Here is a 1142342-nt window from a genome sequence, read left to right as displayed (position 1 = left end):
TGGTTGGCAACAGAAAAGCTCAGAGTGGCATAAACGGGGAGAGTTTACGCTGCAGTGTGTGAAGGAGGAAAAAGACACGAAAGGAGCTAATGAAGCAGAAATATCCAGAGAGATTAGAGGACACGGGATGTGAGAATATTCCAAACATTCTTTTTTTCACTGTATTATTTGGAATTCTGGGACTTCCTGGCCTGAAATTCTCAGATAATTCAATTCAAGTTAATTTATAAAGTGCCAAATCACGACAAGAGTCATCTCAAGGCATTTCACACAGTAAACATTCCAATACAGGTCAGTTCATTAAGCCAATCAGAAAAAAATTTCCTATATAAGGAACCCAAGCAAGCATTTAGCGACAGTGGAGAGGAAAACTCCCTTTTAATAGGAATAAACCTCCAGAGGATCCTGGCTCAGTATAAGCAGCCATCCACTATGACTCACTGGGGATCGAGAAGACAGAGCACACACACACACACACACACACACACACACACACACACACACACACACACACACACACACACACACACACACACACACACACACCACATATGCTAAGTATGGTTACATTGTGATTTCTTAGTAAATATTCTATTTAGTGAGAGATAAACTTTACGTATTTATCCTAGTGAATCTATAATTAAATGGGTAAACTAGCAGTAGCACATTCAATGTCAAAGAAAGTAAAATGTTATTATCAGGAGAGGGAGAATGTTTAACAGTGTTCAAGCCGATGGCCCCCTCCATGAGGCCACCACAGCTCAGCAGAACACCATTGTAGCTTCTTCTGGGGAGACAAACACTTAGAGAAAAACTAAAGTTAACAGCTGAAATAGCAGGAAATAAAGCAGTTAAAGAGCAGATTGTAGAAGAAAGTAGTCGAGTGTGGAAAGTGGTCAGTATGTCCTCCAGCAGTCTAAGCCTATAGCAGCATAACTACAGAGATAACTCTGGATAACCTAGCCTTTTAGATAGAGGCATGTTGGAGGCAGGGCAAGGAAGAGTTGTCCTTACCGACTGTACACTCCACCTCCCTCCACATAATCATTGAAAATGAATGAATTTGGGAAACTTGTGAAAGCCTCTTGGCTGTGATGTGAAACCTTCTTCCTCGCAATCGCAGACAGAAGTTTAAAAGACACGTGTTTGGGATTATCACACGACCGCCTGACTGAAAGTAAAGAGCTGCAGTGGTTGCATAAATATCAAAGCAGAACTGTGATAATTTCATTGTAATTGCTATAATTAGACAACCCTTGTTTTGGTAGATTGATCTATGTGTTTGTTGTTTAGAACTCTTTGTTGTGGCGTGCTGGCGGTAAATTACCCAGAAATCACCTGCCAGACCAACACGAGGGCCGAAACATGGAGTTCTTGGGGTTTCTTTACTGATCCTAGAAGGAAAATGTCTTGATTCCTCTTTCAAAAATTGCCAAGTTTGTTGTTCACTTTCTTTCAAAGAAACCCCCAAAACATCCCACTATTTAAAATTCAAACCCAGACCTTCATTTACTGTTGGTGGATAAGTATAAACATCGTTCATGAGGACCTTTTCCAGAGACGACGGTCCTAGTCCAACAATCTTCCTCTAGTGTTGCTCGAAATATGAGGAAATTCACAAATTCGAGGGATGAATGTTCCCTCAAAAAGCCACAGAGAAGAGTTTTGAATCAGAGTTTTGAGTCCTTAGGGAAACCTCGGCCTTGCTCCTGTGAATCAAGAAGTGCAAGAGACCGGAGAGCGCGTTGAAAGTTTTCAGATTTTAAAACAAAAGGGCAACAGTGAACATAGACGGTTAGTAACGGGAACATTTTCACATATGTTCAATTAATTCAATTCAATTCAATTCAATTTTATTTATATAGCGCCTTAAGCGACAAGAGTCATCTCAAGGCACTTCACATAATAAACATTCCAATTCAGGTCAGTTCATTAAGCCAATCAAAAAAAAATGTTTCCTATAAAAGGAACCCAGCAAATTGCATCAAGTCAATGACTAGTGTCAATGTCTTTACAGAAATCCTCATACTAAGCAAGCATTTAGCAACAGTGGAGAGGAAAACTCCCTTTTAACAGGAAGAAACCTCCAGAGGATCCTGGCTCACTATAAGCAGCCATCCACCACGACTCACTGGGGATCGAGAAGACAGAGCAGACACACACACACACACACACACACACACACACACACACACACACACACACACACACACACACCAACCTGTGTGTCAATGGTTACATTGTGATTTCTTAGTAAATATTCTATTTGGTGAGAGATAAACTTTATTGTATTTATCCTAGTGGATCTATAATTAAACGGGTAAACTAGGTGTAGCACACCCAGCGTCAAGGAAAGCAAAAAGTTATTATCAGGAGAGGGAGAATGTGTAAGTGATTAGCAGCAGTATGCTAGACGATGGCCCCCTCCATGAGGCCACCACAGCTCAGCAGAACATCATTGTAGCTTCTTCTGGGGAGAAAAACACTTAGAGAAAAACTAAAGTTAACAGCTGAAATTGCAGAAAATAATACAGTTAAAGAGCAGATTGTGGAAGAAGTAGTAGAGTGTGAAAAGTGGTCAGTGTATCCTCCAGCAGTCTAAGCCTATAGCAGGATAACTACAGAGATAACTCTGGATAACCTAGCCTTTTTAGATGGAGGCATGTTGGAGGCAGGGCAAGGGAGAGCCGTCTTTTCCGACTGTACACTCCACCTCCCTCTTCTTCCCCACTTGTCCAGATCTAGGCTAACATCACCTTTTAACCATAGGCCCTATCAAATAAAAATGTTTTAAGCCTAGTCTTAAAAGTAGACAAGGTGTCTGACTCATGGGCTAAAGCTGGGAGCTGGTTCCACAGGAGAGGAACCTGATAACTAAAAGATCTGCCTCCCATCCTAATTTTAGATATTCTGGGAACCACCAGTAAACCTGCAGTCTGAGAGTGAATTGCTCGATCAGGAGCGTATGGAATAATCAGATCACTGATGTATGATGGAGCTTGATTATTAAGAGCTTTAGATGTGAGAAGGAGGATCTTAAAATCTATTCTGAATTTAACAAGTAGCCAATGTAGGGAAGCTAAGACAGGAGAGATATGATCTCTCTTTTTAATTCTCATCAGAACTCTAGCTGCAGCATTTTGGACAAGCTGAAAACTTTTAACTACATTCTGTGGGACTTCCTGAGAATAATGAATTACAGTAATCCAGTCTTGATGTAATAAATGCATGAACTAATTTTTCAGCATCACTCCTGGAAAGGATGCTTCTAATCTTAGCATTATTCCGAAGGTGGAAAAAGGAAATCCTACAAACCTGTTTAACCTGGGATTTGAATGGCATGTCCAGGTCGAAGATAACACCAAGGTTCCTTACTTTGTTCTCGGAGATTAATGTAATGCCATTCAGGTCAGGTGATTGACTAAGCAACTTCCTTTTCCGGATTTCTGGTCCAAAGATGAGAACTTCTGTCTTGTCTTGATTTAAAATCAAAAAGTTGAGTTATCCAATTTTTTATGTCCTAAAGACAAGCCTGTAATCTACCTAACCGATTAGGTTCATCAGGGTTAATGGATAAATATAATTTAATATCGTCAGCATAACAGTGGAAGTTTATCCCATGCTGTCTAATGATTTTACCAATTGGGAGCATATATAAAGTAAAAAGAATTGGTCCAAGCACTGAACCCTGTGGTACTCCACAAAAAACCCTGGAGTATGAAGAAGATTTCTCATGTACATTTACAAAATTAAATCTATCAGACAGGTAGGATTTAAACCAGCCTAGCGCTGTTCCTTTGATCCCTACAACATGTTCAAGTCTTTCTAAAAGAACATTGTGATCTACTGTGTCAAAGGCAGCACTGAGATCTAACAAGACTAGAACAGACACAAGATTCTTATCCGAGGCCATGAAAATATCATTTGTAACTCTCACTAATGCAGTTTCAGTGCTGTGATACTCTCTAAAACCAGACTGAAATTCCTCAAACAGATCATTAGCGTTTAAATGCTTACATACTTGGATGGCCACTATTTTCTCCAGGACTTTGGATAAAAATGGAAGGTTAGATATTGGTCTATAATTCAATGGGTCATCTGGATCCAGAGAAGGCTTCTTAAGTGAAGGCTTGATTACAGCAACCTTAAAATCCTGTGGTACATATCCATTTACTAAGGATAGATTGATTATATCTAGAATGGGGGCAGTAACCAAAGGAAATGTATCTTTAAATAATTTGGTTGGGATTGGATCTAAAATGCCAGTTGAAGGTTTAGATGAAGCTAATATTTTTGATAACTCTGAAAGCTCAACTGGATCAAAACGGTTCAAGCACAGATGAGGTTCTACAGTTACCTCTGATGCTGCCTCACTTACTGAGGAAGAAGAAATCGCATTAGGGAGGATGCTAAAGATTTTGTTTCTAATAGAATTAATTTTTCTTGTAAAAATCCCATAAAGTCATAGCTGCTGAGGGCTAAGGGAATAGATGGTTCAGAGCTATGATTCTGTGTAAGTATGGCAACTGTACTGAAAAGAAATTTAGGATTATGCTTATTCTCCTCAAACGCTGAAAAATAAGCAGTACCAGTTTGTCGAAGCTTATTTTTATAAAGCACAAAACTATTTTTCCAGGATAGAGCGCCATGTTCTCTCCAATTTTCTAGAGTTTTGTTTTAGAGCTTGTAAATGAGAATTAAACCAGGGAGCCAACTTCCTGTCCCTAATTACCTTATTTTTAAAGGGGCAACATCATCTAATGCCACATGTAAAGAGGAAGTAACATTATGAACCAAGGCATCAATTTGTGAGGGGCTAGAAATGAAAATGTTGCCCTCTGCTATGTTCCTCTGAGATGCTGAGGACAGTAAAGATGGAACAGTTGATTTAAAAGATGCAACAGCGTTGTCAGAGACCGGCTATAGTGAAATTTACTTTCATGTCTCATGAACTCAGTTATAAAAAATTCAAAGGTTATCAGAAAGTGGTCCGAGTAGACTGGATTATGTGGAAAGATCGTTATTTCCTCACACTACATTGAGGCTATCATTTTCAATGTCCACATGAATGTTAAAATCCCCCACTACAATGACCTTACCAGTATTTAGCACCAAATCAGATAAAAAATCAGAGATCTGATCCAAAAACTCAGAGTATGGGCCTGGTGGACGATATAAAACTACAAACAAGAGTGGTTTTACAGTTTTGCAATCTGGATTAAGAAAACTAAGTATAGGATGTTCAAACGAACTGTAGTTATTAATTGGTAAGGGATTGATTAATAAGTCCGAATGAAAAATGGTTGCTACTCCTCCTCCTCGCCCTGTACTTTGAGCAATATGATGATTGAAATAATTAGAAGGAGTCGACTCGTTTAAACTAACATAGTCCTCTTGCTGCAGCCAGGATTCTGAGAGAGAGAGAAAAGAAATCTGATCATCACAAATTAAGTCATTAACTAACAAAGTCTTAGAAAAAATAGATCTAATGTTCAATAACCCACATTTACTTTTTCCAATTTTCTGCTCAGGTGAATTTGTTCTAATATTTATGAGATTTCCATGAATTGCTTTATTAAGCCTGATATTTAATCTGGGTGATTTTGGCCGTGGGCAGGACACTGTCTCTATGGGGTAGTGGGTGGGTAACGGTACAGAAGCTGCAGAGGGGTGTGTTAAACTACGACTCTGCTTCCTGGTCTGGACTCTGGGTTGTCATGGAGGACTAATAAAACTGGCCATGTTCCTAGAAAGAAGAGCTGCTCCATCCAAAGAGGGGTGGATGCCGTCTCTTCGCATCAGACCAGGTTTTCCCCAAAAAGTTTTCCAATTGTCAATGTAGCCCACGTTGTTTTCAGGACACCACCTAGACAACCAGCGGTTGAAGGACAGCATGCGGCTAAACATGTCGTCACTGGTCCGATCAGGCAAGGGGCCAGAGAAATTACGGAGTCCGACATTGTTTTGGCAAACTCACACCGAAGCAACATTAATTTTAGTGACCTCCGATTGGCTTAACCGGGTGTCGTAACCCCCAGAATGAATAACAGTCTTACTGTATTTACGCTTATCCTTAGCCAGCAGTTTCAGGTAAGATTTAATGTTGCCCGCTCTGGCCCCAGGTAAACATTTAACTATGGTTGCTGGAGTCTCTAATGCCACGTTTCTGACTATGGAGCTGCCACTGATCAGAGTCGGCTTGTCAGTGGGTGTGTCACTGAGTGGGGAAAAACTGTTAGAAATTAGACGGGTTGGGTTCCATGCTTCCTGCGTACTGTCACCCAGCCGGCCTGAGGTCCCGGCTGCTCGGGTTCTGCTAGAGGATTGTTACGGGGTGGTTCTGAGCTAGTTAACCCCGCACTAGCTAAGTAGCTACGCATGTTTACAGGATTTTCAACAGCGCGGAGCAGGGCCTCCAATTCCGACACCCTCGCCTCCAAAGCTACAAAAATGCTACATTTATTACACGTATCATTATCACTAAAGGAGGCAGAGGAGTAACTAAACATCTGACACAGAGAACAAGAGATAGGAGACGGAGAAGCAGAGACAGAAGTAGCCATAGCCGTGCTGAGGCTAAGCTAACTGGACGAGCAAACTGTTCAGCACCAAATAAACTCCGTGCAAACTCAAATGGCTCCCTAAAAGCTAGGTGGAACAACAGAAAATGAGTGTTTTAGCATGCTTATGTGCTACAATAACTCAGAGATATCCTAGTACAGAGAAAATAAATCAGTTTTAGCAAGCCACAAACACCAAACAGCTAGTGCAACACTGAAAACAGGAAACAGGAAACTCCTTACCGCCAGGGTTGTACCAACACAGACGGGTTGTTGCGGGTGCACCATTTGCCCCATAGCTGTACTTTTTATTAGGGGCACATAAAGGTTGGGGGTTATAGAACTAAAAGGTGGAAAATCTGATAAATATAAAAGTTTGTTCATCTGAAGTAAAATGTGTATGTGATCGTGGAGAACATCTTTTATAATGGATCTGCGAGTGGAGGCGGGTTTGGATGCTACGTGGTCCCCTAAATTTTCTCTCTCACCAGCTGTTGATACTGAACAAAACACCAGCTAGTGCTAAATGGTCGGCTGGTAAAGAGTCCAATTAAAGCTGTAGTAGTGAATCTACATAACAAGCTAGGGTTTGAACACAAACACGGTCATGAAACACTCACCCCTCCCCTCGGGTATCTTCCCTGCTTGAATGATAAACTTGCAACGCCAGAAGAAATGAGATAGTGCTAAACACCAGTTGTGGTTTTCTTTGTCCAAACATCTTTTGTTGTCCGTGACTTCAAATTATATTTTTCTTTTTGGGACTCTGGTAATTTCTTCTAAATTAGAAGTGGTAGCAGCCTGCTGTTTCTCCTTCTCTGATATTATTGAGCGGAGAACCTCACACCAGTGGTGTTCTGGTGCTAAAAACGTGAGTGTGTAATCAGTGGAGGACCCAGGGAAGTGTGGAAGTACGGTGGTTTGCCGAGACAGACAACCAGATGGTCCAATAGTAGCTTTTGGTCCGAAACGTGTTATTGGTGGAGGTTTTTAGACAAATGTAAGAGAACTATTTAATTATTTAATTTAATTTAATTTATTTTTACCTCCACAACATATTTATAGCTATACTACACGGATGTTTTTTAGAGGCATGAATAAAGGTTTTATCAATCAATCAATCAATCAATCAATCAAAGCTTTATTTATAAAGCGCCTTCCGCAACCCTGTCAGGAAGCCCAAAGCGCTGAACATGGTACAAGCCAAGAATTTGTTTTGCAGATTTTCTACAGCAGCTTTAAAGGACATTTTAATCTGCAAACCCAATAACTTCCCATAATCTGGAGTTTATGTCTGTCTGTTTTCCTAAAACTTCGATTCACTCATTCATAGTAGTTGGTTTTAAAACCCATCAAACTCCATGTCCTGCTTGGAGCATGTGGATGAAAAATGAAAGTAAGAACCAGTCTGTCTGCATCCATGGCAGATCTGTCTTTCTGTTTAGTCATTAATAAAGACAGTTTTTATGATCTGTTTATGACTGAAGGGGTCTGGATCTGTAGCTTTAAATCAACGAGGAGAGGTTTGAGTGCACATGAGCCCAATAATGTACAAATTAGGGATATAACTTAAAGTTAGGGCTCAAAGCGCTGGATGTTCAAGCATTAACACACATCTGAAAGGACATGTCTTTACATAGAGTGTCGGACTAATGTCCTCAAATCCACTTCCTCTGTAAAGATCATCTGTGGGACAGAGAAACTAATGACTCATGATCAGAAGAATTAAATAAAAGTATGCGAACTTCTCTGGCAAGTTTGGCTCTTTCAGTCCTCTATCTGCTTTTTATTTGAGTCTGTGCAAAAATATTCATGTTCAACTTGGTTTTATTTCCCGTAATTCCCGTCTTCGTGTCTCTCTCTCTCAAACCTCTGGCTCAAAGCTGATCGCCCTGCTGCAGAGCACACACACACACACACACACACACACACACACACATACACATGCACCAACATGTACACGATCTGTGTTCACTGGCCTCCGTTCAGGTTTCAGGATGTCCTCAACAGCTCAAACTGGCAACCACAGCTGATACCAACATAGATTAAAAAAAATTGTAAATAAAATAAAGACAGAATCTGGAGCCAAGACTAAAAGTTGGAGCAAAGATGAGATGGAGAGATGATTAGAAAATGATGAGGAGGTTGAGTGCTAAAGACAAAAGACAGACATTTGGAGACAAAAAGGATGGCAAGAGCTAAAAGACAGAAAAACAGATGCAGATAGAGAACAGGAAGACGAATCCACATGGTAACAGCAGGAATACATTGTAAGACAAGAAGACCCCTCCTGTTTTGTGAATATGATGAACAAATGAACAGAAATGTTGATGATGAGAGAAAACTGTCATGACTTAGTCACTCCAGGCGTTTTGTCTCCCACATATATGACCCTAATATCTTCCCTTTGACAGGAAACCAACAATTAAAGGCAAAATGAGTTTACAACCAAACCCCTAGTCAGTTTGTGCAGTAGTGATATGGGTCTGAAAGCCCCGCCTCCTCACCATGGTAACAATCAGGGAGTTATTATTATTATTATTTTTATTTATTTATTTTTGCTTGAAGTAATCAATTTCAGCTCAACACATTGGGTAAATTAGAAACTATAAAAGCAGCAGCAAAGGAAGAACAGACTCACCGACAAACCAAATTTGACTTATTATTGAAAATGATTGGTCACTGAGTTTCTCTTGCAGGCTGAACATGAAAATAGTCTCCTACACCTATCTCCTGCATTAGCTTCTAAGAGAAAACAGATGGGGAAACTCTAGGATTAGAAAAGCCTGACAGATCTACGTCACACTGTCGCTTCATGTTCATGGACTCACCCATCTTGACTCGCAACGGGGAAAGCTGTTATGGGTTTAGCGTGCAGGAAACAGCGGGGAACGTCTTGATTCGTTGAAGCTAACCGTTAGCATTACCGAACATGGCAGAACTTCTTCAGGTTAATGTCGGGATGAAAATCCACGTAGCAGAGCAAATGGAGTCAGCTGTAGAGTCATGTTGCTGTTAGCCAGTCAGAGGTGAAATGTCCCAATAGCAAGAATTAATTTTCCAAATCTTGTCGTCTGAAGCTACTTTCTCCTCCAGTGAACTCCTACGTCCTCACACATGCGCACCGGAGCTTTTTTTTCCGTAGATCACAACTTATAAGGCCTTCACTCCTACTAGAAATCACTGCAATTTTTTTATGTGAGTAAAGTTCACCTTGAATTAAAAATAACTAAAACCAGTGTTGCACACATTGGTCCCATTACCGTTTAGAACTTGATGAAATCCACGTCTACAGCTCTCAGACTCCGATTTAATAATTCTGCTCTTGAGCTGAAGTGTGAAACACACTAAGCACTTGAATCCAGAAAGGTTTGAACTCAGTGACAGATATTCTGTCAGGTTTTGCTGAAAGCTGCATTTTGCTGTGATTTTACCATGAAGTCCAATGTTCTAGTTGGTGCCCACGGTGGTGCTCTCATATTTCACGATTTTAATTATTTTTCTCGTGAAGTCGTGGCATCCTTTTCTCCTTGTCTTTTGGCTCCTGTCAGGAGTGTTAACAGAGTCCCGCCTTGGCGAGTTCTGGCTCACGTTTGCCTGTGTGAGTCCAGGCAGATTGGCCTGACCAAGTCAAACACCTTTGGTGAAGAAAACAGAAGTTCTACTGCCGGGCTCCGTCGGGTCTGGAGCAGCGGGGAGGGTCAGAAACTTGACTTTTGAGCTTGTTCAGACCACAGGATGGTTTGGGTGACCACCAGGCCAACTCTCTGGTGGTCCAGCTGGATATGGAGGACTTCAGTTTGTCCTAGAGGGATCAGGCTGACAAGATTTTCTCCCAGAATGGCTCTTCTTTCAGATGTGGAAACCATTTAGATACCACAGAAAGGGCAAGTGGTGATTTTATATCTGCATCAGAGACTATTCTTGAAAGGTGTTGTGGGAAAAGTTTTTTTAAGAGTTGGAAACTGTTGTTTAAACTTCTTTATATCATATGAAGCTTTATTGGCAAGGCAACTTTATGTTTATAGCAGATTTCATACACAGAGGAAATTCAGTGTGCTTTCCATTAGTGAGAATAGCAAGAATATTCAAATCAACGTGACAGAAAACACAATTTAAAAATGAAAGACTCAAAGTTAAAGTTAAAAGGTGAGTAAGACAGAGCAGAAGGTGCAGCATAAGAACATGTATCCAAAAGCTGATGAAAACATGGGGGTTTTAATTTAGCCACCGGTTCTTTTCATAGCTTCTCTGGTTAGAAGGTTGTGGAGGTTGGTGACAGGAAGATTTCTTCTCGGCCTTTATTGGTGATGTGGTCCTGTTAGTTTCATCAAACCGTGGCAATGAGCTCTTGCTGAGAAGGTTCACGTACTCCGTGACTGGTTTTAGGCCTGTACAGTATACCGATTTGTACGGAAAGCTAGTGTGGATTTATGTTACGATATGAAGTTTTCACAAACAGGTGCATAGCCACGGCCGGAACGTTCAGGGTGGGAAAGCATTTCAGTGGGGACAAAAGTAGAGTAAACTTTTAGCATGCTAACCACTTGTGGAGGTAGATGTGTGGAAAACACACAGAATGACGTGTGTCTATCACACTAAAGATATGCGTTTTTAACGTGCTTAGTTTACGTGTTCTCTACCTGCCACTTTTGGCTAAGGCCAGACAAGCCTCGGTTTGTTCACCTCACCATACCACCCAGCCCTAGATGTTATTAAGACCTGCACCTCCAAACCTGTGGTTATGGTTATGGAAACCGATGGATTATTAATTCAGTAAGGTCAGAGGTACCTTAAGTAAGGACGTTTAAGTATCTTGTTCACCAGTGAGAGACGCTTATGAGGACGCTGGAGTGCTCTGCTGAGTTTTAGGCTGGAGGTCAGAGATTTGGGTAAGAATTGAAAAAACAAGATCCTGTTTGGACATCCAGGAGAGACTCATAGTAGAGCTGCTGCTCCTTTATGTTGAGAAGAGCAGCAGCTGTGGCGGTTTGGTGTTTGGTCAGGATAACTCCTGGATGACTTTCAGGGGAGGTGTTTAAGGCACATCTTTTAAAGAGGAGTCCCTGGGGCCGACCCAGGACCTGCTGGAGGGATTATACCTCCAGGCTGGCCTGAGCTGGTGGATGTTGTTGGGCCTGCTGCCCCTGTGACCAGGACCCAGATACTTCACCAGGACTTTGGAATTTCATGACAGGGATCTCCTAAACGAGAACACCAGAGGTTATGAGCCCTGAGTACAGAGCCCAAAGCTTGTCAGTCAGTCATTGTTCTGATCGGAGATCAGTCTAATGTGGTGGTTTCATGGGTCTTCAGAGGATAGAGGAGCTTTTCTGATGAAGCTGAAGTGTGTTGAGGAGATCCCAGACCTACATCTCGCTAAGGCTTGTTTCTTTTTTCTTTTCCATCTCTTGTCCTCCATCTTTGTCTAACTCTTCACTTTTCTCTGGTGTCTTCTGGCCTTTGGTTGACTCGTCTCTTCATTAAATCTGTTTAGAAACCGGTCGGCGTCTCACTAATCTCCCAGGGCCTCGGTTTAAACTGCAGACAAACAAACACACAGAGACACACACAAGAGCACATCGGTGAGACGTCCCTAACATTCAGCTCCGGAGCGTGTTTATTGCCTCCGTGACCTTTTGCACTACAACGTAACAGCCGAATTAAAAATCACACTCAAACATTAAAGCTGGGAGTCTGTTTTGTGTTTACTTTCATGATTTCAGCTCTATTTAATTGAGGACGGACTGTGTGCTGCTCAGAAAGCTGGTGTGTAAACACCGATAATGAGGTGGAACCCCACGGGGTTGCAGAATGGATACATCACACTTTCTTACTTTGTTTTCATCCATTCGTCTTCCAAGCCTCTTTTTCAGCATTTTTCACCAAAACAAACTCTTTCATGCATCCACAACAAGGACAGTCTTCCCTTCCTTGGTCCGTCTGTCCATCCATCAGTCCATCCGCTCTGTCTCTCCTGGTTACAACAGAATGTTCTGAATGTGTTCTGAAATCAAAGATTCCTCTGTGTTTGCCAGTGTGTGCATCTGTTTCATGTTCAGCCTCTCAGCATGTGCTCGCGTCCCTGCAGCGACCCGAGACTTGGCCTCGTCGATCTCCAGCACTTTGTCCCAGATTGCAGGACCGTCTTCAGATCCAGAAATGGTGAAGACTTCTTTTTTTTGTATTCAGCTGAAATTGAAGAGAGTGCTTGTATTTGACAACTTTTGGAGTAAATCTGCTCTCCTGAATTCAAAGCTGTTTAAGCCCATAATACTCTTTTTTGCTCTTAGCACAAAGACAATTTTGGTCGTGTTTTTTACTTCTGTTGCTCCTCCTAATCTGCTCATTCTGCTGCTCTCTTTATCCGTTTACAGTTTTTTCTTCTCATTTGCAATCTTCGCTGCCTATGACTTTGAATGTCAGTTGAGAGCGGTTGAGAGTCAGTCTCATGCAGACTGACCAATGAAGAGAGGGTCTCAAGTTAAGACCCTCTCCTCATTGGTCAGTCCACACGAGGTGGGTCAAAGGTTACCCTGAGCAGGTTACGTGACATCAGGCATTCAAGTTTTGAGTATATTTACTGCATATTACAGTAAAATATTCTGTATGTGACCATATTATGGTGATCCTTGGGTCGTGATGATGGGGCCCTTTAATATTGTTACCCAGGGTACAACTAAGTGTTAATCTGGCCCTGCCAACATGTTATATTTCAACCCATTTTCTGAAGTGCAGCATTATGTTAAATGCACTGGGGTTTACCCTATTACATTTAAATTTCATGGTTAAACAGTACATGTTAAAATCTAAGCTCAGCTCGGCAGTGACCTAAAATACATAAATATAATTTCACTTACTGAAAAAAAAAATGAAGTGGAGACTCCTTGGATGCTCTATTAGTGCAATTAATGCCACAGCAAGTCATTTTGTCCAACAATTGCACAAATAATATCCAAAAAAGAATACACAAACGCTACAACTAATGGTCTAAGTTGAGAGACTGAAAATGACTGAACAGTTTCCAAGCCAGACCGAGGCTCTACTGAGGCTTTTCCCAAGAGCTAGCTCTGTGGTCACGTGGGTCTGATGCTCATTAATTATACAGAATTTTAGGCTTTTAATACACTTAAACAGAAGAGTGAGGAACCCCCCCCCCCCCCCCCCCCCCCCCCCCCGAGTTGTCATGAGTGTAAACTAGATCATTTAAACAAAAAACATGTTTTGGTACCAGGCTGTAAACATGTTTATTTCTGCTGTGAAATTGGTATTTTTAACATGGGAGTCAATGAGGATTTGCTCGCTTCTGACACCAGCCCCTAGTGGATGAAAGTGGCACTGCAATATATTTCATTTCTGCGTTTGCTTCAATTTTTGACCCGCATTGTGGGGGCTTGGTAGCAACAGCTGTCCTGTACTTGTTACACTTTAGTCACAAAGTGTCTTAATCAAATCTCAGTGTATTCACAACATAGTCTCTTATTTACATTTTGGTTGCGAACCTTTCCCAAAGCCGTGTCAGAATGCTCATTTTAAGACCATGGTCTCAGATTTACAGGAGCTGATTCTCATCCCAGCTGTTTCCCACTCGGCTGCAAACCGCTCCAGCAAAAGCTGGAGATCACTGTCCGATGAAGTCAACAGGACCACATCATCTGCAAAAAGCAGAGACCTGACCCTCAGGCCACAAAAACAGATCCCTTCAACGCCTTGGCTGCACCTAGAAATCCTGTCCATATAGGTTATGCACAGAATTGGTGACAAAGAGCAGCCTTGGTGGAGTTCAACTCTCACCGGAAATGAGCTCGACTTACTGCCGGCAATGCGGACCAAGCTCTGACACCGGTCATTCAGGGCCCCAATAGCTCGTATCAGAGGGCCTGGTACCCCAAACTCCCAGAGTAAACCCCCCCCCCCCCCCCCCCCCTCCCGAGGGAAGCGGCCTTCTCCAAATCCACAAAATACATTGGTTGGGCGAACTCCCACGCACCCTCCAAGATCTCCCTAAGCGTGTTGAGCTGGTCCAGTGTTCCACGGCCAGGATGAAAACCACATTGTTCCTTTCAGATTTTGAGTATTTGAGTTTTACTTTTTACATCTAAAGAAGGGAGGAGGAAGTCCAGATGGCTGTTTTAAGCTTTAGACCCTAAAGCAGGGGTGTCAAACTCAAATTTACACTGGGCCAAAAAGAAAAACTGCGATGAAGTTGCGGTCCAAACTAAATATTTTTTTAAAAGTGATGGCAAATGTGCACAATTTCCTTTATCTGCAGATATGAACAGTTGAACCTTTTCATTTGGAAACAAACTTACTTTTGCAGTAACACTGAATGTGGAATAACCAAATTACACACGAGCAAGTCGATTTTAAATAAAGCGCACATCAGTGGTATTCGTTACTTATGTCTCAATTTTGTTTAAATATTTAATTCTTTAAAATCTGCATATATTCAGCATTTCTTCTTATCTCTTATTTTTTGAATCTTTTAACTGTTTCTATTTTAGGTTTTCTTGTTTATTCTTTATTTTTACTCTCCTTTGTTGCTCCTGTAATGAATGTTATTGCTGCTGTGACACCAAGCTTTCCCCATTGAGGGTCAATAAAGGGATTTTCTATTTTATTTCTATTCTTCTATCTGTAATCTGTCCTGTTTTAAAGTAGGTTTATTTATTTTCACAGGCCAACAACATGAATAAAAATGATTAATTCTCTTAAATGAAAATGCAATATCTCCCCTATTGACTTTCATGCTTCGGAGCAGAAAAGATTAATAGACCCAAAACAATTCAATCCCCGTATTCTCCACTCTGATTTCCTGTGATGCTCACTTGTTCCAGCCAGACCTCCATCTGTGGGGTTGGGCTCTGAGCTGAGGAAGGAGTTCATCAGTGAGAAACAGTTGCTCACACTGGTTTTGTGCTGCTGGATATGGAGAGCATCTGGACCATGCAGTTGTGTCAGGGAGGGGGATAAAGCTACAGCAGCCACAGAGTCATACTGACTTGAGTGTGTCGCTAAACTGGAGTTAAATCATCTCGGTCTGGAAGTCGGTCGGTGCACTTTCTATGTCAACAGCAAACAGATTACTGAGCTGCTAAAATCCATTTCTGGGATTCAAAGTCGATTAATTGCTGAGTAAACTCCACGCTGAGTAAGAGGAGTCTTTTCAGTTTGTCCGAGGCAGAGGAGATACCACTGCATACGCTGATGCTAGTAGCATGGACGCTAATGACTGTAAAGACATACCGGTTTTTCTCCTTGAAGCATCAACGTGTTCCATCTTTGTTGAAACACCTTCCTTCTGCATCAGTCTTTCTCTTCCTGGACATTTTGGGATGATGTGTGGACAGTTATTTTCACTTGTTACATTAATTAAACACGGAAGTGGATGCGACCTAGTGGCGAGTCACTGCACTGGGAACACAATCGCCATGCATTATGGGAAACGTAGTTTATAGTCAATGTGCACTTTGAAGCGGCATAGACTTATTTGTAATGAGTTAATTTACATGTTATTTAATGAGCCATAAGACCATAAGTATCTGTGGGTACCGTTTAACCAGAAGATTGGAACTTTTTATTGCAGGGATTAGGTAACCACTTCGTATTAATTCAGAGACAACAGAAGAGAGAGTCAAGTTTTAATAGTTTAAAGATTTATTACTAAACAAATTAAGACGCTTGAATCTCTTGCAGGCCACATAAAGTGATGGTGCGGGCCACATCTGGCCCGCGGGCCTTGTGTCTGACACATGTGGCCTAAAGGGTCAATACAGTTTCCCTGGATAAACTCTAACTCACCCAATGTTGCACAGGCAAAAAATGAAGGGAACCACTCAGAAAAACGTTTTTAACAGCTCTGACCTACATCGATATCAAACTGGAACAGGTTGGATTGCATCGTGATAATCGACTCTTGAGAACCAGAATCAAATCCGTTTTTCACATTTGAATGGAAACCCAGAACAAAAGCAACACAAGAGTGTTGCTTTTGTTCTGTTGTCCAGAAGGTTCAGGAAAAGTGGATCATTTACAGCATGTGATTGCTCATTATCTCCTCATTTCTCCTACTGAGAGAAATCTGCAGATCTTTGTAAAGAAAGTAATATTCCAGATTTTATTTCCTTAAAGTCGGAGTCAGTGCTCAAGTAATTAAAATTTTTATATTAACTTGTGCTTCATGAAACCATCAATTTTTCTCAATTTAGATAAAAACTCCTCTCCAAATAATTGTGGCAAATTAATTGACGAGTCACAGAAACAAAATGAAAACACCAAAAGTTAGAAGTAGCTAAAGCTATGCCATGTGGTGCATTATATCCCTGTAGGTATGCTTCAAAAATACATTTTATTTAAAGGAATGTATCAGACAAATTTAAGACGTGAGCAAGAGACGCTAAAAAATGGTAATAAAAGTGAAAGATTATATTTTTGGTGTGAAAGAAAAGCCCTGAGGTTTGAGTTCTTGTCATCACCTTCTGAGAGGTTTGGACCTCTAAAATCCACCCACACTCACCCGGGATTTGGAAAACTGCTTGGTAAGTGCCAAAGTCTCTGGAAGTCAAAGAGATTGAAGGTGCAGAAAGCAAAAGAGGGAAAAGGCTCAAGAAAGGCAAAACACCAGAGATTAATGACTATAAACCTGTGAATTAGAAATGATAAATAAAATAGATGTATTCTTAATCAAAACATGCAGTCGACATAGCAGTTTACACCTGCAGAATGTGCTATTCTTCTCTAAACCTCTGAGGTGGATTAACTACCTTTAGGACAAACAGAAATCTACCATTAGACACATAGTGAGGAGAAATCTTTAGACTGAAATTAACTCCAAAGGAAGATCCCTCAAACTGAAAAGCCTCTCCCAAAATACATGTGTCAGAAGAACCTGTCAAGACGGTCTTCAACTCCCACCTCCGGCAGAGCTTTGACCGCATCCCGAGAGCAGTGGGGGCCATTGACTCTGAGTGGGCCTTGTTCCACTCTGCGATTGTTGAGGCGGCTGTTGCTAGCTGTGGTCGCAAGGTGGCCGGTGCCAGTCATGGTGGCAACCCCCGTACCCGCTGGTGGACACCAGAAGTTCGGGGAGCCATCAGGCTGAAGAAGGAGTCCTACAGGTCGTGGCTGGTCTGTGGGTCTCCGGAGGCAGCAGACAGGTACCGGATAGCCAAGCGGGGTGCAGCAGTGGCAGTTGCCGAGGCAAAATCTCGGGCATGGGAGGAGTTTGGTGAGGCCATGGAGAAAGACTATCGATCGGCTCCAAAGAGGTTCTGGCAAACTGTCCGGCGCCTCAGGAGAGGGAGGCAGCAATTCGCTCATACTGTTTACAGTGGGGATGGGGAGCTGCTGACGTCAAGTTGGGCTATAGTCGGACGGTGGAAGGAATACTTTGAGGAGCTCCTCAGTCCCACCTACACACATTCCGAGGAGGAACCAGAGCCGGGAGACCTGGGGATGGACTGTCCAATCTCTGGGGCAGAAGTTGCTGAGGTAGTCAAACAACTACACAGTGGCGGAACCCTGGGGGCAGATGAGGTTCGTCCTGGGTATCTCAAGGCTATGGATGTTGTAGGGCTGTCGTGGTTGACACGTCTCTGCAACATTGCGTGGTCATCGGGGGCAGTTCCTGTGGAGTGGCAGATCAGGGTGGTGGTCCCCATCTTTAAGAAGGGTGACCTGAGGGTGTGTTCCAACTATAGGGGGATCACACTCCTCAGCCTCCCTGGAAAGGTCTACTCCAAGGTACTGGAGAGGAGGGTCTGAGCGATAGTTGAATCTCAGATTGAGGAGGAGCAATGTGGTTTTCATCCTGGCCGTGGAATTGTGGACCAGCTCTATACCTTGCATGGGTGATGGAGGGGGCATGGGAGTTTGCCCAACCAATCCACATGTGTTTTGTGGATTTGGAGAAGGCTTATGACCGTGTCCCCAGGGGCACCCTGTGCGGGACGCTCCAGGAGTATAGGGTGGGTGGCTTTCTGCTAAGGGACATTCAGTCCCTTTACCAGAGGAGCGCGAGTTTGGTCCGCATAGCCGGTAGTAAGTCGGACCTGTTCCCGGTGAGGGTTGGACTCCGCCAGGGCTGCCCTTTGTCACCGGTTCTGTTCATCACCTTTATGGACCGAATTTCTAGGTGCAGCCGTGGTGTGGAGTGTGTCGAGTTTGTTGGCAGGAGAATCTCGTCTCTGCTTTTTGCGGATGATGTGGTCCTCCTAGCTTCATCCAGCTCTGACATTCAGCTCTTGCTGGGTAGGTTCGCGGCCGAGTGTGAAGCGGCTGGGATGAGGATCAGCACCTCCAAATCTGAGACCATGGTTCTCGACCGGAAAAGGGTGGCTTGCCAAGTCCGGGTTGGGGGAGAGGTCCTACCTCAAGTGGAGGAGTCTAAGTATCTCGGGGTCTTGTTCACGAGTGAGGGTAGGAGGGATCGGGAGATTGAAAGGCGGATTGGTTCAGCATCTGCCGTGATGCGGACACTGAGCCGATCTGTTGTGGTGAAGAGGGAGCTGAGCCATAAAGCCAGGCTCTCAATTTACCGTCGATATACGTCCCAATCCTCACCTATGGTCATGAGCTTTGGGTAATGACTGAAAGAACGAGATCGCAGATACAAGCAGCCGAAATGAGTTTCCTCTGTAGAGTGTCCAGGCTCAACCTTAGAGATAGGGTGAGGAGCTCGGACGTTCGGGAGGGACTCGGAGTAGAACTGCTGCTTCTCCGGATCAAAAGGAGTCAGCTGAGGTGGTTTGGGCATCTCGTCAGGATGCCTCCTGGACGCCTCCCTGGGGAGGTGTTTCGGGCATGTCCTGCCATCAGGAGGCCCCCGGGTCGACCCAGGACACTTTGGAGAGGTTACATCTCCAATCTGGTCTGGGGACACCTTGGGGTGCTGCGGGAGGAGCTGGTGGAGGTGGCCGGGGAGAGGACGGTCTGGAGCTCCCTAGTTGGTATGCTGCCCCCGCGACCCGGACCCGGATAAGCGGAGGAAGACGACGACGACGACGACATAGAGTACAAAAGGTAAAAATACAAAAGCCAGGGTCAACAATGTTGGCATTTTGCTCATTTATCTATATAATGCATGATGCTTTTGCTAATGCAAAAAAGACCAATAAGAGCAAAAACCTGGTCATGAAATGGAAGGATTCCAACTAAACTTCAAGAAAATGTAAAATCACCAGATTTGACCAAAAATCACCAGATGTGAACTAAAATCACCAGATGTGACCTGGAAACACCAGGTGTGACATGCATTTCTAAATTTGTCTGAGCGCTATCTCTTTAAAAGGCGTTGTACCTTCCTAAAAATCTGGTACCCGACCCTATACGTCTCTGCCGTCTGTTGGAAGATCAAAGCACCACTGTCATAGTTTGTTCATTTTCATTTTATCTGTCTTGGTAAAAAAAATACACGATGAAGCAAACTGATCGTCTTAGAATTAGCCAATTAATTGTTAGCTTAGAAGAAGACCAATTTTCAGACTTTAATTTTAGGCGCCAGGCTTTAAAAGTCAGAGTTATGGATTCTACTGATTCAATTTTTCTTTTTCTGTAGTTTTTAGGTAAACAGCACTTGCTAATCTAATTTTTATGTGTAAAATAAAAAATGATGGGGTCACCCTTAAACCAAACAAGCTCTTGGATAGATGGTAATGTTCTGGACATAAGGGCGTAGATTTGTGTTTGGATCAAATGTTTTTTTTTAACTCCATGTCTTCCGAGGGAAGAAGTATGAAGTTCTCAGAACCCTGCCGGTTCAGGTTGTGAGTTCTACCTGAGAACGATCACTTTTGTGTTTGTTTAAAGGAAATTAAACAAAAAAAAAAAAACAAGTCTTACTCGGGGTGAAGGCAGAAAAAGTTCTTGTGTTGATTTAATTCTGAGAAACTACAGACACGACCCAAAAGCCCCTTTAACATAATTTCTGCTCCTGGTATTTATGAAGGTGAGTTGCTAATCAGGTGTAATGAGTGTGAGTGAAGTGTGTCGTTTTGGGAGGTCCGGTTTATTTAACTCTGTAACAGGAAGTGCCTGTGGGTAACCCTAAATCGGTACCAGGCTTTCAGATCCTCCTCTCTGCCATCTTAGCCCGAGTTTACACGGGAACTCGCCCGAACAGCTGAACAGGATCTGGTTCACCGGTCAGGGAGCACCACACTGCTTCAGTTAATGGGCTTTGAGATGTTTACGAAGAGGAACCTCCCTGAAAGAAGTGAAATATGACTTTGCTTGACTTTAGGTTTACATGAACATCAGGTTGCATTAGAATATGATCTATTCCTGTCTTTGTTTTCACTCTGTCCACTTAGTCTTCTCCACTGTTCCGGTAAAGAGTAACTATATACGCTCTTCTTCACTCGTGCATATATAGGTTTTATGTTTTAGTGCTGTAAGAGGAGCTGCAGTGATTATTATCAACTAGTTCACACAGAAGTCTCAGAGGGAAGGTGAGAAAGTTAATAAAACAACTATTCAAGGAGACCTTTGGATTTCAACACCAGACAGAGAACAAAATGATAATTTATAAAGCTTCTATGAAAAAAAAATACCCCAACTACATGGTAGAGCAGTTGGTAGCACTGTTGCCTCAGAGCAGGAAGGTTGCAGGTTCAAATCCCAGCATCTGCCTTTTTGCATCGAGTAAGCAGGTTCTCGACATACATGTGTGGATTTTCTCCGGTCATTCAGGTTTTCTCCAGGTTTTTCCCACATTGACATCACATACGTAGATGAGACATGGACTTGGGCTGCCTGTTATGGCTTGCGTAACAGCGGGTCGCCATCGTAGATGGGTCTCCATTCGCCCCCAGTGCATTTATGTCTACTGAGGAAGGTGTTTAAGGAAACTAAAAAACAAGTTTTATTATGCTTTTTTGTAAAATCCGACACATGGCCCAGCAACAGCCTCAAAGCACCACTGCTCTAGATCAGCATGGAGGAATGGGCCAAATTACCAGCAAAAACCTTGTGAAGACTTACAGAAAACTTTTGATCTATCATTGCCAACAAAAGAGTATATAACAAAGTATTGAGATGGAATTCTTTATTGACCCAAAACTTATTTTCCACCTTAATTTGCAAAAACATTATTAAAAATCAGAAAGTCATTTTTCTGGATTGTTTTTTCTTATTTTGCCTATCATAGTTGAGGTTTAATTATGAAATAAATTACAGGCCATCCTTTTACTCAACTCAGCTCAATCTTTATTTGTATTGCGCTTTACAGGCACGAAAGTAACACCGATGTGTTGTACAGAAAATAAAATAAACTAAAACAATAGAACTACAAACGGGTTAAGAACAATGAGATTCTAATGGATGCAAGATGGAAAGAAAAAGTCATACAGAAACATTTTTAGCCTACCTTTAAAAACTTACACAGAAGTGGAAGCCCTTACACAGAAAAGTAGCTTATTCCAGAGCTTTGGACCTCCCACAGAGAAAGTCCTGTCTCATCTTGTCTTCAAGGGTGTGCTAGGCACAGAGAGGAGAAGATGCTCTGTATGAAGTCCCCGTACACAGCTGTAACAGAGTATGCAAGTAAGATGGAGCCAACCAATGCAATGATTTAAAAACCAGTAAAATGAACTTAAAACTAATTCTGAAATCAACAGGCAGTCAATTCAGTTGAGCAAAGACCAGAGTAACATGATCAAACTTTTTTTTACCCACTAGGCAGCTGGTTTTTGCACAAGTTGCACCCTTGCTAATGTGCCCCAGCTCACGCCAAATAGGACGAAGTTGCAATAGTCAATGCAGGCTGCAATAAAAGCATGAACTTCTGACTCTAGATCTTGTCATGTCAGCAACGGTTTCACATGGGTCAAACATCGTAAATGATAAAAAGAGGAAACAACTTCATTTACACGTGCATCAAAACCCAATACATTATCAAACTTCACTCCAAGGTTTACAACCAATGCTTTTATCTGGGAGTTAAAAGGTCCACAGTCATGTGAAGCAGCGTAAATACAGCCATTTGGTCCAAATAGGATTGCCTCCATCTTATCATCATTGAGGCCCAAAAGATTTCCCAGCATCCACCTCTTAACCTCAGACAAACAATCTACAAGATTGTCAATTGAAGAATCATTTTCTGAATCCATGGGTAGATAAAGTGGACAGTCATCAGCAAAAAAGTGAAAGCTAATGCCAAACCTACAAAAATGTTCCCCAGAGGAAGAATGTAAATCAAAAACAGTAAAGGTCCGAGCACAGAACCCTGCGGGACACCCCAGGGAAGATGGGAGGAGGCAGGTGTGATACCCCATCCTAACACTAACTGTTCTATTGGCTAGGTAAGATCTGAACCACTCCAAAGACAAGCTAGAGATCCCCATGTTTTGCCTTAGGCAGTTGAGCAACACATCATGATCCACTGTGTCAAATGCAGCAGTAAAATAGAGCTAAATGAGCAAGACCAAATCAGAAGCAAGCAAAACGTCATTTGAGACTCACAACTGCTGTCTCGGTACAATGCAATGCTTTGAAGCCAGACTGGAAAGTTTTCAGCAGATCATTTTCATTCAGGAAGAACAATAATTATTCACAGACATATATTTCCTGTATCCATCCATTTCCAGCCACTTATCCAGGGTCAGGTTGCAGGTGCAGCAGCCTAAGCAGGGAGGCCCAGACTTCCCTCTCCCCAGCCACATGGGCCAGCTCCTCCAGGGGAATTCCAAGGCATTCCCTGGCCAGCCAAGTCATAGTCCCTCCAGCATGTCCTGTGTCCTTTCTTTAGGTCTTCTCCTGGTTGGATGTGCCTGGAAAACCTCACCAGGGAGGCATCCAGAAGGCATCCCAACTAGATGCCCGAGCCACCTCAACTGGTTAGGTGTTAGAAGGTAGATCAACCAGTAAATCGAGATATTTCCCTTCTGGCTCAGTTCTCTCATCAACACCACACGCCCACATCACTGCAGACATTGCACTAATCCGCCTGTCAATCTTGCACTCCAGCTTTCACTCACTTGTGAACAAGACCCCGATATTCCTAAACTCCTTCACTTTGGGCAAGACCTTGTCCCTGACCCGGAGAAGGTGTCCTACCCTTTTCCGACTCAAGACCATGGTCTCGGATTTAGAGGAGCTGATTCTCATCCCAGCTGCTTCACACTCAGCTGTGAACCGGTCTAGTGAGAGCCGGAGATTGATGAAGCCAACAGGACCACATCATCAACAAAAGCCAGCAGGACCACATCATCTACAAAAGCCAGCAGGACCACATCATCTACAAAAAGCAGAGATTCAATCCTTAGGCCACCAAAACAGATCCCCTCAACACGTTGGCAGTGCCTAGAAATCCTGTCCATACAAGATATGAACAGAATCGGTGACAGCCCTGGGAAGTGCAGCCCTGGCTGGAGTACAGCTTTCACTGGAAATGAGCCTGCCTTACTGCCGTCAATGCGGACCAAGCTCTGGCACGGGTCATACAGGGACCTACCAGACCATATCAGAGGGCCTGGTACCCCATACTCCCGAAGTAGTCCCCACAGGGCCCCCCGAGGGACGCAATTGCCTTTTCCAAGTCCACAAAACACATGTAGATTGACTGGGTAAACTCCCACGCACCGTCCAGGAGCCCTCTAGGGGTATAGAGCTGGACTGGTCCAGAACACAACCTTATAGCATCCAGAGCCTTAAGGAACTCTGGCCGGATCTCATCCACCTTTGGAGCCTTGCCACTGAGGAGCGTTTTTACTCAGAAGAGGAAGCTTGGAAATAGGTCTGTAGTTAGCTGGAAAGGAAGCATCAAATCCAGGTTTTTTCAAGAGAGGCTGAATAACTGCCTTTTTTAGCTCATCAGGGACAAAAACCCTGGAGCTTGCACAATTAGTGGCAGAATAAATACTTTTTGCCCCACTCTTTTTCTAGAAATAGACATATCTACATATATGTTTATTGCTTAAACTTATATACATTTGTTTTTTGTACATTGTGTTTATATTTAAATGCCACGGATGCTTTTTGTTGTTCATTTTATTTATTCGTAAAGTCGCAAGTAGCAAACATTTTGTCATAATTGATGCTTCAATAAAATACAAATTTCTTTCATCCACATCAAGATCCCACATATCAAAATAAAGTGGACAGGTTGTGGTGAGGTGTAATTTCATCTCTCTTTCACTTTCTCTCTCCACTTCTCTCTGGATACGGGACGTTATCGGTCCTCAAAACAAAAAGCCTCTAATCAGGATTCTTCTCCATTTGCCAGGACAAGTCTGGTGTAAATCATCCCAGAAATTCTTGTGTGTCTCCTGTTCATCATTTGAATGCATCTCGTCTGTTTTTGATTTCGTTTTGACCAGAAGAAAATCAACTTGCCATGGAATAGTCAGTTCTTAAGGAAGCAGCTTTGCACAAAATGAAGCAAATATCTGTTGCCACCTAATAGCTCCCCTTGTCACTTCTCCAGGCTCTGGTTAGAAAATCATATTTATTTGTGGGAAAAGCTCAAATAACTGAATAGTTTGAAGCACATCCAGTAGATTATGGAAGCTTGAGTCATTTCTAGAGTCGCTGGTCAGCATTTTCAGAGGGAGAAGTACTGAGAAAAGGGCTTAACTCTCCATTGTGTTGCTAAAAGCCAGTCGTTTGTGAATTCTGTCCATAAATAGTCATGACAAAAACAAACAAACAAGGTTTTATTGGCAAATCACACATTCAGTTTTGGCTAAGAAACTTAGAGATCAGATTTTTTAAAAAGTAGATTCCACAAAAAAACAGACATAGGTCCTGATCAGATTTACATGATCAGAGCTAATTCACGAGGATCTAAGATCAAAGTGGATTTACTTAATTAAAGAATCAGTTTATTAGGCCCGAGCAGCGAAAGCGCTGCGAAGGCCTCTTGTTTTTGCTCTGTTTATTATTTATTATTCTTAGCCCGCTTTGAACGGCTTTTTGGGGACCTTAACATACCCCAAAACTCACAATATTTTGCACACTTGTCAGGCCTGGTGAAAAATTTGATATTTTAAAGGTCCCAAAAAAATCGCTAAGAAAATGGCTGAACAGCGCCCCCTAGAAAATGAAAAAAAAAAACCCTCTCCATAAAGCTTAGTTTATCATACAGTTATGAAATTTGGTACACTTATAGTATTTAACAGTCCGCACAGAAAAGTCTCCTACAAGCATGGTCAATATCAAACAGGAAGTCGGCCATTTTGGGTTGAAATGGCGATTTTTTGCCGTTTTGGCCGTTTTTAGGGTGTGTTTCTGATTGGATTGCTCGATCATTTTTTGCACGATCATCTCAAAAAATGTGTAAAATTGCTCAGAAGAGATGGACGAACAAAATGAGACAATAAAATTGACTTTTCGTAAATACTGAAGGGGCGGGGCCAGGCCTCGAAGTTTGACTACTCACCAAAAAATTTTAAATTGCTATAACTTCATAACTGAATGGAATAGAGTTACCAAACTTTCTGTGGTCATTCAACATCACCTCACAAAGTAAATTCAATGGTCGCATGATAACATCACACAAGCCCCGCCCCCTCAGGACCAAAAAGGTTAAGTTTTACTGTGAAAGGTCCCAAATTGCCCCATTTCAGTAAATCACCACAAATTTGTAGCTGGTAACTCAAGACAAGTGGGGGTTGCTTGGCGTCACATTATGGGAGTTTTTTGCAGAGGGCGGGGCTGTGGCGGCGCGGCGAAGTCAGGCGTACCGCCGTGGCCTTACGTTTGCCTCCCATTTCGTCATTTCTAAAGATATCATCACGAAGCTTCTTGTGAGTGATCCTAGTCTGGCCCCCCAAAAGATCTGATGTGAACATCCGGTGGGCGTGGCCTATTTTCTGAAATAGCGCCCCCTAGGACCATTAAAACTGTCAGCCCCAAGCCATGCTTTGACTGAGGATTACGAAATTTGGTACACTAATGTGGTGTCTCAGGACCTACAAAAAAGTCTCTTGGACCCAAGTGCAAAGTCGTACAGGAAGTCGGCCATTTTGGTCCAAGTACGCGATTTAGTGGTTTTCGCACACGTTGTTTGGAGAGTGATGCTCCGTCGCCCTTTTCATCAATCTCCTTCAAACTTCTGTTATTTACTCTTAAGACATAGGGGAAAAAATTCAACCGTCGGATTTTTCAAAAGTTGAAAGGTGTGGGCGTGGCTAAGCCTCAAACTTTGACCTGTCGCCACACCACTCTTTTTTTCACAGCTTCCTACTGGACTCCTTTTACCCAATCACCAGGATTCTTTGGAAAACTGTAGTAGACAACTTGAGGTTACTTGGCCTCCAGTACTGGCAGGTTTCGAAAAAAGGCGGGGCTTTGGGAGCATGGCGAAAATTGCCATCACGCCATGGAAATACATTTGCCTCCCATTTCTTCAGTTATCGTGAGATCGCTACCAAACCTCTGGTGAGTGATCCTAGTCTGACCCCCAAGAGAAATAGACAGATGAAGTTTGTGGGCGTGGCCTATTCTCTTAAATAGTTCCCCCTAGGACCATTTAAACTAATAGCCCCAAGCCATGCTTTGACTGAGGATTACGAAATTTGGTACACTAATGTGGTGTCTCAGGACCTACAAAAAAGTCTCTTGGAGCCAAGTGCAAAGTCGCACAGGAAGTCGGCCATTTTGGTCCAAGTACGCGATTTAGTGGTTTTCGCAAACAATGTTTGGAGAGTGATGCTCCATCGCCCTTTTCACCAATCGCCTTCAAACTTGTGCTATATACTCTTAAGACATAGGGGAAAAAATTCAACCGTCGGATTTTTCAAAAGTTGAAAGGTGTGGGCGTGGCTAAGCCTCAAACATTGACCTTTAACCATTACATTACTTGTCTTAATAACTCCCACGTCCATGATCAGATCTATATCAAACTTTGTCTGTGTGATCACTGACCACATCTCAAGACAACGTCATTGTGGACAGCTGACATCACCTAAGCCCCCCCCCCCCGACACCAGGAAGTTTATTGTTTTATGGTGAAATTCCCATATTTGCCCCCTCTAATTTAGTCAACATGACACTAAGGTCATGCACTGTCTTCATGATGGTGTAATGACGATTCAGATCTGATAGCTTTCCATATAGGGAGGCGCTTACATGCCATGGCGAATTCTGGCCTGACGCCGTGACCTTACGTTTGATCGTAACTTCCACAAAAAGCCTCCCATCTGCACCAGACTGAACATGGCAATCAACAATCATGACCTTTAGCCAATGAGACACAAACGGTTGGTGAAATTTGTATAATGTTACCACAGCGCCCTCTACACACCATTAAAACTGTAATAACTCCCACAGACGAGGTCGTAACTGCACCAAACTTGCTTTGTGCCATCACACAAAGGCACCCAACACAATCCTGTGGTAATTGGTTGATATCGCTTTAGCTCCACGCCCTGACAGATATTAGGCCCTGAATAACACATGCATGATGCAATTCACACCAAACTGCACACAAATGACTGTTATCAACCTACAAACTTCTTCATAGAATATTTCCTACATTTGGGACAGCGCCCCCTAGATACAAAAAACCTTTGTAACTTCTGCAAAAAAGCTCCAAACTATATCAAACTTTGTGGGAGTCATCACACAACTGCAATCAACACATGTATGTGCTCACTTGTTCAATTCACTTTAACTCCGCCCACGTACAGCTTCTTGTCTCTAGATGACCCATGCAACATTTGATTGATGCCAAATTAACAGAAAACCATCTTTGATGGCCAAAGATGACCTCTATGGCATTTACTTGTAAATGGTCACAACGCCCCCTAGATGGGTTCAAACTTTATTAACTTCTAAAGTCAAAGTCAGAATGGCATTATACTTGGCTTGTGACATCACGTGACTGCACCAAACACATTGATGTGGTTGTTGGTTCAAATCCCTGTAGCTCCGCCCCTTTCAGCTCACTGGCTTTAGATAACACATACAACGTCCGATTGATGCCAAAATAACAGAAAACCATCTTTGTAAACCAAGGCTGACCTCAATGGGATTTTTCTGTAGTTGGTCACAGCGCCCCCTAGTTAACTGTAACCTTCAATAACTTTAAAAAACATGGTCAGAATAGCATTAAAGTTGATCACTGTCATCACACCACCAGTGTGGTAAAGATACAGTATGCCCTAGTGGTGAGACGTGTAATTGAATGGTGGGCTCAGAGGGGATGCAGAGTCAGGGTGAGGTGCGGACGAGGTAACCATTAGCAGTTTCTGGTGTCGGGGTGGTGGACGTTTCTGTTCCGGGGACGTGCCCTGGTTCCCCGGACTGCCGGCCAGGCCAGAGCGGCGCGGAGCTGCGAGGGCCGAACGACGCTGCTTGCAGCTTTAATTTTATTTGTTTTTACATTTCATATCTTATTTCTTGTAGATAACTCTTTAAACAGCCACAGTTTAGAGAAACTGGTTAGTTCTGGCCTAATTGATAAGCTAAAGGCTAATCAGAGCTGTTAGCTAGACTGAACAGGGCTAAAGCTATTACCCTTTTTCTTCAACTGTAATATTTTATTCTGAGGCATGTTTTGTTTTAAATGCTTTAAAAATGTATAATGCATTGAAGAAAAAGATGATCATTTATCCATTTTGATCAGAATCATATACTAATTAAATGGCCTGTTTTTGATATGGTGCCTTCTAGAGTTCTGGAACTGCCCAAGGCACTTTACAACACAGTCATTCACCCATTCACACCCTGGTGGTGGTGATGAGCTACGATGTAACCACAGCTGCCCTGGGGTGCACTGACAGAGGTGCGCCGGCCCCTTTGACCACCACCAGCAGGCATGGGGGTTAAGTGTCTTGCCCAAGGACACAATGACAGCGGGGCTCAAACAGCCTGAGCGGGGCTCGAACCTGCAACCTTCCAATTACAGGGCGAACACTTAACTCCTGTGCCACCGTTGTCTCAGCTTTTTTTTTTACTTAATTTTGTTAGGGCTCAGGTCTTTGAAGGTTAGGTTTCATGGAGTCTCACTGGAGAAATCTCTATTCCATAAAGATGTGATTTGCTGTAAATCTGATGTGATATTTTATTTAGTCCGAATTTCAAGGGTATTAGCCACAGCAAAAAGCCGCAACTGCTAGCTGCGGTATTTCTGGTGCATCATGGGGCATTTCATGCCAATACTCCAGCTGAGTATACTACGACATTTTAAAGTTGAGTGTTTGAGGCAAAAAACATCCGCCTTTGGCTTGACTTCAGTCAGGATACCTGCTAGCTAATAGATATAGTATATTTAAGGGGCTTCTACATCTGATTAAAGTCTGGTTTTCTAAACTAAGGGGGATCGAAAAAGCAAGTAAAGTAGGCTATTGTTTATGTAACCAGTGTAAACTGTCCTTCATTGACTGGTTACGCCAGTTAGCTTATCAAGCATCTGAGTTGTATTCTGCTTGAAAAAAGGACTCGGACCACAGTCAGCTGGCTGTTTTTATTACCAGTTCCAGTGAAAATGAAAACTGTTTTCTAACATGCAGCTTTTCCACACACACAAGTCAGCAGTCCCCTTTTCTTAGACAGTGAATCGGCAATGTACAGCGCTGATGTCATCATAGAGCGCTTTCTTTAAGTGACAGTAGCGAGACTGAAATTAAAGACCGAGTCACACCCTGAGTGGAGACTAACTTCGTCCACACTTCCTGTTCGAAAAATGCATCTAAAAGAGAGTGGCACTGAGGCAGTGACTCACAGCACCCCCTCATTGTTGGAGCACATCCTGTTGCTGAACCTAGACCTGACCAACTGCAGCTACCCCAGATCATAGCACTGCCCCCACAGGCTTGTACAGTAGGCAGTAGGCATGATGGGTGCATCACTTCATCTACCTCTCTTCTTACCCTGACGCACCATCACTCTGGAACAGGGTCCACCAGGACTCATCAGACTGTTTTTTTATAATGCGTTGGACAGTTCTTAGCCTGATTTTAGTTGTTTCTACAATCTCCTTTGAATTTTTCTCTGCTTGATGCATGCCAATGATCAACTCTTACCAGATAAGAGTACTTTGTCAAAATTCTTGCCTGGAGAAAACCAGAGTTAGTAAAATACCTGGACCGTTTCAGGTCAGTTAAAGTTTAAATGTGAACAGCAGCGGAAGGAACTACAGAAGCTTCTGGACTGATCCGCGTGTTCATGGCAGCTGCCACTTTCTCTGTGTGATGTATGGTCACCGTGATGCATTCAGGAGCCCATAGGAATGAGTACGTCTCTGACTGTCGGTCAAAGTTAAGATGGTCAGGTTGATGACATGATTACAGACTACTGGGTGAACACACACTATTCCTGTTCTATCCTGTAAAAATAAATCTTGACTGAACACACGCCTACGTTTTCTCGCTGATGCACTCAAATGCACACACACACACACACACACACACACACACACACACACACACACACACACACTGAGCGGGGAGTGATAAATTTGTGGTTTTCTATGAATAGCAAGCCGGATAGCAGAGCTGACCAAAGGCATGCAGCTTCCTTGGCACTGACCGAACAGAAACCGTGTTTTCCTTGAGCTCAGTGATGCAGACTTTGGCCAAAAGTCACCTCGGACAAACGGAGTGCAGCAGCCACGTGTTGGAGTGTGTGTGCGTGTGTGTGTGTGTGCAAGGCTCAACGAATGTGTGCTTTTGTGTTCAGCATTTGTCAGATTTTTCTTGTGAGTGTTTATGTTGCAGGAACAGCAGCCGGGAGCAGGTCCTGTAGAGTTCATGAACAAAGACATCATCATTATAATCATGTTGTTTGTCCGCGTTCCTCTGCGGGTGTGTGGGTGCACTTACGCTTTCATGGGATTGGCTGGCATCCGAGTGTTGTCCTTGAACTCCGTGATATAGAAAATGGCCAAAATTCACTCTTTCAAGTAAACCATGTTAAAGAAGTGTGTTTGATCTAATTCAAGTTGGTGTGTTCAGGTGTTTAGAAGAGGATGTGACAGTGAAAAAGTAAATTTTGGAAGTATTTGTGTTACAAAACTAAACCAATATAGAAAAAAATGACAGAGTGATGTCATAGTGTAACAGAATTGAGTCATCAAGAAGAACACCATTGAGACGCACGCGCCAAAAGAAAAACTCTTTCATTCACATCAAAAGTGGCTTGTTTCTCACTGCAGGTGTGGTTAAAGTCAACAGATTTGACACTTTTGCAGCTTTTACCCAAAAGCAATAAACATTATAGGGAGAAAATTTTAGATTTACAAACACTCCTTAGGAAACAGTGTAATTTTCAGCATATATGTGTGTCCTTAATGAAATGAAACTGTTAAAAAAAGACTTTTTTTTTTTTTACATTGTTACTGAATAACAACAATGGGTGTGCTTCCATTACCGTAACTCCGGAGTAATTCCTGGGAGAGGGAAGTAGACCAGGAGATAGGATGTCCCAGTCTTCTTAGCTGTTGTGTCTCTGTTCAAATTCAGCCGCTTCAGATCTTTGCACAGACGTCAGCACATTGCGACCGCTTTTGAAGGAAGTGGTGTCATTGAGCAGTGTCAAAAAGCACTCAAAGTAACATTAATATCATTTATTCTATCAAAGTATCATACGGCAATCCACTCAGAGGACGAGGGTGTGAATGTGTGTGTGTGTGTGTGTGTGTGTGTGTGTGTGTGTGTGTGTGTGTGTGTGTGTGTGTGTGTGTGTGTGTGTGTGTGTGTGTGTGTGTGTGTGTGTGAATGGGTGAATGACTGAATAATAAAGCCAATACGACACAAAACAAATTTCAAACTCAATCTCAAAAATCAGTCAAAGTTTAAAGGGTTATTTTGCTACTTTTTCATATTTTTAAATCATTTTCTTGAATTCTTATGTGCTAAAATTACCCTTTATAGCATTAGTGAAATGTCACTCAGACCCCCACTGCCCCTTCTGGCCAGAGTAACGCACTTGCAACTTCAGAGTGGCGGTCGGGTCTGACTTAGAAAAAATTGAGCTGACATACCTGGCGCTGCAGTCTGTGACCATGCTAGCTGAAATGAAGAGTATTTTGCCCCTTTTATGTATTGTTGTTTTGATGAATGTGTTGTTTTAAATTGCAATGATTTAGATTAATTGAGTATTCATTGTTATGACTCATTGTGGAGAATTATGCAGTGAAAAGCCTGATTATCTTTTAGTATATGATAACAGGATAAAAGCTGCATTTGGTCAAATAAGCGGTTCAAAGGTTCAAAGTTATCAATTGTAGTGTTGCATTAACCAGAATCTGCCTGACTGGAGCCTCTGGATTGGTCCAAGTCATGCTGAGACGACCTGGAACTGTTTTTGCTTCCTCCTTGGCAACTGCTCCTCAGCCTGCCAACGTCAGCTCCATCAAACATCCTCCAGCTTCATAGTTTTTATCAGCTCTGATAAATTTGAGCTTATTAGCTTTGGTTTAGCCATACGGAAGTCATTTGGAATGAATTAATTCCGGTTGTAGTCGTTTTCTAAATGCGCATAGCTGGTTCTGGATGTTATTTCAGCTTGCTGTGGCCTAACTTGTCCTGACCCCGATCGACTGGTGACAAATTGGATCTGGTCGGGCTCTGACCTCCGTACTAAAGGGATAATAAAGAATTATGGTTACACTTGGCATTTCTCTCTGTGCTGTTTTTAAGATTTGACTTTATATAATCACAGCGCTGTGCATTCAGACGTGACTAGAGAGCAGTTGTATGGCTCCTGCCAAGACTATTACGGCATAAATCTTAATCCACTCTGAAGAAGAATCTGGGTAGGAGCTGCACATGCCAAAAATGTTCACTGTGTTTTTGATATTTTTTGTTAAACATCTCCTAATACAATACACACAGCAGATGACAAAAATAGCTAAAAAATCTGGAGTAATCTATATAAAACTTGTTTTAAGACTTGACCTTTAGTTTGGTATTTCACTAAACATCTCACAGTTAGGAGACTACATTGCTCTCTCAGTGCTATGTGTGTATTGTAGTAGAGAATCAAAGATGTAAAACACAAGCATTAGGCGTACCACTGTTTGGTTTCCACTGTTTATGAAGCTAACCAGGGGCTTGGAGGACCAAGCTGTTGCAGTGGACTCTAGTTGGAATGAATGCCTTTTAAGTCCTTCTCTGGAAAAAAAAGCTCACATGCTCCTGTTTAAGGATGGAGACGTCAGCTGGAGGAGAAAGTATCAGATGGCAGGATATGTTTGATTTGGAGTCTTACTTTCTGATATTTGGACATCTCGCCTCTGACTGGCTAACCACAACACAACTACAACTACCTCTGTTCATCCTGCAACTTTGATGTTTTATCTTCACAAATAACACAAGCCTGGAGGAGTTCTGCCATGTGGGGAAGTTGCTAATGCTAACAGTTAGCTTCTACTAGATGTTCTCTTCTGTTTCCTGGACGCTAAACCAACAACATCCTTCCTCGTCGTGAGTCAAGATGGGTGAGTCCATGAATGTTAAGTGACAGTGTGATGTAGATTTGTCAGGATTTGTCAGAAGCTAATCCAGGAGGTAGGTGTAGGAGACTATTTTCATCTTCAGCCTGCATGTAATACTCAGTTTCATTTTCAAAAATAATTATTAATGTTTTCTCAGTGAAGGACCTCTTTAATAATGTTCACTGATATGTAAAATACATACAAATAGCATGTAGATCCTGTGGTTTATCGTGATTGCACTTGTAGGGGGTAAATATAGTTGCTTTTAAGCTTAATATATTACCTGTATTTATGACCAAAAAGCTGTGATATTCTATATAAATATAGAATATCATCCTGCTTGGTCTTTGTATGTTTAATCAGAAGAATCTAGGATTCTTTGCTTTTTCCAGGGATCAAACACACTTCGTATTATTTCAAGAAGAGTGTCAAGTTTATAAAAAGTAAGAATTTATTTTCCAAACAATTCAAAACATGAAAAGTTAACTAAGACTACTGTGATGGATGGATCTAGGTGGATGGGATGTGATGTATGGTGACTATGTGTGAATGTGAGGTTATCAGAACCTTTGTATCTAGAAGAACTGAGTTCTGGGTGTAATAAAAGAGAGTTTGGTTTGCATTAACTAGGAAGTTGATTCTTTTCAAAACCACATCAGACACGATTCATGCTGTGTCTACCTCACCCTTTTGGAAGACCCTCTTCGCGGATCCGGAGTTCAGGAAGGTCGGATGACCTCTGGGCACCGAGGTTCAGTAGATAAACCGCGGCACCGACTGTCCAGTCCAGAGATGTTTCCCGAGTCACAACAGATAGATGGAATCGTTTGCGTCTAGAAGGACTCTTAGGGAGTCGGAACTGTATCAGCTTTGTTCTGCAGGAACCGTTTGCTGTGTCAGCTTCAGTGTGTAGCAGGGTTTTTGACAGCTTGTCAAAAATGCTCTGGGTTAAAGAGGTTTCGCTCCGGATGGCCGTTCCGTAGCTTTCTCTAGAACTGACTCACGGTGAAGTGAGCTCTGTTTTAATATTCTCATGTTATGGTTAACTTGTCCAATCGGAACATGCCATGTTGAGGGGTGTTAACAAGCAAACCTCAGAACATCACGCCTTCTTTCAGATACCGGATGCTCTGATTTGTGGGTAAGAAAATATCTATGTGTCATGACGTTTAACTTGACTTTAATTTATCTCTAATGAACCTTGTGTCTCAGTGTAGATGATGATTGCCTTGTCATATCAAACCTTACTGATCATCATATATAAATCTTTCAATGTAATAATAACATTCATTTCAAACTTCAGTAATTCAAGCACAGATTAATCAACTTTATTAGTTCAAGCACGGATTAATCAACTTTATTAATTTAAGCACAGATTAATCAAGACATTATTATTATTCATATAACATTTCATTCAATGATATTGTTCATTCACTATTATAACAGTTCCGTCCTTTCTTCTGTGCAGGACGGCCTAGATAAGCAGACAGGCTTGGCACAGAAGGACCTTGAGAAGGGAACATGATGTTGACAATCTGAGTGTAAACACAGTGTCAAATTTTTTCCTGCAACTTGGAAGATTAAGAGACGCACAGAGGCAGATTCAGGTCTGTAGATGACCTGGTGGCATGTAGGTCAATATGTAGGTGAGAACTGACCAATCCTGGACATTACACACTCTAAGGTAATCTAAATCAGTGGTTCCCAACCGGAGATTCATGAACCCCAAGGGGTCCTCCACAAGATTGCAGGGGTCCCCACAACTTTGTATGTGCTGAGGTTGAGGTTACCAAGTCTATATTTGTAAAAATTTCATTAATAAAATCCAAATAACACACCGAATAGTATAATAAAACTCTGTATAAAAGTTAAAACCCTGTATGTCTCTGAAATTTGTGATTTATTATTTTATGTTTATTATTATTGTGTGCATGCAGGTAGGGGGTTTGGTTTAGGGGATCCTGGCTCGCCTTGGACACAGGAAAGGGGGTCCTCATGTTAGTAAACACTCATCTAAATCTTGAGTTCAAAGTTCTAAAAATGATCTGAAACACTGATTCGGGATGTAGTAAGGCAGGAAACTGATGTAGAGGAAACTTTAGAGCAGCATTCAGAAGGAAAGCTGATGAAGAATGTCTTTGACAAGACTTGATTATAGTTGGCTCCTTCTGGTTTGATGTTATGATTCTCAACGGGGAAAAAAAGGTGGATTGGTCTATTCAGATTGAGACATTTGCCTCAAGCGGAGGAGTTCAATCAGCAGTAACAGTAGGATGGATCAAGAGTTGGAACAATGGCTAGGAACTGTTGTGGTAAATAAACTGATCTGAAAAAGGTGGACATCTATTGGTCCAACCCTCAAAGACGGAGATAAAAATCTGATGAAATGAATGAGGTCCCAGATAAAAGTGGCTAAAATGGAGCTAGGATTGGGACAGTATTCAGTGTAACTTGTACCAAGTTTTGTAATTTGGAACATGTTTCATGACATGTAACTTTGGTTTTCTAGCTTGTAACTTTAGTTTTCTAACTTGTAATTCTCTATTTGTACTTGTAGTTCTTGTTTTGTAACAGGAAATTTTTATTTTGTACATGTATTTTTTATTTTGTAAAATCAAACTTTTATTTTGTACATTTACTCATTTCGTAACATCAAACATTCATTCAGAAACATGAAACATTCAGTTTTTACCTAGCAGACTTCCAAAGTAAAAAAATCAAGGTTCAAGTTTGAAATCAAAACTCTCAAAACACACATTTCATTCAACAGGTACAAACCTCAAATCTACAGTTTTACGAATCTTTTTGTCTCGATTCTAGCGTCAGTGGGAGGAACTTGGGTGGAACCAATGAGAGCATGAGTCTTAGCTACCAATCATGTTTCTCGAATTCCTGTCCAATCATTGGGAGAGGAGGGCAGGGTTCTGTCAGAGCTGTAGAGAGAGTTACGACACTCCAATAGACTCCTATGGAATGAATGGAATGCGGGAGTCACGTGGTTTATGTAGCTTCAAATAGATCCAAACAGCCCCCGCTGCTGCATTGACCGTAGTTCATTTTTGGTGTTTCGGAAGGATTTTCTCCGGTACGTTGATAAAATGTCATCATTTTGTTGCATTGTGAAGCGTTAGCTAACCGCTTCGTACCAAAATAAGCCAATGATGATATTTTGTGTTGCCAGTTTTAGCTAGATAACCTTTAATGAGCTAATTGTGTGCAGCTTGTTGGTTGTGAGCAGGAGGACGAGCTGTAGACGGGTTTATTTCAGTTTGTTTGATTCTACGTTTTAAAAATATTCCCCACAGTTTGAAATAGGTTATAAACTTTTTACATTATTAGTTTTATTTGGGATTTCTTTGTACAATACGTTGCTGGTTGCTGTATCTACATGAACATGCATCAGAAATGGAAGCACAAATGGAGAGACCAATAATAAAGAAAAATGTGATTGTGAAGACAAGTAATTATTTAATATTTTTCAGTTAATAACACTGACTGCAACAAACTGCTGAAGCTTGAGACAAACAGGATAACGAACGTAAGAAGATGTGTCGTTCTGTTTTGTTTTGTGTACTCAAGTAATAAGAATAGAATTAAGATAATTCAAGAACAGTAGTCAAACACAATAACTTTTAAAAATTAGACATTTTCCATAAAACTGCTCATTTCCACTTGCTTTATATAGCATTTGCAATTTTGTTATTAAGTAAGGAATGACAAGAAATAAGAATTTATAACATAACTATCAATAAATAAATGTCAAAGAATAACTAAAACAAAGATCTTATGTAACCATTAAAGGTTAAACTGTGTTGTGTGTCCATCTTCATGTTTTCATAGTGGCTGAGCGGAGAGCTGACCAGGAACAACGGTGGTGGCAAAACCCAGTTGGGTCTGTGATGGAGTGATGCACGCCTGGAGTGATTGCCATCTCATCCACAGTAAGCACACACCCTCTTTCCATCTCTGTCAGATTTTTAACCTTCAAACTGAGCATGTCACACACCTCTCCTAACACACCTGGTTCCAGCTTTATGGGCTGCATTTGTCTGTGCAGGGTTCTAACATCAGGCAGAGGGATACTCATGTCCTGAAGAAACCTGCAGCCTGTTGAACCCACTGAAAAACCAAGTTGTACGGCCTTTTTTTTATTTGTTTGTTTACTCCATTTAATGTCTCTTGTGTTTTTCATGCCTTTTTGACTTTCTATTTCCTCCTTTAGGTTTTCCAGCTGGGTTTCCTGGTTGCATAGCCTGTTCCTTTCTCCTCCTGGCCCTGACGCCGGCTCCTCATGGCTTCCTGGGATGTCCCTCTCTCCTGATACCATCTCATGTCCCCTCTCACTTTCCCTCATCTCATTTGCCTCACTGCTGCTGCTTTCCTCATTCTCTGAAAGTTTGTATTCATTTTTTCACAGTTAACACATTTTTTTTATCTGCTATGATGAACCATACAGTTTTATTGAAAATTTCTTTTTAATTAGTTATTATTAGTTAGGCTATAGAAGCCAGAACTGGGTTGTAGATGCATGTACTGTCTTCACATAAAAATATAAAGTAATGATTGTAAAATGTATTCTACTGAACATAACAGATCATCATTCAAAGTATAAACAGCTACATATTTTCTTCAAGGTAAGCTGGAGCAGAATTCTAGCTTTCAATAAACACTTTAAAATGGATGTTACAACTCGAGTTTAGGGCTTCTTGTTGGACTTAAAGTTATTAAGTATGCTTATATTAGAGCAGTGTGTTGCATTACTACATCAAATTTATTTCTATAACATATTATAGTAATGTATGTGGTTTAAATGTGTTCTACAATGTGTTAGGACTGTCATGTTCCTGTAATGTAGAACAGTCACGGGTGTTTGTCTTCCTACAAATGCTCGGAAAAATATAAATAGGCTACTTTGTGAAGGAGTTAGGACATAATATATAATACTATTCAATAATTACCAGGAATCACCAGGGGAAATGTGATTATATTAAATTTTTGTGATTTGTCCCACCATACGCCGTTCAAACTGACTTACGGCGCTGTGGGATGTTTGGAACTGAGAGCTCCATGAACCACGTGACCGTGAGTCGGCGAGTTCAAAGAGTGTCGTAACTCTCTTTACAGCTCTGACAGAACCCTGCCCTCCTCTCCCAATGATTGGACAGGAATTCGAGAAACATGATTGGTAGCTAAGACTCGTGCTCTCATTGGTTCCAACCAAGTTCCTCCCACTGACGCTAGAATCGAGACAAAAAGATCTGTAACACTGTAGATTTGAGGTTTGTACCTGTAGAATGAAATGTGTGTTTTGAGAGTTTTGATTTCAAACTTGTACATTCATTCTTTATATTGGAAGTCTGCTAGGTAAAAACCGAAAGTTTCATGTTTCTGAATGAATGTGTGATGTTACAAAATGAGTAGTAAATGTACAAAATAAAAGTTTGATTTACAAAATAAAAAATACATGCACAAAATGAAATTTCTTGTTACAAAACAAGAACTACAAGTACAAATAGAGAATTACAAGTTAGAAAACTAAAGTTACAAGTTAGGAAACCAAAGTTACGTGTAATGAAACATGTTCCAAGTTACAAAACTTGGTACAAGTTACATTGAATATTGTCCCAATCCTAGCTCCATAGGCTAAAGTCAGCGGCTTCTTGTAAGGTGGTTGGGATCATCCTCACGGATGAGATGAGGATCATCATATCACCCTTCCTCTTCACCCTTTACACATCTGACTTCAGGTACAAGTCTCAGTCTTGCCACCTGGAGAAATTCTCTGATGACTCTGCCATCGTGGGCTGTATCAGGGATGGTCAGGAGGTGGAGTACAGGAGTGTGGTGGACAGCTTTGTTGAGTGGTGTGAGCGAAACCACCTACAACTTAACATTACAAAGACTAAGGAACTGATTATGGACTTTAGGAAGCAGGCCCCACCTCCTACTCCTGTCACCATCAGAGGGGCTGACGTTGAGATCGTTGAGGACTACCGGTACCTGGGTGTACACTTGGACTGTAAACTGGACTGGACTAAGAACACCAATGCTATCTTCAAAAAAGGGCAGAGGCGGCTTTTTCTTCTGAGGCGGCTCAAGTCCTTCAATGTTGGGAGGAAATTGCTGACAATGTCCTATCACTCGGTGTTGGAGAGCGTTGTGTTCTTTGCAGCTGTGTGCTGGGGCAGTGGGGCTGATGCCAACCAGCTGAACATGCTGATTAGAAGGGCTGGGTCTCTCCTGGGTGTTAGACTGGAGAACCTGGAGGAGGTGTCTGAGAGGCGAATGCTAAAAAAGCTTCTCTCTATCATGAACAACCCCTCCCACCCCATGCACGCCCACATGATGGACCACCGAAGCACACGCAGCAAAAGACTCATTGCCCCGAAATGCAGAACTGACCGCCACAGGAAATCCTTCGTACCGGTGGCAATAGGACTGTTTAACTCTTCCTCACCCTGTAGGTGATTCTCCAAATACTATTACCTAGGTTACTCTGTACTCTCACCGACTGTGCAATATTACCCAAGAGTTCTGATTGTAAATATGTTTTTATCCCCCCATCATATCATATGCTGCTACGAACCCACGTTCTATTACACAATACTTTAATACTTATGTGAATCGCCTGCACCGACGGCTTGATTACTTATTCACAAGGATGCAGTCATGTATTTAATTATTGAGATATGCGATTGTTTGTTTTGCACTATCCTACATGGTACTACTGTATATCTTTTTTTTAATGTATATATTCTATATCATATTTCTATTTCACCTGTTCCTTTGTCTCTCCGACTGCTTTGAGCATGTACATGACACAAGAATTTCCCTCGGGATAAATAAAGTTGTTCTTATCTTATCTTATCTTATCTTATCTTATCTTATCTTATCATCATCATCGTCGTCATCTGTTTGGAGCTTGGAGTGGAGCCACTGCTCCTTCTCATCAAAATAGTGAACTGAAGTGGTTTAGGACACTTGCTGTTGTGATTAAATATTCTCTCTGGTCAACGAATGGTTCTGGATCCTCCATGAAGATCTGGAGAGGGCTGCATCTTGGTTTCCTTCTTCAATTCTGTTAGCCAACCTTGAATAAGTGGATGATGATGGATGGTGTTGATGAAGCAATCTTCAGCCTGACCACTAGATTAGGTTACATTCCACCCCTTTATAAAGGAAATTGTTGCCAATTAATAGCAAACTGGAAAGGTTTGCAATCTTCCCCCTTCATCTTTATTTGTTTCAGTGAAGTTCTGCCATTTCTCAGTTTTTTTTTTATTTAACTGGTTTTTCAAAAGGGACAGTGTGGTTCCCCTCAAAAATATGCATCATTTAGTCACATACCACAGTATATATGTATATACATGATCACACACTGTCTCTTTATTAGTCTGTCCAGTTCAGTAGCTGGTTTCTGCTAGAAGTGTAATTATCTGTGTTAATACGCTTTCTCTCCATCCCACAGGTTGGAGTACATGTGTACTTTCACCTTCAGCTGTACTTTAGTTTTTGATTCAGTAGAAAACCACACAAACATAAAATATGTTTAGTTTTGCAGCAAATGTCCAGAGCAGGAGGTCATAGTTTAGTGTTAACCCCAGCTACAGCAGAACAGGTGTGTCTACAACTGTAATGTGAGGTGTCCGTATGATGAGAAGGTCCTACAGTCACGCCGAGTCTCTAATAACCGAACACTTACTTACGAGTCCTGACCCTTCAGCGTCCTCTTTATGCAGATGGACAAATCATTAGAGCAAGGTTTTCATTTCTCTGTTCCAGCCTGCCAATACTTCACTTTCAACCGAAGCCAGTGGTATAAACTTTCAAACGTACCAAAGGAAAGGCATGTTAAATTTGTATTTGTCAATAGAACAAATAATAAGTCACATTGCAGTAAAACCAGAGGGTGACAAATCATTACGGTGACATTAATTTGTGCTTCTTGGTCGTGTGTTACTCAAACTGCAGCTTGGCTTCTGTCTAAAAGGGACAAATCTCCAGACATGAGGACACATCTTCATATCTGTATTTTATAGCCGTTCTCATTCCTGCCAAAAGTTTTCATCTCAACTTGAACCAGCGTCCCGCTGCGTCTGCTGGATTCTCCCCAGCAGCATGGTTTCCATCGCAGGGCCAAACCAGTCTAACCAAAGCTTAGCTTAGCATTTATCACAAGCTGCTTCCGACGTTTCAGGGATTCTCTTTGCTTCTGTCTCGCCAAAACAAACATGTTTGCCAGTTGGAGATGAACTTTCAAGGACTGATGATAGAAAAGATGCTTCGTGGTCTCTTTTCTGCCAGCGCAGCACATTTCTGCTGCTGTATTTGATCAGGATAGTGTTTTTGTTGTGAACTTTTATGTGCAAATAAAAACACGGCATTGCAGTTTTACATTCGTCAGCAGCAAGAATGGAGGATGCTGCATTTGGGCCAGTGTGGTCTTTGCCTCCATTTTTAAAGCAGAGTTTAAAAGAGGACAGCTATTGTGAGGAAAGACTCACTGGAGCTAGCAGATTAATATGTCTTCCATATCTAAGTAACAGGTCCTGCTATTCCACCTCCTTTTCTTTATTATCACCTTTTTCTTCTCCATGTTTTGTCTGAATGTCCAAAAATAAGATCCTAAAGCCATGTCTCAGAATCAGAATCAGAAGTTTTCATTGCCATATGTGTGACAAGTCCCAACATTAGGAAATTGCTGCGGTATTTTGGTGCAGAAGGTAAGATAGAAAAAAAATTAATTAAGGGATAAGCAAATATAAGAACTAATGAAACACTCATGATAAAATTATTAATGTAAAAAGTGGCAATAATTAGAGAAGCAGCTATCTACTCCGTGTAGGTACTAATCTGAGTATTTGTTGAATGGTTCAAGCACAGCATCGGGTCACGTGACTGGGACCAATCAACTTGAGTGGGCTGCCCTAGGATTTTCATTCAAAAGTCCAACTGCTGAGGGGAAGAAACTGTTTTTGTGGCGAGAGGTTCTGGTCCGAATGGATCTGAGCCTTCTGCCAGATCCATTGAATCAGATCAGTGAAACTCAAGATGCAACATTCTTGATATTCTAGATGGATCCTCGTCAGGGCTTCAAGCTCGTCCATCTTTTCCTTGACAAATCGCATGTTTCTCGTCATGACTGACACTGCTCTACGACCACATCTCATCTTCTTTAGACAAAAATCACAGAGCTTCTGGAACCAGCAGTCAACATGTTAGGTGCTTTTCTAGAACTGGTTCAACTAAAGCTAGCTTCTGGCAGGCAAAGTGTGCTAAATGTTTTTCTCCCACGTGCAACAGTTGGCAATGAAGCTGATGTTTGAGCAACCTGACCGAGTTTAAAGCATAATAAATCTCTAATGCCCAAGTTCAGTGAGGATTTTTCTGCCTCATCTGAACGCATTCCAGATATTTTTGTTAATTCTCTTCCGCCTCTTGGAGGGCACGCACTTATTCTTTGTCCTCCCTTATCTTCCCAAGGCTCTTTGTTCGGTCTGCCTGTCTCCACAGTGCTTCTCTGCCTTGCTTCTGAAATCTGGAAGTTATTAAAATATGAAGAAGTGGAATGTAATATGCCATTCCTAGCTTTGCCTGGAGGACAGAGAAGATGTATGGATTTTTGCATTGTTGACATCCGGATTTTTGCTGTCTGGCGTGGGCGGTTATCTGGTACAACAGAAATGTAAGGAGCTTTCGGGGGCAATTGGAATGCTTCCTGGGTTCAGGGATGGAGTTTACCGTGCTGTAAACACAGACTCACGCAACTGTTTACCTGAAGCTTCCTCTGGAAGTTGTTATATTACTGCTTGTTGTATGTTTACCTTACTTAGCTTGCAAAATAGCGTTACTGTACTGTAAACAAGAAATTTCTCTCATTGTTTACCGTCATTCACAGAATCATGACAAACGCGGTCTTTTTCATAAAAATATCACAACACTGTATATTTCTGCTAATAATTATACTACAGCTCTGTATGTTTGAGTAATATTACCTATTTAAAATAAACTGTGCTTAATAAACGTGTTACTATACTGTAAACAAGAGCGAAACTGCTGCAACACGCTGCAGTAGGAATAATAATAATAATAATAGCCTTTATTGTCATTGTACAGGATACAACGAAATTGGAGTGCCACTCCCTTGGTGCACAATACAATAATACTTCTAAATATAGAAGGTCCCCTAAAACAAAACAATAGTAAGTACAATATATACCGAATAGCACAATATATACAGAATAGCAGCTACAATATCATGTAAAAAAATGGCATTAGAATAGCAGCATAGTAGTTGACGGTAGGGATAGGTACCGAATTCGGTACTTTTTAAAGAGCAAGTCAACCCCTACCAGAGTCTAACTCCACTCCCACTTCATGTTTGAAAAATGCAACAAATGCTGTTGCCTGGCAGACCGAGAGGGCGGAGCTGCTAACAAATACACACACACACACACACAGACTCACAACAGCATTGTGACATCATACTGTACCAGTTTACATCATAGCATACCTCTTAGCCAATAGCGGTGGCAGATTTAAATTAAAATACAGTGCAGAGTTTTTACCTGACAACGGCACAACACTGCCAGTTTTTGGCAGAATATTTAAATTTTAACTAAGATGCACTGAAGTGCCAAATTATTGACGACACGTGTCTGCAGCACGATTAGACACTCGTATATTTAGTTTATCAGCAAAAAAAAGTTTATTTGGGGGTGACTTGCTCTTTAAGGTACCGACCGAATTCCATAGTACCGACCGAGCACAGATTCACGTCATTTCAAACGGTGCCTTGTTTCGGTACCCGTCCTTCATAACGAGAACTTGCCTAGACAGCTGCGCATGCGCAAGAGCGTTTTGTCGTCGGTCGCTGTGAGCCAGTTGTAAACAGAGCAGCATGGTAGAAAGAACGCAGGCAAAAGCTGGGTCCACTTCACTAAATGTGATGGGTAACTGGGTCATGATAAAACCAGCGACAACTATCTAAGTGAGACATCCTCATCTTAATCTGCTCTGGTAGGTAAATATAATTAGCTTGATATGTTAGCTTCCGTTTCGCTAATGGTGCATTCGCTTTCTCCTCGGAACTCCGAATTCCCGACTAGATGAACGCGCTCTAAAGTTTGGCTTCACTTTACTAAATGCGACGGGTGATTGGGTCAAGATGAAACCAGTGACAACGATCTAAGTGTGAGGCATCATCGTTTTAATCTGCTCCAGCAGCTAAATAAACTGTTTAAGATAATGTTAGCTTGTTATGTTAGCTTCCATTGCTACCATTGTTATCAGCTAATGGTGCGTTCGCTTTCTCCTCGGAAATTCTAACTTCCCAGTAGGAACAATCAAATGAAAAAGACGGCAAAATGAATGAAGATGCACAGTAAATTTAGTTCACAGTAAAGATGTTTGCTTCAGTTTAATTATCAGTTTATAAAATACAAACAGTTGAATGTTATTTATCGTGATATATATCAAATATTGTTATATATTGAGAAAAATATATATTTAATCATAAAAGACAATTAAAATAATAAACACTCAAAAGTATCGAAAATTGGTACCGTTAAGTACCGGTATCGATTCATAGGTACCGGGAATTAGTACCGGATCGATTCAAATGTCAAAGGTACCCATCCCTAGTTGACGGTGACCTTGACAAGTCGCTAAGCAGTTTTAATTGTTTTTATGCTTATTCACTATAGAGATCGCCCTGGGAAAGAAGCTATCCCTGAATCTGTTTGACCTGGTTTTATGTGACCTGTACCGTCGACCTGATGGTAATAGTTGAAAGACGTGATTGCTGGGGTGAGATTGGTCCTTGATGATATTGCTCGCTCTGCTGAGGTACCGAGAGTTTGCAATGACCTCCAGGCTAGACAGAGAGCATCCAGTGATCTTCTGGGCTGTGTTGATGACCCTCTGCAGTACTTTCCTGTCTGCAGCAGAGCACCCAGCGTACAATGCTGTTATGCAGTACGTTATGATGCTTTCTAAGGTGGCTCTGTAGAAAGTCACCAGCAGCCTCTCCTCCAGGTTGTTCCTCCTGAGCACTCTCAGAAAGTGGAGACGCTGCTGGGCCTTTTTACCACTGCCGTGGTATTTGCTGTCCAGGAGAGATCGTCAGAGATCTGCACGCCCAGAAACCTCATGGAGTGCACCCTCTCCATACAGTTCCCATGAATGTACAGTGGGGCCGGGTCTGCTCTGCCCTTCCTGAAGTCGAAGATAATTTCTTTAGTTTTCGTGGTGTTCAGTTGGAGGTTATTTACTGAACACCACTCCGTCAGTCTGTTGACCTCATCTCTGTAGTCTGTCTCATTGGCCTCAATTTTTTAGCTGCATTGTGGGGGCTGGGTCTGAACTCAGAAGTTGACTCAGAATATTTGACGAAGCACGGATAGCCAGAACACCAGCAAGGCGTGGAACCATTGTTTGGCTTCTTGAGGACGTTTAGACCAGCAGAATTGTAAGGCAGGTGGAAATTTATCTCTGCCTGTCCCAAAACAAATCATCTTATCAGAACCAGGTAACCTTGAGTTTTCAGTCTGAGGCTGAAGAGGATATTCCCCACAGTGTCACGCTGAGCAGGAGGTTAGGACCCAAAAACTCAGAACACACGAGACAGGAGCAGATGTAATATAAGTAAATCCTTTATTTAAAGGAGGAGGCTTGATCCAGCGGTCCAAAAACAAAACAGAAGCTCACAACTGAGCACAGACTCGGGCAAAACTCAGGAGGGAACAGAACAACGTAGACACAACGATGGACCGACAAACACTGAAGGACAAGACAGGGTTTATGAACACAGAGGGAGGTGATCAGAGGAACAGGTGAAAGGTGTGAGGAGTGAGAGCTGGAGGGAAGGCAGGTGCATACAATAACCTAAATGAGAGGAAAGAAACAAGCAGGATGGCAGATAAACCTTAACCCGTTGATGCATAACGGTCACTACAGTGGACAGGTACTCAAAATTGTTATTTATTTGTTTTTGCTATTAAGCACAGCTGTTGAAGACTTTATTGCATTTGAGCCCCTCCATTTGGATTTCAGTAAGCCAAGCCAACATATTTCATGTTCAGAATGCACGCTGTCCACCAAGGTGGACATGTAATAAATTATTTGTAAATTATAAAATTTTACAAAAAATATTTGTTGAAATTTGTTTCATTCACACCTAAAGATGAATGAAAAAAATTGTTAAAAAAATCATGGTTGAAGATTTCATAATTCATGCATCAAAGGGTTAACCTATAAAACACGGATAAAGCTAAATCTAAAGACTGAGGGCAAAAATAAACAACTAATAACCAGATGGATGAGGAGGACTAAAATAAGATTGACTAGGAATTATCAGGGAGTGATTAGGAGGACACCTGAGGGAAGTCTAAAGCGGGCTGAGGATAATAATGGGACACAAGAGGAGAACCTGGAGTGAGAACAGGAGCAGGCTGGGGACAGAGGGACACAGGACATGACCCACAGAGAGAATATCTCTCTGAACGGAAGTGATCGAACACACCGATGCTGTGGCTCTCTCTGAAGCGAGGCGTTCTCCCAGCAGCTGCGTCTTTGTTCACATACTTGCTGCTACACGACATGGCACTGCATGTAATACTGGAATGTTTCACCAGGGGGCGCACTAGAGACCTCAAACGAGATAGAGAGCTGGGTTTGTGGGTAGTCACTCATTCATTTTCTTAACTCCACCTACTGGTTACTCGTATGTTGCAGCGTTCGGACGCATCAACTGCATCACGTTAATTTCGGGGGACGCCCACAAACAACGCTTCAAATCAACGCAAAGTAACATATACAGCCATTTTAAACAGGCATTTGTGTCGTTAAACAGCAAGTATATCACGGCCCTAACACATCACTGATGTTCATTCACATCAGAGGAAGATATGTGCCTGTTGGCTAGGCACAGCTACGTTGTGAGGAAGGACATCGAGGCACAACAGACATGGAAGCAGAGTTGTAGCGTGTCAGTAAAGCCCCCTTCAGACAGGCCATGAAAAACGGAAATGTTCCGGACTCTGTCCGTAAGACCTATGTGTCTGAATACAAACATCCGGATAACGTGTTCCGGAATTTAACCGGACGAAGCCCCTAGTAACAGGTCCGGACTTGTTACGGACAAGGTGGCTGCTTCAGACTGGTGAGGTAGAGTTCCGGACAAGGGGGAGGGGGAGGAGTAGGGGACCGGGGGACGCTGTGCGCACCTAGATAGCTCGCTCCTGTAGCATGCGGCGAACCACGGCAGCTCGCCTCCTACGGTACCGCCTAGACGCGCGACAGAGCTCTTCACACCGCTTCAGTGATTCCTTTAACCTTTGAGCTTCATCATCCAGGTCTCTTATGCGTCTTCGTGTGCACAGAATTATGCTTAAGCGCCTCATGATTTTTATCTTGAGAGGCGCTATAGAAATTATATTTTCTTCTTCTTAACATAAGTCCGATTCTACCCCACCCCCACCCCCCGCCGCCGTCAGACATCTGGAACTTTTCCCTGCTGTGTGAACGCAGCCGAAAGGACAAGTTCCGGTACGAAAGTGTGTCTGAAAACACAGTTCCGGTTAAAAACCGGATTGAATTGTCCGCAAATGTTCCAGAATGTCAATCTGAAAAGGGTTTAAGACACGCAGAAGATTCAGCACTGTGTAAAATACTGACTATCACTTTGAACTGGTAACTCCAAGCCTTGAAAATGGAAGGGGTTGGAGTGAAGATCAAAGATGATTGGAGCTTGTGATAACGTCTGAACATTAGTGAGTGAGCACTGATCAACTGAGTAGCTAGCCCTTGCTGTGTGCGGTTTTTTATATGATCGGGGTACGAGTGGTGTGGAGCGTATTCGCAATCGAAGCACAGCTTTGTTACAAAGTATGTCTAGACGATCCTACATGTAGCCAAATTCTGTTCTCGTGAGGCTCATCAACCTTTCCTACAGTTGTCTCACTTATCAGAAACTCGGTTAAGGAGACACCTGCCAGTACTCTGATTGGTTACCCAGGAAATTTGTGATTTTCATTTTTTTCAAACATGTTCGACATTCCAGGGACGTGAGACTGAAGCCCCGTGACTTACCCAGAAAGTGCTTCTTAAATGTTGATCACAACTTGATGCCGTCAGTCAGCGGACTTGTTGCTCCTGTTTTTAGAGTTTCTTTTTTGTGCATTATTCCCATCTGTCCGCACATCTTGGGTCAGTCTGATCCTCCAGAATTAGACACCTCAGTGAAATTGCAACATGGAGATTAAACATTTAAAAACACCCAGTTTGATTTAAGCATTAGCTGTGGTGTCACATATATTTAGCGATGTAATTGGCTGTTTTATTTCCATTCTTAAGACCCATCTTCACTCGTTTCATGATGTTTGGGACATGGTTCGGTAGTCCTTCCGGTCCGGAGTTGCCTGGTTTGACCGCAGCAGGATGAATGACACTATTACACTTTTAAACGACTGTGTGGAAGGAAGGGCAGCCAAAAGTCAGATGTCTTTGTTTACTTTGCGTTTATACAGTGACTCGTCACTTTGCCTCGCAGCCAGCCCATCGCAGACCTGTAATCTGCAGCCAATCTCACACACACACACACACACACACACACACACACACACACACACACACACACACACACACACACACACACACACACACATTAAGTGCGTAACACTCCAAGTCTACAGTCACATAAACAGTGGCAGCAAAAGGTCACAGAAGTCACACACACACACGTAGACGTACGTGTGGTTTAACCTCAGATTCACCTCGTTTCCATCTCATAATACACATGACACGGTAGCATTTGTGCTGCTATGGCGACAAGAGAAACTTGCCAGGATGTTTAGCTGGGCTTAGAGGACAGAGTGAGGTTTACAGGTTTGACTTTGACGGCGTGTCTGGTGAAACACACAGAACGCGTTTAACAATAAACACATCCTGGAGAAAAACTAAGCAGCTGAAGGAACGAGTCTGGCCAACAGGTTTTCAACATCCAACAAAAACCTCAAATACTAAACAAAGGAGAACATGGAGCTTTGTGCCTTTGAAGTTCAAGATGAATGCCTGAAGCTCCTAAATGTACTGATTTACATCAACAAACTTTCTTTTTTTTTTTCAACTTGTCCAATTGTGGGAGAGAGCATGGAAAACGATGAATGTGGGATTAAATATGTGAAATACGAACACCTTTCTCAAAGTCATTATCAAGAGTGTTTTCAACTATGGGAAAGTAAATAAATTTACATAATTTAAAACAAAAGTCGCCAAATGGGATACTTTGCTACTTTTTCTTGTGAAAGGCCACTCAGCCTCTATCGCCCCGTGTGGCCAGATTATCGCACCTGCAACTTCAGACTGGGCCGCTCCGTTTGGACTTACTTGGCATTGTAGTCTGCTTCCAGCACGTTTCCTGCACGTTTTAGATCATGAACACAGCTGATTTGTTTAATTTAGTGATGAATCACTCCTGTAGAAACTAATAAAGGCTGAGGAGAAATTTCAGCTGTTAGATTAAGGTGTTAAAGAGGTTTTGTTCTCTGTTCTACAAATGGACACTAGAGGGTGCTAAAATCAAGCCAAAACTGCCTAGTTTCCATTTAAAAGTGTATGATTTCAATGCAGAGGTGGAAAGTAACGAATTGTATTTACTCACATTACTGTAATTGAGTAGCTTTTTTGTATATTTATACTTTTTAAGTTGTTTTTAAAATCTGTACTTTTACTTGAGTACGTTTTTAAAAATGAATTGTAATTCGCTACATTTTAAATCATATCCGTTACTGAGTAAAAATAAAATTGTAGGCTTAATAAATTAAAAATATTACGTGTAGCAGCGTCGGAGCACCGCATCTAAACCGTGGGGGGTGTGGGTGTACATTTTAGATAATGAGGGCAAACAGCCATTTTTACCGCAGTTTTGCTCAAAAACATCAGTTCAGTCCCTGTGATCCACTCACTGTTTACCTCCTCTCTCCCTCCTCTCCTGTGGGTTGGAACCCGCACCTTCACGCACCGGTGTGACGTCATCAGAATTCTGCTCGGTTCGGTAACCAGACTCGGTTCCGTGTTTGAAATGTGTTTCCCTGTCGCTCCGCACGGAAGCGGCAAAATAACGTTTAGCGCAGCAGACAGAAGCCGCGATCAGACAGAGATGCGCCGAGCTGCGGGGAGGGGATAAGGGTGGAAAACATCGGTCTCCCGAGAGCTCCACAAGCCGATAGTTGGAGCCCAGCTCCACCAACATGTTATATTTCAACCCATTTTCTAAAGTGCAGCATTATGTTAAATGCACTGGGGTTTACCCTATTACATTTAAATTTCACCGTTAAACACTACATGTTAAAATATAAGCTAAGCTCGGCAGTGACCTAAAATACATAAATATAATTTTACTTACCGAAAAAAATGAAGTGGAGACTACTTGGACGCTCTATTAGTGCAATTAATGCCACAGCAAGTCATTTTGTCCAACAATTGCACAAAAAATATCCAAAAAGAATACACACACACAGAGACTCAAAATGTTGGAACAGTTTCCAAGCCAGACCGAGGCTCTACTGAGACCTTTCCACGGAGCTAGCTCTGCGGTCACGTGGGTCGGATGCTCATTAATTATACAGAATTTTAGGCTTTTAATACACTTAAACAGAAGAGTGAGAAAAAAATTCACCCCCTCAGAGTTGTCATGAGTGTAAACTAGATCATTTAAACAAAAAGCATGTTTTGGTACCAGGCTGTAAACATGTTTATTTCTGCTGTGAAATTGGTATTTTTAACATGGGAGTCAATGAGGATTTGCTTGCTTCTGGTACCAGCCCCCAGAGGATGAGGGTGGAACTGCAATTTTTGGTACTTCCGGGTTGGCCTCAATTTTTGAGCCGCACTGTAGGGGCTTGGTCTGAACTCAGAAGTTGCTCCTTGATGCCACAGATATGTGATGATTTAGCTCGTTTCTTTATTTTACTCCAGAATAAGAGATTAAATTATTGCAAAAGCAGTTCAGTGTAGTTAAATTAGTCATTCAAAAGATTCTAACATGCTGCAGTGTGTGTGTGTGTGTGTGTGTGTGTGTGTGTGTGTGTGTGTGTGTGTGTGTGTGTGTGTGTGTGTGTGTGTGTGTGTGTGTGTGTGTGTGTGTGTGTGTGTGTGTGTTACACATATAGGATTGCATGAGACAGCATGGTTTCATCAAAACCATGCATCTTATTTCTTGGCTGAAGTAATGGCTCAGGAAAATAACGTATATTTCATATATAATAATAAATAATTGATCTTATATTGGACCTATCTTTGGTCTGGGAGGTGTAACTTATCATGATACTAGCCTTTTAAAACATGTTAAAGTTTAACAAGAGGAGATAAATGCATGAATTTAAAGTTCATGTTTGGAGACCAACCTTCACAGTTTGGAGGCCCACGCTGGTGAGGAGACACCATTAGTTCTAGTAACACCTGGGCTCCCAAGGCCTGTTCTGACAGGATGGACGTTACGGGACCCTTAAGGATTTCAGCTGGATGATTGGAGGATTATTTAGGAGGATTGGAATGAACAAACTGATTTCAGTGGTGAAGGGTTAAAGGTATTGGATCGGCATTAAAATTGTAGAAATGCAAAATAACAACACTTTACATCTATTTAAACATGTACTGGGTTCAGTTTTTTATTTTGTTAGGGACTTTTGTCATAAATCATTACAGAAAATCCAAATCCTCTCCTCTAGACAGTGAAGATCTGTGTTTCGCATACGTCACTCCAGCACGTAATACAAGGTAGCTGCTGATGCTAGTATTGTGAATCACTGTTATTTGTTTACTTTCATGCTCCTAATTATTACGTAAAATTAAGTTTACAGCTGCAGCAAAAGGTCTGAGTCACGTGTCTGTGTCCTACACGCATTTTTAAATAACAGGTCTGATCTAAAATAATAACCTACATAGAGATGGGTACCTGTGACATTTGAATCGATCCAGTACTAATTCCCGGTACCTAGGAATCGACACCGGTACTTAACGGCACCAATTTTAGATACTTTTGAGTGTTTAATATTTTAATTCTCATTTATAATTAAATATATTTTTCTCAATTTATAACCATATTTGATAAATATCACGATAAATAACATACAACTGTTTGTATTTTAACATCGTCCTTGTAGTTTTATAAGCTGACAATTAAACTGAAGCAAACATCTTTACTGTGAACTAAATTTACTGTGTATCTTCATTCCTTTTGCCGTCTTTTTTCAATTGATTTTTCCATGGGAAGTTAGAATTTCCGAGGAGAAAGCGAACGCACCATTAGCTGATAACAGTGGTGGCAATGGAAGCTAATATATCAAGCTAACATTATCTTAAACAGTTTACCTGCTGGAGCAGATAAAAACAATGATGCCTCACACTTAGATCGTTGTCGCTGGTTTCATCTTCTCCCAATCACCCGTCGCATTTAGTAAAGTGAAGCCAAACTTTAGAGCATGTTCATGTTCTTCTAGTTGGAAATTCGTAGTTCCTAGTAGAAACCGAACGCACCATTAGCGGAACGGAAGCTAACAAATCAAGCTAACGTTATCTTAAACATTTTATTTACCTACCGGAGCAGATTAAGATGAGGATGTCTCACTTAGATCGTTGTCGCTGGTTTCATCATCACCCAGTTACCCATCACATTTAATGAAGTGGACTCAAGCGTTAGCGTGCGTTCTTTCTACCATGCTGCTCTGTTTACAACTCGCTTGCAGCGACCGACGACATTACGCTCTTGTGCATGCGCAGCTGTCTTGGCAAGTTCTCGTTATGAAGGACGGGTACCGAAATGAGGCACCGTTTCAAATGACGTGAATCGGTGCTCAGTCGGTACTATGGAATTTGGTCGGTACCTTAAAAAGTACCGAATTCTGTACCCATCGCTAAACCTAAATCTATAAATCCATCTAGAACTGCATCGCTACTTCTGGACTCTAGACGGGTCCCGTTAGCATGACTGCAGCAACACTGCTAACCGTGTTCGCTCCAGTAAGGAAAGAACAAGTCCTTTGGGAAAGCTACGACACACACACACACACACACACACACACACACACACACACACACACACACAGAGATATAATCTAAAAGATGAACTCTATATTTCAACATTAGAACCTCCATGACATCCTGGATTAGTGAAAACAACGAGTTGAGCTAAGGTTACTGAGTTTCTTGAGTTACTCCAGCATCAGGAAGATTTATTCTGGTAAATTGTCGGTTAAATATTTTCCAGAGCTATGTCAATAAATACACACAGCGGTAAAACTGTAGATTACTGAACTATATTGGGACACATGATGGAGCTAAGACCAGCTGAAAACTCATCAGCTTAAAGCTCCCAGTGGAGCACAGAAATGAAATATTTAAGAAAAGTAAACAAACTGTACCAATTTTAGTTCTGAAGATTAACAGAATCCTATATGTCCAAATCAGGTCACAGGTACAGTCTAAAACATGTCTGCATCTCTGGTAGTTATGTCCAGCTGGCGGGGTCAGTTGAACTTCTCCAGTAATCCAATATCCGTTCTCGTCGCCGTATCCCAGAGAAAAAAACTAATCTGACCGACTAGTAGAGGCTTCAGAAGCTACATCTGATTGATGGCACATTGTTCTCTGCTATAACGCTAACGCAGAAACACCGGAGTCAGGCATTGTTTACTGCAGTTGTTTCAGCAGAGCTCCATGTGAAACGTCACCAGCTGCCCAGGGCTTAGACCAGAAGTTAGTTTCTGTGTTTCCCGCGCCGGTCACAAACATCAGATTTTCTTACAATTCCAGCCGTCAAAATCCAAAAACCTTTTTCATCTAAGGTTTTAATACACATTTACACATGCTGTTCAAATGAATTTTGCCTCTGGCCGATATCTTTAAATGAGTGAGTGAACCCACTACCAAGGATGAACTCTGCTAACTTTAAAAATCAGCTGCTCTAAATAAGCATGAAGGTCAGAGAGGAGCTCTAGGATGGACATGGATAAAGGAACTGTAATGTAGAGGTAAAGTAGGGCAGGGCCGACGTTAACAGCTGTCATACGGTCCATCTGAAATGTCTGACTTTCATTTAACTTGTTATGTGACAGGTTAGAGCACAGTCTCATGTTAGAGTTTTGCCATGAGAACATTGAGATACCTCACATACTGATGGCATCTAAAAATTAACTTTTTTTTTTCAAAATAAAGAATAATTTTAATCACAATTGAAACGTACAATCCTAGAAAAACCTCGTCCAATCAATGTGCACGTCCTGTTCTGACTGATTGGAAAGAAATCCTTCCATCAAACTGTGTGTGTGTCCATGTGTGTGCGTGCACACACGAGCGTGTTGTGAACTGGTGTTGTGGTTTTGCACTGATGTAACCATCTTTACGCTGACAAAAGTGTAACTAAGTAACTTTTACTTTGAGTACATTTTATTTACGATACTTTTTACTTTTACTTGAGTAAAAATTTAGGCAAGTACTTTTACTTGTACTTCAGTAAAAAATCATCATAGTACTGGTACTCGTATTTAAGTAGGAAATTTTAGTACTCTTTCCACCTCTGGTTAAATGAAGTAAGAATGACATCCTGTGGCCACATGTTGGTATGGCAGTCCATTTTTGGAAGAAACAAATGACTCTCTCACTCCTGTTCTATGAGATTCATGGCTGTTGCCAGTTTAGTCTAATTTATACTTTTCCATCTGCTTCGGTGCTGAGACATAAAACGTCATTATACGTCAGCACAAGGGCTCTCCGACACGCTCACAGAGAGTGACGGAGACTTGCTCAACTTTTAAAATTTCCATCTAAAGTGATGGAGACTGCAAGCTTGTGATTGGTCAGGACGTTGCTTCCTTTAAGTTTGTCAACAGCATCTTCATTGCCCCATCAAAAAGTATAAAAGGATATTAAGCTGCAGATGAGGAACAGATTGAAGAAAGCATTGCAAAAAAAGCCCGAAAATATGTTTATTCACCCGTGACTGAAGGAGTACAACACAAACATTTTATTCATGGACAGAAATTAAGGGAAACGTTTAGAGCACGGTTTAGAGATGGCGAACGCATGAAGAGGTGGAGGAAGCTGAAAGGCTGAACTGAAAAAAAATGTAATGATTATTTCTGATAATAATCACTGACTCTGACTTTTTCATACAACCTGAACATGAAAATAGTCTCCTGCACCTATCTCCTGCATCAGCTTCTGATTGAAAATAGACAGTGAAACTCTAGGATTAGAAAATTCTGACAGATCTACGTCACTCTGCCACTTAACATTCATGGACTCACCCACTGACTCATGACAGGGAAGGCTGTTGTTGGTTTAGCATCCATGAAACAGCAGAGAATGTCTCAGTTAGTAGAAGCTAACCATTAGCATTAGCAACTCCACAACATGGCAGAATTCCTTCATTTGTTTAGATAAAACATCAACGTTGCAACGCAAACAGAGTCAATGGTAAAGTCACGTTGCAGTTAGCCAATCAGAGGCCAGATGTTCAAATACCAGGATATAAGACTCTTGCCGTGTTCAGCTCAACTTTGATGTGGATCAATTCTAGTTCCTGAAACAGGTGCACCAGGGTAGGACCTCCAAGGCCTTTATCCATACTTGACACCACTGCAAATGTATGATTGTATGAGTTCTTCAGTTTCCCCATTTCTGTTATTTCCTTTCTACCAATGCTGTTTTATTATATTATATTTTTAATCTATTCACTGTTTGTCTTCCTTTTACCCTCTTTCTTCTAGTTTTTTGAACCTTGAACTTCTCTCCTCATTCTGCCTCTTTCCCCCCATGCCTCTGCTTTTTTCCACAATCCCTGACCATCAGAAGCGCAGACAGACCACAGTCATCATTAGTGATATTCATGGAAATCCATCTCAGAAAAATAACTTTTATAGAGTTCCCAACGTTCCATCCTGGCAAATCATAAATTATCCTTGAGTTTTCTTCTCCTGGAATGCTTTCAGTCAACACGTTGTTTCCTGACAGGGAACACGATGGAGTGAACAGATTTTTCTTTTTTCCAAAGCAGGTTGAGGATTAGGTGTTTTGTGGTCCTTCTGTTAGAGGAGCAGTTTTGGTGCAACGGGTCAGTGTGTCACTTACTCAAGATTTGGAAAAATTGATGCGGTTACTTTGTGGATTGTTAAGTAAGCAAAGGAATGTTGAGGAATGGTTAAAAACAAACACATAAACCTACTTTCTGCTTGTGCAGCACGAGTCAACAGCTGTTGTGTAACTGACCAAAGTCATTATGTGTCTGTAAGAAAGAATACCTAAAAACCAAACTAAAATAACATGAACATCTCCCTCCACTAATAAACGAATAATTGCTTCACTTTCTTACAACATCAACTCATTCGCTGCCAGCCATTTCCTGATCAGTAAAGCCCTTCGCTGCCAGCGTTCCTCACCGTTTTTACTGTTTTTTTAAGAGTCACAGAACATTGCGCGCTAGGACGATGGTGACGTCAAAACAACCAAAACAAAGCAGAGACTCACCTCTTACATCAGGAAGAATCTGCGCGTTTCGAGCTTTATCCGTTCTTTCATAATCCGTTGTTGAGTTGTGATCGGCAGACGCTTTTTCGGTTTGCGCCTCACTTTTTTACAGCAGCGGCCCAAAACGATCTCCTAACACATGGATTTTCTGCTTCCTCATCATGTGATGTGTGACGTACACAGATGAAGATCGGCTTCAGAGCTGAGATGTTTGTTCTCATGGTGCCGGGGCTCGTTCCGATGCCCACACAGTAAAAAAAATGCTAATGACGACTTTAGTCATCATTGGCAGTGAACGGTTGGATTCAAAATGACGACTTTAGCCGTCAATGGGAATGAATGAGTTAAACAAGGTCACTTACTCTATGGTGTGGTTTGTGGACACAGTGTTTGAGGTTTTCGAACAGAGTACAAGCTTGCTTTTAAGCCTAGATTAGACTTCGTTAGCAAGTTTTCTCTCACATGCACTCTAATTGATAAAGATGTTTTCCTTTTATACTTCTTTGTTGTTGTGTCGGTGTTGTGAAGAACAGCAGACCATGTAACGCTTTTCTGAGGTATCCTGCCATCAATGCAGTCTCCAATTATGTTTTTGCATTTCAGAAATGTTTTAACTAGGGGTGGGACTCAATAAAAAATTAATCTAATTAATTAGAGGCTTTGTAATTAATTAATCTTAATTAATCACATTTTAATCGTTCAGGAAAATGTGCCCTCAAAGCAATTTTTTAATTAAGAATAACGAGGCAGAGAATCAATCATTAGAAATGGTTATTATTACTGTAAACTAAAGCTTTTTAACTTCTAACAAAATGCATTTAAACTTTTCAAATGTCACTTTGGGATATTTAACAAAACCTAAATCAACTAAAATGTATAACTGCAAATAGCATGGTGGTGCAGTGGTTAGCACTGTTGCCTCGCAGCACGAAGGTCACAGGTTCAAAACTCGGCTGCGGCCTTTCTGCGTGGAGTTGCGTGTTCTCCCCATGCATGCGTGGGTTTCCTCCGGGTACTCCGGTTTCCCCCACAGATCACAACATGCCCTATAGGTTATAAATTGTAAGTTGCTTTGGATAAAAGTGTCTGCTAAATAAATAAACACAAACATAAATAGAAAACACCTGCAAAGTGTTCCTGAGCCTTTATATTGTCTCTCAGTCTAGTTGAATTACTGAAATAAAGTGACTTTGCACCAGACTAATGTTTCCAGTTTCACTTGTTTGTATAACTGGGTGTTTTTATTAGCATTTCTATTTCTCATAATTTAGTAAAAACATACATATTAAAAAAAACCTTAAAAATGACAGTAGAACAGGCACAAATATGATCTAGGACTTAAATGTATTAACTTTTGACACCAGAGCAGGTGTGACATATTCTGAGAATGATCAGGAACACTAACTGGTTCCAGCTGGATGACTGGAGGATGATGGGAAGATAAAAGGTCATGACGAGGACTTAATGTTCTGACGCCTGAGCGATGAACAGGTGAGCGGACCTTTCTTACACAGGAAGTTCCTCTGTCACGTCAAGAAGGGGATGGCTGCAGACCCGCAGATTCACACCTGCAGCAGTGAATCTGGTGTGAGTTAAACAAGGTCACTTACTCAATGCCTCTCTATGGAAAGTCCATTTGTTTCAGTAATTCAACTAGACTGAGAGACAATATAAAGGCTCAGAAATTCAAATAGACTGAGAGACAATGTAAAGGCTCAGGAACACTTTGCAGGTGTTTTCTATTGGCAATTATACATTTTAGTTGATTTGGGTTTTGTTAAATATCACACAGTGACATTTGAAAACTCCTGTAATGTCCATCCATGAAAAATAAGTCTGCTGCATATCTTTGAACTCCTTCAGTCTCAGTTCTACTGCCATTCATATTGTCAGACTTTTTCCAGAGAGACGTTCTCCTATCCGTTCCATGTCTGCAGTTAGATATGTTCAGCTCTTGTCAGTGCGCCCCAGGGCAGCTGTGGCTACATCATAGCTCATCACCATCAGTTTGTGGATGTGTGTGTGAATGGATGAATTTATATTTATATTTTACACTGTAGTGTAAAACGCTTTGGAGTCCTTACTCTGAGAGGTGCTATACAAGTGCGGGTCTTTCTATCATTTATCATCTCCAGTCTGATCACAACTTTCTCGTTCCTCACTGGCCCTGATGCGCTTAAACATCCACCCCTTTAGCTCCCGATCAGCTGATGACCGCTTCAACGCACCTCGCTGCTTATTGATAGCAACGCATGCGATGCTTAGACAGCATCAGTCCAAGCAAGGCAATTTGTTCAAATTATTCTGTTAAAGTAGCCGTTGGCTAAGCACTGTGCATTGTTGTGTGCGGCAGTGATATTCGGTCTACGAGGAAATCATGCAATGACAAAGGCTCCGCCTTGCTTTAAATGCAAGTTGTGATTAAATGCATGAATTATTTTTTATGCGTCTTTTTTTTTCTAAATAATTAATCATAATTAATGCGTTAAAGTCCCACCCCCAGTTTTAACACATTTGTCCCTCATTCTCCTCCACCTCTTCATTCAGTCACAACCTCCAAACCCATGTTTCCTGTAATTTCCATCCATTAAAAATAAGTCTGCTGCTTATCTTTGAACTCCTTCAGTCTCAGTTCTACTGCCATTTATATCGTCAGACTTTTTCCAGTGAGACGTTCTCCTATCCGCTCCATGTCTGCAGTTAGATATGTTCAGATCTTGTATTATTTTTTTCAGGGTTGAGCTGTTGACAAAGTTAAAGGAAGCAACGTCCTAACCAATCACAGCCTTGTGGTCTCTGTCGCTTTGGACAGATATTGAGAAAATGTACTCTACTCCCTCCAGCCTTGTGACGCTATTGGAAAGCCCTTGCAAAAACGGATAATGAAGTTGCGTGTCTCCACACCTCCTCAGATGAAGAAGTATAAACTTCTGATCACAACATGCCCTATAGGTTATAAATTGTAAGTCACTTTGGATAAAAGCGTCTGCCAAAGAAATAAAAACATAAACATAAACTAGGCTTTGGTGTGCACATTTTTGAAGCTTGATTGGTGCAGAGCTGTTGGGTAAGCACCTATCAGTGATGGAACTGATGGGAATACCAACATAACACCAGTACGCAATGGAGCTTTGTGGCACAAAAAATTGTATGCATGCGTACTTGTTATGTGCACCACTTTTTTCAGACAAACAATGCAACTTCACTGGAGGTTTTAACGCTGTATTCAGATTTTAAGTTCTGCTCTTTCTACACTATGATTTCATTGAGACCACCATTAGACTCCAGCCTGCTACATAACTGTGGCGACTGAATATTAGTCAGATTTGGGACACTTTTGCCGGAGCCTTACTTTGTCATTGGTATGAAATAATGAATGGCCCATACAAAGACTAATACACAAGGTCATTGCTTCTCTGACTCATCGTTTCTTCCTCTCATGCTGTTTTACCTGTTTTTGGCAATCATAGAACTTTTGGTTCTGACACACATTCAGAACAAGCACAGAGGATTTTCTGTTTTCTGAAGCTACTTTTTCACAATTTAATTATTCACTGACCTAAACAGTTATTAATGTATTAATTCAGCAAAGAATTGGAGAAAAAAATCTAAAGTTTGAAATGATAAATCTAGTATTCTATTAAAGTATCAATGGAGGACTAACAGTGCATTGGTTGTGCCAGCATAGATAAACTACAGCATTATTTCCCAAATATAGATGCTCTGATGTCATGGACTCACACATTACCACTGTCAATCCATGCCTAACAGAAAATTCACCCACAACCGCAAAATTCAGAAACATAAACATATACAAGACGAACATTGTTTAAACCATCGCATTCTTGATTCGCTGTCAGAGCTTCCAGTGGTGAGCACACAGGGACTTCGGTCAGAACTCATTCTAGACACGTGTTTGCATGTGTGCAATTTGTTCTAAAACTGTGTATTTGAGGTATAAACCACTAGATTTCCAGAAGACTACATCATTTGTGTCTCAGAAGCAGATCCACTGTGAAAATGTCAATTGAAATAATCAGAGTAGGGGCATCCATCAAAGAACGGATATGTACTCCCTTTTTTAAATATCTAAGAATGTTTCCTTTTAAAGACGACAACATTAGACCAATTGAGCATTGTGTTAAGGAGAGAAGTATAAAAGCAGCATAAAACCCCATAAATAACTAGTATCCAAACAACTAGCATGTTGTAGCATGTAAAGAAATGTGTTTGACCAATGGCTGAATTTATGAACAATTTGCACATTATAAAAATATGTCAGAGCATGGCAGTCTTTGTTAATGCATTAATATCCAGAATGACTAAACCCCAAAATATTTTTTTTCTTTGCTTATAAACTGTATAATTGAGCCTTTACAAATACAATCTTTCTGTTTCTGTGCATTTTTTGACTTGTTTGTGTAAACTTGATTAAATCTAGGATCTGGGTCTAAAAACGTCTTAGTGCTGCCCCCTGTGGCAGAAGTGTGGCTACTGCATTTTAAACTTGTGATTGACTAGGGCTGGTACAATTTCACGTCATCGGTACAGTCTCCTCCCACTCCCCCTCCCTCCCAGGCTGGAAACTTCCCACACTTGGCCATGCCACTCTGTGCCTCCTGGCAACGCCCACTTTCATAGCATTTTTCAAATCTTGACTAGGGGAGGAGTTACATTTTATGATGGTGTGCAGTCCCTCTTTAAAATATTAGAATAAGTAAACCAACAAAATTCCAAAGACAGTCCCCCAAACCTCCTTACCCCCAAATTCCACTACCTCCACTCCGCTCCGCTCCGGCACGAACTCCGCAGCAAAATCGGTCCCGTTGTAGTCAATCAGAGCTATTCCACTACTGCGGCCATGCTGCGACAGTGCGGCGCAGTGCGCCGCCCTCTGTTCCGGCGTCCGGCAAAAATAGATTCGATCCTATTTTTGCCGGACGCCGGAGCACCTCCGCAGTCAATGGACAGGAACCGCAACCGCCCAACAGGAAAGGGAGCAAGCACAGCTTCCATTATTTCACAATAAATCGATAAACAAAAAGTGTTTTTTGTTTCATATGCACAGGTTTAACAATTTTTAACATTTATCAATGGCGGCTGAACTTTAAATGCGCAAAAATAAGCCATGAATACAGTTTCTACTATCAAAGTAGTCGCTCTTTGTTGATCCAAACACTGCTGATCCCTCAACACAAACGATGGGCAGATTAAACAGTTCATGCCGATGCTTCTCCCACACAACGGGTGTTTGGATCTAACTTCCGCGTTTATTGCTCAGACTGTATCGCAAGATCTCGAAAATCCCGCACATGCTTGTTTGCGCACCTCAGGTCTCCGCACCGGAGCGGAGCCGTTGTAGAGCGGGTACCAGTAAAAATTGAGTTCGGGAGCGAGCGGCTGCGGAAGGCGGGGCGGAGCGGAGGTAGTGGAATTTGGGGGTTAGGGGACACGTGACCGAAACCCAGAAAAGCCTTTGCAGCCGAAGTCACCTTGCGGGCCTCATCGGACTTGTTAGAAGCCACATGCTTCACCCTCCACAATGCCTCTACCAGAAATGCTAAAAACTTCCTTTTATCCTTCACAGCCACCACTCCCACCCCCTCATTCGCACCACCAGTTGACAGAGACCCAGCACAAGGCCCTGAAGCACCACCAGCCCGAACCCCAACACAACTCACTGCCTCAGCGTAAGATACCTGAAGCCTGCCGCACACGAGAGCAATCTGCCAAGCAAACGGCCTCGAATGACAGATTGCTCATCAGATACCTCGCCGTGTGCTCCTGATTTTCACATAGTTTTCAAGCCTCACGAGACGCTGAGATGAATATCTGACCAGTTGGATATTTTCTGCCTCACGGGGGGTAAAAACTTGCCGTGTCCGCACTACTAAGCTGCTGGCTGAGCTGAAATATTCTAGTGGCCAATCAACGCACATTCTCCGCTCACATGACCCCAAGATGTATGCAGCCCCCTGCCCTGTTTGCATGTCAGAAAAATAAACAAAACGGCATATTCCGGATCGATGGGCCCACTGTTTCCATTACCCTCTCGAAGGAGCTAGGCGGCGGTACTGTCGGAAGGATTCTGGGTCTTCCAGGTTTATCTCTTGGAGCAGATTGGCATAAACTCCTTGCCTGGCCCTTCTTTCCAGCCACCGTACAAATACTTTCCTAACCTTGACATGCCGGTGGCGGTGACGCTTCATCAACAAAAAAAGTAGAGGTATTTTCTCGGTTTCCAGCTCTGTCTCAGTTTTGTTTATTTTCTGACAGGGGGCTGCCATCTTGGGGTCATGTGAGCGGTCATGTGTTTGATTTAACAAGTTAATCATTGTTTACACTCATACACATTACAATAAGATACATCTCGTCTCGTCTTCCTCCGCTTATCCGGGTCCGGGTCGCGGGGGCAGCATCCCAACTAGGGAGCTCCAGGCCGTCCTCTCCCCGGCCTTGGCCACCAGCTCCTCCGGCAGGACCCCAAGGCGTTCCCGGACCAGATTGGAGATGTAACTTCTCCAACGTGTCCTGGGTCGACCCGGGGGCCTTCTGCCGGCAGGACATGCCCGAAACACCTCCCCAGGGAGGCGTCCAGGAGGCATCCTGACCAGATGCCCAAACCACCTCAACTGGCTCCTTTCGATCCGGAGGAGCAGCGGTTCTACTCCGAGTCCCTCCCGAATGTCCGAGCTCCTCACCCTATCTCTAAGGCTGAGCCCGGCCACCCTACGGAGGAAACTCATTTCGGCCGCTTGTATCCGCGATCTCGTTCTTTCGGTCATTACCCAAAGCTCATGACCATAGGTGAGGATTGGGACGTAGATCGACCGGTAAATCGAGAGCCTGGCTTTCTGGCTCAGCTCCCTCTTCCCCACGACAGATCGGCTCAGCGTCCGCATCACTGCAGATGCCGAACCAATCCGCCTGTCGATCTCCCGATCCCTCCTACCCTCACTCGTGAACAAGACCCCGAGATACTTAAACTCCTCCACTTGAGGTAGGACCTCTCCCCCGACCCGGAGGTGGCAAGCCACCCTTTTCCGGTCGAGAACCATGGTCTCAGATTTGGAGGTGCTGATCCTCATCCCAGCCGCTTCACATTCGGCCGCGAACCTACCCAGCAAGAGCTGAAGGTCAGAGCTGGATGAAGCTAGGAGGACCACATCATCCGCAAAAAGCAGAGACGAGATTCTCCTGCCACCAAACTCGACACACTCCACACCACGGCTGCGTCTAGAAATTCTGTCCATAAAAGTGATGAACAGAACCGGTGACAAAGGGCAGCCCTGGCGGAGTCCAACCCTCACTGGGAACAGGTCCGACTTACTACCGGCTATGCGGACCAAACTCACGCTCCTCTGGTAAAGGGACTGAATGGCCCTTAACAGAAAGCCACCCACCCCATACTCCTGGAGCGTCCCCCACAGGGTGCCCCTGGGGACACGGTCATAAGCCTTCTCCAAATCCACAAAGCACATGTGGATTGGTTGGGCAAACTCCCATGCCCCCTCCATCACCCTTGCAAGGGTATAGAGCTGGTCCACAGTTCCACGGCCAGGACGAAAACCACATTGCTCCTCCTCTATCTGAGATTCAACTATCGATCGGACCCTCCTCTCCAGTACCCTGGAGTAGACCTTTCCAGGGAGGCTGAGGAGTGTGATCCCCCTATAGTTGGAACACACCCTCAGGTCACCCTTCTTAAAGATGGGGACCACCACCCCGGTCTGCCACTCCCTAGGAACTGCCCCCGATGACCACGCAATGTTGTAGAGACGTGTCAACCATGACAGCCCTACAACATCCATAGCCTTGAGATACCCAGGACGAACCTCATCCGCCCCCGGGGCTCCGCCGCTGTGTAGTTGTTTGACTACCTCAGCAGCTTCTGCCCCCGAGATCGGACAGTCCATCCCCAGGCCTCCCAGCTCTGGTTCCTCCTCGGAATGCGCATTGGTGGGATTGAGGAGCTCCTCAAAGTATTCCTTCCACCGTCCGACTATAGCCTCAGTTGACGTCAGCAGCTCCCCATCCCCACTGTAAACAGTGTGAGCGAGTTGCTGCCTTCCTCTCCTGAGGCGCCGGACAGTTTGCCAGAACCTCTTTGGAGCCGATCGATAGTCTTTCTCCATGGCCTCACCAAACTCCTCCCACGCCCGAGATTTTGCCTCGGCAACTGCCACTGCTGCACCCCGCTTGGCTATCCGGTACCTGTCTGCTGCCTCCGGAGACCCACAGACCAGCCACGCCCTGTAGGCCTCCTTCTTCAGCCTGACGGCTCCCCGAACCTCTGGTGTCCACCAGCGGGTACGGGGGTTGCCACCACGACTGGCACCGGCCACCTTACGGCCACAGCTAGCAACAGCCGCCTCGACAATCGCAGAGTGGAACAAGGCCCACTCGGACTCAATGTCCCCCACTGCTCTCGGGACGTGGTCAAAGCTCTGCCGGAGGTGGGAGTTGAAGACCGTCTTGACAGGTTCTTCTGCCAGGCGTTCCCAGCAGACCCTCACTATGCGTTTGGGTCTGCCAGGTCTACGCGGCATGTTCCCTTGCCATCTGATCCAACTCACCACCAGGTGGTGATCAGTTGACAGCTCCGCCCCTCTCTTCACTCGGGTGTCCAAAACATACGGTCGCAGGTCAGATGATACGACTACAAAATCTATCATCGACCTGTGACCTAGGCTGCCCTGGTACCAAGTGTACCGGTGGGCATCCTTATGTTCGAACATGGTGTTCGTTATGGCCAAACTGCGGCTTGCACAGAAGTCCAATAACAAAACACCGCTCGAGTTCTGATCAGGTGGGCCGTTCCTCCCAATCACACCCCTCCAGGTCAAGCTGTCATTGCCCACGTGAGCATTGAAGTCCCCCAGCAGGACAATGGAGTCCCCTGATGGAGTACTATCTAGCACTCGTCCCAGGGACTCCAAAAAGGGTGGGTACTCTGAACTGATATTTGGCCCATAAGCACAAACAACAGTCAGGACCCGTTCCCCGACCCGAAGGCGCAAGGAAGCTACCCTCTTGTCCCCCGGGGTAAACCCCAACACACAGGCAGAGAGTCTCGGGGCTAACAAAAAGCCAACCCCAGCCCTCCGCCTCTCACCCGGAGCAACTCCAGCAAAGTAGAGTGTCCAACCCCTCTCCAGGTCTCGGGTTCCAGAGCCAATGCAATGTGTCGAGGTGAGTCCGACTATATCAAGCCGGTACCGCTCAACCTCTGCCACAAGCTCCGGCTCCTTCCCCGCCAGCGAGGTGACGTTCCATGTCCCAAAAACTAGTTTCCTTGTCCGGGGATTGGACCGCCAAGGCTCCCGCCTTGGTCTGCCACCCGATCCACACTGCACCGGACCCTTCATGTTCCTCCTGCGGGTGGTGGGTCCACAGTTGGACGAGCCCATGTATCCGGTTCGGGCTGGGCCCGGCCGGGCCCCATGGGCGAAAGCCCGGCCACCAGGCGCTCGCTCACGGGCCCCAACCCCAGGCCTGGCTCCAGGGTGGGACCCCGGTAATAACAATAAGATACATGTTAAAGTTAAAAACATTTTTGTATCTGAAGGAAGGCGTGGCTTTCTGAGGGATGTTGGTAAATACTCAGAGACGTGTCAAATTCTGATTTGCCAAACTTGGCCAGAAATCATAACAAGTTTAAAAAAACAAGAATTTCCAACTGAGCCCTGATTCGGCCAAATCGGGATAGAAGCCTCTTTTGAAACCATCTCCTTTGACCTAAAGTCAAAACCTTTCTGCGACGCTGCAAGTGATTACAGACACAACAGCTCTTTTCAGAGCTACTTCAGCTCTCAGACATCCACCTTGGACACCTAATCTGCAGACCCCAAGTTGCATCTCATGGCCGGGGAAGCTGAACTCAGAGGAAGCTACGAATCTCTGAGTATCGTGGTTTCGACGTCTGTTGACCTCACCACTCTGACCGCAACCCTCCGGACCACCGGGAGCGACTCATACCAGGGTATCGTAAGCCTGCATACTGGTGTCTGATGAGGTTTATAAATAAACAACTCTGCTGTTTAAAACAAACAACAAATTCTTTTACACCCAGATTTCACAATTTCTCTCAGACACAAAGATTGGTTGCTACAGCCTCTAGCTTCCATCACAGCACATCACATCCTCCACACCACGTCTCATTATTCATATCTTGTCTTGTATCATTAGTTTAGGAAAAATAATTTAATAAATTTTATAAACTATATACTTGACTCTATCTGAATTAATACGAAGTGTGTTTATGGTCCCTGAATAAGCAAAGAACCCTAGGATCTTCTGATTAAACATTCAAAGATCAATCAGATTGATATTTCATATTTGTATGGAATATCACATCTTACTGGTCATAATTAATATGTATTAATTGCTACACATAAATCAGTTGCATTATGTACAGTGCCTGGACTCTCCTAATTTCAGGTTTGGTCAGGACGAAGAGTGAAAGTAAAGGAAGAAGGGAGAGAGTAAGACAGCTCAGATTATGAGCGATACTGCTAATTCTGTTGAAGGAAATTTACTGTTTAATGTGAGAAAGCTGGTGAAAATGATGTGTAAATATGTAAGAATGCAAGTAGACATACATAGTTAAGCAAATCTAAAACACTAATGTAAAGTATATATATATATATATATATATATATATATATATGTATACCGTAAATCCTCGAATACAGGCCGGTATTCAATTAAAGGCCGGGTCTCCAATTTTGGCCGGTATCGGAGTCGGCGGAGGTGAATAATGGCCCGTCTCTTATTGTGGCCGGGTGGAATGTGGTACCAAGCAAGTACGGGGGCGATCGTTCATGTCGGTTCATTTCCTTTAATGTTTTCTGTCTTTTATTTGCGCCTGATGTGTTTCGCTGCTGTGGAGCGGGGCACATCACCTTGTCCTCCGGCGCACTGATCACTGATGCGGCCGCCAAGCAGGGAGCACTCCGCTGTTTTTGCGGTCGGTAGATCTGCCTCCTAAGCACGGCCACAGTAACAAACAGGTGTTGCCAAATTATTTAACACGCGATCGTTCATGTCAGTTCATTTCCTTTAATGTTTTCTGTCTTTTATTTGCGCCTGATACGTTTCGCTGTGGAGCGGGGCGCATCAACTTGTCATCCGGTGACGCACCGATCACTGATGCGGCCGGCAAGCAGCGAGCACTCCGCTGTTTTAGCAGTCGGTAGATCTTTTAGAACTGCAGTTCAAAGGTAACTCATAAGGTGAATAAATATGAACCCAGGTAGCAGTTTTTCTTTAGGATTGAGAGGAGATGCAGGAAGATAATAAACAGGCAGGACAGAAAAATAGTCAAATAAAAACAAGTTAGGTTTTGTACCTGGTGGTTGCAACAAACAGACACCACTGAAGGTAATCAGAAGTGAGGAACAGAAAATGAAATAATTATTTTGATGTTTAGAGCAGCAGGAACTCCGAGAGGCTGCAGGCGCATCAGTGAGTTTGCGGCCGCTGCGCGGGGGGAGGGGGGAGAGGGCTGAAGCAGAAACTACCGTTGTTAAAAGAAATGTGTTTAACTTTGAAAATGTGGGCGCAATTTTAATTGTCAAAAACTCCAGCGAACCATTAGTTCATTTTGCTCAAATAGAAATAGAGGCCTGCCTCTAATACTGGCCCTCCTTCCAATAAAGGCCCGGAGCTTGATGAGCTTGAGTCAAATACAGGCCCGGGCCTGTATTAGAGGATTCACGGTATACATATATATATATATTTTTTTTCTCCCTTTGCATTTGGGAGGGCAGAGCCCCAGCGTCCCCTGTGGATGAGCCGCCAGGGCGCCCAACGTGACATATTTTCATGGGGCCCAAAATCTCTGGCAGCCCCCTGCACACAACCTCTATAAGACGCTTGATGATTCCCACCACAATTACAACAGCGGAGTGGAAAATCTCAAAGCTTGCCCTCATATTTGCCCCCCACACTGCCGACACCTCACCCCCACCGCACACAGGCACCAACCACATGACCAAAGCCCTGGAGCCTAAAGCATCTCAAAGGAGGCTCTTCTTAGGCCCTGAACGGGAAAGTCCAGCTAGCTGTAGTGTATTTTTGAAATTGTAATTCTGTTCATTTTTTCTGTTTTTTAACATTACTGGAATAACATTTTTCAAATGTGCTGACCTTTTCTTGGTCATGGGATTTTTGTCAATGATTTAGGGGTAATTTCCTGGATTTTATGATCTTTTGTGGGCCTATAGCTACTCTTTCATAGGCTGAGATGTGTTCCTTGGCCATTGTAGCAGCCAGGGCTTTTTATGATGCTTACATGGATTAACATTGTCCTTGGTCACCTTCAACAAACGCATTGGATTAACGAACCCCCTAACTGAGCCCAGCAGACCCATTTCTGTCCTCTCATGTCTTCACCTAATGTAGGTACCATTTTAAGTGCCTCCATGTTTAAACACACCATATAAACATCTATCCTTTCTGTGTGAATGAAGCACAACACACTCATAAACAACAAGTATATGGAGTATACACACCGGTAGTACGTGTGCATTAGCACAATGCTCAGACGCTTAGCAATGAAAAATTATACTCAACACTTCAAACAGGAAAGAAGGATGTAGTGAAGGGAGTAGAAGGGGATTTTCAGTAGCTTAATCATTCATCTGAAAACAGGCTGGTTTCACACCCTTTTCTTGGTCTGCCAGGAACTCAAAGTGATGAGAGGCGTGGGTTTTTGTATCACTTTCATTTGTAAAATTAGTATGTTACACAAACTAAAAGGTAATATTTTATGTTTACTTTCCTCTTCTTTCGAATACGAGGAAGCAGATTTGAGTCAGTGGCATACATGAGAATGCAGATGTGGCTCAGACAGCTGTATAAATGAGGCTGAGGTGTGTCATAGTGCACTGTAGGTTCACTCTGCAGCTGTGGTAAATGTGCCATGTAGGCCAGAGGTTAAGACAACTGTAGGTACCTTACAAAGAAAGGTAAGGGAGCACAAGGAAACAGGTTATTCTAAAACACGATTCTGTGGTGACCTGTCAATGACTGGTGCGTGTAAACAAGACGCGTAAGCTGGGGCTAAACACAGTAGACCTCCATCCATTTTCCTCCACCAATCCAAAGTGGAGGACACTGGGACACTGCCCAGCTCCTGAAGGTATTCTCAGGCCCCAGAGGATATTCTGCAATACTCGATGCAATTTGTTGGGTTCCTTATATAGGAAACTTTTTACTGATTGGCTTAATGAACTGACCTGTGTTGGAATGTTTACTGTGAGAATTGCCTTGAGAGGACTCTTGTCGTGATTTGGCGCTTTATAAATAAACTTGAATTGAACTGTATATAATCTGGGCGTCCTGTTGGTGGGACTTGAGTGGAAAACCTCCAAAAAGAGGCGAGCTGGTGCTGGTGGTGGTCGGAGGGACCGGTGGCACCTGTGTGCAGCAGACTCGCCTCTGCCAGTGTGCCCTAGGGAAGCTGTGGCTACAATGTAGCTCATCACCATCAGCGTGTGAATGTATGTGTGAATGGGTGAATGACTGGTTGTATTGTAAAGCGCCTTGAGGGGATCCAGGACTCTAGGAGGCGCTATATCACATACAGGCCATTTACAATGTAACTGGAGGCATTCTAATCTGATTTTATTTATTTATTTGATCAATCGAGAAGAGCCAGTTGAGGTGGCTCAGGCATCTGATTAGGATGCCTCCCTGGTCAGCTGTGGCTATGATGTAGCCCATCACCATCAGTATGTGAATGAGCAAATGAGGGTTGTAGAACCTTTAGAGTGTTAAATAAATACAGACTAGGGATACAACGATACCACTTTTTTCCAAACCGATACGATGCCAGTACTTGGATTTGAGTAATCGCCGATACCAATTACCGATACTTCTACCACACAAAAAAAAATGCAATGAATTGGGATACAGGTTTTATTTTCTTCTCTATTTTCAACAGGAAAAGACTGTGAGGTAGATAAAAAGTAAAATATATGAATAGAAATCGTCACGTAACTGAAGTATTCGGTGAACAGAAATGACAAGTTTTAGTGAACCCACTTTCAAGCAACTTCATTGGTATCGGTTCCTGGTATCGGTTAACTTTTACCGATACCGATACTGGAATCGGTATCGGCATCCCTAATACAGACCATCTACCATTTACTTGAAAAAAGACACAAAGTTACTTGAACTACTCTCACTGACCTCACATCTCATGAAGCCCTGGATAGATTTTAAATGATAAATGAATGAATATTTCTGATGCAGTCTGCCTACGGGCCATAGGATTCCCTCCTCAATCCGACCCAATGATCTGGGGCACCGGTGGCTCTGAGGTTAGGAATTCACCCTGTAACCCTCACAAATGTGAAATTATTATCATCTGTTGCATTCCCAGCCCGCTAAATGTCAAAGTGGTGTTGGTCCAGTCTCTCCTACCATGGCCTCATTATTGCAGAGTTTTGGCTTTCTAACAGGCAGCAGTGGGTGATCCTCATGGGTGGATGGAGAAATCAATTTGTAAGTGAGTCTGTTTGAATAAGGACTATTTCTGTCTCGATCTGCTCCCATTTACCACAATCAAAATCTTTCCTTACCCCAAACTGCACCACAATTGCCCCGTGCAGATACCCTAGAAAGTGCAAACACACTGAGTGAAGGAGAATGTTTGTTATTGTATATAGAGTTGTGTTATCTATCAGGTATTGTTTGAGCCTTCTATTAATATTCTGAATTATTTCCTGCCTCACCCGCCAGCTCAGGCTGAGAAGCCACCCAAGTCGATTTCTAGTAAAGTAAAAAGCAACAGACTTTAAAAAATTTATGGAAGACTCCCTGACACATATATCACTGAAAGAGTGTGTGTTCTGAGTGTGTGCATTAAGAGAGTGTCTGTGTGTGCACTGAGCATCACTGACCCTGAAAAGTGCAGAACTATAAATGTAAAACAGCCTTTACTATTTCCTTTTTCACAAAGCTCTCTGTTCATTTCTCCACCTGCAGTTTTCTCTTCTTTTTGACTTCATTGAATCTATTTTAATTCATCTTTTGGTTTTCCTTTTCATTTCATTCCAATCAGTTTGTTGTACTTGAGTTAACAAATAAGATCATTAAATCACAAACTCTTACATTGTATGAAAATAGAATAGGAAGAAGAAAAACCTTGTAAAGGCCCATTTGTAAATGGTCAATGGCCTGTATTTGATAAAGCGCCTTCTGGAGTCCTAGAACCCCGCAAGGCAAGAAATTCAGATGTGCAAAAATCTCTCAAACATGCAGGACAGCGGCTGTAAAGAACCAGAGTTGGACACCACTGGAATCCTTTTATTTTAAGGCTCCAATGTACAGAAAAATTCAAATAAAGCTAATTTATTTAATGTTTGCATGTGAAACTTTGCATTTTGTGTTAATAATAAGAAAATATTAATAATAAATGTAGCCCTTTGAAGGTTTTCCTTTAAAAAAAACATTTAGGATCATTAAAAAGAAAATGTTCTAAATTCTGTTTTTTTTTTTTTTTATTCTGATCTGTGAATGGTAGGTGGTGGTGTTGACCTAGACTGTAGGCCTTTCTGTGTTTTGGATGGTAAGTGTGTAATGTAACGTGCAGCACAGCGTGCCTGCTGTTAGCTTATGTGGCAGTTTGTTTAAGTGTGGAGTCCGGGCCTGCTTCTGTTCAGAGCTCTGAGGTCATCTAGAGACCGAACGGAGATGCGAGTTTCAGATACACACCAGCCACCAGCACCACAGATCCAAAACACATGTGGGAGGAACTGAGAGAGTGATAACAAAGGACAAACTGGGGGCCAAATTTTAGAAGTTACCTACAAACAAAAAGAGGTTATAAGAGCAGCATGTCCTCAGATATGTTTAATCTCATCCATCGCAAATCTGGATTTAATGGAGATTTGAGCTGTTTTGGTATGTGGATGCTTTGGATTTGGCTGTTGACTCTTTGGGTCTGAGTGAAACTGTTGGAGCGAGTTCTTAAAACAAAACTGTCACTGAAGGAGTGGTGGAAATACACCACCAGTCATTGAGCTGGATATTCTTTCAGAATGCTCTTTCCCCAAAAATATTCTATTGTTGAAAGAAGTTGTTTGAATTTTTCATTTAAAAAAAACCAAAATATATTTCCCCCAATATATTTCTGGAATTAATGTGTTCTCCCCATGGATGCATTGGCTTTCTCTGGATAGTCCAGCTTCTTCCCACAGGCCAAAACCATGCATGTTAGGATGATTGGAGACTCTTAATTGTCCCTGACTGAGTGTGTGACTTTTAAGTCTCTGTGTGTCCCTATGATGGTCTGAAAGCCTGTTCAAGGTGCCCCCCGCCTCTCGCCTGATAACAACTGGAGATAGGCAATAGATTGATAGTCAGATAATGGATAGATGGAACAGAGGTTAAAAATTACAAAAATAAAATGGCACAAAACTGAAGTTGTGTTTAACAAAAACTTATGCTCAAACATAAGTAAATGAGATGAAACCTCCGTTAAGCCCCTGTGTCGCAAACACGGAAGTCTTTCATAAAGCCCCTCTCTCCCGAATACAGACGTCTTTCCTTTACTTATGTTTGTAGTACAACGAAGGTATTAGCATAACTTCTGGCTGACCAAAACTTCCATTTCATACTATTTTATTTTAGTATTGTTTCACATTCTTTTTGTCATTATTTCCGTTGCAAGTTTTGTCATTGTTTTAGGGGTTTTGTAGTTGGGTTGTAGCTTTTGTATTTTATAGAACCTTCTGGGCCACTGAAGGTTATACTCATTAAAACATAACAAATATTCTCAAATTATTCTTTAACTAACCTTCTACAAAACTCAGCACTTTATCACAAACTATCTTTTGTCCCGTGCGGACTTATATGGCACCATTTTTCCTTCTCGGGTTTGTTGGATTGTTCATAATGTTTGCATGCCGTACTTATTGTCCTGCGTGTTTGCCGTAGTGGCTACCGAAGGTGGGAGGGGTTACGTTGTTCCGACGAGCGGCAAATAAAGAAAATGGTGGTTCATGAAGCGGACTAAGAAGACTTATTTTATAAGTTTGAAAACAGAACATTACATGGTGTCAGAGTAAATCGAACCAAACGCCCACTGTCAGCGAGAAAAATGGATTCGTCGGGAGTTCCTGCACCACGAATGGACTGGGATTCAGCTAATCTTCCCGATGCCTGACGGAGGTTCATACAACATGTGAAGCTAATGTTTAGCGGCCCGCTAAGCGGCACGTCCGAGGAGACCCAGTGCAGCTATCTCCTTCTGTGGGTAGGAGAACGAGGCAGGGACATTTACAACACATGGCAGCTATCTGAGGAGGAAGCTAAAAAGCTGACCACCTACCTCGACAGGTTTGAACAGTACCTCATGCCTAAAACGAGCACCATTTTTGCCAGATACAAGTTTAACGAAAGACTCCAAGGTGAAAGGGAGTCATTTGAACACTTTGTGATGGAGTTAAAGTTACTCGTCAAGCAGTGCGGCTATGTGAACAGTGATGAAATGGTCCGAGACAGGATTGTCTTTGCAACCAGTTTCCCACAAGTCAGAGAAAAACTGCTGAGCCAAGGGTCAGATTTAACCCTAGAAAAAGCCACGCTCGTATGAGATCGCACAAACCCAATTGAAAGCCATGGTCGACCCACACACAAACCTGCAGGGAGCAGCGCCTGCGCATGCAGTATCCACTAAGCGCCAGAGTGCGCAGCAGAAACATAGGAGGCCACCTCATCACAATAACATGGGAAAAGTGTGTGGAAGATGTGCACGAGCACACAGTCAGAAGGAGGAGTGCCCTGCAAAAGGGAGGAGGTGCAAAAAGTGCAATAAAATGAACCACTTTGCCAAAGCATGCCGTTCAGAAGCACCAAACCACCGCAACCCGGTGTGTTCTATCAACCCTGACACTCCAAGCGAGGAAGCAGAGCTATTCATAGATTCCATAACAAAGTGCAATGAAGGGGAGGCTGATGAACAGGAGAAAAACGGCATAATCATCAAAGTCAAAGAACCCACAGAATGGGTAAACGACTGGTGGTCGCAGAGAAACGTAATGGGAATCTCAGAGTGTGCCTTGATCCTCACGAGTTAAACAAAGCCATCAAAATACCCCATTACCCGCTTCCAACACTGGATGACATCACACCAAAGCTGGCAGGAGCACAGTACTTTAGTGTCATGGATGCTCGCTCCGGCTATTGGGCCATCCAGTTAACCACCAAGTCATCGCTCCTCACCACATTCAACACGATCTTTGGCAGGTACCGCTTTCTGCGCCTTCCTTTTGGGATAATATCAGCACAGGACATTTTCCAAAGGAAAATCGATGAGACATATGAAGGGCTCAATGGGGTGGTAGCCATCGTGGATGACATCCTCGTGTTTGGCAGGACAAAGGAGGAACACGACGACAACCTCCGTGCCATGCTCGAGCGCACAAGGGAGCGAGGAGTGCGTCTCAATCCAGAGAAATGTGTCATAGGAGCCACAGAGGTGAGTTACTTTGGACACAAACTCACCCGCGAGGGCATCCAGCCAGACCCAAAGAAACTGCAGGCCATAAAAGACATGCCACCTCCTTAGAACAAGAACGCGCTCGAGACAATTCTTGGAATGGCTAATTACTTGTCCAGATTTGCACCACGGCTATCTGAGGTAAATGCACCACTGCGTCAGCTGCTCAAGCAAGATTCGGAGTTCATATGGGATCAGAATCACGACAGAGTCTTCCAGCAAATGAAAGGCCTCATAACCAGAGAACCAGGCCCCATACTGGCATACTACGACACGACCAAGGAGATATGGCTACAGGTAGATGCATCGAAGTATGTTTTGGGAGCTGTGTTGATGCAGGACGGACATCCAATAGCATATGCTTCAAAGACACTGACCCCAACAGAGATTAACTACGCACAAATTGAAAAAGAGCTCTTTGCGGTGTTGTTTGGATGCAAGCGTTTCCACACCTACATATACGGCAGAAGAGTCCACGTCGAGTCAGACCACAAGCCTTTGGAGCACATACTGAAGAAGCCGATCTCTGTAGCCCCTGCTCGGTTGCAGCGCATGCTGTTACAGCTGCAGAGATACGACATAAAGATCGTGCACCGGCCCGGAAAAGACATACCTGTGGCCGACACACTGTCCAGGAAACCATTGCTCGACCAAGACAGCACGCTGAGCGAAGGCATGGAAGATCAGATCCACTCAGTGATAAACAGCCTCCCAGTAAGTGACAAAAAGCTCTCAGAGATACAGGCTGCAACAAGATGCGACCCGCAGCTCACCCTGCTGAGGCAAACCATGCAGGATGGTTGGCCTGAGGACAGAAAAAAATGCCCCAAAACCCTGTTGGACTTCTGGAATTTCTGAGATGAAATTTCGCACTTCCATGGCATCATCTTTAAAGGTGACAAAATCATAGTTCCCACAGCCCTAAGAAACAATATGCTGGAGCGAATCCACACTGGGCACATGGGGATTGAGAGGAGTAAGCAGAGAGCGAGGGACGCCCTCTTCTGGCCAGGCATGGGCAGAGATATAACTGCCACGGTGGAAAACTGTTCCATATGTCAGGAGCGGTGCGCAGCGAATCCCAAAGAACCTCTCATTCCACACCAGATTCCTGAGAGACCATGGCAGGTCGTGGCCTCAGATCTCTTCACATGGCGTGGACGGGACTACTTAGTAGTTGTGGACTATTACAGCCGCTACTTCGAGGTGAAAGGCTATTCACTACCACCGCAGGGTCCGTCATCAAAAAGCTCAAGGCCATATTCGCCAGGCATGGCATACCAGAGAAGTTTGTCTCGGATAATGGACCACAGTATAGCTGTCGAGAGTTCAAGGATTTTACAGTCACATAGGTCTTTGTCCACACGACCTCAAGCCCTTTGTACCCACAAAGCAACGGCCTTGCTGAAAGAACAGTTCAAACGGCCAAATCAGTTCTGGATAAAGCTCATGCACAGGGAGTTGATCCATACATGTCTATGTTGGAGCAAAGGAGCACGCCAGTCGACGGCTTCAGATCACCTGCGCAGCTCCTCATGAGTCGACGTCTGCGTTCAGTGATTCCCATCACGGGACACCAGTTGTCACCTCGCATCATAAGCCAGACGGCCGTGCAAAAAACACGGATGGAAAGGCAAGAGCGTCAGAGGCACTAATACAATCGCAGCGCCACACCACTACCGAGGCTGCAGCAGGGTGACCACATTTGTTTTCAGCACGAGTCTGGAAACTGGAAACTGGCTGTCATCATCCAACCTACAGAGACCGCCCGCTCTTTCCTGATCCGCACTGGCGAAGGACAGACTATACGGCGTAACCGACGGCACCTGAGAGGCACCAAAGCGGCACCTCCAGCACCAACATCTGATCTGGTAACCCAGCCAGATAGTGCAGCTCAACAACAAGCAGAGCCCCTGTCGCCATCCAGAGACACTACAACACCAACCAGGGACACTAGCTCTGCCCTGACCACCAGATCAGGACGAGTGGTCAAACCAAGGGTCATTCTTGACCTGTGATTGTAAAGGGTGTAGGCGGATCGCTGCCCTGAGAAAAAAAAAAAACATGTCAAGTGGATGTACCAATGTATGCATATCCTGTGTTGCATTGTTATTGTTCATTTTATGTCACAGTAACTTGACATATTACCGTGTTGAGCAGACTGTTCCGTGTTTTCATGTTCAAGATGTTCCATTTCTAAATGCATACTAGCCATGTCACTGGCGGACTTAAAAAAAAGGGAGATATTGGATTGTTCATAATGTTTGCATGCCGTACTTATTGTCCTGCGTGTTTGCCGTAGTTGCTACCTGAGGTGGGAGGGGTTACGTTGTTCCGACGAGCGGCAAATAAAGAAAATGGTGGTTCATGAAGCGGACTAAGAAGACTTATTTTATAAGTTTGAAAACAGAACATTACAGGGTTGGTGATCCTCATAATTTATAATTTCGTAAACACTGGTGGTCACTTTTAGTACTGTATATATATATATATATATATATATATATATATATATATATATATATATATATATATATATATATATATATATATATATACGATATATATATATATATATATATATTGTTATATATATTGATATATATATATATTATATATATTATTATATATATATATATATTATATATATATATTGATATATATATATATATATATATATATATATATATATATATATACATTGTTGCTCTGCCACAATATACATATATATTTATATATGTATATATTTATGTATATATATATATATACATATATATATGTATGTATATATATATTTATATATGTATATATATATATATATATATACATATATAGATATATATATATATATATATATATATATATATATATATATATATATATATATATATACATATATATATATGTATATATATATATGTATATATATATATGTATATATATATATATATATATATATATATACATATATATATATATATATATATATATATATATATATATATATATATATATATGCATATATATATTTTTATATATATATAGCTTTTCTTTCCTACAATTCAGCTTGTAACCTGTTTATTTTGAGTATTTATTAAAGCACACAATATCAAACTTGAACACAGTATATTTTATAAAAAGCTCTGTTAATTCTAATAAATCTGACATCAAGTTATTTATACACAGAGAAGACAAATTTGAAGATTATTCCCAAATTTCAGTATCTATGCTTACACATTTTCTTCTTCTTAAATCATGTTTTTCCATGGTTTCATGCTGCTTTTGAGGCACTTATATTGAATGCTTGTAATTTTGTGGAAGAATCTGTCATGGAAAGCATCGAAGTGGAAGTTTAAACAAAAAACAGGTTGTATTAAATATCAGCTGTTAGGAGGCATCAACCCAAAAATATCAGCGTCTGCCTTCAAAATGCCCCGGGAGATCTGCCGTAACAGGCACCGTAACTGAGCTGTATCTGTTTCCAGTATTAGCCATGTCAGAGGTCAGAGGAAATCCTCAGCCAGATGCTGTGGTTTGAACAAGGTTACATCCTGGAATCAAATACTGTGATGCTTGCTGTGGTGGAGCTCAGATTTACATTGAGGGGAAAAAAGTATTTTGTCCTGAAACCAGGTCGCCATTTCCACCAACAAATTTAAACATTTTTTCCTCCTACAAATAGTCAGTCAGATGCTTGAAAATGTTTTCTCTGCTTTCTGACTAACGCTCAAATTTTTCAGGCATGTATAGGAAGCCTACTTTTGGACCATGGGTCCCCAACTGCACAAAAAATAAGGCCGAAAGGCAAAGCAGTTTAGAAAATAGCATTGTAGCACTTCAGTGCATCTTAGTTAAAATGTAAATATTCTGCCTAAAACCGTCAGTGTTGTGCCGTTGTCAGGTAAAAACTCTGCACTGTATTTTGATTTAAATCTGCCACCGCTATTGGCTAAGAGGTATGCTATGATGTAAACTGGTACATTATGATGTCACAATGCTGTCGTGAGCCTGTGTGTGTGTGTGTATTTGTTAGCGGCTCCGCCTTCTCGGTCTGCCAGGCAACAGCATTTGTTGCATTTTTCAAACATGAAGTGGGAGTGGAGTTAGACTCTGGTAGGGGGTGACTTGCTCTTTAAGCTAGCTTGCATTAACTGTTAGAACAGGAAATAGACCCTTCAAAATAATAGCATTTCATTCAAACAGGAAGTTGATTAAAATGGATTATAAATAAAGGCAAGTTGTGCCAAATTAAAATACAAGCAAATAAAGATGTCATTTTAGGGTTAGTTACAAGCATTATTAGCGCTGTTCACTTCTTTTGATTTTTTTCTTTGTTCTTGGGACCCATGAGCCCGTTTCGGTACCAGATCGGCTCGGGGTCCTGTGTCTGCCAATTACGTCACAGTAGATGATTGGCTGAACATAAGACTGACGGAAGTTACAATACTACATTTGTAAAAGTTACCTTGGCACGTTGACAATGAAGATTTTGATTGGACAGAACAAATTTACAGTTACAGTCTTGGCAGTTGTAGTCATATAGTCCAAAAATCAACACTTTTCGAAGAAAATATATTTAAATTTCCAAAAGAAATGTAAAATAAAAGCAAAGATATTAACTGATAAACAGTGACCCTCAAAAGCTCTTGATTTTGATGAAATGGGGCAAAATAAAATATAAGAACTTTATTGAAAAACCAGCAAGCGAATAAATGGATGTATTTACATAACAACTAAGGAAATATACATACAAATTCCACATTTATACAAACACATATGGCTTCACATATGAGAACTGTTGTCTTTTTAAGCAGTCTGATGTTGGTTTTATGTAGTTTCACATCCTTTTACAAAACAAAGAGATTATGGTGTTTTATTAAGAATTTACATTTAGAAAGAAAACATTTAGGTGGTAACAAACAAGAATTTATTAACAAAACTGCTGATGTCTTTCCAAAACTTATGAGTGAAAGCCGAGTGGATTGGCCATAATGTGACGTCATCAGCAGGCGCAGGACCCCGAGCCGATCTGGCAGCCCGAGCAGATCTGTTACCGACACCGGTCCCTGGAAGAATGAAAAAATTAATGCAAGTCAATGGGAATAAAACAGCTATTTTCTAATCCGCTTTGCCTTAGACCCTGAATCAAACATATGTTGTACTTCAGTTTAAATGAAGAAAAAAAATTGTGAGTTTTGACCACGTCTGTCATGTAATTTGAGATTTATTAGGTAGTAAAAATTTGTAATTAAAATGATTACAAATCTGACATCGGCACGTTGCATATATGGAGTCACCACAGAACGTAATCTCCCCATGTGTAGCTGCTAATGGCCTGATTTATGGTGGTGCTGTCCTCCAGAAAGAAGCAGGATAAACTTACAGCCATTTTCCCTCTGGCTCCATGTCTGGTTTGATGACGTCACTTTCGTGAAGCTCATTTATAGTCCTGGACTTATTTGCACACAAAACCTAAAATAATATTTCCCCCATTTGAAAGTAAGCACTTTCTTTGTATCAAAATGTGTCTTGAAAATTCACGGACACCACATGTGAAATCCATGGCAAATAACAAACGGAATGAGAAAAAAGCGTTTTTAGCCCCATTGACCTGCATTCATTTTTTGTTCTTCTGGGCACCCATGGTCTGGAAGTAGATGGGCGTGACTTTGTCTCCCTATAGGAACAAAAAACAAAGAACAGAATTTTTTTTTTAATGAGACAAGAACTCCTAGCACATGAGTGTTTATTTGGATCAGACTGTTTGCCAGAAAACTGTAGAGTAATAGTAGCTGTTGCAGCCAAGGGAGCGGTATATGTTCAAATCAGGTAAAGAAATAAGAAAGGAAACAGCTTCCCAACTATTTCATTAGTAAAACACAGGACTATGAGACTACTTACTGCTGAGATAAGATTTTACAACTGATTGCTGATAGTAATTTCCTCCTTCGTGCTTCCATTGGTCATTAAAACAACATTGTTGCTCTGCGATAAAAATGATCCTGATCTGCTCTTCTACCACAATAAGCTTAAACTCAAGGTGAACTGTTCACAGCTATTACCCTAATTAGTTTATCTTCCAGTTCAGTACAGAAACTTTACTTCTAGACCTCCGTAAAAACCTCACTCACAGGTGAAATATAGAACAGATTATGAATGGAATCAATTTCTCCAAATTTGTTCTTGCTGCTTGGAAGGACTTCAGAAAGTAACAATAAAAAGCACAAGAAGAAGAAGAGAAGTTGGCTTCTTCTGGTGGCATCACGGCAAAGCCTGGAAGTAAAACTAAGAGAGTCTTGGAGGCGAAGCAAAGAGCTAAAACCAAAATGAACATCCAAGCAGCCTACACTTGTTTGAGGGAGCTAAAGGAGGTTACAAAATCATGGACTGATGCTGACCTGGCTTTGTTGCTATTGGACTTGTAAGTAATAATAGTTTTTCAATAAATCAATCAATCATCAATCAATCAATCAATCAATCAATCAATCAAATTTTGTAAAGCACTTTCCACTGCCTGCAGAAGCCCAAGACACTGAACATGGCATAACAGTAAAAAAATATATATATACAATAAAAAAGCATAAAAGAGGCATACAAAAGTGATTAAAACGATAAAGCAGATACACAAAAAAAATCTAAAAACTATAATTCATAATGCCAAACAATAAAAATGTGTCTTCAAGTGACTCTTGAAAACCTGTAGAGAAGGTGACTGACAGCAAGAGGCTGCTGATTCCAGAATACAGAAGCCAAGACAGAAAAAGCCCAATCACCCCTTGTCCTCTAACGAGATCAGCAGCTCCTGTTCAGCCAAGAGTAGGGAGTGTGAAGGGGTATGCCTTTGTAGCAACTCAGCCAAGTATGGTGGGGCACTACCATGGCGAGACCGGAGACATACAAGAGGATTTTAAAGTTGACCTGGTTACCTACAGGAATTAAGTGTAGTGAAACCAGCACAGCCACAGGAGAAAACAAATCTGGCAGTCATCTGCGCACAGATGAAACTTAACACCATGTTTATGAAGGATCATTCCCAATGAGAGTAAATTAAGAGCAAAGAGGAGTGAGCCCAGGACTGAACCCTGTGGTACCCCCCACTGCAGGACTTCTCAAGAGGACGCAGTGTTGCCTACCATAACACAAAACCTCCTTCCCTTGAGATATGACCGCAACCATTCAAGAGCCAACCCCAGAATAACCCACTCATCGTTCTAGGTGATCCAACAGAATGTCATAGTCAACCGTATCAAAGCTGCTGTTTAGTCCAATAACAGCAGTACCACAGCTGCACCCTGATCCATAGCTACAAAAAATAATTCATCACCATCCAACCGATCTATCGGCCCCGATCTCTGTTTTTTTTTTCAAGATCGGTGATCATCCAAAAGCTGCAGTCGGTGCACCCCTAATAATTATTATTCTCATGTTGTGCTGTTTATGTGTATGAAGGACTTACTTGTCCATAAAAAATGTCACCAACCATCAGTTGGTACATCCTCAAATGGTTGTGCACGCTCTGTGGTTGACATCTCTACATAAGCAGACCTTTAATGTCTTAACCCTCTCGGACTCAAAATAAGTTTTGTTAAAAGGATGAACAACTAAGACCTTCAGGGGTACTTCCGAGTTAAAAAATGCTCATGAAATATGCATGTGGAGTAACCAGGTAGGTAGGTTTTAACTGTTGCAAATCTGCAACACCTGCCTTCAGAGGGTTCCCATCTTCCTGTTCTATAGAATTTAATTTAAATTTTAACCAGATAAGAGCGACCCAGTAAATTTTTGTTTGATTGTTTTCCAGTCATTTTTGTGTCTAGGTTTCTGAGCACAAGAAATAAGCAACGACTAATCAAACAACTCCTCAGCAGCCAGCACACTTTCTCCCAAGGTCTGAAATGTTTAGTCCAATAATGTGGAGCTGTTGACGCCATCTAACTGAAAGATGGATGTGTGCGGTGGAGGTTTCTCCCTTCTCCGTTCCTCCATGTTCAGCTCCCCTAACTAAGATCTGTCAGAGCAAAGCCTCTCAGAGTTACAGATGTGGATTAGATTCCAGGTATTAGTCCCACATTACACCTGAGGGAGTACATTGGGCTTGAATTGGGTTAAATCTCACAGCATAATACATCAACATTAGCCACCACGAAGCCCAGAAATCTGCACGGTTCAAACAAAAGAGGACTTGATTTGATCACTGGCTCCAAGACAAGGAGGCTGGGAAACCGCCAACATTTGTGATTAACCGAGTCAATAAAACTTATTGTTGAATAAATCACTGCTACGCTTAAATAGCTGAAATGTTTTACATCAAATACTTCAACATGAAACTTGCTCATCCATTTTAATTTTAATCATCCAGTTGCTTTATATTTCAAAATATGTCTACTCTGTATCTTTAATAGTAATCTGTCCATATTTTCTATTTTTAGGTATTCAGTTCAGTCAAATGTTCAAATATTTAGGTTCAGTTTTACTCCCAGTTGTTGCACTTGATGTATTAATGCTTTTTTTTGACCATGTTAATAATAAATGTATCTAAAAGTCTGTTCAGATTGCCCATACAAAGGTTAACAGTCTGTGTGTGTGTGTGCGCGTGTGTGTGTGTGTGTGTGTGTGTGTGTGTGTGTGTGTGTGTGTGTGTGTGTGTGTGTGTGTGTGTGTGTGTGTGTGTGTGTGTGTGTGTGTGAAACATGATATCTGATGGGATTGATAAGCTAATGGCCAGTCACATCAGGGCTAAAACTGCCATAAATACTGTATGGTTGTTTACTTGTTTTACGATTCTTTGCAGCTTCAATGCTTGCTAGCTGTAACCTTTCCAGTCAAAATGTATTAATATTCTTAATGTCCCAAGGCTGTAAAAATGTATAAAGTGTTGTGTGCAAAAAGATAAATTGAAATATGAGATGGCAGCAATCCACATGGATCTAGGCCTCCGTTAGCTGTTAGCTAGTCAATACTGTTGGGTGTAAACACCACTTCTCCAAACTGAGGCCATTCAATGAGATATCTACAACTAATGGTGTAAAAACATTTTCAAGAAACTTACGTGAAAAAGTTTATTGATTGTCAGGTTACTTAGGCTCCGCCCACATTCATCTGCATATTTTTGTTTTAAGATGATGTATTTTCTACCCTTTTTTTAAAAGAAAATCTATTTGGGAAAAATGTTAAACACTAAATGTAGACATAAAATAGCGTTATAAAAGCATTTTATGCTCATTGTTATTTTTTCAATAGAATTAAAAACAATAGAAACATTTTTAGCAGTTTTTTTACATGTCTCGTTTAATCCTGCTACCTTTGTACTTTTATCCCTGTCTTGTTTTTCTCTGAAATGGTTATAAAATAAGACACTAGCGGAGCAGAACACATCCTTCCTCTTTTTATATGATGTAAATGTGGATGATCTTGCCCCCTAGTGGTACAATGGGATAATTAAGCATTTTTGTCCTAATTATGAAGATATTTCATTAAAAAATGTCAAAAGGAATATCTGTGGTGTGAAGGATCTGTTTGTGAAGATTGTTACTGATCAGTATTTTCTTTTAAAACTCAGAAAACAAATCGAATCTTCTTCAGAGACTGGTGGAGGATGAACCCGCTGACTGACGTTGACGTGTTTTGTGTTGGTGCTAACTGCTGTTGCCCTGTTTTATGATTTACATTATCGTCAAAGTGTCACTAAATCTGGCAACGCTAGCGTCTACACACAACTGTTAATGAAGGGAGAGTGTGTGAGCTCTGTTTCCTGCATGCACACCTTCTATAGGATGACATCAGCTTGTTTTGGATGCTGTTGTGTCTGTAAACCTGGTGATTGTTGCTAAGCTCATCTGCTTCGTCTGTCGGTCCGTCCATGTGAAAGAAGCGTGTGTTTGTCAAATTCTGCAGATGCATCTGGGCTTGCTTCACTTATTGTTTTGTGATGGATGGACAATAACGTCTTTGTGATATTGCCCCCATTTAGAATGATCAAGTGTAGTTTCAGATTTCTGATCATTAAGGGATGTTGAAGTTAAAATCTCATTTCCTAAGTTTATTAGCTATCAACTAAGATGATTTGGGCCATTGAAAAGAAAAGAAAAATACTCTTTTCTCGGAAGTCAAAAAGTCAGAATTCTGAGACAAAAAATTCTGATTATTTTTCCTTTTTCTTTTCAGTGGCCTTAATTCTCTTCCGTAGTTAGCTCTAAACTGTAATTGAGTATGAGCAGATGTTGCGTTTAGCGCTGCGCTAGTTTGAAACAGCCACAGCGTATTTTTAATTGTTGAAGAGAGAGGTATAACTGTTTCATTAAGCCACTTGCACATTGACAGTAATATTCTTTTCCAGCTGCAGTTCGAATGTAGCAAAAATCTGAAATTCCTGTATATATTCCCTATGGAGAAGGAACAAGGCTAACAGTGGTGTGTGTTTATGTCATTGTCTGAGTTTAATTTCTTTCAGCAGCAGCATCTGCACTAAGACTGCCTCTACATTTATCTCACGTAGAGCAGAAAGTTCAATGCGATCACCTGTTAAGCCTCCTTTCCACCACATGTGAAAGCATCGTGAAACGGCCGCAAAACCTACTTCACAGCAATTAGCCACCGTTATCGGTTTACTTTCCACTGGCAGGAAAGTGTAGCGCTTTGGGTGTGTACCAGAAGTGAAGGGACAACAACATTACATTTCAAGTCCTTTTTTTGTGCTACACTTCCAAAACACGTCTAACCCCGCAGTTTAGATCAGGACAGACAGGAAGTCAAACACAAAAACAATGTAAAATATCCATAAATTTCAAAATAAAAGTTATGTGCAGATGAACGCGCGTCATTTCTTGTGAAACGCCCATAGCCAATGTAAACAGAACAGGAAGCAAACCTTTTTGGATACATGCAGCTCTCGTTCTTCTTGCTTGTTATTGTGTGAACTTCTGAAATCACACCTGGTGTTACAAGTCGACGTGATTTTGTGACCTCATAGGATCAGCTGTGTGGAAGGCTTTCGCTCTTGTTTTGCATCAGTAACGCTCCCGGTTGGAAGGAAGCTATTTTGTTACACTCTGCTTTCACATTTGGTGGAAAGAAGGCTTTGAGAGGAGAGCTGCACCAAAATTCATGAGTTATTGAATTATCAGCTGACAGTGATCATTCACCAAATGTATGTGATTAGAGACACTTTCTGATTGGTTGGGTATTTTCCCAGGTGGGACATTGGATTGTGAAGGGTATGAGCCTGTTATGGCAGCACAGAGGGTTAGGATAATAGGGATAAAAGGGTTTTTGGTCTAAATGTTGAGTTATTTTAGTATTTTAGGCCTGTTCTAAAGAGAAAAGGCAAAACTCCATTTTCCAGTCAAAAATTACATGATAGTCATTATTTATGATCATTTTCACATTTTTTATTTTTCTCTCAAATGAGTTCAAACTAGACAGCTTTTTAGTTGAACCATTTAGCTCTACATTTCCTAGTTAACTTTTATGCATCATTCAAACTTGACAGCAGTAAAATATTTTTGTTTTGTGCTTAATTGCACAAAATATGCACACTTTGTTGAAATTATTTCTTATTTTTTTTTGCACCCATCTTCATTTTTATGCATGCATGGTTTTAGGCTATCAAAACCTTGTTGTGTTGATTTAGAAAAAATAAAGGCGAAGACCTCCGGTGCCGCGTATATTCTGCATCTTTTGAGCAGCATTTGTGCTTTGGGGATGTGGGTTGTCTTTGCTAAATATTGTAGCCGAGTGTCAGTGTGATAAAACATCTCTTAGCAGAGCTGTGAGACTTATAGCACATAGTCAACAACCCTAATCCATCTGGTGCACGCACATGCACACACACACATACGCACATGCTTCACTTTATCCCATTTTTACTCACGTTTTGCACAAACGGTGGCACAAATGTCTTCACACATAGGTCCAAGCTCAGATACACACACTGCTGGATCGTTGTCACTTAACAAGTTGTATTATGCAGAATGCATTTCCAAAATTTAAATACTCACATGTGCACATACTCCTACTTGCAGACCACAGAATTATAATTTGAAAAATACAAAACCAGAAAAATCTTCTCTGCAAGGGATTGCTTTTTTTCCCCTCTTGTTTAATCTCCTTTGTTTCATTTCCCCTTTTCCTGGCTGGATTTATTTTTCCTGCACTTGTAATTACAGTTTTTCTCAATTGCTAAAGCACAATTCCTGAAACCTTACTCCCTTTACTTAAAACATTAAACACAAAACCTCAGCTTCAAGCACGACTTACAAGACCTCTCATTCCTCTTGCAAAATCAACTTTTCGCCTCATAATAGTTTTAGCGGTGCTCAAAATCAAACACCACTCTCAAATCATAAACAAATTACTCAAAATTACATACACCATCAAGCAGTCAGTAAACAATACACCAACAAATAGAAAGCACAATGTTCAGGGCCATACAATTTGTTTATTGTATCAGATACAGCCTGCAGTCCATTGTGCTGCAGTGTTCAATGATAGTGAAAAAAAATACATGAAGTGAAAAACATCAAAGGACTAAACATGTTATCAGTGGGCCTCTTCTTGTCTGTGGGCTGGGTCAGGCCACAGCACTTCATCGACATCATATGCAATATTTTCCCTCCTGAGGCTCAAATTGGGTTGCACTCCAAGGCCCTGTCCACACGTAGCCGGGGATCTGCCAAAACGTGGATATTTTTCTACGTTTTGGCCTGTCATCCACACGAAAAGGGAGTTTTTTCACACGAAAATGGATCTTTTTAAAAACTCCGGCCAAAGTGAAGATCTGCGTTTTCTCCGTTTTGGGTGTCTGCGTGTGGACAGACAAAACCTGAGTTTTAAGATCCGCAACGTCACTTTCCGCGACAAAAAATGCTGACATCACGTGTGCGACCTGTGTTTACACTAGCCGACATCATGGAAGCCCTCAGAGCCCAATAATACTGCGCTCTGTCACTACCCGATCCATCAATTGTCCAAGCGCTTTCTGCTTGTTTGTTTTTGCAAGCGGAATTACTGCTCCTTGCGGAAGACCACAGACGAAGGACGAGGTTAAGAACGGGGGAAGTACTGCCGCCTACAGGTCTGGCATGTCCTTAACAACGTATTTATCCGGGTACGTGTGGACAGAGTTTGTTTTTAAAACGCGGTGGTGTGGATGCGAGTTTTTGGAGGGGCGGATATTCGTTTTTAAAAAACCCCGGCTACGTGTGGACTAGGCCCAAGTCCTGCTTCCCTCATTGTCAGCCCATGGACAACAACATGGTCTATGATTGTTGCTCAAATTTCATTGGCTATTTCCACTCTTTGTCTTGCTCTTCCTTTTCATCCTCCTCTTTCTCTTTCTTGCCCTCCTACTCATCCCCTACCTCACATACGCACCCGTCCTCGTCCTTACACATGAATTCTTCTATCCATTGTCACACTTTCTCATTCCCACCTTCAACCACCTGTTTGCTCTCTGAACTCGCTTATATTGGTTGTCACATCATTTGAAACAAGTGAAATCTATTTTGACTGATTGTGACATGTGACAATGACATTTGTGCTCTTGTTATGGGTAAATGTGTGCCACTTGTGTTTACCGTTATGGATGACATTTACATTAGAGTGCAGAATGTGTTTTAAGAATGAGAATGTGTTTAGAGTAGGGGTGCTCCGATTGATCGGCCACAGATAATTATCAGCCGATTTTCCTGCAAAAGTGTGTGATCTGTGATCGCCGATCACTGCCTTTCATTTCCGATCTGGCACTGGCGCTTACTCTTCCCGGCCGGTAGTTCACCCTTCCACTTCTCCCCGCTTAGTGCGCATGCGCGTGGCGGCAAACCCGCAAAGACAAACATGTCTGCCGTGTGGAGCTACTTTACGGTGTGCGAGAGTGATATTAAGTTTGCCTCTTGCAACACTTGCAACGAAAACATACCCCGCGGAGGAAGCACTTCAAAAAAATTCAACACAACCAATTTGATCCGACATTTAAAGACTAAACACTTGGCGGAGCATGGTGAGTTTTTGAGGCTCACCGCAGACAATGAAAAGAAGCCTGCTAATGCTAATGCAGCCACAGTCAGATGGCAGCTAACGCAGCCGACGCTTGGAAACACTCGCCCATATGAGCATGACAGTCAAAAGGCTAAGCAAATTACCCGTAAAATCATTGAGTTTATTGGTCTAGATGACCAGCCTTTTTCAGTTGTGGAAGACGCCGGATTCCGCCGACTATTAACCCACTTGGAACCTCACTACATGCTACGGGGACGTAAATATTTCTCCGACGTAGCCCTTCCAGAGCTCCACCAGACAGTGTATTCTTTCATCGAGGGACTCCTTAAAGAAAGTGTCTCATCCTCTGTGAGTTTCACAAGTGACATTTGGAGCTCAGATGTCAGTCCTGTGTCAATGCTGAGCTTAACAGCTCACTGGATGTATCTGAATGTATCCTTGGTTACTTAATTTGATTTAGGCGGTGATGTGAGATATTGACTTTTTTTGCACTATTTGTAGCCTAAAGAGAGCCTTAATGTTTTCAATTTCTTATAAATTGTTACTGATATTACATAATTTGAAGTAAAGTAAAACCATGTTTTTTCTGAATTAATATGTAACACATGCATTAGAACTCACCATAGCTAAATGAACAATTTACAGCCAATCTATGTAATTGGTATCGGTAATCGGCTGATCGGCCATGATCGGCCTCTTGGCTGATCGGTATCGGTGATCGGCAGATTAAAACCTGATCGAAGCATCCCTAGTTTAGAGTTTAGCTAAACCGTGTCAAATGGTTTAAGGTTTTGACAACAGGCTCAACAGTTAGCTTAATGAGTTCAAGCAACTGACAACTTTCTTCAGTCAATGGATTTTAGTGTTTTAGCAATTGAGAAAAACTGTAAAAACACCTGAATCAACTTCTCTCCCCGACTTTTCTCTCCTCTGCATCTACTAAATCATATTGTCACAACAAGGAAACGGTCCGTACTCGTTCTGTTACAAAGCAAAAAACTCTGCTTAGCATCAGCTTTTCATTTCGAAACGATGATGAGAAAGTCTGCAATTCTGTCCTCAGTCTTGGGCCTGTTTTGCGTAGCGGGTTTCGAGGCAGCTTCAGGTTCCACTCTTGGCTTTCAGCGTCATGGAGGTGGTTGTGTTCATACTGCAGCACTCATTTCAAACCAGTTTGGAGGCCGAACCCAAATTGGTCACAGTCTAGAGTAAAGACCAGTGATTTTGGATTGTTGCAAATGTAAACTCTTTACTAAACTGATAAAAGACAACTGCTAATCCTTTACGAATGGTGGGAGTTTGCAATGTTTGTTTGATTTTTTTGTTCATCTTGCATCAATTATCAGTAAATGTGATTTAAGATTTGAGCAGAAGAATAGAAGTTAACCACACTGGGCCAACGCATATCTAACAGCAAATCAGAGTTGAGCTGATAGCTTCACACAGCCAAGCCAGTCAGAGTCAATGCTCGACGACGCTCTGAACAAAGCTACAGAATACAGATGTTGCCAAAACTTGTCAGCAAAGAACGCAGAAACAAATCTCTATTATTCTGTTCAGAAAAGAACCAGAAAATGGAAGTGAAGCTAGTGGATAGTCTGAGTCAAGCTTTGAAAGTCAAAGACAAGCCAATGGCTATGCAGTCAAGCTAATTGACGGTCTTAGAGCCGGAACATAGTTGATTTTTAACTTCGTGTTGGTGCAAGCAGCAGGTTGTGTCTTTGTTCACACACCTGCTGCTGCGTGGCACAGTAGAGAACTCAGGCCGGATGGTTTGTGTACAACCAAAACAAACATGACATCAATAGACGAGATCAGTAACTGGTTGTTGTTGAGATCACGGCAGAAAAAAACGATGGCAGCGGTATCGTCGATGGTGTGAAAGACCTCTACACCAGAGACGGAATCACCGTGGTGAGTGTGTCCCGCTCGTTTTATCAACTCCACCTACTGGTTACTCGTATATTGCAGTGTTCGGATGTGTCGCTTAAATTTTGGGGTACGCGAACCAACGACGCTACAAATCAACGGAAGATACACAAGGCAGCCATTTTAAACATACTTGTGCATCGTTAAACAGCTAAGTATTCCGGCACTCAGTCAAAACTTATATCTAGTCTGAGTCAAGCTAAATGGCTACGCAGAGTTCAGTTTGTGGCTAGAGAGAGCAAATGATTAGAGTCACCGATTTCTCCACGAGTCACATGTTGCTCATGATAGTTTAATTAAATGATGACTTTGTAAAACTTGATGGTGCTGTTGCATAGAAGTAAACCCAAGCTCCTGAGATGGTTTTAGACATCCACAACAATTAAAGCTGGTGCAGATTCTCCTTAATCATGGATTCCCCTGCTTTAAAAATGTGTGTAGTGTTCATATATCTGCTGACTCGTATCTGGTAAACTGTTATACAAGTGTGTGTATTGTGTTATTTAGCATCTGGTAACCTTTGGCTGTCTTTCTGAGTCATGCTGGGGAATCCAAGTCACCGAAGGCAGAGATGGAAAGTGTGTTATAGATCACAAATGCAACAACTTGTTTACTTCTGAGTTTCCATTAAAGGTTGACATCTCAGGTCTGTAACAAAAGGTTCTCTCAGGACGCACACACACAAACACACACACACACACACACACTGGACTGGGGAACTGTTTCTGCCATGTGTTAGTGCTCAGTATGCTCTGACTCCCAGAGAGTTTTATCCAGGCAGTGACAAATGAGTTTTTGATTGAATTCATCAACAATATGTTGTTGGGATGAAATGATGGGTGGGTGGGGTCACGGTATATTCTTGGGTACTGAACATGAAAAGGTATGGAATCATAATGAGAGTAGAAGGTCCTGCCAAAGATGAAGAAACTAAAGCTGGAAGACAAAGCCTCTGTGTCTTCCACTGTGTTTTGATCATGCTGATTTACGATCCTACCGTGACTTGCTGGTGTCTTTATCCTCTAAATAAATCACGGCTGTTGAATCTGCAATCATGGAATCAAGCCAAGGATCAAGTCTCTGACCTCAGTGTGACTCTGCACTGTTCCTGTGTCTTCGTGCAGCATTTAGTTTCCAAACATTTGCGAGGAATTGAAAGCTCCTGTTTTCACTGTACCGTGATGAACCAACGTCCAGCTGTGTTTGGCAGAAGTGAAGATTGCTTCATGACTTCAAGATTACTCCAGTAGTTGTGTCTTAAAACAGAAATTATAGTTGGTCATGAATAGAATGTCTTCATATCTGAAGGGAAATGAGTTGGGAATGTGTAGGTGGTTGCAAAGCGTATGGAAGGGACAAGGTGTAGAAGATAAATCAAGTAGATTTAAGCCCAGCCAAAGCACTTTGAATCTCATTAAGTGGTTTGGGTGTTTGGTCACCATGCAAGGTTTTCTGGGCACATCCCACTGGAAGGATACCCAGAACCTGCTGGAGGGATCAGGTGAATATTCTGGCCTGAGAAATCAGTTTTTTATGCAGGCTGAACATGAAAACTTCTACACCTATCTCCTTCATCAGTTCTGATAGAAAATATATGGATTTAAAAAGCCTGACAGTGTGACATCAAACTGTCATTTAGCATTCGTGGACTCACTCATTTTGACTGGTGACAGTGATGATTGTTGTTGGTTTAACGTCCAGGAAACAGCAGAAGACATCTTGGCTAGTAGAAGCTAACCGATCCACCACACGGCAGAACTCCTTTAGGCTTGTGTTGTATGTAGAGATAAAACATCGTACAACATTGTTATAAAGCAAACAGAATCAGTGGTAGAGTCACAACAAGTGTTACACACTTTTAAAAACCAGACTCTGTCATTAGAGTCCTTGGAGTCCTGGTCCACATGCAAAATGTTATTATTCCATTGTTCCAGATGTGGATTTAAAAGCTTTGTGCTTTGCACTTTTCTCTTTAAATTGTGAATTCCAGTTTCCTTTCATTTGAACCTACTAGGAATCCAACAGCAAGATAGGAAATACATTAATTAACAGCCTTTAATTTAATTACGACAATTTGCCCACTTGTCTACATGAGGGGTGCGGGACTTACAGCCTTTACTACAGCCAGCCACTGGGGGCAGTTGTTTTCTTTTGGTTCCAGTTTTTCTCAGTGTTGTTTTGTTAAGAATTAAGTTACAGTGACTTACTGAAGCGGAATTGAAAATGTTCTATCATTACCTGCATCAGTTTACTATATAAATGTACAAAACCAATTGAAAAGGAGGGGGTTCTTAAAATGTGACTGTAGACTTGCTCAATATTTGTATATAAATGGCCTGTATTTGATTTAGCGCCTTCTAGAGTCCTGGAACCCCCTAAGGCACATTACAACACAACCAGTCATTCACCCATTCACACACACATTCACACACTGGTGCTGATGAGCTAGATTGTAGATACAGCTGCCCTGCAGCGCACTAACAGAGGCGAACCTGCCATACACAGGCGCAACCGGTCCCTCCGACCACCACCAGTAGGTAAGGTGGGTTAAGTGTCTTGCCCAAGGACACAACGACAGCAACTCGAACCTGCAACCTTCCGATTACAGGGCGAGCACCTCTGTGCCACCGTCACACATATTGGCTTGACTCATCAAATGCTCTGTTGTAAATGTATGTATGTATGTATGTATATATATATATATATATATATATATATATATATATATATATATATATTTCTGTAATATATATATATATATATATATATATATATATATATATATATATATATATATTTCTGTGAGCTATCTAAGTTTTAGAACATTATTTTAAAATGTCTGACAGTCAAACCTGAAAAGCACAGTGGGGTCTTTGTTTTCTTCATGAATTCTTCTCATTTAAGCAGAAAAGCTTCTGTGTTTATATCCTTCCACCTCTACATGTTTCTACATATAGACATATTGGTGATCTGCTTTCTTTCCAGTGTGAAACCAGGTTTAATGTGCCACTTAACATATGATTTTAGCAGTTTCATCACCTGCTTTACACAAATAAATAGGCTTGAAGAGGTAGTTCAAAATAAAACCAACGCTATAATGGAAACCTCCAAATTGACTTGCTGGCTTGAATTCTTGCTTTCATCCCAACATGAAAGCACAGAAACAGAGGCCTGGCACTTCTGGGAGGTAGCTAAAGACATATTTTACTGATCTTCGAGACTTTTCCAAATCCACTTACAATTTATCTTGCAGCAGAGCATTTGATGAGCCAAGCCCAGTTTGACCACAAATGGATTTCCATTTGGTTTCTTAACAAAGCATTGAGGAAAATGTCGAGCGTGTCTATCCCAGTTAGGGCTTTTCACCACAGAAATTCTGACTACTCAGGATGGTTGAGCAACTAATATGGAGTTAAAGATTTTTAATAATAAAAGCAGTGGGTTCTAATTTCTTCTAACGTACTTGATTTTGTTTTAAGATTAAATTAAGATATTCATTTAGTGTTTAGCCAGTGTTTTATGAAAAGTCTAATCAACTGTAGTGCTCATTAATGTGTTAGAGGTTTTTTTTTTGTGTGAGGGGGGGCTTATTGCTAACTAGCTTGAAATGTGCTAGCATCAGTCCTTTTAATCTGTCTCTGCTGTATAAACAACTGCCTCATAATGTTTTCAAAAGTAAATTTGATTTAATCAAATCAATATATTGTAATGTTATCAAGGTTTGAACAGATTAGCTTAAAACATGCTTTGTTTGGTTGTTTACAAGCTAACGGTCTTTGCTATGGTGTCCCCACAATTATCTCGTAGTTAAGGATGAAACATTAGCAGAAGACTACGAGTGCATCCCTACTTTACATAATTGATAAATAAGAGGCTAACTGGTTTAACAACTCTGCTACCATTTTATTTATCAGTTTTTAAACTGACATAACTTCCTTTCAAAAGCTTTCACAATAAAAGCTCTGGGAAAGTGCTTAACTTAATAAAAAAATTTAAGCTTGTTGCACAACATGAATTTATACAGACTAAATACTGGGTGCATCATGTTTTCTTTATGCAGACTAAAATCAGTACAATATAAATTTCAATTCAATTCGGTTTTTTCTATTGTCGTCTCAAGGCACTTCAGAAAGTAAACAATTAAATACATTTCAGGTCATCAGGCCAATACGTAAAAAGCTTCCTATATGCGGAACCCAGCAGACTGCACCGAGTCACTGACTAGTGTCAGTGTCTTTTCAGCAATCCTCATACTATTGCCAGAGGAAATGATACACCAGTCGTTGTTTTAGGTCTAAAACTCTTTTGTTGTCCATGACTTCAAATGGTGTTTTTCTTTTTGGGACTCTAGTAATTTGTCCTAAAGTTGAAGTGGTAGCAGCCGGCTGTTTCTCCTTCTCTGATAACGAAGAACCTCTCACACCAGTGGTGTTCCGTTGCTAATTACATGAGTGTGTAATCCGTAGAAGACCCAGAGAACCACATTATGAATTTTTTCCTTTTTTATTTTCACAATATATTAATATACTATGCTGAACCATTGGTAAGTGGCATGAAAACAAAAGTTTTACACTAAATTGTTAAGCAGAATTGCCATTGCAGCTTTAACAATGACTGATTTGGTTCTGACTGATGGTCTGGACTTTCTATTTTTTCTTTACTTTTCTTTCTGTTCTTTTTTCTTTCATTCCTTTGGATTTACTCAGTGGATTTCAGAGTAAAATATCATTGCCAACCAAGTTCTGTTAATATTTCTATAACAGCTGCATTGTTTTCAGTCGAGGGAAAATAAGCTAACCTCACTTTTTTAAAACACACATATAAAGAATGAAACCTCTTGAGTTGGCCGGTAGCTGGTTTCAGCATATCAGCTGTGTTTCAGCTCATCTTCTGAGTCTCCACATTAGGTCACATCATTCACAGGGATGCTCAATGGTTCAGAGGAAACTGGAACCAGGCCACTGGATCTGCTCGGATACAAGTTGGCGCCTGTTAAAAGCTGAATGTCTGAAAGCACCTTGAGAGTGAAGAATCATGCTGGCGTTCTGTCTGTGGAACATTGGCGCTCCTCTTTGGAGTAAATTGGAGTCAATAATACTCCGAGACATTTTAGGACTGAAAATGTGTGCGTGCGCACAGAGGAATATATCAGAATTGTTTTCTCAGTATAAGCTAATAGAGTAATTCACCTCTGGCATCTTAAACAGTAAGATTCCCTAAAAGTCTGGCAGTTAAGAAGCTGCACTAACACTGTGTTGTGGTTATTAGCCAACAAATAATTTGTAAGCTTTACTTACGCTTTGGATTCATCAATAAAATTTGTAAATATGGAAATATTTACCGATTGGTTATGTAGCGGGGGAGGTCATTGGCGTGTTTTCGGGTGTTATGTTAGGGTTCTATTACTAGGGATGTGGTGGTTCTTGACAGGCTATTGTTTTATGTTCTGATGGTGGTGTTTTCGGTTGGTGTTAATTTTTCACCGTGAGTAGCAGTTCCATTTCGAGGAATGGGACCGCGGTTCTGTTTGGCTGTTCAGTAAAGAAGTCCATTGTAACTGCTAGTTCCAGCGCCCTTGCTTTGATGAATCTTTGCCTAGAGAACTGAAATTATTTTTTGTCAGTTTGAGAATCAGACTATAATCATAGATCCAGGCATTCTAGTGAGGAATGTGATCTAGTCTTCATTAGCATCTGCGGACATGGATTAAAGACTTTGACTAATTGCTCACAAACACCAGTTCTTGTTTTCCACACCATCTCGGACCTGATGCCCAGCACAGGGGCGGATTTAGGACTGAAGAAGATCCGGGGCTTAACACACACGCGCGCGCACACACGCGCGCGCGCACGCGCACACACACGCATGCGCGCACACACGTGACACGCACTAGTCAACATCATATATATTTGTCTTGTACCACATAATGTTTAATCTGAAGCTACATATTCAGCATATTCAGGGCAGAGTATTGTTCCTGTTAGTGTTTAGTGTGAGATGATAGTGAATATTCCCTTTCTTTCTCCAACAACTTTACCTGATAGTAAGCTAACTTTAGGCAAACCAGCAGCACAACAAATATTTTCAAATAAGACTCACAAACCTGAGTCAACACCAGTCTCATCAGAGCTGGGGTTCTGTCGTTGTACTTTTGGTCTAAAAAAACATCCTTATATCCATCTTCACTCATGCGTTTCAGAGACTGCAGAAGCCAGCTGCTGAAGGGCTTCTCTTCAGTCTCAGGTAAACTGTATACTGACTAAGTAGCCTAGTGGTAGAGTGTCTGCCCTGAGATCGGGAGATCAGGGGTTCGACTCCTGGTCGGGTCATACCAAAGATTTTGAGAAAAATGGGACCCAATGCCTCCCTGCTTGACACTCAGCATTGGATTGGGGTTGGATTGGGGGGTTAAACCACCAAATAGTTCCCGAGCGCGGCGTGTCTGCAACTCAGGGGATGGGTCAAAATCGGAGAATAAATTTCACCACAAGCACTGCACACACCTGTGTGTGACGACTAAATGGGACTTTACAAACTACTGCCAGCTGCGCCCTCTCTGTGTGACTTTGGTACTGCATGTTACTTCCGCGATTTAGATCCGGGGCTTATCATGAAAGATCCGGGGCTTCAGCCCAAGTAGCCGGGCCTAACGCCGCCCCTGGCCCAGCATAGGGGCACCTCAGGGGTGTGTGCTTAGCCCAACCATATTTTTCTTTTAATTCCATAATTGCACACGATAACTGGGTGTCCATCTGCTACTCAGGATGGGAGACGAAGATGTGGATCAGGTGACCAGCTTCTAGGTAACTTCATCAGCAATAAGCTAAACTAGTTCATTTTAACTTATTGTAAAAGAAAGTAAGTCAACACTAGAGATTTGGTGCTCAGTGTCACCATATTGACTTGATACAGATCACAGAAATGTCCCCCAATCCAATTATATATATTGGATTGGTACTTTCTGATTGTATAACTGTATTAGTGGTGTCTTTAAAAGCTACTTTAATGATTAATTTAGACATCTGCTTCAAATTGTACATTTTACTGACTGTTGCCCAAACCAGTAGACCATCAGTAACACATGAAAATATTTCTTTTATTTCTCAAACATCAGAATACATTTAAAATCCAAAGAACAGAACACCAGAGACTTATTTCCGAGCATGCCTTTACATTTTGTTCAGTCTTTAATTGCGACCCTCATTACTGTGGAAAGTTCTGAGATCTCAAAGACATGGAGACTCTTTGAAAGGGACCACAGTCATGTTTGTCTCTGCTTGGGGACAGAGGAGCAAAGTGGAATGTGCATTGTTTTCAAACCAGCTGCTTCCCACAAATATCTCCCCTCAGGGTGGTGGGAGTGGATGGATTGTATGGGCAGTTTGTGTGTGTGTGTGTGTGTGTGTGTGTGTGTGTGTGTGTGTGTGTGTGTGTGTGTGTGTGTGTGTGTGTGTGTGTGTGTGTGTGTGTGTGTGTGTGTGTGTGTGTGTGTGTGCTGTATGCAGTGTTGGGAGTAACGCAGTACAAAAGTAATTAATTACTGTAATGCATTGATTTTTGCTGTAATGTGGTAATGTAAGGCATTACAGGGAAAAAATGGTAATATTTACTTGGTACAATTGTCAGTAATGCGGTAATTACAATGCATTTTTAAATCCAGAATCAAGATGTGAGTTTCCTAAAAATTCAAATTGTGGGAAGTCTGAAAAAAGATCCAGTATCCACATATATGACGTCATTTATGGACTCAGCTTTGCGGGCATTCTATGAGCAGAGAGGACGCAGCGCTAATGGCTCAAATACTCCAGCTGCGTCCTGCGCGCGGCCGCTACAAAATCGCTCCACCAAAACAAAGTAATTCGTTTGCGATCGTTTACATCAGCCCATATTCTCTGGTACTTCACGTTTCTTTTCAGCTGAGTTCATAATCTGTGCCCTGGTGATTTCAACTCGTTGCTGCTGCAGCGCAGCGCATATTAAGCTTTTTTTTTTTTTTTTTTTTTTGGTATGCGTTCGGTAGATCCCCTTGGCTGATTAGTTAGAAAGTAGGAAATCTAGGAAACAGTTTTTCTGGAAGACGGAGAAAACCTGCAGCATGCAGGAAGGTTAGAGAGAGAAAAGGCAGGAAATTATTCAAATAAAATCAACAAAACAAAACTAAGTGCTTGAAAAGAAAAAAAAAATAGGTAGATTTGTCCCCAATACACATTTTTACCAGTGAAAAGCAATAATATATAAGCATTTAATATTTATACATGTGATAGAATCAGATCACCCCAGAAGTCAGTCCCACATCCAGGGCCGTATCAAGGCATTTGGGGACCAAGGCAAATACAGGCTTGGAGCCCCCACCACCTCACTCCCTGCTCAGTTAATATAAGATGGCAGCGTGCTGAGAGTACAGATTGTTGTTGCTTTTATTTAGTAAACAATCATTTTAAAGCACTGTTATTATATCTGACTGTTTTTAACAGCAATCCTAGCTCAGACACCACATCACTTTCCACATATATGTCATGAGCTCACTGAGATTCATATTGAAGTTGTTATGGTGAAAGTAACTTAGAGTAACGCAAAAGTAGTGTAATACCTTACATTTTAAAATCAGTAATATTGTAATGTAATGAATACTTTAAAATGAGGGTAACTAACAAGTAATAAATAATGCATTACAGTTTTGAAGTAACTTGCCCAACACTGGCTGTATGTGGTTAGACTTGGAGGATTCCTTAAATGTGGTCACATTTGTTTTCCATCCACGGAAATGGAAGAGAAGCAGGAACTGAGATCCCCGATGAGCTGATTAAAGTTTTTGTCTTCTTACATTTTGTCTTTGACTTTTTCTCATCTTCTTCCAAAAATTGGTCTGTTCATCTCTTTTCACAAATTCTCCCCTTTGCTCCGTTGACTACACATAACTTTGCGCTTTTTTTGCATCTTTTCATCAATACTGAGTCAAATATTCACCTAATGAACCATTCAGAAATACCGTTAGCTTTTATTTACACATCTTGCAGCTTTGTACTAAACACAGTTAGTTTTCAGATGTTTATCTTTTTGTTCATCTGCACTAAAATGTGTTAAATAATCTAAAGTAGTAATAACCAAATACCTAGGTTTTATTTTGTTAGTCTAAATTGCAGCGATACAGCTCTGGATCATGGCTGGAGACGGGGTTATTGCCCTCCAGCTTGTGTGGATGTGCAGTTACCCGGATGTAAACAATAACAACATCCTGACCATTGGCCCAATCGCAGCGCTCTGTCGGTTCAAACCCCCTATAGAAAGCTGTGATTGGCCAGCCAGAGGCTGCGGAGGTTCCAGTGGAGCATTCTTAAACCAAATGTTGCAAAGTAAGAATTTGGTCTAGTACACTAGGCTACCCATCTACCACCTGATCATTTAGAACTAAAAATGTGTCCCGATGTGTATTCTACCTTCATGGGATTAAAATCCTGCCTTGAATCTTGTGCGGCTCTCAATCAAAGCACTGTTAACAATCAAAAAGTCCCTTCTTTATCTGACAGTGGTTATGAGAAACTGGGAGTTATATGTACAGCAGGAGGCCATTACATACAACAGTTGGGCTTCTTTTGTTTAGTCTCTTGATCATCCAAACTTGGTATTAGGGGAGGTGAGAGAGAACATGAAAATATAGTTGTTATAGAAAAGCTGCTGATCTATTGCAGATGTGCAATCAATATTACAAGAACTAATTACTTTTTTAACCCTAACTTATTTTGCTTCTCTGAGTTTGATTAAAAATGTTATTCTTTAATTTTCGTTTGTCTTACCATCAGAACATCCACTCGACGATCCTTTACCCCAAAGGTTAGACTTGTTGTCTTTGATGAAGCACATAAATAGATGTTACTGTTCTCATTTATGCATTTGCACAAATACTGTGAACCCCCACCCCCACCCCCCCAAGTTTGAGATACAGAATGTGGTTTAGGGTTGGGGTTATAACCGGGTCAGGATAAAAGCTGCATTTTGTCACAAGTGGGTTCCCACAATTATAGAAAGACAAGAGTATCTGCATGTCATTTAGCCGTTTTCCAACATCTGAAGCACCCTCCAGTCCTCTCCAGTCTGCTTTGGCACCAGATGATCATCAGCAGGGGTCTGGGACCCAAACCAGTTTTTAAATTAAAAATCATTGTACCCCATGAGTAGCCAAGCCAACAATGTGACAACAATAATATTTTACCCCATCGCTTTCTTCTCCAACCAAAGATCAGAGATTTCTAAAGACGGGGAGGGACTTACTGACAGCAGAGACAATAATTTATGAGATTTTAAAGGTCAGCTGGGACTCGCTGAAGCTCGGATGGCATTGTTAAAAGGAAAACCTCTGGAGAATCTGGTGCAGGCTTTATTTTTGTGCCGTTATTTATTTGTTTTATTTACTTTGACAAGTTCTTGTTTACAGTCTTTTTTCTGTCGATGCTGCTGCTCAAAAACTAACATTTTGCAGGCATTGTGTGGTTTCAGTTTAAAAATTGCAAAGAAAAATGTGTCTCCAACAAACTTGGCCTTAAAGGGAAAAACGCTAAGTTAGAGAGTGAGAAGAATCTGTTAGACATCTTCAGAAATGTGAATTTAGGCTTTGATTTGGTGAATAACATTTGGGATAAAACTGAACTTTGGAAGTGTGGTTGACAATTTTCCAGATCAGGGATTCCTGTCCTGCCTGCTGGAATTGCCAAGTGAAAAAACTCCAAATTCAGCACCCTGGACAGCGGTTGTGGTATCAAATAAATATTCAGCAGAAATAAAGAAGCATAATAACAATTTCAAACCAGGTAAAAAATTCTGTATTCTTAAAAACATTAAGAGAAATGATTGTGGTAGTACCATTTTGGTCTGTGTACAGTAACTATTGTTCAGTTGGGAAAACAGGTGAACAAAAAGAAAACCAGGAAAACTACGACAAAAATGGAATTGGTATATTTCTTTCTTAGTGTGTTTGAACTCAGACGACTCTAGCACCGAACTTTTAAACTATCCAATTCATTCTAATTGAGTTGATTACATTTATATGTTATTTCTCCAGTTTACCACATGTCCATGTCAGGGCACTCTAAACACATAAATTGTTTGAATTTAAATACAAGGATAAACATTTAATTCATTGGAATACAATACAGTCCAATTAAGATTAACCCAATTGAAAATTACTATTCAAACTCAGTATTATGCTTTAATTTACTAATGTTTTAATTATATTCAATTCAATTCAGTTTCTTCATTTTCTTTTATCAAGTTATTAGAAAGTCATGTTGGTTCATTTTACATTTCTACTCCAGGAATTTATTATCCAATTTAATCCAATTAAAATTCCTACCAAATGAAGCTAATTAGCATACGATCCAACACTGACACATTTGGAATCAAATCCTGCACACAACATCATCTCAAACAAATATATTAAGATGAACTAAAATCAACTGTTTGTTTAAATTGTTTATTACTTAGTTGATTGTTTGTCTCATTCAATAGAGATGAGTAATTTCAATTCATTATGTGCCTTTATCAAAATCAATCCATTGTTCAAATGTCTTTAGCGGATTTGAATGATTGGATTGAAATGTTTCCAGTCCGTACATTCACACTCAGAATTTTCCAATTCAATCCAATTTAAATAGCAATGCAGTACTGACTGATTTTGATTCAAACCCGGTTATGTCAAATTAAGAATGATTCATTCCAATTTTGCTCTGTTTACATATTAACTTTTTTAGTCAAATAAATTCACCAGTTAACTGAAAATTTCAGCTTCAGTTCAATATCAGATATGTAGAACGATTAAATCAATTCAGTATTCAGTAAAACAGACTGAAGCCAGTTCATTCACATTCAATGTATTTCAATTCAAGCTAATACAACTGTATGGACATTTAAATCCAATTTAATCCAGACTAAGGCAATGTGTTCCTGTTCAATTTGGTTTATTTTTTTGGTGCTATTTCAATTCAAAAATTCTTTCTGAGCACCTAAAATTATAATGTGTTTTAAATTGTTGTATCCTGTGAAACACTTTGATTTTTATATCTTGACAGATGCTACATAGATAAAGTTTTACTTTCTCATTCAGATTACTTAACTTTGATATTAAAGGGACTTTAAGGAGTTTTGAATTTTATGCTCGCGATTGCCCCCTCAGGCCAAAAGCGTAACGGCAGCTTCAATAGTAGGCTCGTGCACAAGGCGCGCATGCTGTACGTGCACACTCCTTAACGAAATAACAGCTGAGACAGTCCTGTGTGTGTGTGTGTGTGTGTGTGTGTGTGTGTGTGTGTGTGTGTGTGTGTGTGTGTGTGTGTGTGTGTGTGTGTGTGTGTGTGTGTGTGTGTGTGTGTGGCCCAGAGGACAGGAGAACGCGCAGCTAATTAATTAAATAATTTGGTTCTGTACCTTTCTCTTCAGCACAGCCAACAAAGGTTTACGATGGGTCAGTCCTCCTGCATGCTCAGATCATTCCCTTCCCTTGCTTGAAAAATTGTTCCAAAATGAAAGTTGAACCCACATCTTTTTTATCTGTGAATTGAATGCCGTTTGGCGAGTCTCAAATAAAAATTTGGGCATCTTACTGTAAAAAAATATACAATTAATGTAAAAAATAAACTCTAAATAAACTATGTTCACACCCAGAATCAAACCCAGGACTTCTGCACAAGAGTCCGACGTTTTACTAGGCGAAATAAAGCGCCAGTGACGTCCTTTGTATCTGTAACATTTATATCCATGATGACAGCTGAAACAACGTTCGAAGAACGGTTCGGAGGGCTATACCTGAGCGTGAACGCGCATGAAGCAGCCTGCTCGACCCGAGCATCTCTTTTTCTGTGATTTTACAGAAAAACAGGCAATCACAGTAAAAATGCCAGGGCTCATTCTACAGGACCAGGGCATTGCAGGAGAATGTATGAAGAAGAAATTTATTATTTCTATACATGTTTTGGCTGTCAAACTTCCATAATGTCCCTTTAAAAGACCAATTCAGTCCAATTCAGATGAGTTATGTTTAGGTTACACTCCAGCCCATTCAACAACCTTAAGTTACATTCAGTATATACCAATTAAACTCAAAACTTGTTTGATAAATTTATTCAGTAAATTCAAGTTATCCCAATTCAGATTATGTTTAGGATTTTTGAACAATCTAAAAGAAACTGTTTTCAAATTCAGTTTCACACGGTCCAATTAAATCCAGTCATCACCCAAATCACGCATTTCAGATGTGTTTGAGTTATAGTACAGATTATTAAAGGCTGGCACATCCCAGTTCAGTCCAGTTCAGTCAGATCGAGTAAACTGTGGTGTGATGGAGGCGTTTGGATCTGCAGATGGGTTTTGTTTATAGAACATTGGTTTTGGTTTGGTCGCTCAAACGTTTCCTAATCCTAACCAGGTGATTATTGTGCTTTTGTTGTAAATAAGTCTAATCTGAGTAACGTGAGTCAGAACTGAACTGTCCTACCCCAAACCACGCTGAGACATGGCCCATTTGCTCCCAATTCTTAAAAGGACAACATGGGATCTTTTTGTCTTTCTCGTCCTAATAAACAACAGTCCCGCTCTTCGTGTTTTCTTCTTGCTTCTGAGCATTTGTCTGTCTTTCTTCCCCTCTTTACATCTTTATCCCCCCCACTCACTGTTCGTCTCTTTTCCATAATAATTAACTCCCCTCCAGCTCGACTTAAAACCCTGTGGTTGGAAATCAGCATTCCGAAGATGGAGGGAAGCTGAGGAAGAAGGAGGGAGCTGGACGGAGCGAGGTGGGGGGGCAGGGATTGAAAGAAGCCATTGTTCCTTTGTTAAAGCAGATAACAGCCCAATAACTAGAGGGCAAGTGCAGTCAAAATAGTCCATGAGAGTTCGTGATGGCTCCCATAAAGAAAGTGAGTTTTCCCTCGACAGTTGAGATGTTCCTGGGCTGATAGCTGCTGGGGCCGACACACAAACCTGATGTGTTTTATTTTTAATTTTCTAGTCGCCGTTTGGTTTGTTTTCTCTCTCATGTGTTCTTTTGCCAGCCCTTCTCTAGCTTCTTCTCATAGCTCTGAATAGGTTTGTTTTTAACTCTCTTGGCTGTGATTTTATTTAAATTTTTCATAAAATCACTGAGTCCAAAAGCTCTATTGAAACTGTTATTGCTATATTTTCTTTTGAGCAGTAATGCAAACTTACACTGATCAGCCCCGCTCTCGCCTCCCCACAGATGTTGGCGTTCTTCCAGTAAATAGATATTATGGCCCATCTTGCACTGATCAATCAGCTTTATTGATTAAACATCCTGTTGTTCTGGTTCAGGTTACAGTACAAAATGCAGCAAAGCCTGTTGTTTGTAAAATGATCCCGTTTCTTCTAATGGGGTGGACAAAGCAACTCTATTGACCTTCAAACTATAATGTAATATTAATAAAATACCTATTTTTTTCCCCTTTTAACTCATTAACTGTTTTGTTTCAATAATTTACCAAAACCCAAATGACTGTTAAAACTGAGTACACGAGGGGGGATGGACAAACGACAACTCCGACTTTCCACCAGACACACCTGCAGCCGAGGTAAAAGGAAGAGAAAATAAAGATCTTTTTGGGGCACATGCTGCCGTCTTTCTGTTACAGCTTGAGCAATTCTGTGGTGATTACGTGACTTCACGGGTCCAGCCACATGGAACACGGCTGATTCGCATCAGAAACGCTCTGGTTGAGAAGGGACGCACCGCTTACGCATCCAGTGGAAAACCCGGGTAAACAGATTTATGGGAATCTGAAGTCTCACAGCAGGATGTGGTTTTCAGAAGTTCCTCAGAAAATATAAAGTGGTTCTCCTATTTCAGATTATCTGGCATGTGGAAGAATTCCAGGTAACAGCAAGTGGGGTGACTGGAATCAGGGATGAGATCAGGACTTCTGAGGAAGACCAAACCAACATGAGATGGTGAGAAACTGATTAGGATCAGGTTTTTATTTTGTTTTCGGTTCTAAAATAAAACTGTGCGTCAATTTGGTGAAAACGTGTCCAATCCTTAGAAACATAGATCCAGTTGTTTTCTATGTTTCCAACAGCACGGGATCAGAAATGGAAAAGATCTGACCTCGTTGGTCTTTGAGATCAATAATGACATCTCCAAACCTCTGAACCTGATATTTCCTCCAATAGCACCTTCATTAATAATTAATCACCAGCTGTTAGTAAATGAACCATGTCAGATTTTTTCATAGGAACTACTTTTGTCATTAAAAATCCTCCCTGGTTTAATTTGGTACTTTTCTTTTAACCGCTGGTTGTTTGGATCCCGACTCCCGGCGGCGGTGGAAACATCATGCAGTTTGAGAGTTCGATGGCGACGGCGTTCTTTCATAACATCGGTATGTTGATTTAAAGGAAGAGCTGCATATTTTTTCTTATTCGTACCAAATGAGCAGCGGCCTTTCATGTCGGCTCACGTCTGTTTCGTATGAGAGCAGAGGAAGGTCTTGGATCCACTTCACAGACAAGCGTAGCATATATGTTTTTATGTTTGTTGTTGGAGCTACCGTTCAGTGTGTGTGTGTGTGTGTGTGTGTGTGTGTGTGTGTGCGTGCGTGCGTGCGTGCGTGCGTGTGTGTGTGTGTGTGTGTGTGTGCCTACCGATACCTGCATCTTTCTTTGACATAATTAGGATCTGATTTCAGAGCTGGGATCAGGAGCTTGTTTATGCGTTCTGTGACGATCGGTCCTCTCAAGTATGTAAATCCCAGCTGAAGTGTTTGTGTCTGTGCTTGTTCTGTGAACTTTGTGTGACTCCTGCACCTGCTGAGCCTCAAACGCATCACGCGGGTTCACCTGGAGTTCATGAACCGGCCTTTAACAACACACCTGTGCTAATCCCCTGTAAAACAGTTGATTTTATCTTCCCGTCAGCCCTCTGTCATATTTCATGTTTCCTTCCGCTCAGCAAATCTTGCTTTTCTTTTATGTCTTCCTCCTTGGCTTCTCATAATCTTCTTGTTTACTTTCACAGTCACATTCTGAAACCGTTTCCCCGCCGTTGTTTCTCCATGACTCACGTGTCGTCCTCTGTTTAAATAAAAATGAAATAAAGAAAGCAGTTATGAGTAGATGGAAGCTAGGTGAAAGTAAAGCTAATAGATTTGTATGATCATGTTTGTCAGAATGATCTGGGGATTTCCTAAGGTCAAAGGTCAGAGATTTTTGCTGATATCTCTTATAAAAGTAGAGTTTCAGATGCAGACAGACTCTTGGGTACTCCTGTGTTCCTGTTTCTTTACCCCATAAAGCAGACATGTCCAAAGTGTGGCCTGGGGGCCATTTGTGGCCCTCGGAGTGGTTTAGGTCGGCCCTTAGTTACATTTCAACATAGTGAATTTTTTCTTTTCTAGTATTTTCATGTTCATTTTTACTAATTTGAAGCCTATTTTTTGAACACTACAAATAAAAACTGTCATAACATTTATTCTCATTGTTTCAGATCAAATAAATGTATATTTATTAGGCCTATGAAAACTTTTACCTGGAATTTGATCTTCTTCCTTAAACATATTGGCCAGAGGCAAAATTCCTTTGAATGACATGTGTAAAGTATTAAAACCTCAGATGAAAAAGGTTTTAGGATTTTAATGGCTGGAATTTTAAGAAAATCTGACATTTTTGACCCCAAAAAAACTTTAACAGTTTGGACCTGTTTTAAAGTGGGTTTCTTTAGACGTCTTATGAACAATTAATATCTGTTGCAGATGGCTCTCTTAACAAACGCAGCTCAGATATATTTAGACTGAGGCACTAACGGCTAGTTTAAATGGTCAGTTACAAGATCTCTAATGTCACAGGGCTTCATGGGAACACTTTTTTACAAGCCTTAACAATAGAGTTAACTTGGTGTTGCACACTTATTGGTACTCTAGTTATTTGCAGTGAGAACTAGTAATGGAGTCAGCTATGATTAGTGCTCCAAGTTCAAGGTAGCTTAGTACTAACTAATGTGTAAAACAACACTGTCAGCAGTGAAAGAAGAAAAGAAAACAATGTGTTTTTATAACGTCCCTCAAGATAAAAATCATGAAACACTTCACAAGAGCAAAACGTAAAAAAATTATTTTAAAAATTATTGAAATATGAGAGAAAAAATATTAAAATGAGAAAAAAATATATATATGATTAAAAAAGAGATGAAAGGGAAAGAGAAAGTGAATAAGAAAGGGGGAAATCAGTGGATCCCGGGAAAGACGGAATGGATAATAAAAAGCAGAATAAGGAGAGAGGGTGATGAAGGTCACACAAAAACCAGCCTGAACAAGTGAGTTTTCAGCTGCTTTTTAAAGGAGACCACTGAGTCCACTGATCTCAGGCTCAGGGGGAGAGAGTTCCAGAGTCTGGGGGCCACAGCAGCAAATGATCTGTCACCTTTGGTCTTTAGCCTGGTGCTGCACAACCAGTAGGCTTTGATCACTGGACCTCAGGGACCTGCTGGGGGTGTAGGGACTAAGAAGATCACCAATGTAAGATGGTGCTTGTCCATGTAAGGCCCTATAGACCAGAACCAGGATCTTGAATTGAACCTTGAAGTTGACTGGCAGCCAGTGAAGCTGGAGGAGAGACAAGAGAAAAGCGAGTTGCAGTATAGTCTAAGCCCGTGAATATGGTGACTATTCTACAAAGGAGTTTTCTTAGCTAACTAGTTATTTTCCTGTTTGATTTCACTAAGTGTTTGCACAAGCTAGACCATGTTCATATGCTCACCCGATGTACAGTATGGTACATATAATCATCAAAATATAGGCTTGTGCTAAATGTTGAGCTGCAGATTTTGCCTGAAATGTGTACCAGAAGTGAAACTAAACAGCAGCAGGATTTCAGTTTGAGTGTTTTTAGCCAAACTGACTCTGAGGAGTGATGGATCAGCAGACAAACACCAGGTGCGGCATCCTCTCCTGGGAATTTCCAAACATGACAGGACTAAAGCTAAAAGTTATCATTGTGATGATGGAAAGAAGTCTGATTACAGTTTGTTTATTTTTTTGCTGATTACGTATCGTCTGTACAAGTGTGGAACGGTGGCGTGTCTGTCGTAGTGCCATCTTTAAATGTTTGTTTTGGAGTCGGTACGCCCCGGGCTGCTGCAGGAATCTGTGCTGTCAGTCGGAGCTGTTGGCTCGGTGCTTGACAGGTCGTCTTGCAGGGAAATTCTCATGGAAATTACACACCTCGTACATACCAGAACATCTGCCAGTTTACCATCAGTCAGCCTAGATTGCCTGGAAATGTTTATACAGGAGCGAGTACGTACAAGCGTGTTCAAATGGTAAAAGTGACTTTTTGTATGGTATAATTGAACCCTGATTTTTCAGCATCAATGCAAAGAAAATGAGAATTCTGTCATTGTGTCTGCGCACCCTGAATCCTCTACTCAGTCCTATTCAGATTTATAATGTCAATATTTATTGAAACCTGAGAGTGGCGCTTCCTCCTCTTGGTGCCAACAGATTCTGTTGTCTCCAGCCTCAAACACGCCGGTTTGAAGCTTCAAACACGCCGCTTAGCTTCTTTCACTGGAAAAGGATATTTGCACTGACAAGGAAACTGGATGACTGGCTAAATGACATTTTCTTCACGTGTAATACTTCATAAAAATGCACAAGCAGTTTTGCCTCAGGCTACAGGTGAAACTGGTGATACTTCTTCAAAGATTCTCCTCCACGGCGGTGTGAAGCACATAAATGTGCCTTTCAAAAGATACAAACTGTCTGCTAGGTCAGACAAAGTGCATACTTGTTGGAATAGTCAACAGAAAAAATTATCATTTAGATCAAGTTATGTGTCTGGATTGACATTAAAGCAATCAAACCTTCTGATTAGGAGGCTGTAGAGGTTCTATCACCATGAGCCTTTGGTTTTTATCACCTAGCTTTAATTTATTTACCCCTAATCTCTCATTACAGTCATTTTATGAGTACAAGTAGATCTTAGATTTTTATTTGGGTAATTCTGTTGAAGCTAAAATATAGATTGATCAGACCAGACCTCAAGTTAGGAGACTGTAATACATGTTATAGAAGTCCTCTTTGACTACCAGTGACTTCAAAATGTAAATGAAAGAGCAGCCATGCATCCATTTTTGACATGCACTTAGTCGAGGTTGGAGAATAGATGGAGAAGTAAAGATTTTGTAGCATTCCGAGGCATTTCCAGGCCAAAGAGTTGTGGGTCTGAATTGGGGTCTCCACCCAGTGGGATATGCATGGAAAATCTCTGAAGGATAAAACCCCTTTCTACTTATTCCTGGGATCTTTCTCTTTTAGTCAAGAACCAAATCTTTTGACAAAAGGTGTGGGCTGAAACATAAATGGACAGCTCATCCAAGACACCAAAATGTACTCTCTCAAAGCTGGTATAGGATCTACTAACAAGCTAGGTTTTGAACGCCAACACAGTCACAGAACACTCACTCCTCCCCTCAGGTATCTTCCCTGGATCCAACAGAATCGGAAATCGACGTTGCCAGAGGAAACGAGATTGCGCTAAATACCAGTCGCTGTTTTCTACATCCAAATGTCTTTTGTTGTCCATGACTTCAAATTGTACTTTTTAGGGGACCTGGTAGTTTGTCCTAAAGTTGAAGTGGTACCAGCAAACTGTTTCTCCTTCTCTGATGTTGTAGAGCGGAGAACCTCTCACACCAGTAATGTTATGTTGCTAAATACGTGAGTGTGTAATGAGTAGAGGACCCAGGCGGCGGTTCAGTGAGACCAACAACCGGATGATCCAATAGTTGCTTTCAGTCCAAAATAAATTATTGGCTGAGGATTTTAGACAAATGTGAGTGAACTATACTTTATTAATTATTTTCCAGTTTTTTTTTTATCTCCACATATATTTTTAGCTATTCTATGTTGAAATGTTGTTCATAGGTATGAAAATTTGTTAAGTTTTCCAAATTTGCCATTGTGGCTTCAAAGCACAAGCAAAGCTTCTTCTGGTTCAGACACATGGTCTCAGACTGGAAGGAGCTAACTCGAGTCCTCCCCAGTACCTTCAGTCATGACATGAGTAAAGCCACATCATCTGCAAAAAGTTAGTGCTGAGGCCCCTAGGTTCCCAAAACAGATGCCCTACTCTCTATGACCATGACTTGAGATCCTTTCTTTAACTACCACAACATCTTGGACAAGGGACAGTCCTGTCAACGTCTCAGGGTTGTACCTGGTCTGAGCTGGATATCCTACTAAACAAAGACATGTTTTAACGGTTAGAACTGTCATCCACACAAAAGGGAAGGTAAACAGCATCTAAAAGTATTCTTTCAAAAACTCCAACCAAAGGAAATATTTGTGAATTTGCCATTTTCAGCATTTGCTTGAGGATGTAAATAACTTTATTTTTAGGTCCGTAATGTCTCTGCCCATGACAAAAATGCTCTGACATCATATGTGTGACCTGTATTTACAGTTGCTTACTTGTATTTTACAAAGTCAATAACTGTTATAGAAGACCACTGGAAAAGGACAACATAGGGGCAGTTATTGCCTACCACCTACTGTATTCTAAGGCCCTGTCCACACGTAGCCAGGGATCTGCCAAAACGTAGATATTTTTCTACGTTTTGGCCTGTCATCCACACGAAAACGGAGTTTTTTCACACAAAAACGGATCTTTTTTAAAACTCCGGCCAAAGTGAAGATCTGCGTTTTCTCCATTTTGGGTGTCTGCGTGTGGACGGACAAAACCGGAGTTTTAAGGTCCGCAACGTCACTTTCCGCGACAAAAAATGCTGACATCACGTGTGCGACCTGTGTTTACACTAGCCGGCATCATAGAAGCCCTCAGAGCTGCGCTCTGTCACTACCCGATCCATCAATTGTCCAAGCGCTTTCTGCTTGTTTGTTTTTGCAAGCGGAATTACTGCTCCTTGCGGAAGACCACAGACGAAGGACAAGGTTAAGAACGGGGAAGTACTGCCGCCTACAGGTCTGGCATGTCCTTAACAACGTATTTATCTGGGTACGTGTGGACAGAGTTTGTTTTTTAAAACGCGGTGGTGTGGATGCAAGTTTTTGGAGGGGCGGATATTCGTTTTTAAAAAACCCCGGCTATGTGTGGACTAGGCCTAAGCAATGTCTTTCTGCAAGGACACCAAAGATTTGGGGAACTACTGCCAGCTAAACGTTTGACATGCCTATAAATGCTAAAAACAAGTTTTTTTCCTACATGGCATGTACAAATCCATGTATTTGTACATAGATTTAGTCTGATCAGATTTTGAATCCTTTTACTTTTCTGCCTTTATTGTAATAAAGTGCTGTTGTCTCATGGACCTGTGATCATGCTCTTGAAGTAAATTCCAATGGACTGCCAAGATGCTGGTTTTTCTCAGAAGATAATTGGGTTGTAAAAACATTGAGAAGCTAATATTAAGGCTAATTGAGGCCAAAAGGTTATACATGGGAATTGTTTTATAAAATAGAAAATAGCCTGGACTTCTATAGTACCTTATCAAGTACAAGGACTCTAAAGCGCGTTATAGGACACAGTCTTTAACCCCTGCACACACATTCACACACTGATTATAGCCACAGCTACCCTGGGGCAGACTTACAGAAGGGAGGCTGCCATTCACAGGTGCCACCGGTCCCTCAGACCACCACCACCAGGCAAGAATGATAAAGTGTTATGCCCATAGACCCAACAACTGAGATGGATGAAGCTAGGGATTGATCTGGCAAACTACTGCTTACGCAATGAACACCCAACTCTTAGCAACCTAAGTGACTCTCGCCCTAGTGCACAGTGCACATAGCTCCTAAACTTCAAGGAAAATAACTTCCAGGTTCAGCAGAAAGGAAAAAGCTATCATTTAACCCTCCCCGGGTGTGACCCCGCGAGGAAAGTGTACCATTGAGCAGGGTTGATGGTTTATCCCTTGGGTCCATGTGGCAGGGGTGAGGAGTGAGCACCACCTCACCCCTGCCACGTGGACCTCAAGGGATAAACCATTAACCCTGCTCAATGGTCAACTTTCCTCACGGGGTCACCCATAAAGACAGTGGGAGGGTTAAATATCATTAATAAAAAAAATAGAAATACTTTGAGTATGAAAGGGTTAATGTTGTGAAAAAAGGTCAGAGAGTTATTGATCATAGAACACCCCCACCCTTGCTTTGTGGTTCCCATCTTATAATTTCCACTCACCACAATCGTTGGGACACAGCAATCCCAGATCCCTTGATGTGGCTCAATGTTGGAGTACTTACTGTGGCAAACGGTCTCTCCTGGCAGCTAAACTACAAACAAACAGACCTAAACGTGTTCCTGCCATGAACTGTCTGAGTCCGGATCAGGCCCAGATGTCTGCTTTCTGCTGGTCTGTCTTCTTCTGTTATATCACCCAGCATATCAAAGGGTTCTTAACATCAGAGTCACAGGTAACACCTCTTTTTGACTCCATTGAATTTTGTTCCACTAAGGCTGGAAAATCACTCATTGGTAGGTGTATACATGAAGCTTGGTAGCTGTTATTTATGGCTCTAGGACAGAAAACTGAAATGTTGCTCCAAAAATCTGCTAGACCTAATTTTCCAGTCTGGGGATCACAGCTTAGATGACCACTAGCACCACTGTGGACTTTCCATAACTTGTGTTTCCCCTTTCAGTTATTTGTATTTATCAAACCTCTTTTGTTCCTAACTCTTTGGGATCGCCGTATCTACTGCTGCGTCCTTTAGATTTTCAACCACAGCGTCCTGATGGTTAAACAACACCTATTTGTCAGTTTGAGTCTTGAAGTCATTTAGGATGTTATGCCTGTCGGTCTCCATCATCATCAGAGGTGTCTCCTGTTTTCATTTAGGACTTTAAACTCATACTTCTTGTATTGTGGTAGTGTACAGAATCCAAATTGTTTCATTCAGTTCAGCAATGAAAATACATCTCTTTTAGCCTGGGACGTAATTTTGGGGGGGGACGGGTGGGACATGTCCCCCCCACTTTTTCAAAAGGCAGTTTTGGTCCCCTGCACTTTTTTCCGTCCAAAAACAATATTACGCTCCATTAAATGGATTTGGTTGAGCACTAGGACCGAAACGGAAACCGGTTTCCTATTAGACCCGCCCAAAAGCTAATCTATTGGCTCTGCTGATACTTACTAACGTATTATTGGCTGTTGCTGCTGTCACTCATGTTGTAAACAGTCAGAACGTGCTCACGTTGTTTTGCTAGTTTGGAGCCGCTAGGGAACACCGGTACTGAGTCACATCGTCAACTAGACGCTGTGTAATATCAGCTCAGCTCAACTGCTACAATTACATAACATTTGAATAAGTGTTCATTTGTGAGTTTTTGGTAGTTAGGCACAGCCAGGAGGCAGCATGTCAAGAAAACGAAAAGTGGATATAAGAGACTTCTTTCAAAGTCAAAACGTAAGTTGGAACATGTGACACCCCTGCATTAAGCTCAGACTCACCTCCTCCTTCACAAACATACTCAAAACTAACTTTTACAAACTCATCTCCTCCACATAACTGACTCCTCAGACACAATTTATTCGTATTATTATAATTATTTTTTTATTTTTATTACTAGTAGTAGTAGAAGTGTAACTTCAAAACTTTTATCATTTAACTTTATTGTAAACTTATCTATTGCAATGCATATTTTCACATTAAAAAGCTCTGAAAAATAAACAGTATCATCATCGTCAACAGATTTTTTTAAGCTTAATGTCAAAGATGTACACTTTTCATTAGATTTATCTTATTTTTTCCATTTATTTTTTGTGTGTTGAAATGCAACAACTGTTTAAACACTTTTAAGGGAAAAAACATTTAATATGTTTTCATACACTCAAATGTTAGGGTGATGATCATGTGTAAAACATTAGTTCAGCATATCCTCTAACACAGCAAATGAACAAACGGCCAGATCTCAGGAGGACCGTTTATGTATAAATAATTTTTATACTTTTGACTAGGCCTGGGAAAGTAACAAATTTTGCTGGACGATATTTTGTCCAACAAATTGTTGATGATAAACGATATCATTGTCAACATTATCTAGACCAAAATAACCACTAATATAATGTTAATATATCATAATAATGCAAGTACACCCTTTAAAATGCAACAAATAAACCTTCATTTAACATTGAAATGTCCAGAACCAGAACTTCTAAATGAATAAAAATCACAAACAAAAATTCAATAAAAAAGGAATCTCACTCCCTGTTAGAAAATGTTGCACCAAAAACAATAAAAAAGACCCAAAACAATAAACACAATGGCCTATCCATTGTCAACAGCCAAAACTGCACTTCAATAATGATAATAAATAAAAATAATAATAGTTGTACATTTTTAACTTTGATATATATATATATATATATATATATATATATATATATATATATATATATTGAGGATGGAAAAATTATTGAGATGGGCACGTGACGTGTCAAGGGGTCTTTACATAACACCCCCCACCCCAAATCCGCACAAGCCTGCTGTGTCCCCCCCACTTCTGAAATCAAAATTTCGTCCCTGCTTTTAGCGCCCAAACTGTTTTTATTTGATACAGTTTTATTCATTAAACTATAAATTCACCAAAGTTTATGTTCAATCCTGGTCCTTTAGCCACTATCCTGCATGTTATAGATGTTTGCTCCTCCTCTTCAAGTGTGCTTTCACTCCTGCACATTTTTCATTTAGGTCAAACTCTGGCCCCATTTCCCCTGGTAAAGTTTGGCTGAGCAGGTATGAACACAGTATTCATACTAGGTTTCAGAACATTTCCAGAACATACCAAAATCGTATGAAGACCATCTCCTCTTGATATGGTTCCTTGGTTCCAAACAAAATCAAAGGCTGTTTGTTTAGTGTGAACCCAATTCACCAATGGAGTGTGTACACAGCATACCAAAACAGGGGAGTTAACGGTTAAGCGAGTATTAACCTTGCTCAATAACCGGTTAAACAAATTTTGGAAAACATGCATCCCTAATTATTTTTAATAAACTGTACTGTATCATCAATGTCTCTATATTGCTATCTTAATTATAAATTTGGTTATTGTGTGCAAATTTACCATAGGGAACCTAAGTCACGCCCATCTACTTCTAGACCGAGGGTCCCCGGAAGAACAAAAAAATGAATGCAAGTCAATGGGGCTGAAAACTCTATTTTCTAATTCTGCCTATTATGTGCCATGGATCTCACATATGATGTCCGTAAATTTTAAATACGCATTTTGATACCAAGAACGCGCTTATTTTTGATGGGGTGGGTGTATGTTTGTGTGAAAATAAGTCCAGCAAGACAAATGCGCTTCACAAAAGTGATGAACCAGACACGGAGAAAAATAAAGGGAAAATGGCTGTAAGTTTAGCAAACATAAAATCCATCCTTTAGGAGAAGAAAAGCACCATAGATCTGGCCATGTCATAAGTAGAAACTGCACTAGAGGAGAAGAGATTCGGTGGTTAACATCATATTTGCGCCGTGCCAATATCTAATTTGTAGTCATGTTAATTACGAACGTTTACAAGCTGATAAATCTCAAAGTACAGGACAGGCATGGTCGAAACACCCATCATTAGTTTTCATTTAAATTGCAGTACAACATTTATGCAATCCAGGGCCCCATTGACTTGCATTCATTTTTTTGTTCTTCCAGGGACCCATGAGCCAACCAGAAAAGGAGGAGACTTAGGCTCCCTATAGTCAGTAATGCTAACCAACTGGACATTTGTGTTACTAGTGTTTATATTGTGTAGCAATACATTTGTTAATTATGACCAATAAGATGTGATATTCTATATAAATATGAAATATCAATCTGATTGATCTTTGAATGTTTAATCAGAAGATTCTCGGGTTCTTTGCTTATTCAGGGACCATAAACACACTTCGTATTAATTCCGACAGTCAAGTATATAGTTTATAAAATGAATTTAAGTATTTATCCTAAACTAATAATTTATACATGACAAGATATGAACAATTAGATGTGGTGTGGTGGATGTGAGGTGTTGTGATGGAAGCTAGATGTTGTAGCAACCGTTCTTTGTATCTGAGAGAAATTGTGAAATCTGGGTGTAAAAGAATTTGTTGTTTGGTTCTAAACTACAGAGTTGTTTATTAAAAACAGCATCAGACACAATCTATTGGGCCAAGTCTATGCACCATTGGTGTGGAGGTTCTCGTTCGATCCGGGGGGTCTTGCAGGTCTCTGCCGGTGGAGTAAACCTCTGATTTCAGGAACCTGTAGCCAGTCCCAATAGGACCCGTCCAGTCTGAGATCCCTTGAGGTGAAGGCAGGAAGTTGGAATGCTTGTTTGCGTCTAAGGCTGATGCTTGCTTGGCTCTTGGAAGAGCCGGCTGTCTGGTATCAGCTGCAGCGTTGCAGAGAGGCTTTGACAGGAGGACAAAGGAGATTGTTTCAAATGAGGCTTCTTTCCCGATTTGGCTGAATCGGGAGTTAGCTGGAAACTGAATTGATCGGGAAGTAATTCTTGTTTTATTAAACCACTTTGTTATGATTTCTGGCCAAGTTTGGCCAATCAGAATTTGACACGTTTCTGAGTATTTACCAACATCCCTCAGAAAGCCACGCCTTCCTCAGATACAAAGATGTTTTTAACACTGTGAATGAGAATGTCTTGAAACTCTTATGTGAGGTGCATGTTAACTTTAATGAGTATCTCATTGTAATGTGTATGTGTGTAAACAATAATTAACTTGTCAAATCAAACACATAGTGATTTGTGATATAAATGGATCACTGTAAGAACAATATTCATTTCAAAGCCATCAGTGATTTAAGCACAGATTATTCAAACATTTCATTTAAACATCTTGTTCATTCATCACATACGATTATTGTAAGCTTATCAGTTGTAAAATCATGGAGTCTTCACTTATTCAGAGTGAAGAATGTTGACGTCTGGCTTTCACGCAGAGAGTGTAGGACCTTGAGGAAAATGTTTATGTCTCCAGATGAGGAACAAAAAGTGAGCAAAGGGTTTTTTTGGGAGTCCAGGTGGTGTTGCTATGAAAGGTGCATGAAAGTTTATGTTGTGTCAATTGGATGGTGAAAAATAGACCCTTTTTGGAGATTACAACTGTTTATTGTAACTTTTAATACACTGAAATAACTTAGTTTCATCATTTCCTGTTGGAGATAATACAGTAACACCATTGTAAAAACAAATTTTAAATAATGTATTTTTTTATTGTTATTTCACATGCTTGATGCTTGTATTGCTTTATTTATGATAGCTGTTTAAAAGCTGTATAGCTAAAATGGAAATGCTTGGTGGTTTGTAAAATAAAATACAAAATCAGATTTTTGTTTCTTTATAGTTTATTACAGGAGTACACGACAGTCTTGGTAGCAAAAAGAAAAGGAAAACCTAGCTCAAGACATTCATATTTGAACTAAATTAACTTTTTTTTCCCCTGTAAAAGAATAACAAATATGTACAGAATGATTTCAGACAGATTCAGAAACCAACAGGTGAGAAGGAGCGGAGGTGTAGTCACATGGCACTTAAAAAATAAACTTATCTGGCAAGTGCTTTATGTTTTTCATAATTAATGTAAAATAAAATGCAATGATAAGTACAAATAACAAAAATAATTACAGTAATCAAGTCAACAATATCAACATTTTAAACAATGTTTACAATATAAATTGAAATCCACAATTCTAAATACACCCAATATTTACCAAAGATGTTCTCGTGTAGGCTAAAAACTCTAACTCTGTAACAGGATAAAAAATAGCATTTCAAATATCTTATAACAATATTAATCATACAATAACATTAATATTAGGTTATTAGTTGATGTAAATAGCTAATTTTCTTTAATATTCTGCTTAAGAATAATATACAAATTAATACAAACAATAACCCATTAATGCTCTTTCTGCTTTAAAAATGCAAAAACTTACACAATAAATCTCACTCAATACAAACTATTGCAATCTAGAACTCTCATTTTGTAAATGTATACAAGAGAAGCAGCAAAAAAGTTAATATTTTTGTATTTTTTCTTTTATGAAAAACAAAACAAAAAGTCAGTGGTGTGGTTGGTAGAATAGAATAAACGCAACGGCAAAGTCCATCTGGAACGCAACAGGATCGTCCAATCAGGAAAGCTCAATGAGAGGTTTCCGCCTTTTCCCTGAAACCTGATTGGTCCATTGCTTATACATGTTAGAGTCTAGAACTTTGTCGGTTGGATTCTAGAATGATTCATTGGAAAGTTTTGGAATTCCGTTGTGGAAAGTTTTTTTTTTCTGTCCGGAGTTGAGTTCTGCACCGGAAGCATCAAATCTTCGTAAGCTCACAAAGTGGAATTGGGCTTGCTTAGCAGTCGTGTTGTTGATTGGAGGAGCAGTAGGAATGTGTGATGCCAACGTTTTCACGAGCTCCCACTCAGCAGCTCTCCAAGGAGTTTTGAAAAAAAATATTAATAGAAATACACAAATAAAGACAAACAGAAAGTCAAGGCAACACTTAAGCAGCATGTACGTAGGTCACTTCCTCTTTACTTTCATCGTAGTCTCCGGTGATTTTCACCTGCACCACTTCATGAGAACAAGTTCACCGTTAGCCGAGAGTATAATCTCAAAGCAAGATGGTATTGTTTATAACTCCGATATTTAAAAAGAGGTTACAATGCAGAGTCCAATTAGCCTACACAGAAAATGTCTTCCAAAAGTTAAATACATTAGCTGATGAAAGATATGTAAAATAGTCAATTCACCTCTAAAATATAGCAGTGAATAACAGATTTTATTTTACAATCAGAAACGTGAAAAAGCAGAGGCGTGCTCATTTTTAAGAACAACATGGTTGCACCTGAGTTTACTATCGATAGGACTAGGCTTCGTGATGCATGGGGAACATTCAAGTTAATGCATACAGGCAACATGTGGACGTGGAAAAAAAGAACAGAAGTGTACACTTTTGTTCAAGATGGAAATTCTTTCTGATAAGGACAAAAGATTAGAAATCTTATTCCTGAAAGTATAGATATTAAGAATATTAAGGCCACCTAGCTCACTCCCTCATTTGATTTCAACTTTCAACTAAACTCGGAACAGTCTCGTGTTTTGTCCCGATCCCAACCAAGGAGCTTAATTTTCCTGGTCGAAGCCAGCGGTACTGTGACTACAAGGGAAACGAAAAGAACCAAATCAAATAAATATTTAATGATGTCCCGAACTTTGTGTCCTATTATTCCTCCCCTGTCAGCTTATGAAGAACTTGTTACATTTATAAAGTGAACATTTAGAAATGTTGACTATAAGCAACAATTAACCCATTCACACCCATTAAGCCCAACAACTCCCTCTTTGTTTTGCATTGATTTTTCTCCCTGACAGGCAACATCACTTTAAGTGTTTATGACACAGCTTGATAAAACACATGCCTATGCCTCAGTTTGCCATCTATGGTGCTATAACAATTCACTTGCATGTCAGCTACTAATTTAAATTTAAGAGTAAATCTTCTGAATTATGATTTAACCTAAAATCACGAGTTAAATTTTGATTCGAAACTACAAGGGAACCAGGAGCGTCTTCATTTGTCATATATCCACTTCAAATAAGCTAAAAGACAAATAAAATATTTTACTGACATTGATTAAAAACAAGAAAAATGTTAGAAAAACAAAATATTTTTCATCCTATACCCTGTTTCATTTTTCTCACCCTTACTTCTCCACCCTTCATTTAACCAAAAGTCTCTTGTGCACTACTTTTGTTAAAATTATATTAGATAGCTTTTTGTATATATTTTGTATATTTATTCAGAAAATACACAGACAAAAGAAAAATTAAGATTTTTTTGGCAGTTTGTTCAGTTTTTAAAGGAAAGTCCCGATCATCAGGTCTAACAAGCGACAAAGATGTTTTAGTCTGAAAGGAAGCTCCAATTTGGCAGAACAAAGGTGAAGAAGAAAAAAAATCACTCTGAAATTAATTTTGCCTTCCATTAGTCTTCTCCGTGAAGATTTCCATTGTTGATCTTCTCTCCCCTCCACTGCTCCTGATCACCACCTTTTCTCAAACTGTTGCTCCCAGCAGCTCGTCTGACTTGGTCATGATTTCATTCTGATTGGAGTCCAAGCCATAGAACTTGACCTTTAACCCATCGACAGGGTGAACCACGGGAACCGTGGTCACACGTGGGAACTGCCGAGTGGCCAGCTCAAAGCGACTGGTGCTGGCCAACTCGATAGCCAGTAGGCGAAGGAAAAGGGTAGCGAGCTGCTTTCCCAAACAGGATCTGACTCCACCACCAAAGGGCAGGTAGTGGAAGCGGCCCTCTTTGTCTTCACTTCGCTCTTGACTGAAGCGGTCGGGATCGAAAGCTTCCACATCTTTGAAGACAGCAGCTGTGTCATGAGTGTCCCGAATGCTGTACATCACACTCCAACCCTTTGGAATCTGGACTCCCTGGAAACAAAAAAAGACAATAAAACTGTTTGAAAAGTGTGATAATATCTTGTTTTATATTTACTGTAATGAAGTATAAACTAAAGATTGTACATGTTTATGATGGTTCAGCGTGGCTGGTAGTATAAACAGATAGACAAGAATGTCATCAGCAAAACAAAAGATCACAATTTTACTATTCTTAAAAGTTGATCCCAACGAAGGTGTAATGAGAAGAGAAAGGGGCCTCAGGTTTAATTGAGGTATCCCATAAAAAAGCAGGTTACAGAAAACTTTCTAAAAGAACCAAGAGTTATAATAGCTTAATCACGAAAAGTGAAAGAACTCTAGAAGAACATGAGACTCACATCTAATTCGAAGGTCTGCACTGCTGTTCTGTAGGCCCCTGAGACGGGTGTATAGAGTCTCAGCACCTCCTTGATGACACAATCCAGGTACTTCAGGCTGACGATCGTGTCCAGCCTCAGTTCTCCTTCCGGGCAGAGGCAGCCATTGTGAAGAAGTCCCCTAGCTCTGAGCTCCTCTCTGAGGCGCTCTAGAACCTGAGGGTAGCGAAGGAGCGCCATGATCAACGAGGTGCTTGCGCTGGCAGTAGTGGCAAAGGCAGCAAAGATCAGCTCAATGGTTGATTCCTGTGGTGAAAGGAAAAAGAAAGTTGGTGCTTTAATCCATTATTTTTTTCTATTCTTGTAATTATTTTGCAATTTTATTGGAAAATCTGACCCTCAGGTTGGTAACTCAGTGAACCTATCATGCTGAGTTGGGAGTTTCTAAACTACAAAGGATTTGAATTTGGAAAGTAACGTTCAACAAGCAGTGCTCACAAGTTGGTTTTATTTTAGTTTGTGGTCAAACCATCTGTTATTTCAGCCTCCAGTGAAATTATTACTTGGCATATGAATAAAAGGCTAGAAATTTTAAATAAAGATGGTTTTATTATGTGTTAAAGGGTTAACATACCCTACCATAACGACAATTACCATTTCAACAGCGGTGCAGAATTTATGGTTGTGGAAAACTGATTTTCTCACCCAGCATGTTGGAGATGTCAGCTGCTCTTTGATTTGTTGTTTTGAAAATGCAAAACCATTTTTGTTAGTTGGGTTTGAAGCCAACCCAAGCAACATCAACCATGGAACTTACTCTGGCTCCAAATCCACCACCCTGCACTTCAAGCTAGTCCGTAGGTGCATAATGACGTATTAAAAGCTAATACATAATAAAAATGTTGTTGCTATTTATTAAAAAGTAGAGTGTTTGAAAGTCTGAGTCTGTTATCCAATAACAACACTTAACGGTGCCATGCTGGTCCGTAAGTCTGTGGAATAAATAACACAGACTGGGCAGCGTGCCTTGCATTGTAAACCTCTCAGCTCCCATCATCTACGTCTGTGCTTCACCCAACGTGTGTGTGTGTGTGTGTGTGTGTGTGTGTGTGTGTGTGTGTGTGTGTGTGTGTGTGTTTTATATGTGTCAAAGACGTGAAAGGGAAAGCCTGGGCCTCTATGACAGGGCCTCCCCAGTTCAGTTTTGTGTGTGTGTTTAAGTGTGTGTGTACAGGAGGCCTCATTCAGACCCCTAGCAGGGGCAGTGTTGACTTATTTTTGGCCCTGGACTTCACCCAGAAACCACAAGGAGCAAGAGAGAGGCCGAGCCGAGTTTCCAGAGAATTCCTCAAATAGGTAAACAGAGGGCGTGCCTGTTCTTGAATGTGTGTTTTTTTAAGTATCTGCCTGCAGACATCAAATTAGCATCCTTCTAATTTTACAGAACGGTTTGTTTCACGACAGGATAACTTTTTATCTTAACACACATGGAGTTTTGTTTATTTGCAAACCTCTGTCTGTCTGAGTGAATTCTATGGCCTCCAAAGTATGCATTGCACACCCTACTCTCTGGGTGGTTTTTTGTGAGGAGGTGTGTTACCTTAAGCTCTTGCATGGTGAGCTCAGTGCCGTTCTCTTTGGCGCTCTCCATCAGGACGTCTAGAGCGTCACTGTAATCCTTCCCCTGAGAGCACAGCGGCTTCTCCCGGATGGCCTTTTCGATGCTCTTCTGGAGGATGTCCCGAGCACGGATTCCCTGAGAACACAGAAGCATGTTAACCATCCAACAAGCCAACTTCACAGGCTATCCCTTCACATTGGTGTGTGTGAATAAATCACGAGTCAATGGTCCTTTTGCTCATATGAGCCTCACTAAAAACAAAATGATCCTACCTTCCTAAAGCCGCTGAAAGGCAGGTCTATGGGCAGGCTGAAGAGGTTGTTAACAAAGTCCTGGAACGTTGAGAACATGTGCCTCATTTCCTCCTCAGATATCCTGAAACCCAGCAGGACCCTCAAAGCCATGATGAATGACAACCTTTGGCTCTCGCTGTGGAACAAACACATCACGTATCCCAAATCAGAAAAGACATGTCTTTGCAGACGATCTATTGGTTTACAGGCTAATTGCAGAATTGGGTGTTGCAAGACTTTTATTAATTTAAGTCAAGCGTCCAATCCTGGTCAATTATGCATTTTTTAAGGTTTCTCTTAAAAACACCTGATTTTAATCACTGCAGAGCCTGATGACCTGCGGAACAGGTAATTCAACAAGTCACTCAGGCGTGTTGAAGCAGGAAAATGACTAAAACATGCTGCACAGTGGTCCTTGAGGACCAGGATTGGACCTGACTGATTTTGGTAAAGGATCTGAATACGAAGACCACTGATGGAACAGCAGATGTACCTGTAGACATTAATGGGCTCTGGGTTGGAGCTCCACACTCGGAGGCTCTCTTGGATGACCTGCTGGATTTTAGGGAGGTACGACTCCAAGGCTTCGTGACTGAACACTTTAGCAAACACCTGCAGAGAGAGCATAAGAGGAACTCTTAGTTGTTTGCTATAATCTATGTGTAGACAGAACGAACCGATGATCATAAATCCTGACTGACAGGTCAGAGACAAGTTTCCTCCTAAGTCGCGTTTACAGTTATCACCACCTAAAAATGAAAGTGACAAACGTGAATAACTGGAGGGGGAAGATAGTGCAAAGTCCTTTAGTCTTCATTTTTAGAATGCCGTTTTCTTATTTATTTCTTCATTCTCTCACTCCCTTACATGTCGCAGGTTTTTCCCTGCAGTCAGCAGAATGACAGAAGAGAGGAGGGGGCACATTTCAGCTCTTTCACGGCTTTTTCATCAGTATGAACCCGTCCCCGGTCGTCAGTGCTGTTTGAACAAACAACATCCATCAGATTTAACCTCCTAAACTGCTCTTAAAACAGCGCTGGGCATTATTTAGACGTCGAGGAAAAACAAATATGGTCTTTGTAATAATCCTAAAGCTTATCTGTATCTAGCTCTCGGAGCACAGAGAACAGAACATGAAGGTGCTGCTTGTTTGGCCAAATTTAAAATCCCAAAACAGTGAAGTTCTTTCTCCAATCAGATGGTTCGAGGCCCACAGATTTTCCATCACGGGGGCTGATTGAACCAGAAATGGCAGGAAGGCACAGCAGCTCATTCTGGAACCCAGTTGGGCGACTTCTACACATGGTTTACATTTTCTGCTCAATGAAACGAGACTGGAACGTCTGAACAAGCAAATTTTTATATTGGCCCTTCTGTGTAATGATTAGTGGCCAGTGGAGCCCATCAGCTCCCTCTGAGAGGATCACATTCGATTTGGGTTCAGTCATAAGTCACACATTTTTTTTTGTACATTTTTAGTTACTACGGCAACTGTTTCACACAATTCCATTCGTTTTTCTGGCTGTCTTGTCTGAGAGTGAGTACAGGGTTTGTTTGGACCTCTGTGGGAGGCGTTTCCCATATTCATACACAGTAAAGGAGTGGTTTTTTTTACAGTGACAAGGTGGTTCTGGTTTCCATGTTGAGTCTTTATGGAAGTTGAGAGGGAAGAAAGGAGCTCCCATCGGAATTTGATCCCAGATCAGTGAGGGAACGTGTGGTTTTGAGGTCAATTCTTCACCCACCAAACCATCAGTTGGGCACTCATCCTCTTATTTTTTTGTCTTCCTCCTTTTTCTCTCATTTTCTTTCTTCTCTGTTGCCCTTTAATTTCCTCTTTCATTCCCCCAATGGCTTTGTCCCTTCTCCTCCTCAGGATGAATGAACAACAGCGCCGAGTGAACGAGTGAATTATGGCAGCACCATATGGATGGATGTATACATCCTGAGTGTGTGTTAAGGAGTGGTTTAGAACAGATCACAGAGCAAACTAAAACGTTAGCAGAGCTACATTTCCTCTCTCGGCTGCATCCTGGGCGGCTGGTCTCAGATCAGTTTACATGTCTTCAACCACAAACATATCTCACACACTGTCTGACCCCAGAGGAGCCAAAACGCTGGCTGTTGTTTAGTTCATCTACAAGTCACCAACTCTGTGTTGTTATGCACATTTTACATTCCACATGACCCACGGCATCAGTTTGGTGTCGTCTCCTGGTTGCAGCATAATGGTCTGATCCTACAGGAGCATGCATGGGAATGGGTTTAATTTATTTAACCATCAAACTTGGGCCTAATTTGGTGGATTCAACTAATTAAAGAGGTATTTTCTAGAACCACAGTTTTTTAATTATTATTTTAGGTTTAGAAAGTGTGTGACATCATCAGACTTTAAGGATTCTGTGGTAAAAATCTTGACATTTAAACTGCGGTTGCACGAAAAATCATACAAAATGTGAAAGCACCAGTTCAGCCATAGAAAGTCCAACTGTCTGAGGCTTGTTTAAACTTCCATTGATGTTTCTACTGTGAAGTCTACCTGAGCTATGGAGCTTTAAACGGAAGGGGTTCTACTTAGACCGCAACCCCATAGGCTTGTATGGAGATTCTGTAAAAGCCATGTGTATTTGTGCTAGTTGAGCTGCATGCTTTAGCATGTTTTTTGGTGTAGTTTATCACAATATATCATTATAATAAACAGCTAAAATACACCATCATGGAATAGAATGGGTATAATAAAAAGAAACTTAAAGGGTTAGAAAAGCTCTATAGCATTTTGGTACTTTTAACAAAACTATTCCAATCATAGGCGAAACTAAAGAAGAAGAAAGAAGAAAAATATATCATTTCTATAGCGCCTCTCAAGATAAAAATCACGAGGCGCTTCACAAAAACAAAAAATGTAAAAATACAAAAAAGAATTTAGAAAATTGTTAAAAATATAATATAAATGAGCAAAAAATAGACAATTGTGATTAAAAAATTGTTAAGAAAGAGAGAGAGAGAATGGGAAAGAGAGAAACCAGTGGATCCTGAGGAAGGTGGAATAGGTGGGGAGAGCAGAATAAAGAGAGAGAGGTGAAGAAGGTCATACAAAGGCCAGCTTGAACAAGTGAGTCTTCAGCTGCTTTTTAAAGGAGACCACTGATCTCAGGCTCAGGGGGAGAGAGTTCCAGAGTCTGGGGGCCACAGCAGCAAATGATTTGTCACCTTTGGTCTTTAGCCTGGTGTGCTGCACAACCAGTAGGCTTTGGTCACTGGACCTCAGGGACCTGCTGGGGGTGTGGGGACTAAGAAGATAACCAATGTAAGCTGGTGCTTATCCATGTAAGGCCCTATAGACCAGAACCAGGATCTTGAAATGAACCCTGAAGTTGACTGGCAGCCAATGAAGCTGGAGGAGAAGCGGGGTGATGTGGGTGTGTTTGGAGGACTTGGTCAGAAGCCGAAAGGTCACACCAAGATTCCTGATGGAGGGTTTTGTGTGAGAAGCAAGCTGACTAAGAGAGTCTCTGACTTTGGGAACCAGCTTGTCTGGGGCACAGATGAGGATCTCAGTCTTATCTTCATTCAGCTGTAGAAAGCTCCCAGCCATGCAGGTTTTGATAGTCTTAGCAGGTGTGTAACAGCTGCAGCTTAGACATCTCATGGGGCTTAAAGGAGATGTACAGTTGGATGTCATCTGCATAAAGATGGTAGGAGATTCCTTTGAAGGAGCTTAGGATGCGCTGAAGAGGAAGCAGATAGAGGAGGACGCGCAGAGGCCCCAGCACAAAACCTTGTGGGACACCATGGGTAAGGGAGGTGGTGGAGGACCGAAACTTGGATGGGGCCACAGAGAAGAAACGCTCAGCCAGATAAGAGGAGAACCACTCCAGAGCAGATCCTGAAAGGCCTACCCAGTCTCTCAGCTTCTCCAGTAGCAGGTGATGGTCAACAGTGTCAAAGGCTCCAGTCAGGTCCAGCAGGACCCGAACAGAACAGTCCCCTGCATCACTGTGAGTCAGAAGGTCATTAGAGACCCTAAGAAGAGCTGTTTCAGTAGAATGAGCTCTACGAATACCTAACTGGAAGCTATCATAGATGTTATGTTCATCAAGAGCAGCTGTGAGTTGTTTAGCCACAACCTTTTCCAAGATCTTGGAGATGAACAGAAGTTTAGAGATGGGTCTGAAGCTGCTATGGAGAGAGGGGTCAAGACTCGGTTTTTTAAGAAGCGGGTGGATTACAGCATTCTTAAAATAAGCAGGGACCTGACCAGAAACCAGAGAAGCATTAATTATAGAGAGCACGCTGGGACCGATGGACTGAAAAGCACTTTTAAACAAAGATGAGGGTAAGATGTCGAGGGGGCATGCAGAGGTCTTCATAGAGTTAACTAGTTTGGTTAACTCAGGCAAAGAAACAGGAGCAAAGCTATCTAGGATGATGGACCTGTTGGAGTCGGGAGAGGCAGCGATAAGGCTGAAGGAGAGATGCTAGATCTAACCTTATTGACTTTGTCGACAAAGAAAGAGAAAGTTCTCAGTCTGCAACAGAGTGGATGGAGGCTGTAGGAGACACACACAAATGCACAAAACATAATAAACATCAACATGTCTTCAGAGGATTAGTCACAATTTCTCTATTTCACTGAACACTTTACCTGATCCGACACACACAAACACACACACGGGTCACCGAATAGCAAGGTCATGCTACTGTACGACCTGTAAGTGAGTCAGTGTGTTGCAGGCTGAAAGGTAACTACAGGTCATACGCTTCCAGACACACATACACACACACACACACACACACACACACACACAGCACCTCACTGCACAACCTAGCCGCCAATCAGTTTTTATGCAGTGTCACTACGATGTGTTATAGGTTCCACTGTGTGTGTGTGTGTGTGTGTGTGTGTGTGTGTGTGTGTGTGTGTGTGTGTGTGTGTGTGTGTGTGTGTGTGTGTGTGTGTGTGTGGTGAGGGGGATTGTTCACTAAAACAGTCATTTTGCAGCACCACAAAAACGTGACTGTCTTCTGTAGCCTGCAGCGCAAAGACACAGATTTCACGAAACACACACACACAGTTGTCCTAATAACCTCCATATGTCTTAAATTATGTGAAAGTGCTGCGAGCTGCTGGTTCCACAGACATGTAAAGACTCCTTTATTCTTTTCTCTGCCCTTGCTGCTCCCACCTCTTCCCGTCTCTGCCTGCCTCTCTATCCATCCATCCATCCATCCTCCTTTTAAAAATACCCTTTCTTTTCTTTCAAACCACCTCTACTGTGGGACTTTCCGTGCATCTGTCGTCAGGCTGAATCACAGATTGCTTTGTTGTTGAGGGTCAGCCAGGTGAACCTCACAAGTCTCCCTTTTTAAGTGTTTGATGTTTAATTTAAGCCAACTCTTTCTTATTTTTCAGCTTTATTTATTTGTGTAAATACATAACATCACAAAAATCTGTTTTATTTTTCTACATGAAATTGTTTGTACAAACCAAGATGAGATCAGTTAAAAATGGCAGTGCCCTCTACTGGTTATTAGAAGAATCACACCAATTTAATCCAGCTCAGATTCAACTCCTGCCATGTGGGGCAAAATTAGTTGTAATTGTAAATTAGCTGTAAATTAACCATTTATTTCGTTTTTCTTCAGGGGCAGTCTTGGTCGCAAGAGGGGGAAATATAGTGGAAAGAAAAAAGAGGTGGGAAGGAGGCAGTTTAAGAGAAGAAAAAATTGGGAAGTGATGGTGGGAGAAAAGAAATTGGCGAGCATTGTTCCACCAAAGAGAGACTTTTCCACTGTGATTCTGGTGGAGAGCTTTCTGACCTTTAAGGCATCAGGCTCCATGTTTGGAAGCAAGAGCAAAAATAAACTCAGATCATTCATCATTTTAAAACAAAAATATCAACTAAAGTGTTTTTTCCAAATTAACTTTGTGATTTTTAAGGAATAAAAAAGTTCAGCTGATTGAGTAAAATATTTCACAGTTGGTTCAAATAGAAGCAACTCTTAAAAAGGCTAATGGAAACCAGACTAACGTCTAACACTTGAGTTAAAGTAAATTGGTTTCTGTTCATATTGTCATTGCTAAAACTTCAAAAAAGTATTACAACATCAATATGGACTCAAACTAATTGCTCCCTGGAGCCTTCAGAAAACCTAATGCCATCTAGTTTTTTATAACACAGATGACACCAAACCAAAAACTTCCTCAAAGTAAACAGCTGCAGTAAAGCTCATCAACAAATATGTTTCAGGTTTGTGTGTCTGCAGCTGAATTGTTTGTTTTCAGGTGGTACTGAGTCCTGACTGCTTGGCTCAGGTTGCTCTGTAGTGGAAAAGCCAGTCTTCAGGTCTTCCTTAGGAGAGTTAGTTTCCCAGCTCAACACTGGAAACTGGCTGGCTCTGTTGATCCACTAAAGGCTAAGATTATTTTTCCGAACTAAAACCACAAGGACAGCAGACGTATCCACACTCTGGTCCAGTGGGTCAAACAGTAAGCCAGTTTCATTCTTTCTCTCCATCTTCTTACTTCAGCCTGTTGACTTAGTTTTATAATCCAGAAAACAGGAAGTGCCTCTGCTATGCCAACACACTCATGCTTTCTTACCTACATAACTGATGAAAACTACATTGCTGCCCGCTCATATCGAGCTTAAGCCTATTGTTTAAAAAAATCTGGAAACATTTTCATTAAGGAGTAAACCTAATAGTCTCTGAGTCAAGCTAAAAGCTACTGGTTCAAGCCAACAGCTACTGGGTCAAGCTAAAAGCTACTGGGTCAAGCTAACTGAGTTCTAACAGCTACAGGGTAAAGCTAACAGCTACAGGGTAAAGCTAACAGCTACAGGGTCAAGCTAACAGCTACAGGGTCAAGCTAACAACTACAGGGTCAAGCTAGCAGCTACTGGGTCAAGCTAACAGCTACTGAGTCATTCTAAAAGCTACTGGGTCAAGCTAACAGCTACTGGGTCAAGCTATCAGCTACTGGGTCAAGCTAACAGCTACTAGGTCAAGGGCTATGTCCAAATTCAAAATCTTCTCCAAATGTAGCCTAAAAATGCATCCTCCTTTTCCCTGTATTTCAAGGACAGGTGTGGTGTATCCTTAGATGCTCCCCATATTCCAGGATTCATTGCAAGTTTATTTATTTATTTATTTATTGCAATGATGGCGGATGAAGTGGGAGGGGATTGCAGTATTAAACATAAGCATATTAATATCTGGTGTTGAAAAATAGGAGTTTAAAGCAGTTGTGCTGTTGGGCTTTTTTCATTTTCATAGTTTTTATAGATCTGTGTCAAAAATAGTACGGAAAATACTCATAAGCCAGCATATATGGCAGGTCCCATAGTTCTTCAAATATTGCCGCTACTTTTCATTTGAACTTCTGTTTAGAGCTAGATCGCCCAAATTCACAATACTCACTTCTGTTGATGGAGGACTCAATATACATGGGACAGATAGGCCTAGGATGCTACCCCTGAAGTTGGACCGTATATTTATGTTGATGAGTTGGACACAGCCAAGGTAAGAGCTAACAAGTCAAGCTAGCTAACCGTTCCTGAGATTCAAGCTAACAAGGCCAAAATGGAGGAGGATGCCCATATTTGGGAGTGTCTTTGAGGACTCCCAAGATGTAGGAAATGGTAGCAATTTTCACCCTGAGCTTCCACCCCAAGGACAAAAAGGCAACAGCCGTACTACAAGTTCTGTGTTGCTTTGCTAGCTGTAAACTGTCATCACCCAAAAAAAATCGTCAATGTGTAAATGTGCAGAGGGTATTGAACTAAGTAGTGTCAATACTTCCTTGAAAATGTTGATGTTTATAATGCACTTGTTCTTGCGGGTTTTGTGACGTAATGGTACATTTGACAGTAACGGTACCATACTGCAGCTCCAGGGGGTAACATTAGGCTTGAACTCGTTAAAATCAGTTTAACTTTGCAGTCTTATGTCTAGAAAATTAGCAGGTGTAGTGTTTGTGAAGCATTTCTACCAGGGACGGAGTTCCACAGTTTTTTCCTTCAAGTGCAACTAAAGAACATGTTATTAATAAACAACACAAATATCCTTTCTTAATTGATACCTCAGCTTTTTACGTGTGTGTGTGTGTGTGTGTGTGTGTGTGTGTGTGTGTGTGTGTGTGTGTGTGTGTTTCTTTGTCTGACCCCCACAAAAAGCCTCTCTTTGTGCCATATCGGAGGCAGCCTTCCTAATCAGGGGTCATTACATGAGGTTAGTGTGGGCGTCTCCAGGGAGAGCAGAGAGGATCAGAGCTCAGATTAGACCCAGCCGACCTCTCACCGTCCCCGGGCACCACGTCAGCGAAACCTGACCCCACCTCCCAAGCCTTTACCCCCACCCTAAATGAGAGTAAATTAGACTGATTTACAGGCAAACTCAGCTGACTCTCTTTTCTTTTTCTTTCTTTCCTTTTTTTTTACCGTTCCAATCGTTCGTGTGTTTTATCAGTTGTGTGCTTGTGAATCAGGTGGGTTTGTGAGGGAGGAAGGTATGTGGCCCCAGGGGCAATAAGAAGGAGGGGTAAGTGGCTGATTACCTGTAATAGCCCCTCACACAGACAGAGAGGAAGCGAGACAGAGGAGGTAAAAAGGAGAAACAGATAATCGAGGGTAGTCTCCTGATGTGGATGAGTGGATTGATGGAAGCGTCATTCTCATGCTCCAGTGGCCAAAATGCTGCTGATAAGACCAAATTCATGAGGTAGTTTTACACCGCTCTGCTCTGTTTTGGCCTGGGCGGACTTTGACTCCGGTGTCTTTAACAAATCAGGGCCTGCTTCTTGTTTCAGAGCTTTAATATGAGCAATAAGTTCATGTGCTGTTTTACTTTGTTGAACTTTTCAGCATTTCAGAGGTTGTATTCACTTATTACAAAGCTCCTGGGCATATATATATATATTATATATTTTATATATATATTATATATTTTATATATATATATATATACATATTTTATATATTTTATATATATATATATATATATATATATATATATTATATATATATATATATATATATATATATATATATATACATACACGTATATATATGTATCCATATATATGTGTGTATGTATGTATATGTATGTATGTATGTGTGTATATATATATATATATATATATATATATATATATATATATACACGTATATATATGTATACATATATATATATATATATATATGTATACATATATATATATATATATATATGTATACATATATATATATATATATATATATATGTATACATATATATATATATATATATATATGTATACATATATATATATATATATATATGTATACATATATATATATATATATATGTATACATATATACACGTATATATATGTATGTATGTATATATATGTATATGTATACGTATATATATGTACACGTATATATATATACACGTGTATATATATATATATATATATATACGTGTATATATGTACACGTATATATATATACACGTGTATATATATATATATATATACACGTGTATATATATATATATATATATATACGTGTATATATATATATATATATGTACGTGTATATATATATATATATATATATACGTGTATATATATATATATATATGTACGTGTATATATATATATATATATATATATATATATATATATATATATATATATATATACGTGTATATATATATGTGTATATATATATATATAATGTATATTAGTGTCCTAGAAATTTTTTTCTGGAAATCTGACTGTTGAATTCTCCTGAATTATTTTGGGTTTGGATAGAAATTGTGACTGTTTGATGACTCCTTAATCTAATTGCACCATATGACACCTCAGCTGTATGAATACCAGAAAACTCCTTCAGAATAAAACAACTCCGTAAGAATGTGAGAGTGTAGATGTCCAGTGTCTGTTTGAGTCCCCAAACTCTGACCTTTCTCTTCTTGCGATGGATGTCTCCGATGCTGTTGGCCAGAGAGTTGGGTCCCAGCAGGGTGGAGGTGCTCTGAGGCCAGTCCACTGTCACCAGCGTGTGCTCGCCCATCAGAACCTTACGAATGTTCTCGGCACCCGTGACCCGAACCAGAGGGCGGCCCAGGAGGTGGGTCTTGAACACGTTGCCATACTTTTGTCTCCGTGATGCGTGGAAACTCGAACCCTGGATGACGAGGAAAAGGGGAAATGCTTGTTTTAGTCTTTTTATTCAACTTTACACCTTTTCTTGTTCGTGTGTTATGTTTCTAACCTCATCACACCTCCACCCTGATTATAATAAACAAGCACAAATGAATGAGACATTTTCACCAGCTTTGATCTTGGGTTTTACCATTGGAGGCCCAAACCGACAGGTTCTGATTTCTTTAATCCGCAGAGAAAAAGTCAACCTGCCCTCTGAAGGCTGGAGGTAGCAGCTGTTTCAGGAGCTCTCGTTCAAAAGGTTAATCCAATAAAAACTGATTTAAGTTGCCTTCAAGACATCAACCCATGAATAATAGTTGAGGTTAAAGGTTCTAAAAACATTCTCAGCTCCTGCTTTCAGAACAGAAAATCACATTTCTCAACCAGGCCACGGATAAACGTGTCAAATCTTTTATTTTTTCACCTCATTTATGGTTGTTTTATGTTTGTTAGCTTTAAACAGTTTCATTTTCCTAAACTGGTTATTGATTTAGAGGCAGCCTGGGAGGCTAGACTCATAGCTGATGGTTGTGAGGGCCAACTTTAGTATCGGACAGGAGCAGAAGTGTAATCAGAATTTCCTTCTAGCTTTTAATCACAATAACCCAAATCCCTGATAAATCCAGATAATAAAAATATTTCATATAGCTTTTTGAAGCTATTTTCAGCGGTCTAGTCTAAATCTGTACAGACCTGGACTCAGTTATGGATCTGACCTGAGTGCAGCTCCGACCCCGACCTCTGAAACACCTCGGGTCATGGCAGAGCGAGACGGAGCCGACCCAAGAACTGTAAATGGGCTGTTTTAGAGAAACGTGTGTACACATTAGCCTGAGGGCAATTTACTGTGTTACACACACACACACACACACACACACACACACACACACACACACACACACACACACACACACACACACACACACAGAGCGTAGCTGACGTTAACATGTAAGGATTCACACATACTGTTAAAAAACACGGGCATGTTCAGGTCCACATACACACATGACAGATTCATAACGTCCACTGAAAAAACATGCTTAGCAAACAAATACACGGAGGCCCGACTGCAAATTGCCGTGACAACACTAACTGGTATGACCCCAGTTTGCTCGCAGGGAAAAGGATTTGTATGACTGACTCACTCACTCACTCACTCACTCACTCACTCACACACACACACAGGGGGGGGGGGGGGGTGTTATATATTTCAACACATACATGTGAAAAAAGCAGAACCCAGAGATGCTGTTAGACAACACAACTCCATCCGAGTTTCTTTTTGGTCATTTTAAAAATAAATAACCAAACTCTCCACAGGCTTCTGCAGCCTTCACGCTATATGATCATTCATGGCCAAAGCCCAGTTTTGGTTGATTGTTTCCTTGTTGAAACGTGGCTCTGGCAGCAGCTTTTTATTTGTCTTCACTCACAGCTTTATGCTGCACAACCTTCAGGTTTACGGTGTATTTTGTAGCTCAGAATCCTGCAGTGAAGCCCTGCGACTTTCAATAAAATCAGAATAAAATTCCGCTTCAGTTTCCAGTGACTGTTAAAGTAAAGAGGTGTTTAAAATCTGCACTGGCTACCTGCTCAGAGACCGCCACGTTCTGGCTGAAATTATGGGTTAAATACAGAAAATAACTTACGACTAAACTTTAAACCCATAAATCCCTTGTTTTATGAAATTAAAGACAGATTAAATTAATTTACAAAAAGTATTTCCTGCACTGGAGTGTATATGTAACAGTAGAGTTGTAGGAAATATTCAGATCAATGCATTCTTGTTATTCATGTACTGTGTAAGAAAATATACAAGCTATCAGAAGTTGTAAATTATTTCTATCATTGATTACGTGCATGATCATGTTTGCAAGTGAAGGGTGATGTTAAAAAACAAACTGAATAGGACCGAGTTCTTAGCCTTGGGGCACTCCACATGTAATACCCACTTTGTTAGAGTTAAAGCAACTAGAGGACAAACAAAAAGCTAAATATCTACTACGATGTTGAAATTCAATCTCCAAAAAAAGTCATACCATACTTTTCCGACAATGTAACACTTCCATTTGTTGGTCTTTGTCTCATAAATAGACATATTTTTAAAAAGTTTCATTCTGTTACAGCTTGTAATACTAGCATGTCCTCTACTTTGTGTCATCTAATAAAAAACATCTGAATTCACTAAATCTAGAAGCTTTCCAGTTTGTTTGTAGTCCTTTTATTAAAATGGTGTTGTTTGTCGGGGTGTGTATCAGCAAAAAGCTGGAGATACAATAAATATCACAATACAGGGGAGCCGATACGATATAGTGAGATGGTAAAGTCTGATGATGTTTTAAGAATGAATTTAACTGGAAGTCTCAGACTTCCAAGACACATCCAGTGTTATCACGAGATCTTTGTTGCATCAGAACGAAGGCAGCAAAAACTGCTGCCACCTAGCTGTAATAGTTTGAATTGCACCAGTAAATGGTGGCAAAGTCGTTGGGTTTAGCTTGTCTTCCAGGGGCTAAAGCCAGATTTCTGTTATGCTTTTATTTTGATATTTCTGATGTTGTGCATCATACAGCTTTTGAACAACGCATCAGACGTGTCTGTGGTTGTAATACTGTTAGCTGCTTTTCTTATCAATGTCTCTTGTATCTTAATTAATAGGAAAAACACTTATAACAACTCAAAAAGGACAGGTTTTTCAAAGCATACACCTTTTCTTGTTTCTCTGAAGTTCTTCATGTTGCAGGAACATAATGCAAGAGATGAGTTGTGCCAACTCAAACTCTTCATGGCTAATCAACCATGGATTTATATCAGAATGCTATCAAGCTAAAAATGTTGGGTTTTTTTCAGTTGGTGACTCCAAATATATTTGGGTTTAATTCTTGGTCCTTTTCTCACCTCCATGTGACGTTCCTCACATCTCTCTCTGCTAAATGGAGCCCAGATGCCCAGGTTTCCCTGCAGCCCCGTCGGCCGTTTCATGTTGCTTTGAAAACTCTGATCGCCAGACCTGCTTTTATAGATGAAGAATGCTGCTAATTAGCATTCTGGCCCAGACACCCCACCCCCACCCCCCACCACTTGTACTCGCGCTTAAGCTCCTTCAGATGTTAAGACCTCTTTGTGAGGTGTTGACAAAATGTTATTTTCACCGCGTGTTTATGCCGGCTTTTTCAATAAAACAGTCTTGGAGCTGCGCTGGCTTCTGGTTCATGTCAAAAATCAGCCGTCTGATTGTCGTTGCAGAGAATCCTTCTGTATGAGAGGACTCGCAGGTTCAGTTAGACCCTGGTTGCCTGCTGACTGACGGTTTCGTCTGGATTCCTGCACCCTTGCTGATTTCAGTTTTGACTTTTCTGTGTTGATCTCAAACTGTTGACCTGAGTTGTTTTCACAGCTCCTGTACACTTCCTCTTTTTACTGTGGCATGCACACACACACATTAACACAGACACACACCAGGTTGTCGACAGGCCTCTGGAGCCCTCTGGGTACGTGTGTGTGTGTGTGTGTGTGTGTGTGTGTGTGTGTGTGTGTGTGTGTGTGTGTGTGTGTGTGTGTGTGTGTGTGTGTGTGTGTGTGTGTGTGTGTGTGTGTGTGTGTGTGTGTGTGTGTGTGTGTGTGTGTGTTAGAGCAGAGTTGTTTTCCTGGCTACAGTTTGCTGCCACATGGATATAGAGTGGTTTACTATGTCTGCCTGGCAGAACTACACACATATACACACATGCAGATTCAAAGGGAGTTCCTCAGGCAGTCAGACAAGGCTCCCTTTCACACCCTATGATACAACATCAGATGGGAGTGATTGTGCACTACTTAGGTGTGTGTGTGTGTGTGTGTGTGTGTGTGCGTGTGTGTGTGTGTGTGTGTGTGTGTGTGTGTGTTACTTGTCTTTCCATTCCTCTGTTTTCACACACACATTTCAGACTGAGAGTTGCATTCTGTCATATTCTCTGCAGGAAAATGGAAAGAAATTGGCCTACGACCACTAAAGAAAATGGGTTACACTCAAGTGATCTGTGAGCCAGGGGTGTGGTCTGGATGACATTTAACTTATAGGTGAGACACACACACACACACACACACACACACACACACACACACACACACACACACACACACACACACACACACACACACACACACACACACACACACACACCCCTCAAATGGAAAGTTGTGATGTAATGACGCCACACTTCTCCTGCAAGAGAACACGTATGTAACCACATTCGGGCTTGCGAACACACACAGCCGTCTGAGCTGCAGACGTTGCCACAGTGACCAGGGGCGTCTCTGCTTCACACTGATTGCGCAGGAGCCCTCGCTGTAAATACTCGCTACGTTTTTCACTAGAACACCCCCAGAAACCAAAGTCACCACCGTGACATTACGGCTGCTTCAACCACTGAGGTCAGGCCTGGAAACCAGAGAGGTTTCTCCTAATGATGGCGGGCAAAAAGTTTTACAGCTCCTTTTTTTTTAAGGGCATGTTGCTTGGCAACCAAGAGAGGTACAAGCTGGATGGAGGATTTTCCAGCACAAGTTAGCAGTTTGAATTGAATCCCTTCTGTCTGTTGATGAAATTGATTTATTTGTTTATTTATTTATTCCCAGCCTAAGTAGCAGTTTACTGGATTACTTATAAAATAAATTTAATTTTCCCACAAAAATAATTAAATATGCTCAAACTTGTCTGAAGAAATGTTGGTAGAATTTCACAATAAGGTCCCTTCCTTAACATTACTTAGTGCATTATTAAGCAGTAATTAGCTATTAAATAACAACTGCTTAATATTAATGTCAGTATTAAGTAATGCATTACTAAGTAGACCCCCCGGCTTTTATCATAATAGTTAACTATATTGTGATGTTAATAAAGGGATTTTTTGTTTATTAATGTTTAATACTGCACTAAGTAACATTAATTAAAGGGCCCTTATTGTGTTACTGACATGTTTTACACAAAACTTTACACTTCTAAACTTTTTAGGTTATTTTGCTCATCGATATGTCCAAATTTAAGTTACTTCACCACTGAGATACCCAACATGTATTTCTTTACTCACAAAATAATTCTGTAAAACACCCATCATTGGTGCGATTTCCCAAATTTTAGACTAAATAGAAGAATTTTCAACTATTTTAAATCTTCCTTCCAATTATTTTACTTTTTTTATTATTATTTGAAACAAGAACGCAACTAAACAAAACTAAATCTTCCCCAAAACTTAGTTTTCAGCCTTTTCAGTTCTCCTTCTTTAACCAACACGTAGTTGTATTAATACTTCAATAAGAAACCAAAAAATCTAATTTTGTCTTTCCAAAATGAAACACTTTCCATCCATCTCCTTAGAGCTTCGCATTTTACTTAAAGTACGAATCAACCCGGCGCCAGTGGACTCAAACTGCACCCCGAGGCACATTTAAAACCAAGGTTTGAATAAGTTTAAAATCCGTTTTTTTTGGGGGGGGGGGGGGGGGGGGGGGGTCTTGGTTTTTTTTACTCAGAGTTAAATATTTTCTACACTTACTGCGGGAGAAGGAAAAGCGTTGGTGTGTAAGTGTTCCTGCAACCTGGACAAGGTCCTTCCTGTAACCTGCAACTCCACAGAGTCTCTTTTATATTCTTTTGAAGGCAGATTTATCAAATATTTTACAAGAACCTCAATAAAAGAAGGAGAAATGAAAGAGTTTCCATTGGAACAATAATCTCTTCGTTCCAATATTTGGACTCATGTAAATCCACAAAAAGTTTCTGACAGAAAATGCAATCAAATATCAGTTTTGCTCTTGATCCTGCACACATACAGTCCCAGCACAGCAAGCCAACCCGCCGGCCGGGCTAAAAATACCCCCGTCTGTTCTGTTGGGGTTGGCCCGTGGGCGAACCTGGGCCGGCGCTTATAAATGTCGTCTTTGTAGCTCAGTGGAAATGTCCAACAAATGACTCTTTTATTAGGGCAAGACAAAAAACACAGCTAATTATGTTTACACAGATCAAACCACACACACACACAGTGGCTGGATGGATGAGTGTGTGTGTAGAAATCAGTCAAAAAATCTGAATTATTAAAGTAAAATGTAAGATGTTAAAGAAGATTTTTCTGTAAAAGACCCTGTTTAATAAAACAAGTCAAAGCAAGCTTCCTACTTTAGTCCACCATGTTGTTTTTATGTTGCTGAAATAGTGATACTAAACATCATTCTGATCTAACAATTAAAAGGTCTTAATCGACGTGAATCTATAAGAAATTTGACCTTTACATCAACTTTAAACCTCTTTTGATTCTACTATCGCTGTTTTCTTCTTCTGATTGGCTGCTGTTTGTCGCCTGGTTGGAGCTGCACTTATCTGATTAGTTGAACGAGTGACGCTTGTTTAAAAACATGCAGGTCAGAGCCAATCACAGGAGAGCAGAAATGGGACTTAAAGTTTAATCCCATCCATAAACTAAAAGGACCAACTAGACCTTTGCTGTTTACTGTCACCGGTTAGACAGTGAAGATGAATACATGAGGAGAAATCAGGATTTCAGCTTGGTTTATTGGGGTATTTTTATCTAAATGGCCACTTTTATGTAGGCCACCAAATAAATTGCACGAAAAGTGAAAAACTAATACAGGGAAAAATGTTGGTGGCATCATTTAGTTTTAGGATTTTCATAAAATATCTTTACTTTTACTCGCCAGATAATGAAGTGTTTCATTACAAACGATTACAACATTCGTTACAATGATTTCTTCTGCAACAGGAAATCTGAACTGTTTTTAAATTTGTTTCAGAAGAATCTCTTCATCTCAAACCCAAACATTTACCTCCAACCAGAATTAAGTAAGCGGCCCTGTTTTTTAATAGATTTGTTCGTGACTCCAAAAATGGGCAAAGAAACAGTTTATTAATTGAGGGCAAAGATAAGTAGGATCTAAGCACTAAAAAAAGATATTCTTACACAACTATTCTAGTCAGGGTAAATGAAAATCCACCTACTTGCAGAAACTTTTAAATGTGTGAAAATCTATTAATTGTAGGCTTCAGAGGACAAAAGTTACGTAAGCTAATGAACAAACTAGAGCTATAATGTTTGTTAGATTTGGTAATCACAAGCTTGGTGGTTTCATGTCTAACTTTTATCCTGACACATTTAAAACACTCTGTGGTCGTTGGAAAAGCATGCATTATATGTAGAATATTAATCAATGAATAAAGGGTTGATTTTCCCGGAAAATGTTTGGTGGGGCGATAAAAACACTCGGTTACAATGCTGCATACACTTAAAATTGGTCTAAATAATTTACCGTCTACAAGGCAAAGGAATCCACGTTTCTAAGTAAAAATAAAATGTTCTTAATTGTGATTTTGTGATGCGATTTAACACGATTCATCTCATTCTCTGTTTGTTTTACCAATCTTTTGATGAATAAAATTTATTCTAAAGTGTAGAAAAAGTAGATATGTAAACTGGTTCATTTTCTGCCAAGGATGTTTGTTTCGGAGCAGGTGAGTCGCCTCCTCCTCGTGAGGAATAAATCTTGACTAAGAATCGGTAAGAAACAGAAACTCAACGTACATCAGGAGGAAAAAAATCCTTCAAAATCCAAGATTTCTGCTCACAGGACCAGACTGACAGGTAGATCCCGACACACAAAGGTGGTGCCAGCGATCTCCATGGTTACATCGAAAATAAAGGTTAAAAATGAAAAGTGGAGGAGAACAAGGGAGAGGAAACGAGGTCAAAGGCTGCAAGGGAATTCCTTCTCTCTTTTCAGCTGTCAATCATTCAGCTGGTGCCAGAGATACCGAGGATCTAGTGTGAGGGCTTTTATGTGATTGTACGTTTGAATGGCGAGATAGCTCCTCAACTTGACAATGAACCCCGTCCCTTTGCGGTCACGCCACCACATCAGGGGGAGGACCGAGGGAGGAGGAGAAAAAATGAGATGGGAGAAAGCAAAGAGGGAAGGAAACTGAGGATAGAAAAGGAGAAGGGAGGGGGAGAAGGAGGGTAAAGAGAAGTTGTGAAGGAGCAAAGAGCCAGAAACGAAGGCAGAGAAAGTGAGCGCAGAGCGTGGCGGAGGAGGCGGAGAGATGGAATGGGTGCTTGCTTCAAAAAGGATGGATTAAGGATAAAAAAGGCTTCGAATGGTTCAGCCAGAAATCATGGAGAACAGAGGAGGGGGAGAGGAGAGACATGGAGGGGGGGAGCAGGCTGGCCCCTGACCCAGGGACATTATAGAAAGGGAGATTATGGTTGTTCTGAACTCTCTAAGCAGTAACCCCAGGACCTCAGCTAATACCCTGACACACACACACACAAACACACCAACGTACCCCCTCTACACATACAAACACACAACCTGAAGCTCAAAGTCATAATCTGCTTTTTAGTTTTATTCTAACCAAAGAAAATCTGCAGGGTCTGTCTGATTTCACTTTTCTAAAGATAGTTTCAACAAACCCAGTCAGAGATCATTTAAGTCACACCCAATGGTTTCAGGTTCGCTGTGACCATTAGGAACGCCTCCTAAATCATTTACCAAAGGACTTTCAAAATATACAACCCAGATTTGTATCAATAATGCAACAATTCTTCACTGTGATGAAATCCTCATCAGAAGGTGGCACCAAAAATAAAAACCAGGGACAGGAGGAGATCAAAACCAAGTCTTATTTTATGAAGCTATTGTACAAAATGTTCATTTTCATTTAGTTTAGATCATTTTGTCAGACCAGAAAGACCAAAAGAATAAAATTACGTCTCATTCCTGGTGAAATGTAATTTCTTCTAAGTGGCCGCTTAAACTGGCAAATGTATCACTACTGACTGGAACAGAAAGTAAAGACCTTACCCCGAAAAAATCTAGCATTATTGCACATTATAATGGCTTATTACTCATTACAAGAATTCATATCGCCCACCACCTTTCACGCCAAAGATTGAAGCCAAGATCATTGTATACTGAGAACGCTTTTGCTAAATATTTGTGAAACTGTTCTTGTTGTAGCCCTTTTTGTGTTTGCTAATGTTGTGGCAGCCATCTTGAACGTTAGTGACTCAAAGTAACACAGTGGTAGACATTTAAACTTTCTCTTGCGTTATTTTTTGATACATGGACTTTTGCAGTTTTGGGGGCTCGTCCGGGATTTGAGCTTTGCACCGAAGAACAACGAACCAGATCTCGTCCTAATGCCTCTTTCTCTTTGATTTATTAGCAATTGAATGATAAATTTAAATGATGAAATCTTTGCCAAACAAACGGGTGAAATCATGAAGTGTAGCAAAAATTCCACCAAACTGTTTTGGATCTGTTCGTGTGTCGCACGATGGTTTTTTCAACAAAAAGATAGACTGACACCTGCTTTATCCGTTAAGCTTTTCCACACAAAGTTTGTAACCAATAAAACATTTTCTTTCACACACACATACAGACTCACTGAGGAGAGGAGATTAACACTAGGCTCTATACTCGACCCAGGACAAGAGTGTTGAAGGAGGGAGCAGTGCGTCTCGGGGTGAAGGAAGGGGCAGGGAGAGCGCTGCCAGCACCTCCTGCTAATCTTCAAGAGGAAGAGGAGGTAAAGAGAATGCATGGAAGGAGATGAGAAAATAATAGTACTTTTTTTTTTTTAGAAATTCAAATAGTGTGATTGTTTATTACTTTCATTCATTTTTTTCTTTTGGGGATAAGGCTTACGTACATATAAGATTAACGAAAAAGATGAACGTAGAAAACTGATGGGTTAAAATTGGCAAAAGAGAGGAAGTGAAAGTAGAAAAATCATAAAAATGGCTTCTAGGGAAACTTTGAAGGTATTTTGTAATCTGACTGTAATTAAGATATTCTATTGAACAATGAAAAGATTTATTAAAGTCAAAGCTATTGTGACAAGCATAGGACAAAAGAGAACACAAAATGGGATTTAAAATGATAGAATATGAAGTTTAACATTCAAAACCCCATTTTTTTAATGTGTTGAAAAGAAACTGTTAATAAATGGTGATTAGTTTGATGATTACCGAATTCTGCGAAGACGATTCCTCTGATGTTTTTAGGATAAGTGAGCCAAAGATGTCTCTCTACAAGAAAACTCCGGCTCTCACTCTGAAACCAGGACCACTTCAGCATCATCATACTCTGCACCATGCACGCTTAAATGACTCAAACTCTTTCCATTCCTGGGTTGTGTGTTTGAGTGTGTGTAACCGCAGCTATGCAGCACACACTGGACCGGACCGCATTAGTAGCCACCGGGCCTCACAATCACCTCTCAGTTTGACCCACTTAAAGGAAATATCCTGGTAATAATGACTAAATAAAATTAAAAGATAAGCGACTGATGGAGTCCTGCATCATCTCCATTTTATTGTTTGAGTTTATTGCCAAGTATTCAGGTTTATTTTTAAATTCTGATTCTGATCATTCAACTAAGCTTTTAAAACCCAAAATCTGATGTTTGACACTTTATAGCTTCTGGTTGATTCACACGGCAGATGTCTTTTTACGTTTTCATAACGATTTATCGTCAACATTCTGACATTTATTTTTTTTAGATAAGTTTCATGAACAGTGTTTGAATCTTAACGCGGTGTAAAGTTATGAATGTGCAGAAATTTTGCTTAAAAACTCTTAAAATTGTAAATTTGCCATTTGACATTCCATACATTCATTGGATTTTTAGTTTTTACTTTGCATTTATTAAAGGGACTGCAAACCTTAACTGTCCTGTTCAATAACTGTCTTCTTTGTATCCAACGGGTATGAAATGTAAAATATATAAAATTCCAAAAAGCCTGAGCTCATGTTTTAGCCTTTCTGAGAACATGAGCAATCAGAAATTATGCCATTAGAATTGGTGAAAATAAAAATGCAGTGTGAACTTAAAAGATCTAATACATTTTGAGATTCTGGGGGATTTTTTAAAACAAAGTCAAAAGTGTTATGTTTAAATATTAAAGAATCCCATTCAGACCAAATCTTTTAATGCACATCATGGGGTTCAAGTGTAAATCTATATTCAGTGACTTTATGCCTATACACATGCTGGTTTATGTACAGAACTCTATGCAATTTTTTGCACTGTGTGTGTCCTCGCTCAGCTCTCGTCGCTTGGCACCGTCCACTCAGAAAGCTCCAACTCTTAATGAGAGCAGACAGATCCTTGGCAGAGCCACCACAACACTGTTTCTAACTGCAAGATCACTTTAAAATGGGTCCGTCTCTGAAGACGTCGTGGTGTATGTGTAGGTAAAATTATACTGTACGTATATATAGGCACACATTTACACACTTGGTGTTTACGTTGAGGATCTGGATGAGGTGCAACGGGACCAGAGCCGAGAGAACAAAAGAGGATGTGAGCTGAGAAAAGAAAATAATCTCGCTCCACTCCATTTGTGTCTAAAGAAACCTGACGCCCCGTTACCTCGGGACATATTCCTACAACTGCCACTTGGAAATAAACAAACACTGCGCAGTAATTCTTCATAGCAAGTTTCTGCTCGGCGTTTAAATACACAGCGGAGCTATTCTGGTTTTCTGTCACTCCATTAAGTCTTATTTTTGGCAGAAAAAGTCTTAAAAACTCAAACGCATTTAGCAGCTAACTAGTGAAAATGCAGTGCAAGAACAAGATGGTGAAGATAAATCAAAGTAAAACAGGCAATATTAGACTCATATTTTTAAGATTCAAAAAGGCGTAACTAGCTGAAATGTGTAAAAGCTGTTTTAATTGTTGTTCTGCTGCCCTCAAGTGGCTAAAACCAACAACAAAAAGCATACAAGTAAACATAAGAGATTTTAGAATGTATCTCTTTAGTATTTTCTGTGTATCTCTTTAGTATTTTCTGTGTATCTCTTTAGTATTTTCTATGTATCTTGTAAAATCGAAACACTTTATTGTGACACATTTTCAAAACATTACACAACCTTTAATCTCAGCATGAATTGTTATTCAAATGTCCAAACAGTCTGATGTTCTCATTATGGAAGCGTATAAACTAAAGTGGGGATTTGGCGCCCCTGGTGGAGAGACACAGAACAACAGCATCTGGCTGTGGAATCAAAAACAGCTGACGTCTTCTTGCAGTTGAAGATACTTTTTGCCACTTTCAGAATGCCTTTCTGTCGTAAAGTTAGCAATCAAATTTGTCATTTGTCAGAGTTTGCTTTCTTGAGATCTTCTGGCAGTTACATCCAACAGAACTGAGGAGCAAACCACGCCTTAAAAAGACCAACCTCCTACTTTCACAAACCTTTACACTGCTGTCACATTAGATGATGGTGTAAATACCTAAATGTAGCACTTCCTGTGCATGCAACTGGGTCCCGCCCAGCAGGAATTTTGTTTGTCTTCTTTTTTGTGTGTAAAACTGATGGAGATCTAAAGTCTTATTGATTCACTTAAAACTTCTGAGAGATTTGGGAGATTTTAGCAGTTTTTTGACAGCACTACTTTGCTCTGATCTTTGAGCTGTACGGAGCCCTGTTGGAGATAAACTCTGTTTCTTCTAACAAAGGCTGTTCGGACAGTTAGATCCTGAATATTTATGACTTATACACAGAACTCTAATTAAACCCACATTCTTTATTCTGAGATGAGTTTTACTGTATTTTGTCCAGAACCTTTGTGTTATAAAGTGGTGGACTGGTCTCTCTGCTCAGTTCCAGACTTAGTTTGGTTTGTTGAACCACAACAATAAACATCAGATGTGACCAAGAGCTTTATGCACAAAGGAAAGTGTTGATCCTGTGTGATTATTTGTTATGATTGAGGAAAGTTGCAGCTGTTTGTAAACACAAGTTCTGATTTGATGCTAAACTCTCAGAGGTTTGGATCCAGATCTCCACAGAGGAAGGACCATCCTGAGATCAGTCTCTCTCTCTCGTCCTCCTGTCTCTCTCGTCCTCCTGTCTCTCTCTCTCTCTCTCTCTCTCTCTCTCTCTCTCTCTCTCTCTCTCTCTCTCTCTCTCGTCCTCCTGTCTCTCTCTCTCTCTCTCTCTCTCTCTCTCTCTCTCTCTCTCTCTCTCTCTCTCTCTCTCTCTCTCGTCCTCCTGTCTCTCTCTCTCTCTCTCTCTCTCTCTCTCTCTCTCTCTCTCTCTCGTCCTCCTGTCTCTGTGAGACATGTCTCTCACAGACTTCTGGATAGTGCCTGGGAGCAGCATCCATTTGGTCCTCATAAAGCCAGACAGTCTGACAGACACGCGCCCCCTCCTCCCACCCTCCTCGCGCCGTAAACTTGGCCGAGCGCCTCGCCTGGATTCCGGGAACCCGTCCCTCTCTCTTTCGGTGTCAGATGGAACCGAGAGGAACACCGCGAGTTCAAGCCCCGCGCGCCTCCCGTTGAACGTCCTCCCGCCTGAGCGTGCTTGGGGAAGCTTTATTTCTCTTTTGTAAATTAATTTTATAGATTATAAATAACTTTTCTCGTGACCGGAGGCGGTGCGCTTTAAAAATGTCTGGATTATTTAAACGTTTCTGCACAGCTTCAGTCCGTCAGTCAGGATCAGGATCAGGACCAGGATTCGTTCTGGCAACAAGCAGTAAAGTTTGGCGATGGCAGCTAAAGACTTTAACCCTAACGCATCAGCGGCGCCCTCCATCACCAGCTCTGATGGGATCGATGCACTTATCAGCCTGACTGCAGGTCGACCCCTCAGAGAGGTCTGGGGGGTAGACTCGGGTGATGAGTAGAGAAACCGATCACCTGATACCTGAAGATTTCAAATCAATCAACTCAAAACATGAAGTGAAACTCTGCGTGGCGCGCAGATACCATCATCAGAGGATGGAGCCGACGCATCTGAGATAAGACCGCTCATGTGATGCTGACCTGACGCAACAGAACAGTCAAAATTTGAATAAAATCAGTCATTTTAAAGAGACAAGAGATAAAAAAGTTTCTGTTAATCAAACTCAGATAAACTGTTCACAACCTCTGACCGCGCGGCGACCCAGAGAGCCCAGGGCAAGTTTCAGGTTTCTGAGTAAAACTTGGTTAAAGTTTTAGAATAATGTGGACTCTTACCTGCAGGAGCCAGTGGCAGGTCTCTCCAATGAAGGGGAAGCCCATGGATCCTTTGGGCATGGGCAGTTTGCAGTTCTTGTCCCGGGTGGCGGTCCATCTGAGCTGCCACAGCTGCTGGGAGACAGCGAGCAGCAGCGCCATGGACACCAGGCAGGCGGCCAGCGTGGCCAGAGCCGACACCAGGTCAAAGCTGTCGAACAGCATGGTGAGCCCTCTGGAAGTCTTCAGAAAACCTTGAAACGAAATCTGGATAGCAGTTTTCCTCTTTTATAGATAAAAAAACTCTGTGCGTAAAAAGCGCAGCGCCTCTTTACGCGTTCCAACGCGCTCTGGATGTGATAAAGAATGAATGAACAGTGATTCTCTTCACTCAGATGTAAACAGGCAGAAAAAGGTGCTTCTGCGTCTCCAAGAAGCGAGTCAGAGCGGAAGAGAAGCTACAGGTGTAGAGCTGAAGCCTCACTAATTTTTTCAACATCTGGAATCGCACCTGACTGAGCACGGTCCTGATGCGGGAACGCTCATTTTCACTATTTCTTTGTGGGTACCTGGTTTAAAAATAAACTTTGTTTTGAAAGTTTGGGGCTAAAAAGTCGGAATGTGACTCATTCCTGTCAGAATCTGAACACGTGGAGCAAAAATCAAGCCGAGCGAGCCCAGAAAAGTTTGTTAAACTTCTCGAGGGATGGAAAGATTTGGTTTTGGTGGGAAACTTCCAATAATCGAGTCTGTGTCAACTCCCCAAAAAGTAAAAAATGTTTTTAAAAAGTTTAAAAGTCGTCTTTAAGAGTGTCTCTGGGTCACCAAAACCGGGTCAAGCAGCAGAACCGGGTCAGGCACCGGGTATGGAGGAGTTCTTGGATCCGTGAAGCTGCAGTGATGCTCAGAAGATGCTCCGTCCTCCTGCTGCTGCTCTGACTTTCTGTCGTTCTCTCTCTCTCTCTTTCTCTCTCTCTCCCTCTCTCTCTCTCTCTCTTCTCTCTCTCTCTCTCTCTCACTCTCTCTCTCTCTCTCTCTCTCTCTCTCTCTCTCTTCACCCTCAGTGTGTGTGCGTGCGAATTCGTGTGCAAACTGTGCGTGTGCGTCCAGCCAGAGGCACCAATGAGTGTTTATATAGTGCGGAGGCAACTGGAAGGCGAATAGGCGGCCAAGGGCTCCCGTCGCCCCCCTCGCTTTCCTCCTCTACCTCTGCTCCACCTCCTTCAGCTCCCGTAGTCCCCCGTCCAGCCTTCTCCCAGAAGAAGGGGTGGTGTAAAGTGAGTAGAAGCACCGTAAGGAGAGGAGGTTGGGAGCGTGCTGGACCTGGCGGTGCGCCAGCAGTGCTGCTGAGTCCGTGCGGGACGTGCGCGCACCACCTGCGCACAGAACCAGCGCTGCGCACACAGTGGAGTCCACATAATCTGGGTTTATAGGACTAGAATCCGCAGGTGAATGAAAATTGGTGACTGATTCTAGTGCAAAAAATCGAAGTAAGCGCGTTAAAAGCTGCGCGTGGCGCAGATGCGCCTTTACGCACGAAGGCTGGAGCGCGTCTGCTGTTTTCTGCTTTTCCGCTGGATTGAAAGTCCGCTCCTTTGGGACACAGCTACTCGATTGTTTTTTTTTTTTTTTTTTTTTTTTTTTTGTTGTTGTTGTTTGTTTACTGGAGACGTTTTCTGCTCCTTCGTAGACTTCTTCCTCTTTTTATTTCCCTTTCTCTGAATAAATTCTCCAGAATAAAACTGATTTGGTCCGTATGTTGCAGAAACAGCTGACTCATGCCTCCCATTCCTCCAGCTGCTACAGTCCCCATTAATACTTCAACGCACTTGAAATCATAAAATCACTTCCGTTTCTGTTTTAGTCATAAAGAAACGTATTTTCCTCCCTTTAATCAAACATTTTCTTCATTAATTTTTTTTATTTGTCATCCCAAAATCATCCTAAACGTTGTTTTCAAATTTCCTCTCTTCCATCAGGTCTTTCCCCCCTCTCCGTTCCAGCTCCTTCGCGCTAACTCATCTCAGGCAACAGCTCAATGCCACCGCCTAGCGGACACAAATCACACAGCAGGCTCAACTTTAAACCACATTTAAACAACTGTTTTATTCCAGCGTAGATCAGATCTAACCTTCACAAAAAAAGCTGTTTAAAATACGTATTTTACTATTTTAACCACCAAAATACACATTTTGCCAAACACTGAAACATTGTGTTTTAGGAGATAAGTCTGTTCAATAAAATGCTCTTTTTCAGCATTTGATCAAATATACAGACCCATTTTGTATTATGATAAATAAAAGCAGCTTTAATGACTAGAATTTATTGACATTTGGTTTTAACATTTTTTAACAAACCAGAATTAAAACAAAAACAAGCATTTTCTTCTCAATGACGTTCTTCAGGCTGAATTAGACAAATTTATAATACATTTTCTCTGTTTTTGTGATAACAATTGACACAGGAAAGTTGTTTACATAACTTGCATAATTTTGTTCTTGTTGCTTTAATCATCAACAGAATTCATAAACAGCGTTTGCAGCTCAGTGTTTTCCATTTGTTTCTTGAAATATGTTGCATTAATAAAAAAAACTATTATATATTACATGATGTAATTTCTGATTTTTTGTTTTGTTTTAATATCACCAGCTGATGTTTATAAGTCCTGCTTGAAGCTATGTTTGCAGTTACACTTTTAATTTCATTTATATAAAAGTATCACAGGACATTTATCTGGTATCTGTAGATTTTGCCTAGAAATAAAACACTTTGTCCTGATTACTCTAATTTTCAGATGAATTTATAAACACTGTTATAAACACCGAAACATCAGCAGTTCTTTTCATATCCCTGCTGGTGTTTATAAACCCCACTGAAACAGTGTACAGAGCTCAGTGTTTTAATAAGTATGTTGTAAACAGTGTTTTGTGTGTTTATTTGAATAGCAAAGAAATCCATCACTTTGTCCTTATGACTGATTTTCAACAGAATTGATGAAAATGTACAACTTCATTTATAAAAATCGTTATGATCTTTAATCAGCTGAATTTATAAATCTTTCTATAAGCTGCGTTTATTAATTACAGCTCTTTTAACGCTAATGAATGGCTGGGAGTTCCAGTGAGCATTTTAAGCTGTTCGCCAACACTGACTGCTGTTTATAAAGCTGAGTAGTGATGTAAAAGAAGCATCAGTGATCCAAAACAAACTGTCCCGCAGATCTGCCATTCTCTACAGAATCTAAATTATTTGACTTAGCTTGTGAATAAATTAAAATCCATGAGTTCAAATCTATTATGATTTGTCACATATCTGCTGTTTTCAGAGGAACTGATGGTAGGAGGGTAGAGGAAGAGAGAAGGTCTGATTTTTAACCTCTGATTAAAGTCCTCTACACACACACACACATTGGTGACCTCTGCTTCTCCACAGGGGGGTCGTGACCTCTTGTGTAATGTTTCAGATATTTCAGGTCAGGAACGGGAGATCTGCTGCTGCTTAGTCCGTTAACACTGTTATGTGTGTGAGTCGGGTCAGCACCAGTTTGGGTTTTATTATATAAGCACAGACGGCCTATCTTTACATTCCACATCTATGTCCATTTAAGCTTTTAACACCTCACACACACTCGCGTAGCTCAGCCGGACCAATTGGAGACCATGAGCGTCGTGAATGATGATGTGTTGGTGGGTGAACACATTTTCAATTTCCTCTGACCCTGGAACGACCTTTCACAGCTGAAGTGTTTAGTTTAGACTTTAGAGGGCTTAGGGAACACAGGAAGTGAAATGTAGGGGCACACACACACACACACACACATACTTGTATTTAAATGCCTGTGTGAACCTCCGTTGACTTCCATTAATTTTTGTGACTCCAGCGTGCATAACCCTAACCTAAACTAATCTAAACTAAACACCAATTCACACCATACTTCTAAAACCAAGTATTAGGGTGCTTAGCACTGTGTGGGCCAGCAAAATGTCCCCACAATGTGGAAATGTCCATATGTTACAGGCTAAAGTCAAAATGTATCCACTTAAACTAATAAAGACACACACACACTTGAGGTCAGCAGGATCAGATGTGGTCTTTTCATCTTTTTACAACAGAAACATAAAATCTTAACATCCATGAGTCTAAATCTGACACCCGGAGTGTAATCTGAGTTTTAGGGTAACAACGTTACGTAAACTGAGCATACGTCTATCCATCAATAATCAAACTTCAACATTTTTAAAACATTTTTATTTTCTAAATAAATGCAGCAGAAGCAACATGAAGTTTCGTGTCTCACCAAGCTAGCCTCATCTCCGAAGTACAAGAACAACCTGAATGTTGCTTCTGTAGTATCCGAGTAACCTAAAGGTCTGCACATTTAGTATTTATACAGATCATTTCCTGCTCAGTATTTCTGATTAGAATGAACATCGTCGTAACGGAGGGACATCAAACTAAGACCAAAAAGAAGACAAACACCTGATGGTTCTAAATTTTCCTGAGACTGCCCCCAAGTGGCTACAACATGCAACGATGCACGGACATGAACTGTGGATGCATCGTTGTCAAACTGATGCAGAAGCATTTTGATACAAACACACACTAATACACACTAATGACTCACCCTACTGCAAACCAATCACTAATGGCCGACAAGACGTGACTATCACCCACTGCCTCCAGACAATATCCACGAGATCTTTTGAGGTATATTTTAGTGATAAATCTGTTCTAGCGCTTTAAAACAGCCCCACTTTGATTCTGGCTGGACTGATATGCTATGGCTAGGATTGCTGTTGTTTTAAAATCTTAAAGGGCTTCATAGTAATCCATGTAAACACAAGTTTTTTAACTTGAACACAATTAATTTAGCTATTCCAGGAGACAGGAAGTGCAGGCTGAACTGGAGGTGCTAAAGCTAGCTGCTGTCCCTGTGGTTAGAATTAACCACAAATAAACAGACGGCTAAGAAAACTCAGCTTCTAGCCATCTGCTTTTATTCTGTTATTTCTGGAAATTCACACATGAGGTTAAGTGTCACATGAATGTTTGACCACTTGAATAATTCCCACATATCAGAATTTTTAAGCAATTTAAACAAAGCTCGTTAAAAGTTCTCCGATCTTTAAATATCAATTCTAATCAAAAGTGATTCACGTATAATGTTCAGCTTTATTAATAACAGTTCTTCATTGAAAACGGCCTAAAAGGATCCGGCTTGAGGGCAAAAAGCTTTATAGCGGTACAAAAAAACCTATTACAGCTTCCACGTGTTAGTCTAAATGCTTCAACTATCAAACCACTCTGACTGATTCTGTGGGTGAATAAAACCATAGATATGATGATTAAACCAGCTCTAATGAAGCTAAATTATTTTTATAGTGGTGGTAATCCAAACATGTATTTTATTTGGTTATTTTAATAAAGTTAGTTTTGAACCTTATTTTCTCACATTCTGAAATCCTGAATAACCTCTAATAAAATAAAAGCAGCAGGACAGCTGCAGAGCCAGAATAAGAAGTGGAATAAAAACTGAGGACAAAAAAACAAAAAAAACAAGCGGAAAGTCACCGTGACTAACAAACGGCTGCAGCAGATGTGACTGATGGTTCTTTTTACTGGGAGATGGAAGGATTGTGTGCAGGTTTGGGATCCTTTAATGAGCATAAAATCAAGTCATTTATAAATGCCTGTAATGATTTATACCAAATATGTGTTTAAAAAATCCTCAGAATAATGAGGCTCAGAGATATTTTAGCGAACTAAAAAGTTCACACAAAGTTTTCATTCTGGTTTTTATTATCACCATTAATGACATTTATTCCTCAATAAATGTCATTTATTCGGTTATTTTCTTCCTGTGATGTGATGCAGATTGAAGTAAGATAAAGATGGAACACAAGACCTGTTTTTGGGCTTAAATTCAGTGAGAAGAAAACAGTCGGTGGTGTGTTTCATGTCCTCGGGGTACGGGTCAGTGACTAAATGTGGTTAAACAGTTCAAGATTTCATGCAGATCTCTTGAACTAATTAAGAACAAAGTAGCTGTCTCCCCCTCGCCACAATTTCTGGATCGGGACCTGTGGGAAGACTTCGGAATCAAACTAGGATGTGGGTTTGCATTTTGCGCCTAAAGGTTAGTGTGTGACAATTTAGTTAGAGCATCAGTTCATCAGCCTTCAGCTCTTTTTAAATATATAAAATACAGGAATGTTGTTTGTCTCATTCCCCTTCTTTCTCTGGAGGAGCTTGTGTGAAACTAAATAATTGTAAATAATCTTCATACACGTGTTTCTCAATGTTGTGGTTTAATGGTAAATGGCCTGTATTTGATATAGTGCCTGCTAGAGTTCTTGAAACCCCCCAAGGCGCTTTACAACACAATCAGTCATTCACCCATTCACACACACATTCACACACTGGTGGTGATGAGCTACGATGTAGCCACAGCTGCCCTGGGGCGCACTGACAGAGGCGAGGCTGTCGAGCACTGGAGCCACCGGTCCCTCCGACCACCACCAGCAGGCAACGTGGGTTAAGTGTCTTGCCCAAGGACACAACGACAGCGACAGACTGAGCGGGGCTCGAACCTGCAACCTTCCGATTACGGGGCGAGCACTTAACTCCTGTGCCACCGTTAGAGTTGTAGCATCATAACAAGATCACATTTTTCTTCATTTGTATGCATTTTTTCTATTGAACAAACCAATTCCATTAGAAAATAATGTTTAAATTAAGTTTTTATGGGTAGTTTCTTTAATGTGTTTGAATTGTGAAAAGTGAGTGTAAGGCTCTGTCCACACGTAGCCGGGGATCTGCCAAAACGTAGATATTTTTCTACGTTTTGGCCTGTCATCCACACGAAAACGGAGTTTTTTCACACGAAAACGGATCTTTTTTAAATTTCCGGCCAAAGTGAAGATCTGCGTTTTCTCCGTTTTGGGTGTCTGCGTGTGGACAGACAAACCCGGAGTTTTAAGGTCCGCAACGTCACTTTCCGCGACAAAAAAATGCTGACATCACGTGTGCGACCTGTGTTTACACTAGCCGACAGCATGGATGCCCTCAGAGCTGCGCTCGCTTTATCAATTGTCCAAGCGCTTTTTGCTTGTTTGTTTTTGCAAGCGGAATTACTGCTCCTTGCGGAAGACCACAGACGAAGGACGAGGTTAAGAACGGGGGAAGTACTGCCGCCTACAGGTCTGGCATGACCATAACAACGTATTTATCCGGGTACGTGTGGACAGAGTTTTTTTAAAAACGAGGTGGTGTGAATGCAGGTTTTTGGAGGGGCGGATATTCGTTTAAAAAAAAACGGCTACGTGTGGATTAGGCCTAAAGCAAATCCCATAAACAATAACGTAAGTTGGGACGAACAATCTTCTGTTTCAAAAATACATCGAAAAAGCTTCTTGTCTACCCACGGATTTCCACTGGATGTGTTTTACCCGCAAGCTCCTTCCCACTGGAAGCGTTTCAGATGTGAAACAACAGCAAAAATGTTCCATGCAACTCAACTGGTCTCATGAGGCCAAAAAGACAGAAGATTTGCAAGAAAAAAAAATAGTCTTGAAGTGTAAAAAGCACATCCCTACGCTTCTGAGATGTGGCTACATTTACTGCGTACTACGTTTCGTGGACGATATGTTATGCTTACGCTTCTGGCCCACAGGGAGCCTAAGTCACGCCTATCTACTTCTGGACCACAGGTCCCCGGAAGAATGAAACAATGAATGTAAGTCAATGGGGCTATTTTCTAATTCCGCTTGTTATGTGCCATGGATTTCATATATGATGTTCGTTTTCTTTTAAAGACACATTCTGATGCCAAGAAAGCTCTTATTTTCAAACGGGGCAAAGGATATTTTAGGTTTTGTGTGAAAATACATCCAGGACTACAAATGAGCATCACCAAATTTACACCATTGAACCAGACACGAAGAAAAATGGCTGTATCCTTCATCCAGGAGGAAAGAACCACCATAAACATGACCAAGTGGTAAGTAGCAGCTATGCTAGAGCAGAGGAGGTTCTGTGGTGATGTCATATTTGTGACCAACTCCTGATTTGTAGTCATAGGAATTATGAATTTTTACAAGCTGATTAATCTCAAAGTACGTGACAGGCGTGGTTGAAACACACATTGTTACTTTCATTGAAATTGAATGACATCATATGTGTGATCCAGGGCGTAAGGCAAAGCAGATTAGAAATGAACTCTTTGAGCCCAATTCACTTGCAATTTTTCCGTTCTTCCCGGGATCAATGAGCCGACCGGAAAGGGAGGAGACTTAGGCCCTGTAACAAAATTGTCGCATGTGCGATGAAAAAAACTCACTGTGCGATAAACTATTTTTAGATGCACTGGTGCGACATCATTTCAAGTGACTTTTCCCCCTTTATTGAACAAGGTAAATTGCTTGTTATTGTGTATGGAGGATGCTTTTTACTGGAGCACAATGTGCTAATCAAGGAGCTGTGGAGGAAAACAGGCTGTGTCTCAATTCAGGGTCTGCATCCTTTGTCGGCCGGTTACGTCACAGCGCCGCGACTAGGCCTGTCCCATTCTGGCGTGTGTGAACGGGTTTATGAACAGCACTCTCTCACAGCTCCAGGTCTCCACGGTGCTAAAGCCTTAGCTAAAACATCCTCTTAACCATACATTTTATAAAAAGTAGACCACAAAAATGTGACTACCATACACAGTAGTGATTGGCGTGGTGTCTACTCTTCTATGTCTATGCCGTTGAGGAAAGACCTCTGTAACGAACAAATCGACAGTAATTTGAATCAAAGAAAATGTTCTTTTCAAAATTTCACTGACAAAAATATCTGAAGATATTTCTGAATCAGCTTTATTGTCAAGTACGTGAGTGAGAGTCACGCTACCAGGAATCTTTTTTGGTGGTTGTTTTTGTGTTTGAATTATATGAACTGGTGTTTTTAAGTAATTATAAGCACTACTTTTGGATTTTAGAGATTGTAACACATTTTTTATGCTGGTACAACTTTTTGTTCTGTGCTACAAAACCTGCGACCTTTATAGCACCAGTGCTATAAGCTAAAAATGCTAACCTACAGCCCTGTGAAACAAAAATTTTTCTGCACCTTTCTTTCTCATGTAAACTGTATCCTGGTGCAGAAAATGCTTTCAAAAATAAAGCTATGTTTGTAAACCAAGTTCAACAACAACCTTTTGGTTCAGGAAACAGACTTGCTCTATTAACTGCAATAGAAAAAAACATATTTCTCCAAATTTCTTCTTCTTTCTCTGTTTTTATTGAATATTTAGTAAATTAGTTAATTAACTTGTCAGAAGCACTTCAGCTGTAACAATAGAATTTTTTATGCACAAAATATCTAATTATAACTAAACACATGAACTCGATATATTAACATGCTGAAGATGAGCTAAAGTTAACTGTGGGGAAAAATGTCTATGGCATTTATCAGTCAAGCTTGCTTTGACGTGAACACTTTTTAAATACAGACTCGTCCAAATTTCTGTGGGCGGGACAAACACATGTGCCCAATCTTTGGTTATTTACCATCTGTAATTTTCATTAGTCAAAAAATGCCAAATTACTGAGAGTTTTAGTTTATATAGTTTTCAGTTGTTACTGTTGTTCATGCTGTCGCCACCTAGTGGTTTAATTAACTATTGTTTGTTTATGGTTATGTTTATGTATTTAGCAGACGCTTTTGTCCAAAGTGACTTACAAGTGATAATCGGCATGTTGCCCTTGAGGCTAACAACAACAATAACAACAAAAACTTGACATCAATCATAGAGAGGAGGGAACCAGGAGTGGACGGTAGAGAGGGGGGACGGGTGCAGGGAGGATGCTAGTTTAGAAGATGCTCTCTGAAGAGCAGGGTCTTAAGGAGTTTCTTGAAAATTGAAAAGGAAGCCCCTGTTCTGGTAGTGCTTAGAAGGTCATTCCACATTTGTCGAACAATGCATGAGAAGAGTCTGGATTGTCCTGAGCATGGTGTAGGCACTGCTAGCCAACGATCCTGTGATGACCGGAGCGGCCGGGCAGAGACGTAAGCCTTTGCAAGAGGATTCAGGTAGATGGGAGCCGTATCATCTCGGACTTTGTATGCTAGTGTTAGCAATTTGAATTTGATGCATGCTGCTAGCGGTAGCCAGTGGAGCTCAATGAACAGAGGGGTGACGTGTGCTCGTTTTGGCTGATTGAAGACCAGACGTGCCGCTGCATTCTGGACCATTTGAAGAGGTCTCACAGTACAGCCTGGAAGACCAGTTAGAAGGGCATTGCGGTAATCGAGGCGGAAGATGACAGTAGATTGCACTAGGAGCTGGGTGGCATGTTGTGTTAGGTATGGTCTGATCTTTCGTATGTTATACAGCGCAAAGCAGCATGAACGAGCAACAGAGGCAACATGATCTTTAAAGTTCAGGTGTTCATCAATCACAACACCCAGATTTCGAACTGCCTTTGAAGGAGCCAGAGATAGGAAGTCATTTTGGATTGAGATATTGTGCTGTATGGATGGTTTTGCTGGGATGACAAGTAGTTCAGTTTTAGAGAGGTTGAGTTGGAGATGGTGGGATTTCATCCATTTTGATATGTCAGAGAGACAGTTTGATATTCGTGCAGAGACGGTGTGCTCATCCGGTGGAAATGACAGATAGAGCTGGGTGTCGTCTGCATAGCAGTGGTAGGAGAAGCCATGTGATTGAATGATCTCACCCAGTGAGGTGGTGTATATGGCAAAGAGAAGAGGTCCTAGTACAGAGCCCTGGGGGACTCCTGTGGCAAGATGGTGCACGGTAGAGGATTGTCCAAGCCAAGATACACTGAATGATTGCCCTGTGAGGTATGATTCAAACCAGGCATGTGCCTTCTCTGTGATGCCCATGCTAGAGAGTGTGGACAAAAGGAAGCCATGGTTGACAGTGTAGTATAGCCAGAGCTACAACGCTAACTTTAGTTAAATATTTCTATGTTTACCAGCAGTGTGAAAAATATGTTCTTATTTTGGTTTTATTCCCTCCTAACGATTATAAGGTTTTAGTTTTGTTTGCTTGGTGAAAACTCTTCTTCTCGGGACTTTGTGACTGTAAATCTTTAGATCTGCTGTTTGATGTGCACCCTGTTGGAGTTCACAGGCACTTTGAGTGGGATCAAAGTAATTCCTCCATGACAGAATCCAATATTTAGTCATTTTCTTCTCTAAGAATGAAAAATCTCCCCAAAGCTATTAGTTTTGCAGCCATTTGAGCCAACAAATTAAGTTTATTTTCCTTTTTCTTTTGTGATTTAAGATTACGAGACAATTAAGACAAAAACTCTCAATTCCATTCAGATTTAATGCAGCCTTTGTTGAAGTTGTCATTATTTATGAGCACTGGCTCCGTCTGATTTGAGTCAAAATTCTTTTCTTTGTAAAAAAAAAACAAAAAAAAAACAAAGTCTTTGACCTCATTTGCCACAAAAAAACTTCTGAGGAAAACTGTACGGCTACTGGTGGGATGAACGATGGTTTAAATTAGGAGAAGATCCCACCATAGACAGACCTAATCCAATTAGTCACACAAAGTGGTGGAAAGCTGATGATGCAACAAAATTGAAGGATTAAATAAGTTATTTTGACAAATGTTCGTCAGTTTAAAAAGCAGACAGGAAGAAAGACAAAATAATGGATGAATGACAAGAACAAATGGGGTATTTGGAGGAAAGTGAAGCTGTGGGCGAGGCGACGTCGTCAGCAAGAAAAAGACACTATCCAAATTTCATAGATGAATAAGATGTCTTGTTTTTCTTCTAAATAGTGATTTAATCCCTCCACCAATTCTCTGTATTTCGTTTATTTGGCATTGCTCTTTTGATGCTTCTTTCACTAAACGTTTTCTTTTTTCTAGCCAGTTCACGTTTAATCTACTAATGTTTAATATTTGTGGCAATATTGAAAACTAGAGTAAACGTAACTAGTAATACCTCTGCTGATACAACTTAAAAACGCATTCTCTAGTACAAATGTTCAAAAACTACAGATTTTGGTGTCTGCCTGTCGGCTGGAAATACAAATATTTTCAGAAAGGATGACGTGTCAACCAGTTGTTTTTATATTATTATTTCTTTTTCTTGGATATATTTAATTTAAACCCACAAAGGGATTAGATGGAAAAATACACACTGAAAAATAATTTTTAACCCATTATTAGGAGGCTTTACTGTAAACTGGCTTTTCTTTATCTGTATTTTGATATGTGGGTAACTTGTATGCTTTCACCACATAGTGGTGCAATGAGAGTATTTTTAGTTTTTGTTACTTTAATGTGGCCTGAGAGTATATGTAAGTGAGTATAAGAAAATAAAGTAATTTAATAAAGGAAGGTAGATGTAGTGTCAACACGTGACTCCCCAATCCCAAAATCATGATGGCTAGCCTCTGCTTCTCTGTTCCGTCGTTGTGTTTGAGAGTCGGTTTTTGGTAACGTTGATTAAAAATGCACCTGAATGATACTTTCAGAGTGTTTTTATTCAATAAATAAGTTAAGGTTGGAATTAGTAAAATATGTCAGGATTTTCCAGAGTGTTAGTGATATCTACTTTTTTGGTACCACCGCTCAATAACATTTAAAAAATAATGTTTCCACTTCTTTGTGACAGGATTTTATCACTCTTCCTTCTTGTCACAGGTTAGAAATTATTTCAGATTCATTTGGAAAGTTTTGCTCGTTTGTGGATTTAAAAACAGACATTTTTGGCTATAAATATTCCTTCCTTTGTGGCAAGGAGCAGCACGGGCCTCCTGTGAAGGCTTTGACAGAACTCATGACCACAGACTGGTTTAGCTCCAAGCGGCTCATCATCCCCGCTGCTCCTCACTGACACGTCTGTAAAACATCTCTCCATCCTTGACGTGTCAGATCTCCAGCTGACATTCACACCGCCCGGTGCCAACGAGACCAAATGCACATCACTAAACTATTAGCTTGCACTGCAGGAGAGGAGCTCTGTGTGTGTGTGTGTGTGTGTGTGTGTGTGTGTGTGTACAACCAGTTTCTCACAACTGTCATGAGTTACACATGTATGTAAGACGCCATATTCTGCTCTGACACACTGTTGTTAATCAGGGTTTTATCGCTAACACATGTACACCAGTTGGCCATGATGACACACCGCCTTCAGCTAGAAAACGTGGTTCATTAGGTCAGAGAGAGAGAGAGAGAGAGAGAGAGAGACAGAGAGTGAGAGAGAGAGAGAGAGAGAGAGAGAGAGAGAGAGAGAGAGAGAGAGAGAGAGAGAGAGAGAGAGAGAGAGAGAGAGAGAGAGAGAGAGAGAGAGAGAGAGAGAGAGAGAGAGAGAGAGAGAGAGAGAGAGAGAGAGAGAGAGAGAGAGAGAGAGAGAGAGAGAGAGAGAGAGAGAGAGAGAGAGAGAGAGAGAGAGAGAGAGAGAGAGAGAGAGAGAGAGAGAGAGAGAGAGAGAGAGAGAGAAGTGTTTGTGTGTGTTTGGCTCGTTAGTGAGGAGTGTGGATGAGGCTTTATGGTTGTCTGACTCTAACTCACACAGCTCTATATGGATAAATGCATCTGGACACAATAACCCCCCCCCCCCCATGCGTATTTGTGTTTTCCCGTATTTAGTAACTCACCCCAGACCCCCCTCTCCCCCCTCTTTTATGCTTATTTGCTGAATTTCATCATCTTCAGTGGCAACATTTAAACTGAATCTTTGAATTAGAGCACAGATGTACCGTTGCTGTAACATGGGAGGTTGCTCGAGACTAACAAAAATGTGTTTGAAGCAAAAACATGAAGTCAGTTTAGTGGTGAATTTAGTCTCCAGGGCGGCATAGATTAGAATTTGTTTCTTTGAACGAGCAACTTTGGTTTCAAGCCAGCCGTGACGTTTGCGTCGGAGAAGGCGAACTAACCCATCTGGGACGCAATGAGACCGCCGTTTGATTCTCTGAGCGTCACGCAAAAAATAAAATGTTCTGTTTAGTGCACAAGAAAACCGAACTGGATTAAAATTTCTGATGACGACTCCAAAAAAATATTTTTTGTTGGTTTCTCAACTGCTTGAATAAACAACGAAATAAAAAGCTAAAGATGCAGTTTACTTTGAACGTAATTACATGGCTTTTGAGGAAAGGAATTTATAAGTGCAATGTGTTTCCCTTCTGCTAAAAATAAGAACCGGGTTAGAAAGCTCCACCCCCTTCAGAGCTCAGTAACTCATTATAGAAATTCATAGTTTAAAGGGAGACTAGGCAGTTTTGGCTTGCTTTTAGCACCCCCTAGTGTCGGTTTGTACAGCTGCAATGTCTCCCAGCCTTCCTTAGTGTCTACAGAAGTTACTCATCACTAAATTACACAAATCAGATGTGTTCATGATCTAAAACATGCAGGAAACGTGCTGAAAGCAGACTGCGGCACCGGGTATGTCAGCTCTATTTTTTTCCAAGTCCCAACTCTGAAGTTGCACAGGGGGCGATATGGGCTGGGTGGTCCTTTATCAGCACTGTAAAGGGTCATTTTAGCACATTCAGGATCAAGAAAATTACTAAAAAAAAACAACAACAAAAAAGTTGCAAACCAGCACACAGAAGGTTGGACTTCCTTCAACCAAATAGGCACTTTGATTTATTTTATGGTTTTTATACAATCCCCATTTAAGTTGTAGAACTACATTTTTTTCCCATTAGATTATTTAACTAACAGCTGATGATGATGCTACCTTTTGAATCAAAGCCAGGTTAAAACCTCCTCACCCAACTAGTAAACATCCTGGGTCCACACCACTTTATTTTCAGTAAAATAAATCCAATGAACACATTCATAGTAGGGCTGGGCAATTAATAAAAAATGTATCGTTATCTAAATTTCTGACTCTTATCGAGATAATTTTCCCATGTCAATAAATTTGATGGTTAAAAATATGAAAAGATGTGTGTAGGTTGGCAGCATTCGTGTCCCTTTAAGAAGCTGTGACTTCTTGAGCCACGTAAAAATGTGACTCAATGCGATACATGTGACCGCCCCACCTAGTGGACAACCTTTGTTTCTGCTCATACTTCTAGTTATTGTCCATTTATCGTTATCAAGGTTAAATCCTCAATATATCGTGTTATTGATTTTGGGCCATATCACCAGCCCTAATTCATAGGCATGCCAATCCTGTAGGTGGCAGTAGTTGTCAGCGGCTTTTCCAAAAGTGGAATAACTAGGTGGTGGGGAATAACCATCTTTACTGTCATCCTGCACCCTTGGTCTTCTAGAGTAATTATTGAGCTTATAAAAACAAGCAAATGTACCACATATGACACATGTGATTGCTTTACAGCCAGACAGGAAACAGGAAAATAAAATTATGTTTAGTGAATGTTTGTCAGTAAATGTGCCGTCAGGTGTGTGGTTACCATGGTTACTTTAACAAGACAAAGGAGGTCATCACGGTGACCCTGGTGAGCCACAGGCATTGGCTATAGTGAGCTCACTGACACCTCCTTCGGTTACCATGGTAACAGTAATGAGCCACTGGCAGCAGCTTTAACTTTAACTTCAATCCACATTGTAATTTCAGGAAGTAGCTGCGTTCAGGTCACTACCAAACTTCTTATCATTTTATTAGCTTTTTCTGTTTAAAATCTGCAGATGCATCTTAACACAAAACAATGTTTTCTAAAAGAAGAACACAAACTTTATCGAGGTCCGGTGCCTGTAGTTGAAGTGGTTTGTTTTTCTCAAGGATGAGAGATTTTAATCACAACAAAACAACCACAGAATCAGCGTAAACAGTGGAAAAAAGTAATGAGTTCATGTGTTTTGACCAATGAGTCAGAGAGCACAAACACACATTACCCTTCGTTTACCACAATAGCCAGTCAGAACAAATAAAAACTCAGGTTCCTCTGTTCTCCAGAGCTGCTCGTTTCCCAGAAGTCACAATAATTCGTTAGTCAGTTTCCAGTGTTCAACGAATACCTCCGAGACCTCTGTATCACACCAGATCTAAAGCAATAATCACAGAAAAGCTAAAAGACACGTTCATGTTTTTGTATCCACTTGGAACTGAGTGAGTGTGAGTGTGTGTGTGTGTGAGTGTGTGCTATTGCTGGCTGGACTACATGTGTGTGTCCAACTTATACACACATGATTGTACTTCTGTCTTTGTCAGACCTCTCTCTGACTTCATGCGTGTAAATCTTTGTCTCACAGTAACCACCAGCCAGGATCTCCTTCCGAACACACACACACACACACAAACACACACACACACACACACACACACTGGTCAGGCTGCAGATATTTTGGAGGAATATTAGTAAAATACGATTTAGATGAAAAGATGAAAGAGCTGGAAGGAAAATGAAACAAAGTTAGTCTCCTTAAACCTCGGGAATCCAGAGAGAGAAGAATTGGCAGCCTGATCCCCCTGGAGCTCAGAGAGCATTTCCAGTTTTTAATCCACTCATAAATATAAATAACACATCAGCATTTAGCTTTCCCAACCTGGGAAATCATTTCTCAGCTTGATAATTAATTATAACAAGTTTAAAAATAACCAATGCTGTATTCAAAAAATGAAATATAACCATAAAGAGTTTTTAAAACAAGTAACCTTGATAACTAATATCTTGTAGTCTTTACAACTAAAACTACAATGTTAACTCTCACTGTTGATTTGCCTACTTAAAATGAAGTTGATCATTAAGATGTCAGTTTTACTCGGCACCTTCGAACAACTACAGGAACTTCATCACAATTTTGTGAGGCAGTCTATTATCACATGTAAGATTTACTAAAAGTATTTTTTGATGGAATAATAAGCTGGACTAGACTGGTTAAGGGATCACCAGGATCTAATGCAGATTTTGAGGTAGTGGGTGGTTTAAAGTAGTGACTCCCAAAACTGTCATTAGGATGAAGAGTAAAGCTGAGGTTGGTTATAAAACTAGGACTGGAGCGCATAAAACTAAAGAAAGTATGGAAAATCCAATGTACCGTAAATCCTCTAATACAGGCCCGGGCCTGTATTTGACTCAAGCTCATCAAGCTCCAGGCCTTTATTGGAAGGAGGGCCAGTATTAGAGGCAGGCCTCTATTTCTATTTGAGCAAAATGAACTAATGGTTCGCTGGAGTTTTTGACAATTAAAATTGCGCCCACATTTTCAAAGTTAAACACATTTCTTTTAACAACGGTAGTTTCTGCTTCAGCCCTCTCCCCCCTCCCCCTGCGCAGCAGCCGCAAACTCACTGATGCTCCTGCAGCCTCTCGGAGTTCCTGCTGCTCTAAACATTAAAATAATTATTTCATTTTCTGTTCCTCACTTCTGATGACCTTCAGTGGTGTCTGTTTGTTGCAACCACCAGGTACAAAAACTAACTTGTTTTTATTTGACTATTTTTCTGTCCTGCCTGTTTATTATCTTCCTGCATCTCCTCTCAATCCTAAAGAGAAACTGCTACCTGGGTTCAATATATTCACCTCATGAGTTACCTTTGAACTGCAGTTCTAAAAGATCTACCGACCGCAAAAACAGCGGAGTGCTCGCTGCTTGCCGGCCGCATCGGTGATCGGTGCACCCCGCTCCACAGCGAAACGCATCAGGCGCAAATAAAAGACAGAAAACATCAAAGGAAATGAACCGACATGAACAATCATGTGTTAAATAATTTGGCAACACCTGATTGTTACTGTGGCCGTGCTCAGGAGGCAGATTACCGACCGCAAAAACAGCGGAGTGCTTGCTGCTCGCCGGCCGGATCGGTGATCGGTGCGTCACCGGATGACAAGTTGATGCGCCCCGCTCCACAGCGAAACGCATCAGGCGCAAATAAAAGACAGAAAACATCAAAGGAAATGAACCGACATGAACGATCGCGTGTTAAATAATTTGGCAACACCTGATTGTTACTGTGGCCGTGCTCAGGAGGCAGATTACCAACCGCAAAAACAGCGGAGTGCTTGCTGCTTGCCGGCCGCATCGGTGATCAGTGCGTCAGAGGACAAGGTGATGTGCCCCGCTCCACAACAGCGAAACACATCAGGCGCAAATAAAAGACAGAAAACATTAAAGGAAATGAACTGACATGAACGATCGCCCCCATACTTGCTTGTTACCACATTCCACCCGGCCACAATAAGAGACCGGCCATTATTCACATCCGCCAACTCCGATACCGGCCAAAATTGGAGACCCGACCTTTAATTGAATACCGGCCTGTATTAGAGGATTTACGGTATACAAAACTTTGTTTATTTAATTTATTTGTAAAGCAGCTTTTTACCACCAATCAAGGTGCTGCACAATAAAAAAGAAACAAAGCAAAATAATTCAAACAAAAGGACAATATTTTTCAGAAATGTCCAGAGTCAGTACAGCAAGAAAGAAGAGAAATCCCAGAAACCCGTGGTCTGAATCAACCTGATGACAGAGCGCAAAAATGCAGAATTAACTTAGCAGTGAAGCAGACCTCAGGTGGTAGAAGCTCGGCCCCCCTGACATTTCCTTCTTGTTCTCGGCACCACCAATAGGTCTTGCCCTGATGATCGGAGGTTTCTGGCTGGAGTGTATTTAGACCCCGTTGAAGAGATCTATGAGATCTTAGGTGTGTTCTTGCTGTGTCTTTGTAAATCCATGCTTTCGTTCTTTTTCAAACACAGAAACAGTTTTGTTTACCTGTTTGTAGCTACGGTTTCGCCGACAGCTGCCGGCTTCTTCAGGCTGACGCTGATGGTGGCGCGTCACTTCCTTCTCCGTTTATCTGCGGGCAGCAGAGGACGTTGTCGCCCTCTACTGCCCGCTCTCCCCTCTCCGACGATGCAGTCCCATGCGTGGTCCAGCGTGTAAACTCCGTCGTCCCTGTTCATGGTCCCACATCCACGTCTCCTTATCTCGATTGCTTCCTTGATCCATCTTTTGTATTTTTGTTGTTCAGTGGTTATGATCCGTGTGCTGTCCCAGTCCATTATATGGTTTTCTCTTAAGCAATGTTCTGTTACGACTGACTTTTTTATTGTACTTTCTGCTTCTTCTTTTGCTGTTCTTGTGTGTTTACGATTTGCCTCTTTCTCGCACTCCTTTCTGTGTCCTATTGTCCGTGTATTGAGTTGGCGTCCGGTTTCTCCTATGTATGTTTTATTGCATATTTTGCATGGGATTTCGTAGATGACTCCACATTTTTGTCCAGCTGATATTTTGTCTTTTGGGTGTACTAATCTGTTTCTAACTGTTGTGTATGGCTTTGTTGGTGTGTTTATGTTGTGTTTTTTTCATTGTTGCTCTTATTTTTTCCGTTATGCCTCTGATGTATGGTAGGGTTATCACTGGTTTTGGTTCTTGTCTTTCTGGGTTTCTGGTTCTTTTTTTGGGTTGTTCTTTGCTTTCTGTTTTTGTTTGATGTTTTCCTTTGTTTATTGCCCATGTCGGGTATGCGCAGGTCTTTAAAGCGTATTGTATGTGTTTGTCCTCTTGTTTACGGTCTCTCTCTTCTGTTATTATGTTTGCTCGGTGATATAATGTTCTGATTACTGACATTTTGTGTATGGTGGGGTGTTCTGATGTCCATAATAAATATTGGTCTGTGTGTGTTGGTTTCCTGTATGTGTTTATGTTTAGGGTCCCGTCGGTCTGCCTGGTGATTTTCATGTCCATAAATGCTATGCTGCCTTCTGTTTCTAACTCATAAGTGAATTTTATGTTGCCCGTGTCGTCAATATTGTTTAAGTGTTGTGTTAGTGTTTCTGTTTGACCTTTTGGTATGATTTCCAGTATGTCGTCTACGTAGCGTTTCCATAGTTTTATTTTGCAGTTTGGGGGGGCAGTGGCTATGGCTTTTTGTTCCAGGTCTTCCATAAAAAACTCGCACAGGGTGGCTGATAACGGGTTACCCATGGCCGTAACAGACCATTGCTTAAGAGAAAACCATATAATGGACTGGGACAGCACACGGATCATAACCACTGAACAACAAAAATACAAAAGATGGATCAAGGAAGCAATCGAGATAAGGAGACATGGATGTGGGACCATGAACAGGGACGACGGAGTTTACACGCTGGACCACGCATGGGACTGCATCGTCGGAGAGGGGAGAGCGGGCAGTAGAGGGCGACAACGTCCTCTGCTGCCCGCAGATAAACGGAGAAGGAAGTGACGCGCCACCATCAGCGTCAGCCTGAAGAAGCCGGCAGCTGTCGGCGAAACTGTAGCTACAAACAGGTAAACAAAACTGTTTCTGTGTTTAAAAAAGAACGAAAGCATGGATCTATGAGATGCCGTACCCGACAGAGACCTGTACTGGATAGGGAGTCATTTCAAGGAGGCCAGCACCGGGGTTATGTGATCCCATTTCTTGATGCCACAAACCAACCTGACTGCGGCATTCAGTGGTTGGATGTAAAATATTGCAGTAATGCGCTGTAATGGTCAGAATATTCAAAGTAGTTCAAATGAAGACAACTGGACTTCTTTGGTTTCTTGAAGACATTTAAATTCTCATGCAAGCAGCTTTGTCAATTCTAACAGGAATGTGGGTGAGTCAAGCTTATAAGCTGTAGCTGCCTATTGTTTAACGAGCAGAAACTACTTATGAATGCCCCTCCTCCCTACCCTCGGTGGAGTAATTTATGTTGTTTGGTCCTATTGTGTGGGAATTGTTTAGTTTACTAAATGCAGGAAGGTGTGACCTAGACTGAAACTGTTTGGGAATTAGATTCAGAGCTGCCTTATATATTGTTTTATTTCATAAGTTTTGATTTGTGTTTTATTTGTACGAAGGTGAATTAGAATTTTTATGGCTTTTTAGGTAGAAATGCTTTGACTCTGCAGCACCTTGGTCAGCTGACATGCTGCTTTTAAACGTGCTATACAAATAAAATTAGAATTGGATTGGTGCTGGAAAGGTGAAACCTGGCTTAAATCTGTGGAGTCTCCAGCGAAGGTGTTAGCTTGACTCTTGTTGCTAACTTCCTACCTTTCCATAGCTGTAGTTCCACTAGATATTCCTGGGAGGAGGAGGCTGAGACCTCCCCCTCTAGTTAAAGTTGTTTTTTCACGTTTGACATAGATAGCTTCTTTTACTCCTCTCTCAAACCATCTATCTTCTCTGTCCAGAATGTGACTTCCTCATCATCAAAGGTGTGTCCCTTGTCCTTCAGGTGTAGGTGGACTGCAAAGTCTTGACCTGAAGAGGTGGCTCTCCTGTGTTGTGCTATGCTCTTGTGTAATTGTTGTTTAGTTTCCCCGATGTAAAGATCTGAACAGTCCTCACCACATTGGACTGCATAAATGGCGCCACTGAGCTTCTGTTTGGGTGTTTTGTCTTTTGGATGGACCAGTTTCACTTTAGGACAGAACTATAAATTCCTCTTTGGTATTCAGAAATGTTTTAATTTACATAGTATTTTGAAAGTTCATCGTCATCTTCTTCTCAGAGACTCACTCTCGACTCCAGGGCAGATAAAACACATCTAGAGTATAACAGAGTAGAGTGAAAGCCATCTGGTCACCACATGTCGTTGGGTTTCATGAGACTCGTCACAACAAAAGAGCTTTCATAGATCCTCTTCTTTTATCAGATGGAGGAGAAACCAAACACCACGAGTTGATCCCACCCGGTTTGTGTCCGTTAGTGTTGTACGTGTGGAGCAGGTAAATCAAGGATGAGATAACCTTATTAGATAAAATCCAAATGAAAAATCCAACAAACAAGGACAGAACACTGGAATAAATACAGTAATAAATGAAAGAGACATCCAGTTAGTTCCAGTTAATGCATGGGGAAAGTCACACACACACACACACACACATTTATGTTTCTTTAACCTTTGACCTCTTGAAGCTCATCAGTAACCAGAAGTGTGTGTGCTGTCTCATCTGTCTTCATTAGACTAGAATGTGTGTGTTTGCTGCTGTGACATCAGCTGATCTCACACACACTGTCGTGCACGGGGCTTCCTCACTGACCCTCTCCATTTTGTGTTTATTTTTATTTTTTATGTTACACTGAAATGCTTTCTGGCACCAGTTATACTTAGTGATGAATTGTTTAATGTCCGTAGTTTTTTTTTCTTCTCCCTCAAATAGTGAAGTGTTTGTTGGGCTTTAGTAGTGGACAGTAAATAATCCTAGCTTGGAGGACCAATAGCAAACACCCATGTGAGTAGAAGAGCCTCTGCTCAGGGCGCCCCTCATGGAAACTCTTTAAAAGCTATGAGAGTGTTACACAGACAACGTTCTAACCAGAAGTGAAGATGTGTCATAGTGTATGTAAGTGGGTTTTCTCCCACCAAACAAAAACTGACATTAAGTAAATTCCCTGCCTTGCTACATCCAAAATGGGATTTGGATAAACGAGTCGGCTTAAAAAACAATAATATAAACCGGTATTGGCTTAAATCTGTGGAGTCTCCAGCGTAGGTGTTAGCTTGACTCTTGCTGTTAACTTCCTACTTTTTCCATAGCTGTAGTTCCACTAGATATTCCTGGGAGGAGGAGGGCGACTGAAAACGAGGCCGTCTCAGTCTCCTCAGCTCCATACAAATTCAGCCTAATCAGGACTTTGCTAAGATGTCATCTCATTGTGATGGTTTCAACAGTGATCAGTGCCAAACGGATCGACAACAGAGAAGCACCGAGTTACAACCAATCAGCATCAGGTAAATGGCCAGCATTTGATATAGCGCCTTCTAGGGTCCTGGAACCTCCCCAAGGCGCTTTACAGCACAATCAGTCATTCACCCATTCACACCCTGGTAGTGATGAGCTATAGCCACAGCTGCCCTGGGGCACACTGACGGAGGCTGTCGTACGAAGGCAAGGTGGGTAAAGCATCTTGCCCAATGACACAACAGCAACAGACTTAGCAGGGCTCAAACCTGCAACCTTCCGATTACAGGGCGAGCACTTAACACCTGTGCCACCGTCACCCCTCAACCATGAGTCTCGCCCAGCAGATGTACTGGAGTTTTCCCAGTACGTACGTCTGTTCCTGAGGTGGTCCTCTCAGGCCGACCCACTGAAATTTGACGGTCCAGTAGAATAGCTGGAATGGGCCAATTTCCATGTTTTGGACGGTGCATGAAATCATTGACTTTGGAAAATAAATACATCTCAGCTATGCTATCTCATACTTTTTAGTATACTTCTGTGGTGAAACAAACAGTAAGAAAATAATACATGAAAAATCAATAGTTACATTATTTTCATTCAGAAACACATTTGAGTGTGTGATTGGATCCCAAGGTGCATCCACAAAGCAAGACGTGTATAAAAATAGGTGCTGAATCAGCCACATCATCTCTGTTAGGTTTGGTTCTTATGTTTTAATCACCTGCTTATCTGTGTTTGAAGGAAGGAAGGCTAACAACCTGCTGATATGGAAATGAGACCCATATCCGGAAGTGACAGAGGTGCTGCAGTTTTGCTGCTGACTGCAGGTACTCAGAAGCTTACACCCTTTGCGTATTCTCTCTGGTGCGTTCATGGGGGGCCACAAAGAGGGGTCCCGCAGGCCGCCTATTGAGGACCACTGATCTAGAGCAACACATCTCTAGAAGAATATCTGACTTTTCGTGCTGTGTATTTGTCACCCTCTTTATATTAGTAAGTAGACCCGAAACAGACCCTTGGGGTACCCCAAAAACACATCACTAGAATCTGACATCATTTGGTTTGTACAGACAATAAAACATATGTTAGAAAGGTAAGATCTAGAAGAATTCCAGAGATCCTAAAGACCATTGATGCCTGGAGTTTTGTTCTGCTCAAGGTGTTTTTTTTTTACATTCGCAGACAATAATAATAATACATCAAACTTATATAGTGCTTGTTTAGGACTTGTTTATGAAAGATGCTTTCATTCACTCTCACATTCACACACTGCTAGTAATGGTAAGCTACTTTGTATCCACAGCTGCCCTGGGGCAGTCTGACAGAGGCGAGGCAGCCATTTGGCGCCGTCGGCCCCTCTGACCACCACCAACACAGGCAAGTGTCATGCCCAAGGACACAACAGCAGAATACCCCTGGCGGGAGCTGGAATCCAACCCATAACTGATCATGAGGCAACCCGCTCTACCTCCCGAGCTACTGCTGCCCCATTTTTTAATGTATTTTTCATGTTCTTGACCTTGGTGGGAACTTGTTAATTTGGTGGTTTGACAGAAACACTTCTGTTGTGGATTTAGTTGACTCAGAACATTCTACGGACAGTAAAAAGTTGAAATATTTCCTAATCTGACAACCAACCACTGACCCAAACAAAAAGTTGCTAGAACTAAAACTAGGAACCAGAATGTTCTTTATCAGCAACTCTGAGGTAGTTTTAAAGAAGTTCAGAAGGGATGAAACTTTCAAAAGAAACAAGGAGATTGGAAGCTTCTAGCAGTTGCGTGTTTGGATTTCTATCCTTGTAATAAACACTCCAATTTGTTCCTCCATTACATACAAACTTGGAAAGAAACTAGTCTAGTTTACAGTCAGGTGGTGAATCTGGTCACTATGGTGCTCTTTTGATTAAGTTTGGGCAGTGATTTCCACAGAGTACGATCTTGTATACAACATGCAATTGTTCTTTTTGAGAAGTCTATTCATTATTACTTGGTAGTGCCATCTTGCTAGGTGTGATGTGTGATAAGAGTTTCAGCAATAATTCTAGGAAAGATGTACAACCCTAACCATACAAGTTACAAAATGTCTCTCGTGTTATGTTACAAAAAGGTAAATTAGGATACAAACCCACCACATGAGTAATTTTATCCAAAGAACTTCATTAACAGGTTTTGTATTGACCATAGTTTATTGTATTGTGTTTAAAGAGGTATAACATGTCCTGAGTTTGACTAAACAGTTTTTCATGTAAACATAACCTGATTGTTTCTATCTGAAGAAGTCTGAGACAATTGGGGGTTCGTCCGGGATCATCTTGCTCTGGTGCATGTTTAGATTTTATTTTTTTATTATTAAAATAAATCCAGATGGTTGTTGTATCACAATGGCAGGATAACCCTCTAACGTTGAGAGGATCTGAACCACATTAGAACTGAAAAGAAGTGTCAAGAAACCAAACATTTAACAGTTTTTCCTTTTATTCCGTGTTCATCTGTTGGTATTTGCCATTTTATTAGTATTTTCAATAATTAGTGGTTTGATGCAAAAGTATGATGCAATCATTTCTGATTTACAAAAAAATTAATCAACAACAAAAAAAAAAACTAGCAGCAACATCTGCAGAGAAAGGACTATGGACACCAACAGGATGTCACTGCAGCTACATCAGTCAGATACTAGAAGTGATTTAGTGGTATAGTTTGCAGATTGGAACTGTTAAGTCCTAATTATCGACCAGAAAAATATTTCTTTCAACTGCACACAAAATTATGTTAATTCTCATTAAATATAAGCTAAATGAATCCATATAAAACTGTTCATAATTGCCTCTGGAACCCACTAGTGAGCATTATTTAGTTTGAACAATCACTAAACTGTGTGCAGAGTCCAAACTCTACAATGTTGCTGCTTTGTTGACTGAAAAAATAAAATAAAATACAGCAGAGGCACATTCAATAACAACGGCCCTATTCCCTTTCCAACATGTAGAAAAACTAATCTATGGATGGTTGAAACAAAAACACACGCTGCAGGTTTGAATCCCTTTAAGAAGCAGTTTCCCTCAAACACATTGACGTGCTTTCTAATGTTGCTATTGCACCCAGATTCAAGACACAGAAGGAAAAAGACCTTTTATTGGTGTGAAAGTAAATAAGTGTTGTGCTTTAATGATTTTAATATGTAAGCAGAGCGCGCGCACACACACACACACACACACACACACACACACACAAAGAGCTTGGCGTTATGGAAGACATAGGACTGTGTGCCTGGCATTAGTACAATAGTTTCTATACAAACTAGTCTCTTTCCAATCAGGCAGGCAAACAATAGGCTGTACGTTATAGAGCAGTTGCCAGGTTGGAGCATTATCCCCCTTTTAAGACCCATACGCCAACATAACCCCCTCCATTCAGATCAAGTTTTACTACAAGGGTGGGAAAAAGCAACATCCCCACCCCAAAAGATACACCTCCAGACAGTCCGTGCTACCTGGTGAAAGGTTGTGACACCTGTTCAAGTATTTGCAGGTTGTATAATGAATAGTTCTGATGGTGAAATGGGCTTTTTATAAAACCCTTGCCTGTAAATCGTCCACTGAAAAGTTGCTTACATAATGAAAATGCTTTAAAACTGTTAGCTAAAATTTTATGAACAATTCATTCCAAAGTACAGTTAATTTTGTTTTGATTGATCTGAAATTTGTGATTCTGAAAGTAAAAATGTCCACATTATAGATCTGCTACTACTAGTGTTAGCTAGCTCTAGCAACGTTGGGATCACAGACCATGAAAAATGGGACATCGTTATTTTGTAGGGACATGTTCAGTAACAAAATATCCAATTTATGTTAGACTGGGTGCTGTATGAAGCTATTTGAACAGAAACAGATAAATCTAGACCAGAGTAATGAGCTTGTGGCTAGCCACATTGGGGCTAATTACTAATGTTTTCTTTTTACGTTAAATAAAAATCCTCCAATGTCAAAGCTATCGTAGCATTTAATGCTAACAAAATTCTTTGAACTCTAGATCCAGTCAAAACTCATCTGTGTTTCTGCACACCGAGGTTGTTCATTTCGTTTGTTACAGAATTTAAAAACACCCCACTTCAATAAATCTAAACAATCCCTCTGGGAAGGAGATGCGTCCTCATGAATATGGAATATTGCAGTAACACTCGGTTCATTTCTTACAGATCTCTGCTTGCTTGAGAACATTTCAGTGCTTTTTCCTAAATAAGTCAAACCAAAAACAAAAAAAGACAAAAATAGATCAACCTCTCTGATGTACATTTAACATATTCTACTGTTGTGCCACAGAAGTGGAAGACGAATCACAACAATCTGCTTAAGCAACCAGTTCAAAATAATATCAATGTTTGTGTTTTTGGCCATTTTCAACCAGGTTTGGCCAAAAACTTTATGATACAAGAAATATATTTAATCAAGATGATTTCTTGGATGGCGAGCAAACATGTGAAAAACAATCATTCTAATTATGTCTTCATGTCTTGCTCTTCATAAGAACATCGAAGATGAACGTTAAGACCAAGAGTGAAGCTGGTGTTATTCTTTTTTCATTCCCATCTACCGAACCCGGAAGCAACCTTTAGGACTGGCCGACTGAGACCCAGAACAGCAGGATTTATGCTAGCAAACATCACAAGGGTCTGATTTGGCATCTGGCGGGATGTTAGATGAGTCAGACGTTCAGCAGATACAACAAAGATGATTTTAGGAGTCGTGATACTTGTTATGCTTTAAAAGAAACCAGTCATGTAGCAAACACCAAGCTCTTCAACCTGGCTTAAAGGTGTTTCAGCTGACTGAGCTTTTAACCAATCGTGTCTCACTTTAGGCTTGATGCTGAGCGATGAGGTTGCGTAGCTGTTTGATGACGGTGTCGATGAGTTTCTGGCGGTCTCTGTCGGTCTTCTTGAACTGGGCGAAAACATTGTTCTTCCTACTTGTTTCCTTCATCCTGTAAAATGAAGGAGAGCGGCTTGAAACTAGAGTTTCTACTCAACTCAAAAGTTCAACCCATAACCATCTCACCCGACTCTGGACCATCTGCTCTGACGTTATCACCAAAACATCTGACTGAGCTGTCTCTCTGATGCACTCATTCCTGATCCCATCCTCCACGGTCGCTCCCAAAGAGAACCTCAACATCATGAGCTCTACAACCTCCAGTTCTGCCTCCTATCTTGTCTTCACGGGCACCATCGCTGAAATTTCCCTTTGAGCTATTTGAAAGCAACCTGAGGAGTTCCTCATGCTGTCCTGGTCCCCTGGATGTTGGTAGGTCTACCAGGGAAAACAACAACAACCTACTGCTAGCTAGCTAGCTACAGTCACCATCACTAATTCACAAAGATCTACACTCAATGTCAGGACATTTGTGTTTGGTTGGTCATCTTTTTGCTTTTATTGCTGTAAAGCCTGATTACTGACCTTCACTATAACTAGTGAGGATCAACCACTGTGGAACCACCTGAACACCTAAGTCATCTGAATGTTGTGCTCCAAGTGCTCTAGGTGTATGACTAACACCTCTATGTGTTAGATGTGACCAACAGCACCATGCTGGTTGAGGTATGGGCTCCCACTCTACAGTAACTGGTGACCAGCGATAGAAGAAGCCAAGCTGTTGTGGCTGTGTGTGGATCTTGAACATGCTATTGAGGCCCCCGATGATGTCAAAACCTCCAATTTGCGCTGTTGTCTGTACTGTTGGAGAGTCAACCAACTAAAAAATCCATCTACACCAGTGGCAGCTCCAGAAATTTTTTTCTGCAGGTGCTATGAAGGAGCTAGTCGTTTTATTGAGGGTGCCATGAAGGAAGTGGTCATGTGTACCTATTGTTCTCTAAAACACCTTCAACACTAGCAGATACACATGCGTGCACAAAACCTCAACAACACCTGAGACAATCATTAATAAACATCATAAACATATGAACAATCGCTGACTTTTCCATGAAATCATAAACACATACAGCCACACAGAAAAACATCTATAGTGTTGCAAGATTAGCTAACGTCCGTGTTAGCATTTCCAGCGGCAAAACCCTCGACTGCTGCGGCCGTTGAGGGTTGACTCTCCTCATCCAGATCCGTAGGTTTTTGTGGGTCTGAGATCACTTCCAAAGATTCATTTGTTTCTGACTGAACCCGTGGAAATTTGGGCAACAAAAACCGATCCATTTTACCACTAGCTCTACCTTTCACTCGTTCGCAGGTGGAAAATGAGGTCAAGGTTAACATCCACTTCCTGTTTTGGTTTAAGTTTTTACTATCTATATGATAATTTACTGGTTATTTTTGTTGTGTATGTTAAATATTATCACATCCACACGTAAAATTAAAATTAAATTGTAAAAAAAAAATCTAATATTTACTTGGGGGTGCTATGGGGGTGCAATGACTAATCCAGGGGTAGCTATAGCGCCCCCCTGGCGCCACCACTGATCTACACCAACATGATTTGCTACCAACAGACAACTGATGGACTCTTATTTCTGTCCTTGGTTTAGATTTGTTGTGTTGAAAATCCCATCCTATAGCATCATCTGGAACCCATGTCTGCTCCAAGGGGGAAAAAACAACAACCAATACTAGGTTAGCTAATTATCCTTTGGCTATAAAACCTTCAGTACAAAGATCAGTTTAAACATCGTTTGTCCTTTAACTCGTTCACTGCCATTGACGACTAAAGTCGTCATTTTAGATCCAACCGTTCACTGCCAATGACGACTTTAGTCGTCATTTGCATTTTTTTACTGTTTGAGCATCGGAACGAGCCCCCGCGCTGAGAGAACAAACATCTCAGCCCTGAAGCCGATCTTCATCCGCATACGTCACAGATCACATGAGCAACCCATCAATGTGTTTGGAGATCGTTTTGGGCCGTTCCTGTAAAAAAAAGTGAGGCACGAACCGGAGAAGCGTCTGCCGATCACAATTCAACAACGGATTATGAAAGAACGGATAACGCTCGAAACACACAGATTCTTCCTGATGTAAGAGGTGAGTCTCCGCTTTGTTTTGGTTGTTTTGGCATCGACATCATGCTAGCGCGCAACGTTCTGTGACTCTTAAAAAACAGTAAAAACAGTGAGAAATGCTGGCAGCGAATGCCGTTAGCGATCAGGAAACGGCTGGCAGTGAATGAGTTAATAAACCTAAACAAATTCTCACACCACTCTGGACCTACAGGAGGTCAGACCAGTCCAGTAGGATGCTTCCTCCAGTGCGTGTGTTATCTGCGTGAAGGATCTCAAAGGAAGTACATCCACAAACTCTGATTGAATGTCGTTTTCATGCAGGTTGTGATTAGCATCATTATTTTCCTATCAGCTCAGGCTTCCTGGTGCAGACACGGATGTGGGTGTTGCAGCGATAAACATCATCACACGGAGTTTATTTTCAGGATCTGTTGTCAGATTTCACACCTAAACAAACGTGTTAGCAGCGGTTAGTCGGCTACACATGCCTGCATCAAACAGCCCACTCAGACCATACTCACGGCTTTAATAACCTGTCCAAACACGATGGGAGACACCAACAAGAGGGTCAACAGGGAGAAGAAGAGGGATAATGTTCTTAAAGACAAGCAGCTGGAAGTCATTTCTACAGCTTTTATACATGATGGAGATGACTCACTCATCCTAAAGGGAAAGTTTCACCTTTTCTATGCTTGACTTCACATATTAAGGAATCTAAAGGCCTAGAGGGGAAAAAGGGTTCTGAGCTTTGGATTTTCCACCGTTAAGGCATCTTGAACTCCTGCTGCAACTACAAATTCTCCAGAGAATGCATCAAGATATTAAAATCTGACCATCATCATTTTAATTATTTTCAAACCCAAAACAATCAAACTGTTTGAAAGACCAACCGTCCAATAAATATATCTTCTCTACAGTTTAATGTGTTGATGCAAGATGCTTTAAGCTTGGAGAGAAAGCTTGCTGAATGGCCCGAGTTCAGAGAAACAGTTTATACCTGACAGGACTGAGGAGCTAACGGCTAGCGCAATTGCAACCCAAAGCAAACTGTTGCTGCTGTCTGAAAACAAACTCTGGTCTACAAATAGAAACCTTTACTCTATTTCAGTGAATATTTTAAAAATGCCATTAATGGATGCTTATTAAATGATAGCGACATTCAGCTAACAATGCTAATGTTTATGCTGGTTAGGAAACAGAATGCAGGACTGTGGTAATAAATAGGGTTTGTGTGAAATTCAACAAACTAGAACCGTCTAAAGATGGCCGCAATACACTAGTGTTGAATGTTTTCTGACTAGCTGTTAGCCTATCAGTCCTGAAGGACATACACATTCTCCAAACAGAGGCTGTTCAGGAAGCCATCTACAACAAATACACACTTAGAATTGCAAAAATGTTCCATCTACATGTTCCCTAATGATGATTAAATAGTTATTCTACCCGTTTTATTGGTAAATGAAACAAAAGCAGCACCAAATGTAGTTTCAGCTGTAAGAGCGTGGTCTAAACAGGACTACTCACTTCTCCAGAAGGGCCAGGGCCGTGTGTGGGTTCACTCTCAGGTATCTGCAGGTAGATTTGCCGTAGTCAGCCAGGTAGGTCGACCAATCCCACTGAGTGAAAAGATCCAGTAACTAAAACAAAAACATGGAGAGGGAGAGAGAGAGAGAAGGTGGCGAATGAGCTGAGGGGTAAGAACGTTGACGCTAAAATGTTACGAGTGGGTCAGCGGTTCTGAGACAACGTTCCTTAAACCCTTCACCAAAAGAGCTCAGATCAAATACACTGTGTGCCTACGTACTAAAAAAGGAAACTCGTGACATCTGAGGCATTGGGACATGCGTGTTATAATCCTGCAGACGAACTGAAGTGCATCTCAGCTTTCCAAAAGGATAAAAATTGTGACATAATGCAGTAATGTTACAGTTACCTAGAGAACCCAGTGATACTGTTGGTTCTGTTTCTGCAATAATGTCTCTTCATTGAAACTGTTGTTTTTTAATGGACTTCACACACATTTGGACAGTGCTAGGACCAATCAGAGCAACGATCAACGTGACGTATTCGAGATGTAAGCGAGTCAGCCGGGGAGTCCGCCATACACCATTGAAGAAGAAGCAGCAGCAAATACATCCTTCTACTAAGTAAAGGACTTAAGGACCTCTTATCTGCTCATGTCTCAAGTCTAAATAGTCAAAAGTTGATGCCAAATCTGTTTCAAACAAGTATCGTTCCTGAGCCGGCGCCGTCTTTGTTTGTCTCGGTTTCTAGGCTTTCTCTAGATTTTAATTCTTTAAAATCTTTCTGTAGAATATCATTTTAACAGATCTGAACTAAACCTTACATCTGTGGTGCAACACTTTTATTTTTTTAAATAAATGATAAATCAGTTGGCCCTAGAGTCTGCTCTAAGACTTTCTAGTAACAAGAAACAAATAAACGAGGTAGTTTCATCTTTCCTAGAAAGGCTGAGCTCTATAATGCTGTCTCAACTAGAGGTTGTTGTTTACTGACTGATATTCACATAAAGAATGAAATCAGAGTTCAAATACAGAAATTGCCTGAGAAAAGAGGTGCCATCTTCCTTTAAATGACCCACAAATCAAAGTGTTGCATAAGCCGCCGCTGCCCTGCTGAACTCCACGTAAAACAGCCCAACACATGCAGAAACAGGCCCCAGCAGGCTAACCCGTAAGCCATCTCTGTCTGTGTGAGAGCAGGGAGCCCCAGTGAACTCTGGGTAACACCAAACACACACACACACACACACACCCAGAGAGAGAAACCATATGTGAGCCAGGGATGAGAGAAGACGGGGAGGGGGAGGAGGAGGAGGGATGAAGAGCAAAACCACATGTGGGGAAGACGCAGAGAAAATGAGAGGGTGGAGATGGAAACGGAGCGGAGGAGAGCGATAAGAAAGAGAGAGAGGGATAGACGAGTGATGGAGGAGGGATAGAGTTGGAAGAAAGTACACGTGGATTCTGAACAAATCAGAAGAGTTTGGTCTGCTGAAGGTTTCTTTAGAAACAAAACCCGAAGCAGCTCCATGTATGTGAGCTCTACCCTAACCCTAGCTAAAGATGCTAGTGCTACATTTGGTCCAGCAGAAAGAACAACTCCATCTACTTAGTGGTAAAGTGGTATATATATATCTATTTTTTTTCCTCTCAAATAATTGTTTGGTTTCACTAAAGTAGCAATGACAAAATGAAAACAACATCACATTATTAATATTATTATTAGTTAAATTATTGATAATGTTTTGTTATGAAAATAAAATCTTGTTCAACGATTAACTGACATTCTTGTTAGAGTTTTACAGGCTGAACGCTCAAATAGCCGCTGAAAGAAAACAGACCGGGAAATGCCCGGGTCAGAAAAACATTCACTTCTACGTTACAGAGAAGGTTAGCATCCATGGCCCCGCCTACCTTGGCTAACGACTGGAGAGCAGAATTGTGTCTCAGCTAGTAAAAGCTCACTGTTAGCATTAGCAACTCCACAACATGGAACTCCTTCAGACTTGTTACTTGTGGAGATAAAACATTAATGTTGTATTTTCAAATAAAGAAACAGCAAACAACGGCCGTTGGCCAATCAGAGGCAAGAAATGCGCATATGATGAATATTAATGAGTACATCATTTTCTACCCCTCACTCCTTCGGCTAACATCTACTTCCTGAAACAAGAGTGCCAGAGACTTTTTCCTGCAGAAAATGACTCTCAAAGTATTCATTCATACAAGAGACCACAGCAATTAATGTAGGCATTTGGCCCCAGGCTCTTATTGTGAAGGGGTTTTAACACAAGTTTAGTCTCAGATTGGTAAGACAGACCAAAGCGCTTCCTACTTTAGGTGTTCCGTCATAGTCACATAGGTGTTTAACCCACTGACAGTAGAAAACATTCACGACACTTGAGCTACAACAAAAACTTCCTTCTTAAAGCAGACAGAAGATTTTCTTCTTGGAAAATTCTACAAGAAAATCTCTCTGTGGTCTCTGAAAGGACCACAGCAGTTCAGCAGCGTTCTCAAAGACTAATGGCCGACATATATGAGAAGGTTTTGGTGGACAATAGCTGCACTCGGAACACAGAAATTATTCAAGTTTATCTTCTGGTTCCTTCATTTTTATGACCGCAGTAAATCTAAGACAGGAGGTCATGGCTACTGGAGCTACTCCTGCAAACAGGAAGTGTCCTGAATGTTTTCTACTTTCAGTAAATAGTTCAGTCATCCTCCACGGAGAAGACGAATGCTTCCCTTGTACTTCCTCCAGCTTTCCTCCCTTCCCTCCTCCCTCGGGTTCTTTTACTGCTGGGTTTCCCTCTCTTTGTCCTCAAGTTCACCCTCGCGTGGCCGAGGTTTGACCCGCTAATCCTCTTGTATAAACAAGTACAAATGGGCGTGTGCGCTCAGAAACAGGTACATACTAGGTTACGCCAAGAAAGAAACACGTTAATTAGATCCAGAGACTTGAGATGCGTGCGCGTCAGCAGCAGCACGCCGTCTCAGTTCATCACAGCGGTTAACTTGTGGGCGTTCAGGTCCACAACAAGATGGTTTTTATTGTTATAAATCAACAGAATCACATTAAAAACAAAAGTGAACTTTGAACTGAACAGATTTAGCTACTAAAGTATTTAAAGCTCCTTTGGCAGAGAGGCATTTAAGCTTTTTTTAAGACTTTATAAGCTTGGCAAACATTTTGTTTGGACGTTTCTAACATTTTTTGGCATTCAGCTGAAATATGTTGGCCAAGATTCCAGACTCAAGAGTTTTCCTGAAACTGATCCTGTTTCTTAATGCTATGATTAGAGCTGATGTTGAACTATCAATCTTCATCTGTGCCTTTATCTGGATTAACTTTCAAATCCCAGGTATGGGAAACATCCCACATGATGATGCTGCTTCCACCGTGTTTGATAACAGACTTTATGTAACTGTCTTATCCAGCTTCAATTAGTCCAAGAGTCAGTAAAAACAGGAGCTTGCTGGGCTGTTGGAGACATTTACTCCAGGTACACCAGGTTCCAATTCACTTCTATGCAAATCAATTCAATCCAAATCATTGCATTTAATTCAAACAATGTCAACATCTGATTAAATTCCAATTATATAAATCCATGTCAATCAGTTTCCATTCAATTCAACAGGACTACTTTAGGCCAAACCCAATTTTGTCGTAATCATTCCATTTCAGGTCAATCAAAATCAACCTATTACAGCTCTATACATATGATTCCAACCCAGTCCATTCCAATTGACCAAGATCCAGTTCAATCCAATTTGATCAAATTCAGACTGAAGTCCAACTACAAACATCTATTTTAGTCTTACACTGCATTCCATTTCAACTGCATACGGTCAGATTCAATGATTGGGTCAGCAGTAGCTCAACAGGCTGAGCAGGTTGTCCAGTAATCTGAAGGTTGCAGGTTCAGTCCCGGCTCCGGACAGAGAATGCTGGTGTTGTGTCCTTGGGCAAGACACTTAACCCACCTTGCGTGCTGGTGGTGGTCGGAGGGACCGGTGGCGCCTGTGCTCTGCAGCCTCCTCTGTCAGTGTGCCCCAGGGCAGCTGTGGCTACATCGTAGCTCATCCCCACCAGTGTGTGAATGAATGAATGATGCACTGTAGTGTAAAGTGCTTTGGAGTCCTTACTCTGAGCGGCGCTATACAAGTGCAGGTCATTATCATCATCATCATGAAAACTCAGAGTCCATTGAAATTAGGGATGTTCCGATCACATTTTTTGCTCCCTGTCCGATTCAGTCATGTGATCTCTTGAAGATTTCTCTTCTCATCCGAGGAGCGTTGTCAATTCCGACTGGAATTTGGGAGAGTCAAGCTTATAAGCTGTAGCTGTCTATTGTTGTTTAACAAGTTGAAACTACTGTGGGTACCGCCTCTCCATCCCCTGATGAGTTGTTGGCCTCTGCTGAGAGGGAGTCGTGAAGATTAGCCCCCCCTCGCAGCATACTCGGCTAGCTAGAACCTACTGCCCCCCCCAGAATTCAAGACAAACCTATCTTTGGGAGCGAGTTTGGCTCGAGATGGAGGTCGCATCACATTCACACAAATACTATACATATTACTTAGATTAGCCATTTTTATATTTTGCTTGTTTTTACGTTACTGTATTTTTGCACAACTCTGTTGCTGTGAAGCTCGCACACAAGAATTTCACTCGCATGTACTGTACCAGTGTACCTGCACATGTGACGTGACAATAAAAGTGATTTGATTTGATAAATGGAGTGTCGCGCTAGAACTGTACAAAGACTGGTGTTGTTTAAAAGAACTAACCCCCTAAAGCCAATTTAACCGATCACATACAGTCCAATTCTGTCTAATTCCAACTGATTTCAGTTCAGTTATCAGTAAAGTTCCAGGTAGTAAAAAGATGAGGGTGGGCCACGGAAACTAAAAGAAAGAGTTGGGATGGAAACAGTAAACTTATATCTTTTGCTTTAGAATTTAAAAAGAGAGATAAAGAGATGAGGGAGTGACGGGAGGAGGTGAAAGATCACAACTAGCGAGGACGAGATGAAAAAAGGAACGCGTGGGCTTTCCAAAAAGACTGAAATAAAAAAACAGCCACATGCAATCCAGCAGGTCCTGCTGGAAACACACACACACACACACCTGACCCTGGATTCACCCGAGGCGTACACACACACACTGGCAGTAATCGTCAGGTCTCTTTCTTTACCTCTCGCTGAACTTTTCTCTCTGTCGCGCTCCCCCCTCTCACCTCGCTGTGACCTCCCCCGTGCTATCGCTCCCGTCTACACACACACACACACACACACACACATTATTGCTTCCTCTTATTCTTCCAGGGGGGACGAGCACAAAAACAAAGTGATGTGTTACCCTCGCATTTCTTGTTTTCTCTCTCTCCTCTTCTGCCCCCTCCAACTTTAACACCTCCATCTTTTCTGTCTCTTCTCCCTCTACCCCCCCCCCCCCCCCGCACGTTCCAGATTATTTCTGAGTCGTGACATCGTTTACCCTCAATTATTCTCACTTGTCCTCCTCTTTATTTCTGTCATCCATCCTTTACCTACTGATCCAAACAACCTCTCTCCGGCCTTTTTCCTACTCACCTTTTCCAAATTCCCTATTTTTCATCTTTCTTCCCATCTATTTGCTCCAGCCCATCTTCACCTTCACCTCCTCAGAGCACTTTTTGCCCTCCTGCTCCTCCTCCTCTCTCGGAGTTGTTAATGGTTATTCCAGCTGTAAGGTGGATTTATTTGTTTGGGACCGTTGGGGAATTGCCATGTTCCCATTCCTAATAGCCAAGCATCAGTGTTACCAAGAATGCATCACGTTTACACGTTACAAACGCAAACTATCCTTTAGGTTATGCAACAACTCCACCTTAAAGGAGAGAAATTAGCAGCCGAGAACTGTAATGTAAACATTCTTCATCCTCTCCTATTCCTAATCCGGTCCCTCCTCTATCTGTTCCAACTTTCAGCACTCCTGAAGCATCAATCTCCTGCTAGCTTTGACGGACAGGAGGTCGGAGGTCACTAAAAGCAGGGATCATGAGCAGCAGCCAGTTTGGCACCCGTCCATCTCGACTGTCCTCCATCTAAGACTCATTAATCATCCGTTCATTCACTCATCCACCGGATCCTCTCTGCTTTCATCTGAGACGAACACTTTATGAACTAAAGGCACGAATCCTACAGGAGAATGATGAAACGTTTCAGGTGAATCATACAAATGTGCACCGGAAGACATGAGATGCTGACAAGCATCAAACCGAAACAAGTCTGCTCACATTTCAACTTTCTGGTGGAATCGCCACAACGTTGACGCCAAGTAAATACCAATGCAGACGCTGAAATCACACAATATTCCAACTGAATCTGTTCCTGAGAGTGAAACTTAACGATGGCCCCCGTCGGGGTTCCTGCTGTTCTTTGTTGGTCCGAGTTCAAAGGTCACCAAAAACTGAAAGTGGTTTAAAAGTCTGTCTGTCATCAGCCATCATTCCAAACTCTATCACTAAATCCTCACTTCAGAGGTCAGAGGTCACCATCAGCACACACAGACCACCTGTCATCCAGGTCTTTGTGTCTGACAGACGTCTGCTCAAGACCAAAGAAGAAGACGAGAGTCTGATTGGGGAGGGAAATGAAGACGAGGCATCTTAACACGGATCCACCTCTGTGGACATGTCTGTCCTCCAGTCAGGAATTCTCCTGATTAAGAGAAGTGGTTTTAACTTTTTCCTGAAACGCAACAGCAGCTGTCACTCATGCTCCCGACAAACAAACGATCTGTATCTTTGTTCCTCTGTGCAATCTCATCTCTACGTTCCACTCCTTACCGTGTTTTAAGGACACAAGACTAAACAACCGAAAACCCATCATCATGGTAGCCTGTTCCTAATGGAACACGTGAATAGAAAACACATTTTTGTGATGTTGTTGGTCAACTTCCCAGATTTTAGAGTTATTTTAAGTAATCGACCATTGGCCCATCCAGTGTTATCAACCTCATCAGTGACTCAGAACCGTCTGCTAGGGCCGAATTTGACTCAGAAGAGTTATGAAACCTAACGCTGCACATTTGAATCTAGTTGAAGTCTTGGCTCAGATAGATCAGAGCTGTCTACTATACTTACCTGAACGTCTCTTTTCACTGACCCAACATGCGCTTGTTAACAAGATCATTAAAGATCAGAGCAGGGGCCTCATTCCAAAACATTTGTAGAAAAAAAATCATAAATTCCTTCCTATTTACGAAGATCTGAATGTTCATACGAACGGTCAAAATCCTGATTTATGAAACACGCGGTGGCCTCTCATACGCACGTTCCTCCGCACTCGTCCAGTGATTAATCCCACCTGTGCGTACCCAGGTGCTAATGTCCGTTCTCAGTCATTTACACACAGAAACATCCTCAATTAACCATATTTGGTCACGCTACGTCCTGAGCAAGTCAGGGTATTCCCTGCGTTATACCCGGATAAAAAATAAAACTGCTGTGAGATCGAGACACTGGCTGCTGAAGTGCAAATGAGTCAAACAAGTTGCAACGGTTATGATGCGGTCGGGACAGAGGAGAGGTTCCCTTCAGGAAAAGATAAAAACTTTAATCTGATGCATCGTAGAGTGACGAGCTGTCGTTTACATTTTTACATTTGAGGAGACGTTCTGGTTAAGAATTAATTAATTTTTTTTGGAAATGTCTGAGAGTGCAGCCTCTTCTGAGCCGTCATTCAGTCTGGTTACCTTGACAAACCACGTGTGATCGGGGCGCAGAGGAGGTTCTGGGGGGGTGGGGTCTAGTAGTGGTAATGTAAAATAGAACATGGACTGGAATCGGGTTTGCACGGTTTAGTCTGTTGCTCCACAACGGGTCCCAAATTACAGCATCGCTCCAGACGGATTTTCTGTTGGTGCGCTCACGGAAACACGTTTGCTCCAGAGAGCACGCTCTGACAAATCCTTAATATTAATAATAAGAAAAGATCTTTTATCTCAAGAAAAAGTGCAAAGTGAAAGACAAAAATATAATTTAATAAAATTAAATTTAAATAATAATATCCAACCATCCATCCATTTTCTTCCTCTTATCCTGAGTCGGATCGCGGGGGCAACAGCGTAAGTCGAGAGGCCCAGACTTCCCTCCCCCCAGCCACTTGGGCCAGCTCCTCCGGGGGAATCCCAAGGCGTTCCCTGGCCAGGGAGAGACAAAGTCCTTCCAGTGTGTCCTGGGTCTCCCTTTAGGACTCCTCCCAGTTGGACGTGACTGGAAAACCTCACCAGGGAGGCGTCCAGGAGGCATCCTAATCAGATGCCCGAGCCACCTCAACTGGCTCCTCTCGATGTAGAGGAGCAGCGGATCTACTCTGAGCTTGTGACCATAGGTGAAGGTAAGAACGTAGAACGAATGGTAAATCGAGAGCTTCGCCTTCTGGCTGAGCGCTCTATTTACCACAACTGACCGGTACAACGCCCACATCACCGCAGATAAAATCACCAATTCACCTATCAATCTCACGCTCCAGCGATACTTAAACTCCTCCACTTGAGGCAGGACCTCACCCCTGACCCAGAGAAGGCACTCCACCCTTTTCTGAATCAAGACAATGTCATATTCACGTGCGGTGTTGTAGCATCAATTATGTAACTCGGCTGTTTTTCCCACCGAAATAAGTATTTATTGGGTAAATATTTGTGGATGAGGAAAGTGTGTGGATGTCTGAGACCTTCGGTGTTGCGGTTCCCCGTTATACCACTAGATGCTGTTCCGACACATGGTCTGAAGTATTCTTATATTTAGGAACATTTCCACGCACAGGTACAAAAGGATGAGTACCACACAATGAGTAAATTAGTTCCTACGCACGATACGCGCACAGATCTGTTCGTAAGTACGGTTGATAAACAGTGTTGGGCAAGTTACTTCAAAACTGTAATGCATTATTTATTACTTGTTACCCTCATTTTAAAGTAATTCATTACGTTACAATATTACTGATTTTAAAATGTAAGGCATTACACTACTTTTGCATTACTCTAAGTTACTTTCACCAATACAACTTCAATATGAATCTGGTAACCTGACGCTCAGTGAGCTCATGACATATATGTGGAAGGTGATGTGGTGTCTGAGCTAGGATTGCTGTTAAAAACAGTCAGATATAATAACAGTGCTTTAAAATGATTGTTTACTAAATAAAAGCAACAACAATCTGTACTCTCAACACGCTGCCATCTTATATTAACTGAGCAGGGAGTGAGGTGGTGGGGGCTGCAAGCCTATATTTGCCTTGGTCCCCAAATGCCTTGATACGGCCCTGGATGCGGGACTGACTTCTGGGATGATCTGATTCTATCACATGTATAAATATTAAATGCTTATATATTATTGCTTTTCACTGGTAAAAATGTGTATTGGGGATAAATCTACCTACATTTTTCTTTTCAAGCACTTTTTTTGTTTTCTTGATTTTATTTGAATAATTTCCTGCCCTTTCTCTCTCTAACCTTCCTGTATGCTGCATGTTTTCTCCGTCTTCCAGAAAAAACTGTTTCCTAGACTTCCTACTTTCTATCAGCCAAAGGAATCTTCACATGCGCGGCGCTCCAGCAGTAATGAGTTGAAATCACCGGGGTACAGATTATGAACTCAGCTGAGGCAAAGCACGTCAGAAAAGCACAAAATACCAGAGAATATGCGCTGAAATGAACGATCGCAAGTGAATTATTTTGTTTTAGTGGAGCGATTTTGTGAATGTTGCAGCGGCCGCATGCAGGACGCAGCTGGAGTAGTTGAGCCGTTGACTGTTGTAAACGCACAATGAAATTTTCGTGGCGGATAAGATGCGGCTGGCTTGACCGCGGCTCACAAATGACGGCTCACTTGACCGCGGTCCGTTACCGCGTACCGCTGCGTCCTCTCTGCCCACAAAGCTGAGTCCATAAATGACGTAATATATGCAGATACTGGATCTTTCTTCGGGTTTCCCGCAGTTTGAATTTTTAAGGAACACATCTTGATTCTGGGTTTAAAAATGCATTGTAATTACCACGTTACTCACAATTGTACCGAGTAAATATTACCATTTTCTTTCCCTGTAATGCCTTACATTACCACATTACAGCAAAAAGCAATGCATTACAGTAATTGATTACTTTTGTACCGCATTACTCCCAACACTGTTGATAAATGAGGCCCCTGGTCTTTAGGCACCTCGAATGTGGTGAAGTTGTACAGCTGGAATGAAATTAAACGGGTTGCTGTTTGGAGATTACTTGGTAATAAAGATTTAGTGTTATCCCACTAGAATCATGGCTCTTTTCCACTAGCGCTTACTCAGCACAGCTCGACTCCACTCTGATTACAACTGAGAAACGACTCTAGAGGACGGGCTAATAGCAGAATGACCCCAAGAGTTTGTAACGTAGCGTGAGGTTACCCGTGCGTGAGACTGTATTTCAGAGAAAAGGAAACCTGGAAAAGACTGCGGAGACGAGGTGAAACTCTGGACTAACCGAAGTCTCTACCCCCCACCACCACATCAGTGACCGATAGGGTTGTCACGGTAACCGGTATAGCGGTAAACCCCGGTAAAAAAGTTGACAATAAAAATAACCGTCCAGTTTTTAAAAAACTAAATTATCTCGGTGGGTTTACCGTGGCCGCGGTTTCGGCGCGGTGACCCTTACCAGCCACCGTCGCTTCAGCTGAAGTTCCCGCGGCGCGCACACGCACTTTTTAGTTTGCAACGGCACCAAAACTTTGAAGCTGAAATAATGGCTGAAGGAGGAGACGGCAGCGCCCAGGACATCCATCAGCCCTCAAAGAAGACTAAATTGGAAGTATGGGCATATTTTGGATTTCTGAAAAATGCTGAGGGACAGTTAATAGAAGACTGCTATCCCGTTTGCAGAACGTGCAGGAAACAAGTGTCTGCAAAAGGCAGCAACACTTCGAATCTAATGGCACATCTGAGTGGCCATCACCCACGTCTCTACAGCCAGTGCAAGGTAAGTTAACATTAGCATTTTAGCTTAAATGCATGACGTGAGGACTTTTGGTTGAGGGAGAATGCAACGAGTCACTATATACTGCAGCCGCAGCGTCCTCTGCCAGCATTTAAACCGTGTCACGGACACCCTGTTGCTGGATGAAGCGTCTTATTTGTTGATGATGAAGAGAAATATACAATTAGTTCCTTGTCATTGATTTCTTTACTTATTCAATGCCATTTATACTTGAACATTTGGATTTGATTACATAGTGTAGTAGTTATTTTAGTAATTTGTTTAAAGTGGCTATTTATTTTAAATACATATTTTTTTAAGGTTGACTTGTACAGTGCTCAAGTCAAGTGTGGACTGGAGTTTTAGATTTTCATTTTGATAATGAAGAAAACAAGTATATGAGAAAACAAGTGGTGTTTCTTTGATTTGTTTACATATTGTTTATGTTTTGAATGTTTGGATTTGTATAATTTAAACCTGCACTGACTACTGTAACATGTTCCAGAAAAAGAAGCTATTTGTTCCTTTACTTGTGAAAAGTTGCACTTTTGCTAAGGCTTTGTGTTATTTTAGGTTTAATAAACACTGTTAAACCTTTTCTAAACTATTTCAGTTTGTGTAGAACAGAACTATCAATGCTTTCTGAACATATGCAACACCGTTTAAAAAATACCGCGATAATACCGAAAACCGTGATAATTTTGGTCACAATAACCGTGAGGTTAAATTTTCATACCGTGACAACCCTAGTGACCGACAATGTGTTTTCAGCCCAGCTCGGTACGTTTGGAACCAAAACGTCACCTGTTGCTAGTGCAAATGCCTTGGAGTAGGTGCCACTGGAGTACCTTCAGAAGATATTTAACCTTTTCAAACCTGATGTAACACGATTCTTTCAAATCTAAAGGACATCTTAAGACTTAATGGGTCAATGAAGGACAGAGAAGGCCAGTGTTTGACTTTAAATCCAAGATTTCACAATGACATTTGGGTGGGAGTGATCATTTTTATGATCGCTCTGATTTGTCATATTGGTCCACTGGTTTAGAAAACATAAAATAATGTCATCAAAAATAACCATTGATAATAAAACAGACATTCATTTGTTCACTATAGAAAATATTTTGTGTAATTTTTGCTCATCTTTTATAATTTTAAGTCATAATTGAAGAAAAATGAAACATATCAAACTAATCCGTGTTTTTCAGATATAAACATGATTTATGATACGTGACATTTTAAAGGAACATATCTCTGCTGCCTCCAATGGTGGGACCACTCAAACATAAAAAGTTTATTTTTTAATTCTAACACAATAAATAAAAGTTGCTGTTAAACACAATTTTTCTGAATAAAAATGTCCCCAGAGCTCCCAGAGTCTTGTTCAGGTTTTTCTTCTGTCCGAGTCACAATCCAAGTCATTTTAATAAAAAGGGAGAAGCCAATCAGAGGCTGTAGCCAGAGAATGAGCAGCAGCATGTCCGGTCTCATCAGAAGCAGAATCTGACCGACACTCTGCAGGAAAAGGCTTTACACTTAACCCCAAAAGCAGAGAGGTCAGGGGTCGTGCTGAGAGGTTATCTGGTGACACTCCAGTAGCTACTGGTGCTCCGTCTCTCAGGGATTCTCCTCCAAATCAAACAACCAAGCCTGTTTTTCTGTTTTCTCATCTCCTGTTTCACGTCACAGTTGTTTATACGCTCCCATCATCAGCGTATGAGAAACCCAACATGGAGCTGAACAAGATCGTAGCATCATGAGCTATGAATGGAAGCCTGGTTGTTTATCTCTCTGCAGCGGGGAACTCATTTCAAACTCCAAGCGGAGGGCCAAGAGCTAAATGAAAACCAAAAGCGAGTACCTTTGTACATCTGCCGGCTGCCTGATTTCCAGCGCCGCAGTGTGCCGCTGCCAGCGACCACAACACAGAGCGACCTTCTGCGCTCAAACGGAGCTTTATTAATCCACCGAGAGTCGACATGTGCGCGCAGCTACATCACAGACTAGTCCCACAGAGCGAATTATCCTACAAAGAGAGGTCAGAGGTCAACTACAGAACAGCCGCACTGCTGGCTCCGTGTCAAACTATGAATGTCATTTAAACCGTTAAATTATAAACATTTTTTTCAAAGTTTTTTTATTTATTTTTTTAGGAAATGTGGAACAAACAGAAGTAGGCAAATTGATTAAATGTATTTCTATTGACAGATTCATTCTCTACCTTGGTCGGAGGAAAAAGCAGCAGTGACATAGAAGTCGTGTACCAGAACGGATCAGTTTCTAAACCCTAAAGAGGACTTTTTAATCTCTTATAAACAAGTCACATTTACTCTCAACAAACATGTTCATGAAGTTCTTTGCACAAAATCCCTCTCTCATAAGGCAATTTCAGCTGTTTTATTCTGGACAGTTTCAGGACCTTCCAGAATGAGTCGTTTCAGGACTCTGTTACTTTAAGAAAACAAGCTGAAGCTTGTTCTCTGGCCTGGCAAGCCAGACTAAATAAATGTATTATTTAGTCTGGCCACGCTCCATTGACGGCTCTCGGTTGTGGGGCGGGTTCTACCGTTGTCTTTCAAATGATCTCCGCATTCCACTGGACAATGAATGTGACATACTCACTGCAACAGCTATCGGTAAATGAGGCGGTCTAAATACATCTATCTGGTCCTGATTCTAATGAAGCCCAAGTTCTAATAGTCCAAAATTGATCAGACGAGACAACCCGCTGAATTTAAGCATATTACTAAGCGGAGGAAAAGAAACTGATGTAAAAGTCGTTTCCAACGAGCTGTCGCCATCTTGTTTCACTCTGTTGCATCATCCCACCCACCAGGCATATAGAGTGCCCTGATTGGCCCACAAAGCGGATAAAGCTCTGTGATTTGTTCACTAAGCAGATAGAGCATGATTGGCCCACCATTATGGACCAATCACAGCTCTTTATGTGTTTGAAACCCCTCTAGAGAGCTGTGATTGGCCAGCCAGAATGCTGTTAGGGGCTGCAGAGGTTCCAGTGGAGCGTTCCTAGACCAAACTTTGCAAAGCAAGAATTTGGTCTAGTTCACTAGGCTAGGCCACACCCACTCATCCCCTTATTTGCAGCTATGAGCAGGTGCTTGGAGCCTCCCCTCTGTGAGGCGCTCAGAGTAGAGCTGTAGCTCTTCCAGTGTCAACGTGTGTGTGTGTGTGTGTGTGTGTGTGTGTGTGTGTGTGTGTGTGTGTGTGTGTGTGTGTGTGTGTGTAATATGAAGACTAGCTGTTAGCTCATCAATGCCCTTGTCAATTGTGTTTTATATCAGGGTGGGCTTGAGCTCCCGCACCTTGAGAATAAACATCACACTGCCAAAGTTCACTTTCACCCATGTGTGTCCCACTTCACGTGATCATAAAGCAGAGAATCTGACCGTTTAGGGACGCCGCTATGCCTAAAGCGAGGAGCTAACCAGAAAAGCAGATGTGAAAGAACAGGAAAATCTAGAAACATGCCGATTCTTCCTGGTAGTTTTGGTGTTTACATGATCATAGAGCATAATATTCGGTGACTTTTCCCAAAAACTGTAAAAATGCTCAAAAACACTGGCAGTCAGGGGCTTTCTGCTCAGGTAACAGCTGGCAGTGAATTAGTTAGTCACCACAGAGTGCTTTAAAAAGCATCTATTTACTTAAGTTTCACCTCCTCATGCCGCGGATCACCATCACAGTTTTCCACCCAGCTGATCAGACATAAATAGTAGAGTCATAGTTCTGATTGACTGAGACCAACATTATTCGTCTGGTTGCCTGCACCCTTACAGTCATATTAAAGGTACATAAAGGAGGATTTTTTGAAGTAAACGAATAAGATCATTTGTTGTTACTATCAAAATACCGGTGAATGATTACAAAACAACGAAAAACATTCACAAAGCTAATATATCGCTTTTATAATTCCTCTAATGCACAAAATATCGGTATGAACAAGTTCTTGACTGGAAAACAAACAATTATCTGATGCAAAAGTCCACTTTGCATTATTTAACTTTTATATTTTAAATATGTTTATCTTTCTATCTGTATTTTATAAAAACTACTTTATTACCAGGTCTTAAACCATCTGCTGATACTGTCCATCATCATCATCTTCTTCTTTCTGATCTAAAGCAGCAACAGGTTACTTCTGATACCTGTTCAAAAGTGACAAGTTGAAATGCAGTGATGGGAGGGGGGGGGGGGGGGGGGGGGGGGCAACAAGAGCTTCAGTGGTTCAACCAGGGGTCTCTGTTGTCAATTAGACGCTGCGCAGACGGAGAGTGACGCAGCGAGGGATAGAAGGCACAAAAAGAGTGATTGTGGAAATATTACGGAGAAACGGAGAGGAGGGAGAGAAGGAGGTCAGGCGGAGGGTAACTAGATGTTACGGAGGAAGAAGAACGAGTGGGACGATAAACGAGTGCAGGCTGAAGTCAAAGGGGCCTGCTGGGAGCTGCTCCGATAAAGCAAATAAAGACAGAATACTCCAAAACAAACAGGGCTGGAAGATCAGCAGCTTTTAGAACAACTCTCGGCTCCATTTAGACTCGGCTCAGCTTTCTGAGTTACTCTGGCTCCGAGGCGAAGTCCTGGACGAGGCTTCAGCTCGGGTTCACACACTTTTCAGATTTCCACTCATCCACTCGGTGAATAAACAGAAGCTTTTGCATAAATTTGCAACCCCCCCAAAAAACTGTTTTATTTAAAATTTATCCTGAAAATCCTAATTGTTCAAGATAGTTGAACTTCCCGACACGTCTGCGGCTCCACACAGCATTTACCGGCTGTGAAGAGTCTACGGCACTTCGCACCGTCGCACAGTGGCTCTCACACTCCCGAGACCCCAAACAGGAAGTGCTTTAAAGGTGAGAGTTCTTTGAAGGCTGGACCTGGCTGGTTTGACCATGAGATGACCGCACACAGGAAGGGGTGTAGAAGCAGGTCGTATCGGGGAGAGTGATGGGAGAGCTGGGGCCTGATAACGCAGAACAATAACCCGACCCGGTCAACGCAGGAATGCTTCAACACACCGGTCTTGATTTTATGGAACTGGAAGGTAAAACGAACATCTACGATGATTTTAGGAGCTCACACTCTTCAGGAATGTTATGAAGAACTTGTGTTTGTGGTTTGGGAGCAGTGGCACACACACACACTGACCCAATTCCTGACCGCTACTTGACCACCAGTCGGAAGTGAAGGACAGGTCCCCTCCCGGCGACCAATCAGGTCGCTGCTGCTGTGACCACCAGCTGACCCGATGTCACACCGATAAGACCGGCCACAGACAGGACAGGAAGTTGACACCAAAGCAGACACACACACACACACACACACACACACCCACAACCACACACACACGCACTCACCCGTGCTACCTCTCCCACTCAAGCTCTAAATCTCTGACCATTTAGGCACGGGTTCTGTTGCTGTGTTATCTGGAACACCACGAGTGTTTTATTACTCCCAGAATGTGTTTGTGTTTTCAGCTTTTTATATGAGAGGAAGAATAACACGTCTTAAGAGCAGAAAGCCTTTGTAGACTGTGTGTGTGTGTGTGTGTGTGTGCGACAAATGACCAGAGCCACAGTAAAATGTCTGATCGTCTATGCTGTTTGTGTGATTTTGCAGCCATTTGCTTCATCCACAAGATTCGCTGGTTTGTTTGTTTGATTTATAAACTCCGTTTTAAATCACAGCGAGTATTTACGAATGTTCTTTACTGATCTGATTGTGTTTGTTCAACCTGGAGAGAGCAGCAGTTGCACTTCTACCATCCAAGTAGCACCTGTTGGTGTTTACATAGGTACAAATGTTTATAAACAGAGTTTTAACAGTGTTTATGATTTAAACTGAAAACAGGAAAGCAAGAAAACATCGATGGACTGACATTTTGCGACATTTCATGTTATGATACTGAACTGATATTTAAAAGCGTGTATTTTATGTGGTGCAGTTTACAGTTTTCATTAAGACGGAACAATGAGATCCTGTGATAACACTGCATGTGTCTTAAAACAGTCGAACCTGAGTTCTCCAGTCTTATTTAGTCTTAAAAATAGCAAATATCACCAGGCTTTAAATGTGGCGACATATCGCATCATCTCTCCGATATTGTGATAAATATATCACCAGATTTTTACCAGTACAGTGATCCCTCGCTACTTCGCGGTTCGTTTATCGCGGATTCATGACTTCGCGGATTTTGTCTTTGGAGCCTTATTCAAGGGAAATTTGCCGATTCGCGGTATTCGTCTATGCGAAATATCAAGAAATTCCTGTTTTTTTCCATCAATTTCATCATAAAATGCACTTTTTGTAATAAAACTATACAAAAACCAAGTAAAATTTTTTTCTTGAGTTTTACCCACAAAAATAGAATGTGATAGATGATGAATCAGCTTCCAAGTTTTGTAATGTCGCCTGTGATCGGTGTTTTGACCTTTTCTCCGACCCCCAACAGCTTCCCTGTTCTCGGAGCCTCTGGCATCTTCTCGCGGCCCTCGTTCACTGTGTCTCGCGCTCTCTTACGTACCTGTTAAATAAATACTGTACTGCACTGTAAATATGGTGTCCCTACTTCGCGGATTTTCACCTATCGCGGCCAGGTCTGGAACGCATCTACCGCGATAAACGAGGGATCACCTGTACACACCCCTTAAGACCATATCGATGACAGCAGAGCTACGCAGTCCTCTGACCTGAACAATTAAAAACACACCAGAGGGAGATGGAAGACAGACGTGTTATTCCTACAAGTTGGCTCCTTTTTGAGATGCTAAAATAAGTAAAGTGAACACTGTGGGTGGCCAATGTGGCTGAATTATGTAAAAAGCTGAAGACAACCATCGATCAACCTCTTTACTTACAAATACATTAAAATAAAACAAAGTTTTGGACAAAATAAATGAAGAGTTTGTGCATTTTTCCCATTTATATTGTGTGTCTTATGAACTACGATCTGATCCCTCTCTGGAGAGGTCCCGTGGCACCTCCCCGTTGGTCTACATGATGTTTTTAGTGGTTTCAGTCAGCAGGATTCATCTGGATGCCCAGTAGAAAAATCAGAGTTTAATGATGTTTTGTTTTGTTTGTGCATCCCTCCCTTCCCGCTCTCGCAATAGATCGGCGGGCGAGCATTTAGATGTCCGTCTGCTGCTCATCGTCCTTTCGCCCTCTTTCTTCTCCGCTCTTTCACCCCTCTCCACTCCTCCATTCACCCCCCCCCTTCTGTGACCGGTCACATGGATGAAGGGAAGTGTCAGCCTCCCGAGGAGACGGAGGCCGAGGGAGACCCGGACCACCCTGTACGGTCGTTTTTGACTCGCCGTATCACTTTCACCTGACTGCACTCTTTCATGTGCGATCCCTCGCTCTTCGCTCTGCTCCGTCCACATTTTCACACATTCATGTCTGGTTTTGTGTGCCTGCGAGCTCAGGATCTGGCAGCAGCTCTTTAGCTCTTTTTCATTACCATCCCATCCTGTCATCTTCCATTAGATCCATTCATCTGACCCACTCTCAGAGACTCTCTCCCCGTTTGTCGTCATCTTTCTGTCCCTCCATTCATCTCCTCCTCTTTCTCCATCTGCCCGAGTCTGGTGAAGAGTTAAAAGGTCAAAGGTGAACCTGCTGCTGTACAGTTATATCTCTGGTTGTGTCAGCTGTCCAGCAGTTGACCCGCCACACACAAACACACACTCTTACCAACACACACTGCAGCTGTCCCAGCATGACCAGTCCTCAGAAATGTGATGGCAGCACTTTTTCCATCCCTCTACGTTTCTCTGACCTCCTCTATCTCTTCCTGTCCTCGTTTTCACCTCTACAACTCCAGCATCTTTCTAGTCCTCGACTTTTGTTCCACCATCACGTGCAAAGAAACCTCTAGCTCAGAGGGCTGTCAGTCCAAAGAACGACTGAGCATCAGAAGACAAATATACAATAAATAAATAAGTCGACGTTCATTTTATCTCACATTCAGCGTATAACCAATCGTTGCTGTGCTGTGTCATTGTGAGATACCATCAAATTATTATACCGTGGTTATTTTTGGGTAAAGTTAAAGGATGAAACAGAAGTTCGCAGCTTTTAGATGTTTAAAGTGGGACGAGGATCTAGGGGATCTATTTTGACCCGTTTGTGGGGTTTTCCTACATCATCAGTGGTAAAGCCCTGCACTGAAGCTCGGGTCGGCCCGGCCCTCAGGCCTGTGGACTGTGTAATTACCTCGGACACGGGCCGGGCTCCTTTATTTTTAATCAAATTCATTAAAAAAATTTGAAACACTTAAACCAGGGGTCGGCAACCTGTTCCCATCAAAGAGCCATTATTACCCGTTTCCCACAGCAAAGGAAACACTGGGAGCCACAGCAGCCACGGCGTTGTGGGCGGGGCCTACCCTCAGACAGCAGAGCGCTGCTCACAACAGGTGACAGCAGCCGGTACCGGTCGCTCGTGTACGTCAAAGTTATTTTTCATAAGATGATAATCAATAAAACGATTTATATAACATGAATCCAGAAGTTGTAGTCCGTCTCTGCCGACAACATTTTGATATTTTTCACCCTGTTGGTGGTTTTACTAAGCAGATGCCCCTTTTGTCCTACGTTTCTTTTTAAAACATGTTTAGACTGTTCAGAATACAAATCCAGGCTCTGTCACGTTTGATTGTTGTAATTAAACTTTGTAGGTGGGGAAGGTCAGAAAAGGCTCAGATCATTTTGTTTTTCCCTCGTTTACAGTGACGGAGATACCGGCGCAGTGCGCCTGGCTCTGGTGTTAATACATCCCTTTATGCAATATAAAAACCTCCATCTCTTCATGTCTAAAATAACAGCACAAGTCGTAGCTCTGGTGCCACGCCCGCCTGACGTCTCTCTACAGGCACAGAGCACTGGGATTGGCTTGAACTAAAATGGTTCAGGCCATTGGTAGACCTGCTGAGGCTACAATGGAGCGTGGCTAGATCAACGCTACAGTTTGTGTAGATTTCTAGGCCACCACGTCATATTAGCTTTCATGCTAAACTGTTAAACGGTGACAATGGTGCTTTACATTCAGAATTATAGCAAAAAGGAGCCAACAACAGATCAAAAATATAAAACGGAACCCTCATGAACAAGCATTATGAGTTTGATTTCTGGAGGTGTGGCTTTGGGGGGGGGGGGGGGGGGGGGCAGAAGAAATGCTGTGCATTTTCAAAAAGTAGCTTGATTGAAAAAAATTTTATAGAAAAAACAATAAACCACCGAAAAAGGAACGTCAACAAGTAAACCCGCCTGGCAACAGAAGTGAAAATCCATCCATCCTCATTTCAGGAAGCAGAACTTTAGGAGCAGATATTGATGACTCAGGCTGCTGAAGTGGGGCTTGACTCTATCTGATTTTGAGGGAAGATTTCCTGGAGGTGTGGATCACGTTTTCCATGGGAGTGAAGGGAAGTGAGGAGCATTTAGCATCGCGAGCACTTGAGTTAGGAACAATGAGATGACAAACAAACCACCCTGGAATCAAGTGACTGCTTCCTCTTACAGTCAAGTATGACATCCATCGGCACAAGTTGTTTTGCTGTTTTGAATTATTTTAACTGCTTATAACTGGTTTGTCCAGGAAGATGAAACAAAAAAACACCAATTTATTCTAGGTTCTCAGATGTGGTACTTTTAAATGCTCCAATCTTTATTGTTCCATCAGTAATAAATATTTGGTGGCTTTCAGAGGAGAAAGCACCAATCTCTTAGTCACACTCAGCGGAGTTAGTAAAACAGTAAACAGGCTAATCTAAAGCACCGTGAAGTTTTCCATAGATCCTCTCCTTCTCATCTTTCATCCCCCTCTGCCCTCTGTTAGTCTGGGTTACAAGGAGGTGAGATGGAGGTTTCCTCTCCCGCTGGACCTTATCTCATCCCTTACCCCGTCTTTTACCTCTAACACACACAGACGGGTGCGTGCGTGTGTGTGTGTGTGTGTGTGTGAGATCCTGTCACAGGATAATCGCTACTGACTACGCTGTTCAATCCACTCTCACACATGCAGTGGAGTCAGGATGAGGGGAGCAGTTGTCATGCTGTGACATGTTGCTCTTGGAGCTGGGGAGGGAAGCCTCGTGAGGTAACGGCTGGGACACGCACAGAAAACCGTCAGACGGCACAGAGAGAGCACATTCGTCTGTCGGGAGTGTGTTTAAAGAGGAAAATGACACTGAAATCCAGCAAGTGAATACAAGAAAATGAAAAAGCATTATGATTAATAGAAAGGAAATATATTAGGTGCAATGAAAAATGTTAAAGAAATGGAGAAGTTCAAAAAAGGGCAAGCATGGTAAAGAGTTTAATGAAAGTGGAGAAAAAGAGTGGCAATAAGAAAAGTGAGTCAGATTTAGAGAATAAGGAGGAGAAGGGTACAGTAATGAAATGTAGGGATAAGGAGAGATGGGAAACCAAAAACAAACAACTCAACTGGATATACAGTTCAGGCCAAAAGTTTGCACACACCTTCTAATTCAATGTGTTGTCTTTATTTTCAACACATTTTTTATTCATTGGTAGATTCTCACTGAAGGCATCAAAACTATGAATGAACACATGTGGAGTTTTGTACTTCACCAAAAAAGGTGAAATAACTGAAAACATGTTTTATATTCTATTTTCTTCACCCTTTGCTCTCATTACTGCTTTACACACACTTGGCATTCTCTCGGTGACCTTCAAAAGGTAGTCACCTGAAATGGTTTTCCAACAGTCTAGAAGGAGTTCCCAGAGACGTTCAGCACTTACTGGCCCCTTTGTAAATGGCCATGGTCATGAAAATAAAGAAAACACATTGAATGAGAAGGTGTGTCCAAACTGTTGGCCTGTACTGTACGTAACTAAAATAGAACAAAAAACCTTTTTATATAGTACCTTGAGACCTTCCTTGAACCAACATCTTACCATGGTGGAGGATTCAGAGTGACCTAATAATCCTGGAAGATATGTTTCCAAGATAAAATTAGTTCTAGGATAAAGCCTGAGTCATGCTTCTCCATCAGCTCCAAAAGGGACACGCACGCACGGACGGACGGAGATGTTTTGCTCTCATACTTCTCCGTCTCCGGGGGAGTGTAGCAAAGCAATTCCCCGCCAGGACAACAGAGGGCGTAGCGCTGTTCTGTGGTATCCTGTCATGTATCGGTCCAAGATGGTGTGTTTATATTGTGTTTTTTGTATATAAGAGACTTTTAACACGGACATATTTGTCTCTCATTCTCCTCCATCTCTTCATGCGCTCGCCACCTCTAAACCCACGTTTCCTGTCATTTCCGTCCACACAATCGGATAAAGCTATGGGAAGAGCATTGGAACCAAAAAAACACTAAAGACAGAAAAAGCCGAGCAGAGAAGAATGGATGGAATCTGACCGTCTGTGGTCAACCAGGAGAATAAAACAGGGCCAATCAGCGACTGAGGACTCAGACAAGTGTGATGAAACTGGAAGGACGTATGACTGGAGAAGGGCTGAGTGGAGCTCTATTGGTGCAGGCGTTTAGTTGGGTGGATGCCACACCACATAACCCCACACTAGGGCCAGCCAGGATGTTTGAAGAAACCACAGCCTTGTGAATGATCTAAATATAGACAGACTGATACGATCTGTGGAAAGGCAGCAGGTCGAGGATCCAAATGCCAACATGATCAGCCAGATTATTTAGTAATCACAGAGAATAGGAGAACCCTGCTGACAGCTCCGATAAGCCCTTTTATACATGACCTGAAATAGTTTGTCATAAACGTTTAAATTGCAGTTGAGTGATGTTTTAAGAGCCAGGAAACAGTTCAAATAATTCAGGATCAAATATCACTCATTTAAGTATTTCAGATGAAAACTTGGGTTTTGACCTTGAGCTAACCCAATCGGCAAAATTCAAGAATACCAGTAGAGTACTATTGCACTTTTTATCCTTTACTGTGACTTAAAAAATAACTAACTCAAACATATTTTGGTTTTATACTCTTCTTCAGGCCAAACGTGTACTGTGGTATGTCATATTGGTCTCAAACAATGGTCTAAAAATATTCAAGGGATTCATTCAAAAAGTTCAAAACACATGTGGAAAAAATTTACGAATCCTTTGGAATTACCAGGATTTCCTCAACGATTACCAAAGAAATGTGAACTGATCATCAAATAGACATTCAAACTCACTGAAGAATTTACGATGGAGAAATATACCTCATGGACAACAATTTCTATAAAAGCCGTTATCTGTTGAAACTACAAAAAAATTATAATAATAATAAAAGAAAAAGATTTAAAGGTGAAATCTAAAACCAAAACGGGCCATTTAAAGGAGATAGAACATAATGTTAAAGTTCCATTAATTCATCACACACTGGTGAAATTCATCTCCACATCCGACCCATCGCCATGGCACGGTGAGGTGCAGCGGTGGCCGCGCTCAGCAACTATTTGGCGATTTAACCCCCCAATCCAGCCCCTTAAAGCCGAGTGTCACGCAGGGAGGCATTGGGTCCCATTGTTAAAGTCTTTGGTATGACCCGACCAGGATTTGAACCCTGATCTCCCAGTCCCAGGGTAGACACTCTACCACAAGGCCACCGAGAAGGTACATCCCAGCAGGTCTGATAAGAACTCAACTCACCGTGGTGTAAACATGTCAGAGTAAAACTTTTGGAAGCATTCAGCACTGACACTTCACTTCCACATTGAAGCAAGGCAGAGGGATGATTATGGTATGGAACTACTGTCTGATCATGTAATGAAGGAAAACCTATTGTGGCCTGGGGGTCATTTGTGTCCTTGAAATAATTTTATGTAGCCCCTAATTCCATTTTCAAAGTGATTGTTTCTCTAACGAGTTTTTGTTGTAGAGTGATACTTTAACATTTTCATGTTCAGATTTTTACTAGTATGTCTAATTTGGAACTATATCAATGAGTATAGATGAAAAAAACATTGTTATAACATCATTTGTGCATTTTTTTAAACAAAGAAAATAATTTTTTTGTGGCCCAGTTGGACTATTAACTTGACAATTTTGGTCCTAGTCTTGAAAAGTTTGCACGCCCCTGGCTCACCTGAGCCTGAGGCTCTGCTGAAGAATGTTTATGGCCAAATTGCTTTGATAGCAACCTTCATCTTCAATGTTGGGTCTGCGGTTTCATCTGAAAGATCATGTTGCCGTTTCATTGGCTAAGAGCAACATGACACTACCACTGCCTCTGTTTGCTCTGCAACGCCGACGTTTTATCTCCACATATAACAAAAGCCTGGAGGATTTTTGCTGTGTGGTGAAGTTGCTAATGCAACGGTTAGCTTCTGCTAGCAGAGACATTCTCTGCTGTTTCCTGGACCCATTGTGAGTCAAGGTGGGTGAGTCTATGAATGTTAGGTGACAGTTTGACGATGATCCGTCAGGATTTTAACCATCAATTTTTCATGTTCCTGCATGAAAACCTCAGAGTGACCGATTGTAATAAAAAATAATAATTTATCAGTTATTTCTTTGTAGGCTTTAATCATGTAGCCAGAATTTAAGTTAGATGGTTTTACAAGCAACAACAATGGTAAATGACCCGTATTTATATAGTCTTACAACCATTATCCCAGCAGTTTGCCACCCATTCATGCACAATTACCACAGTATTTAAAAATATTAAAAAACTCTGACTTTTTAAATTAGCTGTGGCAAAGTGTCAAATGTATTTTATCATAAATCTGGTTTTTTAAACTTTTTCTAATTCGGTAAATGTATTTTGTTAATTGTTTGTGACGATTGTGTAAAGTCACATAATAGCATGTATGATTTATATATAAAGAACAAAGGAACTGTGGTATTTTTTTATTACGTTTTTTGCCAACTGAGAATTAAAAGTTAAAATCGACTATTTCATAAAGACAGAATCGTAACAATTAGAATACTTGACTAAAATGTTGCATTTAATGGAGATGTTCTTCTAAACGCATCTGCAACCAAAGTTCATTTAACTTAAATCACCGTCCCAATTTAAAACTCCAGGCTTCATTTATTTTATAACTATTTTGTAGAGTTCTGTGCATGTCCATCTATGTGTGTGTGTGTGTGTGTGTGCGTGCGTGCGTGCGTGTTCTTGGGGGAACTAGCATCCCGGGCCTGTCCCAGGACCCCAGAACCTCCTGGAGCACCGGGACCTGAGCAAACAACAAAACGGGCCCGTCAGCATGATTTATCGACCATTCAGCAGCTCACCGACATATGAAAGTTAGCCACAAATGTGAAAAATTCAGCAGCAAACGATTAAAGATGCGCTCCAGCAGATGTGTACACACACACACACACACACACACACACAGGAGTTTAGGTGTGAAAGAGCTCACGGAGGAGAGGAATGTGCCTCTTTTGATACAAGAATGGTCCAAAAAAAACAATAGAAGAAAGAAATAGAGGAAAAAGAAGTAAAAGAGCTGAATAACTCCTAAAGGAGTCAAGAGGAGGGGGAAGGATGGAGAAGGAGGAAGATGTTGGAGGAGAAGGAGTCGAGGAGGAGGAAGAGGGGCAGGAAGTAAACATCGATGCTGGATGAATGCAATTTTTCCTTTTCTTCTTCTCCCCATCTTTGCCCCTTCCTTCTCCTCCTCCGAGCGAGAGAACAAGAGGCACTGCATCATCCCGACAGGCGGAGAAAGAGAAAAGAAGGAGAGAGAAAGAGGGATTGTGACGGAGGGATAAAGGGCTATCCGTCTCTGTCTGTCACCTCATTCATCGTCCCCTGCTCCGTCCTGCCGGCCCATCCGTCATCTGCTGTCACACACAAAAACACACACACACTTTCCAGGACAACACACACATCAAAGACACTCAGGCAGACACACAAACGTCAGCTCGCTCTCCACCCTGATTCACACGTTCACAACGGCGATGCACAAACATTTGCGCCGACTTTCACAGCAACGACCACAAAACGGGGGCGGGGGGCTGTTCAGGGGGCCAAACGGCCTCACAGACTCCGGGGTCGGACTCTCCGGCCCGATTCACACATTCAGCGCCGATGACAGCAGAACCAGCCCTCCCAAAGATCGCCCGCTACAGCTCTTCATGCACGTATGCACCCGCTGGAAACGTCCAAAAACAACATTTAAATAAATAAATAAATAAGTGAAACACACACACACACACACACTTGCACAGGCACACACTCTGCTCAACATCCCAGATTCTCAGACTGGCGGTCCAATTCTTACTGGTTCTGTCCCAGTTTTTCTTTTTCCTCCTGAGGACACAAACGGGACAGGAACCGAACAGCTTCCAGCTCACTGCCGTTCCCCAGGGTCCAAGCTGACCCGGAGAAAACCCGACTTAGAGGTTCTGACCCGGCGGTGGGGTAAACTTTTCTTCCTCCCGAACACCCAAAACCTCCCAGCAACACAAACCAATTCAAATTATAACGAATTTATGACGATCTTGTTGATTTGTTTGGTGTGATCTGAAATCAGACTAAAGCAAACGAAAACGTTCCTTAAAAATATCTATCTGATTTGATTGTAAAATCAAAGCTGCATAAAGACTTAAAAACGGCTTTAATGAAAATCACGTAGAACATAAAGGAGCCAGAGCAGAAAAGTTCATCAACATTACGAGTTTAGTTTCAGTACAAACATTTACGTTACAAGTTGTTGCAAATAGTGGAAAGTAGAAAACGTGGTTTTGGTCACAGAAACCAACTAAAGCACCAACAACGGAGAGATGCGCCTGTTTATTTCTACCATCACCATAAAGAGCTCTAAAATCTAAGTCCATCTTCACCGTTTCCATGGAAACTTCTGGTGATTCTGATCAAACACATGAAAAAACCGATCATTAGTAACAGCCAGCTCTGATAGAGGAACACTCAGAGTGTTTTAACTTTATTTCCATCAACTTCCTGTTTTAACCTTTTTACTCAGCAGTCTCTTTAAAGCAGCTGAAAACTAATGACTGAGTCGTTATTTACCTCCTCCAGAAAATTAAAGACATTTAAAGGTTCTTAAAAGTTTGCCTTTAATTTAATTTTATATTTTATATTGATTCTCCAGAATCTGTTCATTTATTTACATGTTTGATAAGAACCTTGTAAACCTAAACATTTACACTGGTACTTTATTCCGACTATAATTTTATATAAAAATGACTAATTATACTAATAATTATTATTATTTTTAATGAAGTTATTTTGAAAAATCAGAAAATAATTATTTTGAAATAAAAAAAAACCAAACAAACAAGTTAATGTGGCTTCATGCTTTATTTCTTCTTTATATGAAATATAATTTTTTTTTTAATGACGTAATTTCCTAAACTTTTCCGGAACACGGAGTCAAAATCCTGAGTTTAGGACTCAGCAGCAGGAATCCACACATGAATTCTGGATAAGAGAAATTTTCCTGCTTCAGGTCTGCTTTTGTTTTTAACTTTCCCCAGAAATCTTTGTCCATTGGGAAAAATTTCACAATAAATATTTTAACCTCCGAAGACCCCATGTTCACCTATGTCGACGCTGACTGCACTATAATAATTTATTCTCTTCAACATTTTTTTATTATTTAAAGACACTTGATATAGATGTTAAGTTAAAAACTGTTTTTTCTTCTGCAAGTTCGCAAAATTTTTTATTTCTAGACACACACACACACACACACACACATATACATAAATACATATAAACACACATACATATATTTTTTTCTCTCACATTTAAAAGAGTCGACATATTAAAAAAATTCTAATACTAATTAAAAAAATTTACACCAAATATAAATTTGGGTCCATTTGAGTGGAAAAAATCTGAAAATTTTGCAACATCTGTAAAGTTTTATTTTTATAAGAGAAACGTTTAGAGAGAATTCATACATGTTTAATTAAATACACGTTAAAAATACGAAGAATAAAAAACAAATGACGAAAGAAGATGAAGGCTAGGGGGTGTCTTATGGGGGAAGGATGAAAAGGATTTTATGGAGGGGGGGGGCAGAAAAAAGATGCGGAGAAGAAGAAGAAGAAGAGAAAGCACAGAAAGAGCAAACTAAGGAGAGAGGACAACGAGGGACACAAAGACCTACTTGTCTCAAGTCACTGAAGGCCAGAAGCAACGTGTCACCCTGGAAGCCTGCGACCGGGCTGGCTCTGGCAAAACCTGTGGGAAAATACAAACCCACCCCCCCACCCGTCCTCCCCCGGAGAGAGGGAAGAGGGGAGGAGGAGGAGGGGAAAAAAAGAGGGTGAAAAACGGAATAACAAAAGACCTGGTCGGATTCGCTTTGCATCGGGACAGATTGGCAGACAAATGACAGCTGGGTGGGGTGGGGGTGTTAGAGTCATGTGTCCACGTCGGCCCGTGAGCTTCTCGGTGAAAGGTGCCGTGCGAGGACGTGACGAAGAAGAGGTTCTGAGGCGGATGTTTGTGGGATGGATGATTCGTGTTGCGTCGGACGCTTTTGTCCCGACGGGACTTTGTTTTTACCTCCAAGAACAGCTGAGGACAGTTTTGGATTTTGAACCCGGGGGCGACGCCTTGGGGTCGTGCGGAGTGTAAGCCGGGGTCTTGGCGTCGGCCGGGCCCCGTAAACAAGCTGAGTGAGGGAACGGGAGAAAAGAGGAGTGGTGTGGAGATGGAGGACAAGTGTGTAGCTAATCTCTTTCACCTCAGGACACAAACAATCAGAAACACACCGTAGCACTCGTTACACGCCTGCCATCTCCGCTGACCCTGACACACACCAACAGCTCGTGAACTTTGGAGCACCGGCTAAATTAACCTTTTATGACCTTAATACATTTTTATCCTTTTCACCCGTTTCTCCAAACTGTTCAAAGATAAAACAGGTAGTCATTGTTGCTGTTAGAAACTCCTGAGAGTCTGGATTATATCTGGATTAAATCTGGTAATGATCACAGAGAGACTGTGGTTCCAAAGGTGTTGCAGAGTCACACCTTAAACCCGAAGCATCTGCAAAGCTTAGAACAGAAAGAAAACCTTTAGGTTGACTGACCCCAATTTAATTCAAGAAAGACAGAGTGTGTTTCTGCCTGGACCGTTTAAGACGTTACACACCCTGAGCCTGATCACAATACGCTAAAGATGAGTTAGCTTGATAATAGCCTCTACTTTTGTTCTGTTAGCATGACGTTAAACCACATTTATACCGTAGAGACATGTTAACACTACTAAGTCCTGTTAGAAGGGCTGCACAATATAAAAAAAACTGTGATATGCGATAACAGTGATTAATATTGCAATGACGATATTACTTGCGATAAATAAAAACGTAACTCTGGAAAAAAATGATCAAAAACACAGAAATACAAAAAACATCAAAAATGTGAAAAGCAAAAGATGTGAGGAAAAGGAAAAAGAAAATGTACAAAAAAGGCAATCAGTGGATCCCGGGAAAAGCAGAATCAGCAGAAAGAGCAGAACAAAGCTAACTCAGGTGTTTGCTAACCATCAAAATTAAGTGTCGGAGGCGAGCATCTAACCTATGAGAACCCACCCAGTTGGCCAAATGGGTTAAGAGCTCTATCTGATTTGTTAAAAAAACATAATGCTTCTGTTTGTTTGACAGAATGCATTATGTGTGGCAAACATTTGAGCTGACCACTCATTGCGATATTTATCTGTTCTTTGCGATATGCACATTGCACATGCTATCGCGATAACTATATATCGATATATTTGCGATACATTGTGCAGCCCTACCTGTTAGCATGACTTTGAACTCCATTTACACTGTAGAACTATGTTAAAATTACTAGCATATGTTAGCATCATGACAATGATGCTAATATGCGTTTCTATAAATAGCAACCCATTCATTTACTGTGGTTCTGAATAATGCTGATTATTTACATGTTATGTTGCCAATTATAATTAAGTGTGACTAATTGTGATGTAGCAGCTATGCTACATTAGGATTATTACATTATGATACCTAGCTATGCTACACTAATGCAAAATTATGCTAACTAACTAAAAATGTAATTAACCTAAATGTTTTATTTTTATAATTAGAAAAACATTAAAAATTAAATAAATGTATGTAGGCAAAAATATGTACAATGAGCTTTCAGTGTAAAAACAAACTTGATATTTTTGCCGTATCACACACATCTGCTTTCTTTCCATGTCAGTCGTTTTTAATCTTCCTTTAATACCGTTTTCTCTTAAACTCCAGCGAGAAATCCCATTGCTTCTTTCTCCTTTTCTTATCCCTTCTTTTGGTCCTCCACTTGCTCTCAGCCTTTAGAATTCGTAAATTATCTGATTATTTTAATCTCTAATCCACTCCTCATTTCCTCCTGCTTTCACATTTAGAATTAATTTCCACTGAAGACTTCCTGTCAGCCATTTATCTTTGTTCAGTTACCTGTGAACTGTTCTGCTTTTCGTTTGATTTAATTCACACCATCATTTAATCCTATTGTCCCGTAGTCCTGCGGCCTCTTTCATCTCCTCTAGCCTTTTACTTCAGACTTCTTATTTAACTCCTTTAGAGAAGGGTCCCTTCTGACTATCATTCTGGATTCTGATTTGATGCTTTTACATTTTCTCATCCCTGTTTATTAAGTTTTCCCACTGAAATCAGATTTGTCATTGCTTCCTCTAAACAAGAAGTCCTTGCTGTCAATAGTTTAGCCCTTTCACCTGTTTGGGATTATATGTTCATGTTTTCTATGCTCTAACCTTTTTCACATCCTTTACTCCCTCTACTTTCCCATGCCGTCTGCCTTCTACTGTATCTCCACCCAGACTTCCTCACCAGTTTGCTCCTAACAAAGCAGCTCTGCAGCCTCCTAAATCTCTCTGCACGCATGTCACTGCGCATCAAGTCACAAACCCGCAGACACGCAGTGTGACCCGCTGGCTGACTCTAAGAACCTTGATCATGTAAAAACCCGGCCTACGACGCCTCGCTCTCTTTCATGTCCCCAGTGCCTTTATCTGTAGAAGTCTGCGTCTCAAAAGTCTGTCGAAACACGGAGAGAGAGAGGGAAGGTTGGAGGAGGATGGGATGAGGAGGAGGGTAGAATGATGAAGGAAAGGTAGGGAAGAAGAGGCGGAGCAGACTGGTGGTAAATGACAAAGATGCTTATTTATCCGGCTGTTCCACAGCGCCCCCTGTGCTCTCAAATGATAACTGCAAAGACGCCGCCTCTCGATTTGTGTGTGTGTGTGTAACTGTGTGCATTTTTAAAGGCAGGAAAGGATTAGACAGGAATGCAAGTAACACTACAACCCTGTGGAGAACTTCATCTAAAATTTTACAGAAAGTTCTAGATGAATTAACAGATTGGGTTAGAGACACATTTTCCAATATTAATACGACAGAAATAAGAAATGCATTTTCATGCTCATATTAGGCCCCTTTCAGACATTATATGCAACATTAACGGCTTCATTAGATAGACATCCACATAATTACAGTAGCATTTATGCTTTTCATAATTATTCTTAAAGAACCTGTAAAGATTTCAAATGGAAACACCAGATTTCTGTTTACTGATAATTAGACCATCTTCTAAATGAAAATATTGAATTATATTGGTGTGCCAAGTCTCAGATTCAACGTTTAAAGTTAGTTTTTAATATGGAGGCCGTTTAACTATGCAGAGCCAAAATGTACCACAATAACACAAATGAACAAATATGTTCTATATTGTCCATAATTTACATAAAAAATAAAAGATTATTATATTCAGATGTGTAAAGCTTACTTTTTTTTTCATTTTAAACATAAAAAGTATTTAAAAGTCTGACTTTTCAATATTTTAGTTTCTTGCATTAAAACAAGCCTCAATATGTGATTGATTGCTCTGCAGAGTAAGTCAACACCAATATATCCCAGAACAATGATTAATGCCCAGCTACACGTGTGTGTGTGTGTGTGTGTGTGTGTGTGTGTGTGTGTGTGTGTGTGTGTGTGTGTGTGTGTGTGTGTGTGTGTGTGTGTGTGTGTGTACTCCTGCAGCTCCTTCATAAAGAGAATATCCACTTCAGACCAAAGCAAACGCTATGATGAGTGTCAGCTACATCCACTGACTTTCATAGAGCTCTGAAGCACAAAACTAAAAAAAAAAAAAAACTAAACAATGAAGTAATTTTTCCATTTCATTGTCAGATGATCTTTTAACAAGTTTGACTCTTCGAACTTTGCCTTGAATCAGTTAAAGCTTTCAGAATATTTAGTTTGATATTTAATAAAAACAGTTGAATGGTCTGAATTACAAGTAACCTCAGGTATTCACAAACCAGTAACACTTTTATACAAAGTGAAGACTGAAGTGAGACGCGGACACTCACTCTCACACTCCTTGACGTCGACCTGGAGCTGGTGCAGCGCCCCGATGGAGATCTGTCGGACCTCCGGGTCAAGCAGCAACTGCATCAGGGAAGTGGAGATGTGCTTACAGGCCGACATGCAGGCAGTCTGTGCCACCTTACCCTGAAACAACACACACACACACACACACAGATGAGGCATGTCCTGGTAGAGTTGATACTCTAGATTTTAAAACCAAAACAATCAGAGTGGTAAAAAAGATCATATATTTGTTAAAAGCCAACATTTTAAAAGTTCCATGGAGTTATTTGCTGTGAAGCTTTTACACTTCAGAAGTCTGAGAAGAGAACCAAGCGACTAATAATTATTGTTAATTTTATGCTTTATTTAGTAATTATTTAATTTCTCACTCGACCAACTGGTATTTTTAGGAATTTAACAAATAATGTTGGATTACCTTAAAAAATTCAAACAAGATCAATTTGATAGAAAGTTGTCACCTATTTTCTCTGACATTATTTCACCTTTAGATTTAAACAGTGAATTGAATTAGAATTAATAGGAATAATTCAAGTAATTACATTAAGATCCAAATGATTAAATGGATAATCGGAATAATTTAAAACATTCAATTATGCATTATCTTATTTTCACTTCTTCCAATTGAAAACTATTGCGGTGAATTGGAATTTTAAATGACTTGAACTGGGACCTGAAATCCGTTACGGCCCAACTTTTGGTGACCTGTGTGTGTGTGTGTGTCTGTGTGTGTGTGTGTGTGTGTGTGTTCGTGTGTGTTCATATCACATTGATCAGTACCATTGGTTGTGACTTACAATACATATTTTTTACGTTGAAATGCTTCTAAAAGACTTTAGAGACTTCTTCAAATTTAGCTAAACACATTGTAGAGTAAGAGGATTTGCTTTTGTTCACCTTGATGTTTTTTTTTTTACTGAATTGGTTTGAAAACAACAAGCTTGAACTGGATGTTTTGGGAATTGAATTGGAATGCCAAAAATTTGATTAAATTGGATTTATGGGAATCAGTTAAATTCAGTAAAGAATATTCAGTAGGAACATTTGCAGACTGATTAGGATTTTATTTTACTGAATAATAGCCAGTGTTGGGAGTAACGCGGTACAAAAGTAGTTAGTTACTGTAATGCTTTGATTTTTGCTGTAATGTGGTAATGTAAGGCATTACAGGGGAAGAAAAAGGTAATATTTACTCGGTACAATTGTCAGTAACGCGTTAATTACAATGCATTTTAAACCCAGAATCAAGATGTGGGTTTCCTAAAAATTCTAATTGCGGGAAGCCTGACAAAAGATCCAGTATCCACATATATGACGTCATTTATGGACTCAGCTTTGCAGGCATTCTATGAGCAGAGAGGACGCAGCAGTGATGGCTCAAACACTCCAGCTGCGTCCTGCGCACGGCCGCTGTTATATTCACAAAATCGCTCCACCAAAACAAAGTAATTCGTTTGCGATCGTTTATATCAGCCCATATTCTCTGGTACTTCATGTACTTTTCAGCTGAATTCATAATCTGTGCCCCGGTGATTTCAACTCATTGCTGCTGGAGCGCAGCGCATACTAAGCTTTTTTTATTTTTTGTGTTCGGTAGATCCCTTTGGTAGCCTGGCAAGCCAGACTAAATAAATGTATTATTTAAACTTTGCAAAGCAAGAATTTGGTCTAGTTCACTAGGCTATCCCTTTGGCTGATTAGTTAGAAAGTAGGAAATCTAGGAAACAGTTTTTCTGGAAGACGGAGAAAACATCCAGCATGCAGGAAGGTTAGAGAGAGAAAGGGCAGGAAATTATTCAAATAAAATCAAGAAAACAAAACAAAGGTCTTGAAAAGAAAAAAAGTAGGTAGATTTATTCCCAATAGACATTTTTACCAGTGAAAAGCAATAATATATAAGCATTTATTATTTATACATGCGATAGAATCAGATCACCCCAGAAGTCAGTCCCACATCCAGGGCCGTATCAAGGCATTTGGGGACCAAGGCTTGGAGCCCCCACCACCTCACTCCCTGCTCAGTTAACATAAGATGGCAGCGTGCTGAGAGTACAGATTGTTGTTGCTTTTATTTAGTAAACAATCATTTTAAAGCACTGTTATTATATCTGACTGTTTTTAACAGCAATCCTAGCTCAGACACCACATCACTTTCCACATATATGTCATGAGCTCACTGAGCGTCAGATTACCAGATTCATATGGAAGTTGTTTTGGTGAAAGTAACTTAAAGTAATGCAAAAGTAGTGTGATACCATACATTTTAAAATCAGTAATATGGTAATGTAATGAATTACTTTTAAATGAGGGTAACAAGTAATAAATAATGCATTACAGTTTTGAAGTAACTTGCCCAAAATTGATAATAATCCGGTTTAAACAAGATTTAGACTGAATAAATTGGCCTGAATTGCAGATTTTTTTATTTCGAATCTGATAGCCTATATTAAAATGAATCCAATGTAATAGATTAGAATACAACTTCTTCACTTATTTTAAAAACTAACAATGTTTGTAGTGAATTTGTATGTTAGTTTTATTTTTATATAAAGGACTTGAAAATTAGGGCAAAACAACATTTACTTCATTGAAATTGAGTTAATTTAAATACTGTAAGTGATTTTTGGTTTTCGATTTGGGTTTGTTTTCCATTTTTTCTAAAATTGTAAAATTTATACAGCAATGATTCTAACATCACCAAAAAGTTGCACACGTGTAAATTCAACCAAATATGAAATAATGAATTTAGTATCAGAATGCAAAAAGAAAACATTAATAAAACATCCTGCATTTAGTCAGAATGATGAAGCACGATGACAAGAATAACATCAGTGAATGAGGAAGTACCGACGTTACATTAATACAGAAAACCAAACATGTGCTGGTGTCTGAGCAGAGACGAGTGTGTAATCTCAGCGATTAGCCACGGCCCCCATCGTGACCTTTGTGTCTGCGTTCAAACACCATGAAAAAAGAAGATCAAAGACAAAAGAACAGAGGTTCTATTAAAAACTGGGAGCAGAACATTTAAAGGAAAAGGGTCTCTGCAACAAGATAAACTGTTTTATTTTCTTGTATTCATTAAAAAACGATTTCCATTACAATTCATTTCCTTTGTTGACAAATACAGATTTGACAAGATGTGCTGAGAGCAAAAAATAACCTCCAACAATCACAGGAGCGAGGAGAGAAAAGCCTCATTACACAAATGAATCCTGACGAGACTTTGATTTGTCTGGCTGGCAGACACACACACACACAAACACACACACACATCCAGGTGATTAATGCAACACAAAGATCAGGCCTCTCATTCCAGCTGTGTGCGTTTAATTGCTTTCATTAATCACACTTACACACACCCACACACACAAAGTATCTTAGAAAGAGAACTACAAAAAATAATTTTTTCTTATAAATGTATCCTACCCCTGCTAAGGGACATTACCTTAGACTTCTTATTCCAGTACTTTGTGTAGTCATGGGTGGGAGACACATTAAAACTGTAGGAAGACAATTATTAAAGGCTTCCATTACCCACTGCTACGTGTGTACTGCCAATGTACTGCAAACTAGGGATGACCCGACCCGATCATGTGATCGGAAATCAGGTCCAATCACATGATTTTCAGGAAATCAGAATCGGTGGGGAAAATCTGATTTAACCAAATAAAACAACAAACATTACTTTTTAAATTCATCCCGAGAGAGATTTTCGAACTGAATAATAATGGCTTACTTTTACATTCAACAAGTTCCTCTACATCAGTATTCTTTGTTTCACAGACAACAACATCGTAAAGTCCCACAATTTAAGGTAGTTTGGGGATTCATGCACCATAACATGTAGCAGTTAGCTAACACGGAGCATAGTTGTCACCTCAAGAGAGGGAAAATGTCTGTAATCTGGATGTGTTTTTAAATGAACAGCAAAAGGGAGTGTAATAAACACGTTATGTGTGCAAACTGGGCATTTAAAGAGGTGGAAAAGGATAATGCTGCATTCAACACTGATGCGCCACCTTAAAAAAACTGACCCTGCCAAGTTTGCTGCAGCAATTCAGCAAACCCAGCCGCCACCAAAAGATACATTTAAGAAACAAATAAATATTCTACGGACAGCCAAAATGCCAACATAGCAGCATATTTACGGCACTAGATGAGCGTCTGTGTTTGCAAACGTCGGGTTCTGCAGTCTCCTATGATCTGCTTTCTCTTCCTACCTTTACAAACACAGCAACTGCCAGACTCCTCCTCCATTTAATTCTACACAGAGAACTAGTCTGGTTACTCACAGGCATAGAGGCACATGAGGGGTGGGACTAGCCAGCTCAAAAAAAAAACAATCAGAAAAAAGGCAGAAATGCTGACTGTACCGCGCGACGCTGTAGTTTGTTAGCTGTAGTCAAAAATGGCGTCTGGCGACGGTGCAAACATCTTACTTTAGAAATTTAGGCTTTTAGCGATTCTACTTGTTGTGGTTTTAAAGACATGTCCACGTCATTTAGAACCAAGGAAAGAGCCACAGGAAACTCTGCTTCAGACGGTGTCGCAGTGTGTGGCGTACGTTACTCAGCACTGATTGGCTCGGTTAGAATTCTCAGGGGGTGGGGTTATTTTAATAGGAGAGTTCCCGGCTGGGAGCCTTGGGTCGTTTATAAGTGGTCAGACCGTAGCTGTAATGCGGCACAATCGAATCATTTTCACAAAAGATTACACAACGGCAACATAAAGGGGTATGGGGGCATTCTACCCTTTTCCGATTCAAGACCATAGTCTCGGATTTAGAGGAGCTGATTCTCATGCCAGCTGCTTCACACTCAGCTGCAAACCGCTCCATTGACAGCTGGAAAGTTGTCTCATGAAGCCAACAGGGCCGCATCATCCGCAAAAAGCAAAGACCCGATCCTTAGGCCACCAAAACAGATCCTATCATTACCTGCGCCTAGAAATCCTGTCTATAAAAGTTATAAACAGAATCGCGATAAAGGGATGCCTTGGCGGCGTCCAACTCTCACTCGAAACAAGCTCGACTTACTGCTAGTAATACAGACTCTGACACTGCCCATACAGGGACCTAACAGCCCGTATCAAAGGGCCTGGTTCTTCATACTCCCGGAGTATTTTTTCTTCCTATTTTAATGCTTTTCAAGAATTGGATTAGGACTCCATATTGGCAAACACTTAATATCAAATTACTTTGATTGGGAGCAAAAAAATGTGATTGGAACCTTGCCAAAGTCACCCCTGAATTAACACAAACACCAACAATATTAAGCAGCAGATACAAGAGGAAAAAGGAAAGCAATCAAAAGGATGTAGGAAAAAAAGCCATAAAAGAATGAATGATTGCAAGAGAACAATTTCGGAACATAAGAATTCAGAGAGAACTGGGAAAACAAAGAAAAAAGTTAATAATTTACTAATTAGAAAAGATTTAGTGGGGGAAATGTGGAAAGGAAATGTATGCAGATGAAATGAATGAAAAAAAAGTGGGGTCAAAAGGAATCATGAGAAACAATAAATGAAAGATGCTAATTATGTCAAAAAAAGAAGAAAACAGAAACAAAAACAGCATTTATTGATGTTTCTTATTCCTAAGTCTCCTTCTCTCCACCCTCCCTCCTTCCTTCCACCAAATAGATGTTCATCAAAGCTCATTAAAAACTACTTAGCTCCTAACGACTGAACAAACAGATTAAGCAGAAGGAAAGCAGACAAGGTATGAAAAGGTGAGGGGAAGGATGGGGACGAGATCGGTTGGGTCAGGAACAGAGGCAACATGAAGGTATCAGTGTGGGATGAAGGGGAAAAGGCAGGGGAACGAATAAGGAGATGAAAGCAGATCTATGGTTCTGGTGGAATATAGTTTTAATTCAGGACAATGGGAGCAACGATGATTTTGGTTTAATAGTAAACATAATCAACCAAAGTTAGGCTGCTTTTGGTCAAAGTTTGGAAATTGTAATATTTCACCACCACTCTGTGTAACTGTAGAATCTGGGATAAGCTCAACGTTTGGAAAATAGAAGTCCTTTTTGTGTTTTAACAGATTTTCAATTATCCTTTTCCTTACTAGGTAGTTAGAAAAGCAATAATGATTTGATACTTTGCCAGGTGAATTTAACTCAGTACCTCGCACAAACTCCACTATATCAATTGTCATTTTAGTTGGGCAGAAATTTCTCTTATTTATAGAAGATTTAAAGTTATTCACCTGAAATCAACTTTTTGTTTCTGTCCTGAATTTTACAGAAACATTTGACCGACAATGAACACCTTTGATGATGGAAGTTTCCTCTGCTTTCTGTACCATCAGATCTTAGAAAACCATCAGTACCACAAAGATACTTTGAAAGCTGAAGGAAGATGAAACCACATCTTATGTGGGGTATTTTAAGAGTATCAAGCCCGGTACCAAGGGCCTTTCCCCGAACAATGCTGGCGAGAGCTTGATTGTAATAGACAGACTCCCCACAGTTGTCCATCGTTACAAATCTGCTCATTACTTTTATGGTTAGAATTTCAAAGTGCAACCAGAAAGTAAAGGGAGTTTGGATTACAAGGCAGCTTTTTTGCAAATGATGATGCTGATTTGCTTCTATGACCTTGAACCTCTACAGTTGAGTGTGAAGAAGTTGGGATGAAGTTTGAGGCCATGCTCATCTCAGCAGAAACGTCTGAATTGCCACAACCACTTTGTAAATAAGCTAGGGTCCCAAATAGGGTTGTCACGGTATGAAAATTTAACCTCACGGTTATTGTGACCAAAATTATCACGGTTTTCGGTATTATCGCGGTATTTTTTAAACGGTGTTGCATATGTTCAGAAAGCATTGATAGTCCTGTTCTACACAAACTGAAATAGTTTTGAAAAGGTTTAACAGTGTTTATTAAACCTAAAATAACACAAGCCTTAGCAAAAGTAAAGGATCAAATAGCTTATTTTTCTGGAACATGTTACAGTAGTCAGTGCAGGTTTAAATTATACAAATCCAAACATTCGAAACATTAACAATATGTAAACAAATCAAAGAAACACCACTTGTTTTCTCATATACTTGTTTTCTTCATTATCAAAATGAAAATCTAAAACTCCAGTCCACACTTGACTTGAGCACTGTACAAGTCAACCTTAAAAAATATGTATTTAAAATAAACAGCCACTTTAAACAAATTACTAAAATAACTACTAGACTATGTAATCAAATCCAAATGTTCAAGTATAAATGGCATTGAATAAGTAAACAAATCAATGACAAGGAACTAATTGTATATTTTTCTTCATCATCAACAAATAAGATGCTTCATCCAGCAACAGGGTGTCCGTGACACGGTTTAAATGCTGGCAGAGGACGCTGCGGCTGCAGTCTATAGTGACTCGTTGCATTCTCCCTCAACCAAAAGTCCTCACATCATGCATTTAAGCTAAAATGCTAATGTTAACTTACCTTGCACTGGCTGTGGAGACGTGGGTGATGGTCACGCAGATGTGCCATTAGATTCGAAGTGTTGCTGCCTTTTGCAGACACTTGTTTCCTGCACGTTCTGCAAACGGGATAGCAGTCTTCTATTAACTGTCCCTCAGCATTTTTCAGAAATCCAAAATATGCCCATACTTCCGATTTAGTCTTCTTTGAGGGCTGATGATGTCCTGGGCGCTGCCGTCTCCTCCTTCAGCCATTATTTCAGCTTCAAAGTTTTGGTGCCGTTGCAAACTAAAAAGTGCGTGTGCGCGCCGCGGGAACTTCAGCTGAAGCGACGGTGGCTGGTAAGGGTCACCGCGCCGAAACCGCGGCCACGGTAAACCCACTGAGATAATTTAGTTTTTTAAAAACTGGACGGTTATTTTTATTGTCAACTTTTTTACCGGGGTTTACCGCTATACCGGTTACCGTGACAACCCTAGTCCCAAATAGAGTCCACAAGCATCTTGGGGTCTTTAGGATTGTGGCAGAACTGAACAGATTTGGGGTACGCCAGTCTCCAAATTACAAATGGCTGAGATTACTTTTCTCCAAAAAGTGAAAGAAGTGTTCACCCTCAAGTTTTTATTTTTATTTTTTTTTTGTAGATTTCGGACACGTTCCCCACTTCTCTGCATCTAATGAGGCCAGCTGAATGGTGTAAGCATCTGATCAATGGCCTTCTGGATGCTTTTCTAGGAAGATTTTCTGAACACATTCCACTGAAAGGATGTCTTGGAGCAAACCCAGAATTTGTTGAAGAAATTATTTCTTTAAAATAGCCCCAAGGTCCCTTCTAAGGGGTTAGCTAGTTCAGGGAAGTCCATGGATCTCTCCTCAGATATGAAAGAGAAGCACGTACAGTGCAAAATCTGTACAGTGAAAATCTCCTTTCACGGGAGCACATCTGCGATGCACGAGCACCTTAAAAAGGAAACACGTCATGGCGAAGAAGAAGAGTCGCCTTTGTGAGCTAATTACCTCTCGTTAGCCGCTAACATCAACAGAGTTACTTGTGTTCATAGGTGTAGCAAATACCTTTAGAACACAGATGTATGTCATGTATTTGCTCTAATGTTACAAAGGCTGATGAGTAATTTTATCTCGCTATGTTACAGTGTTAAAAGAAAACTCTTCCTCTTCAATGGAACAAAGCAAAAAATGACTATTTTAGCTGGATACATTTGTAAGCGTCGTCGTCGTCGTCTTCCTCCGCTTATCCGGGTCCGGGTCGCGGGGGCAGCATCCCAACTAGGGAGCTCCAGGCCGTCCTCTCCCCGGCCTTGTCCACCAGCTCCTCCGGCAGGACCCCAAGGCGTTCCCGGACCAGATTGGAGATGTAACCTCTCCAACGTGTCCTGGGTCGACCCGGGGGCCTTCTGCCGGTAGGACATGCCCGAAACACCTCCCCGGGGAGGCGTCCAGGAGGCATCCTGACCAGATGCCCAAACCACCTCAACTGGCTCCTTTCGATCCGGAGGAGCAGCGGTTCTACTCCGAGTCCCTCCCGAATGTCCGAGCTCCTCACCCTATCTCTAAGGCTGAGCCCGGCCACCCTACGGAGGAAACTCATTTCGGCCGCTTGTATCCGCGATCTCGTTCTTTCGGTCATTACCCAAAGCTCATGACCATAGGTGAGGATTGGGACGTAGATCGACCGGTAAATCGAGAGCCTGGCTTTCTGGCTCAGCTCCCTCTTCCCCACGACAGATCGGCACATTTGTAAGCACAAGTCATTTTTGTTTTTAGGTGCCTACCTCCATTTGACCATGTAGCATTTGTAGTAACAGGTTACAAAGTTAACTAAAAGTTGTTTAATAAGCCATCATCTTGTTTTTACTATTAGTTGGCACATAACTGATCATACTTCAAACTAGAAGCTAATAATGGGTATATTAGAGCATCCTGGTGCAATAAGCTATACTTTTATGCACGACACGATTAGTCGGCTAATCGTCACCAAAACAGACGTTTAGTCAACTATTAAAATAGTCATTTGCATCAACCTTAGTTCCAAGTATTCCAAGCTGGGCCAAAAATGCAACGTCAGAGACTGTCGTTCACCACATGCTCCAGAGCGTTCCACCTTGCTGCCCATATCCTTTTATGGGTATATTCTTGTCAGAGTCAGACAAAAAGCCACTGACTGAGAAGATTTCTACCACGTCTTCCATCGTAATCTGCAGTCTGTCCCACTATGATGGGCCCCACCCACTAGAGGCGTTTCTGTGTTGTAGAAAACCACCTGAACCATGCAGATTCGAGTCGATTCTGAGTGATGTAGTGAAAAGGGGCCATATGTGATGGCTGCACATCAAGGGTGTACATGTAGTAAAAAATAGTATGTGTTCCTGTTGTTGGATAGATTTATCCATTCATGACCACACACACCGCTCCAGCAAGGTTCTGATTCAATAAACGTATGAGAATTTCTACCCCTTAAATCTTCTGTATAACTTCATGTTTTAAGTAAATTTAATCAAAAACTCCAAAGAATAACCTTTCCAGTGACAATTTTGAGGGAGAACCTAAAACCTCATATGTTAAACTCCTTAGCATAGTATAATCAGATGAAACTCTACTTAAAGAACGTGTTTCTCATTGTGGTGAAGTTGAATTTAACTCCAGCCTGCTAATGATGAAAACAGGTGGAGTCACCAATAGAACTGTACATTTTATTTCCATAACTCACTGTTTCACAACTCCTGGAAGGGATTGGACATGGTGTATAAAATGCACTCTGCCCATCCAGGAACTTGTCAGTCACAAGGACAGCCAGTAAGGGCAGCCAAAAGTCAAGAGGTTGGATCATGACAAAAAAAATGATATCGGTGTGACACCTGATTTCAGTGCTTATTAAACTGAATCTGCATCAAGGGAGAAGGTTCTGGATGAGCACTGGATGAACACCAACTTACATCTGATTCATCCATGAAAATTACTCAGGATGAGTCTGTTCCTTTGTGTCAGACTTTGATTTACATGGGAAACAAGAAACTGACCATTAGAAGGAAAATTGAAGATATATATTAGTGTCACTCAATAATCCCCATCAAATAAAAAGTCTGGACTTTTGGCTATGGGTTATCTGTGTGTAACCAAGACAGAAAAAAAGAAGCTTTACTTTAGTGGCCTAAAAGGAGGATTTGATTTGGCAGAAACAGCAGGTTATTCTCTTGTTTCTCTCTCTTCAGACTTCATTTAGAACATTTTTATTATAGTTTTGTTAAGAGTTTCATAATTCAAATACATACGAAATAAAACACTAGACCTGCTCAGTGGTCCAGAGCCAAACACAATAACGTGTGATTGTTTGCTAAAAAATGTGTATAAACCAATGGGCCGACCCCTGGATGAACACCTACAACTTCTGGAGTCCACCCAACTCAAGACGGCTACCAAAGTGAAAGGATGTCAGCGAACACTAAAACAGCCATAACCTGGGTAAGTTTAAAGCTCCAGTAGCTGAAACTCAACTCCATTACAGTCACCAGGAGCTAATTGGCTGCGTAAGATCTCCAAGTCAAACATTGGAGCTCACCTTGTTTTATTGTAAGTGTTTTATTTTTTCTTTTATCAATCCACTGTAAAGTTTATGAAAACTCTCGGAACTTTTAACTGCTTGTAGATCTACAACTGTTAACCTTTGGGGTAGACCCAATTCAAGATGGCTGTCACAGCCAGATGAACCAATTAGCTACAACTCTATTGACTTCACTGATATTGTGTGAATAACCAGTATTCAGAGTCATTGTCTTTAGCTTAAAACGTTGGTATTAACTGTTGAAGTCAACCCTTTTTTTCTGTTAACCAAATTATCTCATAGTAATCACCATTGAGTGCACTCCTAAAACTGAATCAAATTAGATGTTGGTTCAATAGAAAATGGCCATCACAGTGAACTTTAAGGTTAGTTGACAGAACAGCCGAAACACATTCTCAACAGATCACAAAAGGGCATGGGTGGTTCTTGTTCCTTTAAGGAATGTAAGGAAATTAAAGTAACTGTGTTTAAACAACTGAAATTACTGTTGGGTTCCTGTATTAAACATTAAACATGAACACCTAATCAAACATGCACCACTCTGAATTCATCTCCCATGCTTGTTGAGGAACTCATGTGCATTTAGGTTCAACACTGAGGGGTTAAATGAGTCAGTGAGGTCACACCATCTCTGCATAAACCCAAGTACTTACCGGTAAGATGGCGTGCTCTACAGGTGATCCCTACAGCAAGAAACAAGGCATTAACCGCACCGAAAAACATCTAAACTCGTATGTTATTCATGAGACAGACATTTTGAAGGCAGTGGCTCAGTGGAAATATAGCTCTGTCAGCTTTTTCCAGCTGAGTTTAGCATTGTAAATGGGCTCTTTCTGCCACTTGGAGCAGTATGATGAAGCGTCATCGACACACAAAGAGAGCTGATCAAGTATCTCCTAAGCCTGAAACTTGGCTTGTGGGTCCAAAATTCCCGTTCCAATTCCAACATGATCGCTTTCACTCCCGAGGCCTTTTCCCACAGTCCTCGTTCCATTTCCATAATTTGAGTCCAACTTGTTTATGAGCGCTTTCTTCCAACTCTTAGGATTATTAGCTCTTGAAGAAACTTTCTGCTTCAGTGAGAACCGAGACGACGTACGTTTACACTTTCTGAAGTTGCTAAGGAAGTCCTATCCTACTGAGTTTCCGCAGTAGCGTCTGAAGTTGCTGAAACAGCCACACATACACAAAAAGAGCCAAACTGTTGCAGGAATGTTGCCCTGTCATCTCAGTGTAAATCACTGTTGGTTTGTGTTGGTTTCCACTGATCTCAGTGTGCAAGATTTTACTTTTATCAGCCACTAGAAGATAAAACCAGCACTTACACTCCAGAGTCATCATTGGGAACACCTGACGGGATGCTTTTTAAAACACAAATTTCTAATTAGCCAATCACATTAGAGTAACTCCCAAGTAATGCCTCTAAGACCCAGTGAAGACAACCTGATGAAGAAGCATTTACAAGAATTTGAAGGTGGCATGTTGTAAGGTAGGCTCTAGGAACCCATCTCTGTTGGCTACTTCAAGCAAAAACCACATTAACTGGATATTGGAGCATGAGCTCTAACAGCCTCCACAGTCACCAGATCTGAGTCCAGTACTGAACCTTTGGGATGTGGTGGAACGGGAGGTTCTTATCATGGATATAGCTGATGCTGTCATGTCAGTAAGGACCAGAATGCTTCAAGAAAGGTTCCAACGTCTTGATCACTTTAAATGAAAAATTCAAGAAAGAAGGGCGTCCAACCAGTACTGGCAAAGTTTACCCAATAAATTGGCCAGTGAGTGTTTTTCTACTTTCTTTTCATCCTAAATTAATTGTTTTTGATTAGATCTGAAACAAGTGTTTGATAACACAGCTGAAGCCATTAATGTACTGGACTACAGGGACCCTAAGTGATCCAGACTGAAATGAACACTCAGCTAAACTCGGACATTTTTGCAACTTTCAACCCAACTCCATTTTTTTTGCTGTGCACATTTTCTCAAGTTCATGGTCATTAGTTTAGATGAACAGTTTTCGGAATCAGAACGAAACAAAAAACCTTCATCTCTGACTTCATCAACACTTTTAATTTGATATCCACTGAGTAATGGAGAGTTTGCAGATCCCCCAACAATCATTGTGAAAAAGTCTCTCTCCCCCTGAGATCAGTGGACTCAGTGGTCTCTTTTAATAGACAACTGCAAACTTACCTGTTCTATCTGACTTTTGCATGATCTTCATCACAACCCTCTTCCTATTCTGCTTTCTACCAAACCTGCCTTTCCCAGGATCCACTGATTACCTCTTTCTTAATCATTTTCTCTTCCCCTTTCCTTACATTTTTTTAAAGAACTTTTTTATTTTTCTCATTTTCGTGATATATTTTTATAATTAAAAATTATATTTTTTTATTGTGAAGTTTTGAGTTGCGAGTTTTATCTTGAGAGGTGCTACATAAAAGATACTTTTCTGTCTTTTCTTTCTACTGGCCGATTCCGATTGCCAAAGCCATTTTGGGTGTATACACACTTTCAAAAGCTTAAAAAAACAGTTCATTCAAAGTTTAAAGCACCTGTAATAATGCTCTTGATAATCATCAGTAGAATTACATTGAACAGCTAAAAAGAAGTTTAAAAAAACAGAAATTACATGTAACAAGGTTTGTTTACAGAAGATTAATTAGTTGCTTGTATGTTCAGTTTCAGCTAACCTTGTTATTTGAAGATCTATAAAGATCTATGCTAGGATCTGAGATCTGTGTGGCTGACTTCAGCAGTTTCTAGTTTATTTCTGTGTAATTTGACTCTTTTTCTACCAGCAGCCTTTTTTCCAGCAGGTCATACCACCCAACATTGTAGATCCATAGCATCTGATCTACTTAAGAGGCCTCACGTTGCGTTTGAGACGGTGTTAAGGCGTGTGTGATGGGGTCATGTCCGGGGCTCATGGGGGTGAAGGAAAAGCTGCTTAGAAGGGCTATAAAACACTTAGTTCAACCACCAAATGTGTGTGGCCTTGTGGCCTTGTGACCTGCCTTGTAATCATCTTAAAGCAAAACTGTGTGTGTATTTGTCAGAGGTTACATGAACCTTTTTATGAGTAAAAATTAAGCAGAAACAGGCTGAGAACTGATAAGTTTTTAGACTTTCAACAAACCATCCCGAAATGTGAATGAATAGCTTGTACAAATAAATCCAGCAGTTTATCATTGTTAATTAAAACGTTTGTCTCCATTATAGGGTTGTGTCCTTTCTGAAGATGCAGCAGGATGTTTTTCTGAAGTATTTTTTGCCACACTGTTTAAAATGGTCTTCACAAACAATTGGTAACCAATACATTAAAATTTTTGTCAAAAAAGGAGTCATTTTAACTGCCTCGCAAAAGTCCAATCCTGGAAAGACCTCATCAAATCATTGAGACTGTTGATTTAATGATTTAATTCAGATCCATCCTTTCAAGTGATCCTTTGGCTGATCCTTCCCTCTCTCCTTACACCCCTTTATGTGCACTAACCACATCTTCTGGGCTTGGAGCAGCCAAACAGGAAGTGAAGCCAGAGCTAGGCTAGCTATATTAGCTACCATACTAAAGCATTGTACAATTAAGTAGCCTGAGCGGAAGTAGCAATGTGGACTTCCTGTGTTATAACCTCAGCCTTCACCACTGGAACTCTGATCAAGGTCCCAGTGGCTTCTCACTCTTAAGCTTTCTTTGGGGTCAGATTCTGGAGATCTGTTTCCTTTTATCTTTTTTCTTACTTAACACAGTGAAGTAACTGGATGTTGCTTTACCTTCGGCTGTCATGTTTCGGCCGGAACTTCCGCCTTCGTCAGAGCCACCAAGTTCCGGCAGAAACATGTCAGCCGAAGGTAAAGAAACATCTAATTACTTCACCGTGTTCAATAAGAAATAATAAGATAATAATGAATCAACACTCAGAACAAATATGTTTCCACTAGGGGAGTTCTGGGAAATGTCTGGGAGGGGAAATACTGACTGGGACAAATGATGGGTCGGTCCTCTTTGCTGCTTTGCCTACATACAAATTCAACCCTAGAACTTTGCTAAGACGTCAGCATATTTCGACTGCCTCTGCAGTGAGTGATGTCACTGATCAGCGTCAAAAAGCATCAAAGGATATTAGTAACATTAATTTATTTGTTGTTGAAAATGTGATTTAACCAAGTTAGCGGACCGGGTGAGCTGCTGTGTGACGTAAAATGTTGCGCTCAATGACCAGAAGAAGTGCTGTTTATTATGTTGCTCTGTGAGACAACAAAGCCTCATGGATTACAGCGTTGAGGGGAATTTCACTGTATTTTTTAGTGTTGGGAGTTTAGCAATGGCATTTTAAATACATCATAAACGCTGTTGAACATCCCTCTAATTTTACAAATGATGTTTGTTTTGGCTAAATCTGCTGATGTCATTTCCCACTGAGTTAAAATCAATCAGAGTGAGTTATCCAAAAGTCTCAGGTACTCCACTGGTCTCTGAAAAGTGCACAGAAAATATCCTTTCAACCAGTCCGCTGGAGACATGTGCATGCTGGGAAATTCCAGTAAAATTACCCTAGCTCTTGAGGTCGCTCTTTTCTGTCTGAAACTCTTCTGCTGCTGCCGCTCCTGGTGTTTTCTCCTCTCTTAAAGGAAAAACTGTGTCACTGTTGCATAATAATTTCAACTAAGAAGGAAAATAGCTTCACCAGTGAGTGTCTGGAACAACTATTATTCAACAATAAAAAGTTCACTCACGTTTTTATGGGATAGAAAATTAGTAATCCAAACATGAGGAGAAATACCGCAGTCATCTCCTGAAGTCTGCTGAAATCGGAGGTATTTTATCCAGAGAGCTGCTGCATGTTCTTAAGTTGCTTAAAGAGAAATGGTGAAATAATTAATAGGATTGGCTTATTTTCCTGTCCACCCGGACACGAGCTGTGTGAATGTTGCTCTTCAGCATCCTGGCTGAGCGTTAAGGTTCTTACAGTCGGAGCTTTAGTGTCCATATCCTGATCCAGAGTCCAATCTGGTTCTGCTGACCTGACCGGCTCACCTTTTAATGAGCTTAGCAGGTCTCTTATTAACGGCCTGACCCGTAACCAGCTGATACTAACGAACTAAAGCTGATTGTCCCTACCTCTGATGCATCATGCTGACATGGTGAAGCACTTTCAACCCCAACAGTTCCAGGAACCTTGATGGACCTCTCAGAACAGTTTGTTTATTGGTTTGTTTTCTTTAGAACAAACACAGTGGTGACAGTTGGGGGTCTGGTCCAAAAATACAAAACTAAATGTGGACCACTTACACTTTGTTCCACTCCCAGGTAGGGACTTAAAACAAACCGCTGCCTACAAATGTTGAACTATGAACAAACTGTCCATCATTTCTAGACATGATAAGAGTCTCTACCTCATGTACCGACTTATTTTAATTGGATTGCTTTGGTTTTAATTTTGTAAACAGCGCTGCCACCTTTTGGCTGTTTTAGATAGTGCTAGTTTCATCATTAAGTTAGATTTTCTACATTTTTTGTTCAAGTTAACCCTGAAACCCTGCTGCAATAAAAAATCTATGAAAGTTTAAAGTTTATCTGGAGTTATGATGATTTTTAAATAATTTTAATTAATATAAAAGCAAACATTAAAATCTAATTTGAAAATTTGCAAAGAAAACATGATGGGACCTGCCATAAGCAGCTTCATTTATCATAGACTAAAGCAGCTGAAGTGTGGAGAGTCTTAGCCAATCAGAGAGCTGCATTTTCCCGCCTTATGGGCAGCAACCGGTTGATAAAGGCTGTGCCATCAGGACAAGCGAAACACGATCACTCTGCCAAAGCTACAAGGGCTATCTCGACTAATTCAAATCCATGAGCGACTGGAGGCTTAGGCCCTGTCCACACGTAGCCGGGGATCTGCCAAAACGTAGATATTTTTCTACGTTTTGGCCTGTCATCCACACGAAAACGGAGTTTTTTCACACGAAAACGGATCTGTTTAAAAACTCCGGCCAAAGTGAGGATCTGCGTTTTCTCCATTTTGGGTGCCTGCGTGTGGACGGACAAAGCCGGAGTTTTAAGGTTCGCAACGTCACTTTACGCGACAAAAAAATGCTGACATCACGTGTGCGACCTGTGTTTACACTAGCCGACAGCATGGATGCCCTCAGAGCTGCGCTCGCTTTATCAATTGTCCAAGCGCTTTTTGCTTGTTTGTTTTTGCAAGCGGAATTACTGCTCCTTGCGGAAGACCACAGACGAAGGACGAGGTTAAGAACGGGGGAAGTACTGCCGCCTACAGGTCTGGCATGTCCTTAACAACGTATTTATCTGGGTACGCGTGGACAGTTTTTTTTTAAAACGAGGTGGTGTGGATGCAAGTTTTTGGAGGGGCGGATATTCGTTTTTTTTATAACCCCGGCTACGTGTGGACTAGGCCTTAGATAGTCATGTGGGTATGTTTCTGTGGGTCTGCAGTGATTTTTCTGGGAGTTATGAGGATGTAATCCAAGTCGTGTTTGACGGCAAACATCTAATACCGATTTAATGAGGAGGCAGAACAAACTGAAACAAATGGCTCAAACAAATACTTGCTGTGCAAAAGCAATAACAAGCTTTGCACTGTAAGGCTTTGGGGAGTAGGGTGGGCGATATGGAAAAAAAATCATCACGATTTTTTTTTTTCAATTTTGACAATTCAGACATTTGGGAAGTTATTTACTCATAAAATACATAAATCTAAAACCACACCTAAGATTTCAGAATCCTAAACATTTCTTTCCAATATCTGTCTATCCATCTATCCATTTATCCATCCACCCATCTATCTATCTAATCACAGTTGAGAACTAGAGAAGCATGTCTCAAATGTCCCACAGGCACTTATAGTCAATTATATATTTATATATTTATCCATCCATCCATCCATTTTCATCCGCTTATCCGGAGTCGGGTCGCGGGGGCAGAAGCCTAAGTCGAGAGGCCCAGACTTGATAAATGATAAATGATAAATGACCCGCACTTGTATCGCGCCTCTCAGAATAAGGACTCCAAAGCGCTTTACAATACAGTGTATCATTCATCCATTCACACACATTCACAAACTGATGGTGATGAGTTACGATGTAGCCACAGCTGCCCTGGTCCTGTAGAATGAGCCCTGGCATTTTTACTGTGATTGCCTGTTTTTCTGTAAAATCACAGAAAAAGAGAGCTGCTCGGGTCGAGCAGGCTGCTTCATGCGAGTTCACGCTCAGGCATAGCCCGTAGCATTTGCTATCAGTAGCTTTAGCAGCAGAGAGAGAGGTAGTGCCAACTCAGTGACTGTTGCTGTTCCTAATGCCTAGTGATGAACCTAGCTACATTTCTGAGGACCCTTAGCTACTACCTGTAGAACTGTCTTCTAGATGTTTCCTGCAAATTAGCAACAAAATAGCCATTTTCGCTTCGAACCGTTCTTTGGTTTGACGCTGTTTTAGGTGTCATCAAGGATATAAATGTTACAGATAATATAAATGTTACTGGAGTGTAGCTCACCTTGTAAGATGTCTGACTCTCATGCAGAAGACCTGGGTTCAATTCTGGGTGTGAACATAGTTCATTTAGAGTTTCTTTTTACATTAATGATAATTTTTTTACAGTAAGATGCCCAAATTTTTATTTGAGACTTGCCGAACGGCATTGAATTCACAGATAAAAAAGATGTGGGTTCAACTTTCATTTTGGAACAATGTTTCAAGCAAGGGAAGGGAATGATCTGAGCATGCAGGAGGACTGACCCATCTTAAACCTTTGTCGGCTGTGCTGAAGAGAAAGGTACAGAACCAAATCATTTAATTAGCTGCGCGTTCTCCTGTCCTCTGTCCTCTGGGCCACACACACACACACACACACACACACACACACACACACACACACACACACACACACACACAAGGGACTATCTCAGCTGTTATTTTCGTTGAGTGTGCACGTACAGCATGCGCGCCTCGTGCACGAGCCTACTATTGAAGCTGCTGTTACGCTTTTGGCCTGAGGGGGCAATCGCGAGGATAAAAATTCAAAAGTCCGTAAAGTCCCTTTAAAAACTTTGTTCATATTTGAAACTTTGTTCACATTTGATATTTAATGAATGTCTTTGGTGTACTTTGAACTCATGCTCTGTCATATTATGCTAACGTGGCTGTGCGGTGCTCTTCCTATAGCACATTGGCTGTGCCCATAGCAGTCAACAGCTATGCTCATAGCTCATTGGCTGTGCCTGTAGCCACAGTGGCTGTGGCCGTAGCAGTGTGGGTTTGGGGTCAAGGTTAGGGAGCAGGCTAGCGGCTAATGCTAGCGGTTAGCTGCTATAATCAATTATGGTGTGCTGCTTTAAAGATTCATAATCATTTATGTCTGCATCTTAACTCGTTGATTATTTTATTTTTTCCCTCAGCTCTACCAAGCACCCCAGCTAAACCAACCAACACTCTGCCTTAAACTTGCTCTGATTGGTTTATTGGTGTATCTGTCATGCTGACAGAAGCAGACTAGAAAATAGGGTGACTCCATTGACAAAAATGTGTGCCCGTAGACACGTCCAGAAATAATGGCACAGGTGAACGCAAATAGACTGTTCTATGATCTCAGAGCTTTGGTAGATCGTCACCACTTTATAATCCTTAACAATCTTATATCGTCAGATCGCATGGCCCTAATGGGGAGCAGAGCTCCTTGTCTCTGGAGTTCTCTCCCTTCATACATCTGTAGCGCTGACTCGCTCTCCACCTTAAATCTAGACTCAAAACCCACCTCTATCGGACTGCCTATTGCTAGTGACTCCTTTTCCAACCGTACTGATTGTACTAGTTTATAAATTTCTGTGTTTTTTGCTGTTTAACTTGGTTTCTTTGTTGCTTGTTTTATTGCTGTAAAGAGGACTTGTGTTTCCTGTTTATAAATTGATATTATTATTATTATTATTATTATTATTATTATTATTATTATTGATGAACATGGGATATGGTGTATGGTCATCTGGTGTTGTTGGGAGTGAAATGACCAGGACTCAGATGCTGTTCAGTCTCATTTACCAACATTTTTGGCAAAATTATATTAGCATATCTTCTCTTTTGGCATAAGTTCTGTTTTGTTTTATGGTGTTAAATTTGAGTATTTCTTTTAGTCCCATTTGAGTAGTCGACGTATTGTTGTATTAGCATTGTTTTAGCCTTTTGGGCCACGTAGATACTGTATATGTGTGAGAATAAAAAAAAAAGTGAGGTAAAGAACTGTAGTTTTATTTCTTCAGTCTTGACATATACTGGATTTCTCTTAAGTCCTTTTAATGTTTCATTTTATATGAAACCCATCAAATTATTAAAATTTCAAAGATGTTGTTTGTGTTGATGTCCAGTAGGTAGACTTTCTTTTTGCTTCAGAAAAGATGACTGAATCAAATGTTTTTCATGTGGATTTCCAAAGATGTTTATTTACTTTTAATGACTCATTTTGTATCAATTCTCTAAATACTTCTGTGCATGGTGTGTGTGTGTGTGTGTGTGTGTGTGTGTGTGTGTGTGTGTGTGTACACAATTATGTAAAGAAACGAAACGCGGATAATGAAGACAAAACCAAAACACCTCCCAGTGGCTGGCTGCAGTAAAAGTTCTAAGCCCCACCCCGTGTGTGTGTGTGCGCGTGTGCGTGTGTGCGTGCGTGCGCGTGCGTGCGTGCGTGTGTGTGTGTGTGTGTGTGTGTGTACGTGCGTGTGTACTAACAGGTAGGTTGGTGAAGACGCTGAAGGTGCTCCTCAGGAAGGTGATCAGATCAACCAGGTAGTCACTGGCCGCCATGTTCCCGCTGCCCTGAGCCGTTGATGTCCAGTCGTAGTCGGCCAGCTGCAGGAACTGGTCAATCTTGGCGTTCAGACTGGTGTAGATCTCTGCCTCTGCTGCGTGACGAGCATCCTGTTAGAGGACGGAGACCAAGATACAAAACAAAGACATACACATTCTGATGTTAAATGAAAACTGAAACATAACTATTATAATAGGAAAAAATGTAAGTTTGTAAAAAAAAAAAAATAATCAAACCATAAAGGATGGTTTGATTGCTTTGTAAAGACCATTAAACGAGACAAGTGTCCGCACCTTAAAGGTGGAGGTCCCGTACAGTTTGGTGGCGTTTGCAGTGTCAGGAGGAACATTGGTGATGTTTGATATAAACCCCTCCAGGAAGTGACAGCTCTGCTCCAGGTGGGTGGTGTTAATGATCACCTGCACCAACTGAAAACACAAAACAGGGTTTAAAGATGATTGTTCACAGGATCTAAAAACGAGTCCAACTTTCATTAGCTCTTTTGTTTGTTAACAGCAATTATTTACAGTGAAACCCGGTGAAAACCCAATATTATTGATAAGCTGGTGTAAAAAAAAACAAACACATCTGTTTCCATGATGAACAACCAAAGCCTGTTTAGTTGTGTGGCCAATTTTGAGGCCCGAGTCTTGTTTAAACATCTGAACTCATTCATTGTGTTTTTACGCATCAATGAACCATTTAAAACTAAACATGTTTAAAAAGTTAACAGTTCAACACAGCGGGAACGGTGTGAATCAACAAATGTCAACACCTAAAAACTATTTCTGAGGAGAATTTATTTTGTTTGACTAAAAAACTATTCTCCATTGCTTCACTTGGAGGGGGCGGGGCTTAGAATTTTTACTGCAGCCAGTCACTTGAGCAGGGGTCCTCGAAAGCCGCTATCCACCATGTTTTAGTGTTTCCCTGCTCCACTACACTTGATTTACCTAGGTCTGCAGAAGCCTGCATGTGTGCACGCCCACACACACACACGCACACACACACACACACACACACACACACACACACCTCTGCCAGGCCGACATTCTTCTTCTTGATGGCGTACTGCAGACAGTGGCTGAGGGTTCTGGTCAACAGCAGGTTTGTCGACTTGCGAATCATGTCGTCTATCTCTGTGGAACTGAGGAGACGCAGAAACACAGACGTGAACACAAAGGGAATCAAAAATCTGCAGCTTAGTGTCATTAAGCCAGAACACAGTTAAAGGCAATGTGAGACTTTAGATTCAGCTTATGAAAGTCTAACAAGACCTCACGTGACCTGATAAGTGATTTTCTGTTGATAACTGACCATTAGAATGATTGTTCGGCTTTACTGGCTTTCCATACATTAGCTGAAAAACAAATCATTGTTGATGGCTCAGACACCTTGAACAGAATCAAATTCAAGCAGCTTTAAGGTGAGTTAAGGGTGTCCAGCACCTTGGATTGGTGATGATTGACACACACGTGAACAGTGCAGTTCTGTTTAAAAAAATAAAACTTTTTCATGACCTCTGTTATATTTTTCAAGCACTTGCTAAACCTTGAAAATTCCAAATTACAATTCCAGCCTTCTCCATGATTTTCTAAACAACCCTGCATTACTTCAATAGCCACTAAATAACCAGTTCTGGGCAGCCAGCTAGACAAAAACTCCCAAACGAGTTCTAATTAGAGATCGTCTCGTGCCAGAAGAGTCAGAGCCGTTTAGCAGAATGACTGACGCGCTGTCGGATTTGTCTGGGTTGAAATGAGGCTGATCTTTGGTGGAGAAACTCAAACTCCTGCTCACTGTTGGGAGCCTGGTAACGTTTTTCATGGCAGCCCGTTTCTCTGGCAGAGCATCACCTCCTGTTTAATAACAGGCTCCTGGAAGCACAAGGCTGCTCTGGCTCTGCTCCATCTCCCAAGAGGGACAAATGGTTACACGCGCATTCACGCGCACGCAATCACATGCATGCACGCACGCACGCGCACACACACACACACACACACACCAAACAGGCAGAGAGGTCTAGAAAAACACAGATGATCAGCAGAAATGAGAGGGATCATTCTCTCCTGCTGCAAGACGATGACCAGTCTGTGTTTGTGTGTTTTTCCTGTCTCTGATTCCAAAACCCTGAGGGTTTCACACAAGCACACACACACACACACATATGTACACAGACCAATGCACACACACATTCCACCTAAATCAGTAAATTGTCTGAGCCTGGAATTCAACCCGTACACACACACTTTGCGTCGCCTCTGGGAGAGCAACAGCTGGAATTTCAAACTCATTTTGGGTCCAAATACGGCAGAGGAATCCTAAAAACGTTCCGACTACTCCGGGGAAAAATTCCTGAAGCAGCAGAAGTGCAGAGTGGACAGAAATGATGTGTGTGTGCGCAGAGAGTCAACGCACGCTGGTGAACTCTTGGGAGTACAAACATAGACAAACCGCTGAGTTCAGATTGGATTTCATTGAGTTTTGCTGCCATCAGTCATGATAAACAGACAGACGGTGCTGTCGGGACCGCCGGCATCAACGTGTTTACATCACCTTGAGAAGAGGACAAGAGACGCAGGAACTTTATTTTAAATAACAGAAACCTTATCAAGAACAACAAAAAGTTGTCCATCAGACTCATCCTCAACTTGACTATTACGGTGTTCCCCAAGGCTCTGCACTGGGTCCAGTACTGTTCTACTCATATTTCTAATGCTACTTAGCTTCTGCTTGGCAATGTTTTTAAATATCAGGAGTGTTTTTGAATTTTTCCATTTCAAGTATAGATTTTTTACTGCATTTAGAACTTTTTTCTCACATTTTTTTTCCCCAATGAGACAACAACAAACATTTTGAATTTCATTTGAATGAGATTTCTTTCCACATATCCACTCAGATCAACAACATCCATATTAACCTTTGATAAGTGCATAATTAAATTAATAATACTATTATATGAGCATTATTGCCCCAAGCAGTCAACCTACAGACAACAGTGACAAAGCAGGTGTCCCTAACCTGGTGCCCCCAGGAACCCTATGATCTGGGCCTTCCACTGAATGTGTGACCTGATAAACACATTTTTACTGCAACCTCAGTGAGGCATCCCTTCCTATCAGGAGCATTCAAGGCACCTGGTCAAACAAGATCACGGAATTGCAAAATCAAGTAATTTAGCCACGATAACCAGCATGGAGAAAAAAACGGCGGCGTGTATAGAGGTCTGTGGTTTATTTTCTGTTTTTCTTTGCCGAGGGAATGCCACAAGTAATGATGTATATTTTTTACAGTTCAACAAAAGGAAATAAGCAGGATTTTAAAAGTTGCCGGATGCTTTACACAGCTCCTGTATTTGATTCCCTGCCTGGCCCAATATGAACAGCTGTGCTCAAAGTGTTCTGGAAGTGTAGCGCTTAAAAAAAATAGACCCATGACGTAAATTTAGCCAAGCACTGTGGAACTAAACTTATGGGACCTGTCTAAGACCACCAGTGGCAACTAAACCAGCAGACGTCGACCAACAGCAGCCATGTTCTGTGAATTCAACTTCACAGCCGTTACGTGATGCTAACGCACCTGGTGGAAAGAAGGTGTGAGGTGCCCTCAAGCCTGTTCTAAAGCACAACAATAGCACAACTCTTCACTTAGCATTTTTATGCTGCCTTTTTTTTCTCAATCATATTTGTATTCATGTACATTTGAAAATGACAATATTTTCCTAAGTATTCCTAAGTACATAAAATTATTAGAACTCTGAATCTCAGGACACCCACTGGTCCAGACATGATAGAACCCTATTTTTTTTTAAATGGCTAAAGCTGTTTTTAACGGTTTTTAATGAGGTCCAACAAACACTTCTGCAGTTAAAATTGGTCATCAGTGCTGACAAGACTAGACCAATGTTGTTATCAAACTATAAAAAAAGAGACTTGTAAGTATGCCCTCAGTAACCACTCTCGAGGGAAATATCAGAGGTGGTCCACTCATACAAATACCTTGGTATCTGGCCTGATGACTCCCTCTCCTTCAAGCCCCATATAGATAATCTTGTGAAGAAACAAACTCAGACTGGGTTTCCTTTTTCGAAATAAACTGTTTATCTTTTGAGGCAAAAAACCTATACATATATATATATATATATATATATATATATATATATATATATATATATATATATATATATATATCGTTACTGCAACATTTCTGTCTATTCTGGTTCATGGAGACCTTTTGTATATGAATTCCTCAGCACAGTGTCTTGGTAAGATTGATGTGGTTTATCATACCTCGCTGTAGACCACTGACCCATCATTGTGAATTGTATTATCGAGTGAAATGGCCTTTGTCCACCAGGAGGTTGGGACATTGGTACACTGTCATTTATGAGGCCGTGCTTGGATTACTACCCAGCTACATCTGTAACTTAATCTCACAGGAAAGTGTAACTTCTCACAGTCTGCGTGTAATGATCAGTTGTTACTTTGTGTTCCATTCGCTCGTGCCGAACTGGGCAAAAGGGCTTTCGTTCCTCTGCTCCTTCTGCATAGAACAGGCTGCAGGAAAACTGGAAACTAACAGAGTTCATCTCCTTGACTACATTCAGACATAAAGGTGTCCATATGTGCTCTGGGCACCAGCATACCTTAGGCCGCAGCTCGATGATAGACTTTGTTGTTGTTTCATCTGACCTGCGGCCACATGTCTTGGACACTCGGGTGAAGAGAGGGGCAGAGCTGTCAACTGACCACTACCTGGTGGTGAGTTGGCTCAGATGGTGGGGGAGGATAAGGATCAGACCAGGCAACCCCCGAACCCGCTGGTGGACACCGCGGTTAGGGATGCTGTCAAGTTGAAGAAAGAGTCCTATCAGGTATTTTTGACCTGTGGGACTCCAGAGGCAGCTGACGGGTACCGGCAGTCCAAGCGGAACGCGGCTCGGGTGGTCGCCAGGGCAAAAACCTGGGCATGGGAGGAGTTTAGTGAAACCATGAAGCAAGACTTCCGTACGGCTTCGAGGAGATTCTGGTCAGCCATCCGGCGCCTCAGGGGGAAAGCAGTGCACTATCAACACTATCCATAGTGGGGACGGTGTGCTGCTAACCTCTACTCAGAGGACGTTGTGGATCGGTGGGCAGAATACTTTGAAGACCTCCTCAATCCCACCGACACGTCTACCAGTGAGGAAGCAGAGTCTGGGGACTTTGAGTTGGCCTCTCAAATCTCTGGTGCTGAGGTCACTGAGGTGGTTAAAAAGCTCCTCTGTGGCAAGGCTCCAGGGGTGGATGAGATCCGCCCCAAGTTCCTTAAGGCTCTGGATGTTGTAGGGCTGTTTTGGCTGACGTGGCTCTGCAATATTGCGTGGACATCGGGGGCAGTCCCACTGGACTGGCAAACTGGGGTGGAGGTTCCCTAATTTAAAAAGGGGGACCGCAGGGTGTGTTCCAACTACAGGGGGATCACACTCCTGAGCCTTCCTGGTAAGGTCTATTCAGGGGTTCTGGAGAGGAGGGTCCGTCGGATTGTTGAACCTCAGATTCAGGAGGAGCAATGCGGTTTTCGTCCTGGCCGTGGAACACTGGACCAGCTCTATACCCTTAGGGGGATCCTGGAGGGTGCATGGGAATTTGCCCAACCAGTCTAAATGTGTTTTGTGGATTTGGAGAAGGCGTTCGACCGCGTCCCTCAGGGGGCCCTGTGGGGGGTACTCCGGGAGTATGGGGTGCCAGGCCCTCTGATACGTGCTGTTAGGTCCCTGTATGACCGGTGTCGGAGCTTGGTCTGCATTGCCGGCAGTAAGTCTGACTCGTTCCCAGTGAGAGTTGGACTCCGCCAAGGCTGCCCTTTGTCACCGATTCTTTTCATAACCTTTATGGGCATGATTTCTAGGTGCAGCCAAGGTGTGGAAAGAATCATTTTTGGTGGCCTGAGGATCAGGTCTCTGCTTTTTGCAGATGGTGTGGTCCTGTTGGCTTCATCAGAACGTGATCTTCAGCTTTTGCTAGAGCGGTTCGCAGCCGAGTGTAAAGCAGCTGGGATGGCAATCAGCTCCTCTAAATCTGAGACCATGGTCTTGATTCGGAAAAGGGTAGATTGCGTGCTCCGGGTCAGGGATGAGGTCCTGCCTAGAGTGGAGGAGTTTAACCCTTTAAGCGCCAAAGTCGCAGAATTGCGACAAGCAGCAATGTTGGATTTAATAAGCCACAGCAGCAGAAATGAGCCCTCATACAGTTAATACGTTACGCTGCGGGATGGCAGACACCTGTAACTTCAATCCAAGCAGCATTTGTGGGTGTGTTACTATTCAAACTTTTGGAGTATTTAGAGCTTGAACCCTGCCCACCAATCGCAGATTCGCGGGGCTTGTCAGAGCAGTCAGATCGAGTGAGAGCAAGCGAGTGGTAGAGGAAAAAAAACAATGCAGAGAGGAATGTTCAGTGCTGATGAAGCTCTTCGTCTAGTACTGGCAGATTCGGATTCGGAGGAAGAATATTTCCTTTCCGAGGATGATCTGCAGTCTTCTAGTGAGACAGAAAGTGTGGCTTCCGCGTGCAGCAACAGGGAGTCTGTCAGCGACGACGCGGTTACACAAGCAGCCCACCCAGCCCTTACCTTGTCCGATGTTCCACGTCACCGTGTCCGGGGTCGGGGGAAGAGACATGGCGTGGGGGCTCGAGCAGCTCGTACCGGGTCTGATCCTTCACTCCACCGTGCCGGTGGGGGGGGGGCTTGATCGGGCCAGTGAAAACTCCTCTGGTGATCGATTCAGCCCCGGGGGTGTAATCCGCGGGAATTGGAGTCGGAGGGGGAGAAACCGTGGGGTCAGGGAAAGACAGGTGGCGGGGGGGCCTCGAGCAGCTCGTACCGGGTCTGATCCTTCGCTCCACCCTGCCGGGGGGTATCGAAATTGAAAGGGGTCAACCAGGTCATGACAGACTGTTCCAGGTGCGCCTCATTATTGAGATGATAATTCCACGCTTTTCATCCATCTATGGTCCGCAGAAAGTACTGTCCTTGGATGACATGACCATCGTATTCAAGGGAAGGTCTACCTTGAGGCTGTACAACCCCAAAAAACCAGACAAACATGGCTACAAAGCATTTAGAGTATTATTTTGTTTATAATTGTTAAAGGGTTAAGTATCTCGGGGTCTTGTTCACCATTAAGGGAAAACTGGAGTGTGAGATCGATAGGCAGATTGGTGCTGCATCTGCAGTGGTGCAGGCGTTGTACCAGTCTGTCGTCGTGAAGAGAGCTGAGTCGGAAGGCAAAGCTCTCGATTTACCGGTCGATCTACGTTCCTACCCTCACCCTATGGTCATGAGCTTTGGGTCGTGACCGAAAGAACGAGATCGTGGATACAAGCGGCCAAAATGAGTTTTCTCCGAAGAGTGGCTGGGCTCTCCCTTAGAGATAGGGTGAGAAGCACGGTCATCCAGGAGGGGCTCGGAGTAGACCAGCTGCTCCTCCACATCGAGAGGAGCCAGTTGAGGTGGCTCGGGCATCTGGTCAGGATGCCTCCTGGACGCCTCCCTGGTGAGGTTTTCTGGGTACAACCAACTGGGAGGAGGCCTAAAGGTAGACCCAGGACACATTGGAGGGACTATGTCTCTCACCTGGCCAGGGAACGCCTTGGGATTCCCCCGGAGGAGCTAGCCCAAGTGGCTGGGGAGAGGGAAGTCTGGGCCTCTCGACTTGGGCTACTGCCCCCGCGACCCGACTCCGGATAAGCGGATGAAAATGGATGGATGGATGGATGGATGGATGGACTACATTTAAAATCGGACTGAGAACCCTTGAGACAGATTCCCTGTGTTGTAACTCCCTTCTGTAATTTTGTACATAGCATGTCTGTGTAACTGAAGAATTTGTAACTTTTGCTGCGTCTTGGCCAGGACTTCCTTGAAAATGAGGTTTTTAATCTCAATGGGACCTTCTTGATTAAATAAAGAAAAAATAAAATAAAATAGTGATGCAGCAACATGAAATTTTTGGGCCGATACTAATATCCGATATTCATATCACTGTTATGTCCGATAAGCGATATTTGCCGATACGATACACTGACATTAATGCTTCTAAAATAAGCAATTTTGTATAAAATGAAAATTATTAAAGCTGAATTTACATTATTATGTACACACACCACACACATTTACACTTACATTCACTGTCACATGACTAAACAATTACACATCACCCCCCTCACCCTCTGAAACAGGCAAACAAATGGAGACAAGATGGAAAAAAATATCGGTTGTTAACTTCGGCCCGGTTTTATTTATCGGACCGATACCGATATGTTAAAAAATGACTAACAACGGCCGATACCGATATTAATACCGATATATTGTCCATCCCGAAAATAAAATATTAGTAAAAGATTTATTCAAGTCCAAAAGCAAGTGTTGTGTGAACGACACAACTTTGTGTATCAAACTAGAAGTCCTTCATATGTCTCAAACCTGTGAGGTGGCTCTCTAGCGTTTAATTTGGTGACTTATGTAATGACATCTTCTGTAAAGAAAACCGCTTTGAAAACTTTACAATGGAGCCTGCTGAGCTTCCACACTCACTGCAGAACGTGGAGGTGTCTGCCATCAAGTCTTAGGCTTATATTCCTTTATCCACTGGTGCTCCTTTAGCTCCTTCTCCAGTCTGAGTATCCTGGGCCGTATCAGAAACACCCTGCTTCACATTCTCAGCTCTACACTTTCTCACCAACCGTCCTCCGCCACCGGCCATCCTCCACTCACTTCCACTTTGCTATTTTTCCTAAATCATTCTGAATAAGTAAAATAAAAGCAACCCTTTTGGCATCATGCGGGGCTCATTTTCCTCTCAGATGCAAGATGTTTATGAGACTTACATGTCACCACCTCATCACCGGTTACTCCCTCCCTCAAAGCGTAGAACCTACAGAAGCAAAGCCTCATTCAGGCCCCTGTACACAACTAGCTTAAACGTTTTACTTGGGTTGAAGCAGCCTGGATCTACGTAGTATCTGCATTTAAAATGACTAAATATTTTTGCATAATCTCAGAACAAACCAAAAACAATGAGTTATTTTCCAACTATCAATATTTAAACTTAAGCTCTTAATAATCCTTCAAACATCTGCTTTATAGCTTGAACCAAAATGGCCGACTCGTTACCTATGAAGCCAATGCAAACTGTACAATCAAGAGTTAAAAAAGTGACCAGAAACATAAAAGTTTGTATCCAAGCAGAGGGTGAGGTCAGAGGTCAAGGGTATCAATGACTGTAACCAGGCTCCATCGTCCCGCCTGCTTCCGTTCTCAAGCATCAGCGTGTTTGAAGTGGGCAGGAAGGCACGTTGTCACGGTAACCAGATAGTAAAGTGAACAGGACTATAGAAATCAGCCATGATCAAAGAGACAGAGTCATTACTCTGATTGAGAGGAGAAATTGATGCCGTTGGCTCAGAAAACACCTGCCAGAAGCTTTAGAGATAGGTTTTTGCACAGATGTCCACTCATGTTTTTAACTTTTGAGTCTTAAGGAGTTTATTGGCTGACTTATTCGAGAACAGAACTGTTTTAAGCTCACTGTGGCAGCTTTTGTTCTTCCAGACCAACAGATCCTCTCGACACATCCTAAAAATGCACAAACACAATATCATGTGTCAGTTGTTCTGACGTTTTAATTCCTTTTCATGAGACGCTATAAAAGTTTCCCAATCACTCCTCCTGCCTCCGTCTCCATTTCCTCCATCCACCACAGATCAATACTACCTGTAAAACTCCTAACCATTCCACAAAATCACACAATAACACACACACACCACAAATCCCGGCACAGATACATACAGGAAACCAGGGCACCAAACACTCCAACACACCCAGAGAAACTCTAACTGCCGTAGAGAATGTTAGTATGAGATGGAATGTTTCTAAAGGGTGCCAGAAAGAGTCATATCCAGATCTAAGGTCATAAAATATCAATACATTGATTACTATGGAAATAATAAAGACCACAAAAATCCAAAGAAATGTTAAAGTTACTGCGAGTGGCTCATTAACATTAGCATGGTAACCACACACCTGGGTCCCTCTCTCCCAAACAGCAAACATAAGAGACGGACAAAAACCCAACAGAACTTCACCATGAAATGTCTCGATTATGAGCTGGTTTTTAAATCAAATAAAGTTCAAACAAGCAAAAATAATTCCTACAATAAGACACACACTAGGTGAAAGGGGGTTGTATACATTTTGAAGTTCAAGCATTGTGGCCTACTTAAAGAGACAAACCGTAGTTTTTACCTTTAGTCTCTGGAAATATCCATCAAAACGTCAAAAATGAATAAAATGATGTCCAGTTGTTAAAAAATATTGGCGACTTCTTACCATATAACCATAGAAATCAGGTCTAAATTACATAAGGTGCGGGTCTAGCCTCTTTGGGGACGCCATGTTTCCTGCTGGCCAGCTTGGGGCCCTGTGCCTGTCGATGACGTCACACCAGATCACTGGCTGAACGTACAACTTTTGGAAGTAACGTTACCTCGTTCAAAAACATTTAGGCAGTAGGAAACAAATTTGATAACAAAACTGCTAAACTTTCTAAAACATACATAAAAGAACGGATTTGAAAAAGAGATGCAATATGTTTTGGCCAAGCGGTATTGCCGTAGTATGTCATCGGCAAGCGCAACCCCAAAAGCAGATCAGGAAAGTACAGCGCCTGAAAACTAAAATTGGCATTGCATTCTTTTATGGAATTACAATCAAAGTCTGAGGAGTCACGCCAAGGCTGCATTCTTTCTGCTCCACTGGTAACATTTACTGGAATGTTTTTTAACTAGCGACAGTCAGGAAGATGTGGTGTCAAAGTATCCTGAAATGTATGTGTGTACTGCCCTCTAGTGGCTGGAAACTCCACATTGCAACTTAAACGTTAGCCATCTTCAACGGGTCAGTTTTGTCATAAATCTCAACTTTCCTTCAACTTTAACTGTGTGAAAAACAAACAGCTAAACACAAGTTACTTTACGTAAAGTCTGACTTTCTGGGACGAGTTTAAACCTTAAAGAGCAAGTAACGTCTAAATTAACTTTTTTTTGCAGATGAACTGTATAAATGAGTGTCTAATAGTGTTTTAAATGTGTGTATTCATTATTTTAGCATTTTGGTGCATTTTCTTTAAAAATTAAAAATTCTGCCTAAATACCACAGTATAGCTCCACCTTCAGCTTAAAACATAGAATTTGACTCATTTTGAATAAATTTTAGCCAATGGCTAAAGAGTAAGATACTACGTAAACCAGTAGAGTACTACGTAGCAGCTCTGTGTCAAAGTTATAAAGCAACGAGCGTCTCGGCCACGCCTTGTGGCGAGTTGGAAGTTGGATTTGCAAGCGAGTGTAGGAGACTAGCCGTAATTCAGCATTAGCATATAGCATTAGCATATCCTAGTCTTTAGCGTAGCCTTTAGTGTTATACATACTTATTTAGTGTTAGCTTGGCTGTTGGATATTGTAGTTTAGTTACTGTTTGGCTGTTAGTGTTATTAGGAAAGTAGTTCGGGTTTAGTGCTCCATATCGTGTTAGCATGGTGAGAAGGTGTAGTGCAGTGGGTTCGGTGGCTCTGTCGGGTTGCACTCCTTTCCACTGGACTTAGAAATTAGGCGCCAGTGGTTGCGCGCAATCGGTGTCTGGAAAACATTCAGCTCCCTGCCTGGTGCTGTAGTTTGCAACCAGCATTTTACCTGCGATTCTGCACAGGGAGGCTGTGCCCACCGTGGCTCTTCCGCGATTTAGATGCAGCCCACCGACTCTGCTCCCCCACCATGACGGGCTACAGTCTGAGGTGAGTAAGCTAAATAAACGTTTTAACATCTTCTAAAGACAATTTCCTACCTAAATGCAAAGTTTGAGAGACGTGGTTCACTCCATTTAGCTGATATCAGCCTGCACTGCCTTCGGGCAGATTTGTCAAGTTCACAAAATGTGGAACGGGATGTAAGGTTAGAATCAGCGGCGAATCGGAACATATCTCGAAGCCATGGCCGACAAAACGGTCCACATGACTGTCAGGCTCAGAGAAAATTCGGGTTGTTTTTGTGTCAGTCGGTAATTCTGCAACAGTGGCTCTAACTAACGCAGCACTAGTTGACAGACAGCATTACAGTGTGAAATCCAGCACAGCGTGACCCGGTTCTGTGAGGAATTCTGTTCAGGAGGTCGCATTTCAGGCTCTCCACATCATATGTGACTGACTTTTACGTTATAATAACGATCACACACTAGGAATGTTATAAAGCGCCTATATGGGACAGTTTCTTTTATTATCTGACTTTATAAACATCAGTGTGCTTCTATTTTTTTTTTTTCAGGCTAAATCTACCCAAGACATTGGCTGTCAGACTGATTTAGTAATCTGTAAGAATGCACTTGTCCAGGCTGACGTGAAGCCTTACCCGTAGCAAAGGTGAATTATTTTTAACAATCTTCTATGTAAACATTTTATTACCTTCTAGTTTTAATTTGTTTTACAGCTTATTGTTACACGTGATTTTATGCTCTTTTAAACGTTTATAAATGTGCTGCTTCTTTGTTTTTTATAGAGCTCCCAGCCTCAGTGTGTCTTGTGACACAGGGACCATGACAGAAATTCATCTTCCAGAAGGTCCCAGAGCAGCGTCCACACCCCTGAAAAGACCAAGATGTGAGGTGTCTGCTGTTGATTCCAGCTTCCACCTCAGTGACAGTGCAAGCTCAGAGAACTGTTCAAGGTAAAAAAAAATTAATATGATGCTTGTGTTTGTGTGGGAGAACCAGAGATAATCTTTTATAAAACAAGCTAAAATGAAAACAGCTGGAACTGGTGTTTTACTGTGTTGATCCTGTTGGCTCAGCCCTCCACCAGCCAGAATAGACAAAAATTAATAATGAATGAGGACATTTAGTAAGTAAGTTGTTATTGAAATATCCAAATAAATGTTGAACAATAAATCAATAAGGAAAACTTTGAATAAATTAATTAAATGTGGAAATACACTTGAACAAACAAGGAAATAAGACTGAATAAGGCACTGAATGTTTCAGTCCGAAGGGTCAAAGTTCCTTAGAGGATTCATTTTCTAACTACAAGATTTTACACTTCAAATGAACACTGATGATAAACCAAAGTACTACTGTATTTAATACATGAACTCACCACACAACATATGACACTTTGGTGTTAAATTGGACTATTAACTTGATAAAAAAAAATGGTTAGTTTGCTACATTTTTGTTGTAATTCATCAACAATCGTTACATCAGAGGAGTCTTATGTGAATGTTTGTCACTAACCGAAGGATTGGCCACTTTAAAAATGAATAAAGGTCTTTCATTATTAAGAAGGCTGAAGGTAAAGACCTGTATGAATGCAGACTATACCTGAGATGCAGATCCTCAGAATATTTCAGACAAGCATAGATGAACTCCTTCAGCTGGCAATAGGCTTTAGGTACAAACTCAGAGAAAGGAAGCTTCTTTGGAAGGGGGAGCTAGAGGAGACAGGAAACAGCGGTTTACAGCAGGAGCTGAAGTTTCTAGTGCAACATCTAAGGTGCTGTCTTAATTTGTTGTCTTTGGTGTCTTTTATATTCTCATTGGGACCTCTGGTGCTCTACCTTTTCCAGTTCGGGGTCTTGCAGGGGAAACTGGGACGTGTAGAGTCGGTACTCCTGCTCTGTGGAGACTGGGATGGGGCTGAAGTTGTCCTGGTCCAGGATCTGCCTGAAGAGAACCGACACAAACCACAGGTGAGACGATGGAGCCGGCTCCATTCTCCTCCTCCTCAGAACAAACAATCATGTCCCACTGGAGGTGGGTCTGGTGCTCCGGGTTTTCTTACCAGACCCCTGTCGACACCCAGCCCCAGCCCCCAGCCCCCCCGGCGCTCCAGAGTTCGGACGTTCCAGCGTTCCATGGAGAGGCCGTGAACCGGAGAGGGTTTTCTCCCCAACAATACAACACAACATTCCTGTGGCTTCCCAAGTGTGTGTGTGTGAGGAAGGAGAAAAGCCATGTGCGTGCGTGCGTGCGTGTGTGTGCGTGTGCGTGTGTGTGCGTGTGTGTGTGTGTGTGTCCGTTCCCACTGCTCTGAGTCCCTCTGGTGTCACAGGACAAACAATGGCATGTTATGCCCAAACACACATTCACCGGGGCTCTTAAGGGTCCGACCCACCCTGAGAGGCAGAAAATGTTCCGGAAGCCGTTTTAAAACACTTCCTCCCTCCAGCAGCTCGTAAAACTTCAATGGAGGCTGAGGGTGTTTCCTACCAACACACTCCGCTGTGTGAGAACGCGTTTACGAGTCCTGAAGGTGCCGGTTGACCGTGTGACCTCACGACCCCGGCGGGTGGGTCAGTACAGTGGAGCGGGCTCTTTGGGGTCACTACCTGAAGGTGATGTTCCATCTCTTCAGCAGGATCTCTCCATACTGCTCCCTCATCTCCAGCAGCATGTCGAACAGCTGAGACACGGGGAAGCCATAGCCCTGCAGAGGACGACCAGCAAACAACAACAAACCTTTACTGAAACATTTCTGAGGACTATCACTAATCACACAGATTCTGCCACGTGCCACCAGCTGTCACCAGATCTTTCAACACAAACAGGTGTAACATAATGTTTTAGCCAGATTACCACTACGCTGTGTTCCCAACAGTTATCCACTCATGAATAACTGATGAAGATCAACCAGAATCCAAAACCCAACACATCAGAACAACATTAAATAAGACATTGGGATCGGTGTCTCAAATATGGAATAACTCTATGAGAAGCCGGAGAGCTGGAGAACTCAAACGGGTGCAGATAACAGAAGCTAACGTTTCGACACCGTATTATGTCTGAACTTTACTTCTTGTTTCACGTTTACACGGTGAGACTAAAGGACAATCTACAGCCGAAGGACTAATATTTGTGGACTTACAAGTTTGTTTCACTAGCCAACACAATCAAACTGTTTAATGATCCATTTGATTGCGGATGATGCACATTTTAACTCTAAAGCCTGATTTATGCTTCTCCGTCTGCGTCAGTGCGGAGACGCGCAGCGCCATTATCCGTCCTTGCGTAGGGCTCCAGCAGGCACGCAAGTACGTACGGAGTCGAGCCCACTTTTTTAAACATCCGTCGAATGAAACGGATTACGCAAGCTTGTGATTGGTCAGGACGCCGCTGTTTACAGCACCGCCATTGCAAAGAGAGCCGAGTTTAACTAGAGGCAGACACGGAGAAGCTTGAAGAAAACCTCGCGAAAAAACTCTAAATATATGAACGTTTGATTCTCCGTGACTGGAGGAGTGAAAAGATGCGCAGCACGCGTTTTATTTGTGGACGGAAATGACAGGAAACGTGGGTTTTGAGGTGGGGAGCGCATGAAGCGGTGGGAGAATGAGAGACAAATATGTCCGTGTTAAAAGTCTCCGTACACAAAAAAACACAATATAAACACACTATCTTGGACCGATGCATGACAGGATACCACAGAACAGCGCTACGCCCTCTGTGGTCCTGCCGGGCAATTGCTTTGCAACACTCTCCAGGAGACGGAGAAGTAAAAGAGCAAAACGCTTCCGTCAATGCGTGCGTGTCTGTCCCTTGCGGAGCTGACGGAGAAGCATAAACCAGGCTTTAAACCTACAACATTTGTAGAAGAGCTTTAAGTAAATTACATTTTAGTGTTTCGTCTGTAATTTGTGTTCCTTTGGCTAACAGGAGAAGAAAAACCTGGACCTGAGGAACATTACAGACCTAAAACAGCCCAAAAATTAGACTCTCCGAAGCCAATAAAAACATGAATTCATGGATTCTGCTACTCCTCATCACTTCACATGAATGACTTGTGGGCATCAGACCACCCATTCTTCAGTTCTCATTGTTCCATGTGCCTCGTTTGTCTGGAGTCCGTCTACCATCCGGTCTGTACACACATCCCTCTCCATCTCTTTATCTCCTCATCCATCACACTCAGTCCATCCAGCACTGTTCTTATGCACAGTGGAGCATAAACACAGATGATCAACTTCTGTTTCTAAACGGTCCAGTTAAGAAGAAAATCCTTGTGGAAACTGGCTGCTGCTGACGCTGAAAACAGCAAAACAGGCTTAGAGAGAGATTCACGGTTCTCCAGAAGCCCGATACCCAACCAGGAGTACGACAGCAAGGGTCCTTGTTAGGGATGAACCAAACATACCTGCAGTGTGTCCGCAAACAGGACAATGAGGTTCTTCAGATCCAGCACCAAGTCAGGGTCATCACAGTATGACTGCAAAGAATTTAAATAGTAAATCAAACAAATGTGGTGTTTAGTTGTTTTATGAACACAGACACTCCCAAACGTTACCCCAAGGGTTAGGGTTGGTCCTTCCCTCTGATGCATCTCTGACGTAACAAGTGATGTTAATGTTACAAAAGCTGTTTGAAATAAGTAAATAATGCCCTGATCTTTGCTGTGTGGCTGTCCTGCTCTGTCTGGACCAGTACTTGGAGATAAGATGGCGTTAAGTGGATTGGGCGAACAGTAAAATGGGACAGGACCTTGGTCGTTACTTAGTTTGTCTTTTATTCTCTTACAGAGTGTGTCCTCAGAGCAGCGATGATTTTGGACAGCGCCAACTCCCAAAGCTCCTCCACATAGGCTCTGTTGACCAAACCCTGTGTGGTGTGAAGGACGTGGTCCTCAACAACAAAGAAGCTGGAAGGAGGGGCAAAGACACCAAGAGATTAATGAAAGAACATCTTTTTTTATTTGATAAAGAGTTCAAAAGGAGATGATAAAGTTTCATGTTTATCCTCCAAACAACAATATGGATGACGAGACAAGCTTTTTTTCTTGGATTAAGACCCCAAAGATACAAATTCTAATTAATCAAAAGAAAAAAAATTCTCTGAACTCAAACAAGTGAGCAGCTTTGTGCTCCCGTCCCTGAGGGCCTTTATCCAGCACGGTTCAGTTGTTTTCCCTGATTCAGCACACCCGATTTTAATCAGGAGGTGATTAACAGGCTGCTGCAGAGCCCGATGAGCTGATGAACAGGTGAATCAAGTGTGTTGGGAGTAGGGAAACAACTAAAACATGCTGGATGCCGGCTCTCGGGCATGGGAGCCGGAAAAGCTTCTGCCGATCACAATTCAACACCGGATTATGAAAGAACGGATAACGCTCAAAACGCGCGGATTAGTCTACTCTTTGTTTTGTCGTTGACATCATAATAGAGCGCAACGTTCTGTGACTCTTAAAAAACAGTGAAAACGCTGATAAACGCTGGCAGCGAAGGGCTTTACTGATCAGGAAATGGCTGGCAGCGAGTGAGTTAATGTACTTTGTGTAAATACGAAGAGCCTTTCCATAAACCTGTGTGTGTGTGCGTGTGTGTGTGTGTGTGCGTGCGTGTGTCCTTGTAGCCAAGTATATCGAACCAGCAGACAGAAAACCAAGAACAAGTCAATATTCTCCACACACCCTCCAATCACTCATCACCATCAACAGGATATTAGACCCAACGTGTGTGTGTGTGTGTGTGCGCGCGTTTGTAATACACTGAAAAAAAAGATGGCGTGATGGGTAAGCATAAATGTGAAAAGTAGAAACGGGAAGGAGAAAAAAGGGTGGAGCAAACAGTTGGAAAGGAAAATAACCAAATTCTCTAAAACCACTCAGGAGAAAGTTTAATGAAGTGTCGCTAAAAGTTTGCTAAATTCCTTGGAATCGAGTTGCAGATAATTCCATAAAAACCTGCCATGAATGGATGGTTGGATGGATGAAGAGAAGGGTAAAAGTATTAAAACCAAGGATGGCCCATTAAAATCCCTCCATCCTAACACCTCTCTAATGTTTTTATTTAAAACATCCTGAAGCCCTGAGGCTTGTCGTGTTGCTACGACACATTCGGTCTCCACATTAGTTACATTTTATTTCATCTGAATCTAACGAAGAAAAACAAGAAATACTTTAAAAAGGAGAGAACTAACAAAGGCTGGACTTACCCGATGATCTGATTGAAGTACCGCCTGTACCCCTCAAGGGTTTCATGCTAGAAAGACAAAAACACATATATACATATGTATATATATATATACACATACACACACACATACCTACACATTCATATCCATAAGCATACTTTATAAGTATAAAAAAGCATAATAAAAGAATGGTAAATGAATCTGCAGGTTCTTTAATGGAAAAGGTCGAAACACTCCTCACTAGATATAAATACGTAAAGCTGTTATTTAAAAAAGCAAATATTTATCATCAAAACTACTAAAATCTAGAACGGATGTTTAATCCAGATTTCTTTTAAGAATCCCAAAGCTTTACATGATATCAGAAATAAGATAATCCTTCTGGTTATTTTTTTTAGTTCATGTTAATGAGTGTGTGTGTGAGTCAGGCAGAAGGTGTGTGTGTGTGCGTGCGTGCGTATTCAGGTTAGTCGTGTGCAGACAATCAGAGGCAGTGTGGGGTCATACCATGTTAGAGTGGGGCTGCAGAACCAGGCGAGCCTGTTTCCTCCTCTGCTTTCTGTAGTAGTTCTCAAACACGTCACGCAAACCCTAAAACACAAACTCACGTTAACCAAGGAACTACTTCCTGTTAGGAACACCGGATAGAAGACAACAATTCCTTAATAAAGAACACGTGTGTGTAGGGTTAACTTTGACCAACTATGTGGAATTATTAGATTTCATGAATACACAGAAGTGCAGCACTGATTAAAGCTGAGCACACTTTACAGAAAAGCAACATTATTTAACCTTCAAAATTAAAGGCAAATAAAACAAAATTACTAGTTATTTCAAATGTGAATCTATGTTTCTTGCTCAGACCCATAAACATGGTTGAAATTTTGACTAAAGCAGGTCTAAAGTATTACTTGTTTTGCTTTTAAGCCATAAAAAGCTGTGTTAAGAGTTTTCCAACTCTTATTACGCTAAATATTTTAAGGCAGACAATCATCAGTTAATCATCTGCAAGTGAAGTCGTGGAGGATGGCTGCTTATACTGAGCCAGGATCCTCTGGAGGTTTCTTCCTGTTAAAAGGGAGTTTTCCTCTCCACTGTCGCTGCATGCTTGCTTAGTATGAGGATTGCTGTATAGTCACTGACACTAGTCAGTGACTTGATGCAATTTGCTGGGTTCCTTATATAGGAAACATTATTTCTGATTGGCTTAATGAACTGTGAATTGGAATGTTTATTATGTGAAGTGCCTTGAGACGACTCTTGTCGTGATTTGGCGCTATATAAATAAACTTGAATTGAATTGAATTGAAATAATCTTATAAACAACAATTTAAAAAGATGCAGGTAATGTGCATTTAGCTTCAATCCCTTTGAGTCAAAACAGGTCAGCATGATTTCTGAAAGCACGCGTATGTGTGTGAGAGTTTTATGATTACATAGGACCATAGTTTTGCTGTTACACACACACACACACACACACACACACACACACACACACACACACACACACACACACACACACACACACACACACACACACACACACACACACACACACACACACGATCTTTCTAAGCTCGACCTCTTCATATCTATTTATTCCATGACTCATAAGCTCTTTATCTCTGACCGCTACGTTTGTTGTGGGAGAGTGTGTGTGAGGCCTCAGAGTTGGACCTGATGTTACCGCTGAGCTCAGAGATAAGCAACTAAAACCATCCTGATAACATGAAGTCCTCCCTGTGGCATGCAAGCATGACTGCTTAGTGACTACTACCCGTTATCACTGTGACAGAAACTTTCTTTTAAGAACTATTTTTACATGATTACAAGTGAAGTGGTATGTTTTACAATCTATTCACTTTAGTGTGATGACGTCCATCATTAACCCTTGAACTGTCTTCTAAACTCCAAACTATTTGCAAAAAAACAAAAAAAAAACCTACTGGAGATTATTGTTGTATTTATTTGTAGCTATTTTTGTTGTCTTTAATCTACAACTTTCTTCTAAACAAGAAGTAAAACAACATTTTAACTCATCAGATATTCTACAGATAACACCGTAGAGACATCAGGCCGTTCTGGCAAAGAAATATCAATTACATTTTAGCCAAGGCTCCATTTTTGCACACCAGAATATCAGGCATGTACACCACCAATCCCAGGTTGTGACGGCGCCCAGAAAAAAACTCATCCTGGGGGGGGGTACTGAAACGGTCACGGACAGAACTCGCTTCACTCACATTGTTTCACATGAGAGGGACTTTGTGCAAAAAACTTGACGCACGTGCTTGCATAAACAGAACAATTATAGCTCTTTAAAATGTGTAATATACATCCCCTTTAAAAAGATAAGAGACCTACAGTAATGTTTTCCACTTCTGGCTGCTGAACTATGAAACATGTGGTTTAAACCTGCACCTCAAGTCTAAATCTAGATAACTTTTTGAGCCCTGCTTATGTTGTTGTTGCTCTTTAATTCCCAGTTTGGCCCTCGGCTGAGCAACATGCACTCAGTATGGGAGTGGCTTCAAACGGGCGTGAGCTCTTCATCTTGTAGTGCTCAACTCCCAGAGAAGAAACTGTGACAATGAGTAAGAGTGACATGCACGATGCCACACAAACACAGCAGGCCTAACCTAGAGAAGATCACCACACACACTGCTTCAGATCCGTGTTTACTTCCATCAGAACTCGGCCCGCATTGCTCAACATGCGGTGCATGAGCGAACGTAAACAAAAGGGTGTGTTGTTCAGCCCTGATGCTGCTCAGTGACAAGTGGAAAAACATCAATGTCATGCATGAAGATGACGAGGGTGAAGGAGCAGCCTGGTGGCCGTTGGTGATCTTCCATCAACAGCAGCAAATTCTAGAACATTCTGCTCTCCTGGCCCAAACCGAACTGCTTTCTCGCGCTCGTTTCTCTCCAAACACAAGTGTGGATTCGACTCCAGAAAGTCCGACAACAGGAGGATAAATGGAGGCAGCGATGGAACCAACGAGCACATAAAACATCAGAGAGGGAGAAGCTGACCTCAGAGGTAACCAGTTCAAACCTTTCAACGCCTCCCTGAAGCTGAACACACTCCTTTCCCTTCTCTGGCTCTTTTTCTTTCCAACCCCCCACAGCAGCGACACCCCCTTCTCTAATCTCCATCCTTCTCTGTTGTGTTTTCTCCTTCATTTTCCTGTTTTTGCCCTTTTGTCCTCTCCGTGACCTCGCCTTCTTTCCTCCCCTTCTGATCCCTCCTTATCGCTCTTCAGCTGATCCACTCTCTGCTACTACACATCCACCAGCCTAACACCCCGACCCACACTTTCTCATCGTTCATATGTTTTCCACATTTCTTTTACCACTTTACATTAACATCCTCCATAATTCATTTAACTTTTCAGACTTATCTTTCCCTCTTTGAATCTAAAGCTCAAAGAAGAAATCCTTTATATTCATAGATAAGGGTGCAACAATACCACTTTTTTCCAAACCGATACCATACCGATACTTGGATCCAACTACTTACCGATTACCGATACTTCTACCAGACGAAAAAATGCAATGAATTGGAATACAGGTTTTATTTTCTTCTCTGCTTTCAACAGGAAAAGACTGAGGTAGATAAAAGATAAAATATATTAAAATAAATTATCACTAAGCTAAAATATTAGATGAACAGAAATTACTAGTTAACTGCTTTGGTATCTGTTCCTGGTATCGGTTCACTTTTTACCGATACTGGCATCCCTATTCATAGTATTTATTATTTTAGCCTCTCCCTCTTCTGATACATGTTGATCACAATAAGACTAAAGAAGCTCTTTAGTTTGTTTCATTAATAAATAATCTAATGTTTCAAGAGGGTGATAGTGGTGTACCACAAGGCTTTGTTCTCAGTCTCGGGATGTATTTATGCCACTTTATTAAGCACCCCCTGCTCAGCTGCTTGTTAACCCACATATCTGATCACCTGGCAACAACTTGAGGCATTTATTCATCCATTAGTGGTGAAGATATCTAGTTAAATTTTAAAATGAGCATCAAAATCAAGAATAAGCAAGGTTTCAGTCTTAGAAGGTAATATTTGTTGATGTGTTGGAATTTTCACTCCAAAACCTCTGAAAGGGTCCTGCTGACGCAGACTTCAACAGTAACCCAAACCACTGGTTCCGACCAAGAGCAAGCAGAACAGCACCTCTGAAGGTACCACTCACACAGGATTACCAAAACGGAACCAGAAGAGACCGGAAAAACCTTTCCTCGTCTGATGAATCTTGAGTTTCAGCTGCAACATTCAGATGGTGAGGTCAGAACTTGGTGTCACCAACATGAAAGCATGGATCCATCCTGCCGTGTACCGATAATTCAGCATGTGGAGATGGTGTGATGTTATGGGGGAGATGTTCCTGACCCACATTGGGCCTATTAGCAGAGTGCTTTTAAAAAAATCCTTAATAAAAGCAGATGAGGCACTACCTTGACAACATTTTAAGCTTAAGAGACTCAGTTTTGGACTTATTACATTCATCATGTTGCTCATCTTGGCCAACTGCCACAGACATGAATACACCCAGAGTATCTGCTGGAAGATTAAACCTCTTTAAGGCCCGTCTATGTTTGCCTCCTCCATCACCTGGCCTTCTTACCCTTTCTCTAACCTCAGTTTTACCTTTTCACTCCTTCCATCTCTCTCCTGCCTGTTGGCTTTCTCTTTCCTGTCAAAGTTCATGCACTTCCTGTTGCCCTGCCAGGGAGCCCCCCCTTCAGACACACACTCATGCTGAACAGAAACACCCGACCCTGTGGCTGTGTTGGCCCGGTCACAACCCCTGCAGGCCTGCACACACACAAACACACACACAGACCCCAAAGTGTGCAGCTGACCCAGTCAACACCTCCACCCGCGTCGCTTTCGCTCAGACTGAGATGAGACACGCAGCCTGGTTGGAGCAAAGCCAGGCTCGAGCCTGAGGCCTCATCGAACACCGTCGCTGGCCTTTCAGCTCATAAACCTCCTGCTGTTTACCCATAGAGTCCAATAATACAGCTGCAAATCACCACGAAGGCCTCTGATTGGATAAAGACACTCCAGAGGATGACCATACGAGTTATCTCGTTTTAAACTTACAGGATTTGGCAACAAAATATTACAAATATGGTAATAAACCAACACTTGATTTAAGATGTCCTGCATTTTCGTAGATTATTTATCAAACAAAGTTTAACTAAATGTTTCTAAAACAGGAAGGTGTGGTTACAGTGATGTAACTGGACTTCTTTTGTAGGGAGGAAACGGGGAGGTTAAAGAGGACAGACTCACCAGGACGGTGTAGATATGCAGACAGCGGTAAACAGGGGAAAAGTCCACCAGCTCCTGAGCTCCTGGTACCTGCACAGAGAAACAATATCCATCTATCCAATGTCTGAACCCGCTTTGTCCATGTAGGGTCACGGGGGGGCTGGTGCCTATCTCCAGTGGTCAGTGGGCAATCAGGCGGGGTACACCCTGGACAGAGAGCCAGTCTATCGCAGGGCAACACAGACACACAAAGGACAATCACATGCACACACACACACTCCCACCTAAGGACAATTTAGACAGACCAATCAACCTAACAGTCATGTTTTTGGACTGTGGGAGGAAGCCGAAGTACCCGGAGAGAACCCACGCATGCACAGGGAGAACATGCAAACTCCATGCAGAAAGACCCCAGGCCAGGAAGCGAACCCAGGACCTTCTCGCTGCAAGGCAACAGCTCTAACCACTGCGCCACTGCGCAGCCGAGAAACAATATTGCAAGAAAATATCAATACAGTGAACAATATTTCATGTTATAGTACTGAACAGACTTTTCAAAGTAGAGTATCGATTTTTTTATTGAGAGTTTACATTCAAACATGTACTGTTTCTTTAGTGTGATGCAATTCCAACTCTGACTGCTAGGTGGCAGCAATAAACCCAGCCCAAGATCTCACCATGGCCCTGGATGTGTCTGGAAACATCTGACCTGAGTTTTCCGATAAAATACTGCCTGAAAAAACTTGCTAATATCGTTAGGTCTTAGTATTGCAATACATAGTGTCATTTCCCCTGTACTTCGATAGGGTTAGGGTAGGGTTAGATTCACGCCAATAGGGAGCCTAAGTCATACCCATCTACTTCGGGACCATGGGTCCCCCCAGAAGAGCGAAAAAATGAATGTAAGTCAACAGATCTAAAAACGCTATTTTCTAATTCAGCTTGTTATGTGCCATGGATTTCATATGATGTCCGTGAATTTTAAAGATGCATTATGATACCAAGAATGTTCTTATTTTCTAATGGGGGAAACTTTATTTTAGGTTGTGTGTGAAAATAAGTGCAGGACTACAAATGTGCATAACTACAGCGACATCACTAAACCAGACGTGGAAAAAAACTGAGAAAATGGCTGCAAGTTTAGCAAACTTAAAACCCTTCCTTCAGGAGGAAAGACCCACCATAAATCTGGCCACGTGGTACGTAGCAGCTAAGCTAGGGGAGAGGAGATCCTGTGGTGACGTCATTTATGCAACATCCTGACGTTTGATTTGTAGTCATGCTAATTATGAACTTTTACAAGCTGATAAACCTCAAGTACACACATCGTTACTTTTCATTTAAATTGCAGTACAACATATGTGTGATCCAGGGTCTAGACCAGGGTTTGCCTTAGGGCAAAGCGGATTAGAAAACGGCTCTTTTAGCCCCATGGACGTGTAAAAGTCCTTTCATTCTTCCAGGAACCCATGAGCAGACCGGAAAGGGAGACGACTTGGGCTCCCTATACACACCTCTAGTTAAAAGTACTATAAAACCACCCAGTTGTTTTCAATATTAACGATTACGGTTTAAATTTGTGTATTTAAACACGTGAGTCTCACTCATTTCTACTGAGGGTAGGTGTGTGGGTTAAAACAACACTAAAGAGTTTTTAACGCCTTAATCTAATGCTTTCAGACTGATTTCAGTGGTTCTTTAGCCAAACACTTAACCAACTTCACTTGGGACAGCACTCCGTAGCCCTCCGCTGGCCAGAAACTGCACAAAACGACTTTGGTGGTCCGGGTAAGAACACCTGCGTTACGGCTTTACTGTGTCGGTAGCTGTAAAGGCTAATAGTTAGCTTTTTCCATTCACTGACTCAATAAAAAGCACAAGAAGAGGGAATCTTGGTGGATTGGATTAATATTTAATAAAACAGAAATTTGATTACCATTTGGCTCCATTACTCAGACGGGTGTAAGAGCTTCTTAAAGTTTCTGTCCTCTTCTTATAAATTCCAATAATAACCTGGTTTAGAGTTTCTTTTTACCACTTCATTAAGAAAAAGATCACGAGGAATTTCATGTATTTATTTAGGTATTTTCTGATCACGGTGAGTCAACAAAGGAGAACTGTCATCTCCTCCCTCATTAAAACATTTTAAAGAACAATTACTTAAAACAATGTCATAAATATAAAAGCTCCTGTAATCTAAAGTTTGCTCCAAAGTGTAAAAAACTCCATTAAAAACTAAATTGTAGGAATGGAAAGGCAGTGGCGTGTTAAAAAGGATAAAAATGAAAAGAAGAATAAAAGAAAAACAAGAAAATAAATGGATTTGATGCCAGGAAAGAAAGAAAAAAAGCGTGGCAGTGACGGAAAATTCAAAGAAGAAGAAAGACACGGGGTGACACGAGGCGGCGGAACGCTGATGGTTGGCATTTCTGGCAGGCGCCAACATGGTCGTAACCCTGCAGAACGCGAGGTCAGGCCTTTGTTCTGACCAAGGTCAGCTGAAGACGGCGGTTGAGTCAAGTTTTACAGGACATCAATAAGCCAGAGGGACGAGAGCGGTGAGCGGCAGCTCGGGTTGACGAGTTCACCTCCATTCTCCTTAACCTCTTTGTGCTTCGGCTCTTCCTCGAGTGGCAACAACAAAAGAATCCTGGGAGGGATGACTCGCAGAGTTCAGGCCCCAAATATGCTCCGTCCATTTAGGAATCATTAACGTCCTCACTCCAGTAATCCCGTTTGAGTGCTGATCATTCGTCAAGGATTGTTTTTGTTTACATTCAAATACTAGAAATACAAAACTGTGGGTTTAAAGTTTACAATCAGTGCAGCAGCAACCTACGAGAGTCATTAATGAAATAAAGGTTTTTCTCCTATTTTTACCCCAGCGCTGCTCCACTGACCAGCTGTAGGTGGTGATTTAAGCTACAGACATCTGAACACCTTCCGTCTGTTTCCACACGTCGAGCTGCTCTTATAATGTAAAGATCGAAGGAAAGTCGATCATTAATAAATAAAAACATCTGGGAAGCCGAATCAGAGATCAGACATGGGTAATGTCAACCGTGAGTGTGTGTGCGCGCATGCGTGTGTGTGTGATGGCCTCACATCATCCTCCTCTTCATCCTCCACATCCAGAATCCCAGAGTTCTGTTTGAACATGGGGATGCCCCCCTGCCTGCCGCTCTCCGCTCCCACCGCGGCCGCCATCTTCCTGCCGCGTCGGCCAATCAGAGCTCGTGGCTGCATGGTGACGGAGCTGTCCAGTGAGCGCTGGAGCTGGGCCTGAACAGAAACACGCATCAGCGGGTCACAAAGGTCAAATCTTGCTGATGGAGGAGCTTCATATTTTTGCCTCGAGGAGGGGCCCCTCCTCCTCCTGGCTGACCTGCATTGTTTGTGTCTATTCCAGTTATTTCCTACATTTCCCAGAACCCTTTTCAAGTTACCCAGAGGAAGAGGTGGGAGCCGTTGGCTCTACTTCAGAGAGTCTGAGGCTCTGACACCAAAACCAGATGTTACCTGATAACAATGATGCACCGTCTGCACTCAGACCACTGGAGCTGAACAACATCTGCTCAGCTTCAACGCCCTGGATTCAAAAACCAGCACCAGCTTTCAGACAACAACCGCGTCCCTCAGAGGTTCTTTGAGGAAACCTGTTTTGAGGACATGTTGTTGCTGCCACACCTACACTAAACATCAGAGCAACAAGAGGACAGGAAAGAACCCAGAAGGAGCAGGAAGGATAAGGGGTCAAAAGGCAACCGATTCAAATTACATCCAAGACTGAGGACCAAAAAACAGTTAATATGATCTCTAATATCTACGTGAAACCTTTTAAAATGTGCCTGATTGGTCTTCCCGACTAGTGTGGTGCTCGTGGAACGTTTCAAGTCTACTGTAAGAGCAGTGGGGGGGTGATCTTGTTGCCATGGCGATGCAGTTTGAGCCTATGTAGGGGAACACTGACCTTTGATCGTTAGACACAAAAGTGGAAGAAAATGTGAATATTTCAGCTAGCATCACGCGAAAATGAACGTCAAAACTAGGAATATTTACTTTGTTTTCATTTTATTGTCACCTTAGGCACACCTCAGCTGTCAGATTGTCCTCTCGTCTCCGGTGAGCTTTAGTTTAGAGTAACACCACAAGAGAGACCCTGGGAGCCAGAAGCTTTATAAACTTTTCAGTACATTTTTTAAACCCCCTTTGAGATTGTAATCATCAATAATCTTTAAACAACCATAAGTAAGAAGCCAATGGCAGCCAAATGTTTAAATCTTCATTTTAAAGACTAGAAATGGTAAAATGGTTAAGGAGAAACAAATATATGACCCTCTTAATTTTTAATTATAATCAACTCAGAGACGCAGTTTAAGGAGATGTAGGATACAGCAGTTCTACCTAAATAATCTTATGCATTAAAAATGCTCTAAAAATTAAACAACATTAAATTATACACGATATATTTTATTTGAAAATATAGCTTTAATTTTACATGTATTTATTTGAATATTATACTAAATGTTTCTATTCATTTACAAGTTCAGGTTCAGTTCAGTTCACTTTATTTCAAACATACATTCACCAACATTTCATAAAATCATTCCACGCAATTGTTTGAAAAGGAGTAGGGAGAAGTGTATACTTATTTAGCCCCACCCCCTCAGGTTTACATCCTCATCATCAAAATTTAAACAACAAAACATTTACAATGCCTTCAAAAAAAACACAAAAAAAAAATAACAATAATAATAAATAAATAAAATTCTCATGTTCAACTAGAACTATATTTAGATTTTCTAATTTGTAGAATAGATTAAACATCAGTTTGCATGCTGTCCTGGGTTAATTGCATTTTCTTCATTCTTATACTTATTTAACATTTCTTTTTTGAGTTTTATTTTAAACTGGTTTACATTACTACTGTCCTTTATTTCTTCTGTTAACTCATTCCAGAATTTAACGCCCGCTATTGAAATAGACATCCTTTTCAATGTTGTTCTTACTCTTTGTACTTTTAAATTCCAGAAAAACAGAAAATGATAAAAACAGATATGGTTGAAGCAGGAGGATACACATGAGTCAACACCATAAGTTCCTCTGATTTTACTACATCTACATTTCTATTTTAAACAACTGACAGTTTTCATGTTTGAATAAAAAAAAACAAGTTTTGAAAACACAAAATGAATATTCCAGCTTTAGGAGAGTTTTATGTTCCTCCTGCTGCGGACGATTCTAGAAACGTGTTTGGTGTGACTACCCTCTTTAATCCTGGACTCCAGTGATTCAACACAAACCATCAACAAACCGTTTTGGAAATAAATAATTACTCAAAGATCCTTCAGAGCTCAACGGTGATTTCTAATTATAAATAGGACGATAAGACAAAGCTTTGTTTTTTGGATCTACAGTGAAGACCTTAACAGGAAATGATACATTGGACTTCCTCTAAGCTGCTGCTGTACCAGAATATCTAAAAATACAAATAAAACAGGAAGTGATGGTTGGAGAATGTCTCCAAAACAAAGTAAAAACAGAATCTTGTCCAGAGTCATTCAAACCTTAGAATACCATGTTATTTTGAAGCGTTTTGTTTTTTTAGAAAGGTGTTTTGAAGTGGATTCCCACGGCAGGTCTACATCCCCTTATTTCTGTGGGAAAACCTTCTAATGGAGGGGAAGCCCAACGAGCATCTTTCCATCCACACCCACATCGGACTCTGCTTCTTTTGAAAAATCGACACGGAGGCTTCCTTCGCTCGTCGGCGCCAGCGCACTGCCAACAACGTGCCGTGAAATCGGCCACGTGGGACGTTGAAGAAATGCGTCAGGGAGTCCAAGAATCTCGATTTGACGGCGATAATGAGAAAAACTGTTGTGCGTGCGAGGCTGGATAGGCAGAAACCCGGAAGAACACACTCTGAGAACACAATGCCATCTTTGATCTGATGCCCACTCACACCATTAGAAGGTAAATGAGTCATCTCAGACAATAAGTGCAAAGAAATCTGTGGAAATTCTTATCCTCCTGCTATGAAGGTCAAAGGAACGAGGGCAGAAATGTTCAACGCTGCGACCTCTCTTTAGACAGAAATCGATATAAAAGGTGTTTTATCGGTTTTTCTAACCTAAAAACTCAAAACTTTGATTGAACCAAAAGGAGAATTAATGAAAAACTTCAGAAAAGTGGTAACGACGTCAGACGCAACAGCAACCATGAAAGGACCCTAGAGAGATGAGAGCAGTTGCCACAGAAAGCATCTCTCTGGAGGTCCAGTCAGAAAACGTCACCGTCTACGTCAAGAAGATCCACTCGGCCATTTCACTTAGCTCCTGCATTCTTCTGCAGGTGTGTGAAAGAAGCACGCACTCACCCGACCCCTCATTCAACCCAAATGCACAAAACCTGGTTCTGCTGCTTCGAGAACCCTTTTCTTTGGGGAAGGCATTCGCTGAGGTCTTGAAACACAAGTGCAGGAATGTGCGTCATCTGTTGCGCAAAAGAGAAGAAACAATACCGTGGCAGAAGCGCCGAGATGGGAGGAGGTGAGAGGATGGATACGGAGACACAGCAGGACTTTAAAAAAATAAGTTAATACTTAACTGAACATCTAACCCAACACTGGGGGGGTTGGACCCCCTCAGAAACTAAGTCTTGGTGGATAAATCAAGCAGAAAAAAAACAAATTGACACCAACAGTTCTGATATGCTGCGCTGCCCTCTTATGAGCTACAGCAGGTTTTGACACCCAGGTTTAGAGATGAGGAACACTCGTGTGATCATCTCTGCTGATCGACCGCTCAATGGCTATTGTTGAGGACAACAAGGACCTTCAACTTGATGTTTTTGATCCACACCTAAAAAAAACTTGGATACCACTGAGCTAAACTTTACATTCACAAGACATCCGATTGTGTCAAGAAACGTATAACGATTGTTTTGTAAAAGCTTTTATGCCCTGCCCTCCTAGTGTAAATGAATGGGACAATGGTCCCAATCCGGGTTCATTCAAGGTTGATGACATCACAGCAAAGTGGCGAGGCTGTCCAAATTTGAACAATATTCAAAATGTGTTCAAATTAGTCATTTTCTCACATTTAAAGGATGGGTCTGGTGTATCGTTACTGGCAAAAGCTAGCCAAGAGTGGTCCACACGGGAGATTTCGGTTTTTGTATTTACGAGGCAGGGTTCATTTTAAATGTTAATATATGAATATCCGTTTAATTATCTGTTGTTATCACAGAGTAGGCCAGGCTTCCGGCCCCATCACCAGACTCATAAGACCCTGGTTCCAACATGGTGGTGTACCTGTACACAAGGTAACGTGGCTTTGCTTTTGTAGACTAGATGGAGATGTCCATGAGGACGAATGTAGATCTTCTCATGTGCTTTCTGCTTAAAACTAGTCCTTGATGTTCTGCATGAACATGTCCCATTTGTTTGACCTCGCCTTCGAACCCTGAGAACATCTTAAAGGTTACCAAAACCCTGGCTAAAGAGGGTCAACCAGATGGATCTGATACAGGCCCAAATGATGCTGGTTTGGGATCAGCTGGGAGGAAAATCCCTACAGATCACGGGGTGATGGACCTCCTCCAGACAGGGAGGATGCAGGGACAGCAACGAGCTGTGGAGCGGACCCACAACAACCCATAACCGTCCGGTTTCATTCCCCTTCTGATGGTTCAATACACCGACCCAGCATGAGCCCTCCACCACACACACACACACACACACACACGCGCGCACGCACGCACACACGCACGTGTGTGAGCTCTGTAACTAGATACAGGTAATCAATCTTCTTCCACTTCACAGGCCCAGCAATCTGTTTCCCATTAGTGTGTGTGTGTGTGTGTGTGTGTGTGTGTGTGTGTGTGTGTGTGTGTGTGTGTGTGTGTGTGTGTGTGTGTGTGTGTGTGTGTGTGTGTGTGTGTGTGTGTGTGTGTGTGTGTGTGTGTGTGTGTGTGTGTGTGTGTGTGTGAACAAACTTTGGACTCGTCCTTTGCCGAACGCACAAGAACGAAGAAAGCGGAGGGGCGAGAAACTGAAAGTAAATGAAATGGAGAGAGCAGAAAAAGAGAAAGTGACAGAATCTAGGAAAGGTGAAAATGCAACGCGACATAAGAAACGGTAAGGGGACCTGACAGGGACATTAGAACATGTTTATTGTTCTCGTGTTCCTTCCTCTCTGATGCATCTTTGTAGTGTTTTTACCCGTCCTGCTGCTCATTCCTTGGGGACCCTACTCTGGGTACTTTGATGACAAAGATCCAAGAAACCCCGTCTGAGACGGTTGGTTATGAAAAAGTAGGAACACAGAACAAAGGGTTGTAGTCAAACAAAAAGAGAACATTTTCACAAATCGTCTACCTGCACAAATTCAGCTGGCCGACACGGCCGGTCAGGGGTATTCGATTCCAGGCCTGGAGGGCCGGTATCCAGCAGGTTTTTGTTTTACTTCTGCTTCAACACACCTGATTTCTATCAGCAGGTGATTAACAGGTTTCTGCAGAGCCTGATGAGCTGCAGCACAGGAGATGTAACCACTGAATCAGGTGTGTTGGAGCAGAGAAACCACTAAAACAGGCTGGATACCGGCCCCTCCAGGCCCAGGACTGAGAACCACTCCTGTAGGTAAACGCTACATATATTTATGTTAATCCAGACCAAAATTACATGTTTGAGTTAACGAAAAGTCAAAGACACGCAGACAGGGTGCTGCCATCTTGGGGTCATGTGAGCGGAGAACACACTTTGATTGGCCAGCAGCTCACGTAGTGCGCACATTGCAAGTCCCCCCCGTGAGGCAGAAAATACCAAACCGGTCAGATATTCACCTCAGCCTCTCGTGAGGCGGAAAACTCTGAAAATCAGGCGCACACAGCGAGGCGTCTGCTGAGCAAACGGTCATTCGAGGCCGTTGGCTCAGGTTGCTCTCGTGTACGGCAGGCTCTAACCAAGCTTGCCTGCTGGTTAGGGTTGGGGCGCTGGTGGTCGGAGGGACTGGCGGCGTCAGAGCTGGGCAGCCTCGCCTCTGTCAGTGCGCCCCCCAGAGCAGCTGTGGCTGCATCATAGCTCATCATCACCAGTGTGTGCATGTGTGTGTGAATGGGTGGAATCCTAGAAGGTGCTATACAAATACATTTACCATTTACATCACAGACAACAATGGGGTTGGACTAAAACTTGAGGAAAACTGGCATTTTCTCTAATTTATTTTACTATTTAGAACTCGTTTTCATCCGTACGGATTTCTCTTCAAGTGTATTATAGTTCTGTTTCATTTTTAGGCTAATCCAACCTAATTTAACTTTTGGTTTTTATCCTTAAATCTACTTTGTGTGCATGTTATTGTGCGGTCACGTTGATTTTAATTTTCATGCTCTTCTCGCTAATGGAAAGCACAGTGAACTGCCTCTGTGTATGAAATGTGTCGTATAAATAAAGCTGCCTCATCTTGCCTGGTCATTTTCCATCGTATTATTGTTCTCTGCATCGATCGGTAGCTGCATACTCCTGCATAACTTACTTGGGTTTACTGGGCGCTATGAATTTTGGTGCTATGATAGTCGTCTTCCGCTTTTTAAAATACTTTGAAGCTAACTGTGCCTAAATCTGTCAGCCAAACAACTTTGGACCTTTGTGTTGATTCAGCTTTATCGTAAAAAAAAAATGTATTCTAGTTTTAACTCTACTCTGATCTGGTGGGTACTTTGTGTTTAAAAACTCCTGACACTTCTCCATCCTCCTGAATGTTTGTACCTAAACGCTCCTCGTTTCCCCTCGCCTCCTCCCACTAGGCCTCTGTGACGTTCTTCTCCTCCTCATCCACTCCATCTTCAGTTCTTCCTCCTCTTCCATGGGCATGTGGCAGCAGACAATAGCCCCATTGTAACCCGCGCGCTCTCCTCCGTCTCTCTTATTTCTCCACATCTATTTGTTTTCACATCCTCGGTTAAGGGAGTCGTAACGGCGGCTGGATACAGAGAGTTGGAGCTAATTTGGAACAGAGCACACCACAGAGACTCACTGTCTGAGAGGCAAATGAAGAGGCAGAAAAAAGGGAAAGACGCAGAAAGGGGGGGGGGGGGAATTTAGATGGGGGGCACAGAAAAGTAAAAGAGGACAAGTTTCCCTCATTTTCATTTATACACACACACACACACACACACACACACACAAAAGTACTCGAGTGCTCGGAGACCAACATCTGATACAACAACCTAATTCTGGCATCAGTATCAGCTCTGAGGTTCCCTTAATCTCACTGGTAATTAGTGGTTGAGCACGATAGCGGTTAGCTTCCTCACCGGCTGCAAGTGGATCTCTACGGCGGCCATTGGCCCACCAACCAAAGGGCGGATGCTAGAGGGCTTTGTGCTGCGTACGGGGTCCGTTTGGATACCAGTTCTGTGTTTAAGAACCCAGAACCAAGAATAAAACAGATGTGTTTTCAGGTGTTGGGTTCCCTCAGCTGGTGTCTCAGAGAGGATACAGACGGTGCCAGGATGACCTTTAATACCAGCCGGGAGTCAGAAACAGGTCTATTAGGAGAAACTGATCCTTTAGCGACATCTAGAGGAGGGGCAGGAAGAAGCCTTAAAAATGCGTCCACCTCTTGGTGACACCAACTGGTTTAGTTATCGGCTCACTGACGCTCGTGTGTTCGTGGTGTCGTCTACCTGTTTCATGGCCGTCTCTCCGATCTTGTCCGAGTGTTTGCGGATGCTCTCCAGGAAGTCTCTCAGCTGCGTCATGGCCGTGTCTCTGATCTGAGTCCTCAGCTTGGGGATGTTTTCCGCCATGATGGAACAGAACCGGTACTGACCCGCTTTCGGAAGACAGCTGTGCTCTAGCTGCTCCAACGTTCGCAACGCCGGGTAGTACCTACAAAACACACACACACACCTTAGTCTCAACCTAATGAAGACGCTGTGAATCAGACCCGTGTTCATCTAAAACAACTGAAGAGTGATTTTTAACGGAAATCAAAAACAGGGAAAATGAAACATCACAAAGAAATAAAACACTTCTGGCAAGACCATGCCCTTAAACATCTCACACTCACTCAGCCGTCTGACCTCTTCCTGCTCCCTGTGAGAAGGGCAGCCGCAGGACGGGAGGAAGGTAAACACAAACAGGTCTGTGGCGCCATCTTGTGGCTGAAAGCTCATACAAAATTAAAGAACAGGAATCTGAATTTTCTCCAAAAATGTAAAGCTGCTATAGAAAATTTGGAAAATAAATGATCTTAATGATATATTAAATTATCTGGAGAGGAGGGTCCGTCAGATTGTTGAACCTCAGATTCAGGAGGAACAATGTGGTTTTCTTCCTGGCCGTGGAACACCTGACCAGCTCTATGCCCTTAGGGGGATCCTGGACGGTGTGTGGGAGTTTGCCCAACCAACATGTGTTGTGTGGATTTGGAGAAGGCGTTCCACTGCACCCCTTGAGGGGCCCTGTGGGGGGGTTACTCCGAGAGTACGGTGTACCAGGCCCTCTGATACGGGCTGTTAGGTCCCTGTATGACCGGTGTCAGAGCTTGGTCTGCATTGCCGGCAGTAATTCAGGCTCGTTTCCAGTGAGAGTTGGACTCCGCCAAGGCTGCCCCTTGTCACCGATTCGGTTCACACCTTTTATGGACAGGATAGGTGCAGCTAAGGTGTTGAGGGGATCCGTCTTGGTGGCTTTAGGATCAGGTCTCTCTGCTTTTTGCAGGGCAACTTAGACCATCCAGTTGTCGGTCTCTCCAAACCACTGCACTTCCTGAGTCCTCCATCCTTTACAGTATTTAGCAACAGAACACCGCCGGTGTGAGAGGTTCTCTGCTCAGTAATATTAGAGAAGGAGAAACAGTCGGCTGCTACCACTTCAACTTTAGGACAAACTACCAGAGTCCCAAAAAGAAAAACACCATCTGAAGTTACGGACAACAAAAGACGTGTGGATGTAGAAAACAGCAACTGGTGTTTAGCGCCATCTCGGTTTCCGGCAGAAGCATCTCAGGGAAAATACCCGAGGGGAGGGGAGAATTTTCCATGAAAGCGTTTCCGTTCAAAGCCTAGCTCGTTCTGTAGCGTCACTAAAGCAGCTTTGATGTTTGAGTAAATTAATCACATATAAACATGTTTCCATGTTGTCTTATCGTAAAATTTGTTTGATTTAACAGAAAAACAAATACACAGCAGATCCCTCAAACCTACCATCTGTGTTCATTAAATCTCTATGAAGAAAATGAAAGCTGGAAGAAAAATTAAACAAGTCTTTCTGCTTCTCTGAAGACTGTCTTAACACCACCTCTCTCCAGATGGATCGGGGTGAAAGCTGGGATAGCAGGGAGGTGCTTTTGAAACATAGGAAATGATTAAAGGTCTTTATCACAATGAGAAACAGTCATACGGTGTGATTCAAAAAGAAAGAAAGGCAGAGTTGATTCGCATTTGTCAAGCTAAATGCAGCATTTATACAACTCAGTTGTCTCTAAGAATGTTTCAGTGCTACAGATCTGAAGCTGGTGATTAAAGTCGAGTCACAGTAAGAACCTTTAAATGTTTGGAATACCTTAAAAAATGCACGAGTCGTAGAAAGATGGAGTACGAGTAAATATCGGCATCGGCAGTTATTTAAAATCAGATAATGCAACCTGAATCTGAGCCTTTCTAGCTAATAGAATCAGCAGAAACACAAGAAACATAGACCAAATAATCCTACGCTCTTACTTCCATGTCACATTCATGATTTCTGTGTGGAAAATTAGCACTTCTGATTCTCATTGATATTTTCTCCTCTTATTATGGATCAAAGTAAAATAAAAAAAATTTTAAATACTCATATTGACCCAACATTAGTGAAGATAAAAACGTACCTCTTAGCCCTCATCTGCTCCTGCAGTCTGCTGTACATCTCCAGCACTGACAGAGCCAAACAGAGACCAAACACAGGATCAGTAAATGAAAATTAAATCATGGGAACAAGATCTGTGTGACGATTAATGTGGTGCAAATATTAGTTTACTCCTGGTGTCATACACAAATGAGTTTCCAACAGACAATCTGCATCTCCAATCATCTCAGGCCCAGCCTAAGGGGATACGTAGACATCTGAATGTTCCTTTAGTTTTATTTTTGACTAGACGAGTGTAGTTTGGGACTGGCAGCTACATTAGAGCCTCTGATCTGAGGCGTTTAGGGTCTACGCCATCTCAGTGACCTTGACCTTTGGTGTTTTAAGTTACCTGGCAGACAGTGGGTCAGCTTGTCGATGGTGGTGGCGATGTTTCTCTGCTGGACTCGACACTGTTGCAGCTCCTCCATTGAACTGGTGAGCTGTGGGGGCGGGGAAACCAGGTGAGCTGAACTGGTTTTACAGTAAGATCATTTATGAACCTATAAACGTACCTCCTTGCCATCTTCCTGGAGACGCTTGTTGGTTTCTGTTACCTGACTCTAGAGAATAAACACAAATTAAACCCGTCCTCTCTAGTTTCCAGATTTTCTCAGAGTCTAAGAGTCTCACCTTCAGTTTCTGGGCCTCTCCTCGTACTTTGAGCAGCTCTGTGATGGAATCCACGAACCCCTGGAAGTGATGGTTACACATCTTCTCAATGTCCCTGTCATGGTTTCTGATGCGAGCGTCCAGCTTCTCCATGAAGAGCCCATGTTCCTGACCGTCGTACACTGACCTGAACAGAGCGGAGAAAAAGGATCAGCTTCTTTTGCTTCATTGATGTTTGGAGTTTTCTTCCAACACTTGTTGACGTCACATCAAATCCAACAGAAACCTTTGCCCCTTGTCGACCAACAGTCATTTCTTGGTCTGTTTCCATAAATGTATGGAATCCGTCTGAATGACAGGTGTCCTTTGAGCCTTTTTTATACAGGGCCCTATTATATTTGGGGCTTGTCCGGGATTATAGCCACTCTTCACAAAGCCAGAGTCTCTAAGATCATGTGACGGTGAGTTTATTAGTTTGGAGTCTCTAGTCATTATGCGGCTGCAAAACTAAAGACAATTGCACACAAAGGACAATTTTGTACAAACAGCATGTTCATAACCTTTCACTGTGTCACTAAATAAATAAGAAATACAAATTCTGCAAACACAACAAAGGTCCACTAGGGGGCATTGTTGGGCTGTTTTATTTGTCCTTATACAAACCCACTGCTTGAAGGTGTTTCTTTTAAAAATAAAATGACAGATTATTTTCCATTTCACTGCCTTGCCTAAAGTCACATTAGCAGAAAAAGAGTGAAATGTCCAAAACTTTACTGAACAGCTTTGGGGGTTTGGAAACAACCAAAAAGAACTAATGAACATTCTGACATTTCATAGAACTGAAAGTGAACTAAAACCCACCAACTGTCATATTTATTGAATATACATGCAAAAACCCTAATATCCCGGGACTTTAAGCTAAATCTGAAATTTCACAGGAAATAAACAGATGGTTGAATACATAACCAGTTCTATGCAAATAATTAAAGTTTAAAATACTGGCAGCTATACTTGGTGTTTCTTACATCACGACCTTGTCGCAAAGAAACAGATCCAAAATGTGCCTTATATTGTTTTTAATGAGCTTTATTTTTGAGTTAACAGAGCACTTTTGTGGGGTAGCTTCAACAATCAAGTAGTAACAATTCTTCACTTTTGGACTTAAGTACAACAGCAAATATAAAAAATGTCTAATATAAAAACAAAGAGCACCTTAACTTAAAATAACTGGCAGCGGTCTATTTTGCCTTGCCTCCCAAAATGCCTTGATACGGCCCTGGGCATGGGACTGAGTTTTAAAGGTGATCTGAATTGTATCAAATATTTAAATATTACATGCTGATAAATAATTGCTTTATAAAAAGGTAAAAACTTGTAGTGGGATAAATCTACCTACATTTACAACAACTACAATTAATTACTTTGTTTTGTTTTCTTGGTTTTTATTTCCTATTTTCCTGTCCTGTCTGTCTCTGATCTGTTGGCATCTCATCTCGGTTCTCCAGAAAAAACTGCTGCCTGACTTCCTACTTTCTCACCTCATGAGTTACTTTTTAAAGAATACCAAGAATGCAGTTAATCAGTAATCTAAAACTGATCTTTGAGCCTCTTTAAAGCATATAAAGTTTTGTTAGAGCTTAAAATGTCCCAGGAGCCCTGAGAAAAGGCCCACAAAATCATGTAAAACATGCACAGTAAGGTTCATTATAAAAAGGCCTGATTTCCCCAGCTACTTCATCAGTGAGTGAGTGAGTGAGAGAGAGAGAGAGAGAGAGTGAGAGAGAGAGAGAGAGAGAGAGAGAGAGAGTGAGAGAGAGAGAGAGTGAGAGAGAGAGAGTGAGAGAGTGAGAGAGAGAGAGAGAGAGAGAGAGAGAGAGAGAGAGAGAGAGAGTGGGGGGGGGGGGGTTTGAAGAGAGACACGTACTGTGTTTTCCAGAGTATAAGTCGCACCAGCCTGGCCCGCAGCAGCTCGCCACGGGCTCCAGCAGGTGATGGCGGGGCAGAGGAGCTTATTCCTGGTCCAGAGCCAGTCCACAGCAGTGCGGTATACATAATTTGGTATATAAGTCGCTCCGGAGTACCAACCTTTAAGGTTGGTTTATGCTTGACGCGTCCGCGAGGTCCGCACGGTTCCGCGCGGAAAAGTTGCGTCATTTTGCGTCATTTTAACAACCACGCCCCTCCACCGCGTCTTCGCACGGCCCAAGATTTCCGCAACGCGCACCTCGGAAAATTTCTAACCACGCGGACGGTCGGACGCGGAAAAACATGGCGGACCGGCACGGCAGAGGTTCGTAAATACAGACATTTGTATGATTCAGCTCTCAGAGATCACCGTGATCAACATGTTGTTAATAATTCTTGGAGAGAAATAGCTCGCACTGTCGGAAAAGACGAGAACGCTGTTAAAAATGCTGAAATACCATGTTGTAAACAGTGATTTCTACTTCTACTATGGTGTAGTGTTGGATGCATGCTGTAGAGCTCCATGCTGCCCCGTTCAGGTGGGAGAATATTGGCTCACCGCAGAGACGAGCTGCATGAACCATAAACGCTGCGAGTTGTGAAGCGCGTTCCAGCCGCGAGCCGCATCACCGCGCGGAAAGTGAATGCGTCAAGCATAAACCAAGCTTAAGTCGCAGGACCAGCCAGACTATGGAAAAAAAAAGTGCGACTTATAGTCCGGAAAATACGGTACTTAAAATTTGTCTTAAGTCCGTTTTGACAGCTTTACATATTGTATATGAGAGCAGTCCTTTGTTTTCATGTCTGATCTTATTTTATCTTGTTTGTTTTTATCTCATCTGTTGTTCTTTGGTGTAATGCTAACTATGTGTCTGTTGCTGCTGCCTCTTAGTCAGATTGTCGTCGTAAATGACAGAGTTCTCAATCGACTCATCTGAATAACTTCAAGTTAAATACATTTTTAAAAAATGGAATTCGGACCAGGAAGTAACGCCCGAAAGTAACGCCCGATTTCGATCAAGTCTGAAACCACGTGATCAGGACCGATTTCCAATAATAAGCCACCCTAGTTTTAAATAACAAAAGGTGTGCTTTACAATCAACTACAGTAAAATGCATGGTGGGTTGAAACTCAGGAAAACATGTTTTTACCATATTTGAAATTGTTCATTCTCTGAGTTTTATGACTCAGTCTTAACTCTCCATCCTACCCACAATTTGGGGACCCATCTATGTTTAGTCAGCAGTAGGATTTGTGTTGGTTCCCACTTCAAATCTCATTAATTAAAAAATAACAAATTGTAGGCAAAATTTAGACACAAACTGAGGACAATATTTTCCTGATATACAGGGTTTATTTAGTTGTCTGAAAATGCAACACGCTTTAAAAAATACCGCGATAATACTGAAAACCGTGATAATTTTGGTCACAATAACCGTGAGGTTAAATTTTCACACCATGACAACCCTGATCATTAGTTTAGGAAAATAGAAATAAATTATTTTTTATAAACTATAAACTTGACTCTGAATTAATATGAAGTATGTGTTCCCTGAATAAGTCAAAGAAACTAAAGTCTTCTGATTAAACATTCAAAGACCAATCAAAGATTGATATTTCTTATTTATACGGAATATAAAATAGAATAGAATTAGAATAGAATTCAACTTTATTGTCATTGCACATGTACAGGTACAGGGCAACGAAATGCAGTTTGCATCCATCCAGAAGTGCTTTAGCCGTGATATAGATGTATTACAATATATATTAGCAATAATATAGATGTGTAAGTATATTACAGAAATGGATCTATTACATATGTTATAATGTACAATATCACATCTTATTGATCATTTAATACAGATGTTGTCAATCTTTAATGCTACACCAGTGAGTCTCAGAACCTCACAATGAAACGATCACTGTCGTTTTAATGTTGGTACTGAGCATTTGTCACATATTGAGAAATTATTAAGGTCTAATGATTTTCACTAGGAGGATAATTCAGCTGGATATTAAAAACTGATTTTAGTGTCAAACAGTCACAGAATATTTAGAGTTGAATGTCAAAACACAAACGTCCACATTTGCCTTTAACTAGTTTAGAGTAGAGAGTATTCTGTTCAAACAATATCCATGTGTTAACTCAAATTGCAAGAACATTTGTTGGCCCGAACAAAGAGGAAGTAAGCTAGCATTAGCCTAACTAATACAATGAACATAATGGAATTTGAAATAAATTAACTTTTCAGATGAGAAGTTAAACCTCTGACATTTTTGAACCTACAGGTTTGTCTGAACAGCAGCTAATTACCAGAGCAGCTCACAGGATGTAGTCTGGGTCATCTGCAGGGAAATGTTTGTCTCCCGAGGGAGTTAGCAGAGCCATCAGTCATATTTCATCAGTCAAGGAGGAATTCAACAGCGAGCCTTGACCTGCTCACTGCAGCTGCAAATAAATCTACAGGGACCTCATCAGGCTGAACAGCAGGACTCGTTTTATTTAAAGCTATAATTTACCTAATAACTGAAATATTAGGATGACAAGTGCAGAAGACAACCCTGGTCTGAGTTACACAAAATCTCCTGGCCGAGTTACTTAGGTGTGTGTGTGTTTTATTTATTTAATATATACACATATATATGTATATGAGAAGCTCGGTCATCCACGTCGAGAGGAACCAGTTGAGGTGGCATCTAGTTAGGATGCCTGGTGAGGTTTTCCAGGCACGTTCAACCAGGTAAAAGACCTTAAGGAAGACCCAAGACATGTTGGAGGGACTGTTTTCAGCTGGACAGAAAACGCCTTGGGATTCCCTCGGAGGAGCTGGCCCAAGCAGCTGGGGAGAGGGAGGGCCCCGGACAAGCGGAAAAAATGAAAGGATGGATGGAGTTCTCTGCTATATTTAGAACAGCCAATGACTGCACAGGTCTTCCCAGCCTTCCTAGACGTGTTCACTAAAGATGCATCGTCCACTTCTTGCTGCTAATTTTCCAAAGCTTGTTTCTCACACAGCGCCTACGGCTGCCTGACTAGGAAGTGTCACTGCAGCAATGCTGATGGAACAACCTCTGGTTATTTTGCCAAAATGGTGTATATTAACAAGAATCAGTGTTCTCCCTGCATTATTCTACAGAGACGAGACACGTGGACGTTTTACTGAGCTTCCTGGTTGTTTTCCACAAAAACACTGATTTGTAGGTAATAAAAAACAACTTTTTATATTCCCAAAAAAAATTTATGGAAAAGATCAAACTGTCTCTAATGGAACATTATGTTTCAAAGGTAGCTTTGAGGCTGATGGTTGCCTTCAGCCTTCTATACTGACTACATTTAGCAAAAGACTTCCAAATATAAACGGTCCAACAACATGTAAAGTGTGTGTGAGGGTTAAAAAAACTGACACTGGTTCCTGAAAATCACTCAGGGCATGTGTGAGCAACAAGTGTGTGTGTCGCTCACTGAACAGTTCACACACACTCACAGAAGAATGTGTTAGCTTGACGCGAGGCACAAAGTTGTCAGGTTGTGTTAGAAGCTGGGTCCATAGAGGGCTGATACAGACACACTCCCATTATTGACCTAGAACTGGTTTAATGGGTCTCACATTGAATAAATGACTCAAAGTGGGTGACCCTAAATAAACTCATTTCTATCTGAACTGAACAGAGATGTTCTGATTTTGGTGTTTAAAGAAATTAAACTTAATTTTTAAGATGGGTCAGTCCTCCGGCATGCTCAGATCATTCCCTTCCCTTGCTTGAAAAATTGTTCCAAAATGAAAGTTGAACCCACATATTTTTTATCTGTGAATTCAAAGCCGTTCAGCGAGTCTCAAATAAAAATTTGGGCATCTTACTGTAAAAAAATATACCACTAATGTAAAAAAGAAACTCTAAATAAACTATGTTCACACCTAGAATCGAAACCGGGTCTTCTGCATGGGAGTCAGACATCTTACAAGGTGAGCTACACTCTAGTAACATTCACAGTTTCTGTAACTTTTACATCCATTGATGACACCTGAAACAACGTCAAACCAAAGAATGGTTTGAAGTGAAAATGGCTATGTTGTTGCTAATTGGCAGGAAATATCTAGAAGAAAGTTCTACAGAAAGTAGCTAAGGGTCCTCAGAAATGTAGCTAGGTTCATCACTAGGCGTTAGGAACAGCGACAAAGTCGCTGAGTTGGCACTACCTCACTCTCTGCTGCTAAAGCTACTGATAGCAAATGCTACGGGCTATGCCCAGGGTATCTGCAGGTTTATGGGAGCCAAATTTAAGACTTTTTAAGACCTTTTTTAAGGCCACTTAGACCAAATTTAAGCTACTTTTAAAATTAAATTTAAGCTAATATTTCCAGCTATTGCCTGGAACCGGTGCTAACCACGTCGCGAATGTAGGATTAGCCATCCAGTTACCATTAAACTTGCCCTTCCCCATGGCACAAGCTCCCACTAGCTTAACCAGCTAATGTGCGCATCTAAAAATAGCCCCCTTTCACAACCAACTGCATGTGTACGGTTCCGCTTACGCCAATATCATACACAAAAAATGCTGAAGACTAACTAGAAATTCAGGAAAACAAAAGGATCTTGTTTATTGGGTCTTTGGTAATTTAAGACCTTTGGAAACTGTATTTAAGGATTATTTGTCATTTTTAAGGATTTTAAGGCCTTAAATTTGGAGAAGCTAATTTAAGACTTTTTAAGACTTTTTAAGGACCCGCGGATACCCTGTATGCCTGAGCGTGAACGCGCATGAAGCAGCCTGCTCGACCCGAGCATCTCTCTTTTTCTGTGATTTTACAGAAAAACAGGCAATCACAGTAAAAATGCCAGGGCTCATTCTACAGGACCAGGGCATTGCAGGAGAATGTATGAAGAAGACATTTATTATTTCTATTCATGTTTTGGCTGTCAAACTTCCATAATGTCCCTTTAAATAGGGAGTTTTACATATGGGCGGACAGTATGATGTATGACTGCACATCGCAATAGAGGTAAATGTTTTACCATCATAAATCAAACTGAGTCGTTTCTCAATTCATCTTCATTTCAATCTGAATTCGTCACCATCTCCTGTTTTCCTTTCAAAATTTCTTAGTATCTGGCTTAGGAACTTAAATTAAGAATACTCAGAGTTTTTCCTGGTTCAAATTGAGGCAGAGGTGGTACCATCCTGACCATGCGCCAGCACATGCATACTCTGTGCATTCAAATGCCTCACTTTTTTAAAGTCCAAATAATTTTTCCTTAAGTGCTCTAATCTAAGCTTCTGTTGATTAGTAGAATATTCCATTTGACGTTTCACATGAAAAAAACTGGTTTGCTGCTAAAAAGTATTAAATAAAACAACAAAATGATCAGGCTGAAATAAAAGACTTATTATAAAAGGCTCAATAATATGCATTAGAGTGGTGTTTAGTTCCCATTTTTCCATTTGAAATTTATAGTTTAAAATAGTTTTAATAATTTGACCTACATTTCAGTAACATTTTAGGTTTGTATTAATAACACTCACCTTAGTCCAAATAACACATAAATATATCCAGTAAAATATAATGCATTTAACAAGCATTTGTATTGGAAATGGTAATAACATTTCATTTCTGCTGCTAAAAATATAATGGTGGTGGCATGTCTATCATGTACGGGTTGGCAATAATCCAGTTAAAATTATGTTCAAAGATAGAAGCGTTTGTGAATTATATACTACAATGGCTTCCCGTACTTCCTGCTCCTGTGTGTGGAGCTGCAATTTGACTCGTATCTGCATTGATTCTGATCCATAGCGCTGCAGGATGCAGAATAAACAGGATGGTGGGGACTTTTCATCCACTTGTAGCGTTTAGTCTTTCTTAGTTTTACGATCACCATATATTTTTATGTGCGCCACTTGATTGTGAGACTGCTACCCGTTAGCTTTAGCGTTATCCAATTTGATCTGCGTGTAGCTGCACTTTTGATCCCAAACTTTGGACCGGTTCTGCCTTTGTGCCTTTGCTGGTTCCTTTATTTTCCTCCACTGCATCCAGATGACCACACTGTGCGCCAGTAAAAAGCATTTTTCTTAAACGTAGCTTACTTTTGTTCAATAAAATTCTGGGGAAAATAGTAATTCAAAGATGTTGCACCAGTGCTATGTTTGAAAATACAGACACGCACAGACAGTTTCTTTCGTTGCACTGTACAGCCCTGCTCTGATATGGAAGAGCCTGGGGAAAATCAGGACGTCAATAGCACCAACCATAGATATTGTGAAAACAGAAGACGGGAGTTGCCGGACTCTGAGGGCGTGGTGATTGGATGCCGGCTGGTCCTTGTTATGGGTAATGAGGCCGGAGAGAACAAAAGGGTGGCAGATCTACCAAGGTGGTGTGTGTGGTCGACCCGTCATTGTGGCACCAGATTCTGGGGGGTGGGGTCATTCGCAGTCGTTTAGGACTGCCGGCGACGAAGATAGTTGAGCAGGTGGTCAGTGTTCCAGAGATTGGAGGGATGGCTTGACGCCTTCTTTAGGTAGCGAGGGCTGGGAATAGTTGGGTGCCAAGACCACACCGACATCTGCCGCCGCAGACTCTGGACGCCGGACCTAAGTTGTGGATTTACCCGCCGTCCTCGCAAGCTGAGACCCAGGGCGTTGGACGGTGTCAGAAGCTCAGACCCCGGGGAGGGGGGTCGCATCAACTGGGACAGCTAAGTACTGCTGCTTGTTTTTATTTATACTGATCAGCTGGCTTTTAGTGTGAAGGACTAGTGTTTTATTGTTGATTGTGATTGTTTTATTATTGCCGGTGTGAATAAAGGCTCTTTTTGGATAAGTTGTTGCCTACTGGTGCTGTTTTCGGGTTCTGGCTAGAGGGCAAGATATTCTGCCCGTGCTCCCACATTACAATATGTACCAACTAGCGAGAAAAGCCATTTTTGATCTTTTTCTGCAGCGGTTTTAGCGCTTTTCAGTGCACCGCTGCTGATACAGCACCCCTGTAGTGGCGCAACGCTGCAACTGCAGTTAAAATAACATCCATATAGCTGGGGGCAGAGTGAAATCAGGCTGGGTCGGCACAAAGTTAGCTGGATGCGGCCGCCACGCAAATTTGAACGCAGGAAAACCCTGTCAAAGTAACTCTTCCCTGAGCTACTGCTAATGCTAGCGTGAGCTACTGTTAACCAGTGGCAGGTGGTGAATTTTTTATTGTGTGGGGCGCATTTATGCTGTCTAGAGATGTTAGACGCGCTAACCATATATCACCACTAGGGGATGCAAAATTACCATTCTTATCATGGAATCCACATTTCTTGCCCCAACAATGATGCTAAATAAAAAGCCTGAAAAAAAGCTAAATACACAGAAAAACACACCAACAATACAGCATCTTCCTATGCACAGAAGCAGCTGTTTAAATTACAGCTCAAGACTCTCCTCTTTACACCTAGATAAATACCATTACTCTTAACAGCAAAACACAAGGAACTCAGCACCAAAACAAACAAAGCCAATTTCATTAGAGGCTGACCGATATGGGTTTTTTAAGGCCCATGCAGATACAGATATTTACTTGTAATTAGGGCTGCAACAAACGATTATTTGGATAATCGATTAATCGGATGGGGTCTCGACACGATTAATCGATTAATCGGATTACATAGGGACATTTTTAAAAACTGCTAGGGAAACGTTATTTTTCTCCTTCCTTCACTTTATTAAACACAACATTATTAGAAAACAGTTCAATAGCAGAAAAACAACATGCCATCACCTAAATTGTCTTATAAGGTGTATAGACAGAGACCCTAAGCTACACCTATCTGTGACCTAAAATGCTTGGTCCAAGTTAAACAGCTTAAAGAGCAAGTCAACCCCTACCAGAGTCTAACTCCACTCCCGCTTCATGTTTGAAAAATGCAACAAATGCTGTTGCCTGGCCCTGGCAGACCGAGAGGGCGGAGCCGCTAACAAATACACACACACACTCAGGCTCACGACAGCATTGTGACATCATAATGTACCAGTTTACATCATAGCATACTTCTTAGCCAATAGCGGTGGCAGATTTAAATTAAAATGCAGTGCAGAGTTTTTACCTGACAACGGCACAACACTGCCAGTTTGAGGCAGAATATTTAAATTTTAACTAAGATGCACTGAAGTGCCAAATTATTGACGACACGTGTCTGCAGCACGATTAGACACTCGTTTATTTAGTTTATCAACAAAAAAAAGTTTATTTGGGGGTGACTTGCTCTTTAAGGGCAATTCTCATCTGTTTTGTTTGATCTCATCTGTAGACATTTATTATAATTGGGGATGTCAAACAACTAATTTTTAAATGTAATTAAACATAGGCTGTGAATTAATCAAAATTAATCACTATTTCCAAAAATGACTGAAACAATACCAAATAAAACAAAAATAAATGAATGCCACCCTCCTTGCGATGATGCCCTGGGCAACTGCCGTCAAGTCACATCAAGAAATGCTGCTGATCATTCCAATGATCCCAAATAGACTCACATTAGGCCACATGAAAGCAACTGAACCCAAAATTATATTAACCAGTATATAACTGCACTCTCTCACACAACATGCCTGCAGCAGCAGTTAGGACTCCTCTCCCTTTTAAAAGCGTTTTCGCTTCTGAGGACATTGTGGTTGTAAAACCACATGTTAGTAGTCTGGCCCCGGTGTGATCAACCAGTTTCTGCGGGAATGTGACGGCGGAACCGGTTCGCAGAGGCGCGAGTCCCCCCCCGCCTATCTAATAGTGTTGCGCTTACAATTTTATAGACTTTTTTTAACGAGCTTAGCGCATGTCTAGCCTGTGTAATAATCCAGGGCTTGGGTGAATCACTTTTGAAAAGTTTTTAACTTACCCGGACACCGAGCTCTCTCCTTCCTCGCTGATGATTCTGACATGCTTGCGTTTAAGACGCTGCATCATCACCGTAGTATCCCCGTGCCATGCTAAGTCTGACCTACAAACGTTGCATGTCTTCGCCTGATTTAACTGAAAATGCTCCCAAACTTTAGAAGTTTTTACTTTTTTGGGGTCTCGCTGCTTCTGCCATGTTCCTCTTACAAACACCTGCCGGCTCTCCACCGGTCTGCGCGCAACGGCGGGCGGGAGGGGAGGGGGCTTTTGGAAGAGTTGCGCAACACAACAAATCGATGACGCAATTCGTTGCCAACGCTTTTAGTAATCGATTTTCATCGAATTTATCGATTCGTTGTTGCAGCCCTACTTGTAATGTCCACTAATGGTCAGTTTTAACCTACATGCCACTGGTCATCTGCAGACATAAGTTCCATCCTCCAAGGTGGATTTTACACTATCTTCCTACAAGCCCAGAAGGATACTGCAACCTTGTTGACATTTCAGAAGGAACATGATGTCAGCCTGTGTTCCTAAACAAAGTCTTCTTTGATAACATCGCAGGAGCGCCCACTCTCTGAATAAAGTGAACATTTTCAGCTCATATGAGTCAATTAATCATGAAATGAAATTAACAGATGTTATATGGATAACAATGTTTTGATTAATCTGTGCTTAAACTACTGAAAGTTTGAAATGAAATGAATTATTACATTGAATGATTTATATATGTGGTAATCAGTACAGTTTGATATGACAAGGCAATCATCACCTGCACTCAGACACAAGGACAAATTAAAGTTGAGTTAAACTCATGACACATAGATATTTCTTTACCCCAAATCAGAGCATCCGTAACTGAAAGAAGGCGTGATGTTCTGAGATTCTTGGTAATAGAACGCTACGGAACAGCCGTCCGGAGCAAAACCTCTTTAACTCAGCATTTTTGACAAGCTGTCAAAACCCTGCTAAAAGCTACTGACACAGCAAACGGTTCCTGCAGAACAAAGCTGACATTGTTCCGACTCCCTAAGAGTGCTTCTAGACGCAATGGTTCCATACAGCTGTTGTGACCCGGAAACATCCCTGGACTGGAGAGCCGGTGCTGCGGTTATTCTACAAACCTCGGTGCCCAGAGGTCATCCGACCTCCCTGACCTTCGCATCCACGAAGAGGGTCTTCCAAAGGGTGAGGTAGACACAGCACGATCGCGTCTGATGTGGCTTTGATAAGAATCAACTTCATAGCTTAACGCAAACCAAATTCTTTCCATTTTACACCCAGGACTCAAGTCTTCTAGACACAAAGGTTCTGATAGCCTCACATTAGGGCTGGGCGATATGACGATTTTAGACCGTTTCACGATCTACACATCTGACGGTCTGTCATTTTTGAGAGACCTTTTTATCACGATTCACAGCTGTGCTGTTGAATTTCTGCCTCTGAATGAAAAGGGAACTTACCCCAGGCGAATGACACGCCTTTGTTTGACCCTTAACCAATCAGAGTGAGTCACGGTAATATATTAGTGCCCCGCTTGTTTTCACCTGTGTGTGAACAAACATGGCTTCGGCCGAGGCTGAGAGCGACAGCGAGGTTTTCGTTCCGAAGAGGAACGCCTCGTCCATTATATGGAACTGGTTTGGTTTTTCACCAGATGACAAAGAGCAGCGAAACGTCATTTACAAGGAGAGCGTCAAGGCAAGTGATGGCAACACCACAAACTTGTTTAATCACTTGAAAAGAAGGCATCCCAAACAATACAATGAGAGCCAGCTGGCAGCTAAAGCTAAAAAGCCTGCGGCTACAGCGGCTAGTGCTTCTTCCAGGCAGCAAACGCTAACAAACACACACAAAACTCACTCCCTACGACAGAGGCAGCAGACGATGGAACAGTGTGACAGATGCAGTGACGTACCACTTGGTTAAAGATTTGTGTCCCGTACGAACAGTAGGAGTGGGATTTAAGAAAATGATAAAAACATTGGATCCGCGCTACGAATTTTCCAGCCGCAAGCATTTTTCGAACACCGCCATTCCACGCATGTACGCTGAATGCAAAGTGAGAGTTGCAGAAAATATTCAGAATGCGCAGTTTTTTGCTACCACAAGCGATCTCTGGTCCAGCCGCACATCAGAGCCGTATTTGAGCTTAACTATCCACTACATGAGCAACTGGGAGCTACATAGTATTTTGAACAAGTTAATGTTTGCACAATACGTTTGCAATTGACATGTTTGCACTTTAAATATGTTTACGATTTTAATTTATGTTAAGTTACTTGAAAAATGAGAAAAACTGATTTTTGTAATTGTTTCTCTCAGGGCTTTTATCATCTCTGGTGTGAGTTTAAAATATAAGTGTGTTAGCACTGTGTTGATTATCCCTAATATGTTTATTTATTCAATGTTTCTCTTTAATACGCAATTGAAGTTATGCTATTCATGGATAAAAAATCGAGATTAAATCGAAATCGTGATAAAATATTGGAAAAATCGTGATATTCTATTTTTGCCATATCGCCCAGCCCTACCTCACATTAACATATAGTCACCATATATCACATTCCATCCACCTAGATTCATCCATCACAGTAATATTAGTTAACTTGTCACGTTTTAATTGTTTGGAAAATAAATTCTTACTTTTTATAAACTTGACTCGCTTCCTGAATTAATACGAAGTGTTTACAATCCCTGAATAAACAAAGAATCCTAGAATCTTCTGATTAAACATCCAAAGACCAAGCAGGGTGATATTCTATATTTATATAGAGTATCACAGCTTATTGGTCATAAGGTAATATATTAAGCTTAAAAACACTACATTTACCACTCTACATACTAAAGAATTATATATACACACACACACTCACCTAAAGGATTATTAGGAACACCATACTAATATGGTGTTTGACCCCCTTTCGCCTTCAGCTCTGCCTTATTTCTACGTGGCATTGATTCAACAAGGTGCTGAAAGCATTCTTTAGAAATGTTGGCCCATATTGATAGGATAGCATCTTGCAGTTGATGGAGATTTGTGGGATGCACATCAAGGGCACGAAGCTCCCGTTCCACCGCATCCCAAAGATGCTCTATCGGGTTGAAATCTGGTGACTGTGGGCCGTTGTAGTACAGTGAACTCATTGTCATGTTCAAGAAACCAACTTGATTGGAGCTTTATGACATGGTGCATTATCCTGCTTGAAGTAGCCATCAGAGGATGGGTACATGGTGGTCATGAAGGAATATCGTCAGAAACAATGTCCAGGTAGCCCGTGGCATTTAAACGATGCCGTGCCAAGAAAACATCTCCCACACCATTACACCACCACCACCAGCCTGCACAGTGGTAACAAGACATGATGGATCCATGTTCTCATTCTGCTTACGCCAAATTCTGACTACAATTTGAATGTCTCAACAGAAATCCAGACTCATCAGACCAGGCAACACTTTTCCAGTCTTCAACTGTCCAATTTTGGTGAGCTTGTGCAAACTGTAGTCTCTTTTTCCTATTTGTAGTGGAGAGGAGTGGTACCCGATGGAGTCTTCTGCTGTTGTAACCCATCCACCTCTAGGTTGTGCCTGTTGTGGCTTCACAAATGCTTTGCTGCATTCCTCGGTTGTAAAGAGTGGTTATTTCAGTCAAAGTTGCTCTTCTATCAGCTTGAATCAGTCGGCCCATTCTCCTCTGACCTCAAGCATCAACAAGGGATTTTTGCCCACAGGACTGCCACATACTGGATGTTTTTCCCTTTTTACACCATTCTTTGTAAACCCTAGAAATGGTTGTGCGTGAAAATCCCAGTAACTGAGCAGATTGTGAAATACCCAGACCGGCCCGTCTGGCACCAACAACCATGTCACACTAAAAAAAGCTTAAATCTCCTTTCTTTCCCATTCTGACAATCAGTTTGGAGTTCAGGAGATTGTCTTGACCAGGAAAACACACTCCTAAATGCATTGAAGCAACTGCCATGTGATTGGTTGATTAGATAATTGTATTAAGGAGAAGTTGAACAGGCGTTCCTAATAATCATTTAGGTTAGTGTATATACATGTTTTACCAGCAAACTGATTGTGAAAGACAACTGAACACTCACTGAGTGCAACATTAATTAAATAAGTCAATAAATCTCTTAATATTTAATGAACTTCAAATGTAAAACAAACTTAAAACCTTTTAAAAAACGGTGTGTAGGGGTCCTACAGGTCCTTTCTTCAGTCTAGTAGTGGTGGCAGTTGGCCACACAGGTGCTTCATTTTTATTTGTTTTAATTGGAGCTCTCGATTTACCGGTCGATCTACGTTCCTACCCTCACCTATGGTCGTGAGCTTTGGGTAGTGACCGAAAGAACGAGATCACGGATACAAGCGGCCAAAATGAGTTTTCCCTGAAGAGTGGCTGGGCTCTCCCTTAGAGATAGGGTGAGAAGCTCGGTCATTCGGGAGGGGCTCGGAGTAGACCCGCTGCTCTTCCACATCGAGAGGAGCCAGCTGAGGTGGCTCAGGCATCTGGTCAGGATGCCTTCTGGACGCCTCCCTGGTGAGGTTTTCCGGGCACGTCCAACCGGGAGGAGGCCTAAAGGGAGACCCAGGACACGGTGGAGGGACTATGTCTCTCACCTGGCCAGGTAACATCTTGGGATTCCCCCGGAGGAGCTAGCCCAAGTGGCTGGGGAGAGGGAGGTCTGGGCCTCTCGACTTAGGCTACTGCCCCCGCGACCCGACTCCGGATAAGCAGATGAAAATGGATGGATGGATATTTTAAACGGCTTTTTCAAAAAAAAATTGGACCGATGACCGATATAGAAAATTTTAATAAATTTCATGAAGTCAAAAGCATAAATTCAGTCTTACCTTTGCTGGTTTATGGTCATAATAATCCTTGTTGTTGAAAAAACAAAACACTTGCTTAATGTAATCCAACGTCCCAACATCACACTGAGATGATTCTTGACTATCTTGTGCTTTTTTTTTATTTTTATTTTTATTTTTTACTGCTTGGGTGTTTACAAGTCTCTGAAGCTACATCCCATCATTTTCCAGTTTTTCATAATTAAAAAAAAACCTTCACATGGTGTACTCAGCTGCACTAAAACAAAGAACGGTGAAAAAAAGAGAATGGTGAACTGTGGGGATCTTCTGGTTCCGGGTGAACATCCTATTTTAGCTGAGATTCCACCTGTCAGTGTTAGCAGTGTTTTTACCATCCTTTCTACACCGTCATGTCATAAACACAGTGAAATAAGCTTTGGATCATGTGAGTAGTGGCTATTTGTCCATAAAACTTAAAAAATAATCAAATACCGGTACTTTCAAATGGCCACTGGGCTACATCGAGGGTTAGGCTTTACGCACGGGTAAAAAAAAAAAGGTTTCAAATAAAGCAATGTCCATGCCAAAATTGTGTTTGGTGGTGGTTTATTCACTCAAGCAGCAAGGGCACAAATTTTTCCGTCAACTCTGTCTGTGTGTGTGTGGTAAAAAACCATGTTCCCTCACAACCCTTGCTGCTCCACCCACCTTGACCTAATTATACCAATAATCACCCACACCTGACCAATAAACAATAAACTAATTAGCCAAACTAATAAATAAAAAGCATAATGCAAAACAAACCACAAAATAAAGAAAATAAACTAGGCTATAACTTAAGCCTACATAATACAAAGAACCTATGAAACTCCAAAAATACACAAACTAAACACCCCACTTAGACCAATAGTAGACAGCATAGGTACACCAACATACAACATGGCAAAAGAAATCAGCTAAATCATCAGCCTATTATTAGGTAACACAGATCAACACTGCAAAAATAGAATAGAACTGGCAAAAAAAAAAACTAAAGGAGATTACAATAGAAGACGACATACCCATCTCACATGACGTCACATCCATGTTCACAAAAACACCAACCCAAAAAACCATAGACATAGTAGTTAACAGAATCAGACAAGACAAGACTTTACACAAAAGAACAAACCTCACAGCAGATGACATAGCACAACTGATAGGACTGGTAGCTAACGCCACATACTTCACACATACAATGACACAATATTGACCCTTTGCACCAACGTCACTTAATCACGTGGGTCCACCATGGTGGACGCCGGCAAAAGCATGTAAACAGTGAGCGACACGAGTACTAAACAAAGGGAAAAGCAGAGCCTGAAATTGTTTTTGCGATCAAAACAAAACTCCTCCAGCATTCCTTCAACTAGCTCATGCCCAGTTCAGTTATCAGAAGAAGTAGCGCTTCTAGCTCATAAAGAGTATGTTAACTAGCTTACCAACGTTGGCTTACGTTCTCTCTGCAGCTGTTCACCGATGTAAACATGTTGCTGACTTTGCCTAAATTCACCCCTCTGGATTTCTAACATTATGTTATAAACAGCATTTCACTTAACACCAAAGCTGAATTTAAAGTCCGGATCCCTACCAGCTTCTGTTGCTGGTGGTGTTACCGGGTTCAGCTGCTGCTCTCACACCGGAATGAGAAGATGTCTGAACGCCGACGCTCACATAAATAAATAACTTAATTTTAGCACATGTAATCATACATCTGAGCTTTGCTTTAATATTGTTAATAAATTATCTTGCTTTACACTACAGTGGACAGCGCGCATCCTCCGTGGTGAAATACCCATCCATCAGGATTATCAATAACTAGTATAAACACATTTACCCTTGTCCCTATCTTCCTCGTGAAATAAATGAACGTTAATCTTACCCGGTAAAAACATGTTCGCTGCAAATCTTAGGCCTGCTAGTCCGCTTGATTGATTGATCGCTTGCAGTTCATCTCTGTTCTCAGTCTCCATCAAAGTTATTAAAAAGAAAAAAAGAGTTGAGTTTACATCCTTGTCTCTTAGTGCAGCCAACCATGCAGCAAGCTAAAACCATTTTACTGTCAAATTGTCATGAACTCCTCCTCTTAACCTCCTCTGCGGGCCGGGCTGGCGCTGCACTCCAGTTCCCAGCATGCCTGTCACCGACGCTTCCCGGTGACGTCATCCCGCTGAGCCTATTTAAGGACCTGTCACAGCGGAGCCGGCACTCAGTCATCATCTAACGATAGACGCCAAGCCATTCTAAGACCTAAGACACTAACTCTACAAACCATACGGGAAGAGAACTTCCCACGCTGCCACATATCAGTCTCCATCCACCACTCTCTCCGCGCCTGGGTCTCATAACCACTCCAGCTCAGCCCACCGAACCTGACAGGATGACTGAGTCCCGAGTAGACCCAGCGGAGATCGCACAGCTGCGAGCTGAGGTAGCGCAGCTGCTCAGCCGAGTAGAACGCCAGGAGGCGGACAACGCCCAACTCCGTGTGGAGAACAATCAGCTGCGTGCTGTTACTGATCGCCTCGCATCCAAACTCGATTCCGTCACCGAACTGGTAGTCCAACTCTCCTCAGCCCTCCAACGACAGTCATCTGCCACTCCTAACGTGGTGGAGCCGTATCTAAGTCTCCCAGAGAAATGGGATGGGATTAAAGGATCCCCGGAGAGCATGTTGGCCATTCTGTCAATGACTTTTGAGTGTCAGCCGGCACGCTACCCGACTTCCTGCTCTCGCGTGGCTCTGTTAACCTCCCTGCTGACTGGGCGAGCCGGTGAATGGGCGGCTGCTCTGTACCATCAGAAGTCCCCAGTCTGCAACGACTATGAAGCCTTCGTGAAAGAACTGAAGAAGGCATTCGTTCATCCCAGCAGCGAGGTCGCAGATGAGACACGCCTGCTCCAGCTTCGACAAGGCTCTCAGACCGTGGCCGAATTCACCTCACGCTTCCGGACCACCGCTGCCCGTCTAACCTGGGGTGATGCCGCGGTGAAGGCTGTGTACTTGGAGGGATTGTCACCCCGCATCCGTGAGGGCATGATTGGTCACGAGGCTCCAACCACCCTGGACCAGGCGGTGGACCTGGCTCTCCAGCTGGACCGCTGCCTCCTCACCAGACCAGGAGTGAGGGCGGTTCCCGTACAATCCCGAACTTTCCCCCGCCGTCAGGAGAACCAACCCATGGAGGAACCCATGCAACTGGGTCATTTGCCCCCCGAGGAACGGGCGCGCCGTTTTCAGGAGGGACGATGCGCCTATTGTGGGGCTCTGGGTCATCCCCGTGCAACATGCCCCATACGCCCGGGAAACGGTCCCTCCGGGTCGGTGTAGGAGCTGCCTCACTCGGAGTTTCCACTCATGCAGCTCCTCATCACACCACCCTCTCGGTCTCCTTCCAGCTGAGCCAAGGACCGGTCCCCCTGGTGGCCCTCCTCGACACCGGAGCTGCAGAAAGCTTTATCGATCAGGGGTTGGTCAACCGGCTCAAGATTCCACTCACCCTCCTCGATCATCCCGTTCCCGTCACCTCAGTGGACGGGCGCCCTCTCATGCCATATCCGATCACGCACCGAACCCAGAACCTCCGGATGACCATCGGAGAACACGTAGAGACCCTTCATTTCTTGGTCATTCACGCCCCTACGACTCCTCTCATTCTGGGTCATTCCTGGTTCCGCCTCCACGACCCTCACATCTCCTGGTCCACCAGTAAAGTCATGGCATGGGGTGTTAACTGTCGCCTTCATCATCCGTCTCCAGGATCACAGCCTAGGGAGACACCACCCAAGGATGTGGATTTAACACTCCTTCCAGGATCACAGCCTAGGGAGACACCACCCAAGGACGTGGATTTAACACTCCTTCCACCCCAATACCACGATCTGGCTCGGGTCTTTGCAAAAGAGCCTACCACCAAGCTGCCTCCTCATCGCCCCTACGATCTGGAGATCAGGCTTCAGCCTGGAACCACCCCGCCTCGGGGTCGGCTGTTCTCGCTCTCCCCGGCAGAGACCCAGGCGATGGACGCTTACATCAATGAGGCTCTCCAGAAGGGGTTTATCCGACATTCCACGTCTCCTGGGGCGGCAGGGTTCTTCTTTGTGAAGAAGAAGGAAGGTGACCTCCGGCCCTGTATAGACTATCGTGGATTGAATAAAATCACCATCAGGGACCGCCATCCTCTTCCCTTAATGAGCACGGCTCTGGACGCCACTGCCCAAGCCACACTGTTTACCAAGCTGGACCTCCGCAGTGCATACAACCTCATCCGCATAAAGGAAGGAGAGGAGTGGAAAACCGCTTTCATTACACCCACTGGACATTATGAGTACCTGGTCATGCCCTTCGGCCTCTGCAACAGCCCTGCCGTTTTCCAGCGTTTCATCACTGATGTCCTCCGTGACATGCTGGGTCGTTGGGTTTTTGTTTATTTGGACGACATCCTCATCTACTCCCGCACGGCCGAGGAACACACCCAGCATGTTCGAGCCGTTCTGTCACACCTCCTGGAGCACGACTTATTCTGTAAACTGGAGAAGTGTGCTTTTCACCAGGAGTCCACCTCGTTTCTGGGATTCATCATCTCCTCCCAGGGCCTGCGCATGGACCCACAGAAGGTTCAGGCGGTCGCGCAGTGGCCACTACCCAAGACCCTGAAGCAGTTGCAGAGTTTCCTGGGGTTCTGCAACTTCTACCGCCGGTTTATCCGCAACTTCAGCGCCCTGGCGTCACCATTAACTTCCCTGACGAAAACAACCAATCAGCCTTGCCCTTTCCGCCTCTCCCCGGAGGCTGTTGCTGCCTTCCATGAGCTGGTCCGCCGCTTTGTAAGCGAGCCCATCCTCCTCCACCCGGACCTAACCCGGCCTTTCGTTGTGGAGGTGGACGCCTCTGAGACGGGCGCGGGAGCCGTACTGTCACAACGTGGCCAGGACTCCAAACTCCATCCCTGCGCATTCTTTTCCCGGAAGTTCTCTCCTACCCAGCAGAACTATGGGGTCGGGGACCGGGAATTGTTGGCGATAAAGTGGGCCCTGGAGGAGTGGCGACAGTGGCTCCTGGGTACCCCCACTCCTTTTCTAATCTGGACTGATCATCAGAACCTCATCCATATTCAGACCGCTCGCCAACTCAACCCTCGTCAGGCCCGGTGGGCCCTCTTTTTCGAACCTTATAACTTTCACATCGCCTACCGCCCCGGCTCAAAGAACCTCAAGGCGGACGCCCTGTCCCGTCAACACACCCAGGATCCAAGGCCTCCTGAACCGAGGTCCATCCTCCCGACCGAACGGTTCTTGGCCGCCCTGCAATGTCCCCTGGAAGCCTCCATCCGGGCGGCTCTCCCGGCGGACCCGGCGCCCCCAGAGACGCCTCCTAACCGCCTTTACGTTCCGGCCGTGTGTCGACAGGAGGCCTTGAGGTGGGGGCATAGTTCACGGCTCGCGGGACACCAAGGCCAGGCTCGTACCTTCCAGTTCCTCCGCCGGGCCCTGTGGTGGCCCTCTATGAGAAAGGACGTGCGTGAATACACCGCTGCATGTGACACTTGCGCCCGGTCTAAGTCCACCACCCAACCTGGAGCCGGGGAATTGCAACCGCTCCCTGTGCCTAAAAGGCCGTGGTCGCACATAGGTGTGGACTTTGTCACGGGGCTTCCCGTTGCCGACCACCTGGACACCATCCTCACCATCACCGACCGCTTTTCGAAGGCTGTGCATTTAGTGGCTATGGCAGGGCTCCCCACGGCTAAGAAGACGGCGGAGCTCCTCCTCGATCATGTGGTGAGGCTCCACGGATTCCCCCAGGACGTGGTGTCTGACAGAGGGCCTCAGTTCATCTCACGTTTCTGGAAGGCTTTCTGTCGGTTGGTGGGCGCTTCTGCCAGTCTGTCGTCAGGCTATCATCCCCAGACTAATGGTCAGACGGAGAGAGCAAACCAGCAGCTTGGGCGTTACTTACGCTGCTTCGCCTCGTCTCAACCGTCCACCTGGCCTCGTTACCTCCTATGGGCGGAGCTCTCTCACAACCTCCAGACGTCCTCCGCCACGGGTCTATCGCCCTTCGAGACCTGCTACGGATACCAGCCCCCTCTTTTTGACCATCAGGTGCCGGAGGTGGAGGTTCCGGCGGCTCAGGATATGGTCCGCCGCTGCCATCTCGCTTGGATCAGGGCTCGCGCCGCCATCACCCGGGCTAGTACGGAATACTCCCGACAACACTGCCGCCGCCACCGGCCCGGCCCTGTGTTCCAGCCTGGTGACCGGGTTTGGCTCTCTACCGCAAACCTCCGGTTTCCGGCTGGTTCCAGGAAGCTGTCGCCTCGCTTTTTGGGGCCCTTCCCAGTCCGAGATGTCCTCGGTCCGGTCGCTTACCGGCTGCGCCTCCCTTCCACTCTTAAGGTGCACCCGGTATTCCACGTCTCACAGCTCAAGCCGGTGGTGTCTTCTCCTCTCCATCCGCCTCCGGCCCGGGTGCCGACGCCCCGAGATGTCGATGGGGACCCCGTCTACACCGTCCGCAAGATTCTGGACGCCCGCCGCCGGGGCCGTGGATGGCAGTATTTGGTGGACTGGCAGGGTTACGGTCCGGAGGAACGTAGCTGGGAGCCTGCCCGCTCGTTTCTGGATCCTTCCCTGTTGGCTGATTTCTGGTCTCGTCGCCCTGGGCCTTCTGGAGCCGTCCCTCGCGGGGGGGGTCCTGTCATGAACTCCTCCTCTTAACCTCCTCTGCGGGCCGGGCTGGCGCTGCACTCCAGTTCCCAGCATGCCTGTCACCGACGCTTCCCGGTGACGTCATCCCGCTGAGCCTATTTAAGGACCTGTCACAGCGGAGCCGGCACTCAGTCATCATCTAACGATAGACGCCAAGCCATTCTAAGACCTAAGACACTAACTCTACAAACCATACGGGAAGAGAACTTCCCACGCTGCCACATATCAGTCTCCATCCACCACTCTCTCCGCGCCTGGGTCTCATAACCACTCCAGCTCAGCCCACTGAACCTGACACAAATCAACTAAATAAAAGCAATAAAAGGCTACAAACTGGCTTGTTTTGACTACCTTCACTGGAGTTTCTACGGGTGTAAACGGTCTTTTTGCCGTCCATCATGGCGAAGGTGGTGGTCACATGAGTGGCGTGACGTCACGTGCAAAGGGTCAAAACAAACAACTGGAAGACTTCTCCATGGGCAACCCGTTATCAGCCACCCTGTGCGAGTTTTTCATGGAAGACCTAGAACAAAAAGCCATAGCCACTGCCCCCAAAGTGCTTGAAAAGAAAAAAAGTAGGTAGATTTATCCCCAATAGACATTTTTACCAGTGAAAAGCAATAATATATAAGCATTTAATATTTATACATGTGATAGAATCAGATCACCCCAGAAGTCAGTACCACATCCAGGGCCGTATCAAGACATTTGAGGACCAAGACAAATATAGGCTTGGAGCTAGGGCTGCAACAAACGATTATTTGGATAATCGATGAATCGGATGGGGTCTCGACACGATTAATCGATTAATCGGATTACATGGGGAAATTTTTAAAATCTGCTAGGGAAACGTTATTTCTCTCCTTCCTTCACTTTATTTAACACAACATTATTAGAAAACAGTTCAATAGCAGAAAAACAACATGCCATCACCTAAATTGTCTTATAAGGTGTATAGACAGAGACCCTAAGCTACATCTATCTGTGACCTAAAATGCTTGGTCCAAGTTAAACAGCTTAAGGGCAATTCTCATCTGTTTTGTTTGATCTCATCTGTAGACATTTATTATAACTGGGGATGTCAAACAACTAATTTTTAAATGTAATTAAACATAGGCTTTGAATTAATCAAAATTGATCACTATTTCCAAAAATGACTGAAAAAATAAGTTGTCACACACTCCATGGAAACTTTCAGAGAATCCACAAATAGTGGCTTTCAAATGGTTTTGTTACTTTCTGCAAGTTTAGAAAAGAAGCAGATGAGACAGCATGTCTGATAATTTAGTTTTTCATCTGATAATATTAGAACATGTTAGTAATGCCTGAGGGGCTTTTATAAACACTGTATAACTAACACTACTGGAGAGGGTATGAATTACACAGAGGCTTCTGAGGAGCCCAGTTATGGGGGGGGGGGGGGGGGCATTTTGCCTTGGCCCCCAAAATGTCTTGAAACGGCCCTGGGTGTGTGACTGAGAGTTGAAGGTGACCTGAATTGTATCAAATTTATAAATATTACATGTGTGTAACTTATTGTTTTATAGGAAAAAAAGAAGTAGTGGAGATAAATCTACCTACATTTTACTTTTCAACACTTTGTTTTGTTTTCTTGTTTTTATTGAACTATTTTCCTGTCCTGTCTGTCTCTCATCTTCCTGCATCTCCTCTTAATTCTCCAGAAAATCTGTTACCTGGATTCTTACTTTTTCACCTCATCAGTTACTTCTGAGCAGATCAAAGGGATCTCCTGACCACAAAGCGCAGAGCGCGCTTTCGATGCTGCGTGAGGTGAAATCACTGCAGCACAGGTGATGAGCTCCGCAGTAGCAGAGCGCTGCAGGCACAAATAAGACAGAAAATAGAGAACATGTGCAGACATGAACGATCGTGTACTAATTATGGTTTTTTGGTTGCGCCACTTTGAGAATGGACCGTGCGCTGGAAGCAGCTGCCTGGATCGCTGCGCAACAATGCGCTGTGCCGCTCTCTGCTCAAAAGAGTCCAAAAATGATATAATATAGAAAACTTTTTTCCGGTTCCCCTGGATGTGTAGGATATACAGCTCCCCCATAATTCGATCCCTGCTCCTGGATGAAAAGCCGGACATTTTCATCAATACAAGAACCCGCAGTCCGGACGCGCCGGACAGAGAGTGAAAAGTGGACACGTCCGGGGAAAACGGAACGTACGGTCACCATAGTCCTCATAAAGCTGGAAATTATACAGTATTTTGCTCGTGCCCTGGGCAATTGCCCAGTTAATCCGGCCTTGGGCGGAACCGGTTCGCAGCAGCGCGAGTCCCGCCGCTCATCTAATAAGCGTCGCGCTCACGACTTTAGACTCTTTTTTTTAGGAGCTTAGGGCATGTCTAGCCTGTGTAATAATCCGGGACTTGGATGAATCACTTTTGAAAAGTTTTTAATTTACCCGGACACAGAGTTCTCTCCTTCCTCGCTGATGATCCCGACATGCTTGCGTTTAAGACGCTGCATCATCCCGTGCCATGCCAAGTCTGACCTAAACGTTGCAGGTAACGAATGTCTTCGCCTGATTTAACTGAAAATGCTCCCAAACTTAAAAAGCTTTTACTTTTTTGACTCTCGCTGCTTCTGCTATGTTCCTCTTCCAAACACCTGCCGGCTCTCCCTCGCGCTGATCTGTCTGCGCGCAACGGCGGGCGGGAAGGGGGGACGCTTTTGGAAGAGTTGTGCGACACAACGAATCGATGACGCAATTCGTTGCCAACGCTTTTAGTAATCGATTTTCATCGAATTTATCGATTCGTTGTTGCAGCCCTACTTGGAGCCCCCACCACCTCACTCCCTGCTCAGTTAATTTAAGATGGCAGCGTGCTGAGAGTACAGATTGTTGTTGCTTTTATTTAATAAACAATCATTTTAAAGCACTGTTATTATATCTGACTGTTTTTAACAGCAATCCTAGCTCAGACACCACATCACTTTCCACATATATGTCATGAGCTCACTGAGCGCAGATTACCAGATTCATATGGAAGTTGTTTTGGTGAAAGTAACTTAAAGTAATGCAAAAGTAGTGTAATGCCTTACATTTTAAAATCAGTAATATGGTAATGTAATGAATTACTTTAAAATGAGGACAAGTAATAAATAATGCATTAAAGTTTTGAAGTAACTTGCCCAACATGTTGTGTGTTGACTTATGTACGGCCCGCCGTGTGTGTGTGCGTGCGTGTGTGTGTGAACCATGTTTAGTAGGAAGGGCATGACTCTGCATGTCATCATTTAGTGTTTATAGGTCAAAAAAGGTCCCCATTAGACGTGCTGTCACTTCTTAGGATGACCAGAAAATAGCCGCCACATGGGGGTGGTTAAAGAGAGAAACAAACATCTGCAAAAACACAAACACACCTTCGATTAGCCTTCAATAGCCCAGTCCCTCCGCTGCATTTCCTTTTCCATCCACGGCCCGTTTCCTCTTAGAGACAATAGCAAAGACCAAGAGCAGTCTCTCGGTAAATTTCCATTTCTGAGATGGATTTCTAAATAAAGCCGACTCACACGTATCTAATTTTAAAAATGGCACGCTGCTGTGGTGTAAAGTGTTCGTGTGCCAAGCCTTACCATGAAGGGCTGAGCAGAAACAGGGCTGCGACCAAATGCAGAAGAAATAACGCTGCATCAATTACAGGCTTCTGCTAAAAGCCACCAGTTACAACCAGCAGCTAATGTCACGTCTTCGGTTTGAAAAAGAGACAGAAGGAAACCCTCTCGTTCACAAAGAGAACTCTCTGAGTCTAAACAAGCAGGGATTGTAAAGGCAGCTGCATTTGAGGCTCCCTGATTTAGCGTATAGATTTGTCGTTACTAACATAACGAGAAATACTAAATTGTGTTGAAATCCGCTTCAAAATGCTGACCCGAGTCATAAACCCGGGAGACATATGAGTGAAAAAGCACTGAGCTAATTTTAACAGCCTCGTTCCCCAACAGGAGCAGAATGACAATTGGTTAGCAAAGGAAGCTAATGCTAGCCAAAGCGATTAAAATACCTGTGGATGTGTTACTAAAGTTTAGTGACAAAGCCTGTAGGACAGTGGTGAATTAAAGACATTAAGTCAGTCCAGTCGGTCAGTAGCTTCTGTTTAAGGTTTTTAACACCAGGTTCTGAGATGTGTTCCACCCAGCTTTGATGTTTGCTAAAGTTAGCCGGCTAGCTGTCCGATAATGGACGCATCTATGTTAAAGTTTTGAGAGAGCTCTGGAAGAGGAGTGACGCCAACGGCTAGACTGTCTCCCCGCTGCTGGAAGGGGACATCCTCCGGGGTGTTACTTACCGGAGGGTCGGTCCGATACAGTTGGTCTCGGTGCTCTCGATTTCCCGCAGTATGCGTTCGTGTTCGGCGGCTGTCTCTACAATCGCCATCCTGCATGTTGCTCAGAACGGTTCCGAGCAGCGACGAGCAGAGCGACGGGGAGGAGGAAGGGCAGGGTTGGTTCGATATTTTCACTGAGCAGCCCGAAGGAGCGGAGTTTATGTCAAATTAAAATATTATGAATAATCAGTTCAGTGTTAATCTTCTGAATAGTAAGGGACTTTAAAATCTACAAACATTGCAAATAAAAATAAATTACTTAAGATTAACTAGTTACTGATGAGTAGATTATCCCGAGCGGTTTTCTGGTTTTAAACCCAACTAACTCATTAACATGCGCCACAGATCCTAATAATGAGAATACTGTATTTGTTATAATTAATATAACTAGAAATAAACAGTTGACTAGTTTTGGACCATATCTATAATATTTGGCTCAATATTTCATGGGTTAAGTGGACACTTTTTGTCTTCTTTGACCCAGCTCTCACCCTGGATTCTCATGTCAGTTCTCTTGTTCTGCTCTTCCTTCTTCCATCTCAGGAACATTGCTAGGCTGAGTCCCATTCTGTCCCGCTCTGAACTTGAGACAGTTCTCCACACCTTCATCTCCTCACGCTTAGACTACTGTAACTCTCTTTTCACGTGTCTGAGCAGAACCTCCCTGAACCGTGGTTCAGAATGCCTGTGCTCGGCTTCTGACCAAGTCCTCCAAACACACCCACATCATCCCGCTTCTCCTCCAGCTTCACTGGCTGGCAGTCAACTTCAGGGTTCATTTCAAGATCCTGGTTCTGGCCTTACACGGACAAGCACCATCTTCCATTGGTGAACTTCTTAGTCCCTACACCCCCAGCAGGTCCCTGAGGTCCAGTGATCAAAGCCTACTGGCTGTGCAGCACCAGGCTAAAGACCAAAGGTGACAGATCATCTGCTGCTGTGGCCCCCAGACTCTGGACCTCTCTCCCCCTGAGCCTGAGATCAGTGGACTCCTTTAAAAAGCAGCTGAAGACTCACTTGTTCAGGCTGACCTTCTCTCTCTTTATTCTGCTCTCCCCACCTATTCTACCTTCCTCAGGATCCACTGATTTCCCTCTTTCCTATTCACTCTCTCTCTTTCTTAACATTTTTTATCACAATTGTCTATTTTTTGTTCATTTAAATATATTTTAACAACTTTCTAAATTCTTTTTTATATTTTTACATTTTTTGTTTTTGTGAAGCGCCTCGTGATTTTTACCTTGAGAGGCGCTATTGAAATATTTTCTTCTTCTTCTTCTTCTTCTTCTTCTTTATTTACAATCAAGAGTGTATAAACTCATAAACTGGTATTTTGGTATTCTCCCCCTAATCTTTTGATTTGTTCAGAATCAGGATTTTTTTAACCAACAACTGTTTAATTTCAGCCGAGGATAGACGATTTTTTTGACAGCTAACTTCAGCTAATGTTAAAACGATTATTTTGGGTCTATTAATGTAAACAATGTGAAGATGCTCTTGGAGATAAAGTGACTTTATTCTCATGTTTTCACACTCAAACCGGAAACTATTGGATGAAGAAACAAGAACTTCCTTTATATGTTTATCAAAATAAAACTCAAGCTGGATAAATGACTATTTCTCTCAGCTTCACAAAACACTTTTTTGTATTTAACGGCATAATCAATGTTGTAGATTTAAATGGCTCGGCCCGACTCAAACGAAAACACATTCCTATTAAAAAAAGATGCAAAGAAAGGCTTTAATTTATTAGGTATTCTTGTGAATATAACATCCGGTTTACGTCTGCGTAACCTTCGCTAGTTTAACGCAGCTACGTCACCTGCAGTCTGACGGAAACAGGAGCAAGAAAAGTTCAAATGGAGGTAGAAAAACTAACTGTATGGTCTTTTTACACAAAAAGGAAAAATGCACCAAGCGTTACACTTATTTTATAGTAAATATGTGATTGTTTGGAGAATGATATACGTGTTTGGCTGCTCGGGTAAGCTAGCAATCTTTAGTAAATTCAGAAGGATCAGAGTCCATGATGCACTGATAACAAGCTTCATCAACTACTGGGAATTTAAAATTAAACACGTAGAGCTTTGATGTTCATTTTGGCTGATTTTAGTTCATTAGCGTGTTCTGTTGTTTAAGTCCTGCAGAATTCAGGTGTCTGGACAAACTACTGTAGTACATTACATCTGATGGTATTGTGTTGCCATGTCCCAGCCTAAGAGGAAGCTGATCAACTCAGTGGAGAGCTGTGTGGACGAGGCTCTCTGTGGCCTTGTCAGGGCCTCTGGGGGCCTCTCTCTGCTAAGGGGCCACAGAGTGGTGCTCCGCTCTGATCTGGACAACCTGAAGGGAAAAGTGGCCCTGCTGTCTGGAGGGGGGTCAGGACACGAGCCTGCACACGGGGGTAGGACCTCCATGTAGCAGAACTAAATCCTAGCTGGACCATTTCAGCGCTCTGTGTTGGTGATTTGACCCCACGTTCGTCTCTTCAGGTTACATCGGAGCAGGTATGTTGTCTGCAGCTGTGGCCGGAGGAGTGTTTGCCTCGCCGCCTCCTACCAGCATCCTGGCCGCCATTCTGGCCTTACACAAAGCAGGTAATCCAAACAAGAGCAGCTTTACGTTCAAATAAAACAAAATGGCTAACACATGCTCATTCGCAGGAGCCTCTGGGGTCCTTCTGATTGTGAAGAACTACACAGGCGACCGCCTGAACTTTGGCTTGGCTGCTGAGCAGGCCCGTAACCAGGGGGTGGCTGTTGACATGGTGATAGTTGCTGAGGACTGCGCCTTCGACCAGCCCAGTAAGGCTGGCAGACGAGGCTTGTGCGGTACCGTCTTCATACACAAGGTTTGTGATTAAAAAAACATCTTGTGCTACATCAAGAAGAACTTTTAGAGTTTAAGTTTCGAGAACTTTATCTTTTCTCAGTTTTATTTTAATCTTTTTGCCTTCATCCATCCGGATGCAGCTAGCAGGAGCTCTTGCAGAAGAAGGCTGCCCTTTGGACCAGATTGTTTCCAAGGTGACAGAGGTTCTGAAGGGGATTGGTGAGTATTTTTAGTTCGTGTCCACCTTAAAAGCAATAAGTTACACACTACTTCCTCCTACGGGTTGAAATCAGAATTACATCTGTCGTAAACAATCCTGTAGCTAGCGCTAACAACGAGCTAAAGCTAATGCGGGCCAATCAGCCGAAATGAGTTTTCTCTGCAAGGTGGCTGGGCTCTCCCTTAGAGAGAGGGTGAGAAGCTCGGTTGTCCGGGAGGGGCTCGGAGTAGACCTGCTGCCCCTCCACATCGAGAGGAACTAGTAGAGGTGGCTCGAGCATCTGGTTAGGATGCCTCCTGGATGCCTGGTTTTCCAGGTATGTCCAACCGGGAGGAGGCCTAAAGGAAGACCCAGGACACGCTGGAGGGACTGTGTATCTCAGCTGGCCAGGGAACGCCTTAGTATTCCCCCAGAAGAGCTGGCCCAAGTGGCTGGGGAGAGGGAAGTCTGGGCCTCCCTGCTTAGTCTACTGCCCTCACGACCTGACCTCGGATAAGCGGCCGAAAATGTATGGACGGATGGACTAATCACCACTTTTGTTGACGATTAGCCGACTAATCGTGTCGTGCATAAAAGTATAGCTTATTGCACCAGGATGCTCTAATATACCCATTATTAGCTTCTAGTTTGAAGTATGATCAGTTATGTGCCAACTAATAGTAAAAACAAGATGATGGCTTATTAAACAACTTTTAGTTAACTTTGTAACCTGTTACTACAAATGCTACATGGTCAAACGGAGGTAGGCACCTAAACCAAAAATGACTTGTGCTTACAAATGTATCCAGCTATAATAGTCATTTTGGCTTTGTTCCATTGAAGAGGAAGAGTGCTTCTTTTAACACTGTAACATAGCGGGATAAAATTACTCAGCATGTCACATTAGAGCAAATACGTGACATACATCTGTGTAATAAAGGTAATAAAGTCACCACCACTACTGTTGTTGCTACACCTGTTGCCAGTCCCCACATGCCAAAGACGGTGGCAAGAAACGGGGTCAAAAGGTGGGCCACAGAGATAGGATTGGACCCACACTGAAACACTGAACTTGCTTATGCGAGTAAAATCAGCCAGAAGACAGGAGCCCAGCTGCACAACAAGCATCCAAGCTGAGGGTCACAGAAGGGTCGTAGGGACAAGAGGACAGAACTGGGCAAAAGGTCAGGAGGACCCAACCTCTGGCAGGAAAGAAGGGACTGGAACAGAGTGAAAGAGCTCATCAGAACGGAAGACATTCATGAAGAATGCTGGGATTCGGAGGAGACTGAGGATTTGCTGCAAAGATGATGCCTGATAACTTGTGTTAAGCTGAAGAATCTTCATGAAGGATCCTGCATGTAGCAAAAATGATAACAAATGTCTTGTGTTGAGCTAAAAAGTGTGTAACTGGTAAATGATCCCATGACCTTACTATCATAAGATAATGATATATGTAACTAGAAGACTTTTTACCTTGTCTAAAGCTGACCCAAGAAGGGTATAAAAGGAGCAGCTCTGAGCAGAGCTGAGAGAACAGCTGGGGCAGACGACAGAGAGAGACAGAGCAGATTTGGAGAGGTCATCCTCCGTCCTCTGGACGGGGGACGGAGGATGACAGGTCAGTTTTTGGAGAGAAGGACACAGTGTTTTGGGGCAGTCGACAGACACGGCAGACCTTGAAGACCAAGTTGGTGTAAGCCAACTCATTATTCTTAATTAATCATTAGGACTAATTTCTCCTTGGGGGAAGTCGTTAGTTTTATATTTACTCATTTTTGTATTTTTTAATCTTGTAATAAATTTTTTGAAAAGAGGTTCACATTCCTGATTCTTTTAGGTTCTTTTTAAAGCTTAAAGGTGGGAGCCCTGGCCATAAGGGAGAGGTAAGCACATTAATTATAGGTTCCTGAATTATCAGGATTTACTTTACGGTTTGTGACAGATTAATACAAAGAAACCTTAAGATAAAGAAGTTTGTCTTCTCCTCTCCCGCGAGTAACGAGATGTCTTAAGGATGATAAAACCAAAACATTAGTAGGTTATTTTTGGCTCTGATTGCAAGTGTGAAAAAGTCTTTGCCAGTGCTGGGAGGTTGGATTAATTAGATAAATTGATAAATCTATGTTAGCCTGATCAACTAACAAGAATCATTTTATAGTTACCAACCGCCCACATAAGCTGACAGGGACGCAATTAATCCTAATAACCCAAATAATTGCCAGCGAAGGACGGCTACCCGCTGGGCTTCGTCCCTAGTATCTGAAACCACCAGATAACGGGATTAATTAAAAAGGAAGTGTGCTCTCACAAAGAAACAAGTTTTGCATATCATTTTACCTTAAAATAGAAGACTGATTCTAATTAGAAAGTCCAAAACCAGGGTCTAATACAATAAAACTCACCGACATCCCCACGTACCCTGAGATTAGTAGCACAGTCTTATAAGTTCTAACGGAACTGGGTTTTAACGGAACCGACAAATGGGACGTGCTCGCGACACACCTATGAACACAAGTAACTCTGTTGATGTTAGCGGCTAACGAGAGGTAATTAGCTCACAGAGGCGACTCTTCGTTCTCCGTCATGACGCGTTTCCTTTTAAGGTGCTCGTGCATCACAGATGTGCTCCCGTGAAAGGAGAGTTTCACTTTGCAGATTTTGCACTGTACGTGCTTCTCGTGTGCCTATGTAAAATCTCAAACGTTTGAGCTAAGTTGCCGACTCGCCATGATGTCGTCTTTCTTCGGATTCCAAGTCCTGAGTGGATGGCCGCTACGGCGCATGTGCCTCGAGCTGAAAGGCAGAAAGCAGCCGCTGCAGCAGGCAGGATTAAAAAATGCTCCTAGAATAAACGACATCGACTATTGTATTTATTGCCTACTATTTTGTTTGTCAACGTTGTCATGACGAATCGACTAATCGTGGCTGCACTTCTTTGCTTCACCTCCAAAGACGTTACTCTCTCATGTTCACTTGCAGAGTCCACCAAGATGCCAACAGAAAAGCAAAGTTATTCTTCTTTTGCTTTCGTTGATGGTTTGTGAACTAAAATCCAACTGCTAGCCCTTATATTAGCTACAAGCACAGTAATCATGTCACCATAAAGCAGGTAGAGACCTCCTACTCGTGCTCCTACATGAACCACAGCACTGTTGCATGCAGTTTCTGGCAGGCAGACAGCCACTGAGTGCTGTCCTGTGTTGCTCAAGTTTATGTCTCAAGAATCACTAAACCAGTTTGAAAGCAACAAGTGTTAAAACTCTTTATTGTTGGTTTAAATACTTGCCATAACCTTCTTCCGGCTCTTGGAGAGTACAGACGCTTTTTTCTCCTCTCCCTCCTTGCTCTTCCCAAGGCTCTTTGTGTCCTGTCTGCCTGTGCACTGCACTTCTCTGCAGTTTTTTGGGAAACTGGAAATTATTAGAAATGGATCTGGTCAGTTGGTCTTTCAACGCGATTGACGAAATCTTTTCAATGATGAGAACGGGAGAAGGGGCTCCTGGATGCCCCTCTGGGACAGAGCCAGCTGGGTATATCATGGACTCCTGGAAACAGTGGAACCTGATCTGCCTGTCTCAACTGTCTGTAGAGGATTCTGAAGACGTCTGGATATTTGTCGTTTTGTTGTCGGGATTTCTGCTGTTTGGCCTGAGCGGTTACCTGATATACCGGAAGATTAACGAGCTTTCGAGGAATATTGGCTTAACCCTGGAGCTCAGGGATGGGATGCATCGTGCTGTAAACTCACAGACTCAGATCATTGTCAAGATGAGTCGTAAGCTTGGAACTTTGGCTGAGATTCAGGCTCTAGCACAGAAGGTTGATGTCATCAAGGAGAGAGTTGACGGATCAGCACGGTTTGGAATAGATTGATAATGCCATTATTGGATCTAGAGGGGTTGATGACCGACAGAACTCTAAGGCAGAGAGGAAATTATCTCTGTCTGTCCCAAAACAATCCTTATCTGAATCTGGTGCCCTTGAGGCTGAAGTGAAAACTCCCCTCAGAAGAAATGTGGAAAGCTGCTGTCGCTATGGAAACTCTATCTCCTATCCCAGCCTGGGCGGGACTGTGACCAGTGATGGCCGTGGAACCGTCTCTAGGAGTCAATGTGCTCTCCAACCTCAATAATCTCCCTCCCCTGTCCAAACAGAGGTGGTGAGCATTGCTCTTGCGGCTGCGCACTCTGAAGTGAGGAGAGTCCCAACCCTACCCCCCCACCTAGTGGACACTTATGTTGTGTATCGTCTCAAGTCTGTGTGCATATCTGTCAGGTGTTTTTGTTGCATAGCAAAGCTACCCTCTCTGTCGGGGGTAACTCGGAAGTGCCTTTTTTTCCCTCCCCCCGACTCTATCCTCATATAAACCCTCTTGATCTACAACGGTAGCGCAACTCGTGTTGCGAATGACCACAGTCACCAGTTCTTGTCATGTGTCTATGTATGTATGTCTGATCTTGGAATTGTTTGTACTGAAACAATTGCCCCTCGGGGATGATTAAAGTTCTTTTGAATTGAATAAGATCTATGTATGGACTCCTGTGTTGCAGGTACTCTGGGGGTAAGCTTGTCTCCATGCAGCGTTCCCGGCTGCCTGCCTTCGTTCGACCTGCCGCCAGGAGACATGGAGCTGGGACTGGGTGAGGAGGTGGGGGGGAGGAGGGTCTCATACAATTTCAAGTGCTTTTCAAATTTATACCAGAAAAATATAAACAAATAATTGGAAAACTATAATTAGTTCTTTATTTTTTGATTAATACAAATTTTGAATAATATGAAGTTTAAATGTGTGAATCAAAATGGAGATAAAAAGAAACACAAAAACAGCTCCATCTAGTGGCTTTGGTCAGTTAATAAAGAAAACCCTAATTAGAGGTTTGGTTAATTAGCAAAATATCTCTAAATTAATCATCAGATTTTCATTTACAACTGATTACCTTTTGTAGTCAATCCAACGTCATCTGGCTGCTAGAGGTAATTATCATTAGCAAACTGGAACATGGCTGAAGTTTATTTTATTTTTTCTAACCTTTATTTAACCAGATGAATCGATTGAGAACTCTTTCTCGTTTCAACGACGATCCGACCAAGAGGCGGCAACAACAGACACATCGTTAGCTTCACACCAACGAACAGCAGGGAGATCAGATAAAAGCTTATACTGATTCCTCGTGGTAGTCGTTGCATCCTTCACAAATGCAGAGCACATCAGATATTTACAGATTAGACCAAATTAGCTACAGCTTCATTTCTAAACATAAACCAGTGCTGATAAATTACCTTCCTCCTAACTGGAGGCTTTTAATGTAGGGAGACCTGTCCTGAGCACTGATCCGTGTTTTCCATCCTTTAGGAATCCACGGTGAACCAGGAATCCAGAGATCAAAGGTGATTCAACAAGCAACCAATAAGAGCCTAAATGAGTTCTCCACATATCTAGATCACTCTGTTCTTGTGTTGTTTGTTACCCAGGTGGCATCTGCTGATGAGGTGGTGAAGACCATGCTAGATCATATGACCAACCCAGATAGCCAATCACATCTGCCTCTAAGTTCAGGTCCAGCATCTGAGCTCTAGAAGGGAATTATTTTAAATGTTTGAGCTCGTTAGGATCTAGTTTTTGTCTGCTCCATGTAGGCGACGCCGTTGTTTTGTGTGTGAACAACCTCGGAGCTCTGTCGTGTCTGGAGATGGCCGTGGTCACCAGAGCAGCCCTCAACTGCCTGGGTGAGCAGAGAGTGTGTTGTTTGTGTGTTTTCACACAAGTTCTGATTGTTTAGTTTGTTATTTTTGCTGTCCTGTTCTGGTTCTGACTGTTGGATGATGACAGAAAAACTCTGAAAAGCTGGAGGCCTTATTAGATATTTTAGTAAAGTTTAAATAGACATGACTGACCGGTGGTTCTGTGGTTTCAGAGAGCCGGGGCGTGGTGGTTGTCAGGGTGATGTCCGGAGCATTTATGACGTCACTGGAGATGGCAGGAGTGTCGCTCACCCTGATGAAAATCAACCCAGAAGTACTGAGACTGTTTGGTAGGCTTTCAAGCACAAAGACCTACCTCTAGTAGACGCCTACCTAAAAAACCATGGTTTTGTTTGTATAATCCATTTAAATGCAAAATTACAATTACTACAATGTTATCATGTCATTGTTTCTGAAAATCTTTATATTTCCAGACATGATGCTGCCATGATGCTTTTTTTTGTATCTTTTCCTTGGAAAATACTTTTGTAAAATCTCTTGTTTAGCTCTTAAATCTTAACACAACATAAAAGTTCTGTCTTTAAAACTACCTTTATTATAGTGAGCAGGGCCTTAAACTCATGTTTTTCGGTGTATCATTTAAGTGTGGAATATTTAAATCCCAGTTTAGGATAATTTAACTTCTTTGGTTAATATGAGTTTTGTGAATGGCAGGGGGACCAAGGACTCACCCCTGTGGAACACCACCACTCGACTGTTACATGAACAATGACAGCAAAAGCTCAATTTTTAAAACTACCTTTATTATTGTGAACAGCGCCTTAGACTCGTGTTTTAGGTGTAGACGATTTCAGACCTAGCTTAGAATAATTCTAATTTGAGCTAATATCTGCTTTTGCAATAAAATGGGGACCAAGGACTCACTCCTGAGGTGCACCGTGACTCAGCTGTTATTTGAAGAAGTTCAGTTTGACAGGAACTGCTGTTAGAAATTGAGAACAGAGTGCTTGAATCAGACACAGGATTCTAAATAACACAGGGAAAATGTTGGGTCTGAGATATTTCCAAAACAAATTGATGTATTTTGTGTCAACAAAGCTCAAACCAAAAGTTCTCCTATCTCATCCAGATGCTACAACTAGCGCCCCCGCCTGGCCCAGTCTCAGCAGTGTTTGTGTGAGCGGCCGCAGCTACATCATAGACTCTCCTTTTCTCACCACGCGGCCGCAGGACGACACACACGGCGAAGGTCAGTTTCTTTAGTCTCGTAAAGATGGGACCTCACAGTTAGATGCCACCTGGGTAACAAACAGCACAAGAACAGAGCGATGTGTTGCTTTTATGTAGTAAAGTATTTCCAGAAGCTCGTCTAATTAAGCTTTTTCTGTTAGGATGTTTTTACAAACGAGCACCTGGCTGCATCAGTCAAAATCGTAAACGCTAGTTTTTGTTTCCGTCAGGACCTTGGAGTCCTATGATGCGTAACGCTTTGGAAAAGATCTGTTCCACTTTGCTGGACAAGCAGGAGGAACTAAACTCCCTGGATCGAGCCGCCGGGGACGGAGACTGTGGGAACACTCACGCTCAAGCTGCCAGAGGTAGGAAACGCCGTCAGTAGTGGGCGGGGCTTAAAGGCAGGATTAAAGATGCCCCTAAACAGACTTGTGTAACATTTTATTGAAGCCATTCAGAACTGGCTCCAGGATCATGTGGTCCCTGGTTGCCCGGGGCAACTCCTGTCTGTCCTTGCTGGGTTGGTGCAGGAGAAGATGGGCGGGTCTTCTGGAGCGGTGAGACCAATCAGACGGTGTTTGACAGCTGAAGTTGCACGCTGACACTCCTCTCTGCTGTCTCTTAAGTTGTACAGTTTGTTCCTCACGGCAGCAGCTGGTCATGTGACCGAGGGGCGGAGCGATGCTGCTTCCTGGGCTAGAGCGCTGCATGCTGGGACACAAGCCATGAGAAGGTGCACATATCAGAAGCTAGCTATAAGAATATTCATGTTCTAAATGTGTTTGACATCTTTAGGTGCTTTAAATAAGGGCCTGTTTGTAACTACAGAATAAACGGCAATATTTAGAATGATTTTCACCTGTGAGCTTTGGTTCTTCCTCTGTATTCAGACATTATTCAGTCAAAGGTAGAACATTGGGTTGTAGCTACTCCTCGTGTTGTACAATTAAATTTATTCAGTCTGTAGTACGATGGGCTGCTGCTGCTGCTTGGACAAGATGAACAGGCAGAAAAAAGAAACAAATAACCCCAAAAAAGGGAGATTAAGAGAGAAAACAGGGTCATGTGTTGAATAACAAATGTCTTCCAGGTATGGAGGAGCTGATCCTGGAGACAGAACCATGGTGAGAAACATTAATCTTCATTTTAGCGTGTTACCTTTTACTGCTAGTCCTCACCTTGAGTTTCCCCCTTCCTCTGTAGCTGGATGCTTTGTGTCCTGCAGCAGACGAGCTGATGAAGCTCACCACAACTCCACCCAGTGGAACGATGGCTGTACTGCAGGCTGCTGTTCAGGTGCAGAAATGACACACATTAGCACATCTGCATGTTAATCACCGTGGCATCATCCTAAAACCTCCTTATCGTCCCTTAGAAAGCAACATCAGGTGCAGAAGCGACCCGTGACCTCACAGCAAGGGCCGGGCGAGCCAGCTACATCGCCGCTGACCGGGTTACCCTCCCTGACCCTGGCGCCGTGGCCGTTGCTGCCATCTTGAGAGCTGTCATGGAGACTCTTGAGGAGCAGAAATAAAACAAATGAACTGGAAATTAGCAGAGATTTGTCCACGAGGACAGTCTTCTATAATAATAATCTAACACGGGTCTTTGGGAGTGTGAACTTAATGCATTTTGATCTCATTTCTGAGGCAAAGAGAGAAATTGTATAGAAATGTTTTCTAAATGATAACAAAATGTAAATAAATTCTAGTTTAATATCATTCATAATGTTGTCTAATGACTTATGTGATTGCACTTGTAAAATAAAAACATAAATCATTGTGTGATGTTTCATTGAGACACTTTCCCACAGTAACATGCTGTTATACTTTATGAGATGAGATCAAAGGTCAAAAGCTACATTTTCTCATATTAAATGATTTCGTTTGTAACATCTTACCTGTTTATTTTCCCTGTTACCTCTTTTCTTCCTTTTAACTTTCATTTCTTGGTGTGTTTCTCAGCCTCCAGCCCTACATCTACTTCCTGACACTCAGTGTTTCTTGCATGCTTTCAACACTCCCACACACACACACAACCTGCCGTGTAACAGTCATCTGCTTTCAGTATGATCAACTCTGCTGCACAAAGACACGACAAAGGTAATTGCCTCTTGTGTTGTATTGTGTGATGTGTTGTAATAAGAACCCAGAACCCACTGGAAACATCAAAATAAACCAAAGAAGTTGTTTTTGCACTAATATATTTGTTACTGCAGAAATTATGTGTTTATAAATTAGTTTAAAAAATTTGCAGCATTTACAACTGTAGTTTAAAAAATCATCTCAAATTGAATCATGCATAATCAGTGTAATTACCTTATGCATGGTTGCTACTGCTACAAAAAGCAATATGGTCCATTTATTGATGTTGGTGTTTGAATGAAATAGGGAAAAATGGTCTTTCTATTAACAGCTAAAATTGGACTTTTGGGAAATGAAAATGGATGTAATAACATGCAATCCAAACATTAGTTGATAGACTTATAACAGCAAATAATTTAATTTGTGAAACATGTTTAAAAAGTTTAAATAACAAGCACGTGCTAAGTAAACAGTTTAGTGTTGCAGGAATATATTAACCTAACAGCGCTGGGTTAATAGTCATGTCAGCAGATGAAGAAACTGCCACATACAGGATATTAAACATCTGAACACCAGTCTCAGCATTTCTGATCAAATCAGACATTTTACCGGAACAACGCTTGTTTGTGAGCAAACGCTGAGCTGGCTTTACTCAGCTATTTGGTCTGAAGGTGTTTAAACAAATTATAGAAATTATCTACTTAAATTCAGGGTAACAATTTACAATAAGGGTCCCTTTATTAATGTTACTTAGTGCATTATTAAGCATAAATAAACAAAGGGTACATTTATTAATGTTACTGTTACTGTACACTATTGAATGTCCTAAGGTCAGGGGAGGTGTCTGCTTGGTAATGCATAATGAGGTTAAGCAGTTAATAGTTTATTTAATAGTTTATTACTGCTTGTTGAGCTCCTGTAGCCTCCTGTGTCTCGTCTTCCTTGATTGAACTCACTCGCCTTTCATTACCTTATTCACGTTTCCCTGACTATCCTCATGTATTGAAACCCTCTGTTTGTGCTGGCCTGTCAGATCTTGTCTTCCCGTCATGTCACCTGCCATTATTCTAATAAATCAGTTTTTCTTACCGGCAGCCTGTGCCTGCATTTGGGCTCTAACAATAACTTCACAAACTTGACATTAACAATGCACTAGGAACGTTAATAAACGTTATAAATTGTTACCATTAACTCTACGTAAAAACCAACATCAAGTTAGCTCAATGTAGCTAGCTAGCATGTTTAGCTAACACCCAGGTACAATTTACATTTCATGTTTGAAAATCACTGAGTGGATTTTGTTTTCCTCAATAAAAAGATTAAATTAACCGTTCTCAGTGCGTTGTTACCTACAGCTACAGGCGTCCTTGTCTAAATGAGATACTAGGATTTTTTTAGATGGAAAGATTGTTCTTGTCCAAATAAGTGAGTTGAGCTGAATTATGTTGCACATTTTGAGAGTTTGTTGGGCTAATTTAGCATTAGTTTGTTAATGATAAATTAATTCATTATTTTGATTAGAGTTCCTGGTTTAGTATCGTATTCTAAGCGAACTGTTCCTTGGCTAATGCTTGTCTGCTGATAGCTTGCACATCATCGTTCTCACAGCAGGTGCAAGCATTCAGATGATTCTATGATTTTACGAGTTTCACGTGTTAATCGTCCCCTGCACCAAACACCAAAGACAAATCCTCATGAGTGCAACTGACATGGTAACGATTGTGATTCCGATTCTTCTGATTCCTTAAAGATAAAGAAGATATGGGTTTTCAGGTCAGATTTTCTGAATATTTTCATCAGCAACTTCCTCCGGTTTTAATGTAAAAATGAAAATGATATAAAAGCGCTGGATGCTTTTCTTTAGGAGCAGCAAAGGGTATGTGTTACCACTACAGGAAGAAGTAATGGAGTAAGAAACAGTTTGGGCCTGTACTCTCTAGTGTAGATTGGAGACTTTAAGGTACATTTATGTTTCTAAGTTGTAAAAAGTAGACATATGTACTAATTATTCTATATCTCAATGTACTATGTCAGGTAACTGTATGTCTGTGGGCAAAAAACAAACAAACTGTAAATTCTGGTAATCTTGAAAGAAACAAGCAATGAAAAACAATTGTTCATTTTGTTTATTAATTGTGTACATGCATACTGACACATTTAGCAGGGCAGAGGTATATTTGTGTACAAGTAATTTAGATGTAGGACCAGCAGAGGTTACACTGTTGAGCTCAAACAATGAAAAGGATCCAAACAGTACCCACAGCTTAGGACAATGTATTTGAAGCTTGTGCACCCCTAAAGGTTTTCCTGTGAGAGTACATCTAATCAGTAATCTTTAGCAAGTACAAACCCACAACAAAGAACTGCTGCAGAGACAAAATTCAGCATTCTAGAAAAGCAACGGAGGCCTCACAAACTCTCCGAGGGACGCTAATGGCTCCAGCATTTTGGGCATGCTTGATCTAAGGCTCCTTCCTGCATAAAAATCATTCACTTTGTAAAAAAATACAATAAATATAAACCAAGTGCAGCCAATCAGTGGTAAGATTAAAGAGTGTCGTCTGCAGAGAGGTGAGTTTCGAGTTTGGTCTTTCCATCTCGTGCATGAGCAGCTGACTGGTGCAGCTGGTAGTCACTGGTGTGGTCACTGTGTTTACTTTGTGGTTAGGGAATCCCAAAGCAGTTTTAAACCCCTGAAACCCAGACATTAGTCAGTATCCGGCCCCATACACACTACGACCCATGATGATCCTAGCCATCATGTTGTTTACTCTCACAGTTGTTCACAGGAAATGGGGAAACGTCTGCTTTCATGGTTTTATTCACACACCTGTTAACTAGAAAAACAACCCAACTGCAGGCCCTAGTTGTCATGGTGACGACATAACGGCAATGCCAGGATGCTGATCTGACATTTTTATGTTGCTGTGCTGAAACCCAAACATGACAGCCTCCCATGTTAGCAGGAAACTAGAGTCATCTCTGTTAAACTGGAACAAAAGCCGAAGCCTTCATGTGTTTCAGATGCAGTTTGCCTGCAGCCATGTTGTCTGTAACTGGAGATCAGATGGAGCAGGTGAGTGTGATCAAGTCCAGCCGCTAAAACCACAACACACTGTAAACACAATGTCTTCATGACTAGATGGTTTCTAATTCAAATTCAAATTCAAAGATACTTTATTAATCCCAGAGTGAAATTAGAGTTTCAGTACACACAATTCTGAGATCAGACATACATACATAGGCATAGACACATGACAAGAATTGGTGACTGTGGTCATTCGCAGCCCGAGTCGCGCAAGAGTTACCCTCCACAGAAGGGCAGCTTTGCTATGCAAAAAAACACCTCAGACAGAAATGCTCACAGACTTCTGACATTACACAACATAAGTGTCCACTAGGTGGGGAGGTAGGGTTGGGGACTCTCCTCACTTCAGTGCATGCAGCTGCGATAAGCAGCGCTTGTCACCTCTGCTTGGACAGCGGAAGAAGGTATTTGGGTTAGAGAGCACAGTGACTCCTGGAAACGATTCAAGGGCCTTCACCAGTCGCAGTCCCGCCCAGGCTGGGATAGGGAGACAGAGTTACCATGGCGATGGCAGCATTCCACATTTCTTCTGAGGGGGAGTAATCACTTCAGCCTCACAAGCTCAAGGGCACCAGATTCAGATAAGAACTTGTTTTGGGGCCAGACAGAGATAATTTCCTCTCTGTCTTAAAGTTCTGTTGATCTCCAATCCCTCTGAATCCAATAATGGCGTAAATTAATCTATCCCAATCCGTGCTGATCCATCAGCTCTATCCTTGATGACATCGACCTTCTGTGCCAGAGTCTGAATCTCAATCAAAGTTCCAAGCTTACGACTCATCTCGACAATTATATGAGTTTGTGCGTTCACAGCGTGGTGTAATCCATCTCTGGGCTCCGGGATTGAGCCAATATTCCTCGCCAGCGCATTAATTTTCCAGTAAGCCAGGTAACTGCTCAGGCCAAAAAGCAGGAAACCTGACACCAACACCATGAATATCCAGACGTCTTCAGAATCCTCTACAGACAGTTGAGAGAGGCAGATCAGGTTCCACTGTTTCCAGGAGTCCATGATATACCCAGCTGACTCTGTCCCAGAGGGGCATCTGGGAGCCCCTTCTCCCGTTCTCATCATTGAAAAAATTTTGTCAATCATGTTGAGAGACCAACTGACCAGGTCCATTTTAATTATTTCCAGTTTCCAGAAAAAATGCAGAAGCGCCGTACACCCAAAGACAGACAAAGAGCCTTGGGATAAGATAGGGAGGAGAGGAGGAAAAAAGCGTCTGAACTCTCCAAGAGCCAGAAGAAGACATTAAGCAGTTTATCATCGCCACATTTCAGCTCCCAGAAGATTAATTTTCACTAAATCTAGTGAACTAGAACAAATTCTTGCTTTACAAAGTTTATTCATTCAATTTAGTCTGGCTTGCCAGGCTAAGACACTTTAGGTCTGACTTAAAATGCCTTGAAACATTTCACTGACAAGAAAATAAACTAAAATGACCTCTTACAGCTTCTTCTTAATTAATATGTTTTCATTTCTGCTGCTTCAACTGGATTTGTAAAACGCATTTTTGCTCAAACCACAGGTGGATCTGTCTCCAGGCCTGAATATGAGAACATAGTGGGTGTAAAACAGCAGAAAGGTACTCTCTCTCTCTCGCTCTATCTCTCTCTCTCTCACACACACACACACACACACACACACACACACACACACACACACACACACACACACACAGTTTCTGAATGATTGTTTTTGTCACAAATGTTAATATAATCTCAAGAGTATAGCAGTGAAATAACAGGAAAGTCTATTGAAGAGGTGACGGTCTGTGTGTGCGTGCATGCGTGTGTGTGTGTGTGTGTATGTGTGTGTGTGTGTGTGCATGCATGCGTGTGTGAACTTTTTATCCATTTTTGACTGTTTTTATTCATTTTAATAGCTTGAGTGAGGAACTAGAGGAATTTTATCATTCCCTTTTAAAGCATTTTCAGTATTTATTTATTTGTTTATTTATTCATTTCTCATCCACAGAGCATAGAAAATTTTGTTGTATTAATTGCAATGACAATAAAAGGTTAATTGAATTGAATTGTGTGTGCATGTGTGTGTGCGTGTGTGTGTGTGTGTGGGCAGGCTAGCAGAAGCAAGAGCGAGGGAGACAATGTAGATGTGCAGGTAGCAGCTGAAAATGGGGAAAGCCCACGCTGTTGGTTGAGTTTAATTATTCAAGACAAATTTATACAGAATGGAAATGTGATTATTGCTGATATGGAACTAAAAATGTTCTTTTTTGTTACCTTTGTTCTTAAAGTGTTCGCTCATGAAAGAAAGAGAGAAAGAAAAATAGTTTGTTTGCACTAGCCTTCTCTGTACTAATGAATGTTCCTCTGTAAGTCTTTTAGTTTGTTCTTTACAAACTTTACCTTTGTCTGATGTTCTTTAGCTTTTTCTGCAACCCTCGCAAATAACTCCGACTTGTATTTTATTATCAGTCCTGAACTTTATCCAACTTCTTTGTAATCAGTCTGTGGGAAAGTCTGACTGATGTGACCAGCCGTGGTTTAGAAGATGCTTTTTAACCCTCTCAATACATTTTGATAAAAGGACGAACAACTAAGTCCTTCAGGGGTACTTCCGAGTTAAAAAATGCTCATGTGTTACAACCCGTCTAGGAGGGCCAGGCTGTAACATCAAAATGGTTCCATCTTCCACCAATTCCAAACCACCACACCAGAATTCCAAGTACAATAATTTATTACAATAATATAACTTATCCACAAAATCAAGGTGATGAACTAAGGACGAGGGAGGATTAATAACTCAGGGTGAACCAATGCCCAAAACAATAAACAAAACACCTCTAACTTCAGGATGACAACTGACCTACAAACTTAAAGGAAATAAATGACAACCAAACTTACCTCCCTGACTATCCAAAACAGGAGAAAACAGGAATGCAAAGAAAAAAAGGCGGTTCACCCCTACAGAATCCTCGAACGGCAGGTACTAGTCACAAAAGGCACAAGGGCATCACACAAACACAGAGCATCAAAATGGTGGCTGATTGGAATGAGTGGAGGATGAAGAACACAGCTGCATCTCATCAGGCTCCTTTTAACAGCTTTGTCCCAGCTGATCTTCCAGTCAAAACGTCCCCTGGCCATCATCCACCAATCCTAGGAGGGCACCTGCACACTGAAAACAACACTAGAAATGCAAAGAGTATAAAAATAAAAGAAATAACATTCCTTATGACCGGGGTCATAACACCCCCACAACTAAGAATGAAACAAACATTGATGGTTTCATAAAATAAAATGCCTACACAGCTCTTGACAATGCATCAGCTATTATGTTGTCCTTACCCCTCTTGTATAGGATCTGCAGGTTGAAATCCTGTAGCAACAAGGACCATCGCATCAGACGCTGGTTAGAGTTTTGCATCTGTTTCAGAAACACCAATGGGTTGTGATCTGTGTACACCCATACTGGATCCACACTAGAGCCGACGTACACTTCGAAATGTTGCAACGACAACAATAAAGCAAGAGCTTCCTTTTCAATAGTGCTATAATGTGCTTGGTGCTTGTTAAACTTTCTTGAATAATAGCAGATTGGATGGTCCACTCCGTAACTATCCGTCTGCAGAAGAACAGCACCGACTCCACACTTACTGGCATCCACCTCTAGCTTAAAAGGATGCTCAAAGTTTGGCGCAGCCAACACTGGTGCGCTACACAGCAAAGCTTTAGCAGACTCAAACGCTGTTTGACAGCTAGAGGACCAAACAAATGATCTTGAGGGACTAAGTAGATCTGTTAATGGGCTGACTACTTCAGAAAAGTTTTTACAAAATCCACGATAAAATCCACACATACCCAGGAATCTACGCAGCTCTCGCCTGGTCTGTGGGGCTGGAAAATCAATGATCGCCTGGATCTTTGCAGCTATCGGGCGAACATGACCTTGTCCGACATGTTTACCCAGGTAGGTGATTGTAGCTTTACCAAAATCACATTTGGCAAGATTTATGGTGAGGGAAGCATCTCGGAAGCGGAGAAATACTTCAGACAGAGTTTTCAGATGTTCCGACCACGTAGTAGAATAAATCACTACATCATCTAAATATGCTTCACAGTGTTCTATTCCGGTCAACACTTTTTGCATCAGGCGCTGAAATGTAGCTGGTGCATTCCGTAATCCAAAAGGCATAACTTTGTACTGAAGGAAATGGTCAGGAGTTACAAAGGAGGCGATTTCAGAAGCGCGGGGTGTCATAGGGACTTGCCAATACCCTTTCAATAAGTCTAGCTTGGTAACAAACTTTGCAGGACCTACACGGTCGATACAGTCTTCCATTCGAGGAAGTGGAAAACAGTCAGGTTTTGTGACTGCGTTTACCTTTCGATAGTCTGTGCAAAATCGGAAAGTTCCATCCGGTTTAGGAACCAATACACAAGGTGAGCTCCATGCACTGGTGCTGGACTCTGCAAGTCCATGTTCAATCAGATAGTCCACCTCTTGTTGCATCAATCTACGCTTTACAGGGTTAACTCTATAAGCATGTTGTTTTATCGGCTTTTCATTTTGCAAGATGATGTCATGTGGCAAAACAGAGGTCTGGCTATGATGATCAGAAAAGATCAACAGGTTTGCTTCGATTAGAGCAACAATATCAGCACGTTGAGGTTGCGATAAGTGAGCCAAGAAGGAGTCTAAATCCTTCAAAACCGCAGAGTTACCCAACCGAGCCATCGGAACACATCCATTCTTGTCCGTTAGACCATCTTCTGAAAGAAGGTAAGAAGCAGAAGCACACACAGATACTGGAGTGGTAGGACTCACAGCAGTACTATCGTCTTGGGTTACATAGCGTTTTAGCATATTAACGTGACAAACGCGCAATTTCTTTCTACGATCAGGGGTTTTTATCACATAACCAGTGTCATTTAGTTTTCTGTCCACCACATATGGACCAGAAAATCGCGCCTGCAAACAAGATCCACTTAAGGGGAGCAAAACTAACACTTTGTCACCTGGGGCAAAACTACGAAGCAACGTTTTTTTATCATAACGTGCTTTCATTTTAGACTGCGAATTTGCTAGATTGTCTTGGGCCGCCTGACATGCAGAAAAAAGACGTTCACGGAACTTACACACATAATCTAGCACGTTTGTCTCAGTGGGAGGAGACTCTAGCCATTTTTCCTTCAACAACCGGAGGGGGCCTCGCACGGTATGACCAAAAACCAGGTCAGCTGGACTGAAACCTAGGGACTCTTGAACGGTTTCACGGATAGCAAACAACAAAGGAAGACCTTCATCCCAACATTTTCCTGAGTCAAGACAATATTTGCGCAACATACTTTTTAAAGTTTGATGAAAACGTTCCAGTGCGCCTTGGGATTCAGGATGGTAGGGACTGGATGTCTGATGTTGGATCTGTAATACCTTTAAAACTTGAGCAAACACCTTTGACATAAAGTTAGACCCTTGGTCAGTTTGCACAACCTTTGGTAAGCCATAGGTCGAAAAGAAGGTTGTTAGGGCTTTTATTACCGGTTTAGCCTTCAAGGTTCGTAAGGGAAAGGCCTCAGGAAAACGCGTAGCAGCACACATCACAGTCAAAACATATTGATGACCCGACTTGGATTTTGGCAATGGGCCCACACAGTCTAATATTATCCTTTCGAATGGTTCACAGAGCACTGGAATAGGATGCAGAGGTGCTGGAGGGATAGGTTTATTCGGTTTTCCCACTGTTTGGCAGGTGTGACATGACCGGCAGTGTTTTACCACATCTGACTTAAGACCGGGCCAAAAGAAATTACGCAAGACCCGATAGTAAGTTTTTTTCACTCCAAGGTGTCCAGCTGGAATAGCATTATGTGCTAAATCCAGGATTTGTGGTCTATATTCCACCGGTACAACCACCTGTTCTATTTGTTGCAAATCACTTGCATCTGGGGACCATGATCTTAGTAGTACTCCATCTCTAACAAAATAAGACACTTGGCTGTCAGGCACTTTCTTTTCTGTAACAGAAGAAAAACAGTTTGTCAACGAAGGATCATTTTGTTGTGACTGGACCAATGTCTCTCTATTTATATTCAAACTCATGCTCATTTCAGCAGGAATCATGTCTGAGACTTCATTGTTTTTATCTTTTTGCGCCCGACTTGTATCACTCACGTTAACATCAACAGAAGAAGTCACAGACTCATCAGCAGAAGAAGCCATAAAAGAATCAGACAAATTTATCACATCATCCATTTTACGTGCCTGAGCACGGGTAACTGCACATGCAGAAAAAACCTCAGAAAAGGGGGAATCCGGTTCAACAAACGCGGACGAAAACGGTGCATCGACGACTTCTGGTGGAGGAAAAACCTTCCCACCAATCATTCCCCAGTATGAGAGAAATCCCTTCGAATGGTAGCCGTGGACGCACAGCGACTTTAACATGTCCCGACACCAGCGGCGACGACAGGTGCACCATATGCAAAGGAGCCCTGATTACACTCATTTTAATCCCCCACACCAGGATGTCAGAGCCACAGGATGAATGTTCAGACAGGGGCAACACTGAATCCAACAAAAAGGAGTGGCACGCACCTGTATCTCTCAGTATGGTGATTGGCACCGAATCTTGTCTATCACCCATTAACGAAACATATCCTTTTGAAACAAACGGCCCAAATTTGGGATCAATCACAGACTCGCTTTGTTGCTGGGCGGAATACTCACTAGGCTGAGGAACGGGCTTAATTAACCCGACACCGTCAGGTGACTTTTCTCGTCTTTCTTCCTTCTGTTTAAGAACGGGACACACCGCAATCAGGTGGCCCGGCTCGCGGCAATAAAAACATTCCCGTCTGTCAGATGAGGCAGCAACAGGCCTGTTTCTATTCAGTGGTTTGGGTGATTTTATTTTCCGTTCCTGAAAATTGTCCCGAAACGAATTCTGCGAAGAAAACACAGTTTTGTGAGTTAGTACGAATTCGTCAGCCAAAAGAGCAGCATTTGTTAATGTGGATACTTTCTGTTCATTTAAATAGACTACAACACGTTCAGGCAAGCATTTCTTAAACTCTTCCAATAAAACTAATGTTCTCATTTCCTCCATAGTTTTAACTTTACATGATTGACACCACTTGTCAAACAGAACACCCTTTTCACGCGCAAACTCGACATATGTCTGGTGAGTGGTTTTGCTGAGTTTTCTAAATTTCTGTCGATACGCTTCAGGGACTAGCTCATATGCTTGTAAAACAGTCTTTTTCAGAATTTCATAATCCAAACTTTGTTCAATAGACAAGCTGGAACAAACCTCCTGCGCTTTACCCACAAGTTTACACTGAAGTAACAGGGACCAGAACTCGCTAGGCCAACGTAAAGCAGCAGCTATACGTTCAAAAGCACTGAAGTAGGAATCCACCTCAGTTTCACGAAAGGGAGGAACTAAAGCAATGTGTTTGCTGATGTCAAACCCAGAAGCAGAAGCGGCATCACGGCTGGGAAACGTGGCGTTGGTTGCTGGCAGACCCTTCTTTTCTTCCATCTCCAAGGCTTTGAGTCGAAGATGCATCGCGTGTACCTCCAGCTCCCTGCTTCGAACATCCAGCTCCTTTTGTCGGATCTCAGCCTCCTTGATGCGGAGAGTGATATGCAGATCCTCAGAGGATGACCCATGAATCGTTCTGGGTTCGTCAGCCATGGCAGGCACAGCAGGTGCCTCAGCCCGCACCGGGGCAGCCACTGCAGGCACTTTAGCAGGTCCACCAGTCTTTGCCGCGGCCACACCCTTTCCAGGCGCAGCAGCCTCCTCCACGTTCCTGTCGGCCAACAAGCCCCTCTCCACCAGCCGGTCACACAACGCTGCCTTTATGTCCACCTTGCGAGCATCGTATGGCACCTCAACATCATAATAACTGGCAACAATGAGCAGGTCGGCCTTGGTGCAACTGTCCAACTGGGCCCAAGAAGGAGACTCCACAAAATGATCAATGGAAAAATCCATAAGCACAGAAACACACACACACACTTCCCCCCCCACACAAAACAAAACCACCAACCAGACACAAAACGGCAACCAAAACGCCAGAAAAAAAAAAAAGGACGAGCCCCCAATTAATGTTACAACCCGTCTAGGAGGGCCAGGCTGTAACATCAAAATGGTTCCATCTTCCACCAATTCCAAACCACCACACCAGAATTCCAAGTTCAATAATTTATTACAATAATATAACTTATCCACAAAATCAAAGTGATGAACTAAGGACGAGGGAGGATTAATAACTCAGGGTGAACCAATGCCCAAAACAATAAACAAAACACCTCTAACTTCAGGATGACAACTGACCTACAAACTTAAAGGAAATAAATGACAACCAAACTTACCTCCCTGACTATCCAAAACAGGAGAAAACAGGAATGCAAAGAAAAAAAGGCGGTTCACCCCTACAGAATCCTCGAACGGCAGGTACTAGTCACAAAAGGCACAAGGGCATCACACAAACACAGAGCATCAAAATGGTGGCTGATTGGAATGAGTGGAGGATGAAGAACACAGCTGCATCTCATCAGGCTCCTTTTAACAGCTTTGTCCCAGCTGATCTTCCAGTCAAAACGTCCCCTGGCCATCATCCACCAATCCTAGGAGGGCACCTGCACACTGAAAACAACACTAGAAATGCAAAGAGTATAAAAATAAAAGAAATAACATTCCTTATGACCGGGGTCATAACACATGAAATACGTACGTGGAGTAACCAGGTAGGTAGGTTTTAACTGTTGCAAATCTGCAACGCCTGCCCCCAGAGGGTTGACACGTTTGGGTTCCAGGTCATGTAACTGATGTGACTAGAGAAGCTGTCGCTCATCACCTGAAAGCCTAGTTTAGGGTTAGGGTGACACACACGTGTAGGCAGTGTTGAACGCTGTATGGTTGATCCATCCATATCTGTTTCAAATCAACATTCTAACTAAAACCCTTTATTTGAATTCAAAAGCAAAGAGATGTCTCCCTAAAATGTAAATCAAGAGGAAGTAAAAAACCAAAACTTCTAGACACTTCTAGTCCTACTCCTAGTCACCAGATCTACATAGGCTCCAACTTCACCACCAAGACTTTGTGGTCTCCATACGAGCTGATCAGCTCCGTGGAGTCTGGTTTGATGAGAATGAACTAAAGGCACAACCATTCAGTTCAAACCAATACATGACAGTAAATAAGATAATCAGTCTTTTTGTTGTGTGAAGAATACACTTCTAGTGCCGCTCCTGTGTCAGGGTGGTGCTGGCATTTTCTAAAAGTACCACAGCACGTGCAGATTTTAATAGATCTTTTACGAATTTTTCATCATGGCATTTTTCCTTTCTTGTGTTTGCTTTCTTCAGGTCAACTCCCTCCGCCGCTGCCTCCTCGCCATCTGAGAAAACCTCGACCTTCTTCTCTTCCCCTTGATCTCATTCATTCCACTCAGCCTTCACACGCCCCTCTCTCACTCTCACCGCCTGTTCCTCCCAGACGTGAGTGTTTCTTTGACCTTTGACCTCTCAGACAGAGATGGACTTTTTTAACCCCCTTTTTGTCTCATCAGTTGACTTATTAGGAGACGTAATTCGCTCTAATGTCAACGTTAATGTTGTCTCCCTCGATGTTGGGAAACTAGTTGACATCAGCCAAGGTTAGAACACACACACAAACACACACACACACACGCACGCGCACACACACACACACACACACACACACACACACACACACACACACACACACACACACACACACACACACGCACATACACACACACACACACACACACACACACACGCACACACACACCTGCCTTTCTTTGGTTTACCTGATTTCTGGTTGTCTTGCTTTAGAAGAAGGTCTACCGAACTTCCAGAGCCCAGTGATTTGTGAGAAATGTAGTGCAGCGTTGTCATGTCTGAGTTCTGTACATGAAAAAGTAAGTGGAGACAGCTTCTGTAGTTTTGTACCAGTGAAATGAATGTTCACTTTTCCAAAACACCCTCGTCTTTTGCAGGTGTGGGTTTGTGAGTTCTGTGGATGCAAAACAGGTGTAGATGAAGGCGTCTCCAGACTGTGCATTGGTCAGCGTGCAGGCGTGTACAGCGACGACCTTTACTTGCCAAAATTAAGCGACAACGATTACCAGAACTTGGAGGACACGCTGGTCGTCTTCTGTGTGGACATTTCTGGTAGCATGTGTGTCACAACGGAAGTGAGTGGGCAGGAGTGAACTGAGATTGAGCCTGCACTTGCAGTTTGACCTTGTCTAGCGCTTTTCATTCATTAGCTGCTGCTTAACTTTCATAAACCGAACGAAAACTTTAAAAGCAACAACCTATAACTAAATTAAATGCACAGTAGAAAATTTCATTTATTCAGAGTATGAAATGTGCTGTGTAATTAAAGCTGCCTTGCCTATAATTTAAAGCCATATTTACCTTGTTGTTGACTAAAAGCAGCTTGGGGTGTCAAATGTAGCACACCAAAACGTCCCCAACATGCTTTCCTAATAAGTAATGTTGTAAAAGCCAAACAGTTTGTTCTTGGAAAGGCTATGATACATGTCATAAGCTTAGACACACATTACACTACTTTAATACATCCCAACCCACTTCAATGTAAATGTTGATCCTGGTAATGCTAACCACAGAACAAATTAGCCTTTTGCTAGCTTGCCCCAGCCACTGCTTATACTAGCTCAAGCAACTGTTAATGCAGAGCCACAGCTAATGATTGCTCGAGCTACTCCTAATGCTAACTTGAACCACTGCTAATGCTATCTACTGCTAAAGTTACCCCGAGTAACTTCTAATGTTAGCTCGGGCTATGGCTAATGCTAGCCTGAGCAACTGCAAATGTTCTTGTTGAACAAGAGAAAACATCAATAGGAAATTTAGAGCACACGTGAAACATTCCAGCATGTACTGGGAATATTTAGGCTTTAAAAGTGTCCTCCCAACATCGGCAGGCAGGACACTCACTTCCTGATTCGTTCCATTTAAGGGATTTATAATAGGATTGTGTTTCAGGGCTCCTGAGCCATTTTGAGCCCCAACAAAATTTAAATTGTTATGTAAAGGATCAAAGAACAGTTTCCAATTGTAAACACAAAACCATGTTCAGGGACAATTTTAAGATTTGCATTTTTTAAGTCTGGACAAAATGTCTCAGAATAGGTGATAAAATCTGCTGTTGAGGCTTTATATCAGATAATAACACAGTGAGCCAGGCGTGCATGAGAAACCGTCGGTTAAAGCTAAGCTACAAATCTGAAAGCCATGATAAAGGTTTAATCTAAAACGACTGATACAATCACATTCTTTAGCTGTTTAATACTTCGTTCGGTTAGAGCAGGCTTTTGCCTTGAACAGTTAGACTAATTAAAACATTACAAGTTATGTAACATGTTTGCAATACGAAATTCCACAAACTGAAATTTTATTTTTGTTCTAATCACTATAAATTATAGCTAAAGCTCTTTCCTGGCCACATGTCTCTATGTAGTTGTCCCCGCACCACAACAAGGTCCCAGTTTCATGTGTTTTATCTCTTCAGGTCACACCCGAGAGCGGAGCTTCTGTCCACATATCCAGGTTAGAGGTGAGGTGCTGCTCGGTTCTGATTGGAAATACCAGAACTAAAGTTCGTGAGATGTTTAGATGATTGTTCTGTTCCTACAGGGTGTCCAGGATGCTCTTCAGAAAACACTCACCTCCATGCTGCAGCATACCCCCCACAGGAGGGTGGCCCTCGTCACCTTTAATGATGAGGTAAGGCAATCATTTTAAAGTCATTTTACCTATTTTATAAACATATGATGTATGATGAAGTGACCTCTTGCTCAAATTATAGGGAGTGAAGAAGTTTAAATACTAATGAAATGCTGGTTTATTAGCCTGCCAGCGTTCATCTAACTGTAGACATGTTTCCAGTGTCAGAGCCAAAAGCGTCCACAGTATTATTCAAAGTTTTATTCTGTCAATTTTCAGCTATTTCAACTTTTCACAGAGATATCAAGATTTCAATACATGTTTAATCATAAACAGACAACGAAATGAGATTATTCCTTCATTGTTTGGGTGTTTCCACATTCATTACACACAAATGGTAATGCTGCATTTTCTATGGAACCAGTTTGGGTTAAGCTTTTAACCAGTGGGTCAGAGGTAGAGCATGTTAAAGTCCTTGCTCCCTGTTGTAGAGCTGGATTTAACTGAAAAATAACAACAACACAAAGCAATCTAAACAACCTTTCATAAATATGCAAAAACAATTTTAACACAACATTAGACATCTTTACAGTGCATTATTATTATTACCCTAATATTGAGCTTATTTAAATTGGTTTTATTGTTGCCCTATGTTACTTAAAACACCTATTCCTAGTAGCTACCGGTCAGATGGCTAACCTGCTCAGCTATGATGCTCTGAGCAACAGCTCTTTATTTAAATCTACTGTCAGAACAGTAAAGTTTGTATATTAATTCATGTTTTTGATTGAAACATTAAAAATGAAATCTGTTATTGCTTTTCCTTTCCCCTGCTGCACAGGTTGTGATATACGGTGATGGTACTCGTACTCCTCTGACCCTCAGGGACTGGGCGCTGCTGGACTACGATCACATCTGGCAACAAGCGACGGCTTACAGGATCCCTCACTGCATCGCTGAGACACACCACCATCTGATCCAGAGAGTCAAAGAGTACGGCTTTCCCTGCGGCGCTCTGTGCTGCTTTTATTTATGTCATCCTAGTATTTTGTTCCTCTTATACTTTGTTAAAATAAGAGAAATCTGGCCCTTCCAGGCTCATGGAACACGGAGCTACAGCTCTCGGCTCGGCGGCGTTAGCCGCTGTTGCTATGGCGTCCAGGTACCCCGGGTCAAAGGTGAGAGAGGACTTTAGAGCAACAGTCCAACATCTTAATAGATGTGTTAGGTTCTGTCTTTCTAAGATTTGTATGACAAAATCAATGCTTTTTGCTACTGTGAAGTTGCTAGGCAACCAGCAGGAAATCAAACCTCAAAATGAGAACCAGTGGATTTGAGATGGCAGCTTGGAGTTGTTTTTTTTCACTCAGTGTCAATAAGTTTGTTATGTTTGACAGGCAACTTCTTATTTATCTCTGCCAAATAAACTTCTAACTGTTATAACCTTATTATAAACGTATTATAACCTTATTATAACTGCATTTATGTTTTATAATCAGCTCAAAGTTTGTGGAGAGTTGAGATCCAGCTGACCCTTTGTCACAACCCGTACACAGTCAGACTTAACGATCAGTGGCTGTGTGTGTCGTAGGTCGTGTTGTGCACTGATGGCAGAGCCAACATCGGACTGGGTGACTTGGAGCAGCCCCCCCACCCCTCCTCACCTGCTCAGACTCCATTCTTCTACAGGCAGCTGGCTCTGCAGGCCGTGGAGAAAGGGTGACGACACGCGTTCAGCTTTATGATCAATGAAAAACTCAAACAATGATGACTAAGCGATTCTTTTTCAGGGTCATAATATCAGTGATGACTTTTAAAGGGACAGATTGTTGCTTGGCGGACATCGGGAGGCTGGCTGATGCCACTGGAGGAAGGGTAGGATTTATGTAGAGTTCAGCTTTCTCGTTGTTGTCGATTAGCATAAAAACATAAACATGACACAGAAATGAATTATTCAATAGAAACAGGGAGAACATCTGTACAGATTTATAAAACTTAGTTTCATTCCTTCCCTGCTCAGGTGAACATCGTCAGCCTGGGTACCATGGCGACAGAGATCCAGTCCATCTCTGTGGACAATGTCCTAGCAACAAGCGTCAAGGCTACGCTGCTAGCTCCTGATGGAGTGTGAGTGATGACTCTCAAATATGTTTTATCGAGAACGTTGAATCTTTACATAACATCAGTAAAACAAACCATTCTGACCACCAGAAGGTAAAGTGGTCGTGTATTCTATTTATCTAATCATTTTCATATGATTAAACTTTATTGGTGTCATCCACCATTACTTTTTATTGTCTAATAATTGTTTTTAACGCACGGTTTTAAACGTGGGTTTCCTTTGCAGGTATTTTCCATATGAAACTGAAAGCAACAAGCTGGTGAGAGAAATAGGAAACGTAACAAGAGGCCTGGAGATCACCTTCCAGTTCGCCGTGAAGCCAGATGTTATAGAAGGTGAGTTTAATATATCCTGTTTTTTGGAACTTGATCTCATCGCTGGAGTCAAACAGAAATTATTTTGTCAATAAAACAAATGCCTGCTGACTACGGCCCAGTTCACACGGCAGGATTAAAAAAGTGTTGGATAATTTTCAAAACATGAGGCAGGGGTGGAAGATGAAATAAAATCCTTTATTTTAGGGATAATCCAAAAGGCAGGGAGCCAAAAACCAAAAATCCAAAATGACTAAGTCAGAAATCCAAAACACACTAGAAGCTAGAAACACTAGAAGCACAGGAAACACTGGAGAGCAATCGAGACGAGTATGACAGAAACAATGGACCGACAAATACACAGAGACACAGACAGGGTTATATACACTGGGGAGGATGAGAGGGAGATGAACTGCAGGTGTGTCAGGAGAGAGAGACCAGGTGAACTCAATTACTAATCAGTGAGGGAACAAACATGACCTAAGAATAAAACCTAAAGACAAAAAGAGCAGGAAACATAACTAATAATCTAAGGGGGGGGGGGGAGAAAAACCACAAACACCTGTGGAAAAAAACACACTAAAGAGTCTAATAACACGAACAGCTGTAACTAAAGATAAATTACCTAAGAGAAAAAAACTAAAGACCTGAAGGGCAGAAAACATAACTAATATTCTAAGGGGGGAAGCTGAAACTAGAGGAAAACACTACAGAAAGAAAAACTACAGGGGCGTGACTAAAAGGGGGCCAAGGGAGCACAGGACCTGGGAGGGGGATGCCTGAGGAGGGAAACCTAAAGGGCTGAAGATCTGGGGGCAAATGGGGAACACCAGGAGACACGAGAGGAAGATGCAGACAAGGACACATGAGGGCGCTAGGAGACACAAAAGGAGAACCTAGAGAGGGATGGAGAACATAAGGAGACACATGAGGGGAGACGTATACTCAGACCATGACACCAGTGTGATATTGTGTTAAGGCAACCCAATACGTTTAAGTTTTGACTGGAGCAGTGCTGATGTCCTTCTGAACAGACAGAGCACTCTTAACACACCACACACGGCAGAAGTACCTGATAAGATAATCTTTAGAACCGTGATGGTAATCAGGCCCATCATTAAGACTGTTTAGGTTATCTTTTCGTGTGAACGTGTCTTAATTGGAGACGCTACTGAACAAATGTTTCAGTTTTCCTCCAGAAGAACACACTTCCATTTCAACTGCAGCTGAACTTCAAGACCAGAGATCAGCAAAGAGTCACTCGTGTCCTCACTGAACAGCGACCTGTGACTACCACCAGGTGAAGAGATTTTGTTGGTGACACTAGGCGTGTTAGTGGCGAGCGTCTCACCACTATGGCTCCTGTTAAACCTCAGCTACTGACTCTGTGTTCACACTGACCCTAACCATCTGTTCTTTTTGTCTGTCCTGGGCAAAGTCGTATTCTTGTGGGAAAACTCAACATAGCGGTGCTTGATGTTCACTGTGCTCAGCTCTGTGCCAGTTTAACCATGGAAGGTCGAGTACAGGAAGCACAGAATCAACTGCAGGCACAACAAGACCTGCTGAAACAAGTCAGGTACAAGTCCCTGAAACTTTTCATTAAGCTTACTGCACATTTACATGCACATGCAGCTCATTCTAAACACAAGACCGAGTGGCCCATAATGTTAGCAAACACATCGTCTAAAGTCTGGTACACTCTGCTTTATCGACTGTCTCAAAGCTTCATGTCCCACTATGAGGACTCTGGAGAGGTGGACACTGTAAGGACCTAGATTTCAGTGTACCAAACTGCATGACATCCTGCTTTAGCAAGACACACCAACGCAACATGCACACATCATAGCCTACAGATACCCAAGACAATGATGAAAATAGATCAAGTGCCACAGTTAACACTTCTTTTGTTAGACTCGGAACCGAACTCCAAAAGGAAGGTCAACATTTTCCTGCGTTTGGCCTTGACCCTTTCTGATGTTGCTAATGCTACTCTCACAATGTGCTCTCGTCGCTGCCTGGGTGTATTTTCATTGGTCGACTGCAGACTGGAGTCATAGGTTTGCTGGCACTGCTTGAAGAATTAGTTAGTTTATTTTTGTTTATTTCCAGTTTGACTGTTCTTAGTGAAAGTAAACAGTTCCTGCTGGAATAGCCTTTGTCTTGATCATTCTGGGGAATGCTGAAGAACCATAGCAAGCATCAGATATGTTCTTTAGATAGTTCTGATACACCGACCCAAAATGCCCAAAGGATTGTGCTTCTGTTGCTAGTAAAATTCTAGCTTTTGCATCTCAGTATCATTCACAGTCTTTATTCAAATTGTTATTTGTGCTTCAATCTTTCGCTGTCAAACAAACAGCCTTCAGCTGTTGTTGCAATACCAAATCGTCTGATTCACAAAAAGCTGTGCTGTTTGAAGCTTGTGTGTGTGTGTGTGTGTGTGTGTGTGTGTGTGTGTGTGTGTGTGTGTGTGCTGATTGGTGTCTGTGTCTTTCTGTGATCCAGTAAACTAAGGCCTATTCAAAAGCAAGAGAACATCTATGGAAACTGGATGGAAACCATGACGACCATCTGTGATGACATCACAACAGGCTCTCAGGTAAGTGGGTGTTTAATTCATTACAGAAATCAGTTATTAAAGCCATTTCAGTTTCCAACAACCTAACAGTTTGAAATTATATTGTCTTTGATTTTATTTAGGCGTTAACACATTTACCCTCTCCTCAGTAAATTTGCATCTAAGGGTAAATTTCCTGTCCTGTTATGGAAGAAATGTATAATTAGAAGAATTGTTGATGTCTTTTTAACCCCAGATCAAACAGCTCCAGATGTTTGAGAACATGGGGAAAATGTGGAAAAGATTTATTTCAAACTTGTCAGAATACTAAAAGTGTCTTGTTTTGTGTCATTGTTTAAATTTTAGGTACCAAAGACCTTAAAAAATCCAAACTGTTGTAATCTAATTGTGAGCATTTAAGAAAAACAAAAAAACTAATCAAATATTATGATTTATTATACTATATTATATTATATTATATTATATTATATTATATTACATTATATTACATTATATTATATTATATTATATTATATTATATTATATTATATTATATTATATTATATGACATTATATTATTTTGTATTATATTATGTTATATTACATTATATTACATTATATTATATTATATGACATTGGGGCGACGGTGGCACAGGAGTTAAGCGCTCGCCCCGTAATCGGAAGGTTGCAGGTTCGAGCCCCGCTCAGTCTGTCGCTGTCGTTGTGTCCTTGGGCAAGACACTTAACCCACGTTGCCTGCTGGTGGTGGTCAGAGGGACCGGTGGCGCCAGTGCTCGACAGCCTCACCTCTGTCATTGCGCCCCAGGGCAGCCGTGGCTACATCATAGCTCATCACCACCAGTGTGTGAATGTGTGTGTGAATGGGTGAATGACTGATTGTGTTGTAAAGCACCTTGGGGGGTTCCAGGACTCTAGAAGGCACTATATCAAATACAGGCCATTTACATTATATTACATTATATTATATTATATTACATTATATTATACTACATTATATTATATTATATTACATTATATTATACTACATTATATTATATTACATTATATTATGTTTTATTATATTATATTACATTATAGTATATTTTATTATATTATATTACATTATATTATATTTTATTACATTATATTATACTACATTATATTATATTACATTACATTATATTTTATTATATTATATTACATTATATTATATTATATTACATTATATTATATTTTATTACATTATATTATACTACATTATATTATATTACATTACATTATATTTTATTATATTATATTATGTTATATTATATTTTATTATATTATATTATATTATATTACATTATATTATATTTTATTATATTATATTACATTATATTATATTTTATTATATTATATTCCATTATATTATTATGTTATATTATATTATATTATATTTTGTTCATGTATTTGGCAGACGCTTTTATCCAAAGCGACTTGCAATTTATAACCTATAGGGCATGTTGTGATCTGTGGGGGAAACCGGAGTACCCGGAGGAAACCCATGCATGCATGGGGAGAACACGCAACTCCACGCAGAAAGGCCGCAGCCGAGCCGAGTTTCAAACCTGCAACCTTCGTGCTGCGAGGCAACAGTGCTAACCACTGCGCCACAATGCAGCCCACATTATATTATATTCTGGTATTATATATCTGATGTACATAATCAAGTCCAGCTGATACTTTTGTCTTAACCTTGAAGTATTTCAGTAACTTGATTTTATTTTAGAGGTTCTGATTGAGTTCTGATTTACAAAATGTCATTTTGACCTGAGGATGATTACTGGTGTGTGTGTGTGTGTGTGTGTGTGTGTGTGTGTGTGTGTGTGTGTGTGTGTGTGTGTGTGTGTGTGTGTGTGTGTGTGTGTGTGTGTGTGTGTGTGTGTGGTTTGATTACATGTTACAATGGCATGCCATATACAGTTCATCTGTTGTTGCGGTTTAATAAGTTCTGACATCAACAGCACCACCTTGTGGTATTTTATGGTCAGTTTTTCATTTGTATCTTAAAAGTTAAAAGTATGTGATGTTGCTGTTTACTGTTGAAAAACTGAAAATGTTCACATTCACATCTCCTTGTCTTCCAGCATGTTCTGTCCGACGAAGCGGCCGAGGTGGTCTACCTCATGAGGAGAGCCAGCAGCATCAGCAACAAGTATGCAAAGGTTCAGAAGAAGAACTTGAGACAGAAAAAGGCTTTGGGGGAAATGTGAGCTGAAGATCCACATCTTTTTTTTCTTTTCTTTTGTGCTTCAGATTTGTGGTGTAAGTGAGATTTGAAATAGAAAATGTATCATTGAGATGATTGTAACTAACCTCCCACCAAGAACACCAAATAAAACCTCTTTTTTCTGAGTTCTGTCTCTGTGATCGACTTGCAATAAATTCAATAAATGCTCATCTTTGACTTTCAGTAAGTGAGCAGCTACCGGTGTGTGTTAAAACATACCTTGAATACAAAGTTTAGTTGAACAGTGCACCCCAGGGCAGCTGTGGCTACAACGTAGCTCATCATCACCAGCGAGTGAATGTGAGTGTGAAGTGCTGAATGACTGGATGTGTTGTAAAGCACCTTGGGGGGTTGTAGAACCCTAGAAGGGGCTATATCAAACTCAGTCCATTTACCATTTAAGAGAATCTCTTTCTTGTGACAAAGTTCAACATTTTTCATTACTAATGCGACAAAGTGATACGTTTTAGTTGTAGGCGCTTCTAATAAACGTGTAATGCCAGCGTTCCCTCATGCTGGATGTCAGTAATAGTGCAGAGCCAGATGTGGGCTGTAGTTTACCACGATGGCTCACAGGCTGAGCTCCAGGTGTTGAAGTAATCTTTGCCAGGGCGTGCACTAACTCCCGTGCAGTGCATGGACATTGTTGCTCACCCACAAGAACAATCTTCTTCCTCTTATTTGTCCATTTCTTTATTATTCTGTCAAAGTTAAAGCAGCTTGAGCAAAAGCATGATGCACGATTCTGCTGATGACTCATGCTGCTGTTCAGCCATTTCTACGGCTCTTTTTGGCGCAGATGAATGGAAGTGGATGGGAACACCTCACAACCTTCCAGACTTTGGCAGCTGTGTGTAACAAATGCATCAGTTGTCACGTTCTGTGTCCCCTTGGTCCCCAGCTCCCTCCCGTTCTTCCTCAGGTTTCGGCTTGCCGTACAGGTTCTCCTCTTGTGTCTTCTGGTGTTCCCCAGCTCCCTCTAGGCTTCCCTCATGTTTTCCTCCTGGTCACTCCCTTGTATTTTCCATTGTTGGCATTACAGTGATCCCTCGCTACTTCGCGGTTCGTTTATCGCGGATTCACGACTTCGTGGGTTTTTTCTTTGGAGCCTTATTCAAGGGAAATTTGCCGATTCGCGTTATTTTTCACCGATTCGCGTTAGTTTTCTATGCGAAATATCAAGAAATTCCTGTTTTTTAATCAATTTCATCATAAAATGCACTTTTTGTAATAAAACTATAAAAAAACCAAGTAAAAGTTTTTTTTCTTGAGTTTTACCCACAAAAAGAGAATATGATCATACGATAATTCAATATAGTACTGTACTGTAAATATGGTGTCCCTACTTTGCGGATTTTCACCTATCGCGGCCAGGTCTGGAACACATCTACCGCGATAAACGAGGGGTCACTGTAGTCCTCCTCACCCCTCTAGTTATTAGTTTTTTATCTCTGCCCTCAGTTTCTAGGTGTAGTTATTTAGTGTTTCATAGGTTATGTTTATCTTCCTCTCTGCTTGGTTTTCCCCTTTCCATTTAGTTAATTGATTTCACCTGTCCTCCCTCCACACCTCACTCCTGTCACCTGTTTCCCTGATTGCTTCCCTCTGTGTGTTTAAAAGCCCTGTCTTGTCTCTCAGTGGTTGTTGGTTCGTTGTCGTATGTCTGCGTTGTTCGGTCCCCTCTTGAGTTTCCCGAGTTTGTGCTCATGTGTGAGCCTTTGTTTGTTTTTGAGTTTTCAGTTATAGTCTTGTGCCGTGGATTTTTGCACATCCTCCTTATTAAAGGAATTATTTTCTTTAAAACCTCTCCTGCCTCGAGTCGTTCTGGGGATTTCTGCATATTGGCTCCAACCTCCTACACTAAACGTGACATCAGTCAGATAATAAGTTACATGACTGTTTTTCACTTAAAGAAGGGAAACTCATTAGGTGTTATGTTTTAAATCATTCCATGTGTGACTTACCTCCAGGATTCATGTGCAGGCAGCGCCGATTCCTTCCAGCCTTGTTCAAGCGTCCCTTGCGTCGATAGTTGGCTTGCGTCCCATCACTTCAATGCCAGCTTCTAAAACACACCACATGGTTATTTCATGTTAAATAAAAACAAAAGCAGCATTTTCATGATTGCACAAATAACTCACACGTTTCCCGTGGGTTCCTCCGAGCCAGGCTGAGGCCCGAGCGACCCTTATGATCATCCTCTGGATCGCTACATGCTCAGTGAGGCTGTGCACAGAGGCAAGGTGTGCACCTCTTCTCAGACACGACCTCTGTCATTTAGATGAAGCAGAATCAGTAAAAATAATGTGTTTATTAGAAGCATGAATCAGGATGGTAGTTCATCTCAGTGTTTCCCCACGTCAGCCTGAACGCACATGGAGGAAACAGCGAGCCTTGGACCAAGTCCAGCTGGGAGGACAGGCAGCTACAACATAGAACACCTGAGGAACTTTACGTTTAGTTTCTTCCTTTTACACGCCTCACTGGTGGGAAAGGAGCTGCGGCGTCATTTCATTTGGGTCAAAGTTACACGGATGTGGCTCCAGAGCCGCGGGTTTCAGACCCCAGCTCTGAGAGAAGCCTCAGGTCCAAACCAGAACGTGTTTTCTGATCAGCGTGCTCCAGCAGATGGTTCAGGTGGATCCTGACACACACAGGTCTGACATCATGTACCTTACTTTGCTTTGTTTGATGCTACCTTGCCAACACTTGCTTACACGACCAAACAGTTTGGGCCTTTCTTATCTTATCTGTCGGCTCTCATTTCTGCTGTCCTACCTGTTACCTGAGGTGAGACGCGACAGCTTCACAAGCATCAGACATGATGTCATTCAGCTGCTACTGTGCTGTTGGCTTGGCCCCGTTGATGCATTGCAGAGGCTATTCATCATTTATTTGTGAATATTAACCCGTTCTCCATGTCTAAAGAGGTTGAATTATTCAGGCATGTATGCTGCTTTCGTTTAATCACCCAGCTCTAGTTCCAGGTGGAGCTGGGGTGTGTCACCGAGGAGACTCAGGCCCTGTCCACACGTAGCCGGGGATCTGCCAAAACGTAGATATTTTTTCTACATTTTGGCCTGTCATCCACACGAAAACAGAGTTTTTTCACATGAAAACGGATCTTTTTAAAAACTCCGGCCAAAGTGAAGATCTGCGTTTTCTCCGTTTTGGGTGTCTGCGTGTGGACGGACAAAACCGGAGTTTTAAGGTCTGCAACGTCGCTTTCCGCAACTAAAAATGCTGACATCACGTGTGCGACCTGTGTTTACACTATCCGGCATCATGGATGCCCTCAGAGCTGCGCTCGCTTTATCAATTGTCCAAGCGCTTTTTGCTTGTTTGTTTTTGCAAGCGGAATTACTGCTCCTTGCGGAAGACCACAGAAGAAGGACGAGGTTAAGAACGGGGGAAGTACTGCCGCCTACAGGTCTGGCATGTCCTTAACAACGTATTTATCCGGGTACATGTGGACAGTTTTCTTTTAAAACGAGGTGGCATGGATGCAAGTTTTTGGAGGGGCGGATATTCGTTTTTAAAAAACCCCGGCTACGTGTGGACTAGGCTTCAGATAAGCAACATGAGAAGCTGAAACTCACCATCAGCGCTCCGCAGAACGATCAAAAACCAGAAGGGTCAGAGACTTGGTGGTGGAGATGAAGCTCCACCCCCTCAGAAGTGGTCAGAGGGAACCGGCAGCAAGGGCCAGGTTTCTCTTGGGTCAGTGTTTAATTAAGGAGGCACATAAAGGTGCAACATGTATGCATGTGTGTCAAAGATAGTGTACAGGCACCTGACCCTTGGACGTGCTTCCACATGTGCTCCCCATCACCAAAGTGGTAAAACGTGTTGATGGTCACAAACACGCTCTGTTAGTCCTGCAGGAGAACCATCACCACCACAAGGCCTAGTCCCCCAGTTCCTTCCATGTCCTTCCCCTCTCTGTGTTTCCTTCTGCTTCAGGTCTTTAGCTTTAACTCCCCTTCTGCCGCTCTATTCCGTTGTTGGAGCTTTTCCTAGTGTGAGTCAGTTTTCTCTAGTTAATCTCTTATAATATAATATACTATATATAGATAGACATAAATAGTACCGTAGTTTTTGTGTCTAAAACTACGGTGCGGCACAACGGGGCGCGTCTCTCTTCAGTGTGTCCCAGGCTTCACACCACTCCAACTTCCTGTTTGAAACCGCAACAAGTGCTGTTGCCTGGTAGACCGAGAGGGTGGAGCCGCTAACAAAAACACACACAGGCTCACAACGACGTTGTGACAAGTGAGTATCTACCTGTTTTTGTATTAGTAGTTGTACAGCTAAAGTTCATGCATGACATCACTAAACAAAACACAACTTACATAAAAACCTTCGGTTTTACCTAAATTGTTAAACATTGAGAGTGATTCTGACATATTTTAGTTAAAACTTTAACATGTTGAACTTTTAATGACGTATTTCTCTTTCCTCCCATCAAACCCATGGGTGTTTATGATTTCAGCAGACTCCAGTTCAGTGCTGATCGTTTTATTAAAGCTTCATGCGAGAAAAAAAAAGCATCTTAGTTGCAAAAGCATTAAAGTGTAGATTAAAAAGGAGGTTTATCATAACACACACATTCAGTGTGTGAAATATTCTGCTCATTAGGATGCGAAGTTACGTATCAGCTGTAAAAAGCACATTCACACTCCCAGAGTTGTCGTGTTGATGACAGATGTCGTGACTCAGCCGTATGTGCGACGCTTTTTGGCGCACACAAATGGAAGTGTATGGGAACACTGCAGATCATTCCAGATGTTGGCAGCTGTGTGCAACACAAACAGTCAGAAAAAATAAAGTTTGCTTTTCACTGAAGTTTAAAGAAAAAGCCCATTTGTATAACTTAACCCATGCAGGTATGAGTTTTAAAATGACTCACATCCAAAATTCATGTGCAGACAGTGCTGATTCCCTCCAACGTTGTTAAACACTCCATCGTATCGATAGTTGAAGCTTGTTCCATCACTCCACAGCCAGGTTCCCTCCTAAAACGTGCCACATGGTTGGTTAGTGTGCAAATGATAACAAATCCTAAATGACTGGATGAATAACTCACACGCTGGCAGTCCGATCCTCCGAGCCAGGCAGGGAAATTAGCGTGTGCGACGTTTGCTATCATCCTCTGGATGGCCAGGTGCTCAGAGTAGCTGTGCACCGATGCAAGGTTGGCTTTCATGCTCAGGCAGAATTTCTACAGAGGAGATGGAGCAGAATGAGTCAAAACTAAACAAACGTGTTTTTATTAGCTGCATGAATCTGGACAGCGGTTCACCTCGGCGCTGGTCCAGGTCAGCCTTGCTGGTACATACAGGAAGCAGCGGCTCCCGTACGGAGTCCAGCCATGATGGCACGAAAGACCTGAGGCAGAATCAGAAATTACTTTTACAATAACAAAACTATCATTTCTTATTGTTAACCGAAGTATGAGAAGTTGCTTAAGTTAATTTGATTATTTGACCAAGTTACAAGAAGCTTTGCTTTTGTGTTCCAGAACTTGGTGATGTGGAAAAACTTGCTGTAGTTTCACATTTCATTGAGATTTGAAGACACGAGAGGGTTATTTTATACTTAACATGTCATCAAACATCATATCAGTGCTTTGGATGAATGAAAGAGGTTTATTTTAAACTAAAATCTTAAAGCGTAACATGAGAATAGAACAAAAATAGAGACATTTTTCTGCTGGTGTCAAATAAATAAACATAAAAGGAGTTTTGATATGATCAAAACATCTCTGCTTGTTTTAAATGTCGCTTGTTTTAGGAATAAGTAATAAAAAATAAATATAAAATGATAAAACGGATTATTGATCATTACAGTTGGTGTGCTCCAGTGGGTGCCACTGGTTTAGGTGGTAAAACAGACAGGTTGGACTTCAATGTTATTAGCTTTTTCTTCTGTCTTTTCTTCTTTCTTACATGCTTACCAAGAAGAAAATATTACGAAGCACAAGTCTCTATTGCTTTACCACTCAGCTCTAGTTCCTGGTAGAGCTGGAGCGTGTCGCTGGAGACCGGGATGTCTGAGATGCCCGCCTGCATCTGGAGCCTCCGTGACTTGTCATCATAACAGGGTCGTAAAACAGATGTTTATAACCGAAGCTAAGACTCACCATCAGCGCTCCCCAGAACAAGCAGGGCAGAAATAAGAAAGGTCAGAGACTTCATGGTGGAGATGATGAAGATCAGCAAACTCAAGGGATGTAGAAAGTGTGTGTTGCCTATAAAGCTGAAGAAAGGGGAACATGTATAAGATGTTTTTGTAGCATCATCAGTGGTTTTGATCTAAAAAGGAAGTCCAGCGTCCATGCCTTTGGTGCTAGCTATCTTATCTACTGTGAAAACCCTCATAAGGGGGTTTATGCTGTTTACTCCACATCATTAGGTCATATTTATCATCAGTCACATGTTTACTTCATTACACTCATCCATTATCATGTTTGTTTGGTTAGAGAGCCTTCTCCTCATGCATGTGAAGGCTGATGGACCCTGCATAACTCAGTGGTCCAAAGGAATTAATGAATTACCATAAACACACCTTGCTTTAAATTCAGATGTGTGTTTCATAAGACAGATGATGCCGCGGGGCGTCAGATACCGACGCTCTTGCACAGCGCGTCGCCTCCCGATGCGTAGGGGCTCCCTATGCATCGGAAACAAACGCTTGGTCACACCGTGTCCTTTTTTGACACTTAGGGTGTGAGAATGTGTTGGTGTGGAGGACTTGGTCAGAAGCTGAGCACAGGCATTTTGAACCACCTGTAGATGGTTCAGGAAAGTTTTGCTCAGACAAGTGAAAAGAGAGTTGCAGAAGTCTAGGCGACATCTTGTGGGGCTTAAAGGAGATGTACAGTTGGATGTCATCTGCATAAAGATGGTAGGAGACTCCTTTAAAGGAGCCCAGGATGTGCTGAAGAGGAAGCAGAACGTGGAGGAAGAGTAGAGGCCCCAGCACAGAACCTTGTGGGACACCATGGGTAAGGGATGTGGTGGAGGACCGAAACTTGGAGACGACCACAGAGAAGTAACACTCAGACAGATAGGAGGAGAACCACTCCAGAGCAGTTCCTGATAGGCCTACTCAGTCTCTCAGCTTCTCCAGTAGCAGGTGATGGTCAACAGTGTCAGAGGCTCCAGTCAGGTCCAGCAGGACCAGAACAGAACAGTCCCCTGCATCACTGTGAGTCAGAAGGTCATTAGAGACCCTAAGAAGAGCTGTTTCAGTAGAATGACCTCTACGAAAACCTGACTGGAAGCTATCATAGATGTTATGTTCATCAAGAGCAGCTGTGAGTTGTTTAGCCACAACCTTTTCCAAGATCTTGGAGACGAACGGAAGTTTAGAGATGGGTCTGAAACTGCTATGGAGAGAGGGGTCGAGACTCGGTTTTTTAAGAAGCGGGTGGATTACAGCGTTCTTAAAGTAAGCAGGGACCTGACCAGAGACCAGAGAAGCATTAGTTATAGAGAGCACGCTGGGACCGATGGACTGAAAAGCACTTTTAAACAACGATATGGAGGAGGCATGCAGAGGTCTTCATGGAGTTAATTAGCTCAGGCAAAGAAACAGGAGCAAAGCTATCTAGGATTACGGGCTGGGTTGGACTCGGGAGAGGCAGCGATAAGGCTGAGGGAGAAATGCTAGATCTAACCTTATTGACTTTGTCCACTTCTCACAGTCTGCAACAGAGTGGATGGAGGCTGTAGGAGTGGCAGGAGAGACGATGCTGCTGATGGTGTTAAACAGCACCTTGGGGTTCCCTTTGCTCTGGGACACCAGGTTGGAGAAATAGGCAACCCTCGCGTCTCTGACTGCAGAGTTAAAGGAGGTTGGAAGATCCTTTAGATGCAGCAGATGGACGTGGAGCAGGTTTTCTTCCACAAGCGCTCAATTTTTCTGCATTGGTGGCTACGAATGCTGTCCCTCTCTAGGATTGACTCTTTTAGAGGGTTCGGGGTCAGCCAGATGAAAGGGGAAAGACTTTGAATGCCTAGAAAGAGGAAGGAAAAGGAACATTTAGAAGGTTTTTTGTGGCATCATTTGTGGTTTTGATGTGAAAAGGAAGTCCAGCGCTCATATTTCACAATTTATCTTATCTACAATAAAAACATTTTAATGGTGTAAAATTTCTGCAATGAAAAAATAAATAAATAAAAATACCATGCAGACACGAAGTTCTGAAGTTTAGTAAAGAGGAACAGAAACAATCAACCTGGTCTGAAGTTAGAATTGATGCACCGAGAAAGTTTGAGTTTTTGGTCATTTTTGAATAATTTGTCATATTTTATAGTGGTGCAGTAGGTAGCACGTTTACCTCACATTGAGAAGAGTGCAGGCTTGAATCCCAGCAGCAGTCTTTCTGAGAGGAGTCAGTATGTTCTCCTCATGCATGTGTGGGTTTTCTCTGGGTTTCCTCCCACAGACTAAAAACATGCATGTTAGGATTATCAGAGACTCCTTACTGTCCCTAGGCATGAGACTGTGGCTGATTGTTTCCTAACTCATTAGTCTCCTTTAAAATGTGTTTTGAAAGAATAATGCTGAAGGCAGTGGTCAGCACTAAATGCACAGTGATTTATTATCTTGTGATGTTCAGCAAAACAATGTTGATTTGGGTTCTATTTTTACGAAACATGGATGTTCTTTTCATCTATATGCAGACGACACCCAGGTTTATATTCCCATTAAACGTGGCCTACCCAATTCTTTAGATCCTCTTCTAAACTGCCTCGACGAGGTTAAAACCTGGATGCCTGCAAATTTTTTACATTTTAATAATAACAAGACTGAGGTCATGCTTTTTAGTCCTAGTGTGTCCAGTGGGCCATGTTCTGCTGACCTTGGTCCACTAGCCCTATTTTTGAAACCTGTAGTGACCAGTCTGGGAGTCCGGCTTGACAGTGATCTGCTTCTGGAAAAGCAAATCAGTGCCGTCACCAAAGCTAGTTTTTATCTTTTAAGGAGGATCCACCCACCAGTTTCTCCTGGAGGTGCCGAGAACAAAGAGGAAGCTCGGGGTGATAGAGCTTTCTCAGTAGCAGCTCCAAGGTTGTGGAATGCACTCCCAATTCAGATTAGGATGGTTTCGTCACTGTTGGGTTTTAAATCACTTTTGAAGACTCATCTGTTCTCAGTTGCTTTTAATTCAGTTTGAGAATGCATCTGTTTTTAGTGGCTTTTATGTCAGTTTGATATGTTTGTTTTTATCATGTTTTTACTTTGTGATGAACTTTTTATCTTATTTTCAGAATTTTTAGGGAACTTCTGTTTTTTTTGGCTTATTAAGCACTTTGGTCAGCTTTTATGCTGTTGAAAAGTGCTTTATAAATAAAGATGACTTGACTATATTTCCTCATCAGGTTGACGCAGTGATAGCTTTCTCTAGTTGTATTGTTGTGTGTCCCTTGTTGTTTGTTTTTCTCTTTCTACAGGTCTAGAAGCAGACTCTTGTTCATCATTGATTGCTAATTTTTGTGGAACGCAAAATCACATTACAACTAAAATACGACAGCAAACACTCTCCAGTGTGGATGTTTTACGGCCCCAAAGCGCTCTGCATGCGCAGAAGAATACATGAAGTCACAGCAGCGCTAAGTGTGAAGTCAGAACCAGGAGAGACTTCACCGCCAGAGTTCATTCACACTTTCAGGATCGCTGTGGGCTAGCATTTCTACATGTACCTTTGTTATTATTTTTTTTCTTTCTATTATTCTCTTAAAGTGCTGCTGTAACAGCTGAGCTTCCTCACTGTGGGATCAATAAAGTCTATTCTATTCTGATCAGTGGTGTTGTACGACACCAGTCGTACCGCTCCATTGTCCTACGGACCTATCTGATGGGGGCCCATAACTGGTGCAGTCTGGTTCAGTTGTATGACCCATTTTTAAAATAGAAACAGAGAAAATAGCATCCCAAACGTGATCTTCAGAGGCTCCGGAATAAACTGGTTCTGTCGTAGCCTAATGCCAGACACGTAGGCACAGGAATGTTTATCAGTTAGCAGCAGTTGGGTAACAGTTTCTTCTGTGAAACAATGTGGAAGTGACAGAGTGGAATGTAGAAGAGAAATAGCCCTGCTGGTGTGGCTGATGTGCAGATAGTTGCATATTTACAGTTAAATGTTCTGTGAATCTGTGAGGAAAGCAGCTAAAAATGCATCAAAGCTAAAAGGTGAATGAGTTCATTTCTGTTTCACAGGCCTCACTCATGAAGCTGGCTTATGCACAAAACGAGGTCTGACTCTAACATAAGTCATTTCCTAATAAACTTTGAGATTAATAAACAAACACTTGATGGGAAAATGTGCATAACCCTAACCCTAAGCAAACTGACCCTAGTGTAAGCATTTAGGAGACGGGAGACTGACAGCCAGCATGCAGACATGGAGAATTTAAACCACATTTACAGACTTGTGGACCCTTAAGCATATGTGCATACACCCCGCGTGCATGTGCACGCTGGCACATATGCATGCAGATGCATGCATGCACACGCACGCACGTGCATGCTCACACACACACACACACACACACACACACACACACACACACACACACACACACACACACACACACACACACACACACACAAACCAACAGTAAGCACCTAGCCCAGTCTCTGAACTGTGAATAAGAAGGAGAACTTGAAAGAAAATATGCTGATTTTAGGAGTTATATCACGCTACATCCATACTTACATCCTAAAATTCCTTATTGGTGCTTTAATTGCCGGACATGCCACCGCATTACGTGTAAACTATCAGGGCTTCTATTACTCATGTGCCAACAGAGCACTGGCACACCTGCAGTTGGACTCTCGAGTTTCCTGCTGCAGGAATTAGATGACAGGCATATTTGTTTAATTTGATGAAGAAGCACAACATTTCCTGCCTAAAACCCCTTTGGGTTTAAATAAGTGTCACACTTAGATCTGGAACAGAGTAATAGGCTTTACTCACTCCACCTGAACCCTCAACCCACTGTGGGTGAAACATATCTAGGCACAAGAGAAAGGCATAGCAGTGTTCACACCCATCAGCAACTACACTTTCTCCACAAACTCAGTTTGTCTGGCGTCTCCAGAGTTGACCATTTTCTTCAGTGCAACAACTGAGACCAATGTGAGACAGCATTGCATGTTGGTTCGGTAATTTCACTGTGAAGTCTAAGGCTCGGATTTTAAATTTGATTAAGATAGCTGGGAAAATGGTGGTTTCAAACACTCCCTTAACACAAGAGATGTTTGAGCAGACCATCCTCAGACAGGCAGCTAGTTTGACAGATCCCTCCCATGTTTTACCCTCTGAGTACGTTACTAAACTCACAACGAAGTTGTGAGTCTGCCTCTGCTAACACAACCGTGTACCGGTACAAACATTTATTTCTCCCACTATCAGTTAAATTCATTCATGCACAAAAACACAAGATGAACATGTCTGGTAGAACATGCTGTGGCCTTTAGGCGCTGATAATTACATTCACATTCATTACTACACAGTCTGACCTGGGTGTGAGTGTGACTCTAACGTGGACTTCCACAACATCATTAAAATGATTATTGCAATCTGCCTCTTTGACTCCATCTGACCAAATTTTAAAGTTTAATTTTCTTTTTTGTGTCAGCCTTGATCCACGGCTCCACACTGTCAGAGCGTTCACCGCTGCAGTAACGCTGTGCCACTGGAAGGCAATAAGAGAGTTTCCTGTGCTGCTCCATCAATCACAAGCACCTCGATTTCAGTCTCAGTGAAATAGCTTTTTCGAGTCCTCTCTGTTACCATGGTTACTCAAGAAATAATGAAGATCAGCCAGCTTATTTATATGCGGACTATTCACAAGGTAGTTTTTATTGACCATTTATGGCAGAAAGAAGGTGTATAGGAGGCAGGGTGTGATCCAGAAACACCTGAACACATTTCTGGGAACAGTGTGGTTTATAAAGCAGGAAATACATGTAGATGTGTGTTTGCAGTATTTTCTATCTCAGAAAAAGACTTAGTGTAAGTAAAATTGTTTTGCTGAGCTTAATAAATGCTGTTGCAATGATTTTACCCAAAGTTCTACAAACGAGACCCCAGAATATTTATGAGTCTTAGATTATTTTAAATGTTTGGGGTCCAAAATGTTACAAAAGCATGAATGGTTTTTTTGTCTACGAGCTGATTGGTTTAGTGCAGAAAAGTAGAAAAATCAGCTCATAAATCCCCAAAATGTACAAGTCTTGACTCAGTGTTATTAAACTAGTTAGTTTATTGCATTAATTAAACACATTGTCAACAAGGTTCATACAACAGGCTGTTTTCTTTAGTGAACTGAAGACTACTGACAAATCAGGTCAAGGTTCATGACAATATTAATGCTTACAGTATTTTGGTACACCATGTCTGACAGTTGGCTTATCTTGCTGTGAAAACATGATATCATCAGCTGACAGGAATGCCAGTCCTGAGAAATGTCATTGGTCCACATGCGGTGAAACAAAAACAACAAATGAAAGCACATAAACAGACAAAGAGCACATAAAAGGAAGTCAAATAAAACAGACGATCGTCAGCATAGAAGGAAACAATCCGTCAGGTGTGGTAACCATTGAGAGTCCTGGTAATAGCAGATAAGGTGCTATAAAACAACAACTAACTAATCATTGTCAGAACACTTTGACTTGGTCACGCAAAGCTAATTGTTAATGTTACACTGTAAGTAAGTACATTTTATTCATATAGCACTCACCACACACAGAGAATCACAAAGAATCACACATGGTTCAAAAACAAAACAAAACAAAACAAATCATAAAGTCATTAAATCATAATGGTTGTGACAGTGCGAGCGTTCTGCCACTGTATCCCGATTGATCATGTGCCCTGGCTACTTGGCCAAGGGGATGTCCCTTTGGCTGACTGGTTAGCGCGCATTCTGGAGATCGAATCCCACCCGGGCACTCATTTCTCCACCTTGCCACATAAATTAAAATCAAAACAGCCAAGTCATACAATTATAAAATACCATAAAACAGATGAAAGATGATTACAAATTTGAGTTAAAAATAAGAAAACAAAAGATTTATGTAAAAGCAGCTTTAAATGAATGGGTCATTAGCTGTTTTTTTTTTAAGTTTCCAAACTGTCAGTGCTACATAAGGATAAAGGAAGATCATTCCAAAGTCAGGGTGCAACAGTCTGGAAGGAGCGATCACCTCGACTTTTATGTCTGGTCTTCGGAACTTCTAGAAGGTTCCGTGTGTGGACCTGAGGGCTCGGGTTGGAGCATAAGGCTTTAACAGTTCAGTAATATAGGGAGGAGCTTGACCATGTAGAGCATTGAAAGTTACAGTCAGGATTCTAAAATTAACTCTAAAGTTAACGGGTAACCAGTGCAGAGACATTAGAATAGGGGAGACCAGGGATAGTTGTAACACTCTCCGTTTAACTGGTCAGAAGCAAACTACGTTGCTGTCATCAGTACCGTTTATGCCCACTTGCAAACTGACTACTCTTGTGAAACCACATGTCTCTAAGTTGAAAACTAAACTAATTTCAGGTGAGAAAGTAAAAATTTTCAACACAAATATTTTTTGCATTGTGTCCATTGTGGTATAGATACAATTGTTTGACTGACATAAGCTCAAGCAGCAGTTTCTCTTCTTTTATTTGATATCTAGCACAATTTGATATTAAGTTAAATGCTAAAGTTGGTTAGCTTTTTAATGGTAACCTGGCATGGGTTGGGTTGTAACAGATCTGAAACTGTGCCACAGCCTACCCCCTACCATGTTGTCATTTTACACTGGTCTCAGTTTTACATCATGTCTAGGACCCATAATCAGCCAGGGGTGTGAGTTAGGGTTAACCCTTACCCTAACCCTGTCCCTGCAGAAGAAAAAAATGAATCAAAAGGCCTAAGCCTGATGACACAATTGATGACTCGATGATGACTGATGACAAAACATGACTCGTAAAACATGACTCGTCAGACAATGATGAAAATGTCTGCATTCTGTGCTTGGAGCACTTTGATAACTCACGGCCAAGGGAAGAGTGGATCAGACGTCAGCATTGTACATTTTGGACTCATGAAGCCCATGAATCAAAGTGTTTTTGTACATTTACTAGGGTGGATCTTTTTAGCATAATAATTGAACTGCTACATCCATCTCCAAGCAGTCTTACAACTCACCCCAGCACTCACCCCTTACAGGAGCAGTACAGCTGAATGTCATCTGCATATAAGTGATTAGAGACATTATGAAAATAATTAATTATCTGTCCAAGAGGGTGTACGTACAGTAGAAACAACAGTGGACCCAAAACAGAGCCTTGGGGTACCTCACATAAGATGGGTAGAATCTGACATGATTTGGTTTATACAGACACTGTAACTTCTGTTAGAAAGGTACGATCTAAACCAGTCTAGAACAGTTCCAGCACTGTGAATTCCCTGTGTCTGCAGACATCACGGTGTCACTGGAAACTTTAAGCCAAGCTGTTTCTGTTGAATGCTTTTTACGAAAACCAGATTGGAATTTGCCAAAACTGTTGTCTACTTCCAGAAAAGTAATAGTTGATCTGCAACAACTGTTTTCAATATTTTAGAGATAAAGGGTAATTTAGAAATGGGTCTGTAATTTTTAGGCTGAGATGAGTCCAAACTTGGCTTTTTAAGGATGTGTTCAATAACTGCATGTTTAAAAACAGATGGTACAGAGCCAGATTGTAGAGATACATTAATAAAATCTACAATGCATGGGGCCAATTTGGTCAAACATCTTAATGAACACGGTGGTAGGGATAATATCAAGAGTGCATGAGGTTGGTTTTGCGTGTCTCTGAATGAGGTAAATGTCCTGGGCATTTACAGAAGTAAAGAAGGACCATCATTGGGATGGAGGTGGTTGGATGGGAGAACAGGGCTATATTGTATTTGTCTGCAAATTGGCAAAATATCTCAAAAACTACTAGATAAATTGTAATAAAACTTGAATCATTGGACGTTCAACTACAACTGAATCTGTTTTGACCATTCAACATGGCCTCTGAATCTAAAGAACCTTAGTCAATTCACAAAAGGCTAAAACTCATTCAATTTTACTGGTATAATAATTTTGAGTCATAGAACCTAAAAGTAATTCAATACGGTCTTGTGATAATGTGTAGGATTGCACATATGTTATAATGTACAGTTTTGGTATATTATGTAGTATTAAGAAGCATTTTGGAACATTGCCATAGAAACGTTAGCGATATTTGCTCTTTAATTACTTTAGATTTCCAAGCAGTAGACTGCTGCTGTTCTGAGGAACCTTTCAGTCAAAAATCTGGATTAAACCAGGTGATACGATGATCAAGTCGCACTTGTATGATTTTCTACCTAATCTCTGAGAGCGCGTCATTTTTACTGGTAATCATCATCGCGATATAATTAACAGTATTAGTGGAAGTGATGGCTCATTAATTCTTGGTTCCATGAAAGGTTTTGTCCTGTCTGAAGCAACATTCATTCCAAGAACAAATGTTCTAAAATTTAAGTGGAAGACCAGTCCTGCCACATTTACCTGATAAAATGGGGACATAGGTGAGTGGGTGTGGCTTGGGAATATGAAATCACCTCCTTTGCTCTTATAAACAGGTGCACATGTGTAAGACAGAGACACCTGCTACCCGAGACTGAGCAGTCTAAACCCAACCAAACAGAGGAGTTTTTGAAGCTCTTTGTACATTTTTGGACCTTTTGCTACATTCAGGTATCAAAGCTTTTACACTTTAATATATTTATCTAAACAAGCTGATGCTTTTGAGTTATATCATTGTTTTTTAAATGTGTTTAACCAACATTTTAACTATGAAATACAACGTGGCTTTCAAGTTATAGACCAGAGTTTTGCAGGTGTAAATTGGTACTTGTGGAGACATGTTTGGTCTATTTTAGGATGGTAGCTGGAACTTTCAATCCTCAAAAACATCTTTAATCTTTCACAGACGCATACAAATGTTTCTTTTTTCTCCTAACTGTAAATTTTGATGAACTGTCTTAACTAAGCACTAAAAGATAAGAAAGATGACTCGTTATCCCCACTGAATCAAATGTAAATCATCGTATTGGATACACGTTTTAGGCTGCCCCTGGTCAAACTTCTGGGTCGGGGCGGTATCAACTAGTGTCCGTGTACGAAAAATAGCCCTTTCACTGTTTATTGTTGAATTAAATTCAAATGAGTTTATTTATAAAGGCTAAATCACAACAAGATTTGTCTCAAGTCACTTTACAAAGTAAACATTCTAACTGAACCTAATTATTATCAGTGCATCAAGTCCAAGTCATTACGCCGATTAGTTATGCTAATTCCTTCCTAAGAAAACCCAGCAGGTTGCATCGAGTCGCTGACTTGTTGTGTCAAGAGTCTTTACAGCAATCCCCATACTAGGCAAACATGTAGCGACAGTGGAGAGGAAAACTCCTCTTTAACATGACTGCACTGATATATGATGGTAGCAGAGAAGTGCCCGTCTCGGGGTTTGCGGGATTGAATGCAACTCAGTCTGTCAGTCGTGTCCTTGGGCGAGACACTTAACCCATTTTGTGTGCTGGTGGTGTCTGTGTTCAGCAGCCCCACCTCTGTGAGTGTGTCCCAGGGCAGCTGTAACCTCGCTGTAGCTCATCACCACCAGTGTGTGAATGTGTGTGTGTACATGAATGGATAATTGGATGTGTTGTGAAGCACCTTTTTTTGGGGGGGTGGGGGGTGGGGGTGGGGGTGAGGGGGGTCTTTCCGTGATTCTCAGCGTGATGGACCTGTTTAATGTGATGATGTGTCATTAACAGTTGCAGCAGAATTATTCTGATGCCAGGTCAAAGCCACACTCTGATATAACTCTCCAGTTCCTTCAGTGGGAGGGTTTTAATCCCACCACTGCCACCACAGCTTGTTGGTTTTTACTAATCAATTTAAAAGAAATATCACTCGCTCTGAGCAGAAACGTGTGTGAGTGTGTGTTCACTGCACCTCAGTGACTACTAGAGACTTTTGCACCAAGGTGTTAAATGTTATTTAGTTTACTCTGCCTTTGCTGATGATGTCATTGATCCTTGTTGCCATGGATTTTTGCTATAATCTAGAAACATGATAATTAAATCCTCTCAAAGGACAAATGAATGCATTATTGAAGGTATTTCACTGTCATGCCTAATATAGTTCTGCTTTTGTTGTTGAACACTTTGAATCGTAATTTTGTTAGACATGTTTGAGCTGCATCAGCGGTTTTGAAACACAGTCGGTGGTAGTGAGCAGCACTAAGAGAAGGTCCAATCAGGGGCGCGTCAAGGGAGTGGCCTGGGGTAGCACATGCCACCCTTGGAATCTGATTGGCCACCCCAGGTGCCACCACACTAATTTAATTTTAAATAGGCTTTTCATTGTCCACAAAAGGCTTGGGGGTGAAACAAAAAAAGCATAACCATTGGTGCCACCCATGCACAAAGCTGGGCCTCATCTGGGCCACCCCATTTTAAAAGATCTGGACACGCCACTGGGTCCAATCTCACGAGTCATTACTTCTGACCGCTTCTGACCTGGAAATGACTCTGTCTGTGGATGGGAGGGTACCTACCATACATTTGATGTTTATAGAGACAGGAATGTTTATTATTATTGCACACACAGCGACACATGGTTAGGACCATTATGAATATGAGTTTGGTCAGGTTCGTGGAGATTTCTTCTTATGTCCTGAGAACAATACCTGGATAAGCAACCGTAGTGTGTGCTAGGATTGAGACGTATGTAGCTGTGATTCAAAGCTGCCAACTTCACACGCTCTCACACCACACCTCTAATCTGTCACGCTGAAAAAGCAAGAACCTCCCCGCCATCGGACGCCATAGGGATGCCACACGAGAGCACCCCCTCATCTCACGCATGGAATAATGCAAAAGTTGACAGCCCTGGAGCTTTGAGCATGAATGACTCTTTTACATCTGTGTACATGTGGTTACCTGTAAATAATACGTGACTCCTCGGGTCAGAATCTGGTCTCGCTTCATTCCTGCCGTGTTTGGATCATCCTAATCTGATGGGTTTTTACTGACAAAGGAAAGTAAATGTGCCATAACTTCACCCTGCTCTTGGTTCAACTTCTGTCGCGGTCACACTTCGTCTCCTTTAAACAAGCGAAACGCCACCTCGTCATGGCAACAGGAGTTTGAGCTTATAGCATTACAAAAGAGGCGCTTTTGGGAAAACTCTTGATTACATTTAAAAAGGTGGAAACTGATATAAACGCCAGTGCTTGTAAAACTTAACGTGAAGATGCTCAATAGACTCAAACACAATAACAGACCTAAAGACCATGAATCCATTAGTACATGTTTAGTGTCCTCAGTAAAATGGGATGTTCTATCCCTTATGGTCCATACACCACCACCTCGACCTGCTAGAAGATGACTTCCCCAAAACTATTTCCTGTAAAATATCGGGAAAAGAATTACAAACAAATGTTTCAATTGGTTTTCTGTTAGTTGACTAAACACCGGGTAAAGTTATAACTTCCACTCTTCCCCATAATGTCCAAACTAAGACGGTTTTATAAACTACACCAAAACACACTTAAATCATCATCCAACTGACCCTTACTTTGTTTCCAGGATGGCGTTGAATGGCAGTTATCTCTCTCAAGAGCAGTTCCAATGTTCCATATGCCTGGACGTTTTCACAAATCCTTCCTCCACGCCGTGTGGCCACAGCTTCTGCATGGCCTGCATCACCAGATACTGGGATGGATCTACAGTATGTGGCTGTTCCTGTTCCCTTCAGTCATTTCTCCCTTCTGCAGCAGCTTAAAACCTCATCCCCTTTGTAATTCTCTCTCTTTCCACCATGGTCTCTAGGTTTACCAGTGTCCTCTGTGCAAGAAAACCTTCCAGAACAGACCAGACCTCCAGATAAACAGGACTCTACGGGAAATCACGGATCAGTTCAAATTCATAACTGATTTAGATGTGAAAGGGAAGAAGAAAGGGGCGAAAGGAGCGGAGGGGAGCAGATCGAGTGAATTATTCCACAAGCTGAAGAAAAAGTTGCCAAAAGCTGCTCCAAAGGAAATCTTTAACATAAGCAGTGGGGCTCTTTATCAGGGTAAGTCGGCACAATCAATCCACTTTTAAATAAAGCAAAAACAATAAAGTTCATGGGGATCATTAAAGGGGCCACAAGTGACAGTGGAAGTCTGCATTTAATGCCAAATGTTAATGAAAATGATGATGATCCAAATGCAGAAAAGGCTTTTGTTGCTGGCAACTAATGTGAACGTTACACGGGTCAGATATTCTAGAGGAACACTCTTAAATATTTTAGACGTGACGTTCTGGAAGAGCCAAAACACAGGTGACAGAGATAAAACTAAAACCACTCGTAATTATTAGGAAAAACAAGGGGTATCAGTTAATTAAGCTTCACTTTCCACTTCTTCGATTAGCTACATAAAAGTAAGAGAGACAGCACTGCTATACAAGCAGAGAAGAGCTGCTACGGAAGACTGGATGACCAAGAAGGAGTGCACAAAACAATGTGTTTATTTTTGGAGTGTCGATGCTTGGAAATAGGTCTTTGTGGAAAAAAAAATCCATGAGTGCTGCACCAAAACGTGTGTGTGTGTGTGTGTGTGTGGGGGGGGGGGGGGGGGGGAGTTATATTTTTGATGTACATAGTTTGCTTTGCACTGATACACACCTCTCAGATGTGAGTTTGTCTTTTGTTGAGGCTATTGTTTTTCACCTAGAGCTGGAATCAAAACTGAAACAAACTTGATTAGTCATAACTTTTGACACCAGCTGTATGTAAATGACGGAGAAGACACAAATGTCTTTTGTTCTCTGCATTCAGTCCTGGTTGTTCTGGGATGTCTCGCAGCTATCTGTCAGTGAAGGATGCAAACAACCACAATGTGTGAACACACTAATGGGAACCCGTGGGTTTACGCTCCCAGTGATATATGACAGTTATGTAACCCAGAAAACATGAACAATCTATGGGTGCATTAGGAGAGTGTCATGTTTAAGGTTGCCATACTCAACATTAACAGTAAAAACCTAACTAGCATTAGAATCATTGTTCTCTAGTCTCCAGACTACTTCTTTTGTCTATTTTTGCAGCCTTTTCTGCTCCAGGGGAGTCCAACTTTCCACCAGGCATAGCCACGATGGATTCATCGGTACCACTCCTCACTGCTGAAGGAAGTCCGAACAACACCTCCGCACATCCACCGTCTGTTTATCCCAGAACCCACCCCAACGGCCGCAGGAGGTTCACTGTCAGTGGTGCAGCAATCAGCCACAATTACCCTTTGTGTGACGTCCACCAGAGAGGAATAATAGTGTGTATTTTTAATATTCACATGCAGCAGCTCTGTGTGCTCTCTGGTTACGGTGTAACATGTAGCAATAATAAAGATAATGTCAAATTAAACACTTTATCTTTGCTTTCAGATGTACTGCAGGTCTGACCAAATGTGTATCTGTCCTGAATGTGAGATCGAGGACCACAACGATCACGACACAGTGACCGTGGAGACCGAATGGATGGAAACCAAGGTTGGAAAAATCCAAGAAAATGAACAGACATTGATTATATTGATGTTTGTAAAGAGAGTTTTTATTTTATAAGCTTAACAAGAGTTGCAGGTTCAGTCTGTTGCAGCTGTTGTGTCTTCAGGCACTTAACCCACCTTGCCTTGTGGTTGTAGTCGTAGGACCCGGTGTGTACAGCAGCCCTGCCTCTGTCAGTGTGGCCCAGGGCTGCTGTGGCTATGGCACATCACCACCGGTGTGTGTCTGGGTGAATGATGGTTGTGGTATAGATGGTGCTGTATAAATACAGGCCATTTACCATTTTAATATGAGTGAAATACACGCGATTTGTGTCGGCCCGAGCTGGGCAAGCAGCCCATCGGGATGGTGCCAGAGTGCCAGATAGGCCAGTCCACCCCTGCCCCCCGATGTAAACAGAGCAAAAATATTATATTTGTCATTCATTCCAGTCTCTGACACAATAGTGTCAAGTATCATTAATTTGTTAATAAGAAATGTTCCTGCTTTCTGTATCAGTGCTTCAAGTATTTTAAATGTAGACGGTCCTTGTGTGTGTAGACTGGTAGAAAGTGCTTTGAAAACTGTAAAAACTTTGTTTGTAGACGCAGCTCAGAAAGTCAGAGGAAGAGATCCAAGAGATGATCAGCCAGAGACGGAGGAAGATTGAAGAGATCAAGACATCTTTGAGTGAAGTAGAGGTAACACACACACACACACACACACACACACACACGAGTCTTCACCCTGGGACTGGGAGATCAGGCTTCAAATCCCGGTTGGGTCATACCAAAGACTACAAAAATGGGACCCAATGCCTTCCTGCTTGACACTCTAAGGGGTTGGATCGGGGGTTTAAACCACCAAATAGTTCCTGGGCGCACACACACTGCTGCAGCTCACCACTCCCCATGGAGATGGGTCAGATACAGAGGTGTAATTCCACCAGCGTGTGATGATGAATAATGGGACTTCACTGTTGCTCAGTTGATAGTGGAGCCGTCTGCATGTAGTTTCCATGTTCTCCCTGTTTATCTGTGGATTCTTTCAGGGCTTCCTCCCATAGTTAGAAAATACCCCCCCCCCCGACCCTGCAAGGATAAACGGGTGCTGATTATGGATGGAATATTTAATTTGTGTATCTTCCCCTAGTTTTAACAAGTTGACTTGGCCATTACATGATTTGTAAAAACCTTTGATGATATTTATCACAATGTGTAAAATGTAGAGGTTGAATAACACCAAAGCAACATCTAGTGTGTGGAGGCTGTAGCTGCATCAGCAGAAGAAGGTTTCCAGCCGTCGGGGTGCCAGGTTCTCTGCAGATATGTGGAATGTTTTATTTGGGTCCATCTATAGGCTTCACATGAACTCACTCTGGTTTTAGATCTTCTATGGTTGCTCCTTATCTGAGAAGGATCACAAAATAAATATTTGATTATTTTAAAATTAAAATATAAGCTTTTAAAGGAAATGCTGTATCTTCATTCTGCACACCTCTAAATGGCCCGTGGAGGTATTTTTATAGCTTTTCATTAAACTGCTTCATATTCAACCTTTACATTTTTTCCCCATTTTCTCCTTCGACTGACTTTCAATTACACTGAATCTGATTCGGTTCCGCAGATGCATACTTTCCTCTTATTTAGAGGTTGCAAACATCTCACAGATTCATGTGCATCTATGGAAAGATTTTTTAAACTAACTTGTTGACGGCAGTAAAGATCTAAATCCCAATGACCTCTGTAGAGGGCGGCAGAGAGGGAGATGGCAGGCAGCGTGTGCCTCTTATCGAAGTTGGCCTCTGCCATCGAACGCTGTCAGGCGGAGCTGATGGAGGTGATGGAGATGGGCCGCAGGGCCGCAGAGAACCAGGCCGAGTCCATGATCCGGCAGCTGGAGAGAGAGATCGAAGAACTCCTGAAGAGAGAAAACGCTCTGACCGAACTGTCCAAATCAGACGACCATGTCCACTGTGTCACGGTTGGTCCGAGTTAAAAGTTTAATCTTTCAAGACCCAAATGAGATTTCTGGAGAACGTATATTTATTTCTTCATACTTTCCCCCTCAGACTTTCTCTGGCCTCTCCAGACCTCCAGCTACCAAAGACTGGTCTGGAGTGTCCCTGAACTCTGATCTGAGAACAGCGGCGGTCTACAGATCTTTGTTAGCCACAGTGGAAAAGTTCCAGGAAGAACTGAAGACAGCTATGGAAACTGGTAGGTGGTGTGCAAAACACAGACCAGACTGAAATGCTAAATAATTTTAGTCAAAATGATCTTTCTTAAGATATTTGGGTCAATCTGGGGTCTTGATTGGCACCAAAATACTGCCCTCTAGTGGTGAGAATGACCATTTAGACCTGAGTTGTTTTGTGTTGGGTGTAAATTTTCTATTTCCCCCAAACTATTTCATATCAGTATGCCCTTATAGACAAGAAACAGCACAGTTTTTAAAACATTTGATGTATTTTTAGAAAATAAACAGAATATGTTTAGTAATATGCCACCCACGGCCTTTTCTTCCAGTATTATTAGAAAACGCCATAACAAAATTAGTGTTAAAGTGTATTACTGTAAATAAATGTAAAATATTAAAATTTTAATTCCCATCTTCCTACATAAAGGACACACATTGATTATATAGGGAACATTGGGTTAAAAACAGCATTAAAGCCATTTAACTTCATACTGATGGCATTAAATGATGCTTAGTGAGGGTTTTATCACACCGAGCTTTTTAAGTACTGGTAAGAAACGCAGGTTTCAGCTGCTGATGTTTCTGTTCAGGTTTTCCTGTCCCAGTTCCTGAAACCAGTCTTGCACGAACACACCACAGTGAGTGTTTCTTATGGATAATGTCTCAGATTCAGTAATTCACAAAAACAAAACAAGTATTAGTTATGATAACCATACTAATTTATTTTTGACTGCAGGAGGAAGGAAGATTCAGGAATATGCACGTATGTTACATTTGTGGACTAACCTAATGTCTTTGTGAAAACTTTACCTTTCTCAGATTCTGCAAAGTTTCTTGAGCTTTTCACTTATTTATCTTTGGTTCTGAGAGTTTTTAGTTCTTAAACGCTAAAGTAATTATTTTTCTTGGTTTGGATTCAGATCTGTTTCTCTATTACACAAAAACAAAATAATACATTCTTAAAATAATACAGTTTCTCTTGATTCTTTCATTTGTCAAAACATTTATTTCCTGTTGCACTTTCCAATAAAAATTCTTTAAATTTAAAGACCAAGTTCACTGAAACTGTTTATTTGTTCTTTTGTATTATGATCTCTGTGTTTAACATGGAGGCTAAACGTGGACTTAGCCAATCCCCGTTATCCTTCTGCTACAAAAATAGAAGAAGAAACTCTAGGATTGGAAAAGCCTGACAGATCTACATCACACTGTCACTTAACATTCTTGGACTCACCCATCTTGACTCACGACAGGAAAGACTGCTGTTGGTTTAGCGTCCAGGAAACAGCAGAGAATGTCTCGGCTAGCAGCAGCTAACTGTTAGCATTAGCAACGACAGAACTCCTCCAGACTTGTGTTATTTGTGGAGATAAAACATCGATGTTGCAGAGCAAATGGAAGCAGTGGTAGAGTTGTATTGCTCTTGTCCAATCAGAGGTTAGATGTCCAAATATCAGGAAATAAAGTCCAAAACCTGCTGTTTCTGCTCCCCTCTTAGAGGTTATCTAACACAGAGGTCGACTGAAAAAGGCTTTAACTAGAGATTACTGCAAATGTGTTGAAAAACATCAAGTGAACTTGGTCTTTAACTACCTAATCTGCTCTTATGAGTGTTATTATTCCTTATAGTGGACGTCACCCTGGACTTCAATACCGCCCACCCCAGACTGGTGCTGTCAGAAGACTTAAAAATTGTGAGACCCCTCTAAAAAACTTCTTCCTGTGTTCTTTTTTTAAAATCCCAAAGTGTAATAGGTGGTGCTGATGAGATGTTTCTCTCTCCAGGTTTGGTGTGGAGAGCGACACCATCATGTCCCAGACAACGCAGAGAGGTTTGACAGAGTTGTGTGTGTCCTGGGGAGGGAGGCCATCACTTCTGGGAAACATTATTGGGAGGTAAGAAAAAAAAAACACTCACTTTAAAAACCTACAATTCTGGCAGCAACCATTCCTCAAAGGACCAAAATGTTTCATTTATGTAGATTTTTGTTTCCTTCCAACCTTTTTCTTCGTTTCCATCTTTGATTGTCGTGTTTCCTACGAACAGGTGGAAGTAAACGGGAAGACTGACTGGGATCTGGGAGTGGCCAGGCAGTCAGTCAACAGGAAAGGGAAGATTGATTACACTCCAGACAACGGCTTCTGGTTCCTCAGTTTAAGGGACAGGTGGGATTTGTTAAAGGCAGATTACACCACTCATCAATTTAATGGCTAATGGCTAGGCCAACTAAGTATAAGCCCCAAACAGTTTTTTTGATTCCAAATTGTTGTATTCCGTTTTTCTCCATTTCCTACCCAGGAATAAATACGCCTTCCGCACTGAGACGTACACAGACGTCCAAATGAACCTCCGACCTCATAAAATTGGAATATTTGTGGATTATGAGAAAGGAGAGGTAAATAATTTGTTACATTTTTAACATATTTGTTTTATTTATTTATTTTTACTGAGCGTGGATAGTAATTATGTGTATTTTGCTCTGCAGGTATCTTTTTATAATGTCGAGGCCAAAACCCACATCTACACCTTCCATGACGTTTTCACTGAAAACATCTACCCCTTCTTCAGTCCTTGCACTAATAAATCAGGAAAGAATGACATGCCACTGATTATCACACCAGTGCACTTGACCGACAGGAGTGTGGGGGTGTTTAACTGAAACAGAGAGGCAATGTAGCAGGTGTGGTCACTTACATGGTGTCGAAAGTGTGGGGAAATGAACCCTTTATTAATGTTACTTAGTACACTATTGAGCATTAATAAGTTATTACATGAAGTATTAACAACTGCTTACTATTAATGTAAATACAAAGTAATGTATTACAATGCATGATGGGTAATATGTACACATATGTAAAAGTTAGGTCACTAAGTAGTAAAAACCAATACCCATATTTTCTGGAATTCAATATTAAGGCCAATATCGGCCGATTATATTGGTAAACCGATAATATCGGACACACAGTTAACAATTTTGTGAATGTTAATAAACGGACCCTTACTGTAAAGTGTTAAGAAAATATATATAGTATCGGTACATATTGGTTAACACAACAGCTGCAGCATTAAAGAAGCAAGAGCTTTCCTTCTTTCAGGTATATTTTTTTAGAAATCTGTAAAAGTGAAACTTTTATCCTGTTCTGTGACATAATGTAGGAAATACATCAAATTTGATTGCTAAGACCGTCCCCCCTCCCATAGAGCCCATGCAAGTTGAATTGCGCATCACTCAGCATTAGCCAATAGCATTAGACATCTGCTCACATACAGATATCAGCCACAGAGTGTGCACACATTTGTGGACATACCACGACAAATGCAGGGTTGGGGACATTTCTTATAGACAAGCAAGTCTTTAAAAAAATGTGTTTTAGCGCTGTGGTCCAATCAGAGCTCATGAATCAGGGACGTTGTTTCCAGCCTTAACAGCAGTTAATACAAACATAAAAACAACTTTTAGTTTGGCTTTGATAAAAGACATTCATCATTTAGATGATGGTGTTAATTTGTTAACAACACTGTAGAACTGAATATGATGAAGCATAACAAAGTTCTCCAACAAGTTTTATTTTGAAGGTACAAACCAGCTGAGAAGAAACTTCACCTGCTGTTTCCTCCGTTCTTTGTGCCATAAAGGAACCACGTGTATAAACCGGGGTTCAAACTGAGCCGTGTAGCTGTGAATTATAGATTTTGGATTGCCTTCATACTTTTGTTTGTTCTTATATCTTTTTGTTTAATGGAGGATTTTTGTATTTAAATGTACATCTTGGGTCATAAAAAGCGTTATTGACAGAAAAATGAAGTTTCCCAGGAACCTGTATTTTAACTGAGTCTGAGGGTGATTTAAATAAACTTATTAATGAATCTTTCATTTAGTTGTTCACACTTCTAAGGTCAGGAATAAACTATAAGGTCTAAAAGGGATTTGATTTGAGAGAATTCTTGTGATTTGGAATTAATCAATTTTTCTGTTCTTCAATTTAGAAAATTTATATTTCAGAAATATTTTGTCTCAGTAGAATATTTCATCTGCTTATAAGTCATAAAGTCAACAGAAAATACAAATTAGATGTGACTTTAAAAATATTTTCATTTAATAAAATTCCCCTAGGGAATTAATTATACGTACCAAACTATCCATGAACCTATTTGAACTGGATTTAAAAAAACTTGGAGTGTTTTTAGTAAGAGTTCATTGTTTTAAGATGAATTGTTTTGATTTTTTCCATTTATCACACAAACAGTTTCTTATGGTTTTAATGTTAACTAACCTCTGGTTTGCTTGTAATATTTATATTAGAGGAAATCATTAACTCTAACTATGTTTACCAGAAGGAACTGGAACATTATTGTGGACAAATATTATCTGTATGTGTTAAAATAATCTGACAACAAATTTGTGATAATCTCATAACAGCTAAATATTAAAATGTTTCCTCTATTCTGTGTTTGTCTTTTATGTCATTAATCAAAAAGGCACATAAAAGTTTTAGAGCATCAATTAATTATCCTAAAATTAACTAATTTCATTAGAAAATACATATTTTCAGAAAAGGAACTTGAGCCTTTTGACCTGCAGCAATGGACTGTGGGTAATACCCTTCCCACACTGATGCATGAACATGAACTTGAAATGGTTATCCATGTCTTTATCTCCTCCCGTCTAGATGACTGTAACACACTCTTCACATGTTTTACAGTAACAAAAAGCCCTTGACCGCCTTCAGTTGGTCCAGAACTCTGCAGCGAGGCTCCTAACTGGAGCAAACAAAAGAGCACACATCACTCCTATTCTAACGTCTCTGCACTGGTTACCCGTTAACTTTAGAGTTCATTTTAGAATCCTGACTATAACTTTCAATGCTCTACATGGTCAAGCTCCTCCCTATATTACTGAACTGTTAAAGCCTTATGCTCCAACCCGAGCCCTCAGGTCCACACACCAGAACCTTCTAGAACAGGGGTGTCAAACTCAAACTCACAAAGGGCCAAAATGAAACTCTGGGACGGAGTCGAGGGTTCATACTTAATATTTTTTGAAAAAGTGACGGCAAATTTGCACATTTTCTTTATCAACATACATGCAATTTTGAACCTTTAAATTTGGAAACAAACATATTTCTGCATTAACACTGAATGTGGAATAACCAAATTACACACGAGCAAGTCAGTTTTAAATAAAATGCATCAGTGGTATTCATTACTTGTGGTGTATTCAGTATTTTTAAAATCTATTCAGGATTTATGTTTTCTTGTTGTTTATTCATTTTTCTTATTTTTATTCTCCTTTTTTTCTCCTGTAATACGTGTCATCGCTGCTGTGACAGCTTTCCCCACTGAGGAACAATAAAGGGATTTTCTATTCTATTCATCTATCTGCAGCCTTTCCACTTCCTGTTTACTGTAGGTTAAATCTTTTCTCACGTGCCAACAACAAAATAAAAATATCATTTTATCTTAAATGAAAATGCAACATCTCACCTGTTAACTTTCATGGTTTGGAGCAGAAAAAGAGCATAAAACCAACATATTTAAAGCTCAGTTTGCTCCACTGGTTTACTGTGATGCTCACCTGTTCCAGCCAGATACCTGCATCATGGGGTTGATCTGAGGAGGAGACTCCTGTTGTTTTGTTCATCTTCATCATAATAATGACAACATTAGATGACAACAGGTGCTCACATAGGTTTGTGCTGATGAACATGTCTGAGCAGCTTGACCACGTTGTTGTGTGTCGGGGAGGAAACACAACGACAGCAGCCAGAGTCGTGCTGGTTTGAGCGTGTCGCTGCTCGCTGGAGTTATATCAGCTCTCTGGACGTTAGTTGGAAAACTTTCTCTTTCAGTCGTGAACACATTACTGAGCAGTTAAAATCTCCGTTTCTGGGCTTCAATGTCAGAAAATAGCTGAGTGAACTCGGCACTGAGTGAGAGGAGTGTAAATTGTCCGAGACAGCTGAGCTGCAGACACCGGCAGCAGACGCTGGAAAAAACACAAAGGAGGGGGCGCGTCGGCTCCGCGCTAACGCCGCAAAACATCATGGGAGTTGAAGTCTTTGCGGTAAAATCGGCCAGCCGGCCAGTTTTAATATATTTTTGATATTTATCTCGCGGGCCACATAAAAATGCTCTGCGGGCCTTGACCCTGACATATGTGCTCTAGAGGTTCCAAAGACCAGATATAAAAGTCGAGGTGATCGCTCCTTCCAGACTGTTGCACCCTGACTTTGGAATGATCTTCCTTTATCCTTATGTAGTATTGACAGCCTGGACCCTTTTATTTAAAACTGCTTTGCCTAAATCTTTTGTTTACTTTTTTTTACCTCAAGTTTGTAATCTTTCATAGATTTATGATTTTTTTTAAAGTTTATGACTGTTTTTTCTGATGTGAATCTATTTGTTTTGAGATCATTATGATTTTATGACTTTTTGTTTTGATCTATGTGAAGCACTTTGTGATTCTATGTCTGTGATAAGTGCTATATAAATAAAATTTACTTACTTACTAATAGGTGACAAAGGGCAGCCTTGGCAGAATCCAACTGACACTGGGAATGAGCCCGACTTATTGCCGGCAATGTGGACAAATCTCTGCCACCGGTCATACAGGGACCCATATCAGAGGGCCTGGTACCCCATTCTCCTGAAGTACCCTCCACAGGGCCCCCTGTGGAACATGGTCGAACGTCTTCTCCAAATCCACTAAACACATGTAGATAGGTTGGGCAAACTACCACACACCATTCAGGACCCAACCCCCCCCCCCCCCCCCCCCCCAAGAAAATAGGGCTGGTCCAGTGCTCCACGAGCAGGACGAAAACCACATTGCTCCTCCTGAATCAGAGGTTCGACAATCCAACGAACCCTCCTCTCCAGAACCCCTGAATAGACCTTACCAGGGAGGCTCAGAAGTGTGATCCCCCTGTAGTTGGAACACACCCTACGGTCCCACTCTCGGCTAGCATCCGTCACACACTGCACCCGACTCCTTTGGCACCTCCCACGAGTGGTGAGCCCATGGAAAGGGGGATCCACGTTTCCTCTTCGGGTTATGCCCAGCTGGGCTCCATGGGTGAAAGCCTGGCCACCGTGCACTCGCCAATGTGCCCGAACTCCAGAGGAAAACAGTGATGACCTGCATACGGGCGAGGGAACACTGTTTGCATATATATTTTTCCTCATAAGGGGTCTTTGGGCTGCTCTTTGTCTGATCCCTCACCTAGGACCTGATTGCCATGGGTGACCCTACCAGAGGCATAAAGCCTCAGACAACTTAGGTCCTAGGATCATTGGGACACTCAAACCCCTCTACCACAGTAAGCTGGCAGCCCAAGGAGGACCACATTTAATGTGTGAATATACTGATGAATAAATCATTAATAAATTCAACAAGTAGACTCATGTGGTGTATTCAATATCTGAAATAAAGCATTATTTCAAGAATAAACAATTATATTGATTCATTCATCACTGTGATGCAGTCAGGCATTATTAAAACACTTAAGATAAAACATTTAGTTTAATTTAATTGTTCTTAAACTGTTAAGTAAAGAACTATTTTATATCTTTATTAAAAGGGGCTTAGATAAAAGTCTCGTCTCCTGTAGAGGTGCCTTGTGTCTTGTGATAAGGACACTGGACAAGTTAAGAGATATTATCGCCACCTCCTGGTGCCAGGTCGACAAATGATGTGTCTTGGCAGAAAGTTAACCGTTGGCACATTCGATAAATACATGGCCTCGGCCACGTTACAACAGATTTCATCACCTTCAGCTTACGACAGGTAACAGATGCGTGCTCAGATTGGTCCCTTGCATCAACCTGTGACATGGTATTATGTTACAAATTCACCTTTAAACCCACAACTGCACTCATGGAGTATATGTGGCTTAGAACGTGAGAGCAGGTGTGAAAGTCTAGGTGTTAAAGTTCTAGAAACAGCTGAGATCAAAGAAGATGAAAACAAATGTGTGGAAGGAGCCTTTAACTGATGCTGAATCAGAAGCGGTCATGTGAAGCTGCTTAAATGAAGCAGTCAAAGAAAAGGTTTGTGTGGCAGGATCATTTCCTCTGATGAAGCAGACGGTGGTGTCAGTGAACTCCAACACTTTCTCATCTGGTCTGTTCAGAGAACACAGCTGTTACTGTCACCACAGCACATCTGCTCCATTCAACACATCTGGATCAGTTCTGTGCAGATATGAGCAGACAGTGATAGTTGATGAGACTGTCAGCTGTTGTTTTGTTGTGTTGATGCAGGCTTGGAAGTTGTTTGACAGCAAACACGATAACAAAGAGGAACAAACACACACGTCCCATTGAGACTGATGATTTCTGTTCCTGTTTATTGGTGTCAGTGAAAAACTCCACTTTGATTCTTTTCAGCACCGGCGTTCCAGAAAGGATGAAGACAACATTCCCATCAGATATTCAGTTAACAGAAAATGGATGAAAAAAAGGTCTTGAGTTGGACTTATTTACATATTCAGATTACATGTTCTGATTTTTCTACATGTTTTTTGTTTAAGTTTTAATTTTAATTATTGATCATTTAAAGTATTTCTCTGGAGATAAAAACATAGAATCAGCAAATGTTGCTCAAAAATACAAAAAAGAGGAAAAATAAATTATTTGACAGAATAATTATTCATGTTTTCATTTATCATGCTTTATGCTTTTATTATAATTATTCATGTTTTCATTTATCATGTTTTATGCTTAATGATTTTACCATTTGATGCTTAAACAGTTGCTGTATTGTTAAGTTCCCTCATGAGACTTTAAGGGTATTACAATCTGACCTAATGTGACCCAAAGATGACCCGAATAGATCTGCTGATCTGTCAATTGCTGACTCGTGCAACTGCTTGCTACTCATCGTGTGATTAGACACTGAAAGTTCTTTGTGAAATAATGAAAGCTCTTTGTTTGAAACTTTTAACAATTAAAGACTGAGAGCTGTGTTTTCTCCCCTCCCTTTTGTAACGTGATGAAGGAGCTGTTCCAACCAAGATTATTTCATCTTTTCCACAGTCCCTTTGACGCAGTGCCAGAGTGCATGAAACAGCCTCAAGGTCATGCATTCACTTCTAAACTGTTTACATTCCAGCGATGAAGACAGAAGATGCTTTCTTTTCTTATATTAAAAAACCAAAGAACTATATTTTCAATAAAAGCTAATCAAATCAACTGTTAGTCAATAAAAACCATGTGACCGATCTGTGAAATCACAATGTTATGATTTAATATGTTTTAATAAGTGAATGACTTATTCTAGCCACTAGACACGCTGATACATTAAGGTAAGTAATCACACGACACATTCCTGTTGCAAACCCAATCAGAACCTTCATGTCTGAAGCGTGGCTGAGTCTCTGTGGTGTTTATTTAATCTGTCAGCTGTGATTCGTCCAGAATCATAAACATCAAGATTAATAAAACAGCACAACGCCATTTTAAGATCAGTATTCAGCCAGATCTCGAGATCCCCTGAAGTTCACCGCATGCTAAGTGAAGTATGGACCGGCCATCTATACTCCCCTTTTTAAGCTAGAACCGCCAAGCTGGGAAATCCTGTCGTTGTTATCAACAAAACAACGGTTCCTTCAGAATAAAAGCTGAATCCGCTGACCCAAAGGGGGGGGGGGGGGGGGGGGTTCCTTTTGACGCTGTGAAACACCTGTTGCTTTTTTACCTGGAGACTATCCAACGACTGGTTTGCCGTGCTGTCGACGCAGTTTCATCGGCTCCAGTACCAGAGGAGGGTCCATGGACCTGGGAGCCTGATCTGTACGGGAGTCTCACTGAAGGGTATGTAGAGTGACATAAATGGCATCTCATGTGTTTATGACCACGGTTCAAACGTTGATCAGTTAGGAGCAAAACATTATCTCCCACTCAGACTCGCTTCTCCAAAACGAAGGTTCTGAACTGACATCGCACCAACACACACTTCGCCTCACATTCCATTCCACGAGCATTCATCATTAGAGAGTTAGTTCTGTTAAACTGTTTAAAATCATTAAGATAATACATTTTCTTAAACGTTTGAAGTCTCTCTCTCCTCTCGTCTCTCAGTTCATGCAAAGTAGAGCTGAGGAAAATAATCAAATAATCGATGCATCGGGATGCGGACATAAACGATTCTGCATCGTAGAAGAGTACGCCATAATCGATTATAGTGGAATGTAGTTTTGTTGTTTTAACGGCGGCACCAGCGCTGCATCCAAATCTGTCAGAGTGAGCGTCCTCCACATTTACCTCCGCCTTAATGTGGTACTGCAGGGCTGAGCGCTAGAGTTGTCACCGAGACCGAACCGGAACCGAATCAGCCCGACCGGTTCTGTTGGATTTGGGCCGTGAATTATGTTAATTGAGCGGGTTGTTGTGCGGCGCGCTCTGCTCGCTCGATCAGCAACCGAGACAGAGAGAGACACTGTCTGCTCACACAAGAGAGACGATCGGAGGACGCTCCTCCAAACCGATGCTCCAAACACGCGTTATTATTTTCATAATTTAAATATTTCTCCTGGAAGCGCTCAGTCAGACTGCTTGTTGTAATGTAGGGAGATCCGGTCTTGGGGAGGGGGCGGGGTCAATGATGGCGGCTGCAGCGTGATCGTCTGTCTCTTTTATTTAGGGACACGGAGAAGTTAAAAGGAGAGAGAAATAGAAGAAAGAAGTTCTTGTTCCACTTTATTCTTTAGTTTCATGATGATAAACTGATGTTAAATTCAGCTTAAAGAGAAACTGGGAGGAAGCTTTGGTTCATTTTAAGTTACAGGAGGTCTCGTTTCCTATCTGCTCCTCCAGAGACAGCATGGACATGAGGGTTACATGGTGAGGGTCACACAGGACAGGTTAGTGGAAAGGTTTGTAGTTAGCTGGTTAGTGAAATAGATCCATCAGCTGGGTAATTTAATCCTAATCCAGCCCACAGCCTTCTGGTGTTATTATCAGAAAGAATAAAACACACATCTTAAATATTATTGGAAGTGTAGAATTAGTTTTATGTTTTATTATTTTCTGCATCAAACAGAACTTGATTCATTCTCCAACATTTCAGAAATGAACCACTGGGTTCAAATGAAATTAAGTCAAACATTTCATTTGGTGTTATTTCTGACACCCTTCAACTGCGGCATAAATATTTGACTCTAGAGCTGCTCAGAGACATTTAACACTCATATATGAACCCATTATGTATTTTATTATTACATTATGTGTCCTGTAGGTTTTCAGTACTTTTTTAGATTTTGTGAGTTTTTGCAAAGCGTGTTTTCTCAGCCTGAGGCGTGGTGCTGAACGAGGAAACAGATGTTTTACTTTGTTAAATCTTCTTAAATGTTTAAAATGTTTTGTCCTAACCTGTTGTGAATGGAGAGATTTTGAGGGATGGCAGGTTGTGTCAATTACGTTTTAGATAAAAAAAAGCAATTATCTGACATCTTCTATTTATCGATGAAAACAAATCAATATGAAATAATCGTGATGCATCGGGATATCGAATCGAATTGAATCGTTGACCCAATAATCGTAATCGAATCGAATCGGGAGACAAGTGAAGATTCACACCTCTAATGCAAAGTGTTTATTTAATTTCCCTGTAATAAAAAGAACCAATCTTCTGATTTAAATATCCCAGTGTCCAGAGATGGGGTCCATACTAGATATGGACCTTTAATATCTATGGTCATTAATTTAATTTGAAACTTTTTAACCCTTACACTTTAGATCAGCTCTTCAGGCATGTTACTAGGGAAGCTCCCAGCTTGTAATAAATAGAGGTGCTCAGATTCCAAAGGCCAGGATGGTTTGGAGGAACTGTCAGCTCAGTGGAGACTGAGTTGGTGTGGCCTTATTCCATTCTCGAGCTTAAAACAGAATTCTGACTTTTGTGTCTCTTTCCTTGTGTTGTGTTGTTATATGGTGTCTTAAGTGCATAAACCTGACATAATTCATCATCATGATCCCGTCAGAGTCTCTTTCTACACAAACTGCTGCTTCCACCTCTGAGGATCATCAGGACTCAGCTCATCTTCTCTCCAGGTCAAAGGTCACCAAAATTACTCCCACCTGTAGAGAGAGGAGAGGAGGTGACTTCATGTTTCCAGACTCTCTCCATCAGCTGTCGGTCAGTGATGCAGCACATCCTCCATCAGCAGCAGCTTCCTTTCAGCTCTCATGTTAACGTGTTGGAGTGAAGCTCACACACCTGCAGAGACTTTTAGCATCAAGCGTGTTTCCTCTGCAGGTGTGACTCCAGTCCACAGTGGAAACATTTTGCATTCTATGATGTCCCTGAAGACATCTGGATCAGACTAATGACAGAAAGACAGCTGGACAGATGTGCTGAGTTGACCAGCAGATGTTCTGCTCTGTAGAAAGACCACATGGCTCCAAAATGGAAGCCTGCTTTCTGAAATCAGAGCCAGTGATTTACAGGCTGCAGTCAGACTGATCTCAGAGCTGTGACAAAGATCAAAGTGATCAGCTGTTTCCTGTTGAAATGAGAGAACAAACAGTATGAGATCAGATCTGATGGAGACACTGATGAATGAGGACCACTGTCTCTATACATGTTGAAGGCTGTCAGCTGGAATCCAGCTTCATCTCCTGGAGACATGAACACAACAACACTCGTCTTCACATCAACACAACAAGCTTCTGGCTCGATTCATCAAGCCTGTCACCATTCTCCTCTCACAGCTGGGCTGAGGAAAGCAGCCACTGGGAAGCTGCAGCTTTACTGGAAACACTGGATCTTTGCTTTGATCCTAACTGGGTTTAGTCCAGTCCTTCTGACAGCAGCCTGGACTCACTCCACCCAGATACTGACCTCAGAGTCTGCAGGTTGTAGTCTGGACTCTCCACTAGATCCAACAGCTGTTTAACATCTGGAGCCTTCAGGATGTTCAAGCTCAGGTCCAGTTCTGTCAGATGGGACGGGTGGGACTCCAGAGCTGAGACCAGGAAAGAAAAGCTGATCTCTGACAAGCTGCAGCTGCTCAACCTGAATAAAGAATAAAACCAGTAAACTGAAGCCAACAGGATGCAGGTTAAAACAGAAACATGAACTAAATAATTTAAAAGGAATACATTATGTTTATCATGTCAAAAGCACAAAAACGATAAAATTATGTTTAACATTTTTCTAAGTTAAAAATGATTTAAAGGATTTAACAAGCAGAAACTGAAACCTATTTTTGTTCTAAAATGGTGTAACGTCCAGCAATGGTCAGTTTTAGGTACAGTTTGACCATTCAACATCTGGTCAAAAAGGAGACACGAGACTGCATGTGTTCCCTTTAAATCAACCTGCCTTCATCCCATCAGCTGGAGCTCAGAGCCTCTCTGCAGCTCTGAACACAAGATAACGAATTGTCAACAATAATGTTCTCTCCTCAAGGTTCAAGCTTCCCTTATCGTCCTACAGGACTCTTCATGCCTCCAAATAAGTGAACACTCGCAGCTCGGATTAGTTGCTAAATCAAAGAATGATTTCTTAAATTAAATATGAACTTCTAAAACTTATAAGTTAAATAATCATTAAATAAACATTTGTTTTTTGCTACTTATAATAATTATAATATACAGTGGGGCAAAAAGGTATTTAGTCAGCCACCGATTGTGCAAGTTCTCCCACTTAAAATGATGACAGAGGTCAGTAATTTACATCATAGGTACACTTCAACTGTGAGAGACAGAATGTGAAAAAAAAATCCATGAATTCACATGGCAGGATTTTTAAAGAATTTATTTGTAAATCAGGGTGGAAAATAAGTATTTGGTCACTTCAAACAAGGAAAATCTCTGGCTCTGGCAGTGATGTCAACGCTGCATACACATCCTTCATGAAAATACTGTTGAAGTCATATAATGATAACTGCAAATTAATCAAATCTACAGGTAAAAGGGAAAATCAACCTTGGATGACTAAGGGATTAAAGAATGCGTGTGCAAAAAAGAATACTTTATATAGGAGTTTTTTTTAAATTGCAAACAAGGGAAGCAGAAGATAGATATAAAAATAGTAAAATAAATTGGTAACAATAATTAGGAAGCAAAAAAAAAAGATTATTATGGTAATCTATTGAATCAGAATAAAAATAAGACAAAAGCTACTTGGGGAATAATAAACAGTGTGACTAAGAGAGAGAAAACAAAATCCAGTATTCCAAATCACTTTGTCAAGGACAAAAAAGATATTTATGATGATTAAGAAATCACTGATGAGTTTAATGATTTTTTTGTAAATGTAGGTAGGAGTTTGACGGAGAACAAACCAGTAATAGAAGATAAATTGACCACAGTGATTAGTTCTGTCAATAGTATTGTCCTTGACAAAGTAGATAAAGAAGACATACGAAACATTATAAAAACTGTGGAAACAAACGATCAACCGATTATCAGGACCTGGACATGATAACTGTTAAAACCTTCATAGAATCTGTCATTGAACCATTCACTTACATTTGTAATCTATCACTTTCTACTGGAAATTTTCCTGACACAATGAAAACAGCGAAAGTCATTCCTTTGTACAAGAGTGGTGATAAACATAGTTTCAATAATTACAGGCCGGTGTCACTGCTTCCATAGTTTTCTAAATATTGGAAAAAGTATTTGTATCAAGGTTGGATAGATTCATCGAAAAAATACTATTTTAAACAATGAACAATATGGGTTTAGAACTAAACATTCCACAGCAATGGCAATAATGGAATTAATGGATAAAATATCAACAGTAATTGACAATAAAAATGACTTTATTAGTGTTTTCATTGATTTGAAAAAAGCTTTTGACGTCATTGATCACTCAAGGTTACTTCGAAAATTAAATCACTTTGGAATAAGAGGTGTGGCTCATCAATGGCTTAAAACTTATTTAGAAAAAAGGAAACAGTTTGTTCAGATAAAGGACCATAAATCAAAACTATGTGAAATTAGTTGTGGAGTGCCACAAGGGTCAGTCCTCGGACCAAAACTGTTCATTTTGTTCATTAACGACTTGGTAAATGTATCTAAGACACTCTGTACCATTCTATTTGCAGATGATACTACACTGTTTTACTCAGGATCAAATATTGAGGAGGTGGCTAAAGTGATAAATGATGAACTGATTAAAATTAAAAACTGGTTTGATATCAATAGATTGACACTGAATCTTAATAAAACAAATTTTATACTGTTTAATGATAGAAAGAACAGTGATGTGTCATTGGAAATAGATGGGATTGCAATTCAAAGAGTAAAATAAACTACATTTCTTGGAGTTCTTATTGATGAAGACTTGTCATGGAAATCCCATATTAGTTACATAAAAGGTAAAATTGTCAAATCCTTAGGAGTATTACATAGAGTCAAGTTTTTACTGACTAATTCTGGTTTGTTGGCATTGTACAATTCACTGATTGTTCCATACTTGACTTATTGTGTAGAAATCTGGGGAGCAACATACAAAAACTATACACAACCCTTATTTATTTTACAGAAAAGAGCTCTGAGAATCATCAATTATAGTGGCTGTAGAGATCCATCGAACCCATTGTTTATTAAAAATAAATTACTGAAATTTCATGATTTAAAAGACTGGAAAATCATACAAACCATGTATAAAGCCAATTTAGGTACTCTGCCAACAAACATTCAGGAGAAATTTGAAAAGAGAACTAGTAATTACATGCTGAAAGAAACTGATGTGTTTACAAAACCCAGATTTAGAACTAAAATGAAGGAGTGGAATATATCTGTAAATGGTGTTAAATTATGGAATAACCTTAAAAGGGAAATTAAAAAGCTGTCATTTAATATATTCAAAAAATGTACCAAATTGAAATAATTATGAAAATGTTAATTAAATCAATGATCATGATCGCACTGGAATGTAGAACAGGAAAAAGTTTTAAATGAATCTGTATGTGTGTCTGACAAATGATAATTATATATAAACTGATTATTTCTACTGGAAAAGGGGGCAGAAATTAATAGACATTTTTCTTCATTCTGCTCCTTTTCGTTCAAATTAGATTTTTTGTTATGTATTTCTTATTGTTTATGTTTTATTGTTTTTATTTTGAATGAAGTAAACGAAAAAAATATATATATAAACCTATGACACATAAATAGCCTTTACCCCAGATCAGAGCCTCCGGATCAAAGAAGGCGTGCTTCTGATGTTGTCTTGGTAATATTCCTCAAACTTGTCAACCTCTGGTTGGCTACACAAATCATAACATGAGAACATTAAAACTGGATCACTCTGGTGATTCATCAGTTCTAGAGAAAGCTTCAGACCGGCCATCTGAAGCAAAACCCTCTTTAACCATCAAAGCTTTTGACACGTCGTCAAAATCTTTTTGCACCTGCTAAGCTGATACAGCAAACGGTTCCTGCAGAACAAGCTGATATTCTTCCGGCTCCTTAAGAGTCCCAGGCGCGCGGTTCCATCCATCTGTCGTGACTCGAGATATCTCTGGACTGGAGAAGTTGGTGCTGTGGTCAATCTACTGGACCTGGGTGCCAGAGGTCATCCGACCTCTCTGACCTTCGGATCCACCAAGAGGGTCTCCGAAAACGGGTGAAGTAGACACACAGACAGCGTCTGATGCCTTTTGATAATAATCAACTTCATAGCTGAACGCAAACCAAATTCTTTTACATCCAGAACTCGGCTCTCCTAGATACGGAAGTTCTGATAACATCGCATTCACACATAGGTTTCATACATCACATCTAGTTCCATCCATCACAGTAAATGTTAGTTAACCTGTCATGTTTTAATTGTTGGTAAAATAAATTCTTACTTTTATAAACCTGACTCTTTTCTGAATCAAAACGAAGTGTGTACAATCCCTTAATAAACAAAGAATCCTAGAATCTTCTGATTAAACACAATAAGGACCAAGCAGGTTGATATTCTATATTTAGATAGAGTATCACAGCTTATTGGTCACAAGTAAAGGTAATATATATATATTGAGCTCTTAAAGCACTCAATTTACCAAACCCTACAATGGTCTCATTTAAACTTTTGAAACAACCAAAAAGTTTTTCGGTTTAAATTAAAGTTTCAAACTGAGCTAATTTCTTTTCTCTGAAGAATGAGTGAATGATTTTAGTTTGTTAAACACAGAAAAACCTCCAACAGCTGCAGAGAACTGACCTCAGAACCTTCAGTCTACAGTCTGGACTCTCCAAGAAACCACAGAGCTCCTTCACTCCAGAATCAGACAGGATGTTATTGCTCAGGTCCAGTTCTGTCAGATGGGACGGGTTTGACTTCAGAGCTGAGGCCAGAGAAGAACAGCTGATCTCAGACAAGCCGCAGAACTCCAACCTGAATAAAGAATAAAAGCAGTGAGCTGAAGCCAACAGGATGCAGGTTAAAACAGAAACATGAACTAAATAATTTAAAAGGAATAAATTATGTTTATCGGGTCAAAAGTACAAAAACGATCAAATTATGTTTAACATTTTTCTAAGTTAAAAATGATTTAAAGGATTTAACGAGCAGAAACTGAAACCTATGTTTGTTCTAAAACGGTGTAACGTCCAGCAATGGTCAGTTTTAGGTACAGTTTGACCATTCAACATCTGGTCAAAAAGGAGACACGAGACTGCATGTGTTCCCTTTAAATCAGCCTGCCTTCATCCCATCAGCTGGAGCTCAGAGCCTCTCTGCAGCTCTGAACACATGATAACGAATTGTCAACAATGATGTTCTCTCCTCAAGGTTCAAGCTTCCCTTATCGTCCTACAGGACTCTTCATGCCTCCAAATAAGGAACACTCGCAGCTCGGATTAGTTGCTAAATCAAAGAATGATTTCTTAAATTAAATATGAACTTCTAAAACTTATAAGTTAAATAATCATTAAATAAACATTTGTTTATTGCTACTTATAATAATTATAATATAATGAAATGCTTTCATTAATCTGTGCTCAATGGTCGAAGGTTGAAATGAATGTTATGTTATGATTACATTGAAAGATTGATATATGTTCCAGCATGTTAATATGACAGGGTCATCACCATTTGCACTCACACAAGAACAAGTAAGGTAAAGTTAAACCCATGACACATAAACAGCCTTTACCCCAGATCAGAGCCTCCAGATCAAAGAAGGCGTGCTTCTGAAGAAGAAGAAAGTATCATTTCTACAGCGCCTCTCAAGATAAAAATCATGAGGGGCTTTACAAAAACAAAAAATGTATAAATATAAAAAAGCATTTAGAAATTTTTTAAAAATATATTTAAAATGAGCAAACATAGGCAATTGTGATTTTAAAAAAATGTTAAGAAAGAGAGAGTGAATAGGAAAGAGGGAAATCAGTGGATCCTGAGGAAGGTGGAATAGGTGGGGAGAGCAGAATAAAGAGAGAGTGGTGAAGAAGGTCATACAAAAGCCAGCTTGAACAAGTGAGTCTTCAGCTGCTTTTTAAAGGAGACCACTGAGTCCACTGATCTCAGGCTCAGGGGGAGAGAGTTCCAGAGTCTGGGGGCCACAGCAGCAAATGATCTGTCACCTTTGGTCTTTAGCCTGGTGCTGCACAACCAGTAGGCTTTGATCACTGGACCTCAGGGACCTGCTGGGGGTGTAGGGACTAAGAAGATCACCAATGTAAGATGGTGCTTGTCCATGTAAGGCCCTGTAGACCAGAACCAGGATCTTGAAATGAACCCTGAAGTTGACTGGCAGCCAATGAAGCTGGAGGAGAAGCGGGGTGGTGTTGCCTTGGTAATATTCCTCAAACTTGTCAACCTCTGGTTGGCTACACAAATCATAACATGAGAACATTAAAACTGGATCACTCTGGTGATTCATCAGTTCTAGAGAAAGCTTCAGACCGGCCAGCTGAAGCAAAACCCTCTTTAACCATCAAAGCTTTTGACACGTCGTCAAAATCTTTTTGCATCTGCTAAGCTGATACAGCAAACGGTTCCTGCAGAACAAGCTGATATTGTTACGGCTCCTTAAGAGTCCCAGATGCGCGGTTCCATCCATCTGTCGTGACATCTCTGGACTGGAGAAGTCGGTGCTGTGGTCAATCTACTGGACCTGGGTGCCAGAGGTCATCCGACCCCTCTGACCTTCGGATCCACCAAGAGGGTCTCCGAAAACGGGTGAAGTAGACACACAGACAGCGTCTGATGCCTTTTGATAATAATCAACTTCATAGCTGAACGCAAACCAAATTCTTTTACATCCAGAACTCAGCTCTCCTAGATACGGAAGTTCTGATAACATCGCATTCACACATAGGTTTCATACATCACATCTAGTTCCATCCATCACAGTAAATGTTAGTTAACCTGTCATGTTTTAATTGTTGGTAAAATAAATTATTACTTTTATAAACCTGACTCTTTTCTGAATCAAAACGAAGTGTGTACAATCCCTTAATGAGCAAAGAATCCTAGAATCTTCTGATTAAAACACAATAAGGACCAAGCAGGTTGATATTCTATATTTAGATAGAGTATCACAGCTTATTGGTCATAAGTAGAGGTAATATATATATTGAGCTCTTAATTCACATAATTTACCAAACCCTACAATGCTCTCATTTAAACTTTTGAAACAACCAAAAAGTTTTTAGGTTTAAATTAAAGTTTCAAACTGAGCTAATTTCTTTTCTCTTAAGAATGAGTGAATGATTTTAGTTTGTTAAACACAGAAAAACCTCCAACAGCTGCAGAGAACTGACCTCAGAACCTTCAGTCTACAGTCTGGACTCTCCAGGAAACCAAAGAGCTCCATCTCTCCACAATCAGAAAGGATGCCCCCAGCCAGGTCCAGTTCTGTCAGATGGGACGGGTTGAACTTCAGAGCTGAGGCCAGAGAAGAACAGCTGATCTCTGACAAGCTGCAGAACTTCAACCTGAATAAAGAATAAAAGCAGTGAGCTGAAGCCAACAGGATGCAGGTTAAAACAGAAACATGAACTAAATGAAACTTTAAAACTCTTCTGAATGTTCGTTCTGTGTTTTGGTTCATAATCATGTGCGGGGCAGCAGAGGGCAACATCGTCCTCTGCTGCCCGCACATAAACGGAAGTGACGCCACGAACAGCTGGCGGCTCTGACAAAGGCGGATGTTCCGGCCGAAACGTGCCAGCCAAAGGTAAAAAAAAACATCAAATTACCACACTGTATTAAATAAGAAAAAAGAAGATGATGAATCAAATTTTATTCCAGACACCGAAGATAAAATAATAAATAATATAAACAAAGACAATAAAAGTATAAAATGTGTAAAACAAATCAAACACATTCCCATCACAAAGCATAAAGGCAGTTGTTCCAGTGTTTAAAGAGCAAGTAACGTCTAAATTAACTTTTTTTGCCGATGAACTGTATAAATGAGTGTCTAATAGTGTTTTAAATGTGTGTATTCATTATTTTAGCATTTAGGTGCATTTTCTTTAAAAATTAAAAATTCTGCCTAAATACCACAGTGTAGCGCAACCTTCAGCTTAAAAGATAGAGTTTGAGTCATTTTGAATAAATTTTAGCCAATGGCTAAAGAGAAAGATACTACGTAAACCAGTAGAGTACTACGTAGCAGCTCTGTGTCAAAGTTATAAAGCATCGAGAGTCTCGGCCACGCCTTGTGGCAAGTTGGGAGTTGGATTTGCAAGCGAGTGTAGGACGGTTAGCGGTAGTTCAGCATTAGCGTATAGCATTAGCATATCCTAATCTTTAGCATAGCTTTTAGTGTTATACATACTTATTTAGTGTTAGCTTGGCTGTTGGATATTGTAGTTTAGTTAGTGTTTAGCTGTTAGCATTATTAGGAAAGTAGTTCAGGTTTAGTGTTCCATATCGTGTTAGTATGGTGAGAAGGTGTAGTGTAGTGGGTTCGGTGACTCTGTGGGGTTTCACTCCTTTCCACTGGACTTAGAAATTAGGTGCCAGTGATTGCATGCAATCGGTGTACTGGAAAACAGTCAGCTCCCGCCTGGTGCTGTAGTTTGCAACCAGCATTTTACCCGCGATTCCTTCGGCAACATGATGGAGTTTGAACTGGGTTGTTCTGCACGTCTCCGTTTGAAGAGGGAGGCCGTGCCCACCGCGGCTTTTCCACAATTTAGATGCAGCGTACCGACTCTGCTCCCCCACCATGGCGGGTTCCAGTCTGAGGTGAGTAAGCTAAATAAAAATTTTAACATCTTCTAAAGACAATTCCCTACCTAAAGGCAAAGTTTGAGAGACGTGGTTCACTTCATTTAGCTAATATCAGTCTGCACCAAGCCCCCACAATGCGGCTCAAAAATTGAGGCCAACCCGGAAGTACCAAAAACTGTAGTTCCACCCTCATCCGCTGGGGGCTGGTGTCAGAAGCGAGCAAATCCTCATTGACTCCCATGTTAAAATGACCAATTTCACAGCAGAAATAAACATGTTTACAGCCTGGTACCAAAACATGTTTTTGGTTTAAATGATCTAGTTTACACTCATGACAACTCTGAGCGGGGTGAATTTTTTCTCATTCTTCTGTTTAAGTGTATTAAAAGCCTAAAATTCTGTATAATTAATGAGCATCAGACCCATGTGACCACAGAGCTAGCTCCGTGGAAAGGCCTCAGTAGAGCCTCGGTCTGGCTTGGAAACTGTTCTGGGATTTTGAGTCTGTGTTTGTGTATACTTTTTTGGATATTTTTTGTGCAATTGTTGGACAAAATGACTTGCTGTGGCATTAATTGCACTAATAGAGCGTCCAAGGAGTCTCCACTTCATTTTTTTCGGTAAGTAAAATTATATTTATGTATTTTAGGTCACTGCCGAGCTGAGCTTAGATTTTAACATGTACTGTTTAACCATGAAATTTAAATGTCATAGGGTAAAACCCAGTGCATTTAACATTATGCTGCACTTTAGAAAATGGGTTGAAATATAACATGTTGGTGGAGCTGGGTTCCGTCTATCGGCTTGTGGAGCTCTCGGGAGACTGATGTTTTCCACCCGTTCTCGCCTCCCCGCAGCTCGGCGCATCTCTGTCTGATCGCCGCTTCTGTCTGCTGCGCGGGCTGCCGGCTTGTGGAGCTCTGGAATGGAAACCTTTCCACCCAGTTCTCTCCAGCGGCAGCTCTGCGCATCTCAGACCGCAGCGGTGCTTGTCTGCTGTGTGGCTGCTGGCTTGTGGAGGTCTCGGGAGACCTGTGTTCCACCTGGTTTTACCCAGCGGTCAGCCCGGCGTATCTCTGACTCAGAAGCTCTGGTGTTGTGCACAGTTAACTCCGGTTGTAGCTAGGTTAGTCCTTTAGACAAACCTTTTTGTTTAACTACCTTGGTGGGATTTTTGCCCCCTTTTTGAGTTCCATTCCCTTTTTAAATAAAGGAGATTTATTTTAGGATTTAGTGTAACGAGCTGACTGGCGGATCCGTAAAAACACCCAACACAGAATGACAGTTAAACGAGTTTATTTAAAGGAGAGAGGCAGAGGCAATGTCAGGAGGCAGGAGGTCGTTACCGGGAGATCTGAAGCAGGGAATAATCCACAAGGGAGATCCAGGAAGCGAAGTCGGGGACGGAGCAGAGTCGGAGCCAGAGGATCAGAAAGGCAGCGGTGCAGACAAGGTAATCCAAGAATCGGAGTCGGAGACGGAGCAGAGTCGGAGCCAACAGGATAATCCAATAATCAAGGTCAGGAACGGAACAGAGTCGGGATCAGGAGACAAGGTAAGAGAATGCTGGAGAATCTACTAGGAGAACGTTCGATAATCTGGCAATGGCTGGGTGGCTGAGTGGATCTTAAATAGCAGGAGGAGCAGGTGTGGTGAATAAGGTTGATGACGGAACAGGTGGAGTGAATGGAGCTGATGAGGTGCAGCAGTGGTTGCTGTGGTAACAGGTCTTTGGCAGGAACAGGATCATGACAGTACCCCCCCCTCAAGGACCGGCACCAGCCGGTCCACCCGGCTGGTCAGGATGGGTCCGGTGGAAGTCGCGGATAAGGGAACCATCGAGGATGTCCCTGGCGGGAACCCAGGAACGCTCCTCAGGACCAAACCCCTCCCAATCCACCAGGTACTGAAGTCCCCGACCCCAGCGCCTGGATCGTAGGAGCCGCCGCACATCCCAAACCGGCCCACCCCCCACCAGCCGGGCGGGCGGAGGGGGCCCGGAGGCGGGCACAAGTGCCGAGGAGACGACGGGCTTGATCCTGGAGACGTGAAAGGTGGGATGGATGCGAAGGGGTCTGGGGAGATGGAGGCGGACCGCAGCAGGGTTAATGACCTTAGACACAGGGAAGGGACCAATGAACCGAGGCGCCAGCTTGCGGCACTCCACCCTGAGGGGAACATCCTTAGTGGACAACCACACCCTTTGCCCAAGACTGTAGGTAGGAGCAGGAATGCGACGACGGTTAGCAGAGCGGGAGTAGACTGCAGAGGAGTGGACGAGGTTCCTGCGGGCCATCCTCCAAGCCCGATGACACCGGAGAGCGGCCGCCTGGGCCGAAGGAACCCGGGACACATGGTCCTGCAGGGAGAACACAGGAGGCTGAAAACCATAGACGGCATAGAACGGAGACACACCTGTGGAACTTGACGGCAGGGAGTTAAGGGCATGCTCCACCCAAGGCAGGTTACGGGACCAGGAGGTTGCATCGTCCTCACAAAGTGCCCGGAGTCTGGTCTCCACCTCCTGGTTGATCCTCTCCGATTGTCCATCGGTCTGGGGGTGAAAACCGGATGAGAGGCTCACTTGAATGCCCAGACGAGCACAGAACTCCCTCCAAAAGCCAGAGACGAACTGAGGACCACGATCAGAGACAATGTCCAGGGGTAATCCATGAAGGCGAAACACCTCTCTCGCCATGATGTCAGCCATGTCTTTGGCCGAGGGGAGTTTCCTAAGAGGAACCAGATGGGACATTTTCGAGAAACGGTCTACGATGGTGAGAATTACCTTGAAACCATCAGAAGGAGGAAGACCCGTGATGAAATCCATGCTGATGTGAGACCAGGGACGGCGGGGAATGGACAATGGTCGTAATAATCCAGCCGGGGGTTGTCGAGAGGTCTTGGCTTTGGCACAGGTAGGACAGGCTGAAACAAACTCTTTAACATCTCTAGACAGGGTAGGCCACCAGAAATTATTGCGTACAAGGACCATCGTTTTGGAGATGCCAGGATGGCAATAGAGACGGGAGCTGTGGCAGAAGGTGAGTACCTGGGAACGGAGGGCATCCGGAACGAACAGGCGATCGGGAGGACACTGGGGAGGCACAGGATACTGCTGGTGCGCCTGTCGGAGTAGATTCTCCAGCCCCAATCTGGATGCTCCAAGCAATATCCTTTGTGGGAGAATCAGAGTGTCGGGGTCGTAGTCCTGGTTGGTTATTGTGGGTTCCATAGATCTGGACAGGGCATCGGGTTTTGTGTTCTTTTCTCCTGGGCGATAAGACAGAGTGAAGTTGAAACGACTGAAAAATATCGCCCACCTGGCTTGTCGAGCATTGAGTCTTTTAGCTGTTTTGATGTACTCCAGGTTCCGATGATCGGTCCACACAATGAATGGTGTAACAGCCCCCTCCAGCCAATGCCGCCATTCCTCCAGAGCGAGTTTGATGGCCAAAAGTTCCCGATCCCCGACATCATAATTGCGCTCTGTGGATGAAAGAGTCTTGGAGAAAAATGCACATGGATGTACTTTATCATCCCTGGACCTCTGACTGAGGACAGCCCCAACTCCAAAGGCAGAGGCATCGACTTCCACAATAAACTGTCTTGTGGTATCGGGTAAATGCAGGACTGGTGCGGACGTAAACATGTCTTTGAGCTTTTGAAATGAATCCTGGGCTGACTTGTTCCATAGAAAACTGACCTTGTTGGAAGTGAGGGCATGCAGGGGTGCAGCGATCTTACTGTAACCTTTGATGAATCTTCGATAGAAGTTGGCGAATCCTAGGAACCGTTGGAGCTGTTTGCGGGTTGTGGGAATGGGCCAGTTGATGACGGCAGAAGTTTTGGCAGGATCCATGACGATCTGATCGGGAGAGATAGTGAAACCGAGAAAAGAGACAGTGGTACAATGGAATTCACACTTTTCAGCCTTGACAAACAGGTTATTCTGGAGGAGGCGGAGAAGTACAGCATGTACATGTTTCTGGTGGGTCTCTGGATCAGGAGAAAAAACCAAAACATCATCGAGATAGACGAACACATAGCTGCCCACCATGTCTCTAAGAACATCGTTGACGAGGGCCTGAAAAACAGCAGGTGCATTAGTTAGTCCAAATGGCATCACCAGATACTCATAATGTCCCGTGGGGGTGTTAAAAGCAGTCTTCCATTCATCTCCTTCACGTACACGAACCAAGTGGTAGGCATTGCGTAGATCTAGTTTAGTGAATATTCGGGCTCTGTGAAGAGAGTCAAAAGCAGTGTTTATGAGTGGTAAGGGGTAACGATTCTTTATGGTTATGTCATTCAGGGCACGATAGTCAATACAAGGTCTGAGGGAACCATCTTTCTTTTTCACAAAGAAAAACCCAGCTCCGGCTGGGGAGGAGGATGGTCGGATAAGTCCTGCCTGAAGTGATTCCTGAATATATTTGGTCATGGCCGTTTGTTCGGGAATAGAGAGGGAAAACAAACGGCCCCTAGGAGGAAAGGTACCAGGTAATAAGTCAATAGCACAGTCATATGGGCGGTGAGGTGGAAGAGAGGTGGCACGATGTTTGTTGAAAACCTCTTTCAGATCATGGTACGCCTTGGGTACCTTCGAAAGGTCAGGGTAGATGTCCTGGGAATCCTGCATAGACTGAGTAGACGGTGAGGCATAGCTTAAACAGTTATGATGGCAGTGAGCAGACCATTGAAGAATCTTTCCTTTGCACCAGTCAATTTGTGGGTTGTGTTTTTGTAACCAGGTGTTGCCCAAAATGATGGGAAGACTAGGGGACTTAATAACCAGGAATTTTAGAGTCTCTGTGTGGTTACCTTCAATCCTCATGTTTATAGGTTTCGTCTCCTGGGTAGCATGATACATAGTATGACCATCAATAGCCAGAATATCCTGAGTCCCCGACACGGGTTGAAGCTCCAATCCCAAAGTCTTGGCCGTGTTATAATCCATGAACTCTGTGTCAGCGCCAGAATCAATGAATACTGGTAGCTTAGTTTCCTGATTTGCGTAGGAAAATACGGCAATGATTTGAGGTCTGGACGAGGACTTCGGATTGATGTGACCCAGTAGACGCCTCTGGATATCTACTGGGCCTGTCCTTTTAACGGGCAGGTCCGAATTATGTGCCCCGGGTTGCCGCAATACAGACATAGATTAAGATTCCTCCTTCTGGTCTTCTCTTCGGGTGATAATTGTGACCTGCCCAGTTGCATGGGTTCCTCAGTCCGGATGGGAGTAGAAGCACAACCAGTCTTAGATAATTCACCTGAGAATGACTGACGAGCAGGACGGTAAGGGGCTGGTGCAGGCTGATTAATATTCCGGGTTGTTCTGTCTCTCCTGTATTCCAATAGTCGAAGATCAATCCTAGTAGCGAGGTTCTCCAGTTCTACCAAGGTCTTAGGGAATTCCCGGGTGACCATCTCGTCTTTGATTCTGTCAGAAAGACCTTGGTAAAACATGTCCATTAAAGCGGGCTCATTCCAGTCACTGGTGGCGGAAATCGCATGGAAGTCAATGATGTAATCCGTGACTCTTCTGTTATCCTGTTTTAATGTCATGAGTTTGCGGGTGGCTTCACGACCAGGTAATAGTGGATCAAAAATCCTTATAAGTTCATGAGCAAAATCATGGTAATTGTAACAGATTCCAGAGTTCCTTGCCCATTCTCCAGTTCCCCAAACACGGGCTTGGCCTGACAATAAGGAAATGACGTATGCCACTCGTGATCGCTCCGTGGGGAACGAGGAAGGCTGCAGCTCAAACTGGATCTCACATTGTGTAAGGAATGCGCGGCAGTTCTTTGAGTCACCTCGGAATACTTCAGGCGGAACCAGACGTGGCTCATGAATAGGAGAACTTCGGGGCAGGAGGGTGGAGTCTGGCGTTAAACCGGAAGCAGCTGGCTGCGATATCTGCTGGTTAGCTCGTAGCAAGTTTAGCATTTCCTCCGTCTTGTTTTCCAGTTTGTTTATTGCCGTCTCCACACTAACACGCCACTCTGATGTTGGGTTCGGATCCATTGTGGCCAGATTATTCTGTAACGAGCTGACTGGCGGATCCGTAAAAACACCCAACACAGAATGACAGTTAAACGAGTTTATTTAAAGGAGAGAGGCAGAGGCAATGTCAGGAGGCAGGAGGTCGTTACCGGGAGATCTGAAGCAGGGAATAATCCACAAGGGAGATCCAGGAAGCGAAGTCGGGGACGGAGCAGAGTCGGAGCCAGAGGATCAGAAAGGCAGCGGTGCAGACAAGGTAATCCAAGAATCGGAGTCGGAGACGGAGCAGAGTCGGAGCCAACAGGATAATCCAATAATCAAGGTCAGGAACGGAACAGAGTCGGGATCAGGAGACAAGGTAAGAGAATGCTGGAGAATCTACTAGGAGAACGTTCGATAATCTGGCAATGGCTGGGTGGCTGAGTGGATCTTAAATAGCAGGAGGAGCAGGTGTGGTGAATAAGGTTGATGACGGAACAGGTGGAGTGAATGGAGCTGATGAGGTGCAACAGTGGTTGCTGTGGTAACAGGTCTTTGGCAGGAACAGGATCATGACATTTAGAGTGGTTGGTCCTTTGGACATTTTCAGTTATTCATTTAAACTTAGTTTGGATAACTTCTAGGAAAGGGTTTTTTGGTCCTTCTTTTGGTTCTTTTTTTTTGGTAATAAATTCTTTGAAAATACAAGGACACTTTCAGTTTGGTTTTGCTTGGTCAAGCCTTTTTTCTCCCCAACAAGGGTCACTTTTTGTTATACTGGTCCATTTTATGTTTATTCCCCTCACCTTCCTAGCTGAGCCCACAGAGGGGTGTAACATACACGTTGCAGGTAACGAATGTCTTTGCCTAATTTAACTGAAAATGCTCCCAAACTTAAGAAGTTTTACTTGTTGGGGTCTCGCTGCTTCTGCCATGTTCCTCTTCCAAACACCTGCTGGCTCTCCCTCGCGCTGATCTGACTTGCTCCGGTCTGTGCGCAACGGCGGGCAGGAAGGGGGGTGGGGGGGCTTTTGGAAGAGTTGTGCGACACAACGAATCGATGACGCAATTCGTTGCCAATGCTTTTAGTAATCGATTTTCATCGAATTTATCGATTCGTTGTTGCAGCCCTACTCTGCTGAGAACTGCTCAAGGCCACACGCTTTGTTTAATGACTTTTTCTCAGTAGCAAGACGGACTTCATCAGCTCAGACAATCAGGCCACAATTGTAGTGAATATTGAACCTTTCACTATTGACACAGTTAAACATCCTGCAATAGTGTTTCCTCCATATTTCAGCTACATTCTATCTCCAGACACCCCATCAATAGTTGCTGCTAGCAGAGACCTACTGAACTAAACCATTTAAATACAATTCATCTATTTTATTAAGTCAGAAACACAAAAACATGATGAACTGATGTTTAATATTTTATTCAGTAAAAGTTATTTAAAGGTTCAAACAGAAACTTGTTTTTGTTCTAAAATGTTTATTTAAACTTTTGGAAAAATTAGAAAGTTATAAAAAAAAATTAACGTTTGACATGAACAAAATATTTATAAATGATTTAATTCTGAAGAATGAGTGAATGATTTTAGTTTGTTAAACACAGAAAAACCTCCAACAGCTGCAGAGAACTGACCTCAGAACCTCCAGTCTACAGTCTGGACTCTCCAGGAAACCACAGAGCTCCTTCACTCCAGAATCAAACAGGATGGTCTCACTCAGGTCCAGTTCTGTCAGATGGGACGGGTTGGACTTCAGAGCTGAGACCAGAGAAGAACAGCTGATCTCTGACAAGTTGCCTTCCGTCAACCTGAATAAAGAATAAAAGCAGTGAGCTGAAGCCAACAGGATGCAGATTAAAACAGAAACATGAACTAAATAATTTAAACTAAATTAATAATTTTATTTTTCTGTTATTAATCAGAAATGACAACACTCCCTTTATGATAGCATTAAACCAAATGAAACAAATCCTCTGAAAATGAGCCACAGCCTGCTTTTAATCCCAGATAAACTAAAGTCGTCACATCCTTGTTCACAAAAACACCAACCCAAAAAACCATAGACATAGTAGTTAACAGAATCAGACAGGACAAGACTTTACACAAAAGAACAAACCTCACAGCAGATGACATGGCACAACTGATGGGATAAAATAAGAGCAACAATGAAAAACACAACATAAACACACCAACAAAACCATACACAACAGTTAGAAACAGACTAGTGCACCCAAAAGACAAGCTGGACATAAAAGTGGAGTCGTTTACGAAATCCCATGCAAACTCTGCAATAAAACATAGATAGGAGAAACCGGACGCCAACTCAACACATGAACAATAGAACATAGAAAGGAGTGTGAGAAAGAAACAAGTCGAAAACACACAAGAGCAGCAAAACATGAAGCAGAAAGTACAATGAAGAAGTCAACAGTAACAGATCACTGCACAAGAGAAAACCATGTAATGGACTGGGACAACACAAGGATCATAAACAGCGAACAACAGAAATACAAAAGATGGATAAAAGAAGCTATCGAGATAAGGAGACGTGGATGTGGGACCATGAACACAGACGATGGAGTTTACTATTTTGGATCGCGCATGGGACTGCATCATCGGAGAGGGGAGAGCGGGCAGCAGAGGGCGACAACGTCGTCTGCTGCCCGCGGATAAACGAGTAGGAAGTGACGCCACCATCAGCGTCAGCTCTGAGGAAGTTTTGCAGTCGGCAAACGAAACGTACGTCAGCAAGGTAAAGAAAAACCTTTCCTGTGTTATAAAAAGAACCAAAAATGGAATTAGAAACTAAACACAGTAAAAACACACCAAAGATATTCTAATGACTATTTAGACCAGAGATCACTAATAGATGGACCTGGGTCCGGATCTGGACCAAAATGCTGTCTGGTGTGGACCCGAGCCTAATGCCAAAATAAAGTTCGCCTAATTTTATAACCGCTTCTGGCCGGTGCAGCTATTGCATTCTTTACGGTAGTATTCTAGCATCCATGAAAACCCACAGGTCAATTGTACGCGAGTTTAGCCAGGCCACGTGACACCAACAAGCCAATAAACACGTTGCATTCCTGCCAGAAAATACAGTCGATACGTAGCAAAAATAAACGTTTCAGACGGAGAGAAGGAGAGCAGCAAAGAGCAGAAATTCGAACAGAGAAAACGAGAGATTCAGGCAGAAAGCGGTGGAAAGGAGGAGACATTCAGTCAAAGAACAGGGGAGCGGCGACAAGGAGAGATCCAGGCGGGTGAGACGGAGAGAAGTAGAAAAAGCAGAAATGGCAGCCTCTAAAAAACGGGAAGTGGACAGCGAAAATAGAGCATTTAATCCAGAATGGACAGTCATTTCTCTTTGTTCTTCCCACTGGTGGCACAAAACCCGTTTGTCTCATATGTTCAGAAACAGTGGCACTTATTAAAAGTGGCAATGTGAAACACCATTATGAGACAAAACACAAATGTTTTGAAGAAACATATCCCCTCAGATCAGAAGTAAGATCAGAGAAAATACGTAGTCTCAAAGCCCAATATGAACAGTCCACCAGAATCCTGAGCCACACATTCACTGCTCAGCAACAAGCCCATTAGAGTTCCCTCAGAGTTTCTTGGATTTTGGGTCAGCACAAAAAGTCATTTACTGATGGAGACGTTGTCAAAGAGTGTATGACAGCAGTTGCTGAAACACTGTTTGAAGGAAAAGAAAAACAAGAAGTTTGTGAAAAAATAAAGCAAATCCCCATATCAGCATCACCGGCTACAAAGAAAAGTGAAATAATGACTCAGGATGTTGTAGCCCAGCTAGATGAAGCCATAAAGAGGGCACCATGTGTAGGTTTGGCTGTGGATGAGTCCACTGACGTGTGTGATAATGCTCAGCTGTTGGTTTATGTGAGGCTTTATTACACAGAGCAGAAAGCATTCTATGAAGACCTGCTGGGTATTACTCCTCTTCAGACCAGCACAACAGGAGAGGACATCTACATGGCCATTATGGAGATGTTGGCAAAGAGAGGAATTGAGCCTTCAAAAGTGATTTCAATAACTACAGATGGAGCCCCTGCTATGATAGGGAGAGAAGAGGGAGCTGTAACAAGAATGAAGAAAGACAACCCTGACCTCTTAACGTACCATTGCATTATTCATCAATCTGTCCTCTGTGCCTCCCTGTCAGATGAGCATGCTGAGGTGATGACTTCAGTGATGAAAATGATCAACTTTCTTAGAGCGTCCTCTTCCTACCAGCATCGCATGCTTAGAGATTTCCACAAAGAAGTTGATGCCAATGCTGATGATCTTCTGCTGCACAACAATGTGAGACGGCTCAGCAAAGGCAGAGTTTTAGCACGCTTTTGGGCCATTAGGAGGGAAGGAGCATCTTTTTTGGCAGAGCTAAAACGTCATAAGGCAACACAGTTTTCTACATTTCTAGAAAATGAGAAGCAGATGGGCAATGTCGCCTTTTTGGTTGATATAACTTCACATCTAAACGAGCTGAACTTGAGGCTACAGGGCAAGGACAATTCCATTTGTGAACTAATGACAGCTGTCCGTGCCTTTCAGAGAAAACTTGAAATGTTCAAGGAGGACTTGCAGGAAGACTGTGTCTACCTCCCAGCAGTGCAGGAACAGCTTCAGGGACAGCGAGATGTCTCTTCGTTTGTTGACTTCATTGATAAGCTTATTGCTAACTTCAGTAATCGTTTTGATAGCTTCAGCATTGGCCAGCAGCTCACCATGTTCATTCAGAACCCATTCCTCATCACAGATGTCAGGAGCTTCTCAAAGGAAGCCACACAGCATTTTAAATGGGTCAATGCCAGGGATCTTCAGATGGAGTCAGTTGACCTCCAAGCAAACTTGGCCATGAAAGAACTGTCTGCCAGGACTGACCCTTCCTCATTCTGGCTCCAAATGTTTCCTGAGACAGCTTTCTCAAGTCTAAAGAAAGTAGCCCTGCAGGGGCAGCGTTAGGCCCGGCTACTTGGGCTGAAGACCCGGATATTTCATGGAAAGCCCCGGATCTAAATCGTGGAAGTAACATGCAGTACCAAAGTACAACAGAGAGGGAGCAGCTGGCAGTAGTTTGTATACAGCCTGCCTGAGCCTCCACCACTGAAGAAGAAGCCCTTCAGCAGCCGGCTTCTTCTACACTCTCTACCTGAAACGCATGAGAGAAGATGGACATAAGGACGTTTTTTAGACCAAAAGTACAACGACAGAACCCCAGCTTTGATGAGACTGGTGTTGACTCAGGTTTGTGAGTCTTATTTGAAAATATTTGTGTTGCTGCTGGTTTGCCTAAAGTTAGCTTACTATCAGGTAAAGTGGTTGGAGAAAGAACAGGAATACGTATTTACTATCGTCTCACACTAAACACTAACAGGAACAATGCTCTGCCCTGAAAATGCTTAATATGTAGCTTCAGATTAAAAATTATGTGGTACAAGACAAATATATATGATGTTGACAAGTGCATGTCACGTGTGTGTGTGTGTGTGTGTGTGTGTGTGTGTGTGCGCGCGCGCGCATTTTATACAGGTCGGATGCTACCCAGTACATCAGTCTCATCCTGTCATCCTCCAAGATGTGACATTTTAGGTGTGTTAATCCACAGGTGTAATGTTTTATATGATAGGTATCATGACAAAACTTTGCTTGGTTGTACAAATGGTGAGGTGATGTCACCTAATCAGTTAATGTGATTGTGAGGCCTGAGGACTTTGTTTTTGTTACAGATAAGTCAGCTAAATGTAGAGAAGAGCCACAAGGGACAGCAGATAGATTTTCGAGTACAGACTTAGGGACAAAAGAAAGTGGCCCCAAGCAGGTGTGCCTTCCCCAGTATCCCCTCAGCCTATTTGGTAAACAGAAAAGAGCTTTCAATAAGAGCTGGTTCGAGCAGTTTAAATGGCTGGAGTACTCTGAAGCCACCAACTCTACATTTTGCTTTCCATGTCGTCACTTTGGAAGGCAAAACATCCGTATCTATAAAGATGCTCTCCTTAGTTTTTCTGGTTTTTCAAACTGGAAAAGGGCTTTGGACTCCTTTTGTGAGCATGAGAAAAGTGACTTCCATAAGTCAAGCATGACATGTTGGCAAAGCTTTAAAAGCACAGGGACTCATGGGGATGTTATTGAGCAGCTGAATACTGCAAGCGCAGAATAAATATCAGAGAGGCGCCAATACCTTCAGCGCATTGTGAGTGTGATCACATTTCTAGGGAAGCATTTCGCGGGCATGATGAGCAGGAGACTAGCAATAATCAAGGCAACTTCCTGGAATGCATGAAACTCCTGAAAAATTTTGACCCATTTCTCAAAAAATATTCACCTCCTAAAAATGCCACCTACCTATCACATCCATCACAAAATGAAATTATTTCAAGCAATGCACAAGAAATAACTGAAAATATCACAAAACAAATTAGATCCTCCACAATGTACGCTGTGATGGCAGATGAAGCTAGAGATCACCATACAGAGCAGCTAGCAGTATGTGTTCACTTTGTCACAATGGAAGGTTCCCCAAGAGAGGCTTTTCTTGGACTACACAAGCTAGAAAAATTTGATGCAAAATCTACTGCAGATGGAATAGAGGCAGTGCTGCAGTCTCACAACCTAGGGGATCTCAAGTGTGTTGCACAAACCTATGATGGAGCATCAGTGATGAGTGGAGCAGTAGGGGGTGTACAGGCCTACTTCAAAGAACGACACCCTGAAGCAGTGTATGTACACTGTTACGCACATGAGCTTAACCTAGTCCTGTGCCACACATGCAAAGCTATACCTGAAGCTGCTGCATTCTTTGACTTGCTTGAAAACATATACACATGTTTCAGCAACTCACTCATTAACCACAACAAGTTCATTGAAACCCAGAAACAACTTGGATTACAGCCATCTGAACTTGTGCAACTCTCCAGGTGAGGTCTGTAAAAGCTGTCATGAACAACCTTCCTGCCATTCTTGCATGTCTCAGGACCATGAAGACTGCCACAGCCCAAGGGATCTTGTCAAATCTCTGTAAACCAAAGACAATCTACATGTTAGTGATGTTTGCCAAACTCCTTATGATAACTGAAGGTTTCCATCGATAGCTGCAGGGGGAAAGTGTGGGTATGAGCAGAGCATTGCTGTACAAAACAGCAATCATTGAAACTTTGACAGATTTCCGCACAAGCAGTAGTGTTGAAGATCTTTTTAAAAGTGCCATGACCATATGTGAGGAAAATCACATCTAGCTCCTAGTTGGTCCCAGGAAAAAATATAAAATAATGGATGATTTCGTGGTGGAGTCAGCCTGTGGGGCAACCTCTATTCTGACCACCCCAGATGAGTTTAGAAGACAACTTTTTTATCCATGCTTGGACAGAATGATACAGGAGCTCACTCATCGGTTTTCAGATTTGGGAGAAGAACTTATGTCAGGTATTCAAGCCTGCAATCCAACTACATCAACCTTTCTTTCTGAAGAGGCTCTCAAAGGTCTTGCAAACCATTATGGAATTAAGCTGATGCAAGAAGAACTCCTGGTGGCAAAACATGTCGTCAAGAAATGGCTGGAGAAAGAGAGAGATAAAACAACCCCAGACACAGCTACAGAAGAAAATCAAAGACTGGACATAGCCACTGTGTTCAGGATTCTTGACAGAGAAATGTTTCCCACCTTGAAAGCCGTCCTCCAAGTTGCCCTCACAATCCCCATAAGCAGCTGCAACTGTGAACGCTCTTTCAGTGTTTTACGCCGTCTCCACACATGGTTGAGAAGCACCATGGACCAAGAAAGACTGAATGACCTTTCCATTATGTAAATTGAAAAGGAAACTCTGGACGTCATAAACCCTGACCAAATTATTGACAGATTTGCTAAACTAAAGCCACGTCGCCACAGCCTTATTTTGCTACCATTACAAAAAGAAGAAGGGGAAAAAGATGGTGATGGAGAGATGTGGGGCCACTGAAGTTGAAAAAGAGTGCAATAAAGTGATTTTCATGCAGCAATAAAAAAACAGTCTGTACTTTATGAAAAAAGTGAAATACATTTGTATACATTTACTTAAATTTTGCATATGTTCTTTTCTGATTTGGAATAAGTTATCTACTGAATAAAACTTGTTTGTTGAAGTAAAAGCTGTTTTCTTTTTTGAATTATGAATCAAATCAATAAATGAGGTAACTGGAAATTGGTCAGCAAACTTGTGCAGAAAGCAAAGAGACATTATTTGAAATTGGATAAAGAACTAAGTAGGAAAAGACAGCAAGGATGCCAGCAAGGATCACTAGAACTTAAGTTGCATATTTTTTTGTGAAGCTTGAGGAAATCTTGTAAAGCTAGCTTGTTCTATATTTGTTGCTTTTAGTGGATGTGAGGTGTATTCACTGGACCTGTGATCTGAGGTGACTTCAATCAGCACCACTGAAGAAGAAGCCCTTCAGCAGCCGGCTTCTTCTACAGTCTCTGTCTGAAACACACGTGTGAAGATGGACATAAGGACGTTTTTTAGACAAAAGGTACCGCGACAGAACCCCAGCTTTGATGATACTGGTGTGTTGACTCAGGTTTGTGAGTCTTATTTGAAAATATTTGTGATTTGTAATATATATGATATTGACTAATGCGTGTCACGTGTGTGTGCGCGCGCACGCTCGCGCGCGTTAAGCCCGGATCTTCTTCAGTCCTAAATCCGCCCCTGTAGCCCTGTACATTCTGACCATGTTTGGTTCCACCACAACTGTGAGGCAGCGTTCTCCACAATGAACATTATGAAAAACAAATATCGTTCTAGGCTCACCAATGAGCATCTCCACACATGCATGAGGATGGCTCTGTCTCCATTCAAGCCCAGGTTCTAAATGTTGGCAGGACAAGCAAGAGATCACTTCTCTCACTAAGTAGAAATGTGGAAAACATTAACCTAAATATATGTTCAGTTATTACATGTGTGCAGAGTCACATTTTTTAAAATCGTTTTAAGACTTTTTAGCCCACACGTGGAAAAAATGTAAAAATTAAGCTTTTTGGACATTTATTGTATTCTAAAGTTAGTAGTTTGTGAAGATTCAGTTGCCATGTCTTATTTTCTTGTTGACAGTTTTTTCTGCTTTTGTTTAGTAAATGAGAGAACATTCCAAATAAGAAATCATTTACATGTTCAACACTTTAAGTGACAATAAATGTCTGAAGTATTTGAATTACACTGAAGTATTTCTGATTTGATATGCAAATTGATAATGCAGATGTTGATAAAGCTGCTAGGATACTTAAATACATATCACACTATTGTAGGTCAGACATTATGATATTTCGGACCTTGGGCAAAAAAAATTATTTCTGACTGGACTTTTTTAAATAGTATTTGTGTACCCCTGATTTAGATGATTAATCTAACGACTAGTTTTCTGTTGCACGATTAATAAAAACCAGAAAATCTCAAATAAATACCCCAAAAATGTAATAAACTGGTCCCGTTAGAGAATAAACACTACAGGCCTTCCATTTTGTATAACATTGCTTTTATTGTGTTGCGGTGGGTTGTGTTCTGGTGACATGTGGAGCTTCAGAGTGCCGGCTGCTGAGCCTGAGAGGTGGTTGGAGACGGAGTTTCTTTCTCCATGCTGCTTGTTTTTGTCACTCTTGTGTATGTGGCGAGTGGTGTTACGACCCTTCCTGGAGAGTTTGGCTCGTGTGCATAAAGGAAGGGACAATAACAGAAGATTTAAAAGTTAAAACGATGATCAGGTTTATTTACAAAGATACTTCAATCTTTCCACCCACAGGTTGGGAATACTAACAAACAAAACTAATACGGGCTGTGAGGAATTAAAACAAAAGTACAAATAACTAGTGTTAAAGACGTCCCACTGGGCAAACACTACTGGGTTCTAGATCAAAATAAGGATCTCAAAAGGTACAAACTCTAAACTGGGTGGTCAAACCAGACTCAAGGTGATATTTTAAACTAAATCAAAAGCCCACAGCGCTCTAAATGCATCCAAAAGGGAGATCTACACCACACAAAAGACCAACTCTAGACCAAAACGTTAAAGTTTATGCAAACACAAGCTTTGGTAGCTTTACCAACGTTAAGCTCAAGTTACCACGTAGAAATAAACCAAAAAGACCCAGCACACTAACCAGCGCAGAAGAGAGACAGCTACCACAAAAACAGCTCTCCTGATGTCTGAAAGAAGATTCCTTATGATATGAAGGGGCTATTCCAGGTGATTTTCTACATCTGCCATAGAGACGAGGCAGCGCCTTTGACCCCGGAGGTTGATGTCTGTTGCCGGGAGATGAACGCGGGCGAAACAAGAAGAGAATCTGGTAGCGGAATCTTACATAAAATTATTGGATCACTAAATAAAAAAGCTTGAAAAACTATAACTATTTGCACTACCTACAATTTATCTGGATGTGTGTAACATTTCTATAGCGCACCCCCTGGCATGTATTGTTCTGTGTTCAGTTTTGTATGCGACTTGTATGTATACTTATTATCTTTTTCAATAAGGTTTTGAAAAAAGAAAAAAGAAAATCTGGTTCCGGGTCTTCGGTATTTGGCGGAGATGTTAGTGAAGGCGGAAAAGAGAGGAAAAGCAGACAGAATCCTTTATTTACAAACCCCTGGGAACACAACAAGTGGGTGTGGTACGCCGACAACCGGATCTTACGTTGTAGAATTTTTAGAATCAAGTCGCTGACGTCATCGACGCTACGCTACACTACGCTACAGCCAGGGTCCGAAATTAACACTCGCCACTCGCCAAATGCGAGTAAATTGCTCCATTTGGCGAGTAAATTTTTGAGCTCTACCTGCCACCTGGCGAGTAAATGTTTACACCAAATTAGTTATGTTTATCAGTCATCTTCCACGGATTTCTGATACTCCTCCCGCCTGCATGCAGCGTACACAAACGTACGCGAAACGTGAACGCCGCATCCAACGTCATTTCCACCTATCCCATTCAATCAGTTTATCAAGTTAGCCGTTAGCTTCGTGTTAAAACTAGCGGTGAAATGTGGCGGTTTTTAACTGGAGTCAGCCAGCCTTCCAAAAGAAAACTCGTCGAACTGGAAGAAAAACCACCAGGACCAGTGGCAACCAGAAGATTTTGTGAAAAGTGGCGAACTGGAGACGGCGGAGTCATGAGACAATGGCTACATTATGATGGCCACGTAGCGTTGCTGCCTTTCACAGACAACTGGCCCTCGGCATTCTTCAAATATCCAAAAAAAAATGCCCGTACTTCCGACTTTGTCTTCTTTGAGGGATAATAAATGTCCCAAGTGCTGCCGTCTCCTCCTGCCATTATTTCATCTTTAGCTTAAAGAAAGTTTTGGTCGTAAACAACAAAGTGCGCATGTGCCGCCGGCAACTTCCAACAGATGATACGGTGGCTGGTAAGGGTCACAGCGCCTACATCGCAGCCACAGTAATCCACCGAGATATTTTTTTTAAACAAGACTGTTATTATTATTGCCAACCTTTTTTTTACTGGGGTTTACTGCTACACCGGTTACCGTGACAACCCTAGCCCTGACACACTTTCAGATATTCTCATGGTGCAGCTGTGTTCTCCAGAGACCAAGGACTAGGACCCAAATGAGGCTGTAATGCTTTGGCACAAAGACGGTGTCAGAAGCAGGAGGCCAGACCTTCATGGACAGAGAAAACAAAGAGTCTGACTAGATTTCAATGAAAGAGTTCATAAAAACATCTCTAAAAATAAATAAATAAATAGTAAAAATGACAAAAGAGTTGTTTTCCTTATTAATTGATGTTTTAATTATTTTGTCACTCTGTTTGGAATCAACATAATATAGAATTACATGCTTTAGGTAGATCTAAATCATTTAGAATTTTGGCCGGTAAAAAAATATGCTTGGCCGGTAGATTTTCATCATCTATCGGCCAACTTGGCCGGTGAGTAAAAAATTTAATTTCGGACCCTGGCTACAGCTCTACTGAGGATATTGGCCGTGTTCGAGATGAGCCAGTTCTGCACAGATTAGATCACCGGTGATCAGCGCGCAGTGCATGCCGGTTAGATTTGTGTCCGACTTGACGCCGATTGCTCTGACGTCATGCCTACGTAGGCAACGATAACCTCGTGAGATCAAGGCGGCCGCAGATTTTGGAGCAAGGCGCTGCAGTTGCTCTCCACTGGCTGTAAAACCTAGGGCATGACGGGAGGCGCCTGGCTCTCACCTGATCTAAGTTCTGATTGGTTCATATTTTGAGCAAAACATCCAGTGATAGAACACAAAATGTTAGTTGGTCACATGTATTCTGTAAATCATGTTACGTTGATGATGACAACTATATAGGCCATAAAGAGAAATGTGATTGTGTTCTTTTGTCACGTTTCCTATTAAAACCCTACAGCTGCTAACCTTTACTTATTATTACAGTCATATCTTCACATGCACATGTCTACAATATATGATATCCACAAGCATGTGTGTCAGTTGCTAACAAGCACCAGAATTAAAATGTAAAATTAAACAAGTGTGAACGCTAACGTGATATCTTCAGCCATCGTCACCTGCGAGCGACACATGTAGGGAAATCTGTCCGACTTAAACGCCGGCTTTCAGCCACTCCCCCTGCTGCGTCCGTCTGCTCTCGTCTCTTTTCCAGGCGAGGCGCTGCTCAGCTCGAACACGGCCATTGTTGAATGCTGGCATCAGGTCACATGATCTCAATATTTGACACCCCCAACGTGTCCAGAAACTAAGGTTAAACACAGAAAACCTCCAACAGCTGCAGTGAACTGACCTCAGAACCTCCAGTCTACAGTTTGGACTCTCCAGTCCAGAACTCAGAATCTTCATTCCAGAATCAGACAGGATGTTCACACTCAGGTCCAGTTCTGTCAGATGGGATGGGTTGGACTTCAGAGCTGAGGACACAACTTCAAGGTGAGTCTCTGGGAGTCCAGAAAGAACACCAGATCTGTGATGAGAGAAAAGTTCAAGTCAGTTGTAATAAAATCAGAGAATCTGTCTGATAAACATCCTGAAATCAGATGATGACTAAACAGTGATGTCATCATCTCATGAACATCTGCTCTTCGCATCTGTGCTTCATCTGGTCCATCTGACTGTCTGACATGAGCCCGTGAATCTGTTCAGTCTCTTTCACACCTGCAGACTTTTAATGAGAATCTTAGTTTAGCGTTAATCTGCAGATGAAGGAGGGAACATGGCGTTCCATTTCTGCTTCCATCATGTCCACAGTCTGTCAGCAGGATCTGATCCAGAGTCAGGATCAACACGTCTGCTGTAGGAAAACATTTGGACTCTTTTCTAGTTTCCATCTGAGCTCAGAACCTTTAGACTGAGTTCAGCTCAGTGAACAGGTCCAGTTGGAAAGATGATCTCTTTGCTTCCAGTTCCTGTCAGCTCCAACTGTTCAGGTGCACACGCAGGAACATGCTGCTGATGTCCAGCTTTCAAGGTTCACAACATCAGAGATTTAGCAGGACTGGGATTCAGAGCTCTGATGTGGAACAGTGAGGTGTGTGTGGACACACTTCACCAGAAAGCAGTGATGGATTTGTTGTTTGTTCTTGAAAAAGGAACCAAATAAACCAAGTCCACCCTCAACAAAGCTCTGATGCAGAAGGAGGCAGCAGAGAGTGTTGATCTGTCCACAATCAGACTCTAAACCTTCTGATTCACTTTGACGTCTTTTTCATTCACTAAAGTGATTTTTCTGTTTAAACTGCGCAGCTCTAATAACTACTACTGACTGATGATGCTCATCAACACATCTGGACTCACCTGAACTTTCTGCAGTTTCTCACAGCTGGAATCAGTCTCAGTCGTGCCCATTCTGGTGATGTTCTGTACTTCTGCAGGTCCAACTCATCCAGAACCTCCTCTGACATCAGCAGCATGTAGGCCAGAGCTGAACACTGGATCTCTGAGAGTTCCTCTGATCTGTTCTCTGACTTCAGGAACTTTTGGACCTGCTGATAAACTGAGAGGTCCTTCATCTCCATCAGACAGTGGAAGATGTTGATGCTTCTGTCTGGAGAGACTTTATCACTGTTCATCTCCTTCAGGTTGTTGATGGTTCTCTGGATGGTTCCTGGACTGATCTGTGTCTGACCCAGCAGACCTCCTAAGAGTCTCTGGTTGGACTCCACAGAGAGGCCATGAAGGAAGCGGACAAACAGGTCCAGGTGGCCATTTTTACTGCTGAGGGATTTCGCCATGACTCTCTTTAAGATGTCCTCCAGAGATGAGTCTTTGGAGTCCTCCTCAGGTGAGACTTCATAGTGTCCCAGGAACTTCTTCATCACCTCCATGTTCCTGCTGGTGAAACAGTGGAACATGTAGACTGCAGCCAGAAACTCCTGAACGCTCAGATGAACAAAGCAGTAGACTGGTTTCTGGAACATCACACACTCTCTTCTGAAGATCTCTGTACAAACTCCTGAGTACACCGAGGCCTCTGAGACATCCAGACCACACTGCTCCAGGTCTTCTTGGTAGAACATGATGTTTCCTTCCTCCAGATGTTCAAACGCCAGCCTCCCCAGCTTCAGAAGAAGCTCCCTGTCAGCCTCCATCAGCTCCTGTGGACTGGTCTCAGGTCCTTCATGGTACTTGTTCTTCTTCCTCTTGGTCTGAACCAGCAGGAAGTGAGAGTACATGTCAGTCATGGTCTTGGGCAGCTCTCCTCTCTGCTCTGTAGTCAACATGTTCTCCAGAACTGTAGCAGTGATCCAGCAGAAGACTGGGATTCCACACATGATGTGGAGGCTCCTGGAGGTCTTGATGTGGGAGATGATTCTGCTGGACAGCTCTTCATCACTGAACCTCCTCCTGAAGTAGTCCTCCTTCTGGGCGTCAGTGAAGCCTCGTACTTCTGTTACCCTGTGGACACATGAAGGAGGGATCTGACTGGCTGCTGCAGGTCTGGAAGTGATCCAGACCAGAGCCGAGGGAAGCAGGTTCCCCTTGATGAGGCTTGTCAGCAGCACCTGGACTGATGACCTCTGTGTGACCTCAGAAACCAGCTGACTGCTGCTGAAGTCCAGTGAAAGTCTGCTTTCATCCAGACCATCAAAGATGAAGAGAAGTTTCCAGACAGCCAGCTTCTCTGCTGGGATCTTCTGGAATGTTGGATAGAAAACACGGAGCAGCGTGAGAAGACTGTGCTGCTCATCTCTGATCAAGTTCAGCTCCCTGAAGGAAAGCAGAAGCACCACATGGACATCCTGGTTCTCCAAGCCCTCGGCCCAGTCCAGAGTGAACTTCAGCACTGAGAAGGTTTTTCCAGCTCCAGCGACACCGTTGGTCAGAACCACTCTGATGGCTCCATGTTGCTCAGGTAAGGCTTTAAAGATGTCCTGGCACCTGATTGGAGCACCATGGAGCCTCTTGGTCTTGGAAGCGGTCTCCAGCTGTCTCACCTCATGTTGGGTAAGAACCTCTTCACTCTGCCCCTCTGTGATGTAGAGCTCAGTGTAGATCCTGTTCAGGAGGGTTCTACTTCCTGGTTCATCACTTCCTTCAGTCACACGTTCACATCTGCTCCTCAGACTGAGCCGATGTTCTTCTAGAACCTCCTGCAGACCAACATCTGCTGAGAAATGTGACACAGAGCAGATCTGAATGCTGCAGCAGAACCTCCAACATTTTATTGGTAGTTCAATCTGAATCATCTTCATAAAGATCAGGGGTCTCATTTATCAAACATTGTGTAGAATCCTTACTAAAACCGTACTTAAGCTCAGCAAAAATAATGTACCTACGCCAAGTAGGTTTGTGATCTATCAAACATGGAGTACGCACAGCTGCACGCAATCTCCGCTTCATAAATCAGAGACTAACGAGAAAGTTTCTCAGCTGCTTTTTAGTCACATCCCGCCTTCACCACGCCCACTTACTGCCATAAATAGTCAATGCAAAGTGCCTTGTGGACCTCATGCATTTACATAAGCCGGCTGTTGCAGCGCTCCGCCAACGACATGGCGACCGTAGATCAAGGCAGATCAAGGCAGATCAAGGCAGATCAAGGCAGCGCTATTCCACAAACAGAAATTGAGGTACCTGTGGGTGAGGTGGAGAAATGAAAGGAAGTGCTTTTGAAAAACAAATAAGAGAAAATCCACGGAGTGACACAGCGTTGCTGAAGCCGTCAATGTTGTGAGTTCTTTAGAGAGATCTGTGGCGGATATTAAAAAAATGGTCCGATCGAGATTCGAATCCCCAGACTCCCGGGTGAAAGGCGCTAACCAGTCAGCCAAACAGGGATGTCATCTGGCAAAGTAGCCAGGCCGCATGATCAATCGGGTCACGGTGACAGGACGCTCACACTGTCAGTCTGTCACAGATGCATGACATTCTGTCTACTTCTGCCCCCCTGCTGATATTCAGCATTCTGTATTCTGCGCTTCAGGCTCTGTGTGTGTGTGTGTGTGTGTGTGTGTGTGTGTGTGTGCGTGCGTGTGTGTGTGTGTGTGTGGGGGGGGGGGGGGGGCTTGTTCTGTGTGTGTATGAAGCAGTACAAGTGATAATGCTGCAGGATTTCATAATTGTATCCTTCTCAGCAGCAGCACTGCAGGTGCTCTCCATGTCCAAAATGTGTGTAAGCAAGGTCCTTAGTCAACTTAAAGTTGTGCACATTTTTCCGCTAAGTTTTCTTTCATAAATCCCAAAGTTTGCGTGGAAAGTTGCTTACGCAGTTTTCTGACCCCGTTTTGTGCGTAAGCAAGCTTGATAAATGAGGCCCCTGAAATCTTCATTCTGAACCAAACACCGTGTTTTAAACCAACAGGTAACCAGGAACGTCTCACCTGGTCCTGAGCTGCTCTGATTGGCTGTCTGCAGTCCACTTCTGGTTCTGGATCTTTTCCCACACTGGGGACAGGAGGAGAGTCCTGATGGAGCAGACTGGTCCCGGTATGAGGTGGTGCACTGTCTGCAGAACCAGTGTCCACAGCTGGTAGAGACTGGATCCTTCAGGACGTCCTGACACAAAGAACAGCAGGACAGCTGGTCCTCCTCACCAACAGCACTCCTCTTCCTCCCTCTGTGAAGACATTTTGTCATCATGACTGAGAACCAACTGGACTCTTTCTGATGTTCTGGAAGCTTCTTGTTGGCAGCAAACAGCCTGTATAGAGCTCCAGATTTAGGACTTCAGACATGAAATGTTAAATGTGTTCAAACTTTTAGACAAACTTTCATCCTGCTGTGATTCTGGAGAATCGTTTTCAGACTAAACAATAAAATCTCTCATTTAATCACAACTGAACAAACTGACAGAAAGTCAGAGTAAAGACTGTTTCTGATGTTCTGATAAGAGCTGCATTTCCACCTGGTCAACTTTGTTTTTCTTACTTTGTGTCTGAAGGTCCAGATTCACTGAATTCTGGAGGTTTTCTCATGGACCAGTCACTCTTCATAGACAGACAGCTGGGTTCTGGAGGTTCTGCTCTCCATCTGTGGTTCTGACCTCTGAAACACAAACATGTTGTAACTCAGATCACATCAATCCGTGAGAAAATCTCTGATGAAACCATTTCAGATGAAAATCAGTAAATTCTCCACACTGGATCTTTAATGTTTGTAACATCCTCTCAGATGATCAGAAATCTAAACTCCATCATCTTCAGCCGCTGCATGTTTGATGTACAAAGAAGGAACAAAGTAAATCTGCTGGTTTCTGGAAAAAGTTCCTGACATCATAATTCACCTTCAGAGACTCTTGTGTTAAATACTGAAAACAAGTCACATGCTTTTATTTTGTAGGATCACATTCCCAGCATCATGTCCTCCATGGCTCTTCGAAGACATTGTGTCTGTAGAAAGTCTCGTGCTGCTCAGAAACATCTCTGGGAGTTTGACTCGTGACTTTTTATTACATTTAACATCCAACGGATCTCCAACCAGGAGAATTCAGGACTTTTTCAGCCACGTTTCTTCCTCAGAGATGAAGGTTCAGAACTGTCCTTCCAGCTTTTAATCAGCTGCTTTGAACAGTTTTTCCAACAATCTCTGAACTGGTTTTGTTTTCTTGATGCAGATGGATAACTGGACCCTTCTGAACCAGAGGAACTGATCAGAAACAACCACAGGATGTGTCTTCATCATGATGGAGGAGAAGCTGCTGACTGCATGACTTTGGGCTCTAATTGGGCTAATTTAGCCTTTATTTAACCTGGAGGGTCTGACTGGGACAGAACATTTCTTCTTCCAGGACGTCCTGGTCCAGATGGAGGAGTAAACACAAACCAGAACCAGCAGCCATCTTGATGCAATAATTACAGAAGTGGTTCTTCATCCCTGCAGGACCTTTTCCACCTGGAGACTCTCGTCTTCCATTTGGAGACATAACATGAAAAACCCACTTTTTTATCCATTAACACAGTGTGTTTCACATTTTAAGTGTCTAAAGCCCCCTTCAGACAGGCCATGAAAAACCTAAATGTTCCGGACTCTGTCCGTAAGACCTTTGTGTCTGAATACAAACATCCGAATAACGTGTTCCGGACTTTAACTGGACGAAGCCCCTAGTAACAGGTCCGGACTTGTTACGGACAAGGTGGCTGCTTCAGACTGGTGAGGTAGAGTTCCGGACAAGGAGGAGGAGGAGAGGACCGGGGGACGCTGTGCGCACCTAGATAACTCGCTCCTGTAGCATGCGGCGGCGAACCACGGCAGCTCGCCTCCTACGGTACCGCCTTGACACGCGACAGAGCGCTTCACACTGCTTCAGTGATTCCTTTAACCATTGAGCTTCATCATCCAGGTCTCTTAAGCGTCTTCGTGTGCGCAGAATTATGCTTAAGCGCCTCTTGATTTTTATCTTGAGAGGCGCTATAGAAATGATATTTTCTTCTTCTTCTTAACATGAGTCCGATTCCCCCCCCCCCCGCCGTCAGACATCTGGAACTTCTCCCTGCTGTGTGAACGCAGCCGACAGGACAAGTTCCGGTACAAAAGTGGTGTGTCTGAAAACACAGTTCCGGTTAAAAACCGGATTGAATTGTCCACAGATGTTCCAGAATGTCTATCTGAAAAGGGCTTAAATGAGCAAAAAGGCTTATATTATTCACTGGAGTTGCTATTTAGATATTTAATAATTAAGTTTTGGGCATATTTGTCCACCCGTTCAGTTTTTCAAATGATCTATTACGTAAAAAATTTATTTCGTCAGGATAACTACCAAATATGGTTATGGCCCTCGGCTAAACACAGAGCCAATCCGCCATTTTTTCTTCTCGCTAAGATTTTTTGTAGTCCTATTGGAAAAATGCAGAATGTTGGGTTATTTTAGCCACACAGCTCAAAACTGTTCCTCGTTTTACCAGAAATCCTGTTTTTCTGTCTGAGGAGTCAAATGAATCAGTTAGAAACACTTTTCTTACTTTGTGTCTGAAGGTCCAGATTCACTGAATTCTGGAGGTTTTCTCATGGACCAGTCACTCTTCATAGACAGACAGCTGGGTTCTGGAGGTTCTGCTCTCCATCTGTGGTTCTGACCTCTGAAACACAAACATGTTGTAACTCAGATCACATCAATCTGTGAGAAAATCTCTGATGAAACCATTTCAGATGAACATCAGTAAATTCTCCACACTGGATCTTTAATGTTTGTAACATCCTCTCAGATGATCAGAAATCTAAACTCCATCATCTTCAGCCGCTGCATGTTTGATGTAAAAAGAAGGAACAAAGTAAATCTGCCGGTTTCTGGAAAAAGTTCCTGACATCATAATTCACCTTCAGAGACTCTTGTGTTAAATACTGAAAAAAAGTCGCATGCTTTTATTTTGTAGGATCACATTCCCAGCATCATGTCCTCCACGTCTCTTCGAAGACATTGTGTCTGTAGAAAGTCTCGTGCTGCTCAGAAACATCTCTGGGAGTTTGACTCGTGACTTTTTATTACATTTAACATCCAACGGATCTCCAACCAGGAGAATTCGGGACTTTTTCAGCCACGTTTCTTCCTCAGAGATGAAGGTTCAGAACTGTCCTTCCAGCTTTTAATCAGCTGCTTTGAACAGTTTTTCCAACAATCTCTGAACTGGTTTTGTTTTCTTGATGCAGATGGATAACTGGACCCTTCTGAACCAGAGGAACTGATCAGAAACAACCACAGGATGTGTCTTCATCATGATGGAGGAGAAGCTGCTGACTGCATGACTTTGGGCTCTAATTGGGCTAATTTAGCCTTTATTTAACATGGAGGGTCTGACTGGGACAGAACATTTCTTCTTCCAGGACGTCCTGGTCCAGATGGAGGAGTAAACACAAACCAGAACCAGCAGCCATCTTGATGCAATAATTACAGAAGTGGTTCTTCATCCCTGCAGGACCTTTTCCACCTGGAGACTCTCGTCTTCTATTTGGAGACATAACATGAAAAACCCACTTTTTTATCCATTAACACAGTGTGTTTCACATTTTAAGTGTCTAAAGCCCCCTTCAGACAGGCCATGAAAAACCTAAATGTTCCGGACTCTGTCCGTAAGACCTTTGTGTCTGAATACAAACATCCGGATAACGTGTTCCGGACTTTAACCGGACGAAGCCCCTAGTAACAGGTCCAGACTTGTTACGGACAAGGTGGCTGCTTCAGACTGGTGAGGTAGAGTTCCGGACAAGGAGGAGGAGGAGAGGACCGGGGGACGCTGTGCGCACCTAGATAACTCGCTCCTGTAGCATGCGGCGGCGAACCACGGCAGCTCGCCTCCTACGGTACCGCCTTGACACGCGACAGAGCGCTTCACACTGCTTCAGTGATTCCTTTAACCATTGAGCTTCATCATCCAGGTCTCTTATGCGTCTTCGTGTGCGCAGAATTATGCTTAAGCGCCTCTTGATTTTTATCTTGAGAGGCGCTATAGAAATGATATTTTCTTCTTCTTCTTAACATGAGTCCGATTCCCCCCCCCCCCCCCCCCCCCCCCGCCGTCAGACATCTGGAACTTTTCCCTGCTGTGTGAACGCAGCCGAAAGGACAAGTTCCGGTACAAAAGTGGTGTCAAGTCAAGTCAAGTTTATTTATATAGCGCCAAATCACGACAAGAGTCGTCTCAAGGCACTTCACATAATAAACATTCCAATTCACAGTTCATTAAGCCAATCAGAAATAATGTTTCCTATATAAGGAACCCAGCAAATTGCATCAAGTCACTGACTAGTGTCAGTGACTATACAGCAATCCTCATACTAAGCAAGCATGCAGCGACAGTGGAGAGGAAAACTCCCTTTTAACAGGAAGAAACCTCCAGAGAATCCTGGCTCAGTATAAGCAGCCATCCTCCACGACTCACTGGGGATCGAGAAGACAGAGCAGGCAGACACACACACACACACACACACACACACACACACACACACACACACACACACACACACACACACACACACACACACACACACACACACACACACACACACACACACACAAACACACACACACAAAGACAAGTAATGTGTCTATAGTTATATTGCGATGTCTTAGTAAATACTGTATTTGGTGAAAGATAAACTTTATTGTATTTATCCTAGTGGATCTATAATTAAACGGATAGACTAGTATTAGCACATCAAAAGTCAATGAAAACAAAAAGTTATTATCAGGAGAGAGAGAATGTATTAGTGGTTAGCAGCAGTGTGCTAGTCGATGGCCCCCTCCATGAGGCCACCACAGCTCAGCAGAACGTCATTGTAGCTTCTTCTGGGGAGAAAAACACTTGCAGAGAAAATAAAGTTAACAGCTGAAATTGCACAAAATAGTACAGTTAAAGAGCAGACTGTAGAAGAAAGCAGTAGAGTGTGAAAAGTGGTCAGTGTTAGGCCTGTAGCGACGCTTCGATGACGTCGAGGATTCGATTCTAAAAAAACGTCGACGTCAAATCCGGAAGTCGACGCACCACGTGACCAAAACCGAGCAGCGCGGAGAACAAAACTCCGTTCATCTGATGGACTCAGACTCAGCAGCAATGTCTCAGGTACCCCGGCGCCCTACCTCAAAGGTGTGGGAATATTTTAAACGGAGCACAAAACGTAAAAGTGCCATTATTTGCTGTCTTTGCACCACGGAATTGGCTTATCACACCAGCACAACGTCCATGTGGGAGCATCTGAAGCGGAGGCATCCCATTGTTACCCGTGACTCCCGCGAACAGAAGTAAGTAACATTATATCATATGTTTGCTAACTTGATTGCATGTTTGTGTAACATGTGCGTGAGCTCTGCGCACTTCGGTAGGGCGTTTGGTTTGGCTAAACAATAAACATGGCTGTGTCGCATGCTCCCGAAGATCAGAGCCACAGACAGAAGTGGCAAAGGAAGAGGACACAACGGGAGGGGCCACATGGAGAGCAAAGATAAGCGGAGCCCAGCGGAGCCTGCTGATGCGAGTGAAATCGAGGCAGGTGAAGACAGGAAGGGAGCCAACTGAAGACAGCACCACAGGATGTGAAGCCCCTTTGAAGACAGCTCGAGCTTTAGAAGGATCTGAAACCATCCTACAAATGATAAATGATTACTTTGTTTTACTATCTTGTGACGCAGATGACTAAAGATTACATTGTTTAGTTGTCTTAAAGTTAAATCATATATACGTCACTCTGAAAAAGTGCTTGTAACATGAAAATGCTATACAATGGAAAATGCTTTGCTTAGCAGTTTTTAGAACATATATAAGAACAAGTTAGAAGTAGAAGGAGGAGAGCACGCACGTATGTATGCATGCACGTACGCACGCAGCGCGAGGTCACGGCAGACGAGAGACGGAGAGTCTACAGTAGCTTTTTCCTCTTAGATAGTTAGACGCAGCATACTCATAAGAGGATATTTAATCTTGGATTTACCCTTTTATATCTTTTGAATTTTGGAATAAACTTTTTTGAAAAAGGATTCTCATTCATTGGATTTTAAGGGACAATTTAATCTCCTTGAGTGGGAGCTCCGGCCCTGGCCTAACAGGAGTGGAGGTAAGCCACCCTATTGCTTGTACCTGCTTCACAGGACTTGTTTTTCAGGGTGTGACAGATTAATAAAAGATACCTTAGGCTAAAGGGATTTTCATCTCCCCCTCTCTCTTGAGTATCGGGACATGCCTAAGGGTGATAAGCCATGATAGTTCGTTGGTTCAAACAGGCTCTTTTTGCACCAAAAAAGTCTTTGTTAAGCGTGGGAAGGAACCATTTCAAAGGGTGGATTAATTAGATTAATTGATAAATCTATGTTAGCCTGATCAACTAACTAGTAATCATTTTCTAGTTACCACCGCCCACTTAGCTAACGAAGACGCAAATTAACCCTGATAGGACCCAAATAATAGTCAGTAAGATTGGCCAACTCTGAACTACCGCCTTAGTATCCAAAACCACTGGATAACAGGACTTAAAGGGGAGTGAATTAATACAGGAGAACAAGTACGGCAATTCCATTCCAACCTTTAAAATAGGAACAAGTTTTAATTGAGAAAGTCTATCCCAGGGTCTGATACAATAATACTCACCTACGGCCTCAACCTCCCTGAGAAAGCAGCGTAACTCGAGGATCTAACGGAACCTCTTAAAGGGCACGCTCGCATCATGGCGCCCAACGTGGGGCACTGGTGAAGGTCAAATATTGGATACCGGACTAATCGAAATAAGACTGGTTTCTAGGCTGATAAAGGCTCGTGCACCAAGGACCTTGTATGCTTATAACTTTGGAGTAAGTGAAAAACCGCACCAATCTCTCGAAAAGGAAAGAGATAGGGAGAACGGAGGATTAACTGAAAGAAAAAGTAGAAAGAAACAACGGCATTCCGACGCGAGAAAAGCCAAGGTTAAACTAGGAAGAAAAAAATAAAAATAAAAATAACAAATAATAAAAAATAAGAACGTAAAAAATAAATAAACAAAAATAAAATAAAATAAAAATAAAGAATAATAAAAAACCTTTTAACCAGTCATGGCAGATAGATCTTTAACAATAAAGCCGGAGAATATTCTCCCTAATGTGAGATTCGTAACCGGAGAAATAACCACATATCAAGGTGGATCGCAGGGCATTTTAGCAGTGTCCTGTAACCGGAACTTTCAAAATGCAGGAGGAACAGCTCGGGCGGCAGCAGAGCGCTGTCCAAATGCTGAAGCCCAAGTAAGAAATGCTCATGTTTTTCCGTTGGTCGGGGATTTAGTGCTCATGGGAGAACAACGTAACGACCCCTCTTTCAGCCAAGTGGCATGGTGCTGTTGGGAGAATCCAGCAAGCCTCACTAGGGAAGAACAATATGAGATCCTTCTGGGTCTACTGGAGCAACTCCCAGCCGGACCGGAACTGAGACTGGCATGCGCGTTCATCCTCATCAAGTTATAAGATAACTTCTCATAAAAATACTTGATTGAAAGCCATGGCTGGATTAAAACCTAGTACTGGAATGGATTGCTCGAACCTGGTTAATTCCGGCCTGATCATGGTGTCAAGAGGAGGGTCTGTCGCATCCTGTAAGGTGGCCATGTTTCCTAGTTTCACAACTTCCCCAACTGGTTACCGATACGCTCAGTGGAGGGGTTGGATTCCGGGAACATGTATTATGTGTGGAAACCATTGCTCCTTAATTAGGTGGTCGGGGCTCCGGGAGGAGAAGCCGTGCTACCTGGAAAGGGGCGCTGACTTGCATCTGGAGGCATTGGAACTTTCTGCCCCAATTAAGATTTGTTTTTGCAGAAGCTGCTTGAGACATGAGCCTGGCATCCGCTCATGGCAGGTGTGTGAGTGCACACATGGAGGCGAAAGCAAAGAAGGTTGCTGCTTTATAAGACATGGCATTTTGACTACCTGCTTACCAATATGCGAGCCCAGCCTGTTCTATGTGGGAGAGCTGCTCAGGGACCCTAGCCAGGTGAAAACAGTTAGGGACTTGTGGGTGGAAGCTTACCCATTCATCATCAAGCATAAGACTAGAGAAAGGGGACTGGAGACGATTCAGGCTCAGTCCCGCTTCAAGTCTATTAAGAGTTTGATCTCGGGACAGCAGTTTGGGACCCTGGCTAATGCATGGGAAGCAGGTACACAACTGGGGTTGAGCCGAGAATATAAAGATGAGAGGTGGGGCACCTATCTGGCAGGTGCACTTGACTGGCACACAGGTTTGTCCATGCAGGAGCCTAGAGGAATGTGTAAACGGGTGACCTCATGTCTGGTTGAGCTAAAGAGCCTTGGACCAGAGGCAGAGCGTGCTTTCATGCCTTATCAGCTGACATTGATAGAGGCGATAGACCCATCTGGTCACATTTGCGGCTCAGCTGTTAACATTGCCACCACCCGAAAAGGAGCAGATTATTGGCCGAAGACTTACGGGACGGCGTATACTAGGATATCACGTAGGCGGGTCCCAGGTCTGACACGGGTTAATTAGAGTAGGGCACTTTCACTTCCTGCTGATTTTTATGCTTCTGTTTTGCAGATGTTCTCTTCTCAGGAGCATAAAGGGGATAGCAGCAGGAAGCGGAAGGTTGTCAGGTATGCATCAGCTCCGGCTGGAGTTGATCCCGAAGACACACAGAGAAATGTAAATAATCCAAAAGGAAAGAATTGGATGAAAGACTGGACCAGATGGGCCTCCTTCATCCTATTTGAACTAAGCATCATAATATTGTGTATAACAATAGTGTATGGAGTACATGTATATCTTAGAACATATCATGTGTCCTCGGTAGCCTATAACATAACTCATGGGCAACCGCAACAATTAAGAGGACGTTGGAACATGTCCAAAATAAGGCTGCGATGGCCTAAGGAAGACTTTAATGAGAATATAACCACCTGCATGATAGCAGAACAGATTGGATTCAAGATTTGCAGTGTAACAGGGAACAGAACCGGCTGCCTGCGCTTGTCCTGTGAGGAAGATCATTAGGGATGGGTACCTTTGACATTTGAATCGATCCGGTACTAATTCCCGGTACCTACGAGTCGATACCGGTACTTAACGGTACCAATTTTCGATACTTTTGAGTGTTTATTATTTTAATTCTCTTTTATAATTAAATATATATTTTTCTCAATATATAACCATATTTGATAAATATCACGATAAATAACATACAAGTTTGTATTTTAACATCGCCCTTGTAGTTTTATAAGCTGATAATTAAACTGAAGCAAACATCTTTACTGTGAACTAAATTTACTGTGTATCTTCATTCCTTTTGCCGTCTCTTTCATTTGATTTTTCCTACTGGGAAGTTAGAATTTCCGAGGAGAAAGCGAACACACCATTAGCTGATAACAACGGTGGCAATGGAAGCTAACAAATCAAGCTAACGTTATCTTTAACAGTTTATTTAGCTGCTGGAGCAGATTAAAACGATGATGCCTCAAACTTAGATCGTTGTCACTGGTTTTACATTCACCCAATCACCCGTCGCATTTAGTAAAGTAAAGCCAAACTTTAGAGCGCGTTCATGTTCTTCTAGTCGGAAAGCCGGAGTTCCGAGGAGAAAGCGAACGCACCATTAGCGAAACGGAAGCTAACAAATCAAGGTAACGTTATCTTAAACATTTTATTTACCTACTGGAGCAGATTAAGATGAGGATGTCTCACTTAGATCGTTGTCTGTCGCTAGTTTCATCACCCAGTTACCCATCACATTTAGTGAAGTGGACCCAAGCTTTAGCGTGCGTTCTTTCTACCATGCTTGCTCTGTTTACAACGGGCTCGCAGGGACCGGCGACATAACGCTCTTGCGCATGCGCAACTGTCTTGGCAGTACCGAAACGAGGCACCGTTTGAAGTGACGTGAATCGGTGTTCGGTCGGTACTTTGGAATTCGGTCGGTACCTTAAAAAGTACCGAATTCGGTACTCATCCCTAAAGATCATGCAGGGGACTCGGTTGTGGCTACACCCTCTGTGACCGCGCCTTCTGCAACAGAACAGGAAGTTGGAAATGACCCGATGAACAATGAGACCCACCCATGGGCAGAGTATATGTCCATCATGCTGGATCAGACAGGATCAACAGAGCCTAATCAGTCCTGTCAGGTAGTATTAAGAAAGAAGAAAATCTTGGATCAAACTTCAGGTGAAGTAGAGCTGTGGGTGTACAAATACTGTCTTAAAGATGATTTAGACAAAGGACACAACTTCACTACATATAAAGTAATAAAAATAGAAAAATGGTGGCCGCATAGAAATGAATATGGGTGCTTCCAAACCAGGGACAGCAGCCTTAGTTCCTGGCAAACAGGAAACGTTACGCACTGGTATCAAAGGATGTCGAAGGGGAGGGAGAAACGGGACAATTGTCCTACCCCCCCTCCTAATACTACACTGAAATATGATTCTTTATCTGTAGTAGAGGAAAGTCACATGTGGCAGAATGTAAAAGATAATGTGATTAAATGGTTATTAAGAGTGCCCCCTACAGTAACTGGTCCCATGGAAGAGGCAGAGGAAGGTGAAGAAACTGTTCCTCTCTTTGTGGAACCCGGGGGGAGAAACAAGAGGTCTGCCTCACAGGATCTAGCTCGACTTTTACGAAAAGGTCACAGTGAGTACGCGAATTACACAGGATATCAAAATTATGTAATTTCCATTAATAGTACATACAAGTGCTGGCCAGTAAATTAGAATATCATCAAAAGGTTGAAAATATTTCAGTAATTCCATTCAAAACGTGAAACTTGTACATTATATTCATGCAATGCACACAGACCAATGTATTTCCAATGTTCATTACATTTAAATTTGATATTCATAAGTGACAACTAATGAAAACTCCAAATTTGGTATCTCAAAAAATTAGAATATTCTGAAAAGGCTGAATATAGAAGACACCTGCTGCCACTCTAATCAGCTGATTTACTCAAAACACCTGCAAAGGCCTTTAAAAGGTCCCTCAGTCTTGTTTTGAAGGCACCACAATCATGGGGAAGACTTCTGACTTAACAGCTGTCCAAAAGACAATCATTGACACCTTGCACAAGGAGGGCAAGACACAAAAGGTGATTGCTAAAGAAGCTGGCTGTTCGCAGAGCTCTGTGTCCAAGCACATTAACAGACAGGCGAAGGGACGGAAAAAATGTGGTAGAAAAAAGTGTACAAGCTCTAGGGATAACCGCACCCTGCAGAGAATTGTGACGACAAACCCATTCAAAAATGTGGGGGAGATCCACAAAGAGTGGACTGCAGCTGGAGTCAGCGCTTCAAGAACCACCACGAGGAGACTCATGAAAGACATGGGATTCAGGTGTCGCATTCCGTGTGTCAAGCCACTCTTGAACAAGAAACAGCGCAAGAAGCGTCTCGCCTGGGCCAAGGACAAAAAGGACTGGACTGATGCTGAGTGGTCCAAAGTTATGTTTTCTGATGAAAGCAAGTTCTGCATTTCCTTTGGAAATCAAGGACCCAGAGTCTGGAGGAAGAGCGGAGAAGCACAGAATCCACGTTGCATGAGGTCCAGTGTAAAGTTTCCACCGTCAGTGATGGTGTGGGGTGCCATGTCATCTGCCGGTGTTGGCCCACTCTGTTTCCTGAGGTCCAGGGTCAATGCAGCCGTCTACCAGGAAGTTTTAGAGCACTTCATGCTTCCTGCTGCTGACCAACTTTATGGGGATGCAGACTTCACCTTTCAACAGGACTTGGCACCTGCACACAGTGCCAAAACCACCAGCACCTGGTTCAAGGACCATGGTATCCCTGTCCTTGATTGGCCAGCAAACTCGCCTGACCTTAACCCCATAGAAAATCTATGGGGTATTGTGAAGCGGAGGATGCAATACGCTAGACCCAACAATGCAGAGGAGCTGAAGACGACTATCAGAGCAACCTGGGCTCTCATAACACCTGAGCAGTGCCACAGACTGATCGAGTCCATGCCACGCCGCATTACTGCAGTTATTGAGGCAAAAGGAGCCCCGACTAAGTATTGAGTGCTATACATGCACATTCTTTTCATGTTCATTCTTTTCAGTTGGCCAACATTAGAGAAACAAACATTTTTTCATTGGCCTTTAGAATATTCTAATTTTCTGAGATACCAGATTTGATGTTTTCATTGGTTGTCACCTATAAATATCAAAATTAAACGTAATGAACATTGGAAATACATTGGTCTGTGTGCATTGCATGAATATAATGTACAAGTTTCACGTTTTGAATGGAATTACTGAAATATTTTCAACCTTTTGATGATATTCTAATTTACTGGCCAGCACTTGTATTTTAATTGGACCTTTTTCAGCCTTCACAATGAAGTGAGCCTTCAGCCACAGGGCTGGGAGCTGCATAAGGTAATACACACTCTTTATACTGAATGGATATATCAGGTTCCTAATTTCAAACATCCAGGCGTAGTGCAATGGATGAAGAAGAATCAATCTGATCCCACTAATTTAGACACAGGGTTCCATGCATGGAACGAAGAAACCAGGAGGTGTTTAACTAAAAGGGCTAACGATAGTTCTTTATGGCAAGGTGGAGAACCACTTAGACTAAGATTAACGGGGACATATTATCAGAAAGGGACAGCCACTCCTGATGATAAAATCGAGGCTGATTCCATATTCGAAGCAGTAAACGAAATGATTAGACCAAGCCACAAGAAAGATTTTTATCACAGTCCGACCTGGGCAAGAAATTACACATTAATGCTTGAAGGATGTCAGGCTGAAGTCTGTAACAACACTAAGGGGTTAACTAGAAGGATGTGTATTTTTTGGTATTCACAATTATATGGATTAACGGTAGGGGGTTTGCGTCCTGACACATTAGGAGATCGGGAATTTTTTAAGCCAAGACCCCCTTATTTAAATATAGCTACTTTAGGAACTGGAGAATTATGCTATAAAGTCTTACGTGGATATATGCAAAGAAATATACCAGAAGATTATAGGTATTATAGAAAAGGTATGTATGAGACGTATCCTATGACGTACTGGTATGGGGAGGGATATAATAAGCAAACATATGATTATTATCCCCAGGACACAAGGATTGAAGCAGAGACCTTTGAAAGAAAATTAATAGGAACAAAGACGCTAGTGTTGGAAGATGGACAGCTCAGAGTTAAGACGAATTGGTTTACAGTAGATAAGACAAATACGTGGGAAAAGAATAATACGAAAACGGGAAATGGCCTTTTAGATCGCATAATGATTATGGGTGATAAGGTTGGAGACTTGGTGCCGCCTGGGTTTACGACCCCTGGAACAACTAAGTGGGGCGCTTTTAGTTTAGTGAACTTTAATTACTTTAACGGATTAGGAATAGATCATCATGTGTGCTTTAATGAGCCCAGAATAGGGAAGAATCCTCAACCTGAAAGATATACAATTGACCCTGACACGCCCAAAGAATTTCCTAATTTCAGGGATTATTCAAACTGGGACCTACGGAGCGGATATTGCTCTCCATTCAGACGATCTCTTGACCAACAGGAAGCGGAGTGGTTTGACTACTTTGCATATGGGATTAACGGCACGCTAAGAGGAGTAAGCTTGATTGTACGAGGAGTTGGTGAAATATTATCTGACAGTGTGGTACAGGTCTCAAATAATGTTATACAAGGAACAAGTCATTCGATTGAGACGGTCGTAAGAGGGGTACGTGATAATATAATTGCTCCAGTCTGGGACGCATTGTTTTGGCCTCTCTGCGCACTTGGGTTAATGGTAGGAATGATAGTTTTATTGATAGGCATGATTTTGGCCTGCAAGCATGAGAAGTGGCAGCTGAGAGGGAGGAAGCTACTTAGAGATAAGGGACCTGGTCAGCAGGAGAATGACAGACCAGCAGGAAAGGCAGGAAGTAATGACATCATTCCTTCTTCAGTGGGTTCTATTTAATACAGGGGGTGCAGCACTGACAGCTCCAGCCTGGTCCTGACCTGTCAGTTTGAACAGCTACTCTGGTAAGCAGCAAGGATGAGCCAGCAGTTTCAGTCAGAGCAAAAACCGATTGTAGTGGCTGGATATGAGGTATGTTACATCCTTAAGATTACCTTTATGCTTTTCTTTTTACTGTTCGCTCAGATTAGAGACATCAATGTTAGAAAATTATTAATATACGCAAGCATCTTTGCATTTATGAATGTGACCAGATGGTTGAATAATGATTTTATTACTAGTGCAAGCTTGTTACCATGGTTGTACAGTGATGAAATGCCAACAAGTTTAGTAATAGGAGGAGTGATTATTTGTTTGCTTACGGCAACGGGGGAAAGCTTAGCGTGGTGTATGAAAGCTCACCTGACTATTATTGCAGCCTGTACAGATTTTTTTATCATAATCACGGGCCTTTGTGCAGTGATGACGTTGTTTTACAGTTCACAGGCTGAGTGGGGAAGATATAAGTCTATGGTTATGCTGGTTGCTCTTGTGGGCATCAGTGTGGAAATACTCTCTTGGTTGTGCCAGGAAGGTGCACTAATTCTGTGGGGCGTAATTATGTTTATTCTAGGTGGACCCGGACATGCAGCGCATTTTAAAGGGACTAATCCCAGCTGCAGATGCACCAGTGCCTATGTCCAGGGATACCGTGACTTATGTGTGCACGGTGAAACTCAGGGGACGAGAGATGGGCCCGCTGAAAACGATCGCTCTTCAATGTGAGCATTCTGCAATGTTTGAACAATGCATGTGTTGCAGGCTTGTTGCGGAATCTCGGACCGCATGGAAACGGAACTCCCAGGGTCGTTTGTTGAGGAAACAGAAGTACTAATCCTAACTTCACCTGATATTCAAGAGCTTTTCAGGGAGAGCCACGAGGAGATGCTGACAACGGTGTGTCCAGTCGCCGTGGCTGAAGATGAAGCGGATTTGAACAAAGATTGCCAAACGAAGGAGGCTGTATTAGCAATAGGAACAGCTTCGACTCAAGATCCTAACCCTAATAATGTGTACATAATCCCTATGATTACTTGTGATCAAGCGCAAGAAGAAACGTCCTCCCCTGTTCAGCGGACCTCAAGAGGAGAGCTGAAGTGGAAGATCAAGTTTGAAAGAGGATGTTATTACATGGGCCAGAGCAAGCCCTTAGATTGCTATCAATTCATGAATATGTTGTCTGTGAAGAATGGATGGTTTGATCCTGAGATCAAAGTCTCTTATGGGACAGCTCCTCTGTTAGAAATGAGAAGTAATCCCCTGGTGTTTAGCAAAAGTTTTCCACCAGGATTGCTGGGGAAGCTCCCGTCTGGGGAACATCAGGTCACGGACCTGTCGCTGTTTTACCTTGGAGAAGAGGTTCCAGGTGAGAGGAAGAAGTTTCGTGGTTATATTACTACCAGAAAAGGTACCCTGTGCATGCCGATTTCTGACGATGGCATAATGATGAGGAGAAGAATCGATGTGGAGGCTACGGTTCAAGCTCTGCGTTTCCAGCCAGATCCGGATAAAATGGATACCAAGTTCCTGAAGGCTTGTGTGTTCGCATTAAAACATTATGGTCCCCTACCACGATTTAACTCGCAAAGAGGATGTCGCATGCTCCCGAAGATCAGAGCCACAGACAGAAGTGGCAAAGGAAGAGGACACAACGGGAGGGGCCACATGGAGAGCAAAGATAAGCGGAGCCCAGCGGAGCCTGCTGATGCGAGTGAAATCGAGGCAGGTGAAGACAGGAAGGGAGCCAACTGAAGACAGCACCACAGGATGTGAAGCCCCTTTGAAGACAGCTCGAGCTTTAGAAGGATCTGAAACCGTCCTACAAATGATAAATGATTACTTTGTTTTACTATCTTGTGACGCAGATGACTAAAGATTACATTGTTTAGTTGTCTTAAAGTTAAATCATATATACGTCACTCTGAAAAAGTGCTTGTAACATGAAAATGCTATACAATGGAAAATGCTTTGCTTAGCAGTTTTTAGAACATATATAAGAACAAGTTAGAAGTAGAAGGAGGAGAGCACGCACGTATGTATGCATGCACGTACGCACGCAGCGCGAGGTCACGGCAGACGAGAGACGGAGAGTCTACAGTAGCTTTTTCCTCTTAGATAGTTAGACGCAGCATACTCATAAGAGGATATTTAATCTTGGATTTACCCTTTTATATCTTTTGAATTTTGGAATAAACTTTTTTGAAAAAGGATTCTCATTCATTGGATTTTAAGGGACAATTTAATCTCCTTGAGTGGGAGCTCCGGCCCTGGCCTAACAGGAGTGGAGGTAAGCCACCTTATTGCTTGTACCTGCTTCACAGGACTTGTTTTTCAGGGTGTGACAGATTAATAAAAGATACCTTAGGCTAAAGGGAGTTTCATCTCCCCCTCTCTCTTGAGTATCGGGACATGCCTAAGGGTGATAAGCCATGATAGTTCGTTGGTTCAAACAGGCTCTTTTTGCACCAAAGAAGTCTTTGTTAAGCGTGGGAAGGAACCATTTCAAAGGGTGGATTAATTAGATTAATTGATAAATCTATGTTAGCCTGATCAACTAACTAGTAATCATTTTCTAGTTACCACCGCCCACTTAGCTAACGAAGACGCAAATTAACCCTGATAGGACCCAAATAATAGTCAGTAAGATTGGCCAACTCTGAACTACCGCCTTAGTATCCAAAACCACTGGATAACAGGATTTAAAGGGGAGTGAATTAATACAGGAGAACAAGTACGGCAATTCCATTCCAACCTTTAAAATAGGAACAAGTTTTAATTGAGAAAGTCTATCCCAGGGTCTGATACAATAATACTCACCTACGGCCTCAACCTCCCTGAGAAAGCAGCGTAACTCGAGGATCTAACGGAACCTCTTAAAGGGCACGCTCGCATCAGCTGTATTTAGCTAACGTTAATTAGCGATAGCATATAATGCTGTGTTCAATGACAAAATGTATTGTTGTACAAAACATGACTTAACATTACAAAATTAGCCACACCAGCATTCTCAAATGACTTAATCGTGGCATAGCACTGCAATAAGGCTAAGAGCAGATTTAAGATGCCATACTTTCATAGCTGTTGTTCTGATATGCTCCAAATGTGTTCTAATTTGCATTCTGCAAAGCCTATACTTGTGTGTAGCTTATGTTGTGGTTTTTATTTATTTTTTATTTGGCAACAAGGGCGGGCGGCAAAGTAATGACTTTATTGCAACAGGGAAACATGTTTCTAACTGTGCATTTGACTATAAACGTTTTTAATCTTTGAATTGATTTTGTGTTTTCCAGAGCAAAGCAAAGAACCTTGTCGTCTTATCTTGGGCAAGAGATGCAATGCACACCTCAGAGGGCAGCTGAGCTGAATAAAAGGATCTTGAAAGTAAGTAATAAATATTAGCTAACTGTTGCTTGCTTTCAGCATCTTTTAGGAGGAAACTGCTAACTATGTAAAAAAAAAATTCACCCTCATTTAGATAAAAACAGATGACAAATAGGACAAAATAGGGTCCAGTGTCTATAATCTCCAGCGTTTGCTTTTGTTGGCTTCTTTTTTCTTCATGTCCTTGTGAGATTTGTCTAGTAATTAACTGTTAAATGCTATGTTGTTTCTATATTTATATTTTCCTTATCTTACAGTTGATTGTTAAAGACATGAGGCCTTTGTCTCTTGTTGAGGGTGACGCCTTCATCGATATGGTCGAATATGCCTGTCCCGGCTTCAAATGTCCATCCAGGTGGTGGTTCACAAACCAGTTGGAAAAGACATATGAAGATACTCTGGAGAATTTAAAGAAGAACATAAAGAAGAGGTCCTCAAAAGTCACACTCACCACTGATGCCTGGACAAGCATTGCCACTGAGGCCTACCTTGGCGTGACCTGCCATTACATCGACGACAACTGGGAGATGGTCTCATTTGTCCTGTGTACAAAGCCCCTCGAAGAGCGACACACAGCAGACAACATCGCTCTCTGGATCGAAGAGGTTGCTGAGAAGTTTGATTTCTCTCTTCGCAATGATGTCCAGGCAATAGTCCACGACAATGCAGCTAATGTTGTGAAAGCCCTACGGATCTTTGAGGAGAGGCATGGTGTATCTTCCCTTCGGTGTGCTGGCCATACAACACAGCTGATAGTCAACCAGGCTCTGAAACACCCCCAGATCAGCAGGGCACTTGGGGCAGCAAGGGAGCTTGTCAGCTACTTTCACAATAGCAATTTTGCCCTCCTTAAACTAAAGGCCAAACAAGAGCAGATGGGCACTCCTCAACACAAATTAATACAGGATGTAGCTGTGCGATGGAATAGTTCCTTTTATATGATTACACGCCTCCTTGAGCAGCGCTGGCCTGTAACTGCAACCCTTTCAGACCCAGAGGTCACAAAGGCATCAAAACGTTACCTTGATATGAAAGCTGAACAGTGGAGCCTCTTGGAGGAATTACAGCAAGCACTTGAGCCATTTGAGCAAGCCACTGTCTTCCTTAGTGGAGAGGCATACGTCACAGGATCTGTCCTGCCGCCTCTGGTGAAAGGTCTACAGAAGTCCACAGAGAAAACATTTGATTGTGCTCCCATTGCCACCTTCCAAACAACAGTCGCTGCAGAGATTGCTTCAAGGTCAGTGCAATTATTCCGGTCTTGAAATCTAGTTTTAAACTAACTAAATGTATTTTAAATTAAGCTTTCCCAGTTTGCGTCTTAATGTTTTCCTCATAGGTATATATCATAGAGCTGTTGCTTCTACTAGTCTTTCCCTCCAAGCACTTTGAATTTATGTAAGTGTAAAAATCATATCAATTATGTTTCAGATGGAAGAATCAGACTTCATATGATGAAAATGAGAATAATGTGAGCATCTTCGCGGCAGCCCTTGATCCACGATTCCGAAAGCTGAAATTTCTTTCCACTGATGATGTCCTGAAGGTAAAAATCAAACTTCAGAGCCTTGCACTTGAAGCCAGACCAGTTCTAGTGAAGGAAGAACCTGAAGCTGATGTCTCCCACCAGCAGCATGATGCCATGCTGAAGCCAAAGTCCGTCCTACACTCACTGCTTGGCTCAGATGAGGAGGAGCTGGAAGATGACGAATCAGGCCGGGAACAGAGAGAAGACGCTGTCAGGAATGAGTTGCTTGTGTACTTTGGGGAGAAACCCATTCCAAAGGACCGAAACCCACTCCAGTGGTGGAAGGAAAATGAAGTGAGATTCCCCACCCTGGCTGTTGTGGCAAAGTCTTATCTGGGCGCCCCTGCAACATCCACAGCGTCTGAACGTTTGTTTTCAGCAGCAGGGACAGTTGTCAACAAAAAAAGAGCTAGTCTCACCAAAGAGCATGTGGACATGCTCACATTCCTCCACAGCAATTCAGAGTAGGCAGTGCAGAGGAGTAGTACAGTGTGGAGATGTGGGAGGGGAAAAAAATAAAAATATAGACAGTTTTAAACTGCATACACTAACAGAATAACGGTTCAGTTTCATTTTGCAATAACTGGGACACACTGAGGAATGAGTGCTGTGCACTGCACAGTGTTTTGTTTTGCACTGCATTTTTAAAACTATACAACAATTTTTTCTGTTCAGGCTGTAAAACTGGGTGCTCTTCCTTTAGAGACTGTTAAACAGTTTTTTTGTGTTAAACACTCAGGGATGTTCATGCTGTGACCTGCACAGTGTTCTGTTTTGCACTAAAACTACTGCTTTTATTTTGTTTTAAGCAAAAGATGTTTGACTTTGGAAAATTGTTGTGTAATAAAGCCATTTATACAATTTTGGGGGTATTTCTTTAAAATATTTTGGTTTTAATCAATTGTACAGCAAAAAAAAACAATCATAAGATTAATCATTTAATTAGTCATTAGAATAGTCGACTATTCGATAAAATAATCGCCAGAATAATCGTTTTGAAAATAATCGTTTACCTACAGCCCTAGTCAGTGTGTCCTCCAGCAGTCTAAGCCTATAGCAGCATAACTACAGAGTTAACTCTGGATAACCTATCCTATTTAGATGTAGGCATGTTGGAGGCAGGGCAAGGGAGAGCCGTCTTTACCGACTGTACACTCCAACTCCCTGTAATCCCCCACTTGTCCAGATTTAGGCTAACATCAGATTTTAACTATAAGCCCTATCACATAAAAATGTTTTAAGCCTTTTCTTAAAAGTAGACAAAGTGTCTGCCTCACGGACTAAAGCTGGGAGCTGGTTCCACAGGAGAGGAGCCTGATAACTAAAAGATCTGCCTCCCATCCTAAGTTTAGATATTCTTGGAACCACCAGTAGACCTGCAGTCTGAGAGCGAAGTGCTCGGTTAGGAACATATGGAACAATCAGATTACTGATGCATGATGGACCTTGATTATTAAGAGCTTTATATGTGAGAAGAAGGATCTTAAAATCTATTCTGAATTTAACAGGTAGCCAATGTAGGGAAGCTAAGACAGGAGAGATATGATCTCTCTTTTTAATTCTCATCAGAACTCTGTTTCTGAAAACACAGTTCCGGTTAAAAACCGGATTGAATTGTCCACAGATGTTCCAGAATGTCTATCTGACAAGGGCTTAAATGAGCAAAAAGGCTTATATTATTCACTGGAGTTGCTATTTAGATATTTAATAATTAAGTTTTGGGCTTATTTGTCCACCCGTTCAGTTTTTCAAATGATCTATTACGTAAAAAATTTATTTCGTCAGGATAACTACCAAATATGGTTATGGCCCTCGGCTAAACACAGAGCCAATCCGCCATTTTTTCTTCTCGCTAAGATTTTTTGTAGTCCTATTGGAAAAATGCAGAATGTTGGGTTATTTTAGCCACACACAGCTCAAAACTGTTCCTCGTTTTACCAGAAATCCTGTTTTTCTGTCTGAGGAGTCAAATGAATCAGTTAGAAACACTTTTCTTACTTTGTGTCTGAAGGTCCAGATTCACTGAATTCTGGAGGTTTTCTCATGGACCAGTCACTCTTCATAGACAGACAGCTGGGTTCTGGAGGTTCTGCTCTCCATCTGTGGTTCTGACCTCTGAAACACAAACATGTTGTAACTCAGATCACATCAATCCGTGAGAAAATCTCTGATGAAACCATTTCAGATGAACATCAGTAAATTCTCCACACTGGATCTTTAATGTTTGTAACATCCTCTCAGATGATCAGAAATCTAAACTCCATCATCTTCAGCCGCTGCATGTTTGATGTACAAAGAAGGAACAAAGTAAATCTGCCGGTTTCTGGAAAAAGTTCCTGACATCATAATTCACCTTCAGAGACTCTGTGTTAAATACTGAAAAAAAGTCGCATGCTTTTATTTTGTAGGATCACATTCCCAGCATCATGTCCTCCACGTCTCTTCGAAGACATTGTGTCTGTAGAAAGTCTCGTGCTGCTCAGAATCATCTCTGGGAGTTTGACTCGTGACTTTTTATTACATTTAACATCCAACGGATCTCCAAACAGGAGAATTCGGGACTTTTTCAGCCACGTTTCTTCCTCAGAGATGAAGGTTCAGAACTGTCCTTCCAGCTTTTAATCAGCTGCTTTGAACAGTTTTCCCAACAATCTCTGAACTGGTTTTGTTTTCTTGATGCAGATGGATAACTGGACCCTTCTGAACCAGAGGAACTGATCAGAAACAACCACAGGATGTGTCTTCATCATGATGGAGGAGAAGCTGCTGACTGCATGACTTTGGGCTCTAATTGGGCTAATTTAGCCTTTATTTAACCTGGAGGGTCTGACTGGGACAGAACATTTCTTCTTCCAGGACGTCCTGGTCCAGATGGAGGAGTAAACACAAACCAGAACCAGCAGCCATCTTGATGCAATAATTACAGAAGTGGTTCTTCATCCCTGCAGGACCTTTTCCACCTGGAGACTCTCGTCTTCCATTTGGAGACATAACATGAAAAACCCACTTTTTTATCCATTAACACAGTGTGTTTCACATTTTAAGTGTCTAAAGCCCCCTTCAGACAGGCCATGAAAAACCTAAATGTTCCGGGCTCTGTCCGTAAGACCTTTGTGTCTGAATACAAACATCCGGATAACGTGTTCCGGAATTTAACCGGACGAAGCCCCTAGTAACAGGTCCAGACTTGTTACGGACAAGGTGGCTGCTTCAGACTGGTGAGGTAGAGTTCCGGAAAAGGAGGAGGAGGAGAGGACCGGGGGACGCTGTGCGCACCTAGATAACTCGCTCCTGTAGCATGCGGCGGCGAACCACGGCAGCTCGCCTCCTACGGTACCGCCTTGACACGCGACAGAGCGCTTCACACTGCTTCAGTGATTCCTTTAACCATTGAGCTTCATCATCCAGGTCTCTTATGCGTCTTCGTGTGCGCAGAATTATGCTTAAGCGCCTCTTGATTTTTATCTTGAGAGGCGCTATAGAAATGATATTTTCTTCTTCTTCTTAACATGAGTCCGATCCCCCCCCCCGCCGTCAGACATCTGGAACTTCTCCCTGCTGTGTGAACGCAGCCGACAGGACAAGTTCCGGTACAAAAGTGGTGTGTCTGAAAACACAGTTCCGGTTAAAAACCGGATTGAATTGTCCACAGATGTTCCAGAATGTCTATCTGAAAAGGGCTTAAATGAGCAAAAAAGGCTTATATTATTCACTGGAGTTGCTATTTAGATATTTAATAATTAAGTTTTGGGCATATTTGTCCACCCGTTCAGTTTTTCAAATGATCTATTATGTAAAAAATTTATTTCGTCAGGATAACTACCAAATATGGTTATGGCCCTCGGCTAAACACAGAGCCAATCCGCCATTTTTTCTTCTCGCTAAGATTTTTTGTAGTCCTATTGGAAAAATGCAGAATGTTGGGTTATTTTAGCCACACAGCTCAAAACTGTTCCTCGTTTTACCAGAAATCCTGTTTTTCTGTCTGAGGAGTCAAATGAATCAGTTAGAAACACTTTTCTTACTTTGTGTCTGAAGGTCCAGATTCACTGAATTCTGGAGGTTTTCTCATGGACCAGTCACTCTTCATAGACAGACAGCTGGGTTCTGGAGGTTCTGCTCTCCATCTGTGGTTCTGACCTCTGAAACACAAACATGTTGTAACTCAGATCACATCAATCCGTGAGAAAATCTCTGATGAAACCATTTCAGATGAACATCAGTAAATTCTCCACACTGGATCTTTAATGTTTGTAACATCCTCTCAGATGATCAGAAATCTAAACTCCATCATCTTCAGCCGCTGCATGTTTGATGTACAAAGAAGGAACAAAGTAAATCTGCCGGTTTCTGGAAAAAGTTCCTGACATCATAATTCACCTTCAGAGACTCTGTGTTAAATACTGAAAACAAGTCGCATGCTTTTATTTTGTAGGATCACATTCCCAGCATCATGTCCTCCACGTCTCTTTGAAGACATTGTGACTGTAGAAAGTCTTGTGCTGCTCAGAAACATCTCTGGGAGTTTGACTCGTGACTTTTTATTACATTTAACATCCAACGGATCTCCAACCAGGAGAATTCGGGACTTTTTCAGCCACGTTTCTTCCTCAGAGATGAAGGTTCAGAACTGTCCTTCCAGCTTTTAATCAGCTGCTTTGAACAGTTTTTCCAACAATCTCTGAACTGGTTTTGTTTTCTTGATGCAGATGGATAACTGGACCCTTCTGAACCAGAGGAACTGATCAGAAACAACCACAGGATGTGTCTTCATCATGATGGAGGAGAAGCTGCTGACTGCATGACTTTGAGCTCTGATTGGAGTAATTTAGCCTTTATTTAACCTGGAGGGTCTGACTGGGACAGAACATTTCTTCTTCCAGGACGTCCTGGTCCAGATGGAGGAGTAAACACAAACCAGAACCAGCAGCCATCTTGATGCAATAATTACAGAAGTGGTTCTTCATCCCTGCAGGACCTTTTCCACCTGGAGACTCTCGTCTTCCATTTGGAGACATAACATGAAAAACCCACTTTTTTATCCATTAACACAGTGTGTTTCACATTTTAAGTGTCTAAAGCCCCCTTCAGACAGGCCATGAAAAACCTAAATGTTCCGGGCTCTGTCCGTAAGACCTTTGTGTCTGAATACAAACATCCGGATAACGTGTTCCGGAATTTAACCGGACGAAGCCCCTAGTAACAGGTCCAGACTTGTTACGGACAAGGTGGCTGCTTCAGACTGGTGAGGTAGAGTTCCGGAAAAGGAGGAGGAGGAGAGGACCGGGGGACGCTGTGCGCACCTAGATAACTCGCTCCTGTAGCATGCGGCGGCGAACCACGGCAGCTCGCCTCCTACGGTACCGCCTTGACACGCGACAGAGCGCTTCACACTGCTTCAGTGATTCCTTTAACCATTGAGCTTCATCATCCAGGTCTCTTATGCGTCTTCGTGTGCGCAGAATTATGCTTAAGCGCCTCTTGATTTTTATCTTGAGAGGCGCTATAGAAATGATATTTTCTTCTTCTTCTTAACATGAGTCCGATCCCCCCCCCCGCCGTCAGACATCTGGAACTTCTCCCTGCTGTGTGAACGCAGCCGACAGGACAAGTTCCGGTACAAAAGTGGTGTGTCTGAAAACACAGTTCCGGTTAAAAACCGGATTGAATTGTCCACAGATGTTCCAGAATGTCTATCTGAAAAGGGCTTAAATGAGCAAAAAAGGCTTATATTATTCACTGGAGTTGCTATTTAGATATTTAATAATTAAGTTTTGGGCATATTTGTCCACCCGTTCAGTTTTTCAAATGATCTATTATGTAAAAAATTTATTTCGTCAGGATAACTACCAAATATGGTTATGGCCCTCGGCTAAACACAGAGCCAATCCGCCATTTTTTCTTCTCGCTAAGATTTTTTGTAGTCCTATTGGAAAAATGCAGAATGTCGGTTTATTTTAGCCACACAGCTCAAAACTGTTCCTCGTTTTACCAGAAATCCTGTTTTTCTGTCTGAGGAGTCAAATGAATCAGTTAGAAACACTTTTCTTACTTTGTGTCTGAAGGTCCAGATTCACTGAATTCTGGAGGTTTTCTCATGGACCAGTCACTCTTCATAGACAGACAGCTGGGTTCTGGAGGTTCTGCTCTCCATCTGTGGTTCTGACCTCTGAAACACAAACATGTTGTAACTCAGATCACATCAATCCGTGAGAAAATCTCTGATGAAACCATTTCAGATGAACATCAGTAAATTCTCCACACTGGATCTTTAATGTTTGTAACATCCTCTCAGATGATCAGAAATCTAAACTCCATCATCTTCAGCCGCTGCATGTTTGATGTACAAAGAAGGAACAAAGTAAATCTGCTGGTTTCTGGAAAAAGTTCCTGACATCATAATTCACCTTCAGAGACTCTGTGTTAAATACTGAAAACAAGTTGCATGCTTTTATTTTGTAGGATCACATTCCCAGCATCATGTCCTCCATGGCTCTTTGAAGACATTGTCTGTAGAAAGTCTCGTGCTGCTCAGAAACATCTCTGGGAGTTTGACTCGTGACTTTTTATTACATTTAACATCCAACGGATCTCCAACCAGGAGAATTCGGGACTTTTTCAGCCACGTTTCTTCCTCAGAGATGAAGGTTCAGAACTGTCCTTCCAGCTTTTAATCAGCTGCTTTCAACAGTTTTTCCAACAATCTCTGAACTGGTTTTGTTTTCTTGATGCAGATGGATAACTGGACCCTTCTGAACCAGAGGAACTGATCAGAAACAACCACAGGATGTGTCTTCATCATGATGGAGGAGAAGCTGCTGACTGCATGACTTTGAGCTCTGATTGGGTTAATTTAGCCTTTATTTAACCTGGAGGGTCTGACTGGGACAGAACATTTCTTCTTCCAGGACGTCCTGGTCCAGATGGAGGAGTAAACACAAACCAGAACCAGCAGCCATCTTGATGCAATAATTAAAGAAGTGGTTCTTCATCCCTGCAGGACCTTTTCCACCTGGAGACTCTCGTCTTCCATTTGCTTTAAAATACGCCTGCTTGTTCCCTTTATTGTGGCCGCTCATTGAAACACAATGGAGTCCATGCATGGCTTCACCATAAAGCTGCTGAGACGTTAGGGTTAGGGTTCTCATGCCAGAAATGCCACTGATCACAACCAGAGTCATCATCACAATATTTAAGAATAAAATCGCTGTGTGCTGTGCTGAAGATACAAAGCAGCTAGTAGTCAACATGGAGCTTCTGTCAGCTCTGTGAGTGATGCAGGTGCATGTGTGAGACAGATTGTCAGGAACGTTCTCCACTAACATACTCATGGCTAAAAATATCCACCTGGAGAAGAAGAAGAAGATGAAGGCCTGCAGCAGGACATCAGAATCAGCTGGAACAGCACTTAATAAATGGTAGAGACACTGTCTGCTTATTCTGCTGACTATGAGCTGCTCTCAACACCCACAGCAAACCAGTGGACCTTACTTAAAAATAATGACCTTTCTGAAACTGTTAGAGGCGTTTACAGAGAAGCTGAGCACAGCCACACCCTCCACTGCTGTTGTGGTCTCAAGTGTCACTGTTCTATAGAAACTGAGGCTGACTTTTCGCCCAGCAACACATCCTATTAAGTGAATATAAAGCTAAATAAGGTTGGTCTAGATTCCTAGGCTAGCTGACTCGGAGATAAAACCATGAAGAAGAACATCCTAGCAGCTGTTGACAAACACTCTGGCGCCATGGAAGATGAACCCGTTTGCATGTTCTACACGGCTGGACCCACGATACAAAGGCAGGTGAGACTCAGTACATCTGGAGTTTAATAAATGAAGAGAAAATTAAACATTTTGTAAGTTGTTTGCTCTTTGTGTCAGACATCATACCATACCATACCATCTTTATTTATAAAGCACATTTAAAAACGGCATGGCAGCCAACCAAAGTGCTGTACAGAATAACAAGTAAAAACACAATATAAAACAATACACAGACAACAATAAAATGCACAACAAGGCAGATAATCACAGTCAATAAAAAGACACATAATAAAATAATAAAAGTCAGGGATTTAAAAATGCCTGGTCGTAAAAGTGAGCCTTCAGCAGCGATTTGAACCGGAGGAGGGATGGTGCCAGCCTCACCGAAAGAGGAAGTGCATTCCATGGTGTCGGAGCAGCATAGACAAAAGCACGCTGCCCCCGCATTTTGTATTTCATTAATGGAACACGAAGCAGCAGGCAATCAGCAGACCTCAACGCCCGGTTTGGCACATACCTAGTAACAAGATCCGACAGGTAATTCGGTGCCAGACCGTTTAGGGCCTTAAAAACAAAAGTCAGGATTTTAAACTTGACCCTAAAGTTTACGGGTAGCCAGTGGAGCCGCGCCAGTACAGGTGTGATATGTTCTCTCCTAGGAGTGTTTGTTAAAAACCTGGCTGCCGCGTTCTGTACGACCTGAAGCCTGTTAAGAGCGGAGGCAGGTAAACCAATTAAAATGGAATTTGCATAATCCAGTCGAGAGATGATAAAAGCATGGATTACTGATTCCAGGTGTGCTCGTTTCAGGATCGGTTTTAAGCGGACTAGTCTGCGCAGCTGATAAAAACACGATCTGACCACTGCGTTAATCTGAGGGCCCATGGAAAACTGTGTATCCATTTTCACCCCAAGGTTGGTAACACACTGCTTGAGGTCAAACGGGAGAGTGGCCAAATCAGAAGATACGTGTGTGGTTTTGTTAGGGGTTTTGTTTGTTAGAATCATTTAGCTTAAGGAAATTATTGGCAAGCCAAACCCTCACTTCAGCCAAACATTGGTCCAGAAGAGAGAGGGAGTCTGGTTTGTTCAAAGCCAGGTAGATCTGGCAATCATCTGCATAAATATGATAGCCCAGGCCATATTTCCTCAGGATGAAACCCAGGGGGAGGATGTAAATTGAAAACAGGAGAGGCCCAAGCACAGATCCCTGTGGGACTCCACATGGAAGTGGAAGGAATGTTGAGGAACAATTTCCCAACTGAACCTTGAAAACTCTGTTTGACAGATATGAGCAGAACCACTGAAGTGAGGTACCCCTAAGCCCTACCCATGACTCAAGTCTATCCAGCAAAATATCGTGGTCAACGGAATCAAATGCTGCAGAAAGATCTAATAGTAAGAGCAAAACAGGCGACCCAGAGTCAGAAGCCACCAGGATGTCATTGGTCACGCGAAGAAGGGCTGATTCGGTACTGTGAAGTGGCCTAAACCCAGACTGGAACACGTCATCCAGAGAAAAGCTATTCATGTGTGCTGTAATCTGTGAATAGACAATCTTTTCAAGGACCTTAGACAAAAACGGTAATTTGGAGATTGGCCGAAAGTTTGCAAGGTTTGAGCCGTCTAAACCAGGTTTTTTTTTTTAAATTGGTTGCACAACCGCCTTTTTAAAAGAAGTAGGAAACACCCCAGTGGCCAAGCTAGAGTTAAAAATGTCTAAGATGGTGGGGCCCAAAATAGGGATGATCTCACCCACCATCCTCGGGGGGAGAGGGTCCTCGGGAGAACCTGCTGGTTTCATATTTCCAATCAGATCTGACAATTCACTAAGAGATATGGAAGTAAAATTACAGAATGAGGGAGGTGCTGGTGGTACATCAGGACAGCCAGATCCTGGTTGCACAAGACTATCCCTAATGTCCCGGACTTTGTTAAGAAAGAAGGTCTGGAGCTCAGCACACAATGACACAGAGGGATCAACACTACCAGGTTCAGTTATTGACAAGATGGAGTTGACAGTGCTATAAAGTTTATGCTGATCACCCTGATGCTGAGAGATTATGCATGCAAAGTATTTGTTCCTGGCTGATCTAACACTTCTCTGATGCAGGTCAAGGGCATCCATCAGAAGCTGCTGTGAGGTTAGTAGCTTGTCCTTTTCCCACCTTCTTTCCAGCGCCCTACAACGCCGCCTGAGGCTGCGTGTTTCATTGTTCAGCCAAGGATCAGAGGTGGTTCTCTTCCATTTTAGTTTAAGGGGAGTGACTGAGTCCAGGGCAACAGAACAAGTCAAATTAAAAGAATTTAAAAGCCCATCCACATCCGTGGTGATCCCAGATAAGGATTGGATAATTCAACCTCCAGGATGGACAGTAGTGAGGCAGTTGTGGAGGGAGAGATGTGCCTTGAGTAGCGAGAAGCCTGCCTTCTCACCAAAGGCAACATGGCAGAGATGTTAAAAACAACTGAAAAATTATCTGAAAAACCGACAGGATGAACAACCAAGTCCTGCACCTTCAGTCCAAATGATAAAACTAAATCCAGTGTGTGAGAGTGCTCATGAGTAGGAACATTGACCAATTGCTGGAGGCCAAATGAAACCAGAACATCTGAGAAATCTCTCACCAGAGGATTCGACAGACAACAAACGTGAATATTAAAATCATCAAGGATAATACCTTGGTCGTACCTGGGGAGATATTCAGCTAAAAGGTCAGAAAAGTCCGTAATAAAAGCAGAGTTATATTTTGGTGGTCGGTAACACAGAATAAAAAGAATTGGAGGGGAGAGACTGAGTTCAAAAACAGAGACCTCGAAGCTGGTGGGGGGTGATGAGCCCAGGAGGCGCTTGGGGGGAGGGAGGATGAGTACATAGTCAATAGGCCCCCATCTCGACCCGACAATCTGGGCTCATTCACAACAGAACAATTTGACGGACAAAGTTCAGCAAGTGTTGCTGACTCACCCGGTGGGACCCACGTCTCCGTCATGCAGAACAAAGTTAATCCATTATCGATAAAAAAAAAATCCTTTAAAAGCACTGTTTTATTCCCCAGCGAACAAACATTTAGTAGAGCAATCCTGAGGAAAGACGAGGAAGTTGAGGACAAACAAGGGCGAGGACGCTCTTCGCTGGACCTCACAGGATAGGTTAGATCAGGGGTGTCAAATTTGCGGCCCGCGGGCCGGATCCGGCCCACAAGCGGGTTAAATCCGGCCCGCGAGATGGTTGTGAAAACTTTATTTTCATACTTTACAATGTAGAGTGAAAATAAACTTATCTTTGTGAGCAAGTTTTCTCTGTAACGAGTATAAATAAAACAAAGCTGGGCTCAAGGCTCACACAAGAACTTGAATCACATCCTAAAGTTGGCTGCCACTCAGGATGTGACTTCTGATATTGATGTGCTGGTGAAAGCTAAAAGATGTTAAGTAAAATGAGTCAAATATACTTTAAGTGCTTCATGGAACTGATCTTGCCATGTGATCTGTAAGCTCTTTGAATCACTAAGGAATTTTAATTTATTTATTGATTTTTTTTCAAATTTTCAAGTACACTTCAGGTGTTGTACTTGTACTACTTTGGATACACTGTCCTCAGGCTCCAGCCTGGTTTCATATTGATTGTAATAAAACAAAGAAAACAATCTGAAGTTTTTGTTTTTAATTTACCGGTCCGGCCCACTTGGGACTAGATTTCCCTCAATGTGGCCCCTGAGATAAAATGAGTTTGACACCCCTGGGTTAGATTCATCCAGTTCACCCCGCCAATACGACGCCTCCGGTTGGATCCCCAGCTGACAGGATCGCTGTCGTGCCTGTGGAGAATCTGGATGTTGTGTTCCGATGAATCATCAGGGAACCAGGACCAAACCCCAGAAGAAACGTTGCCACTGGACCGGCACATCCAGGAAGCTCGGAGCTGGACATGAGCGCCACTACGCCTGCCGCGTCTCCGCCGCTTCCACCGCGGCCCCACCAGGCCGCAGGCGGAGGAGAGGAGGAAGGGCGGAACTCCGTCAAACAGGCTCATGACTTTAATAGAACTTTGAACAGACAAAAACGAACACAACAAATACACGAACAACTCATGTTTGAGTACAGATAATAAAGATAACTGCACATGTTGCCTTTTTTTATTTGAGGAAATATTTGACGAGTCAGACTGAATTTGATATTTATGTTTCCAGATCTTTCACCAGTTCGGATTCTGCCAAGCACGGGAAAGATGCTCTAGCTAAGGACCTGGAGGAAGACTTGAGGACCATAGCTGATGGAACCTTCAAGGGTTTGGATCCACCAGGGTTTCATCCTCCTAACTGCACCGACTGAACAAGATAATGTTTTGTTATTTTTACATTTGACAAACTGTGTGAACCTATTGGTTCATTTAAAATAACCGTACTAGTGCAGAGGTATAAAATAAATGTTTATTCAGATTATTTGTGTTTGTATGGTTTTAAAAATAGGAAAGAGTTTTCCCTGCTCAGAGGGATGATCCAGTCTTTTCTACAGTGAGAAATATTCAGCACTGTTTTCTATATCTGTATCAGACGGACATGGACCAGTCCTAAACCTCAGGTATCTGTATCGGTACTGAGAGTGAAAAACAGTGGATGGTGCATCTCTGGCTAAGATGTTTGAGAACCAGTGTTCTGTTATCACTAAAGTAGTAAAATGTCCATTCTCGTCAGTTCATCATTCACTGTGTGTTTACAGCACCCTCTGGTGGTTGCTTTAAGTAATGCACCATAGAAACTGCTTTATTTTGAACAAACTTTATTGAGCAGAAGTTGCACTCAGTCAAAAAGCAAGAAAAAAAATGCATTGGCCTGCAGTTCATGGTGTCCTTTTGGAGATAGTTGCTGTTTACATCTTCTGTTTATGGTTGCATCGCTGGTATGTACTAATTGTGTAGGTTTGTAACTTTGTTTCCGTGTAAAAATGTTGCCTACTAATGCAATATTTGACAGTAAAATAAGTTCTTTTGTGATGTTAATTACCCGACATTTGTGAGGTCATCTGAGATGCCATTCTTAGGAGTTTACACATTTAGACCTATTTCACATGTTACACAGCAGCAATGTGGTACATGAACACATATTATGCGGCACCAATGCAAATTATGATTGTATTGTTTGTCTTTGTAGTCTCTGCAGCTTTTCTGATGTTGTGCAGCCGTAGCCTATTCAGAAGTGTTAATTCAACTCCTAGGCAGGTAAATTCAACACTTCCAACGTGTCTGTATTGGTCCACTCTAGAATGAGGTAAAACACTTCTGAAAATGTTGATTAGTTTACACTGGCAGAGTTGAAACAACACTCTCAACAGGTAAAATGTAACACTCATTGGTGTCAAATTATCTCAACACCAGTGTGTAGAGTTCAAAATTAACACCATCAGTGTGTTTTATTAATACTGATTAAGGTTCATTTTATATTAACGCAACACGTTCTCACACCCGAAGCGGCTAAAACTGACGATGGGTGACCAAGCGTTTGTTTCCGACGCGACGGGAGCCCCAATGAATCGGAAGGCAACGCGCTTCACCAGAGTGTCGGTTTCCGAAGCCCGAGGAAAAACGCACATTCCACCGACATTTAACCTCTAACCTTCTGCTATCTAACCTTTCCCTCACCCACATCCTAACCTCAACATAGTTTCCCGTTCTAAACTACTTGTTATCTGCGTTTGAGATGGACGATAGAACTAGAAACAAGGTTTTGCATGTGCAAGTGGGTTAAGGTCAGGATGGGGGTGAGGGCAGGGGCGCAGATAAAATTTTCATACTGGGAGGGACAACGTTCAAATGTACCCTTCCCCAAACACAAACGCACACACACACGCATGCACGTACACATACACAAACTGTTGCAAGAGCCTTAATTAGAGCTCAGTCAGTTTGTGTACCGTAATTTCCAGACTATAGAGCGCACCTCAATATAAGCCGCACCAACAAAAATAAAGGTTTTCTACACACACACGTCGCACTCGAATACAAGCCGCAGCGCAGGAGCCACATGCAGGTCTCCAGCGCACAGCACATGAATGGCCATAACACAAGATTATTAGACAGAAACGCTACACGGAGGTTTTTCGTTGTTGTTTTAATTCAACAAAACAAATTTTAAACACGGGTGAATGTGCCTGCAAATTTAGAAAAGACAACAGCACTGATAGCATTCAAATCAAATCAAATCAAATCAACTTTATTTATAGAGCGCTTTCACATGGCCAGAATGAACAAACAAAGCGCTGTACATCAATAAAATGCCACACAATAGGACAGAGATATGACCATTAAAATACATTAATAAATCCATTAAAATACACTAAAAAATCCCTGTAAAATACCGTAATAAATCCTATAAAAATACATATACATATTTCTGGATGGTTTTAAAATAAAAACAGAACTGACACATTATTCTACAATTTTCTTCCGGCGCTCACAGGGAGCAGCGCTTCTGCCTTTTCCTCCCTTATCTGTTTTTTCCCAAGGGTCTTTTTGTCCCGTCTGCCTACAGAGCGCTTCTCTGCATTTCCTCTGCAATCACCTTTTATTTTTCAACATGGACTTAATTAATTGGTCATTCAACGCGATTGATAAGATTTTTTCTACAATGAGGACGGAGGAGGGGGCTTGCGCTTGTCCTCAGGGGACACATGCAGCGGGATATATGTTCGATTCCTGGAAGAAGTGGAATGTCATCTGTCTCTCTCAGCTGTCCATTGAGGACGTCGAAGATATGTGGATATTTGGCCTGATGATCGTTGGATTTCTTCTGATTGGAGTGGGAGGATATCTGGCTTTCCGTAAAATTGGGATGACGGGAGCAATTGGAGGGCGACCCGCAACCATGGACGGCACCGTCCGTGTGGATACCTCACAGACTGGGATGTTGCTCGAGGTGAATCACAAGCTGGACAATGTCTTAGCTGCGTTACCGGTGTTAGCGCGCAGAATTGATAACATCTCGGAAAGGGTCACCGGACGGTGTGGAGATGTTTAATCACTGAATTGGCTTCACTGGAGGACTTGAATGATCAATACAGACTTTAAGGCAGAGAGGAAAAATGATCTCTGTCTGACCCAAACAAAGTTCTTTTATCGAATCTGACGCCATAAGCAGCCTTGGAGTTGCATGCAAAACCCCCACGATGGAAGCAATGCAGACAAATGCTGTGAATCTCTATCCACCCACCCCCCCGCCTTGAGATTGTGGTCTCTACCGAAGTCATTAAGCTAAGGACTCACTGCTCTCTGTGCTTCCCCATGACCTCCCTCCCACCTGCGGAGCCAGCTGGTTGAGCGCCACACAGGCAGCCCCCGCTGAGGAAACCAGGATCCCAGCCCCTCCCCCCTACCTACCGGGTCTCATGTTGTTAACTGTGACGTTTGTTGCTTACATGTCGGGTGTTTTTTTGCATTGGAGTGCTACACCCTGCTGGTGTAACCCTGTTAATGCCTTTTTTCTCCCTCCCTGAACTTTCCTCATGTATTCCCTTACTTATCTACAAAGGAGCGCCGTCATGGCTGCTCCCATGGTCTGCCTGTATCTGTCCTGTCTATATGTGTGTGTGTGTAACCTTGGTCAGGTTGTACTATGGAGTCAAGTTCCTACGCTCTGAAAGGAGCGCTGGAAATAAAATTCATTCTGATTCTGATTACCGGTAATTTGCATGCATGTTTAGAAGAATAGAACAGCGCTGATACAGCATTAATAAGCCCTGGATGATTAGAAAATAAAAACTGCACACAAAACATGCCTGGTTAGTAAATACAACACACTTGCCTACCAGAAAAAGTCATTCACTCTCATCTTCCTCTTACACACTAAAGCCATTAAAGTCCTCTTCTTCAGTGTCGGAGTTGAACAGCCTCAGAAGAGGTTCGTCACATACCTTATCTGTGGCGATGTCAGTGTCGCTGTCCGTGTTGCTGTCATCATCCTCGGGTGAAGCTGGCTTGAATGAGTTCTTCCCGCTGCCGTCTCCAGCGCCGAACCATGGATTCATTCGTGCCAAGCTAACGTGCAGCAGCACTGTTTCCCTCCTTCACTGCCAGATCGATGGCCTTCAACTTAAATGCGGCATCATATGAACTCATACGTGTAGTTACCATGATGAAGGGGTATTGACTTGAAAAAAATTCTTCGTCGTGCCGGCTGCTTGCATGTGCTAAATTAAAATGAGCACTTTCTTCGATTTCCACTTTTGACTTCCACCTGTTTCACTTTCTGCTAAAGCGCCCCCTGGCAGGTGAAGGAAAACCTTCAGTAAAGCTGCAGCTCATTATAAGCCACATGGTTCAAAGCGTGGGAAAAAAGTAGCGGCTTAGTCCGGAAAATACGGTAATTTCATCCAATGGTTTACGAAAAAACTAACACTATTATATGCGTGTCTGAAGCCATTGTGCAATGGAACGCAGGCAACAAAGCTCTGCCTGATCAACACTATCCAATTCAGTTATTTTTTTATTCTCCCAATCGATTACTTACCAAAACCTCATGCTTTATGCAAAACATTAAATGATTTTCAGCATACCAATCTTTACAGAAAACACAAAAGCCCTAAAAAACTGCACATGAAATATATTTAAAAAAACAAAATTCACTTATCACTTAGAGCAGTAGTTACCAAACCTTTCAGCCTGACCAACAGATGTTCCTTCATATTTTTACGTTATTTAGAAATTTTCATTATATTTGGAAAGTTTTAATTTATATGTAAATATATAAAGCTCATTTAAAATTTTACTTTTTTAAATGATTACGTGGCACTCTTTGACTTCCCTATGTAACGCATCGGCATCTGCCCCTTTTTTACGGCTTTTTTTCACATTGTCACTACTTCTATCATGTTAGTGTTTTTTTTGTTTTTACCATAATTTCTACATCTATCACGTCCCAGAGAAGGTTAAACCAACATCAAACCCAACGTTTGGAGCTTGTAAGCTCCACACACTCTCGTGCAGCACCAGTTGTCTGATGCTGCAGCAGCATCAATCTTCCCGGCTGGATGAGTGAATTTCTTCATCAGAGTCAATAATCTGCTTCATAATCAGAGTCAGTCATGACCAGACAAAGTGATCAGTCAACAAAGACCAGACCTGCCGGCAACTATACGATTTATCTAATATTTGCGCTCTTCATGTTGCGCGCATCTCCTCCTCTCCCTGACTGGGAGCCTCTCGGCGGGAGGCGTTTTTCAAGCTCCAAAAACTCCCAAACTTTGCTCTTCCTGAAAGTTACACACCTCCACTATCTTCTGGTGTAAAGTAGTAACTTCATGAAGGATCATAGTTGTAGATGAGACTTGTTAAATTCAGCAAGGAGGCTTTGGCGCTTATAATGAGTAAGTCCCAACACTGACAACAATGTACTGAAACTATAACCAACATGCATAAACAGATCGGTCCTGCCTTGTTAGGTATATTTTAGGGCTGCACAATATATCGAAAAATTATCATCATCGCGATAACAGGACGTGCGATAGGCCCATCGCAAAGCACATCAAAAATGGCGATAAATGTTTGGTTCAAACATTTCCATCCATGTCATACATCACCTTTTTGTAAACCAGCTCTGTTTTTTATGCTGAACTATTATTTGACCAATCAAATGTAGCCCTTCTGATTTGCAGCCAATTAGATGGGTCCGTTCACGTAATACGCCCGCCCCCTACGTAGACCCTTAGGATGGAAAGCAACACCCGAACTGAGTTAGCGGCGCCGTTCCCTTGTTCGTCATGCTGGCTCAGAGCAACGAACACACTTTGTGCTGATGTTTCTGGAACCAGTGCTGCTTTCAAACGTGAACGCGAGTCCGCTTGGTGTCGTTAAGCAGCTGATAATAACCGGGCTGACTCCGACACGTGCCGGTGAACCAACCCACCTACCTCCATGTCGCTAGTGTTCCACCGGGTGGTGGCTCCGGTTAGCTTCCAGCTAAAAGGCTACAGCACTCTCCTCCCAGTCCCACCCTGCTAAAGAGGGCCTGGAAAAGTTCCCCCACACATCAAAGTGATTTTTCATTTATGAGCTTTTATAACCTTGTTAATCAGGATAGTTGATTTGCTGCTGCACATAAACTGTCAGTCAGAAGCTCTGCTAGCCGGTTATCTTAGAGGAGCTAGTTCAATTTGTTAGCTTGTTATCAGAATCATAGTTGCAGTTTCATCATCTGAGCTGCTTTTTAAGATCTAGGTAAACTTGTTAAATTTGGGGTTAAAACCAAACGTTTTCACATATTTTCCATGTAGTTTTTTTGCCAGTTCCTCTTCTGAAAGGTAGACAATTGTTTTTCTCTTTCCCTCAGAAAATCTTAATAGTCTCCTAGTTTGGCCCGGCACAGATCACTTCCCAATTGCAGCAACAGCCTTATATCATAACAACATAAGTGGAGAAAATGCTCAGTAGCAATGAGAGAATTTGCTGTTGCATTTAAGTGATGTTAACTATTATTTAACGTTTAAACTTATTTTCTGACTTTATTTATTCAAAAACCCTGGTAAGGGATGTTTTTCTGTTTTTGGAGCATCAGAAAAACTTTTATGGTGGAGGTGATGTTTTAAAGTCACTGAGAAACTGCATGCAAGCAGTTTATTGTTTTGCTGCTGATACAGTAGCAGGTGCAGCTGCATATTTTTGCTATAAAAATGTTATGTTGTAATGGAATTCATGCATTACTTTTGTTTGCTTTGAACCCAAAGACGTCACACGCCAGACGACATCAACACTTTAGTATTTGTTCAATTATCGCGAGTAATATCGATATCGCAATATTAAGCACTGTTATCGAATATCGCAGGGTTTCCTAATATCGTGCATCCCTAGTATATTTTAACCAAAAGAACGCACACCAGAGAAGATTGGTTGATTTTATGAGCTGCAGCGGAGAGCCGAAAGCATGATCAGAACATTGCCTTCCAACTCTGCCTTCCGCTCCCACTCCAGCACTTTTAGTTAGAGAGAGAAAATGAGGACAAAGACCTATTCATCATAGCCTACGCTAACCAATAACATTGCTTCTGAGCTAGAACTGACCAATAACAACGTAACTTCTACCTAAGGCGGGACCGACAAAGAGGAAGTCTCAAGTTAGCTGAAGGCCAAAAACTGATGACTCATTCAGCCTGTTGCCAGGCAGACTTTTTCTACCAATCCCCACAGCGTACCAGAGGTTGACTGAAAGGAAAAAAACAGTCCTGACTAACATTTGATTACTTAAAAAGGAACATTAAAAGAGTAATACATTAATACATTAAAAATCCCTGACACGCCTACTTACACTGTTGGTCTTTTTTAAATACCCAGTAATTGTTGCTTGCCTTTTCGCTTCATCCTGCATCCTAGCAGCAACTACTCTGGAGTTGGTGTTTGTTTACGTCATGCTGCATTCAATGTAATTGGAAAAAGAAGCTTCAAGTGCTTAACCTCCGATTTTGTTTTCTTTCTGGCCTTAAAGGAGCGTGGGGCAAGTAAATAGGATTCATGTTCATTCTTGTGAAGCTTATGGGTGATGAAGCATTTTAAACTAAAAAGAATGATGAAACCAGTTTATCATTCCATTTTCTTAAACAGACTGTGCTTCAAAATGCAAAACATTTCTGACCGAATTTCCCGCTCTGTTTTACAGATGTGACGTTAATTGACGCTTCAAGCGCGTTCTCGACAAGGTTCAAACCCGGAAAAACATTTAGAAGCTTGCTAGGTGGCGGTAATGCGTCTTTCACTACTAGCCACTTTAAAACCTCAAACAGAAGCAGTGTTGGGAGCGTTACTTAAAAAAAGTAATTAGTTATAGTTACTGATTACTTTGTCAAAAAAGTAACTCAGTTACTAACTGAGTTACAAGATCATAAAAGTAACTAATTACCAACAAAAGTAACTACTTAGTTACTTTTTTCATTAAAGAATGCAAGAATTACTACAATAGTAAAATATAAATGACTAATGACTGGAACATAATAAAATGTATGTCCAAATGTTTTTATAAACCTGAATAATTTAAACAAATAAGCACTTAACAGGAGGAACTACTAATAGGAACATTACACTAATCTAGACTATTAAAAGGTCACTGTGTGATATTTAACAAAAACCCAATCAGCTAAAATTTAAAATTGCAAATAGAAACACCTGTAAAGGTTCCTGAGCCTTTAAATGGTATCTCAGTCTAGTTAAATTACAGAAATAAATGTAATTTTGCACAGCATTCTAATTTTTCCAGCTTCACATAATTGTGTGTTTTTAGCAGCATTTCTGTTGCTGCTAATCTAGAAACGGTTAAATAAATAAATAAATAAAATCCTTTAAAATGACACTAGAAGAGGCACAAGCCTGATGGAGGACTTACATTTACTAACTTGGGTCAGACCCAACCACAGAAGAGCTGAAGCTGGGTGGTAAACACACACAGTGTCTGAGACAGATGCATCAGTGTTACAGCGGGGCTAAAGACATGATCAGTAACAGGTTACAGCTGTATGATCTAGGAAGGTAGAAGATCAGGACGTCTGAGCGGTGAACAGGTGAGCGGACCTTCGGGACGTCCCGCTGTCACGCCAAGAAGGGCACGGCTGCAGATCCACAGATTCGCTGCTTCAGCAACAAATCTGCGGGGGGTCTGCAGCCGTAGATATTCATCACGTCTTCCTCGTTCTTCACGGGCCGTGATGCTCTTAAACATCTACCTCTTTAGCTCCTGATCAGCTGATGACCGCTTCAACACACCGCGCTGCTTAACGCACGCATTTTCTTATCAGTAACATGAACAACGTTGTGATAAAAGAAGACGTAATTAATTAGTTTGCTCGTTACAGAAAGAAATATTTCTTATTAACGCGGTTATTTTAAACGGAGTTATTCCCGTTGTGTCTACAGCATGCAGCGACTGAGACCGTGAGGGTCTCCGCCCACCCGGCCAATCATCATCGTGTTTGTAAGTGCGTTACCGACACCTCTCTCTCCCTGGCTGCAGCTGAAGTGTGGCGGTCAGAAAGCCTCACGCTGCTGCTCAACGTTCGACAAGCACATAGTAACGCACAACGTTCCGTCCCCAGTAACGGCGTTGCAACGGCGGGAAAAGTAATTAATTAGATTATTCCGTTACCTATAAAAGAACGCCGTTAGAAACGCCGTTATACTTAAACGGCGTTACTCCCAACACTGAACAGAAGTGGAAGAACCCTGGAAATGGATTCTACAACTAGCAAAAGACCAAGCGCAACTCAAAGCCCACTAAAGAGTGGCACAAAGAAGAAGGTTTTATCAGCAGCATCTTTAGAGTCAAAAAGAAAATATGATAAAAGTCGGCCAGGGACCCGAATATGTATTGGGTACGCTCTGGAAGAATGAGGCTGGTTCAACTCAATTTGGGCCTGAAAAAGGATGCGGACATGGCACATTTTCTAGTGACCAGGTAAGTGTTGTATTACCTGGTCTCCTTATGTCTGCTGTAGGTTTCAGTAACGAGTAGGTAAACATATCAGAGCTGTATCTCCACAATTTAAGAAAAGAAAATCTATGGATTTAGATAATACTTATTTAGGTAATCTAACAAATCTTTGTGCAAATGAACAAAAAACAAGAAACTTATCAAAGCTAACGGTGTTTAGCATATGGCTTCCTGATCAGTTTGAAAAAGCTAAAAGCAACTAAGGAGTAATCGGATCACTTCTACGTTTTGTGGACGACACACCGCTTGTGTTTGGAGATAAATGGGAGCTCCGTTTATTCTGACGAGAAAAGTAAACAGAGCTTGATTTGATTATATGACGTCACCGAGTCGGACAGAGCTAGCGTGCGGTAGCATTTTAGCTGTGATCACGCTTCAGTTTCTATGTGCCACAGAAGATAACGGACATTTTCCAAACCAAAGTTGAGTCTTTAGAATTATGCTATATTTGATCTACTGTCCAACCTCTAAGCAGGACTGTTACTTCAGTAGATAATGTTATTCTTGGGGTTTGTGTAACAGAACCCCATCGGAATATCTTTTCCTAACGTTATTGCTGTGCTACAAAAGAGTAGATAATGAGTCAGCCATAACTACATGTTTTACTAAAAGTAAAGTTGTGCAGAAGTTTGTGTTTATTTTTCTAAATTTGTCCTGTTGAATGTAGGTCAGAATGAAATATGTTTGTGAAAATTATAAATAAATTTTTTTATAACTGACCTGCATTTTCATATTACTAGTTGTGCCACAGGTAAAAAAAAGCTTAGCCATTATTGATCTATGTAAACAGAGGGTGTGGAGTCCCAACCAACTTGTTGACATTTTTGTTTAAAAATGTGTTTTCCAGCTACCGGAAGAAGCAGGCTCCTGAAACTGCAATTCAGGGAGGTAATGTGAAGTCAACCTCGACACCCAGTAAGCGAACAGCAGCTAAAATGTCGCATAGATTATCTCCAATTGAACCTGTGTCTGAGGGGTTAGTATCTTTTCTGTAAAACAAATATTCACGTTTTTGTGCTATGATATTTCATACATTAAATTACACCTTGTATATCCACACTTGGTTCAGAACTAACATCACACCACCAAACACTGCTGACATTAACTTTACAGGGAAGATTGTCTAATGGCTGGTGTTGAGGCCTTAGCTGATGATCTAGATTTGGATCCTTTTGAAGAAAGGTAAATTTGTTCATGAGAAGTCTTGCCATATATGCAGGAAATTACTGCTGTACTGTGTGCAAAAAAGATTAAAAAAAACACAATAGATAAGCAAATATAGGTCATTATATTTATTTATTTATTTTGTGAAGTGTCAATTCAAGGCAGATTGTTGTTATTTGCAGAAAGAATTAATGACAGATGTATTAGGCTCCACATTTATCTCTTTAGAATCAGTACCATTTCAGGTAAGTTCCAGTATTTATCTTTACGTACAACAAATATTATTGTGTTGTCTGTAGTTTCAAATCCATGGATCTAGCTACGGATGCAGTCCAAATTGATGAGGACCAAGCAAACAACTTACTCAACAGTGTGTGAGTTGTAGGGTTGTCACGGTAACCGGTATAGCGGTAAACCCCGGTAAAAAAGTTGACAATAAAAATAACCGGCCAGTTTTTAAAAAACTAAATCATCTCGGTGGGTTTACCGTGGCCGCGGTTTCGGCGCGGTGACCCTTACCAGCCACCGTCGCTTCAGCTGAAGTTCCCGCGGCGCGCACACGCACTTTTTAGTTTGCAACGGCACCAAAACTTTGAAGCTGAAATAATGGCCGAAGGAGGAGACGGCAGCGCCCAGGACATCCATCAGCCCTCAAAGAAGACTAAATCGGAAGTATGGGCATATTTTGGATTTCTGAAAACGCTGAGGGACAGTTAATAGAAGACGGCTATCCCGTTTGCAGAACGTGCAGGAAACAAGTGTCTGCAGAAGGCAGCAACACTTCGAATCTAACGGCACATCTGCGTGACCATCACCCACGTCTCTACAGCCAGTGCAAGGTAAGTTAACATTAGCGTTTTAGCTTAAACGCATGACGTGAGGACTTTTGGCTGAGGGAGAATGCAACGAGTCACTATATACTGCAGCCGCAGCGTCCTCTGCCAGCATTTAAACCGTGTCACGGACACCCTGTTGAAGGATGAAGCATCTTATTTGTTGATGATGAAGAGAAATATACGATTAGTTCCTTGTCATTGATTTGTTTACTTATTCAATCAGGGTATCTGCAGGTTTAAGGGAGCCAAATTTAAGACTTTTTAAGACCTTTTTTAAGGCCACTTTGACCAAATTTAAGCTTGTTGTCGTCTTCCTCCACTTATCCGGGTCCGGGTCACGGGGGCAGCATACCAACTAGGGAGCACCAGACCGTCCTCTCCCCGGCCACCTCCACCAGTTCCTCCGGCAGGACCCCAAGGCGTTCCTGCACCAGATTGGAGATGTAACCTCTCCAACGTGTCCTGGGTCGACCCGGGGGCCTCCTGCCAGCAGTACATGCCCGAAACACCTCCCCAGGGAGGCGTCCAGGAGGCATCCTGACCAGATGCCCAAACCACCTCAACTGACTCCTTTCGATCCAGATCCAAATTTAAGCTATTTTTTCAATTAAATTTAAGCTATAATTTCCAGCTATTGCCTGGAACCGGTGCTAACCACGTCGCGAACGTGGGATTAACCATCCATTTACCATTAAACTTGCACTTCTCCATGGCGCAAGCTCCCACTAGCTTAACCAGCTAATCTGCTCATCTAAAAATAGTCCCCTTTCACAACCAACTGAATGTGTACGGTTCCGCTTACGCCAGCATCGTACACAAAAAATGCTGAAGACTAACTAGAAATTCACGAAAATGTCATAGAAATAAAATAATCTAGTTTATTGGGTCTTTGGTAATTTAAGACCTTTGGAAACTATATTTAAGGATTATTTGTCATTTTTAAGGATTTTCAAGGCCTTAAATTTGGAAAAGTAAATTTAAGACTTTTTAAGGACCGGCGGATACCCTGTCAATGCCATTTATACTTGAACATTTGGATTTGATTACATAGTGTAGTAGTTATTTTAGTAATTTGTTTAAAGTGGCTATTTATTTTAAATACATATTTTTTAAGGTTGACTTGTACAGTGCTCAAGTCAAGTGTGGACTGGAGTTTTAGATTTTCATTTTGATAATGAAGAAAACAAGTATATGAGAAAACAAGTGGTGTTTCTTTGATTTGTTTACATATTGTTTATGTTTTGAATGTTTGGATTTGTATAATTTAAACCTGCACTGACTACTGTAACATGTTCCAGAAAAAGAAGCTATTTGTTCCTTTACTTGTGAAAAGTTGAACTTTTGCTAAGGCTTTGTGTTATTTTAGGTTTAATAAACAATATTAAACCTTTTCAAAACTATTTCAGTTTGTGTAGAACAGGACTATCAATGCTTTCTGAACATATGCAACACCGTTTAAAAAATACCGCGATAATACCGAAAACCGTGATAATTTTGGTCACAATAACCGTGAGGTTAAATTTTCATACCGTGACAACCCTAGTGAGTTGCAATGTCTTCTTATCTACACTCTTTTTTAAACTCCAAAGTCTTAAAACAATATATTAATTCTACTTTTATTTATTGTTTTCATAACAGAATAGAACTGTTATGAAAACTTTGTCAGGCTGACGAAGTTTGCAGCCGCAAACAAAACGTTGCAGGTAAATAAAACCCTTCTATGTTTTAAAAAGAACTAAAAGATGGAATTGTTGTTTTATCCTTGTTCACAGGCTGGGATTCTAAAGGGAAATTCCATCCTACTTGTGTGGCTGAAGGACATCGTCAACCAATTTTGGTACATTTGCCAGAAAGCACAACATCGTGATATGTTTAATGCAAGTATTGTAACATCTTTTGGACAACAAGACAACAATGCACATTGACATAATTACCTTTCTTTACCATACCATACCACTTTATTTATATAGCGCTTTCAACACGGCATTACAACCATACAAAGCGCTGCACAAAAAACAAGCAAGAAAACACAAGTTAAAATAGTCAGGTAAATGGAAAATGGAAAAAGGAGCAAAGAAATAAAACAACAGACTATTAACAGTAAAAGCAAATAAAACCAGAATATAAAAACACAAAATTAAAATTGAAATGTCTAGGAGGGACAATGGATGAGCTAAGGAGTTATGGAATTAGGAATCGAATGCGTAAGTGAAGTAGAGGGTCTTCAGACGAGATTTAAAGACGCCGATAGAGGAAGCTTGCCTAACCTGCAGTGGTAATGAGTTCCATAACTTTGGGGCACAGACTGAAAAAGCCCTTTCCCCACGAGTCTTCAAACGTGCCTTAGGGACAGTTAAGAGGAGTTGATCTTCAGACCTAAGAGCTCGAGGAGGGTGGTAGTAATGAAGGAGATCACACAGATAGGGAGGAGCTTGACCGTTTAAGGATTTGAACGTGAGAAGTAAAATTTTATAATTGATCCTGAATTTAACGGGCAACCAGTGAAGCGTTTTAAGAATAGGTGAGATGTGGTGTCTTCTTTCAGCTCCAGTCAAGAACCTTGCTGCAGAATTCTGAACAAGCTGAAGCCTAGACAAAGCCGCCTCACTGATACCGTACAAACAGGAGTTTGAATAATCCAACCGAGAAGTGATGAATGCGTGTATCACAGATTGTAGAAGACGAACACTCAGGATGGACTTTAATTTTGAAATACGTCTAAGATGGTAAAAGCAGGACCTGACCGTGCTATTGACCTGAGCATCCATCTTCAGAGCAGAATCTATTCTTATTCCAAGGTTGGAAACAACAGAAGTGACATTAGGCGACAGATAGTTGAGGTCTGGTTGCTGAGCTGCTCTAACACTAGTTGGACTAAAAATGATTAACTCTGTTTTGGAGTCGTTAAGATGTAGGAAGTTGTCAGCCAACCATTGCTTAACTTCGTGAAGACAATCGAACAGAGGTTTAGTGGAGTCTTGGGGTTTCAGTGAAAAATAAATTTGACAATCATCTGCATATAGATGGTAAGACACTGCATGCTGTTTGAGAACAGCTCCCAAGGGCAGAATATAAATACAGAACAGCAACGGGCCGAGGATGGAACCTTGAGGAACCCCCCAGGGAAGGGAGAGTGTTTCGGATGAATAATCAACCAGCATGACCCTAAGGGACCTGTCATGGAAGTAAGACCTAAACCAGTCCAGGGCCGAACCTGAGATGCCAGCCCAAGTCCGTAGTGTAGAGATCAAGATGTTGTGATCAACCGTATCGAAGGCTGCAGATAGATCCAGAAGCACCATAACCACATGGAACCCCGAATCTAATGCCAGAAAGATGTCATTAAGCACCCGAACAAGAGCAGTTTCAGTGCCGTGCTGTTTTCTGAACCCAGACTGAAACATGTCCATTACCTGATGGTCATTAAGATGTACAAGTAACTGTTCGTACACTACTTTCTCAAGTACTTTAGATAAAAATGGTAACTTAGAGATTGGACGGAGATTAGAGAATTTGGCAGGATCCAGACCAGGTTTTTTCAGGATTGGCTGCACAACAGCATGTTTACAGTCATGAGGAACCACAGCCGAGGTCAAGCTACCATTAACAATATCCAGCACATATTGCCCAATCAACAGAAATACCTCCTTCAGGAGACGAGGTGGAACAACATCATCTGGAGAGCCCGATAGCTTCATGATAGCAATAGCTTTTTCCAGACAAGACAGAGAAATGGGTTGAAAACTATGAAATAAACCATGAGTGGGAATGACAGTAACAGGAACATTGGAAGTAGGAGGAATCTGAGCTCTGATTTTATCAACCTTATCTAAAAAAAACTGAAGGATTTGGTTGCACAAGCCAGCAGAAACAGAGGAAAATAGTGTTTTAACAGGTGAGAGCATTCTTTTCATAATAGTGCCAGCTCTCGTGTTTCTGTTGGTGAGCGCTTCTGTCACATGTAAAGTTTTCAAATAAAACTTATTTTTTCTGTTAGGACATGTGGGTGGGTGTGCTTCACCATGTCACAGGGAAGCATGAATGGACCCGTGGCAAATGTGACCATGGACCACTTGATGCAACGACCAGTGATAAAGAGCTCATGGTGCCATGATCTCCACCACACGAGGCTCTTCAAAGAATCATGTTCAACAGACGCTGGTTGAAGGATGTCACCAAGTATCTGACCTTTAGGTATATTAATAACATTTTCATAAGCAAAAAAGCTAAAGTGTCAATATCAAAACTGACAATTTACATAAAGAAATGACAATTGTGGGTGAAAAGGCAATCAAAAGTGTGATTCCTAATAATATATAAAGTTGTAGCTTCTGTTTTTTTTTTACAGGTCAACTTCAGAACTGGAGAGTTTCCAGAATTACATTCTCATGTATGCTGGAAAAAGGTAATTTGATTTAGAAGTGATTTGTACATAATTTGTTATAATTACTAACTGAAATTACTACATTTTCCAGGTTATGAATGACAAATAGAAATATCTAGCATGTGTTATGTCCTAGCAATATTAGTCCCTTGAAAATTATGTGGTTCAATTTTTATAAATCTTGTCCCCCCTCTCCATGCAAAACACAGGCTTGCCTTCTCTCCTCCTGTCTACGAAGCCAGGTGCCTTCTTGCTGCGTTGGATTACAACCACCACAACCACCGACTAGATTATACAACCCGGAAAAATGAGAAGTCGTAAGTCTAATAGTTTTGTTTATCTTCAAGGCAACTGAATATGATCTGTGCTTCAAAATAAGTTGTTGGATTTGTTACTGTAAAATATTTGTGTCGTTGAATGAAAATGTAGTAAGGTGGACCTTCAGTAAATCCTGTAATGCTTTTCTTTAGATACAAGCGGCTCTACAGCAAAAAGTCACAAAATTACCGCGTACAAGTGGTCAAGGTTGCCAAAGACTACAGCTACATCCCTGAACTTCAGCGTTGCATCCTCATAAAACGTATGGATGGAGGGGCGCTCCCAAGAATGGCAAAACGCAACCCCGGTGACCCAAGAAATCTTGGGAATTTAGCTGGAGTTGTCGCACCCCCCACGGCAGAACTGGTCCAGACACAAATTCGCAGAGGACAGATGTGTCATTCAACAAAATCCCACATTTCTTGTCAGCTCAATTCTAATTATGTTTATTGTTGTACTGGTTAAAATAAATAAATAAACCTCAGCATAAAATATTCAATCTCACAAGCCATCTGCTGCACCTTTTTGCAGTTTTGGATGTATCACCAATTATAATACACCAGTAATTGTCTTCTTTTTTCCTATTTGACATAGTTTGGGTAGATGTATTTTTACCTTTCATGTTTCAGTCAGATCACTTACACCTTCGTCAGAGTCGCCAGCTGTTCGAGACGTCGCTTCCATTTATATGCAGGCAGCAGATGGCGACATTGTCCCTCTGCTGCCTGCATATAAATGGAAAAAAACATCTATCCAAACTGTGTTACATAAGAAAAAAGAAGACAATTATGAGTCACAAAGTAAGAATATACAGAAGAACACCAGTAATTAATTTATAAGTCTGGAACTATTTGTAATGTTCACACTACCTGCACAACACATCACTTTTCTGTTGTGCCAAGGTCAAGTTGAAAATGACAATTACCAAATTGGATGGAGCCTTGCTATATGATCTAATGCTACTGTTCTCTTTCCATAAAGGCCCCAGCTACGTGAAGCATCAAAAGACAGGAATGACTTCTTTCATGCACACAGATTTATTAGAAATTAAGAAAAAATACTATGTACAAATGCAAATAACAGAACTTTTTTGTACATAAATAAAATAAATATATAGCACAAACTGTTTGTTTATTTTTGGGTGGAAATACTGTCTTCAGCTAAAGTTATTTTGAGGTATTGTGCTGTTTTGGAACTACTGTAGTTGTAGATAAACGTTTTGGATTTTCAGTCTGCCACCCTAAATGGTGCTTCTTTTGTAGCCAGCGTAATTCCCAAATGGATCAGGGAATTTTTCCCGTATACGTAGAACACAGCAGCTTGGAATTGGTCTCCGACTTCCTCTTCCCAGACGCCCACATGGTGCCAGACAGCAAACTGACGATATGCAGCAAAACGAAACTCTCGGTTGTCTGTGCCCACATCTTGGTTGTCCTCTAAGGCGAAGATGTCATTCCAGGTCATCATCACTAGATGCAATGTGCCTTCATCCAAGCAGTATAGCTCCAGGTGAGCACTTCTGCTTAGACAGAGCTCCAGAACCTGCCTACAGCACAGATTTTCAATCTGTGTAGGCATGCGTCGGCAGTTCTGGCAAGTGCACCACGCAGGCTGCCCTTGATCAGGAAGATGGTGTCCTGGCGTCTCTTGCCGAAACTCCAGGATATCCAGCATCACCCCTGGAAGACGGTTCACCACTCTCTCGAGAATATAATCTCTCTCCTCCTGGCTCAGGTGTTGTAAAGCTGTCTAGAAATTAAAGAGCATATGTTTACATGACTAGATTCATATCTCCAGTGAGTGATGTTTTTGATTTTGGCATCTCTCTATTTTTTTTTTTTTTTTTTTTTTTTTTTACACATATGGCTACAACCAACCTACATCACAGCTATACTGGCAGCTCTCAGCTGTGCAAGCCGGTCTCGGTCCTCTTCTCTGAAAGCTGTTCGCTGCCTACCCCGGCGTCCTGGTCCTCTTGAAGGAGCTCTGGATCTCAACCTGCTGCCCTCACCCCTTGAGCGTGTCCTTCCCCGACCCTCCGAGCGACCTTTTCCTCTCCCCTCCATTACTGCCCTTTCCTTTACCCCCTGGTCTCAGACTTTCCCACGACACATCAAAGTCTGTGGCAGGCTCAGGCACATACTCCTTATCTGAACTGTCTTCCATCACTCCTTCCAATGTGAATTCCTGAAAATCAATGACAGTAATGATAAAAATGACTGCATTACCCTGTAGGACTTCTTGATATTATGATTTTATTTTGATACATTTTTTGAACTAAACATTGATATTTATGTTCTCATTTACATTGTTGTGATGCCTGTCCTGTAATGAAATTGGTTTCACAAATGATGTCAGTGACTTGAAATTGGATGTTCTTACATGATGTATAAACAATAACATTAGCTTGTTAGTAAGCTTAGTGCAAAATAATAACTGTAATTTGCCTAAAAACATCAGAAATCACCTGCAGCCACAAAGCCTTATGCTGATAAAGTAGCATCATGTTACTGTCTTGCTCGCCAGTCACAAAACTGGCTTATGAATATTTCATAGGAAGGAGCACTTGCTTTACATCACGAGTGTCATGGCTAAATTAAACTGCTAATGTTGTTATGGAATTTTACAAATATTAGACTAAAGTAACAATGTTACTTACTTCATCGCTCGACATGGTGCCTTGTTCGAGCCGCGCTCTGGCCGTACATCATTGAAACTTTTTTTTTCTAGTGAAGAAGAGTTTGTGCGCGCTCTCGTGCCGGGCTGCAGTTACTCACAGCGCCGAGTGCATCGCTAATGAGTTTCGTTTCTTCATCCTGCCCCATGCTCCTTTAATGCGGGGGACGGATCGGGGTTGATCTGAGTCTGGGGGGACAGATCACCCCGTACCCCATCCTATCTGCATGCCTGGGTGAGGGGAAGGTAAAATTGCAAGAGGGTAAAGGTCACAATTGAGTGAAATCTCCCATTTTACCGCGGGCGTCGAAAAGCGACGCTCTGGCCCAGCGCATCGCCTCCAGACATTTTGGGAGCCCCAACACATCTGAAACAAACGCTTGGTCACCCCGTGTCAGTTTTAGCCGCTTCGGGTGTGAGAATGTGTTCAATCACTTTGCACAGAAATCTGGATTATTAAAAAGTACTCTGAGTTCATTAATAAAATCCCATTTTCACTTTCAACAACATAGAAACCTTTTTGAGTTTAAAAAGAAAATCAGTGAGGACTTCCGGTTATGGTTGCCATGTGAGAGGACGGGCGCACCACGGCTCCGCCACGAATTCTTCTTTAAAGCATTGAGAATAGCTCCACTCAGACAAGAATAACAGAGGTTGAAGTTCTTTAAGATGCCAACAACACGTAAGACAGACCCAGCGGTTAAAGGAGACATAACATGAAAAACCCACTTTTTTATCCATTAACACAGTGTGTTTCACATTTTAAGTGTCTAAGTGAGCAAAAAGGCTTATATTATTCACTGGAGTTGCTATTTAGATATTTAATAATTAGGTTTTGGGCATATTTGTCCACCCGTTCAGTTTTTCAAATTATCTATTACGTCAGTAATTTATTTAGTCAGATAACTACCAAATATGGTCATGGCCCTGGCTAAACACAGAGCCAATCCGCCATTTTTTCTTCTCGCTAAGATTTTTTGTAGTCCTATTGGAAAAATGCAGAATGTCTGGTTATTTTAGCCACACACAGCTCAAAACTGTTCCTCGTTTTAAGGATGGGTGGTGTGGCAGTATTTAAAACCCAGAAGCTGATGACACTACTGAAAAAAAAAAGAAAAGAAAAAAGTAGCATGTTTCTGTGTGTGTGTGTGTGTGTGTGTGCGCGCGTTCGTGTCTCCCAGGCTAGTGACTAAGTACTGAGGGCTTCATCTATCTAGAAGGAGTCATTTCCTTCTGAGTGTGGCAGCAACGGGACACAGCAGCAGGGCGGTAAGCTTCATATAACTCTAAAATGTCGACAAACTTTACTTTAGATTTACGGGCATTAGCAGCACTAAAGCGTTAGCATCCGACTTGCTATCGCTAGCACAGTATGCTAGTAAAGTTAGCACCCAGATTGAGAGAGCACCACATGGAATAGACGCTTTCTTGTCAAGCTCCGTGAAACCCTCGTTAAATTTGCTTTGAAAATTGCACTTGCATCACCTAAGCATCGCCATGGGCAAGCCTAAAGCCAAGGGGAAACCTGCTATTCCTGACTCTCCTGTTGAGGAAGACAATAGAACAACTCTGTCGGCTGAAGAAGGAGATGACGCTAACAAGCTAGCCGAGCTAACCTCAGAGGCTACTACCGGCATCAACCAGCGCCCTAACTCACAACCCACGCTCGCTAACGTTCTGGCTGCCATCACCAGGCTGGAGTCAGACTTAACAGCAAGATTTGATGGATTGGACGCAACACTACACCTCATTCAAACCTCCCTCACCGACCACACCACACGTTTTACCGACCTAGAGGGAGCGGCAACAGACCATGAAGTCCGAATCACAGACCTGGAGCTACGTTACAAGGAAATATTGGATTCCAATACGGCCATGAAGCGGAAGCTACTTGACCTTGAAAATCGTGCAAGGCGCTCAAACATTAAAATTACGGGCTTACCAGAGAATGCCGAGAAGGGAAATCCAAGTCACTTCATAGCTGATCTCCTGCCAAAGCTTCTCGGCCCCGACAGCTTCCCCGGCGGCCTCAAGGTAGACCGAGCACACCGGATAGGTACACAATCCTCCTCTGTACGCCCGCGTGCAATGATTGCCAAAATCCATCATCTCCCAGCGAAAGAGAAAATACTCAGCCTTGCCCGTCGGCAATCCCCCCTGCTATTCAACGGAGCCCGGATTAGCATTTTCCCAGACTTTTCTCCTGAAGTCTCTGAGCAACGCCGGGCCTTTGACGACGTGAAAAAGAAACTGAGGGAGGCGGGTATAAAACATGGCATCCTCTTCCCTGCGCGACTGATCCTCACGTTGGGGACTGAGCAGAAAATATTTATGAAACCTGCCGAGGCTGAAGAATTCATAGACAAGTTCGTCACATCCACTGCTGCTGCACACCACACTTGAGCCACCCGCGGAGCGGCGCGACTCACTGCCGCTTTCAGTTACCCGGCACAGGATCAGCTGACTGTCTGCGGTTTCCCCACATGAAATAAATATTGTTGTTCTCTGCCCAACTTAATTTATCTGCAAGCTGTGAGACATGAGGGTGAACGGGCCACTCGGAAAACTCACCGTCAAGGTATTTGTATGTTATGGTTACTTTATGTAGTCACAACGCCAGTTCAACTGGACTTTTCCATGTAGCAGTACGTTTCCCAATGTTTATGAGGGTGTTTATGCTCTGCTCCGTTCGGGGGAGCAGACAAGGGGAGGGGGGAAGGGAAGGGTTATTATTATTTTGTTGTTGTTTTTCATTATTCTTTCGTTCTTTTTTTCTGATAAGGCATTCAGTACCAGCGGCTTCATTATCGCGGATGGGTCATATTAGTTTGGTAATGACTTTACATGGCTATTGATACTGCTCCGTCTTCGCCACAAGGGGGCATTCTAACCATGCTGAGCTGGAATGTTAGAGGTTTGAGAACCAACCTGAAGAGAGGCAAAGTTTTTTCTCACCTGAAGTCTTTAGCTGGGGACATTATTTTTTTTTACAGGAAACACATATTAAACATACTGAACAATGGAGGCTAAAATGTAACTGGATCTCTCAGATTTATCAGTCAACATTTTCTTCTAAAGCCAGAGGGGTAGCTATATTAATACGGCGAAATATCTCATTCCAACACATTTCTACAATCTCTGACCCTAATGGTCGCTATATTATTGTAACAGGTCATATTTTTACGCGACATGTAACTTTTGTTAATATATATGTGCCCAACTTTGATGATCCCGGATTTTTTAGAAAAGTTTTTAATCTCATCCCGGAGCCCTCCACCACTTATTTAATAGTAGCTGGGGACTTCAATGCTGTACTGGATTGCTTTACTGACAGACTTTCTTCACGCCCAACTGTTCCTTCCAAATCCACCCTTACCATAAACAGTCTGGTTAACTCTATGAACCTCGTGGATATCTGGAGGCTTCAACACCCCACTGGCAGAGACTACTCCTTCTTCTCCCATGTACATAAATCATATACAAGAATCGATTATTTTTTAACAGATGCTAAATTGACTTCAGAGGTAACTGATACCAAATACCACAACATTTTAATTTCCGACCATTGCCCCGTCGAAGTTAAAATCGGCATAGGCGGGACCAAACCTGTTTTCGACTGGCGGTTCAACCCATTACTACTTAAGGATGAGCATTTTCGCCAATATATGGATAATCTTATAATGGACTATCTGTCTCAGAACGACACAGGCGACGTCACAGATTCCACCCTTTGGGAAGCTTTTAAAGCTGTCGCACGGGGCCATATTTTAGCCTACGAAGCTAAGCTGAAGAGAGAGGAGCAGAGAGAAATGTCAGAAATTAATACTCAATTATCAATCCTTGAGAGTGATTACCAACAGTCTCCTTTACCCTCTAAATTAAATGAAATCTTGAAACTTAAATTTAGATACAATACTATCCTGTCTAAACGAACGAGCACTATGCTATTCAAAATCAGACAAAAAGCCTTCGAACTGGCTGACAAACCAGACAAGCTCTTAGCTCGTCAGCTCAGAAACAATCAGGCTAAACGAGCAATTCATAAAATTAAGACAAACACAGGCATAGTCACCACTAACCCAGCAGATATTAACAAATGCTTCCAACAATTTTATCAAGACCTTTATTCATCATGTAACGTGAGGAAATATGGGTTTTCTGTCACAATGGTGGTGTTGGACGCAGCTGGGTCATAGCTGGGTCGCTGAGAACTTTCACCCACAGATTAAGACCTGAACGCCAGCGAGTCTGGGAGGAAACCATAACATCTGCCACCTGCAGTCTACCAGAAGATGTGTTTACATGAGTTGTACCCAGACCAAGTCAAAACATAAAGTTTAAACTTCTTTTTCTTGATTTTAATGTTAAAATAACCATTATCATTTTGCTCATTATAAATGTGTTTAATCAAATGAATGACTATTATGCTTTGGGGTAATTATAATGGATTAATGAATCCACACTTAAGTAGATAATGTTGAATGTGTGGTACTGACCTTCACACTCAAGCACACAAACATTCACACACACCCACACACATCTGCCCACAGTAAACTCCAGACACATTTGATGACGCACATGTTTTGCTTTGAGAAGAGAGGTTTTTGGTAAGTTTTCAGTTTTATGATTCAGTTCGTGTTGGACAACGAGAGAGAACAAACCTGAAAACCAAAGGGGGGCAGAGCCTGTTGGCTCGTTCTTCCCCCCTTTCACGCTGTTTGTGCCAAGCCAGGCAGAATAGCTGAATCGCGACTTCTAACGAAGACTCATTACCGAGTCTTTTGATTTCTGAGTGAATTAACTTAAGAAAGCGCATCGATAAAACGCTCTACCATCCACGTGTACCGAGGGCAACTCTGGACCGGTTCCGTTCGACACCTACGTCTCCTGTCAGCCGCCGGTGTCATCTGGATGAACCACAACATCCTCCACGGCCCGGATCCGAAAGAGGGTCCACAAGAGTTCGGTGAGACAGAGCACGGTGTTTAGCGTTTGATGCAGTTCTCTGATAAGACCTAAGTTTATCCAAACCATCACTTCACTCAGACACCTGTTCTTCCTGAAGCAAAATCAGACTCACACACGCACTCATGTCACAACATTCTCAATCTTCATAAATTCACCAGAAGGTCTATTTGAGCAAGAACAGCATATAAACTGTTAAAAGATTGTCCCACAAAGTTGCCAATGTGATTGTTATTTCCTGTTTGTCAATTTTCAAAATCATTAGTTTAATTTGAAGAATTAAAAATTTAATCCTTCAAACTTGTTTCCTCATTGAACTGAAACACAGACACTCAGATATTATCGGCAGTTTATGGATGAAAACAACCTTTGAGTCTTCTGAACAATATAAAATTTGGTTATTGATTTATTAAAATTAATATTCCGAATTAATACGTAGCATGGTTTCTCTTTCATAAAAGAGCATAAATCCATAACGCTACAATCAAAAACTACAGCAGATACGATACAAATTTCTGACTTCCTTCACACCCTCAACCTACCTAAACTGAGCGCTACGGCTCAAGCAGACCTAAATGTAAACATCACTCAGGAGGAAGTTGCAGAGGCAATACGCTCCTTCCCCAGTGGAAAAGCAGCCGGCCCAGATGGCTTTAATATAGAGTTTTACAAAACATATTCAGATAAAATCACCCCTTTTATGCTACGGATGTTCAATCACTCTATCACTACTGGGCGGCTTCCTGAAACTTTGTATCTAGCTAACATTTCCCTTATACTGAAAAAAGGTAAGGATGAATTGGACCCTGCCTCATACCGCCCTATTGCTCTTCTTAACTCGGACTTTAAGGTGTTCACCAAAATTCTTGCTAACAGACTAAATAAACATATATCGACTATAATCCATCATGACCAAACTGGATTTATCCCAGATAGATTCTCTTTCTTTAACGTTAGGCGGCTGATAAATATAATGTACACCAAATATGATAATAAATCTAAAGCCTCTATTTTAGCTCTTGATGCAAACAAGGCTTTCGACCAGGTCGAGTGGAAATACCTTCTGGCGACAATTAAGGAGTTTGGCTTGGGTGAAAATTTTGCCTCCTGGGTTGAAATGCTGTATGCCTGCCCGAGAGCCTCAGTAATAACCAACTATGATAAATCAGCCACTTTTTTATTGCAGCGCTCCTGCCGCCAGGGCTGCCCACTGAGCCCTCTGCTTTTTGCATTAGCAAATGAACCCCTTGCCACTAGTATAAGGAATCACTCTTCCATAGCTCCGCTAATATTAGGCAGACTAGATCATCATATCTCGCTCTATGCGGACGATATAATACTTTTTCTCTCCCAGCCGGAAGAATCTATCCCTCCGTTGCTTGAGCTTATTAAAAAGTTTGGTGAACTATCTGGTTATACTGTGAACTGGGATAAAAGTGAATTTCTGTCCTTAAAAAGCAACCTGAACCCACATTTTCTCAACAGCTTGCCCTTCCATATTGTTACAGACAAAATCCGATACCTAGGCCTGACTATTCCTAAAGATCCAAAGTTGATTTATAAACTGAACTATTTAAATTTATTAGAAAAACTTAAATCTAGTATTGAAACCTGGAGGTTGCTACCCTTATCTATGATTGGGCGAGTTAATGCCATCAAAATGATGGCTCTTCCTAAGTTCCTCTATCTTTACCAAAATCTACCAATATTCCTAACGAAAACGTTCTTTAAGCTCCTAAACTCTATAATTTTCCTGTTTATTTGGGGATATAAACCACACCGCATTTCTAGAAAGCACATCTTCAAACCTAAATCCGCGGGAGGTCTTAACCTGCCTAACTTTCAGCATTACTATTGGGTGGCAAACTACAGAGCCTTGATGTACTGGCAAGATGCATACCCAGGTAATATTACGGATTCCACTCCTGCATGGCTTGCGATCGAACAGGACCTTCCGACGGGCTCTCTCCCTGCTCTTCTGTTTTCAACCAATATACCTCCAATGGCCGTCACTGGCTTCGGTTTTGTAGTGGCCAGCTCCTTAAGAATTTGGCGACAAATAAAAAAAATATACAATTTGCCAGAATTTTCAGTTTATACTCCTATCTGTCACAACCCGTCCTTCCCCCCATCTCTGTATGATAACACTTTTGCAATCTGGAAAAATAAAGGCCTTATCACTCTAGCGGACCTTTATATTGATAAAGTATTTGCAACCTTTCCCCAACTAAAGGGAAAATTTACACTCCCATCTTCACATTTCTTTCGTTTTCTCCAGATTAGAGATTATACACGCAAACACATAACAGATTTTGAAATATTCCCTGCCAGTACAGATTTGTATGCACTTATGAATCAGGCTCCGGACTCTAAGAAACTTGTCACTCGTTTTGTTAATATTTTTGCGGCCTGTGAGCCTGTCTCTACACACCATCTTAAGGAAGCCTGGGAGGAGGACTTGGGTGTCACATTTAGTGCAGAGGACTGGGATGTCTGTCTTCCGGCCATCCACAGCTGCTCAATAAATTCCAGACTTCAGCTTATCCAATTTAAAGTAATCCATAGACTACACTACTCATGCACTAAGCTGCACTTATTTTACCCTTCTGCGTCTCCAACATGCCCCAAATGTAAAGCAGCCGACGGTACTCTTGGTCACCTCTTCTGGACTTGTCCCAAACTAAGAAAATACTGGTTAGACATTTTTAACTGCCTTTCTGTAATATATAACTGTGATATTGCTCCAGACCCTTACATTGCCATACTAGGCGGGACTCGACATCTCACTAAGCTAACCCAGTCTCAACAAAAAGCTATACAACATAGCATGGTTATTGCCAAAAGAAATATTTTAACAATGTGGAAAAATGAAAGTGTACCTTCCTTTGCGACCTGGTTGACGGAGATTGTAAGCCTGCTGCAACTTGAGAGGATCCGTCATGATGTTTGCCTAACTTCTGCTATTTTTAATCAAATGTGGCAGCCTTTCATTTCTTATCTGTCAAATCTGTAGCCTTGTGAGTGATCAGCAACTTGACTGGTGTTATTCAATTCATTCCGCCCAGATGTGTTGTACTGACTAGTACTGATAGTCCTACTGACAATGCAAATATTTTGCATGTTGTATTTCTTTGTTGCTGCTGTTTTTTTTTATTTTATTTATTTATTTATTTATTTATTTCTGTTTTTTTTTCTTCTTCTTCTTTTTCTCCTTTGTTTTGTTTCAAAGGGTTTTTGTAGTTTGCATTCTAGGCTTAACTGTCATTATTAGTACTTTCATTGTTGACATTCATATCAACTGTACAATTCACATTATTTGTAAAATTGCAAATACATAAATAAAATATTTAAAAAAAAAAAAGTTAGCACCCAGATTAATGTGGATTTGGCCGATTTTCGTGGAATAAAACGTCATCTGGGATTTCTGATCAACGCCTTTTTTACACAAGATGATAACCTTCCACTGATTGTAAAAGCAGAGAGCCTGTGTGTTATTCTACGTGAGTATGATGCAATCTTAGCATCCAGTAAATAAAGTCCCATATCAGCTAAAATGCAGAGTGACAAAGTCATTAAAGTGCGTCAACACAGCGGATTTAATAGTTTTAAAGAACAATCTCTGAGTGAAGTGAGGTTAGTTTTTTGTCTCACTGCAGATATAAAAACTTAACTCTGCATCAGTCAGACGCAGCAAAGCTCACCGTCTGTATGAGCCGAGCGTGAGCATCGGAAAGCTGATCAAATCAGCTGTAAAATAATTAAAACAAAAGTAAAAATGCTCCTTTGCTTTTTAGAGTCCACATCCAGAAGGCTGGAGCCGTGTTTCACTGACAGGCTGTCAGACTAACGCCCTGATGAGCTCAGCTGGGACAAACTGGTCTGATGTTTAGGTAAGTGAAGATCTGCTTCTCCAAGACCTTGAAATGCTAGTAAAAAATAATTTAGCCAGCTTGCTAATGTTACTTTTCTTCTCCTCTAAGGAACACAGAACGTTCAGATGTTGGAGCTTCACGTCACCTACTGCGGAAGGTGTCCCACCCAACTCCATTTCTAGATGAGGTAGAGAAGATCTGCATCTCACCAACCCTCTGGTCTCAGTATTCAGACAACGGAGGTCTCCCACTGTTATCCAGGACCAGTTTGAAGCCCACTTACTGCCCTTCCCTCATTACGAAACATCAGTTCCTATCCTGAGGACAACAGAAGACGGCAGGAGGACAGGAACTCTGAGACTTAGAAACCACCAGTACCTGGACACAAAGCACCTGTGTGCACAACGCCTGTTTAACTACTAAAGCCTGTTTATTATATTGTTCTACTTATTTGGTGGTAGAGCGGATTGCCCCATGATCGGAGGGTCATGGGTTCGATTCCAACTCCCGCCAGGGGTATCCTGCTGTTCTGTCCTTGGGCAAGACACTTCACCCAACTTGCCTGTGTTAGTGGTGGTCAGAGGGGCCGACGGCGCCAAATGGCAGCCTCGCCTCTGTCAGACCTCCCCAGGGCGGCTGTGGCTACAAGTAGCTTACCATCACTAGCAGTGTGTGAATGTGAGAGTGTGTGAAAGCGTCTTTGGTAGGGGTGCTCCGATTGATCGGCCACAGATAATTATCGGCCGATTTTCCTGCAAAAGTGTGTGATCTGTGATCGCCGATCACTGCCTTTCATTTCCGATCTGGCGCTTACTCTTCCCGGCCGGTAGTTCACCCTTCCGCTTCTCCCCACTTAGTGCGCATGCGCGTGGCGGCAAACCCGCAAAGACAAACATGTCTGCCGTGTGGAGCTACTTTACGGTGTGCGAGAGTGATATTAAGTTTGCGTCTTGCAACACTTGCAATGAAAACATACCCCGCGGAGGAAGCACTTCAAAAAACTTCAACACAACGAATTTGATCCGACATTTAAAGACTAAACACTTGGCGGAGCATGGTGAGTTTTTGAGGCTCACCGCAGACAATGAAAAGAAGCCTGCTAATGCAGCCACAGTCAGACGGCAGCTAACGCAGCCGACGCTTGGAAACACTCGCCCATATGAGCGTGACAGTCAAAAGGCTAAGCAAATTACCCGTAAAATAATCGAGTTTATTGGACTAGACGACCAGCCTTTTTCAGTTGTGGAAGACGCCGGATTCCGCCAACTACTAACCCACTTGGAACCTCGCTACATGCTACCGGGACGTAAATATTTCGCCGACGTAGCCCTTCCAGAGCTCCACCAGACGGTGTATTCTTTCATCGAGGGACTCCTTAAAGAAAGCGTCTCATCCTCTGTGAGTTTCACAAGTGACATTTGGAGCTCAGATGTCAGTCCTGTGTCAATGCTGAGCTTAACAGCTCACTGGATAGATGCAGACTTTCAACTTCAAAGAGCTGTTCTGCATGCCCAGGAGTTTTCCGGTTCCCATACTGCGCTAGCTTTAGCAGCTGCATTTGAACAAATGTTTCAAACATGGCATATTCCAAAAGATAGGGTACATGTGATACTAAGAGACAATGCCAGAAACATGACGAAAGCTATGGCAGATGCTGGGTTACCAAGTTTGGGGTGTATGGCACACACCCTGCAGCTGGCCATCCATGATGCTGTGCTGTCACAGCGCAGCATAAGTGACAGTATTGCCAAAGGGAGACGCATTGTGGGACACTTCAGGCACTCTCCATTAGCATATGCAAGACTTCAGAGTGTACAAAAACAACTGGGACAGCCCACCAAAAGACTGCAGCAAGATGTCAGCACGAGGTGGAACAGCACCTATTATATGCTCCGCAGCCTCTTGGAGCAAAAACGAGCTTTGGGCGTTTATGCTGCTGACTTTGAGCTACCTGCTACCTTTACATCTTCCCAGTGGGACCTGATTGAAAGCACAACACTACTCCTGGAACCCTTTGAAGAGCTGACTAAAGAAATATGCTCATCAACTGCATCTGCTGCTGATGTCATACCCTCTGTGCTGGTTTTAAAGCGCCTACTTGCCAAAGATGCTGCAGCAGATCATGGTGTGAAGACAACTAAGGCCACATTGCTGGAAGCTGTCTCCAAAAGATTTGCTGATATCGAAAAGGAACCTCTCTACAGTTTGGCCACCATCATAGACCCAAGGTGAGAAAATTATAAAATAAATAACGCTGAAATGTAAGCATTTACTTATCCATAGTTAATTATTTTGTTTTCAAGTTGCCAGAAACTACAAGTTTAATAAGAAATGGATGTGATGTCCCCCCACCCCTATTCTAGGTACAAAGACAAATTCTACTCTGAAGACGCAGTCAAGATCGAGACACACAGACAGCTTCTTCGTCTGATTACAAAGGCCTCTCAGAGGGACCCAAACCAAGAAGCTGAAGCCAGCAACACAGGACCACCAGCAGAGAAAGTGCCACGACCAGGATCCTTTTCTTCCATGTTCGGTGAAATCCTGGCAGAAGAAACCCCACGGCAGGCTCACACTGACACTCCAGCAGGACCAGCATCATCAGAGATGATTGTCTATCTCTCAGAGCCACCCATCCCTCGGAGTGCATCACCTTTGGCATTCTGGAAAACTAATAAGGAGAGATTTCCAGACCTTGCTAAAGTAGCTCGAGCCTACCTGTCTGCACCCTGCACAAGTGTAGAGAGTGAGCGATTATTCAGTGCTGCATCCAACATTGTAGATGAACACAGGAATAGACTCATGACTGAAAAAGCAGAGATGCTCCTCTTTATTAAAAAGAATCTTCCCATGATGCTTCTCAACAAGTCAAACACGTCATAAATATTTAGCGTACACATATGCTGTTTAACACGTTTCCCTGTTTAAAGCAGTTGCACTTTAAGTTGTGCTAGTTTTCTGTTTCAGGGTCTTTAGGACCATATGTATGTTGTTCGAGTGACAAATGGGCTATTTTATTTACCTTGTGAAACAGTCATATTTATTTTATACTTTATAAGAAAGTGACAAATGTGCTATTTTTTTTTACCGGTACCTTGAGAAACAGAGTCATATTTATTTTATACGTTATAAGAATGGTAAGCACTTTCATTTTTGGTATAACAATAAACAGAGTTTGATAATTCATGGCCTCAGGTATTTTTGATTTTGTAAGTTATAGTTAATAGGAATGCATGCTCCATTTGAATCTGAATGTATCCTTAGTTACTTAATTTGATTTAGGCGGTGATGTGAGATATTGACTTTTTTTGCACTATTTGTAGCCTAAAGAGAGCCTTAATGTTTTCAATTTCTTATAAATTGTTACTGATATTACATAATTTGACGTGAAGTAAAACCATGTTTTTTCTGAATTAATATGTAACACATGCATTAGAACTCACCATAGCTAAATGAACAATTTACAGCCAGTCTATGTAATTGGTATCGGTAATCGGCTGATCGGCCATGATCGGCCTCTTGGCTGATCGGTATCGGTGATCGGCAGATTAAAACCTGATCGGAGCATCCCTAGTCTTTGGGTGTCTAGAAAAGCGCTTTATAAGTTCAATGCATTATTATTATTATTATTTGCTGTGAGGTTAATACTTAGAAAATTTGTATATAAATGTAAACAATTAAAAAAATCACTGATTGTATGTTTTCTTTTAGATGTAATGGTCCAAACTCAGCCTTGTAGACATTTATTGCATCCTGTAGGTAAATACACAGAACAGGCTCAGGTCCAGGATGACCCAGCATGCTCTTCTTCCATTCTGGCTGTTAGGGATTGTATCAATAACTCAATGCCTACTGATGTTTTCACCTAACGGTATTTATTTAGAATGCAGGTAAGATTTAACTATATTTGTTAGCAAAGCAGACTGATCTTGGGAATTTCACTGCAGCACTGATGTCCACCTCTGTGTACACATTAGAGAGAATTACCACGTTACAGCAAAACACACATTTAATAAAGATATAGGCTACACATTGCAGACAAAAACAAAGTTGTAAGCATTAGAATTATAATGATCACATTAAAGAACATTTGGAGAAATGTAATTTATTTGTCACTAGAATCTCAAATCTTTAAATTAAAATGTAACTGCTTTTTATCCATTTTCAGCCATTAAGACACCCAATATAAAATAAGGCTACTTATAAAATTATATATATATATATATATATATATATATATATATATATATATCTTAATAAAATATATTCTTTTAATGGTGTTTTAATGAGCTGTATCATTTTTTAAAACCTTTTTTATAGAAATAAATAAGCAAGCAGCATTCCTTGTGTGTGTGTGTGTGTGCGCGCGCATGCCTGCTCGCTTGACCCTCCGTCGGCCGTGACGTGTGTGTGTGTGTGTGTGTGTATGTGTGTGTGTGTGTGTGACTACAGACAAATGCATGAGAGAGTTAGCAGCCTTGAAACAGCTTGATGAACAACTCTCCCCACATGTTTTAAAAATGCTAATATAATGTTTCTGCTATGCTAAATCTGCTATGCTAAATAACGATTTCTCTATAGAACTACAAAGTCCGACTGGGGGAGGAGAGTACAGATCTGCACTATGGAAAGTGGCGGGGTTTACAGTTCCTCCTCCAGATTTAAAGAGACAGTACCCAAAAATGGCTCGTTCTCAAGACTCTCCTGAGAACAGGGGTAGATGAGGGTCTGTAGAGCAACAATAATGAGGAAATCAGACCAAAGAACTGCAGTTCGACTGTATTTAGACCCCAACTGAAGGATTTAGATGTAAAAAGGAATAACTTCAAAGCATGTTATGTCTCCTTTAAGTCAGCAACCAAACAGCCTAAACTGACGGACCTCCAGATTAGCAGCGACACACCGAAAGCTAAGGTGTGCTAAAAAGGCAGAGAGGAAATGGAGGACACCAAGTAATTAAAAGAAACACTACAGCTGAGCTGAGGCGCGCCTCGACTAGGGCGCGTCTGATCTGAACTGAGGAGCGGCGAGCAGTGGCCGAATTTCATGAGCGATTCGCTTCTCGGCGCGTCGCGGCCGGTGTGTCCCCGGAGTTAAACGCCGGCTTTCAGCCACTCCCCCTGCTGCTTCCGTCTGCTCTCGCCAGTTTTCCAGGCGAGGCGCTGCTCAACTCGAACACGGCCTGCGCCTCCCGTCTTCTTTAAACAGCCAAGAATCATTCCACCTACGCACACGCTTCTCTTCTAACCTTCGGATCCACCAAGAGGGTCTCCGAAAACGGGTGAAGTAGACACACAGATAGCGTCTGATGCCTTTTGATAATAATCAACTTCATAGCTGAACGCAAACCAAATTCTTTTACATCCAGAACTCAGCTCTCCTAGATACGGAAGTTCTGATAACATCGCATTCACACATAGGTTTCATACATCACATCTAGTTCCATCCATCACAGTAAATGTTAGTGAACCTGTCATGTTTTAATTGTTGGTAAAATAAATTCTTACTTTTATAAACCTGACTCTTTTCTGAATCAAAACGAAGTGTGTACAATCCCTTAATAAACAAAGAATCCTAGAATCTTCTGATTAAAACACAATACGGACCAAGCAGGTTGATATTCTATATTTAGATAAGAGTATCACAGCTTATTGGTCCTAAGTAGAGGTAATATATATATATTGAGCTCTTAAAGCACATAATTTACCAAACCCTACAATGGTCTCATTTAAACTTTTGAAACAACCAAAAAGTTTTTAGGTTTAAATTAAAGTTTCAAACTGAGCTAATTTCGTTTCTCTTAAGAATGAGTGAATGGTTTTAGTTTGTTAAACACAGAAAAACCTCCAACAGCTGCAGAGAACTGACCTCAGAACCTTCAGTCTACAGTCTGGACTCTCCAGGAAACCACAGAGCTCCTTCATTCCAGAATCAGACACGATGTTCCAGCTCAAGTCCAGTTCTGTCAGATGGGACGGGTTGGACTTCAGAGCTGAGGCCAGAGAAGAACAGCTGATCTCTGACAAGCCGCAGCCCCCCAACCTGAATAAAGAATAAAAGCAGTGAGCTGAAGCCAACAGGATGCAGGTTAAAACAGAAACATGAACTAAATGAAACTTTAAAACTCTTCTGAATGTTTGTTCTGTGTTTTGGTTCATAATTATGTGCGGGCAGCAGAGGGCAACATCGTCCTCTGCTGCCCGCACATAAACGGAAGTGACGCCACGAACAGCTGGCGGCTCTGACAAAGGCGGATGTTCTGGCAGAAACGTGCCAGCCAAAGGTAAACAAACATCAAATTACCACATTGTATTAAATAAGAAAAAAGAAGATGATGAATCAAACTTTATTCCAGATAAAAATGTGTCCATATCACGAGACACCGAAGATAAAATAATAAATAATATAAACAAAGACAATAAAAGTATAAAATGTGCAAAACAAATCAAACACATTCCCATCACAAAGCATAACGGCAGTTGTTCCAGTGTTTAAAGAGCAAGTAACGTCTAAATTATCTTTTTTTTGCTGATGAACTGTATAAATGAGTGTCTAATAGTGTTTTAAATGTGTGTATTCATTATTTTAGCATTTTGGTGCATTTTCTTTAAAATTTAAAATTCTGCCTAAATACCACAGTATAGCGCCACCTTCAGCTTAAAAGATAGAGTTTGAGTCATTTTGAATACACTTTAGCCAATGGCTAAAGAGTAAGATACTACGTAAACCAGTAGAGTACTACGTAGCAGCTCTGTGTCAAAGTTATAGAGCATTGAGAGTCTTGGCCACGCCTTGTGGCAAGTTGGGAGTTGGATTTGCAAGCGAGTGTAGGACGGTTAGCGGTAGTTCAGCATTAGCATATAGCGTTAGCATAGCCGAATCTTTAGCATAGCTTTTAGTGTTATACATACTTATTTAGTGTTAGCTTGGCTGTTGGAAATTGTAGTTTAGTTAGTGTTTAACTGTTAGCGTTATTAGGAAAGTAGTTCAGGTTTAGTGTTCCATATCGTGTTAGTATGGTGAGAAGGTGTAGTGTAGTGGGTTCGGTGGCTCTGTGGGGTTTCACTCCTTTCCACTGGACTTAGAAATTAGGTGCCAGTGATTGCATGCAATCGGTGTACTGGAAAACAGTCAGCTCCTGCCTTGTGCTGTAGTTTGCAACCAGCATTTTACCCGCGATTCCTTCGCCAACATGAAGGAATTTGAACTGGGTTGTTCTGCACGCCTCCGTTTGAAGAGGGAGGCCGTGCCCACCGCGGCTCTTCCACAATTTAGATGCAGCGTATCGACTCTGCTCCCCCACCATGGTGGGCTCCAGTCTAAGGTGAGTAAGCTAAATAAAAATTTTAACATCTTCTAAAGACAATTCCCTACCTAAATGCAAAGTTTGAGGGACGTGGTTCACTTCATTTAGCTAATATCAGTCTGCACCAAGCCCCCACAATGCGGCTCAAAAATCGAGGCCAACCCGGAAGTACCAAAAATTGCAGTTCTACCCTCATCCGCTGGGGGCTGGTGTCAGAAGCGAGCAAATCCTCAATGACTCCCATGTTAAAATTACCAATTTCACAGCAGAAATAAACATGTTTACAGCCTGGTACCAAAACATGTTTTTGGTTTAAATGATCTAGTTTACACTCATGACAACTCTGAGGGGGTGAATTTTTTCCTCACTCTTCTGTTTAAGTGTATTAAAAGCCTAAAATTCTGTATAATTAATGAGCATCCGACCCACGTGACCACAGAGCTAGCTCCGTGGAAAGGCCTCAGTAGAGCCTCGGCCTGGCTTGGAAACTGTTCCGGAATTTTGAGTCTCTGTGTGTGTGTATTCTTTTTTGGATATTTTTTGTGCAGTTGTTGGACAAAATGACTTGCTGTGGCATTAATTGCACTAATAGAGCGTCCAAGGAGTCTCCACTTCATTTTTTTCGGTAAGTAAAATTATATTTATGTATTTTAGGTCACTGCCGAGCTGAGCTTAGATTTTAACATGTACTGTTTAACCATGAAATTTAAATGTAATAGGGTAAACCCCAGTGCATTTAACATAATGCTGCACTTTAGAAAATGGGTTGAAATATAACATGTTGGTGGAGCTGGGTTCCGACTATCGGCTTGTGGAGCTCTCGGGAGACCTCTGTTTTCCACCCGTTCTTGCCTCCCCGCAGCTCGGCGCATCTCTGTCTGATTGCGGCTTCTGTCTGCTGCGCGGGCTGCCGGCTTGTGGAGGTTTCGGGAGACCTCTGTGTTCCACCCGGTTTTACCCAGCAGTCAGCCCGGCGTATCTCTGACTCAGAAGCTCTGGTGGTTTGCACAGTTAACTCCGGTTGTAGCTAGGTTGCTACATCCGTTGGCTTAGCTCCCACCTCCGCATTAGCTTTGGGTTAGCTTCAGGTTAGCTTGTAGCTAGTTTGACCGGGTGTCATCAGTTGATCCCAGCCTTACAGCCCCACCCTCAGCTCCACCTCTCTTCCCTTTTGTGGAATTGTCTGGGCTTGACGGAACCTGTGACACGGTCAAAATGGCGGTGGTGGCCACCTCCCATTTGGCCTCAAAAACGTGTTATTGGAGCCTATGGAAATTAATTGTCCAGTATTTATATGTCGATGGTCTGCACTGCCTTTGGGCTGATTTGTTAAGTTCACAAAATGTGGAACGGCATGGTTAGAATCAACAGCGAATCGGAACATATCGAAGCCCTGGCCGACGAAACGGTCCACATGACTATTACTGTCAGGCTCGGAGAAAATTCGGGTTGTTTTTGTGTCAGTCGGTAATTCTGCAACAGTGGCTCTAACGCAGCACTAGTTGACAGACAGCATTACAGCGTGAAATCCAGCTTTACACCACAGCGTGACCCGGTTCTGTAAGGAATTCTGTGCAGGAGGTAACATTTCTGGCTCTCTTCACATCATATGTGACTGACGTTTACGTTATAATAACGATCACACACTAGGAATGTTATAAAGCACCTATATAGGACAGTTTCTTTTGTATATTATCTATGACTTTATAAACTCCAATAACAATGTGCTTCTATTTTTCTCAGGCTAAATCTACCCAAGACATGGGCTGTCAGACTGATTTAGTAGTCTGCAAGAATGCACTAGTCCAGGCTGACGTGAAGCGTTACCGGCGTAGCAAAGGTGTATTTTTAATAATCGTCTATGTAAACATTTTATTATCACCTTCTAGTTTTAATTTGTTTTACAGATTATTGTTACACGTGACTTTATGCTCTTTTAAACATTTATAAATGTGCTGCTTCTTTGTTTTTTACATAGCCACCCAGTTTAGAGCTCCCAGCCTCAGTGTGTCTTGTGACACGGGGACCATGACGGAAATTCATCTTCCAGAAAGTACCAGAGCAGCGTCCACACCCCTGAAAAGACCAAGATGTGAGGTGTCTGCTGTTGATTCCAGCTTCCACCTCAGTGACAGTGCAAGCTCAGTGAACTGCTCAAGGTAAAAAAATTAAAACATTTCAGAATTTTTAAGATATTAACAATTAAATAAGTATGTATTCCATCATGACTACATGAAGGAGGCTACTGATTCTGCCCCAGTGACACTTGGTGGTGACGTGTGAGCTGATTCACCTGGTAAATAACTTTTACATTAAATATTTTGTTCTTTGCTATCAAAAGTAAATTAACTAATAACCTGCATTATTGCAGGACACTCAGCAAAATATGGACTCTACACCATGAGGCAGGCACACGTTAATAACTCTATAAGAGCACATAAGGTGAGCAACACCACATATTATTAGGCCCGAGCAGCGAAAGCGCTGCGAAGGCCTCTTGTTTTTGCTCTGTTTATTAGGCCCGAGCAGCAAAAGCGCTGCGAAGGCCTCTTGTTTTTGCTCTGATTATTAGGCCCGAGCAGCGAAAGCGCTGCGAAGGCCTCTTGTTTTTGTTCTGTTTATTAGGCCCGAGCAGCAAAGCGCTGCGAAGGCCTCTTGTTTTTGCTCTGTTTATTAGGCCCGAGCAGCGAAAGCGCTGCGAAGGCCTCTTGTATTTGCTCTGTTTATTCTTTTTTATTTATTATTCTTAGCCCGCTTTGAACGGCTTTTTGGGGACCTTAACATACCCCAAAACTCACAATATTTTGCACACATGTCAGGCCTGGTGAAAAATTTGATATTTTAAAGGTCCCAAAAAAATCGCAAAGAAAATGGCTGAACAGCGCCCCCTACAAAGTGAAAAAAAACCCTCTCCATAAAGCTTAGTTTATCGTACAGTTATGAAATTTGGTACACTTGTAGTACTCAACAGTCCGCACAGAAAAGTCTCTTGCAAGCATGGTCAATATCAAACAGGAAGTCGGCCATTTTGGGTTGAAATGGCGATTTTTTGCCGTTTTTGCCGTTTTTAGGGTCCGTTTCTGATTGGATTGCTCGATCATTTTTCGCACGATCGTCTCAAAAGTGGTGTAAATTTGCTCAGAAGAGATGGGCGAACAAAATGAGACAAGGATTCTGAGTTTTCGTATATGTTGAAGGGGCAGGGCCAGGCCTCGAAGTTTGACTACTCGCCAAAAAAATTTAAATTGCTATAACTTCATAATTGAATAAAATAGAGTTACCACACTTTCTGTGGTCATTCGTCATCCACCCACAAAGTAATTTGAATGGTCGATTTATGACATCACACAAGCCCCGCCCCCTCAGGACCAAAAAGGTCAAGTTTTACTGTGAAAGGTCCCAAATTGCCCCATTTAACTTAATCACCACAACTTTGTAGCTGGTAGTTTAAGACAAGTGGGGGATGCTTGGCGTCACTTTATGGGAGTTTTCGGCAGAAGGCGGGGCTGCGGCGGCGCGGCAAAGTCAGGCGTACCGCCGTGTCCTTACGTTTGCCTCCCATTTCGTCATTTCTAAAGATATCATCACGAAACTTCTTGTGAATGATCCTAGTCCGACCCCCAAAAGGATCTGATGGGAACATCCGGTGGGCGTGGCCTAATGTCTGAAATAGCGCCCCCTAGGACCATTAAAACTGTCAGCCCCAAGCCATGCTTTGACTGAGGATTACGAAATTTGGTACACTAATGTAGTGTCTCAGGATCTACAAAAAAGTCTCTTGGACCCAAGTGCAAAGTCGCACAGGAAGTCGGCCATTTTGGTCCAAGTACGCGATTTAGTGGTTTTCGCACACGTTGTTTGGAGAGTGATGCTCCGTCGCCCTTTTCACCAATCGCCTTCAAACTTCTGCTATATACTCTAAAGACATAGGGTAAAAAATTCAACCGTCGGATTTTTCAAAAGTTGAAAGGTGTGGGCGTGGCTAAGCCTCAAACTTTAACCTGTCGCCACACCACTCTTTTTTTCACAGCTCCCTACTGGACTCCTTTTACCCAATCACCAGGAATCTCTGGCAAATAGCAGTAGACAACTTGAGGTCACTTGGTCTCCAGTACTGGCAGGTTTCGAAAAAAGGCGGGGCTTTGGGAGCATGGCGAAAATCGCCATCACGCCATGGAAATACGTTTGCCTCTCATTTCTTCAGTTATCGTGATATCGCTACGGAACTTCTGGTGAGTGATCCTAGTCTGACCCCCAAGAGACATTGACAGCAGAAATATGTGGGCGTGGCTTATTTTCTGAAATAGCGCCCCCTAGGACCATTTAAACGAATAGCCCCAAGCCACGCTTTCACCGAGGACTACGAAATTTGGTACACTAATGTGGTGTTTCAGGACCTACAAAAAAGTCTCTTGGAGCAAGGCGCAAAGTCGCACAGGAAGTCGGCCATTTTGGTCCAAGCACGCGATTTAGTGGTTTTCGTACACGTTGTTTGGAGAGTGATGCTCCGTCGCCCTTTTCACCAATCCCCTTCAAACTTCTGCTATATATTCTTAAGACATAGGGGGAAAAATTCAACCGTCGGATTTTTCAAAAGTTGAAAGGTGTGGGCGTGGCTAAGCCTCAAACTTTGACCTGGCGCCACGCCACTCTTTTTTTCACAGCTCCCTACTGGACTCCTTTTACCCAATCAGCAGGAATCTCTGTTAAATAGCAGTTGACAAGTTGAGGTTACTTGGCGTCCAGTACTGGCAGGTTTCAAAAAAAGGCGGGGCTTTGGGAGCATGGCGAAAATTGCCATCACGCCATGGAAATACGTTTGCCTCTCATTTCTTCAGTTATCGTGATATCGCTACGGAACTTCTGGTGAGTGATCCTAGTCTGACCCCCAAGAGAAATAGACAGCTGAAATTTGTGGGCGTGGCCTATTTTCTTAAATAGCGCCCCCTAGAGCCATTAAAACTGTCAGCCCCAAGCCATGCTTTGACTGAGGATTACGAAATTTGGTACACTAATGTGGTGTCTCAGGAACTACAAAAAAGTCTCTTGGAGCCAAGTGCAAAGTTGCACAGGAAGTCGGCCATTTTGGTCCAAATACTCGATTTAGTGGTTTTCGCACACATTGTTTGGACAGCGATGCTCCATCGTCCTTTGCACCAATCTCCTTCAAACTTCTGCTATATACTCTTAAGACATAGAGGGAAAAATTCAACCGTCGGATTTTTCAAAAGTTGAAAGGTGTGGGCGTGGCTAAGCATCAAACTTTAACCTTTCGCCATTACATTACATGACTTAATAACTCCCAAGTGCATGATCAGATCTATTTCAAACTTTGTCTGTGTGATCACTGACCACATCTCAAGACAACGACAATGTGGACAGCTGACATCACCTAAGCCCCGCCCCCTGACAACAGGAAGTCTATTGTTTTATGGTGAAATGCCCATATTTGTCCCCTCTAATTTAGTGAACATGACACTAAGGTCATACACTGTCTTCATGATGTTGTAATGACCATTCAGATCTGATAGCTTTCCAGAAAGGGAGGGGCTTTGATGCCATGGTGAATGCTGGTGTGACGCCATGACCTTACATTTGTCTGTAACTTCTAGAAACGGCCTCCGATTTGCCCGGGACTGAACATGGCAATGAACAATCATGCCCTTTAGCCAATGAGGCACAAACTGTTGGTGAATGTTATATAATGTTACCAAAGCTGACCTCAATGGGACTTTTCTGTAGTTGGTCACAGCGCCCCTTAGATAACGTTATCCTTCGATAACTTTAAAAGACATGGTCAGAATAGCATTAAAGGTGGTCACTGTCATCACACCACCAGTGTGGTAAAGATAGAGGATTCCCTAGTGGTGAGACGTAAAATATAATGGTGGGCTCAAAGGGGATGCTGAGTCAGTGTGAGGTGCGGACAAGGTGGCCGTTAGCAGTTTCTGGTGTCGGGGTGGTCGACGTTTCTGTTTCGCAAATGTAGCCTGGTGCCCCGGGCTGCCGGCCAGGCCGGAGCGGCGCGGAGCTGCGAGGGCCGAACGACGCTGCTTGCAGCTTTAATTAGGCCCGAGCAGCGAAAGCGCTGCGAAGGCCTCTTGTTTTTGCTCCGATTATTATTAGGCCCGAGCAGCGAAAGCGCTGCGAAGGCCTCTTGTTTTTGCTCTGATTATTATTAGGCCCGAGCAGCGAAAGCGCTGCGAAGGCCTCTTGTTTTTGCTCTGATTATTATTATTTTTTGTTATTCCGTGCCCCCTTTGAACAGCTTTTTGGGGACCTTAACATACCCCAAAACTCACAATATTTTGCACACTTGTCAGGCCTGGTGAAAAATTTGATATTTTAAAGGTCCCAAAAAAATCGCAAAGAAAATGGCTGAACAGCGCCCCCTACAAAGTGAAAAAAACCCCTCTCCATAAAGCTTAGTTTATCGTACAGTTATGAAATTTGGTACACTTGTAGTACTCAACAGTCCGCACAGAAAAGTCTCTTGCAACCATGGTCAATATCAAACAGGAAGTCGGCCATTTTGGGTTGAAATGGCGATTTTTTGCCGTTTTTGCCGTTTTTAGGGTCCGTTTCTGATTGGATTGCTCGAACATTTTTCGCACGATCGTCTCAAAAATTGTGTAAAATTGCTCAGAAGGGATGGGCGAACAAAATGAGATAAGGATTCTGAGTTTTCGTATATGTTGAAGGGGCGGAGCCAGGCCTCGAAGTTTGACTACTCGCCAAAAATATTTAAATTGCTATAACTTCATAACTGAATGGAATAGAGTTACCAAACTTTCTGTGGTCATTCGTCATCCCCCCACAAAGTAAATTGAATGGTCGGATGATGACATCACACAAGCCCCGCCCCCTCAGGACCAAAAAGATCAAGTTTTACTGTGAAAGGTCCCAAATTGCCCCATTTCACTTAATCACCACAAATTTGTAGCTGGTAACTCAAGACAAGTGGGGGTTGCTTGGCGTCACTTTATGGGAGTTTTCGGCAGAGGGCGGGGCTGTGGCGGCGCGGCGAATTCAGGCGTACCGCCTTGGCCTTACGTTTGCCTCCCATTTCGTCATTTCCAAAGATATCGTCACGAAACTTCTTGTGAGTGATCCTAGTCCGGCCCCCCAAAAGATCTGATGTGAACATCCGGTGGGCGTGGCCTATTTTCTGAAATAGCGCCCCCTAGGACCATTAAAACTGTCAGCCCCAAGCCATGCTTTGACTGAGGATTACGAAATTTGGTACACTAATGTGGTGTCTCAGGACCTACAAAAAAGTCTCTTGGACCCAAGTGCAAAGTCGCACAGGAAGTCGGCCATTTTGGTCCAAGTACGCGATTTACTGGTTTTCGCACACCTTGTTTGGAGAGTGATGCTCCGTCGCCCTTTTCACCAATCTCCTTGAAACGTCTGCTATATACTCTTAAGACAAAGAGGAAAAAATTCAACCGTCGGATTTTTCAAAAGTTTAACGGTGTGGGCGTGGCTAAGCCTCAAACTTTGACCTGTCGCCACGCCACTCATTTTTTCACAGCTCCCTACTGGACTCCTTTTACCCAATCAGCAGGAATCTCTGGCAAACAGCAGTAGACAACTTGAGGTCACTTGGTATCCAGTACTGGCAGGTTTCAAAAAAAGGCGGGGCTTCAGGAGCATGGCGAAAATCGCCATCACGCCATGGAAGTATGTTTGCCTCTCATTTCTTCAGTTATCGTGATATTGCTACGAAACTTCTGGTGCGTGATCCTAGTCTGACCCCCAAGCGACATAGATATCTGAATTTAGTGGGCGTGGCCTATTTTCTTAAATAGCGCCCCCTAGGACCATTTAAACTAATAGCCCCAAGCTATGCTTTGACTGAGGATTACGAAATTTGGTACACTAATGTGGTGTCTCAGGACCTACAAAAAAGTCTCTTGGAGCCAAGCGCAAAGTCGCACAGGAAGTCGGCCATTTTGGTCCAAGTGCGCGATTTAGTGGTTTTCGCACACGTTGTTTGGAGAGTGATGCTCCGTCGCCCTTTTCACCAATCTCCTTCAAACTTCTGCTATATACTCTTAAGACATAGGGGAAAAAATTCAACCGTCGGATTTTTCAAAAGTTGAAAGATGTGGGCGTGGCTAAGCCTCAAACTTTGACCTGTCGCCACGCCACTCTTTTTTTCACAGCTCCCTACTGGACTCCTTTTACCCAAACACCAGGATTCTGTGGCAAACAGCAGTAGACAAGTTGAGGTTACTTTGTCTCCAGTACTGGCAGGTTTTGAAAAAAGGCGGGGCTTTGGGAGCATGGCGAAAATCGCCATCACGCCATGGAAATACGTTTGCCTCTCATTTCTTAAGTTATCGAGATATCACCTCGAAATTTGTTGTGAGTGATCCTAGTCTGACCCCCAATAGAAATGGACAGCAAAAATTTGTGGGCGTGGCCATTTTTCTGAAATAGCGCCCCCTAGGACCATTAAAACTGTCAGCCCCTAGCCATTCTTTGACTGAGGATTACGAAATTTGGTACACTAATGAGGTGTCTCCGGACCTACAAAAAAGTCTCTTGGAGCCAAGTGCAAAGTCGCACAGGAAGTCGGCCATTTTGGTCCAAGTACGCGATTTAGTTGTTTTGGCACACGTTGTTTGGAGAGTGATGCTCCGTTGCCCTTTTCACCAATCGCCTTCAAACTTCTGCTATTTACTCTTAAGACATAGGAGAAAAAATTCAACCGTCGGATTTTTCAAAAGTTGAAAGGTGTGGGCGTGGCTAAGTCTCAAACTTTGACCTTTCGCCATTACTTTACTTGACTTAATAACTCCCATGTGCATGATCAGATCTTTTTCGAACTTTGTCTGTGTGATCATTGACCATATCTTTAAACAATGACAATGTGGACAGCTGACATCACCTAAGCCCCGCCCCCTGAATACAGGAAGTCTATTGTTTTATGCTGAAATGCCCATATTTGTCCCCTCTAATTTAGTCAACATGACACTAAGGTCATGCACGGTCTTCATGATGCTGTAATGACCATTCAGATCTGATAGCTTTCCAGATAGGGAGGGGCTTTGATGCCATGGCGAATTCTGGCGTAACGCCGTAACCTTACAATTCAATTTAATGGTGAGCTCAGAGGGGATGCTGAGTCAGGGTGAGGTGCGGACGAGGAGGCCATTTGCGGTTTCTGGTGTCGGGGTGGTTGACGTTTCTGTTCTGCCAGACGTGCCCTGGTGCCCCGGGCTGCCGGCCAGGCCGGAGCGGCGCGGAGCTGCGAGGGCCGAACGACGCTGCTTGCAGCTTTAATTAGGCCCGAGCAGCGAAAGCGCTGCGAAGGCCTCTTGTTTTTGCTCTGATTATTATTATTTTTTGTTATTCCGTGCCCCCTTTGAACGGCTTTTTGGGGACCTTAACATACCCCAAAACTCACAATATTTTGCAAACTTCTCAGGCCTGGTGAAAAATTTGATATTTTAAAGGTCCCAAAAAAATCGCAAAGAAAATGGCTGAACAGCGCCCCCTACAAAGTGAAAAAAAACCCTCTCCATAAAGCTTAGTTTATCGTACAGTTATGAAATTTGGTACACTTGTAGAACTCAACAGTCCGCACAGAAAAGTCTCTTGCAAGCATGGTCAATATCAAACAGGAAGTCGGCCATTTTGGGTTGAAATGGCGATTTTTAGCCGTTTTTGCCGTTTTTAGGGTCCGTTTCTGATTGGATTGCTCGATCATTTTTCGCACGATCGTCTCAAAACTTGTGTAAAATTGCTCAGAAGGAATGGGCGAACAAAATGAGACAAGGATTCTGAGTTTTCGTATATGTTGAAGGGGCGGGGCCAGGCCTCGAAGTTTGACTACTCGCCAAAAAATTTAAAATTGCTATAACTTAATAACTGAAAGGAATAGAATTACCAAACTTTCTGTGGTCATTCGTCATCCAGCCACAAAGTAAATTGAATGGTCGGATGATGACATCACACAAGCCCCGCCCCCTCAGGACCAAAAAGGTCAAGTTTTACTGTGAAAGGTCCCAAATTGCCCCATTTCACTTAATCACCACAAACTTGTAGCTGGTAACTCAAGACAAGTGGAGGTTGCTTGGCGTCACTTTATGGGAGTTTTCGGCAGAAGGCGGGGCTGTGGCGGCGCGGCGAAGTCAGGCGTACCGCCATGGCCTTACGTTTGCCTTCCATTTCGTCATTTCTAAAGATATCGTCACGAAACTTGTTGTGAGTGATCCTAGTCCGGCCCCTCAAAAGATCTGATGTGAACATCCGGTGGGCGTGGCCTATTTTCTGAAATAGGGCCCCCTAGGACCATTAAAACTGTCAGCCCCAAGCCATGCTTTGACTGAGGAGTACGAAATTTGGTACACTAATGTGGTGTCTCAGGACCTACAAAAAAGTCTCTTGGAGCCAAGTGCAAAGTTGCACAGGAAGTCGGCCATTTTGGTCCAAGTACGCAATTTAGTGGTTTTCGCACACGTTGTTTGGAGAGTGATGCTCCGTCGCCATTTTCACCAATCTGCTTCAAACTTCTGCCATCTGCTCTTAAGACATAGAGGAAAAAATTCAACCGTCGGATTTTTCAAAAGTTGAAAGGTGTGGGCGTGGCTAAGCCTCAAACTTTGACCTGTCGCCGCACCACTCTTTTTTTCACAGCTCCCTACTGGACTCCTTTTACCCAATCAGCAGGAGTCTCTGGCAAATAGCAGTAGACAACTTGAGGTCACTTGGTATCCAGTACTGGAAGGTTTCAAAAAAAGGCAGGGCTTTGGGAGCATGGCGAAAATCGCCATCACGCCATGGAAATACGTTTGCCTCTCATTTCTTCATTTATCGTGATATCGTTACGAAACTTCTGGTGAGTGATCCTAGTCTGACCACAAAGAGACATAGACAGCTGAAATATGTGGGCGTCGCCTAATTTCTGAAATAGCGCCCCCTAGGACCATTTAAACTAATAGCCCCAAGCCATGCTTTGACTGAGGATTACGAAATTTGGTAGACTAATGTGGTGTCCCAGGACCTACAAAAAAGTCTCTTGGAGCCAATCACAAAATTGCACAGGAAGTCGGCCATTTTGGTCCAAGTACGCGATTTAGTGGTTTTCGCACACGTTGTTTGGAGAGTGATGCTCCGTCGCCCTTTTCACCAATCGCCTTCAAACTTCTGCTGTATACTCTTAAGGCATAGGGGAAAAAATTCAACCGTCGGATTTTTCAAAAGTTGAAAGGTGTGGGCGTGGCTAAGCCTCAAACTTTGACCTGTCGCCGCGCCACTCTTTTTTTCACAGCTCCCTACTGGACTCCTTTTACCCAATCGGCAGGAGTCTCTGGCAAATAGCAGTAGACAACTTGAGGTCACTTGGTATCCAGTACTGGAAGGTTTCAAAAAAAGGCGGGGCTTTGGGAGCATGTCGAAAATCGCCATCACGCCATGGAAATACGTTTGCCTCTCATTTCTTCATTTATCGTGATATTGTTACGAAACTTCTGGTGAGTGATCCTAGTCTGACCCCAAAGAGACATAGACACCTGAAATATGTGGGCGTGGCCTAATTTCTGAAATAGCGCCCCCTAGGACCATTTAATTTATTAGCCCCAAGCCATGCTTTCACTGAGGATTACGAAATTTGGTACACTAATGTGGTGTCCCAGGACCTACAAAAAAGTCTCTTGGAGCCAAGCACAAAATTGCACAGGAAGTCGGCCATTTTGGTCCAAGTACGCGATTTAGTGGTTTTCGCACACGTTGTTTGGAGAGTGATGCTCCTTCGCCCTTTTTACCAATCGCCTTCAAACTTCTGCTATATACTCTTAAGGCATAGGGGAAAAAAGTCAACCGTCGGATTTTTCAAAAGTTGAAAGGTGTAGGCGTGGCTAAGCCTCAAACTTTGACCTTTCGCCATTACTTGACTTAATAACTCCCATGTGCATGATCAGATCTTTTTCGAACTTTGTCTGTGTGATCATTGACCATATCTGTAAACAATGACAATGTGGACAGCTGACATCATCTAAGCCCCGCCCCCTGACTAAAGGAAGTTATTATTTTATGCTGAAATGCCCATATTTGTCCCCTCTAATTTAGTCAACATGACACCTAGGTCATGCACTGTCTTCATGATGCTGTAATGGCCATTCAAATCTGATAGCTTTCCAGAAAGGGAGGGGCTTTAATGCCATGGCGAATTCTGGCGTAACGCCGTAACCTTACAATTCAATTTAATGGTGAGCTCAGAGGGGATGCTTAGTCAGGGTGAGGTGCGGACTAGGAGGCCATTTGCTGTTTCCGGTGACGGGATGATTGACGTTTCTGTTCTGCCAGACATGCCCTGGTGCCCCGGGCTGCCGGCCAGGCCGGAGCGGCGCGGAGCTGCGAGGGCCGAACGACGCTGCTTGCAGCTTTAATTATTTTTTGTTATTCCGTGCCCCCTTTGAACAGCTTTTTGGGGACCTTAACATACCCCAAAACTCACAATATTTTGCACACTTGTCAGGCCTGGTGAAAAATTTGATATTTTAAAGGTCCCAAAAAAATCGCAAAGAAAATGGCTGAACAGCGCCCCCTACAAAGTGAAAAAAACCCCTCTCCATAAAGCTTAGTTTATCGTACAGTTATGAAATTTGGTACACTTGTAGTACTCAACAGTCCGCACAGAAAAGTCTCTTGCAACCATGGTCAATATCAAACAGGAAGTCGGCCATTTTGGGTTGAAATGGCGATTTTTTGCCGTTTTTGCCGTTTTTAGGGTCCGTTTCTGATTGGATTGCTCGATCATTTTTCGCACGATCGTCTCAAAAATTGTGTAAAATTGCTCAGAAGCGATGGGCGAACAAAATGAGATAAGGATTCTGAGTTTTCGTATATGTTGAAGGGGCGGAGCCAGGCCTCGAAGTTTGACTACTCGCCAAAAATATTTAAATTGCTATAACTTCATAACTGAATGGAATAGAGTTACCAAACTTTCTGTGGTCATTCGTCATCCACCCACAAAGTAAATTGAAAGGTCGGATGATGACATCACACAAGCCCCGCCCCCTCAGGACCAAAAAGATCAAGTTTTACTGTGAAAGGTCCCAAATTGCCCCATTTCACTTAATCACCACAAATTTGTAGCTGGTAACTCAAGACAAGTGGGGGTTGCTTGGCGTCACTTTATGGGAGTTTTCGGCAGAGGGCGGGGCTGTGGTGGCGCGGCGAATTCAGGCGTACCGCCTTGGCCTTACGTTTGCCTCCCATTTCGTCATTTCCAAAGATATCGTCACGAAACTTCTTGTGAGTGATCCTAGTCCGGCCCCCCAAAAGATCTGATGTGAACATCTGGTGGGCGTGGCCTATTTTCTGAAATAGCGCCCCCTAGGACCATTAAAACTATTAGCCCCAAGCCATGCTTTGACTGAGGATTACGAAATTTGGTACACTAATGTGGTGTCTCAGGACCTACAAAAAAGTCTCTTGGAGTCAAGTTCAAAGTCGCACAGGAAGTCGGCCATTTTGGATCAAGTACGCGATTTAGTGGTTTTCGCACACGTTGTTTGGAGAGTGATGCTCCGTCGCCCTTTTCACCAATCTCCTTCAAACTTCTGCTATATACCCTTAAGACATAGGGGAAAAAATTCAACCGTCGGATTTTTCAAAAGTTGAAAGGTGTGGGCGTGGCTAAGCCTCAAACTTTGACCTGTCGCCACGCTACTCTTTTTTTCACAGCTCCCTACTGGACTCCTTTTACCCAATCACCAGGATTCTGTGGCAAACAGCAGTAGACAAGTTGAGGTTACTTGGTCTCCAGTACTGGCAGGTTTTGAAAAAAGGCGGGGCTTTGGGACCATGGCGAAAATCGCCATCACGCCATGGAAATACGTTTGTCTCTCATTTCTTCAGTTATCGTGATATTGCTACGAAACTTCTGGTGAGTGATCCTAGTCTGAGCTCCAAGAGAAATAGACAGCTGAATTTTGTGGGCGTGGCCTATGTTTTGAAATAGCGCCCCCTAGGACCATTTAAACTATTAGCCCCAAGCCATGCTTTGACTGAGGATTACGAAATTTGGTACACTAATGTGGTGTCTCAGGACCTACAAAAAAGTCTCTTGGAGTCAAGTTCAAAGTCGCACAGGAAGTCGGCCATTTTGGATCAAGTACGCGATTTAGTGGTTTTCGCACACGTTGTTTGGAGAGTGATGCTCCGTCGCCCTTTTCACCAATCTCCTTCAAACTTCTGCTATATACCCTTAAGACATAGGGGAAAAAATTTAACCGTCGGATTTTTCAAAAGTTGAAAGGTGTGGGCGTGGCTAAGCCTCAAACTTTGACCTGTCGCCACGCTACTCTTTTTTTCACAGCTCCCTACTGGACTCCTTTTACCCAATCACCAGGATTCTGTGGCAAACAGCAGTAGACAAGTTGAGGTTACTTGGTCTCCAGTACTGGCAGGTTTTGAAAAAAGGCGGGGCTTTGGGACCATGGCGAAAATCGCCATCACGCCATGGAAATACGTTTGTCTCATTTCTTCAGTTATCGTGATATTGCTACGAAACTTCTGGTGAGTGATCCTAGTCTGAGCTCCAAGAGAAATAGACAGCTGAAGTTTGTGGGCGTGGCCTATATTCTTAAATAGCGCCCCCTAGAGCCATTAAAACTTTCAGCCCCAAGCCATGCTTTGACTGAGGATTACGAAATTTGGTACACTAATGTGGGGTCTCAGGACCTACAAAAAAGTCTCTTGGAGCCAAGCGTAAAGTCGCACAGGAAGTCGGCCATTTTGGTGCAAGTACGTGATTTAGTGGTTTTCGCACACATTGTTTGGAGAGTGATGCTCCGTCGCCCTTTTCACCAATCACCTTCAAACTTCTGCAATACACTCTTAAGACATAGGGGAAAAAATTCAACCGTCGGATTTTTCAAAAGTTGAAAGGTGTGGGCGTGGCTAAGCCTCAAACGTTGACCTTTCGCCATTACTTTACTTGACTTAATAACTCCCATGTGCATGATCAGATCTTTTTCGAACTTTGTCTGTGTGATCATTGACCATATCTGTAAACAATGACAATGTGGACAGCTGACATCACCTAAGCCCCGCCCCCTGACTACAGGAATTTATTTTTTATGCTGAAATGCCCATATTTGTCCCCTCTAATTTAGTCAACATGACCCTAAGGTCATGCACTGTCTTCATGATGCTGTAATGACCATTCAGATCTGATAGCTTTCCAGAAAGGGAGGGGCTTTGATGCCATGGCGAATTCTGGCGTAACGCCGTAATCTTAATATTCAATTTAATGGTGAGCTCAGAGGGGATGCTGAGTCAGGGTGAGGTGCAGACTAGGAGGCCATTCGCGGTTTCTGGTGTCGGGGTGGTTGACGTTTCTGTTCTGTCAGACGTGCACTGGTGCGACGGCAGACCGGAGCGGCGCGGAGCTGCGAGGGCCGAACGACGCTGCTTGCAGCTTTAATTCTTTCTTTTTTTGTTATTCCGTGCCCCCTTTGAATGGCTTTTTGGGGACCTTAACATACCCCAAAACTCACAATATTTTGCAAACTTGTCAGGCCTGGTGAAAAATTTGATATTTTAAAGGTCCCAAAAAAATCGCAAAGAAAATGGCTGAACAGCGCCCCCTACAATGTGAAAAAAAACCCCTCTCCATAAAGCTTAGTTTATCGTACAGTTATGAAATTTGGTACACTTGTAGTACTCAACAGTCCGCACAGAAAAGTCTCTTGCAAGCATGGTCAATATCAAACAGGAAGTCGGCCATTTTGGGTTGAAATGGCGATTTTTAGCCATTTTTGCAGTTTTTAGGGTCCGTTTCTGATTGGATTGCTCGATCATTTTTCGCACGATCGTCTCAAAAATTGTGTAAAAATGCTCAGAAGGGATGGGCAAACAAAATGAGATGAGGATTCTGAGTTTTCGTATATGTTGAAGGGGCGGGGCCAGGCCTTGAAGTTTGACTACTCGCCAATTTTTTTTAAATTGCTATAACTTCATAACTGAATAGAATAAAGTTACCAAACTTTCTGTGGTCATTCATCATCCACCCACAAAGTAATATGAATGGTTGGATGATGACATCACACAAGCCCCGCCCGCTCAGGACCAAAAAGGTCAAGTTTTACTGTGAAAGGTCCCAAATTGCCCCATTTCACTTAATCACCACAAATTTGTAGCTGGTAACTCAAGACAAGTGGGGGTTGCTTGGCGTCACTTTATGGGAGTTTTCGGCAGAGGGCGGGGCTGTGGCGGCGCGGCGAAGTCAGACGTACCGCCGTGGCCTTACGTTTGCCTCCCATTTCGTCATTTCTAAAGATATCGTCACGAAACTTTTTGTGAGTAATCCTAGTCTGGCCCCTCAAACAATCTGATGTCAACATCCGGTGGGCGTGGCCTATTTTCTGAAATAGCGCCCCCTAGGACCATTAAAACTGTCAGCCCCAAGCCATGCTTTGACTGAGGATTACGCAATTTGGTACACTAATGTGGTGTCTCAGGACCTACAAAAAAGTCTCTTGGAGCCTAGTGCAAAGTCGCACAGGAAGTCGGCCATTTTGGTCCAAGTACGCGATTTAGTGGTTTTCGCACACGTTGTTTGGAGAGTGATGCTCCGTCGCCCTTTTCACCATTCTCCTTCAAACTTCTGCTATGTACTCGTAAGACATAGGGAAAAAAATTCAACCGTCGGATTTTTCAAAAGTTGAAAGGTGTGGGCGTGGCTAAGCCTCAAACTTTGACCTGCCGCCACGCCACTCTTTTTTTCACAGCTCCCTACTGGACTCCTTTTACCCAATCACCAGGATTCTGTGGGAAACAGCAGTAGACAACTTGAGGTTACTTGGTCTCCAGTACTGGCAGGTTTTGAAAAAAGGCGGGGCTTTGGGAGCATGGCGAAAATCGCCATCACGCCATGGAAATACGTTTGCCTCTCATTTCTTCAGTTATCGTGATATCGCTCCGACACTTCTGGTGAGTGATCCTAGTCTGACCCCCAAGACAAATAGACAGCTGAAGTTTGTGGGCGTGGCCTATTCTCTTAAATAGCGCCCCCTAGGACCATTTAAACTAATAGCCCCAAGCCAAGCTTTGACTGAGGATTGCGAAATTTGGTACACTAATGTGGTGTCTCAGGACCTACAAAAAAGTCTCTTGGAGCCAAGTGCAAAGTCGCACAGGAAGTCGGCCATTTTGGTCCAAGTACGCGATTTAGTGGTTTTCGCACACGTTGTTTGGAGAGTGATGCTCCGTCGCCCTTTTCACCAATCTCCTTCAAACTTCTGCTATATACTCTTAAGACATAGGGGAAAAAATTCAACCGTCGGATTTTTCAAAAGTTGAAAGGTGTGGGCGTGGCTAAGCCTCAAACTTTGACCTGTCGCCACGCCACTCTTTTTTTCACAGCTCCCTACTGGACTCCTTTTACCCAATCACCAGGATTCTGTGGGAAACAGCAGTAGACAACTTGAGGTTACTTAGTCTCCAGTACTGGCAGGTTTTGAAAAAAGGCGGGGCTTTGGGAGCATGGCGAAAATCGCCATCACGCCATGGAAATACGTTTGCCTCTCATTTCTTCAGTTATCGTGATATCGCTACGAAACTTCTGGTGAGTGATCCTAGTCTGACCCCCAAGAGAAATAGACAGCTGAAGTTTGTGGGCGTGGCCTATTCTCTTAAATAGCGCCCCCTAGGACCATTTAAACTAATAGCCCCAAGCCATGCTTTGACTGAGGATTACGAAATTTGGTACACTAATGTGGTGTCTCAGGACCTACAAAAAAGTCTCTTGGAGCCAAGGACAAAGTCGCACAGGAAGTCGGCCATTTTGGTCCAAGTACGCGATTTAGTGGTTTTCGCACACGTTGTTTGGAGAGTGATGCTCCGTCGCCCTTTTCACCAATTACTTTCAAACTTCTGCTGTATACTCTTACGACGTAGGGGAAAAAATTCAACCGTCGGATTTTTCAAAAGTTGAAAGGTGTGGGCGTGGCTAAGCCTCAAACTTTGACCTTTCGCCATTACTTTACTTGACTTAATAACTCCCATGTGCATGATCAGATCTTTTTCAAACTTTGTCTGTGTGATCATTGACCATATCTGTAAAAAATGACAATGTGGACAGCTGACATCACCTAAGCCCCGCCCCCTGACTACAGGAAGTCTATTTTTTATGCTGAAATACCCATATTTGTCCCCTCTAATTTAGTGAACATGACACTAAGGTCATACACTGTCTTCATGATGTTGTAATGACCATTCAGATCTGATAGCTTTCCAGAAAGGGAGGGGCTTTTATGCCATGGCGAATTCTGGCGTAACGCCGTAACCTTACAATTCAATTTAATGGTGAGCTCAGAGGGGATGCTGAGTCAGGGTGAGGTGCGGACTAGGAGGCCATTTGCGGATTCTGGCGTCGGGGTGGTTGACGATTCTGTTCTGCCAGACGTGCCCTGGTGCCCCGGGCTGCTGGCCAGGCCGGAGCGGCGCAGAGCTGCGAGGGCCGAACGACGCTGCTTGCAGCTTTAATTATTATTTATTATTCCGGTGCCCCTTTGAACGGCTTTTTGGGGACCTTATCATACCCCAAAACTCACAATATTTTGCATACTTGTCAGGCCTGGTGAAAAATTTCATATTTTAAAGGTCCCAAAAAAATCGCAAAGAAAATGGCTGAACAGCGCCCCCTAGAAAGTGAAAAAAAACCCTCTCCATAAAGCTTAGTTTATCGTACAGTTATGAAATTTGGTACACTTGTAGTACTCAACAGTCCGCACAGAAAAGTCTCTTGCAAGCATGGTCAATATCAAACAGGAAGTCGGCCATTTTGGGTTGAAATGGCGATTTTTAGCCGTTTTTGCCGTTTTTAGGGTCCGTTTCTGAGTGGATTGCTCGATCATTTTTCGCACTATCGTCTCAAAAATTGTGTAAAATTGCTCAGAAGGGATGGACAAAAAAAATGAGACGAGGATTCTGAGTTTTCGTATATGTTGAAGGGGAGGGGCCAGGCCTCAAAGTTTGACTACTCGCCAAAAATATTTAAATTGCTATAACTTCATAACTGAATGGAATAGAGTTACCAAACTTTCTGTGCTGATTTGACAACGACCCACAAAGTAAAATGAATGGTCGGATGATGACATCACACAAGCCCCGCCCCCTCAGAACCAAAAAGATCAAGTTTTACTGTGAAAGGTCCCAAATTGCCCCATTTCAGTTAATCACCACAAATTTGTAGCTGGTAACTCAAGACAAGTGGGGGTTGCTTGGCGTCACTTTATGGGAGTTTTCGGCAGAGGGCGGGGCTGTGGCGGCGCGGCGAAGTCAGGCGTACCGCCGTGGCCTTACGTTTGCCTCCCATTTCGTCATTTCTAAATATATCGTCACGAAACTTCTTGTGAGTGATCCTAGTCCGGCCCCCCAAAAGATCTGATATGAACATGCGGTGGGCGTGGCCTATTTTCTGAAATAGCGCCCCCTAGGACCATTAAAACTGCCAGCCCAGAGCCATGCTTTGACTGAGGATTACGAAATTTGGTACACTAATGTGGTGTCTAAGGACCTACAAAAAAGTCTCTTGGAGCCAAGTGCAAAGTCGCACAGGAAGTCAGCCATTTTGGTCTAAGTACGCTATTTAGTGGTTTTCACACACGTTGTTTGGAGAGTGATGCTCCGTCGCCCTTTTCACCAATCGCCTTCAAACTTCTGCTATATACTCTTAAGACATAGAGGAAAAACTTCAACCGTCGGATTTCAAATAAGTATAAAGGTGTGGGCGTGGCTAAGCCTCAAACTTTAACCTTTCGCCACGCCACTCTTATTTTCACAGCTCCCTAATGGACCTATTTTACCCAATCACCAGGAATCTCTGGTAAATAGCAGCAGACAAGTTGAGGTCACTTGGTGTCCAGTACTGGAAGGTTTTGAGAAAAGGCGGGGCTTTGGGAGCATGGCGAAATTCGCCATCACGTCATGGAAATACGTTTGCCTCTCATTTCTTCATTTATCGTGATATCACCTCGAAATTTGTTGTAAGTGATCCTAGTCTGACCCCCAATAGAAATGGATGGCTGAAGTTTATGGGCGTGGCCTATTTTCTGAAATAGCGCCCCCTAGGTCCATTAAAACTGTCAGCCCCAAGCCATGCTTTGACTGAGGATTACGAAATTTGGTACACTAATGTGGTGTCTCAGGATCTACAAAAAAGTCTCTTGGAGCCAAGTGCAAAGGTGCACAGGAAGTCAGCCATTTTGGTCCAAGTGCGCGATTTAGTGGTTTTCACACACGTTGTTTGGAGAGTGATGCTCCGTCGCCCTTTTCACCAATCGCCTTCAATCTTCTGCTATATACTCTTAAGACAAAGAGAAAAAGATTCAACCGTCGGATTTTAAATAAGTTTAAAGGTGTGGGCGTGGCTAAGCCTCAAACTTTGACCTTTCGCCACGCCACTCTTTTTTTCACAGCTCCCTATTGGACTCCTTTTACCCAATCACCAGGAATCTCTGGTAAATAGCAGCAGACAAGTTGAGGTCACTTGGTCTCCAGTACTGGAAGGTTTTGAAAAAAGGCGGGGCTTTGGGAGCATGGCGAAATTCAACATCACGCCATGGATATACGTTTGCCTCTCATTTCTTCATTTATCGTGATATCACCTCAAAATTTGTTGTGAGTGATCCTAGTCTGACCCCCAATAGAAATGGTCAGTTTAAGTTTGTGGGCGTGGCCTATTTTCTGAATTAGCGCCCCCTAGGACCATTAAAACTGTCAGCCCCAAGCCATGCTTTGACTGAGGATTACGAAATTTGGTCCACTAATGTGGTGTCTCAGGACCTACAAAAAAGTCTCTCGGAGCCAAGTGCAAAGTCGCACAGGAAGTCGGCCATTTTGGTCCAAGTACTCGATTTAGTGGTTTTCGCACACGTTGTTTGGAGAGTGATGCTCCATCGCCCTTTTCACCAATCACCTTCAAACTTCTGCTATATCCTCTTAAGACATAGAGGAAAAAATTCAACCGTCGGATTTTAAATAAGTATAAAGGTGTGGGCGTGGCTAAGCCTCAAACTTTGACCTTTCGCCACGCCACTCTTTTTTTTCACAGCTCCCTATTTGACTCCTTTTACCCAATCACCTGGAATCTCTGGTAAATATTAGCTGACAAGTTGAGGTCACTTGGTCTACAGTACTGGCAGGTTTTGAAAAAAGGCGGGGCTTTGGGAGCATGGCGAAATTCGCCATCACGCCATGGCAATACGTTTGCCTCTCATTTCTTCAATTATCGTGACATCGCCACAAAATGTCTGGTGAGTGATCCTAGTCTGACCCCCAATAGAAATGGGCATCTGAGATTTGTGGGCGTGGCCTATATTCTGAAATAGCGCCCCCTAGGACCATTAAAACTGTCAGCCCCAAGACAAGGTTTGACTGAGGATTACGAAAATTGGTACACTCATGTAGGGTCTCTGGACCTACAAAAAAGTCTCTTGGAGCCAAGCGCAATTTCGCACAGGAGGTCGGCCATTTTGGTCCAAGTACTCGATTTAGTGGTTTACGCACACGTTGTTTGGACATTGATGGCCCGTTGCCCTTTACACCGATCACCTTCAAACTTATGCTATGTACTTTTAAGTCAAAGGGGAAAAAATTCAACCGTCGGATTTTAAATAAGTATAAAGGTGTGGGCTTGGCTAAGCCTCAAACTTTGACCTTTCGCCATGACATTACTTGACTTAATAACTCCCATGTGCATGATCAGATCTAATTCAAACTTTGTCTGTGTGATCACTGACCACATCTCAAGACAACGACAATGTGGACAGCTGACATCACCTAAGCCCCGCCCCCTGACAACAGGAAGTCTATTGTTTTATGGTGAAATGCCCATATTTGTCCCCTCTAATTTAGTGAAAATGACACTCAGGTCATACAGTGTCTTCATGATGTTTTAAAGACCATTCAGATCTGATAGCTTTCCAGAAAGGGAGGGGCTTTGATGCCATGGTGAATGCTGGCGTGACGCCATGACCTTACATTTGACTGTAACTTCCACAAACGGCCTCCGATTTGCCCGAAACTGAATATGGCAATGAACAATCATGCCCTTTAGCCAATGAGGCACAAACGGTTGGTGAATGTTATATAATGTCACCAAAGCTGACCTCAATGGGACTTTTCTGTAGTTGGTCACAGCGCCACCTAGATAACGTTATCCTTCGATAACTTTAAAAAACATGGTCAGAATAGCATTAAAGTTGGTCACTGTCATCACACCACCAGTGTGGTAAAGATAGAGGATTCCCTAGTGGTGAGACATAAAATATAATGGTGGGCTCAAAGGGGATGCTGAGTCAGGGTGAGTTGCGGACAAGGTGGCCGTTAGCAGTTTCTGGTGTTGGGGTGGTCGACGTTTGTGTTCTGCGGACGTGCCCTGGTGCCCCGGGCTGCCGGCCAGGCCGGAGCGGCGCGGAGCTGCGAGGGCCGAACGACGCTGCTTGCAGCTTTAATTAGGCCCAAGCAGCGAAAGCGCTGCGAAGGCCTCTTGTTTTTGCTCTGATTATTCTTTTTTTGTTATTCCGTGCCCCCTTTGAACGGCTTTTTGGGGACCTTAACATACCCCAAAACTCACAATATTTTGCAAACTTGTCAGGCCTGGTGAAAAATTTGATATTTTAAAGGTTCCAAAAAAATCGCAAAGAAAATGGCTGAACAGCGCCCCCTAGAAAGTGAAAAAAAACCCTCTCCATAAAGCTTAGTTTATCATACAGTTATGAAATTTGGTACACTTGTAGTACTCAACAGTCCGCACAGAAAAGTCTCTTGCAAGCATGGTCAATATTAAACAGGAAGTCGGCCATTTTGGGTTGAAATGGCGATTTTTAGCCGTTTTTGCCGTTTTTAGGGTCCGTTTCTGATTGGATTGCTCGATCATTTTTCGCACGATCATCTCAAAAATTGTGTAAAATTGCTCAGAAGGGATGGGCGAACAAAATGAGACAAAGATTCTGACTTTTCGTACATGTTGAAGGGGCGGGGCCAGGCCTCGAAGTTTGACTACTCGCCAAAAAATTTTAAATTGCTATAACTTCATAACAGAAAGGAATAGAATTACCAAACTTTCTGTGGTCATTCGTCATCCAGCCACAAAGTAAACTGAATGGTCGGATGATGACATCACACAAGCCCCGCCCCCTCAGGACCAAAAAGGTCAAGTTTTACTGTGAAAGGTCCCAAATTGCCCCATTTCACTTAATCACCACAAACTTGTAGCTGTTAACTCAAGACAAGTGGAGGTTGCTTGGCGTCACTTTATGGGAGTTTTCGGCAGAAGGTGGGGCTGTGGCGGCGCGGCGAAGTCAGGCGTACCGCCATGGCCTTACGTTTGCCTTCCATTTCGTCATTTCTAAAGATATCGTCACGAAACTTGTTGTGAGTGATCCTAGTCCGGCCCCTCAAAAGATCTGATGTGAACATCCGGTGGGCGTGGCCTATTTTCTGAAATAGCGCCCCCTAGGACCATTAAAACTGTCAGCCCCAAGCCATGCTTTGACTGAGGAGTACGAAATTTGGTACACTAATGTGGTGTCTCAGGACCTACAAAAAAGTCTCTTGGAGCCAAGTGCAAAGTTGCACAGGAAGTCGGCCATTTTGGTCCAAGTACGCAATTTAGTGGTTTTCGCACACGTTGTTTGGAGAGTGATGCTCCGTCGCCATTTTCACCAATCTCCTTCAAACTTCTGCCATCTGCTCTTAAGACATAGAGGAAAAAATTCAACCGTCGGATTTTTCAAAAGTTGAAAGGTGTGGGCGTGGCTAAGCCTCAAACTTTGACCTGTCGCCGCGCCACTCTTTTTTTCACAGCTCCCTACTGGACTCCTTTTACCCAATCAGCAGGAGTCTCTGGCAAATAGCAGTAGACAACTTGAGGTCACTTGGTCTCCAGTACTGGAAGGTTTCAAAAAAAGGCAGGGCTTTGGGAGCATGGCGAAAATCGCCATCACGCCATGGAAATACGTTTGCCTCTCATTTCTTCATTTATCGTGATATCATTACGAAACTTCTGGTGAGTGATCCTAGTCTGACCCCAAAGAGACATAGACAGCCGAAATATGTGGGCGTGGCCTAATTTCTGAAATAGCGCCCCCTAGGACCATTTAAACTAATAGCCCCAAGCCATGCTTTGACTGAGGATTACGAAATTTGGTACACTAATGTGGTGTCCCAGGGCCTACAAAAAAGTCTCTTGGAGCCAAGCACAAAATTGCACAGGAAGTCGGCCATTTTGGTCCAAGTACACGATTTAGTGGTTTTCGCACACGTTGTTTGGAGAGTGATGCTCCGTCGCCCTTTTCACCAATCGCCTTCAAACTTCTGCTATATACTCTTAAGGCATAGGGGAAAAAATTCAACCGTCGGATTTTTCAAAAGTTGAAAGGTGTGGGCGTGGCTAAGCCTCAAACTTTGACCTGTCGCCGCGCCACTCTTTTTTTCACAGCTCCCTACTGGACTCCTTTTACCCAATCAGCAGGAGTCTCTGGCAAATAGCAGTAGACAACTTGAGGTCACTTGGTATCCAGTACTGGAAGGTTTCAAAAAAAGGCGGGGCTTTGGGAGCATGGCGAAAATCGCCATCACGCCATGGAAATACGTTTGCCTCTCATTTCTTCATTTATCGTGATATCGTTACGAAACTTCTGGTGAGTGATCCTAGTCTGACCCCAAAGAGACATAGACAGCTGAAATATGTGGGCGTGGCCTAATTTCTGAAATAGCGCCCCCTAGGACCATTTAAACTAATAGCCCCAAGCCATGCTTTCACTGAGGATTACGAAATTTGGTACACTAATGTGGTGTCCCAGGACCTACAAAAAAGTCTCTTGGAGCCAAGCACAAAATTGCACAGGAAGTCGGCCATTTTGGTCCAAGTACGCGATTTAGTGGTTTTCGCACACGTTGTTTGGAGAGTGATGCTCCGTCGCCCTTTTCACCAATCGCCTTCAAACTTCTGCTATATACTCTTAAGGCATAGGGGAAAAAATTCAACCGTCGGATTTTTCAAAAGTTGAAAGGTGTGGGCGTGGCTAAGCCTCAAACTTTGACCTTTCGCCATTACTTGACTTAATAACTCCAATGTGCATGATCAGATCTTTTTCGAACTTTGTCTGTGTGATCATTGACCATATCTGTAAACAATGACAATGTGGACAGCTGACATCATCTAAGCCCCGCCCCCTGACTAAAGGAAGTTATTATTTTATGCTGAAATGCCCATATTTGTCCCCTCTAATTTAGTCAACATGACACCTAGGTCATGCACTGTCTTCATGATGCTGTAATGGCCATTCAAATCTGATAGCTTTCCAGAAAGGGAGGGGCTTTGATGCCATGGCGAATTCTTGCGTATGCCGTAACCTTACAATTCAATTTAATGGTGAGCTCAGAGGGGATGCTTAGTCAGGGTGAGGTGCGGACTAGGAGGCCATTTGCTGTTTCCGGTGACGGGATGATTGACGTTTCTGTTCTGCCAGACATGCCCTGGTGCCCCGGGCTGCCGGCCAGGCCGGAGCGGCGCGGAGCTGCGAGGGCCGAACGACGCTGCTTGCAGCTTTAATTAGGCCCGAGCAGCGAAAGCGCTGCGAAGGCCTCTTGTTTTTGCTCTGATTATTCTTTTTTTGTTATTCCGTGCCCCCTTTGAACGGCTTTTTGGGGACCTTAACATACCCCAAAACTCACAATATTTTGCAAACTTGTCAGGCCTAGTGAAAATTTTGATATTTTAAAGGTCCCAAAAAAATCTCAAAGAAAATGGCTGAACAGCGCCCCCTACAAAGTGAAAAAAACCCCTCTCCATAAAGCTTAGTTTATTGTACAGTTATGAAATTTGGTACACTTGTAGTACTCACCAGTCCGCACAGAAAAGTCTCTTGCAAGCATGGTCAATATCAAACAGGAAGTCGGCCATTTTGGGTTGAAATGGCGATTTTTAGCCGTTTTTGCCGTTTTTAGGGTCCGTTTCTGATTGGATTGCTCGATCATTTTTCGCACGATCGTCTCAAAACTTGTGTAAAATTGCTCAGAAGGAATGGGCGAACAAAATGAGACAAGGATTCTGAGTTTTCGTATATGTTGAAGGGGCGGGGCCAGGCCTCGAAGTTTGACTACTCGCCAAAAAATTTTAAATTGCTATAACTTCATAACTGAAAGGAATAGAATTACCAAACTTTCTGTGGTCATTCGTCATCCAGCCACAAAGTAAATTGAATGGTCGGATGATGACATCACACAAGCCCCGCCCCCTCAGGACCAAAAAGGTCAAGTTTTACTGTGAAAGGTCCCAAATTGCCCCATTTCACTTAATCACCACAAACTTGTAGCTGTTAACTCAAGACAAGTGGAGGTTGCTTGGCGTCACTTTATGGGAGTTTTCGGCAGAAGGTGGGGCTGTGGCGGCGCGGCGAAGTCAGGCGTACCGCCATGGCCTTACGTTTGCCTTCCATTTCGTCATTTCTAAAGATATCGTCACGAAACTTGTTGTGAGTGATCCTAGTCCGGCCCCTCAAAAGATCTGATGTGAACATCCGGTGGGCGTGGCCTATTTTCTGAAATAGCGCCCCCTAGGACCATTAAAACTGTCAGCCCCAAGCCATGCTTTGACTGAGGAGTACGAAATTTGGTACACTAATGTGGTGTCTCAGGACCTACAAAAAAGTCTCTTGGAGCCAAGTGCAAAGTTGCACAGGAAGTCGGCCATTTTGGTCCAAGTACGCAATTTAGTGGTTTTCGCACACGTTGTTTGGAGAGTGATGCTCCGTCGCCATTTTCACCAATCTCCTTCAAACTTCTGCCATCTGCTCTTAAGACATAGAGGAAAAAATTCAACCGTCGGATTTTTCAAAAGTTGAAAGGTGTGGGCGTGGCTAAGCCTCAAACTTTGACCTGTCGCCGCGCCACTCTTTTTTTCACAGCTCCCTACTGGACTCCTTTTACCCAATCAGCAGGAGTCTCTGGCAAATAGCAGTAGACAACTTGAGGTCACTTGGTCTCCAGTACTGGAAGGTTTCAAAAAAAGGCAGGGCTTTGGGAGCATGGCGAAAATCGCCATCACGCCATGGAAATACGTTTGCCTCTCATTTCTTCATTTATCGTGATATCATTACGAAACTTCTGGTGAGTGATCCTAGTCTGACCCCAAAGAGACATAGACAGCTGAAATATGTGGGCGTGGCCTAATTTCTGAAATAGCGCCCCCTAGGACCATTTAAACTAATAGCCCCAAGCCATGCTTTGACTGAGGATTACGAAATTTGGTACACTAATGTGGTGTCCCAGGGCCTACAAAAAAGTCTCTTGGAGCCAAGCACAAAATTGCACAGGAAGTCGGCCATTTTGGTCCAAGTACGCGATTTAGTGGTTTTCGCACACGTTGTTTGGAGAGTGATGCTCCGTCGCCCTTTTCACCAATCGCCTTCAAACTTCTGCTATATACTCTTAAGGCATAGGGGAAAAAATTCAACCGTCGGATTTTTCAAAAGTTGAAAGGTGTGGGCGTGGCTAAGCCTCAAACTTTGACCTGTCGCCGCGCCACTCTTTTTTTCACAGCTCCCTACTGGACTCCTTTTACCCAATCAGCAGGAGTCTCTGGCAAATAGCAGTAGACAACTTGAGGTCACTTGGTATCCAGTACTGGAAGGTTTCAAAAAAAGGCGGGGCTTTGGGAGCATGGCGAAAATCGCCATCACGCCATGGAAATACGTTTGCCTCTCATTTCTTCATTTATCGTGATATCGTTACGAAACTTCTGGTGAGTGATCCTAGTCTGACCCCAAAGAGACATAGACAGCTGAAATATGTGGGCGTGGCCTAATTTCTGAAATAGCGCCCCCTAGGACCATTTAAACTAATAGCCCCAAGCCATGCTTTCACTGAGGATTACGAAATTTGGTACACTAATGTGGTGTCCCAGGACCTACAACAAAGTCTCTTGGAGCCAAGCACAAAATTGCACAGGAAGTCGGCCATTTTGGTCCAAGTACGCGATTTAGTGGTTTTCGCACACGTTGTTTGGAGAGTGATGCTCCGTCGCCCTTTTCACCAATCGCCTTCAAACTTCTGCTATATACTCTTAAGGCATAGGGGAAAAAATTCAACCGTCGGATTTTTCAAAAGTTGAAAGGTGTGGGCGTGGCTAAGCCTCAAACTTTGACCTTTCGCCATTACTTGACTTAATAACTCCCATGTGCATGATCAGATCTTTTTCAAACTTTGTCTGTGTGATCATTGACCATATCTGTAAACAATGACAATGTGGACAGCTGACATCATCTAAGCCCCGCCCAATGAATAAAGGAAGTTATTATTTTATGCTGAAATGCCCATATTTGTCCCCTCTAATTTAGTCAACATGACACCTAGGTCATGCACTGTCTTCATGATGCTGTAATGGCCATTCAAATCTGATAGCTTTCCAGAAAGGGAGGGGCTTTGATGCCATGGCGAATTCTTGCGTATGCCGTAACCTTACAATTCAATTTAATGGTGAGCTCAGAGGGGATGCTTAGTCAGGGTGAGGTGCGGACTAGGAGGCCATTTGCTGTTTCCGGTGACGGGATGATTGACGTTTCTGTTCTGCCAGACATGCCCTGGTGCCCCGGGCTGCCGGCCAGGCCGGAGCGGCGCGGAGCTGCGAGGGCCGAACGACGCTGCTTGCAGCTTTAATTAGGCCCGAGCAGTGAAGCTGCGAAGGCCTATTGTATCTGCTCCGTTTATTCTTTCTTTCTTTCTTTCTTTTTTCTTCCGCGTCTTTGAATGGCCTTTAGGGGGTCTTAGCATATCCAAAAAGTCACCAAATTCTGGCTCAATATAGAAAGTGCGTGAAATTTACGTATTTCACTGGCGATGTGAAAGTTCGTAAAAAAGTGGCTGAACAGCGCCCCCTAGAAAGTGAAAAATACCCCTCTCCATAAAGCTTAGTTTATCGTACGGTTATGAAAATTGGTATACTTGTAGTACTCAACAGTCCGCACAGAAAAGTCTCTTGCAAGCATGGTCAATATCAAACAGGAAGTCGGCCATTTTGGGTTGAAATGGCGATTTTTTGCCGTTTTGGCCGTTTTTAGGGTCCGTTTCTGATTGGATTGCTCGATCATTTTTCGCACGATATTCTCAAAAATTGTGTAAAATTGCTCAGAAGAGATGGAGGATCAAATTGAGACAATAAAATTGACTTTTCGTAATTACTGAAGGGGCGGGGCCAGGCCTCGAAGTTCGAGCACTCGCCAAGAAAATTCAAATTGCTATAATTTCATAAATGAAAGAATTACAGTTAAAGTAACATTCTATGGACAATCGTCATTGCCCCCCGAAGACAAATGAATGGTCGATTGATGATGTCACATAAGCCCCGCCCCCTCAGGACTTAAAAGGTCAAGTTTTACTGGGAAATTTTCCAAAATTCGCCCTTTCAAATAATCATCCCAAATTTGTAGCAGGTAACTGAAGACAAGGTGGGGTTTATTGGCGTCACTTTATGGGAGTTTTCTGCAGAAGGCGGGGCAGTGGCGGCACGGCGAAAACAGGTGTACGGACGTGGCCTTACGTTTGCCTCCCATTTCGTCATTTCTAGAGATATCGCCACGACACTTCTTGGGAGTGATCCTAGTCCAGCCCCCAAAAGAATCTGATGTGAACATCCGGTGGGCGTGGCCTATATTCTGAAATAGCGCCCCCTACGACCATTAAAACGGTCAGCCCCAAGCCATGCTTTGACTGAGGAGTACGAAATTTGGTGCACTAATGTGGTGTCTCAGGACCTACAAAAAAGTCTCTTGGAGCCAAGTGCGAAGTCACACAGGAAGTCGGCCATTTTGGTCCAAGTGCGCAATTTAGTGGTTTTCGCACACGTTGTTTGGAGAGTGATGCTCCATCGCCCTTTTCACCAATCGCCTTCAAACTTCTGCTATATACTCTTAAGACATAGAAGAAAAAATTCAACCGTCGGATTTTAAATAAGTATAAAGGTGTGGGCGTGGCTAAGCCTCAAACTTTGACCTTTCGCCAGGCCACTCTTTTTTTCACAGCTCCCTATTTGACTCCTTTTACCCAATCACCAGGAATCTCTGGTAAATAGCAGCAGACAAGTTGAGGTCACTTGGTCTCCAGTACTGGAACGTTTTGAAAAAAGGCGGGGCTTTGGGAGCATGGCGAAATTCGCCATCACGCCATGAAAATATGTTTGCCTCTCATTTCTTCATTTATTGTGATATCACCTCGAAATTTGTTGTGAGTGATCCTAGTCTGACCCCCAATAGACATGGTCAGCTTAAGTTTGTGGGCGTGGCCTATTTTCTGAATTAGCGCCCCCTAGGACCATTAAAACTGTCAGCCCCAAGCCATGCTTTGACTGAGGATTACAAAATTTGGTACACCAAGGTGGTGTCTCAGGAACTACAAAAATGTCTCTTGGAGCCAAGTGCAAAGTCGCACAGGAAGTCAGCCATTTTGGTCCAAGTGCGCGATTTAGTGGTTTTCACACACGTTGTTTGGAGAGTGATGCTCCGTCGCCCTTTTCACCAATCGCCTTGTAACTTCTGCTATATACTCTTAAGATATAGTGGAAAAAATTCAACTGTCGGATTTTAAATAAGTATAAAGGTGTGGGCGTGGCTAAGCCTCAAACTTTGACCTTTCGCCATTACATTACTTGACTTATTAACTCCCATGTGCACGATCAGATCTATATCAAACTTTGTATGTGTGATCACTGACCACATCTCAAGGCAACGTCATTGTGGACAGCTGACATCACCTAAGCCCCGCCCCCTGACAACAGGAAGTCTATTGTTTTATGGTGAAATGCCCATATTTGTCCCCTCTAATTTAGTCAACATGACAATAAGGTCATGCACTGTCTTCATGATGTTGTAATTACCATTCAGATCTGATAGATTTCCAGATAGGGAGGGGCTTTGATGCCATGGCGAATTCTGGCATGACCCCGTGACCTTACAATTCAATTTAATGGTGAGCTCAGAGGGGATGCTGAGTCAGGGTGAGGTGCGGACTAGGAGGCCATTTGCGGTTTCTGGTGTTGGGGTGGTTGACGTTTCTGTTCTGCCAGACGTGCCCTGGTGCCGCTGGTTGTCGGCCAGGAAGGAGCGGCACGCAGCTGGGTTTGGAGAGCGTCGGGGATGGAGCGGAGGGGGTGCGGATGGAGGACGAGCAGCTTCACTGCGAGGGCCGAACGACGCTGCTTGCAGCTTTAATTAGGCCCGAGCAGCGAAAGCGCTGCGAAGGCCTCTTGTTTTTGCTCTGTTTATTATTATTTTTTTTATTTATTATTCCGGTGCCGCTTTGAATGGCTTTTTGGGGACCTTAACATACCCCAAAACTCACAATATTTTGCATACTTGTCAGGCCTGGTGAAAAATTTGATATTTTAAAGGTCCCAAAAAAATCGCAAAGAAATTGGCTGAACAGCGCCCCCTAGAAAATGAAAAAAAACCCTCTCCATAAAGCTTAGTTTATCGTACCGTTATGAAATTTGGTACACTTATAGTACTCAATAGTCCGCACAGAAAAGTCTCTTGCAAGCATGGTCAATATCAAACAGGAAGTCGGCCATTTTGGGTTGAAATGGCGATTTTTTGCCGTTTTGGCCGTTTTTAGGGTCCGTTTCTGATTGGATTGCTCGATCATTTTTTGCACGATCATCTCAAAAATTCTGTAAAATTGCTCAGAAGAGATGGGCGAACAAAATGAGACAATAAAATTGACTTTTCGTAAATACTGAAGGGGCGGGGCCAGGCCTCGAAGTTTGACTACTCGCCAAAAATTTTTAAATTGCTATAACTTCATAACTGAATGGAATAGAGTTACCAAACTTTCTGTGGTCATTCGTCATCACCTCACAAAGTAAATTGAATGGTCGCATGATGACATCACACAAGCCCCGCCCCCTCAAGACCAAAAAGGTTAAGTTTTACTGTGAAAGGTCCCAAATTGCCCCATTTCACTAAATCACCACAAATTTGTAGCTGGTAACTCAAGACAAGTGGGGGTTGCTTGGTGTCACATTATGTGAGTTTTCGGCAGAGGGCGGGGCTGTGGCGGCGCGGCGAAGTCAGGCGTACCGCCGTGGCCTTACGTTTGCCTCCCATTTCGTCATTTCTAAAGATATCATCACGAAACTTCTTGTGAGTGATCCTAGTCTGGCCCCCCAAAAGATCTGATGTGAACATCCGGTGGGCGTGGCCTATTTTCTGAAATAGCGCCCCCTAGGACCATTAAAACTGTCAGCCCCAAGCCATGCTTTGACTGAAGATTACGAAATTTGGTACACTAATGTGGTGTCTCAGGACCTACAAAAAAGTCTCTTGGACCCAAGTGCAAAGTCGCACAGGAAGTCGGCCATTTTGGTCCAAGTACGCGATTTACTGGTTTTCGCACACCTTGTTTGGAGAGTGATGCTCCGTCGCCCTTTTCACCAATCTCCTTGAAACGTCTGCTATATACTCTTAAGACAAAGAGGAAAAAATTCAACCGTCGGATTTTTCAAAAGTTTAACGGTGTGGGCGTGGCTAAGCCTCAAACTTTGACCTGTCGCCACGCCACTCATTTTTTCACAGCTCCCTACTGGACTCCTTTTACCCAATCAGCAGGAATCTCTGGCAAACAGCAGTAGACAACTTGAGGTCACTTGGTATCCAGTACTGGCAGGTTTCAAAAAAAGGCGGGGCTTCAGGAGCATGGCGAAAATCGCCATCACGCCATGGAAGTATGTTTGCCTCTCATTTCTTCAGTTATCGTGATATTGCTACGAAACTTCTGGTGCGTGATCCTAGTCTGACCCCCAAGCGACATAGATATCTGAATTTAGTGGGCGTGGCCTATTTTCTTAAATAGCGCCCCCTAGGACCATTTAAACTAATAGCCCCAAGCTATGCTTTGACTGAGGATTACGAAATTTGGTACACTAATGTGGTGTCTCAGGACCTACAAAAAAGTCTCTTGGAGCCAAGCGGAAAGTCGCACAGGAAGTCGGCCATTTTGGTCCAAGTGCGCGATTTAGTGGTTTTCGCACACGTTGTTTGGAGAGTGATGCTCCGTCGCCCTTTTCACCAATCTCCTTCAAACTTCTGCTATATACTCTTAAGACATAGGGGAAAAAATTCAACCGTCGGATTTTTCAAAAGTTGAAAGATGTGGGCGTGGCTAAGCCTCAAACTTTGACCTGTCGCCACGCCACTCTTTTTTTCACAGCTCCCTACTGGACTCCTTTTACCCAAACACCAGGATTCTGTGGCAAACAGCAGTAGACAAGTTGAGGTTACTTTGTCTCCAGTACTGGCAGGTTTTGAAAAAAGGCGGGGCTTTGGGAGCATGGCGAAAATCGCCATCACGCCATGGAAATACGTTTGCCTCTCATTTCTTAAGTTATCGAGATATCACCTCGAAATTTGTTGTGAGTGATCCTAGTCTGACCCCCAATAGAAATGGACAGCTAAAATTTGTGGGCGTGGCCATTTTTCTGAAATAGCGCCCCCTAGGACCATTAAAACTGTCAGCCCCTAGCCATGCTTTGACTGAGGATTACGAAATTTGGTACACTAATGTGGTGTCTCAGGACCTACAAAAAAGTCTCTTGGAGCCAAGAACAAAGTCGCACAGGAAGTCGGCCATTTTGATCCAAGTACTCGAATTAGTGGTTTTCGCACACGTTGTTTGGAGAGTGATGCTCCGTCGCCCTTTTCACCAATCGCCTTCAAACTTCTGCCATGTACTCTTAAGACGTAGGGGGAAAAATTCAACCGTCGGATTTTTCAAAAGTTGAAAGGTGTGGGCGTGGCTAAGCCTCAAACTTTGACCTTTCGCCACGCCACTCTTTTTTTCCACAGCTTCCTATTGGACTCCTTTTACCCAATCACCCATAATCTCTGGCAAATAGCAGTAGACAACTTGAGGTCACTTGGTATCCAGTACTGGCAGGTTTCGAGTAAAGGCGGGGCTTTGGCAGCATGGCGAAAATCGCCATCACGCCATGGAAATACGTTTGCCTCTCATTTCTTCAGTTATTGTGATAGCGCTACGAAACTTCTTGTAAGTGATCCTAGCCTGAGCCCCAAGAGATATCCATAGCTGAAGTTTGTGGGCGTGGCCTATTGTCTTAAATAGCGCCTATAGGACCATTTAAACTATCAGCCCCAAGCCATGCTTTGACTGAGGATTACGAAATTTGGTACACTAATGTGGTGTCTCAGGACCTACAAAAAAGTCTCTTGGAGCCAAGCACAACATTGCACAGGAAGTCGGCCATTTTGTTCCAAGTACGCGATTTAGTGGTTTTCGCACACGTTGTTTGGAGAGTGATGCTCCGTCGCCCTTTTCACCAATCGCCTTCAAACTTCTGCTATATACTCTTAAGACATAGGGGAAAAAATTCAACCGTCAGATTTTTCAAAAGTTGAAAGATGTGGGCGTGGCTAAGCCTCAAACTTTGACCTTTCGCCATTACTTTACTTGACTTAATAACTCCCATGTGCATGATCAGATCTTTTTCGAACTTTGTCTGTGTGATCATTGACCATATCTGTAAACAATGACAATGTGGACAGCTGACATCACCTAAGCCCCGCCCCCTGACTACAGGAAGCCTATTGTTTTATGGTGAACTAGCCATATTTGTCCCCTCTAATTTAGTCAACATGAAACAAAGGTCATGCACTGTCTTCATGATGCTGTATTGACCATTCAGATCTGATAGCTTTCCAGAAAGGGAGGGGCTTTGATGCCATGGCGAATTCTGGCGTAACGCCGTAATCTTAATATTCAATTTAATGGTGAGCTCAGAGGGGATGCTGAGTCAGGGTGAGGTGCGGACTAGGAGGCCATTCGCGGTTTCTGGTGTCGGGGTGGTTGACGTTTCTGTTCTGTCAGACGTGCACTGGTGCCCCGGGCTGCCGTCCAGACCGGAGCGGCGCGGAGCTGCGAGGGCCGAACGACGCTGCTTGCAGCTTTAATTATTTTTTATTATTCTTAGCCCGCTTTGAACGGCTTTTTGGGGACCTTAACATACCCCAAAACTCACAATATTTTGCACACTTGTCAAGCCTGGTGAAAAATTTGGTATTTTAAAGGTCCCAAAAAAATCGCAATCAAAATGGCTGAACAGCGCCCCCTAGAAAATGAAAAAAAACCCTCTCCATAAAGCTTAATTTATCGTACAGTTATGAAATTTGGTACACTTATAGTACTCAACAGTCCGCACAGAAAAGTCTCTTGCAAGCATGGTCAATATCAAACAGGAAGTCGGCCATTTTGGGTTGAAATGGCGATTTTTTGCCGTTTTGGCCGTTTTTAGGGTCCGTTTCTGATTGGATTGCTCGATCATTTTTTTCACGATCATCTCAAAAATTGTGTAAAGTTGCTCAGAAGAGATGGGCGAACAAAATGAGACAATAAAATTGACTTTTCGTAAATACTGAAGGGGCGGGGCCTGGCCTCGAAGTTTGACTACTCGCCAAAAATTTTTAAATTGCTATAACTTCATAAATGAATGTAACAGAGTTACCAAACTTTCTGTGGTCATTCGTCATCACCTCACAAAGTAAATTGAATGGTCGCATGATGACATCACACAAACCCCACCCCCTCAGGACCAAATAGGTCAAGTTTTACTGTGAAAGGTCCCAAATTGCCCCATTTCACTTAATCACCACAAATTTGTAGCTGGTAACTCAAGACAAGTGGGGGTTGCTTGGCATCACTTTATGGGAGTTTTCGGCTGAAGGCGGGGCTGTGGCGGCGCGGCAAAGTCAGGCGTACCGTCATGGCCTTACGTTTGCCTCCCATTTCGTCATTTCTAAAGATATCGTCACGAAACTTCTTGTGAGTGATCCTAGTCCGGCCCTTCAAAAGATCTGATGTGAACATCTGGTGGGCGTGGCCTATTTTCTGAAATAGCGCCCCCTAGGAACATTAAAACTGTCAGCCCCAAGCCATGCTTTGACTGAGGATTACGAAATTTAGGACACTAATGTGGTCTCTCAGGACCTACAAAAAAGTCCCTTGGAGCCAAGTGCAAAGTCGCACAGGAAGTCGGCCATTTTGGTCCAAGTGCGCGATTTAGTGGTTTTCACACACGTTGTTTGGAGAGTGATGCTCCGTCGCCCTTTTCACCAATCGCCTTCAAACTTCTCCTATATGCTCTTAAGACATAGAGGAAAAAATTCAACCGTCGGATTTTAAATAAGTATAAAGGTGTGGGCGTGGCTAAGTCTGAAACTTTGACCTTTCACCACAACACTCTTTTTTTCACAGCTCCCTATTGGACTCCTTTTACCCAATCACCAGGAATCTCTGGTAAATAGCAGCAGACAAGTTGAGGTCACTTGGTCTCCAGTACTGGAAGGTTTTGAAAAAAGGCGGGGCTTTGGGAGCATGGCGAAATTCGCCATCACGCCATGGAAATACGTTTGCCTCTCATTTCTTCATTTATCGTGATATCACTTCGAAATTTGTTGTGGGTGATCCTAGTCTGACCCCCAATAGAAATGGTCAGCTTAAGTTTGTGGGCGTGGCCTATTTTCTGAATTAGCGCCCCCTAGGTCCATTAAAACTGTCAGCCCCAAGCCATGCTTTGACTGAGGATTACGAAATTTGGTACACCCATGTGGTGTCTCAGGACCTACAAAAAAGTCTCTTGGAGCCAAGTGAAAAGTCGCACAGGAAGTCGGCCATTTTGGTCCAAGTACTCGATTTAGTGGTTTTCGCACACGTTGTTTGGAGAGTGATGCTCCATCGCCCTTTTCACCAATCGCCTTGTAACTTCTGCTAGATACTCTTAAGATATAGTGGAAAAAATTCAACCGTCGGATTTTAAATAAGTATAAAGGTGTGGGCGTGGCTAAGCCTCAAACTTTGACCTTTCGCCATTACATTATTGACTTAATAACTCCCATGTGCACGATCAGAACTATATCACACTTTGTCTGTGTGATCACTGACCACCTCTCAAGGCAACGTCATTGTGGACAGCTGACATCACCTAAGCCCCGCCCCCTGATAATAGGAAGTCTATTGTTTTATGGGGAAATGCCCATATTTATCCCCTCTAATTTAGTCAACATGATACTAAGGACATGCCCTGTCTTCATGATGTTGTTATGACCATTCAGATCTGATAGCTTTCCAGATAGGGAGGGGCTTTGATGCCATGGCGAATTCTGGCATGACGCCATGACCTTACAATTCAATTTAATGGTGAGCTCAAAGGGGATGCTGAGTCAGGGTGAGGTGCGGACGAGGTGACCATTAGCGGTTTCTGGTGTCGGGGTGGTCGACGTTTCTGTTCCGCAGACGTGCCCTGCTGCCCCGGGCTGCCGGCCAGGCCGGAGCGGCGCGGAGCTGCGAGGGCCGAACGACGCTGCTTGCAGCTTTAATTATTATTTTTCTTTATTTATTATTCCGGTGCCGCTTTGAACAGCTTTTTGGGGACCTTAACATACCCCAAAACTCACAATATTTTGCAATCTTGTCAGGCCTGGTGAAAAATTTGATATTTTAAAGGTCCCAAAAAAATCGCAAAGAAAATGGCTGAACAGCGCCCCCTAGAAAGTGAAAAAAAACCCTCTCCATAAAGCTTAGTTTATCGTACAGTTATGAAAGTTGGTACACTTGTAGTACTCAACAGTCCGCACAGAAAAGTCTCTTGCAAGCATGGTCAATATCAAACAGGAAGTCGGCCATTTTGGGTTGAAATGGCGATTTTTTGCCGTTTTGGCCGTTTTTAGGGTCCGTTTCTGATTGGATTGCTCAATCATTTTTTGCACGATCGTCTCAAAAATTATGTAAAATTGCTCAGAAGAGATGGGCGAACAAAATGAGACAATAAAATTGACTTTTCGTAAATATTAAAGGGGCGGGGCCAGGCCTCGAAGTTTGACTACTCGCCAAAAAAATTTAAATTCCCCTAACTTTATAAATGAATGGAATAGAGTTACCAAACTTTCTGTGGTCATTCGGCATCCACCCACAAAGTAAACTGAATGGTCGTATGATGACATCACACAAGTCCCGCCCCCTCAGGCCCAAAAAGGTCAAGTTTTACTGTGAAAGGTCCCAAATTGCCCCATTTCACTTAATCACCACAAATTTGTAGCTGTTAACTCAAGACAAGTGGGGGTTGCTTGGCGTCACTTTATGGGAGTTTTCGGCTGAGGGCGAGGCTGTGGCGGCGCGGCGAAGTCAGGCGTGCCGCCGTGGCCTTACGTTTGCCTCCCATTTCGTCATTTCTAAAGATATCGTCACAAAACGTCTTGTGAGTGATCCTAGTCTGGCCCCCCAAAAGATCTGATGTGAATATCCGGTGGGCGTGGCCTATTTTCTGAAATAGTGCCCCCTAGGACCATTAAAACTGTCAGCCCCAAGCCATGCTTTGACTGAGGACTAGGAAATTTGGTACACTAATGTGGTGTCTCAGGACCTACAAAAAAGTCTCTTGGAGCTAAGTGCAAAGTTGCACAGGAAGTCGGCCATTTTGGTCCAAGTGCGCGATTTAGTGGTTTTCACACACGTTGTTTGGAGAGTGATGCTCCGTCGCCCTTTTCACCAATCGCCTTCAGACGTCTGCTATATACTCTTAAGACATAGAGGAAAAAATTCAACCGTCGGATTTTAAATAAGTATAAAGGTGTGGGCGTGGCTAAACCTCAAACTTTGACGTTTTGCCACGCCACTCTTTTTTTCACAGCTCCCTATTGGACTCCTTTTACCCAATCACCAGGAATCTCGGGTAAATAGCAGCAGACAAGTTGAGGTCACTTGGTCTCCAGTACTGGAAGGTTTTGAAAAAAGGCGGAGCTTTGGGAGCATGGCGAAATTCGCCATCACGCCATGGAAATACGTTTGCCTCTCATTTCTTCATTTATCGTGATATCACCTCGAAATTTGTTGTGAGTGATCCTAGTCTGACCCCCAATAGAAATGTTCAGCTTAAATTTGTGGGCGTGGCCTATTTTCTGAATTAGCGCCCCCTAGGACCATTAAAACTGTCAGCCCCAAGCCATGCTTTGACTGAGGTTTACGAAATTTGGTACTCTAATGTGGAGTCTCAGGACCTACAAAAAAGTCTCTTGGAGCCAAGTGCAAAGTCGCACAGGAAGTCGGCCATTTTGGTCCAAGTGCGCGATTTAGTGGTTTTCACACACGTTGTTTGGAGAGTGATGCTCCGTCGCCCTTTTCACCAATCGCCTTCAGACGTCTGCTATATACTCTTAAGACATAGAGGAAAAAATTTCACCGTCGGATTTTAAATAAGTATAAAGGTGTGGGCGTGGCTAAGCCTCAAACTTTGACCTTTTGCCACGCCACTCTTTTTTTCACAGCTCCCTATTGGACTCCTTTTACCCAATCACCAGGAATCTCTGGTAAATAGCAGCAGACAAGTTGAGGTCACTTGATCTCCAGTACTGGCAGGTTTTGAAAAAAGGCGGGGCTTTGGGAGCATGGCGAAATTCGCCATCACGCCATGGAAATACGTTTGCCTCTCATTTCTTCAATTATCGTGATATCACCTCGAAATTTGTTGTGAGTGATCCTAGTCTGACCCCCAATAGAAATGGTCAGCTTAAGTTTGTGGGCGTGGCCTATTTTCTGAATTAGCGCCCCCTAGAACCATTAAAACTGTCAGCCCCAAGCCATGCTTTGACTGAGGATTACGAAATTTGGTACACTACTGTGGTGTCTCAGGACCTACAAAAAAGTCTATTGGAGCCAAGTGCAAAGTCGCACAGGAAGTCTTCCATTTTGGTCCAAGTACTCGATTTAGTGGTTTTCGCACAAGTTGTTTGGAGAGTGATGCTCCATCGCCCTTTTCACCAATCACCTTCAAACTTCTGCTATATACTCTTAAGACAAAGAGGAAAAAATTCAACTGTCGGATTTTAAATAAGTATAAAGGTGTGGGCGTGGCTGAGCCTCAAACTTTAACCTGTCGCCATTACATTACTTGACTTAATAACTCCCATGTGCACGATCAGATCTATACCAAACTTTGTCTGTGTGATCACTGACCACATCTGAAGACATTGACAATGTTGACAGCTGACATCCCCTAAGTCCCGCCCACTACTACAGGAAGTCTATTGTTTTATGGTGAAATGCCCATATTTGTCATGATCTGAAAGCTTTCCAGTGCCCCTAGATAAGTTTAACCTACAATAACTTCAAAAAACGTGGTCAGAAAAGCATTACAGTTGGTCTGTGTCATCACACCACCAGAGTCGTAAAGGTAGAGTACGCCCTAGTTGTGAGACTTGTAATATAATGGTGGGATAAGAGGTGATGCTGAGTCAGGGTGAGTTGCGGATGAGGTGATCGTTTGCGGTTTCTGGTGTCGGGGTGGTCGACGTTTCTGTTCCGCGGACGTGCCCTGGTGCCCCGGGCTGCCGGCCAGGCCGGAGCGGCGCGGAGCTGCGAGGGCCGAACGACGCTGCTTGCAGCTTTAATTAGGCCCGAGCAGCGAAAGCGCTGCGAAGGCCTCTTGTTTTTGCTCTGTTTATTAGGCCCGAGCAGCGAAAGCGCTGCGAAGGCCTCTTGTTTTTGCTCTGTTTATTAGGCCCGAGCAGCGAAGCGCTGCGAAGGCCTATTGTATCTGCTCCGTTTCTTTTTCTTTCTTTTTTTTTTTTCTTTTTTTTTCTTCCGCGTCTTTGGATGGCCTTTAGGGGGTCTTAGCATATCCAAAAACTCACAAAATTCTGGCCCAATATAGAAAGTGCGTGAAATTTACGTATTTCACTGGCAACGTGAAAGTTGGTAAAAAAATGTTTCGACAGCGCCCCCTGGAAAATTTAAAATACCCCTCCGCTTTGACCTTTTTTCATAGTAGAGTGATGAAATTTGGTACACTTGTAGAACTCAACAATACGCACAGAAAAGCCTCTTGCACCCATGGTCAATATCAAACAGGAAGTCGGCCATTTTGGACTGAAGTGGCCATTTTGACCCCGTTTTGGCCATTTCTAGGGTCTATATTTGGTTGAACAGTTTGGTCATTTTTCGCACGATTGTCTCAAAAATAGTGTGCGATCGAAGAGAAGCGATGGACGAATCAAATGAGCAAATAAAATTGACTTTTCGTAAATACTGAAGGGGCGGGGCCAGGCCTCAAAGTTCGAGCACTCGCCAAAAAAATTCAAACTGCTTTAATTTCATAAATGAAAGTATTACAGCTAAAGTAATTTTCTATGGACAATCGTCATCGCCCCCCGAAGACAAATGAATGGTCGATTGATGATGTCACATAAGCCCCGCCCCCTCAGGCCTTAAAAGGTCAAGTTTTACTGGGAAATTTTCCAAAATTCGCCCTTTCAAATAATCAGCCCAAATTTGTAGCAGGTAACTGAAGACAAGTTGGGGTTGCTTGGCGTCACTTTATGGGAGTTTTCTGCAGAAGGTGGGGCTGTGGTGGCGCTGCGAAGTCAGGCGTACCGACGTGGCCTTACGTTTGCCTCCCATTTCGTCAATTCTAGAGATATCGCCACAAAACCTCTTGGGAGTGATCCTAGTTCAGCCCCCCACAAAATGTGATGTGAACATCCGGTGGGCGTGGCCTATTTTCTGAAATAGCGCCCCCTAGGACCATTAAAACTGTCAGCCCCAAGTCATGCTTTGACTGAGGATTATGAAATTTGGCACACTAATGTGGTGTCTCAGGACCTACAAAAAAGTCTCTTGGAGCCAAGTGCAAAGTCGCACAGGAAGTCGGCCATTTTGGTCCAAGTACTCGATTTAGTGGTTTTCGCACACGTTGTTTGGAGAGTGATGCTCCATCGCCCTTTTCACCAATCGCCTTCAAACTTCTGCTATAGACTCTTAAGACATAAAGGAAAAAATTCAACCGTCGGATTTTAAATAAGTATAAAGGTGTGGGCGTGGCTAAGCCTCAAACTTTAACCTGTCACCACGCCACTCTTTTTTTCACAGCTACCTATTGGACTCCTTTTACCCAATCGCCAGCAATCTCTGGCGAATAGCAGCAGACAAGTTGAGGTCACTTAGTCTCTAGTACTGGCAGGTTTTGAAAAAAGGCGGGGCTTTGGGAGCATGGCAAAATTCACCATCACGCCATGGCAATACGTTTGCCTCTCATTTCTTCAATTATCGTGCCATCGCCACAAAATGTCTGGTGAGTTATCCTAGTCTGACCCCAAATAGATTTGGACAGCTGTAGTTTGTGGGCGTGGCCTATTTTCTGAAATGGCGCCCCCTAGGACCATTAAAACTGTCAGCCCCTAGCCATGCTTTGACTGAGGAGTACGAAATCTGGTACACTAATGTGGTGTCTCCGGACCTACAAAAAAGTCTCTTGGAGCCAAGTGCAAAGTCGCACAGGAAGTCGGCCATTTTGGTCCAAGTACTCGATTTAGTGGTTTTCGCACACATTGTTTGGAGAGTGAAACACCATTGCCCTTTTCACCAATCACCTTCAAACTTCTGCTATAGACTCTTAAGACAAAGGGGAAAAAATTCAACCTACGGATTTTAAATAAGTATAAAGGTGTGGGCGTGGCTAAGCCTCAAACTTTGACCTGTCGCCACGCCACTCTTTTTTTCACAGCTCCCTATTGGACTCCTTTTAACCAATCACCAGCAATCACTGGCAAATAGCAGCAGACAAGTTGAGGTCACTTGGTCTATAGTACTGGCAGGTTTTGAATAAAGGCGGGGCTTTGGGAGCATGGCGAAATTCGCCATCACGCCATGGAAATACGTTTGTCTCTCATTTCTTCAATCATTGTGACATCGCCACACAATTTCTGATGAGTGATCCTACTCTGACCCCTAATAGAATTGGACAGCTGAAGTTTGTGGGCGTGGCCTATTTTCTGAAACAGCGCCCCCTAGGACCATTAAAACTGTCAGCCCCAAGCCATGCTTTGACTGAGGATCACGAAATTTGGCACACTAATGTAGTGTCTCAGGACCTACAAAAAAGTCTCGTGGAGCCAAGCGCAATGTCGCACAGGAGGTCGGCCATTTTGGTCCAAGTACTCGATTTAGTGGTTTTCGCACACGTTATTAGGAGAATGATGTCTCGTCGCCCTTTCCACCGATCACCTTCAAACTCCTGCTATATACTCTTAAGACATAGAGGAAAACTTCAACCGTCGGATTTTAAATAAGTATAAAGGTGTGGGCGTGGCTAAGCCTCAAACTTTGACCAGTCGCCATTACGTTACTTGACTCAATAACTCCCATGTGCATGATCAGATCGATTTCAAACTTTGTCCGTGTGATCACTGACCACATCTGAAGACAGTGACAATGTGGACAGCTGGCATCACCTAAGCCCCGCCCCCTGACTACAGGAAGTCTACTGTTTTATGGTGAAATGCCCATATTTGTCCCCTCTAATTTAGTCAACATGACACTAAGGTCATGCACTGTCTTCATGATGTTGTAATGACTATTCAGATCTGATAGCTTTTCAGAAAGGGAGGAGCTTTGATGCCATGGCGATTTCTGGCGTGACGCTGTGACCTTACGTTTGACTGTAACTTCCACAAACAGCCTCCGATTTGCCAGAGACTGAACATCACATCACCAGTGTGGTAAAGATAGAGTATCTCCTAGTGGTGAGACGTGTAATGCTGGGCTCAGAGGGGATGCTGAATCAGGGTTAGGTGTGGACGAGGAGGCCGTTCACGGTTTCTGGTGTCGGGGTGGTTGACTTTCTGTTCTGCCCGACGTGCCCTGGTGCCCCCGGCTGCCGGCCAGGATGGAGATGCGCGGAGCCGGGTTTGGAGAGCGTCGGGGATGGAGCGGAGGGGGTGCGGAAGGAGGGCGAGCAGCTTCGCTGCGAGGGCCGAACGACGCTGCTTGCAGCTTTAATTAGGCCCGAGCAGCGAAAGCGCTGCGAAGGCCTCTTGTTTTTGCTCCGTTTATTATTATTTTTTTTATTTATTATTCCGGTGCCGCTTTGAATGGCTTTTTGGGGATCTTAACATACCCCAAAACTCACAATATTTTGCACACTTGTCAGGCCTGGTGAAAAATTTGATATTTTAAAGGTCCCAAAAAAATCGCAAAGAAAATGGCTGAACAGCGCCCCCTAGAAAATGAAAAAAAAAACCTCTCCATAAAGCTTAGTTTATCGTACCGTTATGAAATTTGGTACACTTATAGTACTCAATAGTCCGCACAGAAAAGTCTCTTGCAAGCATGGTCAATATCAAACAGGAAGTCGGCCATTTTGGGTTGAAATGGCGATTTTTTGCAGTTTTGGCCGTTTTTAGGGTCCGTTTCTGATTGGATTGCTCGATCATTTTTTGCACGATCATCTCAAAAATTGTGTAAAATTGCTCAGAAGAGATGGGCGAACAAAATGAGACAATAAAATTGACTTTTCGTAAATACTGAAGGGGCGGGGCCAGGCCTCGAAGTTTGACTACTCGCCAAAAATTTTTAAATTGCTATAACTTCATAACTGAATGGAATAGAGTTACCAAACTTTCTGTGGTCATTCGTCATCACCTCACAAAGTAAATTGAATGGTCGCATGATGACATCACACAAGCCCCGCCCCCTCAGGACCAAAAAGGTTAAGTTTTACTGTGAAAGGTCCCAAATTGCCCCATTTCACTAAATCACCACAAATTTGTAGCTGGTAACTCAAGACAAGTGGGGGTTGCTTGGCGTCACATTATGTGAGTTTTCGGCAGAGGGCGGGGCTGTGGCGGCGCGGCGAAGTCAGGCGTACCGCCGTGGCCTTACGTTTGCCTCCCATTTCGTCATTTCTAAAGATATCATCACGAAACTTCTTGTGAGTGATCCTAGTCTGGCCCCCCAAAAGATCTGATGTGAACATCTGGTGGGCGTGGCCTATTTTCTGAAATAGCGCCCCCTAGGACCATTAAAACTGTCAGCCCCAAGCCATGCTTTGACTGAGGATTACAAAATTTGGTACACTAATGTGGTGTCTCAGGACCTACACAAAAGTCTCTTGGACCCAAGTGCAAAGTCGCACAGGAAGTCGGCCATTTTGGTCCAAGTACGCGATTTACTGGTTTTCGCACACCTTGTTTGGAGAGTGATGCTCCGTCGCCCTTTTCACCAATCTCCTTGAAACGTCTGCTATATACTCTTAAGACAAAGAGGAAAAAATTCAACCGTCGGATTTTTCAAAAGTTTAACGGTGTGGGCGTGGCTAAGCCTCAAACTTTGACCTGTCGCCACGCCACTCATTTTTTCACAGCTCCCTACTGGACTCCTTTTACCCAATCAGCAGGAATCTCTGGCAAACAGCAGTAGACAACTTGAGGTCACTTGGTCTCCAGTACTGGCAGGTTTCAAAAAAAGGCGGGGCTTCAGGAGCATGGCGAAAATCGCCATCACGCCATGGAAGTATGTTTGCCTCTCATTTCTTCAGTTATCGTGATATCGCTACGAAACTTCTGGTGCGTGATCCTAGTCTGACCCCCAAGCGACATAGACATCTGAAATTTGTGGGCGTGGCCTATTTTCTTAAATAGCGCCCCCTAGGACCATTTAAACTAATAGCCCCAAGCTATGCTTTGACTGAGGATTACGAAATTTGGTACACTAATGTGGTGTCTCAGGACCTACAAAAAAGTCTCTTGGAGCCAAGCGCAAAGTCGCACAGGAAGTCGGCCATTTTGGTCCAAGTACGCAATTTAGTGGTTTTCGCACACGTTGTTTGGAGAGTGATGCTCCGTTGCTCTTTTCACCAATCACTTTCACACTTCTGCTATATACTCTTAAGACGAAGGGGAAAAAATTCAACCGTCGGATTTTTCAAAAGTTGAAAGGTGTGGGCGTGGCTAAGCCTCAAACTTTGACCTTTCGCCACGCCACTCTTTTTTTCACATCTCCCTATTGGACTCCTTTTACCCAATCAATAGGAATCTCTGGCAAATAGCAGTAGACAAGTTGAGGTCACTTGGTATCCAGTACAGTTAGGTTTCGAAAAAAGGCGGGGCTTTGGGAGCATGGCGAAAATCGCCATCACGCCAAGGAAATACGTTTGCCTCTCATTTCTTCAGTTTTCGTGATATCGCTACAAAACTTCTGGTGAGTGATCCTAGTCTGAGCCCCAAGAGAAATAGACAGCTGAAGTTTGTGGGCGTGGCCTATTTTCTTAAATAGCGCCCCCTAGAGCCATTAAAACTGTCAGCCCCAAGCCATGCTTTGACTGAGGATTACGAAATTTGGTACACTAATGTGGTGTCTCAGGACCTACAAAAAAGTCTCTTGGAGCCAAGAACAAAGTCGCACAGGAAGTCGGCCATTTTGGTCCAAGTACTCGAATTAGTGGTTTTCGCACACGTTGTTTGGAGAGTGATGCTCCGTCGCCCTTTTCACCAATCGCCTTCAAACTTCTGCCATGTACTCTTAAGACGTAGGGGAAAAAATTCAACCGTCGGATTTTTCAAAAGTTGAAAGGTGTGGGCGTGGCTAAGCCTCAAACTTTGACCTTTCGCCACGCCACTCTTTTTTTCCACAGCTTCCTATTGGAGTCCTTTTACCCAATCACCCATAATCTCTGGCAAATAGCAGTAGACAACTTGAGGTCACTTGGTATCCAGTACTGGCAGGTTTCGAGTAAAGGCGGGGCTTTGGCAGCATGGCGAAAATCGCCATCACGCCATGGAAATACGTTTGCCTCTCATTTCTTCAGTTATTGTGATAGCGCTACGAAACTTCTTGTAAGTGATCCTAGCCTGAGCCCCAAGAGATATCCATAGCTGAAGTTTGTGGGCGTGGCCTATTGTCTTAAATAGCGCCTCTAGGACCATTTAAACTATCAGCCCCAAGCCATGCTTTGACTGAGGATTACGAAATTTGGTACACTAATGTGGTGTCTCAGGACCTACAAAAAAGTCTCTTGGAGCCAAGCACAACATTGCACAGGAAGTCGGCCATTTTGGTCCAAGTACGCGATTTAGTGGTTTTCGCACACGTTGTTTGGAGAGTGATGCTCCGTCGCCCTTTTCACCAATCGCCTTCAAACTTCTGCTATATACTCTTAAGACATAGGGGAAAAAATTCAACCGTCGGATTTTTCAAAAGTTGAAAGATGTGGGCGTGGCTAAGCCTCAAACTTTGACCTTTCGCCATTACTTTACTTGACTTAATAACTCCCATGTGCATGATCAGATCTTTTTCGAACTTTGTCTGTGTGATCATTGACCATATCTGTAAACAATGACAATGTGGACAGCTGACATCACCTAAGCCCCGCCCCCTGACTACAGGAAGCCTATTGTTTTATGGTGAACTGCCCATATTTGTCCCCTCTAATTTAGTCAACATGAAACAAAGGTCATGCACTGTCTTCATGATGCTGTATTGACCATTCAGATCTGATAGCTTTCCAGAAAGGGAGGGGCTTTGATGCCATGGCGAATTCTGGCGTAACGCCGTAATCTTAATATTCAATTTAATGGTGAGCTCAGAGGGGATGCTGAGTCAGGGTGAGGTGCGGACTAGGAGGCCATTCGCGGTTTCTGGTGTCGGGGTGGTTGACGTTTCTGTTCTGTCAGACGTGCACTGGTGCCCCGGGCTGCCGTCCAGACCGGAGCGGCGCGGAGCTGCGAGGGCCGAACGACGCTGCTTGCAGCTTTAATTAGGCCCGAGCAGCGAAAGCGCTGCGAAGGCCTCTTGTTTTTGCTCTGTTTATTATTATTTTTTAGGCCCGAGCAGCGAAAGCGCTGCGAAGGCCTCTTGTTTTTGCTCTGTTTATTATTTTTAGGCCCGAGCAGCGAAAGCGCTGCGAAGGCCTCTTGTTTTTGCTCTGATTATTAGGCCCGAGCAGCGAAAGCGCTGCGAAGGCCTCTTGTTTTTGCTCTGATTATTATTATTTTTTGTTATTCCGTGCCCCCTTTGAACAGCTTTTTGGGGACCTTAACATACCCCAAAACTCACAATATTTTGCACACTTGTCAGGCCTGGTGAAAAATTTGATATTTTAAAGGTCCCAAAAAAATCGCAAAGAAAATGGCTGAACAGCGCCCCCTACAAAGTGAAAAAAAACCCTCTCCATAAAGCTTAGTTTATCGTACAGTTATGAAATTTGGTACACTTTTAGTACTCAACAGTCCGCACAGAAAAGTCTCTTGCAACCATGGTCAATATCAAACAGGAAGTCGGCCATTTTGGGTTGAAATGGCGATTTTTTGCCCTTTTTGCCGTTTTTAGGGTCCGTTTCTGATTGGATTGCTCGATCATTTTTCGCACGATCGTCTCAAAAATTGTGTAAAATTGCTCAGAAGGGATGGGCGAACAAAATGAGATAAGGATTCTGAGTTTTCGTATATGTTGAAGGGGCGGAGCCAGGCCTCGAAGTTTGACTACTCGCCAAAAATATTTAAATTGCTATAACTTCATAACTGAATGGAATAGAGTTACCAAACTTTCTGTGGTCATTCGTCATCCACCCACAAAGTAAATTGAATGGTCGGATGATGACATCACACAAGCCCCGCCCCCTCAGGACCAAAAAGATCAAGTTTTACTGTGAAAGGTCCCAAATTGCCCCATTTCACTTAATCACCACAAATTTGTAGCTGGTAACTCAAGACAAGTGGGGGTTGCTTGGCGTCACTTTATGGGAGTTTTCGGCAGAGGGCGGGGCTGTGGCGGCGCGGCGAATTCAGGCGTACCGCCTTGGCCTTACGTTTGCCTCCCATTTCGTCATTTCCAAAGATATCGTCACGAAACTTCTTGTGAGTGATCCTAGTCCGGCCCCCCAAAAGATCTGATGTGAACATCTGGTGGGCGTGGCCTATTTTCTGAAATAGCGCCCCCTAGGACCATTAAAACTGTCAGCCCCAAGCCATGCTTTGACTGAGTATTACGAAATTTGGTACACTAATGTGGTGTCTCAGGACCTACAAAAAAGTCTCTTGAAGCCAAGTGCAAAGTCGCACAGGAAGTCAGCCATTTTGGTCCAAGTGCACGATTTAGTGGTTTTCACACACGTTGTTTGGAGAGTGATACTCCGTCGCCCTTTTCACCAATCACTTTCAAACTTCTGCTATATAGTCTTAAGACATAGAGGAAAAAATTCAACCGTCGGATTTTAAATAAGTATAAAGGTGTGGGCGTGGCTAAGCCTCAAACTTTGACCTTTCGCCACGCCACTCTTTTTTTCACAGCTCCTTATTGGACTCCTTTTACCCAATCACCAGGAATCTCTGGTAAATAGCAGCAGGCAAGTTGAGGTCACTTGGTCTCCAGTACTGGAAGGTTTTGCAAAAAGGCGGGGCTTTGGGAGCATGGCGAAATTCGCCATCACGCCATGGAAATACGTTTGCCTCTCATTTCTTCATTTATCGTGATATCACCTCGACCATTGTTGTGAGTGATCCTAGTCTGACCCCCAATAGAAAAGGTCAGCTTAAGTTTGTGGGCGTGGCCTATTTTCTGTATTAGCGCCCCCTAGGACCATTAAAACTGTCAGCCCCAAGCCATGCTTTGACTGAGGATTACGAAATTTGGTAGACTAATGTGGTGTCTCAGGACCTACAAAAAAGTCTCTTGGAGCCAAGTGCAAAGTCGCACAGGAAGTCGGCCATTTTGGTCCAAGTGTGCGATTTAGTGGTTTTCACACACGTTGTTTGGAAAGTGATGCTCCGTCGCCCTTTTCACCAATCTCCTTCAAACTTGTGCTATATACTCTTAAGACATAGGGGAAAAAATTCAACCGTCGGATTTTAAATAAGTATAAAGGTGTGGGCGTGGCTAAGCCTCAAACTTTGACCTTTCGCCACGCCACTCTTTTTTTCACAGCTCCCTATTGGACTCGTTTTACCCAATCACCAGGAATCTCTGGTAAATAGCAGCAGACAAGTTGAGGTCACTTGGTCTCCAGTACTGTAAGGTTTTGAAAAAAGGCGGGGCTTTGGGAGCATGGCGAAATTCGCCATCACGCCATGGAAATACGTTTGCCTCTCATTTCTTCATTTATCATGATATCACCTCGAAATTTGTCGTGAGTGATCCTAGTCTCACCCCCAATAGGAATGGTCAGCTTAAGTTTGTGGGCGTGGCCTACTTTCTGAAATAGCGCCCCCTAGGACCATTAAAACTGTCAGCCCCAAGCCATGCTTTTACTGAGGATTACGAAATTTGGTACACTAATGTGGTGTCTCAAGACCTACAAAAAAGTCTCCTGGAACCACGTGCAAAGTTGCACAGGAAGTCAGCCATTTTGGTCCAAGTACGCGATTTAGTGGTTTTCGCACACGTTGTTTGGAGAGTGATGCTCCATCTCCCTTTTCACCAATCACCTTCAAGCTTCTGCTATACACTCTTAAGACATAGAAGAAAAATTCAACCGTCAGATTTTAAATAAGTAGAAAGGTGTGGGCGTGGCTAAGCCTCAAACTTTAACCTGTCGCCATAACATTACTTGACCTGATAACTCCCATGTACACGATCAGATCTATATCAAACTTTGTCTGTGTGATCACTGACCACATCTGAAGACAATGACAATGTGGACAGCTGACATCCCCTAAGTCCCGCCCCCTACTACAGGAAGTCTATTGTTTTATGGTGAAATGCCCATGTTTGTCATGATCTGAAAGCTTTCCAGAGCCCCTAGATAAGTTTAACCTACAATAACTTCAAAAAACGTGGTCAGAAAAGCATTACAGTTGGTCTGTGTCATCACACCACCAGAGTCGTAAAGGTAGAGTATGCCCTAGTTGTGGCACGTGTAATATAATGGCGGGATAAGAGGTGATGCTGAGTCAGGGTGAGGTGCGGATGAGGTGATCGTTTGCGGTTTCTGGTGTCGGGGTGGCTGACGTTTCTGTTCCGCAGATGTGCCCTGGTGCCCCGGGCTGCCGGCTAGGCCGGAGCGGCGCGGAGCTGCGAGGGCCGAACGACGCTGCTTGCAGCTTTAATTAGGCCCGAGCAGCGAAAGCGCTGCGAAGGCCTCTTGTTTTTGCTCTGATTATTATTAGGCCCGAGCAGCGAAAGCGCTGCGAAGGCCTCTTGTTTTTGCTCTGATTATTATTATTTTTTGTTATTCCGTGCCCCCTTTGAACAGCTTTTTGGGGACCTTAACATACCCCAAAACTCACAATATTTTGCACACTTGTCAGGCCTGGTGAAAAATTTGATATTTTAAAGGTCCCAAAAAAATCGCAAAGAAAATGGCTGAACAGCGCCCCCTACAAAGTGAAAAAAAACCCTCTCCATAAAGCTTAGTTTATCGTACAGTTATGAAATTTGGTACACTTGTAGTACTCAACAGTCCGCACAGAAAAGTCTCTTGCAACCATGGTCAATATCAAACAGGAAGTCGGCCATTTTGGGTTGAAATGGCGATTTTTTGCCGTTTTTGCCGTTTTTAGGGTCCGTTTCTGATTGGATTGCTCGATCATTTTTCGCACGATCGTCTCAAAAATTGTGTAAAATTGCTCAGAAGGGATGGGCGAACAAAATGAGATAAGGATTCTGAGTTTTCGTATATGTTGAAGGGGCGGAGCCAGGCCTCGAAGTTTGACTACTCGCCAAAAATATTTAAATTGCTATAACTTCATAACTGAATGGAATAGAGTTACCAAACTTTCTGTGGTCATTCGTCATCCACCCACAAAGTAAATTGAAAGGTCGGATGATGACATCACACAAGCCCCGCCCCCTCAGGACCAAAAAGATCAAGTTTTACTGTGAAAGGTCCCAAATTGCCCCATTTCACTTAATCACCACAAATTTGTAGCTGGTAACTCAAGACAAGTGGGGGTTGCTTGGCGTCACTTTATGGGAGTTTTCGGCAGAGGGCGGGGCTGTGGCGGCGCGGCGAATTCAGGCGTACCGCCTTGGCCTTACGTTTGCCTCCCATTTCGTCATTTCCAAAGATATCGTCACGAAACTTCTTGTGAGTGATCCTAGTCCGGCCCCCCAAAAGATCTGATGTGAACATCTGGTGGGCGTGGCCTATTTTCTGAAATAGCGCCCCCTAGGACCATTAAAACTGTCAGCCCCAAGCCATGCTTTGACTGAGGATTACGAAATTTGGTACACTAATGTGGTGTCTCAGGACCTACAAAAAAGTCTCTTGAAGCCAAGTGCAAAGTCGCACAGGAAGTCGGCCATTTTGGTCCAAGTGCGCGATTTAGTGGTTTTCACACACGTTGTTTGGAGAGTGATACTCCGTCGCCCTTTTCACCAATCACTTTCAAACTTCTGCTATATAGTCTTAAGACATAGAGGAAAAAATTCAACCGTCGGATTTTAAATAAGTATAAAGGTGTGGGCGTGGCTAAGCCTCAAACTTTGACCTTTCGCCACGCCACTCTTTTTTTCACAGCTCCTTATTGGACTCCTTTTACCCAATCACCAGGAATCTCTGGTAAATAGCAGCAGGCAAGTTGAGGTCACTTGGTCTCCAGTACTGGAAGGTTTTGCAAAAAGGCGGGGCTTTGGGAGCATGGCGAAATTCGCCATCACGCCATGGAAATACGTTTGCCTCTCATTTCTTCATTTATCGTGATATCACCTCGACCATTGTTGTGAGTGATCCTAGTCTGACCCCCAATAGAAAAGGTCAGCTTAAGTTTGTGGGCGTGGCCTATTTTCTGTATTAGCGCCCCCTAGGACCATTAAAACTGTCAGCCCCAAGCCATGCTTTGACTGAGGATTACGAAATTTGGTACACTAATGTGGTGTCTCAGGACCTACAAAAAAGTCTCTTGGAGCCAAGTGCAAAGTCGCACAGGAAGTCGGCCATTTTGGTCCAAGTGCGCGATTTAGTGGTTTTCACACACGTTGTTTGGAGAGTGATGCTCCGTCGCCCTTTTCACCAATCGCCTTCGAGCTTCTGCTATATACTCTTAAGACATAGAGGAAAAAATTCAACCGTCGGATTTTAAATAAGTATAAAGGTGTGGGCGTGGCTAAGCCTCAAACTTTGACCTTTCGCCACGCCACTCTTTTTTTCACAGCTCCCTATTGGACTCCTTTTACCCAATCACCTGGAATCTCTGGTAAATAGCAGCTGACAAGTTGAGGTCACTTGGTCTACAGTACTGGCAGGTTTTGAAAAAAGGCGGGGCTTTGGGAGCATGGCGAAATTCGCCATCACGCCATGGCAATACGTTTGCCTCTCATTTCTTCAATTATCGTGACATCGCCACAAAATGTCTGGTGAGTGATCCTAGTCTGACCCCCAATAGAAATGGGCATCTGAGATTTGTGGGCGTGGCCTATATTCTGAAATAGCGCCCCCTAGGACCATTAAAACTGTCAGCCCCAAGACAAGGTTTGACTGAGGATTACGAAATTTGGTACACTCATGTAGGGTCTCTGGCCCTACAAAAAAGTCTCTTGGAGCCAAGCGCAATTTCGCACAGGAGGTCGGCCATTTTGGTCCAAGTACTCGATTTAGTGGTTTTCGCACACGTTGTTTGGACATTGATGGCCCGTTGCCCTTTACACCGATCACCTTCAAACTTATGCTATGTACTTTTAAGTCAAAGGGGAAAAAATTCAACCGTCGGATTTTAAATAAGTATAAAGGTGTGGGCGTGGCTAAGCCTCAAACTTTGACCTTTCGCCATGACATTACTTGACTTAATAACTCCCATGTGCATGATCAGATCTAATTCAAACTTTGTCTGTGTGATCACTGACCACATCTCAAGACAACGACAATGTGGACAGCTGACATCACCTAAGCCCCGCCCCCTGACAACAGGAAGTCTATTGTTTTATGGTGAAATGCCCATATTTGTCCCCTCTAATTTAATGAAAATGACACTCAGGTCATACAGTGTCTTCATGATGTTTTAAAGACCATTCAGATCTGATAGCTTTCCAGAATGGGAGGGGCTTTGATGCCATGGTGAATGCTGGCGTGACGCCATGACCTTACATTTGACTGTAACTTCCACAAACGGCCTCCGATTTGCCCGAAACTGAATATGGCAATGAACAATCATGCCCTTTAGCCAATGAGGCACAAACGGTTGGTGAATGTTATATAATGTCACCAAAGCTGACCTCAATGGGACTTTTCTGTAGTTGGTCACAGCGCCACCTAGATAACGTTATCCTTCGATAACTTTAAAAAACATGGTCAGAATAGCATTAAAGTTGGTCACTGTCATCACACCACCAGTGTGGTAAAGATAGAGGATTCCCTAGTGGTGAGACATAAAATATAATGGTGGGCTCAAAGGGGATGCTGAGTCAGGGTGAGTTGCGGACAAGGTGGCCGTTAGCAGTTTCTGGTGTTGGGGTGGTCGACGTTTGTGTTCTGCGGACGTGCCCTGGTGCCCCGGGCTGCCGGCCAGGCCGGAGCGGCGCGGAGCTGCGAGGGCCGAACGACGCTGCTTGCAGCTTTAATTATTTTTTGTTATTCCGTGCCCCCTTTGAACAGCTTTTTGGGGACCTTAACATACCCCAAAACTCACAATATTTTGCACACTTGTCAGGCCTGGTGAAAAATTTGATATTTTAAAGGTCCCAAAAAAATCGCAAAGAAAATGGCTGAACAGCGCCCCCTACAAAGTGAAAAAAAAACCTCTCCATAAAGCTTAGTTTATCGTACAGTTATGAAATTTGGTACACTTGTAGTACTCAACAGTCCGCACAGAAAAGTCTCTTGCAACCATGGTCAATATCAAACAGGAAGTCGGCCATTTTGGGTTGAAATGGCGATTTTTTGCCGTTTTTGCCGTTTTTAGGGTCCGTCTCTGATTGGATTGCTCGATCATTTTTCGCACGATCGTCTCAAAAATTGTGTAAAATTGCTCAGAAGGGATGGGCGAACAAAATGAGATAAGGATTCTGAGTTTTCGTATATGTTGAAGGGGCGGAGCCAGGCCTCAAAGTTTGACTACTCGCCAAAAAAATTTAAATTGCTATAACTTCATAATTGAATGGAATAGCGTTACCAAACTTTCTGTGGTCATTTGTCATCGACCCACAAAGTAAATTGAATGGTCGGTTGATGACATCACACAAGCCCCGCCCCCTCAGGACCAAAAAGGTCAAGTTTTACTGTGAAAGGTCCCAAATTGCCCCATTTCACTTAATCACCACAAATTTGGAGCTGGTAACTCAAGGCAAGTGGGGGTTGCTTGGCGTCACTTTATGGGAGTTTTCGGCAGAGGGCGGGGCTGTGGCGGCGCGGCGAAGTAAGGCGTACCGCCGTGGCCTTACGTTTGCCTCCCATTTCTTTATTTCTAAAGATGTCGTCACGAAACTTCTTGTGAGTGATCCTAGTCTGGCCCCCCAAAAAATCTGACGTGAACATCCGGTGGGCGTGGCCAATTTTCTGAAATAGCGCCCCCTAGGACCATTAAAACTGTCAGCCCCAAGCCATGCTTTGACTGAGGATTACGAAATTTGGTACACTAATGTGGTGTCTCAGGACCTACAAAAAAGTCTCTTGGAGCCAAGTGCAAAGTCGCACAGGAAGTCGGCCATTTTGGTCCAAGTGCGCGATTTAGTTGTTTTCGCACACGTTGTTTGGAGAGTGATGCTCCGTCGCCCTTTTCACCAATCTCCTTCAAACTTCTGCTATATACTCTTAAGACATAGGGGAAAAAATTCAACCGTCGGATTTTTCAAAAGTTGAAAGGTGTGGGCGTGGCTAAGCCTCAAACTTTGAACTGTCGCCACGCCACTCTTTTTTTCACAGCTCCCTACTGGACTCCTTTTACCCAAACACCAGGATTCTGTGGCAAACAGCAGTAGACAACTTGAGGTTACTTGGTCTCCAGTACTGGCAGGTTTTGAAAAAAGGCGGGGCTTTGGGAGCATGGCGAAAATCACCATCACGCCATGGAAATACGTTTGCCTCTCATTCCTTAAGTTATCGAGATATCACCTCGAAATTTGTTGTGAGTGATTCTAGTCTGACCCCCAATAGAAATGGACAGCTAAAATTTGTGGGCGTGGCCAATTTTCTGAAATAGCGCCCTCTAGGACCATTAAAACTGCCAGCCCCTAGCCATGCTTTGACTGAGGATTACGAAATTTGGTAAACTAATGTGGAGTCTCAGGACCTACAAAAAAGTCTCTTGGAGCCAAGTCCAAAGTCGCACAGGAAGTCGGCCATTTTGGTACAAGTACGCGATTTAGTTGTTTTGGTACACGTTTGGAGAGTGATGCTCCGTTGCTTTTTTCACCAATCGCTTTCACACTTCTGCTATATACTCTTAAGACGTAGGGGAAAAAATTCAACCGTCGGATTTTTCAAAAGTTGAAAGGTGTGGGCGTGGCTAAGCCTCAAACTTTGACCTGTCGCCACGCCACTCTTTTTTTCACAGCTCCCTACTGGACTCCTTTTACCCAATCAGCAGGAATCTCTGGCAAATAGCAGTAGACAACGTGAGGTCACTTGGTCTCCAGTACTGGCAGGTTTCAAAAAAAGGCGGGGCTTTGGGAGCATGGCGAAAATCGCCATCACGCCATGGAAATACGTTTGCCTCTCATTTCTTCAGTTATCGTGATATCACTACGAAACTTCTGGTGAGTGATCCTAGTCTTACCCCAAGAGAAATAGACAGCTGAAGTTTGTGGGCGTGGCCTATTTCCTTAAATAGCGCCCCCTAGGACCTTTTAAACTAATAGCCCCAAGCCATGCTTTGACTGAGGATTACGAAATTTGGTACACTAATGTGTTGTCTCAGGAAAAAAAGTCTCTTGGAGCCAAGTGCAAAATCGTACAGGAAGTCGGCCATTTTGGTCCAAGTACTCAATTTAGTGGTTTTCGCAGACATTGTTTGGAGTATTATGCCCCATCGTCCTTTTCACCAATTGCCTTCAAACTCCTGCTATATCCTCTTAAGACTAAGGGGAAAAAATTCAACCGTCGGATTTTTCAAAAGTTGAAAGGTGTGGGCGTGGCTAACCCTCAAACTTTGACCTTTCGCCATTACATTTCTTGGCTTAATAACTCCCATGTGCATGATCTAATCTATATCAAACTTTGTCTGTGTGATCACTGACCACATCTGAAGACAATGCCAATGTGGACAGCTGACATCCCCTAAGTCCCGCCCTCTACTACAGGAAGTCTATTGTTTTATGGTGAAATGCCCATATTTGTCATGATCTGAAAGCTTTCCAGCGGCCCTAGATAAGTTTAACCTACAATAACTTCAAACAACGTGGTCAGAAAAGCATTACAGTTGGTCTGTGTCATCAGATCCACGAGAGTCGTAAAGGTAGAGTATGCCCTAGTTGTGAGACGTGTAATATAATGGTGTCCTCAGAGGGGATGCTGAGTCAGGGTGAGGTGCGGACGAGGTGATCGTTTGCGGTTTCTGGTGTCGGGGTGGTCGACGTTTCTGTTCCGTGGACGTGCCCTAGTGCCCCGGGCTGCCGGCCAGGCCGGAGCGGCGCGGAGCTGCGAGGGCCGAACGACGCTGCTTGCAGCTTTAATTAGGCCCGAGCAGCGAAAGCGCTGCGAAGGCCTCTTGTTTTTGCTCTGATTATTATTATTTTTTGTTATTCCGTGCCCCCTTTGAACAGCTTTTTGGGGACCTTAACATACCCCAAAACTCACAATATTTTGCACACTTGTCAGGCCTGGTGAAAAATTTGATATTTTAAAGGTCCCAAAAAAATCGCAAAGAAAATGGCTGAACAGCGCCCCCTACAAAGTGAAAAAAACCCTTCTCCATAAAGCTTGGTTTATCGTACAGTTATGAAATTTGGTACACTTGTAGTACTCAACAGTCCGCACAGAAAAGTCTCTTGCAACCATGGTCAATATCAAACAGGAAGTCGGCCATTTTGGGTTGAAATGGCGATTTTTTGCCGTTTTTGCCGTTTTTAGGGTCCGTTTCTGATTGGATTGCTCGATCATTTTTCGCACGATCGTCTCAAAAATTGTGTAAAATTGCTCAGAAGGGATGGGCGAACAAAATGAGATAAGGATTCTGAGTTTTCGTATATGTTGAAGGGGCGGAGCCAGGCCTCGAAGTTTGACTACTCGCCAAAAATATTTAAATTGCTATAACTTCATAACTGAATGGAATAGAGTTACCAAACTTTCTGTGGTCATTCGTCATCCACCCACAAAGTAAATTGAATGGTCGGATGATGACATCACACAAGCCCCGCCCCCTCAGGACCAAAAAGATCAAGTTTTACTGTGAAAGGTCCCAAATTGCCCCATTTCACTTAATCACCACAAATTTGTAGCTGGTAACTCAAGACAAGTGGGGGTTGCTTGGCGTCACTTTATGGGAGTTTTCGGCAGAGGGCGGGGCTGTGGCGGCGCGGCGAATTCAGGCGTACCGCCTTGGCCTTACGTTTGCCTCCCATTTCGTCATTTCCAAAGATATCGTCACGAAACTTCTTGTGAGTGATCCTAGTCCGGCCCCCCAAAAGATCTGATGTGAACATCTGGTGGGCGTGGCCTATTTTCTGAAATAGCGCCCCCTAGGACCATTAAAACTGTCAGCCCCAAGCCATGCTTTGACTGAGGATTACGAAATTTGGTACACTAATGTGGTGTCTCAGGACCTACAAAAAAGTCTCTTGAAGCCAAGTGCAAAGTCGCACAGGAAGTCGGCCATTTTGGTCCAAGTGCGCGATTTAGTGGTTTTCACACACGTTGTTTGGAGAGTGATACTCCGTCGCCCTTTTCACCAATCACTTTCAAACTTCTGCTATATAGTCTTAAGACATAGAGGAAAAAATTCAACCGTCGGATTTTAAATAAGTATAAAGGTGTGGGCGTGGCTAAGCCTCAAACTTTGACCTTTCGCCACGCCACTCTTTTTTTCACAGCTCCTTATTGGACTCCTTTTACCCAATCACCAGGAATCTCTGGTAAATAGCAGCAGGCAAGTTGAGGTCACTTGGTCTCCAGTACTGGAAGGTTTTGCAAAAAGGCGGGGCTTTGGGAGCATGGCGAAATTCGCCATCACGCCATGGAAATACGTTTGCCTCTCATTTCTTCATTTATCGTGATATCACCTCGACCATTGTTGTGAGTGATCCTAGTCTGACCCCCAATAGAAAAGGTCAGCTTAAGTTTGTGGGCGTGGCCTATTTTCTGTATTAGCGCCCCCTAGGACCATTAAAACTGTCAGCCCCAAGCCATGCTTTGACTGAGGATTACGAAATTTGGTACACTAATGTGGTGTCTCAGGACCTACAAAAAAGTCTCTTGGAGCCAAGTGCAAAGTCGCACAGGAAGTCGGCCATTTTGGTCCAAGTGCGCGATTTAGTGGTTTTCACACACGTTGTTTGGAGAGTGATGCTCCGTCGCCCTTTTCACCAATCGCCTTCGAGCTTCTGCTATATACTCTTACGACATAGAGGAAAAAATTCAACCGTCGGATTTTAAATAAGTATAAAGGTGTGGGCGTGGCTAAGCCTCAAACTTTGACCTTTCGCCACGCCACTCTTTTTTTCACAGCTCCCTATTGGACTCCTTTTACCCAATCACCTGGAATCTCTGGTAAATAGCAGCTGACAAGTTGAGGTCACTTGGTCTACAGTACTGGCAGGTTTTGAAAAAAGGCGGGGCTTTGGGAGCATGGCGAAATTCGCCATCACGCCATGGCAATACGTTTGCCTCTCATTTCTTCAATTATCGTGACATCGCCACAAAATGTCTGGTGAGTGATCCTAGTCTGACCCCCAATAGAAATGGGCATCTGAGATTTGTGGGCGTGGCCTATATTCTGAAATAGCGCCCCCTAGGACCATTAAAACTGTCAGCCCAAAGACAAGGTTTGACTGAGGATTACGAAAATTGGTACACTCATGTAGGGTCTCTGGCCCTACAAAAAAGTCTCTTGGAGCCAAGCGCAATTTCGCACAGGAGGTCGGCCATTTTGGTCCAAGTACTCGATTTAGTGGTTTTCGCACACGTTGTTTGGACATTGATGGCCCGTTGCCCTTTACACCGATCACCTTCAAACTTATGCTATGTACTTTTAAGTCAAAGGGGAAAAAATTCAACCGTCGGATTTTAAATAAGTATAAAGGTGTGGGCGTGGCTAAGCCTCAAACTTTGACCTTTCGCCATGACATTACTTGACTTAATAACTCCCATGTGCATGATCAGATCTAATTCAAACTTTGTCTGTGTGATCACTGACCACATCTCAAGACAACGACAATGTGGACAGCTGACATCACCTAAGCCCCGCCCCCTGACAACAGGAAGTCTATTGTTTTATGGTGAAATGCCCATATTTGTCCCCTCTAATTTAATGAAAATGACACTCAGGTCATACAGTGTCTTCATGATGTTTTAAAGACCATTCAGATCTGATAGCTTTCCAGAAAGGGAGGGGCTTTGATGCCATGGTGAATGCTGGCGTGACGCCATGACCTTACATTTGACTGTAACTTCCACAAACGGCCTCCGATTTGCCCGAAACTGAATATGGCAATGAACAATCATGCCCTTTAGCCAATGAGGCACAAACGGTTGGTGAATGTTATATAATGTCACCAAAGCTGACCTCAATGGGACTTTTCTGTAGTTGGTCACAGCGCCACCTAGATAACGTTATCCTTCGATAACTTTAAAAAACATGGTCAGAATAGCATTAAAGTTGGTCACTGTCATCACACCACCAGTGTGGTAAAGATAGAGGATTCCCTAGTGGTGAGACATAAAATATAATGGTGGGCTCAAAGGGGATGCTGAGTCAGGGTGAGTTGCGGACAAGGTGGCCGTTAGCAGTTTCTGGTGTTGGGGTGGTCGACGTTTGTGTTCTGCGGACGTGCCCTGGTGCCCCGGGCTGCCGGCCAGGCCGGAGCGGCGCGGAGCTGCGAGGGCCGAACGACGCTGCTTGCAGCTTTAATTAGGCCCGAGCAGCGAAAGCGCTGCGAAGGCCTCTTGTTTTTGCTCTGATTATTTTTTGTTATTCCGTGCCCCCTTTGAACAGCTTTTTGGGGACCTTAACATACCCCAAAACTCACAATATTTTGCAAACTTGTCAGGCCTGGTGAAAAATTTGATATTTTAAAGGTCACAAAAAAATCGCAAAGAAAATGGCTGAACAGCGCCCCCTAGAAAGTGAAAAAAACCCCTCTCCATAAAGCTTAGTTTATCGTACAGTTATGAAATTTGGTACACTTGTAGTACTCAACAGTCCGCAAAGAAAAGTCTCTTGCAAGCATGGTCAATATCAAACAGGAAGTCGGCCATTTTGGGTTGAAATGGCGATTTTTAGCCGTTTTTGCCGTTTTTAGGGTCAGTTTCTGATTGGATTGCTCGATCATTTTTCGCACGATCAACTCAAAAATTGTGTAAAATTGCTCAGAAGGGATGGGCGAACAAAATGAGACAAGGATTCTGACTTTTCGTATATGTTGAAGGGGCGGGGCAAGGCCTCGAAGTTTGACTACTCGCCAAAAAAATTTAAATTGCTATAACTTCATAACTGAATGGAGTAGAGTTACCAAACTTTCTGTGGTCATTTGTCATCCACCCACAAAGTAAGTTGAATAGTCGGATGATGACATCACACAAGCCCCGCCCCCTCAGGACCAAAAAGGTCAAGTTTTACTGTGAAAGTTCCCAAATGGCCCCATTTCACTCAATCACCACAAATTTGTAGCTGGTAACTCAAGACAAGTGGGGGTTGCTTTGTGTCACTTCATGGGAGTTTTCGGCAGAGGGCGGGGCTGTGGCGGCGCGGCGAAGTCAGGCGTACTGCCGTGGCCTTACGTTTGCCTCCCATTTCGTCACTTCTAAAGATATCGCCACGAAACTTCTTGTGAGTGATCCTAGTCCTCCCCCACATAATATCTGATGTGAACATCCGGTGGGCGTGGCCTATTTTCTGAAATAGCGCCCCCTAGGACCATTAAAACTGTCAGCCCCAAGCCATGCTTTGACTGAGGATTACGAAATTTGGTACACTAATGCGGTGTCTCAGGACCTACAAAAAAGTCTCTTGGAGCCAAGTGCAAAGTCGCACAGGAAGTCGGCCATTTTGGTCCAAGTGCGCGATTTAGTGGTTTTCGCACACGTTGTTTGGAGAGTGATGCTCCGTCGCCCTTTTCACCAATCTCCTTCAAACTTCTGCTATATACTCTTAAGACATAGGGGGAAAAATTCAACCGTCGGATTTTTCAAAAGTTGAAAGATGTGGGCGTGGCTAAGCCTCAAACTTTGACCTGTCGCCACGCCACTCTTTTTTTCACAGCTCCCTACTGGACTCCTTTTACCCAAACACCAGGATTCTGTGGCAAACAGCAGTAGACAAGTTGAGGTTACATTGTCTCCAGTACTGGCAGGTTTTGAAAAAAGGTGGGGCTTTGGGAGCATGGCGAAAATCGCCATCACGCCATGGAAATACGTTTGCCTCTCATTTCTTAAGTTATCGAGATATCACCTCGAAATTTGTTGTGAGTGATCCTAGTCTGACCCCCAATAGAAATGGACAGCTAAAATTTGTGGGCGTGGCCAATTTTCTGAAATAGCGCCCCCTAGGACCATTAAAACTGTCAGCCCCAAGCCATGCTTTGACTGAGGATTACGAAATTTGGTACACTAATGTGGTGTCTCAGGACCTACAAAAAAGTCTCTTGGAGCCAAGCGCAAAGTCGCACAGGAAGTCGGCCATTTTGGTCCAAGTGCGCGATTTAGTGGTTTTCGCACACGTTGTTTGGAGAGTGATGCTCCGTCGCCCTTTTCACCAATCTCCTTCAAACTTCTGCTATATACTCTTAAGACATAGGGGAAAAAATTCAACCGTCGGATTTTTCAAAAGTTGAAAGATGTGGGCGTGGCTAAGCCTCAAACTTTGACCTGTCGCCACGCCACTCTTTTTTTCACAGCTCCCTACTGGACTCCTTTTACCCAAACACCAGGATTCTGTGGCAAACAGCAGTAGACAAGTTGAGGTTACTTTGTCTCCAGTACTGGCAGGTTTTGAAAAAAGGCGGGGCTTTGGGAGCATGGCGAAAATCGCCATCACGCCATGGAAATACGTTTGCCTCTCATTTCTTAAGTTATCGAGATATCACCTCGAAATTTGTTGTGAGTGATCCTAGTCTGACCCCCAATAGAAATGGACAGCTAAAATTTGTGGGCGTGGCCATTTTTCTGAAATAGCGCCCCCTAGGACCATTAAAACTGTCAGCCCCTAGCCATTCTTTGACTGAGGATTACGAAATTTGGTACACTAATGAGGTGTCTCCGGACCTACAAAAAAGTCTCTTGGAGCCAAGTGCAAAGTCGCACAGGAAGTCGGGCATTTTGGTCCAAGTACGCGATTTAGTGGTTTTCGCACATGTTGTTTGGAGAGTGATGCTCCGTCGCCCTTTTCACCAATCGCCTTCAAACTTCTGCTATATACTCTTAAGACATAGGGGAAAAAATTCAACCGTCGGATTTTTCAAAAGTTGAAAGATGTGGGCGTGGCTAAGCCTCAAACTTTGACCTTTCGCCATTACTTTACTTGACTTAATAACTCCCATGTGCATGATCAGATCTTTTTCGAACTTTGTCTGTGTGATCATTGACCATATCTGTAAACAATGACAATGTGGACAGCTGACATCACCTAAGCCCCGCCCCCTGACTACAGGAAGCCTATTGTTTTATGGTGAACTGCCCATATTTGTCCCCTCTAATTTAGTCAACATGAAACAAAGGTCATGCACTGTCTTCATGATGCTGTATTGACCATTCAGATCTGATAGCTTTCCAGAAAGGGAGGGGCTTTGATGCCATGGCGAATTCTGGTGTAACGCCGTAATCTTAATATTCAATTTAATGGTGAGCTCAGAGGGGATGCTGAGTCAGGGTGAGGTGCGGACTAGGAGGCCATTCGCGGTTTCTGGTGTCGGGGTGGTTGACGTTTCTGTTCTGTCAGACGTGCACTGGTGCCCCGGGCTGCCGTCCAGACCGGAGCGGCGCGGAGCTGCGAGGGCCGAACGACGCTGCTTGCAGCTTTAATTAGGCCCGAGCAGCGAAAGCGCTGCGAAGGCCTCTTGTTTTTGCTCTGATTATTATTATTTTTTGTTATTCCGTGCCCCCTTTGAACAGCTTTTTGGGGACCTTAACATACCCCAAAACTCACAATATTTTGCACACTTGTCAGGCCTGGTGAAAAATTTGATATTTTAAAGGTCCCAAAAAAATCGCAAAGAAAATGGCTGAACAGCGCCCCCTACAATGTGAAAAAAACCCCTCTCCATAAAGCTTAGTTTATCGTACAGTTATGAAATTTGGTACACTTGTAGTACTCAACAGTCCGCACAGAAAAGTCTCTTGCAACCATGGTCAATATCAAACAGGAAGTCGGCCATTTTGGGTTGAAATGGCGATTTTTTGCCGTTTTTGCCGTTTTTAGGGTCCGTTTCTGATTGGATTGCTCGATCATTTTTCGCACGATCGTCTCAAAAATTGTGTAAAATTGCTCAGAAGGGATGGGCGAACAAAATGAGATAAGGATTCTGAGTTTTCGTATATGTTGAAGGGGCGGAGCCAGGCCTCGAAGTTTGACTACTCGCCAAAAATATTTAAATTGCTATAACTTCATAACTGAATGGAATAGAGTTACCAAACTTTCTGTGGTCATTCGTCATCCACCCACAAAGTAAATTGAATGGTCGGATGATGACATCACACAAGCCCCGCCCCCTCAGGACCAAAAAGATCAAGTTTTACTGTGAAAGGTCCCAAATTGCCCCATTTCACTTAATCACCACAACTTTGTAGCTGGTAACTCAAGACAAGTGGGGGTTGCTTGGCGTCACTTTATGGGAGTTTTCGGCAGAGGGCGGGGCTGTGGCGGCGCGGCGAATTCAGGCGTACCGCCTTGGCCTTACGTTTGCCTCCCATTTCGTCATTTCCAAAGATATCGTCACGAAACTTCTTGTGAGTGATCCTAGTCCGGCCCCCCAAAAGATCTGATGTGAACATCTGGTGGGCGTGGCCTATTTTCTGAAATAGCGCCCCCTAGGACCATTAAAACTGTCAGCCCCAAGCCATGTTTTGACTGAGGATTACGAAATTTGGTACACTAATGTGGTGTCTCAGGACCTACAAAAAAGTCTCTTGAAGCCAAGTGCAAAGTCGCACAGGAAGTCGGCCATTTTGGTCCAAGTGCGCGATTTAGTGGTTTTCACACACGTTGTTTGGAGAGTGATACTCCGTCGCCCTTTTCACCAATCACTTTCAAACTTCTGCTATATAGTCTTAAGACATAGAGGAAAAAATTCAACCGTCGGATTTTAAATAAGTATAAAGGTGTGGGCGTGGCTAAGCCTCAAACTTTGACCTTTCGCCACGCCACTCTTTTTTTCACAGCTCCTTATTGGACTCCTTTTACCCAATCACCAGGAATCTCTGGTAAATAGCAGCAGGCAAGTTGAGGTCACTTGGTCTCCAGTACTGGAAGGTTTTGCAAAAAGGCGGGGCTTTGGGAGCATGGCGAAATTCGCCATCACGCCATGGAAATACGTTTGCCTCTCATTTCTTCATTTATCGTGATATCACCTCGACCATTGTTGTGAGTGATCCTAGTCTGACCCCCAATAGAAAAGGTCAGCTTAAGTTTGTGGGTGTGGCCTATTTTCTGTATTAGCGCCCCCTAGGACCATTAAAACTGTCAGCCCCAAGCCATGCTTTGACTGAGGATTACGAAATTTGGTACACTAATGTGGTGTCTCAGGACCTACAAAAAAGTCTCTTGGAGCCAAGTGCAAAGTCGCACAGGAAGTCGGCCATTTTGGTCCAAGTGCGCGATTTAGTGGTTTTCACACACGTTGTTTGGAGAGTGATGCTCCGTCGCCCTTTTCACCAATCGCCTTCGAGCTTCTGCTATATACTCTTAAGACATAGAGGAAAAAATTCAACCGTCGGATTTTAAATAAGTATAAAGGTGTGGGCGTGGCTAAGCCTCAAACTTTGACCTTTCGCCACGCGACTCTTTTTTTCACAGCTCCCTATTGGACTCCTTTTACCCAATCACCTGGAATCTCTGGTAAATAGCAGCTGACAAGTTGAGGTCACTTGGTCTACAGTACTGGCAGGTTTTGAAAAAAGGTGGGGCTTTGGGAGCATGGCGAAATTCGCCATCACGCCATGGCAATACGTTTGCCTCTCATTTCTTCAATTATCGTGACATCGCCACAAAATGTCTGGTGAGTGATCCTAGTCTGACCCCCAATAGAAATGGGCATCTGAGATTTGTGGGCGTGGCCTATATTCTGAAATAGCGCCCCCTAGGACCATTAAAACTGTCAGCCCCAAGACAAGGTTTGACTGAGGATTACGAAAATTGGTACACTCATGTAGGGTCTCTGGCCCTACAAAAAAGTCTCTTGGAGCCAAGCGCAATTTCGCACAGGAGGTCGGCCATTTTGGTCCAAGTACTCGATTTAGTGGTTTTCGCACACGTTGTTTGGACATTGATGGCCCGTTGCCCTTTACACCGATCACCTTCAAACTTATGCTATGTACTTTTAAGTCAAAGGGGAAAAAATTCAACCGTCGGATTTTAAATAAGTATAAAGGTGTGGGCGTGGCTAAGCCTCAAACTTTGACCTTTCGCCATGACATTACTTGACTTAATAACTCCCATGTGCATGATCAGATCTAATTCAAACTTTGTCTGTGTGATCACTGACCACATCTCAAGACAACGACAATGTGGACAGCTGACATCACCTAAGCCCCGCCCCCTGACAACAGGAAGTCTATTGTTTTATGGTGAAATGCCCATATTTGTCCCCTCTAATTTAATGAAAATGACACTCAGGTCATACAGTGTCTTCATGATGTTTTAAAGACCATTCAGATCTGATAGCTTTTCAGAAAGGGAGGGGCTTTGATGCCATGGTGAATGCTGGCGTGACGCCATGACCTTACATTTGACTGTAACTTCCACAAACGGCCTCCGATTTGCCCGAAACTGAATATGGCAATGAACAATCATGCCCTTTAGCCAATGAGGCACAAACGGTTGGTGAATGTTATATAATGTCACCAAAGCTGACCTCAATGGGACTTTTCTGTAGTTGGTCACAGCGCCACCTAGATAACGTTATCCTTCGATAACTTTAAAAAACATGGTCAGAATAGCATTAAAGTTGGTCACTGTCATCACACCACCAGTGTGGTAAAGATAGAGGATTCCCTAGTGGTGAGACATAAAATATAATGGTGGGCTCAAAGGGGATGCTGAGTCAGGGTGAGTTGCGGACAAGGTGGCCGTTAGCAGTTTCTGGTGTTGGGGTGGTCGACGTTTGTGTTCTGCGGACGTGCCCTGGTGCCCCGGGCTGCCGGCCAGGCCGGAGCGGCGCGGAGCTGCGAGGGCCGAACGACGCTGCTTGCAGCTTTAATTATTATTATTATTTATTATTCCGTGCGCGAAATGAATGGCTTTTTGGGGACCTTAACATACCCCAAAACTCACAATATTTTGCACAATTGTCAGGCCTGGTGAAAATTTTGATATTTTAAAGGTCCCAAAAAAATCGCAAAGAAAATGGCTGAACAGCGCCCCCTACAAAGTGAAAAAAAACCCTCTCCATAAAGCTTAGTTTATCGTACAGTTATGAAATTTGGTACACTTGTAGTACTCAACAGTCCGCACAGAAAAGTCTCTTGCAAGCATGGTCAATATCAAACAGGAAGTCGGCCATTTTGGGATGAAATGGCGATTTTTGGCCATTTTTGCCGTTTTTAGGGTCAGTCTCTGATTGGATTGCTCGATCAATTTTCGCAAGATCGTCTCAAAAATGGTATAAAATTGCTCAGAAGAAATGGCCGAACAAAATGAGACAAGGATTCTGAGTTTTCGTATATGCTGAAGGGGCGGGGCCAGGCCTCGAAGTTTGACTACTCGCCAAAAAAATTATAACTGCTATAACTTCATAATTGAATGGAATAGAGTTACCAAACTTTCTGTGGTCATTTGTCATCCTCCCACAAAGTAAAATGAATGGTCGGATGATGACATCACACAAGCCCCGCCCCCTCAGGACCAAAAAGGTCAAGTTTTACTATGAAAGGTCCCAAATGGCCCCATTTCACTCAATCCCCACAAATTTGTAACTGTTAACTCAAGACAAGTGGGGGTTGCTTGGCGTCACTTTATGGGAGTTTTCGACAGAGGGCGGGGCTGTGGCGGCGCGGCGAAGTCAGGCGTACCGCCGTGGCCTTACGTTTGCCTCCCATTTCGTCATTTCTAAAAATATCGTCACGAAACTTCTTGTGAGTGATCCTAGTCCGGCCCCTCAAAAGAACTGATGTGAACATCCGGTGGGCGTGGCCTATTTTCTGAAATAGCGCCCCCTAGGACCATTAAAACTGTCAGCCCCAAGCCATGCTTTGACTGAGGATTACGAAATTTGGTACACTAATGTGGTGTCTCAGGACCTACAAAAAAGTCTCTTGGACCCAAGTGCAAAGTCGTACAGGAAGTCGGCCATTTTGGTCCAAGTACGCGATTTAGTGGTTTTCGCACACGTTGTTTGGAGAGTGATGCTCCGTCGTCCTTTTCACCAATCTCCTTCAAACTTCTGCCATATGCTCTTAAGTCATCGGGGAAAAAATTCAACCGTCGGATTTTTCAAAAGTTGAAAGGTGTGGGCGTGGCTAAGCCTCAAACTTTGACCTTTCGCCACGCCACTCTTTTTTTCACAGCTTCCTATTGGACTCCTTTTACCCAATCACCAATAATCTCTGGCAAATAGCAGTAGACAACTTGAGGTCACTTGGTATCCAGTACTGGCAGGTTTCGAGTAAAGGCGGGGCTTTGGCAGCATGGCGAAAATCACCATCACGCCATGGAAATACGTTTGCCTCTCATTTCTTCAGTTATTGTGATAGCGCTACGAAACTTCTTGTAAGTGATCCTTGTCTGACCCCCAAGAGACAAACATAGCTGAAATTTGTGGGCGTGGCCTATTTTCTTAAATAGCGCCCCCTAGGACCATTTAAACTAATAGCCCCAAGCCATGCTTTGACTGAAGATTACGAAATTTGGTACACTAATGTGGGGTCTCAGGACCTACAAAAAAGTCTCTTGGAGCCAAGCGTAAAGTCGCACAGGAAGTCAGCCATTTTGGTCCAAGTACGCGATTTAGTGGTTTTCGCACACGTTGTTTGGAGAGTGATGCTCCGTCGCCCTTTTCACCAATCACTTTCAAACTTCTACTATATACTCTTAAGACGTAGGGGAAAAAATTCAACCGTCGCATTTTTCAAAAGTTGAAAGGTGTGGGCGTGGCTAAGTCTCAAACTTTGACCTTTCGCCATTACTTTACTTGACTTAATAACTCCCATGTGCAAGATCAGATCTTTTTCAAACTTTGTCTGTGTGATCATTGACCATATCTGTAAAAAATGACAATGTGGACAGCTGACATCACCTAAGCCCCGCCCCCTGACCACAGGAAGTCTATTTTTTTATGCTGAAATGCCCATATTTGTCCCCTCTAATTTAGTCAACCAGACACCAAGGTCATGCACTGTCTTCATGATGCTGTATTGACCATTCAGATCTGATAGCTTTCCAGAAAGGGAAGGGCTTTGATGCCATGGCGAATTCTGGCGTAACGCCGCACCCTTACAATTCAATTTAATGGTGAGCTCAGAGGGGATGCTGAGTAAGGGTGAGGTGCGGACTAGGAGGCCATTTGCGGTTTCTAGTGTCGGGGCGGTTGACGTTTCTGTTCTGCCAGACGTGCCCTGGTGCCCCGGGCTGTCGGCCAGGCCGGAGCGGCGCGGAGCTGCGAGGGCCGAACGACGCTGCTTGCAGCTTTAATTAGGCCCGAGCAGCGAAAGCGCTGCGAAGGCCTCTTGTTTTTGCTCTGATTATTCTTTTTTTGTTATTCCGTGCCCCCTTTGAACGGCTTTTTGGGGACCTTAACATACCCCAAAACTCACAATATTTTGCAAACTTGTCAGGCCTGGTGAAAAATTTGATATTTTAAAGGTTCCAAAAAAATCGCAAAGAAAATGGCTGAACAGCGCCCCCTAGAAAGTGAAAAAAAACCCTCTCCATAAAGCTTAGTTTATCATACAGTTATGAAATTTGGTACACTTGTAGTACTCAACAGTCCGCACAGAAAAGTCTTGCAAGCATGGTCAATATCAAACAGGAAGTCGGCCATTTTGTGTTGAAATGGCGATTTTTAGCCGTTTTTGCCGTTTTTAGGGTCCGTTTCTGATTGGATTGCTCGATCATTTTTCGCACGATCATCTCAAAAATTGTGTAAAATTGCTCAGAAGGGATGGGCGAACAAAATGAGACAAAGATTCTGACTTTTCGTACATGTTGAAGGGGCGGGGCCAGGCCTCGAAGTTTGACTACTCGCCAAAAAATTTTAAATTGCTATAACTTCATAACTGAAAGGAATAGAATTACCAAACTTTCTGTGGTCATTCGTCATCCAGCCACAAAGTAAATTGAATGGTCGGATGATGACATCACACAAGCCCCGCCCCCTCAGGACCAAAAAGGTCAAGTTTTACTGTGAAAGGTCCCAAATTGCCCCATTTCACTTAATCACCACAAACTTGTAGCTGTTAACTCAAGACAAGTTGAGGTTGCTTGGCGTCACTTTATGGGAGTTTTCGGCAGAAGGTGGGGCTGTGGCGGCGCGGCGAAGTCAGGCGTACCGCCATGGCCTTACGTTTGCCTTCCATTTCGTCATTTCTAAAGATATCGTCACGAAACTTGTTGTGAGTGATCCTAGTCCGGCCCCTCAAAAGATCTGATGTGAACATCCGGTGGGCGTGGCCTATTTTCTGAAATAGCGCCCCCTAGGACCATTAAAACTGTCAGCCCCAAGCCATGCTTTGACTGAGGAGTACGAAATTTGGTACACTAATGTGGTGTCTCAGGACCTACAAAAAAGTCTCTTGGAGCCAAGTGCAAAGTTGCACAGGAAGTCGGCCATTTTGGTCCAAGTACGCAATTTAGTGGTTTTCGCACACGTTGTTTGGAGAGTGATGCTCCGTCGCCATTTTCACCAATCTCCTTCAAACTTCTGCCATCTGCTCTTAAGACATAGAGGAAAAAATTCAACCGTCGGATTTTTCAAAAGTTGAAAGGTGTGGGCGTGGCTAAGCCTCAAACTTTGACCTGTCGCCGCGCCACTCTTTTTTTCACAGCTCCCTACTGGACTCCTTTTACCCAATCAGCAGGAGTCTCTGGCAAATAGCAGTAGACAACTTGAGGTCACTTGGTCTCCAGTACTGGAAGGTTTCAAAAAAAGGCAGGGCTTTGGGAGCATGGCGAAAATCGCCATCACGCCATGGAAATACGTTTGCCTCTCATTTCTTCATTTATCGTGATATCATTACGAAACTTCTGGTGAGTGATCCTAGTCTGACCCCAAAGAGACATAGACAGCTGAAATATGTGGGCGTGGCCTAATTTCTGAAATAGCGCCCCCTAGGACCATTTAAACTAATAGCCCCAAGCCATGCTTTGACTGAGGATTACGAAATTTGGTACACTAATGTGGTGTCCCAGGGCCTACAAAAAAGTCTCTTGGAGCCAAGCACAAAATTGCACAGGAAGTCGGCCATTTTGGTCCAAGTACGCGATTTAGTGGTTTTCGCACACGTTGTTTGGAGAGTGATGCTCCGTCGCCCTTTTCACCATTCGCCTTCAAACTTCTGCTATATACTCTTAAGGCATAGGGGAAAAAATTCAACCGTCGGATTTTTCAAAAGTTGAAAGGTGTGGGCGTGGCTAAGCCTCAAACTTTGACCTGTCGCCGCGCCACTCTTTTTTTCACAGCTCCCTACTGGACTCCTTTTACCCAATCAGCAGGAGTCTCTGGCAAATAGCAGTAGACAACTTGAGGTCACTTGGTATCCAGTACTGGAAGGTTTCAAAAAAAGGCGGGGCTTTGGGAGCATGGCGAAAATCGCCATCACGCCATGGAAATACGTTTGCCTCTCATTTCTTCATTTATCGTGATATCGTTACGAAACTTCTGGTGAGTGATCCTAGTCTGACCCCAAAGAGACATAGACAGCTGAAATATGTGGGCGTGGCCTAATTTCTGAAATAGCGCCCCCTAGGACCATTTAAACTAATAGCCCCAAGCCATGCTTTCACTGAGGATTACGAAATTTGGTACACTAATGTGGTGTCCCAGGACCTACAAAAAAGTCTCTTGGAGCCAAGCACAAAATTGCACAGGAAGTCGGCCATTTTGGTCCAAGTACGCGATTTAGTGGTTTTCGCACACGTTGTTTGGAGAGTGATGCTCCGTCGCCCTTTTCACCAATCGCCTTCAAACTTCTGCTATATACTCTTAAGGCATAGGGGAAAAAATTCAACCGTCGGATTTTTCAAAAGTTGAAAGGTGTGGGCGTGGCTAAGCCTCAAACTTTGACCTTTCGCCATTACTTGACTTAATAACTCCCATGTGCATGATCAGATCTTTTTCGAACTTTGTCTGTGTGATCATTGACCATATCTGTAAACAATGACAATGTGGACAGCTGACATCATCTAAGCCCCGCCCCCTGACTAAAGGAAGTTATTATTTTATGCTGAAATGCCCATATTTGTCCCCTCTAATTTAGTCAACATGACACCTAGGTCATGCACTGTCTTCATGATGCTGTAATGGCCATTCAAATCTGATAGCTTTCCAGAAAGGGAGGGGCTTTGATGCCATGGCGAATTCTGGTGTAACGCCGTAACCTTACAATTCAATTTAATGGTGAGCTCAGAGGGGATGCTTAGTCAGGGTGAGGTGCGGACTAGGAGGCCATTTGCTGTTTCCGGTGACGGGATGATTGACGTTTCTGTTCTGCCAGACATGCCCTGGTGCCCCGGGCTGCCGGCCAGGCCGGAGCGGCGCGGAGCTGCGAGGGCCGAACGACGCTGCTTGCAGCTTTAATTAGGCCCGAGCAGCGAAAGCGCTGCGAAGGCCTCTTGTTTTTGCTCTGATTATTATTATTTTTTGTTATTCCGTGCCCCCTTTGAACAGCTTTTTGGGGACCTTAACATACCCCAAAACTCACAATATTTTGCACACTTGTCAGGCCTGGTGAAAAATTTGATATTTTAAAGGTCCCAAAAAAATCGCAAAGAAAATGGCTGAACAGCGCCCCCTACAAAGTGAAAAAAACCCCTCTCCATAAAGCTTAGTTTATCGTACAGTTATGAAATTTGGTACACTTGTAGTACTCAACAGTCCGCACAGAAAAGTCTCTTGCAACCATGGTCAATATCAAACAGGAAGTCGGCCATTTTGGGTTGAAATGGCGATTTTTTGCCGTTTTTGCCGTTTTTAGGGTCCGTTTCTGATTGGATTGCTCGATCATTTTTCGCACGATCGTCTCAAAAATTGTGTAAAATTGCTCAGAAGGGATGGGCGAACAAAATGAGATAAGGATTCTGAGTTTTCGTATATGTTGAAGGGGCGGAGCCAGGCCTCGAAGTTTGACTACTCGCCAAAAATATTTAAATTGCTATAACTTCATAACTGAATGGAATAGAGTTACCAAACTTTCTGTGGTCATTCGTCATCCACCCACAAAGTAAATTGAAAGGTCGGATGATGACATCACACAAGCCCCGCCCCCTCAGGACCAAAAAGATCAAGTTTTACTGTGAAAGGTCCCAAATTGCCCCATTTCACTTAATCACCACAAATTTGTAGCTGGTAACTCAAGACAAGTGGGGGTTGCTTGGCGTCACTTTATGGGAGTTTTCGGCAGAGGGCGGGGCTGTGGCGGCGCGGCGAATTCAGGCGTACCGCCTTGGCCTTACGTTTGCCTCCCATTTCGTCATTTCCAAAGATATCGTCACGAAACTTCTTGTGAGTGATCCTAGTCCGGCCCCCCAAAAGATCTGATGTGAACATCTGGTGGGCGTGGCCTATTTTCTGAAATAGCGCCCCCTAGGACCATTAAAACTGTCAGCCCCAAGCCATGCTTTGACTGAGGATTACGAAATTTGGTACACTAATGTGGTGTCTCAGGACCTACAAAAAAGTCTCTTGAAGCCAAGTGCAAAGTCGCACAGGAAGTCGGCCATTTTGGTCCAAGTGCGCGATTTAGTGGTTTTCACACACGTTGTTTGGAGAGTGATACTCCGTCGCCCTTTTCACCAATCACTTTCAAACTTCTGCTATATAGTCTTAAGACATAGAGGAAAAAATTCAACCGTCGGATTTTAAATAAGTATAAAGGTGTGGGCGTGGCTAAGCCTCAAACTTTGACCTTTCGCCACGCCACTCTTTTTTTCACAGCTCCTTATTGGACTCCTTTTACCCAATCACCAGGAATCTCTGGTAAATAGCAGCAGGCAAGTTGAGGTCACTTGGTCTCCAGTACTGGAAGGTTTTGCAAAAAGGCGGGGCTTTGGGAGCATGGCGAAATTCGCCATCACGCCATGGAAATACGTTTGCCTCTCATTTCTTCATTTATCGTGATATCACCTCGACCATTGTTGTGAGTGATCCTAGTCTGACCCCCAATAGAAAAGGTCAGCTTAAGTTTGTGGGCGTGGCCTATTTTCTGTATTAGCGCCCCCTAGGACCATTAAAACTGTCAGCCCCAAGCCATGCTTTGACTGAGGATTACGAAATTTGGTACACTAATGTGGTGTCTCAGGACCTACAAAAAAGTCTCTTGGAGCCAAGTGCAAAGTCGCACAGGAAGTCGGCCATTTTGGTCCAAGTGCGCGATTTAGTGGTTTTCACACACGTTGTTTGGAGAGTGATGCTCCGTCGCCCTTTTCACCAATCGCCTTCGAGCTTCTGCTATATACTCTTAAGACATAGAGGAAAAAATTCAACCGTCGGATTTTAAATAAGTATAAAGGTGTGGGCGTGGCTAAGCCTCAAACTTTGACCTTTCGCCACGCCACTCTTTTTTTCACAGCTCCCTATTGGACTCCTTTTACCCAATCACCTGGAATCTCTGGTAAATAGCAGCTGACAAGTTGAGGTCACTTGGTCTACAGTACTGGCAGGTTTTGAAAAAAGGCGGGGCTTTGGGAGCATGGCGAAATTCGCCATCACGCCATGGCAATACGTTTGCCTCTCATTTCTTCAATTATCGTGACATCGCCACAAAATGTCTGGTGAGTGATCCTAGTCTGACCCCCAATAGAAATGGGGATCTGAGATTTGTGGGCGTGGCCTATATTCTGAAATAGCGCCCCCTAGGACCATTAAAACTGTCAGCCCCAAGACAAGGTTTGACTGAGGATTACGAAAATTGGTACACTCATGTAGGGTCTCTGGCCCTACAAAAAAGTCTCTTGGAGCCAAGCGCAATTTCGCACAGGAGGTCGGCCATTTTGGTCCAAGTACTCGATTTAGTGGTTTTCGCACACGTTGTTTGGACATTGATGGCCCGTTGCCCTTTACACCGATCACCTTCAAACTTATGCTATGTACTTTTAAGTCAAAGGGGAAAAAATTCAACCGTCGGATTTTAAATAAGTATAAAGGTGTGGGCGTGGCTAAGCCTCAAACTTTGACCTTTCGCCATGACATTACTTGACTTAATAACGCCCATGTGCATGATCAGATCTAATTCAAACTTTGTCTGTGTGATCACTGACCACATCTCAAGACAACGACAATGTGGACAGCTGACATCACCTAAGCCCCGCCCCCTGACAACAGGAAGTCTATTGTTTTATGGTGAAATGCCCATATTTGTCCCCTCTAATTTAATGAAAATGACACTCAGGTCATACAGTGTCTTCATGATGTTTTAAAGACCATTCAGATCTGATAGCTTTCCAGAAAGGGAGGGGCTTTGATGCCATGGTGAATGCTGGCGTGACGCCATGACCTTACATTTGACTGTAACTTCCACAAACGGCCTCCGATTTGCCCGAAACTGAATATGGCAATGAACAATCATGCCCTTTAGCCAATGAGGCACAAACGGTTGGTGAATGTTATATAATGTCACCAAAGCTGACCTCAATGGGACTTTTCTGTAGTTGGTCACAGCGCCACCTAGATAACGTTATCCTTCGATAACTTTAAAAAACATGGTCAGAATAGCATTAAAGTTGGTCACTGTCATCACACCACCAGTGTGGTAAAGATAGAGGATTCCCTAGTGGTGAGACATAAAATATAATGGTGGGCTCAAAGGGGATGCTGAGTCAGGGTGAGTTGCGGACAAGGTGGCCGTTAGCAGTTTCTGGTGTTGGGGTGGTCGACGTTTGTGTTCTGCGGACGTGCCCTGGTGCCCCGGGCTGCCGGCCAGGCCGGAGCGGCGCGGAGCTGCGAGGGCCGAACGACGCTGCTTGCAGCTTTAATTCTTTATTATTATTTTTTGTTATTCTCGTGCCCCTTTGAACGGCTTTTTGGGGACCTTAGCATACCCCAAAACTCACAATATTTTGCAAACTTGTCAGGCCTGGTGAAAAATTTGATATTTTAAAGGTCCCAAAAAAATCGCACAGAAAATGACTGAACAGCGCCCCCTAGAAAGTGAAAAAAAACCCTCTCCATAAAGCTTAGTTTATCGTACAGTTATGAAATTTGGTACACTTGTAGTACTCAATAGTCCGCACAGAAAAGTCTCTTGCAAGCATGGTCAATATCAAACAGGAAGTCGGCCATTTTGGGTTGAAATGGCGATTTTTTGCCGTTTTTGCCGTTTTTAGGGTCCGTTTCTGATTGGATTGCTCGATCATTTTTCGCACGATCGTCTCAAAAATTGTGTAAAATTGCTAAGAAGGGATGGGCGAACAAAATGAGTTGAGAATTCTGAGTTTTCGTATATGTTGAAGGGGCGGGGCCAGGCCTCGAAGTTTGACTACTCGCCAAAAATATTTAAATTGCTATAACTTCATAACTGAATGGAATAGAGTTACCAAACTTTCTGTGGTCATTCGTCATCCACCCACAAAGTAAATTGAATGGTCGGATGATGACATCACACAAGCCCCGCCCCCTCAGGACAAAAAAGATCAAGTTTTACTGTGAAAGGTCCCAAATTGCCCCATTTCACTTAATCACCACAAATTTGTAGCTGGTAACTCAAGACAAGTGGGGGTTGCTTGGCGTCACTTTATGGGAGTTTTCGGCAGAGGGCGGGGCTGTGGCGGCGCGGCGAATTCAGGCGTACCGCCGTGGCCTTACGTTTGCCTCCCATTTCGTCATTTCCAAAGATATCGTCACGAAACTTCTTGTGAGTGATCCTAGTCCGGCCCCCCAAAAGATCTGATGTGAACATCTGGTGGGCGTGGCCTATTTTCTGAAATAGCGCCCCCTAGGACCATTAAAACTGTCAGCCCCAAGCCATGCTTCTACTGAGGATTACGAAATTTGGTACACTAATGTGGTGTCTCAGGACCTACAAAAAAGTCTCTTGGAGCCAAGTGCAAAGTCGCACAGGAAGTCGGCCATTTTGGTCCAAGTGCGCGATTTAGTGGTTTTCACACACGTTGTTTGGAGAGTGATACTCCGTCGCCCTTTTCACCAATCACTTTCAAACTTCTGCTATATAGTCTTAAGACATAGAGGAAAAAATTCAACCGTCGGATTTTAAATAAGTATAAAGGTGTGGGCGTGGCTAAGCCTCAAACTTTGACCTTTCGCCACGCCACTCTTTTTTTCACAGCTCCTTATTGGACTCCTTTTACCCAATCACCAGGAATCTCTGGTAAATAGCAGCAGGCAAGTTGAGGTCACTTGGTCTCCAGTACTGGAAGGTTTTGAAAAAAGGCGGGGCTTTGGGAGCATGGCGAAATTCGCCATCACGCCATGGAAATACGTTTGCCTCTCATTTCTTCATTTATCGTGATATCACCTCGACCATTGTTGTGAGTGATCCTAGTCTGACCCCCAATAGAAAAGGTCAGCTTAAGTTTGTGGGCGTGGCCTATTTTCTTAAATAGCGCCCCCTAGGACCATTAAAACTGTCAGCCCCAAGCCATGCTTTGACTGAGGATTACGAAATTTGGTACACTAATGTGGTGTCTCAGGACCTACAAAAAAGTCTCTTGGAGCCAAGTGCAAAGTCGCACAGGAAGTCAGCCATTTTGGTCCAAGTACTCGATTTAGTGGTTTTCACACACGTTGTTTGGAGAGTGATGCTCCGTCGCCCTTTTCACCAATCGCCTTCGAGCTTCTGCTATATACTCTTAAGACATAGAGGAAAAAATTCAACCGTCGGATTTTAAATAAGTGTAAAGGTGTGGGCGTGGCTAAGCCTCAAACTTTGACCTTTCGCCACGCCACTCTTTTTTTCACAGCTCTCTATTGGACTCCTTTTACCCAATCACCTGGAATCTCTGGTAAATAGCAGCTGACAAGTTGAGGTCACTTGGTCTACAGTACTGGCAGGTTTTGAAAAAAGGCGGGGCTTTGGGAGCATGGCGAAATTCGCCATCACGCCATGGCAATACGTTTGCCTCTCATTTCTTCAATTATCGTGACATCGCCACAAAATGTCTGGTGAGTGATCCTAGTCTGACCCCCAATAGAAATGGGCATCTGAGATTTGTGGGCGTGGCCTATATTCTGAAATAGCGCCCCCTAGGACCATTAAAACTGTCAGCCCCAAGACAAGGTTTGACTGAGGATTACGAAAATTGGTACACTCATGTAGGGTCTCTGGCCCTACAAAAAAGTCTCTTGGAGCCAAGCGCAATTTCGCACAGGAGGTCGGCCATTTTGGTCCAAGTACTCGATTTAGTGGTTTTCGCACACGTTGTTTGGACATTGATGGCCCGTTGCCCTTTACACCGATCACCTTCAAACTTATGCTATGTACTTTTAAGTCAAAGGGGAAAAAATTCAACAGTCGGATTTTAAATAAGTATAAAGGTGTGGGCGTGGCTAAGCCTCAAACTTTGACCTTTCGCCATGACATTACTTGACTTAATAACTCCCATGTGCATGATCAGATCTAATTCAAACTTTGTCTGTGTGATCACTGACCACATCTCAAGACAACGACAATGTGGACAGCTGACATCACCTAAGCCCCGCCCCCTGACAACAGGAAGTCTATTGTTTTATGGTGAAATGCCCATATTTGTCCCCTCTAATTTAATGAAAATGACACTCAGGTCATACAGTGTCTTCATGATGTTTTAAAGACCATTCAGATCTGATAGCTTTCCAGAAAGGGAGGGGCTTTGATGCCATGGTGAATGCTGGCGTGACGCCATGACCTTACATTTGACTGTAACTTCCACAAACGGCCTCCGATTTGCCGGAAACTGAATATGGCAATGAACAATCATGCCCTTTAGCCAATGAGGCACAAACGGTTGGTGAATGTTATATAATGTCACCAAAGCTGACCTCAATGGGACTTTTCTGTAGTTGGTCACAGCGCCACCTAGATAACGTTATCCTTCGATAACTTTAAAAAACATGGTCAGAATAGCATTAAAGTTGGTCACTGTCATCACACCACCAGTGTGGTAAAGATAGAGGATTCCCTAGTGGTGAGACATAAAATATAATGGTGGGCTCGAAGGGGATGCTGAGTCAGGGTGAGTTGCGGACAAGGTGGCCGTTAGCAGTTTCTGGTGTTGGGGTGGTCGACGTTTGTGTTCTGCGGACGTGCCCTGGTGCCCCGGGCTGCCGGCCAGGCCGGAGCGGCGCGGAGCTGCGAGGGCCGAACGACGCTGCTTGCAGCTTTAATTAGGCCCGAGCAGTGAAGCTGCGAAGGCCTATTGTATCTGCTCCGTTTATTAGGCCCGAGCAGCGAAAGCGCTGCGAAGGCCTCTTGTTTTTGCTCTGTTTATTAGGCCCGAGCAGCGAAAGCGCTGCGAAGGCCTCTTGTTTTTGCTCTGTTTATTATTTTTTTTATTTATTATTCCGGTGCCGCTTTGAATGGCTTTTTGGGGACCTTAACATACCCCAAAACTCACAATATTTTGCATACTTGTCAGGCCTGGTGAAAAATTTGATATTTTAAAGGTCCCAAAAAAATCGCAAAGAAATTGGCTGAACAGCGCCCCCTAGAAAATGAAAAAAAACCCTCTCCATAAAGCTTAGTTTATCGTACCGTTATGAAATTTGGTACACTTATAGTACTCAATAGTCCGCACAGAAAAGTCTCTTGCAAGCATGGTCAATATCAAACAGGAAGTCGGCCATTTTGGGTTGAAATGGCGATTTTTTGCCGTTTTGGCCGTTTTTAGGGTCCGTTTCTGATTGGATTGCTCGATCATTTTTTGCACGATCATCTCAAAAATTCTGTAAAATTGCTCAGAAGAGATGGGCGAACAAAATGAGACAATAAAATTGACTTTTCGTAAATACTGAAGGGGCGGGGCCAGGCCTCGAAGTTTGACTACTCGCCAAAAATTTTTAAATTGCTATAACTTCATAACTGAATGGAATAGAGTTACCAAACTTTCTGTGGTCATTCGTCATCACCTCACAAAGTAAATTGAATGGTCGCATGATGACATCACACAAGCCCCGCCCCCTCAGGACCAAAAAGGTTAAGTTTTACTGTGAAAGGTCCCAAATTGCCCCATTTCACTAAATCACCACAAATTTGTAGCTGGTAACTCAAGACAAGTGGGGGTTGCTTGGTGTCACATTATGTGAGTTTTCGGCAGAGGGCGGGGCTGTGGCGGCGCGGCGAAGTCAGGCGTACCGCCGTGGCCTTACGTTTGCCTCCCATTTCGTCATTTCTAAAGATATCATCACGAAACTTCTTGTGAGTGATCCTAGTCTGGCCCCCCAAAAGATCTGATGTGAACATCTGGTGGGCGTGGCCTATTTTCTGAAATAGCGCCCCCTAGGACCATTAAAACTGTCAGCCCCAAGCCATGCTTTGACTGAAGATTACGAAATTTGGTACACTAATGTGGTGTCTCAGGACCTACAAAAAAGTCTCTTGGACCCAAGTGCAAAGTCGCACAGGAAGTCGGCCATTTTGGTCCAAGTACGCGATTTACTGGTTTTCGCACACCTTGTTTGGAGAGTGATGCTCCGTCACCCTTTTCACCAATCTCCTTGAAACGTCTGCTATATACTCTTAAGACAAAGAGGAAAAAATTCAACCGTCGGATTTTTCAAAAGTTTAACGGTGTGGGCGTGGCTAAGCCTCAAACTTTGACCTGTCGCCACGCCACTCATTTTTTCACAGCTCCCTACTGGACTCCTTTTACCCAATCAGCAGGAATCTCTGGCAAACAGCAGTAGACAACTTGAGGTCACTTGGTATCCAGTACTGGCAGGTTTCAAAAAAAGGCGGGGCTTCAGGAGCATGGCGAAAATCGCCATCACGCCATGGAAGTATGTTTGCCTCTCATTTCTTCAGTTATCGTGATATTGCTACGAAACTTCTGGTGCGTGATCCTAGTCTGACCCCCAAGCGACATAGATATCTGAATTTAGTGGGCGTGGCCTATTTTCTTAAATAGCGCCCCCTAGGACCATTTAAACTAATAGCCCCAAGCTATGCTTTGACTGAGGATTACGAAATTTGGTACACTAATGTGGTGTCTCAGGACCTACAAAAAAGTCTCTTGGAGCCAAGCGCAAAGTCGCACAGGAAGTCGGCCATTTTGGGTCCAAGTGCGCGATTTAGTGGTTTTCGCACACGTTGTTTGGAGAGTGATGCTCCGTCGCCCTTTTCACCAATCTCCTTCAAACTTCTGCTATATACTCTTAAGACATAGGGGAAAAAATTCAACCGTCGGATTTTTCAAAAGTTGAAAGATGTGGGCGTGGCTAAGCCTCAAACTTTGACCTGTCGCCACGCCACTCTTTTTTTCACAGCTCCCTACTGGACTCCTTTTACCCAAACACCAGGATTCTGTGGCAAACAGCAGTAGACAAGTTGAGGTTACTTTGTCTCCAGTACTGGCAGGTTTTGAAAAAAGGCGGGGCTTTGGGAGCATGGCGAAAATCGCCATCACGCCATGGAAATACGTTTGCCTCTCATTTCTTAAGTTATCGAGATATCACCTCGAAATTTGTTGTGAGTGATCCTAGTCTGACCCCCAATAGAAATGGACAGCTAAAATTTGTGGGCGTGGCCATTTTTCTGAAATAGCGCCCCCTAGGACCATTAAAACTGTCAGCCCCTAGCCATTCTTTGACTGAGGATTACGAAATTTGGTACACTAATGAGGTGTCTCCGGACCTACAAAAAAGTCTCTTGGAGCCAAGTGCAAAGTCGCACAGGAAGTCGGGCATTTTGGTCCAAGTACGCGATTTAGTTGTTTTGGCACACGTTGTTTGGAGAGTGATGCTCCGTTGCCCTTTTCACCAATCGCCTTCAAACTTCTGCTATTTACTCTTAAGACATAGGAGAAAAAATTCAACCGTCGGATTTTTCAAAAGTTGAAAGGTGTGGGCGTGGCTAAGTCTCAAACTTTGACCTTTCGCCATTACTTTACTTGACTTAATAACTCCCATGTGCATGATCAGATCTTTTTCGAACTTTGTCTGTGTGATCATTGACCATATCTTTAAACAATGACAATGTGGACAGCTGACATCACCTAAGCCCCGCCCCCTGAATACAGGAAGTCTATTGTTTTATGCTGAAATGCCCATATTTGTCCCCTCTAATTTAGTCAACATGACACTAAGGTCATGCACGGTCTTCATGATGCTGTAATGACCATTCAGATCTGATAGCTTTCCAGATAGGGAGGGGCTTTGATGCCATGGCGAATTCTGGCGTAACGCCGTAACCTTACAATTCAATTTAATGGTGAGCTCAGAGGGGATGCTGAGTCAGGGTGAGGTGCGGACGAGGAGGCCATTTGCGGTTTCTGGTGTCGGGGTGGTTGACGTTTCTGTTCTGCCAGACGTGCCCTGGTGCCCCGGGCTGCCGGCCAGGCCGGAGCGGCGCGGAGCTGCGAGGGCCGAACGACGCTGCTTGCAGCTTTAATTAGGCCCGAGCAGCGAAAGCGCTGCGAAGGCCTCTTGTTTTTGCTCTGTTTATTAGGCCCGAGCAGTGAAGCTGCGAAGGCCTATTGTATCTGCTCCGTTTCTTCTTATTATTAGGCCCGAGCAGTGAAGCTGCGAAGGCCTATTGTATCTGCTCCGTTTATTATTTTTTATTTTTTTTTTTTTTTCTTTTTTTTTCTTCCGCGTCTTTGGATGGCCTTTAGGGGGTCTTAGCATATCCAAAAAGTCACCAAATTCTGGCCCAATATAGAAAGTGCGTGAAATTTACGTATTTCACTGGCAACGTGAAAGTTGGTAAAAAAATGTTTCAACAGCGCCCCCTGGAAAATTAAAAATACCCCTCCGCTTTGACCTTTTTTCATAGTAGAGTGATGAAATTTGGTACACTTGTAGAACTCAACAATACGCACAGAAAAGCCTCTTGCACCCATGGTCAATATCAAACAGGAAGTCGGCCATTTTGGACTAAAGTGGCCATTTTGACCCCGTTTTGGCCATTTCTAGGGTCTATATTTGGTTTAACAGTTTGGTCATTTTTCGCACGATCGTCTCAAAAATAGTGTGCGATCGAACAGAAGCGATGGACGATTAAAATGAGACAATAAAATTGACTTTTCGTAAATACTGAAGGGGCGGGACCAGGCCTCAAAGTTCGAGCACTCGCCAAAAAAATTCAAATTGCTATAGATTCATAAATGAAAGAAGTACAGTTAAAGAAATGTTCTAAGGACAATCGTCGTCGACCTCCGAAGACAAATGAATGGTCGATTGATGATGTCACATAAGCCCCGCCCCCTCAGGACTTAAAAGGTCAAGATTTACTGGGAAATTTTCCAAAATTCGCCCTTTCCAATAACCACCCCAAATTTGTAGCGGGTAACTGAAGACAAGTTGGGGTTGCTTGGCGTCACTTTATGGGAGTTTTCTCCAGAAGGCGGGGCTGTGGCGGCGCGGCGAAGTCAGGCGTACCGCTTAGGCCTTACGTTTGCCTCCCATTTCGTCATTTCTAGAGATATCGCCACAAAACCTCTTGGGAGTGATCCTAGTTCAGCCCCCCACAAAATGTGATGTGAACATCCGGTGGGCGTGGCCTATTTTCTGAAATAGCGCCCCCTAGGACCATTAAAACTGTCAGCCCCAAGTCATGCTTTGACTGAGGATTATGAAATTTGGCACACTAATGTGGTGTCTCAGGACCTACAAAAAAGTCTCTTGGAGCCAAGTGCAAAGTCGCACAGGAAGTCGGCCATTTTGGTCCAAGTACTCGATTTAGTGGTTTTCGCACACGTTGTTTGGAGAGTGATGCTCCATCGCCCTTTTCACCAATCGCCTTCAAACTTCTGCTATAGACTCTTAAGACATAAAGGAAAAAATTCAACCGTCGGATTTTAAATAAGTATAAAGGTGTGGGCGTGGCTAAGCCTCAAACTTTGACCTGTCACCACGCCACTCTTTTTTTCACAGCTACCTATTGGACTCCTTTTACCCAATCGCCAGCAATCTCTGGCGAATAGCAGCTGACAAGTTGAGGTCACTTAGTCTCCAGTACTGGCAGGTTTTGAAAAAAGGCGGGGCTTTGGGAGCATGGCAAAATTCACCATCACGCCATGGCAATACGTTTGCCTCTCATTTCTTCAATTATCGTGCCATCACCACAAAATGTCTGGTGAGTGATCCTAGTCTGACCCCCAATAGATTTGGACAGCTGTAGTTTGTGGGCGTGGCCTATTTTCTGAAATGGCGCCCTCTAGGACCATTAAAACTGTCAGCCCCTAGCCATGCTTTGACTGAGGAGTACGAAATCTGGTACACTAATGTGGTGTCTCCGGTCCTACAAAAAAGTCTCTTGGAGCCAAGTGCAAAGTCGCACAGGAAGTCGGCCATTTTGGTCCAAGTAGTCGATTTAGTGGTTTTCGCACACGTTGTTTGGAGAGTGTTACACCATTGCCCTTTTCACCAATCACCTTCAAACTTCTGCTATAGACTCTTAAGACAAAGGGGAAAAAATTCAACCTACGGATTTTAAATAAGTATAAAGGTGTGGGCGTGGCTAAGCCTCAAACTTTGACCTGTCGCCACGCCACTCTTTTTTTCACAGCTCCCTATTGGACTCCTTTTAACCAATCACCAGCAATCACTGGCAAATAGCAGCAGACAAGTTGAGGTCACTTGGTCTATAGTACTGGCAGCTTTCGAATAAAGGCGGGGCTTTGGGAGCATGGCGAAATTCGCCATCACGCCATGGAAATACGTTTGTCTCTCATTTCTTCAATCATTGTGACATCGCCACACAATTTCTGATGAGTGATCCTACTCTGACCCCTAATAGAATTGGACAGCTGAAGTTTGTGGGCGTGGCCTATTTTCTGAAATAGCGCCCCCTAGGACCATTAAAACTGTCAGCCCCAAGCCGTGCTTTGACTGAGGATCACGAAATTTGGCACACTAATGTAGTGTCTCAGGACCTACAAAAACGTCTCTTGGAGCCAAGCGCAATGTCGCACAGGAGGTCGGCCATTTTGGTCCAAGTACTCGATTTAGTGGTTTTCGCACACGTTATTAGGAGAATGATGTCTCGTCGCCCTTTCCACCGATCACCTTCAAACTCTTGCTATATACTCTTAAGACATAGAGGAAAAGATTCAACCGTCGGATTTTAAATAAGTATAAAGGTGTGGGCGTGGCTAAGCCTCAAACTTTGACCAGTCGCCATTACGTTACTTGACTCAATAACTCCCTTGTGCATGATCAGATCAATTTCAAACTTTGTCCGTGTGATCACTGACCACATCTGAAGACAGTGACAATGTGGACAGCTGGCATCACCTAAGCCCCGCCCCCTGACTACAGGAAGTCTTCTGTTTTATGGTGAAATGCCCATATTTGTCCCCTCTAATTTAGTCAACATGACACTAAGGTCATGCACTGTCTTCATGATGTTCTAATGACTATTCAGATCTGATAGCTTTTCAGAAAGGGAGGAGCTTTGATGCCATGGCGATTTCTGGCGTGACGCTGTGACCTTACGTTTGACTGTAACTTCCACAAACAGCCTCCGATTTGCCAGAGACTGAACATCACATCACCAGTGTGGTAAAGATAGAGTATCTCCTAGTGGTGAGACGTGTAATGCTGGGCTCAGAGGGGATGCTGAATCAGGGTGAGGTGTGGACGAGGAGGCCGTTCACGGTTTCTGGTGTCGGGGTGGTTGACTTTCTGTTCCGCCAGACGTGCCCTGGTGCCCCCGGCTGCCGTCCAGGACGGAGAAGCGCGGAGCTGGGTTTGGAGAGCGTCGGGGATGGAGCGGAGGGGGTGCGGAAGGAGGGCGAGCAGCTTCGCTGCGAGGGCCGAACGACGCTGCTTGCAGCTTTAATTATTATTCTTTTTTCTTCCGCGTCTTTGGGTGGCCTTTAGGGGGTCTTAGCATATCCAAAAAGTCACCAAATTCTGGCTCAATATAGAAAGTGCGTGAAATTTACGTATTTCACTGGCGATGTGAAAGTTCATAAAAAAGTGGCTCGACAGTGCCCCCTAGAAAGTGAAAAATACCCCTCTCCATAAAGCTTAGTTTATCGTACAGTTATGAAATTTGGTATACTGATAATACTCAACAGTCCGCACAGAAAAGCCTCTTGCAACCATGGTCAATATAAAACAGGAAGTCGGCCATTTTGGGTTGAAATGAGGATTTTTAGCCGTTTTGGCCAATTCTAGGGTCTATATTTGGTTGAACAGTTTGGTCATTTTTCGCACCATCGTCTCAAAAATAGTGCGAGATCGAACAGAAGCGATGGACGATTCAAATGAGACAATAAAATTGACTTTTCGTAAATACTGAAGGGGCGGGGCCAGGCCTCAAAGTTCGAGCACTCGCCAAAAAAATTCAAATTGCTATAATTTCACAAATGAAAGAATTACAGTTAAAACAATTTCTAAGGACAATTGCCATCGCCCCCCGAAGACAAATGAATGGTCGATAGATGATGTCACACAAGCCCCGCCCCCTCAGGACTTAAAAGGTCAAGTTTTACTGGGAAATTTTCCAAAATTCGCCCTTTCAAATAATCACCCCAAATTTGTAGCAGGTAACTGAAGACAAGTTGGGGTTGCTTGGCGTCACTTTATGGGAGTTTTCTGCAGAAGTCGGGGCTGTGGCGGCGCGGCGAAGTCAGGCGTACCGCTTAGGCCTTACGTTTGCCTCCCATTTCGTCATTTCTAAAGATATCGCCACAAAACTTCTTGGGAGTGATCCTAGTCCTGCCCCCCAAAAAATGTGATGTGAAAATCCTGTGGGCGTGGCCTATTTTCTGAAATAGCGCCCTCTAGGACCATTAAAACTGTCAGCCCCAAGCCAGGCTTTGACTGAGGATTACGAAATTTGGTACACTAATGTGGTGTCTCAGGACCTACAAAAAAGTCTCTTGGAGCCAAGCACCAAGTCGCACAGGAAGTCGGCCATTTTGGTCCAAGTACTCGATTTAGTGGTTTTCGCACACGTTGTTTGGAGAGTGTTGCACCATCGCCCTTTTCACCAATCACCTTCAAACATCTGCTATACACTCTTAAGACATAGATGAAAAAATTCAACCGTCGGATTTTAAATAAGTATAAAGGTGTGGGCGTGGCTAAGCCTCAAACTTTGACCTGTCGCCACGCCACTCTTTTTTTCACAGCTCCCTATTGGACTCCTTTTAACCAATCACCAGCAATCACTGGCAAATAGCAGCAGACAAGTTGAGGTCACTTGGTTTATAGTACTGGCAGGTTTCGAATAAAGGCGGGGCTTTGGGAGCATGGCGAAATTCACCATCACGCCATGGAAATACGTTTGTCTCTCATTTCTTCAATCATTGTTACATCACCACACAATTTCTGATGAGTGATCTTACTCTGACCCCTAATAGAATTGGACAGCTGAAGTTTGTGGGCGTGGCCTATTTTCTGAAATAGCGCCCCCTAGGACCATTAAAACTATCAGCCCCAAGCCATGCTTTGACTGAGGATCACGAAATTTGGCACACTAATGTAGTGTCTCAGGACCTACAAAAAAGTCTCTTGGAGCCAAGTCCAATGTCGCACAGGAGGTCGGCCATTTTGGTCCAAGTACTCGATTTAGTGGTTTTCCCACACGTTATTAGGAGAATGATGTCTCGTCGTCCTTTCCACCGATCACCTTCAAACTCCTGCTATATACTCTTAAGACATAGAGGAAAAAATTCAACCGTCGGATTTTAAATAAGTATAAAGGTGTGGGCGTGGCTAAGCCTCAAACTTTGACCAGTCGCCATTACGTTACTTGACTTAATAACTCCCATGTGCATGATCAGATCAATTTCAAACTTTGTCTGTGTGATCACTGACCACATCTGAAGACAGTGACAATGTGGACAGCTGACATCACCTAAGCCCCGCCCCCTGACTACAGGAAGTCTACTGTTTTATGGTGAAATGCCCATATTTGTCCCCTCTAATTTAGTCAACATGACACTAAGGTCATGCACTGTCTTCATGATGTTGTAATGACCATTCAGATCTGATAGCTTTTCAGAAAGGGAGGGGCTTTGATGCCATGGCGATTTCTGGCGTGAAGCTGTGACCTTACGTTTGACTGTAACTTCCACAAACGGCCTCCGATTTGCCCGAGACTGAACATCACATCACCAGTGTGGTAAAGATAGAGTATCTCCTAGTGGTGAGACGTGTAATGGTGGGCTCAGAGGGGATGCTGAGTCAGGGTGAGGTGTGGACGAGGAGGCCATTCACGGTTTCTGGTGTCGGGGTGGTTGACTGTCTGTTCTGCCAGACGTGCCCTGGTGCTCCCGGCTGCCGGCCAGGATGGAGAAGCGCAGAGCTGGGTTTGGAGAGCGTCGGGGATGGAGCGGAGGGGGTGCGGAAGGAGGGCGAGCTGCTTCGCTGCGAGGGCCGAACGACGCTGCTTGCAGCTTTAATTATTATTTTTATTTATTATTCCGGTGCCGCTTTGAATGGCTTTTTGGGGACCTTAACATACCCCAAAACTCACAATATTTTGCATACTTGTCAGGCCTGGTGAAAAATTTGATATTTTAAAGGTCCCAAAAAAATCGCAAAGAAATTGGCTGAACAGCGCCCCCTAGAAAATGAAAAAAAACCCTCTCCATAAAGCTTAGTTTATCGTACCGTTATGAAATTTGGTACACTTATAGTACTCAATAGTCCGCACAGAAAAGTCTCTTGCAAGCATGGTCAATATCAAACAGGAAGTCGGCCATTTTGGGTTGAAATGGCGATTTTTTGCCGTTTTGGCCGTTTTTAGGGTCCGTTTCTGATTGGATTGCTCGATCATTTTTTGCACGATCATCTCAAAAATTCTGTAAAATTGCTCAGAAGAGATGGGCGAACAAAATGAGACAATAAAATTGACTTTTCGTAAATACTGAAGGGGCGGGGCCAGGCCTCGAAGTTTGACTACTCGCCAAAAATTTTTAAATTGCTATAACTTCATAACTGAATGGAATAGAGTTACCAAACTTTCTGTGGTCATTCGTCATCACCTCACAAAGTAAATTGAATGGTCGCATGATGACATCACACAAGCCCCGCCCCCTCAGGACCAAAAAGGTTAAGTTTTACTGTGAAAGGTCCCAAATTGCCCCATTTCACTAAATCACCACAAATTTGTAGCTGGTAACTCAAGACAAGTGGGGGTTGCTTGGTGTCACATTATGTGAGTTTTCGGCAGAGGGCGGGGCTGTGGCGGCGCGGCGAAGTCAGGCGTACCGCCGTGGCCTTACGTTTGCCTCCCATTTCGTCATTTCTAAAGATATCATCACGAAACTTCTTGTGAGTGATCCTAGTCTGGCCCCCCAAAAGATCTGATGTGAACATCCGGTGGGCGTGGCCTATTTTCTGAAATAGCGCCCCCTAGGACCATTAAAACTGTCAGCCCCAAGCCATGCTTTGACTGAAGATTACGAAATTTGGTACACTAATGTGGTGTCTCAGGACCTACAAAAAAGTCTCTTGGACCCAAGTGCAAAGTCGCACAGGAAGTCGGCCATTTTGGTCCAAGTACGCGATTTACTGGTTTTCGCACACCTTGTTTGGAGAGTGATGCTCCGTCGCCCTTTTCACCAATCTCCTTGAAACGTCTGCTATATACTCTTAAGACAAAGAGGAAAAAATTCAACCGTCGGATTTTTCAAAAGTTTAACGGTGTGGGCGTGGCTAAGCCTCAAACTTTGACCTGTCGCCACGCCACTCATTTTTTCACAGCTCCCTACTGGACTCCTTTTACCCAATCAGCAGGAATCTCTGGCAAACAGCAGTAGACAACTTGAGGTCACTTGGTATCCAGTACTGGCAGGTTTCAAAAAAAGGCGGGGCTTCAGGAGCATGGCGAAAATCGCCATCACGCCGTGGAAGTATGTTTGCCTCTCATTTCTTCAGTTATCGTGATATTGCTACGAAACTTCTGGTGCGTGATCCTAGTCTGACCCCCAAGCGACATAGATATCTGAATTTAGTGGGCGTGGCCTATTTTCTTAAATAGCGCCCCCTAGGACCATTTAAACTAATAGCCCCAAGCTATGCTTTGACTGAGGATTACGAAATTTGGTACACTAATGTGGTGTCTCAGGACCTACAAAAAAGTCTCTTGGAGCCAAGCGCAAAGTCGCACAGGAAGTCGGCCATTTTGGTCCAAGTGCGCGATTTAGTGGTTTTCGCACACGTTGTTTGGAGAGTGATGCTCCGTCGCCCTTTTCACCAATCTCCTTCAAACTTCTGCTATATACTCTTAAGACATAGGGGAAAAAATTCAACCGTCGGATTTTTCAAAAGTTGAAAGATGTGGGCGTGGCTAAGCCTCAAACTTTGACCTGTCGCCACGCCACTCTTTTTTTCACAGCTCCCTACTGGACTCCTTTTACCCAAACACCAGGATTCTGTGGCAAACAGCAGTAGACAAGTTGAGGTTACTTTGTCTTCAGTACTGGAAGGTTTTGAAAAAAGGCGGGGCTTTGGGAGCATGGCGAAAATCGCCATCACGCCATGGAAATACGTTTGCCTCTCATTTCTTAAGTTATCGAGATATCACCTCGAAATTTGTTGTGAGTGATCCTAGTCTGACCCCCAATAGAAATGGACAGCTAAAATTTGTGGGCGTGGCCATTTTTCTGAAATAGCGCCCCCTAGGACCATTAAAACTGTCAGCCCCTAGCCATTCTTTGACTGAGGATTACGAAATTTGGTACACTAATGAGGTGTCTCCGGACCTACAAAAAAGTCTCTTGGAGCCAAGTGCAAAGTCGCACAGGAAGTCGGGCATTTTGGTCCAAGTACGCGATTTAGTTGTTTTGGCACACGTTGTTTGGAGAGTGATGCTCCGTTGCCCTTTTCACCAATCGCCTTCAAACTTCTGCTATTTACTCTTAAGACATAGGAGAAAAAATTCAACCGTCGGATTTTTCAAAAGTTGAAAGGTGTGGGCGTGGCTAAGTCTCAAACTTTGACCTTTCGCCATTACTTTACTTGACTTAATAACTCCCATGTGCATGATCAGATCTTTTTCGAACTTTGTCTGTGTGATCATTGACCATATCTTTAAACAATGACAATGTGGACAGCTGACATCACCTAAGCCCCGCCCCCTGAATACAGGAAGTCTATTGTTTTATGCTGAAATGCCCATATTTGTCCCCTCTAATTTAGTCAACATGACACTAAGGTCATGCACGGTCTTCATGATGCTGTAATGACCATTCAGATCTGATAGCTTTCCAGATAGGGAGGGGCTTTGATGCCATGGCGAATTCTGGCGTAACGCCGTAACCTTACAATTCAATTTAATGGTGAGCTCAGAGGGGATGCTGAGTCAGGGTGAGGTGCGGACGAGGAGGCCATTTGCGGTTTCTGGTGTCGGGGTGGTTGACGTTTCTGTTCTGCCAGACGTGCCCTGGTGCCCCGGGCTGCCGGCCAGGCCGGAGCGGCGCGGAGCTGCGAGGGCCGAACGACGCTGCTTGCAGCTTTAATTATTTTTTTTATTTATTATTCCGGTGCCGCTTTGAATGGCTTTTTGGGGACCTTAACATACCCCAAAACTCACAATATTTTGCATACTTGTCAGGCCTGGTGAAAAATTTGATATTTTAAAGGTCCCAAAAAAATCGCAAAGAAATTGGCTGAACAGCGCCCCCTAGAAAATGAAAAAAAAACCCTCTCCATAAAGCTTAGTTTATCGTACCGTTATGAAATTTGGTACACTTATAGTACTCAATAGTCCGCACAGAAAAGTCTCTTGCAAGCATGGTCAATATCAAACAGGAAGTCGGCCATTTTGGGTTGAAATGGCGATTTTTTGCCGTTTTGGCCGTTTTTAGGGTCCGTTTCTGATTGGATTGCTCGATCATTTTTTGCACGATCATCTCAAAAATTCTGTAAAATTGCTCAGAAGAGATGGGCGAACAAAATGAGACAATAAAATTGACTTTTCGTAAATACTGAAGGGGCGGGGCCAGGCCTCGAAGTTTGACTACTCGCCAAAAATTTTTAAATTGCTATAACTTCATAACTGAATGGAATAGAGTTACCAAACTTTCTGTGGTCATTTGTCATCACCTCACAAAGTAAATTGAATGGTCGCATGATGACATCACACAAGCCCCGCCCCCTCAGGACCAAAAAGGTTAAGTTTTACTGTGAAAGGTCCCAAATTGCCCCATTTCACTAAATCACCACAAATTTGTAGCTGGTAACTCAAGACAAGTGGGGGTTGCTTGGTGTCACATTATGTGAGTTTTCGGCAGAGGGCGGGGCTGTGGCGGCGCGGCGAAGTCAGGCGTACCGCCGTGGCCTTACGTTTGCCTCCCATTTCGTCATTTCTAAAGATATCATCACGAAACTTCTTGTGAGTGATCCTAGTCTGGCCCCCCAAAAGATCTGATGTGAACATCCTGTGGGCGTGGCCTATTTTCTGAAATAGCGCCCCCTAGGACCATTAAAACTGTCAGCCCCAAGCCATGCTTTGACTGAAGATTACGAAATTTGGTACACTAATGTGGTGTCTCAGGACCTACAAAAAAGTCTCTTGGACCCAAGTGCAAAGTCGCACAGGAAGTCGGCCATTTTGGTCCAAGTACGCGATTTACTGGTTTTCGCACACCTTGTTTGGAGAGTGATGCTCCGTCGCCCTTTTCACCAATCTCCTTGAAACGTCTGCTATATACTCTTAAGACAAAGAGGAAAAAATTCAACCGTCGGATTTTTCAAAAGTTTAACGGTGTGGGCGTGGCTAAGCCTCAAACTTTGACCTGTCGCCACGCCACTCATTTTTTCACAGCTCCCTACTGGACTCCTTTTACCCAATCAGCAGGAATCTCTGGCAAACAGCAGTAGACAACTTGAGGTCACTTGGTATCCAGTACTGGCAGGTTTCAAAAAAAGGCGGGGCTTCAGGAGCATGGCGAAAATCGCCATCACGCCGTGGAAGTATGTTTGCCTCTCATTTCTTCAGTTATCGTGATATTGCTACGAAACTTCTGGTGCGTGATCCTAGTCTGACCCCCAAGCGACATAGATATCTGAATTTAGTGGGCGTGGCCTATTTTCTTAAATAGCGCCCCCTAGGACCATTTAAACTAATAGCCCCAAGCTATGCTTTGACTGAGGATTACGAAATTTGGTACACTAATGTGGTGTCTCAGGACCTACAAAAAAGTCTCTTGGAGCCAAGCGCAAAGTCGCACAGGAAGTCGGCCATTTTGGTCCAAGTGCGCGATTTAGTGGTTTTCGCACACGTTGTTTGGAGAGTGATGCTCCGTCGCCCTTTTCACCAATCTCCTTCAAACTTCTGCTATATACTCTTAAGACATAGGGGAAAAAATTCAACCGTCGGATTTTTCAAAAGTTGAAAGATGTGGGCGTGGCTAAGCCTCAAACTTTGACCTGTCGCCACGCCACTCTTTTTTTCACAGCTCCCTACTGGACTCCTTTTACCCAAACACCAGGATTCTGTGGCAAACAGCAGTAGACAAGTTGAGGTTACTTTGTCTCCAGTACTGGAAGGTTTTGAAAAAAGGCGGGGCTTTGGGAGCATGGCGAAAATCGCCATCACGCCATGGAAATACGTTTGCCTCTCATTTCTTAAGTTATCGAGATATCACCTCGAAATTTGTTGTGAGTGATCCTAGTCTGACCCCCATTAGAAATGGACAGCTAAAATTTGTGGGCGTGGCCATTTTTCTGAAATAGCGCCCCCTAGGACCATTAAAACTGTCAGCCCCTAGCCATTCTTTGACTGAGGATTACGAAATTTGGTACACTAATGAGGTGTCTCCGGACCTACAAAAAAGTCTCTTGGAGCCAAGTGCAAAGTCGCACAGGAAGTCGGGCATTTTGGTCCAAGTACGCGATTTAGTTGTTTTGGCACACGTTGTTTGGAGAGTGATGCTCCGTTGCCCTTTTCACCAATCGCCTTCAAACTTCTGCTATTTACTCTTAAGACATAGGAGAAAAAATTCAACCGTCGGATTTTTCAAAAGTTGAAAGGTGTGGGCGTGGCTAAGTCTCAAACTTTGACCTTTCGCCATTACTTTACTTGACTTAATAACTCCCATGTGCATGATCAGATCTTTTTCGAACTTTGTCTGTGTGATCATTGACCATATCTTTAAACAATGACAATGTGGACAGCTGACATCACCTAAGCCCCGCCCCCTGAATACAGGAAGTCTATTGTTTTATGCTGAAATGCCCATATTTGTCCCCTCTAATTTAGTCAACATGACACTAAGGTCATGCACGGTCTTCATGATGCTGTAATGACCATTCAGATCTGATAGCTTTCCAGATAGGGAGGGGCTTTGATGCCATGGCGAATTCTGGCGTAACGCCGTAACCTTACAATTCAATTTAATGGTGAGCTCAGAGGGGATGCTGAGTCAGGGTGAGGTGCGGACGAGGAGGCCATTTGCGGTTTCTGGTGTCGGGGTGGTTGACGTTTCTGTTCTGCCAGACGTGCCCTGGTGCCCCGGGCTGCCGGCCAGGCCGGAGCGGCGCGGAGCTGCGAGGGCCGAACGACGCTGCTTGCAGCTTTAATTATTTTTTTTATTTATTATTCCGGTGCCGCTTTGAATGGCTTTTTGGGGACCTTAACATACCCCAAAACTCACAATATTTTGCATACTTGTCAGGCCTGGTGAAAAATTTGATATTTTAAAGGTCCCAAAAAAATCGCAAAGAAATTGGCTGAACAGCGCCCCCTAGAAAATGAAAAAAAAAACCCTCTCCATAAAGCTTAGTTTATCGTACCGTTATGAAATTTGGTACACTTATAGTACTCAATAGTCCGCACAGAAAAGTCTCTTGCAAGCATGGTCAATATCAAACAGGAAGTCGGCCATTTTGGGTTGAAATGGCGATTTTTTGCCGTTTTGGCCGTTTTTAGGGTCCGTTTCTGATTGGATTGCTCGATCATTTTTTGCACGATCATCTCAAAAATTCTGTAAAATTGCTCAGAAGAGATGGGCGAACAAAATGAGACAATAAAATTGACTTTTCGTAAATACTGAAGGGGCGGGGCCAGGCCTCGAAGTTTGACTACTCGCCAAAAATTTTTAAATTGCTATAACTTCATAACTGAATGGAATAGAGTTACCAAACTTTCTGTGGTCATTTGTCATCACCTCACAAAGTAAATTGAATGGTCGCATGATGACATCACACAAGCCCCGCCCCCTCAGGACCAAAAAGGTTAAGTTTTACTGTGAAAGGTCCCAAATTGCCCCATTTCACTAAATCACCACAAATTTGTAGCTGGTAACTCAAGACAAGTGGGGGTTGCTTGGTGTCACATTATGTGAGTTTTCGGCAGAGGGCGGGGCTGTGGCGGCGCGGCGAAGTCAGGCGTACCGCCGTGGCCTTACGTTTGCCTCCCATTTCGTCATTTCTAAAGATATCATCACGAAACTTCTTGTGAGTGATCCTAGTCTGGCCCCCCAAAAGATCTGATGTGAACATCCTGTGGGCGTGGCCTATTTTCTGAAATAGCGCCCCCTAGGACCATTAAAACTGTCAGCCCCAAGCCATGCTTTGACTGAAGATTACGAAATTTGGTACACTAATGTGGTGTCTCAGGACCTACAAAAAAGTCTCTTGGACCCAAGTGCAAAGTCGCACAGGAAGTCGGCCATTTTGGTCCAAGTACGCGATTTACTGGTTTTCGCACACCTTGTTTGGAGAGTGATGCTCCGTCGCCCTTTTCACCAATCTCCTTGAAACGTCTGCTATATACTCTTAAGACAAAGAGGAAAAAATTCAACCGTCGGATTTTTCAAAAGTTTAACGGTGTGGGCGTGGCTAAGCCTCAAACTTTGACCTGTCGCCACGCCACTCATTTTTTCACAGCTCCCTACTGGACTCCTTTTACCCAATCAGCAGGAATCTCTGGCAAACAGCAGTAGACAACTTGAGGTCACTTGGTATCCAGTACTGGCAGGTTTCAAAAAAAGGCGGGGCTTCAGGAGCATGGCGAAAATCGCCATCACGCCGTGGAAGTATGTTTGCCTCTCATTTCTTCAGTTATCGTGATATTGCTACGAAACTTCTGGTGCGTGATCCTAGTCTGACCCCCAAGCGACATAGATATCTGAATTTAGTGGGCGTGGCCTATTTTCTTAAATAGCGCCCCCTAGGACCATTTAAACTAATAGCCCCAAGCTATGCTTTGACTGAGGATTACGAAATTTGGTACACTAATGTGGTGTCTCAGGACCTACAAAAAAGTCTCTTGGAGCCAAGCGCAAAGTCGCACAGGAAGTCGGCCATTTTGGTCCAAGTGCGCGATTTAGTGGTTTTCGCACACGTTGTTTGGAGAGTGATGCTCCGTCGCCCTTTTCACCAATCTCCTTCAAACTTCTGCTATATACTCTTAAGACATAGGGGAAAAAATTCAACCGTCGGATTTTTCAAAAGTTGAAAGATGTGGGCGTGGCTAAGCCTCAAACTTTGACCTGTCGCCACGCCACTCTTTTTTTCACAGCTCCCTACTGGACTCCTTTTACCCAAACACCAGGATTCTGTGGCAAACAGCAGTAGACAAGTTGAGGTTACTTTGTCTCCAGTACTGGAAGGTTTTGAAAAAAGGCGGGGCTTTGGGAGCATGGCGAAAATCGCCATCACGCCATGGAAATACGTTTGCCTCTCATTTCTTAAGTTATCGAGATATCACCTCGAAATTTGTTGTGAGTGATCCTAGTCTGACCCCCATTAGAAATGGACAGCTAAAATTTGTGGGCGTGGCCATTTTTCTGAAATAGCGCCCCCTAGGACCATTAAAACTGTCAGCCCCTAGCCATTCTTTGACTGAGGATTACGAAATTTGGTACACTAATGAGGTGTCTCCGGACCTACAAAAAAGTCTCTTGGAGCCAAGTGCAAAGTCGCACAGGAAGTCGGGCATTTTGGTCCAAGTACGCGATTTAGTTGTTTTGGCACACGTTGTTTGGAGAGTGATGCTCCGTTGCCCTTTTCACCAATCGCCTTCAAACTTCTGCTATTTACTCTTAAGACATAGGAGAAAAAATTCAACCGTCGGATTTTTCAAAAGTTGAAAGGTGTGGGCGTGGCTAAGTCTCAAACTTTGACCTTTCGCCATTACTTTACTTGACTTAATAACTCCCATGTGCATGATCAGATCTTTTTCGAACTTTGTCTGTGTGATCATTGACCATATCTTTAAACAATGACAATGTGGACAGCTGACATCACCTAAGCCCCGCCCCCTGAATACAGGAAGTCTATTGTTTTATGCTGAAATGCCCATATTTGTCCCCTCTAATTTAGTCAACATGACACTAAGGTCATGCACGGTCTTCATGATGCTGTAATGACCATTCAGATCTGATAGCTTTCCAGATAGGGAGGGGCTTTGATGCCATGGCGAATTCTGGCGTAACGCCGTAACCTTACAATTCAATTTAATGGTGAGCTCAGAGGGGATGCTGAGTCAGGGTGAGGTGCGGACGAGGAGGCCATTTGCGGTTTCTGGTGTCGGGGTGGTTGACGTTTCTGTTCTGCCAGACGTGCCCTGGTGCCCCGGGCTGCCGGCCAGGCCGGAGCGGCGCGGAGCTGCGAGGGCCGAACGACGCTGCTTGCAGCTTTAATTAGGCCCGAGCAGCGAAAGCGCTGCGAAGGCCTCTTGTTTTTGCTCTGTTTATTATTTTTTATTATTCCGTGTCCGCTTTGAACGGCTTTTTGGGGACCTTAACATACCCCAAAACTCACAATATTTTGCACACTTGTCAGGCCTGGTGAAAAATTTGATATTTTAAAGGTCCCAAAAAAATCGCAAAGAAAATGGCTGAACAGCGCCCCCTAGAAAGTGAAAAAAACCCCTCTCCATAAAGCTTAGTTTATTGTACAGTTATGAAATTTGGTACACTTGTAGTACTCAACAGTCCGCACAGAAAAGTCTCTTGCAAGCATGGTCAATATCAAACAGGAAGTCGGCCATTTTGGGTTGAAATGGCGATTTTTTGGCGTTTTGGCCGTTTTTAGGGTCCGTTTCTGATTGGATTGCTTGATCATTTTTCGCACGATCGTCTCAAAAATGGTGTACAATTGCTCAGAAGGGATGGGCGAACAAAATGAGACAATAAAATTGACTTTTTGTAAATACTGAAGGGGCGGGGCCAGGCCTCGAAGTTTGACTACTCGCCAAAAATATTTAAATTGCTATAACTTCAAAACTGAAAGGAATAGAGTTACCAAACTTTCTGTGGTCATTCGGCATCCACCCACAAAGTAAACTGAATGGTCGGATTATGACATCACACAAGCCCCGCCCCCTCAGGACCAAAAAGATCAAGTTTTACTGTGAAAGGTCCCAAATTGCCCCATTTCACTTAATCATCACGAATTTGTAGCTGGTAACTCAAGACAAGTGGGAGTTGCTTGGCGTCACTTTATGGGAGTTTTCGGCAGAGGGCGGGGCTTTGGCGGCGCAGCGAATTCAGGCGTACCGCCGTGGCCTTACGTTTGCCTCCCATTTCGTCATTTCTAGAGATATCGTCACGAAACTTCTTGTGAGTGATCCTAGTCCGGCCCCCCAAAAGATCTGATGTCAATATCCGGTGGGCGTGGCCTATTTTCTGAAATAGCGCCCCCTAGGACCATTAAAACTGTCAGCCCCAAGCCATGCTTTGACTGAGGATTACGAAATTTGGTACACTAATGTGGTGTCTCAGGACCTACAAAAAAGTCTCTTGGAGCCAAGTGCAAAGTCGCACAGGAAGTCGGCCATTTTGGTCCAAGTGCGCAATTTAGTGGTTTTCGCACACGTTGTTAGGAGAGTGATGCTCCGTCGCCCTTTTCACCAATCGCCTTCAAACTTCTGCTATATACTCTTAAGACATAGAGGAAAAAATTCAACCGTCGGATTTTAAATAAGTATAAAGGTGTGGGCGTGGCTAAGCCTCAAACTTTGACCTTTCTCCAGGCCACTCTTTTTTTCACAGCTCCCTATTGGACTCCTTTTACCCAATCACCAGGAATCTCTGGTAAATAGCAGCAGACACGTTGAGGTCACTTGGTCTCCAGTACTGGAAGGTTTTGAAAAAATGCGGGGCTTTGGGAGCATGGCGAAATTCGCCATCACGCCATGGAAATACGTTTGCCTCTCATTTCTTCATTTATCGTGATATCACCTCGAAATTTGTTGCGAGTGATCCTAGTCTGACCCCCAATAGACATGGTCAGCTTAAGTTTGTGGGCGTGGCCTATTTTCTGAATTAGCGCCCCCTAGGACCATTAAAACTGTCAGCCCCAAGCCATGCTTTGACTGAGGATTACGAAATTTGGTACACCAATGTGGTGTCTCAGGACCTACAAAAAAGTCTCTTGGAGCCAAGTGCAAATTCGCACAGGAAGTCGGCCATTTTGGTCCAAGTACTCGATTTAGTGGTTTTCGCACACGTTGTTTGGAGAGTGATGCTCCGTCGACCTTTTCACCAATCGCCTTGTAACTTCTGCTAGATACTCTTAAGATATAGTGGAAAAAATTCAACCGTCGGATTTTAAATAAGTATAAAGGTGTGGGCGTGGCTAAGCCTCAAACTTTGACCTTTCGCCATTACATTACTTGACTTAATAACTCCCATGTGCACGATCAGATCTATATCAAACTTTGTCTGTGTGATCACTGACCACATCTTAAGGCAACGTCATTATGGACAGCTGACATCACCTAAGCCCCGCCCCCTGACAACAGGAAGTCTATTGTTTTATGGTGAAATGCCCATATTTGTCCCCTCTAATTTAGTCAACATGACACTGAGGTCATGCACTGTCTTCATGATGTTGTAATGACCATTCAGATCTGATAGCTTTCCAGATAGGGAGGGGCTTTGATGCCATGGTGAATTCTGGCATGACGTCGTGACCTTACAATTCAATTTAATGGTGAGCTCAGAGGGGATGCTGAGTCAGGGTGAGGTGCGGACTAGGAGGCCATTTGCGGTTTCTGGTGTCGGGGTGGGTGACGTTTCTGTTCTGCCAGACGTGCCCTGGTGCCCCGGGCTGCCGGCCAGGCCGGAGCGGCGCGGAGCTGCGAGGGCCGAACGACGCTGCTTGCAGCTTTAATTAGGCCCGAGCAGCGAAAGCGCTGCGAAGGCCTCTTGTTTTTGCTCTGTTTATTATTTTTTATTATTCCGTGTCCGCTTTGAACGGCTTTTTGGGGACCTTAACATACCCCAAAACTCACAATATTTTGCACACTTGTCAGGCCTGGTGAAAAATTTGATATTTTAAAGGTCCCAAAAAAATCGCAAAGAAAATGGCTGAACAGCGCCCCCTAGAAAGTGAAAAAAACCCCTCTCCATAAAGCTTAGTTTATCGTACAGTTATGAAATTTGGTACACTTGTAGTACTCAACAGTCCGCACAGAAAAGTCTCTAGCAAGCATGGTCAATATCAAACAGGAAGTCGGCCATTTTGGGTTGAAATGGCGATTTTTTGCCGTTTTTGCCGTTTTCAGGGTCCGTTTCTGATTGGATTGCTCGATCATTTTTCGCACGATCGTCTCAAAAATTGTGTAAAATTGCTCAGAAGGGATGGGTGAAAAAAATGAGACAAGGATTCTGACTTTTCGTATATGTTGAAGGGGCGGGGCCAGGCCTCGAAGTTTGACTGCTCGCCAAAAAAATTTAAATTGCTATATCTTCATATCTGTATGGAATAGAGTTACCAAACTTTCAGTGGTCATTTGTCATCCACCCACAAAGTAAATTGAATGGTCGGATGATGACGTCACACAAGCCCCGCCCCCTCAGGACCAAAAAGGTCAAGTTTTACTGTGAAAGGTCCCAAATGGCCCCATTTCACTCAATCACCACAAATTTGTAACTGGTAACTCAAGACAAGTGGGGGTTGCTTTGCGTCACTTTATGGGAGTTTTCGGCAGAGGGCGGGGCTGTGGCGGCGCAACGAATTCAGGCGTACCGCCGTGGCCTTACGTTTGCCTCCCATTTCGTCATTTCTAAAGATATCGTCACGAAGCTTCTTGTGAGTGATCCTAGTCCGGCCCCCCAAAAAATCTGATGAGAACATCCGGTGGGCGTGGCCTATTTTCTGAAACAGCGCCCCCTAGGACCATTAAAACTGTCAGCCCCAAGCAATGCTTTGACTGAGGATTACAAAATTTGGTACACTAATGTGGTGTCTCAGGACCTACAAAAAAGTCTCTTGGAGCCAAGTGCAAAGTCGCACAGGAAGTCGGCCATTTTGGTCCAAGTGCGCGATTTAGTGGTTTTCACACACGTTGTTTGGAGAGTGATGCTCCGTCGCCCTTTTCACCAATCGCCTTAAAGCTTCTGCTATAAGCTCTTAAGACATAGAGGAAAAAATTCAACCGTCGGATTTTAAATAAGTGTAAAGGTGTGGGCGTGGCTAAGCCTCAAACTTTGAACTGTCGCCACGCCACTCTTTTTTTCACAGCTCCCTATTGGACTCCTTTTACTCAATCACCAGGAATCTCTGGCAAATAGCAGCAGACTAGTTGAGGTCACTTGGTCTCCAGTACTGGCAGGTTTTGAAAAAAGGCGGGGCTTTGGTAGCATGGTGAAATTCGCCATCACGCCATGGAAATACGTTTGCCTCTCATTTCTCCATTTATCGTTATATCACCTCGAAATTTGTTGTGAGTGATCGTAGTTGGACCCCCGATAGAAATAGACAGCTGACGTTTGTGGGCGTGGCCTATTTTTTTATATAGCGCCCCCTAGGACCACTAAAACTTTCAGCCCCAAGCCGTGCTTTGACTGAGGATTACGAAATTGGGTACACTAAGGTGGTGTCTCAGGATCTACAAAAAAGTCTCTTGGAGCCAAGTGCAAAGTCGCACAGGAAGTCGGCCATTTTGGTCCGAGTACTCGATTTAGTGGTTTTCGCACACGTTGTTTGGAGAGTGATGCTCCGTCGCCCTTTTCACCAATCGCCTTCAAACTTCTGCTATATACTCTTAAGACATAGAGGAAAAAATTCAACCGTCGGATTTTAAATAAGTATAAAGGTGTGGGCGTGGCTAAGCCTCAAAGTTTGACCTTTCGCCATTACATTACTTGACTTAATAACTCCCATGTGCATGATCAGATCTATATCAACTTTGTCTGTGTGATCACTGACCACATCTCAAGACAATGACAATGTGGAAAGCTGACATCACCTAAGCCCCGCCCCTGAATACAGGAAGTCTATTGTTTTATGCTGAAATTCCCATATTTGTCACCTCTAATTTAGTCAACATGACACTAAGGTCATGCAATGTCTTCATGATGCTGTAATGACCATTCAGATCTGATAGCTTTTCAGATAGGGAGGGGCTTTGATGCCATGGCGAATTCTAGCGTGACGCCGTGACCGTACGTTTGACTGCAACTTCCACAAACAGCCTCCGATCTGTCAGAGACTGAACATGGCAATGAACAATCATGCCCTTTAGCCAACGAGGCACAAACGGTTGGTGAATGTTGTATGATATCACCACAGCGCCCCCTACATACCTTTAAAACAGTAATAACTCCTACAGACGAGGTCCTAACTGCACCAAACTTCCTATGTGTCATCACACAAAGGCACCCAACACAATCCTGTAGTAATTGGTTCATATCACTTTAGCTCCGCCCCTGACAGATATTAGGCCCCTAATAACACATGCATGATGCAATTCACATGATGCAATTCACACCAAACTGCACACAAATGACTGTTATAAACCTACAAACTTCTTCATGGAATATTTCCTAAATTTTGGACAGTGCACCCTAGATTCAAAAAACCTTTGTAACTTCTGCAAAAAAGCTCCAACCTATATCAAACTTGGTGAGAGTCATCACACAACTGCAATCAACACATTGTATGTGCTCACTTGTTCAATTCACTTTAACACCGCCCACTTACATCTTTTTGTCTCTAGATGACCCATGCAACGTTTGATTGATGCCAAATTAACAGAAAACCATCTTTGATGACCAAAGATGACCTCTATGGCATTTAGTTGTAAATGGTCACAGCCTCCCCTAGATGGGTTCAAACTTCATTAACTTCTAAAGACAAAGTCAGAATGGCATTATACTTGGCTTGTGACATCACGTGACTGCACCAAACACATTGATGTGGTTGTTGGTTCAAACCCCTGTAGCTCCGCCCCTTTCAGCTCACTGGCTTTAGATAACACACACAACGTCTGATTTATGGCAAGAAAACAGAAAACCATCTATGTCAACCAAAGCTGACCTCAATGGGACTTTTCTGTAGTTGCTCACAGTGCCCCCTAGTGAACTTTAACCTTCGATAACTTTAACAAACGTGGTCAGAATAGCATAAAATTGGGTCACTGTCATCACACCACCAGTGAGGTAAAGATAGATGGTATGCCTTAGTGGTGAGACAATGGTGGGCTCAGAGGGGATGCTGAGTCAGGGTGAGGTGCGGACGTGGTGACCGTTAGCGGTTTCTGGTGTCGGGGTGGTCGACGGTTCTGTTCCACGGACGTGCCCTGGTGCCCCGGGCTGCCGGGCAGGCCGGAGCGGCGCGGAGCTGCGAGGGCCGAACGACGCTGCTTGCAGCTTTAATTATTTTTTGTTATTCCGTGCCCCCTTTGAACAGCTTTTTGGGGACCTTAACATACCCCAAAACTCACAATATTTTGCAAACTTGTCAGGCCTGGTGAAAAATTTGATATTTTAAAGGTCACAAAAAAATCGCAAAGAAAATGGCTGAACAGCGCCCCCTACAAAGTGAAAAAAAACCCTCTCCATAAAGCTTAGTTTATCGTACAGTTATGAAATTTGGTACATTTATAGTACTAAACAGTCCGCACAGAAAAGTCTCTTGCATGCATGGTCAATATCAAACAGGAAGTCGGCCATTTTGGGTTGAAATGGCGATTTTTTGCCGTTTTGGCCCTTTTTAGGGTCCGTTTCTGATTGGATTGCTCGATCATTTTTTGCACGATCGTCTCAAAAATTGTGTAAAATTGCTCAGAAGGGATGGGCGAACAAAATGAGACAAAGATTCTGACTTTTCGTACATGTTGAAGGGGCGGGGCCAGGCCTCGAAGTTTGACTACTCGCCAAAAAATTTTAAATTGCTATAACTTCATAACTGAAAGGAATAGAATTACCAAACTTTCTGTGGTCATTCGTCATCCAGCCACAAAGTAAATTGAATGGTCGGATGATGACATCACACAAGCCCCGCCCCCTCAGGACCAAAAAGGTCAAGTTTTACTGTGAAAGGTCCCAAATTGCCCCATTTCACTTAATCACCACAAACTTGTAGCTGTTAACTCAAGACAAGTGGAGGTTGCTTGGCGTCACTTTATGGGAGTTTTCGGCAGAAGGTGGGGCTGTGGCGGCGCGGCGAAGTCAGGCGTACCGCCATGGCCTTACGTTTGCCTTCCATTTCGTCATTTCTAAAGATATCGTCACGAAACTTGTTGTGAGTGATCCTAGTCCGGCCCCTCAAAAGATCTGATGTGAACATCCGGTGGGCGTGGCCTATTTTCTGAAATAGCGCCCCCTAGGACCATTAAAACTGTCAGCCCCAAGCCATGCTTTGACTGAGGAGTACGAAATTTGGTACACTAATGTGGTGTCTCAGGACCTACAAAAAAGTCTCTTGGAGCCAAGTGCAAAGTTGCACAGGAAGTCGGCCATTTTGGTCCAAGTACGCAATTTAGTGGTTTTCGCACACGTTGTTTGGAGAGTGATGCTCCGTCGCCATTTTCACCAATCTCCTTCAAACTTCTGCCATCTGCTCTTAAGACATAGAGGAAAAAATTCAACCGTCGGATTTTTCAAAAGTTGAAAGGTGTGGGCGTGGCTAAGCCTCAAACTTTGACCTGTCGCCGCGCCACTCTTTTTTTCACAGCTCCCTACTGGACTCCTTTTACCCAATCAGCAGGAGTCTCTGGCAAATAGCAGTAGACAACTTGAGGTCACTTGGTCTCCAGTACTGGAAGGTTTCAAAAAAAGGCAGGGCTTTGGGAGCATGGCGAAAATCGCCATCACGCCATGGAAATACGTTTGCCTCTCATTTCTTCATTTATCGTGATATCATTACGAAACTTCTGGTGAGTGATCCTAGTCTGACCCCAAAGAGACATAGACAGCTGAAATATGTGGGCGTGGCCTAATTTCTGAAATAGCGCCCCCTAGGACCATTTAAACTAATAGCCCCAAGCCATGCTTTGACTGAGGATTACGAAATTTGGTACACTAATGTGGTGTCCCAGGGCCTACAAAAAAGTCTCTTGGAGCCAAGCACAAAATTGCACAGGAAGTCGGCCATTTTGGTCCAAGTACGCGATTTAGTGGTTTTCGCACACGTTGTTTGGAGAGTGATGCTCCGTCGCCCTTTTCACCAATCGCCTTCAAACTTCTGCTATATACTCTTAAGGCATAGGGGAAAAAATTCAACTGTCGGATTTTTCAAAAGTTGAAAGGTGTGGGCGTGGCTAAGCCTCAAACTTTGACCTGTCGCCGCGCCACTCTTTTTTTCACAGCTCCCTACTGGACTCCTTTTACCCAATCAGCAGGAGTCTCTGGCAAATAGCAGTAGACAACTTGAGGTCACTTGGTATCCAGTACTGGAAGGTTTCAAAAAAAGGCGGGGCTTTGGGAGCATGGCGAAAATCGCCATCACGCCATGGAAATACGTTTGCCTCTCATTTCTTCATTTATCGTGATATCGTTACGAAACTTCTGGTGAGTGATCCTAGTCTGACCCCAAAGAGACATAGACAGCTGAAATATGTGGGCGTGGCCTAATTTCTGAAATAGCGCCCCCTAGGACCATTTAAACTAATAGCCCCAAGCCATGCTTTCACTGAGGATTACGAAATTTGGTACACTAATGTGGTGTCCCAGGACCTACAAAAAAGTCTCTTGGAGCCAAGCACAAAATTGCACAGGAAGTCGGCCATTTTGGTCCAAGTACGCGATTTAGTGGTTTTCGCACACGTTGTTTGGAGAGTGATGCTCCGTCGCCCTTTTCACCAATCGCCTTCAAACTTCTGCTATATACTCTTAAGGCATAGGGGAAAAAATTCAACCGTCGGATTTTTCAAAAGTTGAAAGGTGTGGGCGTGGCTAAGCCTCAAACTTTGACCTTTCGCCATTACTTGACTTAATAACTCCCATGTGCATGATCAGATCTTTTTCGAACTTTGTCTGTGTGATCATTGACCATATCTGTAAACAATGACAATGTGGACAGCTGACATCATCTAAGCCCCGCCCCCTGACTAAAGGAAGTTATTATTTTATGCTGAAATGCCCATATTTGTCCCCTCTAATTTAGTCAACATGACACCTAGGTCATGCACTGTCTTCATGATGCTGTAATGGCCATTCAAATCTGATAGCTTTCCAGAAAGGGAGGGGCTTTGATGCCATGGCGAATTCTTGCGTATGCCGTAACCTTACAATTCAATTTAATGGTGAGCTCAGAGGGGATGCTTAGTCAGGGTGAGGTGCGGACTAGGAGGCCATTTGCTGTTTCCGGTGACGGGATGATTGACGTTTCTGTTCTGCCAGACATGCCCTGGTGCCCCGGGCTGCCGGCCAGGCCGGAGCGGCGCGGAGCTGCGAGGGCCGAACGACGCTGCTTGCAGCTTTAATTAGGCCCGAGCAGCGAAAGCGCTGCGAAGGCCTCTTGTTTTTGCTCTGATTATTCTTTTTTTGTTATTCCGTGCCCCCTTTGAACGGCTTTTTGGGGACCTTAACATACCCCAAAACTCACAATATTTTGCAAACTTGTCAGGCCTGGTGAAAAATTTGATATTTTAAAGGTTCCAAAAAAATCGCAAAGAAAATGGCTGAACAGCGCCCCCTAGAAAGTGAAAAAAAACCCTCTCCATAAAGCTTAGTTTATCATACAGTTATGAAATTTGGTACACTTGTAGTACTCAACAGTCCGCACAGAAAAGTCTCTTGCAAGCATGGTCAATATCAAACAGGAAGTCGGCCATTTTGGGTTGAAATGGCGATTTTTAGCCGTTTTTGCCGTTTTTAGGGTCCGTTTCTGATTGGATTGCTCGATCATTTTTCGCACGATCATCTCAAAAATTGTGTAAAATTGCTCAGAAGGGATGGGCGAACAAAATGAGACAAAGATTCTGACTTTTCGTACATGCTGAAGGGGCGGGGCCAGGCCTCGAAGTTTGACTACTCGCCAAAAATTTTTAAATTGCTATAACTTCATAACTGAAAGGAATAGAATTACCAAACTTTCTGTGGTCATTCGTCATCCAGCCACAAAGTAAATTGAATGGTCGGATGATGACATCACACAAGCCCCGCCCCCTCAGGACCAAAAAGGTCAAGTTTTACTGTGAAAGGTCCCAAATTGCCCCATTTCACTTAATCACCACAAACTTGTAGCTGTTAACTCAAGACAAGTGGAGGTTGCTTGGCGTCACTTTATGGGAGTTTTCGGCAGAAGGTGGGGCTGTGGCGGCGCGGCGAAGTCAGGCGTACCGCCATGGCCTTACGTTTGCCTTCCATTTCGTCATTTCTAAAGATATCGTCACGAAACTTGTTGTGAGTGATCCTAGTCCGGCCCCTCAAAAGATCTGATGTGAACATCCGGTGGGCGTGGCCTATTTTCTGAAATAGCGCCCCCTAGGACCATTAAAACTGTCAGCCCCAAGCCATGCTTTGACTGAGGAGTACGAAATTTGGTACACTAATGTGGTGTCTCAGGACCTACAAAAAAGTCTCTTGGAGCCAAGTGCAAAGTTGCACAGGAAGTCGGCCATTTTGGTCCAAGTACGCAATTTAGTGGTTTTCGCACACGTTGTTTGGAGAGTGATGCTCCGTCGCCATTTTCACCAATCTCCTTCAAACTTCTGCCATCTGCTCTTAAGACATAGAGGAAAAAATTCAACCGTCGGATTTTTCAAAAGTTGAAAGGTGTGGGCGTGGCTAAGCCTCAAACTTTGACCTGTCGCCGCGCCACTCTTTTTTTCACAGCTCCCTACTGGACTCCTTTTACCCAATCAGCAGGAGTCTCTGGCAAATAGCAGTAGACAACTTGAGGTCACTTGGTCTCCAGTACTGGAAGGTTTCAAAAAAAGGCAGGGCTTTGGGAGCATGGCGAAAATCGCCATCACGCCATGGAAATACGTTTGCCTCTCATTTCTTCATTTATCGTGATATCATTACGAAACTTCTGGTGAGTGATCCTAGTCTGACCCCAAAGAGACATAGACAGCTGAAATATGTGGGCGTGGCCTAATTTCTGAAATAGCGCCCCCTAGGACCATTTAAACTAATAGCCCCAAGCCATGCTTTGACTGAGGATTACGAAATTTGGTACACTAATGTGGTGTCCCAGGGCCTACAAAAAAGTCTCTTGAAGCCAAGCACAAAATTGCACAGGAAGTCGGCCATTTTGGTCCAAGTACGCGATTTAGTGGTTTTCGCACACGTTGTTTGGAGAGTGATGCTCCGTCGCCCTTTTCACCAATCGCCTTCAAACTTCTGCTATATACTCTTAAGGCATAGGGGAAAAAATTCAACCGTCGGATTTTTCAAAAGTTGAAAGGTGTGGGCGTGGCTAAGCCTCAAACTTTGACCTGTCGCCGCGCCACTCTTTTTTTCACAGCTCCCTACTGGACTCCTTTTACCCAATCAGCAGGAGTCTCTGGCAAATAGCAGTAGACAACTTGAGGTCACTTGGTATCCAGTACTGGAAGGTTTCAAAAAAAGGCGGGGCTTTGGGAGCATGGCGAAAATCGCCATCACGCCATGGAAATACGTTTGCCTCTCATTTCTTCATTTATCGTGATATCGTTACGAAACTTCTGGTGAGTGATCCTAGTCTGACCCCAAAGAGACATAGACAGCTGAAATATGTGGGCGTGGCCTAATTTCTGAAATAGCGCCCCCTAGGACCATTTAAACTAATAGCCCCAAGCCATGCTTTCACTGAGGATTACGAAATTTGGTACACTAATGTGGTGTCCCAGGACCTACAAAAAAGTCTCTTGGAGCCAAGCACAAAATTGCACAGGAAGTCGGCCATTTTGGTCCAAGTACGCGATTTAGTGGTTTTCGCACACGTTGTTTGGAGAGTGATGCTCCGTCGCCCTTTTCACCAATCGCCTTCAAACTTCTGCTATATACTCTTAAGGCATAGGGAAAAAAATTCAACCGTCGGATTTTTCAAAAGTTGAAAGGTGTGGGCGTGGCTAAGCCTCAAACTTTGACCTTTCGCCATTACTTGACTTAATAACTCCCATGTGCATGATCAGATCTTTTTCGAACTTTGTCTGTGTGATCATTGACCATATCTGTAAACAATGACAATGTGGACAGCTGACATCATCTAAGCCCCGCCCCCTGACTAAAGGAAGTTATTATTTTATGCTGAAATGCCCATATTTGTCCCCTCTAATTTAGTCAACATGACACCTAGGTCATGCACTGTCTTCATGATGCTGTAATGGCCATTCAAATCTGATAGCTTTCCAGAAAGGGAGGGGCTTTGATGCCATGGCGAATTCTTGCGTATGCCGTAACCTTACAATTCAATTTAATGGTGAGCTCAGAGGGGATGCTTAGTCAGGGTGAGGTGCGGACTAGGAGGCCATTTGCTGTTTCCGGTGACGGGATGATTGACGTTTCTGTTCTGCCAGACATGCCCTGGTGCCCCGGGCTGCCGGCCAGGCCGGAGCGGCGCGGAGCTGCGAGGGCCGAACGACGCTGCTTGCAGCTTTAATTATTTTTTCTTTTTCTTCCGCGTCTTTGGGTGGCCTTTAGGGGGCCTTAGCATATCCAAAAACTCACCAAATTCTGGCCCAATATAGAAAGTGCGTGAAATTTACGTATTTCACTGGCAACGTGAAAGTCGGTTAAAACATGTTTCAACAGCGCCCCCTGGAAAATTAAAAATACCCCTCCGCTTTGACCTTTTTTCATAGTAGAGCGATGAAATTTGGTACACTTGTAGATCTCAACAATACGCACAGAAAAGCCTCTTGCACCCATGGTCAATATCATACAGGAAGTCGGCCATTTTGGACTAAAGTGGCCATTTTGACCCCGTTTTGACCATTTCTAGGGTCTATATTTGGTTCAACAGTTTGGTCATTTTTCGCACGATCGTCTAAAAAATAGTGTGCGATCGAACAGAAGCGATGGACGAATCAAATGAGACAATAAAATTGACTTTTCGTAAATACTGAAGGGGCGGGACCAGGCCTCAAATTTCGAGCACTCGCCAAAAAATTTCAAATTGCTATAATTTCATAAATGAAAGAATTACAGTTAAAGAAATGTTCTATGGACAATCGTCATCACCCTCCGAAGACAAATGAATGGTCGATTGATGATGTCACATAAGCCCCGCCCCCTCAGGACTTAAAAGGTCAAGTTTTACTGGGAAATTTTCCAAAATTCGCCCTTTCAAATAATCACCCCAAATTTGTAGCAGGTAACTGAAGACAAGTTGGGGTAGCTTGGCGTCACTCTATGGGAGTTTTCTGCAGAAGGCGGGGCTGTGGCGGCGCGGCGAAGTCAGGCGTACCGCTTAGGCCTTACGTTTGGCTCCCATTTCGTCATTTCTAAAGATATCGCCACAAAACTTCTTGGGAGTGATCCTAGTCCTGCCCCCCAAAAAATGTGATGTAAAAATCCGGTGGGCGTGGCCTATATTCTGAAATAGCGCCCTCTAGGACCATTAAAACTGTCAGCCCCAAGCCATGCTTTGACTGAGGTTTACGAAATTTTGTACACTAATGTGGTGTCTCAGGACCTACAAAAAAGTCTCTTGGAGCCAAGCACCAAGTCGCACAGGAAGTCGGCCATTTTGGTCCAAGTACTCGATTTAGTGGTTTTCGCACACATTGTTTGGAGAGTGTTGCACCATCGCCCTTTTCACCAATCACCTTCATACTTCTGCTATAGACTCTTAAGACAAAGGGGAAAAAATTCAACCTACGGATTTTAAATAAGTATAAAGGTGTGGGCGTGGCTAAGCCTCAAACTTTGACCTGTCGCCACGCCACTCTTTTTTTCACAGCTCCCTATTGGACTCCTTTTAACCAATCACCAGCAATCACTGGCAAATAGCAGCAGACAAGTTGAGGTCACTTGGTTTATAGTACTGGCAGGTTTCGAATAAAGAGGGGGCTTTGGGAGCATGGCGAAATTCACCATCAGGCCATGGAAATACGTTTGTCTCTCATTTCTTCAATCATTGTGACATCACCACACAATTTCTGATGAGTGATCTTACTCTGACCCCTAATAGAATTGGACAGCTGAAGTTTGTGGGCGTGGCCTATTTTCTGAAATAGCGCCCCCTAGGACCATTAAAACTATCAGCCCCAAGCCATGCTTTGACTGAGGATCACGAAATTTGGCACACTAATGTAGTGTCTCAGGACCTACAAAAAAGTCTCTTGGAGCCAAGTCCAATGTCGCACAGGAGGTCGGCCATTTTGGTCCAAGTACTCGATTTAGTGGTTTTCGCACACGTTATTAGGAGAATGATGTCTCGTCGTCCTTTCCACCGATCACCTTCAAACTCCTGCTATATACTCTTAAGACATAGAGGAAATAATTCAACCGTCGGATTTTAAATAAGTTTAAAGGTGTGGGCGTGGCTAAGCCTCAAACTTTGACCAGTCGCCATTACGTTACTTGACTTAATAACTCCCATGTGCATGATCAGATCAATTTCAAACTTTGTCTGTGTGATCACTGACCACATCTGAAGACAGTGACAATGTGGACAGCTGAAATCACCTAAGCCCCGCCCCCTGACTACAGGAAGTCTACTGTTTTATGGTGAAATGCCCATATTTGTCCCCTCTAATTTAGTCAACATGACACTAAGGTCATGCACTGTCTTCATGATGTTGTAATGACCATTCAGATCTGATAGCTTTTCAGAAAGGGAGGGGCTTTGATGCCATGGCGATTTCTGGCGTGACGCTGTGACCTTATGTTTGACTGTAACTTCCACAAACAGCCTCCGATTTGCCCGAGACTGAACATCACATCACCAGTGTGGTAAAGATAGAGTATCTCCTAGTGGTGAGACGTGTAATGCTGGGCTCAGAGGGGATGCTGACTCAGGGTGAGGTGTGGACGAGGAGGCCGTTCACGGTTTCTGGTGTCGGGGTGGTTGACTTTCTGTTCCGCCAGACGTGCCCTGGTGCCCCCGGCTGCCGGCCAGGACGGAGAAACGCAGAGCTGGGTTTGGAGAGCATCTGGGATGGAGCGGAGGGGGCGCGGACGGAGGACGAGCAGCTTCGCTGCGAGGGCCGAATGACGCTGCTTGCAGCTTTAATTAGGCCCGAGCAGCGAAAGCGCTGCGAAGGCCTCTTGTTTTTGCTCTGTTTATTCTTTTTTATTTATTATTCTTAGCCCGCTTTGAATGGCCTTTTGGGGACCTTATCATTCCCCAAAACTCACAATATTTTGCAAACATGTCAGGCCTGGTGAAAAATTTGATATTTTAAAGGTCCCAAAAAAATCGCACAGGAAATGACTGAACAGCGCCCCCTAGAAAGTGAAAAAAAACCCTCCCCATAAAGCTTAGTTTATCGTACAGTTATGAAATTTGGTACACTTGTAGTAATCAACAGTCCGCACAGAAAAGTCTCTTGCAAGCATGGTCAATATCAAACAGGAAGTCGGCCATTTTGGGTTGAAATGGCGATTTTTTGCAGTTTTGGCCGTTTTTAGGGTCCGTTTCTGACTGGATTGCTCGATCACTTTTCGCACAATCGTCTCAAAAGTGGTGTAAAATTGCTCAGAAGAGATGGGCGAAAAAAATGAGACAAGGATTCTGAGTTTTCGTATATGTTGAAGGGGCGGGGCCAGGCCTCAAAGTTTGACTACTCGCCAATTTTTTTTAAATTGCTATAACTTCATAACTGAATGGAATAGAGTTACCAAACTTTCTGTGGTCATTCGTCATCCACCCACAAAGTAAAATAAATGGTCGGATGATGACATCACACAAGCCCCGCCCCCTCAGGACCAAAAAGGTCAAGTTTTACTGTGAAAGGTCCCAAATTGCCCCATTTCACTTAATCACCAAATATTTGTAGCTGGTAACTCAAGACAAGTGGAGGTTGCTTGGCGTCACTTTATGGGAGTTTTCGGCAGAGGGCGGGGCTGTGGCGGCGCGGCGAAGTCAGGCGTACCGCTGTGGCCTTACGTTTGCCTCCCATTTCGTCATTTCTAAAGATATCGTCATGAAACTTCTTGTGAGTGATCCTAGTCCAGCCCCCCAAAAGATCTGATGTGAACATCCGGTGGGCGTGGCCTATTTTCTGAAATAGCGCCCCCTAGGACCATTAAAACTGTCAGCCCCAAGCCATGCTTTGACTGAGGATTACGAAATTTGGTACACTAATGTGGTGTCTCAGGCCCTACAAAAAAGTCTCTTGGAGCCAAGTGCAAAGTCGCACAGGATGTCGGCCATTTTGGTCCAAGTACACGATTTAGTGGTTTTCGCACACGTTGTTTGGAGAGTGATGCTCCGTCGCCCTTTTCACCAATCGCCTTCAAACTTCTGCCATATACTCTTAAGTCATAGGGGAAAAAATTCAACCGTCGGATTTTTCAAAAGTTGAAAGGTGTGGGCGTGGCTAAGCCTCAAACTTTGACCTGTCGCCACGCCACTCTTTTTTTCACAGCTCCCTACTGGACTCCTTTTACCCAATCAGCAGGAATCTCTGGCAAATAGCAGTAGACAACTTGAGGTCACTTGGTATCCAGCACTGGCAGGTTTCAGAAAAAGGCGGGGCTTTGGGAGCATGGCGAAAATCGCCATCACGCCATGGAAATACGTTTGCCTCTCATTTCTTCAGTTATCGTGATATTGCTACGAAACTTATGGGGAGTGATCCTAGTCTGACTCTCAAGAGACATAGACATCTGAATTTTGTGGGCGTGGCCTATGTTTTGAAATAGCGCCCCCTAGGACCATTTAAACTATTAGCCCCAAGCCATGCTTTGACTGAGGATTACGAAATTTGGTACACTAATGTGGTGTCTCAGGACCTACAAAAAAGTCTCTTGGAGTCAAGCTCAAAGTCGCACAGGAAGTCGGCCATTTTGGATCAAGTACGCGATTTAGTGGTTTTCGCACACGTTGTTTGGAGAGTGATGCTCCGTCGCCCTTTTCACCAATCTCCTTCAAACTTCTGCTATATACCCTTAAGACATAGGGGAAAAAATTCAACCGTCGGATTTTTCAAAAGTTGAAAGGTGTGGGCGTGGCTAAGCCTCAAACTTTGACCTGTCGCCACGCTACTCTTTTTTTCACAGCTCCCTACTGGACTCCTTTTACCCAATCACCAGGATTCTGTGGCAAACAGCAGTAGACAAGTTGAGGTTACTTGGTCTCCAGTACTGGCAGGTTTTGAAAAAAGGCGGGGCTTTGGGACCATGGCGAAAATCGCCATCACGCCATGGAAATACGTTTGTCTCTCATTTCTTCAGTTATCGTGATATTGCTACGAAACTTCTGGTGAGTGATCCTAGTCTGAGCTCCAAGAGAAATAGACAGCTGAAGTTTGTGGGTGTGGCCTATATTCTTAAATAGCGCCCCCTAGAGCCATTAAAACTGTCAGCCCCAAGCCATGCTTTGACTGAGGATTACGAAATTTGGTACACTAATGTGGGGTCTCAGGACCTACAAAAAAGTCTCTTGGAGCCAAGTGCAAAGTTGCACAGGAAGTCGGCCATTTTGGTCCAAGTACGCAATTTAGTGGTTTTCGCACACGTTGTTTGGAGAGTGATGCTCCGTCGCCATTTTCACCAATCTGCTTCAAACTTCTGCCATCTGCTCTTAAGACATAGAGGAAAAAATTCAACCGTCGGATTTTTCAAAAGTTGAAAGGTGTGGGCGTGGCTAAGCCTCAAACTTTGACCTGTCGCCGCACCACTCTTTTTTTCACAGCTCCCTACTGGACTCCTTTTACCCAATCAGCAGGAGTCTCTGGCAAATAGCAGTAGACAACTTGAGGTCACTTGGTACCCAGTACTGGAAGGTTTCAAAAAAAGGCAGGGCTTTGGGAGCATGGCGAAAATCGCCATCACGCCATGGAAATACGTTTGCCTCTCATTTCTTCATTTATCGTGATATCATTACGAAACTTCTGGTGAGTGATCCTAGTCTGACCCCAAAGAGACATAGACACCTGAAATATGTGGGCGTGGCCTAATTTCTGAAATAGCGCCCCCTAGGACCATTTAAACTATTAGCCCCAAGCCATGCTTTCACTGAGGATTACGAAATTTGGTACACTAATGTGGTGTCCCAGGACCTACAAAAAAGTCTCTTGGAGCCAAGCACAAAATTGCACAGGAAGTCGGCCATTTTGGTCCAAGTACGCGATTTAGTGGTTTTCGCACACGTTGTTTGGAGAGTGATGCTCCTTCGCCCTTTTCACCAATCGCCTTCAAACTTCTGCTATATACTCTTAAGGCATAGGGGAAAAAAGTCAACCGTCGGATTTTTCAAAAGTTGAAAGGTGTAGGCGTGGCTAAGCCTCAAACTTTGACCTTTCGCCATTACTTGACTTAATAACTCCCATGTGCATGATCAGATCTTTTTCGAACTTTGTCTGTGTGATCATTGACCATATCTGTAAACAATGACAATGTGGACAGCTGACATCATCTAAGCCCCGCCCCCTGACTAAAGGAAGTTATTATTTTATGCTGAAATGCCCATATTTGTCCCCTCTAATTTAGTCAACATGACACCTAGGTCATGCACTGTCTTCATGATGCTGTAATGGCCATTCAAATCTGATAGCTTTCCAGAAAGGGAGGGGCTTTGATGCCATGGCGAATTCTGGCGTAACGCCGTAACCTTACAATTCAATTTAATGGTGAGCTCAGAGGGGATGCTTAGTCAGGGTGAGGTGCGGACTAGGAGGCCATTTGCTGTTTCCGGTGACGGGATGATTGACGTTTCTGTTCTGCCAGACATGCCCTGGTGCCCCGGGCTGCCGGCCAGGCCAGAGCGGCGCGGAGCTGCGAGGGCCGAACGACGCTGCTTGCAGCTTTAATTAGGCCCGAGCAGCGAAGCGCTGCGAAGGCCTATTGTATCTGCTCCGTTTATTAGGCCCGAGCAGCGAAGCGCTGCGAAGGCCTATTGTATCTGCTCCGTTTCTTATTTTTTTTTTTTTTTTTTTCTTTCTTTTTTTTTCTTCCGCGTCTTTGGATGGCCTTTAGGGGGTCTTAGCATATCCAAAAAGTCACCAAATTCTGGCCCAATATAGAAAGTGCGTGAAATTTACGTATTTCACTGGCAACGTGAAAGTTGGTAAAAAAATGTTTCAACAGCGCCCCCTGGAAAATTAAAAATACCCCTCCGCTTTGACCTTTTTTCATAGTAGAGTGATGAAATTTCGTACACTTGTAGAACTCAACAATACGCACAGAAAAGCCTCTTGCACGCATGGTCAATATCAAACAGGAAGTCGGCCATTTTGGACTAAAGTGGCCATTTTGACCCCGTTTTGGCCATTTCTAGGGTCTATATTTGGTTGAACAGTTTGGTCATTTTTCGCACGATCGTCTCAAAAATAGTGTGCGATCGAACAGAAGTGATGGACGATTAAAATGAGACAATAAAATTGACTTTTCGTAAATACTGAAGGGGCGGGACCAGGCCTCAAAGTTCGAGCACTCGCCAAAAAAATTCAAATTGCTATAGATTCATAAATGAAAGAATTACAGTTAAAGAAATGTTCTATGGACAATCGACGTCGCCCTCCGAAGACAAATGAATGGTCGATTGATGATGTCACATAAGCCCCGCCCCCTCAGGACTTAAAAGGTGAAGTTTTACTGGGAAATTTTCCAAAATTCGCCCTTTCAAATAATCATCCCAGATTTGTAGCAGGTAACTGAAGACAAGTTAGGGTTGCTTGGCGTCACTTTATGGGAGTTTTCTGCAGAAGGCGGGGATGTGGCGGTGCGGCGAAGTCAGGTGTACCGCTTAGGCCTTACGTTTGCCTCCCATTTCGTCATTTCTAAAGATATCGCCACAACACTTCTTGGGAGTGATCCTAGTCCAGCCCCAAATAGAATCTGATGTGAACATCCGGTGGGCGTGGCCTATTTTCTGAAATAGCGCCCCCTAGGACCATTAAAACTGTCAGCCCCAAGCCATACTTTGGCTGAGGATTACGAAATTTGGTACACTAATGTGGTGTCTCAGGACCTACAAAAAAGTCTCTTGGAGCCAAGTGCAAAGTCGCACAGGAAGTCGGCCATTTTGGTCAAAGTACTCGATTTAGTGGTATTCGCACACGTTGTTTGGAGAGTGTTGCACCATCACCCTTTTCACCAATCACCTTCAAACATCTGCTATACACTCTTAAGACATAGATGAAAAAATTCAACCGTCGGATTTTATATAAGTATAAAGGTGTGGGCGTGGCTAAGCCTCAAACTTTGACCTGTCGCCACGCCACTCTTTTTTTCACAGCTCCCTATCGGACTCCTTTTAACCAATCACCAGCAATCACTGGCAAATAGCAGCAGACAAGTTGAGGTCACTTGGTCTATAGTACTGGCAGGTTTCGAATAAAGGCGGGGCTTTGGGAGCATGGCGAAATTCGCCATCACGCCATGGAAATACGTTTGTCTCTCATTTCTTCAATCATTGTGACATCGCCACACAATTTCTGATGAGTGATCCTACTCTGACCCCTAATAGAACTGCACAGCTGAAGTTTGTGGGCATGGCCTATTTAATGAAATAGCGCCCCCTAGGACCATTAAAACTGTCAGCCCCAAGCCATGCTTTGACTGAGGATTACGAAATTTGATACACTAATGTGGGGTCTCAGGACCTACAAAAAAGTCTCTTGGAGCCAAGTGCAAAGTCGCGCAGGAAGTCGGCCATTTTGGTCCAAGTACTCGATTTAGTGGTATTCGCACACGTTGTTTGGAGAGTGTTGCACCATTGCCCTTTTCACCAATCGCCTTCAAACATCTGCTATATACTCTTAAGACATAGATGAAAAAATTCAACCGTCGGATTTTATATAAGTTTAAAGGTGTGGGCGTGGCTAAGCCTCAAACTTTGACCTGTCGCCACGCCACTCTTTTTTTCACAGCTCCCTATTGGACTCCTTTTAACCAATCACCAGCAATCACTGGCAAATGGCAGCAGACAAGTTGAGGTCACTTGATCTGTAGTACTGGCAGGTTTTGAATAAAGGCGGGGCTTTGGGAGCATGGCGAAATTCGCCATCACGCCATGAAAATACGTTTGTCTCTCATTTCTTCAATCATTGTGACATCACAACAAAATGTCTGATGAGTGATCCTAGTCTGACCCCCAATAGAAATGGACAGCTGAAGTTTGTGGGCGTGGCCTATTTTCTTAAATAGCGCCCCCTAGGACCATTAAAACTGTCAGCCCCAAGCCATGCTTTGACTGAGGATTACGAAATTTGATACACTAATGTGGGGTCTCAGGACCTACAAAAAAGTCTCTTGGAGCCAAGTACAAAGTCGCACAGGAAGTCGGCCATTTTGGTCCAAGTACTCGATTTAGTGGTTTTCGCACACGTTGTTTGGAGAGTGTTGCACCATCGCCCTTTTCACCAATCGCCTTCAAACTTCTGCTATATACTCTTAAGACAAAGGGAGAAAAATTCAACCATCGGATTTTATATAAGTATAAAAGTGTGGGCGTGGCTAAGCCTCAAACTTTGACCTTTCGCCATTACATCACTTGACTTAACTCCCATGTGCATGATCAGATCTATATCAAACTGTGTCTGTGTGATCATTGACCACATCTCAAGACAATGACAATGTGGACAGCTGACATCACCTAAGCCCCGCCCCCTGACTACAGGAAGTCTATTTTTTATGGTGAAATGCCCATATTTGTCCCCTCTAATTTAGTCAACATGACACTAAGGTCATGCACTGTCTTCATGATGTTGTAATGACCATTCAGATCTGCTAGCTTTTCAGAAAGGGAGGGGCTTTGATGCCATGGCGATTTCTTACTCTGACCCCTAATAGACATGGACAGCTGAAGTTTGTGGGCGTGGCCTATTTTCTGAAATAGCGCCCCCCTAGGACCATTAAAACAATCAGCCCCAAGCCATGCTTTGACTGAGGATCACGAAATTTGGCACACTAATGTAGTGTCTCAGGACCTACAAAAAAGTCTCTTGGAGCCAAGTACAATGTCGCACAGGAGGTCGGCCATTTTTGTCCAAGTTCTCGATTTAGTGGTTTTCGCACACGTTATTAGGAGAATGATGTCTCGTCGTCCTTTCCACCGATCACCTTCAAACTCCTGCTATATACTCTTAAGACATAGAGGAAAAAATTCAACCGTTGGATTTTAAATAAGTATAAAGGTGTGGGCGTGGCTAAGCCTCAAACTTTGACCAGTCGCCATTATGTTACGTGACTTAATAACTCCCATGTGCATGATCAGATCAATTTCAAATTTTGTCTGTGTGATCACTGACCCCATCTGAAGACAGTGACAATGTGGACAGCTTACATCACCTAAGCCCGCCCCCTGACTACAGGAAGTCTACTGTTTTATGGTGAAATGTCCATATTTGTCCCCTCTAATTTAGTCAAGATGACACTAAGGTCATGCACTGTCTTCATGATGTTGTAATGACCATTCAGATCTGATAGCTTTTCAGAAAGGGGGGGCTTTTATGCCATGGCGATTTCTGGCGTGACGCTGTGACCTTACGTTTGACTGTAACTTCCACAAACAGCCTTCGATATGCCCGAGACTGAACATCACATCACCAGTGTAGTAAAGATAGAGTATCTGCTAGTGGTGAGACGTGTAATGGTGGGCTCAGAGGGGATGCTGAGTCAGGGTGAGGTGTGGACGCGGAGGCCGTTCACGGTTTCTGGTGTCGGGGTGGTTGACTTTCTGTTCTGCCAGACGTGCCCTGGTGCCCCCGGCTGCCGGCCAGGATGGAGAAGCGCGGAGCTGGGTTTGGAGAGCGTCGCGGATGGAGCGGAGGGGTTGCGGAAGGAGGGCGAGCAGCTTCGCTGCGAGGGCCGAACGACGCTGCTTGCAGCTTTAATTATTATTACGCTTTCTTTTTTCTTCCGCGTCTTTGGGTGGCCTTTAGGGGGTCTTAGCATATCCAAAAAGTCACCAAATTCTGGCCCAATATAGAAAGTGCGTGAAATTTACGTATTTCACTGGCGATGTGAAAGTTGATAAAAAAGTGGCTCGACAGCGCCCCCTAAAGAGTGAAAAATACCCCTCTCCATAAAGCTTAGTTTATCGTACAGTTATGAAATTTGGTATACTGGTACTACTCAACAGTCCGCACAAAAAAGCCTCTTGCAACCATGGTCAATATAAAACAGGAAGTCGGCCATTTTGGGTTGAAATGGCGATTTTTAGCCGTTTTGGCCATTTCTAGGGTCTATATTTGGTTGAACAGTTTCGTCATTTTTCGTACCATAGTCTCAAAAATAGTGTGCCATCGAACAGAAGCGATGGACGCTTCAAATGAGAAAATAAAATTGACTTTTCGTAAATACTGAAGGGGCGGGGCCAGGCCTCAAAGTTCGAGCACTCGCCAAAAAAATTCAAATTGCTATAATTTCACAAATGAAAGAATTACAGTTAAAGTAACTTTCTATGGATAATCGTCATCGCCCCCCGAAGACAAATGAATGGTCGCTGGATGATGTCACACAAGCCCCGCCCCCTCAGGACTTAAAACGTCAAGTTTTACTGGGAAATTTTCCAAAATTCGCCCTGTCGAATAATCAGCCCGAATTTGTAGCAGGTAACTGAAGAGAAGTTGGCGTTGCTTGACGTCACTTTATGGGTGTTTTCTGCAGAAGGCGGGGCTGTGGCGACGCGGCGAAGTCAGGCGTACCGCCGTGACCATTCATGTGCCTCCCATGTCGTCATTTCTATAGATACAGTCACGAAACGTCTTGTGAGTGATCCTAGTCCGGCCCCCCAAAAGATCTCATGTGAACATCAAATGGGCGTGGCCTATTTTCTGAAATAGCGCCCCCTAGGTCCATTAAAACTGTCAGCCCCAAGCCATGCTTTGACTGAGGAGTACGAAATTTGGTACACTAATGTGGGGTCTCAGGACCTACAAAAAAGTCTCTTTGAGCCAAGTGCAAAGTCGCACAGGAAGTCGGCCATTTTGGTCCAATTACTCGATTTAGTGGTTTTCACACACGTTATTAGGAGAATGATGTCTCGTCGTCCTTTCCACCTATCACCTTCAAACTCCTGCTATATAATCTTAAGACATAGAGGAAAAAATTCAACCGTCGGATTTTATACAAGTATAAAGGTGTGGGCGTGGCTAAGCCTCAAACTTTGACCTTTCGCCATTACATTACTTGACTTAACAACTCCCATGTGCATGATCAGATCTATATCAAACTCCGTCTGTGTGATCATTGACCACATCTCAAGACAATGACAATGTGGACAGCTGACATCACCTATGCCCCGCCCCCTGACTACAGGAAGTCTATTTTTTAATGGTGAAATGCCCATATTTGTCCCCTCTACTTTAGTCAACATGACACTAAGGTCATGCACTGTCTTCATGATGTTGTAATGACCATTCAGATCTGATAGCTTTTCAGAAAGGGAAGGGCTTTGATGCCACGGCGAATTCTGGCGTGACGCCGTGACCTTACGTTTGACTGTAACTTCCACTAACAACCTCCGATCTGCCCGAGACTGAACATGGCAATCAACAATCATGCCCTTTATTCAACGAGGCACACACCGTTGGTGAAAGTTGTGTAATGTCACCACAGCGCCCCCTACACACCATTAAAACTGTAATAACTCCTACAGACGAGGTCGTAACTGCACCAAACTTGCTATGTGTACTCACACAATGGCACCCACCACAGTCCTGTGGTAAGTTGTTGATATTGCTTTAGCTCCGCCCCCTGACAGATATTAGGCCCTTAATAACACATGCATGATGCAATTCACACCAAACTGCACACAAATGACTGTCATCAACCTACAAACTTCTTCATGGAATAATTCTTAAATTTGGGACAGCGCCCCCTAGATACAAAAAACCTTTGTAACTTCTGCAAAAAAGTTCCAAACTACATCAAACATTGTGGGAGTCATCACACATCTGCAATCAACACATGTATGTGATCACTTGTTCAATTCACTTTAACTCCACCCACTTACAGCTTTTTGTCTCTAGATGACCCATGCAACGTTTGATTGATTCCAAATTAACAGAAAACCATCTTTGATGACCAAAGATGACCTCTATGGCATTTACTTGTAAATGGTCACAACGCCCCCTAGATGGGTTCAAACTTTATTAACTTCTAAAGTCAAAGTCAGAATGGCATTATACTTGGCTTGTGACATCACGTGACTGCACCAAACACATTGATGTGGTTGTTGATTCAAATCCCTGTAGCTCCGCCCCTTTCAGCTCACTGGCTTTAGATAACACACACAACGTCCGTTTGATGCCAAAATAACAGAAAACTGTCCTTGTCAACCAAAGCTGACCTCAATGGGATTTTTCTGTAATTGATCACAGCGCCCCCTAGATAACTTTAACTTTCGAAAACTTTAATAAATATGGGCAAAAAAGCACTAAAGTTGGTCTGTGTCATCACACCAACAGTGTGCTAAAGATAAAGTATGCCCTAGTGGTGAGACATGTAATATAATGGTAGGCTCGGAGGGGATGCTGATTCAGGGTGAGGTGTGGATGAGGTGACTGTTAGCTTTTCTTGGTGTCAGGGTGGTGGACGTTTCAGTCCGTGGACGTGCCCTGGTGCCCCGTGCTGCCGGCCAGGACGGAGCGGCGGGGAGTTGGGTTTGGAGAGCATCGGGGATGGAGCGGAGGGGGTGCGGAAGGAGGGTGAGCATCTTCGCTGCGAGGGCCGAACGACGCTGCTTGCAGCTTTAATTTTATTTATTATTCCGGTGCCGCTTTGAATGGCTTTTTGGGGACCTTAACATACCCCAAAACTCACAATATTTTGCATACTTGTCAGGCCTGGTGAAAAATTTGATATTTTAAAGGTCCCAAAAAAATCGCAAAGAAATTGGCTGAACAGCGCCCCCTAGAAAATGAAAAAAAACCCTCTCCATAAAGCTTAGTTTATCGTACCGTTATGAAATTTGGTACACTTATAGTACTCAATAGTCCGCACAGAAAAGTCTCTTGCAAGCATGGTCAATATCAAACAGGAAGTCGGCCATTTTGGGTTGAAATGGCGATTTTTTGCCGTTTTGGCCGTTTTTAGGGTCCGTTTCTGATTGGATTGCTCGATCATTTTTTGCACGATCATCTCAAAAATTCTGTAAAATTGCTCAGAAGAGATGGGCGAACAAAATGAGACAATAAAATTGACTTTTCGTAAATACTGAAGGGGCGGGGCCAGGCCTCGAAGTTTGACTACTCGCCAAAAATTTTTTAATTGCTATAACTTCATAACTGAATGGAATAGAGTTACCAAACTTTCTGTGGTCATTCGTCATCACCTCACAAAGTAAATTGAATGGTCGCATGATGACATCACACAAGCCCCGCCCCCTCAGGACCAAAAAGGTTAAGTTTTACTGTGAAAGGTCCCAAATTGCCCCATTTCACTAAATCACCACAAATTTGTAGCTGGTAACTCAAGACAAGTGGGGGTTGCTTGGTGTCACATTATGTGAGTTTTCGGCAGAGGGCGGGGCTGTGGCGGCGCGGCGAAGTCAGGCGTACCGCCGTGGCCTTACGTTTGCCTCCCATTTCGTCATTTCTAAAGATATCATCACGAAACTTCTTGTGAGTGATCCTAGTCTGGCCCCCCAAAAGATCTGATGTGAACATCCGGTGGGCGTGGCCTATTTTCTGAAATAGCGCCCCCTAGGACCATTAAAACTGTCAGCCCCAAGCCATGCTTTGACTGAAGATTACGAAATTTGGTACACTAATGTGGTGTCTCAGGACCTACAAAAAAGTCTCTTGGACCCAAGTGCAAAGTCGCACAGGAAGTCGGCCATTTTGGTCCAAGTACGCGATTTACTGGTTTTCGCACACCTTGTTTGGAGAGTGATGCTCCGTCACCCTTTTCACCAATCTCCTTGAAACGTCTGCTATATACTCTTAAGACAAAGAGGAAAAAATTCAACCGTCGGATTTTTCAAAAGTTTAACGGTGTGGGCGTGGCTAAGCCTCAAACTTTGACCTGTCGCCACGCCACTCATTTTTTCACAGCTCCCTACTGGACTCCTTTTACCCAATCAGCAGGAATCTCTGGCAAACAGCAGTAGACAACTTGAGGTCACTTGGTATCCAGTACTGGCAGGTTTCAAAAAAAGGCGGGGCTTCAGGAGCATGGCGAAAATCGCCATCACGCCATGGAAGTATGTTTGCCTCTCATTTCTTCAGTTATCGTGATATTGCTACGAAACTTCTGGTGCGTGATCCTAGTCTGACCCCCAAGCGACATAGATATCTGAATTTAGTGGGCGTGGCCTATTTTCTTAAATAGCGCCCCCTAGGACCATTTAAACTAATAGCCCCAAGCTATGCTTTGACTGAGGATTATGAAATTTGGTACACTAATGTGGTGTCTCAGGACCTACAAAAAAGTCTCTTGGAGCCAAGCGCAAAGTCGCACAGGAAGTCGGCCATTTTGGTCCAAGTGCGCGATTTAGTGGTTTTCGCACACGTTGTTTGGAGAGTGATGCTCCGTCGCCCTTTTCACCAATCTCCTTCAAACTTCTGCTATATACTCTTAAGACATAGGGGAAAAAATTCAACCGTCGGATTTTTCAAAAGTTGAAAGATGTGGGCGTGGCTAAGCCTCAAACTTTGACCTGTCGCCACGCCACTCTTTTTTTCACAGCTCCCTACTGGACTCCTTTTACCCAAACACCAGGATTCTGTGGCAAACAGCAGTAGACAAGTTGAGGTTACTTTGTCTCCAGTACTGGCAGGTTTTGAAAAAAGGCGGGGCTTTGGGAGCATGGCGAAAATCGCCATCACGCCATGGAAATACGTTTGCCTCTCATTTCTTAAGTTATCGAGATATCACCTCGAAATTTGTTGTGAGTGATCCTAGTCTGACCCCCAATAGAAATGGACAGCTAAAATTTGTGGGCGTGGCCATTTTTCTGAAATAGCGCCCCCTAGGACCATTAAAACTGTCAGCCCCTAGCCATTCTTTGACTGAGGATTACGAAATTTGGTACACTAATGAGGTGTCTCCGGACCTACAAAAAAGTCTCTTGGAGCCAAGTGCAAAGTCGCACAGGAAGTCGGGCATTTTGGTCCAAGTACGCGATTTAGTTGTTTTGGCACACGTTGTTTGGAGAGTGATGCTCCGTTGCCCTTTTCACCAATCGCCTTCAAACTTCTGCTATTTACTCTTAAGACATAGGAGAAAAAATTCAACCGTCGGATTTTTCAAAAGTTGAAAGGTGTGGGCGTGGCTAAGTCTCAAACTTTGACCTTTCGCCATTACTTTACTTGACTTAATAACTCCCATGTGCATGATCAGATCTTTTTCGAACTTTGTCTGTGTGATCATTGACCATATCTTTAAACAATGACAATGTGGACAGCTGACATCACCTAAGCCCCGCCCCCTGAATACAGGAAGTCTATTGTTTTATGCTGAAATGCCCATATTTGTCCCCTCTAATTTAGTCAACATGACACTAAGGTCATGCACGGTCTTCATGATGCTGTAATGACCATTCAGATCTGATAGCTTTCCAGATAGGGAGGGGCTTTGATGCCATGGCGAATTCTGGCGTAACGCCGTAACCTTACAATTCAATTTAATGGTGAGCTCAGAGGGGATGCTGAGTCAGGGTGAGGTGCGGACGAGGAGGCCATTTGCGGTTTCTGGTGTCGGGGTGGTTGACGTTTCTGTTCTGCCAGACGTGCCCTGGTGCCCCGGGCTGCCGGCCAGGCCGGAGCGGCGCGGAGCTGCGAGGGCCGAACGACGCTGCTTGCAGCTTTAATTCTTTATTTATTATTCCGGTGCCGCTTTGAACGGCTTTTTGGGGACCTTAACATACCCCAAAACTCACAATATTTTGCAAACTTGTCAGGCCTGGTGAAAAATTTGATATTTTAAAGGTCCCAAAAAAATCGCAAAGAAAATGGCTGAACAGCGCCCCCTACAAGGTGAAAAAAAACCCTCTCCATAAAGCTTAGTTTATCGTACAGTTATGAAATTTGGTACACTTGTAGTACTCAACAGTCCGCACAGAAAAGTCTCTTGCAAGCATGGTCAATATCAAATAGGAAGTCGGCCATTTGGGGTTGAAATGGCGATTTTTTGCCGTTTTTGCCGTTTTTAGGGTCCGTTTCTGATTGGATTGCTCGATCATTTTTCGCACGATCGTCTCAAAAATTGTGTAAAAATGCTCAGAAGGGATGGGCAAACAAAATGAGATGAGGATTCTGAGTTTTCGTATATGTTGAAGGGGCGGGGCCAGGCCTCGAAGTTTGACTACTCGCCAAAAAAATTAAAACTGCTATAACTTCATAATTGAATGGAATAGAGTTGCCAAACTTTCTGTGGTCATTCGTCATCCTCCCACAAAGTAAAATGAATGGTCGGATGATGACATCACACAAGCCCCGCCCCCTCAGGACCAAAAAGGTCAAGTTTTACTATGAAAGGTCCCAAATGGCCCCATTTCACTCAATCCCCACAAATTTGAAACTGTTAACTCAAGACAAGTGGGGGTTGCTTGGCGTCACTTTATGGGAGTTTTCGACAGAGGGCGGGGCTGTGGCGGCGCGGCGAAGTCAGGCGTACCGCCGTGGCCTTACGTTTGCCTCCCATTTCGTCATTTCTAAAAATATCGTCACGAAACTTCTTGTGAGTGATCCTAGTCCGGCCCCCCAAAAGAACTGATGTGAACATCCGGTGGGCGTGGCCTATTTTCTGAAATAGCGCCCCCTAGGACCATTAAAACTGTCAGCCCCAAGCCATGCTTTGACTGAGGATTACGAAATTTGGTACACTAATGTGGTGTCTCAGGACCTACAAAAAAGTCTCTTGGACCCAAGTGCAAAGTCGTACAGGAAGTCGGCCATTTTGGTCCAAGTACGCGATTTAGTGGTTTTCGCACACGTTGTTTGGAGAGTGATGCTCCGTCGTCCTTTTCACCAATCTCCTTCAAACTTCTGCCATATGCTCTTAAGTCATCGGGGAAAAAATTCAACCGTCGGATTTTTCAAAAGTTGAAAGGTGTGGGCGTGGCTAAGCCTCAAACTTTGACCTGTCGACACGCCACTCTTTTTTTCACAGCTCCCTACTGGACTCCTTTTACCCAATCACCAGGATTCTGTGGCAAACAGCAGTAGACAAGTTGAGGTTACTTGGTCTCCAGTACTGGCAGGTTTCGAAAAAAGGCGGGGCTTTGGGAGCATGGCGAAAATCGCCATCACGACATGGAAATACGTTTGCCTCTCATTTCTTCAGTTATCGTGATATCGCTACGAAACTTCTGGTGAGTGATCCTAGTCTGAGCCCCAAGAGAAATAAAAAGCTGAAGTTTGTGGGCGTGGCCTATCTTCTGAAACAGCGCCCCCTAGAGCCATAAAAACTGTCAGCCCCAAGCCATGCTTTGACTGAGGATTACGAAATTTGGTACACTAATGTGGTGTCTCAGGACCTAAAAAAAAGTCTCTTGGAGCCAAGCACAAAGTCGCACAGGAAGTCGGCCATTTTGGTCCAAGTACTCGAATTAGTGGTTTTCGCACACGTTGTTTGGAGAGTGATGCTCCGTCGCCCTTTTCACCAATCACCTTCAAACTTCTGCTATATACTCTTAAGACATGGGGGGGAAAATTCAACCGTCGGATTTTTCAAAAGTTGAAAGGTGTGGGCGTGGCTAAGCCTCAAACTTTGACCTTTCGCCACGCCACTCTTTTTTTCACAGCTTCCTATTGGACTCCTTTTACCCAATCACCAATAATCTCTGGCAAATAGCAGTAGACAACTTGAGGTCACTTGGTATCCAGTACTGGTAGGTTTCGAGTAAAGGCGGGGCTTTGGCAGCATGGCGAAAATCACCATCACGCCATGGAAATACGTTTGCCTCTCATTTCTTCAGTTATTGTGATAGCGCTACGAAACTTCTTGTAAGTGATCCTTGTCTGACCCCCAAGAGACAAACATAGCTGAAATTTGTGGGCGTGGCCTATTTTCTTAAATAGCGCCCCCTAGGACCATTTAAACTAATAGCCCCAAGCCATGCTTTGACTGAAGATTACGAAATTTGGTACACTAATGTGGGGTCTCAGGACCTACAAAAAAGTCTCTTGGAGCCAAGCGTAAAGTCGCACAGGAAGTCAGCCATTTTGGTCCAAGTACGCGATTTAGTGGTTTTCGCACACGTTGTTTGGAGAGTGATGCTCCGTCGCCCTTTTCACCAATCACTTTCAAACTTCTACTATATACTCTTAAGACGTAGGGGAAAAAATTCAACCGTCGCATTTTTCAAAAGTTGAAAGGTGTGGGCGTGGCTAAGTCTCAAACTTTGACCTTTCGCCATTACTTTACTTGACTGAATAACTCCCATGTGCAAGATCAGATCTTTTTCAAACTTTGTCTGTGTGATCATTGACCATATCTGTAAAAAATGACAATGTGGACAGCTGACATCACCTAAGCCCCGCCCCCTGACCACAGGAAGTCTATTTTTTTATGCTGAAATGCCCATATTTGTCCCCTCTAATTTAGTCAACAAGACACCAAGGTCATGCACTGTCTTCATGATGCTGTATTGACCATTCAGATCTGATAGCTTTCCAGAAAGGGAGGGGCTTTGATGCCATGGCGAATTCTGGCGTAACGCCGCACCCTTACAATTCAATTTAATGGTGAGCTCAGAGGGGATGCTGAGTAAGGGTGAGGTGCGGACTAGGAGGCCATTTGCGGTTTCTAGTGTCGGGGCGGTTGACGTTACTGTTCTGCCAGACGTGCCCTGGTGCCCCGGGCTGTCGGCCAGGCCGGAGCGGCGCGGAGCTGCGAGGGCCGAACGACGCTGCTTGCAGCTTTAATTTTTATTATTATTATTACTGTACACTGTCCTGGATTAGTTTTCTTTCTGCATCTCATCAGCCTGGCTGATCACCTGATAACTCATGTCATCTGGTTATGACAGCATGAGGATGTCCTCACACACCTGTAACCTATCAGCTCATCTGGCAGAATAGAGAGAGAAGAGACACCACATCTCCTGTTCCTGGAAAGCCTTCAGCCATCCTTCGATGACTGAGAACCTCCATCAGCTCTGTCTCCTGTCTGCCTACAATTATTATAATACATATTGTGTTTGACAAGTTTTTTGTGCTGCCAAATATCTCATTTTGATTCCTGTTTTTATATTTTAATGGATATTTATAAATTGCATTAATTGAATTATCACACTGTTGCATGTTTAACTAGCTCTATTGTGATTAATTAAACTAGCACCTCACTGTTAAAAGCTCGTTTTAATTTCAAGCATGTTTAAGTATTTATGGACATGAACAAAAACAGGAAATATATAAATTGAGATTTATTTAATTAATATAAAAATAAGGGGGAAAGAGTCATTGAAAGGCACATTCTTCTGGAAGCTCCTGATCCTGACGACACCAGCAGAGGAGATCACCTGCAGACACCAGAGGATCACCTATGACCAAGAGAGCAGCTGGTATCAGTAAATAAATAATGAAATCAGGGCAGTTTTAGTGGGCTGTTTGGGACTGTGTAACATAAATGAACACATTACAGAATAATTTTCTCATGGGGTATTTTCATAACTTTCTCTGCAGCACACTAACTTAAGCCCAAGGCTCCTGGAGAGCTGCTATCCAGCACGTTTCAGTGGTTTTCCTGCTTTAACAGGTTAGATTAGCTGTTAAGCAGCTCGGCTATTTGTTGCTGATTAAAATCTGGTGTGTTGAATCTCTAAAACATGCTGAATACTAGCTCTAGGGCCGTGGAGCCAAACCCTACAGCTAATCTAATGCTATGGCTAACGGCTACTTACCATTCAGAGCTGGTTCTGTTGGGTTGGTTCTGGTGGTTACAGGCAACTCACAAGCTCAAAACAATAAGGCTCAGGTCCGCTTGTCTCCTCCAAATAGACTTGGTCTCTTTCTTCTTGAGTGTCTGGGTAAGGAGGGGGAGAAATGTCCTCCACTTCTAATGACTGCTCAGAGTGAAGGGAGCTAGAATCGTTAAGTTAGCCATCGTCTTCGTCACTGCCGCGGCTCCGCCCTCTCGGTCCGCCAGGCAACGCCTACTAATGTTGCAGTTTTTAAAATTGATACGTGGGTGGAGAAGGACTCTGAGGCACACTTGGCCTGCTCTTTAAAAGGCCTGAGGAATACCTCGTGTCTCTATGTTAAAGCTGACAGGCTCCGACTACAATGTTAGCTGACAAACTCAAACCATGCATGAATTTCTACATGTAGTTCCTCAGTAGTGCATGAAAGGTAGGGACGTTACTCCTGACTAACATCTGACCTGCAGAAGTCCATGGTGGGAGGAGCCTAAGGAGGATTCTAAATGCATCCTGATAAGCTACTTGTAGTTTCTTCATTCCAGCCTGACTTTAAGTGCAGCACAAGTGGGCCGTATAGAAGGGAGTACAAGAGGAAGGACAAAGGGCCACTTTAACCTGGTCTGAGCACATGCCACAGTTACTGTACCAGAGTGTTAGCCTGCAGGTACGGCTTACAGCACTGTCTCTTTACATCCTCATCATCACACACATCACTTCTTAGAATGGCCCCACATATCTGACTTCTCACCACATCCAGGACTTGGTTCATTAAATAAAAGATGGAAAGCTCAGCTTCTTATCCTCTTTAGTTGCAGCAATCATGACAAGACTCTTTTTAGGGTTCAACATGATGTCACACTGTTCACCATAGCTAGCAGCTGCTGCATGCTAGCACTGTAGGGACACAAGAGGACAAGATCATCTGCATACATTCAATGATTTACAAGGAGGTGGCCCACCAAGCACCCAGTCTAGCGATCATTCAGAGCATCAGACATCAAGGTACAGCTTAAAGAGGACAGGAGACAAGACTCCACCTTGTCTGACTCCATTAGATACAGTGAAAGCTTCAGAGACTTCCATTCCCCACTGAACCTGCATCAGTTAGTGAGAGGACCACAAATGCTAAATCCTGATTCTATCTGCAGGGAGCCTCTACTTTGTAGTTGTAGGTCCAGTTTATGCTGATGAACTCTGTCAAAGGCTTTGGAGGCGTCTAAAAACACATAAAAACAGATGGATTCTGTCTCAGAGACTTACTTCCAGTTTCCTTTAGAGCACAGATACATAAGTCAGTACTACGCTGACTTTTAAACCACACTGATGATCAGTTGCTGCTATAGACTCTTGAAGTCTTTCCAGCAGAATCTGCTCAAACACTTTAGACAACCGTTGCCAGGGCAACTGGCCTGTTTTATCCATGCAGGATATTCTTCCAGTTGTTTCTTTCACCACAGGAAGTAAAAGAACTGATACCATGTGATCAGGTCAGATAGCACGCTTCAACAAACCAGTAAAGCACAATGAGAGGAACACATGGACTCTTCCACTAGCATACTACATGTGCTCTGCTGAGAACTGCTCAAGGCCACACGCTTTGTTTAATGACTTTTTCTCAGTAGCAAGACGGACTTCATCAGCTCAGACAATCAGGCCACAACTGTAGTGAATATTGAACCTTTCACTATTGACACAGTTAAACATCCTGCAATAGTGTTTCCTCCATATTTCAGCTATATTCTATCTCCAGACACCCCATCAATAGTTGCTGCTAGCAGAGACCTACTGAACTAAACCATTTAAATACAATTCATCTATTTTATTAAGTCAGAAACACAAAAACATGATGAACTGATGTTTAATATTTTATTCAGTAAAAGTTATTTAAAGGTTCAAACAGAAACTTGTTTTTGTTCTAAAATGTTTATTTAAACTTTTGGAAAAATTGGAAAGTTATAAAAAAAATTAATGTTTGACATGAACAAAATATTTATAAATGATTTAATTCTGAATAATGAGTGAATGATTTTAGTTTGTTAAACACAGAAAAACCTCCAACAGCTGCAGAGAACTGACCTCAGAACCTTCAGTCTACAGTCTGGACTCTCCAGGAAACCACAGAGCTCCTTCACTCCAGAACCAGACACGATGTTCCCACTCAGGTCCAGTTCTGTCAGATGGGACGGGTTGGACTTCAGAGCTGAGGCCAGAGAAGAACAGCTGATCTCTGACAACCTGCATCTCCTCAACCTGAATAAAGAATAAAAGCAGTGAGCTGAAGCCAACAGGATGCAGGTTAAAACAGAAACATGACCTAAATAATTTAAAAGGAATAAATTATGTTTATCATGTCAAAAGTACAAAAACGATAAAATTATGTTTAACATTTTTCTAAGTTAAAAATGATTTAAAGGATTTAACGAGCAAAAACTGAAACCTAATTTTGTTCTAAAACGGTGTAACGTCCAGCAATGGTCAGTTTTAGGTACAGTTTGACCATTCAACATCTGGTCAAAAAGGAGACACGAGACTGCACGTGTTCCCTTTAAATCAGCCTGCCTTCATCCCATCAGCTGGAGCTCAGAGCCTCTCTGCAGCTCTGAACACATGATAACGAATTGTCAACAATAATGTTCTCTCCTCAAGGTTCAAGCTTCCCTTATCGTCCTACAGGACTCTTCATGCCTCCAAATAAGTGAACACTCGCAGCTCGGATTAGTTGCTAAATCAGAGTATGATTTCTTAAATTAAATATGAACTTCTAAAACTTATACGTTAAATAATCATTAAATAAACATTTGTTTATTGCTACTTATAATAATTATAATATAATGAAATGCTTTCATTAATCTGTGCTCAATGATTGAAGGTTGAAATGAATGTTATGTTATGATTACATTGAAAGATTGATATATGTTCCAGCATGTTAATATGACAAGGTCATCACTATTTGCACTCACACAAGAACAAGTAAGGTTAAGTTAACGCGTGACACATAAACAGCCTTTACCCCAGATCAGAGCCTCCGGATCAAAGAAGGCGTGCTTCTGAGGTTGTCTTGGTAATATTCCTCAAACTTGTCAACCTCTGGTTGGCTACACAAATCATAACATGAGAACATTAAAACTGGATCACTCTGGTGATTCATCAGTTCTAGAGAAAGCTTCAGACCGGTCATCTGAAGCAAAACCCTCTTTAACCATCAAAGCTTTTGACACGTCGTCAAAATCTTTTTGCACCTGCTAAGCTGATACAGCAAACGGTTCCTGCAGAACAAGCTGATATTGTTCCGGCTCCTTAAGAGTCCCAGACCCGTGGTTCCATCCATCTGTCGTGACTCGAGATATCTCTGGACTGGAGAAGTTGGTGCTGTGGTCAATCGACTGGACCTGGGTGCCAGAGGTCATCCGACCCCTCTAACCTTCGGATCCACCAAGAGGGTCTCCGAAAACGGGTGAAGTAGACACACAGATAGCGTCTGATGCCTTTTGATAATAATTAACTTCATAGCTGAACGCAAACCAAATTCTTTTACATCCAGAACTCAGCTCTCCTAGATACGGAAGTTCTGATAACATCGCATTCACACATAGGTTTCATACATCACATCTAGTTCCATCCATCACAGTAAATGTTAGTTAACCTGTCATGTTTTAATTGTTGGTAAAATAAATTCTTACTTTTATAAACCTGACTCTTTTCTGAATCAAAACGAAGTGTGTACAATCCCTTAATAAACAAAGAATCCTAGAATCTTCTGATTAAAACACAATAAGGACCAAGCAGGTTGATATTCTATATTTAGATAGAGTATCACAGCTTATTGGTCATAAGTAGAGGTAATATATATATTGATCTCTTAAAGCACTCAATTTACCAAACCCTACAATGGTCTCATTTAAACTTTTGAAACAACCAAAAAGTTTTTAGGTTTAAATTAAAGTTTCAAACTGAGCTAATTTCTTTTCTCTTAAGAATGAGTGAATGATTTTAGTTTGTTAAACACAGAAAAACCTCCAACAGCTGCAGAGAACTGACCTCAGAACCTTCAGTCTACAGTCTGGACTCTCCAGGAAACCACAGAGCTCCTTCACTCCAGAATCAGACAGGATGTTAAAGCTCAGGTCCAGTTCTGTCAGATGGGACGGGTTGGACTTCAGAGCTGAGACCAGAGAAGAACAGCTGATCTCTGACAACCTGCATCTCCTCAACCTGAATAAAGAATAAAAGCAGTGAGCTGAAGCCAACAGGATGCAGGTTAAAACAGAAACATGAACTAAATAATTTAAACTAAATTAATAATTTTATTTTTCTGTTATTAATCAGAAATGACAACACACCCTTTATGGTCGCATTAAACCAAATGAAACAAATACTCTGAAAATGAGCCACAGCCTGCTTTTAATCCCAAATAAACTAAAGTCGTCACATCCTTGTTCACAAAAACACCAACCCAAAAAACCATAGACATAGTAGTTAACAGAATCAGACAGGACAAGACTTTACACAAAAGAACAAACCTCACAGCAGATGACATGGCACAACTGATAGGAAAAAATAAGAGCAACAATGAAAAAACACAACATAAACAAACCAACAAAACCATACACAACAGTTAGAAACAGACTAGTACACCCAAAAGACAAGATACCAGCTGGACGTAAATGTGGAGTCGTTTACGAAATCCCATGCAAACTCTGCAATAAAACATAGATAGGAGAAACCGACCAACTCAACACACGAACAATAGAACATAGAAAGGAGTGTGAGAAAGAAACAAGTCGAAAACACACAAGAGCAGCAAAACATGAAGCAGAAAGTACAATAAAGAAGTCAGCCGTAACAGATCACTGCACAAGAGAAAACCATGTAATGGACTGGGACAACACAAGGATCATAAACAGCGAACAACAGAAATACAAAAGATGGATAGAAGAAGCTATCGAGATAAGGAGACGTGGATGTGGGACCATGATCAGAGACGATGGAGTTTACTCATTGGATCGCGCATGGGACTGCATCATCGGAGAGGGGAGAGCGGGCAGCAGAGGGCGACAACGTCCTCTGCTGCCCGCGGATAAACGAGTAGGAAGTGACGCCACCATCAGCGTCAGCTCTGAGGATGTTTTGCAGTCGGCAAACGAAACGTACGTCAGCAAGGTAAAGAAAAACCTTTCCTGTGTTTTAAAAAGAACCAAAAATGAAAATAGAAACCAAACACAGTAAAAACACACCAAAGATATTCTAATGACTATTTAGACAATTTAATCTAACGACTAGTTTTCTGTTGCACGATTAATAAAAACCAGAAAATCTCAAATAAATACCCCAAAAATGTAATAAACTGGTCCTGGTAGAGGATAAACACTACAGGCCTTCCATTTTGTATAACATTGCATTTATTGTGTTGCGGTGGGTTGTGTTCTGGTGACATGTGGAGCTTCAGAGTGCCGGCTGCTGAGCCTGAAAGGTGGTTGGAGACGGAGTTTCTTTCTCCATGCTGCTTGTTTTTGTCACTCTTGTGTATGTGGCGAGTGGTGTTACGACCCTTCCTGGAGAGTTTGGCTCGTGTGCATAAAGGAAGGGACAATAACAGAAGATTTAAAAGTTACAACGATGATCAGGTTTATTTACAAAGATACTTCAATCTTTCCACCCACAGGTTGGGAATACTAACAAACAAAACTAATACGGGCTGTGAGGAATTAAAACAAAAGTACAAATAACTAGTGTTAAAGATGTCCCACTGGGCAAACACTACTGGGTTCTAGATCAAAATAAGGATCTCAAAAGGTACAAACTCTAAACTGGGTGGTCAAACCAAACTCAAGGTGATATTTTAAACTAAGGCCCTGTCCACACGTAGCCGGGGATCTGCCAAAACGTAGATATTTTCCTACGTTTTGGCCTGTCATCCACACGAAAACGGAGTTTTTTCACACGAAAACTGAGTTTTTTAAAAACTCCGGCCAAAGTGAAGATCTGCGTTTTCTCTGTTTTGGGTGTCTGCGTGTGGACAGACAAAACCGGAGTTTTAAGGTCCGCAACGTCACTTTCCGCGACAAAAAAATGCTGACATCACGTGTGCGACCTGTGTTTACACTAGCCGGTATCATGGAAGCCCTCAGAGCTGCGCTCTGTCACTACCCGATCCATCAATGGTCCAAGCGCTTTCTGCTTGTTTGTTGTTGCAAGCGGAATTACTGCTCCTTGCGGAAGACCACAGATGAAGGACGAGGTTAAGAACGGGGGAAGTACTGCCGCCTACAGGTCTGGCATGTCCTTAACAACGTATTTATCCGGGTACGTGTGGACAGAGTCTGTTTTTAAAACGGGGTGGTGTGGATGCAAGTTTTTGGAGGGGCGGATATTCGTTTTTAAAAAACCCCGGCTACGTGTGGACTAGGCCTAAATCAAAAGCGCACAGCGCTCTAAATGCATCCAAAAGGGAGATCTACACCACACAAAAGATCAACTCTAGACCAAAACATTACAGTTCATGCAAACACAAGCTTTGGTAGCTTTACCAACGTTAAGCTCAAGTTACCACGTAGAAATAAACCAAAAAGACCCAGCACACTAACCAGCGCAGAGGAGAGACAGCTACCACAAAAACAGCTCTCCTGATGTCTGAAAGAAGATTCCTTATGATATGAAGGGGCTGTTCCAGGTGATTTTCTACATCTGCCATAGAGACGAGGCAGCGCCTTTGACCCCGGAGGTTGTTGTCTGTTACCGGGAGATGAACGCGGGTGAAACAGGAAGAGAATCTGGTAGCGGAATCTTACATAAAATTAGTGGATCACTAAATAAAAAAGCTTGAAAAACTATAACTATTTGCACTACCTACAATTTATCTGGATGTGTGTAACATTTCTATAGCGCACCCCCTGGCATGTATTGTTCTGTGTTCAGTTTTGGATGCAACTTGTATGTATACTTATTATCTTTTTCAATAAAGTTTTGAAAAAAGAAAAAAGAAAATCTGGTTCCGGGTCTTCGGTATTTGGCGGAGATGTTAGTGAAGGCGGAAAAGAGAGGAAAAGCAGACAGAATCCTTTATTTACAAACCCCTGGGAACACAACAAGTGGGTGTGGTACGCCGACGACCGGATCTTACGTTGTAGAATTTTTAGAATCAAGTCGCTGACGTCATCGACGCTACGCTACTCTACGCTACAGCTCTACTGAGGATAATGGCCGTGTTCGAGATGAGCCAGTTCTGCACAGATTAGATCACCGGTGATCGGCGCGCAGTGCATGCCGGTTAGATTTGTGTCCGACTTGCTCTGACGTCATGCCTACGTAGGCAACGATAACCTCGTGAGATCAAGGCGGCCGCAGATTTTGGAGCAAGGCGCTGCAGTTGCTCTCCACTGGCTGCAAAACCTAGGGCATGACGGGAAACGCCTGGCTCTCACCTGATCTAAGTTCTGATTGGTTCATATTTTGAGCAAAACATCCATTGATAGAACGCAAAATGTTAGTTGGTCACATGTATTCTGTAAATCATGTTACGTTGATGATGACAACTATATAGGCCATAAAGAGAAATGTGATTTGTGTTCTTTTGTCACGTTTCCTATTAAAACCCTACAGCTGCTAACCTTTACTTATTATTACAGTCATATCTTCACATGCACATGTCTACAATATATGATATCCACAAGCATGTGTGTCAGTTGCTAACAAGCACCAGAATTAAAATGTAAAATTAAACAAGTGTGAACGCTAACGTGATATCTTCATCCATCGTCACCTGCGAGCGACACATGTAGGGAAATCTGTCCGACGTAAACGCCGGCTTTCAGCCACTCCCCCTGCTGCGTCCGTCTGCTCTCGTCTCTTTTCCAGGCGAGGCGCTGCTCAACTCGAACACGGCCATTGTTGAATGCTGGCATCAGGTCACATGATCTCAATATTTGACACCCCCCCCCCCCCACCAACGTGTCCAGAAACTATTTAAGGTTAAACACAGAAAACCTCCAACAGCTGCAGTGAACTGACCTCAGAACCTCCAGTCTACAGTTTGGACTCTCCAGTCCAGAACTCAGAATCTTCATTTCAGAATCAGACAGGATGTTCACACTCAGGTCCAGTTCTGTCAGATGGGACGGGTTGGACTTCAGAGCTGAGGACACAACTTCAAGGTGAATCTCTAAGAGTCCAGAATGATAACCAGATCTGTGATGAGAGAAAAGTTCAAGTCAGTTGTAATAAAATCAGAGAATCTGTCTGATAAACATCCTGAAATCAGATGATGACTAAACAGTGATGTCATCATCTCATGAACATCTGCTCTTCGCATCTGTGCTTCATCTGGTCCATCTGACTGTCTGACATGAGCCCGTGAATCTGTTCAGTCTCTTTCACACCTGCAGACTTTTAAAGAGAATCTTAGTTTAGCGTTAATCTGCAGATGAAGGAGGGAACATGGCGTTCCATTTCTGCTTCCATCATGTCCACAGTCTGTCAGCAGGATCTGATCCAGAGTCAGAATCAACACGTCTGCTGTAGGAAAACATTTGGACTCTTTTCTAGTTTCCATCTGAGCTCAGAACCTTCAGACTGAGTTCAGCTCAGTGAACAGGTCCAGTTGGAAAGATGATCTCTTTGCTTCCAGTTCCTGTCAGCTCCAACTGTTCAGGTGCACACGCAGGAACATGCTGCTGATGTCCAGCTTTCAAGGTTCACAACATCAGAGATTTAGCAGGACTGGGATTCAGAGCTCTGATGTGGAACAGTGAGGTGTGTGTGGACACACTTCACCAGAAAGCAGTGATGGATTTGTTGTTTGTTCTTGAAAAAGGAACCAAATAAACCAAGTTCACCCTCAACAAAGCTCTGATGCAGAAGGAGGCAGCAGAGAGTGTTGGTCTGTCCACAATCAGACTCTAAACCTTCTGATTCACTTTGACGTCTTTTTCATTCACTAAAGTGATTTTTCTGTTTAAACTGCGCAGCTCTAATAACTACTACTGACTGATGATGCTCATCAACACATCTGGACTCACCTGAACTTTCTGCAGTTCCTCACAGCTGGAATCAGTCTCAGTCGTCCCCTTGGTGATGTGTTGTACTTCTGCAGGTCCAACTCATCCAGAACCTCCTCTGACATCAGCAGCATGTAGGCCAGAGCTGAACACTGGATCTCTGAGAGTTCCTCTGATCTGTTCTCTGACTTCAGGAACTTTTGGACCTCCTGATAAACTGAGAGGTCCTTCATCTCCATCAGACAGTGGAAGATGTTGATGCTTCTGTCTGGAGAGACTTTATAACTGTTCATCTCCTTCAGGTTGTTGATGGTCCTCTGGATGGTTCCTGGACTGATCTGTGTCTGACCCAGCAGACCTCCTAAGAGCCTCTGGTTGGACTCCACAGAGAGGCCATGAAGGAAGCGGACAAACAGGTCCAGGTGGCCATTTTTACTGCTGAGGGATTTCGCCATGACTCCCCATAAGATGTCCTCCAGAGATGAGTTTCTGTAGTCTCCTCCCAGGAAGTTCTCCATCACCTCCATGTTCCTGCTGGTGAAACAGTGGAACATGTAGACTGCAGCCAGAAACTCCTGAACGCTCAGATGAACAAAGCAGTAGACTGGTTTCTGGAACATCACACACTCTCTTTTGAAGATCTCTGTACAAACTCCTGAGTACACCGAGGCCTCTGAGACATCCAGACCACACTGCTCCAGGTCTTCTTGGTAGAACATGATGTTTCCTTCCTCCAGATGTTCAAACGCCAGCCTCCCCAGCTTCAGAAGAAGCTCCCTGTCAGCCTCCATCAGCTCCTGAGGACTGGTCTCAGGTCCTTCATGGTACTTGTTCTTCTTCCTCTTGGTCTGAACCAGCAGGAAGTGAGAGTACATGTCAGTCATGGTCTTGGGCAGCTCTCCTCTCTGCTCTGTAGTCAACATGTTCTCCAGAACTGTAGCAGTGATCCAGCAGAAGACTGGGATTCCACACATGATGTGGAGGCTCCTGGAGGTCTTGATGTGGGAGATGATTCTGCTGGACAGCTCTTCATCACTGAACCTCCTCCTGAAGTAGTCCTCCTTCTGGGCGTCAGTGAAGCCTCGTACTTCTGTTACCCTGTGGACACATGAAGGAGGGATCTGATTGGCTGCTGCAGGTCTGGAAGTGATCCAGACCAGAGCCGAGGGAAGCAGGTTCCCCTTGATGAGGCTTGTCAGCAGCACCTGGACTGATGACCTCTGTGTGACCTCAGAAAGCAGCTGACTGCTGCTGAAGTCCAGTGAACGTCTGCTTTCATCCAGACCATCAAAGATGAAGAGAAGTTTCCAGACAGCCAGCTTCTCTGCTGGGATCTTCTGGAATGTTGGATAGAAAACACGGAGCAGCGTGAGAAGACTGTGCTGCTCATCTCTGATCAAGTTCAGCTCCCTGAAGGAAAGCAGAAGCACCACATGGACATCCTGGTTCTCCAAGCCCTCGGCCCAGTCCAGAGTGAACTTCAGCACTGAGAAGGTTTTTCCAGCTCCAGCGACGCCGTTGGTCAGAACCACTCTGATGGCTCCATGTTGCTCAGGTAAGGCTTTAAAGATGTCCTGGCACCTGATTGGAGCATCATGGAGCCTCTTGGTCTTGGAAGTGGTCTCCAGCTGCTCCAACTCATGTTGGGTATTAACCTCTTCACTCTGTCCCTCTGTGATGTAGAGCTCAGTGTAGATCCTGTTCAGGAGGGTTCTACTTCCTGGTTCATCACTTCCTTCAGTCACACGTTCACATCTGCTCGTCAGACTGAGCCGATGTTCTTCTAGAACCTCCTGCAGACCAACATCTGCTGAGAAATGTGACACAGAGCAGATCTGAATGCTGCAGCAGAACCTCCAACATTTTATTGGTAGTTCAATCTGAATCATCTTCATAAGTACCAGGGGTCTCATTTATCAAACATTGTGTAGAATCCTTACTAAAACCGTACTTAAGCTCAGCAAAAATAATGTACCTACGCCAAGTAGGTTTGTGATCTATCCAACATGGAGTACGCACAGCTGCACGCAATCTCCGCTTCATAAATCAGAGACTAACGAGAAAGTTTCTCAGCTGCTTTTTAGTCACATCCCGCCCTCACCACGCCCACTTACTGCCATAAATAGTCAATGCAAAGTGCCTTGTGGACCTCATGCATTTACATAAGCCGGCTGTTGCAGCGCTCTGCCAATGACGATGGCGACCGTAGATCAAGGCAGATCAAGGCAGCACTACTTCACAAGCAGAAATTGAGGTACCTGTGGGTGAGGTGGAGAAATGAAAGGAAGTACTTTTGAAAAACAAATAAGAGAAAATCCACGGAGTGACACAGCGTTGCTGAAGCCGTCAATGTTGTGAGTTCTTTAGAGAGATCTGTGGCGGATATTAAAAAAATGGTCCGATCGAGATTCGATCCCCAGACTCCCGGGTGAAAGGCGCTAACCAGTCAGCCAAACAGGGATGTCATCTGGCAAAGTAGCCAGGGCGCATGATCAATCGGGTCACGGTGACAGGACGCTCACACTGTCAGTCTGTCACAGATGCATGACATTCTGTCTAATTCTGCCCCCCTGCTGATATTCAGCATTCTGTATTCTGCGCTTCAGGCTCTGTGTGTGTGTGTGCGCGTGTGCGCACGTGTGTGAGGGGGCTTGTTCTGTGTGTGTGTATGAAGCGGTACAAGTGATAATGCTGCAGGATTTCATAATTGTATCCTTCTCAGCAGCAGCACTGCAGGTGCTCTCCATGTCCAAAATGTGCGTAAGCAAGGTCCTTAGTCAACTTAAAGTTGCGCACATTTTTCCGCTAAGTTTTCTTTCATAAATCCCAAAGTTTGCGTGGAAAGTTGCTTACGCAGTTTTCCGACCCCGTTTTGTGCGTAAGCAAGCTTGATAAATGAGGCCCCTGAAATCTTCATTCTGAACCAAACACCGTGTTTTAAACCAACAGGTAACCAGAAACGCCTCACCTGGTCCTGAGCTGCTCTGATTGGCTGTCTGCAGTCCACTTCTGGTTCTGGATCTTTTCCCACACTGGGGACAGGAGGAGAGTCCTGATGGAGCAGACTGGTCCCAGTATGAGGTGGTGCACTGTCTGCAGAACCAGTGTCCACAGCTGGTAGAGACTGGATCCTTCAGGACGTCCTGACACAAAGAACAGCAGGACAGCTGGTCCTCCTCACCAACAGCACTCCTCTTCCTCCCTCTGTGAAGACATTTTTTCATCATGACCGAGAACCAACTGGACTCTTTCTGATGTTCTGGAAGCTTCTTGTTGGCAGCAAACAGCCTGTAGAGAGCTCCAGATTTAGGACTTCAGACATGAAATGTTAAATGTGTTCAAACTTTTAGACAAACTTTCATCCTGCTGTGATTCTGGAGAAACGTCTTCAGACTAAACAATAAAATCTCTCATTTAATCACAACTGAACAAACTGACAGAAAGTCAGAGTAAAAAAGTGTTTCTGATGCTCTGATAAGAGCTGCATTTCCACCTGGTCAACTTGTTTTTAACACTTTAGAACTCCACTAATTCATCAGTTCTACCAGAAATCAGCAGAAATCCTGTTTTTCTGTCTGAGGAGTCAAATGAATCAGTTAGAAACACTTTTCTTACTTTGTGTCTGAAGGTCCAGATTCACTGAAGTCTGGAGGTTTTCTCATGGACCCGTCACTCTTCATAGACAGACAGCTGGGTTCTGGAGGTTCTGCTCTCCCTCTGTGGTTCTGACCTCTGAAACACAAACATGTTGTAACTCAGATCACATCAATCCGTGAGAAAATCTCTGATGAAACCATTTCAGATGAACATCAGTAAATTCTCCACACTGGATCTTTAATGTTTGTAACATCCTCTCAGATGATCAGAAATCTAAACTCCATCATCTTCAGCCGCTGCATGTTTGATGTACAAAGAAGGAACAAAGTAAATCTGCTGGTTTCTGGAAAAAGTTCCTGACATCATAATTCACCTTCAGAGACTCTGTGTTAAATTCTGAAAACAAGTCACATGCTTTTATTTTGTAGGATCACATTCCCAGCATCATTTCCTCCATGGCTCTTCGAAGACATTGTGTCTGTAGAAAGTCTCGTTCTGCTCAGAAACATCTCTGGGAGTTTGACTCGTGACTTTTTATTACATTTAACATCCAACGGATCTCCAACCAGGAGAATTCAGGACTTTTTCAGCCACGTTTCTTCCTCAGAGATGAAGGTTCAGAACTGTCCTTCCAGCTTTTAATCAGCTGCTTTGAACAGTTTTTCCAACAATCTCTGAACTGGTTTTGTTTTCTTGATGCAGATGGATAACTGGACCCTTCTGAACCAGAGGAACTGATCAGAAACAACCACAGGATGTGTCTTCATCATGATGGAGGAGAAGCTGCTGACTGCATGACTGAGCTCTGATTGGATTATTTTAACCAAAAGAACGCACACCAGAGAAGATTGGTTGATTTTATGAGCTGCAGCGGAGAGCCGAAAGCATGATCAGAACATTGCCTTCCAACTCTGCCTCCCGCTCCCACTCCAGCACTTTTAGAGAGAGAAAATGAGGACAAAGACCTAATCATCATAGCCTACGCTAACCAATAACATTGCTTCTGAGCTAGAACTGACCAATAACAACGTAACTTCTACCTAAGGCGGGACCGACAAAGAGGAAGTCTCAAGTTACAGGAGTGACTGCTGAAGGCCAAAAACTGATGACTCATTCAGCCTGTTGCCAGGCAGACTATTTCTACCAATCCCCACAGCATACCAGAGGTTGACTGAAAGGAAAAAAAATAGTCTTGACTAGGGGTTGTATGAACTAGTCGACTAGTCGACTTCACGGCTCTGTAGTGACTTTTTATGCCTGTCATCGACTAGTCACTGTCACGTGATAATGACTGACAAGATGCAGTCCTCCAGCAGGTGATGAGCCCCTGCGTCGGGAGGCGGAGGCGACACGCTGTGCCAGAGCGTTGGTACTGACACCGGCGGTAAAACGGACATTTAACCAAACTGTGACCTTTTCCGTCTTGCAATTTTACCTTCCCCTCACCCCCATCCTAATCTTAACCAGTTTGCGCATGCAAAGCTCTGATCGTTGACGCGCTCCAGACATCTGCGTCCTGAGCACCGCCAAATCAGGTGTCACCACCTCAAAAACAAATTAAACACGCGATCGTTCATGTCGGCTCATTTCCTTTCATGTTTTCTGTCTGTTATTTGTGCCTGATGCATTTCGCTGCTGCGGAGCGAGGCTCTTCACCTGTTTTGTTCTCCGGTGACGCACCCCCAAGATTCCACTACCTCCGCTCCGCTCTGGCACGAACTCCGCAGCAAAAACGGTCCCGTTGCAGTCGGCTGGCGAGCAGCGGCACTCTGCTGTTTTTGTGATCGGTAGATCTTTTAGAACTGCAGTTCAAAGGTAACTCATGAGGTGAATATATATGAACCCAGGTAGCAGTTTCTCTTTAGGATTGAGAGGAGATGCAGGAAGATAATAAACAGGCAGGACAGAAAAATAGTCAAATAAAAACAAGTTAGGTTTTGTACTTGCTGGTTGCAACAAACAGACACCATTGAAGGTAATCAGAAGTGAGGAACAGAAAATGAAACAATTATTTTAATGTTTAGAGCAGCAGGAACTCTGCTGCGCAGGGGAGAGGACTGAAGTAGGATGCAGAAAGTACCGTTGTTAAAAGAGATGTGTTAACTTAGAAAATTCTTTCTTTCGATTTGGGCGCAATTTTAATTGTCAAAAACTCCAGTGAACCTACCGACCCCACCCCCCCGCCGCTTCAGGTGTATGACGTCATCAACGACTAGTCGAAGTCGACTCGATTTTCATTACTTGACTGTCGACTTTAAAAAAAATTAAGTCATGCAACCCCTAGTCCTGACTAACATTTGATTACTTAAAAAGGAACATTAAAAGAGTAATACATTAATACATTAAAAATCCCTGACACGCCTACTTACACTGTTGGTCTTGTTTAAATACGCAGTAATTGTTGCTTGCCTTTTTCACTTCATCCTGCATCCTAGCAGCAACCACTCTGGAGTTGGTGTTTGTTTACGTCATGCTGCATTCAATGTAATTGGAAAAAGAAGCTTCAAGTGCTTAACCTCCGATTTTGTTTTCTTTCTGGCCTTAGTGCGGGGGACGGATCGGGGTGGATCTGAATCTGGGGGGACAGATCCCCCCGTCCCCCACCCTATCTGCGCGCCTGGGTGAGGGGAAGGCAAAATTGCAAGAGGGTAAAGGTCACAATTCAGTGAAATCTCCGTTTTACCGCGGGCGTCGAAAAGCGACGCTCTGGCCCAGCGCATCGCCTCCAGACGTTTTGGGAGCCCCAACGCATCTGAAACAAACGCTTGGTCACCCCGTGTCAGTTTTAGCCGCTTCGGGTGTGAGAATGTGTTGAATCACTTTGCACAGAAATCTGGATTATTAAAAAGTACTCTGAGTTCATTAATAAACTCCCATTTTCACTTTCAACAACATAGAAACAGTTTTGAGTTGAAAAAGAAAATCTGTTCCAGTTTTAATCAACCTGCATTTTAAACAAACACACCACACACACAGCACTGGCTTTTCAATAACCACAACTGTTACATCCACCAGTGAGACGGCTCAAAAAGCTGTCGCAGAGCCGGTGTAGCGGTCACACTTTATAGCGTGACGACTGCAAATTAATTATGACCAATAAGATGTGATTATTCCGTATAAATATGAAATATCAACCTGATTGATCTCTGAATGTTTAATCAGAAGAGTTTAGGATTCTTTGCTTGTTCAGGGACCATAAACACACTTCGTATTAATTCAGGCAGAGTGAAGTATAAAGTTAAAAGGAATTTTATTCTTTTCTAAACTAATTATAATACATGACAAGCTATGTGATGGAGTGTATATGCGGTGATGTAATGTGAGTTGTAGGTGATGTAAAGTAGATGTGTATCAGAACCATTTTTGTTGCGTCTAAAACAGATGTGCTCTTAAGGAGCCGTATGGCTGTGTCAGGTGGCAGTGTGCCGGCAGGTTTGACTGTGTGTCAAAAGAGAAAGGTGTCTCAAGGAGGATGGTTCCGAATTGGCCACTTCGGAGTTCCGCTTGAAACTGTATAACTCGGGAAGTCATTCTAGTTTTAATAATCCACGTTATCATTTCTGGCGAATCAGAAATTGACTAGGGCTGCAACTAATGACTATTTTAATAGTCGACTAGTCACCGACTATAGAAACGATTAGTCGACTAATCGAATAATTATTAAATTTTTCTTAAATTTAGCATGAGATTGCTTTAATTATGTGAAAAATGATAATAAACACAAGAAAGATGGGTACTTCAATGGAAAATGTATACTTTATTGAACTTTGCTGCTGATAGGCCAATTAATACTAAAAGTAAATAAAAATGCCCTGTCTTACATCAATTAGGCACAGTGCTCAGTCAGTATCAAAGTCATTTACTGTCATTTCTACCACATGTGCAAGACATACAGAGAAACGAAATTGAGTTTCAATACACACAATTCAGAGATCAGACATACATGGGCAAGACACATGACAAGAATTGGTGACTGCGGTCATTCGCACCATGAGTCGCGCTACCTTAATAGATGAAAAGGAATTACATGAGGATAGGTTGGGGGAGGGAAAAAAGGCATACCAGAGTTACTCCCGACAGGGCGTAGCTGTACTATGCAAAACAACACCTCAAACATATAAGCACGAACTTCAACATTCACAACATGAGACTCCGTTAGGGGGCGGGGGATCCTGTTTTTCCAGGGCCAGCAGCCATGTGCGGCGCTCAGCCAGCTGTGTCCACAGGAGGGAGAGAGATCTTTGGAGGAGCATAGAGCACATTCCTGCAGGTTGATGGCCTCGCTGGGAAGTCCAGAATCTGAAGGCGGGGGGGGGGTAGGACAGGTTCCACAGCATCTGTCTGCATTCCTTCCTTCGTGGGGGATGATTATTTGCAGCTTCAAGGCTGCACTGGCGTCAGATTAGGATAACGAGACAGTGTTTGGGTCAGGCAGAGATAATTTTCCCTCTGCCTACAGTCTGTAACTGGTCATTCCAGTCCTTCAGTGAAGCCAATTAGGGTTATTAAACATCTCCACACCGTCCGGTGACCCTCTCCGAGATGACATCCATTTTGCGCACTAACACCGGTAACGCAGCCAAGACATTGTCCAGCTCGCGATTCACCTCGAGTAACGTCCCAGTCTGTGAGGTCTCCGCCCGGACGGTGCCGCCCATGGGTGCGGGTCGCCCTTCAATCGCTCCCGTCTCCCCAATTTATCGGAAAACCAGATATCCTCCCACTCCAATCACAAGAAATCCAGTGATCATCAGGCCAAATATCCACATATCTTCGACGTCCTCAATGGACAACTGAGAGAGACAGATGTCCTTCCACTCCTTCCTGGAATCGAGCATATATCCCGCTGCGTGTGTCCCATGAGGGCAAGTGGGAGCACCCTCCTCCGTTCTCATCATAGAAAAAATCTTATCAATCGCGTTGAATGACCAATTAATTAAATCCATTTCTGAAAAATAGTGATTTCCAGAGGAAATGCAGAGAAGCGCTCTGTAGGCAGACGGGACAAAAAGAGCCTTGAGAAAAAAAGATAAAGGAGCAAAGCAGAAGCGACTGTGCTCTGTGAGTGCCAGGAGCAGAAGAAGTATAGACATAAATGCATAAATAAAATTAAAATACTTTTGTCAGGCATACATCCAAAACAAAACATATTGGCTTTCGTGTTATTTAAATATCACCAAGGTGAGTCAGACTCTGTTTCATTCAACTGTCCGACGTGCTTTCTCTTTCAGTGTTCATGCATCAGCGAGGTGCTGCCGTGATAGGCAAGGGCTGCTTTGCAAATAATGCAGGTACTGTTTCTATTCGCCAAATTCAGGCTAGAATGCTCCCAAACTTTAGATGTTTTGGTACGCGTAGCTACTGTGTTGGATGCCGCCATGTCTGTTAGTTAGTTGACGCTCAGCAGAGAAGCTACTGCGCATGTGCGACTCTCAGTAGAGATAGTAATGAAATGAGATTACAGCTGGTCAAACCGTACGTTCACAGCATGGTGCATATATATGCAGATCACCCTGATGTTGACCGTTTTTGTCACGATTCTGCTCAGGATGAGGGATTTAGCAAAGACGGCCAAAAATCACAGAGTGTGATCCTGGCATTAAACACTTTAGAACTCCACTAATTCATCAGTTCTACCAGAAATCAGCAGAAATCCTGTTTTTCTGTCTGAGGAGTCAAATTAATCAGTTAGAAACACTTTTCTTACTTTGTGCCTGAAGGTCCAGATTCACTGAGGTCTGGAGGTTTTCTCATGGACCCGTCACTCTTCATAGACAGACAGCTGGGTCCTGGAGGTTCTGCTCTCCATCTGTGGTTCTGACCTCTGAAACACAAACATGTTGTAACTCAGATCACATCAATCCATGAGAAAATCTCTGCTGAAACCATTTCAGAAGCTCTGAACACACAAACTGCTGCAGAGAATCAGAAGTTTCATGTTTGTAACTGAGGTCAGATGAAAGCCTCTCTAGATGATGGACATCAGAGAGGAGAAACCTAAACAAGTTCAATCAGCTTCATCAACACTTTTCTTACTTTGTGTCTGAAGGTCCAGATTCACTGAGGTCTGGAGGTTTTCTCATGGACCCGTCACTCTTCATAGACAGACAGCTGGGTTCTGGAGGTTCTGCTCTCCATCTGTGGTTCTGACCTCTGAAACACAAACATGTTGTAACTCAGATCACATCAATCCATGAGAAAATCTCTGCTGAAACCATTTCAGAAGCTCTGAACACACAAACTGCTGCAGAGAATCAGAAGTTTCATGTTTGTAACTGAGGTCAGATGAAAGCCTCTCTAGATGATGGACATCAGAGAGGAGAAACCTAAACAAGTTCAATCAGCTTCATCAACACTTTTCTTACTTTGTGTCTGAAGGTCCAGGTCCACTGAGGTCTGGAGGTCTATCCTTGGACCTGTCACTCTTCATAGACATACAGCTGGGTCCTGGAGGTTCTGCTCTGTTCTCCTCTTCCTCCACAGAAACGTCCATCTTCCTCTTCAGTCAGTCTGAGAGGAACCAGTTAGACTGACTGGGATTCACCAGTAAAGAATCAGGACTAAAGAGTCAGATGGAGAGTTTCACTCAAAACAAACAGAAAGATCTCTGGAACTCATTTCCACAGGCAGAATAATGAGTCATATAACATTTAATAGGAAATATATTTGCCTCCATTAAGTCTGAAAATGTGTTTAAATCCTTTTAACCGAGACTGAATGAGGAGAGTGGATGTCCACTGATCAGAGGTTGAGTGGTTTGATTCCAGGCTCCAGAAGGTCTTGCGCTGAAGTGCCCTTGGGCAGAACCCTGAAGACTTCTCCCTGAGCGCTGCACTACTGTCATTTCACTGCTCCTCATAGATGGGTCAGATGCACGGATTTCCCCAAGCGGATCAATAAAGTATCAATTATTATTAGAAATGAGAGTTCTCAAGAATCTGATGATGCTACAGAAAACTCCGATGACAGGAAACAGCAGATCTAAGTGCTGTCTCACCTCAGTGTCATGGATCATTCAGCTGAACTTTAGTCAAAGCTGATTATGATTTAGACCTATTGTTCTCTGGTTTCCATGAGCCTAGAACAGGAACAGACCTGCTGCACACAGCTGGGCAGATCAGGCCACTTTTACTACATTTCATTTATCTTCCACACACGTTTAGTCTTTGTACTCTGCTTTAGTAACATGACCTGAATGCTTGAGAGCCAACAGATAACAATAAAGTAAGCCCAGCAGTGAGATAAATGCTACAAGATTTATTACTTGTTCACATTTGAGGTTTTTCAGTGTCTTTGCTACATAAACTGAAGCTGCTATGTTTAAAACAGAGTGATTATTATAGCGCTAAGTTCTTCACTAAACTCCCCAAAGCATTTGTTCTGTTGGTGGCAGGATGGAGGTCCGTTAAGGCCAAAACTGCTGTCAAGCCAGCCCTACTTCGACTTTTACGGGCGCAACTACAAGAGAAATTACGGTGTCCTCATTCGAGTGTCTTTCAAAAAAAAAAAGCGCACTTCTAGGATGTGTGTCTGAACGTGCTAATGAACACTTTTTCTGTATGTGTTCAATTTTGTCTAAGATAAAACTGCACTTTTAATGATTCTATCTATTAAAAAACACTTAGGAAAATGAATGAAAACGATTAAAACAAAATTTTCTGTAACCTTGTGTGCAAGATAAAACTGCTTTGTCAATGATTTTATCTATTTTAAAAATATTTTGAATTAAAAGAATAAACACGATTTAAACATTTTTAGTGTAAATTTGTGTGCAAGATAAAACTGCATTTTTAATTATTATATTTATTTAAAAATACTTTAAATTAAAAGAACAAACACAAATTAAACGTAATTTTTTTGTAAAATTGTGGGCAACATTAAACAGATCGAGTACTATATCCTCCCCAACGTTCATAAAGATCTGATGTGGCATTTAAAAAAAATGTTGTATCAAAGTTGGCTCAAAAACAATTTTGACTATTCAATGGTTGTTTTCTCAAAAACTGTCTGATTCTGCAACATCATTCCACATCACTCCTAAAGTACACATTGAGTACTACATCCTCCCTGACTTTCATAAAGATCTGATGTGGCATTACAATATAAAGTGCAATCAAATTAGTCAATTATGACAATTTTCACCACATTCAATGGTTTCTTTCTCAAAAACTGTCTGATTGCGCAACACCATTCCACATCACTCCTAAGGTACACATCGAGTACTACATACTCCCCGACTTTCATAAAGATCTGATGTGGCATTTCAAAATAAAGTGTAGGGCTGCAACAAACGATTATTTGGATAATCGATTAATCGGATGGGGTCTCGACACGATTAATCGATTAATCGGATTACATGGGGAAATTTTTAAAAACTGCTAGGGAAACGTTTTTTCTCTCCTTCCTTCACTTTATTTAACACAACATTATTAGAAAACAGTTCAATAGCAGAAAAACAACATGCCATCACCTAAATTGTCTTATAAGGTGTATAGACAGAGACCCTAAGCTACATCTATCTGTGACCTAAAATGCTTGGTCCAAGTTAAACAGCTTAAGGGCAATTCTCATCTGTTTTGTTTGATCTCATCTGTTGACATTTATTTTAAATGTAATTAAACATAGGCTGTGAATTAATCAAAATTGATCACTATTTCCAAAAATGACTGAAAAAATACCAAATAAAACAAAAGTAAATGAATGCCATCCTCCTTGCGATGATGCCCTGGGCAACTGCCATAAAGTCACATCAAGAAATGCTGCTGATCATTCCAATGATCCCAAATAGACTCACATTAGGCCACATGAAAGCAACTGAACCCAAAAATATATTAACCAGTATATAACTGCACTCTCACACAACACGCCTGCAGCAACAGTTAGGACTCCTCCCCCCCTTTTAAAAGCGTTTTTGCTTATGAGGACATTGTGGTTGTAAAACCACATGCTAGTAGTCTGGCCCCGGTGTGATCAACCAGTTTCTGCGGGAATGTGACGGCAGAACCAGGGCCAGATTAACACTTTGTTGTACCCTGGGCAACAATATTCAAGGGCTCCATCATCACGACCCAAGGATCACCATAATGTGGTCACATACAGAATATATTACTGTAATATGCAGTAAATATACTCAATACTTGAATGCCTGACAACACGTAACCCGCCCAGAGTAACCTTTGACCCACCTCGTGTGGACTGACCAATGAGGAGAGGGTCTTAACTTGAGGCCCTCTCTTCATTGGTCAGTCTGCATGAGACTGACTCTCAACTGACATTCAGTCGTAGGCAGCGAAGCGTCTCTGTGCAGCGCAAAAGCCCGGGTGGACAGTTTGTTTAATGTAGGGTGACCATATTTCCATTTCCAAACAAGAGGACAGGGGATCTGTGCCTATGACGTCACACTATGGCAACGCCACACAAACCATGTTGGGACCCATTTTTTGTAAGAACTAAATTAATATCAGATTCTGCCAATAAAAGGGCTCTAAAACAATTAATCTGTAAATATTTAGCATATTTAATGCAAAATCTCATTTTTCTGTTTTAGTGCTGCGACAAGGTTTTATTAATAATAAATTATTATACCTTTTGTTTTACTACAGCATCGGTAAGCTTCCTGTGGACAGATGATTAAGGATGCTTGTTTCAGCTGTGAGATTAGACGATAGGATCAATGAAAAAATAAGTTGTCCCACACTCCATGGAAACTTTCAGAGAATCCACAAATAGTGGCTTTCAAATAGTTTTGTTACTTTTTGCAAGTTTAGAAATGCAGCAGATGAGACAGCATGTCTGATAATTTAGTTTTCCATCTGATAATATTAGAACATGTCAGTAATGTCTCAGGGGCTTTTATAAACACCATATAACTAACACTACTGGAGAGGGCATGAATTACACAGAGGCTTCTGGGGAGCCCATATGGGGGGGGGGGGGGGGGGGGGGCATTTTGCCTTGGCCCCCAAAATGTCTTGAAACGGCCCTGGGTGTGTGACTGAGTTTTGAAGGTGATCTGAATTGTATCAGATGTATAAATATTACATGTGTAGAACTTATTGTTTTTTACTGGTAAAAACGTGTAGTGGAGATAAATCTACCTACATTTTACTTTTCAACACTTTGTTTTGTTTTCTTGTTTTTATTTAACTATTTTCCTGTCCTGTCTGTCTCTCATCTTCCTGCATCTCCTCTTAATTCTCCAGAAAATCTGTTGCCTGGATTCTTACCTTTTCACCTCATCAGTTACTTTTGAGCAGATCAAAGGGATCTCCTGACCGAAAAGCGCAGAGCGCGTTTTCTATGCTGCGTGAGGTGACATCACCACAGCACAGGTGATGAGCTCCGCAGTAGCAAGCTTCAGGCACAAATAAGACAGAAAATAGAGAACATGTGCGGACATGAACGATCGTGTGCTAATTATAGTTTTTTGGTTGCGCCACTTTGAGAATGGACCGTGCGCTGGAAGCAGCTGCCTGGATCGCTGCGCAACAATGCGGAACCGGTTCGCAGCAGCGCAAGTCTGCCGGCTCTGCCTCGCGCTGATCTGCCGGTACCGGCTCTCCCTCAAGCTGATCTGCGGCTCTCCCTCGCGCTGATCTGCCGGTACCGGCTCTCCCTCACGCTGATCTGCGGCTCTCCCTCGCGCTGATCTGCCGGTACCGGCTCTCCCTCACGCTGATCTGCGGCTCTCCCTCGCGCTGATTTGCGGCTCTCCCTCGCGCTGATCTGACTTGCTCCGGTCTGCGCGCAACGGCGGGCGGGAAGGGGGGGGCGCTTTTGGAAGAGTTGTGCGACACAACGAATCGATGACGCAATTCGTTGCCAAGGCTTTTAGTAATCGATTTTCATCGAATTTATCGATTAGTTGTTGCAGCCCTAATAAAGTGCAATCAAAGTTGCCGGTAATGAAAATGTTCACCATATTCAATGGTGTCTCTCAAAAACTGTCTGATTGCGCAACATCATTCCACAACAGTCTTAAAGTATACATCGAGTACTACAACCTCACCATAGCTCAAAAAGATCTGATGTGGCACTTCAAAATAAAGTAGAATCAAATTTGTGAATTATGATATATTCACCATATTCATTGGTTTCTTTCTCAAAAACTGTCTTGATTGCGCAACATCATTCCACATCACTCCTAAAGTACACATCGAGTACTACATCCTCCCCGACTTTCATAAAGATCTGATGTGACATTTCAAAATAAAGTGCAATCAAAGTTGTCAATAGTGACAATTTTCACCATAATCAATGGTTTCTTTCTCAAAAACTGTCTAATTGCGCAACATCATTCCACATCATTCCTAAAGTACACATCGAGTACTACATCGTATCTGACTGTCATAAAGATCTGATGTGGTATTTCAAAATAAAGTGCAATCAAAGTTGTCAATCATGACAATTTTCACCATATTCAATGGTGTCTTTCTCAAAAACAGTCTTGATTGTGCAACATCATTCCACCTCCGTCTTAAAGTACACATCCTCACCAGAGTTCATAAAGATCTGATGTGGCATTTCAAAAACAAGTACAATGACAAATTTCACCATATTCAAGTTGGGGAGGATGTAGTACTCGATGTGTACTTTAGGAGTGATGTGGAATGATGTTGCACAATCAGACAGTTTTTGAGAAAGAAATCATAGAATATGGTGAAAATTGTCATTACTGACAACTTTGATTGCAATTTATTTTGAAATGCCACATCAGATCTTTATGAAAGTCGGGGATGATGTAGTGCTCAATGTGTACTGGAATGATGTTGCGCAATCAGATGGTTTTTGAGAAAGAAACCATTGAATTTGGTGAAAATTGTCATTATTGACAAATTTGATTGCACTTTATTTTGAAATGCCACATCAGATCTTTATGAAAGTCGGGGAGGATGTAGTAGTCGATGTGTACTTTAGGAGTGATGTTGAATGATGTGGCAGAATCAGACAGTTTTTGAGAAATTAATGATTGAATAGTCAAAAAAAATGTTTGCGCCAACTTTGATATATTATTTTGAAATACCACATCAGCTCTTTATGAACGTTGGGGAGGATATTGTACTCGATCTGTTTTATGTTGCCCACAATTTTCCAAAAAAAAATCACGTTTAAATTGTGTTTATTCTTTTTGTTAAGCATCAGAATAATATGCTCTGTTGTGTTATGCATCTATGTAAATAAGTACATAAGAATGTGTATATATATGCTTTTATTTTGAAAAGCAACTGTAGAGGAAGTTGTACTTTGACCTCGTGGAATGACCAATAAAAAGGGAGCATTGGTGTTTGTAGAGCACAATCAGTGTGTGCTACCATCAGTGAAGGCCCGTTGAAACAGACGCTCTGTTTATGGATTTATTTCCTCCTTTTTAATCCTGGAGATTCGTTTGGGAGTCTTGGACCAACCGCTGGGTAGATCAAACTCTGCTAACAGGTTATAGGCCCAGAGCAGAGCCCAGAGCAGAGACCAAGAACCAGACCAGAATGAATTGTGAACCAGGAATGCTGAGCACCAAGCTAATCAGGACAGCTGGAAAAGCATCCTGCTAAGTGTGTGAGGAGCACAGAACCGACCAACAGCAAGTCCGGTGAGTCGAGCGAGAGCTATGACGTGTGTCAGACACCATGAGTCGGAAGACAGCAGAAGCCAGTACCCGCTGGTCAAGACTGGTATTTGACGGAGACGAGGATAAATATGAACTATGGAAAACAAAGTTTCTCGGACACCTCCGGCTACAAGGTTTGAAAGACATTATATTAAAGCCGAAAGACGACGATGATGAGGAGGAATATGATTCAAAGAACGCAGAGGCATATGCCGAACTTATACAATTTCTGGATGATAAGACCATTTCATTGGTAATGAGAGACGCAGCTGACGACGGGCGGAAAGCTCTAATTATCTTGAGAGAACACTATGCCGGGAAGGGAAAACCCTGCATAATAAGCTTATAAACCGAACTGACTGCATTACAGCAGAAGAGTGGCGAGAGTGTAACGGAGAGGCCGCCATTACAGCGCTGAGAACCGCCAGTGAAACTTTGAGCGATGGACTGCTAATAGCAATGGTTTTAAAAGGTCTACCAGAATCATTTACGCCTTTTAGAATCCATGTGACACAAAGTGATGATGACATGACTTTCTCAGAATTTAAAAGTAAACTGAGAAGTTACGAAGAAACTGAAAAACTGAGTGTGGCCACTGCCACAGAGGACAATGTGATGGCAGCACGGATGAATCAGAGGGTCAAGCACCCGAAGCTGAAATATGTTCAACCAAGCGTGAACGAGCGGAGCGCTGAGAGTAAAGACTTTATTTGTTTTAAATGCGGTAAAAAGGGGCACAAAGCTAATGTATGTGACCGCAAAGTGGTGTAATTATTGCAAGACCACCACGCATCAGACTGAAGTGTGCAGAAAGAAACACAGAGATGATGAAGCACGGAAAGCTGCTGATGACTACGAGGGAAAGGAATACGCATTCCGACTACAAGACGCTGATGGCGAGATGGAAGAAACCAGAACCAGGAATCTGATGGTGGACAATGGAGCAACGTCTCACATCATCACGAATCCAGAGAGGTTCAGGAGGTTCAACGAGAACTTCAAGCCGAGGTCACATTACATCGAGCTGGCAGACGGAACCCGAAGCAGAGGAGTATAGCTGAACGGAGAGGAGAGGCTGTGGTAACCTTGATCGACAGCATAGGGGTCCAACACAAGGTGGTGCTAAAGAGAGCACTATACATCCCTTCATATCCACAAGACATTTTCTCTGTGAAGGCAGCTACTACCAATGGAGCAACGGTCATCTTCAAGCGAGGTAACAATGTACAGAGACATTCTGATGGAACAAGATTCCCCATCAAGGAGTACAACAGACTATTCTATCTACGAACTGTGAGTAGAAAACAAACAGACCAATGTAATGCTTTTTATGACCTGAAAACATGGCATGAGATAATGGGACACTGCAATTTTGATGACATTAAGAAACTGCAGGGAGTAGTAGATGGGATGGACATCAAGGATAAAACTGTTGGAACAGAAAGGGACTGTGAAGTCTGTATAAAAGGTAAATTTTGTCAGACAAGAAATAGAGAGCTAGATGCTAAAGCTACGACTGTTTTGGAACTCGTGCATACAGATCTGGCAGGACCAATAAGTCCAGAAACAAAAGAGGGATTTAGGTACGCTGTTTCATTCACTGACGACTTTTCCGGTGCAATATTTGTGTATTTTCTCAAACACAAAAGTGATACAGTGCAAGCAACAGAGAAATTCATTGCTGACACCGCACCATATGGTATCATAAAGTGCATACGTTCAGATAATGGAACAGAGTTTACATGTGGAGAGTACCAGAAACTACTCAGGGAGAATAGGATAAGACATGAAACTTCAGCCCCTTACCCCAAAATTCCACTACCTCCGCTCCGCTTCGGCACGAACTCCGCAGCAAAATCGGTCCCGTTGTAGTCAATCAGAGCTGTTCCACTACTGCAGCCATGCAGCGCAGTGTGCCGCCCGCCGTTCCGCCATCCGGCAAAAATAGAATCTATTTTTGCCGGACGCCGGAGCACCTCCGCAGTCGATGGAAAGAAATCACAACCGCCCAACAGGAAAGGGAGCAAGCACAACTTCCGTTATTTCACAATAAATCGATAAACAAAAAGCGTTTTTTGTTTCATATGCACAGGTTTAACAACTTTTAACAACTATCAATGGCGGCTGAACTTTAAATGCACAAAAATAAGCCATAAATACAGTTTCCACTATCAAAGTAGTCGCCCTTTGTTGATCCAAACACTGCTGATCTCTCAACACAAATGATGGGCAGATTAAACAGTTCATTTCGATGCTTCTCCCACACAACGGGTGTTTGGATCTAATTTCCGCGTTTATTGCTCGGACTGTATCGCAAGATCTCGAAAATCCCGCGCATGTCTGTTTGCGCACCTCAGGTCACTGCACTGGAGCGGAGCCGTTGTAGAGCGGGTACCAGTAAAAATTGAGTTCGGAAGCGAGCGGCTGCGGAAGGCGGGGGCGGAGCGGAGGAATTTTGGGGTTACTCCCCACACCAGAACGGTGCAGCTGAACGAAGCTGGCGAACGCTTTTTGATATGGCAAGATGTATGCTTTTAGAGAGTAACCTACTGAAGTCCTTATGGGTTTATGCTGTTCAAACGGCTGCCATTACGAGAAACAGATGTTACAACAGACGTTTGAGAGCAACACCATATGAAATGTTAAGCGGTAGAAGACCAAACTTGTCAAAAATGCATACATTTGGTGTACCCTGTTTTGTGTACAAACAGAACAAAGGGAAACTTGACTCCAGAAGTGAAAAAGGGATTTTTGTGGGTCATGAAAAAACTAGTCCAGCATATTTGGTTTATTTCCCAGAGAGTGGTAAGATTCTGAAACACCGATTAGTTAAGTTTTTAACAAGAGAACCTGAAGAAGAGACACAAACAGAGATAGTGTCAGATGATGAACCAGAGTTCCTAGTTAGGACAAGAAGGGAGGTTAAAGACCAAACACCCGGGCAGAAAGAGGAAGACCCAGGAGAAAGAACGAGTCATACAAAACCTCTAGATGAACCAGAACAAACATTGCGTTATCCCACCAGAGAGAAAGAGACCGAGTTACTTGAAAGATTATGCAACAAAAGGTTATGTAACAGAGGATGATGATCAAGTTTTAACTAACTTGGATTATTGCTACAGACTTTTTACTAATGTACCCTTAACTTATGAAGAAGCAATAAAATCACCTGACTCAGAGGCATGGAAAGGAGCCATGGAGGAAGAACTAGCCTCACTGAAAGACAATGACACTTTCACTCTGACAACTTTGCCAGAAGGCAGAAGACAGTGGGGGAAGATGGGTGTTTACCATTAAAAGGAATGTAGATGGAACAGATAAACATAAAGCTAGATATGTGGCTAAAGGGTTCAGTCAGAAAAAGGGAGACGATTATGAGGAAACCTTCTCACCTACGGCACATTTAAACAGTGTTGGAATCCTAATGCAGAAAGCAGTGCATGAAAATCTGTTGCTACATCAAATGGACGTTAAAACCGCCTACCTTCATGCCCCGATAGATCATGAAATATACCTAGAACAACCAGACGGTTATGAAATACTGGCACAAAGGAATGAGAAACTAGTGTGTAAACTAAACAAAGCTATATATGGACTCAAACAGGCAGCTAGAAACTGGAACACTGTTTTACATGAATATTTGTGTGAAAATGACTTTGTACAAAACCCTGCTGATCATTGTGTGTATACCAGGCAAAGGAAAGAAGACAAGATAATAATCCTAGTGTGGGTTGATGATATAATCATTGCAGCTTCTGATGAAAGGGCACTAGAAGACATAAAGTTGGTTTTAACAGCCAGGTTCAAGATGAAAGATCTAGGGAAAGTTGAAACATTTTCTTGGTATCGATTTTGAGCAGAACGAGAGGACTGTTACAATGTCACAAATAGTGTTGTCAAAAAAATCGATACCCAGATATAAATCGATACTAAAAGTGGTATCTAAATGAGATATTCCATCCCTGTGGTATCGATATTATGGACTATTATACACAGCCTTCTTCAAGTACACCGACACGCACGACAGCCAGATGCCGTAAAGCAGCCTCCGCCTCCCAGACAAACAGAAGAAGAAGACGCCACATGGCTACATTGCAATTTCCCACGCGAGTTGTCTCCGATCCAAGTTTTGTCTGCCAAATAAATAAACAAAAACATAAACAGCGAATTTGGGAGCCGCTTCACAGCCCAACTTCATTAGCATACCAAGTCCGACACGTAGTTGTATATTCACGCTTATGTGCTTAAAGGAAACTCCCGTTTATTGCAACCCGGACTTAATTTCTAGCATGCAGTACGTTTGTTTACTCACACTGACAACTTTGGTGCTTCTTGGATTCCCCGGGGTATTTACCGTAGATCCATCGCCGAATCGCCGTCAGCGTATATCCATATAACGGGTGCGGACGGGCACCCATGGTGCCGCCTCAAAAGAAGACATTATCTGCACCAAAACATCTTCATGTCGAAAGGTTTTGTTAGGAATCATTAACGTGATTCCCCTGTTCGTTTGGAGCGGGCCTGGTCTGGGATTTCTAGGCGTAAACAGACTAGCTGCGGCTAATCTAACCGGCGCTTTTAATGACGTCACTGCCGTGCGCCAGTCTGTTTTTATTAAGATTACCGGTAGATGTACCTTAAGCCTGATTTATGCTTCTCCGTCTGCATCAGTGCGGAGACACGCAACGCCATTATCCGTCCTTGCGTAGGGCACGCAAGTACGTACGGAGTCGAGCCCACTTTTTTAAACATCCGTCGAACGAGACGGATTACGCAAGCTTGTGATTGGTCAGGATGCCGCTGTTGTTTACAGCACCGCCATTGCAAAGAGAGCCGAGGATAACTAGCGCAGACACGGAGAAGCTTGAAGAATACCTCGCGAAAAAACTCTAAAAACATGAACGTTTCATTCCCCCGTGACTGGAGGAGTGAAACGATGCGCAGCAAGCATTTTATTTGTGGACAGAAATGACAGGAAACGTGGGTTTAGAGGTGGGAAGCGCATGAAGGGGTGGGAGAATGAGAGACAAATATGTCCCTGTTAAAAGTCTCTTATATACACAAAAAACACAATATAAACACACGATCTTGGACCGATGCATGACAGGATACCACAGAACAGCGCTACGCCCTCTGTTGTCCTGCCGGGCAATTGCTTTGCAACACTCTCCAGGAGACGGAGAAGTATGAGAGCAAAACGCTTCCGTCAGTCCGTGCGTGTTTGTCCCTTGCGGAGCTGACAGTCCTACTGTGGAGAAATTCGTTTTCTCCCTTTATTGACCAACAGAGTTGTTCAAAAGTACAGAACAAAACATATGGCATTACATCTTATGACAAAAATGCACCTTAAACAGAGTTTAAGCAGCAAAACATCACTCTGCAAATAGTGTATATATAGTGAGACAATTCATGATTTTAAGTGTTAACTTTCACCAGTTTTTGTATGCACGTTTTAAAAAATGCTGATACTTGAAAGGTTTAAGCACTTTACACACTTAATTCTTAACATTTAATTTTTGTAATATAAATTGAGGAATGTTATTTTTTGAATAAACTTGTTCGATAAATGGGTGTTTTTAAAAAGTATCGAAATCGAGTATCGAGTATTTTTTCAAGTATCGAATCGAGTTTGAAATTTTAGTATCGTGACAACCCTAGTCACAAACCAGATCCACAGAAGATATTGGAAAGATTTAACATGCAGGATTGCAAACCTAGGACCACACCATGTGAACAGAAGTTGGAACATGATGAAAATGCAGAAAGACTGAGTGATGTCAAACTGTATAGAGAAGCCGTGGGAAGTCTTATTTACCTGTCTACATGTACAAGACCAGATTTAAGCTTTATAGTAAGTAAAGTTTCACAATATTTCTCATGCCCTACAGAACAACACTGGACCACAGTCAAGCATGTATTGAGATACCTCAAAGGCACACATGATAAGAAACTATGCTACCAGAAATGTGTAGGTGAAAAGCTAGGACTACGTGCTTACAGTGACGCAGATTGGGCTTCAGATGTCAAAGATCGTAAGAGTATGACAGGCTATTGCATCAGCCTATCAGAGAAGGGACCACCCATATCCTGGAAAACCAAGAAGCGGTCTACAATTGCTTTGTCTAAGTGTGAAGCAGAGGACATGTCTCTAGCAGCCACTGTTCAGGGATGTTTATATTTGATGCAACTTCTTGAGCACATGGACAGTTATGAATAAGGACAACCAGAGTGCAATAGCTTTAGCTAAAAAGCCTGTGAATAGACAAAGATGTAAACATGTTGACATAAAATATCATTTCATAAGATCAACATTGAAAGAAGGACTTATGGATTTAATATATTTGCCAACAGAACATATGCTCGCAGATGTAATGACCAAACCTACAACTGTATGTAAGCTGAACAGGTTCAACAAACTGTTATTTGGAATGTAAAAGTTAAACAAGAAGTGCAAACAATCACAGAGCAAGTGGGGGTGTTAAGCATCAGAATAATATGCTCTGTTATGTTATGCATCTATGTAAATAAGAATGTGTATATATGTGCTTTTATTTTGAAATGCAACTGTAGAGGAAGCTGTACTTTGACCTCGTGGAATGATCAATAAAAAGAGTAAGGTCTAGCTGCAGACGCAGCCCCGGCCAAACACGCCCCCGTGCCCTATGTACAAAACACGCGTGTAGAGCTGAAACGATTCCTCGAGTACCTCGAATAATTCGAGTACAAAAAATCCTCGAGTCAAATTCTCTGCCTCGAGGATTCGTTTAATTCATATTTAATTAATTCATGGCTTTGCAAACGCACGGGGTCATGTTTCACCCGGACCGAAATAAGTGACGCACATGCCCACTGGACTGAATGCACACGCGAGTAGCGAATATAACTTAACTTTTTCTTAAGCCATGGCGGACAACTTGTACCCCGGTGGAGTGAGAAAAAGACAGAAAATGTCAAAGGTGTGGGACCATTTTTCATGTCGTAAGGTGGAAAACGTAGTCCAGTGTAAATACTGTAACAACATGGATTTAGCCTACTACAACACCACATCCTCCATGCTGCAGCACATGTAAATGTCACTTCTGCAAGGGAACTCGGAGCCTCTACAAGATAATGCTTTTTAGCCTGTATTGCTATATATTCTGCAGGCACTGTGCGACTTTTTCGTTTGTAGCACTCAGTTTCAGCTCACACCGTACATCTGGTAGCAACACGTCGGACTTAAAATGTGCTAAAAATAGCAGTTTTTACACAACACGTCGAACTTTTTATTGTGTTGTTGATGTCCGTTGTCCCTCGGGGTTTCTGCAGGAGGACACGGGTATTTATGAGTGGCGGAGGAAAACGAAAGAAAGTAAATAAATGTTTTGTGATCAGTATAATTTGACAAAACCACAGCAAACATGCTTTCTCGACAATCCTTGTTAGTGTGAGAAAAAAAAGTGTAGAAATTAAAACGGACGTGTGTTAATAGGGAAACAGCCGGCGAGCTGTTTGCGCCGTGAGCGGTTCTGGTTCTGTTTGGGCCGCAGCCGCTCGCAGCGCTACTTCAACAGTTATCCTCCTAGTTATTGTCTGGCTTGCAGGCTAGCAGATTCTCGCACGAGGAGAGAATCGGCTCAGGTTGTATACTTTTTTGCACAGGCATTTGTTTACTGTGAAGTAAAGTTGAAGTGCTGAAGTTATGCAAACTAATTTTGAATAAAACTTGAAGAATAACTGGCAATTGCTTGCTCATTTTAAGAGGTCTTTCATAATTATAACATGCTATTTGATATCAAATCAAATCACTTTTATTGTCACGTCACATGTGCAGGTACACTGGTATAGTACATGCGAGTGAAATTCTTGTGTGCGAGCTTCACAGCAACAGAGTTGTGCAAAAATACAGTAATGTAAAAACAATTAAAATATAAAAATGGCTAATCTAAGTATACAAATGAATAAAGTAAACAATAAGATAAGATATATAAAATGTACAGAGGTTGGTATGTGCAAAACAGTGGCATTAATGTACAGTATGGAGCGTGTAATGTTGGAACTTGGTGGAGCTTGCGACGAGGCAGCCATACTCGGCACCATCTTGGCTCATCAATATATGATATAATGGTTTACAAACACAAAAGAGTAATTTATTAGAGTACTCGATTAATCGAAAAAAAGATTCGATAGAGTACTCGATTACAAAAATATTCGATAGCTGCAGCCCTACACGCGTGCACGTACGAAGATGAGAACTCGCATGCGTGTTGCAAGAGATGGAAATGACGGTTCAGGTAAAGACAGATTTATATTTTTACAACTTGCAAAGATTTTGTACTAGAAATTTGAACGTTTAAGACGTAGTTTGATAGATAGCGCATTCGTAATTTTTTTCTGAAACACTTTTATATAAAATTAAGCATTATTGGCAGTGGGGGAAGACGTCATGGACGCAAATTTTTTTTAATATAATTTTTAATGGGCTACATGCAAGCCTTTTGGCCAAAATAAACGTAACAATAGGCTATTTATTTGACCGTTTATGACTCCTCATCTAAAAAGCAGCAAACTCACGACGGCAATGTGGTAGCCCGGAGGTATTCTACAAACACAAGAACAGTGCTAATGCCTATATGTATTGTTTTCACATTGTTTATGACAGCCTCTAGGTGTAAATGTCATTTTTACTCATTGCTATTTATCTTTGTCTCATTAGTGAGAGGCAGCTGATGTCCTATGCCATGGAACTGCTCATATACTCGGAGAAATTCAGAAAAGCTCTGGACTCATCTCATTGTGTGGACTTTTTTTTCCGAAGGTTTTTGTAAGGCCAATAAAAGCTGTTGCTGGGTGTTTCATTTGTCTGAACAGATTAGTGTATGGTCAATATCAGTTTACTAGTCTTGTGAATTGTATACTTAATGCAAAATATTTTACTAATTTCTAAATCAATACATTTTGTGTCAAAGGGCCAGCAATTATTCCTGTTAACAGAATATATGAAATGCATATATACACATGTAAATATGCCTAAAAATTACACATCAGCAGCTTTTCACTGTACAGAAGCAATAAAAAATCATAAATAGGACTTCCGGTTATGGCTGCCATGTGAGAGGACGGGCGCACCACGGCTCCGCCACCAATTCTTCTTTAAAGCACTGACAACAGCTCCACTCAGACAAGAATAACAGAGGTTGAAGTTCTTTATGATGCCAACAACACGTAAGACAGACCCAGCGGTTAAGTCAGCAACCAAACAGCCTAAACTGACGGACCTCCGGATCAGCAGCGACACACCGAAAGTTAAGGAAATGGCTACGAGTGACGCAGCAGCGGTGGTAATGAACGAAGAGAAAGCAAACGAGATTCTAGCAGCGATTAACTCATTAAAATCTGAATTCTCAGCGAGACTGGATAATGTCATGGAGGCAATTGAAAAGGTACGGAAAGAAACAAATGACTGTGTTGAACGAGTGACCCGGGCCGAGCAGCGTATATCAGGAGTAGAGGACGAGCTGCAAAGCCTGCAGGCCGACGTTATGGATCTAAAAGAACACAAAGCAGCACTGGAAGATAAAATCCTCGACCTGGAAACTAGGACCAGGCTGAATAATCTCAGACTGATTAACCTTCCGGAGGGGGCAGAGGGACCGGACCCTTGTGTTTTCCTGGAAAAGTGGATCCCGGAGGTGCTGGGTTTGGAAACACAGAGCTGCAGCGTAGCACTGGAGAGGGCGCACCGCATCGGTCCAAAGGGGGACGCGGAGACACGGCCCAGAACTCTCATCATGAGGTTCCTTAGCTACAAAAGTAAAGTGGCAGTCATCACGGCAGCACGGAACAAGAAAGAAATCCGGTACAAAAACCAGCAGGTGTGGTTCTATCAAGATCTGGCGACAGGAGTCCATCAGAAGAGGAAACAATTCGACCCAATACGCCAGGAGCTGCGCAGGCTGGGAGTCAGACATGGAATAGTTTACCCCGCAAAGATGTTGGTTACTTACAAGGGTCAGGTCCATGCCTTCAAGAGCCCCGCTGAAGCGAAACAACTACTAAAAATAATCCAGGAGGAATCACCCAGAGCTAAGTGATAGTTAAAAAGGGGAAAAAAAGAGGAAGAAGCTAATTGACTGGGAGGGATATAAAGAGAGAACTAAACCTGCTTAAATAATAGAATCAAATGGAGCGCTAATAATGTGGTGGATAGTGGTGAGGCTGATTTTTTTTTGTTTGTTTCCTTTTACTTAGGTTCTGTATTTGGAAAGTGGTTGGACTTTTCCTCACGGAGGACAGGTCCCAGCGTAGCGGGAGACAGAGATGGGTACAGTTGCTCCTAAGCGAGCGAGGGAGAAAAAGAGTGTTATGAAAGTTCTGATTGTTCAAATGTTCCAGTTGGTTGTGCTTTTCAGGCAAAAGAACGGCAATCCAAAACAACAAACAAGCATTACATAAAATGAGCATAGATATAATGTCCTGGAATTGCAGAGGCTTACAACAACCTATAAAGATAAAACAGGTAATGAATAAGATTAAAGATAAAAACTCAAAAGTTGTTTTTTTACAGGAAACACATCTTCCAGATGAAGACATTTTGAAAATCAAAAGGAGGTGGCGGGGCATGGTTTGGTCGGCCTCAATTTCATCTCGGACCAGTGGGGTAATGATACTAATTCATAATGCAATTCCTATTCAGGCTAAAAAGATTATTAGAGATAAAAGGGGAAGGTATCTAATTATTCAAGGTAGACTGCTAGAAGAGGAGTTGGTGTTAGTAAACTTATATGGACCCAATGCAGATGATCCCGAATTTTTCGAGGAATTATTTATGAATCTTTCCACATTGACAGGGCAATTCATAATTGCAGGAGATTTTAACTGCACTTTAAATCCTAGTCAGGACAGATCCACGGGAATAGATCAATCTCATATTAAAACAAGGAGTATCTTACAATATTATATGAAAGAGCTAAATCTAATTGATATATGGAGAGAAAGAAATCCACAGACTAAAACATATTCCTGCTACTCTTCAGTCTTCAAAACATACTCCCGAATTGACTATATTTTAATATCATCTACCCTGCAACACAAGATTCAAAGCTGTGAATATGATGTAATAGCCATATCAGATCATGCACCATGTTGCATGATATACAAAGAGGATAGACTCTCAAAAGACCCAACAAGATGGCATTTCCAGAATAAGTGGCTACTAGAGGAGGATTTTATAAAATATTTAGGGACCCAGATCGATATATTTTTTGAAATTAACACAACACAAACATCAGCCGGTATTAGATGGGAAGCATTTAAAGCTTATATAAGGGGGCATATTATAAGTTATACTAGCACGAACCAAAAGAAAAAGAGGGAGACACAATTAAATATGGAAAATAGACTAAAGAATCTGCAAAAAAAAAGTAAATGAAAGATACAGTCCAACAAGCGAAAAAGAATTGCTGATTTTAAAGGCGGAATATGAGAAATTGTCAACATTAAGAGCAGCAGCGAGCCTACAGAGATTATGACAGAGCTTTTACGAACAAGGAGAAAAACCTGGAAAGGTTCTAGCATGGCAAATAAAAAGATTAGAAACAAAAATACCAATTACAAATCTGCGGTCGCAAGGTAACAATATAATAGAACCATCTGAAATAAATAATATAATTAGAGATTATTACGAGAAGTTGTATAGCCCTAAAACAGTTAAGATGCAGGATATTACAGAGTTTCTAGATAAATTACAAATACCAAAAATACAGAGAGAAGAAAGAGAGGAATTAGAAATGGAGATCAGTATTACGGAACTAGAATCTGCCATGGATAGTATAAAATCTGGGAAAAGAGCGGGACCTGATGGCATCACAATTGAGATATATAAAAAATTTAAATCTAAGTTAAGTAAACCACTTCTGGAAATGTTTAAAGAGGCCTTTCAGGAAAATAACTTACCACCACTCATGAATAGAACTCTAATAACATTGCTTCCCAAACCTGGAAAATCGTTTGACGAATGCGGGAATATGAGACCTATAAGCCTACTAAATGTAGATCTAAAGATTATGTGCAAACTGCTTGCAAAACGACTGCAAACAATTCTACCCAATATCATTAATAGGGACCAAAATGGTTTTATCTTAGGAAGACAAGGGCTACATAATGTAAGGAGGGTGTTAAATATTATTCATTATAATACAGAAAAACCAGACACGGCGATATTGTCCTTGGATGCAGAAAAGGCATTTGACCAAGTAGAATGGCCTTTTCTTTTCAAAGTCTTGGAAAAGTTTGGTTGTGGTGAAAATTTCATAAAATGGGTCAAACTACTATATAAAAATGCGGAGGCTGAGGTTTTGTCAAACAGGAATGTCTCAAAGCCAATATCAATAGGAAGAGGGTGTAGACAGGGTTGTCCCCTGTCGCCGCTGCTTTTTATTATGGCAATTGAGCCTCTGGCCATAGCGATCAGGTCAAATCCCCAAATCAAAGGAATTACAGTTGCGAATAGTGAACACAAAATAGCACTATACGCAGATGACACACTGCTCTCACTAATCTTAAAAAATCGATCCCAGTATTATTAGAAGTAATTAAAAAAATAGGTGACATCTCGGGATATAAAATTAATAAAAATAAATCCTCAATCCTGATGCTTAATGATGATGAGAGAAGAAATCCCCTGTTAGAAATAACTCAATTTAAAATAACTGACAAAATAGAATACTTAGGAATACAAATCATGCCTCAGCTAGAACGGATAGCAGAAGCCAACTATGCACCGATGCTAAAGGAAATTAGTGAACAAATGGAGAGATGGGCCCATCTACCACTATCATTGATTGGAAGAATAAATATTTTAAAAATGAATGTACTCCCAAAACTGCTCTACCTGTTCCAGAACATCCCCCTGCCACCTCCCACGGAACTATTCCCCAGGCTGGAGAAAGAATTCATTAGATTTATCTGGAAGAACAAACGGGCAAGACTTAGACTCTCCTTAATGTATCTACCCTATGAGAGAGGGGGGCTGAAATGCCCCAACTTAAAATGGTATTACTGGGCCGCACAGTTAAGGACTATTACATACTGCTTTTCAGCCACAAACCCCACACACTGGGCGGAATTAGAATCACAAGATCTAAAGTTGCCATTCTTCTTGTATGTGTACTCTGACTCACAAAAGAAATTATTAAAACCTATAAAGAATCCGATAGTGAAAAATATGATAAAAGTTTGGTTCTCAGTGAAAAAGCATCTTACAGAAGAACAAGAATTGTCTTGTTTCAGTCCCATATGGGGTAACCAGCGATTTACACCAGGAAGAGCTGATGCCGTGTTTAAAAGCTGGTATTTACAGGGAATTAAATCAGTTAAGGACTTATATTTGCAAAATTCTGATCATTTGATGTCCTTTGAGCAATTAAGGGATAAATATGGAATAGAAAGGAAATATTTTTTTAAATACCTCCAGCTCAGAAGTTTTCTAAAGTCTAAGCAAAAAAATGGGGACTCCAAACCCTCCATCACCATGTTGGAAGAAATGATGACAAAGGACTTCACACGAAGAGGAATAGTCTCGGACTGTTATCGGATAATCGTGGAACATCATTCAGATGGAGCGAACGATAGAAGAGCAGCATGGCAAGACGACCTCAGGCAAGAACTGAGTAAAGAGGACTGGGAGAAGGCCTGTGGAGGAGCTCATACCAAGTTCATTAATGCAAGGTTAAGATTAATTCAGCATAAATATTTAATGCGGACATATGTCACCCCAGAGAGACTGAAGAAATACAATAGCAATATACCAGATACATGTGTTAAATGTGCTGTTCATAAAGGGACATTGTATCATTGTGTTTGGGAGTGTACAGAAATCAAAAAGTTCTGGGAGGATGTAAGAATTTCTACTGAAAAAATTATCAAAAAGGAGGTACCATTGGATGCTAAATTGTTTCTAATAGGACTTTGCCCTAATGAGTATGCTTATAGCAAGTGTCAGCGTGTCTTTTTGGATCTTAGTTTAGTGGTAGCAAAAAAGTGTATAGCTATGGCATGGAAATCGCTCCATAGGCCCACTGTGAAGGATTGGATGAAACAGATGTTACAGGTGATGCCGCTGGAACGGATTACCTATATCTTAAAGGCCAAGCAACATTTATTTGACGAAATATGGACACCTTTTCTAACATATATTAAGAGGATGGACATAAAAAGCTGAGGACTTATAAAGTGGGAGAGTAGGAAAATAATCGGTCTTCTGACCAGCATTTAGACTGGAATGGGAGAAGCAAAAGTAAGGTGTAATTCGGGGACTTCTTACTCAAAGTTTTATTAAACATGTCTATGTGAATATTGCCTTCAATACTATAAATGCACTAACGTTGGAGAGGATCGCCAGAAGCACAACCAAAATTGTTAAAATGTTCTGTTGTTCTGTTGTTCCATTAAGATTTTATACAGAATGTACTTTCAGTATACAACATAATAATGTGTGAAAGGTGTACAGTAAACTGAAAATGCAATAAAATATACTTTTTGAAAAAAAAATCATAAATAGTAACATAAATATTAACTACTCACTCGTATGAACTTAGACCCACTGTTAGTGCCTGTAATAACAAATGGTTGAAAGTTAAATGTTGCTGTAGGAGGCGTGCTCCCAAAAGTGGAGGCTAGTGGGCTTAAGGGGTTAATTAAAACGATTTCCACTAATTACTTTTTCTGATATTTAATTTTATTGCATTTAAAATAAACACTTGCACATACATTACTCACCTGCTAACGTAAGTAAGCATAGGTATGTTGTGCCTGTTGTCCAGCAACTGAGTATTTGTTGGTGGTATCTGTGTTTTATAATCTCACTGGGGATGGCCATAAAGTGTGTATGCAAGAAAAAAAATCCATACATTCATATTTAAACCTGAGTCTGTTTAATTACATTATTACTATTTCTGTACAAACGTATTCTTGTAATTGTGTGGAGCTGCTGGAGCTGACAGCGGGATGCTCCCCGCCCGCTGGGAGGGCCGCCGTTATTGAGCTGGGGGGGGGGGGGGGGGGGGGGGGGATCACCAGGCACAAGGGGGCGTGTTTGGAGAGGGTTTGCAGCTAGGTATTATTGAATAATAAGGGAGCATTGGTGTTTGTAGAGCGCAATCTGTGTGTGCTACCACTAGTGAAGGCCCGTTGAAACAGACGCTCTGTTTATGGATTTATTTCCTCCTTTTAATCCTGGAGATTCGTTTGGGAGTCTTGGACCAACCGCTGGGTAAATCAAACTCTGCTAACACTTTTAATTTAAAGTATTTTATAAATAAATATAATTAAAACGCAGTTTTATCTTGCACACAAATTTACACTCAAAAAACATTTAAATCGTGTTCATTATTTTTCTTAAAAGTATTTTTAATAGATAAAATCATTAAAAACGCAGTTTTATCTTAGACAAAAATTAACACATAGAGAAAGTGTTCATAAGCAAATAAGTGCGCTTTTATTTTCAAAGACACTCGAATGAGGACACCGTAATTCCTCTTGTAGTTGCGCCCGTAAAAATCGAAAGAGGGCTGGCTGGAACTGCAGTAGGCCAAAGAAGGTGACGCAGTTTGTTCTGAAGGTGAATCAAAGCAACAACCCACACAGAGAGAAAAGCACTCAGAGACTCTGACAGGAGAACAAGAACAATGTTCACTTCTAACTCACCTGATTCACGCGCTTTACTTTCTTCTCTTCTGTCCACATTCAATCCAGTCAGAACCGGATTATCAGCGTTAACGGAAACCAACGAAACACAAGCTAGAATAAAAATTACTTCCGTTAACTTGACTCAGAGTAACAACGAGGCTTTTAATAAAAGAAAACAAACTAAAACTGTAACCAGAGTTCACAAATCTGACTAAAACTTCTAGAGAAAATGTCCTCCCTTTGTCCTCCGTTCCTGTTAATATCAAGTTCGGTTTCGGTTTCGTGATGATTCAGAGTAGTTGATGATTCAGGGCAAGAAACTTTTTGGTGCACTACCGCCACCTACTGGACTAGAGGGGAGTAAGTAACTATAAAACTTTAACAAACTAATCATCATCATCATAATATTAATAGACTAATAACAACATTGCTGGGTAAAACATGACACTGAGTTGTTCTAAGGGCCCTGTACATAATCTCAAGGTCTGATAATGAAATCTATTTTCTGAGTACAGAGAGACACTGAGCAAAATTATCTTTTAAATTAGAAAAAGTCCAACACAAACAATTAGTCTGTTATTAACCAGGTTGTTTTCATTTAATATCCTGATGAATAAAACCACAAACCCTCGCTGACTTTTACTAACAAGCAGCACATGGTTTATAAAACTTGACTAAATACAGCAAATGTCCAAAAGTCCCTGTTAGCTCACTGGACTCAGTTTCCCAGAAGGCCCTGGTCAGAACGTGTCGCAGCTCTTTCACTTATTTATTGTGTTTAGGACGTTCCTTGTTCTGCACAGGTACAATGTTATGTAGCAAACATCTGTAAGGAGCTGCATTAATAGATGGAGCCACTGGCAGCTGTTTATTTTGATTTATTACCCTGTTTGTGTTCTCTTGTTTCCATAGAAACCATAATAATAACCTCTTCGGTGAATAGGAATAAACGTCTTTAAAGCCTGTTTCTGGATGTCAGCCCATCCTTCTGACCCAGGAGATGTTGGGTTGCACATTCCACCTGTTACCAGCTGGTATTCAGGTAACATCTTCACTTTCAGAGGCTTCATGTGGAATAAAAACATTTAATGATAAAAATGTATTGTTTTACCTGATGTTGCACAGCTGCTGCCAACTTTTTTAGGACTTTATTCAACAGATGTCAGACTTGTAATAATTCTGCTGAGCTGTCAGATGGAATGGCTCAAACACCAAGCAGCTGAAGCTGATGATCCAAATGTAGCTGTACAGGATTTCCCTTTCTGAGCTCTTCTGAATCCGTTTCTACGTTCTAATGTCCTTCCCAGACGTCACACCGGCACCATCAGTGACTCCCTATTTTACTGGTGTCCAGTCCAACGTGTGACAGCTCTCCCAGAGCTACGCCAGTCAGTGACAGGACATCACACTAGTCAGTGATCAGCCAGGATTCGCTCTCATGGAACATTTCTGATCCTCATTTAGAAAATCAACAAAAATGTTTTCATGGCCAGTTGGATCCTTTGTTCTCTACTCAGTGTCACTTTATTTTACAACACAATGAAAACAGCTGAGGGGGACCAAAATGCTTTGTAGTTAAACGAGGTAACAAAGAACAAATGAAACTTCCTGGATGATAAAACAAGAATAAAGAACAAGTTGTTCTTCAATCTGATCTTGGGACATCCAGGAGAACCAGGCTGGTAGAGCTGAGTGCTCTCCCTGGTGTGTAGATGTTAATAAGATTGGTTCAGCATGACATGATGGTCCAGATGAGTTGTGATAAATGGGTTAAAGACATTCTCCTGATCTTTTACAGGGAGATGTGGCTTCACTCTGGTCAGAAGTCTAAGATGGAACAAGGTGCTTTTATCACTCTGCTCTGATCTGTTTATCCAGCTTACAAATGAGCTTTATTTGTTTTAAATATATTAATTATTTACAGTCATGTTTAAATTGCCACAGAATTTATTAAAGAGCAAGTCAACCCCTACCAGAATCTAACTCCACTCCCACTTCATGTTTGAAAAATGCAACAAATGCTGTTGCCTGGCAGACCAAGGGGGCGGAGCTGCTAACAAATACACACACACAGGCATTGTGACATCATAATCTACCAGTTTACATCATAGCATACCTCTTAGCCAATAGCGGTGGAAGATTTAAATTAGAATACAATGCAGAGTTTTTACCTGACAACGGCACAACACTGCCAGTTTTAGGCAGAATATTTAAATTTTAACTAAGATGCACTGAAGTGACAAATTATTGACGGCACGTGTCTGCAGCACGATTAGACACTCGTTTCTTTAGTTTATCAGCAAAAAAAAGGTTATTTGGGGTGACTTGCTCTTTAAATACTTTGTTGTTTTTATCACTAAAGGTTCTAAATAAATAAATACATTTTACCTAATTACTAAGATTCTTACATTTTTACAAAGCTCTGTATTTATATTTTGTAAATAATCCAAAATCCTAAAAGTTTTAAAGTGTTCATAAACAAAGTTTATTCTGTGGTTTTTAGAACCCTAATCAAGGGGCAAACATGTAGTTTCACTGAATGTCCACAAGAGGGAGACACAGATCCATAAAACTCAAAGATAAGTTAGTTTGGGTTCATTTTTCAATCGATCAAAGCTTTATTTATAAAGCGCCTTCCGCAACCCTGTCAGGAAGCCCAAGGCGCTGAACATGGTACAGTTGTAGGTAAATATATTGAATCATTAAAGGTAAATTAAATCAACAAACTTCTCATATATTAAGTTTGTTTTATTAAATTATGATAATTTATTAAAGGCTTTTATTGTGTTAGGAGGCTTGGAGCCATTCTGTCTTTTTTATATTATTTTTCCATTTATTTTATATTTCATTGTTTTGTTTGTGATTATTTTATGATTTGTTTAGTTGATCTCTGTGACGTTTCTTTCTGTGATAAGTGCTATGTAAATAAACTTTCCAGACTTTTTCCTCTATTTTCTCTTTATTAGTTTTGTTCAAAGTGTTAAAAAAGAATATATATATACTTTATTTATCCGTTAGGAACTTCATTTGCAATCAGAGCGTCAGCACAACACATAAAAACAGCATCAAAACACACACACACATACACACAATTTAAAATACTACTCACATCTACACACGCTTAAAGGAATTTAAAAAGGAACACGATATTAAAAGATTACTAGTTCAATCTAGATGTACCGTAGTGTTGGTCACGGTCACTTTTGCTGGGGCATGCTATTTAACAGGCGGATTGAAGAGGGAAGGACGCTGGAGGAGGCCCTTCATGTCTTCACTGGGAGGGCCCTGAACCGCCGGCCTGATGGTAACTGGGTGTAATGGGAGTGGAGAGCATGTGACGGGTCTGTGGAGATCTGTGTGCCTTTTCTGAGAACTGAAGTGTTGTGTGTGCTGGTAAGTGACTGCTGCTCCTGACCGATGATTTTACTGCTTATCCTGATTGTTTTATTGAGCATGTTACGCATATAAACAACGAGAAAAACAACATACATAAAAATAAACACCAAACAGTTTGAATGAAAAGGGGCAGAAGGAAGAAATAAAAATTTCCATCTCTTCCCTCCTCATTTCTGTCTCCTACTGTTTGTCCTTTTAAACACTTTGAGAACAGAAATGAACTCCGTGCAAAGTCAGATGATATCAGCTAAAGAGTTCATTTCTCCTCTCAAGGTTTTAGCAATGGAAATAAACTCTGACAGCGTCTAATCTGGACCTGATGAACTCCAGTGAAGCCCTGCAAAGGGAGTTTATTCATGGCCAGAATAAAGTGAATTGTAGCATTTAAGAGTTTGGCTTTGACACTTTGCTCCCTCTTTATTATGTCTGCTCTCTCACTAACATCTCATCTGATGCACTTAGTAACATGAAGTCTCACTTTAACGAGAATCACACATCAATGAACAACCCACCACAGAAAGGTCAAAGATTTATCTGACAGCAGCAACACTAAAAGTGTTCAAATGCTCCAACATCCAGACTAATTGTTCCAAGTAACCAGTGAACAACAACTAGTCTGACAGTCAATGCAGGATCCAGTGAGTCTGTCTAGGAGCTCCAGAAGATCATCATCCAGCAGCTGGGAACATGTGGGTGAACTTCTAATAACATCTTGGAGTTCAGAGAGTGGATGAGCAGCCTGTGGAGAGCAGTACTACACGAGAACTTCATCTTCAGCGTCAGAAACAGCCTGGTAGCTGATGCAGACATGAGGCTCTGCTCAGAGGACAACACATAAAGAAATGTCCACCTGGGTTACCCATGCAGAGAGCAGGATTCATCATTTTGGGACAGTTGCTGCAAAGTCTGAAACATCTGAGCTGAGAGAGTTCATCAGTCAGTTAGAAAGGGAAGCAGCCACAGAGCTGTCTCCATGGAGACGAAGCTGCTCGGTCATCTGGAAGAATTCCTTCATCAGTCATGTGGTCGTGTTCATCTGGTTGAAGGACACAGAGGAATTGTCCATCAGCATCAAGAGTCTTTGTAACCAGATAGAAACGGAACCAACTGACAAGAAATCAGAGTAAAGACTGTTTCTGATGCTCTGATAAGAGCTGCAATTCCACCTGCTCAACTTTGTTTTTAACACTTTAGAACTCCACTAATTCATCAGTTCTACCAGAATTCACCAGAAATCCTGTTTTTCTGTCTGAGGAGTCAAATGGATCAGTTAGAAACACTTTTCTTACTTTGTGTCTGAAGGTCCAGGTCCACTGAGGTCTGGAGGTCTGGACGGGGAGGAGCTGCTCTTCATAGGTGGACAGCTGGGTCCTGGAGGTTCTGCTCTGTTCTCCTCTTCCTCCACAGAAACGTCCATCTTCCTCTTCAGTCAGTCTGAGAGGAACCAGTTAGACTGACTGGGACTCACCAGTAAAGAATCAGGACTAAAGAGTCAGATGGAGAGTTTCACTCAGACAGGTTACCAAGTCAAGAGTTTTCTAGAGACAAACAGGAAGTGAGACGCGACGCAGCAGTTTGTTCTGAAGGTGAATCAAAGCAACAATCCACAGAGAGAAAAGCTCTCAGAGACTCTGACAGGAGAACAAGAACAATGTTCACTTCTAACTCACCTGATTCACACGCTTTACTTTTCTTTCTTCTCTTCCGTCCACATTCAATCCAGTCTGAACCGGATTGGGTTTCCTCCTAATCTGATGAGAACTGTTTCATGTAAAAATGTATAAAAATGCATTCATTGATTTGTAATGGTTACAAAACTTTAGCCATGTTTAAACGCTGTTGTTTTACACATTTACCTCAAATTGTTGCCATTGATGATGCGCTTGTTATTTAGCTGAAGTTTGCTCTCCCCAGGGCTTTTTGACCCTAATGGGCATCCGTTGGTAAGGTCACAAAAATACTGCTTGCTTGTAACGATTTAGGTATCAGATTCAAAAATAATAACAACAACAACAACAATAATAATAATATTCAGTCACTTTTTCAGTTTTAGATTTTTAATTCTCATTTGATTCACTCATTCTAGCTTTGATGTTGTTAGCTTAAACTTATGAAAATCACAATTATTACATAAATACCTTCATTTCATTATAAAGTAAGTCACTTCCAAGCAAAAACCACCTTTGGGAAAGTAAATAAATGAAAAACAACATTTAGATTAATTTCTTAACATACAGTTATCGCCATCAATGATTTTAACAACAGAACCTTCACATTAGCAGCCACCGGTAAAACATCTCAGAGAACAAATAAAAGGGTTGAAAACAAACACAAACAAGACAACAAAAGGATGTTGACATGTTATCAGCAGGATTGTCCCTGCTGTAAACAGGCAAATCTGCTCATTCTTTCTAGCTACCATGTTTTTTTTTTATCATAAACGTGTATTTGACTAGTGCCGGCCCAGCAACCGTCACATGGGTGTCTTAAGCAGAATTTCACCTTGTGACCCACAGTTAGAAGCAGAAAACAACCTTAAAGTCACGAGCTAGATATTAAACAGCACAGATGAGGTCAAAGGTCAACAATGTAGTTATAAAATAATCTGGTATCATTATTACTTTAAAGGAGCAGTAGATGTTTTTTTTGCTTGCTGATCAAGCAAGGTACTTTTTGAAAATCCAACTCCCCCTTCCTCAGGCGTCCCCCACCTAAGCCACGCCCCCAGAACAGAAGTGTGTTTGTTCCTGAGGGTTCAGTTCACGAGTTTCGATCAGTTGTTCTTAACTTCATCTGCACCGCACAAACGGCAATCTAAGAAAAACCCACGAGCAATCGATTAAAACTTCTAGAACCTACCCTTAACCCACACGTGAGTTGCCAAGGCAACAAACTGACAGACAGCTCTGGCAGCCAACATGGGACCGGGTGTGTTGACAGGCAACATGTCCGTCACCTAAACATTTCCCATTAAGAAAAGACTCTAAACAGAACATGTAAAATAATACTCCTTAAAGAAATATGCAAACTGAACAGAACATTGCATCCGCTCCACTACCTAGCCCAGCTGCTCCAAGTCAAGAACACACAATTTCCCTCTGGGATTAATAAAGTATTTTTGAATTGAACTGAATTGAATTTGCACACATGGAGGGGTAAGTGAAGAGCATGAGGGGTGGTCAGGGAGGACAGCTTGATGGATGGCTCATGATCCAGTAATTAATAATAGGACGTTCACTCTGATTGGATGAGGTTCCTCCGTGATACGTCTCAGAGGTGATTAAACTCATTCTTTTTATTTTTATTTTTACAAAACATTTAATTCACTTGTAGCCATGAGTATGTGAAGAGCATTTCAAGCAAAGTGGCAAAAACATTCCAGAGAAACCTGCTCTGCACCTTTAAAAGCTGCTTCTCATCTGGTGACTTAGTCCAGAGGCCAAAGCACCAACATCAGGATTCAGAGGTGATTGTGAACCCGGTGATTTGAGCTCTCAGGTTAACTTTTATCTCAAACATCAAAGAAAACCTCCAGGCTGCTGTTTGTTCACAAGGATCTGGTGATGTGAATCTTAAAGTGTTATAAATACCCCACAGAGAAGCTGCCAACAGCTCTGACTGCTAAAATAAACAAAGCAGTAATAAAACTATAGCTGGATAATAAAAATGAAACTGACATCTATCCTGATCATTTCGGCGCTTCTCGTTTATGTCTTTAGTCTCGGCAGCTGATTATTAACCACAGGAGGCTGAAACGTGTCACATTACCCTGAAGAGTGTGAATGATCTGACTTCTTTATGTGAACAAACTCCACTGCAGCTCCTTCTAAATCTGGACTGTTCTACATCAGAAGTTGGTGCGGTCGATTCGGTCTTGCTTCATCTGGGACTTTGCCTTCTCCTTCTGCAGGAGAACGTGTTCTGCAAACTCCCTCACGGCTCCCGCCCCCCCAAGGAGGCGGCAGGTGTACTTGGCAGCGTTGGCGGCGTCTGGTGAAGCGTCTGCAGGAACTGCACTCAAACCCGCCAGATTCAGACAGCTGCTGTCAGCTGTGTCGTTACCTGGGAGGAGACACGGGCATAAACATGGTTCCAGTGTTTCATAGCAATGGCTGCACTGTTCCAGTAAGCCGACACGCCCATGGTACATACAGGTTAATGTTTGCTTTTACTACAGGGACTGGCTGCATGTATTATCATCACTATGATGCTTTTATACCTTCACTATGAAACGGATTTCAGCAGCTGATGAGTTCCTGGTTGGTCAGAGCTGTGACACAACTGAATGTTGAGATCAATGATGCTAAAACCTCCACAGGTACATAAATAAGGAACAGCAGCTTTACCCATGTAAGCTACATCTTTCCAGTCCAGATTCCTCTCCTTCACGACTGGCAACACATCACTTAGTGGGTCCTCTCCCACCTGCATGACCTCACACCCCGTTAGCTTCTTCAGCTTATCTGCTAACAACTGGGCCACAGGGTCCTCACTAGAGGTCAGCAGCAGCACCTAAAGGAAGGAGTCAGAGGGTAACAAGGAGGCTTGCACAAAGGTCATCAAGGATGTTCACACAGCTGGACGATCCCACCTCTACATCGTCTTTCTGCAGCTTCCTGATTCCTGTGGTGTCTTTGGTGTGGATGGACACCATGTCCTCTCCAGATGCAGTCAGAAATATCCTCCCATCTGTTAAACACCCAGAAACCTTACAGAACATCAGGGACACTCCACGACCAAAGTAGCCATACCTGTGAGAAAAAAGGAGAACACCGAGTGAAATTAAAACCAGTCCAGTCAAGCATTTCCAACTTTTATCATCACAGCTGGTTTGAATTGAACCTTTTAAAGCCTGAAATATAAACTCAAGCATTCAAAACTGAAAAATTATTATTCAAAGTCAACGTACAAAATATATAATACAATTATATTCCGTTATGAAATTGTAACAGAACGGAATGACTGTTTTTCCCCTTCCCTGCTCAAGACTAGTCTGCATGAGATAAGTCTCGAGGTCTCATGCATTCCTTCTAACCTGCTTATTGTCAGCTCAACAGAAGAACGAAGAATGAACTCTTTTCTTTTAATTAATAAAAGAACTCTATTTTAATAAAGCTAATCCATCAAAGTGTTAGTCAATAAATAAGATGTGACCGATCTGTGAAATCAAAATATTATTTACTTCATTATGATCCTATAGAATATAATAAGTAATATGACTTTAAATGTTCCAACAGGACTCATTTCACGTAGCGTTAAAAGACATAACGCATTCCTTTCACTGATCCAATCAGAATCTTTCAGATGTGACGGAGGCGTGGGTCTGATGGTGTTTGGTAATTTTTCATTCGACAATAAACCATAACATCCGACGTATAAAACTATGCCACGTCAGCTCTAACGCCAGTTCAAGGCGTTCCAGAGAAAGTGACGGAGTGGCCAATCCTGATCTAAACTCTTCAGCTGAAAGAACGACAAGCTGAGGAAAAATATGTTGCTATTCCAACTGCGGCAACAGTTCCTTTCAGAATAAAGCTGAACCATCAAGACCCAGGTTTGGGTCTCACCAGACGCCAACAAACTGTTGTGCACCTGGAAGTAACTCACAGACTGGACTGATCGGAACCGCGGCTTTTCCTACCGGATCGATTCCAGAGAGGGTCAAGCTAAGACCTCGACATTCCGTATCTAAAGAGGACTTCCTGAAGGGTAGGTAAACCGGCAAATGATGCCTCATGTGTTTATGGACCTCCTAACCAAAGCTTAATGCGAAGATAACACCTTAAAATGACCTTTTACAGCAGGGGTATTCAGTTCCAGTCCTGGAGGGTAGGTTTCCAGTTGGTTTTACTGGTTTCTCTGCTCAAACACTGGTTGAATCACCTGAGCAGCAGCTCATCAGGCTCTGCAGAAGCCTGTTATTTACCTGCTGGTTGAAATCAGCTGTGTTGAAGCAGAGTTTAAACTAAACCGTGCTGGATACCTGCCCTTCAAGCCCAGAATGGAATAGCCCTGCTTTACAGGGTTATTCAAATGTCACTCAGACCCCCACCGCCCACTGTGGCCAGAATACCGGATATGCAACTTCAGACATGCAGCCGCTCTGTTGGAACTTAAAAGAGTTTTAGCTTACATACCTGGCACTGCAGTCTGCTTCCAGCACTTTTCCTGCATGTTTTAGATCATGAACACAGCTGATTTTTTTATTTAGAGATTAACCGCTCCTGTAGACACTAATGAAGGCTGGGAGACGTTTCAGCTGTTACATTAAGGTGTTCAAAAGACAAACGTACAGCGAGGCGGTAGGTTTTGCTTTCGGTTTGACCACAGGGAATCAATAATGGACAGTAGGGGGTGCTGAAAGCAAGTAAAACTGCCAAGTGTGCCTTTAAGGCCAGAAGTGGTTTGATGGGAATCTCAAAGGCATTAGGTAGTGTCTCACCTGAGAATTCTCTGTTCTGCCACAGGCCAGTCAATGTCCACATCTATGTCCACGCTGTGCTCCGGCTCCATCTCAAAGTAGGCTACCTTACCACCCTGCACAGGGTCCGTGGCCAAGCCAAAATGTTACTGGACAAAGGAGTTGCTAGAGAACACTAATGGAGCTGAAACACGATACTAAAAACACGAAAACAAGCATCTCAACTCATTTACCTGCGTAGAGCCCTCTGTCAAGATGAGGTCTCTTTTGGAGATGTAGAACGAACCGTTCTCGTACAGTTCTCCGTCCCAGTCCTGACGCCGTGGACGCTTTGAAGGCACCAAATTAAACGGATGGGTGTATTCAGAACCTGGAAAAAGGGTAGGGTCTGAATAATTCTTCATTTTCCTTCACGGAGGACATAAGGAATGAATCATCTTAGACATTAAGATGATGTAATCCCTGTTCACTCACCATCTGGCTTGACCTCCTTCCAGCGGAACTGATGTCTCCGGACCACAGAGAAGACAGAGTCATAGCCGTCCTCTAGGATCTTCTTTAAGGCCTGCTGTAGGTGAGACGGATGGAGACACGGAGACGTAGCCTGGATGTGACAAACAATGTCCACCTCTGTGGAAGACAAAATAAAAAATGTCTTAAAAGGCTGACAATGTATAGTTTCCATACTGAAATTAGTCCAGGTGTGGTTTTAATACCCGGGTTATGTCTGAGAAACTCCTGGATGGTTTCCACTGAAGATGATAAGTCCTTGGAAACTTGGGGACTCCTCCGGTGAACTTTGGCGCCCCAGGATTTTGCCACTTTTTCAATCTCATCGTGGTCTGTCGACACCCACACACTGAGAAAATACATGCATGTTCATTTTCACGATTAACGATAAATCCACAAGAGCCTTGACAATGACCGAAGACTTTTGGACTCCTCGGGTAAATGTTGGCACCCAAAAACTGTGTAGTCTTCTGACACCCACACAAATGCGTGGCTTTAAGGTACACTATGGATTTAGAAAGTCAGTATTTTAAAACAGCAAAATTTTTCTTATCGTACTGTTCCTGGAATTTTTACGATTTCTACTGACCAACCAAAGACGATGAGCAGTTTTCTCTGGTTTTGTGATGGGAAAGGCACTTCTCTTACCCGGTTAATGGCCAAAAACAGAAAACTACCAGGAATATTTCTTGTTGGACAAATTACTTTTAAACACAAGGTTCATCCAGTTTATTTTACTCTGGTAACAGACAAGCTTTTGACTTACAGGGAAGTGAAGGTTCGACCTTGCCTATTTCCAGTCCTGGCTTATCAGTAAGAACTCACTGTGACTGCTTTCTGGTTGTTGATTTATAATCCGCACCTGGTGTCTCCCTCTTCGCTGAGTCTAAAGGAATGTCAAAGTGTGTGCGTCAATGCTTTTAGTGCATGTAAATGTGTGTGCGTTTTACCTTTCTGTGTCTGCTTAATAAATACTCTTGGAGGGCTTTGTCTGATGAGAGTGAACTGACAACCCTTGTGTGTCATGGTCTGCGTCTGCCCCTTCCTTCATGTGCCTCCTGGTGTCCTCCATCCCTCTCTAGATTCCCTTTTGTGTCTCATAGCGCCCTCATGTGTCCTTTGTCTGCGTCTCATTTATGTGTTTTCTGTTTGTAGGCATTCGATCATCCCCATCCCCTCCTGTTGTAGCTCCAGCCTCTTTGTCCCCAGCTCCGTGTTTGTGTGGGTGTGTGCGTGTCTGTTCCCCAACTGAGTGTATGTGTGTGTGTGTGTGTGTGTGTGTGTGTGTGTGTGTGTGTGTGTGTGTGTGTGGGTGTGTGTGTGTGTGTGTGTGTGCGTGTCCATTCCCCAATTCAGTGTGTGTGAGTGTATTTGGGTGTGATTGTGTGTGTGTGAGTCCTTCCCTTAGTCTTTTAGTTTAGTTTTGTGTTTATCTGCCCTCCTTTGGTTCTGCTTCCCCATTTAGATAATTGTTGTCACCTGTCTTCCCTCCAGCCCTCACTCCACACACCTGCTTCCTGTTTCCCTAATTGTTCCTGCCAGTCTATTTAAGCCCGGTCTTGTCTTTGTCTTGTGTCGGTCCATTGTGGTAATTCTGTCAGTCTGCTCATGTTGTCTCTACTGTTTTGATCTCCTGCTCAGTGCTTTGGATTTATTGGTTTTTTGGCTCCAGCCCTTTTGGATATACTTTTCATTTTACTCATCCTAATAAAACGATTTTACTTTACATCATCTCCTGCCTCGTGACATCTTGGGTTCCTGCATTTTGGGTCCTACCAACACTGAATCGTGACAGTGTGGTGTGTATTTGTTTTGCTCTCCCTTTGCAAAGTCTAAATTGTTGATTGTTGGTCAATTATTGGTATGGGTTATCGATCAGCTTAATAATACTATCACCCCTGCGTGTTGAACATTCCCTTAGGTAACCCTGGATGGGAAATAAAATTACCTAACATTTCCTATATTCTCATCTTCATTGGATGTTTGGTTTTGTTCTGGGTTGCAAAATACCCAAAACAGCCATGACTGCACCAGCCATAGGCTGTGTTGGGAAAGCGTACTACCCACAGCAGATTTCATAGAAAACCTTGATGAGAAACTAACAATAACTTGTCAAGTTTTCTTTACAAAAATCAGATCAAAAACAAGTTTACTGTCGGTCTATGTTTGAGTTTGTAGAAACTGCATCTCTCATTCCTTCTAGCACTGAGCAGTACCTTCAACTAGACACTGCTGCTAGAGGAATTCAAGGATATAAACAATGTGAACTTCTCCACACCCATGTGTACGTGCATGAATTACACATCCAACTGTGAGGATTTTTGTCTACTTTAAGTCAGCGTCTTGTTTCTGTAGGAGGTATGGTTTTCTCAAAAAGGCACAAAGAAATTACACACCAGTTTTTCTATTTTCTACATGGTCAACTTCTCCGGGAAGATCTGAAGAATAACCGTTAAAAGTTGTTGCACAGCACAAAGTTCAAGAGGGATTTAGTGGGCTCCTCATTGTTTCCTTATGGCACGTTTTCTGAAAATGGTTTTTGCTAAATATGTTGCCATGGTAACTTGAAATACCAATAAAACGAATAGCATGCCTCTCTGGACCAAGCCGGTTTATTTGATGTAGGATTTATGCATGTAGATACACTTTTCTTGTTTGGACCGCATTAATGTATATATATATATATATATATATATATATATATATATATATATATATATATATAATAAAGAGACTGCTATAGAAGTAACAATATGACCCTGTCATAATTACTGGGGCAGGGCCCAAAAGAATAACGTCTTGTACAGAGATTGGCCTGTATGTTTGAATGTTCACCTGCAACAAAACCCTTGGTTTGACTCATGCTAAAGAGATGATTAAAAAATGCCGTATAATCTTTGTTGGAGCAGGAATCAGCTAAAACACGTGAGTCATGGAGGACCAGGACAAATGACATGCTGGACTGACTGGTTTGAAACTTGTTAGACTGGTTAAACACGCATTTCTCTGATCTGTGTGTGAAATTAAACTCTGGTCCCGGAAGGGATGGACAGAACCGACGCTAATGTGGAAGCGCCAAAGTGCCTTGAGACGACTCTTGTCGTGATTTGGCGAGATATAAATAAACTTGAATTGATTTAGTATCCAGGGTCCGCTGATGAAGCAAGCTCAGACTTCTGGATACCTCGGTACAGAGATTGGTACCGGCTTGTCTTTCACGCAGCACCTCCATCTAACGAGACAACTGAAAGCCTTTCACGTTATCAAAGATGTTTTAACGCTGGTGTACAGATCACACATTGAATTTGTTCTCACTTTTAATACCTCGTCGTGGTTATACTGTACCTGTCAAACATCTCTGAGTCAGCAGCAGCTCTCAGCACCCATCCCAGCAGAGGAGCACCAGCTAACATCTTGATGTTCTTCAGAGGGATGCCTTTGCTTCCTCCCCTGGCCAGAACCAGAGCAGCTACGTGTCTTTTCTCATTCCCGGAGCGCAGATGTTTGCCGCTGGTTCCCACCTGCAGACCGGTGTCGTTCTGGGAGGCTCGTTTACGTGCAGCCATGTTCCAGTCCTTCTCAGCATTCTCTGTCTGAGCTGTCTGACAACAGGTTAAATCACCGGCTGTTTACGACTGGTGAGAGATGCGCATGCTCATATCAGCCCCTTTCATCCTTCTGCCAGACGGTATCAGGTTACAACTCATCTGTAAAGCTGTCGCTGCACTCTAGAATAAAAGTGTATTCGTGCCCTAAGGAGAGGAAACTTTTTTATCATCAAGTAGTAAGCACCGAGAAGGACCTGAAACAACCAGAAAAGACTCCTGAAAAGTCCAGCAGGAGTCATCTGCTTGTGAGGAACACAAAAAGATGGAAGAACTTTTGATGCAGGGGAGTGAACTCAAACAACAGCTGAGAATCATAAACAAATCTCTGAGAAAAACCAAAGCTGAGTCTGTTTGTGTTTTTTTACAAGCGGGAAATGAATGAACTGGAGCCGGGGCTGGATTATTACCAGAGTGACTCAGAGACCCGGGGAAAAACTATGAAGGCTTTAAATATTCAACTAAAGGAAAAAGATGATTTATGTGAAGTTCTGCAAAAGTGTTTAAATCAGGAATCTCAGCTCAGCGTCCAACAAAGACAGAAGAACCAGGAAAAAGACATAATTAAAGAGCAAGTCACCCCCAAATCACTTACTTTATCTGATAAACTATATAAATGTGTGTCTAATTGTGCTGCAGTTTTGCACTTCAGTGCATTTTAGTTAAAATTTTTGTTTTCTGCCTAAAACTGTCAGTGTTGTGCCGTTGTCAGGTAAAAACTCATTTGAATTTAAATCTGAAATCGCTATTGGCTAAGAGGTACCCTAGAGCATTAGCTGGTACCATATGATGTCACAATGTCGTTGTGAGCCTGTGTGTATTTATTAGCGGCTCTGCCCTCTCGGTCTGCTAGACAACAGCATTAGTTGCATTTTCAAACAGGAAGTGGGAGTTGAGTAAGAATCTGGTAGGGGGTGACTTGCTCTTTAATGAGAAGTAAGAGAAAGAAATCAGTAAACTGGAACAGGGGCTGGGTTTCCATCGATGTCACCCAGCATGAAATAATTCTGACTTCAGAAATTCAGCTGCTGATAAAAGAAGGTCTCTGTGCAGATCAGCGTTTAGAGGAGGAACCCCAGCTCAGACGCCAGCTAGAAGACCAACAGAAGAACTGTTACTGATTTAATTAATCAGAACTTCAAGACGCAAATTGGAGAATTTGAGAAAGAGAACAAAGATCTTAAGACCAAGCTGGAGTATTTTTACTCCATGAAGAAGGAATCGGTCGAGGTGTCTGCACACTTTAGTAAGGATTGAGTGCTGACAAGTAACATATCTGTTTTATCACTGTTAAGTTTGAGAAAGTTTGATGTGAACCAGTCTTTGATTTCAGATAAACAATTGGTGAGGGAGGAAGGAGGAGGTGAAGAGGAGGGTTTGGAGGATACATGGAGCTGGGTGTCATCCGCGTAACAATGAAAATGGATGTCAAATTTACGGAAAATATTTCCCAGGGGAAGAAGGTCAGTGATGAAAAGGAGTGGACCGAGAGCAGAGCCTTGGGGGACGCCGGTAGTGACAGGGAAGGGACAGGAAGTGAAGGATTTGAGTTAAACTGAGTATGGCCAGAGAGATATGCATGGAACCAATCAAGCGGGGTATGAGAAATGCCAAGGGAAGACAATCTATGGAGGAGGAAGGTGTGAGAGATTGTATCGAAGGCCGAACTCAAGTCGAGGAGGATGAGGATGGAGAGCAGTGAGGAGGTCGTTAGTGATTTTTATGAGTGCAGTTTCTGTACTGTGGCCAGGGCCAAAACCAGACTGGAAGGGCTCATAGAGGCTACTGAGGGTGAGATGAGCATGGAGTTGAACAGAGATTATTTTTTCTAGGATTTTTGAAAGAAAGGGAAGATTTGAGATGGGATGAAGATAATTGAAATTATTGGGATCAGTGCCGGGTTTATTTAATATTGGAGTAATGGATGCAGTTTTGAAAAGTGAGGGAACAATACCGGAAGAGAGGGAGGAGTGGATTATGGCGGTTATGAGAGGGAGAAGGGAGGTGAGACATGTTTTAACCAAAACTGTAGGGAGGGGGTCGAGACAGCATATAAGAATTAATTAGCAACATGAAGAAGAGCTAGAAGACCTGAGACTGCAGCTCCAAGAACTTTATAGTTCTGAGGTCCAGCTCGGTTCTGAAGGGAGTTCACCAGAGCCACAAACATCTGTGGACAGTCTAGAGACAGATCCTAGTGAGGACAGTCAGATGGACACAGATGTTTGTCCTCTGACTGAAATCTGTCAGGAAGAGTTAGAACTGGTTGGATCTGACATAGGTTTCCATAGTAACGACTCTCCTCCTGTCCACCAACGTTCAGACGCCAGGAGTATGTCTGTGTGAAGATCCTTTAAAAAGATTATGACTCCGGCTTAACAACGGAAACACGAATATGTCTAATTAACAGGTCATGTGACTGGTGGAACCAACTCCCCTTATGAAAAAATGGGGCTGCAGGCTTGTCTATTATTAAAATAAATATTTTTTATCTTGCTTCATTGTTCATACGTATCATGAAGAGCCTTAAGATGTGATGGAAAATTAAGCTACGGCTTCAAACCATTTGTTTCAGATTAACCACACACACACACACACACACACACCCATTTTGAGTAGGAGAAATCAGGGCTAATCTATGGAAGCCTGTCGCCGCCACATCATAAATAAATAAAAGGTCACATTTAATGTTATAATAAGGAGTTTGTTTATTGTTGATACATGGAACAACATCCAGAACCTTTGGGTCAAATAAAAACAATACATAGAGAAAGTATGGCTGCTTTCACACATTTCAGTGTGTCGGAGCAATTGTGGAAAGTTTAATATAATAAAAAGGTTTGCTGTTCCTGATGCTGCTGGGGTTCAGCTCGTTTTTCATTCTTGTTTTCCTTTTATTGCGGTGATAGCGATCGTTTCCTTATGAGGTTGTGGTGAAAATAAAAGAAGGTAAATCATCAGTGATGAGAAAAACAGAAAGGCTAAATGAATGTTGATAAGGTGTCCTTTACCATTCGTCTGTTTGTGTCCGTTAACCATGAACAGCTATCGTAGGATAAGCGCCGCCTTTTAATGACTTTGTTTCTGCCTTTAATGGTACGATGTGGCTGAAGGTCATTTGGATAGAACTCAGATAAGACCCGAGGAGAAACAAGGAAGTTCATAAACACACACACACACACACACACACACACACACACACTAATAGATAGATCTTAAATGATGGGGGTTGTTGTTCAATTCAACTTTATTAATCTCAGAGGGAAATTCAATTGTTTCAGTACACACAATTCCAAGACAAGAACTGTTGACTGTGGTCATTCGCAACACGAGTCGCGCTACCGTTAACACAGGTGTGCTCTCGTCTATTAGATTTTATGCACATTTATTTCATTGTGAGTTTTTTTCTACTTTTTATGGTTGCTTTAGTTTTGTTTGATGTTACATGCTCATCTGTTGTTCATCTAGACTTTTTATCTGTTGTTTTTATTTATTTTTGTATTTCAGGTTTTTACTACTGTATTTTTCCTTTTTTTTTTTTAGGATTTTTCTTCCGTCACCTTTGTTCTGAGTGGGCTTTATTCTTGGATTTAGTAGTAATTGATTTTCTGCCTGTTACAGATGTGAGTTCACGTCAGCTCTTTTTAACTTTCAGACCTTTTTCTGCATGTATCCTGAAGATTTATTTCTTTTTGTAGTAATTTTCAAGCTGACATCTTTTTCTCTTATGTGTTCTTCTTTCGTGATTACAACCCCCCAGGCGCGTCACAACACACATTCACACGTTGGTGGGGATGAGCTACGATGTAGCCACAGCTGCCCTGGGGCACACTGACAGAGGCGAGGCTGCCGAGCACTGGCACCAATGGTCCCTCCGACCACCAGCAGCTGGCCATGGATAATGTCTTGCCCAAGGACACAACAGCAACATTCTCTGATCAGAGCCGGGCTCGAACCTGCAACCTTCCGATCACTGGACAACCCACTCTACCACCTGAGCTACTGCGGTCCCACAATATTGTAATATTGATTCTTCTCTATGGTTGTAGATGCTTAGTACCTTGAAGCTTTCTTTCTGTCGTTTTCAGCGTGTTTCTGTTTAAACTGTGTGATCAGTTTTGTTCCCATGGTACCTGGTACTCTGTACTCCTCTGTTCAGCAGTAAAGTAATAAAGAGAGCTACTTAAGGAATAAAAACCAAACAAAAACAAAAGAGAAGTGAAATATTAAATTGTGTATCCACCCTAACAACTCTTAACAACCACCCGGGCAGCAGGCCTTCTCCAAAGGAATGGTTCCCAAACTGGGGTCCAGGAGACCCTAGGGGGGTCCCCACACTGTTCTGTGTTTGTGAGTTTAGGAGGATTATATTTGTAATAATTACATTTCTAAGGTCCTAATAACTCGCCCTGCTGTATAATCAAATACCTGCACCAACGTTTTTACTTTTTATTAAGTTTATAAATGATCACAAATGTTTCTATGCTCGTCTTGGACATCGGGGATCCTCAAGGAAAAAAACGTTGGGAATCACTGTGAATCCTCCTGCACCACTCCATCTACATCCCTACTCTGATTTCATCCACAGCTGACAGACTCAGCTCCGCCTTATTCCGGCTGCTACATTACGTTCGACCACGCAGAATAGTAGGGTGGCTTACCGAGCATCAATAAGCACCTCACAGGTTGTTCCACTCGTGTGTTTAAAGGAAACATCAGCGACTCCCGAGAGGCTCAGATTGAACTGTGGACCATGATACTCGACTTACATGTTTGTTTTAGTCACATATATGAAGTTGTTTCCTGGTCAAAGTGCCATAAAAACAAAAGTGTGTGAGAAGCAGCAGTGATGCTGGTCAGCTCCTGCCTCTGCAGATGTTTGTCCAATACTCCTCTCTGGTGGAGGTTCAGTAAAACACGCCTCTGACATAAATCTTAGCGGAGATCAAAATGATTTTTATAAAGTGCAAAAAAAGCTCTGGATGATTTTTTTGGGTCAAATCTTTGGATGGAAGCTTATGGGACAAAGCAGATCATTCATTTCACATACAACTCTGGTAAAGCTTTTATTTGGGTGGAGCATTTCTCCTCTTTAACTACACCACTGTTGTGTTCTACACGAGCAGAGAGCCGGATTTGTCACCTTCACAAGGATCTGTGGGAAGATGACCACAGCTGACCCAAACCGCATTATTCTTCCACGTGAGTCCTGCATTTGTTTGTGTTCCCAGCATCAGCCTGCCATGTTTGTCCCTTCAGGGAGAAGACCTGAAGAGAAGCTGGTAGAGAAGCAGCATCATCCTGGTTTGGTAGGCCATCCTTTATGTAAAATATAATCTGGCCACGACCCAAAGAGCTCGGTTGAGGTGGAATCTACGGTTGTCTTTCACACCGTCTCTGCTATAGGATCCATCAGAGCAACGGACATGACGTATTATATTCATACAAACAGAAATCGGTCACCAGAACATTCCACCATACACTGACAAAGAAGCAAATACATCATTTTTCTAAATAAAGGATGTAAGTACCTCTATCTGCTCTCGTCTCAAAGAAAAGCTCAAGTCTAAACCATCCGAAGTTGATGCCAAAGCGTTCCCGAGCCAACACCATGTTTGTAGTTTTTCTCTGCCACAGCTCTGGGGCTAATGTCTCTCTACAAACACAGACCCCTGTGATTGGCCCCTTCTAAAACTGCTCAGGCCTCAGTGGACCTGCTGAGGCTACGATGGAGCATCATTCAACAAGGTTCAACAAGGTTCCCAAAATTTTGAATTTAGCCTGAATAAAGAATCTCAAGGAGACGGTGACATTGACATTTGGTACAAGACGATTAGCAGTGGAGGAAATACAATCACCAAGGTTGTTTCAAAAGGTAAATCTGCTCCCCACATAAAGAAAATAAAAATGAAGTATTTTCAGTATCATTATTTTCCTAATAAAAACACAAGACCAAAACTAATCCAATTATTTCAATTTATTAAAAACTATTTTCATGATTAACATTTAAAATGTGAAACAAAGAAGTCGTATAATTCTAATAATGTATACATCTAAACATCTAACACACCTAAGAGGTTAGAGCAAAGGCCTGAAAAGCATCTGTGCATCCCCACACATGACTTTATAACACTGATCATTACCAAGCCATTCTTATTAACCAACCATGCCCATACTGAAGTCTGCATGTTGACAGCATGTATACTCAGTACAGTCCATTTTATAATTATACAGGCATTTATCTTCAAAATTACATACATAATCGTAATGCTTAGAATCAAATTTAATGTTTTAATGCATCTTAAAGCAACTTTTCAGGTGTGTATGATTTTTATAAGTCTGTAAATGTGATAGTCTGATCCTATTCTGTGATGTAAATATCAGTTTTCTTTCCTAGACCCACCAATAGCGTTCGACAATGCTAATCACAGCCTGCCAAAAAAACCCTCTGAGACCGACAAAGAATTGACCTAGACCCGCTATTCAGTGAAGCAGATCTCCACGTTCAACTCGGATGTCAAACAGCTGCAGAGTTGGCAACATTTCTTATGGACAGTAAGTCTTTAAAATGTGCCCTCTGAGAAAACAGGATTTCTGCTTTAAAGGTGTGGAACACTTGTTTAATCAATACATCTGCAGAGGTCTCAAGTTCGAACACCTTGTGTACTATGAGCAAAAACAGTGGTACACCACTTCCAGGAACTAGAAGTGAGCCACATCACAGCTGACCTTCAGACAGCAGGACCTGGAGTCTTTATTCCCGATATTGGGACATCCCGTCTCAGACTGGATACCTCTACCACTGACTTGCAACGTGGACGTTTTCTCTCTACAAATAACACAAGGCTGGAGGAGTTCTGCTGAGTGGTGGTGGTGCTAATGCTAACAGTTAGCTTCTACTAGTTTGCCGTTTCCTGGACTTTAAACCATTAACAACCTTCCCCCGCCGTGATTCAAGATGGGTGAGTCCATTGTAACGTCCAAAAGGGTCAATTTTCACCTATATGTTGATCAACATAATAACCTTTCATCTACAGAAATAAATCCACTTTGTGTTTGGCCTTCTAAATCCAGAAGGTTCTGCTCAGTGTGTGTTTACATAACATGAAGACAAAACATTCAAACAAGCAGTATCACCCAAGGTTCTTGCACTCACTCTGTGAACACCAGACGTCAACATTCTTCACTCTGAATAAGTGAAGACTCCACAATTTTATAGTTATAAGTTAAATAATCATATATGATGAATGAACAAGATGTTTAAATCAAATGTTTGAATAATCTGTGCTTAAATCAATGAATTTAAAATTAATATTGTTCTTACAATGATCCATTTATATCACAAATTAGTATGTGTTTAACAAGTTAATCATTGTTTACACTCATACACATTACAATAAGATACATGTTACGGTTAAAAACATTTTTGTATCTGAAGGAAGGCGTGGCTTTCTGAGGGATGTTGGTGTAACGTGATGAAGGAGCTGTTCCAGCCAAGATTATTTCATCTTTTCCACAGTCCCTTTGACGCAGTGCCAGAGTGCATGAAACAGCCTCAAGGTCAAGCAGTCACTTCTAAACTGTTTACATTCCAGCGATGAAGACAGAAGATGAAGACTGCTTTCCTTTGTTTTATTAAAAAACCAAAGAACTCTATTTTCAATAAAAGCTAATCAAAACAACGGTTAGTCAATAATAACCATGTGACCGATCTGTGAAATCACAATGTTATGATTCATGTTTTAATAAGTAAATGACTTATTCTAGCCACTAGACACGCTGATACTAAGGTAAATAATCACGACACATTGCTGCCGCAAAACCAATCAGAACCTTCATGTCTGAAGCGTGGCAGAGTCTCTGTGGTGTTTATTTAATCTGTCAGCTGTGATTCGTCCAGAATCATAAACATCAAGATTAATAAAACAGCGCAACGCCATTTTAAGTTAAGTATTCAGCCAGATCTCGAGATCCCCTGAAGTTCATCGCATGTTAAGTGAAGTATGGACCGGCCGTCTATACTTTTCTTTTTAAGCTAGAACTGCCAAGCTGGGAAATCCTGTCGTTGTTACCAACAAAACAACGGTTCCTTCAGAATAAAAACTGAACTCGCTGACCCAAAGGGGGGGTCCCTTTGACGCTGTGAAACACCTGTCGCTTTTTACCTGGAGACTATGCAAAGACTGGTTTGCCGTGCTGTCAACGCCGTTTCATCGGCTCCAGTACCAGAGGAGGGTCCGTGGACCTGGCATCCTGATCTATACGGGAGTCTCACTGAAGGGAATGTAGATGCGACAAATGGCGTCTCATGTGTTTATGACCACGGTTCAAACGTTGATCAGTTAGGAGCAAAACATTATCTCCCACTCAGACTCGCTTCTCCAGAACGGAGGTTCTGAACTGACATCGCACCAACACACACACTTCACCTCACATTCCATTCCACGAGCATTCATCATTAGAGAGTTAGTTCTGTTAAACTGTTTAAAATCATTAAGATAATAAATTTTCTTAAACGTTTGGAAGTCTCTCTCTCTTCTCGTCTCTCAGTTCATGCAAAGTGTTTATTTAAATTTCCCTGTAATAAAAAGAACCAATCTTTTGATTAAATATCCCTGTGTCCATTAGATGGGGTCCATACTAGATATGGACCTTTAATGTCTATGGTCATTTAATTAAATTGTAACTCTTTAACCATTACATTGGTAAATACTCAGAAACGTGTCAAATTCTGATTTGCCAAACTTGGCCAGAAATCAGAACAAAGTAGTTAAAAAAAGAAACAAGAATGACATCCGGAGTAATTCAATTTCCAACTGAGCCTCGATTCGGCCAAATCGGGAAAGAAGCCTCTTTTGAAACCATCTCCTTCGACCTTAAGTCAAAACCTTTCTGCGACGCTGCAAGTGAATACAGACACAACAGCTCTTTTCAGAGCTACTTCAGCTCTCAGACATCCACCTTGGACACCTCATCTGCAGACCCCAAGTTGCATCTCATGGCCGGGGAAGCTGAACTCTGAGGAAGCTACGAATCTCTGAGTATCGTGGTTTCGACGTCCGGTGACCTCACCACTCTGACCGCAACCCTCCGGACCGCCGGGAGCAACTCATACCAGGGTATCGTAAGCCTGCATACTGGAGTCTGATGAGGTTTATAAATAAACAACTCTGTTGTTTAAAACAAACAACAAATTCTTTTACACCCAGATTTCACAATTTCTCTCAGACACAAAGATTGGTTGCTACAACATCTAGCTTCCATCACAGCACTTCACATCCTCCACACCACGTCTCATTATTCATATCTTGCCATGTATCATTATTTAGAAAAAATAAATTAATTAATTGAATAAACTATATACTTGACTCTGTCTGAATTAATACGAAGTGTGTTTATGATCTCTGAATAAGCAAAGAACCCTAGAATCTTCTGATTAAACATTCAAAGATCAATCAGATTGATATTTCATATTTGTATGGAATATCACATCTTACTGGTCATAATTAATATGTATTAATTGCTACTACATGAATGTTAAGTGACAGTGTCATGTAGATCTGTCAGGATTTTCTAATCCTAGAGTTTGACCGTCTATTTTCTATCAGAAGCTAAAGCAGGAGATAGGTGTAGGAGACTATTTTCATGTTCAGCCTGCATGAAACACTCATATGAGAAATAATCATTAAACATGGGTTTTCAGTGTTCCACACCTTTAAGGTCTTAATATTTGTAGAAACTATTTCATGACTTTAGGACAGATTTATCTCAGGTTTCTGAGAAAAGTTCATTAGAACTGAAAATGGTCTGAGGATTGCACGCGTAGCTTATTTGGCCACATGTATCTTCATAACCTGGAGTCTGAAAGAGGTGAAGAGGATAGAAAATGTCATGCAATAATATGAATTTACATTTACGGTTTTCTTTAATATTTATACTCTAGAAGTTGTTGCGGTCGATTCGGTCCTGCTTCATCTGAGACTTTGCCTTTTGTTTCTGCAGAAGAACGTGTTCAGCAAACTCCTTCACAGCTCCCGCCCCGCCGAGGAGGCGGCAGGTGTACTTGGCGGCATCAGAGGCATCTTTACAAGCGTCTGCAGGAACTGCACTCAAACCTGCCAGCTTCAAACAGCTGGCATCTGCTGTTTCGTTACCTGGGAGGAGACATAGAAAATTATTTACATTCAGATGTTAACTGTTCCAGGATGAGGACACACCCATGCTAACTGAGTGAGACAGCTGCACACCAGCATGTCTAGAAGAGATGTCCTGAGTAAGAAGGGCTAGGTACTCTCTACAGTAAGTTCTGGGTTTGTCAGAGGGTCCAGACGCGATACTGTGACGTTGGACGCAAATAAACTCAACGTGTTCCTCTTTCCAACAGGGAACTATTTGACTGTAATTGTATCTGTCCACACTAAAATTATATTTAAAGAGACTTTAAGGGAGTTTTGAATTTTTAGGCTCGCGATTGCCCCCTCAGGCCAAAAGCGTAACGGCAGCTTCAATAGGAGGCTCGTGCATGAGGCGCGCATGCTGTACGTGCACACTCCTTAACGAAAATAACAGCTGAGAGAGACAGCTCCTTGTGTGTGTGTGTGTGTGTGTGGCCCGGAGGACAGAGGTCAGGAGAACGCGCAGCTAATTAATTAAATAATTTGGTTCTGTACCTTTCTCTTCAGCACAGCCGACAAAGGTTTATGATGGGTCAGTCCTCCTGCATGCTCAGATCATTCCATTCCGTTGCTTGAAAAATTGTTCCAAAAAAAGTTGAACCCACATCTTTTTTATCTGTGAATTCAATGCCGTTCGGCGAGTCTCAAATAAAAATTTGGGCATCTTACTGTAAAAAAATATACCGTTAATGTAAAAAATAAACTCTAAATAAAGTATGTTCACATCCAGAATCAAACCCAGGACTTCTGCACAAGAGTCCGACGTTTTACTAGGTGAGCTAAAGCACCAGTGACGTCTTTTGTATCTGTAACATTTATATTCCTGATGACAGCTGAAACAACATTCAAAGAACAGTTCGGAGCGAAAATGGCTATTTTGTTGCTAATTTGCAGGAAATATCTAGAAGAAAGTAGCTAAGTGTCCTCAGAAATGTAGCTAGGTTTGTCACTAGGCGTTAGGAACTGCGACAAAGTGGCACTGCCTCTCTCTCTGCTGCTAAAGCTACTGATAGCAAATGCTACGGGCTATGCCTGAGCGTGAACGTGCATGAAGCAGCCTGCTCGACCCGAGCATCTCTCTTTTTCTGTGATTTTACAGAAAAACAGGCAATCGCAGTAAAAATGCCAGGGCTCATTCTACAGGACCAGGGCATTGCAGGAGAATGTATGAAGAAGACATTTATTATTTCTATACATGTTTTGGCTGTCAAACTTCCATGATGCCCCTTTAATATCTCAATATTTACACTTTAAATGTGTATTTTAGGAAAGGATCTTCAAGCCATTTCTCCATCTTCTTCTCAAAATCCCCACACAGCAATGAATTATGGGTAATACATTTTGGATGAAGAAAGCAGAAGGGGAAGGACCAAGGTCCCCACTCTAGAATTGGGACACCCTATGCATTAGCAACACTGGAAGGGAACGCACATGTGAGGAACTCAAGGGTGGAGGTGTTGGGCCTGAAACACTCCTGGTGAGAAGACCGATGGAGGGTAGAACGCACCTGTTACGTTAGATGACGCTTACGCAGCTGGTGGAAGGTTGGCTTATTCAAGATGTTGGTGTCTTCCAAATTCCATTGGCTATCTGATGTTCCCATCAGCAGCACACTGCACCGTGATTGGTTCAGTTTCCAAACTTAATAAAAGCGTTGGTACCAGTTGGATCAGTAAGATGTCGATCAAAGATTGAAGCAGATGTGAGGATGCCAACAGATATTAGGGTGATGAAGAGATGCATCTCAAGGTACTTTAGGATGTTTACAGTGGTGGCGGTATTAGCCGTGTTTCCAGTGTCGGGACTTCAGGGTAAATTCTGGCACGGGGAAATGAGATGTCCCAGTCCCCTCAGCAGTTGTCTTTACACAGACGTCAGCATATCAGAACTGCTTCAGCAGTGAGCGATGTCACTGGTCAGTGCCAAAAAGCACCCACAGTGACATCAATAACATTAAAATTTTATTCTGTTTAAGTACAGCATCATTTAATCCATTCAGAGGACGAGAGCAGCTGCGTGACATGAAACGTGTCGTTCAACGACCACAAGAAGCTCCATTTTTCATGACGCTCTGTGAGACAACAAACCCCGTGAATAGCGTGGTTGTAGAGGAATTCTGTCGTGTTTGTCGGGAGTTCACCAACGGTGATTTTAAAGCACTCAGATATTTTCTTTTGCTTCCATTCTGCTTCACAAGCAACTCTTCTAATGGCGGTGGTTTTGGATGGCGTCTGCTGACGTCACTTCCTACTGTGTTACAACCAATCAGCAGGGGTTAACCAAAAGTTCTGCTCAGCTACTCCACCGGGCCTTTCCGAGTCCCTACCGCTCTTCAGGTACTCTGAAAGTTCCTGAAAATGGCCGTTGGGCCGGTGGTGGAGTGGAGACACACATGCCGGGAGGTCCCTGTAAAACTACCCTGAAGTTCTGATAATGGAATCACGTCTATAGTGTCGGACTACGGAAGTGAGACTCGTTTGATTTGAGGACATTAGTTTGACCCTTGTGGACATAAAAAGAGTTTATATTTGAGATTTCTCTGTTCTGTGAGTGACAGAAGGCTTTGAACAGTGGGCTGGACGTTATTTTACATTTCGGAGGGTTTTGATGAAAGCTTTTACCGTGTCTACAGTTATGGCGGTCTCATGGGAATCCTAGCTCTCTGATACATAGAGCGTTGCAAAAATGACACAGATTTAACCTAGACTAGTTCAGACACATAAAAAATATCACTCTTAAAAAAAAGGTCAGTGAAGGACTTGGCCAATCATCCAAGACCGATAAATTTATCCGATCACCCAACCTTACCGAGTGGCATGCAGAAGCAATCCCAGCACACCATACTGGTCAGAAACCTTCTCCTGGTCCAGAGAAGACACGTACAGTAGACAGTTAACACGACCCACTTAGCAACCCTGTGAGGGTGAAGATCTGGTCCACAGACTGGTTTTGCTAATACTGGATCTAGGGTTGTCACGGTGTGAAAATTTAACTTCACGGTTATTGTGACCAAAATTATCACGGTTTTCGGTATTATCGCGGTATTTTTTTTAAACGCGTTACATTTTCAGGAAACTAAATAAACCCTGTATATCAGGAAAATATTGTCCTCAGTTTGTGTCTAAATGTTGCCTAAAATGTGTTATTTTGTAATTATGTTGTTTATTTGTTTACATTTTCCCCCTTTAGTCTTTAAAATACCAACATTTGCCCATAACTTCTTATTTTATGTCTGTTTGATGTCATCATTTTAACAATATTAGATCAGATGATACTCAGTACTCAAGTAGCCTTCTAATCAGATACTTTTTTACCCTTACTTGAGCAATCCGTATATCAGGAAAATATTGTCCTCGGTTTGTGTCCTTCCAGTAAGCGTTGCAGATGTGGGAAAATGTCATCAGGCAGTAATCATTGTTAAATTCATAATTATTCTCGGAGAGAGGCCAACTCTTATCTGCCCCTGGGAGCCCCGTAATGCATAGCGTCATTTCAACATGGGGGTGTCCGCGACACGGTTCTTTGACATTTGTTTGTGTTTGTATAATGGGATGACAGTTTTTGTCTCTGTCACATGACTTGTAAATACTATCTCTGTATGTTTACACTACTTTGTGTCTAACATCAACCTGCCGGAGGGTCTGCAGATGGAAATTAGCCCAAGGCTATAATCTGGCATATTTACATTTATTGAAATGTTCATTAATATGTATTGACCCACTTCCTAAATAAATAAATAAAATAAATAAAATAAATAAATATGCAGGTAGCGGCGCTGCGGCTGCTGTATATAGCGACTCGTTGCATTCTCCCTCAACCCAAATCCTCGGATCACGCATTTTAGCTAAAACGCTAACGTTAGCTTGCCTTGCGTTGACTGTAGAGTTGTGGGTGATGGTCACGCAGATGTGTCATGAGATTTGAAGCGTTGCTGCCTTTCACAGACACTTTTTCTGCACGTGCTGCAAACAGGATAGCCGTCTTCTATAAACTGTCCCTCGGCATTCTTCAAATATCCAAAAAATGCCCGTACTTCCCACTTTGTCTTCTTTGAGGGATAATAAATGTCCTGAGCGCTGCCGTCTCCTCCTTTGGCCATTATTTCAGCTTTAGCTTCAAGAAAGTTTTGGTTGTAAACAACAAAGTGCGCATGTGCCGCCGGCAACTTCAGCAGATGATACGGTGGCTGGTAAGGGTCACCGCGCCGACACCGCAGCCACGGTAACCCACCAAGATAATATAGTTTTTTAAAAAACAAGACGGTTATTATTATTGTCAACTTTTTTACCGGGGTTTACCGCTACACTGGTTACCGTGAGATTCAACATTCACACAGAAGACAACTATCTGGTCACCTTGATTTAAAAACCCGAGTGGACTCTGCCCCTCCACAGGTGCTGACCCGGTGCTGCTGGAGAGGGGGAGGCCCATGCAGCAGTGGCATACTGGGACTTTGGAGGCTAGGTCTGGGAGCCAAATCTCACTTCTTTGTCAATAAAGACTCGGGACATGCTAAACTCATTAATAAATGACTTGTTTCAACACAGGTCTCCACAAGTCTATAGAGGTTCACCACCAGTCTAATATTCTGTTGATGGAGCATCAGATTTACCCATGAAGGCCACATCCTTCCAGTCCATCTTCTTCTTTCTCACAACTGACTGCAGGTCTTTCAGAGGGTCCTCCTCCACCAACATGACCTCACAGCCTGTTACCTTCTTCAGCTTGTCGGCCAACGACTGTGTGACCAGATCATCTCTGGAAATTAGCAGCACCACCTGGAAGAAGGAGGAAGCTCACATGAAGGTCAACAGCTCATCAGTGATGTTTACACAGATGGAAGGTCCCACCTCTACATCGTCTTTCTTCAGCATCCCGATTCCTGTTGTGTCCTTGTAGTGGATGGACACCGTGTCCTCTCCAGATGCAGACAGGGACACCCTTCCATCTGTTAAACATCCAGAAACCTTACAGAACATCAGGGACACCCCACGACCAAAGTAACCATACCTGTGAGAGTGAGAACAAACCTCAGAACATGTGTGACGGGTGGAAACAGCTGGACGTCCACACAGGAGGATTACTGGTTAAAGGTTTTGTGTTGCTCCTACAAGAGTTATTTAAAACCGAGGGTCTCACCTGCGGACCCTCTGCTCTGCTACAGGCCAGTCGATGTCCACATCTATGTCCACGCTGTGCTCTGCCTCCATCTCATGGTAGCCTACCTTACCGCCCTGGACAGTCCCACACCACAACCAGCACGTTACCCAACAAAGAACCAGACAAACAGCATAACCTGTCGGGAGTCACGTGATGAAACAATGACCTGCAGACGCCCCTCGTTCAGGATCAAGTCCCTGGTGGAGATGTAGAAGGAACCGTTCTCATAAAGTTCTCCGTCCCAGTCCTGGCGCCGCGGACGCTTCGCAGGATCCAGATTCAGCGGCTGAGTACATTCAACACCTGGAGGGAGACGGGATCTGTTTGTTTTACATTCTCTGGTTCTGCTTTGGTTTATCTGTACACCTCCCATGGAGACATCCAGAAGGACTCCCTGGCAGAAGCATCAACCCAACACCTGAACTGGTTCTTAGCAACGACTCAACTCTGAGCTCCTCGCCCCATAAGCCACTCAAGCTCTCTATTGATGATGTCATTCTTTTGTTTGGTCCCTAAAACTCATAAGTGAAGGAAGGAAGACCTTTTGGTACTTCCCCAAGCCTTCCCTTTTTAACTCGACTCTTTCCTCACCAGGACAGATCATCACAGCATCCCACTACGCACCCATCAGTCTCCCGCTCCTCCCCCGTCCTCACCCATGAATTAGACTCAGATATCCTTAAACTCCTCTGCCTGGAGCAGTGCCTCATTCCCAAAACAATACCCCTTTTCCGGCCATTCCAGCTGCTTTCCCATCCCAGAGCCAGCTAGAGGCCTCGGCTCACTAAAGCCAAAATAACCACTTCATCCATAAAAGGCAGCCGTGCAATCTGAAGAGTCCCAAACCGGAGCCCCTCTGCTCCTTGGCTCATCTAGGAATTCTGTCAATAAAGAATGTGATCAGTCAATGAGACGGGGTTATCCTGGAGGAGTCCGATCACAAGTTTCTGTACAAAAGATTGTTTTCTTTCTTTCTTCTTTCGATATGAACCAAACTAAACGCAGCCCACAGGACACCACGAGGGACACGGTTCTACATCAAGCCCACAAAACACACAAACAGGGTCGCCACTCTTTTCTTGGAATTATTTTCTGGGAACTTTTTAGCTGCTATAATACGAGTCAAGTTTCACAATAGGGTTGTCACGGTAACCGGTGTAGCGGTAAACCCCGGTAAAAAAGTTGACAATAATGATAACTGTCTTGTTAAAAAAAAACTATATTATCTTGGTGGGTTACCGTGGCTGCGGTGTCGGCGCGGTGACCCTTACCAGCCACCGTATCATCTGCTGAAGTTGCCAGCAGCACATGCGCACTTTGTTGTTTACAACCAAAACTTTCTTGAAGCTAAAGCTGAAATAATGGCCAAAGGAGGAGACGGCAGTGCTCAGGAGGACATTTATTATCCCTCAAAGAAGACAAAGTGGGAAGTACGGGCATCTTTTGGATATTTGAAGAATGCCGAGGGACAGTTGATAGAAGACGGCTATCCTGTTTGCAGCACGTGCAGAAAAAGAGTCTGTGAAAGGCAGCAACGCTTCAAATCTCATGACACATCTGCGTGACCATCACCCACAACTCTACAGTCAACGCAAGGCAAGCTAACGTTAGCGTTTTAGCTAAAATGCGTGATCCGAGGATTTGGGTTGAGGGAGAATGCAACGAGTCGCTATATAAAGCAGCCGCAGCGCCGCTACCTGCATATAAACCGTGTCGCGGACACCCCCATGTTGAAATGACGCTATGCATTACGGGGCTCCCAGGGGCAGATAAGAGTTGGTCTCTCTCCGAGAATAATTATGAATTTAACAACGATTACTGCCTGATGACATTTTCCCACATCTGCAAAGCTCACTGGAAGGACACAAACCGAGGACGATATTTTCCTGATATAGGGTTTATTACTCAAGTAAGGGTAAAAAAGTATCTGATTAGAAGGCTACTTGAGTACTGAGTATCATCTGATCTAATATTGTTAAAATGATGACATCAAACAGACAAAAAATAAGAAGTTATGGGCAAATATTGGTATTTTAAAGACTAAAGGGGAAATAAACAAATAAACATAATTACAAAATAACACACTTTAGACAAAATTTAGACACAAACTGAGGACAATTTTTCCTGATATACAGGGTTTATTTGGTTTCCTGAAAATTTAACATGTTTAAAAAAATGCCGCGAGAATACCGAAAACCGTGATAATTTTGGTCGCAATAACTGTGAGGTTAAATTTTCACACCGTGACAACCCTGCTTCACAACTACTGCTGAGCGACACACCCACACTTTTATCATATCAGGATAAGAAATTGTTGGAGTTGTGCAAAGATTGTTGTCTTTCACAATGCCACCTCTTGAATTTAGAGTCACTAATTCTGGTCCTTTTTAGGAGAAACAGTTCTACGTGGGTTTGACAAAGCGGTAAACGTAACAACAAAGAGAGAGGCAAACACTGGGAAGCAGAACTGTTATAAGGGAATATGCAATTTGATTGGTTGTTAGTGTCACATGGGCGCAGTGCCGGCTAGATGCAGACATGAAGGCAGACCAGCGCCACATCCTAATACCGCTCATCGAAGGCAGCTGAAAACAGACACTCATACGTAAATGTTTAACCAGTTAGCGTTCATCCGCAAGGAGGGGAAATTATTTTCCCGACAACTCAAACGTTTCCAGGACATTTTACTTTTTTCCCATTCCATGTGTTTTTCATTACTGGAGAACTGGTCTATCCTTTTCCAGGTTTTCCAGGATGCGAGGGAATGCTGAAACCTGGTTAAATAAACTCCAGATATCTGTGTGAGAGTAAAAAACTAGTCCAGTGTTCTACTACCAGGACAAAATCCCCTTTGTTACTCCTGAATCTAAAATTCAACAAGCTAGAAGACATCCTCAGGTCCTCCTTTTCCACCAACAGGGATCATCTGGTCATCCCGTCAGCAACCTTTAGCGTTGCACGAAGACGCCGACCCTAACAACATCCAGAGCTTATAGAAATGATAGATTTCTGACTCACTTCCCTTCTTCACCTCCTTCCAGCGGAACTGGTGTCTCCGCACCACCGAGAAGACGGAGTCGTAGCCGTCCTCTAGGATCTTCTTTAAGGCCCCCTTAAGGTGAGACGGGTGTAGACATGGAGACGTAGCCTGGATGTTACACACCACGTCCACATCTGTTGGACGTGAACAGACGTGGCTCACCAGACTACTCTAATCCCGAGCTGGGATGCTCCTCGTACCCTGTGTGCTTCTCCTACCTGTGTTATTCCTGAGAAACTCCTGGATGGTCTCCAGAGACGTGGAGCAGTCCCTGGAGACTTCAGGACTTCTCCGGTGAACTTTGGCGCCCCAGGACTTTGCCACGTTTTCAATCTCGTCGTGGTCCGTCGACACCCACACACTGAGAAAACAAAAATACTTTAACCACTGAAGTTTTAATGAAATATCTTATGGAATAATCCACGGAGTCCTGAAGGACTATGATAGAAATGAAAACCAGACGTTTCCAACCTCACTTACTGAAGCTGCTCTCTCCTCTTTGCTGTCCGATCTGTGCACGCTCCAAGTGTCCGCACATGATGGAGCTCCAATGCAGACCAATTCAATCATTATTCAGCCTATTTATGTAAATGCTTTTCAAATAATCTGTCTTTACATACAACAAGCTCAGCCTTTAATAACACAAAACCTTTTGTCTGCTCTTCGGGAAATACCTCAATAACACTCCATCAGACACGAGTGCCTCATCATCGTCACAACTCTTTGTACAAGAATGGGTAAAATACCAATAACACAAACTTAACTTCATCTCAAAACCCACTCATGAAGACCTTATTCACTATGACACTCTGGTGCTCCGTGCTAAGCCCAGACAGCATCCTTATGGAGCGGTTCGTGAGAAAACAAACACGGTGTATCGTCTTAGGTGTGTCTTTATTTGTGGTTAAGAGACAAACGCAAAGCTGACTCTGTCCTAACGATCGTCTACATCCTCTCTGATGTAACTGTGCAAACAAGCTGGAACCGGACTTGATGCTTTCATCCTCGCCCTTCCAAGCAGCCGGACCTTGTTGTAAACATTTACACTGAACGGACTGAGTTTTCAGGTCTTTCCAGATCTTAATGTTAATCCTGTTACCAACCCACTGGTGTATGTCAGATGTGTTGGAGCAGGGAAACGACTAAAACATGCAGGATGGTGGTCCTACAGGAGCAGGATTGGACACCACAGTTTGTTTTTTTTTGTTTGCTGAGCTTTAACTTTGACCTTTCACCCTAAAGTCAACAGTTCTGCGCCAGCACGTGACAACTTACTAAACAAAAACATATCCTGGAGCTTTGTTACCGAACAACTAAAGCAAAAACACAGTTTATTGGCTTATAAAGCTGCATTTATAGAACAAAAACAAAAAGACTAGATCAGAAACCATCTTATAACTGTTTAGCACAGATGATTGGGGCAACGCAGGTTGCCTCATGATCGGAGGGTCATGGGTTCGATTCCAGCTCCCGCCAGGGGTATCCTGCTGTTGTGTCCCTGGGCAAGGCACTTCACCCAACTTGCCTTAGTGGTGGTCAGATGGGCCGACGGCGCCAAATGTCAGACCTCTGTCAGACCTCCCTAGCGCGGCTGTGAATACAAGTAGCTTACCATCACTAGCAGTGTGTGAATGTGAGAGTGTGTGAAAGCGTCAAGCGCTATATAAGTTCAATGCGTTATTATTCCTCCTGTCCATGTACCTATCAAACATCTCTGCGTCAGCAGCAGCTCTCAGCACCCACGCCAGGAGGGGAACACCAGCTAACTTCTTGATGTTCTTCAGGGGGATGCCTTTGCTTCCTCCCCTGGCCAGAACCAGAGCAGCTACGTGTCTCCTGGGCTTCTTGGAGCTGGTCCCCACCGGCGGGCCGTTTTCATCCTCGAGGTCTCGTTTCGTCGCACCCATGAGGTCGTTAAAGTTTCAGAGACTTTCTCAGAAGTCTTCGTGTAGAAGCAAACCTGACACGGTTAGCTTTGCATCTGAAATGTATGAACAACAAACTAGTACCTCCTCCTACAGCTGCTGCCTCTTCTTCTGTTTTTAATGGCGGCGGTTGACAAACACGTTTTAGATGAATTACCGCCACCTACTGACGACTTGGAGGACTGACCAGAAAAAAACATGAATACATGAAAAGTTGATTTACAAAAACAGATTTTAGCAGAATCACCGAGCTTTATGTTGACGGATGTCACCAGATAAAATATGCTTTTATTTTAAACAAAACCGAGTTTCTGTTTTTCAAATTAACTCTTTATTCATAGACTTAAAATATTCAGCATAAAAAATCTTAAATATGAACAAAATATGATAATCCATAAAAATTAAACTAGTAATGCAAATAATTTTTAACAGTAACACTGACTCAATAGGTGGGTTCTGCTGCCTCCTAGTGACTAAAATAATCTAATCCACTTCGAAACAGCAAGAAAGGACCAAAAAGACACGGCAGTTACAAACATTAGGATATTTGAATTTAAAACAAATGCAAATCTATCAGTTGTACAAATCCTAAAATTATAAATGCTTTCATGCTGAGTCAAAGGCCAAAGCCAATAGGCATGGCTTGTAAGAAAAAATATACAAATGGAAATTAAGTCTCATCCTAGTGTGCAGGCAAGTTCCATAACTTAAGAAAAAACCAAACTTAAAATTAAATAAATTAAAACAAGTTTAAGATTTTATTTTCACCCTTTTTCTTCTTATGACATTTACAGTTAAGTTGGAGTGAAAATAATAATAAAATAAAAATAAAAAGCAGAGCATGGCTTTTGTTTTTGAGTTAGTGATGCAGTTTGTGCTTTTATTCTAGTTTTGGTCTTTTTTTTATTTATTACAATAAAAATAATTAGAAATTAGTTTTTGTCCCCTAAGTTCCAAACTAACAGTAACTTCTAAGCTTTAAAAGATCAGGCTTCATCTTTTATCAAAGTTATTTTTGATCCACTTCCATCCACGAGGCAGGCAGCATGTCTATGTTACGTGTTAGCTGCTATCCCTTTAGTTGTGTTGCACAGTAATAGCTTTGATTGTGTTTGTTTATTTACCATAGCAAAAACAACTTGTGCAACTTGTCCTAAGGCTGATTATCTGCATCACAGGAAGTTCTTCCTATCTCTGAGACTTCTTCAAGTGTTGTTCTTGAATACATTTATTAGTAACATCTATTGTTCATGAGAATCACCGCAGGAGTATGGAGACAACACCAACAATTACACCTCCTAAACATCTCCATTTGCTTTCAGCAGACACTGTGGAGAGTTTCCAGCCTTTAGCCCACAGACAGTTGAGACGGAAGGGTTCCCATCCTACTTCCTGTTAAATGTGAGTCATTTCTTCCCTCTGTCACCTTGTGCTTGCTCAGGATGGAGATGTAAACGGTGTTAGCACTGTATGCATATAGCTTGGCTTTAATTCAGTTCAATTCAAAAATAGTTTATTAATCCCAGAGGGAAATTCAATTGTTTCAGTACACACAATTCTAACTGGTTTAAATAAGCACCTCACTTCAGGTTTTGTTTCCAGCATCAAATAATTAATTACAAATGTTAGGAAAATGGGTAAGAGAAACATAAATCATTGTTTACATGAAGGGGGCGGAGCCAAACCATTGTACTGCAGTCTGCCACTAGGGTGCGCATCTGTTTCTTGTCATGTTGTATTTCTAGTCTAGTTCTATTTCTATGGTCTGGACATGTTGCTTTTTCTTCAGCATTTAATTGATCAGAAGAAATAAAAAAATCTAAATATCGTCAGACATTCGTTTATAATGATAACCATCGCAACAGAAAATCTCAAAATTCACCAATCAACAGTTTCATTTGTTAGAAAAGACGATGGAAACCAAATGTCGACAAACTGGTTCTCCAACTGCATGATTAAGTAAAACAAAATGCACATTTTCCCTTTTCTTTGTGAGTCACTCCTCAGAACCAGGGCCAACTTCTTTCTCCGTCCTCCTCTTTACAGGAAAGAAGACAGACCAAACAAAAGCTTGTACCCATGAAGTCCATTCACAATATCAGAACGCTATTGGCTGAGGAGCACAAACGCGAGTGCGTTCGCTGTGGTTTAAAATAACTTGCAGGTATGTTACCTGACCTGTGCTCTCACCCACTGCTGAGAAAACAGAAAGATTATAAAAGGCAAATATGTAGGTGAAGCACAGGGAGGGAGCGAGGCAGCTGGTGGCGAACAAAAACTTAAGGAACTGAAAGAGGTTGTGTCTCAAAAAGCTCCGGTGATCAGATGTTTGGTTAGATGTTTGGTTCAAATATTGTGTTTTTATTTGAATCTACAGGCTCAAATGTCCCCCAATGCCCTCGTTGTGTCGGTTTACGGAGTCACAAATGTTTCCACTAATGATATTATCTAATTACTCGCCCACATCGAGGAAGTTGACCTTTAAATCAAAGCTCCAGGTGAGTGTTTTGATAGTAATGCTGACAGTTTGATGGAGATGTTTCTGTAGATCAGGCTGAACCGGTGTTCTGTGCTGTCACTTCATCTGTTTCCTTCTGCATTTTGGTTGAACCGGTTTAACTCGAGAGGTTTTCTCGGGACAGATACATACTTTAATGGTTGGGGCGTATTTTCCTTTGAATGCTGTATTTAATATTTTTTAGTTCTTGGTTTCATTTTGTGCCTTGTTCTAGTTGTGTTAATTCAGACATTTTCTGACAGTTTTAGTTTATTTGGTTTGTAACTGTTTTGCCTCATTTTCATCACCATAATGTAATTTTTGTCTTATTTTGTAGTTCTTTTTAATTAAACATAATAAAATAAAAATTATGTAATTAGGTGTGGTTTGCTGTTTACATTATGCCTTTGTGAAATTAACCCTTTTTACCTTCTGTGGACATTCGCATTCTGTTCATGAATGTTGGATTTTTCCTAATTTACATTTTGTCTTAAGTAATAGTTGAATAATGTGTTAAAAACAAGTTAGAGATTTTATGACATTTTCAAAATGTGTTGTGTTCAAATTCTTGGCTACATAGCAAGCGAGTGATCTGATGAGCTTCCTAATGAAGATCCTATCACTCTTTGCTCACCTAAAATGACTTTTCTCGTTTCGGAAGGAGATTCTTAAACACCCAAATGTTTTGTGTATGATAGTCACTGTTATAGGGGTTAATGTCTTTAAATGATTTTGCTCATTTTAAACCAAAACAGAACCTTTTAAAAGGCATTTTAAGATGTGGATTTAAGAGTAAATATTGTGACAGATGGGCTGCAGTGGTTAGAGCTGTTGCCTTGCAGCAAGAAGGTCCTCCTGAGTAAGCTTCCCGGCCTGGGATCTTTCTGCATGGAGTTTGCATGTTCTACCTGTGCATGCGTGGGTTCTCTCCGCGTACTCCGGTTTCCTCCCACAGTCCAAAAACATGACTGTTATGTTGATTGGTCTGTCTAAATTGTCCCCAGGTGTGAGTGCGTGTGTGTGCATGATTGTTTGTCCTGTGTGTTTCTGTGTTGCCCTGCGATGGACTGGCTCTCTGTCCAGGGTGTACCCCGCCTGATCGCCCGTTGACCGCTGGAGATAGGCACCAGCCCCCCCCCCCCCCCCTTCAGAAAATGGATGGATGGATTGTGACAGATGTTATTGACACTGAAGTGAAACAACAATTTCATCAGCATATATCTAAAACCATGAAAGTCATAAGAAGAGGAATTCATTTTATAAAAACCAAAAAAGAAGTGGGTCGAGAACTTAGCCTTGTGGTACACCAGTAATCATTTCAATTATCCCATTAAGGAATATTGACAATTTCTGTTTCAATTTTGTTTCTCAGGGCTGCATGGTGGTGCAGCTGTTAGCACTGTTGCCTCACAGTAAAAAGGCTGCAGGTTCAAAACTTGGCTGAGAGTACTCCAGTTTCCCCCACAGATAACAACATGCCCTATAGGTTAACAATTGTACGTCGCTTTGGATAAAAGCGTCTGCCAAATAATTAAACTTAAACATTTTTTAATTTTTGGGAAAAAATAAAAATACTAATCATGTTAATTTTAAAAAGATAATTTCCAGTCTGGACAGCATGAACTTTTTTAAGACTTAAAAAAAAATTCTATAAACTGCTGCAAGTGACAGTTATTAAAGTAAGTGTAGAATCCAGACTGGTAGCACTGGTTTAAGCATACAATCATACACAAGTGAGAAAACAACGGACCACTGCAGTAACAACAAACCATTAATAAAGTCATCTCTTTTTGTGTTTAACTTGTGATTCTTTGTCATTGCCCCTAACCCTGTTGACTTCTGACCTTTTGGATTTTTGTGTTATTTATAAACTGAAATCCAGTCACATGTTTTCTGCATCAAAGAAAGAACGAGAGAAGAAAGGAGGTTGAGAAAGGAAGGGATTTCTCATCTGCCCAAACTCATCCGACAGCCCTAGCAGCATACCGCTTCCTGCATCGCTCCTTGGCTCCTCCCCCTCCATGGCTCTGTGTCCTGTTGCGTATTTTAACTACTGTGTGCAGAGTTTACGGAACGTTAACACAGCTAATAGTTAATATTTTAAAAGCTACTTTCACATTCATTTAAAATGAATTATTTCTACTTAGTTAATCACGTTATCTATAAAATGAAGATGCATAGAGCCCGAAAATTGTCTTTTGAAAAAAAAAAACTATTAATTTGAATAGAAAAACTTTGCAAATTATTTATAATTAAGCTTGTATTTTAACACCAGAGCAAGAGATCTGAGAGTAAAAAGATTAGGCATTTATTTCAAAATAAAATCATTTGTGTATTTATTGAAATATCTTTTAAAAGGTTTAGAAAAACTCCGACAGGCAGATTGGGGAAGCGTCTGCAGTGATGCGGACGCTGAACCGGTCTGTTGTGGTGAAGAAGGAACTGAGCCGGAAAACAAAGCTCTCGATTTACCAGTCCATCTACCGCCCAGTCCTCACCTATGGTCATGAGATTTGGGTAATGACCGAAAGAATAAGATTGCGGATACACGCGGCCGAAATGAGTTTTCTCCGCGGGGTGGCTCGGCTCAGCCTTAGGGATAGGATGAGGAGCTCGAACATTTGGGAGAGACTCAGAGTAGAGCCGCTGCTCCTCCAAATCAAGAGGAGTGAGTTGAGGTGGTTTGGGCATCTTGTTAGGATGCCTCCTGGAGGTGTTTCAGGCATGTCCTCCCGGCAGGAGGTCCCCTGGTTGACCCAGGACACGTAGGAGAAAGTACAACTCCAAACAGGCCCAGGAATGCCCTGGGGTCCTGCCGGAAGAGCTAGTGGAGGTGGCCATGAAGATGACGTCTGGAACTGTCTATTTGGGATGATGCCCCCACGACCCGGATAGGTGGAAGAAGACGAGAGATGAGACGAGGTTTATAATAAAAAAAACACTAAAGACCAACCCAATTAATATTTATCACTATTATGATTTTCAGAAATATTTTATGGTACTGGGGAGGAGCGATCGATAGTTGAATCTCAGATTGAGGAGGAGCAATGTGGTTTTCGTCCTGGCCGTGGAACTGTGGACCAGCTCTATACCCTTGCAAGGGTGATGGAGGGGGCATGGGAGTTTGCCCAACCAATCCACATGTGTTTTGTGGATTTGGAGAAAGCTTATGACCGTGTCCCCAGGGGCACCCTGTGGGGGACGCTCCAGGAGTATGGGGTGAGTGGCTTTCTGTTAAGGGCCATTCAGTCCCTTTACCAGAGGAGCGTGAGTGTAGTCCGCATAGCCGGTAGTAAGTCGGACCTGTTCTCGGTGAGGGTTGGACTCCGCCAGGGCTGCCCTTTGTCACCGGTTCTGTTCATTACCTTTATGGACAGAATTTCTAGGCGCAGCCGTGTCGTGGAGGGTGTCGAGTTTGGTGGCAGGAGAATCTCGTCTCTGCTTTTTGCGGATGATGTGGTCCTCCTAGCTTCATCCAGCTCTGACCTTCAGCTCTTGCTGGGTAGGTTCATGGCCGAGTGTGAAACGGCTGGGATGAGGATCAGCACCTCCAAATCTGAGACCATGGTTCTCGACCGGAAAAGGGTGGCTTGCCAAATCCGGGTCAGGAGAGAGGTCCTACCTCAAGTGGAGGAGTTTAAGTATCTCGGGGTCTTGTTCACGAGTGAGGGTAGGAGGGATCGGGACATCGACAGGTGGATTGGTTCAGCGTTTGCAGTGATGCGGACGCTGAACCAATCTGTCGTGGTGAGGAGGGAGAGGACAGTCCGGAGCTCCCTAGTTGGGATGCTGTCCCTGCGACCCGGACCTGGATAAGTGGAGGAAGACGACGATGACGATGATGATGACGACGACGATTTTATGGTTTCATGCTGACCATCAAAAACAGGTGATCACAACCTGAGGCTCAGGGCAGGGGCTGCATGTGGATCTTCAGGTTCTTGTAGCTTTTACCAAAAATATGGGGGACACCTTGGACATGTCCAGTCTATCACAGGGACACATGATCAGATATGTCTTGAACAGGTGGTGTGGTGTTCACATATAAATCTGAAGGGCAAGGAATACTGAAAACCCTGAGTCTGTGGGTGGCATTTAATAAGCGCAGGACAGTCTGCTGTGTCCTCTATAATAACAGCATCCAGTAGGAAAATGAATTGTGCATGCAGGAACCCCCTGCTGACTGATTCTACTCACCAATTTGAGGCAAATGCATATCGGACCCAGTGGCGGTTTTACCATTAGGCATGGGTCGTAGCCGCCTGGGGCCCCTTATGTTGGGGGGCCCCCCTAGCCCTGACTGCTGGCACCCCTCTGTTAATGCCACAATGGACTATTCCTTTAAAACGCCGATGCACAAACAGGAAGTGACTGGTAGTCATTCCACTCCAATCCAGTTGGTGGTAATAACGCACCAAATTGTTGTTTGCCAAGTGACATAAGACCACAAATAAGAAGAAGAAGAAGAGAGGCCGGTGCGTTCGTAACAAACTCGAAGCGGTAGTCAAAACATTATGCATGAAATTGAGTTATCCTAGTGGCTTCAATAAGAGAAAGAAGCAGCTTGCTTTAAAAAAGCTTTTGTCTTCACTTCCAAAAGTGACGTCGTTTTTCAATGTAAACATCAAAAGGAAGCAGAAAGGAAAGACAATGGAAAATGTTCAAAGGGAGGAAAACATAGACCAAAATGGAAAATAGAAAAAATAAACTAAGGCAAAACACAGGAGCACTGACAGGAAGAAGAAAACAGAGCAAATATTGAAGGCACTCAAAAGGAGAGAAAGACAAGAAAAAAGAGGAGGACTAATAAAAAGGGAAAATAATTCATGTCAGAAGAGGGGAGAGTTTCGCAAATCCAGTTAAAGATGAGATTGTCGAAAATTTAGTTTAAGTGGGCCTTGTCTGTTCGCCTTGGGCCCCCAAACTGCTAAATCTGCCACTCATCTGACCCATCTGTGAAACCAAACTCTGGTTTCGTATGGGTCCTGTACCCGACCGTGCCGACACTAATGTGTAAGCATCAAAAGATGCAACCTGCTGCCTGCACCATTGTGAAGTCAAACAGCAGGTATATCACAGCCCTTACTGCGCAGTTCCTCCAAGTGACCGTAGGGCGAAGTACAATTATTAGGATTGGGCCAATGACCTACCAATAACCCCACCCAATGCTCATTTCTAATGGTTTTGGCATCAACTTTGAATAATCCAAACTTGAGTTTTTCTTTGAGACATGAGCAGATACAGGTACAAGGCTTTACAGGGAGTGTAGAATTATTAGGCAAGTTGTATTTTTGAGGAATAATTTTATTATTGAACAACAACCATGTTCTCAATGAACCCAAAAAAACTCATTAATATCAAAGCTGAATGTTTTTGGAAGTAGTTTTTAGTTTGTTTTTAGTTTTAGCTATTTTAGGGGGATATCTGTGCAGGTGACTATTACTGTGCATAATTATTAGGCAACTTAACAAAAATCAAATATATACCCAATTCAATTATTTATTTCTACCAGTGAAACCAATATAACATCTCCACATTCCCAAATGTACATTTCTGAAATTCAAAAGCAATACAAAAACAAATCAGAGACCAATATAGCCACCTTTCTTTGCAAGGACACTCAAAATCCTGCCATCCATGGATTCTGTCAGTGTTTTGATCTGTTCACCATCAACATTGCGTGCAGCAGCAACCACAGCCTCCCAGACACTGTTCAGAGAGGTGTACCGTTTTCCCTCCTTGTAAATCTCACATTTGATGATGGACCACAGGTTCTCAATGGGGTTCAGATCAGGTGAACAAGGAGGCCATGTCATTAGTTTTTCTTCTTTTATACCCTTTCTTGCCAGCCACGCTGTGGAGTACTTGGACGCGTGTGATGGAGCATTGTCCTGCATGAAAATCATGTTTTTCTTGAAGGATGCAGACTTCTTCCTGTACCACTGCTTGAAGAAGGTGTCATCCAGAAACTGGCAGTAGGACTGGGAGTTGAGCTTGACTCCATCCTCAACCCGAAAAGCCCCACAAGCTCAGCTTTGATGATACCAGCCCAAACCAGTACTCCACCTCCACCTTGCTGGTGTCTGAGTCGGACTGGAGCTCTCTGCCCTTTACCAATCCAGCCACGGGCCCGTCCATCTGGCCCATCAAGACTCACTCTCATTTCATCGGTCCATAAAACCTTAGAAAAATCAGTCTTGAGATATTTCTTGGCCCAGTCTTGACGTTTCAGCTTGTGTGTCTTGTTCAGTGGTGGTCGTCTTTCAGCCTTTCTTACCTTGGCCATGTCTCAGAGTATTGCACACCTTGTGCTTTTGGGCTCTCCAGTGATGTTGCAGCTCTGAAATGTGGCCAAACTGGTGGCAGGTGGCATCTTGGCAGCTGCACGCTTGACTTTTCTCAGTTCATGGGCAGTTATTTTGCGCCTTGGTTTGTCCACACGCTTCTTGCGACCCTGTTGACTATTTTGAATGAAACTCTTGATTGTTCGATGATCACGCTTCAGAAGCTTTGCGATTTTAAGACTGCTGCATCCCTCTGCAAGATATCTCACTATTTTAGACTTTTCTGAGCCTGTCAAGTCCTTCTTTTGACCCATTTTGCCAAAGGAAAGGAAGTTGCCTAATAATTATGCACACCTGATATAGAGTGTTGATGTCATTAGACCACACCCCTTCTCATTACAGAGATGCACATCACCTAATATGCTTAATTGGTAGCAGGCTTTCGAGCCTACACAGCTTGGAGTAAGACAACATGCATGAAGAGGATGATGTGGACAAAATACTCATTTGCCTAATAATTCTGCACTCCCTGTATTTCAAACAAGGATGTATTTGTGTCTTCTTTACCAATCAGTTGGCAGACTGCCCCACTGACTAATTTATTAAGCGATGAATTCATCATGTTGACCAATTGCATGTGGACAACCACAGATTCCGCCCCATGACCAAGCTGTCAAGATTTGGCCAGACTACATATTTACATATATAGGATGACTTGCCAGGTTAGGAAAACCAGTAAATTACCAGAGAATTGAAAAATCCCACCTAATTTTGGCAGTTCACGCTATAAGGACAGAGAATGATGGCAGTGTATATTGAAAATTTCAGTTCTTTTAGCGATAGAGGTGTTACTGGTAATTACTTTATTTTACTGGTAATTCAACTAGGAAATCTGCATTGCCTCTCCGTGTATGCCATGACGACATTGTTTTTGGACATAGCATATTTGGAACCTTCTGTAGCAAGAGTGCACAGGGCTGGGAGCGCTACAGTTGAGGCCTGGAGAACTGTTATTGATCACCTCCGGACACATTGTGAGAGTCAGTGTGCAGCAACCGAGGCTCTGGACTCTGGGTAAATTTTTGTCCCATATTTCTGTTTACTTGAATAAGCAGGTGCAGCTATTAATGTGTCTTTAAATAAGCGGGACGTGACATGTCATGCTTGTGATGGGGACAGACAAATATATGTGCATGTTATTGTTATCTTTGTTTTGTGGTTCTGATTTAAAGGAAAATAAAAAAAAGTTGATAAAAAAAACTAGGAAATCTGCATGTCTTTCATTTTGAAATTTACCAAATGTTTTGATCCTGTGTTTGACTTCTTGTTTGGCCTGATCAAACATCTGAGCTCAATGTATTCTGGAAGTGTAGCACATAGAAAATAGACCCTAAACCATAGGTATTGTTTAATTTTCGCAAAGCGTAGTAAGCAGCTTAACAGACACTGTTATATGTCTTTGGGTGTGTTTACCTCAACTGTGAAGAAGCTCATTTTGGATGAGTTGTAGAAGCGTAGCACGGCGATGCTAAATTTACGCTTTTGGAAGACTTTTTAGGCGCTACGCTTTTAGAACATGCCAAGCTCAGCAGTTTGGGCTAGACAGGAAGTCAAACATGAAAGCAGTGTAAACCATACGACGACTTTCAAAAGTAAAGACACATGCAAATGTCCAGTTACTTAACAATTAAACTAAAATACATGATGACCCTGGACACTGCCGTGTCTGAGGTAAGGAGAACAGAACAAAAACCAGACCTTTTTGGATACATGCTGACATTTTTGTCCTTACTGGTTATTGCGCGAACTGCCAAAATCACATGATTGCAATTCTCCAGTGATTTCTTGACCTCCGGGGACACGCTATGTGGAATGCATTTGCTGCAGTTTTGTGTTTGAAATGCCCCGGTAGAAAGTGATGCATCATGGGGCTGGCGGTGAAAACATGTCTTCTATGCTACATGCCGCTTACACAGTGGAAAACCCAGGAAAGTGTTAAATTAGCAGATTGCCGCAAATCCTGTGACACTACGCTTCTGGAACTTGTGCAAGGCGAGCCGCTTCTGCACCCAGTGAAAACAAACCCATTGACTATGGCTATGGAGGCTTTTAGCTGCGTTCTCAGCCCAAAACCTTAAACCAAAACAAGTCAGATTGAAAATGAAAGAAAAAGAGACATGTTAATCCATCCATCCATTCTCTTCTGCTTATCCAGAGTCAGGTCGTGGGGGCAACAGCCTGAGTCGAGAGGTCCAGACTTCCCTCTTCCCAGCCACTTGGGCCAGCTCTTAGCCCCTCCAACATGTCCTGGGTCTCCCTTTAGGTCCATATGGTAGGACGTGCCTGGAAAACCTCACCAGGGAGGTGTCCAGGAGGCCTCCTGACCAGATGCCCAAGCCACCTCAACTGGCTCCTCTCAACGTGGAGGCGCAGCGGATCTACACCGAGCCCCTCCCGGATGACCAAGCTTCTTATCCTATCTCTAAGGGAGAGCCCAGACACCTTTCGGAGAAAACTCATTTTAGCCGCATGTATCCGCGATCTCGTTCTTTCGGTCACTACCCAAAGCTCATGACCACGGGTGTGGGTAGGAACGTAGATCAACTGGTAAATCGAGAGCTTTGCCTTCTGACTCAGCTCTCTTTTCTAAGCAGAGTACGTCTGGTTACTCAGAAGCAGAGGCACATGAGAGGCGGGACTAACCAGCTCAAAAATAACCAATCACAAAAAATGCGGAAATGCTGACTGTACTGCGCAACACTGTAGTCTTTAAGATGTAGTCAAAAATGGCACCTGGCGATTGCGCAAACATGTTTCTTTAGAGGAAAGTTTTAAGCGGTTCTTTTTGTTGTGGTTTTAAAGACATGTCCAAGAGGAAGGAGCTGCGGCAAACTCCACTTCAAACACCATCTTCGTTGTTTATGAGAAACTGAGCGTTGCGGTGTGTGGCGCACGCTGCTCAGTGACGATTGGCTCGGTTAGAACTCTCAGAGGGTGGGGTTATTTGCATGGGAGAGTTACCAAACTCATCCTCTGTGCAGAATTAAGCAGTGGAAGAGTCTGGCTGGCCAGGCTGCTGACACCAGTCATACAGGGACCTAACAGCCCTTATCAGAGGGCCTGGTACCCCTTACCGTAGCACCCCACCCCACCCTCACCCACACACACACACAAGACCCCCGAGGGAAGCGGGCGAATGTCTTCTCCAAATCCACAAAACACATGTATGGTTGGGCGAACTCCCACACACCCTCCAGGACCCCCCTAACCTGCTTCCAGAGAGCAGTTGTTAGTCTCCCCATCATCCTCTTGCGACTCCGCACCTTAAAGCAGAATGAAGACGAGGAGGAGGAAGAGAAAGAAGAGAGGAGAGCTGGTCCAGTGTGCCAGGACGTAACCACATTGCTCCTCCTGAAACCGAGGTTCGACAGTCCGAAGGGCCCTCCTCTCCAGAACCCCTGAATAGACCTTACCAGGGAGGCTCAGGAGTTTGATCCCCCTGTAGTTGGTACGGTACCAAGATGGGAGGCAACTATGTCCACCCCACTTGTTAATCTAGTTGACTATAATTAGTAGGGAAGACATTTATGTCACTAATCGCGTCTCAAGCATGATAAAAGACAAGAACGAAAAGGAGGAATAAAAAGGCCAGATTAGGGACTAAATAAAAGTTGGATCAGAAGCGGAAATATTAAAATGACCTTCATAATAAGATGCAAATCAATGCACAGAGAGTTCTTTATGATGCTTCATTCAAATAACGTAAAACACATGTGCTCCATATAAACTCTTCCTTCCTGTTACTCCCAAACACCTGACATCCTCTGACCTCCTGAAGATGTTCCTCACTAAACATTTAACCCTGATGTCTGGTGTTTCTGTAGGAGTTCACCACTTTTATTTGGAAAAAGAGGAAGAAAAGATTACCCAAAGGTCAAAACAACTTTCGGTGTTAAAAAGTCTGAATAACTGGCTGAAAACTTACTTTGAAATACGTTTTTTAGCCCTTAGAAAAAAATCTGCTTTTTTAAATCTGACCTAATATTTTATCTTTATTATAGTTCAATTAAAACACAAAAGAGTGCTGCTGTTAGTCTCCTCATCATCCTCTCGCGACTCCGCACCTTAAAGCGGAATGAAGACGAGGAGGAGGAAGAGAAAGAAGAGAGGAGAACCGGTTCAGCTGGTCCGGGCCTAACCCAGGATCCCTCCAGCTTGTTGTCACCGTTATTTTCTGCCGCGCATGCGCGCTAGTGCCCGTTTCCTGCTTTTTTAAATGAGTACCTGCTTTTTGACCCACCTCTGCCTCTGTGTGTGTGCACGCGCGCGTGTGAGATCAAGGATATCTACCGTTTTTTTTCACCCGCTCTCACACACTCCCGTTATTTCAGAGCGCAGGACTCCTCTCTCTCTCTCTCTTTACCTACCCGAGCTCACCTGAGCGGACTCACCTGTCCGGACGTCGACACGTTTCTCCGAACCGGACTCTAAATCTGGGAATTTCGAGGAAGAAGAAGAAAAGTTGGATGTTTCAGAGAGAGGAGAGGAAAGGTGGAAGGAGGAGGACCGACACCTCCAGCTTCCTGCTTCTAAAAAAAAAAACTCACCTGAGTTTTTGACGTCGCGAGAGCGGCTTTTGTCCAAAAGTTCCCTCCGCAGCCAGAACCGGGCCGAGCCGATCCGAGCATGCCGCGGGCCTTTCTGGTGAAAAAAGCCAACGTCTCTCCGGTGAAGCGGAACTGGAGCGAGCTCCCGGATCATGAGCGGGGAGACGTCTACATCCCAGGTGAGTGCACGCTGCAGCTCCGGGCCATGTTTGCTGTTAAGGACGGAAAAACAACAACAGGCACGCGCTGAAACCGGCACCGGGTACGCGGTCCGGTGTGCTTACGCGCATTTTGGACCACGTTTTTCTGTTTTGGAGTCAGTCGGTGAGGAAGGCAGGTGGGGAGGAGGGGTCCCGTTGTAACGGGGCAACTGTGAATAACGGGAAAGCGTCGCCAATCGGTTTTATAAACTGCGTTCAAATCCGGAACCGGACTTTTTGAACTTTGACGTAATTTAAATAAAAAGAACAGATTGAATGAGTTAGATCCGGTTTTCGGGAGCAGCCTTAAAGTAATCAGTGGCTTTTCTCACCGACCTTTAACCCCTGATTGCTGCTTTCTTCCTTGTTCAGCTGCTCTTAGAAACTCTCGCGCAGGTTTCTCACCTCAAAACTGAAATAAAAGTCATACTTTTCTTTCATTTTACGGCATTTTCTCCTAAATAATTATAATTTATTTGTTAAACCCAAAGCTGAACTATCTAACGGCCCAAGAATGACTCAATCGTTCTGCTATACCTGTCAAATCCCAACGTTTATCGCCGGTTTTTACATATAAATGACTGGCTGAGGGGGGAGCCACGTCTCCCCCTCCTCTGAACAATCCCCATTGTTGCCGTCGGCGGAGGTTTTATTGTAGCAGCACTCCGGTATCAGATAACAAGTAACGGACTACACCCTAAACCTGTCTCCTCTCTCACCCATCCCCTTCCCCCTCAGACCCTCTTCACCGTTACCTTTTAATCATCTCCATCCGCTGATGATTTTGACACGTGTTTAGTTACTTTAATTGTTTGTCTTTGTGTTTTAAACGATCAAATAATTTGTTGTGCAAAACTGAAAACGTGATCACTGCACTTTCTGTGATGCGTTTTTACGCATCGAAACTGTAAATTGGAGCAATTAAATAAGCGAAACCCCCAGTTGGCATAAAGTCAGAGTGCTAACGAATTATTTTTCAGGATTAAGTCGAAAAAATCTGCATAATCCCAAATTCTGTGACTGATTTTTATTATGTAATTAAAAATAAACCAGGAGCGCTTGTGCGTGATGACGCATACTCATCCACCCCCTCCGACAAAAACCCACAGCAACGGTCTCAGTCCTTCAGGTATGTGCCGTTACTTGATGTACCTGCCTGGCGTGCGTTTGCGTGCGTTCTCTGGGAACACGCACACAGGTATGATAACTGCCTCGAGAAAGTGCGTCCAATAGTTTTATTATGAAACCAGAAGCCATCAGCTTTGACGGTTTTTTCTAAACGGTGTGTGTGTGTGTGTGTGTGTGTGTGTGGGTGGCTTATTTATCTCCAAACCCACAAACATGTGCCAGGGCCTGTTTCTGATGGATCGTCAGTCTGAGTCCCTGCGGTTGTTTGTAACTCTGACTTGGAATGCAGTTTTCTGAGTTTAGACAAAACTGTTAAAGAAGAAACCGTCACATCATTTTGGTTTTGATAGGACGCGAGGAATAGCTGTAAAATAATTCACAAAGCCATCCTCTGACCTCCTGCAGATGTTCCTAACCAAACATTTAACCCTGATGTCTGTTTTTGTTCAAGTTCGCCATTTTTATTTAGATAAAAAAGAAGAAAAGATTATTTAAGGTAAAAATATCTTTTGGTGTTAAAAATCTGAATGAATGGCTGAAATTTTTATTTTGAAAAACACTTTTAGCTCTTGAATAAAAATGGTCTCCTTTTTAATCTGGTTTTATGTTTATTGTAGTTAAACTAAAACACAAAAGAGAGCTTTTAGTCTCCTCATCATTACTAAACAGTTTTATAAAATCATATATAAGACTAACATTTTCTCTTTTGAATATCAAAAATGTTGCTGTTCAACAAGTAGGTTACCTAATTTTATACAGCATTTTGTTCTTTGCAATTCCCTTTGAAATTGTGTCAGTGAGCAGTTTTTCTTAATTTAGCAAAAAAAAAATCACTCAGACATTTAGGTGGGACTAATGAAAAAAATACAGCTGTTGGCACAAAGCAATAATTTTACTGACCCCAACAGTGGATTAATAATGTAATTTTATTGTCTGATTTATAGTAGGTCAAAGCTACAAGTTTGCATCTTTATATTTTATTGGGCCTATTTTAGTTTTTGTCATTTGTTTTGGTCAGCTGTGAATTTAGGTGGGCTTCTTTTGCAATAATTTACCTAAATCCACTTATACTTTTGTAGTAGGTTATATTCAGCATCTCTACTGACTTTGAGGCTGCTGAAAAATACAGGAAATGAAAACCAACACATTTTTCAACTCTTATGATTTAAAAATGCAACTTTTAAGGCTTCTTTCCCATGAAGGTTGTCTAATTAGCATCTCACAAAAACAGGTGAAAAGAGACTCTGCCCCTAAACTCCAGAGAAAATCCCAGCATTGATGTTAACTTTGTTTTCAGTTTCACAATTTTAAATATGTTCTTTTACAGTTAGATAAAGCCAATCTGGTTGATGTTTACATCTAGGATGAGCTAGGTAGGCTAAGTTAAACAAAGCTAAGCTAACTAGCTGACAGAACTTTTATCTTGGAACTCGGATCTAGAATGATGTCAGACTTAACAAGATCATCTAACTGATTTGAATAGTTAAGCTAACTATCATTAGCAATACAAGCTAATAATGTTGCAAGTTGCAACATGTTCCCTCGGTTGTTTCTGATCCAAGCACTGAAATAAAAATGAAAATAAAGTTTATTGCTTTACAGTTTCTTGGTTGTAGGATAGGGCTAGGAATTAAAAAGCTTAAAAGTTACTCCTAGCCTATTTTTTGTCTGTATGATTTAACTAAATAAATACACTTCTTATTAATCAGTTAACTTATAATATCGTCACTGAAATCTTGGATCAACTTCCTGTCTCTGTGCTAACGCTGCTTCAAAGTTAATGTTTATTGAATGGAGGAAAATGTAACGGACCCTTCGAACAGCAGACAATACACCTTTAGCAAACACACAGCGGCTCACACCTAGTGTTTGATAAAGTTATCTACTGAGTGTTGACTCTTTCTGTCAGGCCAGCGATGCCAGGAATTAAACATAAAACACTATCAGGAGAATAAAAGGCATCACTCTTCATCTTTTCCCCCTTTCCTTTTGCCTTTTCTGTTTTAGAATTCAAAGCATTTGGCTATTTGGCACAACCCCCTTCACCCACTTCCTCCCAAACACACACACACACACACACACACACACACACACACACACACACACACACACACACACACACACACACACACACACACACACACACACACACACACACCTCTCTCTCTCTCTCTCTCTCTCTCTCTCCCTTATTCATTGGAGATGGGGGGTAAGGAGGGGTGAGCAAACAATACAAGATGAGATTAAATGTCCGGCTAGCAGCAGTCACCACAGAGACACTGGAGAGGATTCATCATGAGGTTTCAGCTCCAGTTTGCTTTTAACAGCTGAGATTTGGTCACTTTGGATGAATTAGTTTTCATCTTGGATTTGAAAAGGATCTGTCAATTTGATCCCTTTTAAATGTTTTTTTATTGACTTTTAATGGGAAAGGGTACTCTATACATAAATTAGACTAAATTTACATGCTTGCGTTAAAAAAACACTCAAGTTTCCATTTTGATTACTTCATAAAACATTATCTAATATAGCAACATGCCCCCGCCCCATGAAAAAGGTAAGCCTAAATTAGGATTTGTTTTTTTGCGCATTTAAGTCAGTTTTCCATAGTCAACATCAAATTTACCTTTCAGTATTCATTTGTTACGGTGGCCTTGAAGGTTCAATGAAATACAATTCAGTTCCATTTATTTGTACAGCGCCAAATCTCAAGAGTCATCTCAAGGCACTTTACAAAGCAAACATTCTAATTCAACCTACCTTTTTGAAGGGGGTTGTTCCAAATAGCCAACCTACATATAGAGTTCAGTTAATTATGCCAATTAGTTAAAAGTTTCCTATTTAAGGAAACCCAGTCCTAGAAACCAATACTCATACTAAACAAGCATGTAGTAACAGTGGAGAGGAAAACTCCCTTTTAACAGGAAGAAACCTCCAGAGGATCCTGGCTCAGTATAAGCAGCCATCCGCCACGATCTATCATTGAGAAGACAGAGAACACATGCACGCACGCGCGCACACACACACACACACACACACACACACACACACACACACACACACACAGTTGAACTAGTAACAGCATATCAGATGTGTGCGGTTGTAAGCACATTGTGTGTACGTGAGTATATATAGGTGTATGAATGGGCATTTGTATGCCTGTATGTGTATGTATGTTTCTTTGTACAAATGTGTACATAAAAGTATATATGGGTTTATATATCCATGTTAAGTGCACAGTAATTTCCATATGAGTTAACATGTATTCATTTTAGCCATTGGCACCTACGTTGACGTTTGCTGCCTGTGCTAGGATAACTGCACAGGAGGAAATTGTTTGTGGAAAGGTAAAAAGTAATATTAGGAAATTGAGGTAGAAGTTGAGTACCTCAAACTTTGATAAACCTAAAGAGGAGTTTCATCCATAGAACATTTGAGTTATTTTAATTTGTTGTTGCAGAATGTTCGTCACAGAGACAAGTCACAGAGAATTTGACCAGCAGCGATTTTGTTTGTATTCAGTCAAACTCAGCAGATAAAAAAAAAAAAAACTTTTTAAAAAGCAGGAAATGAAACAAAATGATCAGTTATATTCTTTGTGTCAAATCAAGTCAAAACCTTTCTGCAACAGAAACACCAAAGAGTTTTTATAATATCCCAGAAAGTAAAAATATATCATCTTTAAAGATACTTAGTTTGCTGCGCCACCCCAAATTTATCAGTGGCCCCCAAAGCTGTGGCTTTAAAATGTTTCTAGGTCTGCCCCTGGGCCTTAACAAGAGTGTAAATGCAATGGGATCAGATTTTAAATGCAATTATGTCAACAAGAATCAAAAACTATAAATAATGTATTTTGCCCTTCATATTTGAATGGCGTTTGAGTTTTTCTAATAATCTGCAAAAATGCACATCTTCTGTGTACACGTGTGTGTGTGTGTGTGTGTGTGTGTGTGTGTGTGTGTGTGTGTGTGTGTATGTGAATAAACTCACTCCTGAGATCAAAGTCTGCGAGTGACATTTCTCTACTAAATATGCAGCTGAAGCAGCGCAGAGCCGTTATTGTCACTGCGTACCGTTAACTCTGGAGGTTTACAAATCACCTGTTGTGCACTCTCATCCTTAAGGCCGGCTGCAGGGCCTCATTTGCATCTACATTTGGGTTTTATCAGATTGAGACCCGGCAAACTAAACTGATTCATTGTTTTCACAGCAACCAACCACACCTGGCTCAGGCCTACCCGAACACATCCGCACACCTTTAATAAAAAAGCTGCCCGGTTTCTCTTTCTGCCACCCACTTTCCTTGGACTTTTGTTTAGTTCTGCTAATGCACAGGTTCAACACACCCTGACGTACAGCCCTGTGCAGGTGGATTGTTTGAGGAAGGTACACAGCCGGTGCTGCAAGACTGTCTGGTTGAACAAGTCTAACTGTAATGTGGATGTCTTTGTGTGTGTATGTGTGCACGCATATGTGTGTGTGTGTGTGCGTGCGTGCAAAACAAATCGCACTAAACAATAGGCTAAACAGGAGCACACCCATATGCACAAGCGCATATATTCATATCAGCGTTTGCTAATTAAGTGATTGTGCAAATATGAAACGGTGCAAGAGGGACACCTGTTGTGAAACCTAGTAATGGGACAAACAAACGTTGTCTCCCCCTCCCTTATTCAACATAAATCGAACTCACGAGTCACACCCTGAAAAGCTTCTTTTAATTCTCTTTACACTTTTATGAACAGAAATCACAACGTAAAACAAATAAGGCCCTAAAATGCACAGAATATTTAATTTAATGCTGTTCCTAATCTGCTCCCTCACATTTTATAAAAAGTATATTTAGAACCACATTGAAATCATTTTTGGTTCAGAGTCAACATCAAATTGGACAATGTCAACACAACTTTACACTGAAACGGCACAAATAAGAAGAAGAAATTATCTTTTCTATAACGCCTCTCTAGATAAAAATCCCAAGGAGCTTAGCGCTAAGCACTTTAAGTATTTTAGCATGCGTTAGCCAGTTTGATTTTCACACAACAAATGATATATTCATAGAGATTATTTTGGAGATTTTTTAAAAAGGCCCAAATAGTTTTAAAATATAAATTTGTTGATTAAATGTATCTCTAGAAGTAGCTATTGCTAGCATAGCATTGCTAATGACAATAACATGTTTAATGTGTTTGGAATGTAGAACAATGATAAATTATAGTACTGAAGTGAAAAAATGTGGTAATGTTTTCCAAAAAATCCTTTAAAAATCAACCGTGAGTCACATTTGCTGAACAAACTGTAATAGAGTTATTTTAGCTCATGCTAACAAAAATGTTAGCGTAAGCTAAAATGAAAGGAAATGTCTCGCAAACTATTTCTGTAGATAATTTTTACTGGCACATGTTGTTACCATATTTTAATGTTATATTTCAGTAAATAAACTGCTTTCTTATCGTTTAGAATAGATTAGGAAAAATAAAGATTATTATATTCTTTATATTTGAGGTCATCCTGAAGATTAAACCTATGTAAAAAAAATCATTGTTTATTGTCCCATATAATTTAAGACGTACTTGGAGGAAAAAGCAATATTTGTAAATAAAACATTGTAGATGTAGTGAAAACTCTGAGCCACTGTGAGCAATCAGTAGATAAAGATCAACAGGTGTGTGTTACTTTTCCATTTTAATTATCTTCATTAGCTGTTCTTAAAAAAGGTTTATTCATTCTTTTAAGCAGAGTTAGGGTTAGTCAATTTTATGTGCTCTAAAGTTAAATGTTTATTCCTAGGCAAAATATGGAATATTTCTTATTCGTGAACATAAATACGTCTGTATTTAAACATTTAATATAATATTCTTTTTTAATTAATCTCTAAACTTCCTAGAAAATTTGCTCAGGAAACCAATTAGCTCATGTCTTTTTAATATGACCAGCATTCATTATCTGCTAAGAGCAAACTGACTTTGTCCACTGGGACACGGCCAAGATCAAACACAGAGCAGACAAGCAGAAGTTTGACTAATTTTTTATTGTTTCCTGAGAAAGATAAACATAATAACTACTCTTCCTTCCTTGTTCTGTCACCAGTTTCCATCTTCCCCCCATCCGTCCTGATGGAAGCTGAGGCCAGTCCTGCTGAGACCATTCCTCTCTGCCTCACCAAGAACTCTCAGTCAGACTCTCACGCCGAGTTGCCCTCTAGCACGGTCCTCGGAGAACCCCAGAGTCCGGCAGATTCACCCGAGACCAGGTCAGACATCAGGAGGAGGTGGCAGACCAGCTCCATTTATGTCCGATCCAAAATCAAGGTGAGAAAAACCAGTTTTAAATGAAGGACAAACAAATCCCTCGTAAAGCATTAAATAATATTTCTAACTCTGCATTAATGTTTATATTTTATCTTTTTTATCTCAGGTAACTACAGGTGAGTTGCCTCCTGACTCGACTCCTCCCCTTCAAGCTCCTCCCCCCATTTCCGACCCGTCACCTGTAACTCCACAAGCCACCGTTATGCCAGCCGCCCAAAATCCTCTCCACGTCCCTTTAGAAGTTGTCCCTGTGGCAACCGAATCTCCAAGTCAGAATCAAAACCCATCACCAGTAACAACAGGAGGATATGTGTGTCAGGTGTGTATTTGAGTTTTATTTAGTTCTCTTTATGTCGTGAACTTCTCTAAATGCATGACTGTAATTTTGACATTTGTTAAGCTGATTTGTTTAGTGACCAACACAAAGCTGATTATCATAAATTAAACATGACTAACAGCAGAAGAGGCAATGCATCCCCATACCATGATGAAGCCTCCCCCGTGCTATAGTATATGCCTTACCCTTCACTACCACACCTTTAGATAATGCAGCTCTTTCTTTGTACAGGTGTACTCAATTTGATGTTTGCTAATGTTGATTAACTTTGGTGGCCAACTTTATTGGAGTTAACTTCCATTTCAAATTTGACCTCCGAGAGTTTGCTTTGCTAATGGACAGAGATGGTTGACCCCAACAAGTATTGTGTAAAATTTAGGTAAAGATGTCCCATAATGTGTATGGACCGGAAAGCAAGGAGGGGACAACGATCAACTACAACACCACCAAATTTTAGCATGTCAGTTAGCTGTGGTGGCCATCTTTTATCAAGCACTAAATATAAATACGTAGAAAAAAAGTCCTTCTAAATCACAAAGACCTGAAAACACGGTAACCATGACAGGACTGTGCTGTTTTTGTGTTCCAGGTTTGTGAGAAGACATTCCAATACCAGCGCATGCTAAACCGACATGTCAAGTGCCACAACGAGACTAAGAGACACCTGTGCACTTTTTGCGGCAAAGGCTTCAACGACACCTTCGACCTCAAGAGACACGTACGCACACATACAGGTGGCGATACACTTTTATGTTCATGTATGATCATGGGATCATCAGATGAGCCAACAGTTTTGACATTCTTTAAATGTCCTTCCAGGTGTCCGACCATACAAGTGCACCCTCTGCGACAAGGCCTTCACCCAGCGCTGCTCCCTGGAGTCCCACATGAAGAAGATCCACAGCGTCACCCTGAAGTATGCCTACAAAGAGCGACGCAACAAGCTGTATGTCTGCGAGGAATGCGGCCACACGGCAGGGACTCAGGATGAGCTGCTGCTCCACCATCACTCACTCCACCCTGACAGCACGTTGCTCAAGGGGAAAGTTGCCAGGAGGGTGGGCGGAGTAGCCGCCGGCACCGGTGGGGGGTCCACTCCAGGTTCTCCCCAGGAAGGGGACAGTGACGACACAAATGGATCAGCTGGGCAATAGGTGGTCAGGATAAACTCCGGAGATGAAGGAGGGAGGAGCTGACTCATGGACGGGTAGAGGGTAAAGGGGGCGGAGCCTAACCGCACACTAACAAGAAGAGCAAATCAATTGTATTTACTGTAAATATGTTTGTATTTATCATCGTGTCTGGATTTGGGTTTTCTATTATTAATTGTATGATGCATCAAACAAGTCTGACTACAGTCAGTCAAAACATTATGACCCTTTTGTGGGTAGTGAGACATCAACACCACATAAATCTGATCAGATCTTGTAAGTGAAGACGGCGGAGGTGTTTTCCTTAGTGCATCTGGTCATTCTGCTTTGGCTCATTTATATATATTTTTTGTGGGACTGTATTACCTGGACTTCTCTGTACAGTAGAAGAGATGTGTTTTCTATGGAAAGTCTTTATGGAATAAAGGGAGTAATATATAAGACTGATCAGATTTTTTTTTCAATTAAAAAGTGACTTTATAGAATGGTAAATGGCCTGTATTTGTATGGCGCCTTCTTTTTTAAGGTGTAACTAGATTTTTTTTCCAGTCTACAATTAAATCGAGCCACAATATTCACTTGCAAGACATTCAAATCTCTTTTAAAAGTTATCATTTTAAATCTTTATATGAGTTCAGATTAGTGGTGAGACTCTTAGGTCACACCAGGAAGTGGTCTGGTGGATCCTAAACCTGATCCAGTCATGTGAGTCAGACCAGTTCCTCAGACATCATTTCAACATCTTCATCTCTGAATTAGACTAGGATTAACTCACACACCTGGTTGGAGACTGGATTTAACCATGCTGCATTTTTAAAGAGTTTTGATTGCTGTCATTTGTTGTGTCTGACAACAGTTTTAGGAGTTAATGAAGAGGAGCTAAAACATCAGAACTCAGACTACTGACATCCTTCAAGGTGCTATAGACACTTCCTGTGTCCCTCCACAGCTGATTGGCTGTGAGACATTAATTGGCTTTTTGTTTTTTGGGGCATTGGTTCATTTGCATTTTTATTTATTCAGAACTTAAACAGTTACAATAACAACAACAATACTACTAATAATAATGTGATTCTTTACATTTTAATTTAAACATCTTAATTTCTGGATATATAATTGTTATCTCATAGGGACTGAAGCGTGCTCTACAAAAGGCTCTCTACAACAGGATTTATTAGTTGATGTACAACTTTTTTTCAGACCTTGAGTAACAGTTTTTCTGGTGAATGAATCATCTGAGACCAAATTAAGTATAAAATCCACCCATTTTAGATGCCAAGATAACAAGTTATACATTGTTATTGGAGGGGTTTATGTTTTAGGAACTGATATATTTAACTGTTCCGGCTTCCCAGAAGCGTTCATGCTCTTTGTCCTGCTGCTGTTATTCTGCTGCCTCTCAGAGAGCATTGGACTGACAGTGCGTGTGATTGAAAAAGGCAGCGGCTGTGGTTGTTGGGAGGGTGAGGCTGGATTCCTGATCTCTGTTGAGTCTTGTTGGAGGATTCCAGCTGCCTTGAGCCTGAGGAAAAATGGTTCCGTTGACAATGGAATAACGGTCTGGAAAGCTAACTGACTCTGATTGGAAAGTTGTTTGTTGAATGACACTTTCTGTCATGACCGTGAATCAGAAGGTGGAGAAATGTAGTTTTATGGAGACTAAAAGACACTTTCCAAAGATTACCTTTTTACGTTTCTTTAATAGTTTGTCATATTTAATTTAATTTTACTTTTTTATGTAACATGTTATTGTTTTTCTTTGAAAATGAAAGGCCTTCGGTTATCTTGAGGTGACAGATAAACAGGGAAAACATAATTGTTTCTGTGTTCTAAACAGATTTTTGCGTCACTAAATAACTAAACTTAAATTTAAAAAGAATAAAGTACGAGTTATTATTTAGCAGCAAGGTTATGAGAAAATAAGCCATACTTTAAAAAAAATTTAAACTCTTCACTTTCCAGTTGCGTTTCTTCCTATTACCGCTCGATGTCGCTGCTCACATTTCCAGCGTTTTCAAACACGTGGGTCACGTGACCTACGTAAACACGGAAGTGATGCGTATCTTTGAAAGCAAGGCGCTTGAGCAAATGCGACTCTACTGAACAATAAGTTAAGCAACATAAAAAAAAATTAGAAAAAAATGACTCACCTTATTCTCTTCTAAAACGTATTATTTTAAAATGTGTTGTTATTTGTTTGTAAAAAGTTACCGTAAACATGCTAATAATGTTAGCTTTTCTTTGTTCGTTGTGTTCTTTCTTGTTTTCATGCTTTATTATGAGTTTACTGGATCATCTTTATACTGTTGGGTCCACAGGAATGCCCGGTTCGGAACCGACTCAGTGGGGTCGGAAGCGAGTCCTGCCATCCTGTCCGAACCCGCTGTTCCTTCAGTGGCTAACCGAGCTCCGGGACGAGGCTAGAGAGAAGGGCCAGAAGGCCCAGTACACCTACCAGAAGGTAGAGAGACGTTGGCGGGACCTTAAATGCTGACCCCATAATATCTGCATCTGTAACCATGACAATCAAATGTCATAACGGCACAGTCTAGCTCATTTAATCAACAAACGTACACAAAGGTCTTAATCAGGGCCGTTGCTAGCTATTTTGGTGCCCTACGCACAAAGGCTTCGTAGTACCCCCCCCCCCCCCCCCCCCCGAAAAAACAACACAATAACACAGTATGTGCAAGTGCTTCGCCTTAAATTCTCTTTAATTCTCTTGTATGCTGGCTGTGGGCTGTGCTCGGTTTGTAGGTGTGCTTTAAACCTGATTCATGCTTCTCCGTCTACGTCAGTGCGGAGACACGCAATGTCCTTGTGGGCCTGCTGGAGAGCTCCGCAAGGACGGATGGAGTCGAGCACTCTTTTCTAAACATCCGTCAGTCGAGACCATCGACATATATACGAGACGGTCGAGACGGACAATGCCAGCTTGTGATTGGTCAGGACGGACGACGCTGTCGTCTACACCGCCGTCACTGTGCCCTCAAAAACATAAAGAGAGCCGAGGATAACTAGCGGCAGACACGGAGCAGCATGAAGAATACCTTGCGAAAAAACATGAACGTTTAATTCCCCCGTGACTGGAGGAGTGAAAAGATGCGCAGCAAGTGTTTAATTTGTGTACAGAAATGACAGGAAACGTGGGTTTAGAGGTGGTGAGCGCATGAAGAGATGGAGGAGAATGAGAGACAAATTTGTCCGTGTTAAAAAGTCTCTTATATACAAAAAAACACAATATAAACACACTATCCTGGACCGATACATGACAGGATACCACAGAACAGCGCTACGCCCCCTGTTGTCCTGCCAGGGAATTGCTTTACAACACTCTCCAGGAGACGGAGAAGCATGAGAGCAAAACGCTTCCGTCAATCCATGCGTGTCTGTCCCTTGTGGAGCTGACGGAGAAGCATGAACCAGGCTTTGTAATTCCTGGTCAGGGCTGGGTGATGTAGAAGGTTCAGACGTGATGGCTGACAACTGATCTTGAGCTCTTGAACTGCTGGTGGATGGCTGATCTGAACTTTTGGCTTGAGCTCCTCCTTGAATGTACTTGTTCATTGAGCCTGCATTCAGACACAAAAAGATAATTTGTCATATTCATTCTATAAGAAGATAAAAGTTTTAAACCATGGTAAAAAAATACTGCAATAGATTATTTATAGGTTTATATTAGCTTATAAATCACTGGCATGTGACATGACTAAATCCAAAACTATTTAACCTTTATTAAGAACTAGAGGGGGACGTTATGATGTGTCACGGTCCATCTCCTTTTTTTTTTGTATTGTTTTCTCTCTGTAAACATGCTGTTAACTTGCTTTGCACATCTTCTAATTGAAATCTGTCTTTATCATATATATCATTCTGGTATATTATTTTTTCATAAGCTTGCGTTTGGTGCCCCTCCCCCAGCGTGGTGCCTTACGCGCTGTGCATGGTGTGCGTGGTGTGCGGAGCGCCGGCGCTGGTCTTAATAACAACTGTAACGATGTGAAATCTGCTGAAACTGATCAGAAATTCCAATAATTCATATTTTTTCTTTTTCCAGGCGATTAACTCCTTGAACAAATACCCACTTCCACTGGAAAACGCGAAAGAGGCAAAAATCCTCCAGAACTTTGGAGACGGAATCTGCAAAATATTAGATAACAAGCTGCAGCGATACTACAGAGAGAATGGTAGGATGAATGGATGGACTAGTGATAGTTTAGTGAACCTAACTGTTGTTATGATGCTTAAAACACAGCAAGAACATGATTTGGAAAACCAGTTAATTTAGTGCTTATGTCATTTATTGATTCGAACATTTATTTGAAATTGTTGTTCAAAATGAACTTTCTTAACTAAAAGAAACACGACGTTAAAAGCAGGGAACGATACATATTTTTAAAAGCCTGGTTCAAGTGATAAAAGACAATAGCTTCTTTATTGGGCTGTCTATTCATTTATATATATATATATATATATATATATATATATATATATATATATATATATATATATATGTATATATATATATATATAATTTGGCTTTTACTCAGTGAAACTGGATCAATAGATAAAGGATAATGAGCAGGTTAGTCACATTTATATGAACTGATTTGCTGTTTTGCTTCAGGGCCCAACGCACCAATCCACGACCTCCCTAAAGGAGCGCCCCCTGCTGGCAGCTCAGATAACAACAGCCTGGCTCCTTCCAGGAAGGTGAAGTTTTATCTCAGATGCATTTTAATTACACCTGTTAAGAGACCAAGAGGATAACTGTATCAGTGTAAAACCGGTATAAATGTTCAGAAGCATGTAGTTGAAAAAATAATCTTTTGAAATATTAAAAGTATTAGTTACTAGATGAATATATGTATGTGGATATTTAATAGGGCTGTCGCGGTTGAGGAATTCCCCCTGCGGTGATTCAGGGTGGCTTAATGTTGCGGTGTGCGATATTATTGCAGCACTTCTTTTTTTTTATTGCAGTACTATCTAAACATAATGTTTACACATTTAAAAAAGGTTAAAAATTGCCGTGCCTTCTTTTATAACACTTTACTGAATGCAGATCAAAGGGCAGTAACAACACAGATCGCAGTAACGTTTGTTTCTCCGACAGTCGGAGTCCGACTGAACTTAAAAACAACAAAATTCAGGAGGTTAAACTTTTAAATGCAAATTTGGCTGCAGCATCTAACAAATAAGAAACAAGTCCCCATTTTGTTTAGTTGTTTTAAATCAAGCATAAAAAATTACATGTACCGGGCGCGGGCGCGCCGGGGGGCGGGCGCATAATCATTTCACTTTCACACACACACGAATGACGGTGATTTATAGCTGGGTCACGTCCTTGTTACCCACAAGGAAAACCAGCATGTTAACCATATACGGTTTGAGACAGGATCTGAGAGGGGTGGCAACATTTCCAGCAACACTGAAAACCCTCTCGGATGGTGCGCTCGTTGCACTAACGCACACGTACTTGCGTGCGACTCTGGCGAGCAAAGGGAATCTCTCCCGGTTGTTGCTCCACCATGTCGGGGGGGGGGGGGGGGGGGGGGGGGGGTTCTTTAGGGTCGATGCATTCCTCCTGCAGGTAGCGAGTGAGCTCCAGCTCGGCTCAAACTCTCTTCGGGACGGTTGCAGAAGCAGCGCTTGTCCGGGACTTCAGCAGGTCTCCGAGCGTTTATTATTATTTTTTTGCCGCTGGTGGCAGCTCCGTCTCGGCCAAGGACCCTGGCTGCGCAGCAGCTGACGTACTGAAAACCAAAGTGCTCCCAAAGGAGCGAAGTGACGTTTCGTTTTGATACCAGTGCAGCCATCCTTCTCAACATGCATCATTGAGTTGAACCAAGTTCAGTAATCGCGGTGGCCCATGATGCAGCGTGGTGGGTTTCTTCATATTGCGATATTTCATTTTTGCGGTTACCGCGACAGCCCTAATATTTAATGATGCTTAACTGTTAAAGTTAAAGCCCTATAGTCATCATCACACACTGGTGAAATTACATCTCCACATTTGACCCATCCCCAGTGGGGATGTGAGCTACAGCAGTGGATGTGCTCGGGAGCTATGTGGTGGTTTAACCCCCAATCCAGCCCTTTAAATAGTCTATTACACATGTGCAGCAAACTTAACATCAGCAGTGATTTTAGTGGAAATTTTAAACATTGTGTGTGTTTCAAACAGAAAACCAAACAGCTGAGTGATCACAAACTAAACTCAGCTGGTTTATAGAAATGTCACATTTCACCACTCATTAAAAAGTGGGACAAAAGTCCGGTCGTGTTAGAAGAGTCACGTCCTGTGTCCACCAGAGGGAGCTTCAGGACACCTCTTATTTAGTTTATTTGAAGCGTCAACAAACTGATGTGGTCTTGGTTTAAAAGCTAAAGTGTGACGTGTGACGTTGCAGAAGCATCCTGCAGGTGGTGGGGAGAAGGATGGAGGAGGAGGGAAGAGGAAGAGGCGCGAGTATGTACCCCAGAAGAGGTCTGGAGGATACGCCGTGCTGCTGACTCTTTACAGACACTCCCAGGTACGTTCCTGCTTTAGCTCTGGGAGCAGGAAGCAGCACCTCACTCTTCCTGTCTTCAGATTCCAGGGAACAAAGGTTACATGTTGAAGATGGAGCTGCAGGCAGAAGCTCAGCATTTCTGTGACAAGTCCTTCACTGTGGTAGGTGTCCCATCCTCCCATGTCGTCCTTCCTGCTGCAGGCTTGCGCCTGACTCCTCCCTTCTGTCCACAGCCAGATCTGGGCTGTAAGTACACGGCCTGGTCGACTGTCAGCACGCTGATCCACAAGAACCTGCTGATGAAGACTCACAATCCTGCAAGGTTCAGATCCGTCTTTGTCCCGCTGCTGCGGTGAGAAAAGGTGTCCGACCTCCTGCTTCTGTTTCAGGTATTCTCTGACCTCAGAAGGTCTGGATTTGGCTGAGCGGCTGGCGTTGCTGGAGCCGGAGATGACAAACGTCCCAGAGGTGGACGGGAGAGGAGGAGGGAAGCCTGAGGAGGAGAAGGAAGGGGTTGTTGATCTGACGTGTAGCGATGAAGGCGAGGACATTCAGAGTCTTCCAGAGAGGAGAGACCCAGGTGGGACGTGTTCATCAGAGAATCCCAACAGAGAACGTCTCCTACCTGGAAGCTATGACATCATCCTGTGCGTGGACTTCGTCGAGACCACCGGGTGAGACAGAGACGTGTCTCCACACATTGATGCGCAGACTGCTTGTCCCTCATTGACCTCCGTACCTTTTGGGTTGTTTGTGCAGCGGCAGCCATCACCGCAAACATGAGCTGGTCAAGGAGCTCCAGAGGAACGGGGTCGCCTTCGACATCAGGAAGCTGAACGTTGGAGACTTCCTGTGGGTGGCCCGGGAAAAGGTCACACCTGTTCCAGGTAATATGTGTCCCTGCACCTGCCCAAAATCCAGACAAGCACACTCAGGTCGACGCTCCAGCTGTGGCTCTCAGAGCCTCGGAACACCAGGAATCCCATCCTCGTCACTCTGGTGGTTACTTTTATAAGGAGAAACTCGTTTTTCCGCTGGAGCAAATGTCATGAAGGTTGCATCACTGATGGTTCTTCCTCTGGATCAGGAACTAAAGCTCTCTCAGGCAATGGTTTGGAACTAGGGATGCTCCATATTGGCATTTTTACCAATATTGTTTCACTCCTAATTTCCGATACCAATGTACACTGCTGACAAGAATTAAAGGAACACGTTTTTTTATTGGGCCTGGCATGAAATCAATTAAACCTGTCTGATAATTTCCTGGCTGATTAAGCAGCTGAGGGCATTGTTGATCACTTTCAGCTGTATTGGTGTTCATGGACTTAACGACAGGTGCACTAAAGTGGCAGCAACTACAAAACCCTCCAAACAGGACTGGTCTAACATGCAGAGGTCATTTCAAGTTTCTCCCTCTTGATCTGTTTCGGCTGGTTTTCCACTCGTGCTGGCTTTGGCTCTCTGCTGGCAGCATGAGGCGATTCCTTAACCCTACAGAAGTTGCACAGGTTGTCCAACTTCTCCAGGACGGCACATCCACACGTGCTGCAGCAAGAAGGTTTCATGTGTCTCCCAGCACAATCTCCAGAACATGGAGGAGATTTCAGGAGCCTGGCGGTTATTCTCGGAGAGCTGGACAGCGCCGTAGAAGGTCCACAACCCATCAGCAGGACCGATACCTGCTCCTTTGTGCAAGGCGGAACAGGCTGAGCACTGCTCGTGCCCTACAGGATGACCTCCAGAGGGCCACTGGTGTGAATGTCTCTACCCACACAATCAGGAACAGACTTCAGGAAGATGGCCTGAGGGCCCGACGTCCTGTAGTGGACCCTGTGCTCACAGCCCAGCACCGTAGAGCTCGACTGGCATTTGCTCAAGAACACCAGAATTGGCAAGTCCGCCCCTGGCGCCCTGTACTTTTTACAGACGAGAGCAGGTTCACCCTGAGCACCTGTGATAGACGTGAAAGAGTCTGGAGAAGACAAGGAGAACGTTATGCTGCCTGCAGCATCGTTCAACATGACAGGTTTGGTGGTGGGTCAGTGATGGTCTGGGGAGGCATATCCATGGAGGGACGCACAGATCTCTATGGTGCTCTGACTGCCATAAGGTATCGAGATGAAGTCCTTGTACCCTTTGTCAGACCCTACGCTGATGCAGCAGGTCCTGGTTTTCTCCTGATGCATGACAATGCCCGGCCTCATGTGGCAAGAGTATGCAGGCAGTACCTGGAGGATGAAGGAATTGAAACAATTGAATGTTCTTCACGGTCCCCTGACTTAAACCCAACAGAACATCTGTGGGACATTATGTTTCGGTCCATTAGGCGGCGCCAGGTTTCTCCTCAGACTGTACAAGAGCTCAGGGATGCCCTCACACAGATCTGGGAGGAAATGCCACAAGACACCGTCCGTTGTCTCATTAGATGCATGCCCCGACGTTGTCAAGCATGCACACAAGCTCGTGGGGGCCACACAAGATACTGAAAAGCAATTTGAGCTGCAGAAATTAAGTTTTTGAAATAACGGACTAGCCTGCCACATCTTCATTTCACTCTGATTTTAGGGTGTCTACACAATAAGAGCCATCTGCAGGCTGATACCTTTTATTTCCATTAAAAGACTTGGCATCCTTTTGTTCCTAAGACATTGCCCTGTCGTTATTTGTATAGATATCCAACTTGATACGGAGATCTGATGTATCTAATGTGTTTCTTTAAAGTGTTCCTTTAACTTTTGTGAGCAGTATATGGTGTGCCCCCTCTCATGACTGAGTCTCAGTAGGAAATTTGAGAGTCTCTAGAACCCTTCAGAAGGAAAACGCTGCTCTAGAATCTGTTAGAGTGAAGCTGCAGCAGAGTTCAGGGTTAATGGACATGAGAACAATCCCATAATGCTCTGTTTCAGGTCAGCTGAGACCTCCTGCAGGCAGGGAGCTGGTGCTGGATTACATCATCGAGAGGAAGAGGATGGACGACCTGTGCGGGAGCATCATCGACGGGCGCTTCAGGGAACAGAAGGTCGCTCGCCTTTTTATTTTGTTATTCTGTGTTAAAATCTGTTTAAAGTGTTTACAAAATAAAAGTCTTTAAGCAGAAAGTGAGTCAATCAGACAGGATTTGGTTGTAATTGAAACATTTCTCTCATATCAGTTCCGGCTGAAGAGGTGTGGTCTCAGGAAGCCTATCTACTTAGTGGAAGGGGGCGGGGCTTCTGCCTCTCACCTGAGTTTACCTGAAAAGACGCTGCAGCAGGCCATCGTCAACACACAGGTACGAGTGTCTTATCGTCATTTTTAAAATCCAGATAAATAAGGATTCTGTTTTATTCTGCTGTCTGTTTCTTTGTCTTAGATAGTCGATGGGTTCTTTGTGAAGAGAGTCCAGGATGTGCGTGAGTCGGCCGCCTACCTCACCATCATGACCCGGTTCCTCACCAAGCTCTACCAGGTAGAACCGTCTCAGTGAGCTCTTTTACTTCAGTGGAAAAAGTCGGATGAGGGGAAGTTTTACATTTTGTGGGTAAAAGTGGTAAACCTCCCAGAGATGACTAAACGATTCCGTGGGCAGACCTGGAAAAGCATCGCTTAGGAGCTCACTTTGATCGCACTATGTTTTCTATGTGTAAGCTTTTATTATGAAAGGGTGTTCTGGTTTGGCCTTAAAGGTGTCATTTATTGAGTAACGAACGTCACATCAGCTTTTCTCACATCACAGGATTAGGAAATCTTCTTTTATCGGATCCTTTCAAAATAAAAGCAGACCTCTCCTTTCACCAGGAATTAGAGCAAGACATCATGTTTCCTTATTAGACGCCTTTTTAGATTATTTATGCATCTAATTTCAGTAATTTGGATTAAAAACAGTTGCACTTCATTTCATAATAGCAAAACAATTTTACCATTTTATGACTTTCTGATCTGAAAGAAGCCACGTTTCCCCTCATTTCTTTGTTTTTAAACATATTTACTGATTTATTTTCACACATCAGCCCTGATGCATCATTTAAGACTTGAGAAATGATCCAATCTGCTTTTCCGAACTCTCTTCAGAACCAGACGCTGATCTGTCGCTCCAGAGAGCTGGAGGGGGATGTAGTGGGGAAGGAAGATGGGAGAGGGACTCCTTCCTGTTCTCTCATTTCTTTTGCTGAGTTCAACTACGGAGCCATGAAGAACAAGGTGAAGATCTTCATGAGTGAAATGTTTCTGTGAACATTCTGATCCTAGTTCGCCTTTTTCCTCCCTCCGTAGTGTCAGACGGTGAGAGAGGTGTTTGCCCGACAGCTGATGCAGATTAGCGGCTTGTCTGGAGACAAAGCTGCTGCTATACTGGAGCGCTACAGCACCCCACACAGGTAAACCAGTTCAGCAAACGCTCTAAACCTGAAGAATGGTTTTACTGACATAAAAACAATTAGGACAGAGATCAAGGATCATGCTGCAGATTAACCAGCAGGGGGAGGCAAAGTCTCCTTAGGGTAAAAGAAGAAAACAAAACTTTACATGCGATCAGCTGAGCTACACTCTGCTTTAATAGATGTAAAATATGATCTTTTCCAGTCTTCTTGCAGCTTACGAAGCGTGTTCATCTGAATCAGAGAAAGAGAAACTCCTCTCCAACATCCGATGTGGGAAACTCAAAAGGTTTGTTACACCCCTAATGAAGCTTTTATTGTGAAATAGTTATAACAAACACCACCTGGTTTGAAAACGCATGGGGATTTTCCTCATGTTTTTATGTTTTATTTGAACTTTTTCTAATTTATTAAACTTATTCTGTACCCAAGTCTTACGACCGAAGTAACCAATAAAAAAAACTCAGAATGACTGTTCTGGTCTCTTTTTGCAGGAATCTGGGTCCAGCTCTGAGCAGAACAGTTTATCAGCTCTACTGTACTCAAGGAGCCCTTTCTTGAGCCCGACTCGCCAACAACATCTGATCATTTCTCTCATTTAGAATATTTAACCTGTCTCTTCGGTTAAACTTCACAGATTCATTCTGAAACAGCTGAAGATAATTATGGATATTTTTGTGTTGCTGCTATATTTCAGGAGTTTTGAATCTTTTATGAAGAATTGTAAAATTATGTGTCAATAAAATTGTATTTTGTAACATTTTGGTGTGGACGTGCAGATTTGATGTTTCTGAACCAAATAAACAAGAGAATTCACATTTGGTTTTAACATGGTGCTTATGTAATAAAAAAAACATACGAAAGTTAATAAAAAGTTTAAAAAAAAAGCAGACGAATGAACAGAAATCATTTTTAGACATGAATAAATTAAACCTTTTGTGATAGAGTGGGAACTCTGGAAGTTATTTGCTGATCTGACAGTATCTTCAAGATAAGGGCTCCGGTCAGAGAGCAGGGCACGGAGAGACAGTTTTACGTATTTAATGACAGTTGAAGTATGGACATCTGTACATTTCTGTGGTTCTGTGTGGTCTGGAAAATAAATACAAAGAATGATGTAAAAGGACTGTACAAATGGTGGAATAAATATGCAAACGTTAAAGACTATGCAAAAACAAATATATTCCCAAATGATGCACATTCAAGGGTTACACAGAGTAAATATTGTGACTTCCAGCCTCAGAGGCACACAAATTATATGGTCTCCAGGGACCTCTGGTGGTCAAACCAAGGTACTGCTGTTGCAAGTACCACACTACTAAACCATGCTGCCAATTAGCCTGGCATTATACCACACCTCAACTGAACTGACGTCATGGATGGATACACATGGAGTAAATGGAATAATACACATAAACCAGTATTTAGCACACATAACACAAATTAAGAGAAGTGAAATGAGGACTACAAGCGAGAATAGCAACTGATACCAATTAAACTGTAGGAACTCCCTCTAAATAATCCAAACAATATGTTCAGACAGACATAAAGGATACTGAATGAACTTATAGGTTATTTATGTATCCATAGAGGTGCTACGGTTGACCAAACTTACATGTCAGTCATGAACGCACACGAGGCTGTCTGCCATCACCAACAGCTTGGACAAAATGGTAGAAACGGCTTTACAGGAAGTGACTATCTAGACTAGAGGAAGTGATGTCACAAACTGGACCACCAAGATAAGAGTGGGGTAACTTTACAAATAGATCTTGTAGAACTGCCATAACTATAACCCTTTCTGACACCTTTGGTTATACTTGTTACGGAGCTGTGGAAATGGACTCGGCAACAGTTGAGCCTGAATATAGAATGGTACCAAAACATCCTCCCAGAGGAACTCCTCCAGCCAATGTCTTCTCCAGGATGATGGAGCACAGCACCGGGCCAGAAGGATAAAATCAGACCTAATGGGCTTTGGGGCAAAAACACTCGAACATTGGTTCCAGGAGACTCCACAAACCTTTATCTGGTCAACCATCAAGAAACAAGATTAAACTTAACCCCACAAATGCAAAGTACTGATGAAGAGAAACCGCTCCATCAGCTAAGATTTAAACTACAGGTTGTTTGACAGCATGTCAAGGGTCAACTGCAGAGGTCTCTTTGAAGGACAAACCAACACATTAGTGAAAACCTTGTAATTCTACTTCATATTATTTGATCATGGGGAAAAAAGCCAAACAAGATGTGCGTTCATGAAAAGCTGAAGAAACAAAAACCTTAAAGTGGTCTTTGTGGACACCAGCAGTTAGGGATGCCGTCAAGCTGAAGAAAGAGTTCTATCAGGTCTTTTTTGGCCTGTGGGACTTCAGAGGCAGGCAGCTGATAGGTATCGGCAGTCCAAGCGGAATGCAGCTTGAGTGGTCGCGGAGTTCAAGGTGTTGAGGGGATCTGTTTTGGTGGCCTGAGGATCAAGTCTCTGCTTTTTGCAGATGATGTGGTCCTGTTGGCCTCAACAGAACGTGATTTTCGGCTTTCGCTGGAGCGGGTTGCAGCTGAGTGTAAAACAGAATGGATGAGAATCTGCTACTCTAAATCTGAGACCATGGTCTTGAGGGATGAGGTCCTTCCCCAAGGAGGACTTTAAGTATCTCAGGGTCTTTTTCATGAGTGAGGGAAAGCTGGAGCGGGAGATCGATAGGCGGATTGGTGCTGCATCTGCAGTGATGTGGGCGTTGTACAGATCTGTTGTGGAGGAAGGAGAGCTGAGCCGTAAGGCTTACCAGTGGATCTACGTTCCCACCCTCACCTATGGTCACAAGCTTTGGGCAGTGACCAAAAGAACAAGGTCGCGGATACAAGCGGCCAAAATTAGTTTTCTCCACAGGGTGTCTGGGCTCTCCCTTAGAGATAGGGTGAGAAGCTTGGTCATCTGGAAGGGGTCACGCCTGCGCTGTCATTTTTAAAAGAAGCCATTATAGTTACTGAGAGTGGCTACACGGGGAGCGCAACACCACGTCCCAGAAACGCTGGTCTGAACAGAGGCGCTGAAGATAGGGGCCAGTTCTATTTCAAGCAGCGTGGCGCAGCTGTTTACAACATTTTGAAGTACTTTACAACAGACATTACGATGCAGAACGGCCCTACAGCACAAACCCAACTGCCAAAACATGAACGAGGAGCTTATAAATGGTACTTGATTACAAGAATAACCTCTTTTTGAGCCTGGATGATGGATGGAGAGTGATACTCAACTTGCTCCTTCAGAACTCCCCACAGATGTTCGATTGGGTTCAGATCAGGACACAGCCTTGGCTATTCAACCACCTTCACCCTGTTCTTCTTCAGAAATGCAACAGTAGCTTTAGATGTGTGTTTTGGATCATTGCCGTGTTGGAAAAGTGCACGATGACCAAGTGCACGGAGTGATGGCAGTATCGCTCCTTCAGTATAGAGCATCAACATATATGGACAAATAATGTTCATAGGCTCAAAATCTAAGATTTTGATTTCAAATGGGAGGTTCCCATCCCCACTATTTCATTGTTTTATTGTTTTATTTTAGGAACCTCAAGATAAAAATCACAAGGCGCTTCACATAAACAGATCAAACTTCAATTAAAGTATAAAAAAAGATTTCAAAAAACGATTAAAATTATGTTTAAAATTAGAAAAACATACAAATTATGATGATAAATGACCCGCACTTGTATAGCGCCTCTCAGAGTAAGGACTCCAAAGCGCTTTACACCACAGTGTATCGTTCATCCATTCACACACACATTCACACACTGATGGTGATGAGCTACAGTGTAGCCACAGCTGCTCTGGGGCGCACTGACATAGGCGTAAGGAAATGTAAGTAAAGGGAGAGAGAAAATTAATAAGAAAGAGGGAAATCAGTGGATCCCGGGAAAGGCGGAATAAGGAAAGGGTGATGATAAAGGTCACACAAAAGCCTGCTTGAACAGGTAAGTTTTCAGTAGTTTTTTAAAGGAGACCACTGAGTCCACTATCTCAGGCTCAGGGGTAGGGAGTTCCAGAGTGAAAAGAGAGTTGCAGTAGTCTAAGCGTAAGGAGATGAAGGTGTGGATAACTGTCTCAAGTTCAGAGCGGGACAGAATGGGACTCAGCCTAGCAACGTTCCTGAGATGGAAGAAGGAAGAGCGAACAAGAGAACTGACATGAGAATCCAGGGTGAGAGCTGGGTCAAAGGTCACGTCAAGATTCCTGACAGAGTGTTTGGTGTGAGTAGCAAGCTGATCAAGAGAGTCTCTGAGTCTACAAAAATAAACAATCAATAATGAACAAGAGTCTGCCTCTAGACCTGCAGAAAGAGAAAGATAAACAAAAAAAGGACACACAACATTACAAAAGCAAGTTATCACTGCGTCATCCTGATGATGAAATATAAAATCAACATTGTTTTACTTGAGGCTAACAACAACAATAATAACAACAACAAAAACAAACAATTTCCAGTCAGTCGTAGGTGGCAGTGAGGCAGCATGATGAATCAAGGAGAGGAGGGAACAAGGAGTGGACAGTAGAGAGGGGGACGGTCATTGTCAGTCATGGGCCCTTAGAATAGTCCTAACACCACCCATGGACTCGTCTGCCTGCTTTCTTTTCCTTAGAAAATCAAACACCACAACACCCAAAACATACAGATCCAAATTTTCAGCGCCTTGGGCTTCCTGACAGGGTTCTGGAAGGCGCTTGATAAATAAAGCTTTGATTGATTGATTGAAATTTAATCAGTAAAATAAAAATTTCTCCACAACACAGAAGGATGTTTGCACTTTGCAATGCAAGAGCGCTGGCATAAGGCATTTCACATTAATTTCCCCTACTGACATAAAAATAGTCTAGAACTGACTATATTAGAACATAATTTTATAATATATTATATTTCAGAGTCTTTAATAGATACATTTACATACGTAGGGATTTTATGGTGGGAGACTGGAGTCTTGGATTTTTTAAATGATAAAGTACCTTGGATGTTCCTAGTTAAAAGGAAATAAACCATCTAAAAAGTCTTATTCATTGATGTAGTACCTTTTCTATCCTGCACTCAGAAATAAATTCTCAGTCACATCCTGTAAAGGTGTCAGCTTCAACCAGCTACAGTACACCAGCCACAAACAAGGTTAACCTCTTTCCAGGTTCACTCTACTTTGCTGAAACTTAAAAGGAACCAACGTCACATTCAGCGGTTTTAAGACTCGACAGATTATTGGAACTTGCAAGTTTGTTAAAAAAAGGCGAAGTGGTGAAATGTTGCTAAACATCGTGTAACCGACAGACACACAGTCGTCCTTACAAGAATAAAAATGAACGATCCCAACGAAAAGCAGAAGTTCAAACGTCCTCACTTTAATCAAACGTCACAATCAGCTTTAATCTTATGTTTTAAACTCACAATATAAACACATAAAAACAGTTTTGTGCTAAAGTGAAGATGTGCTCTGATGCATAACAACATTTGAATTAGCAGGTGTCAGTGACCATACCCACATAAGGCTTGTTCTCAGTCCTATGGCAGCGCCCCAGCAGCATTAGCCAATTAGATCTGACCATGTGACTAATCTCACTCAGGATTGGTAACTTTTGCTTTGCTTGCCCTCCCAAGTTATCAGGTTTTGTATTTCTGGACACTTTTGTGTCAGAATGCAGTCAGAACAGCCTTGCTTATTGCACAAAGTTTTAAAATAAAAGTTTTCTGGCGACGTTCTGCTGAGAAAGCACAAACTCATTGCTTTCTACTACATAACCTTATTCACCTTCCTCTTTTCTTTTCCCGCTGCAGTAATGCTAGGAGTGTCAACCTAAATGCTAAAAACATGCTAAACCTTTAGCAATGGCTGCCACAGCTAATCAGTGTTAGCTAACAGGCTAATCCAGTCAACCACAGATATTGATTTGGTGGATGTTAGCTGAGAGTCATAACAACATGTACTGTAGGTGACGTTGGTTGTGCAAGATTTGTATTTCAATATTTACCTTTAGTTTAAAATATCTAAAATAAAAATCACCCAACAAATTTTAAGAAAGCTCTCTAAGTAATCACTGGAAGTTCGTTTCGGAACTGATTAAATTCCACGTGTCTACCACAGCTAGTTACCATTGACAACCAAAATATGGCTACAAGTCAGTCGATTCTACACATTTTAAGCTAAAATCTGACATGCAACAAGCTTAGAGTAACTAACAACACACATTCTGAGTGTTAACAGATTGCATTAAATCTTGCAATATGCCATAAGATTTGGCTGAATATTAGTTGCAAGGTTTGATCAAAATGGCAATTAATTCACCATTTCCTAAAGCAGAAAGCTAGAGTGTTTCTTCTCAAAAAGCACCATCTAGCGAAATGTATTGCACCTTAAGACCCTCTCCCTGCTTCCGAGACTACAGCTGGAAGCAACGCCCCTCTTTTGCGAGCTTGTACCTCTAGCTGGCAAAAAGGAGCTCAATTCCTATTCTCATGTTATTATGTTTATTTTTACATTTTAAATTCTTCCTTGTATAGTGTTGCCCACTTTGCGTCTGTCTGGGTACATCTGCAAACATACACACTCAATGACTGACATCTGTACATAAACTGATGTCCAACGCTATTGGCTAATGCTGAGCAGCGCTTCATAGCAAAGAGAGAGAGAAAAAGATAAACTGCTGAAATTAAATGACAGACTCACTTTTATGGATTTATGAAAAATCTTAATTTCTCAAAGGTGGAAAACTCAGCTTTAACGTAAGATGACGTGAAAGGAGTGCCATGCAGTGAAATGCATTCCTTCATTGGGCGCTATGGTTATGACACTAATATTACATTATGTAATTTTTTAACAAAATAACAGGAATGAAGAAAAAGAATTGGCCTTTTCCACCTGTAGATCCTCCACCAGAGGGCAGCAGACCGAAATGGAAGGTGATGAAGGTACTAATCCTGATGCTCCATCTGGATGTTTTAAGGCCAGAAGTAGTTTGATGGGAATTTGCAACACTAGTCTACAATGAGCTAAGTTATCAGTATATGAAAACGCCACACAGCCCTAGCTGCTGATCCAATGATACACAACTCTCAAGACTTCTTACAAGAAACCTTTTGAAAGGTGTACGTGCTTCATCTGTCTAAAATCAGCTGCCGAGGAGTTTTATAAAGGAGATGTGAATTCTGTGGTTTGATGTTTTCAAAGTTCTCATCAAGACATTTTTAAATCAGGAAGCGAAAAAACACACACATTAGGCACCTCAACACAGCATTTTAAACGTTTGAAGTTCAGCAATGGTTTATTTTACTTTACAAAGTGAGATGGTCATTATTACTATTATTCTGACTACAACCAAGGATTTACAGCTGATCTAAATGCAAATCGAGCCTTTGCAGTGGTGGCACCTAAATTATAGAATGAGCTGCATTTGCACATTTTATAGTGTTTTTATTTTGCTCTACATAAATTTTAATTGTAGCACTCTGTTAATAAAGCTGTGTGCAAAGTGCAATATAATGTAAGTTAAACTAAGGGTTGAGTTGGGAAACATATGTTGTGTTTCATATCAGTGAGCCATATGGAACCTCAGATCAGCCACAGAGAACTGAATGAGAGTCACCAAAAGATAATGAGTCATTGTAATGACACATCACAAATAAAGGACATAACTCATTTTGAAAAACCTCCCTTTGCTTTATTGTTGGTTCTAATGCTGCTACCTGCATTTGGAAACAACACAGCATTAATTCTAAGTAAAGGTGAGCTCATCTCATTTTACTTGTTGAAATGGAAACTTCACAAAGTTTTGCAGAGGTCAGTTCTAATCACAACTTCAGCAACACCTGAGTGATGAGTCATCTTTCCCTTTGGTAACCAACCACTGTTGTTTTTGAAACACCAGTATTAAAGAAATATCACTCTTCTTTAATAAGTAAATGAAACATAATTTCCAAAAGATAGGCCTACTTTGCATTTTTTTTGTAAAAGTTGCACCAGTTTTTTTATGTGCAGCTTATTTGAAAAAAATAAAAATAAAAATCACCCAGATGGTGTGAAAGAAGACCAGCTAGCAATGAATCCCAAACAGACTTCAGATCAGTTTCACCAGCTAAAAAAAAAAACCACACAAGACAAACCAGAACAGAAGTTTGATTATTATAAAAGATCAACCCACATCTTTGCATGGATACCTGTGCTTTTAGGACCTGGCACTCATTTGTCATTACTCTTTCAACAACTGAGCTGAATATCGGGGTTCCTCTTGAGGACTTCCTATTGCTGTCAACACAAAGCTGCAGCTACCAGCTTCTTTTCTCTAGAGGACATCTTATCAGTTAAAAGGGACGAGTAAGTCAACACATTTTAGTTGTTACAAGAGCAAAGTCGGGTATAAAACTAGAAGTTCAAACTAAGTTTTCAGTTATTTTGTTTTATTAGTGAAAAAAAAATCCAGTAACCTGGAGCATGAGATGAATTTTTAGTTTGCATAAAACTATTAAGGGTTAGCACCTTCTTTCTTTTATTTAGACAACCTCTTTGAATTCTGTTAAATGACACATCTGTTCACATTTATTTATTTATCTATCTATTTCGACATAGTTGTTTTTGAAACTAAGACTGAAACAATTAGATTGAAAAACCACTTATCTTAAGGATTTGGGGACTGAGAGATAAAACTGGTGCCGTGGCACGAAACTGCACACAGAAGCATCTCTGCCTGCAGAAATTCTGTTTTTTCATATTTTCCCCAGTTTTAGGATAAAATTTGTTAATATCAGTGTCAGGAAATGTTTTTGAGGATGTTCTTGATGTAGCTTTTCTTGTCACAATTAAAAAAATATAAAATCTTTTGGTAACATGTTACAATAAAGGTCCCTTAAATTTAGGACAAAGTGCCGTGTGGGGGTGTCTTCTTAGTGCATTACATAATATGGTTGAGCAGTTGATTTAATAGTTTATTAATGATTAATAATGCACTAAGTAATGTTAGCAAAGGGATCCTTATTGTAAAGTGTTGCCATTCTGACAACCTCCTCATTAACAATTAATATGGCCTGTAAAACGTCTATAGATAAATTGCTGCAAAAAAGGTTACCATAGAAACCCTCTATTTTTGCATAAGTATTATGGGATATATGGGGTATAAATGGACAAGAAATTGCAGTTTGCTAATTTTGGTCAATCTAACATAAAAAAATGTCGAACTGAAGTTAACATGAGGAAATTCTTGTGGGAAATAAATTAACCCAGGCTTGACCCCACTTACACGTGAAGGTAAAAAAAATACGTAGCAAAAGTTCATTTATGTCAGTAATTCAAAGGTGAAACTACGAAGTCATTAAATGCAAACTCGCATGTTTCAAGCAATTTGTTATACTTGTGATTATTATGGCTTACAGCCTAAAACCAACATCTCAGACAATTAGAATATTACATCAAATCAATAAAATAAGGCTTTTAAATGGAGAAAAGGTCATAGCTCTGGAAAAAGTATGATCATGCATATGTACTTATTACTGGTTTGGGCTCCTTTTGCTGAAAAGAATGAAATGTTGCACAATATTCTAAGTTCTGTCTGCATCACCTGTACGTCTGTCTCATCGCACCAATCTCAAACCCAAAAACACTTCTTCTGGAGGCAGCAGATCACAATCACGTTTCATTTATTCAGTTGTAGTGCGATAAACCAGTGATAAAATTAGATAAATGTTCATGGAAAGCCCAAAACCTTTTGATGTAGTTTTGGTGACTGAACTCAAAGCAAAGCGTCGTTAATAAGTAGATGAAGAATTTAAATAAATGATGGTTGTGTTTTTGTTTCAGATTCCTGCATAAAGACGATTTTTTTCTGTAAACTAAAACTAACGTTTTCTACTTGGAGATGTCTTGCCAACATGCTGTCAGCCACACAAACTTCTCCACAAACCAAACACACCATGTGGTAAAGCTGAGCTCCCAAGATTATGTTAAGATCTCCCTCCATGGGATAGTCTCCACCGTTGGCATTGTGGAAAACCTCCTCATCCTTGCAATTGTGGGTTTCCGTGTCCGTCGCTCCATCATCAGCGTCTGGATCCTGAATCTGGCGGCGTCGGACCTGCTGGCCACGGCCTTCCTTCCCTTCTTCACCCTCTACATGGCCCGTGGGATGACCTGGACGTTGGGCCCGACCTTCTGCCGCATCTACTCCTCCATTTTTTTCCTCAACATGTTTGTCAGTGCCTTCCTACTGGCGGCCATTTCCCTGGATCGCTGCCTGGTGGTGGTGAAACCAGTCTGGACCCAGAACCACAGAAGCATCCAGGTGGTGAGGAATGTATGCTGGGTGATTTGGACCTGTGCTGTGGTCTGCACTATTCCGTTTTACATGTTCCGTGATGCCATCCCTGGAGGCCCTGGTAAGGTTTTTTGCTACTACAACTACGCCAGATTCCTCCCCAAAGAGCCGTACGACCTGAAAGCTTTGTGCAAACAGCGCAAAGAGGGCTTGGCTTTCATGAAGCTTCTTCTAGGCTTCCTGATCCCCCTCACCATCATCGTCATCAGCTATGTAACCGTGAGCCAAAGCTTGGCGCGTAGAGGCAGCCGGCGGCCTTTTCGTTTTGTTCGGCTTGTGGTGACCGTGGTGGTGGTCTTTGTCCTCTGCTGGGCTCCCTACCATCTCTTCATCATCTTGGAGGTGCTGGCACCAAAAGGCAGTCCTACACAGAAGTTTGCCTCTGGAGCTCTTCTAACTGCAACAACAATCGGCTTTCTGAACAGCACCATCAACCCCATCCTGTACGTGTTCAGCTGCCCCGACCTGTGTAACAAGATCCGCCAGTCTCTCGGAGCGGTGATGGAGAGCATCCTGGCAGAAGATCTGGGAGAGCTGTCCAGGCGGCGTAGCACTGCTCGCAGCTCCCTCAGTAACTCAGAGCTTATGGTGAGGAAGAAAAGCTGTTCTACGGCTTTAGTTCTGAAGTCAGAGGAGCGTGATCAAACTGAGGTCCTCAGCCTCTAATCTCAGAACTGAACTTAATTCTGTAAAAATGCCAGAAAGGCTTTATAGACATTTAGATGAGTAATGCCACCAAAACGTAGTCATCTTGGTTTGACCGTACAAAAGCCCTGCTAAAGGCTAGCTTCATTCTTCATATTTATGCCCATATTAAAGGGACAGTTGGACCAGTTTGAAGTAAATAAATGTAAAAAGTTTTTTGTTGTTTGAGTGTACATCTCTCAGGATTGATGAGCCAATGGCTAGTCATGCCCCCAGCTGATTGCTGGCATCTTGCACAATTATTTTAAAAACTTTTAACCTCAAAGTTAATTACATTGGTTATTAAATATCACCAACAGCAAAGTGGCAGCTCCTCTGGTTCATCCCGGAGACATTGGAACAGTTTTGAGATGGCAGCATCACTCACTGGAGTTGGGTCCCTCTTGACTAGATGTTTTTGTTTCTCTTAAATATGGTCCAAAGCAAACTGCTGCTATCTTAAAACAGCTCAAATCTCACATGAACCTGTGTGAAATGTAGATCAAAAACGTCTAAAGAAGGCAAAAGTTAATTTTGGAGCAAGGTCCATTGACAAGATTGTGATTTATATCATATCTTCCCTGTATTGTGATGTATGTCCTGTTGTTTCTCCTATACTGTGATACATCTCTTATTCACCTCTATATTGCTCTATGTATATAGGAGTGACTATTATATATCAGGCCCTCACAATCCTGGGAATTTTTTGAAGCCAAAAGGAAGAAGTGGCAAAAATTGCAGTTCCACCCTCATCCACTAGGGGGCTGGCACCAGAAGTGATCAAATCCTCATTGACTCCCATGTTAAAAAATGACAACTTCACAGCAGAAATGGATAGGTTTACAGCCTGGTTAAAATACATTATAGGTTTAATAGATGTAGTTGACATTCGTGACGACTCTGAGGGGGGTGATTTCTTTGTAACTCTTCTGTTTAAGTGGAATGAAATTCTTAAAATTCAGAACAATTAATGAGCGTCAGAGCCACATCACTGGGAGCAAGCTCCAGGGAAAGGCCTCAGCCTCATGTTAATAGATGAATGTTTGGCTATTTCCACTTGCTGTACTTTAGTCGTGTTCTCTGTGTTTTGATGTTAATCATGGATATATTTAGAAAAACAGGACAAGCTGTGGTTATTGACTGTAAAATTATATTTCTGAACTTTATTTCGCTGGTTGAATGGGGGGAAATGCTGCTTGCTCGATGGGTTGAAATATAACGTGTTGGTGGGGCTGGCTGACTGGGTAGGGCTGCTCTACTGTGATCAAAGTTTTGCGTGGTCACCGCTTGCAGAGAGGTTTGCTGAGTTTCGGGAACGTGCCTCTCCCTTTAACAGCACAGCTGCAGACTTGAGATCAGAAATCCACAAATCTGTTGCTTCATCCTTGCAAAGGAAGCCCAACAAGGTGGGCACCCAGCCCCTCCTGCCTCTCAGCTGGCAACAGCTGCTACACACAGGCGACCACAAGTTCCCATCCTCCCTGGGGGCCCAGATGCGCCGTGCATCTGCCTGGCGTCCATGCTAGGTTTTAGTTGTGCTGCTCTGAGGGAGTTTACAGAAACACCGCTGCGCTTTCAGTTGATTTTGGCGTCGCTTTACCGCGTTTCTCTCACCAATAGCTCCCGTGAAAACCTCCGTTAGCTTGAGTTAACACGTAGCTAATCTCCCGCTGACCTCTGACCGAGGCGGAACATTTTATCACGTAAGCAGCCAGGGCACCCAGCTCTGATCGGAGCAGTCTGAGGCTCTGCTTTTATTTTAACAGTCCGTATTCAAGCTCCACAAGCTACCAGCATGACCACAGCCTCTCACAAAAGCATGGTGGCCGCGCAGGTGGGCCACTCCGGAGCTCCTTCTTGGCTTCTTGGGTTACTTAAGTCAGCTACATTGGTTCATTTGTTCCAACTGTAACAGCCCCACCCTCAGCTCCACCTCTTTTCCCATCTTTGGATTGTCTGGGCATGATGAGGTGTGTGAGATGGCCAAACCGATGGTGGTGGGAACCTCCCATTTGGCTTCAAACCTGCCCCCAGAAAGCAATGGGCGAGGTTTGTCCATCCTTTTTATATGTCGATGTTATATATATGTCAGTCACTCCTAAACTGTGATATAATTCATTTAACCAGATCCGTCTTGCCAATACACACATCTATAATCAGTGGCATGCAGTTTGTGCATTTGACTCATGTCAAGTGTGTTTCTGTGAGAATGTTGCAATGCAAATTTCTGTCAGATTGTGATACGTTCAGTCATATTATTAGAGCTTCTTGTTGTTATAATAACATGCATGCATGATTCTGAGGCTTTTGTTGAGAAACAACTGCTTGTTGGATTTTTTTTTACTCTTTTGGCTGAGAAGCATCTAGTTTCATGTTGGGTGTTTATGTAACAATGTAGGATCTAGACTGAAAACCCACAGGGTGATGCAAAATTTGTACTCTTGTTATTCAAAACGTACTTCCTGTTTGATTTCCTAATTTGGTCCGACCATTAACCAGTCAGTGTTTTTACTAGGTTTGCACATGTATGTTTTTATTATGTGGATCAACTTACATGTAACATCGTGAATACGAGACAAACTAACTTGCATTACCTTCTGTTTTTTGATGCATTTTTAAATGTAAAATTTGCATCTTTATTAAAAAAGATGATCACATTTGTCTCTATTATCTTTGCACCTTTATTATGCTCAGGGATGCAAAATCAAGCAAACAAGCAGGGGTTTAGACAGTGAGAAGGAAACCAGAGAAAACATTTGCTGTGACTAAACTTTCATTCTGTGCAGCCACCTAAACCACCACACGGTGTGCTTATGCACAATTCTGTCCTTGAACACAACTCATACAGCAAAAACATATAAAAAGAAAGAAAAACGATTTAAAAGGCATAACTGTTGAAAAAACAAAATTTAGGATCAGTTATTAATTTAAATATGCATGTTTAGATGTCTAGAGTGAAAAATGCCTTGTCGCAAAAACTAAAAATGTTATTGATGACATATAAACTCATTTATCCTTCAAATACGATTTGTTTTTAATAATTTCATGATATAACAAGCAAAATAGTTGTTTATTAACACAAACATAATGATTTATTGCATGCTTGACTTATTTTTTGTGAAATTTTTGTGTTTTCCGTTCCAGTTTAATAAACAGCCCATTTAATATAAATTACCAAATGAACATGTAACCCACATTTTCACAGACAAAACACGATTTTCAGTAATGTTTAATCTTTCAGTGTTTTTGTTTCTCAGTGATTTAGAATTTACTCAGATTTGATCACGTTTGCCAGATGTAAGTTTACATTTTATTGTGTAATCGTAATTTAACACTCAAAACTAGATTTTAACAGTCAGGTTTATGTCGTCTGCTGAAGCAGAATTTATATGACGCCATATTGAAACTAAGCAGAAGGAAGCACAGAAACAAGAAATGCATTCCCACTAGGTGGCGCCATTGCTCCCACTTCAAATTGCCACAAGGGTGTTATGTCTTGGCCCGTTCAGCCTCCGGCTGTCCAGGTGAGACATGGTGCTCATGCCTATGTTTTTATGGTTGTTGTTTTGACCTGGTCTCAAACAAGACAAGGACCTCTGAAGCTCCAAGCGAGCATCAGGACACAGGAAGATGTAGAAGAGGGGATCTAGTAGCGTGTTGAGGCTGGTCAAGCCATAACACAGCCGATACACCAGGAAGATGGACTGCTCAAATCCACATGGCTCCTCAGTCCCCAGCAGGGACACGAACCTGTACCCCCCCACCAGGTGGTATGGTCCAAACACAACTATGAAGTTGAAAGTTATCACCATCAGGATTCCTACGATTTTGTTGCGCTCGTGGTTGGAGAGAGTAGGTGATCTGTGGAGCGTCACTCCGATGTGGACTGAAGTGTACCTGAAACAGATCAGACCTGATTAGTCAAATGATCATTTGATGCCCAAGAGAGGGTTGTTTAGAAGTGACCTTGTTTGTTCTATTTATAAATATTCTGTCACAAAAATAATTTTGTTATTAGAAAAAGTTGATTTTGAGCAGCTGTGTCAGTTTGACTCCAAGTACTTGTTAGTTATCTGCTAGCTTGGCTATTGGCCTTTGCACCTACATCACCTAATCACATGGGTCCACCACACTGGAGGGCAAAAGCATGTACAGTGAGCAGCACGTACTAAACAAAGGGAAACGTTGTGCCTGAGATTGTTTTTCTGTTGTTGTCGTTGTTGTTTTTTGTGATGTTTACCATGGCTTCAACTACTTCAAGCCCAGTTATTGGAAGAAGTAGCTAGGCGAGGCAGCAGGGATTTACGGGAGTATTGAACAGAGCAGAAAAGTCATGACTGCTTTTTTTGTTTTTTTTTTTCCTGCCAGTTTAGCCTGGTTTCTACTGGTTCAAACTAGTTCACTTGTGTTAAGATTTAGCACACCTAGCTAGAGCTCATAGAGAGTGTTAACTAGCTGACGAACGTTAGCCTACGTTTTCCCTGCTGCTGTTCACTGATGTAAACAAGTTGCTGACTTTACCAGAATTCACCCCGCTGTTTTATATCATTATGTGATTAAAAAGCGTTTGCCGATTAAATGTCCGCATCCCTTCCAGTCTTTTTTGCTGGCGGGGTCTCTGGGTTCAGATGCTACTCTAACACCGGGATGAAACAAAGAATCTGTTAATGAGAACACTCATCATACTAAATTATTCACGTAATTTTAACACACATAATCCTACATTTGAACAATATTATAAATATTTGGCTCGCAGTTCACTACAGTGGATGGTACACCACATCATTAAAGGTGAAATATATGAGATTATCAATACTAGATAAGTAATATAAACACATCACAGCTATAATTTTAAGTCCATCAGTTAGTCCCGGTCTTCCTCATGACATATATGAACGTTAATCTTACCCGGTAAAACGTGTTCGCTGCAAATCTCTAAATACTTTGAGGGCTGCTAGCCCGTTTGATTGATCGTTGTGGTTCATCTCCATCCTCGGTCTCCATAAAAGTTATTTAAAAAAAAAACAAGTTGAGTTTAAATTATTGTCTGTTAGTGCAGCCAACCACACGGGAAACTTTTACCATTTTACTGCGAAATCAACAAAATAAAAGCGATAAAAGGCTACAAACTGGCTTGGCCTGACTGACTTCACAGGAGTTTCAACGTGTGTAAACGGTCCTTTTGCCAACCATCACGGCTAAGGGGGCTGTCCCATGAGTGGCGTGATGTGACGTGCAATGGCCCAAGCTAGCTTAGGCTTGACTATAGGTAAGCCTTATACTGAGGCCCTGTCCACACGTAGCCGGGGATCTGCCAAAACGTAGATATTTTTCTACGTTTTGGCCTGTCATCCACATGAAAACGGAGTTTTTTCACACGAAAACGGATCTTTTTAAAAACTCCGGCCAAAGTGAAGATCTGCATTTTCTCCGTTTTGGGTGTCTGCGTGTGGACAGACAAAACCGGAGTTTTAAGGTCCGCAACGTCACTTTCCGCGACAAAAAATGCTTACATCACGTGTGCGACCTATGTTTACACTAGCCGGCATCATGGATGCCCTCAGAGCTGCGCTCGCTTTATCAATTGTCCAAGCGCTTTTTGCTTGTTTGTTTTTGCAAGTGGAATTACTGCTCCTTGCGGAAGACCACAGACGAAGGATGAGGTTAAGAACGGGGGAAGTACTGCCGCCTACAGGTCTGGCATGTCCTTAACAACGTATTTATCTGGGTACGTGTGGACAGAGTTTTGTTTTAAAATGAGGTGGTGTGGATGCAAGTTTTTGGAGGGGCGGATATTCGTTTTCAAAAAACCCCAGCTACGTGTGGACTAGGCCTGAGTAGGTGTCTACTTAACTAGCTGTTAGCCTGATTGAAATTATCTGTTAGCTTCGCTATAGCTAGCTTTAAAGTGTATGCCTGATTCTGAGTAATGGCTAGTTTGACTCTATCCGTTAGCTTGACTAAAGTTAGCTTGAGCTTAATTATAAACCTGATTCTGAGAAGTAGTTAGATTGACTTTTAGTATGTCCTACTTTGACTCTGACAACCTGAACACTGATTGCTGCAGATAAGATTCTGACTAGTCATCACTACTCCACACAACCTCCCCTAAAACAAGACTTTGCCAGAATCCCCTCCTCTTTTATGTATTCTGATAACTTGGCATGAATGTGTTTGGAATTATTCTAGATTAGGCATGTCCAAAACGTGGCCCAGGGGCAGTTTGTGGCCCTTGGAGAGGTTTTGTGTGGTAGAACATTATCTCTTCAGGATGCTGTTGATCTACGTTTATGTTTTTTTAACATTTGTCTTGAATTTTTTACCATTGAAGGCTTACTTGTTAGCAGTTAAAAAGTCCTATAAAATAATGTTTCCATTTAAATCATTAAAATTTTTCTATTTTTGTGGTCTATGAAGACTTAATGTGATGATTTTGGCCCTTGACTTGAAGTATCTGGACACTAGAGCATGTAGTTTTGGAAGTTAACTTACCCTAGAATGGCACATGGCAGCAGGAATCCTAGAACCACAGTGATGATCTTAAAGTGAGCGTATCTTGGGCTGACTGGGTACTTCTCCAGACACAGCAGTCTGTCAGAGTCAAACACAGATGGGAGCAGACCACTCAGACAAAACAGGAAGGTTAGGATCCACACAGCTACACCCAACACAGCCGCTACCCTGACCCTCCGCACCCTGCGGCTGCTGAGTGGGTAGACGATGGCTAGACACCGGTCTAATGCGATCAGGCAAAGGAACATGACGCTGGCGTAGACATTCACATAAAACACGTAGCCAACTAGCTCACAGGTTAGCCGGCCGTAGGGCCAGCGGTGTGAACCCTGCAGGTAAAGGATCCACAGTGGCAGAGTGAGCAGCTGGAGCAGGTCTGACAGCAGCAGGTTAAGAATGAAGACCAGCTGACAGCCTCCCCCACCGGACCGGCCGAGGTGGTACAGCCCCCACAGAGATAGCAGGTTACTGGGGAGACCCAAAGAGAAGATGACACCATAGATACATGTCAACCCTACGGCGTCCGTGTTAAGGGGGAGGTTGCAGGTGTCATTGGACATGTTGGGTGGACACCCAACATGGACATCTGGAGATGATGTCATGGATTAGGATAAACCATTCAGTCCCTTAAGGCAAATGTTGATCATCCAGTGGTCTTCTTCATCTTGTCACATTCATAAATCGGTCCAGCTGTGGAAAAATTCAGCATTCTGGATCCATCCTGCAGGCCAACAACTGCAAAAGAGATAAACATGACCACTCTGAGCTTGTCCCGCCCAAGCAGGTGCATGAAGGACTAAACCATTTGATTAAAACAGAATGTTTCCACTCACCTCTCAGTGCCTTCAGACTGAGCAGAGTCTGCAGCCCTCTCTGCAGCTTTGGTGACCTGTGCTCAACAAATGTTGGGAACACGGCGTCTCGCCTGGGCCTTGTCCATTCTGTGATCGTTTCCTCCACAGGAAACTCACTTCTTCAGATTTAAAGGCAACATCCTGAAGCAGGAGAACGCCTTTCTGCTGCAGAACAAAAACACACACTCTCCCTCTGTCTGTGCCACCCTGTAGCTGGGTTGTCTCAGTGATAATCGATGGACATAAGGTGGCAAAAAACCTTCAGCTATCAAACATTTTACTTGAAATGTCTGTATCAAATTTGGTACTGCAGGTATAAAATGGGCTTTTTCCTGAATTGTCATTTTGTAATTTAATCTGCATACTTAATAAAATACAAACACGTGCTATTTTGATGACCTAATTATTCTAATGATTCACTGCAAAGCTATCTTCAGATACATTTTGAGTATCTCCACAAAAACACTTCCTCAGAAATAACAATGCCTATGCTTTATTTACATATACATCTAGTTTTAGATGTAAAAAAAGTTGCAATATTTCATGTTCAAATATTGAATCGATATATAAAAGCAGCTCAAGTTTAGTTTGAGAATTTACATGAAAAAAATTATTTGATTTCTCTTTTGCTGTTCAATTCAAGTTCGACTGCTAAGTAGCAGGTTGTAAAAGTGTTAAGTGAAAAAGAATAAAAGAGGAAAAGCTTTAAATCACGTTCTATAACTTCAACATTTTATAGAGAATTTCTCTAAAATGAACATTTTTGTTTATAAAAAGTAGCCAAAAACACCTAATGTATGAAATGTGATACAAAAATATATAATAAACAACACAATATGGAAAAAATATTGTGGATTTTATAATCATCTCAGTTCCCAAATATCAGAATTTTCTGGCTATTTTTTGATGATTGGGTCCTGCACCCTATAATGCCATTAGTATCATATTTGCTACATACATTTCTGAGACCTCTATCTCATCTACGTGATCAATATTTACCTTAAAAACTTGTTGTACATAATCTGAGACATGTACTCTGCTCCCTACTGGGTTATTATGCCACTAGAAGTAGCTCAAGTTTAGTTTGACCATTCCCAACATGGCTCTTTCAGGTAAATCATTACTAAATTTTGAGAAGTTATGGTAAGAATAACATCAAAAGTCAAAGTAATTTTTTTTAACACAGGTAGTTTAGCTATTGAATGATTGCACATCTATTAAGTAACTCATTCTTTAAATTACAATTAAACCATGTTAACCTTGGCTTTCATAACATTAGAGCCTTTTTAACCGTGCACGGATGTGCATGTGATCTAAAGGTTCACTGAACAGAGTCCAGATTTCCTTCTTATCTTGTGATCTTTACTACAGTGAAAGTGTGCACGTGCGTGGTAAATCAATGGGACAGGTCACGGAGACATTAGTCTTTTACCTAGATCCCATTACGTGTTCCTGTCCCTCCCGGGTTCAAAAGGTGACCTGCTACGTCATACAGGTTCTTAGGAGATACAGTTATGACTTGAATTTCTGGAGTTTATCGTAGTTAGAGTTTGGGTTTAGCAATTAGTTAAGATTTAGTTAATATTAAGGTAACAGGCTAATCAATAGTGGGATTAACACGTTTTAGTGTGGATTTGAACGCATCATTTATGCAGAGCAAAGGCAAGCAACATGTTAGAGCTGGAAAACAAACAGAGAAATAAAAATTAAACACCCACCTCCAAAACTGGATTTATTCCAACATCTCTCAAGCATTGAACTAAATGCTGTCATGGGTATATTTTGGGCACCAGAGGGAGGAAAAATATCTGAGACAATTGAAATTGTTTGAGTACAGAATGACTATGTTGAGACAATAAGTGTTGGTCTGGACTTTTCCCACATGGTTTCAAAGGGAGGGGGTCGTTCGGTTTTGCTTCCTTTAGATGTCACAGATCTGTGATTTATTGAATAATTCAAGTTGGTTGTTAAACTACCCTAAGAATTTACTCCCTGGCCATTAATGCTTGTGCAAACTGTCACATTGTGAGTCAGGAGGAGGTTAGGACCCAAGATGCAGAAAACCCCAGAACGACAAAGACAGGTAGAAAAAACGTAAAATCCTTTATTTAGGAATACATGTCCAAATAAATCCAATGAGGGCAGGAAGCCAAATAAACCAATGACCAAAAATCCTGGAGATGAAAGCTCACTTAAAGAGCACAAACCTAGAGGCCTAGTAGAAGCCAAATACCTAGCGACCTAGAGGGGGGAACGAGACAACGCTCGTTCCCCCCTCAAAAACAATGGACCGACAACACACTGAGACGCAGACAGGGTTATATACACAGGGGCTGGGTGATTAAGGGTACTGGACACAGGTGAGACTAATAAAGGAGAGGAGGAGCAGAACTGTCCGTTAACGGAGCAGGGGAGGAAACCAGACATAACTGGGGAAGGAAGCAAAAATGAACCAAAGGGAGATACTGACTAAATGATCCAAACATGATGGAAATCTAATGATAAGTGTGGTGACTAAGGGAAACGTGAGGGAAACCCAGAGAGAACCTGGAGGGGGCTGGGGAACACATGGAGGCACATGGGGAACACATGGAGGCACATGGGGAACACATGGAGGCACATGGGGAACACATGGAGGCACATGGGGAACACATGGAGGCACATGACACAAGAGACACATGAGGGGGACGCAGAACATGACACAACCCTCAGAGTCCATGGTCAGATGTAAACTTACTTAAACAGGATGTAACCTAGAGTGTAAATGTCCTCAGCAGCAGAGGTATGACCAAGTCACTGCTTTGCAAGTCACAAGTAAGTTCCAAGTCTTTCCAGTCAAGTCCAAGTCAAAATCAAGTCATCATCAAGTCATCTGTCCAACTTCAATTTAATGACAATGATATTAAATAAATTCCAGAGATAAAGCTTCTTAAAGCTTCATTTATTTGCTCCAACAAGCAGAAAGTGCAACAGAAACTGATTGTAAACAAAGTGCTGCTGCGTTTAGCAGAACAAGACCAAACCCAGAACCAAGAATGATTTATGATTTTTGTACATGCCGTGCCACTTTTGTGCTAAAATATCAACTATGCTCAAGTCATCATCAAGTCAACACATGCAAGTCAATTCAAGTCACAAGTCATTAGCGTTCAAGTCCGAGTCAAGTCGTAAGTCTTTATAGATTTTTATCAAGTCAAGTCAGACGTCATTAAAATAATGACTCTAGTCCAAGTCATGTGACTCGAGTCCACACCTCTGCTTAGCAGTGATGAACTGTGCTGCAGCAGGCTGTCTGATTATTGGCACTTGCTCAGGCAGCTGGAGTGTCGCACTAAAAATGTCAGAGTTGAGTTTACTCTTCTGCAAGCCAAAGTAATCTGGGTTTTTGGGATATTGCAGTTTTTAGGAAAACGATCTGCTCCTCGAGGGCCACTACCAACATGCTTTCATTGTACCAACACAACTGGTTTGAATCAATGAGTGATTCACAGGCCTCTGAAGTACTTGAGAACATGCTAATTATTGAATCAGGTGTGTTGGAGCAGCAGAACAGCTAAAACATGCAGGGCAGTGTCCTCCAGGAGCAGGAACAGGATTGAATAAACCTGGGCTGTTTCTCAGTACCCAAGAGCTCTAGCAGTGTTGGGAAAGTTCGTTTAAAAACAAACTAGTTTAAAGTTCAGTTCATACATTTTAAAATGAAGTTCAGTGTTTGTAAAAACTTTTTTCATTCACACACACACACACACACACACACACACACACACACACACACACACACACACACACACACACACACACACACACACACACACACACACACGCACACACACACACGTATATCCTTGTTACTGATTACTTTGTCCAAAAAGTAACTCAGTTACGTATCAAGTTACAAGATTATAAAAGTAACTAGAAAAATAACTATTTTGTTACCTTTTTTCATTAATGAATGCAAGAAAAATGGGTTCCCCTCTTAATTAAACTTACTTAATGTAATATAAACCAGACCTTACTATCGTTGATGCTACTAATGTTTTTAACAGATATTACTTGTGCATATGAAGTCCTCACTAGCACATTTAACACACTGTTTTCTATTAACACCAAAAATGGAGGGCAGCTCAAATACTTGGCCCTTTGTGCATGACAAAGAAAAGTGATCACCTAAATCATGAAAGCAACAATAATATACTTCTTTTAAAGTAAAAAAGGGGAACAAGTGGAATGGATACACCCAATAAATTATATCACACCCCAGAGAAAAGACATTCCCACATAATCTGAGTGTCAGAATAAAAAAAACCCATTTCATTACAGTTTACATATAAACTGAGCTTTGTTTTGTTGAATCAAGCCATACGGTATGACTGCACAAATGTGTTTTATGAAGCAACACATACCAGACACCTTGAACATTGTTACTGTAAGTCGGTTACTCTGCTTTAATTTTTCTGCTGAACCTCCTGCAGCAGAGAAACCTACAGATCAGGACTGAACCCCAGATGAAGGTTCCAGTTATGACCATAAAGAAGGCAGCCACATCCAGACAGAAGTAGGAATACCACGACAGGCTGAAACCTGCTGCCTGTAGGTGGGGTGCTCCCTTGTTCCTGATGACATACTCAATCCAGAAGATGGCCGTGTCCATGGGAGACATTGGTTGGTCACGGTGTAGCTGGGAGAGACGCTGGATGTTTTGGCGATAAGATGGATTCTCTAAGACGTCCTCTAGAGCCTCCAGGAAGCTGTCTTTGGTCAGAGATCTGACCTCCACAACCCGAGCGGCACCACGTACCTTCAGTCGGAGTACGTTGTCAAACTGATCAAAAAGAAGAGGCATAGCTACAACAGGAACACCATGATAGATGGCCTCATACATGCCATTGGTCCCTCCATGGGCTACAAAGACACGAGTCTTGGGGTGTCCAAGGAGATCATTCTGAGGAAGCCATTTCACCAGCATGGTGTTATTTCCCAGCGATGAAGGCTTTTCACCAGTGAACCTCCAAATCACCTTCTGAGGGAGCTCAGCAAAGGCAGCAGCGATGGCCTCTGTGATCTCAGGACGAAGAGCTGATATAAATGTCCCTAGAGACATGATGATGACCCCATGTTCCCCAGAACTCTGCATGAATGCCTCCAACTCAGCAGGGAGAGGTTTTGACTCTTTGCACTGGAACCCTCCAATGTATACCACATTGGGCATGGTGGGCCGAGGGAACTCAAAGACAAAATCTGACCTTAACAACCAGATATCAGCTGAAAGCTCCAATGAGAATAAGTCGGTCCCAACAGGGAAGTGCTTCCTGAACACATCTGAGTATACAGGGTTAATGATGAAGTGCTGCTCATAAACATAGTAGAGATAGTGCAACATATTCTTTGTCCTTTCTAGAAAGTCCATTTTATCGTGAAGCTCACTCATGGACATAGGTACATAGGAGACAGGAGATGGAGCAATGACAAAATGACCTTCAACAGTGTTAATGTACCGAACGTTAAAAACCATCGGTAGCTTGAGGTAACTACCTAGAAGAACTCCTACAGTCAGAACTGGGTCTGTCAACATGAGGTCAAACTTAGACTCCTGTAGCTTCGTCATAAACACAGAGTCATCTAAAATAGCTTCAGCTGATTTGGCCAAAATCACATGGGCATCTGATAACATATCTGTCATCAAGCGCTGTTGACAAAATGAACTTATAAAAGCGGGATAGCTGCGGCAATTCATAACGTTTTCCATAAATTGTATGTAGAGGCTGCTGTCGTCTTCAGTTTCTACCATTGGAATATCAATAGCTGTGTAGACTGAGGAGTTACTGGAGATGTACCAGCTCTTCTGAGCACGCAGAACTGTGATGTCATGGCCCCTGGAGTGAAGCTCTTCAAGAATTATCTTCATGTTGACCCAATGGCTGCCATCAACTGGCACCACCAGAATGTTGCTGCCTCCACAGGACGAGGGTCCGAGCACAAAAACACAGCAGACTGCCAGAATGGTGAGGATCTTGCGGGACATTTTCTGTCAAAATAGAAATTACATACATTTTTTATTAGTTAAGCAGCTGGAAATCTTCTTGTGACTTTTATTTGCAAAGTTTTCGGATGTTTTTTTTTTACACTGCTTTCATGTTTGACTTGTCTGGCCTGATGTAAACTGCTGAGCTATACAGATTCTGTTGAGCAACGCATCCCTACCCTTCTGGGATGCCTCCAAAACGTAATACTTAGTGGTCGGTGGAAAGAATAAAGGTGACTATTTGGTGTGTACTTTGCAACACAGCAGCACGTACAAGGTTGAAAAGCCTTGTTTAATGTGAACATTTTTGAAAATCAGAAGTTTTTAGTGTTTTGTCAAATCATAACTGAAATGTGACAGTCACCAACTTTAGTATAAAAATTTCACAGCCAAAAAAGGGATGTGAAACATTAGCAGTATTCAGTAATGTTTTGTTCAATGTTTGCCAAATTATTACTGAGTTATAAGGTTTCCCACTACCTTTGGCACAGAATGTTAAAGTTTGCCACGCCAATGTAAAAGAGGGATGGAATGCAACACAATGTATTTCTGATTTAGGAGCACAAATCACAGAGACCTTGTGCTGTTTTTGAATAGAAAATAATCTAACTTATTTCTTGTTGATGTATTTAAAGGTATGGTTATTTTCTATTTTTCACATTGATATTAGCATGATTTTTTTTCTAATTATTAACAACTAATGACAGATACAGCTAGCTGTGCATTTGCTGAAGCCTCTGCCACGCAATTCCTGCAGTAATAATAACTCAACATTTCCATCACGTTGTGGGCGACGGCGGCACAGGAGTTAAGTGCTCGTCCCGTAATCGGAAGGTAGCAGGTTCGAGCCCCGCTCAGTCTGTCGCTGTTGTTGTGTCCTTGGGCAAGACACTTAATCCACGTTGCCTGCTGGTGGTGGTCAGAGGGAACGGTGGCGCCAGTGCTCGGCAGCCTTGCCTCTGTCAGTGAGCCCCAGGGCAGCCGTGGCTACATCGTAGCTCATCACCACCAGTGTGTGAATGTGTGTGTGAATGGGTGAATGACTGATTGTGTTGTAAAGCGCCTTGGGGGGGTTCCAGGACTCTAGAAGGCGCTATATCAAATACAGGCCATTTACCATTTCCCAAAAACTTGTAAATGAGAAACTGATAGTTGTGTGAAAGGATTATACACACATGAACCATAATTAAAATATCAGGACAAACACAACAGAAATCCACTTTTTACTCTGGCCTCACTGTAGCTGCTAGCTCCGGTAAATCAAATGTCTTTTCTTCCTAACTGAGATCATTCAAAATACTTCCTACAAAAGGAATGACTTTAGTTCTTCACAACTCTTCCTCAAAAACTCACTTTAAACAACCTGAGCCTTCTTTTTAATGTGTTAGCTTAAAATAATCTGATGTAGCATCTAGCTAACGGTACACTTCAACTTTCAATGGACATTTTCAGGCTGAATGTGATTTCAGCTGAATATTTTGCCTTTCACACACACACACACACACACACACACACACACACACACACACACACACACACACACACACGCACACACACACACACACACACACACACACACCACCACCACCACCACCACCACCACCAAACATTGGAGCTGAACTTATCTTGTGAACAGAAAAAACTAATGGTGAAAAATGCATGTCTAAAATAATTTTAATGGTCTTTTCTCACTATTAACTAGACAGGTAGTACCATAATAAGAAACCTTGGTAAAGCTACAGCTGTTACGTTTTTCACCAAAAATATAAATTTAATTTGACCAAAATACATAATAACATATCAATTTACAAAAGCAGATAACTGTTTATTCTCTAAGTATAAAAAATGCATCTTTTTATAATTTACTTCAGGCCAAATCATTTAAAATAGGTGAATTTGATCAAAAACAACTTTTATCTGCTTTTGCAAATGAATTATTCATAGAGGAACAAATGAACTGCACCACTGTCGTTAGTGAAAACTGGCACTGTAACCTGAAGTCACCTGAAAGGTGTGCCTCTGCAGGTTCAACAGGGAAATCACATAACAAGATAATGATGGGTTACATAATAAACTTACTACTTGATGGGGTAGATAAACTTGAATTTAAACTTTTAGTGATGCTTTATAGATTGAAAACATGAAAATACAGCAGGCAAATGTGTTAGACAGATTCAAAAACTGTAAACTACCTTTAATATTGTTGGACTTGCAATCTAAAGTCAAATGTGACAAATGTGGGTTCAAACACAAACTACAAATCAGTAGTTTTGACAGTAGAATTGTAAATTACTCACATGGTTTCCTTGTAGTGTGCTGGTTGTTGATTGCTGACATGCAAAAGATGCTGGGCTCAAGCAGACGTAACACAAAACAGCTTCACATAGCAGAGCAAAATAAAGAATCAAACATTGTTTGTTAATCACTTTTTAGCAGATTATTTGTTCATTTTGACAATTTTTTTTCTAAAATCTCACCTTGCGTTTGTTGAATCTGACTCCAGAAGTTCTGGACTGAGCAGCTGGTCCGCGATGAATCGGGACACGGGAAGATTTTTATTTGCTGAAAGTTTTGCTTTTACACACAGATGCCCTGACCTTCTGAAGCAAAGTCCAGTATGTGGGTTAAAGGCAAGCCACAAAAGTTTATTGCTTGTGTTTTGAAACGAGTTTACCTAATTGTGTGCAGGGCTATGTACAGTGTTGGGCAAGTTACTTCAAAAACACACACACACACACACACACACACACACACACACACACACACACACACACACACACACACACACACACACACACACGGGCCATACATAACAAGTCAACACGCAACATGTTGGGCAAGTTACTTCAAAATTGTAATGCATTATTTATTGCTTGTTACCCTCACTTTTAAGTAATTCATTACATTACCATATTACTGATTTTAAAATGTAAGGCATTACACTACTTTTGCATTACTTTAAGTTACTTTTACCAAAACAACTTCCTTATGAATCTGGTAATCTGAGAGAGCTCATGACATAAATGTGGTAAGTGATGTGGTATCTGAGCTAGGACTGCTGTTAAAAACAGTCAGATATAATAACAGTCCTTTAAAATGATTGTTTACTAAATAAAAGCAACAACAATCTGTACTCTCAGCATGCTGCCAGCTTATATTAACTGATAGGGATGTAAGAAAATGTCGATTATGGCAATATATTGTGATATTTTCCCCAGCGATATTATATCGATATTCAAAAGCTGTGTATCGAAAATATCGATATCGCAATATATTGTGATATTTTTTCTTGCAAAAATGTATCGAAATTCAAATTTTGGAAGAATTTACATGGAAACATTTGTGTATTTTCTTTTCTTGTGGTGCAATTCAAACGCCGACCACTAGTTGGCAGCAGTGTGTAATGGGTTTTGTTTCTGTCATTGAAATGTAAATCCCTCTGTTACGGTTAAACATGTTAAGTATCAGTTTGGACTGTTTATTGAATTTTCCTATAATAAATTTAGTCTAAAAAATCGCCAACATCGTCCGACTGAATGTATCGCAATATATCGTGATATATTGTATCGTCTCCCCTGTATCGTAATACGTATTGTATCGCCAGAATTTCACCAATACACATACCTATTAACTGAGCAGGGAGTGAGGTGGTGGGGGCTCCATGCCTATATTTGCCTTGGTCCTCAAATGCCTTGATACGGCCCTGGATGTGGGACTGGCTTATGGGGTGATCTGATTCTATCACATGTATAAATATTAAATGCTTATAAATTATTGCTTTTCACTGGTACAAATGTGTATTGGGGCTAAATCTACCTACTTTTTTCTTTTTATCTTGATTTTATTTGAATAATTTCCTGCCCTCTCTCTAACCTTCCTGCATGCTGCATGTTTTCTCCCGTCTTCCAGAAAAACTGTAAACTAGATTTCCTACTTTCTAACTAATCAGCCAAAGGGATCTACCGAACGCAAAAAAAAAAAAAAAAAAAAAAAAAAGGTTTAATATGCGCTGTGCTTCAGCAGCAATGAGTTGAAATCACCGGGGCAAAGATTATGAACTCAGCTGAAAAGTACATGAAGTACCAGAGAATATGGGCTGATATAAACGATCGCAAACAAATTACTTTATTTTGGTGGAGCGATTTTGTGAATATAATAGCGGACGCGCACAGGACGTAGCTGGAGTGTTTGAGCCATTACCCCTGCATCCTCTCGGCTCATAGAATGCCCGCAAAGCTGAGTCCATAAATGACGTCATATATGTGGATACTGGATCTTTTGTCAGGCTTCCCGCAATTAGAATTTTTAGGAAACCCACATCTTGATTCTGGGTTTAAAAATGCATTGTAATTACCGCGTTACTGACAATTGTACCGAGTAAATATTACCTTTTTCTTCCCCTGTAATGCCTTACATTACCACATTGCAGCAAAAAGCAATGCATTACAGTAATTAATTACTTTTGTACCGCGTTACTCCCAACACTGGCTATGTAGTAGAGGTTGAGGGACAGCTCAGGGTTAAGGTGTTTGCCATGCAAACCAGTGGGTTGCCGGCTCAAACTCAGTCAGTGTCAGTTGTCGTGTCCTTGGGCAAAACGCTTAACCCCCTTGCCTGTTGGTAGGTGTTACAACCCCTGCTAATGGAAGAAAACAAGAACCCATCCTCTTAAGGGACTGCTGTGCCAGTGTAACCAGTTGATTGGCTGCTTCAGATGTTTATGCCGACGCCCTTCTGCTTTGTTATTGGTGTGGCTGTGTGCAGCCTGCATTTTCTTTGATGAGTGGCTGCACCTGTGCAGCCAAAAAAGGCTGCTAAGTGCAAGTTGGAGAGACTCAGGAGGATGAGAAGTTGAGGCTGATCAGAGGGAGCACCTTTGGTAGCTCTTGCCTGTGTGGCATTTTTTTGAGGAGGCCTTTTAGAGGCTTGGTTTTAATGAAAAAATATACTCTTGAACATTAACCTTGTGTCCTGACCTCCTCCTTTTGTTGCAGTCCCACAAGCCGGGCTGTAACAGTAGTGGTCAGGGAGACAGGTTGCACCTGTGTATGGCAGCTGCTGTCAGTGCGCCCCAGGGCAGCTGTGGCTACAGTGTTGCTCATCACTTCCAGTGTGTGTGAAAGGATGAATGACTGTAGTGGAAAGTGCTTTGGAGTCCTCTGCCTCACTACTCTATATGAGTGCAGACCATTCACCATCCTCCCTGATCTTATATCTTACTTCTTACAATGAAATAATCTGTATAGCAAATCTAGTGCTATTGATTCTGGAAAAACCAATAGCACTCAGGTTTACGCAAACAATCTTTACATTTAGAATTAGCTTGCAGATGTAAAATTTATGCAGTAAAATATAAAGCATTTTATTTAAATATCCAGTCATTATTTTACAAGCAGAGAGCCACATCAGATGGATGGAAGAGCCGCATGCGGCTCCAGAGCCGCGGGTTGCCGACCCCTGACCCAAAGAGTCCCCCTAGAGTCACTCTGTCAGTGGCAGTGTTTACATGGCCGTGCGGAACCGGGTTATTGTGAATATTCGGGTTTTAAAAGGGTTACTGCCTGCATGTAAACGCAGTGAGTGACTGGGTGCAATCTAACTTCCTCCAGTTAAACAAAGACAAGACTGAAGACAAAACCCTAGTTTTTTTAAAACAAATTTTCCCAACACAGGAATTGCCCCAGTGTCTGAAATGTGATATACAAGTAAAGCTGCCTTGCCAGTTTGGGTCAAATGGTTTTCCGTTCAGCCATCATCCTCTGCTTATGCGGGGTCAGGTCAGGGGGCAACAGCCTAAGCAGTGAACCCCTAACCATAAGCAGAATAACTCCTAAAGTCAATGCAGGATCCGTCAGCATTAAATCAAACTTATACTCATAAAATGAGCTCATCTAAAATTCTTGCTGCAGATGTGGCCTGTTTGTCATGGCATCTTGCTAACATAGTGGCAAACAAGTGATTCTGGTGAAATGTTGTACAGAAGGAGGATAATTGGAACATTTCAAGATAAGCTTGCACATAATCATTAAAACCATGTTTATCTCTGCCTTTGTCATCCATTGCACTATGAATGGAGATATAAATAGAGGAGTTACTGGACATGTACCAGCTTTTGCCAAAATGCAGAACTGTGATTTCATGGGCTCTGAAGTGAAGCTCTTTGAGGATGATTTTCATGTTGAGCCAGTGGCTGCCATCAATTGGTACCACCAGAATCTTACTGCTTCTACAGGGACTGAACAGTAGAAAGCACAAGATCGTCAGGATCACAAAGGTTGTTCTGGACATCTTCTGAAAAAGAAGATAAGAAAAATATCTGAGAAATATTCTAAGATCAGCTAGCAACAAATTTTTCTAATTCATCTTTCATCACACCTACTGGACTTTGCTTTGCAGTCACCAGTCATCTGTAAAAGAGAAGGTCTGATAGAGAGGTGAAATGTTCAGGTTGTCATACAGACATACGTCATACATTGAGAAAAAAATAATCAGAGCGTGTTAGATACGGCACTACCAGCTGGTGTGAGGAGATGTTATTTATTATCAGATATCACACTTGTCTGATGTTAAGCTGATTCCAGAAGCTGGAGCTGCCAGCCCTCAGTAAACAGACAACAGTGAGCTCAGTCTCACTCTTGTGGCCTGAATTAACCTATTATTGATTTGAGTGGTTATATTACACAACTATGGTAAATATTGTGATCACGTGATCGCCAGGGGAAAAGGTGGAAAATAGGTTAACTTTTCACCGTTTTCCTGTTTGGAGGCACAGCCATGAAACCAAGTATCTAGTTTAACAAAGTTTTGTCCCAGGACTGAGGGAGAAGGAAGTGACATCACAAAAAAAGGAACACCAAAAAAAAAGGACGTAAAAATAAACTAAACTTTCCCCATAACACACATTTTCTTTCAATGCTAAGCATTCTATTTGGAAGAAATGCATTTTGGGTAAATCTCAGACCCACAAGGACAATGGATGAGGTAACATGTCTCTGCACTTTTAGACAAAAATATTATAGTAATGTGCTTATAAGCTGTTATAAGGCTATTCATCAATATTATTTACTGTAGCTGAATTTAGTATGACTGTTGTTTTGTTATCAGTGTAGTTTTTACTGTCACTGAAAATGAAGTGGGTTAGCATACAAATCTATTCAGTTCCGTTGTGCTGTTTCCATTCTTTCTGCAAAATAGAAGTCACCTGAATCAGAGGACACACATGTCACAACCCACTGTAACATCAGCAATGTAGACATTGATCATGGTAATGCTAACAGCTGAATGCCTGAGATACTAACTCCAGAGCTACTGCAAGCCTGAGAAACTCTAACCTGAGCTACTGCTAATGTTAACCTGAGCTAACTCTAGCTTGAGCTACTGCTAATGTTAGCCTGAGCTAACTCTAGCTTGAGCTACTGCTAATGCTAACCTGAGCTATAACTCTAGCTTGAGCTACTGCTAATGCTAGCCTGGGCTACAGCTAATGTTCTAGTTGGATGAAAGGAAAACAACTAAGAAGAATTGGATTACCACTTAAGCCGGGCGTACACTGTGCGACTTTTTCACTCGCAGCGTTCAGCTTCAGCTCAAACTGTACGACTTCCTCGCAGAGCAGATCTCACGAGTCATGTGCTCACACTGCACGACCCAGTTCTCGCATGCGACCTGACTGCTCACACTGTACGTCTGGTAGCAACACGTCGGCCCTAAAAATGTGCTAAAAATAGCAGTTTTTACTCAACACGTCAGAGTTTTTTGTCTTGTTTTGCCTGTTGTCCTTTGGGAGTGCTGCAGGAGGACACACAGGGATTTATGGGGGTTGGATGGGGAAAACGAAATAAAGAGAGTAAATCTGTGTTTTGTGATCAGTTTAATTTGACATGAACACGACAAACACGCTTTCTTGACAATCTTTGTGAGTAAAAAAACGTGTAGAAACAAAAACGAACAGCGTGTGTTATTAGGGAAGTAGCGAGCGACCGGCGTTGATGCAGGATGGCGCGCACATGCGCCGTGAGCGGTTCTGATACATTTTGGATCGCAGCTGCTCGCAGCGCCGCTTCAACAGTGCGATACCCTCACGAGGGACGAGCGAAATATTAAACACACCAGAAGTCCGTGCGACCTCACGACTGCTGATCGGCAGCTGGTCACGTGGTGTTAATCGCCTCTCGTAACCCCCTGTACACTACACCACCGCTCGGCGCAAAACTCGCCCCAATGTCGTGGATTCTCGCACGACTGGAAAATCGGCTCAAAAAAGTGAAAAAGTCGCACAGTGTACGCCCGGTATTATGGTCAGGTATGTACTGGGAATATCCATGTGAATGAATACCAGTTAGAACCACCGTTTGCAATTCTTCAGTCCTTCAAAATCACCACAAAAACACTGTCTGACACTACCTTTTCCAGTCATTCACTTTGTTTATGTCCGCGATCTCCATCCACATCCAGACAGAATTATCCTCTATTCTTTCTCTATTTTCTCTGCTCTTGTCTGGGCTGACGTAGCGGACATTGCACGCAGCGCGCCTAGCGGCTGTGATGCACATTTTACGCATTTGGAGAGGTGGGCTGGATGCTTTGCTTTTACTGGAAGATGATTTTTTTTTTCAAAAATGCCAGAGATTTTGCCCCATGAATAACCGTAAAAACTACCGGTGTGCATGTACCCTTATGAAAGAGTCCTACGTTGAGATGTAAATGTTAGAAGTGCAGGTAATGCATTCTGGTGCCTATAATTAAATTGGGAGTTTTTACTTCATATTTTAGAAATAAAAATGACGGGGGGAAAAATTTATGATGTCTTTTTAAACGAAATTTTCTTGCGCGACCTGCCTGCTTCACTTAAGTCACTGCTTATTAAGGTCCGTCCAAAATTACCGTGGCCCACCCAAAAATGAAAACCTGACGCCGCGCCTGTTATAAACCTCTGCAAATAGTTGTTCTTCACTTTATCAAACTCAGAGTTTGTACAGCTAATGTCAAGATGTAAAATTATGAATTTGCTCTTCCCTCCCTCTCCTGTTTCTCCTTAAACCCGACATCGGCTGTCGGGTTTAAGGAGAAACAGGAGAGGGTGGGGAAGAAGGAGATGAGGCAAACAGAGTGAGTGCGACATAGAGAAACCAGACTGGTGTGGAGGTGAGCAAAACGGCTGGAAAAGTGAGGGTGTCAGTTGAACGATTTCAATAAGAAAAATGTGGGTGTTGAATCCCCCACATCCCCCACGGGTGCGACGCCCATGAGCGAACTGCAGATTCAGCCACACCATGAAGCAGCAATAAGTCGGTCTGAGGCAAAAGTGAACCTCATAGCTATAGCTTTTCCAACTTTTCCCCTATAGACATTTGATTACGCACAAGTAGGTTACCAGTTCAGGTTTACGCATATTTATTATTATCACTAGGTTTTGATCAAGTAGGTGGGAAAAAAGTTTTCATTGAAGGGCTTCATTATGGGTTATGCTTGGACATTTATAAGGGCTCCTGGGACATTGTGAGCCAAAAAAAATCTATATGTTTTATATAGGCTCAAAGAACAGTCTGCAATGATAAAGTAGCTTCTTCCTAGTCACCTTTAAACACAGGTTGCCCAAAAAAGTTGAGATAAATCTTGTTTTTCAGCTCTCATCAGACCATTTTATTGATGTTTTTCCAATCATCATCTTTTACCTTTTCATATTTTTTCTTTAACATGAATTAGATTTTATTTCTTCATCCTTCTGTTATTTTGTCAAGGAAGATGTTATATTCATGTTTTGTTTTGTTTTTTGTATATTTTGTTATTCACATGACTTGGAACTAATAAACAAAGAAAAAATTTAGGCAGAAATGTTAGGAAATTTCATTTTTATTTTTTTTTATTTTTTACGTGTAACACCACATTTCATCAATCACAATGATTTACTCATAATAAAACACTCTTAAAAATAAAGGTGCCTATGGGCTGCCATCTTCAGCATCAGAGAAGTAAATTTAACATTTAATACTAGAAAATAATTTTACAAACATCTGATTTACAACACTGCTACCTAGCAGGAACAAAACCTATTCACAATGATTACTTTCTCTTTGGAATGGGAATGCAACGTTTTGGTTAGCTTGTTTAAATTACAGGACGTTTTGGAATCTTACACACAATCAGTGATTGTCCCTACTGGGCCTTAAGCCCATTTGACTGTAGAAGTAAACCTGATTTCAGCCTGATCTGCTGTTGGTCAAACACATATGAAATTACAAAAAACAGAATGCGGATGACTGTTATCATGAGCTCTGTGATGGTTTACAGACTCACAAAGCTTTATAGTTTCAGTATGCGAGTAAAATATAATAGTAGAAAGTCATAAGTTCTAAAACACTGAGAATAAACTTATCATAGTTCTCCAGAAAAACACCAGTTAGCTTCAAGTAAAAAACATTTTTTTCATCAGTTACTCTGCTTTCATTTTTCTGCTGAACCTCCTGCAGCAGAGAAACCTACAGATCAGGACTGAACCCCAGATGAAGGTTCCAGTTATGACCATAAAGAAGGCAGCCACATCCAGACAGAAGTAGGAATACCACGGCAGGCTGAAACCTGCTGCCTGTAGGTGGGGCGCTCCCTTGTTCCTGATGACATACTCAATCCAGAAGATGGCCGTGTCCATGGGAGACATTGGTTGGTCTCGGTGTAGCTGGGAGAGACGCTGGGCGTTTTGGCGGTAAGATGGATTCTCTAAGACGTCCTCTAGAGCCTCCAGGAAACTGTCTTTGGTCAGAGATCTGACCTCCACAACCCGAGCGGCACCACGTACCTTCAGTCGGAGTACGTTGTCAAACTGATCAAAAAGAAGAGGCATAGCTAAAACAGGAACACCATGATAGATGGCCTCATACATGCCATTGGTCCCTCCATGGGCTACAAAGACACGAGTCTTGGGGTGTCCAAGGAGATCATTCTGAGGAAGCCATTTCACCAGCATGGTGTTATTTCCCAGAGATGAAGGCTTTTCACCAGTGAACCTCCAAATCACCTTCTGAGGGAGCTCAGCAAAGGCAGCAGCGATGGCCTCTGTGATCTCAGGTGGAAGAGCTGATATAAATGTCCCTAGAGACATGATGATGACCCCATGTTCCCCAGAACTCTGCATGAATGCCTCCAACTCATCAGGGAGAGGTTTTGACTCTTTGCACTGGAACCCTCCAATGTATACCACATTGGGCATGGTGGGCCGAGGGAACTCAAAGACAAAATCTGACCTGAACAACCAGATATCAGCTGACATCTCCAAAGACAGCAGGTCAGTCCCAGCAGGGAAGTGCTTCTGGAACAAATCTGAGTATGCAGGGTTAATGACGAAATGCTGCTCATAAACATAGTAGAGATAGTGCAACATATTCTTTGTCCTTTCTAGAAAGTCCATTTGATCGTGTAGCTCACTTCCAGGTACAGGTATATAGGAGATTGGAGAGGGAGCTATAGCAAAATGTCCCTCTCCATTATTAATCCATCGCACATTAAAAACCATCGGCAGCTTGAGGTAACTTCCTAGAATAACTCCTAAAGTCATACCAGGGTCGGTTAACATTAGGTCAAACTTAGACTCCTGCAATGTCGTCACAAACAGGGGGTCATCCAACATTGATATTGCTGATTTGGCCAGAATATCATGGGCTTTTGTTAACAAAGATGTGATCAACCTCTGCTGACAAAAAGTGCGTAAAAAAGCAGAATAACTGCGGCAATCCATGACGTCTAGTAGCAGTCTGTTGTAGAAGTCCAAGTCTGCTTCATCTTCCAACATTGTTACATTGATAGAAGTATAAATGGAGGAGTTACTGGAAATATACCAGCTGTTTGCAGAGCGCAGAACTGTGATCTCATGGCCACTGGAGTGAAGCTTTTCAAGGATGATTTTCATATTGATCCAGTGGCTGCCATCGACTGGTACCACCAGAATCTTACTGCCTCCACAGTAAGATGGTTCGAGTAACAGAAGGCACAGGGCCATCAGGATCACAGACATTATGCTGGACATTTTCTGAAAGGGAAATACAGAAAAGGCGTTAAAGCTAACGAGATGATTATTGGGTTGAAATGTTGAAATAAATACCAGGTAAACCAACAGGTATTTCAGTGGCTCTTGGAACACTTGAGACTGTGACCCCTAAATTGAGAGTAGCTCATGTAGATTTGAGAAACAACATTAAAGATCTCATTCTAGAAGGGAACACCTCCCAGAAAAAAAAATCCTGGGTAGAGGCCCCAAGGACTAGCCTTGCAAGCCATCCTTGTATGTAATCTGCAAGTCTGGGTTAAAAAACAATAATGAATAATTATCAGGTACTTAATATTAAATAACACTAACTGGTAACCGGGACAAAAAAAGTCTTGACCGTGAAGTCTTTAGTCAAAAAATACAGATGCTAGTCAGATTCTGGCTCAGTGTTGCAGTCTATAGATTTTGTTCTGCGTTTATTTCAAGATAAAAGTAAACCAAATACCTTATTGGTTGTTTCTGAACCTCAAGTTCAGGTTTGAGCTGCCAGTTCTCAGTGTGCCCCGGTACCGCTTGGTTTTTATGTGCACAGGTCGTACCTTTTACTCACAGATGTCCTGAACTAATGAGGCAAAGTCCAGTGTGTGGAATAAAGATAAGTCACTACGTTTATAGTGGCTGTTGGTTGTTCAGCATTCCATTCCAGGGTTTGTGAATGAACCATTCAAGTTCTCATATGTGACCCTGATTTTGACTTAGTTGACCTATAGTTACACTGGCTCCTGGTTAATTGCAGAGGGAATTTAATACTCTAGTAGACATAAAGAGCTCGTAAGCAGCAGGGATCAGGACTTGGCAGACAGCTTTTGCATCCTTATATCCCACGTCAATCCCTAAGGTCGTCGTCGTCGTCTTCCTCCGCTTATCCGGGTCCGGGTCGCGGGGGCAGCATCCCAACTAGGGAGCTCCAGGCCGTCCTCTCCCCGGCCTTGTCCACCAGCTCCTCCGGCAGGACCCCAAGGCGTTCCCGGACCAGATTGGAGATGTAACTTCTCCAACGTGTCCTGGGTCGACCCGGGGGCCTTCTGCCGGCAGGACATGCCCGAAACACCTCCCCGGGGAGGCGTCCAGGAGGCATCCTGACCAGATGCCCAAACCACCTCAACTGGCTCCTTTCGATCCGGAGGAGCAGCGGTTCTACTCCGAGTCCCTCCCGAATGTCCGAGCTCCTCACCCTATCTCTAAGGCTGAGCCCGGCCACCCTACGGAGGAAACTCATTTCGGCCGCTTGTATCCGCGATCTCGTTCTTTCGGTCATTACCCAAAGCTCATGACCATAGGTGAGGATTGGGACGTAGATCGACCGGTAAATCGAGAGCCTGGCTTTCTGGCTCAGCTCCCTCTTCCCCACGACAGATCGGCTCAGCGTCCGCATCACTGCAGACGCCGAACCAATCCGCCTGTCGATCTCCCGATCCCTCCTACCCTCACTCGTGAACAAGACCCCGAGATACTTAAACTCCTCCACTTGAGGTAGGACCTCTCCCCCGACCCGGAGGTGGCAAGCCACCCTTTTCCGGTCGAGAACCATGGTCTCAGATTTGGAGGTGCTGATCCTCATCCCAGCCGCTTCACATTCGGCCCCGAACCTACCCAGCAAGAGCTGAAGGTCAGAGCTGGATGAAGCTAGGAGGACCACATCATCCGCAAAAAGCAGAGACGAGATTCTCCTGCCACCAAACTCGACACACTCCACACCACGGCTGCGTCTAGAAATTCTGTCCATAAAAGTGATGAACAGAACCGGTGACAAAGGGCAGCCCTGGCGGAGTCCAACCCTCACTGGGAACAGGTCCGACTTACTACCGGCTATGCGGACCAAACTCACGCTCCTCTGGTAAAGGGACTGAATGGCCCTCAACAGAAAGCCACCCACCCCATACTCCTGGAGCGTCCCCCACAGGGTGCCCCTGGGGACACGGTCATAAGCCTTCTCCAAATCCACAAAGCACATGTGGATTGGTTGGGCAAACTCCCATGCCCCCTCCATCACCCTTGCAAGGGTATAGAGCTGGTCCACAGTTCCACGGCCAGGACGAAAACCACATTGCTCCTCCTCTATCTGAGATTCAACTATCGATCGGACCCTCCTCTCCAGTACCTTGGCGTAGACCTTTCCAGGGAGGCTGAGGAGTGTGATCCCCCTATAGTTGGAACACACCCTCAGGTCACCCTTCTTAAAGATGGGGACCACCACCCCGGTCTGCCACTCCCTAGGAACTGCCCCCGATGACCACGCAATGTTGTAGAGACGTGTCAACCATGACAGCCCTACAACATCCATAGCCTTGAGATACCCAGGACGAACCTCATCCGCCCCCGGGGCTCCGCCGCTGTGTAGTTGTTTGACTACCTCAGCAACTTCTGCCCCCGAGATCGGACAGTCCATCCCCAGGCCTCCCAGCTCTGGTTCCTCCTCGGAATGCGCATTGGTGGGATTGAGGAGCTCCTCAAAGTATTCCTTCCACCGTCCGACTATAGCCTCAGTTGACGTCAGCAGCTCCCCCTCCCCACTGTAAACAGTGTGAGCGAGTTGCTGCCTTCCTCTCCTGAGGCGCCGGACAGTTTGCCAGAACCTCTTTGGAGCCGATCGATAGTCTTTCTCCATGGCCTCACCAAACTCCTCCCACGCCCGAGATTTTGCCTCGGCAACTGCCACTGCTGCACCCCGCTTGGCTATCCGGTACCTGTCTGCTGCCTCCGGAGACCCACAGACCAGCCACGCCCTGTAGGCCTCCTTCTTCAGCCTGACGGCTCCCCGAACCTCTGGTGTCCACCAGCGGATACGGGGGTTGCCACCACGACTGGCACCGGCCACCTTACGACCACAGCTAGCAACAGCCGCCTCGACAATCGCAGAGTGGAACAAGGCCCACTCGTACTCAATGTCCCCCACTGCTCTCGGGACGTGGTCAAAGCTCTGCCGGAGGTGGGAGTTGAAGACCGTCTTGACAGGTTCTTCTGCCAGGCGTTCCCAGCAGACCCTCACTATGCGTTTGGGTCTGCCAGGTCTACGCGGCATGTTCCCTTGCCATCTGATCCAACTCACCACCAGGTGGTGATCAGTTGACAGCTCCGCCCCTCTCTTCACTCGGGTGTCCAAAACATACGGCCGCAGGTCAGATGATACGACTACAAAATCTATCATCGACCTGTGACCTAGGCTGCCCTGGTACCAAGTGTACCGGTGGGCATCCTTATGTTCGAACATGGTGTTCGTTATGGCCAAACTGCGGCTTGCACAGAAGTCCAATAACAAAACACTGCTCGAGTTCTGATCAGGTGGGCCGTTCCTCCCAATCACACCCCTCCAGGTCAAGCTGTCATTGCCCACGTGAGCATTGAAGTCCCCCAGCAGGACAATGGAGTCCCCTGATGGAGCACTATCTAGCACTCGTCCCAGGGACTCCAAAAAGGGTGGGTACTCTGAACTGATATTTGGCCCATAAGCACAAACAACAGTCAGGACCCGTTCCCCGACCCGAAGGCGCAAGGAAGCTACCCTCTTGTCCCCCGGGGTAAACCCCAACACACAGGCAGAGAGTCTCGGGGCTAACAAAAAGCCAACCCCAGCCCTCCGCCTCTCACCCGGAGCAACTCCAGCAAAGTAGAGTGTCCAACCCCTCTCCAGGTCTCGGGTTCCAGAGCCAATGCAATGTGTCGAGGTGAGTCCGACTATATCTAGCCGGTACCGCTCAACCTCTGCCACAAGCTCCGGCTCCTTCCCCGCCAGCGAGGTGACGTTCCATGTCCCAAAAACTAGTTTTCTTGTCCGGGGATTGGACCGCCAAGGCTCCCGCCTTGGTCTGCCACCCGATTCACATTGCACCGGACCCTTCATGTTCCTCCTGCGGGTGGTGGGTCCACAGTTGGACGAGCCCATGTATCCGGTTCGGGCTGGGCCCGGCCGGGCCCCATGGGCGAAAGCCCGGCCACCAGGCTCTCGCTCACGGGCCCCAACCCCAGGCCTGGCTCCAGGGTGGGACCCCGGTAACCCTCCGGGCCGGGTACTCCGACTCTTCGTTTTCACCGCCATGAAAGATCCTTCGAACCGTTCTTTGTCTCACCCTTCACCTAAGACCAATTTGTCATGGGAGACCCTACCAGGGGCACTAAGTGCCCCAGACAACATAGCTCCTAGGATCATTAGGGCACTCAAACTCCTCCACCACGATAAGGTGACGGTTCAAGGAGGTCCTGTATTTAATTTATACATCTAGAGCCAGCCAACAGCATAACTTAAACATCTCACGCAACATTGCAGTGCTATAAAAGCGGGTATCATACTGTTCTAATACGTCAACATGATTTTTATGAGCAAGCGATGCAATACTGGAAAATAGTTTCCTAAAGATGCAGATTATAGTATAGTTCTGAGGACATCTACAGAGGACTTACCCCTGTTGCTAGACACTTTGAGTTATACCACCTGCAGGTAGGGCCTCACTGTAAATAAATAACATCACTCCAAAATATCCTAAATGTTTCTTTAAATGTGTTTTATTTTATCTACCTCAATCCCATTGTGTTTCATGGTATGTCTGTTTCACTGTGAAGCACTTTGTTTACTTTGCACAAATATAACTTGTATCTTGAGAGGTACCACATATTTTTAGATGAATAAATGAACACATTTTCATGCATTTAAAACTGACTAGATTAAAAAAAACAGCTTAGGTTCTTTTTTTTCTCTTCCCCTAAGCAACTTGTAAACTTGTTTATAAAACCGGATGTTCTTACAGTATATAGGTTCAGTATTGCAGGTTTTTGTGTATTTTCACTCAGCTGTAGACATTAGAACACGTTTTAGCTCTTGTTTTACCTCATGTCTGCAGGAGGAAAACTACTAGCTGAAAGTCAGCCAGTGCGTGTGGAATGGGAGCGGGCAGTGAGGGAGGAAACAGCAAGGTCACTCAGCGGAGGGAAAATAACCATTACAAGAGCAGCACAGGTCAAAGTTTAGTGGTCATATCAGTGAGCTACAGACTTTCTCTCTTTTGTTCTTTTTCAGCAGAAAAACTGAGCTTTATGCAAGAGTCGGTGCAGCAAAACATGGACTAAGGCCCATGTGTTGCATGTTAGTATTGTCATTGGATTAGTGGTGGGGTGGGGGTTAGCCTTGAACAGGTCAGCAGAAATGTGTGAGAACCTGGAAAATGTTCTAAATAAGATGAACTGTTTAGTTTAGTGACCTTATGTTCTCTTTGGGTGGGACATGTTTGGGTGTTTTTGGTGTTACACTTATGTTACTCTTAACCCTCTCAGGCTCAAAACAAGTTTTGATAAAAGGACGAACAACTAAGTCCTTCAGGGGTACTTCTGAGTTAAAAAAATGCTCATGAAATACGTATGTGGAGTAACCAGGTAGGTAGGTGTTAACGATGCAAATCTGCAACGCCTGCCTCCAGAGGGCAACCTGTGCTCTCATGGTGTTCAAAGCTGTCAGTCAGTTATGCACCAGCTGTTTAGCAGTTTCTCCTCTTGTCATTGTGCCGCGGCAGCACCGTTAAGAAGGGGGACACCCCCAGCTTTCCACCGGATGCGTAAGCGTTGCCGTCTAAGAAGCATAATACAGCTAATAGTAAATATTTCCATTCACAGATTTTAGATTTGCACTCACAATTAAAAAATTCTAACCTTTACAATTTTCCAGACTCACAAATATAATAACAAAATTGTATGGACAACACTTATTGGAAGAAAAAAAATGAATTTCAGAATCCTGCACACACCTTTTTGACAGCTATCTTACACCATAGACAGGAAGCTTGGGTAACTGCCTCAGTCATTCAGAGTGAAACCACAATATACCAACTTTTTACTGTTACAATTGTTCTTGTTGGACAATGTTATCATGATCAAGTTTCTCATTAAAATTAGATTTATTTCACTTTGAGAAACGTTATCATTATGAGATAGTGCTGCTTTTATTTTTCACCTTGCACTGACAGCAATAATCTTCCATACATATGCTAGATTCATTGGTATTTTACGTAATTTAGGAATAGCTGACAGTGAAGACTAAAACAGGTAATAACTTGTGGCAAGATGGAGAAATTAAGGCCTGGCAGGATTCAATCCCCAGACTCCTGGGTGAGGATCACACACACTAACCAGTCAGCCAAAGGGACATACCTGTGGCCAAGTAGCCAGGGGCATCATCAGTGGGTATACAGTGACAAGATGCTCACACTGTCACAAACTCATATCTAAAAATTTTATGTAAAGACTATGTCTTATGTTTTTGTATCACAGCAGATGGATGTAATGAACTGCTGCCATAATCAATAACCAGAAAAGCATCCTGAAAGACCCGCAGCATTGTTAACCTGTGCTAGGATGTTTGAAATCAAAGGTCTTATTTTAAATATAGTCAGAGGAGTTGTAAGAATTTAGTAGGAGGTATTTACAAGGTAGTGTTTTCTTCCATCAAAATCTTTATTTTTGAAAATCCAAGTTTTTACATATATAGTTGAAGATTAAATGAAACTTGCAAACTGCTACTGTAGCTGCATTTCTACATTTATTTCAATTGAAAAGCTTTAACTTATGCTTATTTGTTTTTTGTTTTTTTTTTGGATGTTTTATGTGTTTATTGTGTTGTCAGCAGATAAGTCCCAACAAGTTCAAACAGCTGTGCTTCCTGGTGGGGATCGGATGCCATATCAGGATTAGACACTGATAAAATTCTTTAGATCCCAAAAACTAAGCCAGTGTTCAGATGCTAATAGGTCAGAACTGTTATGAAATATTTAAAGATCTTAACATTTTTCTTGCAAATTTTAGAATAAATTAGAAAAAATCCCTTCCACAATAATCAGAAAGCCACTAACGAGACACATAGTTTTTATTCCTAATAAAAATCAAGCACGAAAATGACAACAACATCAAATAAAACCGTTTTACTTCCGACTTTGATACAGCTCTTAACGTGTTTGTCATCATCAAAAAAAGTTAATCTGACCTCATTAAGTTAAAGACAAACAGGAGAAAATCATATGAACTGTTTGTTTGAGTTACTTGGTAGTCACATACAGATTACTGAATAACCGGAGCAAGAACCTGCTCATAAACACCACTCTGCCTGTTTAACTGAGTTAGCAACACATTTACCATGTTGAGATTGAGCTGCTATGCTCATGCAGCGTTAAAACTTTTGTTTTTTCTTTTTCAAGAGGAGGTCAGGAGAAAGTTTACGAGCTTTTAAGATTTTACGTGTCACAGTAAAATATTTGAACAACCTCAGTTTGCCCGAGCAGCGAAAGCGCAGAGAAGGCCTATTGTATCTGCTCTGTTTATTTTTCTTACGCCAAGTAAATTGGCTTTTTGGAGGCCTTAGCATACCCGAAAACTCAGGAATTTTTGCACACATGTCAGGCGTGGTGTAAAATTTTGTATTTTAAACGTCCCAAAAAATCGCAATAAAACTAGCTCCACAGCGCCCCCTAGAATGTAAAAAATACCCCCCTCCATAAACCTTAGTTTGTCATACAGTTTTGAAATTTTGTACACTTGAAGTACTCAACAGTTCGCACAGAAAAGCCTCTTGCAGTCATGGTCAACATCAAACAAGAAGTCGGCCATTTTGGTTTGAAGTGGTGATTTTGACCCTGTTTTGACCGTTTCAAGGGTCCGCTTCTGATTGATTTACTCGATCATTTTTCGCATGATTGTCTCAAAGTTGTGGGAAATTGCTCAGAAGTGATGGGTGATCAAATAGAAAAAATAAAATTGACTTTTTGTATATGCTGAGGGGGAGTGGCCAGGCCTCAAAGTTCGACTAGTCAAAAAATATAAATGGCTATAACTTCATATTCGAATAGAGTTACAAAAATTTCTGTGGTCATTCAACATCCAGCCACAAACTAAATTGAATGGTCAGATGATGACATCACATAAGCTCCGCCCCCTCAGGACCAAAAAGGTCAAGTTTTAATGTGATAGGTCCCAAATTGCCCATTACACTTAATCACCACAAATTTGTAGCTGGTAACTCAAGACAAGTGGGTGTTTCTTGGTGTCACTTTGTGGGAGTATCCAAAAGAGGGCGGGGCTGTGGCGGCACAGCGAAGTCAGGCGTACCGCGGTGGCCTTATGTTTGCCCCCCATTTTGCCCCCATTTTGTCATTTCTAAAGATATCGCCACAAAACTTCTGGTGAGTGATCCTAGTCCGGCCCCTGGTGGGCGTGGCCTATTTTCTTAAATAGAGCCCCCTAGGACCATTAAAATTTTCAGCCCCAAGCCATGCTTTGACTGAGGATTACGAAATTTGGTACACTAATGTAGTGTCTCAGGACCTACAAAAAAGTCTCTTGGAGCCAAGCGCAAAGTCACACAGGAGGTTGGCCATTTTGGTCCAAGTACTCGATTTACTAGTTTTTGCACACGTTGTTTGGAGAATGATGCCCTGCCACCCTTTCCACTGATCACCTTCACACTTCTGCTATAGGCTCTTAAGACGTAAAGGAAAAAATTCAACCGTCGGATTTCTCAAAAGTTGAAAGGTATGGGCGTGGCTAAGCCTCAAACATTGACCTGTTGCCACGACTCCTTTCACCCAATCACCAGCAACCTCTGGTAAATAGCAGTAGACAAGTTGAGGTCACTTGGTCTCCAGTACTGGCAGGTTTTGAAAAAAGGCAGGGCTTTGGGAGCATGGCGAAATTCACCATCACACCATGGAAATACGTTTTCCACTCATTTCCTCAGTTATCGTGATATCGCTACAAATTCTCTGGTGAGTGATCCTAGTCAAACCACCAATAGAAATGAACGTGATAGGTTTGTGGGCGTGGCCTATTTTCAGAAATAGCTCCCCCTAGGACCATTTAAACTGTCAGCCCCAAGCCATGCTTTGACTGAGGATTACGAAATTTGGTGTCTCAGGACCTACAAAAAAGTCTCTTGGAGCCAAGCTCAAAGTTGCACAGGAGGTCGGCCATTTTAGTCCAAGTACTCAATTTAGTGGTTTTCGCACATGTAGTTTGGAGAGTGATGCCCCTTCGCCCTTTTCACCAATCACCTTCACACTTCTGCTGTATACTCTTAAGACATAGGGGAAAAAACTCAACTGTCAGATTTTTCAAAAGTTGAAAGGTATGGGCGTGGCTAAGCTACTATAGAGGGCACTGTTTACTTGCTATACAGCTGTTAGCTGTTATGCTAGCAGTTAGCAGTTTCAGTTTGCCGATTTTCAATAAAAAGCACAAGAAGAAGAAAAAAGAAGTGGAGCCTAGAACTAAAAGTAAGAGAGTATAATGTCTTTGGAGGTGAAACAAAGAGCTGAAACCAGCCTTTTCACCAACCTTGCCATCACGAATCCTGAACCTTGCCTCGTCCTCCGATCTTCCTCCTCGTCGTGCCCTTCTTGGATTACCCTGCTTCGTCCCTGATCTTGTCTTTGGATTCCCCTGTCTAACATTCTGCATCTCTGACCTTTTGGTAACGACCCTGCTTATCTCCTGACTAGTCCCTGCCTGCTCCCATCATCATCCCCCTCCTTCTCATAATAAACATTTTTAAACGTGTCATTCTGTTTTGGGTGTTTCTTACGGGTCCGCCAGTGTAGCTCTTAAAATAATTATGTTTTTTGTCCAATGTTAGCTACGTTTACATGGGCACAAGTAATCGGAATGAATGCCCTATCATATCAAAAATTCTTCATGTAAACCTGTAGATCGGAATATTCAGATCCGATGCAGCCGAATGACGGCTGGTGTTGTCTGATCATCATTTCGATTGACGTCCATGTACACATCCGTTCGGATTATATATTTTTTCCTTCAACATGATGTTTTCAGATTTTATTTATGGTTTGGACTCTTAGCCCAAATTTATTTAGTTGCTTTAATTAGCTGCCAAGCTGACCCCTCTGAAACAGGGTAACGTCACACTATTTGCTATAGGTTGGTAAATGGCCTGTATTTGTATAGCGCAGACTTAGGGTTCTACAAAACCCCAAAGGCTCTTTACAACACAATCACTTTTTCACCCTTTCATACAAGCTGGTGAGGATGAGCTACGATGTAGCTACAGCTGCTCTGGGGCGCTCCAACAGAGGCAAGGCTGCCAAACACTGGCACGACCGGTCCCTCCGACCACCACCAGCAGGCAAGGGGGATTAAGTGTCTTGCCCAAGGACACAACAGCAGCATTCTTGGGTGGGAGCCGGGATCGAACCTGCAGCCTTCTGATTACTGGACAACCCGCCCTACCTCCTGAACTACTGCTTTATTTAGGTTCATTTAAAAGGGTGAGAAACAAAATATAGTTAGGAGATGAAAAAGAGCATTAGTTCCTAGACTGAAGAGTTTAAACAGATTATTAAAGTTTTACATTTGCTTAAGGAGTGTGTAATCTTAAGGGTAATCTAAGTAATCCAGCAGAGAAGTCTTTCTGAAACGTTTTTATCAGAGACAGACGAGCAGCTGGAGGCAAAACAACCACAGCCACTATCAGCTTTTTCATCCCATAAATGTTCAAAATAGGCTAAATGGGTAAAAATACATGAACAGCTACTGATAGACTAACTTTAGGTCTCAGATACTTTATTTTTACTTAATTCTATTTTATTGTTGAATATAAAATATTCAGTGAATTAATTTTTATCTAAATTTGATGCAACACCAAAAAAATTGCACATTCAAATAAAAATCTTTTTACAATAAATACAATAAACTACAATAAAATGATTTTACATAACAACATTTCAGGTGTGCACACATAAATCAATAATTCTCATGCCAAGCTGCTCTACATGGGACAAGGCCTGAAAATAAAAAAAAATTAAAAAATCAGTTTTTTATTAGTTTTTTTTTCTCCCAAAACCACCACACCTTGTTTCTTTATTTTATTTTATTTTTTTAAAGTTGACCCAAAGCCCAAATATGTGAACAAAGCCCTGGAGACAGAACATTTCCCTTCCTTTGATTGTTCTGCCTCCTGATTTGGATCATTTCATTTTCAAGCCGCGGCTCCTACTCAGATACCTGGCACTGAGCGTCACTTGGTGACAGCTGTTTACCCTTAATCAAAACACACTTTTATAAGAACTTCCCACAGAGGTCCAGTGTTTGTTCCAGTTTTTCCACACAGGACCAGTAGCTGAACTCAGATGCACACTGAAGCTAAAAATCAGTTGTTTGGGATTTATTTCTGTGTGATTTCTCCATTGTTTATTCCCCTTGTCACCACCAGTCGTTATTCATCACCTTGAGCACACTTGTCCTCCATTTACTAATCACCCAGCTGCTGCTCATTCCTATAATGAGTACTCCCCATATAAATACTCCTCAGTTTGACTCTTTTTACGGCAGTAGTAGCTAAGGAGGTAGAGTGGGTGTCTAATAATTGGAGGGTTTTTGGTAGTGATGGCCAAATGAAGCTTTCAGAAGCTTGCATGTTGCATCAAAAACAGTTCATTAGGAAGTTGAGAGGCTGGTGGTCTGGTGTAGTCAGCACAATCTTGAGCTTAACACCCTTAAGACTCTGGAGATCATCGTGGATTTTAGGAAGCTTCCCAGTTCTGTCCCCCCTCACAATATCCAACAGCCCAGTGATAATGGTGGCCTCATTTAAGTTCTTGGGAACTATCATTTCCAGGGATCTGAAGTGGGAAACAAACATCAACTCCATCCCCAAAAAGGCTCAGCAGAGGATGGATTTCTTACGGCAACTAAGGAAGTATGGCCTACTACAAGAGCTGCTGATCATCTTCTATACTGCTGCAGTCGAATCCATTCTTTGCTCATCCATTACTGTCTGGTTTGGGTCAGCCTCAAAAATGGAAAAATGCAGACTACAGCGTATTATCAAAACAGCAGGAAAAATCATTGGTGCCCTCTGTCCAGGACCTGTACATCAGCAGGACCAGGAAAAAGGCAGTGAATATTGTCCAAGATGCCACACATCCTGCATCTACTCTCTTCCATCTCCTCCCATCTGGCAGACGCTATAGATCGCTGTACACAAAAACTACCAGACACAAGAACAGTTTCTTTCCTTCAGCCATTTCTCTCCTGAATCTGTAGATTATTTTACCATCCTTTTACTATAGTTTTTAATACTTAATCAGTATGCTTATGGATATGTGTGTGTGTGTGTGTGTGTGTGTATACATATGTATGTGTGTGTGTGTGTATGCATATATGTATATATGTGTGTGTGTAAATGTACATGTGTGTGGGTATACACGTTCTTATGTTTTTTATATATTTTTATTCTCATTCATTGTAGTTGTTGCAGGTTTTAGAGAGCGAACATCTACCAAAGCTAAATTTCTTGTAAATGTAATTTTACTTGGCCAATAAATCTGAAATCTGAAATCTGAAAAATCTGATTACTAGACGTTTTCTAACACAATCATCTTGGATGACATCTAGTGGCCTTTAGTATGAACATCAGTTTTATTCAACCTGCTTGCCAAATGATGAATAAACTGTCCTTAAAGTCATCCCTTGTTTTGTGTCACCTTTCTGCAGATTTTTCATAAGCATACTGAAGACAATAATACACACGTGTGTTGTGTGGCCTTGGATTCAAGCCCCACATGGATAATCTTGTGAGGAAACTCAAACTCAGACTGGGTTACTTTTTTTCTAAATAAACTGTTTTTCTATTGAAGCAAAAAAACAAAACAAAAAAACTAGTTATGGCAACATTTCTGTCTATTCTGGATTATGGAGACCTTTTGTATAAGAATGACTCAGCACAGTGTCTTGGTAAGACTGATGTGGTTTATCATGCCTCGCTGTAGACCACTGACCCATCGTTATGAATTGTATTCTCAAGTGAAATGGCCTTCTTTGTCCACCAGGAGGTTGGGACATTGGTACACTGTCATTTATGAGGCCGTGCTTGGATTACTACCCAGCTACATCTGTAACTTAATCTCACGGAGAAGTGTAACTCCTCACAGTCTGCGTGCAATGATCAGTTGTTACTTCGTGTTCCGTGTGCTCGCACCGAACCGGGTTAAAAGGCTTTCGTTCATTCTGCCCCTTCTGCATGGAACAGGCTGCAGGAAAACTGGAAACTAACCGAGTTTATCTCCTTGACTACATTTAGAATCAGATTAAAACGGATTCCTTGTGTTGTAACTGCCTTCTGTAATTTAGTACATAACACGTCCGTGTAACTGAGTAATTTGTAACTGTAACTTTTGCTGCCTCTTGGCTAGGACTCTCTTGAAAATGAGGTTTTTACTCTCAATGGGACCTTCCGGGTTAAATAAAGAATACAATAAATAAATAAATAAATAAATAGTCCCAAAAAATGTTTTTTGTTGGAAAATATGTTTGTATTCTCAAAGAAAATCAAGTGATTAACAGAGACCCTCAGCAGCTCTGATTTTGATGAAATGGGACAAAAATAAATAAATAAATAAATAAATAAATAAATAACAAGCAACAATTTGAATGAATGGATTTATTTACATAGGAACTAACAAAACATACAGATGAATTGCACGTTTATACAAATGATGAGGGCTGCTAAATATGCCAATACATTTACAAATTCCTACATATAAGAACTGTGTTGCTGCCAGTCTGATGTTGGTTTTATGTAGTTTCACATTCTTTACAAACTGAAGACAATATGGTGTTTTATTAACAAATTACAGTTCTAAAAAACAGTAAAAAAAACAAGACTTTATTAACAAAACTGCTAAACTCTTTCCGAAAACCTATGTGTGAAACAATATTGAAAAAGCGATGCAACATATTTGGCCAAGTGGTTTTGCCGTAATGTGACGTCATTGGTAGGTGCGGGACCCTGAGCAGATCTGGCAGCCCGAGCAGGTCTGGTACCTACACCAGAATTGAATTCTGCTGTTGTGTCCTTGAGCAAGACACTTAAAACTCCTTGCCTTCTGGTGGTGGGGCCGGTGGCGCCTGTGTTCAGCAGCCTCGCCTCTGTGCTCCAGGGCAGTTGTGGCTACATAGTAGCTCATCATCACCAGTGTGTGAATGTGTGTGTGAATGGGTGAAGGATACACTGTAGTGTAAAGAGCTTTGGAGTCCTAATCTGTTTCTCTGAACCAGGGGTCTGCAATCCTCAAAGCAGTAACCACTGCAGGACCTTTTGATAGAAGGGTCCTGCAATGGTTGCTGGTCCTGCAAGGGTGCTGCCGGGAAGAAGGCGGGAACATGTGGCAGTGCCTGGCCCAGGCTCAGGGGCCTCAGGTAGGCCTTGGCTTCTCTGCTGTCCCATCACGGGGGAGGGGGATGTCCACGAGGGGGAGGACCCAACCTTACCTGGATGCCCTATGTCTTATATATTCTGGAAGCTGTGCAAATGCAGGAATGGGAGTAGATATTCTGCTGGGGTGGGGCTGGGTTGGTGTTTTGGGCTCTGGCAAGATGGGCTGGGGTCTCCATGCCCTGGGTGGCATTTTGGCAACAGAGGTGCCTATTGGGGCCAGTGGGGGAGCTGGCTCCCTGGAGGGCTTAGGCCAACCAGACATTCCTCCCCATCCCCACACATTTTTCTCCTCCTGCATCCTCACATCATCACAAAAACATGCACGGTGGGGGGTGGGGTCACACGCTCTGTCCTGCAGCGCTCATCCGTGAGAGCGGGGGTGGGGGTGGGGCCGTTGCACGCGTTCTGCACGTGTTCTGCACGTGTTCTGCACGTGTTCCGCTGCTGTTTCTCACCAGTATCAGCTGACGGAGGGCTCTAGTTTTGTTGCGCCGTTTGTGTCAGCGGACAGGGTAGGGTAGGGTCGGGGAGCGGGGCATGACGCTTAGCCTGGCGGCCCGCCAGGCTTACAAAGCGCTGGGGAAAACCCTGGATCTGGCCGTCTGGTTGGGGTCTTGGCTGGTGGGTTGCTTTGCTCAGTGTTGGGCGGGGGAGCCTGCTTATCAGCACCCCAGCAGAAAGGGTTGAACTCTGGGAACCGGTAATGGTTGTACCCCATGTGCAGCAGTACCGGGACCAGAGTGAATAGGGTGTGTATGGGGAGCAAGAGTGGGTGTCTGGCGTGCATTTTTGTAAGTCTTAGGTTGTATGTGTATGTGTAAGCATGAGGGAGGGAGTGTGTGGCTGTGTCTGTGTATGACTGAATGTGTCAGGTGGGGCTTTTGACAACCTCCCCTCTCCTGGGACTTCTTTTGATGCTATACATCTTCGCCCCTCCCCCTGCAACACTTGGTGTGGAGTGTGGCACGTTGGTCTGCCTGAGTTTCCGGCTCCCGGGTCAGGGGGTTTAAGATTTTAGGCATCTGCCTGATTAATCCTGGTGGCTACCTGGTGGGATCTGAGTCCCTGGGCCCTGTTGGGTCCCCGTCGGGGCTGGTCACCCCTGGGTCCCGGGTCGCTGGGTTCCGGGCTCGGCCGGCTAGGGGGTGGGAGGCTGTGGGGGGGCCTGTGGGCTTGCCGCTGATGTCTCCCGGGGCTCTGTCGGCTGCTGGTTGTGGCCCCCCGGGGCAATCCTCTGTGCCTCTTGAGGGGGCAGGGGCCTTTCTGGTTGCAGTCTCCTTGGGGTCCCTGTGATCTGGGGCAACTCCTGCATCTCTGGAACTTGGAGCTCCCTCCATCTCCTACATATCTTTGGGGGGCAGATCTGTGACCCCTCACACTTTCTACTTCTATTGGACGCTCCTATAGAGAAACCTTACATATACGAACACACAGGTGCTCACATGGTGCTCTCATAAGTATGGACTTGGGCACTGTGGTTGGCACTAAATGCACTGTGATCTATTATCGTGATTGTTCAGTGAAACAATGTTGATTTTATATTTCCTCATCAAGTTGACACAGTGATAGCTTGCTCCTTTTGTATTGTTGTGTGTCCCTTTTCTGCAGGTCTAGAAGCAGACCCCAGTTCATCACTGACTGGTTATTTTTGTGGACCCCCCCCCCCCCCCCCACCCGTCTCTTTCTCTTTCACCTCTGTCTCCATGTTTACACAGCATTCTAAAAACAATAACAATAAAGTTTTAAGTATCAGGCGTGACATTAAAAGCAGAAGCTTTGATGCTCCACCTGAGAGTAAATCTGTAAGGCTTGTCACCAGCATTCAGACATCAGTTCTGCTTGCTTCACAACCAGACAGGACACGGTAAAAAAAAAGAAGACAATTTATACTTTTTGATAATTATCTATGAAAGAGGGAAATAGAGGATCTGAAATAATTTGGGCCTGGATATGAAGCAAAACAGGAAGTGGCAAAAATTGCAGTTCCATCCTCATCCACTAGGGGCTGGTGTCAGAAGCGAGCAAATCTTCATTGACTCCCATGTTAAAAATACCAATTTCACAGCAGAAATAAACATGTTTACAGCCTGGTACCAAAACATGTGTTTGGTTTAATATATCTAGTTTACACTCATGACTCTGAGGTGGGTGAATTTTTGTCACTGTTCTGTTTAAGAGCATTAAATGCCTGAAATTCTGAATAATTAATGAGCATCAGACCCACAGAGCTAGCTCCATGGAAAGGCCTCAGCCTGAGCCTCGACCTCGCCTGAAAACTGTTCTGCAATTTTCAGTCTCTCAACTTAGACCATTAGTTGTAGCGTTTGTGCGTTCTTTTTGGATATTATTTGTGCAATTGTTGGACAAAATGACTTGCTGTGGCATTAATTGCACTAACAGAGCATCCAAGAAGTCTCCACTTCATTTTTTTGGTAAGTAAAATTATATTTATAGATTTTAGGTCACTGCTGCTCTTGCGCTAGCTGAGCTTAGATTTTAACATGTACTGTTCAACCATGAAATTTAAATGTAATAGAGTAAAACCCAGTGCAGTTAAGAGAACACTGCATTGTTGAAAATGAGTTGAAATATGACACGTTGGTGGAGCTGGGTTCCGACTATCATTATGGTCACCTCCCCTCAGCGGCAGCTCGGCGCATCTCTGACCGCAGCGGCGCCTGTCTGCTGCGTGGGCTGCCGGCATCTGGAGCTCTCGGATGGAAACCAATGTTTTCCACCCGGTTCTCCCCAGCGGTCAGCCCGGTGCATCTCTGACTCAGAAGCTTCGGTGTTGTGCACAGTTAGCTCCGGTTGTAGCTACCGCCGTTAGCTTAGCTCCCACCTCCGCGTTAGCTTTGGGTTAGCTTGTAGTGTTGCTTCAGTTCAACGGGTGTTGTCATTTGATCCCAGCCTTACAGCCCCACCCTCAGCTCCACCTCTTTTCCTTTTATGGAATTGTCTGGGCGTGACGAGACGTGTGACACAGTAAAAATGGTGGTAGTGGCCACCTCCCATTTCGGATTAAAAACTTAAAATACGATCCTATGGACAGGAATTGTCCAGTATAAATATGTTGATGTTTTAAACTCAAAATTCTGGGAATAACATGATAATTCTGCGGATAAATTCAGCATTCTGACTTTCCTGATATAAGCCTAACTATAAGGTTGTTGTTTTTCAAAAAACACAGTGAGAAAAATATAAACATTCAACAAAAGGACTGGGCATATGGATGTCTTTTTCAATATATTACTCTTCTTGGAAAAAGTGTACAAAACAAAACTATAAATAGGTTTAAAACTATTACTTTACTTTTTAGTGTCACTAAATTCAAATTGGAAATTCAATCATTAGAAAACTAAAGAGCTGTTTAAAATGTATTTAAATTTTATCTGTATTTAAAAACATGTTTTTTTTCCTATTTTTAGCCTAAGTCATTATTAGTCAGAGTCACAGAGCTCTGCTCTAAACAAAGACCCAAAAAGAAGTTCTGCATCTGATTATATTAATTGTTCAACAGCAGATGAAACCTTTCCGAAATCAGAACACAACCACACTAACAACTAGCTTAGCGGTAGCTGTGACCTCTGGATTTTTGGATTGAACCATTTGCTTTCATCAGGACATCTTGTTGACAGAAACGATGGGACTTGATGCTATCTCTGCATATCTGACACCAGGTGCAGGACCCGCAAGAGGACGAGTACACACAGTCGTCACAGATGGTTCCCTGTGGAGACACGGTCAGAGGTAACACGTCAGGCACATGACTGGGGTCAACATGTGACAGGTTAATGTAACACAACAATAATAATACAGCTTCAATGGATTATGAACACACCCGTTGGGTTAAAACACACAACAGGCTTTCACTGACCAAAACAAATCAACAGAAGAACGTTGCGCTCTCACACGAAGTACAACAAACAGTCTTGGAATGTAAACACTGAGTTGGAACAAGTTTGAGACTGATCTAAAGATCTGATAAATACTGCAGGTGGTGTTGACTTCCCTACTGGGTTTTACTGATGCAGATGTCATTTATTCATGCAAATAGACCAAACAAAGACTTTGGTTTAGTGTTTGTACCTCAGTACCACAGCACTGACGTTCAACTGCCCTGAGGTCTATGGTCATGTGAGGGATGGGACCAGACAATCCCAGCAGAGGTAAATACAGACACTCTCCAGCTTGGGTGATGTCTTCCAGGCGTAGCAGGGAAAGCACCAAAAACAGGAGCAACCTGAGAGAATTAAAGTAGAATTTTTTGCTTAAGTCTTTAAAATCGAGTTTAGTCATAGCCCTACTGCTGAGTTATTTTGAAATCTTCATTTCCCTAAAGTAGCCTCTGGTCTTGTTCCAGAGAACAGCAACTTATAGAGTGCCTCCCACTTGTTAAGGGACCAAAAGTGATGGGACAATTGGCTTCTCAGCTGTTCCATGGCCAGGTGTGTGCAGATGTGCGCATAATGTGCAGATAAAAGTTACAGAGTTTATTTCAGGTGTGCATTTTGCATCTGGAATCTGTTGCTGTCAACTCTCCAGATGAGATTCAAAAAGCTGTCACTATTAGTGGAGCAAGCTGTCATTAGGCTGAAAAAACAAAACAAACCCATCAGAGAGATAGCTAAAAGTTTAGGCATGACCAAAACAACGGTTTGGAACATTTTTAAAAAGAAGTAGCGCACCGGGGAGCTCAGCATCACCAAAATACCCAGACAACCACAGGAAACAACTGTGATGGATGACCAAAGACTTCTTTCCCTGGTATAGAAAACTCCCTTCACAACTATTGGCCAGATTAAGAACACCCTCCGGGAGGTGGGTGTCAAAGTAAGCAATCAAGAGAAGACTTCACAAGAGGGCATACAGTAGGTTCACCGCAAGATGTAAACCACTGGTGAGCCTCAAAAACAGAAAGCCCAGATTAGAGTTTGCCAAAAGTCATCTAAACAAGCCCTCACAGTTCTGGAACACGTTACCGACAGATGAGATCAAGATCAACTTGTGCCAGAGTGATGGGAAGAGAAGAGCCTAGAGAAGGAAAGGAACTGCTCATGAGCCTATAAGCAGGGGGGGGGGGGGGGGGGGGGGCGTTAGGCCCGCCTACTTGGGCTCAAGCCCCGAATGTTTTATGAAAAGCCCCAGATCTAAAACGCGGAAGTAACATGCAGTACCAAAGTCCAACAGAGAGGGAGCAGCTGGCAGTAGTTTGTATACAGCCTGCCTGAGCCTCCACCACTGAAGAAGAAGCCCTTCAGCAGTCGGTTTCTTCTACACTCTCTGCCTGAAACGCATGAGTGAAGATGGACATAAGGACGTTTTTTAGACCAAAAGTACAACGACAGAACCCCAGCTTTGATGATACTGGTGTTGACTCAGGTTTGTGAGTCTTATTTGAAAATATTTGTTGTGCTGCTGGTTTGCCTAAAGTTAGCTTACTATCAGGTAACGTTGATGGAGAAAGAAAGGGAATATTTACTATCATCTCACACTAAACACTAACAGGAACAATGCTCTGCCCTGAATATGCTTAATATGTAGCTTCAGATTAAAAATTATGTGGTACAAGACAAATATATATAACGTTGACTAGTGCGTGTCACGTGTGTGTGTGTGTGTGTGTGTGTGTGCGCCCGTGTGTGTTAAGCCCCGGATCTTCTTCAGTCCTAAATCCGCCCCTGCCTATAAGCATCCCACCTCATCAGTGAAACATGGTAGTAGTGTCATGGCGTGGGCATGTATGGAACTTCTCTTTTATTTATTGATCATGTGACTGCTGACAAAAGCAGCAGGACGAATCCTGAAGTGTTTTGGGCAAAATCATCTGCTCATATTCAGAAAAATGCTTAAGAACTCGCTGAACAGTGCAGATGGACAACGGCCCAAAGCGTACTGCAAAAGCAACCAAAGACCTTTTCAAGGCGAAGGAAGTAAAATGTTGTGCAACGGCCAAGTAAATCACATGACCTCACCGAGCATGCATTTCAGTTGCTGAAGACAAAACTGAAGGGAAAAAGCCCCAACAACAGGCAGAAACTGAGGACAGCTGCAGTAGAGGCCTGACAGAGCACCAGCAGCGATGAAACCCAGCTCAGATGGATTCATTCGTAGTCGTTGTAAAAGTGAAGCGTGCTTACATTCATGAAGGTCATGGAGGCAGTCGCAGACGTCAGGAGACCATCGTTGAGAGACGGTGGTTGTGACGATTGGACGGGGTTGGGTCACCATGAATTTTTCAGACATGTCTTCAGCTTCTGACAAAAGAAAATTAAGAGTAAAAAAACTAATAAGGTCATTCAAAACCTACAACGTTTACAATAGGACGAAGTGGTGGCATGGTTGAGACAGACCCTCCTTAAATAATCTTTCATTAGAGCTTTAGCCGACAACGGTGGCTGACGAATTAAGTGCCTGCTCCACAACTGGAGGGGTTGCAGGTTTGAGCACCATCTGTTGCAGTCATTGTGTCCTTGGGCAAGAAATCTACCCTTGCCCACATTGTTTCCTGGTGGTGGTTGTTGGGATTTGTAGGTCCTGTTTGGCAGCCTCCCTTCCATCAGTATGCCCCAGAGCAGCTGTGGCTACATTGTAGCTCATCACTACCAGGGTGTGAATATGTGTGTGTGAATGACTGATTGTGTTGTAAAGTGCCTTGGGGAGTTGTTGAACCCTTAACTGGATTTGTACCTTTGTTGGGAAAGGTCACCAGTTGATGTAAACATGTTTGTTCAGGAAATCCTTTGTTGATTGTTTTCAAGGTGATGCAATAAAACTACAATTCACTAAGTGACAGTGAGGAACATACCAATCCACACAATTTACCTGATTTCACGTTAATACCAATGAAATTACAGTTTTAGCCTCATATATCTGAGTGATGTATTGTTTTAGTAGGATTTCATGAACTTGCACCAGATTTACAACCCCTGCTGGTCACTAACCCCAACCCTAACCCTACAAAACAACCACCATTTCCAACTTTTAAAACTGAAAAAATTCAACACTCAGGTTTTAGATTCTGATCTGCCGGGGTGTAGTAACACAGACACATAGGCAATTTCCTCATTACTTCCTTGAAACAAACACTGGTGTGAAATGTACTTCTGTTGCCTGAAGACAGACTGCACAACTTCCTGGTTCAGGAACATCAACTCAAAGCCTTAAGTTGGTTTGTCACTATGAGGCAGCAACTGTCAAACCGGTGATTGAACAACTTTTGCGAGGGCTTGCATGAGCTTCTGCGTGCGTGACAACTTTTTGAAGGGAATTAATCTGTGACCTAATAACAAAGCTCCGTGGGGAGAAATTTTGCACAAATGTTGCATCATGTATTCAACATGACCCAACTTCCTGTTTATGTTTCCTAAGCACCAATTCTGCACAATCTGCACATTTATTTTGCTTTTAAGTTTGTCCAACTTGATGCGACAGTCAAATACTGCTTTTACAAATAAAAATCTGACATTTCTTATCCTCCCTGACTGCAGCATGCTCTCAGTCTTTTTTAATCTTATATTTCATTTAAAAACATTGCAACTTTAAAAAATAATAAAAAGAATGAATACAACTTACAATGCTTAAATGAAAAGGAGCAGATAGAAGAAAATCTTGTATGTAATCTGCCCCATTCACAGCCTTAACAAAAAATAAAGACATACTCTCTAACAAGATTACTGAGACAGCTGCCAAGCAGCTTGCCACTAATTAACTAATCCTTGAATGGAGTTTCAATACCTTGGCTCAAAATCATTGTTGATCAATACAGAAAAAAGAAAATTAAGAGAAAAATACACTCAAGAGTATTCCCTATAATTTCTTAACATAAAGCTTTTTTACATTCTGTTTGAACATTATAATTGATTTGGCCTCTATCATTACGTATTCCAGACGGTTCCATATCCTGACTCCCATGGACGTAATTTTCACTTTAGAATTGGGGGGACACGATGGGTGGGGTGGGGGGGTGGGGGTGATCTTTACAGTATGTTCTAATGGGAAACAGGCTTCAACATAAACGGTTGTTTTCTGTTTGGTCCTAGAGCTCAACCAGTGTCAATTTAATATAACGTAATATTGTTTTCAGATGGTAAAAGGTGCAGGGGCCAAAACTTGACTTCGGAAAAAGTGGGGGGGACATGTCCCCCCTGTCCCCCCCCCCAAATTTCGTCCATGCTGACTCCACATACAGAAACACAGCGCTCCAACTTTTTAGTCCTAAATGTAGGTTTTATAAATATCTCGTACCCTTTTAAATTGTAGCAACTTTGTCTTTTTTCAAATTTCATTTGAATATTTATTGGTAATGATTTTTTGTGAGCTTTATACATGAATTTTAATATGTTATGATACACTAAATCTGTAAACTTTAATACTCTTAACTCAGCAAGTAATGGACCGGACGGTGCTCTATAATTACTCTGAGTAATGATTCTTATGGCTCTTTTTTGTAGTAACAAAAGTGAGTGTGTATGGGTTTTATATATTGTTCCCCAGAGTTCAATGCAGTAAGTCATATATGGTGCAATCAAGAAATTACATACTTGATGTAATGCTTTTTTTTATTTAAAAAATGTTTTATTTTATGCAGTAAACCAATTGCTCTTGCCATTTTTGTTTTTACACCATTAACATGTGGCTTCCATGTAATATCTTCATCGATAATGACCCCTAGAAACGTAATTTTCTTCACTCTTTCAATTCTAAAATTTTCTATAGCTAATCACATGTCACTATTTGCTCCTCTTGTTCCAAACACCATAAACTGAGTTTTCTCAAGATTCAGGGATAGTTTATTGACATTAAGCCATTGTTTCAGTTTTACTAGCTCTGACTGAATTACTTCTCTCATATGTTCTAGATCAGTGGTTCCCAAACATATTTAGCCGCGCACCCCCTTCTATGTCCCGACCACGTCGACGCACCCCCCAGCCCCCACATCAGGGCATGGCTATATATATATATATATATATATATATATATATACATATATATATATATATGTATATATATATATATATATATATATATATATATATATATATATATATATAGATCATATATCATATATATCAGACGTCAAGCTAAACAGACAGGGGTTAAAAAATATGATCGACCTTTTTCCCCATCACTTTCATTTTTAAATAGTAATTAATAAACATTCTATGCCATTACAATTTCCTTTGATTTAATTTTAAATAAATATTTAGAGTGCCCAGGTAGCACATCAACAATGCAATTTAACGGTTTTCTTAAAGTAGGAACGTTTAACCTGTGCGGCCAGAGCGCTCTCCTTCCTTCTGCTCTGCGTAAACCTGAGCTGGTCACCTACTTGTGCGTAATCAAATGTCTATAGGGGAAAATATGGAAAAGCCATGAGGTTCACTTTTACCTCAGACCGACTTATTGCTGTTTTATGGTGTGGCTGAATCTGCGATCCGCTGCCATGTGGACTGGAACAACAAATGCTGCAGTAACATGAGTTGTGGTCAGGTTCATGAGGAGTCACTGGCTGGAGCGGACCCAACTTTAATACGTCATCCCAAAATAGAAGCTAATATCTTAATTTGACCTTGAATGAAAAATGTTGTTATAAAACCTCTTAAAAGTTTTTATCATGGAGGAGGCAGCGCTCATTTCTGCTTTCAGTTTGACGGCTCCGTGAAGCTTGGTTTATGCTTGACACATTCACTTTCCCTTGGTGATGCGGCTCGCGGATGGAACGCGCTTCACAACTTGCAGCGTTTAAGTCACCACGTCTCGTTATTGGCGCTATTTAAACCAATGTTGTAAAATTACTTCTGCCCAGATGTGCTCACTTGTGCACCCGTGAGCCGTGGTTCCGCTGGAACACGTCTGACCTCTGACAGACGCACTCTTGAACTTCAGATCTTCAGCACACTGTTAATAGCCTGAATGGGAATCATTTCTTGATTTATTTTGTTACATCCACAATGTTCTGTGTGTGAGGTTTACAATGTCAGAACACCTGCATGAGACAGGGTGTTGATTACAATCTGCCAGAATGACTCACTCATAGTCCGGCGGGCACACATGCGTCATTCACTCAAACAAAGCCATTCAGTCAAACATGGCAGACAAAGAGATAGAATTCCTCTCACTGATAGGACTTATGTTAAGCATAATTCTGCGCACACGAAGACGCACAAGAGAACAGGGTGATGAAGCTCAATGGTTAAAAGGAATCACGGAAGCGGTGTGATGCGCTCCGTCGCGCAGAGACGGTACCGTAGGAGGCGAGCTGCCATGGTTCGCTGCATGCTACAGCAGCGGGCTATCTAGGTGCGCACAGCATCCCCCGGTCCTCTCCTCCTCCCCGTCCTCCCTGTCCGGAACCCGACCTCACCAGTCTGAAGCAGCCACCTTGTCCGTAACAAGTCCGGACCTGTTACTAGGGGCGTCGTCCGGTTAAATTATGGAAAAGGTTATCCGGATGTTTGTATTCAGACACAAAGGTCTTACGGACAAAGTCCGGAACATTTCCATTTTTCATGGCCTGTCTGAAAGGGGCTCAACAGACTTCTCTGAGCTCCGCAGCCATTACACTTTTCACCTCGCGCACCCCCTAGCGGCAGCTCGCGCACCCCCGGGGGTGCGCGTACCACACTTTGGGAATCCCTGTTCTAGATTGTCACCTGCATAAAAGAAGGTTGTATCATCAGCAAATAAAATGCAATTCAACAATTTAGATACACTTGTGATATCATTGGCATATATGTTGAACAGTTTAGGGCCTAAAACAGACTCTTGGGGAACCCCACATTAAATATTACATGTGTCTGATTTAACATTGTGTATCTGTACATATTGTTGCCTGTTTTTTTAAATAACTTATAGTCCAATCAAATGCCACTCCCCTGATTCCATACTTGCTAAGTTTTCCATACAGAATGGTGTGATCTATGGTGTCAAACGCTTTCTTAAGAGCCACAAAAATACTTACTGTATAATTCTTCCTATCAGTTTCTGTGGAGATACATTCCATTAATTCCATTAATGCCATTGATGTTGAATGATTGGCTCTAAATTCATACTGACTACTACTCAAAATATTCTGTCTGTCCAGAAATGCATCTAGTTTGGCAACAAATATTATTTCTAGTATCTTTGAGAACTGAGGAAGCAGGGAAACAGGTCTATAATTTGTAAATATATGTTTACCTTAGTTTGGTCCAGCGACGGCTGAGCAGAGGTAAACCCGACTAACTAGTGGACTTGCTGGACAGCGTGGTCTCTTACAGGCTGGTAGAATATCGTAGGCGTTGCATAACAGACCAGCCTACCCAGTTGGACAGGTGTCTTTACTTCTACGTCAAAACTGTTAGACACGTGTTCCTGTCTTTATTATCTTGGACATCTTGTTGCTTCTAAACGACTTTAAACCAGCTTGTTCTGCTCTTAGATGTGTGATGGGCTTTCAGAGAGAAGGTCCTGCACGGCAATCCCATCTGAGATGCTGGGACATTATCCTAATTTATGTCCAGAAAGACTTTTCTGACATAAAACATTCTGGGTTTCACAAATTGGGACGACCCAATCCTCAGCTGAGTCTGGAATGATTTTATTAACCTCTGAAGATGTTTTTATTTGTTTGTATGTTTGTGTCTGATCTGATCTACCAGCCTCCCTGTAAGTGGTGGTCTTTGTTTCTCAGCCTACGAACACATCCTCCTGATTCCTGAAGTTGGGTCAGTCACTGATGGCTGAAACATAAAATCATGAGTGGGTCAGGAGGGATTTGAGCATTGAACCAGCGGTTTGGTAAAACTGCACCTCTCGAACCGGTGAGCTAAATGGTATCCTGCATACAGAAACAACTGGTTTTAGAGTGTAGCTGGTGCTGGGACCAGTAACGAGGCTGTCTACTGCAGGGTAGAAGATTGGGATCACTTAGAAATGTTCTTGATGTTGATGAAATTAGTTGTGCAGATGTCAGGGTTGGAAACTATAATTTTAAGCAAGATTTATTCAGTTCGGTTCTTTACATTTTACAGACTTGGTGTCTGGTTTGTTTGTTTTTGGGCTCAACATGGACACACAGAAATTATTCACCTGTGAGAAAGGACTGCTGTGGAAGCACGGGGTGAGATTTCATCAGATCGTCGTAAAAACTAACAGCTGGAACGCCAAATGCCTGTCAGGCTGGAACAAACCAGAACAAACGCTGACTGTGCCCATGCCACATGTGTTTCAGTGGGAAACAAGAACGTTCCCAAGTGGTCCCAAACTTTTGGAGTGGAGACGTGTGAGACTAAGGATTGTGAGCAAATAAAATAGTCAACTTTTAACAGAACCTCCATGACTAATGGAACTGTTTATATTATTTCTCCTTCAAAATAAAATGTTTATAAAGCAACAGAATCTATTAGCCCCTTAAAAATAAAACACCATTTGTGGTGACGTGCTTGATTCACCTTTTTGTGATAATTTATCTTTTTATTTAAACAACAGGGGTTGGGGGTGGGGGTGGGGTAAAGACTTAATGTTTTTTGTTGGAAACAAATTTGTCAAGTTGATTTAGACTTAAATGCATGTCTTTAAACAGCTTCAGACATGTTCTTTTCAAAGTTACTTATTGTTTTTTGCTCCAACTTCATATTTTTTGTCATGTTCTGTGTCCCCTTGTGTTCTGTGGGTCCCCATGCTTCCCCAGCCCTCTCCAGGTTCTCCTCATGTGTCTCCTTGTGTTCTCCAGCTCCCTCTAGGATTCCCTCATATTTCCTCCTAGTCACTCCTGTGTAGTTCCTATTGGTCTGTATTAGTCCTCCTCACCCCTCTGGTCATTAGTTGCTTATCTTTGCCCTTAGTCTTTAGGTTTAGTTATTTAGTGTTTTATAGGTTATGGTTTATCTCCCCTCTGCTTAAGTTCTTTCCCCCATTTAGTTTATTAATGGCACCTGTCTTCCCTCCAGACCTCACTCCTCACACCTGTCACCTGTTCCCCTGATTGCTTCCCTCTGTGTTAAAAACCCTGTCTTGTCCCTCAGTGTTTGTTGGTCCATTGTATTTGGCTGCGATGCTCTGTCTCTCTCGAGTTTCCCCCGAGTTCGTGCTCGTTAGTGAGCTCTTTTATTTGAGCATTAGTGTGTTTTGAGATTTAGTCTGGTTTTTGTGCTCTTGGACTTTTTGGTGCATCCTCCTTTAAATAAAGGATTTATTTTCTTTAACCACTCCTGCCTTGAGTCGTTCTGGGAATTCTGCATCTTGGGTCCAAACCTCCTGCTCCTCAATGTGGCATTTTTGATGTTCCCTTCAAATTTTGTTTTTACAAAAGTTTACATTAAACAGTTGGAAGATTTGGTTTTATGGAGATTTGGGAAACAAGAAGCTAAGGAAGCTAATGGCTAAAACATGTATTGGTTAAAAAATGATAAACACTTCACATTTAGTCTTTTACTCTTTTCATTTTAAGTTTTTACAATGGCTTTTTTTAGTTAAAGCAACAAGGAGTCAAAAGAGGCCATAAACGGCCACGTTTGGCTCCAGAGCCACAAGTTGAGGAACATAATTTAACACTCTTACAAAAACAAATTCAACATGAAACCAGAACATATTTCACTTCATCTCTGAGTTTGCCTCTCAGCTGGGAGGCCCGAGCTCCTGGTCCTGGACGTGTCTAGACCAAGTGCGCCCCCTGCAGGGAGGTGAGCGCGGTGTATCTGGCTGAGGATGAGGAGGAGGCGTGGGATGCTGCTCTTCTTCTCTTCAGCTCTCTGGAGATCTGGAGCCAGGATAGATGATAGCAGCAGCATCCGTACAGGCAGTCGCTCCACACGCTCCCCTGGAAGATAGCAGCAAATCTTAAATTAACTTCAGGTGGGAGGCTCAACAGAAGGTGGACATTTGCATTTAGGTGAAAAAATATATAAAACACAGCAGATCAGTGCTTTACTTTCCTTCAGTATCCTGGTCTGAACTCAAACTCATTCTCACAGGTTTCTGTGCCTGATTAGGTTCTGGTGAACATGTTGGGTTAGGGTCAGGGTTCCCCATCGTAACGCAGCTCCTCAGGTCTCTTCTGAAGGAGTGTGACAGGTGCATTATGTAAAACCACAGACCCTCGCTGAGAGCTCCACGTGGGAGTAGACACAAACACAGAGAACGTTTTCTCCTCCCTCAAACATCGTCCAGAGATTTTAATATGTTTGATTCTGAGAGAAAACCAAAAAGCAGCTTAGAAAACACTTGTTCCTGTTATTTGTGACATTCTGAATTTTCCACTTGGGGCGTTCAACGTGAAAACACCGCAATGAACCGCATCTGGACGCATAAATGAACACGATTCAGCGGTTCTGCATGGTTGGACACCTGTAGCACTGATCCTTGTAGAGAGAAAGTCACAGGTTCAATTACCAGCTCGAGCTTTTCTGCATGTTGTAACCATGGATACATGGGTTTCCTCCAGGTTTGCTGTTTTTTTTTTTCCCCCAAATTCCAAAAACATGCATGTTGGGTTGATTGGAGACTAAATGTTCCCTATTGTGTGTGAGTATGCCTGGTTGTTTGTCTCTGTGATGGACCAGAGACCTGTCCAAGATGTCCCCCACCTCTCACTGGAGTTAAACACCAGCTCCCTGCGACCCTAGTGAAGGATGAGCAGAACAGAAGGTGAGTGAGTGTTTCAGAGCAGAGAAACAAAGCATGCAGGTTCATGCTAAACTGTTCCGATAAGAGCTGAAGATGAAGGAGAGTGCCCTTTTCTACAACACTCTCCAATGGTAATGTTTGAGTTGAAACAGTGAAGTTTAACCAGGTAGATATAAGCTCTAAATAATTATCTGTACTGTAGTGGTCTAATAGTGTGTGTTTGTGTTAATAGACACACACTGTTCCATTCATCCTCAGAGATTTCTGTACCCAGATCAGCTTTCTGTGCTTGTAAATATGAGACAACCTTTGATGCTTGGGGTAAAATGTTGCTTGGAGAGTAGGCCTCTAGTCTGTTGTTGCCTATGTTCTCTGTGGTGTGAGGGTGGGGGGTGGGGGGGTTGCAGTATTCTTGGAGGGTAGCAATAAAGCTGTAAGTACTTGGAAAAGTATTTCAGTGGCAAACAAGTGGCACTAAACGTAAAACATGTGGACAAATCAGACTGAGTGTGGATCTGCTGCAGATGCATAAAAGAAACAGATGCAGAAAACATGTATTTGTCCTGTAACAGGACTAGAAATGGACAGATTGTGCTGAAAAGACAATGCAACTGACCATGGAACAGCATCAGGGTTGCATCATGGCTGCAAAACTGAAGCCAACTCTAGTTGAAGGAAAGAAAGGCACCAAAGTGCAGCTGTACACACAAACAACTAAAAAGAAGATAGAATCTGTTGTTTCCTAACAGTTTTCCTCCCATGATCCTCTCCTCTGATGTTTTTATCTCTCTCCTCTTGTGATAAAATAGTTGTTTTACAAACTGCCTACAAGCTTGGACCTGTTTTCCAGCAAACTCCTGGCATCCTGCAGCACTGACAGAGATCTACGGCCTACTCCACCTTCAGAAAGCCAACATTACCAGCCACCTTCTTCTCTCCGATGGCAGCGCTCCAACCTCCAACCACTCCCACATCGGCCCTTATCTCCTTCTTTTCACTGTCCCAGAAAACAGAATAAAAAATGGGACTCAACAGTGCTTGCGCAGCACCAAACTGACACCGTTAACTGCAACATCTAACGTGTGATTGGCGAGTGACCGTGTTGACACTTAGCTGGTGCCTCTGCTGAATGCCTGAGAGATCCCCAGGAGCAAACAGCTGCTGGTCCATCACACATACACTACACCTGACTGGAGGAATGTAATCAACACTGATTAGAGGGATGCTTCCCTCTTACCAACAACATGTGACTTCTCAAACCAGCACGACCCAGCCCACCAGTCAGCTGCCACCTGAAACTCTCTGGAGTAAAACGTACCTTCAACATAGTGGATAGGAATCACACAGGGTAAAGAACCAAGGATCAAGCCTTGTTCAATCAGTTGCTGTACAAACACACCCTACACCACTTCAGAATCAATAGGGTCAATGAGCAGCTGGTGCCTAACTCCTGCAATCATTGCAATGAAGGAGGGGAACACCCTGGACATGTTCATGAAAGGCACACAAAGAGGCAAACAGCCAATCACACACTTAAGTCACAACTAGGGACAGTTTAGAGTCTTGAGTTAACCCTAAGCCTAACCTAAAGCCCGGACCACACACTGCATGTTTCAGGTGTAAACGCTCTAAATGCTTCATGTCGCAGAGAGGTCTCTAGAGAGATGGCTTTGTACAGTCCATGATTTCAGTGAGTCAAACCACATGGCGTCTTGTTCTAGCAGGACACGCTAACGTCATAAGCATACTCGCCGAAAATCATACGTCACTACAAGCCAACAGATGCCCATGACAACAATGAAAAGAAGAAAAGATGCTAGCGTTAATGCTTCTTTTAATAGACACTGAACCGAACTCCTAGAGTTGTCCACATGTCTCTTTGTGTAGCTTTCACTGTTGCTACTGCTACTCTGGCACATGCTCTCGTCACTGCCTGGTTAATGGCAGACTGGAGTCATAGGTGTTCTAACACTGCTCAAAGATTGCTGAAGGCTGTATTTGGTTGAGTGAGTGCTCAATAAGCTGTCGCTGGCCCGGTCACACTGGACACCCACAGATTTGCAAATCACCCTCATGTTCATTTTTTTTTTCATCACGATTATGTTCACAGTCAGAGATATGTCTTGGCTGGCCAAAAGAACGCAGAGTGGCCAGGACTTAAGATGCATGCTTTCAGTCTGTGGGAGAGAACCCACGTATGCAAGGGGAGAACATGCCACCTCTACACAAATATGGGTTAATGTTACAGTACAACAAATGGAATATGATCCAGATGACACAATATTGTATCAAGCGGTGGGAGCTAAAGTTTAACTTATTGAGGAAGCCAATTAAGCCCTTGGGGAGTCGGACAGAGGCAAGGTTGCCATTTTGTTCCAATTTGCCCGTTTGACGAACGCCAACATTCACAAATAGCCAAGGCAGGTGAAGCTTCATAGCCACATGCTGATTGACTAGGACTGAGCTGAGTTTGAACCACCAACCTTCTGATTATTGGAAAAACTCCTCTGTGCCGACAGTGTCACGGTCTGTGTCTGCGTCTCACCTCATGTGTCTCCTTTTGTCCTCCATTCGTCTCTAGGTGCTCCTTTTGTGTCTTCTAGCGCCCTCATGTGTCGTATCTGTATCTTCCTCACGTGTCGCCTGGTGTTCCCCATTTGCCCTCTAGGTTTCCCTCCTCAGACATCCCTCTCCCAGGTCCTGTGCTCTCTTGGCCCCCTCTTAGCCACGCCCCTGTAGTTTTCTTTCTGTAGTGTTTTCCTTTAGTGTCGGCTTCCCCTTAGAATATTAGTTATGGTTCATGCCTTCTGGTCTTTTGTTTTTTTCTCTTAGGTCATTTTCCTTTGTTACAGCCTTTCAGTATTTAGTGTGTTTTTTTCCCACCAGTGCTTTCTTCCTCCTCCCTGATCAAGCCCCCACAATGCCGGTCAGAAAATGGTCCCATCCCGGAAGTAAGAAAAATTGCAGTTCCACCCTCATCCGCTGGGGGCTGGTGCCAGAAGCGAGCAAATCCTCATTGACTCCCATGTTAAAAATGCCGATTTCACAGCAGAAATAAACATGTTTACAGCCTGGTGCCAAAACATGTTTTTTGTCTAAATTATCTAGTTTATACTCATGACAACTCTGAGGGGGGTGAATTTTTTTCTCACTCTTCTGTTTAAGTGTATTGAAAGCCTAAAATTCTGTATAATTAATGAGCATCCGACACACGTGACCGCCGCCTCAGACCCACGTGACCACAGAGCTAGCTCCGTGGAAAGGCCTCAGTACAGCCTCGGTCTGGCTTGGAAACTGCTCCGGCATTTTGAGTCTCTGTGTTTGTGTATTCTTCTTTGGATATTATTGGTGCAATTGTTGGACAAAATGACTTGCAGTGGTATTAATTGCACTAATAGAGCGTCCAAGGAGTCTCCACTTCATTTTTTTCGGTAAGTTAAAATCTATATTCGTATTTTATGTCACTGCCACCTTTAAACTAGCTGAGTTTACCGAAGTAGCTAGCTAACTATCAGTTTAACATGTAGCATGTACTGTTTAACCATGAAATTTAAATGTAAAATACGGTAAAATAATTAATAGGGCATATTTAGATGGGTAATAGGGTAAAACCCAGTGCATTTAAGATAAAAATGGGTTGAAATATGACGGAGCGCTAAGAGGGAGACTTCTGTGTCCATTCTTCCATCCGGTAATCCCCAGCGGTCAGGCCGGGCAGCCTGACCGATCCGGCGCCTACTTGCTGCGCCTAGCTGCTGCGCGGTCTGACCGCTCGTGGAGTTTTTCATGTCTGACTTTAACCGCATCTAATACTGTATTACGGCGTGAGCGCAACAGCGACAACTTAATATCGATGTGTAAGCAGCCTGAGTGGTAGGGTGTTTTCATCTGAACCCTCCAGCAGGCTATGCTGCACTATTGACGTGTTAGCGCGCGGCGCTAACAACTTAGCAACGTGACATGTCTCTGAGAAAGCGTAAAACACGGACGCTTCTTCTGAAGCGGAAAATAACACCTCTTCTTAAGCAGAGCAGGATGTCGCCTCGGCTCGTTCACGGCCGAGCCGGACTGAGCTCGATAACATTGACCAAGCACAGCCACTGGGCCGTTGTAGCTGCCACCAGGCCTGCTGAAGGAACTCCAGCGGGTTTCATCAGACTCGTAAAGTTTCTTGTTTTTGCTGGGGATTTCTGTATTTTACCGCTCCCTCCTGCAGTCTTCCCCTATTAAAATTTAAAATGTGTAACTTTATGTATTGTGATGAATGACTAATATTCATGTTAAACTGAAACGTTAGGCATTTAGGGGGAAAAAACAAAATAATAAACATTATACAGATGTCAAATAAATCAAACTGTAATTAAACTATATATTTTCAAAGTCATATAGACAGCATGATGGTTTGTGTGATCCGTGCGGTTTCACTTACACCCCTTTAATGATCAGGCTGTTTTTTATTATTTTTATCAGCTGATAGCAGTTAAAATTATGGTAAAAAATAATTTTATCTGTTTTTGATAACTTAATGCCCAGGAAGAGCATCTTCCTGGGCATTAAATATAACCCAAATGTTTTATTATGAGCAGATCTGATGAAGGTTTAGACAAGCAGTCTGCAAAGTAAAACTTGTTTAGAGTCCAAACTCTTACTAAAGCTTTTGAAAAGAAAAAATGGTTGAATTTTGAGAAATATCCACAACAGGGGAGCGAGACCTCTGAAAAATGTATATTTTCTCTGAATTCATAGAATAATGTGAAGATTCTGGGAAAAGTTGGGATTCTGAGATTAAAACGTAAATCTTTCTAATCATAATTCTGGCAGTTTTTGTGTCCTTCTGCTGTGGAAAGTCGTGCAACATGAAGATACTGAGAAGATGCTTACAACCTGTATTTTTATTCCATCCATAAATAAAATCATGAGCTATTTTTTTAATCCAAATTTGATCCAAAGGGCCATCGTTGGTTCCAGACCCGTTCTAGAACATTCCTCTAATCTTAAAGTCATCATCAGTTTCTTCCTTTTAACAAATATTTATTTGTTCAAATATTTAATATTTATAACTGGAATATTTGTTCCTCCCTTTCCCACTGCAGTTAGTCCTGTCCTGCAACCCTGTTTTTGCAGCTTAGTGAAGCCAACCATCACTAACCTGGGGGTGGTTTTGGACCCAGAGATGCGGATGGACTCCCACATTAGCCAGGTGGTTAGATCCTGCTTTTCCCGGCTTCGCCAGCTACCAAAGATGAAGTCCATCCTGAAAGACGTGTCATATTTTCTCCCCAAGCTGGACCTGACCGTCATGTATCGGTCCAAAATAGTGTGATGATATTGTGTTTTTGTACATAACAGACTTTTTAACAGACAAATTTGTCGCATTCTCCTACACCTCTTCACGGGCTCGCCACAGTAAATATTCTATTTGGCAAGAGATAAACTTTATTGTATTTATCCTAGTGAATCTATAATTAAACGGGTAAACTAGTAGTAGCACATCCAACATCAAAGAAAGTAAAATGTTATTATCAGGAGAGGGAGAATGTTTAAGTGGTTAGCAGCAGTGTGCTAGCCGATGGCCCCCTCCATGAGGCCACCACAACTCAGCAGAACATCATTGTAGCTTCTTCTGGGGAGAAAAACACTTAGAGAGAAAATAAAGTTAACAGCTGAAATAGCAGGAAATAATACAGTTAAAGAGCAGATTGTAGAAGAAAGAAACCCCTGGGTTAAACTGGTCTGTCTACTGCATAATGCTGAACTCTAACATGTGTCCTCAGGGAAGGACCTGATTGGTGTCCAGAACCTGCTGAAGAAGCACCAGGCTCTGCAGGCTGAGATCACAGGTCATGAACCTCGCATCAAGGCTGTCACCCAGAAAGGAGAGACCATGGTGGAAGAAGGTAGAGCAGGTCTGGTCCTGACATGTTTCTGAGGTGTCTGCAGGTTCTGGCTCACTTTTTTTGGGTCCAGGTCACTTCGCTGGTGAGGAAGTGAAGACTAAACTGTGGGAGCTTCATGGACGTTGGGACACGCTGAAGGCCAAGGCGTACCAGAGGAGGCAGGACCTGGAGGACTCTCTGCAGGCCCAGCAGTACTTTGCGGATGCTAATGAGGCCGAGTCCTGGATGAGGGAGAAGGAGCCCATCGTTGGAAGTCCAGACTAAGGGAAAGACGAGGACTTGGCCGAGGTATGGAAGTCCCTTCCTGAGAAACTCCAATCGCTTTTCTTTGCTCTCTTTCCAGTCCTTCATAATTAGTGTTTCTGTATTTGGCATTTCCTTCGGTTGTCTACCAGACGTCGTTGCTCGTTTAAGCGTCTCATGGGTTAGGGGTAGAAGTGCTGGCCTCGCACAGGAAGTGATGACAAACGTGTTCCCGTCGCTCTTATTTCAAACGGTTTACAAGCTGTGATGTGTGTTCCCGCTGCAGAGCAGCCATGACACTTGGCAGCCGGCAGAAGGCTCACGCTTTTCCACTAAACACCCGCAGAGCTGCGTCTGCGGTGAACTGAGCAGGGTTTGTTTTACGGTGGCGGATCCGATTGGACCATCGCTGCGAGAAAGCTCCACTTGTGTCAGACGAGCTGAAGGTTCTGATGTTCTGCTCCACAGGCTCTCCTGAAGAAGCACGAGGCCCTGATGTCGGACCTGTCGGCTTACGGCAGCAGCATCCAGGCCCTGAAGGAGCAGGCCCAGTCCTGCAGGGTGAGTTCAGAACCCTCGGCCCGTCAGAACATTCTTATCCACCACGTTCTAACACCAGACCTGTTAACCCGACAGCAACAAGGTGATCAGCAGGTGCTTTTGTCCTGCAGGACCTGAAGGCCAACGAGTCCTGCCTGAGGGACATCAACAAGGTGGCATCTGAACTGGAGTCAGAAGGTCTGATGGCTGAGGAGGCTCCTATGGTTCAGGCTCAGGTGAGCGTCACCTGTCTGCAGCAGCTGGTCCCTCTCACTTCCTGGTTTAACTCTGCTCGTCTCTGTTTGTAGCAACAAGAACATCTGGGTTCTGCTCCTGGAAAGGTGCGTGTTGTCCTCCGCCTCCACCAGAACCAGACGTGGTGTTTATGTTACCACTCATTTGTTTGTTTACAGGATGAAGCCGACTCTAACACGGCGTCACCCTGGAAGGTGAGTTCATTCAGCTGATCAGAGGTCACCTCTGATGGCAGCAGTCACGGCCGACCGTGCTGACATCACACAGGAATTCAGGTGACCCGGCAGGCACCAGGTTTTGGTGAAAGTGGGGACATGTCAGCTGGTTGCCATGGCTAGTTATCTTTATGCATCTGTATGACTGCTGACTGGTGTGTGTTTCCTGTGACCTTTGACCTCAGACCGTACGGTTGGGCGTTCAGACGACGGCTAACTTTAATTCCATCAAGGTAAGAGGAAGCTCTTCCCTTCCTGTCTGAGCGATCCGTCTCCAGGTTTCTTCGTCCGGCGTCCAGCCCGCTGGCGTCCACCTTCATCTCACCTTCATCTCATCTCACTTCATTTATAGTGCAATACTTTCACATTATCATTTTCCCACACTTCTGTATACCTGTATTTTGTTGTTTTTCAATAAAGAATGACAAATTATTTAAGTTTGGTTTTTGTTGCACACAAATATATATCTGTAAAAAATATCTACAAAGCTAATGTTTACATAACAAGTATGATTGGGTTTTGCAATACGGCACTCAAGTTTATTTTAGTAAGATTTTCAAACCAAGTAAAGTTAGTAAAGAACACATTTCTATTGTCTGCTAAGAAACTGTTGGGATTTAAAATGGGCCTGTTGTACAAATAACTTGTAAATGATTATTCCTCACTTTTGTCTTAACCAAAGAAATTCCAGTAATTGAGCAAAAACATTTATTTTTAACACTACAGTTTATAAAACAGGGCGCAAAGTGTCGGCACATGTATGTATGTCGATGGTCCACCCCAACCGAACCAAGAGACACAGACGTCAGGGAGGCCAAGGTTGTCTCTGCAGCTCTCTGGGCACCACGCCTCACTCAGCTGTCTCCAATGATCCAAATGGCTATGGAGGAAAAAATAACAGGTTTGGCCTAGCTGTTTAAAGTACAAAACCATTCATGAAGTGGTCAAGACAAGTACTTGGAACTTACACGCTGCGTTGTGTAGCTGACGTTGGAGACACACAGGCTGCCATGGTGACCTTTTAATAGATCTAAGAAAAAAATGTAATAAAAGAATGAAACTTAAAAACTCCCAAACCTCATGTCATATTTACTCATCAGCTATGGCTGATTTGTTTGGATCACAGTGAGTTACACTAATTCTAATATATTTTTATTTCTATTATACATACATACTTTTTAACTGTTATTTTCACATGACTGTTATCAGGCTCTCTTGTTCTGGTTCTGATGATAACTCTGTGTCTTCCAGTAAGTTATCTTGTGCTTACTTCATCTGTATAATGTCTCTTTACTTTTGGTAAATTGTACTGAGTCCAGAATAAAGGCTAGTTGGCTGTACAAGATACAAACAAGTATTACGTTTTGGAAATATATGAAACACCGCCAGCATCTGTTAGAGCCTGTGGCGGGGTGCTGAGGGCCGGCTCCAGCCCAGGAATGAGCTCTACACGCCGGCCGGGAGGGTTTGAAACACCGCCATCCTCTCCTCTGCTGGCTGTAAATTCTGTTATGGTTACCGGTGCTTGTGTTGCAATGTGAAACGCTTGGTCTCAGATTTTGTAAGAAAGATAATAAAATGTCCCCCCAAAATACGACTTAAATATATTTTCTCTTCTTCATGATACATTTAATGGCTGGTGCGACTCAGGAGTGATAGCGCCAAAAAAAAACTACTGAAAACTTGCTCAAAGCAAAATGTTTTCATTACGGAAATAAATTATAAACTTACCGATTTAAAACTTTTTTAATACAGGTACTTCTCACGAACAGGCGCAGAAAACCTCCACCTAAACTCCGTGTAAGGTTCAGGTCGATGGGTGTTCCAGTTAGCTCCGGTTGGGTTGAAGCTAGGTGGCTACATCCGTTAGCTCGGCTCCCACCTCCGCTTTAGCTTTGGGTTAGCCAGGGTTAGCTTCAGGTTAGCTCGTAGCTAGTTCGCCTGGGTGTCGTCACTCGAGCCCAGCCTTACAGCCACACCCTCAGCGCCTCCTCTCTTCCCTTTTATGGAATTGTCTGGGCTGGACGGAACCTGTGACACGGTCAAAATGGCGGTGGTGGACACCTCCCATTATGGACAGATAACGTGAAATTGAAGCCTATGGAATCGAATTGTCCAGTATATGTACAGTCTATGTCCCTGATTTAGTAATTGTGTTCACCTGGTCCCTCTCCCCACACACCTGCAATTCATCTTCCCAGTCTATAGAGCTCCGGACCCCACGTGACTCTCGGTTAGTAGACGCCATATTGGCAGGAAAAAAAGGTAAACAAACACGGATCGTAAACATGAACGGGATCGGCTTGGATTTTACTTCGTCTGAGTTTACTTCACACTTTAAAACCGAAGAAATTGTTTTATATAGCCAGAAATTAAATAGACTAAACATCTCCGACCCTCACCGTGCCCCTGGGGTACTTTTTAAAAACTCCAGAAGCTGTCGGAGCGGACTTCTTACTGGACCTGGCCGGGGAACCCCTGGGATTCCCCCAGAGGAGCTGGCCCAAGTGGCTGGGGAGAGGGAAGTCTGGGCCTCTCAACGCTACTGCCCCCGCAACCCGACTACGGATACGCGGATGAAAATGGATGGATGGACAAATAACAGATTTACACGTAAGTAGTTTAAATAGAGTGCTGTGCTGTTTGAATGTATAAATTGAACGTTAAGAGAAATCACTAGTTTGATTGTTTTCCGTGAATAAAATAAAAATGTCAGGCAGGAGCGTCTCAGGATCTGTCTGATATCTGTCTCGGTGACACAGATAATAGCAATCCAAAGTGTTTTTTGTGTGTGATCTGACAATTGATCAACCATTGCTTAAAAATTAAATACAGCTTAGCCGGTTAATTGCTGTGATCATAAAACACTTAAACAGCAGCAAGCAGAACTCACGAGGCAACGTTTTACGTGATGTTTACTTGTTGCTATGAGTAATAAGACAGAAAAAGCCATGCCAAAATAAGTTTAGGAAGCCCACTAAGAATCATAATAAAAGCATTTAAAATAAATACCATACACAGTTGAGAAAATGTTGATTTAAGTACCTGATATGAAGTGGTCGCTGCATAAGCAAAAACCTTTACTCTCGGGATCCCACAGCTTCATTTCAGCCCGGTCACTAGCGCGTTTTATTACAATGATCCAACGTTTACGGCACTCCGGATCTTGAAGAATCCTGTAGATGGCTCCTTCCTTATGTTGTCCGCATCTGTTCTGCATCCTGGAGCACAACAGGAATCTACCATATTTCCCGTTTGATTGAGTTTTCTGACAATAACAAATAGTCCAGCTGCGGGCTTCTACCTGCCAATATGGCGCCGTTTCGATTTGAACTGTTGCATTCCGGGAGAAGTGACATCAACTCCCGGAGCTCTATATAAGCCCTGTCTTGTCTCTGTGTTGTTGTCGGTCCATTGTATTGTTGTCAGTGTTTGTTCATGCTCTGTCTGAGCTTTTTGTCTCCAGGTCTTCGTGCTCTTAGTGAGCTTTTTGTCTCCAGGTTTTTGGTGCTCTAAGAAGAGCTTTCGGTGTCCTGTGCTCCAGGACTTTTGGACTTTTGGCTCGCTGCCTTGGATTAATTTTTGTTCTTTCATCCTGCAAATAAAGGATTTTTACTTTGAATCAACTTCTGCCTCTTGTCGTCTGGGTAATCAGCATATTTGGGTCCTAAACATCCCCACAACGTGACAGACAGAGCTACTACAGCTAATAACATACCACACCAAACCAAATAAAGTACTTTATTAAGTTTATGTTTTGGACGGCTTTTTTGTACTCACCTTCACAGGAATAAAAATGAACTCAAAAGCCACAAAGAAACCGTTAAAGTGACAGTGTGTATTTTCCCTGGTGATAGGGGGCAGTACATACCTAAATCACTGCAAACAAGCATTATTTTTGTGTTCAAATAAGACCTTACCAACAGATGGCCATTACAGTCAAAAATCCCTGGGAGTGCAACCTCAGGCAAAATAAGATAATCAGATTCCCTTTTATTACTGGCAGTGAGTGAAGAGGTGAATGTGCAAAGCAACAATGTTTATTAATGCTGAAAGTTTTATAACCATTTGTTTCAAATCAGTAAATGCATTTTGTCCTCATAGACTTCCGTAGAAGGAAATATGGCTTCCAATATGGCATCGTCCAGAGACTTAGACCCGCTCTGTGTTTTTAGACTCAATTTTTATGGTTATTTGTTATGAAACTGCCAATATTTTTCAACAACTGGGCAATTTACTTCATTTACTACAACATTTGGATGGATATTTCAAGAGGTTAATGGTAAAAACTACACATTGTCACTTTAAAGCAGTCACATAATTACTGGCTTGCATTCAGTTCATGCAGAAATAACCTCGGTTGTACCTGGATGCCGTATCGCTCCCTAACAGACGCCCTCATGGCCAGAGAAGCTGGAGGAACACAGCTGATACAGTCCAGCAGTGGCAGACAGGGACACGCCCCTGCTGCACTGGTCACCTTACAGGTAAACACTGGGAAGCAGCAAAAGGCAAAGCAACCTGCACACACAAACACACACATGCATGCAGGACTCAGTTAGCATTTTCCCCTCTGTGAAAGTGTTTTTGCATCATGCAGGATGCTTACAGTCTCCCAAATCTTTGTAGCATTCACACAGACCCGTGCTCCACTGACCAGAGCCCTCCGCCCAGATCTTTGGCTGGAGCTGAACCACCTGTTGAGACATGCCTATCACTACAAGCAAAAATACATTTGGATAAAAAAAAACAGAAGGTAAACACGGCTCTTTGGCAGTTATAAAACATGCTTATTAAAATAAAACACACTTAGTAGCTAAGTTTGAAACAAGAACATTGTCTTCATGCCCACATAAACCCATCCTGGTCTCTCTCTGTTGGGCGGAGAATGAAGCGCTCCTGAGTTATTGTTTTAGCCAGAATCTCCGGATATGCCAGCTCATGCTCTGAGCCAACCTACTGTTCTCTGAGACAGGATTCACACCAAGAGAAGCAATATGTAACCAGCCCTGGCAGATACATGACTTACCTGATGAAAAGCGTCGTTCTCACCCCCAACACGAAGAACTGAGAACATTTTCCCCTGACCTTTTCTCTCTTTCTTCTTTATCTAACTGCTATGTTTTGGTGTAAATATGAAACTCTAAACCAGGATGGGTAAACAAGTGAGACTGTTCCCAGGACGCTTAGCTTCACTGACCTGCATTAGCTCCAAAACAGCTTCAGACCCATCTCTAAACTTCCGTTCATCTCCAAGATCTTGGAAAAGGTTGTGGCTAAACAAGTCACAGCTGCTCTTGATGAACATAACATCTATGATAGCTTCCAGTCAGGTTTTTGTAGAGCTCATTCTACTGAAACAGCTCTTCTTATGGTCTCTAATGACCTTCTGACTCACAGTGATGCAGGGGACTGTTCTGTTCTGGTCCTGCTGGACCTGACTGCAGCCTTTGACACTGTTGACCATCACCTGCTACTGGAAAGGCTGAGAGACTGGGTAGGCCTATCAGGAACTGCTCTGGAGTGGTTCTCCTCTTATCTTTCTGAGCGCTCCTTTTCTGTGGCCATCTCCAAGGTTAGGTCCTCCACCACTTCCCTTACCCATGGTGTCCCACAAGGTTCTGTGCTGGGGCCTCTGCTCTTCCTCCTCTATCTCTTCCTCTTCAGCACATCCTGAGCTCCTTCAAAGGAATCTCCTACCATCTTTATGCAGAAGACATCCAACTGTACATCTCCTTTAAGCCCCATGAGATGTCTAAGCTGCAGCTGTTACGGCTGGGAGCTTTCTTCAGCTGAATGAAGATAAGACAGATCCTCATCTGTGCCCCAGACAAGCTGGTTCCCAAAGTCCGAGACTCTCTTGGTCAGTTTTCTTCTCACACAAAACCTTCCGTCAAGAATCTTGGTGTGACCTTTGACCCAGCTCTCACCCTGGATTCTCATGTCAGTTCTCTTGTTCGCTCTTCCTTCTTCCATCTCAGGAACATTGCTAAGCTGAGTCCCATTCTGTCCCGCTCTGAACTTGAGACTGTTATCCACACCTTCATTTCCTCACGCTTAGACTACTGTAACTCTCTTTTCACGTGTCTGAGCAGAACCTCCCTGAACCGTCAACAGGTGGTTCAGAATGTCTGTGCTCGGATTCTGACCAAGTCCTCCAAACACACCCACATCACCCCGCTTCTCCTCCAGCTTCACTGGCTGCCAGTCAACTTCAGGGTTCATTTCAAGATCCTGGTTCTGGTCTATAGGGCCTTACATGGACAAGCACCATCTTACATTGATGACCTTCTTAGTCCCTACACCCCCAGCAGGTCCCTGAGGTCCAGTGATCAAAGCCTACTGGTTGTGCAGCACACCAGGCTAAAGACCAAAGGTGACAGATCATTTGCTGCTGTGGCCCCCAGACTCTGGAACTCTCTCCCCCTGAGCCTGAGATCAGTGGACTCAGTGGTCTCCTTTAAAAAGCAGCTGAAGACTCACTTGTTCAAGCTGGCTTTTGTATAACCTTCTTCTACCCCTCTCTCTTTATTCTGCTCTCCCCACCTATTCCACCTTCCTCAGGATCCGCTGATTTCCCGCTTTCCTGTTCACTCTCTCTTCCTTTACATTTTTAATCACAATTGTCTATTTTTTGCTCATTTTAAATATATTTTTAATCATTTTCTAAATTATTTTTTACATTTTTTGTTTTTGTGAAGCGCCTCGTGATTTTTATCTTTAGAGGCGCTATAGAAAAGATCTTTCCTTCTTCATTATGTTTGACCTGTAGTATTTGTGTTCTTAAAGGTTAGTTAAAAAGTTATTAGGAGTTGTTTTTCTGTTTAGCAACATAGATCACTTTTAGTCATCATCCATGAAAGTCCTAAACCTTTTTAAAAGATGACTTGTTTCCTGGCTAAAGTTTCTTGTTAGAAAATCCCTTAAGCATGAAGAAGATCAAACATTTCCTTACAGTGGTCAATGTGTAACGGAGCATGTAGAACTACAACAAAACGTTCAAACCTCACTGTTCTCTATCAGGCTTTAGAACACAAACAACACATCTGATCTTCAGATAAGGATAAGGGCCACAGCTGAGAAGTGGAATATCAGATTACTACAGGTGATACTAGCATGGTTCAGTGCACTCCTAAATGGTGGCCTTATTATTTACAATCCAAACAAGTTGTCTCAGATGTAAATGTGACGAGAAAAGTAAAGTGAAAAAAAGTTAGTTAGGAAGGCTAAATGTATGAGTGCTGCCTGAACCAGTTCACTCATTTATTTCATAAATGTGACATTTTTTAAAGCAACAAGTTGATATTTATTTATTTATTTAATTTATGGAAACGTTAGGGGCAAAAAGAGGCAGTGTGAGCACCCTTTAGCATTAGTGACATGCTAACAGGTGCAAAATCTTGAATCTAGACAGTGCTTGTTAGCATGGGGCCTCTGTGATGGGCTAATTAGGTGGAGATAACACCTGCTAGCATCTTAATCACTGATATGAACTTATTTTGCAGATATGAAAATTGTTAGCACTGATATTAGCTAAATTGTGATGAAATATATGGTCTAACACTTAAGGATTGTGGCAGACTAGCTTAGGGGGTCAGCAACCTTTACTACCCAAACAGCTGTTGTTCTCTCAGTGTTCCTGACATAAACTTGTTTAGAGCCACAATGGCTACAAGACAGTTTGAAAAAAGACAGTTTTGATAGATCTCTACAGAAGAGGATTTGGAGCCTATGGAAAAAAAGTTTTTTAATCTCAGATTTCCAAAGTGATCACATGCTCTATCTGAAAATTATTGCATAAAAACCCTGAAAGCTGCTTAAACCTACATGTTTTTAAATCATTTTAGGCCGAAGTTATTGTAAAGTTATTGAGTATTGTGGAAGGTTTCCTTGGGCTAGCTGGATCTTTTAGCACTGGAAGCAACTCTGATGGGTGAATGTTTTCAAACAACTAATTGTACAATATTTCAAAGTGAAAACATGCCAGATGTAGCTTGCTTAAGGTTCTGGTTTTAGTGTGCTAACAACCCACTAGTGGCAGCTTTAGTGCTAACCTATGCTAACAACCAGCTAGCTGCAGCTTTACTTCAAAGGTAGAAAATATTGAAAGCAGCCAGTATCTTTAAAATAAGAAGAAGAAGAAGAAGAAGAAGAAGAAGAAGAAGAAGAAGAAGAAGAAGAAGAAGAAGAAGAAGAAGAAGAAGAAGAAGAAGAAGAAGAATTCACTTAATGCTTCTTCAGGTTGAACTTCAAGAAACGTTTATCCAACAAAAATGCCTTTATTTTAAAGATGTACATTCATACTAAGACAAACATTTTAAAACTTTATTCAAACATTTATTTAAAGTAGTTAAAATGAATATTTTGATTATGCAGAAATTAACATTAGCAGATTGAATTGATCAAGACTAAATTAAGGAGCGAGGAGTAAAAGAATGAGGAAACAACAAATCATAAGCTTGAGAAATATCTATTTGTATAAAAACATTTAAAATAAAAATTGTGTTTTTATTTACAAACTGAAAGTTAGATGTCTTGTTCTGTCCTGTCTGAACCTGGTCATGCACTGCAGCGACTTCCTCTTCATTTACAGAGGTGTTGGTATTTGAAAACACGGGAAATTACAGAAATGCTCAAATCTTGGAGTACCTTTGGGAAGAGAGAAATCAGAAAAGGACAAGTGTGGATGTTGATAAAGAGGGGAAAATCGTTTCCAAATCCTCTTACTTCTTTTATTAAGTCTGCAGCATAGGCAGTGCTTCAGGGCCTGTATGTCTTTAGGTTGAGGGGATTCCAGCGGTCTGGGACATTTTCTCCCACCATGAGTAGCCGCTGCAGTGAAACAAACAAAAACAAAAAAGATCTTCAGAACAACTATTAGCAGTGTATATATTTTTGCATTAACATGAATTAACAAAAATGCTTAAATACTCACAAGAAGCTCCAACATTATAGGAAACAATACTGAAAATGGATTTTTTTTCTAATGTGCTTTTAATTTGATGTGCCATTTCCTGTATAAAAAATTGCATTATTTTGAGATGACCATAGAAAAATCAGACAAATCCACAAAAACAAACCTGAGCATCTGCAGGTACGGATCGCTGCCCTAGTGAACCCAGCTGTTTGAAACTCGCCACAGTATGCTGCAAAAACCAGAGAAATGTCAGAAATCAGAGTAAATAATCGACTATACGTTAATTAACACTAAAGATGATTTTGTGTCGTTGGTAAAATATAACTGAGAGCAGAAAAATATACAAACAGCTAGTTTTGGTACAAACCTGCTCTGTCAGAAAAAAAATGGATCAGAATGATGGTGAGCAGAGTGGCTCCTACGATCCGGGCCATGATGGCTTCTGGTTTTCAGCTGCTTCTGCAGACAAGATCAGACCCAGATTGTTTTATATCAGCTGACACACGTGGTTCTGTGAGTCTTAGACCTAGTCCTGACACGTCCGAGGGGGGATTTTTATGTTTTTATTGGTAATCTCTCATCTGTGATGAACCAGGAGATAGTTCTGGCTCTAGTTCTGGTTCTTCTTGCAAGCATGAACCTAAACTACAAAATGACTCGTGAAACATTTGACTGTTATGATGCTTTACTGATTGGGTCAAAAATCTTTCAGTTCATTCCTGTAATCATTACACAAACACCTCACTATTTAATTAAAGAAAACAAGCTAGACTAAAAAAAAGTTTATTATTAATCAGATGGCTGCATGGTGGTGGGTTGGTAGTGATAGTTCCAGGTGAAACTCACAGGTTTGAATCCCAGCTGTGGCCTTCTTGTGTGGAGTTAAAAAAAACAAAATAAAAATAAAAAATAGGATGGGAGGCAGATCTTTTAGCTATCAGGCTCCTCTCTTATGTAAGCAACTCCCAGCTTTAGTCTGTGAGGCAGACACCTTGTCTACTTTTAAGACTGACTTAAAACATTTTTATTTGATAGGGCCTGTGGTTAAAATCTGATGCTAGCCTAGATCTGGACAAGTGGAGGAGTAGAGGGAGGTGGAGTGTACAGTCGGAAAAGATGGCTCTCCCTTGCCCTGCCTCCAACATGCCTCCATCTAAAAGGCTAGGTTATCCAGAGTTATCTCTGTAGTTATGCTGCTATAGGCTTAGACTGCTGGAGGATACAATGACCACTTTCCACACTCTATTGCTTTCTTCTACTATCTGCTCTTTAACTGTATTACTTTCTGCTATTTCAGCTGTTAACTTTATTTTTTCTCTAAGTGTTTTTCTCCCCAGAAGAAGCTACAATGATGTTCTGCTGAGCTGTGGTGGCCTCATGGTGGGGGCCATCGGCTTTAACACTGCTGCTAACCACTTAAACATTCTCCGTCTCCTGATAACACTTTACTTTCCTTGACGTTGGATGTGCTACTACTAGTTTACCCTTTAATTAAAGATTCACTAGGATAAATACAATAAAGTTTATCTCTCACCAAATAGAATATTTACTAAGACATCACAATGTAACCATAGAAACACTACTTGGTATATATGCTGTGTGTGTGTGTGTGTGTGTGTGTGTGTGTGTGTGTGTGTGTGTGTGTGTGTGTGTGTGTGTGTGTGTTGTTTGTGTGTGTGTGCGCTCTGTCTTCTTGATCCCCAGTGAGTCGTGGTGGATGGCCTCTTATACTGAGCCAAGATTCTCTGGAGTTTTCTTCCTGTTAAAAGGGAGTTTTCCTCTCCACTGTCGCTAAATGCTTGCTTAGTATAAGGATTGCTGTAAAGTCACTGACACTAGTCAGTGTCTTGATGCAATTTGCTGGGTTTCTTTTAAAGGAAACATTTTCTGATTGGCTTAATGAACTGACCTGAATTGGAATGTTTATTATGTGAAGTGCCTTGAGACGACTCTTGTTGTGATTTGGCGCTATATAAATAAACTTGAATTGAATTGAATTAAATTGAAGTTAGCGTGTTCTCCTCATGCATGTGTGGGTTTGTCCGAACACTCCGGTTTCTTCCCACAAAAACATACGTTAGGTTAAAGCTGTAAATCTCTTTGGAGAAAGCTGTCTTCTAATGTATTAACCACTGCATGTTAATTACAGTTAACTGAAAAAACAAACAACCAAAAAAGACCTTAAAATACACATTAAAAACAAAAAAACATGCAAAAAATTTAATATAAAACAGGAACATTTTAAATTAAAAATAAAAACACATTTTAAACAAAAACTTTTAAAGTAAAACAAAATTTAAAAGGGCAGACAAGAGCTTTTAAAAGGCCAAACAAATAAGAGATAAAAATCTTTTAGTCTCCTTGTATCCCAGTGAGTTTCATATAAAGGGTTAATTTCATATTTAATCACTGACTAATTTGTTACTGGTGGAGAAGAAGTTAGGGTATTTCCGTCCTTTCATCTGAATGAGTTAAAACATGACAAAACCTAATTAACTTTATAATAAATTGTAGACGAAGATAGCAAAGGTCATTTGAGGACACTGATCAGATCTGTGAGGAAAATAATTTGCTGCAGAAAAGGAAAATGTACAAAGTAGGCATCAAGTACATAGAGGCATTATTTACAGGCACGCTTGGATTTTTATGTCTACATCCCATCTGTGTGTTTTACATAAACTCTCTACCTCATATTTTTGAAATGATTCAAATCTTGATCCTTATTAACCTTTTTGTAATAAAATCTACTTTTAGTAAATCCCAAAGACTAGCTTCAAACAGAAAAAAGCGCTTTGGAAATCACTTAATTCCTCAAACTTTATTTAAAGAATATTTTAATAAAAATTAGATTAACAAAAGCATTTATAGAGGGCAAAATAATAATAATAATAAAGAAACAAATAATTTCAATAACAGAAAAAACACCTTTCGTAATTTAATAAAAATAATGGTTTCAAACGTTTTAAAGATAAGCAAACAAGTTATAAATAATTATGAAGAAAACTTCCAGAAGAGCCTCTGTTTGGAAAATTTGTGTTTACATCCTACAGGACTGATGAGCTAACAGCTAGTCTGAGAGCAGCCCAGACCAAAGACGGCTGCTTTAAGCTCCACAATAATTATAGTTTTTATGTTACATTGTCCTTTTTCATTTGTGTATATGGAATTTTGGGATTATGTATAAGCTTAAAAATCCCTACCAGCAGCAAAGTGTGTTTTCCGCTTGCGTGTGTGGGTTTTCTCTGAGTAATGTGATTTCCTCTCACTGACTAAAAACATGCTTGTGAATCGCTGACTCCGATTTGTCCCTAAGGTGTGAGTGAGTGAGTGAGTAATCTGTATTTGCTTAGCACCTTGCAGGCATAAGCCACAAAGTGCTTCACAACATTGTAAAAATTTTAAACAATAATTAAGTTGAATAAAAACGTGAATAAAATCAGTAAATAAAAACATATCATAAAAGGCCAAGACCACACAGAAAACATAATTGCCCGCAAAATAAATAAATAAGTAAATAAATACTAGACGAATGCCTGGACAAATAAATGAGTCTTAAGTCAATTAGATGCTGAGCGCGGGGTAAATGTGAGGAATTCCAAGAAAAACAGGAAGTAACTGGATGTGACCATGTGATAGACTAGTGACATGTCCAGGGCATCCCCTTAATCTCACCCAGCACTCTGTGGACCCTGCTGAGGTTAAGTAGGGTTAGGGTTAGTCTGACTCAGATGGTGAGTGAGGTTCACTTGAAAAAAAAAAAACAACTCCAAGTGAAAGCAATAAAATCAAAACAGAAATGTAGTTTTTAGAAAAATGGAGCAGTTATTAAACAATGTCATGAAAACTTTAATAGTAATAGTGTAAATTAAATAAAAATGTGAACTATAAGGAAAAAGGTAAAAAAAGGCATGTAAAATTAAGCCAAACACACTCAAACTGATGCCAGACAGGATGTTTACTTCTGGCTTCAGTAACCTGTTATGATTATTGGAGCTCGTCTCTGATTGGCTGGCCTCTGAGTCACTCTCTGATTTAAGGAGGAGCGGAATCGCGCTCAACACCCTGCTCCTCTCCTCCGTCTCCTGTTCGTGTGAGAGTAAAGCAGAAGTATCAGCGTCACACTGACTGTTCGGTGACGTCCTCGGTTTCGGTTTGGTGTCAAGACACAATAAAAGGAAATCCCGGAGGAGTCAGGTGGTTCCGCGGAGAGGAGAGACCCCTTTAAATCGACGCGGCGCTGGTGAGCTGCCAGGAAAGGAGAGAAAGAGCGAGAGAAAGCTGTGATAAACAACAACACCACCACCACTACCACCACCGGTCCTTAGAGGAAGCGTCTACCGGATTCAGTTCCTTAAATCCGGCCTCACGGAGACGAGGTGAGCTTCTCTCTTCTGAATATTAAAGAAATGTTTAAAAAAGAGTTTAAAATTAAGCGGAAATTGTGTTTAGCCAGTGTGTCAAAGTGAAGGTAACGCATCGAACTAGTAAATTAAGCGGGGAAGACGTTTGTTATACCTGTGTATAGTCATACTTCCTTAAAACATAACCCTTATCTATAATCAGGGAAAAAGTGTCGGTTCGTTAGTCAGTCTGCTCATGCGCAGTAGTTATTGCTGGTTAAACATGTTTACTTTTATTGACAGGTCTTCCGTTATTTCCGTCCGTTCTCCTCGCCTGTTTCCTTCACGTTCGTTGTTGATCCATTTGCGGAAGTGAGACTCCAGTTGACGGCTGCTCTGCGGGGACATCTAGTGGCCGAACAGGAGAACTGCACGCAGCGATGTACGGAGCGTCAGGGATTCCCGAGCTCATCGCGCCCCGCGGGCCACCCCGGCAGCCCGGCCCGGCGGGGCAGTTCAACCCGGGGCACCCTCAGGTGAACGGCCACGGAGGAGGCTCCAATCCCCAGAGGCTCGGCCAGAGGGCGCCCAAACTGGGTCAGATCGGGCGGTCCAAGAAAGGTGAGTCTGTTTAGATTTAGTTTTAAGCAATAGTTCCATATCTGTACAGGTAAGCTGTTAAGTGACACCTGTAATCTACACATGCGGAATTACTAAATTAAGTAAACTTTATTCATACAGCTATCTAAAAAGCAGAGTGTAAAACAAAATATAGCAAAAACAAGAATTGAATCTCATTTTATTATGTTTATTTGATTGGGACAGTACATGTTAAAGAGCTATGCAGCAAATTTCCATCGGTCATCACATGGAGAAGGAACACGCAGGGTTACAATTTCATAGCTAATATAAATGCACATTGAGGGTGTAAAATTTCACAAATTATTAAATGAAGTATATTAAAAGATTAAAATAAACAATTATTTTAAAAGTAGAAACTCTTTTAATTTTATTGCGCTTCAATCCTGAGGTCGATCTTGCTAATACAGTCTGAAAACCAAAAATATAAGTGGAAATTAAAACACTGTTTAAAACTAAGTACTACTAAAGGACACTGTTAAAATAAAAAGCTCCAAGGAAAGTGTCAGGAATTGTCGGATAACGTCATAAATTAGTGCAATTTTTTTTATATTTTTGAATGTTTAAAAATTCTAAACCCCCTCATTTGCGAGTTAAGTGAAGGTAAACTGAAGTTTGAGAATTGTAGTAAGACAGGTCTAAATGCTCATGTAGCAGATCTGATGCATTTGGGCCACATCCAGGAGCAGGACCAGTGTCTTCCCTCCACCTGTCCAGATATAGCTTTATTCTTGGTTCTGCTTCCCTTTCTTTTTAAATCCTTTACTCTGACTCACACTCCTGACTTTGTCCTCAACAGTGGATCTGGATGATGAAGACTTGGACGACATCACGAACAACAACGGCCAGTGCGCCGTGTCCCTGTCCCCCATCTCCTAAACTCCACTATGAACTGCCAAAATCCCGGTCGGGATGCCAAATCTCCTCCAGTCAGTGCTCTTGGTTCTTTAAGCGTCCTCCAGAAGCTTCTGATGGTCCTTGTGGGTTTTCCAGAGCAGCTCGGTCGGCGCCAACCCAAACCCTGATTGTACATAGTGTTTATTTAACTGACTGTGAATGATACTGGCTTTAATTCAGGACTTGGAAGACGTTGAGGGTTCTTATTAAGGGCTAATTAGCTGACGTTTCACAGGGTGAGTGGAAGCAGGTTGGTGGGGTTAAAGGGTGCAAACGTGCAGCGACCACTGTTCAACACTTAAACAAAACAACTACTGCTAATTATTTTGTTGTTGTGATTCTTAATTTATTTTTTTTAAATATTTGTTTCTGAACCTTTTCTCGATCTCTTCAGTTTTTCCGACTGGTGCACTTTGTGGGAACGCCTGTTATGTGCCGTAACTTGCATGAAGTCTGTGAACGCATCAAAACACCAGTGTCCTGTTATTTAAGGGCTACGCAGGAGTTTGTTTTTTAAAACCAGATCACTGTTTTGCGCTCAGAGTCGACTATTAAGAGCTTGTCGACTCGACAGAATAAAATGTTACGTTTTTAATGTTTCGGCGTTCCCAAGAAAAAAAAATTGAATGAGAATTTAATGCTTTATACCTCAGAAAAAATGTGTATGTAGACCTTTTAAATGCAGAACAAAACATGTATATTTATTTAAAAAGCACTTCCGACATATCTTTCTGACTATATTTCAGACTTTCTACTGACGGGATGAACCGTCACCCCAGAAATGATCACACACCCAGCTTTGGCTAAAGGTGTGACTGCCTCAGGCTCACGTGGAGGTTGTGTTATTATTGGATGTGAAGTTGTTTTTGTGTCGGGAAGCACACAGACTCCGATCGGTGTTGTGGTTGCCTTTCTTTTGCATGAAAATGATCAACTTTTCTAAATGCATTGCTAGAAATAAAACAAAAGGTCCTTAAAGATGGTGTGTGTGTTTCTGGATAGGAAACTGACAGAAGTTGAAGTGTTGGGTGAAAACAGTTCTTACATTTGGGCCACAGACTCTACCACAAGTTCCAGAGAAGTTGGGAATGCAAATGTGAGTGACGTTGATTCCCGGCTCATGGCTGACATCATGCTATCTGCTAACATGCTACATGTCTAAAAGCCACTTCCTTAATCTCACATTAGCATCACATTCTCTGAACATGTTTCACCACATGGGCTCAGCGCCGACCAGGAATCTCCACTTGTGGAAGTGTGTGGGTGTTAGCATTAGCTGCTCGTAAAGAAATGGCTTGGATCTGACGTAATTGATAAAAAAAACCGTCCCATTAGTCATCACGTACTGGTGAAACTGCATCTCTGCATTTGACCAATCCCCGTGGGGAGCGGTGAGCTGCAGCTCTGGCTGCGCTCGGGAACTATTTGGTGGTGTAACCCCCCCCCCCCCCCCCCCCCATTCAACCCCTTAAAGCTGAGGGTCAAGCAGGAAGGCATAAGTCTTTGGTATGACCCGACAGGGATTTTAACCTTGATCTCAAATTATATTTACATAGCGCCTTCCACTGCCTTTACAGGAGCCCAAGGCACTAAACCTAAGTAATAAAAGAGCAGAGAGCAATATAACACTTAAACAGCATTAAAAATGACTAAAGTGATAAAACGGATAAAAGACTAAATACCACATTTCATTAAAGCCAAAGATGAGCCTTGAAGACGTGCTGTGATGGTGACTGATAACAGGTGGGACCTCGTTCCAGAGTGTAGGAGCCAGGACAGAAAGTAGAAAATATCATTTCTATAGCACCTCTCAAGATTAAACTCACGAGGCGCTTCACAAAAACAAAAAATGTAAATATAAAAAAAATTAAATGGTTAAAAATATATGATAAATGAGCAAAAAATAGACAATTGTTAAAAAAAATGTAAAGAGAGTGAATATGAAAGAGGGGAATCAGTGGATCCTGAGGAAGGTGGAATAGGTGGGGAGAGCAGAATAAAGAGAGAGTGGTGAAGGTCATACAAAAGCAAGCTTCAATCAGCTGCTTTTTAAAGGAGTTCACTGAGTCCACTGATCTCAGGTTCAGAGGGAGAGAGTTCCAGAGTCTGGGGGCCACTGCAGCACATGAACTGTCACCTTTGGTCTTTAGCCTGGTGCTGCACAACCAGTAGGCTTTGATCACTGGACCTCAGGGACCTGCTGGGGGTGTAGGGACTAAGAAGGTCACCAATGTAAGATGGTGCTTGTCCATGTAAGGCCCTATAGACCAGAACCAGGATCTTGAAATGAACCCTGAAGTTGACTGGCAGCCAGTGAAGCTGGAGGAGAAGCGGGGTGATGTGGGTGTGTTTGGAGGACTTGGTCAGAAGCCGAGCACAGGCAAACAAGAGAACTGACATGAGAATCCAGGGTGAGAGCTGGGTCAAAGGTCACACCAAGATTCCTGATGGAGGGTTTGGTGTGAGAAGCAAGCTGACCAAGAGAGTCTCTGGGAACCAGCTTGTCTGGGGCACAGATGAGGATCTCAGTCTTATCTTCATTCAGCTGAAGAAAGCTCCCAGCCATCCAGGTTTTGATAGAGTCTAAGCAGGTGTGTAACAGCTGCAGCTTAGACATCTCATGGGGCTTAAAGGAGAGAGAGAGAGATCTCCCTGCCCTAGGGCGGACACTACCACTGAGAAGGTCACCGTTTTTGTAGCTGAACAACCTCACTTTGAAACAGCAGTTTAATCTGACTGGATTGATTGAAGAACAAGTAATTTGTAGCACGTTTCTAAATCAAGGGACTCCAAAGTGCTTTACACTTAGTCACACACTCACACACTAGACAGAAATGAGGCTGTCACAAAATCCATGCTGCTGGCCCCTCTGACCACCACCGACTTCAAGGATGATGAAGTGTCTTGCTCAAGGATGCAACATCTGACACGGACGAAGCCTGGGTTGGAACCGGCAACCCGCTCACTGGGAAGACTCCTGACTTCTGAGCCCCTGATGCCTCATGTGATGAGCCAATGGCGAGTCTGAGTAAGATGACTGATGCCTTACCCACAGCTCTAGGCTAAAATGAGCACGAGTTGAGTAAGGTATTTATGACGTGGTCATTCTGTCAGAAACATGAAATTCCTCTGGAAGTTCCCCTGGCTTTATTCGACATACGCTTCAAAAAACGTGATCTAAAGATGTTGGTGAAATAAAGTCAGAAAAGAAATTGGACTTTCCTTGTTTTGCTTGAACACAAATAAAATCCCACAAACAAATCAGTTAATTGAAGAAAGCCCTGTGTATTTGTGTATTTTTCTTCGATTACTGAAAGGGTGTTTTCCTCTCCACAGTCGCTACGTGCTTGCTTCGTATGAGGATTGCTGCGAAATCACTGACACTAGTCAGTGACTCGATGCAAGCTGTTGGGTTTCCTACATAGGAAACAACCTGAACTGAACTCAGTGCACTAGTATGTAGGTTTAATTGGAATGTTTACGTTGTGAAGTGCCTTGAAATGACTTGTTATGAATTTGCACTATATAAAACTGAGATTAATGAAAGCCTGAAATAGAAAATCCTATTATTTATTATTAATATGACAACTATATGATCTGTTGTATTATGTAATTCAACACCAATTTAACCACAATGCAAAAATGAAATAAACCCTAGGAAACATTCAGCTAGTAGAACCTTGGGTCAGAACCAAACAGGGTGAAGATGCTTTTAGCTACTCTGCTGCTCACAGATGGAATCAGCAGCCCCTGGAACTCAGATCTGCCCCAACTCTAGTGTTGTTTAAATCAAAACGTAAAACCCTACTAATGTACCCATCAGCCTCTGAAGGAATTGTTTCTTATGCTGCCTCGTCTCCACTGTAATCTCTGATGTAATATCACAACCTTAATTCTGTCTTTTCCTTTTAGCTCTAAATGATCATTTTATTTGTGTACATTTTAATTTGTGTTTTCATGTTTGTTGTTGTTGCACCATTTCACTCTGATTGTAAAACACATTGAATTGCCCTGTATTTGAAATGTGCTGTATAAATAAAGCTGCCTTGCCTTGCAATCTGTAGATTATCCACTAGGGGGCAGTATACACAAATAGGACTAGAGCCCTGCACGGGCCTAAAATCTGAGCCCGTGTCCGGCCCGGCCCGAGGGGGTAGAGCCCCAGCCCGACCCGGTCCGAAAAGGTTTTCAGGATTCTCTGGCCCGACCCGAGCCCGACTTCTTTTTAACCAACTAAATGAAAACAAAGTGCGTCAATCCTGACCAATGTGTTAAAAGACGTGCAGGATCCGATCAATTTCTTTTTCCCTCGTTTACCGTCACGGAGATAACGGCGCACTGGCTCTGGTGGTAATCAAGTTAAATTTAATCTCTTTCCAACAATTTTCACAAGAAAACAAAACATTTAAAAGCAGGGCTTGTGTTGACCGGATAGTTCCCGTATTTGACCGTTTATTTTGACGGAGAAAGAATAGAAAGAATTACCCGGACGCATGCAGACGAACTGACATTTTATTCGTTACGCACAGGGGTCGGCAACCCACGGCTCTTCCATCCATCTGATGCGGCTCTCTGTGCTTGTAAAATAATGAATGGATATTTAAATAAAATGCTTTATATTTTACTGCATTAATTTTATATCTGTAAGTCAATTCTATGTAAAGATTGTCTGCGTAAACCTGAACAGGCCCAACCCAGTCTTACTGTGAGACCAGGTTGACGCGTCACGCTTGTGCCTAATCATATGCGCTTTCTGAGCTGAAGAGGATGCGAGATTCTGGGCTTTTTCTTAGACGGCTACTGGATGCGTCGCCACATTGGAGACAGGAACAAGCACTATTCAGCCAAAGTTTCATAATCAGGGAACATTTTCTAAGTGACAAATCTCTCTGAGAGACAGGGTTTGGAAAACACTCGCTTCAGTGGGAGGAACCTTCCTGCATGCGTTCTGGTTCTGCGACGCGCTCCAAGCCCCTCTCCACATCTTCAGCTCGCTGTGTACCTTATGTAGTACACGCTGACAGCGAGCTGCGCTGAGCAGTGTCCAGCTCAGATGTTCAGATGGGAATCTTTTCTTGAGTGATTTAGCTACATCTGCAATGTGCGTAAAATAAAATGTCATTTCGTCTGCATGCGTCGGGGTAATTCTTTCTATTCTTTCTCCATCAAAATAAATGGTCGAATACGGGAACTGTCCGGTCAACACAAGCCCTGCTTTTAACAGTTTTGTTTTCTTGTGAAAATAGATAAAATTAAACTTGATTAACACCAGAGCCAGGCGCACTGCACCATTATCTCCGTCGCTGTAAATGAGGGAAAAACAAATTGATCAGATCCTTTTCTGACCTTCCCCACCTACAAAGTTTAATTACAACAAGCAAACGTGACAGAGCCTGGATTTGTATTCTGAACAGTCTAAACATGTTTTAAAAAGAAACGTATGACAAAAGTGGCACCTGCTCAGTAAAACCACCAACAGGGTGAAAAATATCAAAATATTGTCGGCAGAGACGGACTACAACTTCTGGATCCATTTTATATAAATCGTTTTATTGATTATCATCTTATGAAAGATAACTTTGACGTACACGAGCGACCGGTACTGGCTGCTGTTACCTGTTGTGAGCAGCTCTCTGCTGTCTGAGGGTAGGCCCCGCCCACAACGCCGCGGCTGCTGTGGTGTTTTCTTTACTGTGGGAAATGGGTAATAATGGCTCTTTGATGGGAACAGGTTGCCGACCCCTGGTTTAAGTGTTTCAATTTTTTTTAATGAATTTGATTAAAAATAAAGGCGCCCGGCCCGTGTCCGAGGTAATTACACAGTCGTTGGCCCGAAGCCCGGCCCGAGGGCCGGGCCGACCCGAAGGCCTAGGGCTTCAAAGCAGGGCTCTAAATAGGACTATAAATATCAGGTACTAACGATGAAGGTACTAATCCTGATACTGAATCTGAATCCTTGAGGAGCATGAGTGGTTAAATGGGAATTTGACTACAGGTTTATAAAAGTAAATCCGACTAAAATACTGTTGTTTTTTAGAGTGTAGTCTGGAGCCAGAAGAGGACAACAGTAGTCCATCTTAGCAATGCTCTAATTAACCATTAGCTCTTCACTTCCACCCAGTCAGTCTTATTCCTCTTTAAACCTGGAAAGACAATAAATTGTAATGTTTCCAAACTTGAACATATCCAAGCTACTTTAATACTAAGATAACTAAAGGTAGAAGCGGCCACAATCACCACACGACTAACTAGATCACAGTGTTTTTATTTTCTGTGTTTCACACTTTAAAAACTCTCCTTCATACATTGTTTTAGTATCCCGTTGTGCTAGAGGAGCCAGATGTTTTCAGGACATTTAAAATCCTTGTAACCACTACAGGATGTGAGCTATAAACACTCAGATTGACGCTGCAGCAACGACAAATAAATATAGGGACAGGTGTGTAATAAATGTAAGAAGGCATAATTGTTGGATATCTGATATCCAGCTGAGGTTTGTACCAGTGTCCTATGAAGAGTTACGAGGCCTGTGACGTGTGTTGTAGTGAGAAGTCACACCCCGCTCCTTCCAGCATCTATTCTAGTACCCATCGTTAAAATAAAACACTGCTTTATCATCTGCTGTCTGTGTTGCACTGGACGACTGAGTTGGACACCAAAAGGAAATTGATTACTTTCAATTACATGGAAAACGCTAAATGAAGCTGGTCCTGGCATGTAGGTGCAAATTGTTGGCTTTAATCCACCTTTGAGGCTGCAATTCAAGAGGTCACACCCTGTGTGTGTGTGTGTGTGGGTGGTGGTGGTGGTGGTGGTGGGGGGGGGGGGGGTACACACAATCAGGGGATCCAATTATAATGTATTTGAGAAGATCACTTGTAAACAACAGAGGAATGTTTAGACAGCGTGAGATGAATCTGAGTGGTGCATCATGATCAGATGGTCATCAAAGGTACATCTGAACAGAAACTGAAGGAAGTTCTCGTCTCTGCTCAACAGCCCACACATCTTCAGTGCTCCTCTGATGCTTTAACCATTGGGGGAGGGGGTCTTCCTCAGCTTCTTTAAAGTCCCAGCCAGCAGGGGGGCGATCTCAGACATACTCCTTAGTGCTGCTCGAGGGTCCGGGGCGGGAACCGGCCACGGGCGGGTACTTGGATACTTGCTTCTTCCTCGGACAGGAGGCCGCCAACATGGCCCCGCCCAAAACATCCAGCAGAGAGCCGCCCCATGCGATGAAGATGGCTGCACCAAACTCGAACCTGGAGAAGGAAAACAAGACTTTACACGGAAAAGTTCTGGTTTCTGGGGTCCAGATCTTCAGCGGTTCACTCACTTGGTGTTGACAGGAGTGTACGGGTTGTAGAAAGCTCGGATGACGTTGTGGGCGAACCAAGAGCATGCCACAATGGCACACAGTCCTGTAACAAGAGAGGGAATAGATCAAAACCGCCTTAATCCCCTTCATGTTCACCAGGCAGCCGCTTACTGACGGCAGCACAATGAGCTGTCTGTGTCTTCTCTTTAGAGCCATTTGGACCTCAGATGGTAGAATCAAAGTCAGGAGGACTGGACTCTCTGTGTTCAATGACCACTAAGGCATGAGTGGGAGGAGAGGCTTTTGGATTTTAGTTCTAACCTTTCTACACCCACACCACAATGAAAAGTAAGTCACTTTGATAAAAATACAGTTAATGGATTATTTATTGGATAGGCCTAATCATTGTCCAGGGTTAGGGTTAGGCCCTGTAGTCTTGGCCCAGTAGGCTCCAAATAAAGATTGGTTCGATAAATGGACTTATTTAAATACAAATTTAGTGTATTTTACCTAAATATTTGCAGGTTTCATATCAGCAGAGTGAAATCCATAAACTGACGGTCATTTTAATCTACTCTCTAATTAGCATCTTTAGCTAGAGCAGGCTCTGAAAAACAAGGGCAGCAGCTTAATTAACTTCGTTAGCATATTAAGCACAAGAGCAGCTTATTACACGTGTATAGAGATGATGTCAGGGATGTTCAGATTATTATAATCAATCATTTTTAAAAGAGAGAAGAAACAAGAACAATTTGAGAAGTGAATCATCATTTAATCATGGGAGCTTTGACCACGGTTTCCTTTCAACAGAGCATCATATTAGCTGTAGCAAACGCCAACAATACTGTCATATTTAAGTTTTTGTTGCCTCACTCTACATAATTATTATAACATATGTCTCATTTCTACTTACTTAGCCATTTTTGACATGCTCACACGCTAAAGTATGATACAAAAGGTGAAAATGGGCAAATCAATATTAGCACCATAGCACTGTGACTGGGGAAGCTAACAATAAAAAAACACTGCTGATTTGCCATAATTAGAATAAACATTAGCTAACCATAACAATTTTAGGTTTTTAAACCATTAAGCTAACAGAGCAAACAAACACAGCTGAGGTCATTCTGTTGACCTCGACACCATCAGGGTACTTTTTTATTTACAGTTTACCAGCAGATCTCTCTCTCTCTCTCTCTCTCTCTCTCTCTCTCTCTCTCTCTCTCTCTCTCTCTCTCTCTCTCTCTCTATTACTTTGTGGTTTATTATCAACTGTAAGTGGTTGATAAGGAAAACAACTTATGTTCTGTTATATTTTAGCGTTTGATAGCATGCTAAAATGCACTCATCACTTTAGTGTAGAGAAGCTAACACAGTTTTGTGCATTTTGCAACATAAATGTCATTTTTAAAATCAGATAGGACAAAACCAAACCAGAAACAGAATGTAGCTAAAACATGAGTGTGAATATCACAGTAATCCTATTTTACTTCATATATATATATATATATATATATATATATATATATATATATATATATATATATATATATATATTAGGGATGTGTATTTTTGAGATTCTGGCGATACGATAAGTATCACGATACAGGGGAGATGATACGATGTATCACGATGTATTGTGATACATTCAGTCAGACGTTACAAGCAATTTTTTTTACTGAATTTATTGTAAGAATGTTCAATAAACAGTCCAAACTGATACGTAACATGTTTAACATGAGGTATCTGAACCATGATGGAGGGATTTACATTTCAGTGGTGGAAACAAAACCCGCTGCACACTGCTGCCAACTAGAAGGTGGCGATTGAATTGCGCAAAACGAAAAGAAAATACACAAATGTTTGCATGTAAATTCTTTCAGGAATTAGATACACGACTTTTGAATATCGATGTAATAATCGCAGGAAAAAAATCACGATATATTGCCATATCGATATTTCCGATACACGCTTTTGAATATCGATATAATATTGCTGGGGAAAATATCACGATATATTGCCATATCGATATTTTCTTACATCCATAATATATACATATATATATATATATACACATATATAACAATTGAAACACTTAAATTTGATGCCAACCAGTGACTGACATCAGTGTAAATAGGTCTGGGTGTGAATCCTGCATCCCCACCTCCTACTAGAAGAATGATGCCTCCTGTCATGGCAACGCGGGACTTGCGCAGTTTGTCCCCTCCTCCACAGGTGGTGCACTTCATCCCCATGCAGGCCACGCCCAGACCTGCGATTGACACAATGATGCCGACAATCATCAGAGCGCGGGTGGCTTGGAGCGAACCTGGAGCAGTCAGAGAAAAGGAAATGAGCATGAAGAAGCGTTTCTGCAGGTTGTATTTAAGAGGAAACAGAAAACAAACTGGTTTCAGTTTCGTGGAATGAGGAATAAAAACCGGTGGTGAATTACAAACTTCATGAGCCTGTCGACTCTTTAATGTGAGTTTGTCCTGGAAGAGAAACTGCCAGGATCATCATCGGTCACCCTCCCTATAAACCTGTCACAGGGCGGGGCCCCTCTTTGTTCACCTAGAACCAGTCTGTACCAGTCCAGGCCCAAACAAACACAAAAGCCATCCAGAGTGGAGCTGGGTGTTGAAGATTCAGTCATCAGCTCAGAATGAAACCATTCTGCTTTTTAAACCTGTTAACTAAACTAACAGGTTAGATGATCACCTGTAGACTGGTCCAGCACCTTCTGATGATCAAACCATAACTAACTGGAAATCTGTAAGGACTCATTACTCACCTCTACACCCAAAACTCATGATTAAAGTTGAGTCATTTGCCAAGTTCACACAAAAACAGCTATCTTGGGGCTTCTTTGAATTTTGCAGGAACAGAGATATGGTTGTGATATTAAGGAGTTCCAGCTGTTTTGTATAAAACTAGAAAATCTCAACATCTGATTCTGTCAGAACTTTTTAGTCAAAATAAGACTATTACCTGGATAAAATGTAATGAAATGTAATGTGGTTGTTTATGTAACTTCTACATGTTTGTATGGAGGTTTGTTTTCTCGGGTAAGAAAACCTTTTTAAGGAAGTCAACCCGGAGGGGTGGTGGTGTTCTGTCATCTCACACCTGTGACTGATCACGTTCTCTCTTTGAATGCTTTTCTCTTTCTTCTTTAGCTTTTTCTACATTTTATCTTTGTGTTTTTATTTCTATCCCTTTAACTATTTAGACCTTTCGATCAGGTTTCTTTTCTTTCTTGCTTAGCTCTATTCTCTTTGTCTTTCTCCCTTACTTTTCTCTTCTTTTGTATCCATTTGTTTCATCTTTTCTAAACATTGTTTTTTTCTTTTTCTCTTTCGCTATTTGCTTTGGTTATTTTCCTTTTTTTCTCCTTTTCCTTTTCTCTGTGTTCAATTCTTTCAGTCTTTATCTTTCTTACTTTCTGTTTTCTTATTTTTGTTCCTGGCTCAAAGAAAAAAAAAGAACTCACGATTTAGAGGTTTTTTTTTTTACATTTTATTTTCATCAAGGATGAAAGACAAAATTAAAGAGTTTCAAACAGAACACAGTAAACGTTGTTACCTTTAGAATTTGCTCCCCATATAATTCCAGATAATAGCCACAGCCCAAATGACATAAAATAGGACTCTTGTGTCAAATGTAACACAACTAGACTTTCTGTCACCACCCATCTAGGCTTGGAATTAGATTGTGTGTGTGTGTGTGTGTGTGTGTGTGTGTGTGTGTGTGTGTGTGTGTGTGTGTGTGTGTGTGTGTGTGTGTGTGTGTGTGTGTGTGTGTGTGTGTGTGTGTCAGCGTTGTGAGGATGAGTGGACTCTTACAGAATGTGCTGGTGACCACAAAGCCCTACTGTTTTGATAACAAGGCAGGTGTGTGTTTAAGCCTCTGGAGGCTACCTCACCAGGCGTGTGTGTGTGTGTGTGTGTCCAGGTGATATAGACAAGAACCCGTTTGAGTGTAAACTACAATTTATCTCCATGGGGAATGAAACAAAGAGAACAGTAATCAGAGAACTCACTGTCCAGCTGCAGGATGGAGTCGTAGATCTTGCACTGGAGCTGTCCGGTGCTTTGGAAGGCGCAGGACATCCAGAGTCCCTGGTACATGGCCACCGCTGTGATGATGTTGTCCCCGATGTAGGCAGACATCTTCCACTGGGGCAGGATGGTCCCGATGATCAGTGCAACGATTCCAACTAAAGACAGAAAGAATCCCAACAGCTGGATCCCAGAGTTGGCCATGCTTTTATTTATTTTAATCCCTCGTCTCTCTCTCTCTGCTCCTGCAGGCTCAGTAGAGCTGGATCGTTATTAAAACCTGCAGCAGAGTCACCAGAGAAATGTTGCCCTGGGGGCTGGAGAAGAGGGTGGGCATCCAGGAAGTGTGTGTGTGCATGTGTGAAAAGGGTGTGATTGTCTCTGATGGGAAATGCTCCTTTTGTTTTTCAAAATGGAAACCAGTGGCATCTCTTCCAAACTTGTATTATGAGCACAAATGTTTAGAAAAGTGAGACTGAATTCATTTCTGCTCAGATAAAAAGTTCAAAGATAAAAATAAATAAATGTATAATTAGCAGAATTATAGCAGTTTATTGTTGAAATGATGTGTGGATATGAGGGAGAATACCTGTCACACTTTAGATTTATACTAAAATGGTTTAAAAGTTAAAACTATACCTTCTGTACATAGCTCTATGAACAACCTCGACTTAAAGAAACAGGAGTTCAATTCTGACCAGATTGATAAGCTAACAGCTAGCCATTGTAAGGCCAGTTACAACTAATAACGTGAATTTCTGCAATGTGTTCTGCAATCATGGTTTGTGTCAGGTAGATTCACTGAGTGGCAAACATCACTCATCTTCTGACAGATCTGTGAAATCCACAAAAGCTGCACCATCATGAGGTGAAGGGATAGAGTTGAAGGGAGACTTTGCAGCTTTGGCTTACTTTAACACCCTCTAGTGTCTGTTTAGAACCAAAAATGAAGCTTATCTCTTTGCTGTGCATGGATTTAACAGCTGAAATGTCTTCCCAGCCTTCATTAGTGTCTACAGGGGTGATTCATCACTAAATCAAACAAATCAGCTGTGTTCATGATCTAAAACATGCAGGAATTGTTCTGGAACCAGACTGTAGTGCCAGGTATGTCAGCTCCACCTTTAATAAATCCAACAGGTGGTGGCACGTCAATCTGGAGTTGCAAGTGTAATATTCTGGCTACAGAGGGTGGTGGGGGTCTGGGTGACATTTCATTAACCATGTAAAGGGTCATTTTAGTGCATACTGGCTCAAGAGAACCACTTTAAATAACGAAAAAGTTGCCAAGTATCCCTTCAAAATTGTTGTGGACAAATCTCACAAGTGATCTCAGGTCAGATCTCTTGTGTGATCTGCTAGGGTTAGGGACGACTCTTAGCTATGTCATCAGGAAACGTTGGCTTTCCAGCTTTAAAACGGAGAGTGTTGTTGCTGTTTTTTGTGTTTGGTAATTTCGAGTTAGCTGTTGCGGCCATCTTTATTGTGACTTCCTCCAGCTGGAGACCTGGGTATCCCCGCCTCACGGTAACCCTAACATGTGACCCTACAGAGGATGAAGTGGTTCAGAAGATGACTGTGTGCTCTCTGGATGTTTGCTTGTCGAAACATGTAGCTGACAAGAACACTCACACGAAGGCAAAAACATTAGCACCCGTATAGGGAGTGAAGGAACTTGTAAGTAAAGACATAAGGGAGAGGATTACTCAGTACACACACACGCACGCACGCACACACACACGCACGCACGCGCGCACGCACATACACACACACACACACACACACACACACACACACACACACACACACACACACACACCACTTTCCAGCACCTCTCCTCTCACTATAACTCTTCTCCTCTCTACCGGTCCTGGGTTTGGAGCCAACAGATGCTCCCTGGTTGCCGTGGAGAATCGACTCTTCAAGGTTTTCTTTCAAACACGCAATGATGAAGTAGTTTGGGTTGATAAATACACAAACAGTTGAAAACGAAGAACACATCAGATAAAATCAGGAGATGAAGATGAGCAGGAAGAGGATGATGAGCCTGTTGCTACGGGAAACCAAATTTTCATGCTGCTCTTTTGGCTGCTTTTTCACTCAAGGCCTGGATTGCAAATAACACAAAAGGAACACATACGCACATGGACACACACACACACACACACACACACACACACACACACACACACACACACACACACACACACACACACACACACACACACACACACACACACACACAGTCCTCTTCACCCTTTTGGAGGTGTAAACACACATTCTTCTCGCTGGTTTAGCAGTTCTCTGAAAAGAAAAACAGCTAAATCAGCCTGAAGAAGAGCGCTGACAATGCTCCCTCCTGTGGCCTCCTGTGGGTCTGGACTCCAACTCAAAGACTAAAGTCTTCTAAGTGCCCTTGGAAGTCATTGAGGCAGCAGCAATAAAACACACAGCTTCCCTCTGAAAAGCTCTAAATGAGGGGGATGGCGCCTGTCCTCTCCATGTCCCCAATCCTCTGAAAACAGGACTAGGGGATTGTCTCCGTGGTCTTCTGGCTTCTTTCTTCTTGTTTTCCTCTTTGTGACCATTTTATGAAAGCTACAAGAGGATCAAAAACGCTGCAGAGAAGTCTGGTTTGACTCTGGAATGTGGGAGAACATAACAAGTTCTGTTTTCTTTATGTCCAAACTTCCCAAACCACTCTGGAAGTGCTGCAGTCTTAGTTGATGCCCTCAATACATTCTCTGAACCCCCAGAGGCTGTTTTTGCATGATTCAGATGTTTCTGTCCCACAGGGAGGAGACTCCAGGATCGACCCTGAACCTACTATACCTTCACTGGCCAGGGAACTCCTTGGGATGCCCCAGGAGGAGTTGGAGAGGTGGATCTGGGTTTCTCTCTTTGACAATATTAGTCTGCACAACGTTTAGATAGATAGACAGACAGACAGAAATATCATTTCTATAACACCTCTCAAGATAAAAATCACGATGCGCTTCACATTTACAAAAAATTTAAAAAATATAAAAAAGAATTAAGAAAATGGTTAAAAACATGTTTAAAATGAGTAAAAAATTGACAATTGTGATTAAGAAAATGTTAATAGAGAGAGTGAATAGGAAAGAGGGAAATCAGTGGATCCTGAGGAAGGTGGGATAGGTGGGGAGAGCAGAATAAAGAGAGAGTGGTGAAGAAGGTCATACAAAAGCCAGCTTGAACAAGTGAGTCTTCAGCTCCTTTTAAAAGGAGACCACTGAGTCCACTGATCTCAGGCTCAGGGGGAGAGAGGTCCAGAGTCTGGGGGCCACAGCAGCAAATGATCTGTCACCTTTGGTCTTTAGCCTGGTGCTGCACAACCAGTAGGCTTTGATCACTGGACCTCAGGGACCTGCTGGGGGTGTAGGGACTAAGAAGATCACCAATGTAAGATGGTGCTTGTCCATGTAAGGCCCCATAGACCAGAACCAGGATCTTGAAATGAACCCTGAAGTTGACTGGCAGCCAGTGAAGCTGGAGGAGAAGCGGGGTGATGTGGGTGTGTTTGGAGAACTTGGTCAGAAGCCGAGCACAGGCATTCTGAACCACCTGTAGACGGTTCAGGGAGGTTCTGCTCAGACACGTGAAAAGAGAGTTACAGTAGTCTAAGCGTGAGGAGATGAAGGTGTGGAGAACTGTCTCAAGTTCAGAGCGGGACAGAATGGGACTCAGCTTAGCAATGATCCTGAGATGGAAGAAGGAAGAGCGAACAAGATTACTGACATGAGAATCCAGGGTGAGAGCTGGGTCAAAGGTCACACCAAGATTCCTGACGGAAGGTTTGGTGTGGGAAGCAAGCTGACCAAGAGAGTCTCTGACTTAGGGAACCAGCTTGTCTGGGGCACAGATGAGGATCTCAGTCTTATCTTCATTCAGCTGTAGAAAGCTCCCAGCCATCCAGGTTTTGATAGAGTCTAAGCAGGTGTGTAACAGCTGCAGCTTAGACATCTCATGGGGCTTAAAGGAGATGTACAGTTGGATGTCATCTGCGTAAAGATGGTAGGAGATTCCTTTGAAGGAACTCAGGATGTGCTGAAGAGGAAGCAGATAGAGGAGGAAGAGCAGAGGCCCCAGCACAGAACCTTGTGGGACACCATGGGTAAGGGAAGTGGTGGAGGACCTAAACTTGGAGACGGCCACAGAAAAGGAACACTCAAAAAGATAAGAGGAGAACCACTCCAGAGCAGATCCTGATAGGCCTACCCAGTCTCTCAGCCTCTCCAGTAGCAGGTTATGGTCAACAGTGTCAAAGGCTGCAGTCAGGTCAAGCAGGACCAGAACAGAACAGTCCCCTGCATCACTGAGTCAGAAGGTCATTAGAGACCCTAAGACAAGGGTGTCCAGTCCTGGTACTGGAGGGCCGGTGTCCTGCATGTTTTAGTTTGAACTCTGTTTCATCACACCTGATTTCAATCAGCAGCTAATTAACAGGCTTCTGCAGAGCCTGATGAGCTGCTGCACAGGTGTTTCAACCACTGAATCAAGTCTGTTGGAGTGGAAAAACCACAAAACCTGCTGGATACCGGCCCTCCAGGACCAGGATTGGACACCCCTGCCCTAAGAAGAGCTGTTTCAGTAGAATGAGCTCTATGAAAACCTGACTGGAAGCTATCATAGATGTTATGTTCATCAAGAGCAGCTGTGAGTTGTTTAGCCACAACCTTTTCCAAGATCTTGGAGATGATTGTACGTTTAGAGATGGGTCTGAAGCTGCTATGGAGAGAGGGGTCAAGACTCGGTTTTTTAAGAAACGGGTGGATTACAGCGTTCTTAAAGTAAGCATGGACCTGACCAGAGACCAGAGACGCCTTAATTATAGAGAGCACGCTGGGACCGATGGACTGAAAAGCACTTTTAAACAAAGATGAGGGTAACCCCGGGTTTCCACCGGAGCCGTCAGCAGCACGTTACTGCAGCAGCACGTCTTGCTCGCGTAAACTGCTGCTTGGCCCTTCCCACGAGACGCGAAGCAGCAGGGGAGCAGCTGTCACCGACAGAGCACGAAGTCACACGAGTGACTTCGTCAGTAAACACAACAACAAGCAGGAGAAAACTACAACATGGCTCCAAAAGTTTTGTGTTTTATGTTCTGTCCGTTTTATAATCGCCAATACGGACCTGAAAAACAAAGGAGACCGCTAGCTAGGTGATGACTTCTCACGGGGCCGCACAGTTAGTAATTTTTTTTTAAAGTAAAGCAACCGGAAGGCAGTACGTTCTTTATTCTGAAAAGGTCGGGAGCTTCGCTCCGTTTCCTGTCCGATTTCCTGTCTTTCCTTCCCCAAAAATGTCGAACTTGACCCGTTTCAGAGGCGTCGCACGTAGAAAATAGAACCGGCGCGTAATGGCCGCGACATGCTGCTCCTGAGACGCGGCCGACTCGCGCTGCTGACGGCTCCAGTGGAAAAGGTTCTGTTGACCACAGCGGTTCCTATCAGCAGCTATGACGTGCTGCTGCAGTAATGTGCTGCTGACGGCTCCCGTGGAAAGCCGGGGTAAGATGTCGAGGGGGCATGCAGAGGTCTTCATTGAGTTATCTAGTTTGGTTAACTCAGGCAAAGAAACAGGAGCAAAGCTGTCTAGGATGATGGGCCTGGTTGGAGTCGGGAGAGGTGGCGATAAGGCTGAAGGAGAGATGCTAGATCTAACCTTATTGACTTTGTCCACAAAGAAAGACAGAAAGTTTTCACAGTCTGCTATCCTGGTGAACTAGACCAAATTCTTACTTTGCAAAGTTTGGTCTAGGCATGCTCCATTGGAACCTCTGCAGCTCCTACCAGGACTCTGGCTGGCCAATCACAGCTCTCTAGAGGGGTTTCAAACACATAAAGAGCAGTGATTGGTCCATAACGGTGGGCCAATCATAGTGCTCTATCTGCTTAGTGAACAAATCACAGAGCTTTATCCGCTTTGTGGGCCAATCAGGGCACTCTATATGCCTGGTGGGTGGGATGATGCAAATGAGTGAAACAAGAGTATGTCACCCTCACACCTTGGCTCATGTGTTTATGTAGAAGATCAACAGGGGGTCTTTTGTTCCCTCTTCGGGGGGAAACTCCCACTGGGTTTAAATCTAGGACTCTCCACCATTTGACCTTAGAACTGAAGAAGCCTCTCGGATGAGAGGTGAAACGTCTTCAAGCAACTCAAAGAAGTCCAGACGCTTTTCTTTCAAAGCTCATTAGACTACAATGACCTGGATGACTGAGAACCTTTACAGACAAGAGTATGTCACATTCATTGTCCAGTAGCATGCAGAGATCATTTGAAAGACAACGGTAGAACCCGCCCCACAACCGAGAGCCGTCAATGGAGCATTGCCAGACTAAATAATACATTTATTTAGTCTGGCTTGCCAGGCTAACAGTCTGCAACAGAGTGGATGGAGGCTGTAGGAGTGGCAGGAGAGACGATGCTGCTGATGGTGTTAAACAGCACCTTGGGGTTCCCTTTGCTCTAGGACACCCACCTGGAAACCCTAGCGTCTCTGACTGCAGTTAAAAGATGTCAGAAGATCCTTTAGGTGCAGCAGATGGACGTGGAGATGGATTTTCTTCCACAAGCACTCAATTTGTCTGCATTGGCGCTTCAGGCTGCGAAGGCTGTCAGCAAACCAGGGAGTAGGGTTCACTGCAGGAACCAATCTGGTTCTGACAGGACAGATGTTGTCCAGAATGGAGAGGCAGTGCTCGTTAAACTGAGAAGTTAAGGAATCTGGGTCGTTATCAGAAGAACAATAGCAGCAGAAAAATTGCTAGCTGTGCTCTCATTAAGAAAACGAGAACTAACCAGATGGCGAGCAGGAGGTGGGGACGCAGAAACTGAACATCTGTCTACACAACCAATTTATATCCATGTTTCTGTTGTTATTGGCTGCCATCTTGGATTAATTAGACCTTCAATAATCACTGGTTGACAGCCTCATGGAGTCATAATTTCACCCACTCACTGCTGCCCTCTACTGTCCCAAAAGTGAAACTACAGCTTGATTGGTCACAAACTCAAGCCTGTTCTTGTTCCATAAATCACAGCTGAGTCGAGCTCAAACATGTGAATCAAGTCTTTTGCCCTCAGATGACAACATGACTTTATTTAAACAGAAACAACAATAGAGTGTTCAGAGGATGCTCTACGGGAAAGGGTTGTCAGGTGTGTAATTAAAGCTGGCGTCCAGGAACACTGCCAGCGTTCCCAGGGTGGTGATGATGACAAACAACCACAGGAAGAGACGGTCCACCACCAGGGCGATGTACTGCCAGTCTTCAGTCATCTGGAACAAGCACAAACACCAAGTCAGCACCTTGAACAGACCTGGACTACAAGCTGCCCGGGGCTCACCGAGTCGTCCGTGTCCTGCTTTTTCAGCTGCTCAGCGACGTACGTCACAGCAGAGATGGCCGACTTCAGGTTGGGAGGGAGAACCAGACAGAAGCGCTCAGAGTCTGGGAGCCACTGGAGCTGAACCGTGCTCTCACATCTGCAAAGGGAAGGCAGGGAGGAGGAGCACCTTAACCTTAAGCTTGTTTTATGCTTGACACATTCACTTTCTGCTTGGTGATGCGGCTCACGGATGGAACGCGCTTCACCACTCGCAGCGTTTATGGTTCGTGCGGCTCGTCTCTGCGGTGAGCCAATATTCTCCCAAACTGTAGGGGGCAGCATGGAGCTCTACGGCATGCATCCAACACTACACCATAGTAGAAGTAGAAATGACTGTTTACAACATGGCATTTCAGCATTTTTAACAGCGTCCTCGTCTTTTCCAACAGTGTAAACTATTTCTCTCCAAGAATTATTAACAACATGTTGATCACGTTGATATCTGAGAGCTGAATCACACAAATGTCTGTATTTATGAACCTCTGCCATACTAGTTCTTGCCGGTCCGCCATGTTTTTCCGCATCCGACCGTCCGCGTGGTTAGAAATTGTCCTAGGTGCGCGTTGTGGAAATTTTGGGCCGTGCGGAGATGCAGTGGAGGGGCGTGGTTGTTAAAATGACGCAATTTCGCCGCACGGAGCCGTGCGGACCTCGCGGACGCGTCAAGCATAAACCAACCTTTACGCTCCACTTTAACTAGAGGTCCTCAGCTGCTTCTGCCAGCTGGAAAAGCTGAAAACTTAGAAGCTATTTTATCCTGGAGATGTGTGAGAGGTTGTCTATGTTTATTGTTGTTTATGCCTGATTGTAAGGCTTAGCCTTCTCGATGTGCTTCTGGGTAGCTGCATGCTTTTTAATGTCTGACAACTTTGCATAGAGGTCTGTTTTGCAGTACATGCAGGTAGCTCTAATGTCACTACCTGCATGTGGTTTCAGCCAACCTTTAAATTCAGGTAGTGACTCCCATTCTTTGCGGTACTTTTGGAAATAGGATTTTGGTTGTGTCATTGTTGTAATGTATTTACTTTGCCAATTTGTCTAATAAAATGTTAAATGTCTGTTTTTTATCGAAATCTGTGTCACTATGATGAAGGGAAAACAAGGAGGTGGGACAGGATGAAAGAAGTAAAAACAATTTTTTTAATTTTGAGTTGGGGAAAATGTGAGGTGAATTGAGAAATTAATAAATGGTAAGCAATAAAAAAAGGCTGGGGACACTTTAGAAAGAGGAAGGAGAAATAAATGTTTAAAAGATGAAAAAACGTATATAGGAATTAAAGAAATTATTGCTTTCTAAGCAAAAGTAAACAGTGTAAAGTAGCCTTTAAAAAGGCTGTTTAATGTATGTTCAATTCTCTATAGAACTGATACAAAGTCTGAAAATAGGTGGATATCTGTTGGTGGGTGGCCAGTGTGTGACTAACAAAAGGAAAAAATTGGTCTTAAATACTTGGATATTTCTTTTTTACAAATAAATTTATTTTCTCTGTAAAACAAATTTATTAGTTGGAGGGTGAAAACCCACAAATGGTTTGATTGGTCAACGGGGGTAGCATGATCATGCTGCATGCACATGCGCAGATCATTTTCTTTCTGATCATCTGGAGGAAGGACACGGTCCTGTCGCTTCAAATGCATCTCTAATCTGCAGGTAAAGTCGGCATCTCGGCAACAAAGTTGTAGTCGAAGTAGCTGAGGAGGGTCGGAAATGTCACCAGAATTGTCGCTAGTCGCTTTTTTGAAAAACAGTCGTTAAGGGGGTCTGAAAAGTCGTTATAAATGGTGACAGATTCGCTAAGTTGGCAACAGTGTCTGTGATGTCTCATAGCTGTACATGCGGCCGTGCAGCCCCTGGCCGCATGTGTGGACTAAACCACTTTGCACATTTTCAAGGGGTGATAGATGCCTCAGAGATTATTCAGTTATTATTTTTAAGGCGAAATTCTGTTTCTTAACCTCTTTATCCAGGTAAAGGGAAGTTTATTAAGACATTAAGTAAGTTGGGGGGAAAAAACAACAACAATAAAACATTTTTATTCAAAGCTGTCTCAGGGCCCCTCCCTGCAGTGGGCCCTGGGTAAACGGTACCCTTCCCCCCCCCAGTCCGACGCCCCTGTGCATTACTATCATTAAGCAGCAAGGTGTGTTGAAGCTGTCATCAGCTAAGGGGCGGATGCTTAAGTGCATCAGGGGCAGCGAGGAAGTTGTGATCAGGCTGGAGATCACACCAGATTCGCTGCTGCAGGCGTGAATCTGCGGGTCTGCAGCATCCCCTTCTTAACGTGACATCAGGACTTCCCATATAAGGAAGGCCCGCTCACCTGTTCGTCAGATCATTATTTCCTCGCCATGATCTTTTTTCATCCCATCAACCTCCAGTCATCCAACTGGAACCAGTTAGTGTTCCTGATCATTCTCAGAATATGCCATGCCTGCTCTGGTGTTAAAAGTGAGTACATTTAAGTCCTAGATCATATTTGTGCCTGTTCTACTGTCATTTTGAAGGATTATTATTTATATGTGTGTTTTTACTACATTATGAGTAGAAATGCTAATAAAAACTCCCAATTATACAAACAAGTGAAACTGGAAAAATTAGGATCTGGTGCAAAGTCAAATTTATTTCAGTCATTCAACTAGACAGAGAGTCTATTTAAAGGCTCAGGAACCCTTTGCAGGTGTTTTCTATTTGTAATTATAAATTTTAGTTGATTTGGGTTTTGTTTCATATCACACAGTGACATTTGAATAATTAAAATGCATTTTTTATTAAAAGCTTTAGTTTACAGTAATAACCATGTCTAATGTTTGATTCTCTGTCTCATAATTTTAATTAAGTTTTACTTTGAGAGCACATTTTCCTGAATGATTAAAATGCGATTAATTTAGATTAATTAATTACAAAGCCTGTAATTAATTAGATTAAAAATTTTAATCAAGTCCCAGCCCTAATATATATATATATAAAGCAAGAATTTGGTCTAGTTCACTAGGCTAGTCTTCAACAGCTCTGGGTTTTAATTTGCCATGGTGTGCAGAAGCATGTAAAGCTCAGCCTGGGGCCGTATGTGGCCCTAAACGTGATTTTAGGATTAATATCCTGCCCTTAATAAAAGCATTCTTTCTTCATTAAAAGGCAGTGTTTACATTAATGCTCAGATCCTGTATGGCTAGCTCTGAAAACACTCCCCTTGCTCTAACATGAACCCTTCAGCTCATACTAGCATCCTTCTCTGGAGTTTCTGCTCCTATATTCACTCAGGCTTTTTATCCAAACGCTCTCATAGATCTTTCCTCTCCTCTTGGATAGAAGTGACACAATCCTGCCAAAAGTCTCCCAGCCAATGGGAAGCCAGGTATGATGCTGACCAATGAGCTTGTCACATTCTTCTTCTAGGTGTGCTCGTTTTCTCAAGATTCCCAACAGCAAAGGTCTAGCGCCCCACGTACCCCAAACATACATATCAACAGTAGACGGACCAGCAGAGGATGCAGATAAAATCAGGTCACCTGACCGTGATGAGATCATAGGTCAGCATGATATCTGGCTTCCTATTGGCTGTCGTTTGGACAGAGAACAGAATTAGATCTGAGCATGAAAACAACATTCAATGCTCTCAAACAGGATATTAATCTCATACACCCCTGCTGTAAAATATTCTGACTCATTTTAGTGATAACCATATCAGGAGTTCTGTGTGTGTTTACAAAGCTACTTTAGCGTTAGCGGCTACGATTATTCGGGTCAAATTAATAAAAGTCGTTTTGTACATTTTACACATACTTGTATTTATGTGCTTGTGCGGATCCTCCGTTGACCTCCATTTATTTTAGTGACTCCACTATGCCTAACCTTAATCTAAACTAAAAGTTGATTCACACCAAACCTAAAACCAAGTTTTAGGGTGTGTAGCCTTGTGTGGACCAGCAAAATGTCCCCATGATGCAGAAATGTCCACACACTACAGGTTAAAATTATAAAGACAACACACACACACACACACACACACACACACACACACACACACACACACACACACACACACACACACACACACACACACACACACACACACACACACAGGGCAACATTGAGAAAACATTTATGGCATGCCGTGACCTTTGAACTTTAACTCCCCTCACAGCTGTTCTACAAAGAAAACAACACATTCAGCCATGTTGACGAGAGCAACTGGAGCGTTAAACTATGGTTTTAAAAGTTTAAACACAAACATAGCTCAGAAACATTCGCCATCTTTTGTTTTCATCTCTTTAACACACCTTAACAACGATTTTAACCCTGTGATGCTGGATGAAGTTAATATAGTTCTAATAACATTTTTTATGAAAACTTCTATTTTATTTTTTTATTAAAAAGTAAAAAAAAAGATTTTCTAAAGTTTAGTGATTAGTTTTCATCAGTAAAATCCACTAATTGATCAATTCAAGTTTTGTAGCTGATTATATTACCTGATACAATGTATATATATATACATACATACATACACACACACACACACACACACACACACACACACACACACACACACACACACACACACACACACACACACACATATATATATATATATATAAATATATATATATATATATATATATATATATATATATATATAGCTAAGATTAGATGGCTAATGTCTAAAATAATCCCCTATTTAACCAAGGAGCCAACACCCTAATCTGTATAAACAAGCAGTACTTAGTTACTTTTAATGGTTGGAGTAGAAACACTTTTACAGAAATCCTACGTTGTTTGAATACCAAAATCAAAATGTTCCCTTTTGTATTTCTCCATTTACCTGCTGTGCTAGCATGAACCGGCAGCTAAACCAGCAAAATCATCAGAGCTTGTAGTTTTGACCAAACTGCAACCTGCTGATCCCAGTCGCTGACCACATCCGTGATGTACATTTTATGAATGCATGGTGTGTGTAAACCTGCAGCTGTCTGCAGCGTGTGTGTTTAGCGTGCGGTTACAGACGGCGTGAGGCACCAGTTGCAGAATGGCGTCAGACAGAAAGAAAAGAAGCAGCTGATAGAAGCGTGATGCCTGTGGTTGACTGTGTTTGGGCTGTGGAGCCACAGATCCGTGCTGAGAGGAATGGGATGCATCCATGGATCCCTCCTAACTTAGACCCAGGACCAGGCTGTGGACCACAGGAACCCCACCCCCTCCTTGTGTCTATCAATGAAAGATATGAGGAACAAAGTGCTGAAACACAAACAATGAAGCAATGACCTTCACTTCCAAACTATTTTTGGCTCCATCTACCACCTTTTGTGGGATTACCCCTAATGCCCAACCTAAACAGAGGCTTAGGTCCTGGCGACTGTCAGTGGGTGTGTGGGGCTTAGCTGGAGCTGAACCTGATTCCTTTAGAACAGCAGAAACCAAGAACAAGTTCTGGTTGACCGGACCAATGAGATGTTTCTGATGCCAGCGCTGAGTGGCAAGCTCCAGGCTTTCTTCAAGATTAGGCCTAATAATCTGGTGATGTAATACAGGTTTGTTCACATTTCAGAAATTGCAGTGTCGAACATTTTCATCCTTCACCTTCATTAAAAAATGATTCCATCCATCCATCCATCCATCCATCCATCCATCCATCCATCCATCCATCCATTCTCTTTTGCTTATCTGGGGTCGGGTCGCGGCGCAGTAGCCTAAGCATAAAGGCCCAGACTTCCCTCTTCCCATCCACTTGGGCCAGCTCCTCTGGGAGAATCCCAAGGTGTTGCTTGGCCGCTGTGACACATAGTCCCTCCTGCGTGTCCTGGGTCTTCTTTTAGGTCACCTCCCGTTTGGAGGTGCACGGGACACCTCACCAGGGAGATGTCCAGGAGGCATCCTAACTAGATGCCCGAGCCACCTCAACTGGCTCCTCCCGACGTGCATCTCACTCTTTACGTCACTACCACAAGCTCGAGACCATAGGTGAGGGTTGGAAAGTAGACCGAGCGGCAAAGCGAGAGCTTTAATTACCTTCAGGCTCAGCTCTCTCTTCAATTCAATTCAATTCAATTCAAGTTTATTCATATAGCGCCAAATCACGACAAGAGTCGTCTCAAGGCACTTCACATAATAAACATTCCAATTCAGGTCAGTTCATTAAGCCAATCAGAAAAAAATGTTTCCTATAGTCAGTGACTATACAGCAATCCTCATACTAGGCAAGCATAAAGCGACAGTGGAGAGGAAAACTCCCTTTAAACAGGAAGAAACCTCCAGAGAATCCCGCCACGACAGACCGCCTGCATCACTGCAGATGCAGCACCAATAAGCCTTGATCTTGTGAACAAGACCCTGAGATACTTAAACTCCTCCACTGGGGGCACGACCTCATCCCTGACCTGGAGAAGGCATTCTACCCTTTTTTCAACTAAAGACCATGGTCTCAGATTTAGAGTAGATGATTCTCCTCCTAGCAAACTGATTAACTTATTCTAAACAATTTAAACAGATTTTTAAGAAGGATGGTGTTTAGGGGCTTTACTGTAGAAATCAGTTTAAAAGAGATTTAAAAAATACACAAAAATATTGTTTTTAATTTTCTGGCTAAATGGTCCAAGTGTCATGTTTGAAAGTTGTATATGGGACCAGGTATGAAGGTACTAATCCTGACACTCCATCTGGATGCTTTAGGGGCAGACATGGTTAGATGGGGATTTGTAACGAAACACAGAGTTAAGATGTAAATACCAAAGTGGCGATCCATGGAACAGAGTCATTAACCCATATCTTACTGGACTGTGACAGTTGATTGATAAATGAATAGGAGTGAGTCGATGTAAGTGTCAGGGACCTGGCAGGGACACGTCTTCATAGTTCTTGTTAGTCATGGAAGCTAGAAACGTCCGGAGGTTTAATGGCAACCAATAAAAACAAACTTGTGACAAAAGGAGGATCTGACAATCTGAACTTAGCAAATAAATTGAGGATAAACATGAAATTGGGTTAAAAACTGAGACACTAAGTGACGGAATTACCCAAAAAATTAATTTATTAACCATTTATGACCAAATCATTTGGATACACTTTGAGTCTAAAATAATCTAAAAAAAATGTTAAAAAATGTGAAAAAGAACGAAAACAAGAATATAAAACTTTAATTTACAAAGAAAATAAAATACAAATGTTATCATAGAAATAATAATAATAACAATGAAATTATATGTATATATACACACACACACACACATATATATATATATATATATATATATGTGTGTGTGTGTGTGTGTGTGTGTGTGTGTGTGTGTGTGTGTGTATAATGAAATAATAATAATAATGTATATATTTATAAAAATTATAATAATAGTAATAGTAGTAGTTCTAACTAAAGTGATCTAGCTTCTGTTGCCACCTCCATGCTGCCTCTCATTAGGTAGCTGTAAACATGAGCGTATGCAGGACAGGCACATCCTGTTTTAGTCTCCACGGATTCTCCGGGCTCCTCTGACGATTGTTATAATCTGCCAACTCTGGTGCATTGTCTGCTTTACTGTAATTGCAGGTCTGGCATCAGATCCAACAGCCACACTCTGGCATGCTCTACAAAGAAGATTCATGCCTGCTTTGGATTTTATTAACTCTAAAAGAATCAGTTTAGCCTCGATGAGACCAAAGCTGACCTTCAGCAGTTGGTTTGTTTTTGACACGATCCAATCCACCCTGCACCGCCTGTCTAAAGGAAAGTCATTTTGGGTTTTTCATTGTGCAGCTTACATTTCCCCTCACCCTTGGTAGGCTCCCCGTGTGGAAACCATGTCTTTGTTGAGGAGTTGGTGGTACAATTTTACCTACTTACAAGGTGCACAACATTTATTATTATATTATTATTATTATTATTATTATTATTATTATTATTATTATTATTATTTTACCAGGATCTGACTGACTGACTTACTGTTTAGGCAGATTAAAAGGAACGAGACCAAAATTGTGCCAAATGTGACCAAAACACCAAATGTGATGTGACTGGCTCTAGTCAGTAAGGTCCAATCCCAGTACTCGCACTTCCATCGTTGTACGTTCCAGTCCAGGGGTGCAAGTGCGTCGGGTGTCCCTATCCGCGGAAGTTGATCATGCCCCTTTTGCACCCTCGCATCATACTTTCCCCAAGTCTGCATCGATGTGGACTTGGGCGAAGAGTATTACTCACAATCCATTGCTGTGTGGGAATTTTGAGAGGAAGAACAATGGCTCAAATTCTTTTCCGAAAATATGTCTTTTCAAACGAAAGAAATTCATTTTATTTATTCATGCTCTGAATATTTTGGACTAAGATGTAATGTGGACAGCAATGAATGTAACTTTTGTCAACTGTTTGAAAATTGTCAAGAAAGGTTTTTAACAAAAGTAGCACAAACTGCAACCGCCATGCGTTAAGGTTGATGATCTTAGGTGTGTTCTTGCTGTGTCTTTGTAAATCCATGCTTTCGTTCTTTTTTAAACACAGAAACAGTTTTGTTTACCTGTTTGTAGCTACGGTTTCGCCGACAGCTGCCGGCTTCTTCAGGCTGACGCTGACGGTGGCGCGTCACTTCCTTCTCCGTTTATCTGCGGGCAGCAGAGGACGTTGTCGCCCTCTACTGCCCGCTCTCCCCTCTCCGACGATGCAGTCCCATGCGTGGTCCAGCGTGTAAACTCCGTCGTCCCTGTTCATGGTCCCACATCCACGTCTCCTTATCTCTATTGCTTCCTTGATCTATCTTTTGTATTTTTGTTGTTCAGTGGTTATGATCCGTGTGCTGTCCCAGTCCATTATATGGTTTTCTCTTAAGCAATGTTCTGTTACGGCTGACTTTTTTATTGTACTTTCTGCTTCTTCTTTTGCTGCTCTTGTGTGTTTACGATTTGCCTCTTTCTCGCACTCCTTTCTGTGTTCTATTGTCCGTGTATTGAGTTGGCGTCCGGTTTCTCCTATGTATGTTTTATTGCATATTTTGCATGGGATTTCGTAGATGACTCCACAAAAAGCCATAGCCACCGCCCCCCCAAACTGCAAAATAAAACTATGGAAACGCTACGTAGACGACATACTGGAAATCATACCAAAAGGTCAAACAGAAACACTAACACAACACTTAAAGAATATTGACGACACGGGCAACATAAAATTCACTTATGAGTTAGAAACAGAAGGCAGTATAGCATTTATGGACATGAAAATCACCAGGCAGACCGACGGGACCCTAAACATAAACACATACAGGAAACCAACACACACAGACCAATATTTATTATGGACATCATATCCACTGATCATAACCACTGAACAACAAAAATACAAAAGATGGATCAAGGAAGCAATCGAGATAAGGAGACGTGGATGTGGGACCATGAACAGGGACGACGGAGTTTACACGCTGGACCACGCATGGGACTGCATCGTCGGAGAGGGGAGAGCGGGCAGTAGAGGGCGACAACGTCCTCTGCTGCCCGCAGATAAACGGAGAAGGAAGTGACGCGCCACCATCAGCGTCAGCCTGAAGAAGCCGGCAGCTGTCGGCGAAACCGTAGCTACAAACAGGTAAACAAAACTGTTTCTGTGTTTAAAAAAGAACGAAAGCAAGGTTGATGATTTTACAGTCAGTGTCCCGCTTTGCGCACTTGTGTACCACGCACCCGAAGCCTCACTGCACACTTCCTCCAAGTGCACTTTGCTAGATAGAGACCGCAGGGCGCAGTGCAAGTAGACTATATCCACTCAACTGACAACTTGAAAATTCAACATGGTGGCCATTTTAGAAAGAAATTTGAAAGAAAGAAAATTATCTTTTATGTAGCACATCTCAAGAAAAAAAATCACAAGGCGCTTCACAAGAACCAAAAATGTAATTTAAAAATATTAAAAATAGATTCAAAGCATGGATAAAAAAGGGAAAAAAAAAACAATAAAACAATGTATGTGAACAAAAATGTAAAGGAAGGGAAAGAGAAAATGAGTAGGAAAAAGGACAATCAATGGATCCTGGGAAAGGCGGAATAAGAACAGAACAAGGAGAGGGTGGTGACAAAGGTGGCACCAAAGCCTAAACAGGTGAGTTTTCAGCTGCTTTTTAAAGGAGACCACTGAGTCCACTGATCTCAGGCTCAGGGGGAGAGAGCTCCAGAGTCTGGGGACCACAGCAGCAAATGATCTGTCACCTTTGGTCTTTAGCCATGGGCACTGCCCAACCAGTGGCACTAGCAGACTTTATCTTAAAGATGGCTGCTGTATGCCAGGTTTAAGAGTGTTTGACAGATATGGGTGATGTGGATGTCAATTGTACAGTCTCGACTTTACGTTAAACCTAATAGTTTCAAATGGTTAAAAAAATATTATATTGTTGGTCATTTCTCGAGATTTTAGTGTTGATGTTTATTTTCATCACATCCTCATTCTCCTCACATTCTCACATTCTCGTTATTATTTTGATCTTCGGGATTTTGTACCTCAGGTCCATTATCAGATTCTATTTCTGGCAGGAAATATTTAGTTATGTGTTTCAAAGTTTCTTGTATTTATTAAGTTTTCAGTTCTTGGATTCCTCCATATGTTGAAGGCCCACTGGTTTCCTCAGACCATTAAGTCAATCACACCTGTCCTTTATCCATTATTCAGCCCAGCTCCTCAGTAATCACGAGTAATCACCTCTCCCTAAGTAAATACCACCCATTTTCTTTAGTTTATTACCAGATCCACACAGTTAGGGGTAAGATGGATTCCAGCATGTTTTCAGGTTTAGATGTAAACTAACCCATCTCTAAAGTTCTCTAGATTAAGATGTTTTATGATGAACCCTAACAATTACAAGTATAAAGCCTAGTTTATGCTTCTGCGTCAGCTCCACAAAGTAGAGACACACACATTGACAGAGACGTTTTGCTCTGGGACTTCTCTGTCTCCTGGGAAGTGTTGCAAAGCCATTCCCTACCAGGACAACAGAGGGCCTAGTGCTGTTCTGTGGTACCACCCTGTCATTTATCTGGTCCAAGATAGTGCATTTACTATTGTGTTTATATTATGTTTTTGGTATTTCAGAGACTTTCTAACACGGATGAAATTTGTCTCTCATTCTCCTCCACCTATGCATGCGCTCAGCACCTCTAAATCTACGTTTCCCGTCACTTCCATCCACGAAAAATAGCTTGCTGTATCTTTTTACTCCTTCAGTCATAGGCGAATAAGACGTTCATATTCTAAGTTTTTCTGTGAGGTATTCTTCAAGCCGCTCCGTTTCTTTGTACTTTTGAGGGCACAATTTTGGTGCTGTTGACGAAAGTGGTGTCCTGGCCAATCACAAGCTTACATTCTCCGTCTCATTGGACGGAAGTTTAGAAAAGTGGGCTCGACTCCGTACGTGCACGCGAGCCTGCTGGAGAGCTTACGCAAGGAAGGATAATGGCGTTGCGTGTACCCCACCAACGCAGATGCAGAAGCATAAAGTAGGCTTAATGCGGCCTTACCGTCCTCTCCAGGGCAAGACGAGATCGGGGTTGATCTTGCGGAAGAAGTACTCTCCTTTAGGTTGTCGTCCACTGAAGTTCTGGGTGGACGTGTTCTCCTTTTCAGATTCTTCCTCCAGCATAGGTTCTTCTGGTTTTGGTCTCATCATACCAATGTACTTGGGCAGGATGTGAATAAAAATCTGCAAATGTACACAGTAATCACAGCTGGGTTGTATAGTGTTACTTTACGACTTTCAGGGGATGCTTCAGTATCAAGTCCTGATTGTTTTTAAAAATCCTACTCCCACTGATTATCTAAACATTTCTGCAGTCTGTTTCTATCACTCCTGAGTTAAAGGTTCACTATGGAACATGGACACTCTGGCGACATCTAGTAGAGGTGATGGCTGCAACAACAGAAAATATTTTCCAGCCATGTTCCAGGGTGTTGGTTCACTGCTGACATAATAAGTGACCAGCCAGCACCATGCTCAGTGACGAATCGTACAGGATAAGGACTCGTTTCTACTAATAAGTTTACAAGTTTTACAACAGTATTTACCGTTGGAACATCTCGTGGGCTCAAAATCAGCTGCTTGACTTGTATAGTCCGCCATGTTACACAGTACCAGCCCTGCCTTGTCCAAGCGGAATTTTTAGCACAACAGTACCCTCTAGTGTCTGTTAGATGTAAGCATAAACTCAGTGTCGTGTCTGTAAAAATACAATTTTCATTATTTATTTATTTAAATGTAGCTTTTGAAGGGAAGACTGCACATTCATTCTGCACACGTCTAAATGTCCCGTGGAGGTATTATTTTTTCACAATCCAGCTTTTTATTAAAATGTTCCATATTCCACCTTTATTTTAGAAAAATCCATACTTTATGATCAAGTATGCTTATATACACAGAGTTTGCCAGATGTTAGATGAACAAGCCTTTCCATATTTTGGATTTTCATCCTTTTCTTTAGTGGTATACTCGTGTTTTAATTTTGTTACCAATGTCAGTTGTACTCTCAATCCTACTGACAATCTTCAGACCCACGGCCAGTTCTTAGCAACCCACTTGAATCCTCAGCAGTCTTACAATAAGATTCATACTGGGCCTGCTTGGACCTCACAAGACCCCCATGTAGGGCTCTGTTATCGACCTCAGATCTACTGTCCATCCTACCAACAATCATGGTAACTGCGTTCTATTTTTGCTGCTCAGTCCCACCTACAGCACTATAACAATTATTTTGCTCCTTTGAGATTTGCGTTGGGTTCCTTGAGACCCACAGAATCCCAGTCCCAATGCAGGGCTCTGCTTCAGTACCTTTCGAACCCAGTTTGGCATGATGTGGGTGCTGGGTGTTCGGTGGTGCAGGTTGAGTACAACCACACTCAGGATGACAGAGAAGGTGACCAGTATCATGGTGAACATGACGTAGTTGACAATAATTGGAATAGCAAGTGACGTCTCTGGGACTTTGTCGGCCAGCAGCAGCATGAAGACTGTGAGAGCGATGAGGACAGAAATAGAAAGTGTCATCTTCTCTCCTGCAAACAGAATATATAAACAATCAGGAAAAGCCTTGGAAATCTGTGAATTTGACTCTTGAGAACATAAACAACCCTAAACTAGATGTAATAGGACAGCTTTGAAATGGATAGATGAGTTGTTTTTATAGATAACCAAGTGAGTTAAGCTTCAAAAATGATTATGTCAACAAAGCTGACCTGCTCCTGGAGGGAGGTAGAAGACAAATATGGCTAAGACACTGGTAAGGATGCAGGGTACGATGATGTTTATGATGTAGAAAAGAGGCTTCCTCTCAATGATGAGATAGAAGGTGATGTCCTCATACAAGTCATCCTTAACGTTCTTTCTTGTGGGCTTGTGACGGATTGCCCATTCTCCATTCTCTGTGGGGAGATAAATTTGTGGTGAGCTAGGATCCAAACAGATCATCAAATGCCAGATTTCATCGATGGTAGATCAGTAAACTGACCAGTGAAAGCATTGCTGTCTATGACAATCTCATCAATCTCATTCCCGTTCTCCTCCAGATAGTACTGCAGGTCTACCTCAGAGGCATCGTAAGTGTATGAGCGGAAAACCATGCTGCAGTTTTGCCAGTCAAATGGAAAGTACGCCACCTACAGAGTTTGAAAAGTATTACTGAAATAAACATGTGTTTAGTTTTAATTCAACTTAGTGATTTTGTCAATACTCATAATGCCCAAGAGAAATTTCAGTCTGGTTTTAGGGTGACCCACAGCACAGAGACGGCCCTTCTGAAGATATTAAATGATTTTAGAGTAAGTGATGATGCCCGAAGGTTAACGGTGTTGGTACTACTGGATCTTAGCGCCACCTTTGACACAGTAGACCACACTATTCTTTTAACTCGTTTAAAAAACAGATTTGCCTTTTCTGGTGCTGTTTGCAGATGGTTTACATCCTACTTCATTGACAGGACTTTTATGGTGAGTTTGGATACCTGCTCTTCTAGGGTTCAAGGGATTATGTGTGGTGTGCCCCAGGGTTCAATTTCAGGCCCAGTACTTTTTAACTTTTATATGCTTCCTCTTGGCGGGATCATCAGGAGACATGGGGTGAATTTCCACAGCTACGCTCATGACACACAGTTGTACGTCTCCGTGTATGCTGACACACAGCCAATGGACGTACTTTTTAACTGCATTTTAAACATCAAATCCTGGATGGCAGAAAACTTTCTCCAGCTCAACCAGGACAAAACTGAAGTTTTAGTCATCAGTTCTGAGGCCCAGAGAGAGAAACTTTTACCAAAAGTACAATTAATGCCTTTTAATCCTTCTGAACAAGTGAAGAACCTGGGTGTGACTTTTGACTCTGAGCTGCCTTTTATCCCACACATAAAAAACATAACTAAAATAGGTTTTTATCAACTAAAGTACATTGCCAGAGTTCGCCCTATCCTCTCTTGGGCCAACACAGAGATGCTGATGCATGCTTTTATCACCAGTAGAATAGACTACTGTAATGCCCTGCTTTCTGGTCTTCCCAAAAAGAGCAATTCAGGCTTACAACTTTTTTGGGTGGTGCAACTGTCATAAATATTTTTATATTTTGGGGAAATTATGGGATTATGGGTTATATGGGGTGATTTTAACCCATAAAGCACTTTGAACTGTATTTTTTGGATATGAAAAATGCTATACAAATAAAATTTGATTGATTGATTGATTGATTAGTTGATTGATTGATTGGTTGCTTGACTGAGTGATTGATTGATTGATTGATTGATTGATTGATTGATTGATTGATTGACTGAAGACATGGCCTTGTTTATAACATGCACTCTGTTGGGTGTTTTTATTTTTAAGTTAGACATCATATAGACCTTTAGGATTACTTTACTTTTTAAAAACAAAAAAATATATATATACCAGCATTTACCTGCTTTGAATTTAACTGTAACTACTCCAACATAACTCCATGGAGAAACAAACACTTGGATAAAGTAGACAGTACCTCTATGGAACATGAGCTGCGGTAAATGGCTGGTGGTAACCAGGTTATCATCCCATTGCTGTAAACCAAGACATTAACGTACAGAGCCACGTCAAACTGCCCGTCATTACTGTGGGAGAAGGGACAAGAACAAACTTTGCTTGTATTACAACTAATCATGTCCTCCCTGACAGGAATCTTAATATTGTTATTAAAAAAAATTATGAATCACAGATTTTAACAAATAGCATTGTTCATACATCTAATAAGACACTAACTTATAGTACTACTGAGGACAACAATCATATCAGTTTCGATCATCAGGGAAAGACAATGAAAAAGCCTAACCACCACACAGCAGAGCTAACTGCTACTCAGCGTTAAGCTAACAGCTACTTAGATATAACTAACAGCTACTTAGAATTAAGCTAACAGCTACTTAGAGTTAAGCTAGTTACTCAAGTTCAGGTTGTGTCTGACTTCAGGGACTACATTACTTGAAAGCAGATTACGTAAAAGCGATGCAAAGGCTGTCCAAATTCAAAGACTCCTCCTAACGTGGCCCACAAATGTACTTTTCTTTTCACTTTTCTTTTATATATATATATAAATGCGATTGTTTTGATGATTAGCTAGCTTAAGTGGTTATCTTGGCTCCTTCTAGCTCAAAGGGGTCACGATAGGGTCAACTGTTCGAGCCAAAAGGTTCAAGGTCATTCTGGTTTTTAAAACACTCTACAGAGCTTAGTTTTAGATCATCTACAATAATATGTGAGTGTAACTTACTTGTTTATGAGGTAGATATCAGGGCGCCAAACCTTGTTGGGAGGAATTCTCAAAACTGTTATGTTGTCATATTCTGCAGGATTCCATGACAACCGGTAATCTGTCCAGTTCTGGGACAGAGGAAAAGGAAAACCACCACGAAAGTTAGGAAAGCAGAGCAGATAAGAGGTGGGCCGCTGGTGGACAGAGTTGGAGCTCATGCTCATACCAGATTCATGAAAACATTGGTGGTCATCTCGCCATTCTTCTCATTCTGTAGGAAAATCAGGGGAAACGATTTACATTAATGTGCTACTTGTGTAAAACTGTTTGGACTTGTTGGACAAGTCCTGGCTTGATTATCACCTTTAAGTCGCTTTGACCAAAACCATCTGCTAAATACATAAACATAAACATAGATGTCCACTGGTTTTCATCCAATTCTAGCAGTGATCTGATTCATACAGAACACATATAAGTGCATGTTTTCACCAGATCACCTAGAACTTTGATTTTATGCATGAGAGCATCTTGTGTGTTTAAATATTTACCAAGCTGACGAGCTGGGAGAGGGTCATCCCAACCCGCACCATCACCTTCTCCTCCCAGTGACGAGCTGGTCTGACTTTCATGTTGTAGTCCTTAAATAACTTTTTATGGAGCCTTCGCTCCGTCTCTGAAGCTCCTGGGTGAAACAGCAAATCAGGATGCTGATGTGGATGACATGTTGAGTCATACAACAACAAATATCAGATGATTGATCAAAGCATACTTCTGTAATCAGCCAACACTATGTTTGTTCTCTGTGGATCAATGAGTCACACCTGCTGTCGTTTGGAGTACAATTCCCTCTGAGATGACAAGCTAAAAATATCTGATCCCATTTAGTGCTGTTTAAATGGACAAGGACAGGTTGAGATGTTTGGTACAAGAACACGAGAAAAGCAAAATACCTTCAAATAATTCATGTAACAACAAAAGCTATTGGTTAAGCAACTATTACTATGGGACTATTTACTAATTAGTCACCACTTTAGAATAAACAAAATTTACCACGACTCATTTGTGCACTTCTGTTGTAATGCCAAAGCTAAACTGTGACCCAAAAGCTAAAAGGGCTTGGTTAAACCTTCAAAGAGATTGTAAATGAAATGGAGCATAATATGAAATACAGTGGAAAAGTTATTGACATCGATGTTAAATCAGGAATTAACAGTGATTATTTGAGTTCAGTTCCACTGGCCACACACTAGCCTCACTACTACTCGATCTATTCATGAAGTAGGTTAAACAATCTCAAAAATCAACACATCGTACCCCGTTCTAAGATCATTTAAGAACCAAAGAGCTCAGAACATCTAAAGCTCTGCAAGTTTCACTTGATCACGGTTAAGGTCAGAGATCAAGATTCAACAGCTAAAATAAGACAGGAGGCCAAAAATGTCCTCCATAGGAGAGTCCCGAGGCCAAGACCTCTGCTAAACATAAGAAACCAAGTTTTGTCTGACTTTTGCTACAAAACATATTTTTCAAAGACTTTTGGGAAATAATTATGAAGACTGGGTTGTGTGTCCCATTACACCTGATATAAACCAAAGGGCATCATACTAACAATCACGCATGGTGGTGGTAGTGTGATGATCTGGGGCTGATTTACTGCTTCAGCACCCCTTGCTGTAATAGATGGAACCATGAGTTCAGCTCTTTAGCAGAAAATCCTGAAGGAGAAAGTCTGACCTTTGACCTTAAATAGACCATTCATGCTAGAAAATTCAGCTCAAGATAGCTTTGTGTGTCAAAAAGCCAAAAACTGAAAAAATCTGCTAAGACAAATATTTTTTCACTGCTCTGTAGCTTTGTCTGCTTTTGCAAACCCAGCAGTAGAGTCTGATGATGCTTCACTTTCAAATATGTAAAGTATCCAAGCAGATATGACAGAGGAGACAAAGATGATGCAACAACCAGGGCAGCTCTGCTGAAAGCACCAGAGGAAAGTCTGTAAGCAATTATATATATATTTTATTGTATTTTTTTGGTACTTAAATCATCTATTTTTTATAAATAAGGTAAGGGTTGAAAGGATTCTCCTTTGGGCATCCCATCAGGAAATAATAATAGAGTTGAGAGCAGCGACCATGCCACAGGTCACCCAAAAGGGCAACTGTCAAAGTCATAGGCAGTTCAATTTTAATATCCTGCTCCTCTGGTGAGCAACAATCTGTCTATTGTTTTATTAGTCTCAGTATTTTTTTTATTTTAGAAAACACAAAATAACAGAAATCACATCCACTGGAAGTTTTTTTTTTAATCAAAAAAAAAAATTAAGCTCATGGAATAAAAGTAAATTGTGACATAAAGTAACACAAACATTTCTTACCAACGATGGTGAGATACAGAAAGCTGCAAACCATGAAAAGCATGCTCATCCTCACACTTTGGTTAAATTCTATCTTCAGTTGTCCCATGAAGGCAGTCATGGCATCCTTGCTGACTCTCCTGGTCCAGTAAATGGTTTAAAACCAGATTATTCTCTGCAGTACTTTCAAATGAAGGCCTTCCTGAAGCTGTTCATGTATTACCCCCAACACCCTCAGCCATAATGCCATGGGTGAAACCACATGATTGGGTGAACATGTTGGGAGTCACGAGCGGGTGGAATGTGTTTGTACTGAAAGGCCTGCGGTATAGGCACCTGTTGGTGCTCGCCAATCTGACGTTAGCACAGGGAGGAGGGGTGAGAGAAGGAGGAGTGGATGGGGTCAGGACAATGGAGATATTTTGAGAAGGACAGAACAAATTGACTAGGTGGAGTAGAATGGTGGTGGTTTGGCGATGAAGAGGATTACTGCTGGCATCTCTTGCTGAAATGACTTCCTCTCCATCCGGTAACGGATCTCTCCCTCATTCCTCTTCCAAATTAAATCATATCACCTCTCCTCCTTTCATCTCCTCTGTCAGCTTTCAAACCTCCTCTAGGTCACTTACTGACATTTATAAAGCCTTGTGTTAAGCTTAAACCAATCATCGGATCTCAGATTGAAATCATCTGAAATTTTAAAGAATGAAGATTTTATTGACCTCAGAACTTTGATCGTGCTCAAACTGAAATCCATCATACTTTTCTCCCATTCTCTGCATTGAGTCTACTTTGAAAAACATGAAACAACATAATTATTTCATAAAATGCAAACTGAAAGACCCACAATATTAATGTCATCATATTTGCAGATGATCTAATGCTTTATTTGTGTAAATTTAAACTATAAGTTTCTTCTTCTTGGTTCAGTTTATTGAGGTTTCAACTTTTAAGATTAAGCGTTTTAAACTCATTAAACAGTTTAGAGTTGTTTTCTGACTGGTACATCTGTTTCTTGTCTTTTGGATTGTAACACATCATTTGGTGTGTTAGGTCCAGACTCTTTTGTTGAGATGATTTAAAGCTACAATAAAAGAGATTTTTATCTTTTTAACCCTCTCAGGCTCAAAATAAGTTTTGATAAAAGAACTAACAACTAAGTCCCTCAGGGGTACTTCTGAGTTAAAAAATGCTCATGAAATATGCATGTGGAGTAACCAGGTAGGTAGGTGTTAACTGTTGCAAATCTGCAATGCCTGCCTCCAGGGGCTTAAGCTATTGCTTTCAAACATGTTTTTGTGGTTCTTGAGCCATAAACTTGAGCAACTTTACAGTGAACAGCATTCTGTAACTCTGAACAGTTTGATGCTTGTGTAGGAACACTAGCAGCTGTTAACTGTGCCAGTAGCTAACATCAAGCCTTAGAGTTAACTTTTTTAGTTTACCAACCATTAATAAAAGCACAAGAGACAGAAGAAGAATTTTGCTTTTTTGCATCTTAGTTGAGCCTGGAGCTAAAAGTTAAGCCTGGGACACACCGGAGGCTGACAGACGTACCGCGGTTTTGAAAAGTGAAGTGGTCACACAGGACGCACCGCTGAGCGCTCCTTGGAAAGCCGCAGGATAGTCACAACATCACACGGGACTTGAGAACAGGAAGCGAAAATTGACTCTTGGTTTTACGTGATCAGCGTTGTCGTCATGCTTTGAGAGACTAATTAATTACAAATTGGTAAGCACGCTATTTATTAGAATGTTTTGAGATCAATAATACTTTAAAGTTATCAAAACTGTGGCTGGGTTTATGCCGTAAAGCCGTTCTGCGTCGTAGTGTCAGTTGTAAAGTACTCCACAATGTTGTAAACAGCCAAGGCGCAATTGTGCCGCAGCACATGAAATAGAACTAGCGCCTATCTTCAGCACCTTGGTGCTTCTAGGATGCAGCGCTCCCGTGTAGCCACTTTCATTAACTATAATGGCTTTTATTTAAAAAGACGGAGCAGGCGGGCGCTGTGTGGGCGGGCGCGATGCGTCTGTAATTTGGAGGTGAAGCAAAGCGCTAAAATCAGAGTGAACAACAGCACGGTATATACTAGCTTGAGGGAGTTAGAAGAGGCAACAATATCACAGACTGATGGTGACCTGGCAGTTTTGTAACAGGACTTGTGAGAAATAATATTTTATACTTAACAATGTGGTTCTTTTAACCTTGTGGTTTAGTATCAGTTGGCTCGTGTGAGTGTTAGCTTATTGTTAGCGCTAGCTACCGCATGTGGCAGGATTATTTACGACTGTTGCAATGCTTTCAGCCAGGAGGAGAGAGAAGCAGGAAACTTGTTCAGTGTTGCTTTAACCAAAAGGGCAGCATGGTGACACAGTTAGTAGCACTGTTGATTCACAGAAATAAGGTTTTATATTTGAATCCCAGCTGTAGCCTTTCCATGTGGCGTTAGTATGTTCCCATATGGGTATTCTCTGGGCGCTACAGTCTCCTCTTTTTTTTATCACAATTTTTATGATTTTCTCATTTTTTAAATTTTTTGAATAATTAAAAAAAATCATTTTATACTTACGTAAGTTTTTGTTTTTGTGAAGCACCTCGTGATTTTTAGCTTTAGAGGCGCTATATAAAAGATCGTTTTCTTTCATTCCCTTTTCTCCCACAGATTCAAAACACAGATTTACATTTTTTTAGACTTAAACTGTCCTTAGGTGTATGACTAGTTGACCTAGGTGATCTGTCCAGGTTGTCCCCCGCCTCTAACTCAATGTTTACTCCACATAGACAAAAGCTCCCCACAACCTTATTTAAGATGAAGAGGTTTAGATAATGTGTGATTTAACATGAATCATCTGAAACAAATTCCTAAATAACATTTCTAATTTAGAGTTCTTTGAGAGTGAGACCTGTTTTGGACAAAAAGCAATAACCTGCAGCCAATTAGTCAATTTTGTTTAAAAATTACAATTAATAAAAATTGTTTCTGTTCAGTCAGTGCCTATCTGCAGCAGCCATAGTTTCTGTAGATGAAGTAGCATTGTTGTGCTACCATGTGAGTCTCAACTGCCTCTATTACCACTAAAAACATGAAAAAAAAATGTTAATTGGTTTTCTATCAGTGTACAGTGTCAGGAATCATAAGCCTAAAATGAGTAATTTTAATAAGCCCCAAATTGTGATGTCACAATAGGTAAAATTAGCATAGAGCTCCCCCTCACCTGTTTATGCTGGAGGAGAAACAGCTCCATTTTATTTCTTAAATTCTGCAATTGTGCCCGTGTTCTCCGCATCACAAACTCATAGAGCCCTATACTGCAGATATGCACTGATTATTAAAGATTGAATACGGAACAATTCAATAAAAAGCTATATTTAAAAAAATATTACCTCCTCAGAACATTTATGCAGAATGAAGGCACAGTGTTTCCTTTAAAAGCTATATTTGAATTAAAACTAACGAAATAATTATTTGGACGTGCACAACACTGGGTTTATGTTTAATGATAAATGACTTGCACTTATACAGCTCCTTTCATAGTCAGAGGACTCCAAAACGCTTTACATTACAGTGTATCTGTCATCCATTCACACACATTCACACACTGATGGTGATGATGAGCTACAATGAAGCCACAGCTGTTCTGGGACACATTGACATCTACCAGCCAATAGAGGGCACCATTGCTGGTTGCTTGGCACAGACAGAAGATGTCGCGATCCTTCTCAGAAGAGGAGCGACCATAAAAGATCTAAAACCAGAGTGAGTTTAGGTGAAGCCTAGACCAGCGGTTCCCAAACTTATTTAGCCGCGCATCCCCTTCTATGTCCCGACCATGTTGATGCACCCCCCAGCCCCACATATATATATATATATATATATATATATATATATATATATATATATAACCATATATAACCAGATATACATAAATAGACATATATCAGACGTCACGCTAGACAGTTACTCGACAGACAAGGTTAAAAAAATATGATCGACCATTTTCCCCATCACTTTCATTTTTATGTTTATGTATTATATATTTTAGAAATAGTAATTAATAAACATTCGATACCATTACAATTTCCTTTGATTTAATTTCAAATCAATTTTTAGAGTGACCAGGTAGCACATAAACAATGCAATTTAACGGTTTTCTTAAATCAGGAACGTTTAACCAGAGCTCTCTCCTTCCTTCTGCTCTGCGTAAACCTGAACTGGTCACCTACTTGTGCGTAATCAAATGTCTTTAGGGGAAAAGATGGAAAAGCTATAGCCATGAGCTTCACTTTTACCTCAGACCGACTTATTGCTGTTTTATGGTGTGGCTGAATCTGCGATCCGCTGCCACGCGGACTGGAATAACAAATGCTGCAGTAACATGAGATGTGGTCAGGTTCATGACTGGCTCCACTGGGTGGAGTGGACTCGAATTTCATACGTCATCCCAAAATAGAAGCTAAAATCTTTATTTGACCTTGAATGAAAAATGTTGTTATAAAACCTCTTAAAAGTTTTTATCACGGAGGCGGCAGCGCTCATTTCTGCCTTCAGTCTGACGGCACAGCGCAGCGTGCGCTTGTTGAATCAGTATGTGTGTGTGTGTGTGTGTGTGTCTCTGTGTGTGTGCGGCACAGCTCCATGAGCCGCTCCAGTCACTGCATCTTGTTATTGGCGCTAATTAAACCAATGTTGTAAAATTACTTCTGCCCAGCCCAGATGTGCTCACTTGTGCACCCGTGAGCCGTGGTTCCGCTGGAACGCGTCTGACCTCTGACAGACACACTCTGAACTCCAGATCTTCAGCGCACTGTTAATAGCCTGACACCTTTAGAATGCTGTCCCACAGTCAGTGTGCTAATATAATAATATAATAATACTAAAATGCTCAGATGGGAATCGTTTCTTGATTTATTTTGTTACATCCACAATGTTCTGTGTGTGAGGTTTACAATGTCAGAACACCTGCATGAGACAGGTGTTAATTACAATCTGCCAGAATGACTCACCACCTTCAGATTTCTCCAACACCGTTAAAAATGATCAAATACGGAACATATCGGCGTGCGCAGGCCAGAGCGCTGAAGCTCGGCGCATTGTTATTATGAAGCTAGGGCACATGTGGAGGACACAACACACACACACACACACACACACACACACACACACACACACACACACACACACACACACACACACACACACACACACACACACACACACACACACACACACACACAAGCAAAATATACTTGTTTTCAATTACATTTATTGGGCCTACTTACTTTTTCTTATAGCCCACCCACAAATGAGTTTCTGGCTATGCTAATGGTGACATGACAGACTTATCTGAGCTCCGCAGCCATTACACTTTTCGCCTCGCGCACACCCTAGCGGCAGCTCGCGCACCCCACACTTAGGGAATCCCTGGCCTAGATGGACCTAAATAAAATGTTTCAGCATCGGCAGCAAACCTAGTGGCTGGAAACCTTGTTCTATGTTGCAACTACAACCTCCACATGCTATGTGTCACTTTGATGTTCATGTTCCACATTCAACCTTTAATACTTTTATTGTACTTATGGCATGACTCTGCTAGTCTGTGCTATTAAAAATAGCAACACAATCCAATGTTCACACGTGTCTTAAATAAGGGGTTGAAGATGAATTAAAAGCATCAACAAGAACTAGCAATTCATTCCATGGTAGAGATAATGTTTACATTTAAACAGTTGGAAGGTTTCTGTTGTGTTGCACAAGATAAGCTAATGTGTTCATTCTCCTTCAGCCGGCTCCTCTCTCTGCTTATCTGTCCTCTGCTGCCTCCTGAGTCACCCTATCCCCTCGCCCTAATCCTTACCAGGGTTTGCTGCTTGAAAAACAAACACGTCATAAATTAGATCCACAATGAGCGTTGAAAAATGTCTCTGATTTACCCCCCCACCCCACCCCTGCATACCGGCACTCGGTGTATAAATACATCAGTCGGAAAGGCCCCGGTGTGTTTTTGTGCATTCACTAAACAGCTTATCTCCTCGCTGCTGCGGTTTCATGAAAGGCCGCCGTGTTAATCTGAGGAGGGAGATAAGTGCAGCTCCAACAGTAGTGCAGCGATAATGCTGCACAGAGGTGTTTAATTCAGAACAGCCATCAGCCGTGTCAACAGGAAACTCTGGTGAAGACGAACAAAGTTTCAGCTTCAAATGTAGAAAAATAAATGATGACTTCAATAAATGAGTCCACAGCATGAAATCTGTTTTATTAATTCATAAAATAAAATAAAATAACTATTTATCAGATACATATCACTCCAGGTGCTGTTGAAGCAGAGCAAATGAACACAAATCTTGTTGCCTGTTACTTTTAATTATGAAATAAAATACACTTTTAATAATTTATATTTAAATTATATTTTGGTTTAACCATTTTCAGTATATTTCATTTGGTATTTTGAATTTTAAAAGTTTGAATACAATTTAAATACATTAATTAAAACGAATAAGCAAATATTAAACAGTTTCAAATCTGGCTTTACAGTATAAAAAAATCTAAAGAAACTTCTGCAGAAACGGGAAAATTGCTTTAATAAATAAAATGTCTCTGAGTTTAAATATTTAGTAGAATTTAATGCTTTAAATAATACTTAAATGGTAAAACAGATGCAGATGCAGGAGGTAAATCTGTTAAATGTTCTATTTAGATTTGTCACAAATTTATAAATCAGTTTAAAGTAACTAATTTACCAATTTACCAATTTAAACTCCCCTCCAATGTTAACTAAGACTGAAATAGACAAAAAGTTAAAGATTTAGTGTGTCCAATAGGACATGAGATGTCTTTGTGTCCTTGTCAGACTTAAGAATAGCTTCCAAACACACACACACCAAAGCACCAGTCTCCGAAACACGAAAAGGACCAGAACGGCTGCAGAAATATCCCGTAAGCCCTTGTTGCCGTCCCAATGTCACGATCTGCCCCTGCCCAACCTGACTGTGTTCCTCTCCTGCCGTGATTGCCCTTATTGTTCTCACCTGTCCCTCGTTTACCTGCCCATGTTTCCCTAATTAGCCCTCTGTATTTAAACCACCTGTTTGCCCCTGTCCTTTGTCAGTTCATTGTTGTTGTTTGTTGGTGTTCCTGTTCATCCCATCCTGCCATTAAACCATTTTTACTTTTACTGAAGCCTGCATTTTTCCTCCTGCTCAGCTCAACCACACATGGTCCATCATCTCCACCTCCTACACCGTGACACCCAAAGGCCGTTGATTCAAGCAGCTGGTAGCTCAGCGTGTTTATGGGTTAATGGCCTGTGTTACAAACTAATACTACATAAATAAGATCAGATAAAGTTATATTTCATACCATATTAAACAATTTTACAAGTAGAATTTAGTTTAGATATGAATATCACACCAGTGGAGCAGTTTAATGCTGTTGGAGGAAAACTGTGAAAATTCTCAGTTTTGATCAGAAGCCATCGGAAGTGACGACCTTTTCCACCATTTCTTCAAAGTTTGAATAAGAAATCCAAAGATGTCCTCAGAGGGCTTTGAAAGGATCAGTGGGAGTGTGGTTGAAACTGGCGTCTGTAAAGATGGCCAGAGTTCCCACCGTGGTGAAAACCACGAAGATCCAGAGGAACATGCGGTCCACCACCATGGCGACGTACTGCCAGTCCTCTTTCAGCTGGATGGACACAGATGGGAGGGAAACCAGGCGCAGACGTGAAACTCAGAGAGCAAACAGTAATAAAAACTACAAAAGCAGCTGCTCACCGCCTCGTAGTCTTTCTCAGCCTGCAGAGCTTCAGCAATGTACGTGATGGCTTCAATGGCTGATTTCAGCTCATGCGGTAGAGTAAGGTAGGTACTCGGGCCTTCGATGAACTTCCTCAGGTCTGTGCACAGACCTTCTGGGTGGAACCTGCTTGGCACAAAGAAGCATAGCACAGACTCACCTAAAACACTCTAAATACCTCCAACGCATAATGGCGTATCCCCGTACATACGCAGACAGAGAAGTGTAAGGCTGCATGGTGGAGCAGCTGGTAGCACTGTTGCCTCACAACAAGAAGGCCGCAGGTTCAAATCTCAGCTGTGTGTTGGCATGTTCCCCAAGTATACCTGGGTTTTCTCCGGGTACCCCAGATTCCTCCCATAGAACAAAGACTTACATGACTGGTTGATTGGTGTGTGAACGGTTGTTTGTCTCTGTGTCTCTCTGATGGACTCGATACCTGTACACGATGTCCCCACTAACTGCTAGAGACAGGCACCGGCTCCCCATGACCCTACTGATTATCAAGGTGATGAGTGAATGGATGTTCCACTGGGACAACACTTTTTATGGGTGCTTGGTCAGAAACACTAAAAATAGAGCTAGGGTCCAAATCGTTCTGTCCCAGACTGTAAATCTCAGCGTTGATTCAGAGGTAACACACACACACACACACACACACACACACATGCACATACATGCACACTGCACAAATACACACAAATGTGCAGAATGCAGCATTGTGAGAGCTGGTGTGAGTCCAAATGCTAACTAGATGCTGAAAAACGCCAAAGCATTTGCGAGGGAGGCTATACGTCTGGTCTGCACTCCCGTGTCAGCGAGGCAGGAATAAAATGAAGGCCAGAGGAGTTCCCTGGTATTCCTGCTGCTGCGGAGGGAGTTGCTGCTGGATATCTGCTGACCGCGCTGCTCTGGCTCACAGACTCAGTGTTTATGTGTGAATGCTTTAGTGTTTACTTGTTTCCCTCGGTTACCAACTGTCAGCTGCTGCTGGGTGCCAGAATAACGCTGCTGTGGTTTTTCCTGCTGCTGCTGAGAAATGTTCACACTAAAGCTGCGACACTGTGTGTCAAAATGTTTGGCTTTCTCCATTAAACCCATGATAAAAAGGCCCTTCTGCCATAAATTATGCTGCAGGGCTTTGTCTGCGGGGGCCCAGAAGGAACAAATACAGTCATGTTCTACAAAACAGAATCAGACCGGAAAAAAGGGGAGAGAAAAAAATCGTATTTTACTAAAACTACAGATTTCGGGACTTGAACTCATCTCACCGGATATGATAAACTTGTTTTCACTCCAGAACTAAAATCGCATCACAGTGAAGCTGATGGATGAAAACCTGCTGGCAGCTGCTGCACTAAATATTTCATCTTTCCTCCTTCTTTCAAAAGCTGAGATGTGGAAAATGTAATTAACACGTTCCCCCCCCCCCTCCCCGAATTTCCTTAAAGCAACATGACTTTTTATTACCTTATAAACACAGAAATTAACTCTTTGATGCTTAGAAATCATGCATCGTTCCACAAATGTGGAATGACCTACCAAGCACTACCAGAACAGCGGCTTCCTTTTAAATTTTCAAGAAACTCCTGAAGACCCTGCTCTTCAGAGAGCATCTTCTAAACTAGCACCCTCCCTGCACCCCCCCCCCCCCCCCCTACTGTCCACTCCTTTGTCCATGACTGATGTCAAGTTGTTGTTGTTATTGTTGTTGTTAGGCTCAAGGGCAACATGCCGATTATCACTTGTAAGTCGCTTTGGACAAAAGCGTCTGCTAAATACATAAACATAAACACAAATAAGTTGGTTTAGAAGATGAATGAGATGAAGATTTAAAGAAGTCCCAGTAAAACTGAGCTGCAGAATGTGAGTTGGTCCAGCAGAGGGCGGTGTTGCACTGTGAGCAGAGCAAGCTGTTGGGATCCTGGCTGGAAAGTCAGGAGTTTCCACTGCAGCTGGGACGGCCGCGACTCAAACCAGGTGAAGCCCCTTCAGGTGGCCAAAAACCACCGTGAGACAGACAAGGAGACATGAGACGCTTTGACCTCCTCCCCTCTCCTCTCCCTTCCTTTTACGACCCAAAGTAACACTCCATCGGCAAGAACTAAATGACTGTTCAGGAGATTAATTCTGACTTAAACCGGGCTCGTCTGGGTGCCAAGACATGCACTAAACCAATTAAGGAGGTGCATGTGAGTGTGTGTATGGGCTGCTGGGAGATACTGCTGTCTCATCACATTGTCCTGACACCCCCCTCCACCGTTCCCTCACCCAGACACGCAGCATCCCTCTCTCACGTGTCAGACTCAATTTGTGTGGGTCATTATTATTTCAGCAACGGTTCCCTTCAGACATATTTTATGTCTCAGGGGAGTTGGACGGGACAGCTACACACACTGGGGACAATTTCAGGGTGTTTTTAATGGAACAACATGAAGCTGGCTGGTTAGGATGTCACGCAGACACCTGCTGTGACGCACAGATCTCCAGACTAACTAACTCTGGTGCAAGGTCACTCACTTCCTGTGTTAAAGGAACAGACACCCGGGTTAGACAGACAGAGCGGTTTGTTACCACGCTACGTGCCAGCGTTGGCCAGAATCCAGCTCATTACTCAACAGCTTCAGGAGCAGCAATCTGGAAAAACCTCTGATGAAAATCATCAATCTGGGTTCCAAAGGAGCTGCTTTGTTCTCAGTTCTTAAATACCAGTCAAACCTGTGGTTTTTACACATTGTTGTTTGATAAGTGTAAAAAAAAACAAGAGAAATACTGATTAGCTTTGCCCAGATTGACAAGCTAACGGACAGGGTGCGCTAGACCTGATTGTACTGCAGCCATCTTGAATCTAATCTCCAAAAATGTGCTATCAACTCCAGATTAAGGAAAGCACCCTATGCTCCTTTGCATACTAGCGTTATACGAGTTTCTACGTGTAAACACAGAGCGCTGACCTCACCTGTTTGGCTTGGGGAATAAGATGGACGAGTCAGGTTTTCTGATGAAGTACTCGTCAGCAACTTTGCTGATGGTGACAACCTTTTTCTGCCTATGGGAAATGGTCTCGAGGGACAGAGGTGGCTCAACCTTTGGCCGAAGCATACCCAGGTATGGAGGCAGCATGTGGATGAAGATCTGGATGGAGAGAGAACATGAAGGAGAGCTAAGTTACCTGTAGATGTGAGGTTCTGGTAATCAGTACAACAACTCAGGGTGTTGGTCCTGTATGGATTGATGGATGGATGTTCGATTCCTCTGTTTAGTCTTTCACTGTCCTACCCCTATATGTAGTCCTGCGCTCCACCAATTAGACCGATTTATCCTGATTGGAGAAAAAAACCCATTCATGGTCAGATGAAGCTCTGGTGTTGTGATCAACGAGAACATCAGCAGGTCAAGTGTTACGCCGGATCAATAGAACAAATGCTCTAAATGGTCTTTTTATGCTATTTGAAGATATTTTAAATATTTTTTTATTTTACTTTGAAATAACACTTGTCTTAATAGACTCATAATAATAAAACTTCCTGAGGGAACAGTCTGATTTACAGTGACAGGATGAGTTCCTCGTGTTGTCTCTTTAATTATTGTAAAAGAGGCTCACTCTGTCACGCTGAGCGCAGGAGGTTAGGACCAAAAATGCAGAACACCAGATCACTCGAGGCAGGAGCGGTTGTTGAAAGTAAAATCCTTTATTTAGGATGATGGGTAAATATCCCAAGGGGCAGGAAGCCAAACCGAAAATCCGGAGAGAACAGAACTACAAAAACAAAGCTCATTCATGCAGAAGTCACAACCTCAATGGTCATAATCCTTCTCACTTGTTCTGGTCTACAGCCCGTCGCTCTCCAAGGAGGCCTCCCCGCCGTGTCGACCAGTCTGCGTTAGCCTACCCAGCTAGGACGGCTAACGCTCCAGCTGGCCTGCAGCCCTTCTCCGCCGCCAACTTTGGCCTGTTCAGTATCTGTTCCCTGACGAACAAAGGCCATCATATCCACGATCTACTCTCTGACAACAATCTGGATTTTCTCTGTTTGGTCGAAACGTGGCAACATCCCGACGACTTCTCCTCAATGAACGATGCTACTCCACCAGGCTATGTTTACACTTCTAAATCCAGCGGATCACGAGGAGGCGGTCTCGCGGTCATACAGCGTGAGACTTGGAAAGTCCTCCCCGTGCCTGTTCCTGCGCTCAGCTCTATGGAATGCCTGACGTTTCAGCTCCATGGACCAACTCCCACCATTTTTGCCGTTATTTACCATCTGCCTAATCCCCATCCTGACTTTCTGTCCCAGTTTGCTTCTCTACTCGCCCATCTCTCCACTCTATCTTCCAAATTAATGTTGCTGGGAGACTTCAATATCCAAATGGACAATGACACTTTCCCCATAACCAAAGACTTTTCTTCTTGCCTCCTCAGCCATGGACTTCTCAGGGGCATGTCCAGGGAGTGGACTTGGAATCTGATTGGTCACCCCAGGTGCCAACACACTAATTTACCTTAAATAGACTTTTCATTGTCCACAAAAGGCTTGGGGGTAAAACAAAAAAGCATAACCATTGGTGCCACCCATGCACAAAGTTGTGCCTCACCTGGGCCACCCCATTTGAAAAGATCTGGACACACCACTGGGACTTCTCCATCACAATGACACACCGACCCATACCAACGGACATATTCTGGATTTAATCTGCTGTTCTGGTCTCACTCCTCTCAACTGCTCAGTTACTGATCTCCATTTATCTGATCACTTCTTTCTTTCCTTCTCTGTTCAACTCCCTCTCTGTCATACCAAGACTACCCGTCTTATCCACTTTAGGGAAATTAAGGACATTAATCTGGACACTCTCTCGTCCCAACTCTCATCCCTTAGCTTTTCTGATTTACTTTCCTGTCCTGATGAACTGACTGACCACTATAACTCCAATCTACATAACATCCTTGACACCTTCGCTCTTTTAAAAACCAATTCTGTCAGTTTCTCTACCTCTGCCCCAGGTTCACCATTGATCTTAGGACTTTGAAAGCTGAAGGCCGACGGCTAGAGCGTCTCTACAGGAGAGCGGGACTTTCTGTTCACAAAGATATGTACACCACCCACTTAGCCCACTACAAGGATTCTTTCTCCTGCACAAAGTCAGCTTACGCCTCCGGTCTCATCTTCTCCAACAGTGGAAATTCTAAAACTCTTTTTTCTCTCCTCCATAAAATCCCCCCCACACACACACATACACACACACTTTTATTCTACTGACACCTGCAGCAGCATTCTTTCCTTCTTTAAAGGGACTTTACAAAGTTTTGAATTTTTATGCTCGTGATTGCCCCCTCAGGCCAAAAGCGTAACGGCAGCTTCAATAGTAGGCTCGTGCACGAGGCACGCATGCTGTACGTGCACACTCCTTAACGAAAATAACAGCTGAGAAAGTCCCTTGTGTGTGTGTGTGTGTCCGTGAGTGTGTGTGTGTGTGTGTGTGTGTGTGTGTGTTTGTGTGTGTGTGTGTGTGTGTGGCCCGGAGGACAGAGGACAGGAGAATGCGCAGCTAATTAATTAAATAATGTGGTTCTGTACCTTTCTCTTCAGCACAGCTGGCAAAGGTTTATGATGGGTCAGTCCTCCTGCATGCTCAGATCATTCCCTTCCCTTGCTTGAAAAATTGTTCCAAAATGAAAGTTGAACCCACATCTTTTTTATCTGTGAATTCAATGCCGTTCGGCGAGTCTCAAATAAAAATGTGGGCATCTTACTGTAAAAAATATACCACTAATGTAAAAGTGAAACTCTAAATAAATTATGTTAACACCCGAAATCAAACCCAGGTCTCCCGCATGAGAGTCCAACATCTTACCAGGTGGGCTAAAGCACCAGCAATATACTTTTGATCTGTAACATTTATATTCTTGATGACAGCTGAAACAACGTTCAAAGAAAGGTTCGGAGCGAAAATACCTATTTTGTTGCTAATTTGCAGGAAATATCTTGAAGAAAGTTCTACAGAAAGTAGCTAAGAGTCCTCAGAAATGTAGCTAGCTTTGTCACTAGGCATTAAGAACAAAGACTAAAGCTACGGATAGCAAATGCTACGGGCGATGCCTGAGCGTGAACGCGCATGAAGCAGCCTGCTCGACCCGAGCAGCTCTCTTTTTCTGTGATTTTACAGAAAAACAGGCAATCACAGTAAAAATGCCAGGGCTCATTCTACAAGACCAGGGCATTGCAGGAGAATGTATGAAGAAGAAATTTATTATTTCTATACATGTTTTGGCTGTCAAACTTCCATAATGCCCCTTTAACCAGAAAATATACAAAATCCACCAGAGTCTTAGTCTAACCAACCTCCACTCACTTCCCTCTGATGATCTGACCTTCACTGAATCATTTTCCTGTTTTTCAGTACCTGACGCCTCCACTATCTCAGACCTAATTTCCAAATCCAAGCCTTCCACCTGTCAGCTCGACCCACTCCCATCCATCCTGGTTAAATCTTGCCTCCCATCCTTGCTACCCTTGATCTGCTCCATCATCCACTCCTCCCTCCAGACCGGAATCGTACCCTCAGCCTTTAAAACCGCAGCTGTCACTCCCTTTCTCAAAAAGCCTGGTTCAGATCCTAACAATTTCAATAACCTCTGCTCCATCTCCAACCTACCATTCATTTCCAAAATTCTTGAGAAAGTTGTTGCCAACCAACTTCATTCTCATTTATCCCGAAATTATCTGTTTGAAGTCTTCCAGTCTGGTTTTCGCCCTCACCATATCACTGAGACAACTTTGATAAAAATCACTAATGATCTCTTTCTAGCCGCCGATTCTGGCCAAATCGCCATTCTCATCCTACTTGATCTTAGCGCAGCATTTGACACCATTTCGCATCCAGTCTTTCTCCATAGACTCTCTGCAATCTGCATTTCCAAAACTCCCCTAACCTGGTTCAAATCATATCTATCAGATCACACTCAATTTGTCCAACTACGCACCTGCCGTTCTAACTCCTCCCCAGTCACATCTGGCGTTCCTCAATGTTACGGTTGCCAGCATGGACGTAATTTTGGGGGGGGGGACAGGGGGGACATGTCCCCCCCACATTTTCCAAAGTCAAGTTCTGACCCCTGCACTTTTTACCATCCAAAAACAATATTATGCTATATTAAATTGACACTGGTTGAGCTCTAGGACCAAGTAGAAAAAGACAGTTTGTGTTGAAGCCTGTTTCCCATTAGAACACACTGTAAAGATACCCCCCCTCCCCCCGTGTCCCCCCCACTTCTAAAGTGAAAATTACGTCCATGGTTGCCAGTATGGCCAGGGAAGAGCAGGAGCCAGGATCACCCAGCCCTAGTGAATCAGCCTGACACCGCCCCTCCTCCTCCTCTCTCCCAGGCTGCTGAGGAGCACAGCTGAGCTGAATCTTCCTGATGAGCCAACACCTGTACAAAGAGGCTGTGCCTTCAGCAGTCTGGGAGGCAGCAGTGCAGGGGTTCCGGTTTTTGTCTGGTTTCAACCTCTTTTGTTCGGATGAGTTTTAACTTTGGTAGTTTTTAACTCTTAGTGATAAGTTTTTGGATGATCCAGTGGGATCTTTTTGCAGTTTGGTTTTAAAAGAAAAGGGCTATTAGACTAATAAATCAGGAGGGGTATAGGGCTCACACAAACGCACTCTTTATTAAGACGCAAGCTTTAAAATTCCAGGACCTGGTCAAGTTTAAAACAGTGCAAATAATATATAAGGTAAGGAAAGGGATGCTCCCAATTGAAATAAGTAAATGGTTCTTAGAAAGAGAAGGGAGGTATAATTTTAGAGGGAAGTGGAATTTAAAAGTACAAAGAGTAAGAACAACATTGAAAAGGATGTCTATTTCAATAGCGGGCGTTAAATTCTGGAATGAGTTAACAGAAGAAATAAAGGACAGTAGTAATGTAAACCAGTTTAAAATAAAACTCAAAAAAGAAATGTTAAATAAGTATAAGAATGAAGAAAATGCAATTAACCCAGGACGGCATGTAAACTGATGTTTAATCTATTCTACAAATTAGAAAATCTAAATATAGTTCTAGTTAAACATGAGAATTTTATTTATCTATTATTTTATTTTTTTTGTGGTTTTTTTTTTAAGGCATTGTAACTGTTTTGTTGTTTAAATTTTGATGATGAGGATGTAAACCTGAGGGGGTAGGGCTAAATAAGTAAACACTTCTCCCTACTCCTTTTCAAACAATTGCGTGGAATGATTTTATGAAATGTTGGTGAATGTATATGTTTGAAATAAAGTGAACTGAAGGTTAACTTGGTTTGGTGCAGTTTTACTGACTTCAGTTTTAAACACCTTTGTTGTGGTAAAGCTTTTTAAAATAAGTTTTTACCAGGTGTTTTAGTCAGTATATTGTTTTAGACTTGTCAACTCCGTTGTAAAAATGGTAAATGGTCTGTATTTGATATAGCGCCTTCTAGAGTCCTGGAACCCCCCAAGGCGCTTTACAACACAATCAGTCATTCACCCATTCACACACACATTCACACACTGGTGGGGATGAGCTACAATGTAGCCACAGCTGCCCTGGGGCGCACTGACAGAGGCGAGGCTGCCGAGCACTGGCGCCACCGGTCCCTCCGACCACCACCAGCAGGCAACGTGGGTTAAGTGTCTTGCCCAAGGACACAACGACAGCGACAGACTGAGCGAGGCTCGAACCTGCAACCTTCCGATTAGAACACCTTCGTGCGGTTAAGCTTTTAACAAAGTTTTATCCAGGTGTTTTTATAGTTGATACTTTGTCGTGATGTTAACCTTTTAGAGAGTTCAGTTTGTGTTTTGCATTATCTTTATAATGCCCGTCGTCATCTGTTTGCACGTTTTTAGAACCTTTTCATAACAATAAAACCCTTTTAAGATCCACTGTCCAGTTCTTATGTTATCCCCATCCTTCACATTTTAACAACACCTGTCGGGGACGTAACACTCAAGGCTCAGTCTTAGGCCCCCTTCTCTTCATAATTTACTTACTTCCACTCGGCAATATCTTCCGTAAATTCAACATCAATTTCCACTGCCACGCCGACGATACCCAGCTCTATTTCTCTATCAAACCCAAAACTCCGCTACCTCTTTCCTCTCTTCTCAGTTGTCTCTCTGAGGTTAAATCCTGGTTCTCTTCCAACTTCCTTCAGCTTAACAGTGACAAGTCAGAAATCCTCCTCACCGGTATCAAGTCCTCCCTCTCCAAGATCACTTCATTCTCACTTAGCTTCAATAACACCACACTTTCCCTACCATTAAAGCCAAGAGCTTGGGCGTCATTTTGTATGACACCTTATCATTCATACCTCACATTAACAATATTACAAAAACTGCTTACTTCCATCTCCGCAATATTAATCGACTCCGCCCCTCCCTCATCCAACACTCTGCTACTATTTTGATTCACAGTCTTGTCACCAGCCACATCGACTACTGTAATGCCCTCCTCTCCGGTCTCCCCCTAAAGTCACTCAATAAACTTCAGCTGGTCCAGGATTCCGCTGCCCGTATAATCACCAAGACCTCCATCTACAATCACATTTCTCCTGCTTTGCACCATCTTCACTGGCTCCCTGTTAAATACCGAATTGACTTTAAAATTCTTCTGTACACTTTCAAAGCCATCCACAATCTCGCTCCTCCATATATTTCTAATCTCATCCATGTCATCACTCCCACTTGCTCGCTTCGTTCACCATCCTCCTTTTCCTTATCTGTTCCCCGTATTCGTCTCAGTAACACTGGAGCCAGAGCCTTCAGTTACTCAGCCCCTAAACTCTGGAACACTCTCCTGTCTGACATCTGCAATATCAACTCATTCTCAACCTTTAAGTCCCAACTCAAAACTCATATGTTCCGCTTGGCTTATCCACCATAACTACACTCCTCCTTCTATCCTTCTCTAGCCTAGCAACCGAAATCCTCCATTCCTACATTTTTATCTAGTCTTAGCTCCTTTTTTAATCTTGATTGTTTTATGTATTTATTTATATTGGGTTTTTTTCTTCTTCTTGTATGTACCTGCACTTGTAAAGTGACCTTGAGAGTCTCGAAAGGCGCTTGAAATAAAATGCATAATTATTATTAATAAATATACATTTATTAACAAAACTGTTGTTGTTTTAGTGTTTATGAATATTTGCCGTGGGACTCTGACCTTGCGCACCCACAGCGGCATCATGTGGGTGTTGGGGGAGCGGTGGTGCAGGTTGAGGACAACCACGCTGAGGATCACGGAGAAGGTGACTAGGATCATGGTGAACATGATGTAGTTGACGATGATGGGAACACCCAAGGAGGTTTCTGGGATCTTATCAGCCAGCAGCAGAAGGAACACGGTGAGGGTCAGCAGGACGTTGATGGACAGGCCCATCTTCTCACCTGAGACAGGGAAAGAACATACTTTTTCTCTGAGCAGTGTTTGTGCACATTCGGGTTGTTTCCGTGACAACACACACTTACCGGCATCAGGAGGGAGGTAGAAGTTAAAGATGGCAATGATGGTGATGAGGATGCAGGGAATGATGATGTTGATGATGTAGTAGAGAGGCTTCCTCTCGATGATCAGGTAGAACGTCATCTCTTCATACATGTCGTCTTTCATGTTCTTCCTGCTTGGCTTGTGAATGATGTTCCACTCGCCGCTCTCTGAAGAAATGTTTAAACATTGGTTTTGATCAGCGATGTGCCACCCTGGTTCTCTAGGGTCGTTGTCTCCCTACCCCAACACCTGTGATTCAATGGTTGAATGACCTGTTCAGCAGGTCATCAAGCTCTACATCAGCCTGTTAATCACCCACCGATTCAAACCAGGTGTGCTGAAGCTGGGAAATGTGTTTTCAGTGGGCTAACTACAGTAGGTGCTTTAGGTTCACTTTGAGACTTGCTTGGTGGAACAAGTGCCCTGGAAAGAAAGCTGGCTTGGCTGTTTTCTACATTTTATGTAGAAGTAATTGCAGTAGGGTTAAAACTGTGGGTGGCCAATTAAAGGTGTAACATCACCCTTTCCAATAATCCCAACAGCTCACCACTGAAGGCCCCGTCTAACTGGATTTCTCTAATCTCGTTGCCTTTTGAGTCCAGCGCGTACTGCAGGTCGATCTCTGTGGAGTCGTACGTGTAGGAGCGGAACTGCATGGTGCAGTTCTGCCAGTCAAAAGGGAAATATGTTACCTGTGGGGGGAATGCAGGCATGTAAAGAACCAAACTCAAGTGGAAAAAAATGTTGTTCACAAAGATGTAGAGGTGTGTGTCCACCTTGACTCCACAAGAACTGCAGTAGAGAGCAGGGGGCGTCCACGTCACCCTGCCGGTACTATAAACCTGGACATGGACCTGCAGGGCCACGTCAAAGACGCCATCATTACTGTGGACACGGAGTTAAACACAACATAAAAATTATGAAGTCGCTCTGCCGATGAAACCTACAGTAGACATTAGTCTGAGTGGAACAGCTGATTTCTCATGGTGGACATCTGGTTGAAGACTATTACGGAGCTCATGCAATGGAAAAACTGCAGGAACAGCAGTAAGCTAAAGACTTTACAAACAAAGGGCAGCATGTACAACCCCCCCATATCCCAGCTCGCATGCACACTCCCATTAACATCACTGTAAATATCCTCACTACTCCATTCATCAACACTTTATAGGCAATTAAGCAGCTTGACTCTCTAATAACAGGGCCCGTGGAGCAGCACACACACACACACACACACACACACACACACACACACACACACACACACACACACACACACACACACACACACACACACACACACACACACACACACACACACACACACACACACACACACAAACGTTTTGTGTACTTTTGTGTCTTTTTGATCGATACTGGTCATTTCAGGTGAAGCTGCACTTTCGCAGATATCATGTTTTATTCTGGTGATTTGAGGAGGTTGACTCTTCTTTGGATTCAACAGACCCACAAGCTAACTGCTAAAGCTAGTTGTTGCTGTAGCTAGCTTCTGATGCTATTCACAACTATACAAGCAGATAAAAGTGCAAACAAACGTTCATGTGGTGTAAAAGTTTACACTATCCATTTTAATGGACTGTAGGTCTCTTTTTACTGGTAGACTCAGAAGCTAACAACTAGCAACATGTTGCATACATCTTGTTGACAGTGTCTAACAAAACCAAAATCTCTACAATTTCACAGCTGCTCATACAACCTTCCATCACAGTCAGTTTGACATTATACATCTGGTTTAGAAGAAATATTTAGACATTCCTGCCAAACCTGACAATGGAACCTGAATGGGTGCTACATTTAGCATTGGTTATGTTTACCTTTGTCAGTAACCATAACATTTCAAATAAATAACTGGGGTGCAAATCTGAGAGCTAAGGATTTATAAAGTAACAATGCAAATTAAGGAGATTAGAGTTGTTTTGAAATGGTCTTTGCCGCACCCGAGCTAGCTGTTAGCTCATTAATCCTATCAGCTTCAGTGGCTGATTAGGAAATATTCACATTTCAGAAATTATTTGTATAACAGAATGTACTTCAAAATTGTGGGAATGTCCTTTCTGAATGGCCTTTACCTCATTTGGATTAGCTGTTTTTGTTTTTACCTGTCCAGAGATAATCTTTATTTTTCCAAAGTGATGTGCTCAATAAACTCTCTGACATGTTAAATGATCTGAACTGTCTCTTATTTTTTTGTGTGTTTCTTACTTATTAATGAGGACGATGTCAGGAAGCCACACCTTCCCAGAGGGAACACGCAGGACCTCAATCCCATCATACTGCTTGGGATCCCAGCTCAGCCGATAATCCGTCCACTCCTGTAGGAAAAACTCAAAGTGTTTTCGTTGGTACGATACGGAGAAATGAGATGAAACGCATTTAAAAGCTGAGACGAGAGAGAGCAGCAGGCAGAAACTTTGCTTATTCAGTACAAATGGAGCCAATTTGTCATTTCATCATTTTTTAAATTATTTTCCCAGCACTTTAATTAGAGTCCTCAGGGATGATTTCCCTTTGCATTTGCATAAAAATAACATGATTTGCATATGTTTTCACTTTGCTTTACACATTTGTGCTGTGTGGATCATCGCACTGAGCTGCACCACAGAGGAGGTCAGGAGTTAATCTACTTTAAATAATAGTGAGAACTTATTTGAGGAGTGTAGAATGAACTGGAATGTTCAGGTTAAAGAAAGAAGAGCAAAGAAACTTACCAGGTTCATAACAACCACCGTGCTCATTTCTTCATTTTTCATGTTCTGAGGGAAGCGTTAAAAAATATGTTGTGATTAAACTGAGTCTGGAGCTCGGCTCTTATTTAAAAACAACAGATGGATTTCAAGTAATCGAGACTTTTAAATACAGCATTTTAAAATGAAATACGTATTGTAACAACAAAATAATGTCATGTTATGTAATTATATAACAAGATAGCAGTAATGTAGAAATAAAATTGGCCCTCACCACCTGTAGATCCTTCATTAGAAGGCAGTAGACATGTACAGGACCGGATATGTCAGGTTTCTGGTGAAGGTAATCCTGATGCTACATTTGTTAAAACTTAATTGTTCTATTTTGTCCCTAAAGTGAACACTTGCTTTAGCATATGGCAGGCAGTTAGAGGTCTCTTAAAGTGTCTTGTGCACAGTCCCAGTTTTAATTTCTAGGTCTGTAAAAGGTGATGTGTTGCATTATGGGATTATTCACCAGCTGCCCCATGCTGCTGTTAGAGAGCAGGAGGAGTGCAGAGCCTCAGAGTTCTGTCTGCTATTTAAAACAAAGAGCAATGTCAGCGAGACAGCTGTGTGTGTGAGTGTGTTTGTCAGTGGTGGCAAGGCTCATTGAAGTATGTAAAAATTTTGTATATGTAAATGGACTCAGCATAAGTTAAAATACTTAGCTTGTAAATATCTTTAATGACAAGCAAGGACAATTACTTTGGATTCCTTAAAAAAATAAATAAAACACGTATGTATAAATTCTGAAAGTACATAAACTTGTGTGTTTACGTATAAAATTTTCTTCTAATTAACGTTATTCAACGTTGTGCTGGAAATAATCAAAAGTTTACCAAACAAATCATTTATTTAATACTTTTAAATAAAATTTATCCAGCATGGCTAAATAAATGTAAAACTTCACTAACACAATCTAGCTCTTCTATCAGCAAGGATCCGTGCATGCTGGATCTGGATTTGTCACATTTTAAGAGGTGGTTTTGCAAAATTCATAGCTGGAGTCAAGCTTGATGGAAAACCACTAAATTATCAAAGAAAAGTTCAAAGGAGAGCAGAATGAACATACTGTATCAGCATTCCTCTGTGACCTCACTGGTTCACCTTAGTCAGAAGATCCAACTGAATGTCAAAAAAAAAAAAGGCCAGAAAGGTGGTGTAGAGGTTCTGGAGCTCACCAGTCCAACAAACGAGGAGAGGATCATCCCCACACGGACCACCACCCTCTCTCTAGGGCTTTGAGCTGGTAGCACCTTCAGGTTATAGTTGGTGAAAACCTTCTTCATCAGAGCCTGCTCCACCTCAGCACCGCCTGTTCCACAGGGAGAAAGAGCTTCTTAACACGCAGGTTCAGGTGGACAAACAAACTCCATCATAAGTAAAATTCACCTCTGCTAGCTAAATGACGCTAAAAATAAACACTTCTGAGGTTTTCTTCCCGGTTGGCTCAGCCAATCAAGAGATAGGGTTGGAGATGACTGTAGATCCCCAACAGGACACCTGGACAGGTAGAGGCCTTTTAGTTTAGCATTAATCCGTCTGAATCTGCTCCTTTAACTCTGAGGTTCTCCTCCTGGTTGAGTGAGAGCTTCTTTAAGCAGAGAAGAATCTCCGTATGGTGTTTGTGATAGGGTTAGAGGGCCAACAGAGATGGGCAGTAACAGGGAAGACACTCCATTCATTCGTCCCTTTAAGTTTAATTTCCATACCACTGAGCCCAGAACAGAGATTTTGGGCAAAAACATCATCACGTGCATCAAAAATACCATCAACCCAACACAATCCATGGCAACCTCACTGGCATTGATACTAGCGATACGTGGATCGATCCACCCGCTGCCTTTTTGACTTAAACTCCTAATCTTTGACTCCCTGCATGATAAGAATTTAGTTCCAATGGAAAACTGCCTGTTTGCTATTAAAGCTTAAGCATTGCATTTTCACATATAGCCTACTGAACATCCTTGTGGCTGTTGGAAGGTCAAAAGCATTTATAATCACTGGCACCAGTGACGCTGCATTCATCACGTTTGGAGTTGCTGTGACTCCAGGATCCAACCTGACAGAAACGGATGACGACAGTCACCCAGCAAGGCCTCCCCACAACACACACACACCACCACCACCACCACCACCATCAGCAACGACTGCTCATGAGCCAGAGATGGTGGCTTAAAGAACCAAAACGTTTGATTTCATTTTACCTGGTAGCTCAGATGGCTGCTGGATTAAAACATGATCAGATCAGCTGAGGTACCATCCAGGTGGGAGGACGAACACTGATGTGTTTCACCTCTTGCTAGCTCACTAAACTCAGCTGAACGCGCAGAGAAGCAATAAAAATGATTGAGAAATCGACACTGGCAGCAATAAAGTTCAATATAAATGACTTCATTGTCAGAGCGCATTATGTGCTGCGCTCTCCCCCACCAGCATCGATTCATCTGCGTTAAACAATATCACCAAGTGGACAATCACATTCTACCTGCTCATCCCGTCTGATTAGATTTTAGGATGTAGCAGCATGTCATAACCTTATCAGTGGTCTTGTATCATTCTTTCATTATAATTTACAGCATTTTAGTTGTTTGCTTTTTTTTAATTTTCAGATGATCACAAGAGCAAATATTCGTTGATTTTACATTTTTTATCTATCATACTGGTGGTTGTAGTATGCTACAGAATTATTTATCAAATTAAAATCTGTTTAATTCAAATAGCTAAATCAACAAACAGTAATACCTAAAAAGAATTTAAAAAGCTGCCTTGTACCCCTAAATTTTCTTTCTAATAACTAATGTTAAATAAACTAAGCTGCTAGTTGTTGGCACACCAATATGACATAAAAATCAAATTGACTTTTAAAAACAATTTCCAAGAAACATTTTGGTGTACATGAGTTGTTGAGAGACGTCCTTCACTAAGAAACCATTTATTACCTATTATTTATTAAATAATGGGTCACATGCAGGATATATTTGACAATAGTCTCCTACAGCTATCTCCTGCATTAGCTTCTGATAGATCATGGTGACGCTCCAGGATTTGAAAAGCCTGACGGATCTATGTCACACTCATCTTGACTCACGATGAGGAAGGCTGTTGTTGGTTTAGCGTCCAAGAAACAGCAGAAGGCACCTTTGCTAGTAGAAGCTAACCATTAGCATTGCACACCTCAAGGCTTGTATTTGCAGAGATAAATCATCAATGTTGCGAACATAATCAGTGGTAGAGTCGTGTTACTGTTAGCCGATCAGAGGCGAGATGTCCAAAAATAGGAAGCCTAAGTCTCCTCTCCCTTTCCGGTCGGCTCATGGGTCCCTGGAAGAATGAAAAAATGAATGCAAGTCAACGAGGCTAAAAACGCCATTTTCTAATCTGCTTTGCCCTGGATCACACATATGTTGTACTGCAATTTAAATGAAAACTACTGATGGGTGTTCCGACCATGCCAGTCACGTACTTTGAGATTTATCAGCTTGTAAAAATTCTTAATTACTATGACTACTAATCAGACGTCGGTACGTCGCGTACACGGCATCACCACATAATCTCCTCTACCCTAGCGTAGCTGCTACTTACCACATGGCCAGATTTATGGTGGTTCTTGATTTGAAGCTTGCTAAATTTACAGCCATTTGTCCTCTGCTTTTCTTCTTGTCTGATTCAAAAGAAGCACTTTCTTTTTTTTTGATCAAGGTATTTTTATTTAGTTTTAAAAAGTTATATTTTACAGTGTAACACAAGTCCAACAGAACTAAAGCCCATCCACCCCCCACAAATACCAGACAAGTGTGATCACAGTACCAAATATCTAGTTCGATATACTGTACAGAGCTCATATGGCCAGATAAAAAACAAACAAACAAACATAAATAAATAAAATGCACAAGTAAAGATGAATGATGACAGCAACAGGGATTCACATTGCTATATTGTCTGCCTCCATATCTTCTACAAACATAAGGAAAGGCTGCCAAATGTTATAACATTTTCTAGTAGACCCCCTAATTGTGTATCTGATCTTCTCCAACTTGATATGATACATAATTTCCCTAACCCAATGACTATATGTTGGAGGTGCTGGGTCTTTCCATTTCAATAATATCAGTCTCCTAGCTAGGAGAGAGCAGAAAGCTACCATTATTCTTTCCGACACCTCTAGGTGGGAGTCTGTCTGAGTTACTCCAAAAAGTGCAATGAATGGACATGGTGCAAGCCTTTTTGCGAAGATCTTAGAAAAGGTCTCAAAAATGGACTGCCAGAAAGCGCCAAGCTTTGGACAAGTCCAAAACATATGTAGGAGAGTGGCTGGATCTTGCCTGCATCTGTCACACGTGGGTTCTACCTGAGCATTGATCTTAGAGAGTTTAACTTTAGACCAGTGCAGATGGTGCACAATTTTAAATTGAATGACAGCATGCCTTAAACAAATGGAAAATGAAAAAAGTCCCTGTATTATTTTGTGCCAAATGTCATCTGTGATTTGCTCATTTAAATCTGTCTCCCATTTATTTTTGAGAAGATCCAAAGATTTCAAGTCATGAGAATATAGTATTTCGTATATCTTTCCTAATAGTTCACTTTCTGACTAGTTTGCAGTCAAAAATTGAATCCAACAGGATTGGCATGTTGGAGGACGTAAGGGAGAACATATAAAGTTCGAGAGTACAAAATTCTGAAGTTGCAGGTATCGATAGAAATGTGATTTGGGAATATGATATTTTTGTACCAACTGTTCAAAGGAGGCAAAGCTGCCGCCATTATATAGATCTGACAATGATACCATGCCTCTACTGGACCACATATCGAAAACCCCATCTGTTAATGATGGGACAAACAAATTATTCGGTGCAGCTGGGGCAGCCTGGGAGAGATCTGTAAGTGCAAAGGATCTTCTAAATTGGTTCCAGATCTTGATTGAATGTAAAACCACAGGGTTAGAGGTAAAATTAGAAATGGGCCGCGGAAACGGCAACTTAGAACACTGTAGGGCTTTTAAAGAAGTGGAGTTTACAAATGCCCTCTCCAGATTTAGCCATTCAGTGTCAGTGTTATCATTATTGTTATCCATCCAATATAGCAGTACTCGAATGTTAAACACCCAGTAGTAATACAAAAAGTTAGGCAGTGCCATTCCTCCCATTGAGCGAGGTCTCTGAAGTACACTTCTTTTTATCCGGGGCGTTTTTTTGTTCCAAATGTAATTTGATATCTTATTATTTAATTTTGTAAAGAAAGACTTAGTTAAAAAGATGGGAAGGTACTGAAATATATATATAAAAACAAAGGCAGTATATTAATTTTTAACGCATTAATTCTTCCCCCCAGAGATAGAAGCAGGGGATCCCATCGTTCGATATCCTGATTTAAGTTTGATAACAGGGGCTGGTCGTTAGCAGCATAAAGATCTTTATGTTAATCTGTGACCTATATTCCGAGATATTTGAATTTTTTTGGGGCTAATTTTAAAGGGGAGTTATTTTAAGTAACTGTCATTATTACTAGTGCCAACAGGCATCAGCTCCCTTTTTTGAACCTTGACTTTGTAGCCGGATAGTTTGCCAAATTCTTTTAGTAGGACCATCAGCTTAGGAAGGCTTAAAATGGGATGTGATATGTATAGTAACATGTCGTCTGCATAAAGCGAGACTTTGTGCTCTTCCCCCACTTGGTGAATTCCTCTGATATCTGTATTTTGACTCAGAGCTAAAGCTAGTGGTTCCAATGCAACCGCAAAAAGGAGCAGTGACATGTGGCATTCCTGTCTTGTACCACACTTAAGTTCAAAGAAAGGGGACAAATCATTATTAGTACGCACAGCAGCCATCGGAGAAGTATATAAAAGTCTGATCCATGATATGAATTTATATCCAAATCTAAACCTCTCTAGAGTGCTGAAAAGATAGCCCCGTTCCACCCGGTCGAACGCTTTTTCAGCATCGAGTGAGAGGACGACCTCTGGCACATCCGGTGGAGGGGAGCTACAGAGGATGTTAAAAAGGCGTCTGACGTTGAAAAAAGAGTAACTATTCTTTATAAAGCCTGCTTGGTCAGGCGATATAATGGAGGGAAGAGCATCTTCTAGTCGACGTGCCAAAACCTTGGGAAGGATTTTTGCGTCTGTGTTAAGAAGCGAAAGTGGGCGAAATGAATTGCACTCCAGAGGGTTTTTTCCTTTTTTGAGAATCACAGAGATTACCGCTTGGCGCATGGTCAGAGGTAAGGCCTTAAGTGAAAATGATTCTTCAAAAACAGACAGTAGCAGTGGGGAAAGTTGGACGGAGAATTTTTTATAGAAATCTGTCGGATATCTATCCAGCCCTGGGGACTTGCCACTTTGCATAGATCCAATTGCAGATATTATTTCCAGGGCTGAGAAGTCTTTCTCCAATGAATCAGCTACATTTGGGCGTACAGATGGGACATTTAGGGATCTTAAAAAAATCTCCAACCCAGAGGGAGCAGTTGGACATTTTGATGTGTACAATGCTTGATAAAAGTTTTGAAAACAGGAGTTAATTTTGAGGCTATCTGTACACACTGAACCTTGCTCATCATTGATTGAGGGTATAGTCTGATTGGCGGTTCTTTGTCGTAGCTGATATGCGAGAATCTGTCCAATGTTTTCCCCAAGTTCATAGCATCCGTGTCTAGATTTATGTAGGAGATATTCTGCCTGCTGCGTTGATAGGATATTAAATTCGGCCGACAAAGACAAACGCTTTTTCACTATTTCAGGAGATGGTTGATGGCTGTATAACATATCTAGTTCCAGTATTTGATCTGTTAGTTGTTTAAGGCGCACGGTGTTTGTTTTCTTCTTATATGCACAGTAAGAGATGATTTGTCCACGCAGACAGGCTTTTAGAGTCCCATAGAGTTGAATATGATCTTCCTGGAGATTGATTAGTGTCAAGAAAAAATTGTATTTCAGATGAAATGAAATTAGTAAAAGACTCTTCTGATAAGAGAAGAGGATTGAGTCTCCAAGGGCGGTAACTATTTTGTGTATTAGGAACACGGATTTTCATGGTTAGCGGACCGTGATCTGAAATGACTTTGGCATCATAATCACACTTAGTTACCAAAGACAAAAGTCTTTTATTCAGGTAAAAAGCATCTATTTGAGAGGAACTCTTATGCACTGGGGAGAAAAAGGAGTATGTTCTAGCAGTTGGGTTACAAAATCGCCAGAGATCCACTACACCATATGTTTTAAGAAAAAGCTGGATTGTGTGTGCCGATTTAGACAAGGGTGCCTTTCTGAAGGAACTGCGATCTAGGGTAGGGGAAAGTACACAATTTATATCGCCACCAAGTATAAGATGATGTGAAACAATGTTTGGTAGACGAGAAAGAACATTTGAGAAGAATTCAGGATTGTCCCAGTTTGGCGCATAAATATTGGCCAGAATGACCGGGAATGAGAAAAGTTGCCCTGTCCAAATAATATAGCGCCCTGCAGAGTCAGAATCAACATTAGTTACAGTAAACTTATGAATGCGGGTGATCAACACTGACAAGGGAAGCAAAGAAAAAACATTAACAGCTTCAACTGGTGAAACTTAACATTCGAACAACAGTGACCTTAGTCCTCTGACTGCAGCCACTTTAGCTGCCTTTCCACGGATGAAAACAAATAAAGTACTGTCAAAACAGTTGAAAACATGAGAACAGTCTCACTCACGCTCCTCTGTGGGAATGATGTGGTTCCTCACGTAGGTCATCGCTTTATCTGCGTCGGTGAATTCCTTTTCTTTCCCTTTGTGTGTAACACGAAAGCGGGCTGGGAATAGTATGCCAAACCGGACATTCTGCCGATTACGGAGCAACTTTCTAACCTCGGTGAACGCAGCTCTGGCTTTGGCGACTCTTGTAGTATAATCCGGGAAGATAGCTATTGACTCTCTATTGTACCGAAGTGGGGCACGGACACGCGCCCGGTTCAGTACCTCAGCACAGTCTTGGAAATAATGAAGTTTGGCCACTATCGCTCGTGGTTTTCCGCCGGGTTTCCTTGGAGCCAGACTTCTGTGTGCACAGTCAATGAGCACATCTTTGTCCAGCTGCAACACCTCTCGTAGCAGCTTTGAGACCACTGTTGTGGAGTTTGAACCAGACGTCTCAGGCACTCCCTGATGTTACACCGATGTGCTCTTCCCTCCATGTCCTCACTTTTGTCTCGGAGCTCTGCCACCTCCGTCCTCAGGGTGTTCACTGTGGTCTGTAAAGTCACCACCTCATCTGACTATGCTGACAATCCGGTCTCCATGTCTCGGACTGTGGTTTTTACTTGGTCGATCTCAGAGTGAACCACCGCCATGCTGTTTTTAACTTCTGCCTTCAATGCCTGTAGCTCGTTTTTAAGGAAGTCGAAGTCGTCGGCCAGTGCGCTCTTCATTTCTGATTTTATCACCGCCGAAATTTCAGTTTTCAGCGAGAGCAGAATCTCCGACTTCAGGGACTAAGCGTCCATCTCTGATTTAATGGTAGTTGACCGTAGCTGTGGTGGAGATGCTCTTGCCGCGGTGCTGGTAGCAGTGTGGCTCCAGGCTGTGTTAGGCCTCGTGTTCGCTGCTCCAGTGTATTGAAATTTACGCAGATTTGTCGCCATTCACTCAAATGTAGAATTTCTCTAAGCTCTGGAAATAATTTCAGAGCAGATTAGTCGATTGTTAAATATACTGTGCGCACATTAATTTAAAATAAAGAAATAAAGAAAGAAGTTCGACGGGAGCTCAAACACGTCTCACTCCATCGCCAGCTCAACAGCGCCCCAAAAGAAGCACTTTCTCGGCATCAAAATGTGTCTTTAAAATTCATGGACATCATATGTGAAATCCGTGGCACCTAACAAGCGGAATTTTAGAATTTTTTGCCCCATTGACTTGCATTCATTTAGTCTTTCTTCGAGAGACCCATGGTCTGGAAGTAGATGGGCGTGGCTTAGGCTCTCTATCAAAAAATAAGACTCTGAAGCTTCTATTTTCTCCAGCTGAATTCTCCTACAGAAACTGCTATACCGGAGCCACCCCCCCCCCCCCCCCCCAAAAGAACGCATTCATTCCTACCAGAGACTGCTGCAAATGTAGCTTATGAAAGTATGAGTGAAGGACCTTATTAAACAATAGCGAAAACTAATTAATATTAAATAATTGTAGAATTTTTTAAATGTACTCTTAATACTTGCCAATTAAACATGCATCTAAAATCAGAATTTCAGCCTGGAAAATCAGATACTGACCAGCTAGAAAATCCAACTTGTGTCATGAATGTCCTGTTTTTGACCTAAAGGTCATGATCTGCCAAGTGGTGCTCGCTGCAGAACCACAAAGGCGGAGCTGCACCAGAAGGTGGAGCTGCACCAGAGTCAGCCCCACCCATTCCAGAATCAGCCCCTCCCATTCTATCAGAGTCAGTCCAATTCCTTCCAGTTGTCAGACTTTATAGCATTCTGGAACCAAAGAGGGTGTTATAGCTAAAAAATGCAGGATTGGGGACGGAGTTGAGAAGTGAATTGAACAGTTTTTGTAAAGGTTCCATATAATTAAAAATCTAACTTTTGGAACTTTTAATCATGTTATATTGTCATTTCCTCATACGAAACACGCCAAAGCCATTTTTGGCCTCATTCATGCAGTTTCTTCCCATCTCAGCTTCAATTTGGTCTCCTCCCCCGAAGCGGGTCTGGTCTTGGTTCTCAAATCTGGATATTCTGTGAATTTTCTGACAAATTATTTCTGAAATGACTTCTACTGAGACACCGCCAGAAAAATCATACATCCCGTCTACAAAGACACACTGGATGGCACAATAACATGCAACGCCACAGAAGTATTATAAGATGTGGTGGTGTAGTGGTTATGGTGTCAGGTTGACATGCAGTTTTGCACAGGTTCGCCTCCCAGTAGTGGAAATATTCTATAACCCCTTTTCCTCATTTCTAGCTACACTTGCCAGTACTATGTTTACAACAATTTATTGGTATGCCGTTTAACATATAATGACTAATGTGTTTTTTTATTTATTCATTCGTTTATTTAGCCAGTGTGAGTCCATTTGTGAGCAGAGTTTCAACTAAAATGCTGTTTAGGAACGACCAAATTCAAAGAACTTGTAGAGACATAAATATTTAGCTGAAAATGAACATTACAACTAAAATATGAACAAATTAAATGTTTCAGCTGGCAAAATAGATTGTTGCCAACCCCACCGAGAACCGAACCAGCATCAGCTGAGGGGAAAGCAAAACTTAAGTGAAACAATCTTGCTACTGGACTACCAGAACTCACATAATAATAATGTCAAATGTTGTTGTACAGGAGTTTTGTTGGAGCGGCTGTGGGCAGATATTCGCTAAAAGAAATCTTTTCATTTCGGGATATATTCAGACTTTGTCATGTAGCAAGTTATATTTATCTTGTTTAATTGGAGCACAGAACATAGCATTAACGACTGTAAACTAGTAACAGCCGTAATTCATGAGAGTCAGGTTAGTTTGCGATAAAGTTGAAAAACAAAAACGGAAGTCAGTGGGCTAGGCTGAGTTTGCGTGAATGGGCGGGGCTGACTCTGGTGCAGCTCCGCCTTTGTAGTTCTGCAGCGAGCACCCTCTCTGATCTGCTGCATCTGCTCGAGCAGAGATACAAAGTCTCTGACAGCCTAATCTACATGAGATGGTGGCCAAGGTCTTTCATGCACTCTGCTCATCTGAACTGCTTCACCTCTGTTACAGCTCAAGATGAAGATGAAGAACTCTTTTGATAAACACATAATAAACAACTTTATTATTACCATTAATAATGTGAGCCCAATGTTCAATCAATCTGTGAAATGACAATGTTATTACCTGATATTATAATCCTGTGGTCAGTAGTATTTTATAAGTAATTATAATCCTGGACATTTGCACTAGACACTGAGGACACGTAATGCTAAAGTCACACGGCACATTTCGTTCTGTCTGATCCAATAAGGACCTTCGTTTCTGGCGTGAGGCATGGTTTTCTGTGGTGTTTGTATAAACCCTCTTTTGCATGTCAAATTCTGATTCGCCAGTAAACCAAAATATGACAATTATAAAAACTATTCCACACCACCTTTTCTTTAGTTCCAGCGTTCTAGAGAAGTCTCGGACAGGCCATCCGGACTTCCTGTTCAGCCAAAAGAACCTCGACAAGCTGGATAAAATCAGTTTCAAGTTACATCTGACTGCAACGGTTCCTTCAGAATAAAAGCTGAACCTCACGACCCCTTCAGGGTAGAGCCCTGCACAGTTCTAAAATCTGAGCCCGTGTCTGGCCCAGCCCGAGGGTGTGGAGCCCCAGCCCGACCCGGTCCGAAAAGGTTTTCAGGATTCTCTGGCCCGACCCGAGCCCAACTTTTTTTTTAACCTTTCAAAATGTTTTAGCGTGATAGAATGCTCAGAATTCTAATTATCTGTCAGAAGCGTTCTGCAGTAAAAAAAAAATAAAAATAGAAAAGAAAGAAAAACAGCAATGCAGCTTTTTTTTCTAACGGTGCGTATTTTCCGAGCGGCAGATGAAATTTACGAACACTATATTAATTGGATGCGTTTGTAAGTTTAATCTGCTCTGAAAATGCGCTCTTGTGCAATTAGAAAAAAAAGCAGCATTCTAATTTTCTAACTGCAGAGCGCATTTTCAGAGCGGCAGATTAAATAAACGCCCCCAATTAATATAGCATTTGTAAATTTAATCTGCCGCTCTGAAAATGTGCTCTCCAGTCAGAAAAAACCCCATCAATTAATGCTGCATTTTTTTAACTGCAGAGCGAATTTATTCACAGAAAAATAGAATGCTGCCGTTTTCATGAGAGTAAACGAATGGTTTCTGACATATCAAAGTGGACATAAAATGGCATATTAGAATAGGGGCACATGTTTCAATCAGCAGTTTGAGACTTCGTTTATATAGGCGCATTTATAAACCACACAGACCTTAACTGAGCTAACGGGTGCCGGTGCGTGAGAAGCAGACAGGTGCTGCTGCGTTCAAGTGTTTCAGTTTTTATTTATTTTTATGAATTTGATTAAAAATAAAGGTGCCCGGCCCGGCCCGTGTCCGAGGTAATTACACAGCCGTTGGCCCGAAGCCCGGCCCGAGGGCCTAGGGCTTCAGTGCAGGGCTCTACTTCAGGGTCTCGGAGATGCCAGTGATAACCTGTTGTGACCTGGAAGCATTCCCAGACTAGTTTGGTCGGCACCGCTGCTTTTCTACCGGCTTCGGTTCCAAAGAGGGTCCAAGAGGACCTTGACATTCTGGATCTAATCCGAGGCTTCCCCTGGGGGTACGTAGACCGACAGATGGCGTTTCATGTGTGTTATAAATCTCCTACTGAAGTTTAGAGTGAAACATTCACTCCCACTCAGAACTAAATGCTTCTCCGGATCCGCTGGTTCTGATAAAAACATTCCACATACACACCCTCATTCATCTCACGTCTCACTCCACCTTAGTCCATCAGTACACAGAGTGTTAAAGTTAGTCTTGTTTAAATAGTGTAGAAATACATTTCTTAACTATTTTAAACCTGACTCTCTCTCTCTTTCCTCGGCGTTAATACGAAGTGTCCCTTAATCCCTGCAATAAAAAAGTTCTGATCTCCTGGTTAAAACATTCAAAGATCCATCAGATTGATATTTCATGAATCTCACATTTTATGGTTCATAAGTAAGATGTAAACTACCCATCCTTTACAAACTCCAATATAGCCGTTTTGCACACACAAGTAGTAAAAGTAAAATCCACAGTTTATATTGCAGGAGTTCAGTCTCACACACAACACTGTCCAATCACTGTATTCATGGACGTAATTTTTGGGGGGGGGGACAGGGGGGACATGTCCCCCCCACTTTTTCCAAAGTCAAGTTTTGAGCCCTGCACTTTTTACCATCCAAAAACAATATTACGCTATATTAAATTCACACTGGTAGAGCTTTAGGACCAAGCGGAAAACAACCGTTTGTGTTGAAGCCGGTTTCCCATTAGAACATACTGTAAAGATAACCATACCCCCCACCCCACCCCCCACCCTGTGCCCCCCCCACTTCTAAAGTGAAAATTACGTCCTTGACTGTATTTAAACATATTGCTACAATATAGCTTTTGATGCTAACAGTAGTTAGCCTGGGTCGCCAGCAAATCCTGGTTTTCTAACTTTCAGCTGGATCATGGTTAAGTTGGATTTGCCAAACCCTGATCATAATGATTAACTAATAACATATGTTGTATTTGGCAAGGTAGAATTAATTTCAGATTATATTAGTACCTTGGCATCTTCAGAAAGTGCTACCGTGGCTATAGCTAAATAATCCATGCAAACAGTGTGTATATCATGTATTCTGTCATGTGTGACTGACTTAGTGCGCTATGTTTCGTGATGGTTTGTAGAACAAAAGCACAAAACAAAGATGTTTTTCCAATTTCTATATTCAACACATTTTTTTTTCTTTATTACCATGAGAAACTACACCAGAGACCCAGGAATTCGTCCTAGTTTAGTGCTTTCATTCAGTGGTTTTATCATTATTCTTCCACACATCTTGTTTAACTTTGTTCTATACTATTACCACATGGGAACATTGTGTCATCTGAGGTCTTACCTACTAATGTACTCAGGCTGTACATGCTATACACCAGCAGGAGTGTGTCCAGGGTCTTCATGGTGGCTACTGAACCAAACTCTTCTGATCTTCTAAGCGTTTTATCCACCTTCTTGATGTGACTCTTTTCCTTTTTACACAGCAAGACGCTGAGCTTTGTTTCTGCCCAGTCAAAACCGTTGTTGTCTGTCACTCAGAGCAGCCTGGCCACCTGCTAGGTACTCAGATTACACCAGAGTTTGGAGTGGGGTGTGTGTGGAGGGCATGGATAAACCAGGCATGTGTCTCATAACCACAATACAGGCTTCAGGATGTGACATCAACCAAACAGAAACCAACATGTAGAAAGTTTATCAACAACTGTTACAATAAATAAAGTTAAAATATAAAAAATAATAAAAACCTAACCAGCAATTCCATAGACACACAACAAAAACAATCTCAAAACCTTTGGAAACTTTTTAAAAATCTTGTCTGTCCACACATCCTTAGCTGCATTTTGAATAAATGAAAAAAAAAAAATCAAACTCCTTTGGTTGGATGGCTAACCTGTTGAAGTTTAATGTCTTGCATAAATCCCAATAGCACTTCACCATAAATAGTTCAAAGAGTTATCAATAAGTCTTGATGATTATTGGTACTTCATAAAGAGGCAATAAAATGACAGGTTTGTGTTTATTAGTGGAAGTCTCAGTCATTCTGCTTTTTCAGGTTAAGTTAATTTTCTTTTAGACAATACACAAGTTACAGTACATGGCCTTTATTTAAACAAGGTACGAAAGGCTGACAAATGAATTAACAACTAAAGGAAAATGGAAGTTGTCCCAAAACAGGACCCTGTGGTACGTCACATGACACAGCATGTTCTATTTGAACTCTTTATGTGTGTGGTGTTAGTTTTCACCTATAACATGTTGGCTTTACTCTGACTTGGGTTGATTTGTCCTATGCTGATAAATGACCTGTTAATTTAAATAATGAATTTGCTGTTTAAACTAGATTATGATGAAATGTTTATACCACTAAAAATGGATCATGTAGAGTAGAAGATTTAGAAGCTCTGATGATCATAAATCTGCTGACCTTCATTGACATAACAGTAAAAGGTCTGTTATTTGATTTACTGCTCAATGATTCTGGTGTATATAGCATCAATATTACTTTAAAACTCACATCCCATTGACCTTAAGTGCTAACTTGTTTCCTTACTTTCTCAAGTGATGAACCTAAAACACCCACTTGGATCATCTATGGATCATACCCAGACCATTGTAGCTAGTTTGCAGTAAGCACAGTAGCCATCTGGTGGTTTAATCTTGGTTAACGATAAATGTAATTCAGAACCTAATTTGGCTTTTTCTAGAAAAAAACAATGTTGTAAGCAGCCATATAGAGCCCATCCAGTAGCAATCACCATACCATTTACCTGCCAGAGACTGATTAGCTGAACCATCTCTCTTCCCTTTTACACATCCTTCAACTCATTTTTTTTTATCTCACTCTGCTCTTACATTTATCTTCCACTGATCTTCACAACCCTAATTTATGATCCACTGACAGTGCCATCTGGCCTCTCGCCAGTTTAATTTCCAAAGAAGCTAACTATTAGCAGCTAGCAGCCGGTGTTTAGTCACGCACATCATATCTGTGGTCAAGAGGGCATGTTCAGTTTAATTCAATAACTCAGAGGTAAATTGGATTAAATGTTTACAGATGACGGCTGAGTTTAATTTCATTGGTAAGTGATGATGTGAGCTAAATTAGAGACATCAGGTTACATCAGAGCTGCACCCGTTGGAGTCAGGTGAGTAGATGTTCAGGATCACTGTTGTACCTTTGGGGTCAGAGTTATAGCTACAGCGTGGTTTCAAGGTAAAATCTGGTGATGTTTTAGTGAAAATGTATAGTTGGAGTTCTCCTATTTGGCACCCATTAGAGGCGATGATTTTTCAGTTCTTTATCTACATTATGAACCCTACTTTGAAGTGACATCACTAAAAGTGGGTGGAGTCTCTAGAAACAGGAAGCAGTCCTGTGACCAGGGAAAAACTCTTGTGGGTTTTGATAGTTGGTAAGAATACCATACCAATGGGTTATATATTATCTTTTTTAAATCTTTATGGCTTAGTGTTAGCATTTGCTGATTGTTTCAAATTAACAACGTCAGAATTACACTGTTGGAAGTGTTTGACCCCACCTGATTGGAAGGGATGTACCAGTTCTCTGGTTTTGCACTTAGGTAGAGGGTACAGCAGCAACAGCATAATGTTCAATCAAAACAAACTGAACAAACAGTGTAAACAAAAAATACATTTATACTTCACAATCGGTATTAGACATACATTAGAGATATTTGTTTTAATGAAGTTATGCTTTTCCTTATACATTTGGTTTCAGTTATAAAATCTTGTGTTGCCATTGTAACATAAAGCCAAAATGTCCTGTACACGAGCATCAATTATAACTAAATACTTATGACTTGACCCAGACTTGAACGCCAATCGACTTGCATGTGTTGATCTGATGATGACTTGAGCATATTTGATATTTTAGCACAAAAGTGGCACGGCATGGACAAAAATCATAAATCATTCTTCGTCCTGGGTTTGATTTTGTTCTGCTAAATGGAGCAGCACTTTGCTTATAATCAGTTTCAGTCGCACTTTCTGCATGTTGGAGCAAATAAATTAAGCTTTAAGAAGCTTCATTTCTGGAATTTATTTATTATCATTATCATTAAATTGAAGTTGGACAGATGACTTGAATACGACTTGAAAATTCAAAGTTAAGGACTTGGACTTGACTTGGACTTCCAGATCATTGACTTTGGACTCAACTTTGACTTGGTTCTCTGTAACTTGGACTTGATTCGAGACTTGACTGAAAAGACTTGACTTACCTGTGACTTGCAAAGCAGTGACTTGGTCACACCTTTGGTACTAAGAAATACTAGAAGAAGAAGAAACACTTTTTTATACAGCGCTTCTCAAGACCAACATCAGAGGTGTTCCACAAGAACAAAAAATATTTTTCACTGGTTAAAAAAATATATACAAAATAATTTAAAAAAATATTGTAAGAAAATATTGGGGAAAATGAAAAAAAATCTTTAAAAAATGAAATTGTCTTCCACGAGTCTTCCAGCAATGAAATTGATTACTATATCCATCCATCCATCCATTTTCATCCGCTTATCCGGAGTAGGGTCGCGGGGGCAGTAGCCTAAGGCCCAGGCTTCCCTCTCCCCAGCCACTTGGGCCAGCTCCTCTGGGGGAATCCCAAGGCGTTCCCTGGCCAGGTGAGAGACATAGTCCCTCCACCGTGTCCTGGGTCTACCTTTAGGTCTCCTCCTGGTTAGACGTGCCAGGAAAACCTCATTGATTACTATATACAATGATTATTTTAACATACAGGAGCAAGAACATTGTGTTTCTATTCAGGATATTGTTGAATTTTTTTACACGGCGTGGGTATTGGGTAGTGGGATACTGAAACCAGCCCTTAGAGGTTGCTGGTTTTGTTTCAGCCATAACTCTAGCATTAGATACCGTACTTTTGGGTATGTATGGGGAGCATGAGTGGGTGTATGACGTACGTTATTTTGTGTCTTTAGGTTTAACGTGTTTATGTGTGAGCATGAGGGTGGGAGTGTGTGTTTGTGTGTGAGTTGTATCAGTCAGCTGGGGTCTCTCCTGAGACATCATATGGTGCTACAACATCCACGCCTACCCGCTTCCTGCCACATTTCCTGCTGGTAGGTGGAGCCTCAGTCTGCCTGTGTATTTACAGCTCCCGTGTCTAGGGTTGAAAGTTTTTGGCATCTGCCGGCTTGCTCCTGGTGGCTGCCTGGTGAGGTCTAGAACCCTGGGTTTTGTCGGGTCTCTGCCGGAGTTAGGTGGTTCCCAGAACCGCTGAGTTCCAAGCTCGACCTGCCCTGCAGTGGGCAGCTGCGAGTGGGTCCGGCGCTTTGCCGTTTTTATCTCCTAGGCCTCTGGCATGCATAGCTGTTGGTTGTGGTTGTTTCATTTCAGATCTTAAATACAACAAATGAGTCTACTTGTTGAATTTGATAATGATTTATTATCAGTATACTCACTTATTAATAATACTATATTAATAAATGACAGTTTAACATATTTAATTCATAATAAATGAAATTGGCTTGCTTTAAGTGTTTGAGGAAGGAGTGATGTCTGAGGATCTTGGCAAACGCCCATTTTACACTTGTTAGATTCTGATTGGTCTAAATCTATAAACAACAATTAAGAAAAGAAGGAGAACTTCCTCTAAAAGTTAGTTCCAGCAAGCCGTATCAGTTCAGCCTTTGGCTTCCAGAAGTCAAACTACTCCCAATGCCGAGGACACTTTGTGGCCAGCAGTGTCACTGAGGAGCCTCATAACATAGTACTCACACCTGACATTGAATGGTTTTAGTTATTTGTTTAACCTCATTAAACAGTCAGCCAGACTTATTTTACAACCCAGACATCACGATCTTCTAAAACACTTAAGTAGGTTTTTAACATAACACCTATTTCATCAGTGTCTCAGCTAATATCACCTGAACTCATCATTTATAATCATTTGTTCCGCATCATCATCATAGTAGTAGAAATATGGTAACAAATTCATTTTTATAAACTAAATATTTGCCTCTGTGTCAAATTAGTACAAAGTGTTGTTTCCCTGGGGTATATGTTACATATTACCTAGTTTCATCATCAACCAAATAGTAAAGGTTCAATAATATTTATGATCCATATTTTTATGGAGTAATACATTTTATTGAATGCCTTAATATTCTATTGACAATTTATTAAAAGTAACCATCTACAAAACGTTACACTGTCATATATCCTCATACGGTTGGCGCGGTGACATATTTTGGTTCTGTTGTAATTTTGATTCTTTGTTGTTTATTTTTATTGTCCACCTCTTCCTTTCTTTTATACCCCCTTTCTCTGGGATTTAAAGCAACCAAAAATATTTCTAATGAAGTTTTGGTATCGGGCGAGGCATTATAGCTGACGCTCCACCCGTGAGAGTAAAACGGTAGGGCTTGTCTTCGGCACGATTGCTTTACAGCCAGACAGGACATGAGAAATAAAGACGTACTTTTTCGGTTCATTAGGAACAATGTCAGACTGAACCCAGAGAATAACTTTCCAGAGACCAGAGTTGCAATCATACAAATATATTATTGTTTTATTCAATTATATTCAACAATACATCTCCTTTGCCTCGTTATTATAGAAATAAATACAGATCATATTGCAAATGCAGAGGGGGGTGGGGGGTGGGGGGGGGGGGGGTGTAGTGATAGGAGAAGATTAAGTGGTTCAAAGAGTAAATATTTGGGTAACCATGGTTCCTCTGAGGATGTGCCATTAAGGATTGGCGCATGCAGGCATGTAGTCCCTCCCATCCATGATCCACTTCCTGGTTTTAGTCAGGTTCTGTTTCATCCCCCCTCCCCGAGCTTTCTCCTGATCCGTTGGTTCAAACGGTAGAGAGGAGTGGTTATTCACCAGAAACGCCTCAGATCCACATATATAGTTGTTTTGTCTCGTCGGAATAAAAAAAATAGTCTCATTGTGGCTTTAATCACTTTAATAACTGGAAGACTGAAGCAATATCTTTGCATTTGGAAGACAGGACAAAAACAAGAGGCTTTCCTTCAAACCTTTCTGGAAGACTCAGATACTTCAGATGAGCAAAGGTTAAAAACATAACAGAATTTAATGATAGTGTGTGTGAAGAAGTGTGTGTGTGTGAAGGAGTGTGTGTGTGTGTGTGTGTGTGTCTGATGGAGAGAAACATGGCCAACAAGTCCATTAGAATACAGACAAGAGGTTAAAGGTCATCCTGTGTTTGAAACATGAAACAACAAAATGAAAAAAGAGACACTGGTGTGTTGTTTGAATATCACTATTCATTTTCACTCAAAATGCTTAAAAAAGCAAAATCAAACCTGGTAAAAGAAAAGACACGCGGTAATCTGACCCAACCAACCCTAACCAGACCTTCAGCTCGGCTGTGAAGATAAGTCGAGTCTTTAAAAGAAGTTACAAATGTAAAACTGACTAAACTTTGGAGATGTGAAGTTAATCTGGTACCACACACACACACAGGAAGTGATATCAGGCACTCTGGATTCCAGAATAAAAGCACCTTTAATGAGGTGGCTAACCTGAACTCTGTCTGAGGAAAGTCTCACTCGTTCGTCACAGCCTGTCTCTCCTTTTTGTGTTTTCTGCTGCATTGCAGATGTGGCTAAGGGACTCCACCTCGATACACACACACGCACACACACACACACACACACACACACACACACACACACACACACACACACACACACACACACACACACAAAAACTCCGACAGTCCCCTCACCCACAAAAATAGACAAAATAAATAAAAAGCTGTTACCACACACACCATTGCTTTCCTATACGTTCCCTCACAGATAGCAAGTCTCGTTTACCTTGTTAATGAACTTTATTGCCTTTTGCTCTCATTCATCGATTCTGGATTTAGTTTTTGCACCTCACACTCTTCTCTTCTATCTCTTCCTGATCAGAAACTAAAGATAAAGGCCAAAGTGGAGTTGTATGACCCTGCGTGACCCCCACCCTCCCTGCAGCAGTAATTCGCTCAGTAAGCAGGGAGAGCCCTGACTCGAGAAAAACGGGAGTGAAGGGAGTCCCCGGGGAGAGCGGTGTGTGAACCTGTTTGTGAAGAGAGCAGCTGAATCAGATACGCATCATTTAACAGCCTCCGACGGATGCTCACGTTCCTCCTCAGCTCTGAATGAACAACACCCTCCAAAAGGCCAGAGTTTAACAGAAGCAGTATACCCTGCCGCTAAGAGGCGGGGCTTGCTGATCAAACATGGATGCCAAGACAAAACTTGTTGGAAGTGAAGCTTGCAGGTTTGGAGAGTAGACGAGCAGTGAGAGAAAACCTGATTTTAGGCATCTTAATAAACCAGAGCGAGAGATGAAAAAGATTTTTACAGCACCTTTCTAAAGTTTAGCCACCTAAAAAAAGCAAAAAGTCTAGAAAAACTCCTTTTCCTGAATCTATAACAAAATACTTCGAACAACATTTCTGGATTCTTCTGCAGTTGAGCTGTTGTAGATGATGGAAATTTGTTGCTTTGAAAGGCTGAGTTCTGTTAGCTCAACTCTGAGAAGCTGCTAGCTTCATTAGCTGTTAGCTTGACACTTAAACCCTTTTTACAAGACACACCACGCTGGCATATTAGAGTAATATTACCGCAAAGGTGTGTCTTATAAACACATTAAATATGCGGCATTCGCTCCGTCTCATTTGGTAGTAATATTTCCGCAAAGCCGAACTTGTGAATGCATTTTACGCCATGGCACAACAGAGGGAGGTGTCACGGTGCTTGGGGAGTTACTGCAGAGCTTCGGCCGGCAACTTTATTTGAAATGAAAGTAAACACGGACTGTAAGTTTAGCTTTTGTAAACAGAACTAGCTGAGATGATAAACAGAAGTGATGCAGAGCTCCAGGAGCTTCTCTCCATTAGATCTGGAGGTCAGATCACCAGAAACTGCGCGGGGACTATGGAGGGCAGACACCTTTAGGAGCGGCTTGTTATAAAAACATAATGAACACGGCTTTGATGGCAATAAAAAGCAAGTTATGTCCAAGATAAACGGAAGTCCGTGGTAGTGTAGGAACCACCCCCATACCCCCTTTATACTGCCATCATTTTATCGTTTGTGACAGCTGCCCTGCTGTCACACTTCAAGTAAATGACTGTTAATGTTTCTTTTATTTTGAATAAAGGTGTTTGTTTCTATGGATTGACTGTTTGGGTGACTGTATGAAGTGCACACATGCAGTTACTCATCGGTATTAGTCTGTAGGGGTTTGTATGATTAATATGTTTTCTTTGAGTTGCCAGTGGCTTTGGAGTTGGAGCAGCTGTAGCAGATCACTTGGCCTAATCAGCACCACTGGGTCATACCAACTCTCAAGGGAGAAGATTCCTGTGTTTGTGTATTTAGTTATTCTCTTTTGTAAATAGTAGTTGGGTTTTGATAGTAATATGTATTCATTTTAAGTTACTCAAACAGAATGGACTGATTAGTATGAATTTGTTAGGGGTAGTTTATTTATGCTCTTTGTTTACTGATGTCTCCCCACCCTTTTGTGTTGGCAGTGGTCTGATCAGCCACTATTTAAGTTGATCTTGTGTCTGTGAGAGGTTTTTTTTTGTTTGTACATGTTTGTAGTCAGCTCCTGAGTTTGGGTTACTTTGTTACTACGTCCATTGTCATGTAATGTCAAGTGCTGGTTGGAACCCTCTTTGGAGAAAAGAAAAAAAGTAATAAAGACGTCAAGAAAATCTTCCGTGCTCTCCTGGCTGGTTTATGCAAGTCCCTGACATCGTTTGGACACGATTGCACAACATTGCCGCCACAATCTGACCACTTAAGGCTCGCTGACGCCGGCTCAGTGTGGCGGCAAATTGACGACATTGTTTTGTAAAAACGGCTTGAAAAACTGTTAACTTGATTAGCTGTTAGCTTGACACTAAAAAGCTGTTAGCTTGATTAGCTATTAGCACCGAAAAGCTGTTAGCTTGACACTGATTAGCTTTTAGCATGACTCGTCATTCACGTGAGAATTTCTGATTACTTCTACATGAGACTGAACTGCTGTCTGACTCAGGAAGGATACTCACAATGAATACTCCATAATACCCATTAGATATGTATTTAAATACCAGTTTTTGTCAAGCTGGCTCAAGACCAACATAACATATTTGATGATTCTTTTAAAAGGGATTTTTTAATTACAATTTTTGAGACCTGAGGCACATTTTAACCTCACTCTGGGAATTATTCAATGAAAATCTTGCTTTTACTCTAATGCGACATGAACATTAGCTTCACAGTGATCATAATGCTCCACTGTAATTTCAACAGAGCGCCCTTTTAGGTAATGAGATGATTAAAACAACTCTTACATCTGAACTTAAACTAAACGTCATCCTCATTTCTAGTGAATCTCTTAAGCTTTAGTCCTTAGCTTTACATACCGACTTCGACTCAGAGCATCGGTCACACCACACAGCCCCTTAAACAGAAGTTTGCTGAATTCCTCCTCTCTTCCCACCCAGTCGGTCCCGCTCTATTCAAGCTTCATTTAATTAAACATTTGAGTAATTACTGTGCAAATAATGGTCAGACACTGGCTGTGAGGATCCTCAGGGCCCGGCTGGTCAAACACACTGCCCCTACGGCCCGTTTAACACTTTCATTAAGCGTTTTAGTGGGAAACTGAGGTTTTAATAGTGTGCAGATCAAATTAGGAGATAATGAATTGTTCTTTTTAACTTTGCTGTTGGAGCCTTCTCCTTGTTCCTTCTTTGTTTAGTTTTCACTCTTAATAGTCATTTACTGCCCCTGAGCTCTGAGAGCCGGTTAGCTCAACCCCACCCCCCCAGGTAGCAGGTCGACGCAGCGCCTGATTGGGTTATTAGCTGTTATTATTATTTACAGGTAAAGGTACTGGGCAGCAGCAGATTAAACATGGAAGGAGAATGTGCGTCCAGCTCCTTTTTCAGCCTCCATTTGTACTGCTCTTCTCCACTAATTATCCTCCTTTATTAGCTCCATTTGTCTTCCACCAGATCTTTAATGCTGCTTCCTATTCAGCTGGTGAACACACGGGACTCCCCTGTTTCCCACAATGCATTAGCATCAGGCAGGAAGCTATTATCCTGCAGAGCAGATTGTGAACGTACGATATCAAAAAATAATTGCTCTTTGTGATGAAAAAGGCTCCGAAATGCAGAACCTCCTAGAAGTCTTTTAAATTAGGACGGAATCCCCTTTCCAGCAAATATTTGAACAAACAAACAAAAATAAGTGTTTCTTTATCAGTTTGCCAGTTTAACTTATTCATGAAGGATGTAGAAAAACTATCGGAATGACTTTGTTTTGTTTTTTTCCTCCATGTGGAAGTTTATTCATGCATTATTCCCTCATTTATTTTTATTCTGAAACAAAACACATTTTCTTACATTAAAATGTTATTTTTTTCAACTTTAAATACAAAAAACTTTTGCTCACAGACTCAAGCAAACATAATTTGTATAAACATAATCTCCAGCTCAACTGGCAGCCTTAATGAGCCCAACTGGTTTGATATTGCTAAATTAAAGTGCAAACATCCCGTATCAAAGCCTTGTTGACTACAATTAGAAATGGAAATATGCTCTTGTCACGTTCACTGAATTTATTTAAATTTAATTGAATTTAACGAGCTCTTATCTTGGCTTTGGTTTATATTGTTTGTACAATGAAAGTCATTTATTTAAATGGGTTTTTTATGTGGTTTCACACAAATCAAACCTTGGAGTGTAACTGCTGTCTGCTGCAGTAGATCTGTTCTGAGAGATATGTTGCAACCTTATTGTTGCAGGAATAGTTTTTACTTTTGGCTCTGAGTAGCTGTTAGCTTGCTTTATGAACCGTCTGCCATGATTCCCTAAACTGAGATTCCTCTGGTCTTTGTCTCCTGCAGGTAACATACTGACCACTACTATCTGCATCATTCAAGAAGAACCATAATGTCCCTCTAATTTCACTTCTACTAGAAAACACATGCACAATCCTAGATTTTAATCTGATTACAAAACAAGAAAACCAACTATGGTTTTTGGGAACTTTTAAATTTAGGTCCCCCCAACAAACATCTACACATTATGAACGTAATGCTCCCTGGAGCGTAGTTAATTAGTCTGCCTGTCAATAAAACAAAGTAACTAATATCATTAATAATAATGTATTTGCTGATTCAGAACCTCATGAGAGGGATGCAGAATACCAGCTCTCTGACCTGGAAACAGGCTAGGGCCACACACAATCAGCATAATCTGCTCACTTTAGGTTTGTAGCACAGTTTAAATGCAATGATGGAGGAAAAAAAACTAATTTTCAGCATTTTGTGTCAGACAACAATAACAGACTGAGGAAATGAGAGTTGGCAGATGCTGTACGACCCTGGAGGGTTTGTGCAACGCACGGCCGACCGCAGAGAGAAGAGCCATTGCTCTGGCACTAGACTCCATTATGTCTTCATCATCTCTGATGACACACGCACACATGCACGCGCGCGCACCACTGAATGTATTTCTGAGTGTGTGTGTATTTTAAAGCGAGTAATTTTGTTGAGTCGAGAGATCATTTTCTGGAATTATCAGCATATAAATGACACACACCCACACACACAAATGCAGATGTGTGTGTAAATGTCAGCGTGTGTGTGGCTTGAGGAGTGCCGAGGGGGCTCTCGGCCCCTCATTTAAAGGTCGAAAGATTCTGATCAGACTCCATTAAGGGGGGTGGGGGGTGTTTTTGTGCTATAGAGTGGAAAATTGAGTCCATGTCACAAACTAATCAAATAGTGAAAAAGGTGACTAGAAGGAGAGGGAGAGGGAGAGGGAGCCCCCCCCCCCCCCCAAACAAAAACAAACACACACACACACACATGCATGGGCAGAGCAGATGGCCCATGTGACTGACCAATGTTAGCATGGCTCTGTGTTGGGCTAACATTAGCATTAAAAAGACAGACTAAAGAACCGATTGGTGAAGATGGGTCTCCATCGTGGTAAAACCCAGGAAGACCATACTGGCAGGTGTGATCTGAACATGTGGGTGCTGTTGATAGTAGAACAGATGGAACACGCTCTAGAACAGGCCACTGTTTAGCTCTACATCCAGTTATTGCTTCAACGCCTCCGGTTCTGCTAACACCAGAGGCTAGGAGTTAAGCTAACAGCCACCAGGAGAAGGTGGAGGGCTGGTGTGGAAGAAGGTCTGAGAAGATAAAAAGGGGACTTCCCCTTTGCCTTGGACCTTTTCTCCAAGTGTTAACACCAGTAGGTCCGTATCCCAGGTACCAGGTTGGGTTCAAACCCAACAGCCTTGCTCAGGTGTCCGCTGGAGGCCCTCGTCCCATGTCCTCCACATCTCTGAGCGCTAGGAAGTGGACGTTTTGGTTTTGGACTGAACGTCTTTCTTGCCGTTCTGGCGGACTGGTGAGTCACTAGAGGTCTTGGGCGTTTTCCTGGGTGGACTCTGTTCAGCGACGTCGTGCAGGGAAGGTTCTCTGTACATTGCCACTGTGGAAGAGAAAGACCCAGAAGACAGGATTTAGGACACAAGTAATGATTTAAGGTGGTATCTCACTATGTTTGTTCCTTTTTAAATGCGAGCCACCTGGTCTTGGTCTTTGTCACTGGAATTTTGAAGTTGTTTGAGAAATGTTGCAAGATTTTCTGTCCAAAAAATCATGGCTGCCCTGGGTTGGTGTCACAAACTCCTCCTCCTGACCATCTCTACGTACCTCGCGGGCGGAGCACTACACATCCCAGCATTCCCATCGCCGGCGTGGCTCGGCAACGTCATCACGTCAACTCTATTTAGGGAAGTGCCACCGCTGAGTTGTCACTCAGTCATCGTACTAGACATACGTCGAACCTAGTTCTCAGTATCATCCACCATCAAACCAGGGAAGAGATCTTTCCTCGCTGCCTACCACCGGTAAGACAGCTTCCTTAAATATTCGGAACCGCCGCTCAGCCTCGGCTCTATCTGAGCGCTGCGTCGCCGTTCCTAGATCAAAGCTGCGTGCTCTGTTCAACCTAACGCTAGCCGCTCCACGTCTGGGTCACACAGCCACGCTACAAGCAACCTCCGCTACGCTTCAGCTCAGCCAATCCGACCTGACAGTTGGTCTCTATTTTTCTATGTCCACCATTACTTTGAACAACAACCAGTTCTACTGGTTTTTTTCAGATTAGGGATTGGGATGGAACTTTGGTCACTTGTGGGAGAAACTGTAACCAAAGTAATAATGTTCTTTCTCTGTATGGAGATATGTCGTTGGCATGGCTATTACTCTAGAACTCAATGTGGGACGGTTTCTTTTATTCCCCTTGTGTGAAATTTGCATCCAATTTTGCCTACACCTAGAACCATTAGTAAAACAAAAGACATTCTTTACGATAAAAATATGTATGGAGGTTCAATTTCAGCAGAACAAGCTTTTCTATATTTCCGATTTTCCGTCCTTTACTTTTTATTCACTCCAGCCTGATTTTTATTACACTCCATCATAATACGATCTTGGGACCTGTGGTTAATCGTGTCCGCAGTAGCCGTACAGCCACCTGGCCCCTGCCCATGGCAGTTTTCAAACCCCCTATTCTCGTGAGATTTGCGTTGTTCCACAGGGACCGTGGGATCTCAGTAGCAATGCAGCGCTCTAATTCGTACTACCTAGTGGCATGGTTGGGCGTTTGAGATATTTTCAGAAATTGAGAAAAACCCACCAGTTAAAAATCTATCCTTGGAGCGTTGTGGGCGGGGCCTAAATCATGACTGATCTGAGACATACTACAAGTTAAACTGGGATAGGAATTTTGGGTTTTCATGAGCTGTACGCCAAAACCATCAATATTAGAAACAATAAAAGGCTTGAACTACTTCAGTTGTGTGTAATGAATCTAATATATATGAAAGTCTAATGTTAATCATTACATTACAGACAATAATGAACTTTATCACAGTATGCTAATTTTTTGAGAAGGACCTGTATTTTATAATTAATTTACTAATTCAAAGACTATAAAATAGTTTTATAAAGCATTTTAATGGTAATTATATGTGAACGTTTACTGACTTTCAAACGTCTTTAGGGTGTCGGATTCTGTACCTTCGATAAGTTTGGGCAGGAAGTGAGCAGCACCCTTGGTCTTTTTGACCCGGTTTCCTTTCATGACCTGCCCATCCCGGTTGATGCCGATGTACCACGCCCGCCCAGACTGGGTCTGTCTGTACAGGATGGACGAGTAGGTGACGTAGTAGTTCTCAAACACACACTCCTTAAACTTGCACTCTGGTGTGAAGTGCTCCTGTAGGACACAAAACATGTGAATCAGCACCAATGAGCAAAAACAATACATTTAGACTTGCTGCTGCTTATCGTTTTTATTTATTTGTGATTTGACTCTTTGATTCCCACCATCTGGGATGGGAATGGGAGGAAATGGGCTCCACATTTCACCGTGACAGGGTTACACGAGCATCAACACACACTTGCACAGTGGCAGTATGGTTCTTTTTGGAGTGGGGACACCATAACTCAGCTGGTTAGGTGAGACTGTAAGAAACCATCTGGATCCTTCACCTTCTCCGTGGTTTAATCACACAGCCATTGGCCTTCAGCTCACATACATAGGATATCTCTGCACCAGACATCCGCACCCTTCTCCCACCACCTTCAGCTCTCCGATATTCCTCCTCTCCTCCGCTTCATTCCCTCCTTTCTTCCGTCATCTGGTAACCTTGTCGAGGAACAAACCAATTTGCAGGATTGATTTGGAGCCTTGATGTGACAAGTGAGCAGAAAAGGCCTGAATAAGGAGTTTGCTCTCTCTCTCTCTCTCTGAGCCTCATCCTCCCGTCTTATTCCTCTTCCTCCTCCTCCTTCACTTCTATCTTTCCTCCATCCTTCTTGACCATTACACCACACACAAACCAGCTAATTACATTGACTGCATCACTTATTCTTTAATTACACATCCTTTCAGTTAGGAACCATTTGTTCTGTTACCTCTGCAACCTCAGTGATGAGTGAAGCTCACACGCCTCAGCCACTAACGTCAGATCAGCATTGTTTCATCTATCGACTAACATGGCAGCTTCGCAGGTCCAACATTACGTTTGCAAACTTTTAAAAAGTTGCATGACTGCATCTCATAACAAATTTGTCATATACCTTTATTTATATTGCAATGAAAGCTTTACTAAAAATTTAAGAAAATTTTATGAATAATATTCTTCTCCATCCCCACTCAGTTGTGGTGGATGACAGCTTATACTGAGCCAGGATCTTCCTGTTAAAAGGGAGTTTTTCTCTCCACTGTCGCTGCATGCTTGCTTAGTATGAAGATTGCTGTAAAGTCACTGACACTAGTCAGTGACTAGATGCAATCTGCTGTGATTTTTAAAACTTTTGACTGATTGGCGAACTGCATTGGAATGTTTACTTTGTGAAGTGCCTTGAGAAAACTCTCATTGTGATTTGGCGTTATTTAAATAGACAGAATGTTGTGACCCGGCAGAGGAGAGTAAAGGTTCAACATACATAGTAAAGAAAAAAGAAAGTTTTTTTATTTAAATATATTTTTTGTTGTAATATTAACGTTTTAATTAAAACAATAAACAAAACCTTCGTCAACGTAAATGAGAAACATGACCAGCACCAGGGGCGGATTTAGGACTGAAGAAGATCCGGGGCTTAACACACACGCGTGCACGCTCACACGCACACGTGACACGCACTAGTCAACATCATATATATTTGTCTTGTACCACATCATTTTTAATCTGAAGCTACATATTAAGCATTTTCAGGGCAGAGTATTGTTCCTGTTAGTGTTTAGTGTGAGATGATAGTAAATATTCCCTTTCTTTCTCCATCAACGTTACCTGATAGTAAGCTAACTTTAGGCAAACTAGCAGCACAACAAATATTTTCAAATAAGACTCACAAACCTGAGTCAACACCAGTCTCATCAAAGCTGGGCTTCTGTCGTTGTACTTTTTTTGTCTAAAATCAATCAATCAATCAATCAATCAATCAATCAATCAATCAATCAAAGCTTTATTTATAAAGCGCCTTCCGCAACCCTGTCAGGAAGCCCAAGGCGCTAAAAAACGTCCTTATGTCCATCTTCACTCATGCGTGTCAGGCAGAGACTGTAGAAGAAGCCGGCTGCTGAAGGGCTTCTTCTTCAGTGGTGCAGGCTCAGGCAGGCTGTATACAAACTACTGCCAGCTGCTCCGTCTCTGTTGGACCTTGGTACTGCATGTTACTTCCACGTTTTAGATCCGGGGCTTTTCATAAAACATTCGGGACTTGAGCCCAAGTAGCCGGGCCTAACGCCGCCCCTGACCAGCACCCCCTGGAGGCTGGCTCCAGTTGCAGTTTTAAGCTCTGCCCCCTTCATTTAAATAAGTTAGTCTTCCAGCAATGAAATAAGCAGGTCAAATGTATCATTTTTTTTTAATTACTGTAATTGTCATGTTTCGGTTGTTTGTCTCAATGTCTGCAGGACACCTATCATCCTTCTTTGTCACAAGTCAAACAAAAACTCCTCCTTTTGGAATCACTAAACCTGATGGAGCCTTGCCTTCTAAAACCAGAGGAAACCCCGTCTGATATTCCTCCTTTCCCCCAGAAAGTATGATCACTGATGCAGTTCTTCCTGTGATCAGCAGGGGGTGCTCAAAATATGCAGTCATGTCTGGAGAAGTTCCTCTCCACTGCCTTCAGTGGATCTCCTCTAAGATTTACAGGAATAATGCTGACTCAACGGGGCAGGTTTATGGGGTTTAGAGGACCTTCAACCCTGACACACGTGTACAGGACACAAGTACATGCAAAACATGTAAATTATATTAACAAGGAATTAGCAAATACCTAACGACCTGGATCTGGAGCTCTTATTGGTGAAGTTCACGTTTACAAAATGGTTCCAGTAAATTGAGTGAAATGGTGAGGAAATCCACAGGAATGAGCCTGAGGAGCAGCTGAGTGGTGGGATCGGTTGCAACTTCTCAGGAGGATTAGAATCAGCAAAAGTGCATTTACCTGCAAAGCTGATAATTATTGGAGCAGATGAGCAGAAAAGCAAAGCCTAACTGAGGACAAACAGCTGAGGAGGCATCACAGGAGCTGGCAGAAGATGGGCCTAATGATCCTTTATTCATTAAAAACCACAGGCAAAAGTAGCTCCGCTGTTAGATGTTTCCTCTCAAACATCGATGGTCCTGAGTCGTTGGGTTTCTTCTCGCAGTAGCTGATTCTCACATGTACTCTGCTGCTGCTACTAAATATAAAGCATCCATGTTTTTGTTTGGGTTGTGACAAAAAGGTTCGTCTGGCCTCGCCCTGAATGTAGGACACCAATCTGACCAGCAGCAACAGCTTCAGCCACTGGTGGTTACCATGGTAACCCTAATCATCTACTGGCAGGAGTGGAGACATTTATTTGGGTTTTAAAAACCCTGACCGTTTTAGTTTTAACCAAGCTGGTCACCGTGTGTTTAAATTACATCAGTTTTTCTGTGAATATAAAATCAATACAGTTTTTCTAATATGAAGAAGAAATAAAAATGTTTGACGAAATAGAAGCAAAAACTATATATATATATATATATATATATATATATATATATATATATTTTTTTTTTTTTATTAAATGTAGCATTATCCAAATAAATGAAGTAAGGAAACAAACACATAGACACAAAATAATTAAATTTATTAAAATAAAATGAAATAAATTTCCTGCATTGATGGCAGGAAAAAATACATAGTAAAAGTTATTACAACATTATAATAAAACTGCTAGAATTTAACTAAATAAAAAAAATTAAACACACACACACACACACACACACACACACACACACACGCAAACTATTAGTGACAAAACAGATGGATGATTTGAGAAACACAAATTAGACGTGAAGCTCTGATGAGAACATCTGGAGGAGGAATGCCCTCTGCTTCTCACCTTCCCTGCTTGACCCTCACTTTGTGTGTTTGTGTGTGTGTGTGTGTGTGTGTGTGTGTGTGTGTGTGTGTGTGTGTGTGTGTGTGTGTGTGTGTGTGTGTGTGTGTGTGTGTGTGAGGATTGTCCAATGACAACCAGCCTTCCCTTCACTCTCTAATCTTCATCTCTCCCCCACACCCCTCTATCTCTCCTAACCCCTGTTCTCCTCCCTCTATCCATCATGTTCCTGACTCATGTCTGCACGCTCTGGATGAAGGGAGACGGAGGCTCGGTCAGAGTGCAGAAGTAAAGAGAAACTGGGAAGGAAAAGCAAAGAGCTGACTCAGAAAAACAGGATGGAGTTTTCTTATCCGATGTTGGGTGAGGAGGGTCAGAGGAGGAGGAGGCCTGACTGTGCAATGTGTGTGTGTGTGCCAGAAGTAGTTATTGGGAGATTGACTAATTGCCAGTTTACCACCTGTCGAGGGCATCTGTCTGAAAAACCATGAAGGACTTTTCTAGAACACCATGTCTCACTGGAGCCAGACACAGAACCCTGAGAACATGAAGATCCATGAAAGTTCTCCTCAGAACGGTTTGAACTGTGGTGTCCATCCTGTTATTATTATTATTGGTTTACAGTGTGTGAGGAATTATTCATCAGTTAATTATAGTTTTGGTAATAAGGTTCATTAAAACATTGAGATTATTTTAACATTTAGTTTTGTTTATGTATTCATTTAGCATTTTTTGTTAAGTTCCAATCAGAAACAAAGATTAAAATATGTTTAAATGGGTTTGAAAGAAGTTGTCACTAAAAAACAGACATGGCTTTAATTCTGACAAAACTAGAAATTGTAAAAAAAAAAAAATAAATAAATAAAAATGTATTCCTAAATAAAAAAGCTTGTTTTGTGGTTTTAGACCTTCCAAACCTGTTAAACCTACCAGTAAAGCACATTTCTCTCCTGTTTCCTGTAAAAGTAGTTCACCTGTCTCTTTGTCCTCGTGAATCCTGGGACCTGGTCCTTTCAGCAGGAACAATAAAAGCTGGGAAGTACGTGAGGCGGTCTCCTCAGAGGGACGGATCTGCTCTCTGGTAGAGGACGCAGTGTGATGATGGATGTGCTAACTCTCTTTATCACCAAACACCATCCATCCCAATTAACTGGTTTTGTGAGGCAGAGAAATTTCACAGCATAAAACTTCAAGAAAAGTCTTAGAGGAACTAATCCAGAATGAGAAAAGCTTGTGTTGTCTGACTTTTACAGCCCAATTATGTTGGACATCCTGATAAATGAAGATGTAAAACGTATCTGCAGCTAACCGTGCTCGTTCATAAACCCTCAGCACTAATCAAACTGTAGAGCTCCACCTTTTAAACTCATTAGGACAAATGTCCAAAGGCAGCAGGGTGATTATGTCATAATAAACCTGCAGCTGTTTTTCCTCCAAATAAATGAGATCAGTTCTGATGACCTACATATCTCCTTCTTTTTCCTACCAAGTCAGCTTTCTTTACTTTCTCTAACTACCCCTCCTCTCACTGTTTGGCTCTTTTCCGAGGTGAGTCATGTGAACAGAGGCATTCCCTATTTAGGGACTGGTACCTCCATCCATCTGAACAGAAAACCCCAGTGGAGAGCTTAGAGGAGACCACAACAAGAGCTACAGTACAAGCAGGGATGGGCTGAACAGTATGCAGATAGGAGCTATAGGACAGACATGAAATAAGGGAAAAACACCAAGAGAACAAGAACCATTATCAAGAACAGGGTGTAAAGTCGACATCAGGTTTGTGCTAAAGTAAGATTCTGACAACACCAAGGTAAAGATCAGCACAAGTGAGTTATTTATTCTTTTCACACTCAAAAATCCCACATAAAACCATTCATAGGCTGATATTTAAACCCAAATCATTCAGGAAAGTTGACTGTCTAGCATAACGGTAGAAAACTGCAAACAAAAACTGGCCAAATGAATGCATGTAAAACAAAAAGATAACGGGGCCAAAAATACAGCCTTGAGGAACTCCACAACTAATTGGGAACACAGTATTTCCTAAACAAACTCCATTTTGTTACGACTGAAACTGATTAAGAAAGTACAATAATATGATTTGCTGTGCTAAATGCTACAACTAAAACCAATGCCATTAAAAGTCATAATGGAGACATTTCTTTGACCTTAGATTTATAAAACTTGTATGAATCACATGGATGAGTATAGTTTGTTTTTAATAGTTTAGTTTTGATGCACTATTTTCTTCTTTATTTTTATAGGGTCACAACTAGGAGGACTAAACAGCCGCTAAAAGCATGTTGCTTTGTCCATTTGGTTGAATTAATGAAACTGCAGTGACAAAAGAAGCAGCTTTAGTTTTAAGTTCTTGAGCTTGTATCCTCGGTGTCGTCTGAGTAAAGTTTTCTACTTGGTCCAACTTTCTTCCGTTAGCAGAGTTTGGTCAGCGCCGGTCCCAGGTATGAGAGTCTGACCCGGTTATGTCGAGCCCGCCTCTGTCAGATTGTCTCTATACGCTGCTTCACCCGTGTGTTAGTGAGGATGTGAAGGCTAAACTGTGTGTGTGTTGGTTAAGTTTTCTGTGTGATGTTGAATACAGAAACATATCGACTCCCCCTCAAAACACACACACACACACACACACACACACACACACACACACACACACCTTATTAAATCAGTCCTCCTCCCCCCCCCCCCCCCCCCCTTTTTTTTTTGTAACAGGAAGGCTTTTCCAGAGCATGCAGCTAATAAAGTGGGCCAGGTCCGTGGCTGAACACTATTTTTATCAGGAAGCAATTTTCAGGTGGTGCCCACAGGTAGTGTGTGTGTGTGGGTGGTGGTGGTGGTGGGTGGGGGTGGGGGGCGGGGGGGTGGTGGGGGTGGGGGTTAGGTTACTTGTTGTAGATATGTGTTTGAACAGCCTCAGCTGGAAAAATAAACATTACTTTTGATCATACACATAAGCTAACAGCTAGCTAAAGTACAGCTGCTGTCCATCTGTTGTCTTACAAAAGTCTAATACTAAAACATATTCACGGCTGTTCATGGTACTTCTGATTTAATACACTTTCCAGTGGTTGTTTGTAAGTTGGTGGTTATGATACTGTAAAAAATAGAAAGTTCACTAAAATTCTCTTTCCCTCTTGTTTTTCATCATCCTGTTCATCAAAGCTACAACGACCTGCCTCTCGGGCTCTGAAATTAACCTACAGAGTCGGAGAAGTGGAAAAATCTAAACCTGGTGGCAGTGGTGGAAAAAGTACCCGATTTTATTTTTACTTAAGTAAAAGTACAGATAAAAGGGTAGATATTATAACTGGAAATGTCCAAGAAATGTTTGACTAAAGTTCACTTGAGTCTGATCGGAAAAGACGAGGAAACTCAGTTTATAATAGGGTGACCATACATCCTCTTTTCCCAAGACATGTCCACTTTTCACTCTCTGTCCAGGGCGTTCGGGGGGGTTTCTTGTATTGATGAACATGTCCCGTTTGTCATCCAGGAGCAGGGATCGAATTATGGGGGAGCTAGTTATCCTACACATCCAGGGAGAGCCGGAAAAAACGATTCTACCTATATTACATCATTTATGGACTCTCAGCGTACTGGGGGTTCTTTTGAGCAGAGGGCAGAGAGAGAGGCAGAGCGATGGCCGTTGGTGCTCTCCAGGCTGCTGCGTCCAGCGCACGGTCCATTCTCAAAGTGGCGCAACCAAAAAACTATCATTAGCACACGATCATTCATGTCCGCACATGTTCTCTACTGTCTGTCTTATTTGTGCCTGAAGCGCTCTGCTACTGCGGAGCTCATCACCTGTGCTGCTGTGATTTCACCTCACGCAGCATCGAAACGCGCTCTCCGCTTTGCGGTCAGGAGATCCCTGTGATCTGTTCAAAAGTAACTGATGAGGTGAAATAGTAAGAATCCAGGCAGCAGATTTTCTGGAGAGTTTAGAGGCGATGCAGGAAGACGAGAGACAGACAGGACAGGAAAATAGTTCAATAAAAACAAGAAAACAAAACAAAGTGTTGAAAGTAAAGGTAGGTAGATTTATCTCCACTATACGTTTTTACCGTATTAAACAATAAGTTACACACATGTAATATTTATACATCTGATACAGTTCAGATCGCCTTCAAAACTCAGTTATACACCCAGGGCCGTTTCAAGACATTTTGGGCCACAAGGCAAAACAGAACCCCACCCCCCCACCCACCCACACACACACACACACACACACACCTATAACTGCCCCCCCCCACCCCACCCCACAGAAGCCTCTGTGTAATCCATACCCTCTCCAGGAGTATTAGTTATACAGTGTTTATAAAAGCCCCTCAGACATTACTGACATGTTCTAATATTATCAGATTTAAAACTAAATTATCAGACATGCTGTCTCATCTGCTGCTTTTCTAAACTTGCTAAAAGTAACAAAACCATTTGAAAGCCACTATTTGTGGATTCTCTGAAAGTTTCCGTGGAGTGTGTGACAACTTCTTTTATCATTGATCCTATCGTCTAATCTCACAGCTGAAACAAGCATCCTTAATAATCTGTGCACAGGAAGCTTACCGATGCTGTAGTAAAACAAAAGGTATAATAATTTATTCTTAATAAAACCTTGTTGCAGCACTAAAGCAGAAAAATGAGATTTTGCAATAAATATGCAAAATATTTACATATAAATTGTTTTAGAGCCCTTTTATTGGCAGAATCTGATATTAATTTTAGTTCTTACAAAAAATGGGTCCCAACGTGGTTTGTGTGGCGTTGCCATAGTGTGACGTCATAGGCACAGATCCCCTGTCCTCTTTTTTGGAAATGGAAATATGCTCACCCTAGTATATTAAAGCTAGTGACATTAGCACATCAAAATGTTAAATTAGCATTCGTGGACTCACCCATCTTGGCTTGCAACGGGGAAGGCTGTTGTTGTTGGTTTGGCGTCCAGGAAACAGCAGAGAACGCCTCAGCTAGTAGACGATAACCTTTAGCATTAGCAACTCCACAACATGACAGAACTTTTTTAGGCTTGTATCATTTGTGGAGATAAAACATCAATATTGCAGAGCAAACTGAATCAGTGATAAAATCGTGTTGCTGTTAGACAATCAGAGAAGGGATGCCAAATATCAGACTCCAAATCCTGCCGTCTGAAGCTCAGCTCTGCTTTGGCTAGCTTCTGGTTCCTGAAACAGGAGCGCCAGATTTCTTGCCCCCAGAGATCGACTCCCAAGGCATTTATTTATATTAGAGACCAGCAGATGTGCTGAAAAAACAAGAGACTTGGGTCTACTTTTACTTAAGTAGAGCAGCAATGCACTTGTACTATGTTACAATCCATCACTGCCTGATAGAGAAGAAAACAATAAAGGCGGGGTAAAGTGATTTTGTAATAGAGGAAGCTTACATTTACTGGGACTCTATGCAAACAAATGTACACACACAGCAGCATGTCTGGACTCTGTTCATTACAACTGGACCGCTTAGTCCTGATATAAATAATGGGCCATTCCCATCTGTACCGGGTCGGCCCGGGCCGGGTAGCGTAGGTTGTTTACATATCTGGGTGGCCTGGTGTTTTTCCGGGCCAACCATGGCTCATTCTCAGCCCTCTTCTCGAGGGGGTCTGCTTCAGGCCGACCAGGGCCAACACACCCACTGCTGACAGCAAATTCACACCTTCCATTAGAGCAAGCCTCTGATTGGTGGGTAGAATCAGCCCACATGGGCTTAAGACAAGGATGTGTGGAATCAACCGGGCCAGGCTGGGGCTGACTGGGTCTACCCAGCCCGGGCCGACCCGGTACAGATGGGAATGGCCTATTAAAATCAGTTCATAGCATTAACTTCCCAGTAACGTGTAAAGATATTTTCAATGAAGGTTCGCAATTCATCTAAAAGACAACAAATGTCAAAGAGGAAACATGATAATTAGTTCTATGGGTCTTATTTCTACAAACATAGATAAATAGTTACTGCTCCCATTTGTATTATGAAAAAATCTGTCTAGACAAAAAATTGCATTGATATTTTCTAAACTGGCCAAGTTACACTTATCCTGACGATTCTACAAAGACAGAAATTAAAATAAAAGAAGAGATGAAAGGACAAAAAAAAGTAGGAGACACTCATGCAGGACAAAAGAGGGTTTCTTTTCTTTTCTTGGGGTGACAAGAGATGCCAAGAAATACAAATGAGTAGACAGGGAGCAAATCAGCCTGACAGCCGAGTAAAAGCTGTACAAGTGAGGCGAGGGAGGGGTGAGGGGAAGAGTGATGGTCATGGTGGTGGTTGTAGCTCCCAGAGGAGGCGTTATGTTGGCTCTGAGTCTGGTCCTGTCAGCCCATCCTTCTCCTCCCCTCTCCTGGACTCTGATCTTTCCAACAATCATCTGTTTGTTACCATCCAGACGGTTGCACCAATCAGCACCAGCACATTACTCTTGTTAATGTTCACGAGGACAAGCAGGGGCACATATTTTAAATGCAATAACAAAACTTTGACAATTGTACATAAAATAAATAGTTTGAGGGGAAACAGTGTGACCTTAGGTTGCAGGATGAAGCTCAAATTAAACAACATTTGCATTAAATGATTATGATAAATGACCCACACTTCTATAGCACCTTTCAGATTCAGAGGAGCTTTAAGGTTGGTTTATGCTTGATGCGTCCGCGAGGTCCGCACGGCTCCGCGCGGAAAAGTTGCGTCATTTTGCTTCATTTTAACAACCACGCCCCTCCACTGCGCCTCTGCACGGCCCAGAATTTCCGCAACGCGCACCTCGGAAATTTTCTAACCACGCGGACGGACGGACGTGGAAAAACATGGCGGACCGGCAAGAACTAGTATGGCAGAGGTTCGTAAATACAGACATTTGTATGATTCAGCTCTCAGAGATCACCGTGATCAACATGTTGTTAATAATTCTTGGAGAGAAATAACTCGCACTGTCGGAAAAGACGAGAATGCTGTTAAAAATGCTGGAATGCCATGTTGTAAACAGTAATTTCTACTTCTACTATGGTGTAGTGTTGGATGCATGCCGTAGAGCTCCATGCTGCCCCGTTCAGTTTGGGAGAATATTGGCTCACCGCAGAGACGAGCCGCATGAACCATAAAAGCTGCGAGTTGTGAAGCGCGTTCCATCCGCGAGCCGCATCACCGCGCGGAAAGTGAATGCGTCAAGCATAAACCAAGCTTTACACTACAGCGTATCATTCATCCATTCACACGCTGATGATGATGAGCTAGAGCATGGCTACAGCTGCCATGGAGTACACTGACAGAGAGGAGGCTGCAGAGCACTGGTGCCACCAGTCCCTCCAACCACCACCAGCAGGTTAGGTGGGTTAATTGTCTTGCTCAAGGACACAACAGCAGCCTTCTCTCTGGCGGGAGCTGGGATTGAACCTACAACCTACCGATTACTGGACAACCTCCTGAGCTACTGCTGCCCAAAAGAGGTTGTGCATTCATCAAAAAGGCTTTCTTCCAGCCGTGATTACAGAAGTGGGGATCGGGGTTCAAAGGTGCAATAAATGACTTCAGACGTTGCCTTCTGACACAGAAGAACTCTGGATTTCTGCTTTAATTAGTGAGACTCCACCCAGCACCCCCACAAACTTTTACCCCCTGACACGGGCATTTATTCGTTCACCAGGGACCACATCAAATGTATTAAAATAACAAGTGGATGAAAACTTAAAAAGTAGAAAGAAATTCCTCCATTGAAAACATAGAGATTTGGGTCTCTGTGCCCTCTGTGGAGCTCTGTAGCTCAGCTACATTTCACAGTAGAAGACACATTTCCGGTGTTAATAATGGACAAATCCTGGAGACGACTCAGGAGGATGTATAGGACGGATGGGTAGGTGGTTCGTATTAATGTACAGTGGAACTGGGAGCACTGTGTTGATGGTTGACCAGTTGTAAAGTAAAAAGTGCTTTTAGTGGTCTGAAACACCAGAAAACTACTACTTTTCAACCCAAAGACTCATATAGCTTTAAAAGTATGGATTTTCCTACCAGCTGACTACTAAATCAACCCTTGAGAATGACTTTGGCTGCTGCTGAGAGAGGGAGTCTGGTTATGTGAGAAAGTCTGGTCGAACAAAACCAAGGAGAGAAGTTTTACTGTTGGATAATCAATTATTCAGGATCCGTGCTAGCAGGGGAACCACCACAGCGCCCAGCGCAAAGTAAAACCATCAGCCCACATCCCGTCTCTGGCTGATTTCTCTTATTTGTCTAGGAACTCCTCTCAGATCAAGATAAATGACTCAAAGAGTGGAATATTCATGATCATAAACCATCACTTCATCACAGAAACGATTCTGGCTGTTTTCTCCAAGCACACCAGCCCCATCTTCCCCTAATGCCTTATTTTCCCCTCTGATCTCCTTCATTTATCAACTAAGAAAAAAAAACACCAAACAAATCAGAAAGAATGATTAAATGCATCTTTAACAGCATTCTGCTTCAGGCGATTAAATGAGTTCACAAGATAAACCGATGTCATCACAAATGTCTCAATGCGTTTAAAGGCGTCATCATTAAATTTGATTAAACGACTAATTCCAGCGGTCCTCTTGGGGAAATGAGCAGCAGCAGAAAAAACGGGAGGAAAAGAGCAAAAAAGTGACAAGAAACGGGTTTTAACATGAGGCGAGTAAATAAAGATGAATGGTGGAGCAGGAAGTGGAGGCTGGGAAGGGCTGATCTGAGAGTCGCTACTGGTAAACGATCAGCTGGAGGAGGAGTTTTATGTTAAAATCCCTAAATAAGTGATCTGATTATCTGGATGCAGAGGGGAACAGGAACATTTCTGAGGGCCATGAAAGATTAATGCACAAAAACGCTTTAATGACTTGCTTCATGTTTGTTTTTACACAAATCAATAGGAAAGCAGGAAGTTTAGTACGTATAAATGAAGGTCTTCCTGTCTTCCTGGTCCCCTCTGAGGGATTTTCCTGAAGGGGTTTTTGTTTTCCTTTCATGGATGTTCTCCTCGGTGAAAATGGGTCACCTTGTTTTCTGTCAAGAGAGCGACTGGGTAACAAAAAGCTGTGGGTGTATGAGATTTTACACTCATGGGGGGACTAGAAATGTCCTTAAAGGACATTTTCTGGAGCACATTAAGGGGGAAAGTTGAGATTTTGTTAGAAGTTCAGGAAAAGGGTCGGTGGTCTTCACAACCAAAACTTTTCTGTTGGTTGTCCAATCTGGAACAGTCTCTGGGTGATGTGAGGAAATCTATCCTCACATGGGAGATTGAAAGTAGATGAATGTGTGAATGAATGACTTAATAAATAAATGAATGGATATCCAATTGCATGGGTGGATGAATGGAGAGATGGATGCATTGATGATAAATTAATGGATGATGAATGGATGAATGCATAGGTGATAAATGGCTAGATGGATGATGAATAGATGAATGGATGCATGAATGGATGCATGGATGGATGGATGGATGGATGGATGGATGATGAATGGATTATAGTTGGATGGATGAATAGATGAATAGATGAATGGATGCATGGATGGATGGATGGATGGATGGATGGATGGATGGATGATGAATGGATTATAGTTGGATGGATGAATAGATGAATAGATGAATGGATGCATGGATGGATGGATGGATGGATGGATGGATGGATGATGAATGGATTATAGTTGGATGGATGAATAGATGAATAGATGAATGGATGCATGGATGGATGGATGGATGGATGGATGGATGGATGGATGGATGGATGATGAATGGATTATAGTTGGATGGATGGATGGATGGATGGATGGATGGATGGATGGATTATAGTTGGATGGATGAATTTATGAATAGATGAATGGATGCATGGATGGATGGATGGGTGGATGGATGGATGGATGGATGGATGGATGATGAATGGATTATAGTTGGATGGATGGACGGATGGATGGATGGATTGATGATGAATGGATTATAGTTGGATGGATGAATAGATGAATAGATGGATGGATGGATGGATGGATGGATGATGAATGGATTATAGTTGGATGGATGGATGGATGGATGGATGGATGGATGATGAATGGATTATAGTTGGATGGATGGATGGATGAATAGATGAATGGATGATGAATGGATTATAGTTGGATGGATGGATGGATGGATGGATGGATGGATGTTGTATCTTGGTAAACTAAACAGGCACCAAGTCACAACCAGAATAATTTTCACTTCCTGTCATGTGACTGAGAATCAGACATTCAATCATTTGCTAACAGCGGGTTTAGGACTCCAAAGGTAGAAAGAAACTAGTGAAAACGAAGAACCTGAGAGGTGAATAATGTTCAGGCTCAGTAGGAGAAACAACGTAAACACACCAGCGCGTTTGTTTCTGACCCGTTATCAGACTCAGACCTCCCCCTGGCACCGCTGAGCCCATTCTGAGGTGAGAACGTTGCTCTTTAGAAAACATCTCACACACTTTTTATCTTTTTGTCACAAAAACAAAAAGAGCTTCTACTTCTGTCTACCTGTTAGATCTAGACCCAGGACAATCACAGCATGCTGTTCAAATAAATAAAACACAGCAGAGGGATGCTGCTGGGTGAGAAACAGGAAAACTTCATGTTTCCTAGTTTTAAACAAAGTCTCTGATGTTTCACTTCAGCCTGTCTCAGTGATGCATCAGTTACCTGTGCTGGAACTTGTGCTCTTCTGGTCACATACACATACAAACAAAAATAACCCAATCCATCACTCTTCCATCCAGCTGCAGCAAACAACAAACATGATATTTTTGAATGGTCAGACTTCTACTATTTATTATTAATAGAAATGTGATTGTGTACGCTAGGCTTCAGCCTACACCTTTTCGTTTCTTTGTGTGATTTTTGCATTATTGTGTTATTTTCTTACATTTAAAAATGACCAAAAAATAAACAAATATTGACGATGACATGAGTGCAAAATGAGCTGAATGATCAACAAAAGCACTAGATGACCACTTTAAAACAAAATAAGCTGCTTTCATACCAGAGGAACCAGTTTGTGTTCACAGATAGTCCAATCCACTTCAACATGCATGGAAGCTCATCTGATCTGAAAATGATGAGCTAGAAGGAGAACCCTGGTGCTTGCACGCATGGACCAAGTGTAAAAACAGACCGAGGTTCGACTCAAACGGGCTGAACTCTGCAGGTGTGGAAATGCCCGATTCACTTGTGAGCCATAGTTTTATTAGCTTACAATGTGGAAAGCAAAAAGACTATCCAGCAAACCAAAGTGGTCTGAAACACCAGAAAACTACTACTTTTCAACCCAAAGACTCATATAGCTTTAAAAGTATGGATTTTCCTACCAGCTGACTACTAAATCAACCCTTGAGAATGACTTTGGCTGCTGCTGAGAGAGGGAGTCTGGTTGTGTGAGAAAGTCTGGTCGAACAATCGTCAATCCAAATAAGGTAAGCAAAGAAAGAGTGGGACAGAAATAGTGCCACCACCTACTAATGTCTGGGTTAGGGGTTCACCTTTTATGTGAGCAAGCAGCTGAAGGGGATGGATTTCCATCTTTGGTCCTAACCTGCTTGGACAGCACTGACTTTAGGCAATAGCATTATTTAAGTACCTGCTCTGTTTTCATGTTCTCTCTGCTGTACACCCAATCACCATCCATATTCACCTGGGGCCTGGGTGTGTCCTCCTGATGGCCCCATCATTTAAGCTCCCTGCAGCCACAGATCTGATGCCACACCAGCTTCGGCCTTCATGCAGACCAGATGCAGTCTGTTCCAGTTCATGTCCTAGCACATCATATCAGGCCCAGTCACCTCTGCTTTGTCACGTCAGGTCACTCAGCGATGTCAAGTCCAGTCAAGTCTGCTTAATCAAGTCAAGGCCGGTCAAGCAAGACAAGCTCCCATTTTACCTTAAATAAATAAACGTGTATTGTTTTCTTTGTTCTGTGTGTTGGCTGAGTACTTGGGTCCAACTGTCCTTAACCTGCGACAGCTTTCCCATCGAGTTGCTGTTCTGACTGTTCGGTCAATGTTTACAAGTATAGGGTGTAACGTGATGAAGGTTCTCTAATTTGTGGCAAAGGTCACATTTACCCAGCTGGGTCAAACAGTACTTTTAAATCCACAGATTAACCCAAGGAGCCACGATGTCTCAAGATCATATCACCTATCTGCTGCTGTTCCATCCCAGGAGAAGGACACTTCAAGTCACGGTGATAATAATTAGATAATAATTAATAAAACTCATTGATTTTATTACTGTTTAACATGATCTCATAAATGATCACTTGGTTCAGTATAAAGGTATTTTAATTACATGAAATGAATTTATGCTTTGGGTATAATAATAATAATAATAATAATAATAATAATAATAATAATAATGATTATGATGACTGTAAAATATGTGTTCAGTTTATCAGAAGGTCAGTTCACCTTATCCAGCTAACACAGAGTCCAGATAAACATAACTGCAACACATGTTTGTGACGCATGATCAACGCTTTCTTCCGGAGAGAGTGGGAGTGTCCTGGAGCTTGGTAAAACTAACCATCACCAGCTTCAGAGCCAGTTCTTGAACCAACACCACGGAGGAAAAGGGGAACGGCCGCCCCTGAAACCTCCACCTGCTGTTCCGGTCACGCCGACAAGAATAGCTAAAGAATAAAGGAACTGTAACCAGCTAACAAAGACTCTACCCAGAGTCATTGATTTCTGAAGTTAAGTTAAGACGAGAACGTCCATCTGCCAAACGCTGACAACCGTGTACCCGGGACAACTCTGGACCAGACGATCGGACACTTGCGTCTCCCCTGCCAGACTGAGTGTCATCTTGGATGAACACATCCTCCTGATCGCCGGATCCACAAGAGGGTCCTGTTTGGGTGAGGTAGAACACGAGAATGCGTTTGATGCTGTTTTCTATCTAAATAACTCAGTTAGCCGCAAAACATCATTTCATCCAGAACGCTTCCAACTCTCTGTGAAAGGAACCTTCTCATAAAATCATTCACGCATCCAAACTCGTATTTTTCATTTAGCTTCCATTCAGCCACAGGTTTGCTTTTAAAACAAGTTTAATATCAAAGCTGTTAAAAATTGTCATTTAATTGCCATCCTTGAATTGTCATTTTATGATTGTTGTTTCAAATCTTTGTCATGATCCGCCCTGGCCTCCCTGACTGTGTCTCTCCTGCCCTGATTAGCCTTATTGTTCTCACCTGTCCCTGATTACTCTGCCCATGTGTTCCTGATTCCCTTGTGTATTTATACCTCCCTCCTTGTTGCTGTCTTTGTCGGTTCATTGTCGTTTGTGCATGTTCGTTCGTCCTGTTGCTCCCAGTCTACAAATAAACATCTTTTTATTTTTTCATCCGTCTGCCTGATCTTCTGCCTCCTGGAAACCACCACCACACATGGTCTGCCACCTCCACCCGCAGAACATGACAATCTTTAAGTTTAAAATTGTTAGTAATAAATTTCTTCATTTTTAAACTTGCCTCATTATTGAAACGAAACAGAAAAGGTATAATCCCAGCCAGCACACATAGGTGGGCCCCATATGGAACCTGTATGGGGCCCACCTATGTGTGTTGGCTGGGATTATTTCTGGTTATTTGAAAGCAAAGATCCTAGCTTCTGACTCAAAATAACTTTTGCTATTAAATTTAATTATCTAAATGAAACATTAATCCTTGGATTAAAATGAAATCAAACAGGTTGATGTATGAACTTAGATCGATATACAAATATCCGGGATATTTATGTATATATAAGCTTCATAGGTTAATCTGATTGGTCATTTTTCGGAATCCCCACTGAATAGCAACAAAGGTGATTTCAGTATGCAGTTAACTCTACAAGAGTGAGAGCAAAACAAAGTAAAAGAAGGTGAAAATCTTTGGTCATGCCTCAACCAATCCATCCGATTCCCCCAGACTGTCCTGGTGTGAAAGAGCCCTAAAGGAGTGAAGGATGATCTGAGACACTTCCACAGAGCCATTGGTCTGATTTGTGTTTCGTTTGTAATGGAAGAGAAACGGATTGAACTTCAGTGAAACTACACCTGCAGTAATGTTACTGCAGACACAAGAAGCCTGTTGGATCCAATCATGCTGACTTCAGCTTGAATTATCAGGACAAACAGCGCAGACTGAAGCTCATTTCATTTACTTTTAAGGGCGTCGTAAAAATAATTTCATAACAGGCTATCAGCTGTCACTCTTGAGGGATTTCACCACACCGCTTCCAAAAGCACACAAAAACCTCATTTTAGGCCCAAATTACTTCTGCAGGACAAAAACCTTTGAATGTCACCAACTCTGTGTCAGAAAACCAGCAGCAAAGAGGTGTTTTTTTTTCCTAGTGGTAGTAGTGTGTTGACTGTACCGAGGTGTAGAGGTAGCCCTCGCTGTTCATGGCCACGTAGAGCCCCGTCTTGGTGCTCTGGATGGCCACTATCCTGAGACCCACAGGAATCAAGTTGAACTGCACTGAAAGACACACAGAAAGGGAGGATGTTAGGGTCACCGTCAGGTTTATCTGTCACAGGACAAACAGGAAGTCAGAAAGAAGATGGGAATACAGACTGAGTAGGGTAGATAAAACTATAGATGTGAGGATGATTCAATCTGAGCATAAAAACATGGAAAATATCTGTTTAAAGGTGCATTATGTAGGAAAAAAAGTAAAAACAACATCCTGTGGTAACGTTTGGTTACTGCAACCACTTACAACAACTCTGGAGCTTTTTGCCGGCCGTCGTCAAATTAGAATTGTCAGCGCTGCAGCATTAGCTCACAGGAGACACGGCACCCCCACACTCACTGATGGTAATCAGTAGTTCTGTCCCTCTTTCCTTGGTTTTGAAAGGAGAAAAATTGACAATCCCCGCAGCTGGATATGAAATATGTTTCAGTATAACCTTCCTTTCAAAATGACTGTCATGATCCGCCCCGGCCTCCCTGACTGTGTCTCTCCTGCCATGATTATCCTTATTGTTCTCACCTGTCCCTGATTACTCTGCCCGTGTGTTCCTGATTCCCTTGTGTATTTATACCTCCCTCCTTGTTGCTGTCTTTGTCGGTTCATTGTCGTTTGTGCATGTTCGTTCGTCCTGTTGCTCCCAGTCTACGATTAAACATCTTTTTATTTTTTCATCTGTTTGCCTGCTCTTCTGCCTCCTGATAACCACCACCACACATGGTCTGCCATCTCCTCCCGCAGAACATGACAATGACTGAAACATCAGACTGTTTTGGGATTTTCTCACTGTAAAATTCTCACTATATTCTTACATACTGCACATTTAAGTGTCTAAAAATAAATCACAATACAAAACAAGCACTGTGAAAATGCATAGTTGATCATGGATTTCTATTTGTAATCCTTCAAATAAAAGCAGAATCTATAAAACATATCTCAGTAACAACAGTCAGGTGAGTCAGTGCAGACTGACCAAGCCAGAGAGCAAATTAAAGACCTGACATCTTAATAACTACAAAGCTATTAATATTATACATATTATAATATACATTAATATTACTGTGCATTAACTACAGCTCAATTGCCTCAAAATAATGAAAAATGCAATAACAAACTATTATTTATTTTGTACCATTAAATGGTTAAATACGTGTCATTATTTAAAAATGTTCTTTTGGAAAAAGATGAACTGATGTTTTTCTTCATTCTTTCACAAACTTAAAGTGAGTGTGTGGCTGTCTAAATAACACAGATAACAAGTGCTGACTACAGGACCAAAGCTCAGATTTATGGACCGTTGCTGTTAGACAAATCAGTTTCAGATCTAAAGTTCTGAAAACCACTATGAATGGAAGTTGAGTCAGACTCAATAGCTTAACTTGTCTGAATGTTGACTTATTAATAAACCAAGCAATCTGTTACAACAGAAAACACTTTGGTTTCTCAGTGTAATAAAGTCTTGTGCCTTGGCAGAGCAGACCGTGATGTGTGTCCAGTTTTATAACGCTGCTAATAAAATGTGCACCAGCAGACTCGGCCACCTTTACCTCTCTCTTTCTCCGGGGTTCTGCTCTACCATTTGCTCAATCGATTCCTGCATCTCAAACAGTCGGTTTTGCAATTGAACAAGGTGTCACAAAAGAGCACAGCCCGGATGACAAATAGATCAGGTTCACACTCACACACACACACACACACACACACACACACACACACACACACACACACACACACACACACACACACACACACACACACACACACGCACACAGTCTTTTTTTTGTTCCCGTCTTTTCTTCATGTGTTTTCTCTCTTAGCCGTACTTTTCAATCCCACCCACTATCCTACACAGCAGACCGATCTCAGCTCTCATGTGAATTATCATTAAGACGCAATCTCCCTACTGAAGAATATGAGATGCTAGATACTCTCAAAGTTCCCCAAGACTCAAAAAAAAGAAAATAAAGAAAGTATATAGCTAACTGGCATATGGCTGTAATCATGAAAGGCTGTTATCTTTGTGAAATACTCCAAAAACGAATGAAAACAAACAAAAACACTAAAGTAAAGAATACCTGATATAAGCAAACAGATGATAGATAACATGTCTGGGAAAAAGTCTAGTTTTTACGTGAGCTACTCTTCAAACTGCTGTCTGATGCTAGGTATTGTTGGTTCTCTCTTTTCTTTTTAGAAGGGGGCAATGGTGATGCTGTTGATGAATTTGAAAGGAAACAGCATCCTGACCAATCACAAGCATGTGCTCTTCATCTCGTTCGATGGATGTTTAGAAAAGTGAGCTCGACTTCATCTATCCTTGTGCCTGTTGGAGAGCCCTCGCAACGACAGATAATGGCGTTCCTTGTCTCCGCACGACGCAGAAGCATAAACTAGACTTAAGTGACATGCTGAGGGAGAACGAGATTCAGCTGCTGTTAGAGACAAAATAAAGAAGACCCGTTGCTAAATAAAATTTAAAGAGCAAGTCAACCCCTACCAGATTCTAACTCCACTCCCACTTCATGTTTGGAAAATGCAACAAATGCTGTTGCCTGGCAGACCGAGAGGGCGGAGCTGCTAACAAATACACACACACACAGGCTCACAGCATTGTGACATCATAATGAACCAGTTTACATCATAGCATACCTCTTAGCCAATAGCGGTGGCAGATTAAAATTAGAATACAGTGCAGAGTTTTTACCTGACAACGGCACAACACTGCCAGTTTTAGGCAGAATATTTAAATTTTAACTAAGATGCACTGAAGTGCCAAATTATTGACGACACGTGTCTGCAGCACGATTAGACACTTTTATTTAGTTTATCAGCAAAAAAAGTTTATTTGGGGGTGATTTGCTCTTTAAGTAGTAATTTATTTTTTTATTTTTTATTTTTTTTTTTTAGCAGGAGAGGAGATATGTGATGTTAGAAACCTAAAATGTTTTAGTTTTCATATGAGAGGGGGGCAGTATTTTGGTGTCAGAAATCAACAATATGGATACATTGGATATGCGTAAATAAGACATTATCATGGAGAATATCATAAATAGTCTTTGTTGATTAACAAATACAGCATTTATAGTAATTGATTAAAGTGGTAAAAAATCTACAAAACAAACAAAAACCGTAGTCATGAGCCACTAAAGAGTATAGTAACAAGCAAGGTTATGGTTGGAGATGCTGGTTACTCATTTGCACATCTTCTAAAATAACAAAACAAAACAGGAAAAACAACAAGGAAGGAAGAAAACATTGTACTTGACAGTAAAACACGCTAGTCATTAGCACGTAGTTAACTAGCTTACTGATATGAAATAAAAAGGTTTGTTAAACAGGCTTTGTAAAAGAGAAAATTATCAAAGTGGTAATAAAGTGGTAAAACTATGCCACTCATATGAACTAAAAAAACAAAACAACAATAAAATAAGCAAAACTACATTTGACTTAAAATAGGACATTGTTAGCATGTGCTAGCTTACAGTAATGAAGAAGCACATAAAAGTTATGTTTTTTCACAAACTGTTCCTAAAAGAAAGATGTATATTGGGAGAGAGAAAATAAATCTGTGTTTTTCTTTAAAATCAGCCAAATAGGCTAACAAAAAAGTATGAGTTAACAGGTGAGGGGATTAGTAAATAAACTCAGGTGTGAAACACAAATAGGAAGACAAAAGTGGACAAAGAGGTTGTATCATTGCAAAAATAAAATAAGAATATTTTCAGTATATCATCATACAGAGTATAATTTAATTTGTATTGTTTGCTTTGTGTTTTTATCTTGGGGAGGGCTACTAACATTTTTGACTGTGTCACTCATTCCACAGATGCACCATCCTCACACATATTTCACTTTAAGTAAAGGTGACCAATCAGGCTTGCCAACAACATGAAATGCAACATCATCTGTTACAAAGATAATAAATTACTTTCAGAGTTAACATTTTCATCTTTCAGCTGATTTCTTCTGTAGACCTTTGAGAAATAGTTTAAACATATTTTCATGGTTGTTTTGAATTGTCCAACAAAATATGAGTTCCTGGAAAAAGGGTTTCATATATTAAAGGGCTAAGAGCGACTACTCTTGCTCTATTTCTGCATCACAAGACAGTTTTCTCTCCATGAAAGTGTTCTAGTGACATGGATCACTGTCTGTTTAAATAAAGGAGGAGTCTCATCTCTTTGGTCTGTGTGTCCTCACATTTGATTCACCTGCTTACCTTAACAGCACAAAGGAGGCAGCTGGATTAATCAAAGTGTTTGGAGGGAGAGGAAATGACAAGGAAGGTGTTGGCAAATGAATTCCTCCAAACAATCTGGGGCTCCAGATCAACTGCACAATAAATGAACAAGGACAAAATGTGTGTATGTGTGCGTGCGTGTGTGTGTGTGTGTTAGGGGTGCAGTGGGAGGTAGTAAGCAGGACACAGAGGTGTAACGGAGGACATCCACTGTTTCATTTGTGAAAGCATTCCTAGTTTCTGAAGGTGACACTGGATTGACATTTCCTTACACGCCTGCCCTGTTTTTGAGAAGACAGTGGTTCAGCAGATTGTTCCTTTTCATCATTTCTTTTTCTTGAGACACAAATGACACCAGGGCCCTCATTGATCAGCCATGCTTACCAACAGATCTGTGTATACTTCGTGCCAAGGAACAATTTCATGCATTGTGTGGTATTTGCCATTTTGTTCTAGAAATCGTCCTAAATATAAGAACATGTCATGGCTGAAGGCTGGATTTTTGGATTACATTTTTTTTAGCTTCTCTGTTTTTGCTCCCCAGTTTTTTGGAGACGTTTTGGAGTTGGGATTCTTAGTGATTCCTCCCTGCCTTTTTGCTTTCCCATTTTTTGTTGAGACAAAAAGAAAAGGAAATAAAGACTTGTTGGCTCCAAACCGGTTCTGATCTCCTGGTCTGTTCTCAGGGTGTTTCGTTGTCCTGCTGGTGTCAGAACAGCTCTGACCATGGACAACTAATACTGAAGGTCTCAGTCATCCCTGCATGTTTCTCATCCTGAAAATGTTTTTACCCCATAAGCGATTAGATGTCGGTGGAAAACAGCTTAATTGCATAACTGGTGTTAGACCCTATACACATGTGAACAAACCATCGACATACATATATGGACAATGGGTTTCCATAGGCTCCAATAATAAGTTTTTGTACTAAAATGGGAGGTGGCCACCACCGCCATTTTGACCGTGTCACAGGTTCCTTCAAGCCCAGACAATTCCATAAAAGGGAAGAGAGTTGGAGCTGAGGGTGGGGCTGTAAGGCTGGGATCAACTGACGACACCCAGTCGAACTAGCTACAAGCTAACCTGAAGCTAACCCAAAGCTAATGTGGAGGTGGGAGCTAAGCTAACGGAGGTAGCAACCTAGCTACAACCGGAGTTAACTGTGCACAACACCAGAAAAAATGTAGTGGATACTCCTTGGATGCTCTATTAGTGCAATTAATGCCACAGCAAGTCATTTTGTCCAACAATTGCACAAATAATATCCAAAAAAAGAATACATAAACACAGAGACTCAAAATCCCGCAATTTCCAAGCCAGACCGAGGCTCTGAGGCCTTTCCACGGAGCTAGCTCTGTGAACACGTGGGTCTGAGGCGGCGATCACGTGTGTTGGATGCTCATTAATTATACATAATTTTAGGCATTTAATACACTTAAACAGAAGAGTGAGAAAAAAATTCACCCCCCTCAGAGTTGTCATGAGTGTAAACTAGATCATTTAAACCAAAAACATGTTTTGGTACCAGGCTGTAAACATGTTTATTTCTGCTGTGAAATTGGTATTTTTAACATGGGAGTCAATGAGGATTTGCTCGCTTCTGACACCAGCCCCCAGCGGATGAGGGCGGAACTGCAATTTTGATACTTCCGGGTTGAGACCACTTTCTGAGCCTCATTGTGGGGGCTTGGAACAAACATATGTTTCCATGGTAACCAGGCTGTTCAGTCTGGTTACCACAGAGGTCGGTGCAGGGGTTTTCTTACGAGCTGACGACGTTCCTGTATGTAAATGATCGTGAACGGACACGAGCACCTGGGTACGCACAGGTGGGATTCATCATCACACGATTGGGGAGGAACATGCGTATGAGAAGCCATTGCATGTTTCATTAATCAGGATTTTGAGCCCTCCGTACGAACATTCAAAATTTCATTCGCTGGAAGAAATATAGGACAGTTTCTACGAACATTTGATAAATGAGAGCCCAGGTCTCATGAAATGGTTACTATTAAACCTACATTGCAGATTTCAAGAAATGAAAAATGAATTTTATTATTTTTTTACATCCAGGGTTTATAACAGAAATGTGCAAACGGGCTCCAGCCATTCGATGGTTGATGTTTGATGACTTTAATGGCAAACCTTAATTCTGTTAATAAATCCTAATGTCAGCCGTTTTCCCAATAACCTGTTTTTCTACTTCATGTGTCTTCCTTACATTCTACCTTTCCTTTCTCCTCTCCTCTCCATTGTCCTTTCACCTTCTTTGTCTCACTGTGTGGTATTAGACACATCTTTCCATTGTTCTCTTTTATTTGTTCCTTTCCAGTTCCCCAAATGCCTGTTGTCATTCCGTGCTTTATGAATCCAACACTTTTCCATCTGTATCCACTCGTCTTTGTCATCTTTTACCCTGCGGTCTCTCTTGGTTCCTGTATTGTCTCCCTCATCTTTTTCCAGTATCCCCATTCCTCCTTGTTTGATAACATTACAGCTCCTACTTCTCCTCACAAGCTTTCTCCATGACTGATGGATTTTTGTTATCCTTTTCCTTCTTGAATTCTGCAGAGAGTTTCCCCTCATTATCTTCCCACAGCCTTGTCCTTTTTCCTCTCTAGTTACTGGAGAAAGAACAGACTTGTTTCGGAGCGTTAACAGGGATAAGAACCGTTTCTCTCCAGCAGTGGTATTTACAAAGAGAAAGTCAGGGAAGCAAGTTCCCTCATTCGGGTTGTTTTTGTGCAAACAGAGTTGGTAGATTTGGTCTCGTGTTTTCTCTCCTTAAGAGGACTCTTTCATTTCCTTCAGTTTAGTAGCATTCCCTAATCATAGTGAGCTGAACTTACTCTCACACATTTAGCTTTGGTGTATTCTTCCTAACCCTAACCCAACATTACCAGTGGCAACGAGTATAAAACAGTGTACAGTGAGGTTGCTTTTATTCTCTGGTTTATTTATTCATCCATTCCTCTTGTCCAAGGTCAGGTTAAGAGGGCAAACTCAAATGTCCCCTGAAACACTTTCCAGCTCCTTTAGGGATCCCAAGCTTTTCCAAGGCCAGAGAAGGGTAATGGCTCTATGAGAGCTGTACCAGAGAAAGGGATGGGCTTAAAACGTTTTATTATGAAATGTCAAAAACTGGTTGTTTCTGTTAACTAGTGAGTATAATGGCCTGTGAGGTTCAAAGAAAGATAAAAGGCAAAACACATTTAAATAAGCTGCAATGACTCAACAACAAAACCCATAAAGTGGTAAAGAAGTAGAAGTTGTGGTCAAACAGAACTTTTATCCAAAGTCCTGGAGAAAATAGTGGCCATCTAAGTATGTGAGCATTTAAACATTAATGATCTGTTTGAGGAATTTCAGTCTGGCTTTAGAGAGTATCAAAGCACTGAAACTGCATTAGTGAACAAATGATATTCTCATGGCATCTGATAAGAATATTGTGTCTGTTCTAGTCTTGTTAGATCTCAGTGCTGCTTTTGACACAGTTGATCACAATGTTCTTTTAGAAAGACTTGAACATGTTGTAGGGGTCAAAGGAACAGCGTTAGGCTGGTTTAAATCCTACCTGTCTGATAGATTTCATTTTGTAAATGTACATGACAAATCATCTTCATTCTCCAGGGTTACTTGTGGAGTACCACAGGGTTCAGTGCTTGGACCAATTCTTTTTACTATATATGCTCCCAATTGGTAAAATCATTGGACAGCATGGGATAAACTTCCACTGTTATGCTGACGATACTCAGTTATATTTATCTATTAACCCTGATGAAACTAATCGGTTGGGTAGATTACAGGCTTGTCTTGAGGACATAAAAAAGTGGATGACTCTAAACTTTTTGCTTTTTAATCAAGACAAGACGGAAGTTCTCATCTTTGGACCAGAAATCCAGAAAAGGAAATTGCTTAGCCAATCGCCTGACCTGAATGGCATTACATTAATCTCCGAGAACAAAGTAAGGAACCTTGGTGTTATCTTTGACCAGGACATGTCATTCAAATCCCAAGTTAAACAGGTCTATAGGATTTCCTTTTTCCACCTTCGGAATATTGCTAAGATTAGAAGCATACTTTCCAGGAGTGATGCTGAAAAACTAGTTCATGCATTTATTACATTAAGACTGGATTACTGTAATTCATTACTCTCAGGAAGTCCACAGAATGTAGTTAAAAGTCTTTAGCTTGTCCAAAATGCCGCAGCTAGAGTTCTGATGAGAATTAAAAAGAGAGACCATATCTCTCCTGTCTTAGCTTGGCTACCTGTTAAATTCAGAATAGATTTTAAGATGTTCCTTCTCACATATAAAGCTCTTAATAATCAAGCTCTGTCATACATCAGTGATCTGATTATTCCATACGTTCCTAACCGAGCACTTCGCTCTCAGACTGCAGGGTTACTGGTGGTTCCCAGAATATCTAAAAATAGGATGGGAGGCAGATCTTTTATGATAAATGACCCACACTTGTATAGCGCCTCTCAGAGTAAGGACTCCAAAGCGCTTTACACTACAGTGTATCATTCATCCATTCACAAACTCATTCACACACTGGTGGTGATGAGCTACGATGTAGCTACAGCTGCCCTGGGGCGCACTGACAGAGGCGAGGCTGCCGAGCACAGGCGCCACCGGTCCCTCCGACCACCACCAGCAGGCAAGGGGGGTTAAGTGTCTTGCCCAAGGACACAACAGCAGAATTCTCTGTCCGGAGCCGGGATCGAACCTGCAACCTTCCGATTACTGGACAACCTGCTAAACCTGTTGAGCTACTGCTGCCACCATAGATAAGGAACCAATTTCGTTATCAGGGTCCTCTCCTGTGGAACCAGCTCCCAGCTTTAGTCCGTGAGGCAGACACCTCATCTACTTTTAAGAATAGGCTTAAAACATTTTTATTTGATAGGGCCTATGGTTAAAATCTGATGTTAGCCTAAATTTGGACAAGTGGGGGAGTAGAGGGAGGTGGAGTGTACAGTCGGTAAAGACGACTCTTCCTTGCCCTGCCTCCAACATGCCTCCTTCTAAAAGGCTAGGTTATCCAGAGTTATCTCTGTAGTTATGCTGCTATAGGCTTAGACTGCTGGAGGATACACTGACCACTTCTCACACTCTACTGCTTTCTTCTACAGTCTGCTCTTTAACTGTATTACTTTCTCCAATTTCAGCTGTTAACTTTATTTTTTCTCTAAGTGTTTTTCTCCCCAGAAGAAGCTACAACGATGTTCTGCTGAGCTGTGGTGGCCTCATGGAGGGGGCCATCGTCTAGCACACTGCTGCTAATCACTTACACATTCTCCCTCTCCTGATAATAAATTTTTGCTTTCCTTGATGTTGGATGTGCTACACCTAGTTTACCCATTTAATTAAAGATCCACTTGGATAAATGCAATAAAGTTTATCTCTCACCAAATAGAATATTTACTAAGACATCACAATGTAACCATAGACACATTTCTTGGTGTGTGTGTGTGTGTGTGTGTGTGTGTGTGTGTGTGTGTGAGTGTGTGAGTGTGTGAGTGTGTGAGTGTGTGAGTGTGTGTGTGTGTGTGTGTGTGTGTGTGTGTGTGTGTGTGTGTGTGTGTGTGTCTGCTCCGACTTCTCGATCCCCAGTGAGTCGTGGTGGATGGCTGCTTATACTGAGCCAGGATCCTCTGGAGGTTTCTTCCTGTTTAAAGGGAGTTTTCCTCTCCACTGTCACTGCATGCTTGCTTAGTATGAGGATTGCATCAAGTCACTGACACTAGTCAGTGACTTGATGCAATTTGCTGGGTTCGATAACATTTTTTTCTGATTGGCTTAATGAACTGATCTGGATTGGAAAGTTTATTATGTGAAGTGCCTTGAGGTGACCCTTGTTGTGATTTGGTGCTATATAAATAAAATTGAATTGAATTGAATTGATTTATGCTAAAACAAAAGCTATGCTGATGAGAGGACAACAACCTGGTGGTTAGATTCAGAAAACCACAGCAAGATCACACAAGCCTGAGCATGTTGTCTCTTTACTTCTAATTTATGATCACTTCTGTTGCACATATTGTTGCTGTCTTTGCATTGAGGAGTATTCATTTTATAAGTTTGTTTTGTGACTTTTAGCTTTTCTTGAACCTTACAGGCCACCGTAGATAAGGAACCAATTATGGAGCAACAAAAGGGACAATGGTGATGCTTTTTAATCTGATTAAAACAAAAAAAAAATTCTAAACATCTGAGCCTTGTCTCCTTTCCTCTCATGGTGTCTCTTCTAGCTTCATTACATAACAAGCCTAAAGGAGCCAAGAGCAGAGAAGGAGCGAGGAGGAGATGAGCAAGAGTGGGGAAGGAGGTGGTGGCCCCTCTAACCTCCCAAGTGAGGGGGGAGACACGGTGACTGAGGAGCCATCAGCTGTATGCCAGCTGCTGCTTTTGCTCCCTCCTTTCTCTCTGTCATCCTCACATTTCATAAATCCCTCTCTTTTCCTCTGCCAACATGTCTCGTCTCACTTCTCTCTCCAGCGGGTCTCCTTCCTCTTTCGTCTCTTTGTTTCACTTTGTGAACACAGAGCCACTTCCAGCTTTGTGACAACTATCACCTAGTTACAGAGGCCCTGAAGGAACCTAGACACACACACACACACACACACACACACACACACACACACACACACACACACACACACACACACACACACACACACACACACACACACACACACAATCAAACTAAAGGAGCAGCTCTTAGACATTTTTGTTTCATCAGATCCCCTTAGGGCTTCTGTTCCTGGCTTTCCCTTCAATGTTTTGCCCTCGTGGTTCGGTTTGATCCAGAAAACTGTGTCTCGGAACTAGAGGGCGCTGGTCCTTTTGGTGGACCAACGTACCTTTAAGTCGATGGTTCAATGAGGAGGTGTCAGGTGTCATCGTCATTGTCTTTTATATTCCCATCAGAGTCAAAACCACATGCTGTCTATACGACACCAGGTGTGCAGCTGCTTAGACGACTTCCAGCACCTCCATATCTGAGGCCATGATCCTAAACTGGAAAAGGGTAGAAGGCCATCTTGGGAATGAGCCATCATTCCAAGTGGAGGAGTTCCACGTTTTTTAAAATCTTGTTTACAAGAGTAGAAAGGAGCAACAGTTGGGACAGCGTCTGCATCTGCAGCCAAGCAGACGCTCAACATTAAAACGTTACTTAGTCCATTTGTAAAACTTAAATTATTACTGGTAATTACTGTGGCTCTGAGCTGCTGTTTGGTGTGTGAGCACAAAGGTCAGGAACCGTTCCTGGACCTGAAGCCACAGGGAAGCTATCTGTTCCTCCTCCAGGGTAAACCCTAAAGACCAGCTTCAACAAGAAAGCTTCACCGCTTTCAGAGCTACTCAGATCTACGTCACAATGTAAACTAACTTTCATGGACTCACCCATCATGGCTCGTGACGGGAAGGCTGTTGTTGAGTGAGCATCCAGGAAACAGCAGAGAACGCCTCGGCTAGTAGAAGCTAACTGTTAGCATTAGCTACTCCACCACACAGCAGAAGCTCCTTCAGGCTTGTGTTTGTGGAGGTAAAACATCAACGCTGCAGAACAGAGTGAGTGGTAGAGTCATGTTGCTGTTAGCCAATCAGAGGTGAGACTTACGATTATCAGGAAAAAATAATGAGTAAGACCCATGAGATTGTGTAAGTAATCCCTCCGTTTTCTGCTCTCCACTCATCTGGCTAACTTTTACTTCCTGAAAAAGAAGTGCAAGAGCTTTTTACCCCACAGAGATTGGCTCAAGAGGCATTCATTTATCCTAGAGACTATCAGGAGCACCAGGGCATTTCCCAGCTGGACTGGCCTGCTCGGTGTCCCCTACCCCAAATTCAGGGATTGCATGTTGATCAATTAACCCGCTAACAGGAAACAGCAGCAGTTTAGTAGTCTGCTCCTGCTAGAGACTACAGCAAATGTATAGTGATAACTAGTTAACGTGGTCTTTGACAAGAGTCTGGAAGCCAGAAAGATGCCCACTGTGTCCTTGCCCTCTCATCTAAGAACCTCCTGCTGGACATGCAGCAGGAGGTTCTGGTACAACCCAGAGAAGTACATGTCAGTAACAGAGTGATGTAAATCTGACAGCAGGGTCACAGTTTTGACGGAACCGTTCTGGTAGGATATAATGTTTTACTAGGAAAGTGGACAGAGGGTGTCAAGACTTGCGGGAGGCGTCTAACCCAAGACATGCAGAATCAACACGGGACTCAGGAGGTAAGTAAAAATAAAGTATTTTATTTGGAGAACGGGAACTAAAAGTGCACTGGAAGTCCAGAGAGTAGGATGCCGTGAGGAATTAGTCCGGAGTTCGAGCTCAGTGAGCAGCGGGGCAGGTGATGAGCCCAGGTGAGCGAGGGCGGGGCTCCAGCAGAGCGGGGATGGCGAGGAAGCGGAGAGGAGAGGAGCAGGAGCTGTGGAGGAGGATGGGACATGGTCCTGAAGATCCGGGGTTCTCAGCGGAGTAGGTGAAGGAGATGAAAGAGGAGGAAAGTCGTAATCCAAGAAAACAGTCCAAGGTCAAAAATCCAAAAATCCAAACACGAGAAGTCAAACAAGCGAACAAGCAAATACGAGTGGCTGGAGCTAACCAAAACTGTAGCAATCATCCGGCGTCGAGGGGTGTCCCCATCTTTTATACCAGAGCCTCTGATTACGAATGCAGAACAGCTGGTGTCCCCTCCGCTCCTCACCTGTGGAAAGAGAACCTCAAAGATGGTTTAGTGAGGTGGTGTACTCACCTCGTCTCGTGGATCATGACAGAGGATTCTTGACCTCTGAAGGTATCTGGAGCGTTACTTTTGTTTTTAAAGCACTTCGTGACCTGGCACCTCCTTATCTGTCCGACCTGCTCAACCCTTATGCGCCCACGCACACATCGAGGTCAGCTGATCCCCTGCTGCTCTGCACTCCCCAGATGTGCTACAAATCTGAACGAGCATTTGTCTATGCTGCCCCGAGCTGTGGAACTCACGTCCCATCACAGTTTGCCAGGCTCCCTCTTTGGCGGGTTTTAGATCTCGTTCAAAGACCCGCTTGTACGACTTGTCTTTTACACAGTGACTCGTTTTATTGTTTTATTGTATTTCTTATTGTTCTTATTGTTTTTATCTGTTATTACTCTTCAGTAGTTTTTTTCCTCATTGTTTTTGCTTTGATTTGGTTTTAATTGATCCTGCCTGTGCAGCACGTTGGACAGCTCCCATGCTGTATTTTAAATGTGCTATAGAAATTAACTGGTATGGTATGGTTATTGTGTGTGTGTGTGTGTGTGTGTGTGTGTGTGTGTGTGTGTGTGTGTGTGTGTGTGTGTGTGTGTGTGTGTGTGTGTGTGTGTGTGTGTGTGTGTGCGTGTGTGTGTGTGTGTGTGTGGGCGGGGGGTGTTGCCGTTAAAACACGCGGCTGTCTGGTTCCATTTTACAGGGAAACTCTTCTGCATGAACATGCACGTAGCACCTGCTCACGCAGCAGTTTTTCTCGTGTTATTGTTCTGTGCAGTCAGGTAGATAATTGAGCTCCTGATTGATACTCCATTCAAATGAAATGACTGACTGAGTAACTACACGTCCTACTGCGTGAACTTGTCACACCGCTGCACTGGGCTGTGCTTGGGAATGCAAAGAGCTCTGCATCGGTTCACCAATGGAATTGCAGTGGTCATAAAAGGAACTTTAAGCCACGCCGTCGCTGTGACCTTCGCTGACTGATGCTTAATACCCCGCCACACAAGTAACACAACAACAACACCTGCCTGGAAATGAGCCTTCCCATGTGCCCCGTGGGACAATGTGATGAATATTTCAGACTGAACGTGAGATTGCTTAAAGTACAGCCTCAGCGTAGGTGTGTGAGAGTAGGTGTAATCTGTAGCAGGGGAGCTTAATGGACACGTTTAACCAGATCAGTGAGGCTGAAACAGTCACAAGTCTTCAGAGTTCCCATTGCAGATGTTCTCATGTTGAAGGATTTCTAACCAACTTGTGTTTAGATGTTCGTCTTGTAAAGATGCTGCAGAAACACCACTGGGTTTCTGGACAAATGTCTTGGGAGGTAAGATCCGGATTGGTAACACTTCTCCTGACACGTTTTGACATCTTAATAAAAGGCTGAAATATGAGCTTCACACAGGAAACACAACATTTACCCCTCCCCCTCCTCCTCCTTCCCGCAGGCTGTAAATCTGAAATAGTGCAGACTAGATGTTTTCCATCTGAAATGTTGTTCTGACAGAAAAAAAACTGCTGTGTTGCCACATCAGGGATATCATATAATATATGATATTGATCTCCCAGGAAGGGTCGGAGGGAGACCTTGGAGGCGGGGATCCAATGTTTTTAGTCAGTAATCACCCAGGCGATGACCCGTCGCCAGCTCAGGTGGTGATAATGATGATGTGTTTACAGAAAGACCCAATAACTGATAACCAAAGCAACTTTTTGTGCTACAAGGCAAATTTTAAACCTTGAGTCAGACTTTACGGCTGCTGCTTTTTCGAGATGGGCACGGCGCAACATGAAGACGTCAGCCATAACTTTTTCTGCAAGTATGATCTCATTTTCAAGTCTGTGGTCTATTAGCTTTAGTAGACATCTTAGTTAAATGGTGAAGATTCCTCTGACTGCATACAGCTCAGAGTAACCGATCGGCAGGACCACAACCGTAACTAGCTGTACACAAATTGCTATGAAATTGATTTAGTTATCAGTGTTGGCTAAGGTTGATTAGCTATGGCGGCCATTGTGAATGGTTGGGGTTGGTCAGTTGTAGATGAGTTTCATTAAAATCATCCAACAGATCACACTTTAGCTAACAGACAGATGAAAGTTGGCCAACAGACACAACTTAGACCCATGACTGTTGGTCCAACGGAGAGTTTAACTGGGCTTGGTAATGAAATTAAGACTGAATGGTGGTTCTGATATATGGATAATCTTGTTGTTTTAAAATAAAACCCATAAAGCACATGTTTTGTAATGGTAATAAGGGTCAGGTATTCACCAGACATTCATATTAATGATCCTTACATAAAGCCAAGCTTACCAATAGTTACAAGAGGTAGTTTTAGCATTTATATTTAATAACATTTTATTTAAAACAATGTTTTGCTTTTTATTTTAGTCTTGTTAGGAGTTCAGCTGAACTAAAGAAAGTTTAAATAAAAGAAGAACCGAAGGTTTTACGCAGAACACGGGAATGGAAGAGACAACTGGAGGAATTACAACCAGCGAATAAATCAGGCCACTTTTAAACTATATGATCACAAAGTGAGAACAGGTGAGAAGCAGGTGTGTAGAGTGAATGATGGAAGCTGAAAACCAAGTCAACCACAGACCAGCGGATCATATTTCAGTAAGCTGTGATGGGTGCTGCAGGTTTCCATTTGTGTGTCAGAAGCTTAAACATTTGGGAATAACTTTTTTTTTGGTTGTTTCTGAAGAGGGTTAGCCATCTCGGATGGGTTTGCGTGTGACAATTACTTTCACATCACAAGATTGTTGCTAAAGCACACACACGCACAGCCACATGCCCTCCTTTTTGACTTTCCAGGCAATAAAGATGTGTTTGCAATATTTAATCTGCATCTGAGATCATGTGTAATAATGTATTATGCAACAAGAACAAATCCCATGTAGCTTGTAATCACCCAGAGAACACAGATCTGAAGCAGAGAGGATGGACGTGTTTTCATGTACTCATGAGCTCTGCAGCTTACATGGCTGTCCTGTCAGGAGGTGCCTTTTTAAAACGTCCTTTGGCGCAGAGACAAGAAACTCTCCTGCTTTAGAAGGAACCTTAGCAGTAACAGAGATGTTTTTTCTTTCACTCACAGAAGGAGCTGCTTTCGTCCTTTGTGCCTTCCATGGTGCCGTCCGGCAGCATCTGGAGGTAGAAGCCGTGTCTGCAGTAGAGGCGTGTGACGATGCCCTTCAGCTGGGGCTCTGCAGAGCAAACACAGTGTTAACGATGCATGTTAGCATTCGGGAACACACAACTGTCAGGTGGCATTTATCAAAGCACACGTCTACCTGTGAGCGCATGCACGCACTACACCAGAGGCAGCTCTTAATATTTACTCAGGGAACTATTCAAATACAAAGTGTGTTTTGGTGACAGGAGACATTTAGGAGAAGTGACGAGACCTCAGGATCAGCTAAAAAAGAAGAGCTCCCCCACAGGTTAAAGTGAGAGTGGGACGCTTTTAGCTTGGTTTTAGTTTAGAGGCTTTTTCCTGTTTCAAACCAAAGACTAGCTAAATGATGAAGAAAATCTGCTGCGACAAAAGTAAGCATTGGCTTCTGTGTGGAACTTAAAGTGGGCAGAAAGAGCCAACACTTTTACCAGTTTGGTAGTTTGTTGGTCAGTGGCCTTTATTGGCTGAAATAAAAAAGGGAGCCTAAGTAACGCCCACCTACTTCCGGACCACGGGTCCCCGGAAGAACGAAAAATAAATGCAAGTCAATGTAGCTAAAAACGCTATTTTCGAATCATGTCCGTCATGTGCCATGGATTTCACATATGATGCCCAAGAATTTTAAACACACATTTTGATACCAAGAACACACTTATTAAACGGGGAAAAAGTTATTTTAGGTGTTGTGAGAACATACGTCCCGGACTACAAATGTATAGAATGCCAAGTGTAAATCGCTGCTGCAAATACTTTAGCAAGCGTTGTTTTAGCATTTAGCTCATTTTCCCTACATTTAGCAACTTTTGTCACATTTGTAATAATGTTTAAATGTCACATAATTTCAGCTAATCTAAATGTTAAATCTAAACCTAAATATGAATGCTAAGCGTAAATGTTGAATCTAAATCCATCCATCCATTTTCATCCACTTATCCAGAGTTGGGTCGCGGGGGCAGCAGCCTAAGCTGAGAGACCCAGACTTCCCTCTCCCCAGCCACTTGGGCCAACTCTTCTGGGCCAGGTGAGAGACATAGTCCCTCCAGAGGGCCTTGGGTCTCCTTTTAGGTCTCCTCCCAGTTGGACGTGCTCAGAAAACCTCACCAGGGAGGCGCCCAGGAGGCATCCTAACTAGACGCCAGAGCCAACTTCACTGGCTCCTCTGGACGTGGAGGAGCAGCAGGTCTACTACGAGCCCCTCCCGACTGCTCAACCTATCTCTAAGAGAGAGCCCAGACACCCTGCAGAGAAAACTAATTTTGGCCGCTTGTATCCGTGATCTTGTTCTTTCGGTCACCACCCAAAGCTCATGACCACAGGTGAAGGTAGGAATGTAGATTGACTGGTAAACTGAGAGCTCTACCTTCTGACTCAGCTCTTCACTTGAGGCAGAAACTTATCCCAGACCTGGAGAAGGCACGCTACCCTTCTCCAATTCAATGCAGTCAGGTCCAGGAGGACCAGAACAGAACAGTCCCCTGCATCACTGTGAGTCAGAAGGTCATTAGAGACCCTAAGAAGAGCTGTTTCAGTAGAATGAGCTCTACGAAAACCTGACTGGAAGCAATCATAGATGTTATGTTCATCAAGAGCAGCTGTGAGTTGTTTAGCCACAACCTTTTCCAAGATCTTGGAGAAGAACGGAAGTTTAGAGTAAAGGCCTGTTATGTATAGGTCATGTGTACTTAGCTTGTTTTCAGAAGAAGAGGTGTTAGAAGTGTTAATAGCTTTCTGGTTTTCCTGCAACAACTTTTAGTGAGCGCAGCAAAATTATTTTAATCCACCACTTCTCCACAAATAAGCTGCCATCTTCATCCTACTCTGCATGTTGAATTTCCTTCCTTAATGTTGCTCACGCATGACTTGAAGAGGTGGTGGGGTGTCCTTTCCCTCGGAAGTGCTGAGAGAGACTAAATAGTGGCTCAGAAGGAATGTCAGAATGTTGGAGTTACCACAATCAACTTTTAATGACTCACATCAAAAATGCAAGAGAACCAAGAAGCGGTGTGTGTGTGTGTGTGTGTGTGTGTGTGGTGGGGGATGGCTGGCAGTCTGCCCTCATTTGACAGAAGGAGGTTCTGACTATGTGTGGATAACAGAGATAGAAACTCTCATTGATGTTGTTCCTAAACTACATTTGAATTGATGTTTCAACAAAAATGAGTATTTCACTTTAAGACATTATTTTCTGTCAAACAAATATAACATCATTTATATTTTTTACACGTCCCAGGTGTTTTATCCTGTTCTAACCTCACTACATTTCCTACCTCTGTAACAGGATTAGCACGGTCTTCATGTTTTCTACTTAACTCATTCACTGCCATTGACGACTAAAGTCGTCATTTGCATTTTTTTGCTGTTTGAGCATCAGAACGGGCCCCCGCGCTGAGAGAACAAACATCTCAGCCCTGAAGTCGATCTTCATCCGCATACGTCACACGTCACATGATCAGGAAGCAGACCATCCATGTGTTAGGAGATCGTTTTGGGCCGTTCCTGTAAAAAAAAAGTGAGGCGCGAACCAGAAAAGCTTCTGCCGATCACAATTCAGCAACGGATTATGAAAGAACGGATAACGCTCGAAACACACGGACTCTTTCTGATGTAAGAGGTGAGTCTCCACTTTGTTTTGGTTGTTTTGGCATCGACATCATGCTAGCGCGCAACGTTCTGTGACTCTTAAAAAACAGTAAAAACGGTGAGAAACGCTGGCAGCGAAGGCCGTTAGCGATCAGGAAACGACTGGCAGTGAATGAGTGAATATGTGATCTTCAGTCACATGACAGGAAGTAGGGTATGGTACATTCTGATTCACTCAGGGGCAACTTCATCCATCCGTCCATATTCATCCATTCATCCACCCATCTTTCCAGACTGGGACAGCAGTAGCTCAGGAGGTAGAATTGTCCAGTAATAGGAAGGTTGCAGGTTTGATCCCAGCTCCTTGAGCAAGACATTTAACCCTGGTGGTGATTGGAGGGACCGGTGGCGCCAGTGCTCGGCAGCCACGCCTCTGTCAGTGAGCCCCAGGGCAGCTGTAGCTACATCGTAGCTCATTGCCACCAGTGTGTGAATGATTGTGTTGTGAAGCGTCTTGGGGGGTTGTACAGCCCTAAGAAGACGCCATACAAATACAGGCTATTTACCATCCATCCATCCAGCAATCAGTTCGTCCATCCATCCACCCATTCATCCATCACATACCTGTGGTCAAACAGTGAGTGTGGTAATCTGTTATGTGTTCATCTCCAATGAAGCCCCAGACCGTGTGTAGTTAAACAACCACCAGTGCCCAAAGCTGAGGTTAGTGTTGACCTTCAGAGACTCTTTGTGCAGCCCAACTCTGGTAACACTGCTGCAGTCCAAAACCAGAGACTTATGTAGTAAAAGGGAATGCAGGACACACACACACACACACACACACACACACACACACACGCACGCACTCACACACACGCACACACACACACACACACACACACACACACACACACACACACACACACACACACACACACACACACACACACACACACACACACACACACACACATACTTTACCCACCTGTCCTTTTCAGACAGTTTAGGCTGACATCGTGCTCAGCCTGCACACCATCACACACCAGAGCAGATCTCCTCTACCACAAGAGAAGGGTGAGATACGTGACCTGATGCACCGTTGGTTTTAGCTAAAGGGGGTCATGTACACTGGGGTACCCCGCTGCCCAGAGGAGATGAACCAGTAAGGCTAGGAGAAGGGAGCCAATGAGGGACGCCGTAGCAGGAACCTAACAGAACCAGATCACCATGGCTGGCACTGACTTAAGGGGCCTGCACCTCCCAATTTTAAGTTTAGACCACAGACAGGTCAGGTGGGATCCGCAAACGTGACATAATGTGGAGTTTGTACAACAGTAATTGTTTCTATTTGGTCCATTTATGGCTCAATTTATCTGGTAGCCAACCCCTCCCAAACACCTCATTGGAACTAAACTGGTTTTAGATTGATTGAATCTTTATTTTGAACAGTACAGAAAAAACAGTACATAAAAATAAAGGAAGAAAATAGACAAAAAACAAATAAAAACAAACAAACAAAAAAAGAAACACACTACAAGTAATGTTCAAAAAGATATATTTGCAACATCTTAAAAGTTCTCGCTGAAATCCCTGACTCATATGGAAATTGAGGAATTTTGTTTTCAATAAAAGAATGTTAAAATGTGTTTTGTAATTCATCTCAAATAGTATGTTTGGTAAACATCTCTGTCAAAGACTTTATGTGATTTTCAATACAAAACCAAAGGATTAGACTTTAACTACATTTAAAAGGTTTTATATTTTATACAGAATCCTTAAGAACAGAATAAGTCAAAGCCAAACATTTTACAGGAGTGAAAAATCCACACAAAAGGAACAAAGAAAACATGCAGGCAGTGACCCTGAAGGACCAGGGTTGACTCTAATTGGTCCTCTGGACCTGGTTTCCTCTGCACACCTCTAGATGTTTTTCCTGTGTTTCTTTTGAACTCTGCATCGCTACAGGAGACTATTTCTGCCAGCTTCCCTGTGTGTCCTTTGCTGACTTTCTCACTTAGGGAATCACACACACTCAGTAGCCTTTTGGATTGCAGTCCGGACTTTGTGGTGTCAAACCATCCTTTTGTTTAAGGAACATGAAGCATACCCCCACTGTGCTCTGCGGGTTGTATGAGATGGACTGGCTCAATAAGTGACAAAATCCCAATCCACATTTTTTGGGGTTCAATCATAAACTTCATCTTACAAAAAGATAATGAGATGGAGATGACATTTTCAGCCTATAAAATACCTTTCAGACAGCTTCAGAGGTACGTATATCCACATGCTTGAACAATAAATGATAAATTACTGCAAATGTACACAAATAATGTCTTCTGATGTTATACAAAGCCTTGAAAAAGCTACTCAATTGCTTTAAAATGGCAATTTGGAAGAAGGAACAACATGAGATGACCTCCTGAGAAGGTCAAGTAAACAGATAATCAATTTTATTCAGCACAAAAGCACACGGGAACACTTCTGCGCTTTAATCCCACTGACATTTCAATACTAATTACAGAGTGAATCTAACAATCTGAGGGGATTAATTTCACATGTTAAGATTATCACCCTTTAAAGTCACCCTGAACCCTTTGGCTACCTGATGTCAGGCGACAGCCCTGCTGCAGCTGCACTCATGTCTGCCAACATCACACACTGCTGTTCTCCGTGTGTTCTCATGTTGGACATGTTCAGCAGAGTGAACTTGGCTGAAACGGTGGGACCGATCTGCCAACAGCTACAGCTGCTGCTATATGACACATAAACCCAGGTTAGAAGACCTTTGGTCTGTTTTCCACCAATGTGAGAAATTTGATTTTGTGACGGAGTTTCTAAAACTTCTCAGAATACTCTTGGCCTTTCTTAGTTTCCTTGTGTGGGTTACAGTGCGGCAGACAGGAGGCTACATCTGAAATTAGCTACTGATCCATATGACAACCCAGCAGCACCACTAAGTGACTGGCACTGGCAAGTGAAACGGAGCCCAAACATGCATTAGTATTGGACAGACTAGTGACTAGCATGCTTAGATTGGGCACCCAATGGATTTCCTATGCCCTCTTCTGCCCATTAGCTTAGATAGGCTAGCGTTAGCATTATGGGATTGGCTAACAACTAGCATGCCTAAGGGAAGAGAAAAGAGGTTATGTAGCAAATGATTCAGTGAACTTTGACCTGGTGACAATCAAAGCAATATTCCATATTAATAAGTTGTCCCCTTTACAACAGTATTGTGTTTATAGGCGCTACATGCAACAGGCAGAGCAGGACATTGGGGCCCAGAGACCAGCAAGGAAAAGACCAGCAAGGACCCCAGAGAGCCAGCCAAGTCAGAACTGCAACAGTTAGATAGCAAAAAGCTGTCATTTGACAGCACTGTTGGCCATCTCACACTTCCCGATGGAGTCCTCTCGCCCAGCTGCTCAGCAAGAGATGGTCACACACTTCCTCATCTGCCAAATGCTTTTTGCTTGGAGCCCCATGACAGCCTAGCAGGGCTGCTGTTAATATGTTTAATGTTTCAGAACTTTGCTTTCTCATGTTGGATTTCTGTAAACGTGCTCGTGCATTGAATGCATGTCCCTGACAGATACTGTGAAAATCATTGGTCTTCAAGAAAGTTTAATTACAGCAGATTCTGAGGAAGCCTGGTTTGGATCATTCAGATTTTGAAAACTTGCGCCCAATTTCGAAAGATCCATTTCTGTCAAAGATCCTGGAGAAAGCTTTTCATTCTCAGATTGTGACCCATATGGAGGAAAATGCACTGTTTGATATGTTTTAATCTGCGTTCAGACCACACCACAGCACTAAGTCCACTTCATGTGCTGACTGACATTTTGGCAGCATCTGACTCAGGGTCCCATGTTCTGCTGCAGCATAGATCTCAGCAGCTTTCAGTACAGTCAACCACCAATCCTGCTAGATCGTCTACAATACTGGGTCGGTCTTTCGGTACCTGCACTGGGTTGGTTCTGTTCTTATTTGGCAAATAGATCAGTCTGCGTGCAGAATGGTGACTGTGCTTCTCCCTGACTTCCACTGACCTGGGGAGTGCCACAAGACTCTGTTCTGGGGTCCCTTCTGTTTTCCGTCTATCTTCTCCCTTCGGGAAATATTTTTGAGCTGTATGGCATAGGCTACCATATCTATGCAGATGATTGTTAAATATACTTGCCTAAGAATGGACCAAACACAGATTTATTGCTCACAGATTGTCTCTCTGATGTGTATCTGAAGTAGCCTGGCCAGCCAGACTCGTCCTCTGTTTAATTCTACACAGAGAACTACTTTCATTACTCACAGGCAGAGAGGCACATGAGGGGCAGGACTAGCCAGCTCAAAAATAACCAATCAGAAAAGAGGCGGAAATGCCGTCTGGCGACAGCCCAAACGTCTTTTTTTAGAAGAAAGGCTTTTAGCGCTTCTACTTGTGGTATTAAATGCATGTTTGTGTCATTTAGAACAGAAGAAAGAGCCGCAGCAAACTCCACTTCAGTCACCATGTTTATTAGAAACTCAGCTTCATGGAGTGTGATGGATGTTGCTCAGCGCTGATTGGCTCGGTAAGAATTCTCAGGGGGTGGGGTTATTTGAGAGGGAGCGTTCCCAGAACCATTGCTTCCCATAAGGAAGCACGGGGCTGGCTGGTTAGGCTATCCCTGAAAGGGTTGCTGGCAGCTAAGTTCCTTAACCCTCTCACTGTCTTCATGGGTGACTCCGCCAGGAAAGTTGACCATTGAGCAGGGTTGATGGTATATCCCTTGAGGTCCACGTGGCAGGGGTGAGGAGCACCACCTCACCCCTGACCCATGAAGACAGTGGGAGGGTTAAAGTAAATGAGTCAAAGACGCCAATCTTTTTTACCTCAGAATCCCGTCTCGCACATCTGTGACAGTAAGAAAGGATGAGAAATGTGGAACAACATTGGGTAATGTTGGTGACCAAACTGAGAATAAAAAGTAGGTGTTAGGGTAACCCTCTGAGCATGGTTGCTGCCATCATAAAATGATTTAAATATCTGACATTTCACAATGATTCTGGTAAATATTCACATCACACCTCATAAAAAAGAAGAAACATTAAACAACTCCTGACATTCCCTTGTTTAGCCTTGAAGTCTGAGCTTCCATGTTTGCTGACCTCGAATTTGACAGGTTGTAGTTCTCTGTGATGAACCCTTTAATATTTCCCTTTCACTCTGCTTTTAGTCCCTCACCTTTCTTTTTCTGTATTTTTTTCATCCTGCTAAAAGTGCAGACCTAATCTGTAGGGAACCCCTTAGTTTAGCTCTTTCTGAATAGAAGTCATGAAAAGGGAGGAGGCAGCAGCTCCTGTTAGCAGGAGCAGCTGCTGCATGACAGACTGTCAGTCACTCAGAGGGAGGAGGACAAAGATGGGGAGGAAGAGATCAAAGTAGATCTTCCCACATGCTTGTGTAGTACGAGGGCACTTAGGCTACCTGTGGAGAACTCATGAGGCATGGGGTCTCCCATAGTTTAAAATTGTTCTGACAGGTTTAAAATCTTATTGTGTGAACCGGGTCTTAGTTGTACCTGAGACAGCTGACAGGCCCGTCTTTGTGCTGCCTGGCAGAAGGACCCAAAGCTCTGCTGAAGCTAATTACTCCTGGAGGGGGAGCAGCAGTCTACAGCTACTGCTGCTGCATGTTTCAGCACAAACACACAATATAGCTTCAGCTTCTTCCTACGGGGATGTCTGAAAACCTGCCTTCACCTATAACCGCATCACCAGACCACTGGTCCCAGGTCAGTTTAGGGTTAGTCCGCTCTGTCTGTGGCTAATAAGCCTGTTACTCTCCACTGAGTCTAATATGGTCCTTCTCTTGAGTCTGAAGCTATTAATCCATCAGCATACGAGTTTTACCACAAATGCACCAATGGAACCATATTTGTAAAGATTAGTTTTTGCATTTACAGTTCTATCAATAATTATAACCCTCCCTCCCGGATTGAGGCACAGGAAGCCTCGTAAACTCATATTTTCATATTTCACTACTCACATTAAGTGCTGTGGTAACAGGAGCTGGCGGTGGCCCCGACTGACAGTGAATGATGAGGATAAAGCCTATATGGTAATGGCCATATTTACAAGAAGCATCAATCATTTCCAAACTGCCGGCGGCTTCATTTCTCACAGGACGCAGAGACAGGAAGAGGGTGGGACTCCTCCTGTCTCGCTCAAGCTTCAGCTTTTAGGTAGTGATGAAGAAGAGCACCCAGCACACTGTTCACTCTGGTTTAGGTTAGAGATGGATACGCACACAGCGTATAGCGAAGAGGGCCCACGTGAAAAGGTGATCAAATGTCTGACTTCCAGTTCCCGTCCATCAACCAGAACATCAACCCTGTGACTTAAAACGTCAAAATCGGCAAATCTCCCAAAATGGACTGAAAGAATTCCCCTGGAACAAAGCTACTTATTCCAAACAACCATAAACTAAAGCCAAATTGTTAAAAAAAACAACTAAAGTTTAAAGGTACCAACGTTAGTACTGTGTACTGGGGACCGTTGGTCTAGAATCAGCTCAATGACAAAACCAAAAATGTCACATTCCATCACCATTTTAAGAAAATAAACAAGTGAAATCCACTTATAATTACTTAACGGATTACATAACATGCTGGGATTGGTCTGCTTTCATGTGTTTGTTGATTGTTATTGTTCCACATACATATCTGGCCAATCTAGGGTACCTAATGGTAATTTGGATCCCAGATTAAAAGCTCTAGCTTACCAAGGGTGACCCCTGGGCACATCAAGGCTCCTGTTACTAGTTTATTCTAAATATACTGTATAGTAAATAGATAGTGTTATCTGATGACTGTGTGAATAAATTAAACCTAACTAAACCTTTACAACAAGTAACAAATTGCATTCAGTTCAACTAGGTGAGACTTTTCCCATTAATTAGAAAAGAGGTGGAAACCTTTTTAAACTCTTCTTGAAAGCTTAATTGTTTAAATGTATATGATCCAACAAAGGGAAAAAGGAGAGAGACGCCAAAACAAAAGCAGCTGTCTCCCAAAATTAGTGAGGAAGAGAACATGGAGAGGGAGATAAGGACTGGGGATAAAGAACAAGCATGAAAAATTGAATGAGAGGGAGGAAGAGTGGAACAAAGACATCAGACATAAATCAAACCAAAAGAAAGACAGAGTAAAGCTGGGAGACATGATACCCGTGTGTGTGTGTGTGTGTGTGTGTGTGTGTGTGTGTGTGTGGGGGGGGGGGGGTCAAAAACAATGACATAGTGAACAAAAACAAACGAAACAAGCAATGGCAGAAATTAAAGGTGAGCCAGACGTCACCTGGAGGAATGAGAAGGAAGTAACAATCTGGACAGGTTGTAACCCTACCACACCATGTCTCCTGTTCTATACAGCAGAAAGTGTAATATTATTGCTAAGAACTTAAAGCTGTTGTAACAAATCTATAGAACAATTTGAGCACAAACTCGGTCAAGTGGTGTTTTACTTATTGGACTCTGGTAATTTGTCCTAAAGTTGAAGTGGTAGCAGCCGTCTATTTCTCCTTCTCTGATATTATTAAGCTGAGAACCTCTCACACCAGTGGTGTTCTGTTGCTAACTACGTGAGTGTGTAATGAGTGGAGAACCCAGTAAAGTGCTGAGGTTCAGTGAGACCAACAACCAGATGGCCCAATAGCTGCATTCTGAGTTGTGTTAGTGATGGAGATTTTAGACAAATGCAAGAGAGCCACTTTATTTTTTTTTCAATCTCCACAATATATTTATAGTTATTCAATGGGAGAAAGTTTGCAACTCATCTACTGCCATCGACGAATAAAGTCGTCATTTCAAATCCAACTGCTCGCTGCCATTGATGACTAAAGTCATCAATTGCATTTTTTTACGGGGCGGGCATCGGACCGAGCCCCCGCACTGTGAGAGCAAACGTCACAGCTACAAACCTGATCTTTATAATAATAATAATAATAATAATAATAATAATAATAATAATAATAATACATTTTATTTCAACAGCACATTTCTAAACACTCAAGGACACTTTACAGACGGAGATAAAATACACAACAATAAAAGATAGAACAGCATAAAACAAACAGACAGATTGGAGCAAAGAGAGTAATTATTGGAATGCTAGGTGGAACAGGTGGATTTTGAGTCTGGTTTTAAAGAGAGTGAGGGAGTCAATGTTACGGAGGTCAGGAGGGAGTGAGTTCCAGAGCTGGGGAGCAGAGCGACTGATGGCCCTGCTCCCCATAGTGACCAGACGGAAAGGTGGGACAGAGAGGTGGATGGAGGAGGAGGACCTGAGGGAATGGGTGGAGGTTGAGGGATGAAGGAGGTCTGAGAGGTACGGGGGAGTTAGGTTATGGATGGCTTTGAATGTATATAGAAGAATTTTGAATTGGATTCTAGAAGTGACTGGGAGCCAGTGGAGTTGCTGAAGAACAGGGGTGTTGTGGTGGAAGGAGGGAGTTCTGGTAATGATGCGGGCTGCCGAGTTCTGGAGAAGTTGGAGTTTATGGAGGGATTTGTGAGGAAGACGGAAGAGAAGAGAGTTGCAGTAGTCAATACGGGAAGTGATGAGGCTGTGGACAAGGATTGCGACCGAGTGAGTAGTGAGGGAGGGGCATAGGTGGTTAATGTTGCGTAGATGGAAGTAGGCAGACTGGGTAATATTGTTTATGTGGGGCGGGAAGGATAGTGAGGAGTCGATGATGACACCCAGACTCTTGACCAGAGGGGAGGGGGAAACTAAGGAGTTGTCGACGGGAAGTGTAAAGCCGTGGAATTTTGGATAGTAAGGATTTAGTGCCGACAAGTAACATTTCTGTTTTATCACTGTTAAGTTTGAGAAAGTTTGATGTGAACCAGTCTTTGATTTAATAATAATACATTTTATTTCAAGCGCCTTTCAAAGCTCTCAAGGTCACTGTAAAGGACAAAATATAACAAGCAAGCAATACAAACAACAAGAAATAAATGCTAAAAGTAATTCCCAAAGGTAGATTCGGAGCAGTGCGATGGATAATAGACTAAAAAGAGTAGATGGAAGGAGGACAGTTACAGTGAGTAAGCCAGGCGGAACATGTGAGTTTTGAGTTGAGACTTGAAGGTTGAGAAGGAGTTTATATTGTGGAGGTCAGGCGGTAGAGTGTTCCAGAGTGTTGGAGCTGAGTGGCTGAAAGCTCTGGGTCCCATAGTACTAAGACGAGTGTGAGGAACAGACAGGGAAGGTGAAGATGATGGTCGGAGAGAGCGAGTGGGAGTGACAATGTGGAGGAGATTAGAAAGTTATGGGGGAGCGAGATTATGGATGGCTTTAAAGGCATGAAGAAGTATCTTGTAGTCAATTCTGTATTTGACAGGGAGCCAGTGAAGTTGTTTCAGGACAGGGGTAATGTGATCAAAAGTGGAGGTCTTGGTGATTATCCGTGCAGCTGAAATTTCAGATAAACAATTGGTGAGGGAGGTAGGAGGGAGTGAAGAGGAGGGTTTGGAGAATACATAGAGCTGGGTGTCATCCGCGTAACAAAGAAAATGGATGTCAAATTTAGGGGAAGAAGGTCAGTGATGAAAAGAAGTGGACCAAGAACAGAGCCTTGGGGGATGCCGGTAGTGACAGGGAAGGGACGGGAAGTGAAGGATTTGAGTTGAATAAACTGAGTACGGCCAGAGAGATATGAACGGAACCAGTCAAGCGGGGTATGAGAAATGCCAAGGGAAGACAATCTATGGAGGAGGAAGGTGTGAGAGATGGTATCGAAGGCCAAACTCAAGTCGAGGAGGATGAGGATGGAGAGCAGTCCAGCATCGGCAGCAGTGAGGAGGTCGTTAGTGATTTTTATGAGTGCAGCTTCTGTACTGTAGCCAGGGCGAAAACCAGACTGGAAGGGCTCATAGAGGCTACTGAGGGTGAGATGAGCATGGAGTTGAACAGAGATTATGTTTTCTTGGATTTTTGAAAGAAAGGGAAGATTTGAGATGGGACAAAGATTATTGAAATTATTGGGATCAGTGCCGTTTTTTTTTAAATACTGGAGTAATAGATGCAGTTTTGAAAAGTGAGGGAACGATACCGATAGAGAGGGAGGAGTGGATTATGGCGGTTATGAGAGGGAGAAGGGAGGTGAGACATGTTTTAACCAAAACTGTAGGGAGGGGGTCGAGAGAGCATGTGGAGGGCATGGATTTACAGATAAGATCAGATATTTCGGCTGAGATGGGAAGAAGAAAGGAACAAAATGACTGGCGGGGTGAAAGAATCTCAGGGGAGGGGGAGATCTTGTAATTAATTGCTGGCGTATGGAAGCAATTTTCTGAATAAAGAAGGTTATTAAAGAGTTACATGAGTCAGCTGAATACAGGTGGGGGGGTAGAGAGTCCAGGGGAGGAAAAATATTGCGCATTATTGAGAACAGAGTCCTGGAGTTGCCTTCATTGGAGGAAACCAATCCAGAGTAGCAAGCAGATTTTGTATGTTTAATAGAGTCCAAGTATTGAAGCAGGTGAGTGTTGTGCATTTCTTTGTGTATTGCAAGACCAGTTCGTTTATGGAGGCGTTCGAGTTGACGTCCTTTGGCTTTCATCCGTCGGAGTTCAGGGGTAAACCGGGGGCAGAGTTAATAAAGGGCACGGACAGAGTTTTGACTGGGGCAAGAGAATCCAAGATATTGTGGAGTGTGGAGTTATAATGAGAAACAAGATGGTCAGGAGAAGCAGAACTAGGGATGGATATAGTGTTAATAATAGATGACAGGGTGTCTGGGTTAATGTTTTTGATATTGCGGAATGAGATGTGACGGATAGGCTTAGTTATGGAAGAGCAGAGGGGGATGTTGAATGACAGAAAAAAGTGATCAGATATATGGACATCATTAGCAGAACAGTTAGATGGGGTTAAACCACAGCAGCAGATTGGATCAATGTGCGTGGGAAAATTAGAATATGTTTGAAAATTGAAGCTGTTGAGGCAGGAGGAGAAGTCTCTGGTGAGGGGGTGGTTCAAGTTGTCCATATGAATATTTATATCACCAAGCAGAATGACATTGGGGAAAGGGTAGTGAGCTGGGTGAGTAATGAGGAGAAGTCATTTAAAAAGTCACTATTGGGCATGGGTGGGCGGTAGATCAAGGCAATAACTGTAGGAGTGGGACCGGGTATTTGAAAAACAGAAGATTCCATGGAGCTGAAGGCCATGAGTGGAGACAAGCAGCACCTTCCACTTCTCGCGATAGAGCAGCGCGAGACCGCCTCTGCGACTGGAGCCACATAGATAAGATAGGTAAATGAAGCCGGGGGGAGTGGAAGCATTAAGTTGGGAAAAGTCGTTAAGTTGCTGCCAGGTCTCCGTGAGCCCAATGAAGTCCAGTTTATGGTCAGTGATGAGGTCTTGAATGAGCTGACCCTTGTTTGTGAGAGAGCGGACATTCAGGAGGCCGAAGTTGACGGTGTTGTTGTGGTTGGACGTTGCTGTCTTTGCCAGACAGGCTAGCGAGCAAAGGTCCCCAATCTGGCCAGGGTTGAGGCGAGGACGACGAGTTGTGTACCAGTATGAGGTGACTGAGTGAGAGTTATCCAGCTGAAAGTTACGGCGAGACCCACGATGGATGTATCTCCGGCGGGGAGGAAGGACGATCTCCGGGTGGAGCTGTAATGCTACCGGCGGAGGCACAGAGAGATGACCACGTAGCAGGAGGAGATCAGCTGCTGTGTACTGGAACAGAGCTGCCCGAGATTGGAGGAGAAAGGACAGGGCAGTCCAGAGGAGGGTCAACAGGATAAATAGCTTGCAGGCCCACATGATGAAAAGCGGTGGGCAGCTAGCCGATAGCGGGTCAACAGCCGGGAGGAGTGAGAGGTAGGTTTAGTCCGCTTGTACACCCAAACAACAAATTGACAACCAAACAGGATCCAAGGAAGGCAAAAAAATATAGCAGCCACTTAGGAAAACTACAATCTAGTGCTCCATTAAAGTGTAAAGCACAATAAAATCACGTTAAAATCACCGGTGAGCAGCGGCTGCAAAAACGTGCCAACGTCCACTCCAGGTGTTCTTCATTTATCCGCGTATGTCTCACATCACGTGATGAGGAAGCAGAAAATCCATGAATTAGGAGATCGTTTTGAGCCGCTGCTGTGAAAAAAGCAAGGCGCGAACCGGAAAAGCTTCTGCCGCTCATAATCCGACAGTGGATTATGAAAGAACAAATAACGCTAGAAACACACGGATTCTTAGTGATGTCAGAAGTGAGTCTACTCTTTGTTTTAGTAGTTATGGCGTTGACATCATCATAGAGTGCAATGCTCTGTGACTCTTCAAAAAACAATAAATAACGCTAAAAAACGCTGGCAGCCAGGGGATTTTGTAGTCAGGAGATAATTATTTGATAAAAGCCAAGAGTCATTCACACATTCACTCTATTCTGAAGCTAGCTACTGATCTGGTTAGGATGGCTCAGCTAAGGCCTGGAATATTCTTGGTGTTTATTTAATCTGGCTTTGGTGCAGGTACTAGGCTGGATCTTTGTTCACATATTTGCTGCTACATGGTTCTGCATTGCATGTAGTACTGGAAAGTTCCACTAGGTGGCACACTAGAGAACTCAGACCGGATAGAGAGCCGGATTTGTGGGTAAAACCAAAACAAACATGGCTTCAATAAAAGAGCTCACTAGCTGGTTAATTTTGGATCACATCAGAAAAAAAGACAGAAGCTGTATCGAAGATGGTGTGAAAGACCTCTTACTCATTTTGTCAACTTCACCTGCTGGTTACTAGTTTATTGTAGCATTCAGATGCGTTGCATTGCTCCGCATTGATTTTGGGGGACATGCACGAACAATGCTTCATATCACTGCAAATAACACGTAGCAGCCATTTTAAACACGCATTCACATCATTAAACAAATAGAAGAACACGGCCCTAACTGAGCAGTTACCGATGGCAAATGAGAAGGAAACTACTGACTTGTGTTAGCATTGGAAATGCTATTAGCATGCCTAAGCCCGCTGGATTTCGAGCTCCCTCTAGTTAGCATTGATAGGCTAGCATTGGCATTGGAGAGGCTAACAGCTGGTCGCTCAGTGAGCAGTGCTGGTTTGTCATTACCCATGTCAGCAGGTGGCTCAGGAGTGGATGTGGCCTCCAACCTCGTGAATAGGCACTTCTGGGTAAGCAGCAAGCCCCCACAATGTGGCTCAAAAATTGAGGCCAACCCGGAAGTATCAACAATTGCAGTTCCACCCTCATCCGCTGGGGGCTGGTGTCAGAAGCGAGCAAATTCTCATTGACTCCCATGTTAAAAATACCAATTTCACAGCAGAAATAAACATGTTCACAGCCTGGTACCAAAACATGTTTTTTGTTTAAATGATCTAGTTTACAGTCATGACAACTCTGAGGGGGTGATTTTTTTTCTCACTCTTCTGATTAAGTGTATTAAAAGCCTAAAATTCTGTATAATTAATGAGCATCCAACCCACGTGACCACAGAGCTAGCTCCGTGGAAAGGCCTCAGTAGAGCCTCGGTCTGGCTTGGAAACTGTTCCGGGATTTTGAGTCTGTGTGTGTGTGTGTGTATTCTTTTTTGGATATTATTTGTGCAATTGTTGGACAAAATGACTTGCTGCGGCATTAACTGCACTAACAGAGTGTCCAAGGAGTCTCCACTTCATTTTTTTTCGGTAAGTAAAATTATATTTATGTATTTTAGGTCACTGTCGAGCTGAGCTTAGATTTTAACATGTACTGTTTAACCGTGAAATTTAAATGTAATAAGGTGAACCCAGTGCATTTAACATAATGCTGCACTTTAGAAATTGGGTTGAAATATAACATGTTGGTGGAGCTGGGTTCCGACTATCGGCTTGTGGAGCTCTCGGGAGACCGATGTTTTCCACCCTTATCCCCTCCCCGCAGCCCAGCAAATCTCTGTCTGATCGTGGCTTCTGTCTGCTGCGCGGGCTGCTGGCTTTCAGCAGCTTTCGGGAGACCTCTGTTTCCACCCGGTTTTACCCAGCGGTCAGCCCAGCGTATCTCTGACTCAGAAGCTCTGGTGTTGTGCACAGTTAACTCCGGTTGTAGCTACAGTAGGTTGCTACCTCCTTTAGCTTAACTCCCACCTCCGCGTTAGCTTTGGGTTAGCTTCAGGTTAGCTTGTAGCTAGTTCGACCAGGTGTCGTCAGTTGATCCCAGCCTTACAGCCACACCCTCAGCTCCAGGGCCGGCTCTGGGTAATTTGGTGCCCAAGGCGAGAGTGCCCATTTGCCCCCCCCCCCCCCCCCCCCCGCCTCTCACCCAAACCCAAGTCCACACATTGGAAAAAGCAGCTCCACAGTTATTCCTTGGTTACTAATTTTTTATTTTAAATATTCACACAGCAACTCTTTAAAGTCATCAGCCTGAAGAATAAATGTAAGCTTGAAAGATAAGTAACCTGAGAATATTACAATAGCCAACAACTCAAAATGTTGTGCAAATGTCAGTGGGGGGGATGCAAAATCAAAAGCAGCATTAAACTGTGCAATCAACAGCAAAACTCAAATATCAAAGTGTCATCATGAAGAAAGTTCTACTTTCCATTTTGTTCAACTGCTGTGGCCAGTCAGCAGGATCCATGGGGCCAGCAGCTCATACATGTTCACAGACATCTGTTGAAGCTGATGATGGTGTCTCTTCAGGCTGCTAGATTGGAGCACTGAGTCTGCTGGTGTTGGGTTCTTCTTCTGTGAGAAAATAAACACACACACACACACACACACACACACACACACACACACACACACACACACACACACGCACACTCACACTAAGCAACTTAACCCTCTGATGCATGAATTAAGAACAGTGCCACTTTCACATTCAATATTCCTCGTTCATGTGCAGTGATGCTTTTCACTATTTTTAATATTACTGGACTTTTTATTTTATTGATCTTTTTTAATCTGTTCTATGAAAACATGAATAAAATTATCAAAAACAGGTGGAAGTGGGGAATATTTGAAAAAACGTATGTCTCACTCTCAGGTGCTCTTCAGCATCAAATAAATCGTAGAATATGAGGAAGAAGATCCGGTGATCTGAGGCACTCTGAGGATTTCATTTATTAAACAAGGAAACACCGACACGTTTCGGTACCACCTTCTTCAGGGCATAAACCTTTCTGCCCTGAAGATGACTCACTATGTCACAAAAACTAACGTCCATCCTTTTTTACAAATTTACAGCCTAATTGACAATAACATCTTAAGGAGACAATTTCAGATGTGTATGTTGAGATTATTTAATATTCTCAATGCTAAAACAATGCTGCACTGACTGTGCCAAAAAACAAGTGTCTGGTGTGGATTTAAATAAATTAATTTTGCATATCGATATATGTGATAAGCCGTTTAATTTGAAAAAGCCCATTTCTACTGCTGATTACAAATAGCCTAACAAGTAACTTACTCACCTGGTTCTAGATGCTGAGACTGTAGCTCAGTGCTGCGTCATGGCTGGATAGAAGACGCTGCAGCGTAAACAAGAAAGAGACGGCATAAGATGTCATGCTGTGTTTGGGCAGTTCTCACTCCCCGCCGGGAGTCACCGCCACGGCCGCGGCGGTGCCGCCCGCCCGATGTGTCGGACAAAGTTGAAAATTTGCCACACCCACACCTAACGTTCTTCTGATATACAAATATTAAATTCATATTGTATGCGTACTTAAAACTTGAAACAACGGTCATAAAAGGCTGCAATCAAGCTCCAAAAACCAGTAAAAAATCTTACATTCTTCATCTTCACAGTGAGACTCAACATTGTCTCACTGCATCTGGACACGACGATTCAAAAGTAAAATGAATGGGTTAAAGTTACAGATACTGTATTGTGTGTGTAAACAGCTAGCGAGGGTCCGTCCGTGGACCGTGCAGGAGAGGCAGTTAGCTACAATGCTAACGCAAAAAGTTCCTTTGCAAAACTTATAAAGTCTACATACCTCTGCTTTGGGCCCGTTTTTATTCTTCTTCCTTCCTTCGCTTTCGGAATGCTGATCCCGATGGCTTAGGTGTTCTTTTCATCGTAAAATATCAAATGTTTAAACGCGACGACAACAGGATGTCCTTCTAAAGTGCCACCCACACACGTGATGTATGGCAACCTTAACGGTCAAATGCATCGGAGCGGTGGCTCAAGCGGGAGCTCGAAATGCAGCCAGATCATTAGAATTTAAATATTGTTGTTTTAATTTCATGTTATTCAAAGGGGAATTTTGAGTATGTAGCGAGCGCATTTCATATAACAAACATGAATTTAATGAACTTTTTTATTTTTTATTTTTTGAAATTTTGCGCCCTATCCATCAGATGGCGCCCCAGGCGGCCGCCTGTGTCGCCTGTCGACAAAGCCAGCCCTGCTCAGCTCCACCTCTCTTCCCTTTTGTGGAATTGTCTGGGCTTGACGGAACCTGTGACACGGTCAAAATGGCGGCGGTGGCCACCTCCCATTTAGCCTCAATAATGTATTATTGGAGCCTATGGAAATTAATTGTCCAGTATATATGTCGATGGTAAGCAGTGATCTTAATTTTGACCCTCATGCCACACCATATTCACAAACACCAATACCCCAGTGCTTATAGACTGTGCAATATTCTGATTTACCTAGAAGAAAAATATTTTTTTCGATCACTTCTGCCTGACAAACATATTTAGAAACAATAAAAACCCAGGGAAAGTAAAGCACGCATTTAGATTAAAATTCTTATTATTTTGGTTTCCAGTTTTCACTTCTTCCGATTTGAAGAATTTTTGTAATAGAACACTGCAGCGGCTCTGTGGATGGATGATTGGACAGAGGCAGAGAGCGGCAGCAACATCATTCAGAAGTTTTCAAGCTCTCCTGATGTTAATTACAGTAACGATCTGCCACTAGACTCTGCCCATCCTGAGTGGCTGAATGCCAGGACCAATACCACCAAGCCCGGGGAGATGTGGGGATGGAGGGTAAATGGGCACGGATTTAAAAATTCAGGAGTCAGGAGAGGAAAAAAGAAAAAAACAGCAAGCAATGGAGAGGCAGAGAACAGGTAAATCATCAGCCTACAATAAACCAACTACCGGGAAGTTGTGAAGCCTATGCTGAATGGAGGTCAGTTCTCTGAAGACATCTTTGAGGGATGGGGAGGAGAATCGAGCCGCTGGATTAGCAGGAGACAGAGGAGAGGGTGCGATGGCTCTGGTGGTGTAACACCCAACACTCTGAGGGAAAGAATCCATACCGACTTTCTCTCCTCATCATCGTTGGTTTATCACTTTCATAACAACATGGCCTCCGACACACGCCATGTCTCTGCTGTTCTTGGTAAATGCTGACCTACATGGAGATAAATAGAAATATTCCCTTGAGAGCCATCAAAGATGAGGACGAGCCTGTTTCCTGTCTTTAAAGTGTCTCTGGATGACACTCTGAGTACATTACACCGTAACTCACTGATGGGCACAAGTGGAGGGTGGGAATATAGAGCATGAAGATCTGGACGAAAGTCACAAATTAGCCAAATTCTCAAATTTAGCATCTCTTACAAGCATTTAGTCCCACAGTAACTGTAGATTAGATTACAAACAAACAAAATTCTGACCCGTTGGCAAGTTTAGTGGTCACATTTGTAGAGAGGGTAATTATGTATGTATTTGGGTGCTTTTAAAGCTTAATACACTACTGTACACCTTGACCAATGTGATGTGAATTTCCATATAAATAAGGAAATCCAGTCAGATTGGTCTTTAATGTTTAACCAGAAGATTTGGAATTCATTGTTTATTCAGGGATTGTAGAACACTTCACACTAATTCAAGAAGAGAGTCAAGTTTATAAAAAGTAAGAATTTATTTTCCAAACAATTAAAAACATGACAAATATTACTGTGATGGATGAACCGTTTGCCGTGTCAGCGGTAGGCAGCTTTTAGCAGGGTTTTGACAGCTTGCCAAAAATGTTCTGGGTTAAAGAGGTTTCGCTCCAGAGGGCCGTTCCGTAGTTTTCTCTAGAAAAAAAAGCTACGGAACGCTTTTCTCTGTTGTAATATTCTCATATTATGAATTCTTGTCCAATCAGAACATGCCATGTTAAGGGATATTACCAAGAATCTCAGAACATCATGCCTTCTCTGAGATACCGGCTGCTCTGATTAGGGGTAAAGAAATATCTATGTGTCATGAGTTTAACTTAACTTTAATTTATCTCTCTAATGAACATTCTCATATCAAACATTACTGACTACCATATATATAAATCGTTCAATGTAATAAGTCATTTCATTTCAGTAATTCAAGCACAGATCAATCAACCTTATTGATTTAAGCACAGATTAATGAAGACATTATTATTATTATTTCACGAATGATTAACTCATATAAGCTGAAACAGTCTTATAAGTCTTATAACAGTCCACTCCGGCCTAGATAGCCAGGCAGGCTTGGCACAGAAGGACCTTGAGAAGTGAACAGTTTGTTGGCAATACGTTATCATGTGATCCGAGCTGCAGAGAGGCCCGGACTCCAGCTGATGGAATGGCAGGATCCGGCAGATTAAAGGCAACGCATGTAGACTCATGTATCCATGTAGACCAGATACTGAAGGGGTCAAACTGTACATGAAAACTGACGATGTGTGGACTTTACACAGTACACAGCTTAGCCGCACAGCAACTTAAACAGTAATAAAACTATTCAAACTGGCATTCACCACAGGGGCGTTCTGTTAGAGACATTTCAGAAGGGTCAGAATGTGTGCAGCTGTAGGTGTCCTCCCTGAATTTCTGAAAAAATGTCTCTGATTCAGACACCGACTGTACAGGACTCGATTTGTGAGTGTAATCATAGGCATTGCAAGTGTGACTGCACATTTGACACAAGAATGTGTGTGTCCCATGGGAGCATCATACGCTCTTTTGGCCAAGAGGATGGCAGAGATAAATGAGCAGACTGAACCCTGAGAGGGACTGGTGTGCTTTTACGTCAGTGACCTCTGATTCGACAGAGCCATCGGCATCGGACACCGTCTCCCACTGTGCACTGGTTAATGACCAACCTCTACCTTCCAACAAGCATGCACGCTCATAGGTGGGCTTTTCACCCTCAAGTAGACACGTGGAGGAAGTGTCGGGGAGCAGAAGGGCCAGGGGCTGCAGCAAATAGAAAATCGACAACGACTTGATGAATTTAAACAAACCAGAAGGACTCTTATCTCAGTCCTTTACTTGGATCTCATCCAGACTAACTAGGAGACAGAGGACAAATCAGCTTGTGTCCCCTTGTGTTGTGTCCTCAGTTTTATGTAAATCAAATCAAACAAATCTCACATGAATGAAAGGCAATGGTAAACAATGTTTTCTAATGTGTTTTCTTATAGGAGTTAGGGCAGCAGCAGCTCTTGAGGTAGAGCGGGTTGTCCAGTAATCTGAAGGTTGCAGGTTCGATCCCGGCTCCGGACAGAGAATTCTGCTGTTGTGTCCTTGGGCAAGACTCTTAATCCACCTTGCCTGCTGGTGGTGGTCGGAGAGGCTGGTAGCGCCTGTGCTCGGTGGCCTCGCCTCTGTCAGTGTGCCCCAGGGCAGCTGTGGCTACATCGTAGCACATCAAGTGTGTGTGAGTGGATGAACGATACACTGTAGTGTAAAGCACGTTGGAGTCCTCTCAAAGGTGCTATACAAGTGTGAGTCATTTATCAGTTATTATAAATAAATAGGTTTGCAACCGCTGTCCTCTATAGGGATAACTGTTAAGTAAGGGGAAGGAAAGTGAAACTGACAAGTGAATAAACTTGAGAGAAATGGTGTGAGTGTCTCTAGTGACTTAGGGGCAAGTAGAGAAAGATCAAAGGCAGAAATCCTTGAGTTTGTGTTCAAAGTGCAAGAAACACAAGAAATAATTACAGACTAAGAAACACTAGAAAGTTTCTGAAGAAACTTTAAGGGGTCTGCCTCCTGCAGCAGCACTTTACACAAAGAAACATGCAGCTGAAGCTTGGAGACTCTTAACCAATCAGAGAGCTGGATTTTTCCCGCCTTTTGAGGAGCAGCAGATTAGAAGGGGGTGGAAGAAGACTGAAACGTAAGGCTCAAACAAACAATGACTCTGCCAGGGGTGGACCGTTAAAGCGCCCGAGCGCCAATGGCGCTAAATTTTCTCGTCGGGCGGTAAATACTTGACGACTTACCGCCCGGGTGGCGCCCAAGCCTTATTTGTCATTTACACACCGGCTTTCACCTACGTCATGGCCCCGCCCTGTAGGAAGCCGCCATTTTCGTTTCGCGCGCGTGAACCTGCGCGCCTCTAGCCACGTTCTGCACTTGTACGATTCGTGCACGTACTGCACATTCTAGTTATAGTCACGTGAACTATAAGTTCACTATTAAAGACGAAGTGGAACCACGCTAGAAACACACAAGCACGCAGGAAGATCGCGCCACCACAGGGATGGGATTTCTTGATGAAATCTCCGGCAAAACGCTTTAAAACTGGTGAGGAGAAGCGAGACAGTTCGAAACGGTATGAAGCAGAGAAGCGTGTGCGTAGGTGGAACGATTCTTGGCGGTTTAAAGAAGAAGGGAGGCGCAGAGAATGGCCGTGTTCGAGTTGAGCAGCGCATCGCCTGGAAAACAGGCGAGAGAAGACGGAAGCAGCGGGGGGAGTGGCTGAAAGCCGGCGTTTCGCCGGGGACACACCGGCCGCGGAAGCGCCCGAAGCGCCGAGAAGCGAATTGCACACGAAATTCGGCCGCTGCTCGCCGCTCCTCAGTTCAGATCAGACGCGCCCCATTTGAGGCGCGCCTCGGCTCAGCTGTAGTTTTTCTTTTAACTACTTGTCCTCCATTTCCTCTCTCTTTTCTCAGCTCTTTTCCTCTACGTGTGTGTGTGTGTGAGAGAGAGAGAGAGAGAGAGAGAGAGAGAGAGAGAGAGAGAGAGAGAGAGAGAGAGAGAGAGAGAGAGAGAGAGAGAGAGAGAGAGAGACAGACTATGCTGTGAACCAGTTGTTTCTGCCAGTTGAATCTCTTGGATTTTCCTGCATGTGTAGCTCGGGGGTGACGATGGCTGAAGATATCGCGTCAGCGTTCACATTTGTTTAATTTTCAATTTTAATTCTGGTGCCTGTTAGCAGCTGAAACATCCTCACGTGCTTGTGGATATCATATATTGTATATGAAGACCTGACTGTAATAATTAAAGGTTATCAGCTGTAGGTTTAGTGTGCTCATAGGAAACGTGACAAAAGAAAACAAAACACATTTCTCTTTATGGCCTATATGTGATTTATAGAATACATGTGAACAACTAACATTTCATGTTCTACCACCGAATGTTTGGATCAAAATATGAACCAATCAGATCTTAGATCAGGTGAGAGCCAGGCGTTTCCCATCATCATCTAGGTTTTGCAGCCGAGGGAGAGCAACTGCAGCGCCTTGCTCCAAAATCTGCGGCCGCCTTGATCTCACAAGTTTATCGTTGTCTACGTATGCATGACGTCAGAGCAAGTCGGCATCAATTCGGACACGAATCTAACCGGCATGCACTGCTCGCCGATCACCGCTGGTCTAGTCTGCGCAGAACTGGCTCATCTCGAACACAGCCGATGGCTCGAATACAGCAAAGCGGAGTTGGTGATGTACTGCGTTGTATGCCGGAAGTATGCGACGACAAAATCGTGTTTTGTTGAGGGAACAAACAAATTCAAACTTGAATACGTTATTATGTTTGTGAATGTGTACAAAATAAAGGTTTATTACATTTAAAACAGTTCTGTTATTATTTTGACTCGTTTTGGCGGCTGACCAGTGGGGCCGGTAGATTCTTGGTGGGGCCGGTAAATATTCAGAGTTACCGGCCCGGCTGGCCGGTTGGTTTTGAAGTTAATGTCCACCCCTGCTCTGCCCAAGAAACAAGTTGTATCAAAATTATATTTAAACATGAGTGTAAACAGGATTTGATGTGCAATCATGAATCTTTTCATGTATCTACCATGTTTTATGTTAATCAAAGTGAGAGTCACACTGGTGAGAGGACAAGAATCCCTGCCCTGTGATACATAACTCACTCCAAGGTTTATGGGAGTGGCAACCGTTTGTTTTTCATGCCTCTAAACAACGTTCCAACATAAACATAAATAAGTTGTGGAGATAAAAATAAAATTAATGAAGTGGTTCTCTTGCATTTTTCTATAAACCCCCACCAATAACACAACTCAGACCGAAAGCAGCGATTGGCCATTTGGTTGTCGGTCTCACTGAACCTCGGCACTTCCCTGGGTCTTCCATCACACACTCACGTGTTCAGCAACAGAACACACTGGTGTGAGAGGTTCTCTGCTCAATAATATCAGAGAAGAAGAAACAGCCGGCTGCTACCACTTCAACTTCAGGAGAAACTACCAGAGTCCCAAAAAGAAAAACACTTTTGAAGTCACGGACAACAAAATACATTTGAACCTAGAAAATGGCGACTGGTGTTTAGCACTATCTCATTTCATCCGGCATCCTGGGTTTCTGGTTCCGGCTGAAGCATCTCAGGGACTAACATGATCATGGTAACTCAGTCACCAACAAAAGTGACGGAACACCTCTCCAGATGGAACTGATTGATTTGATGTATGGCGTGTGGGTGTACGCTTCTGTTTGGGCCTCATTAATGCATTCAGTAGAATAGTAACGATACCACTTTAGAGCATCTGTTGCAGATAGAGTGATCAACAGGGGAACTCATACTAGTTTAACAAAAAATAAATAAAAACATGCTGGCAAAGAACCTTTTTGCAGGGAATAGTTTTGTTGTGCATGCATACCTGTGTACAAACTTTGTGCATCCCTGAACACGTTTAGCCTCACAAATGAACTGAGTGTGTACTGCAGGATATGTGTTATGGTAAAAGTACATTTGTAACACCTTCTCAGTGGCCTAGTGGTAGAGTGTCTACCCTGGGACTGGGAGATCAGGGTTCAAATCCCAGATGGGTCATACCAAAGACCCTAAAAATGGGACCCAATGCCTCCCTGCTTGACACTCCTCTTTAAGGGGTTTGATTGGGGGGCTAAACCACCAAATAGTTCCAGAGCGCAGCCACTGCTGCAACTCACCACTCCCCACGAGGATGGGTCTGATGCAGAGATAATTTCACCACTGTGTGATGACTAGTGGGACTTTGACTTTAACTTAGCCATGCTAGTACATTCATTCACGCCTCAGCCCATCACCAGGGGGCATCACAGTTATTAGTGATCATATCATGGCTGATAACATGGAATAATACATCCCATAATATTTTATGTTCCATTCCGAGCTGTGCTTCTACACAGGTGTTTGTCTCAATGTGTCAGTCTGTGTTCTGGCTTTGAGAAGATGCTGACAGGTTTCATTTATTTTGTCAAACTGGGCAAACCAAATTTACAAACTAAAAAAATAGCAAAAAAAAAAAAAAACTGAGAATGACAGCAGTGAAACAATAAAGTATAAAACTGTTATTCATTCATGTTTTCACTTCATATCTGAACATCAGGACCAAACACCTCTTCTTTGCCTCCTAGTTCAACAATGCTGAGTCAGCACTTCTTCGTCTCCGTACCTCTCTCTCCTCGTCTGCCTTCCGTGAGACACAAAGCTCTCAGACATGTCTGCCCCTCTAATTTGCTCAAACCAAAGCAAAGATGAAGGAAAAAGTCAAAACTTTAGTATTTTACTAATTTCATGTCCGTCTTTTTCAAATCCTTTCATCAGCAACAGTCAGAGATGCTTTCCTCCAAGAACCTACCAGAGCATCTAAAACACACACACACACACACACACACACACAAACACACACACACACACACACACACACACACACACACACACACACACACACACACACACACACACACACACACACACACACACACACACACCAAAATACACTTCAGCTGAGATGTCACACGGTTCACAGAAGCCTTCCTCCTAATTACCTCCTGATTTCCTGAAGCAGTTCTTCGTACGCTTGGCAAGTCCTGCAGCGACGCCCAGAAGCGGGATTACCCTGGAGTAGCAGCAGGTAATCCCGGTAAACTACACACATTCTCCTCTTTATCAGCCTTCCTCTCTGTTCTTGATCCTGGTTCATGGGAGCTCTGATCCTCAGAGGGATTTTGAGCAACTGCATTTCTAGTATGGTAAAGTTAATCAAAAAATACGCATAAAAATAATTTCTTCAATAATTATTTACATTATTAGTACATTCCCCAAACTTCTGGTCCATTGAATGTTGTACAAATCTTCTGCCTCCTTGTGGAAGGCATGAGTACTGCAGGAGATTAGTTAGTACTGCTGTAGTTTAACAGGAATTATGTATTTGTTTTATTGACATTAGCTTATAAATAGACCAGTCTTTAGAAATAAATACTTTACTTCCACGCTACCACTTGCGCCACCCTGCAGCCCAATCCTAACTGCAGCAAGAAAAAAATAACCAAACTTCATGTAAGTTATTCATCTTAAAATGTTCTTTGTCACCACATACCGACTGGATGCAGCGCGTTGTTTCTACAGAACAATTCTAACAAATGATTAGATGAGTGCACTGAGCAGCGCAGGTTGTGTGTCTGCCAGCATACATTAGGTGTTATCGCCGTATATTTATTCACACTGGCACCGGATAGGAAGAGTTTGGCAGGAGATGAAAAGTACTTCTGCCTTTGAGCTGATTACAATACCACAGCATTAACTAGTGTGAGTCCACAAAGCCGTTGTCAATGGACACACACACATACCCACCAGGCTGTAAATCACGCTGGCGATACAGATTACGGTTCAGAGCTGCAGCTTCGGGATTTCAGTTAGTTGCTCCCTGAGTGAGGGCTTTGAGAAGAGACGCTGGTGCGCTTTTATCGCACCGTCATCAACATCTCATGCTTCAGTCCGAGGTGTGTTAGGGCCACCCACATCAAACAAAGGGCAGGGTTTCTTTTAATTTGCTTGTTTCTGAGATTACAGAAGTCAGGGAAAAAAAGACAAGAAAGTAGTTTTAGAACAAAGTTGTGTTGATGTTGAGATTGAAGGTAAAATGATGTGAAAAAGGGTGAAAATGTTATTCCCAGAATATAATTTGCGACGTGGAGGTCATTGATGGGAAGAAAAATATGATTCTAAGAGAAAAATCTTGATTTTTTTTTGTTAATCAAGTTAAAACTTTTTGACTTAAATGTCCCAGCCTTCTCACTACGTTAACTTTTCACCCTGATACGAGACAGAAACTGTCATTAGCAAAACCTGTTTCATCTTTAAGCACGATTGCATCATTTCTCTGTATGTAAACATAAATGTAGACAAAAACAATCACCCTCCTGTCTGAAATCTGCCTGTGATGGTTAGATCCTCTCCTGGTGTGGGGTGGCTGCTGTCTGATGTAAACACATCTCCACACTCTGCTGACGTCAGACAGGAAGTCAGACTTGATTTGTTCTTCCCTCCATATTTCAGTGTCTGCAGTTTTAACGTCTAACTAAAATATCTTCATCCATCCATTTTCTGTACCCACTTGTCCATGCAGGGTCACGGGGGGGCAGCAGTCTCTGAGCATGCAGGTGGGGTACACCCTGGACAGGTCGCCAGTCCATTGCAAGACAACGCAGAGACACACAGGAAACAACCAAGCACACACACCTAAGGGTGTGGGAGGAATCCGGAGTACCCGGAGAGAACCCACATATGCACATGCAGAACATGCAAACTCCTTGCAGAAAGACCTCAGGCTAGGATGTGAACCGAGGAGCTGCTTGCTGCAAGGCAGCAGCGCTGACGACTGCACCACTGTGCAGCCCTAAGATAGCTTAGCTTCACATTTGCACCAATTGATAGGCAACGTATAAGTGTTAAAATGTATATAAGTGTGTGTTTGTCTGTGTGTGTGTGTGTGTGTGTGTGTGTGTGTGTGTGTGTGTGTGTGTGTGTGTGTGTGTGTGTGTGTGTGTGTGGTTGTGCACTCATTGAATTATGCAGAAATACTGTCATTGAGGCTACAAGGGCATCGCTAAAAGCCCTCTTTATGCAAATGGAGTGGAGATGACTGTGTGTGTGTGTGTGTGTGTGTGTGTGTGTGTGTGTGTGCACGTGCGTGCGTGCGTGTGTGTGTGTGTGTGTGTGTGTGTGTGTGTGTGTGTGTGTGTGTGGTGTGTGTATGAGAGAAAGAGAGAGAGAGAGAGACCAGACATATCTCATAATGATAACTTATCCTAACCAGCAGATACACCTGATATGGAAAAATGTGTTTCCCTCCCTCTGTGCATTAAACACACACACACACACACACACACACACACACACACACACACACACACACACACACACACACACACACACACACACACACACACACACACACACACACACAAACACACACACACACACATACACACACACGCACGTGCACACACACACACACACACACACACACACACACACACACATACAGAAGGCTGGATTAACCATATGGGCACCCACCACCCATGTAACTGGGCTCCCCAGAAGCCTCTGTGTAATTCATACCCTCTCCAGTAGTGTTAGTTATACGGTGTTTATAAAAGCCCCTCAGACATTACTGACATGTTCTAATATTATCAGATGAAAAACTAAATTATCAGACATGCTGTCTCATCTGCTGCTTTTCTAAACTTGCTAAAAGTAGCAAAACCATTCAAAAGCCACTATTTGTGGATTCTCTGAAAGTTTCCATGGAGTGTGGGACAACTTATTTTTTCATTGATCCTATCGTCTAATCTCACAGCTGAAACAAGCGTCCTTAATAATCTGTGCACAGGAAGCTTACCGATGCTGTAGTAAAACAAGAGGTATAATAATTTCTTATTAATAAAACCTTGTTGCAGCACTAAAGCAGAAAAATGAGATTTTGCATTAAATATGCAAAACATGTACATATGAATTGTTTTAGAGCCCTTTTATTGGCAGAATCTGATATTAATTTTTGTTCTTACAAAAAATGGGTCCCAACGTGGTTTGTGTGGCGTTGCCATAGTGTGACGTCATAGGCACAGATCCCTGTCCTCTTTTTTGGGAATGGAAATATGGTCACCCTGTATTAAACAAACTGTCCACCAGGGGCGGCGTTAGGCCCGGCTACTTGGGCTGAAGCCCCGGATGTTTCATGAAAAGCCCCGGATCTAAATCGTGGAAGTAACATGCAGTACCAAAGTCCAACAGAGAAGGAGCAGATGGCAGTAGTTTGTATACAGCCTGCCTGAGCCTCCACCACTGAAGAAGAAGCCCTTCAGCAGCTGGCTTCTTCTACAGTCTCTGCCTGAAACGCATGAGTGAAGATGGACATAAGGACGTTTTTTAGACAAAAGGTACAACGACAGAACCCCAGCTTTGATGATACTGGTGTTGACTCAGGTTTGTGAGTCTTATTTGAAAATATTTGTTGTGCTGCTGGTAGGGCTGTAGCGAAGCCTCGATGACGTCGGCGGCTCGATTCTAAAAATTCGTCGACGTCAGATCCGGTAGTCGACGCACCGCGCCCACTTGTTGCAACCCCAGGAGTTTGTAAATAGAGGTGGAATCTGTCTGTTTTTCCTCTAGTTCGCCCTCTTCTCCGCCTTCACTAACATCTCCGCCAAATACCGAAGACCCGGAACAATGTCCGTCCGCTACTAGGTTCCTTTCCTGTTTTGCCCACCTTCGTTTCCCGGCAACGGACAACAACTTCCGGGGTCAAATGCGCTGCTCCGTCTCTATAGCAGATGCAGAAAATCACCGGGAGTGTTTCTCCCTTCATAAAGGAGCTTCTTTCAGACATTAGGAGAGCTGTTTTGGTGGTAGCAGTCTCTCCTCCATGCTGGTCTGTTTGCTGCTGGGTGTTTTTGGTTTATTTAAACTTGGCAACTTGAACTTAACGTTGGTAAAGCTACTGTTAGCATTTTCGCTAACAGCTTCTTGCGTTTGGATAAGCTGTTACGTTTTGGTTTAGAGTTGATCTTATTTCAATCCAATCCAATCCAATTTTATTTATAAAGCACATTCACAAGGCATTACAACCAAACAAGGCGCTGTACACTAGAAATGTTGGTTAATTAAACAAGCGATATTTAAACATGTTGAACACATATAAAAAATAATAATTTGTGGTGCAGATCTCCCTTTTATTACATTTAGAGTGTTGTGGGTTTTCGGTTTAGTTTAAAATATCACCTTGAGTTTGGTTTAACCGCCCAGTTTAGAGTTTGGAACTTTGGAGATTCTTATTTTGGTCCAAAACCCTGTAATCTTTGCCCAGTGGGACATCCCTAGTTATCTGTACTTTTGTTTTAATTCCCCACAGGCAGAGTTAGTTTTATTACTCCCAACCTGTGGATGGAAAGATTTGTTTTTTTGTAGTTGTAAATAAACCTGATCATCATTTTAACTTTTAAATCCCACATTATTGTCCCTTCCTTTTTGCACATGAGCCAAACTCCCCAGGAAGAGTCGTAACACCACTCGCCTCACGCACATAAGTGACCAAAACAAAGCAGCATGGAGACACTCCGTCTCCAACCACCTCTCAGGCAGCAGCCTGCACTCCCAAGTTCTACACGTCACCAGAACATAACCAACAGCAACACAATAAAAGCAGTGTTATACAAAATGGGAGGCCTGTAGTGTTTATTCTCTTACAGTAACAATTAATCAATTTTTTGGAGGAATTTATTAGAGATTTTTTGGTTTTTATTAACTGTGCAATAGAAAAATAATCATTAGATTAATTGTATAAATAGTCATTAGAATAGTCGACTATTCGATAAAATAATCGTCAGAATAATCGTTTTAAAAATAATCGTTTACCCCCAACCCTAGCTGCTGGTTGGCCTAAAGTTAGCTTACTATCAGGCAAAGTTGATGGAGAAAGAAAGGGAATATTTACTATCATCTCACACTAAACACTAACAGGAACAATACTCTGCCCTGAAAATGCTTAATATGTAGCTTCAGATTAAAAATTATGTGGTACAAGACATATATGATGTTGACAAGTGTGTGTGTGTGTGTGTGTGTGTGTGTGTGTGTGTGTGTGTGTGTGTGTTAAGCCCCGGATCTTCTTCAGTCCTAAATCCGCCCCTGCTGTCCACCCGGGCTTTTGCGCTGCACAGAGACGCTTCGCTGCCTATGACTTTGAATGCCAGTTGAGAGCGGTTGAGAGTCAGTCTCATGCAGACTGACCAATGAAGACAGGGCCTCAAGTTAAGATCCTCTCCTCATTGGTCAGTCCACACGAGGTGGGTCAAAGGTTACCCTGAGCGGGTTACGTGATGTCAGGCATTCAAGTACTGAGTATATTTACTGCATATTACAGTAATATATTCTGTATGTGACCATATTTTGGTGATCCTTGGGTCGTGATGATGGGGCCCTTTAATATTGTAGCGGAGGCAAATGGATTATTTATGTTTGTTTATGTATTTCGCAGATGCTTTTGTCCAAAGCAACTTACAAGTGATAATCGGCATGTTGCCCTCGAGGCTAACAACAACAATAACAACAACAACTTGACATCAATCATGGAGAGGAGGGAACCAGGAGTGGAAAAGTAGAGAGGGGGGACGGGTGCAGGGAGGACGCTAGTTTAGAAGATGTTCTCTGAAGAGCAGGGTCTGCAGGAGTTTCTTGAAAGTCGACAAGGAAGCCCCTGTTCTTGTAGTGCTTGGTAGGTCGTTCCACATTTGTGGAATGATGCATGAGAAGAGTCTGGATTGTCCTGAGCGTGGTGTAGGCACTGCTAGCCGACGATCCTGTGATGACTGGAGCGGCCGGGCCGAGACGTAAGCCTTTGCAAGAGGATTCAGGTAGATGGGAGCCGTACCATCTCGGACTTTGTATGCTAGTGTTAGCAATTAGAATTTGATGCGTGCAGCTAGCGGTAGCCAGTGGAGCTCAATGAACAGAGGGGTGACGTGTGCTCTTTTTGGCTGATTGAAGACCAGACGTGCCACTGCGTTCTGGACCATTTGAAGAGGTCTCACAGTGCAGCCTGGAAGACCAGTTAGAAGGGCATTGCAGTAATCGAGGCGGGAGATGACAGCAGATTGCACCAGAAGCTGGGTGGCATGTTGTGTTAGGTATGGTCTGATCTTTCATATGTTATACAGTGCAAAGTGGCATGAACGAGCAACAGAGGCAACATGATCTTTAAAGGTCAGGTGTTCATCAATCACAACACCCAGATTTCGAACTGCCTTTGAAGGAGCCAGAGATAGGAAGTCATTTTGGATTGAGATATTGTGCTGTATGGATGGTTTTGCTGGGATGACAAGTAGTTCAGTTTTACAGAGGTTGAGTTGGAGATGGTGGGATTTCATCCATTTTGATATGTCAGAGAGACAGTTTGATATTTGTGCTTAGACAGTGTGGTCATCTGGTGGAAATGACAGATAGAGCTGGGTGTCGTCTGCATAGCAGACCTTGTTCCCTCCTCTCCATAATTGATGTCAAGTTGTTGATGTTATTGTTGCTGTTAGCCTCAAGGGCAACATGCCGATTATCACTTGTAAGTTGCTTTGGACAAAAGCGTCTGCTAAATACATAAAGATATTTATTTGATATTCTGTATAAATATTAACTAAATATGCTGATATTCTGTATAAATATAAAATATTACCTTGCTTGATCTTTAATGTAAATATCAGAAGATTATAGGGCTTAATCAGAAGATTCTAGGATTTTTGCTTTATTAAGTAATTATACACACGTCATTTTGATTCAGAAAAGAGTCAGGTTTATAAAAGTAAGAAATTATTTTATTACAATTATAACATGATAAGTGAACTAAGCATCTTCTGTGATTGGATGGAGCAAAATGTGATGAAGGCTATGTGTCAATGTGATGTTGGTCATGCGTCTCCGGATGAAAAAGAATTTGGTTTGCGCTAAACTATGAAGTTGTTATCTTTCATAAACACAGCAGACACAATCTGTCATGTCTACTTTACCCGTTTCAGAGACACAGGGGTTGGCTGACCACTGGCACCGGAGGTCTGTAGAATACAGTGGTACCGACTCTTCAGGCCAGAGATGTCTCGGGTCACGACAGCTGGATGGAAACATGCGTCTGAAGGACTCTTAGCAGCTTTGTTCTGCAGGAACTATTTTGCTGTCTCAGCTTTGTAGGTGCAAAAAGGTTTTGACGATGTGTCAAAATCTTTGATGGTTAAAGAGGTTGCGACAGGTGGCCAGTCTGAAGCTTTCTCTAGAACTCACAAATCACTCAAGGTGTTCTAGTTTTAAGGATTTCATGTTATGATTTGCACAGCCAATCAGAGGCTGACAAGTTTTAAAGATGTTTTACCGAGGCAACTCAGAAACATGCCCTCTTTGATATCGGATGTCCTGACTGGTAAAAAGGGCAAGTCATGTGTTGTAGTCTTAACCGTACTTGTTATTGTGTGGATGCAGGTGTGAGGACCTTGTCGTCAAAACATGTTGAACACATGGCAGGTTCTAGTAGACACCATACCATGCCATACCAAGTTTTTTTGTATAGCACATTTAAACACGGCATGAGAGCCAACCAAAGTGCTGAACAAAAGCACACAATAAAAACAATCAAAAAGAAAAACTAAATCCATTAAAAACGAGTACTTCAAATCAAAAAGAAAAGGAGAAAGAGAATAAGTTAGACTGAATCAAAAGCCAACGAATAAAAGTGAGTTTTTAAACGAGACTTAAAAAGGGAAAGAGAGGAAGAGAGTCTGATCAGGAGGGGGCAAGTGGTTCCAGAGCTTCGGTGCACAAACTGAAAAGGCGCGCTCCCCGCGGGATTTACAGCGGGAGCTAGGGACATGTAGAAGGTGCTGGTCGGCTGATCGGAGGGATCTTGTAGGGACATAAGGGTGAATGAGCTCAGACAAGTAGCCAGGTGCTAAGTTATTGAGGGATTTAAACACAAAAACCAGGATCTTAAACTCTATCCAGAGATGGATGGGGAGCCAAAAGGAGATTTTCTAAAACCGGTGTGATGTGTTCTCGCTGCCTGGTGCCAGTCAAGAATCGAGCTGCTGCGTTCTGCACAAGCTGAAGGCGAGCGAGAGTGGAGGAGGAGATACCATATAGCACTGAGTTAGAGTAGTCGAGACGGGAAGTAATGACGGCATGGACAACTGAATGGAGATGACACCTTTTTAAAATGGGCTTAACTTTAGAGACACGTTTCAGGTGGTAAAAACAGGTCTTAACTACCTGGTTGACATGAATGCCCATGACACGGGTTTTCAACCCTCTTGTGATAAATGGAAGGGTCAGTTGGGGTCTTTGAGAAGTCAATGTGGTGTTTTTTAAAAATGTCACCCAGGGGCAAAATGTATAAATTAAATAAAAGGGGTCCAAGAATAGAGCCCTGAGGAACACCACAAGTCAAAGCTGCAGAGGGGGAGGCAGCACTACCCATCATAACATTAAAGCTGCGGCCACAGAAGTAGGACCTAAACCAATCTAAGGCAGTCCCCTTTTAGCCCTTTTAGCCGACCAGCTGGTTCAGCCGAGTCAGCAGAATAGCGTGATCAACCGTGTCGAAAGCAGCAGATAATGATAAATGATAAATGACTCGCACTTGTATAGCGCCTCTCAGAGTAAGGACTCCAAAGCGCTTTACACTACAGTGTATCATTTATCCATTCACACACACACACACACACACACACACATTCACACACTGATGGTGATGAGCTACGATGTAGCCACAGCTGCCCTGGGGCGCACTGACAGAGGCGAGGCTGCCGAGCACAGGCGCCACCGGTCCCTCCGACCACCACCAGCAGGCAAGGTGGGTTAAGTGTCTTGCCCAAGGACACAACAGCAGAATTCTCTGTCCGGAGCCGGGATCGAACCTGCCACCTTCCGATTACTGGACAACCCGCTCAACCTGTTGAGCTACTGCTGCCCCAGTTCCAGATCCAACAAGACCAGCAATACATTAGAACCAGAGTAAAGGGTTAATAAAATGTCATTAAAAACACAAAGATGAGCTGACTCAGTGCTGTGGAGGGATCGGAAGCCTGACTGGAAGGGATCCATTAAACCATGATCATCAAGGTAAGAAATAATTTGGTTAAAAACAGCACGCTCTAGAAGTTTTGATAGAAATGGAAGCTTGGAAATTGGGCGAAAATTACTCATGACAGAGGTGTCAAGGCCAGGCTTCTTCAGAACGGGTTGAACTACTGCATGTTTAAAAGCACGGGGTACAACACCAGTGGATAAGCTGTTGTTAATAATGCTCAGCATAAGGGGGCCAGTGACAGAATATGTCTTTTTAAGGAGGTGTGGAGGGACAGGGTCAACAGGAGAACCTGACGGCTTCAAGGCAGACAGGAGGTGAGACACATAACATCCATTCAGTGTGCACAGATTAATGAAGCATTATTTCATTATACTATACTTATTATAAGTAGTAATGAAAAAAATGTTTATTTGATGATTATCTAGATTTTAAGTCATAGAAGTTCATGTTGATTTAGGAAATCATTATTGAATTTAGCAACTGATTCGAGCTGGAGTTCTTCTTTCGATGGAGGAAACAGATGGGACCTTGGGAAAGAAAGTTATTGTTTATCTTTCAGACTTGCAGAGTCTGTGAATCCCAGCTGGTAAGAAGGCCGGCTCATTTAAAGGGAACACATGCAAAGTTGTGTCTCCTTTCTGACCAGATGTTGAATAGATGGTGAAAGGTCAGACAGTGCCTAAACTGACCTTTGCTGCGCGCTACAATATTGTTGCCCAGGGTACAACAAAGTGTTAATCTGGCCATACACACACACACAATGACATGTGATGCCTCACTTTCCTTCTGTGTTACATGACGTGCTCATTAAAACATTTATTGATGGCCTCTCAATTAGATCAGTTTATCATTTTCTAAAGACACTAATCTTTCCACACTTTTAAAACTTGCATCAATTCATTTATAAACCTCATTTCACAAATAATGCATCGAGAGAAGAACGTCTCATCTGCAACAAAATAAAAAGTGCAAACGAGAGAGCACCACCCACCCCATCAAATAATTAATTACAACTGAACTCCACACCTGGAAAATATTATCTGATGTTTAGTTTTTTATCAGAAAAAAAAATCTCATTAGCTTGTCTGCAGGATGTTGAAGCTTGAATCTTAGACTGGACCTAGACTCTAGGAGGTGATGTTCCCACTCCAACTACAATAATCTGAATATTTTCTCCCCAACATAAAAAACAACATTGTTCAGACAAGGAGCGTGAACGTTTAAAAAACAGTACAATTCCCACATAATAACATTGGGGCAGCATTAGCTCAGGTGGTAGAGCGGGTTGCCTCGTGATCGGAGGGTCACGGGTTCAATCCCAGCTCCTGCTAGAGGTATTCTGCTGTTGTGTCCTTGGGTAAGACACTTCACCCAACTTGCCTGTGTTAGTGGTGGTCAGAGGGGCCGACGGCGCCAAATGGCTGCCTCGCCTCTGTCAGACCTCCCCAGGGCGGCTGTGGCTACAATTAGCTTACCATCACTAGCAGTGTGTGAATGTGAGAGTGTGTGAAAGTGTCTTTGGGTGTCTAGAAAAGCGCTATATAAGTTCAATGCATTATTATTATTATTATACCAGTAGGTGGCAGCGATGGTCTTATTAGGAACATCAAAATGCAAAAGTAGAATACTGTGAGCGAGGCTGCAGGTACTCCTGACAAGCTGGACACAGAAAGGTGGGACAAAAAGCATTTTGGATGGAATTCAGGCTGAACTGGTAAATACAAAAACATCTTAGTACATCTTAGTTCAGCCTGTAAGTGTAGTTTTCTCACTAAAGTGAAAAGGGCTAAAAACACAAATGGAATTCATGATCTCCTTCCTTAGTCCTTACTTATCTCTCTCACCCCATCTCCCTCACTCCTCCTCTCTCCATCCTTATTATCTACCTCATCATCTCTCACCCTTCCTCTTTGTTTGTACCACTTCTTCTTTATCCTCTTTTTCCATCTCTATCACACCGTCTCTTCTTTGCTGTTTAAAAGTTGCTTTTCGTTTCCCGTCTCCCTCGTTTCTGGTGTGAGCTGAATTACTTCAGATTCTGCAGAACCAAACACCATTTTTCCAATGATAACAGCTGCGTAAGTTGGTCTAAGCACTTGTGTGTCTGTACTTATTTACATGTAACAGAGTGGAAATGGAAGACTCCACATCTCCATCCTGTGGCTTTGAGGGTTTGGTGAGAATTTGCAACAATACTTGACATGGGGTTAACTCCACCTAGTGGAGGCATGTGTGGGGCTATTTTACAGCAATACGAATAACAAGAAGAATTGTCTATTGTCTATATGAGTGTGTATTGTGAATTTTCATTGGCAGCTCTCAGTATGCAGACAAAAATACAACTGAATAAAAAAACAATGAAGACAACACTGATAATTGAAAATTGTGCACATTAAAGAATGTACTTAACTCCGGTTATTGCACTGGATGGTTCAATGTGAGCAAGGTTGGTTACAGTAGCAGCATCATGTATAAAATAATGAATTGTGAGTGGAGTAACTTTCCTAAACTAAAATTCCGACCATGACCACCTGCTCCGGTGTTTTGTTTCTGTCACTCGCGCACGGTCCCGTATTAGCGTCCACCTCCACATCAAAGACCCATTAATTAAAGCTGCAATAGCAAATCTGCAAAACAAGCTAGCTTTTAAACACAATCACAGAACTCTCACCCCTCCCTCACCAGCTAATAGGAGGGTATTAGCTATCATCCCTGAGCCGCATTCGCCTGAAACCAGAAACTCGCATTGCCAGAGTAAACAAGATGGCATCAAACACCGGTCACCGTTTTCTAGGTCCAAACGTCTTTTGGTGTCCGTGACTTCAGATGGTGTTTTTATTTTTGGGGTGTCACTGATCAGTGTCAAAAGGCATTCACGGACATGAATAGCAATCATTGTTGTATTTTGTAAAAGCCGTAGACGTGAACACGTAGATGCCCCACTGGGCGCTGGAAAGCGTAACAGCATCGCCACCATCTTGGTTGGGTCCCTCACTCTCCACACCCAACTGGAATCAACACAAAGTGGGCTACCATACTCGTTTTGTGCAGCCTACGGTTGCAACAACCAGTGTATTGAAACAGATCACGTGCGACTTTTCTAGCCTACCTGTTGGGATTTTATGTTTAATTTTGTTTTTATTTATTTTATGTAATTATATTAATATTTTAACCATCATGCCATACCACATGTCAGATTTTGTGAAAAAAACATAATAAAATCTGTTTTTAGTTGCGTAAGCACTTTCCTTTGTAGAAATGAATGCATTGGGTAGGGGTGGCCAGCCACTACAGCAGCGCTAGTCCACGGCCGTCTATGTTTACGATGTCTGTGGTGAAAGCACACCATATTTTAATCCAATCAAGGAATGGGAAATGCAGCTGTTTATTTTTTCTGTCCAATCACAATGCATAAACAACTGTAGAACTGTGGAGGGGTTTCTGCTGCATCTTTTGGTGTTGGCAGTTTAAAAATGGTGATTGTTTTCTTTACCTTCCATTCCGCTTCACCAGCAACTCTTCCAGTTATACAAGAGCCGGTTTGCTGCTAATGTCATTTCCTACTAAGATTTGACCAATCAGACTGAGTTAACCACAAGTACCGCCCAGCACCCCTACCAGGCCATTATTGAGTACAAACCCCAGTTCTGATACTCCGTTGGTTCACGTAATAGTCTGGAAAATGGTTCTTTGGGACGGCCTGGTGAAATGGAGAGGTGTTGCAAAGGTCCAGTAAAATGACTCGGAAGTTCCGATAGTGGAAACGGTCCTTTTAATGGAATGTTTACATGAGGTTTTACTTCAGAAAAACAAGTCATGGACTTTCCATCCTCTAGTTTTATGTACTCTACCTTTAGTCGCCCACAGCTAGATATGCGTCAGGTCCTGTGTTTCTCATTGTTCCCCACTTTCGTTGGAGTGCTCCGTACCAACCCCGGTGGTACTTAACCCTGCACATTAAGTTGTACGTCAACACAAGTCAAGCTGACAGACGTAAAACCATTGTAATATTGATTAGCTGTGGTGGCCTTTCACGAGCCAATCAGATATTTTGCTAATAAACAAAAATAGTTGATTCTAACCATTAAGGCCAATGTTAAAAACAAAAGTCACGCATGACGTGTTAGCACTCAGAATGTCTGATTGAGATCACTCTCAGCTACTTCTTCACCAGGTTTTGTGTAATATCTGAGTTTAATAACTGACTTTTGTCCGTTCTGGCTAACTGCAGCAGAAGTGGAGTGACCCCAGACGTTAACCATTTGTAGATTAACATCCAGAGATTAATTTCTGAGGCTCTTATTAAAGTCCATCTGCTGTGGAAAACTCAAAAGGCAAAACTCTAAACGTGATACATCTTTTTCTTCCTTTACATTTAAACATGTCCATTAGTGAATCTTCTACTGTCATGTCTCTTTTCTGTAAATTATGAAACACCCACGTGCCAAACATTCATCATATGTATGATCGGTGTCCGGAGATGAAAAACAGCAACATATTTTCTGGCATGAACTTGTGACCTCTCTAATTCCATCGAGTGAGCACTTCAATTTGGTCATTAATCCTCGAAAGGATCCGCAAAAACTGCAGATCTTCTTCATCTTGTGTTGTAGCTCCATAACAGATTATAAGTCATGGCAGTGACTGACTCTGATGTACATACCAGGGACGTGTTGCAAGTAAATCTCCCGTAATTAGATGTGTTTAAACGATGAGCCATTATTTCAAGAGTGAGATGAATCATTTATAGTCTCTTCTGCCGTTAGAAGGACTTCTGACTTGCATCTGGATTGGATCAGATGCAGCGAGATTGAATAATCTATGAACTAAAGCAGAGAGTGATGGATGCTGGGAGTGAGTCATTGTGGCGCAAAGCATCGTGGGTTTGAATCCGTCTCGTGACCTTTGTGAATGTCAGCAGCCGGCCAATGCCGAGGCCCAGCAGTTCGTCAGTTTCCAGCTGAAAACGAAGAAGCGAGCCGAAACGCTTTGAAATCGTGATAAATACGAGTGGGGTGTTGTCCTTCATGGTCCAGCGACCTCCAGAAGGCTGGTACGTGTTCCAAACACGACTAAATCCCCACATCTGGTTGGTTCACACATTCAGCACTAAACGGACTCCAGTTCTCTTCCACAGACATTGTAAATATGACCCCAGAGGGTGAATAGTGGGTGATGATGTTTTTGCTATGCTGGCAAAACCACTGAATGAGGTTTAATGACATAGTTAATAATAAATTACTTATTCGCCAACAGTCAATTAGCTTTTGGAGTCATAAAGTCATCAATTCAAGATGGCCACCACAGCAATCACGCTTGAGCTTCAGTGGTGGCAGCAATACCCTTGTGGCTGATGGTGAGAATGAGGCTGCAGTGATAAGGCACGGGGAACATCCTACTGCAGTGTATCAAAGCTAGTTTACACACCAGTTATTTGTGTTGTGTATGTACACCAAATGTAACAATTATTCACCAGTCAGTTGTTATTCATTGTGTAATCATATTTTTAAATAACATTAATAAATAATAAAATTGGCCCTTTCCATCGGGGGCAGCAGACATGTACAGGACTGGATGGTTGTGCTCCATCTAGGTGCTTTATGGTCACGATGCGACAAGCTAGAGACACAACACACCACAAGATTTTTAAAATTAATTAATTAAAAAGCATTAGGAAGAACTCTTCACGACTCTTGAAAAACATTTTTTCTCAAATGATTTAAGATTTTAGCCTCCTGTGAAGATACCAATTTAGCCTCCACTTCCTTCATTTCATACAGAACTCAGAATTAGTAATTTTAGAGGAAACATCTTCTGCTATGCAGTTAGCATCTCTTGTGAGAACAGATGTTTTAGTAAAACGTGTGTGTGTATGTGTGTGTGTGTGTGTGTGTGTGTGTGTGTGTGTGTGTGTGTGTGTGTGTGTGTGTGTGTGTGTGTGTGTGTGTGTGTAGGCTATAAGGTTGACTCATCTGTACCCTCAGAGACTGAGGACACATCATAGTGAAGGACGTGTCACACACCTGTGCTGTTGTCCCACCTGGGGGCAGCACACAGGTATAGGTGCTGCAATTTCAGCAAGGTGTCTCACACACACACACACACACACACACACACACACACGCACACACACACACACACGCACGCACGCACACACACACACACACACGCACGCACGCACGCACGCACGCACGCACACACACACACACACACACACACACACACACAGATAAAAGAAAAGCTAAATTTACAGACTTAACTAAATTTTCTGTGCCCTTCAGTTTAATGTAACTTTATATTTTTGAAGTTTTCAAACAAACCTTCAAAGTTTGTAAATGATCCCAATCTTTAATATAGGAATCCATTTATGAGTGACCAGAACACCGTTTTCAACCTCCAGACTAAAATAATCAATTTAAACTTTTTTTCTTTCTTTTTTAATTATTTTTGCCAAAAATAAATAAATAAATAAACTCAAGTCCGGCCCCTCTGATTGGTCAGAAATGACGAGTTTGGACGTCACATCTTTTCCATTAATTGGTCATTTGACCAGAACCTGGAAATTTACACTGAAACCAAACAAACTCCCCCTAGTGGCTGGTTGCAGCGTAGGTGTTAAAATGTGGTCGTTTTGGCCTTTTAAATCGATCCAGATGGATTAAAAAGAGAAGCATCCTTGATTTAATCTTTTTTTTTTTGTTGTTCTTCTTTATCAGAATAGTTTGTAATTCTGCAAGAAAGTGAGTATTTAAGAAAATTCTGTTACAAAGAACACGGCAGCTGGAAGCATAAACTCTATTTTTAAGGTTCTTTTCCTGTCTCAGAAGGACGTGGTTCCGTGTTCTGATCCGTTGTGGTCCAGAACACCTGTCTGTGACACCCCACCACCACCTCCCTGGAGGGGCCGCAGCCCGTGTGATCAAAGTAAATTAGCCTGTAATCAGATACAGACGCAAGCAGAAAAGCATGCATACGCAATCTTCTCCCACAAGGCCATTTTGTTCTGGCACTTCACCGTACAGCAGGTTAAAGGAGTGTGTGTGTGTGTGTGTGTGTGTGTGTGTGTGTGTGTGTGTGTGTGTGTGTGTGTGTGTGTGTGTGTGTGTGTGTGTGTGTGTGTGTGTGTGTGTGAGATAGAGTGGTAAGAGTGGTCTCTAAGAATTTCTAGGGACACTGAAAACTATTGTCTTTCTTGCTGTGGTGTGTGTTTGTCCAGTCTCCTGTCCTCTGTGTCGTCCATGTCTCTCTCTTCTCTGCACTCAAACCCTGCAGCAGATTGATTACATATAAAATGCTAATGCTAGCTTTAATGTCCTCAGCATGTTAATATACAATAGAAATGGGAACGAAGGGACAGCGTCGTCCTACTGTAGGGACGTTGGAGACACAGATGTAAGGAGGACTGTGTCTGGAGATGTTTCCTTTCTCCAAAGTGGAAACCGTCTGAAGCAGAACAGGACGTTACATGCCTGGGTGGCGCGGCCTCAGCTGGAGGTCGTTTCAAGTGTAAATCCCCCACACACCCTCTTCTGCCTCATTGGCTTGCTCTAATTCACACGGGCCACCCCGTACCGCGCCGTAAAGAGTTAAAGGCTTGCCCTGTTCCTACCAGGGCACCGCAGTCAACAGAAACTAAACACAGGTCCCTTAAAAACAAAACCGGAGACGCAGAAGTGGACATGTCCTCCAGAAATAGTCCCTTTGGTCTGATAATGAAGATTGATCCAAAAAGAGAAGTTGTGCAAGAAAACAGAAGGTGGTTGGCCCCATAAATCAGGTGCCACTGAGAGCTCGCTTTGATCACCACACAGACCAGATGTTACCTTCTCTAAATCATTCATTCTGGACTTTGTCTCAAAAAACAAAGAGACAAACCTGCAACAAACCAGTGCATCCACTCAGGTAAATGAAGACAGAATGAAGCACAGAGGGTCAGGGTTAGGGCTTGTAGCAATCTGGTTCATTTCCTGGTAAGATTTTAGAGTAAAAGTAAACAGGAAAACCATGAAGTTATCATCTCTTCATGGCAGAATTCATGTTTCTGCTCAATCCATAACCAATCTGCTCTACATTTATTATCTTTATAATACACCTTTATAATCCCAGCTGCTAGAAACATCACTACCAACATCGTTACTATCATAGTTTCTCTGTTTTATTGAGAAAATGCTTTAATTACTCTTGTTACGACCTAAAAGATGCACGAAAGATGAATTACACCCTGAGATAAGGTGATGATAATTAAAATGTATGCATCTGCTTACGCATATTGTTGTACAGCAATCATAATAATCTCAGTTAGAGCCAAATAACAGTGTTTTCTTCTTTGCAGCCTTCTCATGTGTGTGAAAATATCACCATAGTTAATGTCAAACAAGCACAAACCAACAGCAGCAGTAAGACGAAACGCTAAGGAAAGGAGTGCTGGAACACTGGACCGTAATATAAAAGCAACCATCAGAAAAGTGATTGTGTGTAGAAATGCATCATTGAGTTAAATCAAACTGAAAATAAACATTTAGAGTTTGTCCTTTATGATTAAATTTGAGACTTTGGTAGACCTTGTAATGAGTATTAGCTTGACTTTGACTAGCTGTTAGCTTGACTAGGGATGGGTACCTTTGACATCTGAATCGATACAGTACCAGGTAGCTAGGACTCAATTCCTGTATTTAATGGTATAAACTTTTGATACTTTTGAGTGTTTAAAATAAATTAAATCTATTTAAATATATATATATATATATATATATATATATATATATATATATATATATATATATATATATATATATATGTGTGTGTGTGTGTGTGTGTGTGTGTGTGTGTGTATATATATATATTCTCAATATAAAACCATATTTGATAAATATCACTAAACGTGCCATACAACTGTTTGTATTCTAATATCGTGGTGTTTCACACACTAAAACCCAGCTCCATGTACTCCTTTTCCTCTCCTTTCTCCTCTGGACAAACGGTGTGATGGCGGGTCCTTGGTAATAAAAAATACTAATTAAACTGAAGCAAAAATCTTTGCTCTGAACTTAATTTACTGTGAATCTTCATTAATTTTGCTGTTCTTTTTCAAACTGTTGAGTTTTCCTACTCAGAAGTTAGAATTTCCGAGTTCCGTGGGGGAAAGCGAACACACCATTAGCTGATGTTAACTGAAGACAAAGTATCAAGCTAACGTTATCATAGATTATTAGACGATGCTGCCTCACTTACGTCATTGTGAATGTTGTCATCATGACCTCGTCACCCATCGCATTTAGTGAAGTGAAGCCAAACTTCGAGGCTTTCTCTCTTCCACTCTGCTTACTCCGTTTGCAGCTCGCCCACAGCTCGGTACCAATCCCTACGCTTGATGAAACGGTCCTGTCTAGAGTGCCTTTCTGAATTCTTTACGGATATTTTAAACCATGGATCTGGTGAGCTGGTCTCTGAATGCAAATGATATTTTTTTCCACTTTACAAACGGAGAAGGGAGCTCTTTAGTGTCGGGACAGAACGCACCTAGTTGGAACCAGTGGGAGATGATCTGCCTCTCGCTGTCTGAACCTGTTTTGTCTGTGTTTGTGTGCGTCTTCTTGGTCGGGTTGTGCTACGAAGTTGAATTTTGTTGTACAAGGACGCTGGCAATGTCAATAATGTTCATTCTGATTCTGACACTAGGTAGTTGTTAGCTTGATGATTGATAGCTGAGGATAAGTTTTTATTATTATTACTCTGCTTAGCATCGTCACAGTTGATAAGCGACAGGACATTTGGTGCTGTAAAGAAGCCAATAAATGCAGAGGCCAGATAGTCCGATTTCACTTCTGGTTGTTATGATCAATGAAATGGTAAATGACCTGTATTTGTATGGTGACTTCTCAGGGTTCTACAACCCCCCAAGGCGCTTCACTACACAACCAGTCATTCGCACACCAAATCAAATCAAAATCAAATCACTTTTATTGTCACGTCACATGTGCAGGTACACTGGTACAGTACATGCGAGTGAAATTCTTGTGTGCGAGCTTCACAGCAACAGAGTTTTGCAAAAATACAGTAATGTAAAACCAAGTAAAATTTAAAAATGGCTAATCTAAATATACAAATGAATAAAGTAAACAATAAAATAAGAGATATAAAATATACGGAGGTTGGTATGTGCAAAACAGTGGCATTAATGTAGTATGGAGTGTGTAATGTTGGAGTTTCTGTAGTGAGGGTGAGGTGTCTGCGCCGTGTTCAGCAGTCTGATGGCCTGAAGGAAAAAGCTGTCTGTCAGTCTGCTGGTTCTGGACCGGATGCTGCAGAACCTCCTTTCTGATGGAAGTAGTCTGAACAGTTTATAGCTGGGGTGACTTGAGTCCTTGATGATCCTCCCCGCTTTCCTCAGGCACCGCTTCCTGTAGATGTCCTGGAGGGAGGGAAGCTCACCTCCAATTATCCTTTCTGCACACCGCACTACTCTCGGGAGAGCTTTGCGGTTGTAAGCGGTGCTGTTGCCATACCAGGCGGAGATGCATCCAGTGAGGATGCTCTCAACGGCACAGCGATAGAAGGTCCTGAGGATGCGGCGGCTCACCACCACACTGGTGGTGATGAGCTGCAATGTAGCCACAGCTGCCCTGGGGCACACTGACAGAGGTGAGGCTGCAGTGCAGGCGCCATCGGTCCCTCCATCCACCCCCAGCAGGCAAGGTGGGTTAAATGTCTTGCCCAAGGACAGAACAGCAGCATTCTTTGATGGGAGCTGAGATCGAACCTGCAAGCTTCCAACTACAGGACAACGCACTCTACCTCCTGAGCTACTGCAGTCCTATTGAAGGACCCAGCCCACGTAGGTCAGGTGCTTCCTAAAGTGCAGATCCTGAATGAGGACACAGCCTACACGAGCTTGAGTCTGTGTAGCATTTAGCGTGAGTCTCAATTAGAATTGATCCATGATTTCATGGCTTTTTTTTACAGCAGGTAAGATACTGACTGTTCATAACTACCCAGCACAGCCAGTATTTTTTTTTACATCCTCCTAATGATGAAACCAGAGTTATGCAACGTGGCAACATTGTTTTTTTCTTAGCATCCGGCGACTAACTGGTTGGCCCCGCGGCAGGAGGATCACACACAGAAGGGCGGTTTGGTGAGTGCAGAGAGACAGGAGGACTTAGAGACAGACAGGTATGAGTCTAGGTGTCCTTGAGGAGATGAGTGTGGCTGGTGGAAGACGTGGCTGATCAAGGCTACAGCACAGAGCGAGATAGAGTGGTAGGGTGGTGATGGATTGAGAAGAATAGGAGGAGAGGATGTAAGCAGATAAAGAGCCAGCATAAAGCAGTAGAGAGGAATATGTCCTCCCTGCTGTGGACAGTCCAGCGTCCACCCAACGAGGCGGTAAATTGTCCCAGTTCAATGAGCTTCTGCACATTATTGATAGATCAGTGTGTGTTAATGAGAGGAGCTGCTGTGGCCTGATGAATCATGATGTTACAGTGATCCTCACACACAGAACTACACTGTGTGTGTGTGTGTGTGTGTGTGTGTGTGTGTGTGTGTGTGTGTGTGTGTGTGTGTGTGTGTGTGTGTGTGTGTGTGTGTGTTTGTATTTCTGTGTGCATGTTCCAAACAATCACCTTGCTACTCGCTGCTTATCTTTGATGCAAACATACTTTCATATATTTTATTGCACACACACACACACACACACACACACACACACACACACACACACACACACACACACACACACACACACACACACACACACACACACACACACACACACACACACACACACACACACACGCACGCACTTAATCCTAAACCAGGGATGAAACCATCTCTCTCCTACACTCTGTCTAAATAATCATGAAATCTCATCATTTGTCTGCAGCTGTTGATTTATTAGTGTGTGTATAAATGTATGGGTGTGATTTGTGTTGCTGAGCTTCTTCATATGTGTACCAGGTCTGTGTGTGTGTAAGTGTGTTTTGTACAGGGCGAGATGACCTTGTTACAAGCTGAGTGGGCTGTAGTGCTGGGGCATCATTATTATGGGTTAGGTGAGTGTGTGTGTGTGTGTGTGTGTGTGTGTGTGTGTGTGTGTGTGTGTGTGTGTGTGTGTGTGTGTGTGTGTGTGTGTGTGTGTGTGTGTGTGTGTGTGTGTGTGTGTGTGGAGGTTAGAGGGCAACACAAAGGAGCGAGATGGGGGTAGGCAGTGATAGAGAAAAGCTATAGGAGGAAAGTATGTGGGTCAAAAAGGGACACACAATTTTGTCATTGCCGATATCACTCACCACAGCAACAAATGTTCACACACACACACACACACACACACACACACACACACACACACACACACACACACACACACACACACACACACACACAAAAGTGGACTGAAAATAGAAACCAGACTTGTTTAAACCTCCAGGATTAAAAGGTTAAGTCCAAACTTTTCCAGATGAAAGCGTCACGCTCCAAGTCTTGGTGGGCCACAGAAATGTGAACTGTGTTATTTTGTATGAAAATTATTTGATTTTATTGTGAAAACATTTATTTTTACTTCTTACAGGTAGTCTTTGTAATTATTATACCAACATATAAGTGTTCCACAGTATTCATTAACTTTAACAGCCTCCCAGTTCCAGATCTAAAATGATGGACGACCAGTATACCAACGTTTTAGACGAAGGCCACGAAGGTGTTTTTAGCCGTTTTTGGGGGGTGCGCCATCCACCCTAAAAGTAATCAGAGGAACGGATCATCAGCAGAAGATGGATGGATGTTAAAAGAGTTGGCTGTTGGACAAATTTAACCCGTCATAAATAGGCGACTAGGAAAAGGCAACAGCCGATTGCTGGGACGGAGGTAACGTGCAACAGCTAGATTAAGAAAACATTCCTCCGGAAATACAACAATCAGTGTTCTGGGTACTGACAAGAATCTGGAGAAACAAAGAGGTGATGGCGCTCAGGGCTAAAGCCTGAGACACGTGACTCCAGGAGGAAGAATAAACCCTGCCAGAAGAAACAATGGAAGGAAAGAAAGAGAAGGCAAACTGTAAGCAGGCCAGTCTGACGTTCTGCCAGCAGGAGGAAGACGAGGAGGACACGGCTGAAGCATATTCTAGTCATTTGTTCTTGGCCAAGGGTCAACTGTTGCCTGGAGCTGGAGCTCAGAGGGAGGAAGGAACTCACAGACGAGGAGGACGCATGGCCGGGGGTCAGCAGTGTCCCACATACGACAAAACACACTCACGCTTCAAGGGCCACACACACGGTTCTTCACACAGACGCTTGTAAACCACTACCTTCATCCACATTATGACCATAATAAAGGTGTTCGATTGGTTTAGATGATGCCAAATCACAACCGGACCAGTCCAGTCCGGTTCAGTCGGTTAGGGCGTAAGGAGCCATGACACGATTAGGGTTGAAATGGCTCAGAACAATAGGAATTATGCACATGTGGCCATTTCCCAAAGAGCTCTTCACCACCGCAGCCCGTCCGACATATTTTACAACCACAATTGCAATATAGAGAGCCGCCGCCTCCATGACAGCTGCTGCTTCCACGTTAGAGGTTCCCTACGTAATTATCTTGATGAACTTGGCATGCCAAGCTAATAAATATCACAGCATACGCACACAATGGCACCTACACAGGGTAGAAGAGGACATGTGCGTTCAGGTAGGACTGATACGACGGTGAAACGGCGTGGAAGGAGAGTCCCAGTAATCACAGTGATGGACTAAAACCGAGCTTCTTCAACGTGAGTCTCGGCGCGATCATCCAAGCACATGACGGGGCTTGTGTTGACACTCTGTTTGTGTGGCGTGTCTTGAATTAAAATTCCTGTCACGTTTAAAGCCATTTAGCCTCAGAGCCGTTAGGCTTTATGCACGTTGGGCATCGCTCCATCCTGCTTTAAAGATCTCCCAACGACCAAAGCAGAAGTCTTTGTTCCCAGGATGCAGGAGTATTTATGGCACCCAGCTTTACCTGGGTCAGAGCGGTTTGAGACCGGCACCAAGTCTGGAGACAAGCACCACTGTTCGGGGCTTTTTCAACTGCCTTCTTCGTTTAACTGCTTTGCCATTGCAATTCTACTTTTTCGTTAAAAACAAACAAACAAACAAACAAAACAAGAAAAGTAAAAGCAAATAACAAATAAACATGGCCCTGTAAAGTTCCGAGGCCGTGAACATTGTCGTCTCTCATTTACTTAGTTTCTGACGTATTGTTCTTTTTGAAATACAATCAGTCACGCAGACTTTCAAATGCACGGAAACGCTCGTCACCTGCATTAGCAGCAGAAAGAAACAGGGCACCGCATGGGTCAGAAAAAGCCACACGGATCTACGTCACATTGTAAAATTAGCCTTCATGGACTCACCCTTGGCTTGCAACCGCAGAAGGCTGTGCTGGTTTTGCAGCTAGGAGAAGACAGAGCTCATCTCGGCTGGTGTTCATTAGCAACTTCATGATGTCGCAGGGAGAATTTTGTTGTGTTTAGCCAATCAGAGGCGACACGTTAGCATGTCATGAATCATACTGAGTTAGGGTTAGGGTCCTGCCATTGTCTACGTCCGTACCCCCCCCCCCACCCCCCACCACCCACCCCCGACAATCGTTTACTTCCTAAAGTAGGAGCATGAGACCTTTTCGACAGAAAGCAACTCACAAGGCATTCATCCATGGTACAGACCCCAGCACACAGATATAACGAGAGTAGCTACGCACTGTTTATAGTATTAGCAAACCTTCAATGTTGTTATCATTTTAAGGTGGTCCCAACCTGTGTTTTATGTTACCTGTATTTTATAAAAAAATGTTTTAAAACTTCCGTTGTTGTGTTGTTGCTTTTGAATTTCATTAAAACTTCTGGGCCACCGTACAAGACACACATTTTAGCAACGTTGCCCTTTGAACAATAACAACATGGATATTTAAAGAACAAGTTCTTTAATGTTTTCAACATATTAGCAGTGGTCTCTAGTATAAGTGAATGCCTTGTGATTCCATCTCTGTGGGAAAAAGCTCTGGCGTTTCTGTTTCAGGGATCAACAATGAGCCAGGGCCGAGTTGAGCTTATTAAATTAATTAAAATCACTTGTAGAAAAGAATTTTTCTTTTTTCTAGACGTTGTTTTGACTCTGCCCTTTTTAAGTTTGTAAAATTGAGCTGAGTCAGCAGAAATCCAAGGATTTGTCAAACACGGGGCGTGTGCTCTGCATTGTTAGAGGATTTAAATGCAACGCACCCCCAAAAGTCATTTTTAAAGCCAAAACAGAAACTTAAATGCAAAACCAGACAACGCAGTGTTAGAGCTGCTTGGACAAAAGCAGAAGGAGAGTAATGGCCGTCAGAATCAAAAACTAGACCCTCTTGACATTTTTACATTGCAGGGACTTTTGAGCCCAGTTCACCGCAGGTCATCAGATTACCAGCATGTGTGCTTGTGCTGACATGTGCCTGAACAAAGTCACAACTCAGCCGCTTGCCCGTGGTCCTTACTGACCCGTGTGTGTGTGTGTGTGTGTGTGTGTGTGTGTGTGTGTGTGTGTGTGTTTGTGCATTAATCCCAAATTTATTCCGTTTCCTGTAAGAACCTCTGCTGCCACAATTATAGGACATGCTCAGCTGTAGAAGGAAGATTGGTTGGGACGTTTCCCAGATTCAGATTAGGTTCTGAACTCTGAAATTACAGGCTGTAGATGTTCTCTAGTGAGGCGTTACAGTTCAGGATTATTCTGTGGTTTGGCAAGTGATGCAAAGGGAAAATCCTCATGGCCAGCATGGGCCGTGATGCACAGCAGAGACGATGAGTGGGTGAATAAAGGAGGAGAGAAACTGTAAGTAAGTAACTCACCGGGTCTTTTTTCCATTTTTCTCCCTCGACTGCCACATAGTCGAACCTTCGATATTAAAATCAGGATTTGCTTCTGACAGAGCGACTTGTTGCTCTTCGGGCAGGGCTTGCGCTTGCTGGCGATCTGCCGGTTTGCTTGGGGGTCCTTGACCTCCCTTCGCTGGCGGATGAGGGAGCTGGCGAGAGCGGCCATCTTCCCTGTGCCAACCTTTTCCCTGCCTCTCCAGCCTTAGGAGGCTCGGTGGGCTCCAGGTTTCGGGGGTCCTGCTCACCCAGGGCGATAGAGCACCGCTGAGGGAAGGGTCAAGGGTGTGAGAGGGGGCTTCAAAGTCAGGATGGTCCGAATTAACGAGGAGGACAGAAAATCAGGAAAAATTAAGATGAAGGCTGGATTCTTCAAATCCTCGGCCAAATCCAACAGCCATGGCTCAAAAAGGTGTGGAAGTCGAGTATTTCCTGGGTAAAAGTCACTGTTGTCCTGTAGAGACAAGCCATGCTGTCCACACCGAATCCTACCCCCCAAAGCCTCTGCTCCAGCCTGAAGTTCAGCTCAACCAAGTCCTAACAGAGAACAAGCCATCCACCACATCATGACACCAAAAAAAAATCAGATCTGTCCCCGATGATCTATTGGCCCTAGCAGAAGCCCGACCCGACACAGAGGGACACGCGCGGTCCCAATATCAACTCCACCGCAGCTTCGTCCTGTCCTTCACCAGCAAAATTTCTCCATCTGCAACTAAGTCAAAGCAAGACAAGAAGAAGAGACTGTCCGACCTGAAGAATTAGGTCTGGAAGACGACGTGGAGACGCAGATTCGGCTCGTTCCTGGGCTTTCCGGACATCACCTTTGCATTCCTTTGCACTCTGAGAGAAGAAGAAAAAAGAACACAAAGGCTTGATAACATCCACTGTTGCCCAGAGATAGAGGTGACATTCAAAACGAGAGAGGGAGTGAGTCTCTCCTCTCCCCCCTCTGTCCGATCAAGCTCTCCAACTCTTGCAGCAGCGATCTACAACACGGCAGAGCGCAGCGCCATGTCCTTCAGCCGCCTCACAGCGGGGGGAACGAGGGATGAATGAATGTGGGGAAAGAGATGAGGGAGGAAGAGGAGACGAGTGGGGGGGGGGGCAGTGAGCTGGCAGGTATCCGTGGTGCTCGTTCGAGAGTCTCCACTGGTGGGTGACAGTGGTCCAGAGCGTGGAAGTGTGTCCATGAGCGAGTGGGAAAAGTGTGTGTCTGATGAATAAGGCAGTAGTATACATGTGTAAATGAAGCTGTGCCACAAGGTGAAGGAGTGTGTGTGTGTGACAGAGGCAGCATGCATGTGTGTGTGTGAATGTGAGAGCATGTGTGTGTGTGATTCTGTCTCTGTTCACAGTGCATTACCGAGAGAGTGCCGGCAGTGCGCTTCACACCCTCCCTCCCTCCTAAACTAATTTCCCTGAACCCTCCCCTTTGCTCCTCTTTCTTCTTCACTTCTTCTCCTCCCTCTCCGTCACTCATACCCCTCCTCCTACCTCTCGCCTCTCCGAGCTGGGATGGGACGGGTCGCCCCTGCCTCCCAAACCCACCGCCTCAGAAGTGATGTTGGCTTAAGGAGACAAACGGAGCCGGCTTGTCACTGCTGGGCTGTGAGTGGGGACATAAAGATGCAGCGACACAGTCAGGAAGTCGTGCCACAAAACAAAAATCACTCTCCATTAAATGCATACGCTGCAGTCTGATTAGCCCAGGAGCACACAGGACGTTTACACAAACTGGTCCCAACTGCTCTCGGGTAAAGGCGGGGTTTTCTGCCATCGTAAAGCGTCAATGTACGTCACGCCATTTCCTGTTTGCTACGGTGGGGGACGCTGGACTTAATAAATTCAAGGGTGTACGATTTATTGGATAGCAAACGTCCAACCAAGACATGAATCAAATAATGAACTGTGCTGGTGTTATCACAGTCGAAACAAACGAGTGGGAGGAACAGGAACATAGGTTAGGTAGGAATACCGGAACTTTACCGAAGCTTGTTGCCAACACCGTCAAACTTCTTCTGACTCAGCTGAACTATCCTGCCCAGGAGTTATTTGTAGTGGCCGACTATGAGGCAACACATCTTAGTAATCCCGTCTGTAAACCCTGGGTTCACCTTTGACTAGTTATGTATTCTTAGAAAGAAACGCACGCCTGGCTACGTCAGAGCACACCTGATGCTCATGTGGGAACGTCAAAAATGACATTTTGAGAATTCTCTACGTTGACGGTCCATGCACATGCGGTACCTCTTACATGCTAAAGATGCTGTTTCCCACTGCTAGTCATGAACTAAAGTCAAAGTTAAAGTTCTATTGGTCATCATCACACACTGGTGAAATTCATCTCTGCATCTGACCCATCCCCGTGGGGAGCGGTGAGCTGTGGCCTCGCTCGGGAACTATTTGGTGGTTTGACCCCCAAATCCATCCCCTTAAAGCTGTGTCAGGCATTGGGTGCCATTTTTAACCCTCCCACTTTCTTTATGGGTGACCCCGCGAGGAAAGTTGACCATTGAGCAGGACTGATGGTTTATCCCTTGAGGTCCACGTGGCAGGGGTGAGGTGGTGCTCAGTCCTCACCCCTGCCACATGGACCCAAGGGATAAACCATCAACCCTGCTCAATGGTCAACTTTCCTTGCTGGGTCACACTCATTAGGGCGGTGGGGGTGGGGGGGTGGGTGGTGGTGGTGGTGGGGGGGGGGGGGGGGGGGGGGGTTAAAGTCTTTGAAATGACCTGACCGGAATTTGAACCCTGATCTCCCAGTCCCAGCCAGGGTGGACACTCTACCATTGGGCCACTGAGAAGGTTGATAGGTTAGTTGAGAACTATATCATCATCACGTGTAAAGAAGCATAAAAATACATTAATTCTGTGTAAAATAGGAGCCTGAATCAGTCAGATAAGTCCAGAGGTGGCACTAGACTTTTTCGTTGTCCATCATTGTGAAAAAAAATGCTCTCATTCTCTATTTTTACCCTATATGGTCATGATGACAATCTAGAATTTGATTTTCATTCATGTGAATTAATATTCAAGCTGAACAGAGAATCTACATTTGTCACGTTGTGGGGAAGATTAGGACCCAAAATGCAGATTACCCAGGATGACTCGAGGCAGGAGTTGGTAAAAGTAAAAATCCTTTATTTGGCAGGATGAAAACAAAATAAATCCATAAGGCAGCAAGCCAAAATCCAAAAGTCCTGGGACACAGGACACCAAAAGCTCACTAAGAGCACCAAAAACCTGAAGACACAAGCTCACATAGAGCACGAACAACGCTGATAAAAACACAATGGACCGACAATAACACAGAGACAAGACAGGGCTTATATAGACTGGGAAGATGAGAGGGAGATGAATTGCAGGTGTGTGGGGAGAGGGACCAGGTGAACACAATTACTAACTCAGGGAGGAGGAAGAAAGCACTGGTGGGGAAAAACACACTAAATACTGAAAGGATGTAACAAAGGAAAATGACCTAAGAGAAAAACAAAAGACTAGAAGGCATGAACCATAACTAATATTCTAAGGGGAAGCTGACACTAAAGGAAAACACTACAGAAAGAAAACTACAGGGGCGTGGCTAAGAGGGGGCCAAGAGAGCACAGGACCTGGGAGAGGGATGTCTGAGGAGGGAAACCTAGAGGGCAAATGGGGCACCCTAGGAGACACATGAGGAAGACGCAGACACGACACATGAGGGCGCTAGAAGACACAAAAGGAGCACCTAGAGACGAATGGAGGACAAAAGGAGACACATGAGGTGAGACGCAGACACAGACCATGACAACATTTGTTCTTACGACTGAATGTTTGTGCTGATGCAACACTGGAGATTGGAATTACAAGTGCCATTCCAGCCAAAGTTCTAAAATCAGGAAACATTTCTTTATGTGAAGGGATCATAAGTCGACAAGACTCTCTAAGCAAGGGCTTTCCTGGTGCCATCAGCACTTGCTTCATCGGGAGGATACACTCATGATGTACCAAACGTTCACCATTCTGACCATTAGTGGTCACATACGAACTCCGAAGCCTGTCAGCTCCTGAAGAGTGAGATGCATTGAGTACAGTATCCGAGTCAACGGTTGTGTGTTTTTAATCTTTTTTTTTTCTTCTTCTTTTAGTATTTTACATGTTTTCATTGGTTATTTCTTTTGCTGTCTTGTCATTGTTCAGCGTCTTGGGTGCCTTTTGGGCACTGAGGGTGCGATACAAATACAGTACGTTGATGATGTAAGATGCTCGGATTATAATCTAGGTTTTATTGGTTTACACACATCTACAATAGACTCCACATAAACTTGGAAATGTTCTCCGAACTCTAATTCGTCAAAATTACAGATGATCTTTAGATTTTTTTGGCCACCATCTTAAAAGAAGGTCAAAGATGGAAAATATTAGCTTAGCATGACCTCTGGTAAATACAGAATGCATTTGCAAGATTTGAGCAAACCCATTGATCTCACCTTCTGGCTGTGTTGAGAACTGTTTTGTATCTTTTTGCATGTTAGATTTTCTCTGAGCCATGAGTTCTGGACTAAATCTATCATGAGAGTTTTAGTAGCTGGTCCCAAGTGACCATTTCAGGCCCTTTAGTTGGAGGCACTTCTTTGCACGCATCATATTTCATTCATGAAGGTTGTCCTGCTATACCTCAGCAACACCCGTAATTAACTGGCAGAATGGCAATGCTCCATCCATCTTTACCCACTTTATGTTTAATTCTTAGCTGTAGCAATGCTGCCATCTTGGCCAGGACTCCCTGGAAGAAGCACATGCTATATTTCAATAGGAGCTTGCTGGCTAAACTAAAAATAAATTGAATAGAAATAAAATTAGATTTTAAATCAGACACGACTCCGGGTTAATATTTAAAATGTCAGCTTTGGAGTAAAACTTCAGTTAGAAACTCTGTTAGCAAATAACTGTGAAGGATCACTTCTAGGAGTTGTAGTGATAAACTGCCCACACAGTCTAAAAAGAGTGTAGAATAATTACTCTCCTGATGTTATACAAGGTTTGCATTAAACTGAGATGACAGCAAAGCAAGTGGGCCCCCCTCAAGAGCAGCCAGTATTCCCCTGAGATGGCAAATGTAAAGCAATAGTCTGAATGTGTGATTTGTGGCTACGAGAGCTGCAGCAGCAGGAGAAAACCCTGCAGGAATCCCCTGCACAAACAAACACTCGGTCATCTAGCACCGCGCCGTAACCCGGACCGTTAAAAAGCAGCCATACGTCACCACGCCTTGCACACAACGCTTGTGTTTTCTGCAAATGCCAGAAGCAACGGAGTGAGACTGAAAAAAATCACAGAATAAATACAAACTACACAGTTTTCAGGATTGTTTTTTCAATTAAACAACATTTTTTATAAATTATTAACTTCTTGCTGCTTTCATTGTTCTTATCACTCTTTTATTCTTAGACTTATTCATGCATACATTATAATTAATCGTTTTCAATGGTATTCCTTGTTAATGTTGCCTTCATAACATTAAACAAATGAACAACTATTTAACTCCTTTTCTCTATATGTGTTATTGCTGTTTTATCCAGTGTGTATAAGAATAAAAAAAATAACAGCAGCAGCAGTACACAGAATATATCACTCAAGAGTATAATAATAAATTAAGATATTCACGATAATAATTATTATACTAGTCATGCTAACCATTACGCTGCTGGTAGTACCATCTAACAAAATCTGTTGCAAGAACAATGGTCCAAAACCAGATCAAGGTGCATGAAATAAGAATGACATCTTGTGGTCAAATGTTGGTACTGCAGTCCATTTAGCAAAACAAACAAGTCCGCATTGAGCAACTTTTCCATTTGATTGATCAGAGCAAAACGATTCTAGATCACTATTGTTACAAGAATAAAAGTCTCCAGTTTGGCCTGAAATGAGTCCTGGGACAGGGTGGTCCATGAAAGATTCACCAGACCCGTCCTTAAAGTCTCTTTTCTGAGTATTTCTCTTATCCAATGGAACCATCTAGTGGCTGACAAGCATATCACACAAATAATTTCTCCTTTAGTTTTTTTAAGTTGGCGACTTCACGTTTCTGGTTTATTAATGTCTTTCTGTAGCCAACAAACAGTTATAACATGTTGTTTTACAAGTATAGCATCACGGAGGGCCTCTAATTTGTGACAAAGGTCACATTTTCCCAGCTGGGTCAAGCTGGGTCAGACTGTAACTTTTGGTTCCACAGATTAATCCAGGAGCCATGATGGCTGCTGAATATCATCTTTATCTGCTGCTGTTCCGTCCCAGAATGAAGGACACTTCAAGATCACGACAATAATTTTAAATAATAATTTTAATAAACTCTTTGACTTTATTACTGTTATTATAATCATCATAAATTATCACTTGGTTCAGTAACTCTATTTTAAGTACTGAAATGAATTATTATGCTTTGGGTATAATAATGATTATTGTGATAACCGGTTATGTGTGTTCAGTAAACTAGAAGGTCATCCTCCATTTTATCCATCCAATGCAGAGGGCTTATCCAGGGTCAAATTTAAACTGCCATCACATGTCTTTGACTCATGACCAAGCTTTCTGAGGCTGAGAGTGGGCGTGTTCTGAGGGTTTTGTTAAAACTAAATCTTCTGCAGCTTAGCTTCAGTTCTTGAACCATACGAGGAGACGAGGGAACGGCCGCCCGAATCTCCACCTGCTGTTCTGTCACGCCTATAGAATAGCTTCGAATAAACGCACCTGTAACCAGCTGACGCAAAACTCCTTCAGAGTTATTGATTTTGAGAAGTAAGACGCAAACTCCTTCAGAGTTAAGCCAGATGCTCGACACTGTGTACCCTGCGACATCTTTGGATCAGAGTCGGTTTTGCTCGAGTCTCCGCTACCGGACCAGGTACCCTGAGGCTGACAACATCCTCCCTTGACCTCCGGATCCGCACAAGGGTCATCTGAATGGGTGAGGTACCACACAGATTGTGTCTGATGCTGTTCTCTCTAAGTAACAACTCAGTTAGCTGCAAAACCATTATTTCCAACCCAGAACGTGCTTCTCTCTCTCTCTCTGACAGCAACCTTCTGAGCACATTCACGCATCCAAAACTCACATTTTCAATTTAGCTTTCATTCAGTCACAGGCTTGCCTTCAAAACAAGTTTTAATATCAAATTGTCTGTTCAAAAATTGTCATTTCTGAATTGTCATTCCAAATTGTCATTTTTAAAAAAGTGTTTGTAATAAATTCTTAACTTTAAAAACTTGACTCTCATCTTTGAAATGAAACACAGAATGGTGTATATTTCTGGTTATGGAAAAAGCAATGATTCCTAACTTCTGATTAAATAAATAAACTTTTGCTATTATATTTAATTATCTGAAATTAAACATTAATCTTTGGATTAAAATTAGACCAAGCTCGTTGGCATATGAACTTCGATCGAATATATAATATCCTAGATATTTATATATGATAGAAGCTTCATTTTTAACTCGTTTGGGTCTTTTCTCAGAATCTAACAACTGATAGCAAACAGTGTTTATTCTAGTATAGATTAACACGCTACAAAGTATTATTCTCATGTCATGTTGTGTTCTCATATATTTATATTTTAAAGACTGACTTGTTTGTGAAAAGTTCATCAGCTCTGCATCAGCTGAGGTTTCCTTGAGTTTGAAGCATGTAAGCAGTAGTCTTTCTTTCTTTCTTTCTTTCTTTTTTCGTGGGTGTTTGGTGGGTGGCAACCAACTTTCAGGTGCATTTCCGCTATCTACTGAATGGGAGTGTGAGTCGAAGTGGGGAGTATCCTACTAAAAAATAAATTAATTAAAAATTAAAAATAAAACAATTTAAAAAAAGGCAGTAGTCTTGGTTACTTCTGGTTCAATTCAAAATATTTTATTAATCCCAGAGGGAAATTGATTGATTAGTTGGCACTCAGTTTCCTATTGCACGGAGCTCTGCGGGGCAGGGGGTGTGCTTGGCAAAAAAAAAAAAGATGTTTTGCTTACATTATATCACAGTACATGATGAGACAATCACTATTATGGATTTTAGAAAAATCATACATCACTTCTGAAAGGGAAAACTCCAGAAAGATACTTTAAGGAACACATTTTTGGGCCATGAGGTTTTTTTTGCAAATTTAGCTAGCCCAGTTTTTTCTTCTTTCAGTACGCGTCGTGACACTTTTCCCAAATCAGATACTGACTGTGAATTGTTTTCAGGATTTAATCCCCATCAGACTTTCATCTCCACACTTTGGGGCAGCTTTCGGGAAAGTTCAGTAAACCGAAGACGCAAGAATATCGTCTCTACAAACAAATAAGAGAAGGTTTTGGTTCGAGTGGTGCAGAGATGCAGACGTTAGCAGACTGTAAGGAAGACATCATTCAGCACAAACCAGCCAAGACACGAGTACAGGGCGAGGCAGAAGAGAAAAGACAAGCGCTAAGGAGACAAACACAAACTCCAGCCAAGACACAGATACGCAGAGACGTAGGCGGAACGAAACAAAGAGGTAAGACAACATCAGCAGTCAGTCACAATGTGCTGCTTGTGTTTGTTTCCATCTTCGGCTGAGCGGACATGTTTCCCAAGTCAGTTTCCATCACTGAAGGTGACGCTATGATCTCACTCTCGCTCCCAAACACCAGAGATGTTTGAGCAGACCATCCTCAGGCAGACAAACCTTTAACAGATCCCTCCTATGTTCTACACTCAACATGCTTTAGGTGCAGAGTCTGTCTCTGTAAATACAAAAATTTCTCCCATTATCAGTTAAAGCCATTGATGCACAAAAGCACCAGATGAACTTGTCTGGTAGAACACGTTGGTGACTAAACGGATAAATCCTCAGTTTAGTCCACAAGTTTGTCTCCAGAGGTTGGAGGGGGCCAAATGAGTGTATCTTTTAAGAACAATACATTTTTTCTAAGTTGTTGTGTTTTTTTGATTTATATATATATATATATATATATATATATATATATATATATATATATATATATATATATTGTCTTATTATTTTTATTATTAATCTGTGCCCGTATTGTTTTACTACAGTAGTGGTCTGGATGATTGTGGCATGATGGTGCAGGTGTATCCCCCTCTGTGTAAACTAAGTTTCTCCTAGGGGAGACGAAGAACTTTGATTTTGACCGAATTGTGCCCAATGCACCATTTTTCTTTTTATCATTCCATCTATCTGTTTTATCTGACTATCTCTTTCTGCCACGTCCATCCAGGTCTGGTTTATAAGGTTCTTTTAGTTCAAATTTTTTACACGCAACAGTTTAAAATAATGAATTAACTAAAAATAATGTTTTCTGACAGATTTTCATCACTAGTTCCTGCTTTAAATTATCCATCCATTCATCCATCCAATCATCCATTTTCTTCTGCTTATCCAGACTCGGGTCTCGGGGGCAGTAACCTAAGTCGAGAGGCCGAGACTTCCCTCTCCCCAGCCACTTGGGCCAGCTCTTCCGGGGGATTCCCGAGGCTTTCCCTGGCCAGGCGAGAGAGATAGCCCCTCCAACGTGTCCTGGGTCTTCCTTTAGGCCTCCTCCCGGTTGGACGTGCCTGGAAAACCTCACCAGGGAGGCATCCAGGAGGCATCCTGACCAGATGCCCGAGCCACCTCAACTGGCCCCTCTCAATGTGGAGGAGGAGCAAATTTACTCAAAGCCCCCACAATGCGGGACAGAAATTGAGGCCAATGCGGAAATGAAATAAATTGCAGTTCCACCCTCATCCGCTGGGGGCTGGTGTCAGAAGTGAGCAAATCCTCATTGACTCCCATGTTAAAAATACCAATTTCACAGCAGAAATAAACATGTTTACAGCCTGGGACCAAAACATGTTTTTGGTTGAATTGATCTAGTTTACACTCATGACAACTCTGAGGGGGGTGAGTTTTTTTCTCACTCTTCTGTTAAAGTGTATTAAAAGCCTAAAATTCTGAATAATTAATGAGCATCCGACACACGTGACCGCCGCCTCAGACCCACGTGACCACAGAGGTCAGTGGAAAGGCCTCAGTCTGAGCCTCGGTCGCACCTGAAAACTGTTCCGCGATTTTTAGTCTCTGAACTTAGACCATTAGTTGTAGCGTCTGTGTATTCTTTTTTGGATATTATTTGTGCAATTGTTGGACAAAATGTCTTGCTGTGGTATTAACTGCACTAACAGAGCGTCCAAGGAGTCTCCACTTCAGTTTTTGGTAAGTAATATTATATTTATGTATTTTAGGTCACTGCTGCTCTTGCACTAGCTGAGCTTATATTTTAACATGTACTGTTCAACCATGACATTTAAACGTAATAGGGTAAAACCCAGTGCATTTAAAATAACGCTGCATTTTAGAAAATGGGTTGAAATATAACATGTTGGTGGAGCTGGGTTCCGACTATTGGTATGGTCCCCTCCCCACAGCTTGGCGCATCTCTGATCGCCGCAGCACTTGTCTGCTGCGCGGCTGCCGGCTTGTGAAGCTCTCGAGAGACCTCTGTGTTCCACCCGGTTTTACCCAGTGGTCAGCTCGGCATATCTCTGACTCAGAAGCTCTGGTGTTGTGCACAGTTAACTCTGGTTGTAGCTAGGTTGCTACCTTCGTTAGCTTAGCTCCCACCTCTGCGTTAGCTTCGGGTTAGCTTCAGGTTAGCTTGTAGCTACATTAGCTTCAGTTCGACGGGTGTCGTCATTTGATCCCAGCCTCACAGCCCCACCCCCGGCTCCACCTCTCTTCCCTTTGTGGAATTGTCTGGGCTTGATGGAACCTGTGACATGCGCTGTGTCTCAATTCAGGGTGTGCATCCTACGTCGGCCGGATTCGTCGGCCGGTTACGTCACAGCGCCGCGACTAGGCCTGTCCCAATTCGAAGACTCCTTCAAATGCGGTCGACGAATGCGGCCTTCTTTTCGCCTGAATGAAGGATGGGTCGGGTGTATCCTTCAATAGGTAGCATTTCCCAAGTTGCCTTGCGGGCAGGCCAGCAGAAAAACTTAAAAACAATGGCGGACAGCGAAGCGGGAGCTGTCGGAGAGGATTGCGCATATAAATGTCAGTATAAACTTGAAAACTGTTAGGTTAAGGACTTTTTGTGATACATGAACGTTATTTTAGTTAGAAATGTTAAAGTAAAAGTGCTTGTATTGCGGTCTCGGCTCGTATGTTCGGCCGCGCTCGGTGTCGTACTTTTCCCGCTACGTTTTCCCCCTGATTTTAATAGGAGTTTGTATTTTAGGAACAAAAGAGAAAACCACGGAATTTATTAAGCTTAGGGCGGAGATGGACCACATGATCACCGGAGCAAAGTATTCGGCGGCTGTGGCATGGAGGTACAATAACATCTCATATTTTAAAAACTCGTTTGAGTTTATTTTTTCTGCGAAAACATGAAAGGAATAACCCGTTGTCCTCTTTTCTCTTCCTGTTTCTTTTTCTTACATGTTTGTTAAGACTATTCTGGAGAAAATGGGCATCCAGGGGAAGGTGCCAGCGATGACCAGCTTCTGGATCTGATCAGGGAGGACATGAGGCTGCAGAGGGAGGCAGAGCCGCAGAGGGCACAGGAGAGAAGGGAGAACTTTGACAGCTTTTTACTTTGCTAGAAAAAAATGGTTAATAAAGATTAAACATGTACATATAAAAGAAATATCTAAATAAAATCAGTTCTGCATTAAACTCTTGAATTTTATTTTTGTTTACAAATGAGAATTGATTACTAGAGGGTATCCGCTGGGTCTTGTAAAGTCTTAAAAGGTGATAAATCGGTTTTGGTCAAATTAAGACCCTTAGAAAGTATTAAAAACTATTATCACATCTTTGCTCAGGCTCAGCTTGTCTAAAGTATTTTCTCTGAATTAGCTCTCCAACAGTCAAGGAAATGATTAACCCCCAGAGACCCACGGTTGTAATATTACAACATCAGATTTAAGTCTACAAGAATAAACCTTCCCCATTTTTTTCTTTTTAAAACCACATTTACATTGCTAATAGGTCCTATTGTTCAGTTCTGCAACACTATTGACTGTTAAAATGTGTAAATAGGCCCGTTTATCTGGCCTCCTAGAACAACATGTGAAAGGTTAAAAAAAGATTTTGCAGTTGTTTTCTAAATTTGGGTTTCTGGGGGTTAAAAAGCTAAATAAAACGTCGAGCTCCATTGTTTAAAGTTCCTTCTCCCTTCTGCCCAGCGGTTCCACGGTTGCTAGGCGACGGAACGTTCGCGGAGGGAGTTCATGAAGGCTAGGCCTGTCCAAATTCACAGCCGTTAACATCCGGTCTACCCGGCCGACGGAGGACGCAGCCCACGTCAGCCGGGTGGGCTGGGTCCTTCGAAGGATGCAGACCCTGAATTGAGACACAGCCATGGTCAAACCTATGACACGGTCAAAATGGCGGTGGTGGCCACCTCCAATTTTTCCTCAAAAACATATTATTGGAGCCTATGGAAACCCATTGTCCACACACACACACACACATATATATATATATATATATATATATATATATATATATATATATATATATATATATATACATACATACATATATATATATATATATATATATATATATATATATATATATATATATATATATATATATATATATATGTATGTATATATATATATATATGGACAATATGCTTTAGCTTCTGATAGAAAATAGATGGTGGAACTCTAGGATTAGAAAAGCCTGACAGATCTACACCACACTGTCACTAAACATTCATGGACCCATCTTGGCTCATGACGAAGAAGGCTGTTGTTGGTTTAGCGTCTAGGTAGTGTCTCAGCTAGTAGAAGCTAACTGTTAGCATTAGCAATTTCACCACATAGCAGAACTCCTCCAGGCTTGTGTTCTTTGTCGAGATAAAACATCAACGTTGCAGAGCAAACTGGGTCAGTGGTAGAGTCGCATTGCTGTTAGCCAATCAGAGGTGAGATGTCGAAATACCAGAAAATAATCTCCAAATCTTGTGGCTTGTGCCACTTTCTTCCCCAGCTGAATTCTGCGTTTTCAAACAGATGCACTGGAGCATTTTTCCCCAGAGAACAATTTACAAGGCATTCATTCCTACCAGAGACAACTGCAAATGTATAAAAAAAAAATATGAGTAAAGTTGACTTTTAATGCCTGCAGATTTTAGAATGATATATAAAGGGCAGTTAGAAGTAGTCCAGAGAGAGTGACAGTTAGAGTTGACACAAGTCGACGAAGTAGCAGCGACAGTTGCAGGAAGAGAGAGCAGTTATTCTCAGGAAAATTTTTAGAAGCAGCATCCTCCTAAGGGGATTTGTTAATCTTAGATTTACTCTTTTTTGTATTTTTTAAATTTTGTAATAAACTTTTTGGAAAAAGAATCCTCGTTCTCGATTCTTAAAGGTCTCTTTTAGCCTTTGAGTGGGAGCCCCGACCAGATCTGGTGGCAAAGGGTAAGCCACCTTAAACTGCTTGTTCCTGTGCTTCAGGAATTGTTTCAGGTTGTGACAGATTAAGAAAAGATACCTTAGGTAATGGGAGCTAGTCTCTCCTCCTCCCTCGTGCAGCGGGACATCCTAAGGGTTATAAACCATAATGGTTAGTTGGTTCAAACAGGCTCTGTTCTGCACGTGTGAAAAAGTCTCGGTTTAGCGTGGGAAGGAACCATTTCAAAGGGTGGATTAATTAGACTAATTGATAAATCCATGTTAGCCTGATCAACTAACAGGAATAATTTTCTAGTTACCACCGCCCACATATGCTGACAGAGGTGCAAATTAATCCTGATAGGACCCAAATTATAGTCAGCTGGATGGCCTCCAGTAAACTTTAGCCCTAGTATTTAAAACCATTAAATAACGGGAAATTAAAAGGAAAGTGTGTTGTCACAGAAGAACAAGTACGGCAATCTCCATTCCACCTTAAAATAGAAAACAAATTCTAACCCCGGGTTTCCACAGGAGCCGTCAGCAGCACGTTACTGCAGCAGCACGTCTTGCTCGCGTAAGCTGCTGCTTGGCCCTTCCCACGAGACGCGAAGCAGTAGGGGAGCAGCTGTCACCGACCGAGCACAAAGTCACACGAGTGACTTCGTCAGTAAACACAACAACAAGCAGGAGAAAACTACAACATGGTTTGTGTTTTATGTTCTGTCCGTTTTATAATCGCCAATACGGACCTGAAAAACAAAGGAGACCGCTAGCTAGGTGATAACTTCTCACGGGGCCGCACAGTTAGTAACCTTTTTTAAAAGTAAAGCAACCGGAAGGCAGTACGTTCTTTATTCTGAAAATCTCAGTAGCTTCTCTCCATTTCCACGTCCAAATTCCTGTCTTTCCTTCCCCAAAAATGTCGAACTTGACCCGTTTCAGAGGCGTCGCGCGTAGAAAATAGAACCGGCGCGTAAAGGCTGCGACATGCTGCTCCTGAGACGCGGCCAACTCGCGCTGCTGACGGCTGCTGACGGCTGCTGTGGAAAAGGTTCTGTTGACCACAGCGGTTCCTATCAGCAGCTATGACGTGCTGCTGCAGTAACGTGCTGCTGACAGCTCCCGTGGAAAGCCGGGGTTAGTTGGGAGTCCAAACCAGGGTCTGTACAATAAAACTCACCTGCAGCCTCATTACCCTGAAAAAGCAGCGTATTCTAAGGTTCTAACGGAACCACTAAAAGTGCACGCTCGCTACACCTTCATCATGAACCTGCCACATTCAGTCCCATAAATGTCTACTGTCCTCTGGAGGAGGATCTACAGGTAAAAAGTTCTGATATTTGTTTTTATTCTTTCATATATTGGGATATTTGCTTTCTGAAAATATAAAAATGTACTTCTGGAGAACCTTCTAAATACAAAAAGATTTCTACATCATCTCCACAACGACTTAATTTTATCAACTTTGTGTTAGCGTTTACAAAAAATGCAATCAAATTGTAAGACAGATATTTGTCCAAGTTGCACAAGTCCTTCCATTCATCCATATTTGTAGTGTGTGTGTGTGTGTGTGTGTGTGTGTGTGTGTGTGTGTGTGTGTGTTAATCATATTTTACCATCTGAACAGCAGAAAGTAAAAACGATAGAGCCACGCAACATATTACTCAGGATTTGTCATCTCGACACTGGCAATTGTGTGGAGCTAGCTGAGGGCGCTAATGCATTTTGACTTCATATTTCAGCCGACGTGCTGCCAAGTCGGTGGTGTCACAGATAAATAAACCCAATAAAGAGAGGAAACGTACACGGAGCATCCATATACCCATCAATGGAAACATGTCACAGCCAATCAAGGAGGTGCAAAGTTTGTGTTTATCGCCTGTTTGACTTCTCTGTTGTACCAAACCCCTGATGCATCTGTGATTTAGACGCTGAATCACACCTCAGCAGCGCAGCGCTGTCTCAAATAATGCACTAATGCACTGTTCCTCTGTGCCGGTCAGGGCCTGTTAACTGGCACCAGCCTGAGACAAATGGGCCCCAAACTGGGATTGATATGGTGGCTCCCTTGTTGTTTCTGAGGCGGAATTTTAAATGAACACATAATGCAGGTCTCTGCCATTCTGGCCTGTCTGGATGCTGCAAAAACAATCAGGGACAGAAAAGAAGCAGCACTCCGGTGTAAGTGATATTGTTGTTGGGAGGAGTTAACTTGTCTTTGAAATATTTGTTTAACCCACATATAATCCTTTAATTTTCCAAGGTTTCTACTCCTTGTGCACAAAAACATACAGAAACAAATCATCCTATAGAAATATTAATATTTCATAAGTCTCAGTTTTTACATGAACTTCATGCTTAGCATCAGTCCTGACACAGTATAATAAAGTGTGTGTGTGTGTGTGTGTGTGTGTGTGTGTGTGTGTGTGTGTGTGTGTGTGTGTGTGTGTGTGTGTGTGTGTGTGTTTTTCTGACATTTAACCCCTTTATTTCCAGGTTTGTGATCAAAACCAGAACTGTGAAAAAAAGGAAAATAAAATAGAAAAAAATAATCGAATGAAGAATTTTTGAATTTTTGAAATAGCATGTGGTCTAATGATTTATTTTTTTGTGTTATGTCCAGAGGACCTGTTTTGGGGATGACCTGTAGCTGCCTTAATATTTTTTGCTCATTTTGTAGTTTTTGTTTAATGTCATATTTTCTAAAATATATATATATAAAAATAAAAGTCACGATTTTAGTCTCTGTGCACAAAAAATGCTTAAACTAAACTTTGTTATAAACTTCCCTATTTTATTTTTACATGAAGTTCTTCACACCTTCATCTCCTCACGCTTAGACTACTGCAACTCTTCACGTGTCTGAGCAGAACCTCCCTGAACCGTCTACAGGTGGTTCAGAATGCCTGTGCTCAGCTTCTGACCAAGTCCTCCAAACACACCCACATCACCCCGCTTCTCCTCCAGCTTCACTGGCTGCTAGTCAACTTCAGGGTTCATTTCAAGATCCTGGTTCTGGTCTATAGGGCCTTACATGGACAAGCACCATCTTACATTGGTGATCTTCTTAGTCCCCACACCCCCAGCAGGTCCCTGAGGTCCAGCGATCAAAGCCTACTGGTTGTGTAGCACCAGGCTAAAGACCAAAGGTGACAGATCATCTGCTGCTGTGGCCCCCAGACTCTGGACCTCTCTCCCCCTGAGCCTGAGATCAGTGGACTCAGGGGTCTCCTTTAAAAAGCAGCTGAAGACTCACTTGTTCAAGCTGGCTTTTGTATGACCTTCTTCACCACTCTCTCTTCATTCTGCTCTCCCCACCTATTCCACCTTCCTCAGGATCCACTGATTTGCCTCTTTCCTATTCTCTCTCTCTCTCTTCCTTCACATTTTAATCACAATAGTCTATTTTTTGCTCATTTTAAATATATTTTTGCTCATTTTCTAAATTATTTTTTATATTTTTACATTTTTTGTTTTTGTGAAGCGCCTCGTGATTTTTATCTTGAGAGGCGCTATAGAAATGATCTTTTCTTCTTCTTCTTCTTCTTCTTCTTCTTCATCATCCTTGGCTTCAGTCCGCACATATATAATAAAACATTTGTGTGTTTCAGAGATTTAACCTCTTTATTGCCAGGTTTATGGTCTAACATGTAAACAAATGAAAAACTGTAATCATTATTGGGGCGTTGTGTCCAGACAATTTGCTTTGTGGTTGAATTTCCAAGTATCACAGATGGGCATAAAAATATGTTTTCATATTTATCTTTTTTTTTTTTTTGTGCGGTGTCAGTTATTGTTCTGCTATACACGCGGGAAAATACCCAGTTTGGTGGAAACCCATAAAACCTTAAAATTGAGTCTGTGACTGGTCTGGGAACCCAAGCAGAATAATAAAAAATACATGAAAATATTTAGGCTTATTAAAAAATAAATACGTACATGAGAGTAAATGGCACAAAAATGCAAAAGGAGCATAAACGCTATAAAATAATTTCTGTGTTTTATTAAATGGAAAAAATACACATGCTGCAAAAAAGTGAGGTAAATCCCATTAGCATTACCAAAATGATTCACAAAACACACCTGCCTGTGCAAATAAGGGTTAAGAACTGGGCTGCAGTGTGGAGCACTTTGTAAAGGTCTCAGGTACGAATCCCAGGTGCTGCCTTTCTGCCTGAAGCACAGTAGTTACCACAACCTCTTTCTGTGTAGATACTCCAGTTTTCTCCTACAGATGCATACATGCATGTTGGGTTAACTGCAGACTTTGAGTTAGAGTGTGACTGGTTGTGTGTCTGTCTCTGCGATGGACTAGAGCCCTGTCCAGGGTGTCCCTTGCCTCTCACACTACCCTACAGCAGCCTAGAAGATTTAACAACCTAGTAAGTGGCTGTGCTGTTACTATCTCACCGCGCCCTTCGGTTATTCTTTGTAATAAGTGACCTCAGAGGCAGAGGAAGTCTCTGCTTCTGCTGATTATACGAGCACAGTAAAGTACCCCTCCCTCCCCCTTGCTGTCTGCTGTCCCTGTAACAAGACTCAGCCACACAAAACTCATTATTGATTCAATGAGAAATCTCTGCAGAGTGGAAATGTTAATGTGAATTCAGACACTTTCGGTTAAATAAAGCAGGCGTGCATGAGCTATTACTGCCACTGGTTTTTGCCATTTGTCTTCCCGGGTAAATAAAGTGTCACCGGCTTGTTTCTCATCTCAATAAAACTGCAAAAAATGTGTTGCTGTTTGGAAAAATAAAATATGAAATCTGTAGGCCAGTTAATGCATCGCAGCCTGATATTTATCAAATCTGATTTCCGGGCCACGGTTGGCGGTAAATCAAAGATACGGTTTCAGTAATAAAACTATGACACGGTGAAATCAAATGTGTGTATTTGCATACAAACACAACTCTTTTAGCCTCAGGTCCATGCAGAAGGCTAGAAAAGTTTCATTATCACAACTGAGGTTTGGCAAAATTAGGTCACTATTCTCAACCTATAAACACAAACCTTTGCTGTCAATCCTCAGGAAGGAAGCCGGACCTGGTACTTGGTACTGGTACCTGACTACAGCTGCACACTAAAAGCTGTTATTTACAGTAGGTATGGAAAGTATTCAGGCCCCCGTTAATTGTTCACTCTTTTCTATTGCAGCCGTTTGCTAAAGTCAATTAAATTCTTGTTTTTCCTCGTTAATGTGCACACAGCACCCCATATTGACAGAAAAACACATCTTTTTTTTTTAATTTTATGTAGAGATATTAAAAAAGAAGGTGTAAGGTGTCACCAAATCAAAAATTGTGGATTTGGTGACAAAAGGGTGTAAAACGGTGGGTTTATTTACTAACCCTAACCCTAAGTACAACCAACATGTAGCACTTGAAAACATAGAGAAAAGTAGTCAAATCTAGTCTTTTATACAATTTTTAAAAATCAAGCCAAATATGAAGAAGCCGAGCAGCTGCAATAAAAAGCAGGCAAAACATCCCGTCCACAGCAACGAGAAAGTAAGTCAGTTCAGAAGTGATAATCTCTGAAACGATACACGGATCAAGAAGCAGGCATCTTCCTTTGTTCTCTGTGTGTGCGCGTGTGTGTGTGCGTGTGTGTGTGTGTTGCTGAGCGTTATGTCCACGAGTGTAGTAATTCCATCTGTGGAGAACTCCGTCCCTCCCAAACCCACAAACACACTCTGTGTCATAACCACCGTGTCCTTGCACGTGTCTCTGTTGCAGATCCAACCGTGAATATTCATGTGTGCAGAAACCAAGACAGGAAGTCTAAGCTCACAAGCAGAGGTTAGAAACCAGGGAGCGATCTCTAAAGGCTTACAAGGAGATCAGACCTGACAGGACAATAAAAAAAAAAACTTAGCGATGACAGAAATAACAGAAGGAGGCAGACGAGGAGCAGGGAGACGTGAGGAGACACTGACATTATGACCAGAGGCAGAAGTTTGTGGATGAAAGGTGGAAGACTTGAGAGAAAATGAAAGGAGGGGATGAAAAAAAGAGAGACAATGAAGGGAAGCTGACAAGGGACAGAATATAAGACCCACTCAAAGCGACAGAGGAGAGGGGAGGAAGAAGCAGCTTTGAATACTTAGGAAGCTGCAGCTCTGAATTCAGAGATAGGAGGGAAACGGACCTGTTGTCCCGCGGATAAACAACATCCAGCTCTGCAGCACAGGGCTCAGCTCTGAGGACAAAACCAGCTTCTCAGCATTTCTTAGGACTGGATATGGCAGTTTCTGATATTTCATTTACTTCCTGTGAGCTTCGTGGGGGAAGTGGGAGACAAGAAACTTTGCCACCATTTAAATAGTGGTGCAGCTCAAGAACTGATACTCGCTCACCTTTTGTTTTTTATGTCTTTGCTTGCATTTGACTATTCAGAACCATGGTTTACGTCACTGGGTACTAAACCTTGTTTTTGTTTCTGACCCATAAAATTACAATACAAATAAAATCACAGGTAAAAATATACTACAACTGATTAAGGTAACATAATCAGATATTCCTACCGTGTGTGGTAAAATTGTTCTGGACTGCTGGGAAGTACACTGGGACCACAAATTGGAGCCATCAGACATGTTGGATTGTTTTGGACAATTTTGTGGGAAAACTGTTGAAAGTGATGTCTAGCCAATCAGAAAGCAAGTTGACAGCTGGAAACTCCTCCTCCATGTTTGCTTACCCACAATGTCCCATCTGAACGAGGTGTGTGAAATCTGTTAACGTGTGGTGAGCATGGTGGTGAGCAGTATTTACCGTGTTGCTGGACAACACACACTGTTGGGTAAACCTGTGATTTGTTATTTTAGGTGGGATTTCTTAAAGCCTCCATTTCTTTTGAGTCACTCTGCATGAAAACTTCTCCCTTACTCAGACGGCTGCCTATTACAGGTAAGATACTCCCTGTACACCACACAACCAGAGACATATAATTAACCCTCTCAGGCTCAAAATCAGTTTGGATAAAAGGACGAACATCTGGTCCTTCAGGGGTACTTCTGAGTTAAAAAATGCTCATGAAATACGTGTGTGGGGTAACCAGGTAGGTAGGTTTTAACTGTTGCAAATCTGCAACGCCTGCCTCCAGAGGGTTAAAACATATAAACATAAAACATATAATTAAACTTTCCCTTCAAGCCCCTTTGCAATTATTCAACTTCAAGTGGGAGAACAGAGACATCGTAGAAAGACGAGCCAAAAGTTTTAAAAGAAAGAAATATTTCACCAAAGTTTGGTTTCCGCTAATGAACTTACACTGATGTGATCTCTTTCAAACTGTCATTAAAAGGCGTAATCTGTAATTAACAGCCTGTTCTGGCCAACGACATTAAAATGTACAATAAAGAGGAGAGAAATGAAGGTGCGTGCTCCTGGGAAATCTAGTCACGGTTACAGAATGTGCTCTCACTTTGAGTAAAAGACTACTTAGAGAGCAGACATAAGGGCTCACTGCTACAGTTAATTAAAAATGTCCACAGTGGAACTGGGTCTCTGATAATTTAATAGGTGGGACAACCGAGACGGATGGATTATGTAGCATGAAAGGAAGTGAAGTTACATAGAATTGAACTTAGAATATGTAATGATTCTTCATTTTTGTCCCATTTTATTGTGTGTGTGTGTGTGTGTGTGTGTGTGTGTGTGTGTGTGTGTGTGTGTGTGTGTGTGTGTGTGTGTGTGTGTGTGTGTGTGTGTGTGTGTGTGTGTGTGTGTGTGTGTGTGTGTGTGTGTGTGTGTGTGTGTGTGTGTGTGTGTGTGTGTGTGTGTGTGTGTGTGTGTGTGTGTGTGTGTGTGAATTCATTTTAAATCAAACTATTTCCAAATACAAGACAATGGGATTTCAACTAATTGAGAAAGCTGCAGACCTATCTCACTAACTCAGATTTTATTTTCCTGTAGAGTTTGAACATCAAAACTTTTTTTTTTTACATTTCACTGAACTTTTACGGTTATCATCTCAATACAAATTAGCCATTGTGGTTGTGATGGTGACACTAATGAATCTTTGGTTAGGGATAGTAACTCACGTCCTGGTGAAACGTCATCAGTGATGGTGTTCATCACAGTAAGTTCGCTCAAAGTTCCCGGATGTGTTCTTGCTCCGCCCACTGTATCGAGGATGCATCAATGCATCCTTCTGCGGACTTGGGACAGCAACAATGCATTGCAATGCAACCGTTATACTCTGAGCTTCAGAGGAGAAATCTAATAACTGTAATTTGATGTCAGAAATACTAACAAAGATGAATTCAGTTTTCTGTTTCTGTAAATAATTGTGTGTAACCTGTAAAATTTGCTGTGTGTTTGAGGTTTACTTTTCACGATCCTTCAAAATGCTTATTTGCTACTCACTATCAAAATAAAAGAGTAGCTCTGTTTTGATGAAAAAATTATTTTCATTCGACATTGAAAAATGCTGGTATTTTATCAGTTTAGATCAAAAGTGGATCAAATATAATACAAATCATATGTTTTCATTGTTATTTATGGAACAAACTAGACTTTTCTTTTTATGTCAGGTTGTTTAACTGTAGCTAGAAACAAGCAGCACTTGTTGCCATGATGCAGTAGAGCACGATTCTGTTCCAAACGCCGTCCTCGTCCTTCCGTACTCGGTAGAACGGACTTCCTGGTGTCCTCGCCAAGATCGTTCTTGTTTAGTGCACAAGAACACCAGTTCATTCTTGAGTATTGAGAAACTGCCCTTGCCATTATGGTCCTACGAAGCCTCTTTCGTAACCATGGTGACACCATCAACCCATTGAGGTTACCATGGTGATCCCAATGAGTCAAATAATGATTGTAATTTTCCCATTTTGGTCACCATGTTGAGTCTTTAATGTTATAATGATAAACCTATGAGCTATTCTGGTTACAATGGTAACTAATGATTCTCATTATAATCATGACCATAATTAGCCATTGTGGCAATCATCTTCAAGAGTTAGTTTGGTTTTGATGGTCTACAAATATATTGCTAAAGAAAAAATTAATAAAGTGGTTCTCTCGCATTTGTCTAATAGCCTCAACCAATAAGATGATTCGTAACAAAAGCAACTGTTGGACCACCTGGTTGTCTGTCTCGCCGAACCGCCACACTTCCCTGGTCCTCCACTCATTACACCCTCACGTATTTAGCAGCAGAACACCACCGGTGTGTGAGGTTCTCCACTCAATTATATCAGAGAAGGAGAAACAGCCAGCTGCTACCACTTCAACTTTCAGAAGAAGCATCTGAGGGAATACACCCGAGGAAAGGGGTGAGAGTTCTGTAACCGTGTTTGCGTTCAAAACCTAGCTTGTTGTGTAGATTCACTATGGCAGCTTCAATAGTGATTTTGGTAACCCTTACCTAATTACCCATGGTAACCACTGTAATCCTAATGAATCATTGTCATAACAATGGAGATCTTAATTAGCCATTTGGGTAACCTTGGCAATCTTAATGAGACGTCATCATCACTATGGTGACACTAATTACCCATTTTGGTAAACATGGTGTAGCCGTGGATGAAGTTGATGAATAGTGGAATTTCAGTCAGTTCTTTAAACCAGACGTTCTCTCCTTGTTGAAGCATTCCTTTACCTTATGAGGCTCCAGTTAAAAAAGAGAAAGCTTCTGCTTCAGGAAGACAACTCAGCTAGCAACACAATGGACAAGAGTAACTTATGTAGCTATAGAGAGAGGAGCACTTGGATGGAGCTGATGACTAACCCCACTAAAGCAGAGTTTGTACTGCGCCAGAGCTGTGAGCTGATGCCGGCTGGCAGAACCACGAGCCCAACAGGCTGGCGCCGATGTGACTATAGAGCTGTTGTGTGATATCACAGTGAAACAGATTGAGATTAGTCTGCCATGATCCACACAAGAGAGAAGAGGGATAGAAGGGGAAGCCAGGGACGGAGAGGGAAGCGGAGCCGAAGCTTTAGAGCAGATTTTATTATTTGGTTGCAAAAGTAGGCTGGGGGAGAAGATTTGTTTCCTTTTCTGTTTACATTCATAACTCACACAACTGAACTTTGGTTGGGTCCCAACTTTCCTAAGATCACATTAAGTGGATCCAGCATATCACTCCGACACACTCATGGCCCACCTAGCCTCCTCATCTTTACCTTCAACCATGCAGATACAAGTCAGCCCTGCTGCTACCATCTTCATTTATTTGACTAATAATTACACTCATCCTCACTCAGCCCAGCCAATAAGAGATGTGGATCTGTCTGTTCCTGCCTGCCTGACACATGGAAGCACCCTTTGATGGTATTAGAGACGTTTCTGTGTGACAAAAACACAAAGCCTCGTTGGATCCTCTAAACACCATCCATACTGTATGATGTATGTTGGGATTAGCTAAATTGGATTAGAAATGACCAATGAGGATTACAGTGATGGAAAAAGTCACCAATCATGGTTTTTACTTGTGATACTTAGATGCCGGTTAGCAGGAATGACAAAAGGCCTGTTTCCAGGACACTTTTGGAGAATGTTACCAAACCTTTGAAGAGTGTGCGTGTCTCCATTTCAACAGAAAGGCCTGTTTGAGTCGCTGGTTGGGGCTTGTGGCCAATGCATGCTGATTGGTTGTAACTCAGTAGGAAAATATTTAAGCAGATGTAGCCAAATAACAAATAATTGCTGATTACGCAGAATGGAAGGGGAAAAAAGGCAGCATTCACACTTCTTTATAATCGCAGTTTCTCCAATCCCAATGCCCAATCCCAGAAATCCACCTACAACTCTGCAATTCACTGGGCTTTGTGGCACAACACTTTATCTGGTCAATGAGCACAGATTTTTATGTCACACAGATGCTCTCCATGCCTGACCATTGGACTGAGTTACAACATACATTGACAGTATAAAACTTTTAATGTTATTAATGCCAGTGAATGCTTTTTGGTGCTGATCAGTGACATTACTTACTGCAAAAATGGTCGTGACATGCTGACGCCTTAGCAAAGAACTTAAAGAGCTGAGTTTGCATAGAGAAACGAAAGCTGAGAGGACCAAGCCTTTATTTGTTCCCCATCTCTTTTACCCCTCCCAGAAATCCCCCAGAACTCCTAAAGGGAGCCTAAGCCAGACCCATCTACTTCCAGACCATGGGTCCCCAGAAGAACAATAACATGAATGCAAGTCTACGGGGCTGAAAACGTTACTTTCTACTCCCGTTTGTTATGTGCCATGGATTTCACATAGGATGTCCCTGAAGTTTATGCCACTAACATTTTTATTTTCAAAAGTTATTTTGGGTTTTGTGTGAAAATACATGCAGGACTACAAATTTACATCACCAAATTAACGTCATAAAGGAAAAATGGCTGTAAGTTCAGCAAACTTCAAATCCTTCCTTCGAGAGGAAAGAACCACCATAAATATGGAGGCGGCCTGAGCTGGACTAACCCAAGTTACTTTGAGTACTAAAGAAAGAAAACAATCTTTTATAAAGTGCCTCTCAAGATAAAAATCACGAGGCGCTTCTGCTACGGATCCTGGGCTCCCGCACCCTGAATGGCCCTGTTCTGCTCCCTTCTCCTGTTCAGGACCTCGGACAGGTCCTCCGTCAAGCTGGCTTCAACCTCAACCTGCCTTCAGCACCCCAGCTGAAAGCCATCAGCTGATGAGAGCTGAGAGGCAGCTCTCAGTTCTCTGGGAGAGAACCACAGCCTAACACCCTGTTCTTCTCTCCTCGGTCCTCGGATCATTTGTAGCAAACGGTTTTCGATTCGGATAAGAACTTTGATAATCCTGGTGAATATGATAAATAGTTCTTTCGGTAAATCCCTTAGTTGTTAATGGCCGTTTTTTTATCTGTTTTTCTGCTCTTTAGCTTAAATTTCAGTTCCCGTTTCAGCTTTAGAGCTCGCTTTAAGTTTAGTATTTAGAATAGTATTTAGAATAGATATTGCCGTCGAGATTTGTTATTTTCTAGTTATTTAGCTCCAGCATTTTTGTTTGTTATCATATTCTCGTGTTGTCTTCCCTGAGGCCTTTTGCCTCAGGTGTTTTGATTTCTACCCGTCACCTTCGTTTAGTTATATAGCGTGCATTTTTTGTTTAGTCATTATTCCAGTCAAGGACTGAGTATTCGTGTGCTCTCTCTGTTAATAAAACACCCCCCCCCCCCTCTCCGCACCAGTTATCATGTCACCCCTCCACCACAACTGACTAACATCTAAGGGTTTGTAACAGCTTCACAAACTAAAAACAAAAAAACATTTAAAGTATAAAAAAAGATCTCAAAACATGATTAAAAATAAGTTTTAAATGAGAAAAAACAAAAATTGTGATTAAAAAATAATAATGTAAGAAAGGGGAGAGAGAAAATGACTGGGAAAGAGGGAAATCAGTGGATCGCGAGGAAAAGCGGAATAAGTAGTGCCCTTGGAAAACCAGCTGTAGGCTCCCAATTGGGGAAACAAAGCTAGAGTAAACCTTGAGATCCCCTCAGGTAAACCATCTCTCTGCTCTGTGATCCTAGAAAAACTATCATACATTAATTTTACTAACTTTAATCAAATTTTGCTATTAAAAAAACAAGGCAGATGATGGGATATAACTTACTTCCATCCGATCTTTGGGTAGATTTAGACATTTTTCCTCCCCTGACAATGAGTTTCAGAGGGATAGTTAGCTTCTATACCATGTTTAAAATGTTTAAACTGCACCTAATGGACATGATACTAACCCTATTGAATTATTAATTAAATGTTAATATATATTTTTTAATATTCAACTGTGCACAAGAAAACAAAAGAGAAAGCATTTTCTCCAAAAACCCACAGACCTTTAGTTAACAAAAGGAGAATCTGTGGTACAGCAGAACAAAACAATAATAAATAAAACACACCTGCGTGCTGCCACCGGCTGTGACATCCTTTATACTTGCAGACAAAAGTACACCTAAAAATGAAAAGCTGATAAAAACAAAACAATTGGGAACATCCATGTTGTGCAAAAAGCCCAAAGGCAGAGGCAGCCGCCCCCCAACCACAAAAATAGTCATGCATTCCCAAGATTACAGAAAATGTAAATAAGTCAACATGGTGAAATTGGCAGCATCTGGTCACTTTGAGGGTGGAGGGGGAGGGATGTGAAGAAGCTTTAAGGCAGGACAGAGCTTAAGGACGGGAGTCAAATCACCCAAATGATGATCCACTTTCAGCCTAATGACTGGTTTTATCATTGGGGCGGAGAGGAGCAGCTGTAGAACGAGCCGAGGAGACATGAGAATCTGTTGGACAAGAAGAAAAATTGTGTCTCTATGAAAGGAAAGCAGTTAAAATCTGCTGCTAGTGAGCTCAGAGCCCACAAAGACCTCAAACGTTATTCCGTTAACAGTAGAAGATCAGCTTGGCTGTAATCGTCAGCATAACGTCCTTCAAACTGCTGAATAGTTCTGGTTTGGACGCTCGTCTAAGAACTGATTTACTTATACAGTTCACCCAATTCAAAGCAGCAAAATAACAATGCCAGGCATCTTTTTCAAACACGCTAATGTCCACAGTACATCTCTACTGGATAAGTAGGCGGTGTGTAACGTAATAGACGTGTTTCACCTGGGAGCTCCCTTTCCTCTGGGTGCGTTTCAGATGTGAAACAGCAGCTAAAGCTTTTCATACAGCTGGTCCAGCAAAGTCATGAAATGACAGCAGAATAACAACGCCACGCACGATTTAGCAGTTCACACAATAACAAGCAAGGAAAGAGACAACAGCAATTATCCAAAAAGATCGTTGGGTTCATTTTCTGTTCTCGACTATGGAAATTTTACAGGTAATAACTTTTTTTTCTTTTTATTTACATTTCTTATGCAACTGGTAATCTACACGTGGAAGTTTCCAGATGGCATACACTGGTTTGGGTTTTGACTTCCTGTCTGGCCTGCTCTCAACTACTGAGTTTGGTGCGTTTTTGAAGCGTAGTGCGTAAAGGAGAAACAGAATGACATGAAGCAAAAGAACAGCAACCCTACGCTTCTGGGATGCTTCCAAAACGGGACGCTTTACGGCTGGTGGCAAATACACGATGCACTAAATCGGAGACTAATTGCTGCGTACTTTGCTTCGCGGACGTTACAAATTGCATACACAATTACACAGAGCTTTCTGTTGGAGCTCCTCAAATGATCTCCAGGGTGGGGTGGAGTGCATTGATCTGTCTAATATCTATTAGATGAGTAGTCGGGGCATATATGGATCGCCGTGGCAGCCAACAGAGGGCTCCTCCTTGGTGAGTCAGTTGATGGCTTTCGGGGAGCCCATCACTGCTTTAGGGGTGCCGGTTTCCCCTTAGCTCCCCGTAATTCAAACCACAAATGCCCAGTGAGACTGCATCCTTGGAAGGACCTATTGGGCTGACATATAGTCTGGGTGTTTATGGAGGCAGTAGAGACATATGGTTACAAGGATTTTCTCATTATGTTTGGCAAAAATTATTTTAGAAAATGCAAAAGAAAAAAGCCTAACAACACAATTACTTTAACTTTAGCTGTTCGTTTTTGGCAGTCTGATCCTCGGCTACAGAAGCTGGCTCTTGGCACATGGAATGTCACCTCTCTGGTGGGGAAGGAGCCTGAGTTGGTGTGTGAGGTTGAGAGGTTCTGACTAGATATAGTCAGACTCACCTCAACGCATGGCTCTGGCTCTGGAACCAGTTTCCTTGAGAGGGGTTGGACTTTCTACCACACTGGAGTTGCTCCCACTGAGAGGCGCCAACAGGGGTGGGCATACTAGTTGCCCCCCATCTTGGTGCCTGTACGTTGGGGTTTACCCCGGTGAATGAGAGGGTAGCCTCCCTCCGCCTACGTGTGGGGGGATGGGTTCTGACTGTGGTCTGTGCTTATGCACCAAACTTCAGTTCAGACTACCCACCCTTTTTGGAGACTTTGGAGGGGGTGCTGGAAAGCGCTCCTTCCGGTGACTCCCTCGTTCTACTGGGGGACTTTAACGCTCACGTGGGCAACGACAGCGAGACCTGGAGAGGTGTGGTTGGGAAGAACGCCCCCCCGGTCTGAATTCGAGCGGTGTTTTGTTATTGGACTTCTGTGCCAGTCATGGATTGTCCATAATGAACACCATGTTCAGACATAACGGTGTCCATATGTGCTCTTGGCACCAGGATACCTTAGGCCGCAGCTCGATGATCGACTTTGTTGTTGTTTCATCTGACCTGCGGCCACATTTCTTGGACACTCAGGTGAAGAGAGGGGCGGAGCTGTCAACTGACCACTACCTGGTGGTGAGTTGCCTCAGATGGTGGGGGAGGATGACGGTCAGACTAGGAAGGCCAACACGTATTGCGAGGGTCTGCTGGGAACGTCTGGCAGAGTCTCCTGTCAGAAGGAGCTTCAATACCCACTTCCGACAGAACTTCCAAAATGTTGTGGGGGAGGCGGGGGACATTGAGTCCGAATGGACCCTGTTCCGTCCCTTCATTGTTGAGGTGGCCAACCGGAGCTGTGGTAGCAGGATCGTCCTTGCCTGTCGTGGAGGCAACCCCCGAACCCGCTGCTGTCAAGGTCAAGAAAGAGTCCTATCAGGTCTTTTTGGCCTGTGGGACTCCAGAGGCAGCTGACGGGTACCGGCATTCCAAGCGGAATGCGGCTCGGGTGGTCGCCGAGGCAAAACCCGGGCATGGGAGGAGTTCGGTGAGACCATGGAGCAAGACTTTCGTACGGCTTCGAGGAGATTCTGGTCCACCATCCGGTGCCTCGGGGGGGGGGGGAGCAGTGCACTACACACACTATCTATTGTGGGGACTGTTGCTGCTGAACTCTACTCAGGATGTTGTGGATCGGTGGGCAGAATACTTCAAAGACCTCCTCAATCCCACCGACACGTCTTCCAGTGAGGAAGTAGAGTCTGGGGACTTTGAGTTGGCCTCTCAAATCTCTGGAGCTGAGGTCACTGAGGTGGTTAAAAAGCTCCTCTGTGGCAAGGCTCCAGGAGTGGATAAGATCCAACCGGCGTTCCTTAAAGCTCTGGATGTTGTGGGGCTGTATTGGCTGACGCGGCTCTGCAGTATCACGTGGGCATCGGGGGCAGTCCCACTGGACTGGCAGACCGGGGTGGTGGTTCCCTTATTTAAAAAGGGGGGCCGCAGGGTGTGTTCCATCTGCAGGGGATCACACTCCTGATCCTTCCTGGTAAGGTCTATTCAGGGGTTCTGGAGAGGAGGGTCCGTCAGATTGTTGAACCTCAGATTCAGGAGGAGCAATGTGGTTTTCGTCCTGGCTGTGGAACACTGGACCATCTCTATACCCTTAGGGGGATCCTGGAGGGTGCATGGGAATTTGTCCAACCAGTCTACATGTGTTTCGTGGATTTGGAGAAGGCGTTTGACTGCGTCCCTCGGGGGGCCCTGTGGGGGGGTACTCCGGGAGTATGGGGTACCAGGCCCTCTTATACGGGCTGTTAGATCCCCGTATGACCGGCGTCAGAGCTTGGTCTGCATTGCCGACAGTAAGTCGGGCTCGTTTCCAGTGAGAGTTGGACTCCGCATAGGCTGCCCTTTGTCACAGATTCTGTTCATAACCTTTAAGGACAGGATTTCTAGTACAGCCAATGTGTGGAGGGCATCAGTTTTGGTGGCCTGAGGATCAGGTCTCTGCTTTTTGCAGATGATGTGGTCCTGTTGGCTTCATCAGAACGTGATCTTCAGCTTTCACTGGAGCGGTTCGCAGCCGAGTGTGAAGCAGCTGGGATGAGAATCAGCTCCTCTAAATCTAAGACCATGGTCTTGATTCGGAAAAGGGTAGAATACCTTCTCTGGGTCAGGGACGAGGTCCTGTCCCAAGTGGAGGAGTTTAAGTATCTCGGGGTCTTGTTCACGAGTGAGGGAAAACTGGAGCGTGAGATCGATAGGCAGATTGGTGCTGCATCTGCAGTGATGCGGGCGTTGTACCGGTCTGTTGTGGTCAAGAGAGAGCTGAGTCAGAAGGTGAAGCTCTCGATTTACCGGTCGATCTACGTTCCTTCCCTCACCTATGGTCATGAGCTTTGGGTAGTGACCGAAAGAACGAGATTGCGGATACAAGCGGCCGAAATGAGTTTTCTCCAAAGAGTGGCTGGGCTTTCCCTTAGAGATAGGGTGAGACGCTCGGTCATCCGATAGGTAGACCCGTTGCTCCTCCACATCGAGAGGAGCCAGTTGAGGTGGCTAGGGCATCTGGTCAGGATGCCTCCTGGACGCCTCCCTGGTGAGGTTTTGCAGGCACGTCCAACCAGGGGGAGACCTAAAAGTAGACCCAGGACACGTTGGAGGGACTATGTCTCTCACCTGGCCAGGAAACGCCTTGGGATTCCCTCGGAGGAGCTGGACCAAGTGGCTGGGGAGAGGGAAGTCTGGGCTTATCGACTTAGGCTACTGCCCCCGCGACCCGGCTCCGGATAAGCAGATGAAAATGGATGGATGGATGTTCATTTTTGTTTCACCAGATATTTGTATAGTTACATCTAAAGCAGAAATCCTGTCCCATCTCGTCTGCCATTATTACAAGAACAAAAATCTCCCATTAGGTCCACAATTAATGTTGGGATAGTGTCGGCCACAAAGGATACATGAAACCTGTCCTTGAAATTCAGGGGAAAAAAAGAACCCAGTTGTGGGATCCTCCAAATTTAGACAGCTTCCATCGCTTCACTATTACGCAATCAGCCTTAGAAGGATGCACCCCTGTATCTAAACACAGCCACAGTCAGATGGTCCCTAAAGCCAATGGAAGTTCAAACACATAGAAATGGCTTCAACTGAGTCCTTTTTACAGACATTAAGCTAAAATGATGTCTGTAGCTAAGAGTGACTAACAACATAAGTTCCAACACATCAAAGTCACACAAAAATTTAGAAAATTATTTTTAAGATGGACCTGAATCAGTCGCGTCTAACCCTGGATCACAATATTGAGCCTATTTCAGAGGTGTCTTCATTTTTACACGTTTGATGTGATTCAGTGGGTGATTGACAGCCGAAAAACTGGTGTCATCCATTCAATTAAGGGTGTTGGAGCAGGAAACCACTAAAACATGCTGGATTGTGACCTTCAGGTACCATACCTGTACATTACTGCCCTAAGCGTTCATGACTCCATCTTTAGTCATAGCAAGATGATAGCTAATCTTTCTTTTCAAGTTCTGACACATCGTTTGGAGTACATCCGTTTGTGGTTCTGTGAATAAACATTTGGGAGCTTTTTCTTAAGAACACAGTTCAGCTAGAACGTGGCATCAGAAATAACTCACTATCCTTTTCGCTGCTGAATTTTCTAGGATTTAGAAAATCTTTATGTTAAAGAAATACTTTGATTAAGGTTAAAACTGGTTATTTAAGTTGGTCTAAAAAGACTAATACAAGCACTATGCATTAGTTTATGTGCAGTACATAACCCAGAAAGCACATTTATAATAATACTTTCATTAAAGCTCAGAAAGCAAAACTAAACGAAAAGCTAAAGAAACAGAGGCAGAACGTTCCTGCAGGCTGTGGGCTGAACAGGGTTTAAAACTGATCCAGACACTGTGAGTGCAAACCAAACACAGATGATAAATTCTCCAGCGTGGATTGTTCAACTCCTGCCTTCCAGCGCTGTATCAGCTCTGCTGTTACTTATGCATGCATGGGGAGAGCGGCACAGATGATTTTAGCTCATTCTTGCAGAAGCAAAAGCCATCTTCAGGAGATAACAGCAAATACTCTTATGCTAATTCATATTTTACTTTTATTTGCCTTTGGATGTTTATTCTGCAACCGTTGCACCCAGGCAGGCTGTGCATGCTGCTTGCAATAGTTTAAAGTTGGGCTTCTGCGGAAAGGTTACCTAGAATAACAACATTACAAGTTAGAGAGAGCTGCTTGAATGACCTATTTGGATAAATCAGTTTGGACTGGATTGATGGGCTAAGGGCTAGTCTCATTGGGGTTAGTTCCAGAGAGGATAAATACCATCTTAAAAAATTCAGTTGTATTACCTAATCTGAGTTGTTAATTAGCAGCAAAGCTAGCCTGTCTGAGTCAACTCATGACCAAGCAGGTAGCTAGTAGTGTGTTGTCGCAGCTATTGTTTGAAAAATAAATCCTACTGTGTTTAAAATGTTCAAGTGAATTTTATCTTTCTTAGCTGTTTTATTTTGAAAGGCACTGGTGCCACTTGTGAGCTTTCGTAGTTTCACATCTGGGTCGACCGAGTCCGGTCTCGGTTAGGTCAGCTCGTCCCCAACGCGGCCAGGTTTTGTTCTCACAGCCTTCCCAAGAACACGAGAGCATGGGCGGGGCAAAGGATGCACGGAGAAGTCTGTGGTGTTGTCCTTCATTGAGTAAACAAAGGCGGCTGTGAGCAGCGGTGCTTTGAAGACTCTGACAAAAAGCACACAGCCTCCTACTCATCGAGCAGTCGGTCTTCGGGCTTCCAGATGGAGCAGCGGGTCCGAGCTGCCTTATCGGTGAAATAAACTGAACTCAGTGCACTGATGGGTAGCTTTAATAGGAATGTTTACTTGGTAAAGTGCCTTGACACGACTCTTGTGAATTGGTGTTATATAAGTATTAGGGCTGTGGCGAAGCGTCAATGACGTCGACGGCTCGATTCTAAAAATTCATCGACGTCCGATCCGGTAGTCGACGCCCACTTGTTGCATCCCCAGGAGTTTGTAAACAGAGGAGGAATCTGCCTGTTTTTCCTCTAGTTCGCCCTCTTCTCCGCCTTCACTAACATCTCCGCCAAATACCGAAGACCCAGAACAATGTCCGTCCACTACTAGATTCCTTTCCTGTTTTGCCCGCCCTCGTCTCCCGGCAACGGACAACAACTTCCGGGGTCAGATGCGCTGCTTCGTCTCTATCGCAGATGTAGAAAATCACCGCGAGCGTTTCTCCCATCATAAAGGAGCTTCTTACAGACATTAGGAGAGCTGTTTTCCTGGTAGCAGTCTCTCCTCTGTGCTGGTCTGTTTGCTGCTGGGTATTTTTGGTTTATTTAAACTTGGTAACTCGAACTTAACGTTGGTAAAGCTACTGTTAGCATTTTTGCTAACAGCTTCTTGCGTTTGGATGAGCTGTTATGTTTTGGTTTAGAGTTCATCGTTTTTGTGGTGTAGATCTCCCTTTTATTACATTTAGAGTGTTGTGGGTTTTCGGTTTAGTTTAAAATATCACCTTGAGTTTGCTTTAACTACCCAGTTTAGAGTTTGGACCTTTGGAGATCCTTATTTTGGTCCAGAACCTTGTAATCTTTGCCCAGTGGGACATCCCTACTTATTTGTACTTTTGTTTTAATTCCCCACAGGCAGAATTAGTTTTATTATTCCCAACCTGTGGATGGAAAGATTTATGTTTTTTTTTTGTAGTTGTAAATAAACCTGATCATCATTTTAACTTTTAAATCCCGTTATTGTCCCTTCCTTTTTGCACACGAGCCAAACTCCCCAGGAAGTGTCGTAACACCACTCGCCTCACGCACATAAGTGACCAAAACAAAGCAGCATGGAGACACTCCGTCTCCAACCACCTCTCAGGCGGCAGCCTGCACTCCCAAGTTCTACACGTCACCAGAACATAACCAACAGCAACACAATAAAAGCAGTGTTATACAAAATGGGAGGCCTGTAGTGTTTGTTCTCTTACATTAACATTTTATCAATTTTTTTGAGGAATTTATTTGAGATTTTTTGGTTTTTATTAACTGTGCAATACAAAAATAATCGTTAGATTAATTGTCTAAACAGTCATTAGAATAGTCGAATATTCGACAAAATAATCGTCAGAATAATCGTTTTAAAAATAATCGTTTACCCCCAGCTTTAATAAGTATGAGGAATTTAACTGAATTACTTCTGAGTTTCAGGTATCTAGTTTCAGTTCTGTTGTTCAGGTTTGTTTTACTTTAAATCAAATCTAATTAAATGGCATTTTAAGCTCTTTCATGCTGATTTTTAAGGATTTCCAACTCTTTAAAATAGTGATGATTTATGCATAAGAACAGCAACACACACTAAAGACCATCAGTAAAAAGTAACCTTCAAAACCTTAAACAGAAGTATTAAAGCATTAGCAGTGCAGCTATTACCAGAGATCAGTGTTTAGCTGTGTTGCTATACAAGCTCTGGCTGTTTTTGCACATGAGCAGCTAAAATATTCATGTCGTCTATGAAATCCTAATAAGAGAGCAGACTTGATGAACTAAAATGTAATGGGATCATTTTGCTCCTCCTGGACTAGTTTAGGAACCCCTTTATGGGGTCCAGAAGGACAATCTAATCCATTCAGTGGAGTTATTTTGCATCCAAGTACTCAAACACACAATTTGGGAAGGAAAGTTGTTCTGGAGCAAAAGTTAAAACAATACTGACATTCTTCAGATGCTCCAGTAGGACATCAGCCACCTCCTGTGGGATTCTGCCGTCTTTCAGGTAAGTTGTGATGGATGAGGACCTTGATCAGTCTCTGAGATTTCATCTCTATGAGCTTCAAGCCACCTCCATGTTTTTAATGAACACTTTAACCACAGATTTAACTGTTTCTGACCCTAATGCAATAAGAATTAATTAACTTTACAACACGTTTTATGGAAATAAGAGCGCCTCCATAAAGTGGTGGCCACAGCTGTCCTTAAAGAACATTATAGTCCTATAGCGTCGGAGCAGAGGTGTGTGTCCAAGGTCTGTGGTGATTGATGGTCCTTCAAAGGCCTGAGGGCTTTGGGGAATGCAGGTATGACCTCTGCAGAGGTTAGTGGATGAGCAGCTCTGCTGTCAATGACTGCCTACACCTGAAGGAGCACGCCGTTGACCTTCTCCTGCACGAGGAAGCACGGAGGTGCGGTAGATACACAAACAAAACAGACATTCCTTATCTTCCTGCAATGGACCGATTAAACTAACCAGTCACACGTTCCCCTTGTGGGGTGATTCTGATCTCATCACTTTGATGTATTTGACACACTGACCTTGAGGCAGCAAAACAGAACAGAAGGTAACCCTAACATGGCGTGTGTTTGAGTTGAGAGGGTGACACACACGGCGCAGCGAGCAGGTTTTAAATCTTCATCAGCAGCTCCAGCTTGGCTGAGAATCACAGCAGAAGAAACTCACTGATGAACAGCTCCTGGTGTGAGGAGGAGGAGGTACGGAAGTGTGTTGGTGCTAACGCTCCAGTGGGGGGGCTTAGCTTCTAACAAACTGGGACGGAGCAGCAGTATGAACACAGCTGGGTTTAATTAGTCAGGAACACATTTGAAGAAAAGTTGTGCAGACTCACACTCTGACCCCAGTTCTGTGGGTATTTTGCGAGTCCTGTATAAAGTTTACTGTTTCATTTGTTGTGTAAAAATCAGGCCCGTTTATTGATATATTTCAAATAAACTGAAAGCAAGGACGTGAACACGACTGCACCTGCTAGACTCTGCTAAAGTCTACACTTAAGCACTTTAAAGCTGGAATTTGTTCAGTGACTCATCTAATCTTTGGAAATTTTGGAAGTGACTTTGTTGTTAATCCTTTAAGACCTGCAGCTCCCACTGAGTTAACATTTTCATCTTACTTCCTGTCACCTTTGTCCCCGCTTCGTCCATCTCCAGTTTGCACATTGCGACCAGACTCTACTAACTGCTCCAACCTGTTAGACTTCATAGAGACATAGGTCACGCCCTCTTGCATCTAATCAAAACAACCATCCTAACATAAGGTCTTAATGACATCAACAAGTCATCAGGGTGTAGGGGGAAGGGGTATTCATAGGTAGTTTCAGCTCATTAAGAAACAACAGACAGCTACGTTTTAGAAGCTTGACCCTCCCATCCCAGCAAAACATCTTCAGAAACTAAACAAGTCCAGTAGCCTTCATTCAAACCCTTTTGGAATAACTTCATAGGGAATTTTGCAACTGCTTATACTGAGAAGCAGCAGCAAGTAGCTACTTGCAACTGTGCTGCAACACAATAGTGACTTCTACGGTGGCCCAGAAGGTTCAAGGAAAGACAAAAGCCTCAGCACAATGATAACAGAATAAAATAGAGGATAAAGATGTAAATAATAGCAGAAAACTGAAGTTGGAACTTAAGGTTTTGAAGGGAGTGGAGCCTAAAACAACACTACAGCCAGCCACTAGGAGGATAGTCAAACAGCCAAGATCAGGGTAGTTTGTAAGCCTTGCTCTGAATAGTATGAAAGTTGTTTGTAAGAAGAACTTCCCATAATAATGACTCAGCTCTTCTTCAAGCTTTAGGTCAGACATCCTGGTTGTAATTCAGCTGAAGTCACCAGCGGTTTTATTTGTATGTTTCAGCCATTTTTCTCCTCTCCATCATCACTCCGTACACTGCTGCTCCCCTCTTCTCCTACTTTCATTGAGTTTATGTCCCCCCGTCCCCTCTGCAGGTCCCCCACCCCCGTTCTGGTTCATTCACAGCGCAGTGCCGAGCGGGATGACTCATCCTACGGTGAGACAGACGTGAACTGCTCTGAGCTCATCACAGCTTTCTTATCTATCCATCCTCTCTTGTCCTTCCCAGTGGTCTCCCTCATCCTCTGGCTACCACCCCACCTCCTCCGTCTACGAGGCAGCGATCCGTGGCTCGTCTCCGTCACATGCCGACATTGATGGACAAGAGGGGTAAGTGGCTGCGACAGAGGAGCACATGTTATGTATGCAGATGACAGCCACCTCCCGTCACCTCGCTGTAGCTGCACACATGGCTGAACTTCATCGTTCAGAATCAGAGAAGTTCTGCTCGCTTCACAGTTAATCTGTTTTCTGGGTTTGACTCAGAGACAAACCGGTGTGGACAGAATAAAAACCCATGTGTAGGTCCCAGTCCTCCTTACAAATATGACTATAGGGCATTTTTACACAAGACATGAAAGAATAATGTCTTTATTGGTCCTGAAACTCCTACATAAACCTCATTAATGCTTCTTTGCTGAGGTAGAACTCTGAAGAAGGTGAGAAGTTACGCCTAACACCCAATATGTCTTACAGGGCTGCTGCATTTCTTTATAATTTATATACAGCTGAAAAAAAGAATTAACATTTATTTATTGTCATGAAGAACTTGTTTTTCTCTTGTTTTTAAGTGGCTTCGTAGCTTTTTTATTTATTTTTTATTTTTTTGCTGTTTTTAATAAAATTGTAGGGAGACTTTTAAGACGAATACTCTTGTTTGCCTGTTGGTTTGTCCTAGAGAGACTGAATGTCCTCTTTTCTCCTGACATGTCCACTTTTTCTTTTCATTAAATTATTAACTAAAACGTCAGAGTTTTTAAAGTATTTCAGGGGACTAATATATGAACTGACTGATGGCGATTGGTTGGTCTGAGCAAATGAAGGAGGTTCTGTTAGCACGGTTTTGATTGTTAGCACATAAAGCAGATCAGGGTAACCTTCGGGTTGTAGTTTTCACGGGTTGTAGTTCTTTGTAGGAAACACGAAAAACTGTAACTCATATTTGGTTCAATAAATAATCTCAGACTGCACTACATAAAAAAACAAAATGACTTAATTTCCTCACATGTGATCCAAACATAACAGAAAACTCAGAAAAGACGAATTTCAGGTTGGATTTTTGGTTCATAACAAGCTACTGACTACTATCTAACTAGTAACCATACAAGTTATCTAGATAAACTACCCTAAGTAACTTGGCAGGCTGGTTATAACATTAGGAGCTAACGACTAACCTAGCTAGTTACCTAGCTTAGTAACCTAGCTAGTTCAGCCATGACAGTTACTCCTCATTTCTTTGGTTTCATCTGAAAATATCAAATATAACTCCATCTAACAGACAATAATTATTATTTATTACTACAAAGACGGTTTCAAAGAAACATCAGCTTACAACTTGTCACAGCTTATGAAAGCTGATGCATCTGCCAGGTCATGTTTATCAGCTCTACTGAATATTTTTGAGGTGTAATCAATCTGCTGGGGATCATTTTTTAGGCCTTATTTTATCCATATTTCTTATATTTGTTTAAAAACATGATGTCACGGCCTATTTGACGTGAGTGAAAAGCAGAAAAATCCAAAGACACATTCAAGATCATTTCAAAAGAACGATAAATGATGAAAACATGACACACCTGTGCACCAACATGTCCACTACCTCTCCACATGGACGTCACTAGGATTGAGATATAGGGGGGGCTTAGCCCCAGGAGCTTGACCTCGAACGTTTTTTGTCACACCCTGCAAAAACTTTGTCAATTAATTCATAATCTGAAGAAAATCTAACAAAACTTATTATTTTATCACTTTCCTTTCCTTTCCTTTCCTACTTTTGTGCATTTTCTCTCTTCTTTTTATAAAAAATAACACTTAATCAGTTAATTAGTGGGGTCTATGTTGAAGAAAGATTTTATGTAAGTCCATTAAAAATGAGATATGTTATATTTCCAAATAAAGCTATTAATTTCAGTCTACTGCACTTAACAGAGGGAAATGTTGTAGTCATTTATTTAATTTGTTTAATTACAACTTGTTTAATTATAATTGTTACTGAAATGTGACAATAAAGAACAAATGAATAATTGTCAAACTTTTATTCTGCCAAATGAGTGTGCAGTTGACAGTTTTAATATATGAATAACACTGCTATGATATGGAATAAAGGAGTATGTAATTAACTATTACAAGACAAAATAACAGTATATATGAAAATATCCAGCAAGTAGTAGAACTTATAATACAGAAAGTCAACTATACAGATACAACTTGACATAAGGTTGCAGGTCACATGATAATTATATTTTTTTTTTCAAATTCTCTTACCTGTTCACTCCTAAATAGAAAACTGTTCAATTTTGCGTGGGAACTTTGTGCTCAGGTAAATGCTCGTAACGATGCGCTCGCCCGTTTTCTCTGTAGATCACTGACCTTGACCATGCAGATCTCCCCAGCATCAACCACCTGGTCTCTCTCCTGTTCCTCACTCACTCTCTTAAAAAAGTCTTCGTATATCCATCTAGCCAACACATTGAAAAACATTTTCAATTTCTAATGCCAAGACAAATGCTGCTATACCATTTAGTTTTCACTCACAATAACTGAAACAGCCATTGGTGGATAGATGGTACAGAATATGGACAACTGTTAGCCTAATATAGCCTATGTTTGGTTGCTCATGATGATGGCATTTTCCATAATGTCACATTAAGCTGCCAAAATTTATGTTAAAGTTAGATGAGTACAATATCTCCTTCCTTTACCATAGGTAAACATAGGAAATATTAAGCAATTGACAACCCACATGGAAAGAATTCATATAAACATATAGGCTTTAATATATGTTTTGATATAGCTTTTGAATATATGTGACATATATAAAACTGGCTGTTTACTATATTATAGATACATATATGTACCTATAATATATATATTATAGAAAAAATATATAATATAGAAAAATGGTCAATAATATACACATTCGGCCATATTCAGATTCAGGTTTTTAGTGTGGAGTGATTTTTGTGCCACCAACTGGAGCGTGCAGTGATCAATCTGCAAAAGCACAACCTGCTCTGCAGTCGTATGCAGTCCTCTCTCTGCATGCTCAACTCCGTCTCTGCCTGCACAAATATCCCTGTTGGTGCTCAATTTGCAATTTACAAAGCAATGTAGCCTCTCCGTCAGCCAATCAGACAGCTCTCCATTATGCAATCAAAGCATGTCCAGGAAATACTGCCAGGAAAATTGCACTTTTTTCAGATAAAGAGGACTTTATATAATTATATTTAATTAGGTTGATTAACCCTCCTCTTTTCCTGGGACATTTCCACTGTTCACTTCCTTTTACACATCAAGGGCTCATTTATGTCTAACCAAACAGAGAAGAAACACTTTATATGTTGAAATTAAGTCCTCTTTAATTGAAAATAGTGCAATTTAACAGTTTTAGGAATGGGCAATGTGTCTTTTCTGGAAGTCAAATATGGTCACCCATGACACATGAATTACAACAAAAAATCTTGCAGGCAGTGGATGGTGACTGGTAGCTAACCAGCAGCAGAAAGCAGTTCAATTAGCTGTTAAATGGGTGTTTTTCTGTAAAGCAGTGTTTCCTGGACATGCTTTGATTGGATAAAACAGCTGTCTGTGATTGACTGTTGGAGAGGCTACTTGTTGAGGAGAGCAGGGAGGGATTTGCATCGCAGAGACAGAGTTGAGCCCACAGAGGGCTGTAGCTCCTGCACACAAGCACAGAGCAGGTTCTGTTTGTGCACTCATTACTGTACGCTCAAGTTGGTGGCACTAAGTCACTCAATGAACTGGCTGGCTCGTTAATCACGTCACTTCAGGGGAGTTTTCCGACCATTTAACTATGGCGCGGCTTTTCATTATGGTTTGCGGCATGTAAACATGCTAGCGGAGTTAGCATTAGCATGTCGGTGCGGTAGCATTTTCCACTCTCGTCTGAACTATAACCTTGAAATATTAACGGTGTGCTGCTGTTGCTGTCTTACCCTAATGTGATGTTGAGTGACTTACAAGAGCGCTGAGCAAGGTTTGCTCATCGATATAAAGGTTTTTCTGTATAACCCCTGCCCCTGACTTGTCAACAAAGCTGCCGGGCTTAAGGGGAGGAAGTCCTTTCTTGATACTTCCTGTGTGCGACGGTGTAGTTCTATATTCATTATTATTTCTGTTTCAGACTAAAAAAAAACTCATGTACCAACTACACGTGTCGTGATTGTGTTGAGCATGTAGATGTGAACAAATAAAAAAAAAGTTAACTGAAAAAATAAAATAAACCAAAATGATAGGGGGGCTTGTGATTATTTTAGGGGGGCTGAAGCCCCCCTAAAACGGACCTAACGACGTCAGCGCCTCTCCACCTGTGTGTGCAGCTCTTTTAATGGAAGTCTGCTCCGGTGCTACACATAAAAGTTAATATTAGAGCATTACTCCATATCATGTGATTTCTATTCTCTTTAATCTGTAATCCCTCCTCATACTATCAGCCCATTTGCATCTTCTCTTCCAGCCTCAGCGTTTCCACGGCATGGGTTTAAAAAAGGAAAAATAAAAATACTCACAAAATGGATTGCCTTTATTTCTAATCTTATCTGAATGGATTTCTTTGAATGTAGATTTGGGATATATGCAGGAGAGCTTTACAGTGCAATTGCATGTGTGAGTGTACACACCAGCGGTGCATAAATTGCACATATAAAATGCACAATTACTTTTTCCCTGGTTGTTGATCATTTTGAAAACGTGGCTCACAACAGCAGGAATGTAGAAAACATGAAGCATCATTGTTCATGTATGTGGAGATAGGAAGAGGTGAGCTCCAAGCTTCAACACACCGTGATTATCTCCAGTTTCAATAAACTTAAGTGCAGGAATGAACGCAGCTCTGCAGGAGAATTATTCATATTTTTTTTTGCTCCCTGCATGAAAAAGAGAAAAGGAGCACAGGAAGGAAAATCAGGATAATCAGGGAATTATGAGGATGTCAGCGGGTTAGTCTGGAGGGGAGAAGGCTGTGGTGCATCCATCTGCTGGAGATTTACAGTAAAACCACAGTAAACACACGACATCAGAGTGAAAATACACATTTTTTCTGTTATGTTTTTTAAACCCTGATTACATTAACGTGTTTGGCTCAGTCAGAGGAAAAGAAACGAAGGATTAAAGCTGACAGAAGAAAAAAAATATTTTTATTAATGGATATGGAGACAGAAATGAGAGAGAAAGGGAGAAAATTGACAAAAATAAACACGGGACGTACAAGAATCTGCTTCTAGACCTGCAGAAAGAGAGAAGAAAAAATAGGGCACAAAAAAATACAACAGAAACAAGATATCGCGGGGCTAAAGCACATGGTAATAATTAATTCATGGTGCATTTATTACCAACCACAGCCCAAGGTAATGTGACGTATGTCCATAGATGTGAGAGCACCGTGTGAGCACCTGTGTGCGTACACAGGCTTATGTATGTAAGGTTTTTGTAATGGGGTGTCCAGTACTGAGTGTGAGGGGCCACAGACCTGCCCCCCAAGACCTGTGGAAGATGGAGGACATCCAAGCCACAGACAACCAGAGATCCCGCTGGAGCCCCAGAGAGACTGCACCACTTCACCCCCAAGAGGCGCAGAGGATCACACTCAAGAGATTGCAATAAAGAAGTCCCGCCTGCAGGGCAGGCCGAGCTCAGACCTCAGTGGCCCAAGACCCAAGGACGCCCGCCCCCAGCTGAGGCCCAACAGAGCTAAAGGGCCCAGGCCTCACCAGGCAGCCACTAGGAGCGAGATGGATGATGCCACAACACCCAACCCCAGACACGAGAGCTGCAAATATGCAGACAGATGGAGGCCCCATCCACCAGCAGGAAATTTGCCAGGGTGAGGGTAGGTCAAATATCTTGCAGTGCCACAAGATGTCCCAGGAGAGGGGAGGAGTCCAAGACCCTATCTGACAGACAGTCGCACACACAAACATGGTCACACAATCCCACCCTCATGCTCACACATAAACACATCCCACCTGAAAATATACAAGAAAGCATGCCATCCACTCTACAAACTTTGGCCCGGGTACTGCTGCACAGAGGGCACAACCACTCCCAAACACTAGAGACAGTCCAGTTCTTACTGGGGCAATGATGAACAGGAAACCCCACTCAATGTAGGGCACAGCAACCCACTACCCCAAGCCAGACAGCCAGCTCCTACTCCTAGCCTCCAGCCCGGGCAGCGAACCAAGAACAGAGGTGTTAGAAGACTCCTAGTCTCTCTTTGCCTGCTCCAATGTGGTGTTGATGTATGTTGCTATAGAGTGCATTATAAACAGGTGGGGGCTGGGGCAGTGCAGACACCCTTCAGCCTACACCAGTGGATGTCATCACACAACCCAAATTTCACCCCAGAACCCTCAGTGTCTAGAGTGCAGCTTAAAACTGGAAGTGGGCACCGGCACCATAGGCGAGGCTGAGTGAACAGATCCCCCTCTCCAGGTGCCAATGAGTGTGCTTACCCCCCATGGCTTTAAGTGTGCATTTGTGTGAAATGTCACTTGTGGAAGTGTTTAAATTGTAAAATGAAATTGGGGCACAGGCTGCCACAAGACTGCGGAGATGGGTACCATCTCCACACCTCCTGGACTTACTCACACCCCAAAGCCCAATGTGCATGTGATGTGATGGAGCAGAGGGAGGGAAATGTCTGAGGATGGGGAGGGAAAACCGGGGCACCTGACTAAGCCCTCCCAAGGAGTGAAATTAAGATGGATTAAATGGTAGTTCTAGATTAGACTAAATATCAAGAAATAAATCAGAGGAATAGTTTCAGACTGAAATGAAAATGTTGAGATATTGAGAAAGAATTCATTCCACATTCCACCAAGTCAGGCTGGTAAAAGAAAAAGTCAAAATCAATTTTTCCAGATTAAAGCAAACATTCACACATTAAAATGTTAATGTCAGTAAAAAAAGAAGCTTAATTTTGTTTCAAGAATAAATAAAAAAGTTAAAATGTAATAATTTAAACATAGCGTTTAAGATCAACGAGCAAAGCTTTACAGTGCAGGCACTAAAATAATTTCTTTGTTAATAAAACTGACTTTAAAGTATAAAGTTAACAGTTTGCAAGGCATTGGTATTGTGCGTTTGAAAATCAAAACATCTTTCTTGTTTGTACTTTATTTGTGATTCACCGTCCTCTGAGATCACATTTTTACATAAAATCAATAAAACTAGTTTGATGAGCAGTTGATTTGTGAAGTTAAATCATTTTGGTTCAGTCTGTTCAGATCAAACAAAAACAATTTTTATAATCTAAGATAAGTTTGTGCCAAACAAAAGACAGGACTTCACTGTAAACTTCTGTAAATATTTAGGTAAAAAGTCTGCATTCTTCATCATTCATTCTCTTTTAAGTCTGCTCTGACATTTTCTGGGGTAACTTGTGTGTTTTGACCTGGTTTAAAAACAAAAATAACTCTTCATTATCCAATATCACTAAAACATCTATATAATAATAATCCGCCCAAGTATTTAACAGTAAAAGACTAATAAAATTGGCCCTTTCCAACTGTGGATGCTCCACCAGAGGGTGGTAGACAGAAGACTGGAAACGGCAGTTGTTATGGCCCTGCTGACACTAGCCGTTAGCTCATCAATCAGAAATAAACATTGGTATCTTTAAACTGAGGTTTTTCAAAAAGCTACAAGCAAAAAATTAAATTTTCTTTGGAAAACCTGGAATTTTCCTTTGATACCTTCAAAATTGACAGATTTTTTCATTTTTGTCACAGACGGAAAAAAACAAAGGAAAGATATCCGTCCAGGATGTGTTTTTACATTTTTTAATATTCTTTTCTTTATTAATCAGTCACACTGTTCATCTCTGAGCAGGCCGACGGGAATAAATAGTAAATGTCCAAAACTCTGAAACACTGCAAACGGGACGTCTGAAACAAAAAGATCAAGGTGCAGCAAAACAAAAGAGCCATAAACACAGGGAGCCCACAAGGGTCCAATAATGAAGATGTGACTAAAGAACACCGGGTACTAAATATACGGAGGGACATGATGACTAAGGGGGTGCAGGTGTGAAAACAGGAGAAGCAGCACCAGGTGTGAGAGGAGGCAGATCCCACACAAAAACCCGACATAAACAGAACCGATAAGAGAACATGTGGAACGCAGAGTCATGAGAGTAAAAACACCTGAGACAGACGAAGACAAAACACTCCAAACCAGTAGACTCCATCTAATCCAATCTGGTTCCAGTTCAACCACATGTTGTGCATGAAATGTCCTCTCTGGTCCGTAAACCTTCGTCACATCTGTAATCACACAACCCAGTGGGTTCCTCGCATCATTATCTGTTTAATAGACTTCAGCAGATTACGGCTTTAAATCCGTGTGTGTGTGTGTGTGTTGATGAAAGTGAGCTGAAGAGCGTTTCTCCCTAAACATCTGGCCTTGGATCACATAACTGATCACAGAGAAATGCTGGGGATGTGTAAATGTCATCTCAGTTCCTACAAAATAAAAGCCTTGGATTTACAACTCGTGGACTATTTGTCTAAATGGGATTATTTCTTTAAATGTGATTGACTCAAAGTTGAACATTCTTATTCAACTGTGAGAATTGCAATGAAATATTTTTTAATAAAATGTGACAAATACCTTTTAATGTTCAATCATTTAGGTTTCCTTTTTGTTAATCATCCTGAGTCAATTTTCACATTTTTCATACTTTTTTGATTTATCATGTGACTTGTTTAGCTTTAATTAACTTATTTAGATAAGTCTGGCTTTTCATTTCTTTAAAGCCTCCATGAGTAATAAATTACAGATTTCCTTTGAGAAATCCCCTAGAAGTGTTTCTTTACTTAGACACAGCTCTAGAGTGAAACAACCAACGAGTATCCGTGGTGTGGTGACACCATAGACTGTAATGACACTGAAGGGTTTTTATTTAAAACGTATGCTGTTGCGCCCTCTGTTGGCTGCGTAATGAAGCTGCAGTGTTTAAACCTTGCACCCAGGGGGATATTTGCACAAAAAGTTTCTTTTAAGTTTCTGAATAATAACAAAACACTAAAAAGCAAAGGGATTATGCAACTGTAGTGATTTATTTCATGCTAAAGATCAAACAATAATTAAAAAAACAAAAATCATAAATATAACAAAGCAGTCAGCAGGAAGAAGAGACATGAAAATACATAATTCAGTATGGAGTGGAGAGATTATCTCAGTGTCAGATAACAAATTATCCTCAGATTTACAGATAGGTGAATACATTCGTGTCTTTTAATCCACAACAGAATCATGGAGATGTTCAGGATCTGCAGCAGGAGTTGAGATGTTTGGGCTTCATGCGATCCCTGATCGGAACACTTGCTCACATACAGGAGTATAAACCACAGGAGCCAACGTCCCATCACGTTTAGAAACTCAACTTGTTTACAAAACTTTCAGAATAAAAAAGCAGCTGATTGTTACTGGAGTTCATCCCCTCATTGCCTGTTAGGGTTAAGACAGCTCGGAGAACTTTTTACAGTCACTACGCACATTTAGACCAGTCACATGATTTTATTTAGATTTATTTGTAGGACTTAAGAGATTCTGGGAACAAGGCCCAGGTTTGTCAGAAAAAAAGTGCTGAAAACATCCTCTGATATCCTGTACCACAGAAAATACACACTTTGGTTTAAATCCACACACGCACACACACACACACACACACACACACAGCTGTACAAAAAACCACATTTATAGTTCAGTAGTCATCACATCTGGAGACTTAAAATCCACCAACAACGTCCCAATCGTTCAGGAAGCATACCATTGGCTAACAGCTACTAGCTGTTAGCCATTAGCTGTTAGCAATTATCCATAAGCATACCCTTATAAAGAACAGGGTTCAGTAAAGTCAGTAAATTCCAACTTTAACTTGGTTTATTTGGGGATAATGTTTAAAACTGATAGATAACCCACTTTTCTGAAGTGAGTTTCTTTGGATTTTATGGCATTAAAGACCGCAGCAAACTGCTTTAGCCTTGGTGGTTCGGTTTAGCCCCCACACTCAAGGCAACACTGTAATTTATCATTTTTACACAGAAACACACTTTAATAAAGGTTATCTACTTTGTTTTAACCCATATTAGTCGACTGAAAATCAAACCAAACTATGTAGGTTTTAGGATCCCCCCCCACCCCCCCACCGCCTCCAGCTGAGGAGATGAATCCCAACATCTGGCCAAACATCAGCTTTATACAGCAACACGCAGCTCATTAAAAAGAACCAACCAAGCAGAGGAGACATGCAACAATTAGCTGAATCAGTCAAGTCTTAGGAAAACACCAGTTATTGTTTCTACAAAGATCCAAGTCATCCAGGGCACCTGGTGGACATTTTTACTGTGAAGTATCTCGATTTATTCCTTATATTAGCCTTTAAGCAGCTCCTGAGCTGCAACTGAATCTGACCCTTTCACTCTGGATTCTAAAAAGTGCCGATAAGCAAAACGTCTCTAAGAACAAAAATAACACTGAAAAAAAGTTTTAAGAATGAAGAATAACTAAACTATTAACTTATAGGTATTATTGTGTTTATCGCTGAGAACTATAAAAATCAAATTTACCATCCACAAGTGTTTAATTTGGATTTGAATGATAATTTTCTATACTTTGTGTGAAAAAAAATACATAAATTATACTGTCTTGTTTCAGTAGGAAGTGTTGCATAAACTCTTGTCCATTTCGGAGAAAAGTATAAATCCTTTTTCAGAATATTTCTGCATCAACGAAGTTTGCATTATGTAATAATCATGATTCTGCATCTCTGAAATGTGCGCAACCTTAAAAAGTACCAACATCTCATACACTACAGTAACTGTTTGCTCAGGTGTACTCCCACTTTTACCTCTAGCTTCTAACTATGAGTTTGATTTATAACTGGCTTATTTAGACTTAAATTGCATGTTTTCTTAATTATTTTTTCATCCATTTACATAGTAAAAAAATGTTCAAAAATGGTTAACTTCCCATTTTGGGGGCTTGTCCGGGATCTGAGAGATTTAAATGGTCTTTTCTCTTTTTGTGTCCTAATTACTTCCAAATTCCTTTGCCCCAAAGTTAGTTTTTCTTCAATGGTAAGAGATGCTCGTCAGTGTAAACTCATTCGTTACAAATGACCCATCATGACTTTCCTAACAGTTTCCATTTTGTGGGGGTTTCCTTTTACTTTAGTAGGACTTCCTGTTTACTGACATCATTAGTTGGCATCTGTGGCAGTTTTGGTAAAATATGGTGACTTCTGACAGAAATTAAACTGAACAACTGAGAACTATGGTACTTTTCCTAGAGACAGAACCTGTAAGTGGCTAGAGGATTAGGTCCCATTAGACCCATAGGATTGTATTTATAAAGAGTTTTCTTATAGATCTTTGTTACTATGGATGTCAACTTTTGTTATCGTCTCCCGTCTCATGGCAGTTTAAAAATCAAAACTCGAACAGCTGCAAACACCAGTTCACAGAATAGCAGCTTGCTATGAAAAGAGTTCAGCTTATCCGTTTTTCGTCTGGATCAGATCGATTTGAAACTCTCATCCCACCAGGATGAACTGATTTTGCAGTTTAACTAAACTATTTGGCATCGAAGGGGAGAACAAAGGAGAAAACCTGCCTTAAATCCAGATTGTGACTCTTGTGGATATGCATCTGCTGATTTTTTTTTTTACATTCCGAGTGACGAAAAGTGGAATTAAACACTTCAAAAGACCTGAGAAAGTTCAAAAAATTGTGAAAAAGTCACCATAAATGGAGCGGTGAGAGTAAATAAAAGACTCTTTGCTCGAAGACTCGGCGGACCTGCTTCCATTACAATCAGTTACATCAGCTTGTTTTGTTCATTTCTAGTCGTCCCGTGTGAAACAGAGTTGGCAGAATGGTTTCTTTAGAGCGAGACATGTTAACTCCCTAAGGCAAATGTTTACACAGTCTGTTTTCATTCTGCTGGACCAAAGAGGGCCCTTTACTTAGTTTAGTCTCCATAAGGCCAGCTCGTTAGGAGAGGGCCACCTCCGTGGAAACAGGTTGTGACATCATCAACCTGGATGTTTGTTCTCAGATGGAGGAAAAGTGTGTTTTTGGTTTTAAGACTCAAGCAGCAAGAAGTCATTCAGGAGGCTTTTGTGCATTTTTCCCACCTGTCTGACGATTAGTCCATCCACTTCAGTAGGTGGAGGCTTCAGTGTGCTTCTAAACTAAACCCGCCTTCGCAGGATTCAGTAAAACTTGTCGTCGATGCGGAAGTGCGGCCTGGTGACGTCATCGGGGTTCAGGAAGACTGATATGGATTTTCCGGGGTTTTCTGTGACCAGCTGCTGCAGCCGTTGCGCCAGCTTGTCCTCCGAAGGCGAGATGATGCCGTTGGCCGGGTGATGCCCGGGCGAGCCATGGCCGTTGGTGCTAGCCGTCAGCTCCTTCTTCAGCTGACCCGCCTGCCGTGCCTGGTCCAGAGCTGCACGCAGGTGCTCGCTGGGATCCGAGCGAATATGGGCCAGCTTCCTGGCGACGAGCAGAGCCTGGCTGTCAGTCAGATGCTCCAACATGTTGCACTGGGGCAGAAAGTAGTTGGGGCAGTTTTTACCCAAGATGCAATGAGCCAGGTCATCCAACAGACCGAGAAGGAGGCGGCCAGGAGTCTCTGGGTCTGGGCAGGACAGGTAGGCGGCTGGAAGTCGGTCACAGGCCCAAAACAGAAGGGTGCGCAGGTGGTAGAGGCCAAGGCCTGTGCGGGGGCGGGCCAAGATCCGAGACAGGACGGCCTTGGCTGCCTGGAAGGCCTGGGCCATGGGGAACGAGATGCACTTCTTCAGCTGAACCTGGTCCAGAGGGACAAATGGCGGAACTAGAATAAACAACCAACAATAGGACAGAAGTAGAAGACGAACGGTGACGTCTTCACCTCGCTGCGAGAGAAGGCCAGCCTCCACTCCCTGTCGGGCCGACCACCGAGCGGGGAGCAGCAGGGCAGCAGGTAGAACCCAGAGATGGCTTCTTCTTCTGTGATCTTGCCATCCCAGAAGTGGTTGGCAGTCAGCCAGCCTTGGGCCACAGCAGGCCAGCCCCGGAACGACACCACGGGCAGCAGGTCGTACAGCACCCGGCTGGATCCCGCCTACAGGGGGGAGACAAAAGAGCAACGATGGAGCTGGTCTGGAATTCTGGCTCCTTAAGCACAGATATTTACAGGTTGTGATGGTTCCCCACCTGAAGGATGATGGTGGTCATGGGTCCGTTCCTCTCCAGCCGGTCAGGGGTCGGGATGCCTCGCTGGGGGCTGCGCCTCAGCTCCTCCACAGCCTCGCTGACGACCGCCCAGAACCAGTCCGTCACTAAGGAGGGAGAGAAGTAGCAGCCGTCCAGAGACTGAGGAGAGTCCAGGGAGGGGATGGAGCCTTTACCTGGACAGACAAGGACATTACTTTATACCCCAAGCACGGTGCATTACCACCGCTTAGTGGCCATGTTGGAGCATTACTGCCAGTCGCCAGGGGCGGAAAGAGTTTATTCCAAAGTCCTCTGATTCTAATAAAACAGAATCCTTCCATCTAGAGATGATTGGGAGTTTATTCGTGTCAGGACCGGTTCTGGTGTGAAACTTTCTGCCTGATTAAACCAACTCAACAATTATAGTGGTATAAAATAAAAACTCCAGCAGGAAAATGTTCAACTCCATCCAGAGAAAGCAGATGATGCTTTTCTATGAACTCCTGAAAGTCGAACAGATTCCTATCAATAAAAGTGGTTACCTCCCCATCCTGAAGCCCCACACTCAGCAGCGTGTGGTAGATTGATTTTGAGGAGTAATCTGCAAACCGCTGTTTCTCATCACGCTCTCCGCTGCTTAGTTTGGCTCTGAAACGCTTCAGAGTCCATTTCTCTCATTTCTGAGGAGGATTGTTTGTGAAGGACGACCTAATGCGGGTCCGAGTACCTGTCTTTATCAGTGTTCTTCTCATCATCACTTATCTGATTTCTACTCTACATTTACCTCTTTTACCACTTTCCTACTCACCCATCTCCTCTTCCTCCTCCTCAGCCAGGAGTCCATTCTCCTCCTGGCAGCACACGCTCCAACGAGACAGTACGCTGGAGTCACAGAGGCGAAGACTGAGCCATGAGTGGCACGGGGGTGAGTGCCTCATGTCCAGCGTGACGGGCTGGTTACGGTCGTGGAGCTTTAAGGCCGGCACCAGCAGGGTGAAGTCTAGGTCGAAGTCGGCACCTTTGGCGTACTCCCCCAGGTCCTCAGGGTTGAGGTCCAACACCCCTTCTCTTGCGCCACCTGACAGCAGCAGGTACTCGTTGGCCACCGGGAGGCGCTGGTCCACCTTCTGGACTAAACCTGTCCAAGTCCAAATCAGAAATGAGAGTCAAGTTGGACAAAGAGGGGATGTTTTGTAGGAGCTAAAAGCAGTGTTTTGTGTACTGCATGTTGACATGTTGCTTATCAATGCCAGCCGGTTATCAGGCAGCCCAGCTGCTGAGTACATGCTCCAAAAACATGTTGATCTGCCCAGCTTATGTAAGTTTCAACTACTTTTGACCATATTAGGATGTGGAAGTAGCACCCCATCATTTCTCAGAATCAAAAGGGAGGTGGGGGTTGAATAGTATAACTGATGCTGCGTGGTGTAGGGGAGTGGGCTTTTGCAGAAGGATCTCCAGCCGAGGTGTTTAGATCGAAGCTGGACGCTGTCCCCTGTGAAGTGTTGGTGATGTATGGATGAGTTGTGTAAATAAATGCCCCCCGCTGAGTTTGGACAAAACCTGTCTCTTTCTTGTTTTTGATAAGGAAAAGGAACCACATTTGGCGACCACGAAGCGGGAAGTAGAGGTGTGCTCTTCGGATCGTTTCGCAGCCCACGGAATAAACTTCTGGGCCCTAGGTAAGAACAGTTTTTGTTCAATTTTGGAGTTATTCCGTGGACTGAGAACTGGTCTGAGAGAAAAAACATGCCCTTCTCATAAATTAGAAGTTATAATAACAAGAAGAGGCATTTGTCCAGAGCAGCGGTGAAATTATTCACACATGTGTGAAGTCAGCTGAGTCATTTTGATGACGGACAAAGTTTGTGACAAATTAAAAGCTGGGACAGCGAGAATTGGAATAGAATTTGACAGCTGATAAAAAAAGTCCAGGGAGGACAAGTAATAGGTCGACAATTGAGATCCAGTATGCCCCGGTGAGGCCGGGATAAGATTGGGATCTGAGAAAAAGCGCTGAAGTTGTGACAGATAAGCTTGCCAGTAATTCGGTTGAATCCTCGGGGATTGGTAAATTTCATGAGTTTTTGGCAAAGATATGTTTGACGTCAGAGTTTGCAGCAAAGTGGCTGTAAACAACTCTAGAGCTCAGAAATTGTTTGTTTGTGTGAGTGTGTTTGTGAGAGAAGTTTTGTGGGTGGGACAGGCGTGTGAGATAAGCGTGTGTGTGTGGAGGAGATAAGAGTGTGTGCGAGTTGAGAAGTGGGTGCGTGAGTTGAGAAGGTGTGTCAGGCGCCAGAGAATTAGAGGAAAAAAGAAAAACAAAGGAGTAATACAGATCAATATTGTTCACTGCAGTGCCAAATTTTGATGTTTAATGTTATACAAATTTCAAAGTCTGTGATCTTGTTCTGATTAGTCTTTAAACAGAAAACCAGAAGTTAAAATAATTAGTTTTAGAGTGACATATATATAAATAAAAATATATGCTGAAGTGCACAAGCATGATAACTATTTTTACCAGCTGGGTAATGTGAAATATGAGAAATATAGATTATGATTAATAAATAAATAATAATGTTTATGCGTGTTGAGTGTGTGGCATAAAATGATGCTTCGGTGTCAAATTGCTTTGAAGTGTGTTTTTCTTATCTCTATGCAAGTGTGAAAGCTTTGCTGTGTGTGGTTGTTTTACTCGTGAAAGGTCAAATACTCTGATCTTGTTTGGGCTGTTGCTTGGATGAACTGGAGAGAAGCTGATTCTTCTTCTGCTGATTCGGTCTCTCTTGTGGTTGACTTTTTCCTGTGTTGTGATGTTATAAAGCTGTATGAGAGTTGCTAAAATCTGAAGGCTGAATGCTCTTGGGTGTCGTCAGCGTGTTCGTTTCTCCGTAGACACCCTGAGCTGTCAGACCCAAGTTTAGACTGAGCAGAGGGGCCAGTCCAGAAGCGCAAAGCTCCACCTACAAGCTGTCCTCTCCATACACACGCACAGACACAGAAGTACAGAGGCGATCCCGCCTCTGACTCCACCTCTGTGTGTGGATAGGTTGGTGAGCCAGAGGGCGTAGAGAAACCCCACCCTGTGGGCTGAGTTTTGCTCACACACAAGCTTGAGATTCAGCATAAGGCTATTTTTAGCCTGCCACTGCACAGCTGCTGAGGAAAAAAAAAAAAAAAAAAAAAAAAAAAAAGGGAAAATAATACATATTGAATCCAGATTTAAAAGGTTCACCTATAAAAACTTTCAGGCATTAAGTTTTTCTTTCAACAATAACTAAAGCTTTTTGAACTAACTTTACTTTAGTGTTACATCAGAAGAGATTTGATTTTAAGGCATTTACAATAAGAAGATAAATTGTTCAACATTTGTGTAAACAGAGCAACAACAGATTACTCAAGACCACAGCATCATATGTCACCAGTATCTGTTTCAACTTTCAATTCTTGTGTTATTTTCAGGAGATTATAAATAAACAAACTAGTCAACTAATCAAAGGAATAATAGTGTCACTGAAACTTCAAAATGTCTGTCACGCCAGCAGGAATTTTGGCAGCGAAGAATCCGGCTTTAGCAAAAGAGATAAAGCACATGTCAGAGAAGTGGTCAAAACGGACGAGAAAACTATGCAATCCGTGGCCATCTGAAGGCACTTTTGACGTAGTGGCGTGCGATAATTTGGAATTGAGAATTCAGGATCATAAAGCAGATGGGTCCAAGAAAAGACAGCAGAAAAGAGAAAAGGAAATTCAGATCCTGGATTTATTCAGGAATGAAGGAAAGATTTACAGACAGAATTTTAAACAGGCCATCCTTAAAATGAAAGACAAAGTGGACAAACCCCAGAAGGAAGTGAAGGCCCCATCAGAAGAGGGCCTGTATCCCCTTTTGGGAACCGTTACAATTACGGGAGATTTTGATTTGCGCGACACATTCGACAAAGGTCCTAAGGGTTTAGATGTTGACAATGCAATTTTAAAATTAACAACATCACAGCAATCAGATGAAGCACCTGGCAAAGAAAAGCATGCAAAAGGAAGTGAGGAAAGAGAATTCGAACAAACAACTCCACCTCGTGGAACGCATCCAAAATATTGCAGTACAGAACGTCGAGCGGTAAGGGAAGAAGGACGAAGGGAGATTGATTGTTTTGCAGAACATAAGGATTTTTTGAAAAGGCAACCGAAGGCTAACTCATACTGGATTGACCTTGAGAACAAGGATGAGGATGCACATGATGAGCTAAACGATGTTGACCAAATTATACAGGACATATCTGAAGGCCTGCGGAAATCCTTAAATCACATCACAGGCACACATTCAGATGAGGTTAGTGAGAACACCACTAGCACAAGCAAGGAGAAAAATTTCAAGCCTTTTTACAAACCAGGCATTCACTCACCAGAGCGTGGTGATCCAAATACAGGTCTGACTCAAGAGAAGGAAAAACCAGGTCCTAGCAATGAAAGCCGTGATCTGAGACCCAGACATGACTTAAAACCACCTATTCGATACACTAATGATGGTCAGTACCCAATTTTAATTAAGGGCACAAGAGCTAATTATATTCCCTGGCAGAGCCTCGACCTCACTGGTTTGGTTTCACGGCTGCCCGAGATACAAAATGGCGCTGGAAAGTGGATTGGGGCCTTCGAACAGGAGACAACTGGGCTAATGCTTGCCCTTGGAGATCTCAAAGCTATTTTGGCTCGAGTTGTTGGGACATCAGCTATGGGAACATTGCTAGCATCCAATGGAGTCCAATGGATGCTGGACCCAATGGCTGACGGCACGGAGTTTAACACATACAGAAATGCACTCTGGAACATACTAAGAGCAGCATATCCCAACAGGATTGACCCCAAAGCTTTGAAAGGTGAGCCACTTTCAGAGACTGAGAGTCCTGCGTCATTTGTTGACAGGCAGCTCAGACGGTGGAAGCTGGAGACGGAGGAGGGTCCTGAGGGGACGCCGATAATGACTTCTCTGTTCCGAACATCCCTGATTTCTGCTCTCCCGACTCCTGTGCGAGACAAACTGGAGGATGTTGTGGGACTGGACTCAATGCCACATGTGCAGTTCAGAGACCATGTAGTCCACGCAGTGGACCGCTATCGGAAAGACAATAACAAAATGATTGAGCAAGAAAAGTGCGCTCAGAGAAAACTCACGCAGTTGCACATAAATGATCTCCAGCACAAGGCGAAGACCCAGGCGGCAGTGGAGAAAAGTGACAGCAAGAGTGACAGTCAAACCCAAGCATTGCAGACAGCTGTGGCCCCGCCTCAAACTCCATCTCAACCGGTTATCAATGTCTACCCAAACCAGTATGGTAGACAGCAGCCCGGACCACAGAGACGATTTCCAAATCGTTTTCCCAATCGCTACCCAACTCGACAAGGCTGGGTGCAGCAGAACCGACCCCCACTTCCAGGTTCATGTTGGGGGTGTGGCCAGATGGGTCACCTGTATCGAGACTGTCCGAATCCAATTCCAAACCCTGAATGGTCTGGGCGTGGTCGTGGAACACGACCAAACCGGGGAAGAGGAGGTCCAGTTAATCCATGGGCAGCACAACAAGGATTCTAGGGATGCCCGGAGGGCCCTGGGGGGGAGGAGCAACTACCAATTTTAATAGCTAACGCCAATAAAGAACCAGTGATCAATGTTAAAATAGAAGGCAAATCGGTCCCAATGTTAGTAGATACTGGGGCAACCTACTCATGCATAAAATCAAATTATGCAACTCATCTCCCCATGTCTGAGAAAAGCGTAAAGACAACAGGGTTCTCGGGAACAAAACAAATAAACCCCTTAACAGCTCCAGTAAGACTAGCAGTTGATGACAGTGAAATCGTAATTCCAATTCTGATTTCAGACCAAACTCCAGTTAATCTACTAGGAAGAGATGCATTGTGTAAACTAAAAACAAAAATCCTTGTTATCAAGGATTGGCTGCTTTGCATTATGCTTATGAGAAAGCCTCAGTGATAACAATGGGATATCCTGTGACCATCTACACACATCACAAAATATCTGAACTAATCAACCGAGGGAAGTTTGTGTTAAACCAAGCAAGATGCCTGCAGTATATGCCACTACTGACATATCCTGACGTTGTCATAAAGAGGTGTACCGCAGCAAACCCTGCTAACAGTGTTCCCTTTGAGTTTGAAGGAGAACCACATTGCTGCATAGCCGAGGTATCTAGATACACTAAGCTAAGGCCTGATTTGGAATCTACCCCTTTCGACCAATCTGATGTCACCTATTTTGTTGATGGTTCATGTTTTAGAGACTACTTAGGAAACCATGCAGCGTTTGCTGTTGTGGAAAAAGTAGATGACAGATTTGAAACAGTAAAAGCTGAAAAGTGTAACCAACCCTGTTCTGCGCAGCTAGCGGAACTCAAAGCCCTGACCGAAGCTTGCAAGTTGGCAAGTGGCCAGGTAGCAACTATTTACACTGACTCTGCATACGCCCATGGTGTTTGTCACCTGTTTGGAAGTGTGTGGAGACAAAGAGGTTTTAAGAAGACGGATGGTACACCCATCCTTCATGGAAAGCAGATCAACGAGCTGATCTCAGCAATGATGCTTCCATCGAAACTGGCCATTGTAAAGTGCCCTGCGCACCGCAAGGGTAACTGTGATGTCATCAGAGGCAACAATGCAGCAGATGAGGCGGCAAAATCTGCCTCCAGGTGTGAAGAAGCCATTTTGACACCTGTAATATCATTAGAACCTGTAATAACACCAGAAGACATCATTTTGATTCAGGAAAAGGCAGAGAAAAGCGAGCAGCAGTGTTGGAGAAGAAGAGGTGCAACAATGGACTCAAGCGGCTTGTGGAGGTCTCATGAGGGCTTGATCGTTGCACCTGTCTCCTTGCTGACGATGCTAATCTCGGAAAGCCACGGTCCTGATCATTGTGGTCGTGCAGAGGTGCTGAAAAGACTTAACAAACAAGGTTACTGGTCACCATACCTAAAAGCCATGGTTGAGGAAGTAATAGATCAGTGTGACATTTGTGCTGAGAACAATGTAAAAAAGGGCATCACAGTCCCAGCGGGACACATTCCAGTGCCCGAAGGTCCTTTCAAACATTTGGTCATTGACTATGTTGACATGATTAAGTCTGTGCATGGGAAACGGTACATGCTGGTGATCATTGACAGATTCAGTCGGTGGATCGAAGCTGTTCCCTCTAAAGATCTAGGTTCAGAAACAGTGGTAAAGTTTCTAGTCAGAGAAGTGATTCCTCGCTTTGGTATCCCGTCGGAAATAAGCTCGGACAATGGTCCTGCTTTTGTTGAAAAAGTCCTTAAAGGTGTGTTGCAACAACTAAGGATAAAGCAACGATTAGGATCAGTTTATCACCCCCAGAGCCAAGGGATGGTCGAGCGAGCGAATCTGACGTTGAAGTCTAAAATCTGCAAAATCTGTGCTTGTACTAACCTTAACTGGGTTGATGCATTGCCGCTTGCCTTAATGAGCTATCGCATGCAAACTAACAGAAGCACGCATCTTTCACCTCATGAGGTCCTAACAGGCAGGCCAATGCCAGCTCCTCAGCTTAGAGGACCCCACAAGGGGCCTTCGCTGGAACAGCTAGAGCTTGAATTCAAAAGCTATATCAAGCAACTAACCAGCATCCATAAAGCCATCTATTTGCAGGAAAAGAGAAAGGAGCTCGTCTCTAGCGCAGGCGCAGACGGGCCGGTAGTTCCTGGAGACCAGGTGTACATCAAAGTTTTCAGGAGGAAGTGGCACGAACCGCGACGAGAGGGTCCCTACAAAGTGGTTCGAGCAACGCCAACAGCAGTCCAGGTCGAAGGAGGATCGACGTGGCATCATCTGACGCACTGCACGAAAGTCAAAGACAAAACTCAGGGCAGTATTGTGCCTAACGTAACAAACCGGCATGATGGCCGGAGGAAAGAAGGGCGTGCTAAGCCTGATGACAGTTCTGTTTTGGATAACACTAGGGGGTCTGATGATGGTGCTGGAGGAGGTGAAGATGGAGACGATGGCCGAGGAGCAACTCGTCGACCCATCACAAGAGCATACGCCAGACGACTTGGTCAACGACGAGGCAGCATACCATGATCAAGTTAAGTACAATTCAGCAGGCCGGATGCAACATAGGTCGGCATCCCTGCCTGCATTCGACGTAGCAATTGTTAAAACTGGTGTTATAACCACAGTTCCAAGTAATGTTTTAACTACTAGCGCTACTGCTACTGTGATCCCTGATGTTTTGACTACCACAGCCCCTGTCGGAGAGGTGAGGGCCGACTGGAGCTCTTCCTCTCTTTTACAGCTAGTGACTCCACTGATTTCAAGATCTAAAACAACGCCGATTAGCAAGCTGAGAAGCGTAACCGCTAAGCCACCTGTCAGTACTACAACTCCCACAGGAGGTGTAGCTGTGAAATCTGGCTTTCCCACTGCAACCTCTGGTGGTAACCATGTTCGTAATCTCACTCAGAAAGGACAAAATGAACAAGAAGTGACCAATCGCAAAGCTGTACCTAAGCCACTATTTGGGCCGATTAGACCTAGGCCCGGGAGTAACACAGGACCTATCTCCCCTAGAGCGGGCAGACCATTGCCGATAGAGGATAGGCTTTGGGATGCCGCCATGCAAAATAGTTGGTATAAATGGGCTTTGTATACGACGAGAGAAATGACTCCTAATGACTGCATAGTGTGCGCTCAAGCACCCGGAATGTTACCTGAGGTTGTTCCGGAAAAGTATACTTCTAGTGAGTGTGCCATTACACAACAACGCACATGTAAGACTAGAAAGGTAATAGAGATAAATAAAAAGATTCCACCTCTTCTTAAGATGCCATTGTGTGGATTCCAATGCAGATTGCTCCATGGTACACGAGATAAGTACAAATATGTTGAAAAATATGCAGAATATAACATCCTAGAGGAATGTGCTGAATTTGCGATCCAAACAGACCAAAATGGTCCTCCAACGGACTACAAAATTGATTATAGTGCTGATTGTGAATGTTTTGCAAGCGGAGGTTTCGCTGACGATGGAGGAGTGGACGTAGGTAATACATCTGTCAACTGTAACGTCACTTGGGTATTATCCTGGTTCCCGCATGCAAATATGACGCCACTTCTCATTGATACCCCTGTTTGGTATGAAAACCCTGTAACTCTTAGTCAGGACTGTGATAACATATCGATGACGATCCCCACTCTGGATCTCATAGGTGAGCAAGACATTCCAGTGGCCGACAGCTACTGGATGTGTGGTGGTGATGTTCTAATGAATGTTTTGCCAAGTTTTTGGGTTGGGTTGTGTACGCTAGTACGTATGAAAGTTCCAGTGACTATCTTGCATGAAGGTGTGAGTGAATTACTTCAGTTGGAGATTACCAATAGACGTAGGACAAAGAGGTATGATGTGTTTGATCATAAAGTGCATTTAAACGCCATAGGACTGCCAACAGGAATTCCCATAGAATTTCAAGCAAGAGATGAGGTAATAGCAGGTTTAGAGTCAATTCTTCCTTGGATAACAATAAATAAGAATGTGAAATGGATCAACTATGTTTATTTTAATCAGCAAAGAATCTTAAATTACACAGTAAATAACCTTGGCCTCTTGGGTGAACAACTTCATGCCACAGTCAAAATGACTTTGCAGCATGACCAGGCTTTGGACTGGTTGCTGGCCGAGAAAGGTGGGCTCTGTAAGTTTCTGAACTCCAGTGGGCAAGAATGTTGCACCTACATTCCAAGTAATACGGCCCCTGATGGTGCATTTACTGAAGGCATGAGGAAATTGAAAGATTTAAAGATAGAGCTGAAGGAGAATGCAGGCAGGGAAAGCTGGTCCTTAGACTCCTTAGCCCTCAAATTGGGTCAGTGGGGAGCTATTTTGGTAAAAGCAGGAATTAGTGCAATAGTAGTACTAATTCTGATTTCTCTATTGGCATGTTGCATCCTACCTGTTGTGAGGAGACTGTGGGAGCGAACTCTGGCTGCCCAAATGAACCTTGCTGCGTCGTCTCAATATGTGCAAATGGAAATGGCCGCAATGGACTCAGCACGACACCCAATGTGCCTGAAGAATGGGACGGCTGATGGGACAACGGCGGAGTAATCTTTGCGTCTCATCATAGATGTTGCTGTTGTGGTTACATGCACTCGACTAAGGAATCGGCCTCAAAGTCCTCTTCCAGCGGCAAGACCCCTGCAGCAGTCATCAATAAAACTGAACTTGACTCTTCTGTTTTCTTCACTCCATTTCTTTTTCAGTTCTGCAGCTGGGACTCTGACTCCGTTCTCTATTTCAGTTGAGCAGTTGTGTTGTTACGTTGAGTATATTCATTACACCTCCTGTTGTGTTTAACTTTTATAGGTTTAGTCACAGCGACATCATCTAGTCGTTCATTAGTATCCACGTCAATCATTTATTTCACATGAGTTTGTATTTTTGATTGCATATTCACGTACAGTTACTGGTTGCAATATTGCTAAGGGTAATTAATGCTCGATCATGCTTATGATTTTGTTCTCTGTTGGAAGGTTTCATCAGTTTGTTTTCTCTTACGTGCGTTCTTTTGTTAATTCACTGTTACCTAATGTCTGCCATATACTTAGGCTAGGCTTGCATGCTCACTCTGTGCTTTATGTGACCGTCCTGTTTTGGGGCCAGGAGGTCAAGGGGGAATTTTTCCTGTTAAGAACAGCGGACAGGTTTTCGCCCCCTTACAGTTTGCGCATGCATTTTGATGTGACTGAGCTGGTTAAAGACGTCACATTCCATATTGTGTTTTGAAGCTTGATACTTACTTTGTGTACTCATCCAAGTGTTGGTTTGCAGTTACTTCGTCGTTACATATATGCCTATATAGTTTGGTTGAAGTTTGTAGTGTATTTGTCATTTTGCCATTCGACACCCATTTACTGGTTTATGTTAACGTTCACTTATGTGTTAAGTTATATGTTATGTAGCCAGCTTATTAATGGGGGTGGACACCCCCATGGGGGGGATCTGTAGGAGCTAAAAGCAGTGTTTTGTGTACTGCATGTTGACATGTTGCTTATCAATGCCAGCCGGTTATCAGGCAGCCCAGCTGCTGAGTACATGCTCCAAAAACATGTTGATCTGCCCAGCTTATGTAAGTTTCAACTACTTTTGACCATATTAGGATGTGGAAGTAGCACCCCATCATTTCTCAGAATCAAAAGGGAGGTGGGGGTTGAATAGTATAACTGATGCTGCGTGGTGTAGGGGAGTGGGCTTTTGCAGAAGGATCTCCAGCCGAGGTGTTTAGATCGAAGCTGGACGCTGTCCCCTGTGAAGTGTTGGTGATGTATGGATGAGTTGTGTAAATAAATGCCCCCCGCTGAGTTTGGACAAAACCTGTCTCTTTCTTGTTTTTGATAAGGAAAAGGAACCACAGTTTGATCTGGTATTAAAGCTTAAGTGACACCTGCTGGCAAAGTTCTAGATTAGAGCCAAACAAATTAATTCACCCCCAACAGAAAGCTAGAACCACCATCTCTGTTGGGCTGCGACTGTCGAAAAAAAGAAAAAAATAGTTCTGATTCTGGGTATTGAGGCTAAAGAGAACCTAAACTCCCCCTAGTGGCTGGCTGCAGTAACTAGTTGATGCCCCGCCCCTTTTGTGGCAACATCTGGGCTAATTTTCTGACTAAAAACTGAAAATACATCTCCGACCATCTTGGTTGTAGCCGAGTAAGAGGCTAGCTTACCTTGTTTCCATAAAAACCAGTGTTTGACCTCTTTGGGCTCCCGTAGAACTATAGAAAACCCCTGAAATAAGAACACCCTTTCTGACATTCGTTAATTTGATAAAGCAAAACTACATGAATCTGCATAAATCTGACATGTCTGGTAACTTGCTCCAGTAGGATAGCCTAAGTCTGACACCACGGTGTAATCTGCAGAAAGACGTTGAGCAGAAGTGGACCGTTTTATCATTTTCTTGTTAGATTTTAATTCTGAGAGAACCGTAATTCCCCTGAGAGCCAAAATCCGTCCTTACTCTACAGTTGATGTGAAAGAAACTCAAGCCTCCAAATCCCTTTATGACTACTTAAGTTTGTATAGTTTGATGGCTCAGATCCTTGGGGGCTGCAGTTCTGGATTCATCTCTCTTGTTTTTGCTCATTTAGAAGAGAGACTGAGAAGCTACTTCAGGTCAGGGGTAAGGCGCGGACGTTTCCAAGCCTCCATGAGAGGAGGGGTTGTGGGAGCTCTAGCGTCGGCGGTTAACAGCCAGCAGGGGCTGAAACCAGGGCATCGAATCAATCCAGCGCGCGATGGCTGGGGGCGCAAAGCTGCTACCATGATCCCTCTCATCCTGTTACACGGGCACAAAGCCTTGGTGGCAGCGAGCCACGTGGGCTCTTCATGTAGAGACGAGTCATCAGCTGGATGTCACACGGGACAAAACTTGGCTTTAAAGTTTAATATCTGCAGCAGCGTCAGGCCCACCCGCTGTGGCAAATTTAGCAAGAAACAAGAGTTGATGGGTGTTTTAAAAACGATGAGCACGCCCAGAGACCACAAATAAAACGTGTGCTTCTTGTCTCTATGCCACCAAAGCCATCGCCTTAATATCCTCACATTTCTCTGCAGAATCAGCTCCTTTTTCATGAGCTTCATTTATTTCTCGAACAAGAGCAGACTGCTGTCTACCGGCACACTGCTGCAGTTAACACACATACACGCACACACTTAAATGTTTGGCCCTCCATTGACTTCCATTCATTTTGGTGACTCCACTATGCCTATGCCTGACCTAAACTAACCTAAACTAAAAGTTAATTAACACTGTACCTCTAAAACCAGGTGTTAGGGTGCTTAGCATTGTGTGGACCAACAAAATGGCCCCACAGTGTGGAAATGTCCATACGTTACAGGTTTAAGTCAAAGTTTGCCCACTTAAACATACAAAGACAAGTACACACCCATTCAGACACCCACACACACACTAGAGCAGGGCAATTCAATCCCAGGCCTGGAGAGCTGGTATCCACTCCAGCACGTTTCAGTTTAAGCTCTGCTTCAGCACACCTGATTTCAATCAGCAGGTGATCAACGGGCTTCTTCTTCTTCCCGGGTGATTCAACCACTGAATCTAGTGTGTTGGAGCAGAGAAACCACTATAATGTGCTGGAGGAAACTATTACGTTAAAAACTTCCCATCAATAATCTAAATCCCTTTAGTTTGGTTACAGTAATGAAAATCGTCCAAAAGATCTAAAATTCATGCCAACTGCTGGAAAATATCTAATGTTATAAATTTAACAGCAATACGGACTTCCGTAGTTAACTCTGGGCTGTAGCAGCTGAGAGCCGACTCCTTTTACAAGATAAAAGCAAACAGGAAGAGATTTTTAGAAAACGTCAAAGGGACAAGCCACCATCCGTCCTGGATGAGTTAGCTGCTGTTTGGTTTAATCAGTCTCTGATAAATTGGGTCAAACAGACAAGAAACGATCACAAAAATCCTTGAAATACCTCTGGTTTCAGTTTTTAGAGGAGCAGAAATGAAAAATGACCAATTAATATGTCTGTTACAGTTTCCACGCTTCTGCGGGACGTCTGAAGTGTTTCCAAAGGACGCAATTTCATTTTTAATTCTAACCCTTTAATGGATGATGGTGCACACACGCACACACACACACACACACACAGCAAATAGAGCAGGAATGGAAATGGTCCCAGCTGGTTTCACAGCCAGAGATTAAACCTAAACCTATAACCGATGTCTCTGAGTGGACGTTTCCATCAGAGAGGACTATAGAGTCATTCCGGGAGCAGAGACCCGAGTCCATGGGAGCGATGACAACTGGTTCTTCCATCAGTCTGAGTACGTGGAGCATGGAGAGAACTTCCTCAGATGTTAATTAAATCATAATTAGATTAAAACTGGCATTCTTGTTAAGCCTCAACATGTCCTCTGTGCTGAACTAAAGCAAAGCTCTCATAAAGTTTGGACCCAAATGTTCAGGCTGCATTACGAGTTGATTCTGCCTCCTTGTGGACGATGCGGCTACTGCAGGAGTTAAGTGCCAATTATATATTTAACCAATTTCACATTTTAACAATAATATCCACCTTTAAAAAGTTGTGGCAATTGAGTTTGTCTGACTCAGAGACATCAATGCGTGAGTCAGGGAGCAGAACAGGTACCAGAATCAGCTCAGCTTTAATTATTCACCATTTGATGACAGCATTAGTCAGTTACAGTCCCCCCGCTCACCGTCTCAGCCTTCACTTTTCATTTTTCTTATGCGTAGGAATGCCAGCTCAGTCATTATGTCAGCCACCCATGTTCCCCAGCTGGATCATTAAAGGTAAGAAGCCCCACCTAGCCTCTGTGTGAAAAAGCTCCAGTGGTCTCTAAACCAACCCTGAACAAAAGATCCAGCAAAACTTCTCTGTAGTCGTTTTATCTTTAAATTCATCTGAAAAACACTAAGAATTTCATGCCTCTTAAAAATCAGTGACTCAATTCCTTCATCTGTTATTTTGGACAATAAAACTCTACATCAGCAGCTAAACGTGTCGTTTAAATCGTCCCAACACAGCCTACAGCAGGATACCGGACTTTACTCCAGACCTAGATTCATGTTATCGGTTTCTGATCAGGAGGCGAGGCGCTCTGCCACCTCTGTTTATGAATTCACATCATGGCAGGAGATTAGCTCAGCAACCGTCAGTTCAGATAATGTGTGTGTGTGTGTGTGTGTGTGTGTGTGTGTGTGTGTGTGTGTGTGTGTGTGTGTGTGTGTGTGTGTGTGTGTGTGTGTGTGTGTGTGTGTGTGTGTGTGTGTGTGTGTGTGTGTGTGAAATAGTGTCACCTGGAGAGGGCGAGCTGTTGCTTTGATGTTAGCACTGTGATTCCTACCCAACTAAATGACAGTTATCACCATAGAGAGCATGAGAAACGATCAGGTGGAACCAGAAGCTGCTATGGTTCTGTTACTGAGCCTGTTGGGTTTGCAGAGACACGCGTGTAAAAGTAATTCAACCAGAAATGACGTATGTGGACTTATGGCACCTTGTGATTTTTATCTTGAGAGGCCCTATAGAAATGATATTTTCTTCTTTCTTCTTCTATGGGATCTGTAGTGATGACTCGGCATCTATGGACTGAATCACTTTGGTGTTTCACAGAAACATCGGACTGAATGTCTCTCCATCATGATCATCATTTCCTGACTATAGTCTGCAGGGTGAAAACCCACTGCACCCAGAGTAAAGATTGTTCAGCAATGAGACCAAAGAATAAGTTACACAGTGGGTTTAACTGGGGCTCTTATTGTGAAGGGACCAAAGGAAGTTGTCTCAGTTCTTATAACGGATAACAAGGGCACATTTAAGTACCCTTTAATTTTGGATGGCTGTGACGTAGGGGTGGGCAATAAAAACGATATAAGGTAGAAACAATATAAAATTGGGTAATGATAAGAGTTTTTGGCTATATCGCAATACCGCGATAAGACATGACGTCACTGAGATGCGCACCCTGCTGACATTGGGGCAACAGAATGGCAGTGACTGCAAGCATGGAGTGGGCGGAGGAGGAGGCCTATATGCCTTAAGTGGCATATATGAGGATGAGGATATTTAAAAGCATGTCATTTTGACATAAACAAAGGAAAAAAATATATTGCAATACATATCGTTACCACACATGCTTCAGATTATATCGCAATATAGATAAGAGGCCATATCGCCCAGCCCTACTGTGACGTAAACAGCCTTAGGTTACAGTTCTTTGACTAGGACACACCCCTATTTGTCTCCGCCTCTATCCCCCACTAAACACAGCAATAACATTAACACACCAATGCTAACTTGACTAAATGTTACCATTGTGACCACTGAAACCTCTGAAAGTTTACTTCCTGCTTCTTTTTGAAGAAACACATTCAGTAACGGATGGAGATGGGAAGATAAAGACGTGAATGCGGCGATAAGAGACAGAAAGCATCTATAGATACATGTTGTCTTCACCCACCACCTCAACACCTTCTGCTTACGGGACAAATCCACTAATGTAGTTCTCAGAGACATTTAACCACCGACGGGAGGCGACGCTCGGCTCTTTTTACGTTTAACAGTTGATATGCGATGTACTGCAGAGGTCATGACCTCATCAGCATCTTTTTGTTAATTTAATATACTCAAACATGACAGCTTAGCATCCATAAATACCCCATGCTGTGTCAGTGGGCAGCCTCAGTCATGATAGACAAGCCACTGCTCATTTATGCTGCGTGCGTGTGTGTGTGTGTGTGTGTGTGTGTGTGTGTGTGTGTGTGTGTGTGTGTGTGTGTGTGTGTGTGTGTGTGTGTGTGTGAGCGAGAGATAGAAGAAACAGAGTGGCTAATCAAATGAAAACTTGATTCATCTAGTGTGCCTGCAGCGAGACAGTTTCTCACCCACCACGCTCAACAGAGACACGATCACGAGTGTGGAGTGTTATTCAGCTGGAGCGGCCACATGTCAGCCACCAGCCCAAGCGTGTGATCACAACAACGGCGCCACTCCAGGCGCTGGCGCACGGCCCTCTGATGAGACAGGAAGTTGCAGCAGATGGAATGACATCCAGCTACGACTCATTCGCACGCGGCCCCGTCAGTGTTGACACGGCGAAGCGAGTCAAGACGCTGCGTCGATTCAGCAGGTCTGGACAGAAAAACACTTTCTAAAGAGATGAAAGCTGAGGTGCAACTTTAACACGCAGGATTTTACAGTTCCTAAAATAAAACACCCATCTAGTCACGGAGGTTTCAGGTGATTCCTATTACACTGTCTGACCAGGAAAAAGGAAAACACAATGTTTTTATTTTCAGTTTCTAATCCAGACAAATGAAAGAGTAAAAGGATGACCCTCTTTACTTGTAGGACCTTCTACGCAGAGATGTGTTGGGAAATAACTTGAGTCGATTCTCATAAAAATTCATAAAGATTGATCCAAAGATGACTTATTTGCACACAGCAAAATAAAAACTGTTACATGGAAGCTAATAATCAGTATTCTGTTTACATTTACACAGGCTAAGAATAAATGCATAAAATAGCTTTAGCGAATCTGTAAACAAGCTAGGTTTAGAATGCAAACATGGTGACAGAACACTCGCTCCTCCCCTCAGGTATCTTCCCTGGTTCCGCTTCCTTCAGAACAGGAAACCCACATTGCCAGAGTAACGAGATAGCGCTAAACACCAGTCGCCATTTTCTAGGTCCAAAAGTCTTTTGTCATCCATGCGCTAAACACCAGTCGCCATTTTCTAGGTCCAAAAGTCTTTTGTCATCCATGACTTCAGATGGTGTCTTTCTTTTTGGGACTCTGGTAGTTTGTCCTAAAGTTGAAGTGGTAGCAGCCGGCTGTTCCTCTAATCTCCACAACACATATCACTACACATGTTAGAAGGTTGTTATAGGTATTTTTTCTAATTTGCTATTGTAGCTTTAACTTGTTATTCTTAATGACACCCGAGGTTAGTGACCACTGGTGCAGGAACAGACTCCTCTGACTTGCTCTGGTGGCTAACCTGTTGGGCCCAACAGCATGTTTGTACCAACACTCTGGGAGTGGGATTGGTCCTTACAGCCACCTTTAACTAACACATTGAATGTCAATTGTACTAATATATTGCACGCCTACAGGCATGTAATAAAAGGTAACAACAGTTTTAAAATCCCTGACCCAGATCAATCAGATTGGACCGAATCGTTATAGTTGACTCTAAATCTTGAGAATCTAAATAATAACAATAATAATAATAATAATAATAATAATAATAATAATACACCCACCAGCACTACTACTACTGGAGCTGCAACACTTTCAAGAAACACAGAGCAGAACTTAGATTTAAATTAAAATATATGATTTTTGGGGCCAACAACATTTAAGAATGCGTCTAAAGAGACATTATGGGATGGCCTTCTGAATCCTCCAGTTTCTAATCATTAGAACTCACTTGGCTTAGCTTTTATTTGGAACCTTTTGTTTTTTTCATGTCTGCTTGTGACACTTGACAGCATGGTGGTGCAGCCGGTAGCACGGTTGCCCAGCAGCAACAAGGTTGCAGGTTCCAATACCAACCGCAACCTTTGGTTGGGCAATTGACCGATGCCTTCATTCAATTGTTTCTTTTATTAAGAGTGTTTTGTTGCCTATGTCTCGTTGACGTGACATGCTTATACTTTACATACCTCCAGGTCAAATAAGAGTTTTTGCAACACTCGTGTGTACATAAGCACATTTACATCTTTAGAAAGTTGGGATTCCATCAGGCGACGAGTGAAGGTCTACCTCCAGCTGTGTTGCGATGGTGACAGAAATATCGAACGGAGATAAAAGTGAAAAATGCTGAAAAGTTGAAGCAGGTTTACATCCTGATATAAATATCAGATCCCAGAGCAGACAGGAGAAGGCCTGGATCACCAAGACTAGAAAAGATGTTTTCACTGATAAGAGAACTCTGAACTAAAACTGGATTCACCAGCGGAGGGATCCGTCTATTCCTGTTCCCTGTTATAGAAGACTCACACACGGCTCTGAGAGCCTGGAGGACAACCGTGTTGTTTACATAAACATGAAATAATAAAACAGAGCACCATCACTGGGTGTGAGCTTTCTCTAGTCTGTGTGGAAAACCCAACAGAGCTCACGCCTTCTACAAGTGCTCAGAAGCTGCACATGTGAAGGAACACGCATGTCCCAGTCTCCCAGAACACAACGGCTCCACCCACACACAGATTCTAGAATGTAAAGTGAAACCTAACAAACTTTCTGCTCAAAGCGTGGAACTGCATCGGTCACAGGAGGGTGTGAGAAAGCATCACGTGGAAGCCTCAAAGATGATCCAACTGGAGACCTCTGAAGGAACTGACAAAGGAAGCAAAGGGAAAAAGAAACAAAACCAGAACAAGGAGACAGTGGGACGGGGACAAGCTGATGGATCAGAAAGGCCCAGGCCCAACACCAGCACTGTCACCGGCTCCAGGAAAGTCAACAAATCCAGAACAAAAGGACAGACAGGGACAGCAGCTGGGAGGAGACACAGAGCCACCTGTTGGACAAATAACAGTAAAGGATATGCATTTTGTCCCTCCTGAATTAATGTCCTCACGTCTCCAGAAACAGAAACACAGCGCTGTAGCTGAAGCATTAATCAGCAGAGATGCTGAGTCACTTCTCAAGGGTAGCAGCTAACGCTAACGCAACACCTTCATGACTCACTGCTGGTCTAATCTGCAGTAATGAGATTAATAAACATGTAGACTAGTTTAGAGAGGAAAACATCTAAAAACGACTGAACGAACACCTGACTCGTGTAAGTACGGCGCGGCCCTCATAGCAGGTACCTTACGGGAGAAGAGCCTGGCCTGTTATTCATGCCGTTATTCATACCATTCGATCCAACGCTGGAAAGGGGTGGATTTCCCATTTTGGGGGTAGGGGAGAGGTCCTTCCTCAAGTGGAGTTGTTTAGCCCCTACTGCACACTGGAAGCTAAGGCAGTGCAAAACGGCACCGTTACAAATAGAATTTAATATAGTCTATGGAGAGGAACAAACCAGCCGCGACGCAGCAATTTTCAGACACATCCCAAACAGGATTGGGTTAATTTCTCCTGCGAGCCGCTTCTGGGATTTGCAAGTTGCCACAGTTAACATAGGGCTAAACAGGAAATCACACACGGTTTCAGTGTAAAATCCCCTGTAATTTCCTAAGAAGTTTTGCAGCGATGAGATTTCATATAGGATTTTGGAACCGAAGTTCTCACGCACTGCATTGTGGTTTTGCTGCGCCATCTTTATTGCCCACAAACCAAAACAAACGAGAGAAGTGGTAGACAAGAAGGTAACTAATCATGCTTAAAATCTGCTCCAAAGATTAATGAGTATATCGAGACAAATTGTGTCTGGATGCCTAAAAAAGATACTTACAGAAGAAGAAGAAAATATCATTTCTATAGCGCCTCTCAAGATGAAAATCACGAGACGCTTCACAAAAACAAAAAATGTAAAAATATAAAAAAGAATTTAGAAAAAGGTTAAAAATATATTAAAATGAGCAAAAATAGACAATTGGGATTAAAAAATGTTAAGAAAGAGAGAGTGAACAGGAAAGAGGGAAATCAGTGGATCCTGAGGAAGGTGAAATAGGTGGGGAGAGCAGAACAAAGAGTGGTGAAGAAGGTCATACAAAAGCCACTTTGAACAAGTGAGTCTTCAGCTGCTTTTAAAAGGAGTCCACTGATCTCAGACTCAGGGGGAGAGAGGTCCAGAGTCTGGGGGCCACAGCAGCAAATGATCTGTCACCTTTGGTCTTTAGCCTGGTGCTGCACAACCAGTAGGCTTTGATCGCTGGACCTCAGGGACCTGCTGGGGGTGTAGGGACTAAGATCACCAATGTAAGATGGTGCTTGTCCATCCAATCCAATTTTATTTATAAAGCGCATTCACAAGGCATTACAACCAAACAAGGCGCTGTACACTAAAAATGTTGGTTAATTAAACCGGCGTTATACAAACATGTCGAACACAGAACCTCAATAATACGGAAGTCGATAATTGTGCAGTCCATTTATAAACAGTGCAGATGTCAGTGAGGTCCGTAATTATGTTGTATAAGCTAGGTTGAAGTAGTGAGTTTTCAGGCGTGATTTAAAAATGCTAGCTGTTGGAGCTTGCCTCACTAGCAGTGGTAATGCGTTCCACAGCTTCGGTGCACAGACAGAGAAAGCCCTTTCTCCACGGCTTTTTAAACGAGCATTCGGAACAGATAGGAGGAGCTTATCCATAGCGAAGTGTCCTTGTCCATGTAAGGCCCTATAGGCCAGAACCAGGATCTTGAAATGAACCCTGAAGTTGACTGGCAGCCAGTGAAGCTGGAGGAGAAGCGGGGTGATGTGGGTGTGTTTGGAGGACTTGGTCAGAAGACGAGCACAGGCATTCTGAACCACCTGTAGACGGTTCAGGGAGGTTCTGCTCAGACACGTGAAAAGAGAGTTACAGTAGTCTAAGCGTGAGGAGATGAAGGTGTGGAGAACAGTCTCAAGTTCATAGCAGGACAGAATGGTACTCAGCTTAGCAATGTTCCTGAGATGGAAGAAGGAATAGCGAACAAGAGAACTGACATGAGAATCCAGGGTGAGAGCTAGGTCAAAGGTCAAGCCAAGATTCCTGACCGAAGGTTTGGTGTGAGAAGCAAGCTGACCAAGAGAGTATCTGACTTTGGGAACCAGCTTGTCTGGGGCACAGATGAGGATCTCAGTCTTATCTTCATTCAGCTGTAGAAAGCTCCCAGCCATCCAGGTTTTGATAGAGTCTAAGCAGGTGTGTAACAGCTGCAGCTTAGACATCTCATGGGGCTTAAAGGAGATGTACAGTTGGATGTCATCTGCATAAAGATGGTAGGAGATTCCTTTGAAGGAGCTCAGGATGTGCTGAAGAGGAAGCAGATAGGAGGAAAAGCAGAGGCCCCAGCACAGAACCTTGTGGGACACCATGGGCAAGGGAGGTGGTGGAGGACCTGAACTTGGAGACGGCCACAGAAAAGGAACGCTCAGAAAGATAAGAGGACCACTCCAGAGCAGTTCCTGATAGGCCTACCCAGTCTGTCAGCCTCTCCATTGGCTGCACTCATGTTGCAGCTCTTTTGTTTAAAGTTGAAGCCACCGTGTGGATCCGTGGCACACGGACAGTTACAGATGAGCCAGCCTACTGGGTTTTGCCTGGCAATTTGTCCAAGATACACCCTCAAGTTGGCCATAAAATTGACTTCACCACTTCAACAGCCAACAAAAGGCAATAGATCAACAAATAGACACACAGTCGTTAGTGAAAGCTAAAAGAATCAGGCCTTCAAAACCTAACATCCCACCTGCTAATATGGAGGACTTGTTGCCACTATTAAAATTGCCGCTTGAGCACAGCAAGGTTGTTGGTTTATCTGGGACGGAAAAATATCACACACATTACACTGTACAGTCACCTACATTACTTCAGTCTTTGGCATCTTCGCACCAAAAAAGCAAACAGCCCGTCACCTTCCGGATCTACAGCTTTACTGCAAAAAGCACCCAACAGCTGCAGCAGTGACAGAAAAGCAGGCTGAAGCAAATGAAGAACAAAAACGACTTCAGAACAAGAGTCCAAACTGGTTCAAATGGTGTGCTGGGAGAATCACCGCTTCGGTCATTCATGCAGTATTTGCCACAAGTTTAACACCACCAGCCATCAGTGTTGTTAATCGAGTGTGCTACCCGGACAAATCTGTTTCTGTTACACAAACAAGATGGGGATTGGAGCATGAAAGATATACAAGAAAGGCCTACACTGAAGTCCTCTCCGCACATCACAAGAACGTTCAGGTTCAACCATGTGGTTTCATTGTGAACATCAGTTTCCCAGAACTCGGAGCTTCCCCTGATGGACTCAGTGTGTGAGAGTTGTGGAAAGGTTTGCCTGGAGATTAAGTGTCCTTTTAAATATAGAATGGAGCAGGCCTTGGATGCACAAGATAAAGACTTCTGCCTGGAGTCTGCTGGAAATGGCCTTTGATTAAAGATGCAAACACAAATATATGTGACCAACTCCAAACACAGTGACTTTGTTGTTTGGACTGAAAAAGGCATGGCTGTGGTGCGCTTCTTCCCGGATGTCAATTTCTGGGAACCACACCTGAAGAAAGCCAAAGAGTTCTTCCACAAAGTGTGTCTTACAGAACTAGTTGGGAAATATTTCTCCAACTACAGTTCTGGTCAGAATAAAGCTTAATTTAGCATTAGATGGGTTTAGAGTGATGCTTGACATTTATAGCTGTGAAATACATTGCTAAAATGTAAGTCACCCACTTGGCAGGCTCTGACCCAAACCACAATTCCAGTTCTTTCATTGTGCAGTTAAAAGATTTTGCATATTAGCACCAAGCTGTCTTTATATTACAATGCACAAAAAATGTGAATCATGTTGTCTTACTGTATATTATTGTTTATCAAGGATGAAGGGATAAGTTCTCGATTAGCATTCAGTGAATATATTCTTGAGTTGGATAATAAAAATAAAAGATGAAGAAATTCTTTAAATGTTTTGCTTTATCCTAATAATTTACAAAGCGCAAAAGCAGATTAGTTGATATATAGACATCTCATTAAGGTTTAATGCAAAACTTGCGTGAAATTGTGTGAATAAAAATCAGATCATTCAGTTAATAATTAAGAAAACATCCCTATATACACAGTGCAGCACAAACATTTAAGAGCAGGTTTCATTTTTCCCTGGTTTTACTACCACACTGGGACATATGTTCACCAAAATGCAACAAACATTTACCATCTTGTCCAGAAGGGTGATATCTTCACCCTCACATGGAATAAGAGATCGGACTGGCATTGTGGTATGCAACATTTTGTATTTGTTGCGCAACCTCCCAATGACTCGCTCAACGTGTATTCTCAGGTGGGCTATAGCTCTTGTGTCTTCAATGTCCTTGGCATCAAGTTGACAAAAGCCTCTCGTAAACGAAGGGATCTTAACATCTGCACATATAATTCCCACAGCATCTCTGATGTCAAAACCTCTGTCAGCCAACACTACATCCCTGGTAACAGTTTGTTCAGAAGTCCACAGTTTTCTGTGATATGTTTGTCTGATGCACGCCCGCCCCATCCCTTAGAAATGAACGATATTGAACCATGTGGGCTAATCCCTATAAGATATTTCATGGTGTGTGTACCCTTATAGTGAGAATGTATGTGCATGTGCTTTTAAATTGGACAGTCTTTCCATACAGATTTCAAAACAGTCAACAATGATGGCTACTCGGTTTCCAAAAATTTCAATAAATTTTTGCAGCGTGGTGGCTCTTAGGCAGTGCCTCTCAGGCCAGTGTACCAGGGGGCCCTAAGCAAGCATATAGAACATCGATTGTATCAGGGAAAGGCAGAAGACAGAGGCTGTGTTCGAGATGAGCCAGTTCTGCGCAGATTAGATCACCGGTGATCGGCGCGCAGTGCATGCCGGTTAGATTTGAGTCCGACTTGACGCCGACTTGCTCTGACGTCATGCCTACATAAGCAACGATAACCTCGTGAGATCAAGTCGGTCGCAGATTTTTGGAGCAAGGCGCTGCAGTTGCTCTCCACCGGCTGTAAAACCTAGGGCATGACGGGAAACGCCTGGCTCTCACCTGATCTAAGATCTGATTGGTTCATATTTTGATCCAAACATCTGGTGGTAGAACATGAAATGTTAGTTGGTCACATGTATTCTGTAAATCATGTTACGTCGATGATGACAACTATATAGGCCATAAAGAGAAATGAGTTTTGTGTTCTTTTGTCCCGTTTCCTATGAGCACACTAAACCTACAGCTGATAACCTTTACTTATTATTACAGTCATGTCTTCATATACAATATATGATATCCACAAGCACATGAGGATGTGTTTCAGCTGCTAACAGACACCAGAATTAAAGTTTAAAATTAAACAAGTATGAACGCTAACGTGATATCTTCACTCATCACCCGTGAGCTACACATGTAGGGAAATCTGACCGACTTAAACGCCGGCTTTCAGCCACTCCCCCTGCTGCTTCCGTCTGCTCTCGTCTGCTTTCCAGGCGAGGCGCTGCTCAACTCGAACAAGGCCAGAGTTTTGTGGGAAATGTTGAAAAGATGGCAGAGATGCTGGACAGGAAGATCACGTCTCAGACGCATGAGTGTGAGTAAAAGCATTTGGAAACACGACAGTTTCTTTGACTCCGGCAGGAAAGCTTTCACGTTGCTGAACAAGGGTATTAAAATATCAAAACAAGGTAGTCCAGTATAACACTTTACTTCTTCAGTGTCACCTTTTAAAAAGTATTCATTCAACTCCCTTTTTCCAACTCTGAACGGAGCCTTCTGTTCTCCGCCAATGACCGGTTTATTTCTGCTCTGTTCTGTTCACATTCCATCTTCTGGCATTTTTCTTCTGTTTCTCCCTCTGTCTGATGTCCGTCCTCCACATCATATGCTGTCCCAGCTTTCACTTTTTCAACATTCCCCTGGACCACTGCCTCCGTCATCAGGTGATCACGGTGTTGTTTGTCTGTCAGGTCCATCTCTGGCAGCTCCACATCTAAAACTTTGGAGGGGGTGTCTCCTTCACCATCTGCCGCTTCATACTGAACACCTGTCAGACACAATGAGTGTGAGCCAAAGGATCGTCACAAGTACAATTAAAATTACAACAGATGGGAGAGAGCGCGTCTGTGTGGAAAGTTATATAAAAGACGCATCAGGTGCTCTGCAGGATCAGGTAAAACATGAAATGTAGAGGAAGAAAAACTGATGATCAGAGGTGATCTGACCTTGCTTCATAAAAAATATAATCCTCAGAGTGCCTCAGGTAAATCTTATTTTTTCTTCCTCATCTTATACAATTAAAATAACATTTACATCAATTAGCAAAATTAAAGTTCTGTGATGTGACAACAAGAACATGGGTGGGTGTTGTTTACCTCCTCCTTTAATTTTCATCCGTTGCCGTCGTCGTGCGAGACGGTCTGACTTTGAAGCAGAGACTTCAGAATGACCCATGTGGAGCGTTGGAATCCAGTCAGGACTTGTTTCATCCATTTCATAGGCAGGTTTACCTGCAGTAATGCAAAGAAAGATTAATGTGTGTATGAAATATAATTTTTTTTTTAAATCAATTAATCTTCTGGTTATTTGTTCCAAATTTCTTTGACCTCACACCATTATTATTTGTGTCGTCTAGATTTTCTATTGTGCTTCAGAAAAGCAAATACTATTTGTTTACAATTCGTAGACCAAAGGCCTAAGACCGTGCCTGCAGAAGCTAACGGGATCTAAAAACAACAACTCAGAGCGCATGGAAAAATACCAAAGATAAAAGGAGGAATATGAGCGGTTATGTGGAACTTACCAGAATAAACATGTCTGGAACACAATAGAAGATATTTGGTGATGGTAGAGAACTGAAGATCGACTCGTCTCACAGCTGCAATCCAGGTTAGCCGTCTTCTTTTGGTTACATCGGACACATGTGCTCCCTTACGTTGCTTCCAGGCAGGGAAGGAGTAAAAAGATAGCCCATTTTCAAGCTCATTACCTTCCCGGTCGTGCGACTTAACATTACAGCCTACTACACAGCAAGTCCTACCCATTGCTGATGTTATAAGGGTGCTAAATGTTATAAGAGTGCAATCCTGGTGCTATCCGTTTGTTCCTCAGTCCTCGGTGACAAGATGGCGTTACCAGGGCGTGCCCCCATCATGCAATGTCACGCTCCAAAGCCCTATATGAAGCTTACGTGTCACCTAATGGCTTTTTTACCATCAGCATAATTCCAGAAGTACAGCTGTGTGTTTTCATGGTTTTACTCCTGGCGGTGGCGAGGAACATCATCATATATGACATCAAACAGCGATATCAAACGTGATTTCCTTTTTCTTGTTTTAATGGCGGATTTCATAAAACAGTAACCTTTGAAATCTCGAGAGATCGTGTAATCTTGCAAGAAGGTTTGCGGAAGTCGAGGGATTTTGTGATCTTGCGAGTCGAGCTAGGAGCTGGGCAGAGAAGCCGCTTCACTGCTGAAACACTCCCGCTGTGCACTTGAGTTGTGTGATTGTCGCGAGTAAACAGTTCCACTGCCGTTCCGCACCGCTTTTGCTTCCAGTGTGCAGTAGGCGTGAGGGTCTCAGGTTTCCTTCTCTGTGGTCTAGTAGTAGAGTGTCCACCCTGGAAGTGGGACACCGGGTTCAAATCCTGGTCGGGTCATACTAAAGACTTTAGTAATGGGACCCTCTCTGCTCGACATCCAGCTTCTGACACAACACAGCTCATACCAGCAGGGGTAAGCCCACCGATATTTGTTTGAACAACATTTCCTGCCTGAAACCCTTTTGGGTTAAATTAAATGTTTTCATTGAATGTTCCTGTTAGATCTGGAAAAGACAGCGACCCCACCCTGCAAATCATAGTGCTGCTTTTATGATTATTGCCATCTTGGGCTCCAACTAACTACTTCTTTAAATATTTTCTTTCATATGCTAGCAGTAAGCCGCTATGCTAGTGACTAATTTGCTCAGTCTCTAAGCCAGGGATGTCAAACTCAAATTCACAAGGGGCCGAAATGAAAATCTGAGACGAAGTTGCGGGCCAAACTTAATATTTTCGGAAAAAGTGATGGCAAATTTGCTAATTTTCTTTAACAACATATATGCAAATTTGAACCTTTTAATTTGGAAACAAACTTATTTTTGCATTAACACTGAATGTGGAATAACCAAATTACACACGAGCAAGTCATCAGTGGTAATTATTACTTGTGGTATATTCAGCATTTTAAAAATTATTCAGGATTTATGTTTTCTTGTTTAATCATTTTTCTTATTTTTATTCTTTTTTTCTCCTGTAATAAGTGTCATCGCTGCTGTGACGTCTAGCTTTCCCCACTGAGGAACATAAAGGGATTTTCTATTCTATTCATCTATCTGCAGCCTTTCCTCTTCCTGTTTTACTGTAGGTTAAATCTTTTCTCACGGGCCAACAACAAAATAAAAATATAATTTTATCTTAAATGAAAATGCAACATCTCACCTGTTAACTTTCATGTTTTGGAGCAGAAAAAGAGCAGAAAACCAACATATTTAAAGCTCAGTTTGCTCCACTGGTTTACTGTGATGCTCACCTGTTCCAGCCAGATACCTGCATCATGGGGTTGACCTGAGCTGAGAAGGAGACTCCTGTTGTTTTGTTCATCTTCATCATAATAATGACAACAGGTGCTCATATAGGTTTGTGCTGATGAACATGTCTGAGCAGCTTGACCACATTGTTGTGTCGGGGAGGAAAAATAAAAACTACAGCAGCCACAGAGCCATGCTGATTTGAGCGTGTCGCTGCTCGCTGGAGTTATATCAGCTCTGTCTGGAAGTTAGTTGAAAAACTTTCTCTGTCAGTCGTGAACACATTACTGAGCAGTTAAAATCTCCGTTTCTGGGCTTTACGTCAGCAAAAAGCTGAGTAAACTCGGCGCTGAGTAAGAGGAGTATTTAGTTTGTCTGAGACAGCGGAGCTGCAGACACTGGCAGCAGACGCTGGAAAAAACACAAAGGAGGGAGCGCTTCGGCTCTGCGCTAACGCCGCAAAGCATCGTGGGAGTTGTAGTCTTTGCGGTAAAATTGGCCAGCGGGTCAGTTTTGATATAATTTATCTCGCGGGCCACATAAAAATGCTCCGTGGGCCAGCCTTGTGTCTGATAAATGCTCTAAGCAGTCATTATCTGTATTCTCACAAGTCTGTTCAATCAGAAAACCTCTGGGTCAATGTTCTGCCCTAAAGTTTGCATTTGGCTTCCTGGGTTTTAAATATTTGGGGACGTTTCAGCGAGCCTTTTCACCGTGGCTGCAAACGGGCTGGTTCTCCATCCTACTTGTGCAAAATATGATATGAGCCACCTGTAGATAGAATTTAAATGATTTTGCATGAATTCTAACTATAATAAAAAAAAGTGCCTGTGGGACATTTGATACTTATCTAGCTGTCAACGGATTGATAGATAAATACTTTATTAGAATCAACGATCAGATTACATTACAACAGCTCCAAATCCAGTATAAAAATGAACCATGTCAAACACAAAGATATACATTTATATATACATTTTTATGCGTTTAATTTGCTGATTAATTTATGTATATCATTTCTCAAGACAGCTCGAAGGGAGTTAACTTGTAAGTATTTTACAGGAGGAAAAATATCGATATACGTTGTATATTAGAATTCAGCTGAAAGATACAACTTTTTGTCCATATCGCCTTACCTTACTTCAGCACATTAATCGCAATGTGCGGTCATCATCATGACAGGAAATGACATCATACCACCAAAACTCAAATTATTATTCTGATAACACAATGAGGAAAACAGAAGGCATTGGACGCTTTTACTGGGCTACCTCAGAGTTTCTCATAAAAACACACTGGGACACACTTTACTTTGTAACTGTGCATTGGTTTGTGCCATCAGAAACATTCAAACAGTTTTTGAAAGAAGAGAGGTTTAACTTCCAAGTCAGCCTAGCTTTATTATGATTAGAGGCCGACCAATATGTTTTTTTCAAAGGCCGATACCAATTTTTAAAGAACTTTGTTGCCGATGGTCGATATTTAAAGCCGATTATTAAGGCCGATTATATATATATATATATATATATATATATATATATATATATATATACATACACACACACACGTTTTAGCAGCACGTTGATTGTGAAAGACGACTGAACATTCAATGTGTGCAATACAATATAAATTAAATAAGTCAATAAATCTCTTAATATCTACTGAACTTCAAATATAAAACAAACTTAAAACATTTTTTTAAACGGTGTGTTGGGTCCGTCGGGTCTTCAGTTTAGTAGTGGCGGCAGTTGGCCACACAGGTGCCTAATTATTATTATTTTTTGTTTGTAATTATTATTATTATTATTTATTTTTTAATCGGCTTTTAAAAATAATTTCGGCCGATATAGAAAATATTTACTACATCAGCCAGCCCCTAATTACAATTACTGTTCACTGTTTCAGGGAGCCAGCCTCTCTTGTCACCCGTCACACACATCTAACAGACAACCACAGCCATAAATAATATCGGTCACAGCAGAGCTACAAAATAAAATGAAATACCAAATATATAGCCCAATATAGGCTGATGGGTCAGAGATGATCTGATATAGTTAAGATAATCAACAAAACACAGAAAAAGTAAACAGATATTTACAATCATGCCCTGAAAGCCAAGTCTGGGCCAAGTGGAGGAGTCAAAAAATCTGGTCTAATTATTCACCCTAACCCAGAGCATGTACCTCAGTGATGTCCAAATGTAATGACTGCTTTTACCTAGCATGTTGAAGATGAAATCCTTGGCAGTATGGACTTCTAAGGCGGTCTGGTCCCCAAATTCCCCCTGTTCCAACAGAACCAGCTCCGACACCTGTGCCGACAGCTGCTCCAAGGTGGCCCCGGAGCGGAAGTCCACCTCGGACAGCTTCTTGGTGGGAGCTGGGGAGCGTGGCGTCACCGCGTTCATTAGGGAATCCATCTATAATGCACTGGAGAGTAGAAGAAAAAAAAGGGACGTCAGCCATGGTAAAAAGGACCCTAAAAACCTCTATGTATTCAAATAAACCTTCAATCCATTTGATCACTAAGGCCTTCATCCAAAACATAAAGGGTTAAAAATAAATTAGCCTGAAGAATCAGCATCTCCTAGAGGCTGTTATCAGCAATAATCATAAGTATTATCTTGTTTGATCACATCAGTCATTAAAAGAGCTGCGGTGAAACTCTGACCCACATTTCTTTAGTCGACTGAGGTTAGCAGCTATTAGTTTCTGGTCAGGTTCTGCCACACCATTTAACTCAAGCTGCTGAGGTCAAGAATACAGCAGAGATGGTTGTTTTCACAGGTGGGATCTCAATTACTTACGTTTGCAGCATTTTGAATGGATTAGGGTTTGTTATGTTGCGACTTTTGTATTTTACTGAACCCTTTGGGCCACCATACATACACACCAAACAAATAAACACCGGTAATATTTTCTGAAATTTAAAATATAAGAGTGTGTTTGTTCATTAGGTAATTTGACGCCTTTTCGGCAGAATGAAACAAAGACTACGCAGGAAACTCAAAACTAGTTGGCCGTTTAGCAGCCGTTACCATGGAGACACGTATCCTGCCTCGCAGCTGTGTGAGCACGTGAGTGCACGGGTTGGGGGTTAAACGGATTAAATGTGCAGGGAGAGTTTCACCACAAAAAGCAGAACAAAAACACATTTAGTGTTGGTTAAACTTAACTTGGCGGGTAACAAGTAAGAACTGTGGAGCAGAAGTAATGAGCTAAAAAGTTGTAAACAAAGTTCAGACGGGTGGAACAACAACATGGCCTCTGGCCCCACCAACTGGGTCAATTAGCGAGCTCAGCGGTTCCAGCTATGAAGCTAACAGCCCAACAAATTAGCCTACCTGCTGTCGAAGACACAAGTTACACCTTAAAAGATAAGGCATTAACTTTAGCCAGCATGGCTGCATGTTAGTCTTTACTCCTTGTTGACTAGTCGTACTGGAGCCTCACCCAGCCAGCTAATCGCTTTGATTAGCCAACTAGCTTTTATCAAATTAGCGCTCTAGCTAACACCATATGAGGCTATTTGAGACAAGTGCAGCGCCCCACACCCACACAGAAAATTATCACACACGGATGCGTGCACATGCATTCATTTCCTTCGGTCACAGAATCATTAGCTCTCCGGCTAAAGCTGGACACGCGCACACACATACACACCCTTCACACGGCGAACACGGACACTTTCTTCGTTATCTCCCACTGCTTTCCTGCTCCAATCCACCGTCTTCAGCTGTCATTTCCAACAAGTCCGAGGCGGCACCACCTTCCTCCTTCTTCCCCCTGGCAACACCGACTCAGAAATCCTGGTCCTACTCTCGGGATCCAGGGATTAGCGGCACAGCAAGGTGCACACGCCCCCACCTTAAAACGAAACTCCCGTTTGTGAGGTCAGACTATATCTGATCAGAATCATATCTGACTCTTTTATGGAGAGGATAGATTAGATTCAGACAGAAGAGGGCTGGGCAGACTCACTGGAGAGATGGAAAAATGTTCCTACACACTCCACAAACAGGAAATAGATCATATGTGTCCATAACACCTGTGACGATGTACCAATAACGACTACACCTGCTCCTGTTATGACAACACTCAGAATTAATCAAGGAGCTCGTGGCAGCCTGAATGTCAGCCGAGGTCAGATGAGGACAGCTGTAATCCAATCTAACTTTCTACCATGAGGATTAGCGCTGTGCTTTGTCTGAGAAAAGTTTAAACACTTTTAATCTACCATGGTTTTTTTTTTCTTTTCAAAACCAAAATATATTTTAAAATATTCCAACCTGTACTAAGGTTTGTTTCAATCCAACACTGTAGGACATTTTAGATTAGCACGTCTAAAAAACTACATTATATGTTCAAAATCAACTAAATTAAACATAAATTAATAATAATAAGTAAAGAGGCACAAGCTTCTGTAAGAAACAATAAAAACTGGGTGGGGACACAGTTGGGACAAAGCTGGACAAGCAAGATTATTGACAATGCAATAGACCACCTGATGTGTAATATTACCAAGATATGGTGTAATTACTGCTAAATTTATTTTACATCGTTTTTTTCCCACATTTGTTTTATATTTATGTCATAATAGTTCTTTTTTTCACAGTTTTTCAAGTTAATTTTTTTTCTTCCTGGTTCAATGTGCCTCAGCTGAAAACTGAACTTTCCTAGAGTAAAAAGCTGGAAGCTTTTCTGTAGCTGCTCTGTTAGAGAATCACATTTGTAAGTAAATAACACTACAAGAATGCCCTTTACACAATTAGTGTAAAATGACAGCAGTATAATAACAGAAACTCAGTCACAGTTGCTTTAGCTTCAATATCAGCCTGGCCAGCCATGTGAATATATAATCTGGCCATGGTCCATTGATGGCACTCAGTTGTGGGGCGGGATCTAAGGTTGTCTTTCAAACTGTCTCCTCATGCTATTGGATAACAAACAATGTGATGCACTCACCACTACAGATGTCAGTCAATGGGTAATCCATCAAAGATGATGCAAATCCATCCATTTTCGGCCTCTTATCCGAGGTTGGGTCGCGGGGGCAGCAGCCTAAGAAGGGAGGCCCAGACTTCCCTCTCCCCAACCACTTGGGTCAGCACCTCCAGGGGAATCTTAAAGGGACATTATGGAAGTTTGACAGCCAAAACATATATAGAAATAATACATTTCTTCTTCATACATTCTCCTGCAATGCCCTGGTCCTGTAGAATGAGCCCTGGCATTTTTACTGTGATTGCCTGTTTTTCTGTAAAATCTCAGAAAAAGAGAGCTGCTCGGCTGCTTCATGCGCGTTCACGCTCAGAAATAGCTCGTAGCATTTGCTATCCGTAGCTTTAGCAGCAGAGAGAGAGAGGCAGTGCCAACTCAGAGACTTTGTCCCTGTTCCTAACGCCTAGTGATGAACCTAGCTACATTTCTGAGGACCCTTAGCTACTTTCTTCTACATAGTTCCTGCAAATTAGCAACAAAATAGCCATTTTCGCTCCGAACCATTCTTTGAATGTTGTTTCAGCTGTCAGCAAGGATATACATATTACAGGTACAAAACATGTCACTGGTGCTATAGCTCAACCAGTCAGACGGAGGACTCCCGTGTGGAAGACCCGGGTTTGATTCTGGATGTGGACATGATAAATTTAGAGTTTCTTTTTTTACATTAATGGTATATTTTTTTTACAGTACGATGCCCAAATTTTTATTTGAGACTCGCCGAACTGAATTCACAGATAAAAAAGATGTGGGTTCAACTTTCATTTTGGAACAATTTTTCAAGCAAGGGAAGGGAATGATCTGAGCATGCAGGAAGACTGACCCATCATAAACCTCTGCCGGCGGTGCTGAAGAGAAAGGTACAGAACCAAATTATTTAATTAATTAGATGCGCGTTCTCCTGTCCTCTGTCCTCCGGGCCACACACACACACACACACACACACACATGGAGCTGACTGTCTCAGCTGTTATTTTCATTAAGGAGTGTGCACGTACAGCATGCGCGCCTCGTACACGAGCCTACTATTGAAGCTGCCGTTACGCTTTTGGCCTGAGGGGGCGATCGCGAGCATAAAAATTCAAAACTCCGTAAAGCCCCTTTAAGGCGTTCCCTGGCCAGCTGAGAGACATAGTCCCTCCAGCGTGTCCTGGGTCTTCCTTTAGACCATCTCCCGGTTGGATGTGCTCGGAAAACCTTGCCAGGGAGGCGTCCAGGAGGTATCTTGACCAGATGCCCGAGCCACCTCAACTAGCTCCTCTCTATGCGGAGGAGCAGCAGATCTACTCCAAGTCCCTCCCGGGTGACCGAGCTTCTCGGCCTATCTCTAAGAGAGAGCTCAGACACCCTGCAGAGAAAGCTAATTTCAACCACTTTTATCCGTGATCTCGTTCTAAAAAAATCTCCTAACTGACGCTTTATATTCTTATAACTTATAATATGCATTTCGTCTTGGTTGTCTGTGACTAGTAATTTCTAGTCTAGACAGCTTTTATGTTATTAATGCTTTTATTGTTTCTGTCATATATTTTCTATATGAATAAACCTTGACTTGACAACATGAAAGTATTTGTCTCAGCATCTCTTTTCAACTTCAAATAAATGTATTCATGTCATTGGTTCCCACATCTCACCTTAGGCTAAAATACCCAAAAAATAAAATACAAATCAGCAATTACTAGCTTAAGCTCCACCCTCAGTGGGGTGCGGGGGTTAGAGCCACCCTGGAGCTAAATGCTAATGTTCTCTGGACTCTGGACCTCCACACTGACCATAAAGAGCCGCATGAAATCCGTTTCTCAGCTTTTCTCCATCTTTAACAGGAACATTTATCAAGCTAATGCTGCAGCAGCTAAATGATCCAACAGAAGCAGCGACATAAACCATCATCCAAATGAGAAGAGACAACACTGGCCTTCAGCAGGCAGGCTGGTACACTTCTGAAATGGCTGCAATGTATCATAAACATGCTGTTTTAGCCCGTCTCTTCTTTATTTTCTATCTTCCTCAAGTAGAAAAAGAGCTGGGAGACTGTTTTTAGCTCCTTCCCTCATACATCACACCTTCTGTTCTGCCGTTTTCCTATTTGCACTTCAGATGTGACAGAAACTGCAGGCATGTGGTGGCATTGTTCCAGAAACAGTGTGAAACTCAAAGTTTCTACATCTGGCACCAAACCGTGCTGAAGGAAAAGTGATAACTGAGCTAGGTTCATAAATTCATATGAGAAAAAATATCTATATAGGAAAAAGGAAAGAGAAGAACTGGGATGGAAGAATCCAGGAATCAGTAGAAATGGTTGCTATGACAAATAAAACATTTAAACACGTTTTTCTGGAACAGACTTTTATTTTCATCTCTAACAATAATCAGTGGAACATTTAGAAAAGCCCCTTTTCAGACAAAATAAACATTTAGAGAGTCAGAAGAGCACCAGGAAATCAACATTTTACCTTTTGTCTCTTTTTTTTGTGAGCAAATGGACCCCGATGAGCTCCAAAACAAAATCCAGACAACGATGAGGACTGAAAGTTTAAGTCAAGTTCAGACGGTAAACAAATGGATGGTTTTTGAGCAGCCTCCTGCTGGTAGGACATGCCCAAAACACCTCAGCTGGAGGCGGAGGAGCAGTGGCTCTACTAAAAGTATCTCGGATGTCAGAATCAAATCAGAATCATATCAGAATTAGAAGGGTTTTATTGTCATATGTGCAAGAATCACAACATTAGGAAATTGCTGCGGTACTTGGTGCAAGAAAAATAAATGATGAGCAAAATTAGTTAAGAAATAAACACAATGAAATGATGGTAATAATATAGGAAGACAATAATTAGAGAAGCAGCTACTTTATGCAAGTCAGTGTAGGTACTGGTCAGTTCAGGTGCAAACAAAACACAGGGTCAGGTGACTGAAACAAAGCATCTGGAGTGGGCAGCTCTATGATTGTCATTCATGAGTTCAAAAGCAGAGGGGAAGAAACTGTTTGTGTGGTGAGAGGTTCTGGTCCAAATGGATCGGACCCTTCTGCCAGATGGGATCAAGTCAAAGAGACTGTTTCCAGGGTGAGACGGGTCTCCTGTGATCCGACCTGCATGCTTCGATGTCCTGGAGGTGTTCAGGTCCTGTATGGAGGGGAGTTTGCAGCCAATGACCTTCTCAGCAGAGCGCACAGCACGCTGCAGTCTTTTCATGGCCCTGATGGTGGCTCCAGCATAACACACGGTGACTGAGGAGGTGAGGGTGGAGTCGATGACTGTGGCGTGGAACTGCCTCATCTACTGTAAAGATAGGTTGAATTTCTTCAGCTGCCTCAGGAAGTACATCCTCTGGTGGAACTTTTTATGATGGAGGTAATGGTGGGCTCCCACTTGAGATCCTGGGTTATGGTGGTGCCCAGGAAGCGACGAGTCCACCATCGTGAGTATCAGACAGAGTTCTGGGGGGAGGGGTGGCTGTGTGCTTCTTAAAGTCCACAACCTCCACTGTCTTCTGGTTTAGCACCAGGTTGTTGTGGCTGCATCAGGACACCATCCATTCCAACTCCATTCTGTAGGCTGCCTCATCCCCGTCAGAGATGAGTCAGATAACGGTGGTGTCATCTGTAAACTTGATAAGCTAGTCCTTGGTCCTTGTCCTACCTCTGGGGCTAAATTTAACCTGCTTTTATTCATTACCTTGTTCCTGGTTGAGAAAGGAGGGAGCAGGAGGCGGATTGGGGCAGAACCAGTCTGTTGTGATGAGTGAGCTCAGACAGAATATTTATGTTTTTAAGAGAATACATGAATTTCCAAGCCTGGCAAGTTGTCCTATACATCTACATAGCCCAGCCACAACCCATGGAAACTACCCAGATGTGAGGTGGAATCTTTGGTTGTCTTCAAACTGTCTCTGCACACAGTTGGACAGTGCTAGGACCAATCAAAGGGACGGACAGTGTGATTTATTTATCACCTCGGACATCAGTTCACCATACATCATCAAAGAAGAAGCAAATGCATCCTTCTTTTAAATAAAGGGCCTCTCTGCTCATGTCTGAAAGAAAAGCTCAAGTATAAATCTGTCAAAGATGACGCCAAAACCGATTCAAACGAGCGCTGTTCCTGAGCCATCTTTGTAGTTTTCTCTGATGCAGCTCTAGTGGTAAGCCTGCCTAACAAACATAGAGCGCTGTGATTGGCAAGAGACAAAACTGAGCTAAACATGGTAGACCTGCTGAGGCTACAGTGGAGCGTAGACCGACCTGCAGAGCTAAATCTATTACTATTACTGCAGTTGGTCTGGGTTTCTAGGCTATAAATCTGCAACAATTCTTTAAAACATCTATAAGTTTTGAATAGACTGGACAACATCACATTTGTTCACCGATAATCCCCCCTCCTTCCTTCAGAGCTGCCTGAGGAACACCTTCTTCTCTGATGCTGTGAGGCTCATGACCTCTGACCCTTAAGCTTGGATTCGTTGACTAAATTATGATTTTTTAGCCTCTTTTATTGACTTTAGCTTACGGCTAGCCCTAGTCACACATTCTGCTCACCATGAAAATGGTGATAAAAATAAATGTTAAAACTTCCTGATGACCTTTTTATTTTGATACATCACAAATCCTAAAGTTAGAGGGAGTTTAGCCTTCATCCGATAAAACTCCAGCTTCTGCCCTAGTTTAAACCATCTCCCGGCCAGCTAATACGATTTCCCAGACATCCCATAACTCTGAGATGGCTGCTGCTGATAGTGGCTATGGTTTTAGGGGAATCGTGGCAGCTCCCCCATGTTGGTGTGACCGTGCTGATTGGGTCTAAAGCCGTGAAGAAATGGCTGCACAGATGCAGCTCCAGTGCCCATAGAAGTGAGGGATTCATCTATCCAAGGGTCTGATAACACCGACCATCATCTCAGTGGCCGAGAGAGGTCAGAGTGGGCACTGGGATGTGGGAATGCTCGGGAACACTCATCCCGTTGCAGCGTATGAGTCACTGGTGCCTGACTGATGCCCCTGAGAGAGGATTTAGACCTGCTGCTTTAATATAGTAGAGCTTCTGTGTGTCTAAATGTAGGTTGGTGTGCGTTTTGCGGTCCGTGTGAACGAGACAGAGTAATGGAGTCCAATGTTTAGAGGTAAAGAGTTTCATTCAGTTCCTCTGATGGAAGATTTGAGGGTATATCCATCCATCCACTGTCATTCCGTCATCTCCTCTAAGCTCTCTATTACTTTACTCTCTCAGAAAAGACGATCCTCTCAAATCCACGCCTTTTATTTTGGACCAAAACACTCCCAGACTTAGAAATCAATGGAACAAGAGGCTGTTTCCTCCCAGAGATTGAAGCTGATGCAATTTAAATCCATCTGCAGAGCAAAAAGAGAAAAAGGGAGAGGGGTAGAGATGGAAAAAGCTTGGGACGAAATAATATATTCCTGTGTGGAGAAATAGGGGAGAATGCTGGCAGGAAATGGACAGGAAGTCTCCTGGGGTATAATTAATAATATATAGAGTAAGTTTGTGTTTTTACTTGCAGCAGCAGCAGCCACACTGGGAGGGAGGAAATCAGGCAGTCTGCCTATGGCTCTGTTTTTATTACTGCTCCTCCAGGCTCTCCATCCTGCATGTTCTAGATGCTGACGCTTAAACTGATGGTCATTAGTAGGTTTCTGTAGGAAAATATCAAAAATATGTAATAATTAACCCTTTAGAACTTTGTCTACAATTGGACACCTCTCTGTAGACCAACGTGGTTCACATTAGCTTTAAAAAGGCCAAATAATTCATCTGGTTTTGTCCTTCTATTAACAGTCAGCTTCAGGCTTTGTTCTAAGGTGCTGTTGATGTATTTCTTCATAAACGTCGTCCATGTTTCCTATGACAAGAAAACTACGAATCTGAGCAGATCTAGTTACACGAGTGCTTTACCTGCTAACGTAACTCCCACAGTTTGTCCGGACAACCTAAAATATTTATTGTCAACAATTCAACGTAACTTCTGTAATTTGTCCAGACCAACCAATCACGTCAATTTAAATATTGGTCCCCTGAAATATGATGAGAACCCGGACGTTGTCACGAAACTATGAAAACCCCCAAATGCCTCAGACAGAGCCTGAAGAGTAGAAATCTAGAGCCGTAGCGGCAGCTAAAGATTTCGCTCTGCAGGTCGGTTAAGCCACACTCCACATGGACGTAATTTTGGGGGGGACAGGGGGGACATGTCCCCCCCCACTTTTTCCAAAGTCAAGTTTTGACCCCTGCACTTTTTACCATCCAAAAATAATATTACGCTATATTAAATTGACACTGGCTGAGCACTAGGACCAAGCGGAAAACAACCGTTGAAGCCGGTTTCCCATTAGAACATACTGTAAAGATACCCCCCCCCCCCCCCCACCCGTGTCCACCCCTCTTCTAAAGTGAAAATTACGTCCTTGACGCTCCATTGTAGCCTCAGCAGTCTACCATTGGCACGGCTAATTTTAGGTCGAGCCAATCACAGCTCTGTTGGTAGAGAGATGTTGGGTGGGCTTAGAACTAGAGCTGCAACAGAAAAAACCTACAAAGATAGCATCAGCTCGGGAATGCCGCTCATTTTAAATGGCTTTAGCATCAACTCCAGATGATTTAGACTTGAGCTGCCTTTGAGACATAAGCAGACAGAGGTACCTGAGCAATTACTGTACAATAAGCAACAGGATGGACGAACGCCCCGCACCATTAGCCACAGAATTCTCTACGTTTCCTCCAGGAGCTGAATTGAGTAGTTTCCACTGCTGCCAACTTGGACGTGCCTCGTCACTACCAGAAGATGCATAAATGGAGTTGAGAGTGGGGCTCTAAGGACATGGGGCAGATGATTAACACCCATCCAACTCTGAACCGATGTAGTTATGAGCTAACTGAACTGACTGAAGCTAATGATGTGGCGCTTTTAGCCAGAAAACATAAGTAATTTATGCCAAATTGGCTACAAATGTTTAGCCTAGCAATCTAGACCGTCAGTTTGATGACGTAAAATGATTGGTCAGGGCTCCTTTGGCACTTCCACAGCCCTATCCAGTCTGGTGGCTCTGTAGTGGTCCAATCACACTATTGATTCGGTGGGTCAATCGCAGCGCTCTGTTAGTGGGCAGGATCTTTCTGCGACTGAGCAAAAAAACAAAGATGGCGGCAGCTAATTTAAAATGACTTTGGCAGTATTTAGTAGAACCACCCGTTTGAGCTAATGCAGCCATGAGTCTTCTTGGTGAAGATGCAACAAGTTTCTTACACCCTGGATTCGGGGATCCTCTGCCATTCCTCCTTGCACTTCCAGTTCTGTCAGGTTGGAAGGTGAACGTTGGTGGACAGCCATTTTTAGGTCTTTCCAGAGATGCTCAAATGGGTCAGGACTTTGGCTGGGGCATTCAAGAACATTCACAGAGTTGCAGTAAAGCTATTCCTTCATTATTTTAGCTGTGTGCTTAGGGTCGTTGTCATGTTGGAAGGTAAACCTTCAGCCCATTCTGAGGTCCTGAGCACTCTGGAGATGTCACGTTGCCCAAGATATCCCGGTACTTGGCTACATTTACCGTTCCCTTAATAGCAACCAGTCGTCCTGCCCCTGCAGCTGAAAAACACCCCCACAGCATGATGCTGTCACTGCCATGCTTCACTCTGGGGACTGTATTGGACAAGAGATGAGCGTTGCCTGGTTTTCTCCACACAGAACGCTTAGAATTAAGGCCAAATAATAAGGACAAAAATTAATTTAATTTATTTTAACAAATGGCTGCATTATATTAAAGAGTGAAAAACTGACGAGGGTCTGAATATTTTACATACCCACTGTACAGGATGAGTTGCCAGGCTAACAACTTTTTGAAATTTCCATGATTTATTGGTAGCTCCAAAGCCCCATTTTTATTTGATTTAATTTAAAATAAAAGCAATATTTGTTTTTTGTGGTTTGTTCATACCTCCAAAGTTTCGTTATTTTGTGACTATGGCAAACATCCTTTATAGAAACAAAATGTCCGTCTGTTTTTTTCTAATTTTCATTTTAAAAATGTCAAGTCAACATTTTGCTACAATCTTTGAAAATGATGAATTTCAGTATTTTTCCACAAAACTCTTGCACAAGTTTTAGTTAAACAACGAAGAGCAAAGATGCATTTTACTTCCTTTTGTTTGAATGAAAACGGATTTTAATGCATTATTTATTTTTGCCAAAACTGAATAAATGTCAGAGCTCTTGTGGTTTGGAATAAGAGAGATGGTCAATTAGTAGATCCGTCTATCTCTCTAAAGGCTAGAGGTTGAAGTAAATGCAGCCTGGTGATTTATTTTGGCTTAACCCATGTTTTATATTGTAACAGAGCATCATTTTGAAGAAAATCAGATTGTGTTTAGGATTCAAGGTTTCTGCTTTGTAAGCTGGGTGCAGCAGGATAACAAAGTGGTGGAAAGAACTCTTAATTTACTCAGCAGCATTTTTTAATATCCAGGACCAAAACATAACATAAAACATAAGGCTCCATCTTTATCAATTTTTATTTTTCATCACTCCTCTTCGGTGAACAGAGAACACCGTGGTCCAGTAACTGGATGCAGCAGGATCCATAGCGAGCAGTAGTAAAACCTAAATTTGACAGAAAAGTGGTGACAGGGCCTCAAACATCCACTTGAAGAGTCGCTAGCATTAGGTCAGAGGTCCTTCCTAGTAGCTGCTTTATTCTAATGAGTCTTTATCAGAACCTGATTGGAGAGGCTTTAAGCATCCGGCAGCAGATTCTGGCTCATGGAGCGACCAGCAAATTTCTAAAGGTCTCCATTCACTGGCCCGCTGTCAGGGTGGAAAATTAGTGCTTCAGTAGATTTCACTTTCAATTTGAGCACAGCCCCAGATGAATGCAGGACCCTGTTAACATGGTCCCTTTTTGCTTCGCCACTTAGTGGAGTCCAGAGACGAGCGAGGAATGGTTTAGAGGAGTCAGACGTGTGCAGGAAACACGGATGTGTCCCGTTCAGCTGGAAAACGACTAAATGCCTCACCTATAAACATTAAAAACTCAACATAAAATTATACACAGCTTGGAGACTTTAAAAATGTTATTCATTCATGGTCAGTGTGACAAATGTCAATGTAATTTTTATTGGTTTGGTCTCAATCATAATGCTTTTACAGGATACAAAAATACAGACGTAGTCTACTAGATTAGTCATTTATGTTCAAGTCTGAAAGTGCCATTAAAGATGATCCACAGCTGTTGGGCATTAATCAGCACTCCCTCCCTAATAACCCTGAAGTCAAGAGGACAGTCGTGGCAGAGACGTGATAATCCCGCTGTGCCCTTATCTCCCGCTCACATCCACCTCCCACAGGCAGCCAGCCGTTGGACGGGTGACTTTAGAAAATGCGTGCTAGCCTTCAGCGGGCTCCCACCAGCGCTCCAGTTCATCCATTAAGAGGCCTGACAGGCTAGTGGCTGTCAGATCACAGAATCATGGCCAGCCAGCCGGCGATCATAGCTACACCACCCACAGGGGCCAGCTTCCCTAGACCGGGGTCCCCCGTCAAAGCCTGGTGGTACAGGGGCCCGCAGAACATCCCCATCCCCGCAATCAGGATGGTGCCAGCCTGGAAAGAGGAGGAGGATACACTTTTTTCATTCCATTTTATTTTTAAAGCACATTTCTACACGGCCGAGGCCAACCAAAGTGCTGCACAGTCGAAGAGCATAAAAATCAACACACGGGAAGAAAGTAATAAAAGTAGTACAGTAACTAATATAAAATCAACAATAAAAATAAAACAGAGACATAGTACAATGCTAACTAGGCTGAAGTAAACTTCAGAGCTTGTATTCTGTCTGATAATCAAGGTGATCAGTTAGACTATCAAAATAAAAGACTGGGAAACACGTGACTAATTCCATGAGATGACTCTATACAGCAATGAAGATTCATAGGGTTAGCTTGACCTTTGACCTGTAACTAACCATGAGAGGTTTGCTGCAGTGGGCGGCGCCTAGCAGGGCCAGGCTGTGGTAGAAGTGGTACTTGTTGGCAGTTTCATAAAGCTGCAAAAGCCCAAGCATAAAAATCAGACTTAATGATGAAGCATATTCAATAAAAGGTCAGAGAACTCCAGCTAAATGAGTTTGTGCATTTTAGCCAATTTAAAAAAAGAAAACGTGAAATGTCTTTTTTTTTAAACAGAAAACACACTAAGCTGCATGGAGAGTCCAGGCAGTTATGTAAACATCACAAAACGAATAAATGAAATGTCCATGAATTAAACATATTGTATAAATTCAATAAAAAGAGAAGCATTAAATAATGGCTTACTACTATCCGGTAGTCGTCAGGGTCTTTGTTTTTGAAACCTAAACAATAAAACAAACAACTTGATAAACACGGTTACTGCATTTTTATGTCACACTTTGAGTTTGACTTGATTGACACCGGAAGTCTACCGTAAACTCAGAAGGCGGGTCACCTTGATTATAAATAGTCTCCTTTACTAAAATAGCTGTGCATTAGTCACACCATTCCAACGCCGAATAACATATCACATTGAAATGCATTCATTAAATTGTTTTTTGTCTGTTTCTAGTAATTCGGCTAGTTATAAAATAGCAAAAAATAAACATCATGTTTTGTCAACGGAGTCTGGAACGGTGAACATCAAGTCACGGTGTCTTGTGACTCTCTTTGGTCTGTTCAGCTCAAAGATAAAACACTGGGTTGTGAAATAACATAAACGTCGCGTATGATCATACCATGAGCTCCGTACGCTCCCAGTCCCACCGCAGAAGCTCCAGACAGAGCTGCTAACCTTCGCACCAAAGCAGAAGCCGTCATGTTGGTCCACCAACTACTCAGAGTGATGCTGCGTTCACGGACTGCATGTAATTTATATTGTTTGAGCCCTAAGCTGAACATTACACGTTTTGAAGTTCATAAACTCTCAATAAAACATATTGATTTCTTTATTAAATTCCGTGTATAAATATGTATGCATTTATCCTCTAAAATGTAATATATATTATAAATCTAAATTTTATCCAAAGTTAATGCTGTTTGGTCCTTCTTTGCTATTGTGATGAACACAGCCGAGTTATTGAACTAGTGATGGGAATTCCGGCTCTTTTTAGGGAGCTGGTTCTTTTGGCTCAGCTCACCAAAAAGAGCCAGCTCTTTCGGCTCCCAAGTGGCTCTTCAGATTTTCTGTTGCGTAGACTACATTTATAACCAAAATAATGCTAAACTATATGTAAAATAATTTACTAATGTAAAAAAAAGTAATATATAAAATATTTATCATTTCTATGGATTTAATAACTGAACACTTTAAGAAATCTCCACTTTCCGACTGCTGGCGCTCATTTTCTCACCGTTTTCGTCGCACTCTCCTTCCTCTCGCTCGGCTTTTTCCTCCTCCTCATTCCCTCTCGTCTCCCTCCTCCCACATGTGCTCTGCTGTGTGTCTGTCTGAGTATTATCCTCCCTTCTCCCCCTCTCCTCTTCCCCGCCCCACTGTGTGTGGACAGTCTGGACATACAGTTACACATGTTGACCAATCATCTGTAGCTTTCACCAAGGCAGGGGGGGAGGGAGGGGGGAGGGGAGGGGACGGCTCCCAATGACGAGCCGGCTCCCGTCGTTTACTTCAAAGAGCTGGCTCTTAGAGCCAGTTCGTTCGCGACCGACACATCACTATATTGAACCAAAATTTAATGATGGGATTTATGGCTCTTTCATGGGATCCGTTCATTAGTCGGTCATTTACCTCAAAGAGCCGTTCAAAAGACTGGCTCCTTTGAGCGAAGTCAAGCCCACAGAGCGCACGGGGCTGGGGGTAATCAAGAGCAACGTTTTACCGCGGTGTCCATGAGGGCGCACAGGGTTGGTTAGCGTTCCTCCCGAGATATGTATATAAACACATGTTTCTATGGTTCCTCGTCCGACAGAGCGGTGGGTGGGGTTTGAGCGGGTGAGTTTGACCGACTTCCGGGAAGGTTTGCTAAGATGAATGGCTCTCTACAGGGACTCGGCTCTCATCATTCATTTTGAAAATCCGTTCAAAAGATTTGATTCGTTCGTGAACGTCACATCACTACCAAAATGGCTGCCCCAGAGCTATAGTTTCAACCATCTCCGTAAATCTTTGGGCAATTGTGGGCAAGATGAGACACCTAAAAGACACTTGAGCAGTTGCTACAGTGCTTTGGGGTTTCATGTGGCTGTGGACACATTTGTTTAGCTTTTAATGCTTATTTAATGTAAAAACTGTGATATATTATTGTATTAGAGAATAAGCATGGGGGATGTTATGATGATGGTGCGCTGGTCCTATGATAAAAGGCTGCAAATATTTAAATCCTCCTGAATAAACTTTTTTCTCCAACACAGGGTTGATTGCTAAAATAAAATGTCTTTTTCCTGCCAGAAGACGTGTTAGGAAGTAATTCTGATGTTACCTTTTGATGACAGGACACTAATCCCTGTTGAGATCTTGCCAAAAGGGGGAGCTGTATTGCTTTCTGCCAAAATTTATGTGTGTGTGTGTGTGTGTGTGTGTGTGTGTGTGTGTGTGTGTGTGTGTGTGTGTGAGTGTGTGTGTGTGTGTGTGTGTGTGAAGGAAGAAGAAAGGGGACTTCTTCCAATTATCATATTAAAATTACACAGGGTCACACTGCATTACTGGAGCCACTAAGCCACAGCTTCTGTCAGGTCTCGTCCTTAACTGACTTTGATCCAGAATTACCACAACGCATACAATTAACACACTTTAATGACCATTTGCTAATTAAAAATAAATCTTATGAGTCACAAGCATTCGTCATCAACCAAGCACTGATCCTGAAGTCAGAGTGCTTTCTGCACGTCTCTTTGCACGGACTTCCTGTTTGAATTGCGACTTCTAGTTTTGAGTATTTCCTGTCATTTATTTGTTGAAATCACAGAGATTTCTGAAAAAATATCTGTCCGTCCTCAAACATCAGCAAAGATGTTATAACTGAGTTGCTTTTAATGATAATGATCTTAAATCTGACGTGAACATAACAGAAATCGCTAACTGATAGAATGCAATCACGCAATGTTTTCTTTAACAGTAGTTGGCTATAATGATGCTCTGTGCTTGATAGGGAGCCTAAGTCACCCCCATCTACTTCTGGATCATGGGTCACCAGAAGAATGAAAAAAAAAAAATAAAAGAGTGCAATCAATGGGGCTAAAAAATGCTATTTTCTAGTGCCATGTGCCATGGATTTCACATATGACGTCAATGAATTTTAAAGATACATTTTGATGCCAAGAAAGTGCTTCTTTATGGGAACAAAAGCAATTTTGGGTTTTGTGTGAAATACGTCTACAAATGTACATCACCAAATTGACGTAATCAAACCAGACACGGAGAAAAGCAGAGGAAAAATTGCTGTTAGTTCAGCGAACTTTGAATCCTTTTTTTCAGGAAGAAAGAACCGCCTTAAAGAGCAAGTAACCCCCTACAAGAAACTTACTCCACTCCCACTTAATGTTTGAAAAATGCAACAAATGCTGTTGCCTGGTAGACTGAGAGGGCGGAGCTGCTAACAAATTCCCACACACAGGCTCACAACAGGACTGTGACATCATAATATACCAGCTAACATTCTAGGGTACCACTTAGCCAATAGCAGTGGCATGTTTAAATTCAAATGTAGTGCAGAGTTTTTACCTGACAGTTGTAGGCAGAATATTGAAATTTCAACAATGATTCACTAAAGTGCCAAATTATTGACTACACGTGTTTAGACACTCATTTATATAGTTTTTCGCCCAAAAATAAGTTAATTTGGGGGTGACTTGCTCTTCAAAGGGGCATTATGGAAGTTTGACAGCCAAAACATGTATAGAAATAATAAATTTCTTCTTCATACATTCTCCAGCAATGCCCTGGTCCTGTAGAATGAGCCCTGGCATTTTTACTGTGATTGCCTGTTTTTCTGTAAAATCACAGAAAAAGAGAGCTGCTCGGGTTGAGCAGGCTGCTTCATGCGCGTTCACGCTCAGGCATAGCCCGTAGCGTTTGCTTTCCGTAGCTTTAGCAGCAGAGAGTGAGGTAGTGCCAACTCAGCGACTTTGTCGCTGTTTCTAACGCTTAGTGATGAACCTAGCTACATTTCTGAGGACCCTTAGCTACTTTCTTCTAGATATTTCCTGCAAATTAGCAACAAAACAGCCATTTTCGCTCCAAACCGTTCTTAGAACCAGGGGCGGCGTTAGGCCCGGCTACTTGGGCTCAAGCCCCGAATCTTTAATGAATAGCCCCGGATCTCAAACGTGGAAGTAGCATGCAGTACCAAAGTCCAACAGAGAGGGCGCAGCTAGCAGCAGTTTGTATACAGCCTGCCTGAACCTCCACCACAGAAGAAGAAGCCCTTCAGCAGCCGGCTTCTTCTGCAGTGCCTGGTTTTTTTCTACACTCTGCCTGAAACGCATGTGTGAAGATGGACATGAGGACGTTTTTCAGACAAAAAGTACAATGACAGAACCCCAGCTTTGATGATACTGGTGTTGACTCAGGATTGTGAGTCTTATTTGAAAATATGTGTTGTGCTGCTGGTTTGCCTAAAGTTAGCTTACTATCAGGTAAAGTTGATGGAGAAAGAAAGGGAATATTTACTATAATCTCACACTAAACACTAACAGGAACAATACTCTGCCCTGAATATGCTTAATATGTTGCTTCAGATTAAAAATTATGTGGTACAAGACAAATATATATGTTGACTAGTGCGTGTCACGTGTGTGCGCGCGTGCGTGTGTGTGTTAAGCCCCGGATCGTCTTCAGTCCTTAATCCGCCACTGCTTAGAACGTTGTTTCAGCTGTCATCAACGATATAAAACTTACACATACATAAGACATTACTGTTGCTTTAGCTCACCTATTAAGAGACCGGACTGTCATGCAGTAGATCCGGTTTCGATTCTGGATGTGTAAAATTATTTTTTTAGAATTTATTTTTTACATTAATGTTATATATTTTTTACAGTAAGATGCCCAAATTTTTATTTGAGACTCGCCGAACGACATTGAATTCACAGATAAAAAAAGATGTGGGTTCAACTTTCATTTTGGAACTGTTTTTCAAGCAAGGGAAGGGAAGCTCTGTGAAGCTGACGGACTGACCCATCTTAAACCTTTCTCGGCTGTGCTGAAGAGAAAGGTACAGAACCAAAGTATTTAATTAATTAGCTGCGCGTTCTCCTGTCCTCTGTCCTCCGGGCCACACACACACACACGGGACTGTCTCAGCTGTTATTTTCGTTAAGGAGTGTGCACGTACAATATGCACGCCTCGTGCACGAGCCTACTATTGAAGCTGCCGTTACGCTTTTGGCCTGAGGGGGCAATCACGAGCATAAAATTCAAAACTCTGTAAAGTCCCTTTAAATCTCATCATGTTGTAAGTAGCAGCATATGCTAGGGGAGAGGAGGTGAGGAGAGGTTTTCCCATATATATATATATATATATATATATATATATATATATATATATATATATATATATATATATATATATATATATACATATATATATATATATGTATATATATATATATATATATATATATATATATATATATATATATATATATGTGTGTGTGTGTGTGTGTGTGTGAACAATGGGCTTCCATAGACTCCAATAACACGTTTTTGAGGAAAAATGGGAGGTGGCCACCACCTCCATTTTGACCGTGTCCCAGGTTCCGTCAAGCCCAGACATTTCCACAAAAGGGAAGAGAGGTGGAGCTGAGGCTGTGGCTGTAAGGTTGGAATCAAATGACGACACCCGGTCGAACTAGCTACAAGCTATCCTGAAGCTAACCCAAAGCTAACGCGGAGGTGGGAGCTAAGCGAATGGAGATAGCTACCTAGCTACAACCGGAGCTAACTCTGTGGAACACCAGCGACCTGAAGCTCACACAGAGTTTGTGTGGACGTTTGCAACGCTTTTCCATGAAAACTATCTTTCTGTGAGTAAAAAAGTATTAAATTGGTAAGTTAATAAGTTGTTTCCTTAATGAAAATATATTTTGCTTTGAGCAAGTTTTCAATATTTTTAACGTACCGGTAGTTATTAGTATTTGAGCTAAATTAGCAGGCTAAAGACATTTCATATATTTCTAAAACTTAATACTTGTTTGTATCTTGTAAGGCCAAGTAGCCTTTATTTTGGACTCTGTACAATTCACCAAAAGTAAAGAGACATTATACAGATGAAGTAAGCACAAGATAACTTACTGGAAACGGAATTATCATGAGAACCAGAACAAGAGAGTCTGATAACAGTCATGTGAAAATAACAATTAAAAAGTATGTATGTATAATAGAAATAAAAATTGTAATGATTTAAATTACATGTTATTTAATAAGACGTAGGATTCCATAGGAAATATGAAATCAACCTTGTGGATCTGTAAGTTTATTTTACCCAGAAGATTGGAACTTTTTATTGCAGGGATTAGATAACAGCTTCGTATTCACTCAGAGACAACAGAAGAGAAAGTCAGGTTTTGAAAGTTAAAAAATTACTACACAAAATAAAACTAGACTAACTTAAACACTAAATGTATAGTGTAACTAAGGTGGATGAGACGGAGAATGGTATGATGTGGAATGTTGCTCAGAACCAGCAAATCCGAATAAGCGATTAGTTCTGATGGGAATTGAAGGTGATGTATTCGCACTATGCTTTGATTAGGAGATTCATAAACACATTTGACGCCATTTGTCGGCCAACATGCCCTTAGCGAAAGTCCCCGTTAGATCAGGAATGTCGAGGTGCAGCTTGACCTTCTCTGAAACCGAAGCTGGTAGGAAAAGCAGCGGTTGCCGACTAGACCAGTCTTTGAGATACTTTCGAGTCACGACAATTTTGTTGGCGTCTAGCGAGATCCAAACCTGGGTCTTGATGGTTCAGCTTTTATTCTGAAAGGAACCGTTGCAGCAGTTGTATATATATATATATATATATATATATATATATATATATATATATATATATATATATATATATATATATATATATATATATATATACACTCAACAAAAATATAAACGCAACACCTTTGTTTCTGCTCCAATTTTTCATTAGATGGACTTAAAGATCTAAAATTCATTCCAGATACACAATATTACCATTTCTCTCAAACATTGGTCACAAATCAGTCTAAATGTGTGATAGTGAACACCTGTGCTTTGCTGAGATAATCCTTCCCACCTCACAGGTGTGCCAAATCAAGATGCTAATCTGACATGATGAGTAATGCACAGGTGTACCTTATACTGCCCACAATAAAAGGCCACCCTGGAATGTGCAGTTTTTGGCTTTATTGGGGGTCTGGGGACTCAGAACCGGTCAGTATCTGGTGTGACCACCATTTGCCTCATGCAGTGCAACACATCTTCTTCGCATAGAGTTTATCAGATTGTCAATTGTGGCCTGTGGAATGTTGGTCCACTCCTCTTTAATGGCTGTGCGAAGTTGTTGGATATTAGTGGGAAATGGTACACGCTGTCGTATACGCTGGTCAAGCACATCCCAAACATGCTCAACGGGTGACATGTCCAGTGAGTATGCTGGCCATGCAAGAACTGGGACATTTTCAGCTTCCAAGAATTGTGTACAGATCCTTGCCACATGGGGCCGTGCATTATCTTGCTGAAACATGAGGTGATGTTCATGGATGTATGGCAAAACAATGGGCCTCAGGATCTCATCATGGTATCTCTGTGCATTCAAAATGCGATCAATAAAATCCACCTGTGTTCTTCGTCCATAACAGATGCCTGCCCATACCATAACCCCACCACCACCATGGGCCACTCGATCCACAACATTGACATCAGCAAAGCACTCACCCACACGACGCCACACACGCTGTCTGCCATCTGCCCTGAACAATGTAAATCGAGATTCATCCGTGAAGAGAACACCTCTCCAACGTGCCAGATGCCATCGAATGTGAGCATTTTCACACTCAAGTCTGTTACGGTGACGAGCTGGAGTCAGGTCAAGACCCCGATGAGGATGACGAGCATGCAGTTGAGCTTCCCTGAGACGGTTTCTGACAGTTTGTGCAGAAACTGTTTGGTTATGCAAAGCAATTGTTTCAGCAGCTGTTTGAGTGGCTGGTCTCAGACGATCTTGGAGGTGAACCTGCTGGATGTGGAGGTCCTGGGCTGGTGCGGTTACACGTCGTCTGCGGTTGTGAGGCCGGTTGAATGTACTGCCATATTCTCTGAAATGCCTTTGGAGACGGCTTATGGTGGAGAAATGAACATTCAATGCATGAGCAACAGATCTGGTTGGCATTCCTGCTGTCAGCATGCCAGTTACACGCTCCCTCGATGCTTGTGGCATCTGTGGCATTTTGCTGTGAGACAAAACTGCACATTCCAGGGTGGCCTTTTATTGTGGGCAATATAAGGAACACCTGTGCACTACTCATGATGTCGGATCAGCATCTTGATGTAGCACACCTTTGAGGTGGGATGGATTATCTCTTTTTTTTTTTTTTTTTTTTTTTTTTTTTTAACCGTGTCCTGTCTGGCTGTGAAGCAAGCAGAATTGATGTCTGAATGCTGGTGACAAGCCTTACAGATTTATTCCCAGGTGGAGCATCAAAGCGTTTGCTTTTAATGTCACGCCTGATACTTAAAACTTTATTGTTATTGTTGTTCAATGCTTTGTAATTCCGACCAGACACGGAGACAGAGGTGAAAGAGAAAGGAAAAGAAAAGGTGGGGAGAGAGAGGGGGGGGGGGGGGGGGGGGCGTCCACAAAAATAAACAATGAACAAGAGTCTGCTTCTAGACCTGCAGAAAAAGACAAAAAAAAAAACAAAAGGACAAAAAAAAGGACACAACAACAATACAACAAGATCTAGCTATCACTGCGTCAACTTGATGAAAAAAATATATAATCAACATTGCTTAACTGAAAAATCACGATAATAAATCACAGTGCATTAAGTGCCCACCATAGTCTTAAGACCTGTGTTTAACGTGCCCAAGCCCATACTTTTGAGAGCACCATGTGAGCACCTGTATGTGTACACGCGCTTGTTTATTTAAGGTTTCTCTATAGGAGCGTCCAACAGAGAGTGTGAGGGACCACAGATCCGCCCCCCAAAGATGCGCAGGAGACGGGGGGAGCTCCAAGTCCCAGAGATCCAGGCGCTGCCCCAGAACACAGGAACCCCAAGGAGACTGCAACCAGGAAGGCCCCCGCCCCCCTCGAGAGGCACAGAGGATCGCCCCGGGGGGCCACAACCAGCAGCCGGCAGAGTCCCGGGAGACATCAGCGGCAAGCCCACAGGCCCGCCCGCAGCCTCCCACCCCCTAGCCGGCCGAGCCCGGGACCCAGCGACCCGGGACCCAGGGGCGACCACCCCCGCCGGGGACCCAGCAGAGCCCAGGGACCTAGACCCCACCAGGCAGCCACCGGGATGGATTATCTCAGCAAAGCAGAAGTGCTCACGATCACACATTTAGACTGATTTGTGACCAATGTTTGAGAGAAATGGTAATATGAAATGAATTTTAGATCTTTAAGTCCATCTCATGAAAAATCGGAGCAGAAACAAAGGTGTTGTGTTCATATTTTTGTTGAGTGTGTGTGTGTGTGTGTATATCTATCTATCTATCTATATATATATATATATATATATATATATATATATATATATATATATATATGTTGATGCTTTCAGCAGGCAGCAGCAAATGGTGGGAATGGGGGAGAGAAGGAAGAGACAGGGCTGTCAAGTGACATTTTGTCTTGGAGTGCCGTCCATTGTGTGCCAGGAGAGACAACACCAGTCACTGACATTAAACTGGGTGAAAGAGTGACACACATTTACCCTGGTCTGAAGTAGCCCTAGGTAGAAGGGGAAGCTCACTTTGTAAAGTCGGGGTTGTGTGGATAACTTATGAGATGTCAGTGTTTCACCTGCAGGACACAGCACAACCAACCTGGAGATGCAATAATGGTGAAGTCATGCTAACAGCTACACAGAATCCTGCAAATTATGCTGTGAGTCATCCTAACAACTACCCAGTGTCTCACTACAGGCGCTACTCAGAGTCATGCTAACAGCTACACAGAATCATGCTAATGAAGCTACGAGTCACACTAGCAGCTATAACAGCTACCCAGTGTCACGCTACAATGCCACTCAGAGTCATGCTGACAACACTACACCACATTACGCTAACAACTACGCAAAGTCACCCAGCTAGAGTCAAGCTAACAGCTAATTTGTCAAACAAATAGTTTTGCCAAAAGCAGAGGCTGTGTTTAAATTCAAGGGCTGCATCCGTCAAATGATCCGGCCATATGCGTGGGCCGAGGAGTTCTTCATGGACCAAAGTGTGAAATTCCATGGTCCAGCCTGCGTTTTTTATTTATTTGATTTGTTCTCGTCCTTGTCATTTGTTGCTTTACTGCTACGTAATCAGCCTTAAAACGTTGCACTGGATGGATGAATTTGGATTCTAACAGTTTGTCAGAGTCAGTAACTCAAAATCTAGCTAACAGCTGCTCGCTCATATTTAGAATTTCTACAGTTTAAAGAGCAAGTCACCCCCTACCAGAGTATTACTCCACTCCCACTTCATGTGTGTAAAATGCAACAAATGCTGTTAAAGCAGACCGAGAGGGCAGAGCCGCTAGCAAATACACACACACACACACACACAGAGCCAATAGCGATGGCAGATTTAAATTCAGCTGCAATGTAGGGTTTTTACCTGACAACGGGACAACACTGACTGTTTTAGGCAGAAATTTCAAATTTTAACTAAAATGCACTAAAGTGCAAAACTATTGACTACAGGTGTCTGCAGCATGATTTATGCACATTTATACACATTTATATAGTTCATCAGGAAAAAATGTTGATTTGGGGGTGACTTGCTCTTTAAATGAACTGAAATTCCATCACAGACTTACCCCGGGTTTCCACGGGAGCCGTCAGCAGCACGTTACTGCAGCAGCACGTCTTGCTCGCGTAAGCTGCTGCTTGGCCCTTCCCACGAGACGCGAAGCAGCAGGGGAGCAGCTGTCATCGACCGAGCACGAAGTCACACGAGTGACTTCGTCAGTAAACACAACAACAAGCAGGAGAAAACTACAACATGGCTCCAAAATGTTTGTGTTTTATGTTCTGTCCGTTTTATAATCGCCAATACGGACCTGAAAAACAAAGGAGAGCGCTAGCTAGGTGATAACTTTTCACGGGGCTGCACATTTAGTAACCTTTTTTAAAGTAAAGCAACCGGAAGGCAGTATGTTCTTTATTCTGAAAATCTCAGGAGCTTCTCTCCATTTCCGCATCCGATTTCCTGTCTTTCCTTCCCCAAAAATGTCGGCTTGACCCGTTTCAGAGGCGTTGCGCATAGAAAATAGAACCGGCGCGTAAGGGCCGCGACATGCTGCTCCTGAGACGCGGCCAACTCGCGCAGCTGATGGCTGCTGACGGCTCCAGTGGAAAAGGTTCTGTTGACCACAGCGGTTCCTATCAGCAGCTATGACGTGCTGCTGCAGTAAAGTGCTGCTGACGGCTCCTGTGGAAAAGGTTCTGTTGACCACAGCGGTTCCTATCAGCAGCTATGACGTGCTGCTGCAGTAAAGTGCTGCTGACGGCTCCCGTGGAAAGCCGGGGTTAGTTGTCCAGTATGCCAATTTAAAGCAGCCACAGAGCAACTGGTTGAGGAGCAAAACGAACATGGTTTTATTTGGAAAAACTGTTTTAATGTGAATAGTTTCCAGATGCAAACATATAAAAATGTCAAATAATTCTATTATTTATCTAATCTCAAACTAAAACTTCTAGTTTTAATTGTTTCTAGACGGGTCCTGCTTTGAGAACTGTTGGTTAAAAATTTTTCATGATTCTACAAATCAGATCACCATGATCTACCACAGGTAAAATACTGATTGCTCATAGTCACACAACCACTTTTAAACAAAAGAACCATTCTTTTAACATTGACAGAGTTTCAGTCAACCCTTTCTATTCATTTAACTTAAAGTTAACCTCACACCACACAGTGTGTGTGAAATTGTTTCTCAGCATGTGACCCCAGGGGCGTAGCACCAAATTCTGGGCCCTAGGTACAAGTCTTCTAGGTGGGCCCCCATGCTCAATTACTTAATATCTCTCTGACACATTTTTTGTCATGCTATAAGACAAGATAATAAATATGATCTTAGTTTAACCTCTATATTGAGCAAATACAAATGCCAGCATAATAAAAGTGAAATGCCAAGACTTCACATATAATTATTTTTATTTGCCAACAATGTGTTCAAACAAAAATCCTGGAATTTATTTTCCAGTAAATGCCCACTGACGGGTCTTCATGTTAGCAAAATCACTTATGAGATCTTTAAAGTCCAATCCTTTGGCTAATTGGCTTTCAATAGAAAGAAGAACTAGGCTGTTCAGTCTATCCTGGGACATTGTTGATCTCAAATAATTTTTCACCAGTTTCAGTTTGCTAAAAGCCCGTTCACCCCCAGCAACAGTTACAGGCAGTGTGCAAAAAATCCTCAGTCCAATACAAACTTCTCCAAAAATGCTCTGTAATTGCATCCTGTATGGCATTAAGCAGCTCAAGAGGAGACCGAATGTGTGGAAATGTGGCATCATATATTGTTCTCAGGTGTAGCATCTCATTCTCAAATTCAGCTGTGAGATCCTTGTAATATTTTCTCATCAGTGCCTGGCATGATATCTTCATCTGCTCTTCAGTCATGTCTGTCATGGTTCATGATGTTAAGCTTTGCTAATACTTATATGTATTGATATATTAAATACATATGACATGAAATAAACCAGGTTCTCTCTGTGAATGTAATGCACTCTAAATTTTATAATCCCTGCATTATCAGCCAAATTATAAGATTGTCCGTTTTCAAGATCAAATATAAAGAAATTTAAAATAGGCTTAAAATATCTAACCAAGTCAATAACAATCCTCTAACACCAGTGCCGTCATGCTATACGAAAAACAGTGGCAGCTTCTCATTCCTGAGATTACCACGAATCCATCGATACCAAGTTTGTCCTGGTCCATGACTGGGAAGGAGCTGAAATATCCACACAGAGTGAACCTGTTTTTACTGCGAGGTCCGCGAATTAATTGGCGGCCGCCCGCGATAATAATTCTGATTTTAATATATATATATATATATATATATATATATATATATATATATATATATATATTAGGGATGAGCGAGTACACCACTATCTGTATCTGTACTCGGAATGGGCGTGGCATAACCCGGAAGTGGGCGTGGTTTAACCGGAAGTGGACATGGTTTACATCAATGTATTATTTTAAGTCTGAAATTGATATGGATTGATCAGAAGTTGCTATGTGTATTGTTTATTTGAAAACTATTTACAGAGCAGCCTCAGAAGTGAGATTAAATATTTTTGATCACAATAGTAAAGAAACTATTACAGAAAAAGTGTTTCAATAAAATCAGAACATTAATATTTGAGTGCATGGATTATTACATCTGAACCCATGCAGTAGGAACTAGGAAATATGAAATGCTAGAACCAGACACAACTTTATATATATTTTTTTTTAATTTTAATTTGATTAAACTGATTTTTTTCTTAACGTTCTTGGCATTTTCCCACACAAAGTTTAACAAAGAAATGTTGATTAATGTGTGTGTGTGTGTGAGTGAGTGAGTGAGTGAGTGAGTGAGTGAGTGAGTGAGTGAGAGAGAGAGAGAGAGAGAGAGAGAGAGAGAGAGAGAGAGAGAGAGAGAGAGAGAGAGAGAGAGAGAGAGAGATAAAAAAAAATTAAAAACCCCACCGGAGCGGAGGTAGTGACAACAGCACGTCAGCTCTGTCTTGTCAAATGCACCATGTCAGTTACGAAAAAAGTAACTTTAAATATTCAACCGAAAAAGAGGCGAGCTGAAGAAAACCTAGGGAAAACTGAAGAAACGTGAGCAACAGTGAAGCCATCACAGCGCGATCCGTTACTGTCTGTGTGTGTGCGTGGATGAGCCGGCCGGACTGAGCTCCCGGTCGGCTAGAGAGTTTTGTAAGTAGGGAGGGGCGGGCGCTCTATGTGACTGGCCAATCACAGAGCGTGAAGACAGTCAGTTACCCAATGAAGATTTTCCTTCAGCACGATTACAGATAATGACTCGTTTTACTAGTTTCATGCTCGTATTCGTCAAAAATGCGTTATCCATACCGGATACTCGTCTGAAATGAGTATCCGGCTTATCCCTAAAATTAGTGTTTTCACTGATAACACTAATTAATTTATATTTGATCTTGATGGTGAAACTAAAGGTGTTTAACACTGAACACCTAACATGAATGCAGCTTCTGAGAGCTAGCTAATATCAGCTAAAACTGTGTTCTGCTGCTGCTGCTCACCTTCCTTCTACTTGCTTCTGTTCAATTAACTTTTCCTCCTTCTCCTTCTTTTCTTTTCTTTTCTTTTCTGGAAGCCAGATTTCCCTTTCTTGGGAAAAGACATGACTGACTCTCCTGCCTCCAGCTCTGGCTGTCGGCATCTGCGATGTCTCATTAGCACATGCAGCCGGGCAGCCCCTGGCCGCTGGTGTGGACTAAACCACTTTGCACATTTTTAAGGGGTGATAGATGCCTCAGAGATTATTCAGTTATTATTTTTAAGGCGAAATTCTGTTTCTTAACCTCTTTATCCAGGTAAAGGGAAATTTATTAAGACATTAAGTAAGTTGGGGGAAAAAACAACAACAATAAAACATTTTTATTCAAAGCTGTCTCAGGGCCCCTCCCTGCAGTGGGCCCTGGGTAAACGGTACCCTTCCCCCCCCCCCAGTCCGACGCCCCTGTGTGACCCATCCCCATAAGGAGTGGTGAGCTGCAGCTGTGGCTGTGCTCGGTAACTATTTGGTGGTTTAACCTCCCAATCCAACTCTCTAAAGCTGAATGTCTAGCAGAGACGCACTGGGTCCCATTTTCTAAAGTCTTTGATGTGACTTGACCTGGATTTGAACCCTGATCTCTCAGTCCCAGGGCGGACAGTCCATCACTAGGCCACTGAGCTGGATGGATGGAGCTTGATTATGTTGATTTTAGGGCTTGTGGTTTCAGATACTGCACTTCCAGATGATAGAATAAGTTCAAACCTATTTATAAATCCTTTATTTGTTGAAAATATTTTAGGTCATCTCTTTTATTCTAACTGCTTGTCCAAAAGACGTTTGCACATAAGCACACAAAAGCAAACATCTAGGCGTGCCCGAGCATAAAGTCTGTGATATCCAAGCAGACACACTCTTATTCACACACAAAGTTGCAGATACAGCAGGCTCCCCATGCCGAGCGAGCATAATTAGCTCACTCATTAAGCTCATCTGCATCTCTCTTCAAAGGAGATTGATGCAAATGGGAAAATGTAGCCACTGGCAGCCATTGGGCAAAAACAAAAAACACTAGTTGAGAGAAGTCGGTTAAAGCAGAACAAAGCCTGCTTCATTGCTAGAATTAGACCCATTTCCTACACTAGTAGGAGATGCTGAAACAAAACAGAACCCTTTATTTGTGAACAAGTCAGGTTTAATCATAGCCTGTATCATCTAAACTAGTGATCACAGAAGCCTGAGCTCTAAGGGAGAGTCAGGTTTCATTAGGAAAACGCAGCGCCATCACTAATTCACTCTGCTAACTAGTTTTGGCTTTGCTGTTGTAGCCTGATGTATTCCTCCACCATGTTGTTCTCTGCTGATGTCCAAACATAATTAAAAACACATTAATGAGCAACAACGTTCCACTGCTAGACTAACATCTAAGCGGGCCGTGCAGCTTGTTTTCACTCAGCTGTTCTGCTGCTGTTAGCATAAACCCCTACTGATTTAAATAGACCAAAAGTATTCTGGAATACATTTTTTATATCTAATATGTAGTTATTTTTACTTAAACCCTCAATCAGAAGACAATTTATAAGATTCTATACAGCAGGTGTTTGAGGAATGTACCAATCCTAATAAAGAGGTAGAGCTACAGGTGTGTCACAGTAAGTTTAGCATTCAAAAGAGTGTTAAATGAAAACACAATGATCAAATATCAGATGTCTTTAAAGATGGGAGACTAAAGAACAGACCAGAAGTTATTAAAATTCCAGCAGCTTTGTTTTTACTTTGACTGCAAAACAGCATTAAAGTCCCTTCTGTTTCCATTGTCTCATATTTAAATTTGAAAGGTCCAAGTTTCCCAAAAGGCCTTTAGAAAACTCGTTAGTGCAACAACAATATAATTTCCCTTTGAGGATTGATGGGGAGTTGTTCTGTTATTCACTTGAACTTAATGTTTTCTTTTCACTAATGTTTCTTTTTTAAAATCAGTTCTGCCTTCCAGAAAGCAACAGCCCCCTCAGCAGTCAGTTCCTCTCACCAACAAAAACAATCTGAAAAGTCATTTAGGACCGTAAACAGCCACGTTCTTTATGTCATTATGGCACAAAAGATCATTTGTAAATAAAAAAACAGCCTAACTTGAGCCAGGTGTGGAAATAAAGAAGCAAGGCTGGAAAACATATTTACAACAGTCTTATAAAAGATTTTCATACATTTAATAAATAAAACTTTTCTGCCAAAGAAAAAGGATTCAGAATTTGCGAAAGACATCGTGTGATTTTAGGTTCTCTGATCTTTTATTTGTTTTCCGCACCTGGTTTTGCTTTGAAGGAAGGATACAATGCGTAGAAGTTAGAGCTGAACAATCTGTGACACTGTTGAACATTGTGATAAAGGTTGTGAATTTGTGTGTGTGAATGGGTGAATGACTGTTGTGTTGTGAAGCACCTTGGGGGGCTGTAGAACCCTAGAAGGCACTATACAAATACAGGCCATTTACCATAAAATCTTCTAAACTGCGTTGCAGCATCATGAATTAGACTGCTTACAAACATTTCTGACATGCAGGAAATGATAGCGTGACCCTGATGTCTACGGATGTGTATTAGTGAAATTCTGGCGATACGATACGTATCACGATACAGGGGAGATGATTCAGTAGATCACGATATAATGCGATACATCCAGCCAGATGATATTAGCGATTTTTTTAGACTGAATTTATTGTAGGAAAATTCAATAAACAGTCCAAACTGATATGTAACATGTTTAACATAAGGTATCTGAACCATAAAAGAGGAATTTACAGTTCAATGGCTAAATTTCCCTCTGGGATTTAATCATGTTCCCTCTGGGATTAATAAAGTATTTTTTAATATAATTGAATTGAATATTGCACACTGCTGTTGACTAGTGGTCAGCGTTTGAATTGCACCAAAAGAAAAAAAATACGCAAATGTTTGCATGTAAATTCTTCCAAAAGTTCCATACACAACTTTTGATTATCTATATAATATCACAAGAAAAAATATCACGGGAAATAATATCACGACACATTGCCATATCAATATTTTCCTACATCCCTACTGACAACTAAGCACTGATGTTGACGTAGAACCTTTTTACTCTAAAGCTGGGTGCGCACTGTGTAATTATTGGACCGTTTTGAGCTGATTTTCCTCTCGTGTGAGAATTTTTTAGGTTGGGGCGAGTTTTGTGTTGTGTAGTATACAGGGGGTTACGAGTAGTGATTAACGCCTCATGACCTGCTCCTGATCAGCAAACATGCGCTCACACAAATATCAAACACGTTTGATATTTTGCTCGTCCCTTGTGAGGGAACCGCACTATTGAAGCAGCGCTGTAACCTAAAGTACCAGAACCGCTCACACAGCGCATGCGTCAGCAGAGCTCCACAGTTATTTCTCTGTCAGCACATGACACTGTCTTCTATTCTCACACATTTCTGGGCACACAATGACGAAGATAGTCAAAAAAGGGTGTTTGCCGTGTATATGTCAAATAAAACGGATCCCAAAACCTTGTTTAACTTTCTTTCTGGCTTTTGTCTTTCTCCTCCAACCCTTATAAATCCCTTCATGTCCTTCTACGGCAAGCCCGAAGAACAACAGACATTAATAACAACACAACAGTCGGCTCTCTTCTGGGTTTTCAGACTCAAAGGTCTCACGTGTTACGTAAAAATGTTATTTTTAGCACATTTTTAGGTCCGACATGTTGCTACCACAGGTACAGTGTGAGCAGTGAGGTTGCATCCGAAAGCTGTTGTACACTGTGAGCACGTGACTCGTGAGCTTTGCCCTGCGAGTTGGTCGTACAGTTTGCGATGGAGCTGAATACTACGAGTGAAAAAATCGCAGGAACTTACGACAACAGCTAACTTAACCAACTACACCAACAGTGAAAATTTTACAGATTTTGTGGGCAACTTGGTATTGGTGTTCTAAACAAAAATGTCCAACAATTAATTTCCACTGGAATCTAAGATGCAGAGCGAAGACGTAAAAGCATAAAAGTCAACACTGGCTGTGTCAAATTCAGGCATTGCATCCTTCTGAAGACCCTGCCTGCATTAACCAGGAAGTGAGTAGCTGTGAAACTGGAGGGTCTAGCCTTCTGATTCATTCCGACCCTTTCCTAGCCATAAGTTCTGAGACCTAGCATGACGGCAGTAAACACAAGTTAAAACTGCTGCAAAATCCAAGGGATCAAGGCTAACACTAACCTATACTTTCCTGACCCTAACCCTGTAAAAACTGTTATTTAACAATTATGTGTTTTCTGTTATTGAATTCTAAGTTCAGTCAGAAGCTGTTATATGTGGATCGCTACACCCACTGATCTGATGGTAAATCTTAAACTTTTAAACTTTGAATGTGTTCAGAATTTCAGTTTATCATCCAAAACAATAAGTTTTGAGTTTAGTACCAAAAACAAATGCCTGAAAACCAAGATCATTAATTCATATTTCAACCTGGTAAACAATTAAACTTACATTAGCCTCTGAACTTGTTGATTTATTGTTTGTGTGCTTCAAGCAACTTTGAGCAGATATTCAGGATGTTTTATTTAAAAATTTGCCCAACGGAATTTGGACGATTGAGAGAAATTGTCGTATTTCTTTATTTGTGCTTTTTCATCATTAACTCGGACATTCTAACAGTCGTGTTACTCAAATATTAACATCATCGGAGTGACTCAGGTCATCCGTCTCTTTCACCTTACCTCTCCCAATCTTCAGGCTTCATGAGTGTGTTTTCACACCTTTAATGAGTCCCCTTCTGAATGCTTGTTCTTCTAACAATGCTTGTATTTTCTGGGTGCCGTGCGTGATGGACAGGATGTTGCCAGGAGCTAAATTCAAGGCAGAGTACGAGAAGAGAGACGGATGTTTGTGCCTGCAGGTTCAATATGATGAAGCTTTTAATATTCTAACGAGGCAAATGTCGGCTAAAAAGGTGAACAACACCCCCGCATATGCATGCCCCCCACACCCTCCCCAGCCTCAGAGCCATCAGAGGAGTTAATTAACAGCAGGAGTGAGGTTTGCCTGGAAGCAGGAGGACTTGTGATTGGGAGTTAAGCCTCACTGTCCAGCGCCTCGGTGGACAGCACGAATTAGCACTGAGGAATATAAATAGGAGCTTCTTTAGAGTCTTGTTCTGTTGTTTGGGGTAAAAGAGAGCAAAGCAGAAACTCACTGGAAATCTCTATACCCTGGGCGCTGGTGTCACCAGTGGCGTGTTAGCAGTTAAATGATGGCAGTGTGTATTAAGAAATACATATCTATGGTCACTGATCCATATAGCTAGCCAAGACATATCAGTCAGTGGATTTACATACACATTGATCCAGGTTGAGCTAAAAGAAAGAACTAGGAGCCTTTATCCTAGCTTACATGTATGCTAGAAATACACTCAAATGAAGTTCGTTCCACTCCAATACAGTAGGTGGCGACATGCCTTTTGTGCCAACATTCTTCTGGTTAGCTTATGGCAACACAGTTAGCAAACAAATGCTGGTGGAGTGAAGCAGATAGAGTTAAAACAGGATATGCGCAACGGTAGAAGGAATGGACAACAACAACGCTGCAGCACAGCTTATTTGGTACGCATTACTGTTTGATGGTCTTACATATGTAGCTTTGTGGCGATGATAATATCAGAAGACAGCTTCTGCCGCTCTTCACTTCTGAAAGTTACTGGTTACAGCTTTACTGAGCCATTTACATGCAGATGAAGTCAACCTTCTACCACATTATCTTGGTGCTTTAGCACTATTAGAACCATTCACCTTCAGCCAGACTAACGCATTTACATGCATTTTTCAAGATTACGTCGGCCTATTTAGGGCAATAGTTCAGTTTTCTGATGCGCATGTACATGCACTGACTGTCTTAAGCTTGGTTTATGCTTGACGCATTTACTTTCTGCTTGGTGATGCGGTTCGCGGCTGGAACACGCTTCACAACCCGCAGCATTTATGGTTCATGCGGCTTGTCTCTGCGGTGAGCCAATATTCTCCCAAACTGTAGGGGGCAGCATGGAGCTCTACGGCATGCATCCAACACTAAACCATAGTAGAAGTAGAAATTACTGTTTACAACATGGCATTTCAGCATTTTTTAACAGTGTCCTCGTCTTTTCCGACAGTGCGAGCTATTTCTCTCCAAGAATTATTAACAACATGTTGATCACAGCGATCTTTGAGAGCTGAATCTTACAAATGTCTGTATTTACGAACCTCTGCCATACTAGTTCTCGCCGGTCCGCCATGTTTTTCCGCGTCCGACCGTCCGCATGGTTAGAAAATTTCCTAGGTGAGCGTTGCGGAAATTTTGGGCCATGCGGAGGCGCGGTGGAGGGGCGTGGTTGTTAAAATGACGCAACTTTTCCGCGCGGAGCCATGCGAACCTCGCGGATGCGTCAAGCATAAACCAACCTTTAATGGTGGTGCCTTAGCTAATATCCTACCTGCCGGGTTTGACTTGTGATTGGCTTGAACACGATGGCCATTTTTGCCCTTTTTCTACTAGTCGCAACTCAAAACGTTTGCTAAAATGCCACTTATGCTTAAACCTTAATTAAGCAAAAGTAGTAGATTAACGACAGAGAACGTGTTCAGGACCGTGGGGCTTTACTGTGGTGTTGCGAGTCCAACTACCTGGTCCTGAACACGATTGCTTACTCAACATTTTGGCGTGATTAAGGCGTCAGCATAATTTTTGATTAAGCATAAGTTCCAGCTGATCATAACTTTGGCTTTATGCTGCTATCTTTGCATTTCTTTAAACTTCCACTTCATTATTACTTCTGTTGTAGGTTTTGTAGCTTATTTTGTAGCTTTTGTATGTTGAACCTCATGGGCCACCAAATGTAAATAGTTAGCATTGCAAAACTTAGCTGGTGTAAAGCTCACAGGTTTTATTAAAGTGTTAAAGGAGCGACGGTGGCACAGGAGTTAAGTGCTCGCCCCGTAATCGGAAGGTTGCGGGTTCGAGCCCCGCTCAGTTTGTCGCTGTCGTTGTGTCCTCGGGCAAGACACTTAACCCACGTTGCCTGCTGGTGGTGGTCGGAGGGATGGGTGGCTGCCAGTGCTCGGCAGCCTCGCCTCTGTCAGTGCACCCCAGGGCCGCCCTGGCTACATCGTAGCTCATCACCACCAGGTTGTGAATGTGTGTGTGAATGGGTGAATAACTGATTGTGTTGTAAAGCGCCTTGAGGGGTTCCATGACTCTAGAAGGTGCTATATCAAATACAGGCCATTTACCATTTAAAGTCTCTTTCTGGAGTATTTCTCTTATCTGATGGCACCATCTAGTGGCTGACAAGCATATCACACAAAAAGTCTGTCGCTCAGTCTTTTTAAGATGGCGACTTCACGTTTCCTGTTTATAAATGTGCTTCTGTAGTGGACAGACAGAGCTTAAACATGTTGTTTTATACGTTTTATTCTCATGTCATGCTGTGGTCTCATATATTTATATTTTAAAGACTTTCTTGTACGTGAAAACTTCCATCAACTCTGCATCAGCCGAGGTATTCCTTAAATATGAAGCATCTAAGCAGTAGTCTAATGCTATTGGTTAGTTCTGGTCGGCACTCAGTTTCCTATTGCATGGAGCTCTGCGGGGCAGGGGGCGTGCTTAGCAAAAAAAAAAAAGGCGTATTGCTTACATTATATCACAGTACATGATAAGATACTCACCTTTACGGATTTCTGAAAAACCATACAACATTTCTGAAAGTAGAAAACTCCGGAAAGCTACTTTAATACTTGTACCTCTGTTGTTTAGTCTGTTTACCTTCTTTGTTCTTCCTAGTAAACGTTTTATGCACTTCCCTGAAGGTGATTACAGCTTGATGAATCCAGCCTAAACAGCCAGTACATTCTTCTCAAACTCCTCTACTGCTACATAAAGGTTTTATGACCTTCTTTCCACTTGTCAAAGACTTTAAGGGCTCGATCAGCCAGATTACAACAGCTGGTTCCTCAGCTTCGTCACCACCGTTACCTCTTAGTGGAACAGAATTTGATTATCATACTGAGAATGGACTAACTTAAATGTTTGAGTTTAGATTTGGTCTGAAGAATTTACATTATAAAACTGCTAAACCGTTTATTCTTTGTACAAATAAAAACAATTATACCTTCTTTTAAATGAAGAACATTCCAAACCTCCCTGAGGGCAACTTTAATGAGAATGGCTTTCAACATGAAATAGTTCATATTTTAATGCTGCAATACAAGTTCAAGCCACTAGACGTGGAAAACAAAAGTGTGTTTTCTTTCAGCTAAAGGCAGCAGCATCAAGCACGGCTGACTGTCAGAGAAACAAAACTGCAAGAGAGCTAAGATTTTCAAATCCGAATCACATCAATATGTGAGTGTTTTATACATTTCTCTGATTTCCTGAGTCACATAAAACTAAACAGCAAAGAACTCCAGAAGCCGTTCAGGACTCTGTGACTGCTATATGAGAGACAAAATCTTGTAGGACTTTCTTAGAAAATGTTCAAAAATCCAGAAAATAAGATTGAGGCACCTCCGTCATCTGCAGGCGGAGGAACTACGTCTTCAGCCCAGCTGACAGAGCTCGCCGGTCTCCAGGCGGAGCTTGGCCGGATCCGTCAGCTCGTCAGCCTCCAGGAGTCCCACCTGGATGCCCTATCCTCCCCGAATCACCAGGAGAAGGTTTCAGTCCAGTATGCAGCTCCCTCGTCTCAGGGCCAGAGGAGCGAGTCTGCGGTCCACCCAGCAGAGCTCGCCGGTCTCCGAGCTAAGCTAGCCCAACTCCATCAGACCCTCAGTCTCCAGGAGCTCCAGCTGGACGGTCTGTCCTCCCTGCTCTCCCAGTTTCCGTCGCCTCCAGTTCGGCTCGCTCTGGTCCTGGCGGTGACCCAAGAGGCTCTTCCCCCGGGCCGGCCAGTCCAGTCACACCCTGTCCTGTCTCCCCATTTGGTTCAGCCTGCGTCTCTGTTAATTGCTCCCACCTGCTTCTCGTTTTCCAGTCACCCAAGCTCCCAGCCCTCTTGTATTTAAACCATCGACATAAATATATGGACAATGGGTTTCCATAGACCAAAATAACAAGCTTTTCTGCTAAAATGGGAGGTGGCCACCACCACCATTTTGACTGTGCCACAGGTTCTGTCAAGCCAAGACAATTCCATAAAAGAGAAGAGAGGTGGAGCTGAGGGTGGGGCTGTAAGGCCGGGATCGACTGACGACACCCAGTCGAACTAGCTACAAGCTAACCTGAAGCTAACCCAAAGCTAATGCGGATGTGGGAGCTAAGCTAACGGAGGTAGCAACCTAGCTACAACCGGAGTTAACTGTGCACAACACCAGAGCTTCTGAGTCACAGATACGCCAGGCTGACTGCTGGGTAAAACCGGGTGGAACACAGAGGCCTCAGAGAGCTCCACAAGCCGGCAGCTGCACAGCAGACAAGCGCCGCTGCGATCTGAGATGCGCAAAGCTGCCGCTGGGGAGAACCGGGTGGAAAGGTTTCCATCCCAGAGCTCCACAAGCCGTCAGCCTGCGCAGCTCACAGAAGCCGCGATCAGACAGAGATGCGCCGAGCTGCGGGGAGAAGTGGCATATTTTGGCGGTTCTGGCTTGCCATAAGAACCAGCCGTCAGCCCGCGTGCAGCAAACAGAAGCCGCGATCAGACAGAGATGCGCCAAGCTGCGGGGAGGGGATAAGGATGGATAACATCGGTCTCCCGAGAGCTCCACAAGCCGATAGTCGGAGCCCAGCTCCACCAACATGTTATATTTCAACCCATTTTCTAAAGTGCAGCATTATGTTAAATGCACTGGGGTTTACCCTATGACATTTAAATTTCATGGTTAAACAGTACATGTTAAAATCTAAGCTCAGCTCGGCAGTGACCTAAACTACATAAATATAATTTGACTTACCGAAAAAATGAAGTGGAGACTCCTTGGACGCTCTATTAGTGCAATTAATGCCGCAGCAAGTCATTTTGTCCAACAATTGCACAAAAAATATCCAAAAAAGAATACACAAACACAGAGACTCAAAATCCCGGAACAGTTTCCAAGCCAGACCGAGGCTCTACTGAGGCCTTTCCCCGGAGCCAGCTCTGTGGTCAGGTGGGACTGATGCTCATTAATTATACAGAATTTTAGGCTTTTAATACACTTAAACAGAAGAGTGAGAAAAAAATTCACCCCCTCAGAGTTGTCATGAGTGTAAACTAGATCATTTAAACCAAAAACATGTTTTGGTACCAGGCTGTAAACATGTTTATTTCTGCTGTGAAATTGGTATTTTTAACATGGGAGTCAATGATGATTTGCTCGCTTCTGACACCAGCCCCCAGTGGATGAGGGTGGAACTGCAATTTTTTTCAACTCCGGGTTTGACTCAATTTCAGAGCTGCATTGTGGGGGCCTGATTTAAACCCCTTCAGTTCTGTGTCTCTTTGTGGATCATTGTTTCATTGTCCAGCGTGTGATCATTAAATACTTTTACTCGTGCTGGTTTGTCTGCCTGCCTGCTTCCCTCACCCGCATGTGGATCCTTGCATCTGCTTCACTCACCACCACGCGCTGACACTTTGTTTAATAACCAACAAAAAGTGTTTTTCAGCCATTTTCCTTCTACTCTAGAAGCTATCCTGCAGCCTTACCTTGCCTACACATTAGCAAGGCCCATGAAGATTCAACCACAATTGTACCAAAACCTGGACTTCATTCAGGCATGACTCTGTTGAACCACATTGAGACACATATCAGCATGAAGCTCCCACTTTCCAACATTATTTTAGCTCAGTCCTGCATATGTGAACACTTGCACTGTCCAGACAGACGGTAGAACACATGGGGTCATCTACATATGTGAATCCTGGTGTGCTGTGTCATTACTTCCAAACCAGGCCCACATCTGATTGGCCTGCATGCCGTGATGGTCTACGTTGGTCATTGCCTAGGTGTGAGACCAGTCCTACTTCAAATTCTAAACAACCGAGCCATTGCTAATGTGTTTTTATTGTGTTCATGTATTTCAGAGTTTTTTAAACACGGACACTTTTGTTCTCCGCCTCTTCATGCAGCCACCACCTCTAAACTCACGCTTCCTGTAATCGTTGTTCTCCTTCAGTCACAGGTGGAAATGCTTGTTTCGTCAAACTTTTCCAGAGGGACCAATCAGCTCCGTGTTTGTCTCTAGATATGTTTGGCTTTCATTAAATTTTTTTTGAGGGGGAATGGCGGTGCTGTTGACAAAGAAAGGAAGCGACTTCCTGACCAATCACAGGCTTGCGATCTCGGTCGCTTTCAACAGATATTTAGAAATTTGACCTCTACTCCGTTCATCCTTGCAAGCCTGTTGGAGCCCTTGCAATGATGAATAATGGCGTTGCGTGTCTCTGCACCGACGCAGACGGAGAAGTGGCTCCATGCCATGGAAACACAAGACTCCTTCTAGAACCATCCCAACAAACGACTAAGTTATCTTCAAAGAAGTCGTGTGAACACCCAAAAACCTCTGCGGATGCATCACTGTCAATGGTGAACCCAACCTAACACGAAGACATTGCCAAAACCCTGCATAAAATTCCTAATCCTCATGTGAAAAGCCTCTTAGGAAAATGGTCATCATGTCCCTGAAGTCCTTCTCACTAGAATAATCTCTGAAATGAGCTGACTTTTAAGGTTTTTACCTTTTAGTACACCTCTGCTTTTCCCCTTCCACCCTCTTATCAACAAACCACTTTCCACCTCATCTTCCAGCCTTTATTCTCTCTTACTGATTACATTTGGTCTCATCCAGACGTTCCTTTAATACGTATTCAGATTCATTTTATCCACGGTGAACAGGTTTCCTGTCACCCAATCTAATGGTTTTTTCCTCCACATCATGAGCAAACAATTGCTTTAGGATGAACTCCATCCATCTGGAACGTTGGTAGAGATGTTTGAGATGTCTGGCACCTAGATTACCTTCCCAGAGGAGAACCAGCTTTAATTACGTATGTTCATTCAGCTTTAGTTGTTTTGTTCAGCTAAAGAATAGATAGAAAAAAGACATCTGAAATGTGAGCAGTAGATAAATTAAATACATGGAAACGGATTACAGCCAGCAAAATGTCAGGCAATGATGACTCTGCTTAATAACTTGTAAATTGTGTCCCATTCTCCTTATTATTCATAATGGAGCAAGAGCAGAAAGGCTCGTGTACGAAGGACCGCTGAGCTCACACGAGTTTGTTGTGTTGTGGCGTTCATTAGACAAAGTGCTGATTTCACACACGACTGTGGATCATAAAAAAGCTTCATTTCCAGCTGAAGTCATTATTCCCGTTTAGTTCGTTCAACCCCAGAATAAAATAATTATCATTACAAACATTATAACTTTTGAAAAATAAAATACACAGGATTGCTTCTCTAACTGCCCCGTGATTCAAGGGAACATCAGCCTTTTTACTTACTGCAATAACTATGAAATAAATACTGAAGCTAAACTGTCATATAGAAATCCCACAGAGGCTCACAGCTTTGCCCATTAGGATATTTTGTGGGAGATTCTACTGCAGAAGGGGGTCATTTATTAGGTCTACCCAGTCCAGCCTCTGGTCTCCGATCCTGTATGTGATCTGAGGACAGGATCTCAAGGTGCAGTCATGAGTTGACCAGTTTGGAAAACTCTAGGTCTCATTTCTGCTCATTGCAGATTATTTTTTTGGGGGCGGCTTGAAGCCTAGACCTTTTGCGCAAACTGGTTTGAGTGTGAATTAATTTATTCACAAAACTTATTGGGTTATACATTTACAACTTTGTTGTATACACAGGTCTGTAAAATGGACTCTCCGGAAGCCAAAGTTGGCTTATAAATATGTGTCTGCAGAGTCCCCAACATTACACAAACCAGCCACCCAAATCAACACACACATGTCGTCCTCCCAAAGAGCCACCCAGAGAACCTCTGCAAGCACACATCACAGCTTTCACCTGAATCATAAGCAAACCAAAAAGCTACCAAACAAAACCGAGCTCCTCCAAAAGGAGGTTGTTTTTTTTCCAATCAGAAAAACGGTGGAGCTCGGCATTTGGGAGTGAGTCTCTGCCTGAAGTGGAGGAGCTCAGTTAGCTTGTTGCCTAATTCATGAATTTTGGACCAACCAAATCCACCTTCAACCCAAGTCAATCCGAGCCAAGCCAAGCCCAACCAAGTATGTCCAAATCATGTCTAGTCTAGTCATATAAGCCGTTTTTGCAAAACAATATCGGCAACATGCCGCAACGCTGTCGGGGCATCAGGGAGCCTTAGGTCGTTTATAAATGGTCAGACCGTGGTGGTAATGTGGCGCAATCACGTCCTTTTTACAAAAGATTTTATTAAGGCAGTGTAAAGAGAGTATAGGAGTGGTCTCAAGGTCGCTGCAGACTTCTGTTTATCTTGGACATACACTTGATTTTTATTGCGTTCGAAGCCGCTCCTAAAAGTGTCTGTCCTGCAGTCTCTGGAGAAGCCCCTGGAGCGCTGCATTGCTCCAGTTTGCCATCTCTGTCACGTTATGAGGATGGTTTGGACCCAAAAATGCAGATACCCAGGATGACACGAGGCAGGAGTTGATATGTAAAGTAAAAATACTTTTATTGTATGGAGAACAAAAATAAATCCAAATGGCAGCGAGCCAAAAATCCAAAAGTCCAGAAGAAACAAAAGCTCACCTAGAGCACAAAACTGGGATGAGGCACAAAGCTCACACAGAGCATCAGAACACGCTGGCATACAAACAACAATGGACCGACAAGCCACTGAGACAAGACAGGGCTTAAATACACTGGGGCATAATGGGAGGATGATGAGTTTCAGGTGTGAGGGGAGAGAACCTGGTGAAAGTGATAACTAATCAGGGAGGAGGAGCAGGAGAGGACACCAGACCTAACTGGGAAGGACACACACACACACACACACACACACACACACACACACACACACACACACACACACACACACACACACACACACACACACACACACACACACACACACACACACTGAGCTGGGGACAAGAGGCTGGAGCTGACCTGGGAGGAATGATTAAAAGGGGTAACAACATAAGACACAACTGAGACGCAGACAAAAGACACATGAGGGCGCAATGAGACACAGAAGGGAATCTAGAGAGGGATGAAGAAACATCAGGAGACACATGAGGGAAGACACAGACGCAGACACAGACCATGACAATCCCAGCTGATTCTGTTTACAAAAAGTGAAACTTATTGTCCGACTTTACTTTCATTTTCAATATAGTTGCTGGCCGGAGCTCGGTAGTAACTCCCCGCATCATCATGACACCTCCCTCTGTCGCGCCAAGGCACAATCGCTGTTTATGGAAGACAATTACCACAATATTTCTACTAAGCGAGGTGGAATGAATGACGCAGAATTCGCAAATTGCTATGCTGGCATAGCACTTTTATAGGACACACAGTTGCAGTAATACACTGATTTGCCAGCACGGTGCTGTTTCCCTGCGATGAATGAACCTTTATCATTTGCTATATCATTTGTGAGTCCAGTTCCCTCAAAACCAGATACATATCCGTCCCCACGCTGGCCACATGTGTGCCCTGAGAGAAATGTTACTTTGTGGTCCATCCCGTTAAAATGGGGTGGGGGTGTATGGAGAGTGTTGGCAGATCTGCTCCACGACGGGCGGTGTTTAATGACCACCAGGTGCCTTGCGTACAGTCCATTATGCGTGTGGGCAGAGCGCTAATTGTCTACATTCCAACCCTCATCAGTGATCATTAGATTTGGATTGCGTCTAAATGTATGAGATACTCCTCAGCATCAGAGATAAGATGAGGACCCCATCGTCAAAGGGCACATCCTCCCAGAGCGGCTGCTCCTTCACATCAAAAGGCGTCAGTCTGATTACAATGCCTTCTGGTCTTTTTAGTTGGAGTTGGGTGCATTTGTGCTCACTTTAAAGCAAGTCTGTGCTGTTGTAAAACAGCTGCACTTATGCAAATATAAGTTCGCACACATTTGTAGCATGGCTAGATCTACATCACACATTCAGTTTGTTTAAGACAATAACACAGCTCATAAACATCTTTATCATATAAACACCAGAGTTTAAATGAGAAAAACAAATCCGTGAGAATAATGGTCAGTATTGAGTGTGTGAGGTAACAGTGAGGCGATCCTCTGTGTGAATGAGTTTAATTTCCACCTGCTCTTAAATAATCACTGCTTCGTTTTCTGTCTCCTCATCATGAATGATACATCAGTCCCGAGCTTCTCTCTCTGCAGGGTCTCACGCTCACACACACCAAACTTTAACACACACATTCATGACTTATCATCCCATTAACATGTTAATTATGATTATATACAAACATATGATCACAAGGCTGTTATTGTAGCATTTCCAGGGCAGAGGGGCTTATTAAAAATGCTAATTCATGTTTTATCCATCAGCTCTATAGTCTGCATTAAAGGGACATGTGGCTGTGTTATTATCTGATTCATGGAAGTGCGGCTTCACCACAGCTCAGTTGGGTACAATTAAAGCAGATGCTGCTCCAGCTAAAGGGATGAATGTGTGTGGCGGAGATGCTGAGGAAGGGATGCGATGGGAACCAGGGAGAGCCAGGCTCCTAATCTGAGAGGCTCCCTGCTGCTTCGGATCACAGAGGAGGGCTTGGATCCCCAACCCTACGAGGCCCAACGCTCGCTGAGAAGCAGAGATAAAGGAAAACAGAGTTTGAGGGGACGACTGGAAGAAATGGACTTAACCCCCCTTTGGTGAGAGGAAGAGGATTTCTGAGGAAGCCTGGGAAAGTGGGCTAAGTAGGAGAGACACAACAATCACCGGGTCAACTCCTGCTGGGGTGGAAAAATTAGGACAAAGGTGCAGAGGATGGAGGTGAAGGAGGGATGGAGGTGGGGGAGGATAGAGATAAGGAAGGATGGAGAAGACAGAGGATGGAGGCGAGGTAGAATAAAGAAGAGGATGGAGGTGAGGAAGGATAGATGGAGAAGACAGAGGATGGAGGTGAGGGAGGATGGATGGTGAAGACAGAGGATGGAGGTGAGGAAGGATGGATGGTGAAGACAGATGATGGAGGTGAGGAAGGATAGATGGAGAAGACAGAGGATGGAGGTGAGGGAGGATGGATGGTGAAGACAGAGGATGGAGGTGAGGAAGGATGGATGGTGAAGACAGATGATGGAGGTGAGGAAGGATAGATGGAGAAGACAGAGGATGGAGGTGAGGAAGGATGGATGGTGAAGACAGATGATGGAGGTGAGGAAGGATGGATGGTGAAGACAGATGATGGAGGTGAGGAAGGATAGATGGAGAAGACAGAGGATGGAGGTGAGGGAGGATGGATGGTGAAGACAGATGATGGAGGTGAGGAAGGATGGAGGTGAGGAAGGATAGCTGGAGAAGACAGATGATGGAGGTGAGGAAGGACGGATGGAGAAGACAGAGGATGGAGGTGAGGGAGGATAGCTGGAGAAGACAGATGATGGAGGTGAGGAAGGATAGATGGAGAAGACAGAGGATGGAGGTGAGGGAGGATGGATGGTGAAGACAGAGGATGGAGGTGAGGAAGGATGGAGGTGAGGAAGGATAGCTGGAGAAGACAGATGATGGAGGTGAGGAAGGACGGATGGAGAAGACAGAGGATGGAGGTGAGGGAGGATGGAGAAGACAGAGGATGGAGGTGAGGGAGGATGGAGAAGACAGGGGGTGGAGGCGAGGAAGGATAAAGAAGATAGAGGACGTAGGTGAGGGAGGATGGATGTGAGGAAGGATGGATGGAGAAGACAGAGGATGGAGGTGAGGGAGGATGGAGGTGAGGAAGGATAGCTGGAGAAGACAGATGATGGAGGTGAGGAAGGATGGATGGAGAAGACAGAGGATGGAGGTGAGGGAGGATGGAGAAGACGGGGTGGAGGCGAGGAAGGATAAAGAAGATACAGGACGTAGGTGAGGGAGGATGGATGTGAGGAAGGATGGATGGAGAAGACAGAGGATGGAGGTGAGGGAGGATGGAGGTGAGGAAGGATAGCTGGAGAAGACAGATGATGGAGGTGAGGAAGGATGGATGGAGAAGACAGAGGACGTAGGTGAGGGAGGATGGATGTGAGGAAGGATGGATGGAGAAGACAGAGGATGGAGGTGAGGGAGGGAGGATACAAAATAAGGTGAGAAGAAAAAATAAACCCTAACTGGATTAAACTGGATTTGAATCAGAACTTGACCATATTGGAGAATGGGATGAACTGGGACCTACAGCAGTATTCTTCACATCAGTAATAACCACAGATATTACAATCTTTTTATCCGTTAAACCCATGTGGTATCAAACCTCACAGGTCAGGGTTTGTAGCTGAAAGAGGGTGAAGGAACAAAACACAAACCCAAGACATTGTTCTAGATGAGTGGTTCCTAACCTTTTCTTACAAGGACCCCCTTTCCTGTGCCCAAGACAAGCCAGAGCCCCCCAACTCCGACTCACATGCACACAATTAAAAGTGAATACTTACAACCTTTATACAGACATAAAGAGTTATGATTGTATTATCGGGATTTTAATAAATGTAATTTTTACAGACCCTCTGCAATCTTTTAGGGACCCCTTGAGGGGTCATGGACCCCGAGATTGGGAACCACTGAAGGATTCGTGTCCACCAGCTCATCTCTGATGATCCCTGAGACACGGCTGTTTCACCTTTTGTCATTAGAACAGGTTGTCCTGTTGCTCCAGGAGAGCCGAATAAAGAGTTCTCAGAATGACAGTCAGAAAATTTTCTAACAGCGAGAACTGGAGAATGAATACAGAGCTCAGAGTTTGAGAGGCTGCTTGGGCAGGAAGCAGGTGGGCCCATAATGATCATGTGGCACAGAAAGGCAATAATTATTCTAATTAACAAAACAACATAAGCATCAAAAGCTACAATTTCTCTATAATTTGGCTATGAGAGAATAAAGAACAACCCAGACTGATGATCAGGTTCTCCAGATCTGAAATGAAACTCCTCTTTTACGACACAGCTTGGCAGAAAATAAGAAAAACAAAACTTTCATAGAAAAGACTGGCTGAGGTCAACCCAGTGCTCTAATATCAGTTTATATTAGTAAACTGGCTTTGCAGATCAATGACAGCTGGTCAGTGCAACCACCTCCTAAGATCTAGACTGGGAGATGTCACACACAGTTTGTGCATTGTGCTACACACCAACAATAGTTAGTACTACTCTGCACCTTCTTTGGTTCTATAAAGCAAATTGTTTTTCAAACATGGCCGACTCAGTTGGTGAGCTTAAAGAGAAACTGGCCTTTGACAATGAAAGAGGCTTTCAGTGTTTCATATGATGACCTAACCTCGGAACCATCCACGTTCCTTTCTAGGGCTGCTGGTAGTCGGTACCTATACATCATTGGTGCTTCCTGGAAAGGTCACCAGTTTATCAAAAGAGCACACAGACAACCAGCCAAGTACACACACACACACACACACACACACACACACACACACACACACACACACACACACACACACACACACACACACACACACACACACACACACACACACACACACACACACACACACACACACACACCAGGACCTCCTTGTTGCACCAACCATGCCACTGTGCAGTGCTGTCAGGTGAACCAGATTTACACCATCTATCAATCAACTTTTATAAGACCTTAACTCATTTTTGTCATGAGCTGACAACATAGGCAATAATACAATAGATGTTTGTGTGTTTTATTTAAATGACATCCAACCATATACTGACAACTACTGAAAAGATATTTTTTGTTAGATGGAAAAAAGTACTTTGGACATCAGGTCCCAAATGTTTTAGGGTTGGTATTTATACATATTGGATAACCTCTAGAAAACAACACTAACCTTGGCTAAGAAGTGTCCATATCCCTTTTTATAATCACACCCATCAATAGCTGTTTAACAAACATACAGTGGGGCAAGAAAGAGTATTTAAGGAGCCAGGTGTAGGTTACCCTCCTCTACGAATATTCTCTGAAGAGCAGCAACATGGGGGTCTCACAACAACTCTCACATGAGCTGAAAACAAAGATTGTTCACCATCATGGTGTCACGCTACGAGCAGGAGGGTTGGATCCATGATGCAGAAAACCCAGAACGACCAGAGGCAGGAGTGGTTAAGAAAATAAATTCCTTTATTTAAAGGAGGATGCGCCGAAATCCAAAGGCACGGAAACCAAGCCTAATCTTGAACAAATTGAACGACCAAAAACAAAACAAAACAGAAGCTCTCTCTTGAGCACAAAGCTGGAGAAACACGAAAGGGACAAAATAACGCTGACACAAACAATGGACCGACATACATTGCTTCTTCTTCAGCGAGGGAGGCAGGTTAGACGGCCATGAGGCATTTTGCTGCCACAGCCGCCCAAACACACCACCAGAGGGCGTCACAACCTCTTATAAACCCCCGTCACATGCAGAAATCACATCAGGGCCCACACCCTATGCCGGTCCTCCACACCCAATAAGGTCTGCAGAGACAACACTGACAGACCCGTAGTCCTCAACCTCTGAAAATAGGCCTCCCTCTCATGACCATACTGTCCACAGTGCAAAAGAACATGGCACACAGACTCAGGCTCCCCACAACCACACCTCCCGTCCACGTGTTTCCCCATTAAAACCAGCCTGCTTCGAAGACCACCATGCCCCAACCTCAACCGAGTGAGGACCACTGAGTCTCTCTTCCAAAGATCAAGGACCGACCCAAAGCCACCCACCAAACAATGTAACCCAAAACTCCACCATCCCACGATGCTGTCACGTTGAGAACGCAGGGGGATTTGACCCAAAATGCAGATACCAGAATGACTCAAGGCAGGAGTGGTTTAAGAAAAATAAATCCCTTTTATTAAAGGAGGATAGGTAAAAATCCAAAGGAGCAAAACCAATCTAATCTCGAAAAACACTGACAAAAACAAAACAGAAGCTCACTCATGAGCACGAACCTGGGAAAACTCGAGAGGGACAAAACAACGCTGACACATACAACAATGGACCGACAACACTGAGAGACACAGACAGGGTTATATACACAGGGGCTGGGTGAAAGGAGACAAGGGGCAGGTGTGCAGAGAATTAGGCACAGGTGAAACTAATGAGCTGAGGGGAGAAGCAGAAATAAACAGAAGAGAAAACCAAATCTAATCCTGCAAACCAAGCTACTAAAATGACCCTAACTTCACTTAAACATAGTAGAACAAAGACACAGGGAGATCTAAAACTAAGTAAATGAATGTTCTAAGTGGGGAGGGGAACACACACACTAAAGGAGACTAAAGAACTGAAATTCTAAACCTAAAGTGGAGAGACTGGAGAACATGAGGGAAACCAGGAGGGAGCTGGGGACAAAAAGGACTTGGGACTACAAGGGCACAGATCACTAGGGGACACCTGAGGGGAACCTGGAGAGAGCTGGGACCACTGGGACACAGAACATGACATACCTGCCACAATCTCATGGCCTCCCTGCCTATCGCTGAACAATACTCATTAGAGCCCATGGCAACCTCCAGGTCCACAACAGTACTCCTCAGCGCCGCCTTGGCCACAGAGTCCACCCTCTCATTGCCCACCACCTCCACATGGGCAGGAACCCAAACAAAACCAACTTCACAACCACAAGCCCGCAGATCATGCAGCATCACCCTGGCAGAAATCACCAGGTCTGGCCTAGAGCTAGAGCCAGACCCCGATAGAGCCTCCAACGGAGCAGCTGAATCAGAGCAGATAACAGCACGCTCCGGGACACACTCCTTCACCCAATGCAAGGCACATAAGATAGCCACCAACTCAGCCGTGAACACAGAACAATGGTCCCGGAGTCGACAACCAAAGCTGAAGCATAGGTGCTGGACCACCAAACCCCCTGCCACCCGACCACTATCAGGATCCTTCGAGCCATCCATATACAGCTGCAAATACAACCCCATAAAATCCCAAAAAACACCAGCCACCCCACCATCATGGCAATGCCCCAAAAAGGTAAAATCCATCTCTGGTACAGGCAGAAGCCAGGGCGGAACATCAGACCAGACCAGGCGCGAACTGACAGGCCAACCTAGGAAGCCCAAGGTGTCTTCTCTGTCCTGCCACCGGGCAGAAAATCCACCTTCACCAAACTGACCCTGCCCTCCAAACGCCCAGTGCTCGTCCAACAGGCCCGATGCAGGATAAGCATCACCCATACCCCTGACCCTCAACAGGTACCGGAGTCCCAGCTTGACTCGTCGAAACTGCAAGGGCATCTCACCCACATCAACCAGAAGGGCAGCAACTGGGGCTGACCTAAAAAAAAAAGCATTTGTACTCTCCAAGAGCCGGAAGAAGAAACGGGAGGTTCCGGCCCCGCTTCCAAAATGCCCCATCATCAGCAAACAAGGACCTCCCCAAATCACTGCCCAAGAAGTCAAACAAGCCATTGACCATGACATTAAAAAGCACCGGGCTAATCACACTCCCCATGAGGAACTCCATTCTCCACCCCCACAGAAAACGACAACACAAATCCCACCCTAACCTGAATCATCCTATCATGGAGAAAGCCCCTGATCCAGCACAACATTCTCCCACGAACCCCAGCCAAGTACCGAGAAATTAAAAGCCCGTGTCTCCAAAGCATATCATAAGTCTTTTCAATGTCAAGGAACACCGCCAACACTGCCTCCCTATTCACCAAAGTCCACCTAACGTCCAGATCCAGAGGTGCCACCGCATCCATCGTGGACCGCCCCAGCCGAAACCCCCTCTGGCAACAAGCAAAAAAGCCACCATGCTCCAGGAAGTACACCAACCTTGAGGTGACCATGCACTCCATAATTTTACAGACAACAGACGTCAGAGCTATAGGTCTATAGGAGTCCGGGGAACCAGGGGGCCTACCCGGTTTCAAAAAAGTAAGAACAGCAGAGTGACTCCACTCAGCAGGCAAACAGCCCGATTCCCACACAGCATTGTACAAGGACAAAAGCTCCTCCAGGAAGAGACCACCTGCATTCCGAAGCAGCGGATACCCCAGACCATCCCTCCCAGGGCAAGTATCCCCCCCAGACCGAACAGCTGACTGCAGCTCATCCATAGAAAAAAAAACAGGTTCAAGTCACAAGCAATATCCCCAGATTCCCATATACCAGCCACGTAATGCTCCACCAACCTAGCCCTGGCAGCACAGTCGTCAGCTGAGATACCCACTGAACTATGAACCCCCTGAAAATGAATGGCCAGCAAGTTCGCCTTATCCACATCCCGTATTGCCAGTCCACCCCCAACGCCCAGTACAGGAACCCCCGAAAGCACCTGTACTCCGACATCCAAAGGACCATGCGTCACAACATCCTCACATTGGTCCGGCGCCCCAGCCCACCACAGAAGTCCCTCTAACCAGCCCACTTCACAGCTCTCACTACTCTGCGAGCCTGAGCCATCAGCATTTTATAAGCAAGCACATTGACCTCCAAAGGGTGCACCCTGAGCAACAGAAACACCCTGTTCCTAGCCCGAATAGCCACATCACAGGCCTCGGTCCACCACAGGACCATAGACCTCCCAGCAGGGACGCGCTTCCTAGGAATGTGGGCCTCTGCCACCGATCGCACACACCCAGAATCAGCTGAACACCAGGCGTCACTGCCCTTCAACTGACAAATCGCATCCTCCAATTCCTGCATATAGAGGGGCCAACGGGCATGTTTAAAATTGAACCCCATAACCAAGGAACGAGGTTCAGACACCAAGCCCCAACCAAACCAACTCAGCATAGGCACATGGTCACTCCCCATAGCTAGGTGAAACAACACCTTCCACCCCCCAGCCACTGCTGCCAGTTCAGCTGAAACAATCGTCAGATCTAACCCCGATGAACATTGACCACCTCCCTGAAACCAAGTAGGACTCTCATCATTTAACACCACAAAGCCCTTCTTGTCCAAAAGGTCCTCCAGGACCCTCCCATTCCCATCCATCCCTCAGGTCCCCCACAACCCACTATGAATCCCCGACCCACAAAATCAACAAGGAAGCACCCTGAAACAGCCCTCGGAGAGCCTCACCCGCCAAGCCCAAACCTGGGTTACAAAAGTTCCCCACTAAAACCACCCCCTATCAGGCCACACTTCAACCACCACACACTCAAGACCTGAGTCAACACACCGCCGACGATACTGCAGTCCCTCTGCAAGAAACGTGGCACAACCCCCAGCGGACTTACTCACCCTGTCTGCTCTCACACACTGATGTCCACACAATTTTAAATCCAAGCAAGGCTTCAGCCGCGTCTCCTGCACGCAAATGGCGTCCGGTCGGACATCCAGGTCCCCTACGGCCTTCTTAAACTCCTGACCATTGGCTACCAGACTCCTGGCATTCCATTGCAGGACCTGAAAAACCATAACTAAGAACCACCCCCAACACACCACCACCCTCACTTGATGACCCTTCTCCTCCAGCCATCAAATCCACACCCAAACCACCACGAACACCTGGACCACCAACCCCCCGTGCACAAGCCGCACCCCACACTTCCCCAGGATCTACACCAGAAAAGCCCAGGAGCTGCTCAGCCACAGCAGTTACCTCCCTCGCTGGTGTGAGGGGTTGTGCCATGGTCTGCCTGAGTGTTCGTGGCAACCGGGTCTGGGGGTTTAAGTTTCAGACATCTGCCTGATAGATCCCGGTGGCTGCCTGGTGGGGTCTGGGTCCCTGGGCTCTGCTGGGTCCCCGGCGGGGGTGGTCGCTCCTGGGTCCCGGGTCGCTGGGTCCCGGGCTCGGCCGGCTAGGGGGTGGGAGGCTGCGGGCGGGCCTGTGGGCTTGCCGCTGATGTCTCCCGGGACTCTGCCGGTTGCTGGTTGTGCCCCCCCCGGGGCAATCCTCTGAGCCTCTCAGGGGGGGGGGGGGGGGGGGGGGGCTTCCTGGTTGCGGTCTCCTTGGGGTTCCTGTGTTCTGGGGCAGCGCCTGGATCTCTGGGACTTGGAGCTCCCCCCGTCTCCTGCGCATCTTTGGGGGGCGGATCTGTGGTCCCTCACACTCTCTGTTGGACGCTCCTATAGAGAAACCTTACATAAACAAGCGCGTGTACACACACAGGTGCTCACATGGTGCTCTCAAAAGTATGGGCTTGGGAACGTTAAACACAGGTCTTAAGACTATGGTTGGCACTTAATGCACCAGAAAAGCCCAGGAGCTGCTCAGCCACAGCAGTTACCTCCCGCGCTGCCTCCGATTTACTAGCCCCACCATCTTCACCCCCCACATCTCCTCCACCACAAAAAGCGAAAAACAGCTTCCGATCCACCACTGCAACCCCACTGCTCCCTCGAGCCACCTCGCCCCCTCCAACCGGTGCCTCGCCGCTCAGACCTGCCACAGGCGACCCCACCATACCCTCACCTGATTGCCGACGAACAGCCTCAGCAAAAGAAACCTCGTGGTGCGACCTATAGTCCTCCACAGCCACCTCCTCCCTGTAAAAAGTATAACCCCTAAAAGTGGCCTGATGCGCACCACCACAATTGGAGCACCGAAAAGCCGCCACACACTGGAGGCCATCATGTTCGCCACCACACCTTTTACACCTCAGACCCTCCTTACAGACACCAGCCACATGCTCAAATCTTTTACACTGAAAGCAACGCAGCGGGACCTTCTCAAAGCCCTGACAGAGTAACTTAGAAAACCCAACATAACGCAGTCAGGTAACGCCAACCCTCCAAACGTTATCAGCAAGGGAGTCGACCCACTAGCATTAAAGCCCAGCCTCCGCATGGCCACAACTGAGTCCCCTCTACGATTGTGCAACTCAGACTCTGACACATCATTAGGAACGTTGTAAACCACCGCCTTAACATCAACCGCAACACTCTGCACAGAAACGTCAACTCCCACGTCCAAAAACTGCTCAAGCTGAAGTGCCTTATCCCGCTGCTCCACCTAACGACACACAATGGACAACACACCACCAGGCAGGATCGCGGCATCCACCACATCACCAACCTTCTCCCACAGCTCTTTAGACACCCGAAGCGCTCGCAAGCGTACAACCATTTACAACATTTAAAACACTATTAGACACTCATTTATACAGTTCATCAGCAAAAAAAGTTGATTTAGACGTTACTTGCTCTTTAACTAAATGGGGGAGGAACACATTGTATAAAAGGGAGAAACTGACTGGATAATCTAACTATACAGAGAACTAAAGATAAGAGAACTAATAAACCTGAAACTATACAACAGAACAAACACTAAATCCATGAGGGTACTAAACTAAATGGGATGGGATGGGATAACTAAGTATAAAGTGACAAGGGGGAAACATGAGGGAAACCTGGAGGAAGCTGGGAACTATAAGGACACAGAACATGACACATGGTTTAGGGGAAGGATACAGAAAGCTGTCTCAGAGAGTTCAGCTGTCTGTTTCCACAGTTAGGAACATATTGAGGATATGGAAGACCACAAGAGCAATTCAAGTTAAGGCACCGAGTAGCAGAACAAGAAATATCTGGAATAAACCGAAGTGAAGAATGGTGAGTCAACCCACAGACCAGCACAAAGACCTACAACATCCTCTTGCTGCAGGTGGAGTCACTATCGTTTAACTGTTGGGTGCACTTTACACAAGGAGATGCTGCATGTGAGAGTGATGCAGAGAAAGTATTTTCTCCCCCTACAGCACAACTAGAGCTGCTTTAGGAATGCTAAAGCACATTTAGACAAACCAGCTTCATTTTAGTATAAGGTGCTGTGGACTGAAGAAACCAAAACTGAGTTATTTTGGCGTAACAAGCAGCATTATGCATGGAGGAAAGAGAACACAGCATTCCAAGAAAACACCTGCTACCTACAGTAAAACATGGTGGTGGTTTCATCATGCTGTGGGCTGTGTGGCCAGGGCAAGAACTGGGAATCTTGTTAAAGTTGAGGATTCCACTAAATATCGGCAGATTCTGGAGACCAATGTCCAGGAATCAGTACAAAGCTGAAGCTGCACCGGGGCTGGATCTTTCAACAAGACAACAAGACCCTAAACACTGCTCAACATCTACTGAGGCATTCATTTAGAGGAACAAGTAGAACGTTCTGGAATGGCCATCTCAATCCCCAGACCTGAATATTATTGATAATCTGTGGTGTGAGTTAAAGATCAAGTCAGCCCCAAACAAACTTTTTTTTGCTGATAAACTAAATAAACGAGTGTCTGATCATGCTGCAGACACGTGTAGTCAATAATTTGGCACTTCAGTGCATCTTAGTTAAAATTTAAATATTCTGCCTAGAACTGGCAGTGTTGTGCCGTTGTCAGGTAAAAACTCTGCACTGTATTTGAATTTAAATCTGCCACCGCTATTGGCTAAATGGTTTACTATGATGTAAACTGGTACATTATGATGTCACAATGCTGTCTTGAGCCTGTGTGTGTGTGTATTTATGAGCAGCTCCGCCCTCTCGGTCTGCCAGGCAACAGCATTTGTTGCATTTTTCAAACATGAAGTGAGAGTGGAGTTAGACTCTGGTAGGGGGAGACTTGCTCATTAAAGAGAGGTGTCCATTCTCAGGAGCCATTAGACATGAATGAACTGGAGATATTTTGTAAAGAAGAACAGTCCAAAATACCTTCAACCTGAATCCAGACTCACATTGGGAGATATAGGAAGTGTTTAGAGGCTGTTACTACTGCAAAAGGAGGATCTACTAAATATTGAGTTCATTTCTTTTTTGTGGTACCCAAATGTATGCACCTGCCTAATTTTTTAAAACAATTATTGCACACTTTCTGTAAATCCTATGAACTTTGTTTCACTTCTCAAATACCACTGTGTGTGTCTCCTATATGATATATTTCACTGGAAGTTTTTAATCCTGAAAACCAATGTTTTTTACAGGGAAATCATGAATTTTCACATCCCACTGTAGATTTTAATGAATTAAAGACAAAGAAACAGGTTGAAGAACGACAGCCACTTTCCAGCAATTATGGGATGTGGAAGTAACAGGTGTAGGAGGGTAACCCAGACATTCCTCACTACAGTAACACTTAGTGCTTCCTGGGGATCCCAATGTGTTCCAGGACCATTCCTTTGGCTTTGGCTCAAATCCATTTATGGTGGTTTTTATCCCATCCTGTCTAAGTCCACGACAGAACAAAATAACCACTACTTAATATTTTCTTTGTCATTACAAGAATAAAACCAGATCCATGCCCAGATTCGATTATCTACTCAGTGGCTCCCAAGCTGGGGTCTGTGACACCCCCCCCCCCCCCCCCAAGGGGGGGTCCCTGCAATTTTCCAGGGGGTCCCCACAATTTAGTCAGTGCTGAGGTTGTGAGCTTACTAAGATTATATTTGTAAAAATGGCATTTATCAAATATCAGTATCACACCCAATAGTATAATCATAAGTACACTCAACAAAATGTGCACGCTCCCTCAATGCTTGTGGCATCTGTGGCATTTTGCTGTGAGACAAAACTGCACATTCCAGGGTGGCCTTTTATTGTGGGCAGTATAAGGTACACCTGTGCACTACTTATGATGTCGGATCAGCATCTTGATGTGGCACACCTGTGAGGCGGGATGGATTATCTCAGCAAAGCACAGGTGCTCACTATCACACATTTAGACTGATTTGTGAACAATGTTTGAGAGAAATTGTGATATTGTGTTCTGGAATGAATTTTAGATCTTTAAGTCCATCTCATGAAAATCCATGCTTTCGTTCTTTTTTAAACACAGAAACAGTTTTGTTTACCTGTTTGTAGCTACGGTTTCGCCGACAGCTGCCGGCTTCTTCAGGCTGACGCTGATGGTGGCGCGTCACTTCCTTCTCCGTTTATCTGCGGGCAGCAGAGGACGTTGTCGCCCTCTACTGCCCGCTCTCCCCTCTCCGACGATGCAGTCCCATGCGTGGTCCAGCGTGTAAACTCCGTCATCCCTGTTCATGGTCCCACATCCACGTCTCCTTATCTCTATTGCTTCCTTGATCCATCTTTTGTATTTTTGTTGTTCGGTGGTTATGATCCGTGTGCTGTCCCAGTCCATTATATGGTTTTCTCTTAAGCAATGATCTGTTACGGCTGACTTTTTTATTGTGCTTTCTGCTTCTTCTTTTGCTGCTCTTGTGTGTTTACGATTTGCCTCTTTCTCGCACTCCTTTCTGTGTTCTATTGTCCGTGTATTGAGTTGGCGTCCGGTTTCTCCTATGTATGTTTTATTGCATATTTTGCATGGGATTTCGTAGATGACTCCACATTTTTGTCCAGCTGATATTTTGTCTTTTGGGTGTACTAATCTGTTTCTAACTGTTGTGTATGGCTTTGTTGGTGTGTTTATGTTGTGTTTTTTCATTGTTGCTCTTATTTTTTCCGTTATGCCTCTGATGTATGGTAGGGTTATCACTGGTTTTGGTTCTTGTCTTTCTGGGTTTCTGGTTCTTTTTTTGGGTTGTTCTTTGCTTTCCGTTTTTGTTTGTTGTTTTCCTTTGTTTATTGCCCATGTCGGGTATCTGCAGGTCTTTAAAGCGTGTTGTATGTGTTTGTCCTCTTGTTTACGGTCTCTCTCTTCTGTTATTATGTTTGCTCGGTGATATAATGTTCTGATTACTGACATTTTGTGTATGGTGGGGTGTTCTGATGTCCATAATAGATATTGGTCTGTGTGTGTTGGTTTCCTGTATGTGTTTATGTTTAGGGTCCCGTCGGTCTGCCTGGTGATTTTCATGTCCATAAATGCTATGCTGCCTTCTGTTTCTAACTCATAAGTGAATTTTATGTTGCCCGTGTCGTCAATATTGTTTAAGTGTTGTGTTAGTGTTTCTGTTTGACCTTTTGGTATGATTTCCAGTATGTCGTCTACGTAGCGTTTCCATAGTTTTATTTTGCAGTTTGGGGGGGCGGTGGCTATGGCTTTTTGTTCCAGGTCTTCCATGAAAAACTCGCACAGGGTGGCTGATAACGGGTTACCCATGGCGAAGCCTTCCAGTTGTTTGTATATTGTGTTGTCGTATGTGAAGTAAGTGGAGTTAGCTACCAGTCCTATCAGTTGTGCTATGTCATCTGCTGTGAGGTTTGTCCTTTTATGTAAAGTTTTGTCTTGTCTGATTCTGTTAACTACTATGTCTATGGTTTTTTGGGTTGGTGTTTTTGTGAACAGAGATGTGACGTCATGTGAGATGAGTATGTCGTTGTCTTCTATTGTAATTTCCTTTAGTTCTTTTGCCAATTCTATACTATTTTTGCAGTGTTGGTCTGTATTTCCTAATAACGGGCTGATGATTCTGCTGATATCTTTTGCCATGTTGTATGTTGGTGTACCTATGCTGTCAACTATTGGTCTAAGTGGGGTGTTTTGTTTATGTATTTTTGGTGTTCCATATATTCTTGGTGTTATGTTTGCTGTGGGAATCCAGTGTTTGTACATTTTTTCTGTTATTTTGCCTTTTTCGTGCAGTGGCTTCAGTAATTTTTTCATGTTTTTCTTAATGTTTTCTGTTGGATCTTTTTTAAGTATTTCATATGTATTTTTGTCTTCTAGCATCTGTTTCATCTGTTGTTTATATTTTTCTCTGTCCATAACTACTGTGGTTCTTCCTTTATCTGCCGGTAGAATAATTATCTGTTCATTTTTGGATAAAGCTGTCATGGCTGATTGTTCTTCTTTTGTAATATTGCTGTGTTGAATTTAGCTGTTTTTTAATATCCCAACTACGTTATTTCTGAGTTCTGCTTTCTTTCCCTCATCTGTGATCTGTTGACATGCTAGTTCTGTTGCTACAATAAATTCATCATATGGTATTTCTTTTGGTGTGACTGCAAAGTTTAAACCTTTCTTTAATATGCTTTCTTCTGCTTCTGTTAGTTTGTATTGTGAAATGTTACATACCCATGAGTTTGGTGTGGAGTTGCCTTGTATTTCTCCCCTCTTTTTCTTGTTTATGAGTCTGTTTAACTTCTTTATGTGTCTTTCTTTCACTTTTATGGGGAGAGCGGGCAGTAGAGGGCGACAACGTCCTCTGCTGCCCGCAGATAAACGGAGAAGGAAGTGACGCGCCACCATCAGCGTCAGCCTGAAGAAGCCGGCAGCTGTCGGCGAAACCGTAGCTACAAACAGGTAAACAAAACTGTTTCTGTGTTTAAAAAAGAACGAAAGCATGGATTTACAAAGACACAGCAAGAACACACCTAAGATGTTCAAAGAGAAATACGGACAACAAGGAACGAAGGACTTCCGCCGTTTGGAACGATTACACCAGAAACGCGCACGTCTAAGAAACCACCTTCGCTTCTGTTTAAGATGCCGGGACGAAAACATCACACCCACAAGCCTACAGCTGAAAACATCGATCCGGACCCAGACAGCACAAAATATAATAGAGAGAGCACAGAGAGCACTGCTCAAGGAGAGGATAAGGAACGTCATAACCAAACAGAGGCGTGTGGAGGACGAACTGGAAAGAGGACACCTGGACTTGAAAAGGAATTACAAACTTGATAAACAAATGGAGGAACTAATTAAAGGACACATGATGAAAAAACAGGAACAAGAGTTCATAAAAGTGAAAGAAAGACACATAAAGAAGTTAAACAGACTCATAAACAAGAAAAAGAGGGGAGAAATACAAGGCAACTCCACACCAAACTCATGGGTATGTAACATTTCACAATACAAACTAACAGAAGCAGAAGAAAGCATATTAAAGAAAGGTTTAAACTTTGCAGTCACACCAAAAGAAATACCATATGATGAATTTATTGTAGCAACAGAACTAGCATGTCAACAGATCACAGATGAGGGAAAGAAAGCAGAACTCAGAAATAACGTAGTTGGGATATTAAAAAACAGCTAAATTCAACACAGCAATATTACAAAAGAAGAACAATCAGCCATGACAGCTTTATCCAAAAATGAACAGATAATTATTCTACCGGCAGATAAAGGAAGAACCACAGTAGTTATGGACAGAGAAAAATATAAACAACAGATGAAACAGATGCTAGAAGACAAAAATACATATGAAATACTTAAAAAAGATCCAACAGAAAACATTAAGAAAAACATGAAAAAATTACTGAAGCCACTGCACGAAAAAGGCAAAATAACAGAAAAAATGTACAAACACTGGATTCCCACAGCAAACATAACACCAAGAATATATGGAACACCAAAAATACATAAACAAAACACCCCACTTAGACCAATAGTTGACAGCATAGGTACACCAACATACAACATGGCAAAAGATATCAGCAGAATCATCAGCCCGTTATTAGGAAATACAGACCAACACTGCAAAAATAGTATAGAATTGGCAAAAGAACTAAAGGAAATTACAATAGAAGACAACGACATACTCATCTCACATGACGTCACATCTCTGTTCACAAAAACACCAACCCAAAAAACCATAGACATAGTAGTTAACAGAATCAGACAAGACAAAACTTTACATAAAAGGACAAACCTCACAGCAGATGACAGCACAACTGATAGGACTGGTAGCTAACTCCACTTACTTCACATACGACAACACAATATACAAACAACTGGAAGGCTTCGCCATGGGTAACCCGTTATCAGCCACCCTGTGCGAGTTTTTCATGGAAGACCTGGAACAAAAAGCCATAGCCACCGCCCCCCCAAACTGCAAAATAAAACTATGGAAACGCTACGTAGACGACATACTGGAAATCATACCAAAAGGTCAAACAGAAACACTAACACAACACTTAAACAATATTGACGACACGGGCAACATAAAATTCACTTATGAGTTAGAAACAGAAGGCAGTATAGCATTTATGGACATGAAAATCACCAGGCAGACCGACGGGACCCTAAACATAAACACATACAGGAAACCAACACACACAGACCAATATCTATTATGGACATCAGAACACCCCACCATACACAAAATGTCAGTAATCAGAACATTATATCACCGAGCAAACATAATAACAGAAGAGAGAGACCGTAAACAAGAGGACAAACACATACAACACGCTTTAAAGACCTGCAGATACCCGACATGGGCAATAAACAAAGGAAAACAACAAACAAAAACAGAAAGCAAAGAACAACCCAAAAAAAGAACCAGAAACCCAGAAAGACAAGAACCAAAACCAGTGATAACCCTACCATACATCAGAGGCATAACGGAAAAAATAAGAGCAACAATGAAAAAACACAACATAAACACACCAACAAAGCCATACACAACAGTTAGAAACAGATTAGTACACCCAAAAGACAAAATATCAGCTGGACAAAAATGTGGAGTCATCTACGAAATCCCATGCAAAATATGCAATAAAACATACATAGGAGAAACCGGACGCCAACTCAATACACGGACAATAGAACACAGAAAGGAGTGCGAGAAAGAGGCAAATCGTAAACACACAAGAGCAGCAAAAGAAGAAGCAGAAAGCACAATAAAAAAGTCAGCCGTAACAGATCATTGCTTAAGAGAAAACCATATAATGGACTGGGACAGCACACGGATCATAACCACCGAACAACAAAAATACAAAAGATGGATCAAGGAAGCAATAGAGATAAGGAGACGTGGATGTGGGACCATGAACAGGGACGACGGAGTTTACACGCTGGACCACGCATGGGACTGCATCGTCGGAGAGGGGAGAGCGGGCAGTAGAGGGCGACAACGTCCTCTGCTGCCCGCAGATAAACGGAGAAGGAAGTGACGCGCCACCATCAGCGTCAGCCTGAAGAAGCCGGCAGCTGTCGGCGAAACCGTAGCTACAAACAGGTAAACAAAACTGTTTCTGTGTTTAAAAAAGAACGAAAGCATGGATTTACAAAGACACAGCAAGAACACACCTAAGATCTCATGAAAAATCGGAGCAGAAACAAAGGTGTTGCATTTATATTTTTGTTGAGTGTATATATATATATATATATATATATATATATATATATATATATATATATATATATATATATATATATAAATTGGAATTAATCACGTTTAATCTGCGTATGTGGGTTGAGTTGGTGTTGGGGGGCACTGGCTTGTGTTGGATGCAGACGAGAAAGTTCTCATGGAAAAAGTTTAGGAACCACTGATCTACATTAAGCCTGAGCATTTCAATGGCCTTCCATACTTGAGGCTGTGGTAACTATTTATGCATTTCTTCCCCAGAACAACAGTTTTCCCATAGCTACATATGCTACTATACATGAGTCAAATTTCAGGGTGATAAGTGAGGATGCACAAATAACAACATGACACCAGGGGGTGAAGAGCAGGACTGGAGGGGGGAGGAAAGCTGGAAAAGCTCCAGTTACTGAGCTGGGGGGCAGGTGTGGCAGAACCCACTGCGGAAAAAGAAAAAGCAATAGGGAGAATAAATGTGTGGCTGCAAGGAATTTCAAAAATATTAACCATGGCAAATTTCAGAGTGAAGAAGTGGAAATCGAATTGACACGAGGTTTAAAGGTGGAAAGGGTGAGAACAGGGAGGACGAGGAGAGGGAGCCTGGGAGGAAACGTCCACGGTTGTGATGCTTGAAGGAAAGATAATCACTGCTGTAGGAACACCAGGAAAATTAGCACAATTCAGTGTTTGCCACATGGTTCGTCTACCTCTCCTGGCAAGCTGGAGATGCTGTCCAACTTGATAATGCCCCCCCCCCCCCCCCCCCCCCCAAGAGCTCTGTGAATTTAATGTTCCTGGCATCCATGATCGATCTCAGCTACTTGTCAGGTCTTTACAGTTTTCTTTATGTGGACAAATATTGCATTTTGTGCACATGCAAACATGTGATGCGGCCATAAAGGAAACATGAATGTGTACTTTAAACCCTGTTTTTTCTTCTTCACTGGGACATGGAGGGGATGCAGACCTCATTGGCTTGCAGGGAGGTAAATTGGGCATACAGAAAATAGGTTTTATGGATCGTCTGGCTGCCTCACACAGAAAGGTTAATGACTTTATCAGAATACACAGGCGTGATTTTGAAAACACCTCCAAGCAAATAAATAATTTGATTGCAACATAGTCGAATTTAGCCATTATTTCAGCCTGTTAATAAAATCTTAAATTTCCCTGGTGTACTTATGACCGCTGGCGGTCTGCAGTGATGGGGGCGAGTGCACGTCTGCACACTTTGTTTTAAATTAACATATAATGTTGGAAACACAGTCACATAAATGTGCAAAAGGAACAGACAGAGCTGTACGGAGCACAGATGGTGCTAAAAATATAAAAGTGCAGGACAACTGCTGTAAGGTAAGAATAAAAAAAAACTATCAAGAAAGTAAAAACACTTGTCAGCCTGCAAAACAGAGATACAAGAAACATAAAAAACAATTTAAAGATTAATCAATTAAATATATTTATAGTCATTTATGTGGATTTTTTCTTGTTCACCCTTACAGGCATTTAGAACTGTAAAATAATATTGTTTGAATATTCTATTTATTTAGAGTTTTGGGTTTTAGTTTGACCTCCATTAAAATAGTTTTATACTCCTATTTTTTTATTTTTACATTTAAATAAAGAAATAGGCACACATATAATAATAGTTGCAACAAATAAATGCTTTTTCTGTTTATCAAATGAAAATTTAAATATAAATTTATATTTTTCTATAATATTTTATGTTGCTAAACCCATGCTCATACAGTTGTAGATGTCCATGCCTCTAACAAGAATGTAAAAATAAAATAAAAAATTTAAATAACTAATAAATAATTTATTCATTTATATTATTACTATAAATAATACAGGCATGTTGATATATTTGAAGAGTAATTTATATATTTCATTTGTTTCAATTTTTCAGTCCTTTTGGGGGAAAATATTTCACAGAAAAGTGTCAAAAATGCAAAAAATAATTCTTAATGCAGATGTTAAATTTTAATTATCAAATATAACTATTGAAAAGATGTAGTCAGTGAGCCATTTATGTTATTTTTGCATTATTCATTGTTGGTTGGCATTTCAGTCTTCCATATTAAAAAATAGCAAAAAAAATGTCATTGTAATATGAACAAAATAAATGGATATAATGATGTATGAAAACTGATACATTTATGATTAAAAATATAATTCATTAGCATGCTGATGCATTTGATAAGCCATTATTTTTGTATTTACTAATGGCTTTGGTACTTTCAGGCCTCCATATATGTGCTGTGCTCTAAAATTCAGGAATAAATACAACAAGGAGGCCAACAGGCTCCCTGGTGGCTCTAAACATGTATCACTGGTGTGTGTGTGTGTGTGTGCGTGTGTGTGTTTGTGTTTGTGTGTGTGTGTGTGTTTGTGTTTGTGTTTGTGTGTGAGTTTATTTATCGATAAATGTTTTGTGTGTGTGTGGTCCATCAGTGGTGAGAACATGTGTGTGTACATGAGTATATCTTCATGTGGGCTCAGCTGTCGGGCCTCTGTGGTGGGCCATTACCTCTGATACCGGTCTAAGGTCTATCAAGTCTAGGACATCGAAATCAACATGTCACACACACACACACACACACACACACACACACGCACACACGCACACACGCACGCACGCACACACACACACACACACACACACACACACACACACACACACACACACACACACACACACACACACACACTCCTTACCTTGGTCTGATGGGTTATCACTGGGGGAATGTACATCCACTACCAAAGACAATTTGTCTGGAAGGCGGGAGATCTTTCCTCGTCTCCACCTCATCTGTGCCCCTCAGGTGTACGGGGTGTCTGAAGGTAAAAAGCCAAACGGGCTGACACGATGTTCTGTCTGATTGACCACAGCGCTGGCTCATCACTCAGGTGGAGAAGCAAGCTGATTTTTCAAGTTTATATCAGGAAGTAAAAACTCCCAAATCTTCACTAAAAGGAGATCTTCATGCAGCACTGATTGTAAACTAATGTATGCTAACAGCACAAGCAATGGATCTATAATGCTGAAATACATTTGAAAACAAATCAGAATAAATAAAAGCAAATGTTTGAATAAACTAAATATATAAAGTTACGGCGTAGAAAATATGAAGGTATATTAAAATTATGAGACTCAAACATCTTTTGTGCGTTCATTCTGTGTTTTTCCTAAATGCTTTACTTGGTTCATTTTTAACAAAAAAAAAGATTGTTTTTGCATTTTTTGCTGACGTTTCCACCACTCCTGCAGTCTTCTAGAGCTAGCCGCTGTTGGCGGCGTCGCCTCCTTCTCCGTAGGCAGCAGAGGACGGTGTCGCCCTCTACTGCTCACACTCTCCACACCGATGATGCTGTCCCATGTGTGATCCAATGTGTAGATCCCATCATCTCCATATTTCTGTCACTTCCTTGATCCATCTTTTGTATTTTTGTTGTTCGGTGTTTATAATCCTGGTTCTGTCTCAGTCCATTAGTTTTCTCTTGTGCAGTGGTCTGTCACGGCTGATTTTTTAACGTACTTTCTGCTTCCTGCTTCGCTGCTCTTTTGTGTCTTTGACTTGTTTCTGTAGTTGCACTCTGTACTATGTCATGTTGTTCGTGTTGAGATGGCGTTCGTTGGCGTTGAGCTGGCGTTAGAATCATTATTCTACTGGCAGTTAAAGAAAGAACTACAGTGATAAAGGACAAAGAAAAATACAAACAACAGATGGAACAGATGCTAGAGGACAAAAATATTGCAAAACACTTAAAAAAAGATCCAACAGACGACATTAACCCTTTGTTGCATAATGGTCACTACAGTGCAGGTACTCAAAATTGTTATTTAGTTGTTTTTGCTATTAAGCACAGCTGTTGAAGACTTTATTGCATGTGAGCCCCTCCATTTGGACTTCAGCAAGTCAAGCCAACATATTTCATGTTCAAAATGCACACTGTCCACTGAGGTGGACACGTAATCAATTTTTTGTAAATTATAAAATTTTACAAAAAATATTTGTTGAAATTTGTTTCATTCACACCTAAAGACAAATGAAAAAAAATTGTTACAAAAATCATGGTTGAAGATTTCATAATTCGTGCATCAAAGGGTTAAGAAAAACGTGAAAAAGTTACTGAAACCACTAGAAGAAAAAGGCAAAATAACAGAAAAATGTACAAACACTGGATTCCAACAGCAAACATAGGAATCTATGGAGCCCCAAAAATCCTCAAACAGATCACCCCACCGGACGCCGACTCAGCACACGAACAACAGAACATAGAAAATTGTGAGAAGTCGAAGACGCACAAGAGCAGCAAAACAAGAAGAAGAAAGTACAGTAAAGAAATCAGCCGTAACAGACCACCGCACATAATGGACTGGGACAGAACAAGGTTCATAAACAGCGAACAGCAAAAATACAAAAGATGGATTAAGGAAGCTATAGAAATAAGGTGACTGGACACACAACCATCAGCAGAGACGGTAAGATCTACACATTGAATCACACGGGGACCGTGCCATTGGCGAGGAGAGTGCGGGCCGTAGAGGGCGACAAGGAACCGATGCCTCCAACAGCAGCTAGCTCTGAAGAAGACTGTGGTAGTGGTCGCAATGTCAGCAAAAATGATAAAAACAACCCTTTTCTGTGTTAGAAAAAGAAACAAGCAAAGCAATGAGAATCAAAGGTATACATAAAATCATGTCCTACATTTACAATCTAATCCACACACTAAATACACACATCAACGTATTTAGAAGCAAATCAGAATTGCATCCAAACAGCATTTATCTGAAACGAAAAAGTCTCATCTGAAACCAGAAAAACAGATTTTACAGGACGCTTTAGGTGTGAGCCGGGAACTCTTGGCAGACACGGGAGCGCTGACTGCAGATACATGACTCTGAGGTGGGATAGTGATGGAGGCAGATGTTTGGCTGTGTTATGACCTCAGCAATAAGACAGACATGTGGCTGTGCTGCATCTAGAGGAGCAGGTGCTGCCATACCATTACCATCTGTGCTGATGAGATCTGGGCCCCAGCCGTGATGGATGCTGCAGCATTTATTTTCCCTTAAAGTCACGTTTAAAACCAATAATTGTTCAGGCTGGCGGACTAATGGCCCAATGCAAAAACCTGTGTTCTCCAAAGGGGAGTTGTGGTGGTTAGTTAGTGGATCTGCTACACACACTGTGTTGTTTTACTCTTTGAGGGTTTAATTTCCAGTAGGAGGAAAAAGTTTGGGCAGCCTTGTTGATCTTCATGATTTTCCTGCATAAATTGCTGGTTTTCCACGATAAAAAATGTCTGTTGAATAAACTGTCATAGAGGAGACACACGCAGTGATGTTTGAGAAGTGAAACAAAAGTTTGTAGGATTTGCAGAAAGTGTGCAATGATTGTTTAAACATAATGAGGTGCATAAATTTGGTCATTTTATTAATTACAAAATCTTTAGAAATAATTACTGGAACTCAGGATTGGTTTGGTAAGCTCAATGACCTTTGACCTCCAGACACAGGAGAATTCAGTTATGAGAAAATATTTTGTAAAGATGTCAGGATCTGGGGTGAGTGCTGCACTATTCTGTTCACCTTGCCTCAGTCTCTGCAGGTGGGCGGTTCTGGAGAGTGGCTAGCTGCAGTTAATTCCTAATCAACTGGTCCAGGATATAAGGAGCTGGGAGATCGCTTCACTTTGCTGGATGGTTACTCACTTTGGGTAGCGCTTGCTATTATAGAGAAAACTGTAGCTTTAGTCCTTTGCCTTGTGCTCACAATCTGTTGTTGTCGTTGTTGTATTGAATGAACCCCGTCTTGTCCTCACCACTGACCAATTCTGCAATAACCTGGATTTCACCTTCGAGCCTGATCTGATCTCCCTTCACGCCTGGACCGACCTGCTCTCCCACTGCTCATCCCCCTTGGATTCTGGATTCCCACCTACGCAGCTCACCCCAGTCCTGACTTCCCCCTCAATATCTTGGATCCCAATCCTATCGTAAGAGCTACAGAAACCAATACCTCCTAGCATTCTACTTTGCCCTATCGTGACCATTGTTTGTCTCAGCAGACCCAGCCCCGGAGCTGTGCTGATCATCACCGCCACATCTGGCGGTGCACCTTTAGTTTCCTTTACAAAATAAAACATTCTTATTTTTACTTATCTCCGTCTCCAAATGTGGCTCTGCATGTCTTGGGTCAGGAAATTCTCCACTACCATGACAAAAGAGCTGCAACATGGGGTCTCAGAACAACTCTCACATGGGCTGAAAACAAACTGTTCGCCATCTTGGTTTAGGAGAAGGATACAGAAAGCTGTCTCAGAGATTTCAGCTCTGTTTCCACAGTTGGAACACACTGAGGAAATGGAAGACCACAACAGTTCAAGTTAAAGCACCAAGAAACTTCTGGGTTAAACAGAAGTGAAGAATAATGCTGCTGACCCCGTGACCCAACCTGGGATAAACGGATGGATAGATGTGGAAACCAAAATGGTTCATCTCCTAAACCAAATCTTTTTAGATATGAAGCCAAGGGTGACCAGATTTCTACTAATGAGGGCACCAATCAAGTTTTAAGTTGTCACTGGCCACAAAAACGAGATTTTTTTAAAAACGGAATAAAAAGATTGTTGTATGTTTATTTTTTCTCTTCAAAATAGACATTATAGAAATAATCTGGACAAAAGTAAAGAGGCAGCCAAAGTTCCAAGAATTCAGAGTGCAGCAGCACCTCCTGTTCCTGCGTCACGGTGGAAAAATGTAAATGTTCACAGAACTTTGTATCGAAGTGCACCTTTATAAGGGGATTAGCCTGGACCGGCTAAGTTAGACATTTATTCAGGCAAAAATAACACAAACACAAGCAAACAAACAAAAACGAAAAAAAAAAAAACTAAACAAAAGACAACAAACGAAAGCAATACTGATCAAATTAACACTTTAATATCCAGGCCAAGGTTTATAAAAATGTTTTTCATCACGCTGATGCAACTATTTATTTTAAATGTACGACTTTAAGGAATTTACGCAGTAATTATGCAATGTTACTAGCTTCCCCTCATCAAGCGCTAAATGTGCTGTAGTTTTATATTGTATGATACTAGCTACAAATGTTATACATAAATATAAGTGTTTAACTTCAGCTTCATTTTTCGTGGGAATTTTATCTATTTCTTAATTTTATTCAAAACAAGAACAAACAAACTAATAAATAAACTAGACTTGATAAATTTGATGCAGATATTAAATAATAAACCAGGAAGAGAGGGTGGTGGATGTTAAAAAAAAAGGATAAAACCGTGACGTGTATCTTATTAACTGCTCTGACGTCACGCTGATGCAGATCTGCCAGGCTGGACGTGAGTGGATGAGAGGGGAAAAAAGCCCTCAGCAGGAATCCTCAGTCCCCTGCAGGAGGATCACGGTGACCGGGGCCGCGGCGTCCTGCGGCGGAGGAACCATCCAGGTTCGGATTACCGTCTGCCGGTCCTCCACCTCTGGACGGAGGGGAATAAAGGGGGGACCATTGAGGTCAGAGGAAAGCGTTGCCAGGGCGACACTGCGGCGCGCGCGTCCCACACCGGTGGGGAAGAGAGGGCGCGCGCTGGCGAGGCCGCGCTTGTGCGCGCGACCTGCGACAGCGAGCCGAAGCGGTCGCGTGCGTCCACATCAGCCGGAGCTCCGCGAGCCGAGCCGCATCCAACCCAGCCAGCTCGGGATTCTCCCAGACCGGGTTTACCGTGGAATTATCAGCAGGTCCAACAGAACCGGAACCCGAACTGAGTCCTCACAGGTGATCCCCGTTGAAGCTGTGGAGTTATCCTGGTGCTAAACCCAGACTCTGCTTCTCACCAGCCTGTCAGACTTGAATTTCAGTCACACTCTGATCCGAACCGAGCCGGTCAGCTCGGATGGAGAACCAACCCGAACTGGTTTTGGTGTTTAAATCTGCGGCTGCTCGATCCCTTTATCCTCCATCTGCTGTCATGAAGTCCCACCTGCTGTTGGAGTGAAGGAGGTCCAGGAGGGCATTCAGTACTACATTTTTATTTAGTATTGCTATTTTTGGATCAAGCACTCTTCTTTTTGCTCCTTTGACTATTTACCCAGAAGAGGAGTTGAAGCCGGACAGATCTTCAGCCTGAGCAGCAGAGGAGCACACTAACAGGTAGGCATCATAAAACACACACATTAATTATTCTGGCATGGGCTTGAACTGAGTGTGTAGACATTAAATGGTTGAAAAATGGTCCACATGCAGCTTTTAAAAACATCTCAGATCTGTAGCTTATTCTGCATCATGTGTTTCATGTGAAATCAGAGAAGTCCTTCAGGCTGAGCCCCGCTCCCTTCCTTTCCCACACATGCAGGATTTGTAGCACGGATATTTGAAAAATGATGGGAACCATTGCCTGTTTCCTTAATCTGGAATATGATGGAAATCAGCTGGTATGAATGGGGTCATTTGTTGCATGCAGACCAGTGAGAGTCCTCCTTCTACATTCAAATCATCCCTCATCTTTAATATGAGCATCCCTTCATTTAGTCACCCCCCTCCAGGAAACGCCACATCCATGAGAACATACCCCCCCCCCCCCCCCCCACACACACACACACACTGGAAGAAGAATGGGGTGCATTTATATGCTGCGGCTGGTGTCGTGGGGCATCAGCAGGGCCTGTGAGATGATAGAATTGAGTCGCGGACAAGAAGACCTCTGTTCTTATCTGTGGCGACGAGCTCCTCTTCTGGAGTTTGGCAGTGAGTCCCCATTCCTCCATCACAGAAGATGGGAGCATCCCCTCTGTGGGGAGGAAAGCGTTTTTTGGAGGAAGGAAATGTGTGACTGTCCTTGTTTCTAGTAGATGTTGTTACAGAAGAGATGCTATTTGCTTCAGCAGAGGCTGGAAACCTTAAACACCTGTAGAGACTTTAAAAATGATGGTTATGATTCTTTGGAGTGAGTTTCTGGGGATCACTTTAATATCTCACCTGTAGAAAGCTCTTCGAGGGGCCTCAGTTTGGAGAAACAGATTGGTTCTGACCTGATTGACAAGCTAATGGCTAGTCTTGGGGTAGACCAACGTATATTTCTAATAAAAGCTAATTTTACCTCAGATGCTTTGTAAATCTTTACAACACTGTCATGTTGCACTGTTAATTAAATATTATAGATGGATTTGCTACAGCTAGCTAGCAAGCCAGCTACAGCCATTTACATTCTTTGACAAAATTATTACAAACATCTGCATTAAAGTTCTTAGAACCATTTAATCTCTTTGCCAAGCTGGTTTTAGTGTTAGCTACTCTTACTGTCAGTGACTCCAGCCAACCGGGTTCCACCTAGGACCACAACTCCCAGCTGCCCCTCGCCAGGATTCCCATCATTCCCTACCCACGTCACCAACCGCGGCTATATACGGAAGTCGCCTTCCATCTCAAGTCTCAACTGGCATCAATGTACTGGTTTAAAAAAAGTAATAATTTAAAAATGACTGAAATCCGCTTTGCTATTAGCTTTGATCCGACTAGTGGTTAGCTCATCAATCCGGTCTGGTTTCCAAATTTAAGGTAATTAATGATGATAAATTTTCTACATAACCAAACTAAAAAAAGCTTGCTTTTTTAGCTTTTGTAGCTGTGAGCTGAAGCAGGTGGCTGTGGAGGGAGGGCGTCTGAGAAGAGATAGATGTCTGCTAGCCGGCGTTGCTAACCCGCTAACTGATGCACTCAGCTTTTGTGACGAGGCTGGATGAAGCGACCATCTCACTTCCACAGCCTTTAAAAAGTCCTAAATGTCAGACGCTGCCTCCGATTTTTGCTCCGACTGCTTATGTTTGCTGCAGACATGCAGGTGACAGCGGGTCTCTCAGCGGGTCGCTGCTAATTATAGGAGAGAGAGATGTCATCAGTTTGGAAAGTCTTCAGGATTAGGAGGGGAGAGCCGGGAACTCGGCTGGTGGATGTTGCTGGAATTAAACTCATCTTTAAATGAATTAGCGGAGGCGATTCCGTCTCCTCGGGGAGGTGCTGTTCTCCTTTTCATCCGTCAGTGTGAAGAAGATCTGCGAGGAAGTGTTTGTCAGCTTTTAGCAGAATTTTATCTGTGAATTTGTCTTTGAGTCTTTGCCTCAGCTGAAGGTTTCAGCTTTATAAAACACACAGGAGCGCCGTTTTAATCGACAGAATATGAAATAATTGCGACAACCTGTTTGCTGATCTGGAAGCTCCGACTGGGAGTTCGGTGTTAAACAAACACTGAAAGACAACAGAATTACGTCTGCTCTTTCTCTAAAGTCTACATTTCTGTATTTAGATTGCTGTGAAGCTGCTGTGGAGAAATAATTCTGGTTGTGCAAAAGAAAGTCTCGTGGAATAAATGTGTTTGCCCCCTTGCAAATTTCCTCACATGTTTTTCTTTTTGTCACATTTAAATGATTGAGATTAGAAGGTAAATGTCAATTAGACAAAATTATCTGAATAACTACAAATACTGATTTATTTCATTTCACTGATTGTGATAAAGTAGACTGCACAGTGGTGCGGTGGTTAGCGCTGTTGCCTTGCAGCAAGGAGGTCCTGGGTTCACTTCCTGGTCTAGAGCCTACCTGCATGGAGTTTGCATGTTCTCCCTGTGCATGTGTGGGTTCTCTCCAGGTTCTCAGACAGTCCGAAAAATATGACTGTCAGGTTGATTGGCCTCTCTAAAGTGTCCCTAGGTGTGTGTGTGTGTGCATGTTTGCTTGTCTTGTGTGTCTCTGTGTTGCCCTGCGATGGACTGGCAACCTGTCCAGGGTGTACCCCGCCTGCATGCCTGGAGGATAGATAGGCACCAGCCCCGCGTAACCCTGCTTGGATATGTGGGTATTGACGATGGATGGATGGATGATTGTGACAAAAACCTGTCTTGACTGGGTTGTGTGAAAATGTAATCACCCTCCGTTCCCACAGTTCCTGGTTGCCTTCTTCCAGCCAGACATAGAATTAAGATCTCTGACACATGAAGGAGGCTTAACGATCTCAAAAAACAACACACCAGGTCCTGTTCTAAAGACGAACAAACAACTAAAGAACCCAGAACAACCAAAACTCTGCAGGTGTCACCTGGTTAAGGTCAGAGGTCACCAATATTATATCATTATTCACCAATAATGATACCAATGGTCAAGCATGGTAGTGGCGTTACACCACTCCAGGACAACTTGGTGGAATAAAACCGAGTTTTATTGGGGACCTCAGAACCGTGGCTTCGTCATACAGAAGCAAGCATGTTAGAACTTTTCTTCTTCTTGTTTTTACATTCCTTTCTGAACTGTGGCTGCCCTCTACTGGTGAAAATGTGTGACAGCCTTCACAGAAACAAACGTAGCTGACTTACTTTTAAACTCTCACCAGGTTTATGCAATGTTTCAGACATTTTATCTGTACACTTTACCAAGTGCTACAGTGGCAGTGTGATGGTTGCTTTGCAGGGGCGTGTCCAGGGAGTGGCCTGCGGTAGCACATGCCACCCTTAGAATCTGATTGGCCACCCCAGGTGCCACCCCACTAGTTTAAATTGACTTTACATTGTCGACAAAAGGCTTGGGTTGTAAACTCCAAAACAGTGTGTGGTTGCATGCACCTTTCACCTTGTTTTCTAGCCCAGGCATGTAGTATTAATATTATTTAATATTTTTTCATATTCACATACATAATATTTAGAGTCCCACTCAACTCCAGTTGGTGGCAGTAATGCAACAACAAGTGACTTGCTAAACACCACAAAAGTAGAAGATGAAGAGCGGGGAAAAAAATGGCGATTGTGCAATGTGAAACTCAAAAATTCACTAGAAAGTAAATAAATAAACGATTTGTGTAAATAAATAAGCATAACCACTGGTGCCACCCATGAATAAACAAGTGCCCCACATAGCCACCCCACTTTAAAAGTCCTGGACACGGCTCTGTTGCTTTGCATATTCAGGACCTGGACACTTCCTGTAAGTGGTGGAATCTGCTCTCTAGCATCCTGAAGGAGAACATCTGACCTTTGACCTTTAAAATGTTGTTCCAGCAGGATAACCCTTAAATGTGGCTACATTTGAACTATTTTGTAAAGGACATGGGACTAAATTCCTCCACAGTCATGTGAGAGACTCACAGCAGTTATCACAAATGCCTTGAGGGTTGGTAGCAGGGATGTGTATTGTTGAAATTCTGGCGATACGACACATATCACGATACAGGGGAGACGATATGATATATCACGATATATTGCGATACATTCAGTCAGACGTTACAAGCAATTTTTTTTACTGAATTTATTGTAAGAATGTTCAATAAACAGTCCAAACTGATACGTAACATGTTTAACATGCGGTATCTGAACCATGATGGAGGGATTTACATTTCAGTGGTGGAAACAAAACCTGTTGCACACTGCTGCCAACTAGCGGGTGGCGATTGAATTGCACAAAATGAAAAGAAAATGCACAAATGTTTGTATGTAAATTCTTTCAAAAATTAGATACACAGCTTTTGAATATTGATGTAATAATCGCAGGGAAAAATATCACGATATATTGCCATATCAATATTTCCGATACACGGCTTTTGAAAATCGATATAATATTGCTTGAAAAAATATCACGATATATTGCCATATCGATATTTTCTTACATCCCTAGTTGGTAGGTCGGGGTGCAAGTACGTTTTCATCAGATTGTCTTCGCTTGATATTCAAAATTGTTTGCTGATCTGAAAAGTTTAAGTGTGACAAAAAAGGGAAACAGGAAAAAAAATCTCACATTAAAAGGAACCGTTGGATTGTTTCCGTCAGAACCGATCAGCATAAACCCCGTGGGTCTTTTTCAGCAAATATCCATAGGAGGAGCAAAATATGTCAAAACGCACCAATTACCGAGGCAGTTTGTAGCTTTTTGCAGGGAAACTGGTGCGTTGAGAGAATTTGGATCCACTTTATTCCATATTGTTGGGATTGGATCCCGCCACGTTCCTCCCACTGCAACTGAAATGTATTGAAATTCTTGGCGTTTCTGTTCGTTTCGTTGTTCATCACACAGCGGATGGGCTGGCAGCAAAAGTTGTTTAGTAAATAAAGTAGGAAGAAAGTCTCCTGTGGGTCAAAAAGCCCTGAAGAATCCTGCTTTAACAGTGAAGACTGTCTCCACACGTCACCAAAAACAGGATATTTTTAGGTTTGCTGCTTTAATAACAGTCAGACTGTGTTTTTCTGTTCTTCTCGTATTAAAAAGAAGTTAAATAGAGCAGCTCTACAGTGGTTTTCTGACTGACAGCATAATGAGGTTCCCACTCAGGGTTTTATTTTCTTCAGCACCAGCTCCATCATGTGCTGTTTGCTTGTTTCTGACTCTTACATTAAACCGACTGTGCATGGCCTCCCTACTGAAGCCCTTGCAGACTCTATGAGGTCCCTTTAATGCATTTAACTCAAATTCCATGTTTATTTTCCTGCCCTTCATCCTTTTGTGTTAGACTGCCTCATTTAGCTTCAAAGCGGGTTTACCTTTGTTCTATGGTTACTATGGAAACACTTTTGATGAAGAAAAACCATAAACTTTGAAATGGAAATAATTTCCCTTTTAACTGCATTTGGTTTGTCCTCCTGACGGAGTTTAGTTTGGGAGAGAGGGAGACTGCAGCTTTGGGACCATGTTGTGAAACAAATGTAGCTAGCAAACAATTTAAGCCTTTCCTTGTGACTAGACAATTTCACTCTCAGAACTGGATCGCAGTCTTATCAGCTCTGTCTTAATTATCCCTCGTGGAGCACAACAGCAGTCAAGGATGAGCACCGCAAGCACGGTCCACTCATTCAACGTCCTTACACCCTCATGCATGACTAACACTGAAAGAGACAAAAGAAGAAAATACATCTATGAAAATGTATAAAGCGATTATATTAAAATATTCCATACAGTGTTATAAAATACATATAAAACAGCTTAGAAACAGTTCAGTAGTACAGCCAAACATGTCTACCATGTGACCCACCAACGTCATGTGACGAATTGTCTTAATAAACTTGGGACTGCTTAGAAATAAAAATGAAAGAATCTCCTGTTTAAATAAAACTACCAAACTAAAACTAATATTTGGATAAATTATCAACATTTTAGGTTCTGTTCATTCAGGGTTGTGGTTTAGTTTTAGCAAGAGTCGGGGGACACCCTGGACAGGTCTCCAGTCCATCACAGGGACACAAACATTCATCCTAGGGGACAGTTTAGCATCTCCACTTATCATGTTTATGGTTTGTGAAACCAGAGTACCCAGAGAAAACCCACACACGGGAACATGCTAACTACATGCAGAGAGGCCACTACCATGCCTTCTTTAATATGTATAACCAACCTGGACAACTTCTTCTTTGATCTTTGGCCCTTACCATCATGGGTACCCAACATAGGTGGAACCAGTTGTCTGAGATGTAGTGATGTCTGGTTGATCTGGTCCCACTCACACAGAAGCTGAATGTCACCCCTAGATGTCTAAAATACTCTGCAGCTGTTTATAAAACCTGAACCTCCTTAAAGTAGATAAGATGAGTGGAATTTTACACATTTTAATAGGCGAGATTTTCACTTGAGAACTGATGTTTACACCCACCACACAGATTCTATAGGTTGGGAAGTCTTCTCCTCCCAGAGCCACAGAGGGGAAAAACTCAATGAAAGGAGCTTGAAAAACGATGATTTTCTATGGAAGAGGTACCAAGAAATAGGTGAGATTTAATGCAATGGTTTTAGGAAGGATGACGCGGTTCTTGCAGCCACACACACACACACACACACACACACACACACACACACACACACACACACACTGACTCACCTTTCTTCTCGTTCCTTTTCTCTCTTCATGCCCTTGTCTTGCATTTCCCACTATTTCCTGTACTTTTGCTGAGACGATCATTTCTGTTAGTCACCCTCTCGCCTACACTTCCATTTTTAAACTCTTGCGTCACGTTCTGACTCGACGTGACCCGTGTCGCGTTGTCGTCGGCGAGCGCATCGTGATCTGGTCAAGCTTAAACACCTTCTGACACACTGCGCTAAAGCAGAAAACAAACATAAAAAGATGTTTCCATCCAGGGTGTTGAACCCGTCTGACCAGGAGCTGAGATCAATGAACATCTCGGCTTTCATCAGGGAGACAAAAGCTAAAAAGATTCACCCCGTTAAGTTTGACGGAGCAGGTGGGGAACTGCTCAACAATCCCTTTTATATTAAAAAAGACTACTTCCAAAGATTAAAAGCATTGTTATGTGCTGAGCAGATATTAATAAAAGGTGCAGCGCTACAATGGGATTTCATGCTTGCGGGGTGGGTGAATAGAGAGCTGCAGTAGGAAACGGCAACAGCCCGGATTAAATGCGTCCTGCTTGCTTGCCAATCAGATTGACGTAACAGGCAGAATTCATGTTGCTGGGAGCTTTGCCGCTCATCCTTCTGGTGAGCTGTGTGACTTTCCTCCGTTGCTGCGGTGAGTCTAAAGGAATCCCACCTGGGTGAATAATACCTGTCCTTAACATGTCTTTGAAATCCCGTCTTTGGCTTTTCTTAAAATGTTTCCTTTCATTTCTCCATCGCCATGTGAAGTCGAGGAGGTTTTGGGTTGTTGACTGCATCTCAAGGTCAAGAGTCTCTTCCACCTTTTGAGTACTCGATAGCGAACAAACAACTTCCATGTGAAGTGTTCAGTAACCAAGCCTCATTATCCCAGACACTCAGAGAAGCCTTTCCTCCTCTAAAACAGCTCTGCAAAGGCTTTAGGCTGCTTCTGGTCATTAATAAATCACTGTTCACCACGTCCTGCAAAGACGTGAGCATTCATTAATCAAGCTGGTATTCTGGAACCAGAGGAGGTGTAGGGCGCTGCACATAAAACGTGTGATGGACATGTCCTTCTTACCATTTCTAAGAAAACATGAAGAAAAAACCTCGCCATTACAATATTCATGAAAAGAATAGTGATCATTTAAAAAATGAGCTCGCCTTCTGTTCTCTTTGGGAATGATTATTATTTGTGTTTTATGGTTTTTTTGCACAAAAGTGTACGTCATTACTGGATCGCACCCTGGACCTGGAAGAAAGCGGATTAAGGTGGAAACAGTAAGGCTGGGTGATATGACCTTAAATCACTATCACAGTAAATGCTAGAGAAGGTTCTTAGTCATCCAGGTCGCCTATAATGCCGCTCTGAACCTAGTTTGAAAACATTTTTTTAGTCTAGGTAACGCCGTCCTGCAGCTAATCAAAACAACTCCGACATAGAGACTCAACAGGAGGTAGGGAGGATGGGTATTCATAGGTAGTTTCTGCTCGTTAAGCAACAACAGACAGCTAAAACTTATAAGCCTGACCCTTCCTTATTCCAGTCAGTAAATACAAATCTCCTCGGATGAGAAGCGAAACATCTTCAAGAAACCAAAGAAGTCCAGTCGCCTTCATTTGACCCCATTTGGACTTTACAGTATATTTGTCATGGTCTGCGTCTGCCCCTTTCTTCATGTGCCTCCTGGTGTCCTCCATCCCTCTCTAGATTCCCTTTTGTGTCTCTTAGTGCCCTCATGTGTCCTTTGTCTGCGTTTCAGTTGGTGTCTTATGTTGTAGGCTTTAAAGTCAATTCCTCCCAGGTCCTGTGCCATTCCCCTGCTCAGTGTATGTGTGGATGTGTTTGTGTGAGTCCTTCCCTCAGTTTTAGGTTTAGTTTTGGGTTTGAGGTTATCTGCCCTCCATTGGTTCTGTTTCCCCCAATTAGATAATTGTTGTCACCTGCCTTCCCTCCAGCACTCACTCCACACACCTGTTTCCTGTTTCCTTAATTGTTCTCCCTGTGTATTTAAGCCCTGTCTTGTCTCTGTTTGGTGTCGGCCCATTGTTTGTATGTTGTCAGCGTTTGTCCGTGCTCTGTGTGAGCTTATTGTCTCCAGGTCTTCGTGCTCTTGGTTGAGCTTTTGGTCTCTAGGTTTTTGGTTCTCTAAGAGAGCTTTGGGTGTCCCGTGCTCCAGGACTTTTTGGTCTTTGGCTCGCTGCCTTGGATTGATTTTTGTTCTCCTTAAAATAAAGGATTTTCTTATTCATCATCTCTGCCTCGTGTCATCCTGGGTACAGCATTTTGGGTCCTAACAACCTCCTCCTTGCTCTCAACGTGAAAATATTGCGCAGTTCATCTCTATAGCGTTATATAGACAATGACTACCTGTACAGTGACAGTTAGTAAGAGCGGTGGTGGTAGATTTGGTCAAGGAGAAGCTTGTTCCAATAATCCCTCAACAACTATTCGGCAAAAAAATTCTTTCAATGGTATAAGAGGCAGCAAAAAGGCATCATTTTCATCAATGGATGAGCCACCACAGAATCCATAACCCCATTTGAATCTTTACTGAATAAGACTTTGCGTAGTGATCATACTCTCCCGCCGTCGATCTCAGATGTTGGTGACAAATAAGTGCAAGGCTGCATAAAAAATAAATGTTGTGAAGTAGCAGAATCTTATCAAAACAGCAGCGCAGCAAAGGTGTGCTGTGATCAAAGCTGAAGGTGGTCCAAATGAAACATTTGTGCGTGACCTCTTTCTCTTTGGTGGTGACCTTTTTATGTTCACCATTATGAAGCTATTGCTACCTTTATTGGTGGCTAAAGTTGTGCAACAACTTTATCCTTTCATGAATTGCACCAATTCCACCAGAAGCCGTCTCTGTCTGAGCTTGAAGTGCTTTGCAAAAGGGGCTGGAGAAAAGAAGAAAGAGAAGGCCTCTGAAGCCAAACGACCACATATGTTGGAAATAATAAAAATGAAAACACTCGAGGAAGCGAGCTGAAAAGCTAACCGCCTTCGAGATGGGAGTCTGTGAAGGTGGTACGCGACAATATTACCATAACACAGTCTCTGTTTGGGCACCGCTAACATCCACTATATGCCACCACCTCCCTGTTGTTGCTTTCACATTAGTATGTGCTGTCACGCCAGCACATACATTAGTGGGAGCTGTCAGCTGAAGCCCAACAGCTAGCTAGAAAGAGACCAGTTGAATGGTAATGTAGGCAAAGATAGCAGCAGCTAAAGCAGTGTTGGCCAACACGCTGGAGTGTTATCGCTGATGTGGTTGGTTATAAAACACACACACACACACACACACACATTTCCCTCTCGAGCTGACACACACTCTGAACACGGGTCTCAGTCACTCAGACATAATGAGCCTCTGTGGTGACATAGCCACCGACTGCACCTTCGTACTGGTCTGGCCGTTATCCATTTCGTGCCCATCTGTTGACATAAGTGACTGCGGAGTGTGATGGTAGGGTTTGTGGCGTGGCCGGAGCTGCAGTGTTTGCTGTCCATCACGGAGCGCCTACCGCTGCTGTTTTGAGCACTGCCTGGAGGAAATCTGGACAGGCTGTTTTTCGAGCACCATGCCAGCTTGCTGCTCAGACTACCAGGGAGCATTCCTACGCTCATGCTGGTTCATTTTATGCTTTCGTAATTTTTAAGTTCCTATGCATGGGTGCTTAGTCTGTTTCCATTGGGTATTTTCGTCACTGAAGCAACAAAGAGATTTAGAGAATGCAAAGGTCAAACAAAGCTTTTCTGCTTGTTTTGTCCCTTTATGAGAGGTTGAACTGGGCTTATCTGTGAGAGTCGAAGACGTACAACTTTACTTTGGATCCCCGACTGTGAATCCACCTTTTGATTTAAGAAATATTTTGATTTAGAACAATGATTAACTTCATCTGAAGGCCAAAGCCTAAACCTCTTCAGGTTTTGAGTTACATTATAAAAGGGAGTAGTAGGATAGCTGGCCCTTCAGAAGAACTTTCTAAACTCACAAATAGAACCACTGTACAAATGAATATACCATCTACACATATATTGTAATGCCTAGTTGAGTTAGCTTGTTAAAAAGCAGATAATAATCACTTTAATGTGGTAAAGAGGTTTACCCATATTCATAAATCTGTGTTGTCTTGGCAGTAATGACCTGATTGCCCCCCCCCAATGGTATCTAGAGTCATGAGGAGGCCATTGGTCCAGTTACCTAGGAAGGTGAAGGTCGCAGGTGGGAAAGTATATTTCCTTAGATGTTAATTTTGACTTTGTTCATGAATGGTCACAAACTGAATAGAAAGGACGTTACCTTGGGGATGTTTTATCATGTCCCGCCTCAGCTACTGTAATGTATTGTGTGCTGGACTGAGTCAGACTGTCGTCCAAAACTCTGCTGCCAGATTTCTGACTGGGATTAGAAAAGGGGTGGGTAATTCTGGTCCTCAAGGGCCACTATCCTACATGTTTTAGTGTTTTCCCTGTTTCAACACACATGATTTCAATCAGCAGGTGATTACCTGGCTTCTGCAGAGCCTGATGAGATGCTGAACAGGTGAATCAACTATGTTGGAACCGGGAAACAACAAAAAGATGCAGGATATCGGCCCCTGAGGACTGGAGTTGCCCACCCCTGGAGAAGGAGGGATCCCGTTACCCAGTGCTACCTTCTCTGCACTAACTCCCGGTGTATTATTGGGCAAGATTTAAGATCCTCCTCTATGTGTACAGGGTGCTGCAGGGCAGTGCTCCCCCATATCCGGCTGCATTGTTAAACAGGCGTTGCCCTCTTGGGCCCTTTGCTCTGCTGGGCAGGAGTTGCTGGAAGTCCCATGCATTAAACCAATATTGGGGGTGGGGGTGGGGGTGGGGTGGGGTGGGGGGGTGGGGGGGGGGCTTCTCAGAAAAGGCTCCAACCCTTTGGAACAAGCTCCATTTCTTGAGGTGTTTAAGTCTCATTTGTAAATCTATATTTTACTCGTTAGCTCTTCCCCAACACCGTTGACTCTGGCTTTTGTATTTTTATCTTATGTTTTGCATTGATTTTAATTGCTTTTACTTGTGTTTATCTATTTATCGCTCTTGTGCTATTTATATCCTCTTTTAGCAGTAATGATGTCTATCCATGTTTTTATAAACTGTTCAGTACCTTGGGCTTCTGTTAAGGTGGTAGAAGGTGCTATACAAAAACATTTGATTTTATTTGGATTTGATTTACCGGCATCATTTATTTATGGGTCATCTACACTAGCCTGGCCTGCCAGACTCGTCCTCTGTTTAATTCTGCACAGAGACTGAGTCTGGTAACTCTCGGCAAAGAGCACCATGAGAGGAGGGACTAGCCAGCTCAAGAATAACCAATCAGAAAAAAGACGGAAATCTCTACTGTACCGCATGGCGCTGTAGTTTTCTAGTTGTAGTAAAAAAAAGGCATCTGGCAACAGCGAAAATATATTTTATTTGTTTTTAGAAGAAAGGCTTTTAGTGCTTCTACTTGTGGTTTTAAAGACATTTGAGTCATTTAGAACAGAGCAAAGAGCCGCAGCAAACTCTGCTGCTGTCTTTGTTGTTTATGAGAAACTGAGCATCGATGTGTGTGACATCGGCGACGCTGTAGTTTTTTTTAGCTGTAGTAAAAATGGAGTCTGGCGACAGCACAAACATCTTTCATTAGAAGAAAGGCTTTTAACGCTTCATCTTGTTATGTCCAGGTCATTTAGAACAGAGGAAAGAGCCGCAGCGAACACCGCTTCAGTCGTCATGTTCGACAAACTTGGTGTTGTGGTGTGTGACGTACGCTACTCAGCACTGACTGGCTCGGCTAGAATTCTCACGGGGTGGGGTTATTTGAATAGGAGAGTTCCCAGACTCTTTCTCTGTGCAGAATTAAGAGGAGGAGTCTGGCAGGCCAGGCTACATCCACACACAACATCACATCATCGGCAAACATACAGACTTGCTTCTATTTGTGTTAAATTGAGAAGCTAAATGTTTGCAAGAGGTTGAATAGATTTAATTTTAACAAAATTGAAAAGACATTGAACTTTTAGTTTTTTAGGACACCTGTCAATATTTAACAGCACGACCTTTAACCTTCAACATAGCAAAGAAATGTTTGTTTTAGTCAAAAATCTCTTTTATAAACTGGTGAAAAGGCAGTAGAAAACTACTTTTCACTCATTTTTATTCCTTTGATTGAAGTAGTTTTATCTTTGGATGAAGATGTTGAGGACTGGATTAGGCTGGATTAGGCTGGATTAGGCTGGCTCAAGGACCGGTCCTAGGGCTGCACGATATTAGGAAAACCTGCGATATTCGATAGCAGTGCTTAATATTGCGATATCGATATTACTCGCGATAAATGAACAAATACTAAAGTATGCAGTGTTGATGTCCTCTGGCGTGTGACGTCTGCTCTGGGTTCAAAGCAAACAAAAATTAATGCACGAATTCCAATACAACATAAAGTTTTTATTGCAAAAATATGCAGCTGCACCTGCTACTGTATTAGCAGCAAAACAACAAACTGCATGCATGCAGTTTCTCAGTGACTTTAAAACATCACCTCCACCATAAAACTTTTTCTGATGCTCCAAATACAGAAAAACATCCCTTACCAGGGTTTTTTGAATGAATAAAAACATCAGAAAATACGTTTAAATGTTAAATAATAGTTAACATCACTTAAATGCAACAGCAAATTCTCTCATTGCTACTGAACATTTTCTCCACTTATGGGGTTATGATAGAAGGCTGTTGCTGTAATTGGGAAGTGATCTGTGCTGGGCCAAACTAGGAGATTATTAAGATTTTCTGAGGGAAAGAGAAAAACAATTGTCTACCTTTCAGAAGAGGAACTGGCAAAAAACTACACGGAAAATACGTGAAAACGTTTGTTTTTGACCCCAAATTGAACAAGTTTACCTAGATCTTAAAAAGCAGCTCAGATGGTGAAACTGCAACTATGATTCTGATAACAAGCTAACAAATTGAACTAGCTCCTCTTAAGATAACCGGCTAGCAGAGCTTCTGACTGACAGTTTATGTGCAGCAGCAAATCAACTATCCTGATTAACAAGGTTATAAAAGCTCATAAATGAAAAATCACTTTGATGTGTGGTGGAACTTTTCCAGGCCCTCTTTAGCAGGGTGGGACTGGGAGGAGAGTGCTGTAGCCTTTTAGCTGGAAGCTAACCGGAGCCTGGGGCTAACATCACCACCCGGTGGAACACTAGCGACATGGAGGTAGGTGGGTTGGTTCACCGGCACGTGTCGGAGTCAGCCCGGTTATTATCAGCTGCTTAACGACACCGAGCGGACTCACGTTCACGTTTGAAAGCAGCGCTGATTCCAGAAACCTCAGCACAAAGTGCGTTCCTTAATCTGAGCCAGCATGACGAACAAAGAAAGCGAGCAGCAGCGGAAAGCGGGGGCGGAGCGGACATAGTGGAATTTTGGGGTAAGGGTCTACTTAGGGGGCGGGCGTATTACGTGAACGGACCCATCTGATTGGCCGTAAATCAGAAGGGCTACATTTGATTGGTCAAATAATACTTTCGCGTAAAAAAAGAGAGTTGGTTTACAAAAAGTTGATGTATGACATGGATGGAAATGTTTGAACCAAACATTTATCGCCGTTTTAGACGTGCATTTCGATGGGCCTATCGCACGTCCTGTTATCGCGATGGCGATAATTTTTTGATATATTGTGCAGCCCTAACCGGTCCTAATCCCTGGTCTTATGTAGCCTATGTGTGGTGTAAGGGCCATGCTAGGAAACTAAATGTGGTCTAAATAAAACGTCAAATTATCATTTCAATGCTCTGGTCATGATGATTAGTGTACATGTAGATACTTTCTACTCTAAGCCCAGATGCACCTTGATGCCCATTATCACCACAGCTCATTGAGTGTTTGATCAAACCCTAAAATATAGAAAAATGTTAGCAATTGTTTCCTTTCTGCCTCATTCTCATTTGAATCTCATCTCATAGAAATCCAAAGAGGTTAAAGAAATGACGTAAGGAAACTTTACTCAACACCTGAAAAGTTCAGTTGTCTTCACTTTAGACAACTGGGAGTCTGCTCAGTGAGGTTTTAAACACTGTTGATGGTTTCAGGTCGTCTTAGATCACCTTTAGCAGAAGAAGAGAAGCTCGCCTTACCATCGTATGATTTCAGTGATGTCTTCTCAAAGCAGCAACCATCACAGGCGCGTCAAACATGGTCGGTGTTTTGGTGGTGAATTGATAAACAGTCATTAGTGAACCTAAGGTAATGCCACTGCCTTGTTTATCATGATCTCAATGGGAAACCCTCTTTAAAACCAGAAGCTAATTTTTAGTTCTTGCACCTCCAGTTGTGTCAAACAAAAGCTGTGTTGTTTCAGATTTTGCCTCCATTTAACCAACACAGCTCAGATGTTGGTCTTCCTTGAGTCCGACCTCCCTGTTTTTCAGTTTTTCAGTTTTTGTTTAAATAAGCACAGCGTTGATGTGAAGTGTGACTGGATGTTGTCACAATGCTGTTGATGCTTCGCAAAGCTGCTGGGCTCCAGCTGTCCTGATGGCAGATGCTAATGGAAAAATTAAAGACCACTCTTACCAAGTGAATTAGGATGTCGCTTTCTTGACGGGCTTTATTCTGCTCTTATTTCTGTGTGTGCGTGCGTGTGCGTGTGTGTGTTTGAAAACGACAGCAAATGCTCGACAGTGATGAATGAGGACAAGAATAGCAGTGTTACACTTTTGCACATGATGACGCGGGGGAGGAGATGATCATCAATGTTATTGTCAGGATCACAATACTTTAGTCTAACAGGCTTATACAAACAGGCTAATGAGTACACAAATGCATGTGTGTGAGCACGCGCACACACACACACACACACACACACACACGCACGCACGCACGCACGCACGCACGCACACACACACACACACACACACACAGAAGACATCCTTCACTAACTAAATTGAAATCACCTCAAAAGGTCTTGAACACAATTCTCCTTTGAGTTATTATTACAAAGACAGTTTTTCTTTGGTTTATTCTCAGATTAAAGGTTGCTGCACGGCTGAACTCCGTCCTCTACAGAAAACAATTCATGCTGGGTGAATCATTCATTTATTGCTTCTCACATTGTCTCTCAAGGCTGAGGCAATTTCTCTGCTGACAACCAGAAGCAGGAATGAAACACAAAATTATACCAAATCCATGTATCAGTTCTGGTCCCAACACTCCTCTGAACACATTTTAGCTGACTGTATGTAGTCTGCAGCTCTCAACACTCGGAACAGAATTGTCATTTTTGTTACTCAAGCGTTGTTGAGTTAAATTATCCGGTACATTTGGGTTGAAGTAAATGACTCATGCTCACTACGAATTGCTCTTTTTTTTTGTTATTTTAGACTTGGTTAACCTAAAATTGTTTAAAAAATGTGCTGAAAAAGTAAATATTTTGTAAATTTAATATAAACCTAGATAAATTAGCAATACATTTTTAGAAAATATTGACATAGAATTAAATATGATAATTTCCAGCCAAAGATTGTGGACAAAAGTAATGGTTTTCCTATTCCATTCAACCAAGATAAGGGACTTTAACCTTGATTACATGCTAGGGCTGGGCAATAAATCAAAAATGTATTGTTATTGAAATTTCTGACTCTTATCATGATAATTTCCCCCATGCCAATACATTTGATAATAAAAAAATTAAAAGATGTGTGCAGGTTGGCTGAAAATGATACTGAACTAATATATGTGACAGCCCCATCTAGTGGACAATAGGGATGAGCCGTATACTCGTTTCAGACGAGTATTCGGTACGGATAAAGCATTTCTGACGAGTACGAGCATGAAACGAGTAAAACTCTTAACTATCTGTAATCGTGCTGAAGGAAAATCCTCATTGGGTAACTGACTGTCTTCATGCTCTGTGATTGGACAGTTAAACAGAAAGCCCGCCCTTCCCTACATACAAAACTCTGCACCGGGAGCTCAGTCCGCGTCCGATCCATCCACGCACACACACAGATAGTAACGGATCTCTCTGTGCTTGCTTCACTGTTGCTCACGTTTCTTCAGTACTCCCTAGGTTTTCTTCAGTTCGCCTCTTTTTAAAGTTACTTTAAAGATATTTAAAGTAAAACTTTTCGTAACGTACGTGGTGCATTTGACAAGACAGAGCTGAAAACGGCTCGTGCTGCGTCAGTCACTGCCTCCGCTCCGGTTTTTTTCCCTCTCTCTCTCCTCCCTTAGGATCCACTCCCTCTTTCCTATTCACTCTCTCCTTCTTTTACTTTTTTTAATCACAATTGTCTTATTTTTTTGCTCATTTTAAATATATTTTAATCATTTTCTAAATTCTTTTTTTTTATTTTACATGTTTTGTTTTTGTGAAGCGCCCGTGATTTTTATCTTGAGAGGCGCTATAGAAAAGATCTTTTCTTCTCTCTCTCTCTCTCTCTCTCTCTCTCTCTCTCTCTCTCTCTCTCTCTCTCTCTCTCAATTCATGCACTTAAATATTAATGTTCTGATTTTATTGAAAAAACTTGTTCTGTAATAGTTCCTTTACTATTGTGATCAAAAACATTTAATCTCAACTCTGAGGCTGCTCTGTAAATATTTTTCCAATAAACAATACACACAGCAACTTCTGATCAGACTTAAAATAACATATTGATGTAAACCACACTCACTTCCGGTTAAACTACACCCACTTCCGGGTTAGGCCACGCCCACTCCGAGTACAGATACGGATACAGATATTTTAGATGGTTGAACAGATACAGATAGTGGTGTACTCGCTCATCCCTAGTGGACAACAGTTGTTTCTGCGCATACCTGTAGTTGTCATCCGTTTATCGTTATCAAAGTGAAATCCTCAGTATATCGGGATATTGATTTTAGGCCATATCGCCCAGCCCTATTACATGCTAATGGCTAAACCTTAGCAAAATTGTTAGTGGAAATGCTAATCTGACAAGGTAAAATATCTTGGAAAAAAACAAGTTATCTTCGATTCCATGTTGTCCTTCTTTTTTAAAACACAGAAATGGTTTTGTTACCTGTTATTGACGCTACAGTTTCAAAACCGTTTCTGTGTTTTAAAAAAAGAACGACAACATGGAATTAGAAATAACGCACAGCAAGAACACACCTAAGATGTTCAAAGTTATCTTTGAATTGTTCTTTAAATGGCCTTTTAAATCAAATGTAACAGTTAGAAAAATAATTATTTTTACTTTTTTGTAGATTTATTTTTTTGAATTGTGTTGATTAGAAGTCAAATTTTAGAAAAGTCTGAGAGTGTTTGAATCTTTATCGCATGCTAATGGCCAGTGTTGGGAGTAGCGCGGTACAAAAGTAATTAGTTACTGTAATGCATTGCTTTTTGCTGTAATGTGGTAATGTAAGGCATTACAGGGAAAGAAAATGGTAATATTTACTCGGTACAATTGTCAGTAACGCGGTAATTACAATGCATTTTTAAACCCAGAATCAAGATGTGGGTTTCCTAAAAATTCAAATTGCGGGAAACCTGAAAAAAGATCCAGTATCCACATATATGACGTCATTTATGGACTCAGCTTTGCAGGCATTCTATGAGCAGAGAGGATGCAGCGGTAACGGCTCAAATACTCCAGCTGCGTCCTGTACGCAGCCGCTGTTATGTTCACAAAATCGCTCCACCAAAATAAAGTAATTTGTTTGTGATCGTTTATATCAGCCCATATTCTCTGGTACTTCTTGTACTTTTCAGCTGAGTTCATAATCTGTGCCCCGGTGATTTCAACTGCTGGAGCGCAGCGCATATTAAGCTATTTTATTTATTTATTTATTTTTTTGCGTTCGGTAGATCCCTTTGGCTGATTAGTTAGAAAGTAGGAAATCTAGGAAACAGTTTTTCTGGAAGGCGGAGAAAACATCCAGCATGCAGGAAGGTTAGAGAGAGAAAGGGCAGGAAATTATTCACATAAAATCAAGAAAACAAAACAAAGTGCTTGAAAAGAAAAAAGTAGGTAGATTTATCCCCAATACACATTTCTACCAGTGAAAAGCAATAATATATAATCATTTAATATTTATACATGCGATAGAATCAGATCATCCCAGAAGTCAGTCCCACATCCAGTGCCGTATCAAGGCATTTGGGGACCAAGGCAAATATCCTCCTGTTCATGAGTCTGATGGCTGTTCCAAGCTATGGATCAGCACCAGAATATTCTAGATGATGAGCAAAAACAAGTCATTCACAGCAAGTTGATAAGTACATTAAGACATTTCACTGTAATATATAATTTGTAATTGAAAAAGTTGACTGTGGTATTTTTAGAGATGGATGTTAGCTTCTCTCATTAGCATTGTTAGCTCAACATTAACCTCTAGCCCTTTTCACCTGATATTAGAGGAAAAAAAAGATGCCATGACTTCTTAGTAGTACAAGAAATAACTTCTGGGCTGCTCCTGTAACTTGCTTAGGATTTTTCCAAAACGCAGCTGCATTTGAAAATGCTGGTGCAGACTTGGCAACCCTTTTTGGTCTTTTTGACAGGAGAAAAGCTGACAACCCCCTAGCTGGCTGAGAAGAAAATAAGTTTCAATGTAACCTTCCTTCCAACACGAGTGGCACTTTAGGCAGTTTTGTGATTATTTTGCTGTAGAAATACAGTATTATTGCACCATTAAACATTAGAATGATGAGAGAATGTGCAAAAGGATTCATGTTTGTTTTGGTTAATTGACAAAATTAAAGAAAAATCGTCATCAAACTGGAAAGTAGTAGATTGGCGACAAAGGTTTAGAGCTGAGATTCTTATTGTTTTTTAGCTTCAGGCTCAAAAAATTATAATGGCAAATGCTCAAAACCCAAACATCAATGGTTTAACTATTCAAACTTTGCTAATAGCTAAAGAACAAAGTCTCAAAATCCCCCAAGGGAAACCCCAAAATAGCTGAATCTTTTATTACTTATATCCAATAATGTATAAGTATTTCCTGAAGTTAAGGAGAAAGCTATTTATGAATACAAACTTCAGGACAAAGTCAGCATCTTTATTTAGCCAGGATCAGGGAGTTTTACCCTGATTGTAAGCTAACACTAATGGCTAATAAGTGGTGAGACAGTTTTCTGTATCCTGGTTAATGCTCATGTTTCCTACTACTTTTCTTCTAGTCTCTGAAGACCGGATATTAGGAAAGATAGAGTAAATGAACAGGAAAATTGATATTTTGTTTAGTAAAGAGCTGAAAAGAAAGAAAAGAAACACTAAAGAAATCTAGCAGATTAGCTACGAAGGTTCAGAGAGCATGGATACAGACTTTGGTTCATATCTGTGATCTCTAAGAAAATGTAGATGGCGTATTAACAGGGGAACAGATTGCAGTTTGAGATGAGGTCTTGCCACTTCATTTAGCCAGGGGAAGGGAGTGTAACCTTGATAACACGCTAGTACTAATGGCCAACGAGTGATTAGATTTCCTTGCAGGGATTTATGTCAGCAGGGAAAGTTTTTAGACAGTAGAACGGTTGGGTTGTTAACTCAAAGAGCCGGGAAGAAAAGAGACCAGAGCTTCCCACGGTGCCTAGATGAAACAGTCTTTTCCATTTGGGTTTAAACTCCAGGTGCTTGGTAATACTGTAAGTGAGGAAATAGAAAGAGAGGCTTTTCATCCAAGAGGCTGCAAGTCAGCAGAATTTCTCTTTTTCTACCTCTGTTTCAAAGGAGTTTCATAGTTGAGGTGTGCTTGGCCTCTACTGTTGCTGGACTCATTTACTTCCATCCACATTTGTGGTAATTACATTTATTTAATAATGTTAATACCAAGAAGCAATCACTTAATTTTTAATTGTATTTTTGAAAGACTTGACAAAGCTGAAGAGGAGTAGTTAGTCTAATATAACTATTTGGTAACGCTTCCTTTTACAGTCCGCTAATTACTAAGTACTTACACTGATAAAAAGGGGGAAATGGGATTGTGATCTTGACATGTATATTTTTTTACAAAGCTAACATGATTCTTTTTTGTTTCTTGCTTTAACATAACAAAGTCTTAAACACATAACATATTCCTTGATGTTGTTAGATGTAAATGTAATTTCCATGTTGAAACAACATGTTCGGATCATGTTTAGGAGTACATGGTAATTACATAGTAAGTTAAAGTGTATTATTGTTTCTCAGTTCTTAAACAGTTATTATGTATTTCAGGTTCAATTCTAGTTTTTATTTTTATTAATCATTCTCATTAAAAACTGATTTACACAATTATTACACTTTATTACAATTATACACTTTAATGACACAATAATACACTTTAACTTAATATATCATTACCATGTAAGTACTTGGTAATTAGGTGACTGTAAAAGGAAGTGTTACCAACCTTTTTGTGATTATCCCGAGCATGAAAACAGTAGCTGTCAGCTTATAAGGGAATAGGAGTCAACCTTAAATCATATTCACTACATCGTCCTTTACCTTTTTATTTAACCACTCAACATTCTTCCTCACCACCTAATTATCCTAAAGACTGCGACATTTGTGAATCAGATAATCATCAACTTATGCCTGCACCCCCGTTTCTGAAAAACTGCGTGATCATCTGAAGTCGATTGAAGATTTCAACTGAATCAGCTCCTTGTTGGTTTACAACATGGATGTGTTGGCAGGAGATCACGGAATAAGGGGGAGTTCAGATCAGGGAGTCGGGTTCAAGTCATTGTACAGCCCTTCATTCATTACACTCACATAGTTCAACCTTTTCATGGCACCCCCCTTGTGTCCTTGGATGTTTCCCCTTCCTTCCGTCTCTTTCCTTCCACCGCTCACTCCCTGTCTGACCTGTTTTTCAGAGCCAAGTGCCGGGTGCCTACGAGATTTGCCCAATTAGAGGGAGCTCAGAGATCATTATGGAGAAAGGCCTCTTTTACACTCCCTCCTCCACACGTCTCTTGACTGCTGTTCCTGTTTACGACTCTTGTATCTCTTAGAAAGTTCCTGCTTTTCGTCGTTCTTTTGCTAAGTCTCTTTTTGTTCGGCGTTTTCCGTTTTGCCTCTTGACTTGTACCATGTTACTCACGTCTTTTCCTGGATCTCCTGATGGCGATCATTCCGTGAAAGCTCACTACATTTCACTTGCAATTAAATCCTCTTCACCTTTGAGCAGGCATTGTGCTTGTTCAAACAAACTTTTAGTATATTTGAAAAAATAAATAAAGTAAAAAAACACCCCTGCTTACCTCCAATACTGGATGGGAAATATCTGGATCAAACTTGGTGGTGATTTCCTCGTGTGACCCGTTGGACGGTTTCTCTCACAGACCCAAAACATGGATATGGGGTTAAAACGGAACAAGTAAATGAAAGCAGAACTGGTACAGATTGGACACGCCCATTTGCATAAAAAAATTAATTAACTCATTCACTGCCAGCTGTTTCCTGATCGGTAAAGCCCTTCGCTGCCAGTGTTTCTCACCGTTTTTACTGTTTTTTTAAGAGTCACAGAACGTTGCGTGCTAGGATGAAATCGACGCCAAAACAACCAAAACAACCAAAACAACCAAAACAAAGTGGAGAATCACCTCTTACATCAGGAAGAATCCGTGCTTTTCGAGCTTTATCCGTTCTTTGATAATCCATTGTTGAATTGTGATCAGCAGAAGCTTTTCCGGTTCGCGCCTCACTTTTTTTACAGCAGCGGCCCAAAGCAATCTCCTAACACATGGATTTTCTGCGTTCCGATCACGTGGCGTGCGACGAATGCAGATGAAGATCGGCTTTAGAGCTGAGATGTTTGTTCTCATGGTGCGGGGGCTCGTTCCGATTCCCAGACAGTAAAAAAATGCCAATGACGACTTAAGTCGTCATTGGCAGTGAACGGTTGGATTTAAAAAGCCGACTTTAGTCGTCAATGGCTGTGAATGAGTTAAGCATGGCTCCGATCTTCAATCATGGAAATTGAACTATAACAAGTGAATATCAAGATAGTTTGAAGTATGTTGGTTTCAATTGAGATTTGCTATATTTTTTGTGCTTATTGCAAGGAAAATTAAAAGAAAGACCCAAAAGTTTAAGATTTTCCTCATTGTGATTGGACACACATAAATACTTCTCAATGTTGCCCAGATACGAGTGCTTTTACATTTAAAACTTCAAAATATTACTATCTTCCTGCGTGGGTTTTATTTGCAGAACATGTTCCATGGCTCGTTAGCCAACGACTTACCTTCATCCCAAAAAAAAAAAAAAAATCTAATGTTATGGGACTCGTTCCCTATTTGAAAATTGAGGTCTGGTGTTGGAGATGGAAGATGTGCTGAGAGTTTTATTAAAATATGTCTAATAGTTGAAGAGATATTTTCCAAAAGAATAAATCAGACAGAAAGCATCACCTTTCAGCAGCAGGCGATAATCATCTATAAAAACTAACAAAACCAAGACCAAATGTTCACTGCTGTCTCCGATTCTGGCTCTGGACATACATATTTATGAGACTCAGAGATCCTTTTGAATTTTCTTCTGTATTTATTTGAAGTTTGCATGACTTTAGTCATTTGTCAAGCAGATATTCCCAGTTTAGTGTTTTCTGTGTTTTCTTACGGCTAGATATACAATAACCTCAGTTAGAGAACCTTTTAATCCCTTGCTTTTTAGTCTACAAAGCTTTCCGCAGTTACTATGCTTTTCCAACCTCACCTGGGTGATTAGGATTAATTAATTTCACAGAGGCAGAAAAAGATGTATCAGTAATTTGCTTTTAATCATAACTAAGCAGTCGGATGTGGTAGAACGTTCTCAGCAGGGATGTAGGAAATAGTTTGACTCACCGTAGCGACCGAGCGGGGCTTGTTTCATCCAACAGTTCTCTATACATAGGTGCTCCATCAACACATTTATTAGTGGTCAGTTGGGAGGGAAACTGGTCCGACAGTTCATCACATGTTACTGCACTGGCTGTTCGCCAAAAGGACCGACCGCGTTGTCTGGTCTGAAGCCCACATGCTCTGGTTTTGGTGAAGTGCTTTAGCTGCTGGTAAGAAGGCCCTTATAGAAGGTGAGTAATGGGTCTTTGTCAGAGAAATAGAAAAAACAAGCCTGATTCTTTTATTTCCATTTATTGCGAGTGAAGGAAGTTAAGATTGGATGGTAATGCTGCATAACTGGGTTTAAAAATATCTCCTTTCATTACTCTGCCGTGTAACGTGTTCGTTTTATAGCCTAAAAATAAGCTAAAGGTTTCTGTAGTGACAGAATTCTTAATCTCTAGAAACAGGAACATGTCACTATACGTTTATTCCCACCGCAGCCTGTAGCTGTAGTTCAGCAGCCATCAGACTGGATAAGACCGAACACGTAGGTATTTTTAACAAAAAAAACTTTAATAGTGGCAGGTTAGATCAGCAATGTTATGTTTTTATTTCCAGACTATTTCAGGTGATTACCATTAAACCACTTTGTGTCATATTGTTATGGCATTACATGTTTTTTGTTTTTTTTACAGGAAATGAAGTTTAAAGTCTATACGTTTGTAGGAACTGTGGTTGTCTAAGGAGGCTAGCTGAGAGGGAAGTGACCAGGATGAGACTTAGAACCCAATGTTCTTAGTTGGACAGAGTTGGAATGCTCCTTCTTCCAAGGTAACGAGTCCCTACCTCAAAAGGCGTTCAAATATGTCACGAACTCCTCCAGCTGACTGCATTCCATTCATTCCTGCCACCAACGTGGCGACTGACGTCATCACGCCGGCACTACTTAAGGAAGTGCCGGCGTTTCATTCATTGCTCAGTCATCGTTTCTCACCAGACTTTGTATCGAGTCTCCAGGCTTACCAGCCCTCAAAACACTCAAACTACACCTACAGGAGATAACCACGCCGGCTATCTCCGTCTCTCCGCGTCTGGGCAACAGAACTCTCAGTCACGCTTCAGATCTGCCAACGAACCTGACAGGATGACTGAGCCCCAAGTTGACCCAGCGGAGTTCGCGCGTTTGCGTGCCGAAGTGGCTCAACAGCGCGCAATCTTGGATCAGCAGACAGCAGACATGAACCAGCTCCGTGCCATAGCTGATCGCCAAGCCACAAAGATTGAGTCACTCACCGAGCTAGTACTCCAGCTGACCACCGCTCTGCAACGTCAGACCGCAGCTGTTCCTGACAGGATGGAACCACGCCTCAGCCTTCCAGAGAAGTGGGACGGAACCAGGGGATCCCCGGAGGGCATGTTGGCGACCCTGGCCATGACTTTCGAGTGCCAGCCGGCACGCTACCCCACATCCTGCTCTCGTGTCGCTCTGCTGACCTCACTGCTGACAGGTCGAGCCGGTGAATGGGCGGCGGCTCTTTACAATCAGAAATCTCCTGCCTGCAATGACTATGAGACTTTTGTAAAGGAGATGAAAAAGACTTTTGTGCACCCCAGCAGCGAGGTCTCGGACGAGACGCGGCTGCTTCAGCTTCGCCAGGGCTCCCAGACGGCGGCTCAGTACACCTCTCGCTTCCGGACGACAGCAGCTCGGTTGAGGTGGGATGACGCCGCCCTAAAGGCCGTTTACCTGGAGGGACTGTCACCGAGAATCCGGGAGGGCATGATCGGGCACGAGGTCCCAACCTCCCTGGACCTGGCAGTGGATCTGGCTCTGCAACTGGACCGCTGCATCCTGAACCGGCCGAGCACCATGTCAGTCCCCGTACACACCAGGACGTCACCCCGCCGGCCGGCTCACCAACCGACGGAGGAGCCGATGCAGCTGGGACATCTTCCCCCTGAGGAACGGGCACGGCGCTACCAGGAGGGGAGATGCGCTTACTGTGGGGATTTGGGTCACCACCGTGGCACGTGCCCAAAACGACCGGGAAAAGGTCCCTCCGGGTCGGAGTAGGAGCTGTCCCGCCCGGAGTCTCCACTTTTCCGGCTCCACACCGAACCACTCTCCCGGTCTCCCTCCACCTGGACCAAGGCCCGACCAGACTGGAGGCACTTTTAGACACTGGGGCTGCGGAGTGTTTTATCGACCACGGACTGGTTACTCGGCTCAAGATACCCCTCACCGCCCTCGACCGACCCATTCCCGTGACCTCTGTGGACGGCCGGCCCATCATGCCGTACCCTCTCACCCACCGAACTCAGGGTCTCCACATGACTATTGACCAACACCGGGAGACCCTCCACTTCCTGGTCATCCAGGCTCCGGCTACACCTCTCATCCTAGGTCATTCCTGGTTCTGCCGCCATGAGCCTCACATCTCCTGGTCCACCAGTAAAGTCCTGGCCTGGGGCACGGGTTGCCATAACCACCGGGACTCCCCTGCACCTCGGGCAGCAGCAGCTCCTCCCAAAGACGTAGACCTGACGCTCATCCCTCCTCAATACCACGACCTCGCTCAGGTCTTCGCTAAAGAACCCACTACCAGGTTACCTCCTCACCGACCCTACGACCTGGAGATCAGGCTCCAGCCCGGCACCACCCCCCCTCGGGGTCGCCTGTTCTCCCTCTCTCCGGCGGAAACCCGGGCTATGGACAATTACATAACTGATGCCCTGCAGAAGGGATTCATCCGTCCCTCAACGTCCCCCGGGGCCGCGGGGTTTTTCTTTGTTAAAAAGAAGGAGGGGGATCTCCGGCCCTGCATAGACTATCGAGGGTTAAATAAAATAACGATCCGGGACCGCCACCCTCTCCCTCTCATGGGCACCGCTCTGGACGCCATCACACAAGCCGCAGTGTTCACTAAACTGGATCTGCGCAGCGCCTATAACCTCATCCGTATTAAGGAAGGTGAGGAGTGGAAGACCGCTTTTATCACGCCCACTGGCCACTATGAATATTTGGTGATGCCTTTTGGACTCTGCAACAGCCCCGCCGTCTTCCAGCGGTTCATTACAGATGTGCTGAGAGACATGTTGGGCCGCTGGGTCTTTGTTTATCTAGATGACATTCTCATCTACTCCCGCACGGCCGAAGAGCACATCCGTCATGTTCGAGCTGTTCTGTCCCGCCTCCTGGATCATGGACTTTACTGCAAACTGGAGAAGTGTGCGTTTCACCAGGAGTCCACCTCCTTCCTGGGTTTTACCATCTCCTCCCAGGGCCTGAAGATGGACCCCCAGAAGGTTCAGGCCGTAGCTCAGTGGCCTCTACCCACGACCCTGAAGCAGCTGCAAAGCTTCCTGGGTTTCTCGAACTTTTACCGGAGGTTTATACGCAACTTCAGTTCCCTCGCAGCACCTCTGACCTCACTCACCAAAACCACCGATCAGCCTCGCCCTTTTCGCCTTACTCCAGAGGCTGTCAGTGCTTTCCATGAGCTGGTCGGACGTTTCACTAAGGAACCCATCCTCCTCCACCCGGACCAGACCCGGCCCTTCGTCGTGGAGGTGGACGCCTCAGATGTGGGAGCGGGGGCCGTTCTCTCGCAACGGGGTCCAGACTCTAAGCTCCACCCATGTGCCTACTTCTCCCGGAAGTTTTCCCCCACACAGCAGAACTACGGGGTCTGCGACAGAGAGCTGCTGGCAATAAAGTGGGCGCTGGAGGAATGGAGGCAGTGGCTCCTGGGGACCACCGATCCCTTTCTGATCTGGACCGACCACCAGAATCTCATTCATCTACAGACTGCCCGCCAGCTCAACCCTCGTCAGGCTCGGTGGGCCCTCTTTTTCGAGCCGTACCACTTCCATATCGCCTACCGGCCCGGCTCCAAGAACCTCAAGGCGGACGCTCTCTCTCGGCGTTTCGCACCAGATGCCGGCCCCCCGGAGCCTCGGACCATTCTACCGGCTCAACGCTTCCTGGCCTCCATCCAATGGCCGTTGGAGCAGTCCATACAGGCGGCACTTCCTGGCGATCCAGCGCCGCCGGAGACCCCACCGAACCGCCTCTACGTTCCCGCCTCCTGCCGGCAAGAGGCGCTCACGTGGGGGCACTGTTCACGGCTCGCGGGACATCAAGGGCAAGCCCGTACCCTCCAGTTCCTCCGTCGGGCTCTCTGGTGGCCGTCCATGAGGAGGGACGTCCGCGAGTTCACAGCTGCATGTGATGTGTGTGCTCGCTCCAAGTCCTCCAACCGACCCGGCGCTGGAGAGTTGCAGCCTCTCCCTGTGCCCAAGCGGCCGTGGTCACACATCGGGCTGGACTTTGTCACGGGACTGCCGGCGGTCGACCACCTGGACACTATATTGACTATCACGGACCGTTTCTCCAAGGCCGTGCACTTAGTGGCCCTGGCCGGCCTCCCCACGGCCAAGAGGACGGCCGAACTGCTCCTGGAACAGGTGGTGCGGCTCCATGGTTTCCCTCAGGACGTGGTTTCCGACCGAGGACCCCAGTTCGTCTCACGCTTCTGGAAAGCGTTCTGTCGCCTGGTCGGTGCGTCCACCAGTCTGTCCTCTGGATACCATCCGCAGACAAACGGTCAAACAGAGAGAGCTAATCAGCAGCTTGGACGCTACCTGCGCTGCTTCGCTTCGTCCCAGCCGACCACCTGGCCCCGCTTTCTCCTGTGGGCGGAGCTGTCACACAACCTCCAGACCTCCTCAGCCACGAGTCTGTCTCCCTTCGAGACCTGTTACGGTTATCAGGCACCTCTGTTTGATCATCAGGTGCCCGAGGTGGAGGTCCCTGCTGCCCAGACGCTGGTCCGCCGCTGTCGGCTCGCCTGGATCCGGGCCCGTGCGGCCATCACCCGGGCCAACACGGAGTATGCCCGTCAGCATCGCCGCCGCCACCGGCCTGGCCCCGTCTTCCGGTCTGGCGACCAGGTGTGGCTCTCCTCCGCTAACCTGAGGATGCCGGCTGGCTCCCGGAAGCTCACTCCTCGCTTCCTGGGTCCGTTCCCCGTCCTTAAGGTCATCAATCCTGTCACCTGCCGTCTGCGCCTCCCGGCTACTCTCCGGATCCACCCGGTCTTTCACGTCTCCCAGCTTAAGCCGGTGATCTCCTCTCCTCTCCACCCTCCACCGGTCCGGGTGCCTCCGCCCCGCGGTGTTGAGGCGGATCGCACCTACACGGTCCGCAGGATTCTGGACGCTCGCCGCCGGGGACGAGGTTGGCAGTACCTCGTGGATTGGGAGGGGTACGGGCCTGAGGAACGCTCTTGGGAGCCCACGAGCTCGTTTGTCGACCCTACCCTGCTGACTGACTTCTGGGCCCGCCGTCCTGGGACTTCGGGAGCCGTCCCTCGAGGGGGGGGTCCTGTCACGAACTCCTCCAGCTGACTGCATTCCATTCATTCCTGCCACCAACGTGGCGACTGACGTCATCACGCCGGCACTACTTAAGGAAGTGCCGGCGTTTCATTCATTGCTCAGTCATCGTTTCTCACCAGACTTTGTATCGAGTCTCCAGGCTTACCAGCCCTCAAAACACTCAAACTACACCTACAGGAGATAACCACGCCGGCTATCTCCGTCTCTCCGCGTCTGGGCAACAGAACTCTCAGTCACGCTTCAGATCTGCCAACGAACCTGACAAAATACATTGGCATCTTGTTCTCTAGTGATGTTGGGATGGAATGAGAGATGTACTGACAGATTAAACTGATGGGCAAAGATCTTTTCATCTCTTAAAGTGACAGTGTGTAGTTTCCCTGGCGATATGGGGCAGTAGAGACTTAAATCATTGCAAGCGTTATTTTTTAAGTAAGAACTTACCAACATATGGGCATTAGGGCCAATAATCCCTGGGAGAGCAACCTCCAGCAAAACAACAAGAACATCATATTCCCTTTCATCACTGGCAATGAGTGAAAAGGTAAATGTGTAAAAGAACGTTAATTAATGCTGAAAGTTTTGTAACCATTTGTTACAAATCAGTAAATGCATTCTGTCCTCACAGGCTTCCGTAGTTGGAAAGATGGCATCCAATATGGCGTCGCCCAGAGACTTAGACCCGCCCCCATGTATTTTAGACCCGATTTTTATGGTTATGTGTTATTAAACCATGCAATATTTTTCAACAACTGCGTATCTTTTAGTTCATTTACAACAAAATTTCAATGGATATTTCCAGAGATTAATGGTAAAAACTACACATTGTCACTTTAAGTTCTGATCCTAACATGAAGTCAGAATATTTTAATCATGATCCAATTAATCAGATCCTTGATATGAGGAACTGAAACTGGGTGTCTCAGCTTTAGCGATGAAACGCTTTGTCAACTCATGGAAAGGAACTGGCTGACCCCTCCTTTCCACCGGAGCCGTCAGCAGCACGTTACTGCAGCAGCACGTCATAGCTGCTGATAGGAACCTCTGTGGTCAACAGAACCTTTTCCACCGGAGCCGTCAGCAGCGTGAGTCGGCCGCGTCTCAGGAGCAGCATGTCACGGCCCTTACGCATCGGTTATATTTTCCACACGGCTCTGAAACAGGTCAAGTTCGACATTTTTGGGGAAGGAAAGGCAGGAAATCGGATGCAGAAACAGAGCGAAGCTTCCAGAGATTTTCAGAATAAAGAAACGTACTGCCTTCCGGTTGCTTTACTTTAAAAAAAAGCTATCACCTAGCTAGCGGTCTCCTTTGTTTTTCCATAATGGACGACGAAAGGTTGATTACTGAAGTGATTACTCCTGCTTGTTATATTTACTGACGAAGTCACGCGTGATTTTGCTAATGTCACGTGACTTCGTGCTCTGTCGGTGACAGCTGCTCCCCTGCTGCTTCGCGTCTCGTGGGGAGGGCCAAGCAGCAGCATATGCGAGCAAGACGAGCTGCTGCAGTAACGTGCTGCTGACGGCTCCGGTGGAAAGGAGGGGTGAGGTTGTTGGAGCATCTGGTGAAAATGTCTCCTGGTCACCTTTGAAAGGTTTCCCGGTCTGTCCCATTGTGAGGATACTCCAGGGCAGGCCCATGCTATTGTACATTGTATAATGTATCATATTTTTATCATAGGTTGTATTGTATTTAGCACAGGAGACTGTATTGTTTACTTTGCAGATAAAATCATCTTAAATCATGAAGAGTTGGAACATGTTGGTGATCTACAACCGATTTACACATCCTTAAATTGTAATTAAATGAACACAGTTTCAGCGGCTAAAGGTGATTTAAAAAAAATAATTATGATAAATACCTTGCATAGTGATAGAGCCTGCATTTCACACCATATCCTAAAGTATATTACTTAACTTTCCATAACGCATTACATGTCATGTAATGTTTAACTGATCATTTATTGTTTCTAGAAATATGGTTTACACTTAACTGTGGTCAGGATTAAAAAAACATAAATGTCTTTACTCCTTATCCATGACAAGACCGTTTAGCCATTTTCTTCTTGTTTGCCTGATATTCCTTGTACCCTTAACATGGTGAGGACATTGTCTCTGAAAGGACCGCTGTTACGTGGTAATCTAAAAGTACAGGCGCTAGCGCCATCCCTCGTTGCCCCCCGCAAATATAAAAGAGGCAAAGATGGTGAAGATTCAAAGGTACAGGATGCCTGCAGGCCTAAGAAGAGCCGAGCATGCCCAGGGGTGTGATGAATGGATTCCTTTCTACTCGCGTGGTGGCCCGCTGTTGCTAAGGCTTCGGGGAAAAGATCCCGTCGAAGTGTTGCTTCATCGCCTGTGCTTTGGGAGTTCAACCTCATGGGGTTATTTCTCTTTCCATTTATTTAACAGGAAAAGCGTTTATTGTCACAAAAGAGGAGAAAGATGTCAGCACGTGTGTATCGTGAGGAGGAGGTTTGTGTTACCTGCTGTTCTTATGTTTATGTTTATGTATTTAGCAGACGCTTTTGTCCAAAGCGACTTACAAATTATAATTGGCATGTTGCCTTTGAGGTAGTTTGAACCTGCTGTTCTTATCTTGTTTAAGAGCCAGAAGTTCTCCAAGAGGAGAGTTTGGGTCTGACGTTGGTGTGTTGGATATGCAGGACTCATGCTGATTTTCTTTTCTTTATTTTGCCTTGGGCATATTTCCCCTATAGTTTTCACCACGTCATAAGAGCAGATATGCTCCAGGAAAGGATCTGATTTGCCAAGTTTCCTCTCCAGCTCCGGAGATTTCTCCGTACGACTGTGGAAACACAATTTCTTTTACTCTGGTCGAAGCTAGGCTTCAAGGTCAGTCACGACCGTGGGGATTTAGAGTCGGTGCCGAACAGAGAACAAGTTAAACATTGTGGTTTTACACAGATAAATAGGCCTCCCAGGGGTTCTAAAAATCAAGGTCACGGTATCTCACAGGTGGGGGGAAAGAGCGAGGCAATATTGAGAAGAATCGTAAATTTTATCCCTGAAATGACAGATTTGAGAGTTATGGGCCATTCCCATCTGTACCGGGTCGGCCCGGGCCGGGTAGCCCCAGTCGGCCCCAGCCTGGCCCGGTTGATTCCACACATCCTTGTCTTAAGCCTATGTGGGCTGATTCTACCCACCAATCAGAGGCTTGCTCTAATGGAAGGTGTGAATTTGCTGTCAGCAGTGGGTGTGTTGGCCCTGGTCGGCCTGAAGCAGACCCCCTCGAGAAGAGGGCTGAGAATGAGCCTTGGTTGGCCCAGAAAAATACCAGGCCACCCAGATATGTAAACAACCTACGCTACCCGGCCCGGGCCAACCCGGTACAGATGGGAATGGCCCATAACACACCTCCACCATCGCTCAATCTGAATGTTAAATTAAAATTATGATCTAGAATCATTTTAAGGGTGTGCTGGTGCAGACATGTGGAATCAGGGGTTGGGTGGGTAGCAGTACTTTGTGTAGTATTGAATTAGTAAAAAAAAACAACAGTGACCAATTTTCCCCCTATACAACAACAGTTGTCTTAATGAAACAGGTGAAAAGACTCCACCCCCGTCGGAGCTCTGTAGCTCAGGTAGACTTCACACTAGAAACATTGTTCAAAGTTTAATTAGGTCACAGGAAGTTGGACCTTACACGAATAAAATGGAACCTTGACATCTTTAGTTTTACGATATCACGCTTTGAGTTAAATGATTTTCATTTCTGACTTGTTGACCCGCTCTAATTTCTCAGCCATCTGTGATTTATTTGCAAACAAACTGTTTTAACCTACAATCAAACAAATTTCTAATTATAAATCAGAACGTGGACATTTTCGCCACCTTCAGTCTCTCCATGTAAGAATAATGTTTTTCTCCCAAGCCTCTCCACAAACTCAAATGGAGGTCATTTTATCCTTGTCTTTCTAACTTGTCATAAAATTCAGTAGTTGCACAGAATTTTAAGTATGTCACCACCCAGTGTTGGGAAAGTTCGTTTTAAAACTAACTAGTTCATTTCTTAGTTCATAATTTTAAAAAAATTCTAACTAAGTTCACTGTTCCAAAAATGAACTAGTTCATAGTTATTTTTTCTCATGTATATATATATATATATATATATGTATATATATATATATATATATATATATATATATATATATATATATATATATATATATATATATATATATATATAGAGAGAGAGAGAGAGAGAGAGAGAGAGAGAGAGAGAGTCCATGTAGGGTCGTGGGGGCTGGTACCTATCTCCAGCGG

The 1142342-nt window shown here is 42.7% G+C and overlaps 25 protein-coding genes, 4 long non-coding RNA genes and 1 pseudogene across 45 annotated transcripts in view; 12 read left to right on the top strand and 18 right to left on the bottom strand.

Moving 5' to 3' along the window:
* Positions 1–119236: 119236 nt before the first annotated feature.
* Positions 119237–150054, bottom strand: cyp26b1 (cytochrome P450, family 26, subfamily b, polypeptide 1). The gene is made up of 7 exons (XM_015946234.3): positions 148823–150054; positions 134551–134775; positions 125096–125214; positions 124582–124738; positions 124289–124444; positions 122710–122994; positions 119237–122362 (listed from the first exon to the last, which is right to left on the bottom strand). The coding sequence occupies exons 1-7, from the start codon at positions 149024–149026 to the stop codon at positions 121970–121972; spliced, it is 1539 nt and encodes a 512-aa protein (XP_015801720.3). The 5' UTR covers positions 149027–150054; the 3' UTR covers positions 119237–121969.
* A 25965-nt stretch (positions 150055–176019) lies between these two features.
* exoc6b (exocyst complex component 6B) lies at positions 176020–296947 on the bottom strand. 2 transcript variants are annotated; one of them, XM_070548086.1, is made up of 23 exons: positions 296636–296947; positions 269926–270091; positions 269808–269855; positions 269645–269735; positions 269276–269321; positions 267090–267294; positions 259503–259679; positions 256419–256487; positions 251610–251693; positions 251124–251170; positions 249711–249831; positions 249331–249402; positions 247529–247626; positions 246758–246863; positions 246522–246631; positions 234150–234261; positions 233408–233542; positions 233036–233224; positions 223939–223968; positions 212257–212398; positions 208019–208092; positions 179928–180040; positions 176020–176377 (listed from the first exon to the last, which is right to left on the bottom strand). In XM_070548086.1, the coding sequence occupies exons 1-23, from the start codon at positions 296722–296724 to the stop codon at positions 176251–176253; spliced, it is 2451 nt and encodes an 816-aa protein (XP_070404187.1). In that variant the 5' UTR covers positions 296725–296947; the 3' UTR covers positions 176020–176250. The 2 variants fall into 2 exon arrangements, with proteins under 2 accessions (XP_070404187.1, XP_070404188.1); XM_070548087.1 differs by lacking the exon at positions 223939–223968.
* Positions 296948–298443: 1496 nt separating this feature from the next.
* Positions 298444–308424, top strand: tkfc (triokinase/FMN cyclase). Of its 2 annotated transcripts, XM_015977374.3 has the most exons (17): positions 298444–298539; positions 298889–299078; positions 299167–299271; positions 299338–299525; positions 299647–299725; positions 304259–304348; positions 305062–305096; positions 305181–305265; positions 305346–305435; positions 305624–305740; positions 306541–306660; positions 306872–307009; positions 307095–307201; positions 307271–307377; positions 307735–307768; positions 307848–307940; positions 308020–308424. In XM_015977374.3, exons 1-17 carry the CDS (start codon positions 298534–298536, stop codon positions 308176–308178), a joined length of 1743 nt encoding a protein of 580 aa, XP_015832860.3. In that variant the 5' UTR covers positions 298444–298533; the 3' UTR covers positions 308179–308424. The 2 variants fall into 2 exon arrangements, with proteins under 2 accessions (XP_015832860.3, XP_054590323.2); XM_054734348.2 differs by lacking the exon at positions 298444–298539 and having other exon boundaries at positions 298880–299078.
* A 245-nt stretch (positions 308425–308669) lies between these two features.
* si:dkey-9k7.3 (circularly permutated Ras protein 1) lies at positions 308670–330907 on the top strand. 3 transcript variants are annotated; one of them, XM_070548963.1, is made up of 19 exons: positions 308670–308746; positions 311753–311804; positions 313349–313405; positions 321166–321297; positions 321369–321455; positions 321658–321743; positions 321822–322019; positions 323363–323407; positions 323488–323577; positions 324359–324510; positions 324614–324695; positions 325109–325236; positions 325308–325392; positions 325538–325644; positions 325865–325974; positions 327142–327253; positions 327392–327532; positions 328462–328555; positions 330640–330907. In XM_070548963.1, exons 2-19 carry the CDS (start codon positions 311753–311755, stop codon positions 330763–330765), a joined length of 1884 nt encoding a protein of 627 aa, XP_070405064.1. In that variant the 5' UTR covers positions 308670–308746; the 3' UTR covers positions 330766–330907. The 3 variants fall into 3 exon arrangements, with proteins under 3 accessions (XP_070405064.1, XP_070405063.1, XP_015832858.3); XM_070548962.1 differs by lacking the exon at positions 308670–308746 and having other exon boundaries at positions 311529–311804; positions 321661–321743; XM_015977372.3 differs by lacking the exon at positions 308670–308746 and having other exon boundaries at positions 311529–311804.
* Positions 330908–335071: 4164 nt separating this feature from the next.
* On the bottom strand, positions 335072–341195 carry LOC107397383 (uncharacterized). The gene is made up of 11 exons (XM_015977371.3): positions 341145–341195; positions 340641–340771; positions 339690–339754; positions 339127–339235; positions 338973–338989; positions 338464–338686; positions 336925–337040; positions 336085–336170; positions 335869–336003; positions 335692–335797; positions 335072–335577 (listed from the first exon to the last, which is right to left on the bottom strand). Exons 1-11 carry the CDS (start codon positions 341193–341195, stop codon positions 335498–335500), a joined length of 1119 nt encoding a protein of 372 aa, XP_015832857.3. The 3' UTR covers positions 335072–335497.
* A 5252-nt stretch (positions 341196–346447) lies between these two features.
* LOC107397387 (E3 ubiquitin-protein ligase TRIM39) lies at positions 346448–356244 on the top strand. The gene is made up of 15 exons (XM_070542333.1): positions 346448–346550; positions 349448–349589; positions 349691–349937; positions 350954–351174; positions 351287–351391; positions 351991–352086; positions 353135–353368; positions 353457–353604; positions 354175–354222; positions 354321–354347; positions 355214–355278; positions 355370–355480; positions 355632–355750; positions 355884–355980; positions 356071–356244. The coding sequence occupies exons 2-15, from the start codon at positions 349449–349451 to the stop codon at positions 356242–356244; spliced, it is 1833 nt and encodes a 610-aa protein (XP_070398434.1). The 5' UTR covers positions 346448–346550; position 349448.
* Positions 356245–361913: 5669 nt separating this feature from the next.
* LOC129160753 (NLR family CARD domain-containing protein 3) lies at positions 361914–634784 on the bottom strand. 6 transcript variants are annotated; one of them, XM_070548078.1, is made up of 25 exons: positions 634499–634784; positions 612576–612770; positions 612247–612363; positions 611918–612034; positions 606229–606345; positions 605582–605901; positions 602635–604423; positions 601628–601804; positions 597659–597832; positions 595697–595870; positions 461815–461988; positions 422558–422674; positions 420531–420647; positions 418504–418620; positions 416000–416134; positions 400124–400240; positions 398094–398210; positions 397547–397866; positions 394521–396333; positions 393514–393690; positions 382354–382527; positions 373299–373472; positions 370753–370926; positions 366427–366600; positions 361914–365663 (listed from the first exon to the last, which is right to left on the bottom strand). In XM_070548078.1, the coding sequence occupies exons 2-25, from the start codon at positions 612701–612703 to the stop codon at positions 365654–365656; spliced, it is 7023 nt and encodes a 2340-aa protein (XP_070404179.1). In that variant the 5' UTR covers positions 612704–612770; positions 634499–634784; the 3' UTR covers positions 361914–365653. The 6 variants fall into 6 exon arrangements, with proteins under 6 accessions (XP_070404179.1, XP_070404181.1, XP_070404182.1 ...); XM_070548080.1 differs by lacking the exons at positions 361914–365663; positions 366427–366600; positions 370753–370926; positions 373299–373472 and adding exons at positions 378084–378207; positions 378466–378805; XM_070548081.1 differs by lacking the exons at positions 361914–365663; positions 366427–366600; positions 370753–370926; positions 373299–373472 and adding exons at positions 378371–378586; positions 378701–378805.
* Positions 633881–637424, top strand: LOC139066129 (uncharacterized). The gene is made up of 3 exons (XR_011519099.1): positions 633881–634064; positions 635393–635522; positions 636279–637424. It is a non-coding gene; the product is annotated as an uncharacterized lncRNA (long non-coding RNA).
* Positions 637425–639915: 2491 nt separating this feature from the next.
* LOC107376910 (N-acylneuraminate cytidylyltransferase) lies at positions 639916–648415 on the bottom strand. The gene is made up of 8 exons (XM_070548085.1): positions 648153–648415; positions 645014–645156; positions 644772–644927; positions 644531–644667; positions 644319–644413; positions 642468–642627; positions 642223–642388; positions 639916–641938 (listed from the first exon to the last, which is right to left on the bottom strand). Exons 1-8 carry the CDS (start codon positions 648371–648373, stop codon positions 641724–641726), a joined length of 1293 nt encoding a protein of 430 aa, XP_070404186.1. The 5' UTR covers positions 648374–648415; the 3' UTR covers positions 639916–641723.
* A 2779-nt stretch (positions 648416–651194) lies between these two features.
* On the top strand, positions 651195–653238 carry LOC139066128 (uncharacterized). Its single transcript, XR_011519098.1, has 3 exons — positions 651195–651765; positions 651956–652035; positions 652173–653238. It is a non-coding gene; the product is annotated as an uncharacterized lncRNA (long non-coding RNA).
* A 1136-nt stretch (positions 653239–654374) lies between these two features.
* Positions 654375–668847, bottom strand: LOC107376911 (N-acylneuraminate cytidylyltransferase). Its single transcript, XM_015946240.3, has 8 exons — positions 668489–668847; positions 667006–667148; positions 666766–666921; positions 663914–664050; positions 663727–663821; positions 663438–663597; positions 663200–663365; positions 654375–658566 (listed from the first exon to the last, which is right to left on the bottom strand). The coding sequence occupies exons 1-8, from the start codon at positions 668692–668694 to the stop codon at positions 658352–658354; spliced, it is 1278 nt and encodes a 425-aa protein (XP_015801726.1). The 5' UTR covers positions 668695–668847; the 3' UTR covers positions 654375–658351.
* Positions 668848–681818: 12971 nt separating this feature from the next.
* On the top strand, positions 681819–691670 carry ovol1a (ovo-like zinc finger 1a). 2 transcript variants are annotated; one of them, XM_015946241.3, is made up of 5 exons: positions 681819–682279; positions 689519–689739; positions 689846–690058; positions 690666–690810; positions 690896–691670. In XM_015946241.3, the coding sequence occupies exons 1-5, from the start codon at positions 682180–682182 to the stop codon at positions 691228–691230; spliced, it is 1014 nt and encodes a 337-aa protein (XP_015801727.1). In that variant the 5' UTR covers positions 681819–682179; the 3' UTR covers positions 691231–691670. The 2 variants fall into 2 exon arrangements, with proteins under 2 accessions (XP_015801727.1, XP_054603357.1); XM_054747382.2 differs by lacking the exon at positions 681819–682279 and adding an exon at positions 682458–683498.
* Positions 691671–693253: 1583 nt separating this feature from the next.
* On the top strand, positions 693254–702857 carry mus81 (MUS81 structure-specific endonuclease subunit). Of its 2 annotated transcripts, XM_054747381.2 has the most exons (16): positions 693254–693337; positions 693546–693688; positions 695285–695414; positions 695855–695940; positions 697641–697763; positions 697823–697903; positions 697976–698064; positions 698132–698416; positions 698502–698629; positions 700649–700761; positions 700894–701013; positions 701095–701190; positions 701793–701921; positions 701994–702097; positions 702303–702386; positions 702592–702857. In XM_054747381.2, exons 2-16 carry the CDS (start codon positions 693548–693550, stop codon positions 702656–702658), a joined length of 1776 nt encoding a protein of 591 aa, XP_054603356.2. In that variant the 5' UTR covers positions 693254–693337; positions 693546–693547; the 3' UTR covers positions 702659–702857. The 2 variants fall into 2 exon arrangements, with proteins under 2 accessions (XP_054603356.2, XP_054603355.2); XM_054747380.2 differs by lacking the exon at positions 693254–693337 and having other exon boundaries at positions 693375–693688.
* An 8598-nt stretch (positions 702858–711455) lies between these two features.
* On the bottom strand, positions 711456–721154 carry si:dkey-165a24.9 (G-protein coupled receptor 4). Its single transcript, XM_015946243.3, has 3 exons — positions 720466–721154; positions 719612–720367; positions 711456–717016 (listed from the first exon to the last, which is right to left on the bottom strand). The coding sequence occupies exons 2-3, from the start codon at positions 720232–720234 to the stop codon at positions 716590–716592; spliced, it is 1050 nt and encodes a 349-aa protein (XP_015801729.1). The 5' UTR covers positions 720235–720367; positions 720466–721154; the 3' UTR covers positions 711456–716589.
* On the top strand, positions 711980–713109 carry LOC107376913 (prostaglandin D2 receptor 2). The gene has a single exon (XM_070548960.1). It carries the CDS (start codon positions 711980–711982, stop codon positions 713099–713101), a length of 1122 nt encoding a protein of 373 aa, XP_070405061.1. The 3' UTR covers positions 713102–713109.
* A 1416-nt stretch (positions 721155–722570) lies between the features above and the next one.
* LOC107376915 (UDP-glucuronosyltransferase 2B17) lies at positions 722571–729125 on the bottom strand. The gene is made up of 3 exons (XM_054747384.2): positions 728986–729125; positions 728806–728885; positions 722571–726511 (listed from the first exon to the last, which is right to left on the bottom strand). The coding sequence occupies exon 3, from the start codon at positions 726506–726508 to the stop codon at positions 724922–724924; it is 1587 nt and encodes a 528-aa protein (XP_054603359.2). The 5' UTR covers positions 726509–726511; positions 728806–728885; positions 728986–729125; the 3' UTR covers positions 722571–724921.
* A 7217-nt stretch (positions 729126–736342) lies between these two features.
* On the bottom strand, positions 736343–739372 carry LOC107376916 (UDP-glucuronosyltransferase 2B15). Its single transcript, XM_054747385.2, has 2 exons — positions 738994–739372; positions 736343–738530 (listed from the first exon to the last, which is right to left on the bottom strand). Exon 2 carries the CDS (start codon positions 738525–738527, stop codon positions 736941–736943), a length of 1587 nt encoding a protein of 528 aa, XP_054603360.2. The 5' UTR covers positions 738528–738530; positions 738994–739372; the 3' UTR covers positions 736343–736940.
* Positions 739373–766142: 26770 nt separating this feature from the next.
* On the bottom strand, positions 766143–779573 carry LOC107376918 (placenta-specific gene 8 protein). Its single transcript, XM_054747386.2, has 4 exons — positions 779538–779573; positions 779118–779225; positions 778875–779029; positions 766143–766552 (listed from the first exon to the last, which is right to left on the bottom strand). The coding sequence occupies exons 2-4, from the start codon at positions 779215–779217 to the stop codon at positions 766388–766390; spliced, it is 420 nt and encodes a 139-aa protein (XP_054603361.2). The 5' UTR covers positions 779218–779225; positions 779538–779573; the 3' UTR covers positions 766143–766387.
* On the top strand, positions 769782–774940 carry LOC139066126 (spectrin alpha chain, non-erythrocytic 1-like). Of its 2 annotated transcripts, XM_070548077.1 has the most exons (9): positions 769782–770789; positions 772452–772558; positions 773133–773255; positions 773326–773543; positions 773967–774059; positions 774170–774274; positions 774347–774379; positions 774452–774487; positions 774694–774940. In XM_070548077.1, exons 5-9 carry the CDS (start codon positions 773994–773996, stop codon positions 774769–774771), a joined length of 318 nt encoding a protein of 105 aa, XP_070404178.1. In that variant the 5' UTR covers positions 769782–770789; positions 772452–772558; positions 773133–773255; positions 773326–773543; positions 773967–773993; the 3' UTR covers positions 774772–774940. The 2 variants fall into 2 exon arrangements, with proteins under 2 accessions (XP_070404178.1, XP_070404177.1); XM_070548076.1 differs by having other exon boundaries at positions 774347–774487.
* LOC139066127 (uncharacterized) lies at positions 775203–776936 on the bottom strand. The gene is made up of 3 exons (XR_011519097.1): positions 776240–776936; positions 775477–775538; positions 775203–775388 (listed from the first exon to the last, which is right to left on the bottom strand). It is a non-coding gene; the product is annotated as an uncharacterized lncRNA (long non-coding RNA).
* A 7881-nt stretch (positions 779574–787454) lies between the features above and the next one.
* On the top strand, positions 787455–790279 carry LOC107376919 (uncharacterized). The gene is made up of 3 exons (XM_054747387.2): positions 787455–787801; positions 788069–788386; positions 789204–790279. Exons 2-3 carry the CDS (start codon positions 788206–788208, stop codon positions 789281–789283), a joined length of 261 nt encoding a protein of 86 aa, XP_054603362.1. The 5' UTR covers positions 787455–787801; positions 788069–788205; the 3' UTR covers positions 789284–790279.
* Positions 790280–795550: 5271 nt separating this feature from the next.
* cldn7a (claudin 7a) lies at positions 795551–802362 on the bottom strand. Its single transcript, XM_015946245.3, has 4 exons — positions 800662–802362; positions 798784–798948; positions 796638–796722; positions 795551–796563 (listed from the first exon to the last, which is right to left on the bottom strand). The coding sequence occupies exons 1-4, from the start codon at positions 800882–800884 to the stop codon at positions 796395–796397; spliced, it is 642 nt and encodes a 213-aa protein (XP_015801731.1). The 5' UTR covers positions 800885–802362; the 3' UTR covers positions 795551–796394.
* A 5409-nt stretch (positions 802363–807771) lies between these two features.
* On the bottom strand, positions 807772–826437 carry chrnb1l (cholinergic receptor, nicotinic, beta 1 (muscle) like). Its single transcript, XM_015946247.3, has 11 exons — positions 826179–826437; positions 824353–824486; positions 824031–824075; positions 823823–823932; positions 823058–823166; positions 821550–821697; positions 821278–821463; positions 820874–821097; positions 819570–819751; positions 808055–808193; positions 807772–807986 (listed from the first exon to the last, which is right to left on the bottom strand). The coding sequence occupies exons 1-11, from the start codon at positions 826276–826278 to the stop codon at positions 807846–807848; spliced, it is 1518 nt and encodes a 505-aa protein (XP_015801733.3). The 5' UTR covers positions 826279–826437; the 3' UTR covers positions 807772–807845.
* Positions 826438–833490: 7053 nt separating this feature from the next.
* On the bottom strand, positions 833491–861040 carry chrnb1 (cholinergic receptor, nicotinic, beta 1 (muscle)). Its single transcript, XM_015946248.3, has 11 exons — positions 860833–861040; positions 848384–848517; positions 847185–847229; positions 846679–846788; positions 845232–845340; positions 845003–845147; positions 844437–844622; positions 844132–844355; positions 836913–837088; positions 833932–834079; positions 833491–833842 (listed from the first exon to the last, which is right to left on the bottom strand). Exons 1-11 carry the CDS (start codon positions 860891–860893, stop codon positions 833696–833698), a joined length of 1485 nt encoding a protein of 494 aa, XP_015801734.3. The 5' UTR covers positions 860894–861040; the 3' UTR covers positions 833491–833695.
* Positions 861041–866090: 5050 nt separating this feature from the next.
* On the bottom strand, positions 866091–1042577 carry LOC107376923 (fibroblast growth factor 11). 4 transcript variants are annotated; one of them, XM_054747388.2, is made up of 6 exons: positions 1042233–1042577; positions 1040788–1040999; positions 909069–909179; positions 892881–892984; positions 874599–874797; positions 866120–873003 (listed from the first exon to the last, which is right to left on the bottom strand). In XM_054747388.2, exons 2-6 carry the CDS (start codon positions 1040987–1040989, stop codon positions 872861–872863), a joined length of 759 nt encoding a protein of 252 aa, XP_054603363.2. In that variant the 5' UTR covers positions 1040990–1040999; positions 1042233–1042577; the 3' UTR covers positions 866120–872860. The 4 variants fall into 4 exon arrangements, with proteins under 4 accessions (XP_054603364.2, XP_054603363.2, XP_015801735.3 ...); XM_015946249.3 differs by lacking the exons at positions 866120–873003; positions 874599–874797; positions 892881–892984; positions 909069–909179 and adding exons at positions 1006668–1010444; positions 1010528–1010740; positions 1010833–1011026; positions 1011641–1011970 and having other exon boundaries at positions 1042233–1042548; XM_015946250.3 differs by lacking the exons at positions 866120–873003; positions 874599–874797; positions 892881–892984; positions 909069–909179; positions 1042233–1042577 and adding exons at positions 1006668–1010444; positions 1010528–1010740; positions 1010833–1011026; positions 1011641–1011970; positions 1041914–1042225.
* Positions 971825–972368, top strand: LOC139066301 (uncharacterized). The gene is made up of 2 exons (XR_011519231.1): positions 971825–972019; positions 972141–972368. It is a non-coding gene; the product is annotated as an uncharacterized lncRNA (long non-coding RNA).
* LOC139066307 (uncharacterized) lies at positions 1034125–1035272 on the bottom strand (annotated as a pseudogene).
* LOC129165102 (uncharacterized) lies at positions 1034770–1040790 on the bottom strand. The gene is made up of 3 exons (XM_054747390.2): positions 1036803–1040790; positions 1036375–1036509; positions 1034770–1036046 (listed from the first exon to the last, which is right to left on the bottom strand). The coding sequence occupies exons 1-3, from the start codon at positions 1037041–1037043 to the stop codon at positions 1035742–1035744; spliced, it is 681 nt and encodes a 226-aa protein (XP_054603365.2). The 5' UTR covers positions 1037044–1040790; the 3' UTR covers positions 1034770–1035741.
* A 10222-nt stretch (positions 1042578–1052799) lies between the features above and the next one.
* tmem256 (transmembrane protein 256) lies at positions 1052800–1054467 on the bottom strand. Its single transcript, XM_015946251.3, has 4 exons — positions 1054318–1054467; positions 1053884–1053921; positions 1053535–1053615; positions 1052800–1053173 (listed from the first exon to the last, which is right to left on the bottom strand). Exons 1-4 carry the CDS (start codon positions 1054397–1054399, stop codon positions 1053030–1053032), a joined length of 345 nt encoding a protein of 114 aa, XP_015801737.1. The 5' UTR covers positions 1054400–1054467; the 3' UTR covers positions 1052800–1053029.
* A 53592-nt stretch (positions 1054468–1108059) lies between these two features.
* nlgn2a (neuroligin 2a) overlaps positions 1108060–1142342 on the top strand; it is a 356614-nt gene continuing 322331 nt past the window's right edge. For both annotated transcript variants that reach the window (XM_015946254.3, XM_015946252.3), the window contains exon 1: positions 1108060–1109148. The gene's annotated coding sequence lies outside the window, so the exon portion shown is untranslated. The remainder of the gene's footprint in view (positions 1109149–1142342) is intronic.

The sequence above is a fragment of the Nothobranchius furzeri genome, chromosome 2 (genome assembly GCF_043380555.1).
Source record: "Nothobranchius furzeri strain GRZ-AD chromosome 2, NfurGRZ-RIMD1, whole genome shotgun sequence".
Taxonomy (NCBI): domain Eukaryota; kingdom Metazoa; phylum Chordata; class Actinopteri; order Cyprinodontiformes; family Nothobranchiidae; genus Nothobranchius; species Nothobranchius furzeri.
This window is presented reverse-complemented; position numbering and strand designations above follow the sequence as displayed.

Bases quoted from the DNA above. Each gene is read 5' to 3' on its own strand.
- cyp26b1 (XM_015946234.3), bottom strand. From the start codon at position 149,026: ATGCTGTTCGACAGCTTTGACCTGGTGTCGGCTCTGGCCACGCTGGCC. The intron at 122,995-124,288 runs GTAACACACCTC...CTTTCACCACAG, and splicing joins TCACCATGCAAGAGCTTAAG to GAATCAACCATTGAGCTGAT. The intron at 122,363-122,709 runs GTGAGTCTCATG...TTTTGTTTCCAG, and splicing joins TGCAGACCTTCGAATTAGAT to GGAGTCCAGATTCCAAAGGG.
- exoc6b (XM_070548086.1), bottom strand. From the start codon at position 296,724: ATGGCGATTGTAGAGACAGCCGCCGAACACGAACGCATACTGCGGGAA. The intron at 267,295-269,275 runs GTACGTTTTTAT...TGTGTTTTGTAG, and splicing joins GAGCAGATGAGGGCTAAGAG to GTACTACCCGGCGTTGCGAA. The intron at 233,225-233,407 runs GTGCGGACACTT...GTCCTCTAACAG, and splicing joins ACGGGACCTCCACCTTTAAG to GATGCTCGTCACGCAGCAGA.
- tkfc (XM_054734348.2), top strand. From the start codon at position 298,880: ATGTCCCAGCCTAAGAGGAAGCTGATCAACTCAGTGGAGAGCTGTGTG. The intron at 299,272-299,337 runs GTAATCCAAACA...GCTCATTCGCAG, and splicing joins TCTGGCCTTACACAAAGCAG to GAGCCTCTGGGGTCCTTCTG. The intron at 305,436-305,623 runs GTGAGCAGAGAG...CTGTGGTTTCAG, and splicing joins AGCAGCCCTCAACTGCCTGG to AGAGCCGGGGCGTGGTGGTT.
- si:dkey-9k7.3 (XM_015977372.3), top strand. From the start codon at position 311,672: ATGACAGCCTCCCATGTTAGCAGGAAACTAGAGTCATCTCTGTTAAAC. The intron at 313,406-321,165 runs GTACTCTCTCTC...TGCTTTCTTCAG, and splicing joins GGGTGTAAAACAGCAGAAAG to GTCAACTCCCTCCGCCGCTG. The intron at 325,237-325,307 runs GTGACGACACGC...ATTCTTTTTCAG, and splicing joins CTGCAGGCCGTGGAGAAAGG to GGTCATAATATCAGTGATGA.
- LOC107397383 (XM_015977371.3), bottom strand. From the start codon at position 341,195: ATGTCTGCATGCTGGCTGTCAGTCTCCCGTCTCCTAAATGCTTACACT. The intron at 340,772-341,144 runs GTCAGTTTGCTT...GTCTGGCATTAG, and splicing joins TCCTAAATGCTTACACTAGG to GCTACGACAGAACCAGTTTA. The intron at 336,004-336,084 runs GTGAACCGCTGT...TCTCCTCTGTAG, and splicing joins TGACCTGGACCAGCGCCGAG to AAATTCTGCCTGAGCATGAA.
- LOC107397387 (XM_070542333.1), top strand. From the start codon at position 349,449: ATGGCGTTGAATGGCAGTTATCTCTCTCAAGAGCAGTTCCAATGTTCC. The intron at 349,590-349,690 runs GTATGTGGCTGT...CATGGTCTCTAG, and splicing joins GATACTGGGATGGATCTACA to GTTTACCAGTGTCCTCTGTG. The intron at 355,279-355,369 runs GTGAGACCCCTC...TTCTCTCTCCAG, and splicing joins TGTCAGAAGACTTAAAAATT to GTTTGGTGTGGAGAGCGACA.
- LOC129160753 (XM_070548078.1), bottom strand. From the start codon at position 612,703: ATGGACGTTTCTGTGGAGGAAGAGGAGAACAGAGCAGAACCTCCAGGA. The intron at 612,364-612,575 runs GTAAGAAAAGTG...TTTGTGTTTCAG, and splicing joins CCTGGACCTTCAGACACAAA to AGGTCAGAACCACAGATGGA. The intron at 605,902-606,228 runs GTAAGAAAAGTG...AGCTCTCTACAG, and splicing joins TCTGGACCTTCAGACACAAA to GCTGTTTGCTGCCAACAAGA.
- LOC107376910 (XM_070548085.1), bottom strand. From the start codon at position 648,373: ATGGCTGCACGTAAACGAGCCTCCCAGAACGACACCGGTCTGCAGGTG. The intron at 645,157-648,152 runs GTACAGTATAAC...GTATTTTCTCAG, and splicing joins GACTCAGAGATGTTTGACAG to TGTGTGGGTGTCGACAGACC. The intron at 641,939-642,222 runs GTAAAGCTGCTG...GTCTCCTCCCAG, and splicing joins GAAAGATGTAGCTTACATGG to GTAACGACACAGCTGACAGC.
- LOC107376911 (XM_015946240.3), bottom strand. From the start codon at position 668,694: ATGGGTGCGACGAAACGAGACCTCGAGGATGAAAACGGCCCGCCGGTG. The intron at 664,051-666,765 runs GTGAGTCAGAAA...GTCTCCCTCCAG, and splicing joins GAAGGAGGTGAAGAAGGGAA to GTGTTGAATGTACTCAGCCG. The intron at 663,822-663,913 runs GTCATTGTTTCA...GGGACTGTCCAG, and splicing joins TGAACGAGGGGCGTCTGCAG to GGCGGTAAGGTAGGCTACCA.
- ovol1a (XM_054747382.2), top strand. From the start codon at position 683,369: ATGACGCATACTCATCCACCCCCTCCGACAAAAACCCACAGCAACGGT. The intron at 689,740-689,845 runs GTGAGAAAAACC...TTTTTATCTCAG, and splicing joins ATGTCCGATCCAAAATCAAG to GTAACTACAGGTGAGTTGCC. The intron at 690,059-690,665 runs GTGTGTATTTGA...TTTGTGTTCCAG, and splicing joins CAGGAGGATATGTGTGTCAG to GTTTGTGAGAAGACATTCCA.
- mus81 (XM_054747380.2), top strand. From the start codon at position 693,446: ATGCTAATAATGTTAGCTTTTCTTTGTTCGTTGTGTTCTTTCTTGTTT. The intron at 697,764-697,822 runs GTACGTTCCTGC...TCCTGTCTTCAG, and splicing joins CTCTTTACAGACACTCCCAG to ATTCCAGGGAACAAAGGTTA. The intron at 702,387-702,591 runs GTTTGTTACACC...CTCTTTTTGCAG, and splicing joins CGATGTGGGAAACTCAAAAG to GAATCTGGGTCCAGCTCTGA.
- LOC107376913 (XM_070548960.1), top strand. From the start codon at position 711,980: ATGTCTTGCCAACATGCTGTCAGCCACACAAACTTCTCCACAAACCAA.
- si:dkey-165a24.9 (XM_015946243.3), bottom strand. From the start codon at position 720,234: ATGACATCATCTCCAGATGTCCATGTTGGGTGTCCACCCAACATGTCC. The intron at 717,017-719,611 runs GTAAGTTAACTT...GATCTGTTTCAG, and splicing joins CTGCCATGTGCCATTCTAGG to GTACACTTCAGTCCACATCG.
- LOC107376915 (XM_054747384.2), bottom strand. From the start codon at position 726,508: ATGTCCCGCAAGATCCTCACCATTCTGGCAGTCTGCTGTGTTTTTGTG.
- LOC107376916 (XM_054747385.2), bottom strand. From the start codon at position 738,527: ATGTCCAGCATAATGTCTGTGATCCTGATGGCCCTGTGCCTTCTGTTA.
- LOC139066126 (XM_070548076.1), top strand. From the start codon at position 773,994: ATGTCGGACCTGTCGGCTTACGGCAGCAGCATCCAGGCCCTGAAGGAG. The intron at 774,275-774,346 runs GTGAGCGTCACC...CTCTGTTTGTAG, and splicing joins CTCCTATGGTTCAGGCTCAG to CAACAAGAACATCTGGGTTC. The intron at 774,488-774,693 runs GTGAGTTCATTC...CTTTGACCTCAG, and splicing joins ACACGGCGTCACCCTGGAAG to ACCGTACGGTTGGGCGTTCA.
- LOC107376918 (XM_054747386.2), bottom strand. From the start codon at position 779,217: ATGTCTCAACAGGTGGTTCAGCTCCAGCCAAAGATCTGGGCGGAGGGC. The intron at 779,030-779,117 runs GTAAGCATCCTG...TTGTGTGTGCAG, and splicing joins CTACAAAGATTTGGGAGACT to GTTGCTTTGCCTTTTGCTGC. The intron at 766,553-778,874 runs GTACAACCGAGG...GCTATCTTCCAG, and splicing joins GGGAGCGATACGGCATCCAG to GGGAGCGTGTGGAGCGACTG.
- LOC107376919 (XM_054747387.2), top strand. From the start codon at position 788,206: ATGTACGGAGCGTCAGGGATTCCCGAGCTCATCGCGCCCCGCGGGCCA. The intron at 788,387-789,203 runs GTGAGTCTGTTT...TGTCCTCAACAG, and splicing joins GATCGGGCGGTCCAAGAAAG to TGGATCTGGATGATGAAGAC.
- cldn7a (XM_015946245.3), bottom strand. From the start codon at position 800,884: ATGGCCAACTCTGGGATCCAGCTGTTGGGATTCTTTCTGTCTTTAGTT. The intron at 798,949-800,661 runs GTGAGTTCTCTG...TGACTGCTCCAG, and splicing joins CTCCATCCTGCAGCTGGACA to GTTCGCTCCAAGCCACCCGC. The intron at 796,723-798,783 runs GTGGGGATGCAG...CTCTTGTTACAG, and splicing joins CATCATTCTTCTAGTAGGAG to GACTGTGTGCCATTGTGGCA.
- chrnb1l (XM_015946247.3), bottom strand. From the start codon at position 826,278: ATGACTGCCTTCATGGGACAACTGAAGATAGAATTTAACCAAAGTGTG. The intron at 824,487-826,178 runs GTAAGAAATGTT...TGTTTCACCCAG, and splicing joins TCTGTATCTCACCATCGTTG to GAGCTTCAGAGACGGAGCGA. The intron at 808,194-819,569 runs GTAAGGCCGCAT...TTCCCTTTGCAG, and splicing joins GTCTTGCCCTGGAGAGGACG to ATGTGAGAGCACGGTTCAGC.
- chrnb1 (XM_015946248.3), bottom strand. From the start codon at position 860,893: ATGAAGACCCTGGACACACTCCTGCTGGTGTATAGCATGTACAGCCTG. The intron at 845,341-846,678 runs GTAAGAAACACA...CCGTGTCCACAG, and splicing joins GACATCGTCCTCATTAATAA to TAATGATGGCGTCTTTGACG. The intron at 837,089-844,131 runs GTCAGAGTCCCA...CTCTCCATCCAG, and splicing joins TGCCGCTGTGGGTGCGCAAG to ATCTTCATCCACATGCTGCC.
- LOC129165102 (XM_054747390.2), bottom strand. From the start codon at position 1,037,043: ATGGGTAGGACTTGCTGTGTAGTAGGCTGTAATGTTAAGTCGCACGAC. The intron at 1,036,510-1,036,802 runs GTAAGTTCCACA...GCATTACTGCAG, and splicing joins TTCCAGACATGTTTATTCTG to GTAAACCTGCCTATGAAATG. The intron at 1,036,047-1,036,374 runs GTAAACAACACC...TGTGTCTGACAG, and splicing joins GATGAAAATTAAAGGAGGAG to GTGTTCAGTATGAAGCGGCA.
- LOC107376923 (XM_015946249.3), bottom strand. From the start codon at position 1,040,989: ATGGATTCCCTAATGAACGCGGTGACGCCACGCTCCCCAGCTCCCACC. The intron at 1,010,741-1,010,832 runs GTGGGGAACCAT...TCCCCCCTGTAG, and splicing joins TGACCACCATCATCCTTCAG to GCGGGATCCAGCCGGGTGCT. The intron at 1,010,445-1,010,527 runs GTGAAGACGTCA...CCTCTGGACCAG, and splicing joins TGGCCTTCTCTCGCAGCGAG to GTTCAGCTGAAGAAGTGCAT.
- tmem256 (XM_015946251.3), bottom strand. From the start codon at position 1,054,399: ATGACGGCTTCTGCTTTGGTGCGAAGGTTAGCAGCTCTGTCTGGAGCT. The intron at 1,053,616-1,053,883 runs GTAAGCCATTAT...GGGCTTTTGCAG, and splicing joins CTGACGACTACCGGATAGTA to CTTTATGAAACTGCCAACAA. The intron at 1,053,174-1,053,534 runs GTTAGTTACAGG...TCCTCTTTCCAG, and splicing joins ACTGCAGCAAACCTCTCATG to GCTGGCACCATCCTGATTGC.